The sequence below is a fragment of the Callospermophilus lateralis genome, chromosome 8 (genome assembly GCF_048772815.1).
Source record: "Callospermophilus lateralis isolate mCalLat2 chromosome 8, mCalLat2.hap1, whole genome shotgun sequence".
In the NCBI taxonomy this organism is placed as follows: Eukaryota; Metazoa; Chordata; class Mammalia; order Rodentia; family Sciuridae; genus Callospermophilus; species Callospermophilus lateralis.
The window spans coordinates 1,862,086-2,870,953 of record NC_135312.1 but is presented as its reverse complement, the minus strand read 5'-3'; the positions used below and the strand labels follow the sequence as shown (position 1 = coordinate 2,870,953).

The 1,008,868-nt window shown below is 49.3% G+C and overlaps 15 protein-coding genes, 1 non-coding gene and 7 pseudogenes across 48 annotated transcripts; 9 read left to right on the top strand and 14 right to left on the bottom strand.

Moving 5' to 3' along the window:
• Window positions 1–25,376: 25,376 nt before the first annotated feature.
• Window positions 25,377–25,776, top strand: LOC143642095 (large ribosomal subunit protein eL30-like; annotated as a pseudogene).
• Window positions 25,777–56,524: 30,748 nt separating this feature from the next.
• On the top strand, window positions 56,525–72,687 carry Lrpap1 (LDL receptor related protein associated protein 1). Its single transcript, XM_077110164.1, has 8 exons — window positions 56,525–56,787; window positions 62,630–62,774; window positions 65,721–65,845; window positions 66,894–67,014; window positions 67,673–67,831; window positions 69,587–69,669; window positions 70,888–71,064; window positions 72,303–72,687. The coding sequence occupies exons 1-8, from the start codon at window positions 56,569–56,571 to the stop codon at window positions 72,363–72,365; spliced, it is 1,092 nt and encodes a 363-aa protein (XP_076966279.1). The 5' UTR covers window positions 56,525–56,568; the 3' UTR covers window positions 72,366–72,687.
• Window positions 72,688–85,438: 12,751 nt separating this feature from the next.
• Dok7 (docking protein 7) lies at window positions 85,439–106,849 on the bottom strand. Its single transcript, XM_077110163.1, has 7 exons — window positions 106,744–106,849; window positions 106,628–106,673; window positions 99,726–99,956; window positions 97,822–98,022; window positions 90,365–90,484; window positions 88,607–88,726; window positions 85,439–87,380 (listed from the first exon to the last, which is right to left on the bottom strand). The coding sequence occupies exons 1-7, from the start codon at window positions 106,795–106,797 to the stop codon at window positions 86,635–86,637; spliced, it is 1,518 nt and encodes a 505-aa protein (XP_076966278.1). The 5' UTR covers window positions 106,798–106,849; the 3' UTR covers window positions 85,439–86,634.
• A 6,114-nt stretch (window positions 106,850–112,963) lies between these two features.
• Hgfac (HGF activator) lies at window positions 112,964–119,911 on the bottom strand. 2 transcript variants are annotated; one of them, XM_076864806.1, is made up of 14 exons: window positions 119,804–119,911; window positions 119,077–119,269; window positions 118,871–118,967; window positions 118,657–118,736; window positions 117,890–118,012; window positions 117,564–117,695; window positions 117,246–117,356; window positions 116,949–117,123; window positions 116,601–116,686; window positions 115,996–116,251; window positions 114,715–114,854; window positions 114,355–114,495; window positions 114,116–114,264; window positions 112,964–113,143 (listed from the first exon to the last, which is right to left on the bottom strand). In XM_076864806.1, the coding sequence occupies exons 1-14, from the start codon at window positions 119,909–119,911 to the stop codon at window positions 112,964–112,966; spliced, it is 1,971 nt and encodes a 656-aa protein (XP_076720921.1). The 2 variants fall into 2 exon arrangements, with proteins under 2 accessions (XP_076720921.1, XP_076720920.1); XM_076864805.1 differs by having other exon boundaries at window positions 115,996–116,275; window positions 116,604–116,686.
• A 1,782-nt stretch (window positions 119,912–121,693) lies between these two features.
• On the bottom strand, window positions 121,694–228,079 carry Rgs12 (regulator of G protein signaling 12). 5 transcript variants are annotated; one of them, XM_076864408.1, is made up of 18 exons: window positions 228,003–228,079; window positions 206,749–208,702; window positions 188,772–188,888; window positions 164,014–164,035; window positions 141,392–141,561; window positions 140,764–140,856; window positions 139,977–140,120; window positions 138,813–138,992; window positions 138,366–138,519; window positions 136,474–136,550; window positions 134,713–134,907; window positions 134,426–134,499; window positions 133,813–133,939; window positions 132,356–132,452; window positions 130,868–130,947; window positions 130,297–130,450; window positions 128,225–128,791; window positions 121,694–122,137 (listed from the first exon to the last, which is right to left on the bottom strand). In XM_076864408.1, the coding sequence occupies exons 2-18, from the start codon at window positions 208,603–208,605 to the stop codon at window positions 121,929–121,931; spliced, it is 4,317 nt and encodes a 1,438-aa protein (XP_076720523.1). In that variant the 5' UTR covers window positions 208,606–208,702; window positions 228,003–228,079; the 3' UTR covers window positions 121,694–121,928. The 5 variants fall into 5 exon arrangements, with proteins under 5 accessions (XP_076720523.1, XP_076720524.1, XP_076720525.1 ...); XM_076864409.1 differs by lacking the exon at window positions 228,003–228,079 and adding an exon at window positions 227,602–227,712; XM_076864410.1 differs by lacking the exon at window positions 228,003–228,079 and adding an exon at window positions 225,805–225,890.
• A 25,879-nt stretch (window positions 228,080–253,958) lies between these two features.
• Msantd1 (Myb/SANT DNA binding domain containing 1) lies at window positions 253,959–262,528 on the bottom strand. The gene is made up of 4 exons (XM_076865126.1): window positions 262,513–262,528; window positions 259,641–259,905; window positions 255,918–256,193; window positions 253,959–254,199 (listed from the first exon to the last, which is right to left on the bottom strand). Exons 1-4 carry the CDS (start codon window positions 262,526–262,528, stop codon window positions 253,959–253,961), a joined length of 798 nt encoding a protein of 265 aa, XP_076721241.1.
• A 2,370-nt stretch (window positions 262,529–264,898) lies between these two features.
• On the bottom strand, window positions 264,899–407,799 carry Htt (huntingtin). Its single transcript, XM_076865159.1, has 67 exons — window positions 407,481–407,799; window positions 390,249–390,332; window positions 378,982–379,102; window positions 374,146–374,205; window positions 373,672–373,751; window positions 371,742–371,880; window positions 364,556–364,697; window positions 363,951–364,129; window positions 361,231–361,435; window positions 360,037–360,084; window positions 356,993–357,073; window positions 353,582–353,922; window positions 350,651–350,774; window positions 350,281–350,399; window positions 349,503–349,614; window positions 349,148–349,285; window positions 348,181–348,339; window positions 347,994–348,091; window positions 346,264–346,403; window positions 345,354–345,417; window positions 345,039–345,139; window positions 344,458–344,604; window positions 342,060–342,180; window positions 340,547–340,623; window positions 339,004–339,155; window positions 337,774–337,976; window positions 336,079–336,205; window positions 334,288–334,415; window positions 332,550–332,660; window positions 327,627–327,704; window positions 326,946–327,169; window positions 325,121–325,199; window positions 324,827–324,988; window positions 322,399–322,454; window positions 321,433–321,581; window positions 319,658–319,794; window positions 317,884–318,000; window positions 314,062–314,184; window positions 313,565–313,800; window positions 312,404–312,546; window positions 304,002–304,209; window positions 299,308–299,449; window positions 297,383–297,562; window positions 297,091–297,267; window positions 296,729–296,805; window positions 295,246–295,384; window positions 294,376–294,498; window positions 292,905–293,118; window positions 292,157–292,302; window positions 290,803–290,980; window positions 289,788–289,883; window positions 286,908–287,095; window positions 284,854–284,980; window positions 282,798–282,898; window positions 281,823–281,977; window positions 281,092–281,231; window positions 280,068–280,150; window positions 278,752–278,882; window positions 278,491–278,620; window positions 276,703–276,858; window positions 273,906–274,096; window positions 272,197–272,311; window positions 271,887–272,100; window positions 271,480–271,585; window positions 269,813–269,975; window positions 269,483–269,643; window positions 264,899–268,652 (listed from the first exon to the last, which is right to left on the bottom strand). Exons 1-67 carry the CDS (start codon window positions 407,660–407,662, stop codon window positions 268,439–268,441), a joined length of 9,342 nt encoding a protein of 3,113 aa, XP_076721274.1. The 5' UTR covers window positions 407,663–407,799; the 3' UTR covers window positions 264,899–268,438.
• Window positions 402,588–406,758, bottom strand: LOC143406365 (jupiter microtubule associated homolog 2 pseudogene; annotated as a pseudogene).
• Window positions 407,800–420,082: 12,283 nt separating the features above from the next.
• Grk4 (G protein-coupled receptor kinase 4) lies at window positions 420,083–519,523 on the bottom strand. Of its 10 annotated transcripts, XM_076865170.1 has the most exons (16): window positions 519,385–519,523; window positions 491,819–491,914; window positions 485,034–485,146; window positions 478,385–478,462; window positions 470,009–470,109; window positions 468,491–468,583; window positions 467,453–467,516; window positions 462,594–462,734; window positions 459,306–459,496; window positions 439,172–439,209; window positions 433,238–433,327; window positions 432,032–432,240; window positions 424,431–424,568; window positions 422,732–422,869; window positions 422,083–422,220; window positions 420,269–420,364 (listed from the first exon to the last, which is right to left on the bottom strand). In XM_076865170.1, exons 1-16 carry the CDS (start codon window positions 519,428–519,430, stop codon window positions 420,299–420,301), a joined length of 1,740 nt encoding a protein of 579 aa, XP_076721285.1. In that variant the 5' UTR covers window positions 519,431–519,523; the 3' UTR covers window positions 420,269–420,298. The 10 variants fall into 10 exon arrangements, with proteins under 10 accessions (XP_076721278.1, XP_076721285.1, XP_076721280.1 ...); XM_076865163.1 differs by lacking the exons at window positions 420,269–420,364; window positions 485,034–485,146; window positions 491,819–491,914; window positions 519,385–519,523 and adding exons at window positions 420,083–420,244; window positions 479,333–479,371 and having other exon boundaries at window positions 470,009–470,112; XM_076865165.1 differs by lacking the exons at window positions 485,034–485,146; window positions 491,819–491,914; window positions 519,385–519,523 and adding an exon at window positions 479,333–479,371 and having other exon boundaries at window positions 420,272–420,364; window positions 433,238–433,297; window positions 470,009–470,112.
• Window positions 500,453–501,744, top strand: LOC143406364 (glutamate--cysteine ligase regulatory subunit pseudogene; annotated as a pseudogene).
• A 638-nt stretch (window positions 519,524–520,161) lies between the features above and the next one.
• Nop14 (NOP14 nucleolar protein) lies at window positions 520,162–541,230 on the top strand. Of its 3 annotated transcripts, none has more exons than XM_076864199.1 (18): window positions 520,163–520,471; window positions 523,798–523,932; window positions 524,458–524,599; window positions 526,597–526,739; window positions 527,109–527,243; window positions 527,838–527,960; window positions 528,951–529,082; window positions 530,460–530,745; window positions 531,479–531,609; window positions 532,143–532,228; window positions 533,377–533,512; window positions 535,527–535,628; window positions 536,149–536,302; window positions 538,041–538,200; window positions 538,604–538,751; window positions 540,529–540,647; window positions 540,723–540,878; window positions 541,120–541,230. In XM_076864199.1, exons 1-18 carry the CDS (start codon window positions 520,277–520,279, stop codon window positions 541,217–541,219), a joined length of 2,583 nt encoding a protein of 860 aa, XP_076720314.1. In that variant the 5' UTR covers window positions 520,163–520,276; the 3' UTR covers window positions 541,220–541,230. The 3 variants fall into 3 exon arrangements, with proteins under 3 accessions (XP_076720315.1, XP_076720314.1, XP_076720313.1); XM_076864198.1 differs by having other exon boundaries at window positions 536,098–536,302; XM_076864200.1 differs by lacking the exons at window positions 540,529–540,647; window positions 540,723–540,878; window positions 541,120–541,230 and having other exon boundaries at window positions 520,162–520,471; window positions 536,098–536,302; window positions 538,066–538,200; window positions 538,604–538,721.
• A 1,629-nt stretch (window positions 541,231–542,859) lies between these two features.
• Window positions 542,860–545,856, top strand: Slc75a1 (solute carrier family 75 member 1). 2 transcript variants are annotated; one of them, XM_076864264.1, is made up of 12 exons: window positions 542,860–543,098; window positions 543,176–543,272; window positions 543,352–543,455; window positions 543,747–543,905; window positions 543,979–544,140; window positions 544,294–544,402; window positions 544,488–544,599; window positions 544,732–544,840; window positions 544,933–545,023; window positions 545,103–545,150; window positions 545,225–545,314; window positions 545,453–545,856. In XM_076864264.1, exons 1-12 carry the CDS (start codon window positions 542,925–542,927, stop codon window positions 545,566–545,568), a joined length of 1,371 nt encoding a protein of 456 aa, XP_076720379.1. In that variant the 5' UTR covers window positions 542,860–542,924; the 3' UTR covers window positions 545,569–545,856. The 2 variants fall into 2 exon arrangements, with proteins under 2 accessions (XP_076720379.1, XP_076720380.1); XM_076864265.1 differs by having other exon boundaries at window positions 545,225–545,347; window positions 545,388–545,856.
• Window positions 545,857–546,487: 631 nt separating this feature from the next.
• Add1 (adducin 1) lies at window positions 546,488–614,795 on the bottom strand. 6 transcript variants are annotated; one of them, XM_076864263.1, is made up of 16 exons: window positions 614,632–614,794; window positions 583,840–584,054; window positions 577,735–577,897; window positions 575,108–575,259; window positions 569,446–569,526; window positions 568,838–568,987; window positions 567,100–567,243; window positions 566,898–566,996; window positions 565,891–566,067; window positions 560,673–560,924; window positions 557,995–558,096; window positions 557,256–557,345; window positions 556,447–556,539; window positions 552,527–552,683; window positions 550,170–550,268; window positions 546,488–548,190 (listed from the first exon to the last, which is right to left on the bottom strand). In XM_076864263.1, the coding sequence occupies exons 2-16, from the start codon at window positions 584,032–584,034 to the stop codon at window positions 547,850–547,852; spliced, it is 2,295 nt and encodes a 764-aa protein (XP_076720378.1). In that variant the 5' UTR covers window positions 584,035–584,054; window positions 614,632–614,794; the 3' UTR covers window positions 546,488–547,849. The 6 variants fall into 6 exon arrangements, with proteins under 6 accessions (XP_076720378.1, XP_076720374.1, XP_076720373.1 ...); XM_076864259.1 differs by lacking the exon at window positions 556,447–556,539 and adding an exon at window positions 614,153–614,330 and having other exon boundaries at window positions 560,580–560,924; window positions 614,632–614,793; XM_076864261.2 differs by lacking the exon at window positions 556,447–556,539 and adding an exon at window positions 549,538–549,571 and having other exon boundaries at window positions 548,100–548,190; window positions 560,580–560,924; window positions 614,632–614,795.
• An 8,607-nt stretch (window positions 614,796–623,402) lies between these two features.
• Sh3bp2 (SH3 domain binding protein 2) lies at window positions 623,403–657,598 on the bottom strand. 3 transcript variants are annotated; one of them, XM_076863997.1, is made up of 14 exons: window positions 657,499–657,598; window positions 644,411–644,458; window positions 635,145–635,284; window positions 633,793–633,895; window positions 632,168–632,285; window positions 631,715–631,785; window positions 630,828–630,916; window positions 630,480–630,548; window positions 627,100–627,721; window positions 625,624–625,732; window positions 625,385–625,440; window positions 625,032–625,113; window positions 624,386–624,445; window positions 623,403–623,989 (listed from the first exon to the last, which is right to left on the bottom strand). In XM_076863997.1, the coding sequence occupies exons 3-14, from the start codon at window positions 635,278–635,280 to the stop codon at window positions 623,852–623,854; spliced, it is 1,653 nt and encodes a 550-aa protein (XP_076720112.1). In that variant the 5' UTR covers window positions 635,281–635,284; window positions 644,411–644,458; window positions 657,499–657,598; the 3' UTR covers window positions 623,403–623,851. The 3 variants fall into 3 exon arrangements, with proteins under 3 accessions (XP_076720112.1, XP_076720111.1, XP_076720113.1); XM_076863996.1 differs by lacking the exons at window positions 644,411–644,458; window positions 657,499–657,598 and having other exon boundaries at window positions 632,168–632,443; window positions 635,145–635,230; XM_076863998.1 differs by lacking the exons at window positions 644,411–644,458; window positions 657,499–657,598 and having other exon boundaries at window positions 632,168–632,233; window positions 635,145–635,230.
• Window positions 657,599–671,706: 14,108 nt separating this feature from the next.
• On the top strand, window positions 671,707–719,626 carry Tnip2 (TNFAIP3 interacting protein 2). 4 transcript variants are annotated; one of them, XM_076864568.1, is made up of 6 exons: window positions 671,707–671,984; window positions 680,738–681,049; window positions 683,066–683,146; window positions 683,587–683,835; window positions 684,020–684,139; window positions 719,473–719,626. In XM_076864568.1, the coding sequence occupies exons 1-6, from the start codon at window positions 671,727–671,729 to the stop codon at window positions 719,539–719,541; spliced, it is 1,089 nt and encodes a 362-aa protein (XP_076720683.1). In that variant the 5' UTR covers window positions 671,707–671,726; the 3' UTR covers window positions 719,542–719,626. The 4 variants fall into 4 exon arrangements, with proteins under 4 accessions (XP_076720683.1, XP_076720681.1, XP_076720680.1 ...); XM_076864566.1 differs by lacking the exon at window positions 719,473–719,626 and adding an exon at window positions 686,656–688,005 and having other exon boundaries at window positions 680,738–681,025; XM_076864565.1 differs by lacking the exon at window positions 719,473–719,626 and adding an exon at window positions 686,656–688,005.
• Window positions 694,758–694,855, top strand: LOC143406565 (U6 spliceosomal RNA; annotated as a pseudogene).
• LOC143406363 (presequence protease, mitochondrial-like) lies at window positions 700,468–712,054 on the bottom strand (annotated as a pseudogene).
• Fam193a (family with sequence similarity 193 member A) lies at window positions 709,944–858,344 on the bottom strand. 6 transcript variants are annotated; one of them, XR_013092156.1, is made up of 22 exons: window positions 857,357–857,436; window positions 801,074–801,316; window positions 782,451–782,611; window positions 781,768–781,935; window positions 778,906–779,140; window positions 774,942–775,066; window positions 768,534–768,681; window positions 761,056–761,133; window positions 759,769–759,881; window positions 759,393–759,635; window positions 757,577–757,730; window positions 757,284–757,463; window positions 750,493–750,744; window positions 738,998–739,196; window positions 737,755–738,027; window positions 735,762–736,044; window positions 734,877–735,060; window positions 733,694–733,924; window positions 731,030–731,897; window positions 720,310–720,391; window positions 710,931–712,433; window positions 709,944–710,760 (listed from the first exon to the last, which is right to left on the bottom strand). XR_013092156.1 is itself a non-coding variant. In XM_076864561.1 (21 exons), the coding sequence occupies exons 2-21, from the start codon at window positions 801,296–801,298 to the stop codon at window positions 712,340–712,342; spliced, it is 4,296 nt and encodes a 1,431-aa protein (XP_076720676.1). In that variant the 5' UTR covers window positions 801,299–801,316; window positions 858,330–858,344; the 3' UTR covers window positions 709,944–712,339. The 6 variants fall into 6 exon arrangements, 4 of the variants coding, with proteins under 4 accessions (XP_076720676.1, XP_076720677.1, XP_076720678.1 ...); XR_013092157.1 differs by lacking the exon at window positions 709,944–710,760 and adding an exon at window positions 712,525–714,612 and having other exon boundaries at window positions 712,348–712,433; XM_076864561.1 differs by lacking the exon at window positions 857,357–857,436 and adding an exon at window positions 858,330–858,344 and having other exon boundaries at window positions 709,944–712,433.
• On the top strand, window positions 826,048–835,626 carry LOC143406412 (small ribosomal subunit protein eS24 pseudogene; annotated as a pseudogene).
• A 3,971-nt stretch (window positions 858,345–862,315) lies between the features above and the next one.
• LOC143406648 (U6 spliceosomal RNA) lies at window positions 862,316–862,421 on the top strand. The gene has a single exon (XR_013092281.1). It is a non-coding gene; the product is annotated as a U6 spliceosomal RNA (small nuclear RNA).
• A 7,585-nt stretch (window positions 862,422–870,006) lies between these two features.
• Window positions 870,007–902,210, bottom strand: Rnf4 (ring finger protein 4). Its single transcript, XM_076864524.1, has 8 exons — window positions 902,088–902,210; window positions 888,530–888,692; window positions 885,167–885,281; window positions 883,377–883,456; window positions 873,846–873,855; window positions 873,236–873,395; window positions 872,729–872,777; window positions 870,007–872,223 (listed from the first exon to the last, which is right to left on the bottom strand). Exons 2-8 carry the CDS (start codon window positions 888,536–888,538, stop codon window positions 872,074–872,076), a joined length of 573 nt encoding a protein of 190 aa, XP_076720639.1. The 5' UTR covers window positions 888,539–888,692; window positions 902,088–902,210; the 3' UTR covers window positions 870,007–872,073.
• A 3,616-nt stretch (window positions 902,211–905,826) lies between these two features.
• Window positions 905,827–941,656, bottom strand: Cfap99 (cilia and flagella associated protein 99). The gene is made up of 16 exons (XM_076865125.1): window positions 941,546–941,656; window positions 941,217–941,219; window positions 935,973–936,117; window positions 935,133–935,227; window positions 931,975–932,087; window positions 930,226–930,403; window positions 924,119–924,199; window positions 923,893–923,967; window positions 922,827–922,892; window positions 922,506–922,594; window positions 917,255–917,459; window positions 909,256–909,397; window positions 908,860–909,011; window positions 908,089–908,294; window positions 906,037–906,196; window positions 905,827–905,943 (listed from the first exon to the last, which is right to left on the bottom strand). Exons 1-16 carry the CDS (start codon window positions 941,654–941,656, stop codon window positions 905,827–905,829), a joined length of 1,938 nt encoding a protein of 645 aa, XP_076721240.1.
• Window positions 912,786–916,660, bottom strand: LOC143406006 (NADH-ubiquinone oxidoreductase chain 2-like; annotated as a pseudogene).
• Window positions 941,657–1,008,868: the final 67,212 nt, after the last annotated feature.

Here is a 1,008,868-nt window from a genome sequence, read left to right as displayed (position 1 = left end):
ACTCCCTCACATACTCACTCCCTCACTCACTCACTCACTCCCTCACTCACTCACTCACTCCCTCACTCACTCACTCCCTCACTCACTCACTCCCTCACTCATTCATTCATTCACTAATTCATTCATTCACTAATTCACTCACTCACTCACTCATTCACTCACTCATCCACTCACTCACTCACTCACTCCCTCCCTCACTCACTCACTCATTCACTCACTCACTCATTCACTAATTCATTCATTCATTCACTCACTCATCTCTCACTCACTCATTTACTCACTCATTTACTCACTCACTCCCTCACTCACTCACTCACTCACTCATTCACTCACTCACTCACTCATTCACTCACTCAGTCACTCATTCACTCACTCACTCATTCACTCACTCACTCATTCACTCACTCACTCACTCACTCATTCACTCACTCACTCACTCACTCACTCATCCACTCACTCACTCACTCTCACTCACTCACTCATTCACTCACTCACTCACTCACTCATTCACTCACTCACTCACTCACTCATTCACTCACTCACTCACTCACTCATTCACTCACTCACTCACTCACTCACTCATTCACTCACTCACTCACTCACTCATTCACTCACTCACTCACTCACTCACTCATTCACTCACTCATTCACTCACTCACTCACTCACTCATTCACTCACTCACTCCCTCACTCACTCATTCACTCACTCATTCACTCACTCACTCACTCGTTCACTCACTCACTCACTCACTCACTCATTCACTCACTCACTCACTCATTCACTCACTCACTCACTCACTCATTCACTCACTCACTCACTCATTCACTCACTCATTCACTCACTCACTCATTCACTCACTCACTCACTCACTCATTCACTCACTCACTCACTCACTCACTCACTGACTCACTCATTCACTCACTCACTCACTCGTTCACTCACTCACTCACCCACTCCCTTGTTTGCTCACTCACCAGCCTTTCAACACATCCAGCCTGGCTCCACCCCCTCCTGGGCCTGGCAGAATGGAGGGCATCACTGCTGTGTCCAGCCTGGAGAAATCAGACAAGGACAACTGAGAAGGACATCCAGGGACGGTAGAGCTCACAGGAGGCTCTGCCCTGGGCCGGGGTCAAGGGCTTCCTCTTGCAGGTGTGAGGCGCACCCCTCACCTTCAGGGCCACATCTCCATTCCTGGGCTCCAGGGGCACTGGAACCTGCCCTGCAGCCCCCTGCTCCGTGTCCCTGGCTGCAGAGCGAGGTCACGGACACAGCCCCACACAGCCTCGTCTGGTAGCCAGCTCGATGCTCAGTTCACTGCTGAGCCCGAGAGGCCGGCAGACGGGCCCAGGGCAGCGTCCCGCTGAGCCTGGCAGGCTGTGGGCAGATGGACACAAGCAGGGGCTAGTCAGCCAGACCTCAGGCAGGGCCTGGAGCTGGGCCTCAAGACAAATTGGGACAGGGAAGGAGCCACCTGTCCTGGCCTCAGTCCAACAGCGAGAATGAGGCTGCCAAGAGGGGCCGGACCCATGTTCACTGAGAGGCGGGCACCAGGAGCTGGCGTCAAGAGGGGCCCACAGCCATGGAGGACAGAGAGGCGCAGAGAGGTGGGGTCCTGTCTGGCCCTCGCTCCCTATCTGAGTGGGCTGGTGGTGGCACCAGGGAGCCGTTACGTGTCACGTCCACACAGCACTCCGGTCCTCAGCTCGCTCGGGCCTCCTGGCAACCTGTTCACATGCCTTGGGAGGCTCGCAGGGGCCCAGGATGCCCCCCAGAGGGGCTCTGAGCACTGCACAGCCTGACTAGGCCACTCAAGATGGCTGGGACTGGGACACGTGCGCCACTCACCAGGGACAATGGGCATCCTGGGCCCCAGACCTGGTAGGATGGCCAGGCTGGGCCCAGAAGCCCTCGGCCCCCAGGCTGGATGTGCCTGGGCCCTGGAGGCCAGCCCAGGAGCTGATGGGGCTCCAGGCCTTCCCTGCCCAGCCTGCCCAGCCTGCCCAGCCTGCCCCATGACCACCTCAGCTCAGGTCTCCCCAGACTCAGGCCCTCTGACCACGTAGAGACGCCAGGCCCTGTTCCTACCTCCCACAGCCCAGCCTCTGGCCCCAGGGCTCCCAGCAAGCCCTTCATCTCCTCCCTCTAAAGACATTCCCAGGACCTGCCCAGGAGGCGAGGGCCAGCGGAGACCAGTGAGGCTTCCAACCCGCCACACCAGTGGGGACCAGGTACGGAGTGACTGGAGCCCTGGCCCCGCCGTGGGTGCCCTCAGCCAGCAATGCCAGCGCACCCACTTTTCACTCTGTTGCTGGGGTTCCTGGGTGGAAACCCGAGAAAGGCCCTTGACCCAAGAGCCTGGTCCTGAGCACGTACCTGCCCGTGTCCCTCGGCCCACCACCAAAGGGCCACTTCAGAGCTTCCTGCGTGTGGCCAGGGCTGGCCAGGGAGAAGGTAAGATGCAGGCCCAGTCCTGCACCATGAGTCCAGATGTCCCCTGGAGCTGAGAACACGCACTCCAGGTATGCAGGCCATCCTCTGGGGGACAGTGACAGGAGGGCCAGTCCCCAGGGTGCACCTGCTTCCGCAGACCTCTGCCCACAAAGCAGAGCCACTCCAAAGCCCAGCCTGAAGGTGCTGGACCCCAGGTCCTCAGGTCCATGGGGGCCACTCAAAGTGAGGGGTCAGGGTGCATCCCGACCCACACGCCCTCGGACTGGGCCAGCGCACTGCTCCCAGGAGCCCTGAGGCTAATTCTTGCCTCCGTTGAAAAACGTGACCCCTGACCCAAGTGCCTCTTCCTTCCTGCTCAGAGCCTCCTGCCAGGCCACCTCTGCCTGGGGTCCCTGATCAAAGGGATCAGAGGAAAAAGTGGCAGAGACAAAGCAACAGGGTTGGTGTGCCTGTTCTGCTTCTGTGCCCCTCCAGATGGTGACTCGGCCTCTCTGTCTGGCAGCCTCCCTGTCTCCTGGGGTGGTTTGAGAGCACAGCTCATCTGTGAGCAGGAAGCAGAACCAGCCCAGAGGCTTCCCCGGGAGTGCGAGGTACACTGTCTCCCAGCCCAGAGGCTCTGCAGGCCTGCGATCAGCACCACCACCACTGCAGCACTGCTGGCCACCTCCCCCAGGAAGACCTCTCTGATCACCCACCCTCCAGGCTGCTTTGCAGGTGTCCCCTGTCCAAGGATTTGGACAGGCACACTCTGCGCAGGGACCCTGTGCAGAGACCCTGTGGGACCTGGGGGCCTCCCCTCCGTTCTCGGCACACCATGGGCTGGTGCTCTGCCGGAGCCTGCTACGTCGTCCCCGGGAGTCATGAGGAGGTCTCGGGAGCCTTCCGCCAGCATCGTTTCATTAGCTCGTTTCTTGGGCTGGTTTTGCCCTTTTAAAGTAAAAATGGTTTATTTTTAACATATTGATGCTGCTGTTTTCTTTTTAAGAAGGTGCAAAAATAAAAAGCACAGCCGTTTCCTTTATGTCTACGATCGCCCTCTCACCAGACACCCGGCTCTGGCGGCCCCAGCACCCACGGCTGGAGGGGCGCTCAGAGAGGAGGGGCCCGGTCGGCCGTGCTGCAGGGGAAGGAGGCGTGGAACAATGTCTAGGACCTACCTCGAGTCCCCACCGGGGACCCCCAGCGAGGCCTGTTTGGGTGGAACCGCGCCCATTGGAGCTGCCAAGGCACTGCCCTCAGCACTCAGCTGGGCACCAGAGTCCAGGGCCAGGAAGCCCTGGGGACACTCACAGGGCAGAGGGGTGGCCAAAAGTGTAGGGGGCTGGATCCTCCGCCCTCTGCTTCTTTCTCTCTCTGAGGACGACTGCCCAGATGTTCGGTCCCTCCCCGGCCACAGTCTGCACAGGCACATGAGGATCAGTCAGGCCCTAGAAGGTTCTAGCTACTCCCAGACTAGGAAGGAAAATGGGCACGGGAAGAGATAGGGACAGTCCCTGTGGCTCTCAGTCCTCTGGCACATCCGTGTCCTCCTGGTCACTTCAACAAGGACCTGGGGAGGGTAGAAGCACGGCCCTTGCTCACACGGAGGAGGGGCCCCAGGGTCCAGAACAGAAGAAAGAATGTGCAGGGACGGTGCACTGCAGCCAGCACACAGGTCCTGCAAGGACGGGTAGCAAAGGTCCACCTCTGCCAGGGGCCCAGCCTCCACTCTGAGCCGTGTCCCTGAACATGCAGGGGGGCAGTGATGAGAGGCATGAGGGCACCTGGGAGAGGGGAGCCTGGCTCCTTCCCTGGGCCCACAGGACAGCCTGGGGCCTCCAGAGGGGCCAGCGGCTCCCATGTCCAGCTCCAGACGGTTCTGGAAGCTTCTCGGCTCTGGCTCCTCCAGGCCTAGGGCAGGCGCAGGCCAGGGCTTCCCCCACCCCCACTGGCTCCCCTCGCCCTGCCCCCGCTGGGGAACGATTCTTCAGCAGGTGCCACCATTGCCCACTTCCGACTCCGTGGTCCCTCCTGCCAGGACCCCAGGGCCCTGGAGCAACTAGAAGGGATAGGGGCCAGAGAGCACAAGTCCAGCCTCTGCCTCAGAGGGTCCCCCAAACAGGGAGGGCACTGGGAGGAGTTCCCTGCTGGGCCACACCTGGGGATACCCGAGGGGGACAGCTCCGCACCAGAAGCCCCCAGAGAGCAGGTGTGATTCGGGGATGGGTGCGGAGCCAGGCAGGGAGCTGGGCTCCTGGGAACTTGTTTGAAGGAGCAGCAACCTGCCCCAGTGGGGTCCACGCCTCCAACAAAGCAGACGCCCTTTAGCTGCGGTCCCCCTCATGCCCTGTCCCTGCTGACTCTGGCCCTGGGCCTCAGGCTCACACTCCCAGCTCCCCGCAGGGCTGGGGCCCCCGGGCTCTGATTCCTCCTGAAGCAGCCGTGCAGGGTGGCATTTATGGACTCCCGACTGCACACCAAGCCCTGAGCTAAAAGAAAGCAGGGGTGACACGTGAAGGGCAGTTGGTGGCCAAGCTGGACCTGAGCGGCCCTGAGCAGGGAGGAGCTCTGCCTTGGATCCAGGTCCCGGGAGCTGTCGCTGCCGAGGGGCCTTCGGGCTGGAGGGGAGTCCTTTCTCAAGGCTTCACACAAACTGCCCTCCTGCCTCCCAGGACCTGGCCAAGGAGCAGCCCAGAGCGGCCTGGGATCCTGCGAACACACCGGAGAGGCGTCCCCACACCTGCACGCCCACATACGTGTGCCTTCGCACACACGTGGGCACACACAGGCACTCTGGGCTCCCTGGCTCACAGGCTGGTGGAAAGTGACAGGAGCCAGTGCATCTCTGGCCGGTTTCCTTGGCCACTTCTGCTCCCACCCTGATGGCTCTAAGAGAGGTGGCACTTTCCACGTCGCAGCCCCTCAAAGGGACATCGAGGTAGATGAGCACATCTTGGGAGGGGCTTCCAGCACAGCGCGAGGCCATGATCTCTGCTGTGTGGGAGCTGGCCCCATGAGGGGACCGGCTGCAAACTCCTGCCTGGAACTGTGCGGACAGACCCCAGGACGCTGTGGGCCCAGAGGACATGGCCTCTGGGGGGCTTGGCTGGGGCAGGCTGAGGTCAACCCTGCACATGTGGCCAAGATGGGCAAGTTTGGGCTGTGCCCAGGGGAGTGCACCGCTCCCTGCGTCTCCATGGGCAGAGCACCACACAGAGGTGGCACAGGAGACCATCTTGCAACCTCTGCTACTGCTGGGGAAGGGGTACAGAGGTGGCCCTGCCCCATCAGAGTATGTGACCAAGTGACCCTGGGTGCAGCGGAGCCTCAGTGGTGCTGGCCACCCCACACCTCAGGGGCTGATGGCTCTGGGAACAGGCGTCACTCACTCATCCAAGTGTGGTTGGGACCACTGTCCCCGGCCCAGGCCCCTGCCATGCCCCTGAGCCCCTCCCCCACAGAGATCCACAGCCCTAGCTCCCCCCTGAACCCTGCCCTGGCCCGGCCCATCCTGCTACAGAGAAGCCCCCCACCTCCTGCCGCCTGAGAAGAGACCTCCACTGTGGCCACTTCTGAATGGCCGGAACCTCGGCGCAGGGGCTGGCCCTGCCATGGACCACAGTCCACCTGGCCCTTTGGCCTCCTAGTGTCTCCAGAGGAAGTCCAAGGAGCTCCCAGGCAGGGACCTCAACTCAGGACAGGTGAGGCTGACAAGCGTCACAGGAATGGATCTAAGCACGTGTCACTCAGAGGCACAGGTTCACCCAGGACAGCAGAGACCCGTCCAGGGAGCATGCGGGCCATCTTGAGCGAGAGACACTGGGCCCTCAGACTCTCCCTCCAGGAGACACTTGGTGGGGGTGGGCATGGGAAGGTGCCGTGGCCTCAGTCTGGTGGTCACGAGGCGACCCCCGGGGTCAGGCGGTCCAGCCCCTTGTCTGGTCAGAAGCTAATGTTGGATCTAGATCATAGGCTTCCTACAATGTCCTTCCCTTTCTCTGTTTATCATGCGGGGTGATCAGTGGTGCCGAGGGCTCCTTTACGAAGCGGGTGGATGGGCCACATGTGTCTGGGGCCAGCATGGGGACCTGTGGGAACAAGGCTTGTGAGTGGGACCCTGGAAGGGATGGTGCTGCCCCAACACAGGGTTCCCCAGGTGTCCCAGGTGAGCAGTGGCCCTGGGGGCTCCTGTTGCTAGTGAGCTGGGGTGTGCACCCACCCGGAGCTGGGGTAGGACAGTTCCGGGAACAGCCCAGGAACGTCCCACGCCCACGTGAAGTCCAGCGCCCATCCCTCCCCACGCATCCAAACTTCCGATGCCCCAGATGACTGAGTCAGGGTGGCCTGTCATCCACCCTGGGATGGTGTGCAGCTCAGGGACCGGCCCCACTCCAAGGCCCATGCGGCAGGCACAGAGGAAAGGCTACTGGGGGAAGGGCAGCTGCCCCTTCCTGCCAAGGAGGAGACACAGAAGACAGCTGGAACAGCTACCTGCTGAGGGCAGGGTCCACGCACAGGTCCAGGGGCCTGAGAGGGCTCCAGGGCGTCAAGGAGGACCCTCACTGAGGCTGGAGGGGAGGCGGAAGCAGGGGGAGGGAGGGGAAGCCAGCAGGGGGACGTTAGAGGACCTGGAGGTCAGTCTGTAGACTGGAGTCCACAAAGAAAGAGCAGGAGCATCTCCATCCCTAACAAGGCCGATTCTGGGGAGCCCAGAGCATCAGTGAGACACCATGAGAACCAGCAGGAGAAGACCCAGGAGGGGGTAGGACCAGAGAGAGGGAGTTTGTCTGTCTTCAACCCTCCCTTCTGGAGATGAGAGATGGGGGGAGAGAGAGAGAGGGAGGAAGGGGGAGGGAGAGAGAGAGGGACGGAGAGAGAAAGAGGGAAGGAGAGAGAGAGGAGGAGAGAGAGGGAGGGAAAGAGAGAGGGAGTTTGTCTGTCTTCAACTATGTCTGTGCCCTCCCTTCTGGAGATGAGAGATGGGGGGAGAGAGAGGGAGGGAAGAAGGGAGAGGGAGAGAGAGAGGGAGGGAGAGAGAGGGAGGGAGAGAGAGGGAGAGGGAGAGGGAGGGAAAGAGAAAGAGGGAAGGAGAGAGAGGAGGAGAGAGAGGGAGGGAGAGAGAGAGGGAGGGAGAGAGAAAGAGGGAGGGAGAGAGAGAGGGAGTTTGTCTGTCTTCAACCATGCCTGTGCCCTCCCTTCTGGAGATGAGAGATGGGGGAGAGAGAGAGGGAGGGAGGAAGGGGGAGGGAGAGAGAGGGAGGGAGAGAGAAAGAGGGAAGGAGAGAGAGGGAGGGGGAGAGAGAGGGAGGGAGAGAGAAAGAGGGAAGGAGAGAGAGAGGAGGAGAGAGAGGGAGGGAGAGAGAGGGAGGGAGGAAGGGGGAGGGAGGGAGAGAGAGGGAGGGAAAGAGAAAGAGGGAGGGAGAGAGAGAGGGAGGAAGGGGGAGGGAGGGAAGGAGAGAGAGGGAGAGAGAGAGGGAGGGAGAGAGAGAGGGAGTTTGTCTGTCTTCAACCATGCCTGTGCCCTCCCTTCTGGAGATGAGAGATGGGGGAGAGAGAGAGGGAGGGAGGAAGGGGGAGGGAGAGAGAGGGAGGGAGAGAGAAAGAGGGAAGGAGAGAGAGGGAGGGGGAGAGAGAGGGAGGGAGAGAGAAAGAGGGAAGGAGAGAGAGAGGAGGAGAGAGAGGGAGGGAGAGAGAGGGAGGGAGGAAGGGGGAGGGAGGGAGAGAGAGGGAGGGAAAGAGAAAGAGGGAGGGAGAGAGAGAGGGAGGAAGGGGGAGGGAGGGAAGGAGAGAGAGGGAGAGAGAGAGGGAGGGAGAGAGAGACAGAAAGAGAGAGGGAGGGAGGGAGGGAGGCCTACTTTTCATCACTGGGTATGACTTCAGTTACCCCAACTAGTGTCCTGCCTCAGAGATGCCCCCGTCCTCACCTCTGATGGACATCTTTGCCCCTGGGTGTCCCAGAGCCCCAGGATCCATCAGGCCTGCTGTAGGTCCCACAGGAGAACTAATAGAAAGACCTACAGGGGGTCGAGTGCTGGCAGTGGTAAAAGTGACCCATGGTCTCTGTGTCATCCCAGTCTAAAGTGAGACAAAGGCTAGCCGCAGGCATCTGCCCCACCATTGCCCCTGGGAAAACCAGGTGAATTCCTCCCGAGCAGCTGCCTGGGGTGAAATGCAGACCCGCTCAGTGGTGAGGCAGAAGCAGTGCCCTGGCTGCTGCACAAAGGGGCTGAGAGATAAAGGAGGAGACAGGCGAGGGCCAGGAGACCTGGGGTCCCTGTAAACCACATCCACCCACAGACCAGCTCGTGGTAGGAGGGTGACAGAGGGGCGGTTAGATAGGTGGGAAAAGAAAGCGGTGACATGGGCGCGGTGAGGGAGGGACCTGGCTCTCAGGCAGGGACTCGGCTGGCCTTTGAAAACAGCACGTGGGTCGGGTTTGTGGGGGAAAGGACTGCCCGCCATCCCCGGATCACCTGGTAACCCACACGCTCTGGGTTCACCTGTGGGTGCTGGCTCACTCCAGGCTGATTTCTTCCACGGCGTCTGGGTTAGGGAAGGAATCTTGAGCCAGGCAGGAGCAGAGAAAGGAAGAGAGAAGGTGAGCCAGGGCCTGCTCACCTTGGGACTTCAGCCTCCAGCCAGACCCCAGGATGATGACCCTCACTTGGTCATTTCACAGTTCAGTCTGATGAGGTGGCTCTTGTTAGAAGTGACTCCATGCCGGTTTGGCCTGGTCTCCTGGGGCCTCCTGCAGGGCTCAGCCCAAAACTGTGGCCTCCCGTAAACTTTGCTCAACAGAGGAAAGCTTTAAAAAATTTCAAAGATGAACGAGGAAGTCGGGTGTGGTGGTGCACACCTGAACCCCAGCAGCTCAGGAGGCTGAGGCAGGAGGATCGTGAGTTCAAAGCCAACCTGAGCAACTTAGCACAGCCCTCAGCAATTCAGTGAGATCCTGTCTCAAAATAAAAAATAGAAAGGGGGCTGGGATGAGGCTCAGTGTTTATGTACCACTGGGGCCAATCCCAATACAAAAAAAAATTCAGAAAAAGATGAACAGGTGAGCAAGGGAGCTCTGAACAAGTAAAGGAGCGTCCTGCGTCCTGGCGTGAAGAGACTGAGTGTGAACAGAGGACAGACTCTCCTGAGTCAGTAGGTGCATTTAGCATGATTCAATTAAGATGGCAACAAACACGTGTGCGACCGAGTGCTGTGATACAGTGTGTGCACCACCAGAGATGCAGCGCTGTGCTCCGCGAGTGTAAAGAACGGTCACGCGCTCTGCTGTCAGGTATAACAAGCCAGAATAAAAATACATTAAAAACAAATAAATAAAATAGGAACACCACCTTTTTTCTAGACAAGTGTGAAGCTTGTTTGTAAAGCCAAGGAGGTGGCCAAACACCTGCCACACAGCCCACGGCAGCGGTGCCAGGAACCGTGCCACAGGGGAGACCTGGCGTGGACCCCGTGGTGCTGCCCACCTGGTGGGACTTGGAGCAGAGGCTTCCCGAGGCCAGCTGTCCCCAGGGGGCTGCCTCAGGTGGGGTGGGCCCCAGCTCAGGGCCAGCAGAATGCAGAAACCCCCCAGAGGGTGGTCTGCAGGCACCTTGCTCTGGGGGTCAGGGGAAGCAGCCTGACCCACCGCCTGGGGCAAAGGGGTTAGGCGGAGGGTCTGTGTGTGGCCTTGTCCCAAGGGACCAGGGGACCTTGGGGGTGGTTCTAAGTCCCACAAGGGGAGGGTTTGCAGGGAGCAGATTCCAGAACACAAAGGGCTCAGGTCAGGTCTCAGAACAGCCAGACCAACACTCAGAAGAGAAAACTGGGTCCCAGTCTCATGGCACATCCCAGAACGGACTCCAAAAGGATCAGAGATTGAAATGAGAAAGTGAAACTGCGAGTGGCCTGAGGGGGCAGGGAGCGTCCTCTGTGGCTGAGACAGATCTGTCCCTGCAGGAGCAAGGACAGGCGGCAGAGCCCAGACTCAGCAGGGGGGCGGTTTCTGCAGTTCATCCCACAAGGAGGGGGGGCCTGCCGCAGGTGGTCTTGGGGTAAAATGGGGGGGAGCCAATAGGAAAAGAGAGCAACAGGCCACAGAAGAGGACGCAGAAGTGCAGATGCCTCAGCGTCGGGTGGCGGGGCCCCGTAAATTCAGAGAAATGCTCACTCAAGCCCCTGGGAGGAAGCCCTCCTCGGCCACCAGGCCAGCACTGCCCAGAGCGGCCACTCACTCTGTGCAGAGGAGCCCATTGCACGGTTGGGGGATGGGCGTGGAGCACAGAGGCTCCGTGGAGACAGACAATGCCACCAAGTGGCCTTTGGCCCCAACCCCTCGGTCTCCCTGGAGGTGCATCCGCACAAACATGGGTGCCACACCCTTGGTACCACAGAGTGGCCTCTCAGACTGAGCGTGAGGAGCCGAGGCCTTCAGAACACCCAGTCCCTGCACTGGAGCAGGGTGTCGTGGGCCCGCAGAGAACAGCGCCCTGGTGGCTCCCCGTGCTGAGAGTCACCTGTGTCCCACCATCCAGGGCCGGACACTGCTGGGCACCTGGGCACCAGCCAGAAGGCCAGGACTGAGGAGCAGATCTCTGGCCCCAGAGGGTGGCACCAGAGCCCAGCAGAGCCTAAGAACGTGCCTCAGAAGGACCACGCTGACCACCGGGGAAAGGAGTGCTGGTCAGGACGCGCCCACCAAGCCCAGGCGCTACGGCCGCGCCCTCACATCCAGCTCAGGACAAGAGCAGATGTGAACAATCTGGGAAATGTGGCCCACGGCATGGAGGGCACCCACAGCCCACGGAAACACACCTGAGACGTGGGCAGAGACACAGCGTCACCGCACGCTCAAGAACCAGGTACCAACGTCAATTCACAGCACAAAAACGTTTGTCCGAGAACTTAGCAAGGCAGGTGGCCACAATGAGTGGGCCAGAGAGAAGCTGGGGGACAGATGGGAACCCTCCAGGAAGCAGAGCAGAAAGGCTGCCCCCAAAGTCCAGCCGCTGCGGCGGAAATGCCCGGGGTGGGCTGCGGAAGAGCCAGAGGCCACAATAGAAGGGGCCCATGACAGAGTGACAGAGACCACCCAACCCGGGAGCAGGGAGGAAGGGTTGGCAAACAGGAGCCTCAGGGAGGCGACATCACGTGGTACAACTAAGTGTCATAAAGCATCATGTCCGCCACCGGGGTCCTTGGAAAGCAGGGAGAGGCCGCGGGGAGCAGAAGGCCTGCATTGCATGGGAGCACAGCTCAGGGCCTGCCAGGCCTGGGCCGTCGACTTCTAAAGCCAAAGATCCAAACACAATATTTCAAATGCTTTCATTATTTTTCATTTGTTCTATGTTAGTCACACGTGGCGGTAGAGTGCATTTTGACACATCGTACATAAATGGAGTATAATGTCTCATTCTTCTGGTTGTACACGATGTCAGTTACACAGGTCGCACAATTATACATGCACATAGGGAAATAATGTCCGGTTCACTCTATTCGTACCCCGTACCCCCTCCCCTCCCTTTACTGCCCTCTGTCTAATCCAAAGTGCCTCTATTCTTTCCTAGCCCACTCCCCACTTATTGTGCATCCACATACCAGAGAGAACATTCGGCCTTTGGCGTTTTGGAATTGACTTATTTCACTTAGCATGATATTCCCAGTTCCATCCGCTACCAGTGAATGCCATGATTTCATTCTTCTTTAAGGCTGAGTAACATGCATTTCTTTATCCATTCATCTGTTGAGGGACACCTAGGTTGATTCCATAGTTTAGCTATTGTGAATTGAGCTGCTATAAACATTGATGTGGCTACATCACTGTAGTATGCTGATTTTAAGTCCTTTGGGTATAACCCTAGGAGTGGGATAACTGGGTCAGATGGTGGACCCATTCCAAGTCTCTGAGAAATCTCTATATTGCTTTGCAGAGTGGTTGCACCAATTGGCAGTCCCACCAGCAACCTATGAATGTACTTTTTTCTCCACATCCTCACCAACATTTACAACATTGTTGCTTGTCTCTCTTCTTTTTAAATATTTTTTAGTTATTGATGGACACAATACCTTTATTTTATTTGTTTATTTTTATGGGGTGCTGAGGATCAGACCAGTGCCTCACATGTGCTAGACAAGCGCTGCACCACTGAGCCACAGCCCAGCCCTGGAGCTTGCATTCTGGATGACTGCCATTCTGCCTGGAGTGAGCTGAAATCTTAGAGCGGTTTTGATTTGCATTTCTCTAATTGCTAGAGATGATGAACATTTTTTCATATATTTGTAGATTGATTGTAATCTTCTGAGAAGTGTCTGTTCAGTTCTTTTGCCCATTTACCAACTGTGTTATTTGTTTGTTTTTTGTTTGTTTGTTTGTTTGTCTGTCTTAAGCTTTTTGAGTTCTTTATATATCCTGGAGATTACTGCTCTATCTGAGGCTCATGTGGTAAAGATTTTCTCCCATTCTGTAGGCTCTCTCTTCATGTTATTGATTGTTTCCTTTGCTGTAAAGAAGCTTTTTGGTTTGATTCCATCCCACTCACTGAATCTTGATTTCACTTGTTGCACTTTAGGAGTCTTGTTGAGGAAGTCAGTTCCTAGGCTGACATGGAGGAGATTTGGACCTACCTTTTCCTCTGTTAGGCTCAGGGTCTCTGTTCCAGTGCCTAAGTCCTTGATCACTTTGAGTTGATTTTTGTGTGAGGTGAGAGAGAGGGATTTATTTCATTTTGCTACATATGGATTTCCGGTTCTCCCAGCACCATGTTGAATAGGCTGTTTTTTCTCCAATGGATTTTGATGTTGCCTTTGTCTGGTGTGGGATGACTGTCTTTATATGGGTTCGTCTCTGGTCCTCTGTTGTACCATTGGTCTACAAGTCTATTTTGGTGCCCATAACACGCCATTTTTGTTACTATGGCTCTGTAGTATGATTGAAGGTCTGGTTCTGTGATGCTCCTGCCTCACTCCTCTTGCTGAGGATTGTGTTGGTCATTTTGGATCTCTTACTTCTCTAAATGAATTTCATGAGTGCTCTATTTCTATGAAGAACGTCATTGGGATTTTAATGGGAATTGCAGTAAATCTGTATACACTTTTGGTAGTGTGGCCGTGTTGATTCTGCCTATCCAGGAACATGAAGATCTTTCCATCTTCTAAGGTCTTCTTCAATTTCTTTCTTTAGAGTTCTGTAGTTTTTATTGTAGAGGTCTTTCATCTCTTTTCTCAAATTGATTACCAAATGTTTTTAAGCTATTGTAAATAGGGTAGTTTTTCTAATTTCTCTTTGAGTAGATTCATCAGCGATGAATAGGAACACATCTGATTTATGGGTGTGGATTTTATATCCTGCTACTTTGCTGGATTCATTTATTGGTTCTAGAAGTTTTCTGGTGGAATGTTTTGATTCTTCTAAATATAGAATCATGTCATCAGCAAATAGTGAGAGTTGAGTTCTTCTTTTCCTATATGTATCCCTGTAATTTCTTTATTCTAATTGCTCTGGCCAGAGTTGCAAGGACGATGTTGAATAAAAGTGGTCAAAAGCAGCCAGAGGAGAATAAAAACTTCATGCACAGGAGGAAGGAAAAAATGAAATGCCCCGCCCTTCTCCCGAGAGACGGCCATGTTGGAAGACAGTGAATGACAGTCTGAAGTTCTGAAGTAAAAGAATCGTCACCCTGGAGCCTGGGGAAAATGCCTTCAGAATTAAAAGGAAAGTTAAAATGTGACTTCCGTTTTCACTTGAAGATGCAGAGCAGCTGCCTGAGGTCCGGGGGAAAACACAGGTCAGAACCGAGGAAGGACCGGCAAGCCGCGAATGCCCCGGAGAATCCTGGGAAAGCAGAGAAAAGTCCCCAACTTGGGCAGCAGCACCTGCAGGTGGGCTGAGGGGGAGCAGAGGGACAGAGGAGGCCCGACCTCACGGGGCAGCCACATCCACGGAGGTGGCGGCTCTGGGAAGAGCAGGAACACCAGGTGTCTAGCACATAAGCAGTTGGCAAGCCAGGAGGAGAGAGCAGGGCTCGGGAGAAAGAGTGGAAGACGTGACTCAGGGTGACACAGGTAACGCCGGGAAGCCCAGACACCACCAGGGACAGAGCACCCAGAAAGCCACCCTGGCGTGTTTCCACACCACCGAGAGCCAGGCTGGAGAAGGGGCCAGGAGGAGCTGGGGGAGGACAGGTCACTACGGAGGAGCAGGCAGAGGTTCCAGGGACCCCCATCGGGCCCTGGTGGCGAGCGGGCCGAAAGGAGGGCGCTTAAAAACCTGGCAGAGAAATGAGGCTGCTCTCCTACTCAACAAGCCTGTCACCAGGCTGGCAGCAAGAGATGCTCGGGGAGTCCTCCAGGCAGAGGGACACGAGCAGACCCACGGACGGGGCAGGACAGGGCAGGACACGTGGATTTTTCATTGTGTCTACTCTCTCAGACCCCTGACCGTGGAAAGAGGCACCACAGCAATACCGCGTGTTTACAGCACATGTCCCAATGCAGGGTGGCTCAGAACGCGGGTCAGCGGGGGCCTGGCACTGCCCACCCACACGCCGCCCTTGAAGAGGTACCACACACGGTATTTGAAGGTGGCTCCGACTAATTTAAAGAGGCTGAACTGTAGGAAAACCACCAAACACTGTTTAAAGGAGCGTCAACCAGCCATACAAGGGATGAAATAGAACAACCAAAAAGGGTCCATTGAGATGGGAATCGTCCTAGAGACGGCAGGAGGGGCCACCTGCTCCGACACACAGCTGTCACCTACGGGAAACCCACCTTCAAAGGCCTCCGTTCTTATTCACACAGAAGAGGAGGACACAGGGACACCTGAGTCTCCCCTGGGGAAACAGATGCAGACCCTAGGCACCCCAGGGCAGCCGACCAGCCCCCCAGAATCAACAGCATAGAACTCCCGGGTGGACCATGGCAGCCCTCCTGGAGTCCAGGAGGAACGGCAGCTCTTCTGGGAAAGAGATGCTGGGGAGACAGCCGTGGTGAGTGGAGGACCCAGGGTGACACCTGGGTCACACTCACAGGGGGCAGGGATCGGGAGTGTTTTGGACACTTGGAATCTGGAGAGGACACTAGGCGGTACTTGATCATCAGTTTTCCTAGGTGTGAAGCGTGGACATGTCCTGTGTTGAACACGGGCGTTGGAGCAGTCGTGTAAGCGCAGCAGAGCCTGCGACCTACTGTGGAATGTTCACAGGAGCACACAGGGCAGGAGGGAGGGGGCTGCCTGGGTCGCAGCCTGCCTGCTGGGCCTGGGGGCGAGCTCTCCCCTGCTGCTCTCTCACATGCCTCTTCCACAAAGAAAATTTTCATCATAAGAAAAATCCTCCAATTTCCCCAGATCAAATTTCCAGAGGCTCAGCCATCTGGTGCCGGGCACGCGCCCAGAAGTAAGCAAGAAGGACCACACGCCGCTGGCGCGGCCCAGCGAGCCTGCCGACTGCTGCCTGGCCTGGGTTGGTGGACCCTGCCGTCTACAGTCCCCTCCCATCGGCCCTGCTCTTCGCTGGGGATGGGGTGGTTTGGGAGACTCCAGCCCAATCTGAACATTTCTTGCCTCTGACCAGAGACTCAAGGACACTCATGGGTCCCAAACCAATCAGTCTCTTCAGAGTGCAAATGATTGAGGACGCCACAGCCTTGGGAGGTGCGGGCCAAGAACTTGGGAACATAAGGGACCTAGGACAAAGTCCACCCTGCAGAAGCACAGTGTCCTTGGGGGCATCAAGAAACCCCTGGAGCATGCCTCATCTGAAGCTGTCACTACCACCACGTTGGTCTGTTGCGGAAGCTATCGATCCACTTGCACCGCATTCCCATTAGTTGCAACCCAAAGGACGTGACATCTTGCAGGGAGACTCCTCAGGCCCTCACACACAGGCTCCAAACCACTCTTCTGAAATCTGCCTCCTGTTTTCCAGAACTCCACAGAGTGTAGACCCGCAGATCTGGAGAGGAAGGACAGCTGCAGGCAGGCTACAACAGTGGGAGCCGACAGCATGTGAGCAGATGGCTCCTCACGGGGAGGAAGCCCAGATGCTCCGCCTCGCGTAACCAGGGAAATGAAATTAACGCCACAACACGCGTCCTCCTCCCGCCCACCAGGCTGGCACAAGCTCAGAACCAGGACGGGTCAAGTGCTGGCGGACGTCTGACACCCAGAATGCTGACTCGCCGCGGTGCAGGGGCGTGTGCACGGAGTGTGTCTGGAGGCGGTGTGCCTGGACACCAGAAGGTGCAGTGCGGAGGACTGGCCGACTGGGCAAGCTGGGGCCAGGGTTCTGTTGCTTGAAGACTCTCAACACAAGCTGGGAGGGAATCTGAAAGAAGGCAAAAAAGGAAAACGCGGGCAGAATCCGCGAACAAACAGCCCAAGATAAAACAGACCTCAACCCAGGGACAGCCGTGGCACCCAGCAACCCAGCGGAGGCTCCAGCTAAAGCCACCCCTGCTGAGCGAGCCCAGGCACCTGCGGCAAAGGTGGGCTGGAGTCCAGAGCCTCCGACGTGGCTGCTGTGGGACCGTCCTCTCCAGAACACATAGGTGTTGATGTGTGGGGGACGCCAGTGGCCAGGGCTGAGCAGAGCCCGCACCATGGTCCACGCCGTCCCCCTCAAAGCCCTTGGCCCCTCCAGAGCTCCACCCAGGGCCCTGGTCCACCCCGAGTGCAGGGCAGAGCAACGCCACACACACGGGTAGGGGTGCCAGGCAGCCATGCTGCCCCCTGACCTGGGGGAGGAGCCCAGAGTCCTGCTGTTTCTTGGCCTCCTGGCTGCATGTGGAATGGAGGCTCCCGACAGGTGGCCATGTCCCTTTCTCCCTCCAGTGTCAATTCTTCCAGGTCCCTCCTCTGCATCTGTCACCTACATGCTGTCACCACCCTCCACTCCTCCCTGATCCTGAAAAGCCCGAGACAGGGCCCGGGTCAAAGGTCACAGCCTTGGTCCCCTCTGCCCAGTTCACCTGAGGCCCCCTGGGAGAGCAGTGCCCCGGCAGTCTCACACGTCCCCCGGGGCCGCGGCTGGGCCCTGCCAGGTCTGCTGCTGAGCTGCCAGCTCTCACCTGCACCCGGGCAGTGCCAGGGCCTCGGACGCTGTCTGCTCCGAGAAGCACTGGTCAAGGGGTCAGGCTTTCTGCCAGCAGCAAGGGCAACTTCTGCCACTTGGCTGAGGGGCCCTGTGCTTTTGGGGGGACCTCCCTGGGTGCAGGCCTTGGTCCTGTCTTGAATTTGGTACCCACCTCGTGTGTGGCCAGGAGGGAGCCCACATGCTGCACCCAGCCCACAGGAGCAAGGCCCTGGCCATCTCTGAAGACCAGAGTGGCCTGGCCCAATGGACGTAAGGACTCCTGCCCCAGCTTTATTCCCCTGGTCTCTGTCCCGGAGCGTTCAGGACGTCTGCAGGGCCTGCCCGAGGGCTGGTGGCTCCATGTTCAGCGCACACTGAGAATGAGAAGAAGGTGCGGGCAGTCCGGGGGCAAGAGCCCTCAGGTCCCTGCGCACAGCCTGGCCAGCTGCCTGACCCAACGTCCACGGGTGAACGGGAACTTAGGGGACAATAGAACGATTCTATTTGTACAGTGGTGACAGAAACACATCTCTATGCCCCGTGATCCCGGCATCTGGGGGCCCAACACCAGACTCCAAGACACTCAGACCCCTGCACAGAAGGTGCCACCCCCACACGGGCCACACGGGCCCCACGGGGCCGCCACGCTGCCTCCGCACACTCCAGCGCCTCTGGCCGGGCGTTGCAGCTGCTCTGTAAACAGCAAACACAGTGGATTGTTTAATGAGTAAGGACAAGAGCACATCCGTGCTCTCTCCAGAGGACTTCCCGAGTGTTTTCGGGTTCTGGTTGGTTGAACCTGAGGACGCAGAACTTGCGGGTGCCGAGGGCTGGCTCTTGTTTGTCAGAACCCGTAGAACTGCGTGCAGCTACGTGAATCTGCTTGAATCACCAAAACACAACGCCATAGAACAGTGGCCTGAACAGCAGCATCTTGTCGCCCAGCGTCCCCGGCTAGACGGGGGGCAGATGGGATCCTGGTGGGGACTCTTCCCTCCTGGTCTTCTCACTGCATTCACACAGGAGACGGAGAGACGAGCCCTCTCGGTGTCTCTTCCCATGGGGACACTGGTCCTATCAGGTCACAATCCCCTCAGACCCACGGGGGCTGGGGCACACAAGCGTCCAGGGCACAACAGCTACAAGAGGGAGCTTCACTGTGTGCAGACTTCTTAAAAACCTTGTCCATGCTACCGACCCCCACCCACCTTTCCATGCCCCACCTGACAGGCCACACGCCCCCAGGAGAATAAGGACACGCAGTAGGGCAGGGAGACCACCACTGAGCATGTGGAACCACCCGCTAGTCCCGTAGTGGGCAAGCAGGCTGAACTACGAGAGCTGGATTCCCCAGATTCATGCCAGAGCTTAGTGGGCACTGGTGGGACAGAGGCGAACCAGGCCCTCTGCATCCAAGGCCTCCACCGTGCTGCAGCGAACGCTAATAGTTTGCCTGGAGTAGTGCAGTGCACAACCCACACAACCACACGCAGCCCTCTGTGAGGTCACCTGATCCTTGGCTTTAAAGAGTTTCCATCAATGCAATTTCAATTCTTTAAGTGCCTCATCTTCAAAAATACCTGGACACACCAGGAGTCACAGTCAACAGAAGGAAAAGACACCACTCGCAGAGGCAGACCCTCAAGAACTTCTGATAATGTCCTCATCATACACAGAGGACAAGAAACCAAAGGTCAAAAATGTGAAAATAACCCCCCCCCCCAAGAAAACCTCCTAGAATGGAAACCCATGATAACTGAACTAGACTCGCCGAGCCCATTTCCCTGTGGACCAGGCACAGCAGAGGGGAGAGCCTGGAGGGGGAGCAGAGGGCGAAGGCCTGCTCCGATTGCTATGGCCCCAAAGGGGTGAGAGGATCAGTACCTGGCTGTAATGGGGGTCCAGGACAGTCCCGCAGAGGCCACAACTGAAGCACTAGGCTTCAGTAGGTGTAACCGGCTCACTGGGTGCAGAGCGAGCATCCTGCCGCGTGCCGCGCACCAGAGGTGACACCCAGGAAGCAGACTATGCTTTTGGTTTTGAGATAATCCTCACTATTTGCCCAGGCTGGCCTCAAACTCATGAACCCAAGCAGTCTTCCTGCCTCAGCCTCCCAAGTAGCAGGGGTGCCAGGCACGTGCCACTGCCCTCAACTAGAAAGTGGGATTTTTAAATAGATATTGCCATCCCCCTCTTACCAATAGGGGATGTGTCCCAAGACCCTCCTGGACGTCTGAAAACACAGGAAGTACCAAACCCTACAAGTACTATTACAGTTCCCTAGTTTCAGTTATAGGCAACTGTGGTCCAAAAATATTAAATAGAAAATTCCAGAAATAAGCAATTCATAAGTTTCACTTTTTGTTTACTGTCTGAGCAGCTTGATGAGATCTTGCACGTTCTGCTACATCCCACCAGAATGCGAGTCATCCTTTGTCCAGTGTGTCCAGGCTATGCACTGTACCGCCTCCAGTCACCAGCAGCATCTCAGTTATCAGACCAGCGGTCACAGTACCTGTGTTCAAGTGATCCTTATTCAACTATGACCCCAAACTCAAGAGCGAAAGGTCGGCCATTCAGATACGCCAAAGAGAAGCCCAAAAGTGCTTCTTCCAGTGAAAAGTCAAAAGTTTCTGACTTACTACAGAAAGAAAGAAGATCCAAAGCTGAGGTTGGGAAGGTCCAAGGTAGGTCTGTCTGTGAAACCGTGAAGAGGAAACAGAAGCGTCTGCCAGAGGAAGGGCAGGTAGGGCCAGCGGAGGTTTTAAGAAAGGGCTCTCCGTGCAGCTGTGGCTACAAGATGAAGTCTGACTGCTGTATCCGTCATTGCTGTCAACGCCAACCGGGCCTGTGGACACATTGAGCCATCCCGGTGTGCAGGATGGACATGGACAGAGCCAGAAGGACCAGCCGCAGCTCCCAGGGAAACAGAGCCAAGAGGATTGGAGATGGTAGGCAGGCAGGTGGCCGAGAGGCAGAGGGCCGACAGATGAGGGTAGATGATGGACAACAGATGACTGGTGTGCTGAGGTAGTGGGTGATGGAGGGACAGTAAACACATGATAAATGATAGCTAGGTGATAGATGGGTGACAGGCTGTTGCTTGAGGAGGGTGGCACTGTGGGGAGTCCGACAGCACACGACAGGCTCGCAGGCCGGGATCCAGGGCATGGCTGGGATGGAGCCCAAATCCCACGGGCTGGCAGACTTCTCTCTTCCCGTGGAGAGCGGCCACCTTGTTCTCTTCAGCCCTTCAACGGGTGCTATCCACCCCATGATAGATGACCATGTGCTTCGCTCAAAATTCACTAATTTAAAGTCGCTCTTATTTGAAGCCGCAGCAGCAACACTCTCACATTTCATTGTGACTGTAAGGGTCCGGCGAAGCGTCAGAGGAAGAGACCACCAAGAGACTGACTTTATGCAATAAGCAAGAGGGAGTTTATTAGGATCCGATTTCAGCACGCTGAGGCCCCAGGCCGGCTCGCTCAAAAAGGGAGAACAGCCCAGAGCCCAGAGCAGAGGTCAGGCAGAGCTTAAGTACACTTTTTGGAGTGGGTGGGGGCTTTGCATACATCAGAACAAATCATCATGAGGCGTGGGAAAATTGAACAACAACTCTGAGACATGATTAGTTCATTCATTGACGGGAACAGGCTGGGCAGGGGTGATTGGTCACTTCTAAGCAGGGTACACATTCAAACTGATTGGTTTTAGGGCCTAAATGCCTACGTGACATACTACACAGAGTCCCAAGTTATTAGACAACCAGAGGAGCCAGTGAGAATATTTACTGGGCAGTTCGGGTATTGTCCTAACAGCTACAGGGATTACAGGTTTGGGGGGTAGCAGAGGAATTGTAACAATACTTCGTCTTTTACTTTTTAACCCAAGCCCTGCAGTTTAGAAACTTTACAATGCCCGGTCTTTTACACTTTAACTCAGGCTCTGCGGCTTAGAAACAGCTTAGAAATTTTACCCTTACAGTGACGAAATGTCTGGGCACGGTGGCCAGCCAGGCCGACACATAACGGACCGTCCCAGAGGGCATTTCTTTAGCGAAGGCAGACGAGCAAGACACGCAGAGAAGGAATGCGAGATGCGGTGGCAGCCATGAGAGGAGAGGTTCGCGGAGGGAGAGGGCAGGCAGGCACCCTGGACCAGCCCCGCGGCCGGAACGCCATGCCCTGGGGTTGGTAGAGCCAGGGCAACGCCGTCACCACGGTGCCCGCACACATGTGTGCACAAGCCTGGGATTTGACTGTCAGTTCTAAAGTTTCTGTGGAATTACAAAAAAACAGGAATTGCCGCGCCCTCCTGGAGAGGAGTGAGGGGATGTCCGGCCTGAGATCCCAAGACTCCCTCAGAGCTGCCTCAGGGCCGGGTGGCCCCCGGGAGGGCTGGCCCAGCCTGCGGGAGGCTCCGGGTTCCTCCCCCAGCACGGCAAAAAATGATTTTTGTTTAAAATAAAACTGTCACAAAGCAGAGAGTGTGGCCCAAGCATTACCCGCACAAGGTGGAGACGGGGCCTCGACCATCTTCTGGCCAAGAGAGGCAAGAATCAGGAAAAACACTTAGGATCATTGTGGGGAACTGATCATCCACAGAGGAGGGGAATATTAATCAGACTCTTTTCACTGTCCCCAGAAATCAATGCCAGGAAAAAAAACAATGAATTAAAAGTCAGTACCAGGTGGATCAAAGACTTGGCTTTGGGAGACAAATGCACCCTCTTCTAGAAAAGCCCGCAGGAGGTCTCACGTGGCCTCGGGGGAGAGAGGCATCACTTCAGCAGGACACAAAGGACCCCAGCCAGGGAGGGAAGGAGGAATTAATTGGACGGCATTAAGATTTGGTGCCTCTGTTTGATCATCACAGCATCAAAATGAAAAGACAAGCCACAGCTGGGAGACGCTGCGGCACAGATAATTGGCAAAGACTCATCTAGGAAATATATAAAGAACTCGTGTCTATTCACTACGGAGAAGAACAAAACGCATTCTTTTAACATGGACAAAATACTTGAGCAGGTGCTTCACAGAGAAGGAAATTCAAATGGCACATCAACAAAAGTGGTTTGCAGAACCTCCCTCGCGGGTACACCGGGAAATGCAAATCAGAACAGGAGCGTGAGCTCATCCTCACCTACACACCGTCCAGGTGTGAGGGGCGGGGGCGGGCGGAGAGGGCCTGCCTACCACAGGAAAGAGTCACCACCTGGCAAAGCCCAGCAGTGGTGCAATCGCACCCTTGATAGCTGCCACTCTTTCATGGGATGTGGAAATAACAGCCACCGCGGGAAGCCACCCCGCCGCCTGGGCAGGTTGACACTGCACACACCCAGCTCTGTCCCTGCATGCAGACACACGGTGAAGATGCTTCTCTTTCTCTTCCTCACTATGCTGCTGGGCTGGGCTGGGCTCCCCTGGGCTCCAGTGACCCTCCTGCCTCAGCCCCTGAGTAGCTGGGACCTGGGTGCCGCACACTGTGGCATCTGGGCAGAAGGCCACTGTCAGATGTTCCCAGGAGCACGGTTTTAAAGGAAGGGTAGGCAGATGATGACGGACACTGCCCATCAACAAGAATGAGCAGGCTACAGCCACCGCATCTAGAGATCAGGACCAGTCTGTCCTGCCAACCCGTGAGACCTGAGGGAGCCATGCGGGTGGAGCAGGCTGGGCAGAGGGGCCGGGCAGAGGGGCTGGGCAGCTCCTGGCACAGGTTGGATCCTGGTCCAACGAATGACAAGGGACAAGGACAGCGGGCATCCCTAACACGGCACCGTGCCCTGCAGCCCTGGGGCCGGCCTCACGCTGGGAAGAGTGTGCACAGTGAAAACTCAAGACATCAGGGCCAGCGCAGCCCGGCCAGACACAGAGAAGATGCCACTTCCCAAACCCTGCCAGGGGCAGTCACCCATCCTGGGGCCACAGGCTGTCACGGGGGGGACCTCTTAAGGACACCAAGGGTTCTCCTGCAGTGGGCCTTGGCTGGCTTCTCCTACGAGGCTCTTGAGAGCTCGAAGGCCGATGTTAACACCTCACCTCCCGGCCCAGGGACAGAGGTCTCCTCGCCAGCCCCAGCTCCGCCACCTGCCCTGTCCCCACAGAGCCTGACACCTCGGGCAGCCCTGTCTCCTCCATTGGCCGGCCATCTCTCCCCCTGCTTTTACCCCAGGCTTCTCCTGAGTCAGCCCTGGGCCCACTACTGCAGATCCAGAGGGGAGAGAGACCCCTGGCCCCAGCTCCTCCTGTGGCCGTGGAACTGCTCAGTGCACCACCTGTGCCCAGGGGTCCTCAAGACCCAGCACAGGAGCCACCTCCTCCAGGGAGCCTGCCCGGTGCCCTCCATGCTCATGCACAGGAGCCACCTCCTCCAGGGAGCCTGCCCGGTGCCCTCCATGCTCATGCACAGGAGCCACCTCCTCCAGGGAGCCTGCCCGGTGCCCTCCATGCTCATGCACAGGAGCCACCTCCTCCAGGGAGCCTGCCCGGTGCCCTCCATGCTCATGCACAGGAGCCACCTCCTCCAGGGAGCCTGCCCGGTGCCCTCCATGCTCATGCACAGGAGCCACCTCCTCCAGGGAGCCTGCCCGGTGCCCTCCATGCTCATGCACAGGAGCCACCTCCTCCAGGGAGCCTGCCCGGTGCCCTCCATGCTCATGCACAGGAACCACCTCCTCCAGGGAGCCTGCCCGGTGCCCTCCATGCTCATGCACCCAACGTTGAACCGACGCCCCTGCCCCCGTCAGGGGGACAGTCTGCACTGCTGCTCCTGGCCTCTCCGTGGTGTGCACCAGGCATGGGCTATGGGGAGGGCTGTCTAGCTGGTCTCTGGGGGCAGCCTGGGGTGCAGAGCAGGGGGCTGCTGGGAGGCTGTCCTCCTCCAGTGCTGCAGAGACCATCCACCTGGGAGAGCCCCTCCTGGACCTCGGGGGTCGGAGCCAAGTGCTCACCCCACCCCCACCTCATCGTCCCGGCCATCCGGCACTTGCTGGGTCCCTTGCCCACAGACCCACCATCCCTCTAAATGCACATGTGTCCAGGACACCAGATTGCGGTCCCAGCAGGGCAACACCCAAGGGCTCTCCACAACGTCACCATGAACTGGGGCACACGGGGACCTCAGAGCCTCTTTATCTCCACTGACCAGTGTCATCCAGGTGGATGGATGGAGAGAAGGGAGGGCGGGTGGAGGGATGGGTGGGTGGACGGGAGATAGAAGGGAAGATGAAGGGTGGCCGAGCAAGACGATGGATGGGTGGGCAAATGGTGTTCATGAGAAACTTTTCATGCCTCAAAGTTATATTTTTGTACATAGAAAAGATTACTCAGAAATTACTTTGGATTTTTAAAAATTAAATTTTCATTTATTACTGTTACAAAGTCAGAAAACTAGGATTTTTCCCCTTGAGCTATAAGTTGAGTCTTCAAATCTCCTGTATCTATAAATTTAATAAATCTCAAAATCATTTCTAAAGGGCTTTTTCATTAACATTAAGTCCCACTTTCAAACTTACTTAATAAAACACTTTCAAAAAATTAATGACATTAGCAGATTTAATGTGTCATATTTTGCCTGACAAAACTTTCCAAATTAGTTCTCAGAAATCTAAAAATGTAACTTGCTAGTACGATGGAACTAGATTCTCTTAAGTGGTCCAGAGCCCTTCAGATACCTGATCAATTTCAACTTAAGGGCTGGGGCTGGGGCTCAGGGTCAGAGCGCTCACCTAGCACGTGTGAGGCACTGGGTTCAACCCTCAGCACCCACAAAAATAAAATAAAGATAGTGTGTCCACCTAAAACTAAAAAATAATTTTATTTTTTTTTTTAAAGATTTCAACTTCCTTTCTTGCTAGCTCTCCGGCCATCCTGATGGCTGCTGTAGGTTGGGGGCCGTCCCGCATTGAAGGCAGGAAGATGAAAAAGAAGGCCGCAAAAAAAGATGAAAAAGTCTCTGGAGTCGATCAACTCTTGGCTCCAGCTTGTTATGTAAAGTGGGAAGAACGTACTGGGGTACAAGCAAACTCTCAAGATGATCAGACAGGGCAAAGCGAAACTGGTCATCCTCACCAACAATTGTCCAGCTTTGAGGAAATCTGAAATAGAGTACTATGCCATGTTGGCCACTGGAGTGTGTCCATCACTCCAGTGGCAATAATATTGAACTGGGCACAGCATGTGGAACATACTACACAGCGTGCACACTGTCTATCATGGATCCAGTGATTCTGATATCATTAGAAGCATGCCAGAACAGACGGGTAAAAAGTAAAACATGTAAAGTTTTTCTTTAATAAAACTTGGTAGAGCGTGTTTAAAAAAAAAATAGATTTCAAGACTGGGGTTGTAGCTCAGTGGTAGAGCACTTGCCTAGCATGTGTGAGGCACTGGGTTCAATTCTAAGCACCACATATAAATAAATAAAAGAAAGGTCCATCAACAACTTAAAGATTTGAGTCTTCAAATCTTCTTGTTTGTATAAATTTAATAAATCTCAAAATTATTTCTAAAGGACTTTTTCATTAAGTCCCACTTTCAAACTTAATAAAACACTTTTGAAAAATTAACAGATGTAATTAATCAAGTCTAATCAGGTATGGTGGCACATGTCTGTGATCCCAGCAGCTCAGGAGTCTGAGGCAGAAGGATCGAAAGTTCAAGGCCAGCCTCATCAACTTAGCAAGACCATAAGCAACATAGTGAGACCCTGTCTCTAAATAAAAATAATAAGGGCTGGGGCTGGGGCTCAGTGGTAGAGTGTCCTGGGTTCCATCCTCAGTATTAGGGGAAAATCATTAGTCTAAGTCAAGTAGTTATGTGTACTTAAAACTGTAAGTAAAAGACTGACCTGTCTCTCTAACAGCCCCAGTCCCCTTCAGCATCACAGCTGTTTATAACACGAGATGTCCCTTCACATACAACTAGCAGTACCATGGAGGTGAAGCATTTCTGTACTGATTGCAAATAGCCTTTCAGGTTAAACCTCCTTCTTCACTGAACAACCAGGACACCAGGGGGCACATCAGTATTCTCTGAGGTTGCAAAATGCCAGCAGGTGGGGCACACACAGCTGATATTTCCATCCACCATGCACGGGGCTCCCAGACGCTGGTGATGCTTCATTACAGGGGCTTCAGGTCTTGGAGTCGGGTCTGGAGACCTTGACCCCATGCAGAACACCATCCTGTTCCTCACACCCACCTGCCAACCACACCCAGGGGCTCAAGTGGACTTCACATTCAGCAAATTCGTCCATGACTGTCAGGATCTTTCTGGTAAGGTCACATACTAGAGGTGTTAAAATGACACTTACAAGATCCTGCAAATCTGAAAGCTGAGTTGGAATATGTGAACAAAGCATCTCTAAGACAGACTGCAGACATGTGGCCTTTAGACGGACGGGTGGGTGGGCCGTGATCTGTAGGTAGATGAGCTGATGGGCAAATGTGAGAACAGGCATGCATATGGATGGAGGGGAGTCTTATGGGGGTGTGAGGGGGCAGTGGGGGCTGAGTGGTGAAGGGTAGGTGGACAGACATCATGGAAAATTATGCATGAGAGGGAAAAGACACGGAGAGGGGTGTGTGGTCGCGTGAATGGAGGAAGTGTGGATAGGCACACAGGTGGATAGATGGTGGGGTGAGGGAAGGACCCCTGGGGTGTCGAGGGGTAGGTGGACAGGTGGAGATGGGTGATGGGAGGGACGATGGGCATGTGAGCTGGGCAGATAAATGAGGGGATGAACAAGAAAGTGCATGCAGGGCAGAAGCCAGGTGGATGAGGGCCAGTGGATGGGTAGGTGGATGGACGGATGGACGGACGGACGGACAGTCAGACAGACGGTCAGGCGGATGATGAGGGGTGGCTGGCTGGTGCAGAAACGAATCCGTTTTCAGTGTAGAAGACTAGCATCCACTGAGAGCTCCCAGAGGCCCTTGCTTGCCCCAGCTTGCTCTCTGACTTGCTGCTCTCTGGGATGATTTCCCACCTGCTCCGTGAATATGCAGGACTGGGCCAGCCGAGACTGCTCCCACCCCCAGCCACACCCAGGTGCCTGGAGTCACACTTGGGGACACTTGACACCACTGGAGGCCAGGGTCAGCACCCTCTGGCCAGCCCAGTCCCCTGGCCAGCCCGGTCCTCTGGGACAGACTCAGGCAGGGAGGAGCTCCTAGCCTGCTGCTGGTTGCTGTGGAAACACCTCGTGGCTTGTGCCTCTCTTGGCTGGCAAAGAAAGGAGACGTAAAATGATGAAGCGTCACGGGGCCTCGCCAGGGGCCAGCTCTGATTTATCCCCTGACACTTCCCCAGGAGCCAGCTGACCTTTCCTGCCACAAATAGCTTGTGGTGGGTCCCTCAAGGCGGTCTAGCCTGGATAGGGTCCTGTCTCAGAGGAGTGGGACCCAAGGGAGCCAGATAACAATAATCAAGTGAGAGAACAAACTGTCCTCTGGGGCAGAGCGCGGGCTTCTCAGCAGTGTGGCTGGCCGCTTCCCACCCTGTGCGCGGTGAGCGCCCATCCCTGGACATGTGAGGCAACAGCACGTGAAATAATAAATCTGCAGTTCCCACCCAACCCCATGTCGGTTACCCTGACATTCTTACGGAGCTCTGGGGCTCAGGGCACTGTGGGGAAGTCGGGGAGAGGCAGCGGAACTGCCCGGCTGCCTGGCCATCGCACGGCTCCACAAGTCAGGGACAGGACCAGGCATCTGGAGGGCCCAGTGGGCCTGTGCAGCCCAGGACAGCAGCAGGGCACCAAGCCCACCTCCCTCCTGGGGCCCGGGTGCTCCATCAGGCCTCGCTGGGGGGTCGGGAGGTGCTTCCTGGCAGCGAGCTGAGGCCCTGGGGCTGTGGGTGATCCCGGGAGGCTCCACCCTGGACCTTACCCTGGCTGACCCTGAGGCCCACCCAGGGGATCCTCCGGAAGACACCCTGCTGTGGCCTTGCTGGAGGCTCACAGACCAGAGTTGCCCCTGGAGACAGCACCCCGCTGCCCTCAGGCTGTAAATCAGGGACTGGTCACCAGACTGCTGGGGAGAGAGTGAGTGATGGCAGAGTCTCCCTCAGGACAAGAGACGGCAGCCCTGGAAGGCCCGGCATGAGGTCAGGCCCTGGCAAGGGCAGGGAGAGCCTGGGGCACTGACAGGAGGTCAGGAGACCGGAGCTCGCCCAGGTCTGTAGCTAGAGGAGGCAGATTGGGGACAGAGCCAGACCCACCCGAGCCCCAGGCCCAGGCACCGCCTCTCCTGCACCTGAGCCCTGTGGTGTCCCCTGGGTCCCAGAGGCTGCCCCCAGAGGGCTCCAGAGAGCTCCCTGAGTGAGTGGACAGAGGGGGAGAGGGAACAGCCCACGAAGACCAGCCAGCAGCCCACACTGAATCCTTCCTCAGACTTCAGGCCTGGAGAGGGCACTTGGGCCACCTGGCCAGGCACCCTCATTTACAGGGGAAACTGAGGTCCAGGGTCCCACAGCAATGCAGTGGTGCCCAACTCTCTCCTGGTGCCTGCTGGGAGCCATCAGCCAAGTAGGTATGACAAATTCCTTGCCAGCTTACTCCCATGCTGTCTAGTGGAAGGACTTCTGAAAGGTGACCTTGTTCAAGGACCAGGGCAGGATCCGTGTTTAGGGTGTTCCCCCTTTAGAATAGGGCAGTTTAGCATAATAGGAGAGTAGGGTGTTTCCCCTTTAGAATAGGGTGGTTTAGTAATAGGAGATTAGGGTGTTCCTCTTTTGGAATAGGGCGTATCCTGCTGCTGAGTTCCTCTTGAGTGCTTAGGGTCAGACAGTATTTTTTGAGAGACAGAAGCCCATGCGGTGTGGATTTAGGCAGGAGAGGATTTGGGCAGAGAACGGAGTGGATTTGGGCAGAGAACGTGGATTCCCCCAGAACGTGTTTGTAGACGGCCGGTGTGAGTTCGGGAATAAAGAATTGCTGTTTGAATCTACAAGCTGTGTGGAGACTCGTGATTTGAGCCCAGCCGAGAGACTGCGGCATTTGGTGGCCCGTACGCGGAACATCTGAAAAAAGGTAAGTGAAATTGTTCAGCCCCTGAAGGAGAGCGAAAGAATGGGTGAGCATTTCAAAAAACAATATGTTCTTGTTCTAATTTATTTTGTTTTTATTTCAAGTTGCCTGTTCCTAGAACTTTCTCAGGCAAACTGGGGAAAATGGTTGACTCAAAGTTTTAAGTTGTTCGCCTCCGAGGAAGAGAAATTGTTAGAGAAAAAAGGCACCCCAGTAAGACCAAGAACAATTAGGGCATATGTTGATACAATACAAAAATGTAGCCCATGGCTTTTTAAAGACGAGTTATTAAATATATCAATGGGACCATCATGGTATCCTGTAGAAGGATTTTTCTTCAACAAGAAAGAGATGGCTAATTTTGTTTACTACGCTTGTCTAAGATCTTGGTTTTTACAGACATCTGATTAATTTACAAAGCTAAAGTGTTAAAATATCAACCACTAAATATGAAATCAAGTACTCTTTACTTATTAAGTTCCATAAGGTAATATGTTTAAACATTATGTGTGTCTTCATAAATTGGTGAATGGAAAAAAGTTTAATATTGCTTTGGTCTATGTCTTTGCTGAAACAAGGTTACTAAGTGTTAAGATTCTATCAGGTGTAATTTATATACAAAGAGTATAAGAAGTTTCAGTTGGGTTTCAATTACAGTATCATAAAAAACATGAAAGTCTTTCATCTTCTTAAAGTGGAGTAATTTGTCTAAATCAAAAATTTTATAAGGGTTATTTCAGAATGTGAATTTATAAAAAGGGTTAACGGTTAAAAAAGAGATAAAAAGATTCAAGATGTGAAAATATATTTTAATATAAAGGTTAAAAAAAAGAGAAATGTTTCTAGATGAGATAATCTCTGTGTGGTAAAGTAAAAAGTTGTAAAATGCCATTTAAAAAGATTTTGAGGAAACTAGACTTACTTTAAAAGCTTGAGAAAGGAAGAAAGAAGAAAAAGATATATGTACATGGCAGATTGAGACAAAGCTTCTTAATGGAGTTAAAAAGGCCTTTGGTTGAAGGGCAGCCATGTAAACTAACATTAAGCGATTTAAACAGAATCTAAGCCTCGTTTAAAAGAGTGAAGCTGTAGGTGGTGAAAAAGTACGTTTAACAGTACAGTATAGATAATAATTGTAAGACTTTAAAAGGTTAATTTGAAGGTGGTTAAGATGCCTTCATGATGGAGAAAAGATTGCGTCATTCGAAGCCTAGTTAATCTTAAAAATTGGAAAGGGGTATATATCCCCCAAAGATAAACTTAAAATAACCCTTTTTACTCTAAACTTTTTAAATTTGGATTCATCAGGACTTAATGCTGCAGAAAGACATATGTATCCAAAAAATGTACATAAGCCTAAAGTTCTTTGGAAAGATATTCTAACAGGACAATGGAAAGGTCCAGACCCAGTGATTGTCTGGAGTCGGGGCTCTGTTTGCGTGTTTCCACAGGGAGAACACCAGCCGATTTGGATTCCAGAAAGAGTAACCAAAACAATTTCTACAGATCAAAAAGAAGATAATTTGACTCAAATCCATAACAGCTAATATCCAGAACTCCAGCTTGGCCATTCTTACATCTGCGACTGTGATTAACCAGGATGCTTTTTTCAATATCTATTTTATTATTGCATTTTTCCACATCATAAGGTTCTATTTTTATTTTTTGAGCTCATACAAACCTAGGTTAATGGTTTTTTTTTTGATCAGTTTTATTTTTTGACTATAGAGTTTTTAAACATTGCAATGGAGATTTCACCTAGGTAAAGCTACAAGGCCTTTATTATTATCTTATATGTTGTACGTTTGTTTGCACATTTGTGTTTTGTGTTGTATGTCTGTGTGTGCGTATTTTATATATGAGGAGCGCTCATGAGAAAATGGATCCGAATTTTTTTTTTATTCACGTGATTTAAATGGCTTAATTTAAATTAGGTAAACAGCTGTTAAAGATTGTTTTTAAAGGTGCTTAACATATCTGCTTGTTTACTAATTTAAATCAGGTAAACAGCTGTTAAGGATTGTTTTTTAAGGAGGTTAACAGATCTGTTTGTTTACTTTCACCTTTCCTTTTCATTATATTTAATAATTCTTTTCAGGTTAATGTCTTTTTAGCATCATTGCCAGAATTCCTATCTTCATCCCAATGAATATAACTCAACAAGTATGCTCAATCAAGGAGTCAACTTACTTTGGGAGGAAACGGACTTTGGGAGGAGACGGACAGATTGATAGATTCCTCCCCTTTGAACTGCTTACAGAACTTGCCTGGACTATGTAACTACGTTTAGTGCAGCAAATTGTGGTAATGCTGGCATATCTTTGCTGATGGTGTCACCAGTGATCTTTGCTGATGGTGTCACCAATGATGCAATTTTTCCAAAGGAACTGTCAATTGGCTTGGTGTCGTGGCATTTCTGTATCCTCCTCCCTTCTGCTAGTGATGGTCTAAATTTGGGGGCCAATGGCTATATGCTGGACCGGCAGTCAGTGACGGGTATGATCCAATTGCAATGGTATCAACCTAAGACAGGAGGCTGACGCCTAAAGGTCAGTTGCCTAAAGGTCAGTTTTCCCATGACGGGTAAGAACCATATGTTGAATTGGACAACCTACCAGGCGCGGTCCTTAAGCCACATTAACCTCACTCCCCCACTGGCACCAAGGCCAAATTTGGGGGCCAACAGAGGTGAGGCAAAGAACCTCACCCCCCCCACTGGTGCATAGACCTATCCACAAGTATGGCTGTATGCTGGACCGGTAGTCAGTGACGGGTATGATCCAGTTGCATTGGTATCAACCTAAGACAGGAGGCTGACGCCTAAAGGTCAGTTTTCCAATGACGGGTAAGAGCCATATGTTGAACTGGACAACCTACCAGGCACGGTCCTTAAGCCACATTACTTGTTGTTTAATTAATCAGAAGGGGGGAGATGCTGGGAGCCATCAGCCAAGTAGGTATGACAAATTCCTTGCCAGCTTACTCCCATGCTGTCTAGTGGAAGGACTTCTGAAAGGTGACCTTGCTCAAGGACCAGGGCAGGATCCGTGTTTAGGGTGTTTCCCCTTTAGAATAGGGTGGTTTAGTAATAGGAGATTAGGGTGTTCCTCTTTTGGAATAGGGCGTATCCTGCTGCTGAGTTCCTCTTGAGTGCTTAGGGTCAGACAGTATTTTTTGAGAGACAGAAGCCCATGCGGTGTGGATTTAGGCAGGAGAGGATTTGGGCAGAGAACGGAGTGGATTTGGGCAGAGAACGTGGATTCCCCCAGAACGTGTTTGTAGACGGCCGGTGTGAGTTCGGGAATAAAGAATTGCTGTTTGAATCTACAAGCTGTGTGGAGACTCGTGATTTGTGCCCAGCCGAGAGACTGCGGCAGGTGCCCGCAGCCAGGGGCCACCTCCAGCCACTCAGGGCCCCTCCAGGGCCCCACCCTCCTACCAAGGGCCCAGTGCTTGGGCCCAGGCAGGCGGTCTGACAAGCCCCTCTAACACTGGCCTTCCTGCTCAGGTCAGCCACCTACCTGACTTCCCGAGAGGACTCTGGAACAACGACACTGAACCGAGGTGTGTATCTGATGGAGGTCAAGCAAGGTCAAGCACTTCCTAGCAAGCGTGACACCCTAGCGAGAGGCCACCTGATGCTAGGATACAGTGTCAATGGCCTCCGAGACCACTTGCCCTGTCTCTCTGGACCCAGCTGTGGAATGAGAGGCTGGTGCCAGAGGACCACCTCCGTCCCCAGCCTCCACTCTAGGAAGGAGCCAGTGCCCCGGCCATGTCTGGGACGGGGACCTCTTCTGATTAGATGGCCTGGTGCCATCTATGTCCATCAATGTCCCTGGAGATGCCGGGTGCCTCAGCTGCTGGAGAGGTCTCAGGCAGGGACCCTCCCTCCTCACCAGGCCAGCCCTTCATGTCACACCACGTCCCAGAATATGGGCCCCGCCACCTCTCCCCACACCATCTCTGCCCACCACCCCTAGAAACACCCACCTGCACCCCACCTCTCTAACCCCGACCTACAGCCCTCCCCTCTCATCTCAACCACAATGTCCACAATGTCCACGTCACCCACCTGCCCACTCTGCCCACCTGCGCATGCAGCCTACCCCATGCCACCCATCACCCAACACTACCCTCCCCTCCTTCCCCACACTGCCCACCCGTCCACACTGCATGCCAACCAACACTGCCCACCACTCCTCCTCTTCTCCCCATTCCACCCAAGGCCGGGTGCAGACCTCCCCCACCCCACCCCGCTCTGCATCAGGGTGGACCTGTGTCACCACCGCATCCTCTGGTCTCGCATGCTGGAGCACCCAGGCTGGGCCTGATCCCTTTCCTCCTCGCTCTCATTCAGTGTTGGCCCCAAAGGTTCACGAGTTGAGGCCTGAATTCCTCAGTGCAACTGACCCATGGTGACCTCTTGGACAATACCAAAGGGACAGGCAATAGAACAACCACCAAATAAAAAAACGGAACTTTCTGAAAAGTTAAGAATTTTGTGCCTCAAAGGTATCATCAGCTGGGTACAGTGGCGCACACCTCAATTCCAGCCACTCAGAGGCTGAGGGAGGAGGACAAGTCCAGGGCCAGCCTGGGCACCTTAGCAAGACCCTATCTCAAAATGAAATGAAAAGGACCAGATGCATAGCCTGGTGGATAGCACTTGCCTGGCTCCATCCCACCACCACACACCCCAAGAAGGGCCCCATTCGCAGAGCACACACTTAGCATGCCCAGGCCCTAGGCTCAATCCCCAGCACAAAAAGGAAGTTCACAGGAGGGACGAAGTGAGGGAGGACGGGAAGGAGGAAGGGAGGGAGTGAGGAAAGGAGGAAGGGGGGAAGGGAGGGAGACAGGAGGGAAGGAGGAAGGGAGGGAGGGAGGGAGGGAGGGAGGGAGGAAGTGAGGGAGGGAGGGACGAAGTGAGGGAGGGCGGGAAGGAGGAAGGGAGGGAGTGAGGAAAGGAGGAAGGGGGGAAGGGAGGGAGACAGGGAGGGGGGACGAAATGAGGGAGGGCGGGAAGGAGGAAAGGAGGGAGTGAGGAAAGGAGGAAGGGGGGAAGGGAGGGAGACAGGGAGGGGGGACGAAATGAGGGAGGGCGGGAAGGAGGAAGGGAGGAAGGGAGGGAGACAGGGAGGGAAGGAGGAAGTGAGGGAGGGAGGGAAGGAGGAAGGGAGGGAGGGAGAGAGGGAGGGAAGGAGGAAGGGAGGGAGGGAGGGAAGAGGAAGGGAGGGAGGGAGGAAGTGAGGGAGGAAGGGAGGGAGGAAGTGAGGGAGGGAGGGAGGAAGAGAGGGAGGGAGGAAGAGAGGGAGGGAGGAAGAGAAGGAGGGAGGAAGAGAGGGAGGGAGGGAGGGAGGGAAGGAGGGAGGGGGAAGTGAGGGAGGGAGGGAGGGAGGAAAAGGGAGAGAAGGAAGGAAGGAAGAGCAGGCCCACAGTCTCTCCCCTGCATGGAAGCTTGGCTGTGTGGCCCGCCATGGCCAGTTGGGTGCTGGCAAATGTGCCACCTGCAAAGCCTGGAACATGCCCTGGGGCAGCTGCCCTGCTCTGGAGCCTGCGACCCCTCCCTGGGAGGGAAGATCCGTGGCTGGCCCCCAGGGGGAGACACAGGCCACACTCTCCCCCTCTCACCAGCTGACCTCAAGCCCCAATACATGAGGTCATCTAAACAAGCATCTGCAGCTGAGCCACCAGCTGACTGCAGAGAGGGGCCAGCCATCAGACCAGGGAAGCCTCCCACCTGACCCAGTCACCAGCTGAACAAGTCAGGTGGCATGGCAAGCCCTAGGCTGCCCCAAGCTCAGGGAAGCTCTGTGCAGCCAGAGGTGGCCAGCACATTGCCCCAGGCTCCGCCCGCACCCGGGGAGCCTGCCCAAGGGGAGCAGTGGCTGCTGCACTCCACCGAGGGATGAATCCAGCTGTCAGCTTTATTGTCATTGGGAATTTCAAGTGGCAGGTAACACAGCGCCATCTGACACCAGCCCTGCCTTCCAATCTGAGAGACAGATGGTGTGGAGGATCTCATTTCCTTGCTTTTCAATGAAACCACTGAGGAGGAAGGTCCCGGGAACAGCAGGCGGAGAGGGGATGGCACCCCACAGCCGTGCTGGTGGGCGACACAGTGTGCTCAGAAGAGAGGCAAGAGCAGTCTGGCCAGGGCAGGCTCAGGCTGGCCAAGCCCCGTGACTGACCAAGCCTGGCCGCTCTTCTTCCTCCACACAGGCTGCCGACCGGCCTGCTGCCTGCCTCGCTGTGGCAGGGTGGGCAGAGTGTGTGGAAGCCCACCAGATGGAGCCCGCAGCTCAGCCCCCGGACCACACAGCACAGGTGCCCCCCGGCCCCGTGTGCATCCTGGGACCCCTCCTCACAGCTATCCTGTCCCCAAGTCTCCAGACCCAGGCCACCGACTCACCCTGTGCCCACCCCAGCTGAGGCCAGACCAGACCAAGGACCAAGCTACGGGGACAGGGAGGGTCCCAGAGGAGAGTGCAATGCACACACACCCAGCACCCTCAGGTCAGCACCAGTCCCTGGGGCCTGGAGCCTGTGGAAGGGCCCCCAAAGCTTACTTCCTAACTGCTTGAACACTACAACCCACAGAAAAGCTGCAAGAATAGCACAACAACTTTCTGTCCCCTTTGCTCTGCCCTCCACTCACTGCATAGACACCTGCAGCTGGCCCTCAGGAACCCCAGGACTCTTTTCTGGGGATTCAACTGACCTTGGTGCAAAAACATCTTAAAAACTAATTTTGCACCCAGACTGAGCCTGCACAGACTTTTGTCATCATCGCTGACAACGAAGAATAACGTTGTCACACAACATATTACACACAGCATGACCGTGCACTGGGTACCCTAGGAGTCCAGAATGAATGCAGAGTGCTGGAGGGTGCATGTGGGGGTCTGCTCATGCCTTGCCCCTTCAGGATCTGGGCCCACCAACCAGGAGCACTGACAGCTATTCGTGGGTAGAGATGCACATGCACATAACTTCCCTGAATAATTTTCAAATTTTTTAAAAATGTCCTTTCCAGCTACATGCACATAATTTTAAAAAATCTGAACCCCATAAGGAACATGCATCGTGTGGGAGCGGGAGCGTCTGGGCTCATTGGTCTCTTCTACACTAGAACAGCTCCTGCCCCTTTAAGGACACGGGCAGCTTCCGAAGTGTCAGGTGTTGCCCTGGAGAATGGGTGCCATCCAGGCCAGAGGGTCCCATGTGCCATGCAGGTGAAGCATTTTGTGCCACCGTGTTCCTGAGACACCATGTCCTTCTCAGCTCATCAGTGCTGGGACACTGGCGTCAGCCTGGCCTGCGTGGTGGACGTGAACAGCCTCCCGGTAAGGGCTGCGGCTAGCCCACTATAGAGTCTCCCGCACCCTTGTGACCAGCGACCAAGGAGAGCCAGTCCCTGCTTCCCATTCTTGCACTCGATGGTCGCTGTAACAAGTGACCACCAACTTGGTGCCCACGCCCACACAAATGGAGTCCCCCAGGTTCTGAGTGGGGGTCTCTGGGCTGGGGGGGGGGGGCAGTAGGGGACCCTAGGGCCGTAGGGAGGCCGTTTCCCTCCAGGTGGGGCTGCAGGGGCTCCCTGCGCGCGGTTCCTCACAACCTCCGCCTACCTCTGCTCCTTCTTCGCCCACGTCTCCTTCTCTGACTGCGCCGGCCCCACCATTTCACAAGGTCCCTGCAATGACACGGGCCACCTGGGTAAACTGGGACCACCCCACTGTTTCAAGGTTCTCTGCAGATTATATCTGTCAGGAGGTGCCCTGTGGACGCGGGTACTGGGGTCAGGGTGGGGGCATGTTGGGGGCCGCTGTTGGCACCCCCTGCGGGGCCTAACCGACTGCCAAGTGCCAGGCGGGGCTGCAGATGGGGGCTTGTCCACCACGCTGCCCCCTGCTCACCCTGGCCCTCCATACGGAAGGCCTCCTTCTGCCCTGAGTCCCTGTGGCTCTTAAATGTTCCTCTCCCAAATGTGGCCATTGTGAGCCCCTTGGCTGGGCCTGGTGTCCTCCTGACAGCCCCTGGCAGCCCTGTGGCCTCCAGTACCCTCTGGCCAACACGGTGCCCGCTCACCCTGTGCTCTGCCTGGCCGGGTCTGGAGGTGGCCCTGCCCTGAGGACAGGTGCTGTGTGGCCATGTTTCTATGGTTACGTGAAGCTTGTGCGTGGCTCACACGGAGGTTGTGTGTGGCCGTGTGTGCAGTGTGAGTGTGTGCAGTTTGTGTGGAGCTCCTCTGTGTGACATGTGTGATTTGCATATATCGTTTGTGTCTGTGGTTCATATTGTATTGTTTTGGGGTCTATTACTTGTATGGGTATAATTTGTGGGGGTGAGTTGTGTGTTTGTGTTTAGTGTGTGTATGGTTTGTGTGTGTGATAATGTGTGTATTTTGTGTGTGTGGATAGCTTATGTGCATGTAGTTTATGGATTCAGTGTTTGTGTGCTGGTTGGTGTGTGTGGTTTGTCTGCGTGTGATTTGTGTATCATTTGTGTGCACATGTTTGTGTGTACGGTTCATATATGTAGTGTATATGGGGTTTGAGATGCAGATCATGTGTGTACTCTGTGGATGTGTAGAGTCTGTGTGTGTGGTTTCTGTGCATGGTGTGTGTGTGTATGGTTTGAGTGTTGTTTGTATGTGTATGTGTGTGGTATGTGTGCAGCGTGCAGTGCTGTGTGGTGTGTGTGTGTAGAGTGTGTGTGTGGTGTGTGCAGTGGTGTAGTTTGGTGTGGTGTGTGCATGTAGGGTGTAGTATGTTGCTGTGCGTGTGCACACAGACACCCAGAGGGAACAGGAGGTTAAGGGGGGAGTTCTATAAACTGGGCCCACCTTGCCGACCCCCACATTCTCTCTTTTCCAAGAAGCAATCTACCTGCAGCCCTGCCTGGCCTCGGGGCAGAATACATCACATTCCTCAGCAAACTACCTGTTATCTGCAGGAGAAATGCAGGCCTGGAATCACCCAAGTTACCCTGAAGGGAAGACCAGATCCTGAAACTCTAGGAGATAAGGATAATTCCCCCAACCATAAAATCTGTAATCTCTAACAGGCTCCAATTAGAACCAGCAGCATGGGCAAGGTGACCTAGAGAGGTCAAGGCAGCAGGGACTTAAAAGTCATGTCATCCTGCAGTCAGTCAAGTCAAAAAGGTGGACCTGGGAGGGACTCTGGAAACTTCCCTGGGACCCCAGTAAATCTGGAAGGCAGGAGGGGTGTGCTGTCCCTCTCCTCTCTGAGCGGACGCCCTCTCTCCCTTGAGAGTCCCTTCTCCCTTCCCCATCCCTCCTGAGAAGCTCATGCCTGTTACTCTGAGTGACTTTCTGGATTCTTTCCAACTTGATTGCAGGAATCCGAGCCTGAAGCGGTGCCTTTGCACTGCCTGTTTCCCACAAGTGCCCGGCCTATACCACTTCTTCCTGCAGAAGGTGGCACCTCAGATGCTCCTGCCCCTGCCCCCTGCCTTGAGGCTCCCCACTGGAGCCTCAGCCCCTCAGCTCCCAGGGGTCTGTCCCTCTGGGTGCCCAGGGTGGGCCTCACATCGACAGCTGTGATGTACAAGGCTGCGCAGCCTCCACCGCCTGGCTTCCATCCACAGAGAGGCCGCTGGGGAGCTCTTGCAAGTGGAGGCCTCTGGTTAAAGGGTCAACGCCTCTGTGACCAGAAGACGTCTGGGCTTTCGTCCCTCGCAGCTGGACAGCCCCCTGCTCTCGCTGTGGGAAAGTGATACTGTCACACTCCTGGCTGGTGGCCAATGCCGAGTGACGACTTCCATCTCCATACTTTTCATTCGCTCTCTTTATTATGAACGTCTGTCCACATACTTAAGAGCAATTTGTCTGTGTCTGTCCACAAGTGGTCATTTTTCTATGGAGTGTCTGGGGCTTGTCCAGTAGGTTTTAATGGTTTGCGCACACAGGGAACAGGAGGCAGAGGGGCATCAGAAATGACCAGAGGTGACATCCTCTACAGAAAGGCTGGGGACCCACTAGTCTCTTTGGCTCCTGAAGCAGAGCAGAGGGAAGGAATAACGTCACTGCGGGGATCCAAGCCCAGGCCAGGCCGGGGCGGGGCCAGCCACACCCACTGCACGACCGACCCCAGGCCAGAAGCCCTGTGAAGCAGCCTGGGCACCACAGGTTTCTGGGAAGCCAAAGCAAACCCTCTCCAGAGAAGGCATTTTAACCCCAGGCCTCAAACAATCCCACAGACACACCCGAGGAGCCAGGGCCTGGGCACCAACTCCGAGTCACTCCAGGGAGAGGCTGAAAGTAAGTCGCAGACCCCGACCCACCCAGAGGGCAGACACCGGAGTCACCCATGAGAATCATCAGGTGATAGGAGGGGCTACTTGTCAATGAGAAAGAGACAGGCTTTCAACATCAGTCTGCTGCGTGTTTAAAGAACAGAAAGATGGAAAGCACAAGGAAGGACAGAGACCACCCAGACCCAGGAGCAGAGTTCAGGAGGCGGTGGACATTAAAATCAGGCATCCCAATGGGCTGCGCAGAGTGGAACCCAGCCCGAGGGGGGAAGGGCTCCCAGAGCAGGACACAGAGGTCAAGGCCCGGGACCAAGAGGAGCCCTGGGAGCTCCCAGCCCAGGCCACCAAGGGCAGCGCAGGGGCGGTCCTGCGCCTTCCTCCGCAGCACACCCTGAGAGGAGGATGGTGAGCAGTGTCCAGTCAGGGGCCACTCCTAGGGGACACTGTTTCAGAGGTAGGGGGAGCAGGACAGAAAAGGGGGAGCCAGGCACAGCTGGGAGTCTTCAGCTGGTCCCACAGGAGGTACTGGATATAAGGCCCACCTTGGCGTTTGGACACCCAAGGGAAGGAGTGGCCACTAGTCAAGGGTGACCCTCAGAGGCCTGACTCCCAGCAGAGAGCCACACTGGCAGGGAGCACCCCCTGCTGAAGTTGTAAAGGGCCCAGAGTTCTGGGTGGCTTCTCAACAGCCAATGGAAGCCGGAGATGCTGGAGTCCCACCTAGGAGGCCGGGGAAGGTAAAGGCCCATCTGGGGTTCCAGACTCCCAGATGCTATCGAGAGCACCTGGCACCCAAAGACCCTCATTGAAGGACCAGTAGAGCTGCCCTTCAAGGGAAAGCAGCGCAGCCCGTAAGTCCCATCTGGACTGGGTGGGGGGGGGAAGGCACTGAGGGCCACATGGGGACATCCAGGGTCCCACTGTGTGTCTGCCCCACTCCCCACAGGGCTAAGAATGGGGGCCAGACGGCCACACACCAATCAGATGCCAAGGACTGGAGCAGCCCCAAGTCCCCAGGCATGGTCAGCCATCACCCAGGACATGACCTCATCCTGTGCTGTTCCAGGGGGTCTTGTTACAGGAGAGCGACCCACAGGCACAACTGGAGGACCCAGGGCAGAAGACGCCTAGGGGCACCGCGGCCCCAGGCAGGACAGACAGAAAAGGCACACTAGGGAAAAAGAAAGGAAACCTGGATGAAGCCTGGACTTTGGCTGCTGACAATGCACCAGGGGGCTCATCCGCGTGACCAGTGTGTCCTGCTGACATAAGGTGCTGACGTGGGACCAGCCAGAGTGGGGAACAGGGGAACTCTGCACTACCCTCACAGTGCTCAATGGATCAAAGCTCTCACTAAAAATCGAAGTTTAGAAACTAGAGTGTAAAATAAAACAGAATGATTTTGTTTGGTGAGCCTCCCGGGTCCTTGCAGAGCCCCTGGGGTCCCGTGGGCTGTGTGGCCACAGCGCGAGAGGAAATGTAGAGGGTGCACCGTTGTCGGTACAAAGGGGCTCTGGTTGGTTTCCTTAATCCTGGAAGCGAGCTGCTCTCCTGGACCAGAGGCTTTGGGAAGAGGCTCCCAGACTGTTCCCCCCTCCCGAAGGGTGTCCCCACCGTGCCCACCCGCTGCCCTCTGGCACAGTGACGAAGCATGGGTGGGTAAGAGGCTGGGGAGCTGGGCTCCCCCCGTGCCTCCTCTTGCCCACCACTTGTGGCCCCCCCGCCGTGGCAGGGAGGGGTGGCAAACGGGGGTGGGCTCCACCTGAGCCGCATTCACTGCCCTCTGCAGCCAGCAGGGCATGGCCCTCTCTGCCTGAACCTGGGGCCAACTGGCCCCTCCCACTCTGGAGCTGGCCTTCCCTCCAAGCTAGGACCTCTGACCAGGCTGTTAGGAGCAAGGGCTGAGCTGCATCGTGGCCTCTGAGGGCACCTCCTCTGGACAGAATCATTAAAAATCACTTTACAACTGTGTCACTACAGAGATGAATATGACCTAGGATGCATTATATTTTATTTTGATTAAAAAAAATGCAAATGTTTCTGTGGCTCCTAAGAGTCTCGTAGACCCTGGGGCCAAGCCTCCAGTGCTGACAGGTGGCGGGGGCTTCCAGCTACCTACTCCTTGTCCTTTCCTCAGATGGGAACTCAGAACAGAACCATGGACTGTCTGCTGTCCCCAGAAACTCTCCATCCCTGGTCCAGGACTAGTCTCCCTGGCAGCCAGAGAGAGCTGAGTGGTGGCCGAGCCAGCCCAGAGCCCAGCCTCACCAGATCGTCCCCAGCCACCTGCTCCAGCTCCAGGCTCTGGCCGCTACACCCAGCCCAGCTTGGAGCTGCCTTCAGGCCACAGTTGAGGGTTCCCTGTGCTGATGGTTTGTATTTCCCTCCAGGAGAGACAGAGGTAAGAAGAGGGCATGCTTGGTGGCCATCTCACCGCTGGCCCTGTACCTCTGGCCAGTTGGAACAGCTCTCCAGCATGGCCTGACCCTGGCAGCCAGCGGAAGTTCCGAGCCTTCACCCTGGGCTCTCTGAATCTCCCAGTGTCCCCTCGGGGCCCAGCTTTTGGATACCTGGTACCAAGGAGCCCTCAACACAGGACAGTGAAGGGAGAAGCTGGACACCTCCCAGCAGCCAGCTGTTCCTGGCCCCCTGCCATGCAGAAGGACAAGGGAGAGGACGCTGTCCCGTAGCGGCCCCCAGCCATTGGCCTTTCTAGTTCCCCTTTCCAACTCTTCTGTTCACCAACTGGCCGCAGAGGACTGACGAGGCCCAGGTCCCCATCACCTGACCACTGCCTTCACCCCTGGGAGCCCAGGCAGCCCTGCGCAGTTCAGGTGGGCCTGTCTCCTTCCTCCTGGACACCTGGCTCCGCCCTCAAGGGTTCTGAGGGCCCGCCTGGCTCTGGGACCTCTGTTGTCGGGTGGAGGGTGGACTCTACCAACCCTGCAGACACCTGGCCTCGTCCGCGCCTCTGGCTCCCTAGTTTTCACCCACTCCTTTTTGGTCACTCCACAGTGCCCTGGTCCCCTATGGGAAGGGACATCCTCACAAAGTTGGGGGCTACGCTTTCCTCCTCCCCGCATACAGGCTTCCGTCCAGACTCGCCTGCCACTCCCCTGGCCCTCACCCTGACCTTAGGACCATCCCCTCTTCCATCGGCCAGTGCCTCCCATGACCCCTTCCAAGGTAGACGCTGCTGTCTGGGATGCTTCAAGTCCTGCTATTCCTCACACCAGGAGCCCATTCACATCCCCTCAAACCCCCTCCCTTGTCTGCCCAGTCACAATGCGTCTCCCCCTGCGGCCGCCCTCTCCTGCAGAGCAGCCTCTCCCTCTGGGTCCCGGCCTGAGGGCCCAGGACAGTTACCAGGCGCCTTCCATTCCCCAGCGCTCTTCTTCTCATCACACTCCCGTGTCATTTGGGTAAGTGACTTCACCCTCCCCCACACAAGTCTACCCCTAGAGACGGAGTGACAGGTCTCCGCTCCAGAACTTAGATCTTGGCCCAGCACCAGGACCCTTGCCATCTCTTCCCCTTGGTGAGTTCCCTCTCAGGCCTTGCTTCTCAGACTCCAGTCGCCATGGGGAACCCCCAAATCCCACCCGACTCCCCTCTCGGCTGCCTCCTTGCCCCCTTAGCCCCACTCTGTTTGGATCCTGATCTGAAGGCCCATCGGCCAATTCCACCTTCCAACCTTCATGACCTTCTCAAGTGCTCAGGAAAATGGAAGCCATCCCTCTGCGCAGCTTCCTCCTTTCTCCTTCCCTTGGCTCCTCTGGCTCCCCGCCCAGCTTCCACAGCTCTGGGCTCCTCCAGAGACCCTCCGTCTAGACAAACTAGGGACCCAGGGCTCTCCTACACTGTGAAGCCCTGGGCAGCATCCCCCTGGCCAAGGATTCAAGACCAGAGTCAAAGAGCCAACCGTGAGCCAGCTTCTGTCCCAGGACTTCCCACCCCTCACCAAAACTGGGCTTTCTAGAGTCAGCATCACCCGGCACCTGGGGGCCATCGCCTTGACACCCACACCCCTAACAAGGGTCCAGACGCCACCCCTTCCCAGCAGGAAGAAGCTACAGAAGATTGATGGACGTCCCTGTCCCTTAAGGGGCCCAATAACAAACAAAAAGGGGGGAATGTGAGGTCCTAGCTTAGCATCTGGATGACCGTCTTAAGTGGCAGCTGCCATCTTAAGAAACAGTTTCACTTTCCCACCCAAGGGCCCTTCTGAGAAAGGCTCACCACCCCCTCTTACCAACCCCATTCTTAACTGGCCACATTAGGACCCACCTGGCTCTGATTCCAGACCCTCCCCCATAAGTCCCAGAACTGAATCCCGCGTGGCCTCTCTCCTATGGAGAAGTGGCCTTTGTGTGCAGTTCTGGCAGACCCTCGTGTGGATCCCTGCCTGGTCTCCCTCCTTCGCTTCTCGCTCGCCCGTCTCCCGGTTCCTAGCTTTCCTTCCCATTAGCTCTGAGGAAGGCGTAGAAACAGGATGGCCTCCCCCACACCACATGCTGACAGATGTCCTCTTGCCCGTAGCCAGGCTCTGAGCACAGCGAACACACTAACGATCCCTGCACCCTGAACAATAGGAGCTCTGACTCTGTTTCAAGCACCTCATTTTAAAAGGAAGCAGCGCCTGGTGCACTTTTCTGACAGCCTGCATGTACCATGGCAGAAGCCATTTCCATTCCCACTGGGCGCTCGTGGGGGCTGTAGCCTCAGATCACATCCGTGCGCCTCTGAGGGCCGCTGGGGTCCCCAGGAGCTCCAGGCTCTGTGCATTCCACGTAGGGCTTCCTGCCCTTCCCCTTGTCTTACGGTGCCGGTGCTGCCGGGGGCCTGCAGCTTTAGCCTGCACTCTCGGGTCACGAGGCTGCAGAGATGGTTTATGCCTGGTGGTCATCTGCACAGGTGACTGACAGGTCGATGCTATTGAAAGGAAAGCTTAGTGCTCCTCCAGCTCCCCTGAGATGACAGGCTTGGCCTGCCCCACGCTCCAGGGGAGGCGCTCGGCCCATCAGGAGGCAGGGGATGAGGGGAAGCACTGGCCAGAGCCTTTATTGGGGCTCCTGTGGGAAAGGCAAGGCAGGTGGGAGAAATAGGTCAGGATTGGCAGTTGGGGTCATTCTGGGAGGCTCTGGGGCTGTTCCCAGTTGTCCAGCACCTGGACCTGGGCTGCTCTAGGGTGAGGTGAATTGGGGCCAGAGTCAAAGCATGCTCTGTGTGGTTCTGGGCATGGGCTCCAGTTGTTGGAAAGATGAGAGCAACTCTGACCACTAGTTTGGCTTTGTGCTTAGTGGATACAAAGCAGAGAAACCCCAACTGTAAGAAAACAGGGAGGAGGAAGAGCCAGAGGGGCTGGTGGACAGGAGGGTGAACTTGGGTTTCTTCTCCTCCTTCCCTGAGTAAATCAATCCTCAGCCAAAGCCAGGAACACTCTCCTGCACTCAGGTCCTGTGGACATCCCAGACACAGGTGAGCACCCAACCCCATTTCTCTTCTTAAGAAAGTCTCAGCCACCCGAGAAGAGAAGGGCCCATTGCTCATCTGATAAAGCCCCAGAGCTGTAATCCCAGTTAATGAGGAGACGCTGAAAGCTCACCCTGCCATGTTGGCGAGGAGACAGATGCTCACCAGCACCACTGCTGTCCAAGGTCAGCCTGGGCACAGCAGAAGCACCGTGAGTGCATTAGTGGAGTCAAAGTCAGAAACAAAACTCCCTGTCTGCACAGGTGACATGACTGCGAGTGCCAGAGTGTCAAAGAATCCACAGAGAAACTGGGAGAATTTACAAGGAGTTTAGTAAAGTTACTGGATTCAAAATCCATATGTACTATTTAGTTTATTTTCATGCATTCTCAACAATGTTGGAAAAATAAAATTTTACAAAAAGCCCCTTTTAGTAGCATAAAAATATCAAAAATCTAGGAATAATGCATATGTTAGTCAGCTTTCCTTTGCTGTGACAAAGTACCTGAAATAATCAACTTATAAGGAGGAAATGTGTATTTAGGCTCATGGTTTCAGAGGTTGTAATTCATGGTCACTTGGCCCTGTTGCTTTGGGCCTGTGGTGACATTCATGGTGGCTGGAGTGCATGGCAGAGGAGCTGTTCACCTCAGGAAGCAGGGAGAGAGGGGAAGGGGCTGAGGTCCAGTATCCCTTTAAGGGTGCACCCTCAGTGACCCCAGTACTCCCACTCTGCCCCACCTCCAATCCCAACCCAGTGGCTCCACAGGCTATGAGCAAGCCTTCAATACATGGCCTTTAGGGGATATTTAAGGCCCAAACCATAACATCCACAAAATCACTATAAGGAAAATTATAAGATGTTATTAAATAGATGCTTTAAATGTATGGAGACACCATGTTCATGGATTAGAAGACTCAACATAGATATTCCCCAAACTAGTTTTATCCAAGTTGATTTATAGAACCAAAGAAATTTCTACCTAAACCCCATGTTTTTTGTGGAGTTTAAAATTAGTATGAATGTGTGGATCCAATCAAGTGAGCGTCGATTGCACACCAGTGCCGTGTCCTGGGACTGTCCGACATTGGGTGCCTGAGAGAATACTGCATCCGTTCTCTGCCTGGCGGAGCCACATGCTCACAAGCCAGACGCACAGAGAACAATAAGTGATAAATAAGCAATTCTACAGTGTGGGGGACAGACTCAAGGTGCTGGCAGGGCGGGCTGGATTGCAGAATGAGCAGGGAGGCCAGAGTCGGCATCACTGAAGTGGGCGTTTTCAAAACACAAGATCAGCAAGGCAGTCTGGAAGAGAGAAGAGGTAGGGACGCGTCCTGTCAGATATGGGACAGCGTGGGGTCCGCACGCGGAAGACGAGGGAGGAGTGAGACTTTGCAACAGTGGCTGTGGGCCGACAGGCTGTGGCCAGGAGGGAGAGTGAGACGAAATCCTACATAGAACTGTCCTCCACCATCAGTGTCAAGTGCGATGGAGGCCACCCGGGAAAGGCCAGGAGAGCACAGTCCGAAGATGACCTGGGAATGCATGTCGCCCTGGAGCCTGGGGATTTCTTAAGAAAGACACAGAAGCACAAAGAGAGGAAAATCCTGACGATGGCAAGCATGTCACCATGTCTGTTCTTCAAAGGGGACGGTGGTAAGAGTGGCACCTTGGGAGAAGACAGTCGTGACTGAAACCCCAAGCCCTGGTGTCCAGGTGTGGGAGAACTTCAGGAAGCCAGTGGGAGAGGAGGAACCCCAACAGAGAACCCCCCAAGGAACTGGACTGGGACTTCACCGGGGGGGCAAATTTGAGCCGGTGACACAAATGATAAAGGACTCCAGTGCCCTGGTCATTGACTTGGAAACTAGCAACTGCAAATTCACCTACAGTGGGAAGCTGTTCCAGCCCACCAGTGGGCAGCAGGCTGGGGGGGGGGGGACGGACAGCGCTACACTGCCTACGGCAATAGCTTTGGGAAATAACGCTCAACTATCTGTCAAAGCTGAGGAAATGCAAACCATATGATCCAGCAATTCCATTTCTAGGTAAATAAATACCCCCAAAGAAATTTAAGCTCATGTACACCTATTCTTAGCAGCATCGTGGACAATGCCAAAACTCAGAAACAAAGCACCCCTGCAATCCCAGTCACCTGTTTCAATATGGTACTCTCCACAGTGTGGATATGTTCTGTGCTATAATAGCACTTTTTGTGGGGCCACAGCTGAGCATCTCTGTGGTTCTCACTTGGTCACCATGGACTGGACAGGACTGGCTGGAACCCAGAGGGTCCACCACCACCCCTTGCTTCTTGAGGGAGTAAATGACTCAAGATTTTTTTCAAGTTAAATTGAGGGGTGAGCCTGGAGCAGGCCCTAGGAAGACCCTCTGGGGCCTGCTGGTCTTCCCTGGCCCAAGCTGCATGCCAGGGCTCCAGGTAGAAGCCAGCCCTCCACCTGGCCGTCTCTGACCTGACAGAAGGCCCTGTCAGACTCTCCCAGCCTCTCCTCACTCTGCTGAGTGATGCCCAGAGTGGAGAGAGCTCTGAGGGTAGGATGGGCTCCTCGGGTCCTGCCCACGGCACCCCATGAGGGCTGCAGACGCTGACAGGTTCCCTTGGATCAGGGACCTCAGCAGCTACTTCAGACTCTCAAGGCTCTGACGCCCTGGCAAGGCAGCTGCTCGGGACCCCTGCTCAGGACTCCAGCCAGATGTCCCACCTCCTTTCTGTCTGGGGACTCTGGCTAGACATAAGAGGCTCGGGGGCCAGGCCACACAGGTGAAGGGAACCTCAGCATTTATACTTATTTTTTATTTTTGATATTAAAGGATACTTTAGCCCAAGAGCAACTCTGACTTTACAGTCACTGCAGTATTGTGATCATTTCCTGGACCTCGCATGTAGCTCATAGATTTACACAAGCATGTGAAGTTCTTTAAATTCTTGCCCCAAACGGTGAACCAACCTTTGGAACATATTCTACTAACGTTATCTTCTGTCTTATCATCGACCCTCAGGCCTCTGTGGAGTTCTACCTGCATTAGAAAGGAGAGCTCCACCTGTCCACAGATGGCTCCTGCCTGCTGGGCACAGATGCTCTAGAGGTGACCTTGGGCGCTCCTGGGAGGGAGGCCTCTCCTTGAGAAAGGAGAGGGGAGATGCCTCTGCTGTGCCGTGGGACACTTCCAGCCTGGGGCAGACCCGTGCACAGGGGAAGCAAGCCACCCCCTTGGTGGAGTCTTTCACCTGTGGTCTCTACAGGGGCCTTGGTGTGTGAGCCCTGGGGCAGGGCCTTCCCGGGTGTTCTGCCTGACACACAGCAACTGGCCAGTAATGTGACCAAAGGTCAAATCCCTGAGCGTGGAAACAGGCTTAGAAACAGGCATCTAAACAGGAGGGGCAGATGAGAGGAAGGGGGAGCCACACCAACCCAGCCCCAGCCGGAGTTCACAGCCTTCTGACCTGGAGGAGTGACCTCACCTCACCCTCTAGACCTCAGCCCCTGTGCAGGGTGCAGCCTGCCCTCACCAGATGCTCCCTGCAGAGTGCCGCCCTCCCAAAGCGGGGTACCTGGGGCACCTGCTGTTACTCCCACCCTGAGAACAGAAGGCCCCGCTGCAACTGCCTCTCAGTAGGGCTGCTGAGCCCAGGGAAGCCCTGCCACCTTCCTGAGGCCACACAGTGCCACTCTCCTCATCTGAAAAGGGGCCCCTCCTGTTAGAAGTGAGGAAAGGTCTTTCCCTTGTTGCCTTGGGCACTGGGCCCCTTAGCAAAGCTTGGGGGCTGTGCGCAGCACCCGCTGCCCCAAGGACAGTTCCTGGTGCATCAGCCTGAGCCGCCACCTCACCCTGGGCCAGCGCTCATTAACTGCAGCTCCCAAAGTCATATTCACAGAGGAAGGACCCACACACCTGTCTCTGTGGGGGAGGCCAGGGAGTGGAGGAGGATGAACTCTTACAAAGACAGCAACTTTTTTAAAAATATGTTTTCAGTAATTGCTGTTCCGTGTCAAGTTTCAGCCTGGTGGGAGTTTCATGTCGGAATTACTAAGTAGGAGTTCTTAACAGACAAGTTAATCACCTGTGTAGGGGCGAGGTACAGAGCCATAGTCCCTGTGCCAGGGGAGGGGCTTCCTGGGGTCTGCCAGCCCAGGGATTCTAGGCAGGGTGGAGAGCCACCGCGGGGGTGGGGAGCAGGGGCAGGAGGCAGGCATTGGGGGACCACAGCCCTCCACAGCTGCACACCTTGCAGGGAGGCTTCAGGCCCACCCTGTGCCTTAGGACGTCCACGCCCACATCTGCAGAAACATGAGGGAGAACACCCTTTGACCTGAGAGGCCTGGAGCCAGGCAGTCTAGAGCCACCTGCTCTCTCCCGACCTCAACTCCATCCCTCTTGAGCAGCAGCAGATGCCACCTGGGTGTCTCCTGGTGCTGTTCTGGATCTGAGGCACGTAAGAGATACTCACCACCTATTCCTCCACCACATTGTCACCAGGGGCTTTGTGGCAGATTTGGCATACACCATGACAGGACTGGGAAACGAGGGAGGAATTCATCATGCATCCCTCTACCTATCCACCCACCCACCCATCCATCCTTCCATCCATCCGCCCATCCGTCTACCCAACCATCCACCCATTCACCCATTCCACATTCGTTCATTGAGACCAACCCTGAGTCAACCCTGGGCTAGGCAAAGGAGACCAAGGTGCAGGAAACACAGTCCTTATGCTCAGAGAACACTTAGGCCAGCGGGAAGGAGCCATGGACAGAAGCTCCAGAGGAAGATGCCAAGGCCAGTATGTGGTCCCCTCCTGTGGGGACAACTGAGGGCTAGGGATGTTTGTCTGATGGAGAAAAGACTTGTGGGAATTTGCAGTTGCCACTGAGAATGTTTGGTGTCTACCATAACAGCTGGGAGGGCAAGGAAGGCCTAAGGGATCGTCACAGCTGGGATCTGGTAGAGTAGAGCAGCAATGCTCAGTCCCAGCTGCAGGACTGTGAGGTGTGGCACTCAGGACAGAGAGGAGGTGGTAACTGGAGAGAGGAGGTGGTAACTGCTGGGTGGGTGCATGGAGCTGTGTTCCTGGCAGACTTTATAGCTCTAGGCCACAAAGTCTAGGGCGTGGTCCCGGGAGTGGGTGGCTGAGTAGCTCTGAGGTCGAGATCATCAAAGCAGAGCACCCAGGATTTTAGAGGCTCACTCCCCAGAGACCCGGAACCACCAAAGGTGATAAGAGAGGAGTGCAAGCTGTCACCTGTGCACCATGAATCGGAATGCATGCTGCTGTCACACGCAACCAAGTAGAACAAGTAAATTAAAAAAAAAAAAAAAGTTGTTTAGAAAGAGAAAAATCACAAAAATGAAGATTTGAACTGTCAGTATTTTTAAAATGTGAATGTTTACAAGATTTTTTTTCTCATTTACTTAATTGCTAATAATGTTGAACATTTTTTCACATATTTCTTGCCTATTTGTACTTTATCTTTTGAGAGGTGTCTGTTTTGCTCATTTATTAAATGGGTTATTTGGTGCTTAAAAAAGAGAGAGCGAGGAGTGCTAGAGCATGGTGCTGAAGAAGGCCAAGGTACAGCCGAAGGTCTGGGTATGGGGAGGAGGCTCACTGATGGTCACGAGCTCAGGAGGCCCGGGAAGGTTTTGGCACGTGGGCCTCACCCAGCCAAAGCTGAATGGACTTCTGGGTGGTAACTGTGGGCAGGTGGAGCCTGACTGGAGGAAGTCAGTGGGAGGGGAGGGAGTGGCCTTGAACTGTATTAGTCCTGGTCCCTTCCCTCCCTTATCTGTGTCCCATCTTCCCCCAACCCCATGAGCGATGTTCCTCAGCCATGACCTTCTTCCACCATGTTCTGCTTCACCGCAGGCCAAAGCAAGGCAGTGACCATAGACTGACACCTCTGAAACCATAAGCCAAAATAACCTTTTTATCCTCTAAGTGGTCCTTGTCGGGCATTTTGATCATAGCAATGACAAGCTAACACAGGAGAGGTGGGGAAGGGATCAGAGAGGGGATACACGGAGCTGCATGGTCAGGGGTCACCTGGGGGCTCTGAGCTGGACATTCAGAGACAGAAGCATAATGAGATTACCCTAGGGTCTGGAGTGGCAAGGAATGGTAGGAAGCAGTGAGGCGCTTGGGTTTTGCCTGGTGGGGGGGCAGCTGAGGGTAGTCTTACTTCAAGGACCCACTTGGGGTGCTGACGGAGGCATGGAAGCTGGACCCTACATGTCTCCAGGCAATGGTGGCTAGCAGAGGATGGTGGTGATCTCAGTGCCCACCCAGATGCCCTGCAGCAGCTGGATCACCTACCCCCAGCTGCCTGCTGCTCACAGCTGTCCCTGTGGGGAATTGCCTGAGCCAGAGGGAAACTGCCCAACCCAGGAGGTCAGTCTCCAGCATGACCCAGTGGCCTACTGACAGGAAGGGGACACACAGTGGCCCTGGCCCCAAACAGGGTGACGGGGAGATGTAATTCCTACCTCTTAGGCGCCCCTTGGATGAAGCTGAAGAACCCCCACACCATTGAAGCAAACAAGTTCCCTTCACTTGGTCCACTCCACCCTCCACAAGTCACCCACCAACCCCATCTCAGACCCTGCTTCCTACACAGAGCCCACCTGCTGCACAGGCAGAGGCCACACGTGACCTGGGATTTGCTCTCCCTCGGGGCCAGCCCCTGCTGTGGTGCTGTGCTCTCTCCCTGGCCTCCCTCAATGGTCTGCAGCAGGACTCCTCCTGGTGTCCCTCCACCTGGCTGCTGGGAGCTGCTCTGGGAGCTCCACCTCCCTGCCCTCCCTTTGAGAGCTGCCCACCCCATCCCAGGGCGTCCACTGCTCCGTGTCAGCTCCCTCTCCTCTCTCCTGATCCCTCTTCTGAGAGCTGGATCTACTTAGCTAAATGCCCTGGAGAGCTCCACACACATCCAAGGGACCCTCCCTCCTTAAAATGTAAAACTGGCCTCTCTCTTCCTCCGAACACGCTCTTCCCCACTGTTCCCTTGTCCTGGGAACGTCCCACCTGCTGCCTGGCATCAGTCCAGACTTTAGTCACTGAATTCAGTCCCTTCTACCCTCATATGGCTACTCCACCTTCACCACCTTGGGGCGTCTCTCTCATCCAGGTCACCATCTGCCACCTGGTCTCTGTGCCTTCTACATGAATCTGACCTGGCCACCCCCTGCTCAGGACACTTCCAGGGCTCCCCATTTCCTCTGGACAAAGTCTTCTCTCCAGCAGCACCCTCAATTCCTCCAGGCTGGCCTCGCCCGAGCACTGCCCTGCCTCCTGGCACTGTGTTCCCACCACAGGACCTGCCTCGCGGCCACCTGGCGCTCACCTGTCCACGGTGCCTCCCCGCCATTGCCTGGTGAGAACAGCATTTACATTCCAAATCAAGGACAAAACAAATTGCTCTTTGGCTGTAGTAGGATGAAATCCAGAACCAGTTCTCATCCACCTGACCACTCAGCAACAATACTGGGGGCTCCTGAGAGCTGCAGATGCGGGTGCCCACTGGACCAAGTGCCCTTCGACAGCTGGAGTAAGCCAGCCCCGACACCTGCTGCTGAAGATCAGACAGTCCTGAACAGCGAGGTGCGTTCTGCTCGGAGAGTTCTGCTTGGAGACAGGCCGGCAGCCCTGCTCCTCTCCTTGAGCAAGAAATCAGCTGGCCTGTGGCCCCTTCACCACTGGACAGCCTCACTCTCTGTCCTCATGGGGGCTCTCCCGCTGGGGCTTTCTCAGGGCCATGCTTTTCCACTTCCCACATCTTCCCCCTACCACTTACAGAGCCAGGTTCTATGCAGAATCCTCGGCACCCAGCAGGGGCTGGGCATGGTGCAGGCTGGGGCCTCGAGACAGTTGAGCTGAATTGAGAAAGTGAAAAAAATATTCATCCCTGTAGGATGAGCCCAGGAAGACAGTAGGCCCTCACCTGGACCCCTACTGTGTGTCAGGCCTCTGTACTCTTGCATTAACTAAGGCGATTTTGTAAGATTTTTAAAAAATATATAATGTATACAAATTAATCTTTCAATGTGAACACCCAATTTGAAGAATGACAGAATGCACATGCGTACCCACCACCCAGGTCAAGAAATTACACATGGGCAGTACTTTAGAAGCCTCTCTGCACATCCACCTCCTGCCATCCTGCTTCCTCCCCTAGGCCAGGGAACCTCTACTCCAACTTGAATCATCACCTGCCTTATTCACAGTCTCATCAACTGTGTCTGCGTCTCCTACACAATGGTGCTTAGTTCTGGAAAGCTGAGCAGGGCACCCAAAGGTGGCTGTACAAGAAAAGGGGTCCCAGGACCCTACACCACCAGAAGACCAGGTGAAAGCCAAGGAGAATGAGGCTTTCGTTCCAGTCTGGCCTCCATTTCTCTGTGGGTTCTAAGAGGCCTTTCTGAGGATATCAGGAGCAAAGGACAAAGGGGACTTGTCAGAGCCAAGACATTTGAAGGCTCTGGTGTGGTCCAGGTACCAATGGTCAACAGGAATATGCACAAGAAAGGGCCAATCTGGAGCCTCTTCTTCTCTAGCTCTCAGGACTATGGTCAAGAAAAACATTATGTCAGGAGAAATGGGTGGCCTCTGTAGTTCCAAGCATCAGGAACTGGGGGTTCACGTGAAAATTTGAGCCAGGCCCACAAGAGCATTCTGGTTTTAGGTTTAAAAATGTGAAATAATGGTAAAGACCTGTCTATCCCTTGAGTAATCTCTGCCACAGGTCACCCTCCATGACTATCCTTGGGGGATTCCTTTTCTTCCCTCTCTCATACGGGATCTTGTACTTGTATCCGTCTTCCTCTTTCTTGTTTTCTCACTTTGGTGGAGCACTTGTGTGTGTAAAATGTCTTTTATTGAAAGACTCTCATTAAGTACTCTCATATTTTCTTTTTTTTTTTTAAGAGAGAGAGAGAGAGAGAGAGGAGAGAGAGAGAAATTTTAATATTTTATTTTTTAGTTTTCGGTGGACACAACATCTTTGTTTGTATGTGGTGTTGAGGATCGAACCCGGGCTGCACGCATGCCAGGCGAGCGCGCTACCGCTTGAGCCACATCCCCAGCCCTCATATTTTCTTGATAGTTTGCTTGGCTGGGTGTAGAATTCTAGATTGGAAGTCATTTTCCTGCTAAATTTTCAAGTTACTGCTCTGCTGCTTTCTTACTTCAAGTGTTGCTGTTGAGAAGCCTAAAGACATTTCTGCCTTTTCCATGTAGTTATTTTTCTCCTTTAGAGCTTATAAAAATCTTTTTGCCTACAATGTTCACAAAAATGTGTTGGGTGTTAGAGGTCTATTTTTACTCATTGTGAGCAATTCGGTGGGTCCCTTCAACCTCACAACTGTTCACCCCCTGTAGGTCTGGAAACTTGTCTTAAATCATTTCTTTGATAGTTTATTTCTCCCTATTTTATCTGTACTTTCTTTGTGAAACTTTGTTAATCAAATAATAGTTCTCCTGAATTGGAAATCTAATTTTTTCCTTATTTATTCTTTCTTATTAATCATCTCTTCCTGATTTCAATCCACTTAATCAGCATTTTCTTCAAAATCTTCCTATCATTCTATTTGGCTTTTGGTTTCCAAAACTCACTGTTCTCTGACCTACATATATTATTCTTATATATTATACATAACATTATACATTTTATACATATATTTTCTGTGTGTGTGTGTGTTCCATGGGTCTCTGTGAGGATAATAGTGATGGTCATTTTTCCCAATTTCTTTTTCCTGTGTGTGTTTTTCCCTTTGTTTGGTCTTGTTTTTGTTGTTTGTGGTGCTGGGGGTCCATCTCAGGACCTGTAAGGCAAACCCTTTACCACCAAGCTACACCCCCAGGCCCTACCTACATGGTTTGTTTTCGCCCAGTTGCTTTTTTGCTGTTGTCTGTTTCCATTTCTCTTTCTCTTTCACATGAGGAGCTTCCCTTAAGAGTTTTAGAACCCTTAGCTGACTGCTCAAGACACAGAGTGAGGGGTTTAAAAAGCTGATAGGAAGCTACCTGCATGGTACCTACATCTTCAGACAGGCAGTCTAAACAAACAAACAAACAAAACCAGCCAGTGTCCACACACCCATATGGCTCCCACTTGGGAGAACAGCTAGACAACATTGCCAGACCCGGCTGCATCAGGTGTGGCCCTCTGAGCAGACAGGGCTGGCCTATTTTCCACCTCCCCTGGGGTTCCTCAGTGGCCAGCTGGAGCCTGGGATGCTGTGTCCAAGTTGGGATCCTGGACACTGTGTCGAAGACGGAGCCCTGGATGCCGTGTTGAAGACGGGAGTGGGGGCGTTGGGGGGTGGCTGGCTCCCAGAAGCACCCGCCAGAACCCAGCTGCAGCTGGTGAGGAGCGCCTGTCCTTCAGACCTGAACCAGGGTCAAAGTGAACATCCGTTCTCACAGGGTCTACGCTGATACCATGGTCAGTCTGACCTAACCTTAAAGCGGGTATTAACAGCGGAACAGCGGGCTAGCTGCTGGCTCCCAGAGAGGAAGGCCGAGCCTCCCCTCCTTCCTGGGACAAATAAACAGCTGGACAAAACGACACGATGGCTCTCAAGACAGGGCAGCCCTTCCTGGAAAAGTATAGGACGCAGCTTTCCCTACAGACGCCCACCCTCGCTTTGTCCTCAGCGCCCCTTGGCCCTGAGACCGTCAGGATGTCCTCACCGCGGGCTCTCACGGCCCCCAGGCTCTACTAGACCCTCAGCCCCCTGGCCTCCGCATCTGTGGCTCCCTCCTTCCCTCTGGCTCCCACTCTGCCCCAGGGCACCGCCAAGCCCCGACGTTCAGTCGGTGGATCTAATGAAATGTGGCAGGTGGGGACAGCGGCCAGGCCACGCACACCTGGCAGGGGGACTAGGATCAGGGAGGCAGCGCTGCGTCAGGTGCGCGGCAGGTGCCCCCCCCCCCCGCCAGCCTGGCTGCCACGCGCCCTTCCGCTCGGCGAGGAGCGGCCCCAGGGGTCCCAGGGCGAGACAGCTACGCCCAGGCCCGGCGGGGACCAGCGCGCGGGCAGAACCTGTCGCACCGAAGGGGCCACTGACTCTCCTGCGCTCGGGCGGGCAGCGGCAGAGGACCCCTAGCCCTCCAGGCTCCGCCCCCGCCCGCGGCAGGTTGCTAGGAGACGCCCGCCCGTCGCCCAATCAGCTCACTCCCAAGAGGCCCCGCGGAAGGTGGGCGGGGCCTGGAAGTCCTGACGGGCGGGCGCGAGGTGGGGACAGCGCCGCAGAGGAAGATGGCGCCGCGGAGGCAGAGGGTCTCTGGGCTGTGCGGGCTCCCGCTGTCCCTGCCGCTGCTGCTGGCGCTGCTGCTGCTGCTCGGACCCTGGCCTGCGGCGACCCACGGCGGCAAGTACTCGCGGGAGAAGAATGAGCCCGAGTCGCCCGCGAAGAGCGAACCCGGGGAGGAGTTCCGCATGGAGAAGCTGAAGCAGCTGTGGGAGAAGGCCCGGAGGGTGAGCGGGGGCCGGGGACGGTGGGCTGGGGCGGCCGTGCCAGTCAGCCCTGGCCGGGTTCCTGCGGCCGCAAGCTCTGCCTCCCCGAGGTCAGGTGGGCACCTCTACCTCACCTGCCTTAGGAAGGGGACCCTGAGGCAGCGGGACTTGCAGAAGTCCTGGGAGACCTTGGGTAGAGCTGCGTCGCCTTTAGTGCAGCTGGAGGCCCGCCCCAAGGGTACCCCCACCAGCTTGGTCCACGCGCGCCAGCCTCCTCTGCCCAGCGAGCTAGTTATCCCGAGTGAGGCAGAGCTAGCCGTTGGCCTTTTGCAGGCCTTTGCCATTTGTTCCACCCTACCTCTCCCTTTATGGATAAAGAATTAAAACAGGTGAGGTTGGACACGGACGTTTCCAAGAACAGCAGAAGTCCCCAGGAGCAGGCTGGTGCTGGTTAATTTGAGTGTGGGATAGAGAGAGGTGGAGAATAGGTCAGCTTAGAATTCTTGAAACAAAAGGCCCAGGGAATGCTAAACTGGAAGTTTAACAGGTATCTAATCTGATCTCTTCATTTGGAGATAAAGGTACCAAAGCCTAGAGGGGAAAAGGCATCCCAAGGTCAGCCAGCTTCCTAACTGGAATGACCCTTGGCCAGCCACACTCTACATTAACATAAAAGCTATTTCATTTTTTAGGCATGGGCTCAAGTGTATGAAAATAGTTATTTACAAACTAAGACCCACTCCTCTGGGTCTCAGTCTCTTCATCTTTAAGTAGAAGGAGGTCAGATTAACTTTTCCTTTAAGTAGTCCAGTTTTAGCATTCTTGAGTAAATAATTTGCAAGATAAGAATAAATTCTGGAAGAGAGCAGACTCTCTGGCTGTGGAGGAAGAGTAGTGAGGGAGGATTGGGAGGCTGGCTGCAGGGGACGCTGCAGGAAGGGGAGTTGTGTCCAGTGTGTATAGCCCTGTAAGCTCTTCACAAGATGCTCCTGTCCCAGCTTCATTTCCAGCCAGTGTCCTGAGGTTCTGCTGGAGAACCTACAGAGATAGAGATGGCCTACAGAGATGGCCTACATCTCTATGGAGACAGCACTGTAGGCTAGAGAAACATAGTGGTTTCCTGGAGGAATGGGCCAAGGACACAGTGGGGTTGGATGTGGCAGGATCATCTGAGCAGCAGGGACCAGGAAAGTCTAGAGCTCAGGATGTGTTTTCACTGGCCCCCGCTGCCCACTGTAATGGGTGTGCTGAGCCAGCCACTATTGTCTGGGTGGAATTTCCTCCGCAGGGTGAGGTTAGAGAACCAAGAAGACACTAGTCTGAGTTGGAGATAGTGTTGGGAAAATGTGCTCGGGTGCCCATGAACCCAGAGGCTCCCCTTGCTTTGGGAGCTGGCCTAGGCCTTCCACTTACCCATCTAAACGTGCCCCAGGCCAGCCTCTGCATCTGTCAGCCTGGGTGCCTTTCTTAGACCTCTGGCAGGTCACCTGTTCCCATGCACCATCTCTGGGTTCTCCTGTGCTCCTCCCACACCTGATTTACTTCGGTATCAGGCCAGTCTATTCTCCTGTCTTCTGTGGTCACTGCTGGGTGCAGGCCTTGGACCACATGACCTTTCTGGTCCCTCTAGCCCTGAAATTCTGCAGTCATGTGTGCAAACATTTTCCACTGAACCTAATGGGAAGTTCTTCCAGGGTGGACTTCTGTGTTAGGGCATCTTGTGTGTCTTCCCACTTCCAGAGAGCCTAGTAGTTGAGGACACACTGACTTTTGCTGGTTTTCCTTCTAGACATGGAAGGGTGGTGGTAGGAGCTGTGGCCAGGTACTGAGTCGCCTCAGGGCAGCCAGGAGGATTGTTCTGCTCAGGCCCCTGCAGCCTTGGGTCCAAGGTGGGCTTAATGCTTCTACTCCTACTACTAAGAGCGCTGGATCCTGGGGTGGACAAGGCAGGTGAGTCTGTGGTCAGCTTGAAGAGGGTGTTAATGTGAGCGTAGCTCACATCACTTCTCACCCACCACCTACCCGCTGCTTTAGGTGGGAGTGAGGGATGCTGCAAGGCCCTTTTTGAGTTGGGGTCTCTTTGTATTCTGTGGCAGAATCAGATGGAGCATGGGGGACCAGCGTTCCCAGCTTCGTGACCTTCCTTCGCTGGCCAGAAAGATTTTGTTCTTTCTTATTTGCTTGACAAAAGCATTATGCATTTTTTGGCTTTCTAAATATATGATTGTATCATAGCAGACAACACTATATAGCATGTCATGGTATCTGAGGGTCAGGTAATAAGTGTGACAAAGCCATGTGCCTCACCCTCATTCTGACCCTCTTCTTGAGGAGGTCAGACCCACCCTGAGACTCCTGTGGGGGCGGAGGTGAGAAGATACAGAGAGTGTTTCCATCCTGGGAGACAGTCCATCCTAGCTTCGTACCCTGACTGAAATCACCCCGTCCCCGCTTCCCAAATGTCCCTAAGCAAGCTGAGTCCTCTGGTGTTGTGACACCCAGTGTGTTGCAAGATGGCAGACTCCCAGCCCAGGGCTGTCCTTAGCTATGGGGGAGGGGTGCTTCTGTGGCAGCTGCCATGTGCCCACAGACATCTGGGGCTTCTCTTTCTGAGGAGCAGGCTTCCTAGGTCTGAGTAGCACCCCTGCAGTAAAGGTGCACTGTCACCCTCAGCCTGGGAAATGGGTCTTTAAGCTCAGAGTTCCTATTTCTGACAGATGAACATCTTTCACCTCTGACACAACCAAAGTAGGTGTTGTCCTTAAAGGTCAGGTGTGCAGAGCAAAGGACCCAAGAAGCCCATCCCTGTTGCCAGATGTTTCCATTTCCTCCTTCTTCGTGCCCTTGGAAGGGCCCTGTGTCACACTTCTCCAGGGACTCTGAGGAAAGGGTGGTCCCAGGAGTGGCCATGGCCTTCCTGCCTCCACATGGTACCTGCCACCTGCCAGCAAGCCCTTTATCGAGGGACTGAGCAGCATGAGAGGGTGCTGCATGCCAGCTGTCTGCAGCGGCTTGCTGCTTGGCCAGTGACTGCCTAGCCAGCAACAGCGAGGTTGCCTTGTGGTCAAGCCAGCACGTGGGCAGCACTTGCTGCTCTTTGGGAGTTGAGTGGTTATCTTGGCAGCATGGGTGCTGGGCACACCACCTGCCCTGCCTGAGCTGTGCTCTGCATACCTCTGCTTGGCAGAACACACAGCCCTGGCCCCAGGGGCCAAGGTTTGAATGGACTCCAGAGACTACACATTCTGGGCCTGGGTTTCTGGGGACAGGGGATTGAAAAAGCAGAAGGGTCTGGAAAGTTCCAGAGCCCCACTGACTCCTAGGCACACAGAGGATTCCTGGGTGGTGTTGGGGCTTCCAGGGAGAGTGACAGGCAGCTGGGCAGCTCCCTAGGGTTTGTGCTCACCCTCGGGGCCATTGGAGGTGGTGTCTGAAGGGCAAGTTCTGTCTTTCCATGCTCTGGGCCGCCCCCTGTCTGTCTCCTGGTCGTCAGTTATTTACTCCAGGACTTAATATTTGACAAGAGTCTGCTTTTGTTGTGTTTGTTTATTTTTGCAGTGCTAGGCATTGAACCCAGGACCTCATGCATGGTAGGCACGTGTTCTATCCCAGCCCTAATGGATTATTTTTTGCATTTACTTCTCTTTAACTAGTACTTCAAACTTGATGTGTTAACGTCTAACTTTAAAGAGAGAAAGGAATCCTGAAGTGAGAGCCAGGTGTTTGCGCGTGACCTGCTTGTCTCCCTCCCAAGTAGAGCTGACAGCTGCTGGTTTTGTGGCTCTGAGCACTGTACCTTCAGCCCTGAGCTTGTAGGCAGTAAATGTCAGAGGACAGTGGGCATGTCATGACTTTTGAGAGATTTGGGTGGTAGGTTTAGACACCGAGGTTTGGGCCTGAGAAGAGAACGGGTGACTCTGGGGCAGATGGTGGCCCCCCTGTGCAGTTCCCCTTTTGCATCTCACAGTGTACCCTCCCATGTTCGCCCACTGACTCTCTCAGAGCCCTGGGAAGGTGGGCAGGGGGTGCAAAGCCCACCACAGTTTGCAGGTGAGAGTGCTTGTGCTTGAGCCTTGGAGGAAGGCTGTGGCCCACGTCCTCAGCTCTGCCCTCCAGCGAGGCACCAAGCAGCATTGGTGAATACCTGGACCCTCCCCAGCAGCCCCAGAGAGGGCAGATCTGGCGTGAGGGCACTACCAGCCCTCCCTGCAGAGCAAAACCAGAGCCTCGGGCTGGGTTGTGGCTCAGCAGTAGAGGGCTCGCCTAGCGTGTGCGAGGGGCTGGGTTCGATCCTAAAAATAAATAAGTAAAATAAAGATATTGTGCCCAACTATAACTAAAAAAATATTTATTTAAAAAAAAAAAAAAAAAACAGAGCCTCAGCCGTCTCCTGCCCGCAGCGTCTCCTCCCGCAGCGCTGCCCTGCTGCCGTGTGCCCAGCAGAGGAGACGATGCAGTGTGTGGGGATTAGAGATGGAAACAGACCTTCCATTATTGCTCCAGAGTTTTGTGTCACAAATAGAAAATAAGTAAATGTGGGCTTCGGATCAGAAATAGGGCAAGGGGGAGCCGCTGTGCTGTGGTGGCTGGGCCTGTCAGAACAGGCGAGTCTAGCTTCCTCTCCTGTCTGTCCCCACTCCACCCTGCCTCCATGGCCGGTGTCGCTGCTTCTCTGGGAGCCTACAGATGAGATGCAGCCAAGTCATCCCAGGGTCTCAAGGGCACGCTGCAGATGGGCATCCAGCCTTCAGCAGGGGCACCCGATAGAGTTCAGAGGAGAAATTATTGGACAGGCAGGGCCAGGTCAGAGGGTGTGGAGACACCAGAGAAAGGGGTTCAGGGTCAACAGAGAAGTCATTCCTTGGAGAGTGGGTCCTGAGTGAGAGGAGGGAAGCACCAGCTGTGGAGGGGCGGAAGATCCCCCAGACCCTGCCCCTTTCCCTGCTGCAACCTGCCAGGCAGGACAGGTGGGTTATACCTGCACGGTTGGCTTGCCAGCAGGTAAATGAGAGGGTTATTATTATTTCCACTCCAGGTATCTGGGTTCCCTTTCAGAAGCGTCCTGGGCTCACAGGAAAGCCTGATACACGTAAGAGATGGGGATTAAGGGCCTCGGGAAATGAAGTAGGAGAATCAGAGGTTGCAGTTGTTTTGGAGGACTTGTAGGGGTCTCTGCTGACTGTCCCCCTCCCGTTGCCCAGGACAGGCTAAGCATCTGGTAGGGAGTCCAGTTCATACCCACTGCAGGTGCTCGGGATCTGTGTTCCACGTGGCCTGGCTCTGTCTCAGACATGGCCAGTGTCCTGGGACAGTTGTAGTTCTGCTTGATTCTGGTTTTTTAAATTTTGTTTGGAGGACTGGGGGGCGTGGCTCAGTGGTAGAGCACTCTCCTAGCCTGTGGGAGACCCTGGGTTCAATCCCCAGTACTACCCTCAAAAAATATATTTTATTTTTTGGATTATTTATTTGGATTTTATTTTCTGTAAATTCAGTCTTCTCTGTGGCACTTTCAATTGTTTTTTCATAGTTGTGCAGCATGAGCAAAAGGTAATGCGTTTCTTTACCAGGCCCAGCCCCTCATTGGTACCCTGTTTCCCTGGTGTACCAGCAGGGAGGGAGGGAGAGAGGGTGCCTGTCACAGCAGCCCCAGCCTCTAGGCAGCCGCCATCAGGGGCGACCTCTCCATGGACTGGGATTTCTAGAGCTCGGGCCTGGGTGGAAGGCCGGCTGTCTTTAGAACCTCTTGCCCATGGCCCCAACTCTGTCCCCTCTTGTCTGGGGTCTCCCAGTTGCCACCCTTCTCCCAGGTCAGCCTCGGGCTGTGTCTGCCTTGGTCACACATTGCTCTGTTCTTGTTGGGCAGCTGCATCTCTCTCCTGTGAAGCTGGCAGAGCTCCATGCCGATCTGAAGATTCAAGAGAGAGATGAGCTCAACTGGAAGAAACTGAAGATCGAGGGCCTGGACGAGGACGGGGAGAAAGAAGCAAAGCTGATTCGCAATCTTAATGGTGCTTGTTTTTCTTCTTACAATGGGGGAGGCAGCTGCCCAGCCTCAGCGTGCAGGCTCGCCCCCAGGGGCACCTTGGCCATAGTCTCAGGCCTGTCTGTCCCCTGAGTGCTGTTGGCACGCTGGAAGAGGACCAGGATCAGAGTTCCAGACACACAGATGCCCCGGCGGCTGACGGCCCCTAGCTGCATGGCCTGGAAACAGGTTGGGGACACGGTTCACCCAGGCAGCCCGAGGGGGATGCAGGTCCTCTCCTCAGTCCAACAGGAGACTGTTCCTCCTCAGGCCTCACTGAGGTGCTGACTCCGGTCCCCCCTTAACAGACTCAGGGACGGATATCCTGTGTGGGGTTTTCTGCCTCCAGAGCCAGTGCTGTCCCCTGCCGTCCCTCTCCCTGCTCAGGCCTTCAGAGCTTCACCACTGTACAGCGTCTGGGTGCGCCATGGCCCAGCCTCATTTATCCCATTTTACAGGCCAAGTTCAGATTGTGTATCAGGAACACAAAATCCACATGCAGCGGCAGGCTAGAGGAGACACACCTGAGATGAGTCGGGACAGCTGCACTTCGTGCTGCATGTTGGGGAGGCCATCCTCTTGGGCAGGGCAGGAGCCTGCTGTGGAGTTTCCTGCCCCAATTCCACCCCATCAGAAGGAACTGGGCATGTGTAGGATGGAGGGCCCTGGAGCTGCCAGAGCCCTTCCCTTCCAGAGGAACCAGCCCTGCCCTGGTGGACAGGAGTCCAGGCCCAAGAGATAGAGGAGCCCAGGGCTCCAGGGAGGTGGGTTAGTGACCGTCTCCTCCCTTGCTGGCTGGTGTCCTCATTGGGAGTGGCTTCTTCCAGCCTAGTAAAGTCCAGGCCCATGACCCATGTAGGGCAGAGTTTTCTGCTTGGATGACACTAGTCTCTGGTGCCTGGCAACAGCCTTAGTGGAACTCTGGAAGCTGACCCTCCTGAGCACTCCTGGAGGTGGGTGCTTGCTGATGCTGGCCACTCTCATGGCCACACAGGCCCACTGTCTTCTAGGTGTGGTCTGTGGACCTGCTCCCCATTCCCTGTGCCATGGTCATACATGGTCATACAGCACACCCAGGGGGACTGTGTCATGCAGTGTCCAGACAGGAGCCTGGGATGAGAAATGGGCACAACTGATAGGAGCACTGGGGAACCCCATCTCCACCAGCTCTGCCCTGGGCACCCTAAGGACATACCTCACTGAACTGCCTCATCTAGACTGACAGTGGCTCTTTTGGCAAAGCCCACATGGGCTCTGTCCTGAGAGGGATGGGTCCTGCCTGCACAGCCCTGTCTGCACCTATTGTTCACCCCACACACAGCCCACGGCCACCTCAGGAAAGGCTGGGCTCCGTGCTCTGTGAGGCCTTCTCCAGCCTCAGCATCTGGGATTCCACCTGAGGCAGAGTCCAGCATCCAGAACCCTCCTCAGTCCTGGTTGCTGAGCATAGCCCTGGCCATTTACCTGTGGTCAGGAGTCTGGTGGTTCCTGTGCCGTCGGCCCTGAGCTTGGGCTGCCAGAGCTGTCCAGGGGAGTCGGGAGTGTGAGGCCTGGGGTGGCTGGGCTCTTCCTGGAGCTGGGAGCAGTGGTGGCCTGGGCCGGTCCGCCAGACCTTGGAGACAAGGCAGGCACTGGCTTTCTGAGGCTGGGGTGGCTGAGCCACCTTTACTCAATCAACATTGTTGTTTGTTTTATTTTTAAAGGCAGGGTCTCCTACCTGTGTTGCTCAGGCTGCCCTGAACTCCAGGCTCAGGTGTTCCTCCCACCTCAGCCTGCCAAGTAGTTTGGGCCTGGCTTAAGTCATTTTTAAAGTCCTTCTTAGAGATAAAAGTTGCATGTGATGGAATCCAAATCTTACCATAGGGTTTGACAAGTTTTGCTGTGTGTGCGCCCCAGGGGGACCCCGCCAACCCACGCCCAGTCAGCTCCTGACCACTGTCTGCAGTGGAGTGAGGCGTCTGTAGGCTGCCTAACACTGAGAGGACCAGGGCTCCTGGACTGTAACGCCAGAGTGCTCCTGCTGCGCATGCTGGAGGCCCCCAGCGGCCAAGCTTCCAGACGCATCAAGACCTATGGTCTCCTGTCTGGTCTTTGGAAACTCCCTTCCCCTCTTCTGGGCCCAGAAGAGGGGAAGGGAGTTTCCAAAGACCATATATAGGCTGAGCCAACTGGATGGCCTGTGGATTCCAGGGGGGCCTGGCTGGGGGGGGGGGGCTTGCCCACAGAGCTGTAGTGGCTGAGTGCTAGCATGTAGGTTAAGAGGTCAGAGCCCTGGCTCTAGAGAGCTGCTTCCTGGGACAAGAGACCAGGCCCTATTTGCTCGTGTCCAGAGCACCAAGCCTGTCCACAGTAGGGTCAGCTGTCTGCCCTTCCCTGCTGTGTGCTAGTGACCAGAGGTATGTGTCCTCATGGGGCAGAAAGACTGATGTACAAGGCCAGTACGTCCCTTGGGCTGGGTAGCAGCAGACATGCTGGCTGGCCTCCCCTCTCAGCTGCCCCAGAATCTGCCAGGAGTTCTGGCTCTGCCTTTCCTCTGTAGGTGAGCACATCATCAGGGTTGTCAGGCTCCCTGGTCATTGCCTGACCCCTCAGTGGACTGTCTGTCCTCACTGGGGTTGGTCAGAAACTGGGACAATACCATCTGTCCTTGAGACCCTGTGGCCAGTGGCCCATCCAGGCCACACCTGGTTTTCCCACAAGCCACCTCTGTGTTCAGGAGGACGTTAGCAGGGTGTGTCCACGGGAGGAACCAGGCCTGTCCTCCTGGTGTTCGTAAGCACTGGGGGCTGGTGTGCGTGCTGGTCCACTGCGTCTTGCATGGCCACCCAGCAGCCAGGGTGAAGAGAAAGCAGGCCAGCGCCGCCCCGGGAGTCTCTGAGACAGATGGACTGTTGGTCAAAGAACTGTGTGGAGTAAAACCGCTCCTCTCTAGTTATCTTGGCCAGGTATGGTCTGGACGGGAGGAAGGAGGCCCAGATGGTGCACAGCAACTCACTCAGTGACAGCGCCCAGGACGACGGGCTGGGGGACCCCAGGCTGGAAAAGCTGTGGCACAAGGTATCCATCCGTTTTTCCATGACCGCTCAGACCTGCCCTGATATTAGGGTTAGGGCATGGGGGTTGGGTCTCAAGCTGTCACCCTGCAAGGCCCCCCATCCCTTGCACAGTGCTCACTGTGTGGGGCCCCTCAGGAGAACGCAGCTTTCTTGGGACAGTGCTGCTCTTTGTGATGGTTCTCTCCTCCCTGCAGCTCAGCCTCTGCTTCCTCTTTGGAACATGCCTGTGCTCTCTACAAAGCGATTCTTTTGGCTTATAGCTCTTAGGCTGAAATGTTAAGAACGTGCTTAGCAGCGTTATTAAATTGCACAGGTTAAAACACAGCGTGACTGCATTCTTTTCATTTATCTATTCATGATGGTGCTGGGAATTGAACCCAGAGCTAGGCAAGTGCTCTACCACCAAGCTACCACCACCCCTTGGCTACGTCCTCTGCCTTAATTGGCCTGCAGAGCTGCTGCTGTGGGAACGCACCTCAGCCTGGTGTGTGTCCGTGCCCATGCGCGAGTGGGCTCTCTGTGCTGTCTTGGAAGGCGGTCTACTGGGCTTGACCTGGCATGCTGTTGGGGCTGCAGACCTCAGAGTGGGGTGCTGGGTGGGGCCAGGTGTTGGGGTGTGATGGTCTGGCTGACCTATATCAGGGTGCTCCCTTGCTTTGGCTCTCCTTCCACCCTGGTTCAGAACAGCTTGTCTGGACCCCGCTGATTTGGTTCAGGGATTGGAACTCTGCGCCAGCCTGTTATCCTGGGTTGTGGGGAAGGGGGCAAGAGGCAGATGGAATGGCAAGGTGACCAGCCCTGGGCCCCCCAGGGAAATGACCTTGCTGTGTTCACCAGCCACAGCCAGGAGAGGGAGTAGGTGTGGGGGACCCTCCTCAGGTCCTCCTCTCCTCACCTGGGCAGCATGGTCACCTTGCCCAGCAACAGCGTTCTCCCTGGTTTGGGTTTTATTTTCCTGGGGTACACACCTGTGGAGTCTGGGGGCTTATGGAGGACAGAGGGATGGCACGCCCCACCAGGGGACTTCCTGCTGGTCCCCTTCCCTGTAGGCGAAGACCTCAGGGAAATTCTCCAGTGAAGAGCTGGACAAGCTGTGGAAGGAGTTTCTGCACCATAAAGAGAAGGTGGCTGAGTACAACGTCCTGCTGGAGACGCTGAGCAGGACTGAAGGTACCTTGCCCGCCTGCCCCGCCTGCAATGCCACACTGCTCCATGCAGTGACCTGCCGGGGGCCACCCAGTGCCCTTGTCTTAGGTTTCCACCCAGTTTTGTGAATGGAAACAGGTTTGTTGTTGTTTAATATTTTATTAGTTGTTGGTGGACCTTATTTTTATTTATATGTGGTGCTGAGGATTGAACCCAGGGCCTCACATGTGCCAGGCAAGCGCTCCACCCCTGAGCCATAGCCCAGCACTAACGCTCCACTCAGATGAAGCTTTGGCAGCAGCTCTGTGGCCACCCTGGCCTCCTCTCCCAAGCAAGCAGGCAGCTACTGCCTCCTGACTGGCCAGGCCTTTCCCCCTCAGAACTCCCCCAAGTAGGGACCCTGAGAGAGAGCACATTGGAAGGCTGGTGGGGCTGTGCCGTCTTGGGTGGCCTCCAGGGCTCTGGGTGCACTGACGTCCACCTGCAGTCACCATGGACCCAGGTGTTGCTGTTTGAAAGGGCCCATCAGCTGACATCACTGTCCCCAGAGACAGCTGAGGAGCAGATGCTTCCAAGAGAGAACCTTTGAACTCTCCTAGGGGTGTGGTTTTCGGCAACACAGTGGTCCCAGCGCCAGGCCCCTCAGGAGGCCCTCACCAGGCATTGTATTCTGATTCCACAGAGGTTTATGACAACGTCATCAGTCCTTCTGATCGGAGCCAGGTCAAGGACGACGTCCTACACAGCAAGCACAGTGAGCTGAAGGACAAACTGCGCAGCATCAACCAGGGCCTGGATCGCCTGAGGAAGGTCAGCCACCAGGGCTACGGTCCCCTGGCCGGTAAGCTCCACACGCGACCGGCACCTGTCCACTGCTGCTGGCTGTAACAGTGGAGGGTGTATCTGGCAGGTTGTGTTCTCAGTGCTTGGGGGACTAGCCCACTGGCCTTGGGCCCTTGTCACATGCGCTCCTTGACTGTTAGAGGGGCTGGCCCAGGGTCCGCTTTCCCAAGCTGTTCCGTAAGCATGGGTGCCTCTGCCCTGCCAGCCCCGTCCCTGAAGCTGACTCAGGTGGTGGAGCAGTGGCCCCAAGGCACAGCCCACCCCCAGCAGGCCTGGTGGCTGGCTTATTGCAGCTCTTAGTGAGGGCTGTGTCCTCCAGGTGGCAGTAGGCTGGCGGCTCTCCACCAGTCTCTTCGTTCTGGGTTCTTATCTCACGAACCCGAAGAATGGAACCCACAGACAAGGAAGAGTGAATGCTAATGCAAAGACGTGGGATTTATTGGAGTGGGAAGAAAAGAGGCAGCTCTCCCACAGGATGAGGGACAAGCTCATCTAGGGCTCTACGAAGCTTTGGGTCAGTGTTGTTGGTCCAAGTTCTGCTGACCAGCTCTTGGAAAGCATCGGTGCTGTTAGTTGACCATCAGTTTGAGCTTTCCTGAGTCAGGGTCTGCCCCTACCTGCATGCTCTTGCTGCATATTGGGCCTGGGGCCAGGGGGCAGTGGGTCAGCCACCCTGGTTCACCTTGACCCTGGCTTACTGAGCCTCAGGCCCATGCCAGTGTGGCAGGCTCCACAAGGCACAGCCCATGCTCCCTCCAGGCCACCCCATCTGCCACCCTGCGACAGGGGCTTGGCTTCACTGGGACACCACCTGGAAGGCCTCTCAAGACGAGAGGCGGCACCCAGCACAGGGGCGCACGTGTCCTGCAGGGCCAGGCCCAGCTCCCCTTGGTTTTGTTCTACTCCTGCCATCTGCGTGCCCTTGGGTAAGAGTGTCATCATCTCTCCTCCACCTGGACACAGCCTCCTGTGGAAGTGACAATACCACCTGGCAGATTTGCCATTCCTGGGTTATTAGGAGCCAGAGGGCTTGGCCACAGTGGGCATGGTGGGTGGTGATGCTGACCCCTGCCCCACGCCCCCCTCAGAATGTCTCCTCGTGCAGCTGCATCCGGCCAGCTCCTTGGTTTCTCCTGCCCTTGCACTTTGTCCTCCAGCCCTCTCCCCACAAGCCAAGGCTCCCTCGGGTCCTGGGCAGGAAGGTCAGCCAGGAGGAGGAGTAGCAGGCACCATGTGGCTCACAGGCAGGCCAGGTGAGCAGAGGCTGGTGACCCATGCTGGGCAGCTTCACTGTGTCCCCACGTGGGCCCAGCAGGGTCAAGGAGCCACCTGGTCTGCTTAGGAGCAAAAAGGTGAACAATCCAACCCCCACTCTGGACCTGTCTCTGATGGACAGCCCTGACCAATGCCAAGTAACTTCTGCACAGCCCCCAACCCACACTGCCCCTCAGAGGCATCCAGGAGCAGCTGGTGTTCCAGTCATGGGCAGGGCGGCCCAGGTTCTAAGCCCAGGAGAAGCACCCTTCACCAGGGGCCACATCACAGCCAGTCCTTTGAGTGACAGACCAGGTGCCCAGTGCGCCTCAGGAATGCTCTGAGCGTACCCAGGCTTACGTGTGGTTGTGTCCAAGCCTCAGCTGTGCGATGACACCAGGCAGTCACATACACGTGTGCACACCCTATCCTGGGGCTGAGCAGGCTCTGTGGGCCCAGCCACACTGCCCCAAGACAGGTGGCTCCTGCTGTTTTGCAGAGTTTGAGGAGCCCCGGGTGATCGATCTGTGGGACCTGGCCCAGTCCGCCAACTTCACGGAAAAAGAGCTGGAGTCATTTCGGGTAAGGAGGCCCTGCTGTCTGCCCCGCTGTGCCCGCTGTGTGCCCGCCTGAGTTCCTGTCCAGCTCTGGTGTAGGGCGGGGCCTGCATACTTGTGTGTCTGTCCCCACCTGCTTCCTCTGGCCCTCGTCCCCTGCTGACTTCTGTAGCCCTGAGTCCTGGTTGGTGGCCAGGTGGGGCTGTGTGCACATGAACGTGCCTCTCAAGCCAGCACAGCCCCATGGCCGAGGATGAGCCATGTCTGTGCCTGGGTGGTCTGCCTGGCTGGCCGTGCTGTGAGGAGAGGACCACTGGGGCACTGAGAGGGGAAGTGGCTGGTGTGTCCAGTGGGACAGGGGCTGTGGGAGGTGAATGGGGCAAGGTGTCCAGAGAGGAGACAGTAAGAGGCTGCTCACCAAGGAAGGGGCTCTGGTTCCTTTGAGCCATGGGAAGCTAAGCAACTCCTCACTGCGGGCTGTCCTGGCAGAGCCGCTGCAAGCTGGCGGGTCACCCGAGGTGGGGGACAGGCCTTTGGGAGGGCTGCTGGTGCTAAACCAGGGGACTTTGGGGGATTGTGGGGGCCCACGGAACTCTGTGTCGTCTGAGTGTTCAGGACGTGTTCCGTGTGTGCACCTGGGGTGGGGTGGCTAGGCCCAGAGGGGGACGACTGCCAGCAGGGAGAGCGGTCATGCACACCCGCCCTCGTGGCCCCGGGAAGAGCCCTTAGCCTCCGCGGGAGGGTCGGGTCTGTCACCCTTGGGGAGTGGGCCAGTGGGCCCTGCAGAACTGGAGAGGGCCTTGGCCAGTTGAAGATGGGTAGGGTGACCAGGATCTGGGAAGATGGTGCAGGAGAGGTCGGGGGCTGCAGGGAGGGAGGGAAAGGCACATGCAGAGGCGACCGTGGAAGAGCCCAAGCACCAGGTGTCAGTCTGCAAATGGGGCTTGGGGTCAGTGCAGTGAAGAAAGTGCAGACGGGGACCAGAGGCCCAGGGTGACACCGAGGTCCTCGAGGCCATGAGGCTCTGGTGGGGCGTCCCTCTCCTTTGGAGACCCTTAGCTGTGGCACCATGGCCGCTCCCGCCCACACTGCCCTCAAGCATGCTGCTTCATGACTGCTGGCCACAGCAGCCTGAGCCACTTCCTGCGCTTACCTGGCTCCCAGTGGGACCATCCTTGCCCAGAGACAGGCCCTCAGGTGCCCAGGGTCACATTGGAGAAAAGTGAGTGTCAAAACCTTCCAGGAGGAGCTCAAGCACTTTGAGGCCAAAATCGAAAAGCACAGCCACTACCAGAAGCAGCTGGAGGTCTCACACCAGAAGCTGAAGCACGTGGAGAGCTTTGGCGACAGCGAGCACGTCAGCCGCAGCAGGGAGAGGCACGCGCTGCTGCAGGGCAAGACCCAGGAGCTGGGCTACAAGGTGGGTGCCACCTGGCCTGTGCCTGTCAGCCCATGCAGGGCCGCCCCCACCCACATGGCCACCCCCTACAGGGCTGCAGGGCAGCTGCTCTGAGAGGCCTCAGGAACCCACATGCATGGAGCCTGGCCTCCTGGCCCACACAGTGCAGGCCCTTGCTGGTGCGACCGAAATCTGCCACTGCTGTGTCCTGTCCAAATCTCACCAGGGATGAGACCGGGATGGTGCTGGAGGACCATTGGTGGTGACCCACAGAGCAGTCACCTTCCTCCCCCAGGAGCCATTCCCACGGGACACCCTGGGCAAGCTCAGTGAGCAGGGATGCAAGGTGGTGTGGGCACTGAGGATCCAGCACCAGGCCCCATGAAACCAGGAGAGACTTTGTCCAGGGAGTGGGGCTCAGGCTGGGAGGGGACCTTTTACTGCCTGCAGGGTCTGAACCACAGGGCTGTGCTTCCTCCTCAAAAATCGGCAAAGCCTGATGCAGAAGTGCTAGGAGGAGGGGGCTAAGTGGGGAGGAGCCAGGCGCCCAGTCGCCGGTGCCCATCGCTGCCATCTGAGTGCAGGCGTTGGCGGAGGGCTCTCCTGCCAGGTGCAGTCCTGGCTTCCCTTCCTTCCATGGAGGGCAGTGCGGCCTTGGCTAGGAAAGCCTGTCACCAGCCAGGCCTGGCAGCGCACACCTGTGTCAGAGGCTGAGGCAGGAGGATCACAAGTTCAGGGCCAGCCTGGGCAACTCAGGGAGCCCCTGGCTCTAAGTGGGTTGTGGCTGTAACTCAGCGATAAGCACTTGCCTGGTGTGTGCAAGGCCCTGGGTTCAATGCCAGCACACAGCCATCAGTTGTGCTGGGGACGCCAAGAGGAGACCTTCAGCCAGGACTGATGCTGAGCCGTGGCGGGGAACAGCCAGCAGGTGGGGCTCTGTGCGAAGTGCAGAGCTCTGGGCCTGGAGGCAGGGGACGGTCCTGAGGGCCCTTGTAGCAGTGGGTCCAGGGTGAGCTCACCCCTCGTGCAGATGCAGCCCACCACAGCGTCTCCCACTCAAGCTTTTAAGGACAAGGTGGACGCTGGGAAGACCTGTTCCGCTTGTCAGGAAGGTCTGCTTCCTGGGGGCACGAACTGGACAGTGTGTGATGAGGAGGGCAGGGCGCGGGCACCTATTCAGTGTGCTCCTGGGGTGCGCAGTCGCCATGGGTGTGGCACTCCTGCCCTTCTAGTCCAGCTGATCATGTCCCTGTTTGCAGGTAAAGAAGCATCTGCAGGACCTGTCCAGCAGGATCTCGAGGGCACGGCACAATGAGCTCTGAGAGTGGAAGCCCCCTGAAGGTGCCAGGGGCTGCGGTGGCATCGCCTGCATGGAGAGACTGGCCGTGATGAAGGCAGGCTGATCCCAGGTGCCATGGCAGGGAGGATGTTTCACAGGCCCAGTGGAACCAGCGTTCTCCCTCCCACATCTGGCCTGGCCTCTGGGTGGTAGCCTCCTGTGTCTTAAGCAGAGGTGGCCATCATCACCCTGGAGAGGACTGGAGTCCAGCAGCCAGTCGGACAAAGGTCTCGAGTGCTGCTCGGTGTGGTCTGCATCAGGACCCTGTGAATCTTCCCCTGGAAACATGTACAGAGTCCTGAGAATCAGAGTGTGGTGTGTCCGTCGTCCCATCGTCGCCTGGTCTCAAGGTTTGTGGCCAAGCACTGGCCAGAGCCAGCATTGCTCCACTACTTCAGCACTTCCCCAGGGCCCTGGTCTCATTCTCCTTCTTCCTCTTACCTTTGCAGCCCTGGGGACTTGGGAGACCCTGACAGGTCCCCATACCCGGCTTCAGGGGGCGTGTTCCCCGTATTTGAGCCTGGAAGAGGCTGGCTGGGTCTGGCAGTGGCTAGGTCTCAAGAGTTGAGATCTGTCCCTCTGGAGGGTCATCTAGTCACGATTTGTAAGAAACAGAAGAGGGCGAGCCCGCTAGCCAGAGCACACAGGTAGCAGGGCAGAGCGAGCACAGCCCCCGGGCTCTGGGCAGTGCAGAGTCTGCTCACCCACAGGTCCAGGCCAGCTGGGTGTTCCCCCCAGGAAGTGCTGGGTAACAGGCTGCCCAGAGACCTTGGCAGCATCTGAGGCCAGGAGGTGATTGTCTGCAGGGTCTCCACATCTGCACTCAGTGCCAGCCACATACTCAGGTACCCAGCCAGTGCCCCGTGTGCAGAGACTGGCCCTCGTGGGGTTCACAGTCCAGGGTGTGGGGGTGCATGGCCTCACAGGGCTGGGCCTGGGACCTGGAGGAGCCAGAGGACACCAGGGTCAGTCTGCCCTCTACAGAGCCAGCAGCAGAGGACTCGCGTGCCTTTGAAGTGTGCAGGAGAAACAGAAGCTGCTTCTCCACGGCTGCTGTCCTACAGCCCCACCACGAGGGTCAGCACTACGGCCATGTCCTTTTTTAGATTCTGAAAGAAAGAAAGCACACCAGTGTGCATGCACACCTGGGCAGTCTCCCAAAGGGTGTGTAGAGCCTCCTCAGCATGAGGCTGCCCAGGTGTTCACTCTCTTCTTCTGTCATTTTGACAAGATTTGCCAAGGAGCTTCATCTTGGGTCTCCAGGTGGTTGGCATAAAATGCCCCCGTGTCTGTAGTGAAGTGCTGACCGTCGCCTGTTGGTGGGGCCCATGGACTTCTGCTCCTGTTACGCATTGAGACCCCTTTTCCTTGCCTGGGGCTGGCTCTGCTCTCCTTGACTACGGGTCTCCGATGGAAGTGTGGCCCCTCGGTCAGGATGTGGAGGCCGATGCCCCAGGGACACACCCAGCAGAGGAGCGTCCACCTGTGTACCTGGAGCTCTGAGTGCTGGCAACCCCCCGGCCAGTGACCTTCAAAGTAAGCACAGCTGAGGCAGAGGTGAGCCGCATAGGTCACAGCCTTGGGCCACTGTGCAGTTCAGGAAATCTGAAGCCAAATGACAGACACCTTTAGAAAGTGAAAAGGCCACATGGGTCAAAAAAAGGTCACCTTTGAAATTGAGAATCTCCTCCAGTGGCTGTGGTGCGCACCAAGAAGGGAGGACCCGGGGTCGACACTGGGAGGCCACCAGCCTCAGAGGCTGTGTGGGAAGGGTCAGTGCTGGGCGGGTCACGGGAACTGACTCCCACTGGAGAAGCCATTTGCCACAGCACACGATTCACATCTGGGGCAGTGGGGACTGTTGGAGGCAGGGGCAGCAGGAGCCCAGGGAGCTCCCTGTACCAGGACTGGGCGTCCTTGCTCTGTAGGTGCTCTGTCCAAGCATACACGGGCTCTGGTCCTGCAGGCCATCAGGTCCCAACCGGCCTCAGGCGAGAGTCCAGGGGGAGGCCTGACCATAGGAGGCCGAGATCTTCTGGGGGGTCAATACCAGACCCCTCCCACCCCCGGGTGTGAGAGGGAGAAAGGCGTTTTAACAGGATCTGACCAAGGGCCCGCCCCAGCTTCCCCTGGATAAGCGCTACTCACTTGTGTAGGAGCCTTGACACAAGCTCAGCGGAGTGCTCCTGGCTGCCCTGCTCTGCCACCCTGCAAAAATAACCCTGAACAACCCTCGAAGAGTGACCTGGGTCCCACTTCCCAGCCAAGCCCCAGAGTAGCTTCTCATGGATCCTGGGCGGCTCCTGGTTGGAAATAACAGAAAGCAGCCGGCCCTGCAGTGAGGGCTGGCAGGAAAGGCCAAGCTGCCGCTGACCCCTGCAGTGTCCACGGTGGCCCATGATCTTGCTGGCGATTATAGACGGGACGTCCTGGAGGGTCTGCAGCCCTGGTGGCCCCTCTAGACTGCAGAAGAGAGAGAGGAAGCTCTGGACTGAGGCCGAACGTCCCGGGGAATGCAGCTGGGCATGTCTTGGGGGAAATTTAACTTTGACCATCCACAGAAACCACGCGAGAAGGGTCCTGATCTAGTGAGACGCGCATTCACAGGAGGAAACCCAAGCCCAGGGAAAACTAAAACTGGGTCTCATCAGAATTTAAAATTTCTGCTTATCACGAGATGTTGAGAAAGTGGTGAACTAGAGGCTTTGGACACGTCCACTGCCTGAATCTGAGGAGACTCTGCCTATGCAAAGGCCTCTGCAGTTTAGTCTTCCAGATGGACAGGGAAGCACGCAGGCCCTTTTCCATGTCCACGTGGCCAGCACCGCGTGAAGAGGCGCTGGGTGTCAGCAGTTTCTGGGGGGAGGCAGTCCTCCCGGTCACCACAGCCCTGGGCTGGACGTGCCTGGACACAGCTCTCTGGTGCCATGTGCATAGTAGCAGGAGTCTGGAGACTGTGGGCCACTTGAAGGTCAAATGCCACCCTCTCTGTGACCTGCAGTCCACTGTGGCACCCAGCAGCCTGCTCGTGGTGGCCAGAGCTAGGTGGGTGGCCTGCTAACGCGACAGCCTGGATGGACGTCAGCATTGCTAAGCTGGAAGAAGGCACTGCGTCTCCAGCAGTGGGTGCCAGCTCAGTGGTCCCTCCTGCATGGGTACTGGCCAGGACGGGCACAGGGACTGTCAGTGCACCCGTGAAACTAGGAGGTCATAAGAAGTGTCACGGACTCAGCTCTGAATGTTCAAATGCCTGGAAGAGAAAATAAGGTGCTCCGAGATTAGAGAGTAGGGGGATGGTGTCACACCGGAAGTGCCAAGGACAGGTGAGTGAGGCTCCAGAGGGCAGCCGGGGACCCCGGGGCCTGCACAGTGGATTCCAGAGGGTGGAAGTCGGACTGACAGGTCACCGTGGAAACAAGTCTCCAGAATGCAAGGTCCCGGGTAGCATGAAATCACAGCTGAGGGGTTGAGAGCCATGGAGGCGAAGACCGTTCCCAATAACAGGAGGGGAGAGCTCCAGGCCAGCTGTCAGGACGGCACTCGTCCTCACAGTGACCCCAGGGGTTCAAGGACACACTGCAGCCCAGAATGGTGCCCTGGCCAGCAGTTAAGGGTGGAAGGAGTCAGATTGTATTTCCAAGCAATCTCCGACTGACCCACGTACCAAGTCTTGGTTCGCTGCTCAGGAAGTGCTCCCTGAAAGACAAGTTTTGGGGACCCACTAAAAGGAAGCCCACCCAGGAGAGGGGTCATGGGCCTCCGGGGCCTGGAGCAGCAGTGCAGATGGCGCCCAGGAGACTGGACAGAAGAGTCGCAGGGCAGGTTGTGCAGACCACCTTGGGGGGCCACACCATGAGAGGGCAGCGAGCGTCAGCGTGAGTGCGTGGGAACCGCTCTCAGGAGAACATGCCGAGCAGCAGAGGGGCACAGTGCCTGCCTGAGTCACAGCGAGCACACAGAGCAGGGCGCCACCACAGGGAGGCCGGCAGCACCAGGCTAGGGCACCCACTGGCCGTAGCTTGGATTGGTTTATATAGTGACAGATGCAAATGCCAGGGAATCGTGAAGCTGCTGGACGTGGGAGTGGGGACTGCTGACTCCTCAGTTCATGAGAAAAATACCTAATTACAAGACACGAGCAGGCGTGGTGGCCATGCCTGTGGCCCGGAAAAGGAATGGGGCTGGGAAGGTGTCTCGGTGGTAAGGCACCGGGGTGAGTCCGGGGCCAAAGTGCGCACACGGTGACAAATCACACTATCCGCGGGGATTTTGTTTGGTTGGCTTTTAATTTTGTTTTGGGGCCTGGGGATTGAAACCAAGGGTGCTCTACCACTGGACTACACCTATTTTTTGAATCAGGGTCTCAAAGCTGCCCAGGTTGGCCTCAAACTTGAGATCCTCCTGTCTCTGCCTCTCAAGCTGCTGGATCACAGCGTGGCCACAGGCTGGCTCAGGTTGTCCCTTGGTCCACAGCCTGTGCAAGAGGGCACGAGGCAAGGGAGAGGACGTCCCGGCCAGGGAGTGCTCCTTCAGCTCCAGCCTCTGCAAACGTGCCCTGTCTCGCTGGCTGTGAGGACGTGGAGGTCACCTTGGCCCTGATGGCAGAGCTTACATGGACCTAGTCTTTGGGAATCTCCCCTTCTCTGGTGCTGTCCACCTTCACAGTCAGCTAGGAGAACAAAATCTGGCAAAAATCTAGGAAAGTCAAAGATGTCAATCTTCCCAGCCTGGCAGATCCCTCGCGCGCCCATCTGGCCCTGCAGGGTGAGCTGCCTGCCCACATGGGGCAGCCGCGAGGAGGTTCCACACAGCTCCCTTGTCTGCAGCACAGAGCACCCAAGTGTCCAGGCCACAGGCCTGCTCTTAGACACCCCCATCGTGGGTCTTCAATCCACGTGAGACAGTGGTTACCCGGAGTGGCATGGGAATGAGCTGCCCTAGGTGTAGCTGGCGGTCACCGCTGACAGGGCTAGGACACAGTCCCTCCCACTCCCACCAGTTCAGGGGCCCTGAGCACGTTCTTTAGACCCGACTCTATTGCTCTCATTTGTCAGGTGAACCTCCTTCCCACCCCCCACCCCCAGCAGCCTCCTCCCCAAATAGCTGTGGCCCCGCCCCCTGCCAGGGTCCTTCATCCCTGCTCCGGCAGGCCCTCCTGGCCTCTCCTGTAGGCAACACGTGCCAGCTTAGGCCCACCTGGGTCCACAGCCCTATGACCTTGCCTGGCCAGAGCCTCAGATGCCTCCTTATAAAGTGGCAGGATGCCAATTTCTGTGCTGCCCAAGGGGTCATGGGTATGAGCGGCTCTACCCAGGCCTGGGTGTCTGTGCATGATGTGGCCGTCTCCCCTCTGCCTGGGAGTGTGATGTGCAGCCGGGCGGACAGCAGGGGGCCAGAGGGCAGGTTCAGCTAGGCCTGGCCTGGCCCATGGGGAGGGGCTAGGCATACAGGGGTCTGCAGGAGGGCTTCTCCTGTGAGGCCGGGCTGTGAGGGAGGGTGACCTCTAGCTCAGGCAGCCTTAGGGAGTGCTGGGGACCCTGCCAGCCAGGATGACCATTGGCGGCCAGAGCCACATGGCCAAATGCCTGACCTTCCTCTAGAGCTGGGGGGCTCTGGAGCCCGACCTCAGGGTCCTCTCCGCAGAGCTCTTGCAGCCAGGAGGTGGCGCCAGGGCTCTCAGGTGACCTTGGAGATCTTAGGACCTTGGCCTTTGTCTTCAGCCTGGGAAGGGGTCCTTGATGGGCTTCTGGTCCCTGGGCTCTATTGGATGCCTATCTGGCAGTGACACACACTCAGCTGGCCTTCACATTCCCCCCCTGTGCTGTGTCCCTCGATGTCACCTCATCCTGGTCTTCCTGCCCAGGGTCCTTGCAGGCTGCAGACCCAGGCCTGGTCCCTTTTGAGCTGCTCCATGGGAGGACTGGAGCACTGGGGCCAGGCACACCCCCTTCCCACGGTGCAGACCCCAGCTCAGCTCAGAGTTCGCAGGGCACCCTGCCTGTCCCCGTGCCTGCCCTCCATGCTGGCTTGGGATTCCCATCAGCAACTCCAGGAATATCAGGGCAGGTGCCTCGTCTAAAAGGCGAAAGGGCAACTCAAGTCAACTTAAGTGCCCAACAACCAGTGACCCACCAAGCCAGCGTGGCCATGGATGGAGGTGACGGTGCTGTAGACCAGGAGGCGGCCCTGCACACAGTAGTGGGAGGCCCCAGACAGGCGGAGTGTCCGCACTGGGCCCCTAGTGGACAAGATGGCCACGCTCATCTTGTAGGAAGATCTGGGCAGGGGCAAAGGGGATCTTCTAGGCCGGGTGCCTATCCCCACCGTGGGGCAGCCTCCAGGGCCCCCCTCCAGCTGACCACGGTTGAGCTGCTTCCCTGACCTTGGCTTCCACAGTCCCACCTGCTCAGCCCTTGTCCGCTCAGGGGACGTGTGGGGCTGGCAGAGCCGGGAGGGAGGACCTTCCGGGAACCCCAGAAGAGGAGGTGCACCAGCTGCCTTTGATCCCCATAGGCAGCTAAGTGTGGGCCCTCGGGACCACTGGGGCCTCCTGGGTGGGGAAGGGAGGGTCAGAAGAAGAAATAGGACCAAGACTGGCTGTGGCTGTCCTGGGGAGCCCCTCACCCACAGCACCAGCACTGTGGGCTGGGGGCACACAAGTCCACACCTGGAAATTTCCCGCCAGTGTCTGAATCACAGAATCGCCACAGACTCCCCCAAGGCCCTGGGCACATCTGGAAGAAGTTCCCATGAGGAGACCCGAACTCGGCTCCACTGAGGGGAGACAGCTCCCTCCACCCCTACCCCAGAACCCCCAGCCCAAAGGCAGAAAGCACACATGAACCCACCTTCAGGGAATTACACCTGTTAAAAATAGAACAGGGCCCAGCGTAGGGCACACATGATCCCAGCAGCTCAGGAGGCTGAGGCAGGAGGATCGAGAGAGACCCTGCCTCTAAGTAAAATGCAAAATAGGGCTGGGGATGTGGTTCCGTGGTGGAGAGTGTCGAACTCCATATGACACAGAGGGGCCCTGAGGTCAGTCAGTCCTACCAGTGGGACAGCCCTCCTGTTCTTGCTGGGGCCTCCATCCAGGGCACAGGGCATGTGGCCCAGCAGGTGGGACCCCAGGGGTGGCTCAAAGACCACACTACGGGGAGCCTGGGGCAGCAAGCCTCAGGAGCTGCCTGCCCTGTCTAGGGACATGCCTTTTCCTGGGACGCGGCTGTCACCTGTCATCCCAGGCTGTGGAAGCTACTCTCAAACTCTCCCCTGGCGACTCCAGCCCCATGTGCTAGAGGTGCTGTCAGGGGCCTGAGCATCCTCAGCAGCCTGTGGTCCAGAGGGACGTATCAGGCCAAGGGAAGGGTCAGCCCTGGACGCCAGAAGGAGGATTGGAATGAACCAGTGCGGGCCCAGGTCTTCCAGCTGGGTCTGGGCACGAGACCAGTCGTGCCCTCCCCTGCAGCTGGGAGGCCAGGAGTCGGCCTCAACCCAGCCCACAGAGGCCAGGGCCCCTCACAACGAGGGCTTCGCACAGAGCGCACGGCCCACCTGGCTGGGCCAGACGTCCAGCTGTCCAGGTCTGGGCATCACTGCTGGGCCCCCTTCCTCCGCTGCTCCAGCTCAGACAGCCGTTCCTCCCGGGCCTGTGCGTGCTGGGCCCCCACCCGGTGCGCCGTCTCTGTGGCCGCAATGTCGATCTGGGCGTAGTGGGCGGGGCCGGCCCCTGCGAGCAGCCCACCGGCCGTTAGCAGAGAGCAGGCCAGGGCTGGCACCCGCCCAGCTGCCCAGCCCAGCCGGCAGTGCTCATCCCCTCGGTGACAGGGGCTGGACGGGTGCCCTGTTGCCACTTCCTTCCATCCCACACCAGTCCCTCAGCCAGACAGGACCTGGGCCCGTGCCCACAGCCTCAGAGGGGCTCAGTCGGACATTGCTGGGGGTCAGGGCTGCCTTGGAAATGTCACTTGGGCACTAGTAGGAAGAGTTCCCTGGCCAGGGCTGATGTGCTGGGGTCAAGCCCTGAGACTGGCCCAGCTCTGGGGGTCTCCCGTGGGGACCCACCTCGGACGCCCAGGCCGGCCTCCTGCAGCTCCAGGCCCATGTAGTGCAGCCGCTGTCTGGAGGAGGGGCTGACGGGGAGGTTCACGTAGGTGGGTGTGCTGCTGCGCCGCCTCTCCAGCCCTGGGCTCTCAGCAGCCACAGGCCCTGGGGGTCCTGGAGAGGAGGGACGGTGAGTCCTCCGAGGTGCCAAGGGCTGTGCCGACCCAAGGACTGTCCAGCAAACAACTGCCCCTCCCACCATGGCCCAGCCCCTCCTCCAACCCCCCACCTCTCCTGGGTCTTGGATTAGCCTGACTCCTCCATTTCCTGGACCGTCCACCTCTGGCTGGCCCCCCCCATCCTGAGACCGCCTGGCCTCCATGGACCCCCGACACCAGCTCTCTGTGGGTCCCTCCACCCTCACTCTGTCCTCCCAGGCCTCCAAACCCCCCGGCGCAGGCCAGGATCACGCCTCGTCCTGTCCTCACTGACCTTCTCTGTGATGTCCCTCTAGGACCCCCTGCCTGCCACAGGCTCTCAGGACCCTCTGGATAGGCGAGTCCCCGTGGGGACTTTTCCTGAGTACAGCTGGGGCAGAAGGGACGCTCCATGCCAGGCAGGGAGGGCTTGTGGTTGAGGCCCAAGTTAACAGGCTGCGGGGATGTACCCTGGCCCCTTCTCCACAGGCCAGCGTCCCACAGGAAGGACCCTTGGCCACAGAAGACCGGTCCCCAGGGTCCCTGTGGGGCAAGGACAGCCACATGGGATGGGGTGGACAAAACGCCACTGAAGGGGGTGGGCAGGTGAAGCCGTTCCCTTGCTCCATTTGGAGAGCCAGTGACCCAGAGGCACAGCCAGGCCCAGGACTCAAACCAAGGCAGGCCCTGCCCCAGAGCACAGCACCCCAGTCCCCGGATTCAGCTGGGGACTGCAAACACCCTCAGTGGGCCTGCTTCTGAACCCTCTGCCCAGGGAAGGGGCCCGGCTCTGCCAGTCTCTGGCCAAGGGTGCTGGGCTGCCTGACCATGTCCCTGATACAGGCCCCCTGGTTCCTGCTGACCATGAAGTGCCACCGGGAAGTCCACATGTGGACCTTGCCCTCCTCCCGTTACTGCCTCCGGTGAGACTGGGTTGGATGTGCTGCCTGCTTGCTCCCGGGGGAGGCTGAGGAAGAAACCCCAAATTCCCAAGCCACACGGCCAATGGCCAGGACAGGGACGGGGCCCAGGTGGGTCAGGTTGACCACCTGTTTCCACCTGAGCAGCCAGGAGTCCTCGCCCACCCTGCTCTGCCCAGGATCCCTGGGGACCTCTGCTGCAGCGGGACCCTCTCAGGACAAGACTCCTTTAGGAGGACGTGCAAGCTCTGCCCGCCCCCCGGCCCTCCCTCTTCCTGAGGCAGCCCACACCTGGAAACCTGGTTCCTGGAGGGGTGCAGCTCGGGGAAGGGCGCTTGCTCGATGCTGGAGAGGAGCTCCCAGGAGCAGCCCCAAGCCTGCACTGAGCAGGGGCGGGAACATGGCCTCCAGCGAGGACTGGACTCCCCACCACCCTGATGCAGGCCTGGGCCAGACAGCAAGGCTCCAGAGCAGAGAGCGGGAGGGCAGGCCCGGTGCAGACTGCCACGCTGTGTGCAGGGGCACCAGGGGCCTGAGCAGAGCCGGGCCTCAGCAAGAAAGGGTGGCTTCTGCTCGTCATGGTGACCACCTCATGGGAGTCCTGGCCGAGCAGACTGGTCCCCTGCTGGAGATCTGCTCCCCAGGGTGCAGGGAAAGTGCCCTGACACTCACACCAGGTCATGTGACATCAAGCGGCCGCACAGGACCTGAGACAGGAAGCTGGCTGGCTTGGCGGGGGCAGCTCAGTGTCCTTCGTCCTTGTCAAGCAAGGCCGGGCCGAGTATTTCCAGTCTCAGAAAACCTGACCCAAGGTGAGGGGTTTCTGTAAACCCTCTGCATTTGTAGAGCGGGGACTCCATCTTGGGCACAAAAGTCTCCTCCCGGGACACCAGCAGCCATGGAGGGAGAGCCAGGGTCAGCTCGCTGCCAGCCTAGACGAAGCCCTGTTGGCCCCGCCCCCCGCCCCCGCCCCTGCCCCAGGCTTCGAGGACAGGCTGGGCCACACAGTCCCACAGCTGCCACAAACCATCCCCACACCAGGGGCTGGACCCAGCCTTCCTTGGAACAAGGGCAGGTGGTCTGGAGAGGGGGACTGAGCTAAGGGGTGCAGGCTAAGAAGGGGTGCATAGCAGGAGGGCAAGGGGCCTAGAGCGGACGCCTGGGCCTGTGGGCAGGTCTATTAGAGGCCAAGTCTGGTCTCAGAGCCTTTGAGGGCCCCAGAGCTGCCCTGCCCCTCACTAAGTCCCCAGGATACATGGCCTCCCGGGCAGGTCTCCCTTTCCCCTGGCAGCTGGTGACCCCTCGGGTCACTGCTTCCCATCTGTTCTCTGTCTGCTTAGGGCTTAGGAACCAACTGCCCCAAGGCTGTGAGTCCTGAATTTCAGACCACGGTCCAGCTGCCCATGGGCTGCCCCAGCAGTTGCTGCTGAGAGATGCCCCCGCCATGCCCAGGGGCCACCTACCTGGGCTCCCCCACTGCCCCCACCTGTGCGAGAACTCCCCCACTACCCACTTGCACCACACTGCCCAGGGCCAGCCAGCCACATACTGCCCTGCCCTCCAGGCCTGACTTTCCAGCTGGCCTGTCAGCTGCCCATCTAATGCCCATTTCCCTCTCAGCAGGGCACTGTGAGGAGCTGGACTCCAAAGCCAGGTGCCTACCTGGATGGGTCATCGTGGGTCCAGGGGGTGAGGCAGCCGCTCCCTAGACCAAAAAGAACACTGGTCAGTGTGTGCATCTGACTCCCTTCATCCTACCCCTGGGCCCCAAGAACCAGGACAGAAACCCTAAGAGGGACAGGTCAGGGGGACGGGGCTGCCTACTGGGTAATCCAGCCTGGGGGGCAACTCCTTATCTTCCAGGCCCTGGGATCCAACTGCCCACTAGCCCTGACTGCCCTGCTGGCGGTGGCTCCGAGTGACAGCCAGCAGGGGAGCTGGAGGCCTCAGGCACTTGGGGACAGGGGCACTCTGAGCCGGCTGGCCAGTATAGGACCCCCGGGGCAAATCCAGTCCCCACTGTGGCTGACCACTTAACTGGGACACATCAGCTCTGGGGCCAGCAGAGCTGAACAGCTGCGGCACAGACGCGGGGTCCACAGCGGCCACATTGCACTCTGGCCTCAGCCTGCGGCCCTGCTCTCGAGAGCTCCTGGTCTAGAGAGCCACCTGGAGCCCCCAGTGACGTGAGCAGCCCCTGGATGGGCAGTGCATGACCAGGGTGCAGGCAGACCTGGGAAGAGCTGCGGCAGTGGACAGGTGAGGCAGGAGAGCCACCGCACCGGACCCCACTTCCAGCTGCAGACACCCTGAGCCCTCGGGGAAAGGGCCTTCTGGGTCCAGAACCCCAGTCTAGGTGGCCAGAAAGATCCCACATCCCTAACCCTCTGAGTGGGCAGCCTGGCAGGAGTGGGAGCTGGAAAGCAGGCCAAGGCACCCAGCGCTGGCCCAGGCCCATGAAGTGGGTGGTCCCAGACCCAGGCTGGAGCCATGCCCCTGAGCGAGGTGACTGGCCATCTGCACCAGCTGCTGTGGGCTGGGGCCTCAGGACGAGAGGCCGACACACACACGGCCACCTGCCCCCAGAGGCCCGTCGACGGGCAGGACCGAGTCCTCAGCAGCACCCGCACGTAGCATTCCCTCGGGGGTCCAGTTCCGCAGGGTCAAGCCAGACCCTGGTGTGGACGGAGCACAATGGGGACAAGCACAGGCAGGTCACCTGCTCCCCACACCTGCAGCCAGAGCAAGTGCAACTGGCAGGTGGCTCAGGAGACAGCGTCTGCCCGTTGGATGTCCCCAGCCCTGAGAAGCCCCAGCCCACCCGTCACCCTCCCATGGGTGAGGAGCCAAGGCTGGTGCCTGGCTGCTGCTCAGCAGCAGGCAGGACCTTGGGCAGCTGAAGACCGGCCAGCCAGTCACCCAGGGACAGGGAGTGAATGAAGGCAAGGTCCCTGCTTCGTCCTGAGACCCCAGCCCTGGCCTACAGGTCCCCTAGTCCTGGGAAGACTGAGGGACACTTGAAGGGGCACCTGGGTTCTCCTAGGGCCACTCATCTCACAAGGAACCACAGCCCCCAGCAGCCCCCAGGGGCCTCGAGGGTCAGTGGACCCTCCCTCCTTTGAGTGCCCTCCAGCCCAGCCCCCCCTGCCCAGGTCCTCAATACAACTCAGGTCTCCTCAGACTAAGGGTGGACACGAGAGGCCCTGGCCAGGCTCCAAACCTCCACTCCCTCCCCACGCTGGCCGTGGGGGAGGGGGCTCAGGGGCCACAGTAGCCAGGACCAGGGCCCCAGCTCCCCAGCCCGGGAGACCCATTTTTTTCTGCAGGAAGACCACCCTGGGTGCCTCCGGGCGACTCCTGTGACCTCCAGGGGACCCTCAGTGCAGCCCAGTGAGGCAGGCCCTGTCACCCCATCAGAGGAAGAGGAAACTGAGGCTCAGAGAGGTGCCGGGACTCGTGGGGCCACCAGCCAGCAGATGGCGTGTGGTCCGAGCTCAACCCCCACGCCTGTCCTTCCCAGGGGCCGCTGGGGTGCAGCCCACTCCCCACGGCAGAGCAGGCTCGACAGAACGGGCAGGGGAGGCAGAGCCCCGAGGAGCCCCCACGCCAGACTCACAGGGCCCGGGAGGTCAGCAGCCTTCCTCACCTGGGTGCTGGGAGCCCCGTCCTGAGCCCGAGGGGCTGCGAGGACCCCACTGTGGCTCCCAGTGAACCTGCAGGAACGCGCCACACGGCACACAGCCGCACACCTTGCACACCCTCCACACACCCAGGCCCAGGCTGCCGGAAGCCCCCCTCCCCGCACACTGCACATCCCTTGGGCCTCAGCTGCACTCTGAGGCTTGGGTTCCCTAGCGGGGAGGCGGGGAGGCTGGCCACACAGAACAGACGAGGCAGTAAGAAAAGAAAGTTTTATTTCCAGTCGGAGAACGTATACAAACAGTGTCAGGTTTAAAAAAGCAGAAGAGCAACAACAGGTCAGCCGAAGAGGAGGTGAGAGCCGGGCTTCCAGGCAAGCTGCCCGAGGGTTCGGCCTGCTGCGGATGTGCAGGACACAGCCTCCAGGGTGTCCAGGACAGTGGGCACGGGCAGCCTGGCACTGGAGAGTAGAGCCGGGACGAGGAGCCACAGCACTGAGCCCAGACGGCCTGGGGCACCTCCACCCTGCCCTGACCACCAGCTTCCTGGTCCCAGCAAGAGGGCACAGGGGGCACGTTATGAATTTATTTTAAATGTATATTATTGAATCATCCACTCGTTTGCTTATTTGTTTTGCGGTGCCCAGGGCCCTGCAGGTGGGGCAGGTGCTCTACCACTAAGCCACACCCCACTTCCCCTGGGGACTTTCAAAGGGACCCTCTGGAAGGCTGACCTCAAGAGCCTGCGCCGCCTGGAGGACTCAGGGCTCCACTAGCCTCTGCCCTGCAGCCTCTGCCCAGAGCCTTGCCGGAGCTCAGGAGAGCCTGGCCCCAGGGAGCAGAGGGCGGCCACAGACTCACACCCCAGAAGTCCAGGAGCCTCCTGAGCGTCAGTTTCCTCCCCGGGGCGGGACGTCTTGCCCACCTGTGGGTGCTGCCAGGTAAATATGAGTGACCACACACCAACGGTGCCAGAGAAGTGCCCCTGCAGAGAGGGGCTCCCGGGACTGGTGTCCCCAATGCGGGGGGGCGATTTACAAGCAGGGTCTGTGCACTGCAGAGATGACCCGGAGTGGGAGGGAGCAGTGGCCATCCAGGAGTGAGCAGGGGGCCGGATGAGGTCAGTCCTCAGCAGCAGCCCTGGCCACTGGGCGCCAGCACCACCTCAAGCCCCAGTGCCCGATCCTCACTCGAAGCTGGGCCTGGGGGCTCTGCCGACCGGACCTGCCCCCCCAGAGCCTCGCTTTCTAGAAACACGGTCCAAGTTGGACCCTCCAAGGGCAGCCAAAGCACCTCCTGGGGGAGGACAGCGGGGACGCTGCCCACCCCACCCTCTCCACAGGTCCAGGGGCTTCTCAAACGCGTCAGAGCGCTGCCTCTGCAGAGAGGCCCACTCCGCCTCCTCCTGTCCAGGGGCAAAATCCAGCCCCTCACAGCCGCGGGCCACCCTGCGGTCAGGGAGGGGGGTTTACCTTGAGTCCTCCACAGACTGGACATGCCGAAAAGAAAGCTGGAGGTGGCCCTGGGTGGGGCCCGCCTGCTTCCCAGGGCTCTCCGGGGGCTGGGCTGGGCAGTGTGGCCTCACTGCCTGGGGCCTCTGTCGCCTGTCCCCGCCGTCTTGTGCCCAGCCAGCCGGAAGGACACCCGGCCAACGCCTGACTGCCCAAGTCCGTGGTCGCGCCGTGGTCGGGGCCCCCCTGGGAGGCTGCGCTCGGGTCCCGGGGGGCCTGGCGCAGGCTGCGGGGCGTGTCATAGTGGTGCCGCAGAGAGGTGGGCACCTGGTACTCCGCCACCCCGGGCGGGCAGGCACACAGGCTGGGCTCAGGAGCCCCTGCGGCAGGCGGCAGGCTGAGCAGCGAGCCGCACTCCTCGCCGCCCGCCCGCCACACGTCCAGGCTGCTGTCGGCGTAGGACGAGAAGCTGCCCGAGTAGGAGGAGTGGCTGCCCGTGGCGATGCCGCTGTCCGAGGAGCTCTGGCGGCCGACCTCCTGCAGCTGCCGCGGCCGCAATGGTTTGGGAGGCAGCCTTGAGGCACCCAGCGTGGCCTCCCCCGGGGCCTGGGCAGCCGCCAGCCCCGGCCCCTCCTGTGACGAGCCTGCCAAGGACGAGGACTGCTCCGGCCACGGGGTGAGCCTGCTGCTGGCGCTGGTGTCTGAGTGGCTGGCCTCGGAGGAGGAGCTGGACAAGCTGCGGTCGTCCCCTAAGACAGAGCAGGGCTCTGAGGTGCTGAAGGGCACTGGACGGTAGAAAGCAGCACCCAGCCTCCCTCCTCACCCCCTCCCTAGAGCCCATGCCTCTGCCTGCCCCTGCTGGACCAGAAGTTCCCTGAGGACAAGGACATGCCCGGGACTCTCCCCTACTGCCCTCCTGCATGGCCAGGCCCCTGCCTCCCCTAGTCTGTGCCCCTGGGCAGCTGAATCCATCTTTGCATCCTCCCATCCCAGGGCTCCAGAGTGAGAACCCAGGGTGCCCCCGGGGGGACAGGAAAGCTCATTACAACCCTGGGCTCCTGCTCAGGGGGAGGCCTGGACAGGAGGGGACAGGCCCACCCTCCCTCTGTTCATCCCAGAGGACAGGCAGCAGAGGGTACGGTAAGGCCACCAGAGCACCCATGGTCTGGCCGGGAAGACTGGTGTGGTCCCCTGCCAAGCTGGCCACCCTCACTGGACTGCCCACCCCTCTGTCCATCTCCTGCCACCGTGGCTGAGGAGGAGCCTTGCTCCTGCAGCAGCCTCCTCTGCCCTTGAGACTTTGTCTGCGCACAGACCTTCAAAGGAACGTGCAGGAGGTCTGCACCCAGCACATGGTGGGCAGGGTCCCCTCAGCACCTGCTGCCAGCACTTAACAAATATCCGTGGGGTAGTGAGTGAGCGAGTGGGTGCACAGGAGAGAGAGGGAAGGAGTAAGCAGGGGAGAGAGGCATGGGTAGGTAGGTTGGTGGGTGGGTGGATGGGTGAATGAATGGGTGGATGGGTGGATGGATGGGTGGGTGGATTGGAGGGATGGGTAGGTGGATGGATGGATAGATGGATGGGTGGGTGAATGGATAGGTGGATGGATGGATGGGTGGATGGATGAATGGGTAGGTGGATGGATGGATGGATGGATGGATGGGTGGGTGGATGGATGGGTGGATGGATGGGTGGGTGGATGGATGAATAGGTGGGTGGGTGGATGGATGGGTGGATGGATGAATAGGTGGGTGGGTGGATGGTTGGGTGGGTGCTGGATGAAGGTAGAAGGAAGGAAGGAAGGGGCAGGAGGGAGACCATGTAAATGGAGGATAATGATTGGCCAGATGGCTGCAGGCTCGGGGCAGAGAAGGAAAAAGTGACAGTGGATACAAATAGACGCTGCCTGACCCCTGACTGGAATGGCAAGCTCGGAGTCCAGTCCCTATGGCCCAGGCCAGGCCACTGGCCTTACCTCCGCTGCCCGGCCGGCCGGAGTGCGAGAGCATGCTCAGCCGCTTCTCCAGCTGTAGGGCCTCCAGGGCTTCTTGGGCTGCTCGCTCCTCCAAGGTTGAGGAGCCCCCGGGGCCTGGGTCTGTGGCAGAGAGAAGGGTCAGTGCACAGGCCACACCTGCAGTCCCAGGCCACATGCTGCCAGGATGTCCCTGGGTGCCTTTTGCAGCCACACCCTAATGCAGCACCAGTGCGGCTCGGTGAGTGGTGGCCAGCTTCAGCCCCAGATCCTCCTGCACTGCAGCCCCAGCTCCAGGCACTACCCACAGAATGCCCCGTTCAGGTCCCTGTGGCCCATCCTGGGCCCCTGGGGACAGTCATCCCTCTGCCCACCTTGGGCCCCTGTGCCTACGGACAGCCCCAATCTCCAGCTTGGGTCCCCTGTCCATGAACAGCCCCCTGAGCCAGCTGCACTCCCTTGCCACCCCACCAAGGTATCAGGCTCTCTCCCAAACAACCGGCCCTCTCTGTCCTGCCGACCCCATTCCACAAGAGATCTGCTCACCTGTCTGCTGCACCCACTCCCAACAGGGCCCCCCTCTGTCTCAGTGAGATGCCACTGCAGCCCTGTGGCTGCCCGCTGTGCTGGGGCGCTTGGGCTGAGCCCTGCTTGGCACCCCAGGCTCCTCGCCACCTGCTGACCCTTGGCGCTGCAGCTCTGCTCAGGCAGAGGCCCGGGGATTCGACCTCTCTGGCCATCACCTGTGTGTTTTCTGAACCTGGGAGGCAGGAGCCTTTTCCCACCCAGGTCCCACGTACCTGCTGCCCACAGCCAGCCCACCAAAGCGCAAGTCCCTCCTGAACCAGGACCCTGGCAGCCACAGAGCCCCACGTCCAGACTTGAGGCACCCGGCAGACATGCTGCCTGTGAGTAGGACAGCAGGGCCTCTGGGGGAGATGCACTATCCACTTCCAGGCCCTGAGCACACACCACTCAGGTCGGCCTGCAACCTCAGGGCAGGACACCAGCAGGTGGCGCTGCTGCACTGTCCAGGCGAGCCCCAGGGAAGCAGGAAGGGCTCTGGCCTGGGCACCCGCCCTCCTCAGCAGCTCCCCACCTACAGCTGCTCCGGGGTGGGCAGCTCATTGTTGCCACTCCGTCCTGGTGGGAACCTCTGCTCTCCTGCCCACAGGACGGGGCAGCCGATGTCAGCTCTCTGCCCACCATGTGGCTACAGCTAGATAATGGACAAGGGCTGTCCCTGCTGGGGCCAGGGGAGCCAGAGCTCATCTGTGCCTGCTTAGTGCAACCCTGGTGCCCACCCTGACTGCCCACCCTGACTGCCCACCCTGAGACCCATGCCCCAGCCAACCTCCGGGCTGCTCCCACCTCCACACGGGGCCCAGACGAGCTGTCCTAACCCGGAGCCACAGAGTCCGATCAGCTGCCCATGAGCCAGCGACCTCAGGAAGACTCCTCGATGCACCATGGGGGAGGCCTCCAAGATCACGGCCAGGGGCAGCTGTGGCTACACTGTCCCAACTACTGTCCCAGTGGCTCAGAGCCCATGGAGGAAGGATCTGCAGGTGTGATCCACACCCCAAGACACACCAGCTGACCCCTCAGAACCCCAGGCTGCCCACAGCATGGTGGTGCAACCCAGGCCAGGAAAGGACAGCCAACTAACTGGGTTGAGACAGGATGAAACTGGACACCAGTGGCCCCACCCCAAGCATGGCCTCCCCATCTGGCCTCACCAGGCCACACTCCCGCACACACCTGGGAGGGCTGGCCGCAGCCCGAAGGGGCCCTTGGTGGGGGAGATGCCTCTGACGATGCAGTCGAACAGGAAGCTGATCTGCTCTCCCTCGGCGGAGGACAAGAAGAAGACCCCTGCCCCTGCAGAAGGGGACAGCGAGGCGAGGTCAGCCTGGCCCAGCACGGGCTGGGGGCACCCTGGCAGAGTGGGCACAGGGTCTGCAGATGGGGTGGGGCTGCACATCCAGTCAGAGCCCCCAGGACCCGGCTCCCCTGGCCTGTGAAGCCACGTCCCCAGAGCCCTGGACCTGTCCCTCTGCACCCAGGAACCCCACGCACACTTCAGACACACGTGCTGTCACGGCGGCCACAGGCTGCAGGCACCAAGCCTGAAGGGCTCCCCACAGGGCCATCCCCGGGGCCCGGGGCTGTGGCTGCACCTGGGCACTGCCTGGGGACACGGCAGGGAGCTCGGGGCAGCCCTCTCCCAGGCCTCGCTGCGCAGATGGTGCACAGTCCCTCCACCAAGGCCGCCTCAAGCCGCCCTCTGCCACAGGCAGTTGAGTGGTCAGCCTCTGTGCCTCGGTTTCCTCAAATGCACCAGGAGACCAGAGGCCCCTTCCAGAGTGGTTCTGAGGTGGAGGAGGCGTGTCCAGCCAGGGCTCCCTCGGGTGTCCAGGAGCGGGGCTCACATCCCAGAATGGCCACCACTGACCCCAGTCACACCAGTGGCCCTCACCTCAGCTCCCCACCCACACAGAAGGCATCTGCCCCACAGACGGCCTTCAAGTGGCCAACGCTGACCTCCCCATGGTGAGCAGCCTCCCTTCTCCCCAGCCTTGTCATAGAAAGATGCACCTGAGGCCGTGGCTGTGCCTGGGCTGCCTCCCTGCTGCCCACTCAGTAGAAGGAAGGACCAGTGCCATCAGCCTGGGGTCACTTGGGCGGAGGACCTGCTTGGAGAGGCCTGGGCAGTGAGTCAGCAGGGAGGCCCCAGGCCACGTGCCCCGGCTCGGGCGCCCAGCCGGCCAAGGGTGAATGGAATCCCTCCCTGGCCGCGTGAATGGGAGGCCAGGCTGGCGGCACCCACCTGCTGAGTCCGGCACGTGGAGTGGACACTCAGCCCTCCCCTGGAGCCTCTGCCCGGGGCCCAGAGAAAGGCCCCCAGAGCGGCGCAGGCCAGCTCTCACGCAGCGCAGGACCCGGCAGGGGCAGTGCAGACCTCTGGGTTCAGAGCGCTGCCTCCCCGTCGCTCTCTGCCTCACTGAACGTGGGCCGTGAGGTTCAGGGACTTGGCCCACCCCTCAGGGCTCCCGGGCCTCTGGGTGACCATGCTAGGGTATGCAGGGGAGAGCAGCCCCCACAACTGTGGACGCTTCATCGCGTGATACCCCCAGATCAGGAGACATAACAGTACCATTCTTGTTCATATGAGGAGACTGAGGCCCAGAGAGAGCAAGCTACTTAAACATGGTCACACAGCCCAGGTGGACGCAAGCCCAGGTCAGTGGGCCCACTGAGCAGTACCTGGCACCACAAGCTTCTAGTCCTGCTCTGGGCGAGGGGCTGCTATTGACAAGCAGAGTGGCATGGGTTGAGGTGGTGCCCTCCTCGATACCCACCCAGGAGGACAATGGACTGACTCAGAAACTCTCTGATGAATAGGACCTTGCGAGGTGGGCAGTGGAACAGGAACGTGCCCCAGCAGGGCAGGCCAGCAGGCCAACACAGGCCATCTCACGGGCCCACTCCCTGGCACCCTGCTCCACCGCCACCCCACCCGCATGAGGCTCCGCCAGCCTGGCCCCGCCCTCACAGAGGCCTGGCCTCTAATCCCAAGCTCCCTGACAGCTGGCCCGGCAGCAGGACACTCAGTCCCCCGACTATAAAAAGCCACATTACGGAAGGGTGAGCCAGTCCTGCGTCCACTCAGCCTGCAGAGTCCCGCCCCCAGGAGACGGTCACTGGGCAGGCCCTGCGCACAGCAGCCGCCAGTCCGGGCCCCAAGTGCCCATGTGGCAGTCCCACTAGCTACCCCACCATGGTGGCAGGGCTGACTCCAGGGGCCTGGAGGACGTCCAGCCCTCAGAGCCCAGGCAAGGCCTCCCAGGACAATTGCCACCAGCCACCGTGAAGCCCCCTCTCGCCACCCACCCCACAAACACGCCCAGGCGCCTGTCACCCCCCAGGAGGCGGGCTCACTCCTGAGGCCCCTTGGCCTCCTGGCCTCCTGGACTCCCGTTGACTGAGGCTCAGGTCACAGAGCGTCCGATGCCCGTCCCCAGCCTGGGCCCTTCTCGGGAGGCCAGCAGCTCACTCAGGACGCTCTGGAGACCCAGCACTTTTCCCCACGAGGCGCTTCGTCTATCCATAGTCCCAACCCAAAGCCGACACCTGGCGGACAGGGACCACATCAGAGTGGCCCGCGGCCCCTGGTGCCCTCTGAGAACCAGCCGCCCCACCAGTGGCCCGCCTACCCTGCTGCAGTCACCCTGGCCCTTGCAGCCCACTGCCACCCGATGCCACGGCCCGAGTGACCGAGTGACCCCAGAGTTCAGGCAGGCCTTGGGGCCCACGGGCGCAGGGTGGCTGCTGCCTTGTGACGGTGGGGAGACAAAGCAGGGTGGGAAGGGCCTGGACATGCGGAGCAGAGCGCCAGCCACCCCGGCTCCAGCCACGAGGAGCGGCCGCGGTGCTCCCTGCCGGGGGTCAGGCTGCAGGGTCTCAAGAGCCTGCTGGCCCTGCTCCGTCCCTGGCCTGAGAGCAGGTAGGGACGCTCCCCTTCTGCTGACGAAGGCCACAGTCCCCTCCAGATGCCAGGCACAAGCTTGCACTCACGATGACGATGACTCCTGCCCATGTGCTTCCTTCCTGAGCCCAGCACGGAGGGCCAGCCCAAGACCCTGTCCGGCTGGGGCCTCTGTGGACCCTGCTGACCAGGGTGGCCTGCCTGCTGCAGGAGTCAAAGGTGGGCCTGGCTCTTACTGTTCCCTGTGTCTCCCAAGGGCCTGCTCCCAGCCCATCCTCCAAAGAGGACAAGTGGCCCGCCTTGGGCAGATGTGGGTGCCGTCCCCTGCAGTGGGACAGGAGCCTGGGGGCCTGTCTCAGCCACACGCAGGAGTGATGCAGGAGCTCAGAGCCCCCTTAGCCAGAGACCACCATCCAGGTACCAGGGGCCATTCCAGACACCTGGGAGGCTGAAAAGTGACCCTGGAGCGGAGCCACCCAGGGGCCGAGGTGACGGAGGGTCTGGTCAGTCCCTCAGGGGCTGGCCTGAGGGTCTGCCACATAATCATAAGGTCAGAATGCAGGCTGGCGCTTTGTGGGCACAGCCCATTCCCCCAGCGTCCATGCTAGGGAAACAGCGAAGCCCAGAGAGCCCGAGAGGCCGGTGGATGCCCAGACCAGTCACACAGCAGCTCTGAACCTGATGCACTGGGGTCTGTGTCCACACCTGACCCACACTTAAGACACGAGCTAGGTGCACTGCCCACACGGCCCCCGGAGGCTACACAGCCTTTCTTGGAGGGCAGGGGGACACTCGGCCTGCCCCTCAGGCCGCCTTCTGCCAGCAGAGCAGTCAGACTGCAGCCAACCGGCCCCAGGGGAGGCCACGATAGCCGGCAGGTGTCCACACTCCCAGCAGCTGGTCCTGCTCCATGGAGCCCCGCCTGCTGCCTGCCGTGCCCAACAGGGCCTTTTGTTCCTCGAGAGGGACGGGGGGGGGGGGCTCCCTTGCCAGCACAGGCTCACCATAGACAGAAGCCACTTTGGGGAAGGGGCAGCCGCCACAGTCCTGTCCTGGGGCTCAGGGACAGCCTCTGGGCAGTCACAGAAACTCGGGGCAGCCATGGCCTGCCCATGTCAAACTGCCCCCTGAACACCCAGGCTGCCCTGGCCTCAGTCCTTGTCTGCCCAGTGGGATGGCCCAGGGGGCTCCCCCCTGGACGACAGCCAGCTCTGAAGACCCCTGGACACTGGGGTCCTCAGCGGGGCTGCCACGGAGGGCAGCCGGGCAGCTCTAGACCTGGTGGACTCTTGAGAGCCCGGCAGAGAAGACAAAGATGGGGACAAAGCAGGGGTCCAGAGCCCAGACCCTGAGTCAGCAGGGCCACCACTCTACACAGATGGCCTCCTTCTCACGTGTCATTCCGCGGCCGAGGGCAGGGGCCGGGCAGGGCTTTGTACGGCATGCTTGCACCCACACCTGTCCCCGGCCCAAGGGCACAGCACCACAGGAACAAACGGTCCCTCCCAGCCCCTGTCCTGGACCAGCACCTCAGCAAGAGCCCGCCCCTTCCGCCTGCCCTCTCCCTGCCCGTCACCGCCTGCTCAGCGTGCCTGGAGCCCCAACAGCTGCGCCGGGTCAGCCTCACCTGCTGGCGCTGGACCACAACCAGAGCCTTCCTGGCCCCAGCCTCTTCCTCCAGGCCTGCATGCACCTGGGGACCCCACCTGCTGAGGCTCCTCCCTGACTCCCAGACAGCCCCACGCAAGGCCCGGCCACAGCCAGCTCCCGCCCCTCCCAGCCACCCTCCTCTTGCAGTCCCCCAGCCCATGGCCCCATGGAGACCATGAAAATGTGCTTCACGTGTCAGAGTCACCCGTGGCCACAGGTCTCAGATCATGACCTTATAATATGCCACCAACCGCCAAGTGACTGTGACCCCAGCCACACGGTGCTCGGCACAGGGTCCATAGTTAGAAGTGGAAGTAGATCAGTGTCCTCCTAAGTGTGTGCGCTGTCCGACCCAAGAGAACTCATCCTGGGGACCCTGTAAGGAGGAGTCAGGCAGCCAGAGCGTCCGGGTGGGATCCCCGAGGGGCAGGCACCAAGGGGCCTCTGACCCGGGCTCGGAACAGCCTGGGACCTGCCCAGGTGGCTGGATGGTTAGCACCCCGGGGTGATGCTGGCCGTGGCTGACTGGGCTCACGTGGTGTCGAGACCCCGTGCAGCCCTTGCAGGGGTCCTGAATGGTCCTCTCTGAAGAACCTTCTCTCCACCCCAGTGCCTGATCGCAGTCCCCCGTCTCCCAAGGCCCACCCTCCCCAGGGCCCACCTCTCCGCTGCCCGCCACTGAGCCTGGCTGAGGGTGTGGCCAGGAGCCCCCCCACCACCAGGGTAAGCAGGTAAACAGGGGAGAAAAGTAGCCGCGGGGCCAGCGTCCCCTCTGCCCTGGGGATTGCTGTCTGGGGTGGGGGTTGGAAGGCATGGTTCCTGGAGGTCACAGGGCCGGGCTGGGGCCGGGAGGGGGAGAGGATGTTAATTCTGTACCCCAGGGTCTTCCAGGGGCTTCCAATGACCCTCCTCCCTCTCCCGCTCTCTGTCTTCCAGGGACAGACGCTATGTTTCTAATTAGAGACATGGTGTCCGAATGGGGGCCTGCAAAAGATGCAAAAGGGTCTTTGCAGGTGTCATTAGGGTAAGGATCTCAAGATGAAACTACCTGGACCACCCAGGTGGGCCCTAAACTCGGTGACAGAGTCCTTACGGGAGATAGAGAAGACAAAGGCAGAGGCCGTGTGACCTGGCCACAGCTCGGCAGGCTGTGAGAAGGCGGCCAGTTCCCCAGAGCCCTGAGTGAGGTCCTGCTGGCCTTGGATTTGGGACTTCTGACCCCAGACTATGAAGGTCACCGAGTTTGTGGTCACCTGCTACAGCAGCCCCAAGACATGGACAGAAGCCCCAGGGCCCTCCTAGCCTGCAGGTCCTCTTCAGGATGGCCAGGTCTGCCCACGTGTGGCAGGTGACAACCCTCGGCTACCACCAGCAGCCCATGCTGCACCCACGTCTCCGCTGGGTCGAGGGAGTGGCATCTAAACCCCAGTCCATCAGCCAGAGCAGCCGCCAGCCTGTCCCGCTGGAAGGAAGGAGCCAGCAGAGTGGCAGGGCCCTCAGCCTGCCCTCAGAGCCACCACTGGTGACCTGCGCACTTGGGCTCAGCTCTCAGTGACCCATGGGTCTGAGCAAGGCCTGGAGCTGGGAGAGACAGAATCCCAAGAGTGTCGGAGCCGGGGCCAGGCCGCCCGGCACCCAGCCGCGCAGTTGCAGGCAGATTCTTGCAGCGCGGAGCTGACCCAGGGCCTTGTGCAGCACAGACATTCCCCTCAGAGTTCACCTGGTTTTCTGGAAGCCCACACACCAGGCCTCTGCCCCAGGAGCCACTTGTCCATGCTGGGTGGGTTATGGGGGAAAGGGGCCTACCCACACCAAGAGAGAGGATTCCAATTCTGAGATCTAGAGGAAAAACACCCAGGGCGCCCTACTCCGCTGTCCAGGACCAGCCACCAGGTCTCCAGGGAAACGGGCCCCGCGCTGCCCCGTGGGAGGTGCCTCACCAGCACCACCACTGACCATGGCAGCCTGTACCTGAGAACTCCACGGAAAGACAAGGACATGGTCTCCCTGCTCAGATGCTTGGAGCAGCTCCAGGAACCCCCCCCCCCCCGTCAAGGGGCTCCCAAGGAAGAAGGGGCTGCCCCAAGTCTGAGCCATTTGGGGCCAAGTGGGCAGCACCCAGCAACACCTGCGTCCACATCTGCATCCGCTTTGCCCAGAGTTGGCGGTGCTGCTACAGCCCGTGGCCAGTGAACCCTCATGGACCCAGGCGCACCGAACCAGGTATGTGGTGCCTTACGAGCACCAGGTGAGGGCCACGCCCTTCCCACCCACCTCCCATGTCAGCTGCACTCCTGACGCAGCTGGGATCTACTCCCTTTGCCAAGAAGCTACGAGAGTATGAGCAGGGTGGCTGTGCACTCCAACGCTCCTCCACCCAGAGGGGTGCCCATCAGGGCCCGGGAGCCCAGCTGGTGCCAGGCACACACTCTCCAGGCCCCCTCCTCCCACAGAGCACGCTGACTGTGGTCACCTAGGCCCAGGACAGCCAGCACAGACAGGCAGCTCTCTGGAGAGGGCACCAGGGCTCTCTCCCCTCCTGCAGGTCTGCACGTGCTGATGCATCTGCCCAACTCACCTCCCCTCGGTACCCACCACCCACTCAGCCCCTAGACCTGGTGGCTAGATGCTGGCCCTGCTTCCCTCCTGCTTCCCTCAGGGCCCGGGTGTCCAGCCGTCACAAACCTGGGGCCCAGGCCCACCCCTTCCCGTGGCCTGGCCATCCCACCACACAGAGGACAGCTCCAGGTGGCCCAGGGGGCCAGTGGCTGATATGTCCAGCAGGAACCTTGGTCCTCAATGTGTTTTCTGCCTGTGGCACCCACGGGTGGCTCACTGGCCCTCACAAAATGCTTCCATTCATATTTTTTTCCATTCAATCTGAACAGGAGGCTCTGCCGCTCGGTGACCTCACACACAGGCCAGGAATGGCTGAGACCCTGGGCCTGGCTCTGGAGACCCAGAGGCCCTCTGCTCCCTCCCCCAGGCACCACAGGAAGGAGAGCAGCCCCAGGGCCAGGCCTCCTGAGGGGGGCCCGAGGTGGACCCCCGTGTGGGCCCCACGCCACCGCGTACTTACAGTAGCCACACCTGGTCCCGCCTTCGAAGATGAATCCACTCGGCACAGCCCCGTAGCGCCGGAGGTCAGGCAGCTTCCACTGCCCCACAACGGCCGGAGGGATGTCCCTGGCCAGGACCAGGACGTCATTGCAGAGGTGGAGGGTGGCCGGGCCGCTCTCCAGCTTGGTGCCGGGAGCCACTGTCACATGGAACCTGTGCACTGGGGAGGCAGGGGCAAAGCGCATCACCCAGGGAGGGTGGGCACGCGGCACCAGGCCTGAGCAGGGGAGGCCCCGGCAGGTGCTCTCCTGGCCAGCGGACCCCCCAGCTGGGCAGCACAGGAGGCAGTGGGGCTGCCTGCCACGGCCCACTGACCTCTCCTCCCATCTTTCAGGGGCTGCCTAGGGTGAGCTCTGGGAGAGGCCTGGCCTCTGGCCACCCCCTCCTGTCCCAGCCACACAGTCATGGCCTCAGGGGGCTCCGGGGAGGACAGGGCCGGTCGGCTCGGGGTCAGGACCTGTGCGCAGCGCACCTCCCTGGAACTGACCCGCCCTGGCAGCCGTGGACTGGGAAACTGAGGCTCAGCGTGGGGAAGGCGGGGACCGTCTACTGCAGCCTGCGCTGGAGGCCAGCCGGTCCGTGGGTGCTCAGGAGGCCACGAACCTTCCTCTCTGGATGGTGGTCCCCTCTCCTCCCCTGGGGGAAGCGGGGTGCTCCTGGCCTCCCGCCACCCCAGCTGGGCCCCTCCCCTGAAAGCTCCTGAGAGGAGGACAGCCGTGAGCTCTTCCCAGGCCACCCCATCTCCTTCCCCACAGCCACAGGGTCCCCGGCTCCTCCAGGCTATGGCCTTGACCATCCCCCTGAGCCCACCCCCCCGCCCTCTTCAGGATTCCTCTCAAGGTGTCTCCACAGGTGCCTGGGCAGCCCCCTCCCCAGTGGGGTGGGCACTGCCCCACCCAGATAATGGGCCATGGCAGGGCCACGCCAGAAGCCCACTGGGAGCTTCCTGGGAAGGCAGGGTCCTCTTGCCGGCTGCCCCAGGTCTGGCCTCAGGTCGGGCAGGGTGGGCAGCCCACGGTGGGCCTTGCAGTGTGACTGTGGTGTGTGAGCACTGAAGTCCTGCAGAGAGTCCAGGAAGGACACCCAGCGTGCCGACGGACGGGCAGAACCTGCCGCGGCCGACAGCCTGGAGTTGGCTCACCCCGGAGGGGCTCACCTGGACGGGTGGCACGGGTCTTGGTGTTTCAGAGAACAAGGCCTGAGAGGCTGTTGTGCTTGTCACTCGGACCTTCAGTGCCCAAGGCCTGTGCCTCTCTGGGCCGAGTCCTGGCTCTGCCATGCCCCGCCTCACAGGGGGCCCGGCTCAGGCCTCCCCTCCACACTGCAGAGCCCCAGGGCCCCAGCTCCAGGTGCCCTTTCCCAGGGTGGCCCAGCTCCATGAACCCCCTCTGTGGGCAGCTGCTGCCTTAGGCACACGAGCTCACTGCCTGTCCACCGGCCACTCAGCCACCGCCCTCCTCCCTGCCCAGCCTGTTCCCACCCTGACTGGCTCCCGGGGGCGGGTGGTTCTGCTCTGCACAGCCCAGGCTCACACGGCCCAGGACGAAGCGAGGGCGGGACTTTGGGAGATGATGGGTGGCAGCTTGGACCAATGGAGCTGGGCCAGGGAGCTTACAAACCCTGCAGCCCCCATAGAACCCCACCCCAATCCTTGGTCTGATCACCCCCAGGCAGGGTCTGGCTCTCCAGGACTCCTCATCCAGAGCACAGGGCTCAAGGCCCAGCAGGACCACATTTGAGGTGTCCACTAGCTTCCCTTCATTTGTGTGCAGTTCCACCTCTTGTCCGCCCCTGCAGTCCACATGGGAGAGGGCCCCAGTACTGTGCGGGAAGCCCTCCTGGGGCCTCCATCCGGGCACTCACCCTCACCAAGCGCATAGCGGATGCGGGCATCCCAGGCGCACATGGCCTGGCGGCTGTCGAAGCCCAGCATAACAGCCTGGGACAGGCAGACGATGGCCAGCGTGTGGACTAGACCCTCATAGGGCAGGCCAGGCTCCAGGCCACAGATGTCCTCCAGGGTCAGGCTGCTGCGCTCCCGGAGGCCCTTGGCACGGTCGGACTTGTCCTTGTAGGCCAGCATGAGCAGGCAATCTGCAGAGGAGGCAAGAGGCCGTGGAGCGTCCACCAAGATGCCACTGCCCACTGCCCCCATCCTCAGCACCCCCTGGGAGGACATGGCACAGCTGGAAAGAAACTGGGGCTTAAGATGTGACCAAGAAAGCCATCATCCACCCTGCCCCCTCCTGAATGACCAGCAAGCCCCCTTATCACTGTGGCTGGGCCTGGACTCCACCCAGATGACCACTCTGCCCAGGCCTGTGAGCCCACCCTGGCCTTGGGTTGCAGGAGCTGGTCCCTGACTTAGGAAGCAGGCACAGTGGCTGCCCAGCTGCGTGGGCCTCCTCCCTGCTCTGAGGCCTGGGCTGCACCCTCTGGCCTGACGTGCCGACGCCTGCTTCCCCTCCATTCTCTTGGCTCCCAGGCTGTGGCCTGAGCCCAGCCCTGGGGAGGAAGAGGAGTGTCACTGGACCATGGGTCCCACCCGAGCAGCGCGGCAGGCCTCCACCTGTCTGCTGGCTGCAGGGACAGGCCTGAGTCTCACCTCCTGGCCCCTCCAGGACACTCGGGTCTCCATCGACATGTCATTGCCAACACTGCCACTGCTCAGCGTGGCCCGTGCCCACCCAGGTCCCCCACGGCTCCAGGACCCCAGGGTGCCCAATCTTGGAGGAGGGTGTTGGCCTAGGGACCTAATGCAAACACCAAACATGTTCGCACTGACATGACCCCAAATCCCACATGGAACTCAAGGAGTCAAGCCCCTCGCCCACCTGCGGGAGAGGGGGACGGAGGTGCCCGCCAGGACAGGGTGGTGCCGGCTCAGCCCCTGGAAGCAGACACTCCTCTTTAACAGGCCCAGCAAACCCACCTGAGACCCCAGGCCCCAGATGATGGGGACGCACACACCGCTGCAGCAGAATCCCCCCACACAGCCCTGAGCTCCACCTGCCTCCCTCCCAGCCCAGCTTCTCGGACCAGGACCAGAGTCCCAGCCTGGAGCGAGGGATACCACCAGAGGCCCATGGTCAGCAAGCTTTCTCTGTGAGGGCCAGAGGGTGACAGTCTGTGCTTTGCAGGCCACATGGTCTCTGTGTCAACTACTCAAAGCTGTCCTCCTGGTGACAGAAGAGTGCAGGCCAGTGGCCCCTGTGCCCACCTGGAGGGTCACTTTCAAACACAGGCCTGTGGGCAGCAGGGCTTCCGCTGCCTCCTGGAGAATCCTTCACTGGCACCTCAGTGTTGACAACATGGAGAAGGAGGGCCCCCCAGGTGAAGAGAACCAAAACCCACAGAGGCCACCTGCCCCCGTGCAGAGCCAGCAGGATGCCTGCAGGCCAGATCTCAGGCAGGACCAGGATGCCCGGGCAACGCAACAGTGAGTTCTCATGGGAATTGTCCCCGTCCCATCACCAGAGCCCAAGAAAGGCACAGGCAGCCCAGCAGCCCCTCACCACCACCCACAGGCAGCCGGGCTGCGTCCCCTGTGCTGCTTCCAATAAAGCTTTATTTACAAACAAGTGGTGCTGGGCTTGAGAGGGCACCTGCCCACCCCCAGGGAACCCAGCCTGTGCCCCACCCCCAAGACGTTTAGCCTGCGCAGGACCCCACCCTCGCGGAGCCCCCTGCAGTTCTCGGCCTGTCCTTGTTGGGCTCTGTCTAGAGGGCCAACTTGAGTCTGCCCCTCAACGCACTTCAGCTGAGGCTGGGGGCAGGGTGCTGGGGTCACCATGGAGGACAGAGCCCCAGGATGAGGCCCAGGGCCCAGTCCTGGCCACCCACGCCCACAGGGGCACGCCCACAGTGGGCTGAATGTCTGTGCCCGCTCAGGCACTGATGTATCTGGAGGCGGGGCTTTGGGCAGAGCCTAGGAGGTGAGGGCAGAGCCTCAGTGGGGGGCTTGTGAGGGAGGACCTGAGGACCCCCTCCCCGGGTGAGGGAGGGCAGCAAGGAGGTGCCAGCTGGGAACCAGAGCAGCCCCTGCTGGGCAAGAGCCCGTGGTAAGGAGGGACTCTGTCATTCCCCGGCCACGGGGCTGGGCGGCTGTTACAGCACCGGCAGACAAAGGCGCACGAGCTTGCTCTCATGCCTTCGAGTACACACACGCCCATGCACACCTGGGCGTACACACAATTGCACACTCTTACACACTCACAAAAATGCTCACTCACGAAGCAGGATGGCACATGTCTGTAATCCCAGTGGCTCGGGAGGCTGAGGCATTAGGATCCCGAGTTCAAAGCCAGCCTCAGCAACAGGGAGGCACTCAGCAACTCAGTGAGACCCTGTCTCTACATTTAAAAAATATCAAATAGGGCTGGGGTGTGGCTCAGTGTCGAGTGCCTGAGTTCAGCCCCCGGGTGCAGGTGGCCAGGTTTCAGCCCCCACCTGCCTACCCGGTCCTCAGCTTCTGAGCCTCTGCTTTTCCCCTGAAAGCTGGAGAAAGCCCAGCTACAGGGTCCAGGCACCACTGAGGCCTCTGGGCGTCTCCACACAGGGCGGCCAGCAGCAGCCCCACCGCCAGGCCCTCAGCACAGAAGCCTAAAGGACTCAGGGCTGAAAGGCCAGTGACTGACCCCAGGCCCCCACCCACGACTTCTGCCCTGGGCAGGTGGGCAAGGTGGACACCCAGCTGGGCTGGGAGTGAAGAAAGACAGGAACACTGAGTGGGCCTGGCTGGGTCATTCCCCCACTCGGGCCCCAGGGCCCCCCTGCGGTTCATAGCGCCCTTGTGCCCTGGCCCGATCCTGGCCTGGGCCTTCCTGCAGCCCTGAGCCGCGAAGCCCAGCTCCCACAGAGCTGTCCCAGGAGCAACACAGACAAGCCAGCACCCAGGACGATCATCAGCAAAGTGTTGTACAAGGAGGGGGCAGGTGACCTCAGGTGGAGCAGGAGCCACCTGTGAAGGCCCAGCCCAGCAGCTCCACAGGAAACAGTGCTGTCTTAGAGGGAATGGCCAGTGCATCCCAGAGGCAGGCAGCATGGCCTCTTCAGGGCCCAAGGGCCGGGCAGCACTGGAAACAGGGAGGCAGAGTGGTCTGCAGTGCAGGCAGCTGGTCAGGGTCTTGGCTCCAGAGAGCTCCAAGGGCCCTGGGCCCAGAGGCTGGGCTGGCTGGTCTTTGAGCCTCTGTGTGGCCTGGCGTGACTGCCACCCCAGAGCTCCTGCCCCTAGGCGAGAGGCCTGCACACACCATGGTGCTGGCCACGTCGCTCTCCCAGCCCTCTGGACAAGAGACCACAGGCCCTCCAGGATGAGAGGAGATGAGGGTGAAGGATTAAGGGGCCTCTGTGGATCTGGAGGGGAGGGATGCCTGGGAGGCTGCTGGGGGCCAGGATGGGGGTCTCTCCTGGATGAGAGAGGCTGAGAAACCCACTGGACATGGGGCAGCAGCTGGACAGGCGTCTGGAGAAGTAAAAATAACCGGGAGTCATGAGCTCACAGAAGCCTTGCAGCCAGGGCTGGGAGCCCAGGAAGGAAGGGAGAGGCAGGACAGTGGCCTCCCCGTGGAGAGGAACTGCAGGGTCCAGTGGCCAGCAAGGAGGCCACAGGAAGGCAGAGAGCAGCGGCTGCTGGACCTGCACCCTGGAGGTCAGAGTGACCTTGAGGCAGTGTCCCTGGGGGAGACTGAGGGACCCTGCTGAGCACACAGCAGCCTGGGGCGGCCCAAGAAGCCGGGCAGGGGCCGAGGGGCGCTGACCTGGTTGGCTTGCTGGGGCCTCCCAGGACACACAGGGCAGGCCAAGGGCACTCAGGAAAGCAGCACCCTACCTGTGTTCATAGTGGTCACCCCGACACCACAGCTGCACCACAAGAGAGCATGGAGGTCACTAGGAGTGGCTGGGGCTCAGCACGCAGGCCTACAGCCCCGGCTCCCCCCTCTCCGTCCACTCTCCCCAGACCCTGGGCGTAGGCTGGCCGAGCACTGCTCTGAGCTGCTCAAGAAAGATGCTGGGCAGGGGCGCAGCTCTCCTGGGCAGGCCCTGGGTGTGGCCCTGTTTTGTGATGGCACCATGGGAAAGGAAGACTGGCCACCACCCCACCCCTCCTTAGCCAGGGGCTGAGATGTCACCTCATCCCCACAGGGAAGGGGGCGGAGTACAAATGACCCAAAGCAAGAGTCACCAACTTCCGAAGGGACCCCAGGGCCCACAGGGCCTGACACCTGGAGGAACTGGTCAGCAGAGTAGCCAGCTGCACAGGCCAGCAGTCCCAGGCAGGGATCAGGCAGCACAGGAGGCCCCAGGGCTCCGGGTACACATCCCGAAGCTACCCGTGCCTGGACCTGGGTTCAAGGTCTTGTATCACCAAGACCATGTAAACGGGGTGTCCTCCTGCAGGCAGGGCTCCCCAACCTCTCTGCCCAAGCCCCAACCCCTGCAGACTGCTGTGGGTGAGGCCAAGCTGGGGACCCAGCCCTCCAGGAGCAGAGAGCAGAGATCACAGGAGCCAACAGCCAGGGGGACCCACTCCCTGGCTGCCCAGCTACTCCCACAGGCCCGTGTCCTGGGCCAGACCCCTCAGGTTTCTCATCCAAAGGCCCCGCCAGCTCCGGGGCTCAGGTCCCTCGTGCGGGCTTCCCAAGCAAGAGGGAGCACCAGGAGCAGCTCATGGGCAGCCTTGGATGTGTCCCTCCGGGTCCCAGTCTCAGTGAGGCCCAGCCAGGACTGGACCCCGATGCCCTCTCCTAGAGACCCAGAGAGGGAGTGGACGGCCCTGCACCGGGAGGCGACCCCAGACTTGAGCACAGTCCCATGAAGACTGCCTAGGGTCCTGCGCTGCCCCCTGCCAGCCTGTCCTTCCATAAGCACCCTCGGCGGCCATGGGCTTGGCTCTTGCAGACCCGTCCACTAGGCCTCATTAGGAGAGGCCCCCAGGCTGCAGTGGAGAGGCCTGTGCCCACCACCCACCTCCTGCCTGATGCGGCTCGTGGCCCTCGGATGGGGGGGTCAGCATTTTAAACCCAAGGACCTGGATGCCTATGACAGAGGACGCCGGCCGTCCTCTCCCCAGCACTCAGGATCAGGGGTCTGGAACCTGGGGAGGGGCTGGGTGGGGTGGGGAGAGCCCTTCTCCAGCGAGGACTGTGGACTGGACAAGATGGGGGGGACGCAGGCCACCAGTTGGAGGGGTTTGGGGAGGGGCAGCCGTAGAAACCAGAGCCAGGCTGCAGGACGACAGGACAGTGGCAGGGCAGACGTCCACCCAGAGAGGCAGCACCACTGCCCACCCTGTCCCCAGCCTGGCTGCACAGTCCCCTGGGGACAACTGACCCGGCCCTGGTTCCCTTTCCTGTCCTGCCTGCCTCGGGCATTCTGCCTCCTGACTGCTGGGCACATGAAGAACCCAGAGGTGCCGATGCACTGTCCCCACTGGGGGACCTGACCCAGGCACCCTCCACCCCCGGTGCCCCGCAGGCCAGCCGGCCCGCCTCCTGGGAAGCTCCCATGCTCTGAAGAGGCACTGCTGCACCCCAGGGTGCTCTCCCAGTGGGCACCTGGGACAGGGCTTTCTGGCCTCTCGAGGTACCCAGCGCAGGCACTGGCCCACCCCGTCCAGAGAAGCACCGTCCCACAGCAGGCCCCAGCTTCTGGCCACAGCTGGCCAAGGCCTTCATGCCTGCCCACTGTGGCCTTTGCCCCCACAGCCCTCCATACACGGTCTGCATGCTGGGGCCTTTACTCCCCAGATGCCCACTCTCCTGGACCAGGGTCAGGGCAGGGCAAAGGCAGGACAGCACAGGGTCAGGGCAGGGTTAAGGTCAGAGCAGCACAGGGTCAGGACAGCACAGGGTCAGGACAGGGCAGGGTCAGGACAGGGCACGGTCAGGACAGGGCACGGTCAGGATAGGGCAGGGTCAGGACAGAGCAGGGACTAACAGAGCAGGGTCAGGACAGGGCAGGGTCAGGGCAGGGCAGGGTCAGGGGTTGAAAGATTGAAGAAACAAGAAGCCCGTGGAGCTGGAGCCCCTTGGAAAGGGGGCTGAGGCCCAGGCAGGAAGTGACCGTCCACAAAACCAGCCCGCCCCCTCCGCCAGCATCTCCTTCCAGGGAGGAGAGATGCTGTGGTGTCCTGGAAGACCCTCTGGCCACACATGTGGCGGACGCACGCCCCCGCCAGCCCCCCACAGACCCGCAGCCTGGGCGGCTCCAGGGCACCTGTCTCCCGGGACAGCTGCAGCCGCGCCCTCGAGTGCTAGCCGGTGCAGAGTGGCCGGACACGGGGGCTCCGCCTGCTCCCCCCACTAGGGGCGCGGGCTGCTGGAGGGACCATCCCCTCTCCCCAGCGGCCCGTGCCCCCCAAACACGGTCAAGCCGCTTTCCTGGGACACAGCAGGGCTCTTCCCACCTGGCCTGGCCCCTGTGAAGGAAGGGGACGTGGGCCGGGCTCTGCTGAGCACTCCCACCCATGCAGTCCCACGCAGTCCCGGGTGCAGGGACGGTGCCCTGCGGGGCGTCCTTGCCGCTGAGGGAGGCTACAGGTTTTTTTCCCCTGGCTGCTCTGGGGCTGGGGGCGCGGCCTTCCGGGCCACCCAGGGCGCCCAGGCTGCAGGTCCTGGTGGCCCAGCGTCGTGCGCCACTCTCCGGTTACCACCAGGCTGGGTTTCAGGGACCGCGACTCGGCTATTTCAGTCGGGCCAGCGGCGCCGGCGGGGCTGAGGCCACAGGGCCCGCCACCCGCAGCCCGCCACCCGCCTCCCGCTCACCTGCCACCGGCGACGGCTTGCGCAGTACGAGCCACCTACTCTTCCACTGCGGGGACAAGGACAGCGTGAGCGGCCGCCCATGCGCGCCCCGCCCCGCGCCCCTGCCGCGCCCCGACCTTCTTGCCGTCCCGCAGCTTGACCTGGCCCTCCACCAGCGCCGCCTCGGTCATCTTCTGTCATGGTTCCGCCGCCCGCCGCGCCCTCTCCCCGCGCCTTGGGCGCTGGAGCCCAGGGTCACTTTCAAAATAGCTCGGGAGGGCCTGGGCTGGGCCAGGAGGGCGGGCCTCGGCGCCGCGGGCGGGGCAGCCAGGGACCTGGGGCGGCGGCGTCGCCAGCTCCTGCTGCCAGGTGGAAGGAGCCTGTGGCGCGTGGCCTGGGCGGCTCCTCACCCCGCTGGCCTCTACCCACGGTTCCTGCCCACCTGCAGTCACTTGAGGCAGCCCCAGGCAAGACAGTGTGTGGGACTTCCCTTCCAAACACAGAGCGGGCATCACACTGGGGAAGCAGGCTCCCAAGTCTGTCTGCAGCCACTCTGGTGTCACCACCGTGCCTCCCCTCCCCAGCCCAGGGCATCACCAGACACTCCTGAGGACAGAATGACCACTGGCCCCATGGCCCAGGACACTCCCCACCCCTGGGCCTCCCCGCGCCCAGAGAACCCTGCCCAGACAGAATCCTGTTCCATTCACGCTCCCTGCACAGCAAGCCCAGGGGCTAGGTGCGTGGTGGTTGGGGGTCAGGGGCTATCTGGTTACCTGTCCCTCCATCCACTCTAGTCCCACGTGACTCAAGCTTCAGGCAGTGTGTACCTGGTGCAGGTGACTGCCAGGTGGTGGGCGGGACCAGGACCCACCCTGCCACTTCAGTGCCCCCAGCCTCTGTGTCTGGTCTCCCCTAGTCCCTGTCCAAGAACTGGACCCACCAAAGGCTGCCCTGCACCCACCCCCAGCATAGAAGGACATAGAGAAGCCACACTGCTCCGTAACGACCCTCCCCTCAGCGCCCCCGCTGGCCATCTGGCCTCTCTCCTCCCGGGTTTCCTGTCCCCCAGACCAGCAGCTCTAGAGGGCTGGCCAGGTTCTGCTGGAGCCCATGTGCTTTGGGGACCTGGCGGGTCGGTGCCAGGGGACTCCGCATCTGTGAGCCAGCCCCAAGGCCAAGGATTCCAGGACACCAGGTGTCAGGGAACAGCCCTGGGGAGGCTCCCAGAGAAGCAGAGAGTCCAGGTCCACATGCAGGCCGAGGCCTGTCCTCGAGAGGCACTGGTCCTGGTAGGAAGGAGGAGAGGGTGACAGTGGCCTACCAAGGGCATGTGAGTCTTGGTGTCACCCGTCCAGACCCCGCAGTCTGGGAAACGGGCTCATGGCCAGGACTGACCCACTTCTGCCCACCCCAGAGCTGGGCTGAGCCCGGGGTGACCCTCCTTGTCACCCCTGGGGATCCGAGAGAGCAGGTCTCAGGTGAGCGTAGGGCTGGTTCTGATGCCATCCAGGGGTCTTGCTGGGGCCTGATGCAGGGAGGGGGTCTCAGACCCAGGAAGTGCCCTGCACCCCCATCACCTGTGCACCCCGGTCACCAGCAGCCCAGGGAGCAGTTGCTGACCACAGAGTTCCATTCATGCTCTCTGCACAGCAGGCCCAGGGGCTAGCCCAGGACAGCCCTAGCCCTGCAGGGCCAGCTGCCGGATGGGGGCTGTAGCCACGGACACATCCGCTGCCGGGTGCCTGGCACTTGCTCTTCCCTGCAGGGAAGGGTGGCGGCTGCTGCATTCCCAAGTGCTGGCCCTGGCCCAGGCCCCAGCCACGCCTGGCAGCTGCACCTGCTGTGCCCTAGCCCCGGAAATGCAGGCACCATGGGGACAGAGCCCCCTCCCCCACTCCGTGTGGCCCAGAGGACAGCGCTGTGGTGCCAGGGCTCTGCCAAGCAGGGAAGCAACCTGCTAGGAGGAGGAAGAGGGCTGGCCCCTTTCCCTGGGGGCCAAGGTCTCCGCGACCCTGACTTGACTCCTGCCCAGCTGGCCCGGCTGTCGGAGCGAGGCATCGTGCCCGTGGTGGAGCCCTCCTGCCCCAGGAGCTGGCTGGCAGGTGTCGGGCCTCTGGAACCACAGAGAGCAAGCCGGAGAGATGCCGCTTCAGGAAGGGACAGCAAAAACGCAGGGTCACACCCTGAGACAGGATGACCGCCCAGCCCTGCACACTGCGCAGAGGCTCATGGTGGTGATCACCCTGCTTCCTGAGCCCACAACCACGGCGCCACTGCCAGGCGCTACAGATGGGGATATTGCCACCGAGACCACAGCTACAGGGCGCTGCGGCCCTCCATTGGCTCTGCAGCCGTGGAACTTCCCCGGACCCTGGACCTCCAGCCTCACCTGGCCACGGCTCCCTCCCCTGGGCTGACGTTGCCACCATGAGCCCAGGGACAGCGCATATTGAGAGTCTTCCAGAGTCACCATGGTTTCACACACACGAGGAGGATCGGGAGGACCAGGCTAGGCTGCTGTGCGGGCATCTCCAGCTGACCAGGGCAGGTACTGTGCCCCTGTCCACCCACTTGCTTGCCCTTCCTTGGACAGGGCCATGTGAACGGCTCTAGCCAGTGGAGAGTGGGCAGAAATGATGACCACCACTTCCACACCTGGCCGTGAGACACCCCATGCCATTGTCCACTCTCCCCTGGTCACCTGGTGAGATGAAGAATGACCAGTGGCCCCCCATCAAAAAAACTACACCCCATCTGTCAGTGCTCTGGCCTCAGCATGAGTGCAAGGGTGCCGCAGGCCTGAGTGGACTCTGGCCCACAGCCTGGCGCCTGCTGGGACGACAAGGACCCCTGAGCCCCTCCCTCCTGCACCTGCTGGACGGCTGCAGAAGGACACAGCAGGGAGCAGCCTGCGGCAGCTTGCTGCACCCACACTCACCAGCACTCCAGTGGCCTCCAGCCCCCGACAAACCCCTGCTCTTTTCTGCTATGACAACCACTACGGCTAGGTGGACGGTCCTCTGAAGGCCTGCTTCCCAGCCTGGGCACTGCTGGGTGTTGTGGACCTTCTTAATTTAGAATTTTATTGGTGCATATTGATTATGCAGAGCAACGTGTGGGCGTCACTGTGGTCACTTTGCACACATGGGGCACAATCCACCCAGGTTCGCTGCCCATCCCCTGCCGGGGCCTGGCTTCTGCTCCAGGAGCCCCCCTTTGCCCTCCAGCTCCACACGGCCCTGGGACCTTTAGGTGCAGGTCTCAGGGTCACTGGGACGCAGCCCCTCTCCCTTTTTGTGTCCCAGCCAGGAGGTGAGTGGCTCTCCCACACTGGCACCACCACAGGCCCAAGGCCAACAGACCCAAGCAGCGTCCACTGGAAACCAAGCCCCGAGCTGTGTTCCCGAGCATCAGAGCAACAGCCAGCCAGCCAGCCTGGCGGGGCCGTGGCCCCCGTGGGGTCCATGTGGGGAGCCAGCCTCAGAACTCGGGCGGCCGTGTTTGGGGAGGTAGGAGGGGAGGGGAGGCCGTGAGCACAGACTGAGTAGCCTTAGTGGCTTCATAAGGAGAGGAAGAAGAGACCCTGCGGCAGTCGCCCGTCCTGCTGGGGGAGGCCCTGCCTCACCAGCTGCTGAGCTGCTGCCAGGACACTGAGCTCAATAAACCTCTCTTATTCAAAAATTACCGGGTTTCGGGAATCAGTGATAGCGACAGAAAACAGCCTAAGACAACATAAACAATTTTATGGTAATACATGTGAAAAATGAGACAAATTCATAAAAATATGACTTCCTTTAACTAGCTCAAGAAGAAATGAAATCCCCAGCCGTCACTGTTTCCACAGTGCCATGGTCCCAGAACTCCTTCCAGCTCTGAATGAGTAGCTACTGACATCCCGTAAAGAGAATGCCAGGCAGGAAACTGCATGGTGCCTTCCAGTGTCCAGAGGATCCTCAGCCTCACACAGAATCGCCGAGGATTTGATTAAGAAAGGGAAACTCTTAGTCTTATTACATGAGCCTGGTGACAGCAACCCCAAGAATGTAAGAGTGTAGGTCACTCTCACTCCTAAACGCAAATGCAAACCCCCAAACAAAACACAGGCAGATTTAAGAAGTGAGAGAAAATGATGCCTCCTGTGTCCTCCAGGGCCCCAGTGGACTGGCGCATGGAGGGACTGTCAAAGAGGCTTTTCAACAAAGGCATGGTCAGGTGGGCCACAGGGACAGCTTAGTGACCTTGGGCAGTCATGAAGAGAAGCAGGCACCTCTGCCCGACCTGAAGACTGACCGTTCCAGGACGCTGGGGGAGGCCACTAGTCTGGAGAACAGCAGTGTCCTTCAGTGAGGGACACGGCCAGACTGGGCACCCGTCTGCTGGGGCTGCTGCAGTGGCGTGCGGGTGGAGGGTTCCCAGGTCTAGAGGCTGGGCTCCGGGTGTCCAGGCTCATCGCATATGCAGCCCCGGGCCTGGGCCTGCACAGTGCCACCTCCTTCCTACCCCTCCCAGGGACTCCTCCGTAGTGTCTGGGTCCCAATCCCCTCTCCTTAGGAGGTCACCAGTGGGACTGGAGAGGACCCACCCTGGTGACCGCATCTGTGTAAAGACTGCCTCCAAACCTAGGCCCAGTGAGTGGCCCAACACCGAGGGCACAGGAAACACCTCTTCTGACCTCCTGCTGGCTCCCCAGGGCCCCCCGGACACAGAGGCTATAGCCCCCTGGCACTGGTGCTGGTCAGTCCCAAGGCCCAGTCGCAGGGAGGCATCAAGTGGATGCTGATTGGGTCCCTGGCGTTGGGCCTGTGGTGGCATCAGTGTGGGAGAGCCACTCACCACTGGGAAGTCACCTGCCTCAGCCCACGCGGCTTGACTGGAGGACAGCACTCACGTCAGGAGAGCACCCTGTGGGCAGGAGCACCCACTGTGCAGCTTCTGGGAGCACCATGCTCACCCTCATCACTAGGGCTGCCGCCAGGACTGTGGCCAACCTGTGGTGGCAGGGTCACCCGCAGCCCAGGTTCATCAGCCCAGGAGGCCCAGGCCCCAAGACGGGCCCCACTGCTGTCCTCCCAGGGCCAGCGGTCTCCCTCGCTCAGACTCTGACTTCCCAAGGCAGTGAACGTCCAGCCCTCTGAGGCCTCAGCAGAGGGCTGACGGGTCTTGCTCCTGCCTTACCCCCTCTGTAGCTAGCTGTGGCCCTGTGAGCCCTCCGGGCAAGTAGCAGCCCAGTGCAGAGCCCCCTGAGGACCCCGCCTGGTGGCCTGAGTGAGGGTGCAGTCTGACCAGCACAGCGGGGGACGGCCCCCGGGTTGCAGCACAGAAGAGGCAGGTGTGCAGACCCCACAGGTGTAGGCCGGGCACCGTGGTGGGCGGGAGAGAGGCTCTGCCTGTCACAGGAGGTCGGCAAAGGCAAGGAAGGGTTGGGGGGGAGGCCGCCAGCGGGCACTGGGAGAAACTGCCCGTGGCAAACCTGGTCCAGGCAGTGCCCTGAGCACAGCCATCTGCTGCCCTTCCCAAGGCCACAGGTATGGGGCAGGAAACTGGCCTTCTCCTGGCTTCTGGCTCCATTCCCAGGGGTCTACTGGCCTCAGCCTGGCCTTGGCCCACGTGGACCCCACCCTGACTTGCTTCACAGAACCTCACTGTCCTGCCCCTCACGCACAGGGGGGTTTAACGCCAAGGACTTTGGGAACCTGAGTGGACCCAGCTCCCCACAGCCCCTGGGGCCCTCCCCTCGCCCAGCACTCTCTCTGGCTTCCGGCCCCCCTCCTCCTTCCATTCAGATGAGCCTCGGCGTCCTGCCTGGCTGGAGTCAGGGCTGGCTCCTGTGAACTCTGTCCTGGCAGCAAGCCCTGCCCACGGTCCCTTTCTCCCCTGCTCCCTCTGAGGGGTACAGCCAAGGGAAACCCAGCCAGGCTGCCATCTTGAAGCCGAAAGGCGTCCAGCAGCTGTGTCCTGTCTGCCTGGGGGTTTAGCATTCCCCCACTGCTTGGCTCAGGCCCCTGTCCACGGCCTGAGGCCTGGACTTGCTTCCCATGTGCTGCCCTGCGACCACCCAGGGTGCCTGGACCTGACCACATAGCTGTCGGCAGCTGGCCCTGCGGTGGGTGTGGCCTGGATGCTGACCGGACCATAATCCCCTGCCTGAGTTGCTGGGCCATGGGGCCAGGCCCTCCTGGGGGCTACTGGCTCCCATCTCTACTGACCATGCTGGCTGCTGGCCCAGATCACCCCATCTGCAGCCACTGGCCCAAGCTGTGGCCCAGGAGGGCCGGGCAGGCAGGAGTCACAGAGGAGGTGCCAGAGAGGTCTTTATTGTCAGTGAGGCAGGCAGTGGGAAGGCTGTCTTGAGCTTCAGGAGGGTGCTGCAGGCCGCTTGGAAGGCCGTATCCGGTCACTGATCCAATCCACATAGTTGGCCACGCGGGTGTACACGCCTGGCTTGCCGCGCCCACAGCCATCGCCCCAGCTGATGATGCCATACAGGTAGGCCACCCCGTTCTTCTCACAGGCCAGGGGCCCACCCGAGTCACCCTGGGGCAGAGACGTGGCTGGGAGCTGGCTCAGGACACCGAGTAGCAGCTCCACACCCCCACCCAAAGGCCCCCAGGAGTGCAAATCCAGGAAGTGTCTTCTGCTGGTGACAGAACTGCCCCAGAAGGCTGTCTGGCAGCATGGGGACAGAGAGCAAGGGCATTTCTGAGGATGAGACCTCACATACAGGTCACCTCATTCCCAGGCCACCCTAGGGCCAGCTCTGCCAGTCCAGGGGAGCCCCCTCACCACTGCCTCCTGCAACCTGCCGGCTGCCCCTCACCTCCACCAGCAACACACTCTCAAGCTGGCTGCCCTCTCCTGCCCAGAAGCGCTCTCCATGTGGGCGCCTGCCTCTCCCACCACCTGCCATGCTCCCTGCTGCCCTCAAGGCTGTGCGGTTCTCAGGACAAGGGCACCCACCCCACACACCAGGAAGCCCTCCCTGACAGCTCCGTACCCTGTGTCCCTGCCCAGCCCCACCCTCTCCACACCTGAGCCCTGCAAACTCAGAAGAGAGATCTGGCCTGGGGCTGCTTCCCCACCTAGGACCTGGCCTGCTGAGCAGTCCTTCCAAGATGGCCCTGTTGACGTGGAGCATGAACGGGATCAGGCCGCGGAGGGGACAGACCTTAGCTACTGGTTAGTGGCCTGAGCAATGAGCACGTCTGAGAGACATCTGGGCAAAGGGGCGTGGGTGGCCTTGGGCAACTGACATCCTGTGGTGCCCCTCGCCATTGGGCGAACCTGGGCTTTACTGGTGTGGCCTGAGGCCTCTTGTCATATGTTTGAGGACAAGGCTGTGAAGACACCTGCCCTCTCTAGAGGGGCCAGGCAGCCATCCATCCTGGGGTGCTGGCCACCAGACCAGTGGGTGTAAGTTCTGTCCCGGACCCCTCCAGCTCGGAGCTCCAAGGGGTAAGCAGGTCGACCAACCCCACGTGTCCAGTCCCACTGGGCAGCCCGGCTCACCTGGCAAGCGTCGGCCTTGCAGTCGAAGTAGCCCGCGCAGAGCATGTTGGGGCTGATGTCGGCACCATGGACCTCGGGGCTGCGGCACTTGTGGTCAGGGACCAGGGGCACCAGTGCCTCCCGTAGAGAGCTGGAGTAGCTGCTCACATCTGCAGGGCACGGCGCTTTTCAGCGTGGGCCAGCTCACTATGGCTGGCCGCTGCTCCCCCGGGCTGGCTCTGGGGCAGTCCCCCACTCACTCTCGTCCACATGGCCCCAGCCTGCAATCTGGCACTTTTGTCCAGGGGGGAAGGAGACACCAGGCTCGGGCAGGCAGATGGGCTGGACAAACTGGGAGCGGACAGCACAGCGCTCTCCCTTCTTCTTCAGCCGGATCAGGACTGAGCAGGAGAGAGGTCAGAGGTCAGCCTAGGAGGGGTCCAGGATGGACTGAGTCACAGGCCAGGCTCCCTCCAGCCATGGAGGCCACAACAGGCACCCTGGCTGCCCTGCCCAGACCCCTCCTGCTCTAGCCCCCAGTGTCTGCCCGGCCCCTGCCCTGTCCTTGCTCTGGCTCAGGTGCACAGAGAACACCCAGCCTGCTGCAGCACGGAGCTCACCAAGGTCATGGTCACTGGGGTTGAACACCGAGTACAGGGAGTAGGGGATGTACTTCTCGATGCCAAACGTCTGGGTCACGTCTGTGGTGCGATTGAAGAAGTGCTGGCCCAGCACCACCGAGACGCTCTCCCTGGAGGGACTGTGTGGGGTCGGGGGGACTGTGTGGGGTCGGGGGGACTGGACCTCTCCTCAGGCCACTTGGTCAGCACCCCCACCTGGAACTGGCCCCGCTGGCCATGGCTGCTCAGCAATGGCTGAGGTGCGGCCCACAGCCCCAGGGAGAGGCCTGCAGTGGCCCTCGCTAGTCCACTGTCAGTGAGTTGGAGAGAGGAGTGGTGGGGTCGCAGCCACCCCAGGCCTGGGCCCAGGAGCCACAGTGTGCTGCGCTATCTCCAGCAGCCCAGTGACACCCGCGGGCACCCAGGCCAATGTGCTGAGACTGCCCGGGTCGGTGGAGACCTGTCCTACTGAAGGCCCTGTCCCAGCTGGACCTGGCCTGTGGGGTCCCAGATACGTCCCTCGCCACTGGAGGACACAGAGCCCAGGCCCCGTGTCAGCCCCTGACCGTCTGGGCCTCAGGTTTCCTCTTCAGGACAGGACCTGCACAGTCCCCCTGGACCCTGTTGGCAGGGGCACAAGGTGAGAAGGGGCCTGTCTGCTCCCTCCTGCCCTCCAGGCTGGGCGGTGGGACCCGGGCTTTCCTTCCCCGGTTGGTCAGCTTCCCCGGGTGGAAGGCAGGAGGACTGCTGGGAGCCCAGAGTGGGCCAGAGCTTCTCCTGTCCAGCGGGATTCCCGGAGGCTCCAAGGTGTCTTGTCGCTGCTGTCCCTACCAGCTGGGCACCCCTCAAGCACCTTGGCCATAGGAGGAGGCAGTCGTTCCCTCCCTCCTCCCAACCCTGCCTGGAGCTGGGCTCGGGGGTCTACCCGGAGGCCCGGACGTATCTGTTGGTGCCTCTGCAGGAGCCCTCCACCCTGTCCCAGGGCCTCCCAAATAACGCCGGGGTCTCTGGAGCCTCAGAGCTCAGCACGAGGCCAAGCGCTGAGTCCCAGTGAGGAGCAGGGACAGGTGGAAAGGCCCACGGAGGCCCAGGACGGGCGGCGTGGTGATGGCAATAGGCGTGTGCAGGGTAGGGCCGGAATGGGATGGAGGCCAGCGTGGCGGTCCTGTGGCGGGCAGTGGGTACGGGTGCAGCGAATGGCGGAGTGGGATGTGGGTGGGGGATGGGGGATGGCTGGGATTCGTGGCCCTGTGGGCTGGGCTCAGGGCCAGGGCCACTCACCTGCTGGAGAAGCAGTGGGCAGCAGACACGACCCAGCAGGTGTGGATGAGGCTCCCAGCACAGAAGCTGCCCCCTATGTAGATGGCAGCCAGCCAGGGGTGGGAGCCAGGCAGGGAGGAGGAGCCGCCCACTATCCGTGGCCGCAGGAATGTCCTCTTCTTGTGCCTCTTGCCACAGGTTGGGCGTCCAGCTGGGGCTGGCTCTGGCAGGGTCACCAGGACCTCAGGGGGTGGGGGCTGGACTCTGACCAAGGATTCTGGAGCAGAGGTCACCAGGTCACCTCCACAGGGTTCCCCAGGGCAGGGAGGGCCTCCTCTGCCCACCCCTGCTCTGGGCATGGGCCCCCTCTGAGCCTCCGTCTCCCCCACTAGGATGCGAGGAGAACACCACCCACAGGATCTGCCACAGAGTGGCCAGCACCCTCGGGAGCTCCGGTCTCCCTTGCAGCCTGGGACACTGCCACCGACCCCAGGAGAGCCAGAGACCCCAGAGGGCAGTCCTGGGGCATGGGGCCACTGGGAGCCGCCCCCAGGGTCAACCTGTCCCCTGATCTCCTGTCTCAGGGCCTCAGGCAGCGCCGCCCACTGTGCCCTGCACCCTCGCACCACAGGAGGCCAGGCGGCAGTACTCCCAGGAGAGCGCGCTGTCCTTCACCACGTAGCACCACGGCCTCTCATCTTTGTCTGGGTTCCTGCAGGGGACAGGAGTCACACTGCCACTCAGAGAGGGCTGGGATAGGGGACCCCTTGGGAACCCAGGCCCGGGACTCCTCACACCCAGAGCAACGGTGCTTGCTCCGCAGACCCCTGCCAGAGCGTCTCTGCCCAGCCTCCTGAGGGCAGGCTTCTGGGCAGAGGCTATCAGGCCATCTGGGCAGTGCTGGTCCCAGCTGGGTTCTGGGAGCCACCCACCCACTCAGAGCAAGGTGCCTGTGGTGGCCACCGGGTGCTGACCGGCAGTAGGCGTGGGGGCCCAGGCCTAGCAGGGCGGCAGCGCCCACCGAGTCCACGTGCAGCTCCTGGTACAGCAAGTCGGAGTTCCAGGCCAGGCAGCCCAGGCCGGAGGCCGCAGTGCTGGCCACGCCACGGTACTCAGTGCCATTCCCCAGGAAGCAGCGCTCTGTGGGCACTGAGAGCACAGCAGGTGTGGATGAGGCTCCCACACAGGACAGGTGTGAAGCCACCCACAGCAGGGCCTCCCTGACACCACCCCCAAGCTTGCTCCCAGGGCAGGGGGCCAAACCCACTCACCAATGTTGCAGAGCCTCCCAGCATAGCCTGGCGGGCAGGCGCAGACGCTGGTCCCCGTGCCCAGGATCAGGTGGCAGGTACCCCCGTTCAGGCATGGGCTGCTCAGGCAAGCTGCAGAAGGGCCCAGAAGCTAGGCCCAGCCTCGAGCTCCTGCAGGGGCCAGGGCCCGGGTCCTTCCTGTTCCTGTGCCCTTGCTGCTGGGTGGCCTCGGGCAAGTCCCTTCTGCTTGGGTGGGGAAGGAAGGCCTGTCGGGGGCTCAGGGACGTGGCTGACCCTCACCATGGGGCCCAGGCCTGCCCGGAGCTGGCCACGGTGTACCTGTGTGGTGGGCATCTTCGCACTGGGCCTGGCCACCCATGCAGTCACACTGCTCCACGTGGCCCTGGTGCACGCGGGCCCAGCGGTCACCCACCTCCAGGTACTCGTAGCGGGTCTCGTCGAAGCACTTCCCTGGGGGCCACACAGTGAGCCCCTACTCCCTGCACCACAGCCCAGGCAGGACCCCACCCTGGGCCCCCCCAACCACTCTCCGCCCTCCCTGGTTGGCTCCAGGCCCGTGGACCCCAGGCCCCCCTGGCCCCCTGACCCCCATGGCCCCCTGGGCCCCTGGCCCCTTGGCCCCCGGGCCCCCAGGGCCTACTCACCAATGTTGCAGTTCTTGCCAGTGAAGGCCAGGGGGCAGGTGCAATGATAGGACACGGGGTCTTGGGTGCTGGAGCACGTGCCCCCATTGAGGCAAGGCCCGGAGGCACAGGGGTCAAGGGCAGCTATGGTCAAGCAGGAGAGGTTGTGATGGGGGCAAGAGTCCTCGGGGTCCCTCTATGACTCCGCTGCTTGCCAAGGGCCTCCGTGGGCCTCCACTTCCAGCTGCTCCCTCTGGGTCCTGAGGGTGCAGGTCCCCAGGGGGGGACACAGACCTCCCTTTTCTCCCCAGCCCTCTACCTGGCACCTGGGCAAGGTGCCCCATGGCTCTGCACGTGGCATCCTAGAAGCTGGCACCAACACTGTCAGGCAGCGCGGTCCCCTGCCATGTCCCCAGAGATTCACAAGCCCCAGACCTCCAGCCTCATGCCCTGGGCCACCTGGCCCCACCCTGCATCTGTCCAGGGCTTGTCTGTGGCCAGAGGCTGGCCTTTGCCACGAGAGGGCGCCCCAGCCCCAGAGAGGGCGGAGCCCTACCTGAAAAGGTGCCCACACTGGACCCAGGGCGGCTGGCTCCTTGGCTGGCAGCCATCTCCAGGGTCAAATTGCAGCCGCTCCTCCACACTAGGCAGGACCCCTGCCCAGCTCAGCTGTCTCCCTTGGTCCTACCCCCGCTCAGCACTGGGACCCTGGCACCCCCAGCTCACACACCCCACCTCAGCCCCTCCTAACTGGGGTCAGGCTGTCGCACCCCACACCCTGCACCCACCTGGGTCCTCCAGAGGCAGGACAACCTCCACACAGTAGCCCCAGGCCCTGTCCCGGTCATAGTTGTGAGTGGTCGCACACCTGGGAAGCAATGCTGGGGGTCAGTGGGTCCAGGCCAAAGGCCCACCCCTCCCGGCCCTGCCTGGAGCTCCAGCCACTCTTCTCCAGCATGCCAGACCCAGGGGGCCTCGGCCCCCGCCCCACCTGGGACCCACCACTTCCTGCGGGCGCTTCCCTCCAGGGTGCAGGAGTGCAGCATCCGGCCTCCGTAGCGGAAGGGGAACCTGCAGGGCTGCCCGGCCTCGGTGAGCACTGCAGGGGCGGCAGGCCAGGGCTCCAGTCCTCGCCACAGGGCACCCACCCCAGCCCACCCATGCCCACAACCACCAGGTGCCATGGGAAGCTTCCTCTCCCGACCCACCTTGGCTCCCTGGGCCATTGCGGGAGGGAGCCACCCTGGTTGGGGACTGGAGCTCCCCACCTTGGGGTCCCTCTGCCTCCACCTCTGCCTCTGGAGCACTTGTTGCTGGGGTCTTGAGGGTCACAGAGGTCACAGGGATCATGGGGCCCCCAAGGGGGGCTGTGGCATTAGGTTCTGGGGGTTCTGTGCCATCCTAGGAGGAACCAGAAACCAGGAGGGTGTAGGGGGAATCCCAGTCCTGAGACCGCTTTGTGCTGGGAAGCGAAGTGGAGCAGGGTCTGGGGCCCCAGGACACTGAAGTCTCTTCTGGGCCTGTGCCCTCCCCATCCTGGACTCAAGCTACAGCCCACCCCAGGTATACCACCCCTCAGGGTTGAACCCTGGTCAGTCTAGGGAGGACAGGAGCAGCCGGAGCCCCTCAGAGGCCCCTCGCTCCCCACCTCAAACACCGGGACCGACCGAGGCCGGGGGAGGGGCCGAGACCCACTGGGGCCCAGGCCAGGCAACACAGGGACCCCCAGCTCCAGGAACAGCACAGCAAGCTCAGGGACCCAGTGCCCAGGCTAGTCCAGCCTCACCTCAGCCCTGAAGGCCGACTCTCACCCCCAGTCACCTGGGCCCCAGCCCATTCCCCCTGCCCGGGGAGCCGTCCCTCTGGCTGAAGCCCAGGAGCCTGGGGTACCCCAGGGAGCCCTTGGCCACACTGCCTGGGAGCAGCGGCGCTCACCCCTCTGGCCTGGGGCTGGGTCCCCCGCGGCAGCAGCAGCAGCAGCAGCAGGAAGGCACACAGCCCAGGTGGGGGGCAGGGGCTGGGGACCCAGGCCCAGCGCCCCATGGCTCCTCCTGAGTTGGCGAGAGGGGCAGCGGGAGGTGGGAGCGAATCGGTCAGCCCAGGTGGGGTCAAGGCCATGTGGGAATGATTAACCCTGGCTACCTCCCATGTGCCAGCACTGGAGAGGGAGCTCTGTCCCCACCTCCACCCTGCCACCAACTCCCCTGCCTTTGCCGAGGGGCTGGCTGCCCCACCAGCCTCAGCCTGTACTGGTCCTGGACCCTACACTCTCCTGGGATCTTGGCTTAAGGTCCCTTCCAAGAAGCATTCCCAGACAGGCAGGTGGCGTTGTGGGACTCCTTGGCCAGCGCTGGGCCAAAATTGCGGGGGGCTGGCCTCTCGTGTTGGTGAACTCTTCATGAGCTTTGAGGGTCCAGGGCCGTGGCCAGCCACACACAGCCCGAGGGACCTGCACCCTCTCCCCACACCACAAAAGAGGTACGGAGGGTGGACCATACACCCTGCTGCATATTGCAAACAGTGACCCCAGAACAGGTCTCTCCTGCCCCCTCCTGGACAGGGTGGGCACTTCCTCCAGCCCCTGGGCTGCTTGCATGGCTGTCTCTGGGCGTCTCTGGGCCCAGCACAGCCCTTCGGGCCTGGGCCAGGCACCAGGGGTCCCGGGACAAGGCGGAGGGGCCCTGCCCCACAAGTGTGTGACTAAGGGCTGCGGGCAGAGCTGCCTCTGGAACCTCTTCTGCAATTTCTGAGCAGCCAGCAAGGTGCCTGCAGTTCCCCACAGGTCAGAGGTTCCGCTGGCAGAAGGGTGGCAGGAAGGCAGACTCCCCCTTGGGCCTGGGGTTGGCCTGGCGCTGAAGTTGTCTCGCGGTCCACCCCAAGCCCCATGCTCTCCGAGCCTCCGTTTTCCCATCTGTGCAGAGGGAAGAATGAACACTGGTGAGACCCAGCCTGGCACAGTGGATAGGGGACAGCAAGTGCCAGGCTCTCGCCTTCTATTCTGATGCCTCCCCTGGACCCCTGCCCAGAGTGCTGTCCACTGGGAGCCACTCCCTGGAAACACCCAGAACCACTCAAGAGGCCTTGCTGGGAGCTCTCAGGCACCGGTACAATCGCCCAGCTCTGGCATGGTGTGCAGGACGGGCCTTGGGGCTCCCACTGAGCCACCCGGGTCCAGGGCACTGAGCCTCTCGGATTTGCTACTCCTCCCTGTGGCCAGCCCTTCCCCCTCCCTGGGCTCCTGCCCCACAGGGTCTCGATTCCGACCAGACTCACTGTGGCCTTGGCCTCCCCACTTGCCCGGCACTGTCCAGCCTCCTCTGCAGGCAGGCTTCAGCTCAGCTGGCTCCCCACAGCCCTCTCTGGGCACCCTCCAAGTGCAGCTAAGGGCAGCAGACTGGCCTGCAGCTACAGGGTCCCTGCTGTGCCGTGGTGGGGGCAGTGCCAAGAAAGGGACCTCAGTGGTCAGCTGAGCACAGCTCCCACAAGAGCCCTGGCTCCACCAGCGGTCACCCTAAAGAGAGGAGGGAGGGACAGACACGAAAGACCCTGGATCGGGCAGTGGGGCATGCAGAGGGCAGGGAACTTGATGTGGCAAGGCTGCCCCTCAGTGCCACAGGCTCCACCTGGAGCCCAAGGTGACCTCTGTTCTCTGCACATCAGAGGGCAGGAGGGCCTTCTACTCCTCACTGCCGGGCACCGTCTTCTGGGGCCCTCTGTCACCTCCTAGACATCTCCTGCGTACGCTTCTGGAGTCCCACAGGAACGAGGGCTCCCCAAGCTCAGCACCTCTGTCCCCAGCACTCAGCATCAAGCCGACACGCGGCAGGTCTTCAAAACGCTTTATTGGGAAGAGTCTGAGGCCGAGGGCAGCACCGGGCTGGTGGGAGGTGTCTGAGGCCAGGCCTTGCAACGAGGTGGTCCCGCCTTCTCCCCGTTTGACTCCTGAGGGTGTAGTGGCTGAGGGGCACACGCTCCAGGTGCCCCTGCGAGGTCCTGGGCAGGTGGTGTCCACGTGTGTGGAGATCAGGGCAGGGTAGCTTGCACGGGACCAGGAGCAGCTTCAGACATAGGTGGCCCGGTGTGTGCTAGCCGGGGGCTTGGCCGGCTCACCTGGGACAGGGCTCACCTGGCCAGGGCATCCTGACATCAGGGGCCCACCAACCCTCGCCCCCAGCACGTCACCACCTAGCCTGGCCGCCACATCAGGGACGAGGTCCACATCGATGGTCCTGTTGACCGGGAGGCCTCGGCTGCCACGGGCCCTGCCTCCTGTCACAGGGAGGAGAGAGGCTGTCACCTGCCTGGACCTAGGCTTTCAGGACTTGCCGATGGCCCTGCACAGACACAGATCACCCCAGAGCCACCCCAGGGGCAGGGGACCTCCAATCACGGGCCTCTGGGCCAGGGGCAGGAGCTAACTATCCCCAGTGCCAGGTTGGTCTGCAGGTACCACCTGCCGGCACTCTGTCCCCAGCCACGACGCTCACAGGCCCTGCTGACAGTGAGGTTGGTGCCCTTGCTGATAGCACTGTGTGGAGCAGCCGGCCAAGAAGCCATGACCGTGAGGCTGGTCTGGAGTGAGGCCCCAGTGCAGCTGGGACCCTGGGCAGTCCTTGCCATGGCCTCCCGTCCGTCACAGGACTTTCCAACACATGTACCCCACCCTCGTCTGTGCCAGGCCACATGGGACCCTTTCCTGCAGTCTGCACCCCCGCACCCTGCCCATGTTGCTGGGTGGCCATGGTTTGCTCTGCCTTGGGCACCTTCCATGGCGCCACCTCATTCTCGCAGTGTCCTTGATGCCTTCCTTGCCACACTGCCTGCTACCAGGGCTGTAAGTGGGGAGGGGTGAAAACACCAGCGTGGCTGCTGTGGCAGAAAGGGCTCCGGGATGACACAGAGGTGGCCGTGCCCTGGGTCTAATCAACCTCTTGCAGCAGAGTGGGAAAGTTGTGTCCACGAGAAGCCCCCAAACTGCCTTGCCTGCCCGACTCACACCCCCCAGACTCACACCTGCCAGCCTCCCTCACCCCTCTGCAGCTCAGGACAGGCCCAGGCCACCTACTGAGGTCCCTGTCACCTGGTTGTTGGGCTCCTTAATGCTCCCAGGCAGGCACAACAGGACCCCGTGGGGCTTGAGGGGCCACTTGCAGCTGGCTACATCCAAAGTGGCCTTGCCTCCTGGTGCCAATCCCGTCAGAACCTCTGCCCCACACTCCCAAAGCCCAGAGCAAGGCAGCTCTGCTGCCCATCCCACTGCCCCAGGGGACTCTCCCTTCCCCCAGACACTGCCCCCAGGACCTTTCCTCCTGCCTGCAGGCAACCTCCATGTCTCCCTGCCCTGAGCTGCCCCAGGAGCCTAGAAGTGCCCCCACACCCTTGGGGCACCCTCTTCACTTGCCCAAGCACACCTGCAGGTGGGCTGCCTGTGGCTCTGGGCTGTACCTGGGCTGGCAGAGCTCAAATACCCCTCCCCAGCCCAGTGCTCCTGGCCCACAGCTGGGCCCTCACAGGGGCAGCAGACAGCAGGGCCAGGCTTGGGGTGTAGGCTGAGCCCTTCACCCGCCAGGTTCTCCCAGGGGTCCCACTCTGCTGCCCATTCCACTGCCCCAGGGGACTCTCCCTTGTCCCAGACACTGCGGCCAACTCTGCCACCATGCTCCCAATCATCTGCACAGACTAGTCCTGTCACCTCCTCTGTCCCAGGTATCCCCATCAGTCAGAAAGGGACAGGAGGCCTGGGCACAGCTGAAGAAGCTCATGAGAATAGAGGAAGGAAGGGCCAGCAGAGGGAGCCAGAGGCTAGGGACCCTACCATCTGTCCCTTGGCCCTCCTGGTCCCTCCCATGGCAACTCATCCACTGAGGCCTGCCAGATCCTGCAGTCCCCATGGGAGAGAGTGGCCACTAAATCCCTACTCTGGCTCAGGACTTCCACGCTCTCTGCATGCCTCCACAGAGGCCCAGCCCAGGATGGTGAGTGACAGTGGGCTGGGTTAGAGCTGCTCACTCAGCAAACTTGCAGGGCAGGTCCACAGCTGCACGTGAGCTTGCAGCTAGAGGGTGTGGTGGACAGGGCGTGAGGGTAGCTGAGGGGGCACCCAGCAAACCCACCCTGGGGAGGGGCTACAGACAGGAGCCACCGGGGGAGGGGGAGGGCAGGTTTCAGGGTTGGGAAGAGCTTATTCTGGAGAGCATGTGGGGTGGGGCAGGTGGCTTTGAGGGCCACTCACAGATTTGGGTCTTTCCCTTTGGGATCATCCTGGATGTCTGAAGGGCAGGTGGAGGAGCTGTGGTGGGAGCAGCTAGGGACCAGGTTGTCACAACCCAGGCCAGGGGCTGGGGACAGTGGATGGGCCAGTTGGTCAGCCCTAAGAATCAATGGGGAAGCCCCTGGAATGGGCAGGAGGCCTGGCCATGGCTGAAGACGCTCATGAGAATAGAGGGAGGAAGAGCCAGCAGACCCTGGGCCCAGAGTCCTGTGGCAGCCACTGGGCAGAGCTCAGGTACAGGAAGTGCTTTAGCAATCTGGTAGATGGCCGCCTCTTCCACTGAAGACCAGTGGCAGCTCGGGGGGGGGGTGAGGTCTGAGCTGTGTTGTGGCTGTCAGGGGCCACCAGCCTCTCTTGAGACACAATGCCTGGGGACAGTGGCTGGACAGGGCCTCCCCCAGAAGTTCCGGACAGAGCTGAAGCCAGGCAGGCCTGTCTCACGCGGGCCTCAGTAGGCCTGAAGCTGTGGCAAGGCCAGGGAGGTGTCCAGGCAGAGGCAAAGGGAGGGCAAAGAGGGACCCGGCCACACCTCTAGCCCCAGGGTGAGGGCATGACCCCTGAACCTTGATCTTAGGCCTTAGTCCCTGCTGGCGGGTGAGTACACACGTGGAGAGTCCTGGTGGGGAGCTTAGCCACAGGATCTCAGAGACATGACCTGGGGCTCTGCTGGGGCCCGAGGTGCTGGGAGAGAAGGGCAGGTGGGGTGGTGACCATGAGAGGCCAGACCCCAAGGAGGCTGAACCTGGGAGTGGGGTGGGCTCGGGGGAAGAGGTGCCCCAGTGGGTCTGACTCAGCCTCCACCACCACAGACCTGCACCTCACTGGGTCAAAGTGCCTTGGGTCATAAGCCCAGAAAAGCTGGGCCACACAACCCAGCAGCCCCGGGGCATTTGCTGGAAACCAGGCAGACACTGATGGGAAGGTCGTGGGGTGGGGTTATCAGAGCAACAGTGGGGCTGGAGTGGGGCGCCAGCAACACAAGGGCCACAGTGTCACAGAAGCCAACGTGAACGCCAAGAGCAAGGCAGCCTTCTGAGATTTGCCCAGCACTTGGCCTGCGACCCTCTGCTCCTGGCCCACACGCCCTCGTGAATGCCTCAACAAAGCTCTTCTGTGCAGGACCCAAGACAGCTGATCAAGGCCGGGCCTCTAAGCAGGGGACACTCCTGGCTTTTCCCCACAGTGAGGTGACTCGGGTAATTTGGAGTTTCCTGTGTCAAGACATAAAAATTCGCAAAGCCACAGGGACTCACCCAAGCACACACGCCCACCACACAGGTGAGCGCACGTGCACGCACGCATGCACACACGCGCGCGCGCGCGCGCACACACACACACACACACACACACACACACATGCTCTGCAGACACACCATGTGCACACACGCCAGCCCAAGTATCCTGGAGTGCCAAGCTGGGCTCCAACCCGGCTTCCACTTGACATCTCCAACTCATATGCCCAAGCAGAGCCTGGGGCAAGGAGGGGGCCTGGGTTATTTGGCAGGCAATGCGCGTGCGGGGAAGTGAAGCCTGTCTTCATGCAGGTAGCCTGCCCCTGGTGACAGGGTCAGGTGGGAGTCCTGAGGACGTGGCCACACTGCCACATTGTATTTCCCTCCCTGGATGTCCATCGTGGCCACCACGTCATCGAGAGGAGTCACAGCAGTTAGAACCAGTGAGGGCACCCGGTGGAGCCTGGACCTCCAGACCTGAGCAATGGAGTCAGAGCCGCGAGCAGGCTCAGGCTGCTCGCGAGTAAGGTGCCTGCATTGTCCCTGAGAAGAGAGCACAACACCACGTCCCTGCAGGCCCCTTTCCATTCTCCAAACCTAGTCAAGTTAAGGAAAGTAAGGGCAGGACACATGTCATCTTGAAGGACGTGGCTTTCTGTGTACAGGAACTAGGGCAAAGGAGTGCCATCCAGAGAGCGACGTCTCACATGCCCAGACGCTCCTGGGGTGCTGGTTAGACGCGCACACTGCCAGGCGCGTGCTATGACGTCACTGCTTCTGCACCTCCCTCCCCGAGTGAAGCCGGGCGTGAGGCTGAGGGCATGTGGAGAGGGCACATGCCACTTGTCCAGCCAGCTACCAACAACAGGGAGGGGGAGGAGGCTGCCTGGTGAAGCTCTGTGAGGGACACGGTGCTGTCAGCCTGTCCCACTGAACTCCTGGAGCAGTCACTGGTCTCTTGTAAGCTTTCCCTGGCAAATCATACATGTCCCATGCTGCCCCTGACACTTTCTTTGGCCTTTCTGCGACCTCCCCCACTGACCTGGCACAATTAGCGAGGAATGCCCCATCGGGAGGCTGAGGACACTGGGCTTCCTTCACCACAGGAACAGGCTTCTGTGCAGGGCATTCTCCCACAGAGGAGTCTAGCCCCAGCACCCCTAGGCCCTGCAGACCAGGGTCATTGCCTCCAGGAAGACTAGGCAGGCCATCAATGCCTACAACTGTCCAGCAACCCTCGGACAGGCTGGTGGGAGCTACAGACCTCTGTACTGTGGCCAAAGTCCCACACATCCTCTCCTGCTGTTGCCATGTCCAGGACAGAGCCAGAGGATCACCCTGGGTTCCTCTCTCCCGGGGTGCTGGGGACTCACCCTCTACACGACTGTACCACCATCGCCCTCTGCTATGAAATGCCAGGGGTAAGCCAGCAGCAGCCGTCTGGCCAGGCACCATGCTGCACCACTGCCCAGGCCAAAGGCCCCGTGCAGTGGGAAAACCACGTGCTCTGGTCCTGCGCAGAGGCAGCCCAGCAGCCAGGCCAGGGGCTAAGGTGTGAGAGGAGGGCAGAGGCTCCACATTCAGTTGTGGGTGGGTCTGGCTTCTGGCTTCAGGAACAAACTGGACGACTTCAGCCTCCCCATCCCCCAGGTAAGGAGGGCCAGAGGCAGAGGTGGAGACGGGGCTCTCTGGCAGAGGAACCTTGCCCACCAGGCTCCTCCTCACTTTCAAGCCCACTCCCACCCGTCACCAGGCTGTGTTCGCAGACACATGTGAGGTGCTCAGGAATTTTGTTCAGTGAATGATATCTTCCACTAATGTCTCAAAATGTGTAATACTTTCCCTAGATTAAACTACCTCTGCAGTTTTCTAAAGTGGAAGCACATTTTCAAATAAAGAAGAAAGGAATTGTAAGCCAGACCAGACAAGAGATCTCGAGTTTATTGCTCCTGGAAGAGGAGACACAGGTGGACTGCAGACAGACGGAAGAGCAGAAGGACAGCTGGCGCCCGAGGCGTCGTGAAGCCCAGCCCACAGTGCGCGGCCCTCCTGAGCACCCGGCTGTGTGGAGAAGGGACACGCATGAAGACTGCCCTGGGCGCCCATGGAGTTGGCAGACCTGATCCTGGGTATCCAGCCTGGGGCGCGGGAACCCAGAGGACAGGCCCCGATCGAGGCGTTGGGTGTGAGCACATGTCACCACAGCCAGGCCTGGCCCCACACCCCCTGCTGGCTCCAGCCTGGTCCTGGCAGCTGTGGGGCGTCCTGCCAGCAGGCCGAGCTGCTCACCTCCACACTCCAGCCCACGCCTCCCTTGAGGCACAGCCGGCTGAGGGAGGGTGGCCAACGCCATGAAGCAGGGCGCCTGCGCCAACTGGCTCAGGGGACTGGTGGGTGTCCGGCCTGCCCACTGAGAGATTATCAGAGCCCTGGTCCTCCTGTGAGCCACAGGCGCCTTTGCTCTCTGGCTCAAGTCAATACTTTTTTTTTTTTTTTTTTTTTTTTTAATCTTGAAACTGAAACACTAAAAACGCCAGCTCTGCAGGTTTTACTAACAGAAGTCCCAGCCCTGCTCAGGGTGTCACTGAACCTGGGTTGCTGCTCCCATGGCACCTTTGCAGAGCAGAGGGACTGTGCACCCTTCGGTGACCACCCTGTCAAATGCGAACGCGACTGCTGCCCCAGTGTCTCCTTTCAGAAGGCAAAACCATGAGGAGAGGGCCGCCCCACGGAGCATCTCATTAAATGAGGGCCGTGTACCACGGCTGTTCCCTTTTATTGAACATTCGAGTGAACCATGGTGGGGAGCAAGCAGGATGGCACCAGGGTGCAGGGGTCAGAACCTGGAGGTACCTGGTCTTGGAGGTCCGGGTGTGTCCTGGGGACTGGGGGATGGAGGCAGCAGTGTGCTGTTGGGGCTGCTGATGTCCCCCTCCCCCATTAGGGTCAGGTCAGCCACATGCTCTTCCTCCACGGTCTGGATGTCCCCAGCCTCTACGTCCCTTGACTGCCTCCTCCAGATCTGCGTAGTGCCCTCCTGCCCCTGGGGGGCACAGAAGGGCTCTCCAGGAGTATTCTGTCCAGGTGCAGTAGTCCCAGGGACCCCAGGGGTGCTGTGGGCGGACCCAGGGCTGTGGGTGGAGCTGGGGCTCTGGGCAGAGCCAGGGCTGGTGGCTGGGCTGTCGCTGCAGTCCTGGGCTGGCTCCCAGCTCCCGGAAGGCTGGACTGCTCGCTCCTGGCCACAGCCCGCCACGGGTCTCTTGCTAAAGCCTTTGGCCGGGGCCGAGGTGGAGAGGGCGAGCTCTGCAGAACCAGCAGGCAAGCGAAGGAACTCGGGCAACACCAGGTCTTCCTTCCTCAGCAGCCCACGCTGGTCATCTGCTCGGTTGCTCTGAGCTTTGGAAATGAGCTCAAAAAACTCTGTTGGAAGAAAATCCACATTGGCCCTCTTTAGAGAGGTTCCCCGGAAGCATGCCATAGCACAGCACACCCGCAAGGGCGCTACAAGCCGAGGCAGGCCAGCGTGCAGTGCTGCCTCCTCGAAGGACTGAGGCTGAGGCCCAGCTGGCAGCAGAGCCCTTCTCAGGATGTGGAGGCAGCTCCGTACCCTGAGGACCAAGCCGTGCACCGGGCCTGAGCACACAGAGCCTGTGCTTCCCGCGTATGTGGTGGAGGAGGGGCAGCCAGTGCTGCCCTGGCTGTGGGTCTCTGGCTAACGTCCAGGGCCCTTTGACACCTGCGCCCAGCTCCTTTTTGAGGACAAGGTAGAAGTGATGGCCAGATGAAGGCACAACAGAGCAAGAGGCCCCAGCTACAGATGAACCCCCAGACCAAGAATGGGACAGCCAGTGGGGTGGCTGGGATGGATGGCCCTCAAATCGCCTACCACTCAGGGTCACCACCTCTGGACAGAGGGTAGTGCTCCTAAGCCATGGGAGAGAAGGCACTATAAGCCTCCCTGTCCTGCCCAAAGCTGGCTCGGGGCAGACGGGTGCCCTGGGCCTTGCACCTGCCCTGCCTCTGTGGAAGTCCTGGCTTAGTCACTGGGTCCACAGACCCTTCTTTGTCGGGCTAGATTTTCACTGTAACTCAAGTTCACCTTTTAAAGACGGGATTTCTGAACTGAGCTTTCTCTAGTATTTAAATCATACTCTGCATTTATAAACCTTAAGATATCTTTTAAAATTCCACATTTCCATAATTCTCAGAAATGCACACGTTCAAAGGGTGTGTGTCTTCTGCCTGGTGGCCACGGAGGCAGAAGGAGTCCTGTTTTTGCTTTCTTACTGTGAGGTTGGACTCACAGCAAGCTGGGACGAGCCAGCTGACTAGCAAGGACTCCCTGGACTACGATTCAGGTCCCAACAGCAGTGCTGGTCCGCTGTCCGCGATTCTCTTTGTTAGGAGCTTTGGGAATAAAAACAAGGTCCACCAGGGCTCTCATCTCCCAGTCTGTCTTCAGGGGTCGCCTGCACCTCTCCTGGAGGCCCAGGGTGGGGTGGGCTGCCTTCTTCAGGGCCTCCACTGACCAACAGAGGTAAGCAAGCCCATGGCCCTCCCAACTGGCACCCCCACCTCCTTTTCACTGGCATCCAGTTCTGCCTGGTGACCCTCAGTGACATGGCCCCCTGATGCCAAATTTTCCACCACCCAAGACAGGGCCCTGGGTTCGTGTCAGGGTCAGGCTGTGGGGGAGCAGGCTGCAGCACAGTGGGTGCTGCTGGGCACAGCAGGGCCCCCTGACTCCACGGGAGGCCTAGCTCTCAGCCTGAAAACTGGGGTTTCAGCAAAGCTATAGCACAAGCCTCAGTGTGACAGGTCTGCAGTCACCAGCTGTGGACAGGGCAGAGTGGGCTTGGTGACTGTACTAGAAACTGGTAGTGCATTTACTAAAAAAACGTGCAAGTTTTAAAAAGTACACATACCCTCTGCTTCGTCCAAATTAATTTTCTGATATTTTTTTTTCCCAATCTTTGCAATAGATTCTTCTCTCTTTGAAAGCCGGGGATCCCTAGCATTTTTTCCATTTTCTCCTTTTATTTTAATAGAATTAGACTTGCCTAGTGTTCTTTCCTCACCCTGCATTAGAAGGAAAGTCAAAGTTCTACTCACATTCCAACACATGACAACACATCATTCACCAGTCATAAGGCAAAGGCTCGGAGGGACACGGTGCGCTGGGGCGGAGCTGCACGCACCACCGAAGACCAAGGGCAAGGGCAGGTCACAGAACGAGAAGCAGTGAGGCCCAGCCACCCCCCACAGGAGGGGAAACCCAGCCTGCTGTTCACAGGGGCGGAGCCAGGCCCGGCAGGGCCAGGAGGAGACCCCCAGGTGTGGTACCAACCCTGCACACAGAGCCTCCGCCAGGTTAATGGGTGACAAGGGGGCTCGTTGGGGAGAGGAAGGGCCAGGTGCAGTGGCAGTGGGGTGGGAGCTAAGAGCTGCCCCTCTGAGAGGGGCGGGGGCTGCAGGGCCGAGCGTGTGGGGAATTACCATAGCCGCGTGGTTTCTGGGGCTGGAGTTCACTGCCGTGCTCGCTCGGCTGGGCACACCTTTCTGCTTATCTGCGGGCGCTGAAGGTAAGAGGTGAGTGTTGGGCTGCACCCTCCACACCAAAGCTGCAGAGGCCAAAAGGCACTCATACCCCTCACCTAACCAGTAGCTAAAGCCAGAGACCCACCACCTCCCGCTGCTGCTGGGTGAGGGCGCCGCACGGCTTCTCTGCAAATTTAACAGGGGACTTCAGGAAGAGTAGTGTTGAAACCTCATTTTGTATGTCATTTGGCATGCACACTCTTAACGCAGGAGTGGTGGGCAGACGGTGACACTGGGAATGGCCCCAGTGCCCCTTGAACACTGCTCTCCTGCTCCCTGCTCAGCCTCATGAGCACACGACTCCCCAGAGGCTGGCTGTGCAGATGCCACAGGCCCCACAGTGCCTAGCCCTGGAGGGAGGCGCAGAACCTGCCAGGCAAGGCTGGTGGCCGCCCTACGGGGGCTGCACACAGCACTCAGCCCACCTGGCTCCAGGGCTGGGGCAGGGACATGACACTCTCTAGAGCTCAGGGCAAGGAAGTGGGAGTGGGACAGGGACAAGTGCCCTGCACCAGGCCCCGTGTGACCCACCTCAGATGCAGCCTTGTGGGAGTCACTTAGGCCCAAGCCCCAGAGAGGAAGGCATGGCCAGTTGCCTGAAACAGCTGTATATAAAGCAAACTGCTCCACACAGATGAGCATCCGTAGTTTCTAGAAAGTTCCTCAGGAGACAGGCTCCCTGCTGTCCCTGCGTTTGGACAGTCCTTTGGGCCACACCTCTGCCTGCAGCAGCTACAAGCAAGCCTTCCCCTCCTGGACTAAGTAGCTTTCCTTAAGGACTCCTCAGTTCTCCAAAGGGGTGCAGACTCCTGAGGTGTCTGGAGAGAGAGGCCTTTGGCACTGAGGTGCCAATGGGGAGAGCTCTGTGAACACCTGCCTCATGGCACATATGGGCCACCACAGTAGGACAAGCCAGGAGAGCCAGCCTCAGCCCCTGCTGGATAGGGCCAGAGGGACAGGCCCCAGATCAGGGCACTAGGTGAAGGACCAAGGGGCCCAGACCAGGTTGCATGGCCCTCGGCATTCCTGTTTTGGAGTGACTAAGGCCTCCCAGGAAGAGAGCACCTTCTAGTACTTTCTAGCTATAGTGCTCTGACACATGAGCATGGGGGGCAGGGGCTGCCACCCCTTCCTATAGCTGAGAAGATGCACCCCAGGCAACTGGGCCTCCTTCTGCTGGTCCTGCTCTTCCTCCATGTGGGGCTGAAGCAGTCTCCATATGAGAAATGCTGCATTAAGGGTCCTCTGCCATGTTGGGGTCAACAGGCCCTCAGGAGGTCCTCAGCCCCAGTGCACACCATCGGGGGTAGCATTAAGAGACCACAGCTGCTCAGCAGCTAGACGGTGGGCTGGGCCAGCAGGTGGTGATTTGCTGCCTGTGCTCACCTTTTCCTCGGGAAGGGACCTTTTCCTCCAGGACAACTCTCTGTCCATCCAGACTCGATATGGGGGCACCAAGGTCCAGGGGCTCCTTCTCTCCATTCTAAAGGCAGAGATGGTACATTGAATAATTTACTCAGATCGGAGCCTCTGGGTTAGTTGCTTCTTGACAGCCTCTCACGCCAGCTGGCCCTGGGGTCAGGGCTGTCTGCCAGGGTGAAAATGGAAGTGCAGTCCCTGAGGAGCTGGCATGTGGCTCTGCCCACCAGTCACTAGAGGGGAGACTGGAAACCCCTGGCGCATGCTGGAACACCTCCTTCCGCAGCTGGAAGGTTTGCCAGTACTCAAAAAACACTCTCTGCTATTGATCTCAGTTGGCCTAGGTCTCAATACGACTCACAGCCTCCATGTGACTAGAACCACTCGGCCCGTCCCACACACCATCCTGAGAGGTGCCGAAAGCAGCATGTGCCCACTGCAAAGCAGAGAGCAACGAGCAACCACAGGAGCAGCTCCGACTCCACAGACCCCAACTCTTGTCTCTGGCCAGAGCTCTTTTCCTTCACCAAAACCCCTGCTTAAAAAAGAACACTTGAGGGCTGGGGATGTGGCTCAAGCGGTAGTGCGCTCGCCTGGCATGCGTGCGGCCTGGGTTCGATCCTCAGCACCACATACAAACAAAGATGTTGTGTCCACTGAAAACTAAAAAATAAATATTAAAAAAAAAATTCTCTAAAAAAAATATTAAAAAAAAAAAAAAAAAGAACACTTGAGCTTAAAGTTCGGCACTTTCAATTCCCCTCGGTCAGGAGAGCACGGAGAGTATCAAATGCATGTTGGGGCTGGCTATGGGCTTGGGAGAGGCCGGCCAGTGCCCTGTGGTCCCCAAGCTCTAGCTGCAGCCTGCCCTGTACTGACTGCCTGAAAGACAGAGGCAGACTCCACACCACAGCACTCAAGACAACACAGCACCACACAGCCAGACCACTGACTCTGCTGCTGGCCAGTAAGTGCCCATGGGGACAGGACTCGTGTGGGCTGGGGAAGGAGCACTGCTATCCTGCTGCCCAGTGTTCCTCTCCCTAACCTCGTTCACACAACAATGGGGCGGGTGGACCTTTTCCTGTCTGTAAGGGGCAGTCGGGAACTGGGACAGTGCACTGAGGCCTAGCAGAGGCCTGGCCTAGCAGCTGGGTGGGGTGGGAGGGCTCTGCTTTCTGGCAAATCTGCACATGGTTGTGTGCGTGTCCCTCTCATTATGGTTTCCGGGAGCAAGACCACAGGGCAAATAATAGACCTTTCCAAAGTGACCACGGCACAAATAAACAACAGGGATCTCCACTCGGTGAGAGCAGCACAGGGCACGGTCCCCTGACCAGGGAAGACAGTGCTGAGGCGAGTCATGCTGCTCTGCCCTCGTCCCCAAGGAGCAAGCCCCGGAGGCCACAGCGGGCCACACTCACCAGCCTCACCAGCAGGCTGCCAAGGTCCAGGCCATACTTGGCCACCACTGGCCGCAGCACCTCTGTGACAGGCTTGGTGGGCTTGGCCTTGAGTCCCACGGACCGGTTAATTGGAACGAGATCCAGCCTGGGGAGGGAGCATGAAAAAACTCATAAAGCACTCACACCTGTGCCTGCTGGGAGACCTCGGGAGCACCAGTGCAGAACCACCACAGTGTGGCAGGCCCAGCCATCAGCCCAGCCTGCTGCAAGCACCTTCCTCCATGCAGGAGCCCAGTTCTTTCTAGTTTGTGGAGCTAGGCTGAGCAGGGGGTCACAGAACTCGTCCTGCACAGACATCCAGAGCTTGCGGTGCAATCTGGCCACCTCACATGCCCACCAGGCAGAGAGTGCCTGCCTCCCTTGCCCTCTGTGGTCTTAGGGCCAGAGCAGCCCATCTGCAGGACACCTGCATCCCACCCGCCATCGTCAGGGCCTGCCGGTCCTCACGGCCTGTCACAGGACAACCGCACATCCACTGGGGGAGAGCCCAGGCCAGCAGCACCGCTGGCAATGTGGGGAAAGTCCTGAAAACCAGAGGACTCTCCAAATGGCACATGCATCATTCTCTTACCGAAACAAAGTACGCTTTTCTAGGCGCAGGTCCCTCGAGGCTAAGATGCTGCTGTCCTGATGCAGCACCAGTGGCTTGGAACAAAGAGACCACAGTTAGAGGGGAGCACACAGCTGTGCAGAACAAAAGGGCAGCTTCGAAATAGCCCTGCACAGAGAAGGCTGTCCCTCTCCAGGTGCCAGCCCCGTGTCACATGCAGCCACTCCCAGCAAGCCCACCCAACACAGAGAAACCAGACAGCCAAACGCACTTAGAGGAGCCCATTGGCAGGTCCACATGGCCTGTACCTTGTCCCCGCCCACCAGGAAGAGGTCCACAGCAGCCCCATTGATGCCATGTCGCTCACAGAGTCCAGTCAGGACCTCTTTGATGGAGAACCCTGCCTTGACAGCCACGGCACAGGATGTCCCGTCCGGGAGGTGGACACGACAGTGCTTGGCAGTCTTGTCTCTCTCAGGTGCAGAGGTCCTGCTGGTCTCTGCCTACGGGGCAGGGAACAGGCAAGTTAGTCACAGGTGCAGGCGGAACCTCCTGGAGCTGATCCCAGCCTGGCTTAGGGACCCAACAAGCTGTCTGTCCCACATGCAATTCTGACACCTGCAATCCCCAAGATCAACCCCACTGTTACTGGGTTTTCTGATCACTGGGAAGGAAGGGCACCCACCTCTCAGAACACGGGCAATGCACTTTACAGGCTGTCAATCTAAGCAAGACTGTCCTGTGCGGAAACAGAGCCCCACATAGGTAGGGTCACTGGCCACATCTCATCCTGACCAGGAAGCAGACAGCCACATGGCAGCTCATGGTACCAAAGCAATGAGGACAGGCCACCTGAGCACAGCACTGGCCCTCCCAGGTCTCTCAGATCCTCTGCATCAGCAGTGCCCTGCAGGCGTCCTTCTGCTGGCCTGATGCCACTTCATCATCACCAACTCTGCCTCAAGGCCTCAGAGTCCCTTTCACCAAGGCACTATTTCAGAAAATGGGCCAGTTGGGACCATTTCTGAACAGTGCCCTTGCCTGTATCCATTCAGCTGTTTCCAGGAGGAGCGTGGCCACCCTGGATCCTGGGCTGGCAGATGGGGCTGACAGTACCAATGCCAGTCGGGGCCTCCAGAGGCCACTCCGCTAGGCTCATGCTTGGCCCCTGAGACCCCACGGTGTTGATAGGGGAGTAGCACAGGAGTAAGACTAGGCTGGATGCTGGATGATGGTGAGCATATAGTCCCATGGCCAGCCAAGCCAAGGGTCAGAACGAGGACACCAGCCACCAGGCCAGGGGACCAGAGACTTGCATGAGGCAAACCTAGTCAGCAGGACCACCCAACTGACCCACAGACAGCACAGTAACAAACGATTCTTGTTCTGAACTATCCAGGTGGCAGCAACAGTTAACTAAGGGCTGGAAACCCCTTAAATGGTACTTAGTGTAACTGAAGAAGAAATGACAGTCTACATTAATTAATTCCACTTGACAATTTTGAATGGCAGGATGCGGCAACCAATAAGGTTTCCCAAAATTCTTGTCAGACAGAAGCTAGCAGATCCTAACCCATGCAACCAGGGCCTTCCACACTGGAACCCGGGGCCAGAAGGAGCACAGCAGCAGAGAGTGAGAGACAGCTAGAGTGGGGGTCACCGGCTATGCCTGGCTCCCTGGGTGGGCTGGGGGAGCAGAAGCACTGGAGACCCTGCAGGCAGCGGCACAGACAGGCATGCTGGAGTTAACAGGATGGTGGCAGGGCACCTGGGTTCAAAGCAGCTTGTTTGCTCCATGTGGGGGTTCAACAAATGTGAACTAAGTTAGAACAAAGGGTTTAAGAAATAAAGCCAACACTAACTTAGTCCTTCAGAAGCACCCCTCCCCATCTACCAAATAGTTTTCCCCGCTGCCTCCAGAACCCAGGAACCCGGGATTGGGAGAGCTGTTCTTTGCTGCCATGTGCCCAGCTTGTGAAGTGATCCCTGGGCTTTTCATGAGACACACTTCATCCGTCAGCTGGTGGGTACAGCCTGTGTCCCTGAGGCGAGGGGAGGTGGTAACTCACCAGGTCCAGGCTCCCTGACGACGACACAGAGCCCTGGGACTCACGGCGGCACAGGCCTCCATTGGCATGAGGGGAATCTTGATGAGGGAAACAGACTCAGATGAGCCCAAAGCTCCAGGTGTGTCCTCCTCACTACACACAGAAACCCCACCTCCACCTGCTGCCATGGGCTGAACAGATGACAGGACAGAAAGGAACACCAGCACTTCCTGCTCACAGAGGCAAAAGCCTGGGCTGACACAGCCCCCGAGCTGTGCAGGATTACCCCTGCGCCCTGTGCCCTGCACCGCCCTGTGTGCTCCAAGCTCACACCCCAGTCATGGCAGGTGCCCCACAGAGAGGCTGTGTGTCTTCAGTCACATGCAGACATAGGCAGCTCTCAAAGGGCCATTCCTGGGCCTACATAAAACTCCCATGAACAAAAGAAGATAGCCAGCTGACGGCCACTTCTTATCAGTGATCAGTCCACATCTTCTGCAAAGTCCTACAGAGCCAAGAATGGACTGTGGCTAACAGCACTGACGATCTCTTAGGCTAACCTGTGCACCAGATAACTGGACAGAGAGGACTTCTAAAACCTGGGCCTACTCCTGAGTCAGGCTGGGGGTGGTCAGGGCTAGAGATCAGTAAAACAGCGGTCCCAGTGACCTCCTAGCCATTGGCCCACCCCAAAGTGGACTTCCAGGCTCTGTCCAGGCCCTGTTGAGGTTGAACTGGAACATCTGAACTCTGGGGAGTACCAGCCATCGGGATTTTAAAAGACCTTTCCAGATGGTTCTATGGGCCTTGCCAGGTGTGCAATGCACTATATGGGGCCCACACTCCCCGTCTCCCAGGAACTCGGGAGCCCCAGCCCCACCTGATGACAGCATCCGTCCCACAGGTGGCCCCTTGCTGAGGTCTCACTGTCTTTGCTTTGAAAAGACCACCTGCCAGCATGACCAGGAGCTTGGGGCTGGCCAGGCCCCCACCTGCTAGGGTCTCCCAAAGGACAGGAGTGAGGGTAGCTCCAGCAGCTGCTCTGAGGGAAGAGGCAGCGAGTGCACCAGCCGCTTGGCACAGCTGTGGAGGTCGGGGCCTCCTGCTTGTCTCCCTTGGGCACCCTGCCTTGTTCTTGGGGTCACTCGTAGTGTTTACTGCCCAGTTTAAACTAAGGGACCAAAAGCTTAGTGTCAGCCCCATTCCTTCAGGCCGGATCCTCATCCCTGAAAAATGATGTTTCTCTAAAACCTCCAGGGAAGAGAGTCCTCCCAGCTCCCTTGGCCTTCTCAGTACCTGGAACCGGCGGTTCTACCTCTCTCTGCCTGCAGCACGTATGCTCCCAGCCTGCCGGCCCACGGCACTAGGGACACAGCGTAGCCAGCAGCCAGCAGCAGCCTGGGCTTCTGAGGCGGCTGAGCACTAATGAGCCTGCCTTTCACCCTCCAGTCACCACAGGACTCTCATCAGTATCAGAAAAGTCAAAGGTAAAAGCATCTGGAATGGGCAAGCTTTTATAAGGTCTACAATAACCAAGAGCCATGCCTGGGACATGCTTCAGACACCTAAATACCCTCACATCTCTAACACACGGAAAAGGCGCATGCTCACCTGGGAGCACAAGCCTAAAAGAGACCTGGGCAGAGAGCCAACTGCCCCTGGGTGGACAAACGATGGCACACTTGTCTTCTCTTCTTACTTGATGATCTTTCCCAAATTTTCTAACAAACACCTCTCACTTTGATAGCAAGAAGCAGCAGGAGAGGGACACAGAAGTTGGGAAGTTCCGGAGCTGGCCTGCTTCCCTGTCTGGCCCCTTCCCAGGCATGCACCCCCACCCTGGCCTCTCACTGTGGGGCACAAGGGCTGCATCCCCGGGACAGCAGCTGCAGGCCCTCTGGACGTGCACACACCGTTGGCATGGTCCCCATGCTCCTTCCTCTTCTGGGACCGCCCAGTGCTCCTATTCCTTGACCAAGAGAAAAAGGCCCCTTTCCGTTTCTTCTCATTGTCCTCGTCCCCCACGTCTTCATTCAGGGATCTTCCTGATTTTGACTTCCCACTTAACTGTCAGCAAATGGAAACTTCAGTTAAAACAATGCGAAGTTATCTTAATATTACATGAAGTGCAAAAGGGGCTGAAGCCTGAGCTGTAAGCCTAAGGACTCTGTGGAAACATCTACATCTCTGCAGGTCAAGGGGCAGTCCTCGCACCATCGCAGCACATGACTCGGCCCTGGGACCAGCATCACCACGTCTCCAGCTGGTGAAGGGACAGGCAGGCACAGCCTCACTCCCACTACCTATGCAACAGCCCCTCACAGGTATGCGCGCCCGTGGCTTGAGGCTGGCCCCAGCACCTTTTTTGGAGTGGACACGCTGGAATGGTCGGAGCTGATGCTGTGCTTAGAGGCAGGGCTGCTGGGAACCTGCTGTGAGTCTGGGAGGGCGCGGCCTTCCACCTCAGCCAGGATGCACTCTTGATACAGCTGGGATTTCAGAAAGCGAGTGTAGCTATCAAACTTCATCAGGTTGAAAATCTGGGAGCAAATGCAATGCCACACAGTTAAAGAAGGAACTGAATACTCGTCCCTGACCAGGTCCCAGGTGGCCACGGGTTTACACCCACCACCTGGCCCTGTTCAGGAAGGATAGCATCTTAGCCCAACCCCACAGGCCCGAGGGTATCCAGGCTGATTCTCCTGCACCCTGCAGAGCTCACTCTTTCTCTTCACAAGACAGCTTTTCCTTCCTCCCTCTGAAACAAGCCATGTGAAGCCAGCAGCTGGGGATCCCACAGAGGGAGAGCTGCCTGGAGAAGACCTGCTTCCTTCTACTCAGGATGTCACTCTGGCGAACCCACAGCACAGCCTCTGGCAGGGGCAGTGGAGCATACAGCTGGGTAGCCCTGGGTCTCATCACATACACTCCCAAAATTAAACCAAGGCCAACAGACAGCCCCTGGCTGGTGACGCTTTGCCTTCGTGATGATGCCAGGTGAGCTGTGTTCCAGTAAGGTGGGCTCAAGCTGCCTACTTCCAGTCTGGATCCGCCCCTGGTTGAGTGCCTGCAGTGTGGTCCTCTCTTGAACACTGGGTGGCAGCAGCAAGCTGCAGCACCCACTCTGCCCCCACCAACACAGGCTGACACCAAGGATCCATGGTGTACCAGGTGGCCGAGCACAGGTGTTGGGTAGGTGGGGTGCACTGGTGGTTTTCACCCACTCGGGTTCACCAGGCCTCAACCCTGCCCTCAGTCAAGGGGTGTCTGGATGCATCAGCCCAGAGCATGTGATTCCCTGTGCACACACACACACGCCTAGGCATAAGCGCCAGGCCTCTGCGGTGCAACCTTCCTACTTTAGCCCAAACAAAACCAGCCACTTTCACCTGAATTCCCCTGGGGTCAAAGCTACCCACCCACACCCAGACCTGTCAGCAGCTCCCTGGCGAGAGCTGCGGCTCCTGCCTCTGGCCTGGCTGGGATTCTGGCTGGGATTCCTGGACAGGGCCCCATGACATCACCTGGAGCTGCTGCTCCTTGAACATGTCTGGGTGAGGTGCATTGAGAATGTCGTCGGCTAGCTGGGCCTGGCTGTCGATGTTGACAGGGGTGGTGGCTTTGCTGCACAGGAATTTACTGAAAATCTCCCGGGCCCTGTGGGAAAGCTGAGATGGCACAGAGCCTGAGCAGGAGCACGGCGCTCCCCAGGCCTCCCACCATTTCCCTGCAGCACTCCTGAGGCCACAGGAGCCCTGGGACCACGACCCACGCTCATGGGCCCCAACCAGTATTTCTGCCTGAGGCAGTGAATAAAGGCAGACCTGTGAGAACCATAGAACACATTCCCTGTAAGCTTCGAGTAGCTGTGCTCAGGGTGCCAAGACTCAGCAGCTCCCCTGGGAGGGACCCTCACCCCAAGGATGGCAAGTGGGAGTCATCCAGGATACCCTCGCCCAGTGGGAACAGGAGAGTGTCAGGAGCAGACACAAGGCCCCCGAGTAAGCGCAATCCTCACCCACATAGAAAAGGGTGCCAGGGCACTGTCCCAAGTGTCCTTTCAAGTTCCCTTTTAAACCATGTCCCTTTGCAACATGTCGGGTGCACAAAGTCTGTGGCAGAGCTTGCAGCTCAAGGCATTTGTGCAAATCATGTTTAGGCAAATTAAAAATCACACATACTTAAAATCTCATTCAGAAAAAGAAGTGGCTTTCTTCAGCTCTTGTGAAAACATTCCTTCCTCAGCAGCTCAGGCCAGGCCCGAGCTAGCCCTTGGAGCCACCCTTGTAAGGCCCTGGCCTGCAGACCCACCTCCTTCTTGTCATGTGCAGGAACATGGTTGAAGTATTCACAGGCCTGCCAGAATAAAATGTTCTCTTCACTGAATTCCTTCCTTAGGAAATCCTAAGAAAAACAGCAGAGGTGAGCAGACCCACCCAGATGTCCCCCTCAGGGCTGGCCTGGCCTCTCCCAGTGTCCTCTTGCTTTGCCTTCTGCCCTTGAGCAAGCTGCAGGGTCTCTCGCTACTGACCCGAGGCCCTCAAGAAGAAACTGGGGAGCTCTCAGCACTAAGGACGGTGGCTCTGGTCCACAGTGACCTTCTGGGGAGTACAGGTGTCTTCATAACTGGACCTAGCCACACGCACCTGGCTTCCAAGCACTCAGAGAAGCCCCCAACGCCCATTGCTATAGATGTCTCAGACAGGGAGGGGAGACCCCAGACCCTGAGGGCCTTGGGACAGAGGGCAGGGCAGGAAGGCAGGCTGGGCCAACTCCCTGTGTCCAGCCCACCCTGGGCTAGGTTGGGGAGATGCATGCAGGGGGCCATTCAGGGCCTACAGGGTGACATGCTCTCTGGGATCTGAGGCAACTGGCCAAGCCCTGGGTGGTAGGTCCCACCCAAGCAGCCTCAGCAAGGAGTCCAGATGCCCCTACTCACAGAGAAGTAGCGAACACCAACAGGGTCCTGCAGCAGACGCTCGAACGACACAGCCCAGCTGGCGACCCTCCTCTCGCGCAGGCGCCGGCAGCTCTGCACGCTGGGGAGACTGGCATTGCTGCTCAGGCTGTTGTTGCTGACGCAGTCCTTCAGGTCAGCACCCGTCAACTCTGTGAGACCAGCACAGGTGCACCTGCACCCCTGCTCTGCTCCTGCCCAGAAGTGCTCCCTACCCAGGTGGCCACAGCACCCACACCTAGCTCTATTCTCTACAACACTCGTTCAGTCAACAACATGCTCCGCATCTGCAACCTGGACACTAGACACAGCATGCACAGAATGCACTCTGCCTCTCAGGCTGCACACGCACCCTCATACACACTCACAATAACAAACCACGACCATGGGGGAGAGGGAGAAGCAATAGCTTAAACAACACAATGCACACACACCCAGCTCTCGGCACATGGCAAGGTCAGACCTGACAGAGGCACCATGGAGCAACAACAGTGGAGGGGCAAGGGCCAAGTCCCCCAGGTGAGGTCCTGGCCAGCACACGGGGACTCCTGCAGCAGAGCCTGACTGGCAGATGCTCACCACGCACACAGCTGCAGCTTGGGACTTGTATGCATGCTGCACTCGTAGAAGACCCTGGGGTTTCCACAATGCCCACATCTATGTATTCAATTTCATGTCACTTGATGTCTCAATGACTGGTGATCACAAGTGGAAGGTGCCCAGAAAGCCCCTGTCCATCCCCTTGTCCACCTGATGGAGCGGTGTGGCTACGTCCCCACCCCGAGTGCACAACCTAAGCTCAAGAGGAGGGACGTGGGCCTGTGTGCGCGGAAGCTCCAGGGACCTCACACACTGCCAGAGAAAGTGCCCTCTGCACAGGCAGGGTGCCTTCCACGGGGCGCTGTCCTGTCAGGTGAGCCAGGCACGTTTGGCAGAGGCCCACTAACGCAGGCACCTTGCACAGCGTTCTCACAGTCTAACGAAATGTCATCATTTCACGTGTGGCTCTTCATCTGCTCTGAACGACAACGGCCTTGACCTGCTGTGCAGGGTAGGCCATCCGGGCTGGCCGGCCACGCAATCAAAGCCACCAGAGGAATTCCCAGGGAGTAGTAATGGACTTGAGCTCCAAGTCAACCACTGAACGGCCCTTACCAGAAAGGACTGTCCAGAGGTGGGAGGAGAGGCGGGAGATCTGGGAAGCAAGGGCAGTGGTGAGGCCCAGCCTCTCTGCATGGCCCATCTGTAGACAGTGGAGGGCGTCAGCCATGCCTGCCACCCCTGCCACCCCGCTGGGCACTCAGCCCAGGGCCTGGAGGGCCTGAGGGAGGCCCTACTGTGCAGAGGAGAGTTCAGAGAAACACCCTCCGGTGAGGAGCAGAGCCAGGGGTCTGACCTCCAGCCCCAGAGCTGAGTCTGCAGAGCAGTGAGTGCAGCAGCACAGGCCACGCCTGGCAGAAGATGCTCAGAGCTCAACCAACAGTGAGATGAGAAAAAAGAAAAGTCAAAGAGGAGTCATGTAATTCACACTGCTACAGAAAAGGCTCAAAAGAATTACGTAATAGGACCAGAACTCACACAATTTCATGTTTTAACCACCATGTCATCCATGCTATTTTTGAGATAAATATCCATGTAGCATTAGCCACCAGAGTGCCTAAGGACAGGAAGGAAAGCTGTGGCCAGGACGTGGCACACAAGCTGTGGGCGGCTCATCTGGAAGACACAGGGCTCACCACAAGGGACACTTTTGTGGCAGGGTGGTGCCATCAGTGCAGCCAGCACTGCTGAGAGCCGAGGGCACTGCAGGGCCATTACTATGCAGGCCTCTCTGATTTGCTTAAAAGGTCCCAGCACCCCAGACTCCCCGACACAGAAGGCTCTGCAGTTCACACGGGCACAGCACACACATGAATTCAGACTCACTCGCACACCCCCACCCTTCTCTGGGGCTGGGATCCTGGCAGGGACTAGCCCTCTACATTGGACCCCTGTCCAGCAAATGCACATGCGGTATCAGAACAGGATAGGCCACATGTGCCCGCCCCTGAGGAAGACTAGATGTAGGAAGACGGAGGCACAAAGCAGGCAGGCCATGTGGCAGGCCGGCTCCACCTGCCACCACCACGTGCCACTACTACACAGTACCTGTGGGAGGGCCATGTTTGGGGGCAGGGGTGGGGAACAGGCCATATCTGAGGAACTCAAGCTATATTCCGTCCTTCCAAGGCACTGAAGCCAACCCAAGTGGCCCAACAACTTAGACGAGAAGGAGAGAGTCAGAGAGGGGGAAAACCTGGAGACGGTGTGAAATACCGGCTGGGAAGAGCGCTGGGGGGAAGGCACAGTGTCTGTTCAGACAAGACCCGAGCCAGGTGCTAGTGCCAGCATCTGAATCTGCACATGGAAATGCCACAGCTCGGACCGAGGATGAGTGTGAAGCTGCAGAGACAGGGGAGCAGCCAGCCACGCAGCAGGCAAAGGCTCCTGGATGCGTGACACAGGTTGGACCTCACCATGGTATGTTAAGGTGGATTCCATTACAGACCCGACTGGCCAAGAGCAGGCTCAGCCAGGCTGTGCACAGAGGCCCGGCCTGCATGCTGGGGAGCATGAGCTGCCACCCGGGGCCACTGATCCAAGCCCCACAGAAGCATGTCCCCACACCCCAGCTGGCATGTAAGCCAGAGGTACTTGCTAGGCATCCAAGGGCACGAACAGCCAGGGCAGCCTGGGTACCACGCCCAGGGACAGAACCAATGCCGGCACCGCACAGAGGCACCCACCACGAGAACACTGCTGTCGAAATCCTGACCTGTGGGCACACACTACTTTTTATAAAAAAATAAAATCTGTGAAAACCACACAAAGGATGAGGGGTTAGTGGTGTCCAGTCTCTATTGGGCTCCATGAGCACCAACCCAGGAAGAGGTGTGATCAGAACCCCAAAAGCAAAGTCGGACCAGAACTCACACACTGCTGGCATACGGCCTGTGGCAGCTCAGGTCCCCACACAGAACGGGGGTGAGGGCATCACCTATCTTTCAGTGTTTTGAGTGAAAATTTTGAGGTGACCCTTACAAAATGTAACACTGTATTCAAAGCACTCTGCACGGTGTGAGTGCCCGACACTTTCCCTCCAGCTGCTTCTCTTAGGCCATAAAGGTTGCACTGAGAACTGAGGAGGGGCAGAAGGGAACCTTGGGGAGCCAGCAAGAGCCTCCTATTACAGGTGCACTCACGCAAAGGCCCTGTGGCAGGAGAAAGTGGAACATGGCTAGGTTTCAACCAGGCTTCCGGGGCCAATGCAGCAGGAGCAGAAGGCAGTGGGGTGTCACCCTAAACAAGGGAGTGCTCGTGCTCATCACAGGCCCCTCCGGCTCCTGGGGAGGGTGAGCGCGAGGCTGCCAAGGCACAGGTCCAGCTGAGGTGCTGGGGGCCTGGACAGGAAGCAGGGGAAGACGGGTGAGGGCTGGCCCAGTGGGCTGCAGAAGGCCCAGCTAAACCCTACAAAGGCAAATGGAGCTTTCATTCCTCAAACTAAAGTCGTTTCGATTCCAGCAACGTGTCCTGTTGGAAAGCACCCACCTCCCTGCTCATGGGCACAGCTACTGGAGGGCACTGGAGCCTCCACAACAGAACCTTGGCCCTTCCCAGCCAGCCCCCAATACCGCCTGCCAGCAGCTCAGCACCCACCACTCCCTCTTCTATCTGGGCTCCTGTCCACACCCCTTGACACAAGCCCAGCCACCTCGGGTGTGCTGGCCGTGGCTCTGTGCAGACTGCAGGACATGCTCTGTTTGGGAATCAATGAACAAAGACTGGTTCAATACTGAGGTCAAAGGGAACCCCTATCTTAACTCACCTCATTTTCATGAGATTTGGCAAACACTAATATCTTTCTATGACTCATAAATAAATACTGACACTTTGCAAGCTTAAGAGAGTAAGAAACTAACATTTTGGAAAAAGCAAACCACTAATCCCCAGGTGTTCTGGGATCACATTCACCAAGTGACCCCATAGTGTGGAATCTGCACAGATTCTTGAGTGTATCCATCCTTGCCCTTGGGGTCTCCCAGGTTGGACATGGTGCAAGGGTGCAGGCCAGCACCCAAGGGTGCAGACACACACAGGAGGCTGGGCACCTGCCTAGCAAGCAGTCACCTAGTTGCCACGAACAGGACCACTGTCTGCTGTGGTGAAGGCTGTGGTGCAGGTGCAGGTGCCCCCAGTCCCCAGTGCTGTTGGAGGTGAGAGCAGCCGCCCAAGCAGTCGCCCAAGGTCACCGTGCAGGTGACCTTCCTGCACGGTCACCAAGCAACTACTCCTATAAATCCCCCTGATGTGACGCTGCGACAGGGCATGGGCCTCAAGTCCAGCACCGCAGCCTGTAGGAGATGGTAAGAAGGGAGCTAGGAACAGCCTGGCCACCTTGAGCCGATGGCCGCATCTCCAGGACCCCACAGGCTTCAGTGGGAAGTCAAAGGCAGTTAGTTCCCCCATAATAAATTCCTGCAGAATTCCTTTAGTCATAAGAGCTCATCCTGAAATTTTTTATTCTATTTGGACAAAATGGGTACCTGTGCATACAGAAGAGTTCAGAAGAGCCGGTGGTGAAAGCACAGTCCCCAGCTCCTCTCCACGTGGCTCAGCCCACAACACCAAGCTGCCTCCCGGCCAACGCCCACTTCAGCTGTGAACTTGAGTCCACAACTGTCCTCGCCCCACGGAAGGGAGTGCACCTGTATTCAAGGCCCGGTCTGGGGCACCAAGCGGCAGTCGGGCACAAGGAAACACCCTCACTCAAGACCAGGGGCTCGTGAACCACGTCTGGCGGCACCCGCTGGGACTGCAGGGTGGCTCAAGCTTGGGTGAAGCACGCACTTGCTTCCCAAGGCAGGGAGAGCAGGCCTGTGCCCAGCACGTGCAGTGCCCGCCAGGCTCTGTGTCTGCTCTCACTGTGGGCACTGCTTTCGATTGACAGTCTAGAAAAGAAATGCTGTCCTGAGAAGAAAGTCTTACAGCCTGCTTCACATCTATAGAAACCAGGAAAGCTACCACGTTCATGCTGGGGTAGACATGCAGGCTACACGTTGCAAGTTTCTGTAATGCCTTGAGATTCAACTTACAGCTAATCTGCAACTCGTGCTTCAGCCCATCACCATCTCCCCAGGGTGTCACCCTCACCCTAACCTGAACACCAGGAATGCTCGAACCTCAGCTCCAAGCCCATCACCACACAGGCGCACCTGCAGGCCCCGCCCCAGCTAATGCACTTGGAAGCCGCAGACCAGCCTGCCCTGACAACCATGACAAGGTGACAGACCGACAAGGGGTTTTACCTGGGTAGAGCTGATAAGAGCCACTGTGATGCCACTTAACCAAATACTTCCAACCACTCACTGCAAACCACCCCTCAGAGTCCATGCCAGGGCCGGCCGGCACAGCCCCCGCAGCCCAGGGCAAAGCTCGAGACCCCCGCGGGGACATTGCTCCTTAGCTCAGCTTCCCGGGTGGGCAGGTGACTGCAGCTTCTCCAGGGCTCCAGGCAGCCAGCTTGACAAAGGCAGCCCTGGCCCTTCAGGACTCCTGAGAGGAGGCCGAGCCACCACACAAAGCCTCAGAAACCTGCATGCATAATTCACTCCAGACCTCAGACGTTGCCAGCCCAGCCTGAATTATTTAGGATGGCGGAGCACAGGGACAGTGACCATGCCGTCGGCCCACACACCGAGGAGGGAGCCCCCTTCAGTAATTTGTTCTCTACAAAACCAGCAGCAAGGCAGGAAACAGAAGCACTTACAGCTCTCCACGGCGAGGTGTCACACTCTCATTTCTGTATGTATATTATATTAAAATATCTTAAATTAAATAATCACAAAATCCATCTTTCCATGAGAAGATGATCCCTGATCCCTCGTGGTCTGAGGAGCATGTGTCCTCTTAGGTAGGAAGCACCTGCACCAAAGGGAACACTTCCCCAGCACCGCGTGCCGAGCAGTGGCCGGGTGACAGACACTTCTCAAAGGACAGTCTGCAGGGCCAGCGCTCCCCAGGGAAGAAGCCGCACAGGGTCGCCTCTGATGCCTCTGTCCTCACCACCCAGGCCCCAGTCAATCCCTGGGAGGAGCTCTGGGGTCTCCGAGGTCAGGGCTTGTCCTGCAACACCACAGGTGAGGACTTAGCGACTTTCTTCTGTGAAGGGTCTGGCAAGAGCCATTTCCCATTCTCTGGGCCGAGGTCTCTGCCGTCCACTCCAGAGCAGGGTGACTGTGCTCCAATCAGCCTTTACTCTCCAGAGCGGCACTGGCCTGGATTTGGCCCAGGGCCAGTCACTGAGCTGCACACTGAGCGCCGTGCTCCGCACTGGACACTGCTCCATAAACAGCTCTGGGCGGTGGTGAAAGCTGCTGAACCAGTCTCCACACTTCCTATGGAAACAACACTGCAAAGGTTCCCAGTGAGGTTCGGCTCCATCAGGCTCCCTTCCAGACGATGTGCTGCTCAACTGTACCTTTGTAGTGGCACCCCCTCCTCCACAGAAAATCTTAATTAAGCTTCTCCAGAAATCTTCCCCATCATTGATTTCAGGACTGTCAGCACAAGAATCTCTACAAAGGGGTTCAATGTAGTTAAACTCCCTATTTCCTGATGCTCTGTCTTCCTTGGCCACTAGCCTGGAAGAGATCAGCACTCCAGGTGCTGAATGCCCTTTACTAGTTTTTCACAAGCATTTATGGACTATCTAACATAAATAACAACATGTATAATATTTTTTAGAGTGTGTTCGCAAATGCAGAGTGCACTAAGAAAAACAGATTTTTTAACTAGGCCTCTGGCCTTGGACTGGGGCTTCACAGAGATGTTTACATTTCAAAGATACAGAGAAGAGGTTACTGATTGGGCTCCATGGTAACAGCTGGCAGGGGAGGGAAGAAAGGGGAGAAGTAGCTCTCCCCCTTCTCAGGTGCTGTCCTTGAAGGGTTAACTTGCTCAGAACAGTGAAAGAAAAAGCTGCTTTTCCTCCACGGTGTCTGATGGCACTTATCATGAGGCCACTCTCGGGCAAAGGCATGTGCTGATGGACTTGGTGAGAAGGCTCAGGGGGATTTTATGTGAACTTCTGCAGACTGTGAACTTCTGAGCCGCCCCCCACCCCCCGCCCCTTACACATTGGGTATAACGTTCTGAAACTGCCTGAACTCGAGGTTAGGGGGATTGATGGATTACAGTGAAAGCTTTGCCCTCAGAACCTGGCTATAGCCAAATAAAACTGTTTCCTGCTATCTCTGGTGTCCTGCCTCGTCTGTCCCCTGCAACAGTTGAGGCACCTGAAGACACCTCATGGCTCCTGGGATCTAAGGCTGCCCCGCTTAGGGCTACCCCTTGCTGCTCTGGGGCCTTGCACCCTGTGCCACAGATCCCAGGGGTCCTGTAGGCTGGGAGGCCCACACACGTGAAGCAGAGTCACCCGAGAGGGCGCAGCAAGCACAGTCAGGTAAAACCAGGTGGCGTGGAGCAACAGCTCTGCCTGTGCTCGGCTGGCCTCACCAGGGTGTGCTCCCAGCCCTTCTCTGTGTTCTAGAGCTCAGGGGGAACCTGTGACCTTTCAAGACAGTCTTGATCTGGGCTCGTCCAGTGCTTCCCTGTGACTCTGCAGGAGCACCCAGAAGCGAAGCTATGACTTCTTCCCACCTCTCCTGGGGAGGAGCCTGATGTCACTTTATCACACTGGGGGCCACTGCTCCAGCACATGGTTAGTGCCCCATTTTTTTCCCTTGTAATACAGGTCAAGTGTCCTTGGTTCCCAAATCTGAAATGGGAAATAATTCAAAAACCCAAACTTTCTGACCAGGGACACGGCATCGCAAGCAGAAAAGTTCACACCTGACGTCCCCTGCCAGCTGTTACCATGGAGCCCAATCAGTGGGGCACACTCAGGTGCTGATGCACTAACCCACTGTCTGAAATCATCTCTAGGCTCCTCCCCAGGCTCTCTTGTTATGGACAGGCAATATTCCAAAATTTTAAAAATATCTGAAATCCGGGGCTGAGGTTGTCTGTGGCTCAGAGGCAGAGCGATTGCCTAGCATGCGTGAGGCATTGGGTTCAATCCTCAGCACCACATAAAAAATAAAATAAAGATATTGTGTCCACCTACAAGTAAAAATTAATATTATAAAAAATCCTGAAATCTGAAAGACTTCCTTCTGTCCCAAGTTTCTGTGATGAGGGCTCCCAACCTGGGATCAACCGTGGGAACCTGAGCTGTGGCTCGCCAGCCTGTCCATGGTCTGCTTTCTCTGAGGGTCCCCCACCACTCTCCTCCTCCTCCGTTCTAGCCTGGTTCTGTAGCAGGAAGGTCCTGGTTATCAGTCCACTACACCAGCATGGACTCCACGGACTTCACTTCGTCCTCGGCTGACGCTTCCTGATACCTTTCTCTTTTGCTCCTCAGGTGGCCCCTGTGTCCTGCCTAGGAGTCATGGCTGTGCTCTGTGGGGGCAGCAGAGCAGAAGCCTGGAGTCCACCGCACTCTCCCTCTCCAGCCCAGAGGCTGGTCTTCCCTCCAGGTCCTGATTCTACATATCAGACGTGGGCACACTGCCGCTGGGCTTCACTGCTCCAGGCCCCAGGGGCAGGCTGAGGGGACACATGCATGTCTCCACGTTTACCCCTGTGTAACCCTGCTGGAAGCCACAAGTCACACTGGCCCAACCTCAGCCCCTTTCACGCCGCTGGGAAGCGGCCCTTGCACCCTGGGTGATGCACTCTCGCACAGCCTAGAGAGCACAGAGAGTGACCAAGAGCTGCTGGCCACGCCACCAGAGCAAAGCCGCTGCCCAGGGTGGCTACCTGCTTACCCTTCTCCAGATCAGGAATGTAGCGCCCAGGACTAAAGGCACACCTCTCAGAGTTGCAGAGCCCTGTCATCTGCTCAAGACTGCCAAGTCCACACTGGTGCTGGGGGAGCCTGGTGGCCTTGGGGAGGCAGGCTGTGAATACCTGCAACAGGATGGCCAAGGTGGCGACACTCAGCCCTGGGAGAGGCCCGTGGAGCCCAGGTCCCAGGTGACCCTCCCAGCCCTGACCCTTCACACCACATCACATGTCATCAGGGGAGATACCAACACTTTGGGGACTCAGGGCTGGAGCACAAGAGGAGGACCCTGGACCCGCGTCTCGATGCAACACCACAGCAGATGTGTTCCACCTTCCTACCTTCACACTCCTGCTGGCCAGTTTAGACATGGAATTCTGGACCTTGCCCAAGTTCCACATGGAAACCTGGAGGTGTGGGGAGGGCAGTCCTGGCTGCTCAGTCCCCTGAGCTTTCCCCGGGCTCCAAGCTCACCAACTACACACCCAAATCCTGCTACATATTCCTGCAACATCACCCTTTGGGGCTAAGAGTACCTTCTGCACTCCCCAGTCACCGACTGTGGGATGCTTTTCCTGTCTACGTAGCAAGGCATTCTCCCAAAGAGATCTCCCAGGAATTCTGGTGAGGGCACAGGTGCAGGCTCATCCAGCAGAAGGAGGGCACAGGAAGACCCCCCAGTCAGGGCAGGCCCAGGAAGGCCACCCAGCAACTCACCTGAACAAAACTGCCAGTAATCACAGAGCCCAGAGAGTGACTGAACAGAAAAGCCTCAGAACACAGTTCAGAAACTGCCGTTCTGATTCATTCCCACTGCCCATTTCCCAGTGAAGCTGCTGAGGCTTCGGACACTCTCTTAACTGCCTGAGGTCGGGACAGTGACGGAATGGAGCAGGGCAGCTCCCCACTCCCCTGGGAGCTTCCCAGTGCCCCATAGCCCTTCCCACCCAGCCCCAGACCCTGGCCAGACTTCACAACCCTGCAGGAGGATACGAGACCAGACAACGCTTAAAAAAACTCACAGCAGCATGCTGTGAGACACCACAGGCCCAAACGGGAGAAATCTATACCCTAGGTCTGTCCTGGACCGCACCAGAACCATCTGACTTATGACCATCCCGTGAGGCCCAGCAGAACAAACTCTTGGCATGTGACAACGCGGCGAAGCCCTTCTAGAGAGTGAAATGGCAAGCAGATGGGCCAATGCCGTGGGCTCAGAGGCTGCCAGAGTGGGCAGAGCGGGAACCGAAAAGGGTCAGTGTGGGAAGTGTCAAGCAGGGAATGAGACAGCAGACCCGCCACTTGTCACATTGCATTTTTGGAATCCCAGGCTTGGAGCCAACATCTGCGATCATGAGTGGCCCACTGACTGAAGGTGGCATCTGACCACAGGGCCCTGGATGCACTCGGAGGATGCGGTACATTTCTCAAAGATAAGACCCAACTGGATTCACGTCTGCTGGTTTGAACTGAAAAGAACTACATTATTCATTGGGTGGTTCCCTCATGAAATCCATTTCTTTCATTTCCATGAATACAGTGAGCTAGGTTCATGAAGACATCCTTCTCTCATTCTCTCTCTAAGGCCACCCAGGGAGTTGAGCCCTGCTGGCCCGGCCTGCTCCACAGGGGGTCGGGGAGGGGGCGGGGAGGGACACTGTCCACTGCAGAAACACAGGCACCCAAATGCTGGCTCACAAGGAAGACTGACAGTGGTCTCGGCACTGCCCCAGAGCCAGGGGTGGCGGCAGCACAGGTGACTAAGCCCACGGCCTCAAGACCTGCGCCTGCATGGCACCCCACAGGGCGGGTTGGCAAGGACTGCAGGAGGGCCACACTTAGAGGCCACACCTTCAAGATGAAAGAGGTGACAATGAGAGGCACAGACAGTGCTTGTACAACCAGTCATCGGTGGCATCGCTAGCTATGGCCTTCCTGAGGCCTGGATTTTCTGGGGTGGTTATGACTTCACATAATTTCAATAATAAAGGTCATATGTTAATATGCTAGGTATAAAACAAAACACAATGTGATCTTTGTGCCTTTTTTGTTTGTTTTTGAGACACGGTCTTACCATGTGGCCCAGGCTGGTCAACCTCAAGACCCTCCTGCCTCAGCCTCCCAAGTAGCTGGGATTACAGGCCTGCACAACTGTGCTTGGCTGTCGGTACCTTTTATAGGGCTACCAATACATCAAATTTAAAAGCCGTTTGTCCTAATCTGGGGTTCCAAAACTCTAACTGCCTGCCAGTCCCATGAGGTCCTGCTGCCCGAGATTGATGTTTCCCCAGTAGGAAGCTGGCCCAGACAGGGGCCATCCCTGAGGGCTTGCTCTCTCCCCACACCATGCACCCCTCGTGAGGACTCTCTGGAGTGAGCCCCTGAGGCAGGATGTGCCACTAGGAAGCCAGCCATTTCCTCCCAGCGCTGGTAGGAGGCGGGAGATGAGTAAGTGGTAGGCCTCATCTCTGGAACCACTGGCTTCTGTTGCCCAGTTTCCCTGGCCACATGGTGGGCAGGTCACACGGCCTTCCTGTGGTATGTGGTCATAATGGACACTGACTTGCAGGGCTGTGTGAGGATCAGGTGGTAATAACAACTTGCTGACTTCACAGGGACGTGGTGAGAAGGCCACTGTTCACTAGGCACCAGTAAGCTACCTGGTGCTCACGAGGCTGCAAGTGTACAAGATGTGTATGTGTGCAAGTGTGCAAGTGTGCAAGATGTACAGACTCCTATAAGACCTGGCACACAGAGGGCACTCAATAACATCAGCTAATAAGGTCATCTGCTCTAGACTCCAGCTAGCAAGACAGTGCAAGCCGAGAGGCACATGACTTCAAACTACATGTGTCTTGCAGCTTTGATAGAAAGTATTTCATAAATGTGTATCAAACCTGCAACGTGAATCTAAAATCTCTACTGATCATTCCCTAAAACCCCCAGAGAGAACCCAGCTTATTAACTTGGTGCTAATTCTTCCAAATGTCCTTTCACACTGAAACACATACGTGCTCCTGCTGAGGTCTGCTCTGCGAGCCCTTCCGGCTCAGGTCCTGTGGCTGGAGGATGATATTGCTGATGAATAACAACTATTTAGTTTCTTCCCTTCTGAGTTTAAAGTTCATATGCACACTGTTCCTGTCTTTTGGTACTGGCCAGGCCCACCATGCAGAGCTAGCTGGTTACTGAGACAGGGACACTCTTGTTCCTGGCTCTCATAGCAGTGCTCCTGACACCTGACCGTGGGCTCTGAGAATCACCTAGCCCACCCCCCTTGCAGCGTGAGGACCTGCTCCTGTGCCTGTGACACTCCACCCTCCAGAGAGCCTTCCCCAAGGCAGGACTTTGCTTTATTCCCCACGTAACCCCAGTGTCCACAGCAGTTTTCAGAATGGAGTAGGAATAATTGTTGAATGAATTCATGGGGACAAAAAGGAGAATTTCCTAATCTGCCTTCCTCACACAACCCATGGTTCCTATGAATGCACTTTTTAAAAAACACTGGTGGGTTCAATTTGCCCATATTTTATTCAGGAATTTTCCATATTTGTAAGTGAAACTGTCAGTAACTTACTTTTCTTGCGCTGGTCACCACCAAGCTTCAGTCCAAGCCTGCTTTGGAGAGAGCAGAGCTTCTGGCCTTGCAGGCCAAAGGCAAAGCTCAAGGCACCTGCTGCCCCCCAGGGTGGGCTCATCCCGCCCTCGGCTCTGAGGCCAGGCTGCACACCATGTGGTGGCATGTGCTCCTGCAGAGCAGCAATTTTGGGGACTGTTGTCTTGTTCTGCCACGTCACCCCAGGGCCCAAGTATGCCACCCAGACCCACTCCAACAGCCTGGTTCCTGGAGGGGAAACACTGGAATGAACCGAAAACCAAACTGCACTAGGCATGTCAGAGGTGAACTTTTGTTTGAAGCACTAGGTTGGGACTGCTTTTTATTGCAATGTCAAGTGTCCCCAGCCTGGTCTGGGCACAGAGCCTCGGGAGGCCTCTGGCTGCTGTTGCCATGTCAGATCTGCCTCCTGGGCCGGCTGACGAGCTGCTTTTCTATAAGCCGTCCGACCTGGCCATCAGTACTTCAGCAGGAAGTAGCTCACAGAATTTTCTAATCACTTCACTTTTCCTCCAAGGACAGTCAGCACTGTCCTTGTCTTCTCCCTGATTTTATTACTTGTAACTGCCAACGACGTATCTTTTGTTTTGTGTTTTATTCTGTTAATTTCTTTCTTTTCTTCTTTTTGGAGACTGGGGAACCCAGGGCCTGGTACATGCTAGGCAAGTGCCCTACCACTGAGCTGTATCCCACTTTTCATTTTGAGACAAGGTTTCTCTTACCTTGGGACCCTCCTGCCTCAGCCTCCTGAGGTGCTGGGGTTAGGTGTGGCCACCATGCCTGGCTTCCTGCCTCCTTACATTGAATGTTTATTTTCTGTATTTTCAAGCTTTCCTCCTACTACATACACTTAAGTCTACAAAATTTTCTCTGAAAACCACTTTGGCTATATTCCACTGGTGTTGAAATGAAGAGCTATAATTCCTAAGCAATTCTAATTGCACTAGAATTTCCATTTTAGTTTGTCCTTGACCATGGATCATTGATGTATGGGTTTTTAACTTTCAAATGTATGGATATTTTTTGTTATCTTTTTGCGGGACAGGTGTCTACTTAATCACACTGCTATCCGAAGGAATGATCTGCCTGCTATAAGTATTTTTTTTTAATTTGGCAAGTGTTCCACTTGCCTTTAATGTTCTCCATTGAGACTGAAGTTCCCTGTCTGCTCCTTGGCCTTCAGGTGCTCTGTGATCTGCACCCCCAGCCCCTGCGTGTGCCCCGGGGCAGCCCCTCCTGCCTCCCACCTGTGCCAGGCCCTTGGCTCTCTGACTGTTCATTCACTCCGAATGATTCTGACAGTAATATTCCAATGCAGTTTTCCTTTTTCATATCTCCCTGTTATATCTTCTTTCATTTAATATCTTTAGTTTTCTTGTGTTGCTTTGTTGTAAGACGATTTCTGAGACTCTTTTTTGTTCTGTTTTGTTGGTACCAGGGATTGAGCCAAGGGCGATTTACCACTGAGCTACATCCCCAGTCCTCTTGATTTTGAGACCAAGTCCTGCTAAGTTACTTAGGGCCTTGCTAATCACTTGCCATCCTCATGGATCAGCTCCGGAGGCATGCGCCCCTACACCCAGAGCTCCTCTGACAACCTAACCCGCCTGTCTCTGTGCTCTCTTCCCATCTGCTGGTCTTGTCATCCTCTCAGGCCCTGCCTTAGGCTCTCTTCTATACCCCCACCCCATGCTCTCTAGCAATTGTTTCCCCATCCATTATTTTGGAAATGCACTAAAACAACCACAGTAACACTTTAATATCCACGCCTACAGAGCTGTCCCGCACCATGCATGTTTCCAAGCACCTGCATCTATTCATGCTTTCAATTCTCACAGATGGGTAGGATGGCTCCTATTGCCCCTGTGTTCCAGAGGCAGGCATTGAGGCATGTACCAGCAAACAGCAGAGCTGGGATTCGAACTCAGAGTCTTCTTACGCTCATACCTGCCCCTCTTAGCTGTCTTCTGGTTTCCAGGCCTCTCCCACTTCTCTCCTCTCTCTCCGTGCTAGGAATGGAGCCCAGGGCTTTATGCATACTAGAGAAGCCCTCTACCCTGAACCATACCCCCGGCTTCCCAGATGTATTACAGGTCTCAGACTCACCTTTTCTCACCGTACAAGCACATCCCACATCACTGATATTCTGATGACCCTCAACCTACACCTGCAGGCAGAGTCTCCAGCCACCACACAGAGTGACAAACATCTAAAACTGATAAGCCAGAGCAGAATCCTGATGACTGCCCACATCCATCTCTCCCCACCTGATCCTAGTCCTTCTCATTTCTGCAAAGACGGAGACCCAGCAGCCCCCACCCTCTCACAGCATCTTCTGTGGCCTCTCATGGACTTGTCCCTGATGTGACGGTGCCCTTAAAGTAAGTCCTTGCAGAGTCTGGCCCACTGCTGGCTCTTCTCTCACTCCACAGCCAGAGTCTACTGGGGGGTGACACCGGGCCTGAAGTCCACTCAGTCCATGCTGGGGTCAGGTGCTTACAGGGGCCGTTCATCTTGAAGAGATGGTTTAACAGGCAAACAAACCAACTCAAATTTAGTATTTTCTCCTGGGGGACAGGACTCAAGATCTGCAGAGGGCAAGACAGTGAGTGGCTACATAGTGAAGATTATGGATACCCAACTACACAATTTTAGAAACCCATTTGTCCTACGCTCAACCGCGCGACCAGCACGCTAGCTTCATACTAGAGGTTCTAAGCATAGAAGTTAACTAGTGAGGTCAAAATAAACACACATAGACTCAATTTACCTTCTTCTTTGACCAGGTCTGAGACGGCTCTCCTTCTGGCTCCTGCCTCGAACCACCCGGGGGGGGGGGGGGGGGGGCAGCGAGGTTTACACAGACTAGCAGGAGAGAGAGGGAGCACGCCAGAGAATGGCCTTTTATTGGGGAACAAGAAATTCAGGGGAAAATTCCACCCAATGAAGGTCGAGGGGGACAGCATTCCAAGGTCAGGGTCAATGACTGGTCTCAGGGTCAATGGTCAGTCACACCCCCACACGGATGGGCTCTCGCACCTAGAAAGGTGGGGATTAGTTCTGACACAGTTTAGCCAGAACGCCTCACACCCAGTCGGGGAGGTGCCCAATCACGTGCGAGAACGGCTTCCCACACTACGCCAGTGGCTGCTGCAGCTTGTGATGACATTTCTGGTAAAAGCACCACACATAGATTCCAAAAGGGCTATACCTCAACCAGCTCACAGAAGCAGATGACTTCAGAGGCTGCCAGAGACTCAAAAACAGAATCCATAATCTGTAAGGAGATGCACAGGCCAAGAGTGACCCAAGCAATCTCGAGAGCTCCACAACCAGGTAGCCTGACGCACCACAGAGTGACAGTGATTGTGAAAGAAGTCCTGACAATAGACAGAGACACCAACCAAATGAATCAGGAAGGCCAGACACAGACTCACAGACAGATCATTTGATCAAGGCGCAGCTTCAAGTCAGTGGGGAAGGACCACCATCTTTCCAATAAAGGGAGCTTCTGAGCAACTGGATGCACATGAAAACGTGACCCAGCCCCTGCCTCCCACCACACACAGGAACCCACGTCAGGGGATCCAGAGCTCACGTGTGAACAGGGAAGCAGTAGTACTTCTACTTTCGTGGTCTTGGGAAGGGCAAAGAATGCTGTAGAAAGGCCTAACAGCTCTGCTCAAAGGGAGAACCATCAGTGGGTAATTTAGGAACTTCTGGTCATGGAAAGAACACTAAGATAATAAAAGGTAAGCCACAGAACCGCACCCCAATGTGAATTTAACCCAAATGCAGGGCTTATCTATCTATGTGAACTCAACACAAAAATCACTTTCAGAATTTATGTTTTTCAATTTTCTATGAATCCCTAAGACAGACACTATGCAGGAAAACCAGCAAAAGCCTTGAATGGGGAACAGTCAATGGCCAGACATGTGGAAATTCACTAGTCCTCAGAGAACTACAGATCTAAACCACATCTGAACAGCCACAGTGGGCACAGACAGTGCCAGCCTCAGGTGGAGCCCTCCCGGCACCCTGCTGTACCACACCACTCGGTGGCCCAGCTGACCACAGTAAAGATGCCAAAGATGACCACCAAGACCTGTGCAGCTGGCAGCCTGACCTCACAGAGCCACCAGGAGGCACGCACACAGTGAACACTGGTGCACTGAACAGGACATTGGCACAGGTGCCAAGCTTCTCTGACACATGAGCACACAGCCCATGAGCCCAGGGCCAAATAAGGGAAGCCACCCCCCAGAGCATGCAATGCATCATCGTTGTTGTTGTTGTTGTTTAAGTTAAAAAAATAGGCAAAACTAGGTCTGGTGCCAGCATTCAGGTCAGTGATCCCCTAAAGGAGTGGGTCTCAAGGGCCCCTGTCTTTCGTTGGGGGCTGAATGCAGGTGTGCTTGTAATGGTGCGTGCAATTTGCAGTACATAAATTATTCTTCAGTAAAAAGTTTTCACTGCTTGAAGAAAAGTTCTAAAAAGAATGCATCTGGAGTGTCGGAACAAGGCAGCAGCATGAACAAGGGGAGAAGAAAGGCCTTTCTAAATTAGTGTCATTTATGTGAGGTGTAATTTGCATAATGACATAAATTAAGGGTTCTAATTAGACATTTGTTATCCACGTTCCTTTCCAGCTGTTATCCACGCTTGACATATTCAAATCGGCCAAGACTCAGTTCCAGAGGACTGTCACTGGAAAAACCCTAGGGCTGTCCCCCTGGAGGAGGTTCTGCACTGGGCACAGAGGCCCATTGCCCCAGTTAGTGGAGTGGAGAGCAAGGTGGGGACCTGTGCCTTCATTTTACCCCAGCACCTGGGAGATTGACCAACACAGAAGGAACTCTTGGGATAAGTGATGGACATGCAGGGGACAGAGAGCCCAGTTCAGCAGAGGCTGGCAGAGCAGCAGGTATCCTGGAGCTGTGCCTCCTGTCCTGGCCCAGAGCTAGAAGTGCTGAGAACCAGGCCGAGCCCAGGGACCTGAGCACCTCCTCTGACCACTCCAAGGTAGGTTCCCCAGAAGCCCTCTCCACCTCTAACACCAGGATCACTGGACCAGGACTCAACTTTTCTTATGCCTAAGCTTCACGAAAGAGAATTCAACTAATAAACCCTTGGAGAAGGGAGGGTACACACCAGCATCCAGGTGGGGTCTCTAGGGAGGATGGGGAATGAAGCCAGGAGGGGATCCACAGTCACTCTAGTGCTGTAGAACCAAGTCCTGAAGCAATCCTGCCCAATGTGCAGACATTACATATGGGAGGGAGGGAGAGACGTCCACGTGGTCACTGGCTTTATTACTATTAAAAGTCTGTTTGCCTGAAAAAAATGCTTTCATGATATAACTACTAATAAAAACTCCCTCCAAAATCTTGCAGAACTAGAAAGAAATGAGACGCCAGGAGGCCTCCATGCTTCCCTGAGAAATCCCGTCTGACTTGAGCACACAGCGTCACATTGCCGGTAGCCACAGCGTGCTGAGCCGTCCAGAAGCAACCATGAAGAACGTGATGCAGGGAGCCACACACAGGGCTCGGGTTGAAACAATGCTTTCACATGATGTGTTACAAATTCACATTCCATCTCTGCTATTTAGCAGACATTTTTTGAAAAGTGTGTAATTAGGCTCTCTGTTTTTTTAATGAGAAAAAAATGTGAATTCACTAAGTAATTCTATATACACAGCCATGGTGCTGCTCTCAAACTTTTTATATCTCCCTTTGTCTTTCATGATTTAACAGAATGTAGAGTCACTTGCCCAAAATATCAGTGACTATAATACTCTACTGTATGTTTCAAAGATGAACACAGCTTAATTCCCTCAAAGGCACTCCAGCACCAAGATCCATCCTCCACCACCAGGCAGCCATCTTTGAAGGTGCTGGACCTGCCACCCCAGGGTGCTCCGCTGGCAGCAGGGACCTGCTGGGAGGACTTCCTCAGCCTTGGGGCACAGAGGAAGGCACCCCTCGCAGATTCTGGAGCTCAGCCTGGGGCTGTGGCTTCCTGTGGAGCCCAAATCTTCAGCCCACAGCCCAGCACGGAACTGCAGTCAAGGAGCTCAGGCCAGCGTGGAGTGGGGCAGATCAGGTCACTCCAAGGACAACCAAGGGCCCCAAGGAGGCTGTCTGGGTACAGCAACACAAGTTAAGGGGAGACCTCCAAATCTCAAACCCCTAGCACAATGAGTCACTTCTAAAGCCAAAGCTAAACTGGAAACATAAAGCACTTGGAAAACAGCCTTGGCCCCAGAGAGGGCCAGGACGGAGCCGGGCTGTACCATGGGACGGAGGAGGAGTGCCAGGCCTGGGGGGAGTGTGCATCCCCACACCTGTCCAGACCCTGACCCCCACGGCTCACAGGCACCTGACAGGAGTCACCAGGCTCAGACCTGGAGTGTGAGGCTCTCCACTCCCAGGAGAGGCGGCTCAGCCCCATCAGGTCTGCTCAGGAGTTTGAAGGAGAGCCCTGGCCGCGCTCGGAAAACTGGGAGCAGGTGGGATGAAAACAGGACGGCATGCCCACCATCGACTTCTCCATTCCCACTAAGCTTCCATTTCAAAACCAAACCAAACAAGCCCTGTCACCACAGCCACAGCTGCCCGGGAGCCAGGAAGAGGGCCTGTCCTGACCGTCCAGGAAGACAAGAGCAAAAGCAGGGAAAGCCAAGGAAGAGTGGAAACAAAGGTTTCACTGACAGGTGTCCCCGGCCAACTGAGCCGCAGTAGCCACCTGGAGGAAGACAGGTGCCATGGCCAGGAGGGCCAGGGCAGTGGCCCAGGCTCCATCCAGCCAGAGGAGCTGCACCTGTGCTCACTTGAGGCTACCGCCCACCCGAGGTGCCTGGATGCTCTGGCTGACCACAGCAGAGTCGTCCTCAAGCACAGCTCTCGTGCTGCCCCTGCACTTGGCACCATGGCCAGCCTTGACCTGCCTCATGGAAGCCACTGTCTAGAGGGGGCTGCAGCCAATAGTGCTGGGAGGACAGCAGGGTGGGCTACAGAGCAAGCGGCAGATGGCGGGAGCAGGTTCTGGGGACAGGAAGAGCTGGGCAGTGGGAAGGGCAAGGCCTTGGGTGTCTGAAGGGTCTCTGGAGAGGAAAGTAGGGCAGCAGCACCCCAGTAAGAAAAGGCAAAAGCCCTGGGGAGACTGCAGAGGTCGGTGGATGGACTGCCGGACAGGGAGGCAGAGACAGAGGTCTGTGTGGAAGGGCTGAAGCTCCGTGGCTGGGCAGAGCCCAGACCCAGGAACTGGGGCTGGGAGACTGTGGGGTCGCAGGCAAGCTCAGGCAACTGCATGGCTTAGACAAAGATGTCCCATGGACATGCCACGGTCCCCTGAAAGCCACTTCCATCTACTGAGCCCCGGCCCTCGGGGCAGACTGAGCTCCATGGCAATCCAGCGCTGTGTGCTAAAGCCCCAAATCAGAGAATCGGAAGGTTTTTCTTCGCATCAACAAAGGCGGCCCTCCACCTCCTTCCCCATTTCTCTTCCTCTCTTCTTTCCCTGCAGAGCCAAGTCCAGCCCAGAACCTGGTGCTGCTAGGCCACTGCAGCCCCTGGCTGGTCCACATTTTACATGTGCTTAACTTGAGACCTTCCTCCAGGTTGACCTCATCTTCTGTTTGGATAATTTCCCACAAGGTAGATCACTGGGAAGCCTTTGAATACTAGAAGGTTCTTCCTTCTCTGAGCCAGAATCTGCAGCAGTTTGCTCTGACCCCTCCTCTCCTGCCTCCCCAGGTGGTCTCTGGCCCCAGTGACAGCCCTTGAAGGCCCCTTTGCTGACAAGACTGCAGGAAAGGCCTTGTCCACCTCCTTAGACGGGAGCTGTGGAGCTGGGGGAGGGCCAAGGGAAGCACCACACGGGCCAGGGCCCAAGGGGGCAGACCGAGTCCTCTCGCTGGTGTGGCCGGCGCTCCATTAGTCACCACAGCCAGCGGTGAGGAGGCAGCGGCGCCCTGCCCTGCCCTGCCCTGCCCTGCCCTGCCCTGCCATGTGAGCAGGCCCTGTACGGCTGCTCCCAGCCCCTGCAGGCGTTTGGAACACATTTTTCCCACAGAAGCAGTATGATACTGCGGTTCCCAGGCCCCCTGCATGAGCTTCAATCTACCACCGACCAGGACTGTAAAAATATCTCAGCGCTTCTTTCCGCTGGCCCTCTCTGCAAGCCCTTTGTACGTATGCCTGTGGGGGCCTCTGGGACGCCACAGCAAGCCAGGCTGAGGTAGTACTGGGACAGGGCCTGAAGCCCAGCAGGTGGAGGAGGGTGAGGAGCACCAGGGCAGGGAGGGCAGAGGGCTGGCTGCCTGCAGCACTCCTCAGGCCTGAGCCCCAGCAGTGTCCCCAGTATCTGTACCTCCATCAACTTCTTGCTCTGCCTTAGTGTCTGTCCCTACCTGGAACAGGCAGGTAATAAGTCCTCGTGAAATTCACAGGTACTCTGAACCAGGCAACTTTCACTCTTACAATCAGAAAAGTGAAGGTGGGAAAGTATTAGCATTTTTTAAAGTGACAAAGTAAAACATATGGCTGAGTACCACTGCTCTGAAGCCCAGGCATGGTCACCCTCTGTCCTCCCTGGCCAGAGCCCACCTCCAAGCAACAGGGCCCATCCCTGCAGCCCAGGGCCTGTGGCAAGGAGCAGGGGCAACAGCAGGGGAATCACCAGCCAGGACACCACTTCCCCAGAGATGGCCTAGGGAGTGGGGGGGGGGGGTGCGAGCAGCCAGGGGCTTCCCACGCTTGGAAAAGGAAGCTTGGAAAAGTTACAGCAAGATGCTGTAGCGAGACTCCCAGGGTTCTGTCCGTAGATAAAGAGGGGCCGAGAGGTGAACAAGCTTATTATGACTGAACTGGACATGCTCAGGAGCCTCTCTAGTTTATACATTCCCTGCAAACATGGATGTCTTCTACGAGCAGAGCAGGGTGCAGGTAGAGGACCCAGGGCGGCCAGAGCCTAGCCACACAGCTGCCTCTTTTCTTGTATTAAGGAAGTTTCCCACCCCCAGCTTAAGGCTGATTAAATGACTCAGAGCACTGCACAGAACACAGGAAACACAACTCCTTTCATGAGCTCCAGGACCCCTCTGGTCTGGCTCCAGGTAGTAGCACATTTGTAATTCAAGACACATTCATTCCACACCTCCCACAGAGTGCCCCCAGCAGGCCTGGGCCACCAGCACCACACAGGGGCTGCCTCAGGTCTCACACCCTGCCCTCCAGCCCTCTCTAAGGCCCAGGAGTGAAGTAAGCCGTGGAAGGACAACCAGAAGTTTCCATAAAACTTCATGGAGCTCCTCTATAACTCACAGTCCTCACTCCCACACCTGTCCCAGAGCTGGAGCTTGTGCTGTCATCATACCCAGCACAGAAGTGAAAATAAAGTGTGGGCACCTGTGGGGACATCAGCAACTCACTCTCAAAGACTGAAGATTATATCAAAACCACAGAAGACAGCAGCAGAAGTGAGCATCAGGGTTTCTACAAGTACTATAGGAAGCCAGGGGGCTGGGGCAAAGCTCTCCAGGCAATTTTGGAGAGTTAAAAAAAATCATTGAACTAAAATTATAAGGATTCTTTGGAGACATCTAAGTGAAACAAGACATTTCTGGCTATTTCCTTTTTGCATCAATCCCAGTGAAAGAATCCCACTTCAAGACAGAAAGCAAGTTTTCAATTCTTCACCCATGCTCTCAGTTCATCCACTAAACTTCTCCTTAGAAGGGCATTTACTGACCGAGTCTCCTTCAAATTTCCAGAATTGCTCAAATTCAGCAAGCACTTTGAAATCCTAACTGGCTGGTTCAACAGCTGGTTGCATGGCCAGGAAGCAGCACAGCATGCTTCAACCTGTCATACAGGTATGCGATGCCGCACAGCCCAGGGCAGCCATCTGCCACTCACTCCGGGAACACAGGCCACAGCCACCTGAAAGTGGCCCCCAGCAAGGACTGACAGCTTCCCACAGGCGGACAAGGAAGGGTAAAGAAAACATCTTTCTTAAGCGCATCAAATGGCAAATACATTTTTGAGATTTAAAATTTTCATTAAAAAATAAAAATACACATCAGAAATCGTGACTTACCACCATCAGACACAGTTGCAGACTGAAAGAAAAGAGAGAGAGACATGAGTTAATGAGGCCACATGACAGCACTCAGGGAACAGCAATGTCCGCAGACTCGGCTGGCTCCTGGAGGCCTATCCCCAGAGGTGTGGAGACCAGCCCAACTGCTCCGCCAGTCAAGCCTGGCTCCCACCTCCCCAGCCAACTCCGCCCCAGCCAGACTCCAGCAGGGGGAAGTCACCGTCATTTCCATTTGAAAAGAACAAATCCCAGCATGTCTGACATCACAGTCTGGGGAAAGGCCTCAGTGACGACAATTTGCACTTGGGTGTGGAGCTCAGTAATTAACACAACTCATGGAGGAGGATCCACCAAGTGCCCACTGGCCTCCAGGTCCACTCTGTGCAGGGTGGGGCTTGCCTGCACTGTCCCCCTCCAAGCCCAGCAGGAGGACCAACTCCCTATGGGACAGGTCCTGGCCAGAGGAGGTGGGACCCCCAGGTGCTGGCTGGGAAGGAGGTGTGTCCTGCCCCCCCTGCCCCCCTAGAGGGTGTGGGAAAGTGGCCATTGCAGGCAGGAGGGAGAAGCCTCCACGGAGAGGGCATGGGAGAGCTGTGAGGCTGGAGGCAAGGAGGACTGCTTTGAAGGGACAGGAACAAGGACAGCTGGGCAGGAAAGTCGGCCCTCCAGGGTGCTGCAGGAAGGACAGACATTCAAATGACAAACGCTGCCAGTGGTTCTCAGAGGGAAGGCGGCCAGGCAGGCAGGCGCATCTGAGGAGGCTGGTGCTCCAGAAGGCCCGACCCTCACCCAGAGAGTCCTGGCCCCTGACTGCACATGACAGTGTCCACTTCCAGCTTTCCTCTTGTCAGACAGGACAGAGGAAGAGCAGATGCCCACTCGGTGAGCAGTGGGGCCACTGAGGGGTGGCCTGCTTCACAGGCACCCACATACATGTCTGAGAACTCACCCAGCCCCATGCCCACCATGGGCCACCCCTCACCACAGCATAACCCTGAATGACACCAGAAGCAAACTGTGCCCATGGGGTGGAGAAGGAAATGTGTACTGCCACAACCAATCAGAAACACTGTCAACACTGGAAAGTAAACTTAGAATGTAACTTCCCAAATAAGGAGGTGGTTCACTTCCTGTCCCACTTGTGTTAAACCCAGGTTCTGCAAGTCTGGAAGGCTAAACAGAGAGGGCAAGGAAACATGCACACACACCCAGAATCAGAGGGCACTTGGGGGCCCAGGAGAGGACGGGAACAAAGTGCTGACAGGCAATGGGCATGTGGTGTCCACCAGAGGTCCGGGAGGGGGACAGAGCTGTAGCACTGGCAAACGGTTGCATAACCTGCAGGAGGCATTCCAAGCAGTGCCACAGATAAAGGTGATGTTCCACAGGCACTTCTTATAAAGTAATCTTTGTTTTTTTCAAATGGTTTTAGGTTTATAGAAAAATAGAAAAAAGATAATGCAGAGACAAACATGCTTGTTAATGGGAGGACAGGAGCTGGGAGCAGTACAGAGGTGAGCGGGGTGGGGGGGCCTCGGCATCAGACACACAGTCTGGGGGGTGTCGACCAGGCAGAGACGAGGCTCCAGGCAGCAAGCAAGCACACACACTCTGGCAGGAAAGCCCTCCGGGCCCATGGAAGTAGGCACCTGGGAGCCCTCGATGAAGAGTCAGTAGAGCAGCGGCAGAGCCCAGACACTGGAGAGACCTGTGCGGACGTTAGATAACTGTGAAACCACAGAGAGCAGCAGCCAACCAAAATGGGAAGCAAGGGGCAGATCTGAAGGGCAGCCAGTCTCATGATAAAAGCTGCAGCTGCTGAAGCCCAAGCCAGGGGATCAGAAGACAGTGCTGGAAAACCCAGGCTGGTGGCAGCAGAGGGTTGGGACCCAGAGAGAGAGGACAGAGCTTGTGTAGCAGAGCACAGGCGGCAACCAGTCACAGCCAAGTCAGAGCAGGAGGCCCAAGGCCAGGGAGGCTGCAGGAGGGAGCAGTAGCAGAGCTGGGTTCCAGGGAAGCCCAAGAGGACAGGCGGCCAGCCCTGAAGAGCCCTCAGGGAACACCAAGGATGCCACCAGAAGAGCTCAGGGGTCACTAAGCTTTGTTGGCAATTTGCAGGAGACTGGAAGTCTCTGGGCCATTGCCTCTGCCTCCCATGAGGTGTTTCCTTCCCTCTCCCAGCTCGAGTAGACATTCCAAAAGCACTTTTCAAGCCCGAACCTCCAAGGAGCCATGGGCTGGTGGACACTCTGTTCTGAGGACTCGCCTGTGGGCAGTAAGAACTAGAGGTCACAGGTAATCCCCCACCCCATGGCAGTCTTCCCCAGCACCCTGATTTCTGCACTCAGCACCTGAAGAAAGAGAGACAGGCTCTGCAGGAACTGCTCCTAAGGCACATGAACAGGCCACAGGATCACTGGCCGGCGCTGGCCCTTTCCTCCTGGCTTCCTACTTCCCTGCTCACCACTGGATCCTGGCACCTGGTTACATATCAACCAAGTGCTCATCTGGAAAATCAATGGGGACACATTTCAATATTACCTGGACAAGACCACTGTGCCCCTCCAAGGTCACATACTTTCAGAGAAACAGATGACAACTTTTCCTGATGAGGTTGATTTGCAAATAAATAATCACAATTATCATTAATCTAATTACCTTTGTTTCATGTCTAATATTTATTCTATTTATAAAAACACACCTGGAAGTGACAGGTTGTACCTCACACAAACCAATACCCAAGTCCCTGCATGAGAAGTGCAAGAGTGGCCCTGAGGGGCTCCCAACGCCAGCACCTGTGACCAGGACAGGAAAAGCAGCTAAGAAACATCTCAGGGGCTACAATCTGAATGTAGGTAAGTGATGTGGATGAATATTTAGTGCCCATGAGGGGACAGGGCAGGCAGGAGGCACCTGAGATTCAGGGAGGAGATAGCACTGTGCAAGGAGCAAGTGCTGAGAGCAGGGTAGTACGGGGAAGAGGAGGCAGCATCCCCAAGCCACCCCTGTCACCAGCAACAACACGGCAAATGTTGACCAGATTACGCTTTCCCTGGGCCTAGCTGGCAGGGGACATAGTACAGAGTGGCAGAGATTCAGGGAGTCCCAAAGTTTCCAAAACACATTCAAAAGAATAAGTAGGACTTGCTGAAGTTCAATACAACTTCTTAAAATGTGGATTCTGGAACACTTGTCTCTTGAGATGGTGGTGAGCACAGGTACCCGCATAGGGGGCACCGTCCCACCTGTGCTCAGCACAGAGGTTCTGGGGATTGAACCCAGGGCACTTAACCACTGAGCCACATCTACAGTCCTTTTTTATATTTTATTTAGAGACAGAATCTCACTGAGTTGCTTAGTTCCTTGTTAAATTGCTAAGGCTGGCTTTGAATTCATGATCCTCCTGCCTTGGCCTCCCAAGCCTCTGAGACTTTAGGTGTTTGTCACTGTGCGCGACTTTTTAACCCTTCACCATTTACAGTCAAAGTAATTCCTTGCTGGCTTCTGGGGGGCCCTCTGGGGAGGGGCCTGCCTGTGCCTACAGCTGCTAGGAAGCACCCTTCCTGCCCTCTGAGCACCCACTCTGCACAGGGCCTGCTCCTGGCTCCCTGAGCACACGGTCTTCAGCTCCAACTACACTTCTCTAAGAGCCATCCCATCAGTGTGAAGGGTCTTGAGCAGCATATCAAATAATCAAATAACAGAAGGAAAACACAAGGGACATCCCAGGGCCTGGGCTGTTTCTGGACCCTGTTTCCAAGCTGCACATCTGTGTGTACATCAGGTGCACCTGTCCTACAGGGTGCGTGACTCCCATCATGGGTGGTGTCCAAGGACTCTGATGGCCACTTCAGGGAAGGACCCAACCCTCTCTGTAGCCTGCATCTCCCCTACCTCAGCATGGAGCACCCTGGCCTAGCAAGCTTGCCACCTGGACTCAGCTCCACTGATGTCCCCTGGAAAGCCTTCCTTACTACCCTCTAGCCACGCCTGGTCACCTGGGGAAGTCCCCACCACTAACATGACGACTGTCCCCTCAGAGCAGTTCTGGTGTTGCTTAGCGGTGGTATCCAGGAAGGGCTACTCCACAGACCTCTCAGGAGCCTGGACAGAGGGCTGTACCGTGTGGCTGACCTGGCACCAGGACACTTGGGGTTTTCAGCCCACAATACAGTCACCACCCGCTCTCTTCCTGTTCTCACCCCACACTTGCACGTGGCACACGCGCACGCACACACACACTTCTCTTTTAATAAGCAAGTAAAGACGCAACTGGAGAACAGGTTGGTAAGGAAGAAGTGGGAGGAGGCACATGTCCAGGCTCAAGCCTGAAAGTTCACAATAGAGCTCTGTCACCCCTAGGTTTTCTAGTGTTGGGAACAAGAAGCCATGCTGTATTTTGTCGAATGCTTTTTCTGCATCTGTTGAGATGATCATATGATTCTTATCTTTAAGTCTATTGATGTGATGAATTACATTTATTCAATTCCTTATGTTGAACAACCTTGCATCCTTGGGATGAACCACACTTGCTTGTGGTGCACGAACTTTTTGATATGTTTCTGTATGCAATTTGCCAGAATTTTATTGAGAATTTTTGCATCTATGTTCATTAGAGATATTGATCTGAAGTTTTCTTTCTTTGATGTGTCTTTGCCTGGTTTTGGTATCAGGGTGATATTGGCCTCATAGAATGAGTTTGGAAGTGCTCCCTCTTTTTCTATTTCAAGAAATAATTTGAAGAGTATAGGTATTAGTTCTTCTTTAAAGGTCTTATAGAACTCAGCTGTGTACCCATCGGGTTCTGGGCTTTTCTTAGTTGGTAGGCTTCTGATGGAGTCTTCTATTTCATTGCTTGAAATTGATCTGTTTAAATTGTGTGTATCCTCCTGATTCAATCTGGCCAAATCATATGACTCTAGAAATTTGTTGATGTCTTTAATATTATCTATTTTATTGGAGCACAAGTTTTCAAAATAATTTCTGATTATCTTCTATGTTTCTGTAGTGTCTGTTGTGATATTTCCTTTTTCATCACATATGTTAGAAATTTGAGTTTTCTCTTCTTTGTTAGCATGGCTAAGGGTTTGTCAGTTTTTGTGATGGACAACATTTCCCTACATACATGTATGAAGACCCGAATGGTGTGAATATACTTTGGATACAACCAGAGATATGAAAAATTGTGCTCTATATGTGTAATATGAATTGTGATGCATTCTGCTGTCATATATAACAAATTAGAATAAAAAGATAAAATAAAGAAAGAAAGAACTCTGTGATCCCAGAGACACCAACTTCTGTTTAGGGCCACCCAGTGACAAACATTAGCATGAGACAGAGGTGTGAAGGTGGAGTCTGCGCTGCAGTGGCCAGCGTGGCCTGGCCACCATGGCAGTCAGGGAAGGGAAAAGCGTGTGTGTGTGGGTGTGTGGGTGTGTGTGTGCGCACGCACGCACACATCCCCCAGAGCATTCACCCTTCAGGAAGATCAGAAGAAACTAAATCACGGCAAACCCCACAATGACAGCATCTTTCTAAGAACATGACATCAAATATTCCTCTCTTGCCCTTGGTGAAGCCTCAGCTAATTCACTGTGAAACTTTAAAAAATCCAAAGGACACTGACATGGTGACACGTACCACAAGAAGGCTTGTTATTCAGTGTAACATTTTGGCTTTGAAGAGCTGTTCACTCGACAACAATTCTTAGTTGAAACAAAGAATGCACAGTCCTTTGACCTGACCGGCTTACCCAGTACAAAGATGAGAATCAGCAGAGGGAGGGGAGGAGAGCTGCAGCAGGGCCTCAGGACGTTTGCAGGAGGTCCCAGCGCAAGGCTGCACTCCCATGGCAGAGCTGTGGAGACCAGACACCTACAGCGTCTGCAGGAAGCAGCCCTTCTGTGCAAATGGCATTCCTTGCCCTTGCTGGTACCTATGGTTTGAGGCTGCGCCCCTGAGGGTAAGGTCCAGGCCCAGGCCCAGGATCCAGCACCTATGCCAACCTTCCAGGACAGTTAGGCGGGAGTAGAGCCTCCCTCCCATTAGGCAGTCCTCTGACCCCTTCCCAGCAACTCTGGCTGGGTCCAGGATTGACCCAGTGTTTTGGAGGTTGTGAGGTGCAGGTCAAGGGTGGCCTCCACGCACAGAGAGGCAGTATGTGAGGAACCCAAGGGGGAAAGCTTCCCTCACACACAAAGCACCCTGAGCACCAGCGAGCTCCACACAGGGCCTTCTTGAGACTCTAGGCACAAACGGCCAACACTGGAGCCCAGCAGGGGCAGCCCCACCAACGGGAGCTGGGGAGGCAGGGAAGGCGGCCGTTGAGAAGCGTGGTCTCCGGGTGCAAGATGGGCACTCAGAGTGTGGGCGAGGCTGGTGCGAAGCACTGAGAAAGTGTAAATGTGGGGTAGATTTTGAAGGTCAAACCCACAGTCTGCTGACGGGGACTGTTAGAGTTTGGGCCAATGCCAAAGGACCAGCTCTGCCCTCTTCGGAGATGGGGGAGGAATCAAACTGAGGTCCAGACTCTGGGATGTCCAAGTGGAGATGGACAGGTCTAGGGTCCAGGGCAAGGGTGCCCACTGCAGAAGCTGAGGAGGAGCAGTGACAGGTGACCTGGTTTCAGGGTCAACAGAGACCAGGGACAAACTGTTCTGACAACAGACAGGTAGACTTGGGGCAACAGATGCATGGGGGGCTATACCCCCCAGGCAAGGACACAGACACTGGGGCCAACTGCACCCTCAGTCCCGGTGCTCTGGCCTCAGCTCAGCACTTGTCAGTCCCACAGCTCTAGGCCACAGCAGCCGCAGCAGGACAGCACGTGGGAGAGGCAGTGGTGACCAAGCCATGGGAGGAGTCGGCTAACTCTGGCCTATAGAAGAGATATTCAGTCAAATGCAAAAAGACCTCGTGACAGTCCCCTGAAGGGCACCTGCCCCGGTCCTCTCACGGCCCACCAGGGGCACGACCCATTCCATGCCACCCAGCCACAGCTGCCAGCCTCAGCCCCTCATGCAGACATCTGAAAAGCCCACTTCTCTAGGCCACCTTCCACCTTCCTTACTACCTTTTCACTTCCCCAGGCTCCAGCACAGCCCACCCCTTCCAATGCCAGCCATCCACCTTCCCCAGGCCTCAAAGCTCGCTCTCTGTGTGGTGAGCACGGCCACGGCTGCCCCAGGGGACTCAGCAGCCCCATCTCCAGGTGGAGCCCTGGCATGGCTACCTCCACAGTCTTGTCCACCTGCCTGAGGAGACAAGACTCCAAGATGCCGCCTAGAAAAGAACAGTCGGCTTCTCTTCCACAACATGACCCCTTTCTATTTTCAAACTATTACAAAACCCAACGCATAAAGGGGGAAAACTCTTTGGACCCTACAAAGTTCTTTTCCTGACACTCTAGCCACTCCAAGGTACCTCCCCAAGCTGACGAAAGTCAAGACACTCCAATATTATACCTGATATGCCTCAAACACCGAGACAGCCTTGAAAACCAACCTCTACCCAGCATCCAATACTGAGGGGCTTGTACTTCATGAGTGAGGAGAAGGACAATTTGGGGCACTAACAAACCAGGCCTGGGACCACCCACCCACCACCAGTCCCGGGTGAGAGCAGAGGAGGACAGGCTGGAAGCTCCCCCGGGACTGTGCCTGCCTCGGCCCACTCAACACTGGGCTTGGAGCTCTACCACTCCTGGACAGCTGGCCACAGCGGGAGGACTGCTGGGAAGGTTCAGTGCAGGTGAAATCGGGGGCTTTCTTGTGACAATTCAGATTTCTCTTGGGCCATGGGTATTAATGTCCCCTCCAGCAGTCCTTTGCAGAGGCCAAGACTGGCAGCTAATCATGATGGCTCCCTCTCTTCTACAGAGGCATGTATGTCTTCTATCTACACAAGGTGGGAAGCCGCGGCCAGTGAGTCTGACCAGCAGACCTGGCCCCAGCTTCAAAGATGAGCCCCCTGAGGCAAGGAGAGAGGAGAAACTCACCTAGGACCACAGAACGGCCATCAGGAGCTGCTTTCAACAGTCCCTTCCACCTTACTTCCCTGCCCCTGTGGTCGCTCAAGAACCAAAGAGCCAGTGCAGTGGATGACCTGGCCCCTTCCCTACCACCAGGTCAGGCAGGCAGAGCCATGTCAGCCACCCGGGAAAGCAACACAGCAGACAGTCACTGTCTGCTGCTTAAACCTGGACCTTAGCAGCCAGATTTTTACACGCTCACATGAACAACTAGCTCATTTGCTGGTTTAAGTATTTGCAAAAATTTTAAAAGGCAGTCCAAATCATTTACATAGGCAAATACAAAGGCAGATTTTCAGTGGCTATTTTTTTAACTAGAAATAAATAACAAAATTGTATAAAACTTGCCTTAATGTAGTATTGAAACGAAAGTTCTACCTACATTTGTACAAACAGCTCACTGGTTAGCTGGTCCAGTAAGGATGGTCAACTCCAAGCCTCATTTTCTCACCCAGTGTGAAAGGGAATTCACCCACCTTCTGTCCAAGGACCAGTCTGGAAGGCAGCTTGACTGATACAGGGCAGTCAGAGCCCACAGGAGCCCATGTAATTGTCACCAGCTGACCCACACCCTGTCTGGTAGACCCACTCCCCGCCTACAGGGAAGGGGCCAGTTCATTTCCCTATACCCGACACCCACATGGGTCACTTTTGAACTAGGAGTTTCTCTTTCATATCTCTGCAGAAGACCTGAATCAGATGTTAGGGGAAAATATCAAGATTAAGCAATTCCCAAAAAAGGAATTTAAAATTGGTACCCAGTGTTGGTGAAAAACTTCTATACATGAATTTTTTAAAAAAATTCTTTAATTTTTTTTGTAGTTGTAGATGGCAGAATGCCTCTTTATTTGTTTATTTTTATGTGGCGCTAAGGGTCAAACCCAGTGCCTCACACATGCTAGGCAAACACTCTACCACTGAGCCACATCCCAGCCCTATATGAAATTACTCTTCTTACTTTTTTATTTGCTCTCAAGCCTTATAAAACACTTTATAACACATTCAACTTCATAAGCGCATATGCTAATCAATCATTAAATAAGCGTGCTGGTAGTAACGAATGTATGGCATGCAGCACTCAACGCCTTAAAAACATAAGCTACAAAGTAGTAACTTAAAGAGTACGATGACTTTCATGTATTTATTTAGGAATTTAACATTTCAACAAAATTAATTCGCTCACATCTTTCAAATCTGTTAGAGGGAAAGAGACACTGACACTCTGCAGGCTGATAGAGCACTGGCAGCTGGGCTCCAGGGCTTGAGGCTGGACCCCACTGAGCACCTAGCTCTGGCCAGGGACCTACAGCCCTGCATGAACTCCACAGTGCTCTCTCCAAGCTCCACAATGCAGACATGAGAAAAGCAGTTGCAAATTTGTACTTAAAGTCACTTGGAAATTCCATAGCTACTGTTCACAAAAAAGGCTGAAATAAAGCAGAACCAGGATGCCAAGCTTTCTTACCACAATCCTGTTTAAATGGCAAGAAACACTGGAAAATCTTACCTGCTGGTCAGTAGAAATGTCCGCTTCATGTGACAACCCCTTTTCCAAATTCATTGCAAGACAAGAAAACTTCTGCAGCGAGTCAGGCACCCAGATCTAAAATACACCCCTGGACACGGCAGCATGCCTGTGCATGTCAGTAAAGTTCAGACATCTCTGCTGAAGTTCCATGTGCTCCCTCCGTAACCCATGGCAACGGGACACGGAGGAAGCTGTGGTCTGCAAGGACTCAGACGCTATCTCAATTGTCTCATGCATAGAAAAAAGGCCGTTTATATAAATCACGCTGTGAGATCATTTTTAAAGTATTTCCTCTACCAAATCAGGAGAATACCACTTTGGCCGATAGGGGTATTTTCTCAGTCAGCACAACAGCTGCAGAGAATTTGTTTTTTAGCAGCGGGTGTGGCTTGCAACCTTAATTACCATTGCCACCGATTCTATTATGAGCCTGTTCCATGTGCACCCACTTCCTCAGTGGCGGCCAATGGAACCCAGCACATTCCTGAGAACCTCCACGCCACCTAGAGCAGCCAGCTGCACTGTCCGCCTCCCACACAGCTCAACAACTAAGAGCTGTGATGGACCCTGGCCTGAAGAAGGAAGGAGTACAGAGAGAGCACTGCTTCTAGCACCTGGGTGTCCTGCACATCCCTGTTCTCCCGGGACTCCAGGGGAGGTGCTCGAGCCAAGGGCCTCCTTACTGCCAACACCTTTCCACGCAGGGCCTGAGGGTCTGGCCGGGACAGGCTCTAGGAATCCCCCAATCCCAGACTGTTCCATGGTGCACCCTGAGGAGTGGCAAGGCAGTGCCACTAGCCTATGGGCTGGGACAGGGCCTTGAATTTAGGTCAGGCTACCAGCCAGGTGCACCCTGTGCCTACCTCACTACACCTGAGCTTTACCATGAGAGAAAAGCTCAATCCCAGCACGAACATTTAGGGAGCCGAATCTACATCATGGTGCACACCATTCCATGCAGAAACCTGCAGCAGCTGCCTGCCAGGGTGACCATCACAGACCCGAAGAGGCGTCAGCTCAAACCGCCCCTGACAGACAGCTCTCCAGGAGAGCTACAGCGACAGGGGAGCAGCAGGCGCATTCACTGAGCACAGGAGGAGAGGGGAGAAGGCAGGGCAGGCCTGGGGCTCACAGAGGACAGGCCAGGAGCCAGCTTCCACAGCCAGTGTTCCCCTCTGCCAGACCCCATGTGGCCACGGGGCAGAAATGGCCCAAATGGTTCACCTCTCCCTCTGCAGAGCTGCTCCCTTCTTATAGGGGGCGCCACCTCTGCTGTCACCAGCCCACCAGCTGGAGTGGCCTGGAGCTCTCTTCCCTGGCAGGGCCTCACAGGTAAGCACCACAAGCCAGAGGGCCTGTGTCACACACAGCAGTCAGGTGGCAAAAGCCTCGCCACACAGTTCCCAGGCCCTTGGACAATGTCACCTCCCTGCCCTCAGGCAGCCTCAAGTTGTGAAAGCCAGTTCATACTGTAAAACCCCCACACTGCAGCCCACCCCGACAGGAGGCCCAAGGCTGGGATATCCCCTGCTGAATCCATGCACGAGGGCCTCCGGCCAAGCCTGAGGGGTTTGGCGGGCTCCTGTCAGATCCTCCCTTCCATGAGCCCCTGCAGCTCCCTGCCCAGTGCACACAGGAGCATACACACACGCCTGCACACACGCACACACACACAGATAAAGCAAGCTGCGGGTCTGCAATGGCAACAATTGGTCCTCATGGGGGTCAGCTGGACCTGCCACCAGTCCCGGGCGTCTCCCTCTCTGATTTCTGAGAGGCCATAGAGTTCTGGAGGAGATAGGGACCTGCAGGCCAGAGCAGATGACAGCAGCATCCTGACCCCACAGGCCCACCAGCCCCTGGTGACAGTCACCAGTGACTAACACCCACCCAGGCCAGAGCAGCAAGTGTGCACAGGGAGACCTTCAGCTAGGGCCTCAGGAGCAAGCCTCCCAGAGGATCACTTGAGTGCCAAACTTAACTCATTTCAATCATGTCAGACAGAAGAACCTGTGACCCAGCAGGTTTGACCAAGGGCTAAAAAGCAAGAAACGTGATTCAGTCTTTGCCCTCAGACAGCCTGGGTCCCTCAGGATTAAGTCCCTCTCCTTTCCTCCCCAGCTGCCCTAGGAGACTACCCTCCCCTCCTCTTCTGGGTGAGGACAGTCTTAGGAGAGAGGGAGGTGACACCCGCAGCCCCAAGCCATCCTGCGTATTTAGATCAGCAGCCTGCGGGGAAACCAAGCCCAGGAGCACCTGATAGCAGACAGCCTGCCTCCCTCCTGCCCCAATGTGGGGATGGTGTGTTTCTTTGGGTTGGCTTCAGACCCTGAGCCCCGGGAGCCCCGAACAGCCCCGCACAGACCCAAACCAAGTGTGGTTCCGGCACAGAACCCTAGGAGGTGGCAGCGATGGGCCTCGACAAGACGGGGAGAGGTTCACAGAAAGCGGGCCAGGCACCAACCAGAAAGCATGAGTCATTCTCGCCCTTGGCTCAGCCTGCTGCCTCCTACACAGCTACCTGGAGGCCAAGGAGTCAAAGCCGCCATATGGCAGACCCAGCCAGCACGCGTGGGCCCAGCACCCGCCCCTCCCCGAGCACCTAGAACACACGCAGCAGAGGAAGCACTCACTAGCACCCAGATGGCTAGAGGCTGTTTATGCCCATGCCTTCCCCCAGGCAGGGACTGTCCTGGACAGGGAAATCCAGTGCAGGCTCTAGGGAATGAGGGGGTAGGAAAAGCTCTGGGCCAAGGGTGAAGCCAAAACCACAGGGATGGGGGAAGTGACAGCATCACAAGTGGGAAGGGGTGAGCAGCAGAAGTGAGAACCCACAAGAAGTATCCAGAGCCAGCAGGAGGCCTGGCCAGCCAAAAGCTCTGGTGAAGACAAGAGGTCCTGTGAGCACGGGGCCTCTAGGCCTGCCAAGGAGCACCTCCTGGATTCTGGACACCTTGTAGTGTTCCCCTGCCTCCCCCACCCCACCCCAACCTTGGACACAGGGCCTGTCCCCTTAGTGCCCTAGCCTCACTGGGATTTCCTGGCTCCTTCACTCACTCCCGGGCACAGGGGGACCACAGGGAGCAGGAGCACAGGCTCTACTCAAGGGATCCCAACAAACAGGGACAAAGAGCTACCCGTCATCCCAGCAACTGCAGAGGCTGAGGCAGGAAGATCACAAGTCTGAGGCCAGCCTCAGCAACTTAGGCAGGCCCTATCTCCAAAGGGCTGGGATGTAGCTCAAGGGTGAAGCACCTCTGGATTTAAACTCCCATACTGCAAAAAAAGCGGGGTGATGAGCCCAGAAAGCAGCAGATACAGGGACACACAGGTGGCCCCAGACACAGGCTCATCTCCTGTGAGACGGACCGTCAGACCTCAACACACTCAGCTGTGCCCAAGACATGCCCGGAGCTTGGAAAGTGGAGGAGGGGCCTGGACTACAGGAGGCTGATGAGGACGGGAGCAGAAGAGGCTCAGGAAGCACTGTCTGCAAGTGCAGGTCCTGGACCCCTTCTGCTCTTACCCCAGGAAGCCTCCAGCAGTTCAGCCAAGGGCCTGGGCTGTGACCCTCTATGGCTGTTGTGGTCCCCAAATTTCCCCAATGTCCCACCTTCCATCGCTCATCTGAGTGTCACCAACTGGACAAATGGCAAGAAATAAGTCAGTCTGACCCCTCACCATCCGCACGGCTGGTGATACAAACCTCCTACTCCCCTCCCCAGGGGAGCCCAGCAGGATGGAGGCCACCCCATCACTCGCCCAGCCTGATGCTGCTCAGAAACCTGTACCTCCACCTCCCGTTTTCGACAACCTGACCAGGAGGCCCACAAGGCAGGGGTCCCACGTGTTCTGCTCACTGCTGTGTCCCAGATCCAGAACAATGCCTGGCACTTAGTAGATGCCCAGCAAAGAGTCACTGCATGAGAAAACACTCAAAGCAATGAGAAATCCTACTGCATGCCTCTAGGCTAGCCAGACTAAAGAAAATTAAGTTAATCTCCCGAGTAAAGGGTAGACTATATGTAACTTCTAAGTTAATTCTCCTGGAAATAGCAAAGTATAAATTCAAGAAACAAGCAAAGAAGAGCTCATTTTGAAATGTCTGTGCAGATTCTCCCCAGAGAATGGGCTGCTAATTGCCCAGAGCCCCAGAGGTGAACAGGATACAAGGACAGAAGGAACCAGAGCAGCCAGGGGTAGGAAAGCCACCGCAGTCTCACATGGCATCCTGGGCCTCGTCCAGGGTTCTGTCGCTTTGTGCTCGGGCTTCTGGCTGCTGGGCAGGAAGAGCAGACAAGAGCAGTCCACTTGGGACCTGTGCTCACTCCTCCCTCTCCCCCTCTCTACCTCCAGCTCCTCCCTTGCTCCTGACACCTGGAGCCAGCACCTAGACAAGTTCTGACCAAGGCATGCGCAAGGCATGCACAAGGCCTGGGCGCCCCCTGCTGCCCATTGCCCGCCACTGCCAGTCCGCCCAGCACCTGGCACCAGACACACCCCTGCATGTGCACACACACACACACTCACAGAGGCACCCAGCTCCTCCCAGCACAATGCTCTAGGGTGCCATGGTTTTAAGTGAACATAAACTCCTCAGATCACGAAGGACCAAGACAGTGAGGGCTAGATGACATGGGAGGCAGGGGCCTCAAATGTATGGGGTCTGGGATGTGGGCTTCCCCTAGGGACAGTAGGCCTGGCCAGTGGGTGGTGTCTTAAGCCAAAGGAACATCTCACCAGGCAGAGAGAGGGGCCGGGTTGGTTACTGAACAGTTCAGAGCAGTCGGGAGCTGAGAGCCTGGGTCCTGCAGAAGCAACGGGGGCTGAGACCAGGACAGCAAACCTGGGGGGAAAGGCCATGGAGACACCTTCGGCTCCGTGGGCAATCCTACACTCTGCCTTGGCCACTCCCTGGGCAGTGTGGCTGGCTGCGAGGCCCCCCTCTCAGCAGAGGGCAGGGTGTGACCCACGGCCCAGAGCAGCTGGCACTGCCTCCCCGCTGTGCCTTGCTCTTTCCCCACTGCTACCCCTGGCCTGTTCCTGTGAGGTCTGTTTGTCCATTGCACACTGCTGGGGAGCAAATCCGCTGAGCCCAGGACCTCAGCTGGGCCGAGCATCGCTGCCATGCCCAGGAACAGCATGAAATGCCAGGAGGTTAGAAGGCACCGGGGAGTCCTGGGAGGGCAGCAGGACCAGTCTGGCTGTGGCTGCTTCTCGTCAGCCACCCCCACACCGCACGGCCTTGGATTCGGTGCTCAGACGGGCACCTTGCCTCAGTTTCCCACTGTGTAAGGCAAGACCCCAGCCGACCCTGCAGGAGTTTCTTTCATCAACAACAGGCTGCCCTCAGTCATGGCTCGCACCCTCTACCACCTCCACAAATGGGATCACGAGCCCAAGAGACCCTGAGAAGAGCCAGGCCTCAGAGGGTGACGGGACAGCTACGGGGCTGAGTATGACCAGTGCTGAGTTCACAGAACCACAATTATTAGCGCTTGGCAGCACCTAAGAATGTCACATTTCAAACCATGGGCAATATGGTCAGGGGAGTTGGAGACCCCGGGCCTGTCCCAGCCCTTGTGGGGATGGCCTGGGCCCTCTTCCTGCTGACCCCTGGCTGCATCACTGTCCCCAAGCCCTCAGGCCTGCTCAGGCCTCACGTGCAGAGCTCCTCATGTTCTCCCTCCCTACCATCCTGGCCCGGGCCAGCACTTAGCTCCCTCAGAGCCACCATCAGCCTTCTCGGGATGCTTCCTGCCAAGCCTGACCAACTGTTAGGGCCTGAAGAGGAACAAATGGCCTCTCAGGGGACCCACAGCCACTGCTGGGGTCTGGTCCTCCTCGGCCTCCAGAGTGCCCCAGTGGCACAGTTTGCTGTGACCCAGACTTCACCTGGAGAGACGTCTCCACCCTTGCCTCTACAACTCAGTGGCACATGTGGGTGGCGCTGTCCTCAGGGTGGAGGTCTTCCTACATCTGCTCCTCAGCCTTTCTATAGATTCCAGAAGGCACGCAACGTAAGGGCTGCATCCTGGAGACTGCTGGGGGCCCCAGCACTCAAGGAGAACACCCTGACTTTTACCCATTTCCTACCTCTTGGTCACAGAGCCCACCAGAGTCAAAGTTGGGGCTCCCCAACAGCCAAGGTCACAGCCACAGGCTGGTGTCCCAGGGAGATGCTCCCACTGCAGAACACGTGCTGCCACACTGCCATTTATTTCATTTATTTATTTTCTTCATGTGGTGCTGAGGATCGAACCCAGGGCCTCGCAAGTGCTAGGTGAGAGCTGTAAACGCTGAGCCCAAGGCCCAGCCCTGGGCTGTCACACTGTCATGTCCTCATGCTTCTCACTGGTCAGCGAGCTGCCTCCAGCCTTGGGAGGCCACTGACCAGGAGGCTACACACAGCAAAACTTTGGGCTCCAGAGGCTGAGCCTCAAAATAGAGTTCAAAGGAACAGAAACCCTGAAGCTGATCTTAGCAAAAAATCTCTCAAACTGTTCTCTTTAGAGCAGCGGCTGCGCCCTGACGAGGGAAAGGGCAGGATAACAATACTGGCCTCTCTTTCCCCCCTAAGTGGTGCAGCCCAGGTGCATAACCCCTCACGCGATATAGGAGCAGGTGGGAAGAGGAAGGGAGCCAGCGGTGCCAAAGACCCCTGCAGCAGTGCTGCTCAGGACGGCCCAGGGAAATGCGCGCACGCACACGCACATGTATACGCACACGCACATGTACACGCACACGTATACACACGCACACGTACATGCACACGCACATGTACACGCACACGTATACACACACGCACATGTACACGTACCCGCATTGCTCCACCTGGCTCCAGCTCAGTGCAGGAGCAGGGAGCCCTGTGCAGGCGCAGGGCAGCAGCTGCCAGCACGTCCTGGGCAGGGCCGTCTCTCCCCGGGCCCTCGAGAGCCCTGCATCTGATCAGACCCACTTCTCGGGGCCCGCCTGGGCTGAGGCTGCACTTGGAACAATTCCATGCAGCATGGCGCAGCTGCTTACAGCACTCCCTTCTTATTCTTGTATTATAATTCTTTTTGTTTCCATAGAATGGAAATAACGTCCCCATCTTGTTTCTGATTTTAGTAATTTTGAGTCTTCTCTTTTTTCCCCTTATTTCATTTAGTTAAGAAGCTGTCACTTTTGTTGATCTGTATGAAGAAGTAACTTTTGGTTTCACTGATTTTCTGTTTTCTCTGCTCATTCTCTGCTCAGTCTCCTTCCTTCTTCTAGCTCAGGGTTTTGTTCCCTCATCCTTCCTCAGTTCCTTAGGTTGGTCCTAGACGTCACCATGGATAGCTGTGACTCTCCCCTGGCACTGCCTTCACTGTGTCCTGTGAGTTTTCGTGGGTTGTGTTTGTGTGTGTGTGTGTTTTCATTTTTATTTATCTAAGGTGTTTTCTAATTTTCCTTGTGACTTCATGACAAGTTAAGAATTTTGTACATCAAAAGATAATATCAGCCGGGCATGGTGACACTTATCTGTAATCCCAGATACTCAGGAGGCTGAGGCAAGAGGAGTACAAATTCAAGGTCAACCTGGGCAACTTAGTGAGACCATGTCTCAAAAAATAAAACATTTGACTAGCATAACAGAAGCCCTGCATCCAATCCCCAGTACTGTGAAAAAAAAAAAAGAAAGAAAAGAAAAAATACCAAAAGAGTTAAAAGGCAATTCACAGACAGGGAGAAAATTGCAAAACATATATGTGATAGAGGATTAATATCCCAAATATATTGAGAGCTTCCACAACCTGATTAAAAGTGGGCAAAGGACTTGAATAAATATTTCTCCAAAGAGGATGTTCAAATGGCCAGTAACCACAAGGAAAGACACCCAACATTATTAGTCATTAGGAAAATACAACGAGAGGCCACCCCACACCCATGCAGGTGGCACTAGCAAACAGAAGGAAATGACAGGCATCAGCCAAGATGTGACCTGGCAGAACCTCATGCACTGCAGGAGGGAATGCAAATGGCAGAACCTCGGTAGAAACAGTATGAAGGTCCCCCCAAAATCTTGAATTGAGAGCAGGGACATTTGTTTCTTTGGTTTCTTTAGTTTGTTCATTTTAGATATACATGACAGCAGAATGTACTCAGATTACACATCCATGAAGCATGACTTCCCATTCCTGTGGCTGAACCTGACGGGGAGTTCCGCTGATTGTGTATTCACATATGAACATAAAGTACGTCCGATTCATTCTACTGTCTTTCCTATCCCACCCCCTTCCCTTCATTCCCCTTTGTCTCCTCCTTGAACTTCTATTCTTCCCTGCTGCCCACCCTTATTGCATATTATCATCTGCATATCAGAGAGAACATTTGGCCTTTGGTTTTTTGGGATTGGCTTATTTCACTTAGCATGATAGTCTCCAGTTCCATCCATTTTCTGGCAAATGCCATAAACTCGAAATTCTTCTTTATAGCTGAGTAATATGCCATTATGTATATACCAGATTTTCTTTATTCATTCATCTGTTGAAGGGCACCTAAGATGGTTCCATAGCTTAGTTATTGTGAATTGAGCTGCTGTAAACATTGATGTGCCTGTGTCACTATAGTATGCTGACTTTAAGTCCTTCAGGTATATGCCAAGGAGTGGGATAGCTGGGTCAAATGGTGGTTCCATTGCAAGTTTCCTGAGGAATCTCCACACTGCTTTCCAGAGTGGTTGCTCCAATTTTCAGTCCCACCAACAATGTATGATTGTACCCTTTTCCCCACATCCTCACCAACACTTATTGTTAGTTGTATTCTTGATAATTGCCATTCTGACTGAAGTGAGATGAAATCTCAGTATAGGTTTGTTTGTTTCTTTCTTTTCTTTTTTTTTTTTTTTTAAGCTGTGGATGGACACGTTACCTTTATTCTGTTTAAATGCTGAGGCTCAAACCCAGTGCCTCACACGTGTTAGGCAGGTGCTCCACCACTAAGCCCCAGCCCCAGCCCTCTCAGTGTAGTTTTAATTTGCATTTCTCTAATTGCTAGAAATGTTGACCATTTTTTTCATATATTTGTTAAGCGGCTGTATTTCTTCTTCTGTGAAGTGTCTGCTCAGTTCTTTAGCCCATTTATTAACTGGGTTATTTGGGGGGGGGGTTGGTATTGAGTTTTTTGAGTTCTTTATATATTCTGGAGATTAGTGCTCTGAGGTGCACCTGACAAAAATTTTCTCCTATTCTGTAGGCTCTCTCTTTACATTCTTGATTGTTTCCTTTGCTGTGAAGGTTTTTAGTTGATACCATCCCTTTATTGATTCTTTTTATTTTATTATTATTTTTTTGGTATTGGGGATCGAACTCAGGTGTGCTTAACTACTGAGCCACATCCCCATCCCTTTTTGGTATTTTATTTAGAGACAGGGTCTTGCTGAGTTGCTTAGGGTCTTGTTAAGTTGCTAAGGCTGGCTTTGAAGTCACAATCCTCCTGCCTCAGCCTCCCGAGCTGCTGGGATGACAGGCATGCACCACCACACCGGGCCCATTTATTAATTCTTAATTTTACTTCTTGTGCTTTAGGAATCTTGTTGAGGAAGTCAGTTCCTAAGCTGACATGGTAGAGAATTGTGCCTACTTTTTCTTCTAGTAGGCTCGGGGCCTGTGGTCTAGTGCCTAGGTCCTTGATACTCTTAGATACTCAGAGTAAGAGATAGGGATCTAACTTCATTTTGCTACATATGAATTTCCAATTTTCCCAGCATCACTTGTTGAAGAGACCGTCTTTTCTCCAGTCTACATTTATGGTGCATTGGTCCAGTGTGATACAACTGCATTTATGTAGGTTTGTCTGTGTCTTCTACTCTGTACCATTGGTCTTGTGTCTGTTTTGATGCCAACACCAAGCAGTTTTTGTTACTAAGGCTCTGTAAGGCTGGTATTGTGACACCTCCTCCTTCACTTTTCTCACTAAGGGATTGCTTTGTCTATTCTGGATGTCTTATTTTTCCAAATGAATTTCATGCCTTTTTTTTTTTTCTATGAAGAATGTCATTGGGATCTTAATAGGAATTGCAGTAAATCTGTATAGTGTTTTTGGTAGTATGACCATTTTGACCATGTTAATTCTGCCTATCCAAGAACACGGAGATCTTTCCATCTTCTAAGGTCTTCTTCAATTTCTTTCTTTAGTGTTCTGTAGTTTTCATTGTAGAGGTCTTTCATCTCTTTTGAGAGCTTGATTCCCAAATATCTTTTTTTTTTTTTGAGGATATTATGAATGGGATAGTTTTCTAAATTCTATTTCAATTGATTCATCACCCACAATTGATTTATGGGTGATATTTATTTGTTTATTTATTTATGGTGGTGGTGGTGGTGCTGGGAATTGAACCCAGGGCAGCCTTGTGCATGCAAGGCAAGTACTCTACCATCTGAGTTATATCCCCAGCCAGTGGGTGTTTATTTTATATCCTGCTACTTTGCTGAATTCAATCATTTATTCATTCTAGAAGTTTTCTGGTGGAATTTTTTGGGTCTTCTAAATATAGAATCATGTCATTGGCAAATAGGGGTAGTTTGAGTTCTTCTTTTCCTATTCAACACCCTTTGATTTCTTTCTTTTGTATGTTTGCTGTGGCTAAGGTTTCCAGGACTATGTTGAAGAGGAGTGGGGAAAAAGGGCATCCCTGTCTTGTTCCAGTTTTTAGCAGGAATGCTTTCAATTTTTCTCCATCTAGAATGATGTTGGCCTTGGGTTTCTTGTATATTGCTTTTACAATGTTGAGGTATGTTCTTACTCCCTAGTTTTTCTAGTGTTTTGAACATGAATGAATGCTGAATTTTGTCAGGTGCTTTTCCTGTGTCTATTGAGATAATCGTGATTCCTGTCTTTAAGTCTGTTGATGTGATGAATCACGTTTATTGACTTCCATATGTTGAACCAACCTGGCATCCCTGGGATGAATCCCACTTGATCATGGTGCACTGTCTTTTTAATATGTTTCTGTATGCAGTTTGCCAGGATTTTATTAAGAACTCTTTCATGTAGATGCATTATGGATATTGGTCTCGTTTTCTTTCTTTGATGTGTCTTTGTCTGGTTTTGGTATCAGGGTAATACAGCTTCACAGAATGAGTTTGGAAGGGTTCCCTCCTTTTCTATTTCATGGAATAATTTAAGAAGTATTGGAGTTAATTCTTCTTTGAAGGTCTTGTAGAACTTAGCTGAGAATCTGTCTGCTCCTGGGCTTTTCTTAGTTGGTAGGCTTTTGAAATTGTGTCTTCAATTTCATTGCTTGAAATTTATCTGTTTAAATTTTCTATGTCCTCCTGAAAATTTGTCAATGTTTTCTATTTTATTAGGGTATAGATTTTCAAAATAGTTTCTGATCATCATCTTTATTTCAGTAGTGTCTGTTGTGATATTTCCTTTTTCTGTATGAATTTCAGTAATTTGAGTATTCTCTCTTTCTCTTTATTAGCTTAACTAAGGGTTTATCAATTTTATTTACTTTTTTCAAATAACCAACTTTATGTTTTGTTGATTTTTTGTTAAATTTTTTTGTTTAAATTTTCATTGATTTTAGCTCTGTTTTAATTATTTCCTGTCTTCTACTGCTTTTGATGTTGATTTGTTCTTTTTCTAGGGCTTTGAGATGTAATGTTAGGTGATTTTTTATTCTTTTAATGAATGAGCTCAATGCAATGAACTTTCCTCTTAGCACTGCCTTCATTGTGTCCCAGAGACTTTAATATATTGTATCACTATTCTCATTTACCTCTAAGTATTTTTTATTTCATCCCTGTTTTCTTCCGATATCTATTGGTCATTCAGTAATGTATTATTCAATCTCCAGGTGTTAGAATAGCATCCATTTTTTATTTTATTATTGATTTCTAACTTTATTCCATCATGATCTGATAGAATGCAAGATATTATCTCTTTTATTTTATTTTATTTATTTTTTTTATGTGCTGAGCGTTGGAAAGCAGGAATATTTGGACACCCAAGTTCACAGCAACACCAAGGATCCATCAGCAGACAAATGGATGAGCAGAGTGAGTCTTCCCTGTAGAGGAATATTACCAGCTGAAGGAAGAAATTTAAATTCTTATGGGAAACTGACACATGCCACAATACGGATTGAGGGCTTATTTCACTTAGCATAGTGAAATAAAAGGGTGAATACCGCAGAACTCTACTCATGGTCAAAATCCCTGCTTACAGAAAGTAGAGGGCTTGCCGGGTGCCAGGAGGAGGGAAGGGGAGTTCCTGTGTAATGGGTTGAATTCCAGTTAGCAAGACAAAAAAAGTGGTACAGATGGACAGAGACAGCAGTGCCTACAGTGGACGTGCCTAAGGGCACTGAACTGCACACCTACAAAGTTGAAATGGCAACTTCTGTTCTGTGTACTTTACCAGAGTCAAAAGTAGAAAAAAAATATTTGGCTACTCTCAGCCTTTTACAATTTGATGATATTTTGTTTTCACTTCCATGAATATTTTAGAGTCATTTTCTTAAGTTCCACAAAATACCTGCTGGTATTTTGACTAAAACGCATACCCTCGTTTTCTAACTGTACCCATAACTGGCTCCTATATATGAACACACCTCCAGGGCAGCCACACAGTTGAGCAGGAGAGTGCGGGCTCAGTGTGAAGGAGGCCCTGCATCCCTCCCCAGCACCACAGGCATCAATAAAAGAAACCAAATGTCTAGCAACCGTGCTCAATTCACTCACTACTCTCTACAGACACATTTGGGTTTTCTAGGTTGCAATCATATCACCTGAGAAAAACATTTTCATTTATTCTTTGCAAGCTTTTTTTAAAAATATTTTTTAGTTGTAGTTGGACACAATACCTTTATTTTATTTATATTTTATGTGGTGCTGAGGATCGAACCCAGGGCTCCCACGTGCTAGGCAGCACTCTACCGCTGGCCCCAGCCCCAGCCCTCTTTGCAAGCTTTTTAGGCTTCTACTGTTTTTACCTTCTTAGGACATTTAACTAGGACGTCCCACAAAAATTCAAATAGAAAGGTGAAGCAGACGCCTTTCTCTTGCTCCTGCTCTCCAAGGACAGACTGCACAGGACACAGGCCATGGATTCCCACACCTTCCTCAGACTAAAAGAGGCCCTCATTTCTGCTGTATCACGTTTTGTTTGTTTTGCCACAAGTGGGTTCGGAGTTTTATCAAGTGACTTTCCTGCCTCTACTGACAGTAGGCCTTTCCTAACTTACTCTGCTAATGTGGTAAGTTATAGTGATTGATTTTCAAATATTCAAAAACACTATACCCTTAGAATAAAGGTGGTGTTTGTTCCCCTTTTTGTAAACTGCTGGACTCCACTAGCTAATGTGTGGCTTAGGATTCTCAAGGCTACTGCTGGTGAGCTTGCTTGAACTTTCCTTTCTTCTAGTGTCTCAGCAGATTGGTACTAAGATTATGGTGACCTCATAAGACCAGCTGGGAAGTAATCCTCTTTTATCTGTTGTAAGTTGAGTTGGTTAGTTTCCTGTTTCATAAACTGCTATTCTGACCATTGTTATTGTCCAGCCATGACTTCTCTGGCCCTTGTCCACACTTATGATGCCTTCTACCTCCTTTCCTTGGTGATCTAGGGGCAATGAACCTATAAGCACAGTTGTGCTAAGTCCCACAAGTTTAGACAGATGGTATTTTCATTATTATTCGGTTCAAAGTGCCTTCTCATTTCCTCAGAATTTCCTCTGACCTTGGGTCACTCTGCACTGTGCTGCTCACTAAACAGGCCCACAAAGAGCTCTCTGCCGCTGTCTCTGGTCCACTCCCAGGTGGCAGAGAAGATGGCGTGGCGGAGCCAGGAACCCAAGTTCACAGCCAGCCTTAGCAACTTAGCAAGGCCTTAAATAACTTAGTGAGACCCTACCTCAAAATTGAAAAAAAAGGGCTGGGGATGTGGCTCAGTGGTAGAGGACACCTGGGTTAAAGACCCAGTACCAAAAAGAAAAAAGAGGTGGCACAGGTGATGGAAAGCCTGAGAGCAACAGAGTCTCCACACCCAGGCTTCTGCCTGAGGAGGGGCACTGAGGACCATGCCTCAGCTGGGCTCTTGACCCAAACAGCCAGCCCACTCACTTCCTTCTAGCACTGAGGATGTCAGGGCCCAGGCCTGGGTGACCACCTCTGAGGTGTGAGAAACACGAGCAGTGGAAGTCCACCTCAGTGACCGCAGTGACCGTAGTGACCTGCGGCCCTCCACGCTGAGCGAAGCTGCACACACACATGCTTCTCCCTCTCTTGGGCAGGGACCTGAGTCTGTCTGGTTTGTCTCCCAGACAGCATACCTGGCAGAAAGCCTCACCGGAAGACAGGACACCAGCACACAACAGCCTGCCCTCCTCCCTGAACAGCGAGTCAGAGCAGCCACAGGGGCAAGCATGTGGCCGTGCCCCTCGCCCGGCCCTTCCTTTCATGGGACAGTCCGGGACAGTGCCACTGTGTGCTCATGGAGCTGGGCAGGAGAGCGCTTTGCATGCACTTGAAGCAGAATGCCACACCAGGCCACAAGACAGCAGCAGAGCTAAAGCCAGGTGAGCAAGTCTTGAAAACACAGTGCAACATTTTAAAAGAGGTGGAACAAGGCATACAGTGTCTAGGGCCATGTCCTGCCCCTGCCACCAGGTGGGTTTGCATTGTCCACCTGTCCACACCTGCTAAGGCATGACCAGTTCCCTGTGCCCTAGTTAGCAGCACTGCATCTGGTGTGACACATGCACCCTTCCTACACAACCATGTCAACTGGTGCCCTGAGGACAGGAGCGGGGTGGGGGTGGGGGGCTTTGTGACTTGTGCTCAAGTTTTCTGTAAAACTGAAATTGCTCTCCAAAAATAAAATTCACTATTTGTAAAAAAAAAAAAAAAAAAAAAAAAAAAGGAATAAAAGATGAAAGAGCCACCCAGAACAGTATGCCCTCAGGACCAACTCCTTCCTCCAGGAAGGCTCCTGGGATAAACGAGCTGCTGTCTGTCTACACAGTGCCTCCTACGCCGAGGGCCACGGATGCTCACAGGCACCTCCAGGGCAGCAAAGGTCAAGCAACCCTGGGAGCTTCTCTGGGAAGCCCATGGCTCCCACTGAGGATGGGGAGGTCCAGGCAGGCCAAAGGACAGAAGGACGCATCTCTAAGGCCGATTTTCAGCTTCAGGATCTTGAGCAAGAAGAATTAACCTGACCTACCTCTAGGTCATCGAGGGACCGCGTGATGCTGAACCTCTTGGATCTTCCAAACGATCTCCGTGCAGAAGTTCGTTGAGAAGTCTGGGTGAACCCAATTCCCCGTCCAAATTTGGAGCCCTAAACAATAGCAACAAAAAAAAGGCGTGTCAGGTGGTCCTTCCAGAGCAGACGTTCAGCTCTTCCCCACTGCACAGGACAGTGAGTCGAGGTATAACTAGACTTGGTGCCACCCAGGGTGAGCGCTTCACTAGTACATTTTACACAATCAAAAATAAAGCTGAGGGGCTGGGGTTGTGGCTCAGCAGTAGAGCACTCGCCTAACACGTGTGGGGAGCTGGATTTGATCCTCAGCACCACATAAAAATAAAATAAAGGTATTGTGTCCAACTACAACTAAAAAAACAAAATATGTTTTAAAAATAAATAAAGCTGAGGGGCTGGGATTGAAGCTCAGTGGTAGAGCGCTTGTCTGGCATTTGTGAGGCACTGGGTTTGATCCTCATTACCACATACAAATAAATAAATAAAATAAAGGCATTGTGTCCATCCTCAATTAAAATAAATTCTTTAAAAACAAAACAAAACAAAACAAAGTTGAAGGGGAAAGAGACATCTCAGAACTTCCAGATATTTGCTCTGCCAGTTGCCAACTGTCTGCGCCAGATGACACCTCCAAGCCCCACTCTCTAACCCCAAAGGCACAGGACAGCCGACTCCAAAGAGCCAAAGGAAGAGCAGGGGAGCGCTTGGGGAGCGGGAAGCATGGTGCACAGGCTGCTCTCGTGAGCCCACAGGCCAATCAGCACCGACGCCCGAAGCATGCAGCTGGTAAGACTGTGGCTCTTCCCCCCCATTGGACACAGGGAGACTCACCAGCAGTCCCTGGTGCCCAGCACATGGCAGAAACTTCCCGCAGAGCCGGCAAGCGGGATCCCCGGACACCTGCGAACCTGAGAGTGCCTCTGGCGGAAGGAGGTCACCAAGTTGTTTGTTGTTACCTAAAGATTGTGCCCAACTGAGGGAACCCCTGCAACAACTCCCTGTAAGTCACTAGGGGTTGAACTCTGGCTCACTGCTGCTTTCTCTGAGCCACACAGGAGTGACATCCTGGCCCACAGACCGACCCCTGTCACCCCTGCTGGTGACAGAGACAGCAAAGGAGCAAGGCCCAGCCTTCCAGGGTCCTGCAAGTGCAGCCATGGTCCACCTGCCCTGGTCCATGGGCCCCACCCCAGAGCACAGCCCATCTCCTGCTCTGCTCCCCACACCCCCAATGCTCTTCCTGGTGTCTAGATCCACGACCCCCACACTGGGCCTCCATCCTCCTCAGTGTCAGGGTCTGTCCTTTTCCCACATGACTACCCAGCCCCACACTTGTCCCAGCCCTCCTTGGTCATCTCAATGCCAAGTGTCCCCAGTCACCAGTTTCTGCCTTCCCACCTTCTTTCCTTAGTGTCCCACCCAACACTTTACCAGGACCTCTAGCCCACCAATGCCAGGTGTCTCAGAGTCCCTACCCCTACTCCTGTCCTCATATCCCCTCAGCCAGCCCAGGGCTAGAGGCCACCACAGAAACCCTACCCTTACACACAAAGTCCTCCCACCCCCTCCAAGAAATAGAAAGTCTGGTGGTCCATTTTCAGAAATCAGTATTTAGCCTTAAATGTAAAATTGGGCTGTAATAAAGGCAGCTGGAGGAGAAACAGAATGGAGAGGTACAGCAGTTAACTCACACAACAGCATCACAGCCTGTGGATGTGGCAGATCTCAAGTCCATGCCCTCAACTGCCCCTTGACAAACAGAAGGCCTGACCGACAGAGAGGCTCTCTCCGTTAATAAATGGTAACTTAGTAAGGAAGTGAGAGCTGTGTCCGTGCCAAAGGCACTAGATCCAGAAGACTCTCCACCACAAGAGAGCAGGGAGATGGGAACACTAAAGGTATATTTCCTTAAACAGCCCAACAGGAGATAGGAAACGAGGCGATGTCAGGAAGACTGTGCACCCCATGGTACTCAGCCAACGAGAAACCAGGGAGGGTCGCAGGGCACTAGGAGACAGCAGGATGTAACTGCTCTGGGTGTCCTGCGCCCCCAGCGCCACTCCTGCAAGACGGACAGTAAAGCTTGCTTTCTGCTCTGCCTCGGGCCTCTTAGTCTGCTCTTTGGGCTGGTGGGGACAGGTGAGCCTGTTTCTCACATTCCCTATCCCCACACTCACTGGTAAAATCCTAGCAGCGGTCAGACAGGCTGCAGAGCAGGGGACAGGCAAAGCAAGGCCACACTGTGGGGACACTTGATAAAGGCCATCAGAATGGAGCACACAGCTGGATGGACCAACAGTGGGGGACTGTGAACAGAGAGCAGCAGGAGGAAACAGGAGGGGAGGGGACAGACTGCAAGAGAACAGCAGGGCAAAGAGGGCACAAGGCTCTTCTCTCAGAAGGGTGTCAATGCCAACAGGAATGGGATCCAACAGGAATGCACACGCCTTTCACCTGAGGGTACAGGGCAAGAGCCCCCACCATGCTGGGTCACCCACCAACACCCACGACCAGCAGGTCCTGAACACACACCAGGTCCCAGCCAGGGAACACACATGAATGCTGACGCATGGAAAGAGTGGCAGAATGTGCTGGGCACACAGAGAGGAGCCACAGACAGCCTCCTGTGACAGATGCCACAGGAACACAGAAGACCCTTGCAGTGGAGCCCAGGAGGGAACCAGAGGTAGCACCTCCCTAAGAAGCTGATGCGTCCTGGGGCAGAGGGGGCAAAAGGGAGGCTGTGGGGGGCGGGCAGCCCTAAAGGGGAAGGTAGGGGGACAGCCCTGGAGGGCAGGTAGCTGGGAAGGGGGCAGCCCTAGATGGCAGGTGGGAGGCAGCCCTGCATGGCAGGTGGGGGGCAGCCCTGGAGGGCAGGTGGGGGGAGCATTCCTGGAGGGCAGGGAGGGCCAGCAGTACCATCTTCTGGGCAGGCAAGGGGCCCCAGGCCCAGAGGCTGTGGCTGCCAGGGTGGGGAAGCACCACCCTCTCTTCACCCTCCACAGCCAAACTCTGAGGAGAGCCCTCCAGAAAGCCACAGCTGACCCTGAAAGGCTTCCTTTCAGTTACAGGCAGCATAAAAGAAAGACCAGCAGGGGCCAGGGTAGAGCTGAGCACCACAGGGCACCTCACAGCCGTGGCCAGGTCAAGTTCCCTCCAAGACACAGTTGCACAAGAAGACCTGTGTGTCCCCAGCTGAGGAGTGGACAACCTGCACAGGCAGCATCTCCAAGCTGAAGCCTGGGGAACCCTTCCTGCCAGGCCCCTGGAGGCTGGTGTCTGCATTGACGTGGATTCTTGCCTCCTGCTGGGGGCAGTGAACCTGTGGCTGCAGTGCGGACACAGAAGTGTCTTTATCGTGTGTCTGCTCCTGATGGCAGGCACGTTGGCCACCTGCCACAGAGAGTCTGGTGTGACAACTGAGAAAGCATTGCTATGGACATGGCATTACAGTCTGGCTAGGGAACCGGCACTCTCTCCGGCCTGGGCTGTGTCCGTGTGCAAGCTCAGGTTCACACCTCACTGTAAAGGTAAAAATTTCTAAGCTGATTCTAAGCCGCAGAGCCTGAGTTAAAGTGTAAAAGACCGGGCATTGTAAAGTTTCTAAATTGCAAGGCCTGGGCTAAAAAGTAAAAGACTAGGTATTGTTAAATTCCTCTGCTACCCCCGGAACCTGTAATCTCTGTAGCTGTTAGGACAATACTGGAACTGCCCAGTAAATATTTCCATTGATTCCCTGGTTGTTTAATAGCTAAGGGCTCTGAGTAGCCCAGCACGTAGGCATCTAGGCCCTAGAACAATCAGTTTAAATGTGTACCCCGCTTAGAAGTGACCAATCACCCCTGCCCAGCCTGTTCCCGCCAATGAATGAACTAATCATGTCTCAGTTTTGTTCAATTTTCCTGCGCCTCATGATGATTTGTTCTGATGTATGCAAAGGCCCCACCCTCACCAAAAAGTGTACTTAAGCTCTGCCTGACCTCTGCTCTGGGCTCTGGGCTCTGGGCTGCTCTCCTTTCTTGAGTGGGCACGGAGCCCCAGCATGCTGGTTCAATAAAACTTCCCCCGTGCTTACTGCATGAGGCTGGTCTCTTGTGGTCTCTTTCTCCAACGCTTCGCCGGACCCTTACACTCACCTGCCCTCGTACTGCAACAGCCCGCGTGCCAGGCCACCTTGCTGGGTTCCTTTTGGCAAGTAAAGAATGTGAAAGAGTCTCAAGAAACACTTGTCAGAGAAATTCATTTTTCAAAAACTTGCCTAAAGCTCATTCTAGGTCTAAAAATATATCTGATCTGAAAGGCCAGCATCTCGAGGCTGGCCTAACCCCCCCTGACCACCCACTCATATCTGTGGGTCTCCAGTCATGCTCTGCTATTGCTGAGGCTGCAAGGCCTGCCCTGCCAAACAGAGTTCCCGGGGCCCTCAACCCTTGTCCCCTCCTGTACTAGACTGCAGGCCCTGTCTAGGTTAGACTCCCCAGGGCCCCCTCCTCTGCCTTTCCTGCCCACCAGGAAAGGCAGAGGAGGGGGCCCTGGGGAGTCTAACCTAGACAGGGCCTGCACACTGCCAGCATCTGCACATACCTGCTGTGGACTGGCACGTCCCCGAGAGTGGCAGGGACCTTTGGCTTCAGCTTCTGTCTGTTCCCTTCTCAAACCCGCCGCCCAGCACAGTGCTCAGCATCCAGGACTTGATGAGAGGACAGAGGGGAAGGTGCTGAGTGGCTTAATGAAGCTGAACAATGTGGGGGCTGACTGCCCAACAGCTGTTGGGGAGGACCACCCAAGTCCAAGGTCAGCCGAGCAGCCATGCAGATGGCTTTGTCACAGCACAAGTAATAACATGTGAAACATCCCGAGTCTACTGCTAACCAGAAAAGGCTACAAAATCTGTACGAAATGAGTCTATTTTGTACAAATTATATAGCTATTCAGTACTTTCTGCATTTAGGGGAGTGGGTAATTAATCCATGGCTTTGTAATAAGAAAAAGCTTAATTTTTAAAACTCAGGTGACTACACAGGAAATTCTGCCTGGGACAGCATGGCCATACCTGCAAGCTGCCCTGCTGCAATCGGCTTGGGGACCTGTATCCCAGTACAGGCAGGGGGAAGCCTGCACCCAGTTACATACAGATAGGTTGTGAGATTTGGAAATAGAAAGAAAGAAAAAAATCTAACAATCCAGCAGACAGACAACATTCCTACAAAAAGCTAAATCAACTCTGGGAACGAGTGCAAGTGACTGAAGTGACACTTCACCTACAGGGTAAAAATGGCACTATTTGTTGTTTTCTTACATTGACAGGTCCCCACATGAAACAGCTAGAAATGGGGTAAGGGTCTGCTGACCCCTGCCCGCTGTTCTGGGGCCAAACCATCAACCCCTCTCTGGGCCAACAACACATTCTCCCCTGGAATCCCCCAATGCAGGGCAAGAAGTGACCAGGTAACCAGCTAGTCCAACCCTCAAGAAACAGATGAGAACAGAAGACACAGAGAACTGCCAAGGCCCAGGAGGGCGGCTGGTCTGCCATGAAGTTCAGATCCTTTTGGGGGGTGGAGGGACACAAGGCATTGAACCCAGGGGTGCTTAACCACTAAGTCACATCCCCAACCCTTTTTATTTGTTATTTAGACACAGGGTCTCACTAAGTTGCTGAGGCTGAATTTGAACTGGGGATCCTCCTGCCTCAACCTCCGGAGCCACTAGGATTACAGGCGTGTGCCACATGGCTGGCTCCCAGATCTTATTCTATTACTGCACTGTGCTTTTTGGGTTACTTTTATAAATCTGCCATTTAATACACATAACACAAAATGTGCCATCTTGATCACTTGGGTAGCATCAGGCACTTTCACAGGGCTGTTCAAACACCACCCTCCGTCTCCTGAGCTTCCCATCTTCCCAAACAGAAGCTCTGTTCCCTGAACACTAGCTCCCACCACCTCCAACAGCCCCTGGAGACCACCACGCTATCTGCTGCATGGGCTCCAAGACTCCGGGCCTGGGATGTACTGAATCAGGTGTCTGTCCCTCAACAGCTATCCTTCTCAGTGAAGTCCTCAGTTCCACCCTGCCGTGGCACGCCTCTGGATGTTCTGTCTGAGGCTGAATTGTGCTCCACAGGGAGAGTGGGCACATTATATTTCCATTCCTCTGTGGGGGACACTTGGGCACTTCTTGCGGATGATGCTGCTGCACACACGGTCCCATCTCTTGAGTCTGCTCTTAGGCTTCCAAATACACCTCAGAAGTGGAATTGCTGGATCATTTGGGGGCTCTACTTTTAGGGAACTAACACACTGTAATGGCTGCACCACCGACATTTCCAACAGTGCGCAAGAGTTCTCACTGTTCTACCTCCTCCCACACTCTTATTACCTAGTTTTGGGGCAGCAGCCATCCTGCTGAGAGTGAGCTGCGCTGGTTTGGACTGGCCCTTGCCTGGTGGGTAGTGATGCTGAGTGTTCGTTCACCTGCCACTGCCACTTGAACAACTTCTTTGGAGCAAGGTCCATGCAGGTCTTTTCCCTCGCTCTGCAGACGGGTGTTCACCACCGTCACGGAGTGGAGCTTTCCTATGGCGTCTGGTCTACCACCCCCAGCTGTGCTGTTGGCAAGTGTTTCTCCTGTCCTGTTTGCTGCTTTCCACTTGGGTGGCTGAGTCTTTTAATAAATGCAACTTTTTAAAAAAAATATTTTTATATGTATGGACCTTTATTTTATTCATTTATTTATAGGTGGTGCTGAGGATCGAACCCAGTGCCTCACACATGCTAGGCAAGTGCTCTACCACTGAGCCCCAGCCCCAGCCCCTAAATGAAACTTTTAATGTAATGTAACTTGTATATTTTTTTTTCTTTTGTTGCCTCCACTGCTAGAATTCAAAATGCCTAATCCAAACAGATTCAACCCTAGACCATAGTCCCTGCAGGGCCAGGCCTATGTCTGTCCTGGCCCACTCCCCCGCACCCCCAGTGATGAGTACATAGAACTCATCAGAATTTACTAGGCAAATAAACTCTAAGCAGAGACAATTCAGCTTAACATAGACACCAGGTCACCTGAAGGTTTTCCAGAGAGGCGACACAGTAGATCTGAGAAGTGAAATTTAAAGCTGGAAGATTTACTTCTCCAGAGCATCAGACAGGTCCACTCAGGGGAGCCTCCCGCCGCCCAGCGTGTTAGCAGAGCTCCACCTGAAGGCAGCATGGCTGGACGATGGGGAAGGCAAAGGGGCCCTGAGACACCACAGAAGTCGCCTCCTCTGGGGCTGGAAAGCCAACAGAGGAGAGGGGAACAGTCCAAACTCCAGGGAGGGGCCTGGGTCAGGTTTGGACCTCTGGGGGTCCTGTCTGCCCACTGGGGAAAAAGGAGGACCTTGGGGCTGGAGAGGAAGGAACTGACTTGCAGGGTGAGGTGCTGCCACGATAATCTACCTGCCTGGTGCTCTCTAGCGCCCTCTGGAGGCAGGGCCAGGCAAGGATCCAGCTGGGGAACAGGACGAGGATGCAGAGCCCTGACCAGTCACAGAAGCCAGGCTTGGGGCTAAGGTGTAGCGGAGAACCAGTACTCCCAGTTCAGTCTGTTAGAACAAACCTCCATGTATCAGGAAAAAATCATAAGTCCCAAATCAAAACAACTGCAGAGTCACCCAGAGGCCCTTTCAACATAAAACTAGACAAGCTCAGCAACGGCTTTGGAATGTTGTACGTCTAAGCTACTGAAGGAAAGTTTCCTGGCCACAATGAATCACCATTTTTTTGAGGAAGACAAGAGAAAAAAACTAAGCCTTCAATCAAGAGAAAAAGATGAATATAAAGGAAAGGACTTAACTTTAAGTAGAGACAGAAAACTAAATTATGGACGAAATACCTCATTGTGTGCCGGAAACCAGTGTGGACTAGGACCTCTGAAGATGAAAAAAGACAGGCGTGACCGCCCCAGCTGAAGGATGGGAGAGGAGGGAAATGAGCCACCTGGCCCCCAGCACAAGACAACAGCTCAGGCAGGGAGGCCAGGAGCAGCCGTGGCTCCTGGGCCCGGCCGCCAGGGCACAGCGGGCTGCACCAGCCATTCATCCAGACCTGATTCCTGGCCCCTCCTGAGGGTCTCAATCTACTGTCTGCCTACGGCTCCTGCAACGACCCACGACACAGGGAAGCTAAGAGCTTCGTGAAAGGGCAGAAGGCGCTGGCCCTCAGAAAGCTGGCTGCACGACTGAGGACGCAGAACTCACCCTAGAAGAGTGTGTGTGAGCCAGAGTGAGAATGCGAGCATGACAGTGTGTCAGGGTTTGTGTGTGACTGTGCAAGTCTATGTGTATCGGTGTGTGGGTATGTGTGTGTCAGGGAGGGTGTGAGGGTGTAAATGTGTGCGTGATATGTGTGAGCATGTGAGACTGTCAGTGTGTCCGTGTGCAAGTATGTGAGGGACTATGAGAGAGACTATGGGTGTGTTGAGCTAGAGTGTATGCTTGGGATACAGTGTGATTGTGTGAGCGTGTGTTTGCCTGTGAGCATGACGGTGCGTCAGTATGTGTATGCGTGTGTGTCACTGTGGGAATTGTGTGACTGTGACAGTGCATCTCTGTCAGCATGCAGGAGTGTGTGAGTGTGTGGTTGCATTAGCACGTCAGTATACACGAGTCTGGAGTTTGAGAATGTGACTGAGTTAGTGTGTGCTGGTGAGTGAAGGTGTCTGAGTGTGAATGTGTGTATTTTGAGTATGTGAATGGAAGTACATGTATGTACACCAGTATGTTTTAAGGAGAATGTGAGTGCATAGAAGTGAGTGTGAGAGCATTTTTCAGTGCATTGAGAGTGTAAATGTATAAAAGTATATGTGCCTGTGTTGTGTGTGGCTGTGAGAGTGTGTGTGTGTGTCTGGTTGCGTGAGTGGGATGACGTGGATGTGCAAGCATGTGAATGAATGAGCATAAGAATGACTGGAGGAGTTGTAAGAGTATGGGTGTGACAGACTAGGAATGTGCTAGTGTGTAGGTGAGAATGACTAAATATGTGTGAGTGTGCATATGCATGAAAGAGACTGTGAGTGCGTCTGGAATTGTATAGTATGTGTTATGATGTGAGTGTATGTGAGCCTGAATGTGTTTAGGACTGTTTGTGTGGATGTGTGTCAATGTGTGTGTGTGAATCTGTGCTTGTGAGTGTGTGCTAGTGTTTGTGAGTGCCTGAGTGTGTTTATGTACAAGTGTGTGAGAGTATGCATGCCTATGTGTGAGTCGCTGTGTATTTTTGAGTGTGAGTGTGCCTGCATGTGTGTGTTCATGTGTTTATGTGTTATAACAGTGTGTGTGTGTGTACGTACATGTGTGCGTGCGCAGTTGCTTTGGGATTTTTAGGGTACTGGGTTGAACCCAGGATCTCATGCATGCTAAAGAAGTGCTATACCCAGGATTTTTTAAATTTTTACTTTGAGACAGGATCTCACTAAGTTCCTTAGGGCCTCACTAAATTTCTGAGGCTGGCCTTGAAATTGCAATCCTCCTGCCTCACCCTCTCAAGTCACTAGAATTATGGATGTGAGCTACTGCATCTGTTTTTGGTTTTTGATTTTTTCCCCCCATAAATAAAATATCTAATATACCAAAAAAAAAAAAAAAGAGAGAGAGAGAGAGAATGGAGGAGAAGAGAGGGAAAGAGTCTACAATTAATTTTTAAAAATATTTTTAGTTGTAGATGAACAAGACATTTTTATTTATTTTTTTATGTGGTGCTGAGAACTGAACCCAGTGCCTCACGTGTGCTCTACCACTGAGCCACAACCTCAGCCCTTCAATTAATTTTATGATTTTATGAGACTATAACCTTGATACCAAAGCCAAACAAAGGCAAGGAGAAAAGTGAAAATTACAGTCTCACTCATAAGCACAGATTTTAAAAAATATTAGCAAACCAGTAGTCTCTCCCTCTGGTCCACATTTTCCCTTGAATGTTTCTGTGCTTTTTTAAATAAATCTGTCTGTATCTCTTTAAAAAAGAGATATCCCCATCCACTGGGGTGTGAAAAGATCCTGGTGCAAGGGCACCTACCTCAAGGTGCAGACATGGTCTAACACTTGAACACTATCCTTGCAGTTTGCCTCATTAGCATCAAATGCAGGAAACCCACACCATCTCAAGGAATATAAAATTACTCAGAAAGAAAAGCTAACAGTAAACACCTATTCTTAAAAACACGTATTAACAAAGAGGAACAGAAGGGAACTTCCTAACCCTCAGCCAGGCGACTGGACACCAAGTCACGACCGACGCACTTCTTAGACTATGAGAGCTAGCATTAATGTTTTATAAAGGTAGCAGCGAAATTATGTAGGGTACCTAGGAGTAAATAACCCTAAACAGCACCTTTAATTATGGGTGTTCATGATGGAAATCATAAGTTTTCTGAAAGAAAATGGAGAAAACCAAAACCAAGGGGATACCATTTCACAAAGAAGAAGGCCTGTTCCCCTACAGATATCGATCATCCCAAACTCACCTGCAGATGGAGCTGCAGTGGACATGAGGATGCCTACAGGGCTTGTGGCCCAAGCAGAGCCACCGTGAGGCGGGGGTGGGGGGTGGGGGGACTTGCCTGTTGGGCACACAGACTTTGTAGAAAGCTGTAATGGTGTCTGAAAGCACACGGCAAAGAACAGAGAACCGGGGAACAGAGCCCTCACATATATTCATGGGGTCTCTGGCAGAGGGCAAGCAAGGGACCTGGGGAAAGGACGAACACAGAGCTGGACAACTGCTCCTCCACAGACAGCGCTTCCCTCATCTCACTGACGGTACTCATGCATCGTCAAGTCCAAGAAACTGAGAGGAGGAAAAAGAAGAAGCCCTTTCTGACCTCGGGGTAGTAATAAGTTTGTTACTTACAGGCCGGGGCTGGGGCTCAGAGGCAGAGTGCTCGCCTAGCATGTGTGAGGCACTGGGTTCCATCCTCAGCACCACATAAAAATAAAATAAAGACACTGTGTTCACCTACAACTAAAAAAATACATATTAAAAAAAGTTTGTTACTTGGGGCTGGGGTGGTGGCTCAGAGGTAGAACGCTTACCTGGCACGTGTGAGGCCCTGGGTTCAAGTCTCAGCACCACATACAAATAAATAAATTAAATAAAGGTCCATCAATGACTAAAAAATTTTTTAAAAGTTTGTTACTTAATGACACAAAAGAAAACCTTAAGGGGCTCCCACACTTGGCTACATTCAAATTAAGAACTCCTGGTTGCCAAGACACACAGGGGGTTAAAAACACTAGGCACAGACTGGGGACCGATCCATGGGCAGCACTGTCAGCAGAGGACCAGCAGCCAGTGTCTGCGGCCCATGAAGACAAGGCCACCCTGTGGTAATGGGCAAGAGGACTGAGCAGGCGCCTCAGTAAAGAGGAAGCCCAAACCTCCAACATGAAGGGAATGGAATCAAAGCTGTGGCGAGATGCCATCCCACTACTGTCAGATGGGCACAAAGCTACGAGTCTGACAACCACCCCCGGAAACGGCACAGAACGGTCACACAGCATTACTAGTAATTTGTGTGTGTGTGGCACACACACAACGCAGTATTACATAGAGAATAAACTGCAGCCACACATACTACCTCAGACTCATCTTTGAAACTGTGTTGAATGATGAAAAATCCAATTGCAGCTAGGCTCAGAGGTGCAGGCCTGTAACCCCAGATACTCAGGAGACTGAAGCGGAGGGTTAGAATGTCCAAGGCTAGCCTGGGCAACTTAACAAGACCCTGTCTCAAAATAAAAACAGCTGGCCAGGTGTGGAGGTGCACACCTGTAACCCCAGTGGCTGAGTCGCTGAGGCAGGAGGATTGCAAATTCAAGGCCAGCCTGGGAAATTTAGGGAGGCTCTCAGCAACTTAGGGAGACCCTGTTGCAAAATAAACATTTTTTAACAGGGGGCTAAGGACATGGCTCAGTGGTTAAGCATCCCTGGGTTAAATACCTGGTACAAATAAAAAAATATGACTAGGGATGTGGCTCAGTGGTAGGGTACCTAGTACCGGGAGGTGGGGGGAGTGAATCAAGTTGCAGACTGCACCATGAAGGCATTTTGATACGGCTCAAGAAGCAGCAAAACCAATTAATATACTGTTTGTGATTCAAATACAGACTCTCCTGGTTCTGGCAGGATGGAGTGACCCCTTGGCTCTGAACAGTCTCACCTCTGGAAACCAGGTGAATGGACAGAACCATCACCACCCTCTGCCTACGCCTCTCTGTGCTCATTTCCCCCCACCTCAAGGGAGCCCCACGCTCTGATTCCAGTCAGCAAAGTCTCATGCCTTCTGCTCCGGCCTTCATGCCCTCCCTCACGCAGCACTCTGCACAGGCACCAGATGGGCCCAGAGGCCAACATATCTCCCGTTCCATGATCTGGAGCAGTGACATTGTGCAGGATGAACTCTAGGCCAAGTGCTTCAGGGCCCAGAGACAATGGGGCGCAGGCACAGGCACAGCCCCTTCCTACACAGCCCTGAGGTGTCTGGAAGGAAACCTGGGCAAGGTCAGCCCCAGGGAGCACTGTCACATAGGTGGGGGTCACAGCTGCCCTTCCCCAGAGATGGACACAGCAAGGACTGGGGCGTGGTCTTTTGCTGCTCTCCAGGTACTGTTCTCACCATCTGTTTCCACACTCGCTCTCACGGTGCCAGAAGTGCACACCAGCTGTCAGTACACCCAGGACTCTCCTGGTGGATACCTGAGGAGCCGTAATTAGCTATGCCTAGGAATACGGCTATGGCCAAGGCTCGCCAACTGTTCTTATTAGAAGAATTAAAAGAAAAACAGTTATGTTTTTTCTCTAAGGGGATATTTAAGTAAACTAAACATGTTCACAGTCCCATTGTTAAAAACAGAACCAATACCAGATAGAGCTTCTTGTCCCCTCCCAGCTCTCCCTGATACCTGAGGTAGCCTCTGTTACTGATCTGAAGTAGTCCCTCCCATTTTCCCATATATTTACATACATACATATGCTCACTTAAAAATGGCCTGAGGGTGAGGCTAGTGCTCCTTTAGCATGTGGGAGGCCCTGGGTTCAATCCTCAGCACAACATAAAAATAAATAAAATAAAGATATTAAAAAAAAAATGGCCTGAGGGTGTTGAGACTGTCACACCAGTAAGGGCTTGCTGTCATGACCTGCTCTCTCCACACCCTGGGAGGCTCTTGGTCAGGTCAGGCTCCTCTACGGCCTCCCTCCCTCCACGCTGGCCTCCCTTCCTCTCATAACAACATGGGTAGGGGCAGAGTGGCTCAGCCTGCTGTCCTCAATTGAACACAGCAGACTGGGGTGCAGCCATGCTAAAAGCATAATGTTAAAATGTGCCTGTGTTTATATAATTCAAACTGAATCCCTAGCTCTAAGCCCAGCATCACATCTGACATGGATCTCATTCAGGCATGTGCAAGTCAGCAGCGAGGCCAGCTCATTTTTTCAGCCGCCTCTAGTTTGTAATTATTTATTAGATCATGTTTAAGTCCTTCTCTGATGTTTAATGCCACAGCTCCCCACACTCGTGGGGTTCCAGCAGACGGGACTCTAAGTGCGGCCTGAACACCACAGGGCACCTCAGTTCTGCTGTCAAAGGGCAGGCCAGCACTGGCCGTCAGGACCCACGTTGCCCACTTCATCCTCCAACATCACTCCTGCCGCTGGCACAAGCAGAGCTGTCACTCAGGATCTGGCAGTGGCCACTTTAAGACATGGCTTCAACCAATCCAAAGGGGTGACAGGATAGGCTGAGCTGTGCTCCCCCAAATCCACACATTGAAACTTGACCCCAAACCCAGGGTGTGTGCAGATGTGGCCTTCTCATCCAGTCTGACTGGTGTCCTCGTGAGAAGAGGAGGGACTCTGTGAGGACACGAGGAGACACCGCACACACTCCAAGGCGAGTGGCTTCAGGAGGAGCCAGCCTGCCACACCTGGACCCAGGAGGCCCATGCTCCACTACTGTGAGGGCGAGTGCCCACTGCTCGCGCAGCCCTCTGTGGAGCCCCACTTGCCGCACACTGCCCCTTCACAGCCTGGCCGCGCAGCCAGTGCAGGCTAGTGCACTCACGCTGGCACGGGGCACCCTCCTTTCAGGACCTGTGGCCCCCAGGGCCCACAGGGGTTTCCAAGTGTCTTCTCCTGCAGCTCAGGACCATCCCTCTGCCCCTCTTCTGACCCGCAGGGCAGTCCTGTCCACTCCAGCCACCCAGGAAAGACAGGTTTCATATACTCTTGAGCCAATAAGAAGCAGGTTCTGCTGGGGCACAGAGAACTTAGGACATCAAGGGGAGTCTTCCCACACCCCCCTCCTGACTGCCACCCCTCCAGCAGTCCTCTCCCCTCCAACACAGGTGTTTCAAGCAGGTGGAGGGGGAGGAAGGGCACTAGACTGGAGGAGCCGGCTCTCATGGTAGTCTCCACCTCTGCCTTCCACCTGAACTCTAGCAGCTGGGCAACTCGAACCGACCCATTCCCCGGAGGTCAGCTATCTGCAGTTCAGAGAGAGTGCCTAAGGAAAGAACACCTTGGCAGGGCCCGCCCAAGCCTGGGGCTCAGCCATCCTGGATATGGTACGCTTGCCACCCACTAAACACAGGAGCTTGCAAGGCTGCCCAGCCAAAAGTTCCCCAGTCACAGGAGGCACCCAGCAGGCCACGGCTGGCTCAAATGAAAAAGCTGGGGAGTGAAATACTCAGGGAGGTTAAGAAGCCCCAACCTGCTCCTGGGCATCTAGAAGGCCACATGTCCAATAATGCCTGAGAAGGCCCCAAGTTCTCACCTCTGACCTTGAGAAGGAAAAGGAAGACAAGACAGAGTGCACACTGAGCCGTCAGATGGGCCTAGGAGACCGGCTGCCAGGTACCTAAGGAAGCAGCTGTCCAGCGGCTAGCTGACCACAGAGCTGGCCAACCTTGTGGTCACGTAACAGAACACACTTCACAGAATCGGTTCAGAGGAGTCACAGGACAACACAACAACTAGCAGCCAACTGCTGGAATGCAGCGGAGGAGCAAGTGTCCTCGCCAAGAGAGTCCTGTCCTGGGGATCCACCTGGGTCACCCTTGGTGTATGGAAGACCTAGTGTGTGCAGAAGGGGCGTGGATGCTGTGTGGCCAAACAGGGTGCGCACCAATCATCGACACCCCACCCTCCCTTCCTTGCCCAGCCTCTGATCCTCGAGCTGGGCCCGGCTGACCACCTTGTTCCCTTCCCCTCACTGGGTTCTGCCAACAGAGGGGCTGCAGGAAGCATCCAGGTTGGGTGGGTGTTCCTTCCTCCTGGGCTTTGCTTTCCAGGTGGTAGTGGGTGGATGGCATACGGTGGTCCTGAGATGTCGCTCTGGATGACAGTTCCTCCTTGGCAGCCGGGCCCTCCACCCTGCCAGCACTCAAGTCACTACCGTGCAGCCATGCTGCTCCTCGGAGCTCTATTCGGCCCTCCAGGGCCTTCTCCTTTAAGGGTCCCCGTCTGTTCCTGGTTGCTTCTCCAAACTCAGCCCTCTGCATGCCTCTGGCCTTAGCAAGCTCCTCCCTCCCTCAGCAGCGGCCCACCTTCCCCCAGTTTTTATACTGCCCTCCCCTGTTCAAGCCTCTGTCAAGCTCTCTCCTGGCTAGACCAGACTAACTCAGCCTACGCTGTGCACTGTGATGCTCTCCAGCCACCACGGGCCCCACAGGAACTCACAGCAGCTAAACCTGGCCGCCTGACACGTCCACAGTCTCCAGCATCTCCGCCTTCCCTTCTCTAATTCCTCTTGCTCTTCCAATGTCCAGGGCCTTGCTTCAGTCCCCGGCTTCTCTTCTGCTTCTCCTGCATCTGTGGTGGCCTCACTATATGAGCCGGTCACTACCACCTGTTGGAGGGACATCAGGACCCATCTGATGGCCACCCCATTACCCCTGGAAGCTTCCCCACTGGGGGGCCGTGGGGATAGACCACACTGATGACATGAGAAACCCACTTAGCAAAGTGGAAGGCACAGACACATGGGGAAAGTACAGCAGAGCCAAGCTGGACACAGTGGGATGACAAACCAGACCCGGCTGTGAAGTGGACTTATAAAATGTGCCGGTGAGAAACCAAAGCCTGGGAAGGAAGGGCCCAGTTCCCCTCCCCTCTCTCAGTCTTTCTCCAGGAAGTCTGATTGACCGGTCTCTACCTTTTGGATTGTAAATAACTTCCCCTGGGAGTCTGACTACTCCCCTCTGAAGTGTAAGCACACCTGTGGAGGCTCCAGGCTAGGGGCAACACAGGAGCAGCCAGTTCTTCCCCTTATCCCACTCTGCTTCTGTAAACAGGCTTCCCACCAGAAACCCCATACACAACCATATAGCAGGTAGTCTAGAACATTACGACTCTAGACAGCCTATAAATGTTGTGAGAAACTTCGGATGGGACGTCAGAATTTGGAGTTTTGTCTTCCTCTGGGTCAGCAGGAGTTCTCCTCCTCTCTGAGAGCTGCGTGTCCCTTTCGACCAGTCCGCTTCCCAAAACAACAGGGCATTTCTGCTGTGGCCAGGCCAACTGATCCTGTTGCTTCACAGCAGGGCTGTCTTCGGGGGTGGGGGGTGACTTGCCAGCACTGAATTGCCACTTGGCGGTGGGCAAACCTCTCAACATTCATGACGCTTCGCTTCCTTGCCAGTAAAATGGAAATAAAGCCACCTGCTTGATGACATAGAGAATTCCTGCCAAGGTGAGGTCAGGCACTGGTGCTGTCGTAAAGCAGTGGGCACTGTGCCCGAGTCCAGCACTGATGCCCCAGCTCCCCAGAGGCACTCCATCCTCCCGCCTCAGTCCAGCCTGGGCTGTGGCTCCCCACTTGTCCAAGGCAGCTGGCTCAGTGGGGACAGACTAGAAAGATTCCCAACCGGCTGACCTCCCTGAGCCTCAAGGGTCAGTCAGTTCACTTGCTAACCAGACAAGGATACGTGTGTCTCCCAGGCATCCTGAGGACCGTAAACCAGGACCGTAAATCATGCAAAGCACAACACTGTCCTGTGCTTAGGCCACCCCGCTTCATGGGATGTGGGCAAGGGCACCACCGCCACAAAAGCCAGGTGGGTCTGGTTGTCTCTCTCGCTTACATAAGAACAATGGAGAACATGTTCTTAAATATGTGCCCAAGAGACCACCAACATCCCATCTCAAGTGAGTTTCCAGTCCCTGACCTCCCGACCCTCCCAGGGAGAACAGCCCCCGAGGCCAGCCCTAGGAGTGCTCCTGCAAGGAAGGCAGAGGACACCTCCTTGAGAGTCCCACCTGGGGTTCAGAGCTGCCAGGGACCGGAAAACACAAGACCCCCATTAGAACAACCTATTAAACATGCATTTCATTTTAGTTTTAGAAAATAAAAAGAAAAAAAAAATCAGGTTGAAAATCCATGGGACTACAATAGGTTTTCTTTTTAAAAAAAAAAAAAAAGTCTGTCCTCAGACACTAGCATTTCCCACAGTCACTCTTGGGGAGGTAAAACTACAGGAGAGCCATCGTCTCCTTCAATGAAGTATTTCATAACAAGAAAATCCCAAGGGCTGGAGGGGACTCAGGTGTGAGAAAACATCCCATCTCCAGGGTGGCACCCCAGCCAGGCCTCCGCTCCATGCCTGCTCTGGCTCCAACCAGCCAGCAACCCGCAGAGGGTTTCAGCAAAGAGAGGAGCAGGAGGAGGGCCTTGCCCAGGCTGAGAAGTCACCTTCCCTCTCATGCCACTTGCTGACCAGGCGTCAGGGCCCAGGCAGCAGGAGGATGAGAGCTGTGGAGAGCCAAGGCTCCTGCGCAAGGAAGTCTGCCGCCTGAGGCAGAGCGAACACACTGTGGCACCTGCCAGAGGCCGCGGGATATGAAGGCCCAGTTATGCCACCAAGCGTATCTGACCTGCACTACCCCAGCAGGCTTACCTTCTTGTCTTCTTTGCTCCTTCTAACATTTCTATGGGGCCCAAAAATGTTTTGCATTCCAAAAGTCTTCCTGGGCCAGTCCCTCTTCTGGGAGCTCAGTGGGGCCTGCGTGAAGCTGCCTTCCACCCGGTATCGGTCTGCAGGGATCTTGCTCATGGGAGGGGGCAGTGTTCCACAGTTGACGCTGGACCAGCCATCGGTAGAATCTGTGTATGACTCCTGGTCGCTGGCATGCCCACACTGCCACTCCTGGAGCACATGGACAGGGAGCCACCGCTGGCTCAGACCACAGCCAGCACCGACAGCACCCCTCTTGGAAGGAGGGACAGAACTCCGCAAGGAGGCTGGGGGCACCTCCATGTGAGAGGGTGGGCCTAGATGCTTGTTTAAGTCCCAGAACCTGTCCGTCTGGGGACCAGCCTCAAATGGGGAGACCGCCTCAGGGTCACGGCAGAAGGCCCCATTCCAGGGCACACCCCAGGGCTGAGAGCCCCTCCCGCCTGCACCCTCCCACCCAGGGCCACTGCCCGGGCTGTGCCTGCTCGAGCTGGCACCCAGGTCTACCACGAGCACCCGGTTACTCTTCTCTTCCTGGTTGAAATTCCCAATGCCGCTGTCACTGTTGCTGCTGGTGCTATTGTTCTGGTGAGCATCAGCGTCCCCGTCCAGGAAAGCCCGGGCCCGCACACCCTCGATCAGCTCGCCCATGTCTCGGTATAGGACAGAGATGAACTGGAGCACTGGAAGTGAGGATGCTGGGAACTCCAAACAGCCACTAGTGTCAGGGTCGGCCGTGCAGGCGAACCCAAACCGCCGCGCAATGCCTTGGTGGACCTTGTGATGAAATAAGTCTGGGTCCACCATGAACACGTGGCAGGACGTCCGCAGGGCACCCTCCTCCTCCTGCACCAGGCTCCCATCATCACTGGTCTGCATGGTCACCAGCCCAAAGAACCGCCTGTCATCTGGGCACACAGCACTGAAGGCCAGCTTCTCAGCTGGGTACTCGGCCACCACACTGGCCTTGTCTGTGCATAGCTGCACACAGTCCTGCATGACCTTCATCGTCACCAGTGAGTGGATCTTTTGCTCTGCCCGCAGGCGCCGCATGCAACCACGGATGGCCTGCAAGCTGTCGTACTCCAGGTTGGAGCTTGTAGAAGGCAGTTCGATGGAGCCTAAGTAGCCCACCACCATGGCCACGTTTAAAATACTCGCATCCAGCCCAAAGTCATCGTGACCCTCTAGTCCTATGCTGAAAACCGAGTCGTCCTTGATGACTTTTGACACTTCCTCCTTGGAAAGCATGCTGGGACGCGGCGCACTCAGTGCCTCGAAGCCTGGGTCCAATCGTGGGGCGCCAGACTCTGACAGGGACCTTCGCTGCAGTTTCAAGGGCTCTGAACCACTTGCACAAAGACTTGGATTTTCAAAAATCATACTGAAAATCCCACCCGACTGCATTTCCTCCACAACTCTCTCTGCCCTGTTAATACCTAATGCCTTAGAGTCAAGTTTGGGCTTCAGCCAACCTTTCCCCTCATAAAGTCCACCCTCCTCATCACTGGAGCAGGACTCCAGGTGGCCGACGCCCTCACCAACCACCATGCGCAGGACACCAGAGCATTTCCCGATCAACTTCACCACGTCCTCGTGAGAGGCTTTTCTCACGTTGATTTCATTGACAGCAAATATCTGGTCTCCAGCTCGGAGGCCAACGAAGTCGGCGGGGCTGCCCCTCATGACGCAGCTGAGCACACAAGGCGCCTGTCCTGAGAGGGTGAACCCGTAGCCGGCTCTGCCACGGGCGACCTCCACACTCCGCACGCGCCTCCCTGGCTCGCCAGCCCTGTACATCCTGAGGTGCTCCCAAGACGGACAGCATGTCGCTAAGCCCGGGGATCCATGCTTCAGGGGTGCTCGAGGCTACCACATTTCCTCTTAAGACAAGGCCCTAGGAGGAAAGAAAACACTCGTTATCAGTAGGCCATCCCCACCACTGAGGAAGAAAGAGTCCACAAGGAACGCCCGCCCGGCTACCACTCGAATCCCACAGGAGGGAGCAGCAGAGTTCACGCCGCTGCACCTCAAAGCTGGACTGAGGGCTGGGGTTGTGGTGGTAGAGCGCTCGCCTGGCTGGTGAGGCCCTGGGTTCAATCCTCAGTACCATATAAAAGTAAATAAATAAACAAAATAAAGGTATTGTGCTAACCAAAAAAAGAAGCCAGACTGAGAACCCTCCCTTCAGCTGTAAAGTGCCTCCCAGGGGTGACCCCTGAGGAGGTTCGTGCAGGACTCCACAGATTAGCCCCACATGTAGGTCGGGACGGAAACAGGCCCCGCTGCACATTCCCAGGAGCCACCGCGGGCCATGTGTGACCAAGGGTGCCTGTTGGGTGGCAGAGATCAGCTGAACAGCAGGGCTGTCCTGGGGTCAAAGCACTAAAGATGGCTCCACCCAACATTTGATTTGCTCATGAATCCCTTCAAAGCATTTCCCTCAGGAGACAGGGTCACTTATGTTCTCTCATATCCCACAATCCTCCCACAATTAACTTTTTGAACAAAGTGTTGTGTGCAGAAAACACATTAGTTTGAAACAACCTCGATTTATAAAGCTACAGAGGACACTCAACAGAAGAGATACAACAACCACCCAAAACAAGCAAGGAAATGTAATGCTAATTTAATTATTCCAGGGCAGGACTTCATCACTCAAAGTACTGCATATCACTGAAAACAGACCTGCCAGGGCCCCCAGACCACCCAGGGCCAGTGGCCACCAGGACTCCCAGGCCTCAGCACAAAGGCACACGCACAGCTATGACTCACTACAGCAAAGGGGCTCCAAGCAAAATCCACAGCAGGAGACGGCATGAGGCGAAGTCCAGGAGACCAGACGAATGTCCCAAGTCCCCTCCTGGTGGAGATTAGGGACGTGCTTGACTCCCCAGCAAGGAGCTGTGACGGCAGGTGTGTAAGTGCCAACCAGGGAGCCCAGGAGAGACTCAGTGTCCAGGGCGTTCACTGGGGCTGGTCCCCTGGGCACCTTGGAGGGTCCGTGCCAAACCTCCAGACTCCCAGAAGTGGGGCAGGCGTCAGCATAAACCTCACCATCTACACAGACCGCTAAGGAGCAGGGGCCTCTCATCAGTCAGGGTGCAGAAGCCAGTTGGGAGCCAGCCTGCACAGCCTGTTCTCAATGTATCTCAGCCGCCATGAGGACTCTCCACCGCACCAGACCCTTTAAAACCAGCACAGCCAGTGGCTGCGTTGTGAAGCTCCAGAATACAACATGGAACATGACTTAAAAATCTGTTGTTAGAAGGGATTCTTGTGTTTGGGGATAAAGTTTCCAGTAACAGAGTCATAAACAGAAGCTGGGAGCCAGCTGAGGGTGGAAGAGCATGATCAGATGCTTCCAGGAGCAGCCTCTGGTGACAATGGACTTTCAGGATGCACCTCTGAGCAAAATCATTTTTTGAAACGTATGTGTGAAAAAAGCAATTTATTTACAAATACTGTATTATTTAATATCTAAATGGTGCTAAATTAGTAATTTAAATGTTAGGACTAAGCATTTAACTGGTTGGTATTCATCAGTAAGAACATACCTACTGGGGCTGGGGGTGTGGCTCAGTGGCAGAGGACACAGCAGCCACAAGGGCCGAGGTTCCAGCCCCAGGAACAGAAAAAAAGAAAAAGAAAGAAGATGGAAGAAGAAATAGAGAAGGTAACAAATTTAGTAAAGTTATCAATAAGTGTGTTGAGGACTCTTTGCTGGATCTTTTTAGGGGTGCAATAGCTGAATAACGTTCCCTAATAAGTCCACATCCTAATGTCCGGTGCCCATGCACATCCCCTCCCATGGCAACGGGATTTGCAGATGCGATCAAGTGAAGGTCTGAGATGGGGGACCCCCCTGATTATTCAAGAGGCCCCTTGTAAACCCAAGGTCTCCATGAGGGGAGTCAGAGGACCCATCAGAGGACAGGCAGGCGGAGGGATCTCAGGACGGGCAGGTCAAGGGATGAGGAGCCCAGCCCTGCCCACACTAACTCCAGCCTGGTGGGACTGAGCTGGGACCTGCAGGAGAACACATCTGTGCTCTTCAGCCACCAGCTAAGCTGCGCTGTCTCGGCACCTGAGGGGTGGGAACAGCATACACAGCCTCCTAAAACATCCCAGAATCCAGTCGACCCACGGCAGACACAATACACCAAGGCCACTGCCGCTCCCAGGGTGACTGCAGTTTGGTCACTGGCGCACACTGCTCATGGCCACAAACTCTGTGACCACAGCCTCACCTCATCCAGGGACAGGAGGCCTATTCCTTCTCTACCAGACTTCAAGAGTCAACTGAGCAGAGAAGCCATCGGACCTGAGGCACAGGGTGCTGTCAGCTTCCCTGGTCCCTCCCCTCAGCCTGGCCCAGTCAGCACAGGTGCTACCAAGCCAGTTTCTCCAACTGGGACCCGTGTCCCGACCACCATCCAGCAATGGTCAAAGCTGCTGACCCTGGCCATCTACCCAACACCCATAGGGCAACACACAAACACCAGGAAGACATACACCTGTCCCCAGGGACACACCACACACAGAAGACACTGACCATCCCTGTGTCCCGCCACCCTGTCCCCTACCACCCCATCTAGCAGCTGGATCCTAACCCCAGGTCCCTGGGCCATCCTGAAGAGCACTATTGAGGCCCCAATCTCAATCCCTACCCGACAGGTCTGTCTGGCCCAGCTAGACCTGACCACCAGGTCATCTTCAGGAGGCCACCAGGAGGATGCCAGGACACAGAAGGACATGGTGCCAAAGGGGATGATCTGGCAGATTCTTAAGTCTCAGGACGGGCCCCAGCCAAGGGATGAGGAGGCCACTTCCAGGCCATTTAACTGTCATCCATATTCAATGCCTTTTGCACACTTTTATCCCTTCAGACACAAACACCTGCAGCAGACAGTCCTCTTAAATCTCCCGGGGACCAGCTCCTTGGCCACACATTCCCAACAGCAGACATGCCACCTACCATACAATGGTGTCACTAAGCCAGGCCTGGGGCTACAACATGAAGAACACAGTCCCTTCCTACAAAGACCTCTCAGCCCAGACAAGAAACCCTGCAGGCAAGTGAACTTCTGACCCTGAGGGAAAAACCAGCCCACCCTACCTGCTTCTGACCCTTCTGCAGGTCAGCAGAATCCCCATTTCCCCAGACAGAGCAGCCCAGCCGTTCCCAGCCCCCCACTCCACCCACCCAAGGCCTGTCCCCCACTCCCACCCTCAGGGACCACCTCCCCACAGCCCAGGAGTCTCTTCTAAGCTCCAACCCTGGTGCTCTGCCCCCTTGCTGTCACCACATCAGGCGTCTACACCAACGCCTTCTGCCAGAAGCACCCTGCCCCTGGCTGGGGCCCTGCCTTACAGCCCACCCCGCCCAAACAGCTGCCTCCTCACTCGGGAAGCCTCCCACCTCTGCACCTGTCCTCTGCTCATGGTCACACACTCTGTGACCACAGCCTCACCCCACTCGTGCACTTTCCTGTGACCACATAAGGTCCCCTACTGACCCTTTCACTTCTCCCACTCTAAGGCCCCCTTCACCCAATCCAGCATCCCAGGCATCAGCTAGGAACACTGCTAGCCACCCCATGTCCCTCACACCCACCCAGGACACCCCACCCTGTAGGAACTGACCATGGCTTTTCCCAGTCCTGCACTGAGCAGATAATGCTGTGGGGCATCTGGCCAGTGGGCCCTAGGTTCCTTCTGAAGTCACTCTCTCACCCCATCAGCCTTATGGCCTTTCTCTGTTCTCCTCACAGCAACATGAACCCTGTCCAACCTCCTAAATGTAGTCTCCCTGCCCTTCCCATGCCACCTGCCGCCACCTCCTCCCCGTCTTACTGCTGCTCCTGCTCTGGTGGGCTTCTAGCATGGGGCCCAGCTCTCCCACCGCTTGGGGGGTCTTGGCACCCAAGGCCAGTTCTCCCTCAGCGTATCTCCTGCCAGCACACAGCACAAATGAGTCCAAATGCTCCCTCCCTGGTGTTCCCATGGATGATGGTCATCTTCCCAGAGAGAGGAAGGCACCAGGTCCTGGGAAGTGCCAGAGAGCACTCCCCAGCCTAAGCACACGCAGATGCAAGAGGACACAGCCTCCAGAAGAGGCCATCCTGGGCTGAGGATGTAGCTGAAAGGTAAAGGACTTGCTGGCATGCATGAGGTCCTGAGTTCAACTCCCACTACAGAGAGAGAGAGAGAAAGTAAGTATTACTGGACACAGTGGCACACACCTGGAATCCCGGCGACTTAGGAAGTGAGTTCAAAGCCAGCCTTAGCAATTTAGCAAGGCCCTAAGCAACTTAGTGAGGCCCTGTCTCAAAGTTAAAAATAAAAAGGGCTGGGGATGTGGCTCAGTGGCAGAGCACTCCTGGGTTCAGTCCCCAGGACCAAAACAAAAACGCCAAGAGGCCTCCGGACAAGGAGTCGACACAGCACAGACCACCTGATCCAAACAAAGAGCAGGAAGGTCACGAGCACACACAGGCTGCGGTGCAGCTCAGGAGGTGAGGTGCTTGCTTTGCACACACAAGGCCTGGGTTCAACCACCAGCACCACAACATTAAAAAAAGGCACAGCCCAGAGCCAGGAGTGGGGGACATTACAGAGAGACAGGAGACCAAGAGGACCAACATGGGAGTTCCTGGGAAGGAAGGCATCTGTTCACCTAGAAAGGCGGTCAGAGGGCTCCCCAAACTAGGAAGGGAGGTGTGGGCTGTCTGATTTAAATTGAGGTTATGTGCTGAATACAGAATTCTCCCTGGGAACCTGGCAGCAGCCAAAATTAAAGCCAGTTTCTAGCATTTGGTAGGATATTTGGCCTCATTTGACTTAAAAAGAGAGAGAGTTGTGAGAGAGAGAGAGAGAGAGCGAGAGAGAGAGAGAGAGAGAGAGAGAGAGCGAGCGCACTGAGAGAAAGAAAAACCCAAAAAGTGGTGGAGGAATCTTGAGGCCACCACAAGATCCACCTCCTGTACCGACTTCCTTAATCCATTCACTAGTTTCTGCTATTTTCTTGGAACTCATTGATCATTTTCATAATCATTCTTTTGAATTCTGCTATGGTTCAGATGAGGTGTCCCCCAAAGCTCACAAGTGAGACAATGCAAGAAGGTTTGGAGGAGAAACGATAGGGTAATCCCAATCAGTGAATGAAACCCCTTCCCCACCCTGCAATGCAAGGATACAGGCCCCTGCATTAAGGCCCCAGGGACAGAAGAGCAGCACAAGCCACCAGTTCTGCCAAGCCTCCAGCAGCAGGTTGCTCCTGAGGAACAGGGCTACATAGCTGCAGAGACCAGTTGGGGGCCACTGACCACTGAACTTATGAACAATGATCAGTGGTTGCCCAATAACACCTGCCTGACTGATTGCTCCAAAAATTAACAGCCTACCTCCCAGCGCTAGGAACAGGCAGGACTGTCTATATCCAGAGAGCCAAGTGCAAAAGTCCCACAAAACAGACCTTCTAAGAGGGCACAAGTCACCTGAGAACACGCAGGCCAGGCCCCAGCAGAGGCCACCTGTGAGGTGCCAAGGGTCTGCTGGGTGACGACAAAGGATGAAGCACTGGGTAGGGAATTTCAGCAGGACCACACCCCGCACATCCCCAAGCACCAGGTCCAGCCCACAGTGCCCCAGGCACCTCACACCTAGACCCCCTGGGTAAATAGTGCAGATGGTCCAGCTCGGTCCCAGGCCTCCAACCTCCAGCAGCTCCTGAAGGGCAGGGCAGCCGGACACGCAGCTTTTCCATCCCCGCCTCAGTGCAATGCCAACCTCTAGCTGGGAAGCTCCCGGACACACCTCTCATGCCTACACCTGTCCTACTCAGACTGCTGAGACAGTGAACGGACTTGCTCTCATCCTGGAGCTCCCACTGATGCCACTGTCTTATTCATCCACACTGAACTGTGCTGGCCCTGCGGGCACAGGGCTGAGAATCTGCCACAGCTTGACCACACCCTGTCCCATGCCCCTCACCAAGGGTCAGCAGATGAAGCAGAAGCAATTCTTCAACTAGGTTACAGCCCCTCCTTTAGCAGCCACAGACAGGTGCCCACACACACTGTCTCCAGGACAGTCTTCCTATTGATTACTGATCACACCAACCGATCTCAAGGTAGCTCACTCAAGGGGTGCAACTCTAAGAACCTGATCGGCACCCACAGTGCTGCTGAGCTCCCAGTTCCCCAGCATGCCCATGGGGCCCAGATGCTCCAGGGAGGGAAAGTACCACCTGCCTCTCTAAAGACCTGGAATGTGAGATGATAGAGTGGTTCTAAGGGCTTCTTGTCAGGAACAGCTTCTTAGCTATGAATGCAGCACCCACGCCCTGTGCCCAGGAGCACTTCAGAGGGTTCCAATGACACAGCCAGCTGTTGTGCCCACGTCCACCCCACATCGGTATGAATACCTCCTCTGTGCCAGGCACTCTTCTAGGCACAAGGGAAACAACAGAGACAACAGCCCGCCCTCAGGGCCCTTGCTGCAGAGCACACGGCGGCAGTGTGTGGACAGTGAGAACCAGGCAGCAGGCAAGGCGAGAGCCCACTGGCTCACACCCCATCACCCACCTCCTCTGCACTCACCTCTGCAATGTTTTCCCACCCCCACTCCACATGGACATGAGGCTGGGAGCAGGGAGCACAGGGTCCCAGCTCACAAGTTGACAGCAACCTTGACCACCTCACAAGTTGACAGCAACACTCCGAAAACAGTGAAAGGCTGGAGGGGGAACCAAACACGAGAAGACTGATGAGAGCCCACCAGGGAACATTTCCCAGGAGCCTACAGCAACAGGGACATTTAACCTCCAAGAAAGGAAGCTAGGGCCCACTTTCACTCTCTATCTTCAAACCCCACCCACCACCCCTAATCCCTTTACCTAGCTGAACCCAACAGATGCTGCCAGCCCACCTGCCAGGATAACCAGCAAGGGAGCTGTGGATCCCATCCACCCTACCCCAGGATGCTCCCAGCCAGCACACAGCAGAGTGCTACAGGGCTGGGGCAGCCAGCCAGACGGCTCCCCTGCCCCACTGGGTTGCCTTGCTGCCGACTGCATGTGACCCGCATGTGCAGACAGCACTGCCTTCCCAGAAACAGAGGAGCAGGTGGATGGATGGCTTACCCAGATGGATAAGCAAGGCAGGGCAGAAGCCCCCAGTTAAAACCCAATCACACAACAGAATTTCAAGGGCACAGGAGAGGGGACCCTGAGCAAAGATGACCTGTTACCACACCTGTTTTCCATCCCCCTGGGAAGCGCACCTGCATGTCTCCTCCTGTCCACATGGTTCTCTAGATGCACATTACTGTCATCTACCTCTGCCACCCGACCCCTGCTGTGAATGGCCCATGGCCTCCATGGCCCTCATGCTCTAGCAGGCCTTGTCCAAGGAAAGCCCTTCCTTCAGGGTAGCAGAGCACTGTGAGGAGCACAAGCTGAGAAGGACATCACCAGTGGGGCCTACAGGAAGCTCACGGGTACTGTTCCTCCCTGCAGGAGCCACGTGCAGAGAGCTTATCTGGAGGAGAGTCCAGGGCATAGCTTTGGCCTGATAGAATGTTGCCAAGGAAATCTGTGGGAGACCTATAAAGTTGTTGGGAAAACCATGTCTGCAGAGACCCTGCCAGCTGTAAGTGAGGGGTCAGAAGTGGCACCAGAAGAAAGCAGCCCCTGAATTCTGAAAATTCTCCTGGCAGAGAGCAGGCTGGGAAAACGGCTCAGTTGCAAACAGGTACTATCTCAGAGGAGGCGGCAGGACAGCTGGGAGAGGGGAACCAGAAAGACAGAAGGCTGGGTGGGGGCCACTATTCACAAACTTTGAGGTCTAAGTGACTTCCAACGAGCGAGTCTGGATTTCAGGATCCCTGTACCCCAACTCATGTTGACCTCCCACCGTGCCTCACTTGAGCATCAAAGTCTCCACTGGTATTCTGTGTCCACCATGACTGCATCCTGGGTGTGGGTGGGTGGGCTGATAACTCACCTCAGTTTCATCTACAGATCAAAATACACTGCTCTCCAGGAGCCAGGCACCCCGACCACTCCTGAGCAGACTGAGCTGAGCTCAGGGGAGGGCCCAAGGGAGCGTGCTTGGTACACGGGAGGGACCAGCAGTGAAGAGGGCTATCCTGCCCTTGGCAGCCCTCCCCTTGGGTACAGGCCGACCTAGCAACAAGCTGAAGGAAGCCATCTTATCTTGTGATAAGATGTCCCTCACAAGATCAGGTTACAAGAGGACTGTGGCTTCTGTCTTGCTCATCCTCTCCCTCACCCAAAGGGCTCTGAGCGGCCTTAATAAGACACCTGCATGACAAGGAACAGACGCCTTTCCAGGAGCCAACGAGGCAGGACGACTGCCAACAGCAGTGCTGGCAACCCCAAAGGCAGGTCTCCTGTCACCACCAACAGCCACAAAGTGAGCTTGCAAGGGCTCCTGTCCACTACCGCCTGGCCATCACCTTGACCATAGCCTCACCAAGGCCTCATGGAGATCTCTGACCACTACACTGTGAGCTAATGAGCACTGGCTGCTAGAAGTTGCTCTTTGTGCACAAATTGTTGTGTAGAAGTAGATCATGCAGCTTGCAATGCAAAATATGAATATTACCATTGGGTATGCTACCATTCCTACTATAAACACATAAAAATAGTGTATTTCTTTCTAGGTAGCAATGCATAATTGGGTATTTTCAAAAGCTTTCTCCCAGGGGAGAAAAGAGGGGATCATGAACTGAAATTGAATACCATGCATGTAAGAGTTTATTGGGATGAACCTAACTATTATGTATAACTATAAAGTTCTAATTTTAAAAAATAAAAAAGCATTCCCCAAAATCATGTCTGTATGGTGATGACCAAGGACACCATGCTGCATGCACCAGAAACAAACCAACGACAGAGTGGAAGATGTGGCCCAGGCTAGCTGCCTGGTCGACCCCAATCTCAGTCTCACCACCTGAGTGTGCATCCCATTTGACCAAAAAGAAAACCAATGCACAGCATACCCTAGACCAAGCACATGGGCAAACGCACCAAGCTCCTGAGAATCTCTACCAACAAGAATTACTCCCCTGGTGGGTGGGGATGTAGCTCAGGTAGTAGAGTGTTTGCCTCGCATGCACAAGGCCCTGGGTTCAATCCCTAGCAAAGAAAGGAAGGAAGGAAGGAAGGAAGGAAGGAAGGAAGGAAGGAAGGAAGGAAGGAAGGAAGGAAGAAAGAAATTACTCCCTGTTTCTTGGGGTTGGGCTAATATAATATCCTTGACAAATTCATATCTCCAAGCAGAACATGAGTGACCGGGTCTGGGAGTAGGCCAGCACAAGAGCGCCACATGCAGTGCTCCACGCAGCACACCCACCAGGCAGGTCCCTGTGTGGGTCTTTTAAAACTTACAGTTCTTAGGCTTTAACAGTCCAGGCCAAGTGCCAGGGACACGTGTGTTAAAGTGCCTCCACCCTGGTCTCCCAGAGCAAGCCCCATCCGCCCTGTCCAAGTCAGTCCCAATCAGACATCCTCCCGCCACGGCTAAAGAGAAGCATGGAGACTCATGTTTAGAGTCCCCAGGGGCTGGGGATGTAGCTCAGTTCATAGAATGCTTGCCTCCCATGCACAAGGCCCTAGGTTCAATCCCTAGCACTGCCAAAAAGAAAGAAAAGAACTCACTCAAACAGTAAAGCAGTTCTCAGACCACGAAGCATGGAAAACATGAATTCGAGAATGAGATAAGAGAGAGAGAGAAACTAAAGACAGGTAGCCTTAAGTAGGCCTTGCTTCTCTGGGAATATTTTGCCATTGTTAAAGCCCAGGGTCACCAAAGGGAGTGGAATTCAGAAAATAACACAGCGAAGAAGCAGTTACACTGATCCACACACTCATCCACACACTCATCCACACAGAAAGCGGAAACACTGGCCAAGCTTAGCTGGCCCCTCTAACCTCATCCACAGCACATCACGGGTGGCTTTGCTTGTTCCTCAGGGGGCTCAGCTCCCTGCTGTTCACCTCCCCCAAGAGCAAGTCAAGCGAGCCAGTGGCACAGGAACCAAGGCAAGGAGGGGCCGACTCCCGAGTGCCCAGGGCCCTGGTGGAGGCCCAGCATGAAGGGTTTGTGGAGACGGGACCCCAGCACTAATCCAGGAAGCCTCACCAGCTCCACCCACCAGCACTTTTCTTTGGGTGAAGAAAGTCCAGATTTAGCAGAAAAGATACTATCTTAAATTACAAAGTTCTGTTTTTCTGGTTCAAAAACATTTAAATTTTACATCTCTCTGAGTGATTCTAACCCTTTATAATGTAAAGTTTACATCAAGCAAAATCCAAAGTCTAACTAATTCACCGAAACAAGCGTGTACAAGCTCCCTGATCCAACAGAAAGAAATAAAAATCAAGACAACTGGCTATTAGAAAAATAAAGACCCCAACTACATGACCCCATATTGACTGGGTTCACACATACAGCACGGACGGCATATGGCATCCGTCTACAGTGTCAGGAGACAGACAGACGCACGGGGTAAACCAGCATCCACTGTGGCCAGGCGCTCCTGCCACAGGCCAGCCCAACCCCAGCCTGGCCGGGACTCTCCTCAGTCACTGCAGGACTCTCCATGTGCTGGGCTCCCTAAGACACTGCAGTGACCTACTTGGTAAATGATATTAGGTTCCGCTTCCCACAGACCAAGGACTCATGAGGGTCTCCTTTACGGCAAGAAAAGCAGCGCACGCTAGGCAGACAGCAGCCGAACTTCTGACGGGAGCCAGGAGAAAAGGCCAGTGGGAGAAGGTGGGTGGGCCCGTGGCAACCAGCACTCACTGTGGCCCAGGGGGCCTGGTCCTCAGCCTGCTCCTTCATCGTGGCCACACCTGATACCACCCACCCCTGTCCTCACCTTCTCTCTGGTGAATAGCCACTGCTTATTGACCCTTCCCAGAGCCTCTCCCCCTTTGGGCCATCCCCACCCTCCTCATGCCTCCCACAGCGACCCTTTCCTCATGGCCTGTGACTTTTCTGCCCACTCACTGGGTCAAACTGTTGAGTGGCTTCTGTGTCCATGCCAGGTAGACAACCAGAAATGGCCCCACCTCCAGGTCCAGCAGCCACTGGGGAACACAGACGAACAGGCCGAGACCATAATGCCCAATGACTACAGGCAGGGACGAGCAGGAGGGCATCATTTGCACGGCTTCTGAAACTACCCCCTTCCTCCTCCCCAGCACCCTAGCACCCCAGCTCAGCTGCACCCTCTCCCGGAGACCCCCACCTCCACCTCCCTTTCTCTCCACACCCTGCTGAGCACCTGCCTGCAAACCAGGGCCTCCACTGTGCTTCGCTGTGCGTGGCTTTGAACCACTGCCTCCAGGGCTCTCCACTTCAGTGCTGTGGGTACACACAGGTACCCTCAAGGGTGGGAGGACCATTCCTGTGGGCAGGAACAGGAGCTGTCAGCCACAAGAAACCAGAAGATCTGGTCACTTTAGGACACCAGCCACAAAGGTCCCAAGACCTCAGAATCCTGTGAAGTTCAGAAGTTCCCACTGCAGAGGCTGCAGCACACAGACCCGGCTCACACACCAAAGCTGCAGCAGGCTCCCAACTCCTATCCACCCACAGCCAGCCAGGGCCCATGCTGGCATGAGCACCCCGCCAGCCCCTTGCACTTGCCTGGGCCTCAGCCTGGAACCACCAAGCTTCAGGACAGACAGAGACATACTGAAGCCACTGTTTTTTCAGGACATGGTCTCTACAGCTGAGGGCACCACAGTGCTACTTTTGATGCCAGAAACAAATACTGTTTCAAAATCTTTGAAATACTGAAAGGTAAACCATCCCAATTTTTCCTGTTTGTTTTTATTTCATTTTCTGCTTGTTCTTTATTTCTATTTGTGGTTTTCAGACCTGTGAAAAACAGAACTATACATAGAGTTGATGGATTTAGCAAACAAAAACACAGGCTGTACTGTCACATTTGATTTCAGATAGATGATTAATAGCCCTTTAGTGTAAGTGTGAGCAGTAGGATTTCCTCCCGCAAGTCCAGCTGTCCAGGGTCAAGGCTGTGCTCCAAGGCTGCAATGCCTCTTCCCCATCACCCCTGTCTGGGAATCTCACTGCTCGCCTCCCACCTGCTTCCTTGCACAAACTGCATGGTAGTGAGCACAGGACAGGAGAGGAGCAGGCAAAGCCACCACCGCAGCCTCCTCTCCTCAGCCCAGTGTCCAGGAGAGACGCCAATCAGCTGTCCTCATCAATACAAAGGTCTCACCTGAGGCCTCCTACCACCTAGCAATCCACCCGTCCACCTGCACCTAGTCACCCCTACCAATCCCAGGGGAAAACAGGTGCTGCCACTATTCACCTGGGGCCTTCAGAAGTCAAGGGACTCCCTAGCTCTCAGCATCTTACTTGCTCTCAAGACAGCAGTAAGATATTTGCAAACATACAAAGCACCATCAAGCAAGTGCAGGATAAGCTGTGAGCTTGTCCAGCACACACAGCAAGACCCCATGGGAGCAAGAGACATGGGTGGCCAGAGGAGGCTCCTTAGGCAAGAGGCCTGACCCACTATGATCCAGTCCAAGCAGAGTAGTGGGATGAACTGTGACAGTATTTGAAAACAGTCTTTCAGCTGGGATTAAGTCAAGGATCCTGAGAAGTGGCGATAATCATGGGTTATCCAGGATGACACTAAACGCAATCACAAGTATATTAAGAGGAAGCAGAGGGAGGCCTCACTGAGAATGCCACGTGGAGACAGAGGCAGAGACTGGAAAACTGCAAGCACAAGCCTAAGGATACCTAGAGGCACTTGGAGCTGGAAGAGGCAGGAAGGGTCCTCCTTCAAGCCTTCAGAGAGAGAACGACCCTGTGGACACCTTTGCCCTTCAGAACTAGGATGAGGTAGGTTCTGCTGATTAAGCCTCCAGTTCCTGATACCTCCTGACAAAAGATGCAGGAAACTCACATGAGGGATGAACTCAGGGGGTTCCCCCGCTCCTGGACCAACTGCTAACCCCCACAGTAAGGAAGCCACCCAGCTGCTAACTGCTAAATCCACAGCAGTGGTGTGGCCTGTGGTGTGGCTCTGACTCCCCCCAGGGCTGGACTCCAGGTGCCTAGCATAGTAGGGGCTCTGGCTAGTGGCAGTCTGGCACCTCATCCCAAAGTGCCTCCCTGGGAAAATGCTCCCTGGGCTGCAGCTCTGGACAGTCACACTCATTGCCATCTCCCACAGCATGGCACCTAGGAGCTCCCTGACACCAAGGAGCTCAGCAAAGGCCCAGGCACCCTGGAGGGCATGCCCACTCCCAGTGTTGGCACCACAGCAGAAGCCTTCCAAGAACTCCTTGGGTGTCAGTCCTACCCCTGCCATCTTCCACACATTACCCATTTAATCCCCACTGAGGCCTTATTATTAACCCTCTTTCCCTCCCTCCCACCCTTGGAACCGGGTCTTGCTCTGTTGCTCAGCTGGCCTCAAACTCCTGGACTCAAGTGCTTCTCCTGCTTGTGCCTTTCAAGTAGCTGGGACTAGAGGAGTGCAACACCACGCCTGCCCTCCTTTACAGGCAGAAACTGTGGCATGGGAAAGTAGCTTGTCCAAGGTAAGACAGGTGATGAGGGCAGGTGTAGACAGGGTATCTAAAGGTACTGACTGTGTCTCCCCTTCAGCTCTCAGCAAGCCTGGACAGAGCCAGAGCCCAAGGGCTGTCTGCCTCTGGAAAGGCAAAGAACCACCCACAGTTCCTATCCTTAAGGAGACTGTGTCCAAGGAAGACAAGAATGCACAGTGCCACTAGTCAGATCCACCCACACCTGGGAAGGCACTCTGACCCCACTTTGGACCTAGAAGTCAAGCCTGTAGGAATGCTTTCTTTAAGGCAAGAGCAGCATAATTCCCAGTTTGGCTTTCCAGGTATGAAACAAGAAAACTGCCAAAGACCAAGGCCTGGCTACTAACCAAAATGCCAAGAGGTCTATTAGTAAGTTGACAAATTTTCATGCATTCTCCCATGCTGCTACACCAATTTCAAATCAGGGCTAAATACATAAACCAACCACAATCACACATTGCATAACAATGTCTCAGTCAATACAAGGCTACACAACAGTAGTTCACAAGATTAAAGCACCAAGTGACATGGTAGCTGACTCAGTTGATGTAGGTATACGCTATGATGTTTGTAGGACACGTCACCCAACAACCTGCTTCTCAGAATGTCTCCCTTTAAGTGACACAAAGGTGTACTTAAAAGGTCCAAGAGTGGGCTGGGGATATAGCTCAGGTGATAGACTTCTTGCCTCACATGCACAAGGCCCTGGGTTCAATCCCCAGCACCACAAAAAAAAAAAAAAAAAAAAGGTCCGAGAACACTATGAAATCGGGCAGGGACTAGAAGGGAGTTATCTCCAAAAAGAGGGCTACACAGGTAAGATGTGTTTGTACAAACAACTGGAGCCCAAATAAAAAGTCACGATCACCCCCAGCTTAAAGAATCGGAGAATGGAGTTTGGGAAGGTAGGGCAGACTACAGAGTGAGAAGCAATTCAGAAAGGAGGTAGCTGAGATGGTGAAGCAACACTTTCAAAATCCTGAGAGACAGCCATCCATCTAGAATTCTTTTTTTTTTTTTTCTAAATTTTTTAATATTTATTTTTTAGTTTTCGGTGGACACAACATCTTTATTTTACTTTTTTGTGGTGCTGAGGATCGAACCCAGCACCCCGCACATGCCAGGCGAGCACATTATCGCTTGAGCTACATCCCCAGCCGCATCTAGAATTCTATACCCAGATAAACTAAAAGGTAACTGGAGAGTAAAATAAACATGTTTTTTAAATCAAGAACAAAAAAATCTATGTGGTGTTTCTTGGGTATCAAAAGAGTAGAACTTCAGCAAAATGATGAGTGAGCCGAGTCAGAGAAGAGGAATCCAGGAAAGAGACCCAACACGGAGGAAGAAAGCACAGGGCAACCCCAGGTGACAGGTGGGCAAAGGTCTCCGAGAAATCAGGACAGACTGCAACAGGAATGATCTCCCAGCAACACAAGCAGTGGGTGGCTAGTGTGGGGATATGAGGAAAACCAGCTCTGACATATCAGTGCTGGCAAGACACATGCACAGGGCTATGTGCAAAGAAAACTGTGCTCCAGAGTCCTGCTCCGCTCAGGAATGAGCAGTCCTTAAGAGTCATGAAGATGTGGGTGATGGTGGCTAACTTCACCAAAAGAGGTGATATGATACAAATGGGACACAGGGGAAAGGAGGGTGGGCAGAGAGGTAATGTTTCCCTCCACCTTGAGAGGAAGCAAAAGATAAGTCTCAAGTAAATTCTACAAGGGCAGCTCGAAGCCCAGGCAATATCAAAGGAAACAGAACACAGAACAGCATCTCTGGGGGCTGGGGCAAGTGACACAGAACAATAACATTTGATTTTCAATCCAGGAACTTAGCTTTCTGCCAAGTGTCCTGCAAAGAAAACCCAAAATGCTGCTCAGTGACACACAGAAAACAGAAAAATATATGTAAGTGGCATGTAACGTGTGCCTGTCCTCAGTGTGCACCTCTCAAGACTGTATGAATGAGGAGAAAGATGGGGAAGGGAGCACATCGGAACACCCCCAAGAGTACGGGATTGGGGACAGCAGGGCCATGTAAAAGGAGAGGAAAGAAAAATAGAAAGGCCAAACCGCATGCTCCTTTCTCATTCCTTTAACAGCAGACCTTAAAAAATGCAGGGAAAGGGCCTCCACACAAGGCTCCTGCCCAGAGCCCACACCAGCACCTCCATGGATGACTCTGGGGAGCTTCTGAAATAGTGCTCCCTGAAAATCATAAGTCAAGTTGCACATGCCCGGGGGAAGAGCTCATTTTTGAAGGAAGAGGATTATTTTCATCAGCTTGCCAAAGGAGACGGTCCCCGCCACATCCCAAAAGAGCAATCAGATCACTGCAGGGACCCTCACAGTTTGAACTCGCATCCCAAACAAGGTTTATCTTCCTAGGACACCAGTTTCCAAGAAGGATCCAGCTTCCCCTCAAGGGCAGGGTAGTGCAGGTGTGGCAGGGCCCTTGACAGACCCATCCAATCTGAGGAAAGCAAGTGAGACCATGCACCCTCCACACAGAAGGGGGAAAACCACAGGAATATTCAAAATGGCATCAGGAGCGATGAGTGGGGCTAAACAGGAGCCTTAAAGATACCCAGGTCCTTGGGCTGGGGTTGTGGCTCAATGGCAGAGGACTTGCCTAACAAGCGTGAGGCCCTGGGTTCAATCCACATAAAAATAAATAAATAAAATATATAAAAGTGGTTATTAAAAAAAGATACCCAGGTCCTGATTCCCTGAGACTGTGAATGTTCCCTCTTAGGACAACAGAGACTTTGCAAATGGGAATAAATTAAGGATCCTAAGATGGGGAGTGGATCCTATTTTATCCAGTTGATCCTAAATGCAATCCCAGCATTCTGACAGGACCAAGGCAGAGGGAAAGTGAAAAACAGAAGAGAAGGCCACGTGACACAAAGCAGCCATGAGCCCAGAAATGAGGCCAGCCTCCAGCCATGAAGAGGAAAACAGAGGGGTTCTCCCAGAGTCAGGGGAAGTGCCTGGGAGACAAGCTCCGACTTCTGGCCAACAAGTTTCTGTTGTTTTAAGCAACTAAGTCTGTGGTGCTTTACTATAACAGCAGCAAACTAATACAAGTGCTAATTACAAAGTAAACAAAATGTTTACAGGAATTCTACAAATTCAAATGAAGCGCAAAACTTCCAAGCCTGCACCATGTTGTGTGTGCCAGCTGCCCAGAAAGCTCCAGGTAACTAACAACTAACACAGCCCTTCTCTCTCAGCAGGACGCTTTGCTTGGCCCACTCCAGATGACCAATAAACCAATAAAAATAAAAAACAATGGATCAGAAACCCACAGCCCCAACCTTTCCAGGAGATAAGCTGAGACTTTCCTTCCTTACTTACTCTGAGAGCTGAGACTCAGCACAGCCTTGACTCCCTCAATCTCCACCTCCAGATTTCCCATAGGTCCCTGCCTATGGCAGCCAGGCTTGATGGGACCCAGCCAACGCCTCCAGGCCTCCGTCTCCAGGACCACACCGTCCCAACATCCAGCGCCACAGCCTCTCATGCTGGCAACAGCCCCTTCCTCTATGAGACCCTACTTTAAAATAGAGGGCAAAAAGTGAGCCAGCCCCACCCCTGGATCCCCTCCCCTACAGCATACAGGACCCAGGCAGTGCCTCCCTCATCACTTGCTGACCCTCCCCATGACAATGCACCTTGGCACCCTCCAGCACCAACCCTTGCCCTCTCCCAACCCCCCACACCTCCAGCCCAAGTCAGGAGCCTTTCCTCACCCCTTGGTTTTGCCCACCTCACTGCCCTGTCTCGCCTGCCTCTGCTCCTCTCTGTTACAGAAGCCTCCCTGCTTGTCTTCAGTCACAGGCTACAGTCTGAATCTGGCTGAGAGTAGGTTCCAGCCTCAAGAGATATCACAGCAAAGTCTGGACTTGCAGCTTTCAAAGAATCCAGGGACAGAGGTTATGGCTCAGTGGTAGAGCACTCCCCTAGCACGTGTAAGGGGTTCAATTCTCAGCACCACATAGAAATAAATAAATAAATAAGATGGGGATATTGTGTCCAACTACAACTAATATATGTATATATATAAAAAGAAGACCCAGACCCACATGCACCAGCCCTCACCATCTACAGGTGTGCAGGGACACCTGCCCCACTGACCCTGCCTAAGCCCTGCCCCTCAGTCAGCATGGCTTCTCCATTTGAAGTGCTCCTAAAACTCAGGTCCTGTGTCAGCCCTGTGCACCTGATATCCTTCATCTAGTCCACCAAACCAAAGGAAAGGTGCACATTTTTATTCCAATTTTTCAGGGGGAGAAAGCTCCCAATGTTTCTAAAGATGTAAACACAGTCTCTCCAGTTTAGAATCAGTTTTGCCCTCCCCACATCACTTCTGGGTACAAGTCTCAACTCCCTTCAGGGTTTCCAAGACTTTTCTTAAGGTGGTCTCCTGCCACCAGCCACCCTCCTTAGACACCACAGCCTGCCCTGTGCATGTGCCTCTTCTCTGTGAATTGCCAGCGAACTGCCCGCCACTGCCTGCCTGGGAAGGAAGCCCAGCCACAGATCCCTCCCACAGGTTCCCACACCTCAGAGCCCCAAGGTGCTGCTATGAAAATAACTGACAGGACCATGCTGCAGGTGCGACACAGCCTCCCAACCCTGGAGCAGCCTCACAGGCAGGCCAAAGAGGAAATGGAGGTACACAAGAGCAGACCACCAGCCCAAGGGCACATCCTGGGCAAATTGGCCAGGAAGGTGAGAGGCCAGATGGTCCAACAGTGGGCCAGCTCCCCAACTACACCCCAAAAGTCTGGGACTGACTCTGTGTGTACTCCACAACTCTGAGCCCCCTCTGTCTACACTCCACAACTCTGAGATCCCTCTGTCTACACTCCACAACTCTGCACTGCCCCACTCTGAGCCTGCACTGCCCAACTCTGAGCCCCCTCTGTCTACACTCCACAACTTTCTGTCTGCACTACCCCACTCTGAGCCCCTTCTCACTGCCCTGCCCCACTCTGGGCCTGCACTGCCCCACTCTGAGCCCCCTGTCCACACTGCACTGCCCCACTCTGAGCCCCCTGTCCACACTGCCCCACTCTAAGCCCCCTCTGCCACACGGCCGCACTGAGCCCCTCGGTGCACGCCGCAGTCCCCAGCCTCGCGACGGCTGACCTGCGTTCCTGCAGTGCACTTGCAGAGTTGGGTCCCTGGAGACGGCCGCTGCCCAAACAATGCGGCCGCCCGCTAAGTCCGACGAGACTCGGACCCGACCCCAGCGCTGAAGCCCGGCCAGCTTCCCGGCCGCGTTCCACCCGGTACGGCCCAGTCCCGGTCCCCCGCCCCCGGCCCGGCCCCAACTCTGAAGCGCTCCGCGTCGGGCAGGCGGGACCCCCTGCTGAGGCCCGCGGCCGCCGCCCCGGCCCCGCGCGCCCCGGGCCGCGCGAGTTCCCGGAGGCGCGGGAACAAAGGAGGCGCGGGCGGCGGCCCAGGAACAGCCGGGTGGGCGGCGGCGGGGACCGGGCGCGCGCCGCGGAAGACAGCAGGGCGGAGGCGGCGCGCCGGCCCACACCTACCGGGCCGCGCCGCTCGCTGCCGCTCGGGCGCCGGGCCGAACGCGCCAACGGTCGCCGCCGCGAGAGGCGGGGCTCGGGAGGGCGGGGCTGGCCGGGTGGGGCTCCGGGGAGGCGGGGCTCCGGGACAGGCCAGTGGGAGGGGCACGAGGGGCGGGGCGATGAGGGGTGGAGCTCCGGGACGGGGAGCCCTCAGGAGGTGGGGGAGGGGCTGGAGCAGACGGGAAGCCGGACCACAAGGGGCGGGGTCAGAGGGAATACCCCGCAGAGACGGGGCGGGGCCTCTGGGGCGGGGCGGGACTTCCGCCGCGCGGAGGCGGAGCGCTTGTCCCGGCGCGGAGCGTTCACCTCCCCAGCCTCCCGCCCGCTGCCGCGGTGTTCTCTGCCCCGACGCGCGCTCCGGCGACTCCAGGAATGCCTTTAGTTTTCAGTGAGGGCAGCGAGATGGGAATTGTGGGTTAGAAGCGCGGCGATGACCACGTCCTTCGGGCGGCAGGGCGAGGCTGGGTGCGCCCCCCGGGGGAGGGGGCAGCTCTGGGTTGGGGTGCTCCTGCCCGGGCCGCCAGAACCGCTGGGGCTGCGGGCCGCCTTTCTCTACGCCGGGTTCTCCGCCCTCTGCCCTGACCTGTCCAGATCAACGTGGCCTTATTCACCCCAAAGAGATCTTAAGGGAAAGTGAGCCCAGGACTGTGACAGTGCCCCTGGTCCCTCTGCTTGTCCTCTTCCTCCACTACCACAGTTTCTTTAGAAATTCTCTTCCCATTTACTTGTAGTGACTGCTCAAAGTATTTTCAAAAACTTTCAGTCCACTGGGCCTTTTACTGCAATATCTAAATATGGGGGGAAATCGAGCCTAGGAATCCCCAGTGGCTGGGTTCTGATCTTTTCAGTTTGCCAACAGCATTCCACCCTGGCTAGATAGAGCTTCCTGGGCTGCATATTAAATCATCATCACCAATGCACAGCCATGACTCTCAGCCCCTCTGATTGTATACAATTAATGAGTGTAAGTCAGGTTTCATATTCCCCTTCTGTGCTTCCAGAATGACCACCAGGCTCTGCAAATGCCTGGCTTCTTGTCAGTGTGCATCTCGCACATCAGCCTTGAGTTTCCACAAGTCATGCCGTACTGGCAGATACACTGGCCATGGTGTGCTCTGCCAAGCAGTGGGCCCTGAGGCACTGGGGCCAACTAATTGTCCAAAGCAGAACCCAGTCTGTGCCCTGAAACCTGAGGGGAGGGGCAGGAAAGCAGGTTGGCAGAACCCCACCCCACCAGCCCCTTCTTGGTTGTGTCACCAGCCACCTCCCACCTCTCCTGAAACTCTCCAGCCTGTCTCAGCCATCTCCTTTGACCTTGCTAAGCCAGGATACCTTTTTCATTCTCTTGCTTCCTTTGGCCAGTGCCCACCTCTCTGTGCCTTCCTTCTTGCCTCATCTCTTTATCTTCTGCCTTTTCCCCACTCACTACTTGTCCACTCTCCAAATCTGCATCCTACCCCAAACACTCAGTGCAGGCCTCTCCTGTTTCCTTCCTCTTTCAAGTGTGTCATCTACCTCATTTGGCTTAAATATCCATACATGTGTCTTTTCTCTCTCTCTCTGTCTTCCCATGGCCATGTTGTTATCTGTCCTGGACACCGTCATTTCCCACATTGCTGGGCTGCTCAGAGTGACTCACACTGTTGAGCAGAAGGCCAGGAAACGGGGGACGGCTCAAGGGGACAGCCACCTTTGTGTCTAGCCTGTCTAGTTTATCAGACAGGGATTTCAGAGTTGGGGCAGTGACATAGGTATGAAATGACTTTGCAAAGACCCCTTTTGTTGCTGGGATGAGGTGCAGGCGGGAGGCAGTATAAGGAGCTGAGTGGCAGCCCTTAAAGCCTGGGCACACTGATGACTAGAGTAGACAGCCACCTTGACCTGGACGGAGGGAGGGCTCAGGACACAGGGATGAGAAGCATCAAGGTGGACTTACAGGCAGCCTGGAACCCCCCACTGGAGTAACTCGGAGGTCTCAGACGTCACTGCCTCCCCACTAGGTCAGCAGGGTACTCAGACCTGCCTTGCCTGACGCAGCCCACTCTGCTTTCCCTCCAGGAGGGGTCCCATTTGAGCAATGAGGTATGGCCACCTGACACAAAGAAATGTTCTCTGAGGAGGACATTGGGCTACGTGAAATAAGCTAGTCACAAAAGGCCAAAATGGCATGACTGCCCTTTCCTGGAGCACTCGGTTGAGCACTGTGCCGAGTGAAGAAAGCCAGGCACAGAAGGACAAGTCACACGTGACCTTACTCATGGAATCCTGGAGAGGAACTTGCAGAGAGCTGAGTGTGCTGCCCAGGTCTGGACGGGGATGGCTGTGTGTCTGTCACACAGGCACTGGTTTCTTGTGCTCTTGGAACTTAGCTGCTTGGTGGCCCAGTCCCTGCAAGCGGCCCAGGAGGTGACTCAGAGCACTGGGCCCTTCTTCCTACCCCTTATATGGGGAATGACATGCACAAATCTCTGGCATGTGAGTCTCGGCACCTGGGGTCTCAGGCATGTGGCCAATGCCAAGCTGCACAACCTCAGAGCCACTGCCTGCATTTAAATCCTCATTCTGCCCCAACTAGGGGGTTGGCTAGGCTCTGCCTCAGTTTCCTCACCTCTAAAGCAGAAGAAGAAATAGCACCCCATGGTGTGCAGCTGTCGTGAGAGCCCAGTACACGTGTCCTCAATGCTGGGCACATGGACGCACTGTGCAGGATGAGCACTCGTCCAGCCACATGACCAGTGAGGCCCACATCTGGGCCCGTGCAGCACCAAGGCTATGCCTGGCACCCACACTATCCCTGGGATGAGGTGGCTGGGCACACTTAGGGCCTTCTGCACCCGCCTGGGCATGTGCAGGATAGGGATTCGCTTAACACCCAGCTGGAGCCTCAGGCAGTGGCAGCCCTGATGACAGGAGGTGGCTTCTTTTCATTGGGCTTCTTCATCTCTCCTCGTCTTCCCAGAGGGCTCACAGAAGAGCCCCAGCAGTGTTGGGGACCCTGCTGCTCTGGTCACCCAGACCTTGAAGCAGAAAGCAGAATAGAAAAGATCCCCTGGTGGTCCCCTGTGTAGCCAAGCTTGGGACCCCAGGTAGCTGGTGTGGCCAAGTGGGGAGGCCAGTCCCTCCCACAGTCCCTCACACCTCCACACTGGCCCTGCTCTTTGAATGCCAGTTAGGCCATCCCGGGCTCCCCCACCACTGCACTGCCAAGCCAGCTGGGCCCCAGCTCTGCCCCACAGCATGGCTACTTCCCTGAGTCTCCCCGTCAGTCCAGGCCATGCTACCCCCAGCCCCTGACAGCATTCTGTCCCCACCCTGCTCAACCGTCTTCTCCCTCCCTGCCCCCACTCTTTTTTGGAATCCTCAGCCAGCAACCTAGCTCCAACCTGGCCTGCAGGACACCCAGGAAATCACATCCCTGCTGCCTCCAGCTCAACCCCCACCTGCTCCCATCTCCTCCCTGCACCTGCAGGGTTGGTGGTCCCCAACCTCAGCCTGAGGCCTCGCGCCCCTCCCAGTGCCAGTCTGCAGCCACTGATGGCTCTGGCCACCTCTGGAGAAGCTCATGGAGTGGCAAGCAGGGCTTGGCTGGCTCACAGAGTGCCCAAGCACCTTCAAGGTGGGTACGTCAGGATCAGCCAGCTTTACAACAAGGGCTGCAACTGAGAGCAGGGGTGTGCCTTGAGCAGGGGTTCAGCCCACCCTGAGAGAGGACTGGAATGTGGCTTCTTAGCTGAGGCAACCCCTGAGATGACCCATATCCTCAACATGTGCCTCAAGGACCCTGCTGTCCCTACCTATGCCATATCTCTATTCCCACAGCCTGCAGGGAGAAGTCCAGGTCCCCAGGGCCTCCACAGAAGCGAAGAGGAGCAGATCTCCAGAGCCCTGCAGCCTCTGTCCTCAGTGATGTCAGATGACAAGATCCCCATGAAGTCAGTTTAGAGATCGGATTGCTTTTCACCCCTGCCTCCTGGTACTGGGGATGGAACCAGGGACCACACACACCAAGCACTTGCTCTTCCCCAGACGGAGGCTGTGGGAGCTGCAGGTTGTAAGCCCAGGAGACTTGTCACGGGCAAGGCCACCACAGACGCCCCTCAGGCAGTGCCTCGGAGCCATGGGGGTGTTGCCTGATATCCCAGCATGCATCCCACCCTGGCCTTGCTGCAGGCCTGAGCCTCCTCCCCAGAGGGGCTGCAGGGCTGCCCAGGCCCTGGGGCCACCCTGCTCCAGGTGCCCAGGATTCGGAATGAGGCAAAGGAGGTGGTCTCCAGCTCCAGACCCAACCCCACTCTTCCTGTTGGATTGGACTGACCAGCACGTTGCCCGTTCTTTCTTGCCCGTGCCACAGTTGGAATGCCCCCGCCCCCCACAGGACAGCAGCCTGTCCTCTGGTGGTGCCAGGGAAAACAAATGGGCCTTGTCCTCGGGCTCAGGACGTCCAGGGCGAAGGGTGCAGCAAGGCCACACAGAGTCAGAGGCGAGAGGCGAGAGCGTGGTGCCGCCCACGCCTGCCCTCTGGAGTCGTATCCCAGCCCCCACCTGCCCAGTACCCCTTGTCCCCACATCCACTCACTCCCCAGACAGCTCTCCACCAGAGCACTGGGGCGAGCAAGCCAAGGCAGAAGGCTCAGTAATATCTGCAGCTGCCGGGGCCCCACCCAAGGCTGCAGGGCCTCCCTGCCAGAGCCTCCCATCACCACAGCCAGCAACCCGGCCCCAGGGAGTCCTGGGAGGGGGCCGCTTCAATCCAAGTGCCCCAAGAATGTTGTGACACCTGCACTAGGCTCTCTGGAGAAAGGGAAGCAAGAAGAACATTTAGGAGTGACCAATACTCGTGTGTGCGTTATCTGTGTGATAAAACCTTAAGACACAAGCTGAGAAGGAGAGGAAGAAGTTTGCTCTGAGAAAGTCCCTGTGAGGGCAGGGGTGGCAGTCCGAGATTCTCGGGGAAGCTGCAGGCTACAGTCCAGGGAACAGTGGAGGCTGTGGCTCCAGCCCAGGGCCATGGGCTGCAGAACCGCTCCTCCTCAGGGGCGCTCCCTGTTTTCTCTTGAGGCCTTTTGACTAATTAGATAAGGCCCACCCATATTATGGTGGGCAACCTGTTGTACTCAAAGCCTACTAATTTTTTTCTTTAATCAGAGCTTTATAGTTATACATAGTAGCTGGGTCCATCCTGAGAAGGCCTACTGATTTAAATGTCATCCTCCACAGCAAGGTCTTCACTGCTGTCTGCTCACAACTGGATACCATGGCCCAGCCACGTGGTCATGTGAATCACCTGACATCATCTTAGAGGTTGGGCAGTTCAGGGGTTTGAGGGCCTGGGCTATTACTGAGCTCCTGTGGAGACAGCAGACACGGAGGTGGAGTGGGGGTAGTGTCGGGAGAGGCTGAACAGCTGGACAAAACAGATCCAGCAGCAGCCCACCTGCCCCGCAGCCCCAGGTGGTCCTGCTCGTGGCTCTGACGTCCCCGTGGAGCCCAAGCTTGAACCCACCAGCCCAGCAGCTTCTTCCCCCATCACAGAGGCCCCAGCCCAGGGCAGATGCCATCTACCTCAGATGGCTGTGTCCCTCCTCTGTTCCGCCCAGTGCCCCCGGGACTGTGCCACCACATTCCACAAGCTCCTGTACCGCATGGCAAGCTTGTCCCAGGGTGGCCTCTGCTTCTCCAGGATAGAACTGATCAAGGCCTGGAGGCAGAGAAGGGCTTGGGCCGGTCCCTTTGGGAGGCTTAGCGTTGAGGTCCTTGACGTACTTAAAGGCAAGTGAGGGCTGCCTCTTCCGGTGAACTTTGGGGTTTGAAGTTTAATTTCACTGCTTTCTGTCTGGCTACGCCCACCTGTGCCCTCAACCCTGCTGAGGACCCGCTGGGCTCAGCACTTCATGGGAGCCGTGTCGGCCAGCTTTCCGTGGGGCCCTCGCGGTCCTTGTGCACCTGTCCTGCTTGGCAACAGACAAGGAAACCCTTCAATCTTCCCCACGCCCTCTGTTGGTCATGCAAGCCTGCCATTGGTCCTTGTCTCCATGGATGCTCTGGAGTGGCCTGGTCCCCATCGTCTCCACCCACGTTCCAGCCTGAGCACAGCCATGTCCCACCCACAGTCTGCATGTCCTTGTTTGCTTTCAAGTCCCAGAAGGCATGTTGAATGCTACAGACTGCTGGGTGTGGTGGCGCAGGCCCGTAATCCCAGCTGCTTGGGAGGCTGAGGCAGGAGGATCTCGAGTTCAAAGTCAGCTTGTGCAATGGTGAGGCTAAGCAACTCAGTGAGACCCTGTCTCTAAATAAAATACAAAATGGGGTTGGGTTGTGGCTCAGTGGTCCAGTGCCCCTGGGTCAATCCCCAGAACTCCCCCAAAAGAGACTGCTGCATCCTAATGGAACATGTGGGCCGCCCCAGGTCTGCTGCTGCATCAGTCTCCACATTCTTGCTCTGCTGCAGACTGGACACAGCGGAAGACGTCACAGAGCTCCCGGGTCCTGCCCTGCTCCTCAGGAAGTGCTGACCTGATTAGGTCTCAGGAGGAACCCGACTGGACTCAGACTCCACACAGTGAGCTCTGCTCAGGTCACTTCCAGCCGCTGCACCTCGCTGCCTTCTTTGGGTCCCATGTGTGCAGCTGATTGTCGGAGGAGGTGAGGGGCGCTTCCCCAGGCCTCAGCCCCCTGCAGACGCCTTCACTCTAGGATGTGCCCACCCTTCTAGCTGTCCTGTGAAAGTGCCACAGTTAGGCACGAGCTAGGTGACAATGGGACTGACAATGTTGGGAGTAAATCCTGGCATCTTCTCTGTCACCTACCGGATCCCATGCTGAGAGGTGACCTGCACGCAGCGTCTCCCTGAGGGGAAGGGTGTGCTGGGCCCCAGGCCAGGCAGGGTCTGTCCAGAAGAGGCAAGTTCTCCTGGGAAGCCGCCACTTGTTCCCTCACCTCAGAGTCCACGTCTTCTCACCCACGTGTCCCAGCGCACTGACCTGCCCCCTCCCGTTCCTGCCACTGAGTCCACAGGCCAGTCCAGGGGCTGGTGCTTCCCGTGCCCAACACCAGGGGCCTCATCCTCCTTCCCAGGTCCAGCCACGAGGCAGCTCCACGCAGAAGCCCTGCTGGGCAGTGGGTCCCTCCGCTGCGCAGACTTGTTCACGCAGACACTGGTTCTCCATGTGCCCAAGGCTTCTGCGTCCAGGGTAGGGGCAGAGTAGGGGCAGAGTAGGGGCAGGTCCCTCCCAGCCGGCTGCCTCCTGTGCAGGCCTGTACTCAGGAGCCAGAGTGAGAGCTCAGATGGTGACCACGCAGACGCCAGACCGCACAGGTGACAAACAGAAACAAGCTTGAAACGCTGGGCTCGCTCTTTGACAAAAATTCCTTTAAAACAACAAAAGCAGAGAAGCTGCACTTTTTTTCCCTGTCAATAAACTACAGCAAAAAACCACAGCTGTTAAAGTCCTGCTGCCTGTGTCTGGGACTGGGTGGCCAGCAGAGCTGCCCCTGGAGTGGACACATACCAGCCAGCGGCAAGAACACGGGAATCCCAAATCCACTCTCCGCTGAACCCTGCGGCTGCGTGGTCCTGACCAGACCTCCCACGTGAGGCGCACTTCCTGTTCAACTTGGCGAAACTTCTCCTGGCTCAGCAGAAGCCACTGTCACTGTCAGGAAGATCCTGTAGGCGGACATTGACAGTTCAGAAGGAGCCTCCGATTCTGTGCACCTGGGTCAGACCTTGATGAGGGGGTCGCCAAGGAGCCGTTACCCCGTATCAGAAAACAGCACGACCTGCTTGACTTTCATCATAGGGGTCTCTACGACTCACAGCAAGGTTCTACCCCCGCCCAGCGCACCTGTCATCACAGCAGCTCGGGACGCTGAGGCAGTTCCAAGAGTTCGAAGCCAGCCTCAGCAACTTAGTGAGGCCCCAAGCAACTCAGTGAGACCCTGTCTCTAAATAAAATACGAAAAAGGGCTGGGGATGTGGCTCAGTGGTAGATCACTTACCTAGCACATGTGAGGACTGGCTTCGATTCTCAGCACTACATTAAAGTAAATACATAAATAAAGTAAAGGTATTGTGTCCATCTACAACTAAAAAAGAAGGGACTGGGGATGTGGTTAAGTCCCCCTGAGTTCAATCCCTGGTATAAAGGAAAAAAAAAAGATTCCACTTAAAGCAGTATATAGATTTATACAGTATTTCTAAAATAAATCTTCCTTTCAAGTGTTATTTTTTAAATATCAGAATATTCCTCGATTTGTCTGTGGCTCTTCCACTGATAGCAGAGTCATATCAAGTGGTGGGAATCACCTCCACAGACTTAAGGTCCTGGTCACACAGGCATCTCATTGTTATGCACATCTCCTGGTTCTGATGTCTTAGATTTTACTAGATGCTACGTTTATTGCATGGTTCACATGAAGGGGTTTGTTTTTCCAGTGGGGAAAAAAGCCATCTTCAACCCAATTAAGAAGATATGTTTAATTTTGTAAAAGATGAAATTGTCCACTCTGTTTCTTCTTCTTTTGGGGGGAGGCTCTTGTTAATGTCATCAACAGCAGTCAGCACACGGAACGACTGGAACCCAGCACATTAAAGATGATCCCATTTCCTGCTCATCTTTGTCGGAGAGCAGAATGAACCCTTCCCATGCAGCATGAACACATATAAATCAACCTGATTGTGCTCCGCACTGAGCTGAGAGCCTTCTGTGGGGTGGTCTCAGGTCACATCTGACACACGCTGGATCCATATGCAGAGCCACCACCACAGGCGATGGGCTTTCTGGGGCACATCACCACCCTGGCACCCCCAGAGCCGCCGCACACCCTTCACTTCCCTGAGCACCTCTGTCCTGGAGCACGGCCAAGGAAAGACGGGACTCCTTCCCGGGCCTCAGGAGACCGCAGGACAGGCTCTGATGAACAGGTGCCCAGAGACAAGCTCCTGCAGGCAGCGGTAGCCGCTGGCACGCTGCACCAGGAGCCTGGTCTGTCTGAGCAGACGGAGGAACGAGCCAGCCACTACCTGGACACTGCAGGACGCCCAGGGACTGGCCAGGCCAGGTGACACATCCTCAGCCCAGCCAGCCACCCTCGCCTCAGGTTCTGCCATGGAAGTTGGGACAGGTGCCTCCACCCGGATGGAAATCAGGTGGTCCTCCAAGTCCCCACAGGGCTGGGTTCTGGGGGCTGGCAGGTTACATCCACGCTGAAGCAGACGTCCCTAACCCTGTAGCCCATGTCCCTGGCCAGTGTCAGACAAGACCTGAGAGGGCTGTTGTGGGGGGAGGCAGATGACGGGTAATTAGAGGTGTGGCCCGGCCCCAGGGCTGGGGGCTGCTGAGTGCTGAGCCCCTTACCCTCACCAGGAAAGGCTGGGCTTTCTGTGGGAAATAAGCACATCAAAGCCAACACAGCCAAGTGCTGCCTGTGTCCTCCACTGTTCACCTACATCCAACTCTGGAGTTGTATGCAAAGTCACAGGCACGCAAACAAGTAGAGAAAACTGACTCGAGATAAAAATCCTCTTTATTGGAGAGTATTCTGCTGTCTCACTTAACTCTTCCAATACTTCATGAATATTGTGTAAATCAATTCTATCTAATTGCTCTACAGCATTTAGCTGACGTTCGTTCTGTGGTTCCAGGGTGATTCTCAGGTCAGATATGACACACACTGTATCAGATGCTGCATGTCCTTGTTTGCCTTCAAGCCCCAGAAACTGGGTGCAGTGGCACAGGCCTGTCATCCCAGAGACTCAGGAGGCTGAGGCAGGAGGATCACAAGTTTGAGGCTAGCCTCAGCAAGTTAGTAACCACACACACACACACAAACACACACACACACACACACACGGGTGAGTTCTTATCAGAAACAAAGAGACCCAAAAGACAAGAGAACACCCCTGAAGGACTGGGGAAAGCTGTCAATTGAAAATTTTATATCTAATGAAAACATCTTTGAAGGATGAAGATCAAGTAGAGGTTTTCAGATTAAAAAACAAGCTGAGTGGCTGTTGCCAAAGTCCTCCCCCCGCAGGAAACACAGAGGGGCTGTGGGCTGAGAGGAAGCAGCACCAGGCAGAAGCACGTCCCCACCAAGGGGGGACACCAGGAAGGGCAAACATGGGAGCCTGTAGAGCCTGTTTTCACTTTTACTTAATTTCTTTTAAAAAACTGAACATTTAAAGCACAAAGCACATGCACTTGAGGTTTAGAGCACAAGCCCGTGCACAGCACCCGCGGCTCAGGCAGGGCACGGAGAGTCGGGAGGTGTGCACAGCACACAGCAGACAGCACCCCCGTGGGCAGAGAGACCGGGCGAGGGGTTCATTGGAATCCCCAGAGCAACCGCTTCCAAATAATAGTAGCTAAAAAACCAGCAAAGGAAATGAAATTTTAAAGATTTTTAATCATTTAATCCAGAGGAAGGTAGGAAAGAAGGGAGAAGGTACAAAGGACAAAGAGAAGGGCTCACAGACGGACTGCGCCCAGCAGCAGCAGCCGCTCAGCAGGACGTCCACAGGCGCCTCTCCAGATCCTCCGTGTCAGAACCAAAGCCGCCTCAGGCCCGCTCAGCAGAGCAAGTTGAAAGTCAGGGGTGGGAGGAGAAGGCCGGGGGATCTGGAGAGGCGCCTCTGGACGTCCTGAGGCCTGACTTCTGAGAGCAAGAGAACAGTCCGACAATCAGCTGCGAGTTGGCAGTCAGCTTACTCTATCACAGATTATTGGGAAACCCCAGTAAAGTCATCAGTGAGGACACAGAAGCCTGCACACCACCACCCGGCACTCCAGGCGCATCACGCGCACAGCAGGACACTGGCAGCCGCAGGCACCGAGAGAACCTGCTGGGCCCTCACCGACCCAGCTGACCCTGAAGAACTACGGCCCACGCTGGCTCATGACGCCTAGACAAGCACGGGCTCCTGATAATTAACACACTTTTAAATGACTCAGGTCACAGGCGGGGATGGTGGCTCAGGGGTCGGGGCTCGCCAAGCACGGGCGGGACCTGGTTCCATCCTCAGAACCACATAGAAATAAATGCATTCTGTTGTGTCCATCTACACCTAAAAAATAGATGTTTAAAAATAAACAAATAAGTAAATAAATAACTCACAGGTCAAAGGAGAACTGACAAAGCAGTTAGGCCACATTTATATTTGTGTGGAGAAAAGATGGTTGGAAACGAGTGGCATAAGCTTCGACATTAATCCAGAAAATGAAAAACAAATTAAAATTAAAGTAGATACACAGAAGGGAATAATAAAATAACAGTGGAAATAACTGAAAGAAAAAACAACCAAACCATAGAAAAAAACTAAAATACCAAAAATTGGTTTTTCAGAGTTATTTATGAAATTTACCAACCCTCAGTGACAAATGAAAAGCAGGGAAAACACCAATTGCCGACATCAGGAGACAACCAGAGTCTCCGCAGACGGTCCTCGGTCCTCGGCCAGCACGATTGACTTCATGACACCTCACAGAAGCCACACCACAAAGCTGCTGGAGAAGATGAGGAATGAACCACAGCTAGGTGCCTTCAGAGACGGACGGTATGGAGTCTGCAACTTCCTGTGCAGTGTGTCAAAAAATAAGATGATGGATTCAGCAAAGTGGCAGGATATAAAGTCAACGCGCATAAATCAAAGGCATTCCTGTATATCAGCGACAAATCCTCTGAACTGGAAATGAGGACAACCACCCCATTCACAATATCCTCAAAAAAAAAAATAAAATACTTGGAATCAACCTAACAAAAGAGGTGAAAGATTTATACAATGAAAACTACAGAACCCTAAAGAGAGAAATAGAAGAAGATCTTAGAAGATGGAAAAATATACCCTGTTCATGGATAGGCAGAACTAACATCATCAAGATGGCGATATTACCCAAAGTTCTCTATAGGTTCAATGCAATGCCAATCAAAATCCCAACGGCATTTCTTGTAGAAATAGATAAAGCAATCATGAAATTCATATGGAAAAACAAAAGACCCAGAATAGCAAAAGCAACTCTAAGCAGGAAGTGTGAATCTGGAGGTATAGCGATACCAGATTTCAAACTGTACTACAGAGCAATAGTAACAAAAACAGCATGGTACTGGTACCAAAACAGGCAGGTGGACCAATGGTACAGAATACAGGACACAGAAACCAATCCACAAAATTACAACTTTCTTTATTTTTTTTTTTAAAGAGAGAGTGAGAGAGGAGAGAGAGAGAGAGAGAGAGAGAGAGAGAGAGAGAGAGAGAGAATTTTTTTTAATATTTATTTTTTAGTTATCGGCGGACACAACATCTTTGTTTGTACGTGGTGCTGAGAATTGAACCCGGGCCACACGCATGCCAGGCGAGCGCGCTACCACTTGAGCCACATCCCCAGCCCCACAACTTTCTTATATTTGATAAAGGGGCTAAAAGCATGCAATGGAGGAAGGATAGCATCTTCAACAAATGGTGCTGGGAAAACTGGAAATCCATATGCAACAAAATGAAACTGAATCCCCTTCTCTCACCATGCACAAAAGTTAACTCAAAATGGATCAAGGAGCTTGATATCAAACCAGAGACACAGCGTCTGATAGAAGAAAAAGTTGGCTCCAATCTACATTTTGTGGGGTCGGGCTCCAGATTGCTTAATAGGATGCCCATAGCACAAGAGTTAAAAACAAGAATCAACAAATGGGACTTACTTAAACTAAAAGGTTTTTTCTCGGCAAGAGAAACAGTAAGAGAGGTAAATAGGGAGCCTACATCATGGAAAGAAATTTTTACTCCTCACACTTCAGATAGAGCCCTAATATCCAGAGTATACAAAGAACTTAAAAAATTAAACAATAAGAAAACAAATAACCCAATCAACAAATGGGCCAAGGACCTAAACAGACACTTCTCAGAGGAGGATATACAATCAATCAACAAGCACATGAAAAAATGCTCACCATCTCTAGCAGTCAGAGAAATGCAAATCAAAACCACCCTAAGATACCATCTCACTCCAGTAAGATTGGCAGCCATTATAAAGTCAAACCACAACAAGTGCTGGTGAGGATGTGGGGAAAAGGGTACTCTGTACATTGCTAGTGGGACTGCAAATTGGTGCGGCCAATTTGGAAAGCAGTATGGAGATTCCTGGGAAAGCTGGGAATGGAACCACCATTTGACCCAGCTATCACCCTTCTCAGACTATTCCCTGAAGACCTTAAAAGAGCGTACTACAGGGATACTGCCACATTGATGTTCACAGCAGCACAATTCACAATAGCTAGACTGTGGAACCAACTTAGATGCCCTTCAATAGATGAGTGGATTAAAAAAATGTGGCATTTATACACAATGGAGTATTACTCAGTACTAAAAAATGACAAAATCATAGAATTTGCAGGGAAATAGATGGCATTAGAGCAGATTATGCTAAGTGAAGCTAGCCAATCCCTAAAAAACAAATGCCAAATGTCTTCTTTGATATAAGGAGAGCAACTAAAAACAGAGCAGGGAGGAAGAGCATGAGGAAAAGATTAACATTAAACAGGGACGAGAGGTGGGAGGGAAAGGGAGAGAGAAGGGAAATTACATGGAAATGGAAGGAGACCCTCATGGTTATGCAAAATTACACATACGAGGATGTGAGGGGAAAGGGAAAAAAAAAAAAAAACCAAGAGAGAGAAATGAATTACAGTAGAGGGGGTAGAGAGAGAGAAGATGGGAGGGGAGGGGAGGGGGGATAGTAGAGGATAGAAAAGGCAGCAGAATACAACAGACACCAGAATGGCAATATGTAAAAACGTGGATGTGTAACCGATGTGATTCTGCAATCTGTATACGGGGTAAAACTGGGAGTTCATAACCCACTTGAATCAAATGTGTGAAATATGAAATATCAAGAGCTTTGTAATGTTTTGAACAACCATTAAAAAATATATATATATATAAAAAATAAGATGATGGGCGGACAATGCGTGGGGTAGAAGGTCACCCTAGTAAGCCAGCACTGCTAGTCGTTACGTCATCCTGTCCATTTTTCCTGAGAGGTTGAAATTTTTACAAAAGTGTTTTGGAATACAAGCCAGCATTTCCCACAAAGACTTCTCCATCAATGAAACCCCAGGTGTTGGAGCGAGTTGGCCATTGAAGAAAGAAATAATATCACCCTTACACAAGTCTTTTTCAGAAAATAGAGAAAGATGGGATGCTCTTGAACTTATTTTATAATGGCCTGCACAACTCCGAACGTAGACCTGACAGAGACGTCATGAGAAAGGACAGTACCGAGCAGGGTGCCTCGTGAACGCGCACGAGTCCCCAGGAGAGCACTACACAGTCGGAATCACGTGGGAGTCACCCACGGAATCAAGGTCGGCTTAACATTCGAAAAGCAACCCTTGAAATTCAGCACATGAACAAAATAAAGGAGAAAAACCCTGTGATCATTGTCACGCAGAGGTGACATTTGTCACCATTCAACACCCATTTATGACAAAAACTCAAAATACTAAGAATAGAAGGTAAGCTCCTTGATTTAGTGAAGGGCAGGGGCAGCCACTGACACAGCACAGGACTTTACCACTGTGCCGGGCTCTGGAATGTGGCAGGGGCGTCTTTTCAACGTCACATTGTAGGCCCAGCCAGGGGACCAAGGTGAGAAAACAGCAGTCACAATAAAAAGGAGGAAATGATCGCACACAGGAAACGCCGAGGAATCCCCAGGAAACAAAAGACCTACCCAACCTGTGAGGACAGACGGTGAGCTCCGCCACCAGAAGTAGGGTACTTCTAGATCCTAGAACAAATGACTAGAAAATTGAAGACTACGAACAGATGTGACAAGGCCTACTCCAGAGCTCGCGGAAGGGAGAGGGAGCCCTGCTCGTAGCCCCCGCTCAAGCTGTTTGCCACGCCAGTTTCCTTCAGGTCAATCTAGGTTCGGTGCTGTCTCAATCAGAATTTCAGCAGGCCTCCTTTTTTTTTTGGGGGGGGGGGTAGAAAATAGGTAAGTGATTGAAAATTTATGGAAATGCAAAAGACATGAAATAGACAAAACACGTTTTTAAAAGAAGAGCAAGTTGGAGACTTTCATGATGTACCCTCAAGACAGCCTATAAAGTGATCAAGGTCACGGGCACACACAGAAAATGGGACCCCACAGCTTCTGGAAATGAGTCCACCCTGGTTCTGTGAAGTGATCTCCAACAAAGGAAGCAGTGAAGTCAATGGGAAAGGACCGACTTCTCACACCCGATTCTGGAACAGGATGGCCCTGTGGGGACACTAGCTTGATGCCCAGTCCCCATCAGGCCACCTGCGATGGCTCACACAGCCAAATGTGACTGCAGCTTCTAGAACAGTGGGTGGAAGAGCAGCTTTGGGACCTTAGTGAGGATGTCTTAGGACACAAAACTGGAGCCGTAAATGAGAAGTAAATGACAACATTAACTCCCCCCGTGCAGCAGAAATGGAGCCACAAGCTCTGGCCGCAGCCTCCCTCGCCCTGCGCTGCAGCTCCTGGGTCAGAGCAGGGGTGGGCACCTTCTGAAACCCGGTGTTGTGGAGGGCCCCTCAGACCCGCTGTGGTGCTCCAGGGGCCCGGCCTGGGTGACATCCCCCGGGGCACCGCTCCAAGCCCAGACCTGAGGGCTCCAGTTTGGGGTCTTCAGGGGGAGATACTTGTGGGGTCCCTAGTCCCAGACAGTCCTCCACCTGGCCAGGCCAGTCCCAGCTCTCCGGAGTCTCCTTTCTCATCCTACAGGATGGCTCCAGAGGGTTCAGTTGGCCCAGACCCACCTCCCACAGCCACCCCCAGGTATCTTGGCTCCCAGGGGTGGGGCTCCCCAGGACAGGGCTCCTGCTTACAGGCCAGTGCCCCCTCAGGGCCCGGCACAGTGGAACGTTACTCTTCCTGCTGTAACCTAAGCAGCTGCCCATTAAAATTCCATTAGTTTCGAAGGCCTGAGCTGCAGTTGATATTTCTAATTATTGTGAAATTAAAATTGTCCCTGTAATTTGAAGATAATTGCACCAAATGCCAGCTGGTGCCCTGGGGAGTGCACTGTTCCCCCAGCAGAACTTGGAGAGTCTCTTGAAAGTTCTGTGAACAGGAAGAGACAAAGGCATTTTGGGAAATGAGCGAGAAGGGGTTAGACACACGGTTGGAATCTTAATTTCGAGCGTGAATGGGCTTTCAACCAGGACCTCTGTGGAGGTAGGCGGGCTGGAGGAGGCAGGTGGGCCTCCCTGTGAGAAGTGGGTTCCTGACCCCACCCCTGGGTGGCGGAATTGAATAAAAGGGTGAGGATTCCTAATGCAAAACATCAGAAATATAGCCCGGTGTGGATTAAGGGACATGGTAGGTGCAACAGTTTGGGGAAGGTTCTAGAAGCTGGCAGAAGCCCTTTGTGAGACAGGGCTGCATTGAGAGCTGTGTGGTGTGCAGTGGACGGCAGCTGAAGCTGGAGGGGGTCCATGGCGCCCAGGCCCTCTGGAGCCCTGCTCCCCATCGCAGGTGAGACCAGGCTCTGAGGGGCACCCCTGGAGCTGGCTCTGCCCCTCCCTGCCTCTCCCCTGGGAGGTGAAGCCTGGAGAGACAGAGGGCTGGGCCAGCTCAGGGCTGGACTGAGGCCACACACTCCTGGCCGCCCTTCTCCTGACCGGGGACTGGGCAAGCTTGGTGCAGGTGAAAGGGGGGCCCACCTTGGACCCTGAGCACCCTGGCCCTGGCCTCACTCTACCATCTTGAGCCCGCCTCCTCGCTGGGGCCCCTCCTCTCCATTCTCCCTGGTGCCGGCTGCCTCCTACAGGGCCCTGCTGTCCTCATGGCAGCCGTGATGCTGCCCTCCTGAGACCAGCCTCTGCCCACACTCTCCCCGCTGAGCCCAGTGCACAGGTCACGGCCCACCGGCTCCCATGGTCCTGCACTGACCAGGACTCTGACGCTGGCAGGAGGGCGACCACACCCACTAGTTCTGAACGGCTTCCTGCCCTCTTCCCTCGCCCTGCACTGTGTGGGCCTGGCTGCGTCTCAGGGACACGGGCCCCCACTCCACAGCCCCCAGTCAGCCAGCTCTGGGTTTTAGAAGCTGAAACTGCCATTTCCAACATTCCCTTTTTGGAAGGACTGGGAAGAGTCCCCAAGCAGCCCTGGAGGGAAGCCTGCAGGGACAAGGCACACCAGCCACCTCCTATTGCTGATGGGCTATGTGACATCTGCGTGCAGCTTGGCTCCTGTGGCTGCCACCGGGACTTCCCAAGGAAGCACGAGGATGTGCAGGCCCCGGGGTGGTCGACAGGGCCAGCCTTCAGGAAGGAGGCTGGATGCTGGAGAGTCGGGCACGTCGGCACCTGCTGATGGGTCATCTCCAGATGCCCCTGACCAACAGCAGTCTCCAACCAACCTTGGCCTCTAACCTCCTGCCTCCCAAATCCCTCAAAGGCTCATCTTCTCCTGTCTACCCTAGAATGTACAGAGTAGGACTTCCAGTCAGGTGCAGTAGCACAAGCCTGTAATCCCAGCAACTGGGAAGGCTGAGGCAGGAGGATCACAAGAGGTCAACCTCCAACTGAGAGAGGCACTAAGCAACTTGGCGAGTTCCTGTCTCAAAATAAAAAAAATAAAAAGGACTGGGGATGTTGCTCAGTGGTTAAGCACCCCTGGGTTTAACCCCTGGTACCCAAAATCAAAATGAAACAAAACAGAGTAGGGCTTCTAGGAAAGGCAGTGCCCGGGTAGAATATTTGTAGAATAGAACCTCCTGAACAGTGTCAGACCCACCTGGACCCTCAGGAACAGCACTCACTTACAAAGGGAAGGTCCATAGGAAGGGAGTTTCCAGGAAAGTAGAGTGTCACCTGTCTTGATGGGGAAGGAAGTCTTCTGCTCCAGGAGGTCACGGCCTCTCCTGGCTGGGGGCTGCACACACCCCTGACCCTTTGAAGCCCCCCGTGGAGCTAGAGTGGCAGAGTGCTCACCTGGTATGTGCAGGCCCTGGGTCCCTCCCTACACCACAAGAAGAACAGAAAATACACCTCCACCTCACACATACTCTCTGTCCTACGTGTGCCCTCATTATACCTAGTGAATCTTCCAACTTTTTTAAAGCTCTTGGCCATAAAAATGTTTTAGAATCGTATTCATCGAATTAGACTATTTCCCTTATGAAATTGCCTCTGTCAGAGCAGACGCCAGGGTTACATATCCTTCTAAAGTTCTTCTAGAAGTTCTCCACACTCAGACCTTCGGTTCACCTGAAGCCAACGTGGTGTGAGCCTCGAGCAGCTCACCCTTGTTTTCCTGCAGGGGCACCCGTGCGGTCGCTCTCAGTGAGCATGGGCTACCCTGGCACTCATGGTGAATGCAAGCCCTGGACGGCCTCTCCCACCCGCTCCCAGGCTACTTGGTGGGCTTGCCCCTGGCCCCCACAGCCCTGGCCCTGAGAGGCAGGTGCTGGAGGAGTCTCGCTGCTGGCCAGCCGCCCTGGGCTGCTCCTCTTCTGCCTTCCTCCGCAGACGCCAACTCCTTCCTTGCCCCTCCTGGGGTCTCACTTGCCCACTGACTCAGGCTCCACATGCCCTTTTTACCCTGCACAGGGGCAGGGTGGGGCCCTCATGGGCCTCCCTCCCCTGGAGACGCCCACTTGGTCTTGGCATTGGACACCTGCCAGCTGTCTCACTTAGAATCTCCACGTTTATCCTTCTGTTGGAGATATTGGTGCCAGGCTTGAATTGGCTCATAATGTGAAGGGGGGCACTTTTGTCTTTCTGAACCGTGTGAGAGAGTTCGTTATTTCGACTTTCTTTTTTAGTGAGGATGAAGCCAGGGGTGCTGTACCACTGAGCCGCACCCAGTCCTTCCTATTTTGGTACAGAGTTTGGCTAAGTGCTGACTTACTCCAGAGTTGGCCTGGAACTTGCCCTCCTTCTGCCTCGGCCTCCCAAGTGGCTGGGATGACAAGTGTGTGCCACTGGCCCTGGCCTTAAGATCCAAGTTATTTTAAAGAATATCTTGAAAAATGAACAATGACGAGTACCTTGGGAAGGCATTTTGACATCTGTCAAAATCTGAATGAATCTTCCTTTCATACAGCAATCCTCTATGCTGAATTCATGGCATAAAAATATTTGCTATAGATTCCTCAAGAAATTAAACCTAGATTCCCATATGATCTAGCAACTCCACCTGTGGATGTACCCAAAATACTGCAAGCAGGGACTCAAAAGGTATTTGCACACCATGGGCAGGCAGCACGGTCACCTAACCAGAGCCCGGAGCTGGAAGCAGCCGAGAGTTTGCGGGGACGGGATGGGCGTCCAGTCCCCAAAGGGAAGTGGAGGAAGCTGAGGCTGTGCGTGGAGGGCAAATCCCACACTGTCCAGTGGTCAGTGCTTCTGCGTGGGAGGACGATGGTGCTGGGGGCAGCGCCCAAGGCCGTGATGCTGCGCTTAGTGATTTAAACAGTAAATTTTTATTGTATGTGTTTTACCAAAATAAAAAAATGAGAAGATGCTGAGGTCTTAGGACCCCAAAACAAGTCTTAAAATCAAAAGCGCCGTGGAAAGGTGGGTCATCCCACATCTCAAAACTTGGCCGCGCGACGCTGCGGGCGACACTGCGGAGGGGCGGGGCGGGGGCGGACGGCCACCGGGGTACAGGCCTCTGTGCCGCCGGGCGCAGGCTTTCTAGAAGGAGCTCAGGAAGGAGAGCGGGCCCCCATGGCACCGCGAGGCCAGGGGCATGAGAAGTCCATCGGCAGCTCCCCGCGAGCCGCTCTCCCAGATGGGACCTTCCCTTTCCTGAGCTTCATGTTTCCCTCCAGTTGACAGCTGTATGGGTTCTGAAGGGTGCACAAGTCCACCCTGCGACAGCCACTGCACCGCTGCCCGCGGATGTGGCTGCCACTCGAGGTGCAGGAGGAGGGCGTCCAGGCTCGCCCACGGGTGGCGCCTGGCTAAGCACCCTGCAACCCAGGCGAGAGGCAGACCGCGACCATTAGGAGGCCGCTTGTCGAGATGGCCTGCCAGTCCTGCTCGTGGATGTGGCCCAGGGCTCACTGAGCAGGCTCCGGCAGGAAGGGGCGCAGGAAGGTGGGAGCCACGGTGCTCAGAGGATGGAAGCCCAGGCTCAGAAGTACACGGCGCCAGAGAACAGGGATGGCCAAAGATGGTGCAGCTTGGTTCACAGCTGCAGGTTCCTCTGTGGTCCCTGGTTAAGGCCATCAGGGACCCCAGGAATGACCCCTCTGGCAGGCACTGTGAGCACCCAGCTCCCCAGACCAAGGGCAGCCCAGAGCCACTGTGGTCTTTTTTTGCCCTGGGTTCCTCAGCTGAGGCCTGAGGGTCACTTGGAAAAAGGGTCAGAGGAGGCACTCAAACAAGGTCTCTAGGGCTGCCTTTGTTTGGAGAGTGTAGAGGGCAAATCCTGATGTGACCTAGGCCACAGACACATCCTAATGCCCAAGGTCACTGGCTCCACATTTCCTCCCCTCCGTGTGTGTAGCTTCCCCAGGTCTGGCCTGCACAGGGGAAAACAGAGTTCTGGTGGGAGACGACATGACCCGTCCCTGGAGGCCCTTCACTGTGCAGAGCCAGGGTGCGGTGGGCCTCAGAGAGAAGGAAGCTGAATGAGCTGGCAAGACACACAGGAGGGCAGGCTGGGCCCAGGGACTGGTGCAGGGGCTGCTCCAGGAAGCCAGCCTCCTCGCCTATGGGGCCCTGTCCCCTGAAACACCTCCACCCAGCAGTGCCCGAGGTGCACAAGGCTACATGCCCAGCTGTGGCACAACGTGGCTTCATCTAGGGGACAGGCCTCCCACTGGCCTTTCCTGTGGGAGGTCCTCATGCTCTGGATGCACAGCCAACGTCCACCAGATCCCTCCGGGTGGGCCTGGGCTAGAACCCCACGGAACAGTCAGGAGACTACTGACTGCTGCGTTCTGCGTCCAGCCATCACCGCTAGCAGAGCCCATGGGGTGTGGGAGTGCGGGTGTTCCTCCATCCTGGCCAGTGAAGGCCTGTGCCAGGGAGACCCTTCTCGTGACACCAGATGCCTCCCCTGGAAGCCCCCCACCTGGGGCCTCAGCTGTCACCTGGTTATTGGACCTGGGGGCCTGTGATCCTGGTGGAGACCAGGGGCTTCATGTCAAGGCCCACCCCACCTGTTTCCTGGCAGAGAGGATGAGCCCCCCTCCACCTTGAAGCTCTCAGTGCTGAGATCAGGTGGCTCCTCCCCCATCCCCAATCTGCTAAGTAGCCATGAGACAGTGGCCACCTCCCACTGCACTCCAGGACACACAGGGCTCCCACCCTGCCGCTTCCTGTGGCTCTAGAGCACTGACCTGCTGAACTGCTAACTGATTTACTTACTGTAGTCACTGCCTGTTGAGCCCCACTGACTATAAACTCTAAGGAGAGGACTTTATGATCCTGTCCCCAGTGCCTAGGACATGGCAGGGGAGCCATCAAAACGGTGGGGTGGAGGAGAAAGAGCCATCCGGGGGCCTACTCCACAGCCCTCTGGGAGGAAAACATGTGGACACACTGCGGAGGGGGTCCCTGTGGGCTCCTTCTGCCAAGGAGGCCGCATGTGGCATTTGGTTGGAACAGGCCACAACATGGACTCCTGCCCAGAGGGTCACCAAGTCCACAGCCATCTTCGTAAAAATCTGAGCTGGTCTCTTGATCTTCGCTGAGTGGTTTCTGATGGCCCAGAGGTCTGGGGAGCCTTGCAGCACCAGGCTCCGGGGGCCGTCCTTTTCCCCCCTCCCTGCAGCGGCACATGCCAGTTTCTCTTAAGAACGTCCTGGAGAAGGCAGCACTAGGCCTTGGCCTTGGCGGTTCCGTGTGACAAGCAGAAAGTGCCAGTGAGAGTGGGTGGAGGTGAGCGTGTGCGTAGCAGTGGGGGCTGCCTTCCAGGAGCAGGTCCCACAGACACAATGGGATCCCACAGATGCAAGTGGCAGACTGGGTGTTCTGCCATGGGCATCTGGCAGATACCGTCTTGAAAATGGGCCTGTCCCCCAAGGGAGACAACTGGCAGCATTTACCCGTGATGAAATCTAAACTGTCATGCAAAAATCAGAATTCTGAAAAATCTGTCCCCACCAGGAGCTTGGAACTTCCCTACTTGCAGGCTTCTCTGTGGGGACCCATGGTGACATCAGCAAACGTGATTGATGCTGCTGGGTGAATTGTGTTGGTGTCAGGAGTGAGTCACAAAGCCACAGTGGCAGTCACTGAAGGGCATGTGGCAGGCAGAGCATAAGGACGCAGAAGGCAGGTGGTGGCGGTGGCTGCAGAGGCCTCACCTGCAGGTGAAGAACCACACTCCGAAGTTCCGCCTCACAGCCTCTGCGCCCAGTTCTGTCCTCTCCGGTTCTTTCCCCAGACACTGGTTTCTGAGTCACTCCAGACTCAGCCCAACAGTGCCCACAGCAGGTGGTGCAGGTGGCCCAGGTGGCTTCCCTGAAGAGCAGTGCCACTCTCTCTTCTCACCAAAACCTTCTTGTTTGGGAAAATATATTTTTCACAGAAATGTTACCAGTGTGACATCATGGTTCATTGTTATCTTGAAATGAATGTCTTTCAAATATCTAGTCTAATTTCTAATAAAGTCTACTAACAGGCATCCACCTTGGTAGTTGGAACCCCCAGGCAAAGTCCTTTGGTGTCTCTGATCATTTTTCAAGTTGCAAGGGGTAGAGGTTGGAGTCAGGCAGCGGATTCAGCAGTGCAGCTGCTGGGCGGAGACTGCCACGGGCTCCCACTTCTTGTTCCTCCCAGTCCTCCACATGCCCAGGCCCAGCCAGGCTCTGAGCAGGCCGTGTGCTCCCCGGGTCTGTTTGCAGGTCTGCACTCCTCAGGAGGCCGAGCATGTCTTCACACAGAGCTTGTTCTCACACAGAGCTTGCTCTCTAACCTCGGGCCCCCTTCTTTTTTCATATGAATTTAAACATAATTTCATCCATTTTACAACAACAGTGTGGTTGAGCATGCAGCTGGAATTGCATCAGTGACATGACGCCGCCTGCAGAGCTGGGCCCTGGGTGGCCACACGGTCCTGTGCGCTGCTGGTCAGGCTCACTCCCAGGTTTCTCCTGCTTTGGGTCATAACTCAGAATGGAACATATCTCCTCCTTTTCAATAGGCTTCAGCTGGTTTAAAGAGCTTTTGATCTTTTGTATTTTTAGTTTTCTGGGTCTACAAAAATATCATATGAAAATAAAGGTAATTTTCACTTCATTCCATCTCTCATTCTTCTTATTTTGTTTATTTATCTTCATGCATTTGCTGTAAATGTGACAGCAACATAAATAACAAAGGTGGGAGTGAGGATGTCTGCCGAGTTCCTGATTTGGGTTTCAGTGCCGACATGCTGGGATGCTGGATCTTATTAAACATTGCAGCATTCGCTGACAGACTTCTCCTCAGTGGACCAACAACCAAAGAAGACTGAGAAGTGTCACGGGCACACTGTGGAAGGCACAGCTCTGGGTGCAGGACAGTCAAGTCCTACAAGGACTTCAAGGACTCTACTCCAGCTTGGGAAGGGGCAGCACCTGGTGCAACTGAGCAGGAGCCCCAGACTCTGCTCAGACAGCAGAAGAAGGATGCAGAGACTCCTTCTGAACATAAGCTCAAGGATGTCAATCTAGTCCTGGAACCAGCCCTGCAGGGACTGAAGCAGCAGTGTGTGGTGGCCACATGGAGGAGTCTCAAGTATAACAGAGAAGCTTGATCAGCCACCTCTTGCAGGAGCGTCTGGGCTTGGCCACCCTGTAGGGCCACAGGAGATCGGGGTGTGGTCTCAGCACCCTCCCTGGCTATGTTCCCTCTTGAAGACTTGAAGCTGCTCTTCCTCTAGTGAGAATCAGGAACAATGGCCAGTCCATGGGAGCTGCTGGCCTGCGTCAGTGGTCAGCAGCTGGAGGGCAAGCAGGTGTACATGGGCAGGTCACTGGGTGTCCATGGGTAAGTCCCCAGCACGAGGGCTACATAAGCACTGAGCATGTCTATTTCATGAATTCTTAGAGTTGTGTCTTGCAGGTAGACCCGAGCTACCAATGAGCCAGGGCAGGCTCCCAAGTTCAGGTCTCCAACAGACATCTCCAATCTCCTGTCCTCTAGAGCCCCCTCTCTGCTTCCCAGGAAATAGTTGGAGCTGCTTGTGCTGCATGAGCCAACTGCATGCACCACTCCCTGGCTAGAGAGGCAGCGGTACCACATTCGCAGCTGGAAAATGACTCTGATGGGGATATTTACACTACAGACCATCAGCAAATGCTGCACTGCCCCAGGACAGGGCTGGCAGGGTGCTCCCTGAGTCCATGGCAAAGGGGCCCAGGAAACTGCTCATCTACTCAGCATCCATGCCACCTCCCCCAGTTGGCCTGGGCTGACCTCTGTACCGCCTGACCACCGGCTGGTCCCACACTCCCTTGCCTGGCTGATTTCCAGGTTCAGGGAGGGTCAGGAAAGCGGGTGGTCTCACACCAGGATGACAGTGGCAGAGCCCGCCTCCACTCCTATCCCCAGCAATCTGCTCACCAGCAACCAGAAAGGCCTTTTTCTTGGTACTGAAAGTTGAACCCAGGGGCACTCTAACTCTGAGCTACCTCTGAGCCCTTTTTATTTTGAGACAGGGTCTCACCAATTGCTGAGATTGTCCTCAAACTTGTGATACTGCTGCCTCAGATTCCCAATTTGCTGGGATCACTGGCATGTGTTACTGCACCCAGCCAAAGAGCACTTTTCCAAACCACAAGGCAAATCCTGTCACTTGCCTGCTGACCCACCACACAGAACCCTGTCCCGTCTGGGAAGGACCAGGAAGCAATCCACCTAGTTCCAGGGGATAAACCAAACAGGCCTGGTCCCAGACTCCCATGCAGCCATGATGACCAAAGCCAAATCCTAGTAAATGACACAGGTTAATTCAGCCAAGAGTTTCTAGAAAGAACTGCTCAACTGGTGCAAGGCCAGAGGCAGTGCAGCAAGCTGGCCACTGGGGCTGCCTTAGCCCCAAGCCCCCCCGCACTGCAGAGGTCAGATCCACAGCTGTAGCAGCTGACAACTCAGAATGCGCTTGAAAAACACCAGCAGTGCCCCAGCAGGCACACAACCAAGTGGCCCAGCTGCAGGTGGCCTGCCTCTGTCTGCCCGGGGCTTGCTCTGGCCACCCCCCACCTCTGGGTTCTTCACTGGCTCTTTACTGTGCGGACTGTCCTCCAGCACCAGGTCCTGGCTCCTCACCTGGCCGACCTCCCCTGCAGCACTGGCCAGTCTGAGCTGCTCCTCTGTTGACTGCAGTGGGAGTGTCTTATCAGGCGACCTCCAGGGTCCAGAAGAGCAGTAGGGCAGGCCTGCAAGCAGCCTGTTCCTCGTATTGGTGTTGTTGCCAAGGAGGTGGCCGTGACATCTGGCCACCGAGGGCAGCGCAGCCCTGTGCATCTGCCTTGGGGTCAGAGATACCTCAGGGCAGATGCAGCAGGTCCAGGGAGGGAGACACCCTTCCCTCACCCTTCAGGAGAGCGTGCATGGGCACCAGCCCGCTCTGACCTATCTCCACTTGCTTTCCTTTGCAGGACAGATCAACCTGGTGTGGCCCTTCCAAGCCAGAGAAAGTGAGCTCTGCTTCCAGGCAATAATGAAAAGTACACATTTAATATCAAAAGCCATTTCAGGTATCATCGATAAGACTACCGTGGAGGGTGGGTTCTAGACACTCTTTCTAGGAGTGACCTGAGAGTCCCTGGTCTTGTCCAAGGAAGGACATTAATGCTGGAGATAGACAGGGGTCTCATGGTCGCCCAGGGCCCATGGGGTCCTCATCAGGGACATCCCTACCAGGGGCAGCCCCTAGAGGCCGAGTGGAAGCCTGTCCCCTCTGCAGGACCCTGCTGCCCGGCTGCGGCCTGGCGGTTGCAAGCGGCCTAGCCGCTGGACTTGGCGATGATCTTCTCCAGCAGGCTCATCATGCGCTCCTGCAGCTGCAGGCTCTGCACCTGCAGGATATTCTGCTGGTCCAGCACGCGCCGCACCTCGCGGCAGGTCTCCTCCATGGCGCGGCTCAGCCTGCGCTGCTCCTCCAACATGGCCTCCAGCAGCCGCAGCTTCTTCTTCTGCAGGTGGCAGCTCTGCACCTTGCGCTTCTTCACGGGCCGATCCTCTGACCTGCAAGGAGTGCCGCTGTGGGCTGCTGGCCAGAGACCCCCGCCCACCCTGAAGGACAAGTAGGGTCTCCCAGGCCCTAGGAGCAGAGCCCCTGCTCAGGCCCACAAGCCCACACATGTGAGGAGGGGCTAGAGCCCACCCACCACGACAGTGGGTTAGTAATGGGGTCAGAGGCACCCAGGTCTGGGAACCAGCAGGCAACCCATGACGGTCCACAGCCGAGGTCTGGGGAAGGTGGGTGCTCTGGGCTGTGAAGGGCACACGGCCATGAGAGCACCAAGCCCTTTGAGCCGGGCAGGCAGGAGGCCCAGCCCCAGGGAGAGATGGAGGCTGGGTGTGTGGGTGCTGGGAAGTATGTGGCCTCCGTGCTCCTATAGGGAAGCTGGACACTATCAGGCCCAGCTGGCCGTGCACAGGTGGGAAACGGGTCCTAGAAGGAAGGGCCTGAGGCTGGAGACCCCTCCCACTCCCAGCAGCATGGAGAGGGGACCATCATGCTGAGGGAGACAGGAGGACAGACAGCTGCAGAGGGTAGAGGCAGCCCCAGGCAGTCTAGCCTGTGGCTGTCCCACGGTGCTCTGTTGTCAGGGTGGCGGGCATTGCTGGTTAACAGCCTCGCTGGAGAGCAAGGACTGCCAAGCCCCACAGACCCCAAGGCCCTGCCCTGGTGCCTACTTGTCCCCAGCCTGTATGCTGTGTCCTAAGCAGAGTGGGTGACCAGCCAGCCTTGGGGATGGTAGAGTGGGGCCCCATCCCACCCGGCGTGGTGCCCCGGGCAGCCGAGTCTGGGAACTAGGCTCAACAATCCATGGGAACAATTGGCCATAAATCTCAGGCCTCGTGTTAATTGGGTCTGGCTGCAGAAAGGCGTTTTTGTCTGGGATCTTCAATGAGAAGTTCCCTCCAGGGAGGGCACTGGGTGAACTGAGTAGAGCGCCCAGCACTGGGGATGCTGGCCGAAGGGACCCTCCTCAGAGATGACTTCCTTGCCCTATCTGCCATCAGACAGACTTGATGAGCAGGGTACGGGAGACTGACTCAGGGCCACATCTTCCTACTCTCACCAACCCATCAGCTTCTACTGTACCTTGGAAGCCCATCCTCAATGTTCCCTTCTCATAAGTGGCTGCTCTGGGCTCCCTGGCCTGTCCTCCACAGGGCACCTCTCCTGGACACAGCCTGGCTGCCAGTGTCTGTGAGCACCCTGCGGGCAGGTCTCGTGGCCTACGCCTTCCTGTATCAAGTGCTGGTGTGGAGGGGGCAGGGCCCGCCCACCGCCCTGGAGGCTCAGCCCTACCTTCTCAGGTGCCTGCAGGGGCAAGGGTGGGGACCAGGGTGGGCAGGGCGAGCACAGTGGGGCCAGCTTGTCCTCTCCCATGCTCCTGGCAGCCCTCTGAGGAAAACGGGACTTATCCCCATTTTACAGGGGGAGGCTGAGGCCAGAGAGGTCAAGGAACTTGCATCAGCTCCAGTGACGGAGCCGGGCGCGGAGCCGCCTGCCTGCCGACACTACAGCCCTGCTGGCCGGGGCTGGCCTGGCCTGGCCTGGAGGCAGCACACACTGTGACTTTGGCTGAGGATACCACACCAGGAGAGCGGGCGCCCTCGCCACTCCCAGCCCCTTGCTCTGCCCAGCTGGCCTCCTGGTGCTGCCTGGGGGGTGGGCAGAGGCGGGGCGGCGAGGCACCTGGTCAGAGAAGGAAGAGGGGACACACTACCTGAACTTAAGGGACAGTAAGCTGGAGGAGCTGTCGGAGCCATCGTCCTCGAAGCGGCCTTCGTAGGAGCACTGGGTATACGGTAAGTACAGAGGGGTGGACTTAGCGGACGGCGACAGAGACGCCTCGGTCTGGGACGTGGAGGGCCCCGGCTGCTGGCCGTCTGGTAGTTTGCCCTCACAGGACTCAGGGACTTTGGCCAGAATCCTATCAATGGCTAGGTAATAGGGCCAGTCCGGCGGGACGGACTCGCTATCTGTCATGCATTTTAATTTCCTGCAACGAGAGACAAGAGCCAAGGTGAGAAGCAGCTGGTCCCAGCCAGCCCGCCTGGTCCCTGGCGGGGGCACAGGGCTCCAGGTCCCCAGGGAGAGCCGTGCTGGGTCAGGCAGGAGCCACTCTTGACCAGTGCGGTCCTCCCCAGCAAAATCAGCCAGGCCCCAGGGTGCAGGTGATACTGGACTAGGAAGAAGCGAGCTTTGGGACCTGCTTTAGATGTGAAGAGGGAAGCACACACCCTTCCATGAGCAAGGGCGTCCACAGAGGCTGGGAACTTGGGCTAGGTCCTGTTTCTCTTTGCTTTTCTGTAGTTTATGTTGGCAATGAACCCATAGTACTTCTTATATGCTTTAGTCAGAAATAATAAAATATCGTGATAAGCTGTATAGTTCAAATACAGTCATAAGGTTTCATGGCGTCACAGTTTTCTGACCTCAGGGAGAGAGGACCATGGGAGCACAGGCATCCGCAGCTCTGAGTCCATATCCTGTCTCCACCGCTGCTATGTGAACTTGGACAGGTTCATTAACCTCTCTGAGCCTCCAGTTTTGAATCAGTAAAATGGGGATAAAGGAGTAAGCCCCTCAAGGCTGAAAGGAGGATTTAAGAAAGCCATGCCTGGTGCCTGGCACACAGGGCTCTAGCATCGTTCTTGCTGAACGTAGCAGGAGGTCATGCTGCGCCCTAAGCCCAGGTTGCTGCCTGTACAGCAGCCTGGGTTCACCTCTGGAATCTGCAGCCTGACCTGAGGCAGTGGGGCAGGGCCCCTGGGCTGAGGGTCTTCACAGTGAGGCTCTGATCACCTGAGAGGCCCTGCAAGCCCCTGGATCACAGCCTTGTGCTGGGAGGTGAGGGCTGGGAGATGGGGCCTCAGGGCAGCTGGGCAGCTCTGGCCAGGCCAAGGAAGTTGCCACAGGGTGGAGTGGGTGGGGGAAGCTCTGCCCACCAGGTCTAGCACCTCCTAAGGCCCAGGGTTCCCCACGTGTTTGCTAACCTCATCTGACCCTCGAGCCTGGTATCACAAGTGCCCTCCCTGAAGCCAGGGCCCACACCTGCAAAGGGGCCTGCCTCCGTGTCCCACACGAGGCTGTCCGCCAGGGTGTGGCCTCTGCTGACACTGGGCACTGGAGATGATGATGTGGCCGAATGAGTCACAGCCAACAAATGGGCACAGAGAAGGGCTGCTGATCAGGGTACAGGCACCAGCCAGCTGTAGCGGGAGGCTCCCCAAGGCCCAGGCTCCCTCCACCAAGTGGAATAGTCTGTGGAAAGCCAGGGACAGATCACAGGAAGGCCAGGCGGGCCTGTATTCCTGCCCCCGATCTACCCTGGGGGCATTGGGAAGGCAAGGCTTACATCTGGTGCCCACACAGGCCTCTGCCCAGCCTCCTCCAGAGACCCCATTCTGCTCCCCAGAGAAATGGGGAAAAGCTGCCCTCAGCACGGGAGGTCCCAAATGGTATTCCGACACATCATGCTCCACAAAACTCGGCCACCTTCTCCAACTTCCTTAGCCTGACAACTTAATATGTAAAGAGCTCTTATTAAAAAAAAAAAGTCTCTGCTGTGGGGAGGCTGGGAGTGGGTAGATGAGATCTAGTCACCCAGCCAAAGCTTTGGCCAATTAAGGACTACTGTCAAGACCTCTCCTGCTCTGGGCCTCAGTTTCCTAGGAGCAGCCAAGGGAGAGGTGCGCATGTGCTTCTCAAACTACGAAGGCCGAGCACCCACAGCCCTGCACAGGGACTCCGAGGGAGGCTTTCAGGATAAAGAATGAAGAGCCCAGTCAGACGCTGACAGGGGGAGGCCAAGGACATTGCTCCTGAGGAACTGAGTCAGAGGGAGTCTGGGGAGATAGCCAGCATGGCCGCCCACCACCTTCAGAGTCCCTGTCTCACCAGGCATGTGAACGGGCACTGTGGGGACCAGGAAGGCCAGGCAGGCCAGACTACGAGTTGCCATCCCATGCCTGTCCCAGCAGTCACCAGACTTCCTCACATCCTGGGCCCAGGGCTCAGGTTTGACATCACCTGTGCTAGGTGACTCTGATGTCAAAGACCCCAAGCAGCTGCAGGACTGTGGTTTTGGCTCCCAGGCCTGGTGGGAGACCAGGTCAGAAACAGGCCTGGGACAGGGACAGGCTCCAGATGGTCTCCTTCTGGGGCCATGAAAGCACAGCTGGAAACAGAGCCTCATGGCCTTTGATCCATGACCCTAATGGCTCTTCCACAGCTCCCAGGGCAGCCAGGGGCCATGGGACAGGGATGGGGCTCTCCTCCAGCCTTGGTGGAGGCATCTCCCCACCTGCAAGCGGGAGGTAGGACTCCTCTCTCGCATGCAGTGTGGCTAAGGTGCTCACAGGCCAACCCGCAGGGTGCCCTCTGTCTCCAGCACCCTGGCCAGCGGAGCTCACCTGCCTGCCATCCCCAGAACCTTGCGAGCCTCCTACTAGACAGCGCCCCTACCTGGGATACAGCAGGCTCTTGGGCAGCCCCAGGCTCAACCTGCCTAGACACAGCTCCTGCTGTGACCTGTGCCCCTTGTTCTCACCTCCTCAAGCCCTGGCCTTCATCCCATGCTGTGACTTTTGCCTCCTCATGCCCACCCATGGCTCTAGATGGGCCAGGTCTCATGCACTGTGAGCTCTGTGGCATGGGCCACAACTGCTCCCTTTTGGATGCCAGAGCCACCCCAGGCCTAGGAGCCATCTTTGGTCCCCACGTGCAGTCCCCTCTAAGGTCCCCTCCAACTACCGGCCAGGGACAGTCAGCCTGGGATGTGACAGTGGCAGAGGTGGGGACCAGGCCTGGAGACTCCCAGTCAGGGAGTTCAGGGGTCAGGGCTGGGCTCGACTGCTTCTACAAGTGAAGCCCTGTCCATGAACTGGGCACTGTCTGGGCACTCTGGGGTTTTCCACATCAGATCCAAATGCCGTTCTTCCCACCCTGAGGCTAGCTCTGGGCTGGACACACAGCGGGGGCTCGTTGATGCTGAAAGTCCCTGGGCATCAGGATGGGACAGGCCCAGGAGCTGAGCCTCCTCACTCTGGCCTCCGTTTCCCTGCTGGGCTTGGGGGCTGTGGAAGGGTGGTTCAAGCCTGGCTGACAGCTTGTCGACACTGGCCAGGGTGAGAGGGGTTGGTCAGGTGGGTGATGCCTGCACGAGGTGTCCACCTCTGAGGCATGGTGGGGCAGTGAGCAGGTCCAAGGTGTGTCCCTGGAGCTGCGGCCCAGCACCAAGCCCAGACTCAGGAAGCTGAAAGCACTCCCAGCCCAGCCACCCTGAGGTTTCCTGACCAGCTTCCTGCCCTTGCTGGGCCTCAGTTTTCCCGTTTCCCAGTGGGAGGTTGCACAGGTGGTTTCTGAAGGCCATCTCTTCCCTCAGGGCCCAGTGACAGGTAGGCCCCCGGCCGGGCCACATGTCCTCCCACCCCGAGGAGCCCACCTGTACTGGAAGGTCATGTTGGTGATCTTGATCTTGATCTCCTCGCCCAGCCTGCGCTCGCCGGTCATCTCGAAGAGCTTGCTGGCCATCTTCTCGTACACCTTGGCGTTGCGCTTGGTCTGCTTCAGCTCCTCGAAGAACTCCTCCCAGACGAGCATGAGGCCGCGCATCTCCGCGTCCGTCCAGTTGCGGGCCCTCCGGTGCTTCTCCGTCTGGGGAGACACAAGGTAGCCGGGCACTTCGGCTGCTGCCATGCTGGAGGCACCTGCGGGGAGGAGGATGGCGCTCAGGTGGGGCCCCAGGCCCGTCCCACACACCATGGGCGGGAGGCACCGCAATCACTCGCTTGAGGCAGCTCCGCGTTCAAAATGGGGCCTACGTCTGACAGGCAGGAATTTAGTTAAAAGCTTTTAAACGGGAAACGTCATTTTGATGTCACGTTTCCATAGCAACAGAGCAACTGCATAAGCTACAACAACAGAAACCTTTTAACTGAAAGCGCAGGAATCAGGGCCATGCTGACGGGCCATCAATATTGTAGCAAGCCAGTGGCCGGGCTCAAACCCAGCGGCCAGGCAGCCAGCCCGGCCTGCTTCTCGCCTGGCCCTGGGGCCATGCGGAGAGGTGTTCCAGCCATGCTGGCCAGGCTCCCAAAGGCAAGGTCTGGGCAGCAGCCCCCACCTCAGCCCCACCTGGCTCATAGAGGCCAGGAGTTCAGGGAAGTCCAGGATGGGCCATGGGAAGACTGTCAAAATGGAGGCACGGTGGGGGAAGGAGAGGAGAGATAGGCAGACAGGGAGCCTGCGATCCCCGGTGCTGACTGACGAAGTGGCTGCTGGTGCTGGGGGTACCTTGGCTGAGAGACCCTCACCCTTAGGAGGGCCCTATCAGGTAGAAGTGAGGGGGGGGGGTCCCTGGTCTTGAGGACCAGCACTTCTCAAGAGACCCTGCCTCTCCTGTCATTTGCTCCTTGCTTCTCTTGCTCCACCCACCAAACAACCTGGGCCTCAGGTCATGTGGGCACTGGAAACCCAGGCTGGTCAGAGCCAAGCCCTGCCCTTAGTGCAGGTCAGGGGCACACGGACACTGACCGACTGACCTTTAGCATAGGCTGGTTTGAGGGCAGCACTGGATAGCGAAGGCAAGTCCTGTGCTGAGAGATGAGGAAGAGCCACTGGAAAAGCTGGAAACGCTCAGAGGACACTCACTGGAAAGAGCTGGGTGAGGCAAGGGCAGCAAGGCAGGGTGCAGCCTGGAGCGTGTCAATGGGCAGGGAGACACAGGAGTTTCCAGATGGTGCAGTGTGGGAAGGCAGGGCCAGCCCGGGAAGTGGGCTTCTGTCCCTGTGGGGCTGAGCGACTGAAACGCCAGGAGGAGTGAGCAGGCCCCTCAGCCTCAGGAGCCAGGAGGCAGGGGTAGTGGAGCTGGGGGTCTGCAGAGGGGATGTGTCACATCAGGGTGCCAGTGGCTGACATTCAGAAGGTAAAAACCAAATGAGACTCCATGGAGCTCAAGGGCCCTCTGCTGGGCAGCCCACGGTGGACATGGTACCAGCCTGATTCAATGTCCATTGGCCCAGTACACTCCTGCTGGTCTTGTCCGGCCCCTGTGCCAAGGCTGAAAGAGCAGCAGAATGCTGACCAGACAGGAGGGCTGAGCCTGGAGGAGGCACTGTCTGCACACAGGCAACCCTAGGAGGAGGGCAGCTGGGGTGCCTGACCCCACTGTCCTGCCCAGCATGGAGGCAGTACAGGATGCAGCCAGAAGGGAAGGGCCTGGGAGGGCAGCAGGGTGCCCGGGGAGCCCGAGAGCTCCTGTACTCCCTTCACAGACCTAAGCCACTACCTGGCCTAGGCATCAGCTCTGGGGCCCAGCTGACCCCTTTCTCTCTGGGCCCTGGGTGTCATCTGGAGATCCAGGGACACTGTCTCTACCCGCTGGCTGTGTAGTGCTCCCCAGGGAGGTTCACAACTGCTGCACTCCTCCCATAGGGGCACCCATGAGAGACCTCTAATCCCACTCTCTGCCACGTTCAGCCATACTCCTGGCCTGAAGGCTTGCTGCTGCCCCTAGTATCCAGCTCCCAGAGCTCTCAGGAGCACTGGCAGAGGGCCCAGAGGCCCGCTCCTCCAGGCAGCGGCTCCTGCAGACACAGGGTCTGTCCCTTCTGAGGGGGTCCACCCCACTGCCTTTCCCAGTCTTTCTCCAAGGGCAGAGGTGGGGGCAGCAACTGAGTCCAGGCAGGCAGCTTTTGACTCCATTCCACTGACTCGCACAACCTTCCTTGACAACGTCCCTCAACCTGTCTCCTCATCTCTGTAGTGGGAAGGACAGGACCTGGCTGGATAACTCTGTCACCCAGAAGGCCTCTGGTTCAGCCCCTCCAAGCCCCTGAGGACAAGGAGCCCTGCTGCCATCTCCCTGCCCCTTCTGTGAATCTCCTCAGAGCTTCTGGAGAACACAGAACCTGGTATGCTGTCCGGACTGAGGGACAGCTGCTGGCCAACAGGTGTCACTGCTGTGCTCAGAGCCCAGCAGCCAGACTGCTCCAGAGAGGCAGCTACATCCTCAGCTTGCCCAAGTCCCAGTGGGCACAGGGTGGCAGGGCCACCCTAGCAGAAGCTACCCTATAGCTAACCATGCTCTAGGTGGCACCTTCAAGTGGTGAGGGTGAGCTTCGCCTTCTCTTCTCAGACCTAGGGTGCATTGGAAACCCTGGATAGGGTGTTCTCTGGGGCTACTTCCAGAAGCAGCATCCTTGCCTGAACCCCCAAGGACAAGAATGAACTGGGCTGGTCAAGGAAGGTGGGCCAAGCCCCAGCTGTCCCTGCTAAGTGGCTCCATCTGTCTCACGAGGGGAGGGGCTCCATACCTTGGCAGAGTTGCATGGCCCGCTGGGACCCTTAGTCACTGTGGGATCAGGAGTCAGAGGGCCTAGGGCTGGACACCCAGCAGCACCTGCAGGGGAGAGGGTGCAGGTCAGGCCTCAGCTGGAGCACCCCTAGGAGGCTGAGGCACAGGGTGTGGGTCCACGCTGGTCCTGCTGTGCACAGGCAAGGCCCACCTCTCTGGTCTTCCTTCTATAGGAGGTGGCGGGGCCCAGCCCCCAGGCACATTTCATTAGCATCTAGGGTACAGGTGCTGCTTAGCCTGGTGGGTTGCGGGAAGCCAGACCCACCCAGAGGAGCAGCAGGGCTTGTCCCAAGTGAAGCCCAGAGCAGGAAGTACATAACCCACGGGGAGAATCTGGAGGTTGAAGAATTCAGAACTTGGCAAAGGCCAGGAAGCTCCAGGAGTGTGTAGGTGTGGTGGGGTACATGACATGTAGTCCCTGGGGGGCAGATGGAAGGGCCAAGGCCAAGGGGCCTTGAGCGCTTGAGGAGCTCTAGGAAGGGAGGGAAGGTGAACCAACAGTGGCGGGTGGGAAGGGTCAGATCCCCCTCAGGTCTAGTCAGCCCCAGTAGCTCCTGAGGCCTGTGCGTCCGTCCCAGGGTGGACGACACAGAGCCTGTGGGTCTGGCTCATGTCCTGGGCATTGCCACCTTTTCCTCATGCCAACGAGGAACACAGACCCATAACTTTTAGCCCTCTTCTGCACTCGACAGGCCCCTGCCCTGAACCAACAGCTCCACCAGGTACCCAAGGGTCAAATGCCCGTCTCCCAGGTGGGACTGAAAGCCCTGTCTCTGCTAGGCTGTGACAGGAAGGGAAGAGCAGGCTGTGAGGCTGAAGATCTTGCAGACTTCAAAGAGCTGGGCCCCCTCTGTGCACAGGCCCCTGGAGCATGAACCATGCTGCTTACAGGCCAGCCTCGGGGCCCCCACCACTGTGCTGCCCAAGCGGGTTCCCTGTCCTGGTTTGGCTGTCACACCATTCCAAGGCATGACCCAGCTACCCTGGCCACTCGGCTCATCCACTGGGCAGGGTTAGTAAGTCTCCCTCTTTGGGAGACTACTTCAGAGAGCTTTCTGGAACAAAGCCAGCTACAGCTGGAAATGAGAGCCACTGGAGGCAGAGAGGGCAGTCCCCAGGACTTCTAAGCCCTCAGAGCTCCCACAGGCAGATGGGCAGGGCACGCTGTGGTGAGGGAGAGAGGGTGGCGGCAGGTTCTCCTCTGCTTAGGTGGTATACACATGGGGGCTCCTGCTCAGCTCCACTGGTCTGGAAACACCAGCCATGCTAGGTATGCCAAGGACCTTCCTGTTTTCACCCAAACAATGGTGGTTCAGTGAGGAATGGGGTGCTTGGTTTCTCTGAAATGAGCAGAACTTAGCAAGTTTCAAAGGGTGAGGCCATCAGGGACCCTGGAGTTGTCACTGAAATTCAGGGCGTTGAAGTGACTCCAACTAACACTCAGTGCAACTGAGGGAAGAAACAGACTGGGTGGGGCCACCCACCAGGCCATCTGGCCGATGCTCACTACCCTGCGCTGAGAAAGGGGATTCCGCCTAGAACAAGCAGGTGCGGCCCGGTCCTGAGCTGAAAGGTCCTTGTGGTCTCTGCTGGAACCAACTGTAGGGCCTGCTCTGCGGAGGAACAGGGGGACGACGCCTGACAGTGAGCTGGAACCACACGGACCTTTGGTGAACACTAGTGCAACTAAACACCTTGCTCAGGGCAACCCACAACCCAAGATCACCACCACACTGACCACCAAGGCTCCAGAGGAGGTTCCAGCCAGGAAGGAAAGAGTCCCTGTAGAGCTAAGCAGAGACATCCTGGGGAGGAGGTATTTCAAATGGGAAGGACTTACAAGCTAAAAAAGTTGGGAGGGGCACTGCAGACATGGTGGCCAAGCCAGGCCAGGGGAGAACAGCTGTGCTGGGGTAGAGCAGGGTCCAGCTGGGACAGGACATCAGTGACCAAGGGGGCAAAAGGGTCAGTGAGGCCATGAGGGGACACCAAAGCCAAGGTTGTGTGAGGACACAGATCTTGCCACCCCTCTAGTGCACTGAAGCCAAATGTGGAGCAGAAACAGGGACACACCTGAGGTTCCTGCCCAACAAGCTCACGGTCCTACCCACTGCCAGAGCTTTAGCAGTCCTGCTAGGCAGGGAGCCGGCTGCACCACGGCCTGCGGGTTCCCTGTCCGAGGCACCCATCACATGCGGACCTGGCTCCACAGTGTCTGCTGACTGCTGGGAGGCTGTCAGCACTGACCCCTGGAGAAGAGAGGGACAGTTTCCTCAACCCTGGAAAGCAAGTTCTCAATGAGCAAAGCAGGCCTCACACAGAAAATGTGAAGGTTTCATTGTTCCTTTAATTTGGATATACAATTTTTGCAGCAGTTTAAAAAATGTAAATATACATCTCACATCAGTCTTCCTCTCGGCAGTGCACAGTCAGGTCTGGGCTGGGCTCCGGGACTGGCCCATCACTGCCCTGGTGGCCCAGCAGAGCCCACAACGTGAACAGCAGGCCCGGTGGAGGCCCTAGACAGGAGACAAACCATTGCAGGCAGGTCCCTCCATCCAGCCTGGGGCAGAGGGAAGGGGCTCGCTGGACGGCATTAAAGCATGACAGGCACAAGGGGAAGACGGCCCTGAACCTTCCGCGACGTGTTCAGTTGTCACATGGCTCTCAGAGCAAGTCCTTCCTTCCCGGCAGCTCCAGGCCCAGTGTGGGACAGTCCTCTCTCACCTGTGCCAGCCCGCACCGCCCACCCAGCCTCAGTAACTCGAGGTCTTTTCTTTGCCCAGAGGGCAGATCTGAGTTCATCCAGGTTGGTGGCGACGGTCCTAGGCACTCAGCACAGAGGGAGGGAGGGACAAAGCCCAAGCAAGGATGCCATTTGATAGGAAGGATGCTCACAGCTAACAAGAGGAAATGAGTTCCACCCCCACAATCCCACCCACGAGCTCGCTCACTCCAGATCCCCTCACTGGGGGTGGGGGCGCTTGGCCTCCTGGGCTACGGCTGGCGTGAACTAACTTATTGCTGAGACCCACCAGCCGAGCTCCAGGCAGGGCAGCCCCAGATCACCTGGAGGAGCTCCCCAATGGCCAAGGGGCCCTTCAGGGGAGGAGCCTTCCCTGAGGCTACATTCCGCATCTGGAGGTGTTTCCACTCCAGTCTTTCCTCCTGAAGGGCACAGTGCAGGCCAAAAGGAGAGAACAATAAAGGGCCCTTGGCAGTTGGAAAGTCACCTCCGTATGGGGCCATCAGTGGAAGGGAGGCACATTTTTGGAGAAGAAAACATGCTTAAGTGCATTGCCAAATAATTCTACCCTGGTTTCATTAAAATCTTTCCTGATAGTACCAGCAGGAAAACAATAACCCACCCTCCCCTCAAAACCTTAACAATCAAAATGACACTTTCAACAACATTTGGAAAGCTGCAGACTAGGAGGAGCTTGATGAAGTGCAAGCCTTCTGCAGAGCTGACAGGGAGGGCGGCTTTCTGCAGTAGGGCTCCCCGAGGCCCACTCTGAGGGGCTGGAGCCACATCGTCGACTCCTCGGCAGGTCTTTAAGAAAGGTCCACCACTAGGCAGAACGGACACTGCATTCTTGGAGGCCTTGCATATTTGTCTCGAAGTGTGTGTGTGTAAATAAAATTATGGGTCCGGACTTGTGCCTGTACCTGTGTACCTCTGCATGGGTGCGACAGCTTCTCTCATGGACTCCACGCACACACAGGAAGGTGTTTGGGTTGCATCGTCACCAGAGCTGGGTTTCAGATCACAGGGTAAATGTGGAGGTGGCCAACTAAACCTTGTAGAACCCAGTAGTAAGAATCCCACAGGGGTGGCCCCAAATGTCACATTCACAGTGCTACTTCTCACAAATGTAAACATCTAGCCAGGAGCAGTCTCCCTCCAGTGCTTCTGCACAAGCTGCTGAACAGCCTGGGGGTGGGCAGAGCTTCTGTGGTTCCCAACTCTAGAAGGCAGGACTAGGGGACGCTGGGACAAGAAACGTGAGGCCCAAATCGCTAAGGGAGAGCTGGTGACTTTCCTACTTGTCACAGATTCTGTAGCTTCCCTTAAGATTCTCCTCTAAAACCAGATCCATTTCTACCCTTTCTGCTGCACTGGCACCAGGATGGGTGATCCCAGCGTGGAGAGGCCTCACGGTGGCTGAGGCAGTGGCTCGGATGGACTCTTTTGATGCACTGTGTGCTGTGCAACCCTGCAACCCGGCTGCCCTTTGCAGGAGAGGGAAGGAGACTCAGGGCCTCAAGATCGCAGCCCACAGACCGATGTGCAGTCAACTGACTGCATAGACTGAAAGATTTCTCCTTCTCTGCAAGCTCCAGAACACCTCCGAACGACCCCCGCTTGCCACAGTAAACACCTGGTACACCAACCATCAAGAGCAATCAACTAGCACCACTGACACCAAACTAGCCAGGCTTGCCTCCTGGGAACTGGGAGGCAAAGCGCCTACCTGGGCACGGCCCAGCAGCAAGCAGAGTGCTCAAAGCATGCCGGTGAGCCAAGGGCATCTAGCTATCCAGGGTTTTCATTTCATTTCAACAGTTTGGCTATTTTAGGCCTGGAAACAGGAAGCTGGTTCAGGAACCCAGGGCCTGCGACACAAGTGGTGGCTGACGGGGATGTGGAGCTGACCAGTCACTGACCCTTCCCTCGGTACTACCTCATCCTGCCTGAGATCAAGCCCTATTCCTGGGCTGGAAGGGGCCCCACGCATGATGCGAGAAAGGGGAAGAGGTGTCTTGCAGCTGCCAAGACACTGAGCTTTGCTCTAGATCAAGGGGGGGTGGGTGGGGCGGACAAGGTATAGGTCAGAGACACCCATGAGGCTGCCAGGCCAGGCACCCCCCCGTCTGGGCCCCACTGTGCAGAAGCAGCAAGAGGTCGGCACATCCAGCACCAGTAGGCCACAGCCCGGGGCCAGCTCGGGACTGGGCTGCAGATGTCAGAGCTGGTAATTCTGGATGCAGTGGAGGCCACTCAGAGCCAGGCAGGGTAACAGGGAAACCTTATGAGTGGGAGGAGAGCTCTCCTCAGGCCTCAGAGCAGCTCCAGGGAGGACTTCTGCTGCAGACACCTGGATACCAGCACCTCCATCATTCTAACCAGATGTGAATGTGTGAAAAGGGGGGAGACGTGCAACCAAGTGCTGTCAGGTATGAGATGGGCACGGGAGGGACCTGCTGGCTGGAGGATTCCACTCCACGGTGCTGTTACATGCAGCACAGCCCTCACCAAGTCACACGCTTTACACGGGCATAGGAAGAGTTACGTTAAAATTAATCTCTTTACTGATATAATTAAATTTTAAGTCCTGAGAAGAAAACAGAGAAAAGGAAGAAGGGCACTGGGCGTCTGGCACCCCCAGCTCCCAGCTGCCATGCAACACAGCGCCTGTGCAGCTAGACTCCGGTGGCAGGTGCCCTGCTGGACAGGGCTGTGGGTTGCTCTTCAGGCTGCTGGCCACGTCCACCCATGGGACAGGGTGGGCTCAGGGCCAACTTGCAAGGGCAAGGACTTACATCCTGGACGCAAGGGCAGCTGTGACTTGGTGACGAGGTACAGGTGAAAGCTAGGAGAAAGACAAACACCTGGTTGACAGGCACTGCCACCAGCTGCAATGAGGACAGCGACACAGGACTCAGGCTCAACCCCACTACGCTGCATGTTCCCTGTCCAGGATCCACACTGCCAAAAGCTTCTGCCACAGGGCAAAGACACACACACGGCTGGCTGGCTGCCCGCGAGACCCAAGCCAGAGCCATGGTGCCCAAGGCAGCCCCTGAGAGAGGCGCTTGTTGCAGGCTCCCATAAGCCCTGGCCCCAGTGGCCACCTCTGCTTGGCCTCTGCCTCCACAGGCTCTCAGCAGGTGGTGACCTTGTGGACATTTCGCAAGCAAGTCAGCAGTCGGTGGTACGGGCTCCCCGGTGCCGCGACCACCTCAAACACAGACTGGAAAGCCCTCCGGTCGAGCTCTTCCTCTATCTGATGTTTGTAGAAGTCTGTGGCAACCAGGCAGAAAAGGTTCACGTCCACCTGCTCCAGCTTGCCCATCCTGCTGACGACGTGTGGAAGGCTGGCGGAGGAGTCAAGGGAGAACGCTGGCAAAGGTGGGGACAGCCTCACTGTGCTCATGGGGAGATTCTTTCCTGAACAGGCCTCCATGAGGCCCAGAAAGGATCAAGGGTGGCCAGAGTAGCCAAGGGGCATCCTGCACTGCAGTGTCAGCACCAGCAGATCCTATAACCCTCTCCCAGCAGGGCAGGGGCGTGGGCAGAGCTGGCCCAGGAGGTGGGAGCCCTGCAGGCAGATGCTCACTCCTGGCGCTCTGTGCCACGGCACTTACCTGGCCAGGCCACCTGGGCAGCGCTGGCTGGTGGCTGGTGCTCCCGTGTACCGTGCTCAGGGCAGGGAGGGCCTCTGCCTGGCCAACCCTCCCAGGCACGCCGGGTGAGGCTGTGCTGGTCAGAGGCTCCTGTGGTCTGTCTGGGGGAGGGCTGCCTAAGGAGGAGCTCCTGGCCACCAGCACTGCAGGATGGGTCAGGGGGTGGGGGCTGGATCTTTACTTATGCCTCTCCCCAGGAGGGCCATCACACAATGAGAGCTAATGAGAAGCAGCACAGGAAAAGCCCAGCACTCCCAGGCTGCCCTGCCTCCCCTTTTTCCCCTCCACTGGCCATAATACTTCTGCCACACACCAGCCCTTCTGGGCAGCCTTGGTTGGCTCGAAAATGCCTGGCCTTCTGTTCTGTGTCCCTGTCAATGTTTTACATTCTCCTCGACATCTGTGGGGCTCTACAAAGGTGAAGAAGTTTCTAAGCTTTCAACAAAACTGAACCCAGGTGCCCTGGGACAGGCAAGGCCTGGCAGCAGGCAGGCCCAGCCATGAGGACCAGGGAAGGATACATTGCCGAAACCCACGGGCTGGTGGACGCACTGACAAAGAAGCAGGAGAGGCTCCACATGGCCATGGCGACTGGGGTCCTCTGCGTGAAGTTGGACAGGGACAGCATGACCCAGTCCCGGACCATGGATGACTGCCCAGCACTGTGCAGAGTCTGAAATACCTGGGAAGGAGCGAGACACCTGAGCACAGGGAAGGGCCTGGGGGCGGGGTGGGGGGAGCGGGCATTGTCCCCCAGCGGTCATCTTTAGGGGAGGAACCTGGCCCTCCTGGCAAATCTACTGGAAGTCGGGCTGACTCCCTGCCCCCTCCCTGTCCCACAGACAGCTCACCTTGTAGACCACAGTGGCCATGAACTGTGGGTATGGCTGCTGGTTGGACAGAAACTCTCCAATGACTTTGTTCATGACATCCTGGGGTGGGAAGAAGTCATCCAGGAACTGAGGCAGGATCCTGGCCACCACCCTGGCTTCACAGGGAAAGCCCTTCCTGATCCTGGAGAAAGGGGTGGGCCAGAGACTCAGCCTAATCCCTAAACCCCAAACCTGCCTTGGCAGAGCCAACATGGAACCAGGGCCCCTGATTGGAAGGGACACTCCACCTGGGGCACAGGCTACAGCCTGGGCATGAATTCTGAAAGCAGAAAGGCCAAACCCCAGCTGTCCCTTGTCCTTCTCACAAGGATGGGGTAGATGACTGCCACTGGGTATAGGCTCAGGGCTTCCAAGTACACAGAGTGGACTTTGCAGAGGGGAGTGACTATCGGGTAAAGGGGTGGCGGGGTGGCAACATTACGGAGGGGAATTCTCTACGTCAAAATGGTCTATGACAGATCCTGTTGCCCTGAATCAGGAATGCTTTTCTTCTTTCCCAATCTGTGCCCCAACAGTTCTCTTGTCGATTGCCCTCTCAACAGAGCCGAGAGCCTGCTCACTGCAGCACCCTTCTCAGTGCTGACAGCCAGCATCTGTGATGACCCTACCAGTGCACACACGACTGTGTCCATGGCTATGAAGCACAGGAACTGACCAGGAGTCCTATTCTGTCACTTCAACCAGTACCTCCCACTTTGGCTGCTGGACAGTGGCCAGCTGAATTCTTGGGTTAAAGCTCACTGGAGCAATTACTTCCTTGGCAATAGACTGTAAGCTCCTTGAGGACAGGGGCCTGGCTGTGCACCTGCTTGTCCCAGTTGCCCCTGAGCCTGGCTGTGGTGGTACTCTATGAACATGCGGTGCTGCAACAGTGGCTACAAAGCTCATTCCAAAATTCAACATGGAAACTTAACATGCTGGGAGGACACACAAGGTTCCTCAAAGAGAGTGCTCGCGGTAAAGTCCGACGGCTTCCCACCGCTAGAATGAGCAGTGACCACAGGCCGAGTGTGATAACAGTTTTACCTGGACCAAGAGGTCTGAGGGGAGAAGTAGGGCATTGTTCTTGAGAGAAAGCCCAATAAGGCCGCACCTGCTCTCCAGGGCTGGTGTGTCAAGTTAGCACTGAATAAAAGTGCACTCTAGGTGTGGGGCGGGAAGGTCACACCCCTCACAGCTTTTCAAGATGCTTGTTAGTTCTGCTATCTCTGACACTGCTTCTGGGTGCCATGGGATCCCTCCCATGGCCCTTGAGGGCAAGAAGGACCCTGCTACCACCTGGCTCCTCTCTCATGAAGGGCAGCAGGATTAGGGCATTTTAATTGCTACATGCCCAGCCTCCCAGCATCTGACCATTTAAGTGCCCAGGCCACAGCCCAGGACTGTAGGTGACGTCCTTGAGGCCTCCAGGAGAAAGGGACAAACGTGGCGGCTAGTACCACAGTGCTGAGTCCAAGGATGGCCTCTCAACAGGAGAGCCCAAGCAGGATCAGGGTGTGGCAAGGAAATTGGTGGGACCATGGCAAAGGCGCCAAGAGGTGGAGCAAATATGCAGGCACCAAGCAGCTCCTTCTGGCTCTGGCTCCAGGGCAGTTCAAGGCTGCCAGGTGGGCTGCGCCTCTTACCTATCGAAAAGAACAGACACCCGCTCCATAGCCACGATCACAGACTCGCTGTCAGGGGCCACAGGGTTTGGGTCAGAGGCTCTACCAGGGCTGGCTTTCTCCTTTCCTGAAACGAAAGCACTCAGTGGAAGGTCATGCAAGTGAACCCCCAAGGCTGCACAGACACTTCCCAGTGTGCCGGGGTTCCAAAGATCATCAGGGGTAGCAAGGACACCCCAATCCTCAGCCAAGGGACGAGGGGCAGAGGGTTCTGAATCCTTCTGGCAAGTGAGGGGATGGCTCAGGACAACACCAAACGTGCTGCATACCAGGGGCCTGGGCCTGTGTCCCTCAAGTGAGCACATTCCTCTCTCAAGTATCGCTGAGCACAGTGGCCCTGGGCAAGTCTACAATCCAAGACTGCTCACCTGTGTACATGCAGGTGAGCATCAGGCCCAGGGCCGCCATGGCCCGGTGTGGGCTGTGCACGTTCACTCTATCCACACTCAGCTTGACCAGGGATTCTGCATCCAAACGGGAGAGCTGCTCAGAGAGCAGTAGGCGCTCCAGTCCTCGGAGGGCACAGTGGTAGATAGTGGAAGGGGTGGCCTCCTCGCTGCCAGACAGCATCACCCCACACATCTGCACGAGAGGAAAGGCTCAAGCACTCCCCCACCCGCCACCCCCTGATCGACACCGACCTTCCCGCGTCCAGGAGCACAGCTGAGGCCTGCTCACCTGTATCACTGATGCTGAAAACTCAGGCCCCACGTCCAGAGGATAGTTCTCCATCAGGTAGAATGCAGTGGCACACATCACCAACACGTGCTGCTGGCTGTGCACATTCACGCAGCTGGAAAGGGAGCCGATGGGCAAGTTTAGCCACAAGTAGCCTGCTTTACCCGCAGCTAGAACAGTCAGCCCTTCCGTGAGCAAAAAGCTACAGGCCACCCTTGCCCCTCCAGGCCTCTGCACTCAGGCCGTCTCCAGGGCTGCACACAGAGCCCTCTGTCCTACACAAGCCACTCTGTGCTGCCTGACCCAGCGAGGCCTGCAGAACCCCTCACACCAGGCAGTCCCACCTGCTCTTGAGGGTGCAGTTCTCTCCCTGTGAGGCACTCACCACCTCATAATACTGACTCATGGGCTCTCCCAGGGGTCCCTGGCCTGTGACTGGACAAGTGGTCACTGAATGAGGGAGCCGTTGCACCATCACCCACACTCAGGGGGCCCACGGCATGCTCCTATCGGTCACTAGGAGGCCCTGCCTCTACTGCTTTGCCCAGGACTCCCCCTTCTGCTCAAGGAACTGAAGCCAGGAGTGCTCACCATCTCTGCCTAGACACTGCAGCTCCTGCGCCCCTCACTCCTCTGTGCCCTGGCAACTCTCAGTAGAGACTGCATTCCTGCTCTGCGATCAAGAGGACAATGGGCAGCTAGGGCCCCCTACAGGCCTGCGCCACCTCTGGCCTGAAGGAGGTGGTCTCTGCCCTGCCAGGCCCCATTGTGTCCCTGCCCACACACTTCTACACTGTCTGAATTTTGCACCCTCGTGGCATCATACCTATTGGGTCTAAGACCCTCACTGTGCATTCTAAACCTCATATTTAACTTCACCCTTGATCCTCATGCCCAATCTGCACTCTGGTCAAAGAGGATGGTTAGTTTTCCTACCAGCCCTCTTCTCAGCTCCTCATTCTTGCCCTCAACTCAGAGTCTAGGCCTGATGAAACCTGACCCACCCCTTGAGGTAGGTGCTGAAGACAGCTCCCTGTGCAGGCACACACTCTGCCCCAGACCTCCCCGGGGCTTATAGGACACGTTTCTGATGAACTCCTCTTTCTCTTCTTTTCTTGGTTGGGGACTGAACACAGGGGTGCTTTACCACTGAGCTACATCCCCCCAGCCATTTGTGAGACAGGATTTCAACAAATTTCCCAGACTGGCTTGGAACCTGTGATCCTCCTGCCTCAGCCTCCCAAGTTGCTGTGACCACTGGTGTGCTGCGCCATGCCTGGACTATCTTCTATGGGGTCCTGCAACATATCTGCGCTGAACTCTACTTAAAGCTAAGGGAACATGAGATTGAGGTCAGAGTCACAAAGGGTGACCATCCGGGGGAGCTGCAATCAGGGTGCCAAGTCTGGCAGAGGATGAGACTGCTGTCCTTGCCAAGGAGTAACAGATGACTGCACCAAAGAGTGTGGCAAGTGCTGGGGCAAAGGCAGCAGAGGCTGGACATGCCATCTAATTGCGGGTATCCACACAAGTTTTTGGCAGACATTCCTATTCTTGTATCTCAGTGATCTCAGACACTGTCCCCAGAAAAGTGCACCCACCCAGTTCTCTGCCCAGCCCCTGGCCAGGGCTTGGGCATGCCCTCCAAGAGGCAGAACATGGCTCTTTCTCAGCCTGTTCCCAAACTGTGCCCAGCCAGCCCCACTCACTGGGCTGCTCCTCGGAGGTTAGACAGGAGGTAGTCGCTGACAAAGGGGATGAGCTGCTTGGCCGTGTCGTCCAGAAGATCACACTCCAGTACATAGAGGACTCCGTGGAGGGCTCCAATCTGGCTGGGCAGGTGGCTGCTCCTGAGTGTGCCCTCCAGCAGGCGGCTGACTGGCTCTGCCACAGCCTTGTCCTGGGTACAAGCACAGACACAAGCTGCCCGAGACACATCAAGGCTCCCATCTCAGTGGCCCACTTCCCCAGCCAAGAGGGGGCTGTCCCCATGCTACGGTGAAGTCCAGCATGCAGCAGAATTCTCAGAGTGGCCAAGACCCACTGAGAACAGGCTGCGTGCAGGGGTGGCCCCTGTGCCCAGCAGTCTGTGGAGATGGTAAGGTTGATGCAGACAGTGAGCTCTGCATAGACGCCTACCCCACTTCTGGGAGTCTGGAGGTTTGGCATGGACCTTCCGAGGTGCCCAGGGGACCATCCCCAGTGAACGCCCTGGACACTGAGTCTCTCCTGGGCTCTCTGGTTGGCACTTCTACATGTGTTGCCACAGCTCCTTGCTAGGGAGTCAAGCATGTCCCCAGCCTCCACCATGAGGGGACTCTGGAAATGTGCCTTCTCCCGCTGCTGATTTTTCTTTCAGTTTTTCACTGTAATAAATTTTAGCTCTGACATCTTCTAGAATGAATATAAGGGTAGTCTTGGGACCCTATGCTAACTTGGTCGGAATGGCATCAATTCCACTGAGTGTTTTCTACAGCTAGACAGTACACCCTCCACCAGGAGCTCCAGTAACAGCAGAGAGGACTCCACAGGAAGAGGCATGCAGGTGGAGACACGTGTGAATGGCAGTGCCTCAGGAGAGGCAGGTTCAGGGCCTCCACTGGACCAACAGCAACAAGAGGCGTCTGGCCATCCACTCTCTGGGGAAGTCTATACCTGGTGGTCTCAGTCTGAAGGAAGGTGACACTCTGCCACTCACTTCCTTTTCGTCCCTACCCACACCCCTGGGACTGTGTGGCACCTTCCTGAGGATTGCTCCCACCCAGGCCTGCAGTCTCACTTCTGCTAAGGGCTGCAGCTCTGACAAGAGCAGGCAAAGAAAACAGTGCATTGGGCGCAGTGCAGTCTGCAGCAACACAGCAGGCTGAGGCCCTGCAGCAGGCAGCCACATTCAATCTCAGAGGAACATTTGCGTGCATAGAAGGGGGAACCGGGGCCATGTGCCATACTGCCCTGGGGTCTGTTTTGGAAATCATTACTCACTTGATGTATCTGATTTAAATTGGCTGGGGATCTGGGCCTGAGCACAAAGCCACAGCTGGGATGAAGGCCAAACCCAGCAGCTGAGCTCCACAGGGGGAAAGGACCTCCCACGAGCCAGCAGCACCCACAGGGCACTTGTCCTGAAGAGCCGCGTTCACTCAGGGGACCCAGGTGCTCACTGTTCCTGCTCCCTGCATGGCACCAGGACCCAGGCGAAGGTTACCTATGATAGACTGTTCCTTGCTCTAGCCTCTGTGCTCAGTTATGACAGATTCTACAGGGGCACAGTTGGGGAGGGTGAGAGTGGACTCCACAATTTCCTGTGTGTCCTGTGCCTTTATCAGGTTGGACAGGACTGGATGGGGCACTGGAGCAGAGCTTAAGGCATGTTGGGGATGAGTCCTGGCAGATTCCTCCTCAGTACTCCTGCCAGGGGTCTTGAGTGCCTGGTATATGCAGCCACTCTTGTGTCCACTGAATAAATGAATTTCTATTGCTACCAAAGGGTGGTAGAAAGAAACATCACAATTACAGGATAATGCTAAATGACAAAAAGAGCAAATACACACCTGCTTCAACAGGCTGGATCCTTCCCTGTAATGGCAGTGCTGACACCCTGCATTGTGCTCTAACAAGGGACGGGTCTGCAGGCAATCGCCTGCCTGTGTGCACTCGAGGTATGGATAGTGAGGACCACATGGTAACGGCACATGGGGCAGGGAGTCACACGACACTGGCGGGATTCTGATAAACTGGCCGCAGAATGAGGAACTTGTCATGGGGGCTCTGCTCCAGTGATCAGGATAATGTCCTTATCAAGGAAGTCCCAGGGAGTTGTCTGCCCTTCCATGTGCGGACAAGCAAGAAGGTACCTGCTGCCAAGCAGAGAACAGCCCTCCCCAGGCACCACGCTGCCAGTGTGTTCATCTTGGACTTCCCAACTCCAGACTACAAGCAATCAATTTCTGTTGTTTACAAATTACCTAGCCTAAGGTATTTTGTGACAACACAAATGGGCTAAGACAGCCCAAAGCTAAGAATAGACTCTAGGATCCAGACTCTGGGAGTGGCATTAATGGTTAGGGTGACAACAGGTCCCCAAGGGGGAGACTGCGTCAGCTGAAAAGCACAGGGGATCCAGATCACATGGAAAAGTAGTGGGGCTACCAGGCTGCAGGCAGACTGGAGAAGCCAGTCATGTCCCCTCTCTGTGCTGTCCCTGTGCCATCACAGACTTGTGGCTTTGTGTGGACAGTCTATTGCAATGGCAGAACCAAGGTGTACAGGAGTCCAAAACTGCACTCAGCCACAATGCACGCCACAGTGCCCTGTGGGACAGCACTGACAGGAACTGAGGCCTCTCTAGCTGGCCAGAGCTGCAGCTCACATGTGAGAGGGAGTGCAGCCTGGGTCAGGCATATGAGGGATGTGGCCACGCTCAGTACGTCTGGCCAACACCAGCCCCAATCCAGAGCAGGCCCGAGGGGCCTCCACACAGGGAGCCTCTATGCCATCTTGACTCACCATTCCCAGAACAGCAGCCGCCTTGCAGGTGGCAGGCACTAGGTACTGGAGGAGAATCTCGTCTTCAGAAGGGTGCACCCTCCGCAGTTCCATCAACGTCAGATACATCATCTCAAATTGGTTGCGCTCAGTGAATAAGTCAGAGACCACAAGAAGCTGGAGACATTGGGACAGGAGGGGAGAGTTACACTAGGAGCAATGTGAGCAACTCAGGCCAAAGGCTGCTGGGGGCGAGGCACACCCTAACATCCATGGGAGAATAAAATACAGGCATTCCACAGGGCCCCTGACTGGAAAAAGAACTCAGGGCGAAACTGGAGACCTAAAGCACAGGATGAAAACCTCCCCCCAAGTGTCTCGTTTGTTAAAAATGCCTCTGCTACACACACCACACAATAAACACACCACACACAGATACCACCTGTGTATGTGGACCAGACACACATCACAGATGGAGGCAAGCTAAGGTCACACCTGTGAGGGACACTCACCCCATACCCTCCCTATAGCCCTCAAAACCTCCAGGAAGAGAAAAAGGGGGGATTCAGCTGTTTCAAAAACATGAGTTTTGGCAACCACTCTCTTGTCTCCCAAGCATTCCTGTCTCCAAAATCAGCTCTCACACCACACCTAGGTCTCAGCCAGGTGCCAAAGGCAGGCTGGAGTCAGTAACTCATCTAGACCAGCGTTCACAAGGGGCCACGAGGATGTGCAGAAACCCGAGCCTTTCTAGGGGCTTGAGAGGCAAAACCATTCCCATGATCATACTAACTTCACCCTCATCTCTCTCAGTGCACGGTGGAACTTTCTAGAGGTTACACAATATTAATACACTGAATGCAGAGCAGATATGAGGATCTATTTTCTAGTAAACTAGACATTTGCAAACATGTAAAATAAAGCTACTCACTACTTTTCAAAATTATTTCTTATAAAAATTGTCTAAAGTGGACTAAATAACTACTTCGTAAAACTTGTATTGCCAACCCTGTGAATACTGATATAATCCACAGAAGCAAGTGCCCTTTGAGGTCCTCACTAGCTGAAGAGCTGTAACCCTAAGAGCTAAGACTCCTAATCTGAGATATTCTGAATGGGTGCTTCTCAGAAGGGGGAACCCGGAGTGTGGGGCTGTTTGCCACAGACCTGGAAGGGGCAGACACCTGGAAAGTGAAAGCAACGACATTTCACCACACGTGCACCATAAGAGAGTGTCATACACTTGTGATCCCAGCCACCTGGGGGACTGAGGCAGGAGGATCTCAAGTTTGAGGACAGCCTCAGCAATTTAATGAGGTCCTAAGCAACTTAGTGAGACCCTGCTTCAAAATAAAAAGGGCTAGGGATTTGGCTTAGTGAGTTCAATCCCCAGTACCCCCCCCCCAAAATAAAAGAGTATTAACATTCTCTGGATTGCAGATGAAGAAAACCACCCTTTTACCAATTCAAAAACACTAAGGTATCAGCCTACAGCCAGGAGTCTGTAAAAGCTCTTTCCAAAGGTTCCTTTTTTGGGGGGGTGGGGGTGGGTTGGTGGTGCTGGGGTTTGAACCCAGGGCCCTGTGCATGCAAGGCAAGCATTCTACCAACTGAACTATAACCCCAGCCCTTCTTTCAAAGGTTCTTAGACATTATAAACCATGTGTGTGTGGTACACACGTGTCCCTGTGTGTGCATGCTGTTTGTGTATATATGCGGCGTCTGGTACATACATGTATGGTAGTGCCTGTGTGTGTGTGTGGTTGGTTACATGCTCCTGCGGGGGAAGGATGGGGAAGGTGAACTTACAGATCGGACCACTTCACTGATGAGCATGACGGGGGTCCTTCTGGCTGAACTGGATGGCAGGATCCAGCGGCTGTACAGTTCAAGCAAAAACTGGGAACAGGAATGGACATCAACTCCAGCCCGGTGCTTCCTGCAGAGTATAAAACATGGATGGATATTTTCCCCATACACAGATAACAGGTTCATTTCAAGAAGCACCACAAAACCAAACGACTAGTAGAATTTTCAAACTGCTTTAAAAACTAAAAGGCCAATGCAAACCTGGAGTTGACTGGAGATGTGGGTGGAGAAGCCGGCGTAGGGACGTCAGCCTCCTCCTCCTCTTCCTCATCCCACTCCTCCTCTCGTAGGGGTGTGATACTGTTCCCCAGCCACACGGAGTGTATGGATACCTGCCACAGACACAGGACCCTCAGCCTGGCACCCCAGGAGGCCTGAGGTTCCTGGTGGATAGGTGCAGCCGGGCTCTCAACACTGAGCACACGGCAGCTGGCTCCGCACATGCACTCCGAGCCCTGGAGCTGCGGCCACTGGAGCCCGAGGGCCTGCGGCAGGGCAAAGGAGCTACAGTTCCCAGGGGTGCCTGGACGCAGATTTGGAAACAGGAAGCCCATCCGTGGAGTTTCTTTCAAACCTGACCCCTCACAAGCAGTTCCTGGTGGTGTACCCCATTTGTTCAAGCTGCTTATTTAAGAAGCCCCAATACTGCAAAGAGTGATGTGCTTACTTTGGAGATGGCAGCAGGAAGGTGAGGGCCACAGGCGGGGGAGGCGGGGCAGAGACAGTCAACTGTCCCCAGGAAGGGTACCCTGCTGCAGGAAGGAACCTGGAGCCTCACATCCTGAAACCTGGCTCCAGAACAAGTGGCTACTGAGCCGTAGCACAACCCCCAACCTGGCTCTGCCTGCTGCTCTGAAAACCGCTGTGACCCCAGCATCCTGCAGTGAGCAAGCTGTGGGCAGGGCAGGCAGACTTGAGGGCAAGTCTCCATTGCCATCTAGAAAGGTGATGGCCCAGTGACATTGGGACCTGATGTGTCCCAGATGGGCAGGGATATGACTGTCCTTTAGCCTGATACAATCCCACCACGTTAGTTTTGTGGACAATGGATACTGACACAGCCCTGACTGTAACAGAGCCAGAGGGGAAAGGGTGACCATGAAGCCAGTGTCCCTGAACCCATAGCCAGGGCCCTCAGCAGGCCCAGGCCTCTCACTCCATGAAAGTACATCACAGTTTCACGGTCACCACTGCTCAGGGTGGAACCTCTCTGCAAAGGTGACAGAATAGAAAAGTGAGCTGGCCCCATAGTTCCCTGATCCAGCAGGTACGTGGAAGTGTCCCCATCCCCCACCATCCCCTCCCCCACCACCCTCCCCCACCACACTGTGGCTTAATTAATTACGCATGGTGTAATTAAGCAACACATCTTAAAACATCTCAGAGCAAAGAATGTAAATAGAAACCAAAGGAAAAGCTCCATCCATTTAGGAAAAGCATTGAACTTTTCCCTGGGGGTGTGCCCGAATCCAAGGGAAGCCGAAGAGACTGTGAGGAGTGGGGGACACGGGACGCACCTGGCCCAGCTTGTAGCTCATGTTGCCCAGCTCTCGCTCGGGGTTGATCTGCAGCAGCAGCTTGTCATGGCTGATGAGGGCACCTGTGAAGCAACCGCGTGGGAACACCAGGCAGTGCAGGCAGGAGGGCCACTTGGTGCTAACTCCACTGCTGCCCGTGCAGGTGCCACCCAAGTCACTGTCAGGACAGCCCTGTCATTTATAAGCTGGCAGGCTAGGGGCAAACTGGAGTATGGCTTTTTCTCTGTAATACACAGTACTGCCCTAGGTAATCCCAGGCCAGCTCTGTGTCTCACAGCCTCTCCATGGTGCCACCTGTCTTCCTCCAGAAACATATGTTTCTCCTCCACTCCTGGGGCCACCTCTCCCAGGACCTGCTCTCTTCTGCCACTTCTAAATAAAGCCTTCAAGGTACTTACAGCTCTGACTAACATATGAAGGGACTGCAAAGCTAAAGTACTGCTTGTTCAACAAAACCAGGCATTAACAACAAGACAAACCAAACTGAAAACAACAACAAACTCCCAAACCTCTCCTCTCCTTTAAGCCACGATGACAAACTACTACAGTGTTTGTCATTGGCAGGCCGAAGTGGAGTGTATGCCTGAGGAGCACAGCATAGAGCCTGGGACAGTGGGGCACTGAGGCCAGGGAAACCAGCCACAGGGCAGCAGGAACACACTTTCCTACACATTGGGTTTCTCATGAGGAGCTGGAGATATGGATCAGTCAGACATAACTACTGATTTTTTAAATGTGACCAGCTAATTGGCTTTTAAATTTTATGCAAGCTGCCAGTCTTCCAGCCTTGAGAACTCTTGGCTTCCCACAACTCAAATGGCAAGAGATGATGCTTCCAGTTCACTTCTAGATTTCATTATTTCCTTAAGACTGAAACTCTCCTGGGCTTGAACAAGACTCCTACTTGCAAGTGCATGTAGCACACTCAGAATACAGCACGGGAGGCATGCTGAAGTGCCGGTCACTCTTACTCTAGTCCTAGCTTGAAGCCCCTCTCCTATACCTGTAGTAGCTGGTGACAGAGAAGGGACAGGATCCCAGGCCTGGTATGGGTGATGGGTGGCGATATTCTCTCTCTTGGACACCATTGCTTGAATTTCCTGCTCCACAATCCCTCTGATCATGCTCAACTTCCTTCCAAACCTAAAGTTTAGACAAAAGTAATGAACATTTTGCTGCTGGTGCACGCCTGGAATCCCAGCAACTCAGGAGGCTGGGTCAGAAGGATGTCAAGTTCAAGCCAGCCTCTGCAACTTAGACCCTGTTTCAAAATAAAAAAAGGCTAGGGATGCATCTCAGCAACTGGGTTCAAACCCAGTACCCCCCCCCCAAAAAAAAAAAACCCAAACACCAATCATCTTGCGTCCTTCAGAATCCTACAGGTTAAAACCCCTAGGACCTCCTCTCCACTTTGCATCCAGAAACAGCACAGGTGCAAGTGAGCCCACTTGATAAGTCATTCCTGACCGTATACCTTTAGGCAGGGGCTCATTCCTGTCTTGCCAGACACTGCCCTTAAACATCCCAAAGGCCCCCATAATTCCAGGTCAAATTTTGAACTTGTTGCTGGGCAAGAAATTATTTGGATCTGCTTGCTTGTGCCAGGTCCACATGGAAAGTTGTTTCAATTCCAGCAATAAAGAAAAGAGCTGGGGAAGACTGCTGGTCCCTGAGGAGGGGGTACCTCACTGTCCCCCACAATGGGATACAGGACACATGGGAACTCAGGCAAACCTGGTATCAAGAGCCTTCAGGGGCTTGTTCCGGGGCTGCTGCTCCAAACAGCTCACAGCTGGGTTGCCAGCGACAGGCACAGTCATTGCACTGAGCACCAGGGAGGTGATGGCCTGCACAGCCAGGACGTGGATCTGGGTCCTTTCTGTGTCCTCCTGGATGGATGAACAGTCCACACATCAACAATGGGACAGTGAGACACCACAACCAACTCTGCCTCTACTTCACACAATGTCTGCAGGTCACATGGCCTAGGAGGGAGAAGTGGAGGGAAATGGCTCCCTACCCCCAGCCAGGATCTGCTGTCTTATGAAGTTCATCTGGCAGGGGGCAGCACCTCCATAAATCTGTGCCTTGGAATAAACTAATGGACAAATGGCTATTTTTCAAAGTAAGGTCTCCTATGAGCACAAAACTCCAAATATGAATTTTTTTAAAAGAAACTTTCCTTAAAGGCCCTCATTACTTTTAGGGGCACTTCATAAGACAACCTGTTAGCGTCTAGAGATGAACCTGAACTATCCTTTCTGCAACCTCATAGCACATCTTCCTCCAGAACCAAGGGTCACACCCATGATCGTCATCCCTCAGGTTCTGTTTTACCACAGCATGGCTGTTATCCATGTCATAGGAAGCTAACGAAATTCACCTTCCAAAAGCTGAACACAACCTCTGCAGAATAATTAGAAAAAGAAACCAGGTGCATGCATAGGGCCTAGATTAAGTACCGTATTTCATTTTAATTCAACTTGTACTCCTCTGGATATTGATAAATAAACAGAACTCGAAGATATTTCCACTAAAGGACACAATCTTACTGATCCTTTATGTGGAATGCACTGTAATAAAAGGCACCAGCCATAGCAGCCACAGATCTTGCACCTTGGGGAGATGTGCTCTTGCTCTGGAACATCTGTCCACACCAGACAGTGAGGAGCAGCTACACCTGCAGCCTCTCAGTCACGGCAGCCTTACCTCCGGTGGGCTCTCTTCCTGTTCCATCACAAGGGGCTGGGTCACCAGGACACCCAGGAGGGTAGCCCAAGTTTCTTCAAACTGTGTACGACTGGTCCACCCTGGGAATGCAAGTGCTACTTTAGACAGCGTCACCCACTTCTCAACGTGTGGAGGGTTACACAGATAACAGCACCAACCTTGACAGGCACATACAGTAACTTTTTAAAACTCCTCAGATAATTCTACAAGGTAGGAAATGTTTTTTTCCCCATTTTACCAACAAGAACACTCCAGCACACAGAAGTCAGCTAGGCTGACTAAAATAAAACTCTAGGCGAGGACCACAGACCACACTCAGCCCCGGAGCCCTCTCCACCCCAAACCCCGACGTGGGGGCAGTGAAAGTGAAGGATCGTCCAGGTAGGTCATGCTTAAGTGCGCTGGCCATTTCTGCTCCCCAGGCGTTCTCTTCTCCAGTCTGACTGAGGAGGTGCAGATGGCCACGCTGCTGCAGACAGACCCACAGATCTTCAACTTGGTGTGTGAATTCTGTCTCAATAAAGCTGTTAAGGCTGAGTTACAACAACTGTTTTTTGTGTGTAGAAGATGGATCAGAAAAGCCCGTGGTGGTCGGGCACACCCTAGCACCCAGCAGAACCCATCAGAGAGGCTGTTCTCTGGTCTCACCCACTGGTGACACACAGCCTAATCCAACAAATGGCTGATTCTGGGACTGTTTCCCACTGTGTCCTTAGGAGAGCCACAGCCCTCGCCTGAAGTGCACAGGTGCCAGGTGGGGAGAGAAGGACAACTGGAGCACTGACCACCAGGCCCTCCTTGGCAAGCCTGGCATGTGGGACATTTGTGCCCTGACAACCATGTGCATACAGCAAAGGCAGGTTCCCTGGAAAAATGAAAGAGCTGGCCTGGTCCCGTGGATCTGATGGGTGCTCTGGGTGTGGCCGCCCAGGAGGACCAGAAGCTGGCACTGGGAAAGGGGCAGGGGAGGCTGCCTGAGATTAGCCTTTAAGGAAAGTGAGGAAGAAAAGCTCCGTGACAGCGGGTGACTCCCATTCCCCTGAGAACAGGGTGATGACTCTCTAGCTGTGTGAAGGGCAGATCATGGTGAGGTGTTTCCTGCCAGAACCTTCTGGAATCAGAACCAGCACCAAGTCTGCAGGAACCAGAGGGACTAAGGAGTGGAGGGGTCAGGTCTGACGGTGAAGGCAGGGACCCAGGACAAGCTGGGAGCTTTCCAGGAAATGCCATGGGAGGCACAGTCCTGATTCCTGACTATACCCACACCACCAGGTGGCAATTCCATCCACAAAACGGGAAAAACAGAGCAACTGTGCTCTTCAGAAAGCAGAGAAGAGTCCTGACAGAACTACTAACGCTACCACTTCCTGAGATGCTCTGAGAGAGCAGTTTCTTATTAATTTCTACACTTGCAACAATTCCATGGAATAGGCATAACCCCATTTTACAGATGACAAAACAGAGGGCCTTAGAGGTTAAGATAAATAACCTGCCCCACACTGAGCAGCCAGGAGGATTAGCAGAGTGGCCAGGGCCAGCCAACTCCAAGTCTACCTTCCCTCCAGTTAGCCATCCTGGATCCTGGGGAAGGTCAGGACCAGAGACTTATTAACCCATCACATTCCTCAGCTGTTGGTTCTATACACAAGGAAATGACATCGATGAGAACACAAGATCAAACCAATGGGCATGAGAAAACATCCTGAGAAAATCGTTGCCACCACTGGCCTGGCCTGAGTGCACACCACCAGGACAGAACAAGGCCTCCTGTCTGTCAGCCACCACGCGCACACCTACCTACCCTGGCTGCCAGCAAGCCCGGCACCCAGAACCTGGCACCGCACTCCCACCCACAACTCTTCACCAGGGCAGGAAGCTCTGCGTACACCGCCAATGGTTTCTACAGAGGTGTCTGTCATTGTCACCCCAAGTCTTTCTGACATCAAGTGAGAAGACCCTAACCCTGGTGCCTGGGTCTCCCCAGCTATCTGGGTGCCCCCAGCTATCTGGGCCCTCAGGGCAAGGTGTGGAGTACCGAGAGTGTTGATGCGGTAGATGAACTCTTTGAAGACCTCCTTCTCCTGCAGGAACTCCACTGGGATCTCGGGGAACACTGTGCCAAAGTCCCCTCCTGGCTGGGGCGACCATCCAAGTTTCCACACCTGAGAAGATGAGAGGAAAGAGCCTCACCAGCCAAGCAGGATGGCACACAGAGGAGCAGAGCAGCACTGCTTCTTCCAGAGCCTCCCAGCTGAGCCCACCAGACCTTCCCAGAGTGGGCCCATGGCCTTCCCCAGAGGAGCTCTTATCCCCTCACCCCAGGACCCCTCTGCACCAAATGTGCCTCCCATTCCCACTCTGCCCTGCCCTCCCTGGACCAGGCCCACCACTGTCTGTGCCACTGCCTGCACATCCCACCTGGCTGGTGTATGCCACAGTCATGTTCCCTGTTGGAGATGCTGGTTGTGGTGGTTGGACATCAGAGGGACCCCACACCCAGGTATGTTAGACAGGTGAGAGTACGAGCAACATTAATAAAGTCCTGCCTCCTATGAATATGTATTAGTAAGCAGGCACAAAACCACCACACCGCCCATCTCAGGAAACTCAGGAAGTCCTGCTTTTTGTCCTTAGGTGCTTGGACAAGCACTGGCACAGAGGAGTCCCTGAAGCAGACCCAATGCTGTCCCAGCAGCAGGACCAATTCAGCCGCAGAGGACTCAAGGGAGCCCCACGCCAAAGCCCACTCCACATCTCTCCCCTTAGCCCATTGGTGTGAGGGCAGAGAGGGCTCTGACTCGGCCAGCCAAACCATGTGAATACTAGAAAGCCCTCCTGGGAGCATGTCCAGAGAGGGGTCTTGTGGCACCTGCTCTAGCTGCACCCTGACCAGGACTCTCCAGGGAGTGGACAAAAGCCCTTGCAGTGCTGGGTGGGTGGATGACCTCTGGACTGTGACTTCCTATTCCATCCCTCTAAAGGAACAGCACTATTTCAGAATCACATGCCCACAATCCCAGGAGGGCTGCTTGCATGAGGGGGCTAGGGCGGACCCTGCACAGCCACCACAGCTGCTTCTCCTGCATTTTTCCTGGATGCCCAAGTGCTTCCAAACCGCCAGGTAGCACCACTCACTCACAGAATGGATCCTCCAAACACCTTCACCCTCCACAGCATCCCTCAAAGTCCAACACATACCATTTTCTTGGTGCCAGTGTCCCCAGGGCTAGCACGCCCATGCAGAAGCTATGCCCCCAGAGGCAGCTGTGGGCCTTCTCAAGGCAGAAACAAGGACCTCCCTTGGCTCTTGGCTCTGGCCTTTCTCTCCTGCTTGATGACAGCAGGTCCTGCTGATGCAATCTCACTGGGGAGGGGTCAGTTCAGCTGCCACCAACTATCCCTGTCATGCTAACCTCATTCTACCACCTGCAATAAGAGTCCCTTTTGAGCATATCCATTTTATTTTATTAGGTTTTTTTTTTTTTTTTTTTTTTTTAATTTTAAGGCTGGGGATGTGGCTCAGTGGCAAAGTGCTTGCCTAGCACGTGTGAGGCACTGGGTTTGATCCTCTAGGATCAAATAAATAAATAAATATTCATCTACAATTCTTTTTTTTTAGTTGCAGATGGACACAATACCTTTATTTTATTTATTTATCTCTTTTAATGTGGTGTTGAGGATCAGACCCAGTGTCTCACATGTGCTAGGCAAGCACTCTACCACTGAGCCACAGCCCCAAACCGAAGCACATACATTTTAAATGAGTTCCAAAGGCACTTCCAAGGCAGGACCTCAGCTGTGACAGTGCCAAGTGCATACACAGCTCCAAGGATGACTGTCAACCAGGGGGCAGAGATCCTGTCTAATGAGATGGCGTCTCAGCCATCTCAGGAAACCCAGTGCTTCTACTAACAACCTCTATGTGCACTACATCCAAGGACAACAGAGCGTCACAACCACACTCAGTGAGACACTCTGGCCTTTGCAAGGGAGTGCCAGAGATGTCCATGCCCAACCTTCAAACGCCTGGGCCCCAGGGCTGCCTGCGCACTCTATTTTTGTCTTTGGCAAAGGCACAGCCAAACTCACCAAAGGGGGCACGCGTGTGTAGCTGTTGACCAGGGGCAAGCGGGCCAGGCTGACCACGATATTCTTGAGTACTGCTGTGAGAAATGCTGGCACGCTGCTGTTCCTCTGGTGGCCCAGGGCCAGCACTGACTGCAGGGACTCCACCATCTCCGCCACCATCTCACAGGCTGTGGTGATGTACTTGGGATCTACATAGGTGACGTGGTCAAGAAAGGACTCCATTAAAACACACTCTGACTCTGCCATCCTTCCTGTGTGCCCCATGGAGGAGTTGCAAACCGAGCAGCGCTGCTCGGACCACCTGGACTTTGAGTCAATTGCCGAAGGCTTATAGGTTCTATCTCTTAAACATGTTTCCCAACCACGCAATGCTCTCCATTCCCACCAGGACCATGGCAATGCGCCTGAACCTCAGTCCTGCCATGTCCCCAGCCTTCCTGCATGGGCTTGCAACATCTAAAGCCACCACGTGGCTGCTCAGCTTTGACTTCCCTCAGAACAATTCCCCTGCCCTCTGGCTTTCGCAGGACCTGTGACTGCGGGAAGCCACCCATGAGTTACATGAGGGTCTTCTCTCAATATCGCAGCCAGGGAGATTTGGGTTGGCATTGCAAACCTTGGCTATCCCACAGCAATAGACTGCCTAGTGCACGTGACCTTTACCTCTGCTTTGCTAGGAAGATCCCTCATAGTAGCTCCAGAGGTGGGTGTGGCCTGTTAGGAACTGAACAGCCCACCTTTAACCTTTTTGATGAAAAACGTTCTATGGAAGGCCTTTGATGTTTCCCGATATAAATAAAGCAGGCGCAAACTCAATTTTGCCATAGTCTAGAAGCACGACCTGTCTGATTGGCTTGCCCGTCCTGCCCCAACTCTTGAAATTACTTTCTGTGTTCTGTAGTTTTTTTTTTTTTTTTTTTTTTTTTTTTTTTTTTTGCCGTTTAATTTCTCTTAGCTTTTATTTCTCAGCCAGTTCCATCAAAGGAAACCCCATTTCCACAGCCCACGCGGGACACGGGTGTGATGTGATGTCCCTAGCAAGGCTGCCAAGAACCATGCTATGATCCCTGGTCACTACCTCCCCGGATCAAGTCTGCTACATGGATGGGGTGAGTTCCTATAGGAATGCCAGAGGCAAAGTGCTGAGGAAAGTTTCTGACCTCAGGTAAGAACCTCAGGCAGCTGCTAGGACCTGGGGGCACAGACGGTTCACATTTACCTTGAGTCCAACATAAAGTGTGGGACTAAAAAGTGTTTTGTTAAGTTGATAAATGTTTACAAGATGAATATTACCCATGGCCCATTACAATCAAATTTAGGCAACTTCCTGATACAAAAAAAAAAAAAAAAAAAAAAGGTTTTATTGGTCTTAAGAAATAAGAAATGAGGCTGGCATTAATATTTACTGGACAATCTTCAAGAAGTATCAAACTGTGGGGGTGATAAAAAACTTAGCTTCCTTCTCTGGCTAGGATTAAATGAACCCTCCTAAAGAGGGCCATGGAGAATGTACACAATTATATTAACCCAAACTAACTATGCATCAGCCACGGAGTCTGCTAGCTCCGACTGGGCTCTGGAAAGTCTGCACCACTGTTGAGCAGTGGGAATTCAAACTGTCACGGAAATCACGGAGATATCAGCTGAGCACTCACAACAGGGCTGTGGCTGCTCCGGGTACTTTATGTGGCTGAATTCCCCAGTCTTATCTTATAGCCTCACTGCAAAAGCACAGAGAAGTGTGGCCTGTGCTGCTGCTCTACCAGAAAAGAGCCAAGCTGGAGAGGCGGGTACCTCCCCCTTCTCAGGCGCAATGAGAAACCCTGCAATCACAAAGGCCACAGGAACCAGAGTTTAAGACAAAAAAACAGAGAAGAGTTTGGCTGGTATTGACCCAGCACTGCTTCTGGGTCATTATGCAATTACAAAACCCTACATGGGGAACCAGCGGTGAGGCTCTGTAACTAGGAACCACTGTGTCCATGGCACAAGGCCTGCTTCTGCAGCAGGGAGCAGGAATAGGACGACTCCTGGCAGTCCAGGAAGAGTGGCCCAGAAGCCGATCTTCCCATCCTTGGGGGACAGGATGCACAGGTGGCATTCCAATTGGTCCCTGGACTATCAGAGCTGAAAGGGCCCAGAAGCTGAAGGCTGGGAGAGCAAGGAGTCACTTGGCCAGAATGTTTTCCTCCCCAACAGCCTTGCTACCATGGTCACAGTAAAACAGCTGCCCAAGAATCAGGAGAGAGGGACATGAAAAGTTGTGGCACATGTCTGACCCAGGAGAGCTTTAAATGAGGACAATTTTGACACTTCTCTGTAGAGAGCACAAATGTTCTTTGAAAAATCCACCAAATAAGATGGCGTCACAGTAAACTCCATGGGCATGCCCACTAAATTCAAGTTCCTTGGTATTCCTCTTGATCCATTTATCACTCAACTAACATTTGCTGACCACTTGAAGCCAAGTGGCCAAGTTTTAACTCTGGGAACACAAGAGAAGGAAGTGCAGTCACCACCTCGAGAGCTCGGAGTAACCGCAGTTATGTGCCAGTGCTGAGATGGGGGCTTCTCAGGTGGGAGCAAACCTGGCTGTGTGAAAGGGTGTAGACTGGGGGGAACTCAGGCTGGACAGGTCAGACAGCCAGAGGAGGAGGCACAGGTGCTGAGACAGAGGAAAGAGTTAAGAGTATGTGCACAGCAACAACTCAATCCCCCTTGAAATTCAGGAATGAGCAAGGGCAAGTTTAAGCATTTTTAGAGTCCACATTTTCCATTTACAAGTCTCTTTTGTGAACCAATTTCAAGACCCCAAAGGAACACAGGTTTAAAAAACAACAACAACAACAACAACAAAAAAAAACAGGTTCTAAGACTTACACTGTGTGTCTGAATCTACTTCCTCCTCTCTGACAGTCCTCAAAGTAGTGGTCCTGCTTTCTGGACTAAGAAGCTGGTCTCCAGGCTGCACTGCAACTAAAATCACAGCAGAAGAGATAAGGATTTCCACACACTTTTATTCTTCCTTCCTACTCAAATCTTCACATCTGTGCACCCTCTAAGAATTCAGTGGTGGACTATGTCACATGAGGCCTAGAGTTCTAGAACTGACATTAGTCAAATAGAAAATGCCAGTCTCCTGGCTGATTGTGTATGTGCAAGAACTTGTGCTCCTACACTCAGATTTCAGTCCACTGTGCTGTCTGCGTCTCTGCCCTGAAGGATTTTATCGAACTGTCCATGATTCACTGTTACTGAAAGCATCATTAATCGAACCCCAAGAAGCCTGGCTTTTAAAAATTAATCCCTGGATCTCTGTTTCCAAGTTGACTACAAATGCACAGATGAAAACAATTTAAACAATGGAACATCAAAACACCACTCTATAACGTTTAATTTGAAAATACAAACTTCAAAACACCCTCCAACATGTAAACTGTAATGCCCAATTTTTAAAAAAATTTTAGCTAATGACTCCTTGTTAAGAATACTATTCCTTGAAAAGGATGAATTGCTTTTATTTTACGATATATTAGTGTTACAATGCAGTATATAGAAATATGCATTCAACTCTTAACAGGAGACAATCATCTTTTGAATGTAATCTTACTAATCTTACAATCACTTAGGGCTAAAAACATGACATGGTCCACTAAGACCAGAGATCACAGGCACGTGAAGCTTAGAAGCATTTTTCTGAAAGCTTCAAATCCAAAATCTAAACAAAATGGTTAGAATAGCAAATCTGAGTTGATTCTAGTGTAGATGCTTAGGTTCTGGAGGTGAAGAGACAGAGACCCACCTCTTCACCCCAAGTCTTACTTAGCTCATGTAAATAGTTGTCACAAAGTAAAAACATTAAAGAGCAGATACACTGCTGGGGACATGGACTCACTGGCTTCCAGGAGGAATCGCACGCAGTGGATGAGGGAGCAGGCGTGGGTCACAAACTCTGCGGAGGAGATCACACTCCAAAGGCCAGGTAGCTGCAGGGCCAGGCAGCAGCAGTCCAGCCCTGCTTGGAGGTCCAGACTTAGAGGGATCTGCTCGTGGATCAGATGCCACGACAGGGCCTAAAGGGAAGCATGTGTCAGAGAACATCCACCCGGTTCTTCCTGCCTCCAGGGCCTCAGGCAGGCAGTGCCATTCATGGTGGGAGGGGACAGAGCAAAGACCAAGAGGCCAGGAGTCCAGAAGACCTTGGAAGGACGGAACTGGCCCAGCTATTCCCAGGCTGCCATCTTCTACTCCCTACATTTAATCCTGACCTGCCTACCCGCCAAAGTTCCTAGGTCCCTCTTCCAGAGAACCCACACCTTTCTGCACATGTCTTTCCCTCAGGGCCGTGAGCGCCTCTAGCAACCTCTCCTGGGCCCTGGCATCTTTGGACAGAGGCTCTTCCCCAGGGCCTCTGCAGCACAGATCTTACCTGTCAGTCATGAAGCTAAGTTGAAGGGGTGGGTTATGGGAACAGCAGGACCTATATTCAAATGCTGGGCTAGCCTGGCTAAGTCCCTGACCCTCTCCAAGCCTTGCTCTCTTCATCTGTGAATTGGACATAAAGAGCCCACTACACAGGGTTAGTGTGAGAACCTAACGCAAAGATGCAGGTGTAGTGCTCTCTCCTACACACGAGTTATAGGGTATGCCTGGTGCTACTGTCTGTACTGCAAGCTCCTTCTGCTTTTTAGCCTCCCTTTAGGCTAAGGATGGTGTCGTGGACCACCTGACTCAGCCTGTCTCAGAGTGGCACTTCCTCACTGCTTCATGACTGATGCATGCATCCCGTTGGGATAGCCCTTTCCTTGTGTGAGGTGGCAGCTCCTTGCTTAGGATGGCCAATCTCTGGTGCCTGAGGGAGATAGGCAGTGGTATGGAAAGGCAATGTGCCCAGAGGGCATACATACTTTAGGGGATAATGTTTGCCCTATGCCTGAAACACCCTCATTTATTGACTGGTTTAAGATGCAACACACTGTCCAAATTGTTAAAAATTCAGGTACCCATTAGGTCTGCAGCACAAGGATGAGAAAGTATCTTGCGACCTCCATGGTCCCTGGGGAAGTAGTGCAGTGAGGGGTGAAGGCACTTGGTAAGGTCAGGCAAACAGGACCTGAAGATAGGCACTGACTTCATGAGAATGGGAGGAGCCAACCAGACTGCTCAGAGCTCTTGGTTTAAATAGAACGGCCTCATTCTTAGTGCTAGTCACGTTCCCTCCCCACAGCAAATTCTGGAGCTGCTCTTACCTCCATGGTCATCACCACGAACTTTACCGTGTCCCTCTCCTTCTCAGAAGGAAGTTGCAAATGGACAGGCACTTTGGAGATCACCACCAAGTACTGTGCCAGGGCCCGGGCCAGTGTGGTCAGGGACTGGTACAATGCAGCATCCCCTGAAACACGAGACCTCCATGGGCGGCTGCAACCCTGCATAGCCCTTCACTTTCAAAAGCAGCCAAACAATTCTGTGAGGACTGAAAAGCGCTCCAGATGTCCCACCCAGGTGGCACACCTGCAACACGCCCATGACTGCACGTGGTTCTGCATGTGCACTTCCCTGAGGGACCACCCAGTCTTCCTGAAACACCTGGGACACTGACTAATACCCACAAGAAGCTAAGTGGCAAGTGCACAGAAAAAAATTTTAAAGCTATGAACACTGATGCTGTTTTCTAGTTATCTTTTTTTAATATATATATTTTTTATTTGTAGACGGACACAATACCTTTATTTTATATGGTGTTGGAGGTCAAACCCAGGGCCTTATACATGCTAGGCAAGCACTCTACCACTGAACCACAACCCAGCCCTCCAGTTACTGTTTGTTTTTTTGGAACTGGGGATCGAATCCAAGGCTTTGCAAATGCAAAGCAAACACTTTGCATCTGAGCTGACTTTTGATCAGCAGTACTATTTGTATACTTGCTTGGTGCAAAACACTAAGCTGGCCCTGCAACACTTTTTAAAAATAAAACAAGTTTTTATTTAAAATTACCAAATAGATCGTTCAGTTTATTCAAATAGGCCGTGGGCTCTGCGGGCTGGAAGGGCTGGAAGACTTGATGGACAGCAGGAAGCCGCTGAACGATGCTGGTCACATGGTCCAGAGTCACTCCACGGGCTGCTTTGAAAAGGGGACTCTTCTGGCCACCAGCAATTTCACTCATGCCAAGGCTTAAACATGGAGCCAACAGGTTTAGGTTGAACTCCTGAAATCAGAGCAGTGAAGGTTAGACAAACTATAGCAAAGATTATATGCTTTCAACTAGGCAAGAAAAACAAAAAATCAAAGTCAACACAAGTGTTTTTGAGATAATACAGATTAATATACCACAAGGAATGCTTTAAGAATATATATCTATTATAAAACGTATTTCTGGTCTCTTTGGGGTATTTTATTTATTTATTTTTTAGGGGGTGATGCTAGAGATTGAATCTAGGGATACTTTACTACTAAGCTAAGTTCCCAGACCTTTTTAAGTTTTTTTTTTCCTGTCCCCCCCGCCCCCACCCCCCTTCTGAGATATGGTCCTACTAAGTTGTTTAGGGCCTCACTAAGTTGCCCAGGCTGGCCTTGAACTTGCTACTCTCCTACCTCAGCCTCCCAAGTCACTGGGATTACCAGCATGTGCCTTTGTGCTCAGCTGGGGTACAAATTTTAATTGATAAAGCAACAACATCAAGACTAATGTGCCATCCAAGAAATCAGTGCAGTACCAAGCACTCCTGCAGTTTGCAAAAGATGTGCAAAGGCAGCTTGTATAGGGTAGAGGGGCACAGAAATGCCAAGTGGTGCTTGGAAAAAGAGCATTTCATTCAGTAATTTGTACTGTGTGTTTTATTAATTTCTTTTTAGCCATTTAAGGATGGGGGGTCTAATTATTCAGGTAGAACATCAATCTTAGTTTAATATTCAGAAAAATGTATTTCATAAGCAGTGCCTAAAACCCAACATTCTTGTAGTTTGTAGCCAGAACCTTTAAAGCTGTTAAAAGGCCAATTAGCAAATTCGGAAAATCCAATAAATTTGGTCACTAAGCAAATTCATCATTCAGTAAATCAGCTTTGACTGCATGGATTTTAAGATAAATTGAACTGTAGTAAACTGATTTTGGACCAAGTCTTTTGTTGATTTTTCACTGTAGCTCTTCTACGTGGGGTTGGGGGGAACTTTACCACTTAAGGTCAATTTCCCATAGCACAGCATTATGGCACCAATGATGACCTGACTGCAGTCTGTGGACACCCACATTTCCTTTAAATGCATGGAAGGCGAGTTAAAAACCACATTCCTCTTTGATTCTAATTTAGCTGAAAAAACTCTGGCTCCCATCTTGGAGAGTGCCCACCCCAGCGCTGTCCCATTCTGGGTGAGAGTCCCCTATGTGCTGCAGTCAGTCAGCTGTGTGAAGTTGAGAGAAACCAAGCACAAGCTAGAGAGCTCCCACTTCCCGCTGCTCGCCCACCGAGCTCATCATGAAGCTGCTCATGTCTTCGGCAGGAATGCGATTCACTAGTTCTGCACCTTCTAGCAGCGCGGTGTCCGACTTGGCCCAACACTGGGACCTGACAAGGCGAACATACCAGTCCTGGGAAGATAAAAATGTGGTCAGACAGGCACCCAGAGGCTTCTGCTCCCCTGGGCTGGACTGAGCCTTGGTTACACTAGGCCCCAGGCTGGCCTCACGGGCTACCAGCGTGCCCTGTGTCTGCAGCTTGCCAAAGCACAGGTCTTTCCTTTACAGTTGCTGCTCCTGATGGGACACTCATCTTCTCCCCTCCAACTGAACAACTTTCAGTAGTCCTTGCAAACTCAGCCGAAGTACTGAGGGCTAGCGACCCTCCCCTCTGCCCACTCCCTGACACTGCACAAACCGTCATTGAGTATCTGCTTCGCTCAATTCTCCCCAGCAGCCAGGGCTGAGAAGATAGAGAGCCTAAGAGTGCAGGACAGAACCTGCATCTCCCTCCACTCGGGTGCTGGTTTCTGAGATCTCAGTTTATCTCTCCCAAGTCCCCAGGTGGTCCCTAACTCTGAGGTGAGTGATGAAGTAATGACAACACACCAGGGCTGGTGTCAATTCACAAGAAGGAGAAGGTGTTGGAACACGGAGGGAGGCTACAGTCAACCTCTTGCCATAGCAATCCCATGTCAGTGTAGCCTCTCTCGTTAGGGCTTTAAAGGTTCCCAAATGTCTCCACCCCAGTCCCGGATCAGAGCTGCCAAGGCCAAGCATCAGCACGACCTGCATACACTGAGCCCCTGAACACTTGACACAGGTAAACAGAGGCGTCAGTGCCTCCATGTGCACTGACGTAAGGACATAGATACTTACTTTGTCTGGACTCACTGTTTCCAATGGCATGTGTCCATCCCCGTCTAAGGGGTGCGAGGAGATTGGGGGCAAGGGGCTAAGAGAGTCTTGTACAGTGGAGAGACGGAACCTGTCCAGCAGGGAATAGAGCCTTTGGTGTCTGAAACACAAACACAAATGAAACTGCAGTGAGGTTTGCCTTCTAGCCTGTTAGCTTCTGGAAGCACATAAGGAAGGAACGTAGTGGCTCCTTAAGGTGATACACACTCTGCTCAGACTTCCTCTTCACCGCAGGCCACAGCAGGCCACAGCGCAAACAGAGGCCCTGATCCTTTAATTACCACAGCTTACACCACAAACTTTCACTTATATCTTGTAACAGGCAACAAAAGGTGTGACAATTAATGAAGGCATTATTAATATAAGCAAAAGATCATCTAAGATCCAAGTACACAAACTCTTCCATTTAATCCCTCAGAAAGATGCTGTGTATATCATTATAAATGGACAGTTCATAAAAGAATCACCTGATCTGGCCCAAGGTATTTACAAACTTTTACAATCTTCTTCACTTGTGCTTGCAATTGGGTCTAGGGTCAAAACACATCAGTCTGCTCTGCTGCATGTCCCATGAGTGACAGCTTCCTGATGCCAGTTGGCCATCATCACTCGGCCCTGCAGACTAAAGAGTCACCCACTGCACACTGTCCTATTTAAAAATACCCTCAGCAAGACCTCTCCTTTAGACTGAAATCATGGCAAAATTATTTTCTCCCTCTCTCTTCCACATGTGCTCTCCCCACACATATGGGTCAAGAAAAGAGGTAAAAGCTCCTCTCAATTTATTTTGCAGCCTTGGACATATCTTACAGATGAAGATATTTGTGATAAAGGATTCTAAAAGTCTTGCAAACAGAATTAGGGGACTGAACAGACATAAATATTTTGCACTGGGGATTATACCCAGGTGCACTTTACAACTGAGCTACATACAGCCTTTCAAATTTTTTTGTTTTGTTTTGAGATAGGGTCTTGTTTAGTTGCTGAGGTTGGTCTTGAACTTGAGATCCTCCTGCTTCAGCTTCCTGAGAAGCTGGGATTATAGGCATGTACCACTGTGCCTAGCTGAAGAGACAACATTTTAACAAGATGTGGATGTAACAAAAGCCAAGAATCAGGTCGTGCTTTCAGATTCATCCACTCTTTTCTAGTGATTAGATTATGCAGATGGTAACTCAGATTCTCTTTTACCATAGAGGCAACACAAATATCTGCTACCCTCAGACACTGACATGTGGCAGGCTACCCCCATGTGGGCAACAGGTGTTGAAACTGCCAGTTGTTCCTATAAAAAATTCAGGAAGTCTTTCTATTGTGCCACTGCTGCAATAAACCCACCTAAAGTGCATGTTCTTTTCTCAGCCTGTGAACTTGCTCCTGTGCCAGTCTAAGTCTTTATAGCCTGGTTTATCTGAACATAGGCACTGCTATGTTGCAGCATTACCTCTGTGCAAGCCCACTGCTCTGGAGGTGTTCCTGGATTCTGTTCAGTTCTTCCACTGGCAACTGGGCCGTGCTGCTCTAAATAAACAAGAACACATCAATGGATTTGTAATATGAAAGGGGCCATAATGACCTCATGCTCATTTAAAAAGGACAAACTGGTATGTAGAGTTTGTCATAGCAAGGACAGACCAGAAACAATTGGATCAGACATACACAGAGTGACAGGTTTGCACAAGGCATACGTGTTCCCATCTGTGGCCATATTAAGACCAGGCTGATAGAGAAAAACCCAGCTTAATGTTCTGCTTACTCTACCTGTCAAGTTCTAATATAAATAAGTATCAATATTTTTCTCAGTACCTGTAAATTTGCAGCCAAAAGCATTTCTACCCGGCGACAGGCCAGGGTGTCAACCATGCGAGCCAGAGCACGGAAAGGGGTGCACAGGAGCCTGTCCACGTACAGTGTGAGCACTGCGCCTGACTGGCTGAGGTGGATGCCTTCCAAGCACTGGAGCGTTTTCTTCAGAGTGGTTGGCTAATGTTTAAGAGAAGAACAGGAGCTGATTACTTTGCCAACTAGAAATTAGCACTTAAAAAATTCCAGGACTCCATTTTTAAGGCAGAAAAACTGACTGGCAATGAAGACTTACAGCTGAAAGATTTTCACAACGAGACTGAATGGCCTGGATGAAAAGACCACTAGCAGCAGAATTCCGATGAATGGCACTAATGAAGTCCTGCACTGGAGGTTCATGCGACAGGCTGATCAGATCCTGAATGTGATTCACGATGAGCCACGTTAAATGCTCCGAGTCATGCAGGTTCTGACACTGGGAGAGAGCGATGCAACGTCTGTTTCCCAGTAGATAAGAGGACAGGCAGACAGGGCAGGAAAAGGAGAGGGCAGATTCCACACACAAACCTGCCTCACTGAAAGTAACAGCCATCTGAACACAGTGGCTGAGGAGGCAGGAAAGTGGCCACAGCACAGAGCCCACTACCTCCAATCACACACGGAGGCGGAGGCCATGTGAAGTCAGAACCCACTGCAGAAGTCCTGCTCCTGGGGATACCGGCACAGGAAGGAGAGAGAATAAACAGAACCTGGGCTCCTTTCCATGGAGAGGTCAAAGGGAGGCCCGCCACGGGCTGAGTGTGATCCAGGCTGCAGGAACAGCAGGAGTGGCCTGCAGTGACCGTATGCACAGGATCCAGGGACACTCCCTGACCAACGTCTGCTGCCCCCTTCCAGACTTTAGGCTGGCCCAGCAAGGAGTATTCCCTCTCCACTTACTTGGTCTCCAATTTTGCAACATTTCAATGTAAAAAAAAATTCACTATAACTGCCACATTTTTGATAGAATTCCTGAATCTAAAAGATGAAGGGATTCCCACACATTACACGGAAGAAACTTCACTCAAGATTTATAAGAAAATAAGACACGTCCATTTGTAAACACATGTGTAACCCCTTAATCTTAATTCAAAATTCTTGCAGGCAGAAACCAAAACATGATAAATTCCTTGACATCTGGTAAATGGTTAATATTTTTCATTTGGGATCATATGACAGTATTGCCTCTTTTTATTACATCTGTGAAAAGTAGCATTATATAATTATTTCTCAAAAGTGGAACAAGACAGGAAAACTATTTCAACCTCAAGAATGAATGTTAAGCAAAATGTGAGGATTGATAATCGGCCACACCAAAAGGAAGGTGCACAGTAGCTTCCCAGTGAAGCCACGGACCCTACTGACCCAGACTGTTCATCCCCATCTTGCTATGGGGACAGCACAACCCAGAGGCCCAGCTCGTAAGAGGAACACTCATGCTTTTACCAAGTAACTGGTAAAGAAACTCCAGCGCAGGACGAGACAGCCAGTCATCTTGGAGCAACACACTTACAGGAGCCTTTATTTCCTTCTGCTTATTTTGGTTTTTTGTACTTTAAATGTGTGATGCTAGTTTTATGGTTAAAACACCACAATAGTAATCATTTTTAAAAGAATGGCATTCAAACAGCAAACTATTTAAAATATAATGTCGAACATCTAACACCTTCCCTGCTAAGCACAGAACCCAGGGGCACTTATCCACTGAGCTTCACCTCCACCCCTTGTGATATTTGATTTAGAGACAGGGTCTTGCTAAGTTGCTTAGGGCCTCACTAAGTTGCTGAGGCTGGCTCTGAACTTATGATCCTCCTGCACCACCATGCCTGACTTCCAGAAAATTTTTTAATCGGATCCCATTATGGTCAATCTAAGGCTTGTTTTTGAATTTATGTATTATTTCATTGCTTCCCTCAAATTAAGTAAAATCCTCAGCATTATGTCAGGCACAGAGCAGTTGCTGTGGATTTGCTGAATGAGTGATGGTGAGTGACAGCCTACGAAGGCCAGCTGAGACACCCAGCAGAGGGAAGGCGAATCCTCATCATGTCACAGTGGATTATTAGACAGTACTTTTGATTTTCAGTTTCAAGGGAGTGGAGGCATGGCAGGCAGAGGGACCACACAGCACCTTCCACACGGCCCCCTCTCCCCACCCCTTGCAGGCGGTTCCAAACTTACAACATAATCACAGAAGAGAATCAGCGCCCCTCTCCGCACGACTTCTCTATTGCACATTCCAAGTTGGGCTGCCGAGTCAGACTCCTCCTCCTCACCGGTTATCTGGGGACTAAGCGACTTGGTACAGGACAGACTGTGTCTCCTAGGAGGGGAGAGAGGTGTGCTGAGAGTGCACTGTGTTGGTTACCCTGATCCTCGTCTCTGACAAGTCATTCTAGACACTGAGTGAAACAGACACTTTCAGTAATCCAGACCTAGGTGACAATAAGCACCTAAGTAAAAAAGAAAGACTAAACGACACAGAGGCTTTAGCAGGCAGAAGATTAAATGCTGGACCAAAAGGCAGGACCCACCAAAAAGCTGCACATTCAGTCAGCACTTGAGCTGAAATCTCCCACCTGCCACACATACTGCTGACTGCCCGAGGGGACACCATCGGGCAGTCAGCAGTATATGTGTATTTTATTGCCCATTTCCCAACAGAACATCACTACTCTGAGTCCGTCCACAGTGCGTGTGCTAATGTGGGAACACGTTTAAAATCATTTCATTCCACTAATGGGTACTTTCACTTCACATTTATCTCTCACTACATCTTTTTCTTTCTAAACAAATGGGAATTATAAACTTGAAGCTCTTAATTCTAGCCAAAATATTTAAAACACCATGTTGGCACACTCCCAAACTGCTGCTCTGACTTCAACGCCTGACCAAGGACCACACCCTTCCCAGGGTAGCAAAAAGCCTGTGCCATGTCCTGCCGAGGCTCAGTGTGGATGGGGGTTCCATGAGGGTAAGAACATTCTGCAATATGTCAACTTTTCCTGTAAGCCCCTCAGGATTTAGAAGACAACCAGTATAAAACATTCTACAGATAAAAAAATTTAATGGCCACTTCAGTTTTTCCCCCCAGAAGCCACACTCAAAAGGCCATGAGATCTCCATGTCCAGGGAATTCTGTGCCAGGCTAGAGGGACAGGTGTGCATCAGCAGTCACCAGGGAAAGCAGGAGGGGGGCTACAAAAGGACAAGAGGGACCTGCTTGAAGTGACGGTTCTGCTTGTTACCTGACTACGGCTGATACAAAAGAGGGCATTTTTCTCTAAGCCACGTCAAAAAACTGTCAAATACAAAACCCACCCTTCTGCAGTGGCTCCACATGACTTAAACTCACAAGCTACAACAGCCTCCGAAGGAGAGCAGACGGCATTTGTGATTCAGACAGCTGGCAGCAGATGCTTAGGAGGCCCAAGATCAAACAAATTTACCCCCAATCTGTAGCAGTGCAAGTCCCCAAACAGTGCTGCTGGCACACGTGGGCCGCAAATCCAGGCTGACAGAACCTGAGCACTCGAGCTGGAAGTGGCCCATGTGTGGACTGTGACCCAATACCACTCCCACATGAGCCACAGTGGGGTCAGGACTCTCACAGTTCAGTCAAAAGTGAGACAGATAAAAAATAATCAAATCCATGGTGACAGAGTCCTGAAAGGAAGGTAGAGAGCAGAGCTCATGTGGGGACTTCCTGGAGCCATACTACCATGTGGCCTAAGAGCTGCACAGCAGCCCAACTGCCCAATCAAGGGAGAAGGAGGGCCAGAGAAAACCGTGTTGAAGCAACAAAATATAGTATGTCAGGATCGACAAGTCTAGCCAGCAACAAGGAAAACGGTAGAATGGGGGTTCCTGTGCATTGCCACACGCAGGACAAGTGGTACCCTTCCTGGAAAACAGTCCCCACCCAGAATGTGGGCACCAGTGACTGTCCACCTACATGCAGAAGGGCTCTACCAGTAACCATGACTGCTTCTGCTCCTAGAGTCACTGACTCAGGTTCTGCTGGGGATACATGGGGGGCTCAAACCCAGAAACAGGTCCTGCCCTGCTGGGGCTCACGGTCTAGAGGGGGATACAGATATTAACACGAACACAGGTCTAAGTATAGCCCTGACACTTCCACAGGAGGGGCACAGGCTGGCATGAGAGCAGACAGAGACCTAACTCAATAAAGAGAAGCCAGGGCAGGGTGCCCTAGGAAGGCATGCTGGGCTAAGAACCCAGCAGTGACAGCTTTGCTGTCATACTGAAGGGACAATCTGTCTGCTGGGAGCCATCAGCCAAGTAGGTATGACAATCTCCTTGCCAGCTTACTCCCATGCTGTCTAGTGGAAGGACTTCTGAAAGGTGACCTTGCTCAAGGACCAGGGCGGTTTAGCATAATAGGAGATTAGGGTGTTCCCCCTTTAGAATAGGGCGTATCCTGCTGCTGAGTTCCTCTTGAGTTCTTAGGGTCAGATAGTATTTTTGGGAGACAGAAGCCCATGCGGAGTGGATTTGGGCAGAGTAGTGGATTTGGGCAGAAGTGGATTTGGGCAGAGAACGTGGATTCCCCCAGAACGTGTTTGTAGACAGGCCGGTGTGAGTTCGGGAATAAAGAATTGCTGTTTGAATCTACAAGCTGTGTGGAGACTCGTGATTTGTGCCCAGCCAGAGACTGCGGCATCTGTCTTTATTAGTATCTGGAGGGCAAGGGACAAAAAATCGTAAAATTCAACTCTAAAACACTAGCAATAAGTAAGCACAATCAACTAACATTTGTGCCTAGACCCACCTAGTCTTGCCATCTCAAAGACGACCCTCTTCTATGGGCTCAAACCTGTCACCCTGGATCACCCATGCCACTGCTTTTCTCACTGGAAGTCCTCTCTGGTGACACTGCTGCTCGTGGCTCTGCTCCCCTCTAAAGCAAGCCAGAGAGCTGCCTACCATTGCTAAGGGGTCCCTTCTCTCATCATCTTCTCTCCTCAATTTTTATTTTGAAAACTTTGAACCAACAGAAAAGTTGGAAGGAGCCACTGAACAGTCACATGCTCTTCCTTTAACGAGAGGCAGCACAGAGTTCATGAGCATGCTCTCACACGTGTGCTGAGCCGACCTCACCACACCACACCACACCACAGCCCACACAAGTGCCACACCTGCTCCCAGGAGATCCACACACTGCACACCCAGGCCACGTGAGAGCAAGTGTCCTTCAGGACAGGCCACACTGAACCCCTGAGCAGATGCCTCCTGAGAGCACCTCCCAGCCTTGCCTTCACATTTCTAACTGCCCAGCAATGTCCTTTCTGGCTGACTGGGACCCAGGGACCACAACATCACCTGCATCTTAAAAGGGCACTGGCTTGTCCTGCCTGTTCCTTTCTACCTAATGTGGCAATGGGTCTCAGGAGCCCTAGTGGAAGGGGTAGAAGGGGTGCCTGCTCACCATCAGCTAGGTTCAGGTTGCCATCTCCTCTGAACAAACTACACTGTGCTTCCTGCCCCATCTGCTGACCACCAATGGGGAGAAGCAGGGCTGGACGGGCTGTGGACACCTCACTTTCTTCCTACCTCCCTCAAACCCACCCCACCTCACCCACAGCTGACCCAGGCTCTGCCCCTCCATCTCGCCCAGTACGCCTCAATCCTGGGTGTTCCTACTGGGTTCTCCTGAGAATCTGTTAAAAGGCTCTTGGGGCCCTGGTCATTGGGCCTGGTGGAGAGAGGTGTCTGAGGACAGCACTGTCGTGTCGTCGAGGCACCCCTCCTGCTCAGCGGGTCCAGGGATCGGCAGCACTGCACTGTCAGAAGTCTGGCGGAAACAGATTCCCAGGCCTTGGCCAGTTACTGCCTCTTAGTGTTCAGTTACTGCGGCAGGTCTAAGACATCCTTCCAACATTTCAGATGCTGTCATGGGTCTGTCTCCCCCGCTGAGTGATGAGCACGGGGGTGGGAAGCGGCGTCTCTTTTTCCTATGCAGACCCCACGACACAGACAGAACAGAGGGGCCATCAAGCCTCTCAACAGGGAGGCCGAGCTGGAGGGCCTGGATGGCAGCCCGGGCCTCCAAGCCAGGCAGACGACCACACTTGCACTCTTCCTGCGTCTTATAGAGACTGTGCTGAGGACTCAGCAGGGCTCACAGCTTTATGTCCAAGCATGTTCAGATGTGTGAGGGAGGAAGCACCTGGACACTGAGGCTTAAAGCTGAACACTTTTTGCAAAAAGAGGCCACCCACAATCAGAAACTTAGTTTTCTTGAATGATAAAAAAAAGAATAATAATAAGGTATTTCCAAATAGCTTTGAAATTTGCTAAATAATTACTTCATTATCTAAGAATAAGCAGAACCACATTTAACTCACAATGAAGTTAAGACATTGCAACATGCCTGGTTATGGAACCAATTCGAGTGACAGGACCTAGCAGGAGGGACACTGCCTGGCAAGAGCAACCTGGCAGATGGCACAGTGTTGGAGAGCTTGTCAAAGAAAACCATGGGCTGGGGCTGGGGCTGGGGCTCAGGGCAGAGCACTTGCCTAGCATGTGTTGGGCACTGGGTCCAATCCTCAGCACCACATAAAAAAATAAACACACAAACAAAATAAAGGCATGCTGTTCATCTACAAGTACAAAAATTTAAAAGAAGAAGAAAACTATACTGAAAAAGCAGTTGCTACTCTGAACACCTGTGGTCAGCACATTCCCACAACACAGAGCCTGCAAGGAAAGACCAGCCTGCGGCCAAAAGCCCTCAGAGCCTCACAGAGCATGGACATGAAAGCGCCTCTGCCGCGGCTGCAGCCAAGCCTCGGACAGCGCAGTACCCACCAGTATCAGGCCACACCCTAAGCTCAGGGACATGCACCTACTTGGGTGTCTGCTGCACTTCTGCCCACCAGCGGTGGTCTGTGTGATTGACGAGCAACAGGATCTGACACCAGAGCAACACCAGGGCTGGGTGCGTGGGCACCATGGAGCGCACACACCCGTTCAGGCCCTCCAGGCTGTAGAAACTGCCCTCACAGCCGTCACTGGTGAAGAGTCTTGTGGCAGCAGCTGTGATTCGCCGGAACATTCCTAGAACCAAACATAATACAACTGATTACAGAGAAACATCTTTGATGTTCATCGTAGTCCAACACTGGGTAGCTATGTGAAGACTTTGCATAAAAAAGATAGTCACACAACCCTTTCCTTGACACTTGACACTTAGAAAACTGTCACTTTTCTAAGCAGAAATAGATACTGTGCTCATTTACTGGGTTGGCCCACAAATGTCCATACTTCCCCACTGCCTGCCCCCCCGGGGGCACCACCAGGTTCTCCAGCAGCTCAAGGCAGGTGCTACAAGGTCTGGACGCAACTGTGCAGAAGGAGGTGCCAATGGTACCTCAGCTCCTTGAACTCAGGTCATTTGGGGTCTCCACACACTAGGCCCCTGACATATGGGTGGGGACCCACTCCTGCTCACTGGCTTATTGAGAACTTAGGAAACAAACACCACAAGAGGCCAGGCAGGGCAACATGACAAGCTCTGAGAGAGAGCAGACGGGCCCCCCAGCACCCCCAGGCTCCCGTGTGCTCCTCACAGGCCACCAATGGCTGGGAGCCAGGCAGTAGCCTCCGTGCTGACCCAAGAATACCCAGGGACTGAACATGCCAAGTCACCAGTCCCACGCCCTCCACACTGCACACAAGCACAGACCCCGGGAGGCCTGGCAGGAAGCACTAGCCTCACAACCCCTCCTTCGGCTGAACACTGGAGTCAGCTCACCTTGCACGGCCTCACAGGGGCCAGCCCTCCCAAGGATGGACACACACGCAGGGCAAAGCACAGTGGGGAGAGGATGTGAGGTGACATCAGAAAACTAAAAGGAGAGAGGTCAGGGTTTCGCTCTCCCCCATGGCTGGGTCTCCGGCATCATGGATGGAATCAGAATCTTATTTTCAATTCCAACACATCCCAAATGTGAAAAGGCCCTGAAACAGGCAAAGACTAGAGCCTTCTGTTACTTCATGACCCACCAAAACCACACCTGAGACAAAGCAGCAGTACAACACAGGAGGCCCTGTGCTCGCCTGGTCACAGCCCCTCAAGGAGTCCAGACTTCTCCGCACTGCTTCTCAATCAGCACTGCCCACTCCGTTGTGCCTAGGCCTGGCCCCATCCCTCCCTGTGGCCCTCCATCACCGCATGGGACACAAGAGACAAGAAGCACGGGCCCAGGGCACAGAGCATAGAACAAAGGCCAAGAGTGGACGACAGCAGGTTAGAGCTGTGCTCAGAGACTGGGCATCAGTGCAGGCTCCACCACTCTCTCCTTGGGTGGACTGGGGCCTTGGCCTCCTCACGTGACAGAGGGACTGGAGAGCAAAACCTGAGCTCAGGGCTTGGCCTGGAGCCTGCAGGGGCTGCAGGGCTGTTGCTGCTGCCCATACTGCTGAGCACGGTCAGAAGAGCTCAGATGAAGAGGAGATGGACTGTACAGGGGCAGGGCCCCCATGCCACAAAGGAAGGTGGTGAGACGGGGCTCACAAGGCAGGGGAAGGAGCTGCCGCTAAAGCTGGGGTTCTGGAAGATCCTCCTGTTAAATGTGGAGCTAGTGAACAGGGAGAAGAGGCCTTGGAGAAGGTAGCTATGCTAGTGTTGTGTTCAAGGCTAAGCAGATCAAGCCCCACGTCTGCAAGGGGGATGGAAAAGAGAATGAGACAGGCAGGTGACTGGACCACACGGACAGGGACAGAATCACCCATGCATGCAATAACCTGTCACACATCAAGGGACAGAGGCAGGAAGCAGAGAAGGGAGAACAAGGCAACATGAGCGACTGAGAAGACAAGAGAGGAAGCTGATGATGGGAAGCCTTAGAAGGAAGAGGGGGCTCCAGAGTCCCTGAGGACTCAGGAAGAGACACTGCTTTTCTGCTTAAGAGGGCAAGAGAGCCAGGCATGATGGCACATGCTTATAATCCCAATAGTTCAGGAGGATGAGGAAGAAGGATCACAAATTTGAGGTCAGCTTCAGCAAATTAGTGAAGCCCTAAGCAACTTAGTGAGACCCTGTCTCAAAATAAAAAGGGCTGGGGATGTTGCTCAGCAGAACAGCAACCCAGGGTTTCATCCTCAGTACCAACTCTCTCTCTCTCAGAAATTAAAAATAAAAAAGAGGGCAAGGGACACTCCTGTGGACAGGAACCAAGAGGGAAACGACTGTGCAGAACAGTCAGAAAAAACTTCTGAGACCTTTTCCCCCTCCTTTTTTTGGAAGTTGTACAGTGAAAATATGGGGAGACCAGCAATTGAGAAAACAATGGCAAGAAGGACCCCTTGTTCGTAGTGTGAACCTGGGCTGTCTGAGCCAGCAGGAGAGGAGGCAGAGAGCCCACCTTCCTGGGTTTGCTGCAACGAGTACACAATGGCCACCTAATGAGCACATAAAGGAAAACTCAAGACAGAACAGAGGGTGTGAAGATGAGGAAGCAGACACATGAGGTCGAGGAAGAAGGCAGGAGAACAGGGAGAAGGGCAGTGGCTTGAGGCAGAGAAGAGGAAGACTGGACACTCACTCGCCAGGAGGATCTCTTTCCTCTCTGCAAAAAGTGGGCTGACTGCTGGGAAGTGAGGTCTGAAGAATACACAGGACGTGCCAGGAGGACAGACTCCTGGAAAGCTCCACCTGAAGTGCCCACTGACTGTTGTGACACTGCCCTGTCCCCTCCCCTCCCCAGAGTTTCCCCGACTTCCTCACCAGCTGCTGGCCTGGGGCTGTGGCTCAGCGGTAGAGCACTCACCTCACACATGCGAGACCCTGGGTTCCATCCTCAGAGCCATGTAAAAATAAATAAGTGAAATAAAGGTGTTGTGTCCAACTACAACTAAAAAATAAATATTAAAAAAAAGAAAAAGACAAAGACAAAGAAACAAGTTGCTTCCATCTGGTAACTGCCCACCAGGCTGGGAAGCAGTACCCAGGCAAGAAGACATTTCCCCAGTCTCCTTGTAGGGCATGGGGACATGACCAGCCACTGCCAGAGCAACAGAAGCAAAAGGGACACAGACACAGGTCACTTTTGGTCTACGGTGATAAGGCCCTCTCCACCTCCCATCAGGCAGAGTGCTGCAGCCCGGGAAGAGCAGAGCCACAGGCAGCAGCCTGGGCACCTGAATCCCCTCACGGAGGAAGAGCTGTGTGCCCAGTAGACTCTCAGCCTTCGACTGTGTGAGCCACTGGATGGTGATGTGTACTCCACCACTGAGGACGGGCTTCCCAGAGGAGCCTCCCTTCCTGGTGCTGGGAGCAGTAGTGACCAGCTGTCTGAGACAGAGAAGAGGGCAGGGCCTGTGGACGGAGGAGCTGGTGCAGGGCAGGTGAGGGAAACTGGGAGGGACCCAGGAGAAGAGAAAAAGGCTAAGGGCACCGAGGCAGCACAGGGCAGAGAGCAGTTGGTGGCACTGCACAGTTTCCCTAGCCCTGTGCTGGGAGCTAACAGAAGACACTAGGAGCATAATGGAGGCAGTAGTTGGAGATGATGCTGTCATCAAGGCTGGGGGACGAGGAGGTTTGCAGAGCTCAGGCAGAGTCTTGGGTTTATACCCTGGCTCCTGCTTAGGACTCTGAGGCTGCTTCTTTAGTTATAATATGGTCACAATGGTATTGTCTCATCTAGCTGCAAGTGTGAGCTGCTGCGCTGACCATCACCAACCATGCAGCAGCCTGTCCTAATGCAAAGGACAATGAAGTCATTCTTGGGTTTTCATTCTTGGCTTTACAAAAGCCTGTTGGAACCTAAGTTCCCTCCTTATCAGTAGAAAGTGGAAATATTTCAGAAATGTCGTAAGGATCCTGTGTGATGAGGCAAGTAAATGGTACTACATTCACGAGAGAGCTCACTGCTCCTGGTACTACTGACACGGATCCCGGGCTACTAAACCGCACAGCCAGCCCACCAATCCCTGCTAAGAAGCAGAGCAAGTGGCCTGGGCAGGCTGCAGCATGGGCAGCAAGCTCGGGCCACACCCCCACAGAACATGCCACACTAATGTTCCCTGAGGCACAGCCAGCCAGGCTTGAGGCAACCCAGGCACCCTGACCTGTCATCCTGAGGCAGCCCCTCCTCCCCATGGTCCCTCCAGGATCTGACAACCTCAACCTCCATGGGAAGCTGGGACTGTAGCCAGCAGAAAGGAAGTGGAAGTGGGGCAGACCTGAGTGGAAGTGCAGACTCAAGGGCTAATCAACAGCATCAGTAACTTTCTAAAACCTGACTAGCATGAATTTTATTCCAAACCGTGTAGCATAAGTTTGGACCAACAGCACTGACCACGTGCTACATGAACCCCTAGACCAGCACTCTCAAGTAGCAACCCATTAGGTCCCTCTCGCCCTGCAGGAGTTCTGATTCTGTTCACATTTGAATAAACCCTACTCTCTCACTCATCCTTGTCTGTGGATTTCATTCTTTGAAACTGGGAAACAAAAACCCAGAAAGAAGAAACTGGCAGTGAGCTGCAGAAGTGTGCTGCAGCACTGGAGGGGTGGCCTGCCACTAAGAGCTGCAACATGCACTCAGTGGAGCGGGGAAGAGATGGCTTCCTCGGTGCAGAGCCCTGCCGCTTGAGCAGAACCCACCCACCAGCAGCAGTGGAGAAACTCAGTTTCACTATGAACTCTATCAGCCCTCATCCTTGCCCGAGCATGATAGAAAGCACCATCTTCTCTTTCTTCCAATTACCCCCACTTGGCTATAGAATAGAAATACTGGCTCTTTTGAAAGCAGCAAAGGCGAGCTCCCACCCACCTGCCCACCTTTGCCCAGAGGGAAGTGGGCATGCAGCACCCACATTCTGCCCCTTCTGCTCAGCAGGTCTCCAGTGCCCACTGCCTGGACTCAAACAGGAGGGAGGCATCAATTTCTGTTGCTCCTGACTGGATGAGTGTTTAGATGGTATATGGGGAAGGGACAGAGATACTGACTTAGAATTCATGGGTGGCAACGCTAGGAAGCTTTATGAGGCCACAAGCCAGACAGCTTTAATCCAACCACACAGACAACAGTCAAAACAGGTACAGTGTCCCTTAGCACCTGCAGGGATTGCTTCCAGGACTCCCCCCATCAACACCATGTTTATCAAAACCTGTAGACCCTTAAGATTCTAGTATAAAATGGTGTGGAATTTTCCTAACATCCTCCCACACATTTTAAACCATAATTTATGGAATAGTATAATAAGAAAAGTTTGTACACAGCACAGATGAAAATTTTTCTTCAAGTATTTTCCATGGCAGTTGGTTGAACCTGTGGGTACAGAACTGTGGACAAGCGGGCTGAATGAACCCCACCCCATGCCTTGGGTCCCACCTTCTGTTTCTAAATTGGTGTATCCTGAGGCTAAAGAGAAGAATATTGGTTACTTCCTTTTTTTTTTAAACCAGAGAACAGTATCTTCCTTGGCTATTCTTATGATACTGGACTGAATCTGAAATAAGTAAACAACTTTGGGATAAATCCCTCCTCCTCCAGCAAGAAGGATAGCAGAAAACTAGTGGTCAGAGCTACTCTTCAAACTAGTTCCTCTTTTAAGAAATAATGACTGAATCACTGGATTGGACAGGACAGAGCTGGGAGAAGAAAGAGGGAAGGGAATGGAAAAGACAGTTGAAGAAACTGGACATCACTTTCCTATGTTCATATGTGACCAGTGTAATCCCACATCACGAACAAACACAAAAATGGGAAGTCATGCTCCATGTATGTAAGATATGCCAAAATACATTCTATTACCATGTATAACTAAAGAGAACAAATGAAAAATTTTAAAAAATAACAAAACCCTGAAATAACAAATTTAAGGTATCAATTTTCAGTGAATGGGTGGAATACAGTGCCTTTTTAAAAGCAATGCACAACCATGAATCCCATTTTATATGCTAAGTGCTCCACGTTTTTATTAAAGTAAAAGATGATTTATTTCAGCCCCACCTCTCCGTCAACCAAATACAGCAAGTATGCCACCTGGTGTCTTTAAGAGAAATGCAATCATACTAACAAGGAGAGAGGAAACATTTATACACACACGCACCTTATTTGTAAATGGTGGACCAATTAAGTAGTATACAAAGAAACTCGAGCGAGGCCAGGCACTCTAACCAAGCCGGAGCTCATCCCAGAGAGCATTCTCAGAACTCCTGTGCTGTCTAAGGGAGAGCTATTTAAATTCAAGTCAATTAAAATTAAATAAAACTTAAAAATACATGCCTCCGGCACATGAGCTGCATCTTGGGTGCCCAATAACACTAATGTAGTCATGACACATTCATTTTCGCTAGAGAGTTCTACTGGACAATACTGCAACATACAGTAAAACCCACCCTCTAAGGAATGCCATCTGACCCTTCATGTAGCCCAGGCTGGCTGGAGTACCCAGAGGTTCATTGTCATCCACACAAGTCACACAGGGCCAGTCACATGAATAATTCAGGGGCTAAAACCACAAGAGCAGAGACCATGCTTCTGCACATCGAAGGAGTCCGTCCACTGGAAGACAAAAGTCCACACAGAAGCAGAGCTGTAGACACCACACAGACCACAGGTGAGACCACCAGATACAGGGCTCTGTCTGTGTGTGCCAGGCACTCAAGCCCGTAAGCTCCATTCCTTGCTCTGCTTTGGGCTGGAGTCTTACCCCTAAAACTGAAAGACTGCTGAATACAGAAACCACACCATGCTCTGTTGTGATTTTTAGACTTCAAACAACCTTGGACGTTAACCTGTTAACTCTACCTTGATAACGAGGAAACTCAGCACCTGTGTGCTGCCTCCTACCAATCCTGAGTTGTATTTTCAGATCTATTTGGATTCCTTTGTAGTCTATTTTCTGTTCTGTCAACTCTGGACATTATCACATAGCCCAATGATGCAAGATGAGACTATTAGTGCCCCTTCCACCCCCACCTCTTTTTCTACCACTCATTTCTCCAATTAACTTGTTTAATTTTCTTCTTATATTTGTCAGAACTAATGGAGATGGGAAGTAGAATGGGAGCTTCTGGACGCTGCAAGACGACGGGAGCTACATTATTTAAGAGTGGGGGGCTTCGGTTTCACAGAATGAGAAGAGTCACTGAGATGGATGGTGGAGATGGTTGTATAATATTGTGAAGGTATTCAATACCAGCTTTATGTACTTAGAAATGGTTTAAGAACAGTTTGTTAAAAATGGGGAAGTCACCTAAGGGTGCTCACTCTGTCCTTAAGTAATAAAGTCTTTAGTGTTTTACTCAAATGTTGACTGCACAAATGAAAGTCATAATGACCTTTACACTATGGCTATGGAATAAAGTTCCCAACAGAGCCAAGAAGTCCAGGGCTGCCACTTTCCATGAGCCCTGGCCACTGAGAGGAGAATCATGTGTGGAATTTATGGTTTCCACCACGCCAATGTTGTGAAGCATGTTACATCCTGGGTAGCTTCCTCTTTGCTCCTCCTCCTCTTTGTCCTTGTGCTGTGCCAGTCATCCAGCTTCCAACAACTCCATCTGAAGCAGGCTGGTGTCTTGCAACCCTCCTTGACTCCACTCTGGCCTGGATGATCCTAGTTTGCTGCAAGGAGGGCACCCTGTGATTTACTCTCTTGGGTTCACTCTCATTTTTAATTCACAATCATTTGTAAAGGTGAAAACACCTTAAAATAGCAGGAGGCTCTTAGGTGACTTCCCATTTTTAACAAAATGTTCTTAAACCATTTCTAAGTACATAAAGCTGGTATCGAATACCTTCGCAATATTATCTCCACCATCCATCTCCGTGACTCTTCTCATTCTGTGAAACCGAAGGCCCCCACTCTAATTACGCAGCTCTCATCGCCCTGCAGCGAGCGTCCAGAAGCTCCCATTCTACTTCCCATCTCTGAGTCTGGCTCCTCTGAATAGCTCATGTAACTGGAACCACACTAGTCCTTTTGAGTCTGGTTTAGTTTATCAGTACAATAGCCAGCCTACCAAAGGACAAGAGCTGCTTGCACACTTGAGCTCCTGTGAATGACAAACAACTATTACAAACATCAGCGCACACACACACACCTTCTAACCACTCTGCTTTCCATTCTCTGGGGCCACTACCCAAGGGTGAACACACAGTAACAGGTCTATTCTTACCACCAACAAAGCATTTTTCCAAGGCATCCACTGGGCAGCATGGTCCCTGTACCCCAGAGTACAGTGTGCAGGAGAGCACATAGTCACACAGCACCAAGACCTCTGGGATTCACCTACCAGACTTGAAGATGTGGATCAGACACATCAGCAGTGTGCCTAATTCTTGACAATAGAAAGTGTGCTGCTGTTCACTCATTTCCACTTTGGGCTGTTTTGTAACAATGTCCTCTAAGAGAATACCAACCAGTTGTAACAGAAACCTTCAGAGAAAGGGAAAAGGAGGACAGTGAATCAGGTGACTATCCATGGAGCACTCAAGTCAAATACATGAAATAATACAATAATGCAGGTGAAGTAAAGATGCAGGTACAGTACCCTGAACAAAGTGCATGTGAAAAGTTTAATATCACTGCTGCAGATTAAGTCACTCTGCCTCTCCGCAGACCACCTTCCTCACTTATAAAATGGCAGTGATCATACCATTTTCAAAGGACTGTCAGGATAAAATGATGTATTTTTTAAAACCTTTCTAAACTATCAAGTGCTACCAAATTAAAGCTCATAATCCATGTCAAGAATAAAATACATCATCTGTTTTATCACTTGCTTCAGTTTAACAGCAGGAGAGCTGCCTGTTGAAGCTGTGAATAAACGGGTGCTGCATAGGTTTCCAGGGGTGGCCTCCACAAGCAACCCTGGGTGTTTCCACTCGTCTCAGCCTCTGGAGACACAGGAGGCAAGGAGGAGACATCTGCAGGGGCAACTGGACTTAGTGAGCACTCTGAGTGAGGGGGGATGCTTGTCCACACATCAGCGTGAACAGCCACCGGAACTGTGCCCACTGCCCCAGAGGAGGGAAGGGAGGACCACACTGCAGGAACACAGTGGTGTGGTCCCACGCAGGGTGAGTCCCCATTCCCAAGAGCGAGAACTGCAGCACACAGTGAGACTAAACACAAGACCAACTTAGAGGAGTTTCCTTAGGTTATTAATTTTTCTGCAGACAATACAGCCCCTACTACCTAAGCTCCTCTGTGTGGCCACTGCTGCAGAGTTGCTAAAGAGCACAAAGACAACACGACAAAACCTTAAGAGATGTGCAAAGCAAGGGCCACACCAAGGCAAACTGGATTCCAAACACAGACACACTGCTGGATGGGGATACAGTTCACAGAGCACAGGAGACTAGCAACTTTTCCAGGTGTACTGATCATGAGGCAGCAGCACATGGCTTCCCAGAGGACAAGGGTCACGCACTGGTTCAGAAAGAGAGCATACCTTGAGAATGTTTCTTCTGGCAAATGTTTCATTTGCTTCCCTTCACTGTGTTCCTCTGGTGTTGAAGTACTGTCCCCATCTCTTAATCTGTTAATCACTGGACAGGAGATTAGAAATGGAGAGAAGGAGAGCTCCTGAATACGAGAAAGAACAATGTCTTCTGTTGACTGGGAAATCAGAACTCTCAGAATGGCCAGGATTCCAGATATCCAAAGTTGGACAGTGCTCACAGCCGCCTAAAAGAGAGGATAAATAAACTGTAGCTAGAGAAAGAAAGAGCAAAGAAAAGATTTCCCTGATTGCCCATTTCATGAAAGAAAATCACCCCGTTTTTACTCCATCAACAAATCCCCACCCCACTGGTTCTCCCAGCATGGTCGCAGAGCAGCCATATCAGTGTCAGCCAGGACCTGGCAAAGATGGAAATCAAGCTCTGCCCCCCTGCCCACAGCAGGTCTGTGCTTGGCCCTGCCCTGCAGGTGGATCAGGCAACTTACCATTGTGCTTGGAGTGACAAACATGCTCCGGAGAAGCATGTCCACAGGGCGAAGGGAGGAAGGGGCCAAAATCTCAAATACAGTATTTAACACCCCAAGGGCTTCATGAGAGTCGATGTGCATCTGTGGAATTAAACAGCATGGACATTTCCACATAAGCCGACAGAGACGCAGCTCCGCATGCATCAGGTCCTGGCTCTCCAGGGCACGTCTTCCTCATCATCTGCCATTACCACCCTTCTGTCACAGCACTGGAAGATCAGCAGTGAAGCAAGCATGCTCCCAGGACAGCACTGTGTTTTTCTCCACAGTAAAAACATTACTTAGATTTTTCTAGGTAAGTGATATCTGCTTCTTGTAAAAGGACCAAGTGTACAAAAGCATGAAAAGAGCCACCTGGAACCCACCACCCAGATGCAACTGGCCTCGGCGTTTGTGAACCAGGCTCCTGTGCATCCCTTCACAGAGGGGGAAGCACACGACATGCTGCTCCTGCTCTCTCCTGGCTCTGCTTGTGCCTTGCCCCACTCTGCCAGTCGGTAACATGCTGACACATGCTGGGTAGCTGCCACCCCCAACTTTTAAAATTTTTGTAGTTGGACACAATATCTTTATTTTATTTTTATGTGGTGCTGAGGATCAAACCCAGTGCCTTGCACGTGCTGGGCGAGCGCTCTACCGCTGGGCCACAGCCCAGCCCCATGGCATCTTAACTTATGCCATGCTCCTGAACCAAACGGCTGCCCACTGGGGAGGTGGCTGTTTGCTCTGAGAAACCATGACAAGCATGTGTCTGTTTTGCTCACTCTACCATACAATGAAGAACACCCAAGGCAACGGCTTATAAAAACCAACACTTTAATTTTTTTAAAAGTTTTTAGAAAATTTTCAGTTGTGGATGGACACAATACCTTTATTTATTTATTTATTTTTAGATGGTGCTAAGGATCAAACCCAGTGTCTCACATGTGCGAAGCATGCACTCTACCACTGAGCCACAACCCCAGCTCCGAACATCATTTTTAATGGATGCAAAATGCTCCAATCATGTCTGTGCCACAACTTATTCAATCAGGCCCTACTGCTGGACTCTGCTTCCCATTTTTATTAGTACTAAGGTGTACACACCTCAACAACTGCAAAGAGATGGGGTACTTGACTCCTGTAGCACTGAGCCACATTCTAGGATAAGGAAACTGAAGAACTTCTGAGCTCCACACCTACCCAAGTTTGGGCCTGCGCAGGTGCCACCACCTCTGCCTGCCCTCTCATTACCCTGTAAGGGCACCCCACACCCACAGCAAAAGACTACCTGCCACTTACAGAGCTGAGCCTGACCCTACCTTCCGCTGAAGGACACTATGATGGCAACTTTCCATCTGCCCCCCACATGACTTCTCTATTTGCTTGTTTCTGTGAACACCATCTCCTACTGACCCCTCTCCTCCTGTGGTGCTACACCACTTTCGGTTCCCTCTTTCAAATATCTTTCCAATTTCTTTCTTCCTTCTTTTCAGAACAGACTCCTGTCACAATTTGGCTCTAACCACTCCTCCAAGATTGCTTGCCAGTGCCCTCGGTGCTGCCATCCCAGCTGAGTTCTCAGGGCACCCACAGCTGACCTCTGCCTCCCCCATGAAATGCTCCCCACCCCCGCCTCCGTGAAATGCTTTTTTAAACCTGGCTTTATTAACACCACACCTGCCTGCCTCCCCACCTGGCAGTGGCTGTCCCTTCCTGTCCCCCAACAGCATCTCCACACATCCCTGACCTCTGAGCTAGACTCAGTGGTCTGGGCACTGGGGCATCTCCGCCCCTCCACTTGGGCTCAGTTCACTGTGACCTCAGGCAGTCTCAGATGTTACCGACTGGCTTTCTCTCAACAGCTCTAGACTCTCTTTCAAACAACACTTTCACCCCACCAGGTGCCCAGCAGGCGCTACCGCTGACCACTTCCATGCAAGGTTCTGATCTCCCAGAGCCACTGTCCCCACTCTGTCTCACCTGTGGTAGCACCTTGCTGCCCTGAAACCTTTCTTCCACAAGTCCCAGGGACAAGCCACAAGCACACCCTGCTGGTTCTACTTGCACACTCTGAGCATAGGTACCACTGCACTACGAGGCCTCATTCGAGCCTCCTGCTCAGCTCTCATCTCCCCTTGAGTCTAATCTGGGCAAACTCAAATCACCACACTGCTCCTTTGTACCAAGCCCTCTAAAGGGTTCCCAAAGTCTACTACACTGGCCTTCCCACCAGGCCCTGCTGCCCGTCCTTCTTCCTGTGGCTGCTCCAGCAGGCCAGCCTGCTGTACCCTAACAGGCATGTTCCCACCTCAGGGCTTTGCACTGCTGTGTGCTCTGTTTAAAACACTCCTTCGCAGGCCTCTGCTAGAATCACCCCTTCCTTCCTGCACGTGTACTCAAATATCCCCTGGTAAGCTTTCCCACGTAACTTGTTCACTGACGTACCTACTGAAGGTGTCTGACCTGCAATATTGCCCAGCAAGACTTCTGAATGCAGCTGCACGTGTGCAAGCTACCACAGGTAGTGTCAGTGTCACAGAAAGCAGAAGAGAAACCAGGCATTGACTATGCACTCAGGCCTTCTATTTCGGTCTTCCTCAAACTGTGCACACAGGTAAAAGAGAACGAGACAGAGCAACCAGAGCAGTGCTCGGAAAGGATCTACATATGGGTTTGGAGTCCCTCACCACTTTAACCTGTCTGCTGATCCCACCAGAAGCCAAGACTCTTACAGAAGCCAAGAGTCCTCCTCCTACTGACCAACTGATCTTGGAATAACAGGCCCATCAAGAAATCAGAATGAGGTAAAGTTAGGAAGATAGCAACTATCCATGGAGTCAGTCTGTTTTTATCAAATGCCCAAACTATGAGCAGCTACTTGCTACTCAAGAGCACTTGTTCTGTGTGGATGAACAAAGTGACGAACACCCATCTGCTGACCCCACTCAAAACTCAGCGTGAGCAAAGTGTGGTGGTGCACATCTGTAGTCCCAGCTACTCAGAAGACTGGGTAGGAGGATTGCAAGTTCAAGGCCAGCTTCAGCAACTCAGCAAGACCCTGTCTCAAAATAAAAAATAAAAAATGCTGGGGATGGAGTTCAGCTGAAGAGCAAGCCTGGGTTCAGTCCCTAGCGCCACAAAACAAAACCAGAGCCCAAATTGCAGGTCAGTGCTCTGCCAGGCAGCTATGGGACCTTCTGGTGGGATGATCCACAGCAGTCCCTGCAGCCCTCCCCCCGTCGCAAAGGTGCTGCTGCAAGGGGTACAAGGCTCACTGTGCCTGGACACCAAGGGCTGTGGGCTCCACCTAACGTGGCACATCAGACCCTTCCTTTCACTGCACTTGTGCAAACAACCAGTCAGTCACACCATTTGACCGCAGGAATTCTGACTAAATGATGGATAACCACATTACTTTATAAGAGATAAAGTGGTAATCCCAAAAAGCTAAAGAACAAACATAGGAGACAGTATTTAAAAAAAAAGAAACCTAGTTTTGGTCAGACCTGTCCCAAGCCCAGCCCCAGCACTTTTAGCTGTGTGATGTTGGAAAGTCTCAACAACCCCTCTGAGCCCTGGTTTCCCCACTTATAAAGTGGGTAGTCAATCACAACCCGAGAGGGTCACTGTGGAAAGAAGTCATGCCCTGTGACAAGCACTGATGACTCTACCAAAGCACGACTCCACCACGATCTGAGGGGAAGCCGATCCCATCCAACCCCCTTCCACAAGGATCTCAGTCTACTTCACACAGGAGGAGAGCGCTGCGCAGCAGCAAGCTGGGTAGTGGTGACTGACCTGCTGCTTGGCCAACATGGGCAGGATGATGTCCGCCACCTGCCGTGACAGCCGTTTCCACTTGTCCTCGTTCTCCTTGTGGCACTGCTGCAGGACAAGGATGAACATCTCCAGCACCTGCAAGAGCGTGCGCGGTCAGCAAGCCTCACAGCTCGGCACCTTATTTTTACTTGTTCATCCCCCACCTGGTACTGGTTTAGTTGGACAAGTCCAGGATCCAAGCAGATGGGTCCTTGATTAAGGATTGAGGAAGCAGGCCCATCCTCGCCTGTGACATGTGGATGTGAGGGAACCAGAAGAAAACGCAAGGGGAGACTCAGCAGGTCCTTTCAGGGTGTGTGTGAGTCACCTGCTGCATGGATGACTCACAGGAGGTCCTATTTCTATGGAATTTATAAGATTACACACTCAGAGAAAAGGAACAAAATGAAACATCAAACTTGTATCAGCCTATGGGAAAATTCAAACACGGCCTGACCCAGCTTGCTCTGCAGGCGCCCCTACTTGTCTACACATCAAATCCACTCTGGGTTCTGCACAAGGTGATCCCTGCGTGACACCCACCTCCAAGAGTCATGGAGGGCTGAGTGAGAGTCTCCACACAGAGAGCAGGGTTCATTCTGGACAGAGACACTGACTGGTGAAGGTCTGTGATAGGCAGCACATCCCTGTCTGTGGAATGAGTTCTTCTGGGTACAGCCCTGACGTTCGCGTACAGCAAGCTGTGACAGCAGAGCTGAGGAGCTGCAGCGCACCACCTGGGCCACCACACCCACCAAGTTACTACCTGGTGCTCCCCACCAAATACGCAACCCCTGGGCAACAACTTCAAGGCTGCTAGACAGACACAGCCACCTCAGGGACATCCCTGTAAAGCCCTCCCGACCAACCATCTCCACAGCTGCCTTCTCAGGACAGCACATACGTCACCAGAACCTAACCCCTTCATGCCAGAGTGTGCTCAGTCTCTTGTGAGGCGTGCAGATGGTAAGCCCCTCTGGCGCACGGCTGCACTGCTATGCTGGCCTAGGCCAGCTGCTTGCTCTAACGCCACCCTGCAGTGTTCTCCCTTCTTATCACATGGGACTTAGCTAAGCAGGAAGTATTTTGATATCACACACAGTGATCAACACGAGTGTCCAGGACTAGGGCTGCAGCTCAGCAGCAGAGTGCTTGCCCAGCATATGCAAGGCACTGGGTTTGATTCTCAGCACCACATAGAAATAAACAAATAAAATAAAGACATACTGTCCATCTACAACTACCAAAAAAAAAAAAAAAAGCTAATTTTTATTTGTACTTGGGCTGCCTAGAAGTGTCTTGAAATTCTTGCTCTACCTTAAAGAAGACCAAAAACAGAAAATCAGTTCAATGTAAAAGACTCTCATGGGCCAGGGTTGTGGCTCAGTGGGAGAGTGCTTGCCTAGCATGCATGAGGCGCTGGGTTCAAACCCTGGATCCACATAAAAATAACAAATAAAATAAAGGTATTGTGAAAAAAAAAAAGAAAGAAAGAAAAAGACTCTTACCGGTCAAACAGCAGTATATAAAGGAAGAAAAGTCTTCAAATAATTTCAAATTTGAGATTTATATCATTTCATAGAATTCTACCATTGTGATCAACACTGTCTTGGTAAAGACACAGCCAGCCCATCCCATCTCCATCACTGGCTTCTCCCCAGGCCCAGAGAGCCCAAAGCTGGTAGGTCAACACATGCAGGACCCCACAGCACTTCCTTTCGTGGCCCCCACTCTCCCTGCACATTCCCCTTACCTGGTGGTACTGGATGAGTCTCAAGAGCATCGACACCACCACCTCCTTCTGAGTTTCAAGCTCTTTCCCAGCATCAGCTTTATTTGTTCCTCTCAACACAAAGAGGTCGTGGACTATGGGCTGCAGAGCTGGGATGGCTGTGGGCACAGAAGAGCATGCTAATAAAGCCTCCGGAGAACACTGCATTTGGTAGACAGGTCTAAACACCTTCAAAACAGTTTCGAGATATAAGTAAAACCCTAGCCTGTACTTAGTTTGTGATAGGAGATGAATTAAGCCCTGGTTTCATCAGTGAGTTGTGAAATTATTATTCTACCACTGAGGGAGACCAAGGATCTTTCTCTGAACACTGACAGTTTTGTGAAAGCTTCTGAAAAGAAAGAAAAAAAAAGGGGGGGAGGGTTCCTTTAATATAACATCATTTCTGACAAAAGAGAGCTTAAATTGAAAAGTAATTTGGAAGCAGTGGCGTGCACCTGTTATGTCAGCTACTCAGGAGGCTGAGGCAGGAAGATTTCAAGTGCGAAGCCAGCCTCAGTAATGCAGCAAGACCCTGTCTCAAAATAGAAAACACTAAAGCTCAGCAGCAGAGCACCCATGGTTCAACCTCCAGTACCAAAAAATAAAAGAGCTTTCCCAATAACCAAACTAGTAATAGCCTTGGTCTCGTGTATAATCTAGTTGATTTGCCTACAAAGATAATTAATACTTTTCCTACAGAATTGTCACAGTATCAGATGATGAGACCTTCTATGTAAACTATCTCATTAGATAAAAATTTAGTTCCCTAGTTATCTTGGGCTGAAAAAGGAACCAAACTAAATTGATTATTCTATAGAAAAAAACAAAGTAATTTATTGTAATTGGCACACAGTACACTCTTAGTAACATGCACACACACACGCACACACACACCCAAAGACATGCACACATGGACACACTTACTGACTTCCTCCAGGGAAACAAGCATCCCTGTACAAAGTACAGGTTTAAGCTGCCCACTGACTCTGATTCTCTGCCCAAAGACCCTCCAAGTCCAAGAAACTAAGAAAATATTAGTTCCCTATATCTGACATTTGAATGTTCAACTAAACCCAGTGACCCAAATGCCATGCCTTTAATAATCTGTGTTTTGCTGAGACTTGAATTGAAACCTTTGAGAAGCCATGTCCCAGCCCTTTAGCTTAATGTGGAGCCTGAGAGGGCAGCCCAGACCAGCCTCTCAGCACCGCTTGTCTGCACTCTCCTGCAGATGCTGCAGGGGGAGAATACTGGATGTGGTAACAGTATTTTGCATCTAGTGGTCTGCAAGCATCCTTAAATATATCCCATCAAAGGTCAAAAACCTACAGAGGGCTGCGGGTATGACTCAGTGATAAAGCACTTGCTTGCATGTGTGAGGCACTGGGTTCGATCCTCAGCACCACATTAAAAAACAAAAAAAAGTATTGTGTCCAATTACAATTTAAAAAATATGTAAAAAAATTTTGTTTCATATGGATAAACAGGAGCATTTACATTCAGACTGTTTTATGATCTTACTATTTCTCATGTTTACTCAACAAGTAGATTCCGGACTCCTAAGACTCAAGAATGTACCCACTCCTCTGTGGGCACTTGTCACCTGCACGTGCACGTACACACCGCCCACACGCGCTCAAACACAGGGTCCATGCAGCAGAGCTGGCATCCACACAGCTCCAAGTGGTGGAAGAAGACTAACACTGTTGGGCATGTCACGACACTTGAAGACAGGGAAAGGTGTGGCCTGTTACCATGTGTCACAGCCTTCCTGCCACTGGCCATGATGCCATCACAGAGCTGAATGATTTTAGGAATTCCAATGATCTGTTTTGAATGATAGCGTTCGTAAGACAGTAACACCAGGAAGAAAAAGATGTTTGGAATAATTGCCTCTGATTCCCTGGAAACAAAAACATCCATTTAGACATTTCTTAGCAAAATTAAGATACATGATCAATATAAACAATACAAAATAACTTAAGATTCAGCCTTGAGAGACAAGGCACACACTGAGCTAAACAGCCTCAGCAACCTTGTTGATCCTTCCCATGCACAGAGAGCTTGATGGCCAGGAGGGTAAAGCAGGAGCAGGTAGAGAGCACCTGGCAGCATGGATGACCTGGTTCTCCACCTGCCCCTTCACTCTTGAAGCACCTCAGACTTGAAGGAGGAAAAGTACTCTGCCCAAAACCATAGTCAAGGTATCACATCATAAGGACAAGACGTGGGGCTCCAGACCTCAGTGACTCTTGGAACACTCTCCTTCAACACGTTATTCAAAAGTCCACTTAAGAAGTGCTCCAGAAACTAAAGAGTTTTACTTTTCAGTGCTCATGCCCACAAACCTTAACAGGCATGGCAGGTGCGCTACAGCCTAATGCCTGGAGCAGGAAAGCTGCAGCCACTGGAGGGAGTACGCTTCCTGACACGCAGTTCGACTGCCCCAGAGATGCTGGTCTATGGTTAGAAAAGATGGGCTCCGTCAGTCAGAAATGAGCAACTGTCGCCATCATCAAACCCTTGAAATGTGAAACGAAACCAACAGCGTGTGTGATGACCAGGTACAGAACTTCTAGCAGTCATGAGAAGGTCTGTCTTAAATCTTAAGAGAAATGAAAACGCACTGCATGTTGCTCAGTCAAAGCCCAGCAGGATGTCTTACAGCACTGCAGTCCACACAGCAAGGACAGAACTCTAAATGAAAATATGCTCCTTACCTGAACTGGCCCACTTCAATGTACTCAAACTGCTTCAGGACAAATCCAATGAACACCTAAGGGCAGGAACACAGGCTTCACATCAATAACAGGATTAACATAGAAAACCATGTTATCATGTTATCTGTATAAATTCTGATGAGGCTGAAGCTGTGGCGCGGTGGTAGCGCACTTACCTGGAATGCGTGAGCACCACATATAAATAAATTTAAAAAATAAAGGTCTATCAACAACTAAAAAAATTTTTTGAACAATTTCCTGACAGCAGACAAACCTGTTCGTAACTGCAGAACATTTCCAGGAATCCCTTCAGAGACAAGCTCACTGAATGATCCAAACCTCACTGGGAAAACAAATGATGAATTCCAGGCGATGCCAACTTTACCCTAAATCACATCAGAGGACTGTGTGCTCCAGTGAATGGCAAACCCAGCAAGCAAAAGGGGTTCCCTGTAATATAACGCCCCAAATCTTCCTCTTACCCGTGCTCAACGAAGTATAGTGCAGAGCCCCAAGAGGGCAGCCCACCTGAAGAGCAGAGGTGGCGTGGGTGTCCCAGCTCTTCCGCCCTGACAGGAAGCTCCCACAGACAAGGCAGGACTCTCTGTCCTCAGAGCCCTGGACAGACACTCAGCAGCTGCTCAGGGAATCACTAAGAACTAGATTTCACAACCTTGTTCTTGTTCATGAAACTGTTCTTGTACTGAGACCTAAGTGCCGGAGGAAAGGCGCTATGTGACCAAAGCCAACAGAACAAATGGGAGTCCAGAGCTGGGGGAGAGAAAGGCAGAACTCCACCAGGGGAGGGTGGCTGACAAAGAGCTCTACTGGCATGGGGCAGTGGCAGAGGCACAGGTGAAGCGCTAAGGCAACATTTTTTGTGTACGTGCAGAGCATGGTGCTGAGAATCTGCAGGCTGTCCCTTCTCAGTGTTTAGGTATGAGAGGAAGATTTTAGAGTGACAGAAGAGAGTGACAAAAATCACTCTATTTTGAAAAGAGAATCCATATAGAATGACTACAGAAAAAAATCTGACAAGGCCGCAAAGTCCTCTGCCCAACAAGTCTGTGAAGAGGGGAGTTGTTTACTTCTTGTCTACTGAAGATTGCCCCCAAAGAAGCCACAGTCCATAAGTGCCACATGAGAACTAAGCTTCCACCTCTGCCCAGTCAGAAATGGGAAATCAGAAGGGAAGCATCAATGGCAGTCTTGGACACGCTCCAAGCAGAACACACCAAAGTGGTGCCCTGGCTTCCCTCTTCCCTGCCCTTTCGACACCTGCCACCATCCCTACCTCCCCGGTCCCCACTTCTCCCCACACAGCCTCAGTGTCGGAGGAAACTAAGTGAGGAAATGAATGAAGCTCCCCAAAGGGAATGTCCGGTGGGCCAATTTTCTCCAGGTAGCTTTAATCAAAGAAGAAGCATAAAAGCCATGCTCCAGCCTGACTCCTCTCATTAGAAACTAGCCTGGCCCAATCACGCGTGTCCTCGCTTCTCCCAGGAGCAGATCCATAAGGTGAATGGAGCAGAGAACAAGATCTAAAGATACCTATATCTAAAAGGAAATGGTGAACTATGATAATTCTACCTCAAATAATTTCCTGCCTCGCATAGGCAAGCAGGGCCCTACAACAAATCGTGATGACCTAAAGGTGATTAAACCTTAATGAAGGCACTGGCACGAGCCTTGCTTGGAAAGAGTCTGGATCATGCATCACCAAGGAACACAACTAGCCTGAGATTCATGCCCACAGAGCAGCTGCAGGCCACACAGCCCCCTTGGAGGATCTAGGCACAGGTCTCAGCTATCAGCCTGGGCAGATTATGTTCCTTTTTAAGGGGACAAGCCAACTTTTTATATTGCTTAAAACTGCAAACGATAATTGATAATTTACTGTTAAAAAGCCTCTGAAGGGCTGAGGTTGTGGCTCAGTGGTAGTACAGCAAGTGTGTGGCACCAGTTTCAATTCTCAGCACCAAATAAAAATAAATAAAATAAAGGTATTATGTCCATCTACAACTAAAAAACTACAACTGCATTTAAAAACAAAAGTCTCTGGATTTTGCAAAAATGCTCACCAAAACAATGAATCTTCATTATACCTTGTAACTGAAATTTAGGGCTATTTTGGACAGAAGGAGAGAAGGCAAATGGATGGGGAAACCTCTGGCAGATTTTTAAAGGCTAATCCTACCAGAGCTCAATGTAGACTTGGAGCAGTTGGGGCTTGTTCCCATTCTTGCTTGGCCTACCAGGGCCCAGGCCTTCTGCCTCTGGATCCATGAAATAGTCAGGAGGTAGCAACTGGTGTTGGGGGTGGAACCAAACCTCACTTTTCCCTAAGATAGATAGATGCTAGCATCTTTCTAGGGTAACCTTTATTCAGGTAGATAGGTATAGAGGACAAGAGATAAAAGCCACAAACCTGATCTGAATCCAGAAGACAATAATTGACCCGGAGCTGAACCAGCTGCGCCAACAAATCCAAAACCTGCCTCTGTAATTGCACAGATGTCGTTGTGGTGTATTGCTTCAAAGCTTTAATAACAAGAGGCTCGAAGAGACGAATATGGTTGTGAATGGCATTCTGTAAGAAAAGAAAATCCAGTGAGCTTCAGCCAGAACTCTGGACGGTGAACCTGGGTGTTGTTTCTAGCACCAGAGCACCCTGTGTTCACGGGAGGGGTCCACGGCCTGTCACCAGCATGGCACCATTTACCTTATCTGCTCGGTTCTTTGTGACGCTTGTGAGGTTTGTCTTCAATTGAGTGGACACTTTCTGGAGTACATCAAACCATCTGCCAAATGGGAGAAGAGGAAAGCAAGGAATACACTTCATTAAAAACCAGTTTCAACTTGGCAAAATGCCAACATGTCATAGTCTGGAGAACCAAGTGGCCACTCCATGCAGCAACGGCAAGGGTTGCAAAGAGTGAGACTCAAGTCAGAGTCACAGCTGCCCGGCAGCCACGAGGTGCCACCTGAAGGCCTTCTGCTCCAGGAAACCCACACTCGGCCCAAACTCCAGGAGGACCTGAGAGAGGTGACCAGTGATTTAGAAGACAACACTTGACTTTCTTGGGAGGAATCTTTATAATATTTACACTGATTGTATTATTTTCTTTTAAAGAAATATATCTGAAATTGAGACAGTAACAGTACCAGCCGTGGTGGTACACTGTAATTCCAGCTACTCAGAGGGCTGAGGCAGGAGGACCCCTTGAGCCTAGGAGGCCAGGACCAGCCTCAGCAATGCAGCAACCCTCCATCTCAAAAACAAAACAATAGCAACACGTGCACCTGGCCACATATTCACTCACTTACTTACATCCCACATGATTACATAAAGCACTTAAATAGAGTATTTTAGTCATGACTGTGTGATCACTACATTTACCAATAAAAATTAAGGATTCTATTTTTGGTACTATTCAAGAGTAGCAACTAAATACTGGCTGATAATTATGGTAACTTAAGAAATACCCGGGGTTGAGGATGTAGCTCTGGGGCAGAATGCATGCCTAGCATGTACAAGGGCCTGGGTCCAATCTGTAGCACAGCTTAAAAAAAAAAAAAGAAATACCTTCTGTATTCCAGGCATTGAAAAGACAAGGGTAAATTTAAGTGAAATAAGATTCTCAACCAGAAAGTTTACATTATGGTTTCAATATGAGGTGTCCGCCAAAAGCTCACATGTGAGATAATGCAAAAAGTTTAGAGGTGAAATGATTGGGTTATATAAGAGTCTTAACCTAATTGGTGCATTAATCCCCTGATATGTACTGACTGTAGGCAGGTTCTGTGTGGCTGAAGGAGGCGGGTCACTTTTGGGGCTTTTATTTTGTCCAAGGTGAAGAGAGGTCCCTCTCTGCTTCATGGTAGTGATGTCCTGAGGGGAGTTCCTCTACCAGGATGTTCTGCCTCACGTCAGGCCCCAAAGAATGGAGTCAGCCATCTATGCACTGAGATCTCTGAAACTGGGAGCCCCAAAACGAACTTTTCCTCCTTTAAAATTGTTCTCAACAGGTCTTTTGGTCACAGCAACAAAAAAAAGCCAAAACAGTTTATAAAACACAAAGTAACATATTTGAAACTTTTCTATGACCATTAAACACCTCTGAATACCAACACCACTGAGCCATGCTAAATGGTCTCTCACTCAAACTGGCAAAGTGCTGCCACACACATCACACTAGTGCAAAGGAAAACATCACATAACTTATGAGTCTAGAAAACAGAACGAGCTTTCTTGAAAGTGAAGACAAGGTATGTCCCAATCTGGACTGAGCACCAATGGAATGCAGAGCTGGTGCTTCCCAGACACCTGCTCAGGCTCCTGCTTCCCAGCCTTGGGCTAGGCCAGGCGCTGCTTTGCAGAGAAAGATGACTCATCTATGCATCGACATACTTTCTAGACTTTTCGGAACACAGTGAACAGTGAGGAGACACTGGCTTACTTACTTTTATTTTTAAATGCCTATTCAAAAGTATTCCTTGCTTATCTTTTGTGTTTCTACCAGTGACAGATTCCCACCAGGACTTACCCTGAAGTGTCATGCTCCTGCTCTGCCTGCACCATGTTCCTCAGGCTGGCATCTGCCAAGGCCTGCGTGAAGTGGGTGTAGGGGGCCATGAAGCAGTAATGATACAAGCCTGGCCTCATGCTGGAGGAGCCAAGACGCTGTGCTCGGCCTTGAGATTTGCTGGGGTTAGAGGAGAAGCCATCAAATTGGGAAGCTAGGTTTGTTCCAAAGAGAGTCTTCAGCAGCTGGAATGAAAAAAATGAAGCATTGACACTTGACATAATCCAGAATGAGCAACACGTTAAAACTCTTCCTCGTAAGCAGCAAATCCAACAAAAACTCTGAAATTCAGTACCTTGGGAGACCACGGCCGAGCAGTGCTGCCGGCACCTAAGCATTGGGAATTCCCTGTGCTCCGAGACTGAGCATTCTGAACACAAACCCACAGGGACAAAGGCAAGTGTAAGACAGCAAGGGATCCAGCACAGCTCAAAGTCCTCCATTCCCTATAGTGACTCACATCTTCCTAAGGAGGGAGGAGGATGCCCTCCTGGCCCACCATAAGCAAGCAAAAGAGCGACAGCTCAGACCACCCAGCCCTTCCTGCTGATCATGCCACCAGCACCAGCTTCCAAGGAAGAAGTAGTATTTGGTCACAGGGCTTGAAGGGCCACTGAGAAAGGCAGGAAATGACACTCTCACCTGCTGAACACAAACAGTCGCCATTGTGGGTTCTCGGCTAAAGCAGGACTTCAGGTATCCAAGGATCTCGTCCACACACTGGAAAGAGCAGGTAAAGAATAAGCGACTTGCAGACAGAAACCAAAGACACACACAGCTGCCATTTAAATTGTGTCAACACAAGAGGAAAATCAGTGGGAAGTTTTCAGTTTATTACCTTGAACAGTCAAAAGTCCTGAAATCTAAGTAGAAACATGAAAATCGTTCTTTCACACACTTATATGTCCATTCATTCATCTGTGTTCAATGAACAGACATGGAGTATCTGGTGTCCACTCTATACCCAGGGTCGGAATTCAGAAGAGTGCAAAGGAGTTGAAGCCCTAAATCTGCAGAGCGCCTGGATGTATTTGGCTGAACATAGCACCTTGGAGCACATTGCTACGAGATTTACTACAAATAAGATCTCAAAGTATCTCATGGCAATTGGCCAAAATAACTAAAATGACTGATTATATATATATATATATATACTTTTTTTTTTTTTTTTAAAGAAGGAACAGAGTGCTGTCATCCTTCTCACAAGCTATTCTACCATCAAAAATGAGGCCTAAGGTACTAATCCTCCTGAAGAATCAAGAGGGCGGAGGAAAATGACTCTAAGAACACCATGGATCTAGACTTGCAGTTCCAATAGCATGCTTCCTGGTTGCCCGATCAGCCTCGAGCCACAATTCCTGTCAGCTGCTGTCAATCAGCACCAAGCAGGCGGGAGTGCCTCTCTGCATTTGTGAGACAGAACTTTCTGTATTAAGAAGCAATAGAGTGGGCTGGGGTTGTGGCTCAGCAGTAGAGCACTCATCTAGTACCTGTGAGGCACTGGGTTTGATCCTCAGCACCACATAAAAATAAATAAATAAATAAAAGATATATATATATATATATTTTTTTTTTTTAAAGAAGGAACAGAATGCTGCTAGTATCTAATACACAAGTCAGGTATTCTGATATGCTCATGTTCAAGGTTATACTTTCAGGATTGAACCTGTTATATGCCCCTTTTTATTTTTCATGCCTCATAGTGGATCTCATAAACACTAACAGAAAGAATTACAACCAGAGGCTTTTGGGTTGCAATTTGTCCTCAAGGACCTTCTTAGCAAATATGTATGGAATGATTAGTGGGCATAAGAAACTGAAGCAGGCACTGCAAACAGTCAGAATGGGTGCTGTTTCCGGCCTGAGAATTCCAGAGTGACAGGAATCAGCACCCTGTTGCAGACATTAACATCTAATGTAATACAGAGAGAGATCCCCTTTCTGGCCAGAACAGGGTGAGAGGAAGTAGACTCATATTCCTACCTGAGACAAACAACTTTGAAAAATAAAGTCCAGATCAAAGATTTAGAGCTTCAGTTTTCAAGACACGGACATCAGGCCGTGAAGGGCAGCAATGCTGAGACGAGGGACAAACAAGGTGAGCCTGCAGTTGCCCCAGATCATTGCCTTGAGAATTCCCAGGTCATCCACGAGGAAGATGGACAAAGCCAAGCCCAGAAAATCAAGACAAGGTAAAACCCAGAGTCCAAGGATACCCAAGTCCCCTATGACCCACAAGACAGAGTACTAGAAGAGAGCAATACAGATTCTGGAGGTCTGGGAGAGGTACCAAGGACTCCAGCGCTCAGCAGGGGAGCTCAGGGGCTGGAGAGGGACAGGAAGGACTCCAGCACTCGGTGCCTGTTTGTGAAGATACTACCCAAGAGCAGGTCCGAGAAAGAATCATCAGGAGTAGAGACAGTGTCAGGGCTCACAAAGGACCAGGAATGGTCACTCTTTTCACTAGCCTGATGGTAAAACCCATCCTTTATGGAGCACTCAGGAAGTCCTAGCCTCTCCTGGTAGAGGGGAATAATCAGTGCGCAGATTAAGCACAGCTCCAAAACATCTGACCAATCCAGTTTGCACTGGATTGGAAACAGAGACAACCGTTTCCATGCTATGTAACTGAATCCCAGAACAAACCTCACAGGACTTATGGGAAAACAAAAAGACCCCACGCCAACAGTAAAATTCACAATATCGGGCAACTAGTCAAAGATCAGCAGGCGTGCAAAGGGCAGGAAAGGCTAGTCTAAAATGGAAAGTACTCAATCAACCAAAACCAACCTATAACAAACAAGATTTGAGAATTAGCAAAGCACATTAAACTATTACAACTGTATTCAAAATGTTTAGTAGTCAAAAGAGAAATAGGGAGAAACAAGTCAAACTTTTAGAGATAAAAAATCCACAAAGTTAACGATGAAACATACACTTAACAGGATTTAAAGCAAATTAAACATCATAGAAGAAAAGCTAGAAGAAATCAAAGGTACAGTAGAAACTACACAAAATAAAGAACAGAGGTTTAAAAACTGAAAAACTGAAAGGAGCATCAGTAAGCTAGGGACAACTTTAAGCAACCAGATGTGCAGGTAATTAGAATGTCATGGGGGGAGGGTAGTGGTCCAAAAACAATATTGGAAGAAATAATAGCCCCCAATTTTACAAACTTAGAAAACTATAAAACCCAAATCCAAGAAGCTCAACAAACCCAGCCACAAAAAAACACAAGTTGTGCTGTTTCTTACATCAAGGCACATGACAATCAAACGCTTGGAAGTAGTATAGATTTTAAAGACAGAAAACAAGACATAGAGCAATATGGAGTTATATGAGAAAGCAGGCATTATATATAATGCAAAGCACCCACCACACATTAAATTTCAATCATGTATAAAGAGGAGGACAGAATAAACAAGGTCAAGATGAAAGAAAAATAAAAGTTACTTGTCAATGACACGGAATTACTATTACTTTTTTCATTCCCAGTGTTGGTATTTAGAAAAACAAAATGAAACAACCCTGTGTTTACTCTAAAATCTCTCTTTGCCTTCTAATAACAAGCCAAGCTCACAGAAATCTGAAGCCTCACTCAGGGGTCTGCCACCCTGAGCGCCGCTTGCCCTCAGGCAGTCAGCGCAGGCCCAGGCACACACAGCGGAAGCTCCAGCTGCCTCTCCCTCAGCAGTCACAACCTAGGCTGCCATTGCTTATCTCAAGCTGACCAGGTGCCTCAAGCGTATGGTATCTTTGCAACTAACCCCGGATTATAGTGCAGCAGGAATGGATTTCAAACCCTGTCCAGATCACACGTCAGTGAAGAGGAAACCTCACAACAGTGAGGCCCAGTGCCAAGAACCACCTTCAGAGGCTCCTTCCCCACCTACCTCACTAGGTAGGTAAGCCTAGGGAGGGAAACTGCAGCCTTGCAGAATGGACCTCCAAGTACAAACACCTAAGAGAACCTGTAACTGGAGATAATAGAGGCCTCTGTGGAACAGCAAGGAAGATAAATGTACAAAAACAGGAAAGTAGAGGTGAGCAAAACTACCTTCATATGAAAGACACAAGGAGGAGGAAAAGATGCTGAATTCTCCAGTTCTTCTTGTCCCAAACACAATGATTTTCAGAACAGAAGTTTCTATATACACCTTTACCACACATGCAGAACAGTAGCCCTGACTTTAGGAATATAAAGATCAACTCATGTCGCTCTTGATTAAAATGTGAACTGATAATTATTTACCTTTGAATCTTGGGATAATGCAGCATTTCATGAATTCACTATGACGTTTCTATGGACGATTGCTACATACAAAGAAGCAGATCCAGAGAAGTTCAAAAACTACAGACTCTGGGTCCATGACTCAAGTATTCACCACAGAACCCTTATAACTTTCCCACATGCTTGAGCATTTTCTTTCTTTTTTTTTTTTTTCTTTTAGGTTTTTCAGCGGACACAACATCTTTGTGTTTGTATGTGGTGCTAAGGATCGAACCCGGGCCGCACGCATGCCAGGCGAGCGTGCTACCACTTGAGCCACATCCCCAGCCCGAGCATTTTCATTATAAAGTGGTGGTATGGAGGGAGGGGGATTATTGCACTTTAAACCAAAGAACATGAACACTGGGCACATAGCGAAGGCCTGAGATCCCAGCGATTTGGGGAGCTAAAGCAGAAGGATCCCAATTTCAAGGACAACCTCAGCAACTTAGTGAGACCCCTTCTCAAAATAAAAATGAAAAGGGCTGGGGATGTGGTCAAGGGTTAAGTGCCCCTGGGTTCAATCCCCAGAATCAAAATGAGAACAAACAAAACAAAACCAACCCAAAGAACACGTGTCCCCCAGCTCTGCTTCTTCCTAAGGTACAAAAAACCAGTCACACACTATCTTGAGTCTGTTCTTGCCCTTTTCCACCTGGCCAAATAAGAAAGGATTTTTTTTTTTTTTTAATTTTTAAGTTGTTGATATACCTTTACTTTGTGTTTTTTTTTTTTTAAAGAGAGAGAAAGAGAGAGAATTTTTTAATATTTACTTTTTAGTTATCGACTGATACAACATCTTTGTTTGTACGTGGTGCTGAGAATCGAACCCGGGCCGCACGCATGCCAGGCGAGCGCGCTACCACTTGAGCCACATCCCCAGCCCATTTTACTTTGTTTTTTAAACTTATATGTGGTGCTGAGAATAGAACCCAGTGCCTCACACATGCTAGGCAAGTGTGCTACCGCTGAGCCCCAGCCCCAGCCCCAGAAAATAAAGGATTTTATCAGCACATTTTTAAGCCAAATTTTCTGGAATAAACTGGGTCTGAACCATTATACAGCACCAAACTAACATGCTGAAAACAAACATAAATCCTCCGCACATCCTATCTGAGACAGCAGAGGGATCAGGAGCCTGACATGAGGATGTGGAGTTAGGGAGAGGTCCTTCCACACTGCTGCTGCTTCCTAGACATGCCTGGAGTACTGGACCTCTTCCTGAGAAGCCCCAGCCCACGGGCACACACCAGGTGTACTAGCCACAGCTCAAGGAGAAAAAAGGAGACACAGACCTTCCCAATGTCCTGCAGTGTCGCCAGCTCTAGAATCTGAGAAAGAACATCCAGGGCTGAGCGCAGAAACCCCCCAAACTTCTCAGTGCTGTTCTGAAGATCCAAGGTAACCTTGGTAAGGCAGAAGGAGAGAGCACAGGGTTACTGGCATGGCTGCAATCTGATTATCTGTAACAGTTTCACAAATGCCCTCTGCATGAGATGTTCCTGGCATGCAGTTCTTCACACTCCCAATCAAGGATACCTAGGTACTTACTGCTTTGGGCACTGGGCAAAAACCTTGGTAGGAAACTACTCTTTCAAAGAGCTACATAAACACTGTTATTCTCCCAGTTATACTGACACTACTGAAAGCAACAATTCCTGACCTTATGTCGTAAAGAGAAAAAAACTGTTAAATGCCCCTCATAACTAGTATCTGATATATACATATCAAGAAATATAAAGTACAAAAGACCTATGCCATATTCATTGGGATCCCTGGCAGAAACCATTTCAAATATAGTTATTCAGTTTGGCTACCACAAAATATTAAATCAGTGTTGGAGTAAATTAAGTTTCTAAAAGATTATGCTTAATTAAATTACACAGTAATTTCCTTATTTTATAGACTCAGAGGATGGGTCATGACCAAAAACATAATGTATAAAAAAACCAAGGGTGTGAGGGGGACTGTGTAGGAAAATAAACACTACCAAAAACATAATAGAAGAGAATGTGCCCAGTGATATTAAAACTAACCACCCAAGATGGGCAAAGGCAGAGGAAGGAGGCAAGAGACAGACTCAGAGTGAAAACAGAGTGGATCTACCTTCTATACTTGCTGGGATAGCCTGAGTGGCTTTCAACAGGCCAAGGAAAGGAAGGGACATCCATCAATGAGACCACTGAGGACAAGAGGAATGGGGTGATGTCACGTGAGGATAAGAGCTCAGGGAGGAAAGTCCCCTCTAATTGGCACAGTGATGCTTCCTCTCCAGAGTGGAAAAGAGAAAGGAAGGGCCTAGGAACCTGGAGGGAGCAAGCCCTCAAGTAGACCTAGCTAGCCTCTGAGCAGAACAGGGCTGAAGGTGGCAGCCCCAGGAGTTCAGAGGAACAGCAGTCTTGTGGAGACACAGGAATCAAGGAAAGGAACCAGGGCTGACAAAGAGGGTGGGGTGGGGTGGGGGCATGACAGGCAAGCTATGCAGAACAGGGGAGAAGGTGCCTTGAGCTGCAGGAGGAGCCAAGGAGAGGAGAGTTGGTGACGTCTCCTAGCTGTATGCATGGCCTACTGACCATCTGAAACACCTGGGTTTTGCTCAACACAAACCAGGTGCTTTTCTTCTGTTTGGAGCTCTGCTTCACATTAGGCAGACAGCACAATGCTGCACTTTCAAGTGAGCCTCACAGAGGGACAGGGCACAGGAAGCCTGCATAGGGATCCCTCTACACTCTGTCAGGGCCACTTGCCCTGTAACCCGGCTGTGTGTCCTCAGGACCCCACTGTGCCGAGCCTATGCTGTGAGTACACCTGCATGCTGAGTCCAGGAATCCTCCTGGTATATCTGAATGTGTCGGGAGGTCTAGAAAAGCCCAGGTGCAACAGCCTCAAACCAGGAAAGATCATTTTGCTAATATGAAACCACAAAATATTTATAAAGCTACCAAGCTATCATAAACTACAATACGAACGTGAACAGTCACCAGAAACACGCACAGGTGCATGCATATTTGAGCAAGCAACAGAGGCCCACACCTTGTAGTTGGCATGTGTAGCTTTCAGGACGTCGTGCAATTTGAGGTATGAAGGGAGATGGTAGAAACTCCCCAAGGAGGAGGATTTACTTGCTGTGACAGCCCCTGAGGTGTCGGATTGTCGTGAGGCTAAAATAACATAAAATAAACATTGAGACCAAAAGGAAAATACCAACTGACAATAAAGACTTTTAAATGTATTCTAGTAGAAACAAACACAAAACTTTCCTTGAACTTTTTGGTTAATAAGATATAAGGAGAAACTGACTAGTACACAGAAGCAGAACCTGAGACCTAAAAAAACAACATAAAATAATAATAGGAGAGATACTGATGTTATGCTGCTGCTGCTGCTGCTGCTGCCTGCTTTGTAAGGCATGGGTCTGCCAGCTGCACGGCTGCTGCCAATCCAGGGCCCTCCCACCTATAAGGCTCCTTGGAGAACACAGGGCTAACCCCAGGCAACTCAGTCATCAGCCCCTCACGCAATCAAACAGGCTGACATGTTTTGAAAACTATAAAGAGCACAAACATTATCATTAAACTAATGCTTAATGTTAAAGGGTCAAGCGCCATATACAAGTGTCTCTACTACAGTTTTAAGGACTTCTGACGTGGAGTGCTTGATTCACTTAATTCATCAGCAAGATGACTACATGCTGATAGTTGTGTACATGTGCAGTCCAAAGCTTTTAAAAAAGGTCTATCTTTCTGGGTACTTGAGTCAATCCTTAGAAAAGAGCATCTTTTTGTGTGCATATACAAATATGTAACAACAAATCTCACCATTATGTACAACTATAATGCACAATTAAAAATACGGAACAAAAAAGACAGAAGGCCAAAAAAAAAAAGGGGGGGGCATCTTTTTAGAAGCCTTAGGATATAAATTTCATTTTAGATAGAGGAATAAGTTCAAGAGACCTACTACTGAACAATATAGTTACTACAGTTAGTAACAATGCTATTGTGTACCCGAAAATGCTCCACAAAACAAGGTAAGTACATGAAGTAATAAATGCACATGTGAATCAGCCACTCCTGTGTGTATATGTGTATCACGAGACCACTCCGGAACACAGCAGCGGGTGGGAAGCATGTGGCTAGAGCTGGGTGCAGAGACAACAGATACCTCCTGCTCTGCCCTCCCTTATCCCTGACAAGGTCCCCAGTAAGAGCAGCGAGGGCAGTTGGAATTCAGTACGTATGGTCACATCAAACTTCCAGGGCTTCTGTTCTGACATTTCCTCATCTATAGAAGCCCCTCTAACACCTGTGAATTTTTTGTGTTCCTCCAACTCAGATGACTCTTTCCCCACTGCCTCTCTTAAGTGCTTCCAAACTCGAACGTTCCATTTCTGGCTTCAGAATTCCTGCTATAGCAGAATCCTGCTATAGCAGAATCCCCATCCCTATTCTCAGCCATTCACGCTATCTCCCTCACTGAAAATCAGGAGTCCTCATCTGCAGAGCACCCCTTTCCTTCAAAGAGAGGGCAGAAGGGAGGACACACAGGAGAGCAGGCCCTGTGCCCTGGCCAGCTGCCTGCAGGTGTAGTGAATGTGCTTCAGCAAGATGCTTAGAGACCCTTAAGACCAAAGTGGTCTGCAGACATTCAGTAACTGGTGTGTACAACCTGAAGTCACTCCCAGGGAAGGCTTCTCTGACTCTACTCCCATTACTTGATTTCCATAAAGCACCAAGTGCCAAGCTGGGCTCTCGACTCCGAAGGCAGCATGAGCTCACGCGCTGCACGACACACAGCAGCCCGTTCTCCCCCGCAGCTTCCTACCTGCACTGGACTCACTGCTTTTCTTGGGACTCAGCGGAGCAGATGCTTGTTCTCCTGGTTCCTTCTCCTTTCCCTTTCGTCGAATGGGACTTAGAGAAGGGGGATTTGTTAGAGAAGGCAAGGCTGCCTAAAGTAGAAAACAAAAACAAAGACACAAGTGGCAAATACAGAAAATCGAAGACTACAATATGTGGTTTTACTGTGTGTTGAAAAGCACTAACCCATGCAATTCACTGTGCTCTCTGAACCCATTTTTACAGAGCCTCGCCACTGTACGTACCCTGTCCCACACCACAACCATAGCAGGTACAGCCCAGAACGTCCTCACAGGTGCATGGCAAATGGGCTGGAGATGGACAGGTCCCTCAAGGAATCAGGAGGGCCTGAGGCTGTTAGAGCCCCCAGGCCCATCCCCTCCAAAAGAAGAAAATGGGGGCACTCTGTTGAGAGCCACAGCCGAAGGGGCCCCAGCAAACTTTCAGACTGCCAGCTGATGATTGGCTCACAGCGGCCCCAGCAACATCTAGCTGATTGGCTCCTCTGCGGTGATGCTCATTGGGCTGTTTCCCTGCCCTTTCAGACCACGGAGCTGCTCATTGGGGGACTTTTTTGGCTCCGCCCATGCGACCCAGCCAATCGGCCTCAAGAGCAGGAGGATTGTGGGAGGAAGAGGTTGTTGGGGTGTGTAGCTTGTGGGAAGCCGGTGGTGGCAGTTGGGCTCTGAGGGTTTTTTCCTGAGGAGCTGTTTTGTTTATCGTGTGTGGTTCTAAAAATAAAGTTAGTTTCTTTTGACAAGTGGCTCCTGAATTGTGCCCAGCCAGACTGCGGCAGCACTCTGTGACTGTGTCAGGAACAGGCATAAAGCACTGTCCAAGGGGACTTGTTGCCACAGTGGGAATGTTCCATGTCTGGATCAGCCAGGATATTATCCACTTAACCACGTGTGACTCTTGAGCCCTCAGAATGTGTCTAGTGTGACTTAGGGACTGAGTTTCCAGCTTGTTAAATTTTTATTAAGCTCAAAGATGTCTGTGAGCAGAGGGGAAGAGTTGTGACAGCTCCGGTGTGTGTCCAGGGAGAGCACATGTGCACCAGCCCTAGGAGAGAAACTTAAAGGTGGGCAACAAACACTGGACCACAGTTTTAGGGAGGGATGGAGGAAATCTGAAGCCACTAGGGAGCAGACTAGAGAGAAGGCTTAGATGGGGAAGGGGGTCTCTGGAGTCCACAGAGGGGAGAAGAGACAGGGCTAGGGAAGTGCCCTAGAGATTTAAAGACATGACCCTGACAGGAAGAATGTTCCAGAGGGTGGTGAAAGAAATCAGAACAGAAAGGGTTAAAGAAAGGATGGCTGAAGAGGGGGCAGAGTCCAGACACACAGGACCAAAGAAGAGTTTGTGAGGATAGGAGACAGAGCTATAGACAGGCAAGCATGAAGCTATATGAGAGGCTTAAGGATGAAAAGAATCAAGACACACCAAGAGCCTAGGCATGGGCAGGCTTCTCCACGGGACCACAGGAGCTGATGGGGAGGAGCAGAGCCCTTGTTCTGATGCTGAATGTACTGGCAGGATGGGACCAATTTTGTTTACTTAGAGCAAAAGAAAATAAGGAGCAGACTTCTAAAGAAAGGTGGCCCAGAGACCCACAGCCATGAGAACTGGAGTACACCAGCCGTCCTGAGGAAAAAGTTACCTTGATTGCTGGCCCAGGAGCCACATCATCCAACACATGGGCACAGATATTGATCACCTTCAGCAGGTGAGAGAAAAGATGCTCCACCATGGGCACCAGGGTCCGGTCCCCCAGAGCAGGCCAGACTTCCTCCTGTCTGGTGGCTGCTGGGTTGGCTTCTTCTTCGGAGGTCCATGAACTTCTCAGAGATTTGGGGGCGCTGGCTGTGACACAGGTGCACATGTTACTTCCAACCTCCACGATATGAGAAAATTGCTTGGGGGACATATGTCATTAGACCCAGCTATGCTGAGACTCTGCTGGACTTCTGCACCTGATGTTCAATGGACTCCTCAAATTCAACATGCAAGTGACATGTCCCCCAAAATCTACGTTTCCAATTTCCACATCCTCACAACAAAGGTTCAGTTAGAGACCAAGGCCTTGTGATTCTGCCTCCTCCACCCTTTCAGTCTCCCCCTCCAATCCCAAAGACATTATCTATTTGGACTGTCTCTGGCCTGAATTTCAACATCCACCTTGTAACTGAGTTCTCTGCCTCTTCCTGCAGCACTTACTCAGCCAGTGGAACAGCCTTCCTAACCCAAGACCTGGACTCTTAGTCCCTTTCATGAAATCAGTCAGTGGCTTCCCAAAACCAAGAGAACAACCCCTCCCCAATCCAGTTTTAGTGGACTCTGCCCTCCTCATTGGCCACATTTTCCTCTCTCATTTCCTCACATGACCATCTACAGTGACTTATCTTCCCCCCAATGTCACATCTCCATGCCTCTGCATGTGCCAGACCCCATCTGGTGTGCCCTTTCCTGCCAGCCCATAAATCTGCACAAAGAAGCTACTTACAGCCACTCGGTGCTGCCCCTGGCTTGTGTGCATAAATCCCTTCCAGTCTAACCAACTTGAGAATGGCACCCATACACCGTACCTTCTTATGGCCCTCAGGCTTACAACAGTGCCTGGTACTGGTACCCACTAAAATGAAACTCAAGATGAGTTTACCACAGCCAGCCAAGGGGCTGGACTGGGAAAAGGATACCTTAAAATACCCAGCACAGAATGGCTGCTTATAAACACATTCATACAGCAACACCCAAAGTTGTGACAAGATATGCCTGTCAATGATTCACGAGATTTTTTTTCTTCCCTTATGTCTTTTCCACCAGTGGCACTCCTCATAAGGAAATCAGAAGCTAAAGTCCCAGAGTATCTCTTCCAATTTGGAATCAGTACCTGCAAGCAAGTTTCCGGCCAAAACCAAAGCATCTTGATGGGCTGAGAGATCCAGGGGGAACCAAGCTGAGGAGAGCAGGGTAAGCATCATGGTGGCCATCCCCACAGTGCAGCTCTTCCTGGACTCCTCAGAGGCACTCAGTGGGGGCACCCTGCAAGAAAGACACAGACAAGGCCAAATAAGGTCATCGGCTCAGGCAAGGGCCTCGCACTCCAGAAGGAAGGCACTGCACAACACGCTAAACCAGCTCAGAAAGTCACTTCAGTTTTTTTTCAGCATTTAAATTAGCACATTTTACTCCTATGCCAAAGGTGCTCGGAAGTCAAGTCTAATGCTGCACTTCTGATCAGAAACCGTAGCTGCTCAGTCACTAGTTCCCTTCTTCCCATGAAAGTCGAGTCGTCACAAGAATGTGACCCACTTAAAACAAATGTTAGCTGGCCATATGTGACAGACAAGAAGTCTACATCACTTCCAAAGTGATAGGAGTCCCCACGGTCTCTCTCAGTCCTAGGAACACATGGAGCCCACTCCCTAGTGCAGCAGGAGACCCAGCACTACTGCACACTTGCTGGCAGGCCATATATGGAGGGAAAGGACTTTTAAATGAAAGTTGTTAAGGTAAGCACCACAGTTCTAAAGTATACCTCACAGCTCATCACAACTTCACGTGCTACCTGTGAGGGTTGGGGGGTACCAGGGCTTGAATCCAGGGCACTTTACCACTGAGCTACACCCAGCCACTTTATTTTGAGATAGGGGCTCATAACTTGCGGTCAACATGGCCTCAAATTTGCCATCCCCCTGCCTCAGTCTCCTGAGTTGTTAGGATTATTGGCATGCATCATTGTACCCAGCCTTGATTTTTATTACACAGAGTAATTTTGGGAAGAATCAAACCAATTAAAAAAGGCTTGTCAGCTGTTTAGTTACTTAGCTATTTTTTTAATATATATATATTTTTAGTTGTAGATGGACATAGTACCTTTATTTATTTTTATGTGGTGCTGAGGATCAAACCCAGTACCTCATATGTGCAAGGTGCACACTCTACCACTGAGCCACAACCCTAGCCCCTTCTTAGCTATTTTTAAGAATAAAACAGATATTTGCAAATTTGCATTTGTTTTTGCACTGAAAATTTACTGTTAAACTATCCACACTACTATCACTTTTTCTTTTATCCCAAGTTTTAGTCCTTTTCTTTTTTGGTGCTGGATATTGAACCCAGGGTCTCATGCATACTAAGAAGATACCTGATTATACTCTGGGAAGTGGAGAGTCTCTTGCCTAAATATGAAAATTACCTTAAATGAACCCAGAAATCACACTCTTGAATGCCTAGGATGCCTAAGAACATTTGGCAGTATTTTCCAACAGCTCCTCTCACTAGTTTTCACAATAGGGCAAAAACAAGTATTCTCTCAGATACATTTCAAAAAAGCCAACTTAACAAAAACATTAAGAGAAAGAAAAAAAGTATTCCAGTAACTACAGCTGTAGCATGTAGTTGGAATAACTATATACAGAGGGAATACATACCCACAATGCCACCCTGAACTCCAGATGCAAGCTGGATAGGCCGTGGAAAGAAGACTCAAAGCTTCACAACAGCCAAACTACAGAAGATAGGAGTGAGAATGTTACACCTAACCACCGGAGGGCTTACCCTGCATAAAGATTACCAACCACTGGGAGAACACTGAGTCTGCAATAACCATCAGGCTGTTTATGGGGCGGGAGGCGGGGGTGCAAATTCAGACTTTAAAAAGACATACAGCTAGACCACTAAAATAGGAGTCTTACTACGGGCAATTTCCCAGGGAAGGGGGGCCAGAGGTGGTCAGCGCAGGCCTGGAGCTGCAGGGGAAGGCTGACTTCAGTTGACTTCAGTTGAAGCCAGTTGACTTCAGTCAATCTCTCCCACCAGACTGCAGAAATCAGCATGAGGTTTTTGCATCCCAAGCCTAGAACAGTGCTTGCTACACAGAGGCCACAACAAAATATATCAAGTGTATGATCCCTTTAACACATCTAGGTTTCAAAAGCAATTATTTACTTTGCAAGACAGAGGAATCCGTTGTCTGAGCTTTCTGTAATATCCAAGTATTTTTATCACATAAACAAAAAGGTTTATCCTACTAATCAGAAAATTAACATTACGTTTGTATAAGTGTTCTTTTTTTAATAAGTTTTTTTAATGTTTATTTTATTTATTTATTTTTATGTGGTGCTGAAACTCGAACCCAGCACCTCATGTATGCTAGGCAAGCACTCTACTGCTGAGCCACAGCCCAAGCCCCAAATTGTTCTTTTTTATTATAAAAGTCATACTTGCTCATATTAGAAAATTTGGGACTCCTTGAAAAACATAGAGAAGAAAGTAAAAATCACCCACAGTCTGAAAACCTCATTTTGGCAACTTTTGCTAGTCACTTTCTGAGTACGTGAGAAGTATATATTCATGAATAGTATTTTTCTTACCTCTAACCCAACCAAATATACCCACACACACAGTTTTGTAGTCTATCTTTCTCATTCAACATTATAATCCAGATTTTTATCTCTACACACTGTTAAAATTTCTCCAAAGCATAATGTTAAGAATTAAATCATAATAAAAAATTTGATCATTCCTGGATTTTTGGATATTAGAGTCTTTTTCAATTTCAGCATCATAAATAAAGATATAGTTACTCATACAAAATATCTGTGTTGGCATTTCTGATTTTTCCCCCTTACAATAATCATTAAGTTAATTTTATTGGAGATATGGTAACCTTCTAGTGAGTTTTAATTTCATTTTTGTGTCTTCCTAAATTAGCTGATTATTATTATTTTTTTTAAACTGAGCGTGTATTACTTCAACAATCAGAAACAAAGAGTTCTTCACCATTCCTGTTGGAACAAGCCAAGATTCCAGTGACAAAGCACAGTCCCCAAGAAGGCTCCATAGATGCTGAAGGTCTGACCCAGAGCCTCACCACTATGACCACAACTGATCACAAGACACGCTGGAAATAATTCCTTAGACCCATCTGAGAAACAGACTCACTGTGAGCGCCCGTGTGGTTGAGGTGATGAGCTCATGAGACACTGCAGCAATCACTCTCGAGAGGTTTCCTTCCAGAGTGACGTCTGTAATGTTTGGCAATAAGCTATAGCCTCTATAGAGTCTATAAAGAAAAAAAGAGAGATTTGAGATCCATCATTAAAGCGTATGGTATTTTTCAAGGTCAAATGTCACTTAAAACCTTTAAGATCAGATACCAAAGCTGAGAGTAAAGCTCAGGTGGTAGAGCACATTCCTGGCATGTGCAAGGACATGGGTTCAATCCCTAACACTGTGAGAAATAAATGAAAATACAGTCTGGAGGAAAGCAAAACTTTCCTTAACTTTAAAGTTAAGGAAAGACTAGAAATAAATCTGGTCATATATGGAAAGAAAGGCTGAGCACCCGTCCGTACCCTCCAGGCACCTTTAGAGGTACCACCTTTAGCTTGCGCTCCTCACACCTCACCTACCATCCAGCATCCCTCCCGCTGGAGGTACCCAAAGCAACCCTGAGCCCAACATGGAAGAGATCCCCTTCTGCACTACTGGGCCCCTCAGGCACTGTCTCCATGTTCCATCCGTGCCATCTGTCCATTTCTGCCCTGCAAACTCTACTTTCCCAAATGGTTTAAATGAAGCCCACACAGGAATCACGTAAGATTCACTTTCATGTCCCTCACAACCTTTTCCACACAACATTCAACAAGGAAACTGGAGAATCATAGATTCTAACAGAGCAGGCGGTTGGGTGTGCTGGTAACCTGTCTGCCACACAGACACAGATAAGCATAGCTGGGTGCCCAGAGGAGAACTCCTGTCTGCAACTGCATGACTTTTCAAAGCAGTAGCTGGCGACCATTTTACTGCCATGTTAGACCCATCTCTGTTGCCCTCTTGTATTCTTGTTCTAAAATAGCATTTAAAAAAAGCCTTTACTCAGAATTTTACTCAGCAATAAAGGAGAATAAAATCATGGCATTTGCAGATAAATGGATGGCATTGGAGAAGATAATGCTAAGTAAAGTTAGCCAATCCCAAAAAAACAAATGCCAATTGTTTTCTCTGATATACGGAGGCTGACTCATAGTGGGGTAGGGAGAAGGCGCATGGGAGGAATAGATGGATTCTAGATAGGGAAGAGGGGTGAGAGGGAAAAGGATGGGGCAGGGGATTAGCAAGGACGGTGGAATGTGATGGACATCATTATCCAAAGTACATGTATGAAGACACAATTTTTCAGCCTACTTTATATACAGAGATATAAAATTGTGGTATATATGCTTAATAAGAATAGTAATGCAAAAAAAAGTACATGTATAAAGACATGAATTGGTGTGAACATACTTTACATACAAAGATATGAAAAATTGTGCTCTATATGGGTAATAAGAATTGTAATATATTCCGCTGTCGTGTATTTAAAAAAATCAATTAAACAAAAAACAAACAAATAAAATTAGCTATTTACTCTAAGATTGCCAAATTCTTCAAAATCAAAGTTTCACACTGCTTCCATCTGTCTTCAAGGAATATTTACACTGAGTCTTTTCAGAGACAGGAAAACACCTGCTCTGAGGTTAAAAAAGGACACTCTCTAAAAAGGAGACAGAAGACAGCCCAGAAACAAGCTCTGTGTTTGTTTTTTTAAGTGGTCTTTACACAAGAAAATACATTCACTTGGGAGTAATGACTTCAGATTTTGCTGAGTTCTACTAAGTGATCATTTTAACTAAGAAATCACTTAGTCAACTTTAAAAAAAAAAAAAAAAAACTCCAACAGAAAGGAGAGCATCATATAAAACCAACATTCAAAATAACACTTAAAAGACAGCTTAAAGGCACAGCACAATCACTTCTGCAGTCTTTGGAAGACACCTGCGCCATCGTCAACATGCTCTTGCAGTGCTCGCCTAGAAGGCAGGAGGGAGTCTATGTGGCTGGTGGACATGGCCCAGGCTTGCACAACACAGGCCAAGAGGCAGCACCTCACTCCCTGAACCGGGGCCACCCCAAAAAGCATGGTCACTTGGTACTAGCCCACCCGCCTGAAGAGTCACAGGAGTAACACTCTCTTCAGAGGGGACATCAATAAGTGAGAATATTCAATGAACAAGCTTTCAGGTCACACGTGGGAACAACACACACATGTAGTAGTCAGCATGAGGGAGGCGATGCACTCATGACAAGAGACAAGCCTGTTGAAGTCGCCACTGTGTGACTGGCAGGGCTTCGCCACAGAGGTGGCATGCCCATCCTGAAAAGAGACAGGAGGTCTCCAAAGGCAGACCTGCTCCAGCATCCTGTCTTCTTCAGGAAAGTCAGTACCTGCAGGTGACACCCCAGGAGGGTGCCAGGAGAGGCCTGCTCTGCCAACAAGCCTGGGGACAGAGGTACCTACCTGGTTATGGTGCTGACGGAGAAGTGAGATGGAGGCTGCGTCTCGTGCATGAGGAGTTTCAGGTAAACACTGCTTTGATCTCTTGCCACGGCCACCACTGGATCAGCCTGTCCTTGGTCACATTTATAAAACAGCTTTGGGACAAGCCTACCGTGAAAGGAAGGCTGATATACTCAGAAGGCACGTGAGACTCACCCGAGATCCCCAACCGCCCCCTCCCAGGGCTAAGCCTGAGCCGTGTCAGTAACAGAAACTCTGGTGCACAGGGCACAGCCTACTGCCAGGAGGCCATCTGAACTGAAGGTGACTTTTTTTCCTTCTTAGTGTTATTCTCTATATTCCAAAATTTTAACAATGCAAATATATTACTTTTAAATTAGAAGATTAGTCTTTTTAAATTATCATTTGACTCAGGTTACCGAATCTTTTTTTTTTTTTTTTGTAGTTAAGAGGAGAAATGTTTAAAACAAGCTATGAGACTTGAAAATACTTCCTTATCCCTCTGAGTTTCCCACTCTTCCCATTCTCTTACTATTTACATCTCAACTACAAGAGTGAAGAGATAAAGCACTGGCAAATACCTTACTAATGCTGCTGCGGCAACATGTCGCACCCGGGGGTCTTCATCCCCAAGCAAATAGATGACAACATTACTGAGCACTCGTTCTTGCAGTTTTAAAAGCTTTAGAGGTAATAAAAATAAACATAATCTCTGTATTTGACCAAATCTGAGGTATTTAGAAAGTGGGTGAGAAAGAACTCAAGATGACTTGTCTTAAATTCACACCAGACAGTCACGCCTTCATCAAGCATTCAGAGAAATTTCACACCACTCAGAGGCCCTGCCAGCACAGGTTCCTGGAAGGCAGGACAGTCTCACAAAACGAGCTGCTTACCCCTGTATAATGATGAGCCCCTCTGTGTAAGGCTTCTGCTTTTGCCTCCAAAAAGCTCACCAGCCTAACAAGAGAACATATCAACAGTGACACCAGCCACTCAGCAGCCACTCAGGGCCAGCCTACACTGCTCTGCGGGCGGGCCTCAAAGCTGCACACGGGCCAGAGGAGCTCTCAGAACCAGCACTTCCTCAAAATGACAGGAGATGAATGAGCCACATCCTGAGCCCTTTTTATTTCTTTTTTAGAGACAGGCTCTCGAAAAGTTGCTTAGGGTCTTATTAAATTGCTGAGACGAGCTTTGAACTAGCGATCTTCTTGCCTCAGCTTCCCGAGCTATGGGGATTATACCAACTCAAATTAGTTTTTAATTGCAACAAAATGCAATCCAACAGCCTCTCTTATGCTCAGTATAATGAAAAACAGAATATATATGGTTTAAAAAAAAAAAAAGTTTAAGACAAGGGCTATAGCTCAGTGGAAGAGCGCTTGCCTGGCACGTGTGAAGCACTGTGTTCAATCTTCAGCACCTCAGCACCAAAAAAATAAATAAATAAATAAAATAAAGGTATTGTGTCCATCTACAAACTGAAAACAAAAGTTTAAGACAAGGTGAGAAGATTCAGGGCTCTTACGCCCACTACCCATAATACCCAACTGAGACTACCAGAAACATCTGGTCTTCTGCCTGTATTTATTTATTTATTTTTAATTTTGTAAAAGTAAAAAGACAAAGAGCTAAAACACCCTGGAAAGGAGGACATCGCCATCTTCCACCTGACCTCCACAGACGTGGGACAGACAGGAGCTATAGCACCATCACTAACTACAGCAAGTGGCCCAGGACTTTCTACTCTCAAGTGAGCTTCTGAGCTTTCATACCTTACACCAAGGAATTCAACTCACTCACCTGAAGTCCATCTCTGCAAGAGTCTCCAAGAGCTCTGTTCTCACCAGCCAGTAGGAGCTACTCCTCAGCGCCAGCACATCGATGAGCAGCTGCAGCCCTAGGTCACTGTGGCTGCTGCTGCAGAGACTCATGATACAGAGCTGGAAGAAGTCAGGGGGAGGACAGTGGGGTCAGCTACCAGCAGCCACACTGATGCCCTTAAATAGCATGCCCACACACCTGCCAGCTAGCTTTGCGGCTTTCAAAACAGAGAAGCAGGAGGCTCTTATAAATATTCATGGTACACATTTCACCTTAGTAAAATCAAGTTTAAAAGTACGTGTCCCTCTCACAGAATTTTGTTTCTTTCTTCTGCTCATTTTTTCCCACATCATGGCCTCAACTCTCAAACAGCAATTTCAAGAATACTCATCATTGGTTATAAGGGACATGTACAACAGAAAACTACCACCTACTTACTTTGTTTCTGGCAGAGGGTACTGGGGATTGAACTCAGAGGCACTCAACCACTGAGCCACATCCCCAGCCCTATTTTGTATTTTAGTGTCTAACTGAGTTGCTTAGCGCCTCACCGTTGCTGAGGCTGGCTTTGAACTCACAATCCTCCTGCCTCAGCCTCCCAAGCCTCTGGGATTACAAGTGTGCACCACTATAACCAACTTTCAACATAAACCTTAGGCTAGGTAAGGGCAAGGGCCCCATACCAAGGAGTACCCAGTGGAGGTTCCTGTGTTGTTCACTGCACAAGGGAACCACAGCAGAGCTTCTGTGGCCCCAAGACCTCTGAGTGTGTTGACTCCCAGCTAACAGTACAACTCTGCTGTCTATGCCTGACCTGCTTCTGCTCAAAAGGAAACATGAGGGCTGGGGATGTGGCTCAAGTGGTAGTGCGCTCGCCTGGCATGCGTGCGGCCCAGGTTCGATCCTCAGTACCACATACAAACAAAGATGTTCAAACAAAGATGTTGTGTCCACCGAGAACTAAAAAATAAATATTAAAAAAATTTTCTCTCTCTCTCCCCCACTCTCTCTTTAAAAAAAAAAAAAAAAAAAAAGGAAACATGAGGGCTGGAGTCGTGGCTCAGTGGTAGAGTGCTTGCTTAGCACGTGCGATGTGCTGGGTTCAATCCTCAGCACCGCATTAAAATAAAGGTATTGAAAAAACAAAAAAAGGAAACATGGCTGACTCAAACTTGGCAAAATTGGAACAAAAGAAAAATTATTATCAGGCCATAAGATTTTTTTAGAAGGGAGATTTTTTTCCCACACATTTGACCATCGCAGGGTGCTTCTCATTCTGACTTTTACTGGTTGATTTTTACCATTGTTGACTGTGAACTGTGATTTATGAGCCATAAAGATCCCACATGCACTAAATTCAGGGACCAAGACTATCCATAGGGCTCACTTCGACTTCTGGCATTTTGTAGGCCTAAGACAGTATTTTTTTAATCGTACAGATCTTACATTTAATAATAGCAAGATGTATTTCTAAATATACCCTCCCTTTAGGAGAAAGCATATTTTAAGGATTAAAATTTAAAGTTTATTAAGCTTTAACATGATTGGCAATGCCTTTTCTAAGGCTGAGTGATGGACACACACACTAATTATTGTTTACAGCTTTAGAATGTGTGAGAATTTTTCCAACCAAGCTCCAGGTTTAACTATTAACAATGGTAAAATGTCCACCCATCAAAGGAATGGTTTACACAAAAGACTGTGCTCACCCTCACAGCAGTACAAGCCAACTTGCAAGTAACAGAAGACTGATCCTTCAAAGTTTTCCGCAGCAGAGGAATGCAGTCCACCAGAGAAAATTTATTTCCTGAGCAGAAGAACATGTGATAAACATCTTCACATGAACTTCACATGGCAATGGAATCGGGAAAAGACTACTGGGAACTGGCAAGTTACCTGTCAGGGTCCTAATGGTGCCCAGCCAGTCGCCCACATGGAAGCGGGACCTACTGAGGATAGAGCAGATGAGGGTCCCACAGAGAATGGCAGTGGCTCCTCTGACCTGCGGGTCTCCATGGTCGATGTAGTTCAGGATGTCTGACACATACTGCTCCTCTGTGGGGACAAATTGCCCGGTCACTGTACAACTTTCTACCATCCAGCAACCATCAACTTTCTACCTCAAACTAAAAGCTTAATTCTCAAAAAAGAAAAAGAGTGGGGGCTTTACAAATCTGTAAGTAACTTGGCTATAATAAACCTAAATGGCAAAAAACATTCTGGTGTTTAAGGATTTTATATTCATCATATTGCTGATACCTCCTCAACATAACAGATTTTCTGGATTACAATTCTAGGCTCTCAGATAACAACCAGTATTCCAAGATTTTTTTTTTTCAAAATAAAGATTAGAAAAATTTAAACTATTACACACTTACTTAGTGTAAATTCAAAAGCAAAATGTGCCATCTTGCCCACAGAAAGACACAGAAAAGGCAGGAGATAATTTCTACTACTCAATGACCACGGGACAGGAGACGGGCCTGCTGCTGCCCTCGCTAGCCTCAGCTGGTCCCTGCTCATCTGTGAGTGTGAAGGGCTGGCCAAAAAGAGTGTGACTCAGAACAATTTTGACAACGTAGTTTGTGCTTTAGGTATAAATCCAGTATGTAAATAAATAGCTCTGATATTCCCAGACTTCAATTTTCTTGTTTCGTGTATTTCCATTACAAACACAGCATCTAAAAGGAGTCCGTGAAACTAGGACGATTACTACTTATGTGTCTATGGAAAGCTACAACACAGCTCACATGCACAAACTAACTTGAAACACTGCTCTAAAACTGAAAGCGCCATAACTGTCGGAAATAGTTTTAAAAATAGTGATACAATTTGAGGGAAAAAAGGAGAACTGTGAACGTACCAGGGCACTCTGTGATGTCGAGAGGTACTTTATACAGCTTGCTGAAGAAAGCGTCTGGATGAAGGGCCACAGCTGCCCCAACACAGCTGAGGGCCAGGGCCTTCACACTAACCCTCACGTCCTTGTCTGGAACCAGGGCTACAAAAAACAACCACAAAAAAACCATAAGGGCCACCTTCAGCTTCTTCAAATCAACAAATCTGGACCCAATATGCTACCTGCCCCTCATTTCTTCCCTCCTCCTATGAGTGTATGGAAAACAAAGCTCTCTCCAATAACGAGGTGAAAACTGGTCACCATGCTGACCTCTGAAACCCCAAGAATCTCACCTCTGCAACTGCCCTTCCATGCTTACCATTTTTTTCCCCAGTTAACAAAAATGAAGCAGAGAGAAGGCGGACACAATGGACCAGAGGGACAGAATCATCATCAGTGGACTGCCCTATGTCACCTTTGATTCGGCAAGGCTAGAACAGAGAAAGGGACATTTGTGTGCCTTACAACCAGAGAACCAATACCTGCATTCATTAGCTCATTCAACAAATAATTCCAGAACAGCAATTGTGCCATATGCTGGGGACAGAGGTGCCCACATACATGAGAGGTCAGAGCCCTATGACATGGGTCATGGGTCTGTGGCTGAGGACTAGCAGGCAGGGAGGGTGCCCTGGACATGAAGAAGCCAGGAAGCAGAAGTCACAAGGTTAGAAGGAACAGGCCTGGTACAAGGGGGACCTGGAAGGAACTGCTGGAGGATGCCGTTCTACTGGATGAGACTATGCTATGAAACACTCCCATTGCTATCAATTAACTAGGAAGACAGTAAAATTGCATGTAAAAGATTAACAATATAAAAAGGGACATTTTCAACTGTGCAACAAAATGAAAACAAGAAATGTTACAAGGCCATGCATAGGCATCATCAAACGAACGGCCCAAGAAACCAGGCCAGTGCTCAGCACACAGCAGATGTGTCAGGGGAGGACTCTCCAGAGAGAATGAATCTGTGTAGTCCCTAGAGCAACAGAGAAGAAGGTAGCCTGGGGGGTGGTCAGTGCCCAGAGACAGAAAGCAGTCAACAGGAGCCAAGGCAGGTCAGGAGTACCCAGCTGCCTCCTGCCTAAGTAGCTCACCTTGTTTTCTTGATCAGCAGACTCAGCAGCTTCATCTCTTGATACAAACTTATCCACACTGCTGTCAGAAGGCTGTCTGCTGTGACCCATGCTTTCCGATAAATGACCTTGTTGAAGGGCTTCAAAAATAAAAAAACAAAGATTGACAAGCTTCCAATAAAGACACTCATGCACAGCTACACAAATAATCACATAAAAGCACAATTTAGATCAAGAAAGTATGATCATTCCTAAATGGGCCATTTTGATCTGCTGTTGACAATTCCAAAAACAAAGGTATCAAAAGGCTTGTTCTTAGAAGCAAGATGAAATTAAGAAGTCAAGGCTGAAAGCAAGAGCACTTCCCGTGCATCACCCATGGCTGGCTCACCCAGAGAGGAGCCCCGGAAGGCTTCCGAGGCCTCGTCAGGAAGAGCCCCTGCAGCTTCCTCCTCATCCTCCTGCGGCAGTCCGAGCTGCATGCCCGAGGACTGGCTGTCAGCACCGTCTAATACCTAATGGAACAAAGGGGTCTGTGAGCATTCTGAAATGTGATCACTGAGATGCCAGCCCTCCAATGAAGCAAGGCAAAAGCCACAAACAGCACAGGGCATGTGACACACACAAAACCAAGACCACGCAGTGCGCATCAACATATGTGTAGAAACCACCAAGAGTGTGCTGCACATCCACAACTGTATTTAAGCTTTACAACTCTAAAATTTCAAAAATATTCCAAACAAAAAACTTCTCTCTTTGATATAAAAACAAAAAACCCAATGAAAACTCATGTCTCTGAGAATAAATTTTATGGTAACTTAGAAATAAAGACAACACTTCTCAACAAAAATAAGTGCTATTGTTTAGCCATAAGCTCGGATCATAATTCCATCCTGTTAAACATCTTATATCCACTTGAAATCTTCTGTATGATTTATCTGAAAAAAATGATCAATGGCTTCTAAGACGACTAGTAAATTATTATTGAAATGATTATACTACTGTATCATTTTTTTAAAAAACACTCCAAATTCCTCATGAGAGAAAAAGGAAAAAAAAAAATCAAGCTACCTACTCGAAAGCAATGAAGAAAGGTATTTCCTCTGCCTACCTCCTGAAGGCTGACCTCCCACAGGTTGAGCTAATTAATAACATTCACTGCCCAGAAGGCTGTCTGCTGTGGAATGGAAGCACCACACATCCTCCATGCTTCACGTGCAGTGCCTCCTTCGTCTCCAAGAGACACAGTACCCATCAGCCTCACCTTCATGGAACAGAAAAGTAAGACACAGAAGGGATACAGGACTCTGGGCCACACAGCCAGAGCCAAGGCTCCTCCCAGCACAGGGAGTGTGTGCATCCTGGCTCACTTTTCTCTGAGGCACTTCCTGCCACCTGCCTATGCGCTTATTTATGTAATCTGATTGCTGGTTTATCATCTGTCCTCAGCATATGAGCACTCTCTAGGAAAAGGGTGGGTAAATGATGGCCTAGGGGTCAAACCTGGCGCAGGGCCTACTTTCAAATAGGGGTTTACTGGAAGACAGTGCTGCCTGATGTTTACATGCTGTCTGAGTCAGCTTTCACACTCAGCAGGAGAGATGAGAGAAGCTGAACTGGCCATAGAGCCCACAACACCAACTGCGTTCTATCTGACCCCTTCTAGAAAGATCTGACAACCCTTGCCCTGAATATCAGTCAAAGGAAAGAGGAGTTTCAGGCATTGGAGCTTAGACTTCACCCCCCACTTTTGGAACAATCCTAGAAAAGAGGTAATCAATGAATTTATCGTTTAAAAGATAAATCTAATTTAAAACAATTAAGAGATTAAACGATATGGAAGCACCTCATAAATTAGAAGAACCAGGCCATGGGTCACATATTAAGGGCAGACACTTTGCTCCTTAAAGATATGTGAGCTCAGAGCTCCAAGGTGAAGGCACATCAGGACAATAAGCTGCTGGTGACAGCACAGGGGCAGGGGAGGCGACCAGCACTATTGTGGCCACATCTCAATGCGTGCTCTACTTCTTATTTGTAACTGTTTTACATTCATTCCAGCAACTCATTTCTATTTTAGAAATATTCTGCATAATTTAAAATTTAGAGACAACCTGAAAAATTCACACCATGTCCTTAATAAAATATACTCAATAGTAGTAAAACATTTAATTACATAAACTTCTTAAAATTAACCCTGGGATGTAAAAACAATTCCACTTCTGGGTATATATCCAAAAGAACAGAAAACAGAGAGATATATCAATGTCCCTGTTCACAACAGCACACAAATTTCAACAGTTAAAATATAGAAGCAATAAGCAAAATGTGGTCAATCCATATATAGAATATTGTTTAGGGTTAAAAAGCTGAGAAATTCTGACAACTACTAAGTGAAATCCTGACAGGATGAGAAATGAAACACGCCAAATGCAGAAGACCAACCCCACAGCTGTGTGAAGGACCCAAGCCACACTCGGGACAGAAAAGGGAACAGTGGTCTCCAGGGGCTGGAGAGGGGGTTAGGGTTCCGCAGAGGCAGAGTTCAAGTTTAGGGAAACGAAAAGAATGGCAGAGTTTGATGATGGTGATGGTTGCATGACAACGTTCAAATGTATTTCAATGCCACAGAACTTCACACCTCAAAATGGTCCAGACATCAATCCCAGCACCACTAAGGCAGGGGGTGGGGGTGGGGGACAAGGGTTAAGATAGTAAAATTTGTGTTATGCATACATTACTACAGGAAAAAAAAATAAAAAAGAAAAATAAGGGGCATAAAATTCAGCATACATTTGTACCAAAGTTTCTGATTAGACAACCCTGACTGTTGTCCATGAATAAAGGGACTGAAATTCATACTGTTATAAAATGGAATATGTTGAAGATGCTTCTGAAAAATCAAAAAAAGTGTTGAAAATAATTTACACTATTGTTATCAATCAAGTTTCTTGAAGACTACAGATTTGTATAATAATGGGCTCCTTGGGAATTTAAAACACAATAAATTAAAGAGGGCCCAATAAAAGATCTTAAAGAAAGTCAAGTGAACATAGTTCAGCGGTGCTTACAATCAGCTCACCTAGTTTTTGACCCTTGTGTTCAAAAGACACTAGGCTGTTTCCTTGGTGAAGGTATCAGACAAGACCCAGCCCTCCATTAGAGACCTGAGCAGGCAGCCTCTGTGCTGTACTGTTACTGGTCGGGGGGTTGAGGTCAGACAGGAGAACAATGAGCAGGAGGACCCGGGTCTGGCCTCCAGGAAAGAGCTAAGGAGTACACACAGGAGTTCTGGAAGATGGTGAACCCTCTGCCCACTTACAATTTCAGAACTGTCAGAAGGGGTGACTGCTGAGTCAGGCCCTTCAGTGGTGGTCTGGGAGCTGTCGCTGATGGGCGAGGAGGCCTGGGTTCCATCGTTCAGATCCACGGCAGGGTCAGATGGGACAGCGCTAACCTGGCTGGAGCTGTGGCTCAAGATGTCCTCCTCATCCCCGTCAGTGGCAGCGCTGGCCAAGTCACAGCCAGACAGATCCACAGAGTCCGTCTGCAGCGTGTGCTGTGACCGTGGCTGCTCCGTGATGATGTCATGACCCACAGACCCAGGAGCAGAGACCCCTGAAGCAGCAGCAAACTCACCACCAATCTCGCCCTTCACGGAGGCTGAAGACAAAGAAATGCTCACTGGTCAGGTGGCCAGAGAAAACTTCCACCAGGGCATCAGAGGTGTCCAAATAACAAAAAGTTCACTGCCATCATATATTCTAACTGCAAAGCATCCTAAAATGCAGTAGAAACATGAAGTAGTAGCACACAGGGCTATCTTCAAACCTGACTACTGTAATCATAAAAGTAAGAAAACCTTCAAAAGCAGATTTTTTTTTAAATTTATTTTTTAGTTTTTTCTTTTTTATTTTTTTTTTTATTGGTTGTTCAAAACATTACAAAGCTCATGATATATCATCTTTCATACATTTGATTCAAATGGGTTATGAACTCCCATTTTTACCCCAATTACAAGTTGCAGAATCACATCGGTTACACATCCACATTTTTACATAACACCATATTAATGACTGTTGTATTTTGCTACCTTTCCTAACCCCTACTATCCCCCCTCCCCTTCCCTCTCATCTTCCCTCTCTACCCCATCTGCTGTTGCTTAATTCTCTCCCTTGTTTTTTTTTTTTCCCCTTTCCCCTCACAAACTCTTATATGTAATTTTGTGTAACAATGAGGGTCTCCTTCCATTTCCATACAGTTTCCCTTCTCTCTCCCTTTCTCTGGACACAATATCTTTATTTTATTTTTATGTGGTGCTGAGGATCAAACCAGAGCTTCACGCCTGCCAGGCAAGCGCGATACCACTTGAGCCATATCCTGAGCCCCGCAGATGTTTTTTAAATGCTATGAATATTTTCAAGTGGTATTTCACTATAAAAGCCAATGCTCAACACCAAGCAGAATGGTGGTCATCAAAAATACAAACAATAGGACTGGGGTTGTAGCTCAGTGGCAGAGTGTTCGCCTAGCAAGCGTGAGGCACTGAGTTCAATCTTCAGCACCACATAAAAATAAAGATATTATGTCAACCTAAAACTAAAAAACAATTAAAAAAAAAAAAAGAATACAAACAATAATAAATGCTGGAGAGAAAAAGGAACACTTTTGCACTATTGGTGAAAGTGTAAATTAGTACAACCACTTTGGAAATGCAGGCTCCTCAAAATAGTAGGCATGGAAACACCCTATGACCCAGCTGTACCACTCCTCGGTATTTACCCTGAAGAACTACAGTCATCTTACTGCAGTGACACATGCATACCCATGTTTACAGTAGCACAATTCACAGTAGCCAAACTATGGAACTAGCCTAGGTGTTCATCAGCAGATGAATGGATAAAGAGGGTATGTACACACAAAAGAGTTTTATTTAATAATAAAGAAAAAAATAAAATTATGTCAACTGCAAAAAAATGGATGGAACCTGAGACCATTATGTTAATCAAAATAAGCCAAATTCATGTGGTCAAGGGTCACGTGTTTTCTCTTTTATGTGGAACCTAGAGAGGAAAAAGGCAAAGAAAGGTGGCAGCGTGGGGAGCTCATGAAAATCAAAGTGAAATCAGTAGAAAAAGGGAAAATGGGTGGGGGGGTAGAAAATGGGAAAGCAGGGTGGAGGTGCTGGGGAGTCATACTGGCCAAATTATATTGTTATTATTGTGTGCATGTACAAATATGTAACAACAAATCCCATCATATGTACAACAATAATGCACCAATAACAAATGTTCAAAGAGAAAAAAGAAAAAGGGCTTACGGGTATGGCTTAATGGTAAAGTACCCTGGGTTCAATCCCCAATACCACACACATGAAAAAAGCAAATGTTTAAGTTCTTTTTTTTTTTCCTTCATTTTTTCCTCCCACAATGTTGCAAGCTACATGGTTGAGGCAAGGTTGTATTTTTTTTTATTTATTTATTCTTTTTAGAGAGAGAGAGGAGAGAGAGAGAGGGAATTTTTTTTTTTAATATTTATTATTTTAGTTTTTGGCCTACACATCTTTCTTTGTATGTGGTGCTGAGGATCGAACCCAGGCCGCACGCATGCCAGGTGAGTGCTCTACGGCTTGAGCCACATCCCCAGCCCATGTTTAAGTTCTTGAGCAACTATTACCAGCCCTTTCAGGGCACAAACACCTGGGGCTCTAAGCTAGCAGTGGTCAGGAACAATGGCAGATTCTCAGTTGCTCTGGGGCATGTGCCTTCTTCCAAGCCCTACTTATTATCCCTAATCCAGTCCCAGTCTCCTGCAGGATAAATATATACCACATTTTCCTAGATTCATTTTTAAATTTCCATTCAGAAACAGAACAAAACAAAATACGACATAAAAACAACTTCAGGGGCTGGGGCGTGCCTCAGTGGTAGAGCGCTTGCCTAGCATGTGTGAGGCACTGGGTTCGATTCTTAGCACCACATATAAATAAATAAATAAAGGTCCATTGACAACTAGAAAAATATTAAAAAAAAAAACTACTTTAAAATGATGGATCCGCTGTGGGTAGTGGTCATTCCAGGGGGCAACTAGGTCAGGAGCACTTGAGGTTTACACTGTTTAATACAGGGATAATTTTTTGTTCTTATCTTTTTTAGTTTTATTATCAGAAATAAGATCTATCTTTATTTTGGAATATAAATGAAAGTACTTATGACTGGCTTTATCTGGATTTCCCTTCCCAAATACCTTGGACCTATTTTCATCTATCTAAAAATATTATTTTGGATAGGATTATACATCACAAACCACCTCATTTAATCGAGTTATTAATGTCTTAAGTTAAAATTCATCTTTTATAGAAAAGCATAAAAAGAACTTAATTAGATAACTAAGTGTAAACAGAGGTAGATTCTTCCAAGTTAAATCATCAACAGACGATTTCTTATCTCCTCCTCCTCAGCAGGACCCATCCTCCACCCACCAGCCCTACCAGGAGACAGTCATGCTCAGGGAGGATGAGCCTAACTTCACAACAGCCCCCATCACAGCACACACAGTCCTGCACATTTCAAAGTGAAGATAAAAAGAGAACCTGGGAGAGCTTCCCACTATTTGAGCAGTCATGACCCTACTGTGCCAGGCCTGACCAGTGCTGTTCGCTGAGGGGTGGGGGCGGGCCGAGGTGGGGAAAGCAGATAAAAGTCAACACCAGCTACTTCCTGACAAAAACTACCTGCAAAAGCAGAGCTGCTGACATCAGACCTGGATTCCGAGTCATCCTCCAAGGCTTCTTCTTCTCCCATGAGCACTCTGCCTGATAAATAATGCAATCACAGTCCCTGTAAGTTTGCTGGGAGTAAGGACTTGAAAAATCAAATAAATATACATAATAAACTGAAAATCATACTTAATTTATTCTCATAGTTTATGACCATACATGTTTATTCCTCTAAAAAAATGTTAAATAGAAACAATACAAACATATTATGTTTAGAATACTATTAAATTCAAACCTATATGGAAAAACGTTAATAGCGATGATTGTCAACTGAACCACAAAATATTTTAATTATTAATAATTTATATCTTAATATTTACTAGTATTGCAAATAAATTTATATGACTATTTAATGTAAAATGGCAAGTTATAACTGAAAAGATCCAATTCTATTAGCAGTGAAATGTCCATCTCCTATATCCAATAGCACATCAGAATTTATACAAAAAAATTTTATATATAAATAAAAATGACTCTCATTTTATTATCTTCTAATTTTCTAGACTATGATTAATTACCAAAACTCAAGTACTATATGATGTGAGAGAATGAATATTTAAGAAAGTTCTAAAAATACATTTTATAGTTCATATTCAAAATTACATTCATAAGGAAAAAAGAAACCAAAAGTTGAAATATGATTTAACTGGACACAACCATTATGGCTACACTACATATGAATGTCACTAAATGACACTATCTAAATAGTTACTGGCAATTTCTAATTTCTAACATAAGTCAGAGTTGTGCTAACTTCCATAAACTTACATGACCTGACATTAGAAGCACAAAATAAAATCAGCAAAGGAAACCCAAAATCTAGGTAAAATGAATACAGCAACGTGGCATAAAACTAAACAATGGGGTCTTTTATCACAGAATAGTGAACGTGGACCTTAATACAGTCTTCATCCTCAAATTCAAGGGTGTACGAATATGTGCTGTGGAAGCCTCCCCAGGGCAGCCTCTTAGAAGGATCCAGGGCAGGCTGCAACCAGAGAAGAGATTCCAGGCCACCTCTGATCCTTACCCTTAGCCCACATCCAACACAACAATGCTTTTCATCTTCAGGAAAAATGTGCCACACTGGCACATTTCAATTTCACTTAAAAAAAAAAAAAATTTTGTGACTGCCACAAAAATGTCTTAAAATAGGAAGGGGAACAAACAAACAAAAAAAAAAACAGAAAAATATCCATGTCCTAAGCACTTACAAGAGGGGAGAACAATTCATCTTAGTGATGTCAGTCATCTAATTCAGTGTCTCTGGAAAAATTACTAATAAATAATTTTTCAGAAATTTTGTTATGTGTCCAAAAATCTCTCCTATCGCAAGAACACAGAGACTGACTTTTCCCAGAATCCCACTGGTCTTTAAACAATTTCTATGTTTCTCTAAAATCACAGACTAAGGATTCCACACTATGATGGTTTCCAAATGTTTTGGTTTCTTTTGAGATGGGGCCTCGCTACGTGGTCCAGTCTTATCCCAAATTCCTAGATTCAAGTCATCCACCTGCGTCAGCCTCCCAAACAGCTGGGATTACCAGCCACCTCACCCAGCTTGATTCCTAAGTACTGATTCCAAGATCTTTGAGGAAAGGCCTATGTAATTCAGAGACAGCAAGAATATTATTTTTGTTAAGATCCCATTCAATATTGCAAGTAGTATTAGGCTCTCAAACACAAAGCACCACACACAGAAAAAGGATTAGTCTGATCAGATTTCAAAACAGAATGAAAGAAATTATTTCCTATGGAAATCCACAATGGAAAAGAAAATAATTGGTGCTGCTAGGGAGGGGGAGCATGGGAGGATTAGATGAATTCTAGATAGGGAAGAGGGGTGGGAGGGAAAGGAAGGGGGCAGGGGATTAGCAAGGACGATGGAATGTGATGGACATCATTATCCAAAGTACATGTATGAAGACTTGAATTGGGTGTCAACATACTTTATATACGAACAGATATGAAAAATTGTGGTATGCATGTGTGGTAAGAATTGTAATGCAAAAAAAAGTACATTTATAAAGGCAATAATTAGCATGAACATACTTTATATACAAAGATAAGAAAAACTGTACTCTGTGTAATAAGAATTGTAATGCATTCGGCTGTCGTGTATTTAAAAGAATAAAATCAATAAAACTAAAAAAAAAAAAAAAACTGTGTATGAAAACTATCAGATTATAACAGAAACACACTAACAATAAAAACGAGGGCTGGGGATGTAGCTCAAGCAGTAGCACGCTCGCCTGGCATGCGTGCAGCCCAGATTCCATCCTCAACACCACATTCAAAGATGTTGTGTCCGCCGAAAACTAAAAAATAAATATTAAAATTCTCTCTCTCTCAAAAAAATAAATAAATAAAAATGAATTAGTTGTAGCAGAACATTTTCATATGTACAAAATTAAAATATGGCTAACAAATAACAACTGTGCCTAAATTAATTAACTACAAAAGATACTATCTAATAACATTCCTAATACTAAGCAAATTTATTAGGAGGGTAAGTTGCCTTTATAAAATACAAAACATTCTCTAGAAGTAGGAGCTGCCTAGCCTGCGTGTGTCAAGTTTTGCTGGATCACAGACATGTCCAATTGCTTATATATCGTCAGTAATTGCTTTCCTGCCACAGGAAAGTTGACACTTGCAAAAGAGACCCCCTGGCTCATAAGGCAAAAATATTTATTGTTTATCCCTTTATAGAAAAAGTTTACTGATCTCTGACCTAAGGCATTAAAAAATTAATGCTGAAAACAATAAAATATCATAACCAAGAAAAAGAAAGAAATTGATGACAATACAATTCTGATAGAGAAGCAATTTTAAAAAGCCACCCTACATAGCCTCAGACCTAGTTCCCAGATTCTAGCCACATCTGCCCACACAACTACTCTACTAGGTGAAGATAAGATAGGACCAGATATGTCATGAAGACAGAGGAAAAGCAGTGAGGTTCAACGCAAAGTTTAGATTTCTGAAATCATTACCTTTTTGTTTTCTTGAAAGGATAGGGCTGCATGAAGAACTCCCTCCAGCTGCAAATCATAGAAAGTAACAGATGAAAGAAAGGTAAGAAGCTGCTAAAATCTAGAAGAAATTTTAAAAACATCAAAAAATTTATTCAACTTTAAAACAAGGAAAAATATGAACATATTTCCATAGGAAGTGCTAAAATATCAAAGTTCAACAAAAATTTTAGTATAAAAGTTACATTTACATTCAAATATAGTTCTAAAAGTATGATTAAAATGTCAAGAGTTAAATTAAGTTGCATTTTAGAAGTCAAATCAAAACTATTTAGAGATCTCAGATTTTTTGCCCAACTAATAATTAAGCATAAATTTTCATTGGAAAAATCATTAGGGATGAGTATTTCCACCAATTAGCTCTGAGGCATGTATTACATAGAGAAAAGAGTCCTTCAATGCAAACGACAACAGAGAGAGCCTATTAAAGTTTTCTGCTCAGGGCAAACATGTACTTACAAAGCAGCAATCAGATGTCTAAATTCTAAGAATCTAAGTGCGTCCATGCAGCAAATAAAGACCTTGTTAGGTGTGCTCACACACTGCAGCAGCCTAGGAGAGGCCTGGGGTCAGAAGCATCCCCCCAAAGGTCTGCTGTACCCCAGGCTCACTTTTGCAGGCTGAGATGCAGGGTTTCCCAGCTAGCCCAGCTCTCAGGGCCACCTCAGGTGAGTAAGGGCTCACCAAGCTCCCTGCTCTAGAATTCAGCTCCTCAGGGAATCAGGGTCCAACTCTCTCAAAAAGAACAGACTGGGCTGGGGAGGTGCCTTGTGGAAAGGCTCAAAATCATAGGGATTTTCTAAAGTCAGAAAACACAGGGCACAAGGAACTATACAACTGTCATGCAGACTTGAAGATATCATCTTGGGCAAATTAGCACAAGGTCCTAGGAATATTTTCCCTAATGTTTTCATTTAATGACACCTAAAAATCCAAGGGAGGGATAGCCAAATCAGAAGCAGAGCCAGGAGGCCAGATTTTAAATGTTTGGTCTCATTCTGTCACCTCTCTTTCTAAACTTTAGGTCTTCTGTTGGTAAAGCCTACACTGCAAGTCTATGCAAAGAACTGGGTGCAGACCCACAATGCAACAGAAGGTCACAAGCATACCACATAATTAGCTATGGCAGAACTCACTGAGAACCTGAGAACACACCTAGAAGTTCCACAATGCTCCTGCTGCGGCTTCGACCCTGGGCATCCTCCTGAGCCGCAGCAAGCTGCCTAAGGCCCCCTGGCGTGGTCAGTGCTTGCAGCAGCTCTGGAGGGGGTGTGCGGAAGAGCTGCTGCAAGAGCTCCAGCGCCCCTGTCACCACGTTGTGGTCTTGGTGCTGCGTGTGATGCAAAGTCAGTTCATAAACCTAGAAACGGAGGCAGATTATCAGTCCCAGCTTTCACTTTGTCTTTCAACAGGCCTTTGCAGGCAAAGGTTGAGCCTAGAATTTTTACTTCCAGACTCTTATCACCTCTATCACTGTGGGCATTAGTTTCCAGTTTGCTTCCTAAATTCCCATGATTTTTCATTGGCTCATTTTTGTTGTTTTTGTTTTAGGGGTGGGAGGAATACCAGGGACTGAACTCAGGGGCCCTTGACCAGTGAGCCACATCCCTAGCCCTTTTTTGTATTTTATTTAGAGATAGGGTCTCAATGAGTTGCTTAGTGCCTCACTTTTGCTGAGACTGGCTTTGAACTTGAAATACTCCTGCCTACTGAGCTGCTGAGATTGCTGGGATTACAGGCGTGCCCAGCAGCACACTGTTATTGTTTTTAATAATTGTAGATGGCCAGAATACCTTAGTTTACTTGTTATGCAGTGCTAAGGATTGAACCCAGTGCCTCAAAGGTGCTAGGCAAGCCCTCTGGCACTGAGCCGTGCCCCAGCCCCCCACTGCACATTCTTTAAAGTAAACAGCAGCAAGTCAATTCACATCTCCATTTTCTGAAACTGGAAAGAGGGGCAACCCCAAGAGACACTGAGGTGGAGTCAGGTGAACAGATTCAACAGTCAGAAACATGACAGAGGCCAACAGAGTCACCCGAAATTTTAAAGGCATATGTCAAACCTTATTAGTGATTTTAATACTCAATCACAACTCATATAAACAAAATGAATTACTTTTTCACTTCAGAGTTACCAAATGAAACACAAGCAGCCCAGTTAAATTTGAATTTCAGAAAACAATAATTTTGTAGTATAAGTATGGCCCACTGATTTGAAAAATACCTATATTACAAAATTACTATTTATCTGAAATTCAAATTTCACTGGCATTTTGTAATTTTATTTGCTAAACTGGCCAACCCTACCTTTATTATCATAAAATACATTTTAAATCACTGGAACTCATCATACCTATGGCTGTGTGTGGCCACTGTCATGTTACAATAGTACAGCCGAGTAGCTGCAATGGGCATGGTAAGGCCTGCAGAACTTAGAATATTTACTCTCTGGCCCCTGATAGAAAATGCTTGTGGAGGTGCTGGGGTTGTGGCTCAGTGGGAAAGCACTTGCCTAGCATGTGTGAGGCACTGGGTTCAATCCTCAGCATCACATAAAAATAAATAAATAAAATAAAGTGTTTTGTTTTGTTTTTTAAAGAATGCTTTAAAAATAAAAATTAAAAAAAAAAAAAAAAGAAGAAAATGCTTACGGACCCTGTTGAGGTAGTCAACTTAGACCTGTGATGTGAAGCTGCCAATCTGAATAGGAGACCACTGCCCATGTTCCTTCACCTCCTTTACTGCTCTAGAAATGTCAGCAACAATGCTACTTCATATTGCCCAGACTGACCACATGCACATGCTGTTATTTAAGACTACATGAATAAACTCCACCTGGAAGTCTAAAACTCAACTTCATCACATGCACATAACCAGTATTTACTCCAAAGCCTATTAATGTAATAACTCAAAAAGAAGTTATTATTACTTTATTATTTATGTTATTTATTATTTATGTTATTATTACTGTGTCACTTAAAATCTTCTTAGAGTAATGGTCAAATAGATTCTCTTTCATTTCATTACATACTTAAAATTATTCTACATTTTAGGGGCTGGGAATGTGGCTCAGTGGGAGAGCACCTGCCTAGCATGCATGAGGCTTCACAGTTGGACCATCAAGTTTCCTCTATAAATCTTGCTGGTTTTCATGGAATCACTCACTGCCTCTTCCCCTCCTTGTGAACAACATGGGGATGTGCTTCACTTTCCCAGCTTCTTGATCATATTATTTGTCACAAGGCATGCTTCTTGAGTTCCTAACTGAACTACATGCTACACAACAGTCATTACAGGATTGTTTTGAATACACTTCCGGGTTAAAGATTTGCTCTCTTGAATTTGTTAAATGTGTTTCTCCTTTTTGTGGAATACACCTTTAATTTTTTTCAAAAAGCACACTGAGCTCCTGCCAGTGTACCAAAGTCTACATTTGGCCCAACATGCTTAGTGTACGACCCTGCCCAGATAAGTGCACTAGACCGTGGGGAGACACTGCAGCAGAAATGCTCCCTGCATTCCCAGTAGCTGCCCTACCCCAATGCCTTGCACACAGTGGGCACTAAAGCAATATTCACTGAATGGAATAGCACATTTCATAACCCCTGGTTTTAAAACAGGCTAAGAGCAGTCCCTATGGCAGGTGGGGGGGACTCTAAAGGGCTTAATGTGATACACTGCACCTTTATGTGAAATGACAATGACACATAAAGGTCACAGGCTAGAGGTGGCCTCTTGGGATGGATCCCAACAGTCATGTTCCAGAGCCCACAATGCTGGCCTGTGGCTCTGCCTCTTTTCATCCAAATTAACTGGGTCTTGAAGTGTGTGCCGTTTTTAAGTGTACAGACTAGAATCACCTCCATGGCTCCCACCTGGACAAGCTGCTCTGCAGAGGGAGAAACTTCCATCTCTTTCCGCGTCACCCCAAAGCTGCCTTTCAGGCTTGTGTCCTTGACCTGCTGCTGCAACAAGGGCACCAGATACCTCAATGTGAGCAGCACACCAAGGATCAGGAGCGTGGGGTGTTCTTCCTCCACAGGAACCAGCAGACCTACAAAGGCAGCCACATTCTTGTTTTTAACAGCTGATCTGCTGCTTGGAGACGCATGGTATAATTTGTTGTAAAGAAGAGACCACAGGAGAGTCTAATCCCAAGGCTGGTAGCAAAGGCTAAAAGGGCACAAACGTTACAGGGAGCTGAAGCACAGCCTCAAGTCCCATGAATGGAGAGCCAGGCTGGGAAGGAAGGTGGGGCTAACACTGGCCTATACCCACTGCCTGGTGTCCTGGGCACAGATGCATTCTGCATGAGTTCAAAGACCCTATGGGAACTCAGAGCAGCCCCAGTGCAGCTCATATCTACCCATTAGCCAGTGGTCCAGCCTAGAAGCTAAGGGATCATATGGTGTTAAAGATTTTCAAAGGTCTATCTTGTGTAAGCAATGGTGACGGGTCCGCTCACTTGCCCGCATCTTACCTAGGAGCACATTTAGGAGCCAGCTGTAAAAGTACTGTGTCCTCCGAGAGTGCTGACAGATGCTCACTGTTGAGCCAGCTGCTGTCCGACGAACAGTAGGTGAACTTGACTTCAGATTTGCTATAAAAGCCTTCAACAGAACCTATGAAAGTGAAAATCCAATCTGATGAAAGAAGAGTTCCCTATGAAGCTTACCACATATTTCATAAAACTAGACTTGACTTAGGAGCTCTGGGGCTAGAGGAATAGCTTGGTGGTAGAGTGCTTGCCTTGCTTGTACAAAACCCTGGGTTTGATCTCCAGAACTGCAAAAAACAAAAATAAAAAAGAACTAGGAGCTTCAAATTCTTGCAGAGTATAAATAATAAATAATTAAAACGTTCCCAATAGCTGAATGGAAGAACTCCAAGCTTGAGAGAGTTAAGAGCAATTTACAAACATAAACTATACTGGTGACTTGACTCAGCATCTATATTCTCTCTCTGACGGCAGAGGCCTCAGATTCCAGAAAATATGTATTCACATTATTTGGGCACAGGGTGAGTAATGACACTATATAAAAAAGAGTTAAAAAAATCAACAACTTTGAAATAAAGGGAAAAAAGACAACTAGACACTATAACAATGTCCTGGACTAAGAGACACCTGGAAAAGTGCTAGAAGGGGTTCTCAGGTTGGTGTGTCTGCAAAGGGGAAACATTTGTGACCTGACTGGCTGCAATAGCATAGTACCCACAGTTATCCCAAGAAATCAAGAACCAAGGCATTCTCACTAGACGTCCAGGATAAGACTAAGGAGAAGGGCAATAAGTTCAACCAATTAAGTCTTGACAAAAACTCTCCAAAGAATGACAAAGAGGAGCTGGGGCTGTAGTTCAGCGGCAGAGCACTTGCCTAGCATGTGTGAGGCACTGGGTTCAATCCTCAGCACCACATAAAAATAAACAAATAAAATAAAGACATTCTGTCCATCTACAACTATTAAAAAAAAAAAAAATGACCAACCTAGAGCTGCATTCATGTGGGGAACAAGTTACTTAAGAATATTCATTCACACAGGCTGGGGTTGCAGCTCAGTGGTAGAGCACTCACCTAGCATGTGTGAGGTACTGGGTTCGATCCTCAGCACCACATGAAAATAAATAAATAAAATGAAGATTATAAAAAAAAGAATATCCATTCCCAGAGCTGGGTGTGACACAATGGAAGAGCCTAGCATGTATGAAGCCCTGGGTTCCATTCCCAGCACCACCAAAAACAACAACAACAAAACTCATTTTGCTCTCAGGAATGACAGCTCAGCACTGGGTCTGCATGGAGTCCAACTGATGCTGAGCAGGGATTCATCAGGGCAATGCCCAGGCAAACAGCATAGATGCATCCACTAGCAGTGGATTATAAGGCTCTCCTCAAAAGTGAGGTTGCATAAACTGGTTATCAGAGGCTTATCAAGCTTCAGTGACTTCTGGATTAGACTCTAGGACTTGAGAAGCAAAGGACTAGTCTCCTACCATGGAAACCCCTAATAGTATGTAGCCTGCCATTTCCCCCTGGACATCATGTAGAGAATCCATCAACTCCGACAAACTTTTTTAGCTGCAAGACAAGATATTGACATCTTAAAAGAACCCCTTTGAAAACGTGCACATGCACATTATTGAAAAAGTAAATTAACAATTATTCTACATTTTTTTTAAAGAGAGAGAGAGAGAGAGAGAGAATTTTTTTAATATTTATTTTTTAGTTTTCGGCAGACACATCATCTTTGTTTGTATGTGGTGCTGAGGATTGAACCCGGGCTGCACACATGCCAGACGAGCGCACTACCGCTTGAGCCACATCCCCAGCCCCAACAATCATTTTACATTAATCCAAATTTCTAAGCACAAGGAACACTAAGCACTATTATGAATAGCCAGTCCACTGTGAAACTAAACAGTTTTGGATAAGACATAATAAAATCTAAAATAAATAAATAAATAAAATCTGACCTGAGAGCTCCAAGGGGACTTTTAAAAACTAAACCTCTACAATCCCAAGAACATTCTAGCTGAAAGGAGGTATTAAACTAGGCTTAAGTACTTCTCAGAATAGCGGAAGGGTATGTGCTACATGGAGGGCTCCACTTTTTAAAATGCATCCATGACATATTTCCTAGAGTACTTCAAAAGGGAAAAGATGCATAAATCATTAAACTTTAGAGTCAAGAGTATTTAGGATCCTCAGCACCACATAGAAATAAATAAAATAAATAAAGATAATGGGTCCATCTTAAAAAAAAAAAAAAAAAAGAGTACTTAGGGACTGGAAATGGCAATTACAACCACAATGTGATATCAGAATAATAAGTGTTCAGAATTAAATGACTGCCAGAGAGCGCATGCCTTGCATGTGTGAGGCACTGGGTTCAATCCTTAGCACCACATTAAAAATAAACAAATAAAATAAATAAATTCTGTCCATCTACAATTACAAAAAAAAAACAATGCTTTTTAAAAAAAGAAAGAAAGAAAGAAAAAGAACTAACTGAATGTTAGGCACAGTGGTGCATGCCTATAATCCTAGTGGCCCTGAAGACTAAGGCAGAAGGATCCAGGAGGAGGATTTGAGTTCAAAGCCAGCCTCAGCCAAAATGAGGCGCTAAGCAACCATGAGACCCTGCCTCTAAATAAAATATAAAATAGGGCTGGGGATGGGGCTCAGTGGTTGAGTGCCCCTGAATATAATCCCCGGTACCCCCCCAAAAAATGAACTAAACTACTGACAACTGCCGTACAGAGCACCTGGAGTCAACTGTGACCACTGAGGAGGGCAGCTCAGTGGTATCCACTGCAGCTAAATGTGCCCTGCAACCCTAGCAACTCCACCTCCAGGGAGCCCCGACAGAAAATGACACATGTGCTCCAAAAACATGTAAGAATGCTAACAGCAGTGTAGGTGATGTGAGAAATAATGCAAATGTCCAGTTACAACAAAATGGACAAGCTGAGGCTCATGCACACAACAGAATGCCCACAGCTAGGAAACCACTCGAACTGCTAACACACACGACAACACAGCAGACTCTCAAGCTGAATGTGCACAGAGGAGATGGACAAAAAGAACATATGCTATATAAAATTTATATATAAATATATAAATTCTGCATATATAGAATTTAAAAACAGACTCACTCTGGCATCAGAAGCCAGGACAGTGACTATCTCTGAGGAGAAAGGAAAGAGTAGTAACAGGGAGAAAGCATAGGGGGTTTCCAGTGTGCATATAAGATTCTGTTTTCTGACCTGGGTGCTGGCTACTATGTAAGTTCATTTTGTAATTATTCATCAAGGGCTACACTTATTGATTTGCACACTGTTCTACTTTTACTTTGTATATCCAGGGGTAAAAAATCCAAAGTCAAGAACTCTGAATATTTGGTAATCCTGAGAGTAAAAATGCACCCACCACAGCCTAGGAGACTTCTGATCTAACATGAACCTCCACTACCCAGAAACCCCACAAGAATCAAGTAAAGAAGTTTTTTAAAGAATACATTTATAAAGGCAGAAAGAAGAGCACAGGTGCCAACAATCTTTGGAAGGTAGAAAGTAACAAGTGGTAACTGGCTGACCCAGAACATAGGAAGAAGGTCAGACACAAGCTTTTCTGGAGGTTGAGTGGAAAGTTATGAAGGCTCCCCAAAAAAGCAAGTGCACACTGTCAGGAAGAATTTGATACACGCATTTTGAAACATATCCTCCATCCTAGAACAAGAGTCACCTCACAATCACTCTGACTCAGCCTGACCTAAATAATACTCCATCATCATGCAAAGAAAGGAAATTGCTATCTGGGGCTGGAATCATGAAAATACCTGGTTCAACATGGAATAGTGACCACCTCGAAGAACAGAGGTAATGACTACAAGGACTCTTCCCTAGCAATGGCTTAACTGCAAAAGTTCCCCCCTCCCTCAGGCCCCTATAACTATAACTACTCCAGATGGGTCTCAGTCTCCACTGGGCCCTCCTCTGCTGGTCTGTCCCAAATAAACCTGTGTTGCTATTGATCTACCTCCTCTCTATTTCCTTCATTCAGTTCTTTCCTTATACATCCAAGAAACAGAACTCCAAGAGAAGCCAGAAGCAATGACTCAAGAGGCTGAGGTAGGAGGATCACAAGTTCAAAGACAGCCCCAGCAATTCAGCAAGACCCTGACTCGAAATGAAATATGAAAAGGGCTGAGGATGTGGCTCAGTGGTTAAGTGCTCCTGGTGCACCTGCCCAGCAAAACTAAAGGAATCTCCCAGAATTTAAAGACATATTTCCAAATTAAAGGCCTACCAAGTACCCAGCAACCCACCTCCTCAAAATGAAAAGCTTTCAAAGATTAAGGTATCAGGTCAGGGAACTTCCCATAACCATGCTGTGGACTGCAAGACGATAGGACAAAGACTTCACATTCCTGAGGAAAATGATTTCCATTCCAAAATGCTATACCCAACCAAGAGAGATAAAGGCATTTATAGGAATGCAAAATATTCCTCCCATTCATCCTTCTAAGGAAGCTACTAGAGGATGTGCTCTACCAAAATAGGGGAGCAGACCTAGAAAGATAAAGACATGGCATCCACGGCTCAATCACAAGTGCCACACACACTCACACACAAAAAAAAGATATGCCATTCAAGTATCAGGCATTAGTAAGAGAGCAGTAAGGCAATTTCCAGGGCAAAGACAGGCCCAGGAACTGATCTGGCAACAGACTTAATGAGCCACTGTCCAGACTAAGGAAAGCTGAGAATTCTAAGACAAGTGTACTGAGGTAAAAAGGATCCAATAAACTACCTATCATGTAGAAAGCTGTACTGAGATGCATCTTACAAAGCCATCAGAAGGTGTAAAATGATGTAAATGGCCAGTGAATATAAGTGAAAAAGAAGCAACTACTGGGGCTGGGATTGTGGCTCAGCGGCAGAGTGCTCACCTAGCATGCGCAGGGCCCTGGGTTCGATCCTTAGCACCACAAAAAAATCACAACTGAATGGAATAAAGGTACTGTGTCCAACTACAACTAAAAAAATAAATATTAAAAAAAAAGAAGCAACTACTAACTCTAGAAAAACAAAAAGCTGTACGAAGAAATATAATCATACCTAACCAGCTGTGACTATTTACTTGGACATAATAATGTATACACTGAATATTGATATAATGTTAGTGAAAAAAGAGGAGATGGATTAGGACTAAATTCATCTCTTCTAAAGTAAAAAGTGTCTAAAATTTTAAAATCCAAAAATAACAGTCTAAGCATGTTGTTTAGAAATGTGGAGGTAAACAACAGAAGAAACAAAGAGATGTGGCTGCCTCTGAGACACAGGATTAGGAGAAGTAGAGGGACTAGTGTCTTTATTTATTTATAATCCTTTTAATAATCCTGGATTATGTTTTTTGAACAATCATAAATGGGTAAAGGGACAAGGGAATAAATAGGAAGAAGATAAATCAGTAGCAACTCTATATAAAAACAAACAACAACAACAAAAAGGTTAGCATCATCTTACTTAAATGGTAAACTAAGTTACAGGATTAGAAGAACTGCCAAAATATCCACCATCTGCCTGGTCTCTTTGCCCTGTCAGAGTTATCCAAGAGGTGATTGTCCACAAGAGGACTCCCATGACTGGTGGGCACACTGGGGATGTGCAGTTCTCAAGTCCTGAGACTTCCCAGGAGCATCCACCCCAAACCCAAAGAGGGAGAATAAAATAACAGCAGTGGTAGCTACCATTGAGCATAATTCAATTACTAAATTCTTTATATTCATAATCTCCCTTCATTATTTCAAAAGCCTATGAAACTGGTTTTTAGTATTACCTTAGTATTAACAAGAAAACTTCAAAGGGGGGTACTGGAAATGAAACTTTAACAAATTATATTGTTGCATGTATGAATATGTAACAACAAATCCCACTATTATGTATAGCTATAATGAATCAATTTTAAAAATTTTAAAAAAGAAAACTTCAAAAGCTCAGAGAAGGGCTGGGGATGTGGCTCAAGCGGTAACGCGCTCGCCTGGTATGCATGCGGCCCGGGTTCGATCCTCAGCACCACATAGATGTTGTGTCTGCCAAAAACTAAAAAATAAATATCAGGGCTGGGGATGTGGCTCTAGCGGTAGTGCGCTCGCCTGTCATGCATGCGGCCTGGGTTCGATCCTCAGCACCACATACAAACAAAGATGTTGTGTCCGCCGATAACTAAAAGATAAATATTGAAATTCTCTCTCTCTCTCTCTCCCCCTCTCTCACTCTCTCTTTAAAAAAAAAAAAAAAAAATTTAAAATAAATAAATAAATAAATATCAAAAAATTCTCTCTCTCTTTAAAAAAAAAAAAAAGTTCAGAGAAAAACCACGAGAAGTTGAATAATTTACCCAAGGTCACACAGCTAATGACAGTAGTCTCAGCTAACACCTGAGCACTTCCTAGAGGCCAGGTCCTATATTCCACGTGCACATAGTTCCTGCACTCCCAGAATGGCCTTCATGTCCTGCTTTTCAGAAGAGGACAGGGACAAGTGAAGAGCTATTAGGTAATTTGTGTAAAGGGAAAGAGATGGTCAACAGGGCAGAATTCTAGTTCCAGTCTAATTCTCAGAGCAGTGCTCTCACCGACCTCCCTGGAAGACAACTCAATCCCAGGACTTGACCACAAAAATGGAGAAGGCAATCACAACCTCCGGATGTTATGAAGGAAATACTAAAGCGGGACTTAGGTTGCTTGTTAGGATAAAGCATAAACGGGAAGCCAAGGAGGCCCTGGCAGCTGCTGGGCACTCATACACTCACAGGGCACACAGCAAGCTCTCCTACCTGCAGACCTGGTATCATCCGTTTCTTTCCTCAGCTAGGTTAAGGAGCCAATTCAGTATGCCAAAAAACAATCTGCTCTAGAAAAATACCTTTGGAATTTATATCTATAGGCCATCTCCCTATTCAACTCTTCAACCCGTGATAGGAAAGTAAAAGTGAAAAAAAGCTTTTGGGGTGCCTCAAAATGACACAAATGGTGGTAGCTGAATTAGGAAGCATAATACAACCAAGAAATCCTCTCAAGTGACAGTCTGTCCAAAAATCCTGAGCCCTGAAAGACTCCTTCCCTGTGTCATTAGCACATGTGTGCCTAGAGGTGCAATCAGACCTTGATTTCATTGTCATTTGCAAAGTTGCCAAAAGAAGCCATGATTTTGGGAACAGCTGCAGCCAAGGTCTCCTGTACTGATTCCTCAGGTCTCTTGCTTGTTCGAGTCAGGCATGGCAGGAGGTTCACCAGGTAAGGCCTGTGTACACAAAATAATGTGTCACTATTCAGGTGTTCTCTAACAAGAAATAGAAGCAATCAGTTCCCTGTTAGCAAAAACACAGTTTTACCAGCAAAATGGTCCTTAATGGAGATTATACAAGGCTCAGCTAAAGGAACAGGAAGTCTAACCACAGATGAGGTTCAACTGTCCTCCATCTTTCCCATGGTCACAAAGGACTATAAGAAGCTGGGTTTGAAAATTATTTGCAATAGATTACAATAGTTGTTAAAATACCATGAGTTTTAACTGGAAAACAATCGATAGTATAAACAAACACTGAAAACAAAAATTTTTAGAAGTAAATAAACTCTTTTTTTTTCTTGCAATATTGGGGACTAAACTGTGGGCTGCTGAACCACTGAACTACACCTCAGCCCTTTCCATTTTATATTTTGAGACAGGGTCTTGCTAGGTTCCCAGGCTGGTCTCAAACTTATAATCCTCCTGCCTTGGCCTCCCAAGTTAAAGATGGGCATCAACTTGCCCTGCTGAATAAAGCTCTCTTGAAATAGGAGCATGACAAACTTAAAAAAAAATATTCAAACCAAATGAGGGCTTCAAGATAAGGTCTGGCCCTCTAGAGGGAAAAACAGAACATGTAAGGTACAAGGAGTGAGTCACAGAACTGACAGATAAGGCCAGAAAACTTCACTGAACAGATTCTTGGCCACGAGGGGTAGAAGATGCCCAGGTGCCTGCAGGGGCGTGGCTGCGACAGGCAGTATGCAGGGCCAGAGCACTGAGGCAGGGACTTCTAAATGGAAACAGCAGGGGACTCTGGGGATATATCAGACAACCTGACTTGATGGAAGAACTAAAATCAGGTCAGTGAGTCAACACTGTAATGACAGGGCCAGTGGGGGCCACACTGTCTAGGCCAGGGTGAGGACTCAGGATTTTATCTGAACAGCACTGGGCAATGAGTAAAAGAGTTTTACAAAAGGAATGGTAGTACAATTTTGTATTTTTAAGATCACTTTTGGTTGCTATGTGGTGAAACTGCAATGCATTGCTTCAGAAATAAAACAAAATAATTTCAAAATAAAGATAGCTGGGTTTAGAGAGTAGCTCAGTGGTACAGCATGTTTAGCAGGCCCCGGGCCCTGGACAAAATGGACAGTAAAAGGAAAAGGGTTTTGTAAAAAGAAATGTCCTTATTGACTGTACCTCTGCAGCCACATGAGATTCTTACTGAAACTCAACCTCGATGAAATATATCATTGTTCCTATTAACGGTGACTCCATAGGTCACCCAGGGTGAAGCCAAGGGTCTCCGGGACATCTGAAGGTCTTGTGGGTTAAGGAGAAGAAATGACGAAAGTGGTGCTTGTGCTCTCTCAATCAACTATCAGAACTGTTTCACTGGTCAGGACGTCACGCACAGTTTAACGCCCATCTTCGAATCCACAAACAGACAAAGCCTCTTTTCTATGACTCTTACACTTGTTAACAATGAGGTTGGTGAGCAACTACTATGTGCAGATCCCATCACTGGTTTGGGACTGCAGCAGAGAACAAGATGGGAAGACCACTGCTGCCCTAGACCACATACCTCTTAATTCTCTCTTGAGGGAGGACAGGACAGGAAACCAAGAACAAGCTGGCCAATTGCTGACTGCAATTTAGAGGCACAGAAGTGGGCCATTTCAGAGAGACTGGAAAGGGAGACCTCTGAATAAGGGACACGTGAGCTGGGACAACAGATCAGCAAAAGCTGGCCACCCACCAAAAATAGTGACAAACATAACCCAGAGAGGTACAACTTACCTGCATTTTTGAGGCCGAACCAGGTGAGCCAGCTCTGCAAATCTCCACAGGGCAGCACGCAGGCTTCGAGAGGCACCATTCTGCATGGGTTTAAGGAGGGACATATTACATCTAAGAGCCACATGCATTAGTCACCAAGAGGGCTGCATATAAGCAAAGCATACACTTTCATTGTTACTTTGCATGTTTAAAGAAAAGGCCAGTTAGATGTGTAAAACTTTTGGTAACTGCTTCTAAGATTCTGAGGTCCAGTGGGCTTCAATTATACAAATATCAAAAACCAAATTGCCATTTTAAAGTCCTATCTCATCTAACAAAAATTAAGAGTAAGCTTTTGGACAATAAAATCTACCTTACCAAACAATATTTCCTCCTAACAATTTTACTTATTAACTAAAATATAAAAATTCACATAATCCTGCTTAATACAGTGAAATAGTACCATCTTTTCAAGAATGGAAAGTAAGGGCTCACCTTTTTAATTTCCTTATAGAGTTCTAATTGTAGCCTAGGAAGATTAGAATCCATCAAAGCCTACAAGGAAACACAAAGAGATTTGCTCATAAAAGACAGTCCATTTACAGTTTTAAACAAAGCTAAAAGCAACCAAAATTTTAATTTGGGGACAATGTAAAATATAATAAGAACTACATTAGGAAGCTATTCACTAAGAAGCAAATTCATGCCAGGCGTGTTGGTGATTGCCTGTAATCCACCTGTAATCCCAGCAGCTCAGGAGACTGAGGCAGGAGGATCTTGAGTTCAAAGCCAGCTCTCAATAACTCAGTGAGGCCCTAAGAAACTCAGCGAGACCCTGTCTCTAAATAAAATACAAAAAAGGGCTGGGGATGTGGCTCAGTGATTAAGCACCCCTGGGTGCAATCTCTGGTACTAAAAAAAAAAGCAAATTCACACAGGACATTACTGAAAACACTAGACATACTACATAATATCAAAACTAAAATAAATCAAAGTTCTCACAGTTCTCACGGGAAACCTTCATTCTTTACATTCTGTCAGATAACAACAGCCCAGGCGATGGGCACCCTGGGAAGTTTGCAGGGCTGGGGGGCTGAGGGCACGCTGTAGGATCTCAGCCCCTCGCTATGGTGGGAAACAGTTTCTGGAACAGAAACATCCTTCCTGCAGGCCTGGCCTCCTCACTTGCTGGCTGGGATGTTCATTGGCCCCCAACCCCAGTGCCAACAAGGAGCCTCATGATCCTCGCAGCTCATTTCTTACGAGTCCCTACACACTTCAGGACTAAACCAGCAATTATGTCCACGTGCCCACTTGAACCTCTAACCATGGCTGATGGCATGAAGTCCCCAACAGAGAAGGGCTGCCCCACTCTCACCCTGGAAACCCTCTCTTCTAAAATGGCACTGCAAATGCTGGCCTACTGAGAGTCGAGACTGAAACAAGCCCTTTCTCACAGTGCTGCACAGCGCCTCGTGTCCAGTGACAAAGCTGGTCCTAGTGGGGTTCACCCATTAGGCCAGCAAACTTGACACTCAAAAGCAGGGGCACACTTTAGGAGACTGATTCTGAAGCACTACAATGGCTCAGAAACTTTAAAATCCTGGTTCCACTGACGCAGGAAACTTTTACAATCCCGATTCTACTGTCGCAGTTCATTCTGGAAGTCTTTAAATGAGCAAACCAAACTAGACAAATATATTAAAACACAATTTCTCAAACAAATCAGAAGCCTTAGCAAAGCTTGAGTTAGCTTCATAAATGCTTTGTAACCCAATATCAAACTTATTAAAAGAAAAAACTAAACTACACTCTCCTCAGAGCAGTGATGCAGCCCACTTGTGCTTCATCCTCCACTGCACCTGCTTCCATTCTCATGGCCAGACCCAGCCCTCAGCCTGGCTGCCTCCTGGTCCTGGCCCCAGTGCCACCACCAGAGCTTGAGCCCTATTCTCCTGCACTGTGCAGGCAAGGATCCTTGTTTGGTTCTCTCTACCAGGCCTCTCTCTACTCCTCACCAGGTCCTGCTTCCAACACAAAGCCCTACTCTGGCCAGGCACAATGGCACAGGCCTGCAAATCCCAGTAGTTCAGAAGGATTGCAAGTTCAAAGCCAGCCTCAGCAACTTAACCAGGCCCTAAAGGAACTTAGCAAGATACTGTCTCTAAATTATTAAAAAAAAAAAAAAAAAAGGCTGAGGATATGGCTCAGTGGTTAAGCATCCCTGGTTCAATAACTGGTACCAAAAAACCAAATGCCCTCCACTGACTGTGTCAAAGATCTTCAAGAGGTCCTCATTCCCCATCAAAGTATGAACTCCTGGAACTGACCCTTCAGGGGCCCCACTCTCCACAGCATGAGAAGAGTCCATCCTCCTTCTGAGGGAAGGATACTGCACAGGGAAAGAAGGTCCTTACTGCCTCCAAGAGGTCCCTCTTCTCCCTAGACAGAGAGCATCACTCTGCCTTCTGACTGTCTGGTGTTTTGCTCAGTCCTTGTAAATATGGACTTCATACCACGTATCACGTTACTTCTGGACACACATGCTTCACTGACAGGCTATGTCAGACCCCAATACATTTTCTACAGAAATGACAAGCAAAATGTTCCAAAGTTCTTAGGCTACAATCTGATCCTTAGAAAATGTATACAACAATTCTCAAGAGGAGACAAAGGTCCAGGATCTGACTGGTAGGTGACCATTCCTGCATTCCTGCCCATCCCTCAGACCTGCCTGGAGCCACCTACATTCTCCCAGCCTGCCCTTCCTCTGCCACAGTAAAAGCAAGTCTAGCTGGATCCTGACCCCACTTTGTGCCATGGGAACCTGATGACTACAGTATTTTAGAAGGCAGAAATCTGAGAAGCCAACTTTAAGCAAAAGGAAGAGAATAAGAGAGACTGAGCTTATCTTATGTTCAGAGGTGTACCACGAGAATCTGGAATCTCTGCACTAGGAGACTGAAACTAGAAGAAAGAATGGAAAAGAAGAGAGGCAAAAAGAAGAGGAACCTAAAGCTACAAGCCAGGGCTCTTGCTTGCAGACATCAAGTCACTGTGACCGGCAGTTCTGGCAGCAGACTCTAAGCAAGACAGTCTTAAAATGGAACAGTGCCCAGGGCTGGGGTTGTAGCTCAATGATAGAGCGCTTGCCTCGCATGTATAAAGCACTGGTTCAATCCTCAGCACCACATTAAAAAAAAAGTTAAAAAAAAAAAATATATATATATATATTTAGTGTCCATCTACAATTAAAAAATAATATTTTAAAAAAATGGAATGGTGCCCATGTGTGCACAGTACCAGAGCAATCTGGGGTCATTCTGTTCTCTGTTCTGTTCCCCTAGCCCCCGACTTGCATGAATAAGGGAACCTGCAACAGCCCTCTTTTAAGGTTTTTTGACCCTGAGGATCACAGATCAAGAATTCAAATATCAGGAAAAGCCCAGCTGGTCCTGCCAGTGGGAAAAATTAAAAAAATAAAAAATAAAAAAAAAAAACTAAGGGTATCTAGGCCTGGGAAAGCAAACAGAACTCAAACAGGACATCTGCAAACATGTTGTGGAACACCACCTGCAAAAGGGTGACATAGGTACCATGCACACAGAACTGGTGAAACTGACCATTAGGCCATCATAGGAGGCAAGGGGCAAGCACAGGCACAAAGAGCAGGTTCAGGGGGAAGGCACAGTGACTACTAGAGACAACAGAGGGATCTCCCAAAGTCTGCCTGGGAAATGGGAGCCAGAACCCAGGCTACAGAGAAGCCACATCCTGACCACAAAAAGCTGAGCTAGCCAAGAGACTGTATGCAGCCAGGTGGGAATGATTCCTGGGGCAGCAGAATTCCACGGATCCATGCAACATGTAACACAAGACAGAAAGCAATGCCTTCCACCTCACTGGGGAATACTGTGAGAATTTCATTACTCATAAGAATACTTACCACCTTAAGGATCCAGTATATGGCAGTTCACACACACACACACACACACACACACACACACACACACTCCTATACTCACTACAAAAACTCTGTCTGCTCCCATTTATATATGAATACATAGACTAGTGTAACTCCACATCATATACTACCAAAAAAAAATAGGAATTATACCCCACGTATGTATGATATGTCAAAATACATTCCACTGTCATGTAAAAAGAAGGAAATACTATTCTGGATGTATTGGGTTAAATGTTAGAAGAGTCTTGCCTGTGTGCTTTGATGTGACTACACAAAGTGTGAGATCACACTTGGAACTCCTGACAGCTATGTTGTCAGTTATACTCTTTCCAACTAAGCAACTAGTGATTTTTTAAGTATAACGGTTGTTCCATTAGGAAGTGTCAGAGCAAAGATCTAATGCAGATCGCTCTGTGCTCTCAGCCTGGCAACAATGCTCAGTAGCCTTGACAGGAGTAACAGGGTGACAACCCTTCCTCAGTAAGGCTGGACCACGAGGGAAAGGAGAGGATAACTATTTGGCAAAAGTAAAATTTACTCTACAAAAAAAGACTCTGAAGAGACCAAGGAACAGCTCTACTCAAAGACCCTAATGGGAAAGGAAATGACTGTGTAAGCTGGAGTTCCTGGTTCCATTCAAGCAAGTATTACTTGCAAGACAGTCTTCCAGGACAGAGAAGAGATGGCGTCTCTTCTCAAAGTCTTTTCTAAATGTCAGGTAAGGAAAAAAGAGGAAGAACTACCAATGAGCAAGGATTCCTGCAAAGAGGGGAACAAGGAACATGCTCTTCCTCGCCATCATCAGACAGCAGCTTTTGGAGAAGTGTAGAGAGCTATGTTAAAGAGCCCTCCTCAGTGCTGGTCAACCTGTGTGGGAACAACATTTAATTCTGGACCCACAATTCAAAAGGCCCACTGGCAAAGGCAAAGGTGGTCTGCAATCAGTGGACCAAGACAGGTTGGGGACTCATGAAGAGGAAGAGGGAAGGATAAAAACAGACAGTTTTGCAATACAGTAAAAATTAGTGCATGGAAGAAGGACTTTAATTTTCCACGGCAGCAGAAAACAAAAAAGGAACACTGGATTACAGCTGCGGGGTCTGCACAGGCTCTGCATCAGGAAGCAGTGACAGAACAAGTCAGGGGCCCACCTCTCTCCTCGTCTTTCCCAGCACCACTGCCAGCCAGCTTGGGTTTCCTGGCTATATTACCCCATGCCAGAATCTCCTTTCTCCCCATCTGTGTCCTGAAAACCACACTCCAGGAATGGAAGAAGTGCAGATATCCTAAGAACAGGCCACTAAGACACAGAGACTACCTGATGGTGTCTTCTCTTGGCCCATGATCACATCCACAGTTCTTACTTTGATAACTTTGTTCAGGCATTCGTCAGCCACCATCCTGACATCTGACTCCGCATCATCACTGCACAGCAGGAAAAGTTCCATAGCGATGCCCAGAAGTTTCTGAAATTCTGGAGAATTTCTAAGTAAAAGAAGAAAAGAAATTGTCACAACCAAAAGGAACCTAAGGAGACATGGCAACAAAACGTAGTAAAGGATTCGTTATCCTGGGTAGGATTCTGGAACAGAAAAGGGAGATTACATAAAAATTAAGGAAAATTGAATGAAGTTGGACTTCAGTTAACAGTGCATCAAAACTGACTCACTAATTGTGAAAACTGCACCACACTAATGTAAGTAAGATGCTAATCAACCAAACTAATTAGACGTAGGGTACATGGAACTTCCTATGCTCTTGTAACGTTTCTATAAATCTGAAACTATTTTAAAATAATTTATTAACAAAAGAAGAGAATATACTTGCAAGCCAAATCACATTTTTTCTATGAAGTTTTATTTTAAAAACCTTAAGAGACACTGCTTCTGACCATTAAATCCCAGAAAGCCATCTGTCTCTGCCAAAAGGTAACTTTACTCTGATAATCAGTGTAACAATCTATCTCTTCTCTTCCTTTTCCATCTCACTCTTAATATGCTCCAGAATATAACCATATTTCACTGTAGAATGCATCTGATCATGGGGCTGGGGATGTGGCTCAAGCGGTAGCACGCTCGCCTGGCATGCGGCCGGCCTGGATTTGATCCTCAACACCACATACAAACAAAGATGTTGTGTCTGCCGGAAAACTAATAAATAAATAATTTTTTTTTTTTTTTTTTTAAAAAAAGAATGCATCTGATCATGGTCAAACTGACTCTGTAGCACTAGACAGGATACCACTGTCACAAAAACTGGAGTGTGGCCACTGTGAACTGTTTAGGCTGTCATGATCCAACCAACTAAACCCAGCTATGGAGGGAAAGGCTGATGGGCCATGCACCTGAAACTCAGGTATCCCAACACAGGGGTGGAAGCAACCCCAGGACATAAGGGCTATGTTATTCCTGAAACACTAAGCAGATTGATGTCCCAGCAACTCAACCTAAAAAGTTCCCTGAAAGCCTCCTTCCCCTTTATCCCTAAGTAGTAATTCCTACTGGCAGGCAGAAGATAGTCATGAGTCTAAGGGTGAGCAAGACTGCACAGTCAAGCTGCGTGGCATCCAGCAGCTCAATTCTATGATCAACAAAAACACAAGACCAAGCCCAAGACTTCCACTTAGCAACATTTCCCTTGTCTACAGGAATACAGCCATGAACAAAGAGCTATGGAGGGAAGGTCTCTGATGAGCTAGAACATTCAGACCCTGTGCTCCAAAGCAGTGCTGTCAGCACAGCTGTCAGGAGTTCCAAGTATGATCTCATACTTTGTGTAGTCACATCAAAATGAAAAGCACACAGGCAAGACTCTTCTAACATTACATTTAACCCAATACATCCAGAATAGTATTGGATTGCCTTCTTTGTACATGACAATGGAATGTATTTTGACATATCATACATACATGGAGTACAGTTCCTGTTATTGTAGTTGTACATGATGTGGAGTTACACATGTAACTCATGTTACATGTATTCATTATAAACACAGGAAAGTAATGTCTGATTGATTCTACTGTCTTTCCTATTCCTATCCTCCCTTCCCTTCCCTTCATTCCCCTTTGTCTAATCCAATGCAGAACAGTATTTCAATATGCAGTCAAACATGAAATTACTGATATATAAAACAAGCTTTTTTACAGCATATCTTAATACAGACACTGAATTTTCATTGGAAATACTTATCTACACTTAGATTTCATAAAATTGACACATGAAGAAGTTCATATACTCTTTCCAACTAATCAACTACTGATTTTTAAATATAAAATAGATATAGAGCTAATCAGGTTTTTTATTTCTTCTCTCTTTTTTTTGGTTCTGGGGATTGAACTCTGGGACACTGGACCACTGAACTACATTCCCAGCTCTATTTTGTATTTTATTTAGAGCAGGGTCTCACTGAGTTGCTTAGCGCCTAACTGTTGCTGAGGCTGGCTTTGAATCCACAATCCTGTCTCAGCTTCCCCAGCCGCTGGGATTACAGGCATGCGCCACCATGCCCAGCTCTATTTCTTCTTGATACCTACAGTAGTCTTTCAAGGAAATTACCCAATTTCATTCAAGTTGCCAAGTTGAGTGGCATAAAATTGTTCAAATATTCCCATATAATCATTTTTAAATTTTTTTTTAGTAATACATGACATAATATCTTTTTTTTAAAGAGGAGGGGGAGAGAGAGAGAGAGAGAAAGGAGGGAAAGGCTGATGGGCCATGCACCATGTATCTTTTTTGTAGATGGACACAACACAATGCCTTTATTTTTATGTGGTGCTGAGAATCGAACCCAGGTCCCGCCCATGCTAGGCGAGCGCTCTACCACTGAGTCACAATCCCAGCCCTGGACATAATATCTTTATTTATTTTTATGTGGTGCCGAGAATCGAACCCATGCCTCACATATGCAAGACAAGTGCTCTACCACTGAGCTACAACCCCAGCCCCCACATAATCCTTTAAAATTTTCTTTTAGTTGTAGATGAACACCTTTTTATTTATTTTATGTGGTGCTGGGGATTGATCGAACCCGGTGCCTTACACATGCTAGGCAAGCACTCTATCACTGAACCACAATCCAGCCTCCCAATATAATCCTTTTAATAACTATAGGACTAATGCCATCTTCCTCAATCTTAATACTGGTAATTTGTGCCTTAGTTCTTTTTTCCCTATCAGTGAGTCTTATACATCTATTGAAGTTCTCTGAAAGAACCAGTTTTCATTTTTACTGATCTGCTATGCATTTTTCTGCTTGCTCTTTCCCGGACCTCTGCTCTTAACTTTATTAAGTTCACTCTTCTAATAACTTTGGATTCTACTTGCTCATCTTTTTTAACTTCTAAGGTGGAAGGTCACTGCGATCCTTTCTGTTCTAAACTTAGTCATTCAATGCTTTAAATTTCCCTTTAATATAGTTTCACAGCATTTAGCAAGTTTGCATCACTTTTATTTTTGATCAATTCAAAAGACATTGAATTTTCCTTTTAATTTCAGTGACCCATGGGCCACATGGAAACATGTTGTTTCCCATATATTTGGGGCTCTTCTAGATTATCTCTCTGAAATAGATTCCAATTTAATGATGTTAAAGATCAGAGAAAATACTTTGTATGATTTGAATCTCAACAAACCAACCAAAAAAAAAAAAAAACATATACACACACACACACTTTCACAGTTCTACAGTTCTAGAGACCAGAGTCCAAAATCAATATCAATGAGCTGAAATCAAGGGGTATCATTCTCCCTCCACAGGCTCCGGGAAGAATCTCTGTCTGCCTTTTTTGCTTTGGTGGCTGGCTGCCAGCATTCTGTGGCTTAGCACATCATTCCAACCTTAAGGTCCATGCCTTCAAACCTCTCTGCTCCATCTTCAGACGGCCTTCTCTGTGCGTAAAACTCCCTCTGTCTTCTTTTATAAGGACACATGCTATTTCACCTAGTACCCATGGGGATACCCCAGGATAATCTAAAAACCCTGAGCTTGACCACAGCAGTGAAGACCCAATTCACTGTAAAGTGGCATTTGCACATTCTGGGATTAGGACAGTCACCCTCCTCTCTTCGGGGTGGGCGGCACTCCTCTGTCTCCAGTGCACTTCCATTTCTGTTCTTCTAGCCATCATGCCGTGACTGTCACACATTCCACTTACATGTGCTACAAACCCCAAAATATACTATCTTGCTTTAGAACACTAAGATAATCTTTAAATAAGCCCTTTCAAAACTTAGGTTAATTCATGTCTTCAAAATAATCACCATTCCTGCTGCTTTCAAATCCTTTGTGTAGATACAAATTTCTAGCTGGTACCATTTTCTTTCTGCCTGAAACACTTTCTTTAAAATTCCTTTAGTGGTTGCCTACAGACATAGAGTATTTGTGTTTTTGGATATTTCATCTTTGTATCCAAGAGACTGTACTAGGTAGAGAATTCCAAGGTTTCCCTCTCACATCCCAGACTTCTAGCAGGAACTGTTTCCAATGAGAAAGCTGCTGTGGTTCAGTCTGGGTCTTTTTTTGTGTGTCTGTCTATACTTAAACTTATTCAATCTTTTCTCTAGCCTCTAGACATATGAAATAGTTACAGTAACTGGTTTCAAGTTTCTTGTACTACTCACCATCTGTAATTTCTGGGTCAGTGTTGACTGTTGTAAATCATATTTTCCTGCTGCTTTGCACTCCTAGTTATTTTCCTAGATGACAAACTTATTACTTTTATCTTATCAGATACTGTGCCTTTTTGTGTGTTCCTAGAAACAATCTTGCACTTTGCTATGGGATGCAGTTACTTTCAAAGAGCCTGACCATTCGATCAGCATTACAGACAGAATCAGAGTAGCAGCTAAGTAAGTCTAGGGCTAAGTAAGTCAAACATGTGGAGTGCCCTCTCTGAAGCCCCACAACAATATCTAGGAGGGCTGAGGTTTTCCACTTTGGCTGATGTGAATAAAAATTCTTTCTGGCCCTTCAGAGGCTCAGCAGGAGTTCCTTCTAGTCCTTTTGCAATACCTCTATTGATAGATAATGAAAAGTATTTTTAATTTTCTAATGGGATGAACAGCACTGTACCAATATCATGACATACTTCCCTAAGGGTAAATGTCTAGAAGTGAAACCACCAAGTCAAACACAGATGATAAGTCGAATGCTTTAAATTTTGCCAAAATGCCTTCTAGGAAAGTTTTATCACCTCTGCCCAAAACCCTTTTTGTTTTTTAATATTTTTAATATTTTTTAATGTTTAATGATTTGGTGACTAATGTTTCTATTTTTGTTTTAGTATCATTCCACTGATTACTAGTATCTTAGTCAGGGGAGACTGCTATAACAAAATACTGCAGAGTGAGTGGCTTCAACAGTATGCATCTCTCTTGGGTTCAGAAGACAGAGGCTTGGAACAAAGTACTGGCAGATCTGACTCCTGGTGAGGGTCTCTGAACAGCAGGACTTGATGAGCATCACCCAGAGTGGTGAATACAGGAAGGGCATATTCAGAGAAGGCCTAAGTGCCTTGCTCCCCTTCCCCAAGCTTTGCTCTATCTCTACCACCCGGCTGTCCCTGAGTTACGTTCCCTATAATATACCAGTCAATGTTAAATATTTTCCTGAGTTCTGTGAGCCATCTTGCAAATTATTGATGCTAAGATGGGGAATCATGCAAACACTCAATTTACAGCTGGTCATCAGAAGTACAGGTGGGTTTCTAAGACTTGTGACATAAAGTGAAAGCAGCTTTGTGCAACAAAACCCTGGAACTTGTGGAATTTGACAACAAATCCAGAAGCATGGAATAGAACTGAATGCCCCAGAGATAACTACTTGGTGTCAGAGCTGCAGAACTGGCTGGTATCACAGTAAACATACAACTTCTAAAAGTCCCCACCTTCAAAGACCACCACTCTGGAAGCTAGGGCTTCAACAATAGGGATGGGGTAGAGCAGACACAAACATTCAGTCTACAACAAGCGATCAAGTTCAACATTTTCCCACAGGATGCACAAGTGTTAACTATTTTGGTTACTGGCTCAGTCCTATTTCTTTTTAAATCTGTTTTGAGACAGGGTCTCATTAAGTTGCCCAGGCTGGCCCAGAACTTGCAATCCTCCTACCTTAGCTCCCAAGGACCTGGGACTACAGGCACAGCACACAGGCTTTGGGACAAGTCATCATTTGTTCTTTTCTGAAATACCTACTGTATTCTCTGCCTATTTTCCAATTAGGATGATGTAGTCTTTTTCTTAATGGGTCAGGAAACACTAAGAAACACTCTTTACATGGGCTATCAAACCTTCAATTTTTACACTGTCGATACTTTTCCCAAGTTAAATTTATGTTTAATTTTGTTTAAGGTGGACTTTGACTTTTTATACTATAATCCAGACAAAATGTTTTTTTTTTCTTTTAAAGATGTTAGCCTTCTTCAGATTAAATTTTCTTTTTGTAATACAGATTTTATTCTTTTCACCTTGATGTGATTCATCTGATGCTTATGTCTGTGTACAATGAGGAAGAGACAATTGCTCCATCAGCAGGACAAGCATCCTTTCCCTACTAATATGAGCATGACATCTTTATCATACATTCAGACGCAGACTTTTCAACCTTTCAATTCTGTATAAGCCCTGATGTCACATAAACCAGATCTCACCATATTACTGATGATTTTAAGATGTTCTCTGTAACATTTATATGTATTTGTTCTTGCAGATGAACAAGTCCAAAATTACACCACTGGAATTTTGATCAAGATTCTTTTAAATCTATGGGATAATTAAGAGAAAACTCAGCTTTACCACAGGAAATCTTCCACTTTGAAAAGAAAATAGTCATCTATATCATTCAGGTATATTAGCTGCCTTTACATATTTTCTGCATATTTCTTATCAATTCCTTCAAATTTTATATTTTAATGCTTACCAAAAGCAAAATATTTTCTAACTAAATTTTACTTACATGGATTTTGTTTTGTTTCATTGGTTCTTCTCAATTATACATGACAATAGAATTCATTATGAACTCTTATGGATTTTTTTTTTTGAGGGGGGTGGCTACTGGGGATTGAACTCAGGGGCACTCAATCATTGAGCCACATCCCCAGCCCTATTTTTTTTTTTTTTAATTTTTTTCTTGTAGATGTAAATAGACAGAATGCCTTTATTTTGCTTATTTATTTTTATGTGGTGCTGAGGATGGAACTCCAGTGCCTCAGGCACGCTAGGCAAGCGCTCTGCCACTGAGGTACAGTCCCAGCCCTCCAGCACTATTTTGTATTTTATTTAGAGGCAGGGTTTCACTGAGTTGCTTAACACCTTGCTTTTGCTGAGACTAGCTTTGAACTTGTGAGCCTCCTACCTCAGCCTCCCAAACCACTGGGATTACAGGCATGTGTCACCATGCCTGGCTAAACTCTATAGATTGTTAATACTTATTTTTACTTAAAAAAAATTTTTTTCTGTAGTTGTAGATAAACAGAATGCCTTTGTTTGTTTATTTTTATGTGGTGCTGAGGATCTAACCCAGACCTCATACATGCCAGGGAAGCACCCTGCCATGAGCCCCAGCCCTCTTTTTTTTTTTTTTAAGAATTTTTAAATATTTATTTATTTATTTTAGTTTTCGGCAGACACAACATCTTTGTTTGTATGTGGTGCTGAGGATAGAACCCGGGCCGCATGCATGCCAGGCGAGTGCACTACCACTTGAGCCACTTCCCCAGCGCCCCCCAGCCCTCTCTTTTTTTTTTTTTCTTTAAAGAGAGAGAGAGGTATAGAGAGGTATAGAGAGAGAGAATTTTTTTTTTAATATTTATTTTTTAGTTATCGGCGGGCACAACATCTTTGTTTGTATGTGGTGCTGAGGATCGAGCCCAGGCCACACGCATGCCAGGCGAGCGCGCTACCGCTTGAGCCACATCCCCAGCCAACCCCACCCCCAGCCCTCTTAATACTTACTTTTAACTAGTAACTTTATCAAGGTGTACTATATTTGTAAGCGGTGGTTTAGGTGAGAGTCCCTAGATATACCAAAGAGGATACTATTAAAAAGAAAAACCACTGCCCAGTCCCTGCAACCCACAAACAGAAAGTATAAGTGTGTCTGGGAAAGAAGGCAGCAAGGTATCTTTAACACAGAGCTCTTTATAAATTTTCCAGTTGATGCTCATGCACATTTAGGACCCACCAGCTCAAACCACCAAATTGAGTACAGAAGCAGACTACAGAGTGTGTGAATGAACATGCATAAAGTTTTATGTGACTTCTCACTTCAGAAGCTTCAAAAGCTGCCATCTCAATAACCATACTGGAGACAAAAATCAGCATATCACAGAAGCTATGGAAATATTCCAAAGAGCCACGCAGTGCACACTGTCATCTCAACCACACCAAAGGCTGAGGCAGGAAGATTAGAAGTTCAAGGTCAGCCTGGGCAACTTAGCAGGACTCTTTCTTAAAATAAAAAATAAAAATGGGCTGGAGATGTGGCTCAGGGGTAACGTCCAAGACTGAAACCCCATTACTTCACAAAGAAAAGAAAAATTCCAAAGGTTGTTCAAATTCAAGGGGAGACAACAGAAAATACTAGTCAACCATAATTATGCATAAAATATACTTGTAGAAAATACCCACATCAGCTCTGCACCCTGAAGTCCCTGCAAAGTATCCTAAAGTCCCTGGAGAGTATCCTAAACAAACTGGTTCTTAATCTGATGAGACAAAGAACTACTCTGGCTTCAAAAATTACCCTGCTGGGCTGGGGATATGGCTCAATTGATAAAGTGCTTGCCTCGAATGCCCAAAGCCTTGGGTTCAATCCCCAGCTCTACACACACACACAAAAAAAAACAAAAACAAAAACAAAAAAACTCTGTTAACATGTTCCTTTGTAGAAACAGAAATATGGTGAACACCCAACATACTCTATAAAAACAGGGACACACTAATGTGAAAACTATCAATAGCTATTACTTTTATTAAAGATGGAAAATGGAACCTCAAATCAATCTTAAGATACCTCAAAATAGTTCAGTAATATGTGAATCTGAGCTGATATTCCATGAATTCCAGATAATTCTCAAAAAACAAAATGACAAGCATAAAATATGAAGCACTCAGATTCAAAGGGTTCATATCTTCTGGGTCAGTAGTTTTCAAAAAGAGAGTTCCCCTGAACAAAGCGAGGCTACTGCAGCAGAGCACCATGTCACTTAACAGAGCTCTCGGCAGCGTGCGCCCTGGTGGATGCATGTGCTGCTCTCTCAAGTGAACAGCCCTACGTAGCTACTTCCTTCTAGTGCTTCGCTGTGTCACCTGATCCCACCAGAACTCTGTAAATGGGCTGTCCCTTCGAGACAAGAGGTTCAAAGATGCTGAAACTAATCTAAAAACCACCCACCTAATATATGAGAGACACAGATGAAATACAAACCTCATTTTTCTCTACTTTTATCAAGTTGTTATGGTATGGATGCGAGGTGTTCCCCGAAAGTTCCTGAGTTAATGGAGGAATGTTTGAGGGTAAAATGAATGGACTGTCTGGTAACTGCTGACAGATGGAGCCTGGCTGGAGGGGCAGGTCACTAGCGGTGTGCCCTGGGTGCCTTTTCCCTGTGGCCCTTCTCCCTCCCTATCTTTGCTGCCTAGCTGCCACCAGCTGAGCAGCTTTCCTTCACTGCTCCCTTGGGCTATGAGGTGTTGCTTCAAGTTGTCCATCTATAGACTGAGACTTCTGAGACCATGAGCCCCAAATAACTTTGTTCTTCTCGGGTATTTTAGTCACAGTGGCACAAAACCTGACTAAAACAATTGTACTGTTTTCTACAATAGCATCTGATAATATTTATATTCTTATTTTCAGTATACATTCTCATTTGTTATTTCACTTTCTTTCCATATTTCTACAAATTACATGGAAACAGAATCATCCACCATATTTCAAATGATGGAATGAGTTAAACTAAAATGAAATGTTTGTGAAATCACTTTGAAAGTATAAAATACAAATGCAAGGTAGCATTATATACAAGTTAACCACCCAAAAGACAAACATTACAAGATTCCACTCACATGAGGTCTGGAGTAATCAAATTCACAGACAGAGAGGAGGATGGTGGTGGCCAGGGCTGGGAAAGTGGGGGATATGGAGTCACAACTTTGTGGGTATAGAGTTCCAGTTTCAAAAGATGAAAAGGACCATGGAAATAGTGAAGATTATGTGACATTATGAATATGCTGAACTGTGTACTTCAAAATGGTTAAGATGTGGGGCTGGGGTTGTGGCTCAGTGGTAAGTACTTGCTTTGAACCTGTAAGACCCTGGGTTAGATCCTCAGCACCAAATAAAAATAAATAAGTGAAATAATGGTATTGTGTCCAACTACAACTAAAAAATAAATATTTTTTTAAAAAATGGTTAAGATGTGTATTTTAAGTTGTATTCATTTTACCAGAATTTTTAAAAAGGAACAAAGTGAAGGGCTGGGGATGTGGCTCAAGCGGTAGCGTGCTCGCCTGGCATGCATGCAGCCCAGGTTCGATCCTCAGCACCACATACAAACAAAGATGTTGTATCTGCCGAAAACTGAAAAATAAATATTGAAGAATTCTCTCTCTTTATCTCTCACTCTCTCTCTCTCTCTCATTCTTTCTTAAAAAAAAAAAAAAAAAGGAACAAAGTGAAAAGCAATGGTCACAGGAAAATTATTTTTAAAAAACAAGTAAAAGGAGCTGGGGATGTGGCTCAGTGGTAGGCTAGCATAAGCAAGGCCCTGAGTTCAATGCCCATTTTCAAAGTTGTTTTGTTTTTGTTTTTGTTTTGGGTACCAGGGATTGAACACAGGAGTGCTTAACCACTGAGCCACATCCCCAGCCCTCAAAGTTTTTCTAACAGATTATGAAGCCCTTTTACCAGGTTTTCAGCAAGAAAATAACAGGCATTATTTATTCCAAGGGAAGAGAATAGAAAGGTGAGCTTTTCATACATGCCCACCTAGGTTACAGAATTCAGAAATCACATGTCTCCTAATCAATCATTAGAAATCATTAGAAACAGGCCTAAAAATATTTACCATCTACAGCTCGTCAGAACAAGAGCCAGGACAGCAGAAAAACAACAAAAACAAGGAGAACCATAAAGGGCTACAAAAAAAAAAAGGTGCTGCTGGTTCACTACCAAGAAAGCTCAGCAGGGAAGTGCCTTCTGCCACCTGCCCACAGCCCCACCAACCCAGACAAGTGGGCACCAGCACTGCTGGAGCAGAGGCATAACCCCAGGGCAAAGGGGCAACAGCAAGTGCAGACAGTAAACCAGAGAACACACATGGGAAGTCTCCTGCTGCTCCAGGTACTACAACACATGTAAAAAATCAAACCAAAGATGATGTTTAAATGGTGTGTCATCAAGGGTGCAATTCAGTTATCCCAACAGCTACAATTCTTGTTCTTACAATTACAAAATGGAAACATCATTTATGATAGAATCTGGACATCCCTAACACCTAGCTAGAAATGCAGGGAAAGAGTCTTTATTTAAAATGGATTGCATAAAGACAACTGGGAACACAAAGAACATGCTAACCCATTAAGATTGAAAATAGTTTTTATTTCCTCTAGAAAGTTCAAAGTGTGATTACCTGAGAGACTGTGCCACTATGTTTTCACATATTGTCAGACAATGATTCACACGGTCTTTCTTGGTAGCTGAGAGTTCCTTCTTTCTAAAAATAAAAATAAAAAAAAAGGAAGTGAACATGTTGAATTATCCGCTTATTCATTCTATACCTCAGTCATCCAGTCAGCCAGTACTTCTTTACCATTATGACTTAGTCACTACTCTCTGTGCTGGAACCAGGTGGAATCAGGACAGAAAAGCACAGAGGAGCACAACCAAAGATTCCCAACCACACGGCTCTACCGAAAATCAGGTGATCTCTTGAAAGCAACTCATTCCCCTCATTTTAGAGAGAAGAAAAAAATGAAGTGCCAACAGTCACCTGCCCAAGATTGCATAGGGTAAGAAGTAACACAGCCAGGACTGATCTTCTGGCTTCAAATCTACCCTGCAGCAGCTCACCAATTCACCTTCAATTCACATTTTTTTCACTTGTCAACATCACTGAAACTGGAACGCATCTTATAACCAATGGCATGTCACAGTTTAATTAGCAGCTTTTTTTCTTTCTCAAGCAGAACAGAAGTCAGTAACATGGATCAAGGTGAAGGGACAGGCAACTCATTGAAACAATAATACTGCACCTACTCTATGTACCCAGATGCCTCCATTTCTCAAAATCACATTAACTGACTACAGTCAGCATACTATATTGCCCTCAATGAGGTGTGGCTAACCACTTCTATATCCCCAGCAGCCAGAAATAAGCCTCTTATTAAGACTCTCAGCAAGCAAAAGGAGATAAGCAGTCTGGTCAAGAAATAAAACTAATACCAGGAGTGGTGGTACACATCTGTAATCCCAGCAACTCAGGAGGCTGAGGGAGGAAGATCAAGTTCAAAGCCAGCCTCAGCAACTTGGCGTGGCCCTAAGCAACTTAGGGAGACCCTATTTAAAATATAAAGGTAGAAAGGACTATGGAGGTAGCTCAGTGGTAAAATGCCCCTGGGTTCAATTCCCAGTATCGAAAAACAAAGAGAGAAAGAAATCAGACATAGTGCTTCCTTCCCACTCAAACCTATGGCTTCAGATGTCTTCAAATATGACACTATCAACATATAGCAGAGGGAGAACCCAAAACAGGGTACTAACTGGAAGCAAATAAACCAGAGACACCCAAGTTTTGGGGGGAACTAATTTTAAAAGTTAAAAAAAAAAAAAAACCTAATTTATTAACACCTGTGATAATTTAATGCCTAATGTAATCGCCAGGCTCCTAAAAGTAGATAGGAAGGCAAAGACTATTAAAACTGCACAAATTCACTGAGGGAACACCCTCCAAAAGGCATTTCAGATTTGGCTGGGAGGAAACAGGCAAGGGAGATCCTCCAAAGAGTAAAAAACTGAAGTCAGGGGTCAAGAAGAACACAGAAAAGGACCAAGGCCTGAATGTTACTGCCAGGGCCTGGCATTACTATGAGCCAGGGAGCGAGTGCTTACCATTTATCTCTTTCCTAAAATGGACTTTTATGATGAGTTACACTGCAGACTGCTAATCGCCCTTGGAACTTCGTTTTCCCCTTATTAGATGTACAGCCCTAGTTAGAAACTGCCCTGACTGGCCTCCTAGCAGCTAGCTACAGGCAGGTGACTGTCCCTCAGACGAAATGGAAACAGAAGTAGACTTGGTGCCTGCCCTTCCATCTGCCTCCAGACAGAACGTGCCGGACACCCAGCTTTTGATTATGCAGATGACGATGAAAGCAACAGAACAGAAGGATCTTGGGTCCCAAGGTGACCATAAGCAGCCAGGCCCCCAGACTTCCCATCCTCACAAGTCCCTCACTTCAAAAGTGTGATGATGGAAATGACACAAACTGAGTGGTTCCACCGTGACAGATCAACAAATGCTACAGCCAAACGAGGAAAACCTATTTGGCCATGAAAAGGAACAAACCACCAATGGACACAAGGGCAAAGCACAATGCACTGTGTTTGGGGAAATAAGCTAGACTCCAAGATTGGTGATTCCATTTTTAGAACATTCTGGAAAAAACTACAAGGATGGAAAAGTATTCAATAATTTCCAGGGGCAAGAAATTGAGAAAAAGAGGCATGGATGTAGTAATTAATTACAAGACTTTGGGCTGGGGAGGTGGCTCAAGTGGTAGTGCACTCGCCTGGCATGCGTGCGGCCCGGGTTCGATCCTCAGCACCACATACAAAGATGTTGTGTCCACCGAAAACTAAATAATAAATATTAAAAATTCTTAAAAAAAATTACAAGGCTTTATGCATCTGTCAAAACTCACAGAACTGAACACGACAGAGAACTATTGTACTGTATTAAATTACACCTCAATTGAGAGAAAAAAAAACACTATGAGAATAAAAATGCTCTTTTCTTGAAACCACTGATTAAAGCCTCGTTACAGCAGCTTAGCTTTACCACAGCCTTCTAGAGAACTAGAGATCACTGACCATGTCAAGCACTCAGGAGCTAACTAACTCACCAGCCCTGTTATCCTTTGATTTCCAAAGTGAAAATCTGCCCAAGGCCTTAAAAGAAGTGCAATGTGCGCATACTTCAACATGGCATTCTGTTACACTGGTGCCTACGAGGACTTCACTGCATGGTGGTGATGAAAAGAAAGGTTGATGAACATGAACTCAGTAGGCCTAGCAACTTAATGGTAGTCAGAATAGCAATATTCACAGTCTGGAATTTTCAGCAGTGTTGAAGTCCAAGCAGAACCTTCATGACCATGGAGTCTCCACTTCCAGGCCAGAAAGGCAGGGAGCTGAAAGGTAGGATTCACAGCAAATCCATTCTCACTGGGTCCAACTTTCCCCATCCACAAATGAAAAGTTCAGCTAACAGCAGGATGGTCAACGGGGATTTTTTTTGATGGGCCTACTGTGATGAAAGGGTTGTAGCTGCCCAGAGCAGTAAACCTCAGCTGTCTTCAAGAAGACTATCATGCTAAATGACCGGGGAACAAGGCCTCCTAAAGGAGGTGATTCCCAAGGTCCCTTCAGCTATTACTAGAGTTTACAAGGCACACACTGAGGAAAGTAGCATGTCAATATGCCAACCATCTGTGTGGTTAAAAAAATCATTGTGGGGTCCAAAGTCTTATCACTCAGGAGAGTCATTAGAGTACTAGGAAAGCCCGAAAAAAAACCTTGCCAGGGACAATGGCACATGTAATTGCAGTTGCTTGGGAGGCTGAGACAGGAAAATCCCAAGTTCAAAGCCAGCCTCAACAACTCAGCAAGACAGAAGCAACTTAGTAAGACTCTGTGTCAAAATAAAAGGGGATAGGAATGTAGCTCAATGGTTAAGCACACCTGGGTTTAATCCCTGGTTACAGCCCCGCCCCCCCGAAAAAAAAAAAAAAAAACCCAGCTTCACACTAATTACCCATATGTCCAATGAAGAATTGGATGGGGGAGCTGGGACTGTGGCTCAGTGGTGGAGTGTTCGCCTAGAACAGGTGGGACCCGAGTTCGAGCCTCAGCACCACATAAAAATAAAAAAGGCATTGTGTTATGTCCATCTACACTAAAAAATAAACATTAAAAAAAAAAGAACTGGATAGGCCCATGGACTTTTTTTAATCAATCATAGAATGAATACAAATACAAGTTTACAAAAGTTTTCTTTCTCCTCATATATAAGATAAACCAAAAGAATACACATTCTATGGCCCTGAATACACTTCTAGCAATGAACAGTATGGACCTGCCACCAGGACTGACTTCAATAAGAATTACTTAGCCAAAGTCTATCAAACTATGACTGCAAAGAGAGAATACTATATCCCACCAATTAAATAGAACTTCATTATTCTGTTGTTTGGGTCCAGCTCCTCCCACAGCCCTTCTCAGGGCCTGCCAGCACCTCTGTGGTAGTACTCCTCTGACTTCCTCCCCAGGGAGGACAGATGCCTGAGCACAAAGGCCACTAGCATTCAGTGTAAAGCACACACTTCACAGGGCTCCACAAAGAGCCCATTGAGATATGGGAAACCAAATATTTTTCATAGAATGTTTAAGTACACAGTAGAATGGACTCAAAAAAATTTTAAATTAGTCTTATTGAATTTAGAAGACAAACAATAAAGATTCCTTTCTTTAAACTTGAGTTTCTAAAACCAAAAGATCAAAGAAAGTAGAAATTACTTTTTCTACCACTCTGGAAAAATACAGTCATTTTAATTCCACCTGCAAAAGAAATGAGCTGTGGTCAGCCTGCTCTAGTGTGCAGGGGAGCATCTGCACAGGTACACGTGCAGCACGTAGAGCAAGGACATCCTGCTTGCTGGAACATAATTTTTAAATTACCGAAGAACTAATTCCAAAAATATAAATTCAGGCCCTCTCATCTAAACTCCTATCTTTAGAATTATGTAATTTTAAGATCATGCTGGATTACCCAAGGAAGTTGGAAGCTTTTACTCTTTTGGTTACCTCACCATCAGTCCTCCCCAGACTTTTACACACACCCCAAGCTGCAAGCAGAACTGGGGTCTGGGAGCAGCATTACCTCAGGCCCAGGACTGATCACTCAGTCAGGGACCCAGGGAAACCGATCACTCAGCAGCCACTCTCCAGCTTCTGCCAAGTGCTATGCTCATGTGAGAGGGCCTGAACAATTAGGATGTTGTCAGAGGAGGTTTGTAAGAAGGAATGGGACATCAGCTCACTTGGAATTACATTTCATACTTTCTCAAGTAGTAATGGTTTAGAAAAGCATGCTCAGTTTATCACTGAACGCGGTTACACACACACACACACACACTCTCATATAAAAACATTTTGAGTATCTAAATTCAGTCTCTCCATCCTGCAGCTTTCTGAATGGCAAATGACTTGGACGTGACATCATCATTCATCAGACAGAAACAAAAAACCATCTATAGAAAATACTGAAAGATCAGTTATACTGTGTTAAAATTTCCTAAAATAAAAGATAGACTGTACAATCAGAGTATTGCTAGTAAAAGTATTCCTCCTTAAAATAGTAAAACAGTAAAAGTGTTCCTCCTTAAAATAAAAAGTGGCAAAGCATCCCTGGATTCAATTCCCAGTACCAAAAATAAAAATAATAGTACCAAAAGAAGTCTAAAGTGAATTCACTTACAAACAAGGGCTGAAGTTTGTAGTTAAATGTGAGCAAATTACATTGAACACACAACTAATTTTTTTCAAGGCTGGGAAATCACTACAAGACAGTAAAAAGAGAAGATACCTGGGAGAAGTAGGTGTCTACATGGAAAGATAAACAAAGGGCCTATCCCACATCAAACCCCAAAACCAGGTCCAGTGGACAGGGGATCTCAACAGAAAACGTGCATTAACAAGGCTTTTACACAACAGTCATGACCTTGAGGTTATGAAAAGTCAGTCAAACAGGATACAAACAGCATTGCCCATGCTGGGAAAATGTGATAAATTGGAATTCATTAAAATCAGGAATTGTTTCTCAAAAGCCACCACTGTATGAGTGAAAAGACAAGCTACTAGAATAGGAGGAGATAGGTTCATAGCAGTACCTAATAAAGCTTAACAATCCAAACATTCAACTGAAGATTAAAAAATAATTGGTGCATATTCAAACAATAGAATATTACATAGCAGCAAAAATGATAAAACTAGCCAGACACAGAGGCACACCGTGATAACCCCAGCAACCTGGAAAGCTGAGGCAGAATTGCAAATTCCAGGCCTGCCTCAGCAACTTAGTCTCAAAATAAAAAAATTAAAAGGCCTGAGCTAGAGATGTGGCTCAGTGATAGAATGTTCCTGGGTTCAATTAATGGTATTTAAAAAAAAAGTCAAAATACATATTAAATCTTTAAAATATAACATTAAACGATGGGCTATTGATGCAGCTCACTGGTAAAGCAATCGGCTGGTATGTGCAAGGCCCCGGGTTAATCCCCAGCGACCTCTCCACACAAACCAACAAACTGAGCACAACCAAACCAGATTGTTTAAAGATGTATGCTTGTGTGGTAAGACTAGACAGCAAAGCAAGTAATCACCATAAAATCAGAAAGGCAGCTAAGGGGGAAGATGAGGGAAAAAACACTGAAGGCAGAGTCCTCTAGGGTGCAGAAGACTAATGTTCTTCTCTGACTGGACAACAGTGACTAGTTTCACACGCTGTTCTGCAAGCACATTTTATAATACAAAGGAAAACAAGATTCTAAAGCGTGACACTGGTTAAGGAAGGAAAATAATAGAAAAAAATACTTATCTTGAAAAACAAAGTAGAGGGGCTGGGGATATGGCTCAAGCGGTAGTGCGCTCGCCTGGCATGCGTGCGGCCAGAGTTCAATCCTCAGCAGCACATACAAACAAAGATGTGTGTCCGCCAATAACTAAAAAATAAATATTAAAAAATTCTCTCTCTCTCTAAAAACAAACAAACAAACAAAAAAAAAACAAAGTAGAATGGATGAAGTGTTTTATGCTTAACAAAATACAGGTTATGGGGCTGGGGATGTGGCTCAAGCGGCAGCGCGCTCGCCTGGCATTGCGTGCGGCCCGGGTTCGATCCTCAGCACCACATACAAACAAAGATGTTGTGTCCGCCGAGAACTAAAATAAATAAATATTTAAAAAATTCTCTCTTTCTCTCATCTCTCTCTCTCTCTCTCTCATCTCTCTCTCTCTTTAAAAAAAAAAACAGGTTATACTTTTCAGTACCCATTTTATAACCACTATATCCTGAGAACTTAGTATGAGCTAGATACTCTGGACTTGTCAATTAAAACAAACACTCTGTCCTCATATAGCTCACATTCTAGGACAGGAGTCAGGCACGCAAAGAACTACCTGTGGGGTGATGCTAACAAAAAAACAAAGCTGGAGAAAGGGACCAGACAGTGACAGATCACCTGATCAGTCCTCAAGAAAAACCTCAGGCCATGTGCTCATCAACCCAGGTTTGTACAAATAGAAGGATAAACTAGTACACAAATATACACACTACCAGAGCAGCCGTGCTGCTGTAATTCAGGTTTTTATGGAGAAAACTGCAGATTATCGTGAAGCTGTAAGAAATCTAGCATATACTTAACTCAGCTTCCCCCAATGGTAACATTTTGCAAAAGTACAGCTTATCACAATCAGAATTATCAGCATTGACACACACCCACACACAGCTAAGTGCAGGGAGCCATCAGTAAAAAACACATGAGCATCTTCTCTTGACACAAAGCTTTTAGGTTTAACCTTGGGAACTGCCAGGCAATACATTGCCCAAGGCACATGACCTTCATTTTCCCTCCGCTAGGAAGATCTCTGCTAGGAAGATCTCTCCTGGTCGCTCCAGAGATGGGTGTAACCTGCTGGGAACTGGACAGCCCACCTTTAATCTTTTTTGGAGAACATTCTATGAAAAGCAGGCGGGGCTCTATTTTGCCATTAGTATAGAAGCTCGATCATTCTGATAGGCTAACCTGTCCAGCCCTGGCTTTTTGAAAATATTTTCTAAGTCCTTTGTTGTTTTATTTTTCCTAGCTTTTATTTCTCAGCTAGCCCATTCCACTGAGGAGAGCCAGGTGAGAGCTCAGGATAGTGAACATTTCCATCACAAGAACCCTGCTCTGCCCTTTTACTACCAATTCACCTCCTTCCTTCCCCCCTCCACATCTCCACATCATTACCCTGTCCCTAACCCCTGACAACCACCAATCCAGTCTCCATTCCTAAAATGATGTCATTTTTCAAATATTATATAAATGGAATCATATAATAAGTAAAAATGTGAGGATTGGCCTTTTCACCAGCACTATTTCCTTGAGATTCATCCAGACCACTGCAAGTATCAACAGCCGAGTTCCTCTTTACTGCCCAAGCAGTTTAAACAGTCGCCGTTGAAAGACTTCAAAGCTGACTACAGTTTGGGAATGTTACGACTAAACCTGCAAGGAATACTGGTATACGACTTTTTGTGTGAACCTGCGTTTTCATTTCTCCAGGATTAATACCCAGAGGTACAGCTGCAGGGTCACTGCAACAGAAATTGAAATGTTGGGTTGTATAAGAAACTGCCAAACCACTTTCCAGAGAAGCCATACTATTTTATATTCCCACGAACAGTAATGAAATAACCTAGTTCGCCACATTCTCACCAGCATTTGGTGTTGCTTTTTAAAAACATATATTACTTGTTTTTCCACACAAGCTTTTATTGGTGTACAAGGCCTTCCACATGAACAACCTTCTACTCTAGCCTCCCTCTCTAACCAAGTCTCCTATTTCTGCCCTTCATTTTGCCACTGGCCACCTCCGATCCCTGTGATACGGAAAACATTCCCACCTTCTATTCACTCTACCTGGACCTCTCTTCTTTCACATATCCAATGCTCACCCCACTTTCTGTGCCAGTGCTACCTCTCAGTGCAGCTCACCTTCAAATCCCGCCACCTCTCCTCTCAGTCCGCTATTGTTCTCCACAGTATCTGTCATTGCTGGTCTTGTTCCCTGGGCCCAGAACAGTGCCTGATACACCCTAGGCACTGTGTAAAAGGGATCCTTTCAGGTCACCCAGTCAGACTCCACTTAGGGCCTCATGACCAGTAGCTGGGAACACAATCTACTTCACAGCTACACAAAAGCTCAGCTCAATGGCTCTAGGACAAATGTCACATGGCCTCAGCTACACCAGGACACACTCTTCCCTTCCAAATGCAACAACAGAAGTGAGGCCCAGATGCAGCTCCTCAACTCTAATATGCATATAAATCACTCACAGAACTTGTTAAAATGCAGGCTCTGATTAGGTAGGTTCAAGGGTAGACAGAAATGCTGCATTCTTCAAAGCCCCCAAGAGACAGCACACATAGTCCTGAGATCACACCAGAACAGCAAGGATCTCTGATCTCAACACAGACTCTGGTCCTGAGCAACATTAAAAAGTTCCTTCTCACTGTCTGAATAGACTGAATGTCCTGAGGGTGAACCCACTCAGAGGCAGTTTACCAAATAGCTGACTCTCCTATAGGGGCTGGCAGTGATGGAGGTGGGGACTCTTAAGGTGCATAAAACACACCACTCGCACATTCTAAAAGCAGGAAAATGTGAAAGTTTGCCTAAAGTTGTCTTTTTAAAAAGAAATCCTACAAATCAATTAATAAGAACTACATACACTATATACACTGCTATGAAAAAAATAAAATATAGTGTTCTACAAACAAAAGCAAACACTTAAATGCTTGCCTATGCATTTAAAAATCTGGGAAGAAAAAAGAAAAAAAATCTGGGTAGAAAACAAATAACTGTTATCTTTTGGGAATAAGACTAGGAGAGTGAACTGGGGGAGATATTCTGCTTTCCATCTTCATGCTGCTTGAGGATGTTTTTATGGTATATATGTGTAGCTTCTATAATTTTTTAAACTAGTTAATAAAAGCAGCCAAAAAAGAAAAGCTTCCCCAAAGCAGTCCTTTCACTATTTTAATCTAGGAGTGGGCAAAATGCAGTTTGCCTGATTTTAGCCAATCCACATGCTAAGAAATGCTTTTACATTTTTAAATGGCTATGAAATTTTAAAAATATTGTCACACTGGGTGTGAGAACAAGTTTCTTGTTTTGTTGCAGCTCCAGAAAAATGTTGGCACCAGATATTAAGATTTTTTTAAGGATTAATAAAAACATAAGGACTAGTATTTTCTCACAGTACCTTGGAGGCTGAGAACAGAATGTCCACATACAGCCAGTCTCTGATGCAGACAGCATCTTTTTTTTTTTAGTTGTAGATGGACACAATACCTTTATTTTATTTTTATGTGGTGCTGAAGATCAAACCCAGTGTCCTCCACATACGAGGCAAGCACTCTACCACTGAGCCACAACCCCAGTCCCTGCAGACAGCATCTTGATAATGCAGGTGCCCACCACACCCACACGGCTGGGCTCACCTGAGCAGTGTCTCCTTCGTTCCTGCACGAAGCATACTATCCAGCTCACAGCCTAAGAGTTGGAGAAGCGGGAGGTGGAGACAGGAGTAAGGCAGGGCACTGCTGCCCAGAGCCCAGGGCTGCAGGTTGAATTTTCCTACCACCACCCAGAAATTCCTGCCAGTGAGTGGAACAAGGAGCCCTCTGGCAGGGACCAGCACAGTAATATCAGATTTCTTGGCATTCTGATTTAGAATTCACAATTTGTTTTCCCTAAGAAAGCATTGTTAAAATACTGGTTTATTTATACCATTAACACTACTTCCTTGTAAGTTAAGTTAGTGGGTTTCAGCTTAAAAAGCTAAGTATGGGGAGCCGGGCGCAGTGGAGCATGCCTGTAATCCCAGCAACTCTAAATAAAATACAAAAAAGGGCTGGGGATGTGGCCCAGTGGCTAAATGCCCCTGGGTTTAATCCCCAGTACCAAAAACAAAAACAAAAACACCTAAGCATCGGGCCAGGGTTGTAGCTCAGTGGTAGAACGCTTGCTTCACATGTGTGAAGCACTGGGTTGGATTCTCAGCAACACATATAAATAAATAAAGGTCCACTGAATGAATGAATGAATGAATGAATGAATGAATTTATTTATTTATTTAAACAAAACAAAACAAAAAAAAAGCTAAGCGTCATTTACATCCTTTTAGTAGGAACTCCCCCACCCCCTGGCCCCTGAATTCCAAATGTTCTCATAAATTACTTTGAACAGCAATCTGTCCAAGTTCTCAGGAGCTACACAGAACATATTTTCTGGCTCCACAGTTTACAGGGCAGCTGAAGGGGTAAGGTTTTTTGGTTGATAAGTCACATGCAGAGCTTGTGGGACAGCTCCTGCAGGCAGCTAGGACAGAGTGAGTGAGACCACATAAGACCTAACACTCACTCAAACCTGAAGGACACTGAGGATGTTCCTAGCACCTGGTGTGAGCTCCATAGGACACGCCACGGGGCCCTCTCCTGTTAACACACCCACCACAGGGAAGCAGGGAACCGAGGCTGCAGTGGACAGGGAGGGACCTCTGACAGATGAATCAACATGACTCATGCTAGCCCAGCATCTGCTGGCGTGAGAGCTGAGACTCTGCTGACAGACTACTGAACACCCTGGCCTCTTGTTTATAGTAGGGTCCAGAGGTTCTGCAAAGTTTCTAAAGGTGGCTGAAGCAGTGGACTTCTTTCTGGAAGATGTCAGAAAAAAAGTCCACAAGCATTTATGTGATGCTGGTACTTGAAGACAGCCTTTCAGATGTTACTGAAGAAACCAACCTAAAAGCCCAAGGTTCTCATGCATTCCCACCAACTACAGGAACAAAGACACAGGAAGGATCTGAAAAAGCCCCTTACTCAGGTGGGCGTGAACAGGTTTTAAGACCTCACCTACAGGAGAAGTGTGGTTTTAGAAGTGAGCTTCACACTATCAGTGAAGAACTGAGATCCAGACTGAAGGCTAATGAGAGGAAAAGAAGGCACAATCTACAAGCAAACAGGGCACATCAAGGACCAAGGCCAGTCCTACAAGAGAAAGGCAGAGTCCTATGTGAGATGTGGTCATGGTTTGAGATGCAGGAACTGGGCAACTTGGAGGACCAGGATAGGAAAACCTTCCACAGCACCAGACTGAGGACAACTCTTTGGTTCTTGTTGACTCCTGCTGAGGAAAAGTAGTCAAGACATTTCAAGAGAGCAGGACAACACACCGAGGCTAAACAAGGAGATGTTAGATTTGGTGGTCTCTCAGGAGCGGAAGCTGTCCTCATGACAGGTAATTGGCCCTGGGGTCAAGGGGGATGCTTAATGAGGACTCCCACTATTCCTGATGTCTCTGCTTTTGCCTCTTCTCCATCCTACAGCAAGACAGACTGGGTTTTCTTCAACTGTTCCTGGATGTCTAGTCAGCAGGAGATAGCTCACGGAAGAGCCCACTAAGCCTCCTGCCACACAGCACCATCTCCCTGCCCCTTCAGTGTCCTGCTCCATCAGAACAAATGAGCAGATACTAGGGGAGTCTTTTTTTTTTTGAAACCAGGGGCACTTAACCACTGAGCCACATCCCCAACGCTTTTTTTTTTTTTTTTAATTTTATTTAGAGACAGGGTCTCACTGTTGCTTGGGGCCTTGCTAAATTGCTGAGGCTGGCTTTGAACTCAAAATCCTCCTGCCTCAGCCTCCCAAGCCGCTAGTATTACAGGCATGCATCACCACACCTGGCAAGGGGAGTCCTCTTTATCCACATCCCCCAAACACAAGGTCCACTGAGAAGCCAGCTTCACACATAAGACAACCCTCCCCCACCCCTTTTTTTTGGGGGGGGTGCTAAAGAAAATAATAAACTTCCAATAGTCTGTATCTTGAGTTTCTGGTCTGGCTACAGGCAGAGCAGTAGCCTCTTAGTAGAAGGAGATGCTGGATTTGCCTCCCAGGGGGTTCAAGACCTTGTTGTGTAGGCAAGGCCTTGGCCCCAGCCTGGGCTGGTAGCTGACATCCATGGGCATGGGTTCAGTCGCCTTGGCGTGGTCTACTCCTCTCGAGCTGCCCTTCTCTTCCAATTCTTCTCAGAGAGAGGTGCTTGTTGCAGCTTTAGGGACTGGTTTTGGGTCTTCTCATTCACCCAAGAACACATGATCCTTGGGTTTGTTTGGATGTGCCAAAGGTGAAGTGGCAGTGACTAGGTAACCAAAAATGTCAGTGGTTTTCCCGCTAGGTGGGTTCAGATATTGTGGGATCTGCCTAGGAATCAATTCAAAGACACTCCTTCATTTCCTCCTGGGGGTTTGTCACCTTGGGTACATTCTGAGGTTCTTCAGTTGGTCCAAAAATATTCAACACCATACTACTGGGCCAGCTTGAAGGAACAGCTTCTTCCAGACTTCCAAAAAGATTGCTGGATTCTCCTTCTGAAGGCTTCCTGATCCTATAGGGCCCAGTGGCCAGCCTCAGCATCCATGCCCTGGAATATGTTGGCCACTGTCCTGCGCCTCAAGGCTTCATATTGTTAACTTCATCCCCTAAGTTGATCTACAGATTCAATACAATCAAATCAGAATCCCAGAGAGAGGGGGTGGGGCTGTAACTCAGTGGCAGAGCGCTCACCTCACACATGTGAGGGACAGGGTTCAATCCTCAGCACCATATAAACATAAATAAATAAAATAAAGGTGTTGTGTCCGTATACAACTAAAAAAATTTAAATAAGAAAAAGAATTCCAGATGGCTTCTTTGTAGAAATTGACAAAAGGATCCTATAATTCATCTGGAAATGCAATGGACCCAGAATAGCTATAAAAATCTTTAAAAAGAACAAAATTGGAGGACTCACATTTCACAAACTGAAACTGGTACAAACTTCAGTAATCAAGACTGTAGGGTACTGGCACAGGACAGACATATAGATAATGGAGTAAAATTGGGAGTCCAGAAATAAATCTATACATTTATGAGCAGTTAATTTTCAACAGGGTGCCAACATGATTCAATGGGGAAAGAATATTCTCTTCAACAAACAGTACTGAGACAATTGGATATCCACATACTAAAAAAAAAAAAAAAAAAAAAAAAAGTTGGACCTCTACCTTAACCACATTCAAAAATCAACTCAAAATGGATCAGACCTACAAGTAAGAGCTAAAACTCTAAAATTCTTAGAAGAAAACACAGGAATAAATCTTTGTGACTTTGGATTAAGCAATGGTTTCTTAGATAAAGCACCGAAAGCACAGCAACCAAAGATAAAATAAGAGAAGCTGGACTTCATCAAAATTTAGAACTTTGGTGCTTCAAAGGATACTGTAAGGGAGATAGATTTTACAAATCGCATGTCAGATAAGGGTCTAGTATCCAAATATATAAAGCACTGATGTAAATCAACAAGAAAAAATACAGATAACTCTAAACTAGAAAATAGAAGAGAATGAGGACAAGTGCTTTTAAGCTAATTTTAAGAAAGTCTGGATCCCTGGACTTACTGCTGAACTTCCTCAGACTTTTTTGTCTTATAATGAAATCTTACCTCTGCCCTGCTCAAGCTATTACAACGGGCTTCTGTCATTTGCAGCTGAAAGTAATCCTAACCAAATTAATACCAACTATAGCTGTGGTTTCTTTTATCACTTTTAATTTTTTTGTAATTGTAGATGGATAGCATGCCTTTATTTTGTTTCATTTTTGTGTGGTACTAAGAACCAAACCCATTGCATCACACATGCTAGGCAAGTGCTTTGCCACTGAGCTACAGCCTCAGCGCTTATAGCTGCATTTTGTTCTAATCAAGTCCTCTTGGTTCTACCATCAAAATCCAGTCACTTGCCCACTGCCCATCCCTTACATAATTCAACATTATTTCTCACCCAATGGATCACTGCAACAGCTTTCAGCTAGTTTCCTGTTTTCTGTCTGTGTTCCCCTTTACTCCACTGTCAAAGTGCATTTTAAAATGGCATTCAGGCCACTACTCTGATCTAATCCTCCAATGACTTCTCCCTCAAATAATGGAGAATGTCTACTTCACCACAAGAAAAGTGGTATTGATCTGGTACCATATGCCCTACATCCCTCGGACCTCACCTCCTACAAGAATCGCCCCCCGGGCTGGGGATGTGGCTCAAGCGGCAGCGCGCTCGCCTGGCATGCGTGGGGCCCAGGTTCGATCCTCAGTACCAATACAAATAACGATGTTGTGTTCGCCGATAACTAAAAAATAAATATTAAAATTCTCTCTCTCTCTCTCTCCCTCCCTCCCTCCCTCCCTCCCTCCCTCCCTAAAAAAAAAAAAAAGAAGAAGAAGAATCGCCCCCTAATTCAAGTCACCCAACAAAAATGACCTCCTTGCTTTTCATCTCACAGGGGGTGCTTTGGACATGTTCTCACTGCAGTGTGTATGGAAGGTCCCTCCAGACACCTGTGCATTAGATCCTTGACACTTTTCTGGGGTGTACTGAAAAGCCATGAAATTAGTGGACATTCCCTCAACACCCTATCTAAAACATCAAAACTGTATTAACTTAGATGTTTCCTAGTCCCTTCTCTGCTCTGCTGTTCCTCTTCACTTATTATTAACATGTTATACACTTTATCTCTCTTGCTGTCTCCATCCCTCCCTAGAATGAAAACTTCATTAGGGCATAGCTCTGTTCACTGCTGAGCCCTGCATTCATAACAGTGCCAGACACACAGAAATCAGTAAACATTTACTGATGAATAAATACAACTACCATCAGGGGAAAACTAGGCGGGAATCTGAAGAATGAGAATGTGTAAAAATCTAATGCCAATGCCTCACAATAACTCTTAGGGCTCTAGGAAGCATGCCAGACTTGCAGAGACTATGGCCAGCCCCACAGAGAAGTCTGCATCCTATATGCTGAGCAAAAAGCAGGCACTTAGATACTCTGAATGTGGCTGTAACACTATAGTTTCCTACAACAGAACAAAAACCATAAAAATATAACAGATACTTTCCACCTTGCTTTGGCCAGTCTCACTTTAGGAAAGGACTTCAGCTAAAGCACATGAACAGGTATGCCAAAATCTAAACTTACAGCAGTGAGTTTATTCCTCAAGATTGATGAATATCTGCTTTCTCAACAGCAAAGTAAACAGAAATATGATATGGATGGATTTTATTTTAAAGAACTATAATTAAGCTTAATGCAGTTGATTTCAGAGCATGCTAAGAACCTTTAAAAATTACTATGCTAAACTGCTTTTGTTTTCAAATAATTTAAAATCTATTGTAATAAATGCACATATTGTATCCAGAAGGATACATAAGAAATATACCACAGTGCTTGATCCTGGGGACAGAGCTAGGCATGCAGGAGAAAGGCATGGAACTGAGTTATGTTAATGTATCACTTATGCAAAAATAATAGATTAAAAATCTGTTTAAAGCAGCCTCACAGCAGTAAGGTCTTTCTTACCACCCAGAGCCTGCTTAGTGTTTACACAAGATACATGCAACGTGTGAAGTTCCATGACTCCTACCATACACAGAGGCACTACAATAAGACTTTATAATGACAAGAAACTAATTGTGCAGAAATACATCAAATTGATTTTTTAAAATTCCTCTAAGTACCCAAACAGATTTTTCCCCTTTTAGAAGAAAAATTTATTCCAAAAAACAAAACCAACATTACTCTCCAAATCCTCATTTTCTAATTAAACTCTCAGGACAGGGCAAGGACTCCGTCAGAAATATAAAGAACAAGAAATATTACTAAAACGAATGATTCTTAATGGAGTGAGATTCTTTAAGGTGCTGCTTCCTTATTGCCATCCATATTGTACAAATCTCGATCAGAAATAAAACGCTCAGAGGTCGGAGAAAGGCCTAAACTGCAGCAAGGAACAGGCCCAACGTTCAGCATTCAGATTTCCAGGGGAAGACCTATGGTTTCGTTAGATATCATTAATGGTCTTTTTCTGTTCCAAAAATTCTCCCCAAAATGAGCAGCAGAGACCCCCCTGGCTTCCAAAGAGTAATGGATGTCAGCAATGAAGCAAACAGGAGCTCTTTTACCGGCACACCTGAGATGTTCCTGGAGCCTGCAGATGCCCCATGTTCTAGCAAGCTCAATGCAATATAGCTGAAATGTAAAACTCATTCATCCCCCCACAAAAACTGCACCCCACTAAGTGTCGGCTTAATTTTTAACAGAAAATATGAAATACCCTTCAGTCAACTTTTCCTAAAATGCCAATCAATTTTATTAATTCTGTAAGTAGTTCAGCACCTACTTGGGAATCACGACTCGTGCAAAATGCCTGCAGAACAACTTGAGCTTAAGTGAGTCTCTCCGGTGATGTTCTAAAACCCTGTTATTCCACTGCCATCAAAAACTAAACGGAACGCCTCGTGTAGGGAGCGCCTCAAGTCACAGGCTGTCTGAAGTGCCACTTGCAAAGGGAACCTCCCATTGGACGCATCCTCGCTCCCCCGCCCCCCGCTCCGCGGAGCAGACCGACAGGCATGATGTCACCCACTATCCCGCAGCTCGCGCCCCGGCCCGCTCCTGGCGAGCTGCGCCCCGAGCGGGAGCGGCCGCGGCCCCCGGCGCCGCCCCACCACAGTCACGGTTCCTCGCCAGCCAAGAGAAGCAAGTTCGCTCCCTAACAATCCACTCGCAGGGGAGGGTGAGAGGGCCGGGGCGACGCCCATCGGCGAGTTGGGGACAGGCCTCCCGGCGGAGGGCACCCAAGCGAGGGCGGGCGACCCTCCGTGGGGCTGCGCGGTCGCCGTCGCCCGCGCGCAGGCTCAGGTCGCGGGGGCCGCCCGGACTCACGGTCGGGGCAGCGGCTCCTCGGCCACAGCCGGGCCGGGCGGCGGCGGCGGGGGCGGCTGCAACTGCGGCGGCGGCGGCTGAGGAGGCGGCGGCGGCGGCGGTTGCTGCTGCTGCTGCTGCTGCTGCTGCTGAAAGGACTTGAGGGACTCGAAGGCCTTCATCAGCTTTTCCAGGGTCGCCATGACAGCCTCCCGCTTCGCGGGGCAGCCCCCGGAGGCCTCGGGCCGGCTCGCGCAACGCGGCGCAGCTCAACAGAGGAGCAATGAATGGGGCTCGGCGCCGCAGGGAGAAGTGGAACCCCAGCGCCCGGCCATCTTGGGCCAGTCCCGGCAGCCCCCGCAGCGCCCTGCGTCTCGCAACGCGGCGCCGGCGGGGGAGGGGCCACGCAGGGCCCGCGGGATTGACAGCCTGAGGCGGGGACCTCCGCCAATGGCTGGCTGGTGCGCTGGCCCACCCCCGCCTCCACACGGTCGCCCTTAGTAGCCACCGCCCCTCAAAGATCGCGGCGCCGCTCCTCAGCGAAGACGCAGGACTCGGCGGGAAGGGGCGGGGCGAGTGCTAGGCTTGTCTGCGGGGCGGGGCCGGTTGTGGGCGTGGTGGCGGGGCGGGGCGAGGAGGTGGGCAGGGCGCGGCGAAAGCGGGGTGGTTTCTCCTGGAGGAAAGGCCCTGGGGAGGGGCACGCGCGCGGAGAAGGCACCACGCGACTCCCGGACTCTCCGCCAGAGCCAGCTGGGGGCTCCTGGACAGGAGGAGGGAGGCAGTGAGTGGCCCCTGCGCAGGACTCGGGGCTCCGTGTGGTCCCGGGCCTCCAGAGGGACTGGTCTGGGACAGGCACAGATGAGCCATGGCTGCTGCCCGAAGAGGCTGCACTTAGTGCAGAGAGAAGCAGCTTTAATCATAGAGACACCCCACAGGAAGAACTCTCCAGCCCAGGGGTGTCCCCTCTGTCTGAGAGCAACTCTGCCCCGGACGTTGGGCAGGACTCCAAGGCACTCCTTGTGCCCAGGCGTGTAGGCAGGCGCTGGGCAGGTCCTAGTTTCCAGGATCCTCCCTGCCTGATGGGAAGGTGGGAGAACAAGCAGAGGGGCACCAAGGGTGGGGGGCACCAATGGGGAGTTCCTGCAGTTTGTGCAGCAGGGAGTGGGGTTGGCCTCAGGGAGAGCATTCTGGGCAGTGATGAGCGGCTACAGCCCACTCAGAACACATCTGCAACTCAGAGTCCTTGTTGGGTGTCCACAGTTTACACCTCCACCTGCTCTCAGATCCTGTCAGCTGTTCCAAAGTGATCAGGTAAAGGGAAATAGCATTGTTCCCAAAGGGATAGCAGCAGCCCTCTCTTCCCAGGAAGAACTGCAGAGAACCGTGTTTAGGCCTCAGTTCCCAGTTGTTAAGGTCTTTGTCCACTGTGTGGGCATGCCAGCTCCCATAGAGGCAGGCCATGCCAGCAGGGCTCTAGGTTCTTAGTTGCTGCCCTAGGCAGATTTGTACTATGGATCTTGAGCCCCACCTCCTGGAACCAAAACCCTGTGAACCCCAAGAGCTGCCAAATTAGAGAGGTCCCTGTGGCCTGAACCAAGAGTCAGGGAGAACTGAGGCTCTCAGCCTAATGACCCAAGGGGAACAGTCCTGCCACAACCAGTTGCTGGAAGGGAACCTCTCCCAGTCCTGCTTTTAACTGAGAGGCAGCTGCTACTTGAGCCAACCTAATCAGACGTGGGGGAAGAGAGGACCCAGTTAATCTATGCCCAGATTCCTGACCTACAGAAACAGGTCCAACTGTGAGTTGGAAAGCCACTACATTTTGGGATGACTTACAATGCAGCCTTGGATAGGGCATTGGTTTGCTTGGGCTGCTGTAACAAAGTACCACAGACTGGGGTTTAAATAGTAGAAATTTATAAATTTCTGTTTTATAAAGTTCAGTTTTAAGGCTCACAGAAAATTTTGGAATCATCCAAAAAGAGAAAAGATTAACACAGTGAACAATTAGACCTGGTCTCTCCAAAGTCTTAAAAATGGGCACAGTGCCTGAAAGCAAAGACACTTCAGTAATTTATCCTAGAAGAACAACCAGGAATATGGAATTTTTAAAAAAGAATCATTTGTTACAGCAACATCAGAACAAAAAAAATACAAATGGCAGATTATTAAATGAATCATCATACAGTCATATGACAGAAAACCCATGGCAGAAGCCCACGTAGAAGTGCATCTGTGACCCAGCAAAGTTTACAGAGCATTGGCAGATTACTGTGTGTATCATGACACACACCCCTTTATCCAGAAAACACACATACACATAGTAAGAGACTAGGTATCTAGTCACCAAGATGTCTACAGTGACTCTCTGTCTGCACAGAGGAACTAAGGGTGATCTATATCTGAATCTTTGTGCTTTTCTGTGTTTTCCAAATTTTCAGCAGTGAAATAGCAGTACTATTCAGAGGAAAAATATATAGCTGGATGGGCAGCTAAAAATGAAACTCTACAGCAGACTTGTGACTGATCAAAGAGAGGAAGTAGTGAAGCAGCCCAACTCTCACCAGCTGGGGACGGGGAAGGCAGTCCTGAGTCCAAGGCCAGGTGGAAGCATAGGCCAGGCAAAGCTGGAAAAGAAAGGAAACATGAAGGAGACCCAGCAGCTACTGAGAGTGGAGAGGTTGCCTGGCTGGCCCTGGCCCTGGCCCTGCCCCCACAAGAGGTGGGAGCAGGAGCAGAGGTGAAGGTGTAGTACCCGGGTCAGGAGCGGAGCAAGAGGAGCCCCTGCCCAGATGCAGGCACACAGCAAGCGTGGGCATGGTCTCGCTTTGCTGCTGTCCCTCCAGTGACTAGGCTGCAGTGTGACTTTGTACTATATTAACTGGCCTGACTGGTGTGTTTGGGTTTCAGTCTCCCATTTGTTCTCTGCACTTCCCATCAGTCCTTTGTCGCCTTTTCTGTCTTGTCTATTTGGGGATGGTGAAAGTCTCATTCTACTTTTGAACCTCCACTTGTTTGAAAGCTATGCACTGTCTTCTTTCAGTGTACACCCTAGAAATTACAGCATCAGTCCTCTGGGTATCAAGATCTGGTAATGGCCAACACTTGAGCCTTTCCTCCCTAGTATAGAAAACTTCACAATAGTAAATACAACTTCCCTCTCCTCTCAGTTTAGAGGGTATTATTGGCATGCGTTTTAGTTAAATGCAGATATACACACACATATTAAAAAAGACATCAATACAGTAATTGCTGAATAGTTAGCATTTATTTAAATCGACCCACATATTTATGACTTTTTTTTACTCTTCTTTTGTATATCTATAATCTTCCATTGAGATAATTTTCTTCTGCCTGGAATACATGCTTTAGAATTTATCTGACAGTGGATCTTGTATTGCCAAAATTCTTCAGTTTTAGTTTATCAGAAAATGTCTTAATTTTACCTTCATTCTTTTGTAGGTGCTGGGGGTAGGGGCGTGCTGGGAATGAAACCTAGGCAAGTGCTCTGCAGTGAGTCACACCTGACTCCACCTTCTTTTTTTTAATATTTATTTTTCAATTTTAGATGGACACAATATCTATTTTTATGTGGTGCTGAAAATCGAACCCAGTGTCTCACGCACTCTAGGTGAGCACGCCACCATTTGAGCCACATCTTCAGCCCCCCCCTTTTTAAAATATTTATATTTTAGTTGTAGTTGGACACAATACCTTTATTTTATTTATTTTTATGTGGTGCTGAGGATCGAACCCAGGGCCTCGCACGAGCTAGGTGAGCGCTCTACCGCTGAGCCACAACCCCGGCCCCTCTCCTTGATTCTTAATGGCTTTTTGGTTGGGGATAGAATTCAGTGTTGGCGGTTATTTTCCTTCAGCAGATTGAAGACCCGGATAACACCACCTCTGGCTTCGCATGCTCACCATTGAGAAGTCAGCTGTTGATTTAGCAGTTGCTCCTCAAGAAGATCGCGTGTGATTCTTTGCTCTGGCCACTTTATGAAAACGATCCTTGGTTTCTGTAGTTCGTGTGGAACACCTGCATGTGCAAGGAGAGACCCAGCCACTGTTGACAGGCCGCCTAGGATGCCCTTCAGCATCCAGCAGGAGGCAGGGAGAGGTCAGCCATGGTGTTCTTTTCACAGCAGGCTGTTGCTCAAGCCTGGAGTCTCTGGACTGGCCAGTTTGGAGCCTTTCGGGCTGTTTCCTTCCAAATCCCTGGAAATACACAGGATGACAGGGAGAAAGAACTTGTCCTGCTGTACCGAGTGTGCTGTGACCAGCAGGACCTGACACTGACTTAGGTCCCATAGGATGATGAGAGCGTGGGAGACAGGTGCCTCTCCTGGTGACTCTGTTTCCCCCATGAAGCCCACTGCGTGCCTGTCCCGTGTGTGTGCCTGTCATTATCTGGGCGTGGGTCGCAGTGTGAATCTGCCTTCCTTGCCTCTGCCTGGAATCAGCGGGCTGGATCAATGTGCTGGTGGCCTTCACCAGCCTGGAGCTCTCTCAGGTTCTGTCCCTCTGCCCCTCTCCTCCTGGCACTCCAGGTCAGCGTCCGTCAGGGCTCTCCACCAGACCCCATCTTCTGTCATTTCTACTGCTTTGCCTCTGGTGGCTCTGTTCTGGATAGTTCCATCTGGTGGCTCTATTCTGGTTAGTTTCATCTGGTTTATCTTATTAGTCCCCTCTGGTTGTTTCTGTTCTGCTACTAAACCTTTGCTTAACCATCAAGTTCTGGAATTTTATGGTTTTCAGGACTGGAATGCTTACCTCTTTCTACAGTATGCAGTGTCACTTCTGCTAGGTTCTAGTTCCCTGCAAAACCTCCCAGCCACGCAGGCTTTCTCCTCACAGCATGCTGTTTCAGAGTTTCTCAGTTCCAAGCTGGAGCCTCTGAGCGTGCCTCTCTTTTTAAGTACCTGCCCATTCTCACTCACCAGGCCTCATCTCGCATGCATGGTTATCTTTGTGTACTGGACATTCTATCTGGAAATCATTATAGAAGTAATTTGAAGGTTAAGGTATTATCTTCCAGAAAAAAAGATTTTTTCTTTCAATGCCACACTCCTAGGGATCCTAGAAGACTTGGGCTCTCTTAATCCAAGTTCCAGTTTTGAGAAATGGTTGGAATGTGGTTGGAATGCAGAAACTTGGTCTGGTCCCAGTGGACCACATATATTTGAGAGCTGATTTATTTCCCAGTTGCCCTTAATGTTGGGTGGGCTGGACCCCATAGTGGAGAGTGCACTTCCTGAGATCCCAGTTCTGGCATGCTCTGGATTTGATTTTTGTTCCCTAGTCTCCCGGGTCTCTTGTGCAAATCAGCAGAAGCTGCCCTAGTATCTGGGTATTCAACTTTTCCTGGCTTTATCCACAAAAGCCACTTTCTCCTGATGCTTCTATTTATCTAGCTTTATTTTCATCAGGAGGATAATCTATGTTCTATAGTCCATCAATATATACTGAAGTTCCTCCCAGAAATACTAAACATAATGTTGAGACTCCTGATCCTTCCATTATTTCTGTTTTTAACACGAATGCCTCCAGAGTATTCCTTTATCAGGTAAAGTACTGCATTTTGGGGCTCATGAATATATTTACCATGCTAAAGAAGTAGCTGTTTGAAGCCAGGTGAGATGGCACACACCTGTAATCCCAGTGGCTCAGGAGGCTGAGGCAGGAGGATTGAAAGTCCAAAGCCAGCCTCAGCAAAAGTGAGGCACTAAGCAACTTAGTGAGACCCTGTCTCTAAATAAAATACAAAATAGGGCTGGAGATGTGCTCAGTGGTTGAGTGCCCCTGAGTCCAATCCCTAGTACCCCCCCATAGTTGTTTATTTTAGCAACCATTTATTTATATTAAAAAACAGGTGTTGTATTTGGTCAAATGCCTTTATAGCCTTTATGAAAATGATCTTTTATTTTTCCTTTGAACCTATTCACAAGTTTGTTTTATTGGAATAAACCACATAACATTATGATGCAATTTTTAAATGTGTTGTTGGCTTCTGTTTGATAATATTTTATTAAAGATCTTTACATTAATATTCATAAAAGAACATGGAGTTCTTTGTGAGGTCTACATAAGATTATGGTCATCCATTTGTACTTGCTTTATAAATAGGATTGGGAGGTTTTCTTTTTATAGGTTCTGGAACATTTAAATTCATTTGAACTATTTGTTCTTTGAGGTTTGCTAACATTTCCATGTCATATTGAGGCAGAACATAGAAATGGGGACCTTGGAGAGTGGGATCCCACCCCCCAGGTTAAAATCCTAGGCGCAGCTTGTGTTGTGGTGGTGGTGGTTTTGGCTGCCTAACTGAAAGGACCTCTCATGCTTGGATGTCCTAGCAAGCTCAATGCAATATAGCTGAAATGTAAAACTCATTCATCCCCCCACAAAAACTGCACCCCACTAAGTGTCGGCTTAATTTTTAACAGAAAATATGAAATACCCTTCAGTCAACTTTTCCTAAAATGCCAATCAATTTTATTAATTCTGTAAGTAGTTCAGCACCTACTTGGGAATCAGGACTCGTGCAAAATGCCTGCAGAACAACTTGAGCTTAAGTGAGTCTCTCCGGTGATGTTCTAAAACCCTGTTATTCCACTGCCATCAAAAACTAAACGGAACGCCTCGTGTAGGGAGCGCCTCAAGTCACAGGCTGTCTGAAGTGCCACTTGCAAAGGGAACCTCCCATTGGACGCATCCTCGCTCCCCCGCCCCCGCTCCGCGGAGCAGACCGACAGGCATGATGTCACCCACTATCCCGCAGCTCGCGCCCCGGCCCGCTCCTGGCGAGCATGCGTGCGGCCCAGGTTCTATCCTCAGCACCACATACAAAGATGTTGTGTCCGCAGAAAACTAAAAGGTAAATATTAAGATTCTCTCTCTCTCTCTCACAGATCAGTTTGCCAACTCTCAGGGGGTGAAGCCTTATAAATAGAGAGGGAGAGGCTAATAAAGGGGAGGAATACTCATTTCTTTTCTGGGAATAGGCAGAGATCTTCCAGGAAATTGAGTGCCACCTCTTTTTACTCCTTTTACGGTCTGGTGTTTTAGGCATGGTGGCTGGTAGGTACCTGTAGCTTTAAGGTAGGGAGAGAAAGACGCAATAAGTCAAGTTAACCCTATATTATGAGACTATAAAACTATATTATAGTTTTGGCAAACCATTTTCAAATGATCAACATGTCTACATGCAAAGCCAAATAGAGTCTGACCCTGTTATGCTCGAATTCGGGACCCCCAAAGACCACCAGAGACCCAAGATCAATGTAAGCAGCAAAGAGGTGTTTATTGCGAGCTAGCTCAGTCCTCAGCGCACACACACAGCAACTGGTGACGCTGAGAGGCCCTGAGCCCAGGGTTTGCAGCATTTTATACATTCTTTGGAGAGGGCAGGGACTTCACATACATCATAGCATCTCTTAGCAAATCATCACACACCATGGGAAAATCAAATAACAACTCTAAAACATGATTAGCACATTCACTGGCGGGAACAAGTTGGGTAGGGGTGATTGGACAGTACAAAGGGGGTATTCATTTGAACTGATTGGTTTAGGCCATGAGGGGAGTACGTGCTGAACTACAGGGTTTCCCAACACGTTATCAACCACCATAAACTACTGGAGGGTCATCTGGCATCCCAGGTATTTCCCTGTCTCATGCTGATTGGTGGCTGCTAGGGGGCTGCTATGGATCCCCACCTCGCCTGATTGAGTCAGGGATACCTGGTGCAGCAGATCTCTCCTGTTATTTGTAGATAAACAACTTAGCAGGGTGGGAATGTGCTTAGGAGTGCTCTGTGGGTTTTTCCAAGGACAAAGGCCATGTCCCTTCCTTGGACAGGCTTTGCTGAGATAGAGGCTGGTTTTTCAACCCAAAGGTTAAAGCTGCAGAAGGGACAAACTTCCTGTGAAGGCAGACCCACTCTAGCCATCCCATGGGCCCGAGCCAAGGATCAGCATTCCTTAGTCCCAGAAAACTAACCCAGGCAACTATCACCACCATCGTGACTGTATGAAGCAAGTGAAAGATTAACATTGTGTTGCCCAGCTACGTGACCAGAAAAATTAGTGATTTTTAAGTCAATTAAGAGAAAGTGAAGCTAGAGGGTTTATTTAGGTTTTTTTTGGGTAACACTCCTTGCTTCTATCTTTTTTTTTTTTTTAAGAGAGAGTGAGAGATGAGAGAGAGAGGGAGAGAGAGAGAGAGAGAATTTTTTTTTTTTTAATATTTATTTTTTTAGATTTCGGCAGACACAACATCTTTGTTTGTATGTGGTGTTGAGGATCGAACCCGGGCCGCACGCATGCCAGGTGAGCGCGCTGCCGCTTGAGCCACATCCCCAGCCCCCCTTGCTTCTATCTTGATGTAACATTTTCATAATGATCTGGAAGGTCAGATTGACAGGAAATTCTTGGACACTCAGAGATCAACACCAAGAGATGGTGACATGGGAAGAGTTCCAGACTCACTCACCGCCTGCCTCCCTTCTCTTCCCACCTGAAGCTCTTCCATTGCAAAAGAACCTCACACATCCCCAAGTAGACACCCCAGCAGTCTACCTCTCTGGACCGTGTCCTTTCTTCCCACAAACACCGCCTGTTGGCCAGCCTTTGGATATGCTTGGCCCTTGGAAGCTGAGATCTAGATGAGACACCTGGAAGGAGCTCAGGGCTGGTTTCAGAGGGGGTTCTGGGGAAAACAGGTGCAGGTGGTCTATCTTCCCACATCCTCCTCCTGCTGTGGGAGAGGGCCTAGGGAGGCTGGCATGGAGCCCTCAGAGCAATCCTGGATCTAAAGGGGTCCTGTTATGTCTCATGTTCAAACCAGAGTGATACCTAGTGTTCCTATAGTACCTTAATCCGAGTGTGTCAGAACTGAATTGAATTGTAGGACACCCAGTTTGTGCTGGAGAATCGTTCCTGTGGGGAAAACCCCACACATCTGGTGTCAAAATGTCTTGAGAGTGGCATGAATATGGAAAGAAAACAATGTTTTTTCCTATCTTAGTGTGGGAAGCTGTTCTCGCACGTGATTAAGCTACCTCCCTGACTGGGTGTGAGGCGCTCACACCAGCTGTGTCAGAGCTTCCCCACCCTTTCCAGGTGCCAGGGCTTGTCCCTGTGGGGGTGTGACTGACCACTGACCTAGAAACCAATCACTGATCCTGACCTTGGAATGCTGTCCCCCTCGACCTTCATTGGATAGAATTTTCCCAAGTTTTTTGTTCCCCAATAAAAGCCCACTCTCTGGCGTGCTTCTTCCTCTCTCCTGCTGGTCTCTTGTGTAAACCTCGCTACCACATTAGGTGGCTAGAGGTAGGAGCTGGGAGAAGCCGTGTCTTAACTGGGCAAGAAAAAGGTAAATTGAGTTTTATGTGTCTTTAATTTGATTTCACTAGTTAACTTCTATGTTTGGAACCTCTAGTATGAAGCTAGCGTGCTAGTCACGCAGCAGATTTGGCGCCCACGAGGGAGCATATTAGGCTCCTTGTTTTCCTGGTTCAAGAGTACTTGCTTCTGTGCATACAGGAAGTAAGTTCATCACTGTGCACCTGCACCAACAGAGGACCACCTAGACAGATGGACTTGGACTGTAAACAGGTGGTAGCACAAAGGTGATCTGTTTTCCTTATACTTTCCTATATTTTTTATAAGCATGTGTTACTTTCTGTGATTAACAATATTTACTGAGCAGTTGCCATGTACCAAACACCCCGCTAAATGTTTCAGACACAGCTTTCCTCACAGTGTCCCCTGAGGCAGGAACTCCCATCTTCATCCTACAGATGAGGACAGCAAGGTGGACGAGAGAGGGGGCCAGAGGCAGCGGTTGTAACCAGCCTGCAGAAAACCTCAATCTTAATGCTGTGTGTGTGTGTGTGTGTACTAGAGACTGACCCAAGAGCGCTCTACCTGTCAGCTACATGACCAGTACCTTAAAAAATTTCTGAAGGCTGGGGTTGTAGCTCAGTGGTAGAATGCTTGAAGCATAGCACGTGTGAGGCACTGGATTTAATTCTTGGCATCACATAAAATCAGTAAATAAAATAAAGGTCTTCTGTCCATCAACAATGAAAAATATTTTTTTAAAAAAGTTTTTGAGACGGGATTTCATTAAACAGGTCTCAAACTTGCAATCCTTCTGCTTCAGCCTCCCAAGTAGCTGGGATTACAGGCACGCACCATGGCACCCAGCTCTCTTATGCTATTTTGCCTCAATCAGAAGATAAACAAAGTCATTTCCATCCTACTACTGAAGGCCTCAGATCCCCAAATTAACTTCCCTGTCCCCTCATCCCAATACAAAGAAGGTTCCCAGCCTCACAGAGACAAAACACTGGCCTAAGTGCCACTGTGCTTGAGGCTTCAGAGGACGTGTGGAAAAGCAACTTCCATGAACACCCGGATACAATCTAGACTGCAGAAAGCACTGGGGGTGCAGGCAACTCGGCAGTGGCCGAGCAGGTGGGCCATCTGCTTCGGATGCAGCTGCCTGTGCCGCTCCCAGGAAGGCAACCTGAAGGGCCTCTACTCTAGCCCTGAGCAGGCGGGATTCCTTCCTCACACAGCTGTCTGATGGTGTTACCACTCTGCTTCAAAGTCACGGAGATCTGTCCCCTGACTTCTCACACAGCAGAAGTTCTCAGCTACAGGCAGAGAAGATGGAGGCTCCCCTTGGGCCTTCTCCAGCTCGACCTTGTCGAATGCTCCTGATTTGCAGAAGTCCCTGATGGACTGGGTGGAAAAGAAGGTCCAAATTCCACAGAGAATTCTGGACCATCCTGAAAGCCCTCTCTGGTTAAGTGATGTCTCTCCCTCCCTCTGGTTTCCTGCTCAACTCAGAGTGCCCTCCTCTTGAAAAATGCAATGCTGCCCTCCTCGGTATGTGTGCCCTCCACACATGTCCTGCTGCTGCCCCTCCATGGGCAAACAGCTCCTGGACCTTGGCTTATGGCCTGACAACCACGAGAAGGTCCCACCCTAGTTCTCAACGAGCCTCACTTACGCATCCTCGGACAGGGCCAGACGCATCAGTGGAGCCGGGGAACTGTATTTTGTGGGGTACTGAACCCAGGAATGCTTTACACTGAACTATATCTCCAGCTCTTTTTATTTTTGAGACCAAGTCTTAGTGGCTTTGGACTTCACAGAGTTGCTAAGCTGGCTTCAAACTTGAGACCCTCCTGCCTCAGCCTGTCACTGGGTGTGGTCCCTGTGCTCAACAGGGCAACTTTCACTTAGCGTTTCAGGACGACATTCCTGAACCCCACTCCACCACAGACAATAAAACTGTCTCTTTTTATTGCTCTAGAGAGCCGCCTGCCATTTTATTGCAGGAGCCAGGCCTCCCTTCCACAGGGGAGAACCAAATAAAGAATGTGCCTATGTATATGCACTCCCATGACTTGATTTTAATTCTATTTTCATCCCACCAAAGTTCCCAGTGTCCAGCATCACTAAAAAAAGGTCCACCATGAATTATAAATGTGAGTTATCAATTTTTAAATTTTGGCATCTCTTAATCTCTGTGGGAAGTTCCTAAACTGAGTGCCAACCAAAAATACCTGGAATGTTGGCACACTCATCCAGGACACAAGCATAGGCCTCTCACAGACCTGCCTGGCTAGCTTTCCAGCACTGTAACGGAATGCCTGAGTTCATCAACTAATATAGAGAAAAAACTGGTTTGGGCTCAGTTTTGAAGGTTTCGGTTGGATCATGACTGGTTGGGCTCATGGCTCTGGGCCTGTGGTGAGGCAGCAAGTGGCAAAGTAAAACCATTTACATCACAAACCAGGAAGCAAAAAAGAAAGAGGAGAGAGACTGGGCTCCCACAATCTTCTTCAAGGGCACACCTCTCACTAGGCCCCACCTCCCAAATGTCCCACCACCTCCCAAGGTGCACCCTGGTGACCACTGAATCCTCAGCACGGGCCCTGGGGAACACTTGTTCAAATCATAGCAGTGCCCTTGCCTCTGGAGTCGCCGTCTGACATGAACTCCAACAACTCAAGGCCAACACAGGCCAGAAGCACAGTCCCAGCAAGCCACAGCACTCTGTGGTAAATCACCCTCATGCCTGGTGCAGTGGCACACAACCGTAATCCCAGTGGCTCAGGAGGCTGAGGCAGTAGGATCTCAAGTCCAAAGTCAACCTCAGCAACTTAGCGAGGCCCCAAACAACTCAGTGAGACCCTGTCTCTAAACAAAAAAATATTTTAAAAAGGGCTGGGGATATGGCTTAGTGGTTAAGCATCCCTGGGTTCAGTCCCTGGTACCAACAACAACAACAACAAAAAATCACTCTCGAATGCTGCTCCAGGAGCCTCTGCCTGCTAAGCCCTGACCACCCTTCTTCAGAGGGCAGCAGACATGCTCAGCCACAGAGACATGGACATCAGGAAGGTGGACACAGGGCCATGGAGAGACAGGGTGGACTGTCATAGACTCGAAGCCCTCCTCCCTTCTCTGTGGCACCTGTGGAGCATGACCAAAGCACCAGAGAGTTTCTGGGTACCTGGAGGTGCTCTATTTTTTTCTTCAATCTAGCTACAATGAAAAGACAATAAAGATATTAGTGCAGAAAAATTTGTAAAGGCACACTTTAAGCTTCATCATAGATTGTGTTTATTACAATTTATTGAGGGGATGGGACACTGAGCACGTGCTCCTTCGTGGCACCAGGTCTGGCTCTGCAGTCTGCATGGTGAGTGGTCAAAGTGTTGATTCCCCTTCCTTCTCGCTGGGGCTGGTGCCCAGGCAGCCCTGCAACACACAGCGCAATGGCCAGCCTCAGGCACGTTTCCAAGGCAAACTGGCTCAACTCTCCTTACGTGCACATTCAGACCTCAGGATCCACGGTTTCTCCATGCATGGATCCAACCACTCCGAGTCAAAGATATTTTTTAGAAAACAATAAAAAACAACAATTCAACAATAGCAAAAAATAATGCAAATTTTAAAACAAAATGTAACAACTATTCATGTAGCATTTACATTGTATTAGGTGTTATAAGAAATCTAGAGATGGGAATGAATACAGGAGGATGTGTAGTTTATTTGCAAATATTATCCATCTTATATAAGGGATTTGACATCCTCAGATTTTGGTATACTAGCAGGGGTGGTCTTGGAATGAATCCCCCAAAGATACTGAGGGACAACTGTATATAACAGTTGAAAAACTTCCGGGGGATGCTAATTGTAAGGCAGGCAAAAAATCTTAAATATTTTCTCCTTATTTACTTCAAAAATGGAAGATGCTTAATTTGCATACATACAAAATGCTTCAGATAAGCTCCACTCCTTAGTCATTCTTAGTCAAATTCACACAGCCCACGGTTGAGAGCAAAAAGGGAGTGAGGTTTACTGGCTCCTTCACCAAGAAGCAGCATGGTGAGGAGTTGTGTAATGCTGCATGAGTACATTCTCTCATCTGCAGGTTCTCCATGACACAGACACCGTGACAGGCCCCAAGAGAGCATTTCCAAGCACACTCAGAGCAGAGGTGGGCAGCACAGGTTGGTCAGTGCATGACTGCCCTAGTTCTCACAGGACATGTGGTCAGAGCAATTGCTACTTTGGGAGGTTTTTCCACCTAAGTCTTGTTTTCTATACGGAAAAAGACAAATTAGAATGCTCGCATTCAAACTCCTTGAGAATGGTCAGGTATGAGCACAAATAATGCACTCATCCAAGGAGAAAATTTTTCTTGGTGATTTTTTTTTTCTAAATTTAATACTACTACAGAAAATCTCTTCAAATGAATCCCTTTTCAGGAGGGAACCTGCTTCCTGTGTGCGAGCAGGCACCAAGATAGCTGAGGAGCAAGCACAGCATGCAGGAGGTCAGCAGCAGGCCCTGCTCAGGGGGGTTCCACAGGATGCTAGGCTCTGAGCTTAGCTCAAAATGCCTCATCACTGGCAAGGAGCTACTGTGAGAAATGCTGGCAAGCCACTGAGGCTTTTTGAATCAGAACAGTCTCCTCATCAGCAAATATCATTGTGAGGAGTTATTTTGGCCCAACTGTAAGTAATGCCATGTTTTTTAAACTATATGAAATTTCTTTTTTTTTTTTTGGGGGGGGGAGGGCACTAGGGATTGAACTAAGGGGCACTCAACCACTTAGTCACATCCTTAGCCCTGTTTTGTATTTGGGGTATAGCCTCACTGAGTTGCTTATTGCCTCACTTTTGCTGAGGCTGGCTCTGAAGTTGCAATCCTCCTGCCTCAGCCTCCCAAGCCACTGGGATTACAGGCATGCGCCACCATGCCTGGCAAACTATATGAAATTTCTAATAGAAGACATTGCAAAAAGAAAGTACTGTTTTCACCTTGGTAAACAGTTTCTCTTTTGACACATTATATGTGTATATACATATACACATATGTACATGTATGGGTACTGGGATTGAATCAGGAGTGCTCTGCCACTGCACTCCATCCCCAGTTCTTTTTATTTTTTGTCTTGAGATAGAGCCTCACTAATTTGCTGAGGCTGACCTTGAACTTGTGTCTCATTGCTTCAGCCTCCCAATTTGCTAGGATTACAGATATGCATCACTGTGCTCAATGACACATCATATTTCTTTTAAAGTTTTTACCCCTCCACTGAAGACTCTATAGAAGAAATTTCTTTTTCGTCTGAGAGCTGGAGGACATTCCTTTGCTTTCAGATCCAATGACAAATTTCCCTCATTTTCACTTTCGTTGATATCCCTGAAGCATCCAGATTCGATGATCTGCACACACAAAAGAGAGCACAGAGAAGCTGCAGAAACACGTAAGGTCAGGGGTCCCCCAGAGCCATCCATCTGCCCCTACCCGTACCCATGCTTGATGTGGGGCACCCCAGAGCTCCTCAGCCCATTCTGGTTCCCTTTCCCGACTCCTCTTCCCTGTTTCCTGATCACTTCTTGGAACAAGTGTTGTGGCCTCTTCTCTTCCTCTCTGAGTGTGCTACCAGAGGAATTAATACCACGGCTGTCAACACCCTGCTTAGGGAGCAGGACTCCAGGATGGCAGGCAAGCCATTGTGATGGCTGCCTCCTATACACTTCTTTACTGTGACTTACTTCTGGGTAACTGCCAATATGGTCTTGGCTTGTCCATGGTCTAGTCACAGAATTAAATGCCCGGCATAAATTCACCTTCCAAATATGAATAAATGTGAGCATGCGAGCACCTACACCCCCGCACACTTCTGTCACTATTGGAAGTAGCATAAACCTGCTCTGCTGGAAAGGGTAGTACCTCAGTCTGCCAGGGGATGGAGACACACCCAGTAACAAATTGAGCGTAGAAGCTGTCATCTGTGGTGTCCAGGTAGACTCCTTTCACTGCAGAGAACCGCCCAATATCCACGACATCCTTACAATAAATGGCATGAGGCTGTGCCCCAAGAACAGACAAAGGCATCAGCTCGTGAGATGAGTGGAGTAATCCTTAGCTCCCTTAATCACAAAGAACGAAGGCATGCAAAACCCATATTTAAATGCCACCAGGCTGGAGTGTACTGGCGCACGTCTATAATGGCTCTATAATGTGAGCTGTCTCTGTGTTCTCGTTTGCTTAAGGTGAGGACTAGGACTACCCCAGGCCCCTGACCTACATGTTCCCCAACCCTTCTCAGAACTATGGAAATGGTCCCTCCTCAGAGACTGCTGGCAGCCTGCCTTCCCTGTTCCTGACCCTAAGCAGTCCACCTCTCCAGACCAGATGGCCCATCTGAGGTCCTTGTCATGGACTCCTGTCAGATGATGCTGTTCCAAATGTGCTGGTCAGCCTGACCTACTGCTTATCTCTGCAGAGACCTTGCCTGTCTTGTTCTCCCTGTGCCTTAATACCTTATAGCGCTGACTAGCAGGTAGTGGGCATTTGTTAAATATGTCACACGGGAATCAATTCCAAGGAAGCTGTAACATATAATGTGAAGATAAAGACACAAAGCAAGTCCTGAGCAAGTCCTACTACTACTAAAAATATTTTAATCATACACCTATCTCTACTCCACCAACCCTACAACACTTCCTCGTCTTCATGTTTCTAGAGGGTCTGTAGCAGGCTGTTCAGGATAGAGTTGAAGCTGCTTTTGCTCTGAGTTTATTTAATACAGAATATGATTACCTACCAGTCTTCCTGTCCTGCCCTAAATGATCTTGCCCACCAGACCCCTCCCATGACCTGGCCCTGCCCACTGCCTGCCAAAAGTAACTGACTCCTCCCATGGCCTGGCTCTGCTAAGGCTGTGTATAAAGTCCAGAACCTTGTGGCCAGAAGCTATTTTATCCCTGAAAGTGAGCCATATCAGGTATTTGAACAATTGACCCCACCACTGAATAAAGAGAAGTCTGCTGACCTGAAATCTGTTCCCCGCCTCCGTAATTTGTGCACTCATGTGCTTACACTTATGCTGTGCTGGATTCCCACAGGCCAGTGCCCTGCCCTGTGCTAAGCACTTTGGAGACATGATATCTTTTGATCCCAACAGCATGCCCAAAAGGAGGCACGGTGGCAGCGCCAGGGTCCTCAGGGTGGGGCCCGGCTATCATCCCAGGACCTTATGAAAACTGGAGCGGGGACTTATATTCCAGACTGAAGTAGCAGGAGAGCACTGCTTGTGAGAAAGTGAGCACAGGACAAGAGGTAAAACCTTTCCAGAGCAGAACAGGGATCTGTGTAACAGGGAGGGCCTGGAAGGGCAGGCCAGGGAGGTCTGAGGTGTCTGAGGGCAGGGCTTGGCTGCACCAGCAGTGACAGCTGACCCCAGGCCCTGGAGTTAGAGAGTTCCAGGAAGGTCTATGAGTGGCTGAGGGGGCTGGGAGTGAGGAAGGAGGTTGCAGCAGACATGACCTGCCCCACAGAGCTGAAGCCACACCATGACTGCATCAGATACTGTATCTGTTTGGGATCAGTGTTCTCAGACACCAGCTCCTGAGGGCAGCATACTTACATCAGGGCAGAAAGGTGGGTCCAACATGTTTGCCTCCAGTCTGCTGAAGCTGATGTTCTTGAACACGGGGTGCTGCTTCACTCCTGCAGCCCCCTCGCCCCTGCAGCCCAGCCGCTCACTTGGATTCTTGGTGAGTAGCTGCACAAGAGGCAAAAATGGGTCAACTTAAGCTCCTAGGATAAAAACAGAAACTCAAGACAGACTCCATAATAACCAAGGAGCCAGGGACAGCAGAAAGCACATATGTGTAAACACAGACACTTCAACTTCAAAAAAGTAACATTGTCTACCAAACCACATGAATTCTGACCACAGGATGATTCCCAAAAGGCAAAATTAAAATTTTGCCTTTGAGCTACCAGTAAATGAGGGTTTGGCTACCTTAACCCTTAAGTTAAAATATTTATGTCATAGGGGATTTTTTTTGAAAGGAAATAAAACAGTTGAGAACTTCAGAGACATCATTTTAATACTAAATCATATTTATAATTAGAAACCACTTTAAATCTATTCATTAAATCAATCAGCTAACTAAGGTTAAGGCAAAAATTCAGCAAACCTGGTTCTAGAAACTGTATATTCTTTTTTTTTTATGTTGGAAAAGGTAAAACTTTTAATAGCAAAATGAGTATATTCAAATGGAAAAAGCAGATTCACTGATACATGATAAGATTATGAAATATCCTTCCCCATACATTCAGCAGTTTTCATTTTTTCTTGTCTACTTTACCCTGCCACCTTACCCCCCTGCACATTTCTATTACTTTCCTCATCTGTTCCATGGACAGATTCTTTCCTCCCGCACAGTAATACAAAATCTTCACCCTAGGCAAACTACAATGCCTATCATTAAATTTTTAAAATATGCACTTTAACCTTCCTAACATCTGGGTAAGACCACTCCTTTCGCCTCATTCCCAGTTAGCTCCCACTCTTCAGGACAGACATGATGCTGTATTCGTCAATTTTCTAGATCTATGTTGGGGTGAGGAGAGTGTAAGTTGTAGCCACCTATGTTGTTTTCTCCAATAATTCTTTCAAAGTGGGTACACAAGAAATGAACTTCCTAAATTCTTCCATATCAAAAAATATCTTTGTTTTACCCTGGAAATCAAATGCCAATTTGGCTGGATACAGGATTCTATGGCGAAAGCCCTTCTGTAGGTGTTTTCTTCTTTCTCTCTAGAAGCCTTTAGGATTTTCTCTTTATCACTACAATTCAAAAACTTCACCAAGATGTGTCTCAGAGTCAGTCTGTTTTTGTCAATCACGCTGGGGATTCGGTGAGCCCTCACTATCCCAAGACTAGAATTCCTAAGCTCTGGAAAATCTTCTTCAATTACTTCCTGCAGTATGTCCTCTGCTTCATTCTCTTCACTCTCTTTTTCTGGGATTCCTATCAAACGGAGGTTGGCCCTTCTGAATCTATCCTGCCTCTCCTTTAGTGTTTAATTACTATCTGATGGGCCAAAATATCTATGAAATCCTCAGAGAATTGTGCCGTTTCCTCATCTAGATTGCAAAGTCTTTCTTCAAGGATGTCTATTCTACTCCTCAGATCATCTATTGATTTCTTAGTTCCCAGGATATCTGGAAGGCATTTTTTAATTTTTCCAATCTCTTCTCCCATCTCTCTGAGGACACCGATCACAGTTGTTCTGTAGTTTTTTTCTGTTTCCTGGATTAGGTCTGCCTCTTTGGATGTTTGTGTTTGAAGATTCTTCTGCATAGAAAACCCTCCTACTTCCTCTTCCTCCTCAAACTCAGAATTCCATAACTTACTGAACACCGTAATCTCTTCATCAGCTCCCATCTTTCCCATCACACTTGTTGCAGGAACAAGGCAACAGGTTGAGTCCAGTTTCTCACATAATATTGAGTCATCCTTCCTCCTCCTCCTCTTCCTCCCACCACTCCTCCTCCTCTTCCCCAGAGGTCTCCTCTTCTTCCATCTCCTCTTGTCCCTCCTCTTTCACATCACAGGCCCCTTCTTCCTCTTCTGCCCTCACATAAAAGATGTCTTCCTTGTGGGTCTCTGAGTCTTCTCCTGTCACCTCAAAGGTAGGGATTCCTTTATCCTTCCACTCTGAAAACTCTTCCTTCCGAGTCTCTAAGTTCTTCACTTTGGGCCTAGCAACTTTTACCTCTTTGGTGAATAAGAAATGCAAGCCATCACTTGCTGTTCCTTCAGCTTCACTTTTTGAATTCACTAGAGCGTTACCCCCTTTTACGGGGAGCCCATATCCTCCTCCATGATTTGCTTTTTCCTTCTGTTGGATCATATGGTTCAGTAATTCTCCTATGACAGGTTTTTGGCTAGTAAATTGTCGTAAGCTTTGCAGGTCTGAAAATGTCTTCATTTCATCATCACATTTAAATGCTAATTTGACCTCACACTGAAACTCAGGGCCAAAGCCATTTTCTCTCAAAAAGTTGAAGATGTCGCCCCACTGCTTACTGACTTCCAATGTGGCTGATGCCAGAGGGTCTGCAGCCAGGGTGAGCACGGCTCCTTCCTCCATCAGAGTTTCTTCTTCTCTTAATACTTTGATGGTCTTCTCTTTGTTCCTGAAGCTCTGTAACCCTAAATCTTTCGCTTCCTGCCACACTTCCCTGCTACCACAGTGCTCTTTATCTTTTGTTTCAGATATCTCACTTTTTACTAGCATTTCCTTTAGGTCATTTTTCAGGGTTTCCCTCATCTCAAAGAACATCAGGTCCTGCATTTGCAACAAGATCTTAAATTTCTCCACAATAGTTGTTGATATATAATGTGTGTACTTGAATTCTAACATCCGAGGTGTCTCCTCATCACTCTCTTACATGATTTCTTTTGACACAGTTGGTTTCTTCCTGTTCCTGTGCAAATCTAGACATTTTTGACTATACAGTTGACCGGATGTCTATATTGTCCAGATCGTATTGTTTCCCCTTTTGAAGAGTAATTTTAGTTCTTGCACACTGGCTAGGCTCCAGGAATCTAAAATTCTTTAAAAACTCTCATCCACTTGGGTGCCCCTGCCAGGAACAGACCAGTTTCACAGAGCAGATGTGGTCTACACGATGTGTGCAGCAGTCTCTACCTGGGAGGAGATCCCTACCTCAGCGCTGCTCAGTGAACAAAGTTAGAAACTGTATATTCTTAAAATTAATAAAAGTGTCTCTTTCAATAATGTATAAATTCATATGTGTTTGCCACTGTCACAAATTCAAATAATCCACAATTACTATCAAATCTAGAAAGGATAGGCTGCTGGGGGTGGTAGTCCCTATAGTCCCAGGTATGTGGAAGGCTGGAGCAGGAGGATGGCTTGAGCCCTGGGGTTCGAGACCAGCCTGGGTAACACGGCAAGAACCCTGTCTCTTACATTAGAACCAATAAGCAAAGGGCTGGGGTTGTAGCTCAGTGGTACACCACCTGCCTTGCACTGTGAGAACTGGGTTCATTCCTCAGCACCACATAAAAATAAAAATAAAGGTACTGTGTCCACCTACGACTAAAAATATTAAAAAAGAAAAAGAAAGAGCCAGACACTGTGGCACATGCCCATAATCCCAGCAACTCAAGAAGCTAAGGCAAGAGGATTGCAAGTTTGAGGCCAGCCTCAGCAATTCAGTGAAGCCCTAAGCAGTTCAGTGAGATTCTGCCTCAAAAAATAAAAAGGGCTGAGGATGTGGCTCAGTGAAGTGCCTCTAGGTTCAATTCCCAGTACAAAAAAAAAAAAAGAAAGAAAGAAAGAAAGAAAAGATTAGGCCATTCTAGCAACACATTAAAAATCTGGAATGTTAGTACAGCCTAGACCAAGGGTTGGGGAGCTGCAGCCCAGGGCCACATCCCACCAGCTGTTTCTGTGAATTAAGGCTTTACTACCACATGGCCAAGCCATGGCTTACTTGGGCTTACAGATGCTGAGCACTGCAGTGGCAACACTGAACCCAATGTGACAGAGACCTGCAGAGCCCAGGGGGCATCTACTTAGGGCCCCACACAGACTCCAAAAGCTGATGCCCAGCACTCACAGCTCTTCTGAACAGAAATCCAAGTCTCCAGACCCAGCTCATCTGAAAGGCTCCAGCTCCTACCCTAGACCTTCAGCCTCATATTCTTTGTTTTTATTTACTTATTTATTTATTTTTATTGATTTTTTTTTTAACACATGACAGTGGAATGGATTACAATTCTTATTACCCATATAGAGCACAATTTTTTATATCTTTGTATGTAAAGTATGCTCATGCCAATTCCTGTCTTTATTTACACATGTACTTTTTTTTGCATTACAATTCTTATTATGCATATATACCACAATTTTTCATATCTCTGTTTGTATATAAAGTAAGTTGACACCCAAATCGTGTCTTCATACTCCCTTTCCCTCCCACCCCTCTTCCCTATCTAGAATCCAATCCCCCCCAAAACAAATGCTGAACGTTTTCTCTGATCTAAGGAGGCTGACTCATAATGGGGTGGGGAGGGGGAGCATGGGATGAACAGATGAATTCTGGATATTCTTTGTTTTCCTTCCTCAGACTTGTATACCCAGGCCTGTGTCTAGAAAACCACCCTGCAGAGTCGTGAACTCCACAGGCCCCAGCTTCCTCCCGCTCCCTGCTCCCTGGGCCACACTGGATCAGGCTCCCCTCCTCTAGCAGGACAGCCTCAAACATCCTCTATTTTTCCTTTACCACAGTTGATAATTAATCCTTTGGCTAACTGTTTACTGCCAGTCTACGACGCTTCCTGAAGCTGGGACTGTGTGACTCTCTTGCCTACTGCTGTGTCCCCAGTATCTTAGAGCAGGTGCTCAATAAAAATTGCTCAGTGCATTTACTCTTTGCATGCTTTATTAATCTGACACAGACCTGAAAATTAAGTGTAATGCTAAATACAATTCCTCCGTCTCAGAGATTTTATGACTCCATTATCAAGCCTGCTACTGACACATACCAGTTGAACACCATGGATGGCCTGAATATCTTTGTCCCCTTAAAACTCATATGTTGAAAATTGATCTTCTTTGTGAAGTGTTAACAGGTGGGATCTTTAGGAGGTGATTATATCAATTGTGAATGGGACCCCCCTTGTTAGAGGGGTTCCAAGGAGCTTGTCTGCCCCTTCCACCCTGTGAGCAATCAGAACACACCAGCGATGAACCAGAACTTGAGCCCTCATCAGACACCTAACCTGCCTAGCAGTACTTTGATCGTCGACTTCCCGGACTCCAGAACCGTGACAGTAAGTTTCTGTTATTATACATTACCCACGCTTAGGGAGTTTGTCATGGTAGTCCAAGTGTAGTAAGACATGGCCGACCACCGGCAGAGGGCAGAGGACAAAGCCCGGCACAACTGCTCCTGCTGCCACTGTGTGAGTCACAGAAATAAAACTCTTTTTCAACTGTGAGGCTATTACAGTAACTTGTGATCCATTGTGAGAATTAAACAAGATATTTTTTAAAAATTATAAAAGCTATCTAATGTAAGGTTAGTGTGAACTCCCATCGGGATTACGGTAAAAAGCCAACAGTTGTACCTATTCTCTTTCCTTTCCTGTCATCTCTCTCTTGCACACCAGTGAACACCCTGACCTAACCCTCGCTTGGCTCAGTCCCTCAGCAGATGCACAGGAAGCAGTGCCTGCGGGTGGCACCCAGGCCCAGGTAACAGCAAATGGGAAGGCACACAGGGCAAGGCCTCTTTTGCTCTGCACACCTGAGCTGGGCCTGGGCCCAGGTCCTATCCCTGCAGGTGCTTTGCACTCCCTGCTCTCTGCTGGGACTGTGTGACTCTTGTGCAAGTTACTGGTGTTCTCTGAGATGCCTTCGTCCAATCTATTCATTGAAATTTAACTCATTCTTTCTTCTTTTTTCACAACCCAGTACTGGGGATTGAACCCAGAGTGCTCTGCCATTGAGCCACATCCCTAGCTCTTTTTATTTTGAGACAGGATCTCACTAAGTTGCTTACGGCCTCATTAAGTTGCCCAGGATGACTTCTAACTTGTGATCCTCCTGCCTCAGCTTCCTGAGTAGATGGGATTACAAGTATGCTCCACAGCACCCAGCTTAAGTTGGGTTTCTTCTCTTAGCAGATAATGAAGGTTAAATGATACTGAACATGTTATGTGCATTATTTCATTTTATCCTCCCAATAATCCTGTAAGGTAGAAGTTCTCCCACCCACATTTTATAGATAGAGACTGGGACTCGGAGAGGTGAGTTCATGGCGGAAAGATGGACTCACCACCAAACTCCAGAGCTAGCAATTCACAACACTCACGCGTAGATATCACCTTCTTGCCCAGTGCGCCAGCACAGTGGGATTTCATCCCCCAAATCCTTATGCTCTTGTCTCTATTTTTGTTTATGGCACCCACTGCTTTTTCTATCTGTCATTTTGATGGGTTTTAGGCCTACTACTAAACTGTGGGCTCCTTAGGGAGAGGCTCTATTTCTAACATTCCTGCAGCTGTCGAGTGTAGAGCAAACCACTCAGTCAATATTTATCAAACTGGCCAGGTGCAGTGGCACATTCCTGTAATCCCAGTGGCTCAGGAGGCTAGGGCAGGAGGATCGCGAGTTCAACGTCAGCCTCAGTAACTTGGTGAGACACTAAGCACCTTAGTGAGACCCTAAGCACCCTGCCTCAAAATAAAATATAAAAAAGGGCTGGGGATGTGGCTCAGTGATTAAGTGCTCCCTGGGTTCAATACCTAGTACCAAATATATATATATAGCAAAGTGAATATAAATAGTAGCTTGATCGGAATGCTGTGACAGGTCGTCACCTCCAAACAGAGTGAGCTGGCTGGGAGAAAAACCAGGCTGATCCCACAGCTCAGTGACAAGCCTGCAGCACCCATAGTTTCATATGTGGAAACACAATGAAAGGAAATCAAAATAATTATTCTCCAGCCACTACACCTTGCACCCCCTTTTCTCAGTGCTTAAGAGTCCATGACCCACCACCAAGCCAGTCCTCTGCACACAGCCCAGCCCCCTTGCCTCTCTCCTCTCCACCACACTGCAGAGCTGGGCAGCATGACTGCTGTTCTGCCTGAGCCTGTACCATCCACTGGGTGGGGCAGGGACACGGCAAATCCACTGGACCCCTCTGGGGAATCCTCTTCCACTTCCTAGTCCTTCAACTGTCTCCTCTGTCCTTATACCCCCAACACCTACCTTGTTCCACTGATATTGAGGACCTATATACAGAAGCCCCTGCCCACATCTACTCTGCCAGCTTCACTAGGTGCAGACTCTGGAGGTGCCCACCCACACTCTCCTCCGTCACCTCTTCTCCCCACTGCAAGATCTTGGCTCTGGAGTCTTCCCCTCCCTAGCTGTTTCTTCTCAGGCCATCAGTTTGGAGCTAGCCTAGACCCCTCCCCTCCACATGGGCAAATCCCTAGGCTCTGCCTTCAGGATCTGACCACTGCTCACACCTGCTCTGCCACCAGGAGTCTAAGCCTCCTCCACAGCCTCCTTCACAGGGTTCTCGTGCTGGGCCAGGGGCTGCACAGAGCTGGGAAAAGCCTGCCTGCTCCACAAAAACTACCAGAGTGAGTTAGAAGTTTAATTTCCCAGCAGAGCCTGACCCACCATCCTACAAATGGATTTGGTGTCCTCGGAAAACTTGGCGGAGTACTGTTCAGGATCCCTCTTCACTCTTCGGTCAACCTCTTCCCGTTTGACTTTCTCTTTGAATTTTCTGAATGGAGAATGTCCCTGAATCATTTCATATATCAGACAGCCAAGTCCCCACCAATCAGGACTAAATGTGTACTTTTCGTTATTGATAACTTCCGGAGCTAAATAACAATACAGAAAATTCAATTAAATTTTGGTTTAAAATCTTTCTTATCATTAATTTTAAATAATTATATTTTTAATATATAATTCCAACATGGAGGAAACTTAAAAGCATTATAGTAAGTGAAAGAAACTAGACACACAGGGGTCAAATAACACATCATTCTGCTTATATGAAACAGATGGAATAGAACACTGCATGGAGACAACCAGAGTGAGAGAGAATTCAGAAAGTAAACTCCTGTGGCCGGGCCCAGGGCTAGAAGGGGAGGGTTAAAGAGTGGCTGTTAATGAGTACAGGTTTCTTTTCTAAGGTGATAAAACATGTTTTGAAACTGGTGGTGGCTGCACAACTGTGAATACACTAAAATCCACAAAATCGCATGCTTGAAACTGTTGGGTTCTGTGGTATGTGATGTCTGTACACACTGGATGAGCTCAAGTCGGCAGGAGAACACCATGAGGCCAAGCTGCTTCCTGAGGGGATGCCCTCCATTCAGAGCCACCCATGGGTGTCCCTAGTGCACTGTCACTGTTTGCCGGTGAGTGTAAATCCCTTAAGCCAGTAAGGGCAGGAATGGTGACATGGGATCTTCTGCAGGGCTCTTAGAGGTTTGAAGTTCCCTCAGAGGCCACCAGGGTTGGGCTGGCTCTGCCCACAGATTCCCTGGAAGAAGCAGATTAAGATGATTTCCCAGGAGGTCTGCAAGGTCCACATGCATAAGGATACTGACAAAGAGAGGGAACCAACAGCTTTGTCCTCACTTTCCCTCATGCAGTGGTATAACCTCAGGACTCCAGAGACCTCCAAGGCCTCATTTCTTGTCTATAAAAAGAGGGGTATAGTCGAGGGGCCTCCTCAGTAGTTCAACAACCTGAAACCATCTACCGTGTCAGGAGGAGCACCAGGCCCCTTATGTGGCAACTGCTCTGTTCAGAGGCATTCTGGCATCTAGAGGGAAAGGCCGAAGACCACTGAGGTGGTCTTTTACATACCCATGTAGCCAACAGTTCCAACTCTTCCTCGAACCATCTCCCCTTCTGGGATCTGCAAGGCTAAACCAAGATCTGAAATCCGGATGTGTCCTGTGTGTGTTCAAACACGATAGACAGATCATAGGGAGAAGCAATGCCATTTTTTTAAAAATATTTTTTTAGTTGTAGATGGACACAATACCTTTATTTTATTTTATTTTTTTAAATTTTTATGTGGTGCCAGGGATTGAATCCAGGGCCTCACACTTGCTAGACAAGTGCTCCACTACTGAACTGTAACTCGGCCCCAACACCTTTTTTTTTTTTTTTTTAATATTTATTTTTTAGTTGTAGGTGGACATAGTATCTTTATTTTATTTTTATGTGGTGTCGAGGTTTGAACCCAGTGCCTCACGTGTGCTAGGCGAGCACTCTACCACAGGCGAGCCACAACCCCAGGCCCCCAACACCATTTTAGTAATAGAAACAACTGGAGAAAAAAATTGTCTTAAAAGCCATGGAAGAAAAAACTAGCACCTCAAACTCTGAAATCTTTAAATATAAAATTACATTTAACCGCTGGAGTTGTGGCTCAATGTTAGAGAGATTGCTGGCACATGTGAGGTCCTGGGTTCAATTCTCAGCACCACATATAAATAAATAAAATAAAGGTCTATTGGCAACTAAAAAAAGCCATTAAAATAAAAACATTTAAAAAAATTACATTTAACCTTTTCACATTTAATAAAATTCTACACAGTGCATTCAGTTTCACTAACAACTAGAAATTAGATTTATGTTTGGGAAGTTCTTTAATCATAGACAATCACCACATAAGATATAAACACTATATTATTATACCTATTATAACTTACCAGGTATACATATGAATATAAAATGACTATTAGATCAACTATAAAACAGCAAATACTTTCTGTCAGAGTACCAGACCAGAAGGCTTATATACACGGACAACTATATATGAATGATATGGAGGTTTCTTCCTAGAGAACAAATGGAATAGAGTCAGGGAAATAACAATCTCAATTAGGGCACTTCATTCAAAGAGCCATACAATGTGTGAATGCCTTGGGCATAGGAGGTAAACATTTATTGAATTCCCATAAAAATAACAAATTGTGGAAAATATTCTTATAAGAATCTGTAATTGGAAGTAGGCCCAACCTAACTTCCTCATTTTATTGACTGTGGTGCTGGAGATGGAGCCCAGGGCCTGGCAAGGATGTGTCCCACTGAGATACTTCTCAGCCCCTGATGAGCTCATCCTACTTTGGTTACCTCTGTAAAGGTCCTATCTCTAAACACAGTCACATTCTGCACTCCTGGAGGTTGGGACTTTATGGAAGTTGTGAGAATCAAAATGGAGTCACTGTGTCAAATTCTGACACAGAGAGTTGGAGGTAAGGAAGCCACAAAGGGAGGTTCTCACACGATTTGCCCGGTAACAGGAACTATCACAAGAAAATTTTTCTGAACCATGGCTTGCTCTGTGAGCCACACAAGGGCACAAATGTCCCTGGGATCTTGCTTGGGGCAGGCTGGCACTAATATGACCACACTGGAAGAGCCCCCCAGAAGACAGGAGTCATACCTTGAAGGCACTGGTGAGCCATGGTGGTAGTGTGGTCTGGATGTACTTGGCCTCCAGAGCGAGAATACAGAGGTGAGTTGCATGTGGTGGCAGTTCCTACACACACTGTACAAAGCAGGAGCACGACTTCACTGAGACCTCTGCAGCCTGCAGCTGCAACCTACCCAGATTAGCAGCAATGAGAGGTTGAAAACTCAGATGAGGCCTAGGGCTACTGCTGGGAAAGAGCCAGCAGAACAGATTCTGGAGTTCAAGTGGCACTTCAGAAGCAGAACTGATCCCCTCCTTTATACAAAAGGTGAATGCAGCAATCTTTGCACAGGATGGCAGCATGCCCAAGGTAAATTTATGTCAGTAACGAAAGCTGGTTCAAGATTTAGACATTAACTACAATAATAAGAAAAAAATCATAATCATCTTGACAGAAAGGGCACTGACAACATTTAACTACCATTCATTATTTGTTTCCACTCGCTATTTTTTAAAAAGGAAACTTCTTAAATCTGATAAAGTATTTCTACAAAAATACTCCAACAAATTCATTGTTAAGGGTGACATGTTGAAATGCTACCCCAGGGGCTACTTCTATTCAACACAGTACTGACAGTCCTACCCTGTTTCACAGGGCAAGAAAAAGAAAAAGAAGGCCTAAGAATTGGAAAGGCAGACATAAACCCCTCTGCAGATGTCATGATGTGTATGTAGGAGGACCCAAAAGAAGCTGTAACCCAGTGGTAAAGCATGTGCTGGTTAGCAGGCACAAGGTCCTGGGTTTAATCCTTGGCATAAATATATACACACATATAGACTTAACTTCTCTGTGAAAGATACTAGTGAGAAAATGAAAGATAAATCAGAGACTAGGAGAAAATCTTTCTAAAACATATATCTGATAAAGGATGGTTTCAAAATATGCAAAAAAGCATTCTTAAACTCAGCAACAAGAAAACAAAAATTCAATTAAAAGATGGGCTAAACATCGGAATAGACACCACAGATATAAATAAACATGAAGAGATGCTTAACATCATGTCATCAGAGAATAGCAAATTTAAATAGTAATACACCACTATACACTACTAGAATGACAAAAACTCAGAACACTGAAGCACCAATTGCTGGTAAGGACTCTATCACTGCTGGCAGGAACGAGAAGGTGCTGACACTTTGAGGGATAGGCTGGCAGTTTTTTTTGTTTGTTTGTTTGTTTTTTAACAAAACTAAGCAGCTCAATGCCAGCTCTAAGCTAGCATTTAAAGCATTCTCTAAGCTTATACATCCAGCAATCAGGCCCTTCAGTGTTTATTCAATGAACTGAAAACTTAAGCCCCACAAAAACCTGCACATGTGTATTTATAGCAGCTTCATTTATAATTGCCAAAATGTGGAAACAAGCAGAATGTCCTTCAGTAGGAGAATGGATGAACAAATGGTGGTGTTCAGACAGTGAAATATTATTCAGCACTAAGGAAGCGGTCAAGTCACCAAAGGATGTGGAGGAACTTACATATTACTAAGCAAGAGAAAGCAGGTGAAAAGCTCCATACCGTATGTGTCCAACTCTGACCTTCTGGAAAAGGCTAACTTTGGAGGGGGTAAGAAGATGAGTGCTTGCCAAAGGTTGGGGGAAGAGAACGAGGAAAGGATGGGTGAAACACAAGATTCTAGGGCAATGAACAACTCAGTTTGATATAGACACATGTATGTCATATACATCTGTCAAAGCCCATAGGACGTACAACACAGAGAATGAGTCCTAATGTAAACAACATACTTCAGTATAAACTATAATGTACCAATATTAGTTCATCATTTAACAAATGCACCACACAATAGGAAATATAAGTCACGGGGGAAGCGGTGTTTCTAACTATTAGCAACAGGCAAGTAAAAAATGAAACTTTAAAAACAATACCATTAAAAACTGTCAAATAACAAAATATATAAGCCCTTTAAATGAAAACTATAAAGCAATATTGAGAAAAATTAAAGGAGACCCGACCCCAATACATAGATCTATATACAACATTGATAAATTGATTTAATATTGTTGAGAGATCAATTCTGTGGAGATGATTCTACAGATTCAAAACAACCCTAACCAAATTCTTAGCACAATATGGCTTTAATTACCAAATTAGTTATCAAAATTTATATGAAAATGAGAAAGTCCAAGACTAGCGAAGGCAATCTTTTTTTTTAATTTAAATGTTATAGTTGGACACAATACCTTTATATTATTTATCAATTTTATGTGGTGCTAAGGATCGAACCCGGGGCCTTGCCCATGCTAGGGGAGCGCTCTACTGATGAGCCACAATCTCAGCTCCCCTGCCCCAAAGGCAATCTTGAAGGCCTATAACACTGGAAGACTTGACAGAATCCAAATGCAGACTTGCTACAGCTTCAGTGGCTCAGAACTGTGGGAAGAAATGAGGGGCTGTGACTCAGAGACTAGGGAGTACAGCCAGATAAACAAAAAGATCAAGAAACGGAACAGACTCCAGATCTACAGTAAGAGCCACCCACACAGACATGTGCTTTCTGATAAAGTAGATCCCACAGCTGCCGAGAGAACAGATGACCTTTTCAATGAACGGTGCTGGGCCAACTGATCACATATATATATAAAGGGCTGTAAGTGCTAATCCACATCAGACACAAAACCAATTTCAGATGAAGTAAATGGGAAAGATAAGACAATACTGTTCTTAGAAGAAAATGCAGAAAACTTTATGGTGTAGGAATAGACAAAGATTTAAGCAAAACACAAAAATCACTAAACTTAATGGAAAAATAATTAACAAAGCAGAATACACTAACATTAAGAATGTCAAAACTTCTGCTTCTGGCCAAGAATAAACAATTGATTTAAAAATCTGCCTTTCAGGGCTAGGGTTGTAGCTTAGTGGTAGTGCTTGCCTAGCATGTGTGAGGCACTGGGTTTGATTCTCAGCACCGCATGTGAATAAATAAAATAAATTCCATTGATGACTAAAAAAATATTTTTAAAAATTTGCCTTTCAATAAGGTAACAATTAAAATCTGGTCAGATAGCAGAAGTCTATGATTCCCAAGAGAAAAAAACAGCTGGCTGACCCCAGGAGGTTGTGGCCAGGAAGGGCAGACCTAAGCTCAGCAGAAGGACTTGCGAAGTTAAGGAGGCAGAGATCAGATTTGGGAAAGATAGGTCAGCTCAAGTCTGTGGGGTGGAATTCTGGAGAGGAGGGGGCTACACAAGAAAATCTTCTATTTACATAAAAGACTCAGGATAGGCCTGAGTCTGCTCCCGCCTGGCCTGCACTCACCTCCCCGCCCCACGCCACCCTTCCTTGGTATCTCCTCCTTTTCACATAAAGGCTGCCCATTTCACAGCTCGGCATCTTCCTCCTTCCCCAACAGCCAGCACAGCTTGGAGAGCACCCCATCTCACATCAACGTGTCCTCCCTCCCTCCTCATAGCCACTTCATTGTCACCTTGGGTCAGCAGTGTGGCACAAGTGTCAAGACCCAGAAGCTGTGGACACAACTGTGGGCGAGTTCCTTCAAGTCTTGGCATGGCCTGTGGGGCGAAATTCCTGGTACCCTCCTTTTTCACCGGATGGGTGTTCCATGCATAAATTAGACAACAAGCAGAAAGCACTGTACACAGGGTCCCATGTTTGTCTTTGGAACCCTCTGCCTGAGACACCTGTTTTCTCCTCCACAGCGGCCACCCCAGCCTTGTCCTCTACTAGATTCTAAGCCTCTTCAGAGCCAAGAAAAGTCATTGGACAAAAGTTCCATCCAGTGATGCATATGGAGTGCTGAGTGAGTTCCACTGCCCATCCAGTGGTAGGGACCATTCTTGGTTCTAGGTGCACTCATCACTCAGGGAACCAGAGTCTGAGTGCACCCAGGATGCTAATAAGGGACAGTTCCAAAGGGCCACTCCCCATCCACTTGGACAGGGCCCCCACACAGCTACCATGCTCCGCTCGGGGACATGTGCTATGTGACAAGAGGACAGCACCAAGGGCAGCAGGCTAAGGTACAGGGGGCATGAGAACAGGCATCTGGAAAATGCAGCAAGATGTGGACCCACAGCAGAAACAGAAGGCCAATGTTCTTCTCTCAGTACTCTCTATATGCTTCCCAAACTCTGCAGGAACTGAAAACCTGACCGTCTCCACTTGTACACATACAGGGAAGGACAAGTCTCCACACTGCATTCGTTTTAAGGCCGCCTGCCAGGAGCTGCTTCCCGCTGCCATTTCCACAGTGGTTTAGCTGTTAAGTCCACGCTCACCTTCTGTTTTGAGTTCCTGTAACAAACTTATGCAGGAGCCAGGACGCTCACTTACCATGGTCATCCAGGAGGATATTCTCTGGCTTCAGGTCTCTACAAGGGAGAAAAAGAACAAAGAACCGTTATTTATTTACTTATTTTAGTACCAGGAATTGAACTCTGGGGTACTTAACCTCTAAGCTACATTCCCCCATCCCTTTTACATTTTATTTTGAGACATGGTCTCAGTAAATTGCTTAGGGCCTCACTAAGTTGCTGAGGCTGGCTTTGAACGCACGATCCTCCTGCCTCAGCCTCCGAAGCTGCTGGGATTACAAGCATGGGCCACCACACCAACAAAAGGCTCAATTATTCACAAGTCCGCACTGATTCCTGCGTGCTGATCAGAAATAACCACAGATTCCAAGGCAATTGAAATTGCAAGATTGCAAGAGCAGACCAGCACCAAGTAAAACCACCCTTGTACAGGTTTTAATGACAACTACAGGTAACCATACTACAAAATTCATCACAGCAAACAACTTACACATGACGATAGTGTCAATGAACTGCTTTGCAGATCATGCAGATTTGAAGACTTTTTGGTGATTAAATACACAGTCCAGTAAAGCAATCAGTCCTTAATAAATCTGACACAATTTATTTTTGGGGCTGGGGCTGTGGCTCAGTGGTAGAGCACTTACCTAGCATGTGTGAGGCACTGGGTTCAATCCTAAGCACCACATATAAATAAATGAATAAAATAAAGGTCCATCAACATCTAAATAAATATTTTTAAATAAATAAATTATACTAATGTATTTTTATTATTAATATATTTTGAAGTTTCAACAATTGAAAACGTCCCACACTAGAAGACTCTGGTTTAGGACTCAGACCTCAGCTATGCTACCTCTCAGCTGTATGGCCATCCACTCTCTGAGCTTTAGCCTCCGCACCTGTAAGATGCAGGGGTCACTATGTGCCTTGCCTGATGGGGCTCCAGTAGGGTTCGGAGGCGATGGAGTTTCCCAGGAGGAAGACATCATCAACAACAGCTGCTGTTATTCACAAGGTAGAGGGATGCCACAACTTATAAATCATAGGAAAACTAAAATCTCTCTTTTTTCCCAGGGCTAGGGATTAAACACAGGGCTTTGTATATTCTAAACAAATGCTCTACCACTGAGCTACACTCCCAGCCCAAAGACTAAAACATCTTAAGTGCAATATCTCAAACTACTTGTTTATTTTACTTTCAAGAGAAAAAAATTATTTTAAAGCATTTATATTCAACTCTGACTTCACATTTGACTCTGTCGCAACAATTCAGCTTCTCTAAGCATTGCTATCAATCTGTGGGCTTCTCCAGAGGAGGTCTGAAGCCAGCAGACTGGGGCAGTGAGCCTAGGAACAAGGCCACAGTGGCAAGGGACGTGGATGGAGGAGAAGTGGAGGAAAATCTCTCAAATTAAGAGTAAGTGCCTGTCAGCATCGTGGCCACTATGTAGGTGCATGCTCTGCCCACGAGAAGGGTGGCGGCACAGGAGCTAGCCAGTATCAGTGTCCTGCTGAGAGCCCCAAACACCTTCTAGGAGGACACCAAGGACAGAGGGGCAGGAGTGGGAGGCTCCTGCCCACGCGGCTGGTTGCTTTTCTAGTTGGGTGCACACACTCTTTTATTATCTGGGTGGGGAGGTGATTAAGACTTTTGTTTTATTATTATTTTCTATATTTGAGAAAATCCTGCTAAATGTTGCTAAACACTAAGCAAGACTTGATGCAAAACTTCCAGAGCTTCCTTATTTTCCAAGTTTTACACTCAATATTGTGTGTGTGTGTGTGTGTGTGTGTGTGTGAGAGAGAGAGAGAGAGAGAGAGACAGACAGACAGGCAGACAAACAGACACGTGGGTGTCAAAATAATAATGTTCAGGTTGAGCATCCCTAAAAAAATTAAAAATCTGAAATCTGAAATCCTCCAAACTCTGAAATGCAACTGGTCCCACACTTCAGTTAAGAGACCCTCAACCTGTAGTAATAACACCAGCTAATTTTTACAGCATGCTCACTATGTGCCAAGACTTGTCTATTTTATATGCACTGCCTCCAGCAATCCTTAATAAAGTTTGGCAGAGCAGCCACAGACAAGGTGCCATTCTAAGGGTATCCCCAAGTTCAGTGAGTCTCCCAAATGCTAAATGAAAAGGCAGGATAGGCCCCAAAGCCACCCTGCCTCCTACTTGCCGCTCCACACCCCATACACGAGATGTGTGCTAGTAAATAAGTGCCACACCTTTGGCCTGCAAACCACTGCTTCTTAACCTTCTCTCAAAATTTCATTTCTCCAGGCTTTTAATGTACTCAATCTATCTCCAAGTTTGAACACGGGGTGTGGTAGTGTAGAGAACCTCATCACATAAGGTCAGGTATAGGATCTCCCATTTGTAGACTCCTGTCAGTGCTCAAAGCATTTTGGATTTTGGAGCATTTCTAATTTCTGATTTTCAGATTAGAGATGTGCAGTCTTCATATATTTACGGAACTAGAGAGTAAGAAGAAGAAATTTTCATTTTGGAAGAATGTGGGTAGTATACCAACTTACAGTTCTTATAAATATTGAAATCTGCCATTCTTTCTTTAAATTAGTTTGCAAAGTTTCAGAAAAGATAGAAAAGCAAAAGAGCCTACCCTTCATGCATGTTTTGATGGCCCTTCACCACCACTAGATTATGAGCCTCCTGAGGGCAAGGAGAGTGAATCCTAGCAGACAGCTTAGGACCTGGTAGATATGTGAGACTCATCTACTTCTTCAATTAATGAATAACCCTTTCAGCTACAGATAAACCTATGTGACACACCCATCCGTACACCCGATGACTCACTACTGAAAAACTGTTAGGTTCAAATGGGCCCTGCCTGCCCTTACTCTCCTGCACACCAAACTCCTGCCCTCTTGCCTGGGAAAGAGGTCATCTGCTTGTCAATCCATAATTCAATTACAAGGAAAAGAAATCCAATGCACAGCTAACCATCTAATTCCTCAGTGGAATTTCTAATAACATTTTTTCCTAATTATTTTCAATGATAGAAGCCACGGGACTGTGGCTCAGTGGTAGAGCACTTGCCTAGCATGTGTGAGGCACTGGGTTCGACCCTCAATACCACATGATAAAAATAAAAATAATAAAAAATTATTTTCAATGAAAGCATTCCAAATGGACAAAAATCTCATGAACCTTATTTAACAAGAGTCAAATTTCCAAACAAAACAAAACAAAAACTAAAAACAACAACAAAAAAAAACTACCTCAAACCATTCTGATGAAACTGCCAGCAAAGAGTTCAGATTTTTCTTCTTACAGAGAAAGACAGAACACTCAACCCTGGGGTGGCTTTCTTCTCCGTGAAAGGATGTGACCCTTCCTTCACAAGATTGCTGGGAAGATGAGAGCACAGAAGTGCTCTGAGATGTTAGTCTTCTAAAGAGGTTTCCCGCATACTTTGTCAGCCCCAAGTCCTGCTGCCCCATGGGTCCCCTCAAGCCTGTCATTGTGAGCACGTTAGTAGTTCCCAGAACTTTTTGGTTTCCTCACATCTCCTTGCTCTGGCAGTGCTGTCCCTCTAGGAACTCGTAAACATTTGGACCATCTGTGGGAGACCAACCTTGCATGTGACTGAGTCACACTCCCTGGCTGGGTGCTGAGGCGCTCAGTCACAGAAAGGAGCTTCCCCACCTTTCTTGGGTGCAAGGCCTGGGTGTGTCTTCCCACAGCCCCAAGGTGAAGCCACGCTCACCTGTTCCTTTGTAATGTAACTCCTTATGAGCCAGCATTTGTCACTTTTGTCCCGGTGGCTTAAAGACTCAGACCTTTGGCTCCCATGTTGGACAACAGTTGCCGGGTTTCTGTTCTCACGACTAAAAGGCTCAGGGGTTGAACTGGGCTAACTGGGCTGCATGAAATAACCACACAAGAGACACAAATACCTTTTTCTTTGGGGTCGCTGTGACAGCTCCTCTGACCTTAAGGGTTAGAGAGATCGAGAGCACGCGCTGACCCCTTTTTTTAAGGAGAAGCTATTCAAATGAGACAAAGGGTCAGGTTTCAGAGGGCTGAGTATCTTCATGATGTCCACTGTCAGCAGACTGACTGACACCTGGGTAGGCCACACCCAAGGGCACAGTAGGAGAAGGGGACACACATAAGGTACTTCCAAGGAAGATTCTATCCTGAATAGGGCAAGGGGTTATATTACAAAGGAACAGATGAGCATGGCTTCACCCAGGGGCTGTAGCAAGACACACCCTCGCACCCAAGAAGGGTGGGGAAAGCTCTGCCATATTTCTATGGCTGAGCGCCTCAGCACCCAGCAGGGGAGTGTGACTCAGTCACGTGCAAGGTTGGTCTCCCACAACCATCTCCAGTAGTTATCACTCCAGGGTGGATGGATTCCTCCGAGTATAGTGATACATAGAAACACACTAAAGGCCATTTACTAGAGAAGTTTAAAAGCTTCATCTCTGCTTCAGTTATCAGCATCAACAAATGCTGTCAGCCTCTGTGCACCAGCCAGCTCCACCTAACAGGAGAAGCTAATGGCAGATGCGTTCAGGTCCCAGGGAGTCCATGACCTCAACAGCTTGCAGGAACAAGCTGGAGACATGCAGAAACTGGGACCACAAGACACCACTACTCCTGAGGCCACAGACTGAGTCTTGCCTCCCCAGAGGGTGAAAGGTGGGAAGCTTGGGTTTTACATAATGCTGTGTCTTAAAAACTCCAAAATCCTTCCCGAAAGTCAAATTATTTTGTATCACAAATATTGGTCTCACTGCATGTTACTCTCTCGGAACAAGTTGTTTTTTTTAAAAAATATTTATTCTTTAGTTATCGGTGGACACAACATCTTTGTTTGTACGTGGTGCTGAGGATCCAACCCGGGCCGCACGCATGCCAGGCGAGCACGCTACCGCTTGAGCCACATCCCCAGCTCCAGAACCAGTTGTTTTTTGAGTCTTCAAAACTGCCTGTCAGCCACGCTTCTATAATTCCAGCAACTCTTGAGGCTAAATTAAGAGGATCACAAGTTTGCAGCCAGTCTAGGCAACTTAGCAAGAAACTGTCTCAAAATAAAAATTAAAAAGGGCTGGGGGACATGGAGCTGGGGATATGGCTAAGTCCGTAGACTCCTTGCCTTGCATACATAAGGCCCTGGGTTCTAATCCCCAGCACTACAAAAAGGGGGCGGGATATAACTCAGTGGTACAGCACCCATGGGTTCAACCTCTAGTACTATTATTAAAAAAAAAAAAAAAGTAGTTGTCAACCATTTTTCACTTTTGTGAGTAGTATAAAGGGTTAAGGGTCTGTATCACTTAGAATTAATGAAAGATGCTTTGAGTTTTAAGTTTAGTGTCAAAAAATTTCCTGGTCTGAATATTAAGAGATCATTAAAAGATACCTTTAGAGCCAGGGGCAGTGGTGCACTCCTGTAATCCCAGCAGCTTGGAGGCTGAGGCAGGAGGATCATGAGTTCAAAGCCAGGCTCAGCAAAAAGCGAGGCACTATGCAACTCAGCGAGACCCTGTCTCTAAATAAAATACAAAAAAGGGCTGGGGATGTGGCTCAGTGGTTAAGTGCCCCCGAGTTCAATCCCTAGTACCAAAAAAAAAAAAGATACCTTTAGAACAAATGAAATATATTTCAGAATTTAATAAATCCACTATCTGGATTACACAATCATTTAAGTTCATGGATTCATTTGCAAAAGAGAATTTCGATAAAGTTGACACTACAGAAATCTTAATATAAGTCTTGGTTTAGAACTTCTATTTTCCATAAAGATAAAGGAAAATAACTGACTTAATGATTAAAATAACTACCTAAGAAAAAAGAGGCCTAGAGAGAATAACTAACTAACTGTTGGTCCAAGATTTTAATTTCTATGTACATTCTTAGCGTTCCCTAGCCTACAATATTAAACCAGCTAGGATTTAAGATTTTTTTAGAGCTGGGTGTGGTGACGCATGCCTGTAATTCCGGAAACTCAGGAGGCTGAGGCAGCAGGATTGTGCATTCAAAGCCATCCTCAGCAACTTAGCAAGGCACTTAGCAACTCAGAAAGACCACAGCTCTAAATAAAATATAAAAAAGGGCTTTGGGTGTGGCTCAGGGGTTAAGTGCCCCTGGGTTCAATCCCTAGTACTGTTATTCCCGAAAGTCAGTCAAATTATTTTGTATCACATATATTGGTCTCACTGCATGTTTTTTTTTTTTTTTTTAAAGAAATTTCATGGCGTATCCTTCTTCTAAAACCTATGAATGTCATTCTGTAAAGTTTAAATTCCCACCTGAGGCAGTATGTCGTCCAGACCCTAAAAGCCTAGGCTTGGACCTACCCTGACATTCACTCCTGGTGGTGTGACAGGTGGACTTGCCTCTGAGCCTCATTTTCCTTATCTATAATATGGGGAAGCTGGTGCTGGGGTTGGGGCTCAGTGGTAGACCACTTGCTTAGCATGTGTGAGGCACTGGGTTCAATTCTCAGCACCACATATAAATAAAGTCCACTAAAAACTAAGAAAATATTTTTAAAATATGGGGATGCTAAGCAACATCTCCTCCTGAGAATGGCAAGGAGGGCTAATGAGAACACCTAGAGCCATGTTTCACGCCCAGCATTCCACACAGCATGGGACAGGGCACAAACACAAAAGATGTTCCTTATTATTACAATGGGCCTCGTTCCTCTCTTGCTCTTTTGAGATGGGTCCATACTATGCTGCCCAGCCTGGCCTCAAACTCCCCAGCTCAAGTGATCCATTTGTCTCAGCTTCCCAAGTACTGTACACCACACCTGGTGACATGGGCTTTATTCTTCGGAAGCAGTAAGGTGTAGAAAAACGACTATCTAGCTTTTAGAGTTGGGGAAACCTCTATCCCAATCCAACAACTCTTCCTACCTGCAACACCCTAAGCAAGTGCCCTGACCTCTTAGACATATCCTGCTTATGCCTATTGGGAAAAAGAGATGCTAAGGGATAACAAGACTGAGTGACATCCACCTTTTTTTGCATTAGGGATTGAACCCAGGGGCACTTAACCACCGAGCCATGTTACCGGCCTTTAAAAATAATTGTTCATTTATTGATTGATTGATTTTAATGTGGTGCCAAGGATCAAACCTAGTGCCTTACCCAAACTAGGCAAGTACTTTCCCACTGAGCCACAATCCCAGCCCCATTTCTATCCCTTATTATGTTTTATTTTGAGACAGAGTCTCACTAAGTTGCTTAGAGCCTTGCTAAGCTGCTGAGGCTGGCTTTGAACTTGTGATTCTCCTGCCTCAGTCAGAGTTGCTGGGGTTACAGGTGTGCACCACTGCAACTGGCTACATCCCACTTCTTGAAGGGTAAGGTATGACTGAGGACAACATGCAGTTACTGAACTAGGGTAGAGGTGAAGCTCTGGATGCCACAGACACAGGCTCTGGAAACCAACAAAGACTTCTCAGGGCCTTCACCCACTTCTTTGTGTTTTCCTTATTTCTGTAATGCTAGAACACACAAGGAAGTTGAAAACATTTCAAAAAGTCAACTCTTGGCTGGGGATGTGGCTCAGCGGTAGAGCATTCACCTAGACATGCAAGGCGCTGGATTCAATCCTCAGCACCACATAAAAATAAATAAATAAAATAAAGGTATTGTGTCCAACTACAACTAAAAAAAATAATAAAAAAGGTCAACTTTTAAAATTTTCCATCTTTTACCATATCCACACGCATTCATATTGTGCACAGTCATAAAATAATTCTTACAACTTTTAAAAGACACTACACTATTAAAACTCACCCTCCCGGAAAGGCTGGAGAGCACGCAGAAGGCTGCTGTTCTCCATCCAGTTACTAACAGCCTAGGACTTCCCTGCAGAAAGCTTGTCCTTTTAGACTGTGGCATAATAAGCAGGCAATCGGAGTGTCAGGAAAGAGGGGGAAAGTGAAGTTCTTCATTAGACACACATGCGCGCGCGCACACACACACACACATACACACACACACACATTTACTTTGTAACTGGGTATTCGTTGTAAATGAAAGGTTGACTTTTAAATTGAAAGCTGGTTTGGCACTGAAAAGTACGTCACAGGTCTTCCCTTAGGACTCTTCACTTTATTTCACTTGCTTGTTTTCTTTCCTCATCAAACACTTTAGACCAAGGACAGGACACAAACCACACCGGCCTGAGAAGTGTGCAACCTATGCACTGACACTGCAGGCCTGTCAGGTGGGAGCCCGCTCTTCCCTCTGTCCCTGCTTGTCCCAGGCAGTGTCCCAGCAGCCTCCAGCCAGTGTTCCTGGGCCACACTGAGCCCGGCAACCTTTGGGGACTCGCTATTTCAATCTTCTATCTAACAAATACACGAGGACTGTGGAGAGCAGAGGAAGCACCCAGGATGATGATATTTGCAGTAAAAGGCCCTGTGACATCATGGCTTTTACTCACTTCCTAACACTCTCTCCAAACAAACAGACACAAGACGGCACAGCCTAGGGCAGAGCCAGCCAAAGCGGTGCTTGCTTCTTCCTCGTGACCTCTTCTAAACAGCTGGATGGCTGGGCTGCTCCACCTGCTGTCTCCAGGACACTCACAAGAGTACCCTCTCTTGGAAGGGCAACCCTTCTGCTGCTGCTGGGCCTCATTTAAAGCAGGACTTCTTGGGAGACTCTCAGGAGCCTATTCCATGTAATTGTCCCCAAAGAGAGGGGCTCCCCTGGCAGACTCCTCAAGTGTGCCGCAACCCTAGCCCTGAGGTTCCCTTAGGGACTGCACTTTAAGATACCTCCCTGGGAACCCCCCCATCCCAGGCAGTCTCCCCTCCAGGAATGGGGAGCGTGAGGCAGGCTCCAGGTTCCTGATTCTGACTGCAAGGACTACTCAAAGTCCTACCACATGGTGCCTCTTCAGAAGTTCCTCCTTTTTTCTGACCTCAGACTGCTGAAAAATTAGACCTAAAATCACACAAAAAGGAAGTTCATCTCTGTTACCTGTTTTGATTTAAAAAAATGGTTAGGTGGCAATGTCTGAAAACAGGAAAAGACGACAAAAAAACCTCTCCCTCGAGGCATGTAGGTGGAGCTAAGAGTCTCTCAACAAAAAGGAGGGCACCACTAGGAGCTGACAGCCACTGGTCAATCAGTGGCCAAACAATGGACAGCACTCAATGCAGGCCAATTCTGTGGAAGGAAGGCAACAGGTGCAGCCCCCGTGGAGTGCCGGGAACCACACCTCCAGCTATTCAGCCAGAGGTTAGAGGATGAAGAAAATGAACATCTTCTAGTCGATCTGAATTCATTTTAAGACTGCAGGGAAGTACAGGAGTCCTAACTGTAGGCACCTCCATGAGTAATGCAGGAACCAAATGTCCTCTGGGCTACCCCTGCATTGATGCCAACAGAATCTGCTTCTTGTTTAGGTTTTTCACAGAGAGGAGATGGAACCCAGGGCCTCATAAATGGCGAGTAAGCAATCTATCACTAAGCTACAACCTGGTCCCTTTTATTTTTGAGACAGGATTTTACTAAGTTTCCTAGGCTCAAACTTGCAATCCTCCTGCCTCAGCCTTCTGGGCCACTGGGATTACAGGTGTGTGCCCCATCCAGAGAGCAGACTCTACTTCTAAGTAACAGCAACAAGGCAACCTCAATTTAGACACTACCACCTCTGTCTCAAGAGGAATCATGGCCAGGGCAGCAATGACCCAAGATGAGGTTGCATCAGCTCCATTGCCACACTGGTGTGTCACACCTGGAAAATATTTAACTTGGCTACAAGAGTTAGAGGGTAAAGAAGAAGAGCCAAAGCGCCATCGGAATAGGGTGAACAAGATCAGGGTTCTAAGAAGCGCATGGGCTGGTCTGACCAGCTGTGGAGTGGTCACTGTCCACACCCTATGGAGTGGCGAGCACGTGTGCAGCCAGGAAGGAGTGAAGTCATTAGGCTAACTTGAGAAGAGCAAGCAGGGCTCCTACAGTGAAGAAGGCGTTCCTAGAGGGACAGCACTGCCAGAGCAAGGAGATGTGAGGAAACCAAAAAGTTCTGGGAACTACTAACGTGCTCACAATGACAGGCTGGAGGGGACCCATGGGGCAGCAGGACTTGGGGCTGACAAAGTATGCGGGAAACCTCATCATAAAGGGTCATGAAAGCCTGGCTTACCAGGTGACAAGGGAGATGCTCAAGGTCCCACACCAGAGGACAATGCAACAGGACCAGGTTGCATTCAGAAAGGCCTAATCAGGGTCTTTTGAGCAGGTACTAGGACAAGAGTGGCATCAGGGACACCAGTTCAACTCTCAGCTAGCCACTTGACCTAAAGAAGACATCAACCGAGCCAGGCACCCTACAAAATAGAATGGGTGAGGTATTCACGAGTGAGCTGGTGACCAACTAGGAGGGAGAATGAGGGCAAGAGATACACCCCAAAACCCTCTGGGATTTAGGAAAAAGGGCAAGGTTAGAAATTCTTACTAGGGAATGATTTCCAAGTACTGGGTAGATAAACCCCCAGAGAAATGAAGGAACTCATGAAGAGTGACCAAATGGGGACTCAGAGTTTAGGGACCCGGCTTTGCAGGGAGAGATGGAGGTGTTTTCCTAACACTGAACATATTGATGACACTAAGATAATTCAAACCGAAATAATGTCCATTAAAAGGAACCCAAATTACCCGTAGGAGGGGAATTTTGTGACCCTTTTCAGAAATCAGATCCCAGAATTCTAGGAGATAAGAATTCCTCCTGGGCTGGGGTTGTGGCTCAGTGATAGAGCGCTTGCCTAACATATGTAAGGCACTGGGTTTGAGTCTTAGCACCACATAAAAATAAATAAATAAAATAAAGGTGTTGTGTCCATCTACAACTAAAAATAAAAATAATTTTAAAAAGAGTAAAGAAGAAATTAAAAAAAAAAAAAGATTCCTTCTAACCATAAAATCTCTAACAACGTATGGTTAAGAATCCAATTAGACAGCTGGGGTATGGCTCAGTGGTAGAGTGCTCACCTGGCACATGTGAGGCACTGGGTTTGATCCTCAGTACCACATAAAAATAAATAAAATAGACCCAGAATATCCAAAGCAATCCTTAGCAAGAAGAGTAAAGCACTTGGCATCACTATAACCAGACCTTAAACTATACTACAGAGCAATATTAACAAAACCAGCATAGTATTGGGAAACAAAATAAACTTTAGACCAATGGTGTCGGGAGCCATTCTCACACGTGACTGGGTGACTCCCGGTTAGGGTCTGAGGTGCTCTGGCTGTGTCGGAGCTTTCCTGGCCCTCTCCTGTTGAGAGAACCTGTCCGTGTGGGGGTGTGACTGACCACTGACCCCGGGGGCCCAATCACTGACCCTGACCTTGGAGTGCAGGGGGGGGGGCTTCAACCTTCATTGGATGGAATTATCCCCTAAATTTCTTGTTCCCCAATAAAAGGCTACTCCCTGGCGTGCTCCCTCTCTCTCTCTCCTGCTAGCCCTGAGTAATCCTTGCTGCCCTGCTGGGCAGTTAGATGTGGGAACCAGAGAGGGGAGCCATCTCGGACCTGGTCATAGAAAAAGGTAACTGAGTCTGTGTGTTTATTTCGATCTCACTAGCTAACTTTTATGCCAAGAACCTCATTAATGAAACCATTGCGCTGGCCGCATGGTGGAATTGGCGCCCAATGTGGGGCATTCTAGATTAGTTAGATTGAGTGGGAGCGCTATAAAGATAAAGATAAAAGTAAAGATAAAGGAAGTGGTGACGATTTGGGTCACAAAAGTACCTTGAGATATTGAAGGAAAGAGACGTTAAATTAATTAAAATGGGAAATTCAACTTCTATGGATAAGGAAATATATCTGATTTTAGACAGTATAATTAATCAGAAAGGAAAACAGATAAAGAAAGCTCAGTTATTACAATTCTTAGAGATCGTAGGTGAATATTGTCCTTGGTTTTGTGAACAAGAGTCTCCAAATTTACTTACTTGGGAGAAATTAGGAAGAAAGTTACAAAAGGTCTGTCTTTCTAATGAATTACCTGGAGGCATAGATAATATTCAGAAAATCTGGACAGCTCTATAAGTTTGTCTTTTTGAATATATGGGCCAAAGTTCCTGGCCCCCTGAGGACCTGCTAAAAGGCATTCAACGAACCATTAAGTCTATTCAAATGGAAAATCCTGCCTGAGGCTAAGTTAATTCCTTTTCCCTTAAGCCCTTTAAAAACAAAGGCACTGGGGGCCAAGCCAAAGGTTAAAAATGTGAACTTAAACTTGCAAAATCAGGCTAGTTCGCAGGGAAATTATAGAGAGCAACATCAGAGAGGAGATACCTCCGAGGTCCTAGAGAGTCCTCCAGAGGAGGTAAACAATTTTCCTGGAGAGGAAAATCCGGAAGAGATTCCTAGAGGGGCTCAGAGTTCTTCTCAGCCACTTGACTTAGAAGCCCAATTTCAAAATGGCGACAGCGCAGAACCTTTACCAGCTAATCTATGGGGGAGAGATATTTTAACCAAAATGGGATTGTTATTAGTTACTCCAAACTCTATAAGGTCAGTTGAGAAAGTTAGTCAGAGGTATTTTCCTGGAGATGATAAGGAGACCCTTCAGGAAGAGTATCTGTTTACAAACTAGTCTCCACGACAAAGATTAGTAAATGCTCCAAGCCAAAACTTTTATTAGGGGCCCTGAGTACTTCCCCGATCCCAAAGACAGCTGAAAAAATTACCTGGCTCACAGAGGAGCCTATATGTATTTCTCAGTGTCCCATCTCAGGGGAAAAACTTAAAATAATTCATAGGTTAGCTGAGGAACAACTTCAGGCTGGTCATATTGAACCAACGCTTAGTCCTTGGAACACACCTATTTTTGTTATTAAGAAAAAGTCAGGAAATTGGAGATTGCTACAGGATTTAAGGGCAATAAATCATGCAATTCGGCCTATGGGATCCTTACAGCCAGGACTTCCCTCCCCCACAGCCATCCCTTTAGATTATAGCTTGATGGTAATAGATTTAAAAGACTGTTTTTTTCTCTATAAGGTTACATCCTGGAGATTGTGAGAGATTTGCTTTCACTGTCCCAGCAATTAATTTTAAGGAACCTGTTAAAAGATATTGCTGGAAAGTACTCCCACAGGGAATGCCTAATAGTCCTACCCTGTGCCAAAAATACTTTGACCAGGCAATAGAACCCATAAGAAATGGCTTTCCTGATGCATATATTATTCATTTTATGGATGATATATTATTGGCTCATGCTAATCCAGAGGTACTTTCAGAAATCTTTACTCAGAGACTTCGCTTACAGCAATGGGTTTATGCATAGCTCCTCAAAAAATTCAAAAAGTGTCTCCTTTTCAATATCTAGGTCAGATAATTCAAGGACGTACAATCCATCCTCAAAATCTTCAGATAAGAATTAAGGAGTTACATACCCTTAATGATTTTCAAAAGCTATTAGGAGATATTAATTGGCTGAGGCCATTCCTAAAATTAACTACTTCTGAGTTAAGTCCTTTATTTCAGATATTACAAGGAAATCCTTCTCCAACCTCTCCACGTCAGCTAACTTTAGAGGCTAAAACGGCTTTAAAGAAAGTTGAACATGCAATTAAAAATGCACAGCTTACTAGAGTTGATCCTAAGGAAATGGTGTATTTATTAATATTTCCAACTGAGCATACCCCAACAGAAGCCATATGGCAAAGATTAGGAGTTACTGAGTGGATTTATTTATCCCACTCCCCTCAAAAAACATTAATTCCTTTTCATGATTCTATAGCTCAATTAGTAATTAAAGGTAGAACTAGGATATTACAATTAATTGGATCTGAGCCTGATATCATAATTATTCCATTTTCTGTTCAACAGACAAATTGGCTTTTTCAAACTTCTAGCTCATGGCAAATAGCTTTTGCTGATTTTCCTGGCCAGATAGATAGCCACTATCCTCGTGATAAAATTATACAATTTGCATCATTAATGTCACTTATTTTTCCAAAAATTGTATGTGCACATCCTATAGATGAAGCCTTATCAGTGTTCACTGATGGATCAAGCTCAGGTAAAGCAGGTTTTTATAGTCGTGTTCACACAGAGGTAATACAAACTTCTTATACTTCTGCCCAAAGAGCAGAGCTTCAAGCTCTGATTTGTGCCTTAAATTACTTTTCAAATGAGCCTATTAATATTTATTCTGACAGCTTATATGCAGTCGGAGTTACTAAAAATATTGAAACTTCAGTTATTGGGTATACTTCATCACAAGAGTTATTTAAATTATTTCATAATTTACAAAAGGCAGTGCTAATGTGGAAATATCCATGTTTCATAGGGCACATACGAGCTCATACTAATCTTCCAGGACCCTTAGTTTCAGATAATGACAAAATTGATAAGTTAGTAGCTTTTTGTCAACAGATGTCTTCATATGACTGTGCACTAGCTTCCCATTCCTTACATCATCAAAATGCTTCTAGCTTACGTAAAAAAATTAATATTACTAGAGAACAAGCTCGTCAGATTGTAAGCCAATGCCCCAAGTGTGTTATTCACACTCCATCTCTGCCATCAGGGGTAAATCCCCGTGGATTAAAACGAAATCAAATATGACAAATAGATGTAACTCATATTCCTCAATTTAGTAAGCAATGTTATGTGCATGTCATAGTGGATACTTATTCTAGATTTATTTTTGCCACAGCACGTACTAAGGAAAATACTCAAAATGTAATTTCTCATTGCCTTGCAGCTTTTTCTGTTTTAGGATGCCCTATGCAGATTAAAACAGATAATGCTCCAGCTTATGTGAGCTCTTCCTTTCAACAATTTTGTCAAGAGTTTAAAATTAATCATAAAACAGGAATTCCTTATAACCCCCAAGGTCAAGCCATTGTGGAACGAGCTCATTTATCTATTAAACTTCAATAACAAAAACTAAAAATGGGGGATAGACTTATGACTCCCCAAAATGGCCTTAATCATGCCTTGTTTGTTTTAAATTTTTTAAACTGTGACGCAGAAGGTCACACTGCTACTGAGAGACAAATGTCTCCCTCAGTAACAGGCCCTTTAGGCAGAGTTTTGTGGAAAGATTTGCAGACCGGTCAGTGGAAGGGCCCAGATCCAGTGCTTATATGGGGCAGAGGTCATGCTTGTATTTTCCCAGAAAATTCTTCTCGTCCTATTTGGGTGCCTGAACGTGCTATCAGACATGGAAGAGATAGAACCCAGATTCAAGTGACTGAGGATCGACCCGGAGGAGCCCCCATCCAGGCTTCCCGAATACTTTGAGATCTAGGAGAGAACAGGACCCCAGTGATGATGGTAGCAACAGTAATTGCCCTGCTGGGCTGTCAGGTAAAGGGGGATCAAGTAGACACTTACTGGACATATTTCCCAGATCCACCCCTGGTACACCCAGCTGTGTGGACTAGAGAATCTATTCCAGTATTTACTAATGACTCACTCATGATGGGAGGATTTACAGATACTCATATTACTCCCAATCATGTGACTAGATTTAATTATTCTGGCTTTGGTGCCCAATTACCTTTGTGTTGGTCACAAGATAAACATGCTGGCTGTCTGAAAGTATCATTCAAAGAAAAGACAGCAATTGGTAGACCTAGACTGACAAATAATTCTATTTATGGGGACTTAAAACCTAATACTAGATCAGTAATTAAGATGGGACTTTCCCATAACAAGTCAGTCATTTCTGCAAAACCTCCACGGATACACCACTGTTCAAATAGTTCCACAATTGAGATTGGCACCTTTCCTAAATGGATGGATTGTATAAATCCCTTTCCTGTACAACATAAGGTGTCTAAAGATAGTGGGTATATTCTAGACTGGTCTCCAAAAATTGATAAGAGGCAGTTACGAAGAAATTCTGCTATGACACCTGCAGGATTTGTTAGTAATATTTTGACTTATAGTGAAGGTGGTGTTCAAAAAGATATTTGGTGTTTAATTGCTGCCTCAGAATTCTTACATATTACAGACAAACCCTTACCAAGATTTATTGGCAAGAACTGTAAAGAGGGATCTTGCTATGGCTTACGAGCTTGTGTCCAATCTCCTTATGTTTTAATTATTGGAAATGTAAAAGTTAAATGAATAGATGACAGATATGTTGTTACTTGTAATAAATGTAACCTAACCAATTGTATTACTAGGTATAATGGAGGAAAAGGAGTGCTGATACTTCATCAGCCCTCTTTCGTTTTATTACCTGCTAATATTTCAGAGCCATGGTATGCTGATGCTGGTTTACAAGTCTTGCAGCAAATTCATGCCCAGCTGGCAAGACCTAAACGTGCTATTGGAGTTATAATTGTTGGCGTTTTGGCGCTAGTCTCTTTTATTGCCTCAACTGTCTCTGCGTCTCTGACATTGTCTCAGAATATTCAGCATGAAAAATTTCTTAATAATTTAGCTCAAAATACTTCCAAGGCTCTGCGTAATCAAGTAAATATTGATGAAAAGATTTAAACTAAATTAAACGCCTTAGAGGCAACTGTTATAGACATAGGTAATGAACTTTCAGCCTTAAAATTTAAAGAAAGGCTTAAATGCCATGCTAATTATAAATATGTGTGTGTTACAGCTGCCAAGTACAATGCTTCTCTCTGGGATTGGGAGAAGGTTAAAAACCATTTGTTAGGTATTTGGCAAAATAGTAATAATAGCTTGGATATTGTGGAACTTCATCACCATATCCAAGACATTCAAAATAATAGAGCTGATTTCTCAGATCCTTCTTCCTTGGCTAACCAAATATTAAAGGAGTTAAATGGATTCAACCCTGGAAATATTCTTAAACACTCGGCCTGGTACATTATTGGATTATTCTCTTTGCTGTTAATTCTCTATTGTGTTGTGATCATAGGATGGCGAGTCTTCAGAACAAGAATGCAGAAACTCCAGAGAGTGAACTGCTGCCTCATTTTTAAGAAAAGAAAGGGGGGATATGTTGGGAGCCATTCTCACACGTGACTGGGTGACTCCCGGTTAGGGTCTGAGGCGCTCTGGCTGTGTCAGAGCTTTCCCGGCCCTCTCCTGTTGAGAGAACCCGTCCGTGTCGGGGTGTGACTGACCACTGACCCCGGGGGCCCAATCACTGACCCTGACCTTAGAGTGCGGCCCCCCCTTCAACCTTCATTGGATGGAATTATCCCCTAAATTTCTTGTTCCCCAATAAAAGGCTACTCCCTGGCGTGCTCCCTCTCTCTCTCTCCTGCTAGCCCTGAGTAATCCTTGCTGCCCTGCCGGGCAGTTAGACGTGGGAACCAGAGAGGGGAGCCGTCTCGGACCTGGTCATAGAAAAAGGTAACTGAGTCTGTGTGTTTATTTCGATCTCACTAGCTAACTTTTATGCCAAGAACCTCATTAATGAAACCACTGTGCTGGCCGCATGGTGGACAATGGTTCAGAGGAGAGGACACAGAGACAAACCCACATAAATACAGTTATCTCATACTAGACAAAGGCACCAAAACCATATACTGAAGAAAATATAGGTTCTTCAATAAATGGTGCTTGGAAAACTGGAAATCCATATGCAGCAAAATAAAATCAAGCCCCTATCTCTCACCATGCACAAAATGCAACTCAAAGTGGATCAAGGACCTAGGAATTAGACCAGAGAACCTGCACCTAATAGAAGAAAAAATAGGTCCAAATCTTCACCATGTCAGATTAAGCCCCAACTTCCTTAACAAGACTCCTATAGCGCAAGAAATAAAATCCAGAATCAATAAGTGGGATAGATTCAAACTAAAAAGCTTTTTCTCAGCAAAAGAAACAATCTGAGAGCCTACAGAATGGGAGCAAATTTTTACCCCTGACACATCAGATAGAGCACTAATCTCCAGGATATATAAATAACTCAAAAAACTTAACACCAAAAAAAATAATAATAATAATAATAATAATAATAACCCAATCAATAAACGGGGAAAGGAACTGAAAAAACACTTCTCAGAAAATAATATACAATCAATCAGCAAATATATAAAAAATGTTCATCATCTCTAGCAATTAGAGAAATGCAAATCAAAACTACTTTAAGATTTCACCTCACTCCAGGCAGAATGGCAGCTATTAAGAATACAAATGGGCTGAGGCTGTAGCTGAGTGGCAAGAGCGCTTACCTAGCACGTGTGAGGCACTGGGTTCTATCCTCTGCTGCACTATATAAAAATAAACAAATAAAATAAAGGCTTTCTGACCATGTATAATTACCAAAAAAACAAAAATTAAAGAAAAAAAATACAAACGTAGCCCAGTGGTATAGTGCCTGCCTCTTACGTGTGAGGCCCTGGGTTCTCGATCCTCAGTACCACATTTAAAAGGTAAATAAATAAAGATACTGTGTCCATCTACAACTAAAAAAATATTTTAAAAAAGAATACAAACAACAATAAGTGCTGGCGAGGATGTGGGGGAAAAGGCACACTCATACTTTGCTGGTGAGACTGCAAACTGGTGCAGCCAATCTGGAATGCAGTATGGAGATTCCTTGGAAAACTTGTTGGAGTGGAACCACCTTTTGACCCAGCTATTCCACTTCTCGGTCTATACCCAAAGGACTTAAAAACAGCATACTACAGGAACACAGCCACATCAATGTTTATAGCAGCACAAGTCACAATAGCTAAATTGTGGAACCAACCTAGATGCCCTTCAATAGATGAATGGATAAAGAAACTTGGTATATATAGACAGTGGAATATTACTCAGCATTAAAAGAGAATAAAATCATGGCATATGCAGGTAAACGGATGGAGTTGAAGAATATCATGCTAAATGCAGTAAGCCAATCCCAAAAAAACAAAGGCCAAATGTTTTCTCTCTTTTTTTTTTTTTTTTAATTTTTAAATATTTATTTCCTTTAGTTTTCGGCGGACACAACATCTTTGTTTGTATGTGGTGCTGAGGATCGAACCCCGGCCGCACGCATGCCAGGCAAGCGCGCTACCGCTTGAGCCACATCCCCAGCCCCCAAATGTTTTCTCTGATATGTGAATGCTGATCCATAATGGGGATGAGGGTGGGAAGCATGGGAGGAATGGAGGAACTCTGGATGGGGCAAAGGGGAGGAAGGGAAGGGAGGGGCCATGGGAGTAGGAAAGATGGTGGAATGAGATGGACATCCTTACTCCTAGGTACATGTATAAAGACATGAATGGTATGACTCTACTTTGGGTACAACCAGAGAAAAGAAAAATTGTGCTCTATATGTATACAATGAATTGAAATGCATTCTGCTGTCATGTATAACAAATTAGAATAAATAAATAAAATTTTAAAAATAAATAAATTAATTAAAAATATGGGGCTGGGGTTGTAGCTCAGTGAAGTGTTTGCCTGGTATGTGTGAGTTCAATCCTCAGCACCACATAAAAATAAATAAACAAAGGTATTGTGTTCATCTACAACTAAAAAAGGTAATAATAAATAAAAAATAAATAAAAAAATATATTGTGTCCAGCTACAACAGAAAATATAGAAAATAATAAAAAAAAGAATCCAATTAGAACTGACCAGCACGGGCCAAAGGGACCTAGAGTTGCCATGGCATCAGGCACTTGAGTCTAATGTCATCCTTATTGTCAGGAAAAAGTTAAGAGGTAGACCTGAGTGGGACTCTTGAAAGTTCTCTTGAGTGCAGGAGAAGCACGTGGCTCCTGTTCTTTCTGAAAGGACTCACTCTCTCCCTTGAGAATGTTCCCTTTCCCTTCTCCTGTCCCCTCAATAAACTCATGGCTATTACTCTGAGTGATGTGGCTAAAATCTTTGACTTGATCACAAGAATTGGGGCCTCCAGTCCTGTGACATTATCAGCACTGTCAAAACATCCCAGTTGGGATAAACTTTCTCATGCTTATAGGAGCACCACTACCTTTATCAGATCAATTTAGTAAAAAGCAGACTTCTGCTTCAGAAAGACAATGAGATTGAAGAGAAACTAAAAAAAAAAAGCAAACATGTCTCTGACTGGCCACATTTCCCACAGTGTGAGGGACCACCCCTGAGAACTGCTGTCCAGGGACTCCCAGCTGCACCCTGTCCAGCCCATAGCAGCCAGTTTGAAGCCCAAGGCCTGCAGGGAATAGCTTCAAAGGTGGCAGGCCCAATTATATTGCACCACTCTTACCTGTACACAATTCTTTCCTTTTGTAAATCTTCCAAGCCACAGCACACCTCTGCAGCATAGAAAACAGCTCTCTGCTCATCAAAGCCAGGACTTCCCAGGTTGTAAATGTGGAATTTCAGATCCCCTCCATTCATGATGGTTAGCACCAAACACAAGGTATCTCTGGTTTCATAAGTGTAGGCTAAACCAACCTAAAGACACAGCATCATAAAAAATAAAACACAAAAAGTCTCCTCATTCATTGGTGACCATCTAATTGCTAACAGTATTCCAATTATCCATGCTGGATTTGTAACTAGAACACCAAGCTATTACATGCTTTAGAGAAATGGGTCCCCTACATAATGTGTCTCTCAGAGGTCTTACTGCAGCAGCTCTGCACTGAGAGGAGAGAACTTTCTAGGTGTGAATGAGGAAGTGGCAAAGCTTCAAAGACACCTGAATTGTGTGCTAGGCTCTCCTGGCCTCAGCACCAGCATGGGAATGTCTGCAGTGCTGCATTCAGCATGCAAGTGACCCTCCATGCAAGAATGATCCCACAGCTCCCACCCTTCCCACATTCTGTGTTGCTGATCTTTGTAATCTGTGTAAGGCTGGTGGAAAATATTTCTAAGTTCCTTGGGAAGGCCCAACACTACAGAAACTAAATTGTTAAGTGGAATAAACTGTGGCTATTACTATGTCCCCTTCATAAAACTAGATTTGGGATTTCTATGTTTCAAGGGAGTTATGATAGGAGGCAGACGTGAGCAGAGGGAACAGAACACATGGTTAAGGGAATAATTCTATAAGATGGGCCCACTGTGTTGATGCCCACATGCTTTCTTTTCAAAGAAGCAATTCATCTACAGCTCTGCCAGGCTTAAGTGGACAGGTTTGTCACATCCCTCAGCAAATTACCTGTTATCTGCAGGAGAAATGCAGACCAGAAATAATGTTGATAAGAGGAACCCAAGTCACTCTGAAGGGGGAGACTTTTGTAACTCTTTTCAGAGATCAGATCCCAGAACTCAGGGAGATAAGGATAATTCCTTCTAACCATAAAGCCTATAAGACTGTATGGTTAAGAATCCAATTAGAGGGCTGGGGATGTGGCTCAAGTGGTAGCGCGCTCGCCTGGCATGCGTGCGGCCCGGGTTCGATCCTCAGCACCACATACAAAACAAAGATGTTGTGTCCGCCGATAACTAAAAAATAAATATTAAAAATTCTCTCTCTCTCTCTCTCTCTCTCTCTCTCTCTCTCTCTCTCCCCCTCTCCCTCTCTCACTCTCTCTTTAAAAAAAAAAAAAATCCAATTAGAAATGGTCAGGCAATGGGCCCCAATTAAGGTCTTATACAAAGAAAGAGACCATGCCAGGAGGCTAACCCTTAAAAATATTAATGGGCACCAGGGATTTAGGATAAAGAAAGAGAAAACTGAATCTTAAAGGAAACATCCACAAGCCAATGAGATGTAGAAAGCACAGTTCTCCTTATAAAATGAGGAAAATACTCAGACATAGGTAAAACTGGCACAAAATTGTGCAGCTCTACCTTGGATCCACTTCCAGTTTGGCCCCTGAGACAGCCTCTGTAAGTACTGGACCCCCAGTCCAAGTCAGGTTGCTTCTCACTCTCCAGACAGCCCACGTTCTCCCTTGAACGTGTGTCTACTTTACTAAATAAATCTGTCTATGACTTTGGCCCGAGCTGAAACTTTTTTCCAACAAGAAGCACCATGGTCCCGAATTGAGCTCCCTCTCTCCTCTGGGAACTCCTGGGACCCTTCTCTGTATGAAGCTCACCTGCGGGAACACTCTGACCAACTCCTTTGTTCTAGAAAGGTAGGGGAAAACAGTAGGAGTAAACCCCAGTGGGACTTAGAGGAAGAATTAAAATCCAGGCTAAAGGATACAGCCAATAGCCTTGATACTTTTGCGAGACAAGAACCCAGAAGGAGGGCTGGGGTTGTGGCTCAGCCGTAGAGCGTTCGCCTCACATATGTGGGACCCTGGGTTCGACTCTCAGCACCACATAAAAATAAATAAGTGAAATAAAGGTGTTGTGTCCAACTACAACAAAAAAAAGAAAGAACCCAGAAGGAAATTGGCAAAGTGGGGAATCTAGTCTCTGGTTTCAGTTATACATGTTTAAAGCGATTCAAGGATAAGCCCATTTTATTAAAGATTTTCATGTAATTGCATATGAAACTGACATACTACACATACCAATGCACATGTGCACTAAATTCAGATGTGGGCTGTGAAGGAATTTGTCCCTCATTGTAAACCAGCTGACTCCAGTGCTAAGAAACAAATGACTTTGAGGAAATAACTCAATATTCTAAGTCATTTTAGAAATTATTTTTCAAACTCTCCCTTTTCACTAGCCTGCGTACTGCAGTAGAGGTTGCAGGAATGTGTCAGCAGGTGGAGGAACCTCAGCTTGGACAGGACGCTGCACCACACAATGACAGCACAGCTGGGGCCTGGAGGCACCTGATTCCAGCCTGCCCTGATCAAGCCGTACCTGCAACCATGAAGGTGGAACTCTGGGATTGGTGTGACTGGGGTACACTAGTGAGGGTCTAGTGATAAACACACAAGGAATCATAAAAGGCAAAGAGACGGAAGAGAGACTGAGCCACAGAGAAGGCCCAGATGGGAGAAGGGCTAAAGAGTATTTTCAGCACATTCACATCACTATGCCCTATGTGGACCAGAGCAGCTAGCCAGAGGCCATTCAAGGAAGGAGAGGGGATGCCACCAGAAAACGCCAAGGTAACTGAGGGGACAATAACCCTCTGTACAAAAGTGAAGAGGGGCTGAGAGTAGAATGGATGGCAGCAACAGAAAGAAAGACACAGCTGGCAGCAGGATCAACACCGCGCAAGATCTGCATAAGGAAGACAAACTCTCCCTTCCACTGGACAGCAAGCCCCAAATAAACTCCACTGAGAAGCACAGTGCATGACTCCAGGGCTCCAACAGGAGCCTACAATATATCATACAAGGTTGAGAAACAGTAAGATGGGTGGCTCATTTTCAGAATGTAGCATTTAGCCTTATTTGGAACATAAGCTCCAGTTGCAGCCATTTTAATTATAGCCCTTCCCTTTGCCGGCCCCAATTTTAAGATTAGCCAGTCCATAGATCTCAACCTTGAGCTCCTCAGATCAGGGCAAAAAGGGGGATAAGAGAGGTGGACTGCCCACCAGGTGGGCTTGCAGCCAGGTTCAGCGGCACACCCTTCCTTCCATTGGCCTTGGCCCCTCAGTTCTCTATCGCTCCCTAAAGAAGGTACTTACTACAAATCGACTGTGCACTTTTTCTAGGATTCTTTTTTCATTCAGAGCCATAGCTTCACCTTTCCTCTTTTTTATTCTTTTTTTTTCTAGCTTTTTGCAGGCATACATTTTTCCTGTAGCTCGTACTTGACAGGCACAAACCTAGTTTAAACAAAGAAAAGGTTTATATACAACTGTGATTCTTGGGGCGCGCGCGCACACACACACACACAACCTGTTTATTCTGTGATAACCCTCTCTAGTAAAGTTCAGAAACAAAACCTGAGAAGCCAAGGGCATTTCAGTTGTGAACATATCACATGGTTCCTTTTGTTTTTGCAGTATTGGGACAGAACCAGGGACTCCCTCACACCAGGCAAACACTACACTGGGCCACATCCCCAGGACTTGGATGTTTTTATTTTGTGACTGGTCTTATTTGCCCAGGCTGGCCTTGCACTTGTGTAGCAGGGATTATAAGTGCATACCAGCATGCCCTAGTAATGGGTGACTACCCCCTGCCTGGATGCAAAATAAATTATCTTAATAATGTCATCAGAATTAGTGCCCTGGAAAGGGAGAGTTCCCCTCCCCTTTCTAGTCTGCTAGTCTTCAGGAAACTTGATCAGCATCTTCCATTCCTATCTTTTGAACTGGAAATGACTTTCCCTAAGATCTAACTACTTCCCTTTGAGATGCAAATGCCTTTGAAGTGTAAACCCTAGTGGAGGCTCCAGGCCCAAGGCTAGAGAGGCCTAGTACAAACAGACAGTTCTTCTTTTTATCACACTCTTGCTTCCCACTTGAAACCCACGCACAACCACATTTAGACTAGAAAATTTATGACACTAGAGAGCCTATAAATGTTGTGAAAAACTGGTGATGGATGCTTAGAATTTGGAGTCTGATCTCTGGCTGATCTTCTGGAATGAAGTTTGAGTTGTCTTCTAGCTGCTTGCCGCTTCTTGAACAGTCTGTTTCCTGCAACAGCCTAAGATACACTGAGCTTTCAAATTGGTTCTTCATCTCTTATCCTAGCTTCTCATGGTGAGAGGCTGCCCAGTCAAGTGAATGTAATGCCATGTTTCTATATGGAACTTGTTCATGTGTGGCATGTTAATCTGTTTAGTTTAAATATGTCCCCATATATCTATTTTGCTTTTTATATTTTAAAATACAAAATTAAGAAGATTCTTGGGCTGGGGATGTGGCTCAAGCGGTAGTGCGCTCGCCTGGCATGTGTGCGGCCCGGGGTTCGATCTTCAGCACCACATACAAACAAAGATGTTGTGTCCACTGAAAACTAAAAAATAAATATTAAAAAAATTCTCTCTCTCTCTCTCTCTCTCTCTCTCTCTCTTTGTATCTCTTTAAAAAAAAAAAGAAGATTCTTAACTTTTTTAAGTTAAGAAGTTCAAGGCTGGGGGCAGGGGTGGTGGCTCAGTGGTAGAGTGCTCACCTAGCACGCATGAAGCACATAAAAACAAACTAATGTATCCACCTAAAACTAAAGATACATAAATAAATAAATATTTATTAAAAAAAAGAAGTTCAAGGCTGGAGCTGGGCGTGGTAGTGCACACCTGTAAACTAGCTACCTGGGAGGCTGAGGCAGAAGTATCACAAGATCAAGGTTAGCCTTGACAATGTAATGAAACTCTCCATCAAAATAAAGTTTAAAAAGGGCTGAGATGTAGCTCAATGGTGGAGTACTTGCCTAACATGTGCTGGGCTCTGGGTTCAATCACCAGTACTACCAAAAAATATTCAAGGTGATTCCAGCTACTTGTGAAGCTGAGGTAGGAGGACTGATCAAGCCCAGGAGTTCAAGGCCAGCCTGGGCAACATAACAAGATTCCATCTCAAGAACAAAAACAAAAAATGTTCAATAAGGAAATGTGTTTCACAGAATTCAGATTTTCATACCTTTATTCTATTTATTTGATCCTTAAAGTAATATTTATGAATTATCTTAACTTTATATCAGGAACATTTTAAAACAAAATCAGCTTCTGCTTATCAATATACTATAGCCATTGTGTGTCCTCTTGACTCCCAAGCAATGCACACCACAGACACACATGTACCACACAGACACACTCACACCCCCACCGCAGAGATTACCACAAAAGCAAATATAAGACATGATATAATTTTATCCGACATTGTGGAAAGCGCTTGAAGTCATAAGGACAGTGATATTAGCAACTTGCCTGACCTCCAAGATAAATATCACTAACATTGCTGTGCAGGCTTCCAGGTTCATCTCTGTACATGTATATCCAAGGATATGGACTTCACTCCCCACTTCCCTGCCTTTTAGGACAGAACTGGCTCATGTTATGGAATAAATAATAACACCCTTTTTATATCTAACAGTGTGACCATTTTCCCATCATTAAATATTCTCCAAGAATAAGACTATTCCAAATTTCGTTTAACATTTTCCTACGACTGTCTCGGCATGTAAGTCTCTGCATATCCTTAGAAGTAATGTTAGATAAATCTCTCCAGGTGGAATTGCCAGATCAGAGGAAGGGAAGGGAAGGGAAAGCAGATCAGAGCATCGGGCACTGTTGACAAAAGTCACAGTGCTCTTCTGCTCCTCTCAACAACTCAGCTGTCACTCCCCTTCAGAGGATGATGTGAAGGCAGAGAGCAAGACCACAGAGCTGACGGTGATGGGTCAGGACCTTGACCCCAGGCCATGTAGCTCCGAAGTCTGTGCTCTTTCCCCTGCACCATGCTACCTCCAAAACCAACTGTTGGCCCAATTCCTTTCCACTGTGCCTGCCTCAGGACCCACAGATTGATTGAAAGAACTTAAAACACACGCAAGAGCTGACAGCAGAGTGCAGGCCTGGGATCCCATGGCTCAGGAGGCCGAGGCAGGAGGATCACATGTTCAAAACCAGGCTCAGCAAAAGTGAGGTGCTCAATGAGATTCTCTCTCTAAATAAAATACAAAAAAGGGCTGAGATGTGGCTTAGTAGTCAAGTGCCCCTGAGTTCAATCCCTGGTACCCTTCCCCTACAAAAATAAAAGCAAACATAAGAGAATTACTGTTGACAAGATAAACAAATTATTTTTGTTTTTTCAAACTCTCTGGAAGAGGTGTTAACATCTGGAAAAAGCAAATAAATGCACTACTGGACCCAGGGCTGAAAGGGCACCAAGGCTGTCCCTCTGTTAGGCTCAGCAGGGCCCTCCTGACAGGCATGAAAGTAGACAGACTGCTCACGACCTCGACTTAGAACACAACTCATCCAGAACAAGTCTATGAAGAGTCACCATGGTTGACTTGTCTATCCTAACATTTGTCTGGAAACCCAAGGAAATGTGTTCAAAACTAATCTAAAATATCATAAATATATCCTGTCTTTTCCAGTGGTTAAAATTTGCTAACATGCTCCTTTTTAGTTCATTTAAAATCTTAGATGAGGCTATAATTATTTATTTTAGTTGTAGGTGGACACAATTACTTTATTTTATTTATTTACTTTTATGTGATGCTGAGGATAGAACCCAGTGCCTCATGTGTGCCAGGCAAGTGCTCCACTACTGAGCCATAGCCCCATCCCAGAACTTCACTCTTTTGTAAACACCGAGACCCAGCTGGGTGCAGTGGCACATGCCTGTAATCCCAGTGGCTTTGGAAGCTGAGGCTGGAGGATCACAAGTTCAATATCAGCCTCAGCAACTTAGCGAAATGCTGTCTCAAGATAAAAATGGCTGAAATGTGACTCAGGGGTACAGTGCCCCTGGGTTCAATCCCTAGTACCAAACAAAAAGCAAAAACACTCACAGAGACCCAGTTCCCTAAAAGTTCTTTTCTTCTGTTCTTTGACAAAATCTGAGTCTCTGTAGTTGAAGATTATGAAAGGCAAAACAGCATGAGCTGAAGAGAGGAAATGAATCTCAGGTTCTAGGGTACATCCCAACAGGGAACACTGTCAACACACCACCTACATAAAGGGCCACGCCACTCTTCCACGAGTTCCACAGAACTGTCAGATTGCTCCGGAAGGGATGACTGTGCCAGCCAGTTTCTTACTGTGTATCAAAGTACAAATATGCAACACCTCACTGTAGGGTCACCTCACTCTTGGGTCAGCTCCCTGACTAATTTAAAGGCAGTGCTGGTGGCTTTTGCCTTATTCTGAAAATTGGGAGCATGCATGGTTTATATCACATGTGGACAGTGTGACCTACTTCTGACTTGAACACACAGGGTTAGTTCCCTGATGGCTCTCCCTACTCCTGACTGTGCTCACATTCAACAGTGTCACCAATGGTACTTTTCATAACTGGCACATGTCACCTTTGAAACAGATGAGTTAAGTAAGTATTTACTGATGTACTCTGGCCAGGTGAGGTGGCTGGTACCTAGAGTCCCAGCTACTAGAGAGGCTGAGGCAGAAGGATCAATTGAGCCCGTGAATTTGTGGACAGCAGACAACAGAGTGACACCACACTTCTTAAAAAAATAAAAAATAAATAAAAAAGTACTCTGAATTATCCGAATTTTAGGGCTACTCCTAATTTATAGAAATAGAATAATAAAAAATTCACATTATACAAATAATTATCTTTAATTTGGACAAACTGCCTCAACTTGAAAATTAAGCACAGGAAAACAGCTTCCTTTAAAAATAGGAAGTCAAAAAGGTGAGGGATTTTTTAAAAGCTTGTAGCAAAGTATTTTTTGCTCAGACTTTTATCTCCATTCTCAGGATTGGTTAACTAATTCCCAAAACACACAGCAAGGAAATAAATATAGTGGTAAAGTTGACACCTTACCTGAAGCTCCTGTCTTCCAATGACCTGGTTGCCACCTGTCTAGAACAAAAGTACTGCTCATAACTAGCCATATCACTCACCTCTCCAAATCCACCTTTTCCTAGAACTCTGTAATGTCTAAATGTCTTCTTTGTTACTGGTTGCCTAATCAATTAAAAAAAAAAGGTTTCAGGTCTTATATCATACATGATGTTATTTTAAAATACAGAAGCCTAGCAGCTCCCAGGCCAGCCATATTTGGTGACCAACTGTGCTCCCCAGGAAAGCAGAACCAAGGCATCAGGGCTTCAGCACCAAGGCGCTCCCTCTTGGGAACTGCATTCATAGAGACAAGTGTAATTCAGATTTGTTAAAAACACTAATGCAAGATGCAGAGCAGTCCAGTCATCCTTTCTAACTGAAGACAGGTCTGCAAGCAGCCCACACTAGGAAATACTCATGTTTAAACTCATGGCACTATCTCAGGCATACCTCTGAACCTGCCAGAGAGCTGCTAGGGAAAATGCATAAACATAGCACATTGTCCTCTGAATAAAGAACCTCAAAAACACTTATACCCAATGTTCCAAAAGAAGCATGTGAACTGCAACTGGAAAATTAATCAGTCAACAATAATCTCAGTAACAATAACAGTGGTCATAATGGCACTGTCAGGGCACTAATTCTGGGTGCCCAAACTGGGCTAAACATTTCACATGCATTTCCCAGATGATTCTAACAATAGCCCAACAGGGCAAGTTCTAGAATTATCTTCTTTACAGAATGAGGACCTGAAGCTCACAATGGTTAAGTTACTTGCCTGAGGTCACAGCTAGCAAGAGGCTGAGCAGGAGCCTAGATTGCAGTTTCAACCATCATATTATATTATTATAAGCCTAGGATATTTTATTTTCTAACCACTGTACCAACAGGACTGCTACTTTAAAAAAGTGAAACTAGAGTTCATTGACTCAAAAGAAATTATGTAATACTATACCTGTTAATAATTTCTGTATAAAAATGCCATATATAACTCAGAATTTACGGTAGTGTTTTGACAGATAGAAAAGTAGACCTCAATCAGTACGCATTATTAGAAGTAACTACTTGTTTCTATTGAGTTTTAAATTAAAACATACCTTTCTAGCCATTTCCATTGCAGAAATTGGGAAAAATAAGGGCTTTCTTGATATTCTTCAAATGGATCTTTACTCAAATAGTTATGGACAACTCTAGAAAAAGAGTTTATGTAATTATATACATTTGTTGTGTAAAAACATGAAAACATCTATGTCTCAGTACACTAACACAGAATATGGAACAGTCCATCATTATACATAATTCAGTATACAATTGCTATTACAGAAATTCACAGTGAATTCTAGTGCTATCACTGAAAGTAGGAAGAATTTAAAAGACATGAAATCACTTTATCCTCCCATCTTAACTCATTTTTTTCTTGCATATATGGACATAGGAAAAATAATAACAATAAAAATATACTATTAATAAGACAGGAGTTTAAAATGCATTCAAGGTGTGTGCATGTATATGTTTCATGCACAATTTACAAAAGTCAAACCTTTTGTAAATAAGACTACAGTGGGCCGGAGTCAGTGCATACTCCTGTAAGCCCAGCTACTTGGGAGACTGAGCCAGGAGGATGGCAAGTTTGAGGCTAGTCTGAGCAACTCAGACCCATCTTGAAAGAAAAGAAATTTAAAAAGGGGCTCAAGATGTAGCTCAGTGGTAAAGTGCCTTTGAATTCATTCCCCAGGACTTGAAAAAAAACAAAAAACAAAAAAAGAGCCACAACACTAAAGCAAGCAAATATCAGAATGATTATGGTCATTTGGCAGAAAATGTTAATATGTGACACATCTGAAACTGAATATAAAGCACCCAATAAATTACTTTAGGCTACACATTTCTTTTTTCCTTTCTTTCTTATTGTTGTTATTATTTGTTGTTGGTGTTGGTGCCTGAACCCAGGGCCTCATACATGCTTAGCAAGTGCTCTACCACTGGGCCACATCCCCAACCCCTAAGCTTCTTGAAGAAATTATATGAGATTAGTCATGCCTCTTAGATTTTATTTACAATTTCGTTATAGAAATAATAAAATTTTTACTTAGAGTAGACCTTAGTAATAGATGCCCTTAATAAATTATTTGTTGAATGAATAAATGAGCAAATTCAACTCCCTGAGTTTTGGTGCCCACTTGCAACATCAACGTAAGACCGATGTAAGATAAGGTTTTGAAAACTCTTTGGGCATTAAAAATACATAGGAAAAGATCTTAAAAGTGGTCATGAGTCACATAGCAATGCGCCCACACTCTGATAAATGTTATTTCATCATCTGAATACCATCAAGCGTGCTTACACAAAATGAGAAGGCATTCTTCAAGGCAGTGCAGAGATGTCCAGAGCTATCCCAGGGCTGCTAGGACACAATCTCCACCACATGACCCTCTTCAGCACCACTCACATACATGTCATCATCACCCCACAGTCATTCCTTCTAGGGAAAGTGGTAATTTTAATTTGGAAAATACTCTTATAAGAACTTGTCCATGCAGAGAAGACTCCCATCAGTCCTCTGTCCTGGGAGTACCCACAGACAATATGCTTGGGGATGGGCATGAGCCTCTTACCTAGTGCATTCCTCAAAGACATCTTTGGAGGGGTTCTGTTTCAGACTCCATCTACAGTGCCTCACAATATCTGGAGGTATTTCTGGTAAAAGGGCTTCTTTCTTCTCAATATAGCACAAACCAAACACATAACAATTAGTAATTTCACAGTTGACCAATTGTAAGAAGAACCTAAAAGCCTACTATTAAAAAATGAAAACATAAAATGTATGAAATAACAAATCCCCCACCCCAGTCCTGCTCTCCAGAGTTCAGCGTGCTGCCTGCCTTTCCAGACCCATTCCTCTGCACTCCAGATATGTCCAGAATGAGGGCTGGGGGTGCGGCTCAGTGGCAGGCACTTACCTCATCAGCGTGAGAACCTGGGTTCAATCCCCAGCCCCTAAGAAAAAAGTTCAGAATGGAAAACAGAGCCTTGAAGAAGAATATGTATTACTCAAATTAGCCCAAGGTGGAAACAATCCAGGTTTTCACAAATGGATGAATAAAATGTGGCATATGCATGCAGCCTTAAAAAGGAAGGACTTTCAAACGTTGGGCTATAGCTCAGTGGCAGAACTCTTGCTGAGTATGCATGAGGGCCTGGGCTCAACACCCAGGACCACACAAAGAAAGAGCATTCTGACACATGCTACAATATGATGAATCTTGACAAAATCCTGCTCAAATAAGTGACGAAAAGACTAACACCATATGATTTCATATGTAAGATGACCATGGTAGTCAAAATGACAGAGACAGCAAGCAGAGGGATGATGATATCAGGGTTTTGCTATGTTGCCCAAGCAGGCCTCAAGTTTAGAGACTCAAGCGATCCTCCTACCTGGCCTCTCAAATAGCTAGAGCTACAGGAACATGGCACCTCACCGGCTCAGAAAGGATCACTAATATCTTTATGTTTTTTATGGTACTAGAATTGAACCCAGGGGCACTCTGAGCTGTATCCTCAGTCCTTTTTTATTTTTTAAACATTAATATAGAGTCTTTAAATAATAGATATCTTTATTTATTTATTTTTATGTGGTGCTACGTTTCGAACCCAGTGCCTCACACACGCAAGGCAAATGATCTACCACTGAGCTACAACCCCAGTCCCTTAATATAAAATTTTAGGGCTGGGGATGTGGCTCAAGTGGTAGCGCGCTTGCCTGGCATGCGTGCGGCCCGGGTTTGATTCTCAGCACCACATACAAACAAAGATGTTGTGTCCGCCGAGAACTAAAAAAATAAATATCAAAAAAATTCTCTCTCTCTCTCTCTCTCTCTCTCTCTCTCTCCTCTCTCACTCTCTCTTTAAAATAAAATAAAATAAAATAAAATTTTAAACCCACATAAATACAGTTATCTCATAATAGACAAAGGCACCAAAAACATACACTGGAGAAAGGATAGCCTCTTCAACAAATGGTGCTCAAAAACTGGAAATCCAAATGCAGTGAGAAGAAATTAAACCTGTCTCTCACCATGCACAAAACTCAACTCAAAGTGGATCAAGGACCTGAACATTATTACCACAGAACCTGCACATAATAGAAGACCAGAGACTAGAGAACCTGCACCCAATAGAAGAAAAAACAGGCTCAAATCTCCATCACGTCGGATTAGGCCCCGACTTCCTTAACAAGACTCTTAAAGCACAAGAAATAAAATCAAGAATTAATAAATGGGATGGATTCAAACTAAAAAACTTCTTCTCAGCAAAACAAATATCATTGAGCTGAACAGAGAGCCTACAGGATGGGAGCAGGTTTTTGCCACACGCACACCAGACGGTGCACTAATCTCCAGGATATATAAAGAACTCAAAAGACTTAATACCCCCCAAACAACCCAATCAATAAATAGGCTAAGGAACTGAACAGACACTTCTCAGAAGAAGACACACCTGCAATCAATAAATATATGAAAAAGTATTCAATATCTTTAATAATCAGAGAAATGCAAATCAAAACTACTCTAAGATATCATCTCACCCCAGTCAGATTGGCAGCTATCAAGCGAGGGCTGGGGATGTGGCTCAAGCGGTAGCGCGCTCGCCTGGCATGCGTGCGGCCTGGGTTCGATCCTCAGCACCACATACAAACAAAGATGTTGTGTCCGCCGAAAACTAAGAAAAATAAACATTAAAATTCTCAAAAAAAAAAAAAAAAAAAAGAATACAAGCGATAATAAGTGTTGGTGAGGATGTGGGGAGAAAGGCACACTCATACATTGCTGGTGGGACTGCAAATTGGTGCAACCAATCTGGGAAGCAGTGTGGTAATTCCTCAGAAAACTTGGAATGGAACCATCATTTGATCTAGTTATGCCACTCCTCAGTCTATACCCAAAGGACTTAAAATCAGCATACTATAATGACATAGCCACACCAATGTCTATAGCAGCTAAATTCACAATAGCTAAACTGTAAAACCAACCTAGATGTCCATCAGTAGATGAATGAATAAAGAAACTGTGGTACATATACACAATGGAATATTACTCAGCATTAAAAGAGAATAATATGGTGGCATTTGCAGGTAAATGGATGGAGTTGGAGAACATTATATTAAGCGAAGTAAGCCAATCCCCAAACCCTAAAGGCTGGATGTTTTCTCTGATTAGTGGATTCTGATCTATGATAGGGGGCAGGACATGGGAAGAATGGAGGTTCTTTGGATAGGGCAAAGGGGAGGCTGAGGAGGGTTTATGAGGGTAGGAAAGATGGCAAAGGAGATGGACATTATTACCCTAGGTACATGTATGATGCACAAATGGTGTGACTCTACACCATGTACAACTAGAGAATTGAAATGTTGTGCTCCATTTGTGTATGATGAAGTAAAATGCATTCATCTGTTGTATACAACTAAGTAGAACAAATAAAAAAAGACTGTTCAATGATTAACTTCAAATAAAGACTATTTTTGATCTTAGAAACACTTTTTACATTAATAGATATTCATTCCCCAAAAAAGGAACAGCCATGCCTCCCAAATTGAGGAGCAGAGAGATAAGGTAAGCTAACGCATAGCACAGCAAGTTACCGTGCAGTGCAACTGGTCCGAGGCTGCACATAGCCAAGTAGGACTTCTTGAGCTTTAATTGAAATGGGTTGTGTTTTTATTGCTGAGTTGTAAGAGTCCTTAATATACCTGAATATTAGAATAGTTTTTAGTTCTTACATTTAGATCTTTATCTATATGGCATTAATTATTTATGGTTTGAGGTAAGGGTCCAACCTCATTTTCAACAATATCCAGTTGTTCCAGATTCAATTGTTGAAAAGACTCTTCTTCTGCTCACTGAACTGTCTTGGCACCCATATCAGAAGCCCAGTGACTGTAAATGTATAGGTTTATTTCTGGACTCTCAATTCTATGCCATTGACTTTTATGTCTATTCTTATCTAAGTACCACATTGTCTTGATTATTGTAGCTTTGCATTAAGTTTTGAAATTAAGAAGTGTGACTCCTGTTTTTTTCAAGAATATTAAAACTATTCTGTGTCCTTTGAATGTTCATATGAATTCAAAATTAAAAAAACATCAGCTTCCTAATTTCTACAAAATAGGCAGCTAGAATTTTGATAGGGGTTGTACTGAACCTTGAAAGAACAAGGTCATTGGGGTTCTGACTGTCCTAGGTTCCGCAGGAAGCCTATAGCCAGGGAATCTTCTGACCTTCTGGGCATAGCAATCAAAGATTGACGGAGCCTTGGATCCTTGTCCCCGGCTAGCCGTAACAATTAATAAACAAAAACCCAGGGTGTGGATTCAGGTGGATGGGTGCAAGGTTGACTTTCTCCTTGACACCAGGGCTACTTTCTCAGTCCTGACAGAATTCTGGGGGCAAACAGTGCCGTCCATCTCTCCTATTGTCGGGGTAGGAGAAAGGACCATCTATCCAAAAAAGACTCCCCTATTACCTTATTACTCTGTTCCATAGACAACTTCCCATTCTCTCAGACGTTCGTAGTTATGCCCCAATGTCCAGTTCCTTTGCTCGGCCGAGATATTCTTTCTAAATTTAATACAATAATCAACATCTGGGCTCCTGGCATCAGTCACGCCCCAGAATCAGCCTGTTCATCTTTTCTGGCCCTTTTGGCAGAAGACTGGCCATTCTGCTCCACCTGTGAGACTGACATGAAAAAGGATCCCTTCCCTATGAACCTGGTTGACCCAGTTGTATGGGATACCCACACCCCCTCCACCGTTTCCTGCTCACCAGTTAACATTCATCTCAAAGATCCTAACACCTTCCCCAACCAGGCTCGATACCCCCTGTCCACAAAAGCTCTTCTGGGCCTACAACCTATTATTCAGGACCTTCTTACAAGGGGTACCTCCGTCCTGCTCATTCGCCTTACAAGACTCCCATACTAGCGGAAGAAGCCCAACGGGTCCTATCGCTTCGTTCAGGACTTAGACTCATCAACACCTCCGTTAGGCCCACACATCCTTTGGTTCCCAGCCCATACACCCTGCCGTCTCAGGTCCCCCACACTGCCACCCACTTCTCGGTCACAGATTTAAAGGATGCTTTCTTCTCCATTCCCCTTGCCCCCGAATCACAAGATCTTTTTGCCTTTACCTGGATAGATCCCACCACCAGACTTTCTCCACAACTAACCTGGACTGTCCTTCCTCAGGGATTTTGAGATAGTCCACACCTCTTTGGACAAACCTTGGCCTCCGACCTCCAATTTTTTCACCCCCAGTGCCCCAAATCCACCCAATTGCAATATGTTGATGATCTTCTCCTCTGTAGCCTGTCCAAAGGGCATTCAACAGATGACACAGTTCTCCTACTTAATTTCTTGGCCTTAAAGGGATATCGGGCCTCTCCACAAAAGGCCCAGGGTTCTCTATCTCTCAAGGGAAAAAGGCCATTACAGTAGACAGAAAACAACTTATTGGGTCTAAAGACACTAAAGACCAAAGATGACTCTCCTTCTTGGGTTTGGCTGGGTACTTCAGGGCCTGGATTCCTAATTTCTCCCTCCTCGCCAGGCCGCTATATAATTTGGCTAAGGGCCCCCAAGATGAACCCCTACCCTCAACAGTAGGGAAGCTCTTTACAATCCTTAAAAAGGCCCGCCTCCGGGCACCCGCCTGCAGCTCCTGGACCTCTTCCGATCCTTCATCCTCTATGTACATGAAAAATAGGGGCAAAGTCTGGGCATTCTGGGTCAGGAATATGGCCCCACATCTGCAACAGTGGCCTACCTATCCAAACAGTTCGACCCCACCATCAGGGCTGGCCCCCATGTCTCAAGAGCCCTAGCAGCGGCCCATGACCTTCAGAAAGAAGCTTACAAGCTTACCTTTGGCTCCCTGCTAACCATCTCATCTCCTCACCATCTAAAGGATTTCCTCAATTACAAGGGGCTACGGTCACTTCCTCCTTCCAGAGTTCTATCCCTCCTTGTCTCATTCCTTGAAAATCCCTCCATCTCTTTTCAGTCCTGCTCTTCATTAAAGGCTGCCTTCCTCCTCCCATCTTCTCCCTCACAAGATCCTGTCCACAAATGCCTGGGGGTATTAGAGATGATTTTACCCTGCCCTACCACCATTTCTGAGGGACCCCTGCCCTCTTTGGACCTTGTCTGGTTCTCAGATGGTAGCTCCTTTATACACGAAGGGGTTAAAGTGGCGGGATATGCTGTCCTTTCCCTCTCATCCATCATAGAGGCCAAACCTCTCCCACCCAATACCACCAACCAACAAGCCTTGATCGTTCTTTCAAACCTGTATATCCATTTGGAGAGTATTGGCATATTAACAACATTAAGACTTTTGAGCCATGAACATGGAATATTTATCCATTCATTTAGAGCTTCTGTAATTTTTCAATGATTTGTGGTTTTAGTAAGCAAATGTTTCATTTTGTTATTCTTAAATATTTTTGATGAAAATATAAATGGAATTTCTTAATTTAGTTTTTGGGATTTTAATTGCTAGTGTACAAGAATACAGTAGAATTTTGGACAGTGGACTAGTATCCTGCCATCATTACAGACTCATTTATTAGCTCTAGTATTTTTTCTTTATGAGTGTACAATGGGATACCCTGTCACAGCTTCATTCAATAGACGTGGTGAGAACTGGCAAGCTCATCTTGTTCCTAATCTTAAAGTAGAACACATGGTCTTTTAAAATTTTTTAAATTGTAGATGGACACAATATCTTTATTTTATTTATTTATTTTTATGTGAGGATCAAACCCAGTACCTCACACATTCAAGGCAAACACTCTACCGCTGAGCCACAGCCTCCGCCCTAAAGCATACGCTGTCATCTGTAAGATGTTAGCTGAGGGTATTTAATAGATATCCTTTACCAGGCCAAGCAAGTTCCATTCCATTCCTAGTTTGTTGAATACTGTTATTACCAAAGAATATAGATTTTATCAAATGCTTTTTCTGTGTCTATCACAATACCTGTAACAATAATACAATATACCAGAGGAGAAGATCATTTTTGGCTATTGAACCAATTTTGTATTCCCAACAAAATCCAACTGGTTTTTGTCATGATCCCTTTTAATTGTACATTCAAACCTGGATGAATTTGAATATCTGAGAAACCTGATATGAAAACTAAGAAAACTAAGAATGAGTGATAGGATACAAGAATGAAAACACACAGTGTTCTTACATTTGGTATTTTACATATTTTAGGTTTCTGAAATTTGAATAAATGACCTTAAGAAATTCCCATTTTTAGTAGGTAAAAGCAATAGATTTTGTTCTTATTGTTGTTAAAGAAAAGATCAGCAAAGACCAACTACAATGATGACCAAGTACAAGTGCAAGGCATCAAGTGGAGACAAGGAAGACGCTGTGTGGCAGTTCCTAGGCTGATGGTAAATAAAGGAAGAGAAACGGTGTATGAACATCTCTCACTACCATCAAGTGCTATGGTTTGAATGTCCAACCTCTACAAAACTCATGATGAAACTTAACTGCCATTGTGACAGTACTGGGACATGGGACCTTTAAGAGGTATGCAGCTCCTGGATGGATTAATGCCCTCTGGTAAGTAGGTGCATCCCTTTCTGTATTTGCTCTCTTTGCCTTTCTGCCATGTGATGCCACAGTAAGGCCACTGCCAGATTCTGGTACCTTGATATTGGATTTCCCAACCTCTATATCTATAAATTCATTATAATTTGTCACATTTGCAAGACTTAGAGTGTTCAAGAAATGTCATTACTGTTTTCCTTCCAGAATCTAGGACTTTTAACAGCCTACAAAACAGAAGCCACAGGAAAGGAAACAGGAACTTAGCAAGTCAGGCTAGCACAGCAGCCCATGCCTGTAATCCCAACTATCAGGGAGGCTGAGGCAAGAGGATCACAAGTTCAAGCTCAGCCTGGGCAATTTAGTGAGACCACATCTCAAAAAAATTTTTTTTTAAATAATCTTTTTTTTTTTAACCTTTATTTTATTTTTACGTGGTTCCGGGGATCGAACCCAGTGCCTCATGCATGCTAGGCAAGCACCATACCACTGAGCCACAACCTCGGCCCCACTCTCAAAATTTAAAAAGTGGGTGTGGGGCTGGGGATGTAGTCAATGGTAGAGCCTCCCTGGGTTCAATCCCCAGTATCACAAACCCAAATTTAAAAAAAAGAGAGGATATTATGAGTTGTTTTAGTCAGTTTTTTCCTGCTGTGACTGAAAGACCCAACCAGAATAACTGTAGAGGAAGAAAAGTTTATTTGGGGGCTCACAATTTCAGAGGTCTCAATCCAGAGACCTCAGTTCCATTCCTTGAGGCTCAAGGTGAGTGTGAACAACATGGCAGAAGAGAGTGGCAGAGGGAAGCAGTTCACATGATGATCAGGAAGCAGAGACTCCATTCACCAGATAGAAACACCCACCCCAAAGCCACCCTCAGTGCCCCAGTCCTCCATCCACACCCCACTTGCCTTCCATTACCACTTCATCAATCCCACCAGGTGATTAATTCATCGACTGAGTTAAGGCTCTCAAAACCGAACCATTTCTCCTCTAAACCCTCTCACAGTGTCTCACACGTGAGCTTTTGGGAGACACCTCACATCCAAACCATAACATGAGTCAAGAAGAAAAAAAACTAAGATCTGTTAAGGCTTTTAGGAAAAAATGTTATTTGTAATCCAGAGAAGCAAATAAAACTCTAATTCTACATTCTGGTTGAAGAAACATATAAAGTTTCGATTTGTTGAATCATATTTTTAAGGGATTTAATTGTTAATTCATTACTCAATCAAACAAAACCACAGAAAAGGAAGATCTGAAAGAAATTAAAACATTTAACATATTTGTAATATCAAAGTAAAAATAGCTATGCACTTTCATTATTTAAGTAAGTTATTTATGAATCTTTATTCTAATGAAGAAAACACCTCATTATTGAAGAATCTCTCTAAGATTGATAGTCCACAGTCTCTTCGTTCCTCCTCAATGGCAACTTCATACTCTGTCTGATTAGAGAGATGGGAGAAAAGAAAAATGTAAGTTGTGCTTCGTCATAATACTTTCATATTTCAAATTCTGACTTACAGAATTGACAGAAACAGACAGTAGTTCTACTGATCAAGTATCTCTAGCTATTCTTTGGGAGTCTAAGGGTCAGGAGGGAATGAAACTGTCAATTATTATTTTGGGGGGCACTAGGGATATAATCCAGAGCCTTGCACATGCTAAGCATATGCTCTATCACTGGGCTATACTCCCAGCTTTAAAACGTCATTTTTAAAAGGGGGTTAATAAAGTAGTAGAGCAACACTCTTCATAATATTCTCTAGGATCTATTATATTTTAACCCATTCATTGTAGCTAAATAAATATGGACTAGACAATAACATTTTAGAAATTTCTAAGAGCCCCTTGAAAAGTTGTCTCCACAGCTCCCAGGGGAGTCAGAAATGGTGATACCAAAGTAAGAATCCCCTTCACCAGGAGTCAGGGGAGGGACCATAGAGCACATAATGCCATCCAGCTGTTGTTAGAGAAAAAGAAATCACTTCATCATCTAGCTTCTGAAAACTCTGGAGGACTTTCCAAGCTTGGTGTGTCCTTAAAAAATGGGAATAGAGCCAGGCATGGTGGCGCATTCCTATGATCCTAGTGGCTCAGGAGGCTGAGACAGGAGGATTGCAAGTTCAAACCCAGCCTCAGCAATGGCAAGGCACTAAGCAACTCAGTGAGACTTTGTCTCTAAATACAATACAGAATAGGGCTGGGCTGTGGCTCCGGGGTCCAGTGCCCCTGAGTTCAATCAATCCCCAATACCCTCCCCCCAAAATGGGGATGGAACTAAATTGTATCCTGTGTGAGGCTTAACCCCTTACCAGAGAATAATCTAGCCTGAACATCCCAATAGCTCTACGAGGCAGAGGCTGGTGGGAGGGGCAAGCTGCTCAGGGCTGGCTCTATTTAGGTGAGCAGGTGCTCTTCAAGAACAAAAAGCTCACCATGGCCGGAGTTCTTCAGCTAGTATATTTTTAGTTCTATAGCTTCTTTATTTAGTTTTTGTTTAAATGATGTATCCAGTGAGGAGAGAAGTATGTTAAAGTCACCCTTTATTATTGGATTTTGAGCTCTTTGATTCTTGAAGTTGAGAGGGGTTTGATGTATGTATATGCTCCATTGTTTGGGGCAAAAATATTTACAATTATTGTATCTTCTCAATGTATAATTCCCATAAGCAGTGTGAAATGGCCTTCTTTGACCCTTCCAATCAACTATGACTTGAAGTCCACTTTATCTGAGGATAGATACTCCTGCTTGTTTACAAGATCCATGTGAGTGAAATGTTTTTTCCCATTCTTTTACCTTCGGTCTGTGGATGTCTTTGCCATGAAGTGAGTCTCTTGGAGATTTTTTAATATTTTATTCTTTAGTTGAATACAATATCTTTATTTATTCATTTTTATGGGTGCTGAGGATCGAATCCAGGGCCTCACACATGCTAGGCGAGTGCTCCACCACTGAGCTAGGACCCTAGCCCTAGTTGTGAATGCTTTTAACATTTATTTAACATGGAAGGTATTTATTTAATCATCAATTCTGAAGTTTAATTTTGCTGGCTATAGTATTCTTGGTTGTTATCCATTTTCTTTCAGAGCTTGATATATATTATTCCACGACCTCCTAGCTTTGAGTGTCTGGGTTGAGAAATCAGCTCAGATCTGGATTGGTTTCCCTCTAAATGTGACTTTTCATTTTTCTCTAGTAGCCTTTAAAATTCTATCCTAATTCTGTATGTTAGGTATTTTCAATAATAATGTGCCTTGGTGTGGATCTGTCATAATTCTGTGTATTTGGAGTCCTATAAACATCCTGCATTATCTGATTTTTTTTTCATTCTTTAGGTTTGGGAAATTTTCTGATTTGATTACATTGAAAAAGTTGTGCACTCCTTTGGTTTGTATCTATGAGCCTTCATCCCAATAAATCTTAAATTTGGTGTTTTCAGATTATCCCATATTTCTTGGAAGTTCTGTTCACAGTTTCTTAACCTCTTTTCTCCATGGTCAACATTATTTTCATGATTATATATTTTGTCTTCATTGCCTGAAACTCTGTCTTCAAGTGGTATAATCTGTTGGTGATGCTTTCTATTAAATTTTTAACTTGGTTTCCTGATTCCTTCATTTTGAGGATTTTTACTTGATTTTTTTTTTCAGACTCTCTTTATTGAAGTGATCTTTTACTTCTTGTATTTTCTCTTGGATATCACTCCTTTTATCATCCCTCACCTTACATTCTAAACTCCTTCTCTTGACATTTCTTCCACTGTGGTTGCAATGGATTCTTTTATTGAAGTCTCTTGGTTTGTATGGAGAGATTCATTCCTTTGTTTTTTCATGTTGTTTGTATGTCTAACCATCTAACAACATGGATCTGAAGCAGTAGAATTCCTACCCTGTGGACTTACAGTGTACCTGAAGGTTTTCAGTATCTCATTGTTTAGGGGGTGACAAATAATAATAACAACCAATGCAAACAATATACATAACACTAAACCAAACAGTTCCTACTATGACATCTACAATGTTGTCACAATGAACAGAAATGACATTACTGCCATCAATAAAAACAGTAAGTTTGCAAAATGGTTTACAATTTCAAATGGTGAACAGGGAGAGAACAGAAGTAATATAGGATGTGATGATTATGAGGGAGAAGAAGAAGAGAAAATAGAAGTAAAAAAATTGAAGGAAGCATGAAGGAGAGAACAACAGAGATTGGCTGTTAGCAGAAGAAAAGAGAGAATCATGGGAAACAAGTGAGAGAAAAAATATATAAAGTAAAAAATTGAAAAATTAAAAATTGAAAAATAATATAAAACAAAACTGAAATATACTAATCAAACTTCTCAGTCCTCAAAAAACTGATCCATGAAAAATAACTGGTTTCAAAAATGCTAGAAATGAGAAAAGAAAAAAATATGAATATGTATAAATGTCCATGAACCATAAAGGTCACAATTAAGCAGAGAAAAGAAAAAAATTATTTTTCAAAGTCAAGTCAAAAGAATTGTTTCTGTTGGAATCTAAAATATTCTCAGCTTCCCTTCTCAAAAGTTTTAGTTGGGGTGTCTGAAATATGATGCTTGCCCCTTCCTGCACTCATACATGCAGCTCCTGTTAGGGCACTGGAGTGAGAGGTAATCCCATATGCGGAACTCTTGGAGGCAGGGTTTAGGTTTAGGTAGGCTCCAGACTCTTTGCTGAATGTCAATGGGTCTGGAGATTCTAAATCAGCACACCCTCAGGGCCCAGGAATAGACTTTCCACACTATTAGACTGGATCTACCCTGGGTTCCACTTGCGTGATTCCACCTTTGGACGTCAAGTTTCCTGGTCTCAGATTCAGTCTCCAAACTCAGTCTCTCCTGCCCTTTCAAATTCCTGGCCAGGCGCATCTCTCCCAGCCAGTCCTGCAAGAGAGGGAGGGATAGAGCTGGGTGGGTTTCCATAACCAGTAGTCCCCTGTGTAAACCTCTTTCCACATTTGATTTTCTCCTGGTCACTTAGGCACACTCTATGTTGTGCAATGTGGGTTCGCCAGGCTATATTTTGGGCCAGCCTTGATTTGCTAGGACTTGGCTCCCTCAACTGCTGGTCCCAGCATTGCGACTGTAAAATGGTTCCTCCTTCTGTCCTCTGCACCCCACCAGGAGAGATGCGGTTTCTTTCCTGTGTAAGGCTATTGTGTAGTGTGCCCTTCAGTTTAGTCGGGCAGTGTCTTTGATCTCAAACTCTGTACCCAGATGTGCCTAAGTCCTCCTAAAGATGTGGTTCCATTAGTTCCCTTATCTCTCCACTGTGCTCATGAAAGGACCACTCTGGCTGGCATCTCCAGCTACAGTAGTGGCTGTGGTGCTGGAGATTTCTTCCTTAATTTATTATATACAACTTCTTGAGTCCCCAGTCTGCTTTGAGTGTCAAGTATTAAACTCCAGTAAAGTCTCCCCTTGCTTTTTTTCATTCGCCCACCTTGCTGAGGAAGCTGCCTGTCTGCTTTCTTGGTTTCACACCACAGAGTAGTTAGGAAAGCAACCTGCTCTAATTCTGCCATCTTGAAATCTCTTTCAGCTAGTAGACTCTTGAACATTCTGCATCATGGAATCACCAGGGACTTACTTGCCCTGCAACCCACTTTTGGGCCTGGGGGAAACTCCACAGGAGGTACTGAGTAGGTGGCCCTCTAGGAAGTGGGGTCCCTTTGGGGAAAAGGTGATGTACGTGAGCTTGCAGCCCCTTCCTGCACTCACACAGGCAGCTCCTGTTAGGGCACACAGCACTTCACCAGGAATGCTGCTGGTCAGACCTGCTTCATTCTTTGAAGTGAACAGCCTCCAGCTGATATTACAAGTCCCTGAGGCTTTGGGGAAGGTTTAGGTAGAATGCCTTTCCTCTGATTTCGATCCTGGACATGAAGCTGGGAGTGCTAACAAGGTTCTGGGAGGGACTCTCCAGCAGACCACAGTCTCAACTCTCCAGTTCCACAAATCACTTTTGCTTTTTAATTCTTATTTTCTTCAACCACACACAAGATTCTCCTTCACCTACTTTAGGCAGCTGTTTAATCATTTATACCAATGTTTTGGGAGAGGGAACAGAAGTTGAACTTTTCCTGGCGATTAAGCATTTTTCTCCCTTACTTCAGTTGACTAGTTATAAAGGAGATTATCCTACATATCCGGGAAGGTCTCACCCAAACTGTTGAAAAGAGCTAAGAGCAGAGCTGAGGCTTCTCTGAAGAAATTCTGCCTAAGGACAGCAGCTGTGTCCTATTTCTGGAGAGTTACATCATGTCCTTCCTAATGGTCGATCCTATACATTTTGGACTTTCCTAGTCAGATCCACTGTCGTAAGCCAATGTCTTATAATCAGTCTTTTCAAATCTACCTCCTAATGACTCTGGTTCTCTGGCTGAATCCTTTATAGATGCCATTAATTCATTCAACAAATACTGAGCAAGGGGTCAAGTGCTGTGGGGCAGGGTGGATAAGATGCAGTCTCTGCACCAAAAACCTGTAATCACCTATCACAGGATAGTCAAAGCAGTAAGTGCTGCATGAACAGCACCATCAGGTGCTCTTTCTGAATCTACACAATTGTTACCAGAAATTTTTTTTAAAAATTAAAAAACAAAATTAAACCTGTTACCTAGTAACTAATGGGTATCATGATAATATCAGAAGATTTAAACCCAAAATAGAATTTTAACTATGCAATTTAGCCATTTTACTGGAAATAAAAATTGTAGGTCCCTAAATTCTTAAAGTAAGGCAGTTTGGAAAACATAACTCATTACATGAAAATTTACACCCATTTCCCACTCATTGAACCAAGAAGGCATGGCCCACTGCATCATAATCCTGCCTTTAAAAAGAAATAACTGACACTTTTCTAAGTTTGTCTTTTCTTTTTTTTTCTATTTTTAAGTCATCAATGGATCTATCTATCTATCTATCTATCTATTTATTTATATGTGGTGCTGAAGATGGAACCCAGGGCCTCACATATGCCAGGCAAGTGCTCTACCACTGAGCTACAGCCCCAGCCCCAGTTTTGTCTTCTTTTAACAACAGTGCCAGAAAGGTACAGACTAGGGAAGTTTTGAGGGGTAGGAAGCAAATAAAAAAAGAGCTTCAAATGTTTTTCTGAGAAATGTCATTATAAATAAATAACTTCAAGAAGTTTTTATAAGGCTATTATGGCGAGAAAGTGAATACAAACGCAATGATATAATACAGCCCTCTGTATATAATAAGTGTTGGATATATATTTGCTGATATAACCAGAACTGGCCAAAGCTGAAAGGAAGGGTCATAACGTTGGTATAAATAACAAAGTAAGAGAGCTTTTCTGCTGAATTGCACCCATTTTCTTTCTTTTTTTTTTTTTAAGTACACCATCTTTTATTAGCAGCAAAACAGAAAAATAAAAACAACTTAATTATCACATTGTTACATATATAGAAACAATGTGCACCCATTTTCTATTGGTTGGTTACTTCATAGTCTTGAAATTCTAGGCTTGCCAGTGGTCTTCATAAATACTTAGAAACACAAAACTCTTAACCTAGGGGAAAAATATCACAGGTAAAATAAATCTCAAACAGGATACAAGAGAATGGTAGATGCTTCGCAGAGCATAGTAAACTCCACTCAAGAGCTCATCTTTCTTACAATGACATTATCCCTTCCAAATGAGTCTGGACCACAGGTCTATCACAGAGGGCAGGAAGGGCACACTTCAGTTGGCTAAAGAAGCATATGGCCTTCTTTTGCTTGTCAACCTTCCACAAACGAAAGCAGCAGGGGTCAAAAGCACTCAGTGAGCATGTGCAATTCCCCAGCACTGGGGATGTAATTCTGTGACCATATCATCTCATACGGAAGGGATTTCCGTACTAAGAATATAACTACAACATCAATACAACCAGTCTATCCATAACCTCTGTGTCATTGTCCAGGTCTAGTTTTTAAATTTTCAAACCAGACTGGGCAGTTCAACCCTGAAATGAATCGCTTACCACTGCAACCAAGAATTCAATGCAACTCTTAAGATCTGGTTTTGTATCACAGAATTGCCTGAAGAGAAGTCTTCCTATTGGCTGCTTGTCACAGAGACTGCTATAATCTTTTTCTGGGAGAAGAAAGGGGAAGGGAAACAAGCAAATATAATGGTTATAATTTACTAAATGCTATTCTGCATCTTAATATTTTCACTAGATACAATGAAAGTAGAAACATAGTAGTATTATTTTTTGAAGTATTATTTTTAACTACTATTCTATTTATTGATTTAGAGTGGGTTATGATGAACATTAAAATACTTAGCACCCAAAATAACTCAAGAACTCACAAGGATGAGTGAATCCTGACTTGCAGGGCCCGTTCTTCTCCAAAAGGAAACATACAGGGATGGGGATTCCCTAGAGGCCCCCACAGGGAAGGAAGGAGAAGGAAGAGACTTTTACAGTATCCACCCTATATACTGGAATCAACTGCATGAATGTGAAATATCCTGTAGGAATGTACTGTTAGGTTTTTAAAACACTTTTTCATTTTGTTACCTTTTGTACTTAAAATGTCACAAATATAGCTGGGCATCCTGAACATGCCTGTAACCACAATGACTTGAGAGGTTGAGGCAAGAGGATCACAAGTTCAAGGCCAGCCTCCGCATCTTAGTGAAACTCTATCTCAAAAGGAAAAATTAAAAGCTCTGAGGATGTAGCTCAGGGGTAAACACCTGGGGTCCAATCTTAGTATTAAAAAAAAAAGTCACAAATATATATGTTTAATTATCTCTTTAACTGCTCTTGTTTTGTTTTTTTTCCTGTAGGAAACACTGTATGCCTTACCTCAAACACTGCTATAGTTCTGAGAACAGGGCCCTAACGTTTGGTCAATATGTAAAGAAGGATATAAAACAAAATAAAACTTAAGTTCAAAATAGGTTAATTTGTATTTCAGAAAGAAAACCAGTTACTCTCTGAACAGTGGTTCCCAACTTGAAATAAACATGTTTAGGTCTCCTAATGTGACTCTAAAGCTTAAGAATTAACATAAAGTTCACAAAAAGTGAGCAAGTCATTAACAAATCCTTCTGTTAAGCATCACTGACACCATGCAACTCTGGGAAATTGCCACAATCTGGCTGGGACAAAATAACTGAGCTGCCGCACAGCCTTGTAGGTTCAAAACAGGAACTCCTTTATTCTCCGCACTCTCACAAATGCCAGGCACACGAAGCCTTCTCCAGGGACACACCACACACCAAACGGAAATCCCTCCTTCCCCAACCAACGGAACTCCCCAGGAACTCCCCAGGAATCCCCGGAGAACTCCCAAGTAGCAGGCTGAGGCGGACAGCAGGGGTCTAATATACAATTGAATACACAGCTTAACATAACCATCATCATCTCATTGGCTTGCTGGCGTCACCTCTTCACCTCTCAACCACTACATTCTGGCAAAAATGCCATGTATCATCCCAAGGATCCTGTTTTGGACCACTGTGTCTGAACATGGAGAATGAAGGCAAGGATATGAGCTCAGGATGGCCAGGATATAGCTGCTTGTTTTCACAAACCTCACAACAGTTTTTCAGAAGTTCTGCAACCTACTTCATCCAATTCGGCTACTCTATTTTATTTTAGGGATACTACCTAACTATACTTAAGACAGCAAGAGAAACAAGCCAGTCAAAAGTTATGTTTTTGAAATATGAAAGTTTTTAATACTTTCCTCCCTCATCCAAAGAATCAGAAACACTCCTCATTTCCATCTGAGGATGGTAGACCAGAACATAGGTCTGCCTTCCTTCTCTCTCAGATTCCTAAAAAATGACCAAATAATAAAACAAAGACAAAACAATGACATAAAGAAAAATAATCTAACACAGAAAAAGAGTAAGGCACCTCCAGGAGTCAGAATTTTACATATTGCCTGGAAGAGAGAAAACTGATGGGGTTGGATCAATAAAAGAATCCAAGGACAAGCTGGACCTCTTTAAGTATGTCCCTCCCTAGCATCACAGGAGCCTGCTGTCCAATCCTGAGTGGCTGGCTAAGAGGCTAGGAATCAAGCAGTAGAGATGCTGGGACCCAAGAGGGAGACACAGAACACTGCTGAAGGAACCAGAGGTGTCTTCTAGCAAAGTGGACAATTCTGCTGTGCACTGGGACAGGGGTCTTGTGGGGATGCTGCCCCATTAGCATGCCACAATAGAACCCCACTTGGAGAGAATGTTGGAAAAACAGAACTATGCAACCACCAGAGAGGGTAGTGCTGGCTGTAGCATTCACACATGCACCCTTATTACAGACTTGGATAAGCAACTCTAGAGCTCCAATTTTGGAAAAAAGCAGCAACTAACAAAAACCCTTTTTACCCTATCTGGTTCAAAATTTCATTAATGATTTCACTTTTCCACGCATTAGATTTCACATGGCATGAAAAACAAACAAAACACACACACAAAAAAAACAAATCACAAAAACATGTCACAAAATTTAATATCTCTCAAGCAGTAGACAGATGCTGCCACCAGAGGCTCCCATTCTCCAGGGTCAAAGGACCTAGCTCCTAGCCTGGTGACCCTCAGAGGCTGCTCTGGGTGCCACAGATGAACAACAGAGAGGGGGGAATTAGTATTTGGAAAGAGGGCACTGGTCCCCAGCAGAAGACAGGCTCACCAGGAGGGGAGAAGTTCTAGCAGACTAGACATAGGAAGCATGTGGGTCCTGAGCCCACAGTGCCACAGGGCTAAAAGACCGCTCCTCAGTATTTATTCTTATCCTAAAGAATTAAAGTCAACAGGGGCTGGGGCTGGGGTCAGCAGTAGAGCACTCACCTTGCACATGCAAGGCCCTGGGTTCAATCCTCAGCAACACATAAAAATAAATAAAAAATAAAATGTATAAAAAAAAGAAAGAATATACTCTTAAAAAAATTTAAAGTCAACATACTATTATGCTACATGTATACCATGTTAATAGCAGCATAATTCACAATAGCTGAACTATGGAACCTGCCTCAAAATAAGGTATATATACATAATGGAGTTTTTTTCTGCAGTAAAGAAAAGCGAAATTATGCATTGTAATGTCATGTGTAGCTAATAGAAAAAAAGAAAAAAAAGAAAAGAAAAATTATGTAATTTACATGAAAATGGATGAAACTTGAGATCATTATGTTAAGCAAAATAAGCCAAATTCAGAAGGTCAAGGGTCATACATTTTCTCTCATATGTGAAAGCTAGAGAGGAAAAAGGAAAAGAAAGATGGTACGGATCTCACAAAAGTCAAAGGGAAATCAGTAGAGTGGAGGAAGGGGCCGGGGTGGGGACAGGGAGGAAGGGGAAGTGCTGGGGAGGACACTGGACAGATTATATTGTTATACTGGGTGCATGTACAAATATGTAACAACAAATACCACCATTATGTATGACTATAATGCACGAATTTAAAAATGTGGAGAAATAAAAAGAAGAGGAAGAGGTGTTTCAACAACTCCTCTTGTCCACATGTGAACCAGCTAACAGGAGACTGGTTCCCAAGTTTATCAACATGCATTCTCTCTCTCTTTCTCTCTCCCCTCCCCAACCCTCCTGTAGGAAGAACACTAACTCAGAGCACCAAGCTTGCTTATTCTATATGAAGTCTGTTCTACAAATTCAGAACAACCAAAGGATGAAAATTAGAAAACTCTCAGGCATGCTTTCTGCCACACTAAGTCAAATGCTTATAAACTAAGCAATAAAAAAGGCCATAGACCAAGATGTGCCCACAGAGCAGAGCAGAGCACATCTTGGAGCACATTGCCCCGCTCCTTGAGGGCTGCTTGTACACAGTCACTGTGACTCCTTCACTCACTCAACTTCATGCCCAGTGCTCTAGGGACCAAAAAACAGACTCAGAACCAGTGGCCCAACCTAATGGGTCCTCAATCTCTATGACACACTCACCTACCTGAAACTGCCCCAGCCCCTAGTTGTTTGGACCCCCAGCTCTCCAGACTCTACATGGATCCATCTTATGACTGCGTCTGGCTAGGTCCATGTGACCAGTCTTTCCTCTTCACTGAGCCAAAACAGGATGAAAAGTCCTCTGAAGGTGGTCAAGAGCCCCTTCCCCATTCCCTCTGTTCTCTCCTGAGGAGGATCTTATCTACTTCCAGTCTCACGACTTCTACATGCTACCTGTACAGATACCACCCAGACTTCTCTGAGCCCTCCACATGAACACACAGCTTCGGTCCCAGCAGGCTGGGCTCCACCCCATGTGCTGCCTCTTGAACACACAGACCTGGAAGCCCTCCTTAAGAACTCCCCTACATTTACTCCCACACAGAAAGCGACTGGGTTTTACTTACAGTCTCTCACAGTCCCATCTGATCTGATTGTTTCAACTCCATCACCACATACCAAACCACGCTGCCCTCAGCTCCTGCCTGGACAACATCAACAGTCTCTACAGTCTTCCTGTTTCCATGCTGACCCCTCTGCTCCCATTCTCCTACTGAAGCCTGAGAGACTTCCTAAAACGTAAATCTGATTACATCTCTTTTCTGCTAAGAACTTGGCAATGTCAACCTTTTGTAACTTCAATAAGACCTCCCCTTCCCAGGCCTAGAACCCCTACCATTTCTTTCCACTCATTCAGTGCCACTCTGCGCCTCCATCTTTGTTTCAGGAAGCCTGGCCTTCCTTAAGACCCTGGAAATTGCCATACACCTTCCCAGGTTGGGGCCCTTGTACCCTTGTACTTGTTAACCTTGCTGCCTGGAAAATTCTCTTCCTGTCCCTCTTACCCTGTACTTTATGCTCCTAGCCCAGTGCCTTCCTTAGGAAGCCTTCTCTGATCCTCTCTACCTCACTCCTGATCAGATTAAGTTCCTCTCACCTGGCTGTCTGTACTTTCCCCTACAATTTGTAATTATGTTTATTTCTTTTTTCCCCACCCTTTTTTTTTTGCGGAGTGGGTACTGGGGATTGAGCTCAGGGGCAATGGGACACTGAGCCCCCCAGCCCTATTTTGTATGTTATTTAGAGACAGGGTCTCACTGAGTTGCTAAGCGCCTCACTGTTGCTGAGGCTGGCTTTGAACTCATGATCCTCTTGCCTCAGCTTTCCAAGCCGCTGGGATTACAGGCACGTGCCATGGCGCTCAGCCAGTAATTATGTTTATTTCTATGATCATTTTTCTATTTTATATCTATATCTGCCAAGAGATTATAAGCTCTGAGGGCAAAGACTGGGTCTGTTTCTCAACTGCTGTATTTATGGTAGCAGACCCTTTTCCTTGGAATATGGTGAAAATATACTAACAAGTTAACTAATGGGACATTTAATGTAAGTTGCTTCTTCTGTGTGCTAAAAAACTACCCTGAAGAATTAGAGCCAAACTGAATAAATGTATAAGCAAATGTATATTAAAATAAAAATTTTGAGTCTATAAATATATTTAAAATCATAAGTAGTCCAAAAGAAAAATTCACATAATTACGATACAAATGTCAAATAATGGAATCAATTTCCATACTAATTTGTCTATGCTATACTCAGAAAAAAATTACTGTTAATACGATAGGCCAAATATCAATTGGTCCAAAGAAAATATGCACATGATCAAGAAGCCTTATGGGCTGGGGATGTGGCTCAAGCGGTAGCTCGCTCGCCTGGCATGCGTGCGGCCCGGGTTCGATCCTCAGCACTACATACAAACAAAGATGTTGTGTCCGCCAAATATTAAAAAATAAAAATATTAAAAAAAAAAAGAAGCCTTAAAAAGTTGCTCAAAATCATTGGGGCATCAGGGAAATTCAAATCACACATACTAAGATGGCTATAATGAAACCATCAAGTGTTGGTGAGGACATGGAAGAAGTTCAATCATTGTTTATTGTTGGGGAAATGAAAAATGATGCAGCTACAGGAAAAGTCTAGTAGTTCCTCACAAAGTTAACAGAGTTGTCATATATAAAAGGCTGAATAATAGCTGCCCAGGATAACAGATTCAAATCCTTGGAACCGGAAAATGTTACCTTATTTGGAAAATGGGTCCCTGCATATGTGGTTATATACAAGATGCTGACCCGGGTTTTTTTACTGAGCCCTAAATGCAATCACAAGAGTTTAGAAAAACACTATTGTATTTACAGTCAGTGATTTTTTTTTTTTGTTTTGAGATGGGGTCTCAATATGTTGCCCAGGCTATCCTCTAATTCCTGGGCTCAAGTGATCCTCCTGCCTCAGCCTCCGGAATAGCTGGGATTATTGACATGCCATATTGTGCCAAGTACCATTGATGGTTTTTTGTTTTTGTTTTTTCTAGTACTGGGATTGAACCCAGAGCCTTGTGCATGCTAAGAAAGCACTCTACCACTGAGCCACCAATCGATTCGTAAAAATAATCTTGGAATAAAGGTGTCCTTCCAAAGCATAATAAAAAACACAGCAGATAATAATAATTAAAAAAAGATTGGTATGTCTGTGTAAAGAACTAAAATCTCTATATGGAAAAAAATACTATAAGCCAAGCTAGGTAAGGTGGCAAATGCTTGTAACCTAACTACTTGGGAGGTTAAAGCAGAAGGATTACAAATTCAAGGCCAGGCAGGGCAACTTAGGGAGATCCTGTCTCAAAACAAAAAATAAAAAGAGCTGGGGGTGTAGCTCAGTGGTGAGGTGTCCCTGGGTTCAATCTCCAGTACTGGGAAACAAACTAACTAAATACTTGAAACAAATACAGAACACAGAAAGTGGGAGCACAGCTGGCCCCTCTGACAGTAGGTAGGCTCAAGTACTCACCAATGGTATCTCTCAGCTCACTGCACTGGCTTACAGGGGGCAGCTTCAGTAACTCCCTCCATTTTTTGCTGCGACCAGTTTTTTTGCCATATCCTCCTAAATTTGGGGGGTGGGGAAGGCATTTTTCTCAATTTCTTTAATAATATAATATTAAATTTATCAATACAGTGTAATACAAAAAAAGTATTTATAATTGTCAAAAACACTCGAGTACAATTTTTGACTCTAACATATGGTTGGATAGTTTGGTACCTAAGATGAATAAAATCTGAGCTTATAACAACTTGTCCTATCTGGAAATCAACTTGACAAAGTACAAAATTTCCATGTAAAGCAACCAATCACTGGCTTTGTCATTTAGAAACCATGTGACTTTGATCTTTTCTAAGTAGCACTGTTGAGCCTCAGTTTCCAAATTTGTGAATTGAATCTAATAAGACATTATAAGCAGACATGGCTGCTTATAAATATTTGCTTCTTTTTAAAGAAATTAACCTTTCTTTATTTTACTTGTTTTCTTCTCAGAAGCACATGGATCCTTCTCTAAAATAGACCATATTTTAGGCCACAAAGCAACTCTTAGCAAATACAAAAAAAAAAAAAAAAATAGACATAATACCTTACGTTCTATCAGATCATAATGAAATAAAATTAGAAATCAATGATAAGGGGCTGGGGTTGTGGCTCAGCAGTGGAGCGCTCGCCTCGTGTGTTTGGGGACCTGGGTTTGATCCTCAGCACATAAAAATAAATAAATAAATAAAAATGTTGTGTGCAACTGCAACTAAAAAATAAATATATATATTTTTTTAAAGAGAGAGTAGAGAGAGAGAGAGAGAGAGTGAGAGAGAATTTTTTTAATATTTATTTTTTAGTTTTCGGCGGACACAACAACTTTGTTTGTATGTGGTGCTGAGGATCGAACCCAGGCCGCACGCATGCCAGGCGAGCGCGCCACCGCTTGAGCCACATCCCCAGCCCAAAAAATAAATATTAAAAAAAGTCATCAATGACAAAATATAGAAGCTACCCTGTAACACTGGACACTAAGTAATATGCTATTGAATGACCAATGGATAAGCAGAAGAAACTAGGGATGAAATTTAAAAAATACTTAGAGTCTATAAATATATTTAAAACCATAAGTAGAGATAAATGAGAATAGTGATACAACATATCAAAATCTCTGGGAAACTATGAAGGCAGCGCTAAGAGGAAAGTTCATGGCATTAAGCTCATTCATTAAAAGAACAGAAAAGCACCAAATAAATACCGTAACTTTGCATATCAAAGCCCCAGAAAAAGAACAAATCAATACCAAAAGCAGTAGAAGACAGGAAATAATTAAAATCAGAGCTGAAATCAATGAACTTGAAGCAATGGTAAGGTGCTTGCCTAGCAGGTGTGAGGCACTGGTGCTGATCTTCAGCACCACGTAAGTAAATAAATAAATAAATAGATAGATAGATAGATAAACAAATAAACAAATAAATAAGGTATTGTGTCCATCTACAGCTAACAATTTAAAAAAATGACAAAAGTTGGTTCTTTGAAAAATAAATAAAAATTGATAAATCCCTAACCAAACTAACAAAGAGAAAAAGTAAACTTAAATTACTAAAAATCATGATGAAAAAGGAAATATCACAGCAAACACTGTAAGGGTCCAGCGAAGCATCGGAGGAAGAGACCACCAAGAGACTGACTTTATGCAATAGGCAAGAGGGAGTTTATTCGGATCCAGTTCAGTGCGCTGAGGCCCCAGGCTGGCTCGCACAAAAAGGGAGAGCAGCCCAGAGCCCAGAGCAGAGGTTAAGCAGAGCTTAAGTACACTTTTTGGAGAGGGTGGGGGTGGGTGGGTGGGGGGCTTTGCATACATCAGAACAAATCATCATAAGGCACGGGAAAATTGAACAACAACTCTGAGTCATGATTAGTACATTCATTGGCGGGAACAGATTGGACGGGGGTGATTGGTTACTTCTAAGAGGGGTGAACATTTAAACTGATTGGTTTTGGGGCCCGAGGTGCCTACGTGCAGGGCTACTCAGAGTCCCAAGTTATTAGACAACCAGAGGAGCCAGTGAGAATGTTTACTGGGCAGTTCGGGTATTGTCCTAACAGCTACAGAGATTACAGGTTCCGGGGGTAGCAGAGGAATTTAACAATACTTGGTCTTTTACTTTTTAACCCAAGCCTCGCAGTTTAGAAACTTCACAATGTCCGATCTTTTACACTTTAACTCAGGCTCTGGGCTTAGAATCAGCTTAAAAATTTCACCTTTACAACACTACTGAAATAAAGACAATAATCAGAAACTATTTTGAAGATTTATACTCTAATAGAAAATCTTGAAGACATCAACAAATTTCTAGAGACATACTGACCTACCTGAATTGAATCAGAAGGACATAGAAAAGGTCAATTTTAAGAAATGAAATTGAAGACACCAGCAAAAGAATACCAACAAAGAAAAAACCCAGGACCAGACAGATTCTCCTACCGGACCTTCAAAGAAGAACTAACACCAATCCTCTTCAAATTATTCCAAGGAACAGAAAAGCAGGGAATCTTCCAAACTCATTCTATGAAGTTAGTATCACCCTGATACCAAAACCAGACAAAGACATGGCAAGAAAAGAATTTCAGACCAATATCTGCCGGGTTGCTCATGACTAAAACCCTCAGGGTCACTCCAGGGGACCTGGGCTAATTGGGCTGTGCGAAATAACCATACAAGAGACAGACATACCTTTTTCTTTGGGGGTGCTGTGATGGCTCCTCTGATCTTAAGGGCCTGCAGAAAGACAGACAAAGAGAGAGAGAGAGAGAGAGAGAGAGAGAGAATGTGTGTGTGTGTGTGTGAGAGAGAGAGAGAGAATGTGTGTGTGTGTGTGTGTGTGTGTGAGAGAGAGAGAGAGAGAGAGAGAGAGAGAAGAGAGCCTACACGTGAGAGAGAGAGAGAGAGAGAGAGAGAGAGAGAGAGAGAAGAGAGCCTACACGTGCTGACCCGATTTTACTGGGGAGAAGCCATTCAAATGAGGCAAGAGGTCAGTTTCAGGGGGCTGAGTCTAGCTTCCTGAGTCTGCTGTCATCAGGTTAACTGACACCTAGGTAAGCCACACCCAAGGGCACAGTAAGATAAGGGGACACACAAAGGGTGTTTCCATGGAACATTCTATCCCAAACAGGGGAAGGGGTAATATTACAAAGGAACAGGTGAGCATAGCTCCACCCATGGGGCTGTAGGAAGGCCCGCCCAGGCACGAAGAAGACACCCATGGTCCCTCCAACCCAAGAAGGGCGGGGCAGTCTAGCAGCATCTGCCACCTGATACCTCAATCACCCAGCCAGGTAGTAACTCAGTCACATGCAAGGTTGATCTCCCACAGATATTCCTGATGAATAAAGATGCAAAAACTCTGAATACCATCATCAAGTGGTGGTCACCCCAGGGATGCAAGATTGGTTCAACATACGGAAATCAATGAACGTAATTCATCACATCAACAGACTTAAAGACAAGAATCACATGATTATTTTAATAGATGCAGAAAAAGCATTTGACAAAATACAGCATCCATTTGTGTTCAAAACACTGGAAAACTAGGGATAGTGAAGCCAGATTTAAAATTAGGTAGTCAGTGTAGTTAGGTAAATCAGGTCTAATATCATATCGAGTGAAATCTAAAATGGAGGCCATGCTGACAATGATTCCGGAAACGCAGGCCAAAGTCCACCCCAAAGGAATGTTAATGGAACCCAGGGAACAGCCCCAGAAGATTTGAAGATAGCCCATCCCAAAGAAGTGTTAATGAAGTCCTTCCTGCCCAGATTACCTGTGTCCCAACCCTTCCCCCTTACATTCCATCACCAAAACTATAAAAAGGGGAGACAACCGCACTTCCAGGGATTCCACCTCTTGGGTCCCCTTCTTCCTCCGGGAGAAGTCTTTTCTGCTGTCCTTTAATAAACTTCTAATTTCTACTCTGACCTTGCCTCGGCGTGCTCTCTGGTGTTATTCTTCAACATTGGGGAAACAAGTGAAAGACCCACCGATTCCCTGTCCAGGAAAGACGCACGAGGCACTGGCTGCAAACGCATGAGGTTTATTCAGACACAGACGCCTGTGGGTGCTCAGCGAAACCTCAGCCGGAGCTTCGGTGAGCTGGCACACCGGGCTTTGGGGTACAGGTTTTTTATAGGGTCAAGGGGCAGGTTTCGCGCGCGCGGTAAGCAACAGGTTTCTTATTGGCTATTTTGAACCCAGCATATAGGTTACCTAAAGGGTAAAGTTATTTTTTTATTTTATGTTCCTGGAATTACACCACATGACAGTTACATATGAGCACTCTGATTTTTCTGTTCCTGCTTATTAGCCCCTGTTTATTCAGGCATGCCCTGGAATCTGTTTTTCTGCTCTTTCCCAACCAACCTGTTTTTTTTCCTTTTCAATCGGTCACACTTAACTGATTATCTGAAAAACACATTGTCTGCAGGTTTGTGACGTGCCCTAATAATTTTGTAACTAAGCCTAAGGTTGCTGGGCTGGGGTCTTTCACAAGGACTTCTCACCAGCCAACAGCCATAACAATAGTAGAAACATATCTCAACATTGTAAAAGCTATATATGCTAACCCAAGGCAAACATCCTTCTAGATGGAGAAAAATTGAAAGCATTCCCGCTAAAAACTGAAACAAGACAAGGATGTCCTCTTTCACTACTTCTATTCAACATAGTTCTAGAAACTCTAGCCAGAACAATGAGATCAAAAAAAAAAATTAAAAGGAAACAAATAGGAAAGAAGAACTCAAACTATCCCTATTTGCTGAGGACATGGTTTTATATTTAGAAGACCCCAAAACTCCACCAGAAAACTTCTAGAACTCATAAATGAAGTCAACAAAGTAGCAGACATAAAATTAACACCCATAAATCAATGGTGTTTCTATACATCAGTGATGAATCAACTGAAAGAGAAATTAGGAAAACTATCCAAATCACAATCGCCTCAAAAAAAATTTTTTTTGGCAATCACTCTAACAAAAGAGGTGAAAGATCTCTATAGTAAAAACTATAGAACTCTAAAGAAAGAAACTGAAGAAGAGCTGAGAAGTTAGAAAGATCTCCCATGTTCTTATAGGCAGAAATAATATTGTCAAAATGGCTATACCACCAAAAGTGCTAAACAGACTTAATGCAACTCCTTTTACAGTTTGATAATGTGCTTTATAGAAATAGAAAAAGCAGTCATGAAATTCATTTGGAAAAATAAGAGGCCCAGAATAGCCAAAGAAATTCTCAGCAAGAAAAGTGAATCACAATACCAGACCTTAAATTGAGAAACTAATGTGACTCTATTTTTGAAAAAAGCTTCTACCTCAAGGCCAGTCCAAGGAAGGGAAAGTGACCCTAGTCCTTGGAAAAACCCACAGAGCACTCCTAGGCACATACCCACCCTGCTGTGTTGTTTGCCTGCAAATAACAGGAGAAATCTGAGGCGCCAGGTGTCTCTGACTCAGTCAGGCTAGGTGGGGACCCATAGCAACCCCCTAGCAACCTCCAATCAGCACGAGACAGGGAAAATACCTGGGAAGCCAGATGACCCCCCCCCCAGTAGTTTATGGTGGTTGAGATGGGAAGATGGGAAACCATGTAGTTTAGCACCCCTCGTGGCCTAAACCAATCAGCTCAAAGGAATCCCCCTCTTGTACTCACCAATCACCCCTACCCAAATTGTTCCCGCCATTGAATGTGCTAATCAATGTTAAGAGTTGTTTGATTTTCCCACAGTGTGAAATGATTTGCTGTGTGATGTTGTGACACATAGAGAATCCCCCAAAACCTATAAAATCTCACTGAACAAAAGACTGTGACTCACTCCCTGGGACTGCTGCGTCAGGAACTGTTGTGAGTCCAGGCCGACTCTTGTGTGATTGTTTCAGATTTGGCTCCTGGAGGTCTATTGGGGTCCCACGAATCTGGCATTACAAAATTATACTACAGAGCTACAGTAACAAAAATAGTCTGGTAATGGCACCAAAACAGACATGAAGACCAATGGTACAGAGTAGAAAACACAAAGACAGATCCACATAAGTACAGTTATCACATACTAGACAAATGCATCAGAAACATATATTGGAGAAAAGATAGCCCCTTCAACAAGTGATGCTGGTAAAACTGGAAATCCATATGTGAAAAAATAAAATTAGACCCCTCTCTCTCACCCTGCACAAAACTCAACTAAAAGTAGATCAAGGACTTAAACATTAGACTGAAGACTCTATGCCTAGTAGAAGAAAAAGTAAGCCCAAATCTCCATCTTGTCAACTTAGGAACCAAATTCCTCAATTAGACTCTTAAAGTACGAGAAGTAAAATCAAGAATCAGTAAGTGGGATGGTATCAAACCGAAAACCTTCTTCATAGCAAAGGAAATAATCAAGAATGTGAAGAAAGAGCCTACAGGATGGGAGACAATCTTTGCCACCTGCACCTCAGACAGAGCATGATCTCCATGATATATAAAAAACTCAAAAAACTTAACACCAAAAAAGCCCCAATCAATAAATGAGCAAAGGAACTGAACAGATACTTCACAGAAGAAATACAGTTGGTCAAAAATACATTAAAAAATGCTCAACATTTCTAGCAATTAGAGAAATACAAATTAAAACTATACTGAGATTTCATCTTACTCCAGTCAGGATGGCAATTATTAAGAATACAAGCAACAGTAAGTGTCGGCCAGGATGCAGGGAAAAAAGCACACTCATACATTGCTGGTGGGACTGCAATCACTGCAACCATTATGGAAAGCAGTGTGGAGATTCCTCGGAAAACCTGGAATGGAACCATTTGACCTAGTTATCCTTTTCCTCAGCATATGCCCAAAGGACTTAAAATCAGCATACTATAGTGACACAGCCACATCAATGTTTACAGCAGCTCAATTCACAATAGTTAAGCTATGGAACCAACCTAGGTGCCCTTCAACAGATGAATGAATAAAGAAAATGTGGTATATATACACAATAGAATATAACTCAGCCATAAAGAAGAATGAAATTATAGCATTTTCTGGAAAATGGATGGAACTAGAGACTATCATTCTAAGTGAAATAACCAATCCCCAAAAACCAAAGTCAGAATGTCTCTCTGATATGTAGATGTTGACTCACAATAAGTGGGGAGGGTGGGGAGATGGGAATGGGAAAGATATTAGAATGAATCAGACATAACATTCCTATGTTCATAAATAAATACATGACCACTGTAACTCCACATAATCAGTGTAACAACCACAAGAATGGAAGTTATACTCCATGTATGTATCACATCAAAACACATTCTACCGTCATGTATGACTAAAAAGAATAAAAAACTTTTTAAAAAACAAATTTAACCTTTCTTTGTTTTTATTTGGTGCTGAGGATCAAATCCAGTGCTTCACCCCATGCTAGCAAGCACTCTACCACTGAGCTACAACCCCAGCCTCTAAATATTCATTCTTGGGGCTGGGATTGTGGCTCAGCAGTAGAGTGCTTGCCTAGCACGGGCAGGGCTGGGTTCGATCCTCAGCACCACACAAAAATAAAGGTGTTCTGTTGTGTCCATCTATACCTAAAAAAATAAATATTAGGGGCTAGGGATGTGGCTCAAGTGGTAGCGCGTTCGTCTAGCATGCGTGAGACACTGGGTTGGATTCTCAGCACCACATAGAAACAAAATATATTGTGTTCACCTAAAACTAAAAAAAATATAAATATTTAAAAATAAATAAATAAATATTTTTAGAAATATTCTTACATTTATTTTTCTTTGAACAAATATTTACTGAGTGCCTATTATATACCGACCATGCAAAACATTAGGAATGAAATGGTAAAAAATGGTGACTCTGGGCTAGGGGTGTTGGCTCAGTGGTACAGCACTTGTTTATCATGGATGGGGCTCTGGCTTTGATCCCCAGCACCACAAAACCAACCAACCATCACCAACAACAAAAAACATATCAAAGTCTTTCATCTACATTCCAAGTGAAGAAGAGATTAACAAATCAAACATGGTAAGTGAGCCCGGTACAGTTGCACACCCCTGTAATCCCAGAGGCTCGGGAGGCTGAGGCAGGAGGACTGCAAGTTCAAAGTCAGCCTTAGCAATGGGGAGGTCCTAAGCAACTCAGCAAGACTGTCTCTAAATAAAATACAAAACAGGGCCGGGGATGTGGCTCAGTGGTTGAGTGCCCCAGAGTTCAATCCCCAGTACCCACTCCTTCCTCCCCCAAAAAACCCAACATAAGTGATTAGAAATCATTAGCCAATCAAATAGCGATTAGGGGGCTGGGAACGTAGCTCAGTTGGTAGAGTGCTTGCCTTGCATGCACAAGGCCCTGGGTTCTAATCTCCAGCACCATCACCCAAAAAAAAAAAAAAAAAAAAAAAATCAAATAGCAATTGAACAGCATGGGTGGAAGTCCAGCAGCGAAGGGCGGAAGGTGCCATCTTGACTGTGTAGCTTCAGCAGAAAGGAGACCTTGGGGGAAGGCTTCTTGCAGGAGACCTGAAGGACAAGGGGAAGAGGACCTCTGGAGAGGAGGGAGCAGAGGGCTGTAAAAGACGCAGGTGGCCCATGGGGCGAGTGACAGTTACCAAGCACTTTTCTCCACCTGTCTCCAGGAAACTTCCTCAGGCTGGAGTCCGCCCGCCCGCTGGCCACGGTGGCTGCAGGCGCTGGGTTGGTGGCCTCGCGCTCGCCCTGGGCAGCCTCTGCACCGCCTCCCGGCCCGCCAGCCCCATCTCAGCCCCACTCGGCTGTCTGAGGTGTGGCGGCCGCTGCCACACCTCAGACAGCCGCAGCCCGCAGCCCGACCTGCGCCAGGAACCTGCAGCCCTGGGTGGCCGCGCAAGGAGCGCCAGGCAAGAGCCACCAGGGGACCGCAGCCGGCCACGGCCCTGATGCCCGGTTTTGAAAGAGGATGAATTCTGTTTAGGCTGCATCCAAATGATGCAGAATGAGTGGAGTTCCCAAGTTAGCCCAGATCTGGTCGGGGTGGGGGGGGTTTCCAGATGTTTGGGAGTGTACTGTAGCTCATGCTGTAGAAAAGATAGATTCTGATGAAAGAAGAAAGAAAAATTTCTACAAACTATTCATTGTAGGATTAAATTCTTTTTTTGGGGGGGTGGGGGTACCAGGGATTGAGCTCAGGGGCACTGGACCCCGGAGCCACAGCCCAGCCCTATTCTGTATTGTATTTAGAGACAAGGTCTCACTGAGTTGCTTAGCACCTCGCATTGCAGAGGCGGGGTTTGAACTTGTGATCCTCAGCCCCCACCCCCCCATTACAGGCATGTGCTGGGACTACAGGCATGTGCCACGGCAGTGGGCTAGGACCAAATTCTTCATCATCAACTAGGAATGCAGCTGGCATGGCCTGTTCAGTCCTTGGAGTTGCACAACCAGATTCTGTGATCACTGCTTCACCTCCTGCTGAAGATGGAGTTAATCTTTCCTTGGCACATTTACAGCCTTATTGAGAAGTATTAGAAAACTTAGTTCAAAGCAAGGAGATTGTTGCTATAAGTATCTCTGATCTAGATAAAACAGAGTTAGAGCAGCTATATCAGTGGGCACAGGTAAAACAATAGTGACCACGTTAATTTTGCCTCTTGCTGCATGATGCTGCCAACTGATTTGATTGCATTCGCTATAAACAATGTGTGACATACAACTAGAAACTCATAACGATCCAAAAGAACTACTTTCTGAAGCAAGTTTCCAAGAAGCTCTTCAGGAAGGCATCCCTGACATACAAGCACATAAGTGTGTGCCACCGTAGCTGCTGCAATAGTCTGCATTGCAAAAGGAAAGGAATTTGTAAGTCCAAAGGCTACATTTTGCAAGGCAAAAGAAGGGGCTCTTAAAACAACTCAGGGGCATCGCTGACCTGTGTTTTCCTTCAATATAAGATAAAACCTGAGATGTGTAAAAGTCAACCTGTTGCCTATGAACAGTGTCCCTGAGGCACACACTCTTCAGTTACATTGGACAGTACATTGTCTGTCCAGTTCTGAGCACTTCATGTGCCTCCATCAGTCCACTCACATGGACCACTGGATTGTTTTCATTGACTACTGTTTTCTAATTGGAAAGAACAGCTGTACTGTAAAAAGATAGCTTTTACAACAAGCACCTTTCTTTCTTTTAACTCAAAGAAATGAGAACCTTCAATCTCAAACATTCTGGGAGTTGAAAATTTACTGAATTTCAACCAAGAGAATATCATAGTTTCGATGGTGACTAACACTCCAGGGCCATGAAGAATAATCAGGAAATCAAGAGGAAGACCACTCTGTGATGGGAGCTCATGAGATGTTTTCATTGTTGGTTGGTTTGGAAAACTGAGAGACAGGCATCTGGAAGTCAAAGAGGCTGGGTTAAGCTTAGGAGAGAAGCCTCTGCTGGAGGCACTAGGTTGACAGCAATCTGCGAGAGAAGCCCCTGGTTGCAAGGGCTCTCCCAGCTCTCTCTGCTCCTCCATTCCCCCTGTAAATCTCAATCAAGCTGATTAGCTCTGCAAATTACATGCCCATGTCCAGAGCACCTCACAATAAAACATCTAAACCAAACTCACTAAAAAAGCCAGTCCTCTTGGGGTTTTGTTTTATTTTTAAATGTTCATTCAAAGCTTGGCATAGTAGTACATGCCTGTAATTCCAGCTACTAGGGAGACAGAAGCAGGATTGCAAGTTCAAGGCCAGCCTCAGCAACTTAGTGAGACCCTGTCTCAAAATAAAATAATTAAAAGGGCTGGTGATGTAGATCAGTGGTAGAGCACCTCAGAGTTCAATGGTGATTAACACTCCAGGATCATAAAGAATAATGAAGAATAACAACAACAACAAAAAAACCCAGACTCACTTCAGTAACTGTTAATAAGCACCTGCCATTGCCAGAAAGTGCACTAGGTACATGATACTGCAGGGCTGGGACAAAGCATTAGAAAACAAGAACCCTCTCTTCCACATGGAGCCAATACCAGAGAACTGGTGGGTACTGAACAGATGCTGTTGTCTTCGGTTATACATTTTTCTTTTCAGAGCTATTGTTGGTTCTCCCTTAGTTGGAATAAGAACTATTCTTTGGGACATGCCACTTTTATCTGATTCTTTAAAGGGTTAGAGAACTGAGTTGTCACCTGCCCAACACAGCATCTTTACCTGTAGATCCTGCATGTGGATCAGGAGCATGACCTGAAAGCACCCTGGGCTAGGGCTGTGTCTCCCATAATGCAGATGGGCTGCCAGATCAGTGGGCAGGGAAGGCGAGTCTCCCTGCCCCCATGTCAAGCTCTCTGCTTCTCTTGGTACTGGTCTGTCCCAATACTATGTTACATGAGTGTTAGCAAGAAACTTGACAGTCTAGCTGCTGCAACCTGCTTTCCTAAGCCTGATACTGTCTGTAGACTTGAAACCAGGGCTCCTACCTCTCCTGGTGCTGCAGCAGTGAAGCTGGCAGCATTATGACGAGGTGGGACAGCTGCTCAGGTAACAGACATGTGGCACCAACAGGGAGCAGAAACTGGATACACTGCCGAGTACTGCATGTCAGTGAAAAGCTGACTCTAGTCTGATCCACAAATGTGCCCAAGGAAAACAAGGCTGCCAGTGAGTGTCTGCATCTGGTCTCGGTGGTGTCATGGAGGGAACTCCCCAAAACCTCAGCCCCATGGCCTCCACCTGGACTGCTGTGGTTTGAATGGACTACCTCATCTAGAAAGACGCAAGGCCCATCAGCAGGGCTGTGTTCCCTCTCTTCCCCTTCAGGATATGCTTTTCCACATGTGCAGAAGATCCCACCAAATGTCAGTTCCCAGATTTGCCTCCTACATGTGAGGGGAAAAGTCAAGGTGCGGTGCTTTCCCATTAATCTCTGTTCCTGCCGCCCCCAGTCAGCCTTGAGCAGGAAGGGCCCTGTGGAGGAAAAACAGCTCAACACTTTTAGTCCTCCTTCCCTAATAAAAACCATGACTAAAAAACTACTACTAAGTGCCTCATTCACTATTCAGAAGACATTTGCTGTCCATGACCTCTGTGCTGGGTTCTGCCCAGGCTCTGGGCACACCACGGAGACGAAAGAGATCAGCACCTTCTCTCAGGACTCATATCCTCTCTTCTCCCTCCCACAGCCACTTTCTCTTCATCTGGGGGAATCATGAGGTGAGGTCCAGTTTCTGCCTGGACTGTACCTCTGGCCTCGTCAGTCTTATTCCTAGTGTATCTCCACTATGCAAGTAAATTACTGAGGGGGCAGGACATGCCCAGTGCACTAGGAGCAATGTATATCACACCAAAGACACAAGTGAGGATGGTGACAACAGGAAATGGGCCTGTTAGAGACAGAACCATCAAGGACTAAGAGAGGAGATGGAAGAAGAATGAAGATTCATTGAACATTGACAATGAACCAGAAAGGTTTAATTAGTTTGTGACTTAGTTTTCTACTAATGCCTCAATTATTTTTACATTTTTTTGTGATTGTTATATATACAGTCCTTAGTTCTAAAGCTACCAGAAGCAACCACAACCACGAATGTAGTGTGTGTTATTCTAATCCATTTGGAATTTGTGTGTGTGTGTGTGTGTGTGTGTGTGCGCGCGCGCGAGCGTGTGCCTACACTCGTGCACATGTGGATGGGGTGTGTGTGTATAGAGCCAAGAACAATATATTGATTTTTAGAATCAGATTCATAACCTATGATTAATTAACAGATTTCAGGGGATTTGTGAATCTGAATGGGGGAAAAATTCACCTTTATTTTCACTAACTCCTAACTCAAATTCAACATTTCCTTCAGTCACGAATATAGACAAGAGTACAATAACATGAAGAGCATCCATGACTTCATCACCAAGAGAATTCAAAGATTTTCCTTTCACATCCTGACATCCTAGCTGTAGGAAGACCACAAAATACCATTTACACTAATACTAGGCCTCCAGTGCCAAATGATGTAGCCAACTGTATCAATCCATTTTCCAATGCTATAACAAAACATCTCAGGCAAGGCAATCTGTAAAGTAAAGAGGTTTATTTAGTTCCCGATTCTTTCTGGAGGCTCAAGAGCATAGTGCCAGCTTCTGCTTAGCTCTACAGAGGGCCTCATGGTGGAAGGCATCACAAGGAAAGCACATATGGAAGAGAGCTCCTAAAGTGTGATAGGAAGCCAGAGTAACTCAGGGGTCAGATTTCTCTTGTCTAACAACCTTCTCTCCTGGGAGCTAACTTGAGTCCCATCAGAACTATACTAATCCATTTTGATGGGATTTTCCAGTGACCTGATTACCTTCTATGAGGCCCCATCTCCAAAGACTCCAACACCTCTTTTTTTTTTTTTAAGGAAGTAGGTAGAAGGATTGAACCCAGGTGCACTTAACCACTGAGCCACACCCCCACTCTTCATTTTAATTTTGAAACAGGGTCTTGCTAAGTTGCTTAGGGCCTCGCTAAATTGCTGAGGCTGGCTTTGAACTTTGGATCCTCCTACCTCAGCCTTCCAAGTCTCTGGGATTACAGGTGTGCAGGTAAGCACTTTACCACTGAGTACAACCCCAGCTTCCTCAAACAACTCTTAATGCAGTTCTGTCTGGTAGTTAATTGTTCAGACTCCAAAATGTCAGATGGTGTGTCCTCACATGGGTGATCTAACCATCTTTCCCCCTTTCTCCCTCATATTCCCTGCACTGTGTGTGATTGGTTCATAGAAGCAGGCAAGTCAAAGGTCACCTAATAGTTTAAAAATTTTCATTCAAACTCATCAACTGGAACCTTCACACTGACAGATCTTTAAAAACAAGTGAACTGGGCTGGGGATGTGGCTCAAGCGGTAGCGCGCTTGCCTGGCATGCGTGCGGCCCAGGTTCGATCCTCAGCACCACATACAAACAAAGATGTTGTATCCGCCGAAAACTAAAAATAAATAAATATTAAAATTCTAAAAAAAAAAAAAAAAGTGAACTTCAACTTGTCTACATTTTAAGTATATTGTCTTATCACTTTACTGCTTTTAATAACAAAGCACTTATTACATCAAAAACCCATTAAATATTTTTGATAACTATTTCAATGTACTTGCATTATTTTTAATCATGTATTTTATTTTACTGTGGTTAAGAACCCCTGTGCTGTAAGTTGTTAGCAGGAATGGTGTTACCTTACCAGATATAATTCTGCAACTTGATTTTTTTTCACACAACCCCACCCATTTTGATACTGGTCAGGCTCCCTCCCTGAGGCCTCATGACCTTTGCCCTCCTGGTTCCAGGACTTGGAAAGCTTGTCTTTAGCAAGGCCAGATCCTTCACTTTCTTCAGATCATTATTCCATGCCACCCATCTCAATTTTCATAGCCTCTCTGAAGCACAGTGTTGGCATAATTGCAGCTATCTTCCTTTCCCCAACCCCACTTTATGAATACTGTTCTTATTCCCAAGAAATAGAAACTAGCCTGAGATAAAATCTACAAGCCTGGAGCAGCAGGTCTCTCCCTCTTCTCTCACTGAGATACAGGAGACAATGTACTGGCTCCTGAGATGGAGACATACTAGTTTTCCTGTTCTCTCCTTGAGAAGATAAAGGGACATGCCATTTTCCCTGTCCCCGACCGGACCCCCACTTCCGAGATAGGAGAACTGCTTATCTCTGTTCCTAAGAAACAAACGTTTCTTCCACAAGCTCAGGGGATGCTCACTATGTCAGTCAAACTAAACCCGCCCCTAGCGCACAGCCATGACTCTAGCCTATACAAAGTGACATTTCAGGGGAGTTGCTGCTGCTCTCCCCCTCTCTGTGCAGAGCAGCCTTGTCAGGCTCCTGACAATAAACCCGCTTCTTATCCCAGGTGTGTGTGACCGGTCCTGTGCCACTTTTCTTTCATACAGCCCTTAGTGTCTCCTTTCTCTGCTATGGTAATGTGGTGTATAAATATTCTATTATCACACCCTATTAATGCACACTTAGTCTCATTTTGCACAATTACAAATGACATTACAGCCAACACGCTTATAAACTGTGTCCTCTACCTCCTCTTCTTATCCTTCTTTCTGCAGTTACAGGCCTTGAGGCTTGGGTATGGAGCTGTTCACTGTCAGGGGATGCTACCCCACTGCACTCTCAAGTGCTGGTGGCATCACCTACAGCACTCACACCCCTAATGTCATTCCCTTGATAACAGTTGCTCAGTTACTTTTCAGAGGGGACACAAGTCTGTAGAGTCAAAAAGGAGATATGTTCTTGCTCTTCAATCAAAGAGCTCCAGGGAAATGAAGGGACGTTATACATTGAGTAGGCTCAGCTCACTGTCCTCCTAACACCGCCACTAACTCAGCCCTGACCACGGGACTTCACACAGTCTTCCACCTTCTCAACTTCTTATCACATCCAGAGAACTGCAGACACAAATGTCATGGTGTGAATCAGGCTGTTGGAACTTCAGGGTTCATGTTCAGCAGAAGGTACTCAGAGGCACGCTGTGATCACTCAGGGTCAACATCTGTGGCCAGTCCCACAGCACTACTACTTGTGGAGTAGGCTCCATCTGGGCTGTGAAGAGTCAGGTGAGGGCAAAAAGTAGCCCAGAGCTGTGTGTGGCTGGGTGCCTCGTCTGTGCCTCCCTCTCAGGTATGGCCATTGGAGTAGGTCCTTGCTGTGAATGCCTGTAGAAGGGACGTGCCCCCCAAGGCCTGGTGGAGGGAGCTTTCTGCACGCCTGCCTTCTTGGGCTCTTTCTCTTCTCCCAGAGCTTAGGAAAGCCAGGGCTGCCTTGGTTCCAGGTGGCTGGCCCAGCGCACTCTGCTGCATGGCAGACCTCACCATCTGCCCAGAGGGGTAAAGGAGGGAACTTCTACTGTTGCTGAGAGTCTGTGTGGGCACTGTATGTCATGGCAGTTTGGCTGCCATAACAATAAGTTGCTCTGAGGATGATCAGAATAGATTTAGCCTGGTACTTGGAATTTTACAAGATAAAAAAATTATAAATATGGCTTGACTGATCTAAAAACACTTTTTTTGAATAACACAGTCACCAGTGACTTACCCTCACAGCAATATCATAACTCAACTCAAAAGACAGTTAAGAATAAGAAGAAAAAGGACAAATTAAGGCATTAAAGTCAACAAATTAAGGCATTAAAGTCAACAATTTAAAATTCACACATCTTATTTACTTGCAAAAAATTTTCTTAGGACAGACTCCTTTTATTTTATGAATGATCCTAATGAATTGGTTTGATTTCCAACATCAACAAATTGGAAGCAGAAAATTAATGAAGGAAAAAAAGAGAATTGCAAAGGTCATTTATAGACAAATAACTGTATGACCTCAAACTGGAAGAACAATCCCAGGGCCACTCTCAGCAACTCAGTGATGCTCCTTCTAAGGGCAGCTGGAGCCCCATGTTACACAGCAGCAGCAATGCTGTCATAGTGCAGTGTTGTCTGTGGGGATAACCTGAAAAGCAGAACCCTGTGCTCAAGCAAAGACGCTAGAAAGCACTGCAGTTGTGCTGCTATTAGTCACATCTGGGCAGGTACTTAGGGAGGGAGGGAAGGAGAAAGAAATGGAGTGGCAAGGGGAAAGGGGAAGCAGGCTGTCAAGAATTGGTTGCTTTGGGGCTGAGTATGTGGCTCAAGCGGTAGCGCGCTCGCCTGGCATGCGTGCGGCCCGGGTTCGATCCTCAGCACCACATACAAAACAAAGATGTTGTATCCGCCGATAACTAAAAAATAAAATTAAAATTCTCTCTCTCTCTCTCTCTCTCTCTCTCTCTCTCTCTCTCCTCTCTCACTCTCTCTTTAAAAAAAAAAAAGAATTGGTTGCTTTACAAGTAGCAATTAAAAGGAATAAAAACAAAGCAGAAATCTGAGCCTCTAAAGAACATGAAAGGTCAGCTGCTACTGGACCCCCAAACAGTAGAAAATAAGACCGAAAAAGGCCTTGAAAGACAAGCGCCCATGATAACACAGCCCTGTGCAAAGAACAGATACAGATGAAGGATACACCTTTCCCATGAAACTAAGGCCTTAACAGGTGTTCACTTGATGCTTTGACTGTATCCCTTGTGGCACTGAAACTTATACTATTTTTTCCCCTAAACTTCTCCTCCCTGATCTCATTTTCTCTGAATCACTTCTATAAAAGCCCCCGTTCCTGAGGATGGGCAGAATCACAGCCTTTGGGACAGGAATCCCCTGTGTTTCTCCTTTGCTAACAAAGCAATAAACTGTCTTTTTCCTTTTTCTTAAAACTATGTCCTTGTTGTTGGATTGGCATCAAGGATAAGGACCAAGCTTTTGGCAACAAATTAAAAGAAAATTCAGGCTTGGAAATATATCTAGGAAAGGAAGGCAGGTGTGACAACTGGCAAGCACTTACTGGAAGCAACAGACTGCTGAAAGATAGAAATACAAACTGGGTGCTTGCAATCCCTGCTACTGGGGAGGCAGAGGCAGGAAGATCACAAATTCAAGACCAGGGGCTGGGGATGTGGCTCAAGCGGTAGCGCGCTCGCCTGGCATGCGTGCGGCCCGGGTTCGATCCTCAGCACCACATACAAACAAAGATGTTGTGTCCGCCGATAACTAAAAAAATATATATATATATTAAACAAACAAACAAACAAACAAAAAAATTCAAGACCAGCCTGGGAAACTAAGTGAGGCCATCTCAAAATAAAATAAAAGGGCTGACAATGTAGCTAAGTGGTAGAGCACTTGCTCAGTGTGCACAAGAGCCTGGGTTCAATTCCAGTACCACAAAAACAAAAAACAAAAAAAGATAGGTAAACTATAACAAATTTAAACACTAGCTAGCTTTTGTTTATGACTCTAAATTGGGCAACATCTCATTTATAATACAGACTATTCTATAATATAAGAAATAACTGATCCAATGAGCTGAGCAAGGGGGGTGGTTTACAGGCAGAACAGGGCTGAGGCAAGCAGAACCAGAAGAGAATTAACTATTTCAGTTACTTTCCATAGCCAGCTTTGGTGATGCACCTGTAGTCCCACCCCTGGGGAAGCTGAGGTTGGAGGACTGCTGGAGCCCAGGAGTTTGGTGTCAGCCTGGGCAAGTTACTTTCCTTGTAAAGGTTACAGCAGAGAGAAATTTCTCATGGTGGCTAAAACCAGCTTATTTGGGATGTGTCCTTTCTCATTCCTGATTTCTCAGAAGGCAGGTAAACGACTTAGGTTTCAACGACTTAGGTTTCCAGCTTGGTGAGGTGGAACTTTCCCATGAATGGCTCCATTATGGTTTGGTCTATTGGGCTCACTATAGGAGCTCAGTCCAAGCCAATGACTTCCTATTAATTTTATTTAATAAGATCAAAAGCTTGTTATGTTTCTGAGAGAATTATGTGTTAAAAGAAACCTAGACTCAGGACTAAAGGCTTTGAATTACTTGAGCCCTCAAACAATCTTTATCCCCTCAAACTTACAGCATAACTGACCTTGCGAAGCTTCTCAGAGCCTATAATGGCTTCACCTATGTGTCCACAGAGAAAAACATCCTGGTGTGGGCTAAGGTGAACTACAGATGCAAGAGTTGGAAGTTCCTTCCAGGAATGCTCCCACCCACAGAGGCCCTTCACTGAGGGACCCCATTCTTCCCTTTTATAAAAGGGAGTTTCTATGACAGCCACCCTGCCTCTGTTCCCCAATAAATATTAGGCAAGAAGGTAAAAGATCATTCAGGTAAAAGATCCTACAGACCGATGAACCCTGAGGAGCCACATCTGGCCCTGATGGAGAAACAGAGCATGACCCAATTATTATGGTCTTGAAAATGATTTTGATTTGCGTGAAGAGAGAAGGCTGTACAAGGACATTTGGTGGCCAGAGGGGCAGACCTGGCAGAGAGCAAGCTGTTCTACATCAATTCAGAATACAGTCCCTTACTGTAGAATTGTTGCTGGGAAGTAGCTACCCAGTGGGTGACTATGTTGCTCTGCCCCGCCCCCTTTTTTATAAGCTGTGTGTCATTTATTTTGTCCTGTTAATATTAATATCTTTAGAAACATTTTTATTGTCAGTACAAAAACTAACAGGTTTTATTAAACACTTTCTCCCATTCATAAAATAGAATCAGTGTCACCTGCATTCCTTTTGCATGGCCATATCAAATGAGCAAAACACCATGCTTGAATACAGAGTGAAAACACAGCAGTATTCCACCTGATGGACAGGAGCTTTTGGTGAGGTCTTGCCAGAAGCTGATGAAAACAACCTCTTAAGAAGATGAAAGCATGCCCCAATGTTAAGCAGAACAATTCTGTGTTTCCAATTTCTTCAAGTCTATGGGACTTGAATGAAGATCCTAAAAGGCTTTTCGGACACCAAAGAACCTGGAAGCCATGATCAAAATGCACTGAGGAGAACATGAGCTAATCTGATGAAGGTGCAACTCAGGCAGAAGGCCACCTGTCAGAGGGAACTCATCAGCCTATCGGTTCAACTAAAGTCTGCTTTGAGAAATGGATTAAGGCATCTTTGAATTTGGTACCCTTTGTTTCAGGAAATCCAACTAAATGCAGAACTGGCCTCTTTGCATCTAAAAGCAGCCACATGACTGAGAAATGTAAGAAAGTGATGTACCCCACTCCAAGGTTTGGATCATAACGCCCTCCTGCCTGATTCTCCACATTACCTCAGCTAAATACTTTCCTCCATAACTCTTAGCTCCATGAAGGAGATTAAGTCTGTTTTTTCCTCACCTCTGTATCCCTAGGACCAAGCTTAGCCCCTGGCAGACAATAAATAGTTCTTGAATAAAATGAAGTAACTTGCACTAAGACATACAGATGTATAAGGTAAGGGCACTGAGTTGTAAAGCCAGGTATGTCTGGCTTCACAGCCCATTACTGGAACTGCTATTCAGACATTTAGTCAATGAGCATTGAGCAGGCACTGTGCCTGCATTTATTGTGCCATGCACTGTTCTAGGCACCACAGATATTGCAGTAAAACAAGCAAAATTTCTTTCCTTCATAAAGTTTGCATTTTGGAAGGGGAAGATCAATGAACAAAAACATTTATTTAGAGACAGGGTCTTGCTGAGTTATTTAGTGCCTTGCTTTTTACTGAGGCTCGTTTTGAACTCATGATCCTGTCTCAGCCTCCATTATTAAAAACATAAGGGGAACCAACCATTCAGTCTGAGGCAAGCCGTGAGACAGGAAGGGCAATGATCATAGGGGAATGTATTCACAGAAGAAAGCATGATGAGTTGTGTCATGTGCAATCCACAGCTGCAAGAAGGTAAGGACTAAGGTCTGAGGGGTTGACACCCAGTGCACAATTACTCCTTACTTACCTGTTTGAAGAATAAATGACAGGGGCTGGGGCTCGGGCTCAGTAGTAGAGCACCTGCCTAGCATGTGTAAGGCACTGGGTTCAATCCTCAGCACCACATAAAAATAAATAAATAAAATAAAGGTATTGTGTCCAAAAAAAAAAAAAAAATAAAGAATAAATGACAAACATCTGCAGTAGTTCACATGCTGCACACCTCTAGACATGGAGCCTCAATACCCACACCTCGAATAAACACCCACTATAAGGACCAGGCTTGGTCTAAGGAACAGTGCCACAAAATCAAAGAAAGAAGAATAGGCCCTCCTTGCAGGTTTGGGGCTCTTGTGCTGGTGAACCCTAGCAGTCACTCTGCCTCCCATTCAACTGCCCTTGGTTCCAAAAGTCTCCACTAATATATCACAGCAAAGTCCACTTCTACTCCCCCTGCTGTTCCAGACAGGGCCCCACAGACTGAAGGTGCGTAGGCTGTGCTATCAAATCACATCAAGACAGGCCAAAAAATGAAGAACCGCCAGGCACAATGATGCACACCTGTAATCCCAGCAACCTGGGAGGCTGAAGCAGGAGGACCACAAGTTTGATGCCAACCTCAGAAACTTAGTGAGACCCTGTCTCAAAATAAAAAATAAAAAGGGCTGGGTTAGCTCAGTGGTAGAGTACCCCTGAGTACCAAAAAAAAAAAAAAAAAAAAAGTGAAGAACTTAGGCAAGAAAAAGCAGAGCACCTCAGTTATGGAACTATAGTGCCAAGGGCAATAATGGTTAGCACAGCCACAGACCATTTACAAGGTAGACCATGTACAGATTTTAAAGTATGAGTAGGCACAAGAAGCAAAGTCTACTCAGGCAGAAAACTGGGTTGAAAAGTGTCAGATGAAGGTTTTTGTTTTATTTTTTGGTATTGGGGATTTAAATCAGGAGCATTTTACCACTGAGCCACAACCCAGCCCTCTTTTACTTTTATTTTGAGAGAGAATCTTACTAAGTTGCTGACGCTTGTTTTGAACTTGCAATCTTCCCATCTCAGCCTCCCAAGCCGCTGGGATTACAAGTGTGCATTACCTTGCCGGGCTCAGAGGCAAGTTCTTATAATTCCAAAAGGCAGGCAGTGAATTGAGGCCACAGCCTTTGAAAGCCCCAGTATCCCCCCCATGGGATGCCTCCATATGTTTTAAAGATACTCTTTATAGGAAGCACTGGCCATCCCAAGAAATGGGAGTCCTAGCCCCCAAGTTAGCCCTCAAAAGCTTATTTTATTTGAAGACAGGGTCTTTATAGAAATAATCAAGTTAAAATGAGGTCATTAGGGTGAACCTAATCCAACTGACTGGTATCCTTATAAAAATGGGGAAATTTAGCCACAGACATGAATACAGAAAGATCATGTGAAGATCATGTGAAGGTCAGAGTGATGCATCTACAAAACAAAGCCAAAGATTGCCAGCAACCATGAGGAACTGGAGAAAGGCCTGGAAAAGATTCTTCCTCTTAGCTCACAGAGGGATCCAACCTTACTAACAACTTGGTCTTGCACTTCTAGCTTCCAGAACTATGAGAAAGACAATGATTATCAGTTGTTGGGGCCACCCAGTTTGTTCTCCGTTCTCATCTTCCAGCTTTTTCCTCCTTGCATTTCTGGGCCACTTCTGCTTCAGATTCAGGCACACCTAACATTTCCATTTCTTCATTTGCATTCATCCATTAATTCATCAAATATTTCCTAAGCTCCTAAGATGAGCCATAACATTACACAAATGACCTTGGAGAGGCATGTAAAGGACTCCAGAAGGTGCTGACAGTTCTGTGACAAATGAAGCAAGCAAAGATAGAGGAAAGGTGCAGGTGCTAAAGCAAGTTGTTCTGGGCAACCCTGTTGTTTGTGCTGACGATGTACATGCAAATACTCCAAGTGGAGCTACTGGCTGCACTGTCAGCATAACCAAACATTTTAATACTGATTCAGTAAAAGCAATCAAAACATTATACCTCACTTCCTTTGTTGGCTTCATCCATAGTCCCTCCCTTACCTTTCCCCCACTGCATGCTTCTTGGTGGAAATGTCAGTCCAGGTTCCTGGCTCTCCCCAGCCAAGGATGCAAAGGATGCAGGGAAGGGATGGAAGCCAAACTAGTTGGCTGATGCTGTCTCTTCCAGGGCAATGAATCTCAAAAGGAATGAGGAAAAATGGGGAGAGGAGGAATCTGCTCTGTCACAATCACAGAGGCAGTTGAGACCTGATTATCAGTTTGAAATTACAAATTTGAAATTACAAATTCCAACACCTGGATACATCCTACCCTCATCCCTGATTCAGTTTTTCCCTGGTGCCCCTCATTAATTCATTGGTTTTATGTCTGTCTCCCTTATACGAATGTGGAATCCATAAGAAGTAACATCTAATGTTCTGAAGCACTGTTGGGTACTTAGGATTGACAATAATAAATTGTATATTTCATAACAGCTAAGAGGAAGAATTTTGTGGTACAGGGGATTGAACCCAGGGCCTTGCATATGCTAGGCAAGTGCACTACCACTGAGCTATATCCTCAGCCCCTCTGCTTTTTAAAAAATAATTTTACTGTGAGACAGGGTCTTGCTAAGTTTCCCAGGCTGGTCTCAAACCTGTGATCCTCCTGCTTCAGCTTCCCAAGTAACTGGATTATAGGCATGTACGACTATGCCCAACCTAGGAGAAAGGATTTTCAATGTTCCCAAAACAAACAAAGGATAAATGAGCTAAATAGAGTAGCCAACTACCCTAATCTGATCACTGCATTTGTATGTGTGTACTGAAATATCACATTGCACTTCATAAGTATGTAAAATTATTATGTGTCCATTAAAACAAACTAGCAAATAAAGAGTGTGGTCTCCATAAGGGCAAAGATTTCTGACCATGTTGTTTACTGCTATAAGCACAGGATCTAGAACACTCCTAGCACACAAAAAGTACTCAAAAATATTTGCTAAAAGTAAATCAATGAATAGATCCTGATTTCTGTCCTTTTCCAGCCTGGTTATAAGGTTCTTGCTTTGATTCTCTGAGCCACCCTATATCCTTTCCATCAATTTTTATTTGCTTAAGTTAGATCTTTGTAACCAAAATATTTAAGGGAGGAAGGCTCCTCAAGATACAGCATTAATGATAATAGATATGAACTAAGCTTTTGCTGTTAAATAAATTATAGTAGCACAACATGCAGTCAGAATAGAATTATTACATATAAAACCAAAACCCACCTCAAATGTACTTGTCATAAATTCCTCTTTGCATTTATGCTGCAATTTCTCCAAGAGATAAAATGGGGTTAAGGTCCCTCAGAACTATGATGTGGAACAATTTAAGTTTATTTAAAATAATTAAAGATCATAAGTTGCTTAACAAATGTGTTATATGGTTAAAAAAAAGTCCTAAAGTTTTCAAAAAGTGATTATTTTGTGTTTATTTTGTTAATGAGATGATAATTTCAAACTTCCTTAAAGCATGCCTAGCTTTTCTCTCTCCCATTGTGACCAACAATGTTTTCAAGGCACAGGCTCTACCAGCATTTCTCAAAGAAGCAAACAGTTCTAAACAATCTTCTATTGTTTAAAAACATAACATCTTTGTCTGGGATGCTACTATAAAATGTCATAAAACAGAGCAATTTAAACAACAGAAATTTGTTTCTCACAGTTGTGAATGTTGGAAAATCTAAAGAACAAAACAGATTTAGTGTAACTAGAGGCACTTTTTCATTTATAGGCAGTGCCTTCTCACTGTGCTCTTTACATACAGAAGCAACAAGGGGTGTCTCCTGGGTCTCTTTTATAAAGGCACCAATTCCATCACTAGGGCCTTCTTCCCTCCTGACCTATCTCCCCAAACTTTCACCCTATAATACCAACACCTCGGGAGTTAAATTTCAACGTATGAATTTGGAGTCAAAGGCCATAAACATTCAGGCCACAGCAGAGACAAGAGATAAAAAAGAAAGAAAAAGGGAGAGAGAAATTCATAACATTTTAAATAACTCCAGGAAATGACTGGAATATCTACTATTAAGCCAAAAATATTATACTTCCCAAGGTCAACATACAAATGTTATGCTATGTCCACTCATTTCAAAAGTTAATTCTCTAATAGATTAGCTAAAGAAAGAAACAAAGAGTTACTTAGGAACAGACATGTGTCCAAGAAGGCACTCCCTAGCACTTTCTGGGAGATGGTCAAAAGCAAAAACACAAATACAATTACCAATGTGGGAAAACTGCCCTAAAAGAACCAATATTCAGAATAAGTCCATATATTTCTGATATTCATATTCAACTTCTTTAAAACATTAATCAAACTGTATATAATGACTCTTTCCAAATAGGAATAAATACTCTTGCTCACTGAAGGAATTATAGCACCATGTAGTTTTATGGTGCTATAATTTTTATATATAAATTAAAAATTATTTATAAAAAATAAGTTTTATATATAAATTAAATTTTATAAGTTTTATATATAAATTAAAACTTTCATTTTTTAAATACCACTATTGTCGTGGAAGGAAGTGTTATTTTATATATATATATATATATATATATATATGTGTGTGTGTGTGTGTGTGTGTATATATATATATATATATATATATGTTTTAAGTTATCAATGGACCTTTATTTTATTGATATGTGGTGCTAAGAATTGAACCCAGTGTCTCACACATGCCAGGCAAGCAGCAAGGAGTGCTACTGAGCCCCAGCCCCAGCCCATGGAAGTGTTGATTTTGTTATTTGGCATTTGTAGAATATTTATATCTACCTCATCATGAAACCTCTACAGCATTATGACAAAGCCTGCTTGGTACAATATTCTCTTTCTTGGTGCCTTTATAAAGAAACTGTGGTTTATATACACATTATACCCAGATAGGAAGGCAGAGGGGAAAAAACACAGGTCAGACCTCATTTCCAATGAGGATTATCCCCCCTTCCATGAGCAATCTGGAGTTCAGAATGAGAGACAAGAGGCACAGTAGGATGACCCTGAGGGAGGTGGAGAGAGTGCACACTGCTCTGCGGATTCCCTAACTGCCTTAACAGAAAACCAAGCCCTGGTTTGCTTCCCGCCCAGCCTTAGTTCTTCTATATAAAATTTTGCTAGCAAAAGAAACAATGAGGTAAAGAGAGAGCCTATGTTTTGGGAGCAAATTTTTGCCACATGCACACCAGATACAGCACTAATCTCCAGGATATATAAAGAACTCAAAAAACTTAACACCAAAAAAGCCAACAACCCAATCAATAGGCTAAGGAGCTGAACAGACACTTCTCAGAAGAAGAAACATAATCAATCAACAAACATAGGAAAAAAATGTTTAACATCTCTAGCAATTAGAGAAATGCAAATCAAAACTCAGATTTCATCTCACTCCAGTTAAAATGTCAGTAATCAAGAATACAAACAACAGTAAGTGTTGGCGAGGATATGGAGGAAAAGGCATACTCATACTTTGCTGGTGGGACTGCAAACTGGTGCAGCCAATCTGGAAAGCACTATGGAGATTCCTTGAGAAACTTGGAATGGAACCACCATACGACCCAGCTATCCCTGGGTCTCCTCAGTTTATACACAAAGGACTTAAAGTCAGCATAAAATCAGTGATGCAGCCACATCAATGTTTATAGCAGCTCAATTCACAATAGCTCAACTATGGAAGCAACCTAGATGCCTTTCAATAGATAAATGGATAAAGAAACTGTGGTATACATACACAATGGAATATTACTCAGAATTAAAAAAGAATAAAATTAAGGCATTTACAGGTAAATGGATGGAGTTGGAGAATATCATGCTAATGAAGTAAGCCAATCCCTCAAAACCAAAGGCTGAATGTTCTCTCTGATAAGTGGATGCTGATCCATAATGGGGGGGGCACACATGGGAAAAATGGAGAAACTTTGATTAGGCAAAGGAGAGGGAGTGGAGGGGGCATGGAAGCAGGAAAGATGGTGGAATGAGATGGATAGGTACACGTATGACTGCGTCAGGACATCATATACAACCAGAGAAATGAAAAGTTGAGCTGCATTTGTGTACAATGAACCAAAAATGCATTCTGCTGTCACATATACCTAATTAAAATAACAAGTGAAGGAAATATGGATGGAAAATTAAAACACAAAAAAAATTTGATAGCACACAAAGTACTGAGGGTGAAGTCTCTGTTTTCTGGACACAATTAGTGCCCTGCATTGCTGAGCTACATTCCCAGCCTCTTTGTAACTAAAGAGAAATCTATACAACCCTCTAGCTTCATTTGCTTGTAGCTGATTTTTATTGGAGGTCACCCAGCTAAGTGGTAATCATTAGTATCCCAGTAGCTTTGCTATGGATGACACCTCTGAGCCAAGTTGCCTACCAAGCCAAAGGCTCATATTGTCCTGTTCCCCTACTGAGAAGATGCCTTCTGTATCTAAACGATTAACTGCAAAGCTAGCTATTCCTGAGAAAACAAACTTAAAAAGCATGAATCATAAGACGTTCTAACCGGTAGGTTTTCTTTAGATTCACAGAACCCAGGGTAACGGGTGACCTTCAGATAACTGCAGCCAGGGCACCAGAAGAGCACATCACTGAACCTTTCAGCTACCCTAGTGCTGCCCATCTGATATACTTGCTCTAGAGTCCCTATAAAAGCCCTGCGCCTGTAACCCTTAAGCAAGACGGCCTTTTTTTTTTTTTTTTTTTTTTTTTTTAAGAACAAAGCATTTTTTCCTCACTCTGCCACTCGAGTTTATTGGCTCCGTAGGCAGCAGTGGAACTGAACTTTCCGCGGCTGCACCTTCGCTGCCCTCTGGCCGCAGGTCTTCCCAAGCCCTAACTCGGGTTTCCCACCCCGGCACCACTGCTGTTCAGGAAGGCCCGCATGGCGACCCGGACCGGCTTCCACCGTGCGGGCGGCGCGGTGCCTGCCAATCAAGCCCTCCCCTCGGACCCGGCTTCCACCGTACGGGCAGCGCGGTGCCTGCCAATCAAGCCCTCCCCTGAGCCGCACTCCGCACGACCCGGGGTCGCTGGGGGAGCTGAGAGAGGGGAAGCAGTTCAGCTCCGGCTCAGTTTCCACCGCGGAACGCGGCTCACCCCTCACCGCCTCCCAGGCCCCGAGGACCGCTCCGCGCGGGAGAAGCCCGGGTCCCCGCGCACGCCCGCCGCACCCACCTTGGCGCGCCTTCAGCAGCAGCGTGTTGGCTACGATGTTCTCCATGGCCAGGGCCCGAGGCGGCCGCCGCCGGCGTCTGCGGTCTCGGGGAGGCAGGGAGCGCTTGCGGGCCAGAGTCGCGGGGGCCGCTGCCGTGGGCTCCGCGCATCCCTCGCCCGGCGCCGCCTGCTCGTCGGGCCGGAGACAAGACCTCCGGGAGCCGCCCCGCCGCGGCCGCCGCCGCCGGCGTCGCCACCTCCGCCACCACGGGCGCCGGCGCCGCCGTCGGCGCGAACGTCGGCCCACGGGGGCCTCTCCGAGGGCTCCAGCGCGGGAGTGGCCGGGGGGCGAGGTGCGGGCAGCACGGTGGCCGCGGGACTCCTCGGTCACGGCCGCTGCGGCGTCGCTCGGGCTCCGGTCCGCCTTGTCGCCCCCGCCCAGCGCGCGCGACCCTCTCCTCGGCGCCCGATGCCCGGGCAGCCCCGAGACTGCGCCACACCACACTTCACGGGGCCCACTGGAAGGGGGGCCGCCCCCGGCGGCGACGGCTACCGCCGCCGCCGCCGCCGCCCTCTCCTGGCTCAGCGGCCGGCTCCCCACTAACGGCTTCCCAGAAGAGGGCGCCCGAGGAGGCCGCGGCGCCTCGAGGGCACTACGACTCCCAGAAGGCCCCGCATAGAGGCCGCGGGAGCGTAGCCTGCCGGGAGTTGTAGTCGCTCAGCCAATAGGCTCGTAGGTTGAGCGGAGACCGTCGGCGTCCTTCTGGGCTGGTCTAGGTGCCGTGAGAGCTGTGCAGTTATCGCGAGACGACTCTCGGCGGCGTCCGCAGCCGCACACGCGTTTCCCCAGTAAAACTGCTTTCGGCCGCCAAGGTTCCCTGGCTTGCGGCGCGAGTTTGGCGGAGCGCTCGGCATGGGGAAGGCCAGGCTGGCCGCGGCACGGAGGCAGGCGCCCCGGGCGCCGCTGGGGGAACGCGGGGGCCCGGCGAAGGCCAACCCGAACCCGTTCGAGGTGAAGGTCAACAGGCAGAAGTTCCAGATCCTGGGCCGGAAGACGCGCCACGACGTGGGGCTGCCCGGCGTGGCTCGCGCGCGGGCCATCAGGAAGGTGAGGGGCTGCCGGAGCTGGCTCGACCGTCGGCTTCTCGCCGCCGCGTTTCCCCGGCTGCAGGGTGGAGGCCGCGCGGGCCGGTTCGGTGCTTTGCTGTGGCGTGGGCAGGTCCCTTGCACGTGCGCGGTTCTGGCGACTCCTCTGACTGCCCGGGCAGAGCTGAGCCCTCGGAAGCCACCGGGCGTCCTGCACAGCGCGGCCTGACCTTTCCCTTTGCTCTGAGCTCTGCGCGTTCGGGGTCCGGGGCCGTACAGGACGGTGCACAGCGGCGGCAGTAAAACAATTCTTATGGTTGTTCTGAGGAACATGCATTATGAGGTTGGTGAATTAATTAAGGCACAGGAAGAAAAAGGTGAATTCCCCATAGTCCCACACCTGGTAAGGGCTGGACTTGCATTCAGGATCAATGTCTTCAAAGCCTTTATGCTGCACTGATTGCCCGGTCTAGCTCTGGGGAGATATAGGTAAGCCAGCTTTGGCCCTTGCCCTCAAGAGCTCTAATCTGCATTCCTTCATAGAATGTACACCAGGTGGTAATGGAGGGGAAGATCACTACCACAAGGAGCTGACAGCATTATAATAGCAAGACAGATGACACGAGTCCACTGCACACTCCAGTGCCTGACGCGTAGGGTGGGCCTGTAACCTCTAGTAGAGAGACCTCTGTCTTTGGTTTTCTTACTCTTAAAGTGATAATAATGCACATCTTTCCTTGTGGTGGTTATGAGAATAAAAGTAGTACACCCAGTGCATAGTACACATTCTCTAAATATCTTTATTGTTAGACTTCTTGCCTTGTCATTCTCAGACTCCTTCATAGTCTGACAGGTTAAGAAGGTTGAATTCCCTAAAGCAGAGATTGACAAAAGGACATGAGGAATGACCGTGGCTTCCAAGACCTGAGCTGGCTGCAGTAGGAACTTTTGCCTATCACAGAAATTACTGTTTGCTAAAAGACTACCAATTAGCAGGAGCTTATATATGAGCAGCTCAAGTCACCATTTCTTTTTGGTTTTTGCAGCTAGGGCCTTATGCATGCCAGGCAGCAAGCTACACCCCAGCCACCCAGTCATTACTCCTAAGCCCCAACAGCCTTGCAAGCCCCACAGCCCAAAAAGGACAGCTTGCTGAGACCTCTTGTGTCTGACATGGGAGGGGAATTGTGACTCCTCTCCAAGTTCCCAGGGCTTGGCCTATGGTAGAAACTCAGATACTGGAAGGAATCAGAAGTAGAACCTGAGTACTACTTTCAGAGATGACAAAAGTCCTATTATAATTAGGAAAGTCAGAAAATTTTTCCTAGAAGGAATCATATTTGTGCTTGTGGGTTGAGTGAGTGGACTACTTTGGGGATAGGTAGAAAGCACATTGTCCCAGTGCATTGAAGGATGTGAGCAAGTCACATAATTGAAGAGCTCAGAGCTGGGGGTACAGCAGGTCATCCAGCAAGTTAAAACTGGATGTGTGTGTGTGAGTTAGGGCATACAGCTAAGCTGTGGGCCTGGGTCCTTCCATGTCTGCTAGTTCTTGAGGAGTAAATGGGCTGTCCCAGTTGTCTAATCTAGTTAGTTAGGGTGCTTTGGGACAGCACTTTAAAGTAATAGTAAGAGGACAGTCCCAGAATCATCGCTTTATAGCTCTGCCTCTCTTCCTTCATTTCTAAAATAAATTATAAAATAACAATTATTAACTGGTAGCACACACCTATTATCCCAGCTTTTTGGGAACCTTCGGTAGGAGGATGGCAAGTTCATGGCCAGTGTGGGCAACTTAGCAAGACCCTGTATCAAGGTAAAATAAAAGGGGCTTGGAATGTAGCTTAGGGGTAGAACACTTGCCTAGCATATGCCAGGTCCTGCATTCAATCCCCAATACAGGAAAAAAAAAAAAAAAAACTGTTACTGATGTAGTTAGTTCCAGATTCCTTATAGTAGGTCACTGAAATGTTTATGCTTAATCCTCACAGACTAGTGAAGGAAGTACTGTTATCTTCATTTTTTCCTGAGAAAACTTCCATTTGGAAGTGGTGGGGTCAGATCTAAACCCAGACTCTAGTGCTTGACACTACAAGCTGGGGCAGTTTCCTAGTGATCTCTGATTGGCTTATGCGACCTCTAAGGACTGCCTGAGATAGGTGGATATCTTCTTGAACAGATGTGGCCACTGGGGACAGTCCAAAGTCCTGAGTTGGTAAGGCTAGTGGGATTGCATGTCCATGCTGTGGACTGTACCTCTCAGGCCTTTGTGAGGAGGGGACAGAGATGCAGGAACTATTACTCATGCTGTGTCATAAGAATGCTCCTTCCCAGTGTTGGATAGCTTCTTCATGCCCCTTCCCAGGATGGTTCTGGGCTTCCTGGATAATGCATGTTTGGCTCACCCAGAATCCTTGAAGAGTATAAGAAACATTCTAGTCTGAGGTTGGGATAGGGATTGGAATACCTGCCAAGGCACCCAGCTTGTGCTTAGGGTTTGTAAAGCCATGGAATTGGATTGTTCCAGGATCCCCGCTGTGTGATGGTCCCATCTGGGTACCCCTTCCTTTCATCACTGGTCATATATAAGCTCCTGCTAATTGGTAGTCTCTTAGCAAACAGTAATTTCTGTGATAGGCAAAAGTTCCTACTGCAGCCAGCTCAGGTCTTGGAGGCCACAGTCATTCCTCACGCCCTTCTGTCTAATCTCTGCTTTAGGGAATTCAACCCCAATGAAAGCCAGCCTTGAATAATATTGAACTCATTAATTGCTGCTAGTGGGAGAATACTAAATTGATTTTTGATACAGTTGTTGGAATTCTGAGTTTAAAATATTGCCTTGTTGATAAGGTATAAACTTCCCTCATTTGATAAGCTCATTTTATGACGTCATGTCGTTTGCAAAGCATAACTGCATTTCTTAGGAGTACCTTCAGTGGAAATAACCGTCCCTCCATGATGGAAGGAATCCAAACTTACTCTGTTTTTCCAAGTGAATCAGGCCTGAGTGAACACTTTTAAATCCTGAGGCAGCTGTGACAGCCGAAAGAGCAATTCAACATAGCCTGGCTGTGAATGCTTTTGGCCCTTCCTTTCTTTCAGCACCAGGTAGACTCTAAAGAGGAAAATAATTATCCCATTAACTGAAAATGAGTTGAGTTGATTTAACTCTTCTCAAAGTTCTGTTCTTACTAGGAAAGACCTATTGTGGATGAAATAATGTGGTTAGACTTTTGACATCACAGCACACAGCTCTGAACTTTAAAATACACACCATTCTGATGCTCCTGTTAGGGGCAATTGAGGGATTTTTTTGTAAAAATTATTTGATTTTTTTTTTTTTTCCAGCGTACGCAGACTTTACTAAAGGAGTACAAAGAAAGAGATAAGTCCAATATATTTACAGATAAACGCTTTGGGGAGTACAATAGCAACATAAGCCCAGAGGAAAAGATGATGAAGAGATTTGCTCTGGAACAACAGGTATGAAAAGAAAAATGCAGAAGAGTCTGCTTTAAATTTTACAAAGAAGTCAAGCTCAAACAGAGGGCTGTTTCTCCTTATTTACCTTTGGGGTTACTTGCCTGCCAGTTATAGGGGATATACCTTTTTCAGGTAGGCCCAAGGGAACATGACTTTCTGCAAATGCTAGTTATTAAGTAGATAAACATCGGAACCAGAGCAGAAGGCAGCAGCACATACTGGAGTTCTTCACTAAAAGGCTAGCCCTCAGCTCTGTCAGGCGGGGAGTAAGTGGTGGAGGAGCGTTGTTGGTGGGAAAGACTGCTTGATTTATTGGTAATTTAGCCTGACCCATTGATTTTTTTTTTTAAGAATTTCCATCCATGGGTTCTGTTTATACCTAAATCATTGATCACATGACCCAGCATAATCTTAAGGCTGGTTAGGCTATGTTGTCATGTTTCACACATAATGGAAAAATAATTTTTTTTTGCTGAGAAATGAATGATAATTTTGGAAAACTGATTTGCCCTGCACTTTTGTCAGCGACATCATGAGAAAAAAAGTATTTACAACCTAAATGAAGATGAAGAATTAACCCATTATGGCCAGTCTTTGGCAGACATCGAAAAGCATAACGACATCGTGGATAGTGACAGTGATGATGAAGAAAGAGGAACACTGTCTGGTAAGGTCAGAGGTGCTGCTACCCGAGCCTGTGGCCTTGTGGCAAGGGATAGTGTTCACTGGACTTTGTCCTGCTCCTCTCAGAGATCTAGAGAAAGTTGTTTCACACACGTTTCACCTCAGTAAATTCTGCATTTAGCTTTTTAAAAAAAAGTTTCAGAATTTGAGGACAGTGTGGGTAGGTAGGAAGATAGCTGCTTATGCAGGCTGAGAAAGCCATTTTCAATGGCTTAAATGCACCATTTAAGATAGAATTAAAGCTGTGGATGAAACTGATCTCACTGACTCACAAGACAGCTCTTTTACACTAAACTGCAGTGCTTTCTTGCCTGCTATTTATAAATCCTGACCTTTTTGTAACAGTGGTGTGTACATACTTCTTTCAGTCTTCCTACAGGACCAGTTACAGTCATTTTGTGCAAGACATATTATCTGCAGATAATGACTTGAAATAGATTAAATCTTGTCCTTGATTATCACTGTGTTGAAAACTTGGCTGGTGTCTAATAATCTTGGGTTGTGTTTATAAAGTTGCAGGTGTGATATTAACTTGTTCACATTCCTTATAAGTGAAGGGTAAATCCCATTTTCCAACATCTTCAGAAGAAATCTACACAGAACTAAAACTGACTCCCAGTTGTGTTTAGTGCCTGGAAAGCTGAGGCAGCAAAGCTTGTTCCCCAAAGCTGCCTTTTACTTCTGGATAATACAGGGGTGAAAGGTTGAGGAACTGAGCTAGCCTGTGGGGCAGAACCTACTGTGCTGTGAAGGGGCCTTCTTGCGGCTTCTGTTGTGCTGGGGATCCAGACAATAAGCAAAGTATGTCACTACATTATGCCATCTAACAAAGTGGAGAGTAAAAAGGAAGCCAGGAAAGGGCTGGAATGTACCTTTGGAAGTCATGACCAGCCTCCCTGAGAACATGTGGTGTTGCCCTGTAAGCCAAGAGCACCCCCACAGAGGGAACGGGGAGTCCAGAGTGCCTGAGGCAGAGCAGCAGGGTGGCCATCGGCCGAGAGCACGGGAAGCAGTGGTAACACATAGACACAGGACCTCTGGACACAGAGAGGAGCTTGGCTTTTACTCAGGAAGAAAGCCTTAGAGATGTCTGTGCCATGGAGTCTGATAGGACCAGGTCAACAGGATTTACTAGTGTGTTGGATATAGTGTGAGGAAAGGAACTCAGGTGGCTGCAAGGAATTCAGCCCAAGCAACTAGGAGGAGGAATTGTTACCTTTCTTGGAGATGGGGAAAACTAGGACAGACAAGCTGGGGGAGTTTGCGTGCCTGTGAGACAGACAAGAGACAGTGTCAGAGGGCAGCTAGAGGCTAACTCAGGGAGAACACAGGTAAAGGCAGGAACTGAGAGGAGGTGCCAGCATGGAGACCATATGAAATCACCAAGAGAGCAAGAATGGATAGAGATGGCAGGAGCTGCAGCCTGAAGAGCTGAGGAATAGGAGACCAAGAGGTCACAGGTGGGCGGTAGCCAGAATCCATGTAGACACAGCATTTCCCAGAGGAGAGTAAGATGCGTCAAGTACTGGCCACAGATCAGCAGGATTCCATTTCAGAAGGCAGGGCAAAGCTGGAGAGGAGTCGGATTCAAGATGCAGTAGACAGCATCCTGGGGGCACTGTAAGGTGGGGTTGAAGGAGGTCATGGAGTGAGGTGGGGTCGAGAGTGCTTGCTGTGTGTTCTAATGTAGGGGCAATAAAAGAGTGATCCTACAGAAGGGGAGACAAGGGCATGCTTGCTTGGTATCTGAGAAGGGGGAGATGAGTGTCGAGGTGAGGGTTACCCCAAACAGCTCTGGATAACTGGAGGAGTCACAGTCCTAGGACCCAGCACCACTCTGGTTGACTATGGTCCGCGAACTATTTTTTAGTGAAATAGTAAGCTAGGTCTTCAACTTAGGGTGAGCAGAGTGCTAAAAAAAAATGCTTACCAAACCAGGGCCCAATTTTTATGGTGGTGCTTTCTGGTGTTTCTCTCTAGCTGAGCTGACTGCTGCCCACTTTGGAGGCGGAGTTGGACTCCTTCACAAGAAAACGTCTCAGCAGGAAGGCGAGGAGGGGGCAAAACCAAAGTCACGCAAAGAACTGATTGAAGAGCTTATTGCCAAGTCAAAGCAAGAGAAGGTGGGTAGCTGGTGCTCTTTCTGTAGAGTAGCTCCAGTATGGGAAACGCCCAGCTTGTACTCTTTCTCCCTGTGCATTTCTGGATTTAGTAAGAGCATTCATTTTGGGGAAGAATTTTAATCTTTTTAATCTTAATCATTTTAATCTTACCAGGCATAGAATTCCAACCGGTGGTTGTTGGCTTTGGTGTTGGATGTGTGTCAGGGTGTGCTTGTGAAAGTGATCGTCACTGCACGTGAAACTGAAGTGACTGCCCAGAGCGTCTAAGTGAGCAGGGAAGCCTGTAGCCCTGCTACAGAAAGGAGGGCTCTCCCTGAGCCTGCCTTTGTGTCTGCACTGACAATACATAGGTTGTGTCTGTTTTTCCAGAGAGAGAGACAGGCAAAACGAGAAGATGCCCTTGAGCTCACAGAGAAGCTGGACCAAGACTGGAAAGAAATCCAGACCCTGCTATCCCACAAAACTCCCAAATCAGAGAAGCAGGAGAAAAAAGAGAAACCTAAGGTAGGAATTAAGGGATTGAAAACTGCAGTGAACTTACATTATCGACTTGGTTCTTCTTTGGAGAAGAAATTGAGGCCAGGATGCTTTCCTGGCCTTCCTCTGTTGGGACAGGTTTTCAGTTGCACATCTCTGCTGAATTACCATTTGCGTGCTGAGCTGGGGTAGAAACAGACTTAGGACTCACTACTTCAGTGTCTGCTTGAGGTGGTTAGCATGCCTCTCGGGCAAGAAGTGCTGTGGGTGGAGACAGTAGGGTTTGAACCTCCCTGTTCCACATGTGTTACACTGAGGTATGTTTTTAATATACACTTTTAATATACACTTAATTCTTCTGGACAGTGTTGCTTCACTCTGCTGTTTTTTATGTCTAAATTGTTGGAAAATGGTGTCTTTGTTTGAACAGCTGGATTCCAAGGGAAATATTAGGATTTTACTTGGTAACATCATGTAGCCATCTGTAGCACAGCTTTCTCTGCAGAGGAGAAGGCTCAGATAATGGTACCCTGCGAGGCCCTTGCAGAGTGTGTCGGGAAGCAAAGCAAAGATCTTTTCTTTTTTGTTAAACTGTTAAAAAATGTCTTCTCTCCACCGTAGCCTGATGCATATGACATAATGGTTCGTGAGCTTGGCTTTGAAATGAAGGCACAACCGTCTAATAGGATGAAAACGGAGGAGGAGCTGGCAAAGGAGGAGCAAGAGCGACTGAGGAAGCTGGAGGTACAGGGGCCTGCGTGCAACACAGCAGGCATGGGCAGGCTCTGGGGAACCTCAGTTTCCTGTTTGTAAGATTCAGTTGCTGCCTTTCATTTATAGCTCTGTCTGCTTTATTTTGAAAGGTGGATTACAGATATGGTGTGTTTAAAGTTTGTATTTACTAAAGCAAAAATATAAAATGCTTTAATACCCAAGCACACCAAATAAAATAATGGACATTCCTTACAATTTCTCTTTGTTAAAATATCTGCTAACAATGTAGTTGACTGTATTGCTTTATGGGTTTTATTCTGTGCATTAAAATTTGGGGTGGTTGGGTGGGTAGGGTCTGGGGATTTAATTCAGGAGCACTTGACCACTGAGTCACATCCCCAGCCCTATTTTGTATTTTATTTAGATAGGGCCTCACTAAGTTCCTTAGAGCCATGCTTGTTGCTGAGGCTGGCTTTGAACTTGCGATCCTCTTGCCTCAGCCTTCCAAGCTGCTGGGACACAGCACCCACCTTAAAAAATTTTTAAATGTTATTCCATTTAAACAAACATAAGATAGGGTGGGTTTGTGGCTCAGCAGTAGAGTGCTTGCCTCGCACGTACAAGGCCCTGGGTTCAATCCTCAACACCACATTAAAAATAAGTAAATAAAATAAAAGGTATTCTGTCAAACTACAGCTAAACAAAGATAAGATAGAGACATACTATTCTACACTTGGCTATTTTAATGTAATACAGGTTGTGTTGCAAAGAGAAAGTCCTTGGAGCTCCATTAGGGTCAGATCTTAGAGGAATAGGTTTTCCTTCCTTGTGGCTGGAAAGTATTTACCAAGATTGAATAGTCTGATAAATATGGAAGTCTCCCACTTAACACCCAGCGCTCTCTTCTCTGAGTGAAGGTGGCAGAAGGCAGGCTGGAGGCCCTGTGGTCCGGAGCTGGACACACACTCTCTTTTCATGTGTTTGCTCACACCATGTGGCTTCTCTTTTCCTTCCTGTCAGGCTGAGAGACTTCGAAGAATGCTTGGAAAGGAGGAGGATGAAAGTATGAAGAATCCAAACCTCACGTCAGCAGATGATTTAAATGACGGCTTTGTGCTGGACAAAGATGACAGGCGCCTGCTTTCTTACAAGGTAAGATATTTGGCTTCATTTTCTTTCCTTTTAATTTGAAAACATAAGGAGTTCATCACAGATGAGAATGCAAATCTGAAACCATTTCTCTAAAGTTCTTCATCTGAGTGCTGGTGGGTGTCAGGTATCAGAACTTCATAAAGGAGCCTTGTGTGCTCTGTCTCCCTCCCTCTGCAGAAGGTGCCTGATGATGAGCCACGTGGACTGCCTTTGCCGCTTTTCTCAGTTGTTACAATAAGCACTTTCTCATCATACGATTTAACTGGTTAGCTGCAGGATCTCAGCAAAACAGGCAACTAATGCAGGGTTATGGCTCTGAGTATTTTTGAGTAATCAAGTTTCTAAGACAGGTATATTTTTATTCACAAAAATGAGAAAGGTCTCTACTCACTTGTCCTTTTAGAGTATAGCAAGGCTGAAAGCAGAAAAATAGACAGGCTGCTGTTTGAACAGAAAAGGGCCCAAGACAGGAAACTGGTGCTGGCAAAAAAATCCAAGGTTATCTGGAATAGCAGAAATGGGGTTGCGCCCAAATTAGGAAACCACTGCTATCCTCGGTGTTCCAAGTCCCCAACAGAGGCATGATGCTCAAACTCTCAGAGCTGCTGATACCCATGGGTATACCTTCCCAATCTTGGACCTGCACAGCTCCCTGGCAAGACATAGACCTAGTCTTGGCAGGACTCACTAGGAACCTATATTAGTCCTTTTTTTGCTAGTATAACGGAATACTCAAGGTTCAGTGGTTTTCTAAAGAGGTTTACGTAGCTCACAGTCATAGACATTCTTCTCAGTTGTGGTGAAGGCATCGTGGTGGTTTGAGTATCGACAAGAGAAAGTGATCATGTCACCAGATAAGAAGTCAAGAGAGGGAGAGCGGCCAGGTTCACACGTTTCTTAAAGACTTTCCTGAGAACGCACCAGGATGTCCCAGGAGAACTATCATAATCCTTTCCTAGGACACTGCCCTTCCTGACCTAAGGCCTTCCAGTAGCCTCACCTTTTTTTTTTTTTAATTGCAGGCGGGCACAATATCTTTATTTATTTTTATGTGGTGCTGAGGATTGACCCCAGGGCCTCGCGCATGCTAGGCAGGCGCTCTACCACTCAGCCCCAGCCCCAGCCCTAGGCCCTGCCTTTTGCAGATCCATCACCTCTTACAGCACCACACTGAGGATGAAGATTCCAACACAGGAGCCCTGAAGAGATGTACTATCTCCAGATCATTCTAGAACCTTCATCTCCTGTGTCTGACAGCATAGATGGGGGTGGGCAAGGAGGACCAGGCCCAGGGGACGGACAGGTAGGAATGCACTGTACCTGTTGTGTAATCTGTGCTTTGTGCAGTGATGCTCCTAGTCTCTGGTCCCTTTCTAGGATGGAAAGATGAACGTTGAGGAGGATGTCCACAAAGAACTAAGCGGGAAAGCTGGCATCCAAGGGAGCGACGAGGAGGAAGGCGAAGGGGAGAGTGACGAGGAGGAGGCCGAAGGGGAGAGCGGGAACCCGGACAGCCATTCAGACCTGGACTCGAATGCAGAGAGTGAGGAGGAAAGCGGGAAGCCACCGAGAGCGCAAGGGCAGACTCCTGGCAAGAGACCGAGAAGTGATGACCAGAACACTTGGAAGGCTGCCAGAACTGAGCTGCCCTACACCTTTGCAGGTAGCAGGGTGCTGCTTCTCTTGGGCCCAGGGACAACCTCTGTGACCTGGCTAAGCTGTGCAGCTTGAGTGCACAGGAGTCCGCTGTGTCTGCACCGGGCAGTTTCTGTGGGCTGTATGCAGATGAGGCAGACATACCTTTTCACCTAGTGTCTTCACATTCTCTCTGTGGATCCCAGAGGCTTGTGTTCAGGCCTGAGCACTTGTTTAGCCACATAACCCTCTACCTAAACTTTCGGGGGTTTGTCTGACGTTCACTAAAACTAGTTCAAGTAAATAGCCCTGAGTTATCCTGTGACTGGAAGTTCTTTCCATAGGATAGCTAGCAGTGAGGCTCACCTCCGGGGACGTGGCCTTGATGGGTGAGAGTCTCGGGAGGTGGCATTGCTTAGCTCTTGTGTCTCCTTCCAGCTCATCTGGGGCATTGAGGCAGTAAAACTAACACTGACACTGAGTGACCCCTGGGTTGTGGATACTGAATCAAAGTCCTGCTCAGGGAAGGGTGGTAGGCCACAAATGCACTGGGGCTGTCCTCGGGTGCATGGTCAATCCTAGATAGCCCAGTTCAGCTAGGTGTCCGCTACGTTGGATTGTTTGTGAACAAAAGCATGTGTGTGATGTGCCTTACCTCTTCTGTTAAAGCAGGGAGCTTGCTTGTCGTGACTACTATCCCCCTGTGTTAGCACAGGGGGAGCCATGCTCATTGTAAACGTAAGTATGTTTGGGTTCGGTAGCTCCTGAGTCCTATGAGGAGCTGAGATCTGCGTTATCAGGAAGATCGATGGAAGAGCAGCTTTTGGTGGTGGAGCGAATTCAGAAATGCAACCATCCAAGTCTCGCAGTGGGGAACAAGGAGAAATTAGAAGTACGTTGGAATGACGAGGTGTTGAGTACCGGGAGCAGGAGCAGGCCCCCAGTCGGAGCCTCAGGATTGCTGAGGTTACACATATGAAGGGTGCCTCCTGCTGGGGAGCACATAACTGTCCCCCAGAGCTTGTGAGCAGGCCTCACAACAGAATCACCCCTGGGCACTGGGCACCTCCCTTAGACCTGGCACAGGCCCTTCCTTTCACTTGAGAGCAAATGGCTCACAGCAATCCCATGGCTCTGCCTACAGAGACAACAGCACATGTCCCTCCCCATTGTTCTGTAGGTGATGCGTGTCACCCTGTTAGTTTTGGTGACCAGTGTCTCTGTCTGCAAGTGCCACCTGGTCCTTGGATACCTCCCAGTGTCCCTGTGCTCCAGCTGAGCCTCTGTATTTTGCACAGGTCCCATGTCTGGAAGGAGGTCCCTTGACCCACCTCCTTTGCTAGACTAGATAACAGAAGTCACATGCCTGAAGTTCCGATCTTGGTGCTTAGCACTAAGCTCTCTTCCCAATTCATGTTCCTGCAGAAATTGTTCGGCTTCCTTTTGGAATACATTGGAGATTTGGCTACAAATGATTCACCAGACCTCAAAGTAATTGATAAGTTGGTTGTGTAAGTAAAAACTGTTCCTAAGGATATGGGGCTGAACTGGCAATGTTTCTCCCAGTTAGGCTCATAAATACACATTTTGAAATCAGTAAGGCAGTCTGGTGACATGAGCATGGCAGGTAGGTGGACTGTCCCCAGAGCTCATGAACAGGACTCACAAAACAAACCCATGGCAGTAACAGTGACACCTTCCCACTCTGGCTCATGCTGCTCCCAGCACCACAGAGATGGGACCTTGTTTTTAAAAAAATGAATCCCTCAGACTCACTTATAGTACCTAGTTTCCTAATGGAGCTCTGGGGGATTGGGAAGTATTTGGAATGCATGGTAGAGCATCCCATTGTCACTACTAGAACTTGAGCCCTGTGGGCCAGGTCTGTCACCACCTCTATGCATCCTAACAAGGCTGGCTCTACTTGAGCTGGTGATCTCCTGCTAGGAAAGCACTCCTGTGTCCTCCAAAGGGATGGTAGGGGTGGGCCCTGACTTCCAGTACTGCTGGCACACACAGAAGGATGATCTTAACAAAGCATCTGCAAGGAATAAATGAGCTAATGTGTAAAGTACCACAGTTGGCACATAGAATGTGCCCAACAGTAATAATGTTTCCACTCAAAGGTCATTACCAGATTGTTAGGAAATAGCAAGTCTAAGTACAGTAATTATCATAAAACACCATTAGAAATTATCTGGAGGCAGGAGTGGTGGCACATGCCTGTAATTCCAACTACTTGGAGACTGAGGCAAGAGGGTTGCAAGTTGAGACCAGCCTCAGTAATTTTAGTGAGGCCCTGTCTCAAAATATAAAGTGCTTCGGATGTGGATCAGTGGTAGAGCATTTGTTTAGCATGCACTGGGCCCTGAGTTCAATCTCCAGTACACCACCACCAAAAAAGAAAACTTACCTGGGTCATCAGGAAGCTCAGCAGACAATAGTAGGAAAAGAGTGATTCACTAAGACTGGGGCATTGCATGAAGGTCAGGCCCTTGGCGTGTGAGGGTTGCCAGCGAGTTCAAAGGGTTCATCCAGAGGCTTCCCTTTCTGACTTGCACAATTAGCAGGTGACTGCACAGAATGAGTTTCCAAGAGTTTTCTGTGTTTTGTTGTCCAGAGTCCTCTCCTGACTTGAATTTGAATTTCTGCTTCATAGGCAGTTATATAATCTTTGCCAGATGTTTCCTGAGTCTGCAAGCAATTCCATAAAATTTGTTCTTCGAGATGCCATGCATGAGATGGAAGAAATGATTGAGACCAAGGGCCGTGCAGTGTTCCCAGGGTTGGATGTGGTAAGCAATGCAGGGTCTGCAGGCATGGTCCTGAGCCATGAGAATCAGGTTCAGTTGGCATCACACAGAGGACCAGGAGGATGCATGTGTCTTTGCATTGAGAGGCTGGTTGTGCCCTGGAGCTTCCAGACTGGTGGGGAGAGGACTGCAACAGACCTGAGAGGACAGTCGTCCTACTGGAAGTTAACTGAAGTCGCTGATAGAGAGAGATTCTGGTTTGATTCCATGTGGACGGGGCTATATCTGACCTTTTTTTTTTTTTTTTTTTTTTGTGGGGTGGGTACTCGGGATTGAACTCAGGAACTTTACCATTGAACTACATTTCCAGCCCTTTTTAATTTTTATCTTGAAACAGGGTCTAAGTTGCTGAGGCTGGCCTCAGACATGTAAGCCTCCTGCCTCAACCTCTTAATTCATTGGGATTACAGGTTGTGTGCTGCTGTGCCTGGCTGTATCTAGTCTTAATGGCAAAGATGCTTTAAGACTCACAGAAGCATTGTGTTTATTCCTAGAGACCCCTGACTATTTGTAACAGCCTTATGTGACACTTAGTATCTTTGAAGAAGAAATGCAGGGTTGCAGTGGCAGACACTCTCAATCTTAGCAGCTTGCTAGGTGGAGGCAGGAAGGTCTCGGATTCAAGGAGCATAGGAAACAGTGAGACCCTGTTTCCAAATGAAATAGGAAAGGGCATGTGGCTCAGTGGCTAGCACCCTGGGTCCAATTGTCTGGGGCAGGATGCGGGACACTGGCAAGAGCTCCCTTCAGGCCTCTCCCTGGGCCTCATTTTCCTTAGAACCCCCAAATTAAGGTAGGACATGGAGGTCTTTTGGAACACCCTCTTAGAGCTCTGCAGTAATACTAGAGTCCCTGTCACCACCAGAAAGGAGGAAATGGAGCCTGCTGGCATGTGTCTGCTATTTTTAAATTCACATGGGTCAGAGCCACATAGTTGTGGGTACTTTGGGGGAATTTCTTGGTGCCCCTGGTCAAGCAGGGCATTCTTGAGATGCTGCAGAGTCCAGACAGGGCAGTTAATCTGCCAGCCACCCTTCTCCGTGGCTCATGTCAGTGGCTCATGTCAGTGTCACCTGCCGCCCCCCCCCCCCATCTGACTTACACATAGGTGTTCTGCAAGCATAACTGGCTGCCATCATTAAAGAGAACAGCTACATGGATGAGTGTTGACGTGGCCCTGGGGAAATTTAGTTGAGGCAGCTTCCTGTCCTGGAGATGGCAGGTCTCCCTCTTCCTCAGGGATGTGGCCTTTTACTCTAGCTTTTCACTCTAGCTTTCTGGAGATATCAAGGTTTCAGCATGACAGAGCTCCCCTTCCTAACCAGTGGAATCCTCACCACACCTGTGACAGGCCCTGGCCTGAGGCTACAGTGGGCTGGGCAGTGCTGGCCTCTGTTTCCTGGAGCCTTGTCCTGAGCCACCCTGCAGAGGTGATGCGGCCCCTCTGAGGTGCTGCTGCTGGGCTCGTTGCCCTTGCAACCACCCGAGATGGGAAATGGAGCCTCGCCAGCTCCCGGAAGTGCTGGTTTTAGAGGCTGCATGTCACCCAGAACTGTTATATGTTTTTGTAATGAAAACAAACCAATGAACTGGTACTTTGGGCCAGGGAGGAGGCATCTTCACCAGTGTGGGTGGAAGGTTCCCTCCTGCTGTATGAAAGGCCACTTCAGACTCCTCCAGCTCTAACGTGGGTCCCTGGCAGCTGCCCCTAAGTACCCCCATCTGCTGCTGGTGGCAGGCTCCTGTGGAAGCTGCTGCTCTGGGATTGGACCTACTGAAAATAACTGCCTGTTCTAAAGAAACTTGTCATGCCCAGCAGTTCACATGCTTTCTCTGGGTGATGTTTTCAGACCTAGGTGAGGGGGAGCATGGCGCCCACTGATGCTGGCTGTTTCACCAGGACTTTAAACCAGCTCTGCTCCTGGGCCCCTTGCAAGAGTGTGCTTTAGTTGAGCTTCATTTCCTTCTGTAATCTGTGGCAACACTCTCTCTCCAGCTCATTTATTTGAAGATTGCTGGGATGTTGTTTCCGACCTCTGACTTCCGGCACCCAGTTGTGACCCCTGCCTTCCTGTGCCTGAGCCAGCTGCTCACGAAGGTGTGTCTCCTCTTCCCAGAACATCTCAGGGCCATGTTGAACAGGAGCATGGCTGAGGTTCAGGGATACAGACCGTGAGATCAGGCCGAAGCCCACTTGTCTTTAGGACCTGTGAGAACTAAGAGGTCAGAGTTCTGGTCAGACAAGGTGCGCAGCACCCTTGAGCGTTTCCCTGGATGGGCGGGGTATGGGAGTCTGGTGTAGAGGATCATGGTTAGTGGAGGATGTGTCCCGAGGAAGGAGCTGGCAAATCAATCTGATAGGGACTTTTGTTCCCTTTGGGGGTATGGATTTCAAATTGGTTCCCTTTGTGAGGCATACAGTTGGCCCACACAGACTGCAGTGATCCTGCCTTACACATGGGTAAGGCTGTGTCATCTGCAGGGGTCATTGTCAGGATGCAGGACTTGCTCTGGGTGAGGCTCAGAGCACAGCTCCCCTGGGCAGCCAGGTGTCTTGTCTCACACAGTTCCCAGAACATGAGTCCAGAGCACCAGCTCCCCTGTGGCTTCCTTTCCAGTGCCCGGTGCTGTCGCTCCAAGATGTGGTGAAGGGCCTCTTTGTGTGCTGCTTGTTTCTGGAGTTCGTGGCTCTGTCTCACAGATTCGTACCTGAGGTTATTAATTTTCTTCTTGGGATTCTCTACATAGCAACTCCAAACACACAAAGCCAAGGTGAGTTGGTGTGTGGGAACTTCCTTGACATGTATTGTAAAGAGTAATTCCCCAGAGACAAAAACAAACACTTCTGCAGTCTTGTCACCCAGAGCAGCATGTTCTCCTCTGAGTGTGCACGTGCACACACCCACACCCACACCCACACACACTCAGCTTGCTGCTGAGGGAACGTGCTTTCCAGGCCTGAGGTCACATGTGCAAGTCTGAGCAGAGACTATGAAGAGGACACCATGCAGCCAGGGCTCAGTGTCAAGAAATATACATAAAAATCTTGACACACTTCTCTCTTAGGCATTGAAATAATATTGTGAAAAGAAACGGGGCTGGGAATGTGGCCCCGTGGTAGAGTGCTTGCCCAGCATGCAAGGGCCTGGGTGCAGTCCCAGCTCCACACACACACACACAAAACAGAATATCAGTCTTAATTTAATTTGGGAGGTTAGTTGTACTTGGGAGGGAGCCCGGGGCCTGGTGCATGGTTTTTGTGTCAGAATGTTGCCCAGGCTGGCCCTGATCTCTTGAGCTCAAAACTAGTCCTCCTGCCTTAGCCTCCCCACACCTTGCTCTTCTTTCGTCCTATGTTAGGTCACTTAGCTCGCCATAGGATTCAGGAAGGAGCAGTAGCGAAGCAGGGTTGCGATGAGGAGTCCTCCCATTGGCTGATCTTCTGAACCTGGTCCTGGCCTCATTGCCCTTCACTGGTCAGGGCTTCCTCACGCAGACTCTTCCTTCTGCAAACTTCTCACTCAGCTACCTCCCTGGAACTGTGATGGGTGCTTGGTCTGTCCCATCTGGGTCTTTTCCAGACTTAGGGCTTTGGCCTCATCTCATTTCCAGCTTGCTTCATGCCCAGAGGCTGGCAGAGAGCACAGGGCTGCCTGTGTGGGGCCTGGGTAAGAGCTGTTTTGAAGCAGTATCTAGGCAGTTCCTCAATCAGGACTCCATTCCTACTGCCTGCCCCTCAGCTTTTCTTCCATGACAGGACTTTCCCGCATGTGGCTTCCCTGATCCCTGGTGGCACTGGTGGCCATTGCTGGCACATGTGTGTCCGGCTCAGTGTTGGCAAAGAGAGGCACAGCCATCCACATAATCCCCAAAAGGGGAATGGAGGGAAGACGACAGCACTTCTGCTGGAAAGAGCTACAGGAGCTACCCCGGGGCCGTGCAATGCAGTGGTGGCGTGAAGCGCAGCTGGCCTGGCCTGGGGCAATTGACAACAGTCTAACCATCTGCCCAGCTGCCTCTGCTCAGCCCTGCCCAGGTCTTCGCAGCAGTCTGCCCCCGCCCCCAGCATCTGTGTTTCCAGGTGGTGGGCAGGTTAACTGCTGCACACCCTCTGGGTCTCTGCTGACATCCCTCCTCCAGACTTGAAAACTGCCTGACCTTGTCCTCTCCTCCTGGCCATCTCTTTCACTCTCCCTTTTCCTACTTAGTTGGTTTCTTTCTGTTGGTTTTATTATGTCTCCCAAGGCTTTGGTCAAGGCCTAGAGCCTATGATACCACACATAGTAGGTCCACAGGAAGTCTGTTGCCAGCAAGCCTCCAAGAAAGGGTTCAGGCATGGCTCTGACCACCCCTGCCAAAGCTTCTGCCAGGGCAGCATTGTACCCATGCTGTCTGCCTCCTTGAGTTGACTACAGGTGTGGCACCACCCAGGTAGCTTGGGGGCAGAGGTGCTACAGGCTCAACCTGTAGTCAGTAACATCCCATCATCTCTGTCATGCTTGGAATTCAGGTTCTACTCTGGTGCATCCTTTCAGAGCACTTGGGAAGAATTCCGAATTGCTCTTGGTCTCTGAAGCAGAAGATGTGGCCACCTGGCAGAGGGGAAGCCTCCCCCTGCGCTGGGCAAGTGGGCCGAGCTCCCCGACTGCAGCTGAGGCCACCCACGCCAGGTATGTCAGACAGCACCCCAGGAGGGTGGAAGACATGGGCACTTTTCACTCACCACCTGAAAGTTTGTTTTTAGCTGGTGTGTTTCTTCTCATGGCCCTTTGGGTTGATGTCTAAAAAGTTTCCTAAAAATGTGGATTTTTTTTGAGTCATACCTGCTCAGTTTCAGTGTTAACCTGGGAAGTAAAGGGAGCCGTCCTTTCCAGTTGGCAGTGTGTCTCCCACAGCCCTCCTTCCTGCGTAGGAAGGAGGCGGCTGTTCCTGGGTGCCCCCGGCTCGTGGTGAGCTGAGGGCCCTCACTTGACTTCTCGGTAGCACAGCTGGGGTGACCTTCTCACCCAGAGTACTGGTTTCCCAGTGACTTGGAACAAATGGATGTCCTGCCCTTGTTTCCTGCTCCTGCAGACTGTCCTGCCTGGCTGTGTGTCTGGCCCTGCTAAAGCGCTGCGTGCTCATGTATGGCACACTGCCATCCTTCTACACCATCATCAGGCCCTTCCGGGCCCTCCTAACAGAGCACCTGACGCGTTGCAGCCACCCCCACGAGCTCCAGGTATGCTTCCCTGGTCCTTGAGGTGTCGATGAGCCAGCAGTGGGTCAGTGGGGCATAATTGTCCTTGAGGTTGCTATTTAAGCTAAGGACTCCATCTTTACAAAATCAAACAGGAATGGGAAATGATATCATACTGTCCCTGGTCTCTGAGCACCACTGGGCTGGATTCAAGCAGAGTCTGGATCCATGCCGTTACTGGGCGGAACCTGCAGGGGGCTGCACTGAAAGACCACTGAGCCCAGCTGGGGCCTGCAGCTGGGTCTGCAGCACAAGGAGCACCTCAACTCTGCAGCTGTCTAGTGGGTTCTTGGGGTGGTCCCTCTGTTCTGCACAGCCCTGAGGGCTGTCCTCCATGGACTTGGGCCTCGTCACCACAGACCCTCCAGTGCATCCATGCCCTGTGCCCCACCTGCTGTCCCCCACAGCACAGGCCCTTCTGCACCAGCCCAGGGGGCCACTGGAGGAGGAGGTGCCAGTCACCCTCTGAGCCCTGGCCCTCCCCTGCATTCCCCTTTCATTATGAACAGAAGGAAGGGCTGGGGCTGGGGCTCAGTGGTAGAGTGCACCTAGCACAGGTGAGGCCCTGGGTTCGATCCCCAGCACCACATACAAATAAATAAAATAAAGGTATTATGTCCAAGTACAGCTAAAAAATATTAAACAAAAACAGGCAAATGCTGACCACAGCACAAGGCGCTGCGGTGTGCTGCCTCCTGGCCTGGAAACCTGCCTGTGCTCTCCTGGGATCCTCCTATCTGGTCTTCTTTGCCTGGAACTCTCCTTAGAATGTGGCTGTCTCCCACTCCTCTGCCAGGCCTCCCGACATCACCACTGTGCTTCCTGGGCCTCTTGCCCTCAGTGTGACCACCCTGAGTGCTTGCACTATCATCTCTGTCCCTCTAGGACAGTGGAATGGCTGTCCTAATCCTGGCCAAGTCTCGAGAGCCGAGAGCAAACCGAGTCACCATCCTCAAAGTCATGTCAACTTGTCAAATGCAGATGTTTGTACCTGCACCCACTTACTGTGGACATGGCTGTGTTTATGTTTAAATGACAGAGAATTTTATCTCCTGGTCTTACAGAATTTGGGCTAGCCAAGAGGGCGTGATGGGATATGTAGGTTTCTAGGCACTCAGGTTATGTCCAGTTGGGCTAAGAAATGGCCATGCTACGGTTACAGGAAGCCAAGCAGCCCGGGCTCCAGAACATAACCTGTGTAGGACCAGCATCAGCGAGCTGCCTGTAGGAGGTTCCTCAGAAGCCCACAGTGGCCTCTCAGCACCTCAGCTGAAGTGTCCTAGCCGTGGTGCTGGTGAAGATAAGGCCCAGCAGCCTCACCTGTCCCCTCGTGTGGCTTCACCAGCTGCCCCATAGCACCTTCCTCCAAGCACCGAGACCACCTCAGTAGAGGTGGTGCCCTTTGCACTTCCATGGAAAGTGTGTCGATAACACATTTCTCTAGGAAGAAGGGATTTTGTTAAGTTTCATAATAGAAGCACAGATAGCATGGCTTCTCACTGCCTAAGTAAAGCCTTTTAGTTGAGCCAGGGTGGCCAGTCCCATTGCACATGGTCTCCTTCCTCCTTGAAGGAGGCTCTTCCTCTCACTGCTGTGCTGCCCTTCAAGCAACCATTACCCTTCACTTACCCAGTGGGGCCGGGCTGGCTGCTGAGGCCGCTGGACTGTCTCCATGTTGCCTTGGCTGTGGACCCCATAGACTCTGTGAGGGCGCACTGCAGACAGGTAGCCCCAGGACAGCTGCTTCATGTTTTTTCAGGAGCTGTTTCAAAGCACACTGGCAGAGGTGGAAAGCCAAAAGCAGCTCTACCGGCCACTGCTGTGTGAGAAGAGCAAGCCAGTTCCGCTAAAGCTGTTCACCCCTCGGCTGGTCAAAGTGTGAGTGGGGGGGCCAGGACACTGGGCTCTGGCTGAGAGGTGGCCCCCATAATGCCTTTGGCTTTCCAATTTCAGCCTGGAATTTGGAAGGAAACAAGGGAGCAGTAAGGAAGAACAGGAAAGGAAGAGACTGATCCACAAACATAAACGGGAATTCAAGGGTGCCGTCCGAGAAATCCGCAAGGACAATCAGTTCCTGGCTAGGATGCAGCTCTCAGAGATCATGGAAAGGTAAAGACCCTGTGGTGGGAGGAGGACCCTGGTGAGACTGCAGCACTCCCAGGCCCCTGGTCTCTGTCACCAGGATTGCAGACACTGGCATGCAGCAGCCTCTGCAGGGCCGAGCAACTTCATTCCCCCAACCCTCCACCCGTTTCTCTCCCTTTGGGTTGGACTTGGTAGCTGGTGTCGTTTTGAGCTGTTATTGGGTCACAAGACATCCTCCAAAAATGGGCACTTGCTTCTTTTATAGGGATGCAGAAAGAAAGCGGAGAGTGAAGCAGCTTTTTAACAGCCTGGCTACACAGGAGGGTGAATGGAAAGCTCTCAAGAGGAAGAAGTTCAAAAAATAAATTATTTTGTAAATGAGGCAAGGTTGTTTTGTGTAATGAAAGTAAGAAGGGGTGCTACGTCAGCCTGGGTTTCCCTAGGTTTGAGTTCCTTTTAAAACATCGTGATGAGATAGAAAGAATTCAAAAACATACTTTAGGAACGATCCTCTGTGTGAGTTTTGTGCTGATAAACTATAGCCATTCTGTGCAGTGAACCCAGGGACACTGAGCTACCCCATCCCTTTTCATTTGAGTCAGTCCTTGCTAAATTGCCGGGGCTGGTCTGTACTTTCTATCCTCCTGCTTCAGCCTCCTGAGTCACTGGGATGTGCCACTCACTGTGCTGGACAGCATTTCACTTCAGGATGGTGGTCCCATGAGAGGACACTGCCTAGTGCTGTTTGATGTCCTAACTGAAGGATTCTGTGACGTCTGCACAACAGTGCCAGCTACACATCTCGTCACAAGTTCACTGCTGAGCAGTACATGACTGAACACAGCTGGATTATTGTGTCCACATAGGTTGTTGTCACCTTGATTTCTGACTTCTCTAGTGCAGTGTGACATCTCACCAAAGAGGTGGATAAGGATAATCCAGAGCTTGACTTTGGGTGTGAGAGAAGGTATTGGGGCCACGGTTGGGACCCAGAATGAACACTTGTGGAGTGCCTTTGAGACCACAAAGAGGTAGTGTCAGGGCCACTGTTAGACTAGCAGGTCTGGGGCTCAGAATCGGGTGCACAGGACAACAGGGCACCCTTGGTGGTGTTACCACTGTTTACCGGTGACGAGTCCTTGCTTCCCCAATGCTGAAGTATAGCACCAGAGAAGGCTTTATTAAAGGACAGCAGAAAATACTTTTCTCTCAAGAAGGGGACCCTAGAGGTGCAATCCGTGGAAGGTGGATGTCTTCCCCTTTTTATAGCTAAAGTTTTCTTTCAGCTTTCCTGCATTCCTGTCCTCTGTTCTGTTATCTTTCAGTGATGGAATGTAGGTGGGAAGGCCCAAAGGGTGGGGGACAAATGGGCCTAAGGAGTAATCTGGGAAGGAAGGACTTTTGGATTGGCATCTCCATGTTTGCTGGGTGCTGCTTTATTAACATTTCCTTGGGATGGGCTCTGGGCCTTGAGGACATTCACATTTCAATTTCCCAAGTGCTCCTCTGCTTTCCTGGGCTCCATTCTGTTATCCATATTAGACCCGATTTACCTAACTACACTACCTACCTACCTATCTTTAAATCTGGCTTCAGTGGCATGCCAGGCTCAAGCCCAAATTGTCAAGAACACCGTGGGCTGGCAGGAGGAAGGCGGTCCCGTGAGGCGTGGGCCAGTGGGACCACACGCAGGCGTCTTACCTGGGATCCTTCTGGGAGGCTTGCCAGGTGTGCGACATCCAGAAGAGCGGGCTGGTCCCTTCTTCGCGGCCACGTAGGCGCAGACGGGACCCTTGGGCAGCCTCCAGTTCATCCCCTGTAAGCTGAATGAGCTCTGGACGTTGACCCGGCTGCCCCATCCGGGAGGGCCGGCGAGAAACGGGACCAAGCCACTGGTGCTGTCCCGCTGCGCGATGCACGAACACGCCCAGAGTCACCCCAGAACCCGGGCTGCAGCGCGGTGGGGGCGGAGCGTTCTGCCGCCGGAAGGGGCGGGGCCTGGGAGGTGTCCCGCGTCCGTTTCCGCGCGCCCTTCTGCCTCTGTGGTCGGTGCAGCAGGCCTGGGGCGCCATGGGGTGGGGGGCGGACGCTGGCTGCACCCCGCGCCCGCCCATACGCCGGCGGCCCGCGCCCGAGCGCCGCGTGGTGGTCGTGCTCTTCCTGGGCCTGCTGCTGGACCTCTTGGCCTTCACGCTGCTGCTGCCCCTGCTACCCGGGCTGCTGGAGAGCCACGGCCGCGCGAACGTGAGACTCCCGGCCGCCCTGCCCCGCGCGCCCGCCCTGCCCCGCGCGCCCGCCCAGACCCTGCTCCTTGTCCCCAGGACCCGCTCTACGGCTCGTGGCAGCGCGGCGTGGACTGGTTCGCCGCGGCCATCGGGGTGCCGGCGGAGGAGCGCTACCACAGCGTGCTGTTCGGAGGTAGGCGGCCCGCGGCCCTCCGCGACCCCCAGGCCTGCCCGGGCGCGCGGGCCGCCCCTGACCTGTCCCTGTCGCTCAGGTCTGATCGGCTCGGCCTTCTCCTTCCTGCAGTTCCTCTCCTCGCCGCTCACCGGGGCCGCCTCCGACTCCCTGGGGCGGCGCCCAATGATGCTGCTGTCCTTGGTACGTTCCTCGAACCAGGTGCCCACGGGGTGGCCCGGCCTCCTCCCGCCCACCCAGCAGCCGCGGGATGGGCTTGGCTGGGCATGGGCAAAAAAAGGGTGGCTGTGGGTCCCTCCTCGCCACGGTTGGCCCTGGAAGGATGACTGGTGCCGGCGGCCGAGCCGGGGGGCCTCGGCCACTCCTGCCACCGGGGGTACTGGGGGCTGAGGCGGGGCCCAAGGAGCGTGGCCTGGGCCTGCTCGCCCCCTCGAAGCCCCTCCTGGCCACGAGTGATTCCACCTGCCCTGCCAGGCGGGTCTGGTTGCCTCCTATGCGGTGTGGGCAGCATCCCGGAGCTTCGCGGCCTTTCTGGCCTCCAGGGTGATTGGGGGCATCAGCAAGGGGAACGTCAGCCTCTCCACAGCCATCGTTGCTGACCTGGGCTCACCTCCAGCCCGCAGCCAAGGCATGGTGAGTGCACAGGCCTGGATGAGGGGGCCTGGGCCTGGGCCTCTCTGCCCCGCTCTGATGGCCTTCTCCCCAGGCAGTGATTGGAGTGGCCTTCTCCTTGGCCTTCACACTGGGCCCCATGCTCGGTGCCTCCCTGTCTGTGGAGATGGCACCCTGGCTCAGCCTCTTCTTCGCAGTCTCCAACCTGCTCTTCATCTTCTGCTTCCTGCCAGAGACGCTACCCCCAGAGAAGCGCGTAAGCTGGAGGTTGGGTTCCGTGGAATGTCCTCTCAGTCTGTGTCACTGTCTGGTGCCAAGGGAGCTGTGCTGCCCTCTTTGGTGTCTTGGGGCCTGCAGTGCCGGGGCAGTGCTGTTCCTTAAGCTGGTAGGCCTCTCCAACTCCCCGCAGGCACCCTCGGTCGCCCTGGGCTTCCGCGCTGCTGCTGACCTGCTCAGCCCTGTGGCCCTCCTGCGCTTTGCAGCTGTTGCTCGAGGCCAGGACCCACCTGCCAAAGACAGTAAGGAGCCTGCCCTTCCTACCAGGGCTTTCCAGACCTTGGCTGCCTGTTCCGAGGCCCACGTGCGCCCCCTGCTGCCCTGCAGAGCTTGGCAGCCTGCGCGGCCTGGGCCTGGTCTACTTCCTCTACCTCTTCCTGTTCTCGGGGCTGGAGTACACGCTGAGTTTCCTGGCACACCAGCACTTCCAGTTTAGCAGGTGGGTCCCACTGAGCACGCCCTGCCTCAGGGTTCAGTTTCCCCCAGCAGCCTGCTGCCCTCCACCCTGCCCCTGCCCCACTCGGGCTCCAGGCCCCCAGGCTGAGGGCTGGACTCACCCTCTGCCTCCCAGCCTGCAGCAGGGCAAGATGTTTTTCTTCATCGGTCTCACCATGGCCACCATCCAGGGCACCTACGCTCGGCGAATCAGCCCTGGCGGGGAAGTGGCAGCTGTCAAGAGGGTAGGGGCTTCCCCTCCAGTGGGTGGTAGGTGGTACCCTGGGTTCTGTGGGTGGGCAGCAGAGCTGGTCTTGAAGCTATGTGACCACCACAGGCCCTGCTGCTGCTGGTGCCAGCCTTCCTTCTCATTGGCTGGGGACACTCACTGCCCATGCTGGGCCTGGGGCTGCTGCTCTACTCCTTTGGTGAGTGGCCCTGCAGGGTTGGAGGGGGAGCCCCAACCCTGTCCTCTGGGCTGACAGATGCCTCCAATGTCCCCACCAGCCGCTGCTGTCGTGGTGCCTTGCCTGTCCTCCGTGGTTGCCAGCTATGGTAAGTCCTTCCAGGGCCAAGGACACCAAGGTGAGAGGTGACTGGAAGGCACTTGATGAGGTCTCTCCCCACAGGTTCTCCAGGACAGAAGGGCACTGTCATGGGCACTCTGCGGAGCCTGGGTGCCCTGGCCAGAGCGGTGGGGCCCATGGTAGCTGCCTCAGGTGAGGACTGTGGGACAGCATTCAGCGTGCTGTGTGATCCCTCGGCTACCCAGCGCTGTTCTTGGTCTGACAGGGAGTGGGAGGGTGCGGGGGTCCTCGGTCCTGGGGGCCCGGGTGAGCCTGTCCGACTCTCCACAGTGTACTGGCTGGCTGGGGCCCAGGTCTGCTTCACCGTGTGCTCGGGGCTCTTCCTGTTCCCCTTCCTCCTCTTGCTGAAGCTGAGACATCCAGCGCCCATTCTCAAGGCCGAGTAGCTGAGCTGCATGGCCCACACGGGACCACCCTTGCTCTAAGTGGGAGCCTGGACCAGAGCCCCTGCCCCCAAGTCCCTGCCTTCCCCGTCTAGGAAGAGAGGCTTGCCCACTCTTCCCCCACCCTGGGGTGGGATGGGGCGAGTCTGGGCAGCCTTACCCTCTTCTCACTCCAGAGGCCCAGGCAGGGTTGGTGACTCCAAGAACATCAAGTTTTCTGTTCGTTCCTCTCATTGGTGGTGTTGGCCACTGCCCAGGCTTCTTAATGACCAATAAAGCAACTATTTTCCACCAGGTGCCTTTCTGTTCTGCTCCACCAGCCACCGCCAAGAGCTGAAACTGCAGCTGGGTGGCTCTTAGTTAGGACAGAACACAGTGTCCTGGAGCCTGGGTCCTCCTCAGCAGATGCTTGGGGAGTCAGGCACGGACCCAAGGCCGTGGGTCAGTCCTGTTGGCAGACAAGAGGCAGAGCCTTAGGCTGTCGCTATTCCCGACCCCTTCCCATCAGATATGGCCACACTGCTGTTCCTATTCCAGCTCACTGGAATAGGAACATTTGGGGGACAGACTGTCAGGACAGGCTCATGTGCTCAGTGTCCTGTCCAGCAGCTTCCAAATGCCACCTCAGGTTCCCCAGGGAGTCCCAGCAGGGGCACTAAGTTAGATGCACGTTCCTAGTCCACAGCTGCAGGGAACAGCTGAGCAAGAAATAAACACTGACGGTGGCCACAGTGGCACAGATAGGTGACTCAAACTGCCTGGAAACTGAGGCAAGGAATCACTAAGCCCCTGGGTTGACAGACCGGCCTGGGCAACACAGCAAGACCCCCCCCCATCTCAAAAAAGGGGGGGGCACAAAAACTTGGAAATCCTACTTCAAGGCAAGAAAAATACTAAAATAAAATTGGTTCCCAAACTCAGAAACTGCTTAAAGAGTTTATTTGTGAGTAAAACATATTACAATGAGGAAAGGACACACAGGCGTCTGCATCGTGAGTGCAACTACATTTCATGTTGTGATACAAAGGATTAGACTACAAAAGTGAAAACTGAAGGTCACTGCGTATATGGGGGAGGGGGAGGGGGTGAGGAGGGACAAAAGGCAGGGTCCAGGACAAAGGTGGGAAACTTCATGCCACCTTGGCAGCAGGCCCTGGGCCACCCTGCCACCAGCCTCGGGTCCCGCTCAGGCACAGTGTTGGTGGGGTTGTGGGCATTCAGCCCACCATGCTGAAGATGTGGCACCAGTGCTACCCACCGCTCCCTGGTGGGACGCCTCTGGGTCCCCTGGCAGGCACCCCACAGCTCCTGGCACCAGCCACCTTTGAGGACTTATCTAGCCACCCACTGAGCAGCCTCCAGCCCTTTTCCAGGGATGAGTTAAGTGAAGATTCACAGCAGTATTGACAAAGGAGAGAAGGACGCAAGAGGCCACCGAGTCAAGCCTTCTGTCTTTGAGTTCACTTTCATCAGAACCTGGGCATCTTGTAGGCCGAGTTAGGGTGGGAGCAGCCTGCCATCAGTTCTGAACCCCCACACAGGCAGGCAGTGCTCTCTGCAGTCTGCCAGAGGCTCCAGAAAGAAAACTCAAGTGGTCTGTTCACATTTAGTGAGAAAGGAAGCTAAATTGCAAACCTGCCAAAAAGAAAAGACTCTTCTCCCCTCTGGGCATCCCCTTCCCTGTGAATCTGGTTGTGGTGGGGGCTGTCCATCAGCCCATACGGAGCATAGCACTGGGCATGTGCAGGCCCAGCATCCTGCCCAAACCCACCTCTTCAAGGCAGCCCTGGGGCCACGGGGTAGGCACAGGAGTGCTGCACAGCACCAAGGCTGTGTGCAGGAAAGAGGGAGGTCACTGAGCAGGTGACGCCAGCAAAAACCACAAGTCTGATTCAGTCACCTGAGACACCTTGGGGTGAAGAGGAAGCCGAGCAGAGAGTTATTTCACAACAGGAAGGATGAAGTGGTCAAGGCCCAGGGGGACAGTGCCAGAGCTGGTAGAAGCCTCTGGTGCCTTCCAGTTCCAGCCAGGACCATGACTTAGAGGTCCATCTCCCCCAGAACCCGAGGCGAGGCGGGGCGGGGCGGGGGGGGGGGGGCAGCAGAGTGCACACGTGGGCGGTCAGCACCAGTCTGCATGGGGCTGGGCACAGGCGGGAGGGGCCTAGCTAGGTAGAGGGCTTGGCTTTTCGCATTCCATTACACAAGAGGACAGAACACAGACATAACCAGGGACTCTGGCAGATTCAGAGCTGCTTCAGACAGGACAGTGCAGGCCGGGCCTTCAGGAGTCGCCCCTCTTCTTGCTCTTCTTCAGGAAGGAAGGAGTGCGGAACTTCTTCTTCTTCTTAGACGGGGACTTGCCTGGAGACCCGTCGCTGCCAGGATCCACAGCAGACCCCTCCTCAGCAGCTGGGGGGGCCGTCTCCTCAGCTACTGGGGCTAAGGCTGGCTCAGGGTCAGCATCGGGGTCTGGGGTAGGGCTTGGGGGACCCTGGGCTTCCTCCTCCTCTAGAGTCGAGAAGCCAAGTGCTTCTGAAGGCTCGTCGGGGGATAGGTCAGGTAGCATCGGCTTGAAGGTGGCAGCATCGCTGTCGTCTCCGGGAGCCGGCTCCTGCAGAAGGTCTGGCAGCAGGGTGGGAGTGGGAGAAAGGCTTTAGGGCTCCTGCCTGGTCGCCAGCTGCCTAGTGTCAGCAGAAGGAGCGGCCACTCAAGGGACTCTGCGTTTTCCAAGACAAGAAGCTCTAACTAGACCTTCTCTACCTTAGCTGGGTGAAACTAACGTTAGATAAGGTCTGTCTCCAAGGATGTCTGGCGCCTCCGGTGGGGAGCATCTCGAGCTTCCTGAGGAGCACAGCCTTCATGCTGAGCTCTGGCCTAAAATTAAGCCTCGAATTGGTTCCACAACATCTGGTCTTCCCCAAGGGCAGCCAGGAGAGAACCATGAGCGAACCCCAGACCCCAGGAGCACAGACCTCCAACAAAACAAAGCCATTTAGGCTGGAGAGTGGAAAGAAAAATGAACTATAAGGGAAGTTATAACTCAACAGGAAAGAGCAAAATGTCACCTGTCTCCAGAAAGCCTAGGTCTGGCTGGTTTCCGTCTACCCACATGCCTACACCCACCCCAGGGACACCAGTGTTGGAGGTTTTACGTAGTCTACAAAGTAACAAGCAGCTGCATGTTAGGCAACACCAAACCACTTAGTACTCAGAAGTCAAGCACAGCTCAGGACCGGGAGCTAAGCAGGGCTGGAGAGGCCTGGCCACACATGTTCCAGGCCCCACACTGCTGTAGCTTAGGGAGCAGGGGTGCCCCACAGTCCACCCTACTCGTTGCCCTGTTCCGTCACTCCACGCCACACTCAGAGCAGGAGGGAAGGCTGGGGGTGCAGGCACCTCCCCACCCGGAGGGATTAGGGCTCCCTCTGGCAAGCTCATAGCAGCTAACGCTCCAAGATAGAGGCCCCGGCATGCACTCTTACTTTCCATCATTTGACAAATGTCACATTTCTTAAAAAGTATTAATATCCTCTTCAGCTCACTTCAAATTGCCAATGGCAGTTTAAACACAGGTCCAAATAAACAGGACTCCATGCACCTAGTGGAAGAACCCACCTGGCAAAACCTCATCTGCATTTACATCTGACCCAACCATCAAGAGAGATTCTCAGAGGATGAACTTAAAAACTCCATTTTTAGACCCAGGCTGCTCTGAGCCACACTGTCCAGTGTGTGGCGGCCCCAGACAGTCCATCCCACCATCCATGCAGGCCGCTGCCCTGCACAGTGCTCAGGTAAACTCACTCATGGGGAGGCCACTGAAGGGTTGGGTACAAAAAAAAAGAGGGCCTCTGTTTTTGTTTTGAATAAACATAAAACAAAACTTAATAAACAACAAAGAAGCAGGAGAACGAGGCAAAGCAGAGGCAGGGGTGTGAGAGCAGAGCGCCAGGCGCGGGCAGTACTTACTAGGGCAGCAGGTACTCTTTAGCACATCCAGCTCCTGTTGAAAGGCGGCCGCGAGAAAGAGAAGCACAGGAGAGAGTCTATGCACTCAGTCACAGCCACCGGGTTCCACAAGAAAGGCCAAGCCACTCTTGTAGGACACAGAATGGGGAGGGAAGCCACAGGCTTCACGGGAGACAGAGATGTACGAGACTGAGACACAGACGTGTCAGATCACACACCACGGACGTGCGACAGTCCGAGAGGCAAGTAGGATACACACAGCCTCTCGGCATCTGCCTGGTGTGGCAGGTCAAGCATCCTGCAGCCCGACAATGGAAGGCACTCAGGTGCCCTCTCGACATGACGAAGGATGGTAAGTAGGCAAGCAACGGGCAAAGCTGGCACGAGAACCGTGGTGGGTCCCACCCCTGAAGTTGCCCTCCCACGATCATAATTGCTGGGCTCTGTTCTGCCTCAGGTTACCCAGCACAGAACAGATGGAGGAGGAGAGGCCGGGGGACTCCAGAGCTGGGTCAGGCCTACACACTTGTTTATTCAGGTTAATAGAACTAGTGCCACAACTAGGTGCCAGTGCACAGGCATGCACCCTCCCACATCAGGGCCACCGCACCCCCGCCTCCACCAGAGCTCACCTTCTTCAAGCTTGACAGGGGTGCTGGGGGGAGTGTGGGGCACAGCCGACTGGTCTGGAAGGCTCTCTTCCTTCTGCTCTCTTGCCTCATCCAGATTGTCTGCAGGTACACACAAAACAAGAACATGGCGCATGGGACTTGCAACCCCAGGACCCTCAAGCCTGCATTAGGGTTTGAAATTTACAGGTGTCCCACAAGAGTTCATGTGCTGCAGATCTGGTCCCTGGCTGACGGTTCCTCAGGAAGGCAGGGAAGCCTGGGTGGAGGAGGAAGGTCCCTGCGGGAAATGTCTTTGATGGGGATATTGGGAGGCTCCATCTTTCTTCCCTGCCTCCACAGGGGCAGGAGCGGTGCTCCACCAGGCCCTCCCTGCCATGAAAGCTGCTCACCATAGGCCCAAAGCAAGGGAGCCCACCAACCAGGGACTGAAACCTCAGGAACCACAAGCCCAAGGAGACCTCTCCTCCTCCTAGGTGTCCTATGCACCGGGTAGGAGAGAGGCACAGCGAGGCAAACCGACTAGCCCAATCTCTTGAGCAGCAGACGGCCTCAGAGGTCATACTGGCTTCCCAGGGCATGTTCTGGAACAGCCACAGCAGGGCTTTGTGTCTGCTAGCTTTTGGAAAAGGATCAAGAGACTGACTACAAGTGAGTGTTTATTTGAAGTTTAACCAATCTTGGGTACAAAGTTAATTTCTATTCATATTCCCAAGAAAACCTGCCAGTGTCCCTGCGACAGACTGAAAAGCTAGACCCACCTATCCTCTGTGGAGCGAGTGGCCGGCAGCTTCACGGCCTCGTCTCACTCATCACCTCCCAGTCCCAATCACCACCTCCCAGTGTCATGCCACCACAACTTTGGTCTTGATTTCTTACGCAGAACATTCTTATCAATAAAGTAAACTTGATAACTGCAATGATTTTTCTTTCTTTTTCTGAAATCGACTGATAAAACAGCAAAAGGAAAGAAAACTGCAGGAACTAAAACCCTGGGTTCAGAAACCCCTGCCTGTTTCTCACTTAGAAAAAATAGTCCGTGCAACCCTGTTCCTCAGACCTCTCGTCTATTCTCTGACCGCAGACCCCTCTCCCAGGCCAGCTGCCTCCCGGCCAAGGGCACTGCTGCTTTCCAGAAACCAAAGGCCTGAGTGTCTCCTCCCTGCAGGACTAGAACCTTGACCAAGAAGGTTCTCCCGGCCACATGTGCCCTGCTCCAGCATTCCAGGAGGCAATGGGAGGACTACTTCTTTGTTAGTTCTCAAAACTTTTGGTTCCACTTTTCAAAACCTAAAGTTTTTGAGCTGGGGATGTGACTCAAGCGGTAGCACGCTCGCCTGGCGTGCGTGCGGCCCAGATTCGATCCTCAGCACCACACACAAAAACAAAGATGCTGTGTCCTCCAATAACTAAAAAATAAATATTAAACAAAAATTATCTCTCTCTCTCTCTCTCTCTCTCTTTTAAAAAAAAAAACCTATAGTTTGGAAATACTTGCTCCTTGAGACTCTGGCACTCAGTTCCATTTATTTTCATGTGTTATAAAAGTGTCCAATCATCATTCACAAAATCACGGCGACCTATGTCAGTAAGTCACCAAGAGAAGGAGGCTAGGCCAGCATGTGGCCCCTTCTGGGCATGGTTTGAGATCATCAGGGTGTCGACATGCTACTCATGGCCAGTGATCACCCCAGCACAGGGAAACCCTCAGGGTCTATGAAGAAGACCCCAAGCCACAGAGCCAGGACGGGCAGAGCTGCCGTGTTCCTGCAGAGCTCCGTCTCCATCTCCCAGGACCCAGCTGCAGGGGTGGGCCCTCCTCTCAGGGTCACCTTGAGAAGGAGACAGGATGTCTATTGGCAGAACACTTCCTGCGGGGCTGGCCCTTAGGAACCATCAGTATTCAGTGTTAGTGATTCCCATGGAGCAGAGGCGGCGTCTTCTCCGTGGAGCTGAATCACTGTGCGTATGAAAAGCCAGTGTCGTGGACACTCGGGCAGCTCCCCCACTAACTAGCGGATTCTCCTGGGATGCTCTCATCGCTCCACACAGACAGAACCCCGCTGGAAGATCGGCCGGCCCCTCACACCCTAGAGTTCTCTGCATAGCACAGCGGGCCCAACTGCTGCTGGGGCCACTCCCAAGCAGGACCACCCCAGGTGCAGGGTGCACACGGTGGGACGGGGACACAGAGTTCTCTGAGGCCACCCCTTCACGGCACTATTCCCAAATGTGTTCAACTTCTCAAATTCTCGGGAATGTGTGCTGGATGATGTGCAGGCCTCAACAAGGCCACAGTCTGCGCTTCATGCACAGGACTCTCCTCACTGGGAAGCCTCAGGCTGCTGCTTCCCACTCACCTTCAGAGCCCTTCTGCTTCCGCTCCACCTCCCTGCGGTACTCCTCCAGCTCGCGGTCTGTGAGTGTGTTGAAGGGGTTGGGGCCCGTGGTGCTCACGATGACGTGGGGCTGGTACTCCTTCTCAATGATGGCCTTGGAGGCCGTCACCAGCTCCCCCTGTGGACAGAAGGGGCATGGTCTGCAGGAGCCTGGCCAAGGGGCACACCCTCCTCCCAGGCAGGCTGCAGGCAGGGCAGGGAGGCTTTCCAGGAGCAGACAGACAGCCCCAAACTGCACGGCCCGGGGCCCAGGGCCTAGACTGAGCGTAGCCGTCAGGGGCAGAAGATGTGGAAACACAGTTCAACACTGCCGAACAAACCCCAGAAAAGAGATCCGACCACGGTCCTTCAGGTTCAAAAGTAAAGGCACCCAGTACGGACCCAAGAGCACGGACCACCCGGAGGGTTCCACCTGCCCACTGACCACAGGAATAGAAAAGGGCCTTTCTGTGCTGATCACAGTGGGGGTTCCCTTCTCTCATGGCAAGGTCCAAGCATAGGTGAGTCTTGCCCACAGTTTACAACCAGTTCCCAAACACACCCCAAAACAACATGCCCTTCAACACCAGAGTGTGCCTGAGGGTTTTGGAAAACTGAGCATCTGTTAAACAAAGCAAAAGCAAAGCACTAAGGCAGCTCCTAAGCCACGTCCCAAGAGGCAGCCATCAGGAGCCCTGGAGCTGCTCTGTCTGGGGCTGGCTCTCCAACGCTCTGGGGCCCATTCTGAAAACACTGACAAGAGCTCACACATAGGCGCCTCACTCATCGCCAGCTTCCAAAAACCAGTGAACACAGGAGGACCCTGAATCACACACTGCCAGGCCTGGAGCCTCTGTGCCCGCAGCACTCATCTCCATAAGGGGCACCCATTGGGCTCTGGGCTGAGTGGCACTGCCAAGCACTCCAAGGCTAACCATAACAGAACCCCAGGGAGAAGGGCCTGCTGGAGCAGGGGCTCTACTGCACAGCCTGGAGGCCTGTCACAGCAGGGAGCCCTCCTGCTGCCTAGGCCTGACCTTGGGTTGGTGGCTTTTCATTTAGAAGCAACCCTGACATGGCAAGACAGCAAATTAAATCCTTGTCCACCACTCATTAGCTTTGGCTGAGACAGACCCCTTCCTGTCCAGCAGCCTCAGTTTCACTACTGGCTGGAGGGGTCTGCTGGGCTGCCAAACACAGTGACCACTTCAAATGGTGATGCTCCTCAGGCAGTGACCCTCTGGCTCTGAGGCAAAGCAAGGCCGAGCCTGAGGTGCAGGACAAGTGGGCTGAACAGTTAGGGCGCGGCAGAGCCGCTCCCTCCAGCAGGCTGCCTGGAGCCTCCTCCCTCTCCAACTGCAGGTGACCTACTAAGGACTCCAGCAACACAGAGGCCCAGTAACTGTGTACTTGACTGAGACGTTTGGGCAAGACAAAGGCTCCAGTCCTAAAGCTCTGCATGCCTGGGCTTGAGGCCTAAGCTCTTTGAGCTTTAGCTTTTCATATGCAAGGAAGACCAGGGCAGAGCCAAAGGGATGCTCCTAGGGTGGACCATGCGCATGCTGGGAGCTCAGCACAGGGTCAGTGAGTCCAAGAGGTAGGGTCAGTGAGTCCAAGAGGTGGGCTCACTGCCCTGTGCACTCCTACGCTACAGCATGAGGGGAGGGTGCACACACAGACCACACAGTCCCTTTCCTAGCTGGACACCTTGCAACACAGACCTTCACGCCTCTACTCCAGCTACTCGATCCACTAGCAATAAAATTCAGAAGGTGGCAACATTATTGCAGGTCCGCACCGAGATGCCCAAAGGCTTAAGCTGAAGGTGCCTCCAACTGGGTACAGGGTTCCTTTCTGAAATAACTACCACCTCATGGGAAGGTGGCCTTCACAGTGTGAATGGCTGTCACCAGTGAGGGAGGAATTAAAGGTAAAAGAAAGTTCTTCAGAAAGCCCCAGCTTCCCAAGTCCTAAGGGCTGTTCTCCTAAGGGCTGTTCCTCAGACCGGAAGCAGAGTCTATATGTTGGGGAGGGGAGTTTCCGGGACACCGTCCTCGCTGAAGCAGCTCCCTGCACCAAAGGAGCAGTACTGTCTGCATTTTGAGGTTGACATAAAAAGTAGTAGAATAAAATAATAGCTCCAGTAGAGGACATCCATGGAGTCAAAGAACATTTCTGCCATAAAAATGAAATATGTCTCATCAGGATGGGGATGAAGATCAAAACACAAATGTGAACTTCAGAAATGGGGAGGTTAGAAGCACAAATCTCGAGGAAGAGTCCACGTAAGCTGGGAGTGTGGGCAGCGCAGTGGTGGGGCAGTAGCCGAGCAGGCATGAGGCCCTGGGTTCCATCCCCACCACTGGGGCAATAAAGGACGGGAGTCCACATCTATTCAACTGGGGCCAGCCAGCGAGGCAGCTCTGTTGAGACTGGAGACCCTCCATCTATCTGTGAAGCACCCAGGTGACTGCGACGTGCCATGTTTGAGCACCACTGGGGCAGAGCACAGCTGTAACTAGACGACACACCAGGCAGAAGCACGTCCTGGGACACGTGCCAGCCTGCTTTTTGGGGAGCTGAACACGACACAAATGAAATCCTTTAAAGGCACCACAGTGCCAAGGGGACAGTACCTCAGTGACTGGCTGTGGCCTGCTTTACGTGCAGGGCGCACTCCACCCAGGCGCCTGGCACATCCACAACGTGCTGCTAACCAACAAGAACACCACGGCTCGTGGCCCAATGTGCTGGCTCAAAACACAAGCTGCCAGGAAACCCATCCTTCTCCCCCCAAGAACGATAGCTGGAGTAACTTCTAAGCACGGGGAAAGCAGAACCCACTGCATTAGTACATGAAGCCACACGTCATGATCAGGGGTTCCAGGAGGAAGATGGCACCTTGGCACAAAGCTGCTTCTAGCTGAACTGGAATGCGAGTGAGACTTGCATCACACTGAAAATGTTACAGCGGAAGACAGAGCCCAAGCTACGTCCTCTGAATGAAGGCCAAACACTGAAGACTCTAGACACGGTGGGCAGCCACCTTCCATCATGGGCACCAAGTTCTCCAGGACCCTTACTACCTAGGATTGTCTACCTCCAGGACAGGCTAGATAGATACCCACGCACACAGAGATCAAAATGTGGGACTTCAGATTTTCATGTCTTTCTTCCCTGCAACAGTAACAAGTTTTTTTTTCTTTTTAATATTTTTTGGTTGCCAATGAATTTTTTTTACTTTATTTGCTCCTTCATATGTGGTGCTGAGGATCAAACCCAGGTCCTCACACATGCTAGGCAAGCACTCCACCACTGAGCCACAACCCCAGGTACTCAAGTTTTTTTTAAAGGTAAAAATAAATGCATTTTTATCAATGAAGGTTGACAATGACTGTCTTGCTTTTGTTTCCCACTTCCTTGGGGCAGTGATATAATTCAACAGCCTTGGATTCTATTCTCAAAAAAAAAAAAAAAAAATCCATTCCTCTGCAATGACCCCTGATGGCTATGGTCAAAGATGAACAAGCAAGGGGAGGGGCTGTGGGGGAGCTGTGGCTGCCAGCAGAGCCCTGACGAGACCATCTGCAATGGGCATCTTGTGAAAGGTAAACTCTGGAGCCCAAAGGCATGCACTGACGAGTCATGTGCAGAACTTGAGCAATGCAGCCACTGTCTCCTTCAGACTGGCCGCTTCCCAGCAATATCTCAATACTGTACAATGCTTCACACCCCTGTTTTAATTAAGGAACAGAGTAGGCGAAACAGAGTCTGCTGAAATCTCATACATGATTTAGAGGTCTCTTTCAAGCTACATCAGAAACAAAGACAAGGTCTCAAGCGGGAGGTGGTGGGGGCAGGAAAGGGAGAAGAGCACCGCGGACTGCCAGGGCGTTGAGTACCTTTCTAAAATAGAGAGATTTAGCGGGACTAAAGGTCTGCTCTGTAAGCTCGAGCCCTTCGATAGTCTCCGTACAGTCAGAGAGGGGTGCGTCCTGCAACAGTAAACTGAGTCATCAGAGCACACCAGGCCTAGCTTACAACCACCCGGGCAGGGGGAAGCCAGCTAAGAGCATGCAGCAGGGACAGCGGTCAACAGTGAACGCAGCAGTGGTGATAGTGGTACGTGCAGACACCAAACATGAAACGAGGACCACAGCTGGCCAGATTCAGAAAATGCAACAATCACCATCTACCCCTGAAGAGTCAGGTTTGAAAGCATCAGGTGGCATCTTCATATTCTAAGATAACTACTTACACAATTATCTTCAATGTGCCACTAAGTACAGTTATTTTACAGAAATGCATGTAAATGTGGACCACATTTACCAGGCCCTCCCTCCGCAGCCCAAGCAGTGCTGTGTTGCAGACGTCACTTGTTCCAGAACAAAGGCCCATTAAACCCTCCTTTTTCTAGCACTTAACACAGCACCCTGCTAACCCCAGAGCTGGCCATTCGCGCCCTCACACAGGCATGCACTACAAGGAGGGGTCTGCAGGGATGGGCACAGCCCTCTGCATGCTGATGCTAGGTCTAGAACTCAAGGGAAGTGGCTGGTCTACTTCTTATCAAGAGGATTCATAGCAGAGATAACTGGTTGCCTAGAATACTCACCTCATAAAATCATTCTCTCCCAAGTTAATAACAACTCTGGAGCAGACGGACACAGAGTCACCACCCACTAATACGAGAGACATTCTGAGCTCTCACCTGGACGAGGCTTCTGTCCATCACCACACCACACAAAACCTGGGACTGAGGGCCAGCAGTCTTAATGTCCTGCAAGTTCTGCTCTCGGATCTAAGGATGGGAAGGAAAAGAAAAGCACATAATCAGCACAAAGAGGTCATGCTGTGACTGCCAGTCACATTGCTTGTGCACCTGGACCACTACCCCCAAGGTGATCTTGTGCTCCACCCAGCCCAGATGGCAGGACGCCCCAGGAACACCTGCCTAATGGCACTGGCCCACCCTGCTTAGCAGGGTGTAGGTCAGCAGAAATGGAGGGACTAGTCCCAATTCCCACACATTCCAGAAGGCTCCGGCAGGGCCCCAGCCCTTCACTGTACCCAGTGACCTGGGGGAATACGTGGGGGTTGTGAACACTGACAATCTGACAACCCACATTCTGACCAGTGCAGTTTATGAGCCTCTGAATGAGTCTGAAAGGCAGAACAGCCACCCACTCTTGCTGGATCAGGCTCTGGGGCTTCTACTCTAGACCTGCTACTGAGCAAGCATCACCCCGACACTCCTCAGGCCCCAGATGTCTGCTGCCCCTGCTCCACACTGATGGCGGAACGCAGCCTCAGCATGAGGAGATGACTTCACTTCCTCAGTGGGAGCGCAGACTGCCCTGCTGGAAGCAAGCACCCCTCTGCTCCACAGCAGCCAGTATCCCTTCCAACCCTGCACCCAGCTCCCTCCAAGTGCCCAGGGCAGCACATACCTTGTTCCTCATCTCCTGGACCTCTTTTGGGTTAGTGTTCAATGGGACAAACAGGTTAGGGACAGCAGAGGTGGAAGTTCTAGGTCCATCCTCTTTAGTCCACTGCAATATCAAGAACAGTCGAGAAGTCAGGGTCATGACAGTAGTCACAACGCCACAGCATTCGTCTGTCCAACTGACCTCACATCTGCTCATGCACTGAACCTCACAGACGGCTGAACCAATGGCCACATTCCCTGGGCCACTCTACAGAGCTGACATGGGGGTGAGACGTGGCCACGCAGAAACCACTGAATGGTGGAGTAAGGGGAGTGGCCAGTGGGAAAGCCCACGAGAGCCGGGGCAATCAGGCTAATGACCAGCTGGGTCAGGCCCCTCAGAGGCCATTGGTCCACCGCCCTGAGAGTCCCCCAACACCAAAGCCAACTGGAAGCGTGAGATGACAGGATCATGAAAAGCAATGTGACGCAGCCACCCAGGAAGGGCGAGAGTCCGCACTGCAGGCAGAGTGGGCACCACCAGAGTTGTGCGTGGAAGTGAGTGGCAGCACCAGACACACAGCGGCACTGTCCACCAGGGGACACTGCAGCAGCTCCCAAGCACGAGGTGGGGGGGTGACATCATGTTTTACAAAAGAAACCTCTGAGTGTTGCAAAACCGTTCCAACAAAATAAAGCGCCTGGTGAGCCCTCAAAGGCTGCTTAGCCTCAGTGCCTCCTGCTCATCGCTGTTCAGGCCTCCAATCAAGATGGGCTTTGGGTCAGATTCTGACTCCGAGGCGTGAGTAGGCACTGAACACTAACACAAGCCATCTTTGAAAGCAAATGGTGTGCCTTTCAGAATATTTTTGAGAGGCAATAAGATAGCCATAAACCATATGACCTTAAGGAAGCAACCAAACTGTCAAAGGCTTAGCCACTGCGAAAGAGTGTGGAATGGGCATGGAGCTGCGGGCACTCGCTGACGGTTACCTTCTCAGAGAAAAGACAACTCAGCGTCTTATTATAAATAATTCTAGTCAAAATGTTAAAACAGCCACCTCAGAAGCTTGAACCCATTTAAAAAATTAATATGAATTATTATAAATTAAAATATACCAACCTGGGAACATTGCGTGGAATTTGTATTAATCCAGGAAATAGGAAACACATATAAATACAGCTGAGCAAGATCCCCTTCGATGCACTCATTGACTAAAATGCCTCAAGTGACTTTTTTCCATTTTTTTTTTAAATACGGGAGATTGACCCAGGGCCTGCACTTGCCAGGCAGGTGCTCCGCTGCAAGCTACACCAGCCTGACTGGACTGCCTCCAGGCAACCATCACAGAGCTCACAACCATGCTGCCTGCTGTGGGTGCCCTCTGGAGAGACCTGGCAGGCAGCCAGCAGAGCACCCCAGCGGCAGCAGAGAGGGGTTCTGTTTTTAAGGTCAACCATTCTAACCAGTGAACCAAAGAAAGAAAAGAAGGGAGGGAGGGCAGGAGAGGAAGAGACGTGCTCCCACACTCTGAGCCTGCCACCACGCAGGGTCTCCGCCCACGTGACACAGCTGCTTGGGACCACAGTGGCTCCGCGCCAACTGCATAGCAGGAAAACACCAGAACCACCTGGGGAAGACAAAACCTTTTTTTTTTTTTTTTTTTAAATAAACTTATCAAGTAAAAGCACTGTTGAAAGGGGAAATGTGGCTATCGGCTTCCTGCTTCTTGGGTCACCTGGGCTGCCGACTCTACTGAGCTCAGCATGCAGCCAGGTCTGGCCCCACTGTGCTGCCCCACGGGGTACTCCATCCAGGGCTCTGGAAAGGGGCTCTGCTGCACTGAGATGTGAGCTGGACAGATTCAAGGGCTGGCCTACGGGAGGGGAAAGCACTCTTGGCAGCAGGACACCAGGGACTCCTCTGAGGGGACAGGAGCCCTGCACAGTGCTAACACTGAAATGAGCCCCTGGCAGCATCTGTCGCTGGTGCCTGCAGGTGACCTGCGCTGCACTTGGTCATGCCGCACCCCACAGGAGTCCAAGACTCACCACCATGGCCGCCTACTCACATGCAACAGTCCATGCAGAGGGCAGCTGGCGTGAGCCTTCCGAGGCTTTGGGACAGAGGGCAGGGAACAGTGCTGAGAGAGGACAAGAGTCAGCAGAGAATGGGCCAGCGGGCCGCGGGGAAAACTGCTTAAGAAAACACTGTGACAAGGAGGGAAGCAAGGCATAGGCAGCACTGGCGCGCGGGTCAGGCCTCGCAGAGCTGCGTGAGGAGTTAAGAGCCAGCACAGCTGGAGTTCAAGAGAGCTCCTACATTCACGTTAGCACAGGTGAGTCCTTCAGTGCTCCACTGCGAGTGGAGTCAGCCTCAGGGGTAATGACTACAGAGGTGCATTGTATCTTAAGCAGTTTCAAGCAGAGTATTACTCGAGTTTGAGCTGAGGCATAAAGTGGGCTTTGGCTCAAAAGAAAGGCAAGTTAACGAGAAAGGGTCATGAGTCAATGTGGGTCAGAGGGCAGGGTCCCAAAGCCTCCGAAGCCCCAGCTGCCCAACTTGCTCTACATCATCTAACTATGAACAGTAAGGTAGGCACAGACCAAGCAGTTGGTAATACAGCTTGGCACGCAGACACCGGACGAGAGAGACTGCAGCAAGGGTTTCACGTGATCGTGTGTAATGTTCGTCCACACCTTAGTCTTCGACTTGGGACTGCTTCCATTCTGCCCTTCCTCAGAAGCTTCGTCACCCCGGCCAGAGTTCAGCCATCTTGTCTTCTCTCGCTGCTGCTTCTGAAAACTGTGTCTGAGAGGGGAGCAAGTGCCCGAATCACCGTCACTAGCAAAGGAGTAACCAGTGACACTAGCAGGAACCTCCACATCGCTGTATTTTTTAGATTTCTCTCTTAGAGCAGGGTATCGATAGGGATAGCCAGTCCTGTAGCCCTAGGTCCAAAGAGAAGAAAAGACAGTCAGTGCTCCAGATCTCAGAGCAGGGTTCACTGTGGAGACGTCCACAGGCAGAACACGCAGCTCTGCAACACGAATCCTAAGCACGTGGCCGAGAAGGCACAGGCTCGCCAAAGACAGGCCGAAACGCTGACAGCAGGACCACCGTGCCTGAGCAACCACAACCACCCAGAAAGCCACACAAAGTAGAACAAGAAACTGTCATGCTCACACAGTGGACCGTGGTGAGGAAAGAGAAGGCTCTACTAGCAATGGCACCCACGTGGATCACGCTCACAAACCGACTGCCCAGGGAAACCAGTAGAAAAGGACACACGCTGTCTGGGTCCACTTGTAAAAAGTACAAAACAGGCAAAAGCAATCTCTGTTGTATAGAGACAAAACAGTGGCCACCTGAGATGGCAAGTGACTGAAAAGGGACCCGAGGGCTTGGGCAGTACCAGCACTGCTTCTGATCTGGCTATTGCTTACGTGGCGACTTCAGTTTTCAAGCTGACAGAACTCACCTGCTGCTGATGACTGCACAGAGCAAACTCATCCACACAGTCTCAACACTGTGGTAACCATCAGGTAAGACCACACACCACTCATGGCAACTGGTTCTCAGCAAAATTTGCATATGGCACTTACACTCCTCCTTCAATGCTGCCTCTCAACCCCCAGCTGTGCCTGCACAGATGTGTGGCACCTCGTGTCCCTCTGCTGGAGCACCTGCCAGCTGTCCCGCCAGGCAGCAGCTGCAGACAAGGGGGGATCTTCCTCATCTCTCCTCACCAGGGCTTAGCACTTAGTAGATGTGACAGACTTTTTGACGGCCCTCAGCTCCTCCTGTGACTGCCCCTGCCCTTCAAGCCCAGGCGCAACAACTGCCATGCTTCTAGCCTCTGGCATTTGCAGCAGGCAACAAAGAGCGTACAGTCCCACCCTGCTAGCTCTGGAGATGCAAGCCATCATGAATACCGTCGCTGTAGGAAAACGGAGTCTCAGAAGGGAAGCACCCCTCCCCAAACCCATGGAGCCTTATGATGAGAAGCCAGCCCTGGTCAACAGCCTGACTGCAGCCTTGTGAGGCAGAGACCGAGCTGAGTTGCGCCTGGAGCCCCGCACTGCCCCCCAGGAGGCTATAAAACACCAGAGCTGTGCCCCCACACAGCACAGGGCTGGCGGTGCCTGGACAGGTGTGCACTCACTGCACGTCACAATGCTCGCCAAAGGACACAGGGTGACTGAAGACACAGGGGCGGACCCTCTAGCCAGGTGTGGTGGTGCACGACTATGGTCACAGCTACTCAGGAGGCTGAGGCAGGAGGGTGGCTTAAGCCCAGGAGCTTAAGGCCAGCCAGTGCCACACAGTGAGTCCCCGTCTCAGATAACAAAGAACAGTACGAAGTAGGGATGATTCCTCCCACGTCAGAAACCGTCTCTCTCTCTCTGGCACTGCTCCTCCTTGGGTATCTTTATTACCCATCACTGCTTTGAAACACTTTTAAAATCAGCCATCTTCAGGCTGGGGCTGGGATGGGGCTCAGTGGTGGAGCTCTTGCCTCATACAGGTTGAGTCACTGGGTTTCATCCTCAGCACCACATAAAGATAAATACATAAAGATACCGTATCCATTTATAACTAAAAAAAAATTTTTAAATGGCCATCTTCATTAAGGGAGTCATCTTCATTGTGTTCCTCAGAAAGGCGAGATCTACCTGCACAGGCACTTTGCCTCCATGAGCAAGCTCTGCTGAGGGGTACTGAGGGATGACTTGGCCAGAGCACTGCCTGGACACACAGCTCTGTCGACACCGCCTCTGCCTGCACGTGGGGCATCTCCCTGGCTTCAGGGTACAGTCTCAGGACCCACAAACACCATTTTATTCTGACAGTGACAGGGGCACTGGTTTTTCTTCATTCTTCCCTTCTAATGCTGTCAAACCAGAATTCTCTAATACTTGATCCTGTGAACAATTATTTGGCTCATGATTTAAAATATGGGGGTGCTGGGGATGTAGCTCAGCAGTAGAGCTTGTGCTTAGTACCCAGGTCCTGTGGGTTCAACCCCCAGAGCATGCACGCGCATGCACGTGTGCGTACACACACACACACACACACACACACACACAGGTAAGCAGATAGACACAAGATATATAGATCTGTTCCTTTTTGGAGGAGCTGAAGTTCTATTTTGCTGTGGAAACAAGTGCGCATTTCTTCTAAGTGTAGATGTTTGAGATGAGACATCTACTACATCTACTACTAGACATCTACTACTCTCACCTGCTCTCTATCTGCTCCATCATTAGCAGACAGCACAGCAGCAAATCAGATGCTGTAAACACAGACCACAGTCGGCAACTCTCGTCCAGTTCATTTCTTTCTTTCTTTCTTTCTTTTTCAAAATACCTTCATTTTATGTATTTACCTTTAGATGGCGCTGAGGATGGAACCCAGTGCCTCACATGTGCTAGGCAAGTGCTCTACCACTGAGCCACAACCCCAGCCCCAGCCTGATGTTCGTTTGTTCCTTCTTTCTTCCTTTGGTACTGAGAGTGAGTGAGCCAGGTGCACTGAATTCCCATCCCTTTTTATTTATTTATTTATTTACATTCTTGGTCCTGAGAGAATTTAACTCAGGTGCACATGACTACTGAGCCAAATCCCAACCCCTATTTTGTATTTTATTTAGAGACAGGGTCTCACTGAGTTGCTTAGTGCCTCACTAAGTTGCTGAGGCTGGCTTTGAACTAACAATCCTCATATCTCAGCCTCCCAAGTTGCTGGGATTCCAGGCTGCGCCACTGCACCCAGTCCCATTCGTGTTTATTTTGATACAGAGTCTCACTAAGTGGTGTAGGGCCTCATTAAATTGCTAAGGCTAGCCTCCAATTTATAATCCTCCTGCCTCAGCCTCCCAAATTGCTGGGATTACAGGTGTGCACCATCATTCGTGGCTTCCAGTTTATTTCTTATAAGCTACACAGAACTTTAATATTAAAACTGTTAATAACGTGCACTTATTGAAGAAACCAAATAAAATATACTTTCTGTAAGACACACTTCACTATTAGCCTTCCTCTTCTATTAAATCAGAGTTAGTGCCTAATTTAGATTTCACTCTCCACCTTCCAAAATGTCCTGAAAGCACGAGATGAGTAGATATGCAGAGCCTTATCTCCTCTCCCCCTTCCTCATGTGACTCTTGGCTAGGAGCGGGGTGGGATGGTGGACCAGGAGGAAGGAACCCTATGCCTGGGCCAGCTCCGCACTCCTCACCTCAGGACACTCAGGTCACTTCTTCTCTAGCTGCAACTTTCCTGAAGGGACACCAACTCCAGCTGCCCCCTCATTCCAACAGCTTCTTGTACCTGATTTGTTAGCTTTTGCTCCTTTTCCTGCGTTCCTTAACCAATTTGGGCCCGAGACTCCTGCCCTGCCACTATCTCTGTCCCTCCCACTGTGCCTGTCACCCCTAGATCACACAGTGACCTGAAATCTGTTTGCCACTTCCATCACAGGGCCATGAACTCCTGAGCCAAACACTGCAATCTTCTCAAGATTCCATGCGAAGGGGGTCAGTGAATGCAGGATGCAGAGGTCACAGAGACTGTTCTGTCATCCCCTCCTCCCTGATGGAATGCAGCTGATGGAGGGGACGACGCCTCACATGCAGCACACTGGCCATCATGGGGCACTAGGATGGGCCTTCCCAAAGCCCACCTGAGAGGTTCAATGTGGCATGAGGGGGGCCCTGTGGCAGCACTAAAGCCCCATGATGTGTTTGGAGGGCTGGAAACTCGAGGACAATGCTGGGATGTGGCTCAGGGGTACAGCACCTGCCTGGCCTGCGTAAGTTCCTGGGTTCACTACTCAGACCTCAGAGAAAAACCCCAAAACAACAACAATAAAAATTATCTCTAGCCATTAAGTCACCAAAAAAATCCTAGGACAGTGTTTTTTTATTTTTTAGTTGTAGACAGACACATTTATTTATTTTTATGTGGTACTGAGGATGGAACCCAGTGTCTCACACATGCTAGGCAAGCGCTGCCACTGAGAAATGACCCTGCCCCGCAGGACAGTATTCTAATCTGGATCCAGCAATGACTATTTAGGTCCCTGCCTCCCATGGCTGTCCCCAGCTGCACTGTGGCTGTCTGTGGGTGCTTCTTCTTTTGACCTGGCCAGTCATGTTCTGGCCTATTCTTTGAGGCCATTTCCAAGAGCCACCTTCTACGTACAGTTTCTTCCTTGATCCTTGCAGAAGGACAAGATCCGTCCTCAGCCACCCCATCATAGACCTGGTCTACATGAAGCCAGTGTGGTATGCGGTCTGTGGTCTTGCCCTCGCCATCAATGCTGCAAGCCATCCTGCTTCTGTGCCCTGCTGGTACCATTCTGTGTCCCTGACATAAGTAGCATAGGGTCTCCCACCAATACGATAGGCAGAGAGCTGTGGAACCCAGCAACCAGGCCCCAAGCAGCTACAACTACACAGACACCAGGCTGACAATGTGGCAAGGCCCTCCAGCCTGCCTGTGGACGCTGGCCAGCAGGAGCCTGCGCTCCTGCCCCACCTGCCCCAACACAACATTAGATGGGAAAACAAAACACCGCTGTGGCTTACTGTGATTCAGCCTACACATTAAAAAGCCTGGCGGCTTCATGATTTTTTTTTTTTTTTTTTAATTCTCAAGTTCTAGGTGGACACAATATCTTTATTTTACATTTATGTGGTGCTGAGGATTGAACCCAGGGCCCCAAGCACACTAGGCAAGCACTCTACCACTGAGCCACAACCCCAGCCCCGGCTTCATGATTTTTGAGGGTGACATTCAGATACATGTAAAAGTAGCCATCTTGCTTGCCATTAAAAAAAAAAAAAAAAAAAAAAAAAAATCAATGCACTTTCAGGAAAGAAATTTTCTAATCGAGTGGCGGCACCATTCTTACCAGATTATCAAGCATCCTCATGAGGGCTTCAAATTCCTGCTCCCCAATCTGCCACTTAGGAGGTGATGCAGTGCCTTCCCCCGCCGGAGACCCTGGAGCACGGGATTTGGCCTTGTACTTCCCGGGATCCAGCAGTACTAAATTGTCTGGCCCTCCTGCACTGGCCAGCGTCCGAACCTTTTCCAAAACAAGCAAACACCATGGCTTGCATACCATAGAGAGACTCAGAAAAGCAGACGACTATGACACGTACTTGTACAGCTATGCAGGTTTCAACAAAGTGAGCCATCAGTGGTAAGAATTAAAAAAAAAAAGCACGGTGGGCACTGATCTGCTGACTCTAACACGACTTTCAGAGTTCTTCTCCAGCATGACAAAGACATTGGGCATTTACACTTGGCAGATAAATAGGAAAACAAAGCACCGTTCAGGACCCTCAAGACTTGGAGCCTCACTGGCACCAAACCTAAGTCAGGGAGAATGAGAGCCTGGCCTGGAGCAGAGCTTGGGCAGTGTCCTGGCCACGAGTCTGGATGAACCCACCTCTCAGCTCCAGCGTTTTCAAAAGGGGCGTGTAAAGGCAGAGGGAAATAACACACACATGACCCACACAAAGTGCCCAACATGGGGCTGGGGCTTGGGCTCAGTGGTAAAGTACTTGCCTCGCATGTGTGAGGCACTGGGTTCGAACCTCAGCACCACATCAAAATAAATAAAGACACTGTATGTTCATATACAACTAAATAAATATTAAAAAAAAAAAAAGTGCCCAACATGAGTCCTGGCATATACCAGTGCTCCACAAATGCTGACAACTTATGTATTTGAAAAATAAAAAATTAGGAATGAAAAGTCCAGTAATCTTTTGCTAACTTAAATCAGTAAAATGCATTTGTCCTGGCCAAGTTCCAAATTCATGAGCTCATCTTTGGCAAAGATTGCTCAAAGGCTCAGGACCCCTGAAAACACTAAGTGAACTTCACACCCTGCAGGACGACCACCCTCACCTGGATTTCACACGCGACCACGAGGTTATGGATGTAATAGAAAGCCTCCTCCACGCTCTCTCCCACTGACACGAGCCCGTGATTCCGGAGAATGAGAACCTGAGGGGAAGCATGGAGTAGGATGGAGCCAGGCAACGAGACGGACATGCCTCGGAGCGCTTCTTCTTCCCTCCAGGAAAGACCAGGTGCCAGGCCCACTGACCTTACTTCTGGGCCCCAGATTTTTCTGAATCAAAACCTTTTCCTCTTCATCAACCAGAATGCCATGATAGTCATGATAAGCCACTTCTCCAAGGGAAAGTGCTTCTGGGGAGATGGGCAAGAGGCCGCACTTCATGGCAGAGACCTGGAGAACAAGGAGTCAGTCGTCACCAGGGAAGGAAAAGTCAGCATCAATCTGCAACTGGCTTGCAAGCACTCGCCTCACAGATATAGAAAGCACACGTTTCCTTGGGGTGAATGAACACATGAAAATATGCATAAACAGCACTTCTGGGCTCACTCGGGACAAGACCTACATCTCTGGAGTTTCCACTGGTTATAGTGCTATATAAGCTAAGACGTATGGACTCAGTGAGCCTTGGTGCAGCACAAAGAAAGCCTCATGGGTTCCTCAAAAATAGTGGCACTTAGCCACTGAGCCATATCCCCAGCCTTTTTATAGTTTATTCAGAGATAGAGTCTCGCTGTGTTATTTAGGGCCTTGCTAAGTTGCTGAGGCTGGCTTTGAACCTGCGATCCTCCTGCCTCAGCCTCCTTAGCCACTGCATATGGCATAGTTTTTTGTCAAGTTGCAAGTAGAAACAAAACACCTGAAATTTAGATAAAACCAAATATACCAAGAGTTTAGGACAATGAGACTGTACAATTTCTCTACATTTATGTAAAATTAAGACTGAAAGAAAAAAAAAATTGAGTGTTCACAAAGCCCTTACACTTCCTCAAATTCCCCAAAATTGGCCTTAAAATGTCTAACTCTGAAGGTCTTCTACAGACAGCAGCTCTGACTAGACCGACAAGGTCCAAAGATTCGGACACGTACAGCACAGCGGCACAGAGGAAAAGCTCATCTAAAAGACAAAACCACACAGAGTTCCTTTCAGTGGATCCACCTTCATAGGAACTGCCTTACCAAGGAAGTTATTCCAAAACCTTCTCTTTTTTCCTTTTTTGAGGCCCCAGGAAGGTCCCAGGAAGCTCTAGGCTTGGAGGCCAGATCTCCTGGCAGCTGCACTACATGTGCCTCTGCCCAGCGACCCAGGCTGGGTCCTCTGGCTCTGGACAGAAGGTCTGTGGGGCAGCTTGGCAGGCTGGTTCCGATCTTCCCCCCTCCCCTCTGCAGGCTCAGTCCCAGTGTCCACAGCCTCTCCCTGAGCACACACCAGCCTCTACCCCACAGATCTCAACACAATGAAATCTGACCCTAGCATCTCAACCCTCTGTGATTCTCTAATCATACAGTCAAAAGAACATTTTCAGATTTATTAGAGGTTCTTCAAAATTAGATTGTACATACAACCCCAAAGAGGTAAAGCGCTCTGCTACTGAGCCACAACCGCAGCACCCCAGGACAGTATTCTAATCTGGATCCAGCAATGACTATTTAGGTCCCTGCCTCCCATGGCTGTCCACAGCTACACTGTGGCTGTCTGTGGGTGCTTCTTCTTTTGACCTGGCCAGTCATATCTGGCCTATTCTTTGAGGCCATTTCCAAGAGCCACTTTCTACGTAGTTTTCTCCTTAATCCTTGCAGAAGGACAAAATCTTTTCTTTTGCTCTTAAGAAAGTCAAACTAGTGGCTTAGAGTATAGCTCAGTGGTAGAGTGCTTGCCTGGAAAGTGCAAGGCCCTGGACTCGATCCCTATTATGAAACAAGCAAGTGCAACTCAGGTATGTGCAGCACCTCCAGCGAGGACCTCGATGCCCCGGGCAGCACTCACCGCAGCTCCTGCTGGGGTGTGAATGTGCACAACACACTTAACATCTGGCCGTGCAGCATAGATTGCAGAATGCAATGTGAAGCCAGCTTGGTTCACTCCTAGGTTAGTACTTCCACGATCCACAATATCCCCTTGTAGATTTATCTTAACCTGAAATAAAAGAAACAAAAATTTTAAATGTTAAGAACTTGAATTTTTTTTTTTTTTTTTTTTTTTTTTTTGTATCATGGATTGAATCCAGGGACATGTGAGCACTAAGCCACATCCCCAGCCCTTTTTTTCTTATTTAAGACAAGGTCCTGCTAAGTTGGTTAGGGCCTCACTGCACTACTGAGGCCAGCTTTGAACTCATGATCCTCCTGCCTCAGCCTCCCAAGTTGCCAGTATTACAGGTGTGCACCACCACGCCTGGCAACTGTAAACTGTTTAAAACCCAAGTTCAAAGAGCCTCTAACTTCTCTCAAAGCTTGTTCTCTAACTGAATTAATCAGTTCTATATGTCGACTGGATTCTCCCACTCCTTGAGTACTGTGTATGCCAACGGATTGGAAAGCACTTGAAGATTCAGCGTGACTGTTCAAACTTGGTGCAAAGGAGGACATTCTTACCAGGCTGGATGCAGTCACTTCACTGTAAAGAAGTCCAAAAGGTACAATGAGGAAGTGCTCCTGCTCCGAGTTCACTCTGGTCTGTGGGAAAATGACTGCATTAGTTCTCAAGTCCTGATGAAAGCACCTGCATCTCTCCCAGGCACAACTCACAGCTGAGTTATGGGAGGCCCCTCGGCAGAGAGCCTACCACAAACCAAGAGGCACTGGAAGCCTTCTGGGTTTATATCACATAGTAATTGATCATAAAGTACATCAAGTGCTTCCTGGTGGCACTCATGAAAAATGATTTGTGGAAAATAACCAGTTCCACACTAGCCCTCTGATACCAGATTATTCTACTGCAAATGGGCAAGAAGGTCACTCTCAGAGGTATAATAAGGAAAACCAAAAACCTACTTTTTAAAAGTCAAAATGGTTTTTTTTTAATACTCAAAACCTGTGGCATGATAGAAAAATGATTAAAAATTATAAATGAAAGCAATCTCTCCTTAGGGCTTCATCAGAAAAAACACCACCTCACTATTCTTTGCTCCTTCCAAAGTATGTTTCTCCAAAAAAATTCATTCACTACAGATGTGGCATTATGTACCAAGCACACACCAGACAAGGAACACACCAGTAAAACAGAAGAGTCCTGCCCACAAGAAAATCCCATCTAACTGAGGGTAGGCTTGGGCACATTCTAATGGGGCCTGCTCCATTTATCACTCAGCAATTCTTGCTGGGAGCCTATGTTGCGGGCACCATGATACTGCAATAACCACCAAAAGACCTGGACAGACCTACTGATCAGGCAGTCCTGTCGCTGAACAGAATCGCCTTGTCCCATCTCTCATGACAGTTGCTGGTGTGCGACACAGAGCAAGCTCTACCTGTGACAAGTCTCAGGTATCTGAAACTATCCTTGCTTAATGTCACCCTCATTCTAAACTCACCTGATTCTCTCAGTAGAACGGGGTTGGTAAGGGTTCCTACTCACAAGAAAGCTCTGGATAAATGGCATTGCCCCACCACTACTGCTCTTGGCAACAGGAGGAACAGTAGTAAATCACAAACAATTTCTCTACACTCGGACTCAGCAATACCCATCTCCATGCAGCTCTGCTGCTCAGGGCCTGGGCTCTCTCTCTTAGGTATTTCCAAAGCATACGCATGCTTTGTGCTTGCACATTCCCATCAATGGTGATTCAGCTGCATGTTTTATTTCCTGAAGTCAATTCTTTTCTACCTAAAAAAAGTACACTGACCTTTTTGACTATCTAAAGCAAAACAAAGCAACTGCCTTAACTTCCAAGTTGGGTCAAAACAAAATAAAACAAGGAATTTGTTTAATTAATTGGAATAAAGAAAAAATAAGGATGGAAGAAAGAAAAACTCTAAAATTTAGATTCTGTTGGATTATCTTAAGTTTCTATTTTGAAATCCCACATACAAGGGTATTTAGAAGGTATATGATCTTCAAATTCAAGCTGAGGGTGTCATTCAACGGTAGAGCACATAACCAGCATGTAATAAACCAGGAGTTAGGGAAAGTATATGATAATTTAAATATAATAACAAATCAAGCAGCCATGAACCAATCAATCAGCTTTAGAATAACAACTCAGGAGCTCCATTTCTCCCAAATTTCAAAAATAACTACTATTCTGAATTATATATTAAGAATAGACTTTCTCTTCCTTACAGTTTTCCTACATACACATTCATTTCTGCCCAGCATGATATTTAATTTCTGCTTATGAGCCTCATGCAGGTGGAAGCCTGCTCTATGAATTCTTCAGCAGTATCTTTCCCAATGTGTTTCTCATGTCCTCCAGAACACGGCTGCAGCTTGCTCTCACCGCTGTGCAGCAGCCACTTTGTGAAACGCTATAGCTTGTGCATCTATTCTCCCATCAAGGCATGTGGCTTCAGCTTCTGCTGTATAAACCAGGCTACTATGAATGCTCCTGCACCTGTATCCTGATGTACATGCTCAAGTTTCTCCAGGGGGTAACGAGGAGGTGACACCAAGTCCCTTTCCAAAGGGCATGATGTAATATACACTCCTGCCTGAAGCATTCAACAGTTCTGGGCTTCCACAATCATCTTTTTTTTGAAATTTAAATCTGAAGTCTGCAACATATTTCATTGTGGTTTTAACTGACAATTTTCTGGTTACCAATAAGCAACATTCCATATTTTTTAAAGACATTTCCCTTTTTGTGAAGTTATTGTCTTACATTTTGTGTATTTTATACTGGTTTCTCCTTTTCTTATTGATAGTTCTTTATCCTGGATATTAATTTGTTAGCTATATATGGGGAAAAATCTTCCAGATTGTAAGCTTTTTAAACATTTTTTAGTTTGCAGTATTAGGCACTCTGCCACTGAGCTACCTCCTAGACATTTTTATTTTGAGACAGGGTCTCACTAAGTTGCCCACGCTGGCTTCAAACTTGTGATCCACTTACCTCAGTGACTCAAGCAGCTGGGATTGCAGGTATGTACCACTGCACCGACCTGGGCTATAACTTTTTTTTTTTTTGTATCAGGAATTAAATCATGCAAATTTTAGAAACATGCTGTCAGGGTTCACTTTTTTAAAAACCATAGTTATTTTAAATCATTTTTTCCTTTGTCTACATGTATACATATTCTCACACTGCTGTAAACAGTAGACATATTTCATATTTTCTCATTTCTAATAATGTTTTATTTGTCATGTTTCATGTAAGTTTATTTTTCACAGAATATAATGTTCTCTCAAACTGATGTTGGGTAACTAAGCCATGGGGCTGGAGTTGTAACTCAGTGGCCCAGCACTTGCCTAGCATGTGTGAGGCACTGGGTTTGATCCTCAGCACCACATAAAAATAAAAAGATAAAATAAAGGCATTGTATCCATCTATAACTAAAAAATATTTTTTTAAAAATAACTAAGCCATTTTCTATTGCTGGATAATTTTTCATTGCTATAAATAATGTTATATTTAATACATTTGTACATACTGTTTTACTTTGACTTATTTCCTCATGACACACTTCCATTTGTGAGCTTAGCAGATCTCTAAAATACAATTCTCTGAGTCTGAAGCAAAAAGGAGAAAATGCAAAATACAGACACCCCCAGCTATGGACCACAAGGAAAGATGTGGAGTTCACCATGCTAGCTGGGCCACCCTGGCTTGCCCCTCTTCTATCCAAAGGCTCTAAATCCAACACCATCTCACAACAAAGATCTAGTCTAGACCTTCCAATCCAGTTCTCTGAGACCTGTCAGCACTTTAAATCCCTTGAGTGGAAAATTCCCCTGACCTGCTTTCAAGAAAGGGCGAAACGACCTATTGGCCTATTTTGTTACACTGATAAACTTAATTAATATTTCTTTTTTTGCATTTTTATTGATTTTTTAAAAATAAATGACAGCAGAATGCATTATTAATTAATAAATATTTCTTTTCTGTCAATTACCTATACAACAATACTTAGTAAAACAAAAAATGGAAGCCACAAATAATAAAACAAAAAAATAAAAACTATATATATATATTTTAAAAAATCTCTCTTCCTCAAAAACTCTAGTTCTAGTTCACAAGATTTAGAAAATATTTTTGGTAACTTGGATTTCTTTTCACTCAGCATTAAGACCCAAGTGACCAGTTACAGGAGACTAAAACACTTAACTATAATGTTTTAATTCTATCAATTCCTAAACAATTAAAGGAAAAAACACGTAATTTACATGAGTCAGATTTACTTAAATATAGCATTATAAAAGGACTAGTGGTAGACAGCATTTTAAAAACCTGCAAAGAATGTGAAGCTTTTATTAAAGCCATGGATTACATTTCCTATTACAGCTGGAAAGATTTCCATGGAACTAGTTTTTAGGCAACTATCCAGCACTGAGTCTCCACTAGAGCACCCTGTCAAGCATGATGACCAGAGGCCAGCAACTATCCAGCAGACACCAGGGAGCCCACAATGTGCTGGCCAACTGGATTACTGAGCAAAAACAAAAGGCCTAGCAGCTCTTGCTTGTCATTTTACTGAGGTAATTTCGGCTCAGCGGGGCTGTCATTCCATTGATCACCCCACAGGTACTGATGGCCTGGATCCTATGCAGGCACCGTTCTTGATACTGGGCCACAGCAGGGACCAGGACTGCACCACCCCTTAGAGAGCTGACACTACTGTGGGTGGAGCCAAACAACAAGGAAGTTCACAGAGGGAAGGCCACTGCTATGGGAAGCTGCGCACCATACCATGTAAGTGCAGCACATGGGCAGGACAGGAGCAGCCTGCATTTTGTAATTGTCAAGTTCACATTAAACAATGAGAATGAATAAGTGAGAGGGCAACTCAGGAGCCCTGCCTGAGATCAATGTCCAGTCTCAGACACCCAGAACACTGGCCACAAGGGTGGGCTCTAGACTATCAGCTCAGGGGGTTGGACAGTCCTTCAAGTTCAGAAGATAACTGAACCAAGCACCACTGGGTACGAGTCCATGTGTGGAAAACCACCCTATGGGAGAGTGTGTATGAGTGTGTGAGCATGGGAGTGTGTACATGTGTGTATGCATGTGTGTGTGCATGCATGTGTATGCATGTGTGTGAGTGTGCGTGAGTGTGAGAGAGAGAAAAGGACTAAACAATTTAAGTGACCCTCCTAAGAGAGATGTTACAACAGCAGGTACTGTATTAATAATTTTAAATATCCAATAAAGGAAATTAAATGGAAACACACACACACACACACACACACACACACACACACACGACTGCAAAAGTTTAAAAACCAACCCAAAGAAGCAGGTCAGAGAAAAAAGCCATCTCTATAAAAAACAACAACACTAACAAGACACCTGCTGATGCCTGAACAATGTAAAAGGGCAGGAGCAGATGAGGTGCCAAGCCAGGAGAGGAAGTCTGATCAGAGGCAGGGCCCTGGGAGAGGCCACCAGGAGGACACAATGCAAAGCATCCCATTTTTTCTGTGGCATAATGAGGTCATTTGCTGGGGGGCAGGTCTGGAGCTCTGAAGATAGCAGAAAGCCAATGGGTTCTGTGATGAGATTCTACAGTAGGATCTGGCTGCCGAGATGCAGGAGCAGCAAGTAGCACAAGACTGAAATGATGGACCATGAAAGCAAGATGGACAAAAACAAGCAAATAAGGGCTGATGGTTAGAACAAAAAAGGAACCATCCACCAGGGTTAGACTCCTCACTCACTGACATAATTCAAATTAGAACAAGGCCTGATACAAGAAAGTAGATATCCGGTAATATTTTTTACAAGAATGTACTGAAGAAAAGAAATGGACTGATTATATTGAAAAAAAAAAGCTTAAAACTGGAGCAGATGAAGAGATAAGTAAGTGTGAAAAAGAGAAGACCTTGATCTGATTTGGAAGGAAATTTTAAGTATAAAAAGAATTTTAGGAACTGCCTATAATTTGGTAAACACTCATTTATTAGGTTACCAGGCAAGAAAGAAATTTTGAAAAACAGCTATCCTCATAACTTCTGACTTGCCAATTCTCAAGATCATTCTTCTTTAGTCCAGCATCTGAAGAGAAAGGATGGCAAGGCTGCTTCCCTCTCCTGACTGCAGGGGCTGGTGCCAGACGTGGGCCATTCCACTCCTGCTCAGCGCCTGCCCTGTGTGACACTCACCGTAATGTGATTGTAGATGAGCTGGGACCACCCAAAGAGATCTGCCAGCCTGTAAAACGCTGCCAGTTTACACCGCAGCAGTTTCTCCCCTTTGTCATAAGCAATGGAGTCCGATCCTCTGAGGTCATTCACAGGAGTCACCATACCAAGACCTGGAATGAAGAAAAACAAAACTCAAATATTAGTGTTTCCTATGAAATTTAAATCAAATAACGTTAAGTTCTGAGATGTTTATCTTCCACATTCATTCATAAAGTCTCAAAAACTTCAAAGACAGAAAAACCAAGCTCTTCAATATTAATTACTATAAGTAAGATAGAAGTACAGAGAGAAAAGGAAGCCAAATCTGTAGCATGCAGAAAGGCATGCTTAGAAGGAAACTCAGAGCACTGCTGGGCATGTGGTGCACACCTGTGATTCCAGCAACTGAGGAGGCTGAGGCAAAAGACCAAAAGTTCAAGGCCAGCTTCATCAACTTAGTGAGGCCCTGCCTCAAAATAAAAATAAAAAGGGCTGAGGTTATGGCTCAGTAGTTTAGTGCTCCTGGTTCAATCCCCATACCAAAAAAATAAAAACTAGAAAGAAAAAAAAAAATTAAGGTTTTTGATTAGATTAGAAGCTGGTTTTTAAAGAAGATATAGAAAAGAATTAAAAATTAAAAACACATATCCTAAAAAGTCCTATTAAGCTGAATTTACAGTTACAACCATTTCCACAAAGAGAACTCTAGGCCAGGCCAGGGCATGGTAGCACACGTCTGTAATCCCAGCAGCTTGGGAGGCAGGAGGATCAGTAGTTCAAAGCCAGCCTCTGTTTCTTAGGGAGGCAATAAACAACCCAGAAAGTCTGTCTCTAAATAAAACATTAAAAAGGGCTGGGGATGTGGCTCACTGGTTAAGCACCCCTAGGTTCAGTCCCTGGTACCAAAAAAAAAAAAAAAACTGTAGGCCTAGATGACACTATGAATTCTGTCAACCATTTAGGGAGAAATAATACCAAGTCTATACAAATTCTTCCAGAACACTTGCCACCTCGCTCCATGAGGCAGCATTACCTTGCTACCCAAATCACACACAGAAATCACAAGAAAAACAGATGAATGCTTTTCATAAACTTTCCTACACCAAAAAGTACTTAATATAACCTTAGCAAATAATCCAGCAGTAGATAAATGTTTTAAAAGTCATGACCGGGAGCTGGGGCTGTAGCTTAGTGGTAGCTTGCTTTGCATGCATGGGGCACTGGGTTTGATCCTCAGCACCACATAAATAAATAAAATAATAAAAGATTTTGTGTCCATCTACAACTAAAAAAATTACCAGAAAAAAGTCATAACCAGTAGGGCTCATCTCAGAAATGCAAGGACGGCTCAGCATTCGAACAGTAGTCAGTGCACTCCCCACACCACACTGAAAAAGTCAGCCACGGGACATCTCACCAGATTCGGAAGCAGCATTCCACAGAATCCAACAACGTTCAGGATAAAACCTCTCAGCAAATAGAAACTGAAGGATACACCCTCAACTTCAAAAAGGTTATCTACGAAAATCCAACCTGACATACACCTGACCAGAGGCTGAACGTGCTGTGCATAAGATGAGGCACAGCGCCAGGACTGAGCGCTCACCCTTGCACTGGACTCTGGACACGGTGCCAGGGTCCCCGCCACAGCAGTAGCACAAGAAGGAAAAAGGACTCAAGAGAGGAGGAGGTCTGTTTCCCTTTGTTTTTCTTTCCTTTCTCTTTTTTCCTTTTTTTGGCTTCATCTTTGATTAGAAAACAATATGCAACTAAAACTCTATTATTATCTAATTCATACCAAATATCATTGAAACCTGTTAAAAACATGAAAATCAGCAAAAAAAAAAAAAAAAAAAAAAAAAAAGTACCCCTGCCTTAAAAAAAAAAAAAACACAAAAACACACACATGAAAACCTTGCCACAGCCATCAGACTTCAGGACAGAAGCCTCAGCTGGCCAACCAAATGCAACTCTCAGTACTCCACAGACATTAATGGAGTACAGCTGCTGACCTCGCCCACTGAGAACACACAGAGCAGGCAGGCAACCTGTGACAGAGCCAGCTGGACTCAGTGGCGGCAACCCAGGACACCACATCCAGGGGGCAGACTGCCTGGTCGGCGCGTTGTGTGCATGAACTCAGCAGCCACAACGCACTCCCCTGAAGGCTGTCCTGAGCTCACCCTCAGTACGGCACTTCTCACTAGTTTGCAAGCAGCACTGAGAAGTGGCAGTTCAGGTAAGAAATACTCGTGTGTAAGAAATGCTGGCCTGGATGAAATGAATTCCGTCAAAACTGATGTGCTACACGTAAGCATGATCCCTGATTAGCCACTTTAATCCACCAAGGACCTCCAAAGTCACATAAAGTCATGTGCCTTGGAAACAACTGAATCTTCTCAGTTTAACAGGAAAGGGGTCCTCTACATTCAAGACATTTTGGGTTCACAGCCTCATTTTCACCATAACTGACTAAAACACATTAATTTCCAAGTTACTCAACATGGGGCTGGGGACATAGCTCAGTTGGTAGACTGCTTGCCTCACATGTACAAGGCCCTGGGTTCAATCCCCCCAGTACCACCAAAAAGATAAGAACTACTCACTCATGTTTAAGGCGGCCATCCCTCCTTGTGGAGCTGCTGGGTAGACATTTGGTACATTGGTGGTCATGAAATCTGCAATCTGCTGCAATGCCAATAGGCCTGTGGGGTTCTTCCCCTTTTTAAATTGTTCTTGTATCATTGACTCCAACTCTTCACAGAAAGCCTAACAAAACAAGTGAAATAACATTTCTGTGTGTTAAGGGGTGACTATAACATAAACCAATTTATTTGTTTTCAGCCATTGCTGGAAAAGTAAGAGAGATTCTCATATATTACTACTAAGTTGTTTCATAAAATAAAAACTTAAAAATATGAAAAGGTATTCCTAGGAATCTATTTCAAGAAAATAATCAGGATGTCCTCCAAGATTTCTTCATAAAAACATGCATTTCAGCATTACTTTCAAAACACAAGAACAGGGTCTGGGTGCTCAGAGGTAGAGCACTTGCCTGGCATGTCTAAAGCCTGGGTTCAATCCCAATATAGAAAGAGGAAAAAAAGAGAGAAAGTAGCCTCCATTTCTAACAATAGAGGACTGAGTAGATTCCCTGAGAACTTTATGTACACATTCAAAAGCTGTAAAAACTTAAGGGCAGATAATGGCTCTTGGTGTATTTTTGAGTCAAAAGGGTCATAAAGCAATATAACCAGTTTCTGTAAGAGTAAATATATATCTAAACAGAAAAGACTACAAGTAAATTCATTAAAAACATTAATTTTAATTCTCTTAGTGACAGAATTACTAGTAATTTTCATATTCTATTTTGTGCTTTCCAGTATTTTCTCCAAAATGCTTCCAAAATTACTTTTATAAAGTGGAAAAAGGAACCCTAATGTACACATCCTTTACCAAAGATTATTAAATTACTCAAAAAGGTTCCATTGGATTGATGGTGCTTGTAATATAAAGTCACTATTGTAACAGCAGATATTTTATAGTTTCCGTAAACTTAATTAATACAATTTTTCATGTAGTCTATAAAGAAATACTCATCTTCTTATCAGAGAGTTGTAAGTGGTATCCACTATGAAAACTTGAGCACCCTGATGATGACCCACTCATAATCGTAAGTACTCTAGGGACCTGATGATCCCCCATTCAATTAACTTCTACTTCTTCATTGCTTGAACTGGGAATATCAGCGGAAAACTGCTAAGGACAGCCTGGGGATATGGGCAACAAAAAAATCCACTGCTGGTAATTCAGCAGTAGAAGTAGAGCCCACTAAAGAGCTAGTCAACATGGGGCACACCTGTAATCCCAGCAACTCAGGAGGCTAAGGCAGGAGGATGGCAAGTTTGAGGCTAGCCTCAGAAACTTGGTGAGGCCTTCACTAAAAAAAAAATTTGTTTTAAAGTCTGGATGAATGGGCTGGGGTTGTGGTTCAGGGGTAGAGCGCTTGCCTATCATGCATGAGGCACTGGGTTTAATACTCAGCATCAGATAAAAATAAAATAAAGAGGGGTTATGGTTGTGGCTCAGGGGTAGAGCACTTGCCTAGCACAAGTGCAATGTGGGTTCAATCCTTAGCACCACATATAAATTTAAAAAAAAATAAAATAAAGGTACTGTGTCCAATTGTGTCCAACTACAACTAAAAAATATTTAAAAAAAAGAAAAAAGATATCGTGTCCATCTACAACTAAAAAAAAAAATATATATATATATATATATTTTTTTTTTTTTGAAAAAAAGGCCTAGGTGTAGTTCAATGATAAAGCACTCCAGGGTTCAATCCCCGGTACTTAGAAAAAAGGAAAAGAGCCCTCTCAAGAACCCCTACCTACCACCACATCATGATACGTAATATCACAGATCATATTCTGTGGTAGTCAATAAGGGAGGGAAAAATCAACCAAGAAATAAATCATCAGAACATAATCAATGGACAGCTGCAGAGGTGCACACCAGCAACTCAGGAAGCTGAGGCAGGAGGATCTCAAATTCAAGGTCAGCCTGGGCAATTCAGCAAGATCCTGGCTTAAAATAAATTCCAGAAAAGGCTGCGGGTGTAGCTCAGTGGTACAGCACCCCTGAGTTCAATCCACAGAACCAAGAAAAAATAAATAAATGAGAGAGATACAGTTGGCCTCTAGCGAGTGAGCAATGCTGGCCACAGGGGACGCAAGAGCCTTGAAGGAACAGGCCCTCTGTGCTCAGGGCCCTCAGGCTGAAAACTCACCCAACCCATCTCAGTGATTTCCAAATCCACTTACACCACTATGAACAGACTGAGGACAAACTTTAGATAAGAACTCCAAACCTTAGTGAAGAAAACAAAAGGGAAAAGGTACAGTGCAGAGGCCCTGTGCATCCACAACACAAACAGCCAGGGGCTACCTAGGCGGTGACAGGAGTCCTGGAGGTCCCCCCTGCAGCCGGCACCCACCCCCACAGCAGGCACAGCCAAGGCCCTTGCCCTGATCCTGTGGTCTCAGCTCCCAATAGCTCAGTCTCCTTAGTGCTGCCTCTCCGCCTCCAGATCCCCCTCCTCCAGCCCACCTCAGCCCCCAATCCCATGGCCACACCCCAGGCCTTGTCATTCCTGGTAACTATGCCCCTCTTGGATCCCGAGGCCATCTTGCGGGTATGCCCACTCCTAGCAGCCAACTCATCTTTCTTCCATCCCATCATGACCCTCACCTTCCGTGTCCTGACCTCACCTAGCTTAGACCTAATAAAGTCATTTCTCCAACTTCTTGCCATTTCATGTGGAAAAATCTCAACTCTCCTTCCCTCTCCTGGAGCTGGGCAAAGGGGCTGGGGCAGGCAGGAATGAAGATGGCCCACATAACTGCTCTGCGCTCTCTGATCCGAGTCCATGGCCTCTGGCTCGGTCCCCATCTGCAATAACCCAGGCCATTCTTGACTCTCCTGACCCTTTGCCCTACTCCTCTTCATGCCCTCTCTCTCCTGCAGTCTCCTGTGCCACTCCCTGCGCCCATTCTCAGCAGGTGATCCTACCTATTTTAGGAGAGACCTCACAAGCTCCTGCTTGGACCCACCAGCCATCAGGGCAGTGCCCCACTCGCCTCCCCCTCTTCACTGGGCTGAAACCCACCCTCCGCTTGCACTCTGGCTCCCATGCCATCTGGCCCATCAAAGGGCAGGACATCTGCAGTCCCCCTCTCCTGTGCCATGGCTTTTCCCTCTCCCCTGGACAGCTCCTTCAGCGTACAAACGGCTTCAAAGAATTGTCCAGCTCTACAGTCCGATTTCTTTCCTCACACCCTCTGGAGTCCAGGGGCTCCGCCTTTCTCACCTGCGGCTCACCAAATTACCCAAGACCAACACCAGGCTCTGCAGGACTCCGCCCAGCCACCTCTCCAGCCTCTGCAGAGACTCCCTGCACTGGGCTTCTCCTGGTTTTCCTCCCACGCCACTGGCTGCTCCTTCTCAGATTCTTCTGCTAGTTCTTGCCCATCTCCCAGAGCACAGCCCTCAGTTCTCTCCTCTGCCAGCACTCCTCCCTTGATGAGCTCCTCTGCCCACACAGTGTGCTGAGGGCTCCCACGCTGGCTTCTTTGCCTAGATCTCTCCCCGAACTTCAGGCTTAAAATCCCACTCCTACAAAAGCTCTCCACGTGGGAATGCTGAGATGCGGACTTCTTCTCCCCAGTCTTAGGAATGCTCACTTCCATGTTTCTAGCTGCTCAGGCCCAAAACCCCACCACGTCAGACAGTCTAAGAGCTTTACACATAACACCCACTTGACCCCTGTCACAATTCTAAAGGAGCCTACTTTACAGATGAAAAACTGAGGTATAGAAAAACTTGGAAACTTGGCCAAAGTTACAGGACTACCAAATGATGAAGCCAAGATATGCACTCAGACTCTAGGTGGTAAAAACCATCCAAATCTATCTTTCCTTCCTCCCACTGTATCAACAAATGGGGAGGAAAAAATTCTAACAGGCATACTCTGAAAACATCACTGTTTTATCCCTAGCGTTATCACAGCACTTGGTGTGCACACAGTTCTTAATTCTCTGAGGAGTGGATGAGAAAAAGAAAGTTCCCCTTTCTGCTGTCTGAAATAGTGTCATGCCAAGGATATGTGGGAAGAACCTCTCAGCCAGTGGCTGGTGAGAGCCAGTCCTGCAGGTGTTCCATTATGGACCGGAGACAGAAACAGCTCATAGAAAGGAGGGCCTGCTCCCCCTGAGCGAGACTTCACAGGGATGCCAGAGGGAGATAGAGAGAGGCAGAAGAAGGGCATTCGGGGAGGAACAGGTGCAAAGACATGTAGCAGCTAGCTAAATGTCACCTGGAACTGCTAGTGGTGAAGTTCCAGGGGAAAATACAGAGACTATAGAGGTGAACAAGATACATTCTGGTTGACCCCATCGGGTTGCCAATTTAATGCAGTTACATGTGATGTTCAAAACGATTTTCTAAATGGGCCAAGGACCTGAAGAGACAGTTCTCAGAAGGTGATGTACAATCAATCAACAAATACATGAAAAAATGTTCATCACCTCTAACAGTTAAAGAAATGCAAATCAAAACCACTCTAAGATTTCATCTCACCTCAGTTAGAATGGCAGCTATTATGAAGACAAACAACAATAAGTGTTGGCGAGGATGTGGGGTAAAAGGTACACTCATTCACTGCTGGTGGGACTGCAAACTGATGCAGCCAATATGGAAAGCAGTATGGAGATTTCTTGGAAAATTGGGAATGGAACCACCATTTGACCCAGCTATCCCTCTCCTTGGTCTATACCCAAAGGACTTAAAAATAGCACATGGGACACAGCCACATCAATGTTTATAGCAGCACAAGTCACAATAACTAAACTGTGAAACCAACCTAAATGCCCTTCAATAGATGAATGGATAAAAAAAATGTGGCATATATACACAATGGAATATTACTCAGCAATAAAAGAGAATAAAATCATGGCATTTGCAGTTAAATGGATGGAGTTAGAGAAGATAATGCTAAGTGAAGTTAGCCAATCCCAAAAAACCAATGCAGAATGTTTTCTTTGATATAAGGAAACTGACTCATAGTGGGACAGGAGCATGAGAGGAATAGTCGAACTCTAGATAGGGCAGAGGGGCTGGAGGGGAAGGGAGGGGGCACGGGGTTGTTAATGATGGTGGAATGTGATGATCATTATTATCCAAAGTACAGGTATGAAGACACCAACCGGTGTGAATGTACTGTGTATCAATCAGAGATATGAAAAATTGTGCTCTATATGGTAATAAGAATTGCAATGCGGGCTGGGGTTGTGGCTCAGAGGTAAAGTGCTCCTCTAGCATACAAGAGGTACTGGGTTCGATCCTCAGCACCACATGAAAATAAAATAAAGATACTGTGTCCACCTATAACTAAAAAATAAATATTTAAAAAAAAAGAATTATAATGCATTCCACTGTCTTATATTAAAATATATGTGTGTGGGTATATATATATATATATATATATATATATATATATATATATTTTTTTTTTTTTCCCCCCTGCCGGGCATGGTGGCACACACCCAGCAGCACAAGAAGCTGAGGCAGGAGGATCACAAGTTCAAAACCAGCCTCAGCAAAAGCAAGGCGCTGAGCAACTCAGTGAGACTAAATACATCACAGGGCTAGGGATGTGGCTCAGTGGTCGAGTGTCCCCGAGTTCAATCCCTAGTACCTTTAAAAAAAACTATTTTCTGAGCCAGGGACTAGGGTGGTACACCTACAATCCCAGCCACTTGGGAGGCTGAGGCAGGAGGAGCACACGTTCAAGACCAGCCTCCGCAACTTAGTGAGGCCCTCTCTCAAGACAAAAAAACAAAAAGAAAGGGCTAAAAATGTGGCTCAGTAGTTAAGCACCCCAGGTTCAATCCTTAATACCAAAAAATAAGTAAATTAAAAAGTAAGCCCTCTGGAGAAGCAGTTAAGACAGGAAGAAAGACAAGTAAAGGCCTCCTCTCCGTTCTGACACTGAAGATTCTTCAGTGTGTCTGATAACACAGACTAAGCTGAACTCCTTCAACAACCATCTACCTCGATATGCGGTACTACCTCCTGTGTTAGAAAAAATGATGAGGCCACTCATACAACAGCATAAAAAGATCACATCTGCTCAGAGAAAGCACTCCTCTTACAGGGCTTTGCAGAATCATGGACACCCTCTTCTTCTGTTCCATCATATTGAAGTCCTGGCGAAGATCTGGTGCCATGTTCCTCTCCCGCAAGTATTCTGGATTGTTCTCATCCACTCTATCGAAGTACCTCTCCTTGTGGGGAGCTGTGGTTGGGGGTGGTGAGGTCACCACTGCGGCCCGAGTATCACCATTCATTGTACACTCTTTCTAGGGCCCTACAGAATCAAAATAAAAAAGAATTATTGTTTTCAAATGTCCAACAGTGTTTCATAATGAGCACATCAGCCTGGTAAATACAACCTTCATCATGGGGACACAATGACTAACAATAGGAGCCATGACCTATGGGTTTCTTTGTGGCTTCAGAGGCACAAGCTGATTGGTAGTCTCCCGTCCTCCATATTCAGTGGCCATGTTCTTTATGAGACAACAGGAGAACAATCTAACAAAGCTACTGTGTCCACTGACAAATCCAAAGAGAACTGAACACTAAACTTCTGATTACATGATAATTCACACTCTTGATTTATCCCACACAAAAAGGATCTGCTAATAGCAGCACAGTTCATTTCTGGAGAAATCTGATTTCTTTCTCCTCCCCCACCCCATCCCTGCCCAGTACTAGGGATGAAGCTGGGGCTTTCCACACGCTAACAAATGCTCTATGCTGAGCCACACACACCACCCTGAGAAATCTGACTTCTAATAGTTTTCAAAAAATGTTTCAGTAGTATCCCTGCAAAGCATTCCCCAAACAGATCAGAGGAAGAAAAGTTATTAACACATCTACATTCATGTAGATGGAAACAGTCCCCATTAACAATCACGTTTTTGGTACCAAGAATAAATAACAGTAAATACAAGAAGTGTCAATATGCCCCAGTTTGTGAATAATATAAAAAGATGCCAAGAGGGCTCACATTTAAGTCTGCTGACACGGCTACTTACTTTGCATTCTATTTAACCCAACCTCTCACCTAAAATGATGTTCTTACATACTATATAATGTTCATCTTTAATCCCTAAGCAATGCCTTTAATCATTTAATAGTTCCCTTTCTGTTCCTATAAAATACTTAAAGACTGCTTCAAAAATATACATACAGCATACAGAGCATTTCCTACATCCAGTTCACTGTACACTGGGCACAAAATTGGACACGACTCACGCTCCGGAAACAGTTCAGACACAATTTAGCAAGGAGACAGACTCACTGTAAAAGGCAGGGGCACTGTTTGAGATGTTAAAACAAAAACTCTGAGACCAGGGGATGTCTGAAATTAAAGGGTTAACCAAGCTGTCACAGATGCTGGCCAGAAAAGGACCAGCCTGGGACCAGTATCTGCAGCTACCAGCCACGGGGCCAGAAGAGTCAGAAACACGGGCCTTTTTTTAAGGAAAATTGGAGAAGGAAGCACAAATCACTGACACTGAACTTACACTAGCTGCGTAGGAGAGGCAAAGTGGGGACCTTTGGGGAAGGACAGACAACCCAGGAGCAGCACCTGTGAGCAGGACACAAAGGTCTCAGCACACATCAGGAAGGGGTGCAGTTTTTGTTGGCCTGGCCCACAGCTACCCTGACGAACTTCCCTAAGGTTTCCTCCCTCCAACTTCAGGCCCTTGTGACCACAGACAACAGCCAAGGCCACAGGGAAACTGGCCAGCTGAACTGTAAAACTAGCACCTATCACAGTTCCCAGCATGTGCGAGGCTGTGAACAAAAAAAAAAAAAAAAAAAAATGTTTTCTTTTAATAAATAAGGGATAAGAAGTAAAAGATACAAGACAAATGTCTGCGAGGCCACTGGCAGGGATTTCTAATGGTGGGTGACTGAGCATCAGCTCCTCAGGCCACGGAGATGAGAAGGTAGAGAGTTAAAGGCTAATCAGATTAGCAACTAAAAAGTAGCTGTGCCCACCTGACCACAGATCCAAACCCACCATCAAACACTATATAATGTGCAGAAGAGAAGAAGCTAGATCCTGGGCGCTGGCCAAGGCAGGCTTTCTACTGGACACCACACGCACAGGTAAAAGCCGGGGACAGGGAGAAGCTGCAGCCCTCCTCACAAGGAAACACTGTGCTGGACAAGACACCATGGAGCACAGGAGGCAACCACGGGCAGAGGAGGCGTTTTCAAGCCCTGCCTGAGAAGGCACATCCAAGAATGTCAAGGACTGCCACAACTTGATATTTGAAGTAATTTTATTTAAAGAGTTTTTTTATACATATTTGTAATTGCATATGAACACAATGCCTTCATTTTATTCACTTATTTATTTATATGTGGGGCTGAGGTTTGAACCCAGGGCCTCACACATGCTAGGCAAGCACTCTATCACTGAGCCACAATCCCAGCCCTGAAACAATATATTTTTTTAAGACCCTGAAAACCATCAAGGGGTCACAATGGATGCCACATGGAGCAGAATTGCCCAGCTAAGCTTTGCCTATATTCATGATTTGCAAAATAACGACATATGAAAAAGTAATCATTTTAAGCTACTCAGCCTGGGATGGCTTTCTGGGCTGGAATAAACAGCTAAAAAACCATGAATATCAATTAAGGAGAGGAGGAGGAGGCCAGCAGTCAGGCTGCATGCTGGACACTGCTTGAACTGTACATGATCTGTTCTCAATGCCCCTGAGTTGATACACCATTACTCTGCTCACTTTAAAGATGAGGAAACTTATTTAGCTAGAAAGTAACGGGTGGAATTTGCTTCTTGATTCCCAGAGAGTCCTGAAAGAAAAGATTCTTTGTGAAGCCAACATGTTCAAGATAAGACAGGCTGCTTTCCTTTTGCTGGAAACTGCCAAAACCATGAATGGCGGGAGAAGGTCTATATACCAGGCCTGCTTGCATTCCACTCCTTAAATAAGTTTAGAATTAAAATGTTCACATTCTGAGCTCAGTAGTCAAGACTAAGCATGACCCTACTTTTCAAGTACAAACCTATACCTGGCCTTTCTCAATTCTGGCTTTGGGTTTTGTTAATGTGATTTTAATAATAATGTTGAAAGGGACTAATTAAAATAATTTTAGGGCCAGGGTTGTGGCTCAGTGGTAGAGTGCTTGCCTAGCATGCAAGAGGCACTGCGTTCGATCCCTGGCACCACATAAAAATAAAAACAAATAAAAGTGTTGTATCTATCCACAACTAAAAATCACAATAATAATTTTAAAAGAACAAATCTTTTTTTTTTTTTTTTTTGGAACTAGGGATTGAACTCAGGGGCACTCAACCACTGAGCCACATCCCCAGCCCTATTTTGTATTTTATTTAGAGATAGGGTCTCACTGAGTTGCTTAGTGCCTGGCTGTTGCTGAAGCTGGCTTTGAACTCGAAATCCTCCTGCCTCAGCCTCCCATGCCGCTGGAATTACAAACGAGTGCCACAGCACCCAGCAAAAGATCTTTTTTTTTTTTTTTTTTTTTGGTGGTGATGCTGAGGTTAAACCAGGGCCTTGTGCATGCTAGGCAACTACTCTATCAACTGAGTTGTATCCACAACCCTGAAAGGACTAATCTTAATGTCTAACAATAAATGGTTACAAAATAAATATTAACTATTAAAATCTGCTCAAAACCACATTTCCCAAGCAGCTTCTCCTGCTGCTGAACACAGACCTGCTTGTCACTAGAACTCAGCCTTGCAGGAAAGGAGGCAGAATCTTTCATTAAGGTATGGTTTTGTCTTTCTTCTCCACAGATGCTTCATGAGGGGCACAAAGGGAGGAATTAGGGAGGTGAATTGGGGAGGTGGAGGAATTGTAGAATTAGTTCCACTGTGGAGGTCAAGGTTAAGAATGACTGGAAGGAGGGCTGGGGATGTGGCTCAAGCGGTAACGCGCTCACCTGGCATGCGCGGGGCACTGGGTTCGATCCTCAGCACCACATAAAATAAAATAAGGCTGTTGTATCCACCGAAAATTGAAAAATAAATATTAAAAAATTCTCTCTCTTTAAAAAAAAGAAAAAAAAAAAGAATGACTGGAAGGACCAAGCATGGAGTTTAGGATCAACCAATGAAACACTAAAAGCACAAGTTTTAAAGAAACCCAGCTAACTTAAAACATTGGGGGTGGGGCTAACAGCAAAAGTAAAATAAAGTGACTGAGTAATCTGTGCTAATATTTATTTCCAATCACTGTGTGTCTAAAGGAAGGCTGTTCAGTACTTGGTACTAAAGTGTTCATTCCTTAACATTAAAATGAATAATAAAGAAAAGCTCATTCAAGTGACGGGGCAATAGACCCTAACCCAAGAGCATGCCTGTCATTTCAGAAAGCGCAAGGGATCAGAAAACATTACTATCGGGTCTCAATGTGTACTCGTGCATCATAAAAGCCACAGTATTATTTATAGAAAAAATGGGAAATGTAATTTCTAAAATAACTTTAGGAAACAATGCTATGCCATTCCAATGATAATTGAAAAGTCAGAAAAATTTAAAAACCCAGTGAATCAGTTTACTGAGAATGTACATAAATCTACTATTTTGACCCTTAAAATGTGTTCTGCCCCCGCCCCAATGAATCTATACTGTTAACTTTAAGTTTTACTTGTAATAATAATACTCCTCAATTTAAGCACTGAATAGCCATGCCATTTTTCCTTTACAGGTACATGTAGATGTATGGTCTTCAGCAAAAAAAAAAAAAAAAAAAAAAAAAAGGAAATATGCTACATTGATTTTCTTTCCACAGCCTTTATTAAACACCAGTGTGGGTCTTAGTTTCCCATTACGTAAAATAAGAAAACTGGATTAAAATTTTCCAGGGTCCTGGAGCATTCCAAAACACTGTGACTTTATGATATTCATATATTTATAATATTTTCATTATTTAATGTAAGTGTATCCCACTCTAAATTACTTTTCCTGACAACTTAGAGAAAAGCAAATCTTTCACCCATTTTATCCCATTGTCCCAGATGTGGAATACCTATAAGAACTTACATGAATATAGTATACAATATATAATTATGCAATATACACTTATAGATGAATGATTAAACAATGATTATAATATTAACATAATAATTTACAAGCTCTAGATTATGAATTTCAAGCTATTTTAATGCACCTGTGTCACTTCCATTGAAATATTCACAAAATTGAAAACCTGGGGTTTAATGGGCTAAATGTGGGGGCTGGGGGACTTGTTCAATGCAAAATTACGAAACTACAGAAATTCTTTAGCATGATATCTATATACAACTAAAACCGTGGGCTGAATGTATGCAGCTCAGTGGTAGAGTGCCTGCCTAGTGTGCATGCATAAGGCCCTGGATCTGATCTCCAATACCACAAAAAAAAGGTTAGAGCATTTAATAGCAAAACTATAAAATTTCCTATTCTGCTATATAATGTTATATTATAATGGCAAACATACACAGACAAGATGATATAATGGCAAATAGTATTGAAGCAGTAGAATAAAGTATGGGTTAATGTTTCCCTATCTCAATAATCTAGAAGTTGCTACAATTTTACTTGCAAAATAAATCCTAACAATTTCACTATGGGAAATATACTGACACCTAAATTAATGAAATTCCTGGGAACAACCCTTTACAACACACACACACACACACACAAAAGAAAACAAGTCTGGATGGATTGTAACAGAAAAGGTTGGCCTGCCCATGTGACAATCATGCATCCACTTTGTCCCACCCCCCCAAACACTCAGCTCAAATCCAGAGCAATCTCTCTCACCCCCAAGACCAGCAACACCCTCCTAATGGTTCCTCTCTCCATCCCCCACAGCGATCCATTCTCCACCACTAGGCCAGAGTTTTAAAATATAAAACCAGATCATATCACTCACACCCCTGCTGAAAACCTGCAGCTAATACCTGGATTCTAATTCAACAAATTGTAAAATGTAAATCAAAAAATGACATTTGAGACAAATGGACAAAACTGAATATTAATGCCAGAAAGGAACTGCTGTTAAAATTTTTAATTGTGATATTCCCACGGTTAAACAGAGAAACATTTATGGATGAAATAAAATGATGCCTGAAATCTACCTAAAACATGGGAGAGCAGGTAGGGGTACACACAAGAACAAGACTGGCCATGGGCTGGTGATACTGCAGCAGGGTGAGGCCCAGGGTCCCTGCTCTTCTGGTTAGGAGGCCGGCAGTGCTCCATGATGACTTGAACAACAGACTCCAGATGCCAGCCCCTGCACACTCCTCAGCACTGTTCCACTGGCATCAGGATGAGAGACAATTTCATCATTAACATTCCTTTCTAACACCCCAGAGGACACCACTCGAAGATGCTAGGTGAATCTGAAAACACTAAGGGCGCCCTCCTATAGTTTTTTGTAACAAAGGTATTCAGGGCCAGAATGATCCATCCTCACTAATGTATGATCTACCTTCAGACCAAAACCCAGATAGACACATTTTCTCTAAAACATCTAGGGAACTAATCCGAGAGCCTTTGGTCAAGACTGTTATTTCTCAGCACCTTCCACATTGACAGATATTTTTACTAATGGGCAACTATTTCAAGTGTTTGCATGATTTACTTTTGAATTCCTAAAGCCAGGATTTGAAACCAAACCAAAGATTAAAACAAGCAAGAAGGTGGCCATTAAAGCAGTTCTCTGGATTAAAATACCTGCTGGAAAACTCTTACCAGAATTTCTACATATTCTTGAAGTATTTCCCAGAGAGACATCTACCTATCGTTTGTCAGCAGGAAGGAAGTGTCTACTAGTGGGAGGTGGAAAGAGCAAATAGGGCATGTTATGGGCTAATTGGTGTTCCCTCAAAATTTCTATGTTAAAATGCTCAATCACAGGGCTAGGGATGTGGCTCAAGTGGAAGCGCACTCCGCGGCATGTGTGCGGCCCGGGTTCGATCCTCAGCACCACATCCTCACCACCACCACAAAGATGTTGTTTTTCCGCTGAAAACTAAAAAATAAATATTTTTTAAAAATCCTCAATCACAGTACTCCAGCATGTGACCTTATAGGAAAAGAGGGTCCTTTCAGGTGTAATCAGTTCAGATGAGGTCATATTCAAGCAGGGTGGGCCCTGGTCCCCCACGACTGGTGTCCTCATGGAAGGGGAGCTTGCCCAGACTCACAGGCAGAGAGAAGGCCTGTGAAGATGAAGGCAGAGGTCTATGGTGGTTCTACAAGCCAAGGAGCCCCAGGGATTCCAGGACAACAGGAGCTGCAGAGCCCGGGACAGAAGCGCCCTTGCAGCCTTCAGAGGAACCAGCCCTGGACATGCTGATGGGGACTTGCAGCTGCCAGGACAGGGAGGCGCCATCTTTTAAGGCCCAGGTTTGTATTACTTTATTATGGCATACCTAGGAAACCTTCACAGAAGAGATGCTTCCCAGGCATCCTGGGGAGGGAGCACCACCTAGTGAAGGACACCTCCTGAGCCCTGAAGAGGCGCAACAGTGAGGAGGCTGATCGCCAACTTCCCTCAGATTTTATACTGCCTGGCTCCCAGTAAACTTGTTTGCTTTTTTTTTTCTCTTTTTTTGGTACCAGGGATGTTTTACCATTGAGCTACAATCCACAGCCCTCTTTATTTTTAATTTTGAAACAGGGTCTCACTAAGTCACTTTGGGCCTTGCTAAATGGTTGAGGCTTGCCTCAAACTTTCGATCTTCCTGTCTTAGCCTCCAAAAGCACTTGAATTACAAGCATGCACCATCGCACCCTTCTCTTGAGTAAATTTTAAATGAAGTAATTAAAGTATTCTCTCCCTTCAAAACCTGTCAGACCCCAATTATACTCAAAGGCCAATTCAAATATTTCCTGCTCTGTGTAGCCTGCCCCAATCCTGGCTCCTGGCCTCCCACATGCCAGAACACCTCGTTCCTACCTCCTTTACAGCCATTTCTAAACAAGACCAAACTCTTTGGGTAAATGCTCCTTCCACCACCAGTCCATCGGCCATCAGAGCAGAGACAATCCATTTCTACCTTGTTTTGTAAATGAGCCCCCACCACCACCAGCATCTCACACAGCAGGGGCTCAACTGAGATTATGCTTCAAGTAAGTCATCTGCTACAGGGGACAACTCACTTCTCTGAGAGGAAGGGCTCTGTGAAGGCTGGCATCCAGGATGAAACTGCATCTTTGGGACACTCTCAAAGTCAAAGACAGAGTCTCTGCTGGGAAAAGTGACCAGACTGAAAAATTCAGGGGAGCCAACAGTGAAGTCACACCCAGGCCCAGGGCAGCAAAGTCAGCACACGCAGTAAGCACCCTGGGTGAGACAGCAGAAGAGGCACAGGAGTCCCCAAATTCATGACAATTCAGAAACCTGCAAACCTAGAATAACCACAGCACTAAAAAGGGGACCCTAACATCCACTGGCAAGAGGGAACCCACCTGAACTCTCCCTAGTGGAACAGCCAACTGCAGGGCAGAACCCTCCCTGCTTACACAGCCTGCTAGGAATGCACTTCCACTTCCCTGAAAAGACAGACACGACCTCATGACCTCACGCTGGCTGAAGCTGCTTCTTCTCCACTCAAGCGAACTGAAAGTGTCCTGATCCAGACCTCAGGGCTTAGGAAAAGCCTTTAATTACTCTGAGCGGATCATTTCTATTCCTGTGTCTCTGGATGTTCTCCTCAGATGAAAACTCAGAAGGTTCTTTAATAATAATCACAGCTTAAAATGATCACTGCTTACCATGTGCCAAGTACTGATCTGAATAAACTCATTTTTATATGTGTCAATTCATTTTTCCTGCATATAAGGACACTGAGGCCCAATGAAGGTAAAGCAGGCAGGAATGGGCAGCCAGGCTGCAGAGGTCCCTCCTCACGAAACTGTACTCTGTCATTGCAGGCTTCATGTCTCAGCACAGTTCAAATGAGAAACAAACCCAAAAATAAAGACATAAAAATTAGTCAAAGCACGGTGTCTCTGCTGTGCCCCACACATATCTCCAGTTAATCAGGAACTGACTACCTAGGTGGGTCCTCTTGTCGAAATGGAATCATTAGCTAACAGCATCCCAGCCTAAACCTTCCACCTTTTTTTGTTGAATACAAATGTCACTGCTTTTAACTAGAGCTTCTATCAATCCTACGATGGATAACCAGAGGAGAATTCCAGTTAGCTGCTTCAGGTCGAATAGGCAATAATCAGAGAAGCAGTGATTTAAGAATGGTGTAGAGCTGGCCTCTACCTTCTTACGGCTAACAGTGGGACCTCAAGCCCACACAGAGCAGGACCAGGCCAGGAGTCAGGTGGCAGTCCATTCACAGTACTGTGAAGCTTCAACACGCATGAAGCATCCTGACCTCCACCTAGTGAACAAATGAGATGACGCAGCTGAGAACACGCTGAAAAAATGGTAGAACAGGATAGAGCGGAAATCTTCATCCTTATGATCCCCAACCTCCAGACTTAATGTTTCCCAAACCCAGCTACAGAGAATGCAAGTCACAAAAGCAAGGCTGGGCCAGACACAGTGGTGTGCATCTGTAACTCCAGTAATTTGGGAGGCTGAGACAGGAGTATTAACAATTCAAGGCCCTGTCTCAAATAACAAAGGGCTGGGACGCACCTCTGTTAGGGTCTGTAAACAAGTCAAGATGGCACCTGGCATTTTGCCAGAGGGAGTGGTTTGTGAAGTAAGCCATTAAGTAAGTCAGTGAGCCATTAAGTGTGGAGATTCCTTATTGGTTGACTGCTGTATCTAGTTTATGTTAATTAAGATAAGCTGTGTGGAATGTATATATACCCTCCTGTCCTACAATAAACGGCTCCCACCCCTGCTGTATCAATGTACACAAGTTTCTCGTCACCCCCCCACCCCACCCCCCACCCCCGTTATTTTGCTGCAGCAGGTCTGCGGCACACCTCAGTGGTAGGAGCTCCTGGGTTCAACCCACAATACAAAGGAGGGAGGAAAGAAATGCAGGGGACCCAGAAGCACAGCTAGCATGTGTATTTATAGGGACACTGCCAAAGCCCACTGCAGCCATTTCACACACCGCAGGCACATCCACACACAAGCTACTCAATTCAAGGACCCTATAAGGAATCTCATCTGCTGATGGAAGAACTGACTCAGTTTGCATGCCACAGGCCTCAGTAAAGAAACGGCCAACTCTGAACCCAACCTCAAAAACCACTCACTCCAAATGCCACGAACTGCTGCCGCACAGGAGTCAAAGGGGTTGGTGCAGAAAAGAACAATAAGGTCTCTCTCTCTTCCTCCCAGTTCAGCACTGTTTCCCCTCATTTAGCATACAAAAGGGCTCAGAAAATACCTGCCAAAGGAACCAATGCTAAAGAAATACAGAAATCATTCTGTGTTACTAACAAAATTTACTTTCATTCCAAATCATTCTATTTAAAGTGACATCCATTACTTTCACATGGCCCATGAGCAATATCAATCTATACACTTTTTTTAAAAAAAAAATTTAATATTCATTTTATAGTTGGACACAATACCTTTATGTCACTCATTTATTTTGTACGTGGTGCTGAGGATTGAACCCAGGGTCCCGCGCATGCGAGACGAGCGCTCTACCACTAAGCCACAACCCCAGCCCCCTTTTTTTTTCTTTTTAAAGGGGTTGAGGATTGAACTTGGGGCCTCACACATGCTAGGCAAGCACTCTACCCCAAGCTACATCCCCAGTCCAATCCACATATTCTTAAGTGCTTTCAAGAAGAAATTCCACAAAGCAAACAATCGAGATTTCAGGAGAGGAATCTGGGAGACGTAATGGTATATACTTGACAATGACTGACACCACACAAGAGGCCTGCACTGGAATTACTGGATGAGTCACCTGTTCTGAGACTCGGCCCTGGACCCATCCGTCGTCATGGCAAAGAAAGCAGCACACAGCTTCATCCTGCTGCAACGTCAGGTGCTCTCCCTATTTGCGCTACTTTATGGTGCTGTGACTGTCCTTCTGTCACTACAGTATTTCTTATTTTTACTCAAGTTTTCAAAGTTTACTGTTTACTCAAAGAAAACTTTTCCTAGTTTGTTTCCCCTTGCAGGACTAGGAATCAACCAAGGGCCTTGCACATGCTAAGCCAGCCCTCCACCACTGAGCCACACCCCAGCCCGAAAATTTATCCTGAATTTCATTCCATGAGGGCAGTATGCTAAGACTAAGTGATGGTTTGGTTTGAATTTTTATTGGGGTGGGGGGTAGGGAGGGTAAGTTTGACAGGGCTTTAGGTAAAAGGAAGAATAAAATACTGACCACAAAAAACAGACACACAGGTTCTTTCAGAATCTAATGGTCAGCAACTGAATATTGTCAAGTGATTGGTTCACCGAGAAGACAAATGATAAAAGGAAGCTTTGAACCAAGAGTGGCTAGGGGATGAGAACTACACAACTGCTGAGCACTAAGAAATGTATCCATATTATGTATACACAAAGGCTGGAGTACAGCTGCTCAGCAATCTCTGGGACTTCTGAGGACAGTGCCAGGTTTCCTTCTTAAACTACAAAGGAAGCAAAAGCCAGCTAGGCGCAGCAACTTAGTGAAGTCCTAAGCACGCCCCCGACCCACTTTTTTTCTTTTGTTTTTATTTCAATCTAGCTTTGAATACGTTGACACCATTCCACCTTAATATATTTATGCCAGGCACAGCAGCACATGCCTAATCCCAGTGGCTTGGAGGTTGAGGCAGGAGAATCTTGAGTTCAAAGCCAGGCTCAGCAACTTAGCAAGGTCCTAAGCAACTCAGCGAGAACCTGTCTCTAAATAAAACACAAAAAAGGGCTGGGGATGTGGCTCAGAGGTTGAATGCCCCTGAGTTCAATCCCCCCCACCCCACTCCCCCAGAAAAAATCCAAGTGATATTTTAAAGTGTAAAATTTAGCCAAAAAAGGAAAATAAAGTTACCAAAAGCGAATTCAGACAAAGGGAAATGGCATATATTTTTATTATTAGTTTTTACTTAACCAAAACAGTGCCACAACAACAGACATGACAGTAGGAGGCAGGTAGAGGGGAGAATCCAAACTCAAAAAGGTTCCACTGACAGGCCTTGGAACTTGCAGATCCTGTACGGCTTCAAATGCAGCAAGAAGAGACACAGCACTGCCACCACACTTCCCAGAGAGTTGACAAGCACTCAGTGGTCAAGCCTTCCCTGAGCTCTACTGAGAGGCTACCTGAAGCCTGCCCCAGGCACTGTCCAACCACCCAAACACCCAAGGAAGTCACCAAACAATGCAGGTTTCTGCCTTCAGGGTGCACACCTTCCCAGAGGAGCCAAGAGGACAGGGGCCACAAGCAAAACACACAGTAGTCCCTCAGAAGGGAAGGCCCATGGGTGGAGTCTGGAGCCCAGGAGGTGGGGAGGAAGTCACATGTTAGGCAGGAAGAGCAGAGGAAGCCCAAGAAGGGGACAGCCAAGCAAAGAGACTCAGGTGGTGATGGCCATGCACCCAGAAAAGCATTCCAGGCAGGGGGCAGCCAGAGCCAAAGTCAAAGGTAAGAACTGTGGAGGGGAGGGAGTCCATTAGTGAGCTTTTGTCACTAATACTTGAGAAAAACAATGCAGAGCGCAGTTCCACTTCTCTGGGCCTGAGGTGAGGTAGAACTTCATGGCAGAGGCTTGGTAGGGAAAAGCTGCTCAGCTCATGGCATGAGGAATGGGGACGAGAGGGAGATCCAGGAAGGGGAAGGAGATTTACCTTCCAGGAAGCACCTGTGATCGTCCTCCAATGAGGCTCCACCTCCTACAGTTTTTGCCAACTCCCAATATTCCATTCAGCTTTGAATCCATCTATGGTTTATCTACTGATGAGGTTAATGGCCTCATGAGCCAATCGCTTCTCAAAGATCTCTGAACACTGCTGCAAATGGCCTGGCAAACGGCCACTTGAAAGAAGTAAAAGCCAGCTAGGCGCAGTGGCACACGCCTGGAATGCCGGTGGCTTGGGAGGCTGAGGCAGGAGGATCATGAGTTCAAAACCAGCCTCAGCAACTTAGCACTCAGCAGACCCTATCTCTAAATAAAAACATTAAGAAAGGCTGGGGTGTGGCTCAGTGGTTAAGCACCTCTGGGTCCAATCTTTAGTACCCACAAAAAAAAAAAAAAAAAAAGGAAGCAAAAGCCAAGAGGCAAAGCGGTGAAGCAAAGGGCTGAGCACCTGGTTCACTCCACACTCAAAATCAGCCCCAGAGGTGGGACCAGAATCCCAGCACCACCAGAAAATACAGAGTAATTATTTGCAGCTCCTAAAACCCTACCTAGTGGGAGCCTCTAAGACCCACTGTCTCCATCCAGCTACTAGCAGCTCCTCCCTGGTCACCTTAGGCTCCCAGCAGCACCTGGCACTGCCCTGCCTCCTGGGGAAGCACTGTCTTTCTCGTACATCTCTAAGCACTCCTGTGAGCCTCCCTTACTGTCCCCCATCTTCGTTCCAACCACTCTTTGTTGAGGGGGTGCTCCAGTATCCTGAGCTGCTGCTTCTACCTGACAATACTGCTTGTTGTGCTAACAGCAGCATGCGGGCCCTCCTGTGTCTCAAACAGCACCTTGACATGTGGCTCTCCAGCCTGGCTCTGTAGGCACAGCCTAGAGAGCTTCAAAAACACTGTGGCAGGGCTGGGGATGTAACTCAAGCGGTAGCGCACTCCCCTGGCATGCGCGGGGCGCTGGGTTCGATCCTCAGCACCACATCAAAATAAAATAAAGATGTTGTGTCCACCGAAAACTAAAAAATAAATATTAAAAAATTATCTCTCTAAAAAAAATTTAAAAAAAAAAAAAAACAGCACTGTGGCACCCAGCACACTCCAATCTCTGGGAGCGGGACCTGGACACTCACCCATGCAAAGCTCCAGGTGACTCAGATGGGCTGTGCCAGCACAGTACCACTGGACACACAGCTCCACCTCCAGGCCTAACTCCTTCCCTGGCTCCACTTCCATATGTCAGTGCTGACAAAACACCCACTTGGCCATCTGCAGTCCAATCACACCTAACTCACTCACAGGGAGCTTCGCGCTCCCCAGTCTTATCTCCCTGCTTCTACTTCTGTTACAATTCATTCTCCACAAAATAAATTCCAAGGCCATGTGCCTGCTTACTTCCCACCAATGGCTTCCCACAGCCGAAGAACAAAGTCGCAAACAAAGTCTTGACCAAAGCCTGCGGGGACCTCCCAGAGTGGCCCAGCCCAACCTTCTCCTCCCTCACCATGTCCCAGATACACCAGCCCCCCCTGTCCTGGAGCACACCCAGAATCTTCCTGCTTCCAAGGCTCTGGACTGCTCTTCTGCCTAGAGCAACTGGGTTCCAGCTACTTTGAGGGTCTTACTCCTCATCAGTCAGGACACAGGTCCAATGCCACCTCTGAATTTTGAAATTGACTTCCCTGACCACCCACATGAAGCAGCCCCACTCTAGGCTCTCATTCACAAGGGTTATTGTGTCTCCTCCCCCACCGCCCAGCACCTGTCACCACCACCAAAGAAGAGTCTCCAGAGCAAGACTGCTGAGGCTCAAATTCCAGCCCAGCAACTGATGGCCCTGTAACCTTGGTACGGCTTAACTTTCCTTCATGAACTATGAGGCTAACACTAGTACCCACCTCATACAGCTGATGCATGTCAGACATAGAGAAAAACTGACACGAGGCTGCTAACAGGACTGTCTCCCCATGGGAAGGCGCACCCCAGAAGGGCCAGAGGCTGTCTCATTCACTATTGCACTCCGAGGCAGTCACATAAATACATACGAGGGACAGATACAGGTCCAGGGTGAGCACGATGGACTGGCAGTGCTAATCTAATTCTCACTCTGGATTCTAGTGGCATCTGACTATGTGACACATCCGTCATCACACACAACGATACACAACTGAGGACAGACAAAGCACACACTCAAACAGATTCCTATCTGTAGCTCGCCACTCGGAAAGAACTCCACTCTGCAAGGGGACAACTGTGCATCTGAGTTAAATGGGTTTATGTTTCTAAGAATGATGTCAATTCCCAAAGCTGAGATGCAGAAGGATCACTACTACATCTGCCTCCAGCTGACTACATTTGGAGACACCAGCATGTATGGCCCTCAGATGCAGGGAAATAGAAAAGGGAACTCCAGACCTCAGAGACATTATAACTCAGTGTGTGGGCACCCCAGTGACCCACAAAGACTACAGGAAAACCGGCCAAGTCAGGAAGCACAGACTGTCCAGACACTCAGTATGACAAGATCCTCTGCAGATCTGATAGGGGCGGGAACACTCTACAATCTAATTCCAATCAAATACATCAGGAGGGAATAATGGCACTAGCCTGAGACTATCTCCCTCAAAAAAAAAAAAAAAAAAAATGGACATGTACAAAGGATATAGTTTAATAATTATAAAATTGTATGGAAATGCATTTTGTCATAAAGATGATCTTATAAATAATAGCTAAGATGTGGCCAATCATTTAAGCTATAAGTTTTTAATATTTTTTTAGTTGTAAATGGACACAATACCTTTATTTTATTTTTATGTGGTGCTGAGGATCAAACCCAGTGCCTTCCACATGCGAGGTGGGCGCTCTACCACCCCCAGTCCCAAGCTATAAGTTTTTAAAAAAGCATATACAAGCCTCAGCAACTTAGCAAGTTCTAAGCAACTCAGTGAGATCTTCTCTGAATAAAAAAAAGCGGGGGGGCTGGGGATGTGGCTCAAGCGGTAGTGCGCTCGCCTGGCATGCATGTGGCACTGGGTTCGATCCTCAGCACCACATAAAAATAAAATAAAGATGCTGTGTCCGTCGAAAACTAAAAAATAAATATTAAAAAATTATCTCTCTCTTTAAAAAAAGGTGGGGAGGAACGGGGAATGTGGCTCAGTGGTTAAATGCCCCTGGATTCAATCCCTGATAACAAAAAAATTTTAAAATAGCATGTACAAAACTGTACTGCAGGGGCTGGGGTTGTGGCTCAGTGGTAGAGCACTCACCTAGCACATGCAAGGCCCTGGGTTTGTTCCTCAGCACCACATAAAAATAAATAAAATAAAGGTCCATCAACAACTAAAAAATATTTTTTTAAAAAACTGTTCTGCAGCCATGGAACAGGCAAATATATATAAAAGTGGCAGAAACCAACATCTGCTAAACAATGTGTCTATCAACCTCTCCTCTTGCAGCCCTACTACCTGTTGGCTGAAATAAGAACACGCTGCCTGCTAGGCTACAGCTGGGTCCCAACAGCTCTTTCTTCACTGAGATCAGTCTCCCACAGGATAGCCTGTAGTGCATGGCCAACACTTCCCTCCGATGGAGCCAAAGTCTCTGCTTTCTTTGGCATTCCTCTGGGTAGTAGGCGAGGATGATTTTTTTTTTTTTAATTTATATCTGAAATTGCCCTTATGAACTATTCATTTCCTTCCTCTAACTACATGTTGAGATCTGGATATATTCTGTAAATTTGAAAAATCAATGTAGCTATTGTCCTTTTATCCCCAGATCATCATCATAATTTTATTTTTCAATGAGTAAATACTTGAGCATTTGCATACTGACAACTACACGTCATTATTCCTTCACAGGCATATACCTAACAAAGTGTTCCAAGAAAGTTATTTGGATTTTTTTTTGGTTTTTTTGTTTGTTTGTTTTTGGTACCAGGGATTGAACTCAAGGGAGCTTAACCACTGAGCCACATCCCCAGACCTTTTTTATATTTATTTAGAGACAGGGTCTCGCTAAGTTGCTTAGGGCCTCACTAAGTTGCTGAGGCTGGCTTTGAACTTCCTATCCTCAGCCTCCTGAGCTTCTGGGATTACAGGCGTGCACCACCACACCCATCCCAAGAAAGTTTTAAAGCATATCTCTGATGAACATTTTATTTGCTTTCTCTCCACAGCATCTATATAATTTTATACATTTCTCTCTAACCCATCTGAGATTCATTTTGATAAATGGTATGTTCTCCAGTTATCTCAATGCCATGAATCCCTCCTCCCCACAAGGTTAAGTGTCTTTCTGCTCCCCTCCAGGGCTTTGGACATACACTTCAACCTAGCAACAGCAGTGCCCCACTACTGCTTCATAACCTTCGACTTAGACCTTGGGTAAGTTCATCATCTTCTGTGTCTCAGTTTCCTCATTTATAACAAAATGCACTTAGTCATATGTCCCAAGACTGCAGAGGCCGCAAGGAGGGATAAGTGTGAGATGGGCAGCAGAATGATGGCACACAGCAGTACTCTACAAACAATGAGCAGGTTAATCGTTCCAGTACCTGATGAGAAAGCAAAAGTAATATACCAAAAACTTCACTTCAAAATTTCAAGAATATTAAGTGTAACCAACTAAAGTTAAAATGCATTTTAATTAAAAATAACATTCGATGATAAACTTATTTTACCTTTCAGTACCTGAAATACAGCTCCCCGTTCCACCTGACCTGACATCTCTGGTGAGATTCCTCACTTTAACTCAGCCCCTTAACCAACAGTCTCGGGCGTGGTTTCTAAAACAACCCTGGGTGAGGCAGTTAGAGATAAGCCAACCATCTGTTTCACTGAACAAACTGAAGTAAACGTTAATGCACCATAGCCTGTTTATATTTCTAAAATCTGTCTGATATCACTAGCACAGAAAATAATCTGGCTTGGGTCTTCGTAAACACTCCATTCTCCTCCCAGTGCTGACTGACCAATAAAGGTGTCTGAGTCATATCTGGAGTCCAGACTCTGGACCAGACCCTAAGTGCTGATCCCAGTTCACAGCCCGGCTGTGCTAGCTTAGGCACACTCTTTTTTCTTTTTTTTTTTTTTAAACAATTTTTTTTAAAAACAATCAGTCTGGTTTTTCACTGATGGAAGACCTCTAACTCACAATGTGTGATTTCTTTTTTTTTTTTTTAAGAGAGAGAGAGAGAGAGAGAGAGAGAGAATTTTAATATTTATTTTTTACTTATCGGTGGACACAACATCTTTGTTTGTATGTGGTGCTGAGGATCAAACCCCGGCCGCACACATGCCAGGCGAGTGCGCTGCAGCTTGAGCCACATCCCCAGCCCTTATGCACACTCTTATTCTCTATATGCCTCAGTTTCTTCATCTATAAAATCAGAAAATCATTATCTATTTATTTTGTTGAAGATTAAATTAGTTAATTTACATCAAGGGTTTAGTATAATGCACACAGTAAACCTCAAATAAATGTAGCAATCACTGTTGTTAGCAGCACCAGCAGCATCTGTATGGACTATAATGGACAAGAGTAACCCTTGTTGATAGGAGCACAGGACACATATGACCACCACTTAATAGTTCCCTCTTACCAACCACCTCCCTGCTCTGCAGTGAAGTCTTAATCCAACCACTAGACTGCAGCTTACCCAAGCAGGAGTCATTCAGTGCTTTACCTCTGATATTCTCAACATAATGCTCTGAACACAGTAAACATTAAATAAATGCTTATTAATGTAACAATGAAATGGTACTATATAATAAAGTCAGTTGGGTGCATGCCTGTAATCCTAGTGACTTGGGAATCACTGAGGCAATTTTGTGAGACTGTCTCAAAATTAAAAAGAAAAAGGGAAGAACAGATTGACTTTAGATTAGGTGGAGGAAAGTGAAGGGAGGGGAGCAGGTAGAGAGGTAGGAAGGATAGTAGACATTATTACCCTATGACCGGTGGGATTCTACATCGGGCATGACCAGAAGAATGAGAAATTAACTCCATTATGTATGATGTATGAAAGCGCATTCTGCTGTCATGTGTAAAACAAATTAAAAATTTTAAAAAGAAAGGCATAAAAGGGGCTGGGGTTGTGGTTCAGTGGTAGAATGCTCACCTAGCATGTTTGAGGCACTGGGTTTGAGCCTCAGCACCACATAAAAATAAATAAATGAAATAAAGGTTTAAAAAAAAAAGGCATAAAAGATAGAACTTATATCAGAAAATGTTTAGTTAGTTCTTATTCATTTTATGGCCTAAAAATTATTAATCTCCCCTAAATACTAATGAATAATATATAAATAACAGCATAGTTACCTACAAGATTTTTGCTTAATATCCTGTGAAAGGATATCTTCTTACAGGCTGTTGGTAGTCACCCTATATTGGTGAGCATGCCTGGTGTTCTCATAAGTGACCTGGGTTCAACATCTGCTCTGAGGATAGGTTTTTCAGGTTCAATAATTAAAATACAATGATCTTATTACCCCCCAAAAAAAATTAAAAAAGAAAGAAAGTGGGGGGCACCTGGGTTAAATTCCCAGTACCAAAAAAATTATATATTATGTATCTATCTATAAAATAATTATGTACATATAAACATTTGCAATAGAACAAGAGAGCAGTGAACACAGCCTTAGAGGCATACACTTTTAGTTCCAGAAGGAAGTTTAGATGTCACCATATCACTTCACAGATAACAAAATTGAGTTTCAGAACGTAATAACTTCACCAAAGTTTCATGTATGGGCCAACCTGAATACCAAGAGACCACTGACACGACACTCACCCACTCCATAGACCCCAGGCTACACTTCAGGATCAGCCTCACAACTGAACACCCTCTTCATACATTTTCACACACACACAACCACCATTTTCACTACTAATAACATTTAGAATTATCCTAAGTAAGGCACTACTACTCAAGTAAGATTTCCCATGAAAACAAATACTAGATTGTGTGAATAGGGCATATAAATCTATGACGTACAGCTTTCATGAGGGTTCTACTTCACCCTCAAACTGGCACACCAAGGGATCAAAACAGAAATTACCCACCAAGAAAAACTAAAATGGGGCTGGGGCTGTGGCTCAGTGGTAGAGTGCTTGCCTAGCATGTGTGAGGCACTGGGTTCAATTCTCAGCACCACATATTAATAAAAATAAATAAATAAAGGTCCATCGACAACTAAAAAAATTAAAGAGAAAATCTAGAATGTTTTCTATTTACTGTTTACCATTTTCTTAAAGAAGAATCACTACCCTGTTTTCTTATAAAACCATAAATGATAAAAATTGCTATGATAGGAACCATCTCAGTGACCTCAAAACTCCCATAGGAGGGCTGGGATTGTGGCTCAGAGGTAGGGCGCTCTCCTAGCATGGACGGGACCTGGTTTCAATCCTCAGCACCACATAAAAATAAATGCATTGTGTTGTGTCCATCTATACCTAAAAAAAAAAATAAATATAAAAAAAAAATTCCCACAGGGATCTACCCTTATGTCCTACAGAGAATACCTCAGCAAGATCCCTTCAAGTGCAGGACCTCTCTCTTATTCTGCGGGTCCCTGATGCCCACTACTATCCCTGGTCCAAGGAAGGCTTTTTATTTTTTATTTTTGGTACTGGGGATTGAATACCCAGGAGCACTCAACCAATGAGCTACATCCCCAACCCCCATTTTTTTTTAATATTTATTTTTAAGTTATAAGTGGACACAATACCCTTATTTTATTTATATGTGGTGCTGAGGATAGAACCCTCGGATAGATACCTCGGATTCACTGTGAGGGTGAAGCCAGTGGAGAGGACTCACTCTCTCCTGCCTCTTTTGCACCTTCCCTCTGCACATACAGGAGGGAAGGGAAGGGAGGAAAGTATGAGGCCTATGGCCCCACACTCCTCCATCTGGACATGACCACTGCTGGTACTGCCTTACACAGAGATGGAGACCTTCACCAACATATTTTCAATGACAAAACTGACGCCTGCACCCTGACGTGATGACTCTAACACTGTCACTATACCAATGACAGCTGGCTGACTTCAGTGAGAATGAAAGTCCTCCTCCAGCATTCACCTTTTTACAGGTGCACTGAGATATCTCACTCCAAAACCTTCACCCACTTCAACTGCACAGCTGTGGCTTTGGCATTCTCAGAGGGCTGTGCAGCCATCATTACAACCTACATACCATGACATTTTCAGCACCTAAAAAGAAATCTCACTCATACTAGCAGTCACACCTCATTCCTAACCCCCTCCTCAGCCCCAGCCCAGACAACCACTCATCTACTTTCTGCCCCTATTGGTTAGCTTATTCTGGACATTTCACATGAATAAAACCACACAACACCTAGCCTTTATGTCTGCTTCCTTCATCCAGCATGTTTCCCAGGTGTCCAACCTCAGGAGGTATCGGTGCTTCAACACTTTTTATAAGCTGAAAATTATTCCACTGTATGGATAGTCTACAATTTTGCTCATCCACTCATCAGCTGATGGACACCTGGGCTGTGTCCACTTTGAGGCTATTAAAATAATGCTGCTGTGAACCCACACACACAGGATTTTGTATAGACATATGTTTTCACTCAGCATTTACATTTTCAAAGTGTTTTCACAATTTCTCTCCTCTGTGTCTTAGAGTACTTCATTTTATGAGGGAGAAACAGGCTTGAAAGTGAGCGAGTACCCCCATTGTTGCTGACAAACAAAAACGTAAATTTAAGCCAGGTGTAGAAGCCTATAATCCCAGCTGCTCCAGAGGCAGGAGGATGGCAAACCATATGCCACCCAGTCATTCGTTAATTGGGACAAACTTCCCAGGAGAGGAAAACAGGGCATTCCCTGTATGGCAGTACACCATACAAAACAGGCTTTCAGTGAACAAAAGTAAACATATGGGACCGATGTACGAGTTAAAAGCTAGACTGGGAAAAAGGCTTGAGAAAATAACATTTTTTACATGCTGTTGTCATTTCATACCAGCAGAGCAGATTCCTAAGAAACTTTGAGTAAAAAGTTAGGACAGGGCTAGGGGTGTGGCCCAGGGACAGAGCACGCACTTGGCATGCAGAAGGCCATGTGTTCAATCCCAGCACCAAAACCACATTCTAAAGCTGGGTGCGCCTGCAGTTGCAGCTGCTTTGGAAGCTGAGGCAGGAAGACCACTGCAGCCCAATAGTTCAGGGCCCACTTCGGCAACACAAGAAGATCCCATCTCAATCTCTCTCTCTTTTTTAAAGCTGGGATAACTGTTCTACGTACTCTAGTCCTATGTAACTTCTTCCTATGTATCGTAAACTCATATGAAGCCTTGTCAAAATATGTTCAACACTGTGAAGGTAACAAGATCAAAAACAATTGTTCTGGTTTAACCCAGCACCACAAAAAGAGAAATGAAAAAGAAAAAAAGAATGCTATTTCTGTTAGATGTTACTCATAAAAATTGTTTAAAAAGGAGGCTGGGGTTGTGGCTCAGCAGTACAGCGCCTGCCTAACACGGCGAGGCCCTGGATTCAGTCCTCAGCACCACATAAAAATAAATAAGTAAAATAAAGATATTGTGTCCAACTACAAGTAAAAAATAAATATTTTTTAAAAGAATTGTTTAAAAGGGAAAAAAAAAAAAGCCAAAAAGGCAAACTGAATTAAACTTGCTTCCCTTCATTCCTTCAACCCAAGTGTCCTGAAAGCAGAAAGTCAGACAAGTATTAATTATTAAACAGTTCTGTTAAAGTTTAATATTATATTATGCTATGCTCAATTCCTAACTATGTTAAGGAACCATGTGACAGCTGATAGGCTCTGACTGAACTAAGGAGGTATTAGTATATTTAATCTGTTAAGTAACTGCATCTTACATAAGGTTCAGCATTTAAAGCCTTATTAGAAAATAAGGTATTTCAAAAAAGGATATCCCATATACCTGCCCAAGTAACCATTCAAAGCATGAAGAAATAACTAAATGACAAACAGTGGGCTTTTTGCCTTAATGAGTTTTAATTCTCAAGGAACACAATATACATAAAAAAAAAAGATGTTGCCATTCACAGCCAACACACTACAGCTGCCAGCCAGAGGGAATTTTAAAGAGCAAGAGAAAAAACATGTTACAAAAGGTCCAAGCCAATAAATATATTACACTGACTGAAGGATTTCTGATAGGGAAGTAGAAACAAAGTTTAAAGCTTAGACTGAAAAAAAAAATCTTTTCTTTTTTTTATTAACTTGCTGTTTATCACAAATTCTGCTTATTAGACATGTTATCCACAATCCCTACGGAGAACAAGCTTACAATAAAGGTGCAAACTGCTCTGCCACACCCTCAGATTCTAGACCATGCTCCTACCTGCAGGAAGAACTTTCAAGGTAATGTAAATCATATTCTAAAAAAAAAAAATTAAGTGTATTAATACCACAAGCAAATATGCTGAACAAGGTATCAGATCAATGTCTTTTTCCTGTGGAAATGTGACTTAAATACGTTGAATTACATTTTACCATATATAAATTACATCAATTTAAAAACTATTTTACCGGCTGGGGTTGTAGCTCTGTGGTAGAGTGCTTGCCTAGCTGAGGCACTGGGTTCAATCCTCAGCACCACATTAAAATAAATAAATTAAGGTCCATCAACAATTAAAAAAAAAAATTTTAACTATATTTTACTATACTTTTCTTTCAATATTCTCATTCTGAGAATTATAAAAAAACTGAAGATGGAGAATATACACACACACACAGTACACACCCAGCACTCTGCAAGACAGGGAGTTCTAGAGTCAGAGCCTGTGCCCTGCCTAGTGAAAACAAGAGCTAAGATGTCAGAAGCAAGTGCAGCTAGCACCCACACACCCCCAGCTGATGTACCCGTCCCTGTTGACTGTACTGGGTTCCCTTCCACCTCTCTTCCAATGAGGCGGGACCTAACTCTGCTCTTCCTAAATGTACATGATTTCACACTATTTTCACAAAGCAAAGAGTGGGACAGAAAACCAATTAAATTTATTCATGCATTTAGAGCATATCCAGAAATACTAAAGATGTCTGCTTGGGAATAATACAAATAGCCATTTTTAATTGTTTCATTTTGTCTTCCCCTACTTTGATTTTTCTTTTAACACCCCAGTAGCCAGTTCACTTACACTACAGCTAATGCCCAAAAGGCACAAGTAGGAAATACCCCTTCTCATTTATAATTCAAAAAACAAGATTAAGGGGTCTGGGGTTGTGGCTCAGTGGTTGAGCATTTGCCTAGCACATGCGAGGCGCTGGGTTCAAGCCTTGGCACCATGTAAAAAGAAATAAATAAAATAAGGGTATTAAAAAGAAAAAAAATTAAGTAATTTGGCTAAAACAGAAGTTGCACCACTAGGTTTTTGTAACTCCAAGAACTTCTATGAAACCATTAGTGAAAAATGAGGTTGTAGCTCAGTGGTAGAGTATTTGCCTCGCAGGTGCAAGGCACTGGGTTCGATCCTCAGCACCACATAAAAACAAATAAAACAAAACAAAACAAAAAAAATGTATTGTGTCCATCTAAAATAAATTAGTAAAAATAAATAAAATTTTTAAAAATGTTAAAAGGAAAAACAAAATATAAAAATTCATTCTGGGACAGCACTTTACTCAAGGAAAAGTTAAGATTTCTTGCTGAAATTATTATAATGGACAGTGCACAGTCTACTCACAGGGAGTCTAGGAGCAGGATGGAAGCAGGATGTCATCTATAGTCCTAAACAGACCAAAGCATGGTGTTTTCAAAGAACCAACACAGGCAAACAAATTCTGTCCAGAAGTCCAGTGTCAAATCTGACCTAATAAGATTTAAGACTCTGGGCAAGAATTAACAAACACAACTCTCCCCAACCAAATCTAGCCCAATGCTCATATTTTTAAGGTTCACAAGCCAAGCGCAGGGGTGTACTCCTGTAATCCCAGCTACACAAGAGGTTGAAGAAAATGGATCAAAAGTTCCAGGGCAACTTATGAGATACACAATAACCACATGCATATCACTCATGGCTGTTTTTGTTCAAAATACAGATGAGCGGGCTGGGGACATAACTCAGTTGTTAGAGTGCTTGCCCCGCGTTCCAAGGCCCTGGGTTCAATCCTCAGCACCACAAAAAAATAAAATAAAAATAATAATAATAATACAGATGAGAAGTTGCAACAGAACACCTGGCCCTCAAAGCCCAAAATATTTACTGTCTGGCCCCTCACAGGAAATCTGCCAACTCCTGCTTTAGGGGAATTGATGCCATATCTCCTATAATAAGCATCCATAAACATTCTTCCTCATAACCAAGCTTTTAAAAAATAAAAATCTTTAATTGAACAAATATTTCTTAAAGACCTACTGTTTCTGGCACCATGCTAGACTGCAGAAGTACAGTAGTGAACCAACACAGGGATAGATGTGAATGCACTGAGGGGGAGACCAGGACAGCAGCTGTCAACAGAGGCCTCATGTTAGGACTGAGGAGTCCACCAAGGGGGGCAGCACTGGCCAGTTAAAAGCATCATCTCAAGGGCAGGACACCCCAGGCCTGAACTCCATCTCCACAACAACTCCACATCTCCAATGGTATTTTATGAAAAACACCCTAAATGATGGGCAGGAGCTGGGAAGGAAGCATCCAGGAGACCAGCTGGAGGTTGCTATGGAGTCCACGCAGTGACAGTGGAGGCGGCACAGAAGGACTGCCTGAAGAAGCATCTTGAAGGCAGAACAGAGGTGAGCAAATCGGTACACATGACTACAGCTACAGGCACACTACTCACACACTTATCTCAGAGCTCAATGAACACGCGGATGACCTGTGAGGGAACACTGGTAACAACAGGGGGAAAAACTACTAAGGCACATTGTATTTATTATGTCAATGTGAGTTTGATGTCTGTACCTCAGAAACGGTAGATAACACAAAACTATATTATTGCAGTTGAGGGGCTGAGGGCAACTGTTTACAAAAAGGAAAATATAAAACTGAGGTCTTTAACCTATAGTCATTAATCACCACATAACAAAAAAGCTAAGGTTGTCCTCTTGACAGAAGAGAATTCTGGAGTATGATATCATCCCTATGTGAAGAATTTCTTTAGACTCACCTTTAAATGTACCAGAAAATCTTCACCAAATTATAGAATAAGAAAAAAAATCAGGGGCTGGGACTGTAGCTCAGCAGTAGAGGGCTTGCCTAGCATGTGTGAGGCACTGGGGTTCGAACCTCAGCACCACACATAAATACATTTTTAAAATAAAATATTGTGTCCATCTACAACTAAAATAATTTTTTTTTAAAAAAAAGAGCATTACCAGGCAAGATGTTTGTGTTAAATGTTCCTTAAAAAGCAGTTATATCTTAGCCAAGCATAGTGGCACATGCCTGTAATCTCAGCAGCTTGGGAGCCTGAAGCAGGAGGATCTCGAGTTCAAAGCCAGCCTCTGCAAAAAGTGAGGCACTGAGCAACTCAGTGAGACTGTCTCTAAATAAAATACAAAATAGGACTAGGGATATGGCTTAATGGTCAAGTGCCCCTGAGTTCAATCCCTGGTACCCAAAAAAAAAAAAAAAAAAAGGCAGTTATAACTTGCCAGGTGTGGTGGTACATGCCTGAATCCCAGCAGCTCAGGAGGCTAAGGCAGGAGGATTTCAAGTTCAAAGCCAGCCTCAGCAACTTAGCCAGACTCAAAATACAAATTAAAAAGGGCTTGGGGGGGGGGGGATGGCTTGGGGGGGATGGCTTGGGGGGATGACTGGGGGATGGCTGGGGGGGGGATGGCTGGGGGATGGCGGGGGGGGGGGGGTGGGCAGCTCAGTGGTAGAGCACTCACCTAGCACAGGTGAGGCCCTGGGTTAGATTGTCAGCACCACATAAAGATAAATAAATAAAGGCATTGTGTCCACCTACAAGTGTTAGAACACCCCTGAGTTGGATCTCTAGTCCAAAATACAAGTTGGAAAGAATATGTAGGGGGAAAGGAAGGAATAAGATGAAGGAGACAGAGGTTCAACTATACTTGTTTTACGGTTTGACTTTGAAAGCCTTTTAATTTTAAAAGTTTTTATTTGGGAAGGGAGGTACTGGGGATTGAACCCAGGGGAGTTTAGCTATGAGCTACACCCCACAGCCCTTTTTATTTTGAGACATTAAGTTGCTGACAGCTTCGCTAAGTTGCTGAAATTGGCCTCAACCTTGCAATCTTCCCTCTGCATTCAGAGTCACTGGGATTACAAGCATGTGCCACCATGCCCTATCAAAATTAAGTTTTTTAAAAAAATATTTACCTTTTAGTTTTAGTTGAACACAATACCTTTATTTTGTTTATTTATTTTTATGTGTTGCTGAGGATGGAACCCAGGGCCTCACACTTGCTAGGCAAGGGCTCTACTGCTGAGCCCCAGCCCTAGCCCTCAAAATTAAATTTTTAAAAAGCAATTTTTAAATAGTGAAGGCAAAATAAAAACCAAACTATAGAACTAAACTATACATACAGTGATGGCAAAACCACATAGTAACTCTTCTAAATGACTTTAAAACAGAATTTGACTAGATAGACCTAATAAGGGTACAAAAAAAATCTTTTTTTTTTTTTTTAAGAGAGAGAGAGAGAATTTTTATTTATTTTTTAGTTCTCGGCGGACACAACATCTTTTGTTTTGTATTTGGTACTGAGGATCGAACCCAGGCCGCACGCATGCCAGGCGAGCGCGCTATGAGCCACATCCCCAGGCCCCAAAAAATTCTTTAACAGTTTCATTGGTGCTTGTGTTGACACTATTCTGAGATAAATTGTACAGTGCAGGCTAAAATGATTGAATAAGAAGAAACAAATGTTTGGCTTAGAAGGAAAAAAGGTTCAGGTATAAGGCTGAGGTTAAGTAGAACACAATTCATACTTTGGCACCGAAAGTATCTGTAACACACAACCGGCTCACTAAAAGGATCTACAAACAATGATTAACCTAGTACAGTAAGCAGCCCAAAGGCTTGAACTGTTGTTTCTAAACACAGATTGAGTATTTCTCATCTGAAATGGCATAAGACCAAAAGTATCTGGGATTTTTTCAGATTTTAGGATATTTGCATGTACATAGTGAAATATCTATGGACTGAACCCAAGTCTAAACATATAACTTATTTACGTTTCATATACACTAACTTTTGTTTCTTTGTTGTGCGGGGGATTGAACCCAGGGCCTTGTATACATGTTCTAAGCAAGCGCTTTACCACTGAGTAACACCCCTGTTTTATTTTGAAACAGAGTCTGGTTAAGTCCTTAGGGCCTCACTAAATTGCTGAAGTTAGTCTCAAACTTGCCATCCTCCTGCCTGGGAACATAGCCCCAGTACCAAAAAAAGAAAAATACATTTAAGCTCCTGAGTTCACAAGGACAAACACATAGATACAATTCACAGGCGACTTTTAAAGGATATTAGAGAATCAACTCTTTAATTTTGAAAATTAGAAAATAATAGGAATTAAGCATTTGTCCTGCCTTTTCTAGAAGAAATATACTTCAAGGTAATCAAATAGTGAATGAAGGAAAATTTCTCTATAGAAGTATTCCATTTAGGAGCTGGGTTTCAGCTCAGTGGTCGAGAGCTCGCCTCACATGTGGAAGGCACTGGGTTCCATCCTCAGCACCACATAAAAATAAATAAAAGTATTGTGTCCTTCTACAACTAAAAATATTTTTTTTCAAAAAAAAACAAGTATTCCAATTAATCATTGATGAGGTTACAGAATTAAAACATCAATATTTTTCAAAGCTTAATGACTCTAGGCACCAAGCAGCAAGGGCTGCTAACCAGATTATGCACCATTATCTGTTTACCTACCTAAAAGTCATCTTGAAAGAACAAATCAAACCTGGATCTGATAAGACCTTTCTATCTAGCCATCAGTTTACAGAAAATTCTGTATTGTTAAAAAATAGTACAGACTGAAGTCCGGATTACTCCACAGAACACACTACCAGGTCAGATTTCATCAACAAATAATAAAAAAAAAAAAAAGATGTTGTTGATGATAGAGGGGGAGTCTATAGATTAAAACAAGTTACAATGGTATGGGGACATTGGCATCCTAGCTCAAAACTATTTAAAAAAAATTATGAGACAATCAAGAAAATGTTAACAGTAGTTGGATATTTGAAGATATTAAAGAAACTCCTTTTTTCTAATACTGGTATTCATGTTTACCTTTTTAGAAAGTCCTTATTGTTTAAGATACACATACTGAAACACTTAACAGTTAAAATGATATGATATCTGGCCAGGCACTCTGGTGCATCCTGTAATCCCAGTGACTTTGGAGGCTGAAGCAGGAAGGAAGATTATATGTTCAAGGCCAGCCCCAGAAATTAAGCAAGGCTATATTTCAAGATGAAAAAATATAAAGGGCTGGGGATGTAGCTCAGTGGTAAAACAACCCTAGGTTCAATCCCCAGTTACCCACCCCCCCTCAAAAAAAACCAGATATGACATCTGGGATTGAGGGGTCAGATGGAAAAAAAAAAAAAAAACACTTGCTAAGAGCTAATAATTGTTGAAACTAAATGAGAGTAAACAGGAACTCTGCTATTCTCTCAATGTGTGTGTGTGCGAAGAGTTCAACATGGAAAGAAGGAAGACAGGCAATCAAACTGAGTTTTATATAATAAAAATAACGGTATCTTTTGAAGTATTTTAATATTTACTTTTCTGATCACTATAACGACTACATACAAGAACTAAAAACAATAGCATAAAAAAACAGCTTTGGGGATTGGGGCTGTGGCTCAGAGGTGGAGCACTTGCCTAGCAAGTGTGAGGCAATGGGTTTGATCCTAAGCACCACCTATATATAAATAAATAAACAAACAGGGCATTCTGTGTACTATTGCCAAAAAAAAAAAAAATTAAAGAAAAAAAAGCATCTTTTATGGTAAAATCATTAACAAATTAAACATTAAACAACACCTTATCAGAATCAGATTACATCACAAGAGTTAAAGCAGGAAAGTATCAGCCTGTATAATATAAGCAGCAGAGGCCGGGGATGTAGCTCGGTGGTACAGGGTTGCCTCTCAGGGCAAGGCAAAAACTGCACGCCCACACTGTTTTTTAAAGAAACTATCGCAGTTTGGAGACTGAGTAGAATTTGGATTTAGATTCAGGTCATTCACAGACTCTGAGTCTCTGAAACTCTAGAAGCTACACAATACAAAGTAGTAAACTACCGGATGATGCCGGGGTAAACCACATTAAAACTCTGAGAAGCAGTTCTGTCAAAACCATTCATTTCCTTAAAAAATAACTATATTATTCTAGTTTCCCCGAAAGAACTAAAGCGAATTATCCAAAATTTGTATCTAAAGATACTCTACACCACTGGCTTTCTCCAGAGATTGAAGGCTGCACTGTTATAAGCCCACCCCATACTGAAGTCCACCCTCGGCCGGAAATGGCCTCCCCTCTCCGGGGCGCGCTGAAGGCTCCTTTTCACACGTGTTTTACAAAGGAGACAAACTGGATCTTTCAACATTCGATTTCCCATCCCCACGAAGATGGCAATCAGTTTTCGACACACAGAAATCTCTCTACACAACTCACCTGCAACGCACACAGCTATCAGCTGCTGTTCAAGGGCCTTTGGGAGATGGCAATTGCTTTAGGTCATTTTAGGCATGAAATCGCACCGTCAAGCCAACAGCAGTTTCGGGCGAACCAAAACATTCATCCCAAGGTGCGTCTGCATAAACTACTCAGATCACCTACCAGACACCTTCGGCTACGAGTGACAAGAACAAAAATGAAAATAACGACAGGGAGAGGTCCTCCGGCTCTTCCCAAAACGCAGGGAAGGCTAAGGCGGGAGAACGCAGGAAGACCACCAGGAGGCCGTCCCCGCCGCGGCCGCCGGCGACCCGCTTCCCGCTCCCCGCGGCCTCGGTCCGCCAGGCCCGCAGCCGCCAGACGTCGGCGGGACCCGCCCCACCGTGCCCGAGGCCCGTGGCCCGTGCTGCTGCACCAAGAAGCCCGCAGCGACGGGTCCGCTGCTGCGGAGGCCTGCACCCGTCCACCCGCCTCACCTCCGCAGAGAATCGAGAGCAACGAGCAGCCTCCCAGAGCGAGTGCGGCCTCAGCCTGCGGGCTCCGCTGGGGCTGGGGCTCCGGCTCCACCCCCGCCCGCCGCGCGCACCCTGGCGGCTGCGGCCTACCCGGCCCCGCCGCCCTCGCTCGCCCCCGCCGCCCGAGTTGGGTGCGGCCTGCGGCGCCGCATCTCAACGACGCGCCTCTCCATTGGCCCGGCCTGCGCCGCCACCATCCAGCATCGCACCCTCCTATTGGCGAGACGCGGGGGCGGCACCTGGGGAAGGCGGGGCCTCGCGGCTGCGACCCAGCTGCGCAGGCCCGGTCGCGCGGGCGGTAGGGAGGGCGGGTTCTGGCCCCTCGGGGCTGCTTCCCGAAAACGTAGGGCACCGCCGCTGGCAACTGTGCGGCTGCTTCGGGGGCTTGCTGCGGCCCCGCTACGCAACGCGCTGGCGGGCCCCAGTACCTGGCAGCGCGGGCGGGCAGGCCCCAGGCAGGCTTGGGGCCCGGCTGGCAGTCAGGGTGGGGTCGGGACAGCGTGGCCTGCGGGCCCCGATAAGGTCGCGCCGACTGGAAAGGGTGCTGATTGCGGATGCCAAGCGCCAGGCACCTCCGCGGAACCAGGAAATGAGCCTGCAGCGGCCATTGGCAGGCCGTCCACCCGCGGTGACCAGAACGGCACCTTCCGCACACTGCCACTCCTTTTGTCTTGTCCGAGTCCCCGCTGGGCAGGACTCTTGTTCCCTGCACAGCCAAAGAAAGCCAGCGCAGGCCTCTGCTCCCGCCTCTGGGCCAGGCAGACTGCCGTGGATTAGCGCCAGCTGCCCCTACTCTAGGCACCTGCTCCTGCCTACTGCCTGTCCTCAGATAGCTCCACCCCCGTTCTGTCCCTTCACTTCCGAATCCTCAGCATCCAGTGCAGTGGTCCGGCTGAAGGGGTTCGGGATGTGGCTCAGTGGCAGAGTGCTTGACAGGCGTCCGTGAAGCCCTGGATTCCATCCCCAGCCCCGCAACAACAAAAAGGAGATGCTGAAGGAAAGCTGGCGGGGCAGAAGACTGGAAAGTATGTCAACTAGAGAGTGGAGACATTAAACAAAAAACATGTAAAGGTGAAAAATACAATGGATGGGATTAATAGGTTAGACACAAAAAGATTCCTGAACTTGAAGGCAAGGGGAAGAACTAAATTAAACCAAAAAGAATCTGGGAAAGATTGAATTGCAGAATTTTAGGACCACTTCATGAGGACTAATATATTCCCTGAAAATGATTATGGCAGCTGGAAGGAAGAAATAATATTTAAAGATACAAACCCACAGGTTAAGAAGCTTTAAAAAGTAACTTCTAGAATTCTGCTGGATTCCAATAGAAATGAAATTTTCTATGGAACACCAAAACTAACTCTGAGGCAAGAACCATCTGTCATAAGCTGAGTTTGACCACCAAGTCTTAAACAGTTTTGGATCCAGAACCGGATTCAAGCAGGTACAGAAATAGGTAGTCTAGACCTCTTGTCACCCACTGCAGTCCAGTGTCACTCAGCTCATACGAATGGCATGGCACACCGACAAGAAGCAAAGGAAAGTGGGCTCAGTATATTCGTGAGCTGAAACCCATTCAGCAGCTGCACTGAAAGACAGTAGTTAGGAGACTGACCCCAGTTAGCAAAGCTCCAGGGGGAGATCCCAGCCATTCCCTTGTGTGGAGAGATATGAGGCTTTGTTCATTGGTCAGGATCCTGAAGAGGTGATCTGGAAGTTAGAGGATGAAGACTTCTAAGGAAGGGGCACATGGATGGGAGTTGGCACCAGGAAGCAGGTCTTTGTATTAATGTCCATCAGCACATCTAAGCTCTAACAACCAAGCAAACAGAATGGCACAGCCAATTAGTATCAGCCTGCCTCTGTCCTCTGCTGCTGCAGCTCTGGAAAAGTGCCCTTGGGTTCAGTCCCTAGTACTGCAAAAGGAAAACAAGAATTTGAACAGATTTGTAACATATGTGTTCACAGCAGCATTGTTCACAATAGCCCAAGAATGGAAGCAACTCACGTGTCCACTGAATGATGAATGGAAAGACAATGGAATGCTATTCAGCCTTTTAAAATGAGGAAGTTCTCATACATGGAATAACAGATGAACCTTGAGACATTTTGCTAAGTGACGCAATCCACTCATAAAAGGATAAAGGTCTGATTCCACCTGTATGAATATAAAGTACAAGTACTTAAAGACAGAGAAGGTAGAATGGTGGATGCCCAGGGCTGGGCAGGGGAGTGGGGAGTTGGTGTTTAGTGGGGACAGAGTTTCAGTGTGGGAAGGTAAAATTTCTGGAGATTGATGGTGGTGATGGTTGCACAGTGTGGATATATTTAAAGCCACAGAACCATGTACTTTGAAATGGCAAATGATTCTTTTTATCTTGTGTAGATCTCACCATTTCAGTGCTATTAAAATTTACCTTCTCTTTCCAGCTACAAAAAAATCAAAAAGAATACTGCCTATGTAGGGTTAAAATCCACAAATGATGTACAATATGTATGAAACCATGAAGGAGGTCAGTGAAGGCAAAGTCACCCAAGGACTTGTGCTGTGGAGGAGATTTAATGTTTTTTTTTTGGTTTGTTTTGTTTTTTTGTTTTTAACATGGACAAATAACTTTATTTTATTTATTCATTTTTATGTGGTGCTGAAGATCGAACCCAGTGCCTCACACGTGCAAGATAAGTGCTCTACCACTGAGCTACAGCCCCAGCCCGAGATTTAATGGTTTTAACTCCACACACTAATAAGAATAGTGTGTATGTGACTTTTGAACTAGTAGAAAGAGAAGTGAAATGATTTTTCGAAAGTTGTTCAATCTAAAAGAATGAAAAAAATGATAGAAAAAGAAGCAGGTGTAGTGGTATGCCCCTGTATTCCTACTGTTCAGGAGTAGAGGCAGGAGGACTACTTGAGCCCAGGAGTTCAAGACCAGCCTGGGCAACAGAGACACCCCATCTCAAAAAAAAAAAAAAAGGAACAATAAAAACATAAGCTGGGGCCAGGGTTGTGGGTCAGCGGTAGAGCACTTACCTAGCATGTGCAAAGGCCCTGGGTTTGATCCTTAGCACCACATATAAATAAAAAAATAAAATGAAGTATTGTGTCCAACTACAACTAAAAAACAAATATTTTAAAAAAAAAAGCTGGGCGCAGTGGCACATAACCTGTAATCCCCGCAGCTTGGGGGTCTAAGACAGGAGGATCATGAGTTCAAAGCCACCCTCAGCAATGGTGAGGTGCAAAGCAACTTAGTGAGACCCTGTCTCTAAATAAAATACAAAATAGGACTGGGTATGTGACTCAGTGGTCAAATGCCCCTGAATTCAATCCCCAGTAACCCCTCAAAAAAATAATAATAAGAGCTGGAGATGTAGCTCAGTGGCAGAGTGTTTGCCTAGCATGCATAAGGCCCCGGATTTGATCCCCAGCAATGCAAATAAAATAAACTAATAAGTTTAATTACATTAAATGCAAACAAAATACTCCAGTAAAAAGATAAGACACATCTAATATGTTATTAACAAAAAATAGGTAAATTAAGAAAATACACATTTTACAATAGACTAAAGGAAATATAAAGTACCAACAAAGCATACTTAGTAAAAAAATAAGCAATATTAAACTAACAAAATTACAAAATCCTATTGACAAACCTTAAAGAAGACACAAATGAATATAGATCACATTCACATATCTGAAGACTCAAGATTATAAAGTTGTCAATTTTCCTGAAGCTGATTCATAGCTATAATGGAATACATTATTATTCCCAATCAAAATTTAGCTGGGTGTCAAAATATATGCTTATAATCTCAACAATTTGGGAGGCTAAGGCAGGAGGACTGCAAATTCAAGGCCAGGCTCAGCACTTTAGCAAAACCCTCAGCAACTTTATAAGAACCTGTCTCAAATTTTTAAAAAGGACTAGGGTATGGCTCAGTGATGAAACATCCCCAGTTTCAATCCCCAGTACTACAAAAAAAAAAAAAAGCCAATGGGTTGTTGCTATTGGAATGGACAATTTAGTTTTAAAATTTATAGGGTCTGGGCCAAATGTGATAGCACATGCCTGTAATCTCAGAGACTCAGGAGGCTGAGGCAGGAGGATTCCAAGTTCAGAATCAGCCTCAGCAACTCAATGAGGACTAAGCCACTTAAGAAGACCCTGTCTCAAAAAGGGCTGGGGATGTGACTCAATGGTAAAGCACTTCTAAGTTCAATCTCCAATACCAAAAAGGAAAAAAAAACAAAAACATAATCAGTCAAAATAAGCCAATGGCTTGGGGAAAATATCTGCAGCACGTCACTACATGAAGACTATGTGAAGAATGCTGGGGCAGGAGCTCCGTGGCTGAGGTTAGGGTTAGGGTTAGGGTTAGGGTTCTGGGCCGAGCCTGGGTGGCCGAGCCTGGGCTGGACTGGGCTGGACAGGGGTTTGGTGGCAGAGCGCTAACCCAGCATGTATAAAACACTGGGTTTGATTCTCAGCACCATAAATAAATAAAATAAAGGTCTATCAGCAACTAAATTTTTTTAAAAAAAATGCCTATAGATTAGTTAAAAAAAAAAAGACAAACACATAAAGCATATAAAGAATGGGCAAGGGCTGGGGATGTGGCTCAAGTGGTAGCACGCTCGCCTGGCATGCGTGAGGCCCGTGTTCAATTCTCAGCACCACGTACAAACAAAGATGTTGTGTCCGCCGATAACTAAAAAATAAATATTAAAAAATTCTCTCTCTCTCTCTCTCTCCTCTCTCACTCTCTCTTAAAAAAAAAAAAAAAAAAAAAAAGAATGGGCAAAAGCCTTGAATAGACACTTCATGGACAAGATTAAAATGGCTAATAAATACATGATGATGTTCTCAATCTCATTAGTAAATAGCTAAGTGCAAATAAAAGCCAAAGTTATACACATGCCAGACTGGTGAAAATGAAAAGTCTGGCAGTATCAAGTGTTGGCAGGGATGTGAAGCCAAGGAGATTATTTTCCGGTTGGTGAACTAGAACAGTATCCTGAAACAACAGTGAAAGATCTTCATATCCTGGAGAAATTCTAACTCCTTTGCACAGGACGTGGGTAAGACTGTTGCAGCATTTGTAATTACCCCAAACTCGAAACAACCCAATGTGAGCCACGGGTGTGCTGCAGTGGCTTGAACAATCACAGCGACATGAATGAACCTTACAGATCAGGATGACCGGAGCCGGAGGCCAAAGCTCACCTACACTCCATTCTGTATAATACGAAGGCAGGAGGGGGCTGGGGTAGGCGCATAATCTGTGGTGAATGCTTTTTAGAAAAACAAGAAGGCGGACTTCCCTAAGCAAGGGCAGAGGAGGTGGTCCTGGGATGGAGAGGGCAGGGGGCGGGGTCGCTGGCACTGGGGGCTGTTCCCTGGAAGTTGCACAGTTCTATGTGTTGGCTGTATACTTCTGTATAATTTTCTGTATATTTTATTCCACAGGAAATAAAGGAGGAAAGGTGTAGCCTCAGCTTGGAACAGGTCAGGGCGTGGCCAAGGATAAAACCAGAGATCAATGCAAGGGCAGCTGTTGGGCAGCCTCCAGGGCCTGTAGTTTCCTGCAGAGCTCACTGAGAGTCTGAAAAGAGGGTAGACAGTGCCTCTAGAATCTCCCTCCAGCTAACAGGAGTCTGAAGAGGGGATCTCAGACACCTCCAGGGGTGCCTGCCTCCTCCCTGCCACCTGGTGCAGGGATTAGGACGTGCAGATGGTCACAGCCAGAGACAGGCTGTGGCCCTCCCCATCTCCCACCTCTAGAGACACATGGATTTGGTTCAAGTCTCAGTTCTGCCCATGTTCCCTGTGTGACCTTGATGTCTCTAGGGCTTCAGTCACTCTCAAAAGGCTCATTCCTTCTGGGCTTCAGGCTGACTGTCTACCTCAATGAGCACTGGGGCTCCGTGCCTCGTTCACTGACCTGTCCTCCCTTGCCCCCTACTCAGAGCTACCCCACCCAGCCTGGAATGCAGAACCTTTGGAGCTGTAGTCTGAGCCCCTACCAGCAGGGGCGCTCCCCACACCATGACCCAGAGTTGGGAGTTGGGTGGGAACTGGGAGCAACTCAGATCTGTGAGAGGTCTCTTCTGATTTTGAAAATGTCTCTAGGGCCGGGTGTAGCTCAGCGGGAAAGCATTTGCCTAGCATGTGAGGCCCTGGGTTCAATCCTAGCATTGTAAATAACAACAGTAAAATAAAAAAGAATCTCTCTTTTAACAATAAAAATCTCAGTTAAAACACAGAAGGCATAGAGGGCTCCCCATACCCCACAGATCAACATTGGGAAACAAAACCAGGCTTAATCCTTGGCTTGGGGAAACTTCTAAAAGGGTGCAGGCCCCTTTCCCAAGTCCTAGCACACATCCCGATGGTGGGCAAGACAGTCACTCTCTCTGAGCCACCTTGTCTGTCAGCAGAGTGGGGAAATGGGGTTGCCCCAGGGCAGGGCCTGGGCCTCCCGAGGCTGTCCTCACAGCCTGGGACCACAGGGCAAAGCAGCAGCAGGAGTGCTTCCCCAGAGCCTGGTTCCCTGGGTGGCAGAGGGCACTCTCCAGCTGTGGGAGACAGAGCTGAGGATACCCCACAGTGACTGCAGGAGGCACGAGGGGTGTCAGGGAGCAAGGCGGGCCTTGGCCTCTGCGGTGAGGCAGACAGGACCACCACAGTGAGTGCCCATGGCTGGACCTTGACCTTGGGCCTGACTTTGGTTCTCTCAGCTGCCAAAGAGAATGAACAGAAACTGCTTCTCCAAGCCAATTATGTCAAGTATTCAGCTCAGCACCTCCAATGTAGGTTGCCTCAAAGACAGGTGACCACGTCCCCCAGCCCCATGCGTGGAACAGAAATTCATCACAGGTCTCTGGAGAGCAGGAACCCTTTAGGGACTCTTCTTCATACTGGAGGACCAAGACTGGGAACCCTCCGACACCCACATTTGTGCCCTTGCATATGAGGCCCTGGGCCAGGCGCAGTCCACAAAGATGTGGTGGGAGGCCCACGGCCCAGGAGGTGAGGAGAGGCTGGGCCAGGCCTGAGGTGGGGGTGGGCCTTGGGCAGCCATAGGCTCAGATGTCCCATCAGCCAGTAGGACTCATCACCTAGCTTTGTGACCCAGGACCCCCAAACCTTCAGCCCAGGTTTTGCTTTTTAAAATACACTCTAGGGCTGGGGTGTGACTCAGTGGTAGAGCGTTTCCTCGCACAGGTGAGGCACTGGGTTTGACCCTCAGCACCACCTAAACGGATAAAGGAGCTATTGTGTCCATCTGCAACTAAGAATATTTTATATATATATATATGTATGTATGTATGTATGTATATTTATTCTGGGCTGGGGTTGTGGCTCAGCAGTAGAGTGCCCACCTAGCACACGTGAAGCACTGGATTCAATCCTCAGCACCACATAAAAATAAAGATTATTGTGTCCAACTACAACTAAAAAAACATATTAAAAAATACATCCTAGCCACCGAGCTGGCTCCAAAAGCAAGTGCTCTGTGGCACAGCCAGCAGACCCCCAGGCACCCCCAGAAAGTGCAGATCTCACAGGACTGGAAACTGTAGCCACAGGGGGGAGTGGTGTGCGCCACTCTGGGGACCCTAATGGGGTTAGGGCAGACTTCGCTAAGAATTCCGACTCAGGGAGGAGGACTGGCCAATTTCCCAGAGGTGGTTTGGAATACCAAAGGTTCCCTGGGCTCTCACTCCTCTCCCAGGGAAGGCTGAAGAGGAAACACCTGCAGAGGTGGACACCTGGCTCCAGGAAGCAGGTGGCGGCCTGTTGTCCCACTGCAGCCAAGATGCCCTGGAGTGGCAGCCTCCCATATGTGATGTCCCGATTCATCCAGGAGACCACAGGCCCCCAGAATATAGCAGGGGTTGGGGACCCAAACAAAGAGCCAACTCTGGGCAGTCACTGGCTGGGGCACAGTGTAGTCCTCGACTTGGGTTTTACCTCTCAACCTTATGACCCAACGTGAGGGGAAGCAAGTGGGCACCAGATGACCCTGGGGCCCTGCCAACCTCGACTCCCAACTGTGTTGGTTTTCACAAAAAGCCACCCTGGAAAGGCCGTACCCGGGAGCAGGGCCTGAAGAAACAGGGTACTGATGAAGGCTGCACCTGAGTGTGGTGTTGCTCAGAGGACTTGGGCATCTGGATGCCATTGTCCCCACCTCTCTTTGGCCTACTCAGAGGCAACTCTTCTTGCCCCATAGTGGCCATCACTTCCTCCAAGAAGTCTTCCTGGAGCACCTATGGGGTTCCAAGCTCATAGCCACTGCATATCCCACTGCCCTGGACACTGCATTGCACCTCACATCCAGCTGTCCCCTTGCTGGGCTGTAGCGTGGCCACCCTGAGCCTGGGGCCTGCTCACAGTGCACCCGGCTCCAGCACTGGGGCAGGCGCCCAGGAGGCACTCACAGCCATCTGTCAATGCAGAGAATGAGCCAACTATAGATATGGGGGCCCTTTAGCTCTGGAGCCCCACTGCCCTGGGTGTGACCCATGGAAACAGTGGTGGCTCCAAGTCAAGACTGCCCCAGCTGAGTCCTGACCTGTGACCCTGTGCAATCTGGCAAGTCACTCAGTGACCTATGTTTTAGCAGACAGGGAGACCACCTCTTAGCACTCCCCACACGGATATCGGTGGGTGTGCAATAAGCAGCTACCCCACTCCTTCCCAATCAAGCCCTGGTCACCGAGGCAAAGATCATTTCTGATTTATTGGGAGGCAAGGTTCCCTCCCAGAGCCTGCATCTTACTCTTCCCAGGAGAGTCTAGGACCAGCCCCAGTCCCACCCAACTGCCCCAGCCTTGCTTGGCTCCCAGCCCACTGCAGGGTGGTGTGCAGTGGGACCAGACTTCTAGTCCTAGAAGCCCAGGCAGGGCGTGGTCCTGGAGCCTGGGTTCCTGGGAAGGAGGAAGCAGGGTGTGTCAGCCTGGAGAGACACAGAGTCCTCTGGAGCTGGGTCCTGATCCAGCCCAGAACCCAGCTGCTGGGTGGAGCCTGGCCAAATTTCACCAGGCGTCTGAGCCTCGCATCAAGCACAGCCTCACTCCAGCTCCTCTTCCCATGCAGGTGAGGCTCCCTCTGTGTGGTACAGGGTTGTGGCCCTCTGGCTGCTTCTGCCCAGCAGCTGTGCGGGGCAGGTGTCACCTGGGCCTGGTGTAGCCATATGGGTGCCGCAGCAGCAGGCTCTGGTGGCTGGGCAGCACGTGGGTGTGGTAGTGCTCCACCATGCTGCCCACACTCACGAACAGGACCTCACCCTCCAGATAGAACTTAGAGTCCTGCGGGCGGAAGGCAGCAGGGTTAGGGGGCCCAGTCCCCGACGCTCAGCCTGTCTCCTCTGCCCCAAGCCCCGGATGTAAAATGAGGCAGTCAGCAGTAAGGACAGTCAGGCCTGCTCCTGCTGCCCCATCACACTTGTGCTCCCCAAGTTCAGGTCGCACTCTCCCGTCCCCAATGACCCAAACAGAGCCTGCACCCAGGCACTGCAGGAAAGATCTGTGAATAAACCAGCCCTTCCAGGGTCCCTGCAGACAAAGCTGGGCAAGGAGAGAAGGGAGGCTGTGCAGTGGGGATGGAGGGCTGATTCCCTGCAGTGCCAGTCTCAGTGCACCCACTGCCTGACGCCAGCCGAGCCCTGGAGCCAGGGTCCCCAACCTACCCTCAGAGCCCCTCACCTTCTCAAAGATGCGGTAGTTCCTCACTTTGTTAGAGGATTCGTCCCACACAACCAGAACCTACAGGGAGGGCAGTGTCAAGCAGATGTCTCACCAGAGGGTGCAGGGCCCATCGCGGGAGCCAGAGCGGGTGGGCGAGACCACCAGGCCTGGGTGCTGAAGCCCTTGGAGGGAGGTGGGAGGGGCTGCAGATACCCTGCCCAGCTGTGGTCACCTGAGCAGGGGCTCCTCCTGCTATCAGCCCCTGGTGAGAACTGGGCATCAAGGGTACCCAGTCCACCAGGACCCACCTCTCTCTTGACACATGGGGCTAGTGCAGCTCAGTGATGTGGAGCACCACACACTTGACAGGCACGGGGAGTGAGGACCCCTGCCACTCCTACCACCCAGTGGCTTTCCCCCCACTCTGGGTACACAAACCCCGGCCCATCCCTGGAGTCCTGGCAGCCCAGCCCTCCCCTTCCCTCCACAGCTCTGCAAGAAGGAGACATCATGGACTCTGATCTTTAGAGGGCATCTAGTTCCCGAGAATAGATGGAGGGTTCTGCTGGGAACCGGCTGCATGGGGAGGTAACCTATAAACCGTAGACTCCTGGGCCCCCATCAGCTGGGTACACAGTGCCCGAGTCCCTATGGGGCGACCCACCTTCCCCGACTTGGTGGAGGAGTTCCGGATGCAGTACAGTCCGTCCTGGGGCTCTCCCCGGGGGTTCGTGGCTTTGAACAGCCTAAAATAGGACAGCATGTTGGTGGGGCCCCTCCAGCCACACCCCCACAGCTTGGCTTTCTGCCCTCTGACCACCATGGGCCTCTGTCCTGAGTCCTGAGAGCAGCAGCTGCCCAGGGGCCAGGACAGCCAGTGGGAGGGACAGAGCTAAGAGTCCCTCAGGTTTTCTGCTGCACCTGGCACCATGCACTTGGTCAAGTGACTGTCCAAAGAGTGGACCGAGAAGCAGGGGACCTAGCTTCATACGAGTACAAGAGGGGCTTCACACTGACCTTTCCACTTCGCAGGATTCCGTGGTGTTGACAAAGACCGAACTGGGCAGTGGCACCTGGAGAGGTCAACAGGGCTGTGTGCAGAGGACAGGGAGACCCACACTACCTCTCCCCCAAACGGTTCCCACCTAGGGCTCTGCAGGGTCCTGTCCCCTCGGCTCCAGAGTCCTGGGGGCTCTGCTCAGGAGGCCGAGGGGCGCCCAGCCTGCAGCTCCCTGCCCTCTATCCACTCAGTTTACCTTCTCGTAGTCCTCATCTGAGTCCTCCCCGCCGGTGTCCACCTGCAAGGGTCGCTTTGGCTTTTCAAAGGAGAAGCTCCTGAAACTCTGCCCATCAGGGGGTGATCGCCTGGGATGGGGCAGAACAGGAAGGCAGACCACATCACCCTCCCACCCAACTGGCTGCCCCTGGTCCCCTGCTCATGCAGCCCCCACAGGAGGGCAGAGAGCAAAATTAGAATCCACAGTGTCCCTGCCCCCATGGCCATAAGGTCCAGGACCTGGTTCAAGAGGCCAGTCCTCACTGCCTGGGGTAGCAAGCATTGCCTGAGGCCTGGAAGCCCCAGGAGAAGGTCAGAGCCAGTGGGTCCTTATGGGGACAGGATCCTGGGCACTTAAACACAGATGTTTCCAGTGGACAAGTGGACGGGTCACCACTGAGGCCCCAGCTCTGCTGTTGGCTCTGTGACCTTGGTCAAGTCACACTCTTCTCAGAGCCACAGGGAAGTGGACAGATGTGAACAGGCATTAAGAGCCCTGCAGACCCCACAGGTGGCCAGGTGGTCCTCAGCCAAACCTCCAGGGTTTTAGGGAAACCAAAGAGGCCCCAAATGGCCAGAAGACCATGAGGACATGCCAGGTCAGGTTGTTGGCTATGGGCAAGGTCCTGGACAGTAACCCATAGCCCTTGCCAGACTGAGGTCTGGGCACAATGACTGACAGCTGACTATCTGTTCCTTTGTGGCCAATCATGAGATAGAATTGCAAGTGTGGCGAGGGGTCTTCCAGAAACTTTCCCTCCAGCAGCATGGATCTCAGAGATGCCAACACAACCCTGGGTTAGGGGTGGTCAAGGACATTCAGGGTGAGCCAGTAAGGGCATCCCAGGGCCTTCACCCACCAAGTGAGGTACAAAGCTCACCTTGGGTCCCAGACACCTTTGACCAGGGGCCATTGGTGACCAAATGGGGGACACTGTAGGCCCTAGCACTATCCAGCAACAGGTAGAAGGCATGCCAGCAGGCCTCCAGGCTGACTCACGACAGCTCCACATTCCAGGCATTTCCCAGTTGGGAAGGACACAAAGGCAGTGCTGCTGGCTCTGGAGCCAGGAGACGCCCAGAACCAGACAGGGCTGGGCCCAGGTCCAGGACGGGGCTGTGGAGCATGCTGGCCTGGTGGCTCAGAGCCACCTTCCCCATCACTCAGCTGACTGCATGGCAGCAGCTCCATGGAACCTGGATCCCCAAAGCCATACTGACCACTGACCCTGGAGCTGCTGCTCCAGGCCCCCTGACTAGGCCACGTGTTTCACAAGGGCAGCCAGGGCCAGCCAGAGGGGAGGCCGCTCTGCCTACACAGGCCTTCCTACTTCGGCACCTGCCACCCACCAGGGCTGAGTGCAGTTGGGGGGTGCAGGGCACTGGCCAGAGACCAGGCTGGATTGGGGAGGGGTCCCAGCAGCTCAGAGCAGGGCGCCACTGCAGCCAGACTCACTGGAGGTGGGGGAGCATCGGTTTCTCTGGCCTGGGCAGCACCGTGGGCCGAGCTGTGGGCTCAGGCATAGACAGCTTCAGCACAGGAGGCCTGGGAGCCACAGTGGGCACAAGGAGTCCAGGTCTGGCTGTCTCCCTGGGGGGGGCCTCCTCCGCGATCTTGAGGAACTTGGGCTTGTTGGCAGGCACAGGTGGAGGCTCCACTGCGGGTGGCCCCCGGGGAGACAGGTGGAAGGACTTGAGCCTATCACAGTTCCTGGAGGTGGCAATGGCTGTGGTGGCAGAGCTGGAGGCAGGGCTGGCCCCATGGCCAGGGGTCCAGGGCTCTGGTTTCCGGAGGCCAGGCCCAGCAGGCGCGCTGCTCAGTGGAGGGTCACTCATCCTTCGGGAAGTGGCAGGCGCCCTGAGGCCAGGTTCAGCCCGCCTCAGACCCAGCGGGTCTCTCTTAGTGTCTTCAGGAGCTGGACTAGCATCTGAGAGGCCACGCTTAGGGGGCTGGGGTGGCAGCAGGGGACTTGGGCTCTTGGAGGTGAAGGAATGGGCACGGGGCAAGTCAGAGAAGGCTGGCTTCCTGGGCGTGGGCACTGGAGGTGGTGGGTAGGCCGGCGGGTGAGTCAGGGCATCTACAGAGCAGAGAGAAGCAAGTGAGCGCCACCCCCAGAAGCTGGACCATGCCACCACCTGCTGGGGTGGGGCACTGGGGCTGAGTGGCTTGAGCAAGAGCACACCCACCGTAGGCGGCCTGCTGTGCAGCCCAGTGCCCAGGGCCCTGTCCAACCTTCCCCTGGGCCCAGTTCACCACCACCAACTGGCCCTCCCTGTCCATCCCCCAGCGGCAGCCCCACAAGCTTCCTGACACCTAGATGCCACAGGAGGAGCCGAGGGTTCCAGAGGCGGGAGTGAGAGAAGAGCAAGGACACCCAGGAAGTCAGGCTGAGAGCGGGGTGGGTTCCTAAGAGCAGAGGCGAGCAGGAGCGGGCACTGGGAAGATGAGGTCTGAGAGAACTCTATGGGAAGTCCACGGCTGAGGAGGACACTGGTACCCACAGTAGAGGGGACCCAGAGTCACAGTGCGGGGACTGTGGGGGGTCAAGTCCTGCTATGGGAAGTCCAGGGCTGTGGCTCATGGCTGCAGGGACTGTGGGGGGTCAAGTCCTGCTATGGGAAGTCCAGAGTTGTGGCTCATGGCTGCAGGGACTGTGGGGGGTCAAGTCCTGCTATGGGAAGTCCAGAGTTGTGGCTCATGGCTGCGGGGACTGTGGGGGGTCAAGTCCTGCTATGGGAAGTCCAGGGTTGTGGCTCATGGCTGCGGGGACTGTGGGGGGTCAAGTCCTGCTATGGGAAGTGCAGGGCTGTGGCTCATGGCTGCGGGGACTGTGGGGGGTCAAGTCCTGCTATGGGAAGTCCAGGGCTGTGGCTCATGGCTGCGGGGACTGTGGGGGGTCAAGTCCTGCTATGGGAAGTCCAGGGCTGTGGCTCATGGCTGCGGGGACTGTGGGGGCTCAAGTCCTGCTATGGGAAGTCCAGGGCTGTGGCTCATGGCTGCGGGGACTGTGGGGGCTCAAGTCCTGCTATGGGAAGTCCAGGGCTGTGGCTCATGGCTGCGGGGACTGTGGGGGGTCAAGTCCTGCTATGGGAAGTCCAGGGCTGTGGCTCATGGCTGCGGGGACTGTGGGGGCTCAAGTCCTGCTATGGGAAGTCCAGGGCTGTGGCTCATGGCTGCGGGGACTGTGGGGGCTCAAGTCCTGCTATGGGAAGTCCAGGGCTGTGGCTCATGGCTGCGGGGACTGTGGGGGCTCAAGTCCTGCTATGGGAAGTCCAGGGCTGTGGCTCATGGCTGCAGGGACTATCATGGGTCAAGTCCTGCCTCAGGGCAAAGAGGCCTGAGCCCTGGGGTGGTGTCCCTCCAGGTGGGTACAGGGGCTGAGGAGCTGGTGGGGCTCTGGGCACATCAGGCAAAGGAGGGTGTGGAGTAGGTGCTGGCAGTCGGGCACACCTGGCAGTGTGGAGTGCTGGTCTGGGAAGGGGAGGGAGGGGAGGTCAGTGCATGGGGTCCAGAGGCTGGAAGGGAGAGTGGAACAGGAGTACACAGTAGGTCTGCAGGTGGCTACCATGCGCTCATCTGCAGCGCAGGATGGGACAGAGGGAGAATCTCTCTCTAGACCTGGGCAGCTGAGCTGAGGTGTGAGTGGGAGGTGACCAAGGCAGATGGCCTCAGGCCAGGGGCTGAAGGACTGTGGAGCTGGCCCCAGAGGAGTGAGGAGGACACTGGTACCCACAGTAGAGGGGACCCAGAGTCACAAAGGCCACTCACTAGAGGTCAAGGAGGGGGGATGTCATCCCAAGACAAAGTGATGGATAAGAAAGTTCTAGAGAGGTTGGAGAGGGGAACCAGGGGGGTCAAGGACTGAGCATGAGGGACAGAGGGCAGGACAGAGGCATCGCCCCGACACAGCCCTGCACTTCCACTACCCTCACACGACTGTCTGCCCGCCTCCCCAGGAGCCCGAGTGCTCCAGGAGTGGGGCGGGGTGGGCACGGCTGCTGGTGACAGCATGACCTATGGCTGTGCTCTGAGAGCTGGCAGCCCAAACACAGACCTGCCCCTAACTGGCCACCCTCAACGCTCCTCCCTACTCTCAGCAGCCCACCCCAACACGCTCCACACCCAGGCACTTCCCAGGCAGGAAGGGCACAACTGCAGCCCTGATGTCCCCAGAGCCAGGGGACACATCCAGAATCCTAGGCAGGTGGGCCTTAGGGCCAAGAGTGGAGGCTGTGGAAGCCAGGCTACCCAGGCTCCACAAGTCACTTTAGCTTGCAGTCCTCCTGCCTCAGCCTCCCCATATCCCTCCCCTCTGTCTATGGGGGCCTGACCTGGGAGGTGGGGGACAGGGTAGCAGAGCTCTGAACCTCTTTTTTTTTTTTTTTTTTTTTTTTTTGAGAGAGAGAGAGAGGGAGAGAGAGAGAGAATTTTTTAATACTTATTTTTTAGTTTTCGGCGAACACACATCTTTATTTATATGTGGTGCTGAGGATCAAACCCAGTGCCGTGCACATGCCAGGTGAGCACACTACCGCTTGAGCCACATCCCCAGACCCTCTCTGAACCTCTTAATAGTGAGTCACAGTAAGAAGACAGGCACCCACCTCCCCCAGCCTAGGTGCCACTCCTGGTGCTAGACCCTGTTCCCTCCGGATCCCCAGGGTCCTCTCCCTACTCACTCCCCATTGCCCCCATCTACCAGATCCCCAGCCCCTGGCCCTACTCACAGGATCCCCAGCTCCTAGCCCTACCCACCAGATCCCCAGCCCGCTCCCTACCCACAGGATCCACAGCCCCCCTCCCTACCCCCGGGACCCCCAGGCCCCTGCACCTACCCTGGGGCTTCACAGGCTCTGGGGAGTCAGGCTCCAGGTATGAATCCTCCTCATCCTCATGCTCATAGTCTGTTGGTGGCAGATGGAAGGTGAGACCCAGGCCCAGCCCACCAAGACGGGGTGGCAGTGCCCACTGTGCCTCAGCACAGTGCCCTGTCACAGGAGCTGAGCACCCAGGAGGCGGGAGCGTTAGGATAAGGCATCAGGATTTGAACCCAGGCCACTGTTACACTGTAGGACAGGGCACAGGCACAGCAGGAGGGGCCTCCCAACAGGGGCCCTGGTCCCTTGTGGCCATCAGCAGGAAGGTGTGGAGAGCTGGAGGGGCAGGTGTGGCCCAGCCCTCACCTTCATTGTCGGTAGGGTATGGAGGAAGGCTGATGTCCACGGGCCGCTCCACTGCACCATAGAAGCTATCTGTGTCTGAACTGGAGTCACTGAAACACGGGGCGGGCGGGAGGGGCAGGTGGTCAGCACCAGGCCTGGGGTCCTTGGCACTCACAGGGACACCTACACTCAGGGACACTGTGACAGACACAGACTTGCACATGCATGCTGACCGCCTGTGCACCGATGTGGAGAGGCAGGGACAATCCTGTGACCACACGCTCAGGCCACACAGGTGACCCCAGGCAGCACGTGCACAGGCAAGCGTATAGACACACAACCGCAAGGACAGAAGGGGCTGTGGTCCGGTGCCGCCCTCCCTGCCTCTGTGGTACCTGCCACCCTGACTGGCTGGAGAGCTGAGGGCTGGGCCCAGTGTCCAGTGGCCCATGTGTCCACCTGCTCCTGACAATGAAAGCAAGGACAGGTCTAGGACCCCCTGGAGAGTCCCTTGCTACCTGCTGGGCCATCTCACGGGTGAGGGTGCTGAGACCAGGATGGACTGAACCCCTCCCTGGACGCCGCATCTGCTCTCCCTCCGAGAGAGCCAAGGTAGGTGTCAGGGGGCTGGGACCCCAAGTTCTACACTCTTGAAATGCTGTGACCCCCAAATGGGGAGCTGCCAACAGATGACAGAGTCAGACATGGTGACATGGAGCTGGAGAGGACAGCAGGACAGGGAAAGACAGGCACACACGCACACACTTATACACAAGGTGCACACTTCCACATCCACGTGGCCCTTCAAGGAGCGCACTGTGGCCACGCCACCCAGCCTGGAGACGGACATGCACATCAAACCCAGGAGCCCCAGGTACTGCCACCCTCCTCCAGGCCCTGTAGCCCACCTGGTGTCCAGGGGCAGCTCCTTCTTCTCATGGAAGTGGCCAATCTCCCTGCGCAGCAAGGCCATCCAACTCTGTTGGTTAGCCAGGGTCAGGGGCCAGGGCCAGGGCCAGGACAGGGCCCCACTCACCCTCTTCCCTCATTTGCCCCAGCTACTCTGCAGTGACCACCCAGGCCAGCGGAGACAGCCCCAGCTGTGTCCAGCCCAGGCTGTGTGACTCAGGTGTGGCCTCCCCTCCTTGGGTCGGCAGCTGCCCCTCAGCCCCCCAGCTCTTCCCGAATGGCACATTCTTAGGGTGGGCCCTGGTGCCAGGCCCTGGGCAGCACCACCCGGCTTCCCCTGCTCAGTGCATCTCTCAGGGCCTAGACAAGATGGTGTCAGCCTCCTGCCAAGAGCTGACAGGAGGCCAGGGCCCTGGGACCAGGGAGCCTCCTAAACAGGGAGACCCCATCACCTTGCGCTCGTCCTCAGAGGAGGCGGAGAAGAACCACGTGCGGTGCTTCTTGCTGATGTGGACGATCTTGAAGGGGAAGACATTGTTGGATGTGGTCTCCTCGGCTGCCCGCATCACTCTGAGGACACAGGGGTCACCACCTGCTCCACTCACAGGGGTGGCCTGAGCAGCCCATTCTATGTGGGTCTGGGTCTGGCACCCGGCATTATAACCCAAGGTCAGGAGCAGATCTGGACAGTCCCTGCCTGCCCATGCTCCAGGCAGAGGACCTAGATGCTATGGGCAGATGGCAGAGGTGGGCAAGAGTGGGCAGCTGAGTCTTCAAGGGCTTCCTGGGAGAGCAGCAACGCAGGCTCAGAGATGGGGTCACATCACCCCACAGCCCACCAGTGTCACTGTAATTGGACGCCTCTTCCCACCTCTGCCCCATGTGCCCTTGGCCTGACTGCTGAAGACCCTCATGGGGCTCTGGCCAGCCCCCGCTGCCCGCTGCCCAGCAGCAGCCCCCCATGCATTTCTGGGAGTGACTCACGTCGTATCTGCTCTGCGGCCCACTAACCCTCACAGGCTGTGGGCTGTGCACGGTGATCCCAAAGTCCACCTGGGGGAAGCTACCAGGGGACCTGGACAGAGCCTCTCAGGCCCAGCTGGCCTGATGGGCACTGACTCCCTGGGGCACAGCTGTCCTTGACACTGGGGCGTAGCTGTGAACTGGCTGGCACACGCATGTCTGAGGGAAGAAAGCGGCTGCCTGGGGAAGCTCTGATCGCCAGTGCCTGCCTGCTGCCCAGGGCCCTGGGTGGACGGGGGCCTGGTGCTAGACTGGCTGATTGGCAAGGCTGCCCCACCAAGGCTGTGGCAGAATAGGGGCTGGGCCTAGAGTAACTACCAAAGCAAGTCCTGCCACTAAGACCTGGTGAACCACCGTTGCTCACAAGATGGAGGGACTGGGCCTTAATGGGGTGGTGAAAGGCAGACCAGTGCTGCTGGACGCCGGGTCAGGCGGCAGAGTCTTGGGCCCAGAACTCAAGCACTGCTCTGTGGGCCTAAGGCTGTGAGGTGGATGCAGGTGGGACTAACAGGCCCACAAGCTCCAGCATGCCACAACTTACCAGAGGGCTCTGGCCCAGTGTCCCCCTGCCCATCAGCCTGGAAGCCCTGAAGGGCAGACTCATGGCCACTTGCTGGATAGAGCTAGCCCATGGCACAAGTGAAGCAAGGAACTGGTCCCAGCCTGGGAGGACCCTGGAGCCAGGAAGTCTGGACAGGGCCTGTGTTTAGGACACAGGGGAGGGTACCCTGGGAAGAGCTGGGAGGAGGAAGGGGCAGGGTAGGGAGGAAGGGGCAGGGTAGGGAGGAAAGCAGATGCCACTGGGCAGCAACTGACTGGACTGCAGAGCAGGCTGTCCAGGCCCTTGACACCTGACCCCAAAGCCCCAGGAAGCCTCCGTAAGGAACTCACTCCTAGGCTCCAGCAAAGGCCTGGGCACACTGGGCAGGGCTGGGCTGCTGGAGGCCATCTGGGGAGAGCCAGGTCCTCCCCAGGGGGGCAGTGAGAGCTGGCTCCAAGCCCTTGTTGGCCAGGTGGGCTGGGAGGGGACGCTCTGGGCAGGGTGGGCGCTCACCGGTTGTAGCCACTCAGGGAGAAGGCGCCCTGTGGGGAGGCCGACGTGCTGCTCTTGAAGTAGTAGATGCAGCGTCTGTGGATGATCACAAAGCGCAGGGGCCCTGTGGGCAGGGCACGGTCACCAGGGCTGCCAGTGGGCCACGCCAGGCACCTTCCACCAGGCACCTCCACGCCAGGCAGGCCCACGCCAGGCAGGCCCACGCCAGGCACCTCCACGTCAGGCACCCTTCACCCCAGGCACCCTGCATGCCAGGCTGGTCACGCCAGGCACCTCAGGAGGCCTGTTCATCTTGGGCCAGCCTCAGGCTGCTGAGAACTGCTGAGAGGAAGACAGGAAGCCAGGCTGGGCTGCGGCCCCTCCTCAGGGGTCTATGACGGGGCCAAGTGTGGGCAAATGGAGGGGCATGTGGGCCAGCCCCTGGGCAAGCCTGGACACCCCTCCCTGTGCACCTTGGGCCATTCAGGGGCTATGTGCAGTAAACGCAGAGAGCCAGAGGCCCAGGAGGCCGCAACCGCCTTGCTGGGTGCTGTGGGGCTGTAGGAGGCTCCTCAGCCCAGCTGGCGGATGAGGAGAGCAGGGGTAAGAGAGCCCCTGGGCTGGACTGTATTCCAGTTGGGCAATGCCCCAAGCTCCACCAACCCAGGCCTGGATGAAGGTCAGTTACAGTTTCTCTCTGGAGGATCCCTATGCAAAGAGGGTACCAGTTAGACCGGTACCCAGAAATGACCATCCCGTGGGGCACACCTCAGCTAGGCAGCCCAGGAGCAGGGAGTCCTTGGCAGAGGGCACTGCTGGGGCACAGGCACGGAGCACCCATGGTGAATCAGAGAGAAAGGCAAAGCCCGGGTTCTCTCTGCCTTCATGTCTGGACATCTGTGGATCTCGCAGCCCACTGTCCCCAGGGGCCAACACCCGAGCATCAGGCAGCTTCAGAGTCCCAGTACTCGGCTGGCTTCTGACCTAGCACATGGACCCATCACGTGAGGGCCAACAGATTCCCTGAACATTCGCGGAGAGGACAAGGGCAGCACCCAGGGGCCAGACCTCCAGGCCACTCTGAGGCTACCCTGCTCTGGATGCAGGCAGAAGCTCCCGTAGCCAGCTGGTCAGCACTGTGCACTGTCCTCTTTGACCAGCTGCAGGCACCACCCTGAACCCTGCCAAGTTCTGGGACTGGAGAGGCTGCCTCCAGGTCCCCCAGGGGAGCTGACCATTACAGAAGGAAGAGACACCCCTGAGGACCCAGGACATAAGGTAGCAGAAGTCCCAGCAGAGCAGTGGAGAAACAGGAACAGGGCCCAGTTCTGCCGCAAGTTCTCCTTTGTGGTGCCCACTGCCCAGGGACTCACATTTCAGCAGCTGCAGCTGGGTGCCGCCCTTCTTGTGCAGGTAGCCAGCCTTAGCCACACCCCCAGGCATAGTCAGCAGGTTCTGGGCACCGATGGCCTTCATGGGGACAGGCCAATGCATCTCCTCAGCCGCCATGAAGCTGGAATCACAGAGGAAGAGACACAGCTCAGCCAGGGGTAGGGACAGGGAATGTCTTAGCTGGGCCACTCACAGGGACACTGCCACACTCCAGGAGGCAGCGTGGAAGGTCAAGGCAGTGGGGGTGAGGAAACGCCTTTCCTGAAGGCCCCAGCCTTCCAGTACTGACCCTGGGGAAAAGGTTGGGTGGTCCACCTGGTCAGCTCCACCTGGTCCCTGGCCACAATCCCAGGATGCTGAGAACTGTGTCCTTTGTCACTGGTTCACTGGGCACATATCTGGTGAGTGCACCACCCTGTGAGGGCTAGCATACGATGACAAGTGGCCTGAGGGAACCCAGCCCAGGTAAGGCAGGCTTTATGCCATAATGACCCCAAGTCCCAATGCCAGGTGAGCCATAAAGGGGCCTGCCCAGACAGGAAATCAGGAGTGGCCTCCTGGAGGAGGTGGCACTGGGGTCACAACCTGAAAGTAGAAATTAAAGAGGTACAGGGGCTGGGGTACACCCTGCATACCCTGTCCACCAGCTCTGACCCTCAGTGGGGAAGAGGTGAGGAGCATGGCCCCTGGATGTCCATCCTCAGCAGCTTCTGTCCATCCCTTTCTTGAAGCCCTGAGACCAAGCATCAGTGAAACAGACAGCCAAGAGCCCCCAGTTCCAACAGCCTGGTCTTGTGTCCTGGTTGGCTTTCTGGGGGATTCCCAGGCCTCAGCTGCTGGACTTTTTCCATGAGGGAAAAGTGGACTAAATTGTCCCAAAGCACACCCTTGCCACAGTGGCTGAGAACCATGTGGTTAGTTCACTGGCACCCACCTCCTCAGCCTGGGGGGGTCACTCCCCCTCCCTGTCTGAGCCTCAGGGACCACGCTGCACACTGTCACAGAGGCCCTGCCCGCTACTCCAGCCCCGGAATCTCTGGATCCAGCTGCTGAACATTTCTGCCTGCAGTGACCTCCCGCTACCCACATGGAGAAACCCCACTGGCTGTCCTTCAGGAACAACAGTAAGGGCTCCTCTCCTGTGAGGTAGCCCCAAAGTCATGTCTGAAGTCCCCCAATCCTGCTCTGTTTAGTCTGTGCCTACCCTGGGCAGGTCTAGCTTGGGACCCTGGTGCAATTGGATAGTGGCCAGTATCCTAAGAGCCCAAGGTGGAGCAGCCAGGGTCAGACCCAGAGGCCAAGATCAGTTGGGACTCCTGCCACTACAGCTCCAACCCGAAACACACACATAAGAAAACCACTGTCCACTCCATCAAAAATGCAAAGGAAGTCACCACCCCAAGGACACAGAATGCCCCCATAGCCTCTGCTACTGTCTCCCACGGCTTCATCTGCACAGAGTGCCCACCCCCCCAGGGAGAAAGTGGGAGCCTGGAGGTCGGAGCCACCCAGCTGTCCCCTATGGCTCCCAACCCCTCCACACAGGGAGGCGGGAGTGAGGACTGGGCAGCTGGGACCCCAACTTGGGTTGAGGCTGGGAACAAAGGCGCGGCCACACCCCCGCTCTGCCCGGCCCGCGGGGCAGTCAGACCCAGCAGCGGGAAGGGAGATGGGCACCGGGTGCTCTCGCCCATCCAGGGGAGGTGTCGGCGCACTGAGGGCCCCACGCCCAGCCGCAGCCCCCGGCCCACCCAGCGGCCGGCCCACGCCCGCCTTTGTTCCAGGGGACCGCGCAGTGCCTGGGGCTCCCGGAACCCGGAGTCCCGGGTCGTGCTCCAGAGGTCTGGGGCCCGGGCTTAGGGACTTGGGGTCCCGAGGCTCGAAGCCAAGAGTCCGGGGCCGCGGACGTGGGGTCCGGGCTCAGTACTCACGGCGTCCACGCGGCGGGCACCGCCGGCTTCCGGGGGGCGGCCAGCCCCCGTCTCCCCTGTGCGCAGCGACACGGCCCCGGGCCGGGGACCCCGGCAGCCGCCTCGTCCCGGGCGCCCGCCTCCCGCCGGCCCCAGCTCCGCGGCCGGGACCCTGCGCCCGCCATGCCCGCCGCGCCCCAGGCCCAGGCGGCCGCCGGCTCCTCCCCTCGCAGACGGGGGCGGGTCGGCGGGCAGGTGAGGGACCCGCCCGCCCCTCACGTCACCTTAGGCGGGCCGCCCACTCCCGGCCTCAGTTTCCCCCCTGCAGCACTGCAGCTAGTGGAAGCCAATTATAAGGGTAACCCGGAATCAGAAGCCCCCAAACCTGCAACTCCTAGCCCCCGCCTACGTCTCCATCCAGCCCGGTTCCTTGATGGCAAGCACCTTGGGACAGTGGCCCTACTTCCCCAAAGGCAGTATGTCCCCCAGGGCAGACTTGCTTTGCCAGTGTCTCCCAGGGATCCCCAGGAGTCGGGGGTCTGCACACTGGCAGCTCCCACTTGCTTAGGCCCTGGCATGTGGGTCACCTCTCCCCGAAGAGTTCCTCTGACTGGCCAAAGGCTGTGAAGGCCCTCAGTGGCCACTAGGCTGCCTGCCTCCTCCATCTCCTAGCACTTACAGGCTGCTGCTAGGATGGGCCACCTGTGCAGAATGCAGCACAAGGCCCTACCCTGGCCCTTTGGTGGCTAACAACTTGGGCCCCATTCCTACCCAGCTTTGCATGTTGGGCAGCCCTCACTGGTTCCAAGGCCTCCACCTCAGGCCAGCTCAAAGGTACTCTTCCCAGCACCTTGGAGTCTGCAGCTTCCATCCTGGCTCTGGCCACCTCTAAGCCTGTTCCCAGCGCATTTGCCTTTATCTCCCCTTGAATCCTACAAAACCCTCTAGGCTACCCATCAGCATCTCCACTGCTCTCCTCCTCTTCTCTAGTCTCTCCAGTGCCTGCCTTCCAGTCGCTTCTCTAAGTCTTGGGCTTCCTTATGCACACCTAGCCATTCCCAATTTGGCCCCTCTGGGCCTTTCTCACAAACTCTCCTCCTGCCCTCTGCCCTGTGTGCACCTGTGCCAGCCAGACACACAGTACCCCTAAACCCGCCCACAACCACCTATAGGCTTGTCCCCGCTGTTGCCACTGCCTGTACTTGCAACTGAACTATCTCAGCCCTCAAGAGGTGGCTCAAAGACCACCAATCCCTCACAGACTCTTCCAAAAAAGAAGAGGGAACTCACGCCCTCTTCGCCCCTTACAAAGACACCACAAGTGAAGACTACAACCAATCTCTTACAGGCATGAACATAAACATCCCCGACAAAATACTAGCAGACAGAATCCAGGAACATATAGAAAGGATTCGACAACACGGTCAAGTGGGAGTTATTCCAGCAATGCAAGGTTGGTTTACTATTCAAATCCAATCAATGTGATATACCACATCGACAAAAAACAGACCCACCTACAGAAAAAACCTTAGACAGAATCCAACAATCCTTCAAAATAGGGACAACACTCAAAAACCAGGGATAGAAGGAAACTTTCTCAACATGATAAAGAGTATCTTTGAAAAGTTCCTGCTCACATCATTTCTAGTCACTCTTCCCCAAGGACAGGAGGAGGGCAAGGATGTCCGTCCTTCCATGTCTGCTCAGTGTCCTGCTGGAAGTCATGGACAAAGTAATCAGGCAATAGAAGAAATATAAAGTATCCAGATTGGAAGAAAGAAGTGAAACCATTCCCAGATGAGATCATTTTATATATACAAAATTTCAAGAATTCCACACACACAAAAAAATATCAGGACAAACAAGTTCAGCAAAGATAGCAGGATCCCAGTCAACACAGAAGTCCACTGCGTTTCTACATCCGTTCCAGCAGCGAGCAGTCCACAGTGGAAAGACAAGTTGATTCAGGCATCCCCTCTTCCAGAGGTCTCCTAGGTCCTCTAGAAGGTCCTGTCCCCACCCTGGAGCTAGCCCAGCCTTCCCTCCACCTAATGCTGGCTGTACTAGGTTGTCACAGTCCTCTGTCCTTAGAGCCCAGGCCCAGCAGAGTGGGCACCCAAGGTGCCCCAAGGAAGGAAGTAGTGTTGGCCCTGGTGGGTGGCTAGAGGGACAGAGGCTGACACAGAGCTCCAGCCTGGCATATCACACCAGCCCTGAGCTGAAAGGACATTTAGCAGGTGTGTCAGAGCTACTGTGAGGACAGAGCCACCTCCTCCTGGGGCTGGGGGAGGTTGGGGGGCAGTTGGGCAGGTGATGCCCCCCTTGTCTGAGCTCAGTGGCCAGGCAGGGGCAGTGCCTCCCCCTGCAGCAGGATGGAAGCGCTCAGGAGGCATTTACTGGCCCTGGGAAGAGGGCAGGTCATGCTCCACCTTCACCTCCCCTGGGAATGTCCTGATGCTGACATCATAGTCCCTCTGCAGAGGGGCCCCAACCTGCCCCAGCAGGTGAGCCCAGACAGTACCTGCCCAGGAACCCAGTGCTGGGCCAGGCTGGAAGCAGAAACGGGTAGTGGTGCCCGAGGGTCTGGACAATGGTGGGCCATGGTGCCACACAGCTCCCACATTTCCTAGCCTCGCTCATAGACAGTCCTACCTGTGCCTGGGGACACTGAGGGTAGCTGACCTCCAGGCAGTCTCCCTCATGACCTAAAGGTTAAATGACACTCACTCACCCAGGGGCTCCCACAGGCCTTCCTGCCGACTCGCTAGGTGGTTTCGGCCCTCCTCAGATGCCCACCCGCAGGGGTGCCCCTGGGCTGGTGGGAGCACTGGCTGGAGCTCCGTGGGTGGGAGTCGTGAGGGAGAGAGCCTGCCTTCAGATCTCTCTGGGTCTCATCCTCCACAGAGCTGCCATCTCCTGCTGTTAAAAAAGGGCATGGGAGGGCGGGGGCTGGGCTCAAGGGTAGAGCACTTGCCTAGCATGTGTGGGGTGCTGGCTTCGAACCTCAGCACCACTTATAAATAAATAAACAAATAAAATAAAGGCATCTTGTCCATCTACAACTACAAAAATAAAATTTTTTAAAAAAGGGCATGGAAGAGTTCACTCCTCCAAGGCCCGACACCCTAAGGAGGGGCTGAGGACTCTTGAGACAGGTCAGCCTGGAGTGGCTGGAGCTGGTGGTGGCTGCTAGGTTCCAGGAACCCTTCTACAAGGTGCAGGATCCTCGCGTGTGCAGGTGTGGAAGTGCTTTGAGCCCGTGTGGCCCTGTGAGGTGCACCTTCCCTCAGTGATATTGGCTCAAGGGCCCTGAAGCTGCTGGAGTGGGGACGGGCTGCGCAGGCTGGTGAGACAGCCCCAGCCCGTTCCACCAACGCAGCTCTGCGGCTCCCACCTCTGGGGCCCTGAGCCCCAAGGGTGCATGCTCCTCACCTGCAGGGGCCCACACACAAGGTGCAGCTCCGCAAGCCCAGTTAATGTCACAGGTGCATTCACAGAAGACATGAGAGTGAGTGGGAGACTACACGTGTGCGCACCAGTGTGTGTGCGTGTGACATATGTGTGCACATTGTGAGCCTGTGCACAAGAGTGACGTGGCAGCCCTGAGGCACCAGGCTCCTGCAGACATGACCTGCTGTGGTGAGTGAGCGGCGCCCTGGGTGACGATGGTGTCAGGGACTCACTGCTCACAGAGACCAGACTGGCCCTGCTGTGAAGCCACAGAGCGAGGAAGGGCCAGCGTCCCAGACTGAGGGAGCAGAGACGAGATCCCCCAGTGCACAGCACACACACACACTCATGCACGCATGTACACACGCATCCAGTCCTGTCCACATACTCATGCACATTCACACTCCACATATACACTTTCACACTTACAAACACTAATGCACACTCACACTCGCACTCATTCACACACTCACACACGTGCTTGCACTCATGTGAGCACCATCCACACAACACACCAGGGGCCAAAAAGACCCTTTATAAGTGGTCCCCAGAGCGCTTGGGCACAGGCCAGAATCACCACTCCAGCCCTGCCCAGCTGGTGCCAGGTCCCACCTGTGGGTTCAGGAACCTCACAATTCTGTGTGTGACCCAAGCATTCTTGTACATTTACTCCCCAAGGACACGGGCTGGGGGAGGCTCAGGACTTGTGCAAGAGCACTGCTCACCCTGCCACTCCAGAAGTTAAACCACAGTCATCCCATGTCACTGATGAAGACGCCAAGGGTCCAAGAAGCGGAGCACTTCCCCAGAACACACATGCACTAGTGGCGGGGCACCCACGACCCTCCACCCTGCCCGCGTGGCACAGCAGGTGTTGGGGTGATGGCCGGGTGAGCAGAGCTGGGGGGTTCCTCGAGCACAGTCCCCTAGCCACCCTGCCTCTCACCACTTCGTACTCTGCTTTTCATTTCCTTTCCCCTCCTTCCTCTTCCCAGAATCTTTCTCTGTAAGAGAATCAAAACCAAAATGCTCCTAGAAAGGCCCAGTGACCAGCCATGCCAGAGAGCCCACAGCTAGCCAAGGGGCAGAAAACAGACCCCCTCCCCAGCGGGTCCGTGGAGCCCAAGGTCCCCTGAGCACAGCATCCCACGCGGGCAGTGGGGACCCAACTGCCCTGCCTGTCCCCCTGCACACGTACCGTGTACACACACACAGGAACTCACAACTGCACACACAGGACCCCAACACCAAGGCCGCCGGGCAAGGCTGGAGTGGGAGGGGTGCAGCTCCCGGGGCTGCAGGCTGAGAGGCAGGACGCAGGGCAGGGGCGCTCCAGGTTCCTGCCTGGGGTCCCCCTTCTGGCTCCCTCTGGGCCCATCTGGGACCACTCTTCTCAGCGCCTGACCCTTCTCCCAGGCCAGCCCTGGGGGGAACTTGGCTCCCATGACCCCGCCCAGCCTGCGGTTCTGCAGATGCCCTCAGTGCCTTCTCTGGAGCCCCTGGTCCCAGCCACCCCACTGACCTGATGGCACTGACCCAGCACATGGCTCTCCTGCTGCCTGGTAACCTGCTGGAGGTTGGTGTCCTGGGGCCCAGGGAAGCCATGCAGCTCAGGGGCTGTGGGGAGAGGCCGCACCCTGCATCTCCCAGGCATGTGAGGCTGAGGCCCCTGGCTGCCCGGCTTGTTGTGCCACAGCTCAGCTCTGCGCCTCTGAGACCTGTAGCTGGTAGGGCTTCCTCCTGGTCTGGGACTTCCTGTTGCTGGTTCCCTGGGCTGCCCCAAGGAACAAGCACTTCCTGCCTCCCACCTGCGGGGCCCTGAAAGCTGCAGCCTACCAGTGCTGTTCTGTCTGGGGGGTCTAGTCCCCACCCACCACCCTCCTGTTCCCCACTGTGGCCAGAGGCACAGCTATCTGGGCTCCAGGGCAGCTGTGCCCCTGGGAGGAAACTTCATGCTGTCCCTCCCCCCCCAGGTCACCTCTGCACACTTAGCTTCATGCCAGCAAACCACACAGCCCCTCACAGCCCAGGGTACTGGCCCCACACCATGACAGTGCTGATTCCCCACGCCCCTCCCCGGCCCACACGGTGCCCACTCCTGTCCTCTGAAGCCTAAAGGGCTGTGCCTCTTGCACCAGGGTCCTGTAGGTTTCAAGGTGGCTCCCTCTGTGTGTTCTGACACCAAGGGACGGAGAGACCAGGGTGGGTCTGGGTCTCTCCGTCTCTCTGCCTTCAGAGCCTCCAGCTCTGCTAATCACCCAGCTTGAGAGAAAGGCCTTGGTGACAAAGCACACCCTGCCATCGGCCCCTCCCTAGGCCCACTCAGAACTCAGCCCCCCCCAGCTGTTCTGCTTCCGTCAAGCCCAGCCTTCTTCCTGCCTCGGCCCCTGCTGGGCAGCCCAAACGGGGTTCCAACTCAAGCCACAGGGTGCCCAGCCCCTGCCCCTCTCCACCGAGCTCCGGTCCCAGATAGGACAGGACTCTTAGGAGGAGGCAGCTGAGAAAAGATGTCCTGGGGCCGAGGGCCACGCTCATGGCAGGATTTGAGGGTGACAGAAGCCACAGACCACAGGGCCTTTGGGAGCTGAGGGTCTTGTTCTTGCCTCCCGGGGTCTTAGGGCATGATCCCACACCAACTCCACCTGCCACCACCCCCAGGACTGGCTGTAGGACACATGCCTGTCCCACAGGTTTGGGCATCGGGTGCCCAGAAAGGGAAGCTTGGAAGCAGAAGGAGGCAGCTCTGTCCCCCAGGCTATGTCCACCAGCCAGGCTGCCAAGGCCCCACGCGGCCAAGACCACCTGCTGTCTCCTGGAGGGTGGAAGCTTGGATCTGAGGCCCAGGGCCTCCTTAGGGGGCACAGTGCTTCAGGCTCCTCCACCTGTGCCAGCTTTCATGCCCTGGGTGGCCAAGGGCAGCCTATACCTTTAGAGAAAGTTGGACATGACAGATAGACAGATGGCAGGGGTGGGCACAGGAGGGTCAGCAGGGAGGACCCCTTCCCGAGAACTTCCCTCTGCAGCAGGATGGAGTTAGAATGGCAAGTAAGGGGCGCCTGGGCCACACCACAGCCAGGACCAGCCAGGGAGGCAGTTCCCAGGAGAGGGGGCACCAAGGAGTGTGCCCCCTCGCAGAGCTGGGAGAAGCTCATAGGCCAGGAGGCAAGCAGGCTGGGGAGGCCGCGTGACGATCTGGGATGAGAGCCCCCAGGAGATGAGCCAGGAGCCAGCCAGCCCTCTCCAGGATGTGCCACTCTCCAGATCACAGAAGGATGAACCAGGCCTGTGCAGAGGCAGGAGCCAGACCCCCCTCCCTGGGTCTCACTTTATAAACACCAGGAGGTGGAAGTGAGCAGAGGCCCACCCCCACCCGACCCCCTCAGGCCCCCACCCTGGGTGCAGCACTGTGAGGCTGGGGCCACAGCCAGGAGGAGAGAATCAGGCTGCATGAGGGACCCCCATGCAGGGCAGGCCCATGTTGGACCCCTTCCCCAAGTCCTTCCTTCCAGAGGGAGGCTGGGTGAGGAGTCCCAGGCTCCTATGTGGCCTCTGTAAGCCCCTTGGCTGTGGGCCTCCAGTTTCTCCAAGAGCCCTCCCATCTCCTCCCAAGGCAGAATTCATTTAATCCCTGCGGCAAACAATAATGTCATTCCCACTCTTGAAGCCACAGGATATTCAGAATCCAGATGGTGACTCCGTGACCTTCGCCCTGGGCTGGGGACCATGGAGATGACCCACACAGGCAGAGACGTGTGTGGCAGGGTGGCAAGGACTGGGGCCACCTGAGTGAAGCAGCTGAGTGCCACACTCCATCCTCCCACCCTTGGCTGATGTCACAAGCTGCCAGGCTCAGAGACCACCCCCCGCCCCCGGGCACAGACACTTACCAGGTGGTAGGAGCTGACAGCGGGGCAGGGCAGGGGCTCGGAGTCGGCCTGCAAAAGAAGAGGGCACGCTCACGCTGGGCTCTGAGGACCTCTGCCTGCCAGGAGTGCGGCCGACACCCAGTGCGGTGGTGTCTGCCGCAGGCACAGCCCGCCCTGCCCTGGCACCTCACGCCTCACAGCCCCGTCTCATCTCAGCACCCACAGCCCGAGGCTGGCCCTGTCGCGTCTGCACTCAGCCGCAGAGGACACTGAGGCTCAGAGAGGAAGGCACTTGCTTGGCCCCGAGTCAGGGACCCGTGGCAAGGAACTGGGACCCACTTCCTGGTACCCGGGGTCCCTGCCAGCCTGGTACCTGCTGGCTGCCTACAGATGTGAGCATGCCAAAGGGCCTTCCAGGCACAGGAAGGGTGGGAGACCCCCCTGGGGAAAGTCAGCCCCTCCCAGAGGGCCTGGGCCGCCCTGGGCCACCAGCGCCCAGGCTCTTGCTGGCCAGCCCCCTCCTGTCTCTAGCCTCACTCTGCCTGCTGCCCAGTGAGGCAAGACTCAGCATCCTGGAAACTCAGTCCTGGACAGAGGGAGGGAGTGGCCCGGAGGGCAGGGCCCTGCTGAGGTTCTGGTGGCACCTGGACTGAATGGTGGCCCCACTTCAGATATGCCCACCTCTGACCCCATGGCCTTCAGATGTAGTTAAGTGAGGTGTCACTCTGCCTGAGCCAGATGGGCCCTAAATCCAATGACAACCATCCTAGCACCTGAGCGGTGAGGACGGCATGTGATCAAGGGGAAGAGGCCGCCGTGATGTGGCTGGGAGCCCAGGAGCCACAAAAGGCCAGCCTCCCCCAGCAACTGGGCAGACAGGGATGGTCCTCCCCGGAGCCTTGGGAGGCAGCGTGGCCTGCCTCTGGAATGAGACAAGTACATCTGTGTTGCTCCTGCCCTGGGGTCGGCCCTTCGGGGCGTCCCAGAGCGGATCCACAGAGGCCTCTCCAAGTCCCTTCCCAGCATGCTCAGCAGCATCTCTCGCATCTGACCACACCTCCTGGCCTGCCGTCAGGGAGAGGCTCTGTGAAGCTGCGTCCAGCTGGACCGGGCACCCTTGAGCTGGCCTCCCTGATGTCCAGCCACCTGCCGCCCACAGCTCTCATGCTGGTCACCAGCCCAGCAGGCCACACTCGGCCCACCCTCAGCAGACTTGCCCGCCCCTCGTTGGCCTCCCTCCCCGGCCCAGCCAGGCTGCTTTCACTGTGGACAGAGGCCAGGCTGCTTCCCCGGCCCTGCTGTCGGGGTGAGGCCCCTCACCTGTCCCGCGCCCCTGGTGGGCTTCACTCAGGGCCACACTGCCCCTTCCCAGCACCTACAGTCTCCACCCAGAAACTGAAAGCCCTTGTCCTTTCTGGTGGAACCATCTAGAACCTCACCCCTGCTCTGGAATCTCACATCAATGGCACCACGCTGCCACCAGTGTCACCGTACGGTGTCCATCCTTACTCATGGGTCTGGGTCCACCCAATCCCTAGAGCCCAAGAGGTGGGTGGATGAATAGATGGAAGTCAGGCTCGGTCCCGGGTGAGGCCACACCTCTGCTCTGCTGTGACAGCATCCCCGGAGCTCAGAACGTGCGGGGCGGACCTGTGTGGTGGGACTTTCAACAGAGTCTTTCAAGGGACTGGTGTCTGGTGAGGCTGCAGCTCGCGCCCTGCCCTGCCTCAGGACCTCTGCTGGGTGAGACAAGCCACCAGATGGCACTGGTCGGTGTGCCAGGCTGCTCACTGAACAGTGGAGAGGTGCCAGTACCTAGGAGTCGTCTGGTCTCCCCAAAGACAGTGTGCTTGGGATCCAGATGCCCCAGGGAATCCCAGGGCCACCCACCGTGGAGGACATGCCATTCCCTCCCCGTCCAAGGAGTCAGGGAATGGAGGGAAGTACAGGAAGAGGGCCTCTGGGGGCAGAGCCCAAGCAGGGGACATGGCTGGATCTTCTACAGTGGGACGCTCTGTCCTCGTCCAGAGGGAACCCACCAGGGCCTTCCTCTGCCAGGTCTAGTGACGGTCCCCAGGGAGCATGCCCTCATCTCCCTGGCTCACTCGGTGCTGAGCTCTGTCCTGCCCGGAGGACTGCGTGGTGGCTGCAGGGAGATGCCAGGCCCAGCTGACCACCGGTGGCAGTGGCCCGAGGGCAAGATGGGGCTGGTTTGGTGGGGCAGCTGCACACCCCAGCTGTTCTCCCACCTCCCACAGCGGCCAGGGTGCAGGATTCACACTCGAGTTCACCACAAATACGGGTGTGTTTCCCTTCAACTGCTTGAGAAAAGCCCCCGAGTGTGGCCGTGGGCCCCCCAGTTCCCACAGAGCAGCCTGCCCCTGGGGCTCACTGCCCGCCACCTGAGCCCCAGCCCAGCACAGGACACTCCGTCCTGCTGGCCCATGGCTTCCGCTCCAGAGTGCTGCTCCACCTGCAGGACCTCGGTGGGCAGGATGGCGCTATGGTCAGAAAGCAGGCGGCACAGGGTGCAGAGCCGACTCAGGCCCCTCCTCCCAGACCTGCGGCCCACTCCGGGCCTCAGTGTCCCCGTCTGATGAGTGGGGCTGACAGCTCCGGTACGGGCCACCTGGCCGAGTGGTGGGCAGGCTTACTCCAGGGACATCTGACCCCTGGGATTCCACTGGCAACACTGTCACCAAGCCAGTCAGGGGGGAGGACCTCAGAGTCCAGCAGTGCTTCCTGTCACACCCTAAGGGCTGGCCCATGGAGGCGCCGTGAGCCTCATCCCCACGGGTCAGAGCTCCACTCAAGCATCCCAGCCTTGGTCCCTTGTCCGCCTCCACCTCAGAGCCAGCCACTGGGGCACCACCCTCCCGGAGGTCCCTCACCCAGCCCACTGCCCTGTCTGTGGGACCTCCTCCCAGCTCCCACCGCCTCCTCGCTCCTCTTCCCACCCTTGGGCTATGTCCCACCCTGGCATCAGTCCTTGGGGACAGGGACCTGTCTGTCTTCTGTGCGTCCCCAGAGCCTGCACAGTGCCCCGCAAGACACGCGTACCAGGACTGGCTTGCAGCACAAGCACAGGTCACCTACATTCCAGCAGCCGGTGCCTGTGGCGCCCAGTGCACAGGGTCACTTGCCAAATGAAATCAGTCATCCAGCCCAAGTACCCCCACTTCTTCATTCCAGGGGAACCTGTCTGCACCCAGAAAGCAGGGCTGGGCCCCGGTCACCTCTCCAGCCTCAGTGTCTGCGTTGAGAAAGCAAAGGCAGGGCGCTCCCTTGCCGGGACCACGCTCCCGCACCCTCAGCCTGGCCTGGCCGTGGTCTCCGGGCCGTGGCTGCTGCGAAACCCGTAGGCACCTGTGTCAGGAGCGAGGGCAGAGAACCCACAGTCCAGCCTGCTCTCCTGCAGAGGGGGCAAGAGCCACCACACCCTCCTGGGACACCTGCTGCGGCATCAGTCATGCTGGGTCAGACTCTCCACCCGCTGAGGCCAAGGCACAGGGGTCACTTTTTGAGGCCAGGCAGCTGGACCAGGGAGCCCTAGGAACACCTCCGGGCCAGGAGGCAGCTTGGCCCTCAGTCGTCAGCTGCCAAGGCGAGCCCTCTGCCCTCCCAGCGGGGACTCTAAGGCTGAGGCAGAGCGGGCAGCCCCCTGACCACCAGCCAGCATGGCGGGAGCCACCCACTTCCTAGGACCGCACAGCCCACACCATGGCCTGGGCCCTGCCAAGCCTGGCTCTCAGGACCCAGGCCTCGGTCTCCTGAACCATGGCATCCAGGGCTGCCAGCCCAGCCCAGCGGGTCCCACACTCCAGTAGAAGGAAGTGCCATGCACATGGGCAGCGCCCGACAGCCGCAGGGCAGGGTGCCACACAGGACCAGGGGGCTTCTCACCGCAGTGTGCACTGGGCCTGTCTCCCATAAGTGTTTCCCCACACCCACACTGCCATGACACTAAAACAGGCAGACACCACACCCTGCACCCCAGCATCCAAGCCACTGCCATCCTCCATCAGGGGCTACCAATCTGCTGTGGAAGCAGCCTCTTCTGACTCATAGCCTTGTGACATCCGTTCTGCCAGACACTGACACGTCAGCCAGTGATCTGAAAGTCATCTTCTACATGAGCTAGCCAAGCAAGGAGATTACATGGGCAGCGTCTCAAAGGAAGGGTTTTGCAAAGGTCCTGGGGTCAGGGAAAGAGAAGGTGCGTACCTTCAGACATGAGGGAGAGAAGTGGGCACATCAGAACCACTTGTGAAGGCCATGACGTGCCCAGCATGGGCAGATGGGTGCTCCGACTGGCCCTGGCTCAGCTCCTGGGCCCAGGCTCCACGCAGGCGTGGGTTGCATCCCTGCTCTGCGCCCTTGCTATGCACTAGACCAGCTCTTCTCACTCCCCACGTTCTTCCTCACCTCCAATGGGCCCGACGAGGCTCATGGGGACTCTGCCACAGGCAGAGCCAGCACAGTGCAGGTGTCTGGTGAGGGGAACCCTGCTGAGCCCCAACCCCAGAGCAAGGGACAACAAAGGGGCACACTGCACGCAGAAGCCAAGAAGCTCATGCCCAGTGTGCTGTGGGGAGGGGGCGTCGAGGCACAGCCCACTGTCCTGGCCAGAGCCCACGGCAGAGGTCAAGTCAACCACAATGGGGGCCTGCCTGGATGCCGGCTACCTCTTGGGCTGGGCCCTGCATGAGCCCTCCACGCTGTTGCCACCTAGGGGACATCCCAGGGCAGGTGCCACCAGCTCCGACCTGGGCCCACCTGCCACCTGCTGCTTGAATAGGACACTTCAGTCTCTCCTGTGCCATGGCGGCCTTCTTCTGGCCACAAAGCCACCTCCGCTCCTCAGAGCTGCGCCCGCAGTATTCCACCAGATGAGCTCATGGACCAGGGCCCACGTCACCAGACATGGCCCCCCATCTCAGCTCCTCCTGGCACCACTATGTCCCCAGGTCCTTCCCTTGTCCAGGAATCCCACTCGGTACCGTACCTGTCCAGAGGGTGTTCCGCCCACTGCCCGCAGGCTCGCCAAGGCTGAGTCAGCAGAGCAGGGTCCTTCCCTGCGCTCGCCCGCTGGCGGGTAGGTGTCCTCTGTCGGGACCCCTGGCTTTCCCCCTCTTTCGCTGACACCAGTATCTCAAAACTGTTTTCAGGGTGTTCCATCCATGCTGACGTGTCGGCCAGTTGGCACTGGGTTTATTGCATTCCAGCTTCTCTGTCTTTTGTTATATTGTTTCTTAGTCTTATAATGTGGCCCAGGCTGGCCTTGAACTCCTGGACTTAAAGGACCCCCCTGCCTCAGGTCCCGGAGCAGCTGGGACTGCAGGTGCACACCTCGGGGGCTCTTGGGAGCCTCGATTTCTGTGCTAGGCTGCGTCTTACACCCTCACTTCTGGGTCACCTAAGACCTCTGGAGGGGGTTCAGAAGGCAGTCCAGCCCCTTCACAGCAGCTGCAGTGGAAAGGAGCCAGGGAAGCAGGCTGCGGCCACCCTCAGGCCTAGGGCACTGGCTGGACAGAGGAGCTAGGAGCTGGGAGGAGCACAGGAAGAGGTGCTGAGAGGCCCAAAGCAGGAGCAGCAGGCCAGACCCCAGGTTGGGGAACTGAGAGAAGCCTGTTCCTCCTGGGCCTGGGAACCCCAGAGCCTCCCGGGCCTGGTCAGTGGACGCGATGACTCATGGCCACTGGCTCCTGCCCTCACCCTTCAGCATGGGCCCACAGGGCAGGCCGACCCAGACATTCCCAGGCACCCTCACACTGCTCCATTGTTCAGAGGTGCCGTGAGGACAAGGGCTGGCGGTGGCCCAGGTGGGCAGGAGAGGAGCCCAGCCCCCAGTCTCCTCCAGTGCAGTCGGGCCCAGTCCTGGGACAGGAGGGCATGGGTCTCCTCCTCCATCAGCTCCAGTCAGCCCCCTGCCCTGTCCACCTTCCCAGGCCAGGCCCCTGTGCCCGGCCCTCCTGCTCTGAGTGCCCACCTTAGACACAGCACTAGGGGCTCTCACAGCAGCTGGGCTTGTCCTCAGGGCTCAAGGTCCTTGCCTGCTGCTCTGCCACACTGGACATTTCCCTGACCTCCTTGTGCTGTCCAAACCCACAAACTCCTACCTGCTTTTCTGTCCCCAGCTCAGGTCACCCCAAGACTCCTTGATGCCCGTGGTCAGGCCAGGTGACGATGCCCCAACACAGTCTCTGGGCATTCCCAGAGCCTGTTCCCTGGAGAAGGTTCTCCAGGCCTGGTCCTTCGTCAGAGATGCACATGTGTCCAATCGGGGTCCCTGACCACAGCAGGGTCATAAGACCCTGCAAACCTGGGCTCTCTCATCTATCTGCCCATCCATGCTGTACCCCCCACACCCAACATGGGAGCCTCAGAAGGCATCACTGGATTCCCCAGGTGCAGGGCCTGGCTGGCCAGGTCATCTGCCCAGTGGGACCATCTGATGTACTGGTTCCCCAAGGCCCAAGGGCTCCAGGTCATCAGTGGAGCCTAAGGTGTGGGGTGTGGCCCCCTCCTCCCCAGGGAGACAGCCAGGGGCCAGGCCACCATCAGTCAGAAAACCAGCCAACTGAACTTGGGTGGTGGGGGTGGCTGGCCTGGGGACAGTCAGAACCTCCAGGGCCCAATGTCCCTCCAGTCTCAGCAGAGTCAGCCTCCTCGTCCCATCCCCAGGGGCCCCTCTTTGAGGTCCCTAACCCCATCCTGGCCCTCTGAACTTCCTACACCTACACCCACAGGCCTCCAGAGACCCCTCACTGCCCAAGCCCCTCTGGGTCTCCTTGGGGCACCTGGGCCACCCACTGCAGGGCCAAGGTCTCTAAACCCCAGGGGAGCTTGGAGAACAACCAGCCCTGCTGGGATTTCCATGCCTTTGGCCCACCCTTCTCCTTCGGCGTCTCTCCCTTCTCCCTGACTCGGCCTGGGCCCTCCTCCTGCTCCCCAGGGCCGCACTCAGAGCGCCACAGGGCACCACCTTGGGTACTGCCTCTCAGGAGGCTGGCACAGGCCCTGGAGGGGGTCTCATCCTACTACTGGGGACCGCAGCCCTGGAGCAGCTGGCCCGGAGGGCCCAGAGGGCAGGAACCCTGGCCCAGGGGAAGCCCCTTTCACAACCCTCTTCCCCAGCAACTTCCTGCCCTTGGAGTGGGTATGTCCAACACTGGCCAGAGCACTTTGCCCTCTTGGTCACATCCTTGAGAAAACGGGAAGACGGATCTTAGATAGTCCCTTCTCCAAGTGGCAGACCTTCAAAGCCAGGCCTGGATGGCGGGTATGCTCAGAGGTGGGCTCTGTCCCTCCCCAACTTTACATCAAGTGAAACTGGGCCACAGGGGTGCAGCCAGGCCAGGGCCCTCCACCTCTCGGAAGCCACCTCCTCAGGCCTGCCCCACCCCACCTCCTAGGTGGTCTTCTGGGGTCTGGAATGGAAAGAGCTTAGTTGGAGAGGGCCCCTAGGGAGATCTGTCCAGAGATTCTGCCCCCATAGCCTCACCTTGGAACAGCTTCCCCACGTGTCAAGGAGCTGTCCTTGGGGGTCCTAACCCTGGAGGCTGCCAGGCACAAAGTGCTGGGTAAGGTACCCCCAGAGCCATCCCTACTGGGTGGATAGACAAGGAGTAGGATAGGGAGGAATTCATGGAGGAGAGTGACCAGTGGGCACAGGGTGCAACCTGAAGCCGGGTAGGTAAAGATGACCTGTGGCAGGGACTCCAGCAGCAGGCCGAGGCCCCAAGTGCCCACCAGCTCCAGCGGGCAGGGAGGTCTCATGGCCTAGTGCCAACTCTGGAGGCTCTGAGGCCTGCTCTGTGCACAGCTGCCAGTGGTCGCTATCATGTGTCCAACCCCCGGCAACTGAGTGGGCACCCCCACCCCTGGAAACCCCATGAGCCGCACTTCTGTCCCTGTCCAGCCCAGATACTGCAAAGGGTGCCTGCATCCCATCACAGTCACCTCTGTGCTCCTGGAGTTTTACACAGCAGAAGCTGATGGCAGAGAAAGCCACTTCCTGACCTGTGCAGAGGGGATTCCATTCTTTGCCCTGTCAAACCCACCCAACTAACTGGCACATAGTCCCAACTACTTGGGAGGCTGAGGCAGGAGGGTCCCAAGTTCAAGGCAACTTAATGAGACTCTGTTTCAAAATAAAAAATAGTAAGGGCTAGGGGTGTAGCTCAGGGGTAGAGCCCCTGGGTTCAATTCCCAGTACTGCAAAAATCAAACACCCAGCTGACTGCTGCTCTGCCTGCCAGCGCCAGTCTCTACGCACACGACCTGCCTGGCCACAGGAGGACCAAGAGGGACAGTGCTAGCCGCTGGCTCCTCCTCCTCCAGAAGGGACTTCCCTTTCTGGCCTCACATGGGAGGGAGGAAGCAGCTAGGGTTAGGGAGACAAGATGAGGCTACTTCCTGGCATACCTCTGCCCACTCCAGCCCAACCCCGCGCAGGCTGTGTCCCTCACCTGTCCACTCAGGGTCAAAGGCTAGCTCTTCTGGATCCTTTTCCACCACTCTTCCAGTGGTTGCAAATCCCACTTTTCCTGGCACCTACCTTGAGAGCCAACTCTTTAGGACCCAACACCCAGGACCCCTCTATGGCAGGCGGCTCAGGGGAGGCCAGGCTGACCCCAATCCTGGCCCCAACACACCTTTCCAAAGGAGAAAGGAAACATTTCCCTTCAGGGTGGGACCACCCGGAACCTCATGCTTGGCAGCTCTCTGCCCCCTTCCTTTGCTGTACTGCTACAGGGTCCACCGTGACCAGGCCCCCGAGTGGCTGGGTTCCTGCAGCCAGGTAGCAGCTGGAGCCGGCAAAGGGGTGGGTCCTGTGATGGAAACTTGGAGAGCTTCACGCAAGGCGGTGGCCTCAGTACAACAACCTGTTTTGATCTGATTGGAAACCCCGCCAACCTGGGCAGGCGCAGCTTCCAGAATGACGGAGTGCGTTTGTCTCTCATGTCCCGTGGAGAGCTGAACACAGGTGGGGCGAGCCTGGCAGAGGGCTGTGCTGCCTGCTGCTTGCTTCAGGCCTGCAGGAAGGTCCAGACCCAGGAGGGAGGCTGGGAGGGCCTTTGTCCCCTGGAAACCTGCAGACACTGCAAGGGCTGGGCACTCAGAGCCTGTGTCACAGGAGTTCCCAGGCAGGAGGGGAGGGCAGACAGGCCACCACACACAGTGACCACTGCCTGGGCCAGGGTAGCCAAGGAGGGTCCCCTGAGCACTAAGCAGGAAGGACACATATCTTGAACAAAAACTGCTTCTGGGGCTGGGGATGTGGCTCAAGCGGTAGCGCGCTCGCCTGGCATGCGTGCGGCCCGGGTTCGATCCTCAGCACCACATACAAACAAAGATGTTGTGTCCACTGAGAACTAAAAAATAAATACTAAAATATTCAAAAAAAAAAAAAAAAACTGCTTCTGACGGGGAGAAGGGCAAGGTGAGCCAGACAGGCGGAGCTGCTACCTGTGGGCCTCGGCCAGTGAGTCCTGCTCTCTGGCCTGTGGGCCTGTCTGCTCCCGCAGCCTGGGCCTCATCCTGAACGGGTACACGGGTAACCAGCACAGAAGGGCACAGGGCTGCAGGAGCTCTTCCCAGAGGCAGGCCGTGGTGCTGCCCTGCGCCCAAGGCTGTGAGCAGAGCCAAGGTCCGCCCCAGCATTCTGCCCCACACTGCCCTTGACTTCTCCCACTTAGGCTAGGGACAGCCAGCAGTGAGGACCAGGACTTGGTCAACCCCTACTCCTGGCTCAGGCAATGGGCAGGGCTCCAGAGGCGGGCCAGGGAGTAGGGACAAAGGGATGGCTCTCTAATACCACAGAACATGACACTAGAGTATACGGCACCTGTGCCCAGGCTGAGACACTCCCCGAAATGGAACTGCGTACCCATGCAGGGTGAAGGGTAGGGAGGCCACGCCAAGCCTGAGGATATGGCCTTGGTGGGCCTCTCACCGAGCCTGTGCTGCCCACAGTGAGGACTCCTTCATAGCATCTCATTTAATTGTTCTGATAATCCCATGAGTCAAACCTGATTGAACCCCATGTCACAAGGCACTGGAGGGCAAAGACACAGGCTGCTCCCAAGGCCGGGGACACAGCTCCCCGTTGGTTTCTGGGAGAAGCTCTGTGCCTCACATGCATGGCTCCTGCTCTGAGACTCCGCAGGGAAGGTGCAGGAGCCCGCACAGCCCTCTGCTACTGAGGGAGCACAACCCTGGCCATGCTGAGCACCACCTGGAGCAGGCGTGCTGGCGGGGGCTGCCCCACCCTGGGCTCAGCAAGCGCACAACAACCTGTGATTCACTGGAAGCAGAGGGCACTTCTCCGAATCAATGTGGCCACAGGGAATGGGGCGTGAATACCACGAAGGTGTCCTGCCATTCCCTCAGGGCCTGAGATCTCCCCAGGCCACTATCACAGCCAAAACCTTCCTGGAGGCCAGTTGGCAAGGATCAGTTAAGTATGACTGGAACCCACCAAGGCCAACCCTTGTGGGACAGCCACCTCTGGACCCTGGAGCTGGCGATTCCATGGGGGACAGAGGGGGGCCTCTGGTGGCCTTGGAGCTGTAACCTCAGAAGTTGCAGTGCCTGGGGAGAAGGAAGGAGGGCGGGGAGGGCAGCTGGGGCAGCTTCGGCCCCTCCTGGAAGCCCACGCAACCTCATGCCCAGGAGGACCTCACTCTGAGCCAAGCTGCCCCTGAGCTGGCCCTCTGTGTCACAGGCCACACCCCTGGAGCTCATGAGCAGCTGGGAGCCTGGTACTGAGCCTGAGTCCTGCAGTGTGGCCCAGGCCAAGACTGCTGCCCCTGTTCTACAGTCCAGAAAACAGGGTGGGAAGCATCATCTGCCTGGAAGGCTCAGGTCTCCTGGACCAAGGCCCAGAGGCATATGCTTTCTCTGGCTTCATCCTGTCCTCTCCCTAATGGTAATTGGAAGGATCCAGAGGCCTACTCTGAGGAGAGGACTCCAGGATTTGGAGGGCTCTTTCCACTGATCTCCAGGCCCCTCCACATCTTTGCCACACCTGGTGTACACAGGCCACTCCAGTCACCCGGATTCATTATCACTCCCTGCTTTGGCTCAGCCCATCCCTGCCTCTGTGCCTGCCCACCCTGCTCCAAGGCCCTCCTCCTGCCTGCAGACCTCACCTTCCCCAGCTCCCCAGCTGCCCACCTCTGCCCAACCACCTACTCCCTCCCCCCAGTACTACACAAACCACCTGAGGTTATCAAAGAGCTGAAAGTGCCCAGGACTTTCTGAGGCTACTGGCCAGTGAGAAGAGGGCAGAGTCTGCCACAGTCACTGACCCTTGGTGTCTCCACAATGGAGCTTTGAGGAAAGAACTGGGGAGGTCCCAAGTAGCTCCCCAACACCAGCCACTCTTTATGGACTCAGGGCTTTGCCCACATCGGGAACCTGGAAGCCTGCCCTTTGCCCCAGGCCTCTCCAGGCTTGGCTCTTCCCCTACTCTAACCCCAGCTGGCCCTGTCTGGCCAGGATACAGAGCAGCCTAGGACCAGAGAAAGCACCCTCAGTGGCTCACAGTCACTCCATGCCAACCACATGCCACTAGCAGTCCTTGGTGCTCAGACACCCCGAGCTGGAAGCTCACCACCTGGTCTTGCAGATGAGCCAATGGAGGCTCAGTGTGGGAGGCTCCTAGGCAAGACATGCAGCTGGCAAGAAGCCACCCCTGGACTTGAACCCAGCTCTTCCTTCCAGCCCCTCTGTGGCCAAGGCTGGCTATCTTCTCTCTCGACCCTTGGGCCTCCCATCTGTAGACCTGCAAGTGTGCTTGCCTCCAAGTGGGGGTGCTAGTTGGGGCTGGCTCATCACCCTACTTCCTCTGTCCATGTGAACAGGAAGGGCCACAGCAGACCTGCAGCCCATGATCCCTTCTTCTGTCTCCCTCAGGCCAGCCTGCTTAGTGAGCTCCTCCCTGCCCATTAGGCCCAGGGGACTCCCCAGAGAGGCAAGGTTCCCTATCATCACCCTTTCCCAGATGATCCTGCTACCAGTTCTGGACTGGACTGCCCACCTGTCCATCCTTCTGGCCTGACCATCTCCAGGGTGTGCTCCAACATGGGGCAGGGAGCCAGTGGGCACAAAGGGGGCAGGAAGGGGAGGTGAACAGAGTCCTCAGCCCTTTGGAGCCTCTATCCCAGGCCTGCTTCTGCCAGCAGAGGAGCAATGGATGTGGGCCCCAAGGCTGGGCTTCCACTGGGGCCCTGACAGGGTGTCTGGGTCAAGGACAGAGGAAGCAGTGGAGCTCAGCACTCCCTCTTACCCTGCGGGGCCTGAGGCAGCCTGGCAGTCTTGCCCAGGTCACTTGGAATCATGCCAGGCTGACCTGAACCAGGAACCTTCTCCCAGCCCAGGACAGCACCCAGGGCTCTGCCCTCAAGACCGTTGTGAAAAAATTCCACCCATTTCGTCATGGTCACAGCGGAACATTTCCTGAGCAGGGTCCTGGCTTTGAGCACAGCCTGCCACTGTCACACCCTTGTTCATGAGGCAACCCATCTGGAGCACTCACTGGCCTCATAGGGGCACTCAGCATGGTCGCTCAAATGGGAGGCACCACTGTCAAGGAATGAGCGCACTGAGCACACTCGGGCCACGCACGGTGGTGGAGGGGCAGCACAGGGCTCAGGCTTTCCACCCCTCCAGAGGGGGCGAGGCCCCGAGCAGAGCAAGGCTGGGCTGCCGACAGGACCGGCACTCGGACACGCCAAGCTGCCAGCCACTCGGCCACTCCCTCGGAGACTCAGAACTCCGCGCCAGGGGGGCAAAGTTTGGATGACAGAACGAGATGGGAGCAAACCCCCAGGTGGTCGCGCGCAGGGGACCCAGCGGCAGGCAGTTGCCAGGGAGGCGGCGGGAACGCGGGACAGACGCAACACACTGTCCCCACCCTGGGCTCCGGAACCGAAACCCAGCTCCGCGCTTCCTCCGGCAGTGTCCAGGTCAGTCCGCGCGCCGGGGCTGACCGCCCAGCTCCCGCCCCGCGGCAGGACCCGCCCCGGGACCCGGCCAGCCCGGGGGACGCGACCGCACCCCGCCCGCCAGGGCCCGCCGGCGAGACGCGCGCTGTGCCTTACCGCCGAGTTCTCCTCCCGCCCGGCGACTACGTCCGGGTAGCGCTCGGCCGGCAGCCGGCGCCGCAGCTCCGGCCCGCTGCCAGGCGCTCCGCCCGCCCGCCCCGCGGGTCCCGCCGCCCAGCCCTGCAGGCTCCGCCTCCCGGACATAAACCCCGCCCAGGCCCCGCCCTGAAGCCAGGCCCCGCCCCACTCCTCTCGGGCGCCCCGCCCTCTGGCCTCTGGGCCCAGGCCTTGACGACACCGAGGCTGAGCTAGCAATCCCTGTGGTTCTGGTCCTTCCACATCCCGCCCCCGCCGAGAGAAGAAGGTGGGCACTGCTTAAGCACAGGGTCTGCGTCCGACACACAGGAGGTGCTCACTAAATGCAGGCGCGAGACCATGACAACACAGTGCCAGCCTCCTGCGTGTGTCCCCCCATGGCATCCCTGCACCTTTTGAACCTGGGGGCCCCGCTGGAGGAGGCCTGGCCACCTCTCAACCCTTGATCCTGACCCTGGGGGAGACAGCGACCCTGCCTAGTGGGTCCGACTCAGGTCCAGAGTCAGGATGGGGCACTGGGGAGGGCTGGGGAGGGCTTTCTTGTTCTTGTTTCCAGACAGCCTCCAGTACACTTCTCAGCCACTGCAGTAAGACAACAGCTGGGACCAGGGTGGAAACACCAAGGCCTCTCTGCTGCTGCCCAGGTGGGGAGGAGGTGGGGCACAAATCCATCTGTAGACCCAGATAACCCTGTTTAGGGGCAGGGGTCTGGGGGAAAGGGGTTTCCTAGGAAGAAATGACTTCCTGGGAGAGCCCTCAGGAGCAGGCCAGTGTTGGAGAGGAGGTATCCTTGGGCAATGAGTGGGGCCTGTTGAGCTGGTGGAAAACTGGAGTCTTCCACTGAGGCAACCTGCTGCTTAAACTTGATCTGGATGGGGTCTGGATCCTTAATCCCAGAGCCCAGGAAGCTGTGAAAAAGGACAGGATATGGCTGGTGGCCATGGAGCTGGGGGCAGGACAAGGGGCTAGGCCCTACCCAGATGGGAGGCCAACCAACATCTGCCCTGATGTGCTGGGCATGAGGGACCCAAGTGTGGCAGGGCAGCAGAGACAGGGACTGGATGGCCACTCCAGAGCAGGCAGGGACAGGGGCATTCAGAGGCTGACTAGCAGCAGGTGAAGGACTGGGTGAGAATGGTCCAGGCTGAGACACCTGAGGGCCTTGGCAGACAGACTAGATGGAGGGGAAGTCCAGAATAGTAGCTGGACTGAGAATGGGCCTGGTCACTGTTCACCTATCCCAAGGTTGCCCAGCACAGGTTCCCAGTTCCAGAAGGGGACACTTGGTTCCTGGATATACCTCCTTGCTGGTGAGACACACTGGGAGAGATTACCTAGGTTGGTGGGACTGGAAGTGACCAGAAAACTAGTGGCCAGACCCTGAGCCTAGACAAGAGACCAGGCACACCAGAGTTGGAGGGTGCAGGCAGGAGAGGAAAGGAGCCTTTAGCCAACAGGGCATCAGTTTCCCCATGTGTGAGATGACAGGGGCCATCTGCTGCTGGAGACACATGGGAGAAGCTGGTGGGAAGACCTTTAGCCCTCAGGGTTGAAACCACTCTCTGGCCCAGCCCAGAGCTGCCCTGTCCACCTGCAGCCTAGCTCTCAGAACTGGACTTGAACCCCAGTGACTCGGGAGCCTGCGCAGGCTGCTGATGCTAGTTTCCTCAGCTGCCTGCCTATGTCCCAAAGCAAGGTTTCATGTGCCTGGATACCCAGGTCTCCCTCTGTTCACCCCACCTAGAGTTGCCTGTGACCCTCTGCCACTTCCTGCCTTGGACCATTTTAACTTTTCCTGGGAGAAGAGGAGGAGATAGGAGCTGCTGGGCCCTCCAGGGCCCAGGAGCTGGGTACTAGGCTGCCTTGCCCCAAATCCTGCTCTCCCAGCCCTCAGAAACGCCTCCTGGGTACCCCCACTAGTACCCCACATGGTTGTCTCACTCCTGGGATGCGGCTCAGGACTGAGCTGAGGCTCATGACCTAGCACCCGTGACCTCAGGTCTGGACACACAAGGCCTGGGTGTCCAGTTCAGCCAAGGGTCTTGCCCCCTGCCAGGCCCTGGACACCCCCTACATGCAGGGAAATCCCCATCCTTGTGGCTCATGGAAGGGGGCAAGTGGACATGTGAGCAGATGTCACTGAGTCACAGAGAGTGTCCTGTCCCCACAGGGTGGTGGGGAAGGAGGACCGAGACCAGGAGAGGAGGAGAGCCAAGCCAAACATGGTGGCCCCCTCAGGGCATGAATGGGGATGGAGCTGGCTTCAGATGCCAGGCTGGGAGTCCAGGGGCAGCAACCAAGCTCACTGCAGTATTTGGATGGACCCACTGCCCAGAGGATAATGTCCAGCAATGCAAGTCTGCTGTAATACACTAAATGGGGAGAGGCACAGCCTCCACCTTGGAGGTTCTGACCACTGGGCCACTCCTCTCCTCCCATGCAGCCCAACCCCAGCCTGGAGGAGGGAGCCCTCGCTGAAGCCCAGGATGGCTCATAGAAGCCGTCAGAGTGAGGAGCTGCAGGAGGCTGAGGCCCAAGGAGGGGGCATTCGGGGGTTCCCACCAGAGCCGGCAGGACAGGCGTGGGTGAGGAGGCGGGGAGGGTGTGCAGGACGCAGGTCCAGTGCAGTGAGCAGAGGGAGGCAAGGCCCCTGGCTGGACAGAGAGGGACCAAGCCTCTGCAGAGCACCGTGGGAAGGGCACACAGGTGAGGCCCACAGGGATCTGGTCCCCCATGTGCCTGTCCCTGGCATGGATTTGAATGGTGGGTTGTGCCAACAAGGTCACCTCACAGAGGCAGGCCTATGTTGGCCCAGGCCACTGCTACACCACAGGGCTAAACACCTACCCAGAATACAGTAGGAGCTCAATAAATGGTTGATGGATGAATAGATGAAGCCAAACCTGAAAAGCTCAAAGAAAGGCGAGGTTTCAGTTAGTGCTATCTAACTGGGTTCCCGTATCCAGAGGATGCTGGGTCTATGAACCTGCCCTCTCACTTGTTCCCATCCGCAGGATGTGCCCACGGTGAACCAACCACCTTCTTACCAGGCTGCCTCACCTTGGCAGGGCTGTTCCTGGGAAGGGCCAAGGTCAAAGTCTGCTGGGTTAGGGACAGCAGGGGCAGGTTCCCACCCCAGGGGAGGCTGGCAGGAGTCATGCTGGGAACTCCCTGGCCATCAGGGAGCACTGAAGGGATGAGAGAGGCTGAGGGTGAGCTCACTGGGGGACCATCTACCTGGGAAGGGAAGTCTGGGAAGGAGGTGGCCCAGTTGTGAGGACAGGGTCCAGGCTGGTCCTTTGCCAGGAGACTGAGCTAAAAGCACACACACCAGGGATCTGGCCCAGGCAGGAGCTGCCTTCTGGGCCCTGGCCTTCCTTGATCCCAGACCTTCCCACTGTGGCCCTCTCACACTGGTCTTGTCCTGGCTGGGAAGAGGTGAGTGCAGCAGAGGGGACAGGGTCAGAGGGTGGTTCACGGGAACCTGTGTGGCAGGCCAGAGGTGGGGAGGCTGTCGTCCCCAGGTCTGTCAGGTCTCAGCCATACTCCAGGCTGGAGTCCCTCTGCCCTCCAGGCCCTCCTCTAGGCCTCTTAGGAGAAACAGCCTCGCTTTGCTGCCTGAGGCTGCCTGATGCCCACCCATGTCCTTCCCGGGGCCAGGGCCCTGTTGGTCAGCTCTGGGTCCCCAGGCTTGTTCAGCCCAGGGTCCTGCTCAGAGTCTGACCTGGTGGTTAATTCCAGTTTATGTGCTCTCCTGCCTACTGCTTCCTGTGCCGAGGACAGGCCTGGCTTCTCCACCAGCTGACAATGTCAACAGAGGCTTTCTGGGAATAGTGGGACCAGGCTGGGCCCGATGACCTCTGCAGCTCTTCTGGCAGGAGCTCAGCCCTGGAGGGCAGAGAGGAAGGTCTGAGCCAGAGCCCAGTAGATCAGGCCACCTAGGTGTGCAGAGCAGCAGTCCTCAGGCTGCGCCTGCCCCCTGACTCCTGTGTACAGAACAGCAGTTCCCAGTTCAGCCCCCCACATCCTCTTCTCTTCCCCAAGTGGGACTGCCCGGCACCCCTAGCCCTGGTTGGCTGCTGGCTTTGCCCTCCAAGAGTTTTGGTTGGGTCGATTTTCTATGTAAAATGACAGCGGGAGGCACACCCTCCTAGGAAGTTCTGTTTAAAAACACCAACCCTGTGGGTGGAGGCCCGGCCCACGCACACGCTCCTTCTCTATTTTTGCATCTAAACCCGCCTGCTGCTTCGCAGCAACCGGGTCTGGAACATGAAAGCAGCCTGTTCTATTCTGGGTTGAGCTTCCGGCCCACGGTGTGGAGGAGGAGAGTTTGCACACACAGAAGGCTTCTCTCCCCTCCACTCCCCCCACCTCTTGACACCCTGTCGTCCACGTGACCTCCAGGAAGGAACTGGGGTCTGGAAGGGGAAGCCCACGGAGCCAGGGTAGGGGAAGCTGTGGTCTTCCCAGCGTGAAGGTCCACATCCTCTCCAGGGAATCCACCAGCCACCCAGATCTTTCCCTAGCCAGACCTGGACAACAGGCTCTGGGACAGGTGTGAGGGGGTTGGAGAGCAGGCCGCGCCCTCCCAGGCAGCTCCATGGGGTGCAGAGCAGCACTTTTCAGGCTGTGCCTGACCCTTCACTACTCCATTTTACTTCCAAGTGCTGACTCTAACTGGAAGATTCCACACCTTGTTGTACAAATGAACAAGCACCATCTGCCCAGCACCACCATAAGGCACAAACTGGTGCCTGAATTACTTCTTGCGATAGTAAGAATGACCACCTGTGAACTTATCAAGTTATTCAGAAGCACAGGGTGCACAGATGCATCAAAAAAATCCAGGTCCACAGGTCACTTGCTTATCAGACACTCCAGAACACCAGTTGATACAGCCCCCTCACTCACGGCCTGTAAAAGGAGGGTCATCCCGAGACTGGCCAAGCGGCACTCTGACCTTGTCACCTGGTCACTAACCATGAACCTTGCCCAGTAAATCGCCATTGCCATGGGGACAAATCTCCAAATCTCTGGTTCACATTGAGGAGTTGGGGTCTGCACCCAGGAAGTCCATCTGCAGAGCCCATGTGTGGCTCAAATTGACCCATACAGAAGAGGGGCTGCTTTTGTTTATTTCATTCTGTAAAAGTCTGAAGACCACTTATCTCATTCTTTTTTTTTTTAATATTTTTTAGTTGTTGATAGATCTTTATTTTATTTATTTGTATGTGGTGCTGAGAATTGAACCCAGTGCCTCACACATGCCAGGCAAACACTCTACCACTGAGTCCCAGCTCTCAACTGATTCTTTTTTTTTTTTTCTTAATATTTATTTTTTAGGTGTAGATGGACACAACACAATGTCTTTATTTTTATGTGGTGCTAGAGGATCGAACTCAGTTCCCACTCATGCTAGGTGAGCGCTCTACCCCTGAGCCACAATCCCAGCCCAACTGATTCTTTTTTTTTTTTTTAAAGGAGAGGGAGAGAGAGAGAGAGAGGGAGAGAGAATTTTAATATTTATTTTTTAGTTATCGGCCGACACAACATCTTTGTTTGTATGTGGTGCTGAGGATCGAACCCGGGCCACACGCATGCCAGGCGAGCGGGCTACCGCTTGAGCCATATCCCCAGCCCCCCAACTGATTCTTAAATAATGTCGGGATGCCTAGCTAAGATCCGGGGAGAGATCCTCAAATAAATCTCAGCCACTTCAAAGACTTAATAAAGATCTCAAAAACATACTAAAAGAAAATACAGATGGCCACATGTCACAGAGATAAGGTGGCCTGTTGTGGTGCAGTGACCACAGTACAGATGACCAACTTCAGAGTATAAAAGAAAGAGCCAGCAGATGTGGTGACTTGGATGTGACCAGAAAAGAAAAGCGAATATAAAAACATTTAAACAAAGGGCTGGAGGTACGGTTCAGTGAGGGAACGCACACACGCAGAATGGCCCTGAGGCACACTTGTTCTGGTCCTGCTGAGTAACCAAGGTAAAGCTGGGGGCAGCCCCTGAGTGTAGCTTGCACTTAGTTTCTGCTTTGCAGGAGGGTGACAAGTGCGTGTCATTTAAAGAGTTCCATGGTTCCATGAGTCTTTCAAAATTATACACAGCACCCATCTGCCTGGGGTCCATGGTCAGAGGTGTCTCCTGGCGCTTCTGCTACCTCCAGACCACACGCTCTTGCTGCAGCACCTTCACAGTGCCCTCAGCTTGGTCCAGGGTCAGGGCGTGACATCATCATACCACACCAATTCTTCTCATTGTAACTCTCCTTTCCTGTTCACTTTCTTATTTTTGCTGGAATTAATAAATGTCATCTTAATTTGTTTTGCTTTTTTATTACTAATCCAACTCCAAATTCTGCCAAGATTCTGTTCAAATCTCCCAAAATATTCCAGCATATCAGATATTCTGTCAGTTCCGACTGGATTTTCTTTCTAAGCTTGGACACAGCCTTCACTTGGGACCTCCCTTGGCCTCAGTAGCATCCCCTGCTTCCGGATCCTACCACTTCCCCTTTCTTGGTTCACTCCTTCTTTTTTTTTTTTTTTAATTAATTTATTTTTTTCGTTGTAGTTGGAAACAGTACCTTCACTTGTTCGTTCATATATGGTGCTGAGGATCAAACCCAGGCCTCGCTCATGCTGGCCAGCGCTCCACCGCCGAGCCACAACCCAACCCTCGCTCCCTCTTTGTGAGGGACACAAGTGGCTTTCTGAGAAAGGGGGAAGGGAAGCACTTTCTTTGAGGGGCTTATTTTTCTAAAAATATCTTTCTTTGACCCTCCCTTGGGATTAATAGTTTATTATGTGTGAATTCTAGGTTAGAAATAATTTGACTCAGAATTTTGAGATCTTTCATTCATCGTCTTTTGAGTTTCTACCTTTCTGTTGAGGATCCTGGTGCCACTCTGGGCCTGGTCCTCTGTATAGTCCCTGTTCTCCCCCTGACTCCAGGGTTGCCTCTGGTGGCCCTGAAGCTAAGTGTGCGACTCTGCTCCCCTGGTTTGAGCACTCAGTGGAACCTGGAAACTGGGTCAGTGCCTGTGAAATGTTGGGGGAGTATTTCCTGGATGGTGTCTTCCCCGCCCTTTCCAGACCTTGTGTGGAGGGGTCAGACCTCCTCTTACTGGTCTTCAAATATTCCACTCTTCCTTTTTTCACCTTTTTCTTTTCTTTTTTATCTCCTTCCTTCTTTCTCCTCCCTCCCCTTTTTCAGTACTGGGGGACTGAGCCCAGAGTCCGCTTTTTATCTTGAGATCTCAGACTTGCTATCCTCCTGCCTCAGTCTCCCAAGTAGTAGCTGAGGTTGCAGGCATGCTCATCGTGCTGGCATGTCTCTCATTTTCCATTTTTTTTCTTCCGATTCTGTTGCTCTACTTTCTTTATGATTTCTTCAATCTTATTTTTCAAACCTTGTATTGCATTTTCAGTTTCTATCACTGTATTTTTAATTTTCAACAGCTCTTCGCATCCTCTGAATATTCCTTCTTTCCAGTGTCCAGTTCCTTGTTCATGAAAATGCACAGAATTCTATGCTTCCTTCTTCAGGATATCAGTGATCACTGGTGCATTTCTGATCCCAGCTCCTTGGGAGGCAGAGGCAGGAGGGTCACAATTTCAAGGCCAGCCTGGGAAACTTTGCAAGACCCTATCATTTTTTTTTTTGGTACTGATCATTTAACCCAGGGGTGCTTAATCACTGAATCACAACTCCAGCCCTTTTTATTTTTTTATTTTGAAACAGGGCCTCTTAAATTGCTTAGTGCCTCACTAAATTGCTGATGCTGGCCTTGAACTTGTTATCCTCATGCCTCAGCCTCTGGAGTTGCTGGGATTATAGGCCTGTGCCACCATGTCTGGCAGCGAAATCCTATCTTTTTAAAAAATTTATTTATTTGTTATACATGACAACAGAATGCATTTCAATTCATAGTACACATATGGAACACAGGTTTTCATTTCTCTTGTTGTACACAAAGTAGAGTCACACCATTCGTGTCTTCATACATGTATTTAAGATAATGATGTCCATCTCATTCCAACATTTTTCTACCCCACGCCCCCTCTGTTCCTCTCCCTCCCCTTTGAACTTTCTAAAGTTCCCCCATTCCTCCTATGCTCCCCACTCAGGATCAGCATGCACTTATCAGAGAGAACATTCAGCCTTTGGTTTTTTGGGATTGGCTTCACTTACTTGATATTCTCCAACTCCATCCATTTACCTGCAAATACCATGATTTTATTCTCTTTTAATGCCAAGTAATAATCCATTGTGTATATATACCATAGTTTCTTTCTATTAAAAGGCATCTGTTCAACCAAAATGAATATTACACTGAGACCTTCGAATAACTCTCAGACCACACAGTTTTACGCCAGTAAAGCCTTCATTGCTGGCCAGCGGCAGACACTCTACTCTCTAAAAGCGAGATGGGCAGAATGACATGCCCGCCTTCAGCTGGCCTCATATTTAAGCCAAAAAACCACAAAAGGGACATTTGGGGGTTTAGCCAATGTAAGCAAGCAAGTTCAGAAGCTGAATTGGGCAGTTAACCAGACAATGCAATGGGTACATTGGTATTTCCCACAGGACTTTCCAGGTTGGCGGAGCAGCAAGCAAGCAGAAAGGAATTAGGTCAAAGTGACCCTAGTTGAATATAAGTTAGAGAATGGTAACTAACGTCTAGACAATTAATCTGACAAGGTACATTGCCCCAGAAATATGGAAAGCAAAGAGAACAATTTTACATTGTATAAGAATTGCTAGGTAACTATTAATGGGTACAGAGGTGGGGCTTTCCCACGGGAGAAGCATTTCTTACCTGATATGGAGTCTCAGGGTAAAATGGAGTCTGTTTGGTCATTGCCTAGCCTGGCTCATAACACACCTAGGTTGGTTCCACAGTTTAGCTATTGTGACTTGTGCTGCTATAAACATTGATGTGTCTGTGTCCCTGTAGTATGCTGTTTTTCAGTCCCTTGGGTATAGACAGAGGAGTGGGATAGCTGAGTCAAATGGTAGTTCCAGTCCACTATTTTCCAAGGAGTCTCCACACTGCTTTCCAGATTGGTTGCACCAATTTGCAGTTCCATCAGCAATGATGTATGAGTGTGCCCTTTTCCCCACATCCTTGCCAACACTTATTGTTGCTTGTATTCATTTAAAAAATTTTTTTAAATTGATATAGCCACAATATCTTTCTTTCTTTCTTTCTTTCTTTCTTTATTTGGTGCCTCATGTGTGAGGGGCAAGCTCTCTACCACTGAGCTACAACCACAGCCCTGTTGCTTATATTCTTTTTATTTATTTATTTATTTATTTATTTATTTATTTATTGGTTGTAACTGGACACAATATGTTTATTTTATTTATTTATTTTTACGTGGTGCTGAAGATCGAACCCAGGGCCTCCCATGTGCTAGGCGAGCACTTTACCACTGAGCCACAATCCCAGCCCCGCCTGTATTCTTGATAGCTGCCATTCTGACTGGAGTGAGATGAAATCTTACAGTAGTTTTGATTTGCATTTCTCTAATTGCTAGAGATGTTGAACATTTTTTCATTTATTGATTGATGAATTGTATATCATCTTCTGAGAAATATCTGTTCAGTTCTTTGGCCCAATTATTGATTGGGTTATTTGTTTTTGGTGTCTTTTGAATTATTTATATATCCTGGAGATTAGTGCTCCATCTGATGTGTGTGGGGTAAAAATTGCTCCCATTCTAGGCTCTCTCTTCACCTCACAAATTGTTTCTTTTGCTGAGAAGAAACTTTTTAGTTTGAATCTACCCCACTTATTCATTCTGGATTTTATTTCTTGCGCTACAGGAGTCTTGTTAAGGAAGTTGGGGCCTGATCTGACATGGTGAAGATTTGGACTTACTTTTTCTTCTAGGTGCAGGGTCTCTGGTCTAATTCCTAGGTCCTTGATCCACTTTGAGCTGAGTTTTGTGCAGAGATAGGGACTTAATTTCATTTTGCTGCATATGGAGTTCCAGTTTTCCCAGCACCATTTGTTGAAGATGCTATCTTTTCTCCAGTGTATGTTTTTGGCAACTTTGTCTAGTATGAGATAACTGTATTTATGTGGGCTTAAAATCCTAAAAATAGAAATTTATTTCTATTTTAATAATAATCCTTTAAAATAGAAAAAGGAATAATAGAAATAATCCTTTTAAAATAGAAAAAGGACTGAGGATACAGCTCAGAGGCCCCTGGGTTCAATTCTAGTACCGCAAAAACAAAAAGATGCTGATGATCCTTTCTGAGCTGGTCCTACAGCTCTAGCTACTTGAGAGGCAGGTAGGAGGGTCGCTTGAGTCCACAAACTTGAGACCAGCCTGGGCAACATCGCCAGACCCTGGAATAATAATAATGACAGTAGTTTTCTCTGAGCCATCTTCTCCCAGAGCAGTCTGTTTTGCAGGTAGCCCTTTTCTGTTTGTTGTCTCTCTCTTTCTGTCAGAGGCATCTCTGGTGTCCAGGGCCCTGACTGGCCGGAAGAGGACACTCATAGAGCTTGCCCCTGGGGACTTCACCAGGCACTGACCTAGCCGGAAATCCTCCCCAGCTGATCAGACCCCAGAGAAACCCCATTTGGTGTCCTGTCTGGGGGAGGCCCCTGTCCAGTTCTCTGGACACTGAGGGTAGGATGGGGCTGGGGTCTCAGCACTATGTACATGTACACCATGTCCTCTGTCTTCAACACAGAACCTCATCTCTGCAGAGATCCTCTGGCCCACTGGGAAGAAGTGCCCAGTGTTAGCCTGGCAAGGTACATCCAGGAGCCCTGCAGAGGGGACCTGACTCCCTGCTGTCCTCTAGCCAGTCCTGCTCTTAGCTCCCCTTCACTTGCACTTTGAGAGATACCTGGGCCCTCTTGGCTTCTGTCTGCCAAACAGATGCAAACATGCAGACTAGCCAGAGAGAAACTTGCCGGGGCCCCAGGAGTCTGCTAGGCATGGCCCTCTCCCTTTTGGGGCCCACTGGCTTCTTGTCCTGGAGAACCTGAGCACCATGCTCCACACCCACCACTGCAGCTTGTCACAGGCACTCAGGGGTGTCTTCAGTCCTCCCCATCCTTGGGACACCCACTGGGAGAGGCCTGCTCTGCCAGCCTCCTTGGGAGTTTAGGAAGTTCTACTTCCCAGGGCTGGAAGAGAAGACTAAGGGCCAGGAGTTGACCCCATGGCTCCAGGCAGGTGGTCCAAACATGGAGCCTCTCTGCTCCTGTAGGAAGGATTGGAACCCTAGAATCTTCTCTCTGGGGCTGGAGTAACTGAAAAAATGCCCCAGTCTTAACTATGTCAGGAAAATGGAGCAAGATGGAGAAAAAGTTTGACCCTGGAAGGGCTCTTGGGGATGTTGGCCAGCAGGGAGTTGAAACTTCACCTAGTCCTCAGTCTGCCCCCCACACCAGGTAGCACACCTACGTGTTTCAGGAGCAGACAGCCTGGGTGGTGACTATGCTGACCCCATTGACACGGCCAGCCAAGAAGTCTCATTGGCTTTTCCTTCAGCAACAGAATCAGGTGGGCTCTCGGCATCTCCATGGCCGCTGCTCTGGACCAAGCACCATTGTTTCCCTCTTGGATGTCCAAAGTCAGAACCTTGCAAGGCTCCCGAGTCACTCCGGAGAAAAGCTTGAGCCTCAGCCGGTCTACGGGGGGTCCCACTGCCCCATCTCCCTCCCAGCATCAGAGAAGTAAAAGGGTCACAGAATTACAAAGGAATCACAGAATCAGGACTCGGGGATGTAGCATAGTGGTGGGTGCTTGCCTAGCATTTGCAAGGCCCTGGTTCCATCCCCAGTACCGCAAAAAAATACATAAAGAAGTGAATCATGAACTCCTGAACTGTGGGAGGATAGAATTTGCACAGTGTGGAGGAATCATCAGTCACATCTCAGCTAGTCCACTGGTAGCGGGGTGAGGAAAGGCACAGACCTGTGTCATCAGAATATGCCAGAGCTGCTCCTCAAGCAACAAGCCATGGGCTGAACACGTCTCTTGTGTTGGACCATTGCAGCACCTGGAAAGCCTATCTGGGTTTACCCTCTCAGGCTTCCCTGCACTGTTTGCATGAACCTGAACATGGCAGGTCAGCTGGCCCTGGCCCCTGTTCCTGTACCTGAGTCTCTCCTGGGAGTGTACCCCAGCTTGCCACTGAGCTGTCTGCACTTCTGTACCTCACCAGGGCTGCACAAACCAGCAGGGAACCTGCCCTCTGTAGGTCATAACTGGTACAAGATTTGTACAGGGTTGTTTGTCCTGGGAATTCACGTCCTGGCCCCTAAGGTATGGTCTAGAAGTGGGGCACAGGCTCTGGGTGGGCACATTCCCTTGGCCACGTGGCCTCCTTCTCTGCAGGGAGGGCAGAAGGCAGAGGAAAGCCAGAGTGGGGTGTGGGTAAGGGAAGGACCTACAATTGGGAGGACAAGGATCATCACCATAGAGAGCATTTGACCCTGACCAGCCCTCCCAAGGACTCCCCCGTGGCCAGGGACATGTGAGCGCCACCATTTCCCCTATGTCTTAGAGAGGGGGTAGAGACAGGGGCTGAGAGGTGATGTGTGAGGGAGGCAGAGTTGGGCCTGACAGAGTTGGGTCTTGGAGGCTGCTAGATGGAGCCACACTTTCCATTCACAGGACTGGATTAACCCTTGCCCTAACCCTCAGAGGTTAGACAGGGAGCAGTTCGGGCATCTACCACTGAGAGGAACAGATTATGGAGGGATGGCAGGTGCTCCAAGTCATCAGCAGCCGCATGCTTGGAGCAGCCAGATGCCTGGAGCAGCCAGGCTGTTCAGTGTTCAGTGACTGGGGACTTGGGTACCCAGGACTCAGGGAAGAGACCTCAAGGCACCCAGTGCTCAGTCCTGTATGCTTAGGTGCAACGTGGGGGTGGTGGGTGGCTCACATTCAGGTCCTGCCTGAGGTCTGGTCCCCAAGCCTGTGGGATCACAATGCCCCCTTGTGGACACTCAAAAGGAGGGACCCCTCCCATGGGTAAGGGCTGAGGTCAAGTGCTGTCACTTGGCTCTTTGGGTGAACAGGTGACCACAGGTTGCTGTGTGTGATGGGGGGGGTGTTGCTGCTAAACTAAATTAGTGGCTAACCTTACTAGTTGTAATTTAGTAGGTGGGCCTGGCCCCCCAACAAGCTCCCCAGCCCCTACACAGCCTCCTTCCTTGCACAGCTGGCTCATGAGGCCGCAGAGCAGGAGGGGCAGGGCCCAGAGGGACCCAAAGAGGCCAGGCGAAGGGGGTCTGTGCAGGATCTCAGTGTGCGATTTCCAACAGTAGATGAACCAGAGTGGAAGTGGTGGTCTGTCCACTCCCCTGCTCTACCTGGTCACCTGCTGGGAACCTCACGGCCCCTCGCTGCACTTAGAGGGAGATCCAGCCTCTTTGCAGGGCCTGGAGCCCTCCTGGTCTGTATTTTGCGTTTGCCCAGGCTCAGCCCAAGCTGTGTGGATCACACAAGGGAAACACAGGGTGCCTTGCACAGGGACCTACGTGGAGGAGGGAAAGGCATCCACACAGGGCAGGGACACCCTGAGCAGGGAACCCCTAAAAGACCCCATTTGTGCATAGGCACCATTGCGGGTGATTGAGCCCTGGAAAAACTCAGCATTTGTGTGGGAAGTTGAGGGAAGGAGAAGCCCGAAGGAGGAGGGCCAGCTCCCTGTTGCCTCCTGCCCCTAGAGCAGCTTCTGGCATTGATGTGTTCCACCCACACTTGCAGGGTTAGGCATCCGGCTCTGGGTGCTACGTGAGCCCTGGGTGGGTAGGGGACCTCTCTGGGCGATGTATCTCCGTGTGACCGACTGAATGTCACGCCTTAGCACGCGGAGCTCGGCTCTGGGAACCTGGCCTGCAGGCCAGGAGCGGATTCTGACCCACCCTCTGGAGGTCGGCTGACTCCTCCTCGTCTTCAGTAGCTGCATCAGAGGCTGCTGGACCCCGCGACTCTCCAGCTTCCCAAGACGCAGGGGAAATAGGGTCGTTGGGACGAACCCCCACCGCAGGGGATCGGCCTAGAGCTCCCTGGGGACCGCAGGGCCTGGGCGGGCGAGGGCGTGGCCCGCCGGCGGAGTGGGCGGCCGAGTTCCGGGACGGACGCCCGGGCGCGGAAGTGCAGGCCGCCGCCGTCCGCGGCCGGCTGGCAGTCATGTCCCGGGACGCCGGGTCCTCGCTCGCGGCCGCGCCGCTCAGTGGCCTGTACCTGGAGGCGGGTCAGCAGCTGCGGCGCCTGCAGGACCAGCTGGCCGCCCGGGACGCCCTCATCGCGCGCCTCCGTGCTCGCCTGGACGCGCTCGAGGGGCACGCGGCGCCGTCGCTCGTGGACGCGCTGCTGGAGCAGGTGGCGCGCTTCCGGGAGCAGCTGCGGCGGCAGGAGGGCGGCGCCGCCGAGGCCCAGCTGCGCCAGGTGCGGGGCGGGCGACGCGCGGGCGCGGGGTTCTCAGCGCGAGTTGGGGCTGCGGGCGCGGGTGTGCGGGCTTTCTGTGCGGGGCGTAGGATTCCAGTGAGGGCAGGTCTTGGGTGCTGGCCTGTTGTGGGGTCCCTTCCAGCCCGGCCCAGTAAAGGGCTTTAGCCCTGGTGACACTGCCGCTTTATTCTGGGGGTGACCACAAGGGAGGCGCCTGAGTTCCAGGACAGGTGTGAATCCTTTCTCCTCCTCCTCCTTGGTGCTGTTCTTTCACTAGCACCCCAAACAGAAGCAAGAATAATACTTTCCTATAAGTTGTTTGTAGGCCCCCAAATCAGGCAAACTCTAGCATCTGTTATTTCATTTGGTCCATGACTATTATCCTGATTTTTCCAGGAAAGAAGATAGGCCTGTAAATGGAGTGGTCCTCAAAGGACAGCTTTTGTTTCTAGGACTGGTCCCATAGCCAGATTTTCAAGGAAAAAAGAAACATGGCTCTGTTTTCTGATTATAAAAGCAAATAAAGGAAAGAATAGAATAATGCCCCAAACCCCCACGTTGAAGAGGTAACTGGTTTTCCAGCACGTGGCCTGCCCCCTTCCTGCTTTTCTCAGGGTTAGGGCACAGTGTTGACTTCATGTTCCCTTTACAGTTTTACTAAGGTTGGCAACATTTCCCCATCTGTATCACTTAAAATAAACTCAGCAGCCAGATGTCTCCCCAATTCCAGCTCCTCCCCTCTTTCTGGAAGGCCAGTTGTAACTCATCAGAGTAGAAAGGAAATAGAAAAGTCATCTGATCTCTGCCACTGATATTAGTGTAATGGTCATTAAGGGCCACCAATGAGTACAGAGTGGGGTCCCTAAGGGCCCCCACTGGGGAGTGGTTAGGGGATATGGGCACCTTACAAGCAGAGCAGAACTGTACTTCAATCTAGAGGCCATGGGTATTCAGCCTGTGTCCAGAGTTTCTCACCAGGGGATGCCCCACAGGACAAGGTCTGTGGTCCCAGTATTACTGGTCCTTCCTCTCCCAGCATATATATTTTTGGGGGATTTTTACTTATTATTTTGCAATTTTATTTAAGTAATTTTGTTTAAATTATTGTGATAGTTTTGGGCTGGGACTGTAGCTTAGTGGCAGAGCGCTTGCCTAGTGTGCATGAGGCACTGGATTCGATCCTTAGCACCACATAAAAATAAAATAAAGGCATTCTGTCCACCTTCAACTACAAAAAAAAATTTAAAGATTATTGTGATAATTTTAAATATTATGTTTTTCAATCTGTCAAACAAAGTGACCAAACATAGCTATCATAAGTTAACGTGTGGAACAACTGATTCTGATAGATCCTGTATGTTTTATTTCGCTGTCATTTTTTTCTGTATCATAGCCCCTTAGGTTGGGTGGTTTGCAAAGGTAAATGCTGGCTTAAGCAGAGAACTAACGTAGTACATTTTTATGAAGATAAATACATGTCTCAGCACAATTTTATCAAACATCAAAGGAATTGTGTTGTCAAATCGATACAAATATGGCTGGCCACTTTGGCACACATCTATAATCCCAGTGACTTGGGAGGCTGAGGTAGGAGTACCACAAGTTCAAGACCAGCCTCAGCAACTTTGTGAGGTACTAAGCAACTCAGCAAGACCCTGTCTCAAAAAAAAAAAAAAAAAAAAAAAAAAAATTTCTGGAGATGTGGCTCAGAGATAAAGCACCCTGGGTTCAATCCCCACTACCAAAACAAAACAAAAAAACAACAATGCAAATATGAGGGTCATTCTTTTTTTTTTTTTTTTTTACTGTCTCAAGTTTTCTCCCCTCCTCCTCTCCCTATACTCATTATCTTTAGATGCTACCAGTGAATATAACATTTTTATATTTGAAATCATTTGTCTTTTAACTGTAGCAAAAGAAAAGTAACTGAAGCTGACTTTAATGTTAAGTGTTAATAGAAATTAGTAAGTGTGAAAATAAATGAGTAACTATAATAACCTTTCCTTAAAGAAATGGTTAGTTTAAATGTTATATTTCCAGATGTAGTAATATGTTGTGATTGTGGACAACTGATTAAAATAAGAGAATTGCATACAAACTTAGGTTATTTCCAAGGGATACAGAAAAGTTGTTTCATACTTGTTATTCCCCAGACAGAAATGTAAATGGAGGGGAAAAAACTCGAGAAAAAGACAAGGTAGGGACAAGAGACTTAGGTGGCCAAATCTGTATGTCGTTCCGAACACCAAGCAACCATTGGGCTTCCATGCTACTTTAACAGCTGGCTGTGGTCTTTGATCCAGAGGAAATCTCCAGGGGGTCAAGGTCAGGATGATGAAGTGAACCCTTCTATGGAACTCACTTCTGATAGTATGATGGATCTTTTAATTTGCTAGCATCAAAACAAACTGAGGGGCTGGGGATGTAGCTCAGTTGGTAGAGCACTTGCCTCACATGCACAAGGCCCTGGGTTCAATCTCCAGCACCACATACTCACACACACAAAAAAACCTTTGCCACTGTGTACACTGGTAGTAACTGAGAGATAGACAATGGAAAGGGAGCTTCTTTTTTTTTTTTTTTTATTGGTTGTTCAAAACATTACAAAGCTCTTGACATATCATATTTCATACATTAGATTCAAGTGGGTTATGAACTCCCGGAAAGGGAGCTTCTTTCCCATCAACTCTTGGATTTCTTCACTTGGTCCAAGTCTTGGTTTACCTGGACCCCATCATGGTCCTTTGATTAAGGCAGAAAACTTGCTGAAGAATCCAGGTGTGGTCCAGAACATGGTCCATATGTGCAGTGGTGAAACTGGACATTGAATGGTTCAAGTGTATTAGTAGGTTGTGTTAGACCAAAGCTTATGAGGTTTCACTGGCTCCTGGCATAGGGACAGCCAGGTTTGGGCTGCAGCATCTAAGGGCTGCCCAGAAAGCAGGAAGGGACAATACTGGATTGAATGGTGTCTTCCCAAAATTCATGTCCACCTGGAACCTCTGACTGTTGACCTTATTTGGAAATGTGGTGCTGCAGATGTAGTAAGCTAAAATGAGGGTGTGTCCTAATCCAGTGACTGATGTCCTTATAAATGGCCATGTGAAGGTATATAAGAGGTCATGTGGAGACAGAGGCAGAGATTGAAGTGTTGCATCTACAAGGTAAGGAACTGGGAGCTGAGAAGGAAGGCTTCCTCCTGGAGCCAGGGGAGGGAACATGGCCCTGTCCACACTTGGATCTTGGACTTATGGCTTACAGAGGTGTGAGAGAATAAATTTCTGTTGTTACACCAACAGTTTGTGGTACTTGGGTTACAGGGGCCCCGGCAGACTGATCCAGGATGCAGACCCGGAGGCTCAGCCTCCTGTGTGTAAGACTGATCCACAGGACTGTTGATAGCATTCTTCACACTTGGTCCTGAGCATAGAGCTGTTGGGGAGTGGGCCAGAGAGGCCAGGCCAGTCACCATTCTCTGTGTTGTGCCGGAGTGTATAAGATGACAACTCCAGCACAGGCTGTACAGCCATAAGTGGTTGAGGCCACTACCGTGTTCCAAGAACTGTAATTACCTGGAAACAGCCGGGGGAGCCAACTTGAATCTCTCCAGCTTGACAGCCAACAAGCACTGAAAAGAGACTCGGGACCAGGCTTCGCACTGTGGGGAGGAGGGCTGCTGAGAGAAGCCTGGGCAGCAGGCTGCCAATGGCTTCGCCTCCACCTTAGTGGTGTGGGAAGAAGACAGCCCCGAAAAAGATGTAGTTGTCACCTAGCAAGTCTCACACAGTGAGGTTATTTTTAAACTGATGTTTGAAAGCCAATTTTTATATTTTTTTTTTTGGTGGTGCTAGAGAGCAACCTTGGGGCCTGTGTGTGCTAAGCAGGCACAGTGCTACTGAGCTCACCCCAGCCCCTGCAAGCTGATTTTTCAAGAAAGAGGAAAATAAAAAGGCTGCCAAGTTCTTTAGGTTCACCTACCTCTTCCCATAGTCAGCCGCAGGTCTGTGGCTCTCCTTTATCTGTGTTGGAAGCCCGTTGAGAATCCAGGCCCAGTCTTAGTCCCAGTAATACTTACTGGGCAGCCACGTGGAGCAGGGCCCTGTGCCAAGGCCTGGGACGAGGAGGCAGGAGGGAGCCATGCTCCTGGTGTGCTTCAGGAGCCACATAGAGATGGCTGTTTCTCCCACTGTCTCCTTTTGGCCAGTGGAGGAAGAAGGCTTAGAAATCAGGTTTTGTTCAAAGTCCCCTAGTGCTGAAGAGGGTCTAAGGACACTGCAGCGAATGGAGGCATTGAGGCAGGGTGGCTGTCCTCACTCAGTCACACTGGCGGCTACTTTGAGCCTGGGAGCCTCAGTTTGTGCACCTGTGGAATAGGAGAGACAGGTGTGGTGGAGGGCATGGAATCCTGTGGTCAGTGCGGAGTTGGGCTCAGGAAGCAGTGACTGCTCCTGCTACCACAGTCACATCTGATGCATTTGCATATATATCAATACTACTTTTTTTGTTTTGTTTTTTAGGTGCTGGGGATTGAACTCAGGGGCTCTTGACCACTGAACCACATCCCCAGCCCCATTTTGTATTTTATTTAGAGACAGGGTCTTACTGAGTTGCTTAGGGCCTCGCTTTGCTGAGTCTGGCTTTGAATCCACAATCCCCCCTGCCTCAGCCTCCTGAGCCTCTGGGAGCCATCGTGCCCAGCTCAATACTTGTTCTTATGTGTATAGATAACATATTTTCCCTGAATAAACTTCAGTATCAGAAAGAGACATTTCTCTGTCATACTGCTGAAAAAAAATTCAGCTTTTGTTTTAGAAAATTTAACATTTAAGTGTATGCTATTGTAGGGTCTGAATGACCATCTCTGTTTACTCCACAGAAGGTTTTGAGCCACTGCTGAGGGGAACTTGGTCTGGCTCAGGTGAGCATGGCAGAAAATGTCACTGCCCTGGGAACTTCATTGTCACTAAATAGGCAGTGTGTGAAGAGCAGAGCTGTGGTGCTGGCTGATGGCAGCAAGGTCCGGGAGAGGTGGGCCAGGCCAGGGCCAGGGCCGGCAGGGCTCTGCAACACTTCCAAAGAGTAGCTATACCATCCACAAAGTAAGGACATGGGAGAGGCCCTGACCAATTTGTAATACCTTCAAAAATGTCAGCTTTTAAATAAACTCAAGGTCAGGAAACGCCTGTGCTTTTGGTGCTAGGCTCAATACCATGGAACCGCAGCAGTGAGAGCCTAGTGCTCAGTCTTCTTTTTCCTGTTCGTAGCCCTTTGTTAAGGAGGCCACAGGTGGTTCTCATCTGGGTAAACGCCCCATCATACTGTGTGTGCCCTCCTGTAAGGGGCAGGTGAACTGGCACCCCTTGGCAGCCTGTGGTGGGCCGCTAATGGGAACCCTTGGAGAGCCTGGAGCCCCCTCTGTTCTTCAAAGCACTGAGGTCTAGGCCACTCCACCTCCCGTCCTGCAAGTGCAGTGGGGCTGCTCTGGGAGATCCCGCTACCCCGGCCCCTCCACACAGAAAGGCCTGCCTGCTCAGGGTTGTCAGGGTCATAATGGTGAGTGCTATGGCCTGGGGAGAACAGAGCTCACCTGGGGGGAGAGGGAGGCGCCTGAGGCCTCTGACACCTGTGAAGTCAGATGGAGGCACAGATGTGATGGTTGACAGGTACAGGTGCTGAACATGTCTGGGCAAAAATCCAGTCTACACTGGCACCTTCCATCCCCAGATTAGTTATGTATCTGATCATTATAACTGGACGTTTCTTCTTTTCTCTTTCTATTCATCTCTACAACAAAGTTTAGGGAAAGTGGGAAGGAAAAGATGCCCAGAGAAAAGTCCAGAATGTTCTGAGTCACCAGGTTAGCATACACAGATGCACCCTGGGCTTACCCCACATAGCAGCTATTGGGTGGAGGAGTGCCAGGAGACAGGGCAGGGCCTGGTGCAGCCATGCTCCCCAGCTCCATGGATCGTTTCCTCTCCTTTCCTCCTTTCTCTTTTCTTCCTCTTACCCTTCCTCCCTGCCTTCTGTCCTTCCTGTGTCAAGGACTGAGCCCAGGGCCTGTGCATTGTAAGACAAGTGCTTTACCACTTACTACTACTGCTTTTCTTTTTCTTCTTGGTGGTGCTGGGGACTGAATCCAGGGTCTTGTACATACGAGGCAAGCTCTCTACCAACCAAGCTGTATCCCCAGCCCTTACCTCTTACTTCTTGACCCCACTCTTTTTGTTTTTTTAAAGTTTAGTTGTAGATGGACACAATACCTTTTATTTTATTTATTTATGTGGTGCTGAGGATCAAATCCAGTGCCCCATGCATGCAAGTCAAGCGCTCTACTACTGAGCCACAGAGTGGGGCCCCCAGACCTGGACCCTGCCTTTTTTTTTTTTTTTTTTTTTTTTGGTGCTGGGGGTTGAACCCAGGGCTTTGTGTATGCAAGGCAAGCACTCTACCAACTGAGCTATGTCCCCAGCCCTGGACCCCACTCTTAAAACAGTCCTGGCCATGCATCCTCTGGGCATTCCCCTGTGGCTCTATTTGTAGGAGAGGACAGCTACAGTGGTTAAGAACAAGGCAGGTTCCTCTGAGCTGCTGTGAAATCAGGAGATTCCAAGGAGAAAAGAAGCATGATGCATAGTGTTCTGTAGTCAACTGTGTAAAGCACACACATGGAATAGTGATTATAAACGTGCCCAAGTAATGAATAGCAGTTGTCTTTGGAGACTGAGGTGGACCAGAGAGGGTTTGGGGAAGGAAAAAATATTTATTTCCTTTGTATATGAATTATATTTTAAAAACAGTACATATGTTTTTATGATTCAAAAAAGCCAGAGGTTGGGGTCTGGGGTTGTGGCTCAGTGGTAGAGCACTTAACTTGCATATATGAGGCACTGGGTTTGATCCTCAGCATCACATAAAAATAAAGTGGAGGTATTGTTTGTATCCACCTACAACTAAAAAATATTTTTAAAAAGCCAGAGGCTAGGTTGTGGCTCAGTGGTGGAGCACTTGCCTAGCATGAGCCAGGGCCTGAGTTCCATCTCTAGCACCACAAAACAAGGCTGGTCAGACTCACCTCCTAGTGTGGCCCTCTTCACAGGTGCAGGAGGTGATTGAGGACCCAAGGCAAAGGCTAGATTTCTCCCCCACCTCCGGGGGACACACTGGGAGTTCTCTGAAGCAATCTTTTCATGGGTGGATGATTGAACTTTCCTCACCTCCTTCAGACTGTATGTTGGAGAGTTTGTTGAAAATGGGAAAGCTCAAGTTTAAAGCCAAGTATTTAAAAACCGCAATTTGGTCAGGTGCTGTGGCACTTACCTGTAGTCCTAGAAGGTAGAGGTGAGAGGATCACTTAAGCCCAGGAGTGCAAGATGAGTCTGGGCAAGATAGAGAAAGCCTGTCTTTAAAAAAAAAAATTATACTGGGCTGGGGATGTGGCTCAAGCGGTAGCTCGCTCGCCTGGCATGTGTTCGGCCCTCAGCACCACATACAAACAAAGATGTTGTGTCCGCCAAAAACCAAAAAAAAAAAAAAATATATATATATATATATTAAAAAATTTTCTCTCTCTCTCTCTCTCTCTCTCTCTCTCTCCCCCTCTTTAAAAAAAAAATTATACTAAGTTACAGTTGTGCACACCTGTGTCTGTAACCCTAATGATTTTGGAGGCTGAGGCAAGAGGATTGCCAGGTTTGAGGCCAGCCTCATAAATTTAGTGAGATCCTGTCTCAAAACGAAAAATAAGGGCTGGGCGCAGTGGTGCATGCCTATAATCCCAGCAGCTCTGGAGGATGATGCAGGAAGATCACAAGGTCAAAGCCAGCCACAGCAACTTAGTGAGGCCCTAAGCAACTTGGGAAGACCCTATCTCAAAATAAAAATATAAAAAAGAGCTGGGATATGATGTGGCTTAGTGGTTAAGTGTCCCTGGGTTCAATCCCCAGTACCAAAAAATAAAAAAATGTAAAGAACTGGGCAGATAGTGGTAAACCCCCTTCAGTTCAATCCCCCATTGGAAAAAAAAAAATTGGTTTTAAGGATTTTTTTTAAAATAATTACTGTTGGGAATATTAGTTTTCTAAAGCTGCTAGAATAAAGCACCACAAACCAGGGGGCTTAAAGCAAGACAAATTCAATCTTTCCACAGTTTTGGAGGCCAGAAGCCCCAAATCAAGACGTCTGCTCTCTCCAAAGACACTGGGAAGATCGTCCCCACCTCTCCCAGGCTCAGTGGTGGCTGCAGTCCTCGGTGTTCCTTGGCCTAGAGATTCATGGCTCTAGTCTTTGTCCCTGCAGCCTTCTCCTGTGTGCACCCTAATTTCCCTATTCTTCCTGCCTAATTGATTATGGTTTTGGGGATTGAACCCAGGGGTGCTCTACCACTGAGTACAGCCCCTGTTCTAATTTTTTATTTTGAGACAGGGTCTTGCTAAGTTGCCCAGGCTGGCCTTGAACTTTAGTACTCCTGCCTCAGCCTCCCAAGTCTCAAGGATTATAGGCCTGCACCACTGTGCCCAGCCAGCCACTTTTAGTAATTCGTTGATGCAAAATCTAAAGTTAAAAATTTCCTTGTGAAAACAGATTTTTAGATAAAGTTTCAGAAGAGCATGCTCAATGCAGGTTGAGAAGCCTCCCTTCTGAGAGGTGTCATCTAGTGCTGGGTGATCCTTGTCAGCTTTTCTTTATCAATGTTTGCTTTTGATATTTCTTCTTTTAATCAAATAAATTGTGCTTTAAAATCTTCCACTTAGGAAGTTGAGAGACTTACTGAGCAACTAGAAGAAAAAGAGAAGGAGACGCAGCAGCTGATGAGCCAGCCTCAGCAAGCCTGGGAGAAGGAGCTTGTCCTGTTGCGGAAGAGTGTGCTGGAGAAGGAACGGGCCCGGGCCGCCAGCCATGTGCTGTGCCGCTCCTTGGCCGACGAGATCCACCAGTTACGCAGGACGCTGGCTGCCACTGCACACATGTGCCAGCATCTGGCTAAGTGTCTGGATGAACGACATGCACAGGGGGATGTGGGAGAGAAGTGCCTGAAGGAGGTGGGCCACAGTGAATCAATTGAGGTGAAGATGGGGTGGGGGTGGGCAGAGGCTTTGTCCACACGCCCCTGGGGTCCCTGGGCAGTCACGGAGGTCAGGGTTGCCTTGAACCCACTTCTATTCTCAGTTTGGAGGACTGGCTGATGGGGAGCTGGCCCATCCAGGGACTTGACAGGATGCCTATCCGGCCCCAATACTACCTGCAGCTGACCCTGGACCTGATGGAGAGATGGCCCTGTGGCATCTTCTGCCCCGCTGAGGATGGGGAGGAAGGGCTGGGATGGGGCAGCCCTGAAGAAGCATCATTGTGTGTTAGGCCAGTGCAACTGAGGCAGAGGTGGGCAATTCTGCTAGGGAGGGCAGTGCCTCCAAATGCCACCTGTGCAGGGCCAGGCTGGAGGCTGCAGAAGCCCACAAGAGCTGGCCTCTGTGGGCTCCCTGCCTTTGAGTGGGTCCAGGCTGGCCCCCCTAGTGTCATGCAGCGCCAGTACTCTCTCTGAGCTGGCTTTGGGCATATCCTTGCCTTAGCATGGCCTCATGCCCACAGCTAGGAGACCTGGCCATTCTGAGATACACTCCTCCTCCTACCAATTTACAGGACATAGAGCAGCTCTGTGTCTCAGCACTGTACCCTCAGCTGGGCACCACACAAGGTGGAGCTGGTGGCTCTTCTAGAACCGGCCAGGTCTGGCTATGGCTTTGTTAGGGTTTGGTGAGGGGCTCAAGGACAGTGAGGGTCTCAGCATCTAGAAAGTTGTTATGGGGGGTACACCTAGTCAATGAGGGGCCCCTGATGGGCGGAAGCTGCTATAGGCCAGTGCTGTCCATGTCATCCTTCCCACTAGGGAGTTGTGGGGATCCACAAGACGCTGGGAATAGGCATGCAGGGTACACCTTGTCCAGGTGACACAGAGTGCCCAGAAAGGCAGAAGCTTACACCCCAGCACAAGGCCTCTCTCATTCAGGGCCTTTCCAGACAGTTCTCTGAGGCTGCTACAGGTTCACACAGAAACGTAAGTACTGGGGCAGGCAGGACACCCAGCTATGGGTAGTGTCACCATAGTGCCCACTGGGAGAAGACCTGCTGAGAACCACCTGTCTTGGTGGGTGGATTCTATAAAGGGCACCTCAGGAAGAATGCAGCTGTGTTTCAGAAACCCAAGGGAAGGGGTGTCTGGAGGAAGCGGGTGCTCTTAGTCAGCTCTGGTCATAGTGACGTTCCCTCTCGAGACTTGAAGCAGCCACACGATGGTCAACTCGGGAAGGTGTGGGGCTGATGGTGGGGGCAGGCATCTCCTTGGTTTCTAAATCAGTGTCACTTCTTAGCCTGGGACTCAGCTGAGTCACCAGGGCTTCCCAGTGCTGACTGGGTTAGTACATGTATTTCCTGTCATTTGGGGAATTTTGAAAAATTGCGTCACTGGTATACAGTCGCCCACTGTCCATTGCACAGAATTTCTAGAGTACAAATTGGTTTCATGAGACTTTTTAGTTAGGTCTGCCAGCTATTGTTTGGGGTTGTTTTGGGACACAGTTCTGTGACTGAATCCCCTTGACTCTGCATGAGGCCTGGGCTAGGTGCTGTGTCCACATTAGCCACATTTGAATCTGACTGGGCAGGAGGGGGATAAGTTGGATCCATGGCCAGGCCCGCCCTCCTCCTGGGGTCTTCTGGTGTATAGCAGCATTAAGGTTCCTGTCCTCTCTGCTATCTGTTACGATGGCAAGTCTCAGAAGGTTTTATTTCATTTGGCATTCCAGTGCCTTCAGACTATGGCTTTAGAATATTTAGGTGTAGGATGTTTAAAATATGAACAGCTCACATTGGTTGGCAGGATGGGATAGAGACAGTGTCAAGGGTGCTCAAGGCATGGCCCAGCCCTAGCGGGGAGTGGGCCTGGTCAGGGAGCTAGAACCAGCAGCTTCCTGTCAAGCAAGTGGTCACCACCTCCTATACTGCAGGACAGTGATGATATGTGGCCTCAGCCTCTGAGTCAGTCATGTGCTAACATGGCTTCCCTCTTTCCCTTTCTCATGCAGCCAGAGCATACAGATGGGGATCAGGCTGTTGTTGAGAAGTTACAGGAAGAAAATCGACTGTTGAAACAGAAGGTGACTCATGTGAGTGTCTTTGACATTTCATTGTGAAGATCCCTCGCCCTAACAGAGGGCAGGTGAGGGTTCTCTCCTTGGCCTCTGCCCAGAAGTTGCTCCTGCCCTCCATCCACTCAGCTGTCCCCAGAGACCAGAACTTGCTGCTCAAGAGGATATGCAGGACACTTCCTGTCTGCCACTCCCCACAGTTAATGCACCAGTCTATAAAGAAGCACAAGTTACAGTCTGGAAGGTCTGTTTTCAAGACTGGAAAACTGTACTATGTCCACTCTGTTTAAGGTTGAGTCTCAGGATTCTTTGGTTGTCCCCCTGCACAAAACAGAGGGAGGTGACTTCCATTTACAAGGAGAGCCTCACCCCAGTTATACTCTAAGTCCTCTATGCTAGTTGCTAGTTGGCTGGCCGCCTCAGGGCTGTGCTGTGAGCTCCTGGCTCTGCCCCCACAGGTGGAAGACCTCAATGCCAAGTGGCAGCGCTATGATGCCAGCCGGGACGAATATGTGAGGGAACTCCACGTGCAGCTGAGGGGGCTGCAGGCCCCCCAGGAGTCTGAACTGATGAGGAAGGAGATCTCCCGGCTCAACAGGCAGTTGGAGGAGAAGATAAATGACTGTGCAGAAGCGAAGCAGGAGCTGGCAGCTGCCAGGATGGCCCGGGACTCCGCACTGGAGCGAGTGCAGATGCTGGAGCAGCAGGTGTCTGCCCATGGGCTCTAGGCAGTGCCAACAAGACACACGCTGCATGTGGCAGCCATGGTCTTAGGACAGACTGGGTCAAGGCTTGGAGGCACTGGGTGGGCAGCAGTCAGAGGGCACTGGGAGAAGCCAGCCAAGGACTGTCTCCTTCCTGAGCAGAAATGAGTATATTGTCTCCTTTCAGCTTCTTGCTTACAAGGATGACTTTGCGTCAGAAAGGGCAGATCGGGAACGGGCTCAAAGCAGGATTCAGGAGCTGGAGGAGAAGGTCACTTCCTTGCTGTACAAGGCTTCCCAGAGACAGGTAGGTGCAAGGGCCTGTCTCCTCCCCTCAGGGCTAGTATTTTTGTTTTTCTTCATGAACTTCAAGCCTTTCTGTCTGCTGAGACCCTGATTTGCTGGTGACCAGAGTCAGGCAGAGCTACCTCATCTGAGCCCTGGGGCTCAGTCCTGAGAGACCTCCTGCTGGGCTCCTTTAGTTGTGGAGCAGCTGGCTTGGTGGTTTGTTAGCAGAGGAGTCTGCCCCCAGGCCTGTCCTGCCTCCCTGTGCATTGCTATGATGTGGCTAGAGAGCTTGTCCTGGCCCCAGACTCTCCATGCATATCTGTCCTTGAGGTGGGGACCCTAGTTAATGGGTCACATAGGTATGACATAGACTCTGAGTGTCCAGTAAGGTCCTCCAGCATAGCCACTGTGCTGGGCTCAGTGCTGTCCCCACAGTGGAGGAGCCTGGAGAGGCCTGGTGTGAGTTATAACCAACAGAACCTCTTAACCTCTCCCTCCATAGACTCATGCTCCACAAAATCCCAGGAGAGGTATTTGTCTTTAGCTACTTTGTATCTAATACACTCTGTCCTGGGGCAAACTGTGCTCCCTCAAAGAACTTCCTATCTTGACAGACTGGATACTAGCAATGCCTTCAGAAATCAGTGCACTCCAAGCCAGAGCTGGCCTTGAAAGTGCCCCTCCTGGAAAATCATGAGCAGGACCTGGGGGATGTGAGGAATACCCATAGTGCTCTGTGCTGAACAGCTGCTGGATCTCATTGGCTGACAGCCTCTGCTTCCCTTCCCCTGCACAAGGGGCATAGGGGAGTCACGAAGGATACCATTTCTTTAACACCCTTGGACTAAGACTATAGCAGGGGTTCTGGATGCAGTCGCCAGTTCTACTTATAAATGATGGAGACCTACGTTCTCCTCCTAAGTTCACAGACCAACAGGGTGGTATAGAAGGCTTCACCAGCCACAGTAGGCTCCCCAGAGCCCCTGCCCAGCCCCAGCAGCCAACTTGGCCTCACATAATGCAGCTGGGGTGTTTCCCACCCTCCAATTCCTGGTTCTTCTAAAACAGGGTACTGTAGTACTAGGAAGGGATCCTCTAGCATGCTGCATGGGCAGGAAGGGGAGCATCTTTTGCTGACCTTTGTTTTTGTCTGTGGGCTTTCCTGGGATTTGGTTTTGCTGTGGGTTTTCTGGCCTTCCTGAAGGTATGTGATTTGGATTAAAGGGCTGATAATGGTGCAGTCACAAAGATGGTCCCAAGTGGCCTGTCAGGCAGCCTCTCAAATAGTGGAGCCAATTCCAGGTTTGCCTGATCTGAATTCTCCAAGGGATTCCTGCTCAGCCCCAAGGGCAGGATTTCTGGTGGGGCTGGTGGTCACCAGCAATGAAGTATGCAGGTGCTACATGGGCTCTGCAAGCTGCAGAGTTCATGGCAGTTATCTGGAACATGTGTCAGGCCACACCAGGCTATGCCAACAAGTTTTGAGGCTGAGCCAAGGACACACCCCTGTGCTGCTGGAAGCCCCCTGGGGCTCAGTCTGCGCAGCATCCCAAGCCTCTTAAGGGAGGCAGCCTTAGTTTGCTGCCTCCCCACCAAGAGTTCTGCTGCTGCTACTCCACGGTGGTACATGGGGCTTGTTCCCAAGGCCACCTTCTGGATCAGGTCTCCTGGGGCTCGTGGTCCTATCAGGCCTTCCAGTGCAGGGTGGGGAGTGAACCCACTCGGGCTGTTCCTTCCTGAGCCCATGAGGGAGCCTATGTGGGACCTCTTCAGTTACTTGCTGAGCACCTCCTTATCTGGGTTTGGGCTATGGCATTTAAATTTAATATCTCTGGGCTGGAGATGTGACGCACTTGCCTGGCATGCGTGCGGCCCGGGTTCGATCCTCAGCACCACATACAAACAAAGATGTTGTGTCCACCGAATACTAAAAAATAAATATTAAAAAAAATTCTCTCTCTCTCTCTCTCTCTCTCTGCCTCCCTCCCTCCCTCCCTCCCTCTTTCTCTCTCTCTTTAAAAAAAAAATAAATTTGGGCTGGGGATGTGGCTCAAGCGGTAGCGCGCTCTCTTGGCATGCGTGCGGCCCGGGTTCGATCCTCAGCACCACATACAAACAAAGATGTTGTGCCCGCCGATAACTAAAAAATAAATATTAAAAAAAAATGTTCTCTCTCTATACCTCTCTCTCTCTTTAAAAAAAAAAAAAAAAAAAAAAAAAGAGGGCTGGGGGGCGCTGGGGATGTGGCTCAAGCGGTAGCGCGCTCTCTTGGCATGTGTGTGGCCCGGGTTCGATCCTCAGCACCACATACAAACAAAGATGTTATATCCGCCGATAACGAAAATATAAATATTTTAAAAAATTCTCTCTCTCTCTCTCTCTCTCTCTCTCTCTCTCTCTCTCTGTCCTCTCTTTAAAAAAAAAAAAAGCTGAATAAAAAAAAATAAATTTAATATCTCTAGTGGCTAGAACCCAAGGCCTGGCTTTGTGGCCTCCAGCACAGGTCCTGTGAACAGATCTTTGCCTTTTCTGCAGGACACCCAGGAGGAAGGCCCCTGCCGGATTCATACTAGGAGCAGAACTGCCAAGTACTTAGAGACCGATGTGTTGGAGCTTGGGGCACCTGGTGGCTGGAGGCCTGGGCCTGGGTCCCCACAGCTGGAGTCTCCTGCAGAGGACGTGTGCCCCAGCACAGCTCACAGAGGACAGGGTGACCTTCAGTGCCCCCGCTGCCAGGGCTACTTCAGTGACACGCAGGGTGAAAAATTCCTCAGGCATGTGTCTGAGTGCTGTCAGTGAGACAGGGCCTCCTGTGCCCCTGTGGTTTCCACCCAGCACAGCTGCCCTAGGGGACATGGGGGTGCTTTCAGACTTGGTGGGTTGAACTCTACCAAGACATAGGGTGCCCAGAATGAGATAGGAACACTCTTAAGAGTTCTCTTTGGTTCCCTTTTGGCCACAGCTCAGACTGGGTCTGTGGAGCTGCCAGCAGAGCTGGAGTCAGAGATCGGGTCAGGAGCATCTGGCAGTGGGGGCAGTCCTGTCCCAAGCTGCCAAGCCAGTCTGGTGCAGGGACACCTAGAGGCCAGGTACCTTGCAGCTTCAGATGCTGCTGCTTGCCAGAAACAGGTGGCTGCCTGTGGGAGCCCAGTGTGCCATCCCCAGGATGGAAGGCTCATCCTGTGCCACAGAATAAGGTGTTCGCGGGCTGGGGTTGTGGCTCAGTGGCAAAGCACTCACCTAGCACGTGCAAGGCCCTGGGTTCGATCCTCAGCACCACGTAAAAATAAATAAAATAAAGGTATATGTCCAACTACAACTAAAAAATTAAAAATTAAAAAAAAAAAGAAGAAGAAGGTGTCCCTCACAGCCCAGCAAACATGACCTCAGGAGTTCATTAGATAGAAGAGAAAATGCTTCATGGAGTTGCACCATTACAAGGTTTTGCACTGATTTAAAGTGGTCTATAATAAGTGAAGGAAGCATACTGCAATCTCTAGGGTGATCACTAAAATAGTAATACAATATTTGATTAAAAAGCTAATAGAGGGGCTGAGGTTATAGCTCAGTTTTAGAGTGCTTGCCTAGCATGTGTGCAGCATTGGGTTCAATTCTCAGCACCACATATAAATAAATAAAGGTACATCAACAACTAAAAAAAAAAAAAACTAAGAGGCCAGGCACGGTGGCACACTCCTATAATCCCAGCATCTTGGGAGACTGAGGCAGGAGGATCTGGAGTTCAAAGCCAGCCTCAGCATAAGCAAGACACTAAGCAACTCAGTGAGACCCTGTCTCTAAATAAAATTCAAAATAGGGCTGGGGATGTGGCTCAGTGGTTGAGTGCCTCTGAATTCAATCTCTGGTACCAAAAACAAAAGCTAATAGAGGGTGTGGCTTTGTGGTAGAACATTTGCCTAGCATGTGTAAGGCACTGGGCTCTAATCTCAGCACTGCATATAGATAAATAAATGTCTATCAACAACAACCACAAAATTCTTAAAAAGAAAAACCAGACAAACTTTAAAAATAAAAACTAACAGAACAGAAAAACAGAATAGTTTTTTATTAGGACATTCTAGGAGGGCTGGCAGTGGTAGATCTCTTGCCTAGTATGGGTGAGGAACTGGGTTTGATCCTCAGCACAACATGCATAAATAAATAAATAAATAATAAAGGTTAAATTCTTGAAAAAAAAAGACATGTTAGGAGAAATAAAGGAATAAAAAAGTGATAAGACAAATAGAAAATAGATAATTAGCCAGGTACAATGGTGTGTGCCTGTAGTCGTAAGCTATTGGCGAAGCTGAGGCAAGAGAATTGCTGGAGCCCAACACTTCAAGACCAGCCCAGGAAACATCTCAGAAGATAGATGGTAGACAGAAACCCAACTATATCAGTAATTACATTAAATATGAGTGGACCAAACACTGTGGGAGACAAAGATTATCATACTGGATGGTAAAAAAAAAAAAAATAAGCCTTACCTGTATACTTATTAGAAAAGATGCACTTTGGGCTGGAAATGTGGCTCAGTGGTAGAGTGCCTGCCTGGCATGCATGGGGCCGTAGGTTTGATTGATTGATTCCCAGCACTGCAAAAGAAGGAAAAAAGAAAGAAAAGAAAAGATGAACTAAAGTTTTGCGTATTTTTTCATGTGGTGCTGGGGACTGAATACAGGGCTTCTTGCCTGCTAGCAAGTGCTGTACCATGTAGCTCCATCCCCCACACAAGAAAGGATGCACTTTAAATATCAGAACACAAGATTTAAAAGATATAAAAAGACACCATGCCAATATTAACCACGAAAATAAGAGTGGTAACAGGATTTTCAGAGTGAAGTTTAAGACAAAATATCAAAAGAAATAGAGACACTGAATACTGATAAAAGGGTAAATTACGAAGAACATGTAATATTATTGAATTTTCAGAAAGATAACAAGACTTTAAAAGATACAAAGCAAAAAAAAAAAAACTAGATGAGTGCACAATTGTAGCTGAGTTGATTTTTTTTTTTAAGTTGAACTTTTGGTATAGCTGGAAATTTTAACATACACTTCTCAGTAACTTGTAGAAGCAGTTAAAGATAAAAAGTAACAATATAAAAGACTTAAACAAAATAATTTACCAACTTGACTTAATTGACATGCATAAAACATTAAACCCAACAAAAGACAGCTATATATTATTCTTTACAGGTGTACACAGAACACTTAGGAAAAAAGACAAATTTCTGGGCTGTAAAGCAAATAACAACACATTCCAGATAATTACAATCAGACTTTGTGTTCTCTGACCACAGTGAAATTAAAACAAAATCAATAATAGAAAGATAACCATCAAATTTCTGAGATCTCTCAGATATTAGAGAAAAAAAATCTCATGCTAATAAAGCTAAAGTCCTTGAAAAGCACACCTTGTGAAAATTGACAAAAGAAACCAGAAAACCCCAAATAGCTTTATATCCTGTTTTGAGTAAACTGAATCAGTCATTAAAAATCTTTTCAGAAAAAATATTATAGACCTAGATGGCCTCACTGGTGAATTCTTCCAGATACATAATATCAAGTTCACAAATGCTCAGAAAACAGTGTGCTTCCCCAATTCATTCATGATACTAATTCTGAGAAAAGAATCCTAAAGAAAATACTAACAAGTTGAATTCAACAATATAAAAAATAGTACTACACCATGACCCAGTGGATTTTTTTAATAGGGATATAAGACTCATTGATTTAAAGAAAATGCAAAGAACCCAGCTGCCCACCTTTGCATCTTGGATCTGAGAGAATGCACAGCCTTAAAATCCACCTGACCTTTGCTACTTTGTAACAGCAGCCCTTGAAAACTAATGCACAACCCTGTTTATGAGATTGCCAACACAGAATTCTTAGAAAAAATAGATTTATCAAAAATTACCATTTATTATGACTGAGGAAAAAATCCATATGCTCATTTCAATAGTACAGAAAAAAATTTATGGCAAAACTCAGTGTCCACTCATGATAAAAGTCCTCAGAAATGAGGCCTGGTCAACACCCCAGCTCACATTACACTTGAAGCAGGACTGCTGCCCCTGCTGCCGTCCAGTTGCTCACAGGTGGCAATTCCACAGTGCACAGCAGGTGCCACCCAGAGAAGCAGGGAAGCTACAGGGAGAGAGGAGAGAAAGATCTAGAAAGAAGACATAAGGCTATCCTCTTCACTGATGATATGACTTATGTTTATGAAGAAAACCCCAAGGAATAAAAACGAAGCTTGGTACTAAGTCAAGGATGCAAAGTCAACAAGTGCTTACAATAGGGAATTAGAAAAGGAAAAAAAAAAAAAAAAGAAGGCATTTTTTACTCTGGTGCTTAAAACCAGATGAGATCTGCCTCCTAAGGCCAAGCAAAAGGGATTGCCGTGGAATCGTGGGTCATTTTAGTTCCCTTAAAAGCAGATCCTGGGACAGGATTTTTCTGCAACTCCTTGATTTCTACAGGGACTCTGAAAGGGGAAGGTGAGTCTGGGCAGGAAGGTGGCCTCTAGGAGGGCACTGTAGACAAGTGTCCTACCACTGAGCTACTCCCCAGCTTAGAAAAAGAAGTAAGAATAATATATAACTTATGTGATTTGGATCAAGTCCCCCCAAAGACACAATGACCAAAAAGACAGATTGAAGTCCTCACCCCAGGAACCTGTGAACATTTGGAAACAGGGTGTAACTGAGTTAAAACGAGGTCACACTGGAGTAGTTAGACCTTGATCCAGTGACTGGCATCCTTACAAAGGGAGACATAGACAGGAGAAAACACGTGAAGATGGCAGCTGTTGGGAGAGCACATCAGCCAGCTTAGGGACCACCAGAAGCCCCAGGGGAAGAGTGAAAGAGTCCCACTCAGAAGCCCCAGAAGGAACCCAGCTCTGCATCTTGGATCTGAGGGAATGCACAGCCTTAAAATCCACCTGACCTTTGTTACCTTGTAACAGCAGCCCTTGAAAACTAACGCACAACCCTGTTTACAGAATTCTTAGAAAAAAACAAATTTATCAAAAAAATATGCAAAATCTCTACAGTAAGGGCTACAAAATCTTGCTGAGTAATTCAAGAATACAGCAAGAAATTCAAGAATACATACATCAGTGACTGAGTTTGTTACTGTTCTTAGAGCTGGACAACTATCCTTAAGGCTTCCTCTGTGAGGTGTGGAAGCAAGCCCATGCCACCCTCATGCCTTAGAACAGCTACACATCACAAGCTCACCTGTTGGGCGTGCATTCCAGTGGTCTCAGGTCCTCATGGGCATGCTGTCACCTGGAAAAGAACTCCGTACTGTTTAACTGCCTTCCCACCTCCCACCTCTGCAAATTTCCCTTCTCTGAATTTGTATCCATAATACTTTGTGATTTTGGGTGTTTGACTCTCAATGAACACAGTTTCAGGGCTCTCCATGTTGTAGCATGCATCAGTCCTTCATTCTTTTTTATGGTTATCACATTACATTGTGTGGATCTGTCCCCATTTACCGGTTGTTGGATTGTCAGTGCTGTCCTGTGAATCTTCGGCCTGTGATGTCTCTACCTTTGGGTTGTGTGAACAGTGCTGCTGTAAACATTATATATAAACCTCCGTGTGGACACTTCTCATAGGCATAGATCCAGGAGTGCAATGGCTGTACCATGCAGTGACTTCCTGTGCAGTCACCGAAGAGCTGTCCATCCCAAAGTGGCTCCACCACCTTACACCCCACCAGCAGGGTGCAAGCCTTCTGATTTCTTTGCCTTTTCCCCAACACTTGTTACTCTCTCACAGAAATGCCACTTTCATCAGCATTTCTCCAGTAACAAATGATGTTGAATATTGTCATGTTCTTCAAGACCACTTGTGTAAATTCCTTGGAGAAATGTTTATTCAGATCCTTTACCCATTTTTAAAGTGGGATGTCTTTAGTTTTAAGAATTCCTTGTAAGGACTGGATAGAAGTCTCTTAGCTGATTTTCAATCCCCCCCCCCCATTCTGTGGGATGTTCTTTATCTTTTGGTGATATCCTTTCTATTCTGAGGAAGCCCAGCTAGTTCTTCTATTGCTTGTGCTTTGCTGTCATATTCAGTGCTGAGTCCAGTGTCTTGAAAATTCACCAATTTCTTCTAGAGTTTGTAGTTTTAGCTCTCATGTTTTAGGCTTTCTACCTTAATCTTCATATACAGCATGAAGAAAGAGGGTCCCACTTCATTCCTTTACATGTGGATACCCACCAGTCCCAGAATCACTTGCTGAAGAAACTTTCTTTCCCTATTGGATGGTCTTGGCACCCTTATCAGGGCAATTTGATGCTAAATGTATGGGCTTATTTCTGGATGCTCAAATCTGTCCCATTGATATGTCTGTTCTTGTGTCAGCGCCACACTGTCTTGATTACTGTTGCTTTGTACTAAAATAGAAATGTCAGTTCTCCCAATTTTTTTTTCTTTTTCAGAATTGTTCTGAGTATTCTGGGTCCCTTACCATTCCACACTAATTTTAAAATCACTTTATCAATTTCTACAACATTGTTGGGATTCTAATGGGGATTGTGTCCAATCTACAAAACCAGTTTGGGGAGTACTGTCTCTTAACAATGCTAAATTTTGGCAGGGTACAGTAGCAAATATCTGTAATCCCAGCAGCTTGGAGTGTGAAGCAAGAGGATCACAAATTCAAAGCCAACCTCAGCAACAGAGAGGTGCTAAGAAACTCAATGAGACCCTGTCTTTAAATAAAATACAAAAAATAGGGGTAAGCGGGGCTGGGGTTGTGGCTTAGCAGTAGAGCACTCATCTTGCACGAGTGAGGCCCTAGGTTCAATCCTCAGCACCACATAAAAATAAACGAAATAGAGGTATTATTTCCAACTACAACTAAAATAAATAAGTAAATAAGTAAGTAAATAAATATATTGTGTCCAACTACAACTAAAAAATAAATATTAAAAAAATAAGGCTAGGAATGTGGTTCAGTGGTCAAGTGGCCCTAAGTTCAACCCCTGGTACCACACACACACACAAAAAAAAAAAATGCTAAGTTTTACGATCCATAAATATTGGATGTTTTCCCAGTGTTTAGATCTTTCTTTCAACAGTTTTTTTGTGTATGTGTGTGTATATATATATTTTTTTTCTGTGTGTGTGGTATCAGGGATTGAACCCAGGGCCAATTAAATACTAAGCCATATACCCAGCTCTTTTTTGTATTTTGAGACAGGTTCTCACCAAGTTGCTTAGGTACCTACTAAACTGCTGAGGCTGACTTTGAACTTGAGATCCCCTGCCTCAGCCTCCCAAACTGCTGGGATTACAGGTGTAAATTTATTCCTAAGTATTTATTTTTGGTGGTATTATAAATGGAGTCTTGCTACTTTCATTTTTGGGTTGTAGATCACTCATGTATAGAGATGCAATTGGTATATTGATCCTTTATTTTTCTTGATGGTACTGGGTATTGAACCCAGAGCCTTGTGCATCCTAGGCAAGTGTATTTCCACTGAGCTACACCCCCAGCCACTTCTAAATTTTTTTAAAAATATTTTTTAGGTTTAGATGGACACAACACAATGCCTTTATTTTTATGTGGTGCTGACCCGAACCCGGGTCCCACCCATGCTAGGGGAGTGCTCTACTGCTGAGCCACAATCCCACCCAACTTCTAAATTTTTGAGAACAAGCCTTGCTAAATTGCCCAGGCTGCCTTTGAAATTGTGACCCTCCAGCCTCAGTCTACCAAGTGGCTAGGATGACAGGTGTAGGTCACCTCACTTGATTCTTCATATGTTGCAAGTATTTTGTTGAGGTGTTTTGCATTCTTAGTCATAAGAAATATTGGCCTTGCCAGGAATGGTAGTGCATGCCTATAATTGCAGCAACTCAAGGGACTGAGACAGGAGGATACAAGTTTGAGGCCAGTCTCAGCAACTTAGTGAGACCCTAAGCAACTTAGTGAGATCTTGTCTCAAAATTTAAAAAAAAAAGGAAGGACTGGGGATGTGGCTCAATGGTAAAGTGCCCCTGGGTTCAATTCCCAGTTTAAAAAAAAAAATTAGTCTAGTCTCATAGAATGAGCTGGGAAGTATTTACTTCTCTTCTATTTTTTTCAGAGTGTTTGTGAAGAATCAGTATTAATTGTTCCCTAAATGTATGGTAATATTCAGTAATGAAGACTTCTGTGCTTAAGCTTTTTTTTTTTTTTCAGTTGTAGCTGGACACAATACCTTTATTTTATGTATTTATTTTTTATGTGATGCTGAGGATCGAACCCAGTGCTACACACGTGCCAGGCAAAGGCTCCACCACTGAGCCACAACCCCAGCCCTTAAGCTTTTCCTTTGGGGTACCTTTAATTACTACTTCTCTAAGTTGGACTCAGAAGGTCAAGAGTCTTGTTTTCTTTTGTATGAGGAAATTATAGAGGAAAAAATAAAATGGGTCTTACAAAAATAAAAGGGAGATATGTAGAGGAAAGTAGAGGAAGGAGGGGAGATGGGAGGGGAGGAGGAGGAGGAGAGCACTGGGGAGGACAGTGTGCAAATTATATTGTTATATTGTGTGCATGTACAAATATGTAACAAAAAATCCCACCATTATGTACAACCATATGTTCCAATAAAATATGTGGGGAATGTGCTTGCTTTGGCAGCACATACACTAAAATTGTACAGAGAAGATTAGCATGGCCCTAAGCAAGTGTGACCTGCACATTCATAGTGTTATTTTTTTTTAACATTTCTTTTAGTTGTAGATGGACACAGTACCTTTATTTTATTTATTTTATGTGGTGCTGAGGATGGCCAGTGCCTCACATGTGCAAGGCAAGAGTTCTACCACTGAACCACAACCCCAGCCCCATGTGTTCCATATTTTGCTAAAGAAGCCTTCAGAATGCAACCTGCCCACCCTCTGAGGCTACAGCTGTCACATCCACGCACACTGGGAGGGAAAGTCAGAGGGGGAATTCAAAGGCAAAGTTGAATGATCAAATGGATTTTTATTAGGCTCCCAGAGGTTCTGTTTCCTAAGTGATTCAATGTTAACTACCTTTTCCTGTATGCTTTCCAAAGAGTTATTTTGTTTTTTAACTTGATGTGCAAATATTTCCTCACAGTTGGAAAAAAAATCACTATTTCTCATGGTATGTGCATTATATTTCAATAAAACTTTAAAAAAATAAAAATTACTATTTCAATCTCTTTTCTCATTATAGGTCTATGCAGTTTGTCTATTTCTTCCTTTTTCAAAAAAATAGTTGTATATGGACATAATACCTTCATTTTTATTCATTTTTTAAAATGTAGTGCTGAGGATCAAACACAGTGCCTCACATGTACTAGACAAGTGCTCTACCACTGGGCCACAACTCCAGCCCTATTTCTTCTTTTTTTAAAAATATGAATAACTCAATATCCAAAATAGCATCACTTTAACATATGATCAATAGAAAAAACTGAGATATTTTACATTCTTTATGCCAATGAATTCAAACTCCTGTGTGCATTTTATATTTACAACACTTCTCTATCAGGAGCAGCCGCAAGCAGCTAGTGGCCACCACGCTGGACAACACAGGAAGGAGCTCATTTTATTTTTGCATCTGGGAAGTTTGTTCTCTAATTAGCCAATCAGTTCTCAAAAAATCTTGCAGAGTTGATAGAATGTAAGCAAGAAAATCAAATGGTTAAGGAATTTCAAGTCAGGCTTTTGGAAGAATCTCAGCCCCTTGTAATGCATTTCCAGGGAAGAACAACATTTCCATCTCTGGCAATTTTAAGGAAAAATTTAACTCTACAGATACTCGTTGAAGGCCAGCTGTGATCCAGGTGCTGTGCCAGCTCTGCAGGTACCCATCCACAAGTTGGACTTCCCGCCCTCAAAGCTCCTGTCCCTCTGCAGAGGGGCATCTGTTCAGGGCAGGCTGCAAGAGCTAGGAGGAAGAGCACTGTGTCTCAGCCATATGCTCCAGCATAGCTCTGGAGGGAGGCTGGACCTCAGGACAGAGCAGAATGAAGTATGGAATGTAGAGTGCTAATAAGGCCTCCTCCTCTCTAGATGCCACAGAATTCAGATGGGGTCACAGTGTGTCAGCTGGATGGCTGCTCCACAGAGCAAGGATAAAACAGGCATCTTTTTCCTTCCCTTCCTTTTTAAAATATATATTTTAAATTTGTTCTAATTAGTTAGAGACAACAGCTGCACACCTGTTTCTTAATCCATCAAGGGCCCAGCTTGCCCCAGGCAAGCATGCTGCAGCCTGCCTGAAAGAAGAGCTAACTAGGGGAGAAACTGGCCTTTGCTGTCTCACCCAGGCCATTCCACCTTGGAGGTCTCCAGGGGACAGATCAGTCAGGCATTTTGGTTTCTCTTAGCAGCTGGATTTCTTCTCTGATTTGAACATCAAAGCACATGCTCAACCAGGGGCCCCAGCATCCCCTGTGAAGGGAGGCAGAAGAGGGGCAGGGTTTCATCAGCCCTGGCCTGCTCCTCCTCCTAGGGAGTCAATTTGCAGACCCAAGCTCCCCTCAGGACCACTGGTGGGTTGTTCAGCTTCTGCCCCCAAAATAACTGGTTTCAGAGGTTTCATCCACAGTTGATTGACTCCATCACTCTGGACTAATGGGAGGCAGACCACATGGTGGAAAGGCGTGGCAGAGGAAAGTTGCTCAGCTCAGAGCAGCCAGGAAGCAGAGAATAAGCTTTCTTCTTGAGTCAATTTCTGTACTTTGTGCCTGTTTAGGAATTTATCTATGTCTTAAGTCTATTTTGTGTTCCTAAAACAAAATACCTGAGGTTGAGTAATTTATAAAGAAGTTTTGTTTTTTTTTAACAAGTTTAAAAGAAAAGAAGTTGATTTGTAAGAAATGCATTTAATCCCTTCCAAGGATGGTGTCTCCATGACCTTAAATGAAAGGTCACCAACCTTTTAAAGTCATTACAATAGGGAACATCGTTTTTGGAGATGAATCTTTAGGAGACACATTCAATCTATGTCCAAACCACAGTCTATGGTTTGTAATGTAGGTGTTCCTTCACAATTCATGTTGGGATGGGTGCAGTGGCACATACCTGTAATCCCAAAGCTCAGGAGGCTGAGGCAGGAGGATCATGAGCTCAAGAGCCTCAGCAACTTAGCAAGGCCTTAAGCAACTCAGTGAGAACCTATCTCTAAATAAAATACATATTAAAAAAAAAAAAGAGTGGGGGTGCTGGGGATGTGGCTCAAGCGGTAACGCGCTTGCCTGGCATGTGCTGGGCACTGGGTTCGATCCTCAGCACCACATAAAAAGAAATATTAAAACTTAAAAAAAAAAAAAAAAGAGTGGGATGTTGCTCAGCGGTAAAGTGCCCCTGGGTTCAATCCCCAGTACAAAAAAAAAAAAAAAAAAAAAAAATCACGTTGGACCCTCTGACAGCCAATGTGATAGTTATTAAGAGGTGGGATCTTGGGCTGGGGATGTGGCTCAAGCGGTAACGCGCTCGCCTGACATGCGCGGGGCACTAGGTTCAATCCTCAGTACCACATAAAAATAAAGATGTTGCATCCACCGAAAACTAAAAAATAAATATTAAAGAATTCTCTCTCTCTCTCTCTCTCTCAAAAAAAAAAAAAAAAAAAAGGAGGTGGGATCTTGGGAAGTGACTGAGGTGTGAGCTTTCCACTTTCATGAGTGGGATCAGTGTACTCATAAGAGGCTGGAGGGAGTGCCCTACTTCCCCTTCTGCCCTTTTGTCACATGAGAGCATAGGAAAAAGGTGCTTTGGGGAAAGCAGAGAACAAGCCATTACCAGACACAATCTGTCAGTTCTGCCTTGATCTTGGAATTCCCAACCTCCAGAACTGGAAAATACATTTATGTTATTTTTAAAAATATTTTTCAAGCTGGGCACAGTGATGCACACCTGTAATCCCAGTGACTTGGAAGGCTGAGGCAGGAGGATTGCAAGTTCAAAGCCAGCTTCAGCAATTTAGCAAGACCTATCTCTAAATATAAAAAAAGGGCGGGTGGGGATGTAGATCAGTGGCTAAGCACCCCTGGGCTTAATCACCAGTACCAAAAAAAAAAAAAAACTTTTTAAGGCTGGGGTTGTGGCTCAATGGTAGAGCACTTGCCTATGTGTAAGGCACTGGGTTCGATCCTCAGGACATTAAAAATAATAATAAAGTTATATTAAAAAAGTCTAAAAATATTTTTAGTTGTAGATGGATATAATAACTTATGTGGTGCTGAGGATCGAACCCAGTACTTCACACATGCTAGGCAAGCACTCTACTACTGAGCAAAAACCTTAGCCTAAAAGGCTAATCTGTAGTATTTGGTAATAACAGCATGAATGGAATAAGATATCATCCAAATTAATCAACATTTTGGCATGTAATTGTTCATAGTATTCCTTTTTACTCCTGTACGCTCAATAGTAATGTTCTTTCTTTTTTTCTTTTCTGTGGTGCTGGAAATTGAGTACAGAGGTGTTCTATCACTGAGCTGCAGTCCCAGCCCTTTTTATTTTTTAGAGACAGTGTCTTGCTAAGTTGCTGAGGCTGACTTGGAACTTGCGAACCTCCTGCCTTAGCCTCCTGAGTAGCTGGGATTACAGGCATGTGCCACCATACCTGATTCTCTCATCTTTTATTCTAGTACAGTAATTTTTTGTCAGCCTTGGTAAAAATTTGCTGATTTTATCTATTATTTTTACTCACTGTTTCATTAACCTCTAATCTTCATCTCTTTCTCTCTCTCACACTGGCGACTGAACCCAGGGGCACTTTACCACTGAGCTATACCATTCTTTTTATGTTTTATTTTGAGACCAGGTCTTGCTAACTTGCCCAGGTTGCCCTCAACCTTGCAATCTTCCTCCCTCAGCCTCCTGAGCCTCTGGGATTACAGGTGTATAGCACTATGCCTAGCTTCTTCCTGCTTTCTTTAGGTCAGTTTGCTCGGTTTTCTAGTGTCTTGTAGTGAAGTTATTATTAACTTGAGGTATCTTCTTTTTAAACATAGGCATTTACAGTGTTCTGGGATGTATAAATTGTTGTTTTTCAGTAATTCTGGCAAGATTTTAGCCATTATTTCTTTTGCTGGGGATGGAGGCCCGGCCTTTGTGCATGCTAGGCAAGTTGTGTGCTCTATCACTGAACCCCCATCCCTGGTCCTTTACCTGCTGCTACTCCTTTTCTTCAGACACTTCCATCACACAGATGCTGATATGCTTAATGGGGGACAGAGGTCTCACATTTTTCTGAAACTGCCTTAAAATGTTTTTCTGAGATGGGGTTTCATTGTGTTGACCAGGCTGACCCCAAATCCCTGGGTTCAGGTAGTCCTCCTGACTCAATCTCCCGAGTAGCTGGTACTTTTTAAAATTCTTTTTTCTCATTTGACTTTGTCTATCAATCTATCTTCAAATTCACCTATTATTTCTTCTGCTAGCCTTTTTTTTTTTTTTTTTGTACTGGGGATTGAACCTAGGGCCTTGCACATGCTAGGCAAGTGCTCTACCAGAGCCACATCCCCAGCCCTTCAACTAGTTGATTTTAAAATTTTAGTTATCATACTTTTTTTTTTTTTTAGCTCAGAGTTGCCTTTTAGTTTTAACATAAATGTTCTAGGATTAGTACATTTTAAAATTCTAATTTGTATTGGCATTTAATGCATGATTATTTCAATTTCTTCAGGTCACCATGCTTCCCCTTTTTTTAAAAAAATATTTTAGTTTTTGGTGGACACAACATCTTTATTTTATTTGTATGTAGTGTTGAGGATCGAACCCAGCGCCCGGCGCATGCCAGGTGTGGCTACCGCTTAAGCCACATCCCCAGCCCATGCTTCCCTCTTTAAGACAGGTCTTGTTCAACTTGCCAGTTAATACCTTTGGCCAAATTATTATTTTTTAAAAGAGAATTTTTAATATTTATTTTTTTAGTTTTTGGCGGACACAACATCTTTGTTTGTATGTGGTGCTGAGGATCGAACCCGGGCCGCACGCATGCCAGGCGAGCGCGCTACCGCTTGAACCACATCCCCAGCCCTGACCAAATTATTTTTTAAAGATTTTTTTTTTTTTTTTGGTTAGAAACAATACCTTTATTTTATTTATTTTTATGTGGTGCTGAGGATTGAACCCAGGGCCTTGTGCATGCTAGGTGAGCGCTCTACCACTGAGACACAACCCCAGCCCTGACCAAATTTCAAGAATGACATAATTGCGATTTTTGGAAAAAGTAGTAACACTTATGATCTTCCAAGCTAAATTTGTCTCAGAGCTTTAATTTTTAAGAACCTATACATATGTAGGTTCAATTTAGTTCCAGAGTATGGTCAAAAATACTTATGACCAGTTATCTTATTATCCATGGGAGGTCCATAGCAATTTTTGCATTCCCTGGTCCAAGCATAGCGAATCCACATGTGTGCTTCCCAGTGCAAAGGTACTTCGTGCTCACAGCAGCCAGGATGTCATGGGTGCCAGTGAAGAGCTGCTCCCTGTGTGCCTGTTTTATCTCATCAGAAAGGCTGTGCAAGAAGTGGGCCATTCCTTTGTCTGGAAGCAGCATCTACAGTGGAGAAGACAGACAGTTTGGCTTCACTGATGTTCTGCTTTATGGATGTTCCAGACTTAGCACAGTCGACAGCCTTCCCAAAACACTGAAGTGTTTCTATTGGATTTGGATTCCTGTTTAGAGTGGAAATTCCAACCTGGCTGAGTTGAGCACTTCCCCACAAACACCTGCTTTTTCTCAATTTCTGTATGCAAGAACTTAGCAGCCATCAAACATGCAAGGATCTTCAGACTAGCGTGATCTGGATCTGTGAAGGGGATGATCATGGCACACTTATCCACATAATCCATGTACGTATTTCCGCAACAGGAAATACACATTCATCTGGCAGGCTTCGACAGTGATCAGCTTTCTTATGATCTGGAAGCCATTCATATGTGCACTTCTACCAGAGCCACTGTGTGTAGGTTTCTCAGCCATGTGTGGAGGAGCAGTGTTCACTGAACATCTCATATTATCAGTCTAATTGATGTTTCTTTCTCAGGATTGGTTTGATGTCTGTCATTTCAAAAATTCTCTTCATCCACCTCACCTAATCCATGCCCCTGAAGGAAGAACTCCACACAAGGGTCTGGCTAGTTCTGAAGAATGTATACAGATGCCGGGAATCTGGAATCCTATTTGAGAATGGGTTTTAAGATGCTGTCTGTCATCTTAATTAACCCTTTGAAGCGTTCTCCGAAGCATGGATTGCTAAGTACTTCACAGGTACATCATGTCAGGAAGATTTTGCTTCAGGCAGAGATGGAAAAAGTACACCGTTTGTAGTATCCAGGTGTGACTGACCATGGAGCATGCAGGGAGAATGGTCATGCCTCCTTCTTTGGCTCTATCTGCTGAGCTTATTCTCTATAGTGGAGAATGGCACATCCCAGCTTGGTGAGGATGTTGCAAAAGAGAGGCACATGTACCCTCAGCTCCTCAGGAAGTGTGTTTAAAACTAGACAAGGCTCAGAAATACACCATGTTGTTGGTGGGCTGGGCACAATACTACACATGGATTTCTCCAGTTGTTAAGGCCATATCCAGCTTGATGAAAGGTATGGTGGGCTCAATGTCTCAGACTTTCAATGCTGGGAGATGGGAGGCATCTTGAGGTTTACTTTGCTGACTCCATAATTCTAAACCTTTTTCATAGATCTGCTGCTTGGCTTTCAGAGAGAGAGAGAGAGAGAGAGAGAGAGAGAGAGAGAGAGAGAGAGAGAGAAACTGACCTCCTGCTTTAGTTTTTCTGTTCCTATTTGCATTTCTCATGATACTTGTCATCAGGTTTCATCAAGGCAGTTTATGCTGATTATTCTTAAAATACTTTTTCTTAGAAAAATTTAGGATTTTCCTTAAGGCACTGCCTAAATTTAGCTGATTTCCCACCTGGAAAAGCTCCACAGGGTACCTATCATGATTCTAGCAGGAAGCTTTGTCAGGGCAAGTCCAAAGCTGGTAGACTGATGCTTTATTTGAATTTCAATTGTATAAAGTAAAGCTTCACTTCAAACCTCTTCTGCTGCAGTCTGGCTGGGCACAAATCATGAGCCACTGAAGCAGGAATAAACTTTATTTCTGAACTCCACCAGCACACTCCACACACGCTCCCCGGGAACTCTCCCGAACGCCACGCAGCTCCTCCAGGAACCAGCAACCAGAAATATCTCTCCTCTAGCACTTCCCCAACCAAATGGAACTCTCCGGGAGAGCTCAAGCGGAACTCAACGGGAACTCCGCCAGAACTCAAAAGTCATCATCTTAATGGCTCGCTAGCGTCACCTCTCAACCACTACTTCTGGCAAAAATGCCATACGTCATCCCGACTCGGCTGTGGCCCTCAACACTCTTCAAATCCTTTCTCAATTATTTCTCAACTGTTCTATCCACAAGGTCTCTGTCTGAATATCTTTCTTGGCAATCCCTTGGAGACTTATATTGAAGCAGGCCTCCCTTATGTAGCCATTATACCAGGGAGAAAAGTCTGTGCCAAGTCCAGATTCAATTAGGCTTTGTAAAAGGGGAACTTGGCCCAGCAATCAAGAGTGAAAACAGAGGCCTGGGATTGTGGCTCAGTGGTAGAGTGCTTGCCTAGCATGTGTCAGGCACTGGGTTTGATCCTCAGCACCACATAAAAATAAATAAAGTAAGTATTGTGTCCATCCAAAATAATAATAATAAAAAGAGTGAAGCCAGAAGATTTAATTTGAAGACTTCAAATATGTCAGTGACATCAGCAAGAGGAAACCAACACGGACCATTGTTTGTTTAGAGGTATCTGAAGCAAATGAATCTAGGCTGCACCCTGAATTTCCCCAGCTTGTCCCAGGTCTTCTGGGCTGGCACTGTGATATTTGGTTCAATTTTCTGAAATTCACCCAGAGCTCCTTCATGAATTTGTTGCAGATGCCGATCTGAGAATTACCCTAAGTGAAGAACTTAGCACTATTTAGGTGGTAGAGAGTAGCATGAAATGGTTTGAACTGCTCCCACATGAGTTTTGGGATGCACGAGGGATCACATCCAATGAGTGAGTGTGACCAGGGAAAGTTTGCTTGGAAGGTGCTGAGAAAATAATCCTCTCATTATCCGAAAAGTTCCCTAAAAATCAAGGGCATTTGGGGGTCACATGGATTCCTCTTGTTCTAGTCACTACTATCCTTCCTGCCTGTGAAGGCATTCATTAAAGTGGAAATGTTCAATATTTTGAAGAAAAGATCTCTGCATGGATTCTGTGGTTTTGAGAACCACAAAGGGCCATATGCTCAAGAACATGTGGAACACCAGTTCTCTCCACTGGAGGAGTGAGAAACTGCACACTCAACAGGTTGTCTTCCCTTGCCAGGTACAAACATCTGGTTCCTGTGTTGTCATGGCCGAGCTTTGTTGCAGTTAGGAACATCTTGAGAACAGACATTACCTGGTTTATGGTGAAGCTGTGCATCTTTTCTCTTCCTTTATACTGTGGAGCTCTCACAAGCTGGGTTACACTTTTACCTCTATACTTTGTGGTATGTAACCCTCCCACCCCAGCTGCTGTACCATATCCATACCCATTGCAGGGCCCAGATGTTATACTTTTCAAATTCTTTAATTTCCATTTGTTTTTTGTTTTGGAAGTAATTCCGTTTTATTTTTTCTTTCTCCTTTTTGGTGGTATTGGGTTTTGAACCTGGGATGCTTAATCTCTGAGCTACCTTCCCAGTCCTTTTATTTTTTTGGTGGTAGTAGTGGGGATTGAACCAGGGCCTTGTGCATGCAAAGCAAGCAGTTTACCAACTGAGCTATATCCCCAGCACCCCCAGCCCTTTTTATTTTGAGACAAGGTCTTGCTAAGTTGTTTAGAGCCTTGCTAAATTGCTGAGGCTGGCCTCAAACCTGTGATCCTCCTGCCTCAGCTTTGAGTTGCTGAGATTACAGGGGTAAGTCACTGCACCCGGCCATTGCTTATGTCTTTAATCATGGTTTCCTTTAGTTCTGTGAATATATTTATATTGGCTATTTAGAAGTCTTGTGATAAAATTTGACATCCACTCTTCCATAGTGCCCATTTTCTTAATTTTCTTTTCCACCAGTGTATGGGTCAAATTTTTCTATTCCTTTGCATGCTTTACATTTCCTTCCCATTAGTCACTTCTAGTCACTAGTAGCCTTCTTGGGTATCAGGTCGACTGTCAAGGTATCACAATGCATGTGTTCAAATAACTCATATCACTTAATAGTGGCTCCAAAACACAAGAATAGCAACACTGGTGCTTTGGATGTACCAAACAGAAGTTGTAAAATGCTTTAAGAGGTTTGAGTTTTCAAAAGGAAGAAAAAAATTACATATTCAGAGCATGGTAAGTGCTTAGTTACTATGGAAAAGGTGTTTAGGGTTTGCCATGATGCCTACCCAAGGTTTCTAAAGTGTACCCCTGCTGGGATGTCAGCAATTCTGCGTAAGTCTCTCACATTTATCCAGTTATTTTAGTGGGATCATTTAAACCCTCTCTTGCTCCTCAGGGTGTCTCCAGTTATCCAGGACCACAGTGATTTTTGTAGAGTTCTCTTTTCCTGATCACATCTGGCTGTTAAACCACTATTGTTGCAACTCATTGCTCTGTTATTTTCTATAATGCCCTGGGACATAAATGTTTCTACAAATTCAATCAAATTCCAACTCCTCTGCAAGACTAGTTTTGAGGTCATTGCTTGCTATGGTTTGCATTTGCAGTGTCCTCAAAGGCTTGGTCTCCAATGTAGCAGTGTTCAGAGGTGGGGCTTTTATTGGCTCATGAGGGCTCTGACCACATCAGTGGATTAATCCATTGACAGCTGAATAGACACTGGGAGGTGGAGAAATTGGAGGTGGATCATGGCTGTTAGAAGGTGGTTACTGGGGGTTTGCTGTGGAAGGATTTTTTTTTTTTTAGTCCCTAGACCCTTTTTCTTTCTTACTCTGGCTGCCTTGAGGTGAGCATATTCCCCCCACCATGCTCTTCTGCCATGATATTCTGTCTCACCTCATGCCCAAAGCAATGGGGCTGGCTGACCATGGACTGAAACCTCTGGAACCATGATCCTCCTTTAATTTGTCGTCCTCAGGCATCTGTCATAGTGAACAGCTCATTAACAAACTGTTGGCACTACTACAGCCCCAGTGCCCACGGTGAGTGCAGCCTTCAGTATTCTCAAGGGTGCTTTTTTTTTGGTCTTGAGCCTTTTATTCTCTGCTGCAGGTGAAGCCAGTGTCTGTGGGAAGAGAGAAAGAACTATCCATTTTACATAAGGCCTGTTTCTCTACCCAGGACTCAAGCTGAGGGTAGGATTGAGAGCAAGTTTCTGCATAGGAGCAGAACAGGGATTGAGAGGCTGCCTGTCCAACACTGGGTTTTTACTTAGAGCAGATGCCCAATGTAACTGAAAGCAGCATAAAGCTTGGCAACTCTGCCTTCATTTTGTTTCCTTTGTCACCTAGTCAGCTCTGCATGTAGGCATGTTAATTATTTAGTGTGTTCATCTATAGATCAGTAATACAAAGTTTACTAGCCTTAAGTTCACCACCATAGATCTTGTCCTCCCTTCAAGACAAGATTTGCAGGGGCATCGATGATTAGCTTTTACAGCATTCAGTTCCAGGTCTTCAGGTGTTGTCCAGCTTCTTCCAGGGGCAGTGGAAGTAGAACAGTGGAAGCCTTGCAGACAGGTCGCCCTGTGATGAGACTGCTTCCCTAGAGGAACGATCATTTCATGGGAACTCATTTGTCCTGTCCTAGGATCCCAGGTCTGACAGACAGACCAGTGGAAATTGACCTCAAGATAATAAGAGCTTTTTAGAACGATCAACTGACCACATGTGACCAAGATTGCTTAGAGGAAGAACAGGGAAGGGGTGAACCTCCAGTTCCTGCCAGTGTTTGAACTCACTTTGCCTTCCCAATATGGCTACAGTGATTTAAGTTCTTTTCCCACTTTTCACTATCACCTCTTCTGTTTGGTGTTTTAGGTGAGTGACAGGACCTGGTTTGTTGGGACCACTGGCTCAGGAATTGGGTAACAGAAGCTGAGGATCGGGAGTAGCCCTTTCTTCTTGACTGGACTTTCTTGGCCTGGGACCACTGTCTCATAAGCCAGGGCAACTGTGATTAGGGCCATGTTCTGGGTGTGGTCTCCTTGAGTGGGGCTGGGTGGCAGTGGAGAGTCCCACCTCTTAACCTCAGCAACAGGTGGCTGAAGGCAGGATGGACAATGCCCTTGTGCTCCTTGTTGGAGAAAGAACTATCTTGGGAGGTGGCAGGAGGACCATGATCTTGGCCATAGCAATCTGTTGTGGAGATTTGCCTTGCTGGCTGGCAAGAAGGACAAGAAAAATCTTACTTCAAATACCACTTGACCACTTGTCTTAAAAGTATTTTTTAGTTGTTGATGGACTTTTATTTATATATGGTGCCGAGAATTGAACCCAGTGCCTCACACATACTAGGCAAGTGCTCTCCCACTGAGCTACAACTCCAACTCCACTCATCTTTCTTATCAACTTTTTTATAGTTATCCTTGGATGGATGTTTCTTTATTTGCAGTTTGCTTTTAAGACCATTTACAGAGGCGTTGAGTTATTGTCATTGTTTTTTTTTTTTTTTTTTTTTTGTAGTGCTGATGATGGGAACCCAGCATCTCATGCATACTAGCAAGCACTCTACCATTGAGCCATACCACCAGCCCTCTAATGTTTATTTACTGATTTTAACTATTTAACATTTTTATTTTTTGGTAGTACTAAGGATTGAGCCCAGGGGTAATGTACCATTTAGCTACATCAAGAGCCCCTTGTTTTTATTTTCCATTTTGAGATAAGGTCTTAAGTTGCCCAGGCGGCCTTGAACTTGGGACCCTCCTGCCTTAGTCTCCCAAGTCACTGGGACTACAGACTTGCCAATGCGCCTAGCAAGTGCATTCTTTGGATAACTTATCACCAGTCACACTAAGTAGCAGGTCAGCAGAACTCATGTTGTCAGTCTGAAGTGGATCTCCCCACCTTCATTTCTGGAGTTATGCTCTATATACAGAATCTGAGCTTGACAGGTTTTTGTTTTGGTTTTATCCTTCAGTGCTTTAAATGTCATTTTCTTCTCTAACTTTCATGATTTCTGTTAAGACTGCTAATCCATACTTTGCAATGTGCCTTAAAAAAAAAAAAAAAAAAAAGACAGGGTTTTTGCTATGTTGCCCAGGTTGTCTTCCAACTCCTAGGCTCAAGTGATCCTCTCATCTCAGCCTCCCAAGTTTACTGGGACCACAGGCACATGATAGTTTCTCTACCTATTTTTGAGATTTTTCATGAACCATTGCTTTCAGCATTTTGAACATGATTTTCTAGGACTCTGGTTCTTTGGTTTCCAATGTATTGGTGGTTGTATCTGTCTTGCATGCACAAGGCCCTAGGTTCCTATCTCTTATACTTCCATTTCTTTTTCTTTTTTTTTTTTTTTTGGTACAGAGGACTGAACCCAGGGCTGCTTGACCACTGAGCCACATCCCCAGCTCCTTTTAAAAATTTTATTTAGAGACAGGGTCTTAAGAGTTGCTTAGGGCCTAAGTTGAGACTGGCTTTGAACTTGTGATCTTTTTGCCTTAGCCTCCTGAGCTACTGGAATTACGGGTGTGGGCCCTTGCACTCAGTTTGTCCCCTACCTCTTTTAGGACTCCAGTTCCACAGATGGCAAACCACATTTTTTACTTCATATGCATTTTCCACATATGTGTATACACAAATATGTGATATAGACACATGCACACAACATCAAGTGCAGACTTCATATTTGCTATTAATTCTGTTCAGGATACACACCATTTCAGCTCATGTTGTTACTGTTGTTTGGCAGTACTGCCTTGTGCACGCTGGCTTTTTGTCTTTTTTGGTTTTTACGTGTATTCCTTCACCTTGTTTATACTGAGAACATTTAAGACTTATAACGGTCCTTTTACGTTTCTTATTTTGGCAGAGCCTGGTTGCTTCTGACCATGTGCCCGTGTGTGGCTTGCACTTGGCTGAGGTGGGAAGTTCCTATATTTCTTTAGAGAATGCTGGGCTTTGTTCTATCAGCTAGGAAGTTGCGTGGGGTCAGTTGGATTCCTCTGAGGCAGCTAATAAGCACGTTTCCAGTGCCTCACTACCTGCCTCCACTTCGCCCAGTTCAAACATCAGGTATGAACACCTTGTTGCTTTTTGGAGACTCCGTGCTTAGATTTATGCAACCTGTGCACAGATGAGAACTGAGCCAAGGAACAGGGGACTCTCAGCAGATCTCATCTCCAAACCTCTATGTACAAGCCCCTCCTGCCTGGAACTCTGACCCAAATCCCAGTTATTGTGGCCTCCTCAAACTCTGGTCTTTCCTCTGTTCAACAATGCTGCTGGGTTCCTGTCTCAGTATTGGGACCTGGAAGCTGCCTCTAGGCAAAGAGCTGGTTGCCTAAGGGCTTACCTGTCTTGCCTTCTCTTAAGGACTACTATCCTGAGCTGTTGGCATGGCATCGTCTGTGTGAAAGAGGACAGTTTCCATAGCAATTGGTCCCTCTTATGTCCCTCCATTCACTCATCCTGGAACCTAATGTATTTGCCACCAAGAACTATCTGGAGGCTCCTGGTTACACAGGTGTCTCCTGACCCGCTCAGCCACAGGTGTGCTTGCAAGAAGTTACTGATAATTCCTATTGCCTTGACTCTCCTTGTGTAGTTCATGATGCCCACTCCTGAATGCTTGCTTATTCTTGCATTTCAGTAGTGGGTCCAAAATAATGCTACTGACTGTAGATGAAGAGCCAGAACTTGAGGCACTTTCACCTGTCATCCTGGATGATGACATGGTAAGTTTTTGTTGTTAACAGAGAACTAGCCAGGTATGGTGGTGTACACTTGTAATCCCAGTGACTTTGGAGGCTGAGGCAGGAGATTGCAAGTTCAAGGCCAGTATTTGCAATTCAGTGAGAACTGTTTCTTTAAAAAAAAAAAGGGGGGGGGGAGCCGGGGACACAGCTCAGTGGTACAATGTTCCTGGGTTCAACTCTAGCACTACCAAAAAAAAAAAAAAAGTCAATTTTTTACTACTCCCTTTTATAAATATATTGTTAGACATAGTGGTGCACATTCTCCCACTTGGGAGGATCACTTTTGTCCATGAGTTGAAGATCAGCCTGGGCAACACAGAAGAGCTAGGGATGTAGCTGATGCCACTCAGAGTTCGAGCAGTTGACTAGCATGCTCAAGGTCCTGTGTTCAATCCCTAGTATAAAAACAACCAAACAATAAAAACCGCCTCCCCAAATTAACAAAAAAGCAGTAATCTTTTCTGGTATCATTAAATTCATTTTGATTTTAATTTTTGTTGTTGACATTGTCTTCTGAGACAGGATCTATGTTGCCAGGCTGGTCTTGAATTTCTGGGCTCAAGGGATCCTTGGCCTCAGCCTCCTGAGTGCTAGGACCTCAGGTGTCACTGACCTGGCTCGTTTCGTTTTAATGGAATGAGAATGAAAGTTAAAAAGTTCAATAAAAATTTTTCCACTGGTAGGGTCTTTTCTAGCTATTGTTATTTTATTTCATTTCATGATTAGTGATATTGTGGGAAGAGTCAAAAACATCAGGCTACCCAGTGGGGACTGATCTCATCAAGAACAGGTACAGACTTAGGCCTGGGCTCTGATGAGGACAGCAACACTGGGGCTGTCTGCAGTTGCCCTAGGCAGCATACACACCTTGGGTCTTAGTCCCCCATATATATATATGGCACAATGGGTGGGACAGATCACCAGACCATGCTGTGTCATGGAAGGACTGTCCTCAGGAGCCCTCCTCCCTCTCCTCTGTCCCCTCAAGTTGGTTCCATCCTCTACTTCTTTTTGTTCCTGAGGATAAGCACTGTTGAGCAGTACCCTTTTGAAGAAAAACCCAAAGAACCAAGTAGACGGTCTTGAAGGGTGAGTGACCTCCAGGGAAATGGGACAGTTGTTCCTGGTGGAGGAACAGCAGGGAAGGGCCAGGAAGTCTGAGGGCTCCGGGAACAGATGTTGGTGGGCAGGCTGAAGGCTGGTGAAATGGGAACAGGGGAGGCTGCAGTTGACTACTATACCTCAACGAATGCTCAGGAGTTGGGCTCAGGACTGGTATTTGAATTATCTCTAGGCCTCAGTGTGAGGGTCCTTGTTGGGGTACCCAGGAATCCCTTTATCACTCCTGCTCCCAACAGTTCCTGATATCACAGCTGGGGACCCTGTGGTTCTTCTTAGCAGCTGGCATGGCTCTACTGGACAGATGAGTAAGTTGAGGCCCAGAGGTGGGACTGGCTCCCAGCACAGCTTCAAGACTGTCCACAGGGAGAACAGGCCTGGGCAGGCAGGATTTAGGGTTTCCCACATGCGTACAGGCCCTAGCCCTTGGCCCCTACTCAGCCCCCACCTCAGCCAGGAGATGAAGCCAGCATCCCTGAGGGACTGCATCAGGGTCCCTGCCCTCTCAAGGGCACTTTCCTGCCGTGGTCACAGCCCAGCCTGTTTCTCCCTTCGCTGAACCATCCTATGAACAAAGGGATGTGCTGTTCTTCCTCCCACCTGGAAAAAATAAAACAAAATAAACAAAGGAAAACTCCCAATTTTGAACCTCCTCTGACTATCCACCCACTTCCTGGTGCAGTCCCCAGAATTGCCAGGACCTGCAGCCCCCCCAGCTGGCCCCGACCCTATTGCCCCACAAACCAGCTCCCTCTGGGCTGTCAAGTCACCTTGGGGCAGGAGCTTTGTAGCCAGCTCCTGGCTTTGTCGACCACAGCAGCCCTGCCTTGGCCTGCCTCTCCCAGCCCTCTGACCTCCAGATGCCAAGAGATTGGGAGACGAGGGAGCTACGCAGTGCTCTAGGAAGATATGGACGTTAGACAGCAACCAGGTGGCAGCTCCATGTGGGTGTTCTGCAAATTGCCTAAAGAGATCTCAGAAGAAAGGGACAAGCTGGGATTCCTTTTTTCATTTTAAATACTACTCACTTTGTTATCAATGTATATACCCAGTCGAATATAATTTATCATTTTAGTCTAGATCACAACCTTTCCAAAGTGTAGATGGGAACCTGCCTAAGGGCCACACGTGACCCTGCCCTGCTGACCCTCTGCTCTGTGCCGCAGGGGCCTCTGATCTCAATGAAGCTGCTGAGGATTAATCCAACATGCCCTTATCCCTCAGGTGAACTGCTGAGCCTGCCCACCCAGTCTTGTGGCTTCTTCGCATGTCCACGTGAAGCCGTGATGATCCAGTGGTTGTGTCTCCTGCTGAGTGCTCTGTCCTGGTGCTTGGGCCAGCCCAGCACATGGAGGTCCATGAGGGCACCAGGAGCCCTAAGCTGACATCAGCCCTGGCTCCTGGGGGGGACACATCACCCACTTGTCACTTCCCACCACGGCCACCCCCCCCAGCAGAAAGCAACCAGACTGGGTCTCCTGCTGTACTAATGTATTCCATCTTTCAAAAAGAAAGACATGATTTTAATATTACTTAACAATATGTTAAAAAGTAGCCAGGCAGGCCTCCGTGTCAGTACGGTCGCACGCTCTAGAACAGACGTGATGGTGTGAGTACTGGGTGGATTTCTTGTTTTTAACGTTCTCATTCTGCAAGGGGTCTTACACAAGCTGGCTACGAGTCAGGGGATCAAACACAAACAGCGCAACGTGTACACTTGGAAACAGTAGATCATGAAGAACGGAGGCCTGCCCGCCCAGCCCGCCTTGATGGGACGCAGGGCACATGGGAGCTGAGGGATGGCAACACCCAGCGGGACAGACGTCAGGACGGGTGCGATGCAGAGGCAACGGAGCACGCGGAGCACGCGTATGCTGCACTCGTCTCTGGCCATGGCCCACACCTCTGAGGCCGCGGTGGTGGGAGGAACTGGCGGGAACTACTGTTCCAATCCGACTGCACAGAGCTACAATCAAAGAAGTCTCACTCACAGACTACACGCACACGAGCTACAACGCGGGTCGAGCAGCAAGTTCTCGGTCTGGGTCTCAGGCTGCGGCGCCCCATCCTGCCGCGTCCTGGGTGGACATGGCAGCTCTGGGGGGCCGGCGAAAGGCTCAGCTCTTGAAGTGGCACAGCCCGGCCTCCTCCCGCGTGTCCCTCTTCATGTGGTCTTTGTTCAGTGGGCAGCAAAAGTGGCTTTTTTCAAGCTAAAGTTGGACCAGTTGATGGACAGTCTCTGTCGGGTCTGTCTAGCGGAGTCCAAGCAGAACCTGCAAAGACAAGAGGCTGATGAGGGAGGCAGCCCCCACCCAGGCTGGGGCCTGGCCAACCTTGTCAGCCCCAATCTTGCCAGAAACTCACTGGAGGTGGGTGTGAGTCAGGGAGTGGGATCTGAAGCCCAGGACTCCCTCCTTGCTCCGGAGAATGGGAGGCAGGGGCCCCATCTTCAGGACACTGACCACATGGCCTGTGTGGTCTCTGGTGCTTTTTGTTTTCCACCTCATGCTCCAGGAACAACCAGGGTTCCTTCAGAAAGCAGCTGGCTCCATATGGGGGAAGGCAGAGGCAGCACTGTTAAGGGATACAGGCCTCCTTCAGCTTCCTCACGGAAAGGTGCTCACTGGCTCATCTAAGAACAGCTGCCATTGGCTAGCACCCTGTCCTTCTTGATGTGGCTATGGCAAGGATAAGGACAAAGGGCTGGGAGGGTCACTGTTTCCTTAATCCAAAGGCTACTACTTCAGATACAGCTTGCTGGGGAGCAGGTGATAGTTTGGCAGCAGCTGGGCAGGGTGGGAGTGGGGTTTGCAACCGTGCTCCTCAGACAGACTGGCAGGGCTGATGGGAGGATGACGGGACTGGAAGATGTCTTGAGGCAGGACTCCAGGGTGGCAATTCTGGCACTGGTTGGCAGGGAGCGGGCTGTGTTAACACATGCCCTGCAGGCTCTCGTGTGTGGCCTAAGCTCCCCATGAGGACAGGAAAGAAGCCAGGCCAGCAGTCATGACAAGTGCACACCCTCCACAACAGCCCAACATCAGTGGGCAGCAGGTGAGCACAGCTGAACACCAGCAAAGTTCTATTCACACAAAGAGTAAAGTTCGTGCTTTGCATAATTTTCATGTGTCACAAAATTTTCATGTGGGGCTGGGGCTGGCACATAACCTAAACTAAGGACAATGCTGGGATCTCTGCCTGTCTTAACTTACTCAGGAATTCACACTGTCACGAGGACTCATGACAGCGAGACAGGGTTACAGCACTCTACCCTGCACTCCTGTCTCAGAGGACATGTCCCCTGCACAGACTCAGGCCAGCCTCTAGGCTCACTGTGCTCTGGTCCATAAACATTGCATACTAAACAGCTTTTGAGAAACTCTATACTTGGCCTCATTTCCCAGGCATCAAGAGCCAACTTCGTATTAAATGAAGTAAAGAACATTTTCTTTTGTTTAAAACCCTTGTGTAATTTTGCAGTTCTCATCATTCCAACTCTAACTTAGGTAGCAGATCTGAAAGTGAAACAGGAGAATGGTGGTGGTGTCTCTCATTCAATGGACAAATCAAATTTGCTTAAATTGTGGTTCAATCATTTAACTGTAGACATTTGTGTCTCCCCAACTGTGTGTTGCTGGCCACTGGTCTCTGCCCAGGTAGAGGGAAAGCTGAGGTCTACTAGGGAAGGGTGGTGCCATCTCTCAGAATCCAAGAATCCTTTTCCCTGGCCACAGCAGGTCAAGCCTTGTGTATGTGATGTAAACTTCTAAACTTTCTGGAAACTTCTACTTCTGCCTCTACTGTGTCTCCTTCAAATGGCAAGTGCTTCCAGACAGTCTCCATTAGTGTGATACCCCCCGCCCTCCAGCCATTCTGTTCTCTACATAGCAATTAGAATACCCAAAAAAAGAAATCATATCCTGGTTCAAAGCAAATCAATGAAAAACCCTAATCTAAGCCACACCAAGGCTTCCAATGGGTATCTAAATTCTGCGCTGTAAACCCAAGCTGTTCCCCAAGGACCCTGGGCCCGGTGAGACCAGACTGTACTGCCTCCCCATCAGGCCTGCATCAACTCTAGACTGCATGCCTGTACCAGGCACAAAAAATAGGCACACCAGGTCACTAGGATGCAGTGTGACCCAAGTGACTGCCCCAGTGCTGGCAACCCCAGTGCCCTGCTGTCCTCTCCCAGGGGTGCAGTCACTGTTCTGGCATTTGTGTGATTAGCCTCTCTCATAGCAGCTTGGTCGTGTGGGTTTGTGAGCTTCTAGAGATGGGAACGTCCTGGGTGGATGTCTTCTTAGTGCCTCTTCCACTCAGCACACTCTGTGAACTTCCTCCATGAGCCTGCCCATTCTGTTGCTGGATGAAGATGCTGCTCAGCTTGCTCTTGTGCTTCCTGGGGTGCGAGTCCAGGAGCCCCTTGAGGTGTAGAAGCTGTGGAGCTGCCTGTTGGGTCACGTGGGACATACACTTCAGTTTCACCAGATTCTGCCCTTTTTTTTGGTTTGTTTTGTACTGGGGCCTGAACTCAGGGGCACTTTAGCACTAAGTCACATCCTCAAGCCTCCTTTTTGCATTTTATTTAGAGACAGGGTCTCACTGAGTTGCTGAGGCTGGCTCTGAACTTGCAATCCTCCTACTTCAGCCTCCTGAGCTGCTGGGATTACTGCCGTGCACCACTGCGCCTGGCTGCCCAACTCTTTTCCCGAGTGATTTACTTAGTTTATACTCCTGGGAGCAGAGTAAGGATTTGCATGGCTCCAGGCTGCCCTCCCCCGCCCCCCACCAGAGATGGAGGCCACTCGCTGGCTGCAGTGATGAGGACATAGCACTTTCCTGGACAGGATGAGACATCCCTGTGCTTGCCTGACTGCATGTATGCTCTGGGAGCCTACTGGTTTCCAACGGGTTTGTCTTTTTTCTCTGTTCTGTAATGTTTATACTTCCTGATACCATTCCTTTAAGGCGAATCCTCAGCCTTTAAGTAGTATAATTTATCAGTGCTGGGGACTGAACCTCAGATTTGCACAATGCAAAGCACATGCTCTACCATTGGCTACAACCCGAGCCACTTCACATTCCATTCCATTTTGAGACTGGGTCTCACTTTGTCACCTAGGCTGACCTCAAACTCTTGGGCTCAAGCAGTTCTCCTGCCTCAGCTTCCTGAGTGGCTGGGTCTACAGGAACATACCACTGTGGTATTTTATGGTTTGTGTTTTTAAGAAATCTTTCCCTACTCTGACATCAGAAATATATTCACCTTTATTTTCTCAATTACAAATTAAGAGGTTTGCCCTTTTCTTTTCTTTTCTTTCCTTTTTTTTTTTTTGGTGCTACTGATCAAATCTAAGTCATCGCACATTCTAAGCACTCCATCTACCACTGAGCTACATCCCGTCAAAAGGTTTGCTTTTGACATTTAAAATTTTAAAACCACCCGGAGTTGACCTGAGCACCGTGTGGGGTAGGATTCCAATCTCTTGTTTTTCCCATTTGGGTAACTAACTACCATCTATGAATACTCCTTCATTTCCACAGCAACCTATTTTCACAGGGATGTTTCAAGGCTCCATATTCCCTATCAATTTTATCACAATGTTTTAAAAGCCAAGTCTTTCCAAGTCTTTATGCTCTGCAGGAAAAGTGGTCTTTCTTGTCCCTGTTCTATTCCTCCATTTTTTTGGGGGGGATAAAATGAAACACATATAGAAGGGTAAACAAAACAAATACATAATAAAGAATAAGTACAAAACAAACACTGTACATCAAAGAGCCCCCACAAAAACTGCCAGCAGCCAGGGGATGTTCCCCAATGCCTTTGTAGGCCACAGCCTACCTTCCTCACTCAGAAGTAATCATTCTGACTTTTTATGGTGATAACTTCCTTTCTTTTCTTTATAGTTTTAACACATATGTATGCACCTCTGAACAAGATACTTCATAATAAAATCTACTGTGGTATGGTTTAAATCTACTGTGGTATGATTTATGTGCAATAAAAAAACTGCAGTTAGTACAGAGCTAATAAATGCTAACAAATATATCCACTATTTCTACAAAACTCTCATATTCCCTACCCTCCTGCTTTGTCTAGGCTAGTAACAATATGTTGTCTGTTACTGGGTGAAACTGTATTTTCTGGAATTCCACACCAATGGAACCTCATAGCATGCCTTCTGTCACACAACAAGCTGGTCTGGAGATACCTCCCTATTTGCCTTCATGTGGCACCAGCAGTGGCTCCTACTCATTGCTGAGTGTTCTACTGGGAGATGCACCAGGCACCCATCCTCCTTCTGAAAGATGTTTGGGCTGGTCCCAGTTTTTGGTTATTATAAATAAAGTGTGACCAAGGCTGTGTGTGGGCACAGGCCTATGGTCCTTTCAGGCAGATACCCGAGAGAGGAGGTAGGTACAGTGGACATACCAGCAATCCAGCTACTCAGTGTGCTGGAGTTGCACAGCAGTAGGTGCAGAGGCCACTTAGGTGGTAGATCCAGTTTGCTTCTCTTTGTTGCTATGCAGCATTCTACTGTGTGACTATCACAATTTCTTCTTTTAACAAGTTCCACAAAACTATGCTTGTATCTACAGACTGGAAACTCAATAGCTTTACATAAACTTTTCCTGTCTTTGAAAACGATCTGTGGTTTAGGTTTTATAATAAATCTGTGGTTTATTATTTTTCAGTAAAGTTCCAGGCTTCTGTGCACAAGTCCCATACAACTTTTGTTAGCTTTATTCATGGGTCCTGCAGAGATGGTGGTGTTATTATAAATGCTGTCTGTTTGGTAGCTGCATCTTCTACTTATTAATGGCATAGAGAATACCAAATAACTTCTGTGCTTCTCCTACACAGCCAGCCCAGCTGTATGTTCTTTTGCATGTACTATGCAGACAACTAGAGCAACTATAAGAGAGTTTTATTTCTTCCTTTCCACTACTCAGTCTTCAATTTCTTTTCCTGTCTTACTGTGCTGGCCAGGAATTCAAGTAGTAATAAGAGAGCATCTCTGTTCTCCATATGCTTCCACATTCTTTCCCTTTAGGAAACTACTGCATACAGGTTTCTTTTTCTTCTCTTTTAGCAAATCACTTACTCAAATTAGTCTGTTACCTTTCTATTTAATATTGCAGCTCTATTGCTAGCTTTCTATTTTTTCTTTTCCATGTTAATTACAAATGGGTGATAAAATTTTGTCAAATGCCTTTTCTGAATCTATTAAACAGCTCTCCTTGAATATAATGTAGCAAATAGTGAATGGGTGTTTGAATATGAAATTCCCTCTGCACTCCTGGGCTAAGCCCAACTGACCATGGCACACTGTTTTAGAAAACACACTGTTGGATTTGGAATGAGAGTATTTTCCTTAGGATTTCTGTAATCATTATTCACAAGTGAGACAAACCTATAAATTTTCTTTTTTGTTCCCTGGTATTATTTTTTGGCAGATTTTGTACTGAAATTTTACTTGTCACATAAAATAAAGTAGGGCACATTTTCTTGTAGGTGTGCTCTGCTTGTTAAATTCTCTGGTAGTTTGTTTCAGAGACTGGCTGATCTGGTTCTTTGAAAATATGCACATATTCCCTACCTTCTTTTCTGCTGGAAAGATTTGCAGTTGAAGGTTTCATCTCCTCAGAAATTCCTGCTTCATGATTTTAATACTTTTCTTGGGCTGATGTTGTATATTAAGTTTTTTTGGTTAGATTTACTTAGTTTCAACCTCTCTTTCGTATTTTCTAAACATTTCAATGCCTTCTGGGTACACTGTTTTTGGTACTGGGGATTGAACTCAGGGGCACTCTGTCACTGAGCCACTTCCCCAGCCCTATTTTGTACTTTATTTAGAGACAGGGTCTCAATGAGTTGCTTAGTGCCTCACCATTGCTGAGGCTGGCTTTGAACTTGTGATCCTCTTTCTTCAGTCTCTGAATGTGCACCACTGTGCCCTGCTTACATTCTGGGTACATTTTTCAGATGTTTTCTAGTTCATTAATTCCCTTTGTAACACTGTCTAACCTGTTTGTGTCATCTATATATCTATGTATTGGTTTTGGGTTTTTTTTTTTTTTTTTTTTTTTGTACTAGGGATGGAACTCAGAGTACTTTACCATGGAGATACATCCCCAGTCCTTCAAACTTGTGATCTTCCTGCCTCAGCCTCCCAAGTAGCTGGGATTATAGGTATATACCACTGTATTTAGCTCTACTTTATTCTTGATTTTAACCATTATATTTCTCTTGTTTTTCCCAAGTCTGGGGTGTCTGTTTATGAATGAAGTCATGCATGATTTTAATGCATAAGAATCTTTTTTTAAAAAAATTTTTTTTTAATATTTATTTTTTAGTTTTTGGCAGACACAACATCTTTGTATGTGGTGCTGAGGATCAAACCCAGGCTGCACGCATGCCAGGCGAGTGCGCTACCGCTTGAGCCACATCCCCAGCCCACTGCATAAGAATCTTAAGGCTACCTTGGGAAAACTTCCCTCTGAGGTTCTTCCTATATCCAAAATGTAGCCCTACTCCATCCCTTGCTCCCCAAACCCAGCCCCAGGGTAAACCACCTTCCCTGTTGCTTGAATTGTAACCATGTATTTAAAAAAAAATTTTTTTTAAGTTGTAAATGGACATAATATCTTTTTTTTTTTAATGTGGTGCTGAGGATCAAAGCCAATACCTCATGCATGTGAGGCAACCACAGGCCTGTTTGCTTGTTTTTGGGGGGGACAGGGTCTTGCTGTTACCCAGGATGATACTGAACTTGTGGGCTCAACTGATCCTCCTGCATTAGCCACCACATCTAGCTTTCAGCCATACCTTCAGTTCCTATCTCTGTTCCCAGGTGCTCTTGCCCAATACTCAGGGCACAGCGGTTTAGTAATAGAAAACCTAGGCCAAAGCCTCCCCAGAACCTTTGCCCACAAAACCTCAGCTTAGGTCTTGCCTGCTTCTGTGGGAGCAGGTGGAGAGAGGTAGTTCCTGTAAAACTTTTGTTTGTTCTAAGATAAAAATGCCTCCAAGAGTGGAGGAACTTTGGATTAGGCAAAGGGGAGGGATTATGGGAGTAGAAAAGATGATGGAATGAGATGAACATCATCATCCTAGGTACATTTTTTTTTTTCAAAGATGTTAAAGAAGGGAGACTGCTTGCTGACTTTGAATCCAATACCCTTGCCAACCTATTTTATTAATTCAAATAATCTATCAATGGTTTCTTTTGGGTTCTGTACAAACACTCCTATTATGTGAGAATAATGCCACTTTCTTCCTTCTCTTACCCCTTTGCTTCTTTTCAGACATTTACAAATGAGAGTTGGCATCTCCAACCTGAAAGGACACTTTTGCTCTCCTGCTGTCACACATGACACTTCCTGAAGGCCTTACCTCCTTCATGGACCTTTTCTTCTCATTTGTTAAGTTTTTATAATGAATAAATTTTAGTTTAGTGAATGCTTTTCTTCATCTGCTAATATGTATACTAAATTACACAAAAGTTACATGTAACTTGCAGAAGTATTTATAATTCTCCAATATTTTAGGAATGAGTTAATCAATTTTTGCATTGCATACTCCTTCTTTGTATTACTTGTGTATAATTCCAAAGAAAATATAAAGTGCTTTAAAATAAACTTTTTGTTCCCACAGTTCTCATAGTAGATAAAACATTACTGATAGACTGCCATCAAAAAAACAGCCAATATCTAAAATATTACTTTTCTCCTTAAATGTAGGACACATGAGTACATTCAACCATTAAGGATCACCTGGAAGGCATTCATAAATGCAGGTGACACCCCTGCCAAAACACTCCCAGTCAGATGCAGCAGGTCTTGGGAGGGACCTGGGTTCCTGTGTGCCACTGCTGGTCCAGGCCCACCATGAGAACTACCACCACCAACCAGACTCTGAACAGCTATGGGAGGAGAGAAGTGAACAGGTGTGTGAAGTTGGGCCGAGTGTGTAAGCAAGTGCTGGGGGCATGGGCAAGGCACAGGCCTGTGCTGCTGGCTTACAGATGAAATTCATCTAGCACCATGGAAAAGCCAGGGGACGGTCAGGAGAAGAGAGGAAACAAAACAAGCTCGGCATCCACAGGGCTACCTTTGTTTTAAACATCCAGTCCTAACATTTACCTTTTAAAATATTCTACTTCCCTCTCGGTCTCATCCATATCCACACTGTCCAGGTCGATATCTTTAGGCAGAAAGACATCATCTGCAAAATGGAAGAGAAAATGCACATCATCTCATAACAGTGGCCATTCCACCAGGAAGAGCCAACCATCAGCATTACATAATTTAAACACCTTCACAAATGGTAACAAATTCTTCTAAAAGGAGCAAAGGCCAAAGGAGGGAAGATCTCTGTGCTTGTGTTTGCTGAGCAAAGCAACTGCTGCTTCAGGTCACATTAGCTGGAACCCAGACAACCCATTAAATGACAGCCAGTCCTCCAGGCGCCCTTTAGAGTTTCCCAGAAACTGCTGCCAGAGAGCTCAGGGGTGGTCCTAAGTCTCTACTGGAGGTGAGGAGAAAGGGAGGGGGCAGCTGTCCACAGAAGCTGTCCAGGTGGCAGGCCCAGGGCAAGGAAAGCACAGTCCCTTGCTTGTGCTCTTGACAGAGAGAAGATCCAGACATCCCCCCTAGGAAGGAGCTCTCCAAGACTTGTGCCTTACACACACCAAAACTTCCCTGAGAGCAAAAGGTGCAGGTGCCTTTTATTCTGTAGTTGAGTACCCACTTTTAAAAACAGAGGATTCAGGTTCACTCAAATTTTCTACATTCTCAGCCACATTTGAGAACCTCAAGGCTCTCTCCTGCTGGCCCACTAGTCTCATTTGTTCTTGAGAACCCCCAGGCCCTGCTGAGGTTGCTGGAGTGAACATGTGTGGCACATGGATGGCATCAGCCCCATCAATGCAAATGCAGAGGACAGAGACCCCCTACATTTGTTAAAATCAAAATCTCTGTTCCCAGCAGACCCTCATGGAGACCCAGTTTCTTCCTGTCAATGGAGCATTTCCACAGTGGTGTTGCAGAGGCATGTCTTGCTTGCCTTATAGCAGCTGCCATCTTGGTGGTGCATAGCTGAGTGGGTGCCCTCACATCCATCAGCTCAAAGAATGTCACAAGTGTCTCTGTGAGCACAGGCAGGACCAGAATCCCTCAGCCCTTTACAAGACAATGTCTAGGACCCTAGTCTTCCTCCTGTTTCTCCCCACTACCTCAACCACACCCCTGTAGGTTTGAATAACTCGCTAGAGGCAGATGAGCCCCAAACCTCAACCCCTACTTGGGACCCCATTCCACCAGGTTGAGCACCAACAGGAGCAGGACTGTACCCCACAGGGCCTGCTGAGAGTGCTCCTTTTCCAAATGTCTGATTGTGGAGACATGACTTAAACATGACTCTTCTCCTCCACATGCCTTTCTCCATGCTCACAGTCCTCCTAGTCAGTGGGACTGTGGCACCCACCCCTCCCTCCAGCCTAGCCGTAGCCTGCCACTCATGCTTCTGCACAACTCCCACCACAACCCACGAGGCAGTCCAGCTCCCAGTCAGAAGAATTCCTCCTCCACTGCCCAGATACACTGGAGTCAATGATGGGCACAGTGCACTCTCCGACCCCAACCTCCACAGCCACTGCCCTGCACTCTCCTCAATGCAGGGCCACTGTCAGCTCCCTCCAGGCCATGTTTCACTTTTTATGAAGAGGATGAGGCTAGGGTGGTGACACTGTCATCACATTAAATGATATATCATATGTGAAAAAGCCTGGAGCAGATCAGATGCTCACTCTTTAAACAAAATATGGTTATTTTAAAAATATTAAGCACAAGAAGTTTATGAACAGACATCTGGTTACGTCGACTCCAGAAAATCACATGCCTTGTCCTGGTGATATAGGAGGAAGAGTAAAAATAAGCAGAAAGGCAATTTGGGCCCCATCAAGGTCAGGTCTCTGTGCAGCAGGGTTGAGGAACTATAGACACAAGCTAGGCCTCATCCTATGTAAGCAGAAAAGCTAACTGATAACTGGGTCCCATTAGCTGGAACCCAGACAACCCAGATGTCTGGTCTATTGCCTAATGCCCAGACCCCCTCCAACAAGGCACCAACAATTAGGTAGCCTGATTGGAACAAAGGGTACATGAAGAGCTCTTGGACACTGACTGCTTTAGCCAAAAATGGGTTTGGGGTTAACTTCCTGAACTCCACAGACTCATATAAACCCCTAGACAACAGAAACCTGTTGGCAAGCCTTTCTTGGGACCCCTCCCCTTCTTTCTTCCTGTTATTTTGTTTTTACCCTTCCACTATTTGTGTCTGTGGATTTCATTCTTTGAATCTGAGAGACAAAGAACCCACCCAACCCCAAGCTCCATGCTACAGTGGTCCTCCCTACACCTGCCAGCTCATTTTACATCCTTGAAGGCACAAAGCTGGCCCTATTATACTCTGGAGGAAGAGCAACAAGTCTGGGGAGAAGCAACCTCTAGGAATCTCAACTCAGAAGGAGGGGAAAAGAATGAAGTTTGAGCCAGGAGTGATGGTGCACACTTGTAATCCTAGCAAGTTTGATAACAACCTGGGCAATTTGGCGAGCTCCTGTCTCAAAATAAAAAATAGCTCAGAATGCAACCCAGTGGTACAACAACCCTGGGTTCAGTCCCCAGAAGCACACACACACACTACTCAGAGGAAGTGCAGCCAACAGAGAGGCTGCTCCAGGCCTCAGACTGGACTGTGAGATTCAAACAGCAGGGGGGAAAAAAAAGGCAGAAGAAAACTGGCCATTCATCCAGGAGACAGATCCAGGAGAAAGAGGGTGGGCAGCTGCCTTTACAGGTGCGAAGAAAGTGAGACTTCACAGCACTCTATGGACAGCTCTATGAGGTAGGTTAGTCAGCCATGAATAGGTGGGTAGAGTGCCTGTCTACCATATGTGAGGCACTGGATTCAATTCTCAGCACTGCATATAAAAAAATAAAATAAAGGTCCACTGACAACTAAAAAATTATTAAAAAAAAAAATTCATGAGTCATAGCTGGGCGCATCAATGCACGCCTGTTATCGTATCAGCTTAGGAGGCTGCAGCAGGGGGATTGCAAGTTCAAGTCCAGCCCCAGCAACTTAACAAGACCCTAAGCAACTTTTTGAGACACTGTCTCAAAATTTAAAAATAAATAAGTAAGTAAAAACATGTGTGATGCAGTTCACTGTTAAAGTGCCCCTGGGTTCAATCCCTAGTACAAAAAGAAAAAAAAAAAAATCTATGAGTTATAAAACCAGAACCTCAGGAAACTTATCAAATATCAAAACAGGCAACCACTATAAGAATGAGAAGCTGGGTGCATGGGTGCACGCCTGTAATTCCAGTGGCTCAGGAGGCTGAGACGGGAAGATTGCAAGTTCAAAGCCAGCCCCAGCAAGGGGTAGCCAACTAAAAACTAAGCCAACTCAGTGAGATCCTGTCTTTAAAGAAAATACAAAATAGGGCTAGGGATGTAGCCCATGGTCAAGAGCCCGTGAGCTCAATCTGTGGTCCAAAAAAAAAAAAAAAGGAGAACCAGAATGTCCAACCTTCCCCAACCAGTAGATAATTATAATCTTTTCAGGGAATTTTTACTTAAAATCATGGGGAACCTCATTGAAGCAGAGGAGCTTCAGGAAAATGGGGCCTAGAATGTCAGAACCTCCCCAGCCAGAGTTAATTACAGTCCTTAAAGGGACTTAAGGGAGCTATTGTTTCCAGACCACATCTGATGGCACTATCTCCAATGACCAGGTCACCAAGACCCTTCCTTATCACCAAATAAGTCACGACCACCCAACCACCCCTTGTGATGATGACATCAACACCCACACAGAGAAAGTTTGCTGTTGAGAGATATTTAAAGGGTAATAAACTGATGGGGGTGGCTAAGCAATTGAGGCAAGAACAAGGGGACTTAAAACCCTAGTCCTTACTTTGTCGGGACCATATTGGCCTCCCAGAGGTGATCTGTTTGGTCTGTCCTGAAAATCTGTACTCTCCAGATTTCCTAGTAAACTCTTGCTTGTAACTCTATGCAATTCACATGAGATTCTTTTTTGTTTTTTTAATTTTTAGTTGTAATTGGACACAACATCTTTATTTTATTTTTATGTGGTGCTGAGGATCGAACTCAGGGCCTCGCATATGCTAGGCGAGCGCTCTACCGCTGAGCCACAATCTCAGCCCCTCACATGAGATTCTTCTGGCAAGATCTCAAGGACCAGTGGCTGAGAATCCCAGTGACCACTTGGGCTCTGTGGGTATCTCACTCCGGGAAGTGGGTGCAGAGGGAGACTGGGCGGTATGCCTGCTGGGAGTGTTGTCACCACATTGCTGTCCTGATCAGAAATCATCATCAATCTATAACGTCTTGGTGTGAGTAAACTGTGAAGCAGTTTTAATTGGATTCAGTATGAGAAAGACTGTTTACAATAACACTACTGTATTAAAAAGCAAGTGTAACTCAAAAATTTTAAATCCAAGAAAGCTGTGTGTTCACTGTCAAGGACAGGCAAGAGTTAACTTCCCCAGAGTTCGGGGAATTCTGGGGCCCCACTAGAGGCGAAGTGCCCAAGGGTACTCAAGGATGCGCTTCACTTACCCGGAGGAGGGGAATGCCCAGCAGAAGGCCGGAGGAGTATTATCACATTTAACTGTGTGCTTAAGCAGAAATAATGGAAACAGGGAAAATAAAAAGCAGGAAGAGAAGGGACAGGAAAGAACAAAGTAGGAAGAATGGGATTAGCTTTCTGGCTGCTATGGAAGCAATGACTGGGTGTTAAAGGATCCCAAATGCCACCATGGTGGGCTATGAGAAGGCATGCAGGGAACCCAGGTGCTCAAGACACAGGGTAGGTATGAAGAACTCTGCCACCAAATCCTGCTGAAGATTCCTCCTCCAGAGCCAGTGCTGGGCAAGGGGCCTAGTGGGCAAGGTTTGAATCGTGGGAGCAGAGCTTCACCAGTGGATTCAGTACTCCTAGCATGAGTTTGCTCTTGGGGGACTGATCACTCACCTGGAACTTGGTTGTTATAAAGAAAGCCATCCCTCATGTTCTTTCTCTTTGGGACTTGCCTGCTTGCTCTACTTTCTATCTTGTGGTGAAGTGACAAAAGGCCCAGTACCTGCTGGATCCTGGAATTCCCAGCTTCAAGAATTGACAGCCAAAACCAACTTTTTTTTTTTTTTTTTTTAAATGGTATGGGGGATTGAGCCCAGGGGTGCTTTTCCACCGAGTTATAGCCCCAAACCCTTTATTTTTGAATTTTGAGATAGGGTCTTGCTAAGTTGCCTAAGTTGGCCTCAAAATTGCGACCCTCCTGCCTCAGCCTCCTGAATAGCTGGTTTTACAAGTATGTGCCACCATGCCCAGCTAATAACCCTCTTTTCTTAATAAAGAATCCTGTCTCAGATGTTCTGATATAGCAATAGAGATAGACCAAGACAAATACACTAGTATAAAACCACAATTTGTCTTAAATACCAAAATTTTAAAAATGAGAATGCAAAGAAAACATATCACATTAAAAAAGAAAAGCAGGTACTAGATACAGAGAATAATTATAATAGTGACAGGGCTGAAACCAATCATATAGTCATATCAATAAATATAACTGGCCTTAATTTATTCACCAAATAAAAGATTTTCTGTTTGGCTCACAATAAAACACACAGCTCTGCTGCAAACAGGAGAATGACTTGAAACCAATGTACTGAGAAAGATCATAACAAAGGGACTAAGACACCTGTCAGGTAAATGGGAACCAGAAAGAGTGGGGGCAACAACTGCAATCCTTAAGCAGCAGTCAAGTTAAAACCACAAAACACATATAGAGGAGTACACTTCTTAAAAAGCACAAGCCACTACTGGGCTGGGGCTGGGGCTCAGTGGCAGAGCACCTGCCTTGCACATATGAGGCCCTGGATTCAATCCTCAGCACCATATAAAAAATAAATAAAATAAAGGTATTGTGTCCATCTATAACTGGGAAAAAAAAAAAGTACAAGCTGCTATTTTAGAATATGTAACTGTCAGGAATACGCTCCAATAGCGCAGAACCACCTTCATATAGGAAGCTACATGAGATGCATTAATAGCAAGTATGGAAGACAGGGCACAGGGCAGAAGGCCTACACATTACACAGGTGTACACTGAATTTTACACCATGAGACAGAAAGTGCACTTTTACCTCAAGCTCACAGGGCACATTTGCAAAGCCAACACTAGGTGCGACAATTTGCATCTCAGGTGTGCCCTCAGGCTGAGGCTATTATTGAGAGATGGTAAAAACTTCAGACACATCCCTACCCCCCCCCCTTTTTTTAAGAGACAGTGAGAGAGAGAGAGAATTTTTTTTTTTAAATATTTATTTTCTAGTTTTCAGTGGACACAACATCTTTGTTTTGTATGTGGTGCTGAGGATCGAACCCGGGCTGCACGCATGCCAGGCGAGCACGCTACCGCTTAAGCCACATCCCCAGTCCCCTACCCCTTTTTTAAAATCAATCAATCAATTAATAAATACCAGGGATTGAACTCAGGGGCACTTAATCACTGAGCCATATCCCTAGCCCTTTTTAAAAAAATTATTAATTTTTAATAATAAATTATTAATTACACAAATGGAGCAGACAAAACTTCCCATTTCTCTGGTTGTACCTGACATGTCCCAGTCCTTTTTTAAAAAATATTTTTTACTTGTAGATGAACACATTATCTTTTTAAAAAAAATATTTATTTATTTATGTTTTTTAGTTTTAGTTTGTTTTTATGTGATGCCGAGGATCAGGATCGAACCCAGTGCCTCACGCATGCTAAGCGAGCACTCTACCACTGAGCCACCAGCCCAGTCCCATGGACACAATATCTTTATTTATTCATTTATTTTTATGTGGTGCTGAGGATTAAACCCAGTGCCTCACATGTGTGAGGCAAACACTCTACTACTGAGATACAACCCAAGAGCCACCTTTTATATATTTTATTTAGAGATAGGGTCTTACCGAGTTGCTCATGGCCTCACTAAGTTGTTGAGGCTGGCTTTAAACTTGCAATTCTCCTGCCTTAGCCTCCTGAGCCTCTGGGATTACAGGCATGTGCCACTGCACTTGCCTTTATCTTTTATTTTGAGAGAGGACCTTACTAAGTTGCTGAGGCTGGCCTCAGACTTGCCATCCTGATATAACCTCCCCAGCTGCAGGGATCATAGGTATACACCATCATGCCCAGGAGAAATCACAGAATTTCTAAAACTGAAAACTAATGGAAAAATTATAACTATATATACAAAAATCAAAACTACTGGATATATTTGAAGCAACGATTAGAGGAAAATTCCAAAAGCCAATCCACCTTTATCAATAAAAATTGGGGAAATGAAAATTAATTAAATTTCTGAATCAAAAAGTTAGAAATAAGTCTGGGCATGGTGATGCGAACTGGGAAGCTGAGGGAGGAGGGTGGCAAGTTTGTGGCCAACTGGGGCAAATTAGTGAAATTCTGTCTGAAAATAAAATGGAAAGGGCCAGGATGTGTAGCTTAGTGGTAGAGATACCCTGAGTTCAATTAAAAACCAAACAAACAAAATACACCAAGAGAAAGAATAAAGTAAAATGAAAGAGAGTTCATGGAGCAAATAGAATAGAGTTAATGAGGTAGAAAAAAAAGGTAAAACTAATTAACAAGAGTATGATAAAAAACAACAACAACAACAAATCACTAACTTAGGCCAAACAGGAAGACAGCACAGATAGAGAAAATAAGGAATGATGAGGACAAACAACAATGAGAAGATATTTAAAGTAAGTAATAATTCTGCTTTGTAGACATCTCTGCAAACACATTTAAAAATTAAGGTGAAAAGGAAAACTTACTATGAGAAGGCAGTTCTCCCAAAATTAACTTCATTATATGCAGAACTATGAGAACATTTTCCATGAGGAGAGGAAAAAATTATCAAGAAACCACCTCACCAAAAAAATAAGAAAAACAAAACCCACCAGGCCCAAGGGACTACAAAGGAGAATTCTATCAAACATCTAGACATTTTCAATATAGCAGGAATTGTTCTACAACAAAGTTTACTAATTCCTTTTTTTTTTTTAATATTTATTTATTTATTTATTTATTTATTTTAGTTCTTGGCGGACACAACATCCTTGTTTGTATATGGTGCTGAGGATTGAACCCGGACCGCATGCATGCCAGGCGAGCGCGCTACCGCTTGAGCCACATCCCCAGCCCCTACTAATTCTTTTTTTGAAGCAAGTATAATATTGATACCCAAAGTTGATTTAAGCAGTACACAAACCCCCCAAAAAAATTAGAAAAAAGGAAGTCACTGAGTCCTGTCTCTCACGAATTAAAATAACAGCAAATAGAACTCCGAAATCAAAGAATAAAATTCGCCACAAGTGAGCTTTATTCCAGGAATCTAAGAGCGATGCAACGTAAGCAGATTTAGTAGAAATACACAGCACATGAATAGGCCTCAGAAGAAAAGTCCTGATTATCTTCAGGGACTCTAGAATACCACTGATAAAACTCAACACCCATTCCTCACAAACACATGCAAGCAATGGAGGAGGCATTGGATATTTTCCCAACATGATAAAATATATAAACCTTAGTCCTAGGGCCAGTAACTTAACATTCATGTGGAAACTCCTACAATCAGGAAAAGTGCAGCTAAACCCGAGAAAGCATATAAAGAAAGACTGGAAAAGGAGAAGAAGAGCTTTCTTGACCCAGATACACAACACACCTGGAAACCCCCAGAAAGCCAGCAATAAGACCCAAATTGTGAAACAGGTGGCTGAAGTAGAGGATATGGCGTTAACAGAGTCGACAGCTGTCACACACACCATAACCAGTTGGGCAGCACTCTCCAGCAGAGATCTGAATCTAGCCACATTAAAGAAATCAAAAAGAAACAGATGAAATTAATTTTAGTAATTATGTAATAAAGTAATTACTAAAATTAATTAAAATTAAAGGAGAGAAGAGCCCACGCAACATTTATAATACACAAAGCCTCTAACACTCATTCAACGCAATACTGGCACAGAGCTAAACAGGTGGAGAACAGCAAGTGCAGAAACAGAGCCCAGTATACACATAAACTACTCGAGTCTCGAGTGCAGTACTAACTTCTCAGTAACTGGTGATGAGACAAGTGGTTCACTAACAATTTGGAAAAAGGTAAAACGGTTCCATTCCTCACACCATACACAAGATCTAAATGGGCCTGGGGATGTAGGGAGGAACCACTCAATCACTAGCAGGAAACATGGGCACATTTTTCTTTAACCCCGGATTACGGTATGATTTTCTACCAGTCATTCAAACTCCAAAGGCAATTAAAAATTAATAATAATGCTGACTATGTAAGAGCGAAAAAGAAAATTTCCATATGGCTGAAAAACATTAAGAAAGTCAGAAGACAACATATGAATTTGGAGAAAACATCTGTAGCATATTCCATAGTTAAAAGGACAATATCCCTAATACATAAAGAATTCTTAAAAACAGAATAAACAAGGCAAGCACAGTGGTGCACACCTATAATCCCCGCTATTCTGAAGGCTGAGGCAGGAGGATCCCAAGATCAAGGCCAGCTTGGGCAATTTTGCAAGATCCTGTCTCAATATTTTAAAAAAGAAGTTGGAGATGTAGTTCAGTGCTTGCCTAGCATGAGTGAGGCCCTGGATTCAATCCCTAATGTCACAAGCAAAATGAAACAAAAGCCTGGCCAGGAGTGGTGGCACACTACTGGACCTACAGGAGATGCTGCTCAGAGGACAGCTTTTGCGTAGCATGAGCAACACCCAGGATTCCATCACCAGTACCACCAAAAAAATAAGTAAATAACTCATACTCTGTTGGCCAGATTGTGGCAAATTTACTCAGATGCTGCTGGGTAGGACTGACTGGAGGTTTGGGGTAGAACTTGGAGGTGACTTAGCAAAACTACCTACGCACTTACCTTTTGATCCAGCAGTATCTCTTCCAAGAAATTACTGTGAAGATACACTTCCAAACAACTTGAAAACAGACACACACAACAGTGTTCACTGTAGCACTGTTTATAATTTCAAAGTACTGGCAGCAACCTTAAATGCTGCACATAGGGCAATGGTTGAATAAAGTGCAGACATTTAAAATATAAATATTATGCAGCTGTAAGAATGAGGAAAATCTCTAGGAACTGATTTGGAATGTTTCCCAGAATATATTAAATTTATAAAAAAGGAGAAAAAGCAAAAGCAGGTGAAATCTACAGTTTTCACAATGGCAAGAGCAGGCAATTCTGCAAGTTCTTCACGTGTGTTCTAGGGCTGGGCAAGTCAGTAGGTGTGCGGTGGACAGTGGGACTTGGGGCTCTCACCTCAGAGGGGCTGCTACCAACACAGCAAGGGCAAAGGCAAAAGAGCACCCCTGGACTCCCAGTTCATAGCACAGACCCTAGCTTATTGGTCACACAGGGGAAACATCAACCTGACTATGGAAAGGTCCCCCATATGCAGATCCAACCACCACACATCAAAAATATTCAGAAAAAATCTGCATACTCTTAATAGCTTTTTGATAAGTCTAAAAGTGTTTCAAAATAACAAAAAATATGATAGCCATGACTATGGGTCCTTCACTGTTGGTGAAAAAGTCACAAAAGGCACATAGTCAAGGACAGGCAAGAGCATCCCATCCACCAGGTGACTATCACAGAGGCCAGGCCCAGTGCCTGCCTCATGTGACTGTCTCACAAAGAACAGTAACCACCCACAGGCTAGAAACACTCCCCGTTTTGTATTTACCGATTGAACTGCTGGCTCGCTCTCCTTTCTTCTTCTTACTTTTCTTGTTCTTGCCCTTTGGCTGGGGAGAATCTGCCAGTATGAGCCGCCCATTCTGCTGATGCTGGCTGGGAGATGGGGGCTCCGGGAGGGCTGGGTTCGACTTCTCCTCCTTGATGTGGTTTAGCTGCTTTTTGTTATTGTTATTACTATTAACTTTTCTCTCTTCTCTTTTCTGCTCTGAGAGGGAAGTGAGTTCAACCACTTTAGCCTTTGCCTCAGTCTGGGCCCGGGGCTTGGGCTGACCCTCTGTGGCTTTGGGGGACTCTGTGGGCTTCCTTGCTGGCTCACTACTGGCCTTACTGGTCTGCTTTAGCTTCTGTTTCCCATTTCCCTCTTTATGGTGATGCATCATGTCCAAGAAAAAAGCTAGTGGCTCATGCTGCTTCCCATTGACCTCCCTAGGGAGGAGGAGTTTGGAGTCTGTGGCCTCAACAGGGTCTGCAGCATCCCCATCTGCTCCCAGCCCTGGCCTGGGCTCTGAGTGGTTCACATGTGTTGAAGGGGAGAGAGATGAGGTTTCTGGTTCTTCGGATTGCTCTACTGAGCCATTGTGAATATTTTCAGAGTTAGGGACAGACTCTGTCACTGCCTGGAAGTTTCTAGCAAGCATGTCTAGTTTGGGACAGTCTTTACTTGGCCTCTCCTTCTTCTTCTTCTTTACAGTTCTTAGCTTCTGAAGCTCTTGAAGCCGCTGAAATTCTTCCTTGAAATGATGCTCCTCCTCCTCTTCTTCCTCCTCCTCCTCCTCCCGTCGCCTCTGCTCCTCCTGGAGGTGCAGATGCTCCCGTGCCCTGGCCTCAGCTTCCAGGCGTGCCTTCTCCTCCAGCTATTGATGCAAAAGAAAAGAAACAGGTGGCTTAAGACCATTGTAAGAATCTAAAAACTGATAAGTACAGAAAACTGAAGAGTTTACAAAATGAATCACATAATGGAACATTAACTTTGGAAAAGGCAATAAGAAGTCAGAAACTTAAAATACCTAATTCCAATCATTTTGCCCTAAAGAATGGTTAGATTTTATGTATCTACCAAGGAATATGCTTACTTTTACAGGAGGAGTATGGGGTTGGGGTGGGCTAATGTAAGCTGCTTTATAGCCTCTGGCTGAGTCTGGGAGACTGGCTGCTCCTTGCATGTGCTGCCCAGCCAGAGGGTGGTGAAGCTTGGTACACGGAGGGTCAACAGCAGTTACTGTCTGCCATGCAGACTGGGCTCTCAACAAGCTCCTCTGCCTGTGGGTGCTGATGCTGATCCATTCATCAGCATCAACAGGATAGTGCAAAAAGTGCCAAAAAACTAGAAGCTTTTTCCCACCCTGGCAGATAAACCAAAGTACCAATATATTTTTATGAGTGTGAAAGAACAAATGGCTTTCAGAAATATTCAATGTTACATGGCAAATAAGGCATCAATTTTGCTGTGCAACTTGAGAGGAAATTAACCAATATGAGCATGATGCAGATCTGGATCCAGGCTGCCTGTGAGGTCCGAGACAGGAACCTGGGGTAGAGAGAATACCTACAAAGCACTGCGAGGTCTCCAAGGCCACTGACCACTCTGGATAGAGAACCTACCTTGCTGTCCCTGAGTAGGCTCAGCAAATTTAGATCTTCTGAGCCCAGCCCAGCACAGGCCCCCCAAGTCCCTGATTAGCCCTCAAAGTCAGGTGGTCCTCCTTTTCAGGACTGTGTTGGCTTATCTGCCTACTGAAAAATCACCTCAGAATCATACATAATGAGGCTGAAAGCGGCAACACAGCCCAACTTCTGGTCCATGTCGCCACTGTTCTCATGTCTTTGTCTGACCACCCTGAAGGCAGGAACCTTCATTCATAGATTCCCCTCTATGCAGCCAACATCTGCCTGCTTGTGTCTGGCTCTTGGAACCAGATGTTGTTCAGGAGTCGAAACAAGGAGGCTTTTTGGAATTGCTCTGGTACATGGGCTCCTTAGACCTCCTAAGAGAATTTTTATGTCACGGAAGGGGTTGGTAAATAATATTCATTCCCATAGCCTCTGAATGCTGTTTGCCTGACAGACTACATGCCAGGTCTATTCACAGCCCTACCACTGGATAAGCAGACATCCGTTTCTTGTGACACCACATCCCCTCTGGTGAGGGTTGCTCTTCTTTCCTCTTGGTCAGCCAGGGCTTTCCATCAACCTGGTCACCTCACTCTTACCCTCTTTATGTCAAGGCCATGTTGTGGCCCAAATCTGGAACGCACAGTGGGTAGGACCTGTGTCTGGAAGGTAAGAGTCCTGCCCCATCATATATCAAAGGCACTTCATGCACCTACAGGGGTCTTCTTTATTCTCCACGCCAGAGAGACCCTTCTTGTCTAACTCCTTGGGAAAGAAGATGCCCACAGTGCTGCAGGGTCTGCTGCTATCCCATGGAGGCTAGCACAGGACCCAAAGGCTTATATGAGTTCTACTACAAATCCATGACACAACAAGGAAATGGTTTCTGGAAAACACACACAAAGTAAGATTTTAACTATCGCCCAGTCCAGGTCACTGGAGAAAGACAGGGGATCTCAAGCAAAAGGGCTGGGGCGTCAATAAGCTCCCAGCCCGGCCCTCCTGGGCGCAGCACTCTTGTACCCGGAGACGCACTTGCCTTTCTCTGCTTATGCCTCGCACGCTTCGCTGCCCGAGTACTGCTTACTGGCTTGGTCTCTGAGCTGTTTATAAACTGTAACAAATCCTCTACCCTTCGATGGTCAACAACACTTTCTCGTTCCGAGATCTGATCCATTTTTTTAGGTTGCTCTTCTTTCCTCTTGGTCAGTCGCAAACGAAGCTTTTCCCGCATTTCTGCATAATTTCTACTTGTTGGAGCAGCGGGAGGCTAGGACACATAACGGCACAATCACATTAAGCCACAGTTCCAATTTAACAAATCTCAAAACATCTCCAAAAATAACCTCTTCTTAAAAAAATTACTTAACTAGTGCATGCTCTTGTGAAAAACAAGGAAATAAGATGGCAGAAGAACCAAGTATCACTAACCTAAAAATTATTTTTGGCAGCTTCTCCTCAAGTTTTATATGTTTGTGAAAATCTGGTAAAATACACACACAATTTTTTTAAGCCAAAAAGAAACAATTACACATACTGATTAGTCTGTTTTTTTAATTTAGTACAATGTGTCTACCCTTTCATATCAATAAATCTGTCTGCAGTATCTTTCCATCTGCTTGAAGGTTTCTTTCCCAGGGCTGAAAAAGGAAAAACATTGCTCCCTGGTCCTTCTGCCAAGCCTCTTATTGTTAAAAGTAATTATGCACACATTTTAGGAAATTCAGACAGAACTAAAGCAGAAAACTACTACTACATGCGCCTGCATTTCCCACAGCCCATCCTATAAGAAGCAGGGCTAGTATTTGCTGGTAGGGACAATATTATTGGCCTGAAAAATGTCCAAGCAAGCAGGTGTATCAATACCCTTAGTGTCATTTGTTCCACGAGAGGACTTGACTGTGCACACAGCACAATTTTCCTATGTGCACTTGTAGCTTGGTGAGCAATTCCCCACTGATTGTAGTTAAGGATCTCCCCCTACTTCACTGACTACTTAAAAAAAAAAAAATCACAAATATAAAAATGCAGTGATAAAACCTCATTTCTTTAAAATTTTACAACATGGCAGTGGAAGTGCTGCTTCGGGGTTGGTTTTAACTGCTATAGTTATAGCACACAGCACGACCATGCTCCAGGTTCAACCTAGTGTGGCAGTCCTGCAGAAGAGTCTTCAGGTCATGCCATTCTCATGTCAGCACACGCTGACTGTGCACACTCACCCCGCCGTGTCCGAAGAACTCACAGTAGCAGCAGTCACAGTACTTGCCCTCCTTTTGATTGGTTGATGTTGAGGTGCTGGAGCTATGCTCAGAGCAGCTGTCCTCCTCTGCACTCTCGTCCCCATCATCCTGCTGTGGGTCATAGACACCATTCTCGCAGCGGTGCCCTTCGCAGTCAGGGTCACTGCAGAAAGGTACACAGCTTATTAGCCAGCAGCTCACCCTGGAGGCACTGACTCAGCACTGTTCCTCAAGACCCCCTGCTGCTCTGCCCATTTCAGACAGAGGCAGTGGAGAGCAGTCACTGACACACACAGTCAGCAAAGACAGTGCGGCCACAGGACCTGGTTGTCCAGGCAGGAGGCACAGCATGCAGCTGTCATTCGTGGTGCTAGTAAGGTGCCCCTGAACAACTCCTTCTACTATCCTGACTGTTGCTGCTACCACTGCTTCCTCACTAGGGGGTGTGGGGGGCTTCAAACAGGCTAATTTGAAGGTAACAGACATGGTCTTTTATTAAAAAAACAAACAAACAAACAAAACAAAAAAACCTCTGTGGAGTATGGTCTCTGCTGCACTATAAATGCTGTACAAGTTCTTCTGATTCTATCCAGGTAACAAATACGCCTTAAAAACAAATGAGTATTACACATATGATGCTACCAGTAGCCAGAGGGCCACAGCAGCTAGGACCTCTATTCTTCCCTCTGCAAAACTAGAGGCTGAGATGGGAGCCCCCTCTCTGTGGCCTTTACTGGGGAGGTCCCCCCCTGCACTCCATTTGCATTTTATGGGACTTATCAATAATGAGGCCCCAGGGCACAGCACCCTGTCTCCAAAGTGCCCTCAGTCCTCCCCACTGGGGCCTGGGTATCCGCAGCTTACCTGCAGACACTGGGAGGGGCGCTGACGGAGCCATCTGTGGTGGCGGGCGGGGGTGCCATGGGGGCAGGGCAGAAGGTCTTACGCGTGTCCACAAACCCAGGAGCTGTGGTTGCAGTTTTGGGGAATGATGGGGCTGCAAGATTTGCAAGGTGAGGTGTGGAGGCTGGGGAGAGCGAGGCAGGAGAGAGGGCTGGAAGCGGGGCCAGGCCTGTGGGGCTGTTCCTCGGGGCAGCAGGTGCTGAGTGTCTGTGGTCCTCCTTGTTGAGGCCATGAAAGACATCACCTGCACACAGAGAGGCGAGAGAGGCTGCCGAGGGCTGAGGAAACAGATTGTTCGTGTTTCCTACAATTACATTTTCTTCATCAATGTTTTATTGTAAAAATGTTCAGACCTAGAGAAAATTTGAAGGAATAGTACAAAGAATACCTGTTCATCCTTTGTCACCATTTAGTGCTTTGTCATATTTACTTTATTTCTCCACATACACACCTGTTTTTGGCTTGAACTCTGGAGTACATAGTACCTGGCCTCATGCCTGACTGCAGGCTCCTAGGTCCCCAGTATGCCTGTTGCCAGCCACAGATGTCCAGCACCAGCACAGAGCTGCCACCCAATGTGCACCCAGTCTGTGCTCAGGCTTCCAACACCCCAGGACCTTCAACCCCAATGCCACCTTGCCCCCCAGCACCTTATGAACTTCTTTCCTTTTACAACATGGGAATTTTTTTTTTAAGTTGTAGATGGGCACATTTATTTATTTTTATGTGGTGCTGAGGATTGAACCCAGTGCCTCATATGTGCAAGGCAAGCACCCCACCACTGAGCCACAACCCCAGCCCCACAACATAGGCATCTTTGAGAGGCCATGACAATCTGAATCGTCTTGTCTTGTTAGAGTCAAGTGAAATGGTCTGGGCATGAATCTTGCAAAATGAACTGGTTCCTCAATATTTTCACAGCAACAGGAAGCACCCAAGGTCTACAGCTCTGCACCTGTCAAGCAGGGCTGACAGCTTCCTTCAGAAGGATCCCCTATTCTTGTGTGTAATGGGTCAATCCCTGGGGGTGCTCCTTTTGGAAAGTAGAAATGTTGTATTCCCCAAACTGGTGTTCCTCATTTCAATATCCCCTGAACGCTGACTTCAATCAGCTGCTACGATACTGTATTCAGAGTGGTGACTTTCTGCTTCTATCCTTCGTACACACTGAATGGTAATGTGCTTCTGTTAAAAAAGCATTTTCCCTCTAAATGACTGGCTCTACCATCCCTATGGAGGCCTTTCTCTGCATGCTAGAATCCAACACACCTTTCCTCTGCCTCCCTTAAAAAAAAAAAAAATTAAGATGTTGATGGACCTTTATTTTATTCATGTATTTATATGCAGTGCTCAGAATCAAACCCAATGCCTTACACATGCTAAGCAAGCACTCTACCATTGAGCCAAAACTCCAGCCCCATGCCTCCCACTTTTAATAAGCTGGTCTATTATTATTGTTTTAATGATCACACTGTCTCAACTTTCGCTGATGAGACCCCCTCAAGTCAGCTCCTGTGTCCCTTTGACAATTGCCCAGGGTCTCTGGTAACTTCCTGGCTTTCAGGCCCCTTTTTACTGATGGCAAGTGGATTTATCTGAGTAACAGGAGGCTGGGTGACAGGCAGCCCTGTCAATTTGCACCTGTTCTCTTCTGCTTGGCATTTTCCTAAAGCAGCTTCCAAGGAATCTATCACACACTCAGAGAGCAATGACCTCTTCCCATCATGAACAGTAAGTGTTCAGAAAGTAAGTAAGATACAGTGTAGAGAAGCCCAGGGCATTCAGAGTGACAGCTGAAATTCCAATCAAAACCTGAGGTCGGAGCTTTGTGCACGAACATTTTTGTGTGTTCATTACATCTGTGCCTCTGGCTAGGCCATGTAAAAGACAATGCGCAGATGGAAGAAGCAAATAAGTCAAGTGGCTCTGGGTCCCAAGGGCTATGGGGCCTTACCTATCGATGGGGGTCTCTTGGACGACACCTTGAACTGGCTGTTGCTTGACTGCACCGTGGTGGCTGTGCAGGACACAGAGGATGTGGCGGAGGAGGTGGCCATGACAACTTTGTTTGCTTCCATAAAAGCATCTTGGAAATTGTACAAACATTTCTTTTTTGCAGCACTTTTTTTCTCTTTACTATCCGAAACTGCAGGTGCCTCGTTGCTAGATGGAGGTGGAAGGGTTCCAGGGCTTGCTTCTGAGAGTGCTGGCCCTAATATGTCACTCCCTTCAGAGAAGAATGGGAAAATTAAAGCTTCTAAGAGAAACAGCATCTTAGTGAAACCCTATCGGGCATGCTGAGGACTGAGCACTTGAGACTGGGGCTGCCACTGAAGTCATGACTCCTTTGGGGTGATGCTAGTCAACCAGCCTTTATTCTAGGGAAAAAAATTTTATTGAGCACCTATTATGTGCCAATTCCTGTGCTAGGTGCTTTTTAAAGTTAATGTCTTAAAACTACTTTCTGAAGTTGGTATTGTTATTCTTATTCTAAAGATGAAGAAACTGAGGCTCATAGAGGCTAAGCAACTTGCCCAAGGTCACACAGCTAGAGATCCTTTCCAAGCACAGATCGGGATGTCAAGTCTAGCTTCTGTTCTGAGCACATGCAGGGCAGGGTGTGGGCTACCAGGAGCTCTAGCCACAGGAAGACAGAGAGGAGGCATAGGTACCAGCCCCTCATTAGGAGCCCCTAACCCTGAAACTGAAGCGACAGCCGAGCTCAGTAGCTGAGGCAGCTGGGAGGAAGGAGCTTTGGAGGGGAGAGATCCCATATAGGGTCAATACAGAAACCAGAGAAAAGGAACGCAAGCATTTGAGCAGACCATGGCCCTGTCCTTTTGCCCCTGTGCTCTGGATTGAGGTCTGGCTGTCTCCACTGCTCAAGAACTAAAGGCTAGGTAAAAGCCTTGGAGACCAAACCCTGCAAAGCATGATGCCACGCCATCGCAGCCCACTGTGCTGATGACCAGCCATGGAGCCAGAGCCTTGCTCGGTTCAGCCAATGCAACGGCTGACTGGTGGCAAATGTGAAAGAATGGAACGGGATGATAGGCCTCCAGCCTCTGCTGGAGACAGAGGGAGAGGTAGCAGCCACATGGCTACACCTGGGCATCCAGGGAGATTGCAACAAAGATGGTCATCTACTCGGCTTGGGTTATTTTAAAACCTTAAGAAAGTTTTAACAAATTCCTTACCAGAAATTGTATCTGGCAAGAAAGTGCCAGGATTCCAGTTCTTATCATTCATCACTTCTGATCCCCAAAGACTTATAAATTTAGAACTATTCCACTCTGGAGTATTCCCAAAACAGCTCGGATAAATATGGTCTTGAAGAGATGCATTGAATACCTGATGCTTATTTGTGTGATTCTGAACAGGTGCTGGTGGTAAAGCCTACAAAAAAAAATTTTCTAATCACATATCAAAATTAATATTCTGTTTTCCGAAGTAATTAAACTACAAACAGACAAAGTGTGACTGAAGCTTGGCAGGATATGCTCCCTGCAAGTTGGTGCCCATGGGGGGCGCACGTCTCACAAAGCACTTCGTGGCTCATTTATAAGATTGCATGTGTACGTCAAACTGCAACCAGAGGGACAGTTTTAAAAGCAACTGATGCCGTTAGACAACTCAGTAACTTCTAACATTCCTACCTATCCATGACTTACGTGTGATTCATCTGTGTAAGATCTGTTCTAAGACTTATTCTCATAATGGCATTTTAACAATCATTTCTAACAAGTCAGCTTTGGAGTCACTGATAAGAATGGTAAACCCTCATGCTGCTCTCTTATACCTGGACAAAGCACAGCATACATGCGAAGAGATGGAGGGATCTGTGCTGTGCTCTTGAGGAGCCAACCTGGCAGTGAGCCTCCAGAGCCTGGTGGTGCAGACCTCGTTGAAGGTACCAGGGGAAGGTGGCTAGGGTCTAGCCAGCATCCACATCCTTAACTAAGTGCCAAGTCATCTGGCAGCTCCTGGCACACACCAGGTGTCCTGGGCCCTTCCTATCCCTGGTCCATGCCTAGGCCCCAGGCCCATCTGTCCACCTCTCGGGGTCTTATAGTGGCTGAGCCTCCACTTCTGCACTTGGCCCCCTGCGGTCCTCCTCACAGCAGCCAGTCATCTTTTTGGAATTCCCTGCTTGAAAAATTGAGGTAGATTCCTGCTGTTTTTAACACAAAACCCAAAGTCCTTACCTTGGCCCTGTGGGACCCTAGGGAACTTGACCTGCCTCCTTTTGTCCTGCTCACCAATCCCCTTGACGCATAGGCCTTCCCTCCCCTGGTATCTGCTCAGGCCATGTCCATGTTCTGGGATGTCCGCATCTCAGTTCTCACCTCTCTCACTTACGCTCACTTACAGCCTTGGCCCAGACATTAATTTCCCAGAGAAGCTGACATTGCTGTCTCTGCTCTCACTAAGAAGACCCGACACTCAGGACCAGTAGAGTGTCCTGCTACACTCGTGGAGAACCATGACCTTCCTTTCTCACCACAGCTGTAACATAGGACTGACTTCTAGCTTGCTGAGTTTATGTCTGCCATCCCCCAAGTTATGCATGCTCCATAAGGAACAGGCAATGCTGCACAGTGTTCCCTCAGCAGAACTGAGGAGCTGCTGGAACGAGGTGTCCAGGTGTACACAGACAGCCTCACCCTGGATGAGCTACAGGTGCTAGAAGGATGTCTGGCCACCCCCCACCCTGCAGGATGCAGAAACGAGACACAGTGAGCCCTGTACACTCAGATGGAGAGTTTTAGAGATTCCCAATTGCAAGTGATGATTTGGCAGAATCCTGAGGGCCTGGCTGGGGCAGGTGGTGAAGGGAAAGGGGACAGAGCACAGGGACAGTCCTGTATGTGGACAACAGCGCCATACCTCACAGGCTCCATAATTGTGGGCAACAGCATGGTTAAAAGTAACTGTGTGGCTTCCAATCTGAATAGGCAGGGATGCCACAGAAGGTCTCAGGCAGCAAGGGAGATGATCTGGGCAGTTTAACAAGAAGATCACGCTGTGGCAATACGGTAGACAAACCAAAGAAGAGATGGCGCTGAGTCAGTGAGTGAGGAGATGGGGGTGATGAAGCAAAGATGTGAAGGCAGGAGGAAAGGAGAATTCCAGAGGTTTCAGACATGAAAGCAACTGAGCGTCTAGTGCAGGGACTACCAGTTCTGATTCCACCATGGGCAGTGTGGTCAGTGACAGAGCTGGATTTGAACCAAGCCCCGTCTCAGCCTCCCGTTTACTAGCTGTGTGACCTCAGGCAAATCACTCAATCTTTTTGTGCTTTAGTTTTCTCATCTCCAGGGTTTATAGTTAGAGTTTTGTACATTGCCCGGCCTGCAGTCAGTAAGCATTTGGTCATTGTGAAGACGAATTACTATTACTTTCTAAGACTATGTTCACTAGACATAAACCAATTAACTTTCCAAACCCTCCCAGCTGGGCCTATTCTTCCACACGCTTTGGGGCAGAGAACAAGTGGGCAGTAACTCTATTCAGGCCACCATCATAGCTCAGTGTGTCTACTGACCTCTGGGGGCTCAAGGAGGCAGAGGGAGAACATGACGGAGCAGAAACTTGTGACTTGAAAGCAAGGGCCCAAACTAGCTGTTCTAGCAGGGGAGCCCCAGGGGTCACAGAGCAAGGAGAACAATGAATCCTATTTCAACAGACCCCAGTTTCTACAAAGTAGTGAAAAGCTAAAGTTACTTTGCTGATAAAAAACAGCCTTGGGGACCTTCTGCCAAGTGGCAGAAACACCTGCCAGGTACAAACTGGCCTGTTTTTTCTGTCTCACAGCTGGCTTAGAGATGTGTGTCAGAGCCACTGCCTTCAGGGTTCTGAGCCATTTAGGTGCTTCCTAAGACTTTCCTCAGACACAGCTGTGTGTGTCTGGTATCACCTCTGGCCAGTCTGGCTGACACCTGACCCGTCCCATTCTTTGTCCATACAATTCTCGCCTTCAAAGCCCTACTGCAGAGTGTCCCCTGCTTTGTGAAACCATCCCAGGTGCTTCAGCTTTCCCTCTCCAGCATTACTTCTCTACTCTGCACTCACAGGACACATGAGGCATGCCAGAATATTTTGATGTTTTATTTGAAAACTCTTTGAAAACTGGGACCAGAATTACTGATTTTGGTTTTCTTGGAATGTAGCACAGGGCCTGGCACATACTAGGTGTTCAATAAATTTTTATTGAGCAGAATGCAGTTCAGAAGATTAAGGAAATGCATATTAAATAGTAATATTGGAAGCATACAGTGACGATCCTACACATTCTACTTACACTTTTCTTCAGAAGCTCTCCTACTCAAGATGCAGGCCCAGGTATAGAGGGCAAAAGGAAGGGGAATCAGTAACCAAAAAAGTTGTAATCCCCCCCCCCACCACCACCACCACCTCCACCACCACTGTTTTCACACAAGAGAGCTTAAAGGTTTCTTTCAGAAAGAAGTAGTTGTCTGTCGCCAGATTATTCTGGGCAATGCCTCGATAAATATCAACAATCTAACTATAAAGTAGGTCTTTCAAAATGTGGATAATGACTTTACTCTTTACACAAAATCCACAAAGCTTCAATTAATGGAAGTTTTGAACTGTTCTCCACTTCGACACAAAAGAATTAATTTATAGGAAAAGAAATTTATACTTTAAGTGAAAGCTCTAACACAAACAGACACCATCACTAAGCATACTTTGAAGTGTGCCCAGGAGCTGGGCACCCAGCCTGTCCTCTCTGGGATATGAGTGTGAAAGACAAAGAGCCAAGACAGCAGAAGGAAAACAAGACTGTTCACACCCAAGGGGATGTCAATGATATCTCATTTAACATGAAAGTTAAGATGAGCACTTCTTTGTTTCTGCCTAATGGAGGTCTTTCAACACTCTTTCCAGAGATTAAAAAAAGGTGCAAAAGGACCACCTTTACATTGGCCTTGCTGGTTCTCAGGCTGGTAGAACTATACTTTTGCCTCTAAAATAAAATACAGATCAAACATGACACAATCCCCAAATTAGTTGTCTACTTATGCCCCTACTTTCAACACAGTCTTTCCACCTCAGCCTGAATGGACACTATACATGGAATTGTTTTGTAAAACAATTACTATATTGAAAAAGGGCCTAGAATGAAGTGGGAAAAGGCCTTGCTGTTTTGACAGTACTAAACACTTCTGCAGTGGCTGTGCCTAAGGCTTAAAGCAATCTCAGAGTCATACCCAGCTACCCCACTTGCCAGGCGAGGCACTGAATTCCCTCAGAGGCCAGGACCCCCTTACTAGTACAGTGATTATTCCACACACACTCTCAATATTGGATGAAAAGGACATTATTTAGAGCTGGAAGCCTTGGTTCCAGCACAAATTCTGGCCCCACAAAGAGGCAACCTGCCACCTCAGACCATGTGGGCCAGCAGGAGAAAACCTGGTCTGAGAAGGATCTCAGGCACATGTCACCTGCCCTCCTGCCTTTGCCTCTCTTCTCTCCTCTCCAGGCTGCTGCTCCCCAGGCCTGGGCTTTATCAGGTATCTGTACAATCAGGCCCTGGCAACAAACAACCAACTGCAATTACAAAATTACTAGAAGTGCCAAGAAGGTCCCAGGTGAAGGCAAGGGACCTTGCCTGACCTGAAGGGAATGACACAGCCACAGAGACTGATTGATGTGGGGCCTGGAGGAGCTGGCCAGAGGAGGGCCTCAGAGGGTCAGCACTGGGTTGGATCCTGGCATCTGCAGAGGGGAACTCTCTTAAGGAAGGTGTCTTCCAGTTAGGGTCTTGGGCTCTCACAGAGAAAACTGCACAAAACCTGACATCAAGATAAAACTAATATAAGAAAACAGCATGCTTGAGTGATGTCAGAGAAACAACAAAATAGATTTAGAGCCTCTGGATTTCATTTGCGCACAGAATAACTTTGTGTAATGCGTACAGAAAGAAAAGAGGAAGCTGGACACAGTGGTGCATGCCTGTAACCCCAGTTATTCAGGAGGCTGAGGCAGGTAAATCACAAGTTCAAGGCTAGCCTTAGGAAGAGGAGCAAGACTATGTCAAAATTTAAAAATAGGTGGGTGGGGCTGGAGATGTAGCTCAGTGGTTGGAGGGGAGGAAGGGAGTAAGACAAAAGAAAGGAAGAGAGAAGAAAATCAAGAAAGAAAGAAAAAATATAAAAAGTGAGATGTATTTGAAAAAACATAAAGCTTAGAAATAAGAATTACAGCTGAAATTACAACTTACAGACACCATTAGACTATTATTTAATGGGTAGATTGATCAAAAAATCATTCAGAACACAGAACTGAGAAAGGAGATGGGAAACTTACAGAGCTTTCAAGTATGAAGAGCAGGTGAGATCTCATGTTAACCCTCGGGAGCTCAGAGAAACAGAAGGATTACAGAGGGAGTGTGGTGGGAACATGAATGAGCACTGTCAACCAGGGGTCTCATGTGAGGAGGGTGTTATGGGCTGTAAGGGAAAGAGGCCCCTGTGAGCAGGGGGAAGGGGGTGTCGATAATAAAGACCTTAAAAGAGGCACTAAGATAATATAAAGGGGCTCATAGCAGATTGGACACAGCAGGACAAGAAAGAGTAGGGAGTGCAGCTCTGTAGTGGACCACTTGCCCACGATGCTCAAGGCACTAGGTTCCACCCTCAACACTGAAAAACAAAAACAGGAAAATAAGAAAGATCTCAAATCAATAACCTGAGTTTAAGAATTTGAAAAAGAACAAATTATACCCACAACTAGCAGAAGAAATGGAATAATTAAGATTAGAGCAAGGAGGCTGAGCACAGTAGTGCACACCTGTAATCCCAGCAGCTCGGAAGGCTGAGACAGGAGGATCATGAATTCAAAGTCAGCCTCAGCAATGGCAAGGCACTAACTTAGTGAGACCCCGTCTCTAAATAAAATATAAAATAGGACTGGCGGTGTGGCTCAGTGGTTGAGTGCCCCTGATTTCAATCCCCAGTACTCCCCTCACACCCTGCCAAAATAAATAAATAAATAAATAAGATTAGATGGAGGGCTGGGGTTGTAGCTTAGAAGAAAATAAATCTGTTGGAACATGATACAAAGTGAACACTCAAAAATCAGTTATGTTGGGGCTGGGGCTATAGCTCACGGATAGAACATTTGCCTAGAAAATGTGAGGCACTGGGTTTGATCCTCACCACCACATAGAAATAAATACATAAAATAAAGGTATTGTGTCTATTTAGAGCTAAAAAAAATCAGTTATGTTTCTATACATCAACAATGAACAATCTGAAAAAAACACAGAAATAGCTACATTCACAATGGCATCATAAAGAATAAAATACTTATATAATGAAAACTATAAAATACTGTTGAAAGAAGGGAAAAAGATATGAAAAATGAAAACATATACTTCATTCATGGATTGGAAGTCTAATGTTAAAATGCCCAGGTTACCTGAAGTTTTCTTTATATTTAATGTGATTCCCATTTAAAAAAAAAAAAAAATCAGTAATTTTTTTTTTTGGCAAAAGTAGGAAAACCATTCTAAAATGCATATATAGCCTCCAAGGACCCAAAAACCCAAAACAACCTTGAAAGAAAACAAAACTAGAGGACTTGCACTTGCTGATTACAAAGCATTATAAAGCTCCAACAATCAAAACAGTGTGGTACTGGCAATGAAGACAGACACACAAGTCAATGGAATGAAATAGAGAACCCAGAAATAAACCCTTGCACATATTGGGGGCGGTGGTGAGGGGGCTGGTATCGGGGATTGAACCACTGAGCCACATGCCCAGCCCATTTTTGTATTTTATTTATAGACAGGGTCTCACAAAGTTGCTTAGGGCCTCCCTAAGTTGTTGAGGCTGGCTTTGAACTTGTGATCCTCCTGGCTCAGCTGCCCTAGCTGCTGGGATTACAGGTGTGCACTACCGTACCTGGCCCACAATCATTCAATGGGGAAAAGGGCAGTCTTTAAAAATTGGGCTGAAAAAAACTGAATATCTACATGCAAAGAAATAAAATCAAACCTTTGTCAAACACCATTTATAAGAATTAACTCGATCTGGTTAAAAAATCAGAATGTAAAACCTAAAACAGGGGCTGGGGATGTGGCTCAAGTGGTAGTGTGCTCGCCTGGTATGCGTGGGGCGCTGGGTTCGTTTCTCAGCACCACATAAAAATGAAATAAAGATATTATGTCTACCTAAAACTGAAGGATGAATATTTTAATAAATAAATAAATAAATAAAACCTGAAACAATGAAATTCTTAGAAGAAAATATAAGGCCAAAGCTTCATGACATTGGATTGGGAATTTCTTGGATGTAACACCACAGGCAAAAGTAATAAAAGAAAAAATACACAAAGTTGGACTTCATGAAAAATTTTAAAAATGTCCATCAAAAGACACTATCAACAAAGTAAAAATGTAACCCACAGAATGGAAGAAAACTGTATGTAAGTCATAACCTGATAAAGGGGTATCATCTAGAATATATACAGAATTTCTAAAATTGATTAAAACTGGGCAAAGGAATCGAATAGACAATTGCCAAAGAAGATACAAAAATGTCCAGGGGCTGGGGCTGTAGCTCAGTGGTAGAGCATTTGCCTAGCACAAGTGAAGTCCTGGTTCAAACTCCAGCACCCCATGGGGGAGGGGGGAAAGGCCAGTGGGCATATTAAAAGATGCTCAACATCACTAGCATTAGAGGAATGCAAATCAAAACTACAATGTCACACCACCTCATACCCATTGGATGGCAGCTACCCAAAAAACAGAAAATAGAACTGGGCACCATGATATACGCCTTAAGTTGTGTAATCAGGAAGCTGAGGCTGGAAGATCACTTGAACTCAGGAGTTTGAGGCTAGCTTGAACAACAGGAAGACCTATCTCAAAAACAAAATAAAAACAAATGACAAACAAACAAAAAAACCCAGAAAACAGTAAGCTCTGATGAGGATGTGAAGAATCTGAAATCCTCATGTACAACCAAGTAGAAAAGAATATGGCAGTTCCTCAAACATTGTAAACATAGAATTACCGTATTTCTATAAAAATAGAATTACCATATAATCCAGCAATTCCACTTTTAAGCATATACCCAAGAGAACTGAAATCAGTCTCAAAAAAATATCTGTATGCCCATGTTCACAGCAGGATTAGTCATAATAGCTAACATATGGAAACAAGCCCAGTGTTCACTGAAGGCAAGTACATTTGGTGTATCCATACAATGGAACACTGTTTAGGAAGTAAATTCTACAGCACTCTGATCATGAATGAACCTTGAGGACATTATGCTAAGAGAAATAAGCCAATCAGGAAAAAAAGGGACTACTACTGCTGTCTGACTTCACTTATGCGAGGTACTTAGAAACTCACAATGACAGAGACAGAAAGTAGAAACTCACAATCACAGAGACAGAAAGTAGAATGGTGGTTATCAGGGGCTGGAGGAAGGAAATTATTGTTAATGGATAAAGCTTCAGTTTTACAAGATATAAAGAATTACAGATGGATGGTGGTGACAGTGGCACAAAGTTATAAATGTATTTAATACTACTGAAATGAATACTTCAAGATGGTTAAGATGATACATTTTATGTTATGCATATTTTATCACACACACAAAGGTAAAGGGATAGAGAAAGATATAGTATGGAAACACTAATCAAAAAAGTTGGAAGAACTACATTAGTCCCAGACAGAGCAGATTTCAGGGCAAAGAAAGTTCAGAGATAAAGAAGGGCATTATTACATAGTGATGTAGGGTTAATTCTCCAAGACACAGTGATCCTAAATGTGAGCCCCTAACTCCAAAGCATCAAACTATGTAAGCAAAACTGATAGAACTGCCAGGAGAAACAGATGAATCCCTTGCCACAGCTGGAGTCTTCATACCCTTTATCAAAAGGGGACCAATCCAGGAGGCAGAAAAGGACATGGCTGAATTCAATACTACCATAAATCAACTGAATACAATGGGCATCTACGGAGTACTCTATCTAACAGAATACACGTTCTCAACCTCACAGGGAACATTCACCAAGAGATATCACATTTTGGCCCATAAAACACACTCTTGTAAGTTCAAAAGAGTAGAAATTGGGGATGGGATGTAGCTTAGCAACAGAGTGCTTGCTTATCATACAGAGGGCCCTAGGACCAATTTCCAACACCATAAAAAAAAGAAAAAAGAGGAAAGAAATCATACAATATATGCTCTTAGACCAGAACAGAATTAAAGTAAATAATGGAAAGATAGTTGGAAAATCTTCACATATTTAGAAATTAAATTCCTTAGTACATATACTTTTTATTTTTTTTCTCTAGTATTTCTTACTGTATTTTCTTCTGCAACTACCTTGAACATTTCAACATATAAATTAAATATATTAATGGTATGAAGACATTTGAAAATAGAAATAAGTGTTCCAAGTTTTTTTTTATTTTAAGAAAATTAATTTTCTGCAGTAATCATCATAAACATTTTGGGTACTTAATATTTACCCACAATGGCCAAGTATGAATTAAAAGAATTACAACTCCTGTGCCATCAAGTCTTAAAGGCACTCTCTGTGACTTCATCACAGCAGAACTCACAATCCAAAAATGGATGCAGAAGCAGAGGCAGGCCAGAGCTCCTTCCACATTTGGCACCCACCCACTGCCTCTCAACTGGTTGGGAACACCACACACAACAATCCTCCTGATGAAGAGAAGTCTGTGTCCTTCTAACAGCTTGTTCTTTCTCTAGAAGGAGTCTCCAACAATTCCCACGGGCTGTTAACACAATATGTGCAACATCCAAGTAAGTAAGTAACAAACTAGTTCTGTAACACCTGGCAGGAGACAATACAAAAGTTTCCACACCAAGTACAATTGAAGTGTCAAGGGCATCTTATGTCTCCAAATAAAAAGGGTCTCCAACTAATGCATAGTAACAGCAAAAAAAAAAAAAGTAGTTGGAAAAAAGTCTTCTACAAATATCTAAGCTCCTATGTGGCCACTACTACATATCACTTGACCCCTCTCTATATATTTAGTTTTTCTTTTTTCTTTTTAATATTTTTTTATTTGTCCATGGACCTTTATTTTATTTATTCATAAGCGGTGCTGAAAACCAAACCCAGTGCCTCACACATGCTAGGCAAGTGCTCTACCACTGAGCTACAACTCCAGCCCCTATATTTAGTCTTTCTATGCATGAATTTCTCACACTTATCCATGGCACTAAAGTCTAGCAGGCAGCAAAAGAATATCAGATACAGCTGATGGTCCTAAAAAATGATTTTCTTCTGCTTTTACACTTGTATAGACTACCTATAATTCCCGGAGAAAAGATTAAAGTCAGAAAAGAACAGGCTTTTAACTATAGTGTCCCAACAGGCACTGGGAATAATCCATTTCCTTTCTTTTTTTTTTTCCTTTTTCTTTCTTCAAATGGTGTCGGGCTTTGCATATGCTAGGCCACACAGCCTGGAGAATAATCTATTTCATCACATGACTTGAATATTTTTAGAAACTAATTCTTGAATAGCTTCAACCAGGACAAATATAAGGAACATTCTAAAATCTTAGGACTAGGGAAGGCAAGAAGGACTAGATGGATTCCTAACTGTACACACTCATCCAAAGGAAAATGGAGTGCACATGAAAATAGCCTAGCTTTACCATATACCAGAAAAATGCTCTCCCACCTGAACTCCTCCTGGCCAACACACACACACACACACACACACACACACACAAGAAACCTACTGTCATGCTAATCACACCCCACTGTGCAAGTGAACTCCTGGAGGAGAAGCATGCCTGCAGCCTGAGCAGGCCCTTTCATGCCATGTCCTCCTTTTCACTTGTTTACAATCATTGTTTAAAATAATCTATCAGTAGAGTTTCGAGAAGTCTATTTTTTAACTGATTAGAGATAACCTTGAGCCAGAATAACTGGTATAAATAAAAACAGAAAACAATCAAAATTATGGCGAGAGTCAACAAAGATTAAGTTCAAAACAGCTAGAGGCAAAGCTACCTAAGGCATAAAAAATGAAAACAACTGGGTTGCTGCAAAGTCAAAGACACTAAATATACCCACAGGGTACTTTAAGAAAAAACACATCAAGACAATCATTTTCTAGAGCTTACTGTGAATGAGCTCCTAGCACACCTCGTTTTTTGAGGTCCCCTGTGCTCTTCAGTTCTCTCTACAACCTTAGGGTGATATGAATTTCTACAACATTGCCCTTGCAGCTCCTCTGTAGGCTGGTGAGTTGTCAGGCTAAGAGGCATACTCACTTAGACCCTGCAGAGCCCATCCAAGGTCAGAGGGACTGTTCAAATAACTTTGCCCATCACATCAAGAAACAGGCTCTGGAGGTCATAAGTAGATAAGCAAGACTCACGTGAAGTGCACCAAGTTTAACTGGGTAGCAGCAGTAGCATCTATGTTCTAATTAACTTTGAATGCATAAATCATGACCTTCATGATTGTTTTTAACAATGTGGAGGTTCAAAATTACAACCACTTGAGAGATCACAGTAAAAGCAGGCATTCACAGACCTTCCTATCAAGAGGGCAAACACTGTTCTGTACAAGCTGTCAGTTTTAAACACTGTTTAAATAAGCAATCCTGCAAGATCTTATAGGTGAGTGAGCTTTCAGGGCCTTCTGGTCCAGCTTACCTTACTGTGTGGGAAAGGGGGTGCTGTATACAAGGTCGGGTGGATGAGAGGGCGAGGCAGGTGTGGAACAGTGTGCAGAGGCACATGTCCATGGATGTGGGGGTACAGATGTAGTGCAGGGGGTGTAGGCTTCTCTGGGCTCAGGAACTGATGGCCAGGAGGAAGGGCTCCAGCAGTCACTGCTGACCCTGTCAGCCCAGAGGCTTCTTGTTTACAAACATGACATTCACAAGTGTTCGGAGCTTGTTCAGCCTAAAAGGAAAGAAACAAAGAACTTGTTTAATGTGAAACAAACAATAATACGAATTAGGGGCTGGGGCTGTAGCTCAGTGGTAGAGTGCTTGCCTAGCATGTGTGAGGCACTCGGTTTGATCTTCAGCACCACATAAAAATAAAACAAAGGCATTCTGTCCATCTACAATTACAAAAAAAAAATTTAAAAATTAGTATGAATAAGTTAAGGTCAGTCACATTCTGCCAAGCAGTTATGAAGCAAATAAGAAGGCAAGAATGAGGCCTGTCCTGACACTCTTGAGTTGCCCATGCTCCCCACCCTGCGCTTGAGGGGGAAGAAGGAACCCCAGGGACTGGGACATCAGAAGTGGCGAAGAGGGGACAGGTGCTCCTCATTCCCAGGTGGTGGTATGCTGAGGTAACAGCTACCAATCTATGTCCTGTGCCTGACTGCAGAGATCAAGGACCTGACAAAGATGTCACTTTGCAAGAGGGAACTGGGAACAAGAACTGAACGCTAGGTGACTCTGCTCCAATGGGTTCCTACTGCTCAATTGGTGGTTGTACAGAAATCTTCACATGGAAGCCAAGGGGCAGGATTCTGGCAAAGGTGGATTGAAGGGCTAACAACTCAGCTTCCTTCTGAGCACAAATGACAAAGGCAGCCATTCTAAAGCTCTAGAAATGAGCCAAAGCAGAATATCGTGAACTGTTTCTTCTTGTAAGATAGCTGCAACTTGAGTGAAGAACAGGAGTCTGGATTTCTTTCCTGGGGCCTTTCCCTCTTTCCACCCCAGCTTCTGAGCAGTAACCAGAGGTATCATCAGAGCAGCTGCTGGAGAAAACCTGCCTTGCTGCTAAAGAGGGCAACTCCATGACAAGTAGAGGTGAACCAACAGAAGTGGCAGACTCAGTGGGGAATGGGCAGGGAAGTTTATAGCCCTGATAGCTTGGGGCTGGTGTCCTGGGGTGAGTGGTAGATGAGACAAAAACCTATTAGGGAGACTCTAAAAATGAGAGAGCTTGGGAAGGCTCCTCAGGCTGCCCACACTTGCTAGCTACCAGAAGACCCCAGAGCTGGCTGGGGTGCAGATACTGTTCCCCACCTATATACAGATGCTCTGACACACGTTGAGACCCTGGGTGTTAAAGGTCTATAGGTGAACTTGCCCAAATCATTAGCTGATCCAACAAGCTAAGCAACCAAAGGCAAGACCTTTATCAGACAAGCTAAAAAACGAAAACAGAGTAAAAACATGAGCTGATGCATGAGCTGCTGCATATGGGGGAAACCGATTCTGCAAGGGAAGTCTAGGTAAGCACTAAAACATACAGAAGCAAGAACCTCACTGAACAGTCACTCAAAGGGAAAGTCAGAGTTGTTACATTTTTTTAAAGACCAGTTTTCAACCAAAAACGATGAGACATGCAAAGAAAAAGAAAAGTGTGAGCCACACTTTTGCAGGAAAAGGACAGCGAATCACTAGAAATTGGTTCTCCTGAGTAGCTCTACATACTGGATTAGCAGAAAAAGATGCAAAACTGCAGCTACAACATGTTTAGAGATGTAAGGCAAGTAGGATAACTGAGATCAAACATACAGGGGATTATAATAAAGTAACTATAAAGAAAATAAAATATGAATTCTAAAAGCAGGTTTAAGATAGCAGAGTTGGCTGGGGATGTATCTCAGTTGGTAGAGTGCTTGTCTCACATGCCCAAGGCCCTGGGTTCAATCCCCAGCACCCCTCCCCCCATACACACACACAGCGGAGAAAGAATCTGTGAATCCAATTAGGGGAACAGAAATTATCCATATGAAGACAAACAGAAACGAGAGTAAAGATGGGCTGGGGTTGTGGCTCAGTGGTTTGCCTAGTATGTGTGAGGCACTGGGTTAGATTCTCAGAACTGCATATAAATAAAAAATAAAGGTCCACTGACAACTAAAAAAATATTTAAAAAGAAAACAGAGAGAGAGAGAGAGAGAGAGAGAGAGAGAGAGAGAGAGAGAGAGAGTAAAGGAAAACATAGACAGAAATCTTTGGGGAGAGCAGCAAACACACCGGCATGTATGCAAAGAAGTCCCAGGGACAGGAGCGGGAAGGGTCTCTGAGAGAAAAACTTAAAAGAAACAATGTCTGAAACTCTTACTTTTCAAATGGGATGAAAACCATTAATCTACAGATCTAAGAAATACAAGGAAGCTGAACATGGATTAAAAGAGATGTACATAACCACCTTGGAAGCTCCTGCAGTCCCGCCTCCATAAAGAAACACAGGCCTGTGTGGAGGACTGACTGTCCAGCAGCTACACCCCTCTGTGTGGGATTCTGATGGTGGGGGAGGATGTGAGGTACAGGCAAGGGGCGTAGAGTTCTCTGCACCTTCTATTGAACTTTGCTGTGAACTTAAAACTATTCTAAAAAATAAGAAGAAAAGAAAGACATTTATATGTAAAAACTGAGAAAATTCAGTGCTAGCAAACTGGTCCTACATGAAATACTAAAGGATGTATTTCAGCTGAAATTGTAGTGGCACCCTGTCCTTAACAAAAAATCTTAACTAAGCTTCTCAAGAAATTTTCACCATAATTGATTTTAAGACTATAAGCAAAAGAGTCTCTACAAAAAGTTCAATGTAGTTAAACTTCCTATTTTCCTGTTGCTCTATTTTACTTGGCCACTGGCCAGAAAGAAATCAGCACTCCAGGTGCTCAATGCCCTTTCACTTGTTTTTCACAAACATGTTTCCAGTATAATAATTTGTAGAAGTATGTTTGCAAATGCAAAATGTTATAAAAAAGACAAATCTTCTAACAAGGCCTCTGGCCTTGAGCTGGAGTTTCATAGAGAAGTTACCTATTGGGCTCCATGGTAACAGCTGGCAGGGGAGGGAAAAAAGGGGAGAAGAAGCTCCCCCCTTCTCAAGAGCTGTACTTGAAGGGTTAACTTGCCCAGAACAGTGAAAGAAAAAGCTGCTTTTATGTGAACTTCTGCAGACTGTGAACTTTTGAGCCCCTTCCCTTACATGCTGGGTATAAAATTCTGAAACTACCTGAACTCGAGGTTCAGGGGATTGATTGATTACAGCAAAAGTTTTGCCCTCTGAACCTGGTTGCAGCCAAATAAAACTGTTTCCTGCTATCTTTGGTGCCTTACCTCGTCTGTCCCTAGAACAAAATGAAATAATACAAATCCCCCCCCCACACACACACACACAAAAAAGAATGCCAGAAGAGCAAGCTGGCAAATGGAAAATATCATGTTATCTTTTGTCTTTGCTTATAATTTATCTAAAATTATGAAATTTTAAAAAAGCAATAATTTTAATATGCTGGGTTTATAACATATAAATATAATACACAGAATAATAATTTGAAGGAAGAAGAAGAAAATAGAGCTGTATTAGAGAAATGTTTATCTATGTTACTGGAATTAAATCAATATTAACCTGGAGTAGATTGTAATAAATTAAGATGCATATTGTAATGCTTAAAGCAGCAACTTGAAAATGACTAAAAAAAAAAAAAATCATTAAAGAATTAATGGCAGGACTAGGGCTATAGCTCAGTGGTAGAGCACCTGTCTAGCACATGTGAAGCACTGGGTTCAATCCTTAGCACACATAAAAAAATAAATAAAGGTATTATGTCCATCTACAACTTAAAAACAAAACAGAATTAATGGCAAAAGCCAGGTATGGTGGCACAGCCATGTTAATCCTGGCAACTTGGGAGACTGAGACAGGAAGATTACAAATTCAAGGCCAGCCTGGACAGCTTGCAAAAGTCTGTCTCAAAATAAAAAATAAAAAGAGCTGAGAATATAGCTCAGTGGTAGAGTGCTCCTTGGTTCAATTCCCCAGTACCATTAAAAAAAAAAAAAAAAATAGTGGCAATTAAATGGTATTAATGGTCACTAAAAATTTTGTTTAATGTCTGAAAAGGCAGAGGTTGATAGAATAAAAATACAAGGTCCAACAAGAAGATCTGAAAGCAAATTTGGATTTGAAGACACAAAGAAGCTGAAAAATATAAGGAAAAAAAGTATAATGTACATACAATAACCCAAGAAGCTAAACTGGCTTCATTAATATCAGATATAACGTACTTTAAAGTAAGAAGTATCAATAGAGAAATATCTCATCATGACAAAGGGGTCAATGTACTAGGGAGTTACAATGACATGTACACACATTCAACATCATTCCCAAATGTAGAAATCAAAAGTTGGCAAATGTCTTTAAAATGATTCCCTCAGAAACGGGAAGAACTAGAGAGAAATCAGTGAGGAATCACATCCTATCTGCATACCCATGTCCTTCCAGAATCCATGGGGAACTAATCTCTAAAGGTGATCTCAGGAGTCAGGTTAGTGCATCTCTCCCAGAGGCCCTGGCTGATTGGCCTCCAACCCCCACCTGCCGATTATACCAAGATTGCTATCTGTGAGAAAGCAGGTCTGCCACGCTAAAGAGCGAACCCTACTATAACTCCAAACTCACCTTAAGCAACTGTCACGTGTGGTACACATGTAAGGACAAACAGAGACCAAATGAAGAAAATGAATCTTAAACCCTTGCATTTACGGCCCATCAATTTTCAAAAAATCATCAAAGCGCTTCCACAGGGGCAAGGCCAGTCTGACAGAGAGCACCAGATAATTGGATGTCCATATACTTAAAAACACAGATGCAAACTTTAACCTTACACCATAAGCAAACTCTTAGTCAAATGAATCACAGCATCTAAATAAGTTACAAATCTTCTAGAAGAAAACAGTTTTGTGTTAGGCCAAGTTTTCTTAGACAATGTATCAAAGGGATGGTTCAGAAAAGAAAAAAACTAATAAATTGGAATGAATTAAACCCAAAGCTTCTGCTTTACAAAAGACACTATTAAAACTGGGTTGGGGTTGCAGTTCAGTGGCAGAACGCTTGCCTATCATGTGCGAGGCCCTGGGTTCGATCCTCAGCATCACATAAAAATAAAATAAAGGTATTGTGTCCAGCTAAAAATAAACACAACAATAATAAATATTTTAAAAAAAACACAAAATAAAGAGACACATTATAGACCATGAGGAAACAGTGCAAATCATATATCTGATGAAGGATATATATCCAATATGTAAAGAAATCTTGTAACTCAGTAATAGGACAGAAAAGGAAACAAATAGCCCTTAAATATAGGAAAGGAGGTTTACCTATTAAAGGGAAGTAAAAACTGAAACCCCACGGGTTACCATTTCCCTATATCAGACTGGCAACAATCCAACAAAACTGTGGGGTCACTCTTTTTTGGAGTCTGGGTGGTCACCGTGGCCTTACCCAACCCCACTCACTGATGTTCTTACCCACAGTTCACTGCTGGACTAGTCCTAGAGCTGTATCTGCTTATGTACACAACGTCAGATGTACAAGGTTACTCACTGAATAGTTTGCAATGGTCAAAGAGGGGATGAACAGCACAAGTGCCCATCAACAGAGAACTAAAAAGGAAAAACAGAAACTACAGCATGTTCACATTATGAAAAAGAGTGAGGCCAGCAGAAGGGAATGAGAAAGTACGCTCTGCAGAGACATAATCTGTCAGGATGCACTGTCAGGCAAACAGGTACAGAACTGTGTGTGTGTTATTAGACAGCCTTTCTCACAAAAAAGGGGAAGAATGAATATTGTACATGCACATAATAAACAGATAAAACCGATCATCTACTGGGACTAGGGACTTGGTATGCAAATGTGACAGAATGGGTGGGGAAGAAGGTAAGGGCCAGATTTCTTAATGTATATACCTTTAACATTGTCTTTTATTTGAATTATATATATTTATATCACCTATCAAAATGAATTTATTAGCTAAGCACAGTGATGCACACTTGTAATCTCAGTGTCTCAGGAGGTTAAGGCAGGAGAATTTCAAGTTCCAAGTCAGCCTGGTAAACTCACTGAGGCTCTAAGCAACTTGGTGAGGCCCCATCTCAAAAAAAGAACTGGGGGGCTGGGATTGTAGCTCAGTAGTAGAGCGCTTGCCTGGCACACGTGAGACCCTGGGTTCGCTCCCCAGCACCACATAAAAATAAATAAAAATAAAGATATTGAGTCTATCTACAACTTAAAAAAAAAAATAGCCTCTCCTTGCTTCTATATAGAAAAAAAAAGGAAATGAACATGAAGCATTACAAAATGAAGAAGATGATTAGATTTAAGCAAAGGAAACAAAATTAAAATAGGAATTGGGGGCTGGGGTCATGGCTCAGGGGTAGAGTGCTCACCTAGCACGTGTGGGGCCCTGGGTTCGATCCTCAGCACCACATAAGAATGAAATAAAGATAATGTGTCCAACTACAACTAAAAAATAATAAATATTTTTTAAAAATATTTTTAAAAATTATGAATTGTCTGTTTTACAAGTGTGTCTTGATTCTCTCTGATTCTGAGCAACAGAAATAACTTGAAATGGAATACTTTCACAGTTAATAATGCCCATGTTTGGGAAAAATATACACTGAGACTCTCATGACAAAAAGAAAATCTGAAACATGAAACCCTACCTGCTGGGCTGGGTAAGAAGGGGGTGGAGTGTCCACTTTACTTTCCTCTGTCCTGGGGCTCCCGTTTCCCAGGGCCCCATCTTCCTTTGGAGCTCCTGGAGGCTCCCCACTGCTTTCACCATCCACTTCTTCATCGTCAGCTTCTGAAGAGCTACTACTGGTGCTGCTCACCTGTGGGGACTTAAAACGCAGCCTTTTGTAACTTACACTTTTCAAAGCAGAATAATGTAAAAATTAAACTTAGGCCACCATATTATGCCACCTATTGTGGCTACAAGTAACCACGCTCATACCTCATCTTTCAGGGCCATGTTTTCCCCACCACCATTCAGTTCGCTGTGGATCCCATTCATGTTGGCCACCACTTCGGTATCGTCGTAGTTACTCAATGGATAAATATCAGCAAACTTGGCTGACAATGGTGCAACGTCCTCATCATCACTACAACTGAGACAACAGACAAGGTCAAAGGCAGCTCCTGTACTGCAGAGGAGGATAAAGGAGCCACCTGCTGTGCACAGAAGCCTTCTTTAGATCACTGCTTGTGTTCAGAGTCCTGTAAAGCATCACTCACTACCAATACCTCCTGGTCACCTGAATATGAGAGGAGAGACCTAGAAGATCAGCATTTTTACTACCTGGAAGAATGGAAAAGGAAAACCTCCAAAAGCAGAAATATTAAGGAAATCACAAACATTTAATCAGACTAATGAATATTACATTTATTATGTGACTTGAGATGTCCTGCTACAAAACTATTCCTTCTACCACTCCCAAACCCAGACACAATTGTTTTATTTAAAATTAAAGGGGTACATTCAGATGCAGTGGTGTATACCTATAATCCCACCTACTTGGGAGGCTGACATTGGAGGATTTTAAGATCAGGGCCAACACAAGACAACTTAGAACCTGCCTCAAAATAAAACAAAAAAGGGCTTTGGGGGGGGGGGCAGTGCTGGGGTTGTGGCTCAGTGGTAGAGCACTCGCCTAGCACGTGCGAGGTGCTGGGTTCGATCCTCAGCACCACATAAAAATAAATAAATAAAAATAAAGGTATTGTGTCCAACTACAACTAAAAACAAAAGGAAAAAGAAAAAAGGAAAGGGTTGGGGGTATAACTCAGTGGTAAAGCACCTCTGAGTTCACCAGTACCACCAAGGGGGAGAGAGAGAGAGAGAGAGAGAGAGAGAGAAATGAGGGGGAGGGGGATGGAGAGAGAGAGGGGGAGGGGGCATGCGCACGCACACACAGAGGAAGGAAGGAAAGGAAGAAAGAAAAAGAATTATTTGGGGCTTGAGAACGAGTCCATACTGAGAACTGAAAGACTCTAAAGGAAAGGATTCTCATTTATTATGTGACTTGAGATGCCCTTCTCAGTTTCCTTGAGAAATCCAGAGAGAGGAGATAAAGGTATGACCCCAATCAGAGAAATCTGAGGAAGGCTGAACAGCCGAGGTCAGGGGCAATAATCCCTGGCACTGGAATCTCTGCAGGGCTCACAATGGCTGCATGCTCTATGATGTACATGCAATGGAAGTCTAGGTCTACTCAAGTAATTACCACCCGTCCATAAGCCCTCACAAATGACAGTGTCACAACTCTGAAGGAATCTGGGACCAGCCAACCACAAAGTGAACAGGCAAGAGCAGCAGGGCAGCCTCGCCAATATGAAAGGAACACCTAGTTATGTGGGAACACAGAAGACAAACTTTCCATCGCTTGCTAAAGCGATCATTTGAACTCTTAGCAAGACATGAGGCAAGCATGAACGCTGGGCTGACAATGAGGCGAGTGAACGGCAGCTGACCGCCCTCCGGGGGCACAAGGAGAAGGGGTCAGAGCCAAGGAGACACTTCCCTGCATACCAACATGTTTTTCATGTTTTTTACTGTACTGGCACTTGTTAATTTAACATTTTTTTTCAGGTAATAAAATAAGTGTCAAACTTTGAATTGACTGATTTCATGTTTTAAAGGTTGCTTAAAACAATGCAAGGTCTTTTTCATGAAAAGCATTATGATGATGTTCATACTTCTGTAGACATCACTGTTTCTTGCGATTGAATTCTTAAAATTTCTGAATCTTTATTACACAGTTACAACTTACAAAGTTGGTGCAGAGCCATTGTCTGTGAGGATGAGTCTGGGATGTTGCTGAACTGTGATGGGAGAGCTGGAGCCTGACCCTGAGCTTGCTGAGGACACACTAGGTGGGCGCATCTCAGAGAGATAGTCGGGAGCAGAATCCACTTGGAGTGGTAGCTGGTGAATGTGGATGTCATCAGTGACGGGGGTGTCCATGATACCACAAGTGAGGATGTGTGAGAGGCTGCAGTCATCACAAGCACATCTGATCGGGAATTAAGGACAGTTACCAAGAGAGCCAACACAGAAGGTCATCATGTTCTCTGAAGGTCGGTTCCAGACCTCCACCTGGTTCAAGGAGGGCTGCAGGCTGCTGCACCCATGACAGCCCAGCTCACCTTCTCCTGTAGTTGCAGTTGGGGCAGTCAGGCATGCTCAGTCGTGATGACAACATGTGCCTCATGGTATCTGTGAAGTTGTTCTCGCCAGTAACCGCTTTCTTATTGGTTAACTAGAGGAAATTATCAAACAATTACTTAATTTCACAGAAACCTTTCTCCATTTCATGGATCACATTTTCTAGTAATTATGATAATATGTAGAAATCAATTTGGTCAGCTTCCTCAGGTGGGCAGGACCAGGATACAGGAGCGTCAGACCTGGAGCTGAGCTGCACAAGGGCCCAGGTACCAAGAACCTCCTAAATATTTTGGTCTTCAGCAAGCACACTGTCACGTGCCCTCATAACAGACATCCAGAAGGCAGGCTACTGCAGATACCCAACCTTTACCCTCTATCTGTCAAGTACTCTGTATCTCCTGGGAACCAGGAAGGCAGCCATAGAAAGAGAGGCTCGTATGTGGTGTTGGAGGAAGAGGCTTGGACCTGGAAGCTTCCTTCCAATTGACTAGGAAGCAGTTGAGTATCAAAGGAGAAGGAGTTCTGGACCAGCTTTGGCAAATGGACAGGTGATGGCTAGAAGGCCATTTAATACACAGAATAGGGGGCACGGGGCAGGGAACTAAAGGAAAGGCCAAGGGCATTAAGCTCATAAAGGAGACTAAGAAAACAGTCCAGGAAGTAGGAATAGTTGATGTGGCCATATGAATGAGATTAGGGAAAGAAGTTTCAAAAGCAGAGGGATCCGAGGCCAATCACAGGAAGGTCAATTGCAAGCTCTCCAAAGACCTCATCAGCAGAGGGTGCAGGGCAAGCCTGCTAGAGGAGGCTCCACCAGGGTGAGGAGGGAGCGGGCAGACTACAGATGGTCTGGCTCCTGGCATTGCCAGGGAAAGCTGGGCTGAATCCCTGAGATTTCAGAAATGGCCTTAGCCTGCAGCATGTCACCCCTTCATGTGTGATCTGGAGATAGCAACAACTGCCTCACAGGTACTCATGGGGACTCAGGGCAATGTCATCTGTAAAATTCCTAGGGCTGCTGTGTACCAATATCAGTCACTCGATGAGCACTGGCTTTCCTTAAAGAGTAATCAGAATATAGGAAATAGGCAAATAAAATTGGTTTACCTTGAGGCTAAAACCACTGTTTAACACTGGCAGATGTTGCCCATGTGGTCCTCAAATGGTGTCCTGTTGCAACAGAGCAGCTAATGTGCAAAATGCCACTCACTCTATAAAGAGGATTTCCTACTTCCTTTAATTGCCTCTCATATGGACAAACTTACCTGTTCTTCAATGAATCGCCTTTGTTTAAATATCTCCCAGTCTTCCGTTAACATGCGCTGTTTGGTTTTCATTGTCATCTAGAAAGCAGATGTTAAAAAACAAAACAAACAAACAAACAAACAAAAAACACCTTGGTACCAGCAGCAATTACACAGGGTATTTTCAAGGGAAGATTTTTTTTCAAATGATATATACAAGATGTAAAGAAAACAGATACAATACTACAAATATATTATCAAGGCAGCCCATTTCAGCATCTTACTCAACTTAATCAAAATCGCCACAAGTGCATGTGTGTGTGTGTGTGTGTGTGTGTGTGGTGCTAGGGACTGAATTCAGGGCCTTGTGTATACAAGGCAAGCACTCTACCAACTGAGCTATATCCCTAGTCCCACAAGTGCTCTTTTTACAAGAGGCACAGTTCCCCAGAGCCTCCCACTGCAGAGGGCAGACCATTTCCTACCTGAAAGGAGAAGTGCTCTCTCCCTGAGCCTGCCTAGGTGTAAGCACACATGGTGGATATGAGAACCACAGCACTTCTGAGCTGGCCCACTCCATCACTCCCATGAATTCCCCAGCCTGGAGACAAGTACTCAAGACTCTTCATCTAAACAATGTGTATAACTTTCTACACAAAAATCAATAGGTAAAATGCAATGTGATTCAAGAAGAAGAAAACCTGAAATAGACTAATAGTAGATCTATACTTGTTCTTCCCCTCTGCAAACATGAATCAGGCCCCAAAGTTTTATGGTAAGTTCTATCACATCCTTCATGGAATAGAAAATTTAAACTATTCCTGCAAACTGAAAAAATACAGTTTCTCAAATTGTTCCATAAAGCTATCATGATCTTCTCACAAAACAGACAAGGTGTCAAAAACTAAAACTCAACTCCATAACACCTCAGAATATAAATAAAAAGTCCTAAATAAAACATCAGCAAGTTAAGTCTAACAGTGAAGAATATCATGATCTAATAAGGATTAATCTCAAGGATGCCAAGAATGCCTCAAAATTAGGAAACCTAATCTCTTAAAACTCATACAAAAATAGGAAAACTATAAAATCAAATTTGACATGTATTACTCTTTTTCTTTTAAAATAACCCAAGTAAATAAAGTGAACTTCTTGAATTTGCTAGTGAGTACCAAAAAAGTCTGAATGGCAAACAGTGCTTCATCATGAGACATTCAAAACCCCCACACAAGGACTGGCCAAGGGTGCCTCTGCCAGTATACTCACTCACCCTGCTCTGAAGGTTCTAATAGAAGCCAAAAAGAAGTTCAAATGCAAGAAAGAATGAGATAGAACTATCATTATTTGAAGATGATATCATGATCTCCCAGAAAATTCAAAGCAACTGACTCAAAAACTACTGAAGCTACTGAGGGACTTTGTTAAGACGAACGGTGCCCCTAACTCTGCCTTCCCGTTCATCACCAAGAACACATTAGAAAGCATACTCACAAAACAGGACCCAAAACTAAGAAACTCCATGGCATAAACTTGGTAAGAAATGCACAGACTATGCAGGATAGAAAAAAAGACCTAAAAATAAGGAGAGATCAGATTCTTAGATGGAAGGATTTAATATCAAGGGCCAACCCTTCCTTTTCAACATATATGCCTGCAGTTTTTAAAAAAGGCATTAAAAAAAAAAACCTTTATTTTGTTTATTTCGTTTTTTATGTGGTGCTAGGGATCATACCCAGTGGCTCACATGTGCTAGGTAAACGCTCTACCACTGAGCCACAACCCCATCCCAGAAAGGCATTTTTCTTGGAGAGTATGCATTACTATTGCAAGTTTGAAAAATGATATTAGAAAGCTAAAAATTAGGAAAGGTGATCATATGTATACATATTTTATTCATTCTTTTTAGATATACATGACAGTAGAGTGTTTTTTGACATTACACATACTTGGAGTACAACTTATTCTAGTTAGGATCCCACTCTTGAGGTTGTATATGATGTGGAGTTTCACTGGTGATGTATTCATATATAAAGATAGGAAAGTATGTAATTAGTTCAGAATTCAAGAGTTATCTGGCACACAGAAGAATCTGCTTCATGAGACTTCTGTTTAGACTGAAGTTTGCTGTGCTTGTAGTAGATCAGGAGCCAAGAGGTAAGATGGGGCTGGGACAGGGAGGTCAGCTGGGGGTCTCCATTTGCCACTCCATTTTATTGGTAAACAACATCAATAAAAACCCACTCTTTGGTCCTCTCCTCACATTCTCTAGTCAAAATTAGTTGGGGGGAAAACTTGGGTAACTGCAGTGTTATGTATATATGTATCAAACAAAGAAAACATGAATTTTAAAAAGCAAAATAACATTTCAAAGCTGTCAATTGCCCCTTGCATTCTGTTTCTTTGTGAATAAAGACTGGATTATTTTCCAAGTGCTCTACATTTTGAAATCTTTGGATTAGTATAAAATTTCTAAAATGCTTACTGATGAGAAGTAACTAATCTCCATTTCAAGGGCTTTAAATTAAATGACAGATTTAAATGGTTCCATAGGGGACTGCAGTAACACAGTCACTAGATAGGACACCTGGGGCCATCGTGAGGCAGACGGGCAGGAAAAATTTCCCCATCCCTGCAACCATCAGTGTTCAGAAGAAAACATGACTCTGATGATACTTTGATTTTGAACTTCTGGGTCTGGGCTTCCAGAACTGTGACAAAATACATTTCTATTATTTTAAGTCACCTCCCTCATTCTGCAATGACTCCATGGATGCTACTAAAAGTGGCTCAATTTCTCAAATTTGTATTATAACGTCTTGATTTCTCATGGTTTTTGGTAGAGAGTGAAAAACAGGAATGTATCTTCTGGCTGCTTTAGTGGAGACAATGTTCTTTCTTTGTAAAAAAGATAGGACAGAGGGGAATGGTGGCAGACAACTGTAATCCTAGTGGCTCAGGAGGCTGAGGCAGGAAGATGACAAGTTCAAAGCCAGGCTCAGCAACTTAGCGAGACCCTGTCTCAAAATAAAAAATAAAGGACTGGGAATGTGGCTCAAGCGGTAGCGCACTCGCCTGGCATGCGTGCAGTCCAGGTTCGATCCTCAGCACCACATACAAAAACAAAGATGTTGTGTCCGCCGAAAACTAGAAAAAAATAAATATTAAAATTCTCTCTCTCTAAAAATGAATAAATAAAATAAAAAGGGCTGGAGATGTGGCTCAATGGTTAAGCACCCCTGGGCTCAATCCTTGGTACAAAAAAAAAGAAATTTAAAGAACTAAATTCAATACCAGCTTTACTTTTTTTTTTAGTTTTTCAGTGGACACAAGATCTTTTATTTTACATTTATGTGGTGCTGAGAATTGAACCCAGTGTCCCGTGCATGCCAGGCCAGCACTCTACCACTGAGCCACAACCCCAGCCCCATCAGCTTTACTTTTTAAGGGATACTGTATTTTTCTCCCAAGAGAAAGCATTGCTATTTTTACATACATTTCCATTTTCACTAGAACAGCAATGTATATTATGTTAATGAATGAAACCAATTGCAGGCAACAAACAATTCTAGGAATTATTACTCTTAAAGTATTCTTCAATCATAGCAAAAAAGAAACTTCCCCCTTCCTGAGAGTTACCCTGGGTCTTTTTCCTGTTCAGGCCTGGTCCAACAGGAGAAATAAATCTACCACACCCATCCAATGTATACCAGGGGACAGGATGTGGACCATTCTTCCTGGAGCCCTAAGCCTGCCTGGCTGGGCCCTTGGGGAGCCTCCTGCCACCCACAGCTGTGGTAACTATGTCTAGAGCCCAAGAGCAGTGAAGGTGTGATCCACACAGAGCCTGGCACCATACTCTTCTCTAATCTGAATTACTATTTAATTATTCCATTTCCTGAAATCGCCTAATGGTTATTTACCACTGCATAAGCTTATATAGATATAACATGAGGGAAACCAACTCTAGTGAATAGCAGGAGAAATGTCAAATGTGTGGAGAGAGGGAGGCAGCAGTCCCACTCAGAGAAGCTCCCAGACTCAGGAGTCTTGAGAAGCCAGCCTCCCCATTTCTATACCAGTATAGGCACTTCCCACATACCTGGGGGTCTCCATTTGCCACTCAAGCCTAGCAGACAGTGCCTCCCCAGAAAGTGTTCTGCAAAGCCCTGATGAGCACTGAGCAGCAGGCACAGAGATTATCATCCCCACTGTCAGGAATAGGTGTGTTCCTTGATTTACATCTCAGAATGGAGGGGACCTGAAGGTCTTCTAGTCCAACCAGGCCTGAAATCTCTGCCAACTCACTTCTGCACATTCCCTATGCCAAGAATCATAGCATCTCCACACCAGGGTGCAGGGCAGAGATGAAACAGCTTCTCAGTTACTGCAATGACTACTACAGCACTGAAATGGGCCCTGAGACATTTATCTCTAGGCCAACAGCAAATGCCAGCTGGTACCATCTGGGCGCACTTTGGCAGCTGTCCTGCAGTGAGCTAACCGTCTACATGTAGAAGGCTCCAAAGGTGCTGCATGTGGCCAGCTGCAGTCCAGAGTATCCACAGCAACATGCCTCCCTTTTACCCCAATACATGAACCTTGTCAAAGATAAAATGAGGACACTGCAGGCCATGGTCCTTGGAAAAGACAAGAGAGGTCCTGAGTTTATTTCATAACATCATCGCACTGGAGGGTTCCTTGACCTCACACAGTATGACTTTCTTATAACTGAAGCTGTCAGGACAGAGACTTGGTAGGTAATATTATTTCATAATTTCACTTCCTGAGAGACCTATGGATTCAGGGCCCTTCCAAGCACCTCTCACAAGTAGCTCCTTTGGTAGCCTTGAGGCCCTTGTCGTCTGCAGTGGCCCTTTCCTGGGTCCACGAGCCCCAGTGCTCCTCTCTCTGTTACCAGCTGCAATAGCCCTGCTTCCTGCATCTCACTCCCTCTCCAGCTCCTCATCAGTTTCCTTCCACCATTCCCTTGAGCCCCAATGATAAGATCTACCCATAGTTTGAATCTTAGATATTCCGTAAACATTCATCTGTTAAAGGCTTGTTTGTCAGCCTGTAGCACCAGTGGAAGGTGACAAAACCTTGAGGAGGTGGGGGCTAATGGGAAAAGTTAGATCATAGGGATACATTCTCCTCGAAGGGGATACTGGGACCACAGCCCCTTCTCTTCTCTCTTTGCTTCCTGGCTGCCATGACTGTGCCTCTGCAGGCTCAAAGCAACAGGGTCAACCGACCATAAACTACACCCTCTGAAACCATGAGCCACAAATTTTTCATCCTTATGAGTTAATTATTCCAAGCACTTTGTCATAATAACAGAAAGCTGACTCAAATCTAGACCCTCCCCCCGGGTTTTCCTTTACATAATACTGATGATCTGACACCCCAGTAAACCAGAGTTTCACTGCTTCTCTCTTAACTTGTTACCCTCCACAAACTACTATGCACAGCTATCCTGGGGTATTCTCTGTAGGTGACCCTTAAGCAGCTTACCACAATGCAATTCACTACACAAGGGACTACTTCTCGCAGTTTGTTTTTTTTTTTCCCCAAAACAAAGCAAGATCCCAGCAGCTCCAGAGACTAAGGAAGGAAGATTGGGAGTTCAAAGCCAGCTCAGCAAAAGTGAGGGCACTAAACAACTCATTGAGACCCTGTCTCTAAATACAAAATAGGACGAGGGATGTGGCTCAGTGGTCAAGTCCCCCTGAGTTCAATCCCCAATACTCACTCCCCCCCCCCCCAAAAAAAAGCACAAAAAATTTATTTGGAATTAATGGAACACAAAACTGAAGGGAAACAGTTTAAGCAGAGCTCATGAGGCAGATCCAGAATTGTAGCCTGCTGTCAATTTTCATGGTCCTGCACAGAACCCATGTCAAGTAGATCCCCCAGGGAACAGTGACCTCTGTGCAAGGATCCCTCTGCACTGCCACAGCTCAAGAGCCTGATACAGCTGACCTCCCTGTCCCAGCCCCATTTTACCTCCTGGCTCCTGATCTACTACAAGCCACAGCAAACTCCAGTCTAAACAGAAGTCTCATGAAGCAGACTCTTCTGTGTGCCGACAGCAGAGGGAAAGCAGCTAGCTCTCCATATCCTCTCTGCTGTTCCTTTCATGTGAATAGCTGCTGGCTACCTGAATGCTCAGGCCTGGTGGCTGAGGCTGCAGAGAGAATGCTGCAGCTCTACTCATGATCTGTTTGTCTGGCCCTCCTCGCCCAGGCAAGCCACAGGCAGAGCTTCATGACTACCTGACCTGCTCCAGCATCAGCCCAACTGACACTGTCGAAGTGGCTTGGGAACAGGCCTACACCAACAGCAGCCTGAAGTAAGACAACACTGCTCAGTGACAAGGCACAACTAGAGAGCAAGTCTTTGCACAACCAGACAAAAACATGATTCAGGGTCACATCCATGCTGAAGAAAACTCAAAGCAACAATGGTTCTCCCAAATTCTGCCAGTGACCACAGGACAATAGGGAGAAAGCTGTAGGAGCTGATTAGCCCCACTGCCCTGCCTCTCTATTGTGCATGCAGTGCTCAGGGTGAAGCCCACTGCAGTGATGAAGGTGAAGGGCAGAACAACAATGAGCAAGAGACTAAGCAATGGCAGTAAGGCAACTGCCACATAAAGCAAGGCCTGAGCTCCCCAAACAGTGAGATGGCTTACAAGAGAAGTGAGCACATACCAGTGCCCTCCTCCTTCCTTATAGCTGCTTAATGCTCAGATAGGGACAAAAGCTAACAAAGGGCTTGGTCGGCTTCTAGGTGGCACTAACAATCCTGGTTTAGACTTGGAACCAGTACACACCTGAATCCAGAACCACAGCTCTATTTTTCCACGAATAGTCTGAAAAGCATTATACGGAGCTCTGTCGTTTTTCCTTTTTACTCCTCTATACCAATGACCTTTGAAATAAGACCACTTTGACTTCCTTGCCTGATTCTACTAGAGGTTCTAGAAAGTTAGGAGGCCGGGGTTGGACAGGAGGGGAAAACATCTCAAAGACTTGCTCAGAGTCTGTCCCCTCCTGAGGGGCTCTGGCCACATAGTGCAATGTCCCTGCACGTCCATCTCCAGCAGGCATGGCCTGCCTCCCAGCTCTCCTCCAGCTTCCTTAACACTTTCATGTGTGTCTGTGTTCCCTTTCTGGATGGTTCAGGATGAATGAAGAGTAGGCTCTGAATACCACAGTGTTCAGTAAAAGCTTCTGGAATTACAAGGTCTGGTGGCTTCCTAAAGTCTCCATGATTCCTGCATGAGCACAGACTATGTAAGGGATGGTGTACACACCCTGGCTGAGGTGGACCTGACCAACTGCCACCACCACATCACCAGTACAGCTCTGCTAGGAAAACTATCTGCTGCAGTGAGGTGTCCCAGGGCCTCTGCCAGGAAGCCATGCTCCTCCACTGTAGAGAGCCCCTTGGCACACACCCTGTCAATGCACAGGCTATGCCTCTGGCACAGTGCTCACCTGCTCGTCCACATAGGCATCAATCCTCTTCTGGCACTCCAGCCACTGCTCCGCGACTCTGCGCAGCTCCTCCTCAGAGCGCTGGAACCTCTGCAGTAAGGTGCTGTATGTGTCTTCATTGCAGGTGTCATGTGTGGTGGTCCCCAGCCTAGGAGGGAGGAGGCCTTGTGACAAGAGAGCCTCAAGACTCCAGCTGAGAAGCAGAGGTGTACCTGCCACGACAGTCTACCTAGGTCGTCTCAAAAACACAGTAATGCCACTACATACCACAGCAGGGCTGCAGTGAGGGCCCAATAGGTCACAGATGCAAGGTACCCAATAAAACCTCACATAAAGGAGATACTCAAAGAAAGAAGAGCTCCTAAGAAAAGAAATTAGTAGGGAATAATGCCATCCCCAAAAGACCACGGCTATGGTTCAATTTGCTGCACATGGGGTCATGAACTATTTTTTTTCTATTGAAATACAGACCCAGAGAAAACAGAACATTTACTGAGAGAAAAAAATTTATACTTGCTTTTCAAATAAAGCAAAACAGAAAATCAGATTCAAATGAAGAGATACAGCTACACTGTGTTAAGAACAATGGTAAGATGGGAAATGAAGGACACACAGGCAGACTGGAGAAAAAATATGCAGATTTCAAAAAAAGAGGACATGAAGCAAGATAGTGGTTTGGGAGAGAGAAGATGGCAGCTCAAGGGGTGGTGTGGAGCTACATAGAGATTCTCACCGGAAAAATTCATTTCCTTAATATGTAAGTACACCAACATGTCAGCCCATTTTAGCTGGAATACAGAGTTCTCAACACTGATTATTCAGAATCAAAGACTCAAGCTGGGAAGCAGAGGTATGCCTGCTTTACATTTATACCAGAAACATTTATATCAGAAACACAAAGAGCGCCAGGCGCAGTATAATCCCAGCAGCTCAGGAGGCTGAGCAAGGAAGATCACGAGTTCAAAGCCAGCCTCAGCAAAAGCAAGGCACGAAGCAACTCAGCGAGACCCTGTCTCTAGATAAAATACAAAACAGGACTGGGGATGTGGCTCAGTGGTTGAGTGCCCCTGGGTTTAATCCTTGGTACACTCCCTGTCCTGAAAAGAAAAGAAACACAAAGACTTAATTAAGTGCAAGGGTAGACATATAAGCACTGTTGATATTAAAAAAAACTGGGAGTTAGCCACAGAGAACCATAAAATAATTATGGGATGTCTAGGTAAAGGGATATAAGACAAAACTGTAAAATTTGTAGTTATCTATTCATCCACACATACACACATATACATGTATGTTTTAAAATGAAAATACACCTAGATACAATTACAGCATGCTTAAAAATGTGCATGTGTGGGCTGAACACGTAGCTGAGAGGTGAAGTTCTTGACTAACAGGAGTGAGGCTCTGGGTTTCATCCCCAGTAATGAAAAAAAATTATGTGGGGCTGAGGCTATGATTCAGTGGCAGAGCCCTTGCCTAGCATGTGTGAGGCACTGGGTTGAATCCTTAGCACCACATAAAAATAAACAAAATAAAAGGCATGCTGGCCATCTACAACTACAAAAAAATAAACAAATATAAAAACAAACAAACAAATGTATGTGGCAGGACACAGGAAAAATGTGTAAGAAACATCAAAGTGATTACAGTGCTTTTTTTCTTCATGATTTTATATATTTTCAGGATTTTATCTATGGTAACAATCTAATAATTTTATAATAAAAATAAAATCACTAGGCTCTGTGGCACTTGCCTGTCTAAAGGCTAATTAGATAATTAGATTAATTAGGATAGTTACCAAATTTGAAGAGAGCCTGGGCAAACACAGTGAGACCCTGTCTCAAAATAAAAAGAAAGAAAGGCTGGGGGAATAGCTCAGTGGTAGAGTGCCTCTAGGTTCCATCCCTAGTACTGGAAAAAATAAAATAAAATAAAGCCATTTTAAATTAAAATCTTGTCACAGGTAGAAATAAACAGAAACAACTCACTCTTTTCCTTTTATCTGGGAGGTCCATGGGGAAATACTGCATAGAGAGGGAATCTGCAACCAAACCCTACCTACACACATGGATGACAGCCATGAAGAAGCATGCAGAAGTTGTTAGGGAACAACGCAGGAAACAGAATACTGATGCACACAGGGATTGAGCAGTGCAAGCATCAAGTCTCCTAAGACTCTCCCTCTCAGGAAAAACAGCTCCTGAAGATATGGCTCTAGTGACACCATCTTTCTCTTCTGGGTTCTATACCAATGCCTAGCATGACCCCAGACCTCAAGAACACAGCCTTGCCTCTTGCCACGCTGTGGCTGTGAAATAAAGATCTTCTGCAGACTTTGGTGGCTACCAGCCTTGCTCCTCTCATGAATGACTTCCACTCTTCACACAAAGCTCATTTTATGTGTAATTCCATCTGGCCCCCCATTCCACCTGCTCCTACCAGAAGTAAGCACACATCTCTTCCAATTTATAGGACACTGATTATTTTGAGCCACAGGAGGGCAGAGGAGACAGGGGTCCTGGAGATTTCTTTGCTGGTATAATGTGAGAGCTCCATAAGTGTGTTCATGCAGGACCCAGATTATGGCACCTCTATCTTTTCAAAGGACCCACAGTTCTTTAACAGGTAAGTTGTCAGGAAAAAGAGGGTACTGCTACAGATTAAGACTTTCAAAAGACAAAGGGGGAAAAGGATAGAATGTGAGTTACTGTTTGGTGGTTACAGAGTTTCTGTTTCAGGTGATGAGACAAAGTTTTGGAAATATGTAGCAGTGATGGCTGTAAATAAATGCTAAATAACCATACACTTAAAATGGCTAAATTGGGAGATTTTATATAAGATATATTTTATCAAATTTAAATTAAAAACTATGCAATATGCTAACAGCTACTGAATTGTATATTTTAATTGGTAAATTGCACAATATGCACGTGTCTCAATAGAGCTATTTACATAAAAGAAAAATAACTTTCTTAAACTATATCAAATTCATTTGGATGAGGACACCTTTGGGTAGACAATTCATGTTTAAAAACAAAACAAAACAAAAAGCCAGGTGAGATTAAGAAAGGAAAAACACACTTGGCTATCAAGAGGAGAATGGCTACAGTGACAATTCTGGGCAAAGAAACTGATGTGGAGGGGCAGACATGGACAGCTGCTCTAGACACCTGCCTTTCAGCAGTTAATTAAACTCAGTGTGTGCTTCGCGCAGTCCTCCCTATCTTTTCAAAGAAGTCAAACAGGCCCAGAGATGAAGTGCTAGTATTAAAATACAGCTGCTGTATTTTGTTGCTTAGGGAGTATTGTTTACATATAATTTGTGTCAAGAATTTTTATGAGTTGTTAAATCTGTTTGTTCACTGGAAACTCAAGTCTATATCCTTCTCAGATCCAACAGTGGAGTCCCCATGGGACGTCAAAGGACTGCTTAATCACCATCACCATGCCTCATCTGCTCCTGGAACTCAGAGATTGTAGCAAGAACCTCAGAATTAACATTTAAGACTATAAGACACTGCTGCTCTTTACAGTCTGTCCATTTTATTCCTGATGAGAAATAAAAAATCTAGAACATGGGCACAGGGGGGAAAAAAAAAAAAAAAGCTTTATAATGCCTTTCAAGTTTCTGTCACCATCCCACAGTATGATGACAAGCCCATCAAACCTGCTGGTTCACAGTAGCAGGATGGATAGCTTCAGGTGGATGTCTACCTCTTGGCTTAGAAGACAATGAGTTCTTCACTTCAACCTCAGTTTCCAAAAAGTTCCCAGCTCCTTTTCTTTTTTTTTTTATTCTTCTTCTTCTTCTTCTTTTTTTTTTTTTCCTTCACTATTGGGGATCCAACCCAGGGCCTCACACATACTCTCAACTCCTTTTTCTTCTGTGACACTCACAATTAGTGTATTAAAATCTTTTAAACAGTGGGCACAGGAGCAGGAGTTGGTGGGTGGACTGTGCTTCCTGTCCGGAGGCCTTGTAGGAGGGGCTCTGAGAGCCATGGCACCCACTGGACCACCAGCAGGCCTCCCTATACAAGGGTCTCAGAGGCTGCACTAAGCAACTTCATTTACAAAGCCCCCCCTGGGTGTGATCCCCAAATGGACACGCAGTCAAACACCTGCACAAACATACAGTTTGGGGGAGCCCAGGGATCCCGGCCATAGCATGAACATGTGTCTCTGTGCCCTGTGGACAGGAGAAGAGGAGTGCTGTGTCCAAGCCTCTGTGCTAAAGGCTTCTCCCCTCTAGTTAGGGGATAATGATCTCTGCCTCCTTGGGCTTGTGCAGAAAAGATTTCTTAATAAACATGAGGTACTGAGAGCACTGCTCACTACACCGCCAATGCTATGGAAAAACAAAAACAAACAAAATACACACAAAAAAACAGTGGACACAGAGCAAAAGAGAAGCTGGGAAGCACGCTGTGGCTGAATGCTGGAAGAGTTAGGCACACCTGCGAGTGCCACAGCATGCCTGCACAACACCTTTCCATCAATCCCTCTAACCTCCCTTTTTTTGTTTTAAACGGTATTAATCTCACTTAAATATCATTTATTTAAAATAGTATTTTTCTCTCCTTTTTCAAATTGAAGGCTGCAAAAAATAAAAGCAGTGCTTTCTTAGCTGAACTGTTCTTATCTTTCACATTGCAAAACCTCAGCAGGCACAAGCCACACCTATCCTACTTCATACAAAACAGTCCTCCCAGTCCTACTGGACATGACATTGGTTTTGGAAAAGTGCTGGATGTAGGAAAGCCAGGTATGCTAGAGTTACTTTAAGTAAAAAGGTTGCTCCAACTAGGGCATCTTTGCTTCCTCAAGGAAAAACTGCAGATAAACCCAAAAGAAAACAAGATGATGATCAGGAAGATAACCAAGAAGATCAAGCAGTCCTCCAGATCCCTGACCTTGTACACCGAGCAGCCACCATCAATGGAGTTGGCAGAATATGGGGTGACCTATCAATTCTAAATGCTGGAGACCCTGGGGTGATGAGGAAGGGTAGAGCAGTGGCCCAGGGAATGGCAAGGAAGACACCTGACTGGGGCTAGGTTGTAAGTGGGACTGCTCCTGTAGCAGGGACTTGTGATCCAAGACCACTCAGACTTGCTGACCCAACAGGGATGGCAGTGGCCTAGTGGGCTCAGACCTGTGAAGAGCACCACCAAACTGCTTTTGAGGCTGTTCTTTGTCTAGAAATGAGGTTGTAAAATGGGGGGCAGTTAAAGGTCAGCCCTCAAATAAAATTTGGGAACATATGCAATGAACACTACATCAATACCTGGGTTTTAAGTTTTGTTTTTTTTTTAAAGCAGACTGGTAGGTAAATCAGAGTGATAATTTATTACAAGCAGCTCCTCCTGCTTTTTCTGGTGGTACAAGGTATTGAACCCAGGGCCTGGCACATACTAGGCAAGCACTCTACTACAATAAATACATATATCCCCAACCCACTGTTTAGTTATATATTGAGACAGAGTCTCCCTAAGTTATCAAGAATGACCTCAAACTCGCAATCCTTTTGCCTCAGCATGTTGAACTGTAATGACTAACATGTGCCACTATACCCAGGTTGTGGTTCCCCTTCCTTGCCAATCTATTCAAACTACATTTTGGTATAGCCAAACAAAAATGGCTATTGTTGGGTGTATCTAGAATATGCAGTTAACAGGTAGGAAAAACAAAATCATACACTGGGGACTAAGGTAGCTCTCACATGACTCCACTCTGCTAAGCAACATTAGATGAAAGAGAGGCATGCTTCCTAACCCAACACAGTATCTTCAGGGCAAATGCACACCCAGCCCCCAGCTCCTCACTTGCTCCAGTTCATGCCCCACAAATGCCCACAAGTGAGTTCTGCACTATTATGTTTATGTTGACATGAGGAAGCCACCTGGATATTCCATATCAGGAAGATGAATCCAGGGGACAAGCACAGATGCAGAGCTGGGGCATGGAGGGCACATTTCCAAGAGATGGCAACATATGCCTAATGCTCAAGACAGTCTGCATGCTCACACCTGGGCCCTGCCTCCTTCTCCGACCTCCCCTGCACATCCCTAAAATACAGCAGAACCACAGCATTCCTGCCAGATAGAGAGAGTCCTGCCAAAGGAAAGCACTCTATTACTGTAGCTTTCCTATATTCATGAGGAGTTTGTAGTGTTATTTCTGAGTGGCATTTATATTGGTTTATTACTTAAAAATTTAATTTTATTACTCCTTAGGTTTTGAGTTTTATGCCCAAACTGTCTTTTCCCCTAGGCCCTGTGTTATTTTTTCTGCAAGAAGGTCCAAGCACACATAGATGAAGTGGTCTCTAGGCGCACACACATACACCATATCACAGGAAAACTGTACTGTCACACCACAGGATGTACACAGATTAAAAACAAGTACCTGATCTGTGACACCAATGCTGGTAAGTTGCTCTGGAGAAGTGGCTCCGAAAAGACCAGATTTTCAAACAGGTGTTTATTATGCAATTCCCAGGTCACCTGGAATTTTTTCAAGTGTTCATTTTCCTAGTTAATAAAAAAGGTTAAAAAAAATAATAATAATAATTAAAACACACAAGTACCCCCAACCCCCCCACACACACAAAAAGGAGGCAGTGAAATGATGAAGACTTGAAATCTCCAAGAAGGATTTCATTCCCACCCCACAAATCCTCTACACAGGTCCAGAACACTCTGCTTGTGAGGAATCACTTCTCCCTGTGAGTCCCAAAGCACACACTGAATTACTGAGTCAGATCTCCAATTTTAGTGACATGAGTCTCCATCTCATTTCCCTTCTAATTAAACTCACACACATAAAAAGGCAGCAGGTGCACACACAGATGAAAAAAAGACAGAGAAAGAAAACATACTTGGTTGACATTTCTTACAATTAATTAGGCTTTCAAAGGTGACAGAAGCCCTACTTTTCAAATAGTGTTAATGAATATAAATCCTTTGATGTCAAAAGACAATCATTTTCTTGCCTATCTGAGAAAGCACTCATTCTGATGGATGCAAATAATTTCTCTTCTAGTGATATTGTGGCAAAGAGAAGGTTTTTCGCTTTCCTAATTAGCGTTAAGCAAAATCATTAACTGCTTTAGACAATGCTCTCAAACACTGGGCCACACTGGCTACCACCTCATTCTGCAGCAGTGCTTCTTGTCTCCATTGATACTCACAATGATCTTCCAGCTGTCACCTCTGCCCTCAGCCTAATTCCTAGGAACCTCTCAGTGACAGCTATACCTCCTCCCTGTATCCTTTTACTTTTGGTATCAGGCATTAAATCCAGGGGCATTTAACCACTAAGCCACATCCTCAGCCATACCCCACCCTTTAAAAAAAAAAAAAAAAGATATATATATATATATTTTTTTTTTAAGATGTAGATGGGACACAATTCCTTTATTTTATTTGATAATTCTTATGTGGTGCCAGAGTTCAAACCCAGTGCCTCATGCATGCTGGGCAAGTGCTCTACCACTAAGCCACAACCCAGCCCCACCCAATCCTTTTTTTTTTATTTAATTTAGAGTCAGGGTCTCCCTGAGTTGCTTAGAGCCTCACTAAGTTGCTGAGGCTGGCTTTGAACGCATGATCCTCCTATCTCAGCCTCCCGAGCTGCTGGGAATACAGGCATGTGCCACCAAACCTAACTCCCTGTATCCTTAAGCTCTCTATATGTCCCAATTCTTTTTTCCTTTGAGCTACATCCTGTAGAATTCCTTTACCACTTCAGCTTCTTAGTTTGTTTAATCTATCCATTAAACTTTTTAAAATTATGCCTTTTTATTTTTAGTTTTGTTTCCCCCCCCACCCCAAGTCTGGATGATCATTCTTTATTTTAGTTTTTTTAAAATATTTTTTTAGTTATACATGGACACAATACCTTTATTTTATTTATTTATTTTTATGTGGTGCTGAGGATCGAACACAGGGTCTCTCATCTGCAAGGCAAGCACTCTACCAGAGCCACAACCCCAGGCCCTGGATGATCCTTCTTTAGAGCCTTAATTCAAAATTTCAAATGTTTGGGGCTGGGGTTGTGGCTCTGTGGTAGAGTGCTCATCTAGTGCGTGTGAAGCCCTGGGGTTCAATCCTCAGCGCCATATAAAAATAAATAAATAAAACAAAGGTATTGCATCCAAGTACAACTAAAAAAAAAAATATTTTTTAAAATTTTTCAAATGTTTTTATATCTGTACAGTAAACAGTTATATTCTTTGAAATGTAAATATCTTTGGGATATAATCCTGCTTGCTGTTTCTGCTGGCTCTCAGTTGTGCTATCTTGAACCCATGTGTTTTATGGGGTTTTTTTAAACTATGAGCTGCTTCAGTATCACCATACTACCCCCTACAAAAACCAAAAAAGAGAAAGAAGAATAAAAAGAAATTTATGAACTGCTTATAATGGAAATCTCCAAAAAGGAGATTTTGAGAGCATTGTCTAAAGCAGTACAGTATAAAAGAATGCTATGCCAATTCTTTGAGGTGGGCCCAGAAGGCCAAGCCTCTAGACATGCATGCTGCTTGACTTTGCCAAAAGCTTTGGACCTCTGCAGCCTAACTTCCAGGCTTGAGCTATCTGCACCACACCAACAGCAGGGGCTTATCCTGCTAACCCTAAATGTGTAATGGTTTCTAGATGGTTCTTCTCTGCCATATCCACTCCAAGGTCATGATGGAAACATTCTTGCATCCCTTCCAGTCCCTGGAGTTTGTCCTTCACCCTCTCACTGAGGTTGTAATGATGGAAAGCCTGCTCTTATTATTATTATTAGCCAATCCCATTCTGGGCAAGACTGATGATGTATCTTTCTCAGGATGAAAGGAAAACCATAGAGCAAATGTTGACATCTAAGCACATGTATTTCTCAGGAATCCAGGTTTCAGCTGATTTTTTTACCACCACGACTTCTCTTGACATCTTAGTCCTATGTCTTGAAAAAAATTTATCATATTTTCTATTAACTACTAAATGCACCTGTTTCCCTTGGGAGGAATGGTTCAGGGTATACTATATGCTGTATCTCATATATAGAGAGAAAATAAAATAGAGCACTGGTTCAAATTAATTTTTGTTGGTTTCATACAACACTGTTCTACTCTGACTACCCAAGGAAGGCCAGGATGTTGGCAGCACTTTCTGGAGAGCATGCTCTCTCAGAGAGTCTGCACCAGGCTTAGGCAAGAAGGACAGTATCTTAACCTGTGCCAACATTCTTTCAGAAGATAGGGGAAGGTGCAAGGTGCTCCTCAGAGGCGCCAGGTCTGGAACTGAACCTCTGAAGGACAAGCAGGCTCTCTAAGTGGAGGTGGGAGAAGCAGGCAGGCTGTCCTTGGAGCCCTTAGGTCTGGAGGTAGGATTACTTTGCCCCTCCTGTCATATTCACCTGGCCAGCTCCAGTGACAACAGACGCCTCCTCCAGGCAGTCCTTACAAGTATAGCAGTGGTATGATGCAGGGGAGCTGAGAGAGGTCTACAACCCTGGCAGTGACTTACCAAGTGTTGTGTAGGTGAGTTTTTCTGGCAAGGTTCATCAACTTTAGAATCAGATAAAGACTGCTTAAAATCTTGAGAACCAATGATTTCAGAATGTAGTTTCACCACTAAGCAGCACCAAAACTAGCTTGCTGAAGTATCACTTAATCATCAAAGTGCTGAGGAAAGACACTCCAGAATGACCAGTGAGTAGCTGAAGCTGCCATGGCTGGTCACTGGGGAGCCCGGTCTCCTTCGAGCCACAGTGACCACATTTCCACTTCATGCCTCCTTCAATTCAGTGGCATTTACTTTCTGAGGTGGTCACTTGTGCCCTTTGCTAGGGCTGTATGGTCCCTGCAGGAGTGGGCATCTTACTCAAGTTCCTAAGCCTGTCCTTGCTGGGTGCTCAGCTTAGGGCAATGTATGTGTGTGTGGAAAAATGGAAGTTCTCGTTGCACACAGGCTGCTCTCTACAACCCTCACACCCTCAAGTACACCCATCAAACACAGTACTAGCTGTTGACAGTCACAACAGCGTTAACAACCCAGAATACTAAAGACTCCCCATCATCTCCCTGTTAATGCCCAGCTGGTCCTCATGAAGCATATATCCCCATGACTTGCTTCTTTGCCTCAGGTCTCCCCAAATAGTACTTCCACGCTTTGTCACCAGGACACCAATCCACTCAATGCTTCTATTTAGTGGCAAAGTCAAAGGACTAACCCTAACCCTAATCCTAGCCCTTGCTGACCTTGTGGAGTGGCCTGTGGCAGTCAGTCCCTCAGCCTCAGGCACCTCTTTTCACCACATACTTCTGCTCTTTAGTTCACCTTCTCAGCAACCTCACAGAAAAGGGGGTGCCATCTCTTACCAGAGTGCTGAGGAAAGTGCTGATAGAGCGTGCCGCCTGGCAGAGAGCGCCATACTCCTCGAGGAGAAGTGAAATGAAGTGGTGTGCCTGAGGTGGGCCCTGCAGGCCAGATGGCGCCTTTGTCTTTGCTGCAGCTGACAACTGCCGAAGCAGGCGGACCTTCATCTCTAGCACATACTCCCGGGCTTGCTGCTCCAACCGTTGGTATAGCTGGTAGGGGTCCCGCTCACAGAGCCTGCACAGAGAGAGTCACACTTAGCCCTCATCTGTCCACACCAGACAAGGATGGAACAGTCTTCATATCAATAAGCATCTTTTCTAAAGCCTTTCCATAGGTATCTACCTGTCAACCGCAGTGGTCTTCTTCCTCACCAGGACCTAAGAAAGGCACCATCACATGCCTTAACAGATCAAGAACCCAGACACAATGTTGCCAAAGAACAAACAGAAAAACTGACATTTCCTTAGCACTGTTTATGCACTTGTACTCACTTGGCCAACCCACACATAGGAGCTCTGCTTCATGCCCCACTGTCCAGACCATCAAAGCCACCCAAGCTGGGGACAGTGTCTGAACTCCAACAAGCTGGGGACAGTGTCTGAACTCCAACAACCAGTGGGTGACAGGGTGCATGACCTGCTTCAGAGATGGCCCCAGAAACAAATTCAACTTGCGATTATTAACAAAAAGGTGGGACTAAGGCACCTAACCCAACGAAGGTGATACCAGGCTACAGGACTGGGCATTTTCTTTCCTTCTAGGAACTCAAGAGTATAAGAAAATGTTTGCTATTTTTAAAATCAGAGGAAAATTTAGAGAGTTTATCCTATTTTAAAATTATCCCAACAAAAAAGCAATAGCCAAGTATGGTGGCACAAGCCTGTAATCCCAGTGAGGCAGGAAGACCACAAGTTTAAGGTCAGCCTCAACAATTTAGTGAGACTTTGTTTTAAGAATTTTTAAATACTTAAAGAAAAAGGGGGCAGGCTGGGTGTAGCTCCATAATAGTCCACAAGACCCTGCAATCAACATCTACCCCTGGGGGAGAAAGGGGAGATAAAGCAATACATATGTATGAAACACTGTTAGTAAGTTAAGAGCAGGGGAAAATCCATGGCCACCACTAGCCACAACAGCAACGAACACTGTCATGAATCTCCTTTCAAACATGGAGATCACCCACTTTAAGACTTGTTTACAGTGTCTGGCATCACTGTGATTAAGATGCCACTTCTATTAACTGTGCACTTTTGAGATGCCTCTAGATGGAAGCCTGGGACCACTGTTGCAAGAATCAAATTGACTGTCGGTAATATGTCAAAGAAGAAACCAGCTGAGCTCAGCACCTATTAGAAATGAGTTGTAAAATGTATTCAGCAGTAGATTCTTTGACCTTTTAGCAGATTATGTCAAAAGAGAACATTATAAGATATCACCTGTTCCATTTTGAAACTGCCATACTACCTAGGTTGTAAAAGACAAGAGACAGGAAAGCCTTGTATAAAATGTGGTTAAAGTTGCACAAATTCAAAGGACTCCCACTATTGTTGGTATATTTCAAACAGACCAATTAATTTTTGAAGCATGATAATTCTAATTTAAATTATGAGCATAAGAAACTATCCCCCTGAAACAGAATATATTTCATTTATTAAAGCAAAGCCACATAAGGTTCAAATGACACAGGAACAACTAAACTCACAAGTAGACTGGATATCTCCTTCTTAGTTCTCCCAGCATGGTCAGATTAGACGCACTTTATTTCCTCGTCCATTTCTGCATTTTATAAATTTAAGGAAATAACCATGTGGTACTTTTTGCAAACAGGTTTCTTAAAATTTATGTGAAAAAGAGGCAGAGTATATGAAGACGCTGTAGTCCATTCATTCAGCCACTCATACGTACAACCAACAAACTGTAGTATACTGTGTGCAGGATGCTACTCTAAGGTATCAAAGATACAGCATGAATAATCTGTGAAGACACGGATCTGACATAAAGGTTCCATATTTTTTCCTAATACTCACTAGGAAACCTGACTTCTAAAAAAGGCACACACCTCCCAAACCGTCTCACATGATACCAGTGGCTCAGATGTGGAACCCTGAACACAAGTCAACATGACCATCACCACTCACTAACCCTGCTTCCAGGATGAAACCTGCTAGACAGCAAACATGAATCAAGAAGAACCCTAAAGCATACATTCAAAATGCAAGAGAGAAAGAAATAAAAATGAGAAATGACCCATGAAATGTCTAGCTCAAATGTATTGCTTTTTATTTGGAACATTTCAAAAATCAGGAAAAGATGGCACTTTCAAACAAGAAAGAAGTGATGCCCATCTCACCTTCTGTAAGTTACTGGGCATAAGGTAGGTGCTGAACAGCAGATTCAAGACCAGCTGAATGAGGCAGCTGCAGAGCCAGGACTGGCCCCAGCTACCCTGCACCCATATGCTGCAGACAATCACCTTCCTGAGCTATTGGCCTCATGGCACCTCAATAAGTGGGAGAGAGCTCAGCCTTTCTCCCTGGATGATAAATGCAAGAGTGCTTATGAAAGTACTTAGCATCTCCCTGGCAGAGCAGGGACTCAGGCAGGCAGGTAGGTATTATTGTCAGTTTTGACACAAAGAATTGACAGAAACATTTCATATCTCATTAGGAATCAGGAGAATTTGCAACATTTTACCCAGAGGGCTCACTATGATCAGCTGTCTGCTAAAGACCTGACCAGGCAGGCCCAGCTGAGCATTCCTCAGAACCCAAGTGAAAGCTCACCCAGGCACAGAGGCTCCATAGGAAGCTGGGGAGGGCAGGGATTTACACAGGGACATGACAAGAAGGGGCAACTTGTACCTATCCACGAGCTCCTTCACTCCCTCCTTGTCGGGTACCAGAGATTGGTCCTGGTCGTCTGCCAGTGGTGTCCCCGCCTGGCGGTAGATGCAGCGGACCATGTAGCGCACTTCTGACCAGTAGTTCTGCAGCTGTTGAGGTTCCCGATCCATCTCTGCCGAAATTTCTCTGTGACACAACACAGGAACCATAGAGTTGGGGTGTCTACCAGAGCTCTTCCATCAAGGTGCACATCAAGCAGTTCTGATCCCTGTGGAGTCTCTGCACCTTTGCCACTTGCTGGATTCTTCCCTGGGCAGAGCCCTTTCAGATATGCTCCTGGCCTCTCCTCCCCTCCACCAATGCCAGCCTCCCCACCACCACTGCCTGGCTATTGATGCTCCTCTTAAAATCTAGTGACTATGCCCCAACCTTTCTGAGGACTAGTTTCCTAGTGTTAGTCCTTCAAGGACAGGAATTTTTTTTTCCTTTTTTTTTTTTTATTGGTTGTTCAAAACATTACAAAGCTCTTGACATATCATATTTCATACATTAGATTCAAGTGTATCTTGTGCTTTCCCTTAAAACCAGGCCACTGTGTTCCTCAGGATCAACGCAAAAGTTTGTCACTATTTATCAAAAGAGCCCACATTCCTGTTCTGGCCCAACACACTCCTGGACAGTGTGGCCCACTCTGCACATACCTGCGCTCACTGCAGGCTTCGCAGGAGCAGGCAGCCTCCGAGGGCGTGGCGCCCAACCCTGTAGAGGGCAGTGTCTGTGTGCCCAGAGCCAGCCTCCCTGTGCCACCAGCCTCAGGCTGAGAGCCCCCCAGTGGTGAGTGAAGAAGAAAATCTTGGCCCTGCTTTAAAAACAGAATATAACAGACCAGTTATGTTCAAACTCTTCAAAAAAATGCCTCCTAGAAAAATTTTAAAACAGACATCAAAAAGAAAATGTCTCAACTGACATTACACAGGCAACTTTTTCTGTCAAGAATTTTATTTGGAACCAGTGTTTTTGTTGTTGTTGGTTTCTTTCTTTTTTTTTTTTTTTTAAAACCTCCTGAAGGTTTATACCATCATCACATGGACACCCAATACATGTATTTTATTCTTTAAAAAAGAAGCATTCTGTTCCCAGTGTCCTCATTGGCATGTGTGACAACCACCCCTGCAGGCATCTCCAGGACCTGGAGCACCCATAGTCAAGTCACTGGAGGTCTTGACAACCAGGTCAAGTCACTTGGTAGAAGTCTGGGCCATCTGCATACAGCACACAGAGGCCCAGAGCAGCATCCCTCTGTCCCAGGGGCCCATAACCTGCACTGCCTGTTCTGACCAAGGAAAAGGAAGCTCTGAGCAAAGATGACAGATGAGGCCCAGAGCCAGCCTCCCTGTGCCACCAGCCTCAGGCTGAGAGCCCTCCTGTGGTGAGTATGCAGCCTATACTTTTTCCCAGAGGGAAAGGACTTCACCGACCACCACCATAGAGAACAGAAACACATCCTGACCCCTTCCCCTTCTCCCTTCTAATTACCCACCGAGCTAGCACTGAGAGAGATGCTGCTGAGATGGACCAGGGCACAGGAGAATCCCAATCAGGGCTCACAACTGGGGCAGCCAGTTCCAATTCACCCCAACAGCCTGAGGAGAAGTAGCACAGAGCTCCCGGACAGACTCCTATAGGGAACCCTTTTGAGTGCAGAGAGCTGCAGCCTTCCCAGAGACTGGATGTCAGCCTAGACTGTGTTTGGTCAGGTTTGTGCACACAGTATTCACATCACCACCCAGCAGAGGAGCAGAAAACTCCTCCAAAAGCCTATTATGTCTCAGGGGTTTGGCACATAGACAGTGATATGAGATTTTTGAAGTGTAAAAGTCTGGAAAGCCTATCCCCTACCCCCACAGCAGACAGAGGGAGCCAGAACTGCGTGCCAGAGGGGAGAGCAGAAGCTCCATGGTCATGAAAGACCCCACACAAAATGGATGCTTCAGGTTGAGGAGGTGCCAACAACAAACCAAGGAATGGACCTAGGACTCCCAGCCTCCAGACTCTGAGAAACAGATGCCTGCTGTTTATGAACCAGCCTACAGCACTCTGCTGTAACAGACCCAAACACTAGGACAGCGTCTTCCAAGCAAGGACCAGCAACATGCTAGGCTAAAAAGCCCCAGTCAGCCAAAGACAGCCACTGACAGCCTGGCAGAGGACAAAGCCCCCAACTCCTCCTTCCCAGAGCCCTTTCTCCACCCTAAAGCCAGCATAAGAAAGGCAGAAAGATATTGGACACACACCACTGCCCTCTACCCTGGTGATCTCTGACTTCACTTCCTACAGCTGTGGGAAGAGCTCTGAATTAGTAAGAGTTGGGTTTTTCAGCGAACTGGGCTTGAATACTTGAAAAAGAGACAATTCCAACACTAGAAGGGGCTAGAAGGGAAGTGTGGCCTGAGTGATGTCATCATGGGAAGGGAGGACAAGCAGGCAGGACAGCTTAAGGTTGGCAATGGAAAGAGAAGCTATTCCTACAAAACAGCAGGTCAGAGCCTTCAACACACAGGCTTCCTCTTCTCCTCAGGCCATAGTAACTGCTCCACCTCAAGCTAACAAGCCCAAACCCCCACCTGTTTTTCTTTCCCTACTGCTTCAAGCCCAAGATAGGTCACAGTTACCTCCTGCCTGGAAACGGCAGGGCTCTCTATTGTCCCCGATATCTACCCTTCCCACTGTGATCTGTTTTCAAGCCCAGCCAGAGTGAGCTCATGTAGTCCCCAGCATAAACCTTGCTGTGTTGTCCTCCAGAATGAACTCTACTTTCTTACCACAGCTTCAAGGCTGCCTAGATAGACCTCTGTGTTTATGCTACTGCACTGTTCCCTTTGCCTGGAGCACTCATCCACTGATCTCTGCACAGTTTCTAATGGAGTTCTATAAGTCAGACCTCAGCATAGAGATTCCCTACTCATGGAAGTTGAAAGAGCCAGCTACCAATAGTTCCTTTTGCCTCTCAGCTCCAAACCCACCCTCCTTGCCAAGCTCTGTGTAGAAGGAACCCATTTCTCCACTCACAGCAGACAAAACGTGGACAGAGGGCACTGGAGGATGACAGACCTCCAATGTTTCTCCTCTTGGTCCTATCATCAGGAAGCTCTGTTCTTGGAGTGAGAGGACTTGGTGACAGGTGCTGTCCAGCAAGTTTCATCATCACCCAGTACCTCAGGGAGCTTCTCTTGGCACCCAGTCAGCTGCAACCATGCTCTCCAAGGAGGGGCCTCCTCAAATTTTGTTCTTCCCTGAGTCCTTTCCCTCAGTCCCAAAGCTCATGGTTGCTCCCTAGATCTGCCTTAACTGATCTTTAGGGCTCACTGTACAGGTCTGGGTAGCTGATTCCTGTCTCTTGTTACTTTTACCTTGTGTTAGGATATGTCAGTTTAATTACTGGTGTGATGCTCACCTGCTAGTCAAGCTCTGCTTAACACACCACCTGAACCACCTAGTAAAGCTCTTCTATCAAACTGCTGTGTGATGCATGTGGTGGCACATGCCTGTAATCACAGCTACTCAGGAGGCTGAGACAGGAAGATCATTAAGCTCAGCAATTTAACAAGACTCTGTCTCAAAATAAAATTTTAAGGTGGAGGGGGGGCCTGGAGATGTAGCTCAGTAACAGAGTGCTTGCCTAGCATGTACAAGGCTCTGGGTTCAAACCCCAGTACTGCCGCTGAATAAATAAATAAATAAATAAATAAGTGTGTGTGTGTGTGTGTGTGTGTGTGTGTGTGTGTATAAACCATTTAAAGCAAAAACACATAGTAACATTTATAATACAGGAGGAAAGTATAGGACTACAAGGGAACCAAAAGAGGTGGAGTTCCAGGTGTCCTATTTTAAGTTCCTCACACTACATGTGAAGTGGCAGGATAGTCTTTGAAAGCAGAGGTTGAAAAGTTGAAAGTGGACGTTGCAAACATCTCATGAAAAACTGTGAAAACATAAAAATATAGATAATAAACCAACAGGAGGTAAAATGAACCATAAAAAAATATTCAATTAGTCCAAGAGGAAAAAAGGGAGTAAGAGTTGCAAATAACAGAAAAAAAATAGAACAAAGGATATTAGTAGCAATGAAGAGCAAGATGATGGTGATGATAAAAGAATTCAACAAAAAAGGAAGTAACAATGCTGAACCGGTAGATATTCTAATAACAGAACTCAAGATACAAGAAGCAGAAACTAAAAGAATATACCAGTCCAGAATTACATTTGGAAATTCAACATTCCTTTCAGTAACTCAACTAGACAGAAGCATCAGGAAGGATGCAGAGCATAGGGACACCAAGGTGACCTAACTGACACTCACAGAACACTCTAGCAGCAGCAGAACTATTCAAATGCATGTGGAACAAGAACAAGATCAACTATAAAGCAAATATTTTCTGAAACAAAAATTTAAAAATTAAATTATACAAAGTATGATTTCTTATTTAATAATCATTAACAAGAAGCTATCTGGAAAATACCCCCAAATATTTGGAAATTTAAAAACACATGTAAACAATCCATGAGCCAAAGAATGAAACATAAGGGTGATTATAAAATACTCTGAACAGAATAAAAGACAACATATCAAAAATTGTGGACTGCAGCTAAAAGTGGATCTACTAGCAGAAAGAATGAAAAAAATATAGGCCAGGAGTAACATTGATGAAAGAAAAATAGAAAATTGATTAAAACAAAATGTGATTCTTCAAAAAGATCAATAACATTGATAAACCTTTAGTCAGTCTTTTTTTTTTTTTTTTTTTTTTTTTTAATGAAAGAGTGAGAAAGAGAGGGAGAGAGAGAGAATTTTTTTAACATTTATTTTTTTTTTAGTTTTTGGCGGACACAACATCTTTGTTCGTATGTGGTGCTGAGGATCGAACCCGGGCCGCACGCATGCCAGGTGAGCGTGCTACCACTTGAGCCACATCCCCAGCCCTTTAGTCAGTCTTAACAAGGGAAAAAAAAATGAGAGACAAAAGTCAAACAACTTGGGCTAATGTTGTGGCTCAGTGGTAGAGTGCTTGCTTAGCACCTGTGAGGCACTGGTCTCAGTCCTCAGCACCACATAAAAATAAATAAATTAAATAAAGGCATTCTGTCCATCTACAACTAATATATACATACACATATGAGTGTATGGGTATGTATATATAATTTTAACAATGTCAAACAACTGATATAAGGATTAAGGGGGAAGGGATCATTACAGACCACATGGAAATTTTAAATATAGTAAAGGAATATTCTGAACAATTTCACATCTATACATTTGCACAAAAATGGGCAAATTTCTTTAAAGCTCCCTAATAAAGAAACAGACAACCTCATATAAATTGAATCTCATAGTTCAGAATCTTCCCAATGAGGCAAGCCTTAGGCCAAGACAGCTCCACTGGTGCATGTTTCAAACACTCAAGGGAGAAATTTTATCAATTCTACACAAACTTTTCCAAAAGAGTAAGGAGGGGTACTACTTCCCAGCTCGTTCTATGACACCAAAGCCACACAAAAATATTATGAAACAAGAAATTCGCAAGTTAACATTATTCATAAATCAGACAATAATCCTTAAAACATTAACAAACACCCAATCCAGTAACCTATAAAAAGGGGAACATATCATGATCATTACCAAGTGTGGATTATCCATCCTAGAAATACAAGGTTTGTCCAACATTTCAAATAATTTATTTTGTTAATAAACTAAGAAAATGAATAACTGTGACCATCTCAAAGGATGCAGAAAGAGAATTTAACAAAAGTGAATATCCATTCATGATGATAACTCTCAGCAAAATAAAAACTCAACTCCTCAGTGAAATCCTACAGCTAATATAGTACTTAATGGTGAAAAGACTAAATGCTTCCCCTAGAATCAGCAATAAAAGAAGGGTGTCCACTCATACCAGTCCTATTAGACCTACTGGAGGTCCTGGAAAATGGAGTAAGATGAGAAAAAATAAAAACATACAGGTTGGAAAGGAAGAAATACATTATCTGTAGATGATGTGATCTACATGGAAAAAAAATCCAAGGAATCTACCAAAAACCACAGAATTAATAAAAGTTTTCATATTGTTGAGAAATACAAAGTCCAGTGGCCCATTTTCAAAACATAGTATTTAGCTCTAAATGTAAAATTATTGGGGATATAAAAGAAAACAGCCAAAGGGGAAATAGAATAAATTGTTACCAGAAGTTAACACCTAAGTGACAGATTCATAGTCCTTGACAAAGAGAGGGTAGGGTAAGGAGCCAACCTGACCAACCAAGATAAATCATAAGAGCACTTACCCCAAGAGAGACAAAGGGAGGCGGGATAAGCAAAAGATGCATTTCTTTAAATAACCCAATAAGAGAACAAAACCTAGGTGAAGTTTGGGAAGACTGTGCACCCATGGTACTTAGCCAATGAGGCACAAAGAAAGGGACCTTGTGCACTAGGGAATGAAATGCTGATTGTGACTGGTCTGGGTGTGCCTGCTCACCCTGACACCCACTCTTGCAATTGCAAGACTGTCATTAATAGCCTTCTCTGTGCCTGTTGTCTCAGGCTATTCTTTGAGTTTGGACAGGTGAATGAATGTGTTTATCACAATGTGATACATACAGTACCAATGAAAATTACATTTTTATACACTAGCAATAAACAGCTGGATACTGAAACTTTTAAGAAGTCCATTTAAAATAGTAAAGAAAAAATACTAAATACTTTGCAAAAAGAATACTACCTACAAAGCCTATAACACTGGCCACTACAAAGCAATACTAAAAACAGAATTAAAAGATCATGGGCTGGGGATGTGGCTCAAGTGGTAGCGCGCCCGCCTGGCATGTGTGCGGCCTGGGTTCCATCCTCAGCACCACATACAAAGATGTTATGTCCGCCAAAAACTAAGAAATAAATATTAAAAATTCTCTCTCTCTCTCTTTAAAAAAAAAAAAAAGAAAAGATCATGATACCAGGGGCTGGGGTTGTGGCTCAGTGGTAGAGCACTCGTAGAGCACATGCGAGGCCCTGGGTTCGATCCTCAGGACCACATAAAAATAAACAACATAAAGGTATTGTGTCCAACTACTCCTAAAAAATAAATATTTTAAAAAAAAGATCATGATATCATAATAAAGAGTTGTGGACTAGAAGACTTGGTATTGTTAAGATGTCAATTCTTCTTAAAAATTAACCTAGAGAGTCAACACAATGCAATTCAAATCCTATCAGGGTTTTTTTGTTTTTTTTTTTTTTTGTAGAAACTGACATGCTGATTCTAAATTTTATGTGGAAATGAAAGCATTTGGAATATCTAAAACACTTTTTTGTAGGTCAAAACAGAAGTGGACATCTTTTACAGGAAAAGAAGGTAGAGGACATCTACTACAGAATTTCATGATTCACTCTTTCAGGAATCAGGACATTCATTATACGCACAAAATGGATTCAAGAAACAGATTTGTAGCCAGGGCCAGTGGCACCCGCCTATGATCCCAGTAACTACCAAGGCTGAAACAAAAAATCACCAAGTTCAAAGGCCAGTCTCAGCAACTTAGTGAGGCCCTAAACAATTTAGCAAGGCCCTATCACAAAATAAAAAAAAAAAAAAAATATATATATATATATATATATACACACACACACACACACAAAAGGGCTGGGGGGCTGGGGGTACTGGGGATGTGGCTCAAGTGGTAGCGCGCTTGGCTGGCATGTGCGGGGCACTGGGTTTGATCCTCAGCACCTCATAAAAATAAAAAAATAAAGATGTTATGTCTACCGAAAACTAAAAAACAAATATTAAAAAAAATTATTTCTCTTTCTCTCTCTTTAAAAAAAAAAAAAAAAAGGGCTGGGGATGTGGCTTAGTAGCTGAGTGCCCCTGAGTTCCATCCCTAGTACAAATAAAATAAAATAAGAAAGGAGGAAGAAAGGGATCTTTAGATTTTGGGGGCTGGGGATTATTGGAAATTGAGTCCAGGGGTGCTCTACCACTGAGCTACATTTCCAGCCCTTTTTATTTCTTATTTTGAGACAAAGTCTTACTAAGTTGCTAAAGCTGGCCCGGAACTTAACAAATGTGCCAAGGTAATGGGCAAGAAAATTTTGTTTTTTCAACAAATAGTCCTAGAATAACTGAGTATCACATGCAAATGGATGCCCACAATCCTCCCTTTTTCTTTTTTTTTTTTTAATATTTATTTTTCAGTTTTCGGTTGACACAACATCTTTATTTTAATTTTATGTGGTGCTGAGGATCAAACCCAGCGCCCACGCATACCAGGTAAGCACGTTACCACTTGAGCTACATCTCCAGCCCAATCCTCCCTTTTCAACAGATACAAAGCTTTGCTCAAAATGGATCATAGGGGCTGGGACTGTGGCTCAGCGGTAGAGGGCCCGCCTAGCACAGTGGGACCGGGGTTCGATCCTCAGCACCACACAAAAATAAAGGTTTTGTGTTATGTCCATCTATACCTAAAAAATATATTTTAAAAAATTGGATCATAGACATATAAGAGTACAAGCTAAACCCTGAAGACATGTAAAACAAAAACAAAGGGGAAGAGATGTGGTTATAGCTCAGTGGTAGAGCATCTGCCTTGTATGTATGAGGCACGGGGTTCAATCCTCAGCACCACATAAAAACAAATAAAGATACTGTGTCTACCTACAACTAAAATAAATAAATAATTCTTTCCTCTCTTTAAAACACACACACACACACACACACACACACACACACGGCAAAAATCTTTAATAACCCTGGGTAGCGAGGATTTCCAAAGAACACAAAAAGCACAACTCATTAAAAAAAGAGATCAATTGTACTGATCAAAATTTAAAACTTTTGGCTAGGCATGGTGATATACTCCTTTAATCCCAGTGACAGTGGAGAGTAAGGCAGAAAAATCACAAGTTCAAGGGCAGCTTGGGCAACTTAGTAAGACCCTGTCTCAAAAAATAAAAAGGGGTGAGGGTATAGTTCAGTGATAGAGCAGCTCTGAGTTTAAATCCCTAATGCCAAGAAAGGAAAAAAAAAATCTATGTTCATAAAAGCCAACATAAATACAAGTGAAAAATAAACAATAAAGGAAATATATATAAGTATGAACATACTAAGACTACATATAAATGTTTTACATATATTCCATATATATAATGAAATCCCATAAGCCAATAAGAACAAAAAATTTGAGAGAATAGTGTGCCCTAATACCCTTTGGCATGTCCACTAGTCAAAGCCAATGCCTTATGAATACCAAGATGTTCTCGGCTTTCTCACTGTGTTCGTGTCTACACTATAGCAAATGCAATGGTGTCAAACACCAGCACACTGACAAGCATGAGGGAGTGAAGTACTAGTGCCACCGGGCTCCCCCTGGCCACACACTCAGGCTTTCAATAGAAAAGACAGCTCCACCAACAATGTCCCTGAGGTAGTAAGTCACCATCTATATTAGTTCTCAACCACTAATACAAGTCTTCTCAGTATTCTGAGGGATGAAACAGGGAGTGTACACAAAGCACTCTGCAGCCTTCCCAAGGAGGGCTGCTCTGGAAAGGCATGATGCACTGCGGGCACAATACTCCACTGAGCCCAAATGCCAATTTTACTTGAAAAAATGACTGACAGGAGCTGGGGTCGTGGCTCAGTGATAGAGCACTTACCTAGCTCAAGTGATGCACTGGGTTCAATCCTCAGCACCACAGGGGGAGGGGGGAGGGGGAGGAGGAGGAGGAGGAGGAGGGGGAGGAGGGGGAGGAGGGGGACTGGCGGACCAAACTATGGTGATCTAGACTTGGATATTTGTAAGACAGTTCCCAAAAACGAACAAAATGAGCCTGTCACTTCAAGGAAAACAACTGACACTATGTGTGGCTAATCATAAAATCTGAGCTTTCTCATAATCATAATTTTTCTGAGCAAAGATCAGAACTTGGGACTGGGCACAATGATAGATGCCCATAACCCCCTGGCTCAGGAGGCTGAGACAGGAGAATCGAAAGTTCAAAGCCAGTCTCAGCAAATTAATGAGGCCCTAAGTAATTCAGCGAGACCCTATCTCTAAATAAAATATAAGGGCTGGGGATGTGGCTCAAGTGGTAGCACGGTCGCTTGGCATGAGCGAGGCACTGGGTTTGATCCTCAGCATCACATAAAAATAAAGATATTGTATCCATCTAAAACTAAAAAAATAAATATTTAAAAAATATAAAATATAATATGAAAAAGGGCCGGGCTTGGTGGTGCACACCTGTAACCCCAGTGGCTTGTGGGGCTGAGGCAGCATAGGTGAGGTGCTAAGAAACTCAGTAAGACTCTTTCTCTAAATAAAATATGAAATTGGGCTGGGGATATGGCTTAGTGGTCAGTGCTCCTGAGTTCAATCCCTGGTACAAAAAAAAGGCTAGGGGATCCAATAAAAAATGCCATTATCATGTGCATGCTTGTCTTCATGATCAGTGTGGTACGATTTTTAAAAATAAACTATCATGTCCCTCAAAAGTGGGGGTGGTGACTGGGTATATAGCTCAGTGGTTAAGCGCCCCTAGGTTCAATCCCTGGAAAGGAAAGAAGGAAGGAGGGAGGGAGAGAAGGAAGGGAGGGAGGGAGAGCAAGGAAAGGGAGGAACAGGAAAAGATCAGAACTTGGGAAAGCTTGTACCTGCTTCTATAAGCTTGAAAGTTTTCCCTAAAGACAATGGCCAATGATGCCTTAAGACAGTACAATGAAAGATGTCCACATCAGGAAGATCTGCCCAACTGGATAAACCATTTTGTAAATGACTAACAAGCAATGTTACAAAACTACATGTGAGTAAGAGATCCATTCAGAGGGTGAGACAGACCAATGGATCTTTTTTCTTTTTTTTTTTTTTTGGAGGGGGTCCCAGGGATTGAACTCAGTGGCACACTCAACCACTGAGCCCCAAACCCAACCCTATTTTGTATTTTATTTAGAGACAAGGTCTCATTGAGCTACTTAGTGTCTCGCTGTTGAACTCACAATCCTCTTGTCTCAGTCTCCCAAGCCACTGGGATTACAGGAGTGTGCCACCATGCCCAGCTGATCAATGAATCTTAATACAATAGAGTCAGAAAAGATTACTGATCAGTTCCAGACTCCAGGTAGTAATTAACCATCAAGAAATTTTCACTTCCACAAGACAGCACACAACTATAATCCAGCTGTTCAGGAAGCCAAGGCAGAAAGAAGCAAGTTTAAGGCCAGCCTGGGCAACCTATCAAGACTTTGTCTCGAAATAAAAATAAAAAAGGTTGGAGATGTAGCTCAGCAGTAGAGTACTCCTGGGTTCAATCCCTAGGAAGAATCAAGGCAGGTAGGCAGGAAGTAAGGCTGTTTGGTAGCTTAAACTAGAATACTCAAAATTATCTGAAAGTCATTAAATTTTTTTTCATTTACTTCAATCAAGGTAACCTATCACAAGAGACGAAACACAAAAGTACATAGAAGAGCCCAGCTTTCTTCTATTATCCAAACATTAAAGAAATTTGCAACAGGGCTGGGGATGTGGCTCAAGTGGTAGCGCGCTCGCCTGGCATGCGTGCGGCCCGGGTTCGATCCTCAGCACCACATATAAACAGAGATGTTGTGACTGCCGAAAACTAAAAATAAATAAATAAATATTTAAAAATTTTAAAAAGGGCTGGGGATGTGGCTCAAGTGGTAGCGCGCTCGCTTGTCATGCATGCGGCCCGGGTTCAATCCTCGGCACCACATACAAACAAAGATGTTGTGTCCGCCAATAGCTAAATAAATAAATAAATACTTTTAAAAAAATTTAAAAAAAAAAAGAAAGAAAAGTTTAAAAAAAAAAGAAACTTGCAACAAAAATAAAATACAGTGCCACTCTACTCACAAAATTATTTTTGGTTTGGAAAATAATTTTTATTTTCAAATGTGCTATTGATCTTAATATGCCATCAGTTAATTATATAAATCCCCTATGACATAGCAACTCCTTCCCTCCTTTTTTTAAAAAAAAATATTTAATTTTTTAGTTGTAGACGGACATAATATCTTTAATTTATCTATTTGTTTGTATGTAGTGCTGAGAATCGAACCCAGGGCCTCACCTGTGCTAGGCAAGCACTCTACTGCTGAGCCACAACCCCAGCTCCTCCTTCCCTCCTTCTAAGACAACACAATATGCTACTCTGTGTATCAAGAGGATAGCTCTTAATGGCAAAAATCTGGAAATGAAAACGCAGTGTGTTTCCAAAGGTAAACAGTGCATAGCAATGGAAATGGAGGAATGACAACATGTATGAATTTAGAGCATAACTGGACACAGCATGATTATATTTTTACAAAATTCAAAACACCAGGAAAATCAAACTACAGTGTTTAAACACTTAAGTGATTTAAGCAACACAGGCAAGAGGATGAGAGACAGCACACCTTCAGCACATGGGGCAAGCTTCGAGGACCAGTGAGTGGCTAGGAGGGTCACGTGCAGGACCTAGGATAAAGGCAACATCTGATGTTTGACCAGTGGTGGCACTAACAAATACATTAGCAATTATAGCAAAGAACAATTTCACCATTAAGAAGCAGACACTCGGGCTGGAGCTGGGGCTCAATGGTAAAGCACTTGCCTAGCATGTGTGAAGCACTGAGTTCAATCCTCAGCACCACATAAGAATAAATAAATAAAATAAAGGTATTGTGTCCATACAATGAAAAAACAAAACAAAATCAGAAGCAGATACTCAGTGAAACCAAATAGTTTACCCCTCTGCTGACTATACTCAAATGCCAAAAACACACTTCTCAGAGAAGGAAAGGGTGCAAGGAGGGAGGGCAAGTGCTTTAGAAGCAACAGGTCAACACCCAAAATCACCTAAGGAGAAAAAAACACCTAGAAGGCTCCAGGGCAGCAAAGAAAGGAAGTACCAAGATACAATGTCTTCAAGCTGTGGTTGTCTAGCATAACTGCAAAAATGCACAGCAAAACTAGAAATATTTATAAGGAAAAAAAGACAAAGAGACATGCAGAGTATGAGATTCTGAGTGATTTCAAATTGGTAAAATAAACACACAAGAAACAATGACCACAAAAACAAGAATTTAAGTACTTAACTCACAATCTGTTAACAGGTGCCCACAGAATCCTCCACCCAATCCCAGAGAAAAGGATTATGCAGAACATTTACAAAACCTTAACTATGCATCAGAATTAGCAACTGTAAATGACTGGCAAAGAAATACTGTAATACAGATGAGGATTTCCAACATTGACAGCACTGAATTTTTTAGCTAGAAAAGAGCAAAAGGGTTTGGTGTGTTACACAATAGTAAGGTAACTAGAGACAAAAATGATGTATTGTACATTTCAAAAAGCTAGAAGAAAGGATTTTCAAAGTTTTCACCATTAAAAAAAAAATGATAAATGGGGGCTGGGGTTGTGGCTCAGCAGTAGAGCACTTGCCTAGCACGTGTGAGGCGTGCTAGGGGTTCAATCCTCAGCACTACATAAAAATAAATACATAAAATAAAAGGTATTATGTCCAACTACAACTAATAGATATATATATATATATATATATATATGATACATGTTTTTGGAGACAGGTATGTTTAATGTAACTTAAACATTACATAATGTACATGTTATCAAAACACCCCACTAGTGTAATTTTGATGTTTATGTATCAGTGAAAAATAAACTTAATTTTAAAAAGTCAATATGATTAAAGATTATTCAAGAGATAGGTATTTAGACACTTAAAAGACTTTGAAATAGTTCATGGGTGAAAACAACTAATGAAAACTAAGTAATACTTAAAAGTGAGCCAATGAAACTACCATTTCAAAATCAACAACAGTAATTAGAAGTTTGTAGCACATATCAGAGCAAAAAAATGAAAACTGACAGGTAAATATCCAAGGTAGGAAGGCAGGAGAGTAACTGTAAAGAAGAAAAATCTAGATTAGTGGTAGCCACCAACAGCATAGTGTAACGATGGCAGAGTGGCTTCCTATGGCTGCAGGCCAATCAGACAGGAGGAAAGTAGGCAGGCTAAGCCTGGGTCAAGTTCCCATCAGCCTCCAGGTGAGGTCAGAACAGAAATACTATGGCTATGTGATTAAAATTTTAAAATAGTGATAGGGCACCAAAGAGAACAGAGCAAGTAACTTCCCCTAGTGTCTGTGGGCTCCCCAGAGGGGAGGAATGCAACTCCCCTAAGAGTCAATGCCCAGGCTCAGGCTCTATAGATCACTGTTAGGTAACGCTCAGAAAAGACCTAGAGAACAGACAGCATCCAGCTTCTGTGTGTATCTCCCTGGCTATGGCACTGGAACTCCTTCCTTGGGAGCAATGAGAATTGGGGGAACACATCCTTGAGTCACTGAGAGCCCTCTGTAACTCAAGACACTGTGGTGTTTGCAATTACCACCTGCCAAGAAAACATTCTGGAGGAAGACACAATCACCTGCCAGGAGCAGAGCCCTCTGGAGGTAAAGAAGATGAAGACGCAGATACTGGAGGAAATTTACTTTGCTCTACTTCTCCTTCATGCCTCTAAAATTTTTCTATGATGTCTACCATAGCATTAACTAACCAACTGCACATATACATATATTGTATATAAAATAGTAATAATTAATGAAATAAAGAAATAATATTTTTAATATAAAAAGTTGTTCCAGGCACAGTGGCAAACACACTCCTGTGTTGAGGCTGTGGCCAGCCTGGGCCACCTAGTGAGACCCTGTCTTAAAATAAAAAATAAAAAGGGATGGGGATGTAGCTTCATGTAGAGCAGCCTGAATCCAATCCCCAGTACTTAAAATGTAATTTTAAAATATAAAAGAAAAAGTTGCTTTGTGGGGGGGCGGGGGGGATGACTCTAAATAAAGATTAAAAAAAAAGAACAAACATCTGCAGATAAAACAGGAATTGAAAATAACTTTGTACAAATAACTATAACATCTCCTAAGAATGTAACTTAACAAAACTAACTTTATTCACTGAAAAAGCTCAACCAGAAGTCACACCTAGAGACATATGTGGCTGTCAGAGAACTAAGGTAGCAGAAGACAGCACTGCACTTGAGCCACAGAAAAGGCCTCATGCCCAGACACCTGCTGAACGTCGGAAATCGTGTCCAGGCATGAGAATGTACAGAAGGCCGGCTACAGGTAAATCTGGGGAAATACACAACGTGAACCTGGGAGGCAGGGGAAAAATCACCACTGACCTACTATGACCACTAGCAATCACACAATGTGTATCTAGAAAAGAACAATTCAGTCCCACTTTCTGTAGGGGGTCAGAAAGCTGCAAGAGAACAGTGCTCTTAGAGCTCCCACCCTAATGAGACAGAACCATAGTTCATAAAATCTAACTTGGGGCCAACCAAGAACAGAAGTGACCCGGCTACCAGATGAATTTTACAACAAGGGGCAACAAGCCCTTCCAAGGAGAAAGGGACACCCTGTTTTGCCTCTGGCAAAGTAAAGAATATAGAAGGAGGCCATAAAAGCAGGGGGAAAAAACAGCTTAATAAGTTTAGCCAGCCAGGAATATAACCCCTGGAAGCCCCGAAGGATTCCCAGGAAGACTGCAAAAGAAGCCACCCACCTTGCTGACCAACCTTTCTTCTATAGGAAGCAAAAGCCTTTAGGCAGGCACCCTATGCCCAGGGCCAAGCCTTATCCAGTGGGCTGAGAGGAGAGGACCAGCTCTCTGTACTGGAAACAGGCAGTAGACCAGCACAGAGAAAAGTGAAGGCCAGACCCCTGCAGAAACAAGGCAGAATCTGGTTGATGGGGCAGGGGCAAATTGCCAGGAAAGTTGCCCTTGAGGCCCCAAACACAGGGCTGCCCCAACTCAGACTGAAAAAGTGAACTATGTCAAGTAGAAAGTAGAGAAAGACCCAACCCCAGGTCCACAGAGATACAAGGGTGCAGCACACACCATTGCACACAATCCAGCCAAAGGGTTCACTCAGCCTCACAGATGCACAGCCAGTAGCCCCCTCAGGCTGGGGCTCTCTACTGTCTACAGTTGACTTAACAAAAGAAATAAGCAGAGCGCAAGAATGCTTAAAGAAATGTGGTATCAATTCTGCACGGATCTCCCCCCAAAAAGGGAGAAGAAACGGGGACACACTTTTTATTTTTATTTTTTTTATTTTTAGTTGTAGATGGATACAATGCCTTTATTTTGTTTATTTACTTTTATGTGGTGCTGAGGGTCAAACCCAGTGCTTCATCCATGTTAGGCAAGCCCTCTATCACTGAACCAAAACCCCAGCCCACAGGGACACATTTTAACTTCTTTCCTGAACATTGCAAGACTAGAGTACAGGCAGACATTTTTTCATGGGCACAGAAGCAAAGTCCTTGGTAAAATTCTAGCAAACCAATGCAGCAACAAGCCAATAGAATGTCTACAGAAAGGCCTGTATAAAAATGTCCTTCACAGCTTTTTACAAAACAGCCCAAATCTGCAAACCACCCAAAGATCCATCAATTAATTGGGGAATGGGTGAACTGGTGTATATGCACAATGCTTTCAACAATAAAAAGAAACAAACTACTGACACATCCAACAACATGGATGACCCTCCAGAATGTTGTGCCAAATGACAGAGTTTATGGAACACTCTAGAAAAAGCAGAACTATGGGGGGAAATCAGGTTCATGATTACAAGGGACCAGAGTAGAGGCCAAATACTGACTACCAAGGGGAACAAGGGATCTTTACAAGGCGATGCAAATGTTCTTTCTGTATCTTAACCCTGATAATGAGAAATTTTTGTGGTTTTATTTTTAAAGAAAAAAGGGTGAGGGCTGGAGTTGTAGGTCAGCGGTAGAGCGCTCACCTAGAACATGTGAGGCCCTGGGTTTGATCCTCAGTACCACATAAAAAATAAAGATATCATGTCCATCTATAACTAAAAAATAAAATATTTTTAAAAAGTGAATTTTTACTGTATGTAAACCATCATAATTTTAAAATATCAGTGCTCTAAAACTAGTGTCCACAAAGAAGTCTATCTACAAAGGCAATGGGTAGTCCATGGGCATACATATGCCAGTACTGCAGCTCCGTAGAGGCTGTGGTTGCTATTTTGAGTGGGGGGAGAAAGCCTTGCTGGACAGATGATCGTCATCAGGACAACTGCCAGCCAGGGCACAAAAGGCTCCAAAGTACAACTGATGATGTGAAACAGAGGCAATGGTCAGCAGCAGTATTCCCAAGGGCACAGACAGGCTAAATACCAGAGCAGGGCTGGAACAGGAAGGAAAGATGACAATGTTCAGGACACACAAAAACCAAAAAAGAAAAAACAAACAAACAAACCAATAAATAAATAGCTTTAGCCATTGGAAGGACTTAGAACATGGAATAGAAGAGAATAGGAAACAAACTGACATCTGTAAACTAAACGTCTTCCATTTAAATAATGAGGGAAATACCAAATACTTTTAAGTGGACACAGAAAATTATCACATGAAAAATGACAATAGAATGTGTCATTTTTTGTGTGTGGTGGCGCATACCTACAATCCCAGTACTAGGGAGGCTGAGACAGGAGGATCACAAGTTCAAAGTCAGCCTCAGGAACTTAGCAAGACCCTGTCTCAAAAATTTAAAAAAAGGGCTGGGGGTGTGGCTCAAGCGGTAGCGCGCTGGCCTGGCATGCGTGTGGCCGGGTTCGATCCTCAGCACCACGTACAAAGATGTTGTGTCCACCGAAAACTAAAAAATAAATATTAAAAATTCTCTCTCTCTCTCTTTAAAAAAAAATAATAATAATTTAAAAAAAAAAATAAAGAGGGCTAGGGATGTGGCTCAGAGGAAAAGCACACCAGGTTCAATTCCCAGCAACAAAATAAAACAAACCAATAAATTTTTAAAACAATAAAAGCAAAATGTCTAAGGGGGGAAAAACTTCAGATTGACTATAAACTCTCTCTTTTTTAGAGGGGCATTACCGAGGGTTAAACCTGGGCTCTAGTTTTAATCTCTAATGAGGGTCAGTGCATTCACTCCTTTGTTCATCATTTGCTTACTCATTAATTCAAATATTCTGAAGTCCTAATATGCATCAGACTAGGCCCTGCTCTTGCCAAAAAAAAAGGGGGGGGGGGGTGGCTGGCTGCCTTCAATTAAATTCCAGTAAAGAAGAAAGAGGAGACAATTAAGGGAAAATTCAAATGAATAGAAATAATGCAGGAAATGCAGGAAATGGACTTGTAAGAGGGGGCTGAGTGGGAAAGCTACCTTTAGTTTAGTAAACAATGAGGCCCAAGATTTAGCGACTTAAAGCCTACTATTCAGGATACTGCCCACAAGGAATCCCTGGCTGAACAGCTGGGTAGCAGCAGCAAAGAAGCAGGTGAAGCTCAGGGTATGAAGAGCCACCAGCACTGCAGCCAAATGCTCCTTGACTGTCACTGGGACTAATTGGAAAGTAGTCCCACCTTAGAAAACAGAAGGCAGTGATTGTTGCTTTTTTTTAAATTAGTATTTTTAGTTGTAGATGGACACAATACCTTTTTATTCCATTTATTTATTTTTATGGGGTGCTGAGGGTCGAACCCAGTGCCTCACGCATGCTAGGTAAGCACTCTACCACTGAGCCACAGCCACAGCTTGATTGTTGCCTTTTACTGGCCACATATAGATCAGAAAAGATAGAGCTCAGAAAACAATTAGTTGCTTGCAAGCAGAAATTGGGAATAGATGTGGGGCCTTAAATGGTTATAAAAGCCAACTCCTGGAACCTAAACAATAGATATCAAAGCATTTTTAGAACAAGGGCCCACTAAGACTCCATCTAGGTCCAAGATGAGAAGAAGGGCCCCACCCTACCTCAACAGCCTCAAGATAGCCTCCATAACCTGTGGCATAGGATAAAGCAAAGGGGGAAGGCCAGGCTTAAGAATCAAATGCTAGGAACAATTTCAGGTGAGTTAGCAGCCCATGGAATTGTCTAGAACTAAACACACAAAAGGCCTACCAGCTTTGCAGGGAACTGCACCATGAAAGAAATCCTAAGCTTGAACTAAGAAAGTCAAAATCAGCCAGGGACCACAAGCTTGTTGACTGTCCCGATAAGGAGAGCAGATGCCCACCACCTCCTGCACCTGTGGCCATGAAGGTCGGGAGGGTGGAATTTAGGCCAGAAGACAGTGCTGAAGGGGGTACCCTAAAAGCAGGTGCAGCTTCTTTCCTCTTGCTGCCAGTTAACCCACATCCCACAGAGAGGGCGATGAGCCTGCTTGCGCTGGCAGCCACTCACCGGCTGGTCAAGGCCGCCGTGCCTCTCCTCCTTCTCCACAGTTCTCCGGCAGTCCGGGCACACCCACAGCGGCAGGTGCAGCACGCTGTTGCCCTTGGGTGCCATGGAAAGGGCCAATTTGCTCGAAGTCTTAACTCCACTCTCTAAGAATGAAGGGTCTTTCCGTTCACTTCTGCACAGAAGACAATAATCCCCAGCGGGGTAGGGTGGTGTCCTATGATTCATGCCAAAACTAAAAGGAGTCTGGAACAGAAAAAAAAAATTCTATTTTCAAAACCTGATTCACAAAGCCAAGGTTGTTTTATATATACATATATGTAAATATATGTATATATATATTTTTTTTTTCTAAAATAAGTGCACATTATGTTTATATAAAGAAAAAGAATAGAAAATTTGTAAAATAAAACTAAACTTAATGTTTTAGAAACTCATAAAACTTGAAATAAAGAAATAACAACATAAGAAAAATTTTATTAGGAACTAGAAAATTCTTTGCCTAGACTTCTTGGTTACTTCCCCTCAAGAGAAATTGTCAGTACCATGGTCAGACCATGAGAAAGCACCAGAATGGCACTTCATCAACAAGGCTTGAAGCCACTGCCCCAAGGCTTGAAGCCACTGCCCCAAGGAATCGGCACCAAGGGCTTCACACTGAATTGGAAATTGACTCCAGACCTTCTCAGACAAACAACAGGGAACCCGAGGGCAGCCAGGCCTCCAAGATCTCATCTCCCTTCCAGGCCTTGTAATAATAATGCTGAATCCAACTCCAGTTTCCCAATTTCAATGGCTGCTTTTTTCAAACAGGTTCTAAACTGTCGATGAAGGTAGAGATAGAGGCCTAAGGCAGAGGCAAGATTACCCTACATCCTTTTCAAAAGGTTATCATCATCCTCTCAGAAAAGTAAAACTAAGTTTTTAGAAACACACATACACACAGAGCAGAGTAAAAGAAGCCAAGGCTTGGGAGTTTAGAAATGGGCTTAAGGCTAATAGGTGGGGATAGCAGGCAGGATTTTAACCCAAATCAGAGAACCCCAAGATGGCCCTGCTCTGCACCTGATGATGAACACCTGCAGGTACTGGAGACCAGAGGCACCAGGCAGTGGGTGGGCAGGGCCAGGCAGCAACTTATAGGAGCCAGCATTACCTGTCTGTGCTCAAAGCCACAGCACACCACAGGGTTACACAGCACCAACGCCCCCTTAGTTTGCCCTGCCTTCTGGAGGGCCCCTGCAGCAGTGCATCAGGTGTGAAGGAGAATAAGACCCACAGCAAAGCTACTGTGGTTTCTCACAAAGGCTCCAGAGACTCTTCCAGTATCCAGCCAAGTCCTACTCTTGTGGCTCGCTCTCTATCCTGTAACCAATGTTCAACTGGACCATGAGTGTGCACTGGCATAACTGGCCCCAGAGGCTCAACAAATGAAGGAAGGAAGGAAGGAATGACAGCACCTCTCAGTACAAATGACTCGTTACATTCTTACATGCTTTTATAAAAGAGTGATTGAAATTATGTGCCCCTATCACACCAACAAAGTCCTGTGGTTTACCAAACCTGGCTCAGTGAACAATTTAGTGTGTGGAGATTGCTGGGAAAGAACTGAACAATGGCTGCTAATCATGGCCTTGCAGGCTTCAGACCCCAACCACACAGAATATAGGAAAGCAGATGTCTTTTTCTGTACTGACAGATATGAGAATTATATAAATTATGAGGATTTCAAAACTCTCACTGATTTAACCCTTTGTAAAGCTACCTCTCTTCCCTAACCCTGGAAAACAACCTCTGTCCCAGCACAATAGCCACAACCATCAGACCTGATGGGCCCTGCTGAGCTTTATGGTTACCAAAGTCCCAGATTGACACTATAATTGACAGCCATCATGGCCCTGAAATATCAGGTTCTGGGCTCACGTGTTCATCACTCATTATAGGCAGAGTGTCCCTAATCCAAAAGGCTTGGATCCACATGTGTTTCAGATACTTTCGGGGTTAAAATAGTTACATATATGTAAGATATCTTGGGAATGAGCCCCAAAATTTATGTTCATGAAAAATTTGTTTCATATGCATCTTATACACAGACTGAAAGTAATTTCATAACATTTTCAAGTGCACCTAAGTTTTGACTGTCACTCATCACATGAAGTTACATGTTGAAAACCCTACTAGTTGTCACATCCGCACTTGAAAAGTTTCATATTTTCGAGCATTTTGGATTTCAGATTTTTTGGATCAGGGTATTCAAAGTTTAGTGTCCCTTTAGAACAAAAAGCAGATGCTCTATGTTCTTTGCATTGCACCCTGTTGTCTGTCCTGATACTTGCTGGGAGATCATGACTGCCCAGGCACTGGGACAGAATAAACAAAGATCTTTGCCCTTGAGGAGCTAATATGCTCTTCAAAAGACAAAGTAACAAATAAGATAAATTAGTAAAAATGAACAATAGTAGATAGAGGCAAATGATGAGGAAAAACACAAACCAGGAAAAAGCGCCTAGTGCTGGGTACAGAATGCTTTCACTTAGGGTGGCAGCAAGGGCCTCCTTGAGGAAGTAACTTAAGGAGATCCTTGAAGCCATCAGACACCTGGGGAAGAGCACTGTGGCAGCAAGCACTGAGGCCAGCAGGCCAGGTGGCCAGGGTGGGTGAGACAGGGAGCTGAGGACCAACTCCAAGTGTACATGGGAGGAGACACAAGGAACAGGGAAGGCAATGAGGACACAGAGGGCAGCGGTTTGGAACAGAGCTGCCAGGAACAGAGAGATGGTAAGACTACTGGGGCTGGGGAGGCAGAGGCTAGGCAGGTGACGGGGTGAAAGGTCAAGGACAACTTCCAGCATCTGGGCCAACCTGTGGAAAAGTACTGGGCTGAGGGAGACATCCAAAACCATCTGGTTATCTACTCTATACTGGGTCTTCTTTTAGGACAGACACCAGGGTACAATGCAAAAAACATAGAGCATCTGCTTTTGTTCTAAAAGGACACCTAAACAAGTGAACTCAAAGTCACATGGTACCTAAAAAAAGCTGGTATGGGTATAGAGTGGAACTAAGAGGGTGGCGTTATTTTGATTGTTTTTATTGGTTGGTTGGTTTTGGTTTGGTTGTTTTTGAGACAGTCTTACAGTGCTGCTTAGATTGGCTTGAACTAGTAGACTCAAGGATCCTCCTACCTCAGCTACCAAGGAGCTGAGATTACAAATGCATGCCACTATATACATATGGTGTTTTAACAGGAGCAGAGTTTTAATAGGAGCAGAGGAAAGACTTAAGAAGAAAAGGAAATGCCCGATCTGGAAGATGATCAGGCAAAGGTGACGGCATGTGCAAATGAGCAAGTTCAAAGAAAGCAATGCCATGGGGGTGGAGCTTCCAGAGCAACCGAGTACAGCAAGGCAGAAGGACAGGAAGGGGTAGGTCACTCAGGCTTATTATGGTTCCAACAAGGGCATGGATGGAATGACACAATTCCCATCTTAAAAAGAAATTTTGCTATGTGAAAAATAAACTCGGGTAGAGACAATGATGTAAGAACACTGCTGTAGACAGTTACAGCTGCAGAGATAAGAAAAGGTGGTTTAGGCTCAGTGGAAGCCATGGAGGAAAGCATTCAGACTCAAGGATGCTGAAGGTGGGACTCTTTCCCTGGTCAATAATCAGGGCCAACAATAAACATGCCAGAGACAGGAGGGCAGGCTAGACCAGTGGCAAAAATCAGAAGCCTGCTTTGGATGCTGTGTACATGATGTGTAGAAACATCCAATGTGAAGTTTTTGTTCTGCATAAGTGAGATACTCCAGCAATCAGGTGCAACTGGACATATAATTTGGCATCAACTAGATGAGATGACCCATAGAGGAAGAGTCTGTCTGCATAGCAGCATGCCTGTGGTTTCTAGCTACTTAGGAGGATGAGATAAAATCTCTTGAGCCCAAGGGTTGGAGAAAAGCTTGGAGGAGCATAGCACGATCCCATCTCGAAACAAAAGAGAACACACAGGGTATGGTTGTGGACTCCTGTAATCCCAACAATTTGGGAGATTGAGGCAGGAGAATCCCAATTTTGAAGCCAGTCACAACAACCTTAGAGAGAGGCTATGTCTCAAAAAGTAAAAAAGAGCTGGGCACAGTGGTGCACACCTATAATCCCAGGAGGATCACCAAGTTCAAAGCCAGCCTCAGCAAAAACAGGCACTAAGCAACTCAGTGAGACCCTGTCTCTAAATAAAATACAAAATAGGACTGAGGATGTGGTTCAGTGGTCGAGTGCCCCTCAGTTCGATCCCCAGTACTCATCCCCTCCCCAAAAAAGTAAAAAGGACTGGGGATGTGGTTCAGTAGAAGAGTACCCCTAGCTTCAATCTCTTGTACTAAAACAAACAAACAAACAAACAAACAAAAAAAAAAGAGAGCTACATTCTCTAATGTAAAGCTAGGGTAAAACATGCCCTTTTTAGATAAAACAAGTAGAAGGGTTACCACAAAACACACACACACACCTGATATCTGACTCAAATTCAAGTTCACCAACTATTATTGACCTCCTGCCTGATTACTTTCCTAACTGGCTAAATGTGAGGCACAAATATGAAGTCCACTGATTCCTTTAAAAAATACTGATGAGGGCTGTGGTTGTGATTCTGTGGTAAAGCACTTGCCTAGCATGTGTGAGACACTGGGTTCAATTCTCAGCACCACATAAAAATAAATGAATAAAATAAAGATACTGTGTCCATTTACAAACAAAAAATAAAATTAAAAAACTGATGACTGTGTTGAAGTAAAACAAGCACTAAAAGCTGAAGATATCTAAAGTACGCAATTTAAAAGGTGTTCATGAATGCTCACCTCATTAAACCATTACCACAATCAAAACAAGTATCTTTTCCACTACCCCATGGGGCTGGGGTTGTGGCTCAGCGGTAGAATACTCACCTAGCACGTACGAGGCGCTGGGTTTGATCCTCAGCACCACATAAAAATAAATAAATAAAATAAAGATATTGTGTCCAATTACAACTAAAAATATGTTTAAAAAATAAAAATAAAAAATAAATAGATGCTATTTTATCTGCCTCCTTTCACTCAGCACAACTTTTATCTGTCTGTTGCAGTTCAGGGGAATGAATCCAGGACCTTGCATAGGATATGCAAGTGCTCTAGAATAGCTGGGTCAGGCATCATTTTGAGACCATTCACACATATGCATGAGGAGTTTGTTCCTTTTTATTGCTGAGTACAATCTGTTATCCATTCTTCTGCTGATGGATATCTGGGTTGTTTGTGGTCTGGGCTGTTACAAACAGCTGCTATGAACATTTACATACAAGTCTTGGTGTAAAAATTTGCTTTTGTTTTCTTATAAGATGCCTGGGTCATATGTTAGGTGTGAGTTTAACTCTTAAGTTAACCCTCTCCCAAAGAACAGTATCTGAGAGTTACGATTGCGCCACCCCTCATCATGGTCAGTTGTTTTACCTGTAGCCATTACAATGTGTATGTGGTACTATCTCACTGTGGTTTCCCTACTGACAATATTAAGTATCTCTTCATGTGCTTACGTCAGTCTTCACTTCTTCTGTGGTGTAGTATCTATTCAAATCTTTGGACTTATCTAAGGTTTATCAATTTTATGATTCTTAAAATAAAATTAAAAGCTTATTTCACCAATTTCTGTATTTTAGGTTTTTTTCCTACTTTATTACCTTGGCTTTTATGTTATTATTTTCATTTTCCGGGTTACTACAATTGTTCTCCACTGTGTAAAGTAGAAATATCCAGCCTTTTCTCTTGTACAATATGGGTGGTTAGAACTATAAATTCTCCTGTACTTTGGCTGCATTTAATAAATATGCTGTGTTTTCATTCTCTTTCAGTTAAAAAGATTTTCTAATTTTCCTTCTGATTTTGTCTTTGACTATGGGTTGGTTGTTTAAGGTATGGTTTCATTTTCTAATATTTGTAGTTTAATGGATTTCTAAGACAGTTCTGCCATCAAAGAAGAACCTTTATATAATCCTAATTCTCCTAAATATATTGAGACTTCTTTAATGGTTCAAAAGATGGCCTCTTGGTAGATCTTTAATGTTTAGTTAAAAGACTGTGTACACACACTGCTGTTGTTGGGTAAGTGTTCTATAAATGCCTATTAGATTAAGTCGGCTGCTGGTGCCTCCTACATGGCCTCTGTCTCCCAGGAGCAGTCTTTCATGATGCAAATACGACCAGGAGAACCTCTAGCTTAAACCCTTCCACCATTCTACTGCCTGAAAGGAACTAACCTACTGCAGGTCATCAAGTGTGATATACAAGGCCCTCTGTCACTGGGTCCCTGCATCACCATAATTTGCCTAGCTGAAATAGCCAGTTCCACACTTCTGTGCCACCACACTAGGTGGCTTTACCTTGGCTTGCCTCAGTATTTACCACCCATTAATTCAAGATGCAGGGACACTGCTCAAGGCAAGGAGGCACAGAAACCTGCATTAAAGTGCATAGGAAAAGGCCAAGGCTCCCTGGCCTACCAGGAGGAAACTGGGAAGGTCTTGAGGAAGGGAAGCAGTGGGGTAGATGTGAAGACTTTCACCCAGTGCAGAGCCCCACAGGAACAGAGATTTGTTCCAGGAAGGTAGAACTGCTGAGGGAGGCACGGAAAGCTAACAATCTTTATGGAAACCACTTGGCATTATGTTTTTCAGGACCACTGAGACTCACCCATCTATCTGCCCCGCTTTCCTCCTCTATCACTACCAACCTCCTCCCCAAGACATGCGCCAGGTCCCACCCCTCAATACCTGAGGACTCTGTTCCACTCATTCTTTATCCTTTTATTCCTCCATTATCACTTTTTCCTTCTTTGCTGCGTCATTTCTATTAGGAAACAAACATGCTGCTCTTTCTGTCATACTCCTCTCAAATGCACTTCCCTCACGACTACTTAATGCCTGTCTTTTCTTTCCTTTTCACCTCTGGAGGTGTCTGTCCCAGTTCTAGAGGTATCTGTCCCAGTTCTAAGAGAACACAATGCAAGCCACAAACATGAGCCCCATAACTGAACACACACAAGGAAGAACAACAAAATATCACCACAAACCTACTAGAATGACCAAAATGTAGAACAATGACAACACCAGATGCTGATGAAGAGGTGGAACAAAAGGAATTTCTCATTCACTGCCTGAAAGAATTCAAAATGGTGCTGTCATTTGGAAGACAGTTTTGAGATTTCTTACAAAACAAAGCATACAATCTACTAATTGCACTCCTTGGTCTTTATTAAATGAACTGAAACTTTATATCCACACAAAAACCTACCTATAGATACTCATAAAAACTTTATTCATAACTGCTAAAACCTGGAGAAAACCAAGACTACCTTTAGTAGGCAACTAGATAAACAAACTTTGGTACCTCCAGACAATGAAACATCATGCAACACTAAAAAAAAAAAAAATGAGCTAAGAAACTATGAAAACAAAGAGTAACTTTAAACACATATTACTAAATGGAAGAAGTCAATCTGAAAAGGCTAAATACTGTATGAGTTCAACTACATGACAGAGTGGAAACCACAAACTATGGAGATAGTAAGAAGGTAAACTGGCTGCCAAGGTGTTGGGGAAAGGATGAACAGGCAGCACAAAGAGGAGATGGGGGCGGTGACACTGCTCTGTAAAATACTGGAGTGGTGGACACATATCATTATACATCTGTCCAAATCCATAGAAATGTCCAACACAAGAGTGGGCCCTAATATAAACTATGGACTGTGAGGATAATGCTGTGTCAATGCAGGTTCATCCACTCTTTAACAAACGTTCCCCTTTGTCTCTAGAAGCTGACAGTAGAGGATGCAGAAGGTATATGCAAACTGTCTCTACTTTGCACTCAAAATTTGTTATGACCTAAAAATAAAGTCTGTTAAGCAACAGTATCCTAAAAAATAAAACAAAACAAAAAACCCACAGGTGAATTCTAATATTTTATTTAAACCAACAATCCAAAATATGTGATCAAAAGGAAACAATATAAAAATTATTACTGGGACATTTAGATTCTTTTTTCATAATAAATCTCCAGTATCTGGCCTGTGTTTCATACCTGGAGCACATCTCAGATTGAAGCAACTACACTTCAAGTGTTCCATGGCCACAGGTGGCCAGGGCCCTGTGCAGAGCCATGCAGACCCACACCCACCCTCTCCAAGCCCTTCTCTCCAGCAGCAGTTCCCCTAACTACCCACACTGCCAGCATGAGGCATAAAGGCCCACACACTTTTCCTGGTATTCTCTCAGGTCCTCTTGGCTTTCTCAAATTGTATTCCAAACAGAGTACTAATTCCAGTCAAAGACCACGGCCCATATTTTTCTGGACGAGCATTACTAACTTGAGGGTCAGTTCCCAGGTTCCTCCTCAGTCTCCCTCCAAAACCTGAGACTCAAACTTGTAGAAGGATCCTTGTTTCACAGATGTTTTTCTTTCCTCCACAGTACTCTAAAGGAGGGGGCAGAATAAAGTTCCTGGGTGACCCTGTGAGTGAGTGGCAACAAGAACTCAAAATGGGGTGTTCTGGCATTAGTAAAAGGAAGTCAAAAGAGGCAATGCAGGAATTGGCCAATGAAACTTTTGTTGCAAAAAAAAAAAAAATTTTTTTTTTGGGTGTGTGTGTGTGTGTGTATGTGTTCAGCTAGGTTCTTCCTGGCAGGGTCCACAAGATGCTCCACACACCAATAAGGAATCAGCTTTTGCTTAAGTTAGCACAAGATAGCTTCTATGAACAGAGGACAAAAAACCGCATTAAGTCGGTTCAATGAAAAACTGGATTTAACCTGTAGTCTCCTATTAAAAACATGGGCTTCAGCATCAGACAAGTGCAAGTTCTAGTCCTGGAACCTACCGGAAGGGTGACCTCAGGCAAATACCCTCACCTTTCCTGACTTCAATGTCCTATCTCTGCAGCCACTGAGAAATCTCTCGAGAACTTTAAGGGGTAAACATGTTCATAACATGTGATTTAACAGACAACAAGATACAATCTACAAGATGGGGGTTGCAAACAAATTTTGAGGGCAGGGCAGGGGCACTCAACCACTGAGCCACATCCCCAGACCTATTTTGCATTTTATATAGAGACAGGGTCTCACTGAGTTGCTAAGTACTTCACCATTGCTGAGGCTGACCTCAGCCTCTTGAGCCACTGGGATTACAAGCATGTGCCACCACAGCCGGCTGCAAACAAAATCTTAACCAAAAAAATGTCACAATGTAAAGTTTAGGAGTGAAATTAAGTGTAGCTCATTTTATTCTAGGACCTCTTAACTCAAATTTTTAATCAGCCAGAAAAAAACAAACTTTCCTAAAAAGAGGCCTTCTAGAAGGTTGTTGACCTGCCAGTGATGTGAAGCACTCTTGACTTCAGTGCTTTCCCAGCAGAGAAGGGCATGTTCTAGGGGCTCAGGGTCCCATATTGCACAAAGAACAGAAAGACTGAGGGTTCTAGATGCTGAACCCTGTCTAACACAGATGCTAGCAATTGTCCTAATCTGACAGATCCCTCCTCAGCTCCATCCTCCCTGCTGCCTCCAAACAACCCTGTGCAGACCCAAGCACTAAGGAGAACACTCAGGACTGACTAGGAATGATCTGGTGACAAATACTGAGCTTCCCCACAAGCACAGATGGCTGATAAAACCACAGGCAAGGGGTGGTAAACTCACCTACTCATAGCAACAAGACTCACTGCACACCTTTTTCAACACAAGAGAAAGACCCAAGACAAAGAAATTCTTGCATTTATATTTAACCATACAACTAGAATTTCCAGACACACACTATATTTCATTTTCAGTATCTTTATAACTATAATCTCTGGATTTTTTCTTTTTTTATTTATTAATTTTTTTACCCAGGGGCACTTCACCACTGAGCACATTCCCAGCCCTTTTTTATATTGTATTAGCAACAGGGTCTCGCTAAATCGCTGGGACTGGCTTTGAACTCAAGATCCTCCTGCCTCAGCCTTCCGAGTAGCTGGGATTAAGGGCATGTACCACGGCACCCAGTTTAGTCTAAATCTTTTGATAAAAAAAAAAAAAAAAAATTGTATTTCCTTTAAATATATGCTTAAACACTTTTCTGACACTAAGTATGGGGTATATATGGTTATGTATAAAACTATATAAGAAATAATGATCACTACTACACATCAACATTAGACAGTTTAATAGTGCAATGCAGTAAAAGTAAAAAGAAATCTAAGAGGGCTGGGGTTATGGCTCAGGGGTAGAGAGCTCACCTAGCATATGTGTGGCACTGGGTTTGATCCTCAGCACCACATGAGAACAAGTAAAATAAAAGTTCTGTGTCCACCTAAACCTAAAAATTTTAAAAAAGAAAAGAAAAGAAAAGAAATCTAAGTGTTAAGCTCATCCCCAAACTAACACAGGACTAGAGTCGCATGTCCAATGTAGTGACTTCTCAGCACTTGAAATGTGGCCAAGTCCAAACTGGGATGTGCCAAAAGTATAAAATACACTCCAGATTTCAAAGACTTAATATGAAAACAGGAACATAAAATATCTCACCAATAATTTTTATATTGATTCCACGTTGTACTTTTTATATTGTGGCTACCTGAAAATTGCTACTATTTTTAATATGGCTATATAATACTGTTTTACATTTTACTTTTGTAATATGGTTACTTAAGTTTTAAATTACCTGTGTGGCTTGCATTATTACATTTTTATTAGGCACACCTGAACTATAGTGCCATTATTTCTCCCTTTTTATCCTCTATGAATGCTAATAAAAAACAAATTTCCAATCCTGGGCAGTTGAAAGAAAGGAAGCCATAAGGAATAAGAATTTACAAAAATAGGAAAAAGAATATCTAGAAAATCAGAAGTTGATTACAACTGACAACAGCTGTGTGTTTGATTGTTTTAAACCCAGAGCTATATAGAATTGGTATCTTTTTTTTTTTTAATTAAGCAAACATTTATTGAAGCTTAAACTGTGGTACAGAAATACATTTTCAACTGATTTAAGTCCAACACCAAGGAAAAGAGAAATTATGGAACAGAATTTCCCTCTGCTATCACAATAGGATCAATCACTCAATCTGCAGTAGTCACTTTTCCTGGATTTTTGCCACACAAATTGGTGCAAGTTTTCAACATTAGAATTCCTAAGTCCATTAGGGAAAAGGGGGGAAAAATCAGATCTCAAGCCAACAAATTTCATCAATAAGATTGGTGCCTTATAACAGAAATTCAAATTTCCTGTAAAGCATAAACAGTTAAAAAAAAAATCCAAACTCAGACAAAATATCTAACATGGAATTAGTAAGCTATTTTTCTAAATACTACAGTAGCTCCTAATCATCATAAAGAACCTATATGGTTAATGCAATTATCACTTCACTAAAGAAGAATCTAATGTGGAATTTAAGAAATCTGCCCAAGCTAGCAAGTATTAAAACAAAGCTTCTAATCCTAGACCACTGAAGACTGGCTCTGATCTCCTCCTAAGGGAACAAGCAGCCCATTGGCTAAAAAGCATCCTCTGGAGAAGGGTGCAGCTGTGAGCCCAAAGACTCAGGTTGTTGGAGTATGAATTCCCCTGGCTAGGGCACCAAAAGCAATAACTCTATTACAGAAATACAAAAATAAACATACACTAGACAAAATCAACAAGCCATAAGTGGCTTCTTTTAAAAGACCAATAAAAAGGACAAACTAATAAAATATCAAGGAAACAGAAAATACAAAAAAAAAAAAAAAAAACCACAGTCAAAAGTGAAAAAGACATCATCACAGACTGAGTGGACACTTAAAATAATAAGGATATTGTCAACAGTTTTACATCAAAATTGAGGTAAAAGTTTGATGTAAAGCTCAATGAATTCCTAGAAAAATATAACTTGCTAAAACAGATTAAGAGAGAAAGAAACAAACTCAACCTGATACACCTCTAATCCTAGATGGCTTCTACCAAAAATTTAATAGGAGATTAATCTTATTTTAGACACACTCATAAAAAAAAAAAACACCAAAACTCAAAACCATAATTCATACATATAAGTGAACACAGATGCAAAAAGTCTTTTTTTTTTTTTTTTTTTTTTGGATACTGGGAACTGAATTCAGTGGGCACTTGACTACTAAACCACATCCCCAGAACTATTTTGAATTTTATTTAGAGACAGGGTCTCACTGAGTTGCTTAGTGCCTTGCTTTTGCTGAGGCTGGCTTTGAACTCGTGATCCTCTTGCCTCAGCCTGAGATTACAGGCATGCACCACTGCACCCAGTGGATGCAAAAAGTTCTAAAAGAATTTATCAGCAAATCAAATCCAGCAATACGTTGAAAAGGCTGGTAATATTATAACCAAATGGGTTTACCCAAAAATTAATTTTTTTTTTGGTAGTGCTATTGGGGAATTGAACCCAGGGGCACCCAACCACTGAGCAGCATTTCCAGACTTTTATTTTGAGACAGGGTCTTGCTAAATTGCCCAGGCTGGTCTCAAACTTGGCATGCTCCTGCCTCAGCCTCCCAAGTAGCTGGGATTATAAGCGTGTACCACTGCACCCAGCTACACCTAGCTGACTTTATAATTATGTTGCTACACTACACAATTATAGAGAAAATACATGGGCTGGGATTGTGGCTTAGTGGTGGAGTGCTTGCCTAATGTGCATGAGGCACTGAGTTCGATTAATAGCAGCACATATAAGTAAACAAAAGGTCCATCAACAACTAAAAAAAAATACATAATCAAATAGATATTAGAAAAGTCTTTTGATAAAATTCATCATCTATATCAATTCATTAATGAAGGCATTCCTAATAAGCCAAGATTACAAAGTAACTTTCATAAACTGAAAAAGGTCATGTAAAAAAGTCCTATCAGCCAGACACAGCAGTGCACAATTGTAAAATTCCAGTGACCTGGAAGCAATTTAACAAAATTAAAAAGGACTGGATTCAATCCCCGGTACCACAAAAATTAATAACCCCCATTAAGAAAAAAGTACTGAAGGACACAGTGAAAGTTTTTTCTTTGCTATCAAGAATGAGACATAAGGGAATCTGATGCCATCACTTCTATTTAATATTATAGTGTAGATCCCAGCCAGAGCAGTAAAGATAAGGAAACAAAAAGATTAATAATAAGAAAAGCAAATGTAAATGTCAGTATTTGCACATATATCTGTTTATCTAAAAATCCAAAGGATATAAAGGTAAATAAGCAGAATTAAACCTTTAGAAAATCAAAACTAAAAAAACAATTATATTCCTACACACCAACAATCATCAGAAAACTTTTTAAGATACCACTTTTCACAGTATCTCAATATCCTACCCCCTAAAAACATGCTCAGCACAGTAGTGGGAGTCAGTGGAGCTGGAGGAAAGCAACACAAATTGGCCACCAGGCTGAGTGTGGCTGGTGGTCGGGAGATTGGTTCTGTGCAGGAGGACTAAGTGAAAATGCTGAAGATAATATGCTAGCCAGCTGCTCATTGCAGAACTACGGTTTTTGGCTGGTTGGTTTCAGTCCTAAGGATTAAAGCCAGGGCTCCCACATGTCAGATAAGCACTCTATAGAATAGAACTACAAATACATAAAGGAGGAAAATGTGATAAAATGTCAAAACCAGAAAATGTAGGGCAAGGATGTGTGTGTGTTTGTTTGTGGGGGAGGGGGTGATATGGGGATTGAACCCAGGGGTACACTACCATGAAGTTATATCCCCAGTCTTTTTACTTTTTAATTTTGAGGCAGGGTCTCTCACCAAGTTGCTCAGAATGGACTTGAACTTGCAATCCTCCTGCCTCAGCCTTCAGACTATCTACAAAACCTCTGTAGTCACTCTCCCATAAATATGAAAGTATTTCTAAGTTAAAAGATTTTAAAAGTTATCAAGTGTCCAAGAATTAACCTAAAACAGGAGAAAATAAATCTTCATTGACAAGAGCAAAGATATCCCAAGAAAATGAAGAAAAAGACTATATTCACAGATGGAAAACTCAAATGACATGTCAAGATTCACCAAATTTATCTATAGAATCATTACAAAATCATAATCCAATTTTCATGTGGAAATTAAGAAACAGAACTGGAGATTTATATGGGAATACAAAGGACCAAGAATAAGCAAAACACAACTGAAAAATGAGGTGGGAGGATTACTAAGACTTATTAAGAGGTTAGTTAATTGAGAGTGTGGTGTTAACTCAAGGACAGACAAATAGAAAAAGGAACAATATAAAACTTTACAACAAAAATGGCACTCCGGGGCTGGGGATGTGGCTCAAGCGGTAGCGCGCTCGCCTGGCATGCGTGCGGCCTGGGTTCGATCCTCAGCACCACATACAAGCAAAGATGTTGTGTCCACTGAAAACTAAAAAAAAATATATTAAAATTCTCTCTCTCTCTCTCTCTCTCTCTTTAAAAAAAAAAAAATTAAAAATTAAGAAAAAAAAAAGATGGCACTCCACAGTCCTGTGGAAAGAATGGTCTTTTTAATTAACAATACTAGGTATCCAAAGGAGTAAAATAATGAAATTAAACCCCTTGTCTGACACATGTACAAAAAAATCAATTTCAGAATTATGGACCTAAATATGAAAAAATATAACAGATAATATCTTTATGACCTCAGATGAAGTAAAACATTTTAAAATAATACATCAAAAAAGCTAAAAGCACAGGGGCTGGGGCCGGGCCTCAGTGGTACAGTGCTTGTTTTGCATGTGTGAGGCGCTGGGTTCAATCCTCATAAAGATAAATAAAATAAAGGTACTGTGTCCACCTACAACTAAAAAATTATTTAAAAAAAAAAAAAAAGGCATAAAGGAAAAAATACAGAGGCTGAGGCTGTGGCTCAGTGGTAGAGGGCTCACCTAACACGTGCCAGGCCCTGGGTTCAATCCTCAGCACCACATAAAAATAAATAAAATAAAGATTAAAAAAAAAAAGATACATATTTTCAACTATTCAAAGTTTAAAACTTCCATTCAAAAAATGTTAAGGAGGGTGGGGGGGGGGTGTACATGCCTATAATCCCAGCATCTTGGGAGGCTGAGGCAGAAGGATTTCAAGTTCAAAGCCAGCCTCAATAATTTAGTGAGGCGCTAATAAGCAACTCAGTGAGACCCTGTCTTTAAGTACAAAAAATACAAAAAGGAGCTTGGGGGCTGGGGCTCAGTGGTAGCGCACTTGCCTGGCTTGTGTGAGGCACTGGGTTCGTTTCTAAGCACCACATACAAATTAATAAAATAAAGGTCTATCAACAACTAAAACAAAATTTTTTTTAAAAAGGCTTGGGATGTGGCTCAGTGATTGGATGCCCTGTAGTTCAAGTCCGGGTACCAAAAAAAAAAAAAAGTAGAAATAATAAGAAAAAGGTATGCAATCCAACTGAAAGAAAATGGGCAAAAGACTTGAACAGGGGGCTGGGGATGTGGCTCAAGTGGTAGCGCGCTCGCCTGGCATGCGTGCAGCCCAGGTTCGATTCTCAGCACCACTTACAAAGATGTTGTGTCCGCCCATAACTAAAAAATAAATATTAAAAAATTCTCTCTCTCTCTCTCCCCTCTCTCACTCTCTCTTTAAAAAAAAAAAAAAAGACTTGAACAGGCTCTTCACAAAATAAGATATGTAAATGGTCAAAAAAGACATATAAAAAGATAATTTCATATGAGCCAGGTTCACGGGTACACACATCTATAATCCCAGCCATTTCAGAAGGCTGAGGCAGAAGGATCACAAGTTTGAGGCCAGCCTGATCAACTTAGCAAGATCCTTTTTTAAAATAAAACGAAAAGGGCTGGGATATAACTCAATATTAGAATGCTGCTGGATTCAATCCCCAGTACTACCAAAAAAATTTTTTTTTTTGCGTGTCATCAAAGAAATGAAACAGTAAATAAAATGCCTCCATATGCCCGCCAGAGAGGCAAAAATGAAAAACGGGTGAAACCACATTAAGGTAAAAATATGGACCAATGGGAACTACTCTTTGCACAGCTGATAGAGTAAACATAGGTATAACCACTTTGATAAACAAGGATTAATATTAAAACTGAAAATACAGATACACTATGACCCAATAACTCATTCTTCTATATGTACAGCTTCCCTCATATTAAATCTTACATGCACCAAAATACATATGTAAAACTATTTACATCATCTTCAAACTGGAAATAACCCAATTTCCCATCAACTGAGGTACTGACAAATTTTGCAACACTATTCAGCAATTAAATTGGGCAAACCACAAATCTTTAAAATACTATGAGTGAAAGGAGCTATAAGACTGTTATGTGATATTGCTTCCTTCCATTTATACAAAATCAGGTAAAACTACAGTGTTTAGAGACATACATCCAGTGATTGCCCATGTAGGGAAAGAAAGGGAACTATAATCAGGAAATAACCTTTAGTTGGTTCTGCAATTCCAGTCATGTTTTACTTCTCTATCTGCTTACATCAGGGGTCAAATTAAAATGACTTGCAAAGCTATACATTTTAGGCATTTTATGGTATTAAACAGTAAGAAAGTTTTTTTTAATAAGAAAAATTTTTAACAAAGGAACAAGAGAATTATCATGGTTTGGATCTAAAATGTCCCCAAAAGGCCATGCATTGAAGGCTTGGTTGTCAGTCTGTTGCATGATTGGGGAGGTGGTGAAATTTTTAGGAGGCTGGACCTAGTGGAAGGAAGTTAGGTACCTCTTGGAGGGGATATGGGAATCCTGACCTGTTTTTTTTTCTTTTTTTGCTTCCTGGTTGCCACAAGATACTGCAGCACATGCTTCCGATCATGTTATACTGCCCAAGGCCCAAAAACAATGGAATCAACTCACCAGAGAAACCTCTGAAACCACAAGTCATAATGAGGCTTTCCTCCTTTTGTATTGATATGCTCACGTACTTTGTCACAGCAACAGAAAGCTGACTAAGTAATTCAATGGGTAAAGGGGAAGCTTTTCAATAAATGATATACACTGGTTATCTATAGAGGGGCAGAAGTGTCACCCAACTTACCTTACACCATACATACAAATTAACTTGAAATGGATCACAAACCTATACATAAAAGCTCTAAGAGAAAAGAGAAAAATTCTTCCAATCCTGAAGTAGACAGAAATTTCTTGAGACTCCAGAAGCACTAACCATAAAAGTGTAAATAGATAAACCGGACTTCATCAAACTTTTAAAAAAACACTTCTGTTCCACAAGGCATAGTTGCTTGTAAGTCCTGCTCCAGGATAGAGAGCTGGGAGGAATACTGCTACACTCTTGCAATGACAGGTAGCTTCAACCTATTAAAAAATAGAGGTTACAGAGCAAAAAACTGGTCTAAGTGCTTGCAGGAAAAAGAGCACACACTTGCTTTTCAGGCAGGTGCAGTCAGAAACTGGCAAAGAGAGTTTGGCAATAACAGGTGACAAACTGGGAAAGGTCAAATGGAGGCTGGAAGGACAATTCCTAAGAAGTGCAGAAGTTGCAAAATCTTTCTCTATGGAACTCACTTGATGGTCACTAAAAAGGTGTTTCAAAGAGGGTCTGGGTTGTGGCTCAGTGATAGAGCACTTGCCCTGAACATGTGAAGCACTGAGTTGATCCTCAGCACGGCATAAAAATAAATAAAGATATTGTGTCCATCTACAATTAAAAATATTTTTTAAAAAGGGGAGGTCTCAAAGAGCCCCAAGAAACACTGACAGGGATGCAGAAATCAAGGAGGGAACAGGGGCAACAAGGGAGGGACAGAAATTCACCCAGATCCTTCCCTGCCCTTTCCATGTAGGAATAAAAGCCTACATCTGGGGGTTGGAGTTGTAGCTCAGTGGTAGAGCACTTGCCTAGCACATGTGAGGCATTGGGTTCAGTCCTTAGCACCACATAAAAACAAATAAATAAGGGTACTGTGTCCATCTACAACTAAAAAATGGTTTTTTTTAAAGCCTTGGGCTGGGGATGTGGTTCAAGAGGTAGCACGTTCGCCTCGCATGCGTGCAGCCCGGTTCGATCCTCAGCACCACATACAAACAAAGATGTTGTGTCTGCCAAAAAATAAAAAATAAATATTAAAAAAACTCTCTCTCTCTCTCTTTAAAAAAAAAAAAAAAAAGCCTTCATCGGTGGGGTTGGGGCTATAGCTCAGTAGTAGAGTGCTTGCCTTGCAAGTGAGGCCCTGTGTTCAATCCTCAGCACCACATAAAAAATAAATAAACAAAGCAATTATGTTCACCTACAAATAAAAAAAAATTTAAAAAAAAAACAAAACCCTTCATCTGTGCAGGGAAGGGCTTTGGGGAGCACTCATTGAAACTAGGGGAAGGAAGCATGGAGGGAGACTCCTGGGAAAGGGACAGGATAACACACCACCACACCAGGGACAGGTAGGAGAACCTAGAAGGCTACCTCTGAGACCCAGGATCACCAGACATAACCTAACACCCAGTTTCACTCAGAATGGGAGGCAGTACCACAACCACCATGCATTCTGAGTCAAAAGCATTCCAAAAGTAGCCAAACACTGCTGGGAGACGACCGGACAGAAGACCAAGTGTGGTACACTCTGAAAAGGACAGCAAAGAGGGAAGACCAAAATTCAAAATTATAGACAATTCTCTGGAAAGATGCCCTCACCCCAGACACAAGATGTCCCCACAAGAATTGGTGCCTGCGGTGCACATAAGAAGCCCAGCCATCTCTGAACAAGAACAATGCAAACTGCAACATGAAAGGTCCAGCAGAAAGAGAGGCAGGCCCATTACCAGGCACAAAAAAGATTTATTTCAGTCTGTATGGTCCTATAGGACAAGTATATCACTGAAAAACAATGATAAAGTATACAAAAAGGCACTAAGAAGTCTCCACAATTCCAAGAGACAAAGCAATAGCAAGCAAGATTCAGATATGATGCAGATGTTGGAACCTACCTTACAGGAAATTTAAAATAATTTTAGTATGTAAAAGACCACAACTGAAAAGGTGAACAATATGCAAGACAAGATGGAGTAATTTCAGCAGAGATATGGAAACTACAAATCCAGTGGACTTGAAGACAGGTCAACAGAAATTCCCTGAACCGCAACACAAAGACCAAAGTGGAGTGGCTATTCCAGATGCACCTACTAGACAGCAATGCATATATTTGGTCTTTGGATCCATACTCAGTACTTCGTAGGTCTTAGGTACATACTAAGTGCTCTGTATAGAACATGTAGAAATGCAGAAGAAATGCATTGCCTCTTGGAAAAATGGCATGGGAAAGGATTGCTTTCAATATAATGTTAAGTTGTAATATTTAAAAAAATACATAATGTTGCTATGGAGCAAAAAGAAGCTTACATCAGGCTGAGATAAGTGCTAACTGCCAGGTGCTGCACTGACCATCTTTTTTCTATTTTTTTCTCTTAACACTGACAATGACTCTAAACGTCCACACTACAGCCCTTATTTTAAAGTTGTGTAAATGAAGAAACAGAAATGCAAAGTAACCTCACCTGTTACCAGAGAGCTAGGATCTGAATCTGGTGCCCTTGCTTACCACAAGTAACTGCTGCTCTTCTAACACATTTGCCTGGGCAGGTCAGGGAAGGCTTCCTCTGTGTTCCTAGAACGCAGCCTCATTTTTCATGCAACATTTTCTCTCTAAAATCTAATTTACTCTAGTTCCATTTGCTAGGTCTTCACATTAGTAATATCCTTTTTTCTGTTCTGACAGCATTTCCACAGAGCTAATTCTTTTTTTTTTTAATTATTATTATCATTATTTTTTTATTTATTTATTTTTTTTTTTTTGTTATTGGCGGACACAACATCTTTGTTTGTATGTGGTGCTAAGGATCGAACCCGAGCCGCAAGCACACCAGGCGAGCACGCTACCGCTTGAGCCACATCCCCAGCCCATAGAGCTAATTCTTACTAGGTATGTTTATATCTCTCCCAGTAGATTCACTGCAAACTCTTGGGACCAAGGACTCTGTCCCAATCACCATCCTCTACCAACACATCCCACAATCCTACTTACAGAGCTGGCATGTCCAAAAAAAAGGACAAGCAGAACAAGACTCTTCAGTCCTATTGAGCTTATCATCCATCACCTTAATGGCTTTCAAAGTGAGGAAGGAGATAAGAAAAGCTAAAATGCCTGACCAAGGGATACCAAGTGATTGTGCTACTTGAGCTACCCACCAAGATAAACTTTTTGTGAGCAGATCCTGAAACTGTGTGTATGCTGCACAACCAAGTCACTGCACTGTTACTTCAAAAACTATACCACAGCCTTTTGGGGGCATTCTCCATGCCCAATTACTAAGAAAGACAATTTTGAGACTGCTTAGATGGTTCATTCATCTATTTATTTATTTGGTACTGGGGACTGAATCCATGGGTGCTTTAATAATCAGCTACATTCCCCCAGCCTTTTTATTTAGAGACGGGTCTTGCTAAGTTGCTTAAGATCTTACTAAGTTCCCACTGGCTCAGGAGCCTGAGGCAGGAGAATCGCGAGTTCAAAGCCAGCTTCAGCAACAGCAAGGCACTAAGCAACTCAGTGAGACCCTATCTCTAAGTAAAATACAAAACAGGGCTGGGGCTGGTGGCTCAGTGGTTGAGTGCCCCTGAGTTCAATCCCTGGTCCCCCACCCTGAGGAAAAAAAAAAAAATCTAAGTTGGTGAGGCTGGCCTTAAGCTCCTCCTGCCTCAGCCTCCTGAATGACTGGTATTATATGCACCACACCCAACTGTTCACAGATTTTTTTTAAAAAACAGATTATTCCAAATGGTATACTGGCTCTAATGAGCAGCAGAGAGCTGAAGCGTAACACTGCACTTAGAGATGGCCCTGAAAGCTAGTGGGAAGGGAAAGTCCAACCTATAAACAGAAGTTTGAGAAGTATACTTGGTTGTACCCTTTGCTAAGAAGAAGAAATGCGAATACAGACCCACACCAACCGTAGCTCATGTTTGGCTGAACGGTCAGGAACATGGAAAGAACAGAGAAGCAGAACTGGCAGCAGAGATCTGGAGGGGGAATGAGGAGGAGCACGAGGGGAAGGGTATCTTGTGTCTTACACAAGTGTTCCACAATGACATCTGCTGCAGAAGCAGCTTCTACAGTCAGGCATACTAAATTGTCTCTTGATCTCTTTCCCCAACAAAGAAATACAGTTAACAAGAATGGAGGAATGATGAGGCTGGGGATGTGGCTCGGTGGTAGAGTGCTTGCCTCACCGTGTGAGGCACTGGGTTCGATCCTCTGCACCACATAAAACAAATAAATAAAAGAACTGTGTTCATCTACAACTAAAAAAAAAAAATACTAAAAAGAATAAAAGGGCTGGGGTTGTGGCTCAGAGGTAGAGTACTCGAATAGCATGCGTGATGCACTGGGTTCAATCCTCAGCACCACATAAAAATAAAATAAAAATATTGTGTCCACCTATAACTAAAAAATATATATATTAAAAAAAAAAAGAGGGTTGAAGTTGTGGCTCAGTGGTAGTATGCATGAGGCACTGGGTTCAATTCTCAGCACCAGATAAATAAATATAAAATAAAGATATTGTGTTCACCTAAAAAAAATTTTTTTTTAAAGAAAAAAATAGAATAGAATGAAGGAATAAATTTGCTCAATAGCACGGACTCTCACCAAGGATGATCTGGTTACTCTACTGCTGATGCCTAACCTGCACAACACCTAAGGGAGATGAGCAGTTGTCAGATAGTAGGTTAACTATATTGAGCCCCTTATAAAGGAGAGGCCAGTGATTTGTCCTCCCTGGAAGAGACATTCTTCTTCTTTTTCTCCCTTCTTTTGGGGGCTTGAAGGTGGGGCTAGGGATTGAACCTAGGGTCTTCCATATGATAAGCAAGTGCTCTCCCATGGAGATACAACCCCAACCCTGAGCAGGGACAATTTGAGCAGGGACAGTTTAGCATTTTTAAAAAGTATTAGCTAATAATTACTATAGGGTAAAGAACAGAATTAGCAGATACAGGGAACAGCCACTTACCCAGGCCAGGGGCAGAAAAAAACAAATTTGGAAGAGTTCTTCCATCCCACCTGCTGCCAAAGCTGAGATTCAGACATCACTGGAAAAGGGTGGCCACAAGCTTGGAGAAGGAAATTTGCTAAGGCACCAGAGGGGAAGCTGGCAAGCAAGAAACTGCCCTCTGAGGTTTATCAGAAAGCCAGCTTCCAAGAGCTGGTGGAACTCAAGGGGAAGTTGCCTGCAGAAGTGCTGCTAAATGCACTGGGGAACCAGCGAAGATAGCAGGGAAGCAGCCACAGGCATGCCAATGAAAACTGCTGTTGTGAGCACCACCAGATGCCCTACATGCTGGCAGACCATCTCAGGATCAAAAAGAGAGGAAGGCAAGATCAGAAGCACAATCTTCTGCAATGTTCTACAGTGCCCCATACTGACAAAACTTACTGTTGGCAAAACTTTTTGTTGGCAAAAAAGTATGTTTGGCTGGGCCACACCTGTAATCTCTGATACTGTGGAGACAGACAAGAGGACCACAAGTTTGAGATCAGCCTGGGCAATTTAGACCCTGTCTTAAGATAAAAATGAAAAGGCTTGCAACGTAACTCGAGATTGGAGTGTTTGCCTAGCATATGCAAGGCCCTGGGTTCAATCTACACTATTAGAGAGAGAGAGAGAGAGAGAGAGAGAGAGAGAGAGAGAGAGAGAGAAGGGTGGGGCAGTGTTCAGGGACCATATGAAGTGTCACAAGTAGGGCGATGAAGGGCAAATTTGGAGCCAAGCAGCAATGAAATGCGAACTGGCACACCTTCCTGCTCACATATGTACTGGTTACTGATACACTGCCTCTGGGCTCCAAATTCACTCCTTTTGCTATTCAGCGAAATGGAGCAGGGGTCTTGTAAATACTGATACTCTTTGACTTAAAATGGGGTTGCAGCCAATAAGACCTCTGAGAGTTGAAAACATCCTAAGCCAGAAACATATTCAACACATCTAACCTACCATTCTTTCTGAGCAACACAAGACAATATAGAGTACAGATTGTTTTCCCTCATGATTGCAAGGCTAACTGGAAGCTGTGGTTTGATGTTGTTTGGTCTCTGGGGCTCTCAGTTGTAGGACCACTTCCAAAGTCCAGAACTGGAGAAAGCACACATCACCGTAGGCTACCATCTCCAGAAAGAATTATACTGGACATAACTAGCCCAGAAAAAGATCCAAAATTCAAATTTCAAAATATAGTTTCTGGGGCTGGGGTTGTGGCTCAGTGGTGGAGCACTCGCTTAGCACATGTGAGGCACTGGGTTTGATCCTCAGCACCACATAAAAATAAAGGTATTGTGTCCATCTACAACTAAAAAATATATTTTTAAAAAAATAGAGTTTCCAGTGAATGTGTGATGCTTTCACACCAGGGTAAAGTTGGGAACCATCTGTAGTTCTCCTTTGCCATCAGTAAGAAATTAATTATGCCTTGTCAGTAGAGGGAGCTGCAGGGATAGTGTAGGAAGGGCTTCCCTCTCAGATTTTGCAATCATATGGCACCAAGCTCCTGGAAAATCTACCTCTGTTGCCTCCACTGCTCAGCTCAGACAGTTTCTCCAAAGCTGGACATCTGCCAGGTGCAGCTTCTTAAGTATTGGTGATGTGTGCTTTCTCCAGTTCTGGACTTTGGAAGTGGTCGTACAACTGTGAGCCCCAGAGACCAAGAACTTGCACTCCAGCCTGCGTTAACTGCCCCCACACTCTCCTCAGCCCCATACAGACCTCCACCCCTCAGGGGTCCTGCAACACTGGCTAGTGAGCAGGTTTTCCAACATTCATCCCCATGGTGGCTTAGAGTTGCCTTGGCCCAAGTCATACAAGGAAGAGAATTCCAGCAAATGAAAATCTGTTGCAGCAGCAATAGATTCCAACAGTGGTGCCCTGACTGGTTCTTCACTGTTACTAGCCCATCAACCTTGGCTTACTGAAGCCTCACAGCCTTGTTTCTCATGGCCTTCCCAAAAAGGCAGCAAGCAACCCAGGCTTCTCACCTCAAGGAAGACCCTGACAGCCACCACACATCCATCTGCCATCTCAGTTTATCTGTACCCCAGACTGTGGACCAACTCTGACCTAGGCAACCTGGCCAACCAGTCAGCTGTAATCACATCTTCTCCATAGGTCTAAACTCAAGTGCTGCGGAGAAACCCCCTTTCAAATTTGTCCTTTCTTGGACAAATACTCAGCACTAGAGTATCCATGAGCATTCTCTCTCCAGTTTATGATTACTCTTATCACAACTTAATAATTTCTTCAACAGCCAAGCACAGTGGTGCATGCCTGTAATTCTAGCTACTTGGGAAGCTGATGCAGAAGAACAGAAAGTTCCAGACCAGCATGGGCAAGACCCCCATCTCAAACAAAACAATTCTTTAGCTTATGAAAAATCCTTATTTAGGGACTGGGGATATGGCTCAAGCGGTAGCGCACTCGCCTGGCATGCGTGGGACGCTGGGTTTGATCCTCAGCACCACATTTGTGTCCACCGAAAACTAAAAAATAAATATTAAAAAATTCTCTCTCTCTCTCTCTCTCTCTCTCTCTCTCTCTCTCTCTCTCCCCCTCCCCCCTTGAAAAAAGAAAAAAGAAAGAGGGGCTGGGGATGTGGCTCAAGTGGTAGCGCACTCGCCTGGCATGCGTGTGGCCCGGGTTCGATCCTCAGCACCACATACAAACAAAGATATTGTGTCTGCCGAAAACTAAAAAAAAATAAATAAGTATTTTTAAAAAATTCTATCTCTCTCCCTCTCTCTCTCTCTTCCACACTCTCTCTTTTAAAAAAAAAGAAAAAAGAAAGAAAAAAAAAAGTCCTTATTTAAATGACTGGTTTTGCCTCCTGACTGGACCAGACTGCACACTGCTTGTTCCTCAGCATCAGTGTCTATGGACTGAAGGAATGGCTGTGGCTGTTACACAACAGATCAAGAATCTGCTGGATGTCAAGGTGAGGTAACAAACTTGTGACTGTGCATTTCACTCTTCTGTCCTATCTCCATCATCCAGAAAGGAGACCTTTGGTGTCAAAGAACTGTCCCCAAGATGCAGTATATAGTCTGCACAAATGACCATGACATGGTAACTCATTCTCTATAGACAGATTCAGGAGAGAAAGGTTTAAATAAAAGCAGCAATTCTCACTGTTAACATTAATGACCAATCTAGGAAAACTTTCCTTCCCAGCCCCACAATTGGGGGTTCTGACAGTTTAGAAGTCTTAATATCAAAAGCTGAACAGTGACAATGTGCTCTGTACACCAGAAGTTGAGCTTGGCCATCTGGACTCCTCAAACCTCTGAACCAACAAGAGAAGGACAAGGTCACAGTGTGTTGCTTGCAATGGTGAAAGCTATAGGTTACAGCAACAAAGGAGGCAGAATCATCAAACACTAGGAGTCTGGGCATGAAACTTTGGAAGGCACTCAAACCAGGTAAAAACAAACCAACCCCAACCAGAGACAATCAAGGGTAGAGAGAAGGTGTAGGGCTGGGGTTGCAGCTCAATGATAGAGTACTTGCCTAGCATGCCTGAGACACTGGGTTCAATCCTCGGCACTACATAATAAATAAAAAAGGTATTGTGCCCATCTATAACTAAAAATAAATAAACAGATAGATAGATAAAGAGTATGTCTTTAAAAAATATGGGACTATGGGCTGGGGATGTGGCTCAGGCGGTGGCAAGCTCGCCTGGCATGCGTGCGGCCCGGGTTCGATCCTCAGCACCACGTACAAACAAAGATGTTGTGTCCACCGAGAACTAAAAAAATAAATAAATATTAAAATTCTCTCTCTCTCCCTCTCTCTCTCTCAATCTCTCTTAAAAAAAATATATATATATATGGGGACTAGTGCTGGGGTTACAGCTCAGTTGGTAGAGTGCTTGCCTCCCATGAACAAGGCTCTGAATTCACTCCCAAGCAAAACACACACACACACACACACACACACACACACACACACACAAATGAAGGGAAGGGTGGGGACTGAGGATGTAGCTGAATGGTACAGCACTTGCCTAGCACACATAAGGCTCTGAGTTCAAGTCCTAAAACTGAAAAAAAAACAACAATGTGTTTCTAAATAACCCTCCTTCCAAAATGTTGATTACTTTTCCAAAAACAGTAACATTAACACTGATAAGTTTTTCCAGCCATCTGAATCGTGTAAATCTGCCATAAACAGAATGAAGAAAAAAAATAACATTAACTCTGAACCACATGTCCCTCCTTAAAATTTAGACAGCAACAATTTTGTTTTTATATCTACATTTGTTTCTAAGAAAAACATCTGAAAAAAATCAAGAATATACTAAAATAAATTAAAGGAGGCACACAAGCAGAACGCCTCTCATGTCTCTATTAGTGCCTATCACTATCAAGGGGGAATTAACAAATAGTTTGCACATAAGGAGTGTCTGAGGACATACTGCAGAAAGGTGGTGCCACTGAAAAAGCCTGGATCTTTCCAGACAGCATGCCTATATTTGAATCCCAACTACATCTCCTAATAAGCTGTGCAACCCTGAGATCTACTTCTACCTTTAAAGAACCAGAATTCTTTCTTCTGAAAAACAGAGATATAGCACAAGGTGTTGAAAATATTAACTATGTTTTCCATTTTGGAGAAGAGGTCTTCCTATGTTGCCAGGCTGGCCTCCAGTTCCTGGGCTCAAATGATCCTCCCACCTTAGCCTCTTCCCCAATAGCTGGGCCTATAGGCATGCACTACCATGTAAGGCTCTTAAGTTTGTTTTTTAAAAAGCAACACTGAGGGGCTGGGGATGTGGCTCAAGCGGTAGCGTGCTCGCCTGGCATGCGTGCGGCCCGGGTTCGATCCTCAGCACCACATACAAACAAAAGATGTTGTATCCGCCGATAACTAAAAAAAAATAAATATTAAAGTTCTCTCTCTCTCTCTCTCCTCTCCTCTATCACTCTCTCTTTAAAAAAAAAAAAAAAAAAAAAAAGCAACACTGAATGCTATGGCTTCTTAGAAAATGTATATGTATCCCAGAGGCTCAGGAGGCTGAGACAGGAGAATCACAAGTTCAAAGCCAGTCTCAGCAACAGGAGAGACACTAGGCAACTCAGTGAGACCCTGTCTCTAAAGTACAAAATAGGGCTGGGGATGTGGCTCAGTGGTGGAGTGCCACAAAATTCAATCGCCAGTACCTCTCCCAAAAAAGAAAATGTATATGTAAAATAAAAATAGATGATACAATAAGGGTTGAGTGCTACTCACAGTTTACCCTTGAGCAAGTAATTAACCCAAGGCTCAGTTTCCTTATTTATAAATGGAGAATTAAAAAAGAAAATAAAAAACCTACTCAAAGGGTTGCCATAAAACCAAATGAGATACAAGTGGTAAACACAGAATGTAGTAATCATTAGTCAAAATGACTGCTAATTATCACCATTAATTATCATGACTAATTTTTAAGAAAAGGCAAATTAAACACACAAAAATGCATGAGTAGCAATATTAAAATGAAAAAATATCATAAGTGGAAAAATTGTTTTATTAACAGAAGGTAAAACCTTGATGAAAACAGAAGCATAACAGTTTGTTTTTGCGCTACTGGGTATTATTAAACCCAGGTACTCATACATGCCAAGCATATGTTCTGCCACTGAGCTACAGGGGCTCACTAAGCTATCCAGGCTGGCCTCAAACTTGTGATTCTCCTGTCTCAGCCTCCCACATAGCTGGTACTACAGATGTGTGCTACCATGCACTGCAAAAGTCATAAATTTTAACATATAAATGAATCTCTCACAGTAATAACCGTTAAGATCTCCAGGTAAGGGGTGGGGATGTGGCTCAGTAGTGGAGTTCTTGCCTAGTATATACAACGCCCTGGGTTCCATTCCTACATGCAGGGTGGGGAAAGTAGTTGAAACATGGCAAACCTTGTTGAACTGTACTGCACAATTAAAATGGTTAAAGTGACAAAATTTTTGTTCCATGTATTTTGCCACAAATTTAAAAATAATTTAAAATAAAGGAAATCTAAACATGAGTTGGGAAAGGGGATATGATGGTACTGAAAATAAGGGGAGAAAAACATACCCCCTACAAAAAAATTAAAAACCACAAACCACGGGGCTGTGGGAATAGGAAGGACGGTAGAATGAGACAGACATTATTACCCTATATACATGTATGATTACACTACTGGAGTGACTCTGCACCATATACAGCCAGAGGAATGAGAAGTTGTGCTCCATTTGTACACAATGTCAAAATGCATCCTATTGTTATATATAACCAATTAGGAGAAAAAAAAAAAAAAAACACAAAACATACAGTACTAAATACCAAGTCCAGGAATGCATTCCAGGACATAAGGTCAATATGTTTGAGAAAAAGATGAAAAAGACTTTGGTTTTTTGACATTTTAATTTTTTAACTGACAAATACCATACATATTTATAGGGTATCAATATCTGCATACACGCATACATTATATATCTCCTCAAACGTCTGCTACTTCTTTGTGGTGAAAACATAAAAGCACAGGAAAAAAATCTTTCTTCTAGCTCTTCTTGAAATATACATTCCTGTTATCTAGTCACCCTACTGTGCAGCAAAACCCCAGAATTTATTCCTACTAACTGCAACTTAATACAATTATTAACCTCTCCCCAACTTCTATCTTCCCCCTACTTTTCCCAGACTCTAATAACCATTATTCTACTAGCAACTCCTAAGAGATCAACTTCATTGGATTCCACATAAGTGGGGTCACACAGTACTTGTCTTTGTGTACCTGGCTTACTTCACTTAGCATAAAGACCTCCTCCAATAAATTATGATTTTCATGTCCAAATAATAAGCCATTGTGTCTCTATAGCACATTTTCTTTATCCACTCATCAGCTGATGGACACAGGTTGATTCCACATCCTGTACTGTGAAGAGTGCTGGAGCAAACATGGAATGCAAAAGTCAACATGTGATTTCTTTTCCTTTAAGAACATACCCGGAAATGGAATTGCTGGATCACATGATAGTTCCTTCTATAAAGGAAATTTGCAGGGGGCGGGGGGTGTCACTAGGAATGGAATCCAGGGCCTCATGCATACTAGGCAAGCACTATGAAGTTTTTTTCATTGTTGTTGTTTTCTGGTACTAGGGATTAAACCCAGGGCCTTGTGTATGTGAGGCAAGCTGGATCCTGCCCCCACCACAGCAGTGCTCCAGCCTTCAGCAAGGCCTCAGCCTTTCTGTTTCTGCCTCCTCAGCGTAAAATCAACAGGACAGGCACACCCACCATTTCAGGCTACTGTGAAAATGGAAGGAATGCATACACCTGGATGTTCAGAGCAGCTCTTGATGAAAGTCAACTAAAGTCATGTCCTAGATGTGTAGCAGAGCTACTCAGTAACTACCTCATTACCTCTTCTACTGCTAACACCAAAAATACCAGTCAAACTCTGCTGGGCATGATGGTGCACACCTGTAATCTCAGCAGCTCAGGAGGCTGAAGCAGGAGGGTCGCTAGTTCAAAGCCAGTCATGGCAACTTAGCAAGGCCCTAAGCAACTTGGTGACCCAGCCTGAAAATAAATAAATAAATAAAAAAGACTAAGATTGGGGACATGGCTCAGTGGTTAAGCGCCCCTGTGTTCAATCCCTGGTACCAAAAAACAAACAAACAAAAAATAAACTAGTCTAAAATTTTACTCTACACACAACCTTCCAACTGCTTTCCTCCAACACATCTTTAAATAAAATTACTTTTCTACCTCAGAAGCCACTACTTCCAAGTCACTATCACAAATTGCACTTTTACACATGTCCAAACAGAAATTTGCTGACAGGTGTTGCATCAGCTGCCTTGAGCCCCAAAACCTGTCCTCTCCTCCAAGCTCAGGAGGAGGACCATTAGCCCCTTACCGTATGGCTGGGCATCAAGGACCCATGACGAGGTCTCACGTAAAAACAAGAACTGATACACTTCTGCAAACATGAACTAAAATACAGAGAACATCAGCAAGCAGACTAACCTAAGAGCAGAACCTACAGGGAAGGTAAGCCAGGCACAAAAGAAAAGCCAGGACAAGTCATCCAACAGGGAAGGGCAGGAGCACAGCCAGGCTGCTACCAGAGCTGACACTCTCAGCACTTTTTCTCTTAAGTTAGTTAAACTGAGTGGGCTTCTGTTTCTGGCAGTCAAAAGAATCCTAAATACAACAGAGTAGGAAGGGGGAGGGAAGAAGCTGCAGAGAGGAAAGAGAGGCCCTGATGTGCCCAGCACTTGAGGGCTCAACTTGGTTCCCAGGAGATGGGACCTGACAAAGCCCATAATATTGAAACTTGCCAAAAACACACATTCTGCTAAACTGGCAAGAACAAAAGTTCCCAGCCTCCAAGTGGGGGCTGAAAAGTACTCTACCCTGTGCTGGGTAAGTGCTCACCAGGGCCTGTACCCATGGGGGTAACTGGTCCACCTAGACACACTGTCTCCTGAACTGCACACAGCTTTGCATCTATGGTCAGGCTTATTTTCTACGCCACTCTACAGAGAGAAAAGAGTATCCATCATTCCAGTCAAGAAAACAGGTGAGAGGGCCCTTTACTGTTGTAGTATATATCAAAAGACTGTGCCATGAACTCTGTAAGGATGAGTAACAGTTCATGAAACTTCAGGAAAAGTTAAAGACAGATGGGGAAAAAATGGAGATTTGGTTTCTTTTGATTCCTCACAAGCTATGTCATCAAACCACACTGCAGAAATTAGAAATTGCTTCTTCAGCTCAGGATTTCTGAACCTGGAAACTGAGGGACAAATCCACTGTGGCTCACAGACTGCACTACTTACGAACAGAAGACACATGAACACACCGATTCAACCTGCAGGTAGAAATAAGAATAATATAAGTTGTCCAAAGAAGTACAGTATTAGGGGCTGGCGCTGTGGCTCAGTGGTAGAGTGCTAGCATGTACTAGGCACTGGGTTTGATCCTCAGCACCACATAAATGTAAAACAAAGATATTGTGTGCACCTAAAATTTAAAAAACAAATATATAAAAAAAGTACAGTGTGTTAGTCAGCTTTCCATTACTACAACCAATACCTGATATAATCAGGTTATCAAGAAAAGATTTACTTTGACTCATAGTTTTGGAGGTGCAGGGGGACTATGGTCTCCTAGTCCCCCTGCTTCTGGGCCTGTGGCAAGGTAGCACATCATGGCAGGAGTGTGTGATGGTACAAAGCTGCTCACCTCATGGCTAGGACACATAAAAGGAAGAGGAAGGGGCTGGGATCCCACTATCCCTTTAACGGCATACCACCAGACCTAAAGACCTTCTACTTAGACCAACCTCTGAAAGTTTCCACCACCTCCCCAAAGCATGCCAAGCCGAGGACCAAGACTTCAACAAACACACAAATACACACACAAAGACTTCAACACATGGGCCTTTAGGGGATATTCCATATCTACACCCACAGCATATAGATTCAAACTGGCCCCACAGGCTGAGCAAAAAGCAAACAGATGGCAGACACTTGCCACTGCCAAACTACCCAGAATCACTGACGAGGCAGCATATCACGGTAAGAATGTGTGATGGAGCAAAGCAGCTCACCTCATAGCAAGAAAAATAAATAAATTTTAGAAATTTAATTATTAGATGTGAAGCTGGGTGAGGTGGTAAACACCTGTGATCCCAAGCAGGAGGATGGCAAGTTCAAGGTTAGCCTGGCCAACTTGGCAAGACCCTGTCTCAAAATTAAAAAAAAAAAAGGGCTAAGGATGCAGCTCAGTGGCAGAACACTTGCCTAGCACAGTCCTGCTACAGGTTCAATCAGTAAGAACAAGAAGGAAGGTGGGGAGGGGGAGAAGGGAGGGGGAGAAGGGAGGGAGGTAAGGGGTGGGGAGGAAGGGAGTGAAAATCCAGGACCCAGTTGCATGCAAAGCCTGGCTCCCTTGCTGCCTCAGGACTTCTGCTCAGCATGATCTTCTCAGGAAGACTTTTAGGAACTTCAATGCTACACTAGAGGCACATGTCCTTCCTCCTGTCCCACTTCATGTCCCACCTCAGGCCTGCCCACCCCCACAAGAGGAAGCACGGGCTCTTCGTCTGTTCTGTCTACTGATGTGCCCTCAGTGCCAACAACTCCTGACATACAACAGATGCTCTAGACCTCTGATGATGAACCAGTGATTTAATGAAGCCCCAGATTTCAAATATACCCTGACTGAACTTTCCTTATAGCTCAAGAGTATTTCAGTGTGCCAGGCAAGGTGGTTCACACCTGTAACCCCAATGACTAGAGAGGCTGAGGCAGGAGTATCCCAAACTGGAGGCCAGCCTCAGCAATTTAGCAAGGCCCTGAGCAACTTAAAGAGACTCTGTATCCAAAACAAAAGAATATTTTGGTGTTAGGACTGGGGGTATAGCTTAGCAGCTGAGCACTTGCCTACCACCAATCCCCATACCACCCGGGGGGGGGGGGGGGGATGTGAATGAGTGTTACATAACAGAATTCTTCTATTAAAAATGACAAACAGCACTAAGCTCATATCTGCACAACTAGCCAAATAAACCCCCATTTTTTCTCTCAGTACTTTTTGTTTATTTTTAATTTTGTTTGTTACCGGAGATTAAACTCAGGGGCAATCAGTCACTGAGCCACATCCCCAGCCCAATTCTGTATTTTATTTAGAGACAGGGTCTCACTGAGTTGCTTAATGCCTCCCTATTGCTGAGGCTGGCTTTGAACTCAAAATCCTCCTGAATCGGGGCTGGGGATGTGGCTCAAGCGGTAGCACGCTCGCCTGGAATGTGTGCGGCCTGGGTTCGATCCTCAGCACCACATACAAACAAAGATGTTGGGCCTGCCGATAACTAAAAAATAAATATTAAAATTCTCAAAAAATAAATAAATAAATAAATAAATAAAAAGCTATGTTCTACAATTGCTGGCAACAGAATTTCCATTACAATTCATCAACTCCACACACACACAGATCCTGCATAAGTGTTTCAATAAATACATGAGTGTTTCAATAAATACCTGGAAACATTAAGGCAAGTTTTGTTTATGTCCTGAAATGATCTACAGACTTAACCCTACTCAATCATGAGATCCCATGTCACAATAAAGAGAAAGGACTTAATAGAGTCCTATTATAATCCAGAATCAAAATTAACTAAATCTGGACTCAACTTTGCTATACACAAGAAAACACATTCAATTACTTCCCAAGTACTAATTCTTCAAATAACTACCTCTACTTTTTCAGAGTGATGTCTCTTGTTTTTTTCCCTTTATGTTCTGGTCACTAAATTTGGTAATACACATACAAATACACATACACCTCACTGTAAGGAAGGCTGGCCTAGAATTTTTCAAAGGACCATTCAATTCAGCAGTTTTCAAAATCAGGACATTAGCAGGACTCTAAATTCACACTGGAGAAAATTTCTATCTCAAATATGATATTAAAATTTTTAGGGAACTTAAAAAAAATCCACCTAATTCTGTATTTCATTTGATTCATCTAACACTTACTGGCTGTGATCAAGATATTATGCCTTGGGCTGGGGATGTGGCTCAAGCGGTAGCGCGCTCACCTGGCATGCGTGCGGCCCGGGTTCCATCCTCAGCACCACATACAAACAAAGATGTTGTGTCTGCCAAAAACTAAAAAATAAATATTAAAAATTCTCTCTGTCTGTCTGTCTCTCTCTCTCTCACCTCTCTCTTAAAAAAAAAAATAGAATTAAAAAAAAAAAAAAAAAGATGCCTTAGCTAGGGGTGGTGACACAATCCTATAATCCCAGCAATTCCGGAGCCTGAAGCAAGAGGATCACAAATTCAAAGCCAGCCTCAACAACTTAGTGAGACCCTGTCTCAAAATAAAAAGGACTGGAGTGTAGCTCAGTGGTAGAACATTCTTGGGTTCAATCACTAATACAAAAAAAAAAATTCCTACATTTGTTAAATTTCCAATCTGATAAGAGATAATAAATGTGTAGGTTAAAAAAGTATTAAGTGTGGGATTTCTGAGGATTGGCTACCATTGTGAATGATTATCTAGACCAGAAATTCAGGACCAACTGACTACTTCAGAGGAAACAAATGGTCACTGATGTTCTTCACCCTGGGAAAGCAACTGTACCTAAGAAAAAAAATTGAGAAAAATTAACCAAAATGTACAAGACAAGACCAGATGTCATCTTTGTGTTCAGATTCAAAACCCATCAGAGGTGGCAAAACAACTGGTTTGGACATGATTTACGATTCCTTAGATTATGCAAACAAAAATGAACCCAAACATAGACTGGCAAGACCAAGCCTGTTATGAAAAGAAAAAGACCTAAAGAAAACAGCGAAAGGAACACAAGAACAGAATGAAGAAAGTCCAGGGGGCTATGAAGGCAAATGCTGGTGCTGGCAAAAAGCCAAAGGAGTCAAGTTGGGGTTGTGGCTCAGTGGTAGAGCGTTCGTCTCGTAAGTAGGAGACCCTAGGTTCAATCCTCAGCACCACATAAAAATAAACAAATGAAATAAAGGTGTTGCATCCAACTACAACTAAAAAATAAAATTTAAAAAAAGCCAAAGGAATCAAGATTCTGCAATGACTTTATCTGTGGTGATTGTGCAAATTTTTCCCAAGGATTAATAAACTATAAAAATTTTGTGTAAACAGAAAAGTCACTGCTTGGTTGAGAGGACCAGAAAAAGAAGTGTCAGACCCTGAGGGACAAAGATAGGCTTACAGGCTTGCAAACCAGGGAGGATGGATGGAAATGAGAGAAGAGCAAAGGGAACTTTGATCTGGGTGTAAGAAAGCACATGCCCAGGTGAAGGGGACTAGAGAACCCAGCTGAAGAGGTGACTGACACACCTAGGAAGCCTTATGCTTCAGGGATCCTCAGTCACTAGGATCCAGGCTCATATGCCACAGGCCACCTAACAGAGTATTCACTGGAGTGAGGCACTGGAGTAGAGCATTCCTGAGATCACCTGTATCGGTACAGTACCAAGGAAGACACTATGATGAATGCTATTTCTGTGCAGTAAAAAATATACAAAATAGGGCAGGGGTGTAGCTCAGTGATAAAGCAAAAGCAAGCCCCTGGGTTTAATCCCCAGCACTTCATAAACAAAACAACGACAACAACAAAAATGCACACAAATACAAACATAAAATACGAGATAAAAATTAAACTGTATTTTTGCATATTTATTTTCTTTTCTATTTAAAATACTGAAAGCCTTTATGTATAACCAAATATTATAAAAAAAATTTAAGGAGATCAATACAACTTAATATATTTCATTATTTTTTTAGTATCCTGTTTTAATACTTTCTGTTAAAACCAGATCTTGGAAGCACCTAAATCCAATTATTTAGACAGTCTGTTTTACTTTCAATCGTTGCCCCAAAAAAAGGTCCTTCTCAAACACGTGTGGAGCTAAGTGGAAGAAGTATATCACTAGCTCAGGACAGTTGGTTTCCAAACCCATCCACATATTGTGCAAGGGCTTTGATGAAATTCAACTAGTCAATTCACATCTTCCTCACAAGAGGTTCTTGTTCTTACATGGTGACCAGAGGCTATCATGTTTCTGTATTCTTAATAAAAAAGTTCAAAAATCTACTGCTATAACAGGAAGCTTTTAAACAAGCTGAAAAACTCATTCCCAAGTTTAAGTGTTCAGTAAGATGACCATTTATATTATTCTTAGCAAATACACAACACAGTGGAGACAATTCTAAACATCTATTTCAAAACATTCATTATAGCAAATTTTTCTCAAAAAGCAATTTTCTACTCATTGTTAAAATATCACCTTTACCTTGAGAGGTAAAATTATATGTTTATTTTTCTCAAAAATACTGAATTTGCTAAGTAACTTTCTACTGACAGCCACTTATTACAGAAAAGGTTAGCAATTTAGACCATTCATCTTTATGTAAAAGAAAAATACTCACTTCATCTGAACAGGCAACACTTTTAACCTGCCACAAGATAACCAGCAAACCTCTGTGTCTTGCAAGTATTTTCATAGTCACTCCCATCTCATTACAAAATATTGTAAAGATTTAGCACTCTGTAAAGATTTTGGGATTGCTGCAGGCACACTCCTGTGTGTCATGTATTGCTTTTTCGGCAGTCCTATCTTAGCCAGGAAGCTTTTTTTTTTTTTTTTTTTTTTTTTTTTTTTTTTTTTTAATTACGAAGAAGCTGCTCTGGTGCAGGAGATGTAGCTCAGTGGTAGAGCACTTATCTAGGAGGTTCAATTTCCCAACACTTGAAAAAGAGGGGCCTTCCCCCTCACGACTTAGTTCTAGTTTTACTACAAAACTGCTACATAAGAAATAACTTCAGAATATACATGCTCTGCCTCACCCCATATCCCCCCAAAAAAGCATTTCATCAGAATCTAGCAAAGGCACAGGATACTCCTGATACAAACACCACCTTCCATCATACCAGAGCAAACACCCCATGATTTATTCTGATCATTTATTTTTCAAATCTCCTGCAATTGTTTCTATGGAATACTCCAAAATCATTTGCTGACAAAGCAATGTATTTCTTTTGTTGCCATATTGTTTCCTATGTATTATTCTAACATTCAGCCCACTTTCCCACCAACTGCTACAGAAAGAGCTTTTCCCATTGGGAGATGTCTGTCTGTCAGTACTGGATAAGAATGGCAGATGTTGCAGACTGGCTCTACCAACTCCACAGCTGAGTGCAGACCTTGGAAATCCAGCACTTGAAAATCCAGACCTTTTAAAAAGGCTGAATGTACCTAATTCTCCATATTAAATATCCGCCCCTAGCAAGCCAGCTAGAGCTGCTTCTGCAACTGAACCCTACCGAACACAGAAAAAATGGCCTAGAAGTCAGGCAAAGTGGTGCAAGCATGTAATCCCAGCAACTTGGGAGGCTGAGGCAGGAGGATCACAAGTTCTAGGATAGCCTGGGCAATTAAGTAAGGTCGTATATCTCAAAACAAAACATAAAAAGGGCTGGAGTGTAGCTCAGTGGTAGAGGTAGAGCACCCTGGGCTCAACCCTCAGTGTGAACACAGATATGTGTGTACACACATATACATACACAAAAGGAAGAACAAAAGAAATATAGGATAGAAACTTTGAAAGGTTTAATCTTGAGCTTAATGAAACTATAAAAACATGAGTAACTAATGTCTTCAAACACAGTCACAAAATTTATAGGAAGTGCTTTCTTCTGGACACATATTCTTAAAATGTTTTGCCAGCTATAAAGGCGTCCCCACTCCCCAATCTCTTAAAGTGAGATAACCACTTCAGGTATAGCTGGTCACTAATAAAAGTGAATATAAATCCATATCTTGAATAATCTTTGGGAGCTGACTCTGCTTAGTTTTTGTTTTGTTGTTTTTGTACCAGGAACTGAACCCAGGGTCACTTAACCACTGAGCCACATCCCCATCCATTTTTTGTTTTTATTTTGAAGCAAGGTCTCACTAAGTACCCTGGGTCTCACTAAATTCCAGAGATTGGTCTTGAACTTGCATCCTCCTGCCTTAGCCTCTCAAACTGCTGGGATTACAAGCATATGCCACCGTGCCAGGCTCTACTTAGATAATCTCTAACTTTGTTATGTGGCTAGGAGAAGCTGGTGCAGAAAGCAGAAGTGCAGGCTCTACCTTGTGTGTTCCTATTATCCCCCATGTTTTCATGATGAGCACTATCTTTAATCCAAGGTTTGTTTCAGTTTAGCCTATCCTATCAGAACCAGTTTAATTAAAACCAGACAGTAGAATCTATGAATGCACCAGAGGAGCGCTACATAAATGCCCAGTTTTCCACAGCTGTATACCTCAAGTGAGAATACATGCTAAGTCACAAATTCATTTCCCGCCTCAGGACTGCTCAGAATTCAGGCAAGATCCCTGCACTGCGGAACACCACAGTGCGCAGTGAGACTGTGTAAAGTTTAGTGTCCTACCTAGAAATTAAGTGCTGGGCTGGGGACATAGCTCAGTTGGTAGAGTGCTTGACTTGCATGCACAAAGTCCTGGGTTCAGTCCCCAGCACCACCAAAAAAAAAAAAAAGAAAGAAAGAAAAAGAAATTAAGTGCCAACATGTTCTTCCCATAGCCCAAACGGTTATCAAACACACATGACAGGTCCCTGACACACGCTTCAGAGACACATACAAAAGGCAGCAGGTAATCACTGAAACTGAATGACACAGAAATGACAAAGAACTGTCATAAAGTTAACAAAGACCTTCAGGATTATCTAGCACAATTTTCTTATCTGACAAATACTGAAAAGGTGCCCAATGCACAACCACATATGGTTGACCTGAGACCTTTTGACAAAAATTCTTTTTTATGTATTTATTTTTTTTTAGTTGTAGATGGACATAATACCTTTATTTTATTTATTTATATGTGGTGCTGAGGATTGAACCTGGTGCCTCGCACATGCTAGGTGAGCCACAATCCCAGCCCCCAAAACTCACAAGTTAACTAGTAAACAAACCAACAATGTCTAAGCATTATTGTATAACATGGGAAGAGTACAGTCTGAACAAAGGTCCCAATCATTCTTCCACAATGTTGAAAACATACTGACCTCCCATGTGAGTTTCCAATTATCCGTCAGAAATACCAAATGTAAATCTGAACTTGAAGAACCAACCAAATACAGAATCAAATATATAATGGTAACTGGTATGGATGTTGAAGTAAGTGAATTCACCAAAGCCAGGGAGTAAGAGAAACAATAGTCAAGAGAACCACAATGCAGCTATACATACAAAGACAAAAGCATTTTCCAGAAATTCATATATAATCAAAGTCAAATGCAAAAAAGTTCAAAAAGAATCATGACCAAAAAACAACTACAGGTCTTGGAAAGGATGTGATGGCTTAATAACCTTGGGAAAGACTGATGACAGAAGCAGATACAAGAGCTGGATAAGGGGGTAAAACATGAATGGAGAAGAAGAAAGCAGAAGCAAACAATAACAACCAGTACCACTGGCCAGTATTTCAAGTCATTTGGTGGACAGGAGAAATCTTGTTGGATAAAATGGTACCTTATAGGGTTAGGCAAAATCAAAAGGACTAAGGAGCAGGGAAGAGAAGATGGAAGACTCAAAATATGAACACTAAGAAAAATAACACCATGAAAGAGGAAAGATGCAGGACAGAAAAGTTGACACCCTGAAAAGGCCTTGGGATAACATATCCACTTATAAATTCTGCAACTGAGTTTCCATCAGCCACAGACTCACTAAAATCCAAGAGTTAAGAAACTCTGCAATATTGAATTAATCTGGAAAAAACATTAATGCTTTCTTCAAAAGCAGAAGGCAAAGAAGAGATTTCAGAGAAAAAGGGAAGGGACTGGGGATGTGGCTCAAGCGGTGGTGCGCTCGCCTGGCATGCGTGCGGCCCGGGTTCGATCCTCAGCACCACATACAAACAAAGATGTTGTGTCCGCCGAAAACTAAAAAATAAATGTTAAAATTCTCTCTCACTCTCTCTTTAAAAAGAGAAAAAAAGAAAAAGGGAAGAAGGTAGAACTGCAAGAACTCCTGTGGAGTGGCCTGGGCCTCAGCAACACTGCTGAGTGTGTATGAGCTATGTGCTGCTTGTCAAGGACAGGCACCAAGGAAACCTGGAAGGGAGGTAACGACCTGGTCTAGAGGAAAAACATGTGCCCCACCGGGACAGTGCATGACCTCCACCTTAGAGAGAAACAGCAGTTCCCTTCCCAGAAGACAGGAGAGTCCCAATGAAGGCACGGAAGCGAGAGGAACAGCCTGCTCAAGCTGTGCAGATGCATCACACAACCAGCACAGCAAGACCACTAGGCCTGGAGGACTCAAAGCCTGGAATAAGGAGGTAAAAGGAAGCAAAGAGCAAGATGGATGCTGACCTGCCAGACCCAATCAGCAAGGCTCTGGCAGGCAAGGGTAGTAGTAGGAGCAAGTGAAGGTACCACCAAAGAAAGCTGAAGATTCTCCCCTGCTCAGGAGGAAGGGCAGATGGAACAGGAGTAGGGAAGGTGGAAGAAAGCAGCAGAGCAGGTTCCAGACTAAGGCTTGGAGGAAGAGAAAACATAGGCTGAATGAGAGCAAGGAGAACTAGGATAGCAAGACAGTTTTCTTTCTCTTTTTTTTTAATTTTAATTTTAATTTTTTAGTTGTACTTGGACACAATACCTTTATTTTATTCATTAATTTTTATGTGGTGCTGAGGATCAACCCAGGGCCTCACACATGCTAGGCAAGCGCTCTGCCACTGAGCCCCAGCCCCAACCCCAGAAGGGCTAGGCGGTACTGAACTCAAGGGCACTTAACCACTGAGCCACATCCCCAGCCCTATTTTGTATTTTATTTAGAAACCGGGTCTCACTGAGTTGCTTAGCACCTTGCTTTTGCTGAGGCTGGCTTTGAACTCAAGATCCTCCCATCTTGGCCTCCCAAGTGGCTGGGATTACAGGCATGTGCCACTATGCCCGGGCTTCATTTTTTGTTTTTTTATTTGTTTGTTGTAGTGCTAAAAATTGAACCCACGTTATTGTGCATGTGAGACAAGCACTCTACCAGCTGAGCTATATTCCTAGGCCCTCAGCTTCAGTTTCCTACCTTGAGTGAGGACTAAGTAATAAATGCCACTAGAAATTGAAGGGTGCTGACTACAACATTTAGAGGAATTTTTCAAACTCAACAACAAACACTACCTCAGCAAAAAAAAAAAAAAAAAAAAATCACCAGTCTTGCAATACTCTAAGACTAATCTGCTATGCCAGCGTGCCTACCAACAAACTGCATGGATCCATCTGTAAACACATAAAAACACAATGAACATTTCAACTCACAGCTTATGGAGAGACATTTAATCGCAATGACCAGCTGACATATCCAAACCCTCCTATTATTCTAATAAGGGAAGGAGGAAGATAGTAGCTACAATTTAGGACTGCTAATAAATGATGCTGTTTTTTATGCTTTTAAAAGCAGAAAGCAGGGCTGGGGTTGTGGTTCAGAGGTAGAGTGCTCGCCTAGCACGTGCGAGGCCCTGGGTTTGATCCTCAGCACCACATACAAATAAATAAATTAAATAAAGGTTTAAAAAAAAAAGCAGAAAGCAGCTGGATACAGTTGCACACACCTGTAATCCCAGTCATTTGGGAGGTTGGGGCAAGAGGATCCCAAGTTCAAAGCCAGCCTCAGCAATTTAGCAAGATCCTAAAGCAACTTAGCAAGACCCTGTCTCAAAACATAAAAAAAGAAAAAAATAGGACGGAAGGTGTGATATGGCTCAGTGAATAAACACCCCTGGGTTCAATCCCTGGTAACAAAAAAAAAAAAAAAAAAGACAGCAGCAGCAACAACAATATATAAGCACAGTCAAGAATTCATTTATGGAATTTCTTCATCTAATGCAACAAACTTCATCAGGGCCTGGTAACCCCTTTCTCTACACTAACCTGATCAGTGACCAGAAATTTGTAACCTCTAACAGATTGTCAAGAGGGGCTGAGCTCCCAGGTATAACCTGTAGAATATCTGTCCTGCTGGACTATTTCACCACAGTGGAATAAACACCAAATATTTCTACAAAGAAAGATTAGACTGTAGTTAACTATGAAATCGAAAGCTCACTAAATTCATAACTAAGGCAGCTAAAAAGAATTACAATTCTGGACCACTAAATACAAAGTAGTGTCCTGGATTAAACCCTGGGAGAGAAATATGATATTAGTGAAACAGAAACAAAATCTGTAGTTAGCAATGTTGTACCAACATTCACTTCCCTAGTTGTGACAAATATCAATATTCCGTAAGATGTCAACATTAGGAAAAGTTGGCTGAAGGGAATACAGGAACTCTCTACACTATCTTGGTCACTACTCTATAAATCTAGTTTTCATTTTTACTTCTTCTTTGAGCTAAGTTTTCACTGTATGGTGTTTATTTACTTATTCAATTTTGAGATGCAGTCTCATGCTATGGTTGCCCAGCTGGTCCTGAACTCCTAGACTCAAGCAATTTTCCTGCCTCAGCCTCCTAAGTACCTGGGACTATAGGCATAACAAAGCGTATTTTGTAAATCTAGAACTCCCTCAAAATAAGGTCTGGGGCATGGCTCAGTTGTAGTATGTATGCCTAGCAGGTTCAAGGACCTGAGTTTGATCCCCAAACATCACCACCAAAAAAAAAAAAAAAAAAAAATCCAAAATAATAAGTTTAACTAGGTACACTGAGTGGCACAGGCCTGTAATCCCAGCTACTCAGGAGGCTAAAGCAGAAGGGCAGAAAGTTTGAAGTCAGCCTGGGCAATTTAGCAAGAACCTGTTATCCAAAAAAGGGGGGGGGGGGTAGCTCAGTGGTAAAGTACCACTGGGTTCAAGCCCTAATACTGAACAAGGAAGGAAGGAAAGGAGGGAGGGAGGGAGGGAGGGAGGAAGGAAGGAAGGAAGGAAGGAAAAAATTAAAACTGACTTATTTGTTTGTTTTTTGTAGGCAGAGGATGGAGCCCAGGGCCTACAGAAAGTTTAGGCAAGCATTCTACCTCAGATCTACAATCTCAGACTCTTTATTTTGTTTTAAGGTAGGGTCTCACTAAATTGTCCAAGCTGACTCAAACTTGAGATCCCTCTGTCTCAGCCTTCTGAGTAGGAGGATTATAGGTGTGCCTAGACCAAAACTGATTTCTATAAGTAAAAACAAAACAAATGTTTTATAGGCCCATGAGATATAAGTTATTTGATTTCAACTCATACTGGTTAAACTGTCTCTAAAAGAAGATGGTTTGGACAAGCCCAATGTCACATTGTGAGAAATAGAAAATCTGGTGGTTCCTTTTCAGAATATAGTACAATTGGATCCAATTATAGCCATTTTAATTGTAGCCCTTCCTCAGATAGGCTCAATAACCAGATTCTGTAGCACACCCTTCTGGCAAAAGTAAAGGTTTGCCTCCTTGCCCACCCACTTTCCAACAAGTGTTTTGACTCTTGTGGTCCCTTGCCATTTCTTCTTTTTTTTTTTTTTTAATGTTTATTTTTTAGTGGTAGTTGGACATAATACCTTTATTTATCTTTATGTGGTGTTGAGAATCAAATCCAAGGCCTTAACAACATGCCTATAATTCCTATTACTCAGGAGGCTGAGGCAGGAGGATCATGAGTTCAAAGCTAGCCTTGACAAAAAGCAAGATTCTTAGCAACTCAGTGAGACCCCATCTCTAAACAAAATACAAAAAAGGGCTGGGAATTTGGCTCAGTGGTTGATGTCCCTGAGTTCAATCCCCGGTACCAAAAATAATAATACAAAAAAGGGCTGGGAATATGGCTCAGTGGTTGAATGCCACTGAGTTCAATCCCTGGTACCAAAAATAATAATAATAATTTTAAAAGGGTTGGGTATGTAGTTCAGGGATAGAGTCCCTGGGTTCAAACTAAATAAACTGTAAAGAGATGTCAACAAACTACATTATATGTTCACATGTTCAGGGGCTGGGGATGTGGCTCAAGCGGTACCGCGCTCGCCTGGCATGCGTGCGGCCCGGGTTCGATCCTCAGCACCACATACAGACAAAGATGTTGTGTCCGCCAAATACTAAAAAATAAATATTAAAAAATTCTCTCTCTCTCTCCCTCTTTCTCACTCTCTCTCACTCTTTCTTTAAAAAAAATATATGTTCACATGTTCATATGTGTGTACAAAAACATACATAAATAAATATAATTTGTATTTCCATGTTGATGTAATCCAGCAAATCAGTTTATAAAGCCTATTGGGTCAAAAAGTTCAGTGAAAAGCCAGGTGTGGTGGCACACACCTGTAATCCCAGTCATTCAGGAAGCTGAGGCAGAAAGATCGCAAGTTCCAGGCCAGCCTGAACAACTTAGGGAGAAAGTGTTTCAAAAATATTTTAAAAGGGGCTGGGAATGTCATCAGGTAAAGTGTTCCTGGTTCAATTCCCTGTACCAAAAAAAAAAAAAAATCATGAAGAAGTGCTGGGAATATAGCTCAATTGGTAGAGTGCTTGCCTTGCATGCACAAGGCCCTGGGTTTGATTCTCAGCAGCAAAAATAATAATAATAATAATGTTGATGAAGAGAACTATATGAAACATAATGCACATGGCAGCATCCAAAACTAGTACCAAACACTCAATTAGCAATTAATTCAGGAAAAAAGATCTCAAATTAGAAAGCATATTTCATATACACATTATAACTAAAACTGAAAATATGAATATGTATTATTAACGAAAGTTGACTAAGCAGCTGTCTACAAGAAACGCATGTCGGGGCTGGAGATGTGGGTCAAGCGGTAGCGCGCTCGCCTGGTGTGGGTGTGGCCCGGGTTCGATCCTCAGCACCACAAACAAACAAAGATGTTGTGTCCACCAAGAACTAAAAAATAAATATTAAAAAACTCTCTCTCTCTCTCTCTGTCCCTCTCCCACTCTCTCTTTTTAAAAAAAAAAAAAAAAAGAAAAGAAAGAAACGCATGTCAAGTAAAATAACATATATGTAGGTCAAGTAAAAGGATAGAAAAAGATATACCAAAAAATACTAATTAAAAGAAAGCTGAAGGTGTGGGGCTGTAGCTCAGTGGCAGAGCACTTGCCTAGCACGTGTGAGGCACTGGGTTTGATCCTCAGCACCACATAAAAATAAATAAAATAAAGGTCCATCAACAACTTAAAAAATAATAATAATAATAAGACTTCAGAGCCAAGAAAACTACCAAAGATGAGAAGAACATAACTTAAGTGACAAAAAGGGTCAATTCATCAAGAAAACAAACAATTCTAAGTGTATATGCACCAAACAACAAAGATTAAAAAATTCATGAAGGGAAAACTAAATAAACTGAAAGGAGATGTAAACAAACCACATTCTAATAACAGACCTCAACTCTCCTTTCTCAGCAATAAAAGGAACTAGGAGACTAAAAAAACAGCAAGAATACACAAGAATTGGGCTGGGGTTGTGGCTCAGCAGTAGAGGGCTCACCTAGCCCTGGGTTCAATCCTTAGCACCACATAAAAATAAATAAAATAAAGGTATTGTGTCCAACTACAACTAAAAAATAAATATTAAAAATAAAAAGAATACACAAGAATTGAACAAAACTATAAACCAACCAGATATAACGGACATTTAGAAAACACTCTACCCAAGCTAGGTGTGGTAGCCTATACTTGTAATTCCAGCTTCTTGGGATGCTGAGGTAGCATAATCACAAATTTGAGGTCTCAGCAATAAAGTCCTCGGGTTTGATCACCAGTACCACAAAATAGAAAAAAGAATTAAAGAAAATCCACCCAAAAATAACAGAAAATACATTTTTTAGTGTACGTGTAACATTCATCAACATAAACAGGGGCTGGGGATGTGGCTTAAGCGGTAGCGCGCTCGCCGGGCATGCCTGTGGCCCGGGTTCGATCCTCAGCACCACATACAAAGATGTTGTGTCCGCCGAAAACTGAAAAATAAATATTAAAAAAAAAAAATTCTCTCTCTCTTCCCCTCTCACTCTCTCTTTAAAAAAAAAAAAAAAATAGAACTTCAAAAATTTTTTTTTAATTTTTTTTTAATATTTATTTATTTATTTAGCTATTGGCGGACACACATCTTTGTTTGTATGTGGTGCTGAGGATCGAACCCGGGCCGCACGCATGACAGGCTAGCGCACTACCACTTGAGCCACATCCCCGCCCCAGAACTTCAAAATTTTTGAAAAAAATAAAACCATAAAGACATTCTCTGACCACAACAGAATTAGACTAGAACTCAGTAACAAAAAGAGAACAGGAGGGCTGGGGATGTGGCCCAAGTGGTAGCGCGCTCGCCTGGCATGCGTGTGGCCCAGGTTCGATCCTCAGCACCACATGCAAAGATGTTGTGTCTGCCGAAAACTAAAAAAAAAAAAATAAATGTTAAAGAAAATTCTCTCTCTCTCTCTCTCCCCCTCTTCTCTCCCCCTCTCTCTCTTTAAAAAAAAAAAAAAAGAGAGAACAGGAGGGGCTGGGGTTGTGACTCAGTGGTGGAGCGCTTGTAGAGCGCTTGCCTCGCTCGTGCGGGAACCTGGGTTCGATCCTCAGCTCCACAAACAAAAAATTAAACAAGTGTAATGGAGGTGTTGTGTCCAACTACAACTAAAAAACAAATATTAAAAAAAAAAGAGAGAGAACAGGAAATTTAACAATGTACTTTAAAACAACCCATGAGTCAAAGAAGATTCAAAGGAAATGAGAAAACTTTTAAATTGAATATAAATGAAAGTACATCATACAAAAATTTGTGAGATGCAGCTAAAGTATAGCTTACACAGAAGTTGAGAGCATTCAATACTTAAAGAAGAAAAATAGGTGCTGGGCATGGTGGTACACGCCTGTAATCTCAGCAACTGGGGAGGCTGAGGCAGAAGGATCTCAAGTTCAAACCCAGCCTCAGGAACTCAGCGAGGCGCTAAGCAACTCAGTGAGACCCTGTCTCTAAGAAAACAAACCAAAAAAAAAGGGGCTGGGGATGTGGCTCAGTGGTTAGGCACCCCTGGATTCAATCCCTGCTACAAGAAAAAGAAAGAAATTAAAGAAAGGTCTCAAATCAATAATCTAAACTGCTATCTTCTACCTGAAATTCTCAAACCCAAGCAAATCAGGCATGGTGATGCACATTTGTGATCCCAGCTACTCAGAAGGCCAAGGTAGGAGGATCACAAGTTCAAGATCAACCTGGAGGGGCTGGGGATGTGGCTCAAGCGGTAGCGCGCTCGCCTGGCATGCGTGCGGCCCGGGTTGGATCCTCAGCACCACATACAAAGATGTTGTGTCCGCCAAAAACTAAAAAATAAATATTATTTAAAAAAAAAAAAAAAAAAGATCAACCTGGAAAACTTAGCAAGATCCTGACTCAAAATAATTTTTTTTTAAAGTGGCAGGATTGGGGAGCTAGACATGTATTTTAGGGGTACAGCACTTGCCTAATACGTGGAAACCCCTGAGTTCAATTCCCAGTATCCGCCCCCCCCACTACACACACACACACAAATAACAGTAACACCCATGACCAAGTAGGGTTTATTCTAGGAATGAAAACTGGTTTCATATCCAAAATCAGCAATACAATTCACTTATTAGTAGTCTAAAGAAGAAATACTACATGACCATAATCAATTGACTCAAAAAAATTCTGGGGGAAAAAAATAAAAAACTCAACATTCACTAATGAAATCTCTCAGTAAATCAGACATAGGAACTTCTTTAAACTGATCATGAGTATTTACAAAAAGAAAAAAAAAACCACATACTACAACAGACATCATACTTAATGGCTTTCTCTCCAACATCCAGAAAAAGGCAGCAATATCCACTCTCATCACTTGGGATCCTGAGCACCAAAGTCCTAACCAGTTTAATAAGACAAGAAAAATAAAAGGAACATAGAACGGGAAAAAAAAAAAAAAAAGGAGAAACAATATGATTATTTATTCAGAAAACCCCATGAATCCACAAAAAAAATCCCAGAATATATGATTTCAGCAAGACCAAAGGACAGAAAGGAAACACAAAAATATTATATTCCTTTTTATATTTGCAGTGGTGAGGACCAAATCCAGGATCTGTGCGTACTAGGAAAATGTTTGTTTTTTGTTTTTAATTTGTACTTTTTAGAAATGCATGACATTAGAGTGTATTTTGACATATTATACCTACATGGAGTATAACTTAGTCTAATTAGGATCTCATTCTTGCAGTTGTACATTATGTGCAGTTACACTGGTGGTGTACTCATATCTAGGAAAATAATATCCAATTCATTCTACTGTCTTTAGGAAAGTATTCTACCTCTGAGCTACTTTCCAAATTTTATTTCTATATACAAATAAAGAAGGTGTGGCTCAGTGGAAAAGCATGTGCTTATTAACATGCTCCAGGACCTGGGTTCAACAGAATAAAGAAAAGAAGGAAAGGAGATAGGGAAGAAGGACAAGAGGGAGGCAGGCATATTTGAAATAGCTAAGAAAAATGAAAAATTAAAAAACATGAAATAAGTACAAATCTAAGAAAAAATGTATAGGATCTGTACCACTAACATCTATAAATCACGAATGGAAGAAATCAAACAACCAATTAATTACAGTCACATCGTTTTCATGCTTTGGAAAATTTACATAGTAAATATGTGTCAGTTCTCCACCAAAGTGATCTATATATAGATTTAAAGTTATTCAAATCAAATCTCAGAAGAACTAATTACTGATATACACAAGCTGATTCTAAAATGCATATAAAAGACAAAGAAAATAACCAGCGAAGTTGTGCATGCCTCTAATCCCAGTTCAGCCAGCCTCAGAAACTTAGTAAGACCCTGACTCAAAATAAAAAATAAAAGAGCTGGGGATGTAGTCAGTGGTAGAATGTCCCTGAGTTAAATCCCCACTATACAAAATAAAACAAAACAAATCATTTAAATGTTTAAGGTTGGAGGAACCACATTATTCAACTTCTAAAAATTATTTTTTTAGTTGTAGGTGGACACAATGTCTTTATTTTATTTTTATGTGGTGCTGAAGACTGAATCCAGTGCTTCGTAAGTGCTAGGCAAGCACTCTAAACCACTGAGCCACTGAGCCATAACCGCAGTCCCAACTTACCCAATTTTTAAGACACAAGTCATCAAGGCAGTGCAGCACTGGCAATGGACAGACCAATAGATCACTGGAAAAAAAACTAGAGTACCCAGAATAACCCAGACAAGTAAGACCAATTAGCTTTTTAGGGATGCCTGCTTGTCTTCAGTGCTAGAGATTGAATCCAGGGCCTTGGGCATGCTAGGCATGCTATAACTGGGTTAGGTCTTCCAGACCACCAGTTACTTTTGCCACTTTCAAGAAATGAGTTTGGAGCAATTTGAATTCCACATACAAAGAGGAAAAAGAAAGAAAAGGGAACTTTTACCCAAACTTCCTACCTTATCTGGAATTACACAAAATGAATCAGATCTAAATGTAAAACTATGAAATTTTTAGAATATTAGGAAAAACATCTATAACTTGAAGCTGAAACAAAGTTCTTAGACATGACACCAAACATAGTTCATAAAAGAAAACAAAATGGTAAATTGTCCAGGTATGGCACACAACTGTAATCCCAGCAACTCGAGAGGCTGAGGCAGAAGGATCACAAGTTCAAGGGCCAGCCTCCACAACTTAGATACCTTTCTTAAAATAAAAAAATTAAAATGTCTGGGGGTGTAGCTAAGTGGTAGAGCCCCTGGGCTCAATTCTCAGTGCACACACAAAACAATCTTTTTTTCTTTTTTTTTTTTTTTGGTACTGGGGATTAAACTCAAGGCGCTTAACCATTGAGCTACAACCTCAGCCCTTCTTATTTATTTAAATTTTTTTTTCAGTTTGTTGATGAATCTTTATTTTAATCATTTATTTATATGTGGTGCTGAGAATTGAACCCAGTGCCTCACACAAGCGAGGTAAATGCTCTACCACTGAGCCACAACCCCAGCCCTTGTTTTTTTTTTATTTTGAAACAGAGTCTCACTAAGTTCCTGAGGACCTCACTAAGTTGCTGAGGCTGACCTCAAACTTGTGATCCTCCTATCGCAGCCTCCCAAGTCTCTAGGATTACAGGCATGCACCACCACACCCAGGCCAAAAAAGAAAGAAACACTCAATCTTGAATATATACCTCTTCTAAGAGAACACAAGAATGGCAAATAAACAGATGATAAGTGTTCAATATGATTAGTCAGTAGGGAAATACAGACTAAAACTACAATGCCACTACATACCTATTTATTAAAATGGTTAAAAAAAAAAAGAACTATTGGCAATTCCAATTGCTAGCAAGGATGCAGAGCAACTGAACTCCCACACGTTACTGGTGGGTAGGCAAAATAATACACCTATCTGGAAAACAGTTTGTTTTATGTTACATATGACACAGCTCCTAATCCCTAGCATTATAGAGAAATGAAAATTTACTTTCATACACCAACTCACACATAAAAATATTTATAGCAACTCCATATCCAAGAAAAAAGAAAAACTAGAAACCATCCCAATGTCCACCAAGGAAACAACTAATAAACTGTGGTACATCCATACAATGGACTACTATGCAGTGAAAAGGAACAGGGCTGGGGATACAGCTCAGTGGCTGAATGCTTGACTAGCATGCCCGTGACCCTGGGTTCCATACACAGCTGAGAGAAGGGTTGGTGAGGGTAAAAAGGAACTACTGGTATATGCAACAACTTGAATGAATCTTGATATTATACTAGGTAAAATAAAGTGTAGCCTCAAAACTTTGCTATCATCTGACTACATTTACGTGACTTCCCTGAAATTTAAAAGTATATAAGGAACAGAGTAGTGGTCGCAAAGTGCTTAGGAATTAGGGAGAGATCCCAGCGGCTGGGGAGGCTGAGGCAGGAAGACTGTGAATTCAAAGCCAACCTCAGCAAAAGCGAGGTGCTAAGAAACTCAGTGAGACCCTGTCTCTAAATAAAATACAAAATAGGGCTGGAGATGTGGCTCAGTAGTTGAGTTCAATTCCCAGTATCCTAAGAAAACAAAAGGAATTAGGGAGAGTATGACTGCACAGGGATAACATGAGGCAGATTTGTGGATAATGAAACTATATTGTATCCAATTATGACAGTGATTACATGGGACTACATCTGTGCTAAAATAACAGGGCTGGATGTAGCTCGATGGTAGAGCATTTGCCTACCATGAGCAAGACTGTGGGTTCAATCCCCAGCAATACCCTTCCATCACCAAAATCCAAGTAACAGCACTTTTAAAAAATCAAAGCTGGGCATGACTGTGAGCACCTACTGTAGTCCCAACTACTTGGGAGGCTGAGGTGGGAGAACCACTTGTGTCCTAGTTAAGACCAGCCAGGGTTAACACAAAAAACAAAACAAAAAGCCACCTCACAGCACATGCTGTATTGCCAGCAGATCAGCCTCTGAGTTACCCCACATAGCTGAGACTCCTCAGTCTGAGGCAGGAGAATGCCAAATTCAAGGCCAGCCTAAGCAATTTACCAAGGCCCTAAGCAATTTAATAACATCCTATCTCAAAATAAAAAATTAAAAGGGCTGGGGATGTGTGCAGTGGTAAAGTGCCTCTGGATCCAATTTCCAGTACCAAAAACAAACCCCCCCAAAAAAACAGGCATGGTGGCTCAAACCTATAATTCCAGCTACCTGGGAAGCTGAGGCAGGAGGATTGACTCAGCAACTTAGCCTAAACCTGTCTCAAAATAAAAATGGGGGGGGGGGCGCCTGGGGTTATGGCTCAGGGGTAGAGTGCTTGCATAGCACATGCGAGGCACTGGGTTCAATTCTCAGCACCACATAAGAGTAAATAAATAAAATAAAGGCACTGTGCTCCAACTATAACTAAAAAATATTAAGGGCTGGGGATGTGGCTCAAATGGTAGTGTGCTCGCCTGGCATTCGCGAGGTGCTGGGTTCAATCCTCACACCACATAAAAATAAAATAAAGCTATGTGTCCACATAAAAAAACTAAAAAATAAATATTTCAAAAATATATATATTAAAAAAAATAAATATGGCTGGGGTTGTGGCTCAGTGGAGAGAGCTTGCCTAGGATGTGTGAGGCACGGGTTTGATCCCCTGTACCACATAAAAATAAACAAATAAAATAAAGATATTGTGTTCATCTAAAACTAAAAAAAATATTTAAAAAAAATTAAAAGGACTACACACATACAGTTCAGTGACAAAGCTCGCCTAGGTTCAATCCCCAGTACTGGGGGGGGGGGGGAAATCAATTTCATTATATGCTAATTTCTAATGAAAAGCATCCAACAGTACCACTTAGGAAATCTGGCTAAATCTACTCAAGTTGAACCATACAAATACTCAGCGATTCCTCTGCCAGGTACATACACCAACTCTCAGGAGTGTTCATGCCCACCTAAAGACATGCTTATCAGCTCCAATTCATATCAGCTTTAAAAAGAAAAAAAACAAATATCCATCAATATTAGAATATATAAAGTGTCACACAATGGAAACGTATATGCCATGAAAAAGAACAATCAAATGCTACATCAACCCAAAAGCACCTCAAATATAATACCTAGCCAAAGAACCCCAGCACAAAGTCCTTCTGAATGAAATACCAGTAAAATACATCAAAAAGATACAGGTTAGAATGGTAGTAGGAATGACTATGAAAAGGAGAACACATTCTGGGGTATAAGGAGACACTCACTGTACCCTGATATATTCATTACACACGTCTACATATATATAGCAACACTAAATCTCAGAGGGAGTTTGTGATGAGCTGCATCATTTCTAAAACTTACAGAGTAACAACGTATGCTAAACCATTAATCTTTTTTTTTTGGGGGGGGGGTGCGGGGGGAGGGGTGCACGCAGTACCAGAGATTGAACTCTAGGCTTCTCTGCCACTGAGCTATATCCTCAGCCCTTTTCTTATTTTTTATTTTGAGACAGAGTCTTGCTAAATTGTCCAGGCTGGCCTCAAACTTGCAACCCTCCTGCCTTAATCTCCCAAAGAGATGGGATTAAAAGTACACACCACCACACCCAGCTAAACAGCTAAAGGTCTGGAAGTTCTAGATTCTTACTTAATTTACTTCTGTGAATTACAGAGTTTCTTAAAGCAAATATAAGAGGAACCTCACTTCATCATGGTAGCAATTTCTACCAGACAGGGAAGACCCCAAGTATCTATTCCACACATCCATAATCCCACCAGGGCTGTTTGTACAGCAACCACACCACCTAACCTCAACATTATTGAGGTGGCCTTCAACATTATTAACCAAACTCTTCCTTGACCCTTTTCAGCCTTGAAAAAGGACTATTACCAATGCCTCAACTCAACTATTATTTATTACCTTACCTACACTACAAGGGTTTCTCTGACTTTACAATGTTAATATCAATTTAAAATATATTTTGACCCCTATCCTACCCCAAATGGCATACTTTTGTAAATCTCTAACAGGACTACAAAAAGAGCCCCAAATCTCCACTCCAGTCCTCCGTGAGTACAAATCAAATGTGATTTAATATTCCAACAAGTGACACAGATCAACTTCCATAATAGAGGAATTCTATTTTTTGTAAATAATACATGTATGACACTTAATTTTGGACACTTATTTAGAAAACAAAATTCTAATGCTACTATTTGTATCTTGTACATAATAACTAAATGTTTAACTACCAAAAGATGGAAAAAGCATAGTTTTATTTGAAAAAAGAAAAATGTTTGTAATATCAGATTGTGAAAAGTTTTAAAGCTTGAAGCATATGAAAAAGGGAACATTAAGCCTTCAAATGCCCATCACGAAGTGTCTGATATGCAAACACCCTGTAAGACCTTCCTATGCCAAGATGGACACATACAGACCTCACAAATACTACTCTTTTAAGTTTTTCACTTAATACATCATAAGCATTATGAAAATCACACATTAAAATAGAAATGCAAAATAATTAGGGCTATTCATGATATGTTTCACCTACCAACTATTCATCTCAGGGCTAGCCTTTCACTATTAGGACAGAGCAGATGACCACACAAAGTTGTTACAGAAGACCTAGTCCGAGACCCATGCCCAATATTGCTTTTCTCTCTCTTTTTTTTTTTTTTTTTTTTGTGTGTGTGTGTGTGTGGTGCTGTGGTGCTGGGGATTGAACCCAGGGACTTGAACATGCTAGGCAGACCCTCTTACCACAGGGCTGTATCCTCAGCACCTGATCCAACATTTTTATTTCACATGTACTATTTCTCCATTTCACAAATGGAAAAAGCATCTTGCAGCAGAATCGCTAAAAGTCCAACCCAACCTCCTGAAAAATGACATCCGTGAAAACACAGCATTTACTGTGGGTCAACAGGCACTGTTTTAAGCACTTCCTCTGCATTGATTTGTTTAATTCTCACAAAAATCCTAAGAGTTGGGTGCCCTAAAAGGTTGCACAGGGCTCAATCTTCTGAAACCTGTCTTCCCCCAAGTTTTGTACACCAGTTCCTCCTGAGGAGGAAGATACACTTTCTCCATGTCTTCTCTCTGAGCCACCTTCTGGTCTGGTGACTCTCTATGGAATGCAGATGCTCTTCTCTGAGAAACACAGGGCTGGGACCCACTAGCTGTTACCTGCTAATATTGTTCTGAGTGCCTGTTTTGCACCATGACAAGGTACCCAGAGAACTCATCCTCTGTGGGGAAACAATTCAGGGCCTATGAGAACTACATTAAGATCTTCCATCACAAGTACCGAAAACATGTTTAGTCCATGATTAAGACACAACTTGTGAAGAAATTTAAAAGCTTAACAGAGGTCTGGAAGCTGGGATAGTGGTGCGCATGCATAGAATCCTAGTAACTCAGGAGACTGAGGCAGGAGGATGACAAGTTCAAAGCATGCCTCAGCAACTTAATGAGGCCATAAGCAACTTAGCAAGACCTCTGTCTGAAAATTAAAAAGAAAAAGGGCTGGAGATGTGGCTCAGCTGTTAAGTGCCCCTGGATTCAATCCTTGGTACCAAAAAAAGGGGAGGGGAGGGGAAAAGAGAGTGGGAGGAAAGGTGGGATAGAAGTGGGGGAGGGGAGCTGGCTGGAGAAGCAACTCAGTGGTAGAGCACTTGCCTAGCATACACAAGGCCCTGGGTTCAATTCCCAGTAAAAAAGGGAGTGCGGGAACTACAGAAAAGCTAATGCTTTTCCATGTGTGGGTCAAAATTCAATAGTACCCATTAAATAATTCTCTGAACCACAACAAGTATTTTATTAATGAAAATGAACAGAAGAGATCAAAAAGTAATAGACATCATTCCATAAACTTTTGTTGGTATGTGTGCATGTTAGAGATTTTCTTTTATAGTGGGTGTCGAACCTTTGATGCATAATAGTTTAACATAACAGTCCTACTAAAAATAATACTTAGGTAGGTATACATTATCTGAGTTTAAAAAGTAATCAGAGTAACAACTAAAAGATCATTTTAACTAATTATTGCAAAGTAAATGGAAATTACTAAAACCCTGAATGGTATGAAAGGCTAAAATGTAAGAATGATATTGGGTTATCAATATAGAATTCAGCCACAGTAAACACAATTAACGTTTTTGCAAAGGACTTGCAAAGAGGGACCTCTCACCCTCCCCTCCCAGAATCACCAAATACTGACCTAAAAAAAATGCACAAGCCTCTCATCCTGGATCCCAAGAACTGCAGCTGTTTGGGGTAAGGGCAACCTCTGGAGATAGACACTCAAGACTATGACCCAGGATCCTAAACAAACCTAACAACATGATGCAAAATAATCTCCAATGACCACACTTATACTACAGAGAACACCGGGAGTAGTTCAAGTTCAAACTTAAGCAGACATGCATTTCTGCACTTTTCTGCAACTGCACAAGTATCAAAAAGTCATGCCATATGCAATGATCTCTTATCTGCCCTCACTATATACTGGTCCAACACAGTATTTGGAAGCTCACATAAAACAATGTGTCAGGACGTGGCACACAAAAAATCCTAAGGCTTTTTTTGTTTGTTTTATAATCGCAATGTCTTTAAGACAACGCAATGTAAGAGTCCCACTAACACCGTAAGAACTCAAATAACTTTTGAAAAATACCCATTCTCTTTCAGGGGCCAATGCAATCTCTGGAAATGCCCATGCCAACTGCATACCCACGTAGAAATAACCTCTTCGAAGTATTACAACCGACAGCGAATAGAGACAGCAGTCCACCACCCGCTGGCCTGCACCAACAGAGCCGAAAATATTTTTTTTCGAACTCCGCAGCCACACACCACACCGAGCAAGCAGACGCCTCGCTGCCCCTAAGCACCCGGGGGAGCGGGGCCGGGCTGTGGTCCCGGGAGGCTGTCAGTGGGTTCTCCAAGGCCACGCCGGAGAGGCAGCGCCAACTTCCCGGGCACTTTCCGCCACGCCTCGCCCGGCCCCGCAGGATTGGAGCGCGGGGCCCACCGCGGCCAACGCGGAGGCCGCAGCGCCGGCTGCCGGCGCCGCCTCGCGCGCCGCGAGCTGTCAGCGGCCGGAGGCCCGTTATCCGCCGGCGTCGCGGCCGCGGCTCGCGAGGGGGCGGCGGCCGCGGCCGCCCAGCCCGACCCCCCGCCGCCACGCTTACCTCAAAGTAGCCTCCGGCGGCGCCGCCCGCGCCCAGGGACCCGTGGGCCGCCGCTGCGCCGCCCAGCAGGCCCGCCGCGCCGCTGGGGCCCGGAGCCTGAGGGCCGAGCAGCGCTGCCGCCGGGCCGGCCTTGCCGCCGCTCGCGCCGCCGTGGCCGCCGCCCGAGCCGCCGCCGCCGCCGCGCTTGTTCTTCCGGCGCCTGGCCCCGCGCTTGGCGTCGGCCGGGCTCATGGCGGGCGGGCGGACGGGCGGCGGGCGGGGAAGGGGCGCGGGCGGACGGCGCGGGGCCACGGGCGGCGGCGAGGGCGGAGGCGGAGGCGGCGGCGGGCGCTGCGGCCGGCCGGGCGGGGGGCGCGGCGCGGGGTCGCCTCCCGAGCGGGGAGGGCGGGGCGACCGGGAGCTGCGAGGCGGCCGCTGGAGGGAGAGACGGCGAGTCTACCGGGCCCGGCGCCGCCGCTGACCAGAGTTAGAGTCCAATATGGCGGACACAAGGGGAAAGGGATCCCAGTTTACGTCGGGGGAGGGGGAAGCAGCGGCGGGAGGGGGAGGGGCGCGAGCGCCCTCCCCCGCCTCACTCCGCCCTCCCGGACGCCACCGCCCCTCGCCTCGCTGCCCCGCCCGCCGCTAACGTCGCCGGCGCGCGAGGCACGCCGGGAGCTGAAGTCCGCGCCGCCCGCGCCGCCGCCGGGGCGCCTGGGGCGGGACCACGACTCCCGTCGAGCCGTGCGCACCCAGCAGAGGCGGAGCGGAGCGTGACGTCACGGGCGCGCCAGCGTTCCGGCTCCGCCTTGCCCCGCGGCCCTGTGGGCGCTGTAGTCGGCGGCGGGCGGGGTGGTGGACGCGCGGAGCGTAGTAGCGTGGGGGTCGCGCGGTTCCCGCTCTGACGACCGCCTACAGCCGCTTGGGCGCGCTGGGGCCCTGCTGGGAAAGCACCGCCGATCTCGCCCCGCCCTAGCCAAGGGCTTCACTCCACCTGCAGCTCGGTGACCTTGGCCAGTCCGGGATCGGTTCGAGGGCTGCAGGCTGCCGCACAGGACCTGGGCAGCGACGGGTTGGGTCCACGGCGACGATGCCCGCCGGCTCAGTTAGGGGCCCGGGGCCCAAAGGCCGCGCTTCCCTCGAGCCATCTGCCCGCACCCCCGAGCCGATCCGGCCGCCTCTCACCACCTTTCCAGGCGCTTCCGGCCTCGCGGGCCCCCGGGTCCAGGCCAGAGTGCTGGGCCGCTGCCTGGGCCCACCTCTTGGGGGCCCTATCCATCACCAGCAAGCCCAAGATACAGCCTTGTCCTTGGACCCAGGCAAGAGGGACACTGACTGGTCCCTACGCTCCAAACACACGGAGACAGGAGACGTGTGCCCAGGCCTTCGTTCCATGTGTTACCGGTCCCAGAGGCGGTCGAGCTTGGCATTGCCCTGTGTGGTCCGCCGCCTCCATGTACGCCCTCTCCTGAGTCTGCCGGTGTTTCTTTGCCTCCCTGTCTCCCCTGCCACAGCTGCTAATCCTGACCCATTCTTCACGCCAGACAGAACGCGCTAGTGTGATCAAATCTACCCTCTGCTAAAAGCCCTCCAGAAGCTCCGCCTTGTCAGCAAAAGGAGTTCCCTCACCCCTCCCGTAAGGTCTCCGGTGATCCTGCCACTGAAGTGGGGTTTGAGAGAGTGGGTCGGAATGCCGCCGAGCCCCGACTCCTTGTCTCCTTGGGCACTCCGTAGTGGGCAAGGTCTCAGGCTACCCCTCTCCACACCTGCACCCTATGAGCCTGAGTCAGATACCTGCCTTCTCTCACAATCCTGCTTCCCCCCTCTTGGCACATTGTCATGGAATTGGGATTCATGACTGTCACCAATATCCCACAAAAGGAAACTTCTTAAGGGGCAGGGGAAGACAAGGGAGTGCCTTCCTCAGCACCAGAGTCCAGGATCAAGAGGCTGGACTCACAGCACTCCAGTATTTGCTAAGTGAATGAATGACATAATAATGGCCGTTTGTCCGGCAGTTATACACTAACCATGCTGCCTGCTGCTGTCTCATCTCAGTCCACATAATGACTCTGGAAATAGGTACCATTAGCCCCTATTTGATGAATGAGAAACTCATGTTCATAGATGGTAAGGTATTTGTCCAAAGCCACCCCATAGAGGCAGAGCCCAGGTCCCAGCTCAGGTGTGACTTGGGTACTAACAGAGCACTCAATGATACAATCCAGTTACTCTGGGGACTGGGACAGGGGAGGCCTCTCTCAGGAGTTGAACTGGGCTATCCCATCTCAGTACAAAGGGCTTACAGTAGTGCCACACTGGGCAACAGGGGAAGCTCAGCATGTCCCAGGACCCCTCAAAGTTATTGTGGCTGCAACAAGTAAAAATGGCCGAATCTGACAGGCACAGTGGCACACATGCCTGTACTCCCAGTGGCTGGAGAGGCTGAGACAGAAGGATCATGAGTTCAAAGCCAGCCTCAGCAACAGCTAGTTGCTAAGCAACTCAGTGAGACCCTGTCTCTAAATAAAATATAAAATAGGGTTGGGTATGTGGCTTACTGGTCGAGTTTCCCTGAGTTCAATCCCCGGTACCAAAAAAAAAATTCTATTGTTTGTAAACTCCCAGTTTGTGGTAATTTTTTAGAGCAACACAAATGGATTAAGACTCACCCTAAGGAAAAATTAACACGAAATTAAGGAGAAAAATACTAAGGAATAAGATTTTGTCTTGCATAGTTGAGCTTTGGAGAGCAACAAAACATAACTAGTTAATTTCTCCCCGTAAGAATCAATTTTTACCCCTTGAGGGATGGATTAGAGTTCTCCAGAGAAACACTAGTAGGTTGGAGAGAGATTTTGTGACAAGGAACTGGCACATGTAATATGGAGGCCACAAGTCCCCAAATCTGCAGTGAGCCAGTGGAGACCAGTAGAAACTAGGTGTAGCTCCAGTCAGGCCAACAGGCTTGAGGCCCAGGAAGAGGCAGCAGTACAGAGGAGTTCCCTCTTTCTCAGGTTTCAGTGGAGGTTGTTTGCAATTCTGGGGATCCAACCAGGGCCTCCTGCAACCCCAGTGCTCTCAGTTCTTTTGTTCTAATCAGGCTTTCGGCAGATTGAAGAAGACCCACCAACATGTAGCTTTACTCAGTCAGCCAATTCTGATGTTCTCATCCCAAAACGCTCACATCACATCCAGAATATGTTTGAACGAATGTTTGACACTCTCTGGCCCAGTCAAGTTGACACATTAAAAAAAAATAATAACCACCAAAGGGAGAATACAAGACAAAGGCGAGAGGGGATTGTGCATGTTCTGAGAATTCAGTTTATTGTGGTGCACATCTATAATCCCAGCAACTCTTGAGGCTGAAACCAGAGGATCACAAGTTCACAAGACCAGCCTCAGCAAAGTGGCAAGATCTAGTCTCAAAACAAAATCAAAATGCTGATGATGTAACTCAGTGGGTTCACCCCTGGGTACTTCAAAAAAAAAGAGAGAAAGAGAGAAACTTATTCTGGCAGGAGTGTGGGAGGTCCCGTGAAATCCTGCATGGAGTAGGCACTCGGAGCAGCAGCCTCATGACTCTGGAAGGCTCTTAAAACTCACTTTCAGAAAAAGGCTGCATATAGTGGATACTTTTATAAAATTGCAGTTGTATTACTTCCATGTGCAATAAACATTATTAATCAAGATATGAATGTGTACTGGGCACAAGATGCACTTAAAAGGAAAATCAGATAAGTTAACTATCCCACAATTCATGGCCCCATATCTATAATACATGCAGCACTAAAAACTGCATGACAACTTGAATGAAAAGATGGAAGGTGGGTAAATGAAGTTGAGATTCTCACATTTTCATGAAAGCAATAAATATTAGACAAAAAAAAAAAAAATAAGGATATATGTTGTAATCTCAAAGATAATTGCTGAACGATTAGTTTCAAAAAACTAAAGGGGCTGGGGCTGTAGCTCAGTGGTAGAGCACTTGCTTAGCACATGTGAGGCACTGGGAGCAATCCTTAGCACCACATAAATATAAATAAGTAAATAAACAAAAGGTATTGTGTCTACAACTAAAAATATATATATTAAAAAAAAAAAAAACTTGGGCTGGGATTGTGGCTCAGCGGTAGAGCGCTCGCCTAGCATGCGCGAGGCCGTGGGTTCGATCCTCAGTACCACATAAAAATAAAAGTATTGGGGCTGGGGTTGTGGCTCAGTGGTAGAGTGTACGCCTAGCATATGCGAGGCCCTGGGTTCGATCCTCAGCGCCACATAAAAATAAAAAAGTTGTGTCCAACTACAGCTAAAAAATAAATATTTAAAAAAAAAATAATAAAAGTATTGTGTCCAACTACAACTAAAAAATAATATTAAAAAAAAAAAAAAACTAAACGTGTTTTTGTGTTAGGAGAGAACAAAGGAAAAAATATTTCTTGAACCCAGGACCTGCCACATGCTAGGCAAACACTCTGCCACTGAGTCACATCCCAGTCCAAAGTGAGGAATACTAAATGATCTGGTAATAAAGAAGAAAGCATGAAACAGGCATGTCAACAACATAGCAAAGAGCAGACTGTAAATCTACTAATGATTAAAACAAACTATAAGTGAGTAACACTCCAATGGAAACGGTAACATTGTCCAAATGGATTTCAAAAATAAAACCTAGAGGCTGGGGATGTGGCTCAAGCAATAGCGTGATCGCCTGGCATGCGTGCGGCCCAGGTTTGATCCTCAGCACCACATACAAACAAAGATGTTGTGTCCGCCAAAAACTGAAAAATAAATATTAAAATTCTCTCTCTTTCTCTCTAAATAAATAAATAAATAAATAAAACTTAAGAAACACACTTTACATTAGATATAACAAAAAATATAAGGGCACAGAAATTTTAAAAGGTTGAAAAATATATACAAAACAAATATTTAAAAAATCATGAACAAAAGACTTAAAGGAAGAATCAGTAGAAAGTGCTCACTTTTGTGGCACATACACTAAAATAGGTACAATACAGAGAAGATTAGCATAGTCCCTGTGTAAGGAAATTGGCAAATTGGTGAAGCATCCCATAGTGTTAAAAAACAAACAAGGGTTGCGGTTGTGGCTCAAGCGGTAGCGCGCTCGCCTGGCATGCTTGCAGCCCGGGTTCAATCCTCAGCACCACATACAAACAAAGACGTTGTGTCCGCCAATAACTAAAAAATAAATATAAAAAAATTCTCTCTCTCTTGAAAAAAAATTAAAAAAAATAAAATAAAAAACAAGCAAGAACTTCTGAGAATACCCAGCACCCTCCAGGCAAGACCCTCTTTGTTGTCCTCTCCAGAGATTAAACCTGAAGTTACAGTTGTCCATCAGTGTCAAATAGAGGCTGGGAATCAGGAGTCTGCTTCTTTTTTTTTTTTTTTTTTTTTTTTAATATTTATTTTTTAGTTGTAGATGGACACAACACCTTTATTTCAGTTGTTTATTTTTGTATGTGGTGCTGAGGATCGGATCGAACCCAGGGCCTAGTATGTGGGAGGCGAGCGCTCTACTGCTGAGCCACAATCCCAAGAAGTCTGCTTCTTAAGAGATTTTGCCAAATACTCCCTATTTTATTGCTCCCTTGACCCCAGTTCTGGAGTTAGCTGGTGCTGCCAATTGTTGAGCATTTTGAGGACTCTGCAGGGTAAATTGGGCTGTTTTCCAGATTTCCACATGGAATGCTTGTTCAGGTCCACTACAGCACCTATCTGCTTTTCAGCTTTCAAAACTTGCTGCTGAGCCAGGCACAGTGGAGCCTACCTGTCAACTCAGCTACTCCAGAGGCTGTGGCAAGAGGATTGCAAGTTTGAGGACAGGTGGGGCACAAAAGCAACACCATCTCAAGAACATTAAAAGTTTGCTGCTGTTGCCTATTTTATTTTTTCCAACTATGTAGATTTATGCTTTTATTATTATTTGTTTATTTATTTTGGCATTACTGGGAATAGAACCCAGAGCCTCACACGTTAGGCAAGCACTCTACTGCTGAGCCCATCCCTAGCTCTCTTATTATTTTGAGACCAGGTGTCACTAAATTGCCTTGGCTGGTCTAGAACTTGTTATCCTTCTGCCTCAGCCTCCGGAGGCACTGGGATTACAGATGTGTGCCACTGCACCCACCCAATGCAGTTCTAAACAATACAAAAATAGACTACAAAATAAACAGCTATGAAAACAGAAGTGGAGGGCTGGGGATGTGGCTCAAGCGGTATTGCGCTCCCCTGGCATGCGTGCGGCCAGGGTTCGATCCTCAGCACCACATACAAATAAAGATGTTGTGTCCGCTGAAAACTAAAAAAAATAAATATTAAAATTTTCTCTCTCTCTCTCTCTCTCAAAAAAAAAAAAAAAGAAAAAGAAAAAAAGAAAACAGAAGTGGAAGTAATGCAGACCAGACGAATCTCGATGTTTGAAAATTTGTAATGATAACATGTCTTCTGACATGATACAACAGGGAGTACAGTATCATCTGGGAAGGGGTTTTGTTTTGGTTTTTTGGTTGTATTTGGTACTGGAGATTGAATCAAGGGGCACTTTAACACTAAGCCACATCCTCAATCCTTTGTATTTTTTATTTTGAGGCAGGTTTTCACTAAGTTTCCCAGGTGGCCTTGAAATTGCAATCCTCCTGCCCCAGCCTCCCAGTAGCTGGGATTATGGGCATGCACTAACATATCCAGTTCATTGGAAATGATTCTTGCCCAGAATGTTGGGCCTGCATCTGATCAAACATTTAGAATCAATTCCATTTTGTTTTTATGTTTTTTTCTTTAATTGTAGATGGACTTTTATTTATTTTTTACTTTTATTTATTTATTTTTTAGAGTGAGAGAGAGTGAGAAAGAGGGAGAGAGAGAATTTTAATATTTATTTTTTTACTATTTGGCGGACACAACATCTTTGTCTGTATGTGGTGCTGAGGATCGAACCCGGGCCGCACGCATGCCAGGCGAGCGCGCTACCGCTTGAGCCACATCCCCAGCCCCCATTTTTTTTTTTTAATATGGTGCATACTTTATTTATTTATTTTTTTGTATGGTGCTGGGGATCAAACCCAGTGCCTCACGTATGCTAGGCAAGCGCTCTACTACTGAGCCACAACCCCAGACCCCCTTAATTTTATTTTTATGTAGTGCTGATGATCGAACCCAGTGCCTCATGCAAGCTAGGTGAGCACTCTTCCTCTGAGCCACAACCCCAGCCCCACCAATTTCCATTTTATAGGAAATAGAGAATACTGAAAAAATTAAGTAAAATAGTCATTAGATAAAAATACAAGAAGACCCTCTACAAGACAATTTGCCTAAAAAGTCAGTATTTAAAAAGAAAGGAAAATTGTGAATTCTGGGTTAAAAAAGATTAAAGAGGAGCTGGGTGTATGGCTCAGTGGTAGAGTAACCCTGTGTTCAACCCCCAGGACCACAATAAATACATGTGTACATAAAGATTTCTGGACAAAATTTGAAAATGGAGATGAAATGGGTATTTCCGAGGAGAATATAGTTTTCCAAGGTGACCTCATTACAGGTAGAAAATTTAAACAATGGCTTCAGAGAAAAATAGAAAGTATCAACTAAGGAATCAATGGGAAACATTAGTCTAAGATTTTACCAAATTGTACCAAAGTTTCAAAGATTAAATAGTCTAGCTCCTCTGTAAACTGTTTTGGAGTACAGAAAAGGAAACGGAAACTTCTTGTTTTCTTTTTGTACATTTTTTTATTGAGGGAAAATTGATATAAAATAAATTGCATACGTTTAAAGATTTTTTTCTTTCTTTCAGTACTAGATTTGAATTCAGGGCTTTTTTGGTTGTTATTTTTTTGGGGGAGGGGTGGACCAGGGATTGAATCCATGGGCACTCTGCCACTGAGCCACAGCCCAGCCCTATTTTATATTTTACTTAGAGACAGGGTCTCACTGAGTTGCTTAGCACCTTGCCCACAGGTGAGGCTGGCTTTGAACTTGAGATCCCCATATTTCAGCCTCCCAAGCCTCTGGAATTACAGGCGTGCACCATCGTGCCTGCATGAATTCAGGGTTTTATATATGCCAGGCATTTGCTTTACCACTTAGCTACCCACCTCCCCCAGTCCCTCAGTCCCTTTTAGTTTTTGAGACAGGCTCTTGCTAAATTGCACAGGCTGGCCTTGAATTTATGATTCTCCTGCCTGCCCCCTGAGTACATGGGATTTTAAGTGCAAGCCACTATTCACAGCCTAAAGCATGGAATCTTATAAAGTACATCACCATCATCAAGACAGCAAACACATCCTTCACTCTCTAAACTTCTGCCCCTTTGTGAAGCCTCCCTTTCCATCCCTGTCCCCCACACTCACTGGCCCCAGGTAACTGTTAATCTGCTTTTGTAACTAGACTTATTTTATGTTTTGGGGGATTGAACCTAGGGCCTCACACATGATGGGCAAGCACTCTACCACTGAGTACAACCCTAGCCCTAGAATTTCTATATGAATAGAATTATGCAGTATACGCTCTTTCTTATTTCAATAAGCATAATAATTTGAGATTCATTAGATGTTGTTGCATATATCAAAAGGGTTTTTTTGGTTTGTTTTTGCTTTTTGTGGTAGTACTGGGGTTTGAACTGAGGGCCTAGTACCATACTAGGCAAGTAGTCTTCTACTGAGCATTTCCTGTGAGCAGCTGACTTTTTTTTAGTTGCCAATGGATTTTTAACTTTGTTTATTCATATGTGGTGCTGAGGATAGAACCCAGGGCCTCACACATGCTAGGCAAGTGCTCTACCACTGAGCCACAACCCCAGTCCCAGCAGCTGACTTTTAATGGATCCCACCCCCCTTTTTTTAAGTTGTAGATGGACACAATACCTTTATTTTATTTGTCTATTTTTATGTGATGCTGGGGATCGAATCCAGTGCCTCATACATGCTAGGCAAGCACTCTATCACTGAGCCACAACCCTAGCCCCCAGACCCCTTAAGCAGCTTACTTTTATTCTTGAGTCAGGATCATGCTAAATTGCCCACAATGGCCTGGAACTTGTGATCCTCCTGCCTTAGCACCTGAGTAGCTGGAATGACAAGCATGTACCAAAGCTAGGTGCTGTAGTATATATCTGAATTCCCAGCAACTTAGAAGACTGAGGCAGGAAGGTTGCAAATTCAAGGCCAGCCTGGGCAACTTAGTGAGGGACTATCTCCAAATAAAAAAATAAAAGGGGGCTGGAGATGCAGCTCAGTTGGTAGAGTGCTTGCCTCTCAGGCACAAGACCCTAGGTTCTAATCCCCAGCACCACCTAAATAAATAAATAAATAAATAAATAAATAAAAGGAATTGGGGACCTAGCTCAGCGGTAGAGTACCTCCGGGTTTATAATTCCCAGTCTCACAGAAAAGCAAAACCAAATATACCACTAAACCCAGCTGACTAACTTTTTATTGCTGAGTCATACTCCACATATGGATGTTCCACAGTCACTCATGGGAAATTTGGTTTTGTTTTCAGTTTGGACTTATTACAAAGCTGGTGTGAAGGTTCATGTAGAAGTCCTCTCATTTCTCTTGGGCAGTCACTTAGGAGTAGTCATATGGTTACATTGTAGGTGTAAAGCAAACTGCAAACTGTTATCACTTTACATTCCCATCCCTATGAGTTTCAGTGGCTCCAGGTCTTTTTCAAGACTTGGTATGATCAACATTGCTAATTGGGTGGGTGTAAAATGTGTGATGATATCCTACTCTAATTTTAATCTGCAATTCCCTAATGACTGATGATTTTGCCCATTGTCATGTTTTATTCACTTGTGATGCTGGGGATCAAATCCAGGGCCTTGAGCTACATGCCCAGTCTCTACATATATTCTTTAGTAAAGTTTCTGCATACACACACACACACACACACATATAATATTGGAATTGAATCCAGGGCACTTTACCACTGAGCTACATACCCAGTCTTCATTTTTTGAGACAAGGTCTTGTGAAGTTGCTGAGGCTGACCTCAAACTTGTGATCCTCCTGTGTCAGCTTCCTGAGCTGTTGAGATTACAGGTGTGCGCCACTGCGCCTAGCTAGCATTTCATTTTTTATCATTTTTTTGCAGTACTGGGGATTGAACCCAGGGATCCTCTCCCACTGTGCTATACCCCAGCCTGTGTGTGTACTCATTAGGGCTTTCTACTTATGCTATTAAGATGCCTTTACTTCATTTTCCAGTGGGATGTGATCTAACTGTTCTGGCTAGAGCTTTCAGCACTGTGAAGGCACAGGGAAGCATCTTTGTCTTGCCCCTGATCCAGGGGAAGCTTTCAACATTCCACCACTGAAGGTTTTCTTTTACCACTGAGCCACAACCCCAGCCCCAAACTCCAGGTTTTCAACGGGACCTTGTACGCTGATGCATTCCTGGGGCAAGCCCCACTTGGTCATGTGTAGAATGCTGTTTTGTTGGTCCCCCGGCCCCCAGGCTTTCCTTTTGCAGGACTGGGTTCTGACTCCAGGTTCTTACATATACTAGGGATTCTACCACTGAGCCACGCCCCCAGCCTTTTTGACAAGGTCTCATTGCAGAGACTGACCTTGAATTTGCAACCCTCCTGTTTCAGCCTCCACCACAGCTGGGATTACAGGTATGTGTCATCAAGCCCAGCCCTATAATGCTTTTAATATGCTAATGAATTTGGCTTGCTAGTATTTCTGTTGTGTGTATACATACACTCGTATATGTATATAATTCACAAGATTCTTCTGTGCAGTGTCTATGTGTCGTTGTATCAGTACTGCTGACCTCAAATTGAGTTAGTAAGTGTTCCCTCCACTTTTCTTTGAAGAGGTAGGTCAAGAGTTTAAAAAGATCAGTGTTTTTTTTTTAAGAGAATTTTTTTTTAATATTTATTTTTTAGTTTTCGGTGGACACAACATCTTTGTTTGTATGTGGTGCTGAGGATGGAACCCGGGCCGCAAGCATGCCAGGCGAGCACGCTAATGCTTGAGCCACATCCCCAGCCCTGGTCCATATTTCTTGATGAAATGTTGAAAGACAAAAGTGTTCATCAACACCATGTGTGCTTCCTAAGCATTGGAGTTTTGTAAAAGTTCAGTAAGAAAAAGAATGATCTAAGAGTTAAGGAGTAACATTTAATTGCACATGATATAGAAAAATTCAAGGGAAATCAAGTGAGTTTTTGGAGTAAGACCTTGGCAAAGTGCTGGATACAGAATATACAGAGGTCATTTCTGTATTGTAACATCAACAATATAGATGACACCATTTCAAAAATAAGTAAATTAGAGCTGAGTGGGGTGGCACATGCCTGTAATTCCGGCTGTTCAAGAGGCTGAGGCAGGAGGATTGCAAAGTGGAGAGTAGCAAGGGCAACTCAGCCAAACCCTATCTCTAAATAGAATAAAGAGAGCTTGGGATATAGCTCAGTGGTAGAGTACTGCTGGGTTTGATCCCCAGTACCATACCCCAAAGAAAAAAACATAGTAGAAACAGCCTTCCCTTATCTGCAGCTAGCCTTGGAGGCTTCCTTCTGTTCAGCTCCAGGTTACTCAGTTGTTTCCAGCTTGTGATTTATAGGTTCCTGCTTTTCCTTCAGGCCCCGCCCTCCTCCCTGGGCTTGTTTAGGGCATGTATTTCCTTCTTCAACTAGCTTCACAAATAGGGGTGAAGAGACAGACTCTTGGAAGCCACTAGCAAGTGTCCAGTCCATGAGCACTCTCAGCTATGGAGGCTGCACTGTGCAATAGCAACAGATAATAGGCCCTGGGCCTGGAGAGCCTTTCCTGTTCTCTTTCTCTGCAGAACTTCTTGGATCTTGAGGGTGGCAGCTCAGCATCCCTCCTCAGGACAGGCTGCACTTCCTGCTACATGCTTCCTCTTGCCAGTTTCCATTGTTCACTGGCTTAGGGGACTGCCTCTTTTGGTAAACATGCCCAGAGGGAATCCATAGCTGGGTGTCCCACTATCTACACCACAGCCAAGTTCCATCTTCCTGCTCCATCAGAAAATAAGCTTGATTCCCAGGCATTTGCATGTTAAGCCTTTCTGACCCCGGGACTGGGCAGGCATGGAGAAGGGCAGAGGCAAAGGGAAGGGTCTGCCATTACCTCTCTCTTTTTTGATGCTGATGGACCCTTATTATCCATTTACTCATACATGGTGCTGAGAATTGAACTCAATGCCTCACACATGGTAAGCAAACGCTCTACCACTGAGCCACAGCTCCAGCCCCTGCCATTACCTCTTGTCTGATCTTCCATGAGCTAAGCCCATGCCCATTTAGCTTCTGTGGTGCTGTTGTCCAGCAGCAGTGACTGATGCATCCATATATTCTGGGGGTCCTCCCTCCCACCCAGAGGCTGTGTGAGGCATTCCACCCCAAGGTTTCAGGGCAATCTGACTCCATCCTGTTGAGAGCAGTCCACCAGCATTTCTGGGTGGCCGGCCAGCCTGACCTCAGCATGGACTGCTCCATATTCAAGGCCAGGACTGTGGTTTTGCCTAAGAGTGGTCTCTGACATGGCAGCTTCTGGAGAGAGAGCTTTCCTACGCACAGGGACAAAACCTATTGAGCCTGAGGCAGACAAGAACAATATACCTTGGCAAAAGGTTGATCAAATTTGTAAGAGCAAATGAATGCATGGTCATTTGTGGTCCAAATTAATGGTTTTATTTACATCTTTAACACTAGCAGAGGAGTCCAAAACAGACTGATGTCCATTGATACAGTTTAAATGTAACAAAGAAAGAGCTGAACTATGTACAGTGAGAAAAGGGACTTTTCCCCATACCAGTCTTTTCCTAATTAGCAGTTTCTCATTAGTAGAAACTAAAGACACTTTTTTCGCAATTTAATTTAGGATGAAGAAATGCAACTCTTATAATTCATCACATAAGTTGTCTTGTAAGGATAAAATACAAAAAAATCTTAAATGTGTGTCACCACACCTATGGGTTGACAGCTTCACAGTCACCTTGGCTCTTGAAGTCTGATGTCATTACAACCTAACAAGAGCACTTCCATGAGGCCCAGAGGGGACTTCATGGCCATGATGTCCAGCAGGAGGCAGGCATGCAGCACTATAATGAGCACAGAAGCTACATCCTCTTTCAACTCCATAAGGAAAATCATGACTCTCATTCAAATTAATTGGAAGTGAGCCAGGTGGCAGAGAAGTCAGCGAAGAATGAAACTTTTCTTTCACACAGAAGAGGGGGCACTCCTTCAGCCCTGTCTAAAGTGAACTCTGTGCAGAGTCCCTGCTCCTTCAGAAGAGTGCACTGAAGGTCAGTTATTGCTAGCAAAGCCAGAAAGGCCCCTTTCCCACCAGGAAGGTGTTTCACATGGAAAGGCTATTGGTTTGGCTTGAAGCCCTCTGAAGGAGGTGTGACAGCAGAGGCTGGCCTGTACTGCACATGAGGCCTTTTCCCCTGCTAGCCATCCCCAGTGTCTCAGGGGCAGTCTGGGTCACCTTGTTGCCAAGGCTCCCATACACCTATGGAGCAGAGGTTGTCATCAGGCCCTTGCAGAGAAAGAGCCACCACCATGCTCTGCCAACAACCTTTAGAGCTGTCAAAAGCCCAAAGGATCACAGCCTAGCTAGCCAGAAGAACAGCTTCTGAAATGTTGACTGTGGGGGAAGGTGAGAAGCCAAGTCAGGGCCAGGTCCAGAGGGCCAATGTCTTTGAAATAGGGGTGTCAGTGACATGGGCAAAAGCATGGAAGTGAGCAGCTGATAAGGCCACAGTTACTGCCACCACCTCCTGGTATCTACACTGGGCAGACATAGGCAGTAGGAACTGAGGAACTGAGGACTGGAGAGCAGTGCCAACACAGGACAGATTTTATCAGAAAAGAGAGGACACCCAAATACGTGCCTGCCCTATTGACCTTGAATGTCCTGTGCCAGGTGGAGAACTTTGGAGCACGGGTGAGGTTCCTGAGAACAGTTGGTAAGCAGAGACAGAATGGGATGGGCACTGCTCCACAGGCGACATTAGGGCTCTGAGGAGAACACTAACAGTGCTACATCTCCTGGTCTGCTATAAAGTAGTAAAGAACGGGCTTTATTGCACTTTCGTTCTTAGGAAACAGGGGATTGCCCTGCAGAGGTTCTTGATTCGCAGAAAACACTGCAGATGAAGACAAGGTGCAGGGAGAATCACCCGTCACCTCTGACCCTCAAGGTGGGGGGTGGAGGGTGGGGGGAGAGGAGGGTCCAGTAGTTGGGCTTCCCAGGGGGCCACTGCTGCACCTAGAACCCTTGGGCAGAGTGGACTGTGTCTGGCTTGGTTACAGTGTGGTAGACAGACTAGTCAACTGACAGGTACCCAGGAAGGTCGTGTGCCTGGGAGAGATAGGGCAAGCTTTCCAAACAGGGAAACTTCTTCTTGGCAAATGTAGGCCCAGAAAAGCTGGAACCACAATTTTCAACTTCAATGTCCTGACTCTTTCTCCTATTCTGGAATGAAACTACCCCAGAGGAGCAAAGATAAGGAGCCAGATGGGGAGGGCCCCTGGTCCAGCTCCAGAGCATCAGATGAGATTACAAAAGGATCTAAGGGCAAGGGGGTTAGAAACAAAAGAGAAGTTTACATATCAGATGTTGGTTTTGAAACAGTCTTTTTGAGCTCAGGAAATTGAAGGCAGATACCATGTGAAGAGCCCAGCCGGGCTGTCTGTCCATCCGTCTCTCCTGAACAGCTCTGAAACTTCATATATAAATGGGGTGGTACCGTTTGTGGTTGATCTTTTTCCTACAAGTTGGGCAAGTATTAGCATTCTTTAGGGAATCACGGAGGCACTGGCTACAGAAGACGTGGCCACACTCTGTAGAGACAATGAGACGTCCATTCTGCACAATCTGGAAGACATTAAGGAACAGCCTTTGAATTTGCTCTTGTCCCAAAGAACCCCACCCCACCCAGAGCTGAGAAGATCAGTCAGAGGGAAGAAGGGTAGCATGCAGCAGAAAAAGCAATAGTAGTCTGAGAGCCAGTCTCAGTCTGATGAGTAAGTGTGGCCTCTGGAACAGATGGCAGGAGCCTAGGTTTCCCAGACGCAGCAGCAATATGAGGAGGTTATGAGGGATTTCAGCACTGTTTGGTTACCCAGCCAGGATAAAGGACACAAAAACTGTCACTTTGCACCAAAGCCCAGAGCACACTGGGGGCTAAAGCTGAAGCATGCAGGGCCCAAGAGAAACAAGTACACCCTTTTTATATGCAGATCTGCAATAGGCCATGTGCCAGCCCAGGTGGGGCTGCAGGCAAGTGTTAAATCCCACCTAATGAGCAGATCCTGCCTCACCCAGTTCTTTCAGTGACAGTTTAGACACTGAAGAGAGAAGAAATAACCTGGTTACTTACCTCTGAGTATCCGTCCATGCAGATGGGACAACTGACAGTACCAGAGGGCCTAAAATCACAGGGCTTTCCATCAGTTTTTCAGTAAATTCAAACATTTGATTACCTGCATGTAAGTTGCCTGTAACCCCTAAAAGGCCTTTCCTTCAGCTTCCACTAACTCTGCCTTAGCACAGGCAACCAAGAGACTTTCAGGAACGCCAATGGCCTAAGTGGGTATGGTGGCATGGCCATGAGAAGGAGAGAGGAGAGACTGAGTAAGAGAAGGTGCAGACAACCTCAGTTGCCCTGCTCTCCCCCACTCCCAGCATTCCCACTGCTGGTGGCTGGCACAGCCCTGTCACTGCAGAAATAGTCGAGCCCAGCCCTGGATTCAGTTCCAATTGCACCTAGCCGCTGAGCAGTCATTTGAATGCGCCCTTCTGGAGCCAAGTGCTCACAGTGACATAAAAAGACAGTAGTACTTCTAGCCCCTGGCCTCCACACAGCAGTAGCAGGGCACATGGGTACCTGAGTCCTGTGGCCCCCTCGTCCCTGGCGTTTCTGGGTGTGGGGGTGGTCACATACACATCTCTGTCCCTGGACAACTCCTCGTCATCACTGCTCACCACGCAGCTGTCGGCATGGTCTTGGTGTAGCCTCCTTGCGTTCCTTCTTGGCCTCCTCCTTTCTAAGGTGAGAGTCACATTTTTAGGGTAAATGTTTCCCACTTGCACTATCCTCACCACCCGACCCAGGGGCTTCAAAAGACCCTCCCCGCTGGGACTCCCAGACAGAAAACGTTGCCCTGCCAGTTCCTCCCTAGAAGGCCCTGTGCAGCTCTACAGTCTGCTCTCAGGATATTCTGTCTTCCCAGGATAACATGTTCGTCGCGGCTGCAGGCTGGTGCCGGAGCTGGGGGGATGTCTTAAGTTGTCAGCTTTCTCCAAGATCCAGTCAGCCCAAGGCAGGACTGCAGCTCAACAGTCAGCATTGGGGGTGGTTTCTTCAGCAGGGTCAAAGCTCTTCTACTTGGAGATCTTGGGCCCAGAGGACAGCCCAACAAGGCTGGCAGGCTGCAGTCCTCACCCATGCCAGTTCTCTCTCCAAACCCACAGCAAAAGGAGATGCAATCACTCACCGTCAACAATCTTTTAAAAAGAAGGAGAAAAACAAAAATAATCAGCTTGACTTCAGATGAAACGGACACATTTTCTGTTTCTGAAGTGAGATCCTTGCAGAAACCTCTGCCAGGCCCAGTCCTCTCCACACAGGGGGAATGTGCACCATCCTAGTCAATCATGGTGTCTCTCCTCCCCTCCAGGCTACTGTTTTCCAACAGCTGAGGAGCTTGACCCTTGTCCTGCCAGATGCCTGGAAGCTGGCTGCAGCTTCCTCTTCCCAAAATAGGTAGTGCCCAAATCTCATCCAGCCGTCATGCGGACTAAGAGGATGGAACTCAGTACACCATCAGGGACACAGTGCTCAGTAAAGGCATTCAGGACCAACCAAGCCACTGCCAAATATAGTCTTCACCTGGAGAAGGGTTTGGAGTACTTAATGTCGTTAAAAATAACTAAATAAACTGTCTGTCTGTGCCTGTGTGTGGACCAATGAGTGACACATACCAATCCGACTGTAGTCTTGAGGCCTTCAAAAAAGTCAACAACAAACTCTGGCTTGAGGGCTCAACATTCACATGAACTGTCTGAGGGGGGCCAGAGTCCCTGAGGACAGGAGGCACCACTTCAGGAAAGCCTGGCTGCCCATGTCTCCAGCAGAGTGTCTAATCCTGCAGTGACTGGAGGGTCTGACACTGAACTGACTTCCTTCAGGAGGGTCTGGATGTGAACTAGGTTCCCTCTGTTAGATACTTCTATGCTACGGAAAGGGCACAATCTCCAGGGGGAGTTGCAATGCCAAAGTCCATGGCTCCTAAAAGGGGCTGTAGTGGGTCTCCTGGACCCAAGTAGGCATGTCTTGGCAGGTCAGGAATTATTCCTGGACACCTAGCCAGCAATATGTTCTTCTAGGCTTTTTGATACCACGTAAGCAACCATTCCTACACATTCCAATCCATTAAGTCTAATAATAACCAGTGGGGATTCAGTATAAATAAATAATGGGATCCTAAAAGTCCTGTATGAAGACTGGACTGTAGATAAAGCACAGGGTTCATGCAGGGCTCCTGCAAGTGCTCCCCTTTCTCCTGGGCCTGTGATAGGTCATGACTAGAGAAACAGGAACAGGTAACCTCATTACCAGTATCATTTTCACCAGAGAAGTGTGGGCTGGCACTATGTGTGTGAAGTCTGGGGAGGGGAGTGCAGAAGAATATTGTGCTGTGGATAGGAGACCTTCGCTTTCTTTAGTACCTACACTGACACTGCCTTTATCTGCCTTTGCCAAGGTGGACCACTGACCAGGAGAGGGCACATTGTGAGGAGAATGACAGCCTGATTCCCAGCTTTCAGGATGTAGGAGCTGGGTCTCCCTAGGCTCCCTTGAGTTAGAACCAGCTCACATGTGGGCTATGTCAAACTCAGGGCCAGACCAGACCCCTAGACGGTGTAGTCCCAGAGCAAAGAGTGTCCCCCTCCAACCATGGCTGAACCAACAGCTAATTCCAAAGATGTTTCAAGAGCCATGGAATGTATCTACCTCCTGACTGCAGACAACACAGTGCTTGCCTGACATGGAAGATGGAGGCAAGTGACAGTATCGTGGCATCATAAATGTCTACTTGGGGCTGGGGATGTGGCTCAAGTGGTGGCGTGCTTGCCTGGCATGCACGGGGTGCTGAGTTCGATTCTCAGCACCACATAAAAATAAAATAAAGATGCTGTGTCCACCGAAAACTAAAAAAAAAAAAAAAAAAAAAAAAAAAAGTCTACTCAAAGAGTGAACAGATGGGTAGAAGTACAAGACAGGCTCTGAAACCTAGGATCTGGATGAGGCCTGTAAAGATCCACTTATTTTGAGAAAGGGCCTAGTTAAATAAGTTGCCCAGGCTGGCCTCAGACTTGCAACAATCCTCTTGTCTTAACCTCCCAAGTAGTTGAGATGACAGATGTGTGCCTCCACAACTGGAAAATGCTATACTTTATAGTCAATAGTTACACACATCATGCAATTACTGATGACTATGACTTGTGACTTCAACAGGAACACCAATAATACTGGTGTTAACAGTAACATTCTAGTGGAGTAACTAAGCCATCTCAGCCTTTGTGTAGAATAGCTTCCCCTTTCCTTGAGAAACTTCTGGGCTCCTCTTTCTTGGCTCACCTCACCCCAACCTTAACGGGCACCTCCATGACCTTTACTACACCACATAGACACAGACCAGACAGGGCTCTTCCTGTCTGCAAGAAGACAGCTTTGTTTTTGTTTAAAAAACCTTGAGGGGCTGGTGTTGTGGCTCAGTGGTAGAGTGCCTGCCTAGCATGTCTGAGGCACTGTGTTTGATTTCTGGCACCAGATAAAAGTAAACAAATAAAAATGAAGATATTGTGTCCATCTACAACTAAAAAAAAGATATTTAAGACAAAACAAAGGGGCTGGGGATATAGCTAAGTTGGTAGAGTGCTTGCCTCTCATGTACAAGGCCCTGGGTTCCCTAATGCCGCCCCTCCAACCCTGCAAAAAAGCTACAAAAACAAAACAAATCTTCTGAAAAAAATATCTACGCATCTTTCTATCTATCTATGTACGCTGCTGAGGATTCACCCCAGTGCCACATGCTTCAGACTACAACATAAACAGCATGACTCATCAAGCACACAGGAGCTGACCAGAAAAACAATTCCAAGAAAATCAATCTGACTTGAAAAGACACTACCTTTTGAAATGTAATGACATTTTCATAACTTTCCCCTCATAGACTCAATTTTGTAAATAAAGAAGCTAGTCTCCCTTCGGTCGCGCGCGCGGGGGGGGGGGGGTGGTAAAAAAAAAAAGAAAGAGAAAGAAGAAAAAAAGATGGGGGGGGGAGGGAGGAGGAAGAAAAGCCAGGCATGGTGGCACACACTTGTAATCCCAGTGACTCAAGAGGCTGAGGCCTTAGGCAACTGTCTAAAAAGGGCTGGGGATATGGCTCAGTGGTAAAGCACTCCTGGGTTGAATTCTCAGTACCAGGGGAAAAGAAAAAGGTGAAAGGAAAGCAATAATTCAGAAGAGATAGCATATATAATTCTCAAAAAATTGATTTTTTTTTTAAATTCTACTGGGGACTGAACCCAGGGGTGCTTAACCACTGAGCCACATCTCCAATCTGTTTTATTGAGACAGGGGAGATAGGGTCTTGCTAACTTTGCTTAGGGTATCACTAAGTTGCTGAGGCTAGCTTTGAATTCATGACCATCCTACTTCAGCCTCCCCAGCTGCTAGGTTTCAGGTGGGTGCCACCACCCGCAGCTGAACTTGTTCTGAACTTGTTCTTAGAAGAAAACAAAGCCCAGAAGTAGCAAGCATATGGAGACTTAAGACAAATCTCAATTAAATTGAAAAGAACCATCATACAGAATGTGTTTCCTAAACATAAAGCAGTAACAAAAAGAAAATTCCCATCTTAGAAAGAAATAAAAATTTGAGTTAGGTGCAGTGATGCACATCTGTAATTCCACCTACTTGGGAGGTTGAGGTAGGAGGTGCAAGTTGGAGATCAGCTTGGACAACTCAGCCAAACTCTGTCAAAATAATAAAAAGGGCTGGTGGTATAGATAAGAGGAGACACTTGCCTCGCAAGCTCCAGATCCTGGGTTCAATCCCCAATACTGCCCTAAATAAATAAATAAATTCAATTGAATATAAATACCAGGACCAAAATTTGAAGATGTATCTAAAGAAAATCTATTACATCCAGTTACTGGAAAAGAAGAGATGAAACCAAGCTAATAGAAGAACAACAAAACTAAACTTAAAGAAAGATAACCAATGAAATGAGAAAGAATCCACAAATCTAAAAATTTGGTTCTTTGAAACATCTACTAAAGCTCTGGTGATACCAAACTAAAAAGACAAAATACAAATAACCAAAATCTGAAATGAAAAACGAGCCAATATTACAGATGCCACAGAACATAAGACATTATGAAGGAAGTTTTATCCAATAAAAGTTAAGATTCTAAGGCTGGGGTTATAGCTCAGTGGGAGACCCTGGATTCCATCCCCAGTGGCCCCCCCCCCAAATAATATAAAATAAAGGGGCTGGGGTTGTATGTCAGTGGTAGAGTGTTTGCCTTGCATATGTGAGGCCCTGGGTTTGATCCTCAGGGCCAAACATGTAAAAATAAATAAATATACATAAAGCTATAAAATAAATAAAAGAAGAAAAAAAGAAAAACAAAAAAAGAATATTTTAGGATGAAATCAACAAAATTCCAAAAAGGGTAAAATTGATTCAGACACTAGATTAGATACTTTTACTGCAGAGTTCTATCAAACATCCAAGGAAGAAGTAATTCCAGTCTCTTGAAATCTTCTAGAACAGGAAAAAGGGATACTTCCCCCCAGTTCACTTATGGGACAGCAACATGGATACCAAAACCCTCTAGAGAATGTGTACAAAAGAAAATTGCAGACCAACCAATCTTATTCAGGAACATAGATGTAAATCAGACATAAAATATCAGCAAACTGGATCTCCTCTTTTCTCTCTCTCTCTCTCTCTCACACACACACACACACACACACACACACACACAGTAAGTTTCATGCTAGAAATCAATGTAATTCTCCATCAACACATGAAGGGGGAAATAATTTTAACAGAAGATTGTTAAAATTCTACACTGATTCATGTTGAACACTTGTAGCCAAATAGAAAACAGTAATTTCAATAGAATAAATGCTGTACACAAACAAAAATCCTCAATACTCCCCTAAATACAATTGAATATAAATACCAATACAAAGATTTATTTAAATGATGAAAGTTTGAAAGGATTTTCTCAGATTTGGAATGAGATAAGAATGTCCACAACCAGCACTATTTCTATGTTTAGCCAATGTTGGACTTTTTTTAGCCAGTACATTAAGGCAAGAAAAAGAAAATGTTAAAGACTCAAAAGTTGGGGCTGGTGGTGTAGCTTAGCAGAAGAGGACCTGCCTAGCGTATGTGAGGCATTGGGTTTGATCCTCAGCACCACACAAAAATAAATAATAAAGGTATTGTGTCCATCTACAACTAAATAAAAATATGTGTATAAAAAATCTACACAAACATATATAAAGAATCAAAATTTGTGTTTAGATAAGCAGCCAAAAGATTTGCAAAGTATGAGTTATTAGACTAAAAAAAGGAAAAATCAGCTGGACACAGTGACACACACCTATAATCCCAGTGGCTTGGGAGGCTGAGGCAGGAGAATTGTGAGTTCAAAGTCAGCCTCAACAATTCAGCAAGACACTGTCCCTAAATAAAATATTAAAAGGGATGGGGAGGGGCTGGAGTTGAGGTTCAGTGGTAGATCGTTCACCCTGCACGCGCAAGGCAGTGGGTTCAATCCTCAGCACCACATACAAAGAATAAATAATAGTTTAAAAAAAAATTGTTTTAAAGAAAGTACACTTAAAAAAAAGGAGGGGGATGGGATGTGGCTCAATGATTAAATCCCCTGGGTTCAAACCCCAGCACCCCAGCACCCCCCACCCCCCGCCGACAAAAAAAAAAGCAAGGGGCTGGGGATGTGGCTCAAGCGGTAGCGCGCTCGCCTGGCATGCGTGCGGCCCGGGTTCGATCCTCAGCACCACATACAAGCAAAGATGTTGTGCCTGCCGAAAAACTAAAAAATAAATATTAAAAAAAAAAAAAAAAAATTCATTCTCTCTCTCTCTCCCCCTCCACTCGCTCTTAAAAAAAAAAAAAAAAAAAAAAAGCAACACAACAGATAAAATCAAATACATGTTTTTACATCAGTGTTCAAATAAAATGAAAATTTAATATACGATTTTAACAGAGCCCTAAAATATTATATATAAAGACCTCCACATTAAACCACACACAAAAATCAATTCATGTAGATTAAAATCTAAATGTGAAAAGCAAAACGACCAACTTTTGGAATATAGAAACATCTTTTTTTGATATGGGGTAGAAGATTTACTCAACATATGGATAACTCAACTATTAATAGACTTTGTAATAAATAGAAACAGAGAGAAAGAGGGGTAAGCCTCTGAGGGGAAGTTAGGAAATCCATGAATAATGGCAGGTTCATGTTAGAAAGACTATAAAAATGAGGAGGAAAAAAGATACGCTCTTGAAAGGGGAGGGAGGGCAAAGGAGTTGCTTGGTTTTGTTCTAGTTCAGTTTCTTCAGTTTTTCTGTTCTTTAGTGCTGCTAGGGATGGAACCCAAGGGCCTTATGCAGACTAAGTAAGCACTCCCCCACTGAGCTAATTCCTAACCTGTGGGCTATTTTTAAAGTTTATATACAATAGGTATGTAAAAAAGCTATAAAACAAAGTTTCAAAAGGCAGTAATTATACAAATGAGAAAAACAATCTACAAACATGAAAAAGGATTTCAATTCCAATTAAATCAGAAAAACACAACTAAAAAAATTATGGGAAACTACAAGTGGCCAAAACATGGGCTATAAAAGTAGTGGTGAGATGGTGAACAATAGAATCTCAAACACAGGTGCAAGTATAATCTGGTACTACCTCTGGAAAACAGTTTGACATCTAGCAAAAATCAGGTATTCACACCCTGGAACAGAAGGCCGATGGCATTTTTTTTTTTTTTTTTTTTTACATTTATTTTATTTTAGTTGTCGGCAGACACAACATCTTTGTTTTGTATGTGGTGCTGAGGATCGAACCCGGGCCACACGCATGCCAGGTGAGCGCGCTACCACTTGAGCCACATCCCCAGCCCAATGGCATTTTTTTGTGTTATGCAATGCCAAAAATAAAGTTGAACTTTTTAAAAATATATATTTATTTTTTAGTTTTTTTAGGTGGACAGAATGTCTTTATTTCATTTTTGAGAGAGAGAGAGAGAGAGAATGAATTTTTAAAAATATTTATTAATTTTTTAGTTTTCGGTGGTGCCGAGGATCGAACCCGGGTCCCATGCCAGGAGAGCGCGCTACTGCTTGCCACATCCCCTGTCCTCTTTATTTCATTTTTATGTGGTGCTGAGAATCAAACCCAGTACCTCATGCATGCTAGGCAAGCGCACTACCACTTGAGCCACATCCCCAGCTCAAAGTTGAACTTTTTGAGAAACCATCAAAGCAGAGACATACAAAATGTGTCATTTTTCATTTCTCCAGACTATGGGGTCTCTGGATTCCTTCAAAAGCTGGAAAAACAGAGTTGGTTTGCAGTTTTTAGTATCAAGAGGACCATGGATGATTTTGAAAGCTGCCCTTGGATACTGGGGTTCAGGAATTCCTATCCCAGAGATACACTTAACCTATTCCAATAGATTCTGTCAAATTTGCTAAGATCATCCCAATTTTGGAATACATAACACTTATCCATTTCACACTCCTGTAGGAAGAGTCAAAGGTTGCCCTGAACACATTCACCCAACAGATAGATGCCCATTGTCTGGAGTTCCTATAATTAGGTTTCCCTAGTAGCTGTGCTTAGTGTAGAATTTTTAACTTGGAGTTCTTCTATAATTTCAGCATACACTATAAATAAATTTGCAATTTGGATTTACTAAAAATCAACAAGTGAAGAATGATTAGGAACAGAAGGGCCAGCCAGGCATGGTGGCACATACTTGTAATACCAGCAAGCAGGAGGGTTACAACTTCCAGGGCAGCTGGGCAACTTAGTGAGGCTCTTTCTCAAAATAAAATAAAGAGTTGGGATGTAGGTCAGTGGTAGAGGCTCTTGGTTCAATTCCCAGAACCAGGAAAAAGAAAAGAAAAAGGAAAGGTAGGGTTGCAGAGCACAAAACAATTCTTTTACAGCTGGGATCAGGAGGTGGCATGAGAAAAACCTTTAGTTAAGAGGCCAGTAAAACAACACTGTCACCCTCTTCTCTACAGCCTGCCTCTGGTCATCCAGTCACTCCCAGAACAAGGAGCCCCCGGTAGCAAGAGCAGTCATCAAGCAAAACAAAGGTACGGCAGAGGAAATGAAATAGAAACCAACCAGTATCTTCTTGGGGACAGAATCCTAGCTCTCTCCTCAGGCCTGGGGGAGAATAGACCAGGCACGCTGCAAGTGAACTTTTGGGTATTCAAGGGAACAAAAATAAATAAATAAATAAATTGAGAACATGGTTCATCCTTCCAGTATTAGCAGCAAGGCACTATAGCTTCAGGCAACATGCCAAATTATGCTCCTCCCCAAGAATTATCATTGAGGCTGAATATACCCACATACCTCAGAAACCCACAGGTGGGAGAGGGCCACTTGGAGCCACACCAGCTCCTGCTATCTCAGATCTAGCACATCTCCACTGACCCCACTTGCGAGCCAAAGCTCCTGGGGTCTACCCATGACCTTGCAGGATGCAGGGGTTATAACAACAGGACAGCCCAGTGGTACCAAGACCAAACTCTACATCTATAAAGGCAGCTCCCTACTCTCAGCCTTTTCTTTTCTGAAATCTTGAAGCTTCTTAGTGTGATTCAATTATAAAGTTCCACAAGTCAGGAAGCAATGCCTTGTGATATACCTGTTGTGACGGTGTGCAATCAGTCACCCAGGTTATTTCTCAAACCAGTGGGCCACAGGGTCAAGGGAAATCCGTTACTAGCACTCCACACCGAGATCACACAGCACTCATGGGCAGTACTTTCCACACACCTGCTCAATGTGCTGGTGCTTCCACCTTACAAATTGCAGTCTTGGCACACAGTATCAGAGGCCTTAGTGACATGCTGGAGAAAAGCAAATCTGCCCTTAGGATGCTGGACAGTGGGCTGACCAGACCCCCACACAGGTGTGTACCAGGGACAAGTCTACCAGAACTAATTTCTAAAGTCCTCTGACCAAACCTGGCCTCTCTCTGTACATGTGGGATATGCACATTCTCTGCCAGTCTGTAACGATGCTGTGGGAACAGGGCACAGCTGGCCTCACAGGCTCCACCCTCAGAGTCAGGACAGAGTCAAGGCTTCAGGTGGTCAGGCAGGACACTTACTTCCCCTGTGGCCTTGTTAACTGGCAACTGCTTCTGAAACTTGAGATATTTCCCAGTGACAGTGCAGAGCTCACACCAACTAGGTACCACACTAGATTCCAGGAACTTGAATATGGGATTCTTTTAGTTTCACAATCCTCTACTGACATGGGCAAGAATATCCCCATTTTATGGATGAAGCAAATAAGGCCAAGCAACATATACAAGGTCACAAAGCTGGGGTAAACTGTGGAATGAGGGACTGAAGACATGTGGGACCTTGAGATTCTCCCCAAATGGCTTCTGTGTCCAGCTGTGGCAAGGTTAAGGGCCACACAACCCTACCAAAAAAATTTTTTTTTCCCCAGTGCCAGGGATCACACACACTAGGCAGGTGCTCTACTACTGAGCTATAGTTTCTACCCACAGCCATGCTCCAGAGGAAACAAAGCCACAACAGATCATTTTCCTCAAGTAGTTTTCCTTCTGGGGCCCACTCACTGAATGTAACCAAGGTCTTCAGGTGCCAGTGCAGGCCAAGAAATGGCCAATCTCACTCCCACACCTCCCACACACTTACCACAATAGAGTCATTGTGAGTCAGGTCCACCACCACAGGCTCTAAAGATTCACAGGTGAGGTCCACAATTTCATCTCCAGCTTCAAAACAAAGCATTTCAACAGGTGTTAGGAGTTAAGAAAGGCTGTAAACCCCCCACCCCAGCCCAATTAATATGGTCACGAACATGGCATTGGCTTATACTGATCTAAAATATTCCTTTCCTACACAAAGCGTCAATTCCTTTCTGTAATAACAGCCAAAAAATATCCTTCCAGCATTTTGCCAAGTGCGGTGTCACCCGCCTGCCATGCCTAGTAAAGCTTCAGCAGTGAAGGAGATGCTTCTCTCTTCACTCCTCCCAAGCTGGGCGGAGAACAAGGTGCTGTCTGACCCCAACATGCCAAACTGGATTAGGCCAGCTGTGTAGCTTGCCTTCTGACCCATAGCACACATGGGGGATGTGTGTATGGTGTACAGAACTAAGTAGAACTAAGTAGGAAGGACACGAACCCAACAGCAGTTACCTGCAGTTATACTTAGCAGGTAGGAACAAGGGGCAGAGTACCCCCTCCGTTTATTTAAAAAAAAAAAAAAAAAAAAGAGAGAGTGAGCGAGAGAGACTTACAACCATTTGTTTCCAATTACCATCAGCAGTAAAGAGTGTGAGGTAAAGATTTTATTCCCTGGGGCTGGGGTTGTGGCTCAGCGGTAGAGCGCACGCCTAGCATGTACAAGGCACTGGGATCAATACTCAGCACCACATAAAAACATATTAAAAAAAAAAAAAAAAAAAAAAAAAAGATTTTATTCCCCACCCCAGTATTGGCGATGAATCCAGGGGTGTTTTACCACTGAGATTCACCTGCAGCCCTTTATGTTGAAATAAGATTTTGCTAAGTTGCCAAGACTGGCCTTAAACTTGCCTCAGACTCCTAAATAGTTGGGATTCCAGGTGTGCACTGCTGGGCCTGGCATGAGGTTAAGACTCCTGCCAGGCAAAGTGGCGCACACCTGTAATCCCAGTGGCTTGAGAGGCTGAGGCAGGAGGATCACGGGTTCAAAGCCAGCCTCAACGACTTTGTGAAGCTCTAAGCAACTCAGTGAGACTCTGCCTCTCTACACATGAAAAAGGGCTAGGGATGTGCTTGTCTAGCATATGTGAGGCACTGGGTTCAGTCCTTAGCACCACTTAAAAAAGTTTCACAAAACTAAAATATAATGTATTACCATCACACATAGGTATGATGTGTTACAGATAGACAAAGTAATCTGTACAAAAGGATCTCATTCTTTTTCTTTTTTCTTTTTTTTTAGTTATACATGGACACAATATCTTTATTTTGTTTATTTATTTTTATGTGGTGCTGAGGATCAAACCCAGAGTCTTACACGTGCAAGCAAGCACTCTATCACGGAGCCACAACCCCAGCCCCTCTTTCTTTTTTCTTTTTTAGTGGAGATTGAACCCAGGGTGCTTTACCACTGAACTATACCTCCAGTCCTTTTTGTTTTTATTTTGAGACAGGGTCTGGATAAGTTGCTGAGGCTGACTTTGAACTTGTGGTCCTCTGCCACCACTAACAGGATATTCTAACAACTAATTCTCATCTAGTGCTCTCTGTCAAGAGTCCCAAGTTCTATGGAACTGACTGATTCTGTGGGTGAAGTCTGTTTCAGGCACTAGCATCATCCCTGAAGGCTGGCAGGAGCAGTGCTGGGTTCCGACCAGATGCATCCCGTGTGCTCCTGTACCACACCATGCCTTCTCTACCCCAGCACACCATGCTGTGGGATGCCTGGCAACTTACCAGTTTCCACGAGTTCTATGGGTTCTGCTTCTAAGGAAATCTCAGGAGTGGAGGCTGCCTCCCGAGTTCGCTTCTGGGCTTGTCTAGAATTTACAGTTCCACCACGACGCTTTCTCTGACGGTATCAAGGGGGAAAAAAAATAGTCCCATGAGTGCTAGACAGACAAGAAGAACAGAAGTCAACACAGGGATGGGTCAATTTAGGAGTGTATAGATGTGAGGTTGGAGTGGATTTTAAAACTTGGGATTTGAGAATACTAACTGCCTACGGAGAGGAGTCATCCAAAACATGAATAGAATTTTTTTTTTTCTCTTTGTAGTGGATAGGTAAACACTCTACTACTGAGCTACATACACCCCCAGTTCCTTGTTTTCTTAGCATTAAAAACTTGTTTCCAGAGTTTCAATTCTTTCTTTTTTCTTTTGGCAGTGCTGGCTATTGAACCTAGGGCCTGGCAAGTGCTAGGCAAGAAAGAGTTCTACACTTTAGCCGCATGCCCCCCTCCCTGCCCTTTCAATTTGTATTCACTGTGGAAAGCTAGACTTTCTTTGGAAATATGACTTCTAACCCAGGCACTCTGTTGCCTACCAGCACAGACATTTCCCACCTTCCTTCACTGTATTGGGCTGTAGTTTCTGACCCAGCTGGCTTCAAAGGACAATCTGAGAACACAACCTCCTACAGTCTTCTTTGGCTTCAGGGGACAGACCTCCTATGGAGACTGTCACTGTTTATCCTGCTCCACACTACTCTAGCCAGTCTTTGCTCTACAGGCTCAAATCCCCTCTACCCTGTTGTGCTTCTCACTGCCACTGGGCCTGCTGTCCTTCATACTGAGCCATCTGGGGCACTTTTTTTTTTTAAAGAGGGAGTGAGAGGGGGGCAGAGAGAAAATTTTTAATATTAATTTTTAGTTTTCGGCGGACACAACATCTTTGTTTGTATATGGTGCTGAGGATTGAACCCGGGCCTCAGGCATGCCAGGCGAGCGCGCTACCGCTTGAGCCATATCCCCAGCCCTCTGGGGCACTTTTCCACTACTAAGTCTGAAGTTCTTCACCAGTCCTAGCTTTGCAGAGCTGCTGTGAGGACCTAAATGACATGAGAACGGTATGATCTCAATCCTGTATATCTTTCCAGAGGAATTCAACCTCAGAAAATTCAAGAAGGACCTTATATTAAAGCTGAGATATGCCCAAGACCCAAGAATATCCATCACCCAACCCAACCCATGACAACAGAGATAAGCCTGATTCTATTTGTATTTTAGCAGATGGTTTAACACCTTCCTTCGGATGTGCAGCACAGGGCCATCCCCACCATCCCCAGGCAAGCCCAGAGCAGTTCAAATTCCCAACAGTGGCTCTGTGTCTCAAGAAAGCTGCCTTTCCCACTGCAGTTGAACTCTAGTGCCCAGCAGGTCACATGAGCTGTCCTCACAGTCTCCTTCTTCTGAAGTACCATATGTTTCCCATCTCACCCACCCAGCTACCTGTACAAAACCAGCCATGGACAACCTGGCTGCTCATGGCCCCTCCATGCCTTTAACCTGGGCTCTATCCCAGCGTGGTGTGCACTCCCCGCTTCTTCACCTGACCAACTCCTTCAGTTTTCAAAAACCCATCCTCTACTTCCTCCTAGGCTGGCTGGCTGATTCTCTCTCCTCCACCTCAACTTAGAGTAGGGTTGAGTCGAGGGGTTTGTTATCTCAGGGCAAGCTCAGTACTCCTGGAGCATTTGTGGAGACACACACTCCTCTCTGACCCCCCATTAGTCCTGGTTAAGAACGTACCAGCTGAACTAGTAAAAGCTCAGAGCTTTTGGTGAAAATGAACCAAAATGAACCATCCAATCAACTACAGAAGTTACTCACACTGTAACTTAACCAATGTCTTCACAAGACCTCATAAAGGCCATATTGCTTTGCTTTGTCCTCCCTGTCTGGACAGAGATATGGCCTCAGAGGTAAGGCTTAGAATGTCTATTTCCTTTTAGGTAGGCTAGGACAGCAGTCTACAGATAAAGGACCAAGGCGGGAAGTCACTCACCCTTTACAGGGGTAGGGGGGTGGGCCTAGAGACTCAGGAAGGGTAGGCTGGGCTGGTTAGAAAGGCATGGAAGGCAAGGACCTAAAGGGCTAGATTACCCGAACAGACCTCATGTCACCTGTTCACTGAAGGAGCTGTCTGTTTAGCCTCACCCTACTCCTAACCACCCTTTAGCTTTACAATGCCATTCGCAGCACCTCTGGGGTCTGGAAAGAGATGACGAGGCTGTTTCACATCTGGTTTATCCCTAAGGAAGTCAGTGCATCTCAGAAAACAGTTCAGAATTTAGATAACATAAGCAACCTTGAGGCAGCTTTGACAGCAGGAAGTAAGCAAGGGGACTTTCACAGGCAAACTTCTATTGTGCTCAAGGGACTCCAAGTGACACCTGGGTTATGCTGAACCAGAGCTGCCTTGGAGGTTCGATGAAAGTCTAAACAGTAGTTACAATGACTGATCAACACAGGCCAGTGTAGTAAGAAAATTTCCACTTGATCATTACTGTCAGGTTCATGTTGAACACAAAGAAACAATGTAGAAGGAAAAATAGAAAACTGGTTGCAAATAACCAAAACACCACAAAGGGCCTTAATATTTCTAGGACACAACTGCCAAGAAAGTTTGATGTTTCAACCAGGCATGGTGGGATAATCTGTCATCCCAACTACTCACTGGAAGGTGAAGGCAGGAGGATTACACATTCAAGGCCAGCCTGGGCAATGTGGTGAGACCCTGTCTCAAAATAAAATTCAAAGAGTTTTTAAAAAGGGCTGGGGATGTGGCTCAAGTGGTAGCGTGCTCGCCTGGCATGCGTGCGGCCCGGGTTCGATTCTCAGCACCACGTACAAACAAAGATGTTGTGTCCGCCGATAACTAAAAAATAAATATTAAAATTCTCTCTCTCTCTCCTCCCTCACTCTCTCTTTAAAAAAAAAAAAAAAAAAAAAAGTTTTTAAAAAGGTATGATGTTTGGGCTTGGGTTGTGGCTCAGCAGTAGAGCATTTGTCTAGTATGTACCAGGCCCTGGGTTCGATCCTCAACACTACATAAAATAAAGATTAAAAAAAAAAAAAAAAAAAGTATATTTGAATTTTAAGCCATTCCTCCTCAGCCTTCTGTTCTGGGGGCACCATCCCAACACCTGGAACTCAGCTGAAAATGGGCCCGTTGGTGCAGCTAAGGGAAGGACCCGGCACACACTCCATGAAGATCCAGGATCACCCAGAACACCTATACAGTTCTCTCTGTAATGTGCCAGAAAGGATAAGGAAGTTGCTTAGTTTGAAAATAAAATCATGAGCTATTGAAACTTACTGTACTCATTATGATCCTTGGCTCCAACCTACAGAAAGGGAAGTGATCTCTACCCAGGTTTGCAGCAAAGCAGAATATTCAACCTCTCATGCCCGCTGGTTACTCATCTTCTGGCTTAAAAGAATTTGGAGCCAGGCAGATTTCAGTATCTTCGAGTCCTGTCCTGAAAAACAAAAATATCAACTTGATAAATGCTGCTACCTACACTGTTGCTTACAAAGTTCAGTTTACTAATTCACCAGTCCTTCCTGTCACAAAGTGCTCTGCTGAACACTTTATGCAATTTATGTCACTAATCCCATATTCATTTTCAGAAGTAAGAATTCTTGCTAAAAATGGCATACCTGACCTCAAAGCTGCAATCAGAACCATTATGCCATCTCTCTTTGTGTGTGTGTGTGTGTTGGGGACTGAACCCAGGGCCCCATGTGCTCTCATACTGAACTATACCCCCCAGCCCATCCTGCCCTTTTTGTCTGTGCAACCCTAACAAAAGCATTGTGTTAATTCCTGGGGGAAAAAAATGAGTCAGGAATGACATACCTGACCTCAGCAATCAGGAGGGACAAAGCTTCCAAGGCCAAGAAAAGTGCTGAGCCTTGGGTTCTTTCTATAATTTCACTGTCCACCCTACAGATGAGCTGAGGAGACAAAAGGTCATCCATCTTGCTCCCAACCCCCCTTAGGCTCCACAAGACTACTCAGAACATATGACAGTCCCAGATCCACCAAAATTCCTAAGTTCTAATGCACACATTATTTATGTTTCTGGTCCCAAGAATAGCTTACATCTATGACACAAGATTTCCTCCTCCCATTTGTCCACCTCAGTGATGTGTCTTCGAAATTAAAAAGGATCCAACACAAATGTCTTCCCAGAGAAGGGGGGAGAGATGTCTACTGAGCAATGGGGAACGACGGGATGCACATACCTTGGCTGCTCCATAAGCTTCTTGCCTCTCACTGCATTGATATTTAGATTTTCAAATATTGCTGTTGAAGATGCATCTTGTACCTGGCCTTGCCTGCATGCCCATCACCACTCTCAGAAGCCAGTCTCCGGTATCCTTACAGGTCCAGCTAGACCATTGGCTTCCCTGGGAGCTTCATAGCTCCACAATAATTCGTTCCAAGTCTAGTTTTTCTCTTTCAGGGATGGTGGGCATCAGAGTCAGAGGGCAATGAAGCTGGAAGACTGGCCTTTGAAAGACCTACCCAAGGGCTGAATTTTACTAGGAAGTCAAATGGGGAGAGGGTATTCCCTGCAGAACAAGATAGAAGGAGATCATGGGGAAGATATCCCATCAACCAAAGGATTCTGGACTACACAGGGGACAAAAACCCTCAGGTAATAAAACAAGCAACACCTGAAAATTACAGGTGTAATTCCACGCAAGGCACTATGCTAAGGACTGCCTCATCCTGAGCACTACACTTATCACCCAGTAAGAAAGCAGGCTCAATAATGGTCACTCTCTTATACAGAGGCAACTAAGTAAGGATGATCAAGAGGGAATTAAGGGGCTGAGGTTGTGGCTCAGTGGTAGAGTGCTCGCCTAGTATGTGTGAGGCCCTGGGTTTGATCCTCAGCACCACATAAAAATAAATAAAATAAAATAGAGGGGCTGGGGATGTGGCTCAAGTGGTAGAAGGCTCGCCTGGCATGCGTGCGGCCCGGGTTCAATCCTTAGCACCACATACAAACAAAGATGTTGTGTCCGCCGAAAACTAAAAAAATAAATAAATATTAAAATTCTCTCTCTTTAAAAAAACAAATAAATAAAATAGAGGTATTGTGTCCAACTACAACTAAAAAATATTTAAAAAGAGGGAAATAATTTGCCCAAAGTCCACACTAGTAAACACCAGAATCCACGCAATTAAATACTACCTTAGTGCCAATTTTTTAGAGATGTCCTAGAAACAATTAGAAATATGGAAATTTATTATTATTTCTACTTATTTATTTAGTGCTGGGAACTGAATAGAGGGTGCTTTACCACTGAGCTACTCCCTCATTCTCAGCCCCTTGTGCATGGTAGACCAGCATTCTACCCTCAGCCCCTCCCAGCCCTTTTTATTTGTATTTTGAGACAGGGTCTTGCCAAACTGCCCAGGCTTGCCTTGAACTTGGGATCCTACTACCTTAATCTCCCGAGTCTCTGGGATTACAGGTATTTTCCACTTAGACTGACTGGAACATGGGAATTTAGTATGTCTAAAAAGGAACTCTTGCTTCTTCCTTCCTCTATTATAAGAGGTTCTCCACAACTTTCCTTCATCTCAGCACAAGGGCCCACCATTCTTTAGTATAGAGGCAACTCTAAAGACACTCACTATGTCCTCATCTGATAGGGTTTTGTCCACTGTGTACCTACCTCCCCTATCTTACACAAGGAGGTTCTCATGTTTATTAAAGGGGTTGAAAATGGGTAACTGATAGTGCCCTTATGGCTAAGAAAAGATCTGGGATAGAGCAGTAGCTATTCCTAACTGGGAATGATCAGGAAAGCTAAATGCCAGAATTCCTAAAGCTATGAGGGTGGGAGAGAAACACTCATGCCAGGGTACCTAGCTAGCTACTCTGCAATAGAGTGACACCATAGACCTAAATGAGAGAAGGCAGAAAGGAAAGAGTTGCTGAGGGTAGCTTTAATATTAGCAATGCTGGATATGAGAAATTCTGGTGGAATGGTCCAAAGATGGATAGAAAAACTCAAATGGTAGAACTGGGGTCAGAGATTTCAGAACATGTGAATGTCTAGGGAGGGGGGAGGTAGAGAAAGAAGAGCCTGAAAGAGAATTAAAAAGCCAGAAACAAAGGTAGGAGAATGTGGATATCCATTTAGACAAAACCCAGCATTTGTAGAGCTAGGGATGTAGGGATGTAGCTCATTGGTAGAGCACTCACAGGCCCTAGTTTTGACCCATCACTGCAGACTAAGCAACCAACAACCTACTCTGTAGGAGTTTCAAGGAGGAAAAAAGCAATGAACACCTTGGAAGATGCACAGGGTGGGGGGTGGTGTCTAAAAGAAAGCTAGTGAGCTTAGTACAGGATGTTGAACACTGGGGAGCAAGCCAGATGAAAGCAAGAGCAAAGAGGTCATGTTCCAAGACCAAATTGTACTAAAGATCAAACAGGAAGGCCAGAGGAGGCCATATGGCATTTGAGGCCTACAGTGAGGAGCAAGTCAAGGAATTAAGTAGGTGGGTGGGATGATTAGAGGGAGGAAGGATGCCCCAGAAGGATGGAGTGCGGGAAAACTGAAGACAGCAAAGGTTGACAGTGTTCAAATCATAATAACCCTCATAAACCACACACCCTAAGGTCAGGGCATTTAAAGCTTTATGCTAACGACAATGAATAAAGATCTTCATTTAGAGAGACTGTGTCACCTGTGTGCTGAGAGGGCGGATGGAAGATTGAACAAATCAGAATGTAGACCAGGGAGGAGACTCAGGAACCAGAGTAGAAGAAAGTGGCATGGCTCAGAGGCAGTAGCAGAGTGCAGGAGAGAGAAATGGGACTACCAGATGGTAACCAGGAGAGCTCTCCGGCTTTCTATGTTCTGACAGATTTTCATTTTTTTCAACACAGCAATCATGGTCACTTACAATGATGCCCTCCCCACACTCTAGGAGAAACGTGACATATAACCATATGCATATTCGTCACGTACATTTGTTGACTATATAGCCATCATGTGTACAGCAGTGTGACCTGCATAAAGGCCAAAAACAGACTGTAAGGCAAGCAGAAAACAGGAAATGTTAGACTGGAACCAGATTCTACTAGTAAATCTCATACTACTATATTTCCAAGAGCAAAGAAAGGAAGTCAGAGAAAGGGTCTGGGGCACAACAGAAACAGAATAAAGCACAATGAGATGTTCTCACATGAAGCTCTAGGTCTAGTCCAGTCCTGCAACAGGCACAGAGCCCTCAAACCATGCCAGAGCAGCAGCATCTGAATCATCTTCTGAAAATCAGAACCATAACTCCTCTGTTCTGGCTCTATCCACACTAGCCAAGTGACTCCTTGTTCATTTCCCATGTGGGGGGTGAGGGGTGGTGGAAGGAGCCCAGGTACCAGGTCATTCCTTCTGTGTTGCAATCATAAAGCAGTCCCACTGTGAACTCATAAGGGGTTATCTGGATACAAGGCCTAAGTCTCCTTTGAGTTTGGACAAGCTGATCAGGGTAAGTTCTTTTTGATGGTGTTGTAAAAGCCTAGAGGTCAAATCCTACAGAACACCATTAAGGAAATCCTGACAAATACTGACTGGGTATTTGCTGGTTCCAACTGCCTGGCTCATGTCTTCCTTTTATAAGCCACAAACTTCTGATCATTCCCATTTTAACTCTCTCTAGATGGATTTTTTTTTTTTTTTTGTGGTGCTGAGGATCGAACCCAGTGCCCCACAAGTGAGGGAGGCGCTTTACCGATGAGCTACAGCCCCCAGCCCTCTCCATGGAATTTCAAAAGCAGAATTATGTGAACATTAAAACTGCCAATAACTTTCAAAGCTTCTTAAATGGAACTCTGATGCCCCTGTCACACCAATAACCACACCTTAGTATTCAGGAAAAATACAAGCTTCTTGATTGTTAGACTAAGGACGCCCTTGCAAATACCAAAATCCACCTGTGCTCAGGCAGTATTTGCAATGTAACCTACATACACATTCCCACATACCTCAAATTATCTCTGTTGCTTATAATACAATGTGAATACTATATTAGTAGTAGTTTCAGTGGCCTGGTGCAGTGGAACACATCTGTAATCCTAGTGATCTGGAAGGGAGAGGCAGGGGGATCACAAGTTCCAGGACAGCCTCAGCAACTTAGTGAGACCCTGTCTCAAAAAACAAAAAAGGGGGCTGGGGTTGTGGCTCAGTGGTAGAGCGCTTGCCTAGCGTGTGCGAGGCCCTGGGTTCGATTCTCAGCATTACATAAAAAAAAATAAAGGTAGTGATAACTACAACTAAAAAATAACTATTAAAAAATAAAATAAAAATAAAAAGGGCTGGGGATGTTGCCCAGTGGTAAAGCACCCCTGGGTTCAGTCCCTGGCACCACAATAAATAAATAAAAATAAAAATCAGGGTCAGATGTTTAAGTTAGAGATGAAAAAAAAAGGAAAAGGTAAAGAGGAAATCCCATGAAAATAAAAAGGAGACCAGCAGAGTAGAGGAAGACAACCAGTGGGAGGGAGGAGGAAAGGGAAAGGGAGACACTGGGGAACAAAAATGACCAAATTTCATTGTTATGCTGTATACCAATCCCACTATTACCTATAATTATAATGTGCCAACAAAATATATTTAAGATACATAGTTTAAAATATATATATTTGTACATACAAATAAGAAAAATGGCAAGATTTAAAAAAATGGTATATATTCAGCATAAACATTCCCAAACCCCTTATTTTTTATAGTGCTAGGGATCCAAACCCAGGGCCTAACCCATGGTGAGCTCTAGGCTGAGCTATATTCCCACCCTCCCAGGTATTTCAATTCAATTGGTTTAATATAGAGATGCAGATTCCATGAATATAAAGGGCTGTCTATATAAGATTTTTAAAAAAACAACACACAAACAACAACAACAACAAAAAAACCCCACACCCACCATGGTGTTAAGGGCCTTGAACACTGGTCTCTCTTGAGCCAGCTGCTGGGATTATATGCATGCAATACTGCTTCTAGCTCTCCTGAGATTTTTGCAGGGATGAGATGAATGAATTTGGTCAAAGCAAATAGTAGTACACTATGCTTGGAGAATGAGGCGTGTTCATTATATTGGGTAATCAGGTCTTCCATGAATTTATCTCATGAGCCTGATCAAGCCCCATCAGCAATCAGGCCACAGCTCAAATCCCCAAAGGCCTAAAAGGAGCACCAAAGCCACAGAACCTTCACATCTTTTGGCCAGTGCGGCCTGTGCTCTGGAAGCCTGATAAAATGAGGTAATTCCTGGGAGCTAGGAGAAAGGGTAACATGATGAAGGAACCTGAGGATCCACTTCTTCAGAGCTCAAAATGGCCTCAGGTGTGGGAGCTCATCAACAACCTCCCATCTTTCCCCAGAGCCCAAGGTCACTTGACCTTGCCACAAAAGTCACAAGAGGTGGGTGTGTTGCCTGCCCCCACCAAGCAAGAAAAGGTCAGCTAGGAAGCTTAGCTTCCTCTATGTATCTTGAGCCTGAGGTCATTTGGACTGGAAGTGAGAAGACATATGGAGTGGTGTGGGTAGTGGTCAGAAGCTTCCAAAGCCAATTCTTAAACCCAGATTAGTGGAAAGCAGCTAAGCAGTGGGAATTCCCTCAATAGTGCACCAGAGGTGGACTGATCTAAATGGAACTGCCCCGGAGCTCCTCAGCACATGCCATCCCTCCGACTGTCAGTCAGATTCATATGGAGGCTAGCTAATGAATACATATATGCTGTCACTTATGGGCTAGCCAAACCCAGTTCTAGGGACATTGATCTTAACAGTGAGATGCAGCACCCTTGCTTATGAGCTATGACAGAAGTTCTAACCCAGCAGACCCTCTTCAATTAAAGGGCTATGAATAGCAAAACAAAAACAAAACCACTATACTTATTTGCTGATAACATCATTCTATATTTAGAAGACCCAAAAAACTTTACCAGAAAGCTTCTAGAACTCATAAAGTCAGCAAAGTAGCAGGGTATAAAACTAACACCCATAAATCAATTGCATTCCTATACACCAATGACAATCAGCTGAAAGAGAAATCAGGAAAACTATACCATTCACAATAGCCTCAAAACAAAAACAAAAACCTTGGGTTCTAAAAAGTGAAAGACCTCTACAATGAAAACTACAGAACACTAAAGAAAGAAATTGAAGATGACCTCAGAAAATGGAAAAATCTCCCATGTTCTTGGATAGGCAGAACTAATAGTCAAAATGGCCACAGTACCAAAAAACACTATACAGATTTAATGCAATTCCTATTAAAATTCCAATGACGTTCTTCATAGAAATAGGAAAAGCAGCCATGAAATTCATTTGGAAAAATAAGAGGCTCAGAATAGCCAAAGCCATCCTTACCATTAAAGTGTTACAGGAGGCATCACAATACCAGGCCTTAAATTATACTACAGAGCTATAGTAACAAAAATGGCGTGTACTAGCACAAAAACAAATATTAAGACCAACAGAACAGAAGATATGGAGACGTGCTCACATAAATAGTCATACTAGATAAAGGTGCCATAAACATACATTGGAGAAAAGATAGCCTCTTTAGGAAAAATGGAAATCATATGTAGAACAAAATTGAACCCCTATCTCTCACCCTGCACAAAACTCAAAGTGGATCAAGGATCTAGGCATTAGACCAGAGACTTTGGGCCTAATAGGAAAACTTAACACTCAAAAAACAAATAACCCAATCAATAAATGGACAAAGGAACTGAACAAGCACTTCACAGAAGAAATACTAATGGTCAAAAAATATATGAAAAAATGTTGAGCATCTCTAGCAATTAGAGAAATGCAAATTAAAGCTACACTGAAAATAAAGATATTGCATCTGTCTATAACTAAAAAATATTAAAATTCCATCTCACTCCAGTCAGAATGGCAATTATCAAGAATATAAGTAACAATAAATGTCGGCAAGTGAGTGGGGGGAAAGGTTCACTTATACATCACTGATGGGACTGCAAATTGGTGCGGCCAATTTGGAAAGAAGTATGGAGATTTCTTGGAAAGCTGGGAATGGAACCACCATTTGATCCAGCTATTCCCCTTCTCGGTCTATTCCCTAAAGACCTAAAAAGAGCATACTACAGGGACACTGCTACATCCATGTTCATAGCAGCACAATTCACAATAGCAAGACTGTGGAACCAACCTAGATGCCCTTCAATAGACGAATGGATAAAAAAAATGTGGCATTTATACACAATGGAGTATTACTCTGCATTAAAAAATGACAAAATCATAGAATTTGCAGGGAAATGGATGGCATTAGAGCAGATTATGCTAAGTGAAGCTAGCCAATCCCTTAAAAACAAATGCCAAATGTCTTCTTTGATATAAGGAGAGTAACTAAGAACAGAGTAGGGACGAAGAGCATGAGAAGAAGATTAACATTAAACAGGGATGAGAGGTGGGAGGGAAAGGGAGAGAGAAGGGAAATTGCATGGAAACGGAAGGAGACCCTCAGGGGTATACAAAATTACATACAAGAGGAAGTGAGGGGAAAGGGAAAAAATATAAGGGGGAGAAATGAATTACAGTAGAGGGGGTAGAGAGAGAAGAGGGGAGGGGAGGGGGGGAGGCGGGATAGTAGAGGATAGGAAAGGCAGAATACAACAGACACTAGTATGGCAATATGTAAATCAATGGATGTGTAACTGATGTGATTCTGCAATCTGTATATGGGGTAAAAATGGGAGTTCATATCCCACTTGAATCAAAGTGTGAAATATGATATATCAAGAACTAAATAATGTTTTGAACAACCAACAATAAAAATTAATAAAAAAAAAATCTGATCTTGTGATAGGAACAGGATTGTGTAGAAAACAGTCCAAGGGGTCTGAAGATTCAGGAAGCTTGGTAGGTACCTCCTAGGATTCCCCCACTTGTTGGGAAGGCTTGGTTGTCACTGTGGGAGGACTGGAGGAGGCTGTGGTCTTTGGTGCAGGATCTTGGTAAGGTTCTTAGTAACTTGTATAGCACCTTTGTGCAGATTTGAAAAATGGCCTTTCCTCGGGTTAAAAACAAAAATTAAAATAAATATATTATTGTACAATTAAAAAAAAAAGAATATAAGTAACAATAAATGTCGGCAAGTGAGTGGGGGGAAAGGTTCACTTATACATCACTGATGGGACTGTAAATTGGTACAACCATACTAGAGCAGTATGGAGACTCCTCAGAAAACTAGCAATGAAACCATTTGACACCAGTTATACCACTGCTTGGTTTATACTCACAGGACTTGAAATAGGCATATCACAGTGACACAGCTCAATTCACAATACCTAAGCTATAGAACCAACCTAAGTGCCCTTCAGCAGATCAATGGATAAAGAAAATGAGGCATATATACACAACAGACTACTGTGGTATACAAAGATAGAATATTGGGGCTGGTGTTGTGGTTCAGTGGTAGAGTGCTCGCCTAGCATGCATGAGGCACTGGGTTCCATCCTCAGCACCACATAAATGTAAAATGAAGATACTGTGTCCACCTAAAAGTTAAGAATAAATATTTTTTTTAAAAAAAAGGATGGAATTGGAAAATATCACACTAACTGAAATAAGCCAGTCCCAAAAAACCAGAGGCCAAATGTTCTCTCTGATATGTGGGTGCTAACCCACAAGGGAGGGTGGAGAGGGAAAGAACAGAAGTCCACTGGATTGGACAAAAGGGAATGAAGGGAAGGGAGCAGGGAGGGGAATAGAAAAGACAGTAGACAGGAGCTGGGGATGTGGCTCAAGCAGTGACGCACTTGCCTGGCATGCTGGGTTCGATCCTCAGCATCACATAAAGATCAAATAAAGATGTTGTGTCTGCCGAAAACTGAAAAATAAATATTAAAAAAATTCTCTCTAAACTCGGTCAAAATAAAACGGTGACTGGGCTTGTAGCTCAGTGATAGATCACTTGCCTTGCATGCATGAGGCACTGGGTTTGAGTCTCAGCACCACATTAAAAATAAACAAAGATATTGGGTCCATCTACAACTAAAAAAATTTTTTAAAAATTACATTCTATGGTCATGTGTATCTAAAAAGAACAAAAAAGAAGGAAAGCAAGTCAATGGTTATTGGCCCCTAGGGTAAACAAAGAGCATAAGAAAGAACATTAAATGGGCCTGAGGAAGTTAACCTTCACAAGAAAACTCAAATGTCATCAGGTTCCAAAAGATCTAATACTGTAAGGGCTCCCAAAGATCACAACTACTGCCCACAGAGTATGTCCTTCAGATCATAAAGCCACTCCTCACTCCCTACCTCTCACTGTCTGACTCCATTTGCAGTTATAGATATGTGTCCTTTTACCCCAGATACCCTGGATATCAGGCACCGGTATTCTAGATCTTTCCTGTCAGAATGACATAATTTGATATAGTGGCAAGAAGGGTTCTGCTACTCCAGGGAATTTCTATCCACCCTCATGGACTACCTCAAAAGTTACTTCTCTCTCTCTTCCCAGTCCTAATTTCCCTATTTCTTTTTCCGTCCTCCCTTAATTCGACACACATAACTCTAAATTTAATACTTACCAGGAGTTCCCTCAGCACTTGGCACAGAATCTAAATAAGATTTTTTTCCCATTGAATTTATAACCAATTAAATTATCAAAATCATTAGATGCTTGAAAGAGATGGCACATAACTGGAAACAGGAAGGGTGTTGTGAGAGGAAAAAAAAAATTTTTTTTTCAAAGATGGGGAAATACAGCCTTATAGCCAAGTAAAAATACAGTCACAGGGCTGGGGTTGTGGCTCAGAGGTAGAGTGCTTGCCTCCCAAGTGTGAGGCACTGGGTTCGATCTTCAGCACTACTACCACCAAAAAAAAAAAAAAAAAAAAAAAAAAAGCCACAGCCAGGTGCAGTAGCGCATGCCTATAATTCCAGCAGCGTGGGAGGCTAAGACAGGAGGACTGAGGCCCTCACCAACTCAGACCCTGTCTCTAAATAAACAAAAAATAGGGCTGAGGAGGTGGCTCAGAGTTCAATCCCAGGTACCAAAAATATATACAGTCACCATCAAGAAACAAAAGGAGACTTAAACACAGATATCATTAAGAGAGATTAGGAGAAAATATCTCTACCTGAGACATCTGTAACTTGTAAGAGTAAGAAGCCAGAACAGACATCAACAAGGTGCTGAGAAAGGAGGCAAATTTTAATAAAGGTTACAAAGAAAACTGCCATGCCAAACAGCAACAGAGAAGGGGTGAAGCAGGAAGGGAACACCCAGGCCCTAAAATTACCTCCTGAAATGGGAGGAGGGGGAAACTCAGGAACAACAAATAGATTCTTTGAGAATACAATGTAGGCATTGAGAATCAACTTTCTGAAAATATAGCACATGGACTAATTGCTTTTGTGCACATTTAAAAAAAAATTGTTTTAGTTGTAGTTGGACAGAATACCTTTGTTTTATTTATTTTTATGTGGTGCTGAGGATCAAACTCAGGGCCTCCCACATGCTAAGAAGCACTTTACCCCTGAGCCACAACCCCAGCCCTTGTGCACATATTTTTTTTCCCGAGTAGCACCCCAAATCTTTTCCAGACATTGGTGGGGTTCAGACTACAGGCCATATATATGGGCTTTGCTAACAAACTTTTTTTTTTTTTTTTTTTTTTTTTTTGGTGGTGCTAGGATGGAAGCCAGGCCTTATGCATGTGAGGCAAACACTCTACCAATGAAGCTATATCTCCAGCCCTTGCTGGAGTAGGGTCACATGCCTTTACAGGAGTAGGGTCACATGCCTTTACCATCCACTCAGGAAGCTGAAGCAGGATAGCAAGTTCAAGGCTAGCCTCAGCAATTTAGCAAGGCCCTAAGCAACTTAGTGAGATCCTGTCTCAAATAAATGAAAAGGGCTGGGGATGTGGCTCAGTGGCAAAATACCCCTGGATTCAATTCCCAGTATAAAAACCAAATAAACAAACCTAGTGAAGAACTGCCACAGTGACAGTCTCCCCAAATTCTGTCTCTAACTGGTCCCAAGACCTTTATTTATTTATTTATTTATTATTTTTAAAGACAAAGATCTTGTTACACTGTCCAGGCTGGCCTCTAACTCCTGGGCTTTAGCCTCCCATGTACCTGGGATTGCAGGCCTGCACCACTGGACCTGGCTACAAAACCACGTGTCTTGTCCAGCTTCAGTAGTAATTTTTCTTAAATACAGTTCTACCTGTATTACTTCCCAGTTTTAAACTCAACCCAACCATGCAGGCAACAGAAGATAAATTCCTCTTTGCCACAGAACAAACTATCACACCAGACACTTTTCACATCTGATTCCTGCTTGCCTTCCCAATTCCACATCTTGCCACACTTCTTGTATCATCTATATTTCACCTGCAAGAACTTCCAATTCTTACGCTTTCAGCTTCAGAAAGACCTCACTAGACCTATGTTGTTCACTGCTGTACTCCAAGCAAAAAGCTCTGCACACAAAAGACCTCAAAATAGTGCTAACTCAGAGCATTAATGCATGAATTCTCAGAGAGAGTAAAAAACCCTTATTTTATGTATAAAGCACAAATATACACACAGTAGGTAAAAACACCTACAGTATGTCACATTGAAATTTCACAGGTGTGAATAGGAAAACTGAAACCACTCCTTTCAGGGATAATAATTTAAGAAAAAGTGGATAAAAACTATATTAAAGCAACATTTTGGAATCAATGTTGGAAGCTCAAGTTCAAATACAAAGCCAACAACAGCAATAGCCTTTCCACTCACATGTCCCCATTTCATCTCAAAATCATGTAAAATTGTACCCAAGGTCTCTCCATATATATATAAAAAAAAAAACGTGAAAAATCAAAGTCAATGCTATGAGGAACCAGACCCAGTCTACTGCCAAGCAGCTGGCTTTGTGACCTTGGGCAGATCATCTCACCTTTCTGGGCCTCAGTATCCCCAACCACTTGGGGAGCTTCAGCTGGGCTCCAAGGTTGCAGAGATGAGGCCCTAGGTCTGGCTCCAGAACCTGATGCAGAACCAGAACCAAATGAAAACTGAACGTCTGTGGGCACCGACTAGGATTAAGACAAATACTGAAACACCCACAAAACTGCTCGCCCTAACTCTGTCCTCTTCCCTCCTCCCTCAAAGGGTCCAACGGTGGACAAGGGACGCTCACGGGAAATAGCGTTTCGGGTCTTAAAATCTGACTTTCATACACCCGTGGGCAAGCGCGCCAGGGAGGGGACGGGCCGAGGCGCGCACAGGGCCGCAGGCCTCACAGTCGCACGCTCTTGCGAACACCGGCGGGCCGGGAAGCGCTCCCGGAGACTGAGGACCTCCTCTCCGGGACACCCTCGGGGACCACAGAAGCCCCGCCATGCACCCGGGTCAACTCGCAGGCCACGACGGCGGGCGGCAGCGCGAGCACACAAAGGAAGCGTCGTCATCGGCAAACAAAAACCTCGCCCAGGTTTCCCCGCGAACAGCCGGCCCGCCCGCCCGCCTCTCCGATTGACCTTGGCGCGTCCCTCCCCTCCCCAAGCCTCAGTTTCCCTTCCTAGGTTCCGAACGAAGCTCCGAGGTCGGCCTGCCGGGCCGAGACGATCCCCAGACCGAGGCTCCCAACTTCCGACGCCCGCGCTGGGCCTCGGGCACTCTCGCGGAAGACTGGGCGGGGCGGGCGGAGCTGGCCCGAGGCCCCGGAGAGGTCGGCCCGGGCTGTGGGGCCCGAGCGGGGCCGAGGCACGCAGGGCGGGCGCCGACGCTTCTGCAGGCCGCAAAGCCTCTGAGCCCCGCATGTGCCCGGCCCTGACGTGCCACTCCCTACCCGCGAAGCCTAGACTTACCCAGGGTTCGGCTGGTCCGGCAGGCGCCGCCGCCAACACACCAGCGTGAAGAATCTTCACAAGCCGATAAGGAGACCCGCTCAAGCAAGACTCCGCCGACTCAAAGCAACCCACTTCCGCTCCTCAGGCGTAGGCCCCGCCCCCCAAAGTCCCCATTGGTCACCCCCGCCCCTACTACCGCGGTCTACCGGCTAAGGAGGTGTATTTTCAATTCTATTGGATGAGAAAACCATCTATTACCGCTTTGAACGGCGCCTCCTTCCGGCCCCACCCACGCTAGCGCGCCCAAGGTCCCAGTTCCCGCGAGAGTGGCACCGGCGCCGCTACGCCCGCAAGGCCTCCTGGGAGTTGTGTCCGAGGCGCCAACTGCGTTGTTGCTCCTTAGGGGCGGGGCGCTGTCTCCAGAGCGTGCGGGCTCGGATTCTTCTGCTTCCTGGCTCACCTGCCGTTGTGACCCTGGTGGGACCCGGCCGATAACTTGGACTGGAGTTCAGTCCCCGCCAGCTAATTCACGCGCCTGTCCGGGCCTCTTTCCTCGCCTGTTAACTAGACCTTTGTAATAACGCCCCCGCGGCCCAAGGTCTGCGACCCTCTGCTGAAACCGGGCTTGAATCTGTCGTGCCAGGCCCTGAGTGTGTTGTTCCCGGCTCTTCCAGGCTGGAGGAAGAGTCCCGGGGAAGAACAGCTCGTCCCATCCGCGGGAGCCAGAGGATCTTCGGCTTGGACGTCGGAGAGGGCTGCCCAGAGGAGGCGACCCCTAGCCGAGGACTGAAGGAGGAGGAGGGAAGGGGAGAGCAAGAGAGCTGTCCCCAGAGCCTGGGAAGGGAGTGGGGAGAGCTGGGCATTCCCAGGAGACCGAAGACTGGTGCCCCAGTGTGTCAGGAGCACGGGGAGGGGGAGTAAGAATCAGTCTGGGAGGGCCCAGGTGCCAAGTCCGGACAATCTTGTGGGCAAGGGGTACCAGAAAAGGAAGAGTGAAGGGAAAAGCATTCTTCCCCAGGATGGACCTAGGAAAGGGCCAAGGCCCAGGCAGAGGATAGGAGGTCTCAGGGGCATCTTGTGGACTCCAAGTGTCCATAGAGTGCCGTCCTTGGATCCCCCTGCTTAAGTTTGAAAAGCAGCTCCATCGTTGGGGCAAGTCTCAGAAGTTCTCTTATATGGAAGTTTCTCTTATATGGAGATAGTAATTGTACCTACTTCAAAAGAAGAATGTGGAAGGTTGGACTCAGCAGCCCTGCCCGAATGCATGCAAGCCCCTGCTTGGGATGGCCTGCCAGAATCAAATAGAGAATGTAGAGGGTTTCTTGAGCTCTGAATTTGGGAATGGATTTAGTAATCAAGACAAACAAAACCACTGATCTTGTCCTGTTGTCCTAAAACACCCAGATCAGCTACTGAACCTCTGTATGTTCAAATCTGCGAAGAGCCCTGCCTTACTGTGAGTGTTTTTTTGGCTAGCCTGCATTCAGGCAAAAGCTCAGCTCTCTGGGTGGTTCAGCCAAGAAAGGTCCAGAAAGAGCATTGGAAGCAACAGCTGGATCTTATGTCCCTCTAGGTGGTCCCCTGTCTTGGGAAACTTGAATCTCAAAGGACCCATGCAGGGAGAGGGAGGCAGGAGTCCCCACTGTGATGGTTCTTGAGTGCATATCAGGGAGGGGAGCTGTTGCTTTGAAACAAGCCACCAAAGTCCAATATTTTAAACAACAGGTGTTTATTGTTGCTCAGTTGGGAGTGTAGAATTCTGGTCCTGGCCGCCCTCACATGTGGGAGATGGGGTGGGAGTGTCTGCTGGTTGCAGAATGATCTAGAATGGACTCAGGACAACTGGCTCTCCTTCACAAGTTTCAGCTATCTTATCCCAAAAGGCTAACCAGGTTCACTGGGACCTGGTAGGCTTCTAAGTGAACAAGTGGAACCTCCAAGACCATTTTAGTTCCAGGCTCTGAGCTGGCACAAGGCTACTTATGCTGCATTCTTTTGGTCCAAGTGAGTCTCCAAACTAGGTTCAGAGATTGAGGAATATAGACTTCACCTCTTGATGGGAATGGTAAAGTCACAAGGCAAGGAGTTATGGGTACAGGGAGACATTCTGCCACAGCTTTAGGGAATGACCCCAGGCCTACTCCTACTCATGTAGATGGAGCAGTTTTCCACAAGCTAGCTCTTAGAACAGGACTGGAGAGGGGACCTAGTTGACTACCAATCAATATTGTTGCCAAGAGCATCCACAATTTATGTTGGGGACCTTGCTGACTGCCAATAAACATTGTTGCCAAGAGCATCCACAGTGTTGGTCTGCCATATCTCTGCTCTGCCCAGAGGCAAGCCTAATAGGTGAAGGTGAAGGACAGTTTCCTCCCTTGCCACAGCCTTGGTGCAGGCAACCATACAGACCTGCTCCCGTTGCAGAAGGCTGGCTTAACAGGAACTCCTTCAAGCCTGGAGACATATTCAACATTCCTGAAACAAACTGCTACCAGCTTGGAGATAGAACTCCTGCATCAGGCATGTCCTGAAATCCATCTGCCTTTGGCTTGCCAGTTAGGGGAGCTGGTAAATCCTTTTGAATCCTTCAGAGCTCCTGAAAGACTGACTTTCTGGACTAATCATCAGGGTATTCCCTCAATATCAAATGAAATGGATTTGAATAGCACAACACAAGATATAGATTTTTTTTTTTCATTAAATGAAATTTAATCTATTCTCAGCTCTGATTCAACAGGGAGATGGGAATTTCTCTTTACTAACCTGGGTTGTGGGAAAGTTCTGGAGTTCTAATACAATTCAGAATATTGGAGTAGGACTCTGACCCTTAAATCTGTTCTTGTCACTGCTGATGTGTGCTTTCCTGATCTGAAAGTGCTCAGAGGCCCAGCCTCCACTGCTGAGGTACCAGCTCTGCAGGTCAAAGGAGAATGGGGAAGGATGTCCCTCTTCTGAATATTTATCCATCTGAGAGTTTCTAGCCCCTCCCTTACTGCACCCCACCCAACGGACTGTCCACATAGTGAGCAGCAGCATGATGTGCTCTGTTCTAGAGGGCCAGGAGGCTCTTACTCCACAGGCCTGTTCTCAAGGTCACGCCTTCTCCAGCCAACAAATCAGTCCTGGTCCCTGCACTGGACCACCTGTTTCCCAGTGGCCCCAACCTTGTTGATTCCGGGCTCCTTCAGTACCCTGTAAAGTCACCCACGCTTAGCTCTGGGTCTGGCTCGCTGGACAGGTCACCTCTCTGAGCACCAATGGCCTCATCAATGAAATGAGAATGGGCCAGAGTTTCTATATGTCCAAAATCGCAGATTACATGATAAGGCATGGGAAGGGCCAGAATGGTACCACAGCACAACTGCACACAGGATCTTAGGTTCTCAGTTGAAGCCACTGGGTCTGGATAGCGGGTGGGAACTCCAGTGCTGATGATGTTCTGGAGCGGGGGTTGGGGGGTGAGGGCCTTGTGAATGATGACTTGCTGGGCCCTGAGGAAGGGCTAGGGTCTGGGCCCGAGGTCCAATTCAGCATATTAAAATGCAGGTGGGAAGTTAAATTTGAATTCCAAATAAAGAACGGATACTGGTTTTCTTTCACATGGTGACTGGGCGGCCTGCCTTTTCTATCACAGCACTGCTCGCGCAGATGCGGGCTGGGGAACAGAGGGCTGGGCGGGGTCGCGAGCAGCACGCGGGGGTCAGGGAGGTCTAGGGTCACGGGGCGGGTATGGCGGCCGGGCGCAGGGCGCGGCTCAGGTAGCCTCCAGGTGGCGCGCCGGTGCGATCGCCGAATCCCCGCGCTGCAGGGTCCGAAGCCTACGCTCCCGGCTCCTCTCCAGCTCCAGCCAGTGCTGCGCTTCCAGCAGCGCCTGAGGGCGGGGGGCGGTGTTGGCATGGGCAGGGCACGCCAGGGCGGCGGCCGAGGCCAAGCCGGAGCTCGCCTTGGCTCCCCGAAAGCTCACCCGTGACTGGCGGCGCTCAGTCCGCGGCGCCGGCAGGTGCAGCGGGGCTGCCTGCCGGCGGCGCTCCGCCACCCTCTCCTCGATCCTGCGCTGCAGCTCCAGCACGCGCTCGTCTTGGGAGGGCGCGCCCGTCACCGCCTGGGCTTTCTTCTGCTCCCACCTGGCCAGCGACAGATTGGGTTTAGGAGTGGCGGTCTGAAACCCGGCACCGCCCGGGGCAGGGTCACCTTGCACAGGGTTGGCCTGGGGTCCTGCCAGCATCGCTGCCCTTATGTTTCTTTTTAAAAAAATATTACATTCATCCGGGAGTGGTGGCCCACGGCGGCTGTAATACTAGCGACACGGGAGACTGAGGCAGTTCGATCACAAGTTCAAGGCCAAACTCAGCAACTTGGTCTCAAAATATAAAATAAAAAGGGGGGGGGTGGATTTAGCTCAATTGGTAGAGTGCTTGTCTTGAATGATGCACAAGGCCCTGGGTTCAATCCCCAGAACCAACAAAAACAAATAAAATAAAATAAAAAAGTCTAGGGATGTAGCACAATGGTAAAGCGCCTCCAGGTTCAATCCCCTGGAGTTTGCAGGGAGGGTTAGTATGCGGAAAGCCCCTTTTATCTCACTCTCTTCTTGACTCTCTTGTGCCTAGAGGTCCTTGTGCTTAGAGATGACTACTGCTAATTTCTGTGGTGTGTGTCCTTGCACACTGTCTCCACACATAGGCAATTTCCCTGTCTCATCAGTAGGTCTTGTTCCCTGCCAGAGTTGACAGTAACTGCACATCACAGTGTAGTGCATGTGTGGGTTCTGTCTCCTATGTCTACACTCCCTGTTGACTGTCCTGTCCCCCCCACCCCAGAAAAATGCTCCTGCTGAATTACTGCTGTTGGGGCTGGTTGCACACATGGGGTAGGGCTCCAGAAACTTGTTATCCAGAGTAGGGCCCTTGGAGACACTCTAACAACTGCTTTTGGGGTCAGCTGGGACCAGGTCAGCAGCTGGGAAGTGGTGAAGTTTCCAGGATGTGTACCACTGTGGGACCTGCTGTGGCCTGCAGCCCTCCCTGAGCAGTCCCTAGTTGCATGTGCTTTATCTGAACTGCAGCCAGAGCAGCAAGTGGCTCAGAGGACCAAGGGTGATGGATTTCTCCCAGTGACAATGAATTACTCTTTTCTCTTTTCTCCGTCAGACCTGTCTTCACACACCACGCCATTCCCAATCTGGGGCCCAGTGTGCTCTGCTGTAATAGTGAGGGTATTGAGGCATGGGGGACCAAGCCAAGATTCAAAGGCTAGCATGACCCTGGTTAGAATGGGGAGATATCTACCTGTGCCTGACTGGGTTGCCAAGTGACAGGCGCATGGGGCTGGAAAAAGTCATCATAGTGTCCCCAGAAGCAAAAAGCAAAAAGTAAAAAAGGTATGTGTGTGTGTATGTGTGTGAGTGTGTATGGTGCGTGGGAGCGCGCACACGCACATATACATGCACATTCATATGCTGTGTTTGATCCAGACTCTGGATCAAAAAAAAAAATTACAGCAAACAATCTTTAAAAGGTTTTAGTAGTCTTGGGATGCCTGGAAAAATGTGAATACAGAGGGGTCATTTAAAAGATGTTGGGATTTTTTTGTTACCTTTCCTGGTTGTGCCAGTGCTTTGGTTTTGTAGGACACTCTTCTTTTTTTAGAAGATGCATACTACATTTTTCAGGAATGAAGCATCTGATTGATGCCTGCAACTACTTCCAAATGGCTGTGCAGACAAATAAATAGCTAGCTGGTTAGATGAAGCACATATGGCAGAAGGTTGTGCACATGGCCTAGGTACAAAGTGGTTGTATTTAGGTCATGGGCATGGAAGCCATCACCACATGATCCCCACCATTTCTGTAGGCCTGAGAATCATCCACTAAACTAGGAGGTGTGGAGGGATTTCCTGCAAGGGGCCTGCCTGGCAGGAGTGTGGAGACTGCTTCAAGGAGACCCACTCTGGGGAATAACTGGCTTGCTGTTCCTTGTGCATCTGGAGGCACCCTTCTGGGTTTCAGGTACCTACCTCATGGCCGCAGTTTTCCCCATGGCCTTGCGGCACAGTGAGATCTGCTCCAATGTGTTCAGTAGCTCCTGGCTCTTGGCACGCTTGTCCTGGATGATTTGATCTCGCTTCTCCTCCTCCTCACGCCTCTGGGCCTCTCTGAGCAGGGCCAGTCGCTCTCGCAGCTCCACAACAGACATCTCCCCCTCCACACCATACCCGGGGATCTGCCAGATGTCAGGGGAGACTCCAAGCTGGCAGCTATGCAGCCTGCCCCGTGCCCTGCCTGCCTTCCTTCTGTTTCCATTCTGCCTCTGTAACATGCCCCTGTCTAGCTTCTCCAGCTGGAGCCCACTCTGTAACCCACACTGGCTGGACACCCTAGTAGGTGCCCCTTACCCCGTGGGGCCAGACCCCAAAGCCAGCTCTCATGGTACCTCCTGTGCTGCCTCTCATCCCATGAACCTAACTCCTTCCTGATTTCTCACACATGTTTCCAAGAAACTGTCCTCTTAGCCTCTGGATCCATCCAGTCCCAGCCATCTGCTCACCTTGCTCTCCCTGCATTGCCCTTCCAACCTGCCTCAGGGGTTGCAGGGGTCCAGTCTGGTGTCTGTCTTACCAGAAGGTCCAGGCCTACAGCACCCTGAGTGCTGCTGAGTCCACTGCTGGTGGTACCCCCACTCCATGAATTTGGGGATGGGCAAGATCTGGCTTGGTAGGAATTCTGGATTTGCTGTTCCCAGCACAGAGAATCACGCAGGGTATGAGTTCTGGGGACTGTGTCCTCACCTGGGTCAGGTCCACCAGCTTGCCCTTGCGTGTGGGCTGTGTCTCCAGTGCATGCAGCTGCGAGATGAGTTCACAGCGACGCCTCTGCTCCTCCCTGGCTGCCTCTGCACTGCGCTGCAGCATCTCCCGGCTCTCCTCCATTACCTCCTGAACTTGGGGACCAAGCAGAGTGCTGAGGGCATCCAAGAGTGCCTGGACGGCACTAGACAGAATCCACCTCCCCCTGGGAATTTCATGTTCAGTTTCTGACCAAGTGAGTCATCCTGGGAGGACCTGTCCAGTCCCAGCCCACCCTCCAGTGACCACAGCAGGTCACTCAGCAGGATGCTGGCCCAGGACCCAAGCAGGGAAGAATGGAGCCGAGCAGACCTCCAGGAACCTGGCTCCTTGCCATACCTATCTGTCGTCGGCCCTTCACAAGCTTCATCTGAGCCACTTTGACATTCTTCTGTGCCTCTGTCACTTGTTCCACCAGCTCCTTCATGGACTTGGCCTCTCTGAGCCTCCTCTCGGCACACTGCAGCATCAGCTCAGCTGTCTGCTCAGAGGACTCATCATTGTCAGAGCCCAGCCAGGCTCTCCTCCCATCCTGACCCAGGCCTGCCCTGACACCCCAGGGCTGGCAGTTTCTGGGGGGTCCTCTTAAGGTTGGAGAAGTCCCCCTGACGTCTTTCTCCCTCCCCGTGTGATCCTGGGGCTGAATTTGTTAAGCCACCCGGTCTGGGCTGCCCTGGAGTCAGAGTGCATATGGTAATGTAAAATAAATGTTCAGAATGGAGAAAGCAGGGTGGGGAGGATAGAGAACCTTTGCAGCTTTTCTGTAAATCTTAGGTCTGTCCTAAAGTGAAAGGTTTATTTTAAAAAAATTACTGTAGAGGGACTCAGCCTTTGGGTTCAATCCCCTGGGACCAAAAAAGAAAAAGGGATCAGAAAATAATTTTGTTGTTATTGTGGGTATTGAACCCAGGACCTTGCACACGTTATGCACATGCTCCACTGCTAGCCTGCATCCCCAGCACCACTTTTGAAATTTTGTAACACGTCAGAGAAATGCTTATGTGGAAGGAGGAGATGAAGAGAAAAAGTGGCTTCTCTCAAGGAGGTAGAGAGGGGCCAAAGGTGCCTGGTTCTGTGGCTCCCCAGCTTGGCCACACTGTCAGGGACAGGCAACCAAAGGCTGGAGATCACTCCACAGCAGGGAGACAGCAAGAGCTTCCTGTGGGAGTAAGAAAGAGGAGACTTCTGGCCAAGCAGTGCCTCTCACCTGTTATAAATGCACACAGAATTGGGAAGTGGCTCACATCCTTGGAGAAGACACCAACTTGGGGGCAAATCTTCCCAGATGTTCAGTTCTATCTCCCTTAGCCTTGAGCAGCTGTGTGACCTCAGGTAAATTCTGGGTCTTCCTGGGCTTCAGTTCCTTCCTTCCTTCCTTCCTTCCTTCCTTCCTTCCTTCTTGTTAATGGTGCACAGATATAAGCATTCTACCAACTAAGCTATATTCCCAGCCTTCAGGTTTTTTTAATTAAAATTTTTGTTTTTAAAATTTTGGGGGTTTTCAGTGTCTTTGCTGGGAAATCAGAGGCCGTATCCCTTCCTCGGCTGCATGGTGCACAGCACACAGAATAGGGCAAGGGCTCACTGCCCTCTCAGTGGCAGCATGGGCATCAGTACAGTGTCAGGGAGAAGAAAGGAGAGCACAGAGCAGGGGCCACAAATGTGCAGCCACCTGGCCAGGCTGGCAGTGAGGTTGAGGTCACCACAGATGAGTTAACGAGAGCCACAGCTGACCCAAGCCAGGATTGATGCCTGGCTGCATCTGAAGGAAGCCCAGGACCACCTTCTGCCTGGAGTTGCTCAGAGGCCAGCAGCCTGCCATGCGTCCCCGGTCCCTGTCTGGAGGTCCATCAGGTCCTGCAGACCTCATCCTGCTACCACAGAGTGCCACTGCACTAGGGCTGCACGTGGAGCAGGCCCCACATGTTCAAGCCCCTGCAGTGGCAGAGCACTTGCCTAGTACACACAAGGCTGGCGCTTGGATTCCCAGCTCCAAAAAACAAAGCAAGACAAAACCAAACCAGAACATGCTGGACAGGATTTACGTGACCAGAGCCAAGAGGAAAAGTGCCGCAAGTGCTGCCAAACTGAATGGGCTAATGCTTGGTAAAATGTGCCCACACAATAGTCCCCATGACAACTGGCCTGCAAAGGCTCTTCCCCAGTGGACCTGCTGTTGACACTGGCACAGGTGCTCTGCATTCAACCCACTGTGCCAATGGGTTAAAAAGCTTTATTCAACATGACTGATTATTCTCATTGTTAAGGAGTTAAGGATGACAGAAGCCATGTTGGGGTCTCCTGATCACAGTGCTCCTGCCCCACAAAGCCTCTCACCAGACTGCACCTTTCTTGCTCCCAGTTCTCATTGTTAAGGAGTTAAGGATGACAGAAGCCATGTTGGGGTCTCCTGATCACAGTGCTCCTGCCCCACAAAGCCTCTCACCAGACTGCACCTTTCTTGCTCCCAGTTCTGGCTTCCAGGGCCCTGCTTTGATGGGCTTTGTCCCTCCAGGTGGCCCTCATAAGGCAACTTAGGAGGTTCTTCAGGTCCTTCTCTGGTCTGGGCAAGGAGAGCGCCTGGCTGCTGCTGCAGTGCTGCCCTCCTGCCATTCTTCCCTGCTTGGGTCCTGCCCCTGCATCACCTCTCGGCTTCCACATAGGTCTACCCTCCTCTCTGTGGCTTTCAAACTCCAGGGAATGTCACAGGGATTAACCTCAGGAGTGCAAGGGTGAATTGACAGGAAGAAATTACTGGGCTAAGGAGGTGAGGATGCACAATTCTAAATATGCATGCACCAAATAACAGAGCTACAAAATATGTGAAGCAAATGAGCACTTGCCTAGCATGCATGAGGTCCTGGGTTCTATCCCTGGTATTAAAAAAAAGAGAAAGAGAGAAATGATCAAAATGCTGCACTAGGGAGGGGAAAATACAATCATATGTGCAGCTGCTGAAAAAGCTGTTCTTAAAACTCAACACTGGGGACTTCTGGGAAGATGGAGGGCACTTTTACCTGCCTCTCTCATTAGAGACACCAGCACCCCTGGCTGCTGTCTCTAATATAAACATAGGAAGACTCTGAAAGGGGAAAAGAAGGCAGACTGCCCAGGAGCCGCAGGCCTGAAACCTCACAGAGTGTGAGTTCTCTGGGTTTTCTGGTGCCAGTGGAGCTGTCAACATAGTAATGCCAATAGGTGCAAACTAAAAAAACCCACCGACATCTGCCGCTTTCTCTAGCCAAAAGACCAGGAAAAGGGCAGCCTGCAAGGACAAGATAACTCTAGAACCTAACCTCCAACTCCAGGAGGACTGCATAGAATGCTGTGTGGTCCACCTCATCCTCATCAGAGAAGACTGAGGGGGAGCCTGGGCTGGACACTCACCAGGCTGAGCTAAGGTGCACCAGCCGCAAGGTGGTAGCAGAGAAGCCTGCACAGAGACCTGGGGGTTCCATGGAACTTGGACTTCCACCCACCCTTGGTGTGAACAGAGCCTCTCCCCCACTACCTGGGGTGGCTAAAGGTGCTTTAGACAAAAAGAGTGACTAAAAGAGAGCTCTTGTTACATCAGGAAGTAAGAATGTCGGGAGCAAACACAGGTACATACAGAGACTTCCTCCTTTCCTGCCTTCTTAATTACGTCTGGGGTTGAAGCAAAAATCATAATGCTGTCTGATGTGACTCTAAATGTATGGAAAGGAAATATTTCAGACAGTTCTATAAAAGGGGGATGGCAAGGGGTGTAACATGACACCACGTGTAGACTATGTCCTGTGCTGCTGTATTTTGGGTCTGGAGTGTCCCCAGGGCCATGTGTTGAAGAGTGGTCCCCCAGCCTGAGGTATCACTGGGAGACTGTGGAACCTTCAGGAGGAGGGGCCTGGTGGCAGGAAGTCAGGTCATTAGATACATGCCCTCAAAGGGGAAAGTGGGACCCTAGTTCCTTCTCTTTTTCTATCTTTTATTTCTCAACCCCCATGAGATGAGCAGCTTTGGCCCACACCTCATGACACACTCCTGCTGTGATGTGCAACCTTGCCACAGGCTCAAAAGTAATGGGGCCAATCAACCATGGACTGAAACCTACAAAACTGTGAGGCAAATAAAACCTTTCTTCCTTTTAAGTAATCACAGATATTTTGTTGCAGTAACAGAAAGCTGATCAACACATGAATATATAATGCAATATCTTGAGAAACAATAAAAAAGTAAAGAGATGTACTATAATTATATAAACAACATAACTAAATCAAAATGGAATTCTGAAAAAAATTTGCCATTGAAAGGCAACAAAAACAGAGAAACAAACAAAAAGTAGAATAAACAAAACAAAAAGTGGCAGGCTTAAACCTAGCAAAATAACTAATTACATGTAACTGGTGAATATATATCAATTAATAGCAGCAATTAGCAGATTAAAAAAAACAAGAAACTTCAAATATAATCACATAGACAGATTGAAAGTAAAAAGGATAGAATATATATATATATATATATCATGCACACATTAACCATTAAGCAGAGCTTTAATATCGGATAAATAGACTTCAGAGCAAAGAAAATTGCTGGAGACAGAGAGGGTTATTAGATAATAATAAAAGGGTCAAGACCAGGAAGACACCAATTCTAAATAGGCATGCACCAAACAACAGAGCTACAAAATACGTGAAGCAAAATCCAATAGAGCAGAAAGAAGAAGAGATAATTTCACAGTCACAACTGGAGATCGTAACACCTCTCCTCAACAACTGATAGAACAACTAGACAGAAAGTCAGCAGATGCACAGAAAAATTCACTATTGTTATGGTTTAGATATTAGGTGTCCCCCAAAAGTTCATGTGTGAAACAATGCAAGAAATTTAGAAGTGAAATGATTGAGTTACAAAGACTTAACCCAAACAGTGAATTAATCCCCCAGTAGGGATTAACTGGGTGGTAACAGTAGGTGGTAAGGTGTGGTGGGAGGAGGCAATCATTGGGGGTGTGCCTTTGGGGTATATGTTTTTTTTCTGTGAAGAGCAGAGCTCTGACCCTGTGTCCTGGTGTGATGTCCTGAGCTTCTTTCCTCCACCAATTCTTCCGCCATGATGTTCTGCTTTCACTACGCACCTCATTCCACAGCCCTGAGGAATGAAGCTGGCTGTCTATGGAGCTGAGTCCTCTGACATGGTTAGCCCCAAAATGAACTTTACCTTCTATGATTTTCTTGTCCCTGCAGTGAAAAAGATGACTAAAACAAGTGCTAACCAGCAGGAGCCAGTCAACGTCCATGAACTATCCAATGACAGCAAGCAGAGTATGTGTTCTCTTGAAGTGTTTCACATAAAACATGGCAAGATAGACAACATCCTGCTTTGCGTGGTGACACACACCCATAATCTCAGGAACTGGTGCAGGAGGATCACAAGTTTGAGGCCAGCCACAGAAACTTTAGCAAAATCCTGCCTAAAAACAAAAATGAAAAAGACTGGGAATGTAACTCAGTGGCTCAGTGATTGACTGCTCCTGGGTTCAATCCCCAGTATGGGGGTGGGGAGGGGAAGGAAAGGAAATCAATAATAGAAAGACACAGGAAAGAGGCTGGGGCTGGGGCTCAGCATAGAGCACTCGCCTGGCACGTGGGAGGCCCTGGGTTTGATTCTCGGCACCACATAAAAATAAATAAATTAAATAGAGGTATTGTGTCCAACTACAATTAAAAAAATATTTAAAAAGAGAAAGACAACAGGAAAATCTCCAAATGTTTGGAATCCATACAATACACATTTCACTTCTAAATAATTCATGGAGGAAATCTCAAGTGAAATGGAAAAAAAAATGTGTCAAAGTGAATGAACATAAAATAAAATACATTAAAATTAGCAAGACATAGCTAAATCAGTAAATCAAAGGTGATGCATATCACCAAGTGCTTGCAATAGAAAGGCAGAGAATTCTCAAATCAGTAACCTAAGCTCCCATCCCAAGAGCCTAGAAGAATAACAAAATAAGCAAACAGAGGGAAGTGAAGATCAGAAACCAATTTAAAACAGCAAAACAATAGAGAAAATCATCAAAACAAAAAGCCAACTCTTTGGAAAGATGAGTAAAATTGAAAATCTCTAAACAAGAATTGCAGATCAAAAGCAAAAAGATACAAATTGGGAATACCAGGAACAAAACAAGTTTTATCATTACAGCCCTTACAGACATAAAAGGATGGTAATAGAATATCACACACAACTTCTACACACATAAATTCGACTTTGTCAAATGGATTGATTCTTCAAAATATGCAAACTGTCACAGCTTACATAATATGAAGTAGATTGTTTGAATAGTCCTACACCCATTTGTCATTTTAAAACTTCCAAAAAAGCAATCCCTCACTAGGGGTTAAGCTCAATGGAGGAGTGCAGTGTTTGGCACTAGAAAGGTCCTGGCTTTGATCTCCAGTACAAATAAATAAGTAAATAAAATAAACTTAAAGGAAAGCAAAAGCCAATCTTTACCTTTTTTTTTTTTTTTTTTTTTTTTTGGTGCCAGGGATTGAACCCAGGGGTGCTTAACCACTGAGCCACATCCCCAGCTCTTTCTAATGTTCTATTTAGAGACAGGACCTCACTAAATTGCTGAGGCTGGCTTTGAACTCTGGTTTGCATGTAGAAAAATAAATTTAGGAGTGCTATAACTGCTATTAATGTTGGTAAAATAATGTTATTATTTGATATGAGTTCTTTAGTGATAATCCACCTTGGGGTGAACCCAGTTAGGGGTGGAAGTCCTCCTAGTGATATTAGTACAATGAGAGTTGTCGAAGTTAGAAGGGGGAGTTTGTTTCATATATTTGAGAGGGATAGGGTGGTAGTTTTTTTGTTATAGTGAAATAATATAAATATGTTAATTGTGAGTATAATGTAAACAATTAGATTTAACATAGTTAAAGTAGGATTAAATGTAATAATTGCTATTATTCAGTTTATATGTGCAATTGATGAGTATGCTAGATTTTTTTTTAATTTTCTAGTTGTAGTTGGACACAATACTTTTTATTTCACTTATTATATTTATGTGGTGCTGAGGATCGAACCCGAGGTGAGTGCTCTACCATTGAGCCTCAACCCAGCCCCTTGCTAGAATTTTTTATAGTTGAGTTTGATTACGTCCTCAGTCTCCTAACATGATGGATAAAATCGCCATAGATAATATTAAAGGAGAGTTAATAGGTGGTGCAATTTGGTATACAATGGAGATTGGAGCGATTTTTTGTCATGTTAGTAGAATTAGTCTTGATATAAGCGGAATTCCTTGAATAACTTCTGTAATTCAAAGGTGAAATGGAGCTAGTCCTATTTTTATTGATAACACGATGGTAAATATAAATAATGAGATTTGGTTACATGAGTTGGTTAATGGGATCCTCCTGTCTTAGTCTCCCCAGCTGCTGGGATTATAGGTGTGCACTACTAGGTTTGGCTTAGAAAAAGCAAATCTTAAAATTGAATGCAAACAGTTAAAAATGGGTCTAACAAAAGAAGTAATTTGGGGCTGGGGTTGTAGCTCAATGGTAAGAGCTTGCCTATCATGTGCGAAGTACTGGGTTTGATCCTCAGCACCATATAAAAAATAAATAAATAAAATAAAGGTATTGTGTCCAACTATAACTAAAAATATTTTTTAAAAAAGAGGTAATTTGAGTGATCTTGGAGAGCGTGTCCTCTGACCTCAGGGACTCAGTGGGACACACCTGAGGAGAGACATGGCTACAGATTGGACCTATGAGGCCAGTGGGGGCCCTCCTTGGGCACATCTGGGAGATACTGGTAGGCACAAGCACACAGGGGATGCAGGCTGGGAGCATTCACCTAGATAGTCTGTCCTTGGTGGAGAAAGAGCCAGGACTGGCACATCAGATCTTCTAAAGTGGTAACCTGGACACCCACAAGTCCCCTCCCCCCGCAAAGCAAACATGTTACATGCAAAGGTGTCCACCACTAGAAGGTTTTGCCAGAATCTCAGGGCTTCCCCTGGGGCACCCAAGGATCCATGGATCAAATTTCCCTGCTGATGGGAGTGGGAGGCAGCCTAGAGCAGAATGGCCTGATAGTCCTCTCAGCCCTGGTGACATGAAACTCCTGAAACTTGCCTGCTGGGGAAGGTACAGAGAAACCATGTCCATCCTATGGGTCTTGGAAAGAAATGACCTAGGATTAGCCTGGGAGCCAATGGCACAGGGACTGCCAGGCTGCAGCAATAGCACAAGCCTTCAGCTCTCTGCCCACCATGGCCCATGGCTCCTGAGGTCACACAGCTCAGCTGCCGCATGATCCCAGCTGCTCATATGTGGCACATCACCTCCTCTTTCTTCTGGTCTGCCTTCTGCTTGTTTTCCTGTATGAGGGTCTGCCGGGCCAGGATGGCCTCCTCATGGCTGAGCTTCCCCTGTAGCCGCCGGCACTCGCCTGCAGCCAGCTGCTCCTCCTGGTCCTTTGCTTGCATCTTCCTCTGCCACTCAAGGAACTCAGAGAAGTCCCCAGCTCCATCCACAAGCTTATCAACCCTGGGGACAGAGGGACCAAGGATCAGGTCTACCAGGAGGCCACAGGTTCCCTGGAAGGTAGAGGTCCTCATAGGCATGGGCTGCTACCTACCCCCACACCCAGACACATCACCAACCTACCTACCTAGCATTTGCCACTACCTAGCATAGACCACCCCTTCATCCACTTGTTAGCTATTATGGTTTGAATTTTTAATGTGCCCCCAAAAGCTCATGTGTTAGGCAATGCAGGAATGTTCAGTGGTGAAATTATGAGACTTTTAATCTCATCTGTGGATTAATCCATTTGATGGGTTAATAATTTAAATGGATTACTGAGTGGTAAATGTCATCATCAGGTGGGGCTTGGCTGGGGGAACTAGGTTACTGAGGGCATGGCCTGGACATCATCTTCCTCCCCCCCTCCCCCACACCCTCACTGCTTTCTAGCTGCCATGAGATGAACAGCTTTCCTCAATCTGCCCTTCCACCATGATGTCTGCCTCACCTTGAGTCCAGAGCACTGGAGTTGGCCAACCACGGACTGAATCTTTGAAATTGTGAGCCCAAAATAAACTCAGTGCCTCATACACGCTGGGCAAGCGTTCTGCCACTGAGCCCCAGCCCCAGCCCCTAACCTGGGCTGGCTTAAGTCCTTGTATTAGGTGGACAGTTTAGCCATGAGCAGGTGGATAGGGAGGACAGTCAACTGCAATAGCTTACAGGGGAACCTCAGACATGTGCACCCGACTGGGGTAATAAAAACTTCACAAAGCAGACAAGCAACCGGAAAATGGGAACTAGTATGCCAATCCTCTACAGGTACACTTAATTATAACCCTTAAGGGAACTATTATTTCAAGACCATGTCACACCTGTCCCTTGTGACCAGTCCTCAAACCCTCTCCTTGTAACCAGGTCATCAGGACCCTCACAAAGAACAGTTGTTTAAGGCTCAACAGAGGGGTAATAAGCCACCTAGGAGAAAGAAAAACCAAAGCTAGAGTAAAGGGACCCAAATCCTTAAAAATCCTGGCTCTGCAAGGGTTAGTCCTCCCCGGGCAACCCCTTTGGTACCTAAATGTCTGTACTCTAACTTTTTTTTTTTTTCCTTTTTTTATACCAGGGATTGAACCCAGGGGTACTTAACCACTGAGCCACATCCCCAGCCCTTTTATTTTTACTTTGAGGTAGGGTCTATCAAGTTGCTTAGGGCCTCACCAAGTTGCTGAGGCTGGCTTTGAACTTGCAATTCTTCTGCCTCAGCCTCCCGAGTCACTGGGATTGCAGCTATGCACCAGGGCACTGTATTTTTACTCTTTTAATAAACTCCTGCTGTTAATTTTGAAACTTATTTGAAATTCTTCCCGAGATCATAGGAACTGGTGGCTGGGAACCCCTTACCCCTTTGGCTCTGTGGGTGGGTGCCTCTGCAGTGCTTTCACAGCCATTCATTGACCTTGTGCCTCTGGCCGCACCGACTTCCCAGGAGGTAGTACTCCCTGTAGCAGACCTTTAGCCTCCACCAGCCAAAAGCTGCAAACACCCTAGGAGAACACCTCCGTGCTGCAGGAGAGACTTCCCTGCCTCATTGTGGCCCACCTACCTGATGACCCCAGCCATGTACCTAGTGACAATACTGATTTATGACTCATTTGCTCTGTTTGTTTCCTCTTCAACAGTGCAGCTTGTCGTTCTGAGTAACTTGAATCCTGGGCCTTTATAACTTGCATTTATTTCTCTTAAAGCAGAATTATTTTGTCAATACCCCCTATTGCTGGAACACTCCAGATAAAATAGTTTTGTAGACAAGGTAAATGCTTGGCTTTAGGATGACCAGGATTTTTACCTGCCAAATGTGCCCACTGCCCAGATTGTGGTAAGAGTAGCAGTTAGGGGCTCCTTTTCAGGGACTCCTGTGTGAACTTACTGCTGCAAAGCTGAGCTATACTCTATGGTAATGAGCTTGAGGTGATTAACAAAAGGATGGGGAAAGGCCAGGGCATAGGCAATGGCTCCTCCCAGGAAGGCAGACCTTTCTGTTATTAAGGGCTAGGGCTGGGACTCAGTAGTAGAGCACTTGCTTAGTACATGTGAGGCACTGGGTTCTATCCTCAGCACCACATTAAAAAAAAAAAAAATAAAATAAAGGTATTGTGTCCATCTATAACTAAAAAAATTTCAAAAATTCACCTTAAGGAAAAAAAAAAGTAATGTAAATCAACACCCACAGGACTGAAACTGAGAGAAAAAGGGAAAAGGAGAGTCTCTGGTACTCATCCCAGCAGACTGGTTTTCATTAGACAGTTATCAAAAAGTGGAATCAAAAATGGAAAATGATGGGTAAAATTAGGCCCATGGTACAGCACTGTGGAAGGCTGGGAGGGACAGAGAGAGCCTTTGCTTGGCCCCCATCATTGAAGGGCTCCATATAGGTATGTTCCATTTAAATTCAGAGAATTTAAAGAGATCAGGGGGCCAAGATCACAATGAGAAATCTGATTTGAAATCTCCTGTGAAAACAGGCAGCCATATCAAGATTTACCTTTTACATGAGAGCAGGCAAAGTGGCCTGAGGTGGAGAAGAGAAGTTACAGGGACTCATAAAATTGTAGGGGTTGACAGAATTATAACATTTGGAGGTTTTCTGTGGTGAGCAGGCTGTGCACTGCTCTGAGTGACTATGGAATGAAAAAAAGCTCTCAGGCTGTGCCTGCCCTGGTGACTCCATGGTGTGCAGGACAGCAGTCCTCAGGCTGCACCTGCCCTGGTGACTGACTCCATGGTGTGTAGAAGAGCAGTCCTCAGGCTGAGCCTGCCCTGAGTGACTCCATGGTGTGCAGGACAGCAGCTCTTAGGCTGTGCCTGTCCTGAATGACCTTATTTTGTAAAGTAGTGGTTTGCCACAAGCTACTTTATTTTGAGTATAGATGCCAAGGTGATGACCCCACAAGTTAACAACCTCCCCTGCCAGGCATCAGTATAAGGAACAAATTGATAAAAAGCATCTATTCAGGGGCTGGGGTTGTGGCTCAGTGGTAGAGCGCTCACCTAGCATGCGCAAGGCACTGGGTTCGATCCTTAGCACCACATAAATGTAAAATAAAGATATTGTGTCCACCTAAAGCTAAAAAATTAATATTAGAAAAAGCACCTATTCATCCCAAATTTTCTATGCACCATTGGAGAAATGCTGTCTCGGGTGGTAGCACCCAGAAGTGTTCCATTATGAAATAGAGATGGGGCCTGGGATGTGGCTCAAGTGGCAGCGCGCTCGCCTGGCATGTGTGGGGCCCGGGTTCAGTCCTCAGCACCACATACGAACAGAGATGTTGTGTCTGCTGAAAACTAAAAAAATAAATATTAAAATTCTCTCTCTCAAAAAAAAAATTAAAAAAAAAAGAAAAAGAAATAGAGATGGTTTATACAGGGTCATACCCCTGGTGCCCCCCAGGGAATCAGTGGGGGATACTGTTAAATGGGCCTCTTTCCCCAAGGGCTGACTGGCCTGGTTGAGGGACTGCTGAGTCCCACAGTACCTCATGGATAGCTCTTGGCTGGCTGAGCAGGAGCTGCCTGGTGGGTGGGCAGCAGTTCCAAGAGGAGAAACCAGGCAGGCAGCAGGTTTGGAAAGACACTGCTCTAACTGGAGACAGGGGAAGGAGTCCTCCAGGTGGGTTGGACTGCAGTTGAAGAACTGGACAAGGGAGGGACTCCTGTTTAGGTCTTGGCTGGCTTGCAGGCAGTGGCCCAGAGCCTGGCCACACAGTCAGGCAGAAGGGCAATAGGACCTATCAAAGGGATGGGGCATGGCCTGTGGAACTCTGGGGAGCTCATTAGTGGGACGCGACACATCAGAAGAGCTCCCTTGCAAGTCTGCACAGTGACTGAATGACAAGCAGATGTCTCATGTGCTCCGTTTAGGTGGCCACCTGGGTCCACAAAATGAGAGGATGTGGGGAGCGGCGGCAGAGCAGACATGGCTGTCTAGCAGCCAGTCAGGGACCACTACAGGGACAGAGGGGGACACTCAGGCCATAATCCACCTATCATCCCTAAAAATATGGTATATGGAAAGGATAGAGAAACGCTGAGGCCTCAAGCCCCACCTCGTCATTCCTTAAAATTGGCAGCATTTCCCTCTCTCCCTCCTGCTAACTTTTCTCAACAATCTTATTGCAAGATCCAAGATGACCATAAGACTAGATGCACCATAAAAGCCAGATATTGGAGTCTCTGAGTGAACTAATCAACTAAGGATCCAAGTCCTCTACAAGGAGGGAATTCTTTAACACACACACACACACACACACACACACACACACACACGATGAGTGAGAGATGCCAGACCCTAGCTCTGCACAGTAACCTGATAAAAAGCTGGCCCTTCCTTTGCTCAGGGCAGCCTGATGTCTTGCTCCCAGGACTGTCTCCCCTTTCCTGGACCGTACCCTGCTTCCCCAGTTAAACCTAGGCCTGGGTTCATGCTCCTTGCCTTAGCTTCCTTTCTACTGCTACTGGGTCATCAGTACCCAAAGAACTGCTTTGTCTTCCAGCAAGAGAGGCAGACTGCGGGTGGCCCTGAGCCCTGGGTGGGTAGGGCCTGCATGTAGCTGTCTGGAGAGCTGGACCCAGGCAGGAAGGGACACTATGCTCACACTCATGTGAGTGGGCCTGAAGGAGTGTCCCACTGGGTTTTCTTCTGCCTAGGTGGATCTGGGATGAGGTTGGGGCACAATACTGCATGACTGCACCAAGGTAAGAGTACCCCTGGGTTTTCTCTCTACGTGATGCTGTGTAGCATCAGAGCAGAACTGAGTTGGAGGACACCCAGCTGTGTCCGCGGTGGCAGCATTGCTTGCTTGGTGGGCACCACAAGTGTTGTAGTGTGAGAATGCAGGAGAAACCGAGTTTGCTTTTCCCTTTAACATCTTTAGTACCCCAGACCCCTTCTCCACTGAGCTGCCCAGCCACTAGGCCTCTCCTCCAGCCTCTGTTCTCAAGGGTGGCACAGAGCAAGACTGGCAGAGGGCCACAGGGAAGCTGTAGTCCCCACCAGTCCCTCACCTCTGCAGCTCTTTTTCCACCTGCTTCTGGTACAAGGCCCCTTCTCGCAGGATGGCAGCAGTGTTCAACTTGATAGGGATATTGTCAGGCTGTAGGAGAGGGAGGGGCTAGTTGGGGCACTCAGGGGCAGCCAGTGCCCTCCATCGTGCCCTACCCACTTGCCCTTACTCAAGTACTTCCCTCTGCCTCTAGGGCAAGGCCATCCTCGGGGCCCCTGGGTCCCCCAGTTCCTACCCTCAGAGCTTACGGGGTCAGAACAGGTATTGGGAGTATTGAGGGGGGGGTGCCAGGGAGGCCTGACTGGCCAGGAGTGCCCCTTACCCTGTAGAAGGTCAGCTTTGGGGATTTTTGGATGTGGGTTGGGCACCCAAGCTTCTTCTTGGAGTCCTGCAAAAGTCAGGCAGGGGCATAGCCTGGCACCTGTACCCTCTAAGTGTCCCCAGACCTCCTGGGTGGATGCTGGCCCAGCATGCCTAGAAAACCCAGCTCACTCCCCTTTGTCCCAATCTCGTGTTCCCACCCTGGTCCCCAGGGCAGCATCTGCATTCAGCGTCCTCCTAGGTCTTCTGAGGTACGGGACTGCCCAAGTGGGGGCAAGGAAGATGCAGGGCCTGCTGGGCCTGGGGTCAGTGGTCCCAAGGTGGGGCAACGGGGCCTTAGGGCTCAATGTCCTACTCTTTAGCGCCCCCAGGTGTGAGGTCTCACAGCCCCATGCCCTTTCCTGGGCAGCACCCTGAGTCTCTGTCCCCTGCCCAACCTCCTGCGGTCCTGCTGATCCAGCTGGCAGGGGCATGATGAGCCACAGTGTCGGGGTAGAAGACTGTGGTTGCCCCTGGGCATGCTGCTGTGGGGACACGGGCCTGGGCCCGCCCTGCTGCTGTGGAGGGACTGCCTGTGCTCCAGAATGCGTTCCTCCAGATGAAACTCTCCGTCTCCTGTCCCTTTGCTTTTTCTCCCTGGCCAAAATCCCTGGCTTGTCTTTTCATGTAGAAGTGTGACATGCTCAGAGGCACCTGGAAGCCCAGAGATGGCAGCCAGGCTGTTTCCTCCCCTGCACATCCTTCCTCCTGTGGCTCAGGGTGGGTCCTATCCTGCCCACTCTGCGGGGCTCCAGGGTCACTCCTGCTGTTACTGGGAATCTGCCCATGGTGGGAAAAGGCTCAATTAGCGTGTCATCGTGTTGGCATTTTGGCATTGAAAATGATTTTCTTGGTATACCCCAGCCCTTTTTAAAATTTTATCTTGAAACAGGGTCTCGCTACATTGCCAAGACTGGTCTTGGACTTGAGATCCTCACTGGGATCACAGATGTGGCCACCACACCTGGCAGAAGGAGCTTTCCTTGCTGTCATGCAGACTGGCCTTGGGTCTGAAGGGCCACTGTTACCTGCTCAGGCGCCACCCTGTGTGCCCTGGGCATGGCGCACCGCAGTTCCTCCACGTTCGCCCTCAGCAGCAGCTCCTGCCGAGACAGAACACAGCTCCTGCTCTGCCAGCTTCTACCAAGCGTGCCTAGCCACCATCTCCCATCCTCCTCCTGCTTGTCCCACTTTCCCCCTCTCCTAACAGATCCTGATGGGGCCTCTAGAGAGGCAGGGGACACATATGGCCACCTCGGCCTTCAGGCGGTTGTGCCTCTTGATGATCTCCAGCTGCTGTTGCTCCTTGGGCTCCTGGTAGGTACTCCGAGGGACCTGGTGGGGTGGTGGAAGGGAGAATCTTTGGTCAGTGCCTGTGATTTTGAGGGGTCTAGCAAAACCAGCATTTTGGCATTGAAAAGAATTTTGGCATTTGCATGTGACCAGAGGGTGGGCAAAGGTGTGGGTGGTGCCAGTTACAGGATAGTGAATGGTGACCTGGGCCCCAAGAGAAGTGGGGCTGGAGCAGGACCTGCTGAGCCTTGCCTGGGACCCTGGGTGCTGGTCGTCCGGCTGCAGCAAAATAACGGGGGTGGGGGGGTGTGGGGGGGTGGGTGACGGTGCTGGAGTGGGAACCGTTTATTGTAGGACAACAGAGGTATTTATACATTCCACACAGCTTATCTTAATTAGCATAAACTAGATACAGCAGTCAACCAGTAAGAAATCTCCACACTTAATGGCTCCCTGGCGCCACCTCACAAACCACTCCCCCTGGCAAAATGCCAGGCGCCATCCTGACTTGATCACAGACTCTAACAGGGAGGGACATGCTCAGGCCAGGAGTTGGTGTGGGTTTGGAGTATGGGATGGGGTGGGCAGAGGCAGAAGTGAGGTCAGCAGCACTGAGGGCACACTGCTGGCCTGGATGAGATGGCCAGGATCAGCAGGGAGCTCCCCAGAGTGAGGGAACATACAGACGGTGACTATGCAGAGGGCTGGGAGAACGTCATGGACTCCAGAAGAGTGGGCTGCCCCTGAGGGATCCTGCAGTGACCAGGGTAGCCATGGGTACCTCTGCTGGGTTCAGCCATAGGAGGCTCTCCATAACCTGCCAGGAGTCCTGTCCATCAGGAGGCAGGCCCAAGCCAGCCTGGATACCCCTGAACTCCAGACTGCTGAATCCTCGCTCCCACCTCCTTCCTAGTGTCTCGCAGGCACCACAGACTCAGCGGTGTCCAGCTGGAGCCCTCGTCTTCCCCCAGCCCTCCCAACCCCAGCCTTGCAGACCTGGATCCTGATGCTGTCTGCCCTGAGCCCTGGTCAAGGCCTCAGAGTTATCCTACTCGCACCTATATCCAGTCTTGCCCTTCTGCTTCTCCATGAACTGCCTGTCACTTCCCTCCTCAGCCACGGCAGCCAGAGGGGACTTGTGTTGGCACTGGCCTAACTTGGCATGTGTCCTGAGTCTGTTTCTGCCAGTAGGTGTGTGACTAGCCCACTGCCTCCCTTCCCTGCCCCTCCTGGATGCCCTCCAACACTTGAGGGGGGAAGACGCTCTCCCAGGGCCTTTGCTCATGGTCTGTTCTTTCCTTGACAACCCCTGGCCCACTTGCTCCTTCCAGCCCTTACTACCTGGAGTCACAAATGCTTCAATGTTTCTTGTCTCCTTGCCCCATGTAGCTTTCTCCTAAGCACTTGTCACCAGCTAATACACCATGAGTTTTATTCATCCTGGTATTTTGTCAGGGTCCCAGTGGGAGAGCCAGCTCAGGAAGTCATGGTGCCCAGCACATTCTAGGCATGCTGTAACTGCTGAACAGGTGAGTGAGTGAATTGGAGAGGCCTTGGCTTGGGAGGGGATAGGACATCCTGAGAAGGAACGGGGTGGGGGTGGGGGGATGGGGGAGGCAACTAGAAGGAAGAAGCCTACAGTGCTGCAGGGAAGGCAAATGTCCACCAATAGCTTACCACTTGTGCTGAGAGACACAGAGAGAACAGGAACCAGCATGTGGAGGAGCAGGGCAGAAGCTGTGCCAGGTGGGGGGGGGGAGGGAGAGAGAGAGAGAGAGAGAGAGAGAGAGAGAGGAACAGAGGGCCCCATGACCTGAGAAAAAGACATGGATCCCTGGAGAGATAGGGTCAGGAATGCCAAAGATCCTGCAGGTGGGGTAACTTGTTTAACAACAAGGTCCCTGATCATCTATCTGCCCTCCATCATCTGTCTATCTAGCTATCCATCCATCTAACCACCTGTTATGGTTTGGACGTGAGGTAGTTAGTGTAGTTAGGTAAATCGGGTCTAATATCGAGTAAAATCAAAGCTCACATGTATTCAGAGAAGAAATGATTGGGTTATAAGAGTCTTATCTCAATCAGTGAATTAATCCTTGATAGGGATTAACAGTGGTAACTGAAGTGGTAGGGTGTGGCTGGAGGAAGTGGGACTTGGGGGTGTGGCTTTGGGGTATGTATTGTAAGGGTAAAAGAAATTGAAGTTAAAGTGTAAAAGTTAAAGTGTAAAAGACCGGGCATTGTAAAGTTTCTAAGCTGCAAGGCCTGAGTTAAAAAGTAAAGGACCAGGTATTGTTAAGTTCCTTTGCTACCCGCAAAACCTGAAATTCCTGTAGCTGTTAGGACAATACCCGAACTGCCCAGTAAATATTCCCACCGACTCTCTGGTTGTTTAATAACCTAGGACCCTGTGTAGCCTGGCACGTAGACATTCAGGGCCCAAAACCAATCAGTTTGAATGTGTACCCCGCTTAGGAGTGACCAATCACCCCCGCCCAACCTGTTCCCGCCAATGAATGTGCTAATCATGTCTCAGAATTGTTGTTTGATTTTCCCGTGGTGTATGATGATTTGTTAAAGGAGACTGTGATGTATGCAAAGCCCCGCCCTCCTCAAAAAGTGTACTTAAACACTGCTCAAGCCCTGCCCGGGGCTCTGGGCTGCTCTCCCTTCTTGAGTGAGCACGGAGCCCCAGCGCGCTGGATTGGATCCTCAATAAACCCCTTTTGCTATTGCATGAGTTGGTCACTTGGTGGTGTCTTCCTCCGACGTTCGCCGGACCCTTACAGTATTTTGTATCTGGAGAGTAGAAATTCACTCTCTCTGCTTCCTGATCATGATATGAGCTGTTTCAATTGTTTTTTTTAAGATTTTTTTTTTTTAGTTTTCCGCGGACACAACATCTTTGTTTGTATGTGGTGCTGAGGATCAAACCCGGGCCGCACGCATGCCAGGCGAGCGCGCTACCGCTTGAGCCACATCCCCAGCCCAAGCTGTTTCCCTTTGCCACAACCTTCCACCATGATGTTCTGCCTCACCTGGAGCCCTGAGGAATGAAGCCAGCCTTCTACAGACTAGGAGGAATGAAACTGGCCTTCTATGAACTAAGACTTCTAAAACTGTGAGCCCCCAAATAAACCTTTCCTACTTTACAGTTGTTTTGGTCGGGTCCTTTAGTCATAGCAACAAAAAAAATCTGACTAAAACACCACCCAAGCATCATCCATCTGTTCAGCCATCCTCCAACCTCCATCCATCCATCCATCCATTCAACAAGTATTTACTGAGGGTCTGCTCTGAGCCAGGACTATGTTGGTGGCATTAAAACATAGGACAAATAAAATGGATGAGGTCAGGTGAAGGAAATGGATGAGGGGATGGGGTTGTGGCTCAGTGATAGAGCACTTGCCTCGAACGTGTGAGGCTCTGAGTTCAATCCTCAGCATCAAATGAACATAAATAAATAATAAAGATGCTGTGTTCAACTACCACTAAACAAATAAATAAATATTTTAAAAAAGAAAGAAAAAGATGATAAGAAGGCCCACAAATTACGAATTAATGCTATAAAGCAAAGGAACTTAGGTAAGTGAGGGACCTAATAGGACTGAGGATTCATAAAACTTCTGGGAAGAGAGATTTTAATGAGACTGAAGGAAGGTAGGACTGGGACCTCCCCGCCCTGTCCTCTTACTCTCCCTTACACCCCATAGTCCTGTTGGAGAATTAGATTTGATCTGGGAGGCTGAGCACATGGCCAAAGCTTGAGGAGAGCTCAAGGCCAGTCAATCAAGACGTCACACCCCTGATGACCGAAGCCAGATCAAGGTGAGCCAGATTTATAGATAGGTAGTTATGTAGTTAGGTAAATTGGGTTTAATATCGAGTAAAATCAAGAGTGGCGGGCTGGGGATGTGGCTTAAGCGGTAGCACACTTGCCTGGCATGCGTGCGGCCCGGTTCGATCCTCAGCACCCCATACAAACAAAGATGTTGTGTCTGCTATAAACTAAAAAATAAATATTAAAAAAAATTCTCTCTCTCTAAAAAAAAATTAAAAAAAAAAAAAAAAAGTGGAGGCCATTATAGAAAATGGAATCCAGGAAACCAGAGCAGCACTAGGGGGAATTGAAAATGTCCCCAAGGCCCTGAGCCCGCCCAAGGAAATGTTAATGAAGCAGCTCCCAGCAAACAAGGAGATGCTAATCCAAAAGCCCTGCCTGCCCAGATTACTCCTTCAGCCCATCTGAGCCCCACCCTTTGGGCCTTCACTGAAAGCTAACAGAACAAAGGACAGGAATGCGGGAAAGCTGAAAGAAGACCTTAGCTATGAAAAGGGGAAGACATCCGCCTTCCAAGGATCCACCTCTTGGTCCCCTTCTTCTTCCGGGGAGAAGTCTTTTCTTTTTTATTTATTTATTTAGAGAGAGGTATTTATTTATTTTAGTTTTCAGAGGACACAACATCTTTGTTTGTATGTGGTGCTGAGGATCTAACTCCAGGCCTCAGGCATGCCAGGCTTGAGCCACATTTCCAGCCCATCTTTTCTACTGTCCTTTAATAAACTTCTACTTTCCACTCTAAACTTGCCTCGGCATGCTTCTCTGGTGTTATACTTCAACACTGAGGTAAACAGTGGTGACAAAGGTCTGCATGAAACCTGAACTGATCCAATCAGATTTTTCTAGGGAATTTTTGGCCCAAGATATTCTCTTATGACCTGGATGGTATAGACTGTGGGTACGAGACATGGATTTTTAACAACAAAGGAAGTTAGCCCAAAGATGAAGTTGACTTACAGAGGAAACTAGAATAGTGAAAAAGCAGCCTCTACCTCTGAGCAAAGCCTGTCCAAGGAAGGGACATGACCTTTGTCCTTGGAAAGACCCACAGAGCACTCCTAGGCACATTCCCACCCTGCTAAGTTGTTTATCTACAAATAACAGGAGAGATCTGCTGCGCCAGTCAGGCTAGGTGGGGATCCATAGCAACCCCCTAGCAGCCACCAATCAGCATGAGACAGGGAAATACCTGGGATGCCAGATGACTCCCCAGTAGTTTATGGTGGTTGATAACGTGTTGGGAAACCCTGTAGTTCAGCACAAACACCCCTCTTGGCTTAAACCAATCAGTTCAAATGAATACCCCCTTTGTACTGACCAATCACCCCTACCCAACTTGTTCTCACCAGTGAATGTGCTAATCATGTTTTAGAGTAGTTATTTGATTTTCCCGAGGTGTGTGATGATTTGCTAAGAGATGCTATGATGTATGTGGGGGTCCCTGCCTTCTCCAAAGAATGTATAAAACTGCTGCAAACCCTGGGCTCCGGGCCTCTCAGCATCACCAGTTGCTATGTGTGCGCGCGCAGAGGACGAGCTAGCTCGCAATAAACACCTCTTTGCTGTTTACATCGATCTTGGTCTCTGGTGGTCTTTTGGGGGTCCCGATAACAACAAAAGGTCATAGAGAAGCAGAGTAGGAATCCTAATCAAACTATGCCTGAAGGCTATCCTACTCTGGCCATAAGAATCAGCCAATGAGAGGTGTATTGTCTAAGCCACTTTGAACTACATTTCCCATTACTTGCTGTCAAGAGCATCCTGACTGATAAGCCAGAGAGGTGGAAGGGGTGATGGAGAGGCCCTCAGCTGATGAGACAGATGAGGTGTGGAGGCGGAAACAGGCATGACAGATGTTATTGCCTTCCAATGGCCCCAAGAGCGTGTGCACCGTGATCTGCACATGGAGTAGCTAACAGGAAGGGTGGCCTATTGCTCTAGGGATCAATGTGGGCTTCAAACTCCACCTCCAGATAGGTCTGGATAGATACTTTATATTTCACCTCCAGATAGGTCTAGTCCAAGCCTGATAGCTTGGATCCAAGAATGTGGTGATCTCCAGGTCAGCTGACTGGCTTCTCCATGGGGTTCAGGGGTGTTGGAATGATCCTGGCCTGGTCCAGCGCACTCTTGGCCCTCGAGGATCCCAGTCTTCCACCAGCCCCCGTGGTTTATTCTCCTGGTCCTGGTGGTACTAGCCTGTACCCACTGTACGTGCCCAACTCACTTGTCTTGGCTTGGCCATGGTGGGGACTGGCTCAGGTACTGGAATGGCCCGGGGCCTGGGTGTAGTCAGGTTGAATTCCTTGGGCTCTGTGACCTTGGCCTTGGTCTTGAAGATAGCAGTTTGACTAGCTGACACTCCCTCCAGTTGATCAACAAGCTCCTGAATCTCTGGCTGCCATCTTGAAGGCAAAAGTGGAGTCCCTGGGTCAACAAAGTGGTCCTGGAATCTGGAGGACCCCCAAGCACTGGGGTCTCCAACAGGCTGAGAGTGGTGAGGGGCCAAAAGCCCTTCTACTTCTCTCAGACACAGTCTAGGCATACCCCCATGACTTGGTATCAGCACTCCCCTTGCAAGATGAAAGCACAGCTCCAGAGGCACTGATAGGAGGAAGTAGGAAGCTGGGAGCTCTGCAGACAAGTGGCAGGCGGGACCTAGAGGGAGCTAATCTGGGACAGAGCAGATGGCACAGATGGAGGAAGTCAGGAGCTAGGAAAGAAAGCTGGCAGTGGAAAAGGAACATTCCAGAGTGGCTCTTTCGTGACAGGTGGAGGGAGCTGCAGGAGTCAGGTGGGGCTAGGGCCATACCCCCTGCAGGGAGCCCAACTGTCCTTCATGCAGCCTCCGGAATGGGTGCTCTGGAGAGGGTGTGGACAGAAGAGTTCTCCTGGGCTGCTCCAAGGTCTGGGCCACCCCTTTCTGTGTTCCATATCCCATGGGCACAGCCTGTGCAGGGTCCTCTCCTGTGGGGCTCTCTGGGAGCAGATGGGGGGCTTGAAGTAGTGCCTGCCTCACCCTGAGAATCAAGGCCGCCTTGGGAGGAAGGCTCCTGAAAGGGGTGACAGCAGGGCTCGGCCCATGACCCTTGACCCTCAACCTTGGAGCAGGAAGTTTGTGATGGGGCTGGCCCCAGAGTGGGCTGGGGAAGCCTGCAGGCAGCGGGGGAAACCAGAGGGATGTCCTCCTGCTTGTGGAGGTCTGTTCTGATGGCCAGCAGCAGGGACCAGCTGGGGCTGGGGAGCTCCCTTGCTGAAGAAGGGATCCTGGGGTCTTCCACAGCTGGGGCCAGGGCCTCCTACACACAGCTCCCATATACGATGGTCTGCCTGCACCAGAACAGTCCATCTGGCTGGCCCGAGGAAACAAGGTGACCTGTCCCCAGGCTTTCCCTGGGGAACCCCAGCTGTGTCCTGGTCCCAGTGGGAACTCCCATGGCGGAGCAACTATGCTGAGAGTTTTGCCTCAGGTCCTGGCCTGTGACTGCATTTGCCCCAGGTTTCCTGTGGAGGCAGGGAAGGTGGCAAGAGCAGCTTTGTGGTGGCAGGCCTGAGAATGGGGCTCGGGGGACACCAGAGAAAGATTGAGACCTTATTGCATCAGGAGCTGAGCTCTGAGCTCCCCCAACTCCTCCCTAGCCTACACTCTTGGGATCTGCAGAAAGCCCTGATGGACTGAGGACACTGTCACAGACCCCTCAGATTCTTGCCATCTGACCTCTGGCCATCAGTTGGCTTCCAGCGTGGAGGGCCCTGGGTTGGCTGGCGGCAGCACTGCAGCACGCCTGTTCCCCAGTCCCAGGCAGGGGAGCAGAGGGCTTGGGGCTTCTTGGAACCTCTCACCCTCACACAGAGCACTTTCTGACTCACGGAACTTCTCAGGGCAGGAAGGGGATGAGGAGGCCCCTGCCCATGAGGCACCTGGAGTGGGGACAGGGTATGTCCAGGCACACCGACACCCACACCGCTGCCTCACCTCATTAGGGGGTTGATCCAGTTCTCCTTCACATGGGCGGTCTCGTAGACAAGGCTCCATTCGTCCTTGATCCAAGAGCATAGGTTTAAGGGGTTGAAAAAGAACCTGAGGAACTGAGGGAAGAGGGAGTCCTAAGGGGCGGAGCCACTAGGGGTGGAGTCTTGGCCTCCACCCCCACCCCCCACGGGCACCCCAGCACCCTCACCTGCCAGCAGCAGGCAGAGTGTGATGCTCAGGCTCACATGGCACTGCAGGTGGCTAAAGAGACTGTGCCCTCAAGACAGACCCTGGTCCTGGTAGGGTCCCAGGTAGGGAAGGGGCTCCAGCTCTGTGACTGTCCCAACCCAGCAGGGCACATTCTCTCCAGAATGGGCTTGTGTGCCCATCAGCTCCTAGGATCCCAAAGGCCCCACAACCCACTTCTGAGTAGGTGGTTGGTGGCACACATGGAAAGCTGTCTGCCTTCCAGCCCCTGGCTCCAAAGGCTCTGGAATTCCGGGAGCGGGATTCTGCCATTCTGCCTTACCCTCTCCCCAGGGTATTGCCACTGGGTGACCTGGAGAGCCCTCTGCCTGCCAACCTTGGGGAGGTGACTTGTCTCCCCAGACCCTTGTAGCGGGAGGCTGGTCCCAACTGTGGGACTGCGGCCATTTTCCCTGGCCAGGGCAGGCCCTGCTATGCCCTTGGATGGCCCAGAACCAGCCATGGCAGAATTCCCAGGGTCTGGGGATTCTGAAGGCCATTCCCCAGCTCCTGGTTCCCAGGTCCAGCTTTGATTCCAGAGGACATAGGACTGGTTTAGTTTCCGGGGTGCTGCCGCCTGGGGAGCTGCATGGCTCCTACACAGGACAGACTGTCAGCTGGACAAGAAGGGCCAAGGTGGCCCTTGGTACTGCTGGGAAGAAGGTGTAGGCCCCATCCTTTCCTGAGGGGCAGCCAGCCTGGGACCCCTGGAGGCCGCTCTGTGGGGTGTGCAAGTCGTTGACACCCCGCCTCCAGCTCAGGGCCTTATGGAGTTGAGCTGAGCACTGGAGACCACTCAGTAAAGGTTCCCAGAAAACCAGCCAGGAGGACAGCCCAGGGCCCCAGGGCTATCACAGGGGCCACTATGTGGCCCAGAAGAGCTCTGTGGTGACCAGAACACATGGTGCCCCAGTGTGGGTCTGCAAAGTGCAGTCTGGGCCTTGGGAGCAGGAAGCATATTGGGGAGGTGGCCCAGGAAATTCAAGGATGACAGAGGGACAGCAGTGAGCAAGGCTGTAGGTACACAGGATCTCTGGTCACTGCTGCCTCCCCAGCATGAGCCCCAGTACAGCCACCTCCCCTCACCAGCCTCCTGCCCTGCTTGGCTCAGGCCTTCTCCACACAGAGGCAACCCAAGATCCTCCCGAGCCCTCCAGCTGCCCCTCTTGGTCATCTGCCCACCCCATCACTCACACTAGTGGCCTCCTTCACCTACTCTGCCTGCAGGGCCTCTGGGCCTTTGCCTATGGCCACTGCCCCTTACACTCTTTCCTGCCCCTCTCCATTCCTCTTCTGGCTGTCAGTTATGATGCTACTCTACACCCAAAGGGGGCAGTTGGCCCCTGCACTGGGCCCCTGTGGTGGCCATCTCCTCCCTGCTGGCCTACCTCCATTTGGGCACACCCTATTGGTCCCATCCAGGCTTCCTGGGACTGTCCCCCCACCTGGCCACCACTCTCACTGGGCCCCTGCTGGGGCGGGGCTGGTTTGGTGTGTCTGAGGCAGTCCTCTAGCTCTCCGGTGGATTCAGTCAGCATGTGGGGAGGGGCTGGCAGGAACACTGGCCCCCTCCTCGAGGATCCCAGGGCCACTCCTCCCAGAAGTGGTGGGTAACATCTGGGGAGGCCATGGGCTGTGGTCTCCTGAGAGCCAGCCTGGTCACACTACCACTTCTGACCACAGCAGTGATGGCATTCCAGAGGGGTCATCCTGTCTTTTAGGCCCCTTTGGTGTCTTCCTGGAGCCCTGAGGTGGATAGGGGGGCCAGGCATCAGCCAAGGGCAACCGCTGGATCTGTAGCTTCTCGGTCCCCTGGGAATCCGCATGGGGCTGTCTGGGCTGGTCAGTGACCAGCACCAGGAGTGTGATGTGTGGCTTGCACTGGTGCCCCTGCTGTCACCACCACAGGGCCCAGGGCCAGATGAGGATGGACCTTGCTTGGCAAAACCAGGATCCAGCATGGGCAGTGGACATCAGCCAAGCACAGGTCCTCTAGCTGGGCAAGCTGCCCTGGCCAGCCTCAAGCATTTCTCGGAAAACAGTCCCTTCATAAAAACGAAACCCCTTGCTTAGAAAAACTACAAATATTTATTCATCATAAGCTCCTAGTGTTTACATGTGAGCAGGAAAATGTCCTGGACAGACCAAACGCCACCTGCTGCCCCTCATTTCTCCTTCACCAGTTAGATAGTCAAGATGCTGTGTGAGCAGGTATTCTGGGTCACTGTGGCTGTGGATCTGGTGGGCGCTGCTGCTCCAGTCTCCCCTTCCCCAGCACTCCTGGTCCTGTAGCCTCTCCCTCAATCTTCTCCAGGAAGCCATTCCCATGCCATTGACCAAGCCAGTGGCTAACAGAATGTGCTCACTACTCATGTGCTGTGTGACACCAGTTGAACACTTAACCTCTCTGTCCCCATTGCCGTTAAGTGAGGGATGAGCACCATGTAGGAGCAGCCTCATAGGATGGTGTGAGGGTGAAGCAAGAACAACACTGTGGGCTGCTCAGGAAGCCTGGCCCACAGGGAAGGTGCACTGAGTATCCTATAGAAACGTGGGCAGTGGACAGGCAGGCAGGCAGCAGGCACCTGGGATCCCTTCTGGCAGCAGCAGGATGTGGTCTTGGAGGGAGGGGAGGCTGTGCTGGGCCTAGCATTTGCTCAGGAGGTGGAGAAGCCCCAGGAGGCTCCAGAGGCCCAGCTGACCGGAGGGCTTCTCCTTGCCCTGGCTTATCACTAACAGTGCAAGGTACCACCCACCAGAACACAGGAGCACAATCAAATCTCCCTGCAGCAATGAGCCCAGTCTCCCCAGAAGTGACCAGAACAACCCTCCAGAGTTCTTCTCATTGAAAGAAACCTGGAGGTGCTCCCAGGGGACCAGCGGCCTCCCTTGGTGGCAGCCATCCTGGGGCTCACCTTGCAGGTCTTGCGTGTGGGCTGGGACTTGATGATGCTGCAGAAGAGCTGGAAGCCGAGCTCATCCAGCTGGAACGTGGCCAGGTAGCACAGCACTGCAGAGGGGATGCAGCGTGAGGGTGCGGCTGCAGAATCGCCAGAGGGAGGCCTTGCAGGCACCCCCCCCCCACACACCCCAGCGGGCCCAGGACACACACCCAGCTCTTGCTGAAGGTCCCAGGATGGACATCCCCAGACAACAAGGAGCGAGGTCTTAGAGCGGCCGTGGTTTGCCGCCACTGTGTTGTCCCATTTGATCAGTTCTCAGAGGTTCCTCTGAGGGACAGATGGTGTCGCCCGACCCTGCAGCCTCTGCCACTGCCTCCCACCAGGACTGGGCAGCCCCCACCCCTCTCTGGGTGTGCACAAGGGCCAGCCTGCACTAGGAAAGGCAGAGGCCAGAGGTGTCTTGTGTTTAGTGACTCAGCAAGGTCCAGACTGTGGCCTAGGGCCTGCTCCAAGGCCTCAGGGTCAGGGGTCAGGAGTGGCCCAGGAAAGGCGCCAGGCTTGCCCAGTCACCTTCCCTCGGGGGCCAGACTCCTTTGACTCTGTCATGAGCCTGAATCTCAGTGTCCCTATCTGTGAAGTGAGGAGTCACGCCACCCTGGTCCACCCTCTCACAGGTCACCATGAGTCTCAGTGAGGAACAGGTTTTGGTGGAACTGCAGCAGGAGCCTCTGCAACCTGAAGAGCAGCCCCTGGCTCTCTTGGTGGCTCTGCTGAGGTCTGACTACCCCTTCAGCCCCTGGTTCTGGAATGACAGCAGCCTGGGGCTTAGGGATAGGTGGAATGGGCACCCACCCTGGAAGAGGCTGTAGTCAGCCCAGAGGCAGAGTCGGCCATCCCGTACGTAGAAGGCGTCTACCACAATGGTCAGCAACCTCCAGTATTCAAGACAGCCGGACAGGACCTCCATCACAAACGCCTGCTTCAGGGGGCTCAGGGCCTGGAGAGCAAACAGCCAGGTGGGCAGTAGCTGTGGGGGGGGGGCGAGGTGGGGCAGGGCTGAGGTAGACTAGGGGAATGACCGGCATGGTGGGGACAAGTCCAGGGACCTCCCTCACGAGGACAGGGAGGTCCAGAGTCAGGCAGGATGGTGGCTTCATGGCACCTGCACATGCCCAGTGCCCCTGGACGGGACGTTTGTGTCTTGTGCATCTTACCACTGTAACTTAGCAAGTGGGCTCAGGCAAGTTCCCAGACACAGGGATGGAGACAACAGGTGAGGGGAGTGCCAGCAGGAAAGCCTGCAAGACCAGTGGGTCCCCACGCAGCCCCTGTGGCCCCAGGGCCACTCTCCCATTCGCCCCTTGGAACATTCTGGATTGTGGCCTGTGCAGGACACGCGTTAATTATTCAATAAGAAAAGAAGGTTTTCAAATTAAATTCTGAGAAGTTTTCCAGTTTTTGAAGGTGGCAGGAAATGAAGGGTCTGACGTCTCCAGCCAGCACGGGAAGGGCTGGTGCGGACAGATGCTTAGCCTTTCCCCAACAGTTCAGAAATGGGTTGAGAGAGTCTTGTTTTCCAGAACTTTCAGCTCAATGAGGGCGTTTCTAGGAATCTAAGGAGGCCGTCTGCAGGCACACACACGTGCATCCAGAGCCATGCACTGTAGAAGTGGAAATGGGACTAGCCAGACTTCAGCCTCTCCAGGCCCTGGAGTCAGATGAGAGTAGGGTGGTGACCCCCGGGGGTGAGGCGTGGAGAGACAAGGGGACACATCCCTGCAGTTGGCAGGCGCTACTTCGGTAACAACTTCAAAATTACTGCCAGGCTTTGCTCCAGCCGGTTACCCTCTTTCAGCAGGCCCTGCAGCCTCAAAACCCTCTGGAAGAGCTGAGCCAAGGAGGCCTCAGAATCGCAGCAGAGCAAGAGCCCGACACTGTAGCTCATGGTTGTTACCCAGGATGAGCTTTCTTTTGCTACTTTTTTTTTTTTTTTTTGGTGGTGCTGGGATGGCCCCCGGGGCCTGGACAAGTCACCTCTGCTTGCTTCAGTTCCCACTGCCCGTCTCCCTGAGGACAGGCTGAGCCTCTGGTGTCCCAGACACAGGAATGAAGACCCTCCTCTTCCTCATTCAACAGAGGCAGCAGATGCCCCAGGAGGTTATCAATTGTCCCCTCTAGTTACAAGGTCACTGGACACACCTGTGAGTACAGGCAGAGCTGCTGAGCTGGCTCTCATTTCAGCCACCAGTCTCTGTCCCCCTTCCCTCCGGCTTCCCTGACTGCAGGCTGCACCCACACCAGAGGGCACCACCCCTGCTGGGTCCCAGGAAGCCCAGGTCCTGGGCCTAGGAGTCAGAGGGTGATGAGTCATCTGTGCTGAGGGCTGGGTGACTCTCAGGACTCTGGACAACATCTTCTGGTCTCTGGGGCTAAGACAATAGGGATTCTTTCGCTCATTAGTTACGAGTGTGTTCGGGATGTGTGACAATGTCTTTTTAATAAGAGCAGGTGTATGCTCTGACGCCATCAGCCCTGGGCAAGGCAGGCCTGGCAGAGAGGCATCGGGCAGAGGACCTTGCAGATGCAGGGCTAAGTGGGACGAGGCAGTGCCAGTGAATGGCACCTGGGTCCATGTGTCAGGCTGGGTCAGAGGCCAGGTCCTTGCAACTGGGGAAGGACAAGCATGCTGGGCTTGCAGCTCCCAGGACAATGGTGTCCAGCGGTTCACAGAGACAGACTGATCTTGGAACTGGGAATGGGGTGAGAGGTTGCTGAGCACTCAACCCTGGCCCGGGTTCTGGGTCTGGACAGGTAGGCTCCCTTTCCCAGGAGTCAGAGCAAGGCCTCAACTGCACTATAGAGGTCTTGATTCCCAGCCAGGCTGTCACTGAGACCATGAGACATGGGTTGTGGCCACCAAAATTTTGGGCTTTGCTAAGTCTCCACCCAGGGAAATCAGTCAGCAATGACAGCTGTCCCAAGGGCAGGGGAACCAGAGGTCCAGATCCCTGCAGCTTCACAATCACCAGGCCTCCTGTAGGAGTCACTCTGGGTCTGTGGAGCTAGCCCAGGGCCAGGCAGGACAGGGCCTGGTGCTAATCAACCACAGCTCAGGACTTGCAAGCCCTATTACCAAGACCTGTCAGTCAGAGATGCAGACTGAGGCAGGTCAGGAGCCAAGGCAAGGAAACTCAGGCTGCCGGATGCCACCCAAACCCATGAGTCCTCAGACTTCCCCAGTCTAGTGGGCCTCAGGCCCACTTCTCCCCCAGTCCTAGGCCCAGCACTCCCGCAGGAGCTCTGGGTGGTTCTGAGGCCCCGTCTGTTCCCAGTCTGCCCCTCTGTCACAGGACTCTAGTGGGAGGCGGATTTCCTGGGGCTACTACAGCAAATGACCACAAACAGGGTGTTGGAGACAGAGAACAGCCTCTCATGGCTCTGGAGGCCCAGTCTGGAGTGGAGGTGCACCAGAGGAACACCCACCCACCGTCCCTCCTAGCAGGTTCACGGGTCTTGATGCTTGGTGACTGATGTCTGCCTCCCTCAGATCACAGCCTCTGTTGCAGTGTGGCCTTCTTTCCCACGTCTGGGTTACCATGTGCTCTTTTCCCTGTGCCTGTGTCCACACTCCCTCCTCCTCCAAGGCCATCCTCATAGTTAGGGCCCATCCTAAATTAAGGAGCCCTCATCCGCAGGCTTCAGCTCACTCACACTCATGTAGACTGCAGGCCTGTGACACATCTGGGGCACAGTCCAGCCTTCCATGTGCCCTTCATCAGACTCCACCTGTTGGTTTCTGTGTTGTATGACTTTCGGGCAGGTGACAATCTGCAGCCCTGGCCTGAGGAAGTTGGTGTATTACAGCTGAGATGAAAGCGAGTTGTTCAAACTGGGTCAGTCTCCAAGGCCCCGTTCCACTTCAACTTCAGAGGGACATTTTGCAGTAAGCAAAAGGCCCAGGGCCCGTGAGGCAGGTGCTGCTCCGCCACCCGTGTGAATGCCAGTGCCGGCCTCAGAGGTGCAGGGCCAGTGCCCCAGGCTGCGCCAGCTCCACTCACTGCTGCTGGTCTGCAGGATGGTGTCGGGGTGCTAGGATCACCAGGGAAAGGCACACACATGGGTCACACATGACTCAAGGACCAGGACCAACCCCAGACTGTTGCTGTGACTCACGCTCCTGCCTGGCGCTCAAGAAGCGAAGACAGTAGCTCTCCCTTTCTCGCTTGAAGAACCTGCCCGCTCTCCCCACTGTGGGCTGAGGCAGGTGACCAGGAGTGGGAACGGTCAGTGTTAGGAACAGCTGGAAACCAGTGTGGCCAGAGCAGTGGGCATGGGGCTCAGAGAGGGTCAGGGCTGGAGGAAGGGCTGGGAGCAGGCCAGATGACAAGAGCCTCTGAGGACCCCGACAACCAGAGGCCAGAGCCCAGAAGGAGCAGTGCTGGTGAAGGAGACCAACACAGGTAGTGCCGGGCTCCAGTGGCACGTTGCAGAATGGGGTAACTGTGCCAGGCTGGACCTACAGGTTCCATGACAAGGAGGTCGGGGTAGGGCCTGGAGCTGCCAGCGGAGAGTGGGGAGAGATTGCCTGGAGGGTGTTGTGTTTGGCTGTTTGACCTACAAGACCTGCATGGACATGGACTCGCCCTTGTGGTTGTGTTTAGGTGGAACCTTGGAGAGGGCAGGTGCTCTCTCTGCCTCTTCTCCTTCTTGGCTTCTGCCACAGGATGAGGGTCCTCACCAGATGCCAGCATCTTTATCAATCTTGGACTTCCCAGGCCCCCCTAACTGGGAGAAATACATTCTGTCACTCATAAATTACTGAGCCTCAGACATTCTGTTATAGTAGCACACAGACTGGGATAGAAGCTTGAGGGACATGGGACGAGCCCCAGACAGTGGGCAGGTAGTCTTGGTGGAAAGGGAGGTGCCAACAGGAGCTGCAGGAACTTGGGATCCAGAGGCCTTTGTGGCTGAAAGAAGGAGAGAGGGAGCTGCTAAAGCCAGGCCCTGGAGCAGGTGGGTCCAGGTCACGGGTCTAGGTGACAGGTGAGTGCCAGGCCCTGGGCTGGCTCCTAGGGCAGGATTCTGGGCAAGGGGATCCAGCTCTGTGTAGGGTCAGAAGTTGGGCCAAGCTGTGTAAGGGCTTCCCCGGTTCTGACCCTTGCTGTTTTCGGTGTGTCCCCCAAATGATGAGGTTGTTAGAGGAAGAGCAGGAAGCAAGGAGGTGCTGAGGTGGGGAGGAGGCCCAGTGCCCTCTAGGGCCTCCGTCCTTGCTGACTGCAGCCCCAGCTGGAGGAAGGGCTCTTCCAGAGGCTGGGGAGCAGGAGTCAGAGGTTCTAAGCTTTCTCTCCCATGACAGGCCTTGGCCCCCAAGCCCCTGCAGCCTTTGCCCACACCTTCCTGCCTCTGGGCTTTCTGGCTGCTTCCCAAGGGCAGGTCTCTCAGTAGGAGACACCTGTGCAGGTAATGGGTTGGGGTGTGGCCAGGGACACTTCCCTGGGGCCCTGGCAGTAACAGCCTACTGAGGCCATTTCAAACAAGAGCAGCAACCAGCATCATGCAGCAAGATTGCTTAGATAGTAAAGGCCCGCTTTTGCCCATGCAGCAAGATTGCCTAGTTCTTCCTGCTCCCTCCCCACTAATGCACTTGTGACAATACCCACTTCAAGGGTGGGTGCTTCCTGGGTGGGATGGGGGAGCACCCATGTGACAGTCCCCCAGCTCTTCCCCTGGCACCTGCCCTTGACAGACAGTGGACATGGGGTCAGAGACCGCTATGGGGGATAGGGATCAGATGACAGGGAGGGTCCTGGTGGGGTAAGGTGCTGGGGTGGCAGGTGATGCTGAAGCGAGGCAGACTGAGGACCATGGACTTCTCCTCTCCCAAGCCCAGGTTTTACATCCCAGGGGACCAGTTTCTGGACAGGAACTGGGGAGAGATGGAAAGGGATCCCTGGGGTGGGGGAAGGAGCTGAGGCGTAGGTGGCCAGCCTCAAGGTGTGAGCAGAAAGATGAAGGAGGTGGGGGGATATCAGTGGCTCCCCAGGGCCTCGGTGCCTTGGCCTACCCCTGACTCTGCTGGAGGTCCCTGGCCACTTGCTGCCACTGTGAACACAGCTATAGACCCTCCAAACTAGGGGTGGGTGTGCAGGGGCTCAGGAATCCCTCTTCTTATCTATGTTGATGACAGAACTATGTAGGGACATGATCCAGAGTTAGGCGTCTCCCCACATAGTTCAGTGTGATGTACACCTGGGTGCTGGGAGCCTCCCGAGAACACTGCTGGCCACCACTGGGAGGGAGACTAGCCTTGGGGCCTCTCGTGGTAGGCAGGAGGCCTTTGTTAGGCATGGACTTGATAAGCCCGTGAGAGGGAAATGCCAGTGGTTCAGCCTCCCAGAAGTCCAGTGCTGCCCTGACCCTACCTGCAGAGAGGAGGATGCAGCCTCCAGGAACTGGTCAGGACTGTCCTTCTCAGGCTTAAACTTGTCCAGTTGCTCTATCACAACATCAATGCATTTTCCATAGTAGGCCATCTTCCTGAGAAGGACCCTAAAAATAAAACATCATGGGTCACCTTCTTTGCAACTTCTAGGTGGCCAGTGTGACTGGGCAGAAGTGGCTACAGGACCCTTACCAGCACTGATGGAAGTCCACCAGGCTGCTAGGGACCTTGAGCAATGAGGCCTGTTGATGCCAGTGGGGACCCTGGCTCAGGTCACCTGAGACCAGTTCCTGGAAAGTCCTTTTCAGGTCTCTGCTGCCCCAGTGGCCGATGTTGGTGTGGTTGCTCCCAGGTCACCACCACTCACTAGAGCCCAAGCCCACTCCTCCTTGTACCCTGAGGCTCCCAGGCTTGTCCCAAGGCCAAACTGAAGATGGGGGCCAGCCCTGGGAATGACTCAGGCCAAGAACAGGCCTTAGTCCAGCCTGGAAGGGTGGCTGCTTACTTGGCAGGCCCTGGTCAGAGCAGGTGACCAAATCATAAAAGGCTATGGCAAGGAGAAGCCTGGGGTTCCCAGTTCCAACACCACCATTCTAAACACCCGAGGCACCCGAGACTCAGGATGCACAGCTGGTAAGGGGCCAGGTCTTGAGGGTGCTGAGCAGACAGGCTGGCCTGGGGTTGCTCCCAGGGTGTCCTGGGAGGAGAGGCTCAAGGTGAGGCCAAGCCCTAGGAGCTGGCTCTACTGACTGCAGGTGGCCCCAGCTGTCCTCAGAGGAGGTGAACCTTGTTAGTAAAGGCCTGCTTTTGCCCATGCAGCAAGATTGCTTGGGCTTCAGTGGGACTGCTCAGGAGCTGAGCAGTAGCCAGGCCACTCCTGGGACTCCCTTCCCACCAACCCCTTTCCTCGTTCCATGACTGAGTGGCCACTGGGAGTGGTGGGCAGGTGCAGGGCCACCCTTGGCAAAGCTGGGTTGCTGATGCTCTGGGGACAATGGGGGCATATCTTCTCCACTGGCCAGTGAACAGGAGCAGCCCCAGACTTAGACCCTCCAGGCTGGCAACTGACTGGAAAAGCAGAGTTGGAGGGCCTTCAGTGAGATGGCCAATCCCAGCCAAGACCACCAGGAGTTGACTTCCCTCTCCTGCCCCCATGAAGATGCAGAAGGCAGGAGAAAGGCACTTTGAAAATTAAGTAACAATCCCAAAATGTCAAATTCCATTGACTAGGAGATCAAGGAAGAGGAGAGAAATAAGACAAAAAATGTCAGGAATTGAAGAATGGGTTCTCTAGCAGGAGAGGACATGCTGAGTGCCCAGAACAATCAGGGAGTCCCCAGTGCTTTCAGCCTAGGCCAGGGCTGCAGAGTAGCCTCAGGCTTTGGTGACTGCCAGCCTTCAGGACAGAAGGCCCTGAACATCCCCAGGAGCAAGCCCAGGGAGGACAGATGTGGGTCCCGGATGCTGAGCCTGAACCCAAGGAAACACCATGGTGGGGGACTTGGGGAAGGAGATACAGGTGACCCCAGGGGGATATAGGTGGCAGGAAAGGGATGCATAGCAGAAGGTCAGGCTTGGGGGCTGTCTCTAAGAGGATCCTGGATGCTCCTTGGGTGGGGGGTGTCACTGAGCACTCAGGGAAAGAGACCCAGATGCCTTATCGCCCAGGGCTGCACTCCAGGCCCTGCACCCGGCCTGACTTGGGACTGTGTGTTTTGGGCTGCTCTGGGTCCTAACCCTGACTCTGCACATGCATAGAAGCCAGCACGAGCCTCTCTCTAATCATGTCAGAGGAGCAGAATTTAGAAATCAGCAGAAATTGACTTGAAGCCTTGGTGCCAAGAACAGGCCCTGGAGACCAGGTCCTGGAAGAGAAGCCAGTGAGCTCCTTGGGTGCCCCATGAGCCAGCCACTGGTACCAGCAGGATGCTGACCCACCCTGGCTTGCCACGACAGGCGCCAGGTTACCTTCCCTGTGTCTGGAGACGGCAGGGCAGCCTCCATGTGGATTCCTGTGGGCGGGTGCAGCCTGATGATGGAGGAACAGGGAGACACAGTGGCACTCTGGATGGGTGCCAGATTAAATTGTTAAACATGCACTCCGCAGACACCAGGATGTCATTCCAGTCAGGTGTAGCCCCAGGCAAGACAAAACATTTGTGGGAGGCCACCCTGTTCCCTCTGCTGGTCCTCCTGTCCTCCACAGCCTGCCTCCCTGAGACCTTCATGGAGCTGGTCCCACCTCACCCTCTCCAGGGAGCAGGAAACCTCTGCTCACTCAAAGGCCGCGCAGCGGGAGAAGGCAACTCCCCTTTGCCTACCAGGGTCCTCTCGCTTTCTTTGGAACTCAGGTCACTTCTAGTAAGTCCCCTTGCTACAGGAGTGAGCAGAAAGACCAGTGAGGGCCTGCTCTTTGCTCCCCCTTCTGTGATGGGTTCGGAGCTGAATTCTGTGTCCTGTCCTTGGTTGGGTTTTGTTGTTGCTGTTGTGGGTTTTTTTTTTTCCTCCTTGGGATCAAACCCAGGATCTTTCATATACCAGGCAAGTGTTCCATACTGAGTGACACCCTAGCCTTGGAGTCTCCTTGGGAGGGTCTGAGTAGCTCAGGCACCCAGCATGGTAGGGATGGGTCAGGGCTTGTCCTTAGCCTCAGGCCCAGACCAGTTTTGGTGACACAGGCAGATCTGAACAGCTGTCACATGGCCATGAGGGGGAATGTCTAGCTTGCTGGGCCCACTTTCTTGAGAGTGCTTATGGGGTTGGAACCTGTGGTTTTCCCTCCAGGCACCATTAGGAACCATGGAGGCTCCAGGCAGACCCAGAAGAGAGGGAGCTCAGCAGATCATCAGTCCTGGCCCTGTCTTCACCACGGTCACCCACCATGGAACACTCTTTAAAACTCCGTAGCATAACTGGGGTCCTTGGGGGGGGGTACAGTGGGGTGGACCTGCCATCTACCTGGAGAACACAGAGCAGGGATAAGGACAGGCATTGGCTGGGCACTGAGGGGTTTGAGTTTTGTCCCTTGGGTGGGATCTGCCTCATCAACTATGAACAGGAGAATCACTCATACTGGGGGTTCTTTCAGACATGATCCTTAGGAGAGGGACAGGGCCACTTGTGGAGCAGGAAGCAAAAGGAAGCACCCTGCCTACAGCTCAAGGGTGGGTTGTGCCCATCCTGTAACTGGGAGGACAGGCCAGCACCTGTAGCTGTGTGGATGGATGCAGGCAGGCAGAAGGCAGCCAGGGAGGTCCAGTGGAGGCTGTGCACTCCTCCTGGAGGGCTCAGTCCTGGGCAAAGACAAGCACATAGTGTCTCTGCGCCCTAGGCTCTCAGGATGGGGGAGGAAAATGGGTGGGGTTAAGGACAGGAGAGGCCCACATACCTGGAAGGGATGGGGGAGATGTGGGTTTATGGGGCCCTTTGTGGTGACTGAACCAGGGGATCTGGTGCCCAAAGCTTGGGCCCAGAGTCCCTTCCTGAGACCTGCACCTACCATGGCAGGTGCCCTGATGCCAGGTCCTAGGCATGGCTCCTGAAGCCCCCTCAAGTGGGTTCCTGCCCAGCCTGCCCTTGTCCTATTGGTCTTTTCCTGCCGTTGACCCTAGCCCTGCAGGGCCTGCACCCTCATGAGCTGGCATAGTTCGCGGGCCTTCATTCCACTTTTGCTTGCTCCTCAGTGGAAAACAACCCCAGTGGGGTCAGGGCCCTCCAGCCCAGGCAGCCTTATGGGTGGGGGGCTCCAGAGAGCCACACTTTCTCAGGTTCCCTGCTCCTAGTTATTCCTGCCTTGGCAGCAGAGACACTATCTAGTGGCCTCCTGGGAGAAGTTCTGAGGAGACACCCATTTCCATGATTTGCTGTCTGTACCTCAGCAAAATCTTGGCTTTTCTCAGACTGGTGGACAAAAGCACACCAGGAGGGCCAACAGCAAGGGCTCGTTTTCACTCCACACCCTCCTCTAGCAGCACCCCTCACACTTGGTCACTTGTGCTGATGGGAATCCTTTCCTAGGGCCTCGTTGTTAGATGGCACAGAACATATCCACAAGAGGCCTGCCTAGCCTGGCCTTAAGCCCACTCCCTAGACTTCCCAGGGCATGTTCCTGAGGGCCTGTACTAGTGGGAAAATAGTAGGGGACCCCAAGTTTTGGGCCTGAGCTGCAGGGGTGGGTGAGGTCTGGGGAGGCGTGGCTTCAGGAATCCATTTGTCCACTGCTAATAGACTCTAGGTTGTCAGCTGCCATGGTCCAGATGGGTCTTCTCAGCATGTCCCAACTCCTTCACAAACTGAGGTCACCATCCTGGGACCCTCCTCACCCTGCCCTGTCCATTTGGGTCCCTTAATGGCTTAGAAGTTCCTCCACACATGGCCCCTGAACCTCAAACAAGCCTTCCCTTTCTCTTTTCTTTGACAAACTCCTAGATGTCCCTCAACACCCAGCTCAGATATCAACACCAGAGAGGCCTGCTTCCTCTCCACTCCCCACTCCTGCAGGTCTCCTTGAGGCCATCTAAACACCCACTGCAAGCACTGAGCACCACAGATGGGACCCTGCTTCCCCACCTGAGTCCTGGCCCTTACCCCAGGACTGGCACTTCACCAGTACCCAGGAACATCTGTGGAATCAATGCTGAGTGTGACACAAAAAGGACCAAGTCCTTAAACTGTGCCCTGAGTTTGAATCTGAAAGATGGCTCTGCAGAAATAAGACCTACTCAATGGTCATATTACTTTCTTTTTAAAAATAGATGTTTTTAAACCTTTACTCACTTGGATTCTATAGTGCAATAGAGTTCAGTTGTTCTATCTCATCCAATTGGGAGATAAATGCCACAATAACGTTTTCTAAGGAAGTAAGAAAATAAAACCCCGATGGTCTCAGGTGCCCCTGTTCATGCAAGCCCTCGCCAATCAGAGTGGACCTGGAGGGAAAGAACTGGAAGGAGTGAATGGATGCACCAAGCAGAAGGCAAGAAGGGGGAAAAGGGGCTCCTCTGGAGCCCAGCCCAACTCAGGCTCTCCCATCTCGTCGCACCAATCTGCTCACTGTCAGGCTGTGTTCCAGGGCAGGGCCCTGCACTCCACACCTGGCACAGAGCAGGTGCACTGTGAGTGGGCATGAGGAAAAGGAGGCTTGAGTTCTGGATCCCCACTGACATCACCCTGTGACTTGAGCCCACACAATCATGTCTTTGGGTAGAAAATGGACATTCTCTGGCATGCTTTTAGCACCTCAATGTTATTTGTTCATTCATTCTTAGCTTAATTTTATTTTTATTTAGTTTTTATGTTATTAATTGCAGCGATGGAAATGGAACCCAGGGCCTCACACATGTTAGGCAAGTGCTCTGCCACTGAGCCACATCCCCAGCCCCTCAGTTTTATTTTAATGGTAAAAACCCATCTAGGTGGGATTTAATTCCCAAGCTTATTGATTTTTTTTAATTGATTTTTAACTCCACTAATCAAGACTTGACTACCTCATATTTAAGATAACTTGAAAGGTGGGCTGGACTGGAGCTGTTTCTTTCTTTTTTTTTTTTTTTTTTTTTCTTAGCAATCACTTATAGACAGAAATGGGAGTCTATGGAGGTTTAGATTCCATCAGACACAAACTCTCAACCAATAGGGACCTCATTTACATGAGATCCCACATGTGTATTAATTGAAATATGCTCTTTTACCATGATTAAAGCTGGTTCTCTAAGGACTGCTGCCAGGTCACACCCCTATGGCTTAAGCTTCAAGCACAGCCCCACGTGGCTGGTCTTGCTAGTTGAGTCTCATCTCCAATCTCCCCTTTCTCCTAAGTAACAAAAGTCTGATTTTTTTTAGCTGGGCCTATTGCTGCTCAACTGAAAGCTGACATTTCCCAGCCTCCCTGGGCAGCTCTGCATGGTCATGAGGCTAAGTTCTTCCAGCGCAGAAGTAGAAGACTTCCTTTCTGGAAACTCGTTTTTCTTTTTCATCTAGTACTTGGGCTCAGAAGGTGCTAGCAAGAATCTGAGCAGCCATCCTGGCGGGAACCAGCTAGGCACCAGCACCCTGGACAGAGGATAAGAAGGCTAGAGCAGGGAATGCTTCTGAATTGTTTCAGGGGAGGCCTACCTCCCTCTCCTGTGCCTTAGGGAAGTGGTGCTGGATGGAAAGGACAGACCTCCCGCAGTATGAATCCGCTCCTACGGCCAGGACACGGGGCCTCTTTGCGCCTGTTTCTTCAGCTGTACAGGAGAATTTTAAGAGAGACCACCTATTTGTGTTTTAGCTGTCTACTTGACAAATAACAGGTACTCAAACTTTGGTGGGTCTGTGTGTTTGGGTGTGTGTGTGAGCGTTTTTAATAGATCCAAATTAGGGCACTATTAGAGGAAGTAGTGAATCCCAGAAAATGTCTTTTTAAAAAGCACTGTTTATTGTGGAGATTAAAACCAAACAGAACAACAACAACAACACACAACACCAGAAAACACCGTTAACTGCGATTAATTTGAGTTGGGAAGAAGACCAAAGAGGGAGGGAGATGTCAGCTAAACTCAGAGGAAGGAAGCAAAGAAGAGGAGAACTGGCAAGAGGGGAAGGTCGCGGGTGAGCCGAAGACCCGGCCACGCTCGCCCGCACCCGCACCTCTCCGCACCCGCCGCCGCCCGGTACCTGCCTGCCGCCAGACCTCCTCGGCCCCTCCGCCTGCAGCCGCGGACCCAGCGCCGGCGGTGGCGAGGGTCGCCGCAGCGCAGCCGCGCCCCCTCGTCTTGGGTCGGCGGGACCTTCTCGTTTGGGCGCCGTCGCCTGGCAACCTCCGCGCTGGAGGCCGTAACCCGCGGAGCCCTGCGTATGCCCCGCCCCGCGGTGCGAGCCAGGACGCGGAGTTCGTGAGCGTGGCGGAACCCGCGGGGGCGCGCCGCGGCAGGCGGGGCGGGGTGGGGCGCGGTGCGGCGCCGCGCGGGGATTGGCGGCCTCCTCGGGCCGGCCCCGCCCACGACCCGCCGCGGGCCTGGGGCTCGCGGCGCCCTCAGCGCATGTGCGGCGTGGGGCAGCCGGGCCGGCGGAGGCGAGGGGTGCCAGTGAGCGGCGAGGAGCCGCGCGCCCCGTGCCCGCGCCTGTCTGTGCGCCCGCCCGCGGGTCTCGGTCCGCCCAGCGTGCCAAGCGCGGAGCATCCTCTCAGCCGCGCACCTGCCTCGCGCGCCTGTCCGCCGACTGCCTGGCGTTTGGGGCTCCGCTGGCTACCAGCCGCACCCAGCTGGCGCTGGGGCCCCGGCCCGGCCCGACCCGGCCCCGGCCCGGCCCTGGCCCTGCCTCCGCGTCCACCCCGCGCCGCGGCCAGGCCCGGGCGCAGCGCTGCGGAGAGCGAGGGCCGCCTGGAGGCCGGCCGGGGCCCGCGTGGCGATGATGAACAGGTTCCGAAAGTGGCTGTATAAACCCAAGGTGAGCGACCTGGGGCCGGACGCCCTCTGCGTTTCGCTCTTCTTCCCCCAGGATTGACCTGCTGCCTGTCCTTCCCTGGCGAGACAGGCCCCCTTTCCATGAAGGCTTTCTCCATCCTACTGCCTGACACCCCTTCCCTCCACTCCGCGACTTGGGCAGACCCCCGTCTCCTTATCGACCCCTGGCTCGGACCCGACCGCCTGTTCCTAAGCCCTGGTACTAGAGGGACCCTCTTGCTCTTACTCTAAGACCTGGGTGCACTTTCCCTCCCCCTCTAACTGCGGCCCAAACCTGCCCCTTTCCCTTCTCATCCCGATCCTGGACTGGCCCGGGCTCACACCCCACGGTCCTGGGCCCCCTACTAGTTTTCCTGGGTGCCCCCTTCCTGCACCAAGGATGCCTCCCCTGTTCTCCGCCGCCCCTTCCCCCATTACTCTGGGCTCTGGATAATGGACCTTCCAACCTACCTCCGCTCTTCCCTCAGGTTCTGTAGGGATTCCCTGGTTCCCAATCCTCCGGTCCCGGACAGACTCTTTCTTCCTTGTATCCAGAGAGGGTCCTCAAGCCCTGTCCTGGCCCTCCCTTCCCAACCAGTACCGATCTGACTTCGACCCTGTTCACGTCTCCATTCTGGTCTCTTCCCCACCCATGTCTTCTCGAATTCGGGGACGGGTCCTTCTGTCACCCGGTGGTGAGAGCATCTGGGCCTCACAGCCTCCCCCGGGTAGGAGGTGCTGCTCCCCACACGGCGCTAACGCCCCTCTGGAACCGCGGGGTCGGGTCGGGGTCTGGGCGGTGGGCCCTGCGCCTCGGCGGCAGCGCCAGTCGCACTGCGGGCGCTGCGTCCCAGCCGACAGCCTGGGACTCGAGTCCGCTGCGGCGGGAGCCGGGAGCCGGGAGCCGGGCCGGGTCGGGTTCTTGTGGCTCAGGGTCATGCCGCGGGGATGCTGGGATCCTGCGAGGGTTCAGGGCGCACCCTGGACATTCGGAGGCGGCACGTTGGGCTCTCGCAGCGGGAAGGCCCTGGCGCTGGGGTCCTGGGGAGGCACGGCTTGGGTGGGGTCACCGTGAGGACCAAGGGTGGGAACGGGGCCAGTCGCACTCTGTCTGGGCAGATCCGGGCGGATTGGACATTGAGGCCGCTGCGTTGCCTGACCAACTCAAGAACAGACTGAAGACCCCTTCTCTCGAGAGGCTACTTTACTTGGGGCAGGATCCCAGCCTCTCTCCCCCTCCATGAGTGATCTCAGGGTTGGGTTCCTTAAATACGCGTCCCCTGGTGCGCCCATTCCGGCCAGCCAGCAAGCGGGTCTGTTTGGAAAACTGGCACCTGAGGTTTGGGGCTAGTTCAGGGATCCACGGCCTTTGCTGAAGGGGAGCTTTATCTGGGGTTCCGGAGTGTTGGGTTCGGACCTGCAGTGCACGGGCGCACTTGGCCTTGGCCTGGCCCAGAGCAGAGTCAGAGTGGCGCTGCTCGTGCTCCAGCCCTGCATGGTGCAGCAGCTGTGTTGGGGGTTCGTGGTGACCCTGGTGCTTCCCTGGGCTGGGTGTGGTTTGGGGCCTCCTCTGTCTTTGGCCACGCCCTGGGCGCCCAGCCCTCTGCTGGCTGCAGAGCATTCTGTCCTGCCTGCGGTGGCTTTGTGAGTGGACTGACCCACCTCGGGTGAGGTCCCTGCATCCGACACCTGTGCAAGGAGTGGCTTTTCGTTTGAGTGACTTTTTGTCTCTAGTTAAGGAAAAATCAAATCCAATTGTGAAAAAGTCATTTGAGAATGGGCAGCAGTGTTATTTTTTTGGTGACAAGTGGCTGGGGGAGACAGGAAAGTGTTTGCAGGCACCTAATGGTCTGGTGTCTGTGGAAACACCGGGGGTTGCTGGTGCCTTCGGATGCCCTTTCCCTGGTATGTGTGGGAGAGGCTGTGTTTCCAGGTCACACTGGCACCTTGGAAGGGAAGGAAAAGTACTTGCAGGCTGTTTCATCAATAGCTGGATAATTTCAGAGTAGCCTTGACCTACAGTTTATAGAAAAGACTTTGAAGATGTTACTGCCCTTGAAAGTGTGCCCTAGAATTGAGAATAGGATCCCTTACGTTTCCTCTTCAGCAACCAGCTGCCCTTGAAGACCTGCTCCAGGAGTTGACCAGGGTGCATTAACTTATCCCGATAATTCAGCCCAAAGCCTTGTGCTGGGGGAGGAAGGGAACGGGCAGGGTTTCATTCAGAGCTCACTGTCGTCTGTGCCCATACTGTCTGACATTTGTCCCCACCCTGGATTCCAGCCACAACTCTGTCTCAGATCTCTGGAAGCTGTGCTCTGTGATCCGCCTTAATTGGGGCAGTCTCTTATTTGAGATCTGTCTTTGGATTAAAATATCCTGATAATTTGAAGGTTTGGAGTATATTGTATATTATCTTACCCCAATAGCTTTTCATTTTTCAAACCAAAGCTCAGGTTTTTTTTCCTTGGATTTTGCTTCTCTTCTGTTTAATCAGGCACATTTTGGCACAGAAGAGTCAGTCAGTCCTGGGAAGATGCAGGGCCTGGGGGAGTTGAAGTGTTAAATGCTAGCTGTAGGAGGGTACGTCTGGGGAAGATTATTCCCACAGTTCAGATTCTTTTTTCCACTTTTGTATTTAGATGTACAGTTCAAGCTTCATTTTTAATTTAATCTCTGCTTTGGTTTAAAACAGAACACTGAGCTTTTTGTTCATTATAGTGTGGTGGAAAGTATTCTGAAATAAAAATCTTATTCATTGTTCCTGTAGTTCTAAAAAGTGATTGGAAATGCTTAAAGTATTTTTCTATGATGCTTATGAATTTCAATATCTGAATCATTAATATATATGTAAGTTGGGTAAAAAATACCTGATGAATAATATAATAGTTTAACGTTAACCTGACATTTCCAAAGCATTGCATTTCCATTTCTTCCTGCAAGTCAGCCTTCTAAACACGGTTGTGGTTTTTCTTGATGGAGAGCACTTAGGCTTAGGGTGCTGCACTGAAAGCAGAACACAGGAGGTTCGGCCTGTCCTCTCTTAGTGTCTCGCTTTCCTGGAGGGTGAAGACTTTCCAAGGAGAGTTAGTATCTGAGGAGGGGGAATACTCTGGAGGAGTTGGTGTCTTCTTTGAATTAGAAGCATCAACTTGTATTTCTGGCTGGGTTATAACATCCTGTTAATCAACCTAGATGGACATTCCTGGCCACCAAGCAGGGAGGGATCATGGCAAGGGGAGAGGGGACAGTGGCCCCAGACCTAGTCTTGGTCTGGTTTCTTGACCACATCAAAGAACACATTGATGATGAGCCAGAATGCAGGAGGAGTTATCTGTGGGTGGATGATGGTGCCCAGGTAGATGGGCATGGTTGGTTTGATGGCTGATTACTACTCTCGGCTGTACACCCCACAGAGATGGTTCTCATCTGCAGCCCCCAGCCACTTCCAGGGTCAGGACTATCAACTTTTGCTGTCTCCTCTCTTGCAGGGGGAACATTCCTTGTAATACTGTTTGCTGAGTGATGTTTATCTGGATTCTTTTTGTGATGTTCTGGGTTCAGATTTGAGATGAGTGGGCTCTAGCTAGGAGAAGCCTGCAAGACTTTCTGACTGTGTGTTTTCCCAGCAGATCCTGTAAGCCTTGTGCAATCTTCCTGGGGGAGGGGTTCTTTGGAAACCCACCAGCACCAGGCATTGCTACACATGGGGATTCCTGCCTGTTGCTGTCAGGTGAACACAGCCTCAGGTGTCCAGGGGTCCAGGACCATGCCCAGGGACTCTCCAGGTTCCAGAGTGCCAGCCTACCTTCTACAGGCCCTTGAGTAGAGCTGACCCTCTGTACCTTGACCACCTGGCTGAGGGGGGTGGCACTTTGAAAGTACAGTGACAGATGGGGACAGTCCCAGGGTGGAGCCAGGGGAAGCAATGGCCAGGACTTGTATCTGGAGGCCTTGAGTAAGCATGGAAAGGTACAACCTGATCCTTCTTTTCGGGTTGCCCAACAGGGCTGAGGAAGAGGGCTGATGACACAGATGACAGATACTGCTAAAAGCATAACCAGGGTATCAACAAACTCTGAGGCTGGAGTGCTGCAGAGGGTCATGGTGGAGACTGTGAGATGCCTGATTTCCCACAGCCTGAGGCCTGCCTGCCTGAGAAGGCAGCCACTATCATGGCTGATTTCCCTGCTCTGCTTCACCCGGGGAATGCTGCTGTCTGTATGTGCCATGTCAGTGCCCTGTGCCTGGCACGGATCTCTTTCTGGCATTTGGGGTTTGGGTGTTGCCTTCCAGCCAAGCTGCAGACTAGTTTTTAGCTGATGAACTCCAGGTGCACAGCTGTGACTGAGGCCACACTTGGAGTAGCACATTGCTCTTTGGGGTGAGCCACTAGAATACCAGTGACCTGGTGCCGTACAGGCCTGCCAGGGCCAGCTCCCCCTTCTAGTGCAGCCAAGGAAGTTGGAGCAGTGGTGCTCGGCAGTAAGGAGTAAGGCAGGTGGCAGGCTCTGCATGCTCATCTCTGAGGCCCAGGGCTCCCTGAATTGAGAAGGTACAGTGTTCCTCCCTCCCTTCCCCACCACCTCTGGTGGCCCCTCTTTCAGACTCAGGGGGGACCCAGGGCCTGGAACCCTGCCACCCTGAAGGTGGCTCTGTAGACCCTACCCTGGTGACAAGGCAGGGGCTTTAAGCAGGAACTTGGCCTCATTTCCCAGGTTTTGCTGTGGTTTCTCTGTGTGATGGGGAGCGTGGGGCCTCATGGGCTTCCCTGTACCAGGGCACCTGCAGGGCAAGGGAGTGTCAGTTGCTGTGGGACTGTCATGGGGCTCTGTGTGCTTACTGGCAGTGTGTGATGTGGTTTCTGTTAAATGGGCGAGTCATAGGCCCAGCGTCATGGGCTTCTTGTAATTGCCACTTGGACTCAGTTGTGTCCAGCAGGCGGTTTGCCTAGGGGAAGGGAAGCCAGGGCCCCACACAATCCCCTAAAATGGGGAGGGTTTAGGTAATTGCATTCAAATTTAAGAGGATAAATGAGTAATTTAAGGATGTTTTAGTGCCTGGTTTGAGCCACCAAGAATTCCCAGAATAGCAGATGCCCTTGCTTTAAATGTGCAAAGGTGCACCCACCTAAGAGCCCATAAGGGGTTACCATGGCTTGTCTCCTTGGAATCGATGGCGTTGTGCATCTACAACTTGTAAGTGGTGTGCTCTGGACCCTGCAAGGGTGGGTGATGGTGAGCTGATTCCAGCTCAGAGAGAAATAAATGCATAGACAGCCGTGGGTTTTAATGCTTCTCCCACTTTAACTTGTTTGGAGTCTGCTCTTGCCAGTGCTGCTTGTCTGAACAGTATCAGAGCCGAGACAGGGCAGCGGGATTTCTGCTGCAGGGCCTGGCTAGGTGTCTGCACACTCCCGCTCCCAGCCCCATGCTTAGCCTCCCCAGCTGCCAGGTGGGAGTGAGTGGACTTGCCTTGTGGAACTGTTGGAGGCAAAGGCTCACAGCAGTAGCTCACAAATGAGTGCCTTCATGTTGGAGAGCCGAGGGTGGGGCAGAAAGGTGAGGGCTTGTTATGGGACCCATGTAGTTCTTCAGGGTTCAGGTTAGTGCTTCCTGGATCCCTGAGGCCATCACAGCTTCCAGCTACTTCTGTGAGGTCTTTTGAGAGTGAAAGGAGGGATTGTTGCTTGGCTGGGCTGAACTTGAGCAGTGGGTCCACCATATTAAACCTCTCCCAAGGGACCCTCCCATGGCCTGTGTCCCCTGTTTGTTGGCTGTATGCTCAGGATCCAGTAGAGGACTCCAGGAACTTGGGGTGACAGGAGCTGGAGGTGAAGGGGCAAAGTACAAGTGTCAGCTTGGGACACACTGCCATCCTATCCTACCCACCCCTGCTGGGCTGTGATGTGGGTGGGGAGATGAGCTGGTGCTGGTGAAAACACAGAGGTTTGGGTTGTCCACATTTGGACTCTCTTAATGTACCTGGTTTCCACGAGGTCTCAGGGAAACCTGGAAGGAGCAGAGCTGGGCCCGGTGGGCCCCAGAGCTGGCAAGCAGAAGCACCTTACGTGGCAAGCAGTCTTCTCTGCTGGAGAACAGGTTTTTTACATGGGTCCCACTTAGTGAAACAGTTGCTTTTGTACTTTTCCAGTTGAATTACAAAGAAACTTAGATATTGATGGGCAATTCAAGTGTTCGAGGGAAAAAAGACAAAAATGAATGTATTTTTTTCCCTCGACTGATCCGCATAGATTAAGCAGGAGCAGAATAGAACATTTTATATTATGGTAATTTATGGAGAGTAGTTGGGTAAGATGAATGGAATGATTTTCTCCTTCTTACAGTAAGTATTTTAAAGCTCTTCCATTTTTCATTGTTTTTGTGCTGGATGGAGGCAGGGGGGTGTTGGGGACACTTTAAGTGATGTCCTCTTCATGGCCAAGAAGCAGAGGTCCTCTGAGCTCTGCATGCTGGCCCTTTAAGTCTCTCCTGTGGTGGGTTTTGCTGAGCCTCCCCCCATGCCGCCCAGTGGGGTGGTGAGTGGACTTTTCAGGGAGCCTGGGTGGGGACACCCCACTCAGGGACAGGATACCTAGGGCAATCATCTTTCTCCTTGTTGTTAGTTTCGAGAGTGTTTCTAGTTATTCCGGGGGATAGTTCGATGCTAAACAAAGGCTAAAGGCAGAATCAGCTGCATCAGCGCCAGATAGATTTGAAAACTACACCCACGTTCATAACAGCGCTGCGTTAACACCACATGTCGACCCAGCCTAAATGTCTGTCAGCAGATGGATGGGTAGGCACAGTGTGACCTGTGATGGCTTGTCCCCACTGGCTGGATCATCTTCCCTCTGACCGGCACATCCCTGCTCGGCCATTCCCACTGCCTGGGTTTCCTAGAGGACAGCGGTGAAGGAGTCCGGAGTCTGGGATTGAGTGCTAGGGGGCTAATTCCATCACTCTCTAAAGCTGCCCTCCTCCCAGGAGCTGCTCAGATGGGGGCTGTGCTTGACCCTGAGCTCAGCTCTTTGGTGGTCTGGGGTGGTGGGTGGGCAGTACAGAGGCTTTGCATCGCTGCAGGCCTGTGCCCAAGCTGGCCTCAGAGGGGCAGGCACTCAGCGATGGTAGAGGGAGGACAGAAGTCTGCTGTGGCTGGAGGCTCAGTGCCCCTGCAGGGCAGCCCCTGAGATGTTACGATCCCTGGTGAAGGCGCAGTGTGTCTGGAGAACAGGCTGGTGGGCTGGCTGCTGGTGGGCTGGCCGCAGGTGGCCAGGGGCGTGAAAGGGGATGTGTCACGTGCGAGGAGGGAGGAGCATGATGGGATCAGCTCTGCCTTTTGGGGGTTCCTCCAGGCCCTCTGGGGAGAGGGGGCAAGGCTGGCAGCCAGGGCAGTGGCAGGTGTGACCCCTGCTAGAGGAGGGACTGGCCTGGTGGGGAGGGGAGTCGGGGTTGCAGTTTGCACAATGGGCAGCACGGAGGAGGGGCTGGTGGGGTGTGGGACAGGAGTTGGGGGTTGGATTGGCACGTTTGAGGTGCCCATGCAATGCCCATCTAGAGGTACAGTTGGATTTGGTTCCTGCCGCAGGGCAGATGGCACGCAGGGAGACCTCCCCGCCACAGGCCTGGAAGATGTAGGAAAAATGACCAGAAGCAAGGTTTTGAGTCCTGAGATGGAGAGAGAAGGCATTTGCCCCCGTGCCAGAAACAAGAGGGTACTGAGGCCTACCCTGGAGCTGCAGGAAAGCGTACAGGTCTGGGTGCTTTGCCCACTGTGTGGGGAGTCTGCTGGCTGGTGGGGCTCCAATAGGGTGAAGCTTCCGCTGGGCTAGATGGTCCTTTTAGGCCTCACAGGTCCACAGGCTGGTGTAGCTGATGGCTGGGCAGTCTGCCATAGTCTCTTATCCTTCCAGAGGCTGAGTTGAGACTTTTTAAGATTTTTCTTTCTTTTTTGCTGTGCTGGGGACTGAACCCAGGGCCTTATGACCTACTGGACACACACCAAGCCTCATCCCAAGCACTGAACTGGAATGTTTCTGTGTGGTTGTGGGGATCAAGTTGAATCCAGGGCCTCACTCATGCCAGTCAAGCCCTCTACCTCTGAGCTGCATCCCCAGTCTTTTTTATTAAGTTGCCCAAGCTAGCCTAGAACTTGTGATCCTCCTGCCTCAGCCTCCTGAACAGCTGGTGAGTTGAGAGTATTTACTGGTGGGCTTGGGACAGCAGAGCGGAAATGGCAGGTAGGTCCCAGGATCAGCTTGAAAGTTACACACCACACTCACAGAGTAGGCTGTCAGTGCCACTCTTCCATGAAGAAGGGGAAGAAGGATGAGTCCTTGGGAGGCTGAGGCCTCGGCGGAGGGGTCAAGAAGTGTGTCCATTTCCAGATGGGGAGGGTTGGAGACACAGAGCTCAGCCTACGGGGCTGTTGGAAAGCCCTGGTCTCTGCTGTGCCTCAGGTTGGTCCTTGAGGGGACCTGGGGCACCTGGCAGTATGAAACTCAGACTTTCCCGGGGCCTCCTGGCACACTTCTGAAGCAGAGTTCATAGTAAAAAGCTGCAGACACAGAGGAGTGTGGCTTCCGAGAGCAAGGGCAGCGACTCACAGGGATGAACAGGTGGTGGAGATGCTGGGGACGTGGGTGAACTTGGTCTAGTCCAAGAGACAGGAGGGTGGACACCATAGGACCCTCTTAAGCAGGAGACAAAGGAAGCTTCCAGAAATAAAGAAGATGGGCACTGAATGAAGAATGTAGAGGCCACTCCATTGAGTGGTCAAGGAGCTGAAGGGGGAGTTAGGATGTGGAAGGTGGGTGTGGGAAATCACCTATGTGTAGCGGGGAGGTAAGGGGCACTGTGGGCCGTCCTGAGGCCAGGAGAGGGCGTAAGATACACCTAATGGGTCTTCATGGGAGGCAGCAGAGTGAAGCAAGGTGTTTGATCTCATGACCAGGAATTTCCTGAGTTGAGTGATCGGATCAGTAAACAAAGTCCCAACTGGGATAAGGGGTACTGAATGTAGCTGGACACACGGGTGAAAATGCAGGTGAGATGTCCTCCTTTTGTCACAATGACAAAACGCCCAAAGCAGCTAACTTTATAAAGAGAAAAGGTCTCACAGTTTTAGAGGTTCAGGTTCGAGATCAGACCACCCTGTTGGTTTGCCTCTGGTGAGGGCTGTAGATGGCAGCACATCATGGAGTGTGTGTGTAGGGACTTCCGTCACCAAGAGGGAGTCAGGAGAGATGGGGTCCACAGTCCCTGTAAGGACATGTTCCCCAGTGACTTCAGGACATCCGTCTAGGCCATACCTCCTGAAGGTCCCACCCCCTCCCAACAGTGCCACCCTGTAGGCCAAGCCCTCAATCACAGTGGACCCTTGGGAGACAATGACCCATGTTCAAACCTTGGCACTACAGAACACATCTTGGGGGCCCAAGAGGAAAGGCTGGGTCCTTGTGGGATGACAGGTGAAGATTCAGGCCCAGAGGTCTGAGAAGGGGAGTCTTCAGGTCCCCAGGGAGCAAACCCAGGGCAGAACCCTGTGCCTTGCTGAGCTACCTGTCACAGAGGAGAATGCAACAGAAGACTGTCAGATGGAGACAAAAAGCAACCACCCCCAAACCCTTGCCTAAGAAGTCCTGGAGAATGTGCTCCAGTCAGAGGAAGGCGTGGGCAGCAGGGAGCAGTGGTGGGCAGGAGAGCCCGCGTGTGTGCAAGCCCAGCAGCAGTTTCTGTGCAGATGATGAAATCAGCAACTCAGGCAAGAGTGGCCGCAGAACCAGGCGGAAGGGAGCCCTGGACGCAGTGCCTGGACGAGGTCAAAGCTGGTCTGAGGCCCTTGGCTTGGGCTGGGGCTGACTTAGAGCAGGAGTTCAGCATGTGGAGTATTGTAGCAAGAGACTGGTGGGTAATCCCAAGAGTAGGGGGCGAGAAAAGGTCACTGGAGTGCCATCAGTCTAACAGAGCACAAAGGAGGGGACAGGGCCACAAAGCAAGAGCAGTGAGTGGAAAGCCACCAGCAGCGCTGTGGCGGTAACTGCAGACATGTCACAGCACATGCACAGGCCGAGGCAGAGCTCCTCAGAGACCCTCTGGACATCTGCTGGGCCTGGGCAGGAGACACCCACAGGCGGCTGCTGCAGGACGGTGGCAGGGACTAGGACAGAGTGAGGCAGTGAGTCTGTACCCATTCACATGAGTAGGCTGCTGCCCAGTGAGACTGCAAGGTGTACACTTCCTGAAGGGAGGGCCTCTGGTGCAGGGCCTGCTTCCTGCCCCAGGCCCCTGGTCTTCCAGGAGCCAACTCGGAGAGGGAGGTTAGCCTGTGGGTGCTGGTGAGGAGGAGGCCTTTGGAAGGAAGGGAAGGAAGCCGGGCCAGGCCCAGGCCTAGGGGAAGGCTGGGCTGCAGCAATCTCAGGGGAGGGCCCAGCTGAACCCCAAGGCCTCAAGGCCTCAGAGCTGGATGGCCCTTCAGGGTGACCTCCCACTAGGCAAGGGGGCAGGACCTTTCTGCTCTGTTGGACAGGTTGTGAATGGAGCTTCCCATGGCAGGGCCCTTCCTCTGCTGAGGGCATCCCTGGGGTCTGGGGGTGAGGTGGCATCAGCTGGCTGCACTCAAAGCTGCTGGGGACCAGCCCTTTGTCCCAGTGTGCTGTGCACAAGCATGTTGTCTTGGGTCCCCTGTTCTTGGCCCTGTTGGGATACTTTTTACCATGTTGACCCCTCTGCTTCCTGCATCAGACAGGGGCTTCCTGGAGGGTCAAGGCTAGGCTGGGCCCTAGTGGGAGCTTCGGAAGCATTGGTTGGAGCGATTGTATAAATCAGCAGTGAATTTTAAGAGACCATATTTCCTTCTGTATGTTTGAGATTATGCACCCAAAACTTGCATGTTAGGGCAAGAGATGGTTGTGTATAGGTCTTGGTGGCCTTGCTGTACCCACATAGAACTCTTTTTCTTTCTTTCTTTTCTTTTTTTTTGTAGTACTGGGGATCGAATTCACTCTCGCACATGCAAGCAGGTGCTGTACCACTGAGCTGCACCTAGGCCTTTTTATTTTTTATTTTGGGACAGTGCCTTACTAAGTTGCTGAGGCTGGCCTTGAGCTTGCTGTCCTCCTTTGTTAGCCTCCAGAGTAGCTGGGATTACTGGTGGTGGTGCATGCAAGCCTGGTTCAGATAGGACTATTGAATGTGGCTCTTGAGGACTTCTTAGATGGGGGACATTTTTCCTCCATTGGGTAATGTGTTCTTTTGTAGTCTTGATGTGTTTCGGCTTTGGAGTGAAGGTGTGGTGAGCAACAGCTCCCCAGGCTGGTGGCCTTTAGCAGACTTGGTCTACCCTGTAGGATTCTGTCCTGGCTTGGCTGTGAGCCCTGGGGAGGCTGGGATTGCTGTTAGGGGGTCCTGCCAGCCAAGGGCCGAGCTGTGTTTGGGAACATATGGACCGTGAGTTGGGATGAGACCAGGACTTGGATGTAGTACCCGGGAGTCAGCTCTGCATCCCCTCTCTAAGCCTCAGCCTCCTTATCTGTAGGGTGGCGTCAGACACTGTGGGGTTACTGGTGACCAGACCCCATGATGCTTTGAGCTACACAGAGCCCTCAGGGGACCCAAGGGCTGCCTTCCTGCTCCAGCAGCTGGGCACGGCCTCTGGGAGAGGGCAGCTTTGCTCCAAAGCCTGGCAGGGCTCTGTTGAGCTTGAGGTAGATTTTGAGGATACAAAAAAAGATTCTGAGTCTCAAAAGAGAAGTGCCCAGGAGTGCTGGATACACGGAACACCCACAAACCAATGAAATGCAGAATGAGGAGCTGGTGAGCACCTTGGCCCTCATCCTTGGCAGCTGCCTTCCTGCAAAGTGACATGAAGGGAGGGCAGAGCACAAGTGCTGGAAAAACTGGTGCAAAAGCTTCCAAACTCCACCCTGACCCTGCTCTGGTCCAGCCCTAGCTACTGACCCTCTGCAGATGTAACACCCCAGACCAGAGCTGCTGCTCTCCCTCGGTGAGGGCCTCTGTTCTCGTTGAATGTGTATCTGCCTTCTTAAGTAAATCTGGTGTGTGCTCACATTCTTTTCTGTAATGCATTCCAAGGACCCAGCTTGTGCTGGTTCGAGGTCCTGCTCTTGGGCGACAAGCTGAGCAGCCTGGAACCAGGACTGCCCCTCATGCTTTATGCTTACCATCACTGGTTGGCACACTTGCAGGCCCAGAAGGTGTGCAGTGGGTGATTTTTCCAATAATAAACACTGAAAACTGGGAATTCCTGGCTGGAGTGTTCCCCAGAGAGCCTGTGTCCATATGGGGACAGGCTGGGCTGGGTTCCTGCAGCACGTGGGGTCCCCTGCCAGCACTGCTGGGTGTGGCCCTACTGTGAGAAGCCCAGGAGGTGCAGGGAATGGGGGCAGGTGGCCTAAGGGGCATTGGGCTGCTGTCCAGGTGTGTTCCCGGGTCTGGAGCACTGCCCCAGGGAGGGTCCCCAGGGAGGCGTGTGTCCTGAGCACTGGCACCTGCTGCCCCAGCCTCAGACACCTAACAGCAGGCCAGGCTCCTGAGAGCCTCCATGTGGGGACTGGTTTTGAGGGTTTTGGGTGGGGGTACTAGCTGACTGGGAGGCCAGTGGGTAGAGGGTCCTTGGTGGTGGCAGGCCTGGCTCTGCAGGGATTGGCCAGTGACCGGTCAACTCTGATTTTTATATGACCAGATATTGGGTGAAAGGGGAGGGAGCTTAAGTCATGGAACGGATGTCACATGAGATTCTGGGAGGCATGAATGAGAATGTACAGCAGCCTGTCGCCCTGGGGTTCTGCTCTCATTTTAATATCCCTTCTTGTCCTTTTCACTAGCGTCTGTGTGGCAGTGTGGCTGTCTGGTTAGCGCATCCTACCTGCTCGCTCCCTTTCTGAGTTGCTTCATAGCTGTCTTCTAGCTGCTGGCCGCTTGCTTGCTTGCTTTTGGAGGACCTGGGTAATCACTTTCTGACACTTGCTGACAGGCTTTGTGGGTCCAGCTCTCCTTGCAGACATCCCTGGCTTCGGACGGTCTGCTGGTTTCTGCCACCGGGCCTGTTGTGCTGTTGAAGCTCTCGTGGACACATCAGGAGTTCTGTGGCTGTGGTCAAGCAGAGGTGCAGGAGGCTGCCCTTCAGTAGCTGCCTGCTCTGGGACCCAGGAGTTGGGAATGTGAGCAAGGAGCAGCTCTGCGTGGGGCTCTGCTGGGTGGTAGGGCAGTACCCGGCCCGGCCTAGGAGATGGAAGACCTGGGCATGGAGGTGCTAGAGCTAAGTCCTTTAGCATCAGACCTTGGAGCGCTCTGAAAACCAGTGGGGCCTTCCCTGCAGCCCACTGGGGCTGCTGTCCCCAGGGCAGATGGAGCTCACAGATGCAGGTGCTGTCTTTGTGCAGTACCTGGGGGCCACTGTTCTGTCCCCCACAAGGTGGAATGTCAGCCTGGAGCAAGTGCTGTTGGCCTGCCACACGCCTTCTTGGGCCCTGTGGTGCACACTGAGAGAGTGTTTCCTTGTCCCCACATTAACTGGACCCGTGTTGTGTGCCAGGAACTAAGCTTAGGACTCAGCAAGGAGTAAGATGGCAGAGGCCTGGCCTCGCTGGGGACAAGCTTACCATGGGAAAAGCTGGGCTGGAAGCCAGTGGCTGGAGCAGTGGCTTCACTGGGCAGCATGGTCTGGGCTGTGGTGGGATGACAGTGACCTGAAACCTATCTGCAGGACCCTCCCCCCATCTGGCTTGTCCCCGTTTGCCTCTTCTGGCCCTCATCCTTAGCACATCCTCTGTCTCCCTGGGCCTGTAGATGTGCATGAACCAGAGGTCTGGATGTAGACACTGGCTACCTGAAGCTGCACCACAGAGGTGCCAAGCAAGCACATGGGTGGAAGTAGGTGTGTCCCAGATGTCCTGCAGGTGGAACATCCTAGGATCTTCCGAGGTCACCCCTCTGGATGGGATTGTGGTCTCCTGATCCTGCAGGGATGGCACAGGGGTGGTGACCAGGGACCCCAGGCAGCAGAGCAGGTCCTGCTCTCTGAGTACTCTGGAGTTTCTAAAAATTTCTTTTTTCAGATAACAACCTTCTAGGCCTGGGATGTATCTTAGTTGTAGAGTACTTGCCTAGCATGCACAAAGTGCTGGGTTTAGCCCCCAGCACCACAAAAAGTAAGCAAAGCAAATCTGCCTTTTAAACAGCTTTATTGAGATAGTGCACTTAACTCCACTAAACTGTACGCTGAAAAACGGCCATATGGTATATTTTGTGAGAATGTGTGTGTGTGTGTGTGTGTGTGTGTGTGTGTGTGTGTGTGTTTTGCTAGGGATGGAACCCAGGGCCTCCTATGTGCTAGGCAAGTGCTCTGTCACTGAGCTGCACCGTGGCCCCATCACAGTGAATTTTGTGTTCTATGTATTTTACTACAACTGAAAATATAAAGCCCAGGCCAGGCCACAGGGAACACTTGGGGTGACAGGGGAGTTCTGGTCTTGCCTGGTGGGAGTGTGAGCGGCCTGTGTGGTAAAGTCAACTCAACAGCATGTGGGAGGGCAGCAGCCCAGGGAGATGGAGTAGGGCCCTGGTGGTAGTAGTGCCACGGTCCATTTAGGGCATCGCTGTGCACTTGGCTAGAATTTCCCACTGAGGGAATCGAGGTAGAGTGCCCACGGCACCCCACTGTACCATGTCTTACAGGTGTCTGTGAATCTACCTTTCCTTAAACATTTAAAAATTAATTAAAAAAATTAACCTTTAGCCAGGTGCGGTGGCACATGCCTATAATCCCTGCGGCTCGGGAGGCTGAGGTGGGAGGATCGCGAGTTCAAAGCCAGTCTCAGCAACTTAGTGAGGCCCTATGCAACTCAGTGAGATCCTGTTTCTAATAAAATATAAAAAGAGGGCTGAGGATGTGGCCCAGTGTTTAAGTGCCCCTGAATTCAACCCTTAGTGCCAAAAAACAAACAAACAAAAAACTCCCGAAACAAAACCCATAAACAACTTTGTAGAGGTATAGTTGGTGTACAATAAACTGCATTTATTTAAAGTAGACAGTCTGGTCAGTTTTGACCTACGTCTACACCCATGGAGCTGTCACCACCAACTGCAGTCCCTCCCTCCCTCTCTCCCTGACTCCTCTCCCCTGCCCATCTCCAGAGAAACTCTTATCTGCTTTCCAGCAGAAATCAAGTAACCCTTTCTATGCAGGATGGAAGGACATACAACCAGGGAGACTTGAGTTCCCCAGCCCTCTGCTACAGGGAGGGCCAAGTCCTGGACTTGCTGAGACATGGAAGTGAAACAGGAGTTTCTAGAAAGCCCTGTGTGCTGCAGGATGAGGTTGAGGAGCATGCTGGGGATGGAACCGGCCCCAGTTCACAGGGGAAGCTCAATGCCCAGATGATGGAGGTGGGTTGAACAAAGTCCTGTGGGGAGGCTCTGATCCTCTAGGACTAGTGTCCTTATGGGAAAGGACCCTGGAGAGCTCCTGCGCTCCTTCCTGTGAGCACAACTGTGACAAGCCGTGGGCACTAAATCAGGAAGGGGCTCTCACTGGAGAATGGATTGGCAGCACCCTGACCCTGGGCTTCCAGCCTCCAGGACAGTGAGAAACAAATCTGCTATTCAGGTCCCCATGGACACTGAGCTGCCGGCAGGTCATGCCGATGCTGCAGCCACCAAGTGACTCTGCTCCCGCCTTAGAGTACCACAGGCTCATTGGGGAGGCTCACTGGGGAGGCCCTGGTGTGCATTGGGACGGCCAGTCCTCTCTGTGCATGTGGCCTCCTGTCTCAGCAGTCTGGCCTGGGCTTCTCCATATGCTGGGGCCCAGAGAGGGAAAGGGGTGTGAGAGCTCATAAGCCCCAGCTTGATGTCACATAGGAAAGTGTCGGCTGTGTTCTGGACTAAATGTGTCACTGTGCAGATCCATGAAGGGGAAGAACCCATCTGTGCAATGGAGCCGATATGGCCGGAGCTGAGTGGAGTCCATATCTTCCCACCATGGCTCTGGACCATCACCAACTCTGGGTCTCCACCTTCCCAACTTTGGATGTCCCTCCAAGGGCTCTGGATCTCCCCGTGTGCTCTGGACCCTTCTACCTCCATGTATTCCGGACCCCTCTACCTCCATGCACTCTGACCCCACCCCATGCTCTCCAGACCCCTCTACCTCCATGCATTCTGGACCACACCCCATGCACTCTGGATCCCTCTACCTCCATGCACTCTGGATCCCTCTACCTCCATGCACTCTCGTCCCCTCCCCATGCTCTCTAGACTCCCAGCCTCATGAACTCTTCGACCCCTCCCCATGTTGTGGACCCACTCCCGTCATGCACTCTGGACCCCACACCATGCTCTCTAGACCCCCAGCCTCATGAGCTCCGGACCCCTCCCCATATGTTGTGGACCCACCTACCTTCATGCCCTCTGGATCCCACCCCATGCTCTCTAGACTCCCAGCCTCATGAGCTCTGGATCCTTCCAAGTGTGCTGTGGACCCGCCTGCCTTCATGTACTCTGGACCCCACACCATGCTCTCTAGACTCCCAGCCTCATGAGCTCTGGATCCTTCCAAGTGTGCTGTGGACCCACCTACCTTCATGCCCTCTGGATCCCACCCCATGCTCTCTAGACCCCCAGCCTCATGAGCTCCGGACCCCTCCCCATATGTTGTGGACCCACCTACCTTCATGCCCTCTGGATCCCACCCCATGCTCTCTAGACCTCCAGCCTCATGAGCTCTGGACCCCTCCCCGTGTACTGAGGAGCCCCCTGCCTTCATGCGCTCAGGACCCCATGCCATGGATGCTGGAGCTTAGCCCTTCTGTTCACCTGCTTCCTTGTAGGAGGGGGTGCCTCCTGACTGGTTTCTCCCCGTCTTCAGGGAGATGGCCATGGAGACAAGAAACCTGCCCAGCCCCTCCTCTCCCTTATACAGCAATCGGGTCAGCACCTCTCCTGGTCAGAGCCTGGCGGGCTCCACACCACTCTTCCTTCAGACTGCTTTTCCCTGGCAGCCCACCATAACTGCTTATGAGGTCAGTGTCCTCCTTTGTCAGGCCCAGCTGCCCGCTGCTGTCCTCTTCAATCCTTTCTCTTCCCTTGCTCTGGCACGCCCCTCTCCCTGCATCCCTCTGGGGACTGGTGGACTCTTGCTGTCTCCTTTTCTCAACTCCCACAGGTCCTGTGCCCCATGCTGTAGCCAGGCAGTGGACAGTCACTCCCATAGTGGCAGGCCGTGCACCCTAGCTAGCCCTAGGCCCTCTCCCTGATGTCCCTTACGTGTGTGTCTGCAGACCTGACCTCTACCCTGGCATTGGGCTCGTTGGCACAGCTGCCCTTTCAGTGTCTCTGTGATATCCACCAGGCACCTCCACTGCGTCCTTCTCTCTTCTCCATCTCTGTTCATGCTGGGCCCAGGCCCCACACCTAGTGGTCAGCCTCGGCACTGTGCATCCATCAGGTTCAGGTGCTTCAGGGAGAACCCAGGAGCACACCTGTGTTCACAACAGCATTGTTCCAATAGCCAAAAGGTAGAAATATGCAAGTGACCACAGAGGGTGGAAAGGTCCAGTGCAGAATACCAGCCTTAAAGGAAGGAAATTCCTTCTCATGCTAACCACGGATGGCCCTTCGAGACCTCATGCTGAGCGGAGCAAGCCAGTCACAGGAGGACCAGTGCTGAGATGAGTCCACCTAGTAAGGCCCTGTAGGGGCCAGGCTCATAGAGACCATAGAGTGGTGGGTGCCAAGGACAGGGGCTGGGGCATGTTTCACACTGGGAAGAAGAAATGCTGTGGGGGTGGACGTGCCATGAAGTGTGCACTGGGAAGTGGTTAGGGGGTAGATTTTATCTCATATATGTTATTGCATTTAAAATAATGCATAATAGAGACATGTCCAAACCTGCCTGTGTTTTCTCCATTTGTCTACAGTAGCCTCAGAACTGGTTTCTGTCCTCTGCCTTGCCCTGCGGCCCCCCGCCCCCCACCCAGGCTGTTTCAGACCACCTTTTAAACGTGTGTCTGCGGTGCTGGGGATGGAACCCTGGCCTTGGGCAAGCACTCTGCCGCTGAGCTGCACCCGCAGGACAGACCATCGTTTAAACATGTCTGCTCAGACCCCTCCCACCATGACTCCCGTATCACAGCAGAGCTCTGAGATCTCTGGGTCGTGTGTCCCTGGACTGCCCCCGCTCCCATTGCCCATCTGCTTCAGCCCCACTGGGCTCCCCCGCTACTCAAACACTCGTCGGGGTCCCCTCTGCCAAGATGGCTGTCTCCCCCATCAGGTCTCCTCTCAAGTTCCACTGACCAGGACACCGAGCCAGTGGTTTTCTTTCTTACGGACCCCCTCCCTTTGGTACAGGAACTTAACCCAGGGGCACTTTACCACTGAGCCACATCGCAGCCCTTTTCATTTTCAGACAGGGCCCCACTGAGTTGCTCAGGCCGGCCTCACACTTGGAATCCTCCCACCTCAGCCTCTGGAGCTGCTGGTATTACAGGTGTGCACTCCTAGGGACATTGGGTGGTGTCTGGAGACAGTTTTCATTGACCCTACAGTGTGCAGGACAGCCCCCACAGGAAGGAATCAGGCCCCAATCAGCAATGCTGAGCTCAAGAGCCTGTTCTGATCCGAAGTGTCCCTGTCCTCTGCTGTGTGTCCTCTTCCTTCCTTGACATCTCTCTGAGCATTGTCTGGAGGGGCAACACTGTGGTCAAGATTGTCCTTATCCATTGGGCCTGGTCACCTCTTCTGGCCTGGTGTTCTTGGTGACAAGCTGGGGATGGATCTCAGGAAGCCCCTGTCCTGTCCCTGGAATGATGTAGTGGCACTGGCTGGGTACTCTAGATGTCGATGATTGGGCATCCTGGGGAGCTGGTGAGGTGCTCCTGGACCCTCCCCAGGCAGGCCACAGACTCGCAGCCAGCAGGTGCTTCCAGGCAGACGGGATGTGAGTCCGTGGCTGCCTGGGGAAGGTCCACTTTCAGTGTGGGCAGTGCCATGCCCAGGCTGCAGCAGGTGGGACTGATAAGGCAGAGCAGAGGCGGCTCTTGTCTCCCCAGGAGCTGGGATGCCCTTCTCCGGCTTTTGAACGCAGGACTCCAGGCTCTCCCACCCTCAGTCCCCAGAGCTCACACTGCAGCCCTTGGGCTCAGACTTGGAGTCACACCATCAGTTTGCCCCGGCTGAGGCCCTCATGCTTGGACCCAGCCAGGCCACCAGCATTCCCATCCCCAGCTAGTGGGTGGCCAGTTGTGGGACTACTCAGACTCCATAGTTGCTGGAGCCGGTCCCCCTAGTAATCCCCTCTCAGGTAACCATCCTCACCACCTCGCTGGAGATCGCCTGCTTCAGGTGTCGCTGGTCCAGTGCAGTGCAGTGAACAGCTGCGAGGGGTGTGTGTATGCTGTGCTCACAGCTGGCTCAGCCTGAGCAGAGGCCAGGTGTTCGCCCCCGATGTGCTCCAGCGCCTGCTGTAGGACAGGCAGCAGGAGACCTGCCAGGACCCCCGAGGGCTCACCAGGGGGCTTAGACAAAGTAGCTGTTGAAAAGGCTTCTTGGTGCCTGGGCTGCCTGCTCCTGGAAAGTGAGCAACCAGGTTAGGTGGTCCTCACGAGTCGTCAGGCTCGTCTGGATCCTGCTTCATCAGAGTAAGGAAGACATGGAACTTGAGTGTGGGTCTTTCCTGTTACCTGTCTCGCTGTTTGGTCTGTGACACTGTTTTTAGGTTGAGCTGCAGGTAGGAAGTTGGGGTGACAGTCATGGGTGCTGCCAGGATCAGTGAAATCAGTGAACTGGAAAACTTGAAGCTGGTTGGAGAAGGGTGGACTTTTTTCAGTCCTGTGCAGAAGGTCCTTCACCTTAGGAGCCCCGATCATTTGCTGCATTTCTTGAGAGGCAGAGAGAAGCTTCTCCTAGCTGATTGAGGTTGGGTTTTTTTTTTTTTTTTTAAAAAGAGATTCCTTTATTTTTTTTAATGGGCCTTTATTTTGTTCACTTTATATTTATGTGGTGCTGAGAATTGAACCCAGTGCCTCACACATGCCAGGCAAGTGTGCTACTGCTGAGCCCCAGCCCAGCCCAGCCCCAAGGTTGCATTGTTCATGGGAACGTCTGAGGGTCCACTGACTGGCCTTGCCCTTGGAATGGGCATGCTATTGTCTTGAGCACATCTGTGGAGCATCTACCCTGTGCAGCCCACTGTCCTGGGCCTGGGCCACCTGGTGAACGAGGACAGCATGGCTATAGTTGACGTGACAGCGGGTTCCATGTGAACCACACACCTCCTTTTTGGTTCTGTGAGCTGGCTGGGAGCATCGTCTTGGTTAAAAAGAAGATGTCAGTGTTTTTAGGAACTTGTATGTGCAGAGCTGGAGCCTCAGAACCCAAGGCTCCGATCCTTCTCGTGTGGCCAATGGCCTTGTGCATGGGGACTTGGCGATGCATGGGGTCTTGGGACTGACTCACCCACAGTGATAACATGCACCTCCCCGGCAGTGTGAAGTCCTCTGGGGCCAGGCAGTGGAGAATGTGACCCCGGGTCACAGATGTGAATGCAGGGACCTGGCAGTGCCACCTGCCACTGGCAAAATGATGGTCCCTAGAGATGCCCACGCCCTAATGCCTAGAGCTGTGAACAGGTCATGTGTGGCAAAGCAGAAGGAAGCCTGCAGACCACACTTGGGCTCCTGATTATCTAGGTAGGTCAGTGCTCAGAAGATCTGCAACCGCTGGGGGAGGTGAGGCAGAGGGAGCTGGGACATTGGCAGGTCAGAGAGGCCCCGTTGCTGGCCGTGTGGGTGGGCGGGGCTGTGGAATGGAGTGGTGGTCTCTGGAGCTGGAAGAGGCACAGAAATGCCCCCTCGAGCTGACAGCAGGCCCAGCCTGCTGACTGGACATCAGTGAGACCCATGCTTCCATCTGTGCTCCAGACCAGGGTGGTGGCAAGTTAGCATGGGAGCCACCAGGTTGCAACAGTTTGTTACATTTATGGCAGCCTCAGGAACTAGCGCTCATCTCCTGGGGACAGAAGTTCATGGTGCTCTGCCCAGGACTGGAAGAGCCGAGGGTCCAGGGCCCCAACAGTAGGTTTAGGCATCTGCAGAGGCTGAGGTCTCGTGTCCCAGGGAAGAATGACAGCACACTGTGGACTCAGTCTGTACACTGGGCCAGGTGGAGACACATCTGAAAAGGCCACGTACCGTAACAGCCTCCTTATGGAATCATGAGCAACGCAAGACACTTTAGGACGATGTGTGGCCACAACCAAGTGGAGTGGAAGGGGTCCTGGAGCCGGGGCCCAGGTGCAGGTGCTCCAGAGGGTGGCAGCACCTGAGGGTCTGGGGTGGAGGTGGTCAGGCAGGTCCCCCTGCACATCAGCTGGGGCTCACAGGGGCTTGTGGCGGGGTCGGAGTAACCATTGCTTTCTTTAACTTTTTTTGTAGTTGAAATGCTGCCATCTAGGCCTGTGTGGCCTGCCTTCCAGGGCCTTCCTGGGAGCCTCGCCCAGGTGTGAGCCAGTGTTGCCTGCAGATTGTGATCAGCAGGTTGTTCTGTCATTAGCCCTGGGAAGGCAGGTGGAGGGGAGCGTCACCACTGTGCTCAGCCGAGGCTCAGGTGCCTCCTGGCAGCCCATGTGCCAGGCACTGAGGAGCTGCCAGGGCCTCTGGGTTCTGCACACGAGGAGTAAGTGATTGGCTGTGATCAACAGGATGTCTTTAGTGGTGAGAACGCAGCCTGCGGTCCTTTTAGAGGGAACTGTGGAAATGTGCTTCCTTCTGAGGCAGGAGCTGAAGCCCTGTTTGTTGGCAGGGACCTGGACAGGGACAAAGGTTTTTTCTTTTCTTGGAACACGAGGTTCCCTTTTGCCCAGGCACCTTCATCTGCATTCTCGTGAATTCCATACAGCTGAGGTGTGTGAAGTGTGAGTCTCCATTTCACCTGCTGAAGCTCAAGTTCTCAAGTATTGTCAGTTTGAATGCTGGTCCTGGGGAAAGTTGCGGGGTGGGGGTTTGACAGGAGACTTAGGGAGCATGAAATTTCCTTTGGCAGCTTTCCCTGTGAGTTAGGGGAAGACTTAAGGGAAGGGGAGACAGGACACAGATGGTGCCCTCTACGTCCTGTAAACGCGATGCAGGAGTCAGTGCGATGCAGTGTGGCTTTACTGGGGCCTGAATTGATTTCCATTCACTGTGCAGGGTTCCTGACCTGCTTGTGAACCTGCTGCCTTTCAATGACCTTTCTCAGTCGCACGCAGGGAATGTGGATGAGAGAAACACAGCACAACACTTGATGCCTGTCTTTGAAGATCTGCTTTTTGATTCTCCTTGACCCTCTTCTGGCTGTCATTCTTTTCCGACATGGGATGTGCTTGGCCACTGGATTCCTGGTATGGCTAGAAGGTGATTAGTTGGTGATACTCATTTAGGGGAGATCAAGATCCACCCCATTTACCTGGGTGTGGAGAGGTAGTTTCTCCTTGGGCCGCACCACCCTAGGGAGCTGTCACCTCCAGGGCTTTTTTTTTGGGGTACCAGGGATGAACCCAGGGTTCACGCCACCAAGCCACATCCCCAGCCCTTTTTATTTCGAGACAGGTTCTTGTTAAGTTGCTGAGGCTGGCTTTGAACTTTTGATCCTCCTGTTGCAGACCCCCAAGCCTCTGGGATGAGACAGGTATGCGGCACCACATTCAGCTTCTGGGCATTTAAAAAAATTAGGTACAATTCAGGTCACATAAAATTAACCATTTTGTTTTGCAGTGCTAGGGATGGGAACCCAAGGCCTTGTGTGTGCAAGGCAAACCTCTGCTACTGATATCAGCCCCAGCCCCAAACTAATGATCAAAGGAAGCAGTTCAGTGGTGTTCAGTACAATCACAATGTTGTGTGACCACCACCTCCTTCTAGTTTCTAGTGTGAGAAATAGAAAATGAGGGGGGGCGCGGGAGGAAGGGCCACCTGACCAACAGGGATGAACTGTAGGTACAAAAGGCACTCAACCAGGGGACTCCCCCCACAAGAGAGCAAAGGGAGGTGGGGACAGGAAAGGTGTATTTCTTTGAATAACCCAATCGGAGTCAGTAACACCTGGGTGGGTTCGGGAAGATTGTGCACCCCACAGCACTCAGCCAGTGAGGAACCAAGGAGAGGGGATAGAACACTAGTTGTACCAGTCTGGGGGTCCCTGACCACCAGGCACCCCATCTTGCAGGACCATCATTAAAGTAAAGCCTTGCTTTTTGCTGTTCCTGTGTCTCTCAGTCATTGATTGGGCTTGGATAGGTGAGGCTGTTTTTCACACCAGACCCTGTGGGAACCCCAAGCCCATCAGGAGCAGTTCCTCCCGCTCCTGGACCTGTGGCCACCAGCCTGTGGAGGGCTGCTTTTCAGTGTGCACAAGGAGCAGTTCAAAGGGGTGGATTTAGTTTTGTGATGACTCAGGGCATTAGCACGCTTGGGAGGACAGAGGTGAGCAGGCAGCCTGGCGGGGTGGAGCTGGGCTGTCCCCAACCCTGAAGCCTCGGTGTGACCTTGTCCTGCCTCTGTGCCCTGGTTTCCTTTCCTGTCCATCAGATGAGCCTGCTTGCAGCATCCCTGCCCTGCGAGGGCCATGAGGGAGGAGACGGAAGGACGCTATGGAGCCTGACCCACTAGAGGTGCACGGGGGTCCAGCAAAGCCTCTGGGTCTTCCACACGCTTCTAGAAACATGAGGTGTCGTGATTGGAAAATAGAGCCTGGCTCCGAGGACAGGCATGATGCCATTGTCAGCAAGTCAAAGTCACGATGTTCTTGGGGAGGGATGTTGCTCCTGGGTGGTGTGGACAAGCCAGGAAAAGTGCCCACCCACCAGGGAAGCCCTCACAGCCTGCACAGCTCCACTCCTGGAGAACCAAGCCCAGGGCTGTGGGGTCCACAGTCCCACACCCCGGTGTGCTGCTCCTGTGCATGTGGTGGGTCCCCTGTGACTCCATCACATTGTCACAGTGACCTCGAGGAGGACCTCTGGGAGCTGGTCCTAGGATCCCTGGGAAGCAGGAGTGCCCTCCAGTGGGTGGTAGAAGTCAGAGGAGAAGCAGAAGGGGTCAGTCACGGAGAAGCCACACGCAGAAGGGCTGTCAGCGTCCAGCAGGCAAGGAGTAACCTCGTATGTGTGGCCACAGGGACTGGGTTCTGCTGGCTGCCTGACGAGCCGAGATCAGTCTCTCCTGAGGTTTCCCAGGGGCAGCAGAGCTTGGCCCACACCTGGAACACAGCCTCATGATACACAGAGCAGAGAGCCTGGACAAGGGATGTCTGACCAGGGAACTGAGCTGGGAGCAGGGCCACCCCAAGCTGCTGTGTAGTGGAGTGTTCTTGGGACCAGAGACAGGTATTGAGGGCAGCAGGAATTCTCACAGGGACAAGCCCCAGTTGGGAGAGGCTGCCCTCTGGGGTCAGTTGACTTTTAGGCAGATCATGGTTGAGGAGGTGGTTGCCACAAAAGGAGACCCAAAGAAAAAGAGAGGCCCAGAATGGCTCCTAGTGACCTGTCTTGGCTGTGTGAGTGCCGTGACCCAGGAGCCCCAGGAAGAGCCCCAGCAAAGTGACTCCCACGGATGCTGTGCTCCCCGACAGACAGGATGAGTGTGCAAGATGACGACGTGAGCTCCCTGGAGAAGGAAATCCAGGGACAGGAGGCTTGACAGGCTGCAAGTGGCTGGGAGCAGGGAAGAGCATTTAACGGGGCAGAGTCCATGTGGATGGAGATGGTTGCTGTGATGGCGCCCCTCAGCATGGACCTTCCCACACTGGGGGCGTGCACTTAGAATGGCTCCTACGGCAGCTGTTTTGTGTACTTACCATCATTAAAAAACTTGACCTCCTAAATAATTGACCTAAAATAGTGACTGTTTTGGGGTTTGCGAGAGGCATGTAAATGCAGGACAACGCGGCTCAAGGTTGGCTCAGGGAGTGGTGTGGAGGGACAGGGCTCCCACAGCCCAGGTGGAGCAGCTGACGCTTGAACACACTGTGGACCTCCGGGTGGGTTGGTACCAGCAGCTGCCATGACACAGGGAGACAGCAGCTGCAAGGCCAGCCGGGGGTGGCATGGAGCCCTGCAGATGTCAGTCCCACAGAAGGGAGGGAGAGAGTGAGGGATGAGTGCAGCTGGGGCAGACAGGCAGCAGGGAGCAAGGGCCTGTGGTGGATGTAGCCATTGTTGGTCATTTAGGAAGCCACCATGGTGGGTTCTTGGGCATCTTCTCCTGCCCCTGGGGTCACCCTCCTCTGTGAAGTGGCTCTCCTCTGTGATGTGGTAGAGGATAGGATCCCACATGAGGCCTGTCCAGAGGAGGATTCCCACCTGGTAGTCCCAGGGCCAGACGGATGGGCTGGTGCCCTGACCATGCCTCCAAGCCAGCAAGGCCTGCCTTCCTACACAGAAAGCCTTAGGATGACACCCGCCTGTAATCCCAGCGACTAGGGAAGCTGAGGCAGGAGGATGGCCAATTCAAGGCCAGCTTGGGAAACTTAGTGAGACCCTCTCTTAAAATAAAAAACATGAAGCCTGGGGGTGTGGCTCAGTGGTAGAGTGCCTCTGGGCCTGATCCCCAGTACCAAAAGTAAATAAGTAAGTAAATAAGCAAAAGAGAAACATTATTTTTGATTCTCATAGTGATACCTAGAATAGTAACACACGCTCACTGTGCACTGGACCTGTGACAGCTGGATGGGACAGAGAAACCCTAGAGGGCATCTCAGTGTGTTTTTTCTAGATCTTTCTCTATACATCCCTGCTTAGGTGATTTCTGAAACGGCATGTTCTGGATGTTTCTGGAATACAAACCTGGCTAGGCTGCCTCCAAGCTTCCCAGCCTCTCCAGCCTCCATTGGGCTCACGAAAGTGGAGTTCCTGCCCTCCAGACACTCAGCCTCCCCAGCCTCCTCCTTGCCTCCAGGATTCTCACGTCAATGTGGGAGGGGATGGGAGGGAGGGAAGATGACTCCTGAGCTGAGGCCCCTCTGTGGCCTGACCCCAGGCTCACCCCAGCTTCCTGAGCTGCTACAGTCCTTGGCAACTGCTGGCTTGTGACTGTATTGTGCCAGTGTCTCCCTCCATCTTCTCGTCACCTTCACTCGCCCTTGGCATGCCCTCCCAGATCTCCTAGCTTGACCACACCTGCAAACACCCTTTTGACAAATAAGGTCCATTCAGATGGTCCAGGGGGACCAATCTTTTGGGGATCCTCAGTCTACTGTAGCAGTGCTGGTGAGAGGTGTATCCCTGTGGCTTCCAGCGCTTCCCACGCCACTAGGTTTTGCTATACTTCCCTCAGCCCTGAGCCAGGAACCCCTCACTGTAACTTTAAAACTCTGTTCCTCCTGGGCAGTTGTGAGACCGAGGAGCATGTATGTGGGCAGCCAGGTGACCCCTGTCCATCACAATGGACACTCGTGATCATTTCCTGACCAGTAACTTCCGCTTTACTTTTGTTAGATGTTCTCTTGGCAGGGAAAGCACGGGACACTTGCTCACCATGTGACCTCTTTAGCATTCCAGAATCTTCTGCACCCACTGCACCCATATGCCTGTGGGATCTGGTCTGCACAGAGCCCAGCCCCCCGGGGCCTGGGTGAGGGCCCCCTGGCTTTGGTGAGGGTCCTTGCTGCTTGCCTCGGTCCCTGGGTCCTGGAGGGCCGAGCTGCCCAAGGCCTGGCAGGCCTGTCTGGGTTCCATCCTGGCCCTGGGGCCAATTCTGCCCTTGTCACTTTGGGCCTGTTGACTCTCCATTGTCTCTCTGTGGGGCTTTATGGAGGACTGCCTGGCCCTCACCCTGCCCTGTCCTTCCACAACTCCTGGTTTTCCAGCACCATGATCCCCTGAGTGACCTCTGACTAGGCTGGACTCTGGGGGAGGGCACCCAGGGATCCTTGTTGGGGTCCAGGCCAGACGGGTGTGGCCTCTTGACAGAGTGGGACTGAAAACCAGGGGAGAAGGTAAGGAAAGGGCCTGTGAGGTTCTGGGGGCGGAAGAGACCTCTGGGGTGGGTTTGTTGGCGGAAGTTCATCTTTGGGCTGGCTCTGGCCTGGGGTGAGGACGAGCCCCACACAGTGTTCGTGGGAGACCCTCAGAGGCTGCCTTTGACCTGGGCACCATGGCCAGCCCTGTTGTCCCAGGTACTCGGGAGGCTGAGGCAGGAGCATTCTTGTGCCCAGGAGGTCAAGACCAGTCTGAACCACCTAGCGAGACCCCATCTCAAAAAAGAAGACAAACACAAAAAACCCACCAGAACTTCCTCTTGCCAGCTTGAGACCCTCTGGCCAAGCCAAATCATGGCTGTCCAGCTGGGGTGCCTGGCTTTCACACTAGAGCTGGGAGTTGAGAGGTCCCAGCACCTCCCTGCAGCACTGCTCTGGAGGCCACACCCTCAGCGTGTCCCACCTCCAGCTCTGTGCAGACCGAGCTGCCTCCGCCTGCTCCCACAAACCCTGAAGAGCCTTTGTTAACCCAATGTTTGGCAGCACATAAGAAGAGGGAAATATGCACCTCTCATAATCCCCCGGGGTCTGTTCTAGGAGATGGTTGTGCAGGGGTGGGAGGACGGGTATGAGGTCGTTGGAGGCAGCTTTGCTCACAACAGCAAAGCCTTCCTCTGGTGGCGTGGTTAAAAGATAAACTATGAGAGTGCAGGCGCAGAGGAGCAGCGCGGCCACAGCGCCGGGGAGAGCTGTTGGGGAACAGTGTGAGCATGGGGTAAGCACTTGCCTCGAATGAGCGAGTCCAGTCCCCAGCACAGGCTGCGTCCAGCGGTGCCCCTCGGGTGGGGAGCTGGCCTTTGTGTTTTTAATTACACATACATGTTTACTGGTGCTGTGGCGCACACCTGTGATCCCAGCGACTCAGGAGGCAGGCGGGGTGCAAGTTCAAGGCCAGCCTGGGCAATGTATTGAGGCTTTGTCTCAAAAAAAAAAAAAACAAAACAAAAACCAGAAAAGGGCTGGGATGTGGCTAAGCAGTTGAGCACCGGGTTCCATCCCCAGTGCTGCAGAAAACCGAAATCGAAACAAAACCCCCACGTCTGTCGTGTGGGGGAAACGGGCAGAATAGGGCCTCCGCTGCTGCCATGGGGTGATTGTGGACAATCCTGTTGTCCATGTACTTTCTTGTGTTTTTTTGAAAAAAATTCATACCAGTCACGTTTTACTTCTGTAGGTGAAAGTCAGGAGAGCAGAGGGACTTGGACATCCGCGTGGCCCTCGCGTCCTCAGAGCTGGGAGGGAGGGGTCCTGCAGAGGAGAGCCTCTGCTCTTCCCCTCCATCCTTGCGTCCTTGCGTGGGGCTCTGAGGTGGGCTGGAAGGGGCTGTCTCGGCTGGGGTGGCCACCTGTCCCCCTGCGCCTGCTACTGGCCTCTCCACATCCCCCTGTCACTGCCACTTAGAGGTCGATGTCACCAGTTCCTTCCAAGCTCAAGGCTGTGCTGGAAGGGGTGACCACACAGGTGTGTTTCTGGGGTTCTCTGCAGACGTGACGGTGTGTCCCTGGGACTTGGCCTGCGGATCTCTGCCTTTTCACTCGTCCTGCAGCGGTCAGCCCAGGAGCCTTTATGCACAGATCTATAGGCCGGGCCTTTGGAAGTCTGTTTTATCATTTTGTTCTGTTCCTTGGCTGTGTGTTTGTAATAGCGTGCGAATGTGTCATCTGCACAGCCCAAACAGGTCTGCGTCTTTCCAGTCACAGTTTATGAACAGCAGTGACTTCGCCGGCTGCCCGCCCTCCTCCGTGGCAGCTCGCTGAATACCCGCGGGTCACCTGGTAGTCATAGCCCCGCGGCACGGGCCCTGCTTTCCCATCTTAACTTCAATATCTGTAACACTCAAGTCACACGTGACACGTGACATGATTACACATGTAGGTCACAGAAAGGCTAAGAAAGGGTCAAGGCAGCCACAGGTCCTGGAGGCTGAACTGAGGGCCAAGGCAGAGAGCAGATATGGAGGCCCAGAGTCGCCGTCGGTGGTCAGACACCATGAGGAACCCGGAAGGACTTGCTCAGGGCGGAGCTGTCAGAGGGCAGGACCTGCTCTAGGCCAGGGTCGGGGTGGACCTTGACGTGTCAGCGGGAGGTGTCGGCTTGGAGTGGGCAGTGTGGCTGTCACAGGCGGGAGAAACCACACACTGCCAAAGCCCGCGGCACAGATCTGGAGGTTCGTCAGTGGGGCTGTTTCCCAGGAGAAGGCCTGTGATGCCTGCCAGGGGACAGGGTCATGGTGCCCCATGTCCATCTCAGGGGCGCCTCCTTTTGTGGGTCTTGAGTGAGAAGTGGCATCTGGTTTTGCTGGCGTGACTTGGGACGTCCCTGTGTCTGGGTGCTCCTGGGCACCCTTGACATGTTGTGTGACGGTGTGTCCAGCAGCCTATGCGCATGGCGTGTGGGTGGGGTCTCCACCTGTGTAAGCGAGGCCCGACATTGTCCGCCCTGGCCTTGTTCACCGTCTGGCGGCACCATCTACGTCCTACCCATGCTGGATAACTCCAAGCGCAGGGCTTGAAGCGTTCAAACACACTTTCCTACAAGTGTTTCTTCTTACCAGATTAAGGAGATTCCTTCTGGAAAGTTCTGTCAGCAGTGCGGCCGGGTTCCTGAGAATTCCTTGGAAGTGCCAGGAGGAAGGGGATCATGGGGTCACCTTCTCACCCACCTCCCTGGGGCCCTTCTTAGCCGGGCAGCGGCCCTCGGGCAGGCAGTACTGGTGACCACTCATCTTTGATGGGAGAACAGGCCCCTTGTTTCTGGGAAACGCATTCCTGGGTCAGTGCTGAGTGTCAGGTGGTAACACGCTGCGAGGCCCAGCCTCTGCAGTCTTGTCAGCTTTCGAGGAGTGTGTTAGTGCTTCAAGTCCGTCCAGCACAGGGTTGAGAGTCCGCGCAGTGCCGCCTGACCCTGGTCTGGGCAGAAGCTGGGTTCAGAGATTGCTTCTGTTGGCAGGTGGAGACGCGGCAGGCCCTGCTCACAGCTCTGGACTTGGAGGGCCCAAGTCCCTATAAAAGTTCCCCTTCCTCTCCACAGCTGCTGATGCTCTGGTCTGGGTTCTGCTGTCAGCGCTGTTTACTGGGGGCTCGCCAGATTGCTGGCCAGTGCCTTGAGCTGGGGGAGGTGTAGTCTCACCTGTGCTAGGTGACGGTGGCTGGTCCTGTGCCCCAGGGCAGGTCATTTCTACCTCATCTTGTTCCGTGGGAACTGGAAGGATCGGTGTCTGAGGTTATTTTTATGATCAAAACTTGTACTTGGGCTATGGGCGGAGCCCGCGGTGGGCCTCCTTCAGTCTAGTCCCCAGCACAGGCTGCGTCCTGTGGTGCACCTCGGGTGGGGAGCCGGCCTTTAGCAGCCTCCCCTCCTTTCCTGTGTCAGGAGCTATCATCACCAAGGCACTGGGCTGCGGGGTCCGGGGACTGACATCCATTCAGAGACATGGAGTATTCTCCTCCTCCTCCCATGCCCTGTGGGTCTCTAGGCAGTGCTCTGAAGGTGCCAGGCCACTCGGGCTGACCGGTAGGCCTGAGGGCTGGGTAGTTCTGGGGCCTGTCAGGACCATGGACATTGGGTTGGTGCTGTATCCAAGCTGCTGGCAGTTTGACCTTGGGTGGATGGGTTTTGGGTGTGTGTAGCATCCTTGGTCCAGGTGGGCAGTGTGTTTTGCTGCCCCAAGTCCAGCCCTTCCATATTTAGCCCTGAAGTACTGGCTGCCTGTCTTTGTGTGGATGGAGGGACAGTGGAACTTGGGCCTCTCTAGTTCTCCTTCCCACATCACAAGAGTGATGCTGAGCTGGAGGACCAGGGTCATCCCATGGTTATCATAGTCAGAGTCCACTGCCTTCAGGTGGATCTTGCATGGCTTCCCAGCCCTGGATGGTCCCCTTCTCTGAACTCTGGGGGACACATAGCCACCATCAGCTTGTGTCCTGTCACCAAGCAGGCCTAGCCCTCATGCCCCAGGGGGCAGAGGTGGCCAGCTGTTGGGTCAAGGCCAGGCCCTGCACAGCCTTTCCTGGTGAACTCCCTGGTGACAGCAAGAGTGCAGGGCAGTGAGGCTGTGCCTTTCCAGGTGGGCTTCGGCCCTTGAGTCTGCCTGCCCAGTCCTGCCCTCTGCCTTGGGAGTGGCCCTGAGCAGCCTGAGCTTTCAGCTGGGGCGGGGGCATCTGTGCCCCCGGGGCATTTCCAGGAGGGCTGTGTTTGTAACAGACTCAGGCTTGTAGCCCCACCCCTGGGTCCCCAGAGTGATGCTGACCCTGTCCTGTTGACCCCAGGCAGCTCTTCTCCCTGTGCCACCCCCGTGTCCCACCTGGCTGTGCCCTGGTCTTCATGGCTCCCTGGACTGCTGTGAGACTGTGTGGGCAGCATGGCCTGTCCCCTTTCTCTCCTAGGCACCTGCTGGTCTGCGTCCCAAGGTCGTGTTGGCTCGCATCCCCAAATGTCGTGGGAGTGCAGTCTCGGCACAGGACGGCTTGCCCTGGCTGCTTCATACAGCCTGTTTGGAGCTCACCATGTTGTAGCACCTGGGAGCCCTTCAGCCCGCCTCGCGAGGCCAGGCAAGTGCTCTGCCAGGGGGCCCCGGTTCCTCCCGACGCCGAGCTGAGCCTGGGGTGGAAGTGCCACCCTTCATTCCCTGGGCCTCGTGTTGAGTCATGGGGTTGTTTCCTGGTTGGGCTGTTGAAGTACAGGGTCTTTTGACAGGCAGACTTCTTTACACTGATGAAGGGCAGCTTGCTGAGCGTGCGGCCAGGTTCCTGTGAGCTGTGGAGGCCAGGCCACGCGCCTGGAGCTTACTCTGTGCAGCATGAAGTGAGGCCCAGTAGCGTTTCTTCCATGCTGGGCACTATTTGTTGAAGTGATTCTTCTTTCCCCATTTCTTTGGCATCTTTGCCAAAAATCGGTTGGCTGCTATGTGTGGGATTATTTCTGGGTTTATTCTGTGGGTTAATTCCTTTGGTACAGCAACAGCCCGGACCACCCTGTGTATCCTGCACACCCACCTGGTGGGTGCTGCCCCTGGGTCTGTGCCTCCCAGGGCTCTGTGAGTTGCAAGGCTGCATGTGCAGGGACAGAAGTGCCATCTTGTGGCACTGCCTGGCTCATGAGGAATGTCCCTGGCATTGGGGCCAGCTCTCCTCTTTTGTTGCTTGTCCTGGTTTGGATTGTCCAACGCCTCTTCCTCCCTGGACTGGGCTACCTCCTTGCCAGGGCGCATCAGATGGGCTCCCCTGGGACATGGGCTGTTCTCCTCCATGGCCCTCACACCTGTCTGGCTCTGGGAGGGCCTGCCCTTGGGGTCCCCTCCCTCAGCCCCAGCTCATACTTCAGCAGCTGGCTCCCGGGCAGTGGGCTGGGGCCAGGACTGGCTGCTGTCGAGGTTGCCTAGTTCTTCCTGCCTCTGTCCTGGGCAGGTGGCAGGGCAGGGGAGGCAGAAGCATGGGGAGGTGGCCGGAGGTGCAGGAGGGCTCAGGGCCTGTGGGGTTCACAGGGAGTTTTACTTGCCCAGGACTCGTGAAAGGAGTTTTTTTTTTTTTTTTAAATATATTTTTATAACTTTATTTATTTACTTTTTTGGGTGGTGCTGAGGATCGGACCCGGTGCCTACCCGTGCTTGGCAATGCTCCACCCGAGCCTAGCTCCAGCTTTCACTCTTCTGTTCTGGTCTCCTTTTCTCCCTGACTTGAGCTTCTGCATCAAATTACTGTACGCAGACCCTCCAGAGCAGACACCCATTTGGTTCTCTCTTGCTGAGCTTCTAGAACACTCGTCTTTCTTCTTCCTCTAAAAATGGGTGAGAACAAAGTGGGGCTCCTGCTGGCTTCTCTGCCAAGGTCCTCGTCCTCTGGTGAGTGCGAGCCTTCTCCTGGAGCCACAGTTGTTAACGGGAGGGGATTGATCAGCGTCCTTCCCGAGTGGCAGTACCTTCTGGCTACGCACAAATTTAATGTGCCTTGTTTGAGAATTTGAAGAACAAGCACAATACAGGAGAAGAATGTGAGGGTGGGTGTGAGCCGCTGTCCCCTGAGGCCGGCCTCTGCTGCCCACAGCTGCAGGAGCTGGAGCTGGCCGGGCTGGGCCCAGGAGTGGCTCTGGTTCTCAGGCCCTCTGCCTTCTCCCTGAGGTGGCTGCATTCCTACCTCCTTTCTCCCAGCCTGGCCACACCAGCTGCCTGCCTCCTCCCAGCTCTGAGTCACCCCGACCTGCCCCTTCTCCTCAGGGGTGGCATCAAAGCCTGAGCGACGAGAAGCACTGGGCCCTTCCAGCTCTGCCTCAGGCTGTGATGGGAATTCATTCTGCAGCCTGGCACATGGATCCTGTGGGTCGTCTTGGTGGATAAGGGGGCACTGTTTCCTGTTGGGCCTCCTTGGTGGATGGGGCGCCGAGTTCTGTTGGGTTGCGTTGGTGGATATGGGTGCCATGTCCCCTTGGTGGAACCCCCTGGATTTTTGCATTGTACAGAAAGATCAAGATACACACCATGGTCGGGTCTAGTCTGCACATTTACATGGCCACAGGAAAGCTAGGCAGAGTGGGGGTAACCCTCCATTCCCCGGAGCAGTTGGAGAGTCATAATACTGACCTCTAGATACCAGGGCCCCAGACAGCACGCAGCACAGTGTCCCCTGTCACCACGGCCCAAGAGAGCTGGGGATGGAGCAGGAGCTGGGGAGAGGCCTTTCCCTGCCAGGCAGTGCAGGACGGAGGGCCGTCCTCCTGTGGACAGTCCTCTCAGGCCCCACCCATTCTCTCCTGTGGGTCTGGCTAGGGTCAGCCAGAGTCAGGTCCAAGGTCGCCTCCATCCTTCCAGTTTCGCACCTCATCATGGAAGACTTGTCTAAAGAGCGTGACCAGAACCTGGGGAGTGCCTGGGGGCACCTCTCAGCCCCCAGTGAGATCCAGGGCTTGTGAACCCAGGGTTATGCCTGTCCACACTGGGCAGTGGGGCTCTGCAGGCCCTCTGTGTGTCCAGTGGGCCATAGGCCAAGACGATGCTCAGGCAAGTTTAAAGGGAAACTCCTGGCATGGGATTTCTCCATGGCCCTAAACAGCAGCAGAAGGCAAGCTCCCCCTCCCTGTGGTGGGGGCCATCCAGGTCACCGAGGGGCACTGACGGTGCAAGGTGGCAAAAACTCTTGTCTTCCTGTCCAGGAGGAGGGTGGCCTGTAGTCAGGCTTTAGCTGCCTGGGCTGAGGCCTCAGGAGCGTCTCTTCCGGCCTCTTCAGCTTCCAGGGACCCTCCTGGTCACTTCGTTCCATCTCCATGTCCATTTTCATAGGTGTTCTCCGTGTGTCCTTGACCACTGGGGACCATTGACGTTGGATGTCGGGGCCTCAGGTTGAGACTTATTTTCCAAATAAGGTCATGGTTCTGGGTGTACTTTCTGGAAGGCCACTGTTCAACCCATGGCAGGTTTCTGGGGAGTCCCAGCATAGGCCTGCCCATGGCTTTAGGGAGTATTTCAGCTGCAGCAAGGGGATGCTGCCCACCTACTCTTGGTTGTGTGTTTACACGGCTGCAGGAAAGCAGATTTGGTCACAGAACAAGGCCTCCATTACCTAAACTCACCAGCCTCACCAGGAGGAGGGATGGTGGGAATGTGTCTCGCAGCATCACCTGTTCATGGTAGACAGGTGCCCATGGAAGAGGCACCAATGGCCTCATGCGCATGGAAGGATGCCCGACGTTGCTCTTCACTAGGTGCCACCGCACACCCAATGGGGAGGCTGGAACCAGAACATCAACTGATAAGCTGCATCTGCGAGGACGTGGAGAAGGGGCAGTCCTCAGACACATGCTGGTGTGGGGGCTCCTTAGGAGGCACAGTCTCTTGGTCCCAGTCTGGAGGTTCCTCACAGTCCAGCACGGCATTGCTTGCGCCAGGATGTCCACTTCCAGGTCTGTACTCAAGAGGACTGAAGACTCGTCCACAACAGCACTGTCCACCGCTGGAGGGTGGGTGCGACCCAGATGCCCAAAGTAGAGGACAGCTAGGTGAAGCCTAGTGTCTCTGGAGCCAGAGCAAAGAGGAGGGAAGTCACAACAATTGAGTCTCTTTCCTGTCACCCATATTCATGCTGGGTGCGGTGGCCGCATCTGTGATCCCAGCAGCTTGGGAGGCTGAGGCAGGAGGACTGAGGCTAGTCAGGCTGGGAAACTTAGCAAGACCCTGTCAAAATAAAAAATAAAAAGGGTTGGGGATGCAGCTTAGTGGTAGAGCCCCCTGGATTCAATCCCCAGTACAAACAACAACAACCACAGCAAAAAAAAAAAAAAAAAAAAACAAAAAACCCCAAACCCACCTGGTGCCCAGTGAAAGAGGTCAGACACCAAAGGCCTCACATTGCATGATTCCATGTAGGGGAGTGTCCAGAACAGGTGAATCCATAGAGTCCGATCAGGGGCTGATTGGGGATCACTGCCAGTGGAGTGGGGTTTCCTTTGGGGCAATGGAAGTGCTCTGGAATTGGATCACAGGGACAGTTGCCACCACTCAAACCCGCTGGATTGTGCACTTTAACTGGGAGACTTTTATGGCATGTGATTGTCTTGAGCTGTTTCACAAAGTGGAGCTTGCTCTTTGGGGAGTGATGGCTGGCTTGTCGTCCTGCCTGTTGGACCATCTGACCCGGGGTTGGCATCCATGGCATGGCCTAGTGAGCACTGGCCCTGGGATGTTGGCCTGGGTGTGGGTTCAGTGGTTGGAGGAGGCGGCCACCACCCTGGGTTCTAAGTCCCTTAGGTCCCTCAAGGGGGAGCTGGTCCTGAAATATGCCCTGGTCCTGCTTGCCTCAGGCAGTGAGGGCACCTTCAGAGCTGGCTTCTGCTGGTCATCTTTCGATCCTCCCTGGTGGGAGACCCCTCAAATTCTCTATTCTTTTCTGGTAGCATGCCCCCAGGGCCCAGGCAGGTCATCCCAGGGCCTGGGATCCTCCAGGCATGGGGTAGGGCTCTCCTGATCCACTCCTGGGCCAGGAGTATGACACTGGTGGGTCTGAGCCCATGCGGTGGAGACCAGGGCAGCCAAGTTGGCTGCTGCGGCCCAACTCCAGCCGTCCTCTAGGCCAGAACAGGGACCCCTGCTGGGGACTTTTGGTGGTGGTCGTGGGGTCAGAACCAAGGGCCTCATGCATGCTAGGCAGGCACTTGCCACTTATCTGCACCTGCCCCTGCTTGGGGCTTTGAATGCATCCTTTGATTAATAGCAGAAACAAGCTCAGTTCTCATGGGCTCTTAAGAAGTCACTTCAAATCCTTCTGAAGAAGAGGAAGAGTTCATCAACAGGTGGGTTGACTGTCCACACGTCTTTGGGGACAAGAGAGCTGCAACCCCCGAGTTTCCTGGATGCTGTCAGCCAGTGGGGCTGGGCCTCAGGCTCTGTCCTGGCAGTGTGGGCTCAAGAGGGTGGCACTAGCTCTGTGGGAACAGAATTACCATCTTGGCAAGTTTGCCATTTAATAATTCAAAAAACAAAGTGCATTAAATAAATTTTTTTCTTAGTTGTAGTTGGACACAATACCTTTATTTTATTTATTTATTTTTATGTGGTGCTGAGGATCGAACCCAGCAGCCTGCACGTGCTAGGCGAGCGCTCTACTGCTGAGCCACAACCCCATCTCCAACAAAGTGCATTTTAAAGAACACTAAAGTTCAAACATGAGATCTCCCACCTCTGTGAACCTGGCGGTGACGTGCAGATGCACCCCGTGGTGCCCCGCGCTCCTGCCCCTGTTCCTTAGCCATTGTGGAAGTGCCGAGGTCTGTCAGCTTCCGTCAGCTCCCCCTGCAGCTGCGGTGCTAGGTTTCCTGCAGTCTGTGTTCTTGGCATGTCCTTTGTCAGGTGGTACTCCATTGGAGCTTTATTTGAAAATTGATTTTCCTTTTGAAAACCCTTTGCCTAGCAGGGTGCAGTAGCAGTAGTCCCAGCTACTCCAGTGGCTAAGGCAGGAAGATCTGTGAGCCCAAGAGTTCAGGCCAGCTCAGGCAACACAGCAAGACTCCATCTCAAAAAGAAAAAAAGAAGGAAAAATAGAAATAAATCAAACCAGCCGTTGGGCCTTTGTTGGATGATCTCGGTGGCCTGCACAACAAACACCACAGCCCAGGCCAGTGTCACCACCTGGGGTTTTGCAGGCCCTGGCCTACCTGCTCCCTTGTAAGGGGGAGGTCCTAGCACAAGGGGAGACACTCTGCCCTGTGGGCTCAACACAGCTTGGCCCAGGGCCAGGGCCTGGCTTCCCTGGAGCGTCCCCTTCCACAGGAGCTGTGTCTCCACATCAGTGACTAGACAGGTTATCAGGGGAGCTTTTTGCTGTGCCCTGATGCTGGGGCCTCCTGAGCCACTGAGCTCCTCTGGGCTCTGCTGACCCGTGGAGTGACTAGCAGCTGTGGGGAAGGCTGTGACTCCCCATCTCCTGCCCCTCTGATCTGGCCATGGCCTCTGTTGCAAGTGAGAAGGGCTAGCCTGGGAGAAGGAGTGTGGCTTGGTGAGACAGCAGGTGCAGGGGTGTTGGAACTTGTCTCAAAATCTAAAGCTGCTCTGGGCACTAATTCACCAGGTTGTTGGGGATGCCGCAGAGGAGTGGGCTGGCCTCCGAGGAGGCTGGGGGGCAGCTTTGCATAAGCAGGTTCTTATGAGACATAATTCTGGGCAACACTGCTATAAAAGCATTTCAGACAGAAATTTAGTGAGGTTTCCAGCTCCATCTCAGAATTTATGTGCAAACCTCTTACGCCTAGGATAACTGGACGCTATAGTTAAGCTCTGTTTCCCTGAATCTTTTTGGAGATATGGCCTGTCTCTTTTGTGGATGCCCCGTCCAGCCTCCAACCCACTCCTGTCAGGTGCATGGGTTGGGGCCTGTGCTAGGTGTGAGGTTGGGTTGCATTTCCTTCTCCTCCCTTGGTTTCCTGAGAGTGGGTCACAAGGTCAAGCCTCTGCAGTGCCCAGATGGGGAGGAGCCCTGACCTCCCACCACGTCCCTCCTGGGGAGTAGAGGGAGCACCAGTCCTGCCCCCCATCTGGAACTCGCCTTACAGTGGCTCAGTTGGGGTGTCTGTCTCCCAGGTGGCTCTTGGGGCTCAGTCACCCAGAATCCAGCTAAGAGTGGGTCTGGAAGACCTGACTTGGTGCATTGGAACCCAGGCCCACCTCTGACCCTGTGTGGGGAGAGCCCCTGACCCCAGGCAGGCTGGATTTTTTCAGCTATCTCCAGGTCAGGCCCAGGTCCAGAGCTCTGAAGGGCCAGAGATTACAGAGTGGACAAGAAGCAGAGATGGACCTGCCCTGTGAGAGAGTCCGTGGGCCAGGGCTTGCCGGGGAGCTGCCAGCAGCCCCTCAGGCAGTGGTACAGGTGGGAGGTGACCAGGTGACCTGCCCAGACTCTGCAGGAGCCTGGCAGGTCCCAGCTACCTGTGAGTCTGAGAGGCCCCTGCTGTATGCAGCAGGAAGCGGGAGGTGTTGGGGTGTGAGTGGCCCATCTGTAGGTGCAAGTGAAAAGGCTGGGTCCCTCCCTTTGCCTGTCCCTGTGTTTTGAGCATGCCCTGACTCACCTGCTGGTCATCTGCCTTTCCCCTTTCCATGTCACCTGCAGGGGACACCTTGCCGAGAGTGGCTCTTCCAGGTGATTCTTCCCCAGGCGTGGCATGGCCCTGCCTTGCCCTCTGCTCTCAGGGCCTCTTTACCTCCTTCCCTAACCCCAACACGGGCCTCCTGCAGCCCTCTAGGCTCACCTGGGCACCCTTCGTCCTGCCCTGCCCAGCCCCACGGTTCTACCCTGCCCTCCCTGTACTCTGCTGGGCCTGAGATCCGAGGAGGGCCATGGCCAGGTCAGCTCCTGCTCGGCGTGTGGGGCCCCCCCTTGCTGTCCCTCCAGTGACTCCCTGGTGGGGGGTCCCAGGTTCCTGACTTTGGGCCTTTGTCATGTGAACAGCCCCAGAACTCTGGCTCCATGGCAGCTCTGTCTTGTGGTGATGGAGCCAGGTTGGAAGTGCTGCTGTCGGGAAGGATGTTATCCTTTGGCTTTTTTTTTTTTTTTTTTTTTTTTTTGTGGTGCTGGGATTGACCCAGGGCCTTGTGCTTGAGAGGCAAGCGCTGTTCCACCTGAGCTACATCCCCGTTGGCTTCTTTTTAAATCACCTGCCCACCCGTTATCACTTTTGTTTATAACGATGAGGTCACCAGGTAAGGACTGAGTGCCCTGCTCTGGACGGCACTGGGTCAGGTCCCCCCGCACCCTGGGGGCTTCGGGGCCATTTGGCAGGAGGTGAGCTGAGGTGGCAGGTGTGCCTTGCCCATGTTCAGCACCCAGTAAGAGGAGGAGCTGGGGTCTGTGCTTGGAGCCCTCCTGGCTCCTTCTGTTGCCCAGGCCACAGACTCTCCCCCATGTTCCAGAGGGCCCTGGATTCTTCTAAGACACTTCATTGAAGTGGCTTTTTTCTGTCTTGCTGTAAAGACAAAGGACTTGTTGATGTGCACTGAACACAAAACCACCAGCCTTTCCTGGCAGTGCTTGCTGTGAAGGGCTCTGAGGGGCAGCTGCGTCCTTGGGGCAGGGAGGGCACTCAGTGGGCTGGCTGGCCCACATACCACCCAGGACAAGCTTTGGGGGTCCAGGTCAGGCTGGAGGACTGTGTGTCTGGCTGAATGTTCCCCTTCTTGCGTGGGGTCAGTGAGGCCATGTTCAGCACCCAGCTCCTGCAGCCTAGCATGGGTGGGTGGACTCTCCCTGGGCACATAGTGCTGACATATGAAGGCTGTGCAAACTGGCCTCCCGTGGGCTTCAGACATCCCAGCAGCACTTGCCCTGCAGGCATCCACAGCCCAGATCCTCCTGGGCCAGGCGGCCACATGTGAGCCTGGACCCCCAGCTGCTAGGCCCCCAGCTGGCGGGGGACTCTCCATTGCACACAGCGCACACCGTGGCCCTTGGCCTGCAGAGCTGACAGGCAGGGAAGCTCCAGCGTGCTCTTCCTGATTGCTCAGCAGGCAGATGCAGGGAAAGCAAGCCACAGAGCCGTGGCTTCCTCTGATGTCCAGCAGAGAGCCGGGCCTCGAGGTGTGAGTGAAAAGGCTGGGTCCCTCCCTTTGCCTGTCCCTGTGTTTTGAGCATCAGGCATCAAGTGCTGGCCCATCATTTGTTGGACATAAGATGCTGGGTGGTTTGGATTTTTATGGAGCTCTCCTCCCTGTGATTTGGGGAGAGCCCCATACCTCTTCCAGGATGGTGGGATTTCTAGGCAGACCCACCGTCGGCTCTGCCGAGTAGAGGGTAGCACAGGCTGTGGCAGCTCCAGACACCAGTCCATGCCCTCTGTCGATGTCCTGCAGGCCAGGCTATTGATTATGTCCACAGGCACTGGCTGCCTGTTGGTCTAGGCCCAGGGACACAGAACACATTCACACGCAGGTTGTGCAGTCTCCAGGCCATTGCAGGCTGGCAGCACGGGGCTGAAGTCTCCAGTCTGTTGTGAGCTGGATCCCCAAGCCCAAGAAAGCTGCCCTGGGCAGACAGGTCTTGACTGTGCCCACCCCACTTGGCACCACAGCCGAGGACCCTGAAGGCAGCCCTCCCTGGGTCGCTTACCTAAGGGGCCAGTTGACTTGCTGGGAAAAGCTTTGAAAGAGATCTTGCTTCCAGGGGACAAAGGAACTGAGTCCAGCCGTCCAGGCCAGTGCCTCCCACCTCGGAGGTGGCATTCCTGGCGCATTCCCAGTTATTCTTGAGAACTCTGTGCAAGAAAGGGTAAGGCCTGGGCCTCCCTGCATTCGGTGGCAGTTGAGCTGGGAGGGGTCATCTTTGTGCTGAAGCTCTGCCCAGGCTCTGCCCACCAATTCCTATACCTGGCCAGGGCCTGACTGTCCTGAACTGTGAAGGAAGAGCTGGCTACTTGGTGGCTGTCTGGTCAGGAGTGCTGAGGGTGCTTGCCACGTGGGCAGGGTCAGAGGGATCACAGGGGTGAGGACAAGCCCGGGGCTCAGCTCCACATCTGCAGGGAGGGCAGGGGGCCAGCAGAAGCTGTGGCCTGTTGAGGGGTCAAAACCCTGGTGAAGCCAGGGCAAGAAGTGGGCATGAGGAAGGACCCTCCCACTCTCTGGCCTGCTGACCAGGCATGCTGTCTGCAGCACCCTGAGCCTCACAGCAGGGTGGAGAAGGTGGGGATGGGAGGTGAGTAGTAACTAGCCCCAGCCATGTGGCTGCTGGCGGGCTCTTGGAGAGCCAGCTGCCTCCATGTGACAGCAGGAGCCGCTGCCTATTGGACTCCAGCTTGGCTTGGGGGTAGCTAGCCATAGTGCCAGGTCAGCGGGCCTTGGCCTGGCTGCCCTGGGGCATCCTGCTGTGGATGAGGCCTACCTTAGGATGTGGGTATGCTACTCACAGATGCCAGGCCTCAGAGGTCAGCATGTTGTGGGCACCTGCAGGAGGGCCCTCGTCAGTGTGAAGGTGGTGAGCAGTACTGACCGTGGGGACCTGACAGTTGGGCAGCTTCTCCTGTGCTGGGGCTGAGGATCAGCTGGCTGGGTGGGCAGTGGGTGAGGGGAGCAATGGGAATCAGCTGCCTCTGGGCCTTTCTTGACTTCTCAGGGTGCTCTTGGGCCCAGAGTCTAACGCTTTACTGGAAAGCTGGCCCAAGAGAGTCCAGGGCCTGGGAGGGCACCTTGGGCACCAGCCCTCCCCAGAGCTCTCTAGCCCAAGTGCAGCTGAAGTCCCTGTTTGGCCATTGTCTCTGGGGAACTGCAGAAATCAGAAAGGCAAGCACACAGGGGAGCCACTGGGGCAGCGCGTGGCGGGGGCTGGCCTTGCAGGGTGGTCCATCTCTCATCCTGGACAGCTGCTGGGCGGGAGCAGTGTGGAGAGCCACTCTGAATCCTGGAGCAGAGAGGCTCTGACCGTCACTACACCTAATAGTGACCTGGACACTGCCCGGTCCCGGAGGTTGAGGACGGATCTTCAGGTGTAGGCATGTTGCCCCATGGATTGAGCTATGCTCACCTGTTCCTTTATGATATTATCCCTTGCCCTGTTTGGGATAGAATGTTCCATGGAAGCATCCTTTGTGTGTCCCCTTCTCTTGCTTTGCCCTTGGGTGTGGCCTTCCTTGATGTCGGTCAACGTGCTGACAGCAGACATCAGGAAGCTAGACTCAGGCCCTGAAACCTGACCCCTTGCCTCATTTGAATGGCTTCTCCTCAATAATAAGGGTCAGCACATGCTCTCTCTATCTCTTTCTGCAGGCCCTTAAGGTCAGAGGAGCCATCACAGGACCCAAAGAAAAAGGTATCTCTCTCTTGTGTGGTTATTTCATGCAGCCAAATTAGCCCAGGTCCCCTGGAGTGATCCTGAGTGTTTTAGTCACAAGGAACGTGACAGAGCAGGACTCCAGTGGATCTGCTGGATGTCACTCCATCACTGGATGTACCTGGGTGAAAGGCTGTTCTCTCTGGTCTGCCGTGCCTTCTGCCCTGATGTCTGTCCCACCCACCTGTCCTGATACCTACCCCTTGGCTGTTCTCGCCTCCTGGGGCTTGGCCAACATGGTGGTGCTGCTGCCTGGAGTGTCTCTTTAAGGTCCTCTGACTGCAGTTTTTACATCATATTTGGGAAGCAGAATCCCGCCCTGGCTCTCACAGCCCCTCCTCCCATGAAGATGCCCAGGGGTCCTTGGAGTGACCCCCGGCCAGAGTTCTGGCTCCATGGTGTCTAGCACACCAGCCAGGCCATCAGCTACCTTCGTAAGCTTTGGTCTCACCTGGGCTGGAGGCGCCACACAGGGCCACCTTGCAGAAGGCTCTGGTGAGCAGTGCTCTGTGCAGGGCTGGGGCCTGACCCTCTGGGTGGCTCATGGTGGCCAGGGTGCTGTGTCCACCCTCAGCTGCTGGGAGCCCGCCAGCCTCCGCCCATGCCTGCTCAGAAGGGCCTGGGCTTGCCTGAGCTCATGCCACACCCAGCCCTGGTGCTCACCCCTGGGACCAACTGTTGAAGAAGGAGCAGCTCAGCCAGTTGTACTATGGGCTCTGAGCTGGTGCGTCCTGCTTCGCACTTTGAACTTACAAATGCTTTGCTATCACGCCTCTTCCCCTGCCTCTTCTGAGGATGCTGGTTCAGGAGTCCTCTAGCTGGCTGCTTTCCTGTGGGTCTTTTAACAGTAAAAACCTCCACTGCTACTAGTTTATCTTCAGACGATATTGACATGGCACGATTTAAAAGGCATTCCTACTGGGTTCTAATTCATTATTTGGCGATATTGATTTCACAGATTTTACAGGGTCTATCTTTTTGTAGCAATTGGTCCCTTCCTTGTGAGCACTTTATTTATAGACGTGAAAACACGTAAAACTCAGTGCTGAGCTGCTGTTGAGTGAGGCTGGCTCAGGCCATGTCCAGAGGCCAGACCCTGCCTCCCTCTGCGGCAGCTCCACCAGCAGGACCAGTTAGCTCTGCGACTTAGAGATGGAAACCAGCACCTGAAGCTGTCCTCACCGTCTTCTGGATTCTGTGAATCAGGACAGGCCCATCTCGTCAGTTGTGCTAATTCACTTCCTGGGACCTTTGCCTGGAGGTTCCCAGCACTGAGGGTCATGACTGTCACATCACAGAGACTCTTCCTGCTGTGGCCCAGTGGCACTACTGGGTGACACACAGAGCTTTGGATTCTTCTGTCTGAAATACCAGTCCTGAGGGGGCTGGAGCACAAGCAGCTCCATGTATAACTGACGTTTTAAAATAGCACAGGCCTTTTGTATTTTAGTAATTCTTTCCCTCTGACTGTTCTTAATTTCTTCTGCTCAGTGTGTGTGTGTGTGTGTGTGTGTGTGTGTGTGTGTACGCACACACACACACACACACACACACATGCAAGAACAGGGCTTTCTTTGCTCACAGTCCGTGCATTGTGGTCCTGGTTTAGGGGCTTTGTTACATTGGCAGGACGCCAGGAAAACCCAAGGGGGTCTGTCCACGCACACCAGTGCAAGCAGCAGCGTCGCCTTCCACTGGGGCCCTTCGGGAAGCCCGAGGTAGTGTTGGGACTCCCTCTCACCCGGGACCATGGGGACGTTCAGTCTCGCCGTTTGGGTGGCGTTGGCTCGGGCACCTCATTTGGGATGCCCCTTCGCCCTGGAACTGAGGGTCCTATGGTCACAGACACCCTAGCTCTTTCCTCCAGAGAGAACTTGAGTGGCCTCAACTGTCATTTTGTCTCTTTTTCTTTCTTTGATGTTTTTTGGGGATGGAACCCAGGGCCTCACGCATGCCAGGCAGGAGCTCCATCACTGAGCTGCATCCTGGCCCTTGAAGGCCATTTTCAATGTTCACATTTGCTGCTCAGGGCTGAGGACGGCTCAGGCTGGACGGGTCCTCAGGGTCTCCCTGGAGGCTGGAGTGGCCCCAGCCGCAGCTGTTTGAGATTTGGGTTTTACCTTCCACTAGGGCTGCCAAGAGGGGTCTGCTGAGTGGGCCTGCACAGTTTCGCAGGCCACGTGGCCTGCCGTGGTCTCTGAGACACTCAGCCCCATGCCGTTCCAACACCTTCCATCTTGTCTGTGAATTCACCTTGCCAAGCAGTCACCCCTGCAGGGGCCCATTGTCACCTGACTGTGTCCAGGTGGGGCGATAGGTGGGCCAGTGCCGTGAGCACTGCAGTGCCTGGAGGACCACTACAGTGGGGATCTTGTTGGAGCAGGGTGTCCCCCAGCTGGCGTGAGCAGAGGAGCTGCAGAGCGGGCTACTAGAGCAGGTGGAGGCAGCCAGAGTGGAAAAGGCTGGTGACTTGATGTTAGCACAGTGCCGGCAGGCCCCGGGTCTCTGCTGTGACAGCCACCGGCTGACTGCACCGTCCCTTGTCTAATCAGTGACCAAAATACCTGATACAAACAACTTAGCAGAGGATACGTTTATTTTTGGGCTCATGGTTTCAGAGACCCAGACCATGGTGGGCTGACTCCATTGCTCTGGGCCTGGGGTAGACCTGGAGCATCTTGGAGGAGGAAAGCTGCCCAGTTCATGGTGGGGAGCAGAGTGAGCAAGGGGAAGGGGCTGCAGGGAAGAGGCACAGGGTACACCCCAGTGGCCCCCTCCAGCCACACCCTACCTGTCCACAGTCCTACCCACTCAGTCATTCAGACTCAGATGGACGGACTAGGTGAATCTCTCACCGACCAGTCATCTCATCTCCTGCATCGGCAGGACTCTGGGGGATACCTCACCTCCAAACTGTAACAGGTGCTGGGCCCTGGGTGACAAGGTTTCCTCTCACGGACATTCCCCTGTTCACTGGTGTGTGTGACCGGCCCCCACATGAGGATGAGTTGAGGGCGTAAGATGCAGGCTGGGCAGTGGGAGCAGCTCATCTGCTAGATGGTGATCACCAGCCCCCCTGGGCAGCCAGCGTCTTACCAACTGTTGTGAATCATGCAATCAAAATAGTGGTCATGGCCAGAAGTGCTGTGAAAGAACAAAGTAGGATCAGTGGATTAGTGTCCCACTCAGTGAGGCTTGGCACGGTGTTGGAGGGGACTTTGTTTCTGCTGTGTGTGTGTGTGTGCGCGCGCGCGTGCACCTGTGTTCCAGGGTGTGATGTGCAGTGTATTGTTCCGAGTTTGTGTCTGGAAGGTTGAGCAGCCCCTCCCCACCCTGGTGAGAGGCCTCCCCTGCCCCTCTGTTTAGAGTAGAACCCCAAAGCACAGCTTGCTTTTCTTTGTGGCCGGCATTGTGATCTGGACTCCTGCTGATGGTGGGCCTGCTTCTCTATGGTGGATGTCGGCCCACAGAGCAGGCTGGGCTCCCCTGGGTGGGCTGGAGCTCTGCCAGTGCTCTCCACTGAGGGCCTGAGGGGGCCGGCCCAGGGAGCACACTGCCCAGGAAGGCAAACTAGTGATGGCCACATGGGCAGGCGGGGGAGGGCAGGTGGGCACAGCCTGAGCAGCTGCAAAGTCCTCGGTATCTTTGTGTTTCTAAGGACTTACGGAGCCTCACAACACGAGCCCTGCTCTCCTGAATACTGGGCATTTGGTGACACTCCCTCCAAGTGGGCAGCTTTGTGGGGTGGGATGGGAAGGCAAGAGGGTCAACAAAGCAGTGTTGCCTGGGTTGAGACAAGCCTACCCTGTCTCAGGTGTGATGGCCACGGGCCACACTGACAAACAGGCTCTACCCTGCTCAGCTATGAAGAAAGACTTCCACTTGCAGCTGCCAATCACCAGGAGCACTGACTGAGGTCGGCGGTCCTGGACTTGCAGGCCAGTGGGTACAGCTGCCTTCGATGGTATCACAACACTTCGGCCTGCTCCTTGGTCTATGGGACACTGTGCCTCCTCACCTGCAAGTGTGTGGTCAGATGTGTGGAGCCCCTGCTCCCAAGGGTCAGGTGGGAGCCCCTTTACTGAAGAGCTTTTCTCTGTCCAGCAGTAGAATTTTGGGGAGCCTCACAGGGATGGAGGGGTGGAACTGGCCCACCAAAAGGGTTTTTTTATGGTTTGGATACATGGTGTTCCCCCAAAGCTCAGTGTAAGAAGGTTCAGGGGAGAAATTATTGGGTTATGGCCTTAAACTAATCAGTGGGTTAATCCCTAATGGGATTAGCTGGTAACTAGAGGCCCGGAAGGTGTAGCTGGAGGAAGTGGCTCACGGGGGGTGTGGCTGGGGGGGACATTCTTGGTTTCTGGAGCTGGAGTCTCTCTGTTTTCTGATCACCATGTGAGCCACTTCCCTCTGCTGCACTCTTCTGCCATGATGTCCTTCCTGACCTTGAGCCCCGAGGAATGGAGCTGGCCTTCTGTGAACTAGGGCCTCTGCGACTGTGAGCCCTCAATAACCTTTTTCTCCTTTACAGTTGTTCTGGTCGGGTCTTTAAGTCACAGAGGGGAAAAGCTGACGTCAGCAGTCTTGGGGAGGTTGGCGTCGGGGCCGTGGTTTCTCTGTGCTCTATGCCCAGGGCAGGGCCCCACACTGCCCTGCGAGGGTGCTGCCCGGCCCCTGGGCGCATGGCCCCCACACTGCCCTGCGAGGGTGCTGCCCGGCCCCTGGGCGCATGGCCCCCGCACTGCCCTGCGAGGGTGCTGCCCGGCCCCTGGGCGCATGGCCCCCTCACTGCCCTGTGAGGGCGCTGCCCGGCCCCTGGGCTGGGTCTCTTCTCATCAAAACATGGATGTGGACCTGCTTCCTCAGCAGGGCAGCCTGTGGGTGTCTGTAGGGCGAGATGGGGCCCCGGGTGGGTTCTGCTGTGCTGGGTGGGCTCTTGTTGTCTTGCCTGGGTCTCTCTGCAGAGTGTCCTTGCCTCCTCCCGTTTGCCTCAGCCCCCACCACCCCCGGGTCTCTCTGATCCCCCTTAACTGCCTGCCAGGCCCTCTAGACACAGAGGGAACCCAGACGAGGGGTGGTTGGGAGCGAAAGCTGATGACTTTCCACCCTAGCGTCTACCCTGACCCCAGGAGGCTCCGGGACAGAATGCAGCCCCTCGGGCCACAGCAGGAGATGGTACAGCGGTGGCCCTGGCTTCAGCCCTGGGCACTGTGTGGAACAGCAGTCAGCTTCACCCCCACTTGAGGCCCTCTGCCCACCTGAGCACACGCACACCCAACCCACAGCACGCCTTCCAGGGCACCAGAGTGTGCTCCACTTGTGCACAGTAGTCACAAGCAGCCATGTGCAGATGCCCATGTGCACACATATGCTCGCGCACATGGACACGCTCCTGCAGCCACGCACAGTGGCCCCAAGTTCCTTGCAGGTCAGTTGGGCTGCAGGAACACCAGGGAGGCCTGCTTGCCTGCTGGGTGCATGTGGACTGAGAGGCCCAGACTGCTGGATGGTCACACCAGGCCCTGCTGTCCCTCCTTCCCTCACCCACCATCGTGAGGGGCGCTGATGGGCCTGGGGCCAGAAGAAAGTGGTGGTTCTGGTGACCGGGGTTAGTGCCCTGAGGGGATGCCAGGCCTTGCCACTGACACTTTTTTTTGCCCTGCAACAAAGGAAGAGGCTGTCTGGGGCACAGCCACAGGGGGTGGGGGCAGATGAGTGAGGGGCAGGCCCTGCTGGGAGGGGCTGAAAGGCAAGGGGTGCAAGAAGTTGCCTTGTGTGTGGTGAACAGATGGCCCACCAAGTGCTGGTTCTTAGAACAGGGTGCGTCCAGTGCGGCTTTGTGCTGTGTTTGTGTGTGCACATGAGAGCATCGGTAACACCCCAGCCACATGAACCTGTGTGTGGCTGGGTGCGTACCCCTGGATCTCCTGTGCAGAAGGCCTCCATCCCTGTCCATCCCAGGGAAGCAGCCCTTGGTGTCATGAGAGCTGCACATGCAAGGCCCAGGCAGGGGAGCTTCTCTTGGTGTCGAGGGAAGGGGTGCTGTTGCTAGACCAGAGCCCTGTGAGTGTGGTGGGTGGCGCCGCTGAGCTGAGCTCTCCTGCCAGGAAGCACTGGGGTTCCTGGCATTGTGAAAACGGTGCTGAGAGGGCTGAGGGGTTCCTGGGAGAGCAGGGAGTGGCACAGGCAGCGTGGTGGCTGCATCTTTGGAGTAAGATCTGTTGCTTTCTCTGCTACTTCCCTCAGTGGCCATCCTTATCATTTGTTTGGACTTGTGAATGTCTTTTCTGGGAGCCATTTCATCTTCCCCTCCCTTCCCAGACCCCCTTGGCCATGGCTCTGATGAGAACCTGGGGTCTGGGGCAGAGCCTGGACCCCACAGCCTCGGACTGCCCTCTCAGTGGGCCCCCCCAGGCAGAGCCCCTAAGCCCCAGTGGTCTGCTCCCCAGCTCTAGTTGTTGCTAGAGATCCTTGTGCAGAAATCTGATGTGAGAGCTAGCTACTGCTCAGTGCAGAAGGCTCTGGCCTGGGACCTCTGCCCTGGGAACAGACCACCAGCTACTGTGTCCTCTCCAGTGATTAGCTGTCCACTCACTTTCCTGGCATCTCTCTCCCCTGCAGCGGTCAGACCCACAGCTGCTGGCCCAGTTCTACTATGCTGATGAGGAGCTGAACCAGGTGGCCGCGGAGCTGGACAGCCTGGATGGGCGGAAGGACCCCCAGCGGTGCACACTACTGGTCAGCCAGTTCCGCTCCTGCCAGGTGAGCAGCCAGGGGTGGTGAGGGATGGCGCAGGCTGTCCTTGTAAAGACAGGCTTTGTCATCTGCCTACATTCTGCAGGGATGTTCTCTCTTGGTTGGCCCTGGGGCTGTGGGGAACCAGAGCCAGGAGGAGGGTGTTCTTGGGCAGGACAGTGTGCAGTAGGGGGGCAAACTGCACTGGACCCCTGGGGAGAGCAGAGGTGAGGGAGGTGGGGAGGAGGGAGTGGCTGGCCTGGGGGTGAGCCTGCTCCTGGTGATGCAGGCATGCAGGGTCAGGGGCAACGCAGCTGCTTGCTGCTGGCTGCTTGCTGCTGACTCACGGCTGTGAGCTGCTGCTGCATAATTCAGACGGCACTGGAGGCTGCTGCTAAAAATACCTTAGCCAACCAAGTTTTCTGCCCCGAGTACTAGACACCCAGTGACCACCAGGATCTTGACGAAGCTTGGGAACTCTGTGTCTTCTGCCACGAGGTCTTGCTGGGCCCTAGGTCCTGGGAGGTGGGGATGGTGTGTGCCCACCAACAGGGACAGACCGTTGCTGTGTGACTGTGGCCCCTGCAAAGTGGCCAGGGTGGCCACACCCCAGGCTGGGTCTGGGTCTTCAGGGGACCTGCACCGATGATTGAAGGGTCATTCCTTCTCCCTGTTCTTCGTCCACTTGGCCTGCTCCAGTGTGAGGGCTTTTCTGGATAGCTCAGGCTCCGAGTGCTTTTTTCTTTTTGGTTTCTGAGGTTTTGAACTGGTCAGCAACAGCCTCCATTCACCATGACTGTTCAGATGTTCCGATGGACATCCTTGGTTCCTCTGGGCTGGCCTCCCTGCTCCCAGGAGTTAGAAACAGGGCAGAAGGTACCAGGGAGCTGCCTACAGAGGGAGGCTCCACAGAGGAGAGATGCTTAGAGAGGCTGAGGCCCTGCGGCCTGCCTGGGAGGAACTGGGACGATTGTGGTGGCCTTTGGGAATGGCTGTTCCCTTTACATGCCTCACTCTTTGAGCTGGGTGCCTTTTTTTTTTTTTTTTTAACGTTTTTTAGTTGTTGATGGACCTATATTTTATTTATTTATTTATTCATATGCAGTGCTGGGGATCAAACCCAGTGCCTCACACATGCCGGGCAAGCACTCTACTACTGGGTGCCTTCTGTTGAGCGGCCGGTGGTGCTGATGGCACAGTGTTGTTCTAAGTGAGTCTGAGAGGTGGCCCAGGGGAGGGTGGCCTCATCTGAGCTATGCACCAAGGTGGGGTGAGGACCAGAAGGGAAGACGCAAGGCCAAACCCTGACATGAGCACATGCATTCTTCTCTTGTCTCTGGCATCGGTGTAAGAATACTGAGGATGAGGAGTCGCCAGACCCTCAGCACTGACCCCTTCAAGGGTCACTTCCTCCTTCATGTTCTTCCTCTACTTGGCTCTAGGACTCTGCATCCCTGGCTGTCCTCCTACCTACTGGTCACTTTTCCTTCAGCTCTTCTGTGACCTGCCCAGCTCCCTAGCCACTTAGGCAGGTTGTAGCACAGGCCTTCTCCTGTCCTGTGTGGCCATGATGTCTATGCTGACCACCCCTGCACGTCCCTCTCAGTCTCCTCCTGCCCAGATCCAGGTGTGCAGCCAGGATGCCTCCCTGCTTCCCTGGACGTCTCACAGGCTCAGCCCCAGCATACCCCAGAGCCCCTGCTGTCCAGCTGTCCATACCTCTGAGCTGCTTTTGGTTTTCGAGGTCTACACCCCACAGCTCTTGCCAGTTAACCTGATGCTTCCGTCTTTCCACAGTGTTCCAAGTATATTCAGGTTTTGATTGACAGGTGCTAATAGAAATACATGGTACATTGATCTTATGAGTGGAAACCTTTCTCTGGGATACAGGTCAAACCAAACTGCTTTTCCTACTCTCCTTTCTCACACAGCCACACGACACTTCCGACACCTGACGTGTGGACTTTCCCACCCCTGAGTGATTCTCTGGAGGGTCTGCAGCAGAGGCTGGCTGGGCACCTGCCAGCTCAGTTCCCTCCCGACAGGGCCTGGATCCGCAGGTCCCAGGCTTGCGGAGGGCAGAGTGGCACTGCCTTCACATCATATTGATGAAGGATGCAGGGCGAGGTCTGGGAGGGTCCTATGCACAGGAGCACTCCCTGATGGAGCCGGGTGCCACCCTCCTGGCACACAGGGGAGCTCAGCAGCCTGGAGGCTCCCTTCTTTACCAGGGTGAGACTGATTGCACCACTGGCCACGGGTGAGCAGTTCTGCCTTCAGCCCCCTCCCTGCCTGGAAGTCAGGGAGAGGCTGAGCGTCCAGCCTCTGATCCATCTTGGTCTCTCTAGTAACCAAGCCAGTCCTGATGCTCCCTAGGGATGTCCAGCCAGCAGTCATCTCATTAGCATATGACACTTACCATTCCAAAGTCCTGGGGTTTTAGGACCTATGTCAGGAGACTGGAAAACTGCACATATGTACATATATTTATCTATATATGTATATGCACACATGATATACACACAAGTGTGTGTGTGTCTATTTTATTTATTTATCAAGACGGGGTATCCCTGCTGCCCGAGCTGGCCTCAGCTCTGTGGCTCAGATGGTGCTCCTGCCTCAGCCTCCAGTGGGGACTATACATGCATGCCACTGTGACTGTGTTTCATGATACCCCTTTTTAAGTTCACTTGTTAATTCTGGCAGGATTTTTTTCCCCTTTTTTACTGTTCTTGTAGATACCATTAGACTTTTTGTGTAGATGATTGTGTTTTCTGAAAATAAGTACCCTGTGCTTCTTCCTTCCTGACTGAGGCCCTGCTTTGTGGTGCATGCTCTGCCCTGCCCTTTGCCCTGCCATGGAGGAGGTGGCGCAGGCCCCTCCTCAGTCTCACCTCGGGGAGCACATGCCTGTGGAACCTGCAGGTGGCCAGCGGGTTTTCCACACCCCTTCTCAGCCTGGGGTCTTCTCTGTTCGTGGCCCTGGTGGAAGTTCTATCAGGGGGGATGCCGAATCTTCTCCAAATGCTTTCTCTGCCTATTGAGAATATCATGTGTCTGTTCTAATGTAGTAAATTGCCTTGACTTTCTTTCTTTCCTTTTTTTTTTTTTACTTAATAAATATGGACTTTTTTGCGTTATTATCCATTCCTTACCCAACAGTGGGGTGCAGGACATAAGGACAGGGCCGTGTCTGCGACGCCCACTGATCTGTCCCAGTACGACACTCAGGAATATCCATGCAAAAGGAGCAATTGGATGACTGTCTTACAGTTTTTATTTATTTATTTATTTATAATGTTTATTTTGTAGTTGGACACACTACCTTTATTTCACTTATTTATTTTTATATGGCTCTGAGGATTGAACCCAGGGGTCCGCTCGTGCGAGGCGAGCGCTCTACCATTGAGCCACAATTCCAGCCCTAATTTGTTTTTAAAATGTGCCTTATTTTGTTTATTCTTTCTTGTATATGACAATCATGGCAGAAACAATGGTGAGCCGTGCCGAGCTGCCAGAGTCTGGATACTGTGCCTCTGTGCACATCCAGGCTTCTCCCCATGGCTATTTATTTTCTTTCTTCTTCTTTTTTTTTTTTTTTTTTTTTTTTTTTTTTTGTGGTGCTGAGGATTGAACCCAGGGCCTTGTGCATGCAAGGCAAGCACTCTACCACCTGAGCTACAGCCCTGGCCCTCACCATGGCTATTTCTAGAGTGAAAATTTTCTAGCACTTTAAGAAATTTTGACGTTGTCCAGGCTAGTTCTCTTATTTTCCAAATTAGAATACTAAACCCAGTCAGGGGAGGTGACTGAGCCACAGTCACATGCAGTAAACAGAAGGCAAGTGTGGTCACTTGCTGGTGGATCGGGGAGCACAAGAGAAGACTCTCATCCCTCAGGGGAAAGGAAAGAAGGGGTCACCTGAGCCTCACAAAGGTGCCAAAGAGAAAAGCATGTGGCCTTGGTCTTGGTGAAAATAGATTTTTAAAAACACAGAAGGGGGCTGGGTGTGGTGGCGCACCTGTGATCCAGTGGCTTGGGAGGCTGAGGCAGGAGAACACAGTGCGCTCGAGGCCAGCCTCAGCGACTTCATGAGGACAGGGATGTAGCTCAGTGGTGAAGTGTCCTGGGTTCAATTCCCATGCTGCAAAAAATAAATGAATGATGGATAATTATTAAATAAGAAAGATAAAATATAGAAGGGCTGGGGATGTAACTCAGTGGTAGACCTTTTGCCTAGTATGTTCAAAGCTCTGGATTTGATTAAAAAAAAAAAGAAAGGAAAAAAAAGCAGAAATAAAATCAAAAGAGAAGCGGTCAGAATCTACTAAGAAAGCGCAGCATTTGGGCTGGGGATGTGGCTCAAGCGGTAGCATGCTCGCCTGGCATGTGTGTGGCCCGGGTTCGATCCTCAGCACCTCATACAAACAAAAAATGTTGTGTCCGCCAAAAACTAAAAAAATAAAAATTTAAAAAAAAAAATTCTCTCTCCCTCTCTCTCTCTCTCTGGGAAAAAAAAAAGCGCAACATTGAGATCACATCATGGTTCTGTGTCCTCACGGGAACATCTGGCTCACTCTGAGAGCTGAAAATGCTCTAGTCACTGGGCCCCTCCCAGATGTCCTTCCTTCCTTGGTCCAGGAGGAACCCAGGAATCCGCTGGTTGATTTTCAATATTAAAAGAAATGACTGGGCTGGGGCTGGGGCTGGGCTCAGTGGCAGAGCGCTTACCTCGCACGTGTGAGGCACTGGGTTCGATCCTCAGCACCACTTATAAATAAATAAAAAATAAAGGTCCATCAACAACTAAAAAATAAAAAAAGAAATTACTGGGATAAATCCACTTGTTCATGATACATTATCCTTTCCATGTATTAACTTCAATTTCCTAATATTTTTTTAAAAAGATTTCTTTTTTCCATTTTTGCAGCCTGGGAACTGAACGCAGGACCTTGTGGGTGCAGGCAGCCTGCCTCTGAGCTGAGCCTGCCCCGTCCACTGTTTGTCTGGACTCGTGAGAGACGTGCTGCACAGCCTGCGTGGTCTGGGCATCAGAGAGTGATGCCCAGGCCTTGTGCATGCTGTGGTGAGGGCTCTCGGCACGAGCTGGGAGATCTTCCCTGCTCTTGGGTTTTGGATGAGTGTAGGCAGAGTTGTTTCTTCTTAAATGTCTGCTGGAGTCTCCTGGGAATCCATCAGACCCTGGAGATTTTTTCTACGGGAAGATTTTGAACCACGATTCATTGAACAGATATAGAGGTTTTTCAGATGTTCTTTTTCTTCTTGAAGAGTTCTGAAAGCATCTTTCAAGAAATTTCTTCTAAGTTGTCGAATCTGTCGAGAGGACGGGCTCACGACGATTCCTTTTGGCTCCTGCAGGTCCCCACGATGTCTGCTTGTCCTGTTGGTCTCCCTCTGGCCACGCTGCGGGATGCTGTCAGTCTCCCCGTCTTCCCAGCGGAGCCACGTGGGGCCCCCTCGGCTGTCCAGTGTTTCCCAGGTTGTGTTTTGCTCTAGTCTCAACCACTCTTTCTTCTGCGGCTTTTGGGGTCCCTTCCTCTTCTCTCTCCAGTTCTTGAGGTGGAAGCTGAGGTCAGAGAAAGGCAGGCCAACCTTCATGCAGTGCAGGATTCCATGTGGGGCTCTCCCTGGCTCAGCCTGGCTCGCTTCCCATAGATCTGGATGTGTTGCATTTTTACTTTAATTTCTTCAAAATACTTTCTAATATACTCTGATTTCTTCTTAAACCCATGAATTATTTAGAAGTGTGTTTAGTTTCCATATATTTAGAGGTATTTCCACTGTTGATTTCTAATTCTACGATCAGACTGTGAACTTCTTTCTTTTAACAGTACTGGGAATGTAACTACGGGTGCTCTCCTACTGAGCTGCATCCCCAGCCCTTTTTATTTTTATTTATTTATTTTTAATTTTTTTACTTGTTGATGGATTCTTATTTTATTTATTGATATGTGGTGCTGACAATTGAACCCAGTGCCTCACACATGCTAGGCAAGCACTCTACCACTGAGCCCCCACCCCCGCCCCAGCCCTTTTTATTTTTTGAGATACGGCCTCACTAATTTGCTGAGGCTGGCCTGGAACTTGCGATCCTCGTGCCTCAGCCTCCTGAATAGCTGGGTTTTGACACGTGTCTCTACATCAAGCCTGGAGTGTGTATTTTGCATGACTTGAATTCTTCTTAAACTTTACAAGGCTTGTTTCATGGCCGAGAATCTGGTCTTTCCTGGTATTGTTCCCCACGAGGACCAGGTGCATTCTGCTGTCTTGGGTGGGACGCTCTGTAAGTGCCAGCCGTGTCTAGTTGGTTAATAGCATTGTTAAAATTTACTAGGTGCTTGATGATTGTCCCTTTCTTTCTGTGTCCTAACGATTATTGGGAGAGGGGCCCTGGACTTGCTCTGTCCTCACTCGGGTGGCTGAGCTCTGTTGGAGGCTCGGAAGTGCGAGGGGTCCTGTGCTCCCTGTGCTCGACCCCTCCACAGCAAGTGGCTCCAGCCTCGCGGTAGCCGCTCAGGCCGGCCCTGGCAGGTGCCACGTGGCACCTCTCTGACCGTTGGCCTGTGACTGTATCCCTGCACGTGAGAGTCATGCACAGCCTGTTACTGGGCTCACTTTCCTGGGCCTTCAGGTCATTGTTGAATATGACCTTCCGTCCTCTGTCCCCTTTCTCCCTTCCTTCCTCTGGGCCCCTTGACTCCACTGATTTCTTTGGTGAATTTCTTTGCATTCTTTCTGGTTTGGGATCCTGCCCCGTCTCCCTGGTGGGCCTGCTGGCCAGCTCTTTGTCTTATTATTCAGTGGTGGCTTTAGGTCACTTAGTGAGCATCATAACTTCAGAGGCCTCCCTGTGATGTCACGTTGCTTCCATACGGTGGAGGACCCCGCCCTGGGCTTCCCCGTCCTCCTGTGGGGCCATGTCCTGGGCTTGTCCTGGGCTTGGCCATTTTGCCTTCACACACTACAGGCCAATGTGTCGCAGTGCTTTTGTTTATAGACAGTTTTGGTTTTTTTTTCCCTAATAAAAAAGTGGATAGCACTGGGTACAGTGGCCCAGGCTTGTGATCTCAGTGACTCAGGAGGCTGAGACAGGAGGATCCCAAGTTCAAAGCCAGCCTCAGCAACTTAAAATTTAGAGAGACCCTACCTCAAAAAAACCGAAAAAAAAAACAAAAACAAAAAACAAAAAACAAAAAAAAAGGAAAGGAAACTGAGTCGTCAGGAAGGCTCTGTGTGTTGACTGTGGTCGCCGCCAGAGGCCTGGTTTCCATTTGGCCACTTGTCTTCTCTGGAGGACACCCTTTGGCATTTCCTGTCACTCAGGGCTGTCTGCTGCTCCCGGACTCTCCAGCATTTGGGTGGACGTGGGGTTTGGAGTCCAAGTTGGCTGCTTCTCCCGCCAGGTCTTCAGGGTGCCCTCCTCTGCACTCTTTCTGACACACCCAGTGCACTTTTTTGGTGGTTCCTCAGTCCTAACAAGCCATTTTCTGTCACCTTCAAGATTTTCCCTTTGTCCTGCTGTTGGCCATTTGGCGGTACCCTTCCTGGGACACTCTGTTGTGTGCTGGGCTCCTGGGCTCCTGGAACCTGTAGGTCTACCTATCGTGGTTACCTGCAGGTCTTGCCCTCCCCACCGCACGTCCTTCCGGGGGGGTCACTTGCTGTTGAACCTGCTGAGATCACTGACGATCCCTTCGTCACAGTGACCGTTAGCACTTTCTCGGATGCATCCGGATGCCTCCCTGGCTGGGTCTCCGGAGTCTCTGTTCATTCTTTCCAAAGTGCCTGGCTGAGTCTCTTCAACCCAGACCTGGGCATTTTCATCTCTAGGAGTCAGTATTTGGGTGCTTTTCATTTCTTCGTCATCTCCACTAAACTTTGATCACAGACTGGTTATGACCACTGCCTGGGTGTCCTGAGGCTGACCCTGAGATCTCGGTCAGGTCTGGGGTGATTTTGACTGTGGCTTCTCCTTTCCATTGTGGCTCATATTTTTCTTAATTCACTGCACACCTGGTCACTTTTCCTCGGACGCCTGACTTTGTGAGTTTCACTTTGCTGGGGATGACCACAGTGTGTTCCTGTGAGTACTCCTGAGCTTCGCCTGCGGTCCTCGTTACTTGGAAACCACTTGCTCCTTTGGTCCTTGTTCTGAGGTATTACTCAGTCCTGCGTTGAGGGCCGACTCCTCTGCATCAGGCAGGCCCTGCTGGATGCCCCCTCTGGCCCTGTGGCTCCTGCCCCTGCTCCGTCTCCTCCGTGGGGGCTGCTCTCTGTTCCTGTGCTGCTAGGTCTGCACCGAGCCTTCGAGGTGCGCCCTTGGCCTGCGAGCCTCTCTCCGAGTGGAACCTCTGCTGCTCTGTCCTCTCGCTCTGCCATTCCTGTGCTGTGACGTGTGGAGCTTGTCTCCAGGGAGCAAGCCAGGCGGTTGCAGGGCTGATCTGCTGTCCTTCCTGATTCCTAGGGATTGATGCCTTGGCTGGTCCAGTGTCTGATGTCTGGGGCTGCTGTTTGGGGTGGGGCACATTTGTTCCTGCCCCTCTTGGCTGGAGCGCTCGCCTAGCATGTGCAAGGCCCTGGGTTTGATCCTAAGCACCACATAAATAAAATAAAGATATAGCCAAAAAGAATATTAAAAAAAAAGAAGTCCCAGCTGTGTCTGCAGAGGTGTCATGCATCAGGCGCTGTTCCCAGCATGGGGACGTGTCCGTGCAGAAAAGACCCTGCCCTCAGCCGCCGATGCACTGGTGGGCCAGGCAGGTGGGCAGTGAGACCCAGCACTGCATTGGCTGCCGCACATCTGGGCAAGCCAAGCCTCCGTGCTGATCCCTGACTCTTAGACCTGGCTGATGCTTACTGAACCCTCACTATTGTTATTATTCTTACCATTTATTTACTAGTTCATGGAACCCTAAGAAGGGACCTTCCTATTCCAAAACCTCTTAAAAAGGACTGGCAATCCCACCCTTGCTATTGCTTGGATCTTTGTTTTTGTATTGTGAAGGCCAGGCTCTTTCCTTACGCGGCAGACTTTCCTTTAGAGCACACAGCTGTCTTGGTTAGAAGGCTCTGTTTCCCCTCTCTTGAAGCCTCAGAGGGCAGAAGGGAGGGATGTCCAGGTCAGCATCACCCAGGGTGAGAGCACCCATCTTTCTGGGCAGCCATTTGGCAGCATGTAATTAGAGCCCGTGTGTAGTTTGAACTCTTGACTTGTAATTCCACTGCTTGAAGTCAGTGGGTCCTGCTCCGGAATATCTTGCACCACGGTGCTGGCCACAGCCTTTCTGTTGGTGTGGACTGCACACTGCACATGGCTGGCAGGGCTGGGAGGAGTGAGTCCATGTGTTTCACAGGGTGGAGCCGTCCTTCAGGCACTGGGTTGGTGAAGAGCCATGGTGATGGGCTCCGGCTGCAGGGGTCAGCTGTGGAACATGACATTAAGCACACAGGAAGAGCTCAACTCTGCCCAGGAAAGGCTGGGGGAGCAGTCCTGGGAGAAAATATGCCAGCCTGCCAGGTAGTTTCACCAGGGTCACTCCCCTGCCTCTGTGCTATCCTGTTGGTTCTAGACGTCCTGTAATGAATGTGTGTGAATGATTTCATGCTTAAAAAGTTAAAGGAGGGGCTGGGGATGCGGCTCAAGCAGTAGTGGGCTCGCCTGGCATGCGTGCGGCCTGGGTTCGGTCCTCAGCACCACATACTAACAAAGATGTTGTGTCCACCGAAAACTAAAATATAAATATTAAAATTCTCTCTCTCTCTCTTAGAAAAAAAGTTAAAGGAAAAAAATTAAACTTTCAATGTTCATGTAATTCTGTGGAACAAATGTTAGGTACTTAAAGAATAGGACAGTTTTTTCTTTCTCAATGCTCTCCAAAAATATCATCATCAAGAAAAGAACAGGGCAACTGTTTTCTCATCTGCACAAGCCTGTCGTGCTTTGCATTTTGAGTGCAAGGAGTAGCGTAAAACCACTCTGAAGGAACGTAAGGACAGAAGGTGCTGTGCAGCGATGTGCCACGGCCAGGACTGAGGCTCCGGTTTACAGAGTTCCCCCCACACAGACCTCGGCAGCCCAAGACCATGGTTTCCATTTTGCAGATGGGGTTGGTGCATGGAGAGGCCAAGGGCCAGCCCCAGGTTGTGGGATGGAGGGCGGCTCCTTGGTGCTGGCTGGCTGCACACACTGCTCCTTGTCTGCTGGCTCCACAGGGACAGGAGGGCTGCTAAGGAACATGGCCTGGGGGTGCCTGGCCCTGAAGGGTCTCCTCCCCCTGCAAAGAGAAGACTGAAGTTCAGGGAGGACGAGGGCTTTGCTGGGTCCCCAGCTTGCTGAACCCCCCAGATCCCACATCTCTGACCTTTGCTGGGGCTGGAGAGGCCCTTCCCCTCACACGGTGGCCTCAATTCTACTCCAGGGACAGGCCAACTTGCAGCCGTCTGGGTGGGCTTGGTAAGGGGTGGCTTCATGTAGTGTCCCTTTGTGATGTCACTGCCTGGTGGCGTTTTCACACAAGTAGGATTTGTAGGCTGCCACGTGAAAAAAAGCAACACGGAGATGTAGCAGCAAAAATAGAATTTTGCGTGTCTGTCAGCCTAGCCGTCCATTCTCCAGTTCTGACTGAGGAGAACCTGCATAGTGTGCAGAGAGGTGCGCAGGGGTGGGCCTGGTGCTGAGCCCACAGGGAGCCGTCGCAGGGGAGGGCTCCACCTTCCTAAGGAACGGGCTTGCTCTGCCCTGAGCATCACGTGAAAGGCACCTCATGCTGGGGACAGATCCTCAGAGCCTTCAGATGCACAG

What these genes read in the sequence shown, in the direction of transcription:
- Add1 (XM_076864263.1), bottom strand. Translation starts at nt 584,034, where the DNA reads ATGAATGGTGATACTCGGGCCGCAGTGGTGACCTCACCACCCCCAACC. An exon ending in TCATCTACAATCACATTACG is followed by an intron (nt 569,527 to 575,107) that starts GTGAGTGTCACA and finishes ATTTTCCCACAG; the next exon opens with ACCAGAGTGAACTCGGAGCA. An exon ending in AAGTGACTGCATCCAGCCTG is followed by an intron (nt 568,988 to 569,445) that starts GTAAGAATGTCC and finishes CTTTTATTTCAG; the next exon opens with GTTAAGATAAATCTACAAGG.
- Grk4 (XM_076865170.1), bottom strand. Translation starts at nt 519,430, where the DNA reads ATGGAGAACATCGTAGCCAACACGCTGCTGCTGAAGGCGCGCCAAG. An exon ending in GCTGCTGAAGGCGCGCCAAG is followed by an intron (nt 491,915 to 519,384) that starts GTGGGTGCGGCG and finishes CCCCAAATTTAG; the next exon opens with GAGGATATGGCAAAAAAACT. An exon ending in CAATGGAAATGGCTAGAAAG is followed by an intron (nt 467,517 to 468,490) that starts GTATGTTTTAAT and finishes TTAATTGATTAG; the next exon opens with GCAACCAGTAACAAAGAAGA.
- Sh3bp2 (XM_076863996.1), bottom strand. An exon ending in TCCCTGAGTGGCTACAACCG is followed by an intron (nt 632,444 to 633,792) that starts GTGAGCGCCCAC and finishes ATCTGCCCATAG; the next exon opens with CATCTAGGTCCTCTGCCTGG. An exon ending in CAGATGAGGACTACGAGAAG is followed by an intron (nt 625,441 to 625,623) that starts GTAAACTGAGTG and finishes TGACCTCTCCAG; the next exon opens with GTGCCACTGCCCAGTTCGGT.
- Msantd1 (XM_076865126.1), bottom strand. An exon ending in AACATGACCTTCCAGTACAG is followed by an intron (nt 256,194 to 259,640) that starts GTGGGCTCCTCG and finishes CTCTCGTTGCAG; the next exon opens with GAAATTAAAATGCATGACAG. An exon ending in TTACTGTCCCTTAAGTTCAG is followed by an intron (nt 254,200 to 255,917) that starts GTAGTGTGTCCC and finishes CACTCCTTGCAG; the next exon opens with GTCAGAGGATCGGCCCGTGA.
- Cfap99 (XM_076865125.1), bottom strand. Translation starts at nt 941,656, where the DNA reads ATGGCCTACTATGGAAAATGCATTGATGTTGTGATAGAGCAACTGGAC. An exon ending in CCATGGCCAAGCCAAGACAA is followed by an intron (nt 924,200 to 930,225) that starts GTGAGTTGGGCA and finishes CCACCCCACCAG; the next exon opens with GTCCCTCGGAGTACCTACCA. An exon ending in GAAGGGCCGACGACAGATAG is followed by an intron (nt 909,012 to 909,255) that starts GTATGGCAAGGA and finishes TTGGTCCCCAAG; the next exon opens with TTCAGGAGGTAATGGAGGAG.
- Rnf4 (XM_076864524.1), bottom strand. An exon ending in CATAGAACTCGTGGAAACTG is followed by an intron (nt 883,457 to 885,166) that starts GTAAGTTGCCAG and finishes TTTGTTTTGAAG; the next exon opens with CTGGAGATGAAATTGTGGAC. An exon ending in GAGGGGGCCACAGGACTCAG is followed by an intron (nt 872,778 to 873,235) that starts GTACCCATGTGC and finishes CTGTGATTTTAG; the next exon opens with GCCCTCTGGTACTGTCAGTT.
- Nop14 (XM_076864198.1), top strand. Translation starts at nt 520,277, where the DNA reads ATGGGGAAGGCCAGGCTGGCCGCGGCACGGAGGCAGGCGCCCCGGGCG. An exon ending in GGAACAAGGAGAAATTAGAA is followed by an intron (nt 531,610 to 532,142) that starts GTACGTTGGAAT and finishes ATGTTCCTGCAG; the next exon opens with AAATTGTTCGGCTTCCTTTT. An exon ending in CTCTCAGAGATCATGGAAAG is followed by an intron (nt 540,879 to 541,119) that starts GTAAAGACCCTG and finishes CTTCTTTTATAG; the next exon opens with GGATGCAGAAAGAAAGCGGA.
- Lrpap1 (XM_077110164.1), top strand. Translation starts at nt 56,569, where the DNA reads ATGGCGCCGCGGAGGCAGAGGGTCTCTGGGCTGTGCGGGCTCCCGCTG. An exon ending in GACGCTGAGCAGGACTGAAG is followed by an intron (nt 67,015 to 67,672) that starts GTACCTTGCCCG and finishes CTGATTCCACAG; the next exon opens with AGGTTTATGACAACGTCATC. An exon ending in CCCAGGAGCTGGGCTACAAG is followed by an intron (nt 71,065 to 72,302) that starts GTGGGTGCCACC and finishes CCCTGTTTGCAG; the next exon opens with GTAAAGAAGCATCTGCAGGA.
- Dok7 (XM_077110163.1), bottom strand. Translation starts at nt 106,797, where the DNA reads ATGACCGAGGCGGCGCTGGTGGAGGGCCAGGTCAAGCTGCGGGACGGC. An exon ending in AGCTGCGGGACGGCAAGAAG is followed by an intron (nt 106,674 to 106,743) that starts GTCGGGGCGCGG and finishes TTGTCCCCGCAG; the next exon opens with TGGAAGAGTAGGTGGCTCGT. An exon ending in CCGCTATGCGCTTGGTGAGG is followed by an intron (nt 98,023 to 99,725) that starts GTGAGTGCCCGG and finishes CTGCCTCCCCAG; the next exon opens with TGCACAGGTTCCATGTGACA.
- Slc75a1 (XM_076864265.1), top strand. Translation starts at nt 542,925, where the DNA reads ATGGGGTGGGGGGCGGACGCTGGCTGCACCCCGCGCCCGCCCATACGC. An exon ending in GGACCCACCTGCCAAAGACA is followed by an intron (nt 544,403 to 544,487) that starts GTAAGGAGCCTG and finishes GCTGCCCTGCAG; the next exon opens with AGCTTGGCAGCCTGCGCGGC. An exon ending in GCTGCTGCTCTACTCCTTTG is followed by an intron (nt 545,024 to 545,102) that starts GTGAGTGGCCCT and finishes TGTCCCCACCAG; the next exon opens with CCGCTGCTGTCGTGGTGCCT.
- Rgs12 (XM_076864408.1), bottom strand. Translation starts at nt 208,605, where the DNA reads ATGTACAGGGCTGGCGAGCCAGGGAGGCGCGTGCGGAGTGTGGAGGTC. An exon ending in TCAAGGAGCAGCAGCTCCAG is followed by an intron (nt 138,993 to 139,976) that starts GTGATGTCATGG and finishes ATTTGCTCCCAG; the next exon opens with ATTTTCAACCTGATGAAGTT. An exon ending in GAAAAGCGTACTTTGTTTCG is followed by an intron (nt 133,940 to 134,425) that starts GTAAGAGAATGA and finishes CTCCCTCCCCAG; the next exon opens with GCTGGATCTCGTTCCAATTA.
- Hgfac (XM_076864805.1), bottom strand. Translation starts at nt 119,911, where the DNA reads ATGGGGCGCTGGGCCTGGGTCCCCAGCCCCTGCCCCCCACCTGGGCTG. An exon ending in TGGCAAGAACTGCAACATTG is followed by an intron (nt 117,696 to 117,889) that starts GTGAGTAGGCCC and finishes TGTGGCCCCCAG; the next exon opens with GGAAGTGCTTCGACGAGACC. An exon ending in CCCCAGTGACCATGACCTTG is followed by an intron (nt 114,496 to 114,714) that starts GTGAGCTCCGTG and finishes TCTCCTGCTCAG; the next exon opens with TCCTGATCCGGCTGAAGAAG.
- Htt (XM_076865159.1), bottom strand. Translation starts at nt 407,662, where the DNA reads ATGGCGACCCTGGAAAAGCTGATGAAGGCCTTCGAGTCCCTCAAGTCC. An exon ending in AAGCAGTGAGTCCAGTGCAG is followed by an intron (nt 334,416 to 336,078) that starts GTAGGAAGCTGC and finishes ATGTTATTTTAG; the next exon opens with CCTCACGACAATCCGACACC. An exon ending in GACTCATCCAGTACCACCAG is followed by an intron (nt 318,001 to 319,657) that starts GTAAGGGGAATG and finishes ACGCTCTTGCAG; the next exon opens with GTGCTGGAGATGTTCATCCT.
- Fam193a (XM_076864561.1), bottom strand. Translation starts at nt 801,298, where the DNA reads ATGAATCATAGGACACCACCCTACCCCGCTGGGGATTATTGTCTTCTG. An exon ending in AACTGCAACTACAGGAGAAG is followed by an intron (nt 759,636 to 759,768) that starts GTGAGCTGGGCT and finishes ATTCCCGATCAG; the next exon opens with ATGTGCTTGTGATGACTGCA. An exon ending in CGAGGCATAAGCAGAGAAAG is followed by an intron (nt 731,898 to 733,693) that starts GCAAGTGCGTCT and finishes TTGCATCAATAG; the next exon opens with CTGGAGGAGAAGGCACGCCT.
- Tnip2 (XM_076864565.1), top strand. Translation starts at nt 671,727, where the DNA reads ATGTCCCGGGACGCCGGGTCCTCGCTCGCGGCCGCGCCGCTCAGTGGC. An exon ending in CCGAGGCCCAGCTGCGCCAG is followed by an intron (nt 671,985 to 680,737) that starts GTGCGGGGCGGG and finishes TCTTCCACTTAG; the next exon opens with GAAGTTGAGAGACTTACTGA. An exon ending in TGCAGATGCTGGAGCAGCAG is followed by an intron (nt 683,836 to 684,019) that starts GTGTCTGCCCAT and finishes GTCTCCTTTCAG; the next exon opens with CTTCTTGCTTACAAGGATGA.